We start from the raw sequence: 1,112,500 nt of genomic DNA on the forward strand, positions 1-1,112,500 counted from the left end.
TCTAATCTCTTTCAAAAGGTGCATCTTTGCGTGTTCCATAGAAGAAAAAAGTACCTTTATTTTATTTTCATTTAAAGTACATCTTGGCAGTACTACTGCAATGAATACACAGTACCCAGGATCCTTTTTTTTTTTTTAATATCGAGTCAAGACTCTTTCATGTGTATTGGGGTAGAGCTTGTATTTTGTATTAAGGGACGAAAATTTAGCGATATCTCCCATGGATTCCATTTGATTCATCTCTGACTGATTGATGACTTAATGGTGGCAGTCTGTTGAATGCAATTACAATCGCAATCAGATAGGGAATTTGCTCAGTGTGATGCATGGAAAGCTCCTACAAAGATGTAACAGCTGAGATTTGACAGCAGGGATTTGCTCTCAAATTAGATGTAGTCGAGAAGCTTGGGTATAAACTAGACACCTGCAGAGCTGCAGCTGGAATGACTATTATTATCAACAAAATTCATTCAAAGACACTCATGAAATAATAAAAAAGAACATTGTCTAGGTGCTTCTACACAGTTTATTGTGTGTGTGTGTGTGTGAGAGATGGTACAGTAGAATAAGTTGCAAAAGACAAACAAGCATTAAAAAGGTTGTTATTCCCAAGAGCAGGCAGGTGTGAGATTATCTAGCTAACTTAAAACATATGGTTTCTCACTCCCAATCAGATGCTTTGTAATGCTGCCATTTTCCTTGCACGTTTGTCAGAGTGTCTGTTAACAAAATGTTTTTACACGCTTTCTGTTATAGCATTTATTTTTGCCATCAGGTGTCCACAATAAAATGGTTTAAAATGTAATTGAATTCAAGTACCATATTAAATGAAAGCTCTGTGATCAAGGCATTTCATACACTATGTGCAGGGACATTCAATAACATTTCGTGGTCAGTAAGAGGAGCGTACTTGCACAATAAGTAAGGGTGTGGGGGCATCAGAAATTGAACTGGCTGTGACTACACTGTGTGGGTGTGTGCCAAATTAATGCATTTGACAGGAAAGTCACTTTCAGTTTTCCTTCTTTCCAAATACCTGTTGCTCTGGGACTACAGTGTCTGACAGGTTATGTTCCTGTTGCCCTTGGTCCCTGCACCTCCTTGAGTTGCCCTTCCAGACCCCTTGAGACATTTCCACTCTTCAGCACTGGCATCTGAAGCTACAGACTGGGGCAATTTGCCCAGTCTCTTCAAACAGCAGCTGCAGCCTGTTACTGGCACTGCATTGTGCCGTCTCCCCCTTCCTGATTGACAGGGAAACATATCCGGAAATATGAAGCCGAATATAAGGCTGCCCTACCATTTTCCCAATGGGGAGACAGTGCCGAAGTGATTTTGAGCCTTAATGATGCATCATTACGAAGAACTCTGTGAGATGAATATGACATGAGTTTCCTCCACCCTGCTGCCTGATTTTACCCCTTGGTATTTCTTGGGCCTGCTGCCTCCTTTCAGAACCTTCCCGATATCAGGGGGTGAATTTATTTATTTTATTACGAGGCAAACTGAATATGCTGCGAGGATCGGAATGGGCGAGGATTGGTTCTTAAGGAAAAAGGAAGTTTGCTTTGGTTTATTTCATTGCATACTTTTCTCCCTAAACAGGGCCATCTGCAATAGATGAAGTGGAATAAAAGGCAGAAGGCTTCATTGGCAAACCTGCTATACAAGTCGTTATAGTTAGGCATTTCAATACAAAACTTATCTGAGAGTTAATTGGCTTCTCTGTACTCACCCGTGGTTCAGTCTTGTATGATTTATAAATGGGTTATTTTAGTAGATTCCCTCAGAAAATTATCTTAGAGCTGTGGATGAGATTCATTTAAGGGTCTTTGCGGATTATCCGGAAACCATACTTACGGAAAATAAAACTAGACATTTCAGAAGTTTCTAATCAAAGAGCAAACTTAAGTAATGCACCAACGGTTTCTAGGGGAGATGTGCATATGTACTTACTGGCACAATAGTGGCCTCTGATTGAATAATGCTTGACACTGCAGCCTGTGCCACATCAGATGTGCGATGGCCTTAAAAGACCTTGTAATTATCATTTTGTGTAGTGCATTTCAATTAAAAGACTTATCAAACTAATTTCAAGTATTAACTTATATCTAAAATGTGCTGCAGAACACGAGTTGTAGTTAAGGACTGAAATACATCCATGATGATCGTTTGTGACAAAATCTATAACCTGCTAATGCGATAAGGCTCCGATGAGCCTGCCTGTAATAAAAAAGGCAGTATTAAAAGATACCTCCACTGTATAGCCCAAGGACATTGTTTGGGTGCGTTTTCTTTTTTTTTTTCTATTCTCTTTATTAGAGTAAAAAAAAAAAAAAAAACTACCTGTACAACAAACATCTACACCTATGTTGGGCCCGACAGATACTGATAGAGCACCGATATTATCGGCCGATATTGAGCTTTTACAGAAATATCTGTACCGGCAAATATTCCACCGATAATACACAGATATATTTTCTCAAACGATTGTCTAAATATTCGTTTTCAAATTACCATAAAATCCTTCGTCAGTGTTCAGACAATAAATACATGTTTATTTCGTTTTGTATTATAATTAATAGTTTCCTCTGGACTCACAGACCGACAGTGTTAGTGAAAGCTGCGCTGCAGCGGCGGATCCCTGGATTTCATTGTTCATTTGTGTCATAACTGAAGATTACCGTATATTATGGCACCGAGGCGCATTTTTCCCTAAACGTTAATTAAATCGCTTTTCAAAAGTCACAATAGTAATTACAATAAAGAAAAACAGGAAATGTCCCTGAAGATGTTGACTTGGATATCAGCAAACATAAATTGTCTCCAAATGACAAGCAAGCTCAGATCACAATGAGTGAACAACGCATCTCAGACTGAAACTATACACGTTATTTACAAAACTATTTCAAATCCTACATCGTGTTCTGGCTGTGATTCGTATTGCAATACGTTTAACAAACGTATTAAATAAGTTACACTTTCGAGGGCATTTTTAAATATACATTTAAAACAAACGCAGCGGCGCTGTGCTGCCCGCACTATAGCAGGACTCAACCGGAGACAACCTGACGCGTGTCTAATGCGAATATAAAGTAGATGTAAATATAAATATATTAATTGCTCATATAGCTTGGTCTTCGTTCTAATGTATATTTTTAGTTTCATTTATTCTCCCTTAGTCTAACATTGAATTTATTTTTACAATGTTTGATTTGTGGTTGTTATTTATGATTAAAATTAATGTTGATTATATAAAATGTACAAATCCTGCCTTCGGTGCATATTTGACAATTTCTCTCTGACAGGGAGAGATCTGAGGGATCCATGCTAGAAATACGTTTTGCATGGTAACAAAAAAGTAAATATTGCCAGATATATCGGTAATCGAGAAATGTAGCTTCAATTATCGGTATCGGTATCGGACACAAAAAACTTGTATGGTTGGGCTCTAACGTATGTAACTTGGTGGCTGTGCAGATTGTCCGTTAAGAATCTGTGACAGGTTTCTAGTATGCACCCTTCCTTCAGTAATCATTGCCCTGATAGTAATTTACATTTCAAGATCAAAGGGACAAAACGATAAAGCTGTAAATCTAACTGCAAGTTTCTCTCTTTCGAGCGCTGTCCGCAAGAAACCATGTTGAATTTTTATGAATACTATTAAATAAGCTCATCTGGTTTTATACCTTCTAATTTGGCAAAAGAAACAAAACCCCCAAAGTATAACTCTGACCTATCTATGCATGATTCAGATTAATGTATTCCTATCTTTCAGAATAATTAGAGGTCCTCGGAGTTTACATTGTTCTCCGAGATGGGGAGCCGTGGCAATTTAAGAGATGGTAAAAATCCCTCGCTTGTTTCAGGCTACTTCTTTCAGCTTGCATGAAGAAATGTCATTTTGGATTCTGCTGAAGTTCTCTAACTTTTTAATTCTTGTTAAGAGCTCCAAAAGCACATGCAGTGAAATATTCAAAATTGTATTAAAGTTTAAGTTTTTTGATTTTGGAAAATGTCACAATTCAGGCTAAAACATGCCATTGTAATGCCTTCTCTTTCAATTCCTCCCTATTCATATGTATTGGTTTAAACTTCATTCAAAAGCATCACCATGTGGTTATGCATGAATATTTTCTGAAGCACCACAAACATTTTTCATTTTAAAATGTTAGCAATGATTCCTTCTAAAGTACTGGGCTTGTTATCAAAGTTGTTGCTTCTGAAATTCATTTGCAGGCAGGTGCTGAGGGAGATTGCAGAACAAAGTTTAAGAAATGCATATCGTCTTAGATTTCCTAGAATCATGAAAAATGATCGATTTAAGCCATACCTTTTTAAACTCAACCATTTTCTATTATAGACTGCAGGCCATTAATACCCAAACTACATCTAACATTGATTGGGAATTCAATTGTAAAAAGAGAAATACATTTTGAAATATAAGCTTCCTGCAGTATACAACACTTCACCTGCAGATTTCAAAGACATGCTATTGAAAATGATGCATACACTTTAATAATTGCAAATGAGCTTTGTTGTATTGTTATTCTTTCTGATATCATGTTTGTTTTGAATCGGAGCATGCATTTTGTGTGCTGTGTGTTTCATAATCATCCTTTGATCTATGCTGATGCACTGTGTGTATTGTGTTCAGAGACCTCTTAAAAGAGGACGTAGCTATAATAAAACAAATACATAAACATTGTATGCAGGTTGATGGGGTACTTCAAAATTACTATTGTAAGTTAAAGCCATTGTTAATAGATAGCAGTCCATAACAAATATGAATGGGCACTTGACATTAATGTGTGTGTGTGTGCATGCATGTGTGTGTGTGTGTGTGTGTGTGTGTGTGTGTGTGTGTGCATGGTGTTATTGAACTTGTTTTTCTGTTAATTACATTTATGAACCGAGAAAACAGCAACAAACAAACAAATAAAACATTATGATTCAGATTTCAAGAATTAAAGCCTCAAATGCACAAATTGATTTTCTTTTTTTGGACTACCGAGAATGATTTGAAAAGGGTTAGCTGCCAGCATTAATGATACAAATGTGCAAAGATCGGTATCAATACCTAGAATACAACACAGCCAGATAATGCAAAAGTATTGTATGGTCTCAAATAAGCATATTCACAGTTCACTCATATTAGTATGAAAACAAAGGAACTTACATCTACAATAGCACCCATACAATTGAGAATATATGAAGTGTTGATGGCGTCTAAATAGATGCCTGGTAAACACTGAGATAAGTCACAGGCACAATGGTTCTCACTCAGGATATTTGTCTTTCTAGTTGTGCTCCCCTCAATTGACCAAAGATAATCAATTCCCAAAGGAAAAAAGATGCCTGAAGACTTCTGACCAACACTGTCAAAACTCCTGACTCGTAGCCGAGCGCATTTAAAATTTTAGGCTAGGTTTGACTCATTTTAGATTGTGGAGCACTGCTTTAATTAGAAGTGCCCTTTTCCCAAGTGTCTTTCATACAATCCTTCAAGAGCCAGCGTTGTAATGAGATAACCTTGCAGGCATGTAATATATGGAACAAAATTATTTTAACAGCCTTCCGGGTTACCAAATTATAGTTTTAAAAGCTCAATCTTTGTTCACAATAACTTGGTTAGTAGTGCTAGGGAGGTCCTCCATGCGTCAGGATGGGTTTTCAGTGATGATAGATTTCTCCTCCCTTACACACGTCAAGAGCTCTCAAGCCAGTACACAAAAACAACTACAAAATTGCCATCAGTTTCTGTTTCTTCAGACCTGACAGTCGATCAGGAATTTACTGCAGTAGCTACTTTTAATAATAGAAGGAGAGAGAGGGAAAGAGAGACAGGGACAGAGCATGAGACACATATTCATCTGCCCTGGGGATGAAGGCAATTAGCATTTACCCAGCTTCATTTTCCTTTTTCCCTTTGTTCTTGGCACAATTGCTTTCATTCCAGGTACAAACCTGAGCCCCGGAACTCATTTTTAGAGATCTTCTGACAAGATGACTCCTCAGGGCTGACTCCAGTGGGCAATTCACACATCAAATGGACCCCAACTTCATGCTAAAATAACTTGGAATATCAAAAATTAATATTTATCCTCCTAAGTAATTTGAGTAGTTATGAGATTCACCTTCAAAATGTAATGTTGCATGTAGGTAAAAGGACCGTGAGGCAATGAGAAGTGTTGAAATGAACCAGAAGGGAATAAATGAACCGACTGCAGATCGACTGGCCACTACTGTCTGGTGGGCAAACAAGTCTTCTGTAACCTCACGAGAAACAGGATGAAGTTAAAGGCTCATTGCGAAATATTTATTCCACTTCTCTTCATCGATAATGAGAGAACCTAATGAGTATTGGATGTGTTAAAGGCCAACACGGCAACCTTTTTGTGAAGTCACTGTGCCTAATTAATTAATGAAGACTGTCAAATACTTATATAGCTTTTACCTTTGTGATGGATATTAGAACAGACATAATTTGTGAGCAGACTGCATTTTTAACTTCAACATTGTCTTACACTGATAATTAAATGTCATGCATTTCTGCAAAACAGAAGATGTTTTATATTTTGACTGCCAGAGACTGTGCGGTTTCTTCCCCCCTCTACTTTTTCCTTTTTTATGAAACCTTCTAAGCAAAAAGCATTTATTGATTTCCGTGATGTTTGGGCTGCAGCACTGGTTTCTGAAAAGACAACCATCAATTCCGAAACAACATATGGAAATATTAAATGGTGGTAGTAGCACATAAACAACTCCTAGGGTTGTTTTTTATTTTGTAAACTGTATTCAGAGTTTAGAAATTCAAGTCCTTCAGATGTTATTTCTGCAACAGCATAATTTAGGCAATTTAGATGGTAAGCAATCAATTCCTATTTAATGTTACCATAAACACAACCAACATGCAAGGTTCACTGCTTAAGCAGAAAAGCAGTCACATAGTCACATACATTACACAAAGGTTTACGATGAGAATATTAAAGGATTTGATTTCTTCTTTTTTTTTTTCTTTTTTAAGTTGTCACTAGATTATTAATTTATTATTCCAAAGCATTCTTAAGGACTATATCCCAGTCTTAGAATTTTTCCTTTGTAGGTATAAGAGAAAGTGGTTATCTATAGATGTAAAGCCAGAGTGAGTCACAAAATTGAAATTCATGCATTAAGCTCATTAAAACTGCCTCTATAAGTAATAATTCAGTAGACTCCTATCAATGCAAGAACAGCTTATGCTCCTGCATACATTAATGGCTTTCTGACAACTATAAACCCGCAGCATTATGCGAGTCAGCTGCAAACTACATATTGCTTACATTGGGAATACTTCAGGAAGGAAACCCTTATAAATAAAGTGATGCATGTGCCCTAATGCATACAGAATAATACAACGGTGTAAAACTTTGGATTTCAATTGATGTTGCCAGACAGGTGCAGATTCCAGACCTTTACCTCATAAATGGCAAGATTTCTGCCTTTAAGAATGAGATCGCATGTTGACTTCCAATTAGCAGGAAGTTTATTAGGGAATATGGCAAAATTAAGTAAATAATTTGTTATGCCAAAAGCGACCTTTAATAGGTAGGAAAGCAAGCTGATTGTTCAAGCAGTATCATTGTCATTGTTTGCAGAAATGCTTTTAGTCTTCAGAAAGATATAATACATATAAAAAAAAGTTTAAAAAGCAATTGTTGCTTTTGTTTAAGAGCATTTTCCTGCTCTTACATTTGAAGAAGTTATTATTTTTAGGTTTCCAAAGTAAATTGAAGACACCAGTCTTATCATAGCTGTGCACCGACTTCTTAAGGTTCCGAGAGAAAACCAGCCTCAGGATTAATTCTGTGAGCTTTAGCCCATAAAAATGTCTGATCAAAAAAGATCAGCTAATTCTTGAGAGGATCAAGGATTATCCTTACCAATATGGGGGCATGTTTATTAGCAACCTCAGTTCACAGTTGTTTAACTGCAGCTTCATAGTTATTTATTTATTTATTTAGGTTTTACACAAATCAGTGTAATGTAATTCAAGGTTTAGTTAAATAAGAACAACATGATTTTTACTTTTATTTTTTAGACATTTTCTTTAGGTTTAATTATGAAATCATTTAGCTATGTTTTGTTTAATTGGAGTATACATTCAACACTTTAAAACAGTTTTTTTTAGAATGACTCTTCCTCTAAGCATCCAGAAAGAAACTGTACTATATATGATACATATTCCAGCTTCTGACGGGTTCTTTTATTAAATGGAATTCAAGTGGTTGGCGTTTGTAAAGAGGATCATAGTCAATTTGTGTAAACAGTGAATCTAAAGGTAGAACAGTCCTCTCCATGTGTGTGCAGATTCCTCAGCAATGATTTACTAGACCTGTAGGTGTTTACTAGGGTGAGTTCAGCAAACTTGCCAGAGGAGGAAACATAGCAAGCAATGGGTCACGATCTCCTTAAGTAAACCCCATACAAAATTATTATTTCCAGCTGGGAAAATGTCTTCAAGTGCTTCGCAGGAATGTGTTCTTGTGTGAAAGGAACCCAAGGCAGCCCTCTGTAGAGCCCATTAGAATTCTTGGCTCAGCTTAGTGTATGCAAGAGGCCTTCTATGTAGGGCGAACACACTCCGAGCCATTGTACCAATGTCATCGTGCTAATCAATCAATGTGCACACATTAGGGGATATCTGCAATTACGGCGCTATCTGAACAGACTTGAATCTGGTGGCCACGGAGACATTAATATCAAATTGTGGCAAATTGCCCTCAACTAGTAATGATGTCATTAGAGGAGGTAATGTGCAATTATTTCTGTCGAAAATACTATTTCAGCACACATGATTGTTTGGCGCATTCCTGAGGATCACAGCTGCAAACTTCAAGGTACTTAGAGCCAAACAGCGAACGTTTTTATCCCCATTCTTGTGCCAGCCCAGAGCATCAAAAGAAGATGCAGGTTGTAGCTACTGGCATGGGAAATTAGCTTCCGGTGACCTGAATCAGATGGTGCTTTTACATATTTTGTTTTAGTGTTGGTGATCACCACAACTGTGGAGTCCCACTGATTAGAAATCTGGGCAATTTACCAAGAGAGACTGGGAGAAGGTCAGCTGGCACAATGCAGAAATCCACAGTCCCAAAGTTTTTTTTTAAGTTTTACAAAGATCCATGAATAAGATACAAGTGTATGAATTTGTTTAAACCACAACAATAAAGCTTCTTCTCTGTGGTATTTTGTAAGATCAGGTTGTAATAAGTCAAGTGAACTTTACTTTTGTGTTGCATTATATTTTTTAACACGCCACACAAATAAGGTTTAATTCCCCATTAAAGTGACAAATACAAAAATTACAGGGATAAAACAATGGGCTGGATTAAAATCAAAAATGTTCGCAAAGTGCGAACGCGAAAAGTTGTGAAAGAGTCCCAGGAGTGAATCTCAGAGAGTAGCCTGTTCTGAGGGCGTGGCTTCCAGGATGGGCGGGCAGCACAAGTGGCACTGCGAGCCAATCACAGTGTCTGACATTTAAGAGAAACCGGAGGCGGAAGAGCAGGATGGTCCTGTGAGAAGAGCGATGGGTCAATAAAGCACATAAACACAGTGATGTGGCACTCCATGCTGTGAATCCACAGCATTAATCTCCCCGCTGACACAAAACTACAAGCCTGAACTTCGTAGCAGTTACAAATATGAGTAGCAGAAAAAAAAAAAAAAAAGAAGCCGCCATTGATGAAAGCTGTATAGTTATTATTATTGGCAGACACCCTTACCTAGGCATTATCTATTAGCGGGTGGGTCAATGGTTGAGTGAATAACAGATCAATATAAATATTGTATTCAGTGTCCACTTCCCAGCTAACAGACAACATAGCCACAATTATTATTATTATTTTTATTTCTTCGTAGACGCCCTTATCCAAGTGCAAAACAAAGTGCAAAAATACAGTTAAGTAAAAGGCATCAATCATGGTGGTGATGTGCTGAGTGTAGGAGAGCGCAGGATCGAGGGTGACTCCTAGATTTTTAGCGGAAGAAGGAGAGAGTGTGGTGGATTCCAAGGGGATCGAGATGGGGAGGTCAGCAGAAGGTGAGGAAGAGTGGGGGAAAAACAGGAGATCCGATTTGGAGAGGTTGAGCTTGAGGTGGTGAGTGCATCCAGGCAGAAACAGCAGACAAGCAGGAAGAGATGCGAGAGGGGATGAGAGGGTCGGAAGAGGGAAAAGACAGGAAGATCTGGGCATCATCATCATAGAAGTAGTGGGATGCGATGAGGGGGCCCAGGGAGCGAGTGTAGAGAGAGAACAGGAGCGGGCCTAGGACGGAGCCTTGGGGAACACCTGTGAGGAGAGGTTGGGGGGTGGATGAGGAACCTCGCCATGTCACTTGGTAGGACCGGTCTCTGAGGTAGGAGGAGAACCAGGTGAGAGCAGTCCCAAAGATTCCAAGATCAGCGAGGCAGGAGAGGAGGATAGTGTGATCAACGGTGTCAAATGCTGCGGAGAGGTCAAGGAGGATAAGGACTGAGGAGAGGGAGGCCGCCCGAGCACAGCTGAGGGAGTCAGTGACTGCCAATGTTGAATTATGTTGCTACAACGTTGTGGCAACATTGCGTTTTAGCTGGGTTATGTGTAGTGGTGCAGATTAAAAACAAACTGATGCACCGGCTACAAAACTCATCGTGGTTACATTTTTTATTGGAAGAAACTAGAAACTAAAAATAAGCCGCAACTGTTAATTGGAAATCAGCTGTTTCTGCTGCTATGCTGGAGTTTCTATGTAAATGCAAGCATCCTGTTGTGATGCCTGAATTCATAAATAACATCAACATACATTAGTGTGAGTCCTTATGTGTAGGTGCGCGAGCCCATAAAGACTTTCTTCTATGAGGCGCCGTTAGGGACATTATCACTGAAAAACACTTGCGCTCTCTACACTGAAAACGTCAAACAGCTGCAAGCAAGGCTAGAAGACCTGGAAAGGGAAACTGCCTTGCATAGCCTCCAACTCTAGCAGGAGCAGCACCACTCTTTCCCGGGGTGGACCAGCGGCAACCCGTGGGACCGGAACCGGAGCAGCCCTGGGGAGCAAGCTGGCCAGAAGACATAGGGCCCACCTGGATGACCCCAGTAGAGGGCACCACCAGACCAGACCATGGGATTCTAGAGTAACAACAGCACCGGGACCTTCTCTGATGACCGCAACAGAGGGCGCCGCCGGACCAAGAGATGGAGACCTCAGACGATCAGCGACGCGGAGATCCGCTCCGACGACCGCAGCCGAGGGCTCCACCAGGCCGCAAGAGGGTGCAAGGATCCTGTTGGCACTTTACAACGGGTTGGTGGACTGGAAGACTTATCAGGCTCAATTCCAGCTGGCAGCATGGGCTGGACAATGGACAGACAGCTAGCCATGGCCCTAGATGGCAGAGCTCGACAAGCCCTCCTGGATGTGCCAAGCTAACACCTGGCTCAAGAAGCTGACAGCGTTGAAAAGGAAGCCAGGAGAGAAACTGGGTCCTTTAGCCATGGACGCACAATACATGGTCCGGCAGAGCTACCCAGGGTTCCCGCCTTCATTCCAAGCGGAACTCGCCCTCAAGGCCTTCCTCCGGGCGCTATCCCTAGGAGAGCTCCGTCACTACGTGGGGCTGGCAGTGCCCACAACACTCGAGCAAGCCTTACAGCTGGCAAACTATTTAGAAGGGGTGTTCAGCGCCTCAATCCAAACCAGCCCTTCCATGTCACCACACTGTGGCAGCAGATGAGTCTGACAAAGAGGAAGTGGCCTGCTCTACAGAGCCAGCCCCCAAGACCCAGGACATTTACTGCCAACGCTGCGGCAAGAGAGGCCACATAGCCCGGGTCTGCCAGGCACCATAGCCACAATCTCGAGCCAAGCCTCCCGGAAATGACTCAACAGCCGCGATTGACGATGCTGTAGAAGTGGGCTGGATCGGACAAGGTCGCAGTCTGTATCTCCCCTGCACAATAGAAGGACAAACCTCATTAATGGGGCCTCATTAACTTCAGCTCCACCATCTCTCTGCTACGACCCGGGGCCATCACTATACCAGAGATAACATGGGAGGCAACCTCGCTGAATCTGAGGACTGTGATGGGGCAGAAGACACGGATGCAAGGGAGTATGCAGTCGGCGGCCGGCAGCTCCAGCACAAGTTCTGGCTGGCCCCGATCCGTGAGGCCTGTATCCTCGGGCTAGATTTCTTCACCACCCCGGGAGTAAAGCTGGACTTCTTAGCGCCACGACTCACCTTCCTTGGTGGTGGCGTCACCCTTCTTCCAGGCGCTGGCAAGGAGTGAGCCTCTCGGCAGGCTGCCGCCTCCACGGCCGTGAGAACTCCGGAGGAGACGGGGGAAAAAGGCCCCCTGCCTCTCCTGAAGCGGATGACAGCAAGCAGCAGACCGCTGCAGAAGACCGCTATCCAACATCCGGCAACAGACCGCTAGGACAGCCCCAGGGAGGTAAGCCAATTACACCCCTGAAGCAGATGACTGGGAGCGTCAGACTGCCTCACCGGTCCACCGTGCTATCAGCAATGGGCAACGAAAGCAGCCCAATACAAACCACATCACAGCCGAGCAGGTGGTAAGCGCTGGTGTCGATGTGCTGCAAATGGTGCACGGTCAACCGGGCACAGGACACAGGACACTTCGAAGCCGCTAAGACTCTGCGACGGCTCCATGAGCGTTTCTACTGGGGCCAGTGCCACCGTGACATAATGCACCATTGCCGGACAAGCGACGTGCGTCAGGCCCAGAAAGGCACCCTCGATCGACTCCGTGCAGTGCACCAGCAACTGGTGGGGACACCAATGGAGCAGGTGCACAACATCACCTGCACCCACCCCATCAGCAGAAACACCAGTATGACCAGCACAGCAGGGGCCCTGGATTCACAGTGGGAGACCAAGTCTGGGTCTATAACCCCCACCGTATGAAGAGACTGTCCCCTGAGCTTGCCCCAGCTTGGCAAGGCCCCTGCGAAGTGCTGGACGCGGTGGGGGCAGTGTGTTACAGGGTGCGACTGTAGAGGCAACTGGGTGGTGATGCTGCATCCCGATTGCCTGGCCCCTCAATCTTGCCAGACCCCTGTCCTGCAAGCGGAGAGTGGCCAGGCAGCAGAGCCGGAGGAGTCGGGGACACCAGACACAGCTACCACCACCAAGGAGAGAGGTGAGGCACCGGGGGCTTGCCGCCCAGACCGCCAGCGGCGACCCCCGACCCTGTTGGTGGACTTTGAGTGCAGCCTGACTGAACTGATTGAAGCCTCCAGGATGGTTGGCCCTGAGAGAGGGGCTGTGTAACAGAGCTGAAAAAGCAGTGCCGTCCCGCTTGATTAATATGCGAGCATCTCCACTAGGGCTGCTGGGTTGCCCCAGCACTTCGTCTGCCTTTGGCAGTTCTTTCTACTGCCTGATCTCCCTTTGTTAAGGCGGAGTGTAAGAGCACATGTAGAAATAAAGAGCACGTTTGCCTCAATTTGGTGTCTGACTCCTTGTTTGGACCCACAAGGGTTGGTAACATTGTTAACTGTTACAATATATACATTTCACTATCATTATGGCACAAGTCTGGAAGTTGGCGGAGGTGGTGTGGCTTTTGATTAAATAAAAATATATTGGTACATTTCTGTGGACTCATGCTTAACTGTGTTAACTTTTGTATTTTGTATATTCTTTACTATTGATTACAAATAAGGGCTAAAAAACTAATTTAAGGAACATATATTATTAAGCCTACTACGGTAGTTTGGCATTTAGCCAGATTTCCTACTCAAACAGATATTAGTCGGCTTTTCAGAGTTAGCAATTGCGACCATTGGCTTCCAGCCATTGTGCTATGCTAAGGAAATGAAAAATTCAAATTACCTCAATCTGGACACACAGAGCTAAAATGGTATCCATGCGTTCGCAGGAAAGTAGGAAATACCAAAGTCAACACCTTGAACTTGTGATTCATCAGACCAGGCCCCCTTCTTCCATTGCTCCGTGGTCCAGTTCTGATGCTCACGTGCCCATTGTAGGCACTTTCGGCAGTGGACAGGGATCAGCATGGGCACACTGACTGGTCTGCGGCTACGCAGCCCCATACGCAACAAACTGCGATGCACTGTGTGTTCTGACACCTTTCTATCAGAACCAGCATTCACTTTTTCAGCAATTTGAGCTACAGTAGCTCGTCTGTTGGATTGGACCACACGGGCCAGCCTTCGCTCCCCACGTGCATCAATGAGCCTTGGCTGCCCATGACCCTGTCGACGGTTCACCGCTTTTCCTTCCTTGGACCACTTTTGATAGGTACTGACCACTGCAGACCAGGAACACCCCACAAGAGCTGCAGTTTTGGAGATGCTCTGACCCAGTCAAATCACAATTTGGCCCTTGTCAAAGTCGCTCAGACCCTTACGCTTGCCCATTTTTCCTGCTTCTAACACATCAACTTTGAGGACAAAATGCTCACTTGCTGCCTGCCTACTGACAGGTGCCATGATAACGAGATTATCAGTGGTCATAATGTCGTGGCTGTTCCGTGTATATTAATTGTATATACATAGACTACAGTACATATGTATGGCAAGCAAATGCATGACAAACCAGTGCTTTGCGCTTAATCTGTATTACACAGGTTAGTTACATAACACTTTCACTTAATATACAATACCTTGCTGCGCGGGAGTACTTATATTTTGACATCACCCATGTGCTCAGCCCACCTTTCTGTTACGTGTAAAACTTTAATGTCAAATGTATCATGCATGGAAACACCCCCCTTATATAGGATATAGGCTGAATATACATAACTTTATAGTGAGTACAAGTGAGGTTGAATATTATCTCGATAGTAGGCACTACTCCTACAAAAGATGTGTTAGGAAGGAAAACATTTTTAACTTAAGGCATCAAATCGTTTTCAGAACAACAAACAAAGCAACAGCAGAATAAACGAATGAGTGAATTAAACAAATAAAATGAAAAAATATGTAAAAAACAATCGAAACACTGAACAAAATATAAAATGACATTCAATAAGAACATTTTTTCTCTCTGTGCACGAACAATAGGCAACATTTCGTTTGTGTGGATGTTGCGCACAGCATGTCATTTGTTACCCGCACTGCACACTGTATTGCAGTTACTGTAACAATGAGCAGTGATTTCACTGAACACACAGAGCCGCGGAGGCAGTGAACGAACCCGGAGCTGCGCCTGCGCAAACCTGTGCCGGACGGGCTTCTTTACACTTTGCCACAACCGCAGCAGTGTTGAGGAGCTGCTCTCGCAGGTATTTTCCTGATTTAATACAGCAAAAATGTAACCACTCCCACTGTATTGTTGAGCGGGATTAACTACAACTTTAACCAGCCGCTAATAGCAAACTACACAACTGTACATCATGGGATTTACATAAAGAAAAATAAAATACAAGATAGTAGCATCTAACTAAACATGAAAGCGTAGTAGCGGCTGTGAAAGCTGTTTTAGTCCCTCGCGTTGTGCAAGAGAGGAGCTGCGAGAAGATCGCATTGCCGCGCAAATCGGGTCACATTTAATACCGCGATAGTTTAGCAGCGCGATTTCTATTCGCAGACATGCCGCTGTGTGAACATTTTTTATTTAATCATGCCCAATGTTTGCATAAAGCTGAACACAGTCCTTTATTGTGGTAAACAAAATAAGGAAATGTACATTTTGAAAAAAAAAACATTAAGTTTTCCTAACGACTGCACCACATTGTATTATTTATTTAATAAATACATACATACATACATACATACATACATACATACATACATACATACATGTGTCATGAACCAAACAATTCCAGTTTGACTGGAATAACACCCCTAGTGTTACAGGTGTTTATTCATGACATTGAGGCAAGGTCACAGACTTCCTGACAACTGAATTACATTTGTTTTACCAGGTACAAAATATGAATGGTTTTAGCTGGGTCATATGATGGGGGGGTCTATTTTAGCTAGGCTTAAATCTGCCCTAGACAAGCTTGGAACAGAGAATTGTATGGATTACAGAGTATTTCTGTATTGTACAAGGTGACTGAAAGAAATTGCTCCTTGTTTGAACAATTATGCTTTAACAGAAAAGTGAAATAATAAAACACTTTTCGACTGCATCTGACATTTTAGAGAAACTTTCTTGAGAAGGAGCCTATAGCACCATAAATCAAAGGTCTCTTAAAGAAAACCATCAAGAACTGCACTAGAAGGCAAGGAAAGAAAAAAACAACAACAACAAAAATACCTTGTTTTTGTTAAGGGTAACTGACAGGCTGTAGAGACAGAAAATGCATTTCAGACCCACAGATTCAGTATCATTTCAGCCTGAACTAAGTTAATGATCTGCACACAAGATGGAAGATGATCATAGGATTAGATGCCACAGTGAAAGAAATGATATTGAATGCGAGTGGAAAAGACTAGCAATTCTTAAGGAATTTTATGTTCCTAGTGATGAATGGAGGCTTCAGCTGCACATCAATAAATGTCACTAAACAGTGTATGTATGTGTGGTTTAATTATCTGTTTATTGTGTGCAATGATAAACCTCATTAAAAAAGGGTTTTAAAAGGAACGGAAGTATATTGATGAGGATTTGTGGTAATACCTGCGTATTAGCATCCAAATGTATTCTGACACTTGCTAAAGTGTAGCCAAAAGTTGACGCAGGTGTTGCGATATTGGGCTAAAATACCCTGGTATATTTCAAGACATTTCTTTGTATGCATACAGGAAATTGTAACTATTTTACCAGGTATACAAATGTACTTTATTAGTAATTGCATCACTCTTTACTTTTCAATTTGTAAAAATACTTGTTAACAATCAATATTTAGATGCACTTCATCAAGGGTTTGAATATAGTTAAATTTGGAGACTGAAAAACACACACACACACACACACATATACATATTAACGTAACCGCTGTGTATGTGAACAAACAAAATTAATTACTTTTGGTTTTAAAATGTATGTTTTTGATGCCTTGCTCTACTTTAGTGTGCATATGGATTATACATAGGAAATGATGGAAAAAAACATTATCAGAGATACAGATAGTCTGGAGTCTGAAAACTAAAGCTTGGATTACAGTGGAGGTACAGCACGCTGGAATAAGAAAGAACGGAGGCAAAGGCGTGTCTTTTGCTGTATGCTGCTTTGATTTGTAAATGCCATTTAAATTGTCTGCAGTAGCTCTGAAGCACTCTGACTGTGGCAAAGCATGTTTGAATGTGCGTGGGGGGCAAAGCTGGATGCCATCACGGATGTAGCAATTAAGACAGGCTGTGTTTTCTGCAACAGCACAGAAGCCTCTCAAATAAATGACAATAAATAAATGAGAACACAGAAGCTGAGCCCCCTGACGCACCACACTTTAAGGATAAATTGAAACCGTTTTAACAGAAATAACATATGAATTCATCACAGGTTCTCCTTATTTTGATTGCACTGAATGGTTTACCAGATATAATGCATCATTACACCAGTTTCCCTATCATACAAATAATGGGATAAAAATATACTTGCACCTTCACTTGTGAACACGTGTATTTTGCTTTTGCATCATAATGGTTTTCTTGCTATCCTAAAGGAATCCCTGCATTCACAAATGACCAAAGGGATTACATAATCTCTAATCCTCCTTAATGAATTCCAAATTAGCATTATCTGTCTTATAGGCTAAGTGCTATATGCACCTTAAATATTACATCGGCTTGTTTGTTTTTCTCCATTAACAATTCTCCCCTTATGATAATAACTTTATTCAATTACGGATGACAAATGTTGTTTAAAACAATACATCATGAACCAGGCCTACACAACTGTGTGACCAGGATAAAAGTGCAGTCGTCAAATCTGAAGCTGAAGAGGCATTTACAATGTTGTGAATGATGCAGAACAGAGATAAATTGTTTAAAGCAAAAATCAATGTTAAACCTCAGGTAAGCCGTAAAAATGAATAAGTACTCTAGTTAGAAAGCAGAATTTATGGAATGATATCAATAATACTCACCAAAACAAGGTATAACTATTAGGCCTAACCATTTTCATTTATGGTACTTTTCTGTATTGGGACTTACAGATGTATTACACTTACACCTAGGTTGGGAATTTATAGATTATATTTAAATAGAGTTAATTACCTTGTTTTATAGCCACCTCATTGTCATTTTGGTCTTGGCTGCACCAATTTCAAAATATGAAATAAATTAAAAATAATATTACTTCTAAAGCCTTCACAAGTACGTGTAGGAAAATCATCCAGACAGTATCTATTAAGTGGAGGATTACAGTAAATTATTACAATTCAAAGGGCAGTCTTTAAAGAAAATTGCAAACTTTAATATTTAATATAACTAGTCTGCTTAAAAAAAATACAATTAAAACTCACTTTGGTTTTAAAAAGAAAACAAAATGTACTTTCTGAAATCTGATTCCAAAAGCCACATTAGCAAATGTGGAGATCACAAAAAAATGTTTTTCTTTCTCCCCCCCCACCCGCCACCTCACCATATGTAAACAATGGGGGATAAGTGCTCAATAATTCTCCATAACTGCTGAAACTAGAAACCATGATAGCTATTCCCGCACAACTCAAGGTCTCTTTTATACAACAAAATAACAAAAAAAAAAATCTGTTTAAGTGCCTTTGCTAATGATCGTTCTCCAGACAACACATTTCTGTCATTCTACTCCACCATTTGTCTAGACGCAACAGACAAGCACACGGGTTTCGAAATTCAGAGAGAGTGGTAGAATATCGCAAAGTTGGATATCTTTCTCAGTTTCCAATTATTACAGCTGAACTGAAAGTGATGAACTGATTTAATTAAAATAAAGCTCATGTAAAATAAGCAAGATCCAGCTAATATAAAGTCAGAGGTGCTAGGAATTGGTTTGCATTACCTTTTTCTTGGAACAACCGAGTAGTTCAAACACTATTTAACCACCAGTAAATAAAATAAAGATGAACTAAAGACACAAACCTATCCTCTACGATGAGGTAAGAGATGAAATATGATTTGATAAGCAGCTGATTTTCTCAGCTGTTAGTGAAGAAATCTAAGCTTTAATAAACATTTACTTAAGGATGTAATTTGTTTGAATAATCATGTATAACAGTATGCATATGTAATGGGGTCTGAAACATCTGTCATTTCGCTCCCCCCCCCTCCTCCAATATAATCCTGCAAAGATGTTTATTTTAAGTACACTTAATATCATATATATCTCCCTCCATGTTTGATGCTGTGAGACGTTGTGTGGAGACACCTTCCCCCAATCTTTTCTACTTTCCTTTAAGAATTCAGATGGTATACCTTTATAATATCCAAGCTTTTGGTGTGAAACTTTAACATTTTAAGAAATCATACTTCAGCAATTTCAAGCACCTTTTAAAATCAGTCAAGCCAAAAATGCTCATTCACAAGCACCGAGACTGCATCCTAAGAACAGCACAACAAGCCAATAATCTTGAGAAAACCTTGAGAGTGGGACAAGCTTTAGTACAAACAGTCTGCGTCACTTACGTTCAAAAGGATTAACTTCATTAAAATAGTGTGATTTTCATTTAACCCAATTTAAGATGACCACTTTTACATGAACGTGTTATACAGGAAGAAAAAGGATAATTAGATCAGATTCACTTTAGCACAAATGTCTTAATCAAGTATCAGCCGAATCCTTAAAGGAAAGTAGAAATGTCACAGGAAAAAAAAAAAGTGAAGTCCTAATGTCTGGGTATCATATCAAATTAAATAAGAGTCAATGAGCTCTTCTGATATTATACAATAGAACACAAGGATGAGTGTCCCCATGACTTCACTGGAATGCTCAAATCTAATTACAGCCCTGTTCATAATCCAGGCGCCCATTAGGGTTGTATATTCCAAAGTACAATTTCTTCATTTTCCTGGTACAGTAGGCTTGTTTTATTGTATTTTATTCTCATTAGTGAAAACTGGCACACTACAGTCTACAAGTTGCTTGTTCAGTAGGAACCGATTAAATGCACTCTATTTGACATTAGTATTAGAGGAAGTACCTGCCAGTCAAATGTGTGCAAGTCACTTAAATGACTGAAGCACAACGAGAGAAGGGAAGGGGGAAAAATGTGTTTGGATGAACCCTGAAAGTGATACTTTAAAAATATAAAATAATCAGCAAAGCCTTTTCATTTAAACGTAACCAGTTATATCTTTGACTGCACTTGCCAGTTGTTCTCACCAATTGTATAATTTTAGTTCCACACAAAACTGTAATCAACAGTAATTGTCCCAAATCCCCACAGCTGAAAATGATCACCTGCTTTTCCAAGTTTGTTTTGCATGTAAACTGCAGGAAAAAAGTACAACCATGAATATTTATGTAGCCTGTGAATAAAAGAAGTTACTACTGATGCCATCAACCGAGACATCTCTCTTTATGGAATAAGAAATCCATGTGAAATTGCCAAAATTATATTATTGACATGGCACCTAGAACTCAGGAAGGATTCTAGCAACAACAACAACAAAAAGTATGAATCCTCAAAATCGCATGGAAAGAAAAAAATCTATCTGGGGAAAATGACATTCACGGAGACAGATTCACCTTCAGCAGTAATGAAAGGTTGAACCCAATTACAGACACCTAAAGCCACATTTTAATGGACAACATAAAAATGTAACAATTTTCTTTGACAGAAATTGCAATCTCAGTGGGTACTTGATCTAATCAGCTTTTGAGCTGCTCTTTATGGTAACTAAAGACCCACTTAAAACCTGATTTGGGAGAAACTAGGAGGAGGAGAAATAAAATGGTCCTGTGACAATCTGCATTCAAATTCACAAAATTCACCTATTGCCTAATGTGTTAGTCGGTCCCTTGTTTCTGCGGTCTCAGATGGGTCTCTGTTCCATGTTGTTTTGCCGGTTTCATGCTGTAATGCCTCGCCCCCAGCTGCTCGTCTCCAAGCCTGGACAAGTTTACTTTCAGATGGTCTCCGTAGACTGTGACAGAGTGACACTTGTCATGTTTAGCAAGGCTTGTTCTTCAGTGTGTGCAAAAACACAGTGAGAAGGGAGCCCAGGCGGGGAGACAGTGGGAGAGAAGCAAACCTGGTGCGAGAGCTATTTGTGGGTGAACCTGAAGCATGAACAGCAGGCTCTGTTACACAGCATGTTGGTTGAATGCCAGCCCCCCCTCTACGTACCAGCATCATTCTCCTGCTCAAAAAGCAACAGCACCAACGGCAAAAGCAGAAGTGGGGGAGGTAGCCAAACTTGAAATGCGTCTCAGTTTGAGGACTCGTACATTTTCTTTAGAATGTCAGTAGCCCTATGAATGGTTCTCTACAGATGGGCAGGCAGGTCTACTGTACAATTCATGCAAACTAGGTGTCACATAGCTGTAGTATTTCCTTGATGGTAGGAGCCTTCAAATTGAAAAATTGTCCAATTCCTAAGTGATTTTTAAGAGAGACTCTGTATTTGTGACAGTTTATCTACACTGTTTTCTATAGACCTCTCAGTATCGTTATGTTTCTGACAGGCAGAACCTGTCCACGGCCTCTAGCTCTCATTTATTTTCTACCACTGACTAGTCTACCTCTCGTAAGTGAAGCCACATTTCCTTTCCTACATCTGTATTTCAGCTAGGTGAGGACAGACCAATGCCAAGTGAAAAACAGCAGTTTTCCTTGAATTGACTACACATGAAAAATACTATTACTGCAAGTGCAACCATGTTCTGTTTCTCCTGTAAAGACATCTTTGATAACAACCTGACTAAAAACTACTTGTTGAATATATTACACACATAGCAGATACATTTAACACATGGTTGTACAGTCACATTTTAATGCAAATTTCCATGTGGAGGAAAAGTAACAGACACATTAACATGTATTTTTGGATTTCTAGAATAGTGATAAGACTAAATATTATATAAACAAAGTTTGCCATTTATGTACAAATCAATAAACATGGGTGGGCTTGCTAAGTGCACATAACTGTTTTTAAGTTTATATCACCAATTAAATCCAAATCATAATAAAAACAGTAATTGTCACTAGAAAATTAATACACCGGGAAAATTAAAGTTAAAACACTCCCTAGTCAGTAATTTTTAACTCCTGGTAATCCAAATAATCGAATTAGGACTGCATTCAGCCCTAATGGTTATAAATTAAGAATTATTTAATATTCTACAGTACTTTAAAAGAATATAATCGGAAAACACCTCTCATACAGGGAGAGACATGTCAAACGTCTCATTTTGAAATACTGAACTTGCAATTAAGATTTCTCGGTTCAGTAACAGGGCATTTTCTTCAAAGACAGAGGTCAATGAAAAAGATTTTAAATTTAAAGTCTAATGCAGATTATTAAGGTGAATTACACATAATTGCAAACCGTTACTGACAGACAACTTTTTAATTAAGGCTACTGCACTTGACTTTTTTTAATTCACAGGATAACAGTACTCATCAAAAATTATCAAAGCAGGAGTACTATCTTTTGGACACAAATTATAGTAAATGACCCCTCAAGCAAACAGAGTTTTATAAATAGTGGAGAGTCATTTATTACTTTAACATTCTGAAGCCATTTATTTGCTGAGAAATTGGCGGTTCCTTATTTATTTTAGCATGGTTGGCATCTTGTTATTCTGTGAAAAGGCCATGTTGCAAAGTAATTGGGAGAGATTTTGTACTTGCATTTCTACCAAGCTGCAATCGTAAAAGCATCAACTACTGAACAAGAAGAATCAAAATCACATCTGAAATGGATTAGTAAATCTATTCATCAATCTATTGCCCTTTTCATGATAATATTTACAATTTCGAATACAGGATGCTTCTGCCTGCTCATTTTTTTCCCCTTCTTCTACAAAAGAAAATGTTGTCAAGGCCACCTCTTGCTTTATAAGATTTCCAAGTGATATCAGATCTTTAAAAACAGAATTAATTCAGTACTGCTGGCTCATCTGGATTTAGCCTTGACCTTTTAACCTGCTCTGGTGAGAAATCCCTGCATCACCTGCTGTAAAAAGGGAGGGTGCTAAATATGCCATTACTTTGGACTAACTATAATGATAAAATGACCTGAGAAGATTGAAAAAACAACAGGGAAAAAAAAAAATCCCAAGAAGTGTGCAATTCAAGAAAATTGTAAAATGTACTGAATAATACCTACATTTTTATTTTAGATGTTCATTAGTAAAGTGAACAGTATGGAAAATACCACAGGCTCAACAGCAAACAGTATGTGTTATACTGAGTGAGGATGTTTATGATAAATGTGTGGGCCAACAGCCATTCTGTACTCGTCTTGCTTCCCTTTGACAGAACAGGGCTTTGTCACTCAAAAATATGGACTATTGTCAACTCAACTTTGCAGCTTACCATTGCATCATTTTATATTGCCTGCAGCGTGCGCGTTGCATATTAAAGTGACGTACTTATCTAAAATTGAAGTGCAGTGCCTGGTCATGTCACGCACCATCTCTCTATGGTGTGAATACGCCCTTTCACTAGGGTAGGGAAAGCTGCTGCTTTGTCTCGATTTTAAAGATCTAGAGTGGATGTGCTTCTACGCTAGATCTACTCAGTATTTATTTCTTTTTCCAGCTGTTACAGGCTTGTGTAAGGATATTCAATAGCATTTGCAAAGCTACTCAAAGATTTGCCAGCAGCTCCCTGGATGCGTGGTGTAAAGAAGCATCAGCCTTGAACCCTGGATGCTTGAGGCTACTTGAACAAACGGAGCCATTTCTACCAAACTGAAAGGTCAAACTATGGAAAAAATAAAAATGCAATGGCAGAAAAGCAACAGCCAGGGAGAAATGCCAAAACAGCACAGAATTAAAAGTTGTCAATGCAACCCTCCTGACTCATACGGATATCAATCCATGTTGATCACTCTCAGATTGACAAATTGACTGCAAGGGCAAAAAAACAATGGTAAAAGTCATAAAAAACACATGCACACAAACTAGAACCATTTTATATCGCACTGCTTTGTGATGCTGGACAGGAACCAGCTCAGCTCCAATCCCAGGGTTTGTTATGAGGGGAGCAGAAGGTAAAGTATTCCAGTCTAATGGTCACAGAACAGAAGTAACACTCCAAAAGCCCATCTGGTCGAAAAAAAAGCCTTCCCTTAACAAAGACTCTTGAAAGGGGTATAGAAAATAAGTGAAAAGCAGTGAGGGGGGAGTGTAGTTCTGGCTGTTCTTAATTCTATTTACATAATCACCTGCAAGAGGATTAGTTCTGGGGCTCAGAGCCTTCGATGAGATTCAGAACATGTTTTTAAAACCCCATGTTATTTGTTGCTGCCGAGGAAGCGCAAGCATGCAGTGCTACATTCGTCTATACTCCCACATAGTTCATTCTCATTAAGCCCCCAGTCCACTCTTACAATCAGGCAGGAATCTGCCCTGGAATGCATTGCTACACTTAACCTTACATATGTCTTTAGTGGAGGCTCAGAACGGCTCAATGCTGACCTTCCCTCCGCCATTCAGAATACCTTTTCTGGTCTTGAAGTGGTTTGCTAACTGACGCTTGCTTCAGGCTTTCATTTTCTTGGGATGCTTTTGCAACTATACAAGATAATTATCTTTAACCTATAGAGGTATAGACATAAATAATACGATGTTCTTGCTCATCTCAAGAACCAGAATTCCTGAGTCAACAATGACATCGCCTGGCTCACCTAAACTGGTGTAACATCTACAAAGGAGTACTTACTGCTCCTGACAGGAATTAACCTTTTGAGTCAGCCTGGATACTGGAAAGTTGAACAGGTTTTCTATGTACACATCTCTTCAAACACTTGTTTCATATGGTAGAAAAACAATCTCACTACATGGAGCACCTTGGCAATAGGATGAAAAAAAAAAAAAGTATATAATAGAAATCTTTAAATCCCACAGTGTTTGATACAAATCACTGTATTAAACACTCAAACAGTTCAGAATAAAGAATCTGAATATTATGTAGGTCTTAGGCTAATACATTGTTATTCCAGCATTAATTGAGGATTTGGATAATTAACAAAATGTCATAAAAAGAAAATGAATTTGAAAAGTCTAAAATAGGGATACAGACACAGGTAGGTCTTACAGTTACAATTAGCATTATTCTGAGTAATTATTCATCCAAAAAAATGTTGAAATTAAATTGGTCTGGGCTAGGGTTAGAGTGTTCAGTAAACATAGGCTTCCATTAAGGTTAGGATTGTGTGTCTAGGGAGTTAACTATTGTGTGCAAATGTAAGGCACCATCACATTTTAGCATCGTTAGGGATAGGGTTCAGGTTTTTGCACTGGTTTAAAATGATGATCCTATTAATGCAGTACAATAAGGTAAGGTAAGTCTCTCAGCTTGACACTAGATTGAAGTATCACAGTTCAGAATATTCAGATCCTGAATATTTTTGTTGATAATTTAGGCTGATTAATTGTTAGCCCTGCATTAATTGAAGATGAATTGATTATTATTTATAATTTACCTCCAAGGTTTCTTTGTTAACAATGACAACTACTGACTCCAAAGACTTTGAACAGAAGACCAACTTAACTATTTATATACCTAATATCTAAATGTACACTGTTGTTCCCCTCAGTTTAATTTGGCTGCATTGTAACCCACCTTTCTGTTAGCAATGCACTGTAACCATGGTTATTATTATTGCCAGGACTACCAGTATGTATTTGTAATAATTTAAAACTGCTGTGGACAGTAATTATGTGATTTTATGCTGAGGGCCAGTTGATCTATACAGTATATCACTGTCAAAAAAGCTTGGAGTGCAATACATTGGTTTATGGAAACCATGACATTGTATGCGCAAAGATCAAGACCGATATCAAAACCACGAGATGACTATGATTGAGACACTTCTCTCATGCACTAGAAATAACGCTACAGATGGATTAACCGTACTCGCCAATTATCAATCAAAAGGATCGACCCTTTAAAAAACAATACACTGCAACATTCTGTCCATTGTATTTAATCATTTTTTCCTATATGTTGTTTCGGTACTATAATGTATATCTATATCCCAGGGAGCTTTTGTGGGACAAAAATAAAGACGTTCCAAATTCAAATTCAAATAATAGTAAACATCCATCTACCAAATTCATTAGACACACTTTATTCCTACTACATAACTAGCAAGAAGAAGGAAAAACAGTATATTTATCCCCCTTTCAAGGGGATGAGCTACAAAGGAGATGACACCCTGGAGACCTGGCACTATCAACATGGAACTTCAGATAGAAATCCAAAAAAAAAAAAAGAAAATCAAGGCTAGTGTACTGATCAGGGATTTAGCTAGACTTGAAATGCCAGCCAACCCCAACCCGCACCCCCTCCCGTCTCCCCCTCCTCAGAATTTTCCTATGCAATTACTGAGGTGGACACTGAATATTGAACAACCAGATGGTGAAACAGTGAAAGCAAGCTACTCCATATCGAGCAACCTGGGGTTTATCTAGGGATGAGACAGCCCAAAGATAGCTCTGAAATTGCCTCCTTTGTGTGGAGCCTGGCAGTGAGAAAGCTACATAAGGACACTAGGTTGGATGCAGTAAAAAGGCAAACCATTAGGCTGTTCATTCCTCAAGATCGTCTCAGATGAGAAGCATGTGTCATCAGCAGTTGCCCCTTCAAACTGTTTGAATGTAGATTAATACTGGTGTCATGTAAAGTTTTTTTGGTTTAGGACTCACTGATGTATGTAGCATTCTGATAATGAATGTTTCCTGTATTAACATAATTAGTTATCGATCAAAACACTATGTTGTCTATCTCAGACTACAGTATTTATGCAAAGAAGAGATATTTGAAAGTGTTTTATCGTGTATCTTGTTGTTGGGCCTAAAGTTATGGAATTCGAAGGGTAACATTAAATAACATTATACAAATCTTACAATAAAGGTATGAACATAATGTTAAGACTTTCCCTTGAAAAGCATTACTTACACTGACTTAAGACGTAGTTAGTTATAAGACATTCACACATTTTCAAGTTTAACATATCCTGCCGTTTAATACTTAATTTTTAAGAATGCTGTGGCTTGCTCTTTAAACCACTTCCCACTGTTGCGCAACTCTGAAAATAATCAGTTCATTCTAATATGACAGCATTAACACAAAAAGAAAAAGCCCGTTGAAGCATTTTAGGGTTCTTAAATACAAAACACTTTTCTTTCGTAAAGACATTATTGAAGAACATCTATAGCAAAACTGCCTTTCAAGATTTTTTAAATAATATTAGAAATGATAAGTTATAGCAGAATGTAAACTGTGATTTCACAACTTTTAAAGGTAGTTTTTCAAGGCCTCTTAGAAGCATTAACAATAGGTAGCTTGGACAGAAAATACCCCCCAAGACTTTATAATGTGAATCTGCCCCTTTAAAATGGTTTCTTCCATATTTTTACATTTTAACAAATGGATGTCATCTTTAAATCTAGTGTTTTCAAGATAAGTCCCTGAACTCTCTTAACAAGGACAAAAAGCAAAGAAACAGAAGTGCTCTCTGCAAAATATTATTTGAATCACAATTGTGAGACACTTTGTACATTGCTGTTTTATTTATTTTATTTTATTTGATCTTTGTTAAGATTTATGTAAGCCTACTTTGTACAATGCCTCTTTGAAGACACTTAGTTGGTTGCAATCATGGCATGGGAATACAACATATTTCAGAAGACATGGGAGATACAAAGCGGATTATAAAGGTCAGGTATCCATTTGATACCTGGCAATATTAATTTCTCCAGGTAGACCACTAATAATGTACTGACCTGCACAGCAAAAAATACTATTTTAATATCTTAGGGAATATTGAATTGCACTGAATTAAACAATACTAGTTCATGGCTTGCATTCAAAACTTTCACTGGAAATAGGCAAGAGAAGTTGGTGGGACAGGAGACCATTTACAAATGCATTTTAGAAACCATGCAAATAGCAGTTTCCCATTTTGTTTCTGTATCCCAATTTTATATGTTCTTTCATAAATACTAATATGAGCTACTATAGGGCCTAGGTTGAGAGTTGAATTGTGATTGAATAGTCATCACCACAATGTAATTTGGATATTCTTAGCAATTCAACTGCACTAGGCCTAGTTCTTTAATAGATTAAGAATAAAGATACACGTTTAATTGGCAAATGTTATCATTATCAAATGAGAATGAGAAAAAGAAACAAGAATTATTAAGAACCTTGGTTTACTGAAAAGCTTAATATATTTAGATTTTGGACTGGTAGTTTATTAGGTTTCAAACATGCACTGCTGTCTCATATTGAATCTAATCCATGTTGAAGAAAAAAAAAAAAAAAAAAAAAAAAAAAAAAACAGGACTCAAATCTCCAGTGTGCCCACTGCCCAAGCCTTAGAGGGGAGAAATAAATAAATAAATAAATAAATAAAAATAACCAGCTTTTATCACATTTTCCTAAATATTTTTCAGTTCATTAATTAACTTATTTTGATGTATTTGTTTCACTAAAAATGACATAGCAGTTTGTTGTTGTGTTTTATTTTTGCTTTGGTTGTTGCTCTGTAATCTAAAGACTGAAAATAAAAAAATAATGTTTGTCAGAGTACATGCAGGATTGATTTTGACAATGTAGTTCAGTATAAATAGTGTGAATATGAAATACAGAACATTGGAAATTGTAATAGGCTCCCACCTTGATTCAGATGGATTTTAAAAGGTCAGTAAATTACAAAGCATGTTAACATACACCATCTTGGCAAAACATTGGTCAAATAAATTCATTTAGAGCACATGTACAACTAAAGGCAGAGGGTCCCAGCAAGAGTCTTTAGGGTTATAGGTTACGGTTTTAAATCCCTTCAAATTCCAGTCTCTTTTTAGGGATCTGGTTGCAAGCTTATGGTCCCAAAAATATACATTACTCATTATACCAACTATTATGGCTTGGTTCCCCAATGCTGGTCCATGTAATTTGGCTTCTATTCCAACTAAGCTCATAAGTACATAGGTTAATTGAATCCTTTAATTGAAATATTGGGTTGATGAGACATTTCCCAACTGTTCCAGCTCTTAAAACATTGGTCTGGATAGAAATTAGTTCTAACCCTCTAATAATGACTAATGTAGGTGCTGCATTTCTGTTGAACAGGTGTCTGGAATTGATGCAACTGGGGCAATCCACAACTGACAAGGCATATCATTGGAGGGTTTGGAATCAAATAATTCCCACTGGTCTCACTTCAGATTTAATTTGTAAGGTGCTACTAAGACAGCTGGTAGAGCAATTTATTAAAAAGGTGGAGAATAAACTTAAAACATTCTGGATTTGAATGTTAGCAACAATAGACCTAAAGCAGGGTACTTATGAAACCAATGACTGAATACAGAGAACAGTTAAAAAAAAAAAAAAACTAATTAAGGAAAGTGGTTCAGTTTGAAATTGTGGTGAAATCGCTAACCTATGGGCATCACAGCACACAAAATACAGCTCTCAATCTCACAGATCATAGCTTTCTTTCCTCTGAAAAGCATGCAAAGCTAATTTCATAATACTAATGAGAATTAATTAACTAGTCGGTCAAATGCTTGTTCATTCACATTTCAGCTTTAATCTTCTAGATTCAAGCCAGTGACATATCTAGTTACTGCATCAACACCTTTCAACAATGATAAAAAGTGAGAGGTTGTGTTCTTTCCTTTCAAATTAACCTTGTTCTCCTTAAAATACAGTTAAAATCATTTTTGAAACTGTTGCAGCTCTGCGTACAGACAAAACTAAATCAACAGGAAAAAGAAAGGGTTCCTGCAAAGCCCTAATGTGGCAATGCATGCATTTCCCAGAAGTTGGCAGGCAGTGCATTACTTGGTTGAACCAACAGAAAGCCAAGCATTTCTCCTTCCTTGCCACCTGCTTTCAGAGCAAATTACTCCCTGCAACTCGTGATTAAGCACTCTTCTGATTTATCAATCAGTTTAGGTTGTATTTTACATTAATTCCAGAAATAACCTCATTACAAGTTCCACTGTTGCACATTAAAGTAAAGGAGACCCACACAGACTCAGTAATGACTTCATAATTAGTAGAGCAGTTCAACAACTGAAAGCAGAAATGGCTAATAAAATGGTTTTCACTTGTCACAGGGTGGGATGAATAACCATCGCTAACTCAAGTTTAAATGCAAGCACGGATAATATGTGCATACCCCATATAAAAACAATACGGCGACAAACGTATTAGACTGAATTACTGTATGACGTTTTATTACGTGCAGTTCCCACTCCTAACACATAAAAGCCACAACTTTTTTATATCGGTACGTGTTTGTAAATGCAGCAGTTTCCGCAGATCACAGCCAACAGGTCAACACATGTGAAACTAAAGGTGGCGATCGTGTACCCTAGATTTCCGCAGATCTGCGCAGAACTGCGGAAATCTGCGCAACAAGAGCGCAACCAAACGCCCAGGGTACTGATGCAGATTCTCAAAATGCCCGAAAGACCCTTGACCTACCCGACATACAAACACAGCCCAATCTGAAAGCAAAGAAACAAGGTCACAAAAGCTTGCACAGACTCATTCAAAGATACAGTATCTCTCTAATCGATTGGAAACAGTTTCTTCTCTCAGGTGTTGCAATTTTAGACTGAAGCCATGTTGTATTTATAATAACAAAATAGCCAGACAGTCTTACCTTAATGAAGTGTTCACAGGCAGTATGAATGATATAATCCAGTTGGGTAGGAATTGGGGAAATAAAACTCCTGGGCCCACGCACGTCATTAAACACGATTTACTCGGTAGGGGGGCGTGCGGTCGCTTCATATTATTTATTTTTTTATTATTAATTACTGTATTATTAATATTATATTGGCATGATAGACAGTTTGTACCACAAGACAGCCCTTGCAAGGTAACTTTTTTTTTAGTAAACGGTTTTGTACCACGTGGTGCGCACCTGCCCCCCTATATTGATTACAATGATGTGATTAACACATTGGGTTAAATAACAGAGGGGGGTGGCAAAATACAATCAATGCACAGCTAAGGAGTAACAGAGCCTTTCTTAAAAAAATAAATAGTGGTACATAATAATGTATATGATTAATATACTTTAAAGTTCTTTGCTGGTGCTGATGACACTATGGAGAGAGAACTGCTCTCTAATTACCCATCAACTGAGTCAACACATGTACAGACAGCTGATGAATCTTAAAATGCTGGATCCACTTTAGTAGTGGAAACTGTGTTGGGATTTTTTTTATAGTACCCCCCCACCAAACACACACACACACACACACACACACACACACACACACACACACCATATGGCACTTGTGTATTTAGCAGTATTTCAAAGAGAAAAGGCATCACTCATGCTAGGTAATCACATAATTACAATGAAACACATCATACAAATAAATACAAACACATTTATAATAATACTATATTGTATGCTTGAATAAATAAATACACAACTACATACAAAAAGCGGATGCGTAGAAGTAATGGGAAGATTAAATAATGAATTGTGCGGGTGTGACGTAGAAAATGTAAGCTATAGATCGATGCAAGTAGAAACATCTTGGGGAGGCCTTCATCCAGCAGTGAATTAATATAGGCTAATGATGATGATGATTATATATATATATATATATATATATATATATATATATATATATATATATATATGTGAAACACAATTCATAAAATAAATTTATAAATAAAGTCCCATGTGTTAGAAAATGTATTCATCCTCAATATACACTCAGGCACTAGAACAGAGTAGAAAACAAACACCGATAGGTACAATGTAATACTGTGAGGCTGGTTTTTAAAAATTGCATTAAAGATGACTGCAGCCAAGATGTTCTCATAAACACACAGCTGCTGAATGGGTGGATAGTGTCAAAGTGAGGAGTAGCAGCATTAGATGCCAAGATACACTGAATCAAAAATAGATACAGGTACAAACCCAGAGCAGCCGTAAGACACTGGCAAATGCTGGAGTGGACTTGGCACCCACACCCGCGAACAGATGTTAATCCAGGACAGATAATTACATCAGTGAGAGAACAGATATTTTTCTACTTAATTTAGGTCTTTTAAAAGCATAGCGATAAGTGTGAGTGCTCCCAGAAGTGATGCCTTCAAGACGCCCCCTGATATTCTGCCTGGGTGAGAGCCGAGGAGACCAGCGGGGGGGGGTGAAAGGTGGGCCTCAACATGTGTTCCTAAGCTATAGGGACGCTCAACTTCCAACGGTGGGGGACGCACTCCGAGCAGGTTCTAAAATTAAATTGTACGGCTGCGATCTCACCCACCTTTATGAAGAAAGGAGGTTTAACACATATTTGTATCCATCTCATTAAAAAATACACATTACATGCACACCTACAGAAGCAGGTTCTAAAACACATATAGGAGCACAGACTCAATATTATTTGTGTGTGTGTATGGTATGATTTCCTTTTTGCATAAGCACTTCATATCAATTGCCTGAATCTGATACTTGAAAGGTTGAATTGTCTCATCTGGTTCTTATCTTATTAGTATTGATGATTTCTAATAAACAATCTCTGTCTGATTGACAAGTGTCTCATTGGAAGATCTTGTGAAATATATTATAGTAGCTCACTACATTCTGCACTTATGTGGTGTTTTTTTTTTTTTTGTCAAATATTTTGGGAACATATCTGATTTCCTCTCACCCATATAAGCGGATGCACATGCATACACACACAGAAAATTAAAGGTAATATCTCCAATGTAAACTGCCTTGCTATTACATGGGGGGCTGAAAAACAAGCAGGTTGCTTTGTAATTACATTTAAAGGTACTAATACTTAATTTAAAAAGGGGTACTAATTACCTAGATTCCTCCCTAGAGCTGACTTCTTTCTTTTCGTTTTCCTTTGCCGAGATGATTGCAAAGATATTCTACTCAAGCAAATCCACTTCGGTCTGCATTCTGTTGCTGTACATTGAATATTTCTTCATTAATGTCTATCTGGGAGATTGTAAGTAGGTTAGATGAGATCAGGACAATTTATCAGTCTCTCTTAGTTGCAGTTTACCGACCCAGATCCAGAATGTCAGAGTTGAGCTCCGGGACAATGGTCCTTCGTTTCACAGAAAGCCACATAAATCTCCCCTTAGATTAAGTTAACATGTTCTGCTACATTGCTTAATGAGCTAAAGTAGTAAACAGTACTTTAGCAGACGCTCTGATTTATTAGCAACAAAGACTTTAATGCTGTTAGATCTATCTCCAAAGAGTGAACAGGCTCACAAACAAACGCTCTCACCACCCTTTGTTCATGAATGTGTTGGCATTTCTTTTTTCAACACTCAATAAAATAGAAGAAGCCCTCAGATGGATGCTGCCTGGTATTTTATTAACACAGTCAGGACCGCTGAACTGCATTAGGGAAATTTACAATCCTAAAGACATTAGATAATTCACGGCGTGGAACCATGCGATAAATAAAAGCGCTGGCATAGGTAAATATGCTTGCTTGCCTCTGACTTTCAGAGGCGCAAAGACCTTCATTGCCCTTCATGAGGTAACCTGGCACCAATATCCCTGACAAATCCCAGTTTCATACACATGTGCCTTACAAACAAACTGAAAAAACACCCTTGGAAAATAAAATATTGCACTAACAGTGCCAACAGTGTGGCCCTAAAAGAAAATAACAATGATCATTTTGCATAATGTACTGCCTATCACAGATAGCTGTATATATTATGTTTTATGCAAGGTACCGGCTTGACTTTCATTTAATCAGACTTTGATACTGTTTCACAGATTTATTGATAGACTTATCAAACATTTAAACTCAGATATTTTTTTTAAGAAAAAAGCATGCATCAAAATTGTATGCCAATAAAATAAATCTATAAGGCTTTAGAGCAAATAGTCTCATGTAGGTTTGAGATCGTATACTTCAATGTAGTTATAACAGAACATCATATCAATTAAACTACAGCTTTTAACAGCTTGACAGAGTCTTGTTTTTTTCTGAAATGGTCTTTATGCATTTTATTATTATTAGAAAATCGCTAGTTATGCCCTGTACTTCACTTCACTAGTTATGAGGTAAATCTTTATTAACGCTTGGCAATTCAGGATAATAAATCAAAGAGCCTCTTCAATCTGGGAATTGAACTACGCAGTATTGAACAGTTTAATGAAAACAGGAGCTGCCTCCATTCCTCCTATTGATTTTGTAGTGAACCCAGTTTAACGTCCTTGGAAAATACAACAGGTAATCCACTCAGTTATTCATCGGCAAATTATGTAAAAATGCAGAATTTTCAACTTAAAACTATTTAAAGGGAATAACTGCAGACATTTCCTTTTCTCCCCCACATCAAACTATTTTTAACCTAATGGAAACCATTTCATCCTTAATTATCTGTGAATCTGATCTTTACTGACCAAAGACATAATGGTGTCAAACTCTATTTCAACCATGGGGTCAATAAGGTTAAATGGGGCGTGCTGTGTCACTATAAATAATACAGTTTTCTTCTGCTGAGAGGTTTACTGTTTATTTTCTCCACAGGGATCAGATTAATATAAATTTGCATATCAGTATCATTACAGTTACAAAAGCAGTCTGTTCTTAGTGGACAGAGAACTGTAATCTGATATCTGAGATCTTCCCACTCATTGTTGAAATATGTTGGGAGTGAGTTTACAGATTGAAGTTTACAGATTGAACAAAAGCGTACAAAGCATATAATGGGGAACAAAAACATACATATAAGTGTAACATGGCGGGGGGGGGTAGATTAATTAAAAAATCTGGATAATATTTTGACTACTTAAGCTTAATTTAGCCCTAGAATTAGAATCAGGGTTAAGACTAGGATCAGGTTTTGGCCTGGGGAAGGGTGATGGTTTGACTTTATAGTAAACATTTCAGTTAGTATTGTGTTTCTACTGGGTGAACAATATTTATGTTTTCCTCGATATTATTTTCTCAAATTACACTAAATTTTGCACAGTAATGAATTTTGGCAATCAGACTTGAGTTACACACGGGACAGCTTAAGGTAACATTTACCAATAAACTTTCACTTCAATTTGGCTTTTGTGGTGTATTTCCACTGGGTAACCTGAAATGGATTAAGTTGCAGATCACATGTGTCTTAGAGCAGTGGTCTATTCTACCAACTAAATTATCAATTTTAATTTGAGTTGTCATGATTAACATTCAGTCCATTTTGACTGTGTATTGGAATCGCCAATTAAAACATGTATTGTGCATTTCTAGTCTAAGGCTGAGTTTAAAGTGGAGGTAGGTGGATTTCATATTTGTTCTAAAAAATGTTAAGTAATGCAAATCACATAGTTACACATTACATGTCAATCCCACATTTGCATGAAGAAAATTAAAATCACCTTGGCAAATAAATACAACTCATACAGTCTAGTATATTCCCCATATATTTCTGAGAGTGCGGTGTTATCTATGCATTTATACTACTCTCTGCTGCTTTCAGTATTCTCCTGGAACAAGAGACCTTCTCCCTCAACATGCAGGCAAAGTTGTAATGCTCAGTGTGCTTCATCGATCCATGCAAGGGCTGCTTTATTGAGCTATTACAATGCAACAGTGATGCTTGAAACTGCAATCATGGTACTTCTACTCTTGTTACAAATGGCACACAACATGCATATGATTACTAAAACGTGACGTGAGACTTAATTGGCTGCTTGGAGTTCTGTTTGATGAAACCTTCAGAATACTAAAAGAAAACTGTCTGGTTTAGAAGAGTTAGTCATCACCTTAATATTAATAACCTATAATATTAAATGTGCAGGTTTTGTTGTGCATAGCTATATGCATATAGTACATATACAATGTATATGTATATGTGTGTGTGTGTGCATATACACAAAACAAAGCCAAAATCTTTTATTCACTGCAATGCTTCTGAGGTGCTGACCAATATAAGGTCATGTCTTACATAAAACATGTAACTGTTTCTTTCAGTTCACACCAACAAACCAGGAATGGTTAAAAAAAATGTGATTGTGTGATTTGGTGATCCACACAACTCAAGGGTCCATCTTCCAAAGTATGCATGATTCAGGAGGCATTCTAAAAGACGAGAATGGTTGACATGGTTGACGTTGCTTGTAATGTCTACTAATTCTGTGTCACTGTTTGATTCACTTTGCATGATCAGTGAATCTGACTCTTCCTCGAGTAATGCAAATGAGTTGTACGGATTGTAGCTCCATTTGTAGCATGACAGAAAGGGTTAAAGGGGTATTTTGCATACAGAGAAGGAGTGTGAAGTAGAGGGGTTTACGGCAGATTTGTCTGTGATCCCTATGGGGTTATGCCTGCATTCTTGCATGTTTTCATACTGATCCCAGGAGCACTACTTCCCACAATCTGGTTCAATTAGGACAGGCTGCTCTTCTCCTGTGGATTGTAGGCAGGGATTAAGTGTGTTTAATTTCATATAAATTAAAGGGCTGGAAGCAGTGACCCAATAGGTGACATCCTAAAGATTTTAATATATTTATTCTGGAGGAATGAGCACTGAATACAGGGACGGCGGTTCCTTCTTTGGGGAATGTAATGCACAATGCATTCTTAAAGAGATACTCTAGCCTGTTCAGTAAACAAAACTGTACTAAACAGAAGCAGAGCAAAAATAGAGGGAATAAAATAAAGGAATGCAACCTTGAGTTGCTGTCCTCAGTGAAAGGATGTGGAGATGGAGTTATATAGCCTGTGAGGTGAGAGCAGGTCACGTCTTCTGCTCATGACGCCAGCAGTAGTGAACAAGTTAAAATGCCTGCAGCATCAGAGCAGCCTGTGGTTTTGAACCACACTCAACTAATAGGGCAGAAACAGCCAGGGGAAGTTTTTTTTTTTTTTTTGGTTGTCATGAAACACCTGTCAACTGCACATACATGACCGATGCTTCAATAGGTAAATGTCAACCTAGTGAGCAGTCTTATCTCCCACTGTTCACTCACAAACAAATCAATACGCCACTATTGCTCAGCACCATTTCCATAATAACTATGTAATGTAAGTCAGCTTTGGCTCTATTGTGTTGTACAGAGCCTGTCATTTCCAACAGTTAAATGCAAATCATATGTTATCATTCAGCACGCTGCAAGGTGGATGCCGATGTCTTTGTGCAGAAAAGGAATCAGCGTGAGGTGTGTGGCCTTTCACAAAAAGCCCGTCACATGCAACAGCTCTCCTTTCTGAAAGAGGCCATGCCATTTGCATCTGAGGACAGCAATCTTTCTTTAATTTTAGCATTTTATTGCTGTGCTATACAAACATATGTAAATGTGGGGTGGAAAGGCTGCATTTCCTGTATTTCTGCAAACCGAAAATCACTCCTTGGTTGCCCACATGAGCAAATCATTTAAAATATTTAAAACGATATTTCAGCAACAGGAAGGTAAGGCAAAGTTTAATTTCCACACTTGTAAGATTATAGGTTGAGTGGCACATTGCTATATGATGTAGCACAATGTGAAGTTAGGAAACTGTAAAGTTTGGAGGAAAATAAACACTATTTCAATGTTTGTAATCTTTAAACCTCAGACTACACTTCAACAACAACAACAACAACAACAACAACAACAACAACAACAAAAAGCTTTCTTTGATTTAATATATCTATGGTGTCAAACACAAATTTACAGTGGTTTCGATGGTTTTGGATGTCATGAAATGCAGCAGAGAGACAGCAACATAGATCACAGCTGCCTTTGCATGTTTTAAAGTAAAACCCATTTAATTTAAGAGCCAGCCCTTCTCTTCAATGACACTGTTAGGTGTAATTTTAAGTGAAGTATGCTGAAAACATAAATCATTGTATTAGAAATATACATATAAACAACTTTTAGAACCACTATGTGTGTTTTAACAATAATCTCTAAATCTTCTTTCCCACACATTGCATAAATCTTTTCATCAAGAATATTATTGAAATATCACAGAAAGATCCTGCTAATATATGGATGTGTTTAGGAATAAATCATGCAATAGATGTGCCTTAGATATTTTTTGTTCACCTGGGGTAATGTATGATTTAGTGCACACTTCTGCAATAGTCACTTAAATGACAGCCTTAAGAGAATTGAAAGACCTTTTGTGATTTTTACTTACAAAGAACACATGATCACCAGAGCAAGTACACCAAATAATCGCTCTGCCATGCTTTTTACCATGATGTGACGCAGTAATCTGCAACAATAACATGGTGGGGGAAAGAAATCCAAAAATAAGCAGCCTCTTGAGACCCACTATCTCCGCCACACACACAAATCAAAGTGGACACTTTCTGAATCCGAGACATACACCAGCATGAATATTTAGCAAGATCTGCTGGCTAACTGAGACATTGTCATGTTTTCATCACCAGCTCATGATCACAGGGGGAGCTGAGGAGCTCATCTGTATTAAAGTTCTGCACCATTTCCTTTCCTGTCTGGCCCTGTCTTTTAAATAGCAGCCAACAATGGAAATAACACAAATTTGATTGTATGTTGTTTTATACAATTATGCAGATATTCATTTGTGTTGTCAAATTGTGTTTATAAACGTGAAGGCAAAGAATGGTCAATAAGAAAATATCTCTGAACATACTTAGGATATACAATTAAAAACAAAACACTTATTTATTGGAATATATTGAAAACAAATATTTACTGACTTCATCTGGTCATCGATAACATGTTTTAAAAAAAAGCTTAATTGGTAGTAGGTGGCCTAACACCTACACCATCCCTGCAGCACAGTTGCACAGTCTTCAACCTCTTTGTTTTAGTAAAAATATTGCTTTACCTACCATGTGTAACCTCAGTCTCATAAGAGCAGTCTATCAAGAATGCTGCAGCCTAAATATTGTATTCCCCGAACCTTCAATATGCTAGACCAGTCCCCTTGTTGATTATTGCAATTCAATCCACTGTATTAATTAAAATCAGAGCTGGAGGATACATCTTCACCCTGGCTGGTGAACCAGGTGTTTAATTTATTTATTTAATTAATTATTTGTAATTGTTTATATACTTTTGTTTTTGGAGAAGGGGTTATCTCTTCAATATGCTAATTTGCTTCCTATTGCCTCAGGACTTTGGAATAAGTGATTAAATGTCTCAATGGGACATTTTCTAGTTAATCCTTATAAAATGGATAATAAGATCAATAATTCTCGCATAGAACCAGAGTTAAGGTGATAGATGTGTGCCAGCAGAGAAAAAGCAACACAGGGATGCCAATTCTCAGTCTCCAAAGCCTCAAAGTCAGTTACCGAGCCTAGAGCAAGAGAAGAACTTGGCATTAGAGTTGGGTGTGCTCCTCTAAATAGCAGCTTTTTATTTTTCGTTAAGAAACAGAATCAAGTCAAATAAGTTGAATGTGACATCATACGAAAATTGATCCAATGAATCTAAACAAGCCCTGTGTATAATTCTTAACTGTTTCCATATTTCAGTGTATTATTAACACAGATCATGAGTTCATTTCAGTATTTAAGAAAAATATTTCCCTAACTCTAAACATATTCTTATCCCTGAACCTAGCCCGGGACTAAGCCTAAACAACTCCAAATCTGTCCATTGATATTTATGCTAATTGTAGACCAATCCTAACACCAAACCCAAAGGCAGTGTTTCCCTACCTCTTCCAACCTATGTCACCTCCTTAATATAACACCTCCCAACAACCCACCCCACTATAAATTAAAACAAATCTCACTCTGACTGGGAAGAAATATCATGTCACACAATACTAGAAATGCAAGAAAAAGTCTCTACAGACAAATGGGATTTCCATGTCACTGTCATGACATTTCCTTTTTTTCTTCAGCTTTGATGAAGGGTAATGCAATTTGCTTGACTAAAGTCATGCCAAGATGGATGACATTCTGTAATTTTAAAAAGTAAACACATTTCTAAAAATTACCTTTCTAAGGAAAATGTCAAATGTTTGGATGCTCGAGATCACTGTGCAGGAAAAACTGCGATGGTGTTAATGAGTAACCACTTGGTTCTGTGAAAAGATGAAAAAAACAGCTACTTATTTTACCAAATATCCAAAGAGACAGTTATATTGTAGGTTTTCCTCCTATTTTCACACTTCTTATGCACGTGGCTGCCTTTCACATAGCACTTTACTGGCAGGGACCTGAAGGCTATTCAAACAATATCTGCCTGGTCAAACAACTGCAAAAAAGTCAGGCACTAAGCCTGTTCCACTGTGCCAATGAGACTGCAAATAATATATCACCTATCTCTATCTATCTATCTACCTATCTATAATTTTAACTTGTATTATTTTTACTGGGCTTCGTTTTACTGTGTTTATTTAGAGAAACAGAAAAATGGACTGGTTTTAATTAATCATGATATAATGTCGCAATTAACATGCAACAAAAGCATTAATGAATAGATTCTGAACTCGGATGTATATTCATTAAGGCTTTAATAAAGTCTATATTAGCAAGGAAGGCAAATTAATCCCACAACCATTTGCTATGCTAGGTCAGCTGAGGCTGCAGGAAATTAAGAAGCACTTCCCTCGCCAGATTCAAAAGTTGAGAATTTCCAACAACAAAACCTAGCTTGCAGATCAAGAACGTGGAATGTGAGTGATGTCATCGGTACGCTGTGGGATATGGGTGTGACAGAGTTGGAATTCTTACAAGGCTTTTGATATACACTCATATATATCTGCACATTTACTCTATGATTCTTAGCACATGAGCCACCAAGGTCAAGGTTTTGTTATTGTGCTAATCAGCCCACTAGCCAATAATTTATCACAATAACAGACGTCAGCTATATTGTGAAGGAAATTGAACTGCTTGTAATTAATCTTAATTGTTGCTGAACGTAATGTCATGTTCACGTTGTGTGAACACTTTCGTGAACTCTTGATTTTCTTATGAAGTTTGCAGGAAATTTTTTATTGAGAGGTTTGTTTGTGTTCAGAACCTGCTCATAGCTGTTGCTTAATTTGAAAAAGGTTTATATATATATATATATATATATATATATATATATATATATATATATATATATATAAAGACATATATATTTTTACAAACACTCAAATAAATAAACACACAAATAAATCAAAATGTAAGCTAGTGTGGGGTGGCATGGTGGCACAGTGGCACCTTCTGTCACCCTGGTTCAATTTTTGCCATGGGTGTCTGCCTGTTTCTGCATGCGTTTTCTCTGGGTGCTTTGGTTTCCTCACACATCCCAAAGATAGGTTAAGCTTAGGTTGATTGGCTACTCTAAATTGCTGTGTGTGCTGCCCTGCGATGGTATCCTGGCTCTGGCTCATAATAACCCTTATTGAATGAAGAAAGTTATTCTGTGATTATCATACAAGGATACCCGTGTAAAGGTATGATACAAATCAGGAGGATATATATGTTTATTTTTGTATTTATGCACATTAATTTATAGATGAGAACAAACAAGAGACTCACCATTTGGTGTAAAGATATATATTTGAGCATGTGCTAGAAAGAAGGATAAAGGTATGTTGATGAATTGGAGCAATTTCTCCTCACGGCAGCAGTCCAACCAGATACACAGAACATTATACACCAGGTAACACTTTCACTGGATATCTAACAGAGAGCACTGGTCTATTTGACTTATAGATTGAATTAATGCCATCAAAGCGCATATGGTTGCATTTCTAAGATCTGATGGGAATGCATCTCTACTTCTTAAAACAGTGGAGTGTGTTTTTATATTGACACCCCTGCATCCAACAACAAATGATGTGATTGGCCTTCAGTTCTTCAGGGTGAAAAACCTTTTCAAGTCAACTGGATCAAAGTATTATTATATATATATATATATATATATATGCCATAAAACTATTCAGAACTATCTCCTTCCTCTGTTGGCCCCCGATACAACAGAAAAGATAATGAATTAGTGATAGTGTTCACCCCCGTAACACTATTTGCCATCAATAAAATAAATAAGCATAGCAGACATGAAGATCAAGAAACAGTCGAATATAGAAGGGGAGGAAAAAGACAGTGAGAGACTGTTAAATAAAGATGTATTATCCAGAACACATTCAACAATCTGCATTCCTCTATTTCCCCTGACTGTAAAAAGAGGAGGTGAAATATTAAAGTGCTAAAGATGAGTAACTGCCTATCATGGTAGATTAGCTAGCCAAACACACTACCAATCAGGATCTATTTAATTTCCTAAATGGGGGTCCCCTAAACAGCAATTAAGAATAGTTTCGATGAACATCAGAAGTATTTTCCATCACCGACTATATGGTCATTAACTGGAGAGACCATACAGCATGAAAAATGAAATGTACATTTTGCAAACCTCATTCTCCCTCCAAGACTTACTGTGAATAGTCAGTCTAATTTTAATTTTCAGATTCGTCTTCTCTGAATTGACTGCTCAATTCAATCCCATCTGCATTGAAGGATTTCACTTTTACCCTCAAAAACATCACATGTAGAAATGCTTCTAGCCTGCTTTGCAAACTAACTAACTAAACACCTTATTAAGGAAAGGGTAAAGAAAACACACAGAACTTCTCTTGGCTTGTTTATACATTCCTCCATTTTTATTTCACACCCAATGAACTCCAGTTATCTTCCCAAGTGTTGAAAATATGTCTAATTATGTATTTCCATACTTGCGGTACTTTCAGAATATAGGCAGTGAAAAGCTTCAAAAATGCCCCTGATGGTGTGTGTATCCTGATATAGAATAGTCGAATTTCTGTTGTTAGTTTACTTTACTGTATGTCTCTCAAGATATCTTAATAGATTGAAATGGAATTGCATGCACTGCTAGGCAACCATGAAGTGATTCTCAGCTAGCTGGTGCAAGGTGGGTAAACCAGTGGGGAGCACCACATTACAGGGACGACGTGGTTCATTAGACTGCTGCACAGTATGTAAGAAAACATGCTCTTTCTAAATGGCCTGGGAATATGGGCCAGCAGGGTTGCAAAGGAGGAGCCGGCTGTAAATTACAACTAATTACAGCTTCTGCTAGCTTTATACTTATACTCTTTGGTGCCTTGTAGACGAAGACTTGATTTGTATTGTTTTCAAAGTATGGCTGACTTGGTATAGGGGTGTGAGACACCAGACTGCATTACGGAGTGAAATAGAACTGCTTCAAAGAGGGAAAATTTAATTTAGTCCTGCTGGACGGTGTGATACTGCGATAATAAAATACTGCACTTTTTCCATTGTATCAAATTACAAGGTTATGTGTCATAATGCTTGCACAATAAAGACATTAACTTGCTAGGGATATGTTTTAAAAGCCAGGAACCCTTAAATTAGAAATATATACAAAATTAAGGAAGCTTTACAGCTCTTGATGACCATTTCATATGCAGATTTTCCCAGTGGCACCATTTAAAACAACAGATTTTGTTGCCAAGTTGTGACAGCTAAGGTGGACTGACTGATTATTTTCAGTGTGTTTTAAAAAAATATATATTTTAATTAATGTAAATCTTATTCACTGTGAATCTTTGAGCATGTGCTACAGAGATGGATGAAGCCATGTTGATGAATAGGAAATGGCTGTTTATACACAACTTGCTGAAGCACTTCTGGCCTCTTGCCTTTTTCATCTTCCAGAACCTTACAAACTGTCTCTGAGTATTATTACAAATGTTCCGTAGTATATATTTCTATAAGATATTCCCCGTTAGCAATATATTATATATAGACAGAGCTGACATAACTGCATAGGGTAATTAAAATGCATCGCGAAATGAGAAGTACAAGGGCAGAGGAGATCGGCAATTTCCTTTTCTGTGCTGTTAAAAATTAAATTTCTGTAACATAAAACAGGCTCCTATTAGCACCAGTGATGTGGGAGGAATAAAGTAATAGTTCAAGGTCCAAGGACATTCTATGCAAGGGCAAAACAGTATTAAGTGGGGGGAAAACAAAGAAAAAACCCTGCTGTTCAAGAAAGTGATGCTAGTGCTTTGTTTTTGGATCTCTGTTCAGTGACCATTAAAATGGATTATCATGAAACAAATAGCTCGAAAATGACTTACTGTATATCTATCTTGAGATTTAATGTAAGGTTTCTCATTACAGTCTAACTTCCTTTCTTCTTGTTCAGAAAAGTGAAAGAAAACATAACGGAAAATCAATGTATGAATTTGTATTTAATCATCCATTGCTTTCAAGTGCTTTGAGATGTGAGTGATTTCAGATTTCTTTTTTTCTTTTTTTTTACCAATTCAACAGTTTTATTTGTTTATGCCACTTACAGCATTTCTTCTTAACGCTTTAGCTAAATGGAAACCATTTGGAAACTGAGTTAATTGAGCATGTATTTTGTATGATGTGCTTTGTGTCCAGGCTACACTGTAAGAAATGGGAATCTGCAGAACAAAGACTTCAGCAAATACAATTTACACTGATCCAAAATAAGAACCACATTTTACACTTGTAAGGGTCATTTTAAAGTTCTGGATATACACAAAACGTCAACAAAACATATATTAACTCTTTATTTGAATAAAACCAGGTACAATATATGATATTATTTGAAAATGTAAATACAAGATTACAATCATATATAATAATAATGTTACCAAACAACTTGACTATGCTTATGTATATCACCATCTGCCCATATCGACCCACTGCTGGATGAAGGCCTCCAAAAAATGTTTCCACTTGCTTGGATCTACAGCCTCTCTTTTCCATGTCTAAGTATTTCATCTTCCCATCTTTTACGTGGTCTTCTTTTTTCATCTCTTGGGATCCATTCAATAGCTTCCTTTGTCCATCTTTGATCTGCTTATGTATATATGTATGTGTATATATCTGACATTCATAGAAAAGGCATTTGTGCCTCAACCTAGATTTTAAATGACAATTTGACATGAACTCATCCACTGTAAGGAAGGCAGGTTTTGAAAACATATCTGGGTATAAACAGAACCCCCTGAAGAAGTCATTTAGTGAATACTTTTGAAGTACAGCATTCAGGGCTACTTTTTGTATAGACTGATTGTCTGCAGGAAAAGCGCAGGCTGAGATAGTTTAAATCTGAGTAACGTAAACATGTAAATGACTGCTCTCATATTGAAAGGCGAGAAGCATCCACACATTGAACAAAGGATGTGCAAATGACAAAAATAAATAAACAAATACAAATGTCATGGTGACTTTGGAATGATATCTGCTCGGTAACAGCGGAGTGATGCACAAACTGACCTATTCGACAGAAGCGCACACCACATGTGGAAGAAGTCACTGTCAGTGTAAGGACAGTCGAGATAGGAGTGAATGTCAACTGGAAAAAAATAAAATAAATAAAATAAAATCATGGCGCCCCAGGAGCATGGGACTGAAAGAACACTAGCTGGCATTTCACAGTTACCTTGAGCTTGGACAAATCTTTGTGTAGCTGTTGCAAAATTATTTCCATGGCCCTAAGCCTTGAAGCAACTTCTCCAGCCCCATGAGTTAGCCCTCAAGCACATAGCCCTCAACCAGCTCAAGGGCTGAAATACAACAACATTATTAACGGAGGCCCTGCAGGAGAAAAAGCTTGCCGGCTTTGTTTTGAGAAGACAGCGCTGGCAGCCCTTTCCTTGGGATTTGCTTAAAAAAAATACTCACAGAATCCATAAGAACGGGAAAAAAAAAACTCCTGTATCTCATCATAGCTTCTCACAGCCAGCCAAGCAGATAGAAAAGACATTAACACCTGGTAGGCAAAGTCCTAGTAAAGCTTCTTACCAAATCATACTCAGCACTGCCCAAGTTTCAAGGTATTTACACCACATCTGTATCACAGGGGCATGAGAAGAAAAAAAACACAAACCTGTGATCAATGCAAACGCTTGCAAGGTGAGTAGAAAACGGCGCCAGAATCTGTCATTACAGTCTTGTAAGTGCTTTTTTTATAACAGGATGTTTAATTATCTCTTTTTCTGTGCCAGTTGGATGAAGCAAAGGTGGATCACAGCTTATGTGAAAAGCATTATCTAGAAAGGTGAACATACAGCTTTTTCTTACTTTCTTAATTTTATTTCCTTACTCCGTGTGTGTATGCCATAGAACTTTAGTTGTTAATTATGTATTTCAAATCTGTTAGAGACTTCTTCCAAAGACACAGCTTTCTTTTTGTCTTTTGTTTCAGCTTAAGCACACTGGCTGGTAAACTGGGCATCAGTCCTAATTCTTTGCAACTTTCTTACACATTTTCAGTACGTTACTGAGAAGATTTAAATTAAATGACATACAAAGAAGTTGGAAAATATAAACTGCATCACAGACAGATTGATAATAATAATAATTATAATTATTATCATAATAATTATAATCATATTTATTATTATCATTAGACATACAAAGACGTTGGAAAATGTAAACTGCATCACAGAAATAGATTGATAATAATAATAATTATAATAATAATAATTATAATAATAATAATAATAATATATACAATTATAATTATTATTATCATCAATCTGTTTCTGTGATGCAGTTTACATTTTCCAACTTCTTTGTATATTTTCCAACTTCTTGTATAATCATAATTATTATTATCATTTCGTAGGAAGATGGAAGACTCTTTTAACCAGTCTGCAATTTGCAAAATTTCCAATTTTCTTCACCTTCATTCTCAATCAGGCCTTTATAATCCTTTCAAATGGATTTACTATGCTTGTCTGTCTTTTAACATTTTTCCCTTCTAAAAATGTAATAGGCTACACTTTAAAAATCCTACAAACTACAGTGACATAGAAATAGGAAGAAATGAGAATTCAGATGATCAACAAATAAGGGGAAATGTTGCAAATGAAGTTAATAGGTGTGTGGTGTAACAGAATAAACCATATACAGTATTTTAATTTTTGTTGCCATTAGTCTAAGCTTGACAAACATGCTAAATACCTGTGTCTGTGCTTATAGTCCTTCTTCACCAGTTTGCAAAAGATACACCCATGCACCATGAGAACTTTAAATACAGGGACATAAATGTAAGTAATATGGAGGCCTGTCAGGTGGGGGGGGGCAGGAGAAGTGCTGTGGCTGTTGGACTGGACCCTGTCTTGGTGAGTCAGCTAAACGATCATTACAATCATTAAACTGGATTGACAGGAGGCCGCAGTGAGACAAAAACAGAATTCTGTCTGGCATCTCTGGGATTAGAAAGCACAAAGCCCTTGCCAGTAATTCTTCAAGACAAATAGCATTGCTCCCCAGATGCAGCTTTAACGTCGGAGGCATGCTCGACTAATTAGCAAGGGAGGTGTGAAGGTGAAATCATTAATTTATTTATACAGTGTGTCCTCCATCCCCTTGTCCCCTTTTGATGGAAGGCAAAAGGAGGAAAAGGAGGAGAGGGAGGAAAAAACAAAGGAGGCAGAGAGAGAGGGATAAAATGTGAGGAAGATGAGATACAGTGAGGGAAAAAAGTATTTGATCCCCTGCTGATTTTGTACGTTTGCCCACTGACAAAGAAATGATCAGTCTATAATTTTAATGGTAGGTGTATTTTAACAGTGAGAGACAGAATAACAACAAAAAAATCCAGAAAAACGCATTTCAAAAAAGTTATACATTGATTTGCATGTTAATGAGGGAAATAAGTATTTGACCCCTTCGACTTAGTACTTGGTGGCAAAACCCTTGTTGGCAATCACAGAGGTCAGATGTTTCTTGTAGTTGGCCACCAGGTTTGCACACATCTCAGGAGGGATTTTGTCCCAGTCCTCTTTGCAGATCCTCTCCAAGTGATTAAGGTTTCGAGGCTGACGTTTGGCAACTCGAACCTTCAGCTCCCTCCACAGAATTTCTATGGGATTAAGGTCTGGAGAGTGGCTAGGCCACTCCAGGACCTTAATGTACTTCTTCTTGAGCCACTCCTTTGTTGCCTTGGCTGTGTGTTTTGGGTTATTGTCATGCTGGAATATCCATCCACGACCCATTTTCAATGCCCTGGCTGAGGGAAGGAGGTTCTCACCCAAGATTTGACGGTACATGGCCCCATCCATCGTCCCTTTGATGCGGTGCAGTTGTCCTGTCCCCTTAGCAGAAAAACACCCCCAAAGCATAATGTTTCCACCTCCATGTTTGACGGTGGGGATGGTGTTCTTGGGGTCATTCCTTCTCCTCCAAACACGGCGAGTTGAGTTGATGCCAAAGAGCTCGATTTTGGTCTCATCTGACCACAACACTTTCACCCAGTTCTCCTCTGAATCATTCAGATGTTCATTGGCAAACATCAGACGGGCCTGTACATGTGCTTTCTTGAGCAGGGGGGCCTTGCGGGCGCTGCAGGGTTTCAGTCCTTCACAGCGTAGTGTGTTACCAATTGTTTTCTTGGTGACTATGGTCCCAGCTGCCTTGAGATTATTAACAAGATCCTCCCATGTAGTTCTGGGCTGATTCCTCACCGTTCTCATGATCATTGAAACTCCACGAGGTGAGATCTTGCATGGAGCCCCAGACCGAGGGAGACTGACAGTTATTTTGTGTTTCTTCCATTTGCGAATAATCGCACCAACTGTTGTCACCTTCTCACCAAGCTGCTTGGCGATGGTCTTGTAGCCCATTCAAGTCTTGTGTAGGTCTACAATCTTGTCCCTGACATCCTTGGACAGCTCTTTGGTCTTGGCCATGGTGGAGAGTTTGGAATCTGATTGATTGATTTCTTCTGTGGACAGGTGTCTTTTATACAGGTAACGAGCTGAGATTAGGAGCACTCCCTTTAAGAGAGTGCTCCTAATCTCAGCTCGTTACCTGTATAAAAGACACCTGGGAGCCAGAAATCTTGCTGATTGATAGGGAATCAAATACTTATTTACCTCATCAACATGCAAATCAATTTATAACTTTTTTGAAATGTGTTTTTATGGATTTTTTTGTTGTTATTCTGTCTCTCACTGTTAAAATACACCTACCATTAAAATTATAGACTGATCATTTCTTTATCAGTGGGCAAATGTACAAAATCAGCAGGGGATCAAATACTTTTTCCCCTCACTGTATGATAGTACAGCAAAGAGAGAGAGAGAGAGAGAGAGAGAGAGAGAGAATAAAAAAAGAAACAGTGAAAGATACTAAGAGAAAGAATGGCATACTTTTTCATGGCAGACGTATCAGAAATACCAGGGAGAACATTTAATTTAGAGGGAGAACACCCGTAAAAGTAAAAGTTTGAAAAAATATGTCAGCAATGGCTACTGTCTCCTGCCAAGCCAGACAAGATTGTAGATAGTATTGTTTTTATATAGTTTTCTACACTTGACCTAAAAAGCATCTAATTCAAAACATTTTTAACAAGTCTAAGTGTGTTTTAAGGAAGTGTGTGGATAGCTCTACTTCTGTCTGAAATAGGCCTAATGCACCATACACCCTAATATTGACGGTATTCCTTCACTGACGACAGATCTACCTAGAAGCATCTACATGACATGTATTGCCACAGGCAATCCCGCGTAAATGCTCACAGACACAATTTATTGTAAATGCTCAGATCAAGTGATGCATCCCCAAACCATGCGTTGCAAAACTGCAGTGGTTTGGAAAGTACCCTTAATATTTAAAACAAGAATGGTTTGCGAGCAAGCTTTTAAAAAGACAATATTTATTTTATGGGGACAGAATGCATTAAAAGCCCCAGTGCTTCCATCTAATAGTACTTTTGCCCTGGAGTAGTGCGGTTAATCTCAGCTGCACTCAAGCCACAATGTGCTATGGCAATCCACCTCTTTTAGGGAGTATTTTACCATCTGCCTGAGCTGAGTTTATAAAAAGAAGAAGAAGTAATCACACAAATCATAATCACAGTTTCATAAAAACAGATAGCAATGATCCCTGTACCCAAAGCATTAAATAATATGTCATGTTCATCTGGAGCCACTAAGAATCCTGCTTAAAAAAATATAATAATCCTACAGCATACATTCTTTCAGGCCAAATTATGAATGAATTGAAATATTAAAACATCGGTGAAGGGACCCATAAGTAAATAAATAAATAAATAAATAAATAAATAGTGCTGGAAATATGAAACAATAAAAAAGAGGATAGAAGATTGAGATGTGGATGAAGTTCATTGGACCAAAAAAACGTATCTTCAACATATATTTGTAAAGGATTTCTAATGGCTTCCAAAGGGATATAATTTTATCCCCTAAGTTAGAGAGATATTTCATAACCCCTAAGTGCCACAGGCAGAATTGAGGTAGAGAACATCATAAGTGGAATGAAAATGGCGCCCCACTGGAATTCATTAGCTTTCCTTTACATATTGTGGAAAATGTGTAAATGCTAACTTTTGGAAATAATTTAACAATGGCCTTCAATAAAGGAGAATTCCAGCCTATAATGAAAAGCAATCCATGTGCAACATAAAAAATAAAATATGTAGGATTTTGAGCCACGGTGGTTTCTAGGAAAAAAAGCCAGTAGTGATAAAAGCTAAAAAGACACTGCCAGAAGAGACCAGGGAATAAAACAACAAATCATATCTAGCTATAAAATAGGACTAGAATATTAGGAAGTACCCATGTGTATGTATTCCCTTTTAAAAAAGAAAGAACTCATAGAATTGGATGTGTCAATACATAAAGTGTACCCTTAAAATATTCTTAAAGACATGACAGTGTATTCTGTGAAGCAATGATTAGAATTATTATATATTTTTTTATATACAAAACATGTATTTGTAGTATGGTGGATTAGGAATGATGAAACAATCTGTATTTAAATATTTTTCAATTAAATCATAATTGGATAAGTCTCCACCTCCCCATGGGCAATTACAGCTGTGAGTCTATTGGGATAGGTCTCTACCAATACTGTACACCTAGATTTGGCAATATTTAACCATTCTTCTTTACAAAACTATTCAAGCTCTATCAAGTTCCTTGGGGAGTGTTGATAGACAGTAATCTTCAAGTCATGCCACACATTTTTGATTGGACTCTGACTGGGCCACTCAAAGACATTTACCTTCTTATTCTTTAGACACTCCAGTGTAGCTTTGGAGGTGGACTTTGGGTTGTAGTCATATTGAAAGGTACATTTCTGTTCCAGTTTCATCTTTCTTGCTGAGGGCAGCAGATTTTCCTCAAGGACTTTTCTGTACTTCCATTCATTTTACCTTCTATCCTGACAAGTGCCCCAGTCCCTGCTGATGAGAAACATCCCCATAGCATGATGCTGCCACCACCAGGCTTCACAGTACTGATGGTGTAATTTAGGTGATATACAGTGTTGGGTTTGTGCCAAACACTTTGCATTCAGGCCACATGGCTACAGTATCTCCTGAGTGTTTTTTTTGCATACTTCAAATGGGATTCAAGGTGGGCTTTCTTGAGTAATGGGGCTTCCTTCTTCCCACCCAATCATACATGACAGATTTGTGGAGTGCTAGGGATATTGTTGTCACATGAACACTTTGACCAGGCCCTAAAAGCCTGTAGCTCTTGCAACGTTGCCATAGGTAGCCTCTCTGATCAGTCTCCTTCTTGCTCGTCATCCAGTTTGGAGGGTGCCATTCACCTTCCACTTCTTAATAATCGTCTAGACCATACTCCATGGGATAGTCAATATACAATTTTTTTATACCCTGATCTGTGCCTTTCAACAACTTTGTCCTGGAATTCTTCTGAAACCTCTTTGGTGCTCAAGGTTGAATCTTTGCTTTGAAATACACTGCCCAGCAGGAAGCTCCATGAAGTGCTGAATTTATCCTGAAATCATGTGAATTGCTACAATGTAACACAGGTGGAACATTTTAATTCCAAGCTACAAGGCAACAAAATCTGACACTTCCAAGTAGGAATTAATTTGTTTTATACACAACCTACTCCACACATTAAAATAAAAAACAAATAGTAAACAGATAATTAGTTGGCCTGTAAGTAATAATAGTGGATCTCATGATTTCAGAATGAAAACACCTGTCTCTTTGAGGTTCCTTGGTCAAGCAAAGACTCAACCATGAAGACCATGGAGCATTCAAAGCAGGTTAGGGATGAAATAATTGAAAAATACAGGTCAGGATAACGATACAAGACATATCAATTGTACCACCCAGACATTGCCTAGATCAGGCTGTCACTCCAAATTGAGCTGCAAGGCAAGGAGAAAACTGGTGAGGGATGCCACTGTGAGGCCAACAACAACTTTGAAAGAGCTATAGAGTTCAAAGGCTGAGATGGGAGAAAATGTGCATCAGTTAGACATATCCAGAACACTTCACAAAACTAGCCTGTATGGCAAGATGGCAAGAAAGGGGTCGTTTCTAAAACAAATGCCATCTCAAAACCTGCATGGAATTAGCAATATAACACCTGATCCTTCAAAATTTATGAGACCAAATTGAAAATGTTTGGTCTAAATGCCATGCATTGACGTTTGACACAGACCCAACACAACACATCTCCCACTCAACATCATCCCTACATTCAAGCCTGGTGCTGGCAGTCTCATGCTATGGGGATGCTTCTCCTCAGCATGGACTGTAAAGCTTAAGGCAAATAATGAGTGATCATCTTCCCCCCATGTGGCAGCATGTCTTTCCTGCCAGGTGGGTTGTCTTCCAGGATAACAATGCCCCCATCCACAGAGCATGTGTGGTCACCTGGTGGTTTGATGAGCATGACACTGATATTATCCATATGTCATGGCATTCTCGTCACCTGATCTGAACCCAATCAAGAATTTATGGGAAATCCTGGAACAACTCCTGAGGCAGTGTTTTCCACCTCCAATAACCAGGCCTGAGTTGATTGACTCACTCATTGAAGAATTGTGCCGCATCCCTACTAAGAAAATCCCTACACTAGTAGACTCTATGCCATATAGGCTGTACTGGCCACACGTGGTGGCCGAAGGTCCTATTAAGTGACTTTACATTGGTGTTTCCATTTTTTTGTCCACTACCTCTACATATTATTTGTTGATGCTGTGTGTTCAATCTTACATGTTTTTCATATATATTGTGCCACGATGTGATCTTAATACAAATGGACAATTAAGCATTATGATTATTAATATTGTATAATATGAATTAGAATGTAGTTTGTTTATAATAAATATAACATTTCTAATTCAGAAGCACTGCCTGACAAGAGTAAAGCTATACTGTACATTTATATTGTGTTAGGATTCACCAGTTTTCTTGTGACTCTAGATCACTTTCAATTATAGATGGCCATATATACATAGGATTCACAAATTGTCTGCCATTGCTCATTAAAATTGCATTGGCACGGTGCCATTTTTACTTATTAACTTAATTGTCTACTTATAAAGATGGGACAGATGACATTGAAGGTGTCTAAGCCAAAGGACATGTTCTATGGGAGGAGGTATATCAAAGAGTTTGATATAACCTACTGATACATGATTCATACATAGTACATGGAATTAAGGCACAGACAAATTAAATTATCTTTCTCATAAATTATGGGGAAAGTCATGAATTATCCCTACACTGTTCATCAATCATTGACATACATCTCAAAATATTTTCTCACCTACAGCAGAGTACCTGAGCTCCCATCACACTTATTTCAAGCCCGTGTCAGCTCTGGACAAATAATATATTTTCTCTTTGAAGCTACTAACTGAACAAGCGCCTTCTCATCTATGTTTTTTTTAATATATTTCTTAAAGTTGAGTTCTCAAGGATGTCTGGTATGATAACCATCATTCTGGTCTTGGCAATATATCCTTTGTCTTTGTTTCCTTTTGAAGGGTCTGGGAAATGAACATGAAATTAATAATGGAAACTCAGAGCTGAGAAAATGTTAGTAACTTCTCTCTCAAGCTCTAATATTGCAGCATGAGGAAAAATCGTCATAAACAGACAGCATGGACACTCACCTCTGCTGATATCGAGAATGGAGCGTGCGCAAAGGATGCATGTGTCCTTGTGGATGATACAAACAGATACCGCAAGTGCTGATTTAGTAGGGGAGGATTGAGGGAGGACAGTGGTGGGGGAATACCATTGGAGAAAACCACTAACACATGATATGTTACATAAAGTCTGTAAAGTATATTAGATGTACATTTACTCTCTGGAGTTAGACTGCTTTTTACTGGCTCTAGAGCGCTCCGTATGGAATAAACCATCTCAACTGAAATCCTCCGGCCTCTGGGTTTATCTTTGTAAATTTTTCACCTAGACACTATCTTGGGACTTAAACAGGGAGTTGGTAATTGGTTACACATTATGTAGGAAAAGGAAACACAATTTATTTAGGATTCTCATCAACATAAAGATTCAAATGTTGTAGTTTTTCAACAGTTTACATAAATGGCCAACATTCCCAAGTCAAGGCCACTGAATAGAGCTCCTCTCCTATTCCTCTCAAAACCTAATGGGAAAGATGACATCATTCTAATCTACACTTTCCTATTTCATACTAATTAAAGCAGATATAAATAATAGTCAAATTAATAATGTTTATACACATACAGTTTAGACAAGTTTCATTAGCAAGTTCTGACATATATAACAAATTAAGTCTCCAATAAATTTTCCAAAAGCAATCATTATTTATTGGGAGATAATTACAATGTCCTCTAAACTTCAGTAATTATACACTTCTCAACATGATATGTGTTCTTTCAGGAAGGTTTTCTTATTTGAGCTTTCATTACCAGCTTACCTTGTAAATAATTATATCTATGTACACAGATATCAACATTGTTATGATTATTCTATCCTCCTTTGTCCTTTATGTCTGAATGAATATTTGAAAAGACAAAACAAGTTTAATCAAATTGTCATAAAGATGCAATTAAATAAAACAAAGCCTTTTCCCCAAATGTATATCTTAAGAAGATGTACATACTTTATTTTTGCTTTCATCATAATAATAAAAATAATAATGTGAAGGAAATGGAAGCCAGAGAGCACTTTTACTTTGCTTATTCTGTTTGGTACCTTAAATCCAAAACAATTTCAAAAAGCTTATAAAATTATCTTAACGGAAAATAAAAAAATCACCAGCACCACCACCACCAACAACAAAAAAACACTAGGTAGTAAGAACAGAGGTGCTAAATTAGATGTGGAAAATAACTTGTTAATACAGGAAACAACAAAATTGCACTCCATCAATTATATTGCTATTCTGTTTTAACGATGCCTTTCATTATAATAATACAATTTCCTATTCCTTCACTGGGACATGATTTGATTTGATCAGACATTTGATGTAGGATGCCATAGCTCTAAGCTTTTCCCATTAATACATTTCTCTTAACTGAACATCAGATTTAAACATCACACACCAAGGCCCCACAAGGCCCTTCAGACACTACCTAGTAGACAGACCTTTACCTTAATGAAAGTGCAGTAATCTTATAGATTTTAATCTTGGAGGATGAGAGAAAACAAACTGTTTTCTAAAAAGTTGGAGGGAATTGATTGATAGATCAAGACCAATAGTTCACATTGGGGTATTAGGCTAAGAGGATAACATAGAAAGCCTTCTATAGCAGAAATAGTTTCCTTCAAAGGTTAACAAAAAAATGCAATAGGCTAAAATAGGACATTATCATTTGTTCCCAATTTCACTGAGACAAGATCTCACTAGATCTAGTTTATGACAGTTCGCCTACCTCCAGCTCCCTTCTGTGTAGCACACCTTCAGATTTTGTCTGGACACCTGCCACCCCGAAGACCAGTTCCAGCTGCAAACAAAGAAAATCTCACCGGACCCAGGAGAATAACGATTCTATGAAGACCGATCGATCACTCAGGCCCAGACCAAGCTGCTTTAAGATTTGATGCAAAGTCTAGATTGGTTTATCATTGCACATTATATCAGTTAGCAGGGTGGACATCTCTAACTGTATGACGACAGACACATTGGTGTATGTTTGTCCTAGGGCAGTTTCTCACTCTACCAAGAAATGGCCATTATTGAGATCACAGAGATCACCTTATATAACATCCCTAATATAAAAACTGATTTTGGTAGAGGTGCTTTTAGCTACGCTGCCCCATCTTCATGGAACATTTCGCAAAAGGATTTGAATCTTGATGATTTTAAATCCCAGATGATCACAGAGTGTACATATTTTTAACTCCTTTTCCTAAAGACATCATCTTAGTTTGTAAGTTATTCGTCAAAATATTGATATATGTTGTATGTTATGTTTCTTTTATGTTCGTGTAACTTGGTGCATGCTGACTTTTGCCCAGGGCTCACTTGCAAAAGAGATTTCAATCTCAATGTGACTTCTCTGGTTAAGTAAAGGATAAATAAATTAAACATCAGTCAAAGGGCCCAAGACGAAGCCACGCCACAAGCACGGTGCTCAGGCACTGGGATGTCAGCAGACTCGTAGGACATGGCAGTAGTGTCGACAAATCCAATGAGACAGTTTGGATGCTGTTTGGACAGCACCATAGGACACAACAAATTGGTCCGTATGGTGGAGCTCCCTGGTACAGTCCATGTAGAACCTCAATGCAAACATGGGGCACAGCAGGTGCAGCCAACTCTCCTCCTCCAAAGAGAGAGGAAGAGGATGGAACGCCATCAACTCTACTGGCCCACTCACAAGGAAGGGAGATAGGACTTGAGGAAGAACTGCAGCGTAGAATGAATGGCTAAAAGAGGCTGTTCCACAGTATGTCAGGGTCTTTATACAAGCAGAGGAGGACTGCTTGAGTGACAAGCACAGTGGCCAATAGGCAGCTTTGTTATACGAATTGATACCGAGATCCCATAGTAACAAGATAGGCCCCCCTCGGCCATTGGGTAGGATGCCCAACTCAACAGATAACCAAGCAACGGCATGATTAAAATACATTGTTAAAATACAATTAAGGTGTAAAAAGTTCTGAGGAATTCAATCCCCTTAATCCCACATTTAAAAAAAGAAAAGAAAAAGAAAACACACACATTTAAATCCTGTATCTCAGGTGAACAGCTGGACTGTCAGAGTTTTGGCTGTGAAAAAAGGCAGCACAGCTGGCTTTTAAGAGGAAGCGCTACCTTAGTGCCTTTGGGAGGTCACAAACAGCCAAGCAATGCAAGAGTCCTCCCCAGGAATCGCATGTAAAAACAGAAGGGCTGTGCCGATGCTTGCAGATGTTAATTTAGACTGGTTTTTTTTTTCTAAGGGGATTTTGTATGCATATTTTTTGTATCATTGTTATACTAACCCCACCCCCCTGCAATTAAATTAAACAAACAAACAATATATATATATATATATATGGCAAACAGCATTGTAGTAATCTATGATGCTGCAGCTTGTGGGAAGGTGCATTGTTTTTTAATTGGAGCAATGCAGTAAATGTCATTATTTCTACAAGGGCTGCAGGAATTTGCGCAGTGCTCCAGGAATGCTAATGTGACAATAATACTGTGTGAGACAGGTCACCATGAAACAACAACCAAAACAACAATACATTAATCCTTTTTTTTCTCCTCAAATAAAATCTATTAACACCCAGAGAGACTCGGCAGAGCTGACATTTTAAAGTGATTTGCCTAGTTACAAAAGCTTCTTGAAGAACATACAGTACTGCGAAAGGGGAGAACAGCGACATAACCTCGACCTTCATTACACCGAGGAATGGCACAAGTTTAATGATGATTAATTATGTAGTGCAGGCTTTGTAACACTTAAATAGCATTTCTTAACAACGAACAAAAAAAAGGCCCTTTATTCATCCCATTTCTCTGTGTGATTATTGACCAATACAGTCCCCTGTGGTTCTCAGTGAACGTCGAGGCGGTGGGTATACAGTGGCACTGACAGAAAGGACGGAGGGAAACAGACATTAAGGGCTTTGTGTGTTTGAAATGCTCTTCAGAAAACAAAACAAAACACAAAAACCCAACTCGGGATAATGAATGCACTTCAAATCCCAGGAGGTGTCATGACATCAAGCCGGAGGAACAAGTTGGTGCTATCAAAAGTTTGTGTCAGCATTAGGTTGACATTGATGAATTGAGACAATGACAGGTGTGTGTGACAACGTGCATGGGTGAGACTCAGAGCAACACAAGCCTGACAACAGAACTTTCCTGTCTGTTTTTGCACTAAATACATGAGGTGCCAAAAAGTGAGGATTCAAACTTTATTCCTTATATCTTCTGACTGAATCCATAGTGGAGCCACTTCTCCTGTGCTTCTCGGTAAATACACAAACATTGCAGTAGATATTTTCCCATCGCATTCCATAAATAATTCAATATCCATATATAGCCTACTTTGAACATTTATTTTGAAATATTTAGGGGATAACATATATATATATACACACTCACCTAAAGGATTATTAGGAACACCATACTAATACTGTGTTTGACCCCCTTTCGCCTTCAGAACTGCCTTAATTCTACGTGGCATTGATTCAACAAGGTGCTGAAAGCATTCTTTACAAATGTTGGCCCATATTGATAGGATAGCATCTTGCAGTTGATGGAGATTTGTGGGATGCACATCCAGGGCACGAAGCTCCCGTTCCACCACATCCCAAAGATGCTCTATTGGGTTGAGATCTGGTGACTGTGGGGGCCAGTTTAGTACAGTGAACTCATTGTCATGTTCAAGAAACCAATTTGAAATGATGCGACCTTTGTGACATGGTGCATTATCCTGCTGGAAGTAGCCATCAGAGGATGGGTACATGGTGGTCATAAAGGGATGGACATTGTCAGAAACAATGCTCAGGTAGGCTGTGGCATTTAAACGATGCCCAATTGGCACTAAGGGGCCTAAAGTGTGCCAAGAAAACATCCCCCACACCATTACACCACCACCACCAGCCTGCACAGTGGTAACAAGGCATGATGGATCCATGTTCTCATTCTGTTTACGCCAAATTCTGACTCTACCATCTGAATGTCTCAACAGAAATCGAGACTCATCAGACCAGGCAACATTTTTCCAGTCCAATTTTGTCCAATTTTGGTGAGCTTGTGCAAATTGTAGCCTCTTTTTCCTATTTGTAGTGGAGATGAGTGGTACCCGGTGGGGTCTTCTGCTGTTGTAGCCCATCCGCCTCAAGGTTGTACGTGTTGTGGCTTCACAAATGCTTTGCTGCATACCTCGGTTGTAACGAGTGCTTATTTCAGTCAAAGTTGCTCTTCTATCAGCTTGAATCAGTCGGCCCATTCTCCTCTGACCTCTAGCATCAACAAGGCATTTTCGCCCACAGGACTGCCGCATACTGGATGTTTTTCCCTTTTCACACCATTCTTTGTAAACCCTAGAAATGGCTGTGCGTGAAAATCCCAGTAACTGAGCAGATTGTGAAATACTCAGACCGGCCCGTCTGGCACCAACAACCATGCCACGCTCAAAATTGCTTAAATCACCTTTCTTTCCCATTCAGACATTCAGTTTGGAGTTCAGGAGATTGTCTTGACCAGGACCACACCCCTAAATGCATTGAATCAACTGCCATGTGATTGGTTGGTTAGATAATTGCATTAATGAGAAATTGAACAGGTGTTCCTAATAATCCTTTAGGTGAGTGTATATATATATATATATATATATATATATATATATATATATATATATATATATATATATATATATTTTAATTATTATTATTTTTTTTCCCTCTAAATACAAAGTTACAATACAAAGTAAACCAGTACCTAGACATTTCGTACAATGCAGGCACACCTGTTATTTTATTTTCAACAAATATCTCATTGTTAGTAGATACAACTACATTTAGATGCTTCACCTTGCTGTTTTAAGGATACTTACATTGTAAAAGGCATTTTGCTGGCATAAATGGACACATATCCATTGAATACCAACAATGTATCATTTTAATACTTGCAAGCAAGCCTAAATGAGAGTGATCTATAACCTACACTATTGATTCTATAAGACTCTTATGAAAAATGCTGAGTATCAAGTCAGCATATTTTCCATTTCAGGCATTATTACAAACATTGATAAATGCTGTATTTAAACAAGTATACTGTCACACTAATAATCTTCTTTCGTAACAATATTCTTTTAAAACCACCCTGCTTTATGGACAGAACCCAACAGTCTTCATTCAGTCAATTATTTTCCTATACACCTGAAGCAGTAATGTAATATTACCAGTCTAAATGATTGTGCTAAAAACAAATCAAATATTATTCATAATTATTAAGTGACAAGAAACATTTCATCCTGATTAAGCAATGGATGAACCTAGGCTTTCAAGGATAAATTTACAGATTCAACCTTAAAGGGTCTGTTGAGAGACTTGTTTAATTGGCAATTACAAGCTCCTGGATTTAATTGAAAACGGTGAGGTATAAATAGTTCAACAAATGTAAATGTGTTTGCTATCTGAAAACATGCACAGATATTACAGAGTTTTGGTTGTTGTTTTTTTCCTAACCTTGTCATTTAATATGTACAAGAAAGTGGCCAAGGGGTAAATTGTTGACTACAGAGAAAATTAAATATTGATAAAGCTCAAACTTCCTTCCCTGTTTTAATTGCATTTACAAACACATTTTGTTTGAAAAAACAATTACGTTTTTAATAATTCACAAAAAAGGGGGTAAAGGCTCTTATCACTCAGCATCAGAAGCACAATTATAGCACAAGCGGTTTGGTACTTACACAGTAACAACATGCAAAGAGGCTGATATTATTTTTAAATTGTAAATGTACACAACTGCTGCCATTAGTCTAGGCTACAGCAGCAAACAGATCTGTAATTAAATACCATTCACTGTGCACTGCTATTTCTACAATATGACTGGAGTCTTCAGTGACTTTTTAATTAAAATCTATTTGTTCCTGTAAGTTTCAATAGATGCACAAGATGAATAGAGACAATTCCAGTGTCCCAGGACCCCTGAATACGGCTAATACAATGTCCTTGATGCTGGTTTCTGTCACACAAAGCATAAATGGGGAATAGACTCACTAACGTTTGTTAATCAAAAATAGAATAATACATCAAACAAAAAAGTAATGTTGCATTAAGACATTCCTTTTGACATTGTCTAACATGTGCTGATGTCAATACACCAATTCTGACTACTACCACTGAAATGACAGGAAGTTGCAGAGGAAGATGTGTATGATTCACAACAAACCTGTGAGTTTGCAGGCTCTGCTTTTAATACAGACAATTACCTGTACTTTCAGGTTTCCCAACATTGCTGTATTTTGCCTTAAAAGCTATTAAACTATTCTTTGAGTCTAACAGCTTCAAAGCATGTGTTTTTTTTTTAAATATGTACCAAGTTATTTAACTGGAGAGTTATCTAATCTCACACACTCTAGTAGCAACAACCACACAAGATAATGAGGCAAAAAATAATGATCTTTTTTCTTTTCTTCTTTTCGCAAATCCATATCTTAGTTTATATTATTAGCTGCAGATTGCAATCGGGAATTACTTTTATATATACTTGGGCAATGTTTCTTTGGAGCTTCCTTACACACCTCCTCTTGTTCATGTTCAATCAAATGTCACAGCAAAGTTTTTTATTGTTATATCACTACACAAAATATGTTATTATTCCTTAGACTTCGATTTCAGGGATTATTTTGCATTCATTACCAGGCAACGAAAACAACAAGACACACAAACTGTGACACATACACAGACCGTTCACCTACAATTGATTGACCACTGTGTGACCCATTTCTGATTTCATGCTCCTTTCATATCCAGGAGAAAATAAGAATACACCTCATAGACCTTTGAAATCATGTCAAGATTTGACTAAAGCATGCCTGTGAACCAACCCTTATCAGTAACACTGTTCTTAGAGAAAAGACAAAAACAGAAACATCTCCTTCCCCCTGCAGTTCAGGTTAAAGTTAAAGTTTCTGATTTGCTGCACCTAATATGAGTGATAATATTACCATGGTGCAGAGACAAGATACAAATAAACAAACAAACCTGTTAAGGGTGTTGTTGCAAAACCCTGTACCTGATTGTTATGCTTAGATACACAGTTGTTAGTCCACCTGATCCTGCTTTGGAATCACAGGACCTGAATTATGCTTCGGGGAAAACCTGGACATAATAACATAATGCATTTTATAGCACCACAGCTGGTAGGAGTAGGCTTTTTGATTTTGGCTGGGATAAAGTGCCACCTGTTCTGTGTAAAACTGAATGCCTGCCTCCTTTATGGGTGTGTTCCGAAACTTGGGAAGAAACACAAGGGTACAGTGATTGAAGCTGCATATGTTCTCTTCAGAACAGATTTCAAATGAAACCACTTGGTTTTGTGGCAATGAAAAGCTGTAGGGTTTGTGGACCAACTGATGGATTTAACCCCTGTTTCTTATTCCCCCGTGTTCTTCCTGTGACAGGTCTTGTTTTTTGATGTCTATACTTCATTGTCTTGGAGTTATTTCCAGATTACTGCAGACTGTGAGGAGGTTGGTCTTCTGTGGAATGGAATACGTAGTGTCTTTGAAACTTAGATTTCCAATGAATTTACATTGTGCAACGAGCAGATAATGTGAGCCACAAACGAGCATTAGGTATTTATCAGTTTTTATTTTTTTAAATACCATTTTAAACTGAGTGCTATGAAATGACATAGTAACAATTAAGTTAAGCTAATGCTACATCTCCCTTCCCTAAAGTGCAGAGAAATTTGCACATCCTTGTAAATAATAAAAACATTTAAAAAATAAACCCAACACTTTGCTGATTCACATAAAATACCAATTAAGAGACACAAATTAAATGTAAATCATCAACAAACAGCCCCAGAAAACAAAAAACAAAAAGAAACATCACATTCTACAGTTCTGCATTTTCACACCTCTGCATAAAATGCCCATGATTGTACGATCATCAAAAGGTCGGCTGTGGAAGGTGTAAAATGCTATTCTATGTGTTGGCAGCGTTTAAGAATTGGCACATGCAGTTTTGCTTGTATGACATAGTGTCTTCTGCCAAGGCTGAGATAATGTGGTAATGCACTCAGTGAGTCATACAGGAGATCATTCAGTCAGAAAGTCAGTCAGTCCCTCAGTCTGTAAATGAGTGAGTGAGTGAGTCAGGCAACAGCAATAGCGACGAAGACACCTGGAGTCCACAGCAGGGTTCGTGCTGAATGAATGTGATCTAGCTGGTGAAGATCACTGTGTTTTGTTGCCAATGAACGGATGTCTGGGGCAGCTTACGCTGGACGGACAGCAAGTTCTCTCTGACCAAAATGGGTGCCAAACCGAGCTTTACAGCTTTACAAAGAATTATAGCAGATAGGACATGAAGATAGATATATTTGCACCTCGTTTATATAGATACAGTTGTATGTAAAAGTTTTTCTAGGCTTGAGTTGCACACAAGAGAATCTTTCAGCCGGTATGCCCAGCGCTCCAGAGGTCTCTCGGATGAAGATAGGTGGAAAGTGGTAGGTAGATTTACTGTTTGGAACAGTGCCAGAGGTAAAAGCTCGAAACCTTTCTTTTCTTGATTGTTGATATGTTCTGCTACTAAAGATGAAAATAAACAAAACAAGAAAGCAAATAAAAAAATGCCCCATTGCATTCCATTTCAACTGGAGCATTATTAATAACCGAGGGCAGGGGGGGGAGGGGGTGTTAGTGAATTTCAAAAATCTGATAGCTGGGGCAAGAGACAGCGTGTTTTAGTTTTTCATTAATAGTCAGATTGTGTGGTCAGCAGTTCTGCACTGGGGCATATGTGTTCCACAGGGAGTCGTTTAGCTGAAGGCAAAAACAGGCAAACTTTTGAGGCTTTTATGTGAAATGTTCTTAAGAAAGCCTTTAATAAAAAACATCCTGAGGTTTTCTCCATTCCAGGGTACTTATTCAATTACTGTATTTCCTATTCTTTTGCCCACATTGTCGGTGTTTACACAGGCAGAGCCACTGGCTAAGTACATCAGATTTATAGAGTGGAGTAAGGGAAGGTCAGGAGGCTCAGTCTGCTTCTACAGAAGACGTACGCGATCTGCTAACATGAACCTGTTGCACCTACCTGCCATTTATACTCCATTTGGTTCCTGAGAATAAAATACCACCCCAAACGCCCACCCCAATCTCAATTAAGTGATATCAGCCGGAATCTTTGCATTTCAGGTCTGAATATGCGTTCAACAAACTCTGAAAGATATCATCAATGAGTATAGTTTCATGAAAAAATAAGTACAGTAATAAGGTGACACTTTGCATTAGGTTTCCCAAATTACAGTTTATGAACATAGTAGGTACTCAGTAACTACATGTTAGTTACTCATAAGAACAGTGTAATTATGCGTTTGTTAACATGTACTTAATGTGTAAAAATGATTAACTGTATATGTAAATACACATTTGTCTGGTAAGGATGCCTTTGGACCTATACCAGGTGGGCATGACCCACTTTTTATACATTAAATACATGTTAACAAATGCATGATTACACTGTTCTTATGAATAACTAACATGTAGTTACTAACATGTAGTTACCTACTATGTTAATAAACTGCAATTTGGAAGAGCTATTGTAAAGTATTGCCAATAATACAATCACAGAATAATAGTAAGATATATACATTTATATATACACACATACATACATACATACATACATACATACATACATATGTTTATTTAATTTGAGCAAAAGATGGGTACTCACACTGTGAGCTGGAAGAAAAATCAGTCTAACGACATAAAGAAAAGTGACCATGACTCAGTGACCTGAAATGGGATGAAAAGCAAAGAGATGCAGGAGGAGATAAGAAGTGAAGGGGGAGGGTGTGGAGAGTGTATACTGGTTGGGGGGTGCTGAGGGCAGATAGGGGGTGAATGCTTGGGAGACGTGGATGACTTGTGACAGGTTAAATAGCTTCTGTTGGCTGCAGCAATACCATGTCTTCCTAGCTGGGAAGAAAGAGAAAACCAGAGGGAGACAGTGCTGTTGGACGGAGGAAAAGAGCTTTGGGGGCAGATGTTTAAAGAAGGAGTGGTGTGGGATTACACACCGACTGCTAGGAGCATTGCAGGTCGTCACGCTACAGCACTGGACAGCTGACTCCTAGGGCCAGGAGATACAGAGGATTGCCGATGCGGCACACTGTCAGAAAGCAGAACGGATCAGCTCTGAAACACTAATTAACAGAAGCCGTGGGTGTGATGGAACAATACATCCAGGACAAGCTGGAATGTCAGCTCTCCTAGCCAGAGATTTAATTCATGTCCTGAAAATTACACAAAAATAAATATTAATATATATATATATATATATATATATATATATATATATATATATATATATATATATATATATATACGCACACACACACACACACACACAAATGCGAGTGTGCGTTCATGCGGGTGTTTGGACAGAACGCGGTTATAGAAGTATTTTATGTCTTTTGCACCCCCTGACTGAGTTTTCCCACTCAACATCATAGCACTGTACTGTAAATGAACGTCTGTTGGTTGCAAACATGCTGGCACACAATACTTGTAGATACATAATTAGCACAGCTGGTGAGAAAGAGAGGAAAGTTTTTACCACCCAAAGTAGGCGGAATACAAAATGCAGCCTAATTATGTTATATTCCTTGTGACAGCTGATTTATCTATGTGTGCATTAGTAACTTGGTTGTGTGTTTACGCACTGCTATTATGTACCTAGACAGGGAATGAGATTGAAAGAGAAGGGGAAGGAGAGAATGTGTGGGCAAAACGAATCTTTCCAGAGTTGACAGTATAAGCAGCTGTGATGGATACTTTACCTACAGTCTCTGTAAAATTGCACATGTGTAGCAGACCACTGCATTATTGCTGCTTTGCATCCTAAAAGTAATCAAATATTCTCACTAATTCTCAGACCTTTTCTTTAAACTGGATTGATTCTGTTTGCTGTTTGTTTTTGTTTTTCTTGTTAGTTTTTTTTCTCAGGTTAGCAAGGTTTTTCACCTGACAGTAACGTCTTCTGACATGGAATCCTAAAGACATAATTATTCACATGCAGTGGATGAAACAGTGGATGACATAAAGCCCCCAAACACTACCTGGTACATGCCTTGTATTTCTTCTACCCAACCTTTAAAACATCAGTGATTTTCATCTTGGCCTGCAGAAAGATTCTTTGGAAGGGGGCTTAACAATTTGTCTACCACTGTATGCATTGCTTTACCACAATTTGTGCAACAAACACAATAGCAGACTTAAAAAACAAAACGTATAGCCATTTTGGAAGACGAAAATGACACCCCCCTCCAAATATGAAATCATATTTTTTGAGTTAATTGTTACAATGAATTAAAATGCATGTTAAGGAATTGCCCTCTGCAATGGACACTGACCAGCGCTTTTACTGTCTCTAATGTTTCTCTAGGCAGTGAGCTTTTAAAGCATGGTGCATAGGAACCATTCTCTGCTGAGTCCTAATCTTTTTGCACACAAAAGGAACGTCTTTAACAGCAATCTGTTCCAGTAGACTATACCTCTACTTCACACTGTCAGCAACCAGAGACAAAAAGAGGCCAGATAACAATTAATAAAATGATGCATTAAATAAAAAGCGCCTGCATTAGAAACAGCAGACTGCCTTTTGTTTAAAGTGCAATAATACCCATCTGCTGTAGCTTTCGCCATTACATTGAACAAGCTTATAAACACAACCTAGATTAATCTTAATAAATATAACAATAATTGTACTTGTCTTTTTTCTGTATAAATAGATAGGCATAGACATTTAGATAGATAAAAATATATAGTCAGAGTATATAATATAAATAGAGAACAGTAAAAATGGTAAATAGTAAATTAAGATTTGTTGGTTCTCATGTGTGTCTCTGCCACAGTGCCATGGTTCACCTGAAATAAGAAGATGTGACAATGAGAAGTTTTAATTAGGGATACAGATGAAAGTAGAAATGATCTAATTGTTGCATTTATGTTGTTCATAGAGCATTGTTTTGAGTAATTCAAAAATAATATCAGAAATATAACATACATTTGATTAGCTAAATCACAAACAAACATGTAATTTAGCAAATCAAATGTAGGTTATATTTCTGATCAGCGCTATGGTTAGACTCCCCATTAGAAGGCTTTTAGGTTTATTTTTTACTGACTCAACTCATCTGGGTGTAGATTTGTTTGGGCCTATCTTGGAAGTTCGGCGTTATGACTGGGATTCAGGCTGCTATTTGGCCTTAATAATGGAGCAGGTAACCCAATGATGTAATTGAGTGGGTTATAGTGAAAAGTCTGCTCCCTGCACTGCAATGCGGTATCACAGTTCAGCATACATCTTCTAAACATTATTTAGGTGTTAGACCAATTAACTGGTCATATCTGAAGATTTGGGTGTATAGTGTAAAAAAATAAAAATGAAATAGAAAATAGAATATTATAACATTTGACAAAGTTTTAATTAAGGGTACAGATGGGAATGGTCTAATTCTAATTTAGCTTAATTATGCACTACATTTAAATTTAGCAATTTCTACTGACTAACTGAATCGAGTGTATTTTGATGTGCCTAGTTTAAAAAATTGCAGTTGGCTATGGTTGGATTCCATTTAAAGACACCTGGCAAATGCAATATAATGTTGGTAAACGCTTTGTATTAAATGCAGGACATAAAAATTCAAGCAATTTATATTAAATAGGAGATATTGAACTAGAAGACACAACACTGAGCTGACATGGATTCATCACTTTTGTCATCTAAGCAGGGAACCAATACAAATGCAAATAAAAGGTTTGGATATATTGTTAAAAGTGTAGTTTTTAAAACACAAGGAGTGTTATTAAATTCTAGTTAGACCTCATCTAGGATATTGAGTTCTGGTAACCACACTACAAGAAACACAAAGACAGTGTAAAGAAAAACAACCAGGCTGATGGGAATGTTGCACTCGGATTAATAGACAGATTAATAGAAACACAATTTCTGTCCTGGAACAGAGGACACGTTTCAAACTAGGAAACATATTGACAATGTCAATCAAGAGCACCGATTCAAGATGAACAGTAATACAAGCACCCAGGGACAAAAATGGAAACTGAGTTAAATTTCGGGATAAACTAAACCTAGCATTTCAGCACTGTACCAGGGACAGCGACATTAGACTGAGATGAACTGAACACTAAGGTAATTTATTTCTCCTCAGAAAATATATTTATTTTTTAACATAACATATATATGCAGAAATATACCTGCATGGTCTGAGCAATATCAAAATATAGAACCTGGTCTACTTATTGTAATAATAATAATAATAATACAAATAATAATAATACAAATAATAATAATAATAATAATAATAATAATATTATTATTATTATTATTATTATTATTATTATTATTAATAATAATAATACAAAAACATAGAACATCTATATTTTGAAGAAGAATACAAATATCCAGGAAGATAACTGTGGATGAATTCAGAATGTGGATTTGATGTGGTTTTTTTTTATTCAAGGCCCATGTTTCAATGAATTAAAGTGCAACTATAATTAGATTTATCACTCTTTTGCCCTATTGAATGCACAACTGTATGTGAAACAGCTCTTCATCTGCCAGAGCAGTTCAAACCACTCATGGGCCTATTGTCAACAAAAACCCATGAGTGTGCGAGCTATATTTTTTTCTTAACTATTCATCTGCCTTTACTTTTGTCATTATCACATTTTCATTTGTGCCAAACTCTTTTCAACAGAATTCCAGCCTGTGAAACCCAAGAAGAACAGAAGCTTAATTTGTGTCTCATTAGTTTTGGACAGAACAAAAATGTGTGTACTTACAAAGTTAACAGGAATATTGAGTGACATAATATTGCTCTTGCTCTCTAGCTGATGAAAGGCCTGTGGATAATTTACAAAGACTGCTTGAAACAAAAAGGACAAATCAAAGGAAGCTAAAAACAAATGAATGTCATACAAATAAATCAGTCCTACGTTCCTTCACAACATTACTTCAGAAGTTGCCCTTTACAAATTACACCTTTTATGCTCCAATACAAGCTGACTGATGGACAGAATTACAAACACGCTTTTGACTCTTGGGATAAAGAATCGAAGAGATGTTAAACTATGTCCCTTTTAAATGTGTCAAATGTTCACTCATCAGCTGCTAAAATGTAAACTCAATAGCTCTCTGAAGAGCTTATCCATCAGTCAACACTATTTGTGGTTTTCTTTGCCAACTTCATATTATTTATAACAAAAACAACCCAGTCTCAGCAAAGAAAACCTGAGAATCAGTCTGATTATTGTAAATATCATTATAGACCCTCTCTATCTTTCATATACAGGATTTTGCATCACATTGGAGAATTAGGTGCAAAGTTAAAGGCACTAGTATTGTATTTTTAAGAGTTGGTAGATTAATTATACATACAGTTAACTTTAAACTGAAAGCACACATGTAAAAAGTGAAATAATCCAAACTAGTTGGCATAATGTAAGGAATGGTATAATACAACTTACTGAAGTGATTCAACTGTAAAGAAGAAACAACTTAAAACTGTCATTCATTTCCACATTGCTGTAGGTTTACTGTGATGTCATTTCAACGCTTTTCACTAAATATTGAAGAAAAAGTCCTGTGTGAAAACAAATGTTGGCTTATTTGCATGAACATGATCATAGAAGAATACATTTACTCAGACTATTTTGTTCAAAATATAAAAAATAGGAACTTTTCAGTGAGAAACTAAACCAGTTTGGAAATAAATTAATGATAAATCATTTAAAAACATGGTCAGATCCATAGTTATACACATACACTCACCTAAAGAATTATTAGGAACACCATACTAATACTGTGTTTGACCCCCTTTCGCCTTCAGAACTGCCTTAATTCTACGTGGCATTGATTCAACAAGGTGCTGAAAGCATTCTTTACAAATGTTGGCCCATATTGATAGGATAGCATCTTGCAGTTGATGGAGATTTGTGGGATGCACATCCAGGGCACGAAGCTCCCGTTCCACCACATCCCAAAGATGCTCTATTGGGTTGAGATCTGGTGACTGTGGGGGCCAGTTTAGTACAGTGAACTCATTGTCATGTTCAAGAAACCAATTTGAAATGATTCGACCTTTGTGACATGGTGCATTATCCTGCTGGAAGTAGCCATCAGAGGATGGGTACATGGTGGTCATAAAGTGATGGACATTGTCAGAAACAATGCTCAGGTAGGCCGTGGCATTTAAACGATGCCCAATTGGCACTAAGGGGCCTAAAGTGTGCCAAGAAAACATCCCCCACACCATTACACCACCACCACCAGCCTGCACAGTGGTAACAAGGCATGATGGATCCATGTTCTCATTCTGTTTACGCCAAATTCTGACTCTACCATCTGAATGTCTCAACAGAAATCGAGACTCATCAGACAAGGCAACATTTTTCCAGTCTTCAACTGTCCAATTTTGGTGAGCTTGTGCAAATTGTAGCCTCTTTTTCCTATTTATAGTGGAGATGAGTGGTACCCGGTGGGGTCTTCTGCTGTTGTAGCCCATCCGCCACAAGGTTGTACGTGTTGTGGCTTCACAAATGCTTTGCTGCATACCTCGGTTGTAACGAGTGGTTATTTCAGTCAAAGTTGCTCTTCTATCAGCTTGAATCAGTCGGCCCATTCTCCTCTGACCTCTAGCATCAACAAGGCATTTTCGCCCACAGGACTGCCGCATACTGGATGTTTTTCCCTTTTCACACCATTCTTTGTAAACCCTAGAAATGGTTGTGCGTGAAAATCCCAGTAACTGAGCAGATTGTGAAATACTCAGACCGGCCCGTCTGGCACCAACAACCATGCCACGCTCAAAATTGCTTAAATCACCTTTCTTTCCCATTCAGACATTCAGTTTGGAGTTCAGGAGATTGTCTTGACCAGGACCACACCCCTAAATGCATTGAAGCAACTGCCATGTGATTGGTTGGTTAGATAATTGCATTAATGAGAAATTGAACAGGTGTTCCTAATAATCCTTTAGGTGAGTGTATATTACTCTTTGCACTCTGAAATGTCTTTGTTTGCTTTATAAAACACTGTAATACGCTAACAATAAAGGAAGAATTTCTCAAAATAGGCATTGATATAATCAAGACAGAGCTGTGAGATTTCCCCACAAGCATCCTTGAAAGTAATAACTACTGGTTAATAATAACTACAGATTAATTTGAATTGCAGATCAAAGTCTAATTATATCACCAAAGGTATTCCGATACCATTATGTGTATGTACAACAATGTAGTTGATTGTGTCCTAATGACAGCAGAATTCCTAGAAAGGATTGTTTTAACACCCTTTGGTAGATTGTTGACACAGTACCAAGTCATTCTTCCCAAAGGAAAATGGTAGTCTCTTCTGAATTTGCCATTCCATTTCATTCTTGAGATATTCTACATGGCCAGGACATGTTTTCAAAGCTCATCTCTTTGAAGCACTAGGTTTGTGACACAGAGCAGCATGGCAGAAGATGCACAGGCTGTATCAAAAGATTCAATCAACACGGGAAACCCATGGTTTGGATCCCTGGACCTGGAGAACTAGTCATGCATTTTTTGGTGGTCTCTTGATATCCCCTTGTTCTCACAACCTGGATATGATGGTTATTTGTTCCAGTTTAGCAAATAAATGGATCAATGAAGTAATAAGGAACAGGACAGGAACATGACTGGTATATACAATATTACACTTCTTCAATATTTGTAGTAATCATGGTGAAAAAACACAAAAAAACAACAACCTCTCCATAGGCACCATCAATTAACATTGGAGAAAGGCTGGTCCCATTAGCTTTGAGCGTATTGAGAGTTTAATGATTCAGATTGAACAAGCAATAATACAATTCAATGTCCAGAACGCCAAGGTCCATTTGTCTCTCAGAGAGGTGTCCATTTTTAATACGGGACTAACCTAATAGAACCATAACAGAATATATTAAATAAAGACAATTCATCCAGGTCATGTTTGATATAACACAGGGGTTATTATTTAGTCTGATCACTTAATACATACTCTATTTAGGAACAGTGTGCATACGTTTTTTTCTTTAGAGTGAACAATAAAAAATAAACATAACATGGTTACAAATATAAATTGTTTTTAAGACAGCATAACATATGAAATGTCATAATTTCCCTAAAGGTAGGTAGGACTGTGGATGGCCATTTCAATTTGTCATCAAGCCAGAACATCATTTAATATATAAATACATGTCTTTACTGTGTGTAATTGATTACATATACATGTGTGTGTGCATGTGTGTGTTTGTTCCAAAAACACATAGCAAGTTAAAGTGCAGAATCTAAAAACCTCAATCTCAAGTTTTATTTTGAGCAGTAATTCGAATAATATAGCAAAATACAGCATGAATGTATAGCAGTTTTCGAGTGATGCATAACCCTGCCTACTATATGGGCTAATTATTCTATAGTTGTATTTATAGACATAATGAATTGCTCACTGTATAATTATGACTGGTGATTTCAATCGAGTGTTTCCTTAAAGAGTACAATAATATAGTAACTGAATTGTCAATCTACAGAAGAAATGAATAAGCACAAAAGGTATAAAACAACAAAAGAAAACAAGAGAATTACATCTTGTGTGAAGCTGTAGTCTCTGTAGTTGTTGTCCTGTGTGGTTTTCAAAAAGAAAAATAATGGGTTTTGTTTTATGAAAAACTGACAGTTATTCTGTCTACTGTAACTCTCATTACTATATGATTTAGTATAAAAACAATACTAAGATATATGAACACAGTGCCTGCATAGGTTGGAGTTATTGTTTTGTTTACCAATCAAAGGTTTGAAATGAAGGAAGGCCGCTGCCAAATGTACACACGCGTCTGCCAAAATCAGCTCCAGTAAACATCAATGCAGCCAGAATCCTTAAACATGAAATAGATGTACAGTATTTTGTATATTTGCAAATGCAGTTACAGCATATCAGGAAAATAAAATACAAATAAAGAGGGTTATGGATTCAAAATTATTAAAAACATCAACAAGAATTTAACATGTAGGCTTAAAATAGTTTTGCCTTCATAATGGGCACTTCTATCAATTTGATCAGGTATGATAAGTACATTAATGAGAATACAATACATTTCAAGATATATTTTGAAATTGGACATTTAAAGACAGTGGTTACATGGTTCACATTCATATCAACCTATACAATTATCAATGAAGACTCAATTCATTATATTTGCAGTCAATTTCAGTTAGAGCAGATATAGAGAAAAAACAATGCATGAAAAAACATTGTGATCATTTAAAATTAGTGGAAGGTCAGTTACAAACATGCCTTTTTGTATAAATAAAAGACTTAATTAAGCAAAGAGTTTGTGAAAACCACACAGTGAGATTTCTGATAAAGGAGAGCTTAGCAATGAAAGGCAGTGCATGCTTTGTTTTCTCCAAGTGCGTTTTTTAAGTACTAGTTTGATGCATTCATTAATTTACATATTTATTTATTTTTAAGATATCAGCTTGGCACATTATACTGAAAAGTGATGTTTGATGTGAGAAGGAGAACAACAGCTTACACCGCAGAAATTAAAAAGAACAATTTCACTATGTCCAGGGATGCACTAAAACAACACATTGTCTGTGCCCAACCTCCCACATAAAGTATGTTCTACACATTCTGGAACATAAAGGATGTATACAAGAGCTTACATAAAAAAGAAAGGAAACCTGAAGAGTAATTTTCACCTGATTTATCTAATTAACCGTAACTGTGTACACAAGAAAGCACTTCAAGATTAAGGGAATATGGTGCTAATAGTGACGAGAGAGGACAAGTAAACCATGGGGCAGAGTGAATATTACAATACAATTGATCACCATGAAAGCTTTAAGTGATATTTCTTCCTCCTGTATGACACATACATTACAATGGTATTTGATTAATAATATATAAAAAAAGTTGGAGGATTCAATTCAAATGCTTTCTTTTTGGTGATATAGTTTTGTAGTTTCTATTTTTTTAATTTGTTTTAAGGAATAGCCAACATGCTGTCATTTCTGGTTGATAGAGCTATTGTTTATGGGAAAAAAAAGAAAACTTGTTATCTGATGTTTATTTCTGTTCACTCAAACTGCATAATTAGGTTTGTTAAACTGCATCCATCTCTTAATTACTGCAAATCACAAACAACTACCGATGCTGAAACAAGCTTGGATATTTTTCTAGCTATACATTCCTTAAAGCAGACAGATCTTTTTTACTTGCACTATAAGAAGGATGTTGTCACTGAAATACACACAATTTGTTTCACAAAATAAATAGGTTCTGTGTGGAGACAAATGGCTTGTTAAATACATCTACAAATAGTTATATAAAAATGCAGAATTGCAAAGAAAACCAAAAAGAGAAGGGAAATCAAATGTGCATTTACATAAAAAGGGCAGTTCTTCAATTCTAATGGCTTCATACAGAGCGATGTACTTATTTATTTTTTCCCGGTGCATTACGCAACTGAAAATAAGTAAATCTTGAGCTCATTCCATTTGCTTTGAATCATAAAATAGACATTTAAAGCCATTTTTTTTTTAATGCCAAAATATGGACAATGGCATTAGTGAATGTGCTCTTAAAGAAATTAGATATTGAAGTTTACATTCTGGACTTGCACGTCTACATTTATTTATTAGTGACTTCTGGATTATAGCAATGAAACATGGGCAACTTTGATATTAACGGAAAACGGGTGAAGAGAAAGTTGTACCACAAGGTAATTCAATTGAACGGCTTACAATTGCATCTTACTGTTTGTTTCAGAAGTCAGCACTCTGAAATACTCAAATTATTTCTTTAAATGCTGTTCACATTTCGATACACTAAAACCCAGCTACTTATGTGCCCACAACAAGATAAATGAATTATACCTGTTTGCAAAGCTTCTGTTTTGATTACTTTGAAAGCTTGATACATATGCAGTTGCCTGAAGCCTCATGACAATAATGTTTTAAATTTGCTCAATATTGGTAACTAGCTGCGTTCGCCTGAAGGACTGACAGGAGCCTGTGTAGGAGGCTGTTAACGATTCCTTCAAAAGACAGCCGCCATGTTCTTTTAAACCCCTATAGTTAAACTGCCTTTACAGTTGCTCGGTGCCGTCTTGATTTGACTCTGCCCACTGTGCCTACTTAAAGGAGACAGCCCACAGCACTCACAAATTGATGAATAAATACATTTTGAAAAACACCGAAAAAGACTGAATCTTTAATGGCCCCTAAGCATGTGTTTGATACCCAGTGGTGAATAGGAACAGCTCAAAACTTAGGGTCAATTTTCCAGTTGTTCAGCTGTACTAGACCTAGTAATCCAACCACAAAGCATGCGGCCACACATTATTTTTTTTATTGACCACAATTATTGTTGTTGTTGGTATTATTTTTATTTGTTAGTTAAAAAAAATCTGAAATATCCCTATTGTGATTATTTGGCAACTTAAGCCCTTATTAGAGCTGCAGTGCCTTGCCTTAAAGCGGTAAAGTACTTAGCCTTGACTATTTTGCTCTTTTCAACAAAACACTGCTGAAAAGATGTTAAGGCCACTAACTAGCAATAGAATATCTGGGCGGAAGTGCTTTTTAGGAAACTCAAAAAGCTCCCTTCCCCCAAAGAGAAGGAAATCAAAAAGTATATAGCATACTTTGGCAAAGTATCTCAAACTGTATCACCAATAATAAATAGAATGTCTGATCAGAACACCTGAAATTAACGTTCTTTTAAACTATTAAACTAACAAAATCCAATTACACAATTATACAACCGAAAAGAAGTCAACTTTGCAGTGTTCGCAGCAAAGGATGTTTTCGCACAACTGTATTACCATTCACGGCAGGTAGTGAGATAAAAGAGACCTAATCTGTTTGGCTTTCAAGACCCTTCAGATGATTATGTATTTGAGCCGGCAAGCTGGGAGGAGTCACTAGCAGAGAGAGCTGTTTGACAAATGAAGCAACTCTGTGACTCTGTTTCACCAAGTGAGCCAGCAAAAGACAGATGGGCAACTTAACATATGTCATATTAAAAACAATCAGGCAAAAACAATTAAAAATAAAAGCCAACCTCGAAGTAATTACAGATAGGGTCCATAAATATTTGGACAGTGACACAATTGTCATCATTTTGGCTCTGAACGCCACCACAATGGATTTGAAAGGAAACAAAGCACCCAAAGAACAAGCAGGAACTAACGACATCACCAGGGAAGAAACCCAGCACCCAGGTTTCCTTTCAAATCCATTGTGGTGGCGTACAGAGCCAAAATAATGACAATTGTGTCACGGTCCAAATATTTATGGACCTAACTGTATATATGTCCTTTAGACTCTGTAAGTAAATAAATAAACAAGGCTGAGGACTTGACCATTTGATGCCCTTAGATGTTCCTGTTCGACTGTCTCTGTGTGTTTCCTTGCAGGTTTCTTGTTGTTGGTGGTTTTAAGCCCTTTACTGGCAAATGTACATGCGTCTCTCTCCTTCCCGAATGCTCTTCACTTCTCCAACACGGTCTCTTTGGCACTTTTTCTTTTATTTTTACAGAGAGGTGAAGGAGGTCTTGCAAGTGTTGATGGAGTGGTATCACAGAGCAGAAGGGTTCCCGTTGTGACGTGACCGTGACCTTTCCAAACCGACCCGTCGATGGTCTGTGAAGACACAGAAGGACAAAAACAATAATAAATAAGGGGGGAAAGGGTTTAAGACTCATCCACTGCAACCCAAGTGCTATCCTCACAAGTGAACGTTGATACGAGCTGATTATGTTGATATGATCTGTTTATGTTTCAGAGAAATGCACTGCTTATGGCAGATGCTTTCTGAAGACCCTACTATCGCAGAAAATGGTGCTGTTTGACAGTGTAATCACAAAACCGTTTCATGGAAAAGAAACATTAGTTGCTAAATAAACCAGCTCTCACATAGGTGTTGAGGTTAAGCTTTTTTTTTCTCTCCACATGAACTCAATTAAAAATACCATTATCGTTCATAATGGACTTATGCTGCTCACATGTGTCTGTGTATCTTACAAGCAGAGAAGTGAACTAGGGCCAGCTGAGAAATGAAAAGAAAATGAATAAAAATAAGAACAGAGCAGGAGGGAGGAAGGAAAACACGTAAGAAGGCTTTAAGTGAGACTGCAGGCGTCGGGTGTCATAGAAACTCCATTGAGCTCTTGCTCTTGGGCAACACTTAAGAGCTCTGCAACCTCTTAGAAACGGCTTTCAGATCAGTGAGGGAATACGATGAGAATATAGTTGCGATGCGGAGACACGGTGCTGTGGACCAAGGAGCATAACAACAAAGAATAAACAAACAAACACAGGAAACTTGCAGTAGCAGAAAGTAGGATGCATTAAAGAATGGAGGGAAAGCAGGACCACCTCAGGGTTGAAGGTCAGAGCTGGGAAGATGCAATATAATACAGGCATCAGAAGACAGCCCAGTGAGCAGAGATTAAAGCTGTAGGAGAGCACTCAAAATAGGTGGATCTGGGAGGGGGAGGGGATGACAACAACAAAAAACATAACTAATATGTTTGGATTAACCTCTGGTTTGTTAGTAGTGCATAGGTTCTCACTACACTGTTTTAATCAGGCAGCACAGACAGAACAATGGCCAACACTGAATAAACAAATCTCCATTTTAAGGGGAAGAAAATAGAAATATGTTAATTTATCCAAGGTGCAATGACAGATTTGGTGCTGATCATGAGAACAGTCAAAGGTGAACCACGTGGCCTGACGTCTCCTGAACATCATAATTAATTTACAAGTGGACGGGTGTTTCTCACATTATTGCACCCAGAACTGCGAAACTCACTTTCCAATCATTCTACATCATTGTGATGAACCCTACAGAAACAAACATAACAATGCACAGGTTTTAATTGGCATTTCTCTGCATGCATTGTTAAAACAGTGTAATGAATGCTGCCTGAAGCCTTTAGGCAGCATTCATTAAAACAGGTAATGAGCTGAATGCAATTGTGAGTGGGACGCAATCACTTACTATAGGACACCCACAATGAAAGAAATCGCTTTCGGTTCGCGACAAACAATGCAGCTGGCACACAGGGAGCGCACAAAAGATGAACACGTGTATGGTAAAACCACAGAGAAAGAGAGAGAGGAACAATGACCTTGCCTGCTGAACATACTCTTGCATCAGTGCTTCCTTAAATCTCTGAATTGTCACACAAAGTTCTCTTGCGACTGGAGTTTGCATGCTGAAGATAATTAAGCCACTTTCAACCAATTAAATCCACTGCTTCTGAGCTATTTGTGATGTTCAGTGCCATTAGTGCCATCTCCTTCATACAAAGACATTTTGAATCCAATATCTGAACAGCATTTTATATCTGTGCAAATGTGGTTGTATCAAAATCTGCTTTGCCCAATTGTATTTTTGTCTTTATTGTAAACATTTATTTACTTAATTGCTATACTATAAGTCAAACATAATTCATGTATTTCCAAACTATTCCAGAAGGTTTTACTGGAATAAAAAAACAAGTTTTACATTATTGAGTTGGTCTATATAAGTGTAGGAGAACTGTATACCATTTTGAATTTTTTATTTCATTTTGGGTTTTTTTCAAAGAAAGAAAAAGAAACCTCACAATGATCACACACGCTGTCATTCAGTTTGATGACTATTTTACCTGTTTTTCCCTCGGTTGCATCATTTGGAGTTTAGAAACGTAGAAAAGAAAATTGACAAAGGAGAAACACCATTCATAGCTACAGTGGGGAAATGTCTGCACTCCAGAACTTAATTAAATGCTAACAACTGGCATTGTTTTTCAAGTGTTAAGCACTGTGTCAAGGGGATGTGCCAGAAGCGACACCAATCTATTTAGAGGGTCTTCTGTAATGAGCGCACCATTGGGGGAAAATGAGAGTGAGACTGGGGGGTTAATAATCTGCTCTGAAGCCTAACCTGACTGCAAAACAGCTAACTAGTATGCAATTCAGAGACTTGTTGGACTGCTTGAAGTGATAATCAATGCAGTAAAGTCTATATTGGTTGTTTCTATAGAGCTCGGTTTATTTTTAAGGTTAATGCTATAACCCACCTTTCCAATTGACCATTCCTAAGATCAGCCCACATTTTTCACATTTGAAAACACACCTTTAAACCTATAAGCGCGCACAAGCACACACACAAACATTGTATATAAAAATGTATATTTATGTACAGTGAGGGAAAAAAGTATTTGATCCCCTGCTGATTTTGTACGTTTGCCCACTGACAAAGAAATGATCAGTCTATAATTTTAATGGTAGGTGTATTTTAACAGTGAGAGACAGAATAACAACAAAAAAATCCTGAAAAACGCATTTCAAAAAAGTTATACATTGATTTGCATGTTATTGAGGGAAATAAGTATTTGATCCCCTATCAATCAGCAAGATTTCTGGTTCCCAAGTGTCTTTTATACGGTAATGAGCTGAGATTAGGAGCACTCTCTTAAAGGGAGTGCTCCTAATCTCAGCTTGTTACCTGTATAAAAGACACCTGTCCACAGAAGCAATCAATCAATCAGATTCCAAACTCTCCACCATGGCCAAGACCAAAGAGCTGTCCAAGGATGTCAGGGACAAGATTGTAGACCTACACAAGGCTGGAATGGGCTACAAGACCATCGCCAAGCAGCTTGGTGAGAAGGTGACAACAGTTGGTGCGATTATTCGCAAATGGAAGAAACACAAAATAACTGTCAGTCTCCCTCGGTCTGGGGCTCCATGCAAGATCTCACCTCGTGGAGTTTCAATGATAATGAGAACAGTGAGGAATCAGCCCATAACTACACGGGAGGATCTTGTTAATGATCTCAAGGCAGCTGGGACCATAGTCACCAAGAAAACAATTGGTAACACACTACGCCGTGAAGGACTGAAACCCTGCAGCGCCCGCAAGGCCCCCCTGTTCAAGAAAGCACATGTACAGGCCCGTCTGAAGTTTGCCAACATCTGAATGATTCAGAGGAGGACTAGGTAAAAGTGTTGTGGTCAGATGAGACCAAAATCAAGCTCTTTGGCATCAACTCAACTCGCCGTGTTTGGAGGAGGAGGAATGACCCCAAGAACACCATCCCCACCGTCAAACATGGAGGTGGAAACATTATGCTTTGGGGGTGTTTTTCTGCTAAGGGGACAGGACAACTGCACCGCATCAAAGGGACGATGGATGGGGCCATGTACCATCAAATCTTGGGTGAGAACCTCCTTCCCTCAGCCAGGGCATTGAAAATGGGTCGTGGATGGATATTCCAGCATGACAATAACCCAAAACACACAGCCAAGGCAACAAAGGAGTGGCTCAAGAAGAAGCACATTAAGGTCCTGGAGTGGCCTAGCCAGTCTCCAGACCTTAATCCCATAGAAAATCTGTGGAGGGAGCTGAAGGTTCGAGTTGCCAAACGTCAGCCTCGAAACCTTAATCACTTGGAGAGGATCTGCAAAGAGGACTGGGACAAAATCCCTCCTGAGATGTGTGCAAACCTGGTGGCCAACTACAAGAAACATCTGACCTCTGTGATTGCCAACAAGGGTTTTGCCACCAAGTACTAAGTCGAAGGGGTCAAATACTTATTTCCCTCATTAACATGCAAATCAATGTATAACTTTTTTGAAATGCGTTTTTCTGGATTTTTTTGTTGTTATTCTGTCTCTCACTGTTAAAATACACCTACCATTAAAATTATAGACTGATCATTTCTTTGTCAGTGGGCAAACGTACAAAATCAGCAGGGGATCAAATACTTTTTTCCCTCACTGTATATGTAATTTCTGCATCTTGGAGCAAGGAATGCTGCCCTTGACCATTGGAACCTATAAATCATGTCATCAATCAGTATGTTATGATGTACACACATGTTTATATATACAGTATATATACAATTATTTTTCTGTAGAATACTGTAATCTATCACATCAATGCAAATGTGACAATACATATATACGTATATATTCTTAATTTATTTTAAGAAAAAACTAAATAAAACTGATGAAATGTATTGCTACTATGTGTCAATGTATTGTGTTTACCCTGGCCCCTAGTAGTGGTGTTCCAGCTTGTATCTCTGTCCTTCATCTCATGTGTGTGTGTGATTTTTATTTTTTTTCTGCTGGGCTTATGTAGTGTAATTGAGTACCACACCAAGAAAAAAACATATATAAATGAGGCGGTGGGGAAGAAAACCCATTTCTTCAGTTGTAACTTACGGGGTTGGAGGAATGATACTAGAGTTACACGAAGCAGGACTTTAGACAGAGGTAAGAGTAATTGCTTTTAAGGCAAAGGAAAACAAACTACAACAAACACAAAACACAATTGTTGATGGGGGGAAAATAAGAAGTTCAGTGAGTACAGGTACTGCACTTTTGACGATCCTTGATTGTGCTGATAGGTTGTAAGAAATCAAGTACAATATAGATACTGTTACCCTAAGCTTAGATTGTCTCCGTTTTTTTGTATCCATGTTACCAAAACCTACTGAATGTGTGAACAGCCAATTATGTATTTTAGTAATTTGAAAATCTCTCTTATTGATGCTGCCTTTTCAAAGAGAATACCATAGTTTCACTTAAACATGGTTGTATCAAGAAAAATCTATGTAATTGTATCCATGTATATTCATAAGCCTGGTGTGTGGACTTTTCTGTTATTACCCCCAGTGAAATTGATTTGAACTTATTTCTGAATCAAATCATTCAGCCCTTGAATATTGTGTTGCGATCACACATGTGATTCATGAAATATAGCAGCATATTAACAGAAAATAAACAAACAAAAACAAATAGCAACTGGGTGCAGGTTCGAATTCAATCTATATTAATCTATTTCAGTTATGTGAGTTGGAATTCTTCCAGTGTACAAACATCATGTTCAATTGAATGAATAACTGCAAAGCAAGATAGACATGAATTAAGCAGTAAAATATTGAAAAATGCAAAGCAAAGTTTAATGTTCACACTTTCAGAAAAAATACTCTTTAAACAGAAAACAACCTAAAGCAGAAGGCTATGATTCACAATTCACAATAATGAAGGCCTTTGTTTTAAAGCATAATGATTTTTTAGGGAAAATGCATGTTTCATGAAAGACTGATGGGAGAAATCATATTTTGTGCTTATTTACGTAAGGCAAAAATCATGTTAATAGATTAGTTAGTAGACCAGAAAATATGGATTGAAACAACATACAGGACAATGATTTGTTCTGAATACACAAACAAAATCCAACACTTTTAAACAAAACAATTAAACTTTAGCAAAACAAATGTTTCCATGTATACTGTACGGAAACAAGAAGCCCTAGAAACATTGTTGATGTCAATTAATAATACAGAGAACTCAGCTCCTTCTACACAACCAAGTTCATAATTTAAATAAAGTGACATTTCTAGAAATGTTACACACACTTGTGTAGGAATTCCCATGTGGGGATGTATCAAATATCTCAGGTACACTAATTAGTCTCACAAGATATATGATATTAGGCTATATGTGGGAGGTATAGACATGCAACTTGTATAAACTTAGATGCACAGATGGAACTGGCATGGTGCCAATCTGTTTCAGTGGGTGGAATGTCACGTTTTTTTTTTATGTATCTCAAGCAGACAATGACTTTGCCGTTCGTTTATAAAAGATGTCCGTGCGGGGTTTGGGTTACATGGAGGCTTAGCAAACACATCCTGAAGAAGGCACACTACTCAAACATTTATGTTTTTTTTCAGTGTACATAACGTTTGATGTTGAACTAGGAAAGAACCACTGCACAGCAAATGAAACTTTCACCTCATCCCCCAAACAACACAAATAATTGAAGCCATGCCAAATCTACCACTCATTATATTGTAGTTTACCCAATGCAAGCCTAAGACTAATGACAGTCTAAGTCTACTGGGTGATCTAGCCCTAACTCTAGGCCAGGGGTTCCCAATGTCTGGTGATGGAGTGCCAATTTCCGGAGGTTGCATGGGATGAGGTGCCGCAGTCGAAAATGAACCACCAATGAAAACTAAATATGTCCCAAATCATACCTTTTTATTTCCTATATATTTCTGTTAGGCAACATGTATGACATGTAATTGTTGTTTTATTATGTTTCATTTCACCCAAATGATATGTGCAATTTGTAACAGAAAATCTTTAGAAAGTATAAAAATATAGTAAACGTTCAGAAATGGGGGGGGTTGAAGGTTGGCTTTGGGGGGCCCACACCAAACATCCCTGAGGGCCGTATTTGGCCCCAGGGCCGCACTTTGGGAACCCCTGCTCTAGGCCAACACGAAGCCTAATCTTAAACTGAACTTTAAACATAATTGAAATGTAATATATACCTCTGCTTAGGTTAATATTAGGGTTATATTTCTCAGAAAATTCAGTCTTTCATTAGTGTGAACCTGTGGGCAAAGCTTCATACTTTGGTCTTAGCTAAGCCTCCATCCATTGCACACTGTCAGCATGCTTAATCCAATAATCATTGTGTCAACACTATAAAACATTATATATATAAACAAACCAGTAAGGAGGCAACACTGAAAAGCACACTCTCATTGTTTTTACTTTTTATTTTTTTTGTCTTTTTGCATTGTATCAAAAAGACTCAACATGCGCACTTTCTACTCATTTTACCTGTCACTTCTCATAGCTATACCTGGAAGACTGCGTTAAAGTTTAAAGCCCTTTTTAAAGAAAGGAAAACAACCCACTACTTAGAAGCCAGCATCTTAACATAGGTTTTGCTATTGGCTTGCATTTTACACCCATTGTCCAGCGACATTTCCCACTCAGGTTCACTCGACTAAAAGCTGAGCTGAGCCTTAAAGTAATGTCTCTTGACAGCTCCATACACAATACAGTGTAGGGGGGGGGGTGCAAAAATCACTCTGGATGTCAATAAACAAATGTTTATTTTTAGAAAGTAAAAATGTGCCAGTCTCTTTATGTTGGTTGAATGCTGAGACAGGTATATATTGTACAAAAACACAGAAAAAATTAGTATTTTCTTACAATAACAAAAGCAGCAAGTATTTTCTCCTGACACAATCACTTCCAAATGGTTGTAAAGTGAAGGTCTTGTCATTTTTTATTTATTTATCATCAAACAAATACAAACTTGCTCACACACACACACACACACACACACATATATATATATATATATATAGATATATATATATATATATATATATATAGATATATATATATATATATATATATATATATATATATATATATATATATATATATATATATATATATATATTATATTGCAGATACAGAATAAAAGCTTTGGTAGGTAATACAGTTTAGAAGTTTATTGACAACTTAAATATAACAAAAAATATTTCCTAATGCCCTGACTAGAATGTGACCTGTGGGATATAATAACAGAGAAGAAACATATGAGAAGTATAACACAAAAAAAAAAAAAATCAATGGAGGTGATTTTTTTAATCAATTCTGGCCGAGAGGAAAATTCTTAAACTTCCTCAGACATACTTGTTTTATCAAAGGGCCATATCAGTCAAGAAAACAAGTGAACACGCCAATCAGGCTTACAAAAATAAACTTAATGCCTTAACGTTTTCCTGAAGTTGTAGAGAGATGGTGAGAATACTAAGATTGTGCTTAAAAGTCTTAATAAATAGACTTTTTTTTGTGCTACAAATGCATAGTCATGTAAGTTTTTATCACTGCGATGTGTGTTTTGCATGCTTTGAAGGCTGTCAGGTCAGAACTACCTGTTGTGGCCTGCATAATGAGATAAGTTCATTATAGGTTTAAGCCCCACACTAGAAGGCAGTGTGTTTGGATATACATGAAGTCTATGATGATGACTTGGTCTCCAAACATGGTTATATCCTCCAAACTGTTGCGGCGCCCAGAGGCTTTGCGTTGATCCTCCAAGACTGATTATACCACTGCCCTGAGCCGACACACAGCGGCACACACACATAAGGGATGGGAGAGTGTCTGCCATAGTCAAGAGTTCAGAGCCGGCAGAGACATATACAGGGCTGTGACCTCTATGAACACACTCTGCTGCTGGTATTTCACTCTGAGTGTTATATCAACTTCAGAAATGCAGAAGGATACACAAGCACAAGGCTGCCAAACAACATTAACCATACCAACAACAACAACAACAACAACAACAACAACAACAACAACAATAAAATGTATAATAACAACAACCATATTAATACTAATACTACTAATAATCTCTGTAAGAAAACAAGCTGATTCAACTGACAGTAAGAAATGGAGACATTCCCCTGAGAGCTACTTAAGTAATCCATACTCTTGAAACCTGATTGTTGAATGAATGTCTTCAGGTTAAGTGAGATGAGATGACAAATCAAGATATTTTTTTCTGATTTCTTAATCTGATCAGTAGTGGCACAATACAGTACTGGAAGATTGAACAAACCTAATTATAACCTTCACAATTAACACTACCCTCACCCTTACACTCAATCTAGCTCAATTCTTAGCCTATCACTATCTCTAACTTGACTCTAATTTCCACCTAATTCATTGCTTAATTCGCCTGCACAACCCTAACCCTAGGCCCAATCTTACCTTAGCAACAGCAACTGTGAGAATGTCTGCTCTCTTTTTCAGTTAAAGAGCTGATACATATAGTTGTTGTATATAGTTTTCCCATTTAAAGCAGATATTTTTCTGGCTACAGAACAAAAAACAGGTAAAAGCACCGTGAGCCAAAAAGGGACTGCTGGAACCATGTAAGAACCAATTCCACAGGAGACAGAGCCGGAGAACTTGTGCCAAATTCTCATAAAAAAACTGGATGGGCAACAGACAAAAGTATCAATTTAGTTTGATATAACCTTCCACAGGGAGATTTCATCAGAGATTTAGCATTGGGAATGTCTTATCAAACAATGTGTCCACATCATAAAATAATAACAATAAAAAATATTATGAAAAAAATGCATATACATATAGATCTGGCAGGAGTACAATTATTCAGAAACATCTCTGTGGATTTAACTGCTAAAATAAGACTTATCAGGTACAATTTGTACAAGAGCCAAAGAAAACGGCACAGTCTGTAGATGGTGTGATTGACAGATGGATAAGTAGACAGAGAGATAGTTCGACAAATGGATACTAAGATATAGTTTGACAGACAGATGGATACATAAATGGATGGTTTGGCAGGATGATAAGGTAAGTAGACTGATGGATCACCAAACAAGAGGAGGAAGGGAACAAAACGATGGATGCAGAAACAAAAAGAAAAAAAAAGATTTCTGCAAAGATAGTTAGATTCTTGGATGCAGAGGAATTATATATAGAGAGACTGGTTAATTAATAGTTGTTGTTTTTCCGGTTAAATGTCTGTTAAAACTAAAATCTGAAACTCACAAATCACGTTTGAAAATGGATTTACCCAGCTGTCTTAGCTGTGAGGAAATTTAAAATACATGTATAGATAGCTAGCTAGATAGAAAGATCCATAAATCCAACTATGAGATTCTCTGTGGTCAGCTACAGGCATAGATATAACAGATATAAACAGACACAGACAGAAGAATAAAATAATAAATAGCTAAGAAAAGTTCCCCCTTTGAGGCTGGCCAGACACTCAGAAATCAGGATTACCTCAACTCAGTTAAAGCCTCTCCAAGTCCTCATTATGCTCTGTTTCTCGATGATGTTAAAATCACTGAGATAGAAATGTTTAAGTCTAAAGTAGCTGTTTCATCAGACAGTGTTCTCTGTTCCCTTTATTCTTGAGGGGTGGGAAGAATCCTTAAAAAGCCCTAACAAGTGTTTCAGCACTTTTAATAGAGAGCACAGGCCCGGTGAACGATGCCCTTTGAAGGTATAATGTCTCTCATTCTGTGGTGGAAAGCAGAGGCAGTCTTTGAAATGACACGTCTTGTTCTGCCTGCCAATGCTGCTGCTTGCAGACACGGCACTCGTTATTAAGAAGGTATTATCACAGGGTTATTACCACTGCTTTACATTTTGAATTAAAGTTTTATGTAAATACATAAATAAAGAGCTGAGTTGTAACCCTATACAATCTATAGTTTGCAGTAAATAAGGCAGACAACTATTTTAACTAGATTAATAATCAATCAAACAAACAAACAAAACTATGTAGCTCCTAGCTGTGAATCAAATTAAATGATCTCCTTTTCAATGTATATAAGTTGAAAGACATATTTAAAGGACAGAAATCTGCAACTAAAATATATTTATAGACAATATACGATAAAGAAAACAAATTTGCAGAAAGTTTCTGAACAACAGCTTTCAGGTAAATCATAGTAACTCAGCTTCACTGAGCTTTACTCAGCCTGGTACCATACACAGGGGGACCGGCTAAATAATGCATTGATTTTTGTACTTATTTCTTTCATTTTTAATATTTTTAAGCATGGAAAATGAAAAACACAAAAGTGTAGGTTCTATCGTGGAAGAAACGTGATCCATTTTGTAAAAAGCTTTGAATGCTGAGGGGGCTGTACTGGTATGGAGCCCTGAAATCGCCTCCTAAATCTTTCATGTGGAGATGCTCTCTAATGTACACAAGAAGCCCGAATCATCCACTAAAGGTCCCTGTTCTACTTTCCATAGCCTACTAGCTCTGCTGAGGTTTTCTTATCCTGGTCCAATTTCAGGCAAGCTAATGACTGCAAACCACAGAACAAGGCATCTGCGCACTGCTCCACTGGCCTTTTTTTTAGTTATGAACAGCTGCACCATTTTGTTATTTTTCTCTCAAATTATTATATTATTCTACCATGTTTAATTATGACTGCTGGTTGCCTTTTTTGATTTCAGTAAAAAAAAGTAAAAAATGCTGCAAAGAAGGACGACTCTTTAGGGATGATTAAAAAAAACATATAAGTGGATGACATCTCTGGAGAAGTGCCTACTACTATGGATTTCAATAAATAAAATATTTATCCATTTTATTTATTTACTGAAAAATATTTCTACTGGGAAGCCCTCCGGAGATCTTGTTCACATGGCCGCTTGTCACCACTTAGCCACAAGGTTTCAATAAAACAAGCAAACAACACGATCCTACACCTATAAATAAGTTATAATTTCTGAACAAAGTACTGAACACAGTGGTTCAAACAGACCATTCATCACTTTTTTATGGGCTTGCATTGGGAATCGTTTTTGAACTAGAAGGGAAAATATTTTAAGGCCTGTACACATAAAAAGAAAGAACACTGATAGAGGAAGGCAGTTCTGCTGGTAGGCAACACAGTGAATGTCTTCTAAATCTAAAATTAGAATTTGAAGCAAAAGTGTAGAAAACAGGAAAAATCAGACTTTTCAGAATACTTCTGCTTATATTCTAAAGTATACACACAGAATCACATATTAATAAATAACATCAATTTGATGTAGACAGCATAGGTAAACCCTCCAACCAGCAGATGCATGGGAAGCAACAGTGTTTGATAAACTATGGAAAGCCCAATTATCCCCAGACAGCTTTCATCCTCCTTCCGTTGAAGGCTTTTGGCCAATTCTGCTCCGCCCTCCAAAAACAGGTGGGATTTGAGACCACCTCACTCCGGCCTGTAATAGTGTATCATGCACTCCTGGTGAAGGCTGTGAGTGGTACAATACTCTTTTAAAGAACTTTTCTTTTATTGTCTCTTGTCTTGAACATGCAAATCCCTATACCTAGTCTTTTAGTGTCGAGAGTATGTTACTTTTCTGTATTGTGTGCCATGGATGCTCTGAGGTCTGCCAGTGATGGAAGTTAGAATCCATACACTATTTAATTAATGAAGAGTTATTTACCTGTGCTGTTGAGTAAATACTTTATTTTTCAGTTTGCATAGATGTCATATGCCTGTAAACATCTTGGGTAACCAGAATGCCTTGTATAGTTCACACAGCAATGAGCAGAATGTACCCAGACATTCAGTATTTTTAGGACAAAATGAGTCACATTCCCACATGAAGCCACTTTCCTGGCAGACCCTCCATCTCCACCACTCAGAAGGCTTTCTGTGGCATTCAGACCCCAAGGCAACACACCTGTGGCCAGAGTACTTCCCAGAGATCAATTAGCATTAAAATTTAGGTAGTGCTGGGGGTAGTGCTATATGAACTAAAGGAACTGCTTCTGTACCTATGGGGATGTGAAATAGGCAAAAGCACACATGCAGAAAAAATGCCAGCCCACTCTCTGATGGGGTGCAAAACTGTATGTCATGCGACTCCGCAGGCATGCTTTGCTATTCGTTTACGGCACTCGGTACATATATACACGTCAACTCTGCTTGCCCTGGTGGGAAGGAACAGTATGGTATCAGATAGGCCAACTTTCATCACTGTAGAGAAGACGAAATAGAAATACACCCTCACAATCAGATGTTGCCAACTTAATGACACCCCATGAGCAAAACAAAGAAATGACTAAAACAATCAGAAACATACTGACATATCTAGTGCAACGCTCCAGATAAGTGGTTTGACATTGCAGGCGGAAACTGTTTTAAGGAATACAAACCCTAAAAATGATACAACTAATTCTAAACAATGTATCTCTTTTGCATAACAGCTTGATGCAATTTAATTCCTAGCACATACACCATTTTATTTCCCCTCTTTATAGTTATTTTCCCTCAGGATGTTTGAACACTGTGAGCAAGCAGCTCTGATTTTACTCATCAGCCAATGACGAAAGTTATCTTTTCATTTTGACGAACCCAATAAAAGCACAGCACATGCCCTCCCCCGGTTGCCATACAATGACAAGTAGCTGTCTTGGAAGACATGTGAGAGAAGCAGCAGAGGGAAGGGGCAGGGAGCCGGGTCTGTGTGGGATACAATACCCAGAAAGTTGGGCTATCCCCTGTGGTCCCTGTCCTTCTCCGTCACTGAGATCTGGCTGAAGGCTCACACACGTGTCCGCTCCTGTAGGTGTCAATGCCAGTTCCTGCCGAGCTGCCCAACTCCGAGGGAGAATGGCGGGGGCTCTGGCACCTGCTCAGTCTCGCATGCGTCTCCTGACAGCACCCTTCACGTCACAGCAGGGCGCTGCACATCAGATATGACAGCCGCACACACTCAGGACTACCCACCCCCCCACCCAACGACAGCGCCTGACAGCTATCAATAGAGATTCCAACACAAACTGCCAGTGAGAGAGAGCTGGGTGGAGAGAGAAATAGGGGGTGGGGGGTGATGAGGGACGCAAAGGGCTCAGTAGGCACCCTCTTCTACTGCAGAACATAATTTGATGGAAAACTGTGAGTCATTTTTATGTATTTATTTTTTCTTCAGCATTTCCTCACATCAATATCGAAAATGTCAAAACCTTCAGTCTCACAAATCTCAGCCTTGTGTTAACCATTTCCTCTGCCACTGCCTCTCCAAACAACCAAATAAATATTAATAAACAAACAAAACAACAAAAAAATATGTTTAGTTAATCTCAATATGTTTGTGATGTGTCATTTGTGACTAATGTAAGAACTACCGTTGGCAAAGTATCTTTGCTCAGCAGACCCCAGGGTCAACAAGAACAACATAAACAAAACATTCAATATCTTTTCTTCCTTTATTTTTTATATAAATAAAGAATATTATAGTTTATTTCAAATAATTATTATTTTACTGAAGGAAATCCAATCTGGAATATCACAGTATTTGGAGGGCATCTGTTCTTTATTGAAGAGTCCTCCTATAACCAGAGGTATAATTGGTACAGGTCAAATAGGTTACTTCATTGAGAGGTTTGTAAGTCTCATTTACCCTTATGCAAGCTGCATAGGCTAGCAGAGTTGGTGACCTTTGGTTTCATTCCCCCACTGAAATGAAGTTGGTTGACCTTTGCATGGTTATGGCCTAGGCAGCTTCAACAAGGTTTTTTTCTGAACTCATAAATCATGAAGTGTCTCAGGCCACTCGGACTGTGATGACCTTTCCCCTGACATTTGTTAGGTGAGGCTCCGCCACTGCAGAGCATTCCCATCAAACAGGATGTCACTCCAAAAATTAAGTGTCTAATGACTGCATCAGGCTTCGGAAGAACAAATAAAGGACACTTTAAGAAAACAGGTCTACCAAGCTCCTGCAAAACTTCCAAGGAACAACACACACAAAAATAATAATCTCAAATCAACCCATCTTGTCTGTTGACACAAGAGCTCTGGATTGGATCACCTGCACTGCAAGTGACACTGGATCCCAACTACAATTTACAATTTGGCCCTGTTAGTAATAAGGTAATTTACTGTCATTGTAGGTCTGCTTTAAAAAAGTGTAATACACAAGGTTTCAACTGACAAATCCACTGGGACTTTAAACATGTGCAGAGCAGGCTGGTCTTCACGTTAACATCTCCCCTTCGAACAGCAGTACTGTACGCTGCCCGCACACACAAACACCCTGGACTGTAAGAATGGTAGACTCAGATCAGGTTATCCCCAGGCAGGTTTTCAGAGGTGAGGATGTTACCTATTGATTCGCCAACAGCCACAGACCAAGTCAATGTACAGAACTCTCCTGGAAACTACCCAGAACTCCCTCTTTCACTTTCTAATTCACAAGCACCAGATGTCCTTGACTCGCATTGACAAATTGATTTCTTCAAGAAACAAAAATAATATTTGATGTCAAAGCACAACCCTGTTCAATCTGGGCCACGCGCTCTTCACAGAAATTAAAACCTGTATTTTATAATGGGAAAATGTCATTTTGTTGGCAGGAAGCAGCTACTCCCGCCGTGTCTCCCTTCTACAAGCGAAAGAAAACTAGGGACTTATCCAGGATAATTCCCTTAGCCCAACTGACTGTCAAGAAAGCAGTCTTTATTTATTTATGTATTTGCTTATTTTACAATTATTGGAATGGTATTGTTACATATCAGTTAAACAAACAAACAAACAAACAAACAAACCCACAAGTAAAGACTTGGACTATTTAAACTTGGAGAATTCTTACTCTGTCCTGATCTATATATTGCATATATATTTTTTATAAATACACAGAGACTCTGTTGTTCAATGGCTGATTTCTCCAGGCACCAAGCTCTTCATTAAATGTTGATTTTCTGCCAGGGAGATGCACACTCCTGCTGGGGAAAGGAAGTGAAGCTTAACCAGTGTATCAAGGTCAGTAACCCCGCTCCTCTCTGGCACTGCTGCGGGATTTCAACATCTGTGAAGCCGACAAGGCCCCAGCTCTGAACGTCACTGGAAGGAAAGAGTCTCACACCTCTCTTTCTATAAACCTCTGGTGCTAGGTAACTCCTTCCTGCCGCTAAAGAGGAAACTTTAGACACTCAAAACCTGCCTGCTTCAGAAGAGCTTATGGCATCAGTTTCGGCACTACAGCAGGTATATATATAAATTGCTATTAATCATTAACATTGTTATCATCATTGTAATGAAAAAATAGAGCATCAAACCGAGTTAAGCACCTGTCTCCGGGTAACAATCACCTGTGGTCAATGGCCAAAATACACCGGTACTACCCTTATCACTTACAATGATAGAGGTCAGATCAAAAGTTGAATCCAAGAAAGTTGGGGTCCATCTTTTGCTGCCTCTGCTATGCCTAGACAGTCCCCTGTTAAGTAAGGCCTTTATATGTCAATGCAGAACAACAAAAACATATATTTAAAAAAAATGAAAAACAATGTTTTCCATTGCTGCTGTAATGTGTAATAGAAGGGACATTTCAGCTTTGTTTGTGTCAGAAATGTAAGGAAACAATTTCCCAATGTTTTCTCAAAAGACTTACGATACCTAAAGAAAATCCAAAAAGCTCTTATTCATTAGCAATTCCCTGTAATACATTTCAGCTCAAAAAGAGCACATTGATTTTCCTGCTGTTGGAATAACATACAAAAAAGAATAGAAAATAAAAAAGCAAAACAATTGTATTGCTCTGAATTGAAAGAAAGAGAAACAAGCAAAAAAAAAAAATCTAATGGCAGACATAGCTGAATAATCTTGTGGAAAAGTTTCTGAAGTTTATAATAGTGTGCTTTAATGGATCTCAGTTGAATTTGCATTGATTTCCCCGGTATTGAACCACATAACTAGCAGTTAAGTATCTCAGAAGCAAGATGCTGTCTCCCGCCATCAACTACACTCGATCCCAAATTGATAAATTTCATGGGGCTTTTTCTCCTCTCTCTAAAATGAAATCTGCACAGGAACCATCTAGCACATTACTTGGGGAAACAGAGAAGTAGATAGAAACATGCGATTTTACATTTGATTTTAGTTAATTTTCACTAGTAGAGGAAAGAATGGGTGGTGATCATACTGCAAATTAAATCAAATCAAATATAGAACCAAATGTTTATATGTATGTGATTCACCACCACAACTTAAATCTCTCTGGCTAATTTGAAATGTATTCTTTTTGACAGAAAATCAACTTTTAATGAAAAGCCATGTGTCTGGAGAAATTAGGCATCACCCAGAGGAGTTTAGATTAAAAGTTTATAAGAGACAGGACTGCAGGCTGTGGCTGCTGAGGAAGGGTGGTGTTGTGGGAGAACTGAGACATTCATATACATCTCTCTCTCTCTCTCTCTCTCTCTCTCTATATATATATATATATATATATATATATATATATATACACACACAGTTATTAATTTAATTAATGAAGAAACCACTTTTCTTTCAAAATAAAGACAAAAAAGTTATGTATAGCTCACAGAAGTGTAAAGCAAGCACCACTGCACAAACACATAGTGACGCTTTAGTTGTTCCACTCCATGTTTTGATTAAATAAACCAGGACAAGGAACCATATGGGAACCAAAGATTATTCATACAATTACCATGATACATATGGGCCATGGTAAAAATGCAATCTCACGAGACTCTGTCTGAGAAAACCCAGAAAGCTGAACTGCATCCAGCCACTCATGTATCTGAAACACACCAAGAGGTTTTAGGATCTTGGGGAAGTGAGGAAGAAGAAGGCAGTTAGAGATTGTGTCCTGCCCATCCCAGCTTAAGGATGAACCAACACCTTTGTAATGCACATTAACTTGAAAAAAACATGCAGAAAAACAACAACAAAACAAATGATAAAACAAGCCAAAAAACGAAACAATATAAAACAGAAAATGATGTAAGGCTATAATGTGGTAAAAAGAATAATGCAAAAATACATTTAAAAATTATAAAATGCACACTGTTCATTATCAGATAGTCTTTTGTCTGCTTTGGTTAAAGTAGATTAAAAGCTAAAAGTCTTAGACATTAAATGCCTGCCCACCTGCACCTATAAACACTAAAACTGTAAAAGAAATAGAAAACCTCACAAAAGATAAACTTAAGAGGGGAAAGAAAATGCTTTCTTTGTTGATAAATTATACTATAAACCTTTTATAAGGCACCAACAGAATACAGCAATTTAAGTGACAAAGCTGCACAGATTTCATGAGTTCACAGTAGAGGATATAAAGCAAATTCCTGTTGTTGTTTTTGGAGGCGTTCCCCATTTTACAACTGTTCTGTATGTACACATTTATTTATTATAATTATTGTATAAAACATTAAGATTAGTTATGTGACATTTATGTAAAGGAAATCACACAACAGAACTGTCATGTTAAACAATAAGTTGCTAACTACCTCTGGGTGCTGCTTTTTATCTCTACGACTACACTTTAAAAAAGAGCACCATGATGCATATGTGACATTTTTATCCCATATCCTGTACAATGTGCCAGATAAGGATGATGCTCATTTTAAGATGGTATCTGACCATAAAAGAGTAAATCAAATCCCTTCCTTAGCCATCCAAAACATATTGTACTGAATATATGTGTGTATTTATGCATTTCCAGTCGAAATTGGAAGGTCAAACATAAAAAAGAAAGTATTTTTAATGACTATCTAGATCTTAACCTCTATCTGAGCATGTTATGCCTCATGAAAAGCCAGATTTTACACTGGAAAACTATCTAAAATTAATAACTCACAATACATTTGAACCTACAGCAAAAGGAGATTAATCACTCTCTTAAATTATTGATTCCACTGTACAGCTACAGCTATTAAAAAAGTGCCATAATTTATATTTTTACTGTTTCTCCGTCTCCCAAACTCTGTTAATAATCATCCGTCAATCTGAGTACTGCATCAGGTATATTCCATCCCCAAACGTGAAACGGAAAGCGAGGTATCACCGCTGTTTAATCCGAGACTAATTAAAGAGGTCATGAGAAAAGTGGAAGGGGTACTGATAAGGATGCTCAGAAGTTATGCCTGCTCTTTTCTCTGACAGATCTCTACTGTGCTCTCGCTGGGTAATCCTATGGGGAATGTGCAGTTTCACATGGACTGGTAATTGACAGTGGTATTCGGTGTAAACAACCCATGCCTCACACCTTGCTTAGCCGCTTGTATTTTCGCCAATAAACATCCCTGCTTTTCCTTTCTAGTCCACCGACAACTCAAGGAACACTCGGATGTGTACACAGTGTAATGTGAGAAGTGAGGCATAAGTAAATTGTTTGCTGATAACGTGAGAGAACAATATTTATCTTGGTTTGTTGTCACTTGCAGGTAATTACACCGTAAGGTAAATTTTATTTTAAATGGATGCAACCTTATTAAAGATTGAAGCCCAGGTAATTATTATTTATTCCAGCTCAATCTCATTCGATCAAAACCAAACCAAAGAAGCCTTTAATTTGCGTAAGATATACTCTAAAGAGATTCTTACTTTTATTTTCTTCCCGATTTTTAAAGCACAGAAACCTGCCATTTGGAAAAACACACTTTTTAAAGAATCTATGGAGAAAGGACAGTAACGCAATTTTCATTTTCACTTTCTTATTTAACATACATTTGCAAGGCTAAAAACCTACAGTAATATACTTGTTTTGGAGAACAGTAAGATAGGAGTCAGTTTTCCAGTGCAGAGTGGCAGTTTCAGGCCTAACATGGAAGGATTCATTGTGAGATTGTATTTGGACAGTTAGGCTACAGACAGTGACATTGCATAGGCAGACTCAAAGAGATTAATTAAAGTAATGGAGATAACAGATTGTTATTAGTCCACTATTAGAGGTTTAGTTTTTTTCCCCCAGACAATCAGGTTCCTAGTTTAATTCTTGACATTGCTTATTGAGATGTCAAGTGAGGAAACTTCATATAAAGAAAATATGAGTAGACACTATTTATATGGGAAGAAGACAACGACAAAACAAAACAAAACAAAACAAACAAACCAATCAATAAAGCATTTGATTGCAATTTCATATTTGAAACTCGCCCAACATTATCTGGAGGCAATTATTTGTGGTTTTTGGGAAGGAATGATGTCAAGTATTGGTTAATGCATTCAAAAATTCAAAACTTCAACAGGGAGTAGAAGGATAAATACAAAGATATAGGCGCTATTCTTATTGTTTTTGTTTTACTCTATATATTTCCTAATGGCAGATTAAAACTAGTAGATGTTCAATTGAAGAGAATCATTATAAAAGGGAGAAAAAATAAGTGAAAAAACTACAAAAAACAAAAACAAACAAACAAAATAATAGAGCTCCCTGGAGCTTTTTGACTCTAAATGACAAAGTATTTTATTCAAATATATTATTCCTTTTTCTCCCTCTTCCCCCATGACTGCCAGGCTATTATTAGTACCTCACTTGCACTGTTCCAGTTTTCTTTCAACCTCCAAATATTGGGACTGCAATAACAAGCAATGTTGGGACGATTCAAACTGTTCTTTGACAGCAACACATATTTAAAAACAAAAACAAACTACAAAGAGCAACAGAACAATCTAACAATCCTAGCTAAGGTTTGACATTCAGATGGATAAAGTTCCAGTGTGCATTGACCTGTTGACCTCTAAAAACATGAATTGCATGGGCTGCTGAGAAAATAACAAGTAAAGTCTCCCATTCACTCCAGAAGATGTTTAATTTCAGTGCCGGTGACACTCATTTGAGCAGCTCTGCTGATTACTGTCTTGGTTTAGTTGGTACACCTGGGTGTAGGTGAAAGTCAATGGTCTTTGCTTTTAGTTCAAAGCAGTCACGGGTAGATCATTACTCACAGTCCACAGGACAAGCCTCTTGCATATTAATGCCGCCAAATCGTTACCATAACGTTAGATCTCATCAGTGTAATAGGGCCCAGCAGACACCATATTCAGGCACTAAGCTACAATGCCTCTCTTGTTCCTGAACCCAACAACATAAGACACATAATTGGTTGAGCAACCACAGTATTGAATATCTGAGGACAAAGGGGTCATTGCCATCTACTGTAGAGCAACAATAAGCAAAGGTTTCCAAATGTATCCTCTAGGCCTTCTCAACCTTCTCAAGCCTAAATCAGACCTACTTAACAGAACATGTTGTCTTCCACCCACCCAATTTATTATAAACTTTAGATAAAAACTTACTTTCAGTGAGAAACCTTGAGCTTCTCTTAACGTACAGAGTTTTGTAATTCTTGGAGGAGTTTTTTTTTATTGTATTTTATTTTTCGCAAGTGTGTTTTGGCCTGCCCGGAATTAGAAATGCTTAAGTTTTACCCCTTGCTGTGATAGTTATTTTCTGTGCTGTGTCCATGAGTAGGAATCCATTGTGATCCATGACTAGGAATATTCTGAAATCTGCTGTGAAAGGCCTTGTAAGGAAAATGTATAATAATACACTGAATAACAAAACCTGCCCCAGAGCAGGAAAAAAAAAGTTTAGAGAAAAAGAGAGTAAATAAAACAGTTCAATTTTAAGTATCTGGAACGTAGAGGTTACTTGGTGAATAGTGATATTAATAGTAACCTATTATTGTCCAATAAAGTGGTTATATCCTGGATTGAGATGATAGATGTGCCCATTGTGAGGTGATAATGGTGCCTATAATGAAATCAGTGGTCCATAACTAGAGTTCTCTTTCATTTTCTGGTACACGTTGTATGTTTTCTGCATCCCATTATTCACAAGGTTCTGCTGAAGATTTCAAAACAAATACTGTATAGAACTGAAAAAAAAAATCTGATGCAAATGCTTTTAACAAGAATAAATCTTTGTTATTCCTAAATAAAATTAATCAACAGGACCTTTAAAGGAATGAAATGGTGTTGTTGTTGAAAGGGTGTTTCGTTTTATTTATTTCTCCTATTCAATAATCAAACAGGAAGGGAAACTGTGAAACAGTCACTTCAAAAGATGTTGTCATGGGCACTCATGTGCAGTATCAAATTAGAAAAATGGCCTGTACCAATGAACTGTAATTCCATGAAAATCTAAACTCATATATAAGTATGTGCCTTAAAAAAATTATTTACTTAAGAGAGACTTATTTTTGAGTGAAGAATTAATACTGCCGGACTAAAACTCCTTCAGTAAGTCACTTATCAAAGGCGTGGGATTTAATCCCTGCTCTTCATTTTTAATCTCTGTACCAGTTGCATTATACACCTATAAGCCTTGTATAAAAAGAGCTTGTTTTTTCCCTTTTTTTATCACCTTTCATCTTTTAAGGATGCTTGAAAACTTCCCACTGAGTGTACCAAGAGCTCCTTACAAATATTAATGCAGTAAAGCCAGCTATTTTCAGTTACCATATATTCTGTAGACATTTAAAGAGTTATTAATGTTGAGGATTAAAGCTAGTAATTATCTGTTGCTGTAAGAGTAACAGTGGCTGTTAATTTTGCATATGTTTCATCAGATTCCCAGGTTGTAATCAAGACTGAAGAGTCAAAGTACAAAAGAAGGGATATTATGGATACATTGGGATATTATAAAACACCTGGTTACTGCAGATGTAAGTGATGGTCAATGATTAAGATTTTATTTAAGCTATTACTTAAAACAATGCTCTCTAGGACAATACCATGAGAGCTATATTCAAGGGGATTCTTGGAAAGCAGCTGCTAATACATATATTAAACATTCGCCAAAATCAAATGTCTCGCATACACAAACACATAACAATGTTGCCGATTTTGATGCATTTTGAAAACTTAAAAACTCAAGAAAAGGCACAACAGCTGTGCCAGCAACGTTTTCTGTCTGAGACAGAGTATCCCAAGGTCTCTATTTACATTCTTTACCAATTTATCAATATGCTACTCATAGATTAATCCTGAAGTGACAATCGCATCCCAGATACTTAAACTAGTTTACATATTTAAGAAAAATGCCATCTGATACCTGACCTACACATGTATCAACTGCAGAAGCTCTTGTCTTTTGTGAACCAAATAGCACGGTGTAATATTTCTCCTGTTTATTAACAAGAAACCGTTCCTGTAATTTATCGATGTCAGACTGGAGAGAAGCGACAACCTGTGATACATCAGTATCAGCAGTATCGTAGAGAGATTTTGTTAAAACAATTTCAGACATTTCATTTCACAGAATAGAAAAGTATGTATTTGTTGTGCAGCCTGAAAATGCATACTTTACCATACCATTTTAATACAGAACAAGTGGTGCTTATACTAAAATCAAACCAACAAACACAAAATCATGATTCTAATAAGCAAAATAATTAAAAAAAAAAAAAGGTAACATTTAAGTATGAACTGTCAAACCAATGTAGGGATATACATTCGTCAGATATAACCGTAAGTAATGGAAGTATGTGGAGGAAATGAATTATATTCACTGCACATAAAGCTGTGCCCGTGTGTAATCAACATCAAGAACATTGAGAAACAACCAATACTGCAGCTTGCTACATAAATTAACCCCTGTCTAATGACAGTGACCACATGGAAGGAATTTAAAAGCGTTCTGCTGCTGCAGTCCTCACCCAGGCCATAACCGACTGTACAGGCAGTTAAAGACAAGTCAGAGTGAGGAAGGGAAGGCGATAGGTGATGACAATGATATATAGCTGCCTGAATCTGAGAGTCTGCATCCGTGCTCACCCTTGCGCTGACAGTGGTGATCTAGAAATACAGGTGTAGTAGACCCTAATATCAATTTATTTAATTAAGCCTGCGACAGATGTAAGCTGATTTAGTGTGGCACTGCTTTCCAAGAAATATACTCCAATGTTCAAGGGTGGACACTTGATAAAAATGCAGCTCATTTGCTGCACCACGCTTCGCCGCTCACAATGGCAGTGCTGACCTTTTTACATTAACTGATGCATATGCTCATTTTTTCCCCCGCGCTGTAGGGATGGATTCACTAGCACTGCAGAGGGTATAGACTAGCTCAGTGCGGGAAGACAGGGAGCACACAGGTGCATGGACTCTATTGCAACATGTGAATCACTGCAAAAGAGGAAGCAATCCTTTCTCTTCCTTAAAGCAGCAGTACAATTTGCCAAATAGAGGAACTGATTTCAGGTGGAAAAAAGAAAAAACGTATCCCCCGTAGTTTCTGTTAAGTTATAGCACAACTTTTTTTTATCTCCTCAATTCCAGCTGAATTGGTGTAGAACCAATGTCGATGTCGTGGCAACCAATATCAAGGGAATAAGGAATAATATGTCTGCTGAGCTAACTACCATGGGGTAATGTAATATCACTGAATTCTGAAGACAGGTCTAAATTATGGAAGAACAACTGAATTATGGAGGAATGAAGTACAACCTCAGACATTTACCTGGAACACATCACTGTTCTTTTCATTAATCTTTTTATTTCTTCCCCTCAAGCAACAAAGATCTGACTCAATTAAATTACATACTTGCATAGTTAAGCTCATCATATTTCATTATGTGCATGTTTAATGTGAGCGTCTGATGCATCTCTGCATTACATTATTATTGCCTTTGCTTTGGTTGTTACTTTCCCATGACAAGACAATATACCTAGATTATTATATTGTGTTTACAAAAAAAAGAAAGAATGATAGAAGAAACAGTGATTCATTCTGATGGAGAATAAAATATGTTTAACTGTTTATAGGCATTGACAGCAAAAGGTGACTGAAGAAAAGACAATGCATACAAATATTGGTTTCTGTCTGTGATGCCTTTGCAGCTTGAATGCATCATTAACAATGGATGTAGTCCACCTCCATAGAATAGTAATGGTTGAAAAAAAAATAGGTGCTTCCATTTCTTTTCCTTCAAAATATACAGTGGAAGTTGTTTAACGTATATGAAATCGAATGCTTTACATTCATCTGACATGGTGGCTATAGCTATGCCTCCAGAAACCAAGGGCATAGGCTGCACCTGTACTTCGAAAGATTTACAATGTCCTCTCAGAAAATAAAAGAAAACAAAAGAAAATAAAACAACAACAATACGGACCTTGGGTCGGGGGGGCAGAACTAAAGAGAGGCGTGCTCCATTCATGGTGGGGAAACAATCCCGTCTCTGAGACGGCAAGTTGGTTTTGATTACATTTGTATTTCTCTGACTCAGGTCTCCGTTGGCTCCTTTGTGAGGCTGCCTCGATGGATGACAGGGAGCACGGCCGAGCTGGCAGCTGTAATTAAGAGGTCATGTGCAGGACTTATAGAGTCGCCCCACCACCCTCTACTTCTTATCCTCCTCCCCCACAACCGGTGTGAAACTGCATCCCTCTCTTTCCACTCCTCTTCCTTCCTCCCATTCCAGGACTTCTGTGCTGTTGGGTACCCTTCTCACTCTACCCCCATCCTTAAATACTGATTCTCCTATATTTAATACATGGTACTCATCTTGCAAAACAAGAAAACAAACAAAAGATTTCCACTCAGGCCGAGAGGTTAAGCTGATTTAGTTTATTCGTTGCTGCGTTCCATTAAAAAAATATATTTATTGAAATGACACAGCTCATAATATATCAACATACCATACAATGTCTAGTATTTAGTGTATGCCTCACTGTCGCTCCCTTTTTATATTTTTCAACTCTTAGGGTTCAAAGTTCATCCCTGCAATCCGTCCCTCTATCTCCCCTCCAGCAGAAGAGCAATATTCAAAACTGCAGTTGGATATTTAAAAAAAAACTTTGCTTTGCAGCCAGTGTGAGAAATATATTAGAATATAAATAAGAATATAATATACATCTTGAGAGTGAAAAGCCCTTGGCCATTTCTAAAAATGGAAGCTAGGTCTGGCTAGACTTTCAGAAGAAAAATGTTTTTTGGCACACCGTTCCTTTTTATTCTTTAATAACTGTAATAATGTGGAATGGTTTCAAGTTATATTCATAACAGTGCGTGCGTGTGTGTCTGAGTGTGCATCTCTACTTCTACACAAATCTCCATTCTTCCTCCTGTCCCCTTCCATGTCTTCCATCCATCAGTTAATTATCCCATTGCAAGGCCACTACCCACAGTGCGTTTCTGGACATAGGGGCAAGCATTATCACAAAGCCATTGTCTCCCAAGCAGTAGCTCAATGAACCCCAGCTAATCCAAGCCAATGGTATGCCTTTCGGGGGCCCTGTCATTGTGATGCTGAAACATCCAGTAGGCCCATTCAGATGGCTTAAAAATTCAAAGCCTTTCTTTAAAATGGATTCACTTTTGTTCAGTCACAAAAGACCAACTAAAGGTACTCCTATAGAACGAGTCCGTTCAAAATCAGATTATTTCCACTGCAATCATCTTTTATCCACCTGCCAGTTAACTATGTACCCAGCATTGTCTCTCCATGAATACCTATTTTAGTATGACGGGGATGGGATGCTTATTGCTGCATTTATTGCAGAGTTCCTAAGCAAAGAAGCATGTTTTTGCTTTTCCTTTAATTTTTTTTATATATTTCTTTGAAGAAATCTGGGCCACATGCCCCTAAGGAACGCAAAGTGCTTTAATTCATTCCCACCTTTTCTCTCTCTCTGCCATCTCAGAGGCCTCTGTTATGCCCAGAAGTGATTTGCTCAGGCCGGACCATCAAATCAATTATCACAGCGGTCTGCTTTTCTATTATGAAGGGAGATGACTGACAACACGAGGATGGCTGAGGGTGGAAGGCACATGACCTCAATTTATTTGATCAAAATATATTTATTATTATTACAACTAATAATATTTTTAAGACCTTACCTTAAAATAGAAATGGACACTTTAATGTTGTCATATTTCAGGTGGTCAGTCAGATTTTTGTGAGACACACAGAGGTACCCTTGGGTTCTGTTCATGCTGTACACAAAAGTGTATAGATGTGCAATTAAGGTGAAGGACATGAAACAAAATTCACACATTCTAAAGAATGAGAAGTGCAGGATTAGTTAGGCTTTGCAGGTTGCTATGTTACCTCATGACCGGATAGATTTCAGAGAAAAAAAAAAAAACTTTTTGTGCTCTGTACAGATTTTAAAAATTATTTGTAACATAACCCTCCCTAAATAAGCCAGAGTGATAGAGCTGATCACAGAGTTTGGACCTGATACATATAGATATACGAAGAAAGTGGAAGATTAGGTGGGAGAGAGACAGAGAGAGAGAAAGAGGGATGGAAAGGATTGAGATAAATGCACTGTAATAGTAAAAGAAGGGAAAAGCGGGATAAATAGTAAAGGTAAAAAAGCGAGATGAAAGCATCTCAGTTACTAATTCAGTTTTTTGTTTTTTTTGTTCAGTTGCCATTCCAGGAGAGCAACATAAAAACCTTTCCCCCCATTGACTGTTTCACCTCTTCAATTATTTAGGATTTATTAGCAGGAATCATCTATTCTGTTCCCAACAGATACAGTAAAAAATGAATAATTGCACCATCAGCGTGCATCCACAGGAATGGCACTGGGAGAGTTTAGCACACCGAGTTGACCCCGTCTCTAATGGTTCGACGATGTCTCTCCATGGGTGAGCTGAAGCATCGTGTATTGTAAGCTCAGCACATCCCTCGCCCTTAAGAGCCGCCATATATACCGGCGCCTGGACCGGCAAGAATCCCTTATTGACTTTACAATGAATTTTAACAGTATACGAAAGAAAATCTATCCAACGTGAAGCAATAACTTTAAAGTAATTAATAAAAACCTTTAAAAGAAAAAAACAAAAATGTATGCATCACCTATTGTGACTTCAGAATATCAAAATAAACATGTTATTTACTTTTTATACTTATTTCCTTTTTCATTTTCTAAGTGGTACAATTCGGTAAATATGTACCTCACACATAAATTCCATTATATGTTAAACAAAGACCCTGGTGCCAGTCCTAGGCTGTCCTTTTTATGAAGCTCAGTGTATTTGTGCTCCTGCCATAAACAGGGCACAGGGAAAGAGAAACTTCAACCAAATACACAGCTGTCGCCCTGAGGGAAGATGTGACCTTGTTAAAGAGCAGAACTGAGAGGTAAACATCAGTCAAAGTTCATGTGTTCTGGTGATATAGTAAGTCACCTAGTAACCCTCAAGCCATAAGGTTATTTAGCATATTTAAATTTCACTGGATGGCTCAGAATCTGAAAGCAACTTTTGTTTGCAATTAAACATAGGTGGATTTACAATCATGCAGTAAAATTAAGCCTTTAAGTTCATGCTTCCATTTATTTATAATATTAGAAGCTACTTGCAAGGATGTAAAACGCTTGATTGCTGTGGAGTGTTTCTTAACTATAGCTTAAATTGTTAGGGAGCTTGTGTTAAATTGTAATTCTGAGTCATGATAACTAATAATTGTAATTAAAAAAATGTAATAACACCAAACACATACGCACAGCTATAAAAAAAAAAAAAAAAAAAGGAAATGAAAACATACATCTTGTATAAGCACTCTGTCTGCAGTCTCGGCTGGACTCTTTCTGGTGGCTTGGCTGTTTTATTCCCAGTACCCTATCCTGATTGACATTAAGATACTGTGCTGTACAATCACTGTAACTACTTATAATTATGCTGGAGATGCTCAATCAGGCAGCAAATGAGTTGGGACAAGCTTAGCAACATATTTTAAATAGTTTTAAAGTTACGTAGACAATATTTTCCACATCCTTTCCACCCTGTGACCAGTCAAGAAGTAATAACAGAGCTGCCTCAAATCACGACTAATTTATGTAATCTATTTTGCACAAGAGATATTAACTGCGATGTTCTGTCTGCAGCGGGAGGACATTTAAGATCCCATGACACCCTTGCAAGAGAGCAGGGAGTCCAATCCCCATGGTCATCATGAAATCTATCACCATTTCATTACACATCTCTATATATAACTTTTACATTCCCCCATGTCCATAAAAAAAAAAAAAATGCCATTCCATGTCCCTTTCAGGCGATTTCCATGCTCAATCAGTTGATATGTGTCCTAGGGAAAATGTCTGTCAGTTTCAAACCCAGAGGACATGGCATTGCACTCTGATATCTCTGGGATTTGGAACCTTTAAAGGTCACAATAGATGCTACATCATTTTTTTTTTTTTTATGTTGCTTACATAACACCGAAGGAGAAGGGTGGAGAGTCATGTGGGGGAGGTGAAACCATCACAGTGGTCATTTCTCAGAACTTGGTGTTTTCTTTGTCAGAGCAAGATGTTTTTCTTGCTCAGGGTAGCAAAGTGAATGTCATATGGCCTCCGGTTAGAGCTGTCAGTATAAGATCGTGAAGAAGCAGGGATTGAAAGTTTAAACTTGGTGGATAATCAGACAGTTTGTAAATACAGTCAAATATAAGCCATTATGTTATATAAAACTGTTTGTGGTCACAGATATAAAAACACTACAAAATAGATCAACAACAAATCAAAATAAAACAAAACAAAACAAAACAAAACAAAAGAGAAACTTATTTATATTCTACTTTACATAACACACTGCTTCCAAGTGCCAGCAAGTGAGAACCCACCACGATAAGCTGTTCAACTAACAGTAAAGCAAATGACTAACACATTGAGTCTTGACATACAATAAATGTCAGAGTATTTAAATTAAACTGGGGCAGTTACAATTTTGAACTTGACAGCAGTGTTTAATGTGACAGAATGTGGGACAGAGTTCTATGCATAAATAAATGAAAAACTTTTAGGATTCTCACTCTACATAAATCCTGTCGGAGACACAGGCAGAGCGATTTGTGTAAAAAAATGGAACCGGTGGGATTACTGCTAAGTAACTAAATGGGGTTGGCTATATCAGGTTTCTGTTACCAGTGAGGACCAGCTAGATGGAGAGCTTGAATTCCAAAGGAAAAAGTGAAGCAGCACTTAGACATTGCGGTTCGCTCGAGTGTAAATGTTGCACACTCCCCAGGTTTCCTTGTAAATGGAAGTTTGCAGTGCCATCTTTGAGCCCATCAATAAATAAGGCAAACAAACACAAATAAACAGATAAATAAATAAATGCAGGAAGACTCTAAAATGGCCATCCGTCAGCACAAGTGATGGAAGCATGTCAGGCAGAATCACGCTTCAGTTGAAGGGGAGTGCCTGAATGGGGAAATTCTGCTGATTGCACATTCACAATTCCCTTCAGAAACAGGCTTTCTACCAATCAGTGACGCTGAGGATTACAGAAGATTTTTGCAGGAATGGCACTGCAGGCATTGATGTTAATGTTACTTTTAGTATCTTTCTTTTTGTTGTTGTAGGCCTTGAAAGCCACCAGTCTGACAGCCAAAGAATCTGCCTTCCAGTTCTTCTCTGTCACCACACTCTCCAAACCTTTCAATCTGTATCACAGTTAGTTCATATCTGCAGGCTATCCTAGACTACCCAGGCTTGCTAACCTTCACCTTCACCTTACTTATAACAACATTCCTAAATCTGCAGGTCGGAATTTTTCAGACAGAACTCACAACACTTACTCAGAATGCAGGAATGATTTTTGAATTAAGAACAAGTGTGGTATCATAGTTTGCATGTTATAATTAAAAAGGTCTTTAAAGAATTATGTGAAAAAATATGAGTGTTAAAACAGCTATAGTAACTGATTGAACCAACACAAAGTTGTTTTAACTGAGTAAAAACACAAACAGCAACATATTCTGTCCAAAACACTTCCCTCTGCCCAAATGAACAGTGTTTATCAATACCATGTAAGTAGTTTTGGGAAGGAATCCCAAGCAATCAATAACTTTTTCTAAACAGCTTTTCTCACTCTCTCGCTCTCTCTTTCCTCAATCCATTGCCCTTGAGTGGCAACAGCCGAAATGCTTCTGTTTTTTTTCCAGACTGGCAGCTCTTCCATGGCCATCCCTGACAACTTGTCAGGAGAAGAGCAGAGGTGCCTGCCCAGGTGAGTGCTGTCCTGAGGGCTCATTGTGTTCAGTGAGAACCAGGGCCCTTAAGAGTGGCAGGAAGCACACAAGGCAGCCTGCCCCAGCAGAGCCCCTGTCTCACTAATTTCTGTTCTACCAGTTTGCTGCTACTTCTTTTAAAGTTTATTTTTTGCTGCTCAAGTTTTTTTTTTCCTTTCAAGCTACCATCTGCATTACAGCTTTTTAAAAACATTTTATCCCAAACTGGATGTGCTACAAACCAACAAAAAAGGGGGGAACTCTTATGGAATTTACACAACAAGCAATATTTTATGTGTCTTGAAAGTTACTGTCTGCAAAAAAGAGTCCAAACACATGTGCACAGCAAAGGGTTAAGAGACATCTGTTATGAGAACCAAATGCATCTCCAAAATTATTTTGGTTACAATGTTGAATACAGCAGATCAGCTTTGAATATGCATCGTATTTTACGTATTGAAAGCACTTACAAAAATATATATTGTGTAACAAAATACACCCCCCTTCCAAAAAAAAAAAAAAAAATGAACAGCTTTCCTTCCGCAGTTAGTCATTAAATTATATACAATAGCAATGAGCCATGTTTATGGAACACCTCTGAGATTATCAGATGCGTTTTACAGTCATTCACTGCATCCTTCTCTGGATTCAGGCTCAATCCTTTTCATCAGCTCACAGCTGCTTTCCAGAAACACAGAGATGCTATCACTGCATCTGCTCTCTGCCTTTATGTAAATCACAACACTGGAAAGCATATCTAAGATCATGCAAATTATCCACAAGCAATGCAGTGTTTCCTGGTGTTCACTAGGGGAGCTACAGAGGAAAACCTCGACATTTCCTTCTTGTAAAATCTCTTCACATTCTTCTTCTGATTGCACTGCCAAAGTATCTTCAATAACAAAGACAGCACGTCAGTAGTAACTTTAATTTGAACTATAATCCTACCTGGAAATTGTTATATTTTACTTAATCTATTGCCAATTAGGATACTATTACGAACACAGAAATGGGATAGGAATAAAATATTTATAAACACTATTATATCTTGCTGTTTACAAAATTAGAGCTTAAAATCACTGTCTAATACAGTGCAATTCAGAGATATTATATGGGTGAATCCATATATATTCAAATTAACCTTAACATGTAAAACAGTATATATGTAGATGTAGATGGATACATTTTTGTCTAAAATATATAAGTATTTAAGTATGTAAAATAATACAGTCACTAAAATGCACACAAATGCATGCATATGTGAATTAGTTCTGTGACACACTGAGAATGACATTGTTAAAATTACCAAGCACTTAAAGAGGTAGAAAAACATTACAGAGATAGAGAGGAAAAAAAAACATTTTCAAAAGGATTACGCAAGCACTGTAAGGAAGGAAGCAATATGTCTTACTCCAAATAAGAATTGCTTAAGCTCATTTAGTGGATGTTGGAAGACCATAACAGGATTTAGTGGTTAAGCTGGTGCCTGTCTATTACTTCAGTATCTTCACAACTAAAGGCAATATCTCCAGAAAGATCCCACTTAAATGCTTAGCTTTGTTTACCACTGTCTGTCAGAGCAGACTGCCTACCAATTAGAGCTGGGCTGAACATGAAGTTGAATTCTTTAAATGACTGGAGTAAAGGCACAATAACACAAGAGGCGAGACAAATTGTGTTCATTCTGGAAAAATGTTTTAAGAGACTGAAATCTGCTTTGTTTCAATGGCAGCGAGAGAAGAACCCAAGAGATAACCTACCAGGTTTGACATGAGAAGGCAGGGGAGGAGGGCAAGGGTATATCAATAATTTCTTCCCTCAGGAAGGTGACCTGTGGTGATCAACACAACATACCCCAAACACACAACAAGACTAAACCTGAATGATTTAAAGAAATATAACAATTTTACAATGTGTACTCCCTTGACCTTAACCCCTTTGAAATGTGGTATTTATTCGTTTTTACAGCACTGTGTACGGGTACGGTTGTACGAGTCTTTCAATCATGTCATGTCATTTCCATCCCTGCCCCTTCATTTTGTGCAAAGCAAACAGGATTTCCCTATAAACAGTGACTTATACAGATAGAGTTTTACAACATCTGCCCTGCTTTCATCAATTGGGCAAATCAAAAACATAGTGCCCACCTGTTAAGTGATATATCAGGTGCACCTCGTACATCTCACCCTGATTTTTCTAATTGAAATGAAAAAAACTATTGCTTCATACAAAAGCAAAATCCATCCACACACATTCAGCGTGAAAAATAAATCATTATAGTTGATCAAGAATGTGATCCGGACACAAGATTTGCCATAACAGGTCACCACTTTTCATTTGAACAGGAACTATACACAAGTTACAAGTAATCTTAATGAGAAACTCTTTACAAGCATCTCTGCAGACAAACTGACACACAGGAGAATTCTTACACACTCAGAACAAGATGTCACCTTGCATTGGTATCATCACTTTGGCAGGAAAATCTGCAAACTCATTAAATCTCCTCATTATTTTTGTAGTACCCCATGTAATATAGTTGAGTTGTTATCAAAATGTAACAAATTTTACCTTTTCATTGCATTTTTTAAGGTTGAAACAATGTGTTTTAAAACAATATAATATATATATTTTTAAAAGCTTAACAATGTGTTCTTACTTCATTTTTAAAGCAAAGTGAATGTGGTCAATCAAAGGTTTATTATCTAGAGATTTAAATAATTTCCAAAGCACTAGGTTTTTAATATACTGGTTACCATGCATTTCTATTTTATATAAGTGAAAATTAATAAAGAGCAAACAATCCAATTAAGGAATGAATAATGCAAGAACAGTTCTGCTGAAAAAAACTAAAACAAAACAATGACAAAAGTGCTTATGCCACGCATTATTTTTCAGAAAATAGGGGATAATTGTCAGGACACTAGGCATGAGATTGTTTTTCTGCTGGGATGATGTTTGTGTTTCATTAATGTCATTAGCTGTGCTTCTTAAAGGGTCTGCCTGTTCCAATGTTACAACGAGATGAGCTTTTATTTAGCAAATGTAAACCTTTGTTTTAGTTTTTTCCCCCCACTGTTCTGTGCCTGGAAACTCAGTCTGGTAGGACAAAACCCCTCGTATCAGAATCTGGTCCTTGGCAACTGCAATGTCTTCTGGTTTGGGTTCCATCAGAACTGAACCAATTTAAGGTATTGGTGGCTTATAAATACCTATGAACCCTACTGGAGTACAGTACTGATTAGATCATACATATTTTCATTCTATATGATACATTAAAAACAGGTTGTTTTGTGGGATGTGCAACATATGGTGCATAATGTTTAATTTTCTTTTGATTTTAATAGCACATATAGTAATATTTTTAGGAAAATTTTAGAATATACAGAGAAAAGCCAGAATTGAAGCAGATCTGTACCAGACCCATGCGAACACAAAAAATTGAGTTCTTTAGCATCCTAGAAAAACACTGACCTTACACAATCTTCCCAGCAATACCAGTGTCACTAAACACAATACATTTGGCAAAAGCCACGTCTATAATACACAGAAAGACATTTAGTGGGTTGAAGGTTTTTCTGTAGTCATGTACATAACCAAGGAATTATTGTTGCTTTTCAACCATTTCCTGATAAGTGACAGAAGTTTCAAAAGCAGCTCAGGAACGCTCCGTTTAAAGAACAGCTGCATATCAGTAAGACACACTATCATAGTGCAACTGCACACAACAGTGCCATCATATAATAAAAAAGGGAAAGCCAAAGAAAATGGCTCTGAATAATAATCATTTTATATATATATATATATAATTAAAATCCAAGAGAATTCTGTGACAGATATTAAAGGGAAAATCATCTGTGACTTATAATCGGTGCTGCAAACTTGGAAAGACACTCTGTGCAGGGCACTAACCCAGGTTGCCCCCCAGCAAGGAAAGTGTATTATCAGTCAGTCCAGGCTGCCTGCATTTCTCATTTCCAGTCAGCTTTGAGCTCCTGATACTTTCTGATTATATGCGTCCACGAAGGCAAATGGAAAACTAAAATATTAATTTCGCATTGCACCGGCTGACAGATCGCAGATAGCAGCGGACACTCCAATGCAAACGGCTCCCAAATACTATTTGTCACTGGTAATAGACACCCTGCATTTGAATAACAATGGGAAAATTGCTGTGGCAATAACATTAAATGCCACAATCACCTTTCATTTTCAACCAACATAACTACACTCCATTCGGGATCGCTTTATTTATTGTCATCAGGATTATTATTAGGTCTTTTTCCCCCTAACTGGTGATAAATTAGCCTTAATTTGTCCTTTGGAACTTTCCATCTTTAGAAACCAAATATGATAGCCATGGATATTTTATCTGAATATTATGAGCCCGATTTTTCAACCAGTGGAGAGATGTTCATATGATTTCCAATCTAGATTTTAAAACCATTCCCTTTCTTTTTAGCCATAGGAGTTATTGCTCTATTAGGGATGTCACATTCCCTATGTGAAAGCCAAGTCTTCTGTGGAAATTGGTATGTGTTCCGAGAAAATATGCTAGGGAAAAGAAAATCTTGAGGTTTTTGACATATTACCTGAAACAGGTAGTAGATGACACATCTTATTATTATTTTAAAAATATATAGTTTTTGTTTTGCTGCTATAGTTGATGTTGATTATTTTCACTACATTTAACCATTTTTCATGTAAAGTTTTATCATGTTCATAAATTATTTTTTTATTAATGATTGCATTTAGGCTAAACATTTTTTTTTTTTTCCAATTGTAATTCAACTGCTGTGCCCCAGATGTCACTGTAGCCTCTTAATTTATAGTAATTGAATTCATAATTAAATAATCAAGCAATTGCACTTTGACTAATTAGTAAATTATAAACGAATTACAAATAGTATAAATGGTTATTGAGTACATTAATGCGTTAAAAAAAACATTGAGACACCTAAATATCGAGTCAAATTATTGCAAACAAAATCCACTTAATTGATCAAACTGACACAACAATATACACCCGGTATTCTGCACACCAATGGGACTAACTTATGTTGTGCAACTGGTAATTTATCTTTAGTTTTGATAGTCATGTGTTTGTGATCATATTCCAATGTGGAAGCAATGTCTTTAGCAGGGAATATCTACAGTATGGTTTGCACAAGACCAAAACTGTACAACTGGTAAAGATGTCTGACAGTGTACCTAGTGATTAAAGACTCTACATTTACACATTTTGTTTGTTCTCCAAGGATTATAGAATACCTCAGAACTGTAGGCTAGCTGATGATGTTAATCTGCACTCTGTGAATTACATCAGTAGCATGGTGTTGTGAAATACTGAAGTGCATTTGCAGTTCATTTTAATATTGTGAGTGGAGTTGTCTCCAATAATGACAGTTATATGAACAAGGTATGCAATGACATTCTTTGAGGTTTATTACCAAATTCAGTACATTTGACTTGTAGGCCTAATGTCTAAACTGATGGCTGAAACCGACAATATTTATACATTGCCCAAGTAGAAAGCTATGTTTTAAAGACCACCTGTCAGAGTCAATCCGACAAGACGTTTGTACTTTACCCATAAGCACTTGGTATCCTGCAGCTGGATATCATGTTTTTACAGAACAAGGTAAAGGAGGTAAGGTTAACCAACTGACAATGCTGAAATGTAACAGGAAAATATTTTGCACAGGGAATTTTGTTTTCCATAAAACTGTATGTGACAGTTAATGGGATGACAACAGCCATGCATTGTTATGATTTTTATGATTATTAGGTTATGTATATGTTACAGCATTGATGTTATAATTTAAATATTTAGTATATTATTTATTAACAGATTCTAAAAAATAATACTGAATAAGATTTATTAGTAATAAAGGGATGCATGTTTCTTTAAATAAATGTTCATAGCTGCTCCCACTTAATCAATGCATCAATCTGCCATCATAAAAATCAGACTAATTGAGATGTTTAAAGAAATCATGAGATTATTAATCAATAATCTTTGATTGGTTAAATAAAAATAAAAATAAAAATTATATATATATATATTAGGTCCCCAAAAAAAGACAGATTTGACAACCTTTACTTAAATCAGCCTACTGTCATATATGTGTACTGTAGACTGTTGATGTTTACAAGCCAGTGACAAATGGATATGTGATGAATGCTGTTTATGGATAACAAATCTGTTTTTTTTTTTATATATGGTTTTAAGTCCATGCTTATAAAGAAACGTGTGGGGTATTGTTAAAATGTGATGTCCAAGTCAGCAAGAACCACAATGCAACGCTCCATTGAAAACCATGATGTCATTCTGCTTGGGTGACTGGCCTTTATTGAGATTCGATTTCATTAAAAACAAAAAACAAACAAAAAAAAAGGATTAGAGTTACACACTGCTAATTTTATTATCCTATATACAACAGGAATAAAACAGTGGATTGGTTTGACAGTATCGACTGTTAAACGGTACATAAATTTCGATTTTCTATTTCCTTGATTTTTTTTTGTATTGATAAATTACAATTTTTAGTTCTCAGGCCTACGAGGCATGCAATCCAACACATTTTTGAGATTAAACCAGCGTTCTGGGGGCCTTCTGTTCTGTTCACAAACACTTGAAGCTTCACAAATATCATCTTGCCCAAGCAGGTCATGTGTCTCATACTTCAGTCTCTGCTGTGATACCACTGTTCTCTTCTGATCGTCACTGATATATCTCCTGAATTGTCCTACCCTATGCCAATTTTATTGGGCCCTGAGGCTCACCAGCCCACAGCAAAACACGCTACTGAGACTTTTTGCAAAGCACCTTGGGGTAATCTGAATAAAATTAATCTGTCAATACCCTGAAGTGGTGCTGCTGGGGCTTAGGCAACAACCGGCTAGCTCCATTTGTCAACACACCCTAGCCCACAATGCCTATAAGTGAGGGAATGGACAACATAAATCATTCAATGTTAAGGGTGATGGGTAACCGTCTGACAAAATGATAGTTATCTGAGTGCATATTTTTGTAGAGAATTAGAAATTGAAGATCTGCTATTATGCATTTGCCATTGGCATTAAGGACAGCATTTGAAATTCAGTAGTACAATTAAAGTTAAATGTAATTAATTCATTGGCATCCAGTACTATTGTAAAACTGTCAAAAATCATTCATGAAAATTGCCATTTGATCACAGCGTATGATAGTTTTTCTTCACAGTACTTCATTTTAATTAGAAAGTATGCTTAAAAATGTGAAATTACAATAATGTAAATTGATATAATTCCCTGCTATAAATGACATAAAAATATTTTCTGGGAACCATCGATTTATTCTAATAAGAGATCAGGTTCAGCCAAGTAAAGACAAATGGACTCTCTTTTTTTATTAACTGGTCATGTGTTGAATTATTTCCTCTACTCTTACATAAAGAAAGACACAGCAAAATACTAAATTATCTCACAAATTTGCTGTTTTGATAATAATTATTATTAATAACAATAATTATTTGCACCCACTCAGTGCATTTTGCATGAAAAATACAAAACAGCATGTGTAAAAATATACCTGTCAACATCTGTAAATTGTTACTTTAAAAAGACTCACCCTGTCTGTAGATATCTCAGAATGAATTAATGAGAACAAATACATGAATGTCAAAGGAGGGAACAGAAAGGCAATGTCTTTGTAAAACCGTAAACTAACAAACCACCCAATTAACTCCATAATATTTGTCTCAGGGACATAGACAAGGAGAAATAATGTACATGTCACAATATGGAGCGATAACCTTTGACAGGATGACTGGAACAACTTGGCACTGCCTTCTCCCTCTCTTTACCTCACTTTCTTTCCCTCTCGTTTGCTATGGCACAGATTCATCCTCTTTCTGCCTTAAAAGTTTAATGTCTGAAAATAGGTAATTTAATCTTCATTAAACATACAGAAGCCCACTTTCTCTGCTGCCTCTGTGAATTAACTACATGACTCCGGCAGACGAGACAGCTTGGTTGAAATTCCATAACTCTGGGATATATTATGTCAAAGCATCTCCTGATTTTAATGGAAGCAAGGTGATCCTCTTCCAGTCAACATCAAAGAGTCCCTAATGACAACAGTAAATGGAAAAAAAATAGAAGGTAATGCACAACAGTCGAAAAGTTTTGTCTGTTAATCACTTATAAAGGTAGTAAATAAATAAAAGTGGCTCCTTCCACTTGATTAATATGCCTTCGGGATGTGTTTTATGAAAGACCGACTGAGTGTGGCTTGCTAAACAGACTACAAATCGATTGCCCAGGATGTGTGAGTGGCCACCAGATGGATGCAATAGAACCAACAAGAAATAATTCAGAAAAGAAAGGATGAAGAAGTTTGCTGTGTAAGAAATGTTGCTTCTAGTCCTTAGTTTACAGACTCCTCACCTCAATATAAAAAAAGAACAGTTTTGCCTGGGTAATCAGAAAGAGTTATGGAGTGACACAACACACGTTCCGCGCTTGTGACCCATGGATAGTAACTACTCTATTGCTAACCCCAGGAATCCTGATAATGAATTTTCTGGCAGAGAAGTGTGAACATGCAGCCACCAAACTGCCATAAAGCATGCATCTGCGTGCTGTGAATGTTGTTCACTCTGCCTGCTTCATATTCTATCACACAGGCCTGTGATGCTCTGCCAACACATTTTTATTTAGTTTATGGCTTTAATTACAAAAAATCATAAAGTAAAATGGCTCTGGTGTACAGAGAAGATTAGATGGAGAGTACCTGGTTTGGAGTTGCCCCTGGATGTTTATGGTGCTTCTAAGCTTAAAGCAATTATTGCCTTAGGCCCAATGTGCCCTGTTGGATAGTGTACCCATTCCCAGTATGTTAGTACATGGATCAATTGACTGTTTAAAAAGTCACATGCATCTCAGGAAAATGTATGTTTGTGTATGTTAGTTTGCTTTTTAAAACATTTTGATTTTAAGGTTCAAACACAGAAAACGTGTTGAACAGCTGAGCCCCAAAATCTATTGTACACAATATTTCAAATAAAATATGAATTAAATCAATCACTGTGTGATCTTTCTCTTATGTCTGCAACTGCCCTGAGAGATGCCCTAAAACAGACCGATGATGTACAAAGGAGGCTACTGAATTGATACCAAGAGATGAACAAGCACCTAGAAGATGACCACATAAAAGATAGGAAGATAAAATAATAAAATTTGCAGGGATGACATGGAAAAGAGAAGCTGTAGATCGAAGCAAGTGGAAACATCTTGGAGAGACCTTCATCCAATATTGAATTGATATGGGCAGATGTTGATAGTGATAATGAGATATATACACCGATCAGCCATAACATTATGACCACTGACAGGTGAAGTGAATAACACTGATAATCTCGTTATCATGGCACCTGTTAGTGGGTGGGATATATTAGGCAGCAAGTTGATGTGTTAGGAGCAGGAAAAATGGGCAAGCTTAAGGATCTGAGCGACTTTGACAAGGGCCAAATTGTGATGGCTTGACGACTGGGTCAGAGCATCTCCAAAACTGCAGCTCTTGTGGGGTGTTCCCGGTCTGAAGTGGTCAGTACCTATCAAAAGTGGTCCAAGGAAGGAAAAGCGGTGTACCGGCGACATGGTCATGGGCGGCCAAGTCTCATTGATGCACGTGGGGAGCGAAGGCCCGCCCGTGTGGTCCGATCCAACAGACGAGCTACTGTAGCTCAAATTGCTGAAAAAGTGAATGCTGGTTCTGATAGAAAGGTGTCAGAACACACAGTGCATCGCAGTTTGTTGCGTATGGGGCTGCGTAGCCGCAGACCAGTCAGGGTGCCCATGCTGACCCCTGTCCACTGCCGATAGCGCATACAATGGGCATGTGAGCATCAGAACTGGACCACGGAGTAATGGAAGAAGGTGGTCTGGTCTGATGAATCACAAGTTCAAGGTGTTGACTTGGCCTCCAAATTCCCCAGGTCTCAATCCAATTGAGCATCTGTGAGATGTGCTGGACAAACAAGTCCGATCCACAGAGGCCCCACCTCGCAACTTACTGGACTTAAAGGATCTGCTGCTACCGTCTTGGTGCCAGATACCACAGCACACCTTCAGAGGTCTAGTGGAGTCCATGCCTTGACAGGTCAGGGCTGTTTTGTTGGCAAAATGGGGACCTACACAATATTAGGCAGTTAGTCATAATGTTATGGCTGATCGGTATATATATATATATATATATATATATATATATATATATATATATATATATATATCACCATCACCATCAGCTTATATATATATATATATATATATATATATATATATATATATATAAGAACTATTTGTTAGAATTACATTCTTTGCAGCTGGGGAACATTCCAATGTTATGTATTAAGATATGAGCAACAATTCTTTTTCCACAAAGCACAATCATTATTGCTACAATTTTGACCCTGACAAAATACCTTACATCTCTCAAGCTGAATTTCTGCTCCAGTTTCTGTTTCTCACCAAGAAAAGAACAAACCAAAAAAAGAACAGTAGGTTCCTCCAAGGACAGCTTTCCTAAGAATGTGAAAGCACTTTCATCACTGAACCAACCAACACCTTATTAACCTTATTGTTTCTTTATGTACACGATGTTTGATTTGTTTGTCCTTTTTCAAGTGTATCTTGGGTTTGCAATCCGCTAGTTGCAACCTGTACTGATTTGAACTTTTAAATGTAAATGGCACGTTTAATTTAGTTTTACAGTGATAACTCATGGTGCTGCACAGGCTTTATGAAAGATTTTCCTTTCCAAACAAGGCCAAGAAAATAATTGTCAGAGGATTCATGTACTGTATGCTTCTTGCACATAAATGCAACCTTTTGAATGTAAATAGACAGGTGCATACATGGCGACATGAGACAACTGCTCCCAACAAAGGATTAAACCTTACTTAATCCCATGTATACAGACACACACATATGTATGCTCACATGCAATACACACAACATGCATTTCTCAATAGAGGGAGTCTGCAAAAAGGCTGAAAAAAATAACATGCTGTCACTGTTCTGAAGTAGGCCAGGGCAGAAGAGGCCAAAATCCATCTGAGGAGAAGTATTTTTGGGTGCTACATTTGCAATGTTTGACATTTGCAAGCAGAATGCCAAGCTGAGAAACAAGTCAAAAATACCTGTGCAGCAACTGAAGGAGGCACAAAGCCCCCTCAATAAGAGCTAAGACATGAAATAGCAGCAGTGTCATGCTCTAATGGTGTAGGCCTGTGAGGGTAAAGAGCAGGCTGTTAGATGTCTAAGCGGGCTGATCAACACCAAGGAAATCATACTGAGCACAGTGGTAAAACTGAGTGAAGGTGAAAGGTCACAGAAAGATCTGCCTTTTAGCACACAAATCAGTCTTTTTTGGATTTCAAAAATCATTCTTTGCATGTTCCATTTTCCTTGCCCAAATGCACAAGCATCATCTTGGCCTAGAAATTACAATAGAACATTTTGTGTGACTGATTTGGCTGCTTAGAACAGAGGGATTTGTTGCATGATGAATTCAAGCACTTTTCAAAATTCTATCTCTTACATGAGGTGTGCTCAAGGATAATGATTGAAGCGCTGAGAGGTCATTAGAGACTCAACCGGCTTATGGAAAACCGTATGGAGTGGATAAAGTGAGTGTCCCAGCTGGGAGCTCACTGGTCCTAATCTCAGCTCTGAGGTCTGTCCCATAAAGATGTCGGCATTAGCCAAGGTTGAAGAGGAAAATTATCAGTGATCAATTAATTTGCATGTATGAATACTAAGAAGAATCCACACAAAGCAAAAGTAGAGACTAACTAAGGTTTTCCCAAAAGTCATTGCATTACAAATTTTGTCCCATCTACTCATTTGCCCGAAAAGATACATTATTTTAAGTAACTTAGATACATGATTGCATCACGTCTGTGACATGAGTGAGGTTAAACGTCCAACTACAAACAGTGCATAAACTCATCATGCATGATCTTCAAATGTATGTTTTACAAAATCAAGATTGAAATGTTTTAAAGCTCAGTGTTTGTGTCCTTTGGTGCTTACACCAGCTTTAGGATTCAGGGATCTACACATTCTACCGGGAAATTAGATAGAATTACAGCCTGAGAGAGGGTAGGCTAGGTTAACAACAAACAGGGGTTTGTTTTGTTACCCTTATTAGCACCTGGCCACCGTGATGTTGGACTGGAAGGGCTTTGCTCACCTATAGCATTGATGAAGCAAACAAAGAGAAACATGTCAAGCATGAGGCAGTATGAAATGCTTCTGAAATTCCCAACCTCTCCCCCTCCCCCCAAAAAACCCCCCACATAAAATATTTTGTAGACAAACATACAATGTGAATAAACCTTGGGAAGATGTTGAGACAGATTGTATTTTTTATCAGATGTCAACATTTCTTAGTGCTTCAGATAACACAAACAAAAGGCAGATTATGAAGAAGCAGCTCTTTATCCTTGCCAGCCACTGGCAAAGCTCTTTGAGGATGAGACCTTTAGGGATTCAACAGCTGGAAGACAGGACACTGTGTGATGCACGGTATGATTCATCATTTTAACAGTTTTTCCTTACATGCTGCACATCTTGACTCCATAGCTTATGCATAGATATGCGGTTTGCAACAAACCAAGGAAAAAGAAAACACACACATATCCAATTGTGGTCTTTGCAACACAGCGGGTTGGTAGGCTGAGAGTTAGTGTTGGGTTAAAACAGACGTCTCTAAATGTTCTTTTAAAGTGCCTCACAAAGAAGCCACCCGTAGTCCATCACACATGTCAGTGCGACACACAGTTCCTTCTCCGCAAATATGCTTTGACATTAGCCTTTCACTGTCCTGTGGGATTCACCTTTTGGTACCCGACATAACAAATAACATTCTCCCAGCAGGATACAAGGTGACTCAGATGGAATGCATTTTGCAAATTTACATGGACACATTACTGGCACCTGGTAAGATTTATTAGGTTCACTATGGAGGACTGTTTTTTTTTTAATAGAGGTTTCCTATGGAATCTCATGTATGTCACCACAGGATCTCAGACATTTGTCTCTCTTCCCTCTCCATGGCTACACAGACATTTCAAAACAGGGGAGCAGGAAAAGAAATGTGTCAGAACGTCTCTGGGGATCTTGTGTTCCCATTCATTAGCTACCATCATCCATGGCTTATGAATGACAATGTGTCAATGAATACCTAGGTAAGGGCATCCAGGACTGATGTGTTTAATACGTTATTCAGTTTTTCCTGTGATCTTTATGACCTCATTGGGAAATATTTAAATCCTTCATATTGGAATAATGTTTTCATTATCATCAAAATAATCAGAACATATAGACACTTTGACTTTCAAACCCATCTTCAAAAAATCAACATGTAAATCACTTCATACATAACAATGCGATCATAGCAGTAAGATAAAGTCAAGGTATCTACGTGTATCAAGGTACAGGATTATTTCACATAAAAACTGGATAGGAGACTGTATAGCAGATAAGCACAAGTGCCCTTAGAGGAAAAACTTACCATTACGCGGTGTTCGTTTTCTCCTGTCGCGGAAGGCTGCCCCAGATTGTAGAGCCTCCATGAGACTGTCCATCACTCCAGTCTCATCTCCCTCTGCAGGGGAAAAGGGCAAACAGAGAACCATTAGAAACAAACAAACATCAAACAGACCCACATATAGGCAAACAATGGGAGATCTCATCTCGTTTGACAGAGGGAAGAAAATAAAGAAATTACCCTGCTAGTAAAATAAGAAATCAAATAAAGACATGATAAAAAGTTGTGAAACGTTACTGACAAGTGAAGACAGAAATAAAACAACATCATGGTGCCATTAGAAACCTACCCCTCGAAAAAACAAACAAACCAACAAACAACTCTTTCAGTTTGTTTGAGTGGTGGGCACCACGTCTAGTAGTTAACTGACTTTCTCTTCATCGTTTAATTTTAGAAACATGTTTTTCCTTGTTCACTGGACACACCAATGTATTGAAAGAGGTAGATAAAATTGTATTGCAGAACATAAACAAAGACATAGACCTACTCAAATCTGTGAATACTTCAGTGGTGGCATAAACTATTTAGTTGACTTTGGTACTTCGTCTAAAATCACAACACATGGACGGATCATCACTATAAAGATGTGAATAGACTGTCCTTGCAGGTTCTAAGCCATGCATTTACTCATACGGTTGACATGCATTAGTACTGTTGTCAGACTCGCAGTATTATTATTAATGAGATCAAGCAATTAAACTGTATGTGTACTTTAGAAAAAGACTAAAAGCCCATTGGGCCTGCTTCTTGAGAATGTAATGGAAGGTAAAGCAATTTGTATTTCCCATGTACAGCTATTAAACACAGCAGAAGCTCCATGGTGAAGGTGAAAGAATATGCTGATAGCCCATGACGAATATGCTTTCTATGGCTCCTGGTGAGGAAGCTTAGAGCACTTTACTAAGATTTAGTGTGGGTCCTGTCAATAGCCGGGCGCTCTATCAATGTTCTGTCAATGACACTCAGTCTCGGCTTAGAAAAAGGCAGCCAAATAAGCTACAGACCACTGAAGCTCGTCAAGAAAGGTTTCTTAACTCCAGGGCAACACCATGACTCAATTCAACAAAACAGAAAACCTTCGAAATTAACTACCACAAAACACTACCGATAACAACAGAAGATATATATATATACAGTGAGGGAAAAAAGTATTTGATCCCCTGCTGATTCTGTATGTTTGCCCAATGACAAAGAAATGATCAGTCTATAATTTTAATGGTAGGTGTATTTTAACAGTGAGAGACAGAATAACAACAACAAAATCCAGAAAAACGCATTTCAAAAAAGTTATAAATTGATTTGCATGTTAATGAGGGAAATAAGTATTTGATCCCCTATCAATCAGCAAGATTTCTGGCTCCCAGGTGTCTTTTATACAGGTAATGAGCTGAGATTAGGAGCACTCTCTTAAAGGGAGTGCTCCTAATCTCAGCTTGTTACCTGTATAAAAGACACCTGTCCACAGAAGCAATCAATCAATCAGATTCCAAACTCTCCACCATGGCCAAGACCAAAGAGCTGTCCAAGGATGTCAGGGACAAGATTGTAGACCTACACAAGGCTGGAATGGGCTACAAGACCATCGCCAAGCAGCTTGGTGAGAAGGTGACAACAGTTGGTGCGATTATTCGCAAATGGAAGAAACACAAAATAACTGTCAGTGTCCCTCGGTCTGGGGCTCCATGCAAGATCTCACCTCGTGGAGTTTCAATGATCATGAGAACGGTGAGGAATCAGCCCAGAACTACACAGGAGGATCTTGTTAATGATCTCAAGGCAGCTGGGACCATAGTCACCAAGAAAACAATTGGTAACACACTACGCCGTGAAGGACTGAAATCCTGCAGCGCCCGCAAGGTCCCCCTGCTCAAGAAAGCACATGTACAGGCCCGTCTGAAGTTTGCCAATTAACATCTGAATGATTCAGAGGAGAACTGGGTGAAAGTGTTGTGGTCAGATGAGACCAAAATCGAGCTCTTTGGCATCAACTCAACTCGCCGTGTTTGGAGGAGGAGGAATGACCCCAAGAACACCATCCTCACAGTCAAACATGGAGGTGGAAACATTATGCTTTGGGGGTGTTTTTCTGCTAAGGGGACAGGACAACTGCACCGCATCAAAGGGACGATGGACGGGGCCATGTACCGTCAAATCTTGGGTGAGAACCTCCTTCCCTCAGCCAGGGCATTGAAAATGGGTCGTGGATGGGTATTCCAGCATGACAATGACCCAAAACACACAGCCAAGGCAACAAAGGAGTGGCTCAAGAAGAAGCACATTAAGGTCCTGGAGTGGCCTAGCCAGTCTCCAGACCTTAATCCCATAGAAAATCTGTGGAGGGAGCTGAAGGTTCGAGTTGCCAAACGTCAGCCTCGAAACCTTAATGACTTGGAGAGGATCTGCAAAGAGGACTGGGACAAAATCCCTCCTGAGATGTGTGCAAACCTCATGGCCAACTACAAGAAACGTCTGACATCTGTGATTGCCAATAAGGGTTTTGCCATCAAGTACTAAGTCGAAGGGGTCAAATACTTATTTCCCTCGACAACATGCAAATCAATTTTTTTGAAATGCATTTTTCTGGATTTTTTTGTTATTCTGTCTCTCACTGTTAAAATACACCTACCATTAAAATTATAGACTGATAATTTCTTTGTCAGTGGGCAAACGTACAAAATCAGCAGGGGATCAAATACTTTTTTCCCTCACTGTAGATTAAGTCAGACTCTCAATAAAGTGTGAGTAATTGATTGAGTTGATTTATCAAAGTTCAGGTGCACACTCAGCATATATAATATGGTAAAGAATCATGTAACTATCAGAATTGTATGGATCAATAGATATATTTGGCAAGGAAAAGTTACATATTTGCCAAAAAATTAATTAAAAATAATAATAAAAAACATCACTCGGGTCGATTGGGACCATCATTTCTGGTCAGATGAGAGCAAAACTGAATGTGGAAACCAGCAGTATATTTGCTTATGGATGCATAAAATATTGATAGGCACACAATTCACAAAATATATATTTTAAAATATTGATTTTACATTTTCTTTGATAAATACATTTGATTCATGCATTTTATCATCAAGGGTCTGCATACATTTGAAGGCTAGTGTACGCTTCATCATTTAAAATGCATAATAATGTATATTTAGCTGCTATATACAAGTACTCAAAAATAAACTTTGCTCCCTATCTGGGTCAGCCATCTTTCCCATGTGCTAATGAGTCACTGGGTCCTCTTTATCACTGTACTCCAGATCAGACACTAATTTAAACTGGGATCATTAGGGTGAATTATTGAGGTCTACAACATTATCCTATGAATTGCAGTGTGTGTACACAAGTAAATTAGAGCTCAAGAATGTTTACTAGAAGGGAAGACATTTTCTTCAGGTTTGGCATAAAAATATCTTTGTTGCAGGCTTACTTTCAGCAGCACGTTAAGGAATCGTAATCGATCCTTTGTTTTCTCACACGTTTGGGAGAGATGACAGCTAGAAAATTGAATTTATGAAGAGAACATGTCGACACTACTGCATAATTAATTTGAAGTAATGCCACAATTTCTGTGTTAAACTCAATAGCTAGACACTTGACAGTGATATTTCAAAGTCTTTTGCTTTGGAAATGTTCTGAAAGTACCTATAAATTGAAATTTGCAAAGACAACTTTAAGGGAACGTTAGACGTGTAAAAGGTAAACACAATTAATATTTGATTATACACAGACTTGGATTTATGGACATTGTAATTTTGATGGACACAAATTATATATTTATAGACATTTTTGAAAGTTGTTCTGTGAAAGTTTTTCAAAGTTTGAGCTCACACAACCCAGCTCCTCAAAACAATTAATTATTGAACACATTAAATAAGTGTAAAAAGAAATGATTAAAAGTAAATAAAAAATAAATACGTGTAATGCAAATTTTCTGAATAACTGAGGTCTAAAAAAAAAAAAAAATCTCGTTAATTCTTTCTCAGCCTATCTCTTATTATTCCTAAGGCACATCCCATGGGCTACACTGAAATCAAAGTGGCTGTGCTGTGCATGTACTGTATTTAAAAGCAACCTAGATTAAATCAAGCTTAATTAGAGTTGCCGTTTAATGGCAGACCACGTAGTTGTGTTTATAGATCATGATGTGCAGTTCTGTGACAGTATTGTACATCCTTTGTCACTGCAAAGGAAATATAAGCCTGTTTTCCATTCTCTATGTGACCAAAGTTCAAGGCCACGTACACAACCAGTCCTATGCATCCCCAAGGCAGTAGTAATGTAGTCCTTTGTTTTTTGAGCCCCTTTCTTCCATAGATAAAGGATATCATTTAAATACCGAACACCCACTGTACCATAATTAAAACACAACTTTTTTGGGGACTTCACTCAAACAGTGTGAGACTTTCAGAGCGCTCTTGCTTCCTGTTCTTTCAATTCTTTCGTTCTTTTAGGAGACCTAGACATCACAGGGGGCACCTGACACTTTGATCAATTTGTCCTACTTCTTGCTTACCCATAGAACAATTCATCATCCATAATGACCGGGACTCAGGAGGTAGGTGAGTTCAGAGGGAGGATCTCAGGCACAGCCGAACTAAATTACTAAAGGGGAAACACATTCACTGCACTACCTTCCTCTCCATTAACAATGTCCTGCTGGAATGGGTTTTAATTTGGACTCGGCAGACCTTTTCTTTAACCGAGCACCTCTGTAAGGAGACTTAAAGGAGCACGCCACTCTTTTGCAAACTTGGTGTGTGTTTATGTGCATTAGCAAACTTTCTCAAAATGTGTGCAAAGGAAATAGAAGGAAGGATTTAATAGGGAAGAACCTTTTAGTGCTGGGCCGACAAATGATTTGTTTATCTGCACACCAGGGAATCCTGTTGTTCTATCAGTACACAATCATTGTACAGGTCACCGCTTACTTTTACACAATATCCGTCTCAATACTGTGCCATTTCTGAATCGGCAGGACTAATACATGGACTCGTAGGTATGAACGGACAGCAATATGCTCAAACAATCCATCTTCCAAACAGGTTAAGATGTGTTTTAATCTGCAAAATCTTCAAGAGCCCTAAGCAATACACCTTTATAGAGTGGAACGAATGGCTCTTAGGTTTTTTAATGATCTCATTACAGAGTGAAGCCCAACTCTTGATTTTACACTTGCCTTTGCTGCTAGTCTGGAGGAAGGAACTGCAGAGCCTCCTTCACTGCGAACCCTTGCACTTGTTACTCTAATCTTTGAATCGCTCATTGTATGATGTAGCACTTTACTCTGGCGCCCTGGGCTGCCGAATGCAACAATAAGCTCGGGAGTCTGGCTCCTTCCCTCTTCTGTGCTATTATATATTGACATGTGCACTATCACATTTTTAATTAAGGGATAACAACTACAACTCTCTTCCGGATTTGTGAATTCACACTGCAGATTAGCTTCAAGACAAGGTAACTGGCAGTGGGTAGGAGCTTATTATCTGTAGCACAGAAGAGGAAGTGGATTCGAGGAGAAAGCCAAGTGTTATAATTCCGGCAGAAAAAAATAAATAAAAAAGGAAGGTTGTGTCGCTCGGATGAATCACAACTCTTCCTTGCCATATAGACTGTGTTAGTATTCTGACTAAAAACATATGCATATGCATCATACATTCACATGTACTATGGATACAGTATGTATTCATTTGATCATCGACCAGACTTTTTTGTTGTTTTGTTTGTTTTGCTACACTTGGAAAATGTATCTATGACAAGAGAACTGGAAGCTACTAAAATGGACAGGAATTTGACATGAATTGGCAAAAATTCCTTGGCATTTGTCTCATCCTTTGCTTCCTTCATTTATTTCACTGAGGTGTCCCAAGGTTGGCGAACATGTACTCAATTAAAGGTAATGTCCTGTGACTGACCACACCAGGGCAGAGTGGTGATATCCAAAATATTATAATATTTTTTGTTTCTGGCTTTATTCCCCTTATATTTCCTTTGGATATATGACCATTGGGCACAGACAGGCAAACATTCCCTTAGTATTTCATGTAGGAGATTTAGGATTATTAGCAAGTTGGGGCCCGAGCTCGACAAAATCATAAATGTTGCACTCCTTTTTCTAACATAAGTGTGTGTTAGAATGATGTAACTGGTATACAATTTACAATACAATAACTTTGACTGATATAAAAATGCTTTATATACACTACCATTCAAAAGTTTGGGGTCACTTAGAAATGTCCTTGTTTTCCATGAAAACATACATGAAATGAGTTTGAATAGGAAATATAGCAAAATGAATAGAAAATATAGTCATTGACAAGGTTAGAAATAATGATTTTTAATTGAAATAATAGTTGTGTAATTCAAAATTTGCTTCAAATAATCCTCCATTTGCAGCAATTAAAGCCTTGCAGACCTTTGTCATTCTAGTTGTCAATTTGTTGAGGTAATCTGAAGAGATTTCACCCCATGCTTCCTGAAGCACCTCCCACAAGTTGGATTGGCTTCATGGGCACTTCTTACGTACCATAGGCTGCTCCCACAACAGCTCAATAGGGTTGAGATCCAGTGACTGTGCTGGCCACTCCATTACAGACAGAATACCAGCTGACCGCTTCTTCCCTAAATAGTTCTTGCATAGTTTGGAGCTGTGCTTTGGGTCATTATCCTGGAAATTGGCTCCAATCAAGGGCCGTCCACAGGGTATGGCATGGCATTGCAAAATGGAGTGATAGCCTTCCATCTTCAAGATCCCTTTTACCCTGTACAAATCTCCCACTTTACCACCACCAAAGCACCCCCAGACCATCACATTGCCTCCACCATGCTTGACAGATGGCGTCAAGCACTCCTCCAGCATCTTTTCATTTGGTCTGCGTCTCACGAATGTTCGTCTTTGTGATCCGAACACCTCAAACTTAGATTTCTCTGTCCATAACACTTTTTTCCAGTTTTCCTCTGTCCAGTGTCTGTGTTCTTTTGCCCATCTTAATCCTTTCTTTTTATTGGCTAGTCTGAGATAGTCTTTTTCTTTGCAACTCTGCCTAGAAGGCCAGCATCCTGGAGTCGCCTTTTCACTGTTGACGTTGAGACTGATGTTTTGTGGGTACTATTTAATGAAGCTGCCAGTTCAGGACCTGTGAGGTGTCTGTTTCTCAAACTAGACACTCTAATGTATTTGTCCTCTTGCTCAGTTGTGCACCGGGGCGTCCCACTCCTCTTTCTATTCTGGTTAGAGCCAGTTTGCGCTGTTCTGTGAAGGGAGTAGTATACAGCAATGTATGAGATCTTCAGTTTTTTGGCAGTTTCTCTCATGGAATAGCCTTCATTTCTCAGAACAAGAATAGACTGACAAATTTCAGAAGAAAGTTCTTTGTTTCTGGCCATTTTGAGCCTGTAATCGAACGCACAATTGCTGATGCTCCAGATACTCAACTAGTCTAAAAAAGTGCAGTTGTATTGCTGCTTTAATCAGCACAACAGTTTTCAGCTGTGCTAACTAACATCATTGCAAAAGGGTTTTCTAATGATCATTTCGCCTTTTAAAATGATAAACTTGGATTAGCAAACACAACGTGCCATTGGAACACAGGACTGATGGTTGCTGATAATGGGCCTCTGTAGATATTCCATTACAAATCAGCTGTTTCCACCTACAATAGTCATTTACAACATTAACAATGTCTACACTGTATTTCTGATCAATTTTATGTTATTTTAATGGACAAAAAAAATGCTTTTCTTTCGACATTTCTAAGTGACCCCAAACTATTGAACAGTACAAACAAAGGGTCACCGTATTTCTAAGGCAACACCTGGCAGTTAAAGAGACAGGCCATATCTTGCTGAATGTAGTATGGAGACAGATAAACTTTGACTTTAACTCTGCATTGGTGCCACTTAAAATGAAAAGGTACCTACTCTAGCTGACAAGTTGGATTTGGCAAAAATCTTATGTGAAAGGAGTAAGATTTAATGATAACCTTCAGGGATTGGTTTAAGTGGAACAGCTCACATCACTGTGACCTATTACTTCAGTTCTGTGTGCTGGACCTATGAGGCTGAGGATAGATATTGGACTTCTCTAGCCAGACCAGCCTCACAGGCCATCAGAGCTATCTATCCACCTCATAATCCTCTCACGGATCAGACCTCTCTAGCTTCTCGAGATGATGGGGTCAGATAACATTGTTTTTCTCTCTCTGTGTCTAGCTGCAGAAGTTTATTTTAAGGAGGTAAGGATGCTATTCCTCAGCAGAACTCAGTCTTGGTTTGGCAATATCAAAATAATATGCAAAAGGTTGGTAAACAGCTGTCAACAGTGCCGTACATTTTTGTTTTTTTATCCATCCATCCACAGATCGATCTATGTCTGTTCATCTATGTCCTTCCCCTTATCTATTTATATAAACATAAAATTACAATAAAGTAAGTTACATAGTACTCAAATTGAAAGCCTGTGGAAAATACGTTTTTTTCTTGCCGCCTACACTGTTTTCAAAACATGGTATTTGCTGTGATTTTACAAGTATGTGTAAAAGTTAAGTATAATGCTGTGCAAAACAAAACTGAATTGCCATTTTTACTGCAGGTTGTATTCCTGTCTTTTTAAACAACACATCATTTGAGAAGATTTATTTACTGAGAACTAGGTAGTAATAAATCTGAATAAATATAACCTGCTTTAGTAATTACCAGTACCAAAAGCCCATCCATTTGCTTTACCTGTAATCCAAAAATCAGGTTATCTATCTTTAGGGACTCTAGTCACTTTGGTGAATTGGAGATGCATGAGTATCCTAGGGGCACACAGCACGGATTCATATTTTATGAAAATCCTGATGAATTAAAAACTGACAAAGTTATGGTCTATCTATATTCATTGTCTTGTTTTCCAGTTAAACACCAAAGCAATAGCATTGCTATAATTATGCAGCAGTGTCAACACGTTCTGTTCATAAATTCAATTTGCTAGCTGTCATCCCCCTCCAAACATGTGAGACAACCGAGAATCGATTGACAGCACCGTTCCTGACGCTTCACACAATACCAGCTCCAGCAAAAAAAAAAAAAAGTCCTAACCTTGTGTTGTTTTGTTTCTCCATATCTTAGCAGTATCCATGTGATACTGTTATGATTTGAACAGTCGTAGCTCTCTAACAATGATTTTACTCTTGTATGTTATAGACTATAAAATCTCTGTGATGTACAGTATATACAAAATGGCCAAACAAGATAAAGAGCTTAATACACTATTTTCCAGTGCTAACTAATGCAAATATATATATATATATATATAATTCTTTCCAGATATCTTAGCTGATATTTATCCAATGAAAAAATAAAACATCAAAAGAGTATATTTATTGCAGTGCCTCCCCATTACAATCTCCCTGCTACAGATCCTCCACTTTAATTGGTTCTTTAATGAGATATAATAAGAGCTTTCAGCTCTGTACTTGATGAGCTGAAACAACTCTGAGGGGGAGCCTAGGAGACTGGGCTCCCCTACTAGGCTCATCACACTTTGAAGAAGAAAAAAGAACATTGAAAAAAAGGAAAAAAAAACCTTAATAGCTTTTTTTTGGTTGTTGTTTTTTGAACACATTTTACCCCATCTGTTACGCTGTTGAAAGTCACCTGCACAATTAACCTAGCGCACGCTCCGTGAATGTAGCCTATGCAAAGGCATGTTGTACAGCAAGGGGTCCAGTCTGCAAGTTATTATCTCTTGCTTTAGGTGCCGTGTCCTCTGGCAAAAACAAGCTCCGAAGGCAAGCTCCCCCAGCTCTCTGCTGTGCTCCTCACACCGCTCACTGGCAGACTACCTCGACGGCTGCAGGCAGACATGAAGTTGGCCAGCAGAGCAGGGAGGAGAAATCCGGTGCACTGAGATGTTATTTCATTGCATGACCCTGTTCACTAGGAATTCACAACCACTTTTTTCCTTTTTCTTTCACAGGGATTGGCAGTGGCAGCCGATAAACTATTGTCAAACACGTTCAAAAACAGTACAAGGAGGAAAAAAAGGCTGCACTGCCAACCGGGATGGAAAAACGTCTCTTTAGCGGGTCATTCTTTCAAACGGAAAAAACGTTTTAAGATGATGTGCATTTGTTTCACCGTAACTGCTTGATTTGCAAATCACTCAATTTGGAGCTCAAGTAGAAAATAGAAATATAGCATTTGCACTAAGAAGAGAACAGCTTGCCTCGACAGCGAAAGGATAACGCCAACTGTGGCTAAGTCCTTAGTAATTGAATTAGGGATGTTCCCTCACACAGTGGCCCAGAAGGAATGTCGGTGCTCTGTCCGGGACTGATGTGAGCAGAGGAGTGAGCTGTCTGAGACGAGTAACTAAGAATCTGGACACGGGGTAGAAAGGCGGGGGGGGGGGGAGGGGAGGGTCAATTAGAGCGGTCGGCCCACCAACTCTCACGAAACACAGCCAAACAGAAAATACAGGAAAGGGAACGGTCAAGGATGAAAGCAGATTAGAAGCCATCAGATTCCACCTTCATCCCAGTATCGTGTAAAAAAAAAAAAAAACGAAAGCCCCCGCAATGCCCTGCACAGCTGTATTAGTGTATGTTAACAAAACAAAAACAAGCAAGCAAGCAAATAAATAAACAAATAAATAAATAAATAGATAGATAGATAAATGAGTCTCTTCATCTGGACAGCTGCTGTTAGGCCCCCATGATGCCAGGTTGAATGATTGCATAGCTGTGATAAAACAAGCCAAGTCACCCCCCTGCAACCCTCTCATCCCTTCCTCTCCTCTCCCAGAGACAGACCAGGGCAGGGGCATGCCTTCGAAACCAAACCGGCCTGCTGTGTTACAGAGAAAACGGCCATGCACGGGGTTTGAAAGCAAGGTCTTAAGGCTTTGCTGGGAGGGATAGGGCATCAAAGAGAGCGAATGAGAAGGAGCTGAGAGTTCAGAGCGAAAGTGATAGTGGCTGGGAGAGATTCAGGGCTGTCTAAGGCTGTGTGAAAAGGGGAATGTGGCTAGCTGTTTGAACAAGTGAGTCACTAGGGATGGTGGATTACAGGGAGAAAGAAAAAAACAGAAAACACAGGCGTGGATGTAGAAGCAAGATGTAAATATTGTCAAGGATGAAAGATGGAGGACTTGCCTATCTGTCGCTCTACCATCATGCATGCCTCCCTCTGCCCCCTTGCCTGTCTAATTATCTCTATCTCTATCAATTTTATTTCCATGCCAGTCTAACAGGCCCGTCTATCTAGAGGAATTGCCTCACTGCAAGGAAGCGAGTTAATCACAACCACCACAATCTCTTGGCACTAAGCTTTCTAATGGAGAAAACAGTTTTAGCGATGGGTGTTTCGTGTTCATTTTGCGAAGGAAACCTAATTGCGCTTGATTAATTGTGGTGAAATGGTTAAAGGTCGAAAGCTTGTGAAGATAATTGGTTCAAATGTAGACCACCCATAGACTTAAGAGCGATGTAATACAATTTCAGAAAAACTACAGAGAGGGAAGAAAACCTGAATTAAAATATAGAAATATACAATTCTCAGATGTATCATTTCATTTCTGTCTGTGACCTGAGGGAAAGACAGCTACATTAAGTTAAACAGGCTTAAAGTGATTATAGCTTTTAGTACTGGTCTAATTAGTTTTTCTATACAAAATATTAATCCAGAAGTATAAAAGTTTCTTATTTAAATGATTATTAGATTTAAAAAAAAAAAAATTAAGAAAACTCCAAGGGAAAATTTCCCCGAAGTCACATTAATTTGTAATGAAATAATTATCATAGAATAATCAAAAGCCTCTCGCGAATGCCGATTCTTGTTCTGCAAGCATTCGAAAAAATTGGGAAAAATACATTTGACTAAAAAGTCCTTGCTATTTTAGCTATGCAGAATATTCATATATATATATATACACACACACACACACACACATATATATATATATATATATATATATATACCAAAATATGCACAAATGTTCCCTGTAAATTGTTTTCTGTGAGTGAATGTAACTTTTTCAGTAAGGACAACTCCAGTGATATATACAGTAACATCCAAAAAGGCATCATTGCCTTAAGGAAGATGCCAGTCTTCTAGCTGATATATTGCTATCAAGTATGCCATTATTTATTAGACTAGATGTACTACAGTAGATAAGCCGCTTGCCCTTGTTGCTGTCTTTCAAGGTAATGACTGAAATTCGCACTGCATGTTGCATGCCTGTGGATTTGTAGCTGAATTTGCTCATGCTTAGAATCCCTGTGGCTTTGGACTGTAATGTGGTGTAATTCAAAAAAGAAAGCTGGTTTCTGACAGCAAAGCATAAATGATGCTCCTGCAGTTGCTGAATTTTATATGTAGATAGTGGGGGCCAAAATGGAAAACATATATATATATATATATATATATACACTCACCTAAAGGATTATTAGGAACACCTGTTCAATTTCTCATTAATGCAATTATCTAACCAACCAATCACATGGCAGTTGCTTCAATGCATTTAAGGGTGTGGTCCTGGTCAAGACAATCTCCTGAACTCCAAACTGAATGTCTGAATGGGAAAGAAAGGTGATTTAAGCAATTTTGAGCGTGGCATGGTTGTTGGTGCCAGACGGGCCGGTCTGAGTATTTCACAATCTGCTCAGTTACTGGGATTTTCACGCACAACCATTTCTAGGGTTTACAAAGAATGGTGTGAAAAGGGAAAAACATCCAGTATGCGGCAGTCCTGTGGGCGAAAATGCCTTGTTGATGCTAGAGGTCAGAGGAGAATGGGCCGACTGATTCAAGCTGATAGAAGAGCAACTTTGACTGAAATAACCACTCGTTACAACCGAGGTATGCAGCAAAGCATTTGTGAAGCCACAACACGTACAACCTTGAGGCGGATGGGCTACAACAGCAGAAGACCCCACCGGGTACCACTCATCTCCACTACAAATAGGAAAAAGAGGCTACAATTTGCAAAAGCTCACCAAAATTGGACAGTTGAAAACTGGAAAAATGTTGCCTGGTCTGATGAGTCTCGATTTCTGTTGAGACATTCAGATGGTAGAGTCAGAATTTGGCGTAAACAGAATGAGAACATGGATCCATCATGCCTTGTTACCACTGTGCAGGCTGGTGGTGGTGGTGTAATGGTGTGGGGGATGTTTTCTTGGCACACTTTAGGCCCCTTAGTGCCAATTGGGCATCGTTTAAATGCCACAGCCTACCTGAGCATTGTTTCTGACCATGTCCATCCCTTTATGACCACCATGTACCCATCCTCTGATGGCTACTTCCAGCAGGATAATGCACCATGTCACAAAGGTCGAATCATTTCAAATTGGTTTCTTGAACATGACAATGAGTTCACTGTACTAAACTGGCCCCCACAGTCACCAGATCTCAACCCAATAGAGCATCTTTGGGATGTGGTGGAACGGGAGCTTCGTGCCCTGGATGTGCATCCCACAAATCTCCATCAACTGCAAGATGCTATCCTATCAATATGGGCCAACATTTCTAAAGAATGCTTTCAGCACCTTGTTGAATCAATGCCACATAGAATTAATGCAGTTCTGAAGGCGAAAGGGGGTCAAGCACAGTATTAGTATGGTGTTCCTAATAATCCTTTAGGTGAGTGTATATATATGCAACTGATAGCATCCTTATAATGTTAATGGAGGAATTGAGCTTAGAATACTTTATTTTCTTATAGGTTTAATTATGTATTATTCTATTAATTACATGATAAATTAGTTAATTGTTTATTAATTGAATAGTTATTTTTTCACTATTTTATAATGAGTGTTATGAATCCTCATTCTGCTACTCACATAATGAATTGTGTTTCCCTTAGGCTGTCTTTCATTTGACTTCAAGCTACATCCATTCCCAGCTGTGGAACATCTTGTGAGGATCTGACCTTTCCACTGTCAGCTCCCTGTCACTCTTTTAGTGCAGTTACTTTATAATCACCTGGCATATATACGCCGGTCTATGTACAGTCAGTCCCGAAAGCACTGCCACACATTGATATGAAATTATATTTCCTGCACACTTTTGTGATTTCAGAGAACTCAATGCATTTTTAAAAGATATCCATTATACAGCTGAAGGGGAAATCAAATTTACAGTGTACAGTGCAGTATTGATCACAGGGAACAGTATTTAAATATTACTTCAAATATGACTATTTCAACAGTACTACAAATACAAATATACACATTATTCACCCACGCACAGGGGTACCTTGTACAGTGAGGGAAAAAAGTATTTGATCCCCTGCTGATTTTGTACGTTTGCCCAATGACAAAGAAATGATCAGTCTATAATTTCATTGGTAGGTGTATTTTAACAGTGAGAGACAGAATAACAACAAAAAAATCCAGAAAAACGCATTTCAAAAAAGTTATAAATTGATTTGCATGTTAATGAGGGAAATAAGTATTTGACCCCTTCGACTTAGTACTTGGTGGCAAAACCCTTATTGGCAATCACAGAGGTCAGACGTTTCTTGTAGTTGGCTACCAGGTTTGCACACATCTCAGGAGGGATTTTGTCCCACTCCTCTTTGCAGATCCTCTCCAAGTCATTAAGGTTTCGAGGCTGACGTTTGGCAACTCGAACCTTCAGCTCCCTCCACAGATTTTCTATGGGATTAAGGTCTGGAGACTGGCTAGGCCACTCCAGGACCTTAATGTGCTTCTTCTTGAGCCACTCCTTTGTTGCCTTGGCTGTGTGTTTTGGGTCATTGTCATGCTGGAATACCCATCCACGACCCATTTTCAATGCCCTGGCTGAGGGAAGGAGGTTCTCACCCAAGATTTGACGGTACATGGCCCCGTCCATCGTCCCTTTGATGCGGTGCAGTTGTCCTGTCCCCTTAGCAGAAAAACACCCCCAAAGCATAATGTTTCCACCTCCATGTTTGACGGTGGGGATGGTGTTCTTGGGTCCATTCCTCCTCCTCCAAACACGGCGAGTTGAGTTGATGCCAAAGAGCTCGATTTTGGTCTCATCTGACCACAACACTTTTACCTAGTTCTCCTCTAAATCATTCAGATGTTGGCAAACTTCAGACGGGCCTGTACATGTGCTTTCTTGAACAGGGGGGCCTTGCGGGCGCTGCAGGGTTTCAGTCCTTCACGGCGTAGTGTGTTACCAATTGTTTTCTTGGTGACTATGGTCCCAGCTGCCTTGAGATCATTAACAAGATCCTCCCGTGTAGTTCTGGGCTGATTCCTCACCGTTCTCATGATCATTGAAACTCCACTAGGTGAGATCTTGCATGGAGCCCCAGACCGAGGGAGACTGACAGTTATTTTGTGTTTCTTCCATTTGCGAATAATCGCACCAACTGTTGTCACCTTCTCACCAAGCTGCTTGGCGATGGTCTTGTAGCCCATTCCAGCCTTGTGTAGGTCTACAATCTTGTCCCTGACATCCTTGGACAGCTCTTTGGTCTTGGCCATAGTGGAGAGTTTGGAATCTGATTGATTGTTTGCTTCTGTGGACAGGTGTCTTTTATACAGGTAACGAGCTGAGATTAGGAGCACTCCCTTTAAGAGAGTGCTCCTAATCTCAGCTCGTTACTTGTATAAAAGACATCTGGGAGCCAGAAATCTTGCTGATTGATAGGGGATCAAATACTTATTTCCCTCATTAACATGCAAATCAATTTATAACTTTTTTGAAATGCGTTTTTCTGGATTTTTTTGTTGTTATAATGTTTCTCACTGTTCAAATACACCTACCATTAAAATTACAGACTGATCATTTCTTTGTCAGTGGGCAAATATACAAAATCAGCAGGGGATCAAATACTTTTTTCCCCCACTGTATACAATTACTGGAGACATTGCATAGACAGGAAGGGAGATAGAGTATAAATGTACATATAAAACCACTAACAGATAAAGTGCATGTTTTGTAGAAAATGCTGGTGCAACACAGGACAGAATAAGGTCACACTCTTTCAAGGCTTCGTGGAAAAACAAAACTCCACAGAGAGACCATGCATAAAGGAGTTGCTACAGTGCATCTTTCAAAAAATAAAAATGGTTCAATTAGTTAACTTTGGATCCGTTAGAAAACAAAACTGATATAACATTTCCATATTTCCTTGCCTTTTCTGTTGTTTTCTTTTAGCACAACATAGTGCTGCTGGCCGACAGCGGCACTTTGGTTGAATTCCACCGAGCAGATTGCACTCCTGCCTCCTGCATTGACCGCTAGTGTTTTCGTTCCTCAATGCCAAACAGCAGCATGAGCGCTGCCAAATTACACAGAGCCAGTACACAGCATCTGTCTGGGTCACTGATATCCCTCCAATACTCATACACACACAGGCAGCTTTATGAAGGCTTTGCAGTGTCACCGATGAAGTCATTTAAATTCCAGAGAGGAAGGCATCATCTCCCTCACGGACATTTTGGACACAACAAATACATTTGATGTTATAAGATGCAAAACAAATAAATAAACCATTCTTGTTTAATGCTTGGGCAGACTGTACATTCAATCTGCATGATGCAAATTTGCTTGTTATCTTTTTTGCAGATGAAACATTCAGGTCTCACATGGCCACATTGCACAATCATTAAACAACACTGAGAAAGACTAGTAAATCTGCTTTTTATTGATTCCTTTAAAAGTCACTGATATCTAGTCTTTGTAATGATTTTAGGTCAACACTACTGCGTCCTATTGCAGGTTTAGATCATTTACACTAGTGAGATGGAAAGTGAGATTGTGCATGGAAATACACTGCATTCATAGTCTGTTCTTAAAAGACAGGTCTCATCCTCACAGTCCCCATGGTTTACTTTCTTAGGAGCATTATTACTTGCATTAAAGGCTACTGCAAACCTGACAGCTTAGGCCGTTACCATGTCTTTGTTTATTACACAATGAGTTATTAATTAGTAAGGGGATTGCTTTTGATAGACATTCTTAAAGGAACCCTGTTTAAATTATTTATTACGTGACGGTGGTTTTCAATTTATGCAGCAATCAAACTGGTTGATTCTCCCGCAAATCTACACAACTGCACTGGCCATTTCCTGGTTTATATTATTTGACTCCACCAAGACAGACATTCTGTAACAAGCATTTTGTTTTTCATTGACTGTGCATGTGTGTGTGTGTGTATATGTGGGGAGGTGTTTAGTAGGCAGAGTAAAAACTGTGGGGTGAAATTGAAGATTTGGTTTCATTTGCTACTGTCAATAAATTATGCCTCTTTAATTGCTACAATGATCTGCATTTTCACCACAACATCATAGAATCTTAAATATCTGAAAACATACACAAAAACAACAGCACTATTTACACAATCAAAGCTTACCCACAAGTATTTATTTATTTAATTATTGGTGCAGCGTACGTATGCTATTTTAGAGTAGTATCAATTTTCCCTGTTGTGGGACACTTGCTTAAAGCGTGAAGTTGGTTGTGGTTCTGCATTTGGTTGGTTTAAGAAGTCACTTGTCTGACCAGGGGGGGTGTTAACGCACACACACTCAAAGTAACCTCAACAGTGGCCCCCATGATGCAAGCTGTCACTCCTTTCCACATGGGGCGAGGATGCTAGTTGCCAAGTTCCATTCCTCCCCAGTGAAATAGCCCAGAGCCAGGAGCCCAGTCTCTGAACCACCCCACTCATTCCTCTCCGTATACAGATCACACTGTATATGACATAATTGAATATCTCACGGCATAATAAATATCCTGCTGGGATGAAACATCTTTTTCTATTAGAGACAGAAGGATTACGTGGATTTAGACTATTTTACAGTATTTTCCATTTACTTTCTGTGGGTAAAGCAATTTGGAGAATGCTGAACATCTGGTCAGTCTAAGAGAATATGGAAATCCACTTAGTGCAAATTAAAACAAATGGGGAACCGGGTAATGATTTCATAAGCAATTTCCCATATTAGTACTAGTAATACTTCAATACAAAAACAGATTTTGCCTGTAGGCTCATTGCTCACCTGTTATATAGAGATAGAATATTGAAGGTAACTTGAACATGTACTTTAAAAACCTTTATATTGGCATGTATATTACACAAAATGTATGTTATTTGTAATTATATATATTTTAATCGTCCCAAGCCCCCATCCTCTTAAAGCTGAGTGAATCAAATCATCATTTAAAATTAATTTCATTGTTAATCATTTGCTTATGAAAAGGATTAGCTCCAATTTACAAAATGACTGAAAATCCATCTCATTATATAAATACCCTGTTGAATTGTATTACATTTCCATATTCAATCCATTCTCATGGCTAGTTTGCCAATGCAACCCAATGGGGAATGGGCTCCAATCCCTTACAATAACAACCCTGTTCTCTCATCTGAATTGTTACATTTGTATTTTACAGGTCAACATTAGGGTAAAAAAAAAAAAGTTTAAATTGTATTTGTTATTTGTATATATATGTACATATGCATAGATTGATAAATAGATACAACAAAACATGCAGATATGTTATGCTATCCAAACACTTCAGTACAATAATATCAACTGGGTTGTTTTATGTATATATGTGTGCATATACATGTGCATGTATATCTGAATATCAAACGTAACAAGTACTTCAAATGTAAGAAAGCTACTGGGACCAAAAAGTTGTTCTTATTAAGAACTAAAAATATTTTAAAGCCTTAGTTTTTACAAACTGCAAGACTTTTGACAGGTTGGCAATGCACTCATGAAAGGAAGCCTGACTAATAAATGATAAATGACAGAAGTCCAGCAAAAAGCTGGGAAAGCTCTAATAAGCTTGTGTGTGTGTGTATATATATATATATATATATATATATATATATATATATATATATATATATATGGTAGAGGTTGATCAGTGATACTTCTATATTCCATGTGAGCAATTGACGTTCTCTCAACACTATTGCATCATTCTAACCTGACGATCAAAAATTACTTATTGTGTTACTGTGAAAGAATGTCAATTCTTTAGGAGAGTAGAGAAGACACATAGAGCCCACATGCTGACCATATTGACATCCATGGTGTCTAGGGAGAACTAGCAAAACTGAGAGAAACTTTAGCAATTTCTGAAAGTTTTACTATTTGCAGAAAACAATGTATTTGACAACATGTAATGGTGAAGACATAAACTATCAATCTTGAAAAATGGCTCTTCCAAAGCATTCCATTGCTGGACTTCTACTAAAATGTTAATTGTATTATTGTATCGGGCGCCAAATGTAAATACATAATTAAGCCTTATTTCCATATTTAAGCATTTTTTGATCTTTAAAATAAATATTTGAATAAATGTTAAATCTCTGTTTGGAAAAATACATATTTTCTATTTGACTAAATATTTCACTAAATTCTAAATCTAGGTTTCACAAACTCACAATTAAAAAAATATGATATTACACTTCAATAATATTATGTTGTATTTATAAAATGCTTAACTCGTAGACAATCACAATCAAATGCTGCACACACTGAACTACCACTGTTAACATAAGAACAATCTTTTTCTATGGGGTTAGTGTCCACAAAGCATTATTTTATTTATTTTTCATATTTATTCTCAATTCTCAGTTAATCTGTTGTTTGTATGGTAGAAGAAGTGACAAAGTTACTTAACTTCAATGATTCTTTAACCATGACTGTTAAGATGTATACAAAAGTTTCTATAAGACATAATGATATCAGATGTTAAATGGGTGGAAATACAGTAGAATGCCATTTCCAAACCCCTTAATCAACAAAGTCGTTAATGTCTCACATACTGAGCATATAAATAGTCCAAACTGTATGGTGGATAATATGTGTAATTATTGTATTTTTCTACAGGCTTTACAGGCTGAATACAGCTTTCCAGGAAGACTGCTTTAAGACCTAAACAGCTCAATTTTTTTTCATTTACACACAGTATAATATTAAATAGAATCTACCTGGCACTGCAGAGAAAATTCATGTGTGTGATGAAAATTAAGATCTTAAAAATATAAATAAAGAGGTTGCCCAGACAATAAGATTCAAAGCTGTGGTCAAACACTTCTGGGATGGAAGATTTGTGGTCCAGTCAGTGGATTAATGACCACACGATAGCACGAGGAACCAGGAACCTTCTTCATTTAATTTGTTTAGGAAATCAGTTTGCTGATTGTTTTTGCCGAGTAATAAATAAATAAATATCTGCAAAACTCATATTAGACTTAATACAAATATACAACCATAGACTGTAAAAAAGATAACATTTGAAATACATTTACAATCCATATGTGTAGGTAATCATAATTCCATTTTTTTTTCCCTAATCACTTTTACATTTAACTTGCTTATTGTGCACATATCATTATTGCACCAAATAAAGACATATATAGCATTTGATATTTGTATCCTGACCTGAATATATTACAGCCAGCATTCTGTAAAAACATTCATGCTTTCAAATCTGCATGACATGCAACCACATAATTTCACCGCTCTTCTTACAACTTAAACTACATTTGAAACTAAGAAGAATAAAATAAATTTACAGAGATTAATCCTCTATCTACTGGTACATTATCTGCCTGGCCTACAAATGCAGTGAACCTGGATCCCACTGAAGCCTGCTATCTTTACAAGTGACCTACATATTAAATTGTACTTGTGGGTGTCTCCCTACCAGTTACCCAAGCTTAAATACTCACAGCTGAACTGAAGGCCAGCTAAACACCCAATGATGTTTTAAGAGATTTGTCCCTTTTCAAGTACAAAGCCCCAAAGTTGATAGAAGGTATGGTACTGAAAGAGCTCACAAAGAAAAGTTATATAGCTCCAGCACTGCTAGTGAACTACTGAACTACTATCACACATCATAATAATCTTTATTTTCCTTTTGTTATATGAGAATTGAGGCCTGGGGTTTTTAAGCGCCAATACGACATCAGAGCATTCTTTTTTCCCAATCATCTCCACCAACGCCGTGTAAACACTCCCTGAGAGAACAGCCTGCATTGTTATTCAGCAGTTTCCTCAGCATCCCAAAGCTCCAAGATGGCAACTCTACAGTACCTTTGTTCATGTCAATCAGTTGCTTCTTCTTCTGCTGGCGCTCCTGCTTCTCTCGCTCGGCTTTCTCCTTTGCCAGTTTTGCTCTCTTGATCTTCTCCTCCATTTCCCTCTTCTTGTGGTTTTCTTTCACAGCCTCCTGAAGAAGCAGGAACACACACACAGATTAGAAAAACAATGCAAAACAGGCCTCCGGTATCTGTAGGAGAAACAGGGGTTTCCAACATTTGATGAAATCCATAAAGCATATTTAATTCATTTAGTATAAATCTGTGTGTGTGTGTGAGTGTGTGCGTGCACAACCAGTTTCATAATAACACAAAAAACATCTATTTAAAAAGACATATTTCATTTCCTGTCATATTTTCTCTATATCAAACCCAAAATAAAATATATTAATACAAAATACAACAGAGCACAGTTTTTCAGAGACCACAGAAAATATAACATTGCCCACACAGCTCGAGCAGCATGGAAGTTAGAGAATTTACAGAATTGTTTACAGAACTATTTTGAATTTCATACTCTGTAGGAGAGGGAGGCTCATATATATTTGATACCCTCTTGGATTGTTTTTCTGGATCTTGTCTGGCCCTCAGCACATTACTGCCTATTTGAGTCCCAGGCTGGTGTTATCCTGTTCTCGGCACCCCTCCGGCATTGCAAGGGGGGAAGAAATGTAACGTGTAATTCATTGCTCGGTGTAATTTCTTGTAAGATATGTAAAACATAATTCCATAGCTTGCTTTAAAGCACTTCAAACACCGTTGCCAACTTACAGAGAGCCTTGCACATGCACACACATTCCCTATCTCTAACACACTCACACACACCCCCACACACACACACATACACACACATACACCCACCCACCTACACAAATTTCAGTACACACACGTTCTTGAGGGAAAATTCTCAGTTGGCTGACAGGCAGAAAATGCTACCTGCCGTGTATTTAATACAATTCCAAAGCCATGCTGCTTACCCAACTGTTGTCAATCATGGCAATCAAAGATAACAAGGACACGTTGACTTGTACTGAAGTAGAAAAAGTCATCTCAAAAGGAACAGGTACAGTAACAGAGTCTTGAATGGACACCCAAAGTCAGGTTTCAGGTAGTTCTGATCTCAGTACATGTGTAACTGAAACATCCATGTGGACACAATCAAATATTTTGGTATTAAAACTAAATCGGTAACATTTTACAATATGTCTACATAGTTACAGTGTATTAACATAGTAAGTACTCAGTAACTACATTTGTAGTTACTCATAAGAACAGTGAAATTATGCAATATTAAAATGTACTTAATGTGAAACAATGATTAACGGTATTTGTAAGTACACAATTGTCTGGTAAGGATTATACTGTACTTATGAGTAACTACAGAGGCAGTTATTGAGTACCTACTATGTAAATACAAAGTAACTAGGGAGACTTATTGTAAAGTGTTACCATCCTTTACAATTAAACTACAGAATTATGTAGTATCAAGACAATATCTCACATAAAAGTATGGTTTATGTATCATTGTGAAGGAGACTTAGGAAAGTAAAACATTGCTCTTAAAATACAGTTGGGCAACATCGTAGGGACAGCAACAGCAAACAACACACCTAAACCCTGAAATGGGATGTTAATATTATAAAAAAAACTAAAGGATAAACACCAGGACAACGCTACGCACAGCAAATCAAAGAGGAGGAATGTTTTGGTTTCTCTACCAATTTAAATGTCAACAGGGTGTCGGAGAATTCGAGAGCAAAACACTAGGATTCAGTCTCATAAATGTGCATAACTAGAGTGATGCAAACATAAAAAGGCCGCACTGTGAAACATTTGGCTCCCGAAAAGGTCTCCTAACCCAAGGCGTGCAGCGAGCGCTTGTCTGGAGTCATTTGCATTTTACATCTCGCTCTGTCTTAGGCTAAGGGAGAGAAGCGGAGGCAGGGAGGTTATCACACTGCTCTTCCTTGGTCCAATATAATGAGTGTCGACACTCAGCCCTGTATAAATCTCTCCAGGCTTGCTGCATGTGTCATGTTTCGCGTTAAGACAGAGGGATTACAGGGATTGTCTCTGTGAAGGGGTAAGAAAAACACATCATACTAGTCAATAGTATTTCCAGCTCCAAGTCCAGGGACAAGGGCACTCGCTGTCACAGTCTCCTTGTGAGATGACAAGGACAGAAAGATACAGACATTGTGTTTGGTTCTGGTTGTGTATGAGGCTTGCATTCAAGTCTTTTTGCTTCCTTTATCTTTCCCCCAATTATTTTTCTTCCAACCAACTTAAATGACAGGCATTCATTACCCAGTTATTGTTATTACTGACATAAACACAAACAAAAGTTGGCAAGCAAGTGTATCAGGAACTAGGAATTCAACATAATGATTATCTTTTTTCGGTATTCATGCATTCATAATTTAAAGCCACTGAACAACTATAAAAACAGTACAGAGAGGGTCATGTCCATAAAACTGTAATGTCATCTTAAATTGACCACCCATTTTTGATGGATGATGACAAACATTACCTCAAATGGAACACAATTAAAAAAAAAACATTTAATTTGCTTTTGTTAGCTCGTAGACAAGCAGCCGAAAATTAGTTTGTGCTTCTTCTCCACTTCTTTATGTTTTTACCTCATAAGGAAAACAGGTATTTTAGTTTTATGTAAAATTTGTAATACTACGGCCCACATCATCTATTGTATAATACACTAGGTAATGAGGTATTAATACCCACTAAAATTACGTATAGTGGCAATACTATAGCTTACAACAAACAATATCTAGAGAAAGTAAATTATACTGCATAATTATCTCACAAAGATCAATCACAAATAAAACTAATTGTCATGGCAACTGACATATAATCACACTTACTTTTCACTGTTTCTAGTGTCTTCTCTGATGTATTGTATTTTATTTGACTGAAAAACATGGTTTTACTACTCATTTTACATGTTTACTACAGCTTATAAAAATCACAAACTTTGTTTTTTGGATTCAGTTTGGATTTGAACTTTAACGATTTCTGGTCCTTTTTTGTTTGGGAAATGTCACAATTTTTTCCTTTTTTCTTGAATGCCATTTTCCCATGTTATAGGATTTTAATGAAATCCAACAGCCCAGCAGGGGGTTTTAGAGTATTTACTCTGAAAGAAACAACATGGGATATGGCAGTTACAGGAAAAAACTCACAGATTGTCCAGAAATTGTCTAATGTTTGTGCTGTGAAGTGTCTTGGGTAACATTGGCCAGATGACACAATGGGCCAGGGATTGTGAATTAAATGCAAATTAACAACACTGGATTTTAAAGAGACAATTTCAACAATATTGCACACTCCAAAAAAACGATAAAGGTCACATATAAAGATATTTTTCCCCAAAATAACAACTCTCTACCTTACTGCGATCTTTCAACAAATGTGCCCAAGTCACGCATTAAAAGTTTATTGCATGTCATATCCTCTGTAAAAGGTTAATATAGTCATATATCACAAAATATTAACTCAGCTTGCAAACAACATCACATGACTGTATGTGCTTTGGAGATCAGCAATCATAAACAAGAGCCTCATATAAGCTTTCAATAACAGTTACTCGAATACCAAGAAATGTGTAGCTACAGTGTTAATATGCAACACATAGCTGGATAATTCTGCTAAATAGATTATATTTTTAAATTACAGAAGTACCTTCTCATTGACCGACTTGTTGATCCAAGACAGATCCTGGTGATGTGTTAGTTGGGTTGTCATCTGAGATAAACATTTGTTTTCATAGCTAATAGATACATGCACTCAAAGAAAGCAAAAGCAAGGGCAGAAAAGAGAGTGGTGAGAGATTGAAAGAAAGTATTTTGTAACAGAATGCACCAACACTACTGACAATGTTTCCTACTGTTGCACAGATCCACTTCTTGTAGTTTTTTATTGAAGTTCCAATCCTTGCCATTTGAAAAGTGCTGATTTGAACAACAATCGGCATACTTATTGACAACAAACAAAATACCAGTGAAAAGAAAGCTCTTATATTGAAAATACTGTAATAGAAAGCTACATCCAATAAGCCTACTAGGTTTCCTTTAAGTCATCTTTGTGTCTGGGTACAGTGTTGAATTTATGTTCCTCACTTACATTACAGATTTCTTGCAGTCCCCGAGGACGCCTATACCTTAATAAAACCACATGCATGCTTTACAGAATGTGCAATGAACGTCTCATCATTGGCCTTTACTTCTCACCTCCATTTTCAATAGAAAATGTATCTTCCAACACAACAGATATCACAGTACTGTCAAATTATTTATCAGCACTGTTTACATTCATTTTGGTGTACTACATGTGCTTATCATTGAGAATTTTCTTAAGAAAGGTTGAAATCGTGGTCGGGCAATGAATGGCCTGCTTATTCAAGTATTAATGAGCTGTTCTCATATGAAATAATGTTCCAGATACCGGCAATTTATTTTACACACCTCTCAAAGAATTCTCATTACTTTTATATGCATTTTACTTTCTTGCAATGTTTTGGAAGGGCCCTAATTATTCTTCTTTGGATGCACTTTGAATACTTTACATAGCACTGCTTTGGTTAACTTTTGCCTTCCTTGTGTCTCTCAGGTGTTTAGCCAGATTATTTGTGAAAAAAAACTGAAAATTCAATAAAATGAAACAAACAAACAACAAACCCCAAACACGTCAACTTTACATTTAACAGGAAGTCCTTGTAGTGACAGCAGCAGAAACTAATCGATATGTTAAGGCAAATTAGACTAGATAATTGCATTTGCACACTAAATAATCCAAAGTCATTAGGAAAACTGATTATACAAAAACCTTAGCTTAAAATATGCAAACGCTCCTGTTAATTAGAAGTCTCCGAATAGCTTGTTTTTTTAAAGAGGCTGAAGAAGCCGGAGATAGCCTTTCTTCACAAAACATAAAGGAAAAGGTTTCAGTAGCCATAAACAAAACTCCAGGGACTGCGGAATAGGTATTGGTTAAGTCTTTCTGTCTACAACTGAATTAATTGGACGAGTAGATTGCAATCATCCATGAACACGGTGGTAAAACACTGCTGCAGTTAATCACGTCCTGTGTTAACCCTTCTAAGTGCTGATTGCAATTCATGTAACACACTTTGCCAGATACAAATTGTATGTCTGCAGAAAGATGCGAAAAAAAGAAAGAAAAGGAAAAAGTAGTATATATAATTAACTATATGTTTCTATTTTTAACACAGAAATTAGGTTTTAAAAATACAAAATCCATATAGAACTACAAAAGGTACTCAATAATGTGAACACTGCCAGAGTTACAGTCTACCAATTTATAATCAAGGTGATAACCAAGCTCAACTTCAAATCATACAAATTATTGTATGGACAATCTCTGCATCATTTAGATTATGCTTTCATTTTAAAACTGAAACATCTAAACCCCCAAAAAAATTATTCTTTCAAATGACAACTACAGCAACATTAAAAAAGAAGAACAAAACTGAGTAATACGGGAAGTATGGGACTGAAACTGAGGGTCCCGCGGGGTGTATCTCCCTATCTGTCCTTGCGTCCAATGTCTTAAAGGACAGTATCAAAATGTAATGTTGCAACTCTTGTGCAGCATATCTGGGGGCAGCCTCAAGGAGAAAGAAAAAGTCGTTGAGAAAAACTGTCTCTTAATAGCTACCTCTATCCTGCTGTGGTTCATTTAATGGTTGTTATGCGCTCATCATTGTGTTGACAGGCCTGGGTTAGAAGACACTTTAATTTGTCACCTTCTCCAGTCCAGAATGGTAATTATCTATAATGTTGGGCTAGAAAAATTACATACTTGCAGCCTTCACAACTACCCTGAATCTAAGTAGTAGATTCACAGAAATATATGTATATGTATTCAGCTCCAGCATAAATATAGAATGCAATGCCCTTTACTAATCACCTTCGCAGGGCAGCGACACTGATACAAAGCAGGTTGGGTCGGGGTCTTTACTTCGTTTAGCAGCGCTGATTCACAAGAAAACAATGATGTTACGGCACAAGTGACACTTTATGAGTGACAAGTGCTGTTGAAAGGAGGAAAAATGACTTTTTAGCATGCGTAAATTATCTTGCAAATTTCACACTTTATATGTCAGGTTGAGAATACACCAGGCCGTCCAAAAATATTTCAATTATGTATACAAGCTGTTTGTTGCTGCTCTATTTACATACTTTAGTTTCTCCATTGTTATTTTGATAGTTTAAGAGTGGACAGCACTATGCTTGCTTATGCTTGAGGTTAATATGGATCCTGGGGAAATCAGAATCTAATTAGTTCTTTGCAGGGCAATTCTTCTTACACAGCAGGGTTGTTGTTGTTGTTGTTGTTGTTATTATGATAGTTTTTGATCTATATGATCTATATGATACATGATCAGTATGAAAAACATAAAGATTGGCAAGGCACATGATACAGCATCAACCTGATACGAGCCATTAGCCGGTATCTCTTTAAAACCCTCTGCAGAGTGGCGATGCTTCATCACATAACTCTTAACCTCTCCTGGCTTTATTAGTCTTATTAGAAGCACACTCAATTAACAAGCAAGATTGTTAGTTCATTTCCCATCTGCTCCACTTTGATAACTAATTAATAAACGGATAGCCTTATCCTATTCAGTCAGGATTATATTGCAATACTTATAGACCTTATTAGCTATTTTGTTATTAATCTCAATAGAGAAATATTAATGTGTGTATATGCAGAGCAAAAAAGGGAAACTTCACGCACTCTAACCCAAGGACTATTGTTATGATCTTGAGGTGAAGAAACTGGCAAGAGATTTTAATTTACTGTCCAGTTAAGTTCTTCATCTGGATATTGAGACATATCAGCTTTCTTGGCTGATAAGCCCTTGTGTAAATAAAGAAAAATATAATAATGTTGCTCATCTTTGAAGATTTGCATTATACTCCTATGGGAATCCTATACATTTTTTAAAGTCTAGGTAAATAATTCATATTTTTCCTTGAACCATTAAATCCTATACGATTTTGATACATATCTGTGTACAGCGACTGCTATGAAAGTTTCACTAAGTTTTTATAATTAATATGCATTTCTTCATACCATAACATTAAGGTGTCACAGCATCCATCACTTGCTACGGTTAGCTCAGTAGTTCTGAAGATGTAACGAAATGAAATGACTGAGATATACGGAATAGCGTAGTCTGGACAAATGTGCACGAGACAGATCCTCGATACACAAGTCAATGGCATGGTGCATGGGGAAGAATGAGAATGAAAGAGACAGTTCAATTATCTGAAGCTTCTTGAGAAAGACCCGTCAACCTCTTGGTCTTCAGGCTTCAGAAGAAAAAAAACAACAACATCAATTCCTGCCAATTGGGAAGGCTGTTTTAGAGGCCTGGCTCAATAGAAACAGGACTGAAATCCATCAGAACGGGATCCCTAGGACAGCAATTAAACAGAATTTGACATTTGATCTCAATCTTGCCGGAGCCAGAGGTGATTTGAAGCCAGAGACCTAACAGGTAAGTGCCTCCTAGTCTTGACCAGCTCATAAAAGTGTCTCAAGGACAATCCAGAATTAACTTATTGTGAGGAGAAAATCAAAAGGAATGAGAAATAGCCACTTTGTATTGTGCTTATATTTTGTAAGTCGCCCTGGATAAGGCATCTGCTAAGAAATAAATAATAATAATAATAATAATAATAATAATAATAATAATAAATGCTATTTACAAGGCATCTTCCATTACAAATAATCACACACGGTCTACAGACAAGAGAAATAAAAACATGAGCACATACACAGAAGAGGTAAATTGAGGGTTTGGGGTTGTTTTGCCTGTGTCGACAACCGGTTTATAGACTGATCTCGCTCTCCCCACTTACTTGACCTTGTCCCAAATTAAATGTTATGTGAATAAGAAAAAAATGCAACCAACATCAAACTTGCTCTGGGAGAAGGTGAGGAGTGAAAGTGTGAAAATATATGTCTGTGCACGGTGAAAGTTCTGTGACATCTTTAGTTTTAACCATCCTTGAAATTGGTGTTTTATTATTATTATTTTGGACTGAAAAGGTATGCTAGGATCGTATTCAAGCACACTGTACATCGCTGAGGAAAGGGTAAACTCATCAGTTTAGTGCAAAGTATTGAAGGCAGGACTACCAAAATGCCTGGAGTTTGAGCAGAAATGATTGCTACCAAGGGGAGATATTGAGATATTTTTATTTCAACATTGTGCTGCAAAATGCCAGCAAACTATTTCCTCTGCTATACATTTTTGAAGAAGGTTAATACATTTTCATACAGATCAATAGTTTTTGCTGATTCTTCCTTTCTTAGTTGTATTTTTATAAGATTCCTCAATACACCCATCATTTTGACAATGTGTGTGTTTGTATGTACTCAATAGATAAACAGATACATATCTATATATATATATATATATATATATATATATATATATATATATATATATATATATACACACACACACATATCTATAACTCTGTCTATCTATCAATGTATTTATGTATGTATATAGTTACATGTGATGGATCCTTAAGGGACTCCTGGTTTACTGCAGTATGTGGTGCACTTTGATCAGAAGAATGAAAGTTTTAGATGGGGGGTGGAGACTGAGACAAGGGGACCTTGCCATTCATGTTAATAGGTTTTGAAGACATTGAGCATACCCTCTAGACATCATGTCATCTTTATGGCACATTTCATTTCTTTAGTTAAGGAAAGAAAAGTGAGAGACAGAGAAACAAAATACTTAAATAAATATTTAAGATGCTGGAATTAGAGGAGACAGATTACTTTTTAGTTTTGAAACATGTTTTCTTTTTTGGCTGTAAGTTGTTTCTAATAGAAATTCAGTTCAAAACAGTTTAGTTTCATGTTTTGAACATATGGTTATATAGCATATAGAAAGCAGAGAAAGAAAGATACACCTTCTCTTGCAACTATATATATATATATATTCTATACATATACAGCTCTGGAAAAAATTAAGAGACCACTCCAAGTTCAGAAATCAATGTTAAGTGGTCTCTTAATTTTTTCCAGAGCTGTATACATATTCTACATAAAAATGATCACATCCTGTTCTAAGAAATCATTTCAGATTCTTTTTTTCTAAAATTGTATTTCCCATCAATCAGTATCCTTGTGAAGATTACCCCTTTAAAATTTGAGTAAGTGATGTAAGTGCTGTACCTCAGCTCGACTCTGTGTCAGACTATGAAATTCCGGCATACACAATACTGAACTAATGAAACTCAATTTAGCAGATAAAGAGCTTCACGGGTTCCTTTATCAGTGCAGAACTTACACACTTGGTAATATATTATACATTCGGTTACGAGCAAGGTATATGTATGCATTAATCTGTCCTATAAGCGTGTCCTCCTATCTGGCTTTTAGGGCTTTTAGGAAAATGTCTGTCTACTGCGGTGCAATAAGTTAATTCGCCATCTGTACCCCATGCATAAAGTGTCCTGTCTGAAATATTCAGCATTTAACTCTAGTGTAATACACAAAGAACTGCACCACAGACTACTCTCTACTCACAAACAAAATGTCAGATTTCTATACATCGGGAGGTACTCTATACATTCTAGTGGATTCTCTATAGTGTCCCGCATCAGGTGACCAAAAGCAGGGGTGTGTTGTAGACCACAATTTGGCAATGGTGGTGTTTTTAAGTAAAGTAAAGTTCCAATATTGACTATTTAAAAATATTGAGTGTCTTTCCTCATAGTAAAACTGAATTTAACATTATTTAATATGGAAAATCATATTATTCTTAATGTTAATCTAGAAAATTGAAAAAAGATGCAAACTGTCTTATCTTTTTCAAATATTTACATTAATACCCTGCCTAACATTATGTCTGGCTGCCTTGTATTGAAATCTGCACATCTAATTGACGCTGGTCGCAGCTTGGTAGAATATGCATAAGCATTTTCAAACTGTGAAAATGTGTTTTAACATGGGAAAACAAAATAGGGTATTAGGACCAGATTTAAGACGTAGCAAAAGGTTTTGTAATAGCAATAATAATAAAATGAGATTTGTATTTTTTCCCTCATGCCTGTCTGGTATGTAGAGTTTTAAAAAAGATGATGATTCTGGAAATGTGTTTGAATATTACAGTGCAATGCAGATTCTGGCTGAGTTATTCCAGGGAGGCTCTCCCATAATTCTTTAATGGTATGCAACTTGGATGTTATTTCCGCATGTAAATATTTTAATTGATGTCACCAAAAGCCGTTTTCCTCCTGAGTGACGAAGGAGGCTTCTTATCATGCGCTTTACATTACCTCCTCAGATTTGCCCTCGAAAAAAAAAAAAAAGAGATCTGTGGACAACGCTATAATCTTCCAAGGACAAAAGGGGGATGAGTTCAGCATGGTGAATTTAATAGAGGGACAATACAAAGTGACTCATCCCTTGTAGGCTCCTGCTAAGAGTGCAGGTTGAGCCTTAGAAAACGGAGATCACTGGCTCAAATAGAGGCAATACTTTTAGCCAATAGGGAGTGATTATTCACCAAAGGGCACTTCCTGTGTGGTGCTGGAAGAGGGTTTGAGATGACCAGGGCTTACTGCACAAAATGAACACCTGTGACTACCAAATCTGCTCATGGAGAAATGGGTTTCCAGTACTTGGATTTAGCATAACACGCCTTTTTCCCCCTTTCCTGGGGATTTCTGTAATAAGAAAACACATTATATTACTTAATCCATCTGAAATCTAGATGGGTAAATCTCCAAAGTTAAGTGAAACAGGTTTGCAAGCTCAATCAGCTCTTACAGACTATGAACAAACATAATTAATACTGGGTAGCACAGATAATTCGGCTTATGACAATTCTCAGGCCCTGAGTCCATATTTCATGACAATCATAAATAAAAATGACTTTCATCGAAGACTTTAATGTACTATGCAACAGCATGAAGCTCTCCACACTTATTTGTCTAACATTATTTTGAAATAACGTAGTATCTTGTTGGACATGACAACACATTCATTATTCTGTTTATAAGTGTTTATCAAGAGATCGTTAACCTCTCAGTACCTGCACTTATAATGACAGGACATTATTCACATCAAGGGCAAAACATATTTTTCATGGAGTAAAAGCATAAATGTAACCGAATATAAAACTGAATTAAGGGGGAGAACAATACGTTTTTTATGTAACATAACTAAGCAAATCAAAAACAAGGTTTACTCAGATTAAGGTATTGAGAAACAGAAAGGTCAAACTGAGGCTTTGCATTAAGCTCTTGATTTTGATAAAATGCAAAATCTTACAAGGTGACTCATACAGCATTGTGCTTCTTGATAAAATGTGCGTTGCATTTTCTGATAATAACAGCACAACATTAAATGCTCAAATCCAGCCAATTATATAAATACACACGCACACACACACATACAGTGAGGGAATAAAGTATTTGATCCCCTGCTGATTTTGTACGTTTGCCCACTGACAAAGAAATGATCAGTCTATAATTTTAATGGTAGGTGTATTTTAACAGTGAGAGACAGAATAACAACAACAAAATCCAGAAAAACGCATTTCAAAAAAGTTATACATTGATTTGCATTTTAATAGGGGAAATAAGTATTTGATCCCCTATCAATCAGCAAGATTTCTGGCTCCCAGGTGTCTTTTATACAGGTAACGAGCTGAGATTAGGAGCACTCTCTTAAAGGGTGTGGTCCTAATCTCAGCTCTTTACCTGTATAAAAGACACCTGTCCACAGAAGCAATCAGTCAATCAGATTCCAAACTCTCCACCATGGCCAAGACCAAAGAGCTGTCCCAGGATGTCAGGGGCAAGATTGTAGACCTACACAAGGCTGGAATGGGCTACAAGGCCATCGCCAAGCAGCTTGGTGAGAAGGTGGCAACAGTTGTTGCGATTATTCGCAAATAGAAGAAACACAAAATAACTGTCAAGTCTCCCTCGATCTGGGGCTCCATGCAAGATCTCACCTCGTGGAGTTTCAATGATCATGAAAATGGTGAGGAATCAGCCCAGAACTACATGGGAGGATCTTGTTAATGATCTCAAGGCAGCTGGGACCATAGTCACCAAGAAAACAATTGGTAACACACTACGCCGTGAAGGACTGAAATCCTGCAGCGCCCAAAAGGTCCCCCTGCTCAAGAAAGCACATGTACAGGCCCATCTGAAGTTTGCCAACATCTGAATGATTCAGAGGAGAAATGGGTGAAAGTGTTGTGGTCAGATGAGACCAAAATCGAGCTCTTTGGCATCAACTTAACTTGCCGTGTTTGGAGGAGGAGGAATGACCACAAGAACACCATCCCCACCGTCAAACATGGAGGTGGAAACATTATGCTTTGGGGGTGTTTTTCTGCTAAGGGGACAGGACAACTGCACCGCATCAAAGGGATGATGGACAGGGCCATGTACCGTCAAATCTTGGGTGAGAACCTCCTTCCCTCAGCCAGGGCATTGAAAATGGGTCATGGATGGGTATTCCAGCATGACAATGACCCAAAACACACAGCCAAGGCAACAAAGGAGTGGCTCAAGAAGAAGCACATTAAGGTCCTGGAGTGGCCTAGCCAGTCTCCAGACCTTAATCCCATAGAAAATCTGTGGAGGGAGCTGAAGGTTCGAGTTGCCAAACGTCAGCCTCGAAACCTTAATGACTTGGAGAGGATCTGCAAAGAGGAGTGGGACAAAATCCCTCCTGAGATGTGTGCAAACCTGGTGGCCAACTACAAGAAACGTCTGACCTCTGTGATTGCCAACAAGGGTTTTGCCACCAAGTACTAAGTCGAAGGGGTCAAATACTTATTTCCCTCATTAACATGCAAATGAATTTATAACTTTTTTGAAATGCGTTTTTCTGGATTTTTTTGTTGTTATTCTGTCTCTCACTGTTAAAATACACCTACCATTAAAATTACAGACAGATCATTTCTTTGTCAGTGGGCAAACGTACAAAATCAGCAGGGGATCAAATACTTTTTTCCCTCACTGTATGCATATATTTGAATATGGTGTGGGAAATTCTCTGAGAAAGTGGAATTTTGTATTGGACTATCATATTCAACCATAGAAGAGAATAGAAAAAGACTAATAACAGCCTGTATAAGACTCTGCTTTTATGTTTATGGAAAGAAATTTAAAGCATTTAAAGAAAAGGGACAGGAGGGAGGTCACACTCACCAGGAAGAGGGTGCGGAAGTTCGCCAGTTCTATGAAGAAGTCCTCAATGCTCACAGTGTGTGGATCGAAGGCGAAGTAGCTGCCCAAGCTCTCGTACAGCTTCTGCATGTTCTTGTGCATGATGGAGAGCTTCTCATACTGTTCCCGTGAATGTTTGGAGAATCCGTACATAGTTAGTTAAAGAAAACTCCTTAGCTTAAATAAAGCATGCAACAATGTCTAATAAATATACATGTTACATTAATTTATATTGAAGAAGTTATGGTAGAAAACAAAAGAAGAGTAAAAATGGGATGAAGTGTATTTGGAAGAAACAGGACACTGTTGAAAGGAAATCTACCCATTTGCTTGAAGAGAAAATTATTTGATTAATGCATACTACCAGTGCTCACCTATGGCTCTGAAACCTGGACACTAAATGTAAAATTATGACAGAAACTGAAGATGACACAAAGAAGCATGGACAGATGTCTGCTAGGAATAACAAGAAGAGAACCAATATATGTGACATACTGAAAGCGTGAAAATGTAAAAACAAAACACATCAAAGATGCACAAAGGAGCAATTGAATGGTTCCCAAGAGATGAAAAAACACCTAGAAGACCACCACATAAAAGATGAGAAGATTAAATAATAAATTTTGCTGGTATGACATGATAAATGGAAGCTGTAGATCGAAGCAAGTGGAAACAACTTGGGAAGAAACATTTTAATCCAGCAGTGGATTAAAATAGGATGATGTATATATGTATATATATATATATATATATATATATATATATATGTGTATATATATATGTATATATGTATATATATATGTATATATATATGTATATATATGTATATATATATATGTATGTATATATATATATATATATACTGTATATGTTAGTAATGTGTCTTTACGATTGTTTCATTTAATCAATGTCATGGATTCTTGTGCAAACAGATTTGTCAAAACATGTTTTCTTAATTATTTGAAACATAAAAGCATAAATTGGGTTATTTTAGTATATAGTCATAATTATTTTATATGGGAAATATTTAGATATTGCTTCCTTGAAAAAAATGCATTACATGTTGTGTGTGCGTTCATGAGTGAAACCCCCAGATGCAATTCAAAGCATCATATCTCAAATACATGTCATTAAAACTATTATGCCATTTCAATAATCTCAGACTTCCCTTAAATGATTGACACAGTGATCTAATAATGTCTGTGCAAAGGCAGAAGGGATTCTCAGGTTAAGAACTTGGAGATACCTAGAGGCCTGAACAACAGGGTGAAAGAATTGCTGATTGCAGTCATTGTTCCATTGTTTCTCACAACAAGGGAAGGGTCAGCTTGTCTTGAACCTGGCTAACATTCCTGTAATTTACTGTGTAGATTAACTGTCTTCTTGTGGCAAATTACTATTGACACCCCCGGTCTACCTAGTGTCAGCCCTGTACCAAGTGTTCATCTGTAGAACAAGCTGACACGCTCTGATGCCTTACACTCATGATTAACAACAACAAAAACTGACACTGCATTTACATCATCCTCTCAAGGGGACCTAGAACGCAGAGAACCTGTTACAATTAAAAGATTATACATTTAAGGTAGAATACTGTACATTGCAATAAACTACTATGTTTAAATTCCACAATGGCTCTTCCTGGTGTATAATAGCCCCATGTTTCTCCAACACTAATTAAACAGTTTTCCAAGCCTGTCAAATTTCATAAAAGAGCAATTCAAAAGATGTATTTTTTTTTTTGGAACTCCCCCACTCCCCACCTAATAGAAAAGACAAAACAAAACAATGCTTAAATGCTTTTTTTTTTCTGTCAAGCGATAAGCTTGGATGATACCGCTCACAGTATCTGAGAAAGCCTCGATGCATGCCATTCAACTGTCATTTCAATCTAGTGAAAACAGATGGATGTGACCACTCTAGGGAACCATATAATAGAGGTTAGGTCTCAGCGATTGGAAACGAAAAACGAGAAGCCTTGTGGCCTAATGTTGCATGGACAGCAGGAAGGCAGAGAGACTAAGAGTTGAATTAAGAGGACAACCCACATAATGCAATATATCTATGAGCAGGCAGTGTTGGTTCAACATCTACATAGTCATTTAATATCAAACCAAAATGGTCAAACAGTCATCCTTGAACACCAGAACTGATAACACTGTATTAACATTTGGTAAGTTACAACTGAATATATTAAGTAACTGTTTATTGAACTTGTTGCCAACCCTACATAAAAATAAGCTTCAACCAACAAACCATAACAGAGCATAATCAGTGCTTCTGTATAAAGAAACTGACCACTAACCCATTTAAAGGGACCTCCCTGCTTTGTAACCAGGAGGCTGCAAGGGTGAATCCAAGTTTTGGGTGCAAAACATTCAAATCTTCACAACGCCCCCTTTTGACAAAAGCTACTGGGTTAGCTGGTGAGGAGGAAATAGTACAACCAGGCAATTACACCACTGTAAGACTTGGAGTCATTAGAGCTCAAAATGTAAGACTTAAGCAAGGGAGACAGTGAGTTATAATGAACAGAACAGGAGACTGAGAGACAGTGTGATCCTGGAGATTGCAAATGAGGGAGTGGAAGGTAGTGTGGTCTAATGGCTCTAGCTAGGGATTTAGTAGTCTGATGTGCAAAGCTAAGTATTAGGCAGTACTGTGGTCTAGTGATCAGAGCAGACAACTAGAAAGTGCAGTGGTGTACATATTAGACCCCAAAACATTGTGGATTAGTTATATTTTCAGTAACGATTTAATGAAGGTAGAGCTTGTAGAGTAAAGAGCAAAGAGACCCTCATGACAGACACAAAGAGTGGGCCAGGAATCTGTATAATGGCTCTACCTTCAAACTTCAATCAAACAAAGCATGTTTAATTGGCCCTGACTGTGATTTCTAGTGCCTAGTGAATCAACTGGCTGAAAGGGAAGGAGAAACCTTATCTGACACAGCTCACTTTTAAAAAAGATCTTCAAGAGACTGCTGTACAGGAAGGAAACAAAGATCCTGGCACTACAAGGACACAATGAATACCATCCTTTTGCTTGCATCTCACAGTGCTTTGATCTGAAAATAACAACCGCCAAAGCCCAGTGGAAATCATGCTGCCCCTGATTTGGGTTTGATATCCTTCATTGTAAAACAGGTATACAGATAGAAGCAGAGCAAAGATAACTTAAAAGCATCTCAGTATATAGTATATACATTTTATGAGCAAAAGTGCTGGGGAATGCACCATCAAACTGGACAGCATTTGTATAACCTTTCCAATGTGCAACCAATCCAGTCTGAGATTCAAAACTGCAGAAAGGAAGGACATACAATGTAGAAAGACTATTGGAAGGCATACGAGTCAATTTAGTACTGTATTGTATAAATGAATACGATTTATTGAATTGTTATTTTATGTTTCTGTATATAAGTATATATATTGTTTATATCTTTCAATGTATCTATGTATCTAAAAATGTTCTGCACTAATTGCTTTCTTATAGAATAATATATTCCTAAATAATTAGGGTTTGTTTTGTTTTTAATAAGTGAGGCTCGGATGAAATAAATAAAAACATAATAATCATTAAAAAACAAACTCAACAGGAAAAAGAAAGAAAAAATAACTTTCTTCAGTTCACAGTGGCCACCTATAAGGACAGCAATAAATTATCTCTTTTGTTTACCACCCTGCATGTTGGGGAGTTATTAAAAATGGTAAATTGCTCTCTTAGGCAAGGCCAAAAAGCCTTCTTAATAAATCTTGCCTAACCTAGTTCCATTAATGTTTATTTAATGCCTTCCTATGTGTCTCTTGGCCTTAAGCACAGCAGCTGAGTGATCTGCGGGGCTGATGGAAGGCCTACCTTCCAGGAGGGAGTAGAGTTATCCCCTCTCTGAATGTTGCTGGTCTGTTCACTCAGCTGAGCCACTGTAATGTGGAATTCTTAGGAACTACATTATCCCTCTAACAGGTCATACTGTGGTCTGGATTCCCAGAATGCATTGCAGGATCAGGTATGACAATGCAATGCAAAATGGAAAATACTCTGAATAAAGCTGGATGTATTCCCCAGTTTCAGAAGTGGCAATTGTGAATACTAAAATCCTTAAGCCACTATGGGACCAAAGAAGAATCAAGCACCCTCCAAAATGTGCACAATCTGACCATCCACAGTGTTTTGACTGTGCACTGCTCTCTGGAGTCTACTGGTCAGTCAGCTAATGACACAGGGTAGATTTGATCCACTGACCTCTACACTGTAAGGACCAAATTGTATTCCAAGCAGAGATCTTTACCGAGCCAGTTGGGATTCCTCTGTAATCAATCAACCTTTTTTATGATGTCCTTTCTATTGATTTTTTTCTTGTTTGGTTTTTTATCAAAGGTAATTTTAGTCTTGTTTGTTTAAGTTATGAGCATAAGAATTGAACATCCCTCTGAATAACAGGGCTTGTTTGTACATTAGATGACGAACATTCAGGACTGAGATATAATCAGTTAATTGATGCTCTTTCTGTACTATTTCATAGTTGGTGGACATTGTTGAGGCAGAGAGTGAAAGCGGAAGAGAAGCAACAAGTCTTCTGGCCAGAGTAATATACTATAGTGATGGGGAATACAGCAGATGTAGAGCCTGTCAAAAGGGATTAAAAAAAAAGGCCCTTTACTTGGCACAATTACTTGGAGCCGACGCTTGGACATTCACAGCATATTGCAGGGGAGACAGGGACACTGGAGGCAGGCTCCCCAGTGGGACTGCCAACATGGGCCATAGCTGCCAGGCTGAGACAGGGTTGTAGGCGAAATGGAATAGGAATAGCATTGAACATGTTGTTTTACTCCAGTCCTTCAAGACATAATTTCTTCATTCAAATTGGCGTAATAACATGGAAGAAGGCAGATGCCAAAACATTTGCTACCAGGCAACATTTCCTTTATTACTCCTCTAATTATATATTTAACCTTCAGGAGTATGAATGCCCATGAGGCACAGCCACCAATTAATAAACAAATAAAGTGAATCCCTGGACCACATTGTAAAATACGTACATATAAAGTAGTATCTGGAATTTACCCTGTGTGACCTGGAACAGAATGACCACTGAAAATCTACCCGAGTTCACATTAAGAAAATATGTAATTATGCAGTTTAAATGCCTTTACACAATGGGACTCTTTAAAAATAGCTAACAAGATATGTTGGTCTCAGTCCAAAGCAATTCATTAATTAACACAACACCCTGGATATGAATCAGACACATGCCATTCAACAGAAGCCTACCTCTCCCATACAGGCTTACATAACTGCAACTATAACTACAATGGTCTGATAATATTTCCCATACCTTCTTAGCATGACAATTTATGAGTTATTAAATAGGTGCAACAACATCCCAAATTGAATCAAACTCAACCACATTTTATCGCTCTCTCTCGAAACTAGTACAACAATTTCGCACAAATCCCTTAGTGGATGACCTATCAAGTACATTTTACAATATCCAGACAAATCTAAACACCTTTCAAGCACAGTTTTTCAAACCAGGTAAAATAAGGCATACTAAATAAATGAATGTGTTATCTAAATGTCAAACAGATAAAGGGCATTCTAGGAGGAACCTAATAACAGGCACAAGAAAAGCTTTTGTAAAGCATGTTTCCCCCCCAAAAAAATGAACAAAACAAGAAAACCCTTGCAAGACCACTTCCAAATGGGAATAATCTTGGTGATATGAAAGATCAACTAAGCATGAATGAGGCACGCACTTATTTTCTTGGGAGAGGTACAGGTACACAAATTCACAATTCCTGCATACTAAATATGAGTTAGCACAAAATGCTGCTACTTTTCTCATGTGGATTGGATTCATTTGTGCTCCACTGGAATATAATAATTATTCAGAGGAATGATGAGGAGCTTACTTATACCACAAAGAGGCTGCATTTTGAAAGTTACTGAAACTTAATTCTTAATTGTAGCTTCTGCAATTAGCGATCAGAGAGTTGCACTAGCTAATTTAAAAACCTACCCCTGGTATTTGCATCCCCCAAAACCCTGGAGCCTCTCCCAACAGCTTGTAACAGCCTCATGAACCACTACGCTAACGAGAGAATCAGCTGCAAGCTGGATATAAAGCAAGGGTCTGGGGAGGAATTACAGAAGATAAGCCCCTTGAACAAGATGAGCAATCCGTCCACATGGCACACATCAAGCTGGGCCAGAACCTGTCTCCAACCCTGCCTTCCATCCAGCACTGTCCCCCTGGCCCGAGGGCTCCATACCCTACCAGACTGAGCGTTTTTATGACAGAAATGGAGATGGCAATGCAGTGAAGCAATACACAGAACCAATAACTACAGCACAAGCCGGCAGTGTAGACTATGACCTGCCATTTCGTTGCAATAGAAAGAAGGTCTCTGATTTCAATAAAGAGTGCAAAGCTCAAACTCAAGGCGTGCATTAGTCCATGTGATTCTCATCAAGTGGCTCATCTGAAGTAGCAGAATTCTTATATTCACAAACTGGGTCTCTTTAGGATGTTCATGTTAGAGAATTATGGTTTCTAATGGCATTACCTGAAGGTATTAGGTAAGAGGTAAATAGTGTGACCAATGCATCAAGCATCTCAATACCAAATACTGGTATCAAGCATGTCTTGGGGGATTTTCACATTTTCGTGGGGGTGGACACATTATGATCTCAAAGGAAGCCACCAGTCATACAAATATAATGTTCTCTCATAAGGGTGTCATCAAGGTTGTTTTTATTTTATTTATTATTTCATTTGAAAATGAAAGCAATTTCAGAGGCAATTTACTCTATATTCCCATACATTAAATATTTATGAATCTCAAACATCATACACTTTGGTTGAGCATCTACCGTTCTCCCCTCGTTCCCTGCTGTTTTCTATGAAGATTACTCAAAGAAAAGCGGCAAAATGGTGAATGTGAAACATGCTTCAACAAGAAACGACTGGAAGGCTTAAAAGAATCAAAATGAGGACTGGAATATGTTAAGAGTAGAAACAAAACACAACATGCTCTTAAAAACATCCAGATCCACAGAAAAAGAAGGGGAAAAAAAGCATAGATATGATGGAGATAGCAGAAGGCAAAACTGATAGCTCCAGCTGGGGGACACCGCGTACCACTGGTTTCATTGTGATGCAAGTCCTACCTTGTACTCCCTGACCTTACCACTAAACCACACTCCTGAAGTATTTAGACCTACCTGGGGGGTCAGGCTATCTCCTGGTCTTTAGCACTAATGAGTATGACAGCATGATTCCCAGTACCAGATTCTAATCTATACACTGGCTTGCTTGCAATGTTGCAAAGGCTGGAACTTAATTTGCATCCCTTACTGATAGCTACTACCCTTGGCTGTTCTACACATAACTCTAACAGTAGGTAAACTGATTCCACATACAGTATATTTGGGATATTATGTAATCTCTTACAAATGCAAACATGACAATATTAATCCACTCTATTTTGACATGGTGTCAAATCAAAGCATCAAGTCTGAAAGTTACAGAGTTGACACCTAAAGGGCAACTTCCAATGTACTTCAATAAACGCGGTCCTCTTTTGCTATTGCTGCACTATTTAATTTTGTATTTGATTTGATTTAATAAAATCCTATGCGACCAATGCACCAATTAAACAGCACACGACACCTATAAAGGGCACCAATCAATGTGATGGTAAAATTCTCCATAATGCCATATCAGCCCACATTGTTGCCCTTAAACATCTCACACTATTCTTGGCAGTAAATTTCAATCGACATTTGCAACTATGCCTTTTTTCAAGGCTTTAATCCCAAGTGTGAATTTCTTTTCTTTTTGCCTTTTCCTTTTTTATACAGTAATAAAACCAAGTTTGTTTTTCTTGTCACAAACTTTGAATTAAAGGCTCTATTGGTTTTTTTATTCTTTAACAAGCATGACTTCCTTGTTAATGGAATTGTCAAATTTGTCCGTCTTTCTCAATTTCAAAAAATTCATTTAAAATTAAAGTCTGGTTCAAAGGCTTTGATAAATCACGCCCCTGGTATGACAGCTTCGGCCTGTTCGACTTCACTAGCAGGATATTGCCTCTCTCTGCAGGTGGGATAGGAACCAATCCTGACATCTTTTTGATCCTCTTCACACAAAACTGGTTTCATCTGATAGTAATTAAGTTTGTCACTTCCCACAAACTGCAGAGCCTAATATAAAAATTACACAACCACATCCACATTTGCGATTGTATCTCCGAACAAAAGAAGAAGAGGAAATTGCTTTGTTATTATTTAATGTAATACCTATCAAATTATAACACAAAGGTTAAAAAAGGTCAAAGACTGAGGTTGATGCTGCAAGCTAGGTAAGTACACTTCAGGGCACATGCACTGATCGGCTTTAACCGTAGCAAACCACAGTGCATATTTTAAAAGGAAGCCAGTGGTCTGTCACAAGAGAGTAGTTAAAACATCCCTCCTGAACATGCCTGTAATCAAGAACAGCAGGGTTTTTAAAACAGGGGTCCCTGCTGGGTTGCCTTTGAAGTCTGCCTCCAGATAAGTAAGTGTTTTAAATGTCAATAGAATTTCAAGCCCACCTCTTTTGTTGGACTCTATAGAGATTCCCTGTGACTAGCCGGTCTGAGCACTTAAATGCTCTTAGCACTACACAAATTAGATCAATACCAGACACTTTTTAACAACTGAACTGTAGTTATTTTTTTGTATTATTTTAATGAGGAATCGCTTTTAGATTTATTTCTGTAAATCAATGCAGACAGTTTCAAACCACAGCTAATCTGATCTGGCTCTTGGTTTGTTCTGAAGTGATTTAGGTACGTCAGGACGAGCAGTCTGCTTGCCTGATTTGGATTAGGATGAGCCCAGGCCTCGGAGTCAGGTGGAAGTTATTGATCCCATTCTTTTAACCATAGTGGGGTATTAGAAATAAGCTGCACTAAGAACAACTTAATTCAATACTCTGATCATTAAGGGGACCCATTCTTACCTCTAGGTCGTGACAGTTCAGGGTGACCAGGGGAATGACTCTTACACCTGTGAGTTACATTACACAACCTGAAACTGATGCAAACCTTATTTGTTTAGTTACTACAACTTAATGTGGAATGCCAGCAGAAGTAATGAAAATAGGCACCTCTAACCAATGAAGCATAATACCTCCTGCTCTACTGACACTGGCAGTGTATGTTAGACAGCAAAGGGGCCTCCGTCTCTTCATTTACATGAAAATTAATCAGTATCACTTTGCAGGCGCTCTCTTGGACACTTCTAAGACAGAAATGGGCCCAAATTCCACAACATGGTGTCTAACTAACAAGATCAACAGGTGTTGTCACAGAACCGTTGTTTCTCATAGAAACGTGATTTGGTTGTCATTACAGCCTAATTAGTGACTAATTAATGAATGACATTTACACTACCAACCATGCGCTTAAATATATATATATGTGTGTGTATTTGTGAGAGAGTGCATGCAAAAATTAAGGAAGTGGAAGAAAAGGCAGCAATAACGGAGCTATCTCCAACAGAGACGGCTATGCAGCAAAACTATTTTTAGCAAATTAATTTAAGCACTTTAATAATTAACTGATAATTATCTGGCAATCAAGAAGAAGATAAAATGATCTTTGAGACGTCTTACAGTCAAACTGGGGAGCTATTGCCTGGTGTAGATCTCCAGTTAAAGACGAATTGGAAGCAAATAATTGACAACAGGAGTGATCTCAACAACCTAGAGCTACGTATATTTGTGAATGCTAAATACCTAATGAATGACAGAAAACTGACACCCACACACTGCTGGCTTGTGACATAATAGATGAAAAAGCAGCTACACTACCTAAAGGAGAAACAGTTTGACATATGCACCAGTGGTGGTACAATAACGAAAGAGAGTTGTATGTAAAACACTTCCTTACTATGCAAACATCCCTGCAGCAATGCAATTTCATAAGTCAGACAAAATCAATAATACACAATGAAATTAGCCATGCACTGTACATACCTAATTAATTCTAGATCGTTTATTCAAGAATCGAGACATGCAAAAATCAGTGTTTGTTGTTTATAAAATCTGTAGTTTCTCAGTGTTTGATGGATTCAAGACACCACACATCCACCTACCTCATTAATGAAAGCAGATGCCTTAACGAACTTACTTAAGACATACTTTTAAAGCATATTAGGCATTCTAACTTAATGTGAACTCTGCATCTGGTCTTTGTGCCCTTCTCACACCCACTTCATTTTGCCAATGCAATCCAATTTACATTGTTTTTTCTCTTTTTGCCCATGCTCTATTGGATTTCTAACCATACACAGATTCTGCATGCTAGCAGGGAGAGCACCAAGCCACTCAAACAAACAAGATGTTGAGTCTCAATGCCATGCACATAGCAGCCATACGATCGACCCAATAATATGCTAGGATGACCCTATTACACTCAAATACACAAGCTAAGCTGTATTAGCCATAATCTGAACCTAGAAAAGGCTGCTTTCTTGCATTGGTCAGAAACCTGTTGGGTGTGTTTCCCACTAGAGAGGACTCCATATAGAGAACCTGGATATATCTGCTCCCACCTCACTGAATGCACAGAAAGAGGAGCTGTATTAATAAGGAGAAGGAGCATGTTGACAAGCCGCTGATGAATTGCCCCGAGGTATCTGTGTTTGTGCTCTTGTGAAAATCAAAACAGTCTTCCACTAGTTTTCTCCCGCCCAGTAGCGTCTACCTGCCTGCTCTCGCTCTCTCTCTGTTCCATTGGCATATTCATGTAAATCCATCTGTCAAGCTAAGTATATCCATCTGTCAATCCTTCTACCTAACTGTCCCATTATTCCCACCCCCCCTTCCCTCTGTATAACTGTTTATCTAATTTAAAAACTCCTGTGCCTCCGTTATTTTTCAGTAAATGCTGCTAAAGAAGAACGCATCAAAGCAAGAATTGAACCCCGACAGTATACATGGGACGGCTGTTTGAAGTGTTGAAATGCTTTGCTTATAAAAATGAGATCGTACTGTTTATACTCTTTGCCTAGTCTCTGCACAAGTTCTTGTTGGATAGCTACAGAGTCATCCTTATCAGCTATCTGTATGATGTGCCTGTGCGTGCCTGTGTATGTCTAGTGTGTATGTAAATGGATATCTGGGTTTGTGGTTCTAAAGGTACATGCTTCAACATGCATGTTTGCATGTGCATGGCAACTGTGAAGGTGAGGTTGTGTCTGCTTGTGTGTGAAAGCTGTTTGTGTACCTCTTAGTTTTTATTATTTTCGACAACTGAATTCTGCGAAAGCGCAATTACTTGGCTCTGCAGTGCACAATTTGAGTGCTGTGGCTGACAGGCTACCTGCCTCCCACTGAGCAATCTTTTCAAAATCAATCCAGCAGCTAAACGTATCATTCCTCCAAACCATCATATCCTGTCATGCCGGGATTCGTGCTTCCAGTGGAAAACACAGTCAAACAGCTAAATTAGTGGGGATTTTCTTAACTCCGCGAGACGCTTCGCCTGTCCCCGCTGTATCCACATGCCATCTTCATTTTAAGCATTGACAGCATTGCAATCTAGTATTTTTAAGACATATGAGACCAACTTCTTCTCATCCCCCAAATCATCAAGTTGCTAATATAAGGAAATAGCAATGCCCTGCTGAAGGGTCTAATTTAATTTGTTCTTATTCACACACAGAATTATTTATTTTAATATATGAATTCATGAATTGTCATTTAAATCGCACACTTACATTACACTCAACTGGTTATGTGTCAATATACAGGACACTAATTCTCAAACATCTAATAAAACTCTGCAAAGAAATAAGAAATCAAAAGTGCTACTATTGCAGGAGGAACAAAACCTGTCTGAGCCATAAGCTCTCCAGGATTCACTGGTAATAACTCACCCTATTCAAGTTCAGGGGAAAGTGTAAGTCTTTCTTAGTGTGAACAGAAGAGATCATAAACGTGAAACACAGTGCAGTCTTAAAGGATGATTAAGAAAAAGTTGGAAGCAATTGATCTAAATGGAATACCTGGTGCATCGTTCACATCACACTCCTAAGTACGGTATGGGATGTTCTCTTTGCCTCTAAAGGTACTGCTCTCTTTAAGATGTGGTTTGCTTTGGAGAAATAACTCAGTTACTTGTGCATTTCTTCTGAATTTTGAAGAGCTACTCACTTGCACAGTGGTGCATATCTCCATGAGTTTAGTATCAGGACAGCTGCTTTTGAGTTACACATCCTATTTAGTTTCACTCACAATGATTTCCCAGGCCAAGCCTTTAAGTTATAGCAGCCTCAATAAAAAATAAATACAAAAATCTCCCTGTCTTAGGCAAATCCCACTTACAGTAGCAGGTCAACATTCCTGTAACATGGTTCAATGCATCTCTCTTTGATTCAGGTTTGGGAAAAGTGCGAGAAATCCATAAATAGATTATTTGAGCTTTTAGAAGAGAGAGCGCAGCCTTTTAGACATACAAAAGGCTGATAGGTCACTGGTAAACAGAAACTTGATGAGTAAAATAACCTGGAAAAGACAAACTTTTAACATCAAAAGTCTGTATAAAATATTTAAGTAAGTCGTTTCAAGCACTTGAAAAGGATTTAAAAGGATAGTGTTCTACACAAAGTAGACAAAATATCTTCAGGCAGAAGAAGCCTCAAAAAACTAAATCAAAAATGAAAAGGTATAATAAGAATAAGTCAACGAATAAGGGTATGTGTAAGAAAGTTTGAGGATTACATTGTATGTAGTAAGGGATGGTGGCTATGCAACACATATAACCTAATGGTATCTTACACAAAAGGATGAGGGAGCAAAGTACAATAAAGATTAAAACATGAAGCTTGGTGGGACTAGCTGCAATACTCACTGTGAAGGCCTGAAATAAAAACCTTTGCTGAAGCATCGTGGGGTGCTATTGTAAACACTGTCCACAGAGGTATATGTTTTTCCTTTTTCAAGTAAGTAACACATTCAGCAACCAATACAAAGTGCATCGAAAAGGGTCTAAATTCAGGCTCAGATATCATGTTGCCCCAGAATAAATAAACCCAACTAAAACAACTACGCACAAAACAAATCCACAATATTTCCCCAAAAATAAATCAATAAATAAGAAAAGAATAGTGGCAGTGGTGGGAGGGAGAAATTATGTCGAGGGGGAAAGAAAGACACTTAAATCATTCTTTAATTGCCATGGTTCGACTGTACTATATGCCAGGATGTAAGATATTACCTTTCGCAGGTGGCACCACCACACTGAAGACGAGAATGCCAAGTATGGCACATGTAATCACGATTCCATTTACATTTCATGATTGCTATTTTATGCTCTTAGTGACATTCATTTCAGCAATGAGGGATCTTGCACCATCAACAGCACTCTTCATTATCATTAACTGCAACCATTCAGCAATGAAGCGGCATTAACCTACTTATTTTGTTAATTATAATTTCTGGGCTTTTATCCTCTGCTGCTACTCTGAGCCATCACATCACAAGGGTGCTGAATATACCCCCCCCAATTCAGCTGATTCATAGCATGTGTATGCATGTTGTGTGTGTGTATGATGTGCTCAACGGCAGAGATACACAAGGCCACTAAATCCACTTTCATCAGCATTATTATTTATTTATTTTTCCTGAAAGGTGAAAAAGTCTTAATAAAGGATGATTGTGGATTTCATTTTATTAACACACAAATAGAAATCAACCATATATAAATATATACATATGGTAAATTACATTTAGAAGTAATTAAATGTCCCCCATTCATTTAAATTTATTTTATTCCTTTTACTATCATTTGCAGGTACTTTTAAAAAAAAAAATCTTCTTATAACAAATACATTTTCAAACAGCACCTAATAATAAGTCCAAAGGTTGGCCAGTGGGTTTATAATAAATACCAATAGCTCATACATTTTACGGAGTTGCATGAAACTCAGGCAAGTGGCAGACAAGCATTCAGAAGTAATAAAAAAGTATAGGTAGAACTATAAATATTCATGTAGTAATTTCACACAACTTATTAAAAACCACAAAAACATGTTATTCCGAGCTCCGTTTCACGATTAAACTTAGAAAAAAAAAAAGAAAAAAACTTTTTCTTTCATTAATGTATGACTGCGACTGCTATCTGATGGTGATATGTATAAAAAATGAATAGGAAAATGGAGCGGCAATTAAAAATGAAACGTACTGGACCTTATTGTCTGTCACAGTAGTTTGGCGGAGTATTTGACAGGATATCTTTTAGATGTTGGAGGTTTAAAAGTTGTATTATATTTCAAATAAAGCCAGTGAGTTCTGTACTACATAATGAGGGGAATAAAGAAAAGGTAGAGGACATCCACTTTTCCCTTCTATTTCCTTTTAACATTTCACTAGCAGTAGTAAAGTTACCAGTCACTAATTCCAACAAACAGCTGTATTATTGCAAATGTGGTTACCTGCTGCTTATATATATTTATTTGCTTATTTTATTTTGTTTTATATTATGTAACTTGTAAAATAATGGACATTTCTACAAGGAAATATAAACCATGGCGTTCAGAGGGTGAATCAATCCAAGCTGATGGTCAAGGCGTGTAAGAAAGCAGGTGGACTTTTATTGTCAGCTTAGTGGTGTCTCCAGCGTTCAGCATTTGAAAACACAAACTTGTGACAGTGTGCACTCAGCAAAGAAAGGATGTGAGCAATTGCACTTCCTCTATCTTTGTTTATTTATTTTACAGTGGTGGGGAAAAGAAAAATCGCTTGTTGTTTTTCTAATTAACATTTTAAATCCTGATTTCAATTACCTTCGGTCCTAACCACAGACAGTTGTAATTACTATTCAAATTATGGATTAATAAGCTACACACCAGGCATGATTAACTCAGTGTATGTGAGACAGGGGATCACAGGAATAATGCGATTCAAATGCACCCTCCTCTGAGAGTAATTAAGCAAAATTCTGTTTAGATGAAAAAGCAAACATCAAAAGAACAATGGTACATAGGTATTACAACTAAATCAAATATTTATAGCTTGAGACATTTCAGAAGCTCTTTGCATATAGTTTCCATATTAATTACCACGAAGAAGCAGGTTCAAATAACTTTGTGCTTCTCTTTCCTTAAAGCAACAGTACAACTATTTTAGCAACAGGCTGCCCACTCCCACTGTATGGTCTCAATTTAAATCGGCGATAAGCAGGGAATGCAGTACATTAATAGAGATATAATGGGCAGGGCTAAGTCTTGATGTTTAGGGAGTACCAGCCTCTCACAGACAATATTAAAATCTGACTTTTGTACCTGACGTATTGGAACCTTTTAATTAACCTGCAATTAGGATTTCTAATTGCCTTTCAAAGCGTGCTGGATTAAGTATCCCACAGATCATTGATATCACACTGCTGTCTTTTTTCTTAACACTTACTGAATTTAAGTCTGTCATATAAAATACATGTTGGGTAATATTTTAGTCTGGCATTACTAACTTTGACTTTTGTGTCATGTTAATATTTTCAATATGGAAATTGATGAAGATTGAAAAGACTGATTTCAGAAACAAAATATAAAGACCATGCCTAAAGAATGGATTGAACAGACCAAGTTTGTCCTTCTCAGATATTAAATATGTTTTTGGAAAATGTGCCAACCCTGTGAAAGATGACCGAGGCATTTGTAAAACAATGGGGAAGTTAAACTCTCTCTGGAATAGCATTCCCCTTCTCTGTGATGAATTGCTAGCTCTTTACTGTGGGGGGAGATTATGCCAATGTGTTTCATATCAGTGCAATATCAAGTCAGTGCAACTGAGTAATTCCTATACAAATGTGACAAGGTATAGCCTCTCTACATCCTTCTATTGCCAGATAAAAATTCAGCTAGGTTAAACTGGACATTAATTCTCTTTCCTGGCTTCAGAAAACTACTTAAGAACATAAGAAACTTTACAAGTGAGAGGAGGCCATTCAACCCATTGTGCTTGTTTGGTGTCCATTAATAACTAAGTGATCCAAGGACCCTATGCAGTCTATTTTGAAATGTTCCCAAATTTTCAGCTTCAACCACATCGCTGGGGAGTTTTTTCCAGATTATGACAACTCTCTGTGTGAAGAAGTGTCTCCTGTTTTCCGTTTTGAATGCCTTGAAGCCCAATTTCCATTTGTGTCCCCGGGTGCGTGTGTCCCTGCTGATCTGGAAAAGCTCCTCTGGTTTGATGTGGTTGATGCCTTTCATGATTTTGAAGACTTGAATCAAGTCCCCACGCAGTCTCCTCTGCTCCAGGGTGAAAAGGTTCAGTTCCTCAGTCTCTCAGTAGGACATTCCCTTCAGACCTGGAATAAGTCTGGTTGCTCTCCTCTGAACTGCCTCTAGAGCAGCGATATCCTTCTTGAAGTGTGGAGCCCAGAACTGTACACAGTATCCAGATGAGCTCTAACTAGTGCATTGTACAGTCTGAACATCACTGCCCTTGTTCTCAATTCTACACTTTTGACAATATACCCTAACACTCTGTATGCCTTTTTTATTGCTTCCCCACATTGTTTGGATGGAAAAAGTGAGGAGTCCACATAGACTCCTAGGTCTTTCTCATGCGTTACATCTAGTGATGTAGTGGAAAAAAAAAAAGGTGGGTAAACTATGAATTTCTCTGGATAATTTTGATACGACAAATCATTCATCAATATAACTGAAAACGTATTAAATGTTTAAACAGTATCAATTAATTGCATTTGATGCAAGTCTACTAAAAAGGAAGGCCTAGTGTAGGTAATTAATCAGGTTATTAATCTAAAAAAAAGTATCTGGACTGAACACACATTCCACCAAACATATGATTTGCAAATGTTGATATTATTATTATTTTTTTAATATGAATAATTATCTACACTGCAAATACAGTAAGTATTTTGAAGTGCTAAAGAGCACTAGTGTGGATACAATATGTGATGATAAACAATGCATTAATGTACAATACATAACCGTTACACATAAAACCGGTGACAACTAATATTTGCAGTTTATCACATTTGCTTGCAGAACTCATTGTCTGAACACTTGCTGGAAAACCAAATAAAACTAATCATTTTGACTAATTGAAGTCAGTATGTTGGCCACATTCAAAATTCTTGTCTGCATGTGTGTGTGTTTTTAATCACAGATTTCAACTAACTGAAATATCAGAAACTACAGTATTTTATTTAACATTTGATACCTCTTTATCCAAGAGCCTGTTTTTTTTTTCGGGGGAGGTGAAGACAAGGAAGTCGCAGGAGTTAATGGATGTTTAAACAAGTTTCGTATCTCTGTCTGAGTGAGAGCGACTTCTAAAATTGTAGATCATTGTTTTAGACTTGGTCCTTGATTTTTGAAAGTATGCCTCAAAGCTAACCATATTGTGATCACAGTTTGCCATTGGTTCTCCAACTAGTGTCCCTCTGACTCTATCTTGGTCATTTGAAAATATTGAGTCAATGCATGCGCTCTCTCTGGTTGGTTCCCTGACAAATTGAGTTAAAAAGCAGTCATTTACCATCTCAACCTTTTCTATTTCTGCTTCTGTAGTCCCGACTGGGCTTTCCCAGTCTATGTTTGGGAAATTGAAATCCCCCATTATAACAGCCACATCCTTGCTACATGCAGTCCTGATTACACTGTACAATGCAGCGTCTTTCTGAATATCTGAGTTGGGTGGTGTGTAACACACTCCTACCACTAATCCTCCAGATCTTTTATTCCAAAGTTTAACCCACAAAGATTCTGTTTCATTACTGGGATCTAATTTGAGTTCTTCTGCCTCAATGTCATTTCTGACATATAATGCTACCCCACCACCTCTTTGGTTTTGCCTGTCTCTCCTAAACTGTGTATCCTTTCAACTTGTATTCATCATACTCCTGGCATTGAGGTACAAACAAATCAGGACTTTCCTACTAGCAGTTTCCCTTTTTTTTCTTTCCTTAGTGGAACATCTCCCATTGTCAGAGCTCCCTGCCCCCCTGGCCCCTAGTTTAAAATATTCTCAATTACTCTGCACATACATCTCCCAATGCATTAGCCCCCCTTCTGTTTAGATGTAGACTGTCCGGTTTGTACAGGTCCCATCTATCCCAGAAGAAAGACCAATGCTCCATAAATCTAAAACCCTCTTCTCTACACCAAGATTTCAACCATGTGTTAAACTTTCTAATCTCTGCCCGTCTCCCTGGCCATGCACGTGGTACCGGACGTATTTAGGAGAAAACTGCAGTGGAGGTTCTGCTCTTTCCGAACTCTTTAAATTTGTCTTGCTGAACCTTTGCCCTTCCTTTTCCTATGTCACTGGTTCCAATGTGGACCATGGCCAGTGGATTTCCCCCGGCTTTGGCCAGTAGGCCGTCTACTAGTTTAGGGAGATCTGCAACCTGAGCACCAGGCAGGCAAGATACCATGCGGGTCTTCTTGTCACTAGAACACACTGTGTGATCTACACCTCTAAGAATCGAGTCTCCTACTGTAACTACCTCCCTGTTCTGGGGGGGAGTAGACACCATGGTGCTCTGGTGCTCAACTGCCCTCCCGTCACCCTCGGAGCTGTCACTCTCCACCTAGGTGTCCAGCAGTTCGAACCTTCTTCGGATGTCTCTAGGGGTTGTGCGTGACCTTTTCTGTGTTTACGACCTACTGTAACCCAGCAGTTCTCTACACTTTCCTGCTCTAAAGGTCTCAGCTCTCGTAGGTATTGGCGTGCACACCATCTCTCTCATGGGCTGATTGACTAGTTATTCTACATCACTAATACAGCGCAGATTAACAAGCTGAGCCTCAAGATCACAGACCTTGATCTCTAGGACTTCAACATGCTGACAATGTTCACAATTAAATCTTCTTGGATGAGTTCATCCAGGAAGGCAATCATTCTGCAAACATGACACTGTAGTGGCCACATGCTTCTAAATTTTGCAAGTTTTGAATTCATTCATTTTTTTTCATCTCTTGGTTTCTGTCCCCTGGTCAGCTGCTTGACTTTTTTGTCAATGAGAAACAGTGCAGCGTTTTCTCAACAGCAGCTTTAAATACCCTTTTGTCTACCTGCCCCCAGTTCACACCTAACTGGCTCCAACTGGATCCACCTGGCACAACTCACTTAACGGAGATCTTGTTAGTCCTAGACTAAATCACCTTTCCTTCAACCTATTTACTTTCACCAACTCAGCAGCTGTACTGAACTGACTTAAATTAAGGTAAACTACAGTCAAGATTAACTTAATTTAAGGCAGTTAAAACAAAATCTGAAGTTTCAGAAGACTGTCTGAAACTAGGGACACAACACCTGCCTCTCACCTGTACTGTCCTGTGTCTGTCTATGGCAACTTGTAAATCCTACTTGGGTCTGCACAATATACAGCTCATGTTCTGATAAATCAGAGTCGGTCCTGTCTGTAGAATATGCTGCATATTTGTTTTTTTCTTCAATTTTCCATCATCAGCATTAGAAGCATTACAGAGTAAAGCCAAATTGCTCTTCCACTGCTTCCAAGAAATTATGCATATTTATTCATTAATTACTGAATGAATAACAATCAAATACATGTGAAGTACGGGACAGTAACAGATTTGTATTTGTGGTATATAGTATCAGCCAGTAGAACAGAGTAATCTATAAATGCTAAGGGCACACCCTGAAGTTGAGGTAACACATTAAACCCATTAAAACACACTGAGAAGGAAAAGGGTTGAACGCCTGGATGGGACAACACTACGGCACCACAAGGGAATAGTAAGAACTCCACAGGGAGGAGTCAGAATCATTATACTAGATTTAATCAGGGAAAGAGTTAATAACCCACTTAGGCTTAGCCAAGCTGAATCAGAAATCTGAGGAAAGGAGCTGTTCATTTATGCAAAACTACTTTTTATTTCTTACTAGTAGTCTAGAGAGAGAGAGAGCGGGGAGAAATAGATATTAACCAAATCTTTCTGCTGTACCTTTAAAGAAAATCTAACTTTCATTTGCTTTTGACAAGCTACTGCTTGTGATCTTCCTTAGCTGCATAATGCTCGGTGAATAGGCGACGTATTTAGTGCCCTCTCCTTTATTGTGTTACACAGTGTATCTCTTCCCCACAATGTCACTTTTTTAATCCTGTTTTTTAATTTGAATACAATTTGAATTAATGTACATGTAATTTGGAATACAATGTATTTTAAATTGAGTGCATAAGGCCCAAGAGAATACCGGAGGAGACATCTCAATGCATTACTGTACCTCATGTAATATTTCCATCTAAATAAGAATAGCAAAGGCTTGCTTATTTCAGGTATTATTTATGTGTGCTTTAAAGAATGTGACTCCTTTGAAAAATAATACTTTCTTCCTACACAGGTGAATATTAAGTAGAATTTTATAGTTATCTAGCTTTTCAGTTTGTATTTTATTTTTATGGAGCCCTTGACATTCAGTATACTGCATTAAAGACATGTCAATGGGGGAAAAATATATATACTGCAAATGTTGTAATTAACATGCATATATTTATATAGTAATGCTTAAGGATTACATTATTTCTTTATGGATCAGCATGTGCTACATTTCCTGTTTAAAACCTCTCTAATGAATTACGCTGTGCAGTAAACCGTTTCAATTCCGACATCTCCCTGAGTCATTTTAATTTTAATCATCACACAAGTGTTTTCAATTATTCAACTTGAATCAGCCCAAGTGCCCACTTCACAAAGAATCACCTTTGAACCTGGATTTCTTACATGACAGTGTTGTTGACACTGCTTGACAGTGACCCCTTGTGGATGAGGCAAGAATGATGCCTGAAACATCTGCGTCACAAGTCTGTGAAGCAAGGAATGGCCGTCAAATCCCTTCCCCAAACCAAAGGACAACGAGACGAATGGCTTTCCCCCCGTGGGGGACTAATGTCTAAACCCTGCTGTGGGGATACGTGGGGATCCAACTTATTTATCCAATATGCCATTAATGAATTACGAAGGGAGAGCCCAGCTGTGAGACATCAGCTCACTTGCTACTGCATCCTGATGGGCACAGCAGGACGCACAGCCGCCCAATAGGAAAAAAAGAACAAACACTGAAGACAAAAAACAACACAAAATACAGCCACACAGTCTATAAATGTTTAGTTTTTTCCTAGATAGGAAGTGTGATGCCAAAGTGGAGAAAACCTGCTAGATTAAAAGTTATCTTAGAGGTCCACATTCTCAAAAAGGCAACAAAACAGTATACATAGTACACATAGTAAGCATGTGTCTGATTGTTGCAAATCTCACCCCGAGAAAGCATTGCAGCATTAATAGATTGCTGCCCCAGAGATTATAAACCACTGCCTAAATGCAACCTATTTCTGTCTGTTATTACTGCCTTCTTATCTACAAATGAACAGAGGGCAAAAACAGGGAGAGATTTTTCTACACTTCTTAGGTAAAATTGGCATGTCTCCGTAGAATAAAACATAATTTTGTCTGTGTGTTTGGAATTAATAAAAGGGAGCTATCTGGCTTTCTAATTACCATACATGACATATGTAAGCAAATGTTTCAGGAGGATGCGCTGTGAGGGGCAAAATGAGGAGAACTCATGCAAGTGAGCACAGGAAGAGATTGGGAAAAAAATCTTTAAAATATAGACACTCATACACTAACGAAGTCAATGCAACAGCGTATTCTTTCTTCATAGCAGGAGACCTATTTAACCCCTTCTGGAAGAGCTTGAGTCGACAAACACAACCAAAAAAAGGGAAAAAAAAAACACAAGTGTCCTGGAATTTATTGTGTTCTCTGAAGTTCTGCACATCTGGATATTTGTCACCAGAACATTTATCACATTGCATCATTGAGTGAAATAATTATAGAGAGAAATGAGTACATGTGCAGCAGAATACTTTCTGATTTGGAGCGAGAGATAGAGAGAGAAAAAAAGGCTTATTTAAAAAATAACAATAAATGTATCCACCAACTGTTGGCATGTGTATTGGTGAGGCCACTTGTAAAAGGAATTGCATGGTAAATGACATCAGAATACTTAAACTCTTATGTGTTTGAGCCTCAAAGCAGCTAAGCTGGGTCCCATTTTTTAGTATTATTAAGCACACTTAGAGGTTAATTGTTAACTTGGCAGCCTGGTGTGTACTGCAATTAATACAGCCCAAGATTCCCAGTAGGCAAAGGAGCAATGTCAGGATGAAGCATTCTCTGGTTTAGACGGGCTCGCCTGGGATTAAAAAGATTAGTCAACCTGATAAATGTAAGCAACTGAAAAAGTTGTTTTCCTGCAATAAAATAAAATAAATCCTAACAAACACAATAGAGGAAAACAAATACAGACCGAGAATGAGTCAGACATGGATTTTTTGCAATATGAATTTTACAAATGCTTTGGCCAATTCCTGAATAAAATATGACTTTCATCCTTTGATTTCATGACAAGGATACTAGCTGGTAAGTTGGAAAGGTGCACTAATGGCCGTGCAGTGAGTATCGGTGAAGGGTTGGCAACCCATGCTGTTGACCAGAAGTCCATGTCAAGTAAAATAAAGGCATGTCAGATTTAACTGGGGGAAGGGGAGAGGGAAGCAGTATACTGCATGTCAACAACTGACTGATTAAAGTAAATTAAAGTAAAAAGGCTGAAGTTGAAACTGTGTGAAGTTGAAACTGTGGTCTGAAACACTTCTGTCTGAAGCCTTTGGGAGATCCACAATGGAGCAGATAGCTTGTTTCAGCTGTTCAGTGCAGGGCTGCTTGTCAAGCTATTAACAAGTAAAATGTATCCCCTGTTACAAGCGCAGTCTTCGCACTCTAATTAAATAAAAAAAGGGCCCGACTGGCGCCAAGCAAAAATGGAGCAGCGATTACCTGGCTTTCAGTATCAGAAGGGACTAGATTTAGATAAAAGAAACGTGCCACTATAGGGCTACAGTAGGACAGAATAATACGCAGAAGACTCTGAAGGCACAAGCCCCAATTAACAGAAAATGTCTCTAAAAGAATGATGCTGAAGCATGTTTAATGATCAACTTGCTATGCAATAAAGAAAGTTAATAATTTCATTACAATGCCAGGTTGGGAAACTGCAATAAATAGATAATAGATAGGGCTCAATAAATAGATAAATATGTAACAAATGGGTCACTTGCTATATGTTTTTGATGTACCTTTCAATTTGCAACAGATTTATACCTTCAAATGACAGGTGAGTTGGCTTATTATGAAAATAATTAATCCAGTTAAGTAATTAAGTTGAGAGGTGGAATGCCTAGAGTTTCTTATCCCTGAGATTACATAGATTAGATAGAGAGATAGAAACTTCGATAGATAGCTAAGATATTCAGTGATTTTATGTTGCAGGTTCTTTGTTTTGAACAAACACTGTTGTTGCTGAAGGTCAAGTGAATGTCATTTTCTGGGAAGACACAAACTTCACTGCACTTTTTTGATTAGCTCAAGGATCAGCACCCTGGAGGCAGCACTCCTCTCTGTGTCTCCCTCCCTTTCTCTCTCTCTGCCTCTATGCCAGCCGCATTTCACAGAAAGCTCTAGATTTGTAGGAAAGTCTTGACTGTCCCTCATCACCTTGCTGTGAGATGAATGGGATCAGCAATCTCCTCAATCATTCTAATCACTACATCTGATAATGCTTCATTCACGGCTATAATTTTCAGATGCCTCGCGGCTATCTTCCCCGCTCCACTCGCCTCCCGTTTTTAGCTTTCATAGCGCCCAAGATATAAGAGCCACAACTAACAGATGGCAGCTGATTTGGTGATGCATCCCTGATTTCAACTGCTCTGCCCTTTAAAAAAAAAGTCTCTATTGCTATATTCGAGGTCAGCTACTGCTGTATAATACTAAAGAGTGTATATTTAAATTTCATAGCGTGTGGTTTATTTATGATTTTTTTTTTTCGTAATGTACAATTTTAAAGAAATATTGTCAAAGGGCTACAATACAGTGTGTCAAATTTGGACACTAGATTATAACTAGTATGTCTGTGGTTGTGACTTTTGCCCAGCTGGGGTCAACCCTGTCTTCCTGTGTGTCACCTTTCCCTTCCTGTCTGTCTGACCCCAAAAGCGTTACAATGTTAATGCCATATAAAATACCTGTCTCAAGACCAGTTTCTGCTCTGTTCCTGGAAGCTGTGAGCCAGGCTTAGAAGAAACAGCTCCATTACTTTCAGTTTGCCTGCTTTTTTTGCTTTGCTTTTGTTTTATGTCAGGTTCCCGTTTACCCATTTGACAGATCATGTGCAAATACTTATTATTTTAAAGGGCCGCACAATAAATTGAGAAGGAACAGTTGTGGTTCGTAATTCAAGCCACAGGAAGAGAATTATGTTGAAAAATATAGCTAGCTGGATATGCATATGCAAGTACACATAAGCATTAGTATTACAGTCAATACAGTTGTAGGATACTATTTGTACAGTGCTGGCACGGAGGCGTAATAAAGTGCTGTTAAATTATCAGAGTAAACCTAGCGATTCACATGCTGGGCTGCATATATTACACAGGTGTCTGTCTGCTTTCCTTGCCGAATGCCCAGGCCAGCATCCCTCCCTGGTTGATTACACAGTGTTGCTGTTAAATTAATCTCAATCAAAACATGTTAACATTCCACTCATGGAATCTGTTGTTTCTGCACAAAAGCCTTATTCTGCAACTTCAAACACTCCAGCCTGAATTCTTTACAGTGAAAATATCAGGAGGTGAGAGATAGCAAATAAGTGCTACGGTCCAGTTTTAAATACTCATGGGACTGTCATGTGGGGCTTTACAGGGGTAGCCAGGGAGTCAGGAGTCAGGGGGTTGAATGCAAGCCAACTAGACCTGGCATGCCTCCATTTCAGCATGAGGATGCAATTAGTCCTGACGCTGTCCCTGTCATTTAGCTTGTTCAGTAATTAAAATGCCAGGGAGAAAAAAAAAGAAAAACGCTTATAAAAGAACTAGCTTCTGAGATTTCTATGACTCAGAAATGACAAGTCATAGAAAAAAAAACGTTCCCCATTCCAGTGCCATATCCTTCCAACCTTAATTAGACAGTGAGAAATGCGGGGGGTGGCGACAGAAAGGAGGCAAAAGACAGGGAGAAACAAAAAAATGTGATAAACCAAATAAAGACATGATCTCTGCCGGGTATAGGTGGAGTCTGCCATAGGTCATATACATTTCAACTTCAATATTTCCCACAATGTGTATTTGTTTAGTTTGCAGTATGATTAGTAATTCTACATGATTGTTGACCTTAGTAGAATAAAAATCAGAGCAATAAACCCTGCAGATTAATGTTTGAATTCACTGTATGTCAATCCAAGGTCAGACTTTATTGAGGCTATGGCATTCTATTTGCAATCCTCCTCCGGCTAAATTAAGGGGTTTTCCCCATCATTTTTCCACAACTATAGCAAAATGCTGTTTACACGCTGGCAGGACTGAATGTAAACACATTTTATTAATCAAATATAAACCTGTCTATGGATATTCCAACAACAAACAATTTAAGGTCCTTTGTGTATGTCACATGCTTTTGAGATTGAACTGTCCATGAAATATATGCCAGAGGTCTACAGTCTTGTTTCCTACCCAACTGCATAATGTCCACTGTTCTTGTTAGAAAGGGTAAAACATGGAAAGAAAATGGATTGGAATTCAATGTAGAAGCACCTCACTTGAATTAATAAGCTTCTCTCAGACCTAAGCCAATCAAACTGATGTGCCAAAATGCATCTGGAGAAAATGATGTAACCATTTGATATTCTTCGAAGCTTGGAAGCAGCTAATGGACGGCAGCAATAGAAAGATCCACATGAAATATTATAATATCGCAGATTTAATTTATACTACAAATGAAAAGGGAATTGTAAATCAAATTCCACAATTGAGGTTTTAGGCAGATACCTTTTACATCCTACTGAAATCTAGTGTTACCTATAAATCATTAATAGAGTAGAGATTTTAAAACAGGTATCTATCAGAGATTAAAATAAATGGAACCTTGGAAGATTAAATTAGAATTTGTTGGCATTCTCAATCTCTTCATTAGTCATTATATGCAGCTAAGGAAGAGCATATTAACAGATTTGCAAATTAATAGATACACTGTGGCTTCAATTATTACTTGTGCACCATGTTTATACATATTTACACTACTTCTTTGCCTAGGTTGAATTTAGAAATGGACACACTATACATTCTCGCTGTGCTATTCATAATGTGGTTAACGAAACAATCAATTTGCTCTTGAACAGGTCCCACTTCACAAAGCTTTATTATGACTGTGTTCAGAAGGGTGTAACTAGCTGTTTTCTGCCTATCCCCAAGATTGAATGGATGTGTTCTGTTAGTATGCCTTTGCCACCATCACCTCGGTGTGATTGATGGAACTAATTTTGTCAATTAATTAATAACCCCCTGTTGATTAACATTGGATTGCAGTTTGTAATTGTTAGTGTTTCTTGCTGTTGAGTATTCATTTTAATTAAAATTCTATTTTCCTTTTTCAAAGATCATTTGCTGTCCAATCTGTATACATTCTCTCTTAACCTTGTCTCACTTAACAATCACACGGTTTCCTTTATAGAGCAAGCAGTTTGGACTTTAAATAAACAAACCAAACACTTTCAAAAAGGCAGGCAAATGCATACAATATATCTTACAATCAATTTCTAATTCCAAGATAATTAGCACACTATATTTGCATAATGAACATTCTAATTAGTGTAAAGCAGGTGAAAGTAGTCAATAAATCCAGGTAATTGCATGTCTTAGCTCATATATGAACAGGTACCCTGAAAAACAGCTCAGAGCAGCCAGGAATTATAGATGGACAGAAAAAAAGAGACTGAGATTGAAAACAAGCAGAACAAGGCAAAGGTCTATAGAGCCATGTAGAATATTTCAATTTTTCCCCAGACAATGTCACTGGAAGGAATAACATTAAGATATGGAGGAAATGTTTTGACATTAATTTGATTTACATTTTAGACTGGCCTTCATCTGGTGATACATAAACATCCAAAATGATATGAAACCCTTTTCATCAAGAAATTCTCCCAGGTACCTTCCATAGCACAGAGTAGTAGTTATTTGCAATAAACTACAATAAATGGTGCCACTGGTGAATATTTTCCTGTCTGCAGTAGAATAAATGTCACCATTTTCTGCTGTACATCATTGGCTAACATTAACTACACTTCTATTTTCCATTTTAGAAATAATTGGTGCCTCCACTGCTGTATTTGTTGGCTATGGTAATTTCAATAGTAAATTGCAACAATGCATATGATTATGGTTTTATATGATTTTATTGCAATGATAAGCAGAATTACCAGTGTTGGACTCCTCAGTTCCAATATCAAATAAATAAATACACCCTCTTGAACTTTTTCAGATTTTGTTGTGTCAGTGTCTCAGAATTTCATGCATTTAAATAAGGATTTTTTCTATCAACACACCATACTCCACATTGTTGAGGGCAAAATGTTTGTTTTGTGCATATTAAAATTACAATACTGAAATATGATAGTTTCCATAGTTCCTTAGTTCATACTTGGTGGAAGCACCTTTGGCACCACTTACAGCTGTGAGTCTGTTGGGATAGATCTCTAACAACTTTGCAGACTTAGGTTTGGCAATATTTGTCAAATGTTCTGTACCAAACTGTCTAAGCTCTGTCAAGTTCCTTGGGGAGTACTGATGCACAGCATTGGCTGTGTGCTTCGGGTCATTGTCATGTTGTATTGTCAGGTTTGATATTGTTTATACCCATCCCCTGATCTGTGCATTTCAGCAACTTTAAGTTCTTTTGAAGGCTCCTTGAAGCTTATGGTTGAGTCTTTGCTTTAAATCCAGCAGAGGGAACATACAGGAACTGCTGAATTTATCCTGAAATCAGGGGAATAACTACAATATAACACAGGTGGAGGCCAATTAACTCAGTGTGTGATATTTAAGGTGACTGCTTACACCGGAGCTAATGTACGATTACTATGACATGGGGGTGGACACTTATGCAACTTAGCTATTTCAGTTTTTTTTTTTAATAGACGTTTTTAACTGGACAATCTCATTTTAGATTCAGTGTCACTGCTATATAAAATGGACCTGTGTTTTCATTGAAAAATGTAATTGGACTGATATTATGTGCCATGTTTGAAAGCACTGACTTTTTTCAATACGTTTTTGACTAAACCTGAGAACTCATGGCACACAGAAGAAACTTTTTTCTCAGTGGAGATTGAAGGTCTTGGCATGCTGAAGCAGGGCTCATCTCTTTGGGTTTCAGATGAGAGCCATCTTCAGTGGACTGAGGCCAGCAAGCAGAGGTCAGTATCTCCACTCTCTATCTCAAAGCAACAAGGGATCCTTCACATCTGTTAAGCAGATGGGGTCTCCAATTTTCATTTCCGTCAAAGGGTGGCACCTCTATACAGCAACGTGTCTCCCAGACACATGGTGCAGGAGGAAGATGATGGAGCTAGTCAGCCCAGCAACAGAAATAACTGAGCACCCTCACTATGGAAAACAATCGTCTTTAGAGGTGATCTGTTGCAAACAAATGACTACATAATGAACAGATAATCTTTAAGAATTGATTTTGCATTTTCCTGTCTGACAAACATGTTCAAGTGGAACGCCTAGGACATACAAGACACCTTTACCCTTGTTTCCCTTGCTATTTGAGTGCAGCAACTTGCATTTTAAAGCTCCGTACTGGAAAATCATATGCAGACTAAAAATACATGCAGTTTTGTTTTAACAGAATCACAAATTCACACTTTAGGAAAGTGTATTCAATACATGAAATAAATTACTAAAAGAAATAAGCGAAATATTAAAATTCATATTCACATCCGCCCCAGTCACTTCCATAACCCTGCTTTTAAAATGCATGCATGTGTTATGCTGCAGAGCCCTGCTGCTGCGCTGCAGGTGAGAAAAGGCCTACCTCAGGACTGGCTCAGCCTTAACCACATGCTCTGCTGTGAAGGAGGTGTTTGTAGCCCTTGGCACAACTAGGTTGACTAAAGGTCTGGGAAGCTGCATTTCAAATCAGCACCTCTTTACTGCCAGAATTTCAAAATGCATACGAGACTAATGTGAGGTGCTCCTGGGATCAGACCCAGATAACAGGCCATCAAGCTCAGCTCTGTCCCGCAAAACAGGCTGCTGATTTGGGCATGTGCTCTACACTTCTAAAGAGACCTGCAACCTTCCAAAATGTACCACAGTTTTGATTAAGTTTGCATACAGAGTGCTTTAAATTTAAACTTGATAGCACAAGCTAATATAAACCTGAATATACTTGTTATTGTTGTAATTTCTTCTGTTTTTCCTCCTAATTCATTCATAGTTGTCTGAACACGTTCCCTGTTATTAAAAGAGTCTGTATTTGATCTCTCATGGAGGCCAATTATGAGAAGAAATCAAGGTCCTTTAGAGGAACCAAAACAACTCATTTTAACTGATTAAAAAGCAACGTCTAGACCTTATAAATCCTTACTTACTTCAAAAAGTACTTGCCATTTCATGCGTGATGTCAATGTGGTTGCAAATAAAGACAGAAATTGAGAATTTCGCATAGGTACCATTTTCTTTTGACGATTTGTGCTTTTATGTAATCACGATGTATTCTTTCGATGTCATTGTGCAGGATCAATACAAACGTTGTGACCTCAAGAGGCACATTTTCAGAGTGTAACAGAAAATGACAAAATGAAACCATTCCAACTGAACGGCTGCGCCTCTTTATATGCATGGACAAAGTCAAGAAGATTTGCTTGTGCTTTGAATAATAATTGATCTTAAAAGTAAGTGAGTAAGAGTATGTATGGAAATGCGTACATAAATATCTACATGCATAAATCAACATCCACTTTCAGTTCAGTCCTTTTGTGCTGGGGAATTGTTGTTATCATCACATGCATAAATAGCACGTAGTTATTATTTAAATACAACTTACAGATATCCCTGAAGACCAAAGAGTCAGGTCCCTGTGCCATTCCAATGACAACTGAATATTCAGCTTTAACGTTCACATACAAGTCTATGGGAACACGCGCCTTTAAAGTGACTCAAATTAGCACACACAAATTAGCAAATAATTTGAAAAGCTAAAAACACCATCTAGAAACTCAATCAATATTTTGCTATTGTAATTGTAGAAGAGGTTTTTGCTATCTATCTTGTCAGAAGTTCAGTTCATGTCATAGACCCAACTTCCCATCGGATCTCAGACCAGTGCAAACACTGCAAAGACAAATCAGATACTAAAGACTATATAAAATAACATAATTGAATAAACAAAAAGGACCAGTGTCTCGAACATCACTAAAAGCCACCAGGAACGCCTAGATTTGCTTTTTTTACAGGCCTGACTTACTCGCCTCTTGTTCAAATAAACATATAACTCATCCATTATAGTCTTAATGCCTCATGCTGTACAGGCTGAATTAAACCTGGGCATTGTTCCTGAACAATAGTAATCTAGACAGAGGCATTTGGATGAATAAACTAGGGTTAGGCATCATAGCTGTGGAAAGGAACAAGAGATATGGACAGGGTGAACAATTCACTGAATACATCCAATTCTCTATTTTTTTTTTCTTTTTTCAAACTCCTAGTTAATTAAAAGGCTTGGGGGTTTATGTGTGCAGTAAATAATTATTAATTCACCATGCAGTTTGCTTGGACACAGTGGATTTCATTAGGGAAGGGGGGTAAACTGAAGATAGGACACCTTTCAAAGGAGAACAGGATGGAGAGAGAGAGGGAACTGATACCAGAGAGGAGACACTGCCGCTGCAATCTGGCTTACCTGATATTTGAGTATTTTTTCATTTCAAAAGGACCAAAAAAAGAAAGTCATCTATGCAAAGTAACCGTAATTCATGTTTTTTTGTTTGTTTTGTTTTTTTGTCTTTTTCAATTTTATCTCAAGCACCCAGGTATTTGTGTCTGTTCAATTACAGAGCTTGTCTTTACTCATTTTTATTCATTCTTATAGCAATCTCAGCCACTTTGCTAATGCCTTACATTTCTTTTTCTAAGCCTGTGTCCCTAATGTGCATCGGGAAGTAAATGCTGAAGAGCAGACTAATATTAATGTGAAAAAAATGGCTCAGCGCAGAGTAATACTCAGTAAATGAACACTTTCTAAGAATTAATTCCAAGCAGATGCTGGTGTTTTTCTACGTGGTGCACCAGATTAAACTCAGGAGTTCAACATTTTTCTATAGAGCACTGGCACTAGTCTGTTGTTCTTTTCATATTGTATTGTGTTTGACACCATGTAGTGTTTCTCCTCTGTTATAAAACATTTTGGAATCTGTAAGAGATATTGAATCCACCTCACTACTTCAACTATGCTCTAACTTACAACCATACAGAAAAAATCCTCTGAGACAAGTATTCCCTGACTGAAGGGTTCTGTTCATACTGAGATAATAAATCAGATATGTGTCAACTGAAGGACACACACCACATTAACTGATATTGCCCAGTCCTGTATGTACTGGCCAGAAACTGTCCCTGCTGCACTGCAGTCTCCAGGGCCCACAGTCTGGGTCAGCCATCTCAAGGCCATAGATTTCATTCTACCCTCTGAGTGGGCTATTAAACAGCCGGCATGGTATTGTTTGTTTGTCTATCTTTCCTCAGGATTTTAACCAGCTTAATTAAACGGACATCCTGGTTCTTGGCAAGAGTTTTACAATGTTTATTTTGTTTGTTGCTTTGTTTTTGCAAGTAACATACCCATTGGATGGTAGAAACTGCATTTATCCAGTAAGGTACAATATTGGCCGTTAATCTGTTTCAATGGAACAAATGTAGATCCCCCATAGCTACTAACATTCACACACACATCCTTGGAGAAAAGCCATCACACCCGACATAATTAAGATGCAAGTCAGAGCAAAACGAAAATATGAATTTAAACTAATTAAAAAAGGTCAAGAAATGAATTTTTACATAAACTGTGAAATAATCAGCATTCATTTCTATTATCGTGACTGAAACATTTTGAGTTTTTTTTTTCTTTTAATGGACAATTATTAATTTGCATGGAAACTTACCCTTTCTGTCTTGCTGTCTTATTGTTCTTACTTGTCGCTGAAGCAAAGCCATTACCTTCACCTGCTCTACCTCTTTTCATTAACTTGCTGTAAATGGATATGTATTAAGCTGTGTACAATTTATATAATTCTCCTCCTCCTCTCCCTTTCAAAAATGAAAGGCTGTGTTCTAATTCATGTTGGAAGTTTTTATATAATCAGTATAAATTATTTGGCAATTTACATAATCACAATGATAATATTGATAAAGATTCCACTACTATTACCACTACTACTACTATTATTAATAATACTATGGTATGCAAAAATAAACAAAAAAAACTGGAAGTGTCTCTACCATCATGCTGTACTGTACTAAATCCTTATGTTGGAATATATACTGTAATTTATAAAACAGATTTCACATCATCTCACTCTCATTTTTAATCAAACTGAAAGAAATTGAAAGAAAATAATAATAACAGGCTGAAATTTTAATAAAGCTCAGCCGGTGTTCGATTTGTATAGATTTATTGTCAATGTAAAAGGCTTTTTTTCTGTTTGCCCTTTAACCTCTATATTAGGCTAGCAGCTCCAGGGATCATTTGCCGGCTTGACTGTCCTGAGCAGCAGAAACACACGGTTTCATTACAGGTAATTAAAAAGCACGAGATCCTACTCCCGTGCAGTAGATAGCTCTGGCAGGCCGGGATGGCACCCTGGGAATAGTCCTTTGATGCTCATTAAGGCGAGAGATAAATTGACTCTTTCTTTTCTGAGTTTTGCAAAAAGTAAGAGCTGATCAACAGCCTGGCTGCAATAAGTGCACTCTAACCAAGTCCAACCAATCTTTCCTGCTCTCATGCCAGGAGGGCTGCATTATTACATACCCACACATATCCTATGTGCCAAAAGCTTGTAGACATAGCTCTTTCGTTCTATGGTGGCAGATTTTTCTTCTCAACAGCCTGCTTGGTTGCCGTTATTTATCAGTGTGCCCACAGAGTTGTTAGCCCTGTTAATGCTTTATCCACCCAGAAGGTAACACAAGAAGTAAATGTCATCATATTTCTGTACAAAAAAACAACCGTTCAGCAATAACAATTTCTGTATGCAAGTGACTCTGATAGCTCACTGTGGAATTTCATAACCTGATTGCATTGTTGGTATTCTTGCAAATTATATCCAAACAGAACCTTTTAATATTAAGAAACAACCAAACAGCACCCACCTCTAGTAACCTTTGAATAACTGCTTGCTATGGGTTGAATGACACCATTTTTAGTTATTGTACATATTTCTACCTACATTTGAAGAAATACAGATTCAAGCTTTTGAAGAAGAAATAGAAAGAAAGGAAATGGCAGGGGTTGGGAGAAGGAATTGGTGCAGAGACAAGTTTGAACCTACAAATACCAAACCCAAAAGTGAGCAAACAACGGACATTTTCTGTAAAAGGCTGCCATGCCCAATTTGTTATCATCTCGAAAATCCAAAGAGTCCCTCAATGTTTACAAGGCCCATGGGAACAGAAAGGTTAAGCTAAATATCAAAGGATGAATTATGGCATTTACTATAGTAGCAGGAGATCCATTAGACAAACCAACTCATCCATCATGCCACAGTTAGGTCTAGTGTCCCCAGCCCGCCTTCCTCCTATTAACCCCCTGGTATGCACCAATCCTTGGACTAAAGCTACCTCCTCAGGCCATGTCACTTAATCTTGACCATATATACATCTGCCGGCATATGATTACTGGAATCTCATACAAGACTTAAAGGTCTTCTGTGACTCATAATTCATATAAAAGCCTTGTGGGGTCCCATTACTTCTGAAATAATCGCTAAACTGCTGAACAAACACCCAGCACAGTCATTTGCATACGTTATCCCAATGGAAAGAAAAATGAACAGTACAGTATATGATCTTGGGAATGAAGTCTTTAGGGGGACTATTCATATTACAACAAGTGAAAGAAACCCAACTGGAATAGCATTAAACTTGTGCTAAGCAGCTGCAATAAAAAGGACAGCAGAAGCAATGTTTATTGATATCACAGTTGAACCACATGAGGAATGTGCCACTTGTTGGGCAGTACCTTATGTGGCAGACACTGACTGAATTATAAGGCAGTAAACGTGTGCATTTACAAAAGAAGCTACTTAGTAGTAAAGTAAACAATTCCTTTGTGCTTTTACATTATGTAGACCACTGACAAAGATGTGAAAACTCAGTTTCTCAGTCAATCAAACAATCAATCAATCAGTCAATCAAGTTTCATTTTACTGCTTGCCTTTTTACTGTAAGCATCATGTCAACGTACTTTATAGTGACTTTATTGTAGCATTTTTGAGTAGTTTTCATGTGAAATTTTAAAAGAAGCTGTACTGCCTAAATGTCTTATGAGCCTAAAGAATTCAGGACTACTAAATTAATGTATACACATAAATACAGTGACCATCTGTCATTCTTTTTATTTTTCTATTCATAATGATTATTTACGAACTTAATTTTTTCAGGGGCACAGCTATACAGTTGTGCATTTGATGCCTATCTGATTCACACATAGGATTCAAACTATGTCTGCATATGATACTCTTGCTCTTATCTCCATTATATTCTTGGGAGTCAAGCACAGAGAATAATGTATTCAACAGCAGATTCAGGAAAATTACATTATATGCTTCTTGCTCCTTGAGAACTTCAGAGTAAGGAAACAAAGTGATTTCTACAAACACACGTAGAAAACCGTGCTTGAATTATGTCCAGAGGCAACATAATGTACAGCAAACACATCATCATCTTTTATTCAGAAGCCCCATAAGTTGATTTTTGGTACCTAATGATTTGAATTGATTCTCAATATGTCGAAAATGCCACAGATTTTGGATCACCCTTACTCATTTTAACCTCCAGTGAGCGCATTCAGATCCTTCATTAAAATGCTTCCTTACGGGTTCAGACACAGGTCAAACTGACAGAGAGCAGGGGAAGAAATATCTGAAGAGGAACTTGAACCCGGGATAAAATTACAGCTCCCGCTCTCTCCATTCCCCATTTCAGGCGCTCTCTGGAGCTTATATCGATTACATTCACCACAAAGGCAAGGGGAAATAGATTAGTCTTTTCCTGGGTAGACAACAATGCCAGCTCCATCATCTCTAGATCTTGGTGTCAGTCACAGTCAGCACAGCGAAGGTGAAGGCAACAGTTGTTGATTAAAGGTGTAAATACCAGATATTAAAACTAGCAAACACATTTTTACATTACATTACTATTCGTTTGCTTTTTAAAACTTATTTGTCAATTTAATAAACACACCTGCTATGACAGAAGGCCGAATCAAGTGTTATTCTCTGTAATGACAAGGCAAGAAGAACCTTCATATTTCCAGAAGGGGGAGACAGCTTTATATTCCCCTTGAGAGAGTGTCTGAAGAATGAAGAAATGGATTGTGCAGTATATCTACAGCTCTTTATTTTCCTTTACTTGGGTACAAGTTTTCCACGACTGTGGTAAATCGATACATAAATCAAACCCACTGTCCACTGTATCTATTACGAACAAGTCAGATGTTATCTTGTGAGGGTTCATGGGAAATAAATGTCGGCAATAGTTTATCAACCTTTTGTGTTGGTTTTTAACTTACTGAGACACCTGTTTGTTCCTTTAACTTAATTATACATCCATTAAAAAAATGGATAAAAGGATATCCAGAGGCAGATTGTTGACATCTAAAACACTAAACTTTCAATGAAGCTTAGATTCTACTCAAATAATAAAAAAAACTAAAACAAATACATAATTAAATACATAAACTAACCAATGGAGAATACTGATGCAAGTGCTACCAATGAACATAAGGAACATTGCTTAATATTTATTACATTTCTGCAGATGGCATATTGCAATTAATTATTCTTAAATTTAGCAATTAATTGTACTAGCTCACACCAGAAAAAAAAAAAAAAAAAACTGATTCCAGCTGCTATATAGCAGTGGAACTTAATTATTATTCAGGCCTTCATTTTAGGTCTTCTTTTTTGTTTAGCTTTGCATCAACACTGCTTCCATATGTCTAGGTGGGCTAAACTGTGTGTGAAAATTAGGTCAAAATTGAAAAAAAAAAAATAATAATAATAACCTGAATGAATGAATGAATGAATGAAGTAAATTAATTAATCCAAATGGAACAAACATATATATGGTAGAAAGGTATGATCCTTATATTCTTCATATATATATACACTCACCTAAAGGATTATTAGGAACACCTGTTCAATTTCTCATTAATGCAATTATCTAACCAACCAATCACATGGCAGTTGCTTCAATGCATTTAGGGGTGTGGTCCTGGTCAAGACAATCTCCTGAACTCCAAACTGAATGTCTGAATGGGAAAGAAAGGTGATTTAAGCAATTTTGAGTGTGGCATGGTTGTTGGTGCCAGACGGGCCGGTCTGAGTATTTCACAATCTGCTCAGTTACTGGGATTTTCACGCACAACCATTTCTAGGGTTTACAAAGAATGGTGTGAAAAGGGAAAAACATCCAGTATGCGGCAGTCCTGTGGGCGAAAATGCCTTGTTGATGCTAGAGGTCAGAGGAGAATGGGCCGACTGATTCAAGCTGATAGAAGAGCAACTTTGACTGAAATAACCACTCGTTACAACCGAGGTATGCAGCAAAGCATTTGTGAAGCCACAACACGTACAACCTTGAGGCGGATGGGCTACAACAGCAGAAGACCCCACCGGGTACCACTCATCTCCACTACAAATAGGAAAAAGAGGCTACAATTTGCACAAGCTCACCAAAATTGGACAGTTGAAGACTGGAAAAATGTTGCCTGGTCTGATGAGTCTCGATTTCTGTTGAGACATTCAGATGGTAGAGTCAGAATTTGGCGTAAACAGAATGAGAACATGGATCCATCATGCCTTGTTACCACTGTGCAGGCTGGTGGTGGTGGTGTAATGGTGTGGGGGATGTTTTCTTGGCACACTTTAGGCCCCTTAGTGCCAATTGGGCATCGTGTAAATGCCACGGCCTACCTGAGCATTGTTTCTGACCATGTCCATCCCTTTATGACCACCATGTACCCATCCTCTGATGGCTACTTCCAGCAGGATAATGCACCATGTCACAAAGGTCGAATCATTTCAAATTGGTTTCTTGAACATGACAATGAGTTCACTGTACTAAACTGGCCCCCACAGTCACCAGATCTCAACTCAATAGAGCATCTTTGGGATGTGGTGGAACGGGAGCTTCGTACCCTGGATGTGCATCCCACAAATCTCCATCAACTGCAAGATGCTATCCTATCAATATGGGCCAACATTTGTAAAGAATGCTTTCAGCACCTTGTTGAATCAATGCCACGTAGAATTAAGGCAGTTCTGAAGGCAAAAGGGGGTCAAACACAGTATTAGTATGGTGTTCCTAATAATCCTTTAGGTGAGTGTATATATATACATATATACTTGGTAACTACCTGTGTAATTATGCCTATGCACACTGTATTTACACTGTAAAAAGTAATTACAGTGTAAAAACACAGTAATTAGTGACACTTAATGTGACACTTAAGTGTTAACATTATTTTAGTTGTTTTTTTATATATGCATTACATGTGTATATTTGAACTGTATTGTGTCTTTATGTGTTAGAAATATATGGTGAGGTTATGCAAAAATCCATTTGAAATATATACAATTTAACTTATTTCTACCATATATTAAAAACATATATTTGTATCACATTGCATTATTATTATATATTTCTTAGCAGACACCATAATCCAGGGCAATTTACATTTGTTACTATATAGCACATTAGGTTTACAAACAACTACCCATTTATCAAGCTCAGATTTTCTGGAGCAATCTAGGTACAGTTCCTTGCTCAAGGGTACAACAGTAGTGTCCCCCACCTGGGATTGAACCCACAACCCTCCACTCCAGAGTCCAAAGGCCTCACCACTGCTCCACACTGCTAGCCTATACATTAATTTATAGCACTGGGGAAACCAAACTGCTAAAAGAGATTCTTAAAAGAAAAAAGCAGTACGACCATGGACTAATGAGTATAACTGGAAGTGCAACAGTGTGTGCCAGGCCCCACTGAAGGCACAGATCTACATTTCACAAAGCATCCCTTTCTTTTCTTTAGATATTCCACTGTTTCCTTCTTCATTATAAATGGATAAGCTCTTTGTAATCCAAATGAGGGAAGAAAAATGAAAACTGATTGCCCACAGAAACTTTTAGAGGGAAACCTGCAGCAGGTTAGGGAGCTAATCCACTCCAAGCGAGTACACTCTGAGGGGAGCGAACCCACACAAAGCACCACAGGGGAAGGCTGCAGAGTAAAGGCAGTATAAATAGCTTCAAGTGTGAACTTGCTATTTTTAGAGAAAGAAGGTAGAATTCAGAGATATCAGGAGGAAAACTGGAGATGAAGGCAGATGAAGGAACACCATACTAAGCTGGCTTACTGAATTGCCACCATAACACAAATGAGTGAAAAGGATATGGACATCTTTTGCACAAACTTATCTTGGCTGTCGTCAGTCTTGGGGAAGTTTTTGATATCATTCTCAAGACGCTCAATGTGGCGCTCCATAGTATCCAGACTGGCCTTCAGGATCTGGGCGGAAACTAGAGGAGTAGAAAACAAAACAAAGAAACATTAAACAACCGTCCATCGATCCCACAACCACAGATTCTGTCCAACTTGGTGGCCATACAGGGGATGCTTTGTTTTAGCACAGCCAATTACAAGCTTCTTACTGGCATTAACTTGGATACATGAAAAGGCAGGGCATTGAAACAGCAACAGTTCTTTATAGAAGAAAAAACAGACAGAGAAGGCTACTGCATTATTGCATTATTGACCACAAACATGCATTACCTGTGCTGAGTTCACCATGCAGTGAACTCAGTTGTCAGGATTGTTTTTATTAATAATTTTTTCCCCATTTTACTTATTTGTATTGTTTTTCCAGCTAGAACCCAAATTCCCCTGATATGTAAAAGCCTACACCATTGTGTGCACTACTTCAATCCCTAGTCACAAATATGATGCCTAAAGAAACAACTCCGTCATTTCTTACTGATCTTTCAGTAGAGGCTGTGGGTCTCGTTCATTAATCTGTCTCTGATCAACACTTAGAAAGCTGCTCTGTACCCTTTTCCTCAAGTATTCAAATAGACCCTTTCATGTCAGAACTTCAAAGATCTCATAGTGTCTTCAGGGATCAATTGGAACGCTAACGCAGATTTAGCACAATGTTGTAATTATTGTACAGCTTTAGTAGTATTGACACATGCACATGAAAACAGTTTTCTTCTAAGTACTCATTTCAGCGAGAGAGCTAGAAGGTCATTTTGCTGTCATGCCCAATGCAATGTCTGCCCTATCCTTGGCAGTAGCCATGAAGTGGCCAGTGTACTCTTTTAGGGGGAGACACCTCAGAACAGGTAAACTGAGGTGAAGGAGAAAACAAATTAAAATGATACTTGGCACTCTTGCGGAATCAAGTGTACAGACTTTGAAATCCTTTCAAAGGTAGGACTTCAGATTTATAATCTCTGTTTATATAATTGCTAAGTAATGAGTAGACATTAATTAAAGACCTGGATGTAAGATTTTGCTACAGACAAAATTTAAATAGCCCCATGTTGGGAAGCTCTCATCTTCATGTCAGATATAATTGTATATATTTATTTGGAGTGGCTATAACAGCTTACATATTTTTGTGTGAAAAGTCCAGTTGCTCTCTTTGGATACATGTATGCAAAGAGATAGGTGAGCACTGGTGGTGTATATATATATATATATATATATATATATACACATTTACACACACACACACACACACACACATATACTATACTTTCTGGAAAAGGGAAGCTATAGATCAAAGAAAATGGAAACATCTTGGGGATGCCTTCATCCAGCGATGCATCAATATAGGCTGATGGTGATGGTGATATATATATATACACATGCAGAGAGTGAGAGAGCATACAATGCTTTTGATTGATAGATAGAAATCTACCTACAGATTAACAGACAGATACATAATTGGAATAATTATCCTTTATAATGACATTATATATTTCTTCACCTCGGTGGAAGAAGATTCTAAAAATGTTACTTTAAACTATACTGTAGAAACACAAGGGACCGCCTTTCTGAAAGCATTTGAATCCATAACAGTAGACTCTTGGGATAAATAAAAACAAAACAAAATGCCAAATACTTTGATTTCCAGCAGCGCTTTGGGATTTATGTGTGGGAATTTTAATGATCACAATTCTGGAAAACGAGTTCATGTTTCTATCACACACTGACACAAAATATATTTTAGGATCATGCACAGAGTCATGAACTGACTAAAAAGATTGTTATTCAGCTACAAAAAACTATACATAAAATAAAAATAAAACAATACTTGGAAGAAAATACATGGGGATCCCGATAAATTAATACACAACAAATTCTGTAAAGTTTGTATCCTTGTTTATTATTATTATAACTGGCTAATGGGCTTCTCTGCAGGATGCTTCTGAAAGTACTCATCTTTAGATTTCATTAATTAATCTGACTAGAAAATAACTGTCACTGTCACAAGAGTGTTTTAATTGAGTATTTCACATGCTCAGTCAAAAAAAATTACCTGAAAACTTATAATTATACCTAACATATCTAATTATTATTATTATTTTAATTCGTCCTCCTGCCATAAGTTTCAATTTCTCAGAATATTTTAAATGACCTGCTGTCAACAAACCATATTCTGATGACATACACAGTTGTATAAATAAGAAATAATAAAAATGTAAATCTTAAATTTGCCGGGACTCAATGTTATAATATTCTTGTTTATGGTAACGTTGATTCCTCTTGGCTATTTTAACATAAATTATTCCTCCCCATTTTTCAAGTTTTTTAAATATATCTTACAGTGTACATTTTCACACATGCGGCTAGTATAAAACGACTGCACATGAGACACAAAATTCTCCATAGTACTGCTTCACTTTATTACGACAACTGTTTGGTGAATCCTTTCTGAAGGGTATTTATTTCCAAGGGAAAATTTCCAGTGAGAACAATTTCATTAAGCATGCTCCCATTTCTTCCTGGAATAATCGCTCATAAAAAAAGCTCCATAAAACAGTGTTGATGTGTAACACAAAATACCAAATCATCAGCTCTAATGTGAAGATGTCACTGCTATATTCAGCCATTTGTTCAAAGGAACCAGATTCAATTTGAATTTATGGATTGTGGATTTCAATATTTCATTCGTCTCTTGTACTACTTTCAAAGGTTAAAAAGGAGATTGAGATTTATATGTAACATGCTTGCATCTTTAATATAAAGCAGAGGTTTGGTTTTAACTGAACTATGCACATGGACAAATGAAGAAAAATAAAGAAAAGGGACAGGACTGCAATTCTGAAATTGAACTCTCCCCCCTCCAAAAAAACCCCAAAACCTTCAATACAACAGAGGGTTCTTGCCTTCTACATGTATGGGCATTTGATCAGTCAAGTTACCAAATTAGGATTCAGATTTGTCGTAATAACCTTCTTTTTCCTCTAACACATGTTTCTTTGAAATGACATAATTGAGACGTTTGCATGATTCAAAGCCCTAGCTAGGCATTTGACAAATTAAGACTTAATTTCTGTGAGGAATAATAAAATAAAAAGGGTAAAAGGTATTAACCAATATCACAATATCACATTGTCATTAGGAAAGCTTCATTAGCTCGCCCACAGAGAGGAGTGCCATGTATCCCTTCCCCCACTGATAGAACACATAGAAGCATTTTGGGGGAAAGGTGAGGAGATACAGGGCACAGACAGTATCAGTCATTTAATCAGTTGTAAAATGAGTTCTACCCTCCAGAGACACTAAAATGAAGACCTTTCTGAACTCCACCAAACGCCTTGGACTTTGCTATTAATTTGGTATGCCAAATTTTGAAGAAATCCAATTCACAGCTACTACAGTTACTACATTTGGTGTTTAAAGAGGTAACCTTGAAGTGACTTTCTCTAAAGCATGACACAAAAGATACGGCACCACAAGGGAATGATGTCTCTGTGAAAATTGCATGTTACCAATTTTGATTTGATATGTATTGAACAGTTACAACTAACCCATTACAAACCTTTTACAAATCTCTTTTGTGAAAATGATTGTTATTTCAAGAAATGGTCAAATCATTTAATTTAATGTACTTGTTTTGTTTTGGGGGTGACAAACTAAGCCAAATTACACACAAAATAAGTTGTATTCCTATGCACAGCCCTATCATTACACTTGCAAGACCAGAAGTAAATGAGAACGGTTAGCTGATAGCACAGAATATGTTTATGTACCAGAGCTTAAAGCAACAGTTAACTACCTTTGACTTCTTGTATAAAAGCATATCAAATGCTTCCAACCCACCACTTATGATTTGAGTACAATCAAATAGGTTTTTATTACTTCTACCAACCACCTTCTGGGGCTGCTAGAAGATAAACCGAATAATAATAACACAAAAAGTTGCTAAAGGGATCTGAGTGAGTGCAAATGAGGCAATTTACTTATATTATAAAATACAAAAATGCATGAAGTTCAAACCAGACTATAAACCCTGGGCAATATCTTCTCTCTTTGGATGATTGACTCACAATTCAATTTGCTTTGTACTCAATAGCTTTGGACATAACTTTACAAGGACACACACACACACACACACACACTATATAAATATAAATATATAATACATACATACAGTGAAAATTCTATAGAAACCTGCAGTAACCAGTTTATTCAATTAACTTTGGGTTATCTCAAACAAAATATGTACTATTTATTTAATGTAATACACTTGGATATCAACATTTTATATGGATGGAGAGAAAGACTGGTAGCTTTTGCAGAGGAACAAAGGACAACCTGGTATATTTAAAACAAAATGTCATTCAAATAGACAGGTAACACAATCTTGCTTTCTTGTGTTACTTTACATTTCAACTGAAAGACAAATCAGATATGTGTGAATACATTCAACTTAGGAGAATTTACTGGATACAATGTACATCGTTCAAAAAGTAAAATAAAATTAAGATCAAATAAAATAAAGCACAAATATAATGCCCTTATCGCCAGAAATAGTAATATCACTTTAAACCACAATACAAACACTAAATAGTGCCCAATTCAATTAATTTTCATCTGTAAAAAAAACAAATAGCTTTTCGAGAAAATAAATCCATGCTATAAACAGAACAGAGTGTGATTATAAATTACTACCAACGATGTGTTAATCGGATAAAATATAAATAAATCCTTTTTACGTTCGCTCTGTTTATTACATTAATATATATTTCCCTAAAAGCCCTTTTCTTAGCTAAGCATTATCATAATTAAATTGGGACCTTATTTATATTTACCACTTTTAAGGATTTATAATTAATCCAAAACCTTAAGGCTTAAATATGTTAGTTAAACCCTTCGTCAGCAAGTGGGAAATGTATAGATATTTAAATCTCCATTTAAACCATATATCTATCTATCTATCTATCTATCTATATATATATATATATATATATATATATATATATATATATATATATATATATGTATATATATATACATACACACACAGTATATATGTAGATACAACTATTCATATTGCAGACTGCATGCTATTCAATATTATAAAGACAACTCATCAAAGTGTCATATGGAACCAAAGCATTTCAGCACATAAACTGAACTGATAACAGATGCTTGATGAATGAACCGGGGGAAGGCAGATTCAAAATATAAAATTAACAAACAGTGACAACAGTGACAACTGGATGAAGTTGCTACCAGTCCTGTGGGACCTCTCAACTAAAAAATGTTCAGTTAAAACAACTGATATATTCTGATATTAAACAGTTTTTGGATGATATGTACAGCAATGAAACGCATTCGTATGCCTCAATTACAAATGCTGTAAACATTTAAATGAAATCAAGTGGTAGTTTTTAGATTTTATCTAGGATAGGATCATCTTTCAAGACTATATTGGCATCGTTCCTTTTTTCTGTCAATTATCTGACGAACTGTGAAAACTTTAAACAGCATCCGCAGTAAACACCAATACATAATGCACTCAAACTGTTACTTTTAGTAGCCAGCACAGTCAACTGGGACAATTAAAGAGTTTTGTTTTTTCCACAGCTCTCCAAATAGAAGACTTCCTGGTGAGATGATGTCCTCAGTCTCCGACTCAATGAAAACAAGCGTAAAAAAAAAAAAAAAACAGAAGAAAAAAGAAAGCCATCTGTCACAAAACACTACATATAAAGATTCTAGTAATCTACATCTGGCCAAGCAAAATAGGTACATCATGCAGGTTATTTTTCATCAAAAAGCATACCTGGAGCAAACTATGTACAATGTAATTACTGTATTCCTGTTACCTACTACACAGAGAAGAAAATGGCAGGCATTGACATAGCACCTCTAGTAGTAATGACAGGTAACCTTTTGACAGGGCACAGTTGTTTAAACAGATTCCCAAATATTTCCCCTTCAATCATCAACAAAGAGGAATTCATCAAGTATGTGCAAGATGCCTTTTCTTTCCTTTTCAATGTATGTGTTTGTATTCAGCGCCAACCACCCATAATGGGAAAAGCACTTTCTGATCATCTGAAATACAGAACGTCTCTGTATTTTATTCTGAGTAATTCCAAATCAGGACTACAGTTATCTTGCCGGCAGGCATACGGGAAAATAAGGGAGATGCTAGCCATTTTGGATCACATTAACTATTATCACCGTTTGTTTAGAGAAAATGTGACTGATAAGTGCACACATTTGTGGATGGTACAACTGAATTTAACCTCCCTTATTAGCTAATGTAACAGTTTTCCTGACCTGTGGCTGGTCATCTCAACACCCACAAAACAATATGAATGATGGTGGCACTAGGTAGCTGCTTGATGGTTATCAAATGGATAAATGTTAATTGTCAGCTCTGGCATCCAAGCTCTCTGGTACGTCTCCCTTTGACAGCTATCCATTATTTCAAAGGATTTGCTACAGAACAGTGATTTAGCCTGAAATAAAACTGCCATTCCTCTCACTGGCTCCCCTAAGGAGACTGTAAACACTGTTGCGCTGGCGATAACACCACTCCATTGTGAAACGCTGCTCAGTGCAAGGACTCAGCTCAATGACAGACTCCTCTGCTGTGAAGGCACTAAAAGGCTTAAATTTGCAGACAATTATTTATTTGAGATTGCAGATAAAACGGCGATAAACCGTAAGGTGAGCGAATGAAGCAACTGAAGATAAGGGTGCCGAAGGTGACAAAAAACAACAACAGCCCGGCACAGATACAGGCACAAAGTGAAGCAAAAGAAGGAAAAAAAGAAAGAAAGTTAACAATGGCCATTTCATTCATGTTTGGAAATGATCTTCCTTCTTGGCAGCCATCAGAACTAAGCCTAGAGCTGTGTCTCCTGAAGGATATCAATGTATTAAATTATACAGTATGTCAATGTATATGAAAGCGGGTAGATGACTGATTTTAAACAGGCCCTACCGTAGACATAAAAACCCAATTGACACCACTTAATATTAACACATTTAATATCTGCTTTTTTATTTTTTATTGACAACTTCCAGGAGGGGGAGAAAAAAAAATCTATTCAATTTACGTTGTTTAATAGAAACTTGACCTTTGAGAAAAGCCACTTTTTATCAACGGCAGTTTCAAAGAGCAGATTTGTTCATGATGCTCTAATAGAGTTCTTCATGCTCCACCACACAAGGGTTCAGCAAATCAGCATCAACGTCAAAGTGAATGAGAGCTGTGATTGGGTGGCTAAGTCAGTAGACCTCCTCCATTCATTTGAAACTCTAACCCCATCTAAATGTAAAATGTAGTTTGTTCAGTGGCTGAGGGGTATTGCTAACCATACCCTTGTTATACATACCGTAGCATTTTTTTATCTGGGGTGGCATTCAAAAAAACAGGTGCGGTCTTTTCAAAATAAAAAACTAGGCCATTTTTGTCTCCTTAAAGGATGCACCACTACAGGATTAATTGTTTATGTCATCCCTGAGATATATAATAAATGCAGCCTTATGTATGTATGTATATTTTATTAGCCTGATATACAACGGTCAGCCATACCATTATGACCACTGAGAGGTGAAGTGAATAACACTGATAATCTCGTTATCATGGCACCTGTCAGTGGGTGGGATATATTAGGCAGCAAGTGAACATTTTGTCCTCAAAGTTGATGTATTAGAAGCAGGAAAAATGGGCAAGTGTAAGGATCTGAGCGACTTTGACAAGGGCCAAATTGTGATGGCTAGACGACTGGGTCAGAGCATCTCCAAAACTGCAGCTCTTGTGGGGTGTTCCCGGTCTGCAGTGGTCAGTACCTATCAAAAGTGGTCCAAGGAAGGAAAAGCGGTGAACCGGCAACAGGGTCATGGGTGGCCAAGGCTCACTGATGCTCGTGGGGAGCGAAGGCTGGCCCGTGTGGTCCGATCCAACAGATAAGCTACTGTAGCTCAAATTGCTGAAAAAGTGAATGCTGGTTCTGATAGAAAGGTGTCAGAACACACAGTGCATTGCAGTTTGTTGCGTATGGGGCTGCGTAGCTGCAGACCAGTCAGGGTGCCCATGCTGACCCCTGTCCACTGCCGAAAGCGCCTACAATGGGCACGTGAGCATCAGAACTGGACCACGGAGCAATGGAAGAAGGTGGCCTGGTCTGATGAATCACAAGTTCAAGGTGTTGACTTGGCCTCCAAAGTCCCCAGATCTCAATCCAATCGAGCATCTGTGGGATGTGCTGGACAAACAAGTCTGATCCATGGAGGCCCCACCTCGCAACTTACAGGACTTAAAGGATCTGCTGCTAACGTCTTGGTGCCAGATACCACAGCACACCTTCAGAGGTCTAGTGGAGTCCATGCCTCGACAGGTCAAGGCTGTTTTGGCGGCAAAAGGGGGACCTACACAATATTAGGCAGGTGGTCATAATGTTATGGCTGATCTGTGTACATACCGTAGCATTTTTTTATCTGGGGTGGCATTCAAAAAAACAGGTGCGGTCTTTTCAAAATAAAAAAACTTTTTTGTCTCCTTAAAGGATGCACCACTACAAGATGAATTGTTTATGTCATCCTTGAGATATATAATAAATACAGCATTATGTATGTATATATATATTATCAGCCTGATATATATTCCCTAATCCACGAGAAAGAATTCCTTTCTTTTTTTTTTTTTTTTTCCTTGATTGGTCAGATTAACATGAATGAAATCTGGAACTATTAAAAATAATGCCATCTTGTAAAAAGACAACTCGTGTGACAGTCTAGAAAGATACTTCAGACTTCACTGATAGAAACTGATTGACCAAAAACTCTGAAATCTTTTTAAACACGACCCTGGTGTGCCTTTTCCTTGACAGCTGCGGGGTGCACTTCACTGTGTAGGCGGTAGTCATGTGCTAAGAATGCCATTTGAGCAGATGGTAAAGCCTCACAATGTTTACAGGTAAACAGACATCTTTGTTCTAGGCCATTGCTCTGCCCGTGAGCACCGGACAGAAAACGAACTCTGTAAATGCTTCTAATTAAAGCATTTACATTCCCACAGTCATATAAAAGGCATGCTTTAAAGACTAAGAACAAAGAGTAGTAAAATGTATATGTGCAACATTTTAACAAAATGTCATGAATTGAATCATTTTTAAATATATATAAATACATAAATAAATATTATACTAAACATGAAACCAAAATACTGTCTTGGGATCATCTGGGTTCAGAAATGTTTTGTTTTTAAATAAAAAAAGAATAAGGAAATATATTTTCTTAAAAATAAAAAAGAAAGACAAGGAGCGTTTATTAACCAATCCATCACTTATTCCCTATTAAGACTACAGAAAAAAGTACTAACTAGACCTTTAGCTTGAGCAGAATATGCAGAATAAATGCCAGAGGCTGTTCAAGCAAACTTAAATGGAAGACTGGCAGAAATTCACTTGGAAAGCATGGTTGAGTGATATTTTCACACTCCTTAACTACTTCAAAGCTGTGCATTAACACATGTAAGTGATTTCATCTTAAGCACTTCAGTTTCATTTTGCATTTTAGGTTGATATCAATGTGTTGAATTAAATATAGGATTAAGGTGAAGTCAATACACCAACTTAAAATTCCCCTAACCCCAATCATGAACTTTCAAGGTGTGTCGTGGACACGCCTTACGTCTTCTGGTCTTCGTGCCAACCAAACTCTCAGTTGCTTAGGCTTATTGAGGCCTTTAAATAAAATGCATATTTGGTTGATCTGCTTTTCACTATTACAAGCATGGAATGGACTGAACAATTATTGCTAGCCTTTTTCTTAATGTATGGGTTTTTGCAGGGGAATTGGACCCTTTCAAAACTATCCACACAATTTATGGGCGTTTATGATACAATGTCATTCTAACCTGTTGATCATTATTTAGTAACCTATGTGTGCAGTAGTAAAATAAAAAAACAGGGAACAACAAATTATAAAACTATTTATGGACAGCCTCAATAGAATTCTGTTTGCAATAATTCTTTGCAGTAAAACATCAAGAGCATGCATCTCTTAAATCAAGAAGTGCAGCTAACAGTTCAAAAATATATAGCTAAGAAAACTGCTCAGTTAGAATGAAAAGCAGAAGAAACAATAGTCTTCTGGGAACATAGTTGAATACACCTGATGTAGAAAAAGATAAGCAACAAATACTTTTTTTTGCTAGATATATTATTCACATGAAGACAAAATGACATAGATGGAAATTAAGAGACAAACTTCTCAGAATTAGATCTTCACTTCACACACACAATTTCAGTTTCGAGGGCATTACAACCCTGGTCTCTTGCTGTAGTATAGTGCAGCACCTATAAGTCTTCCCAAACTAAGAATGAGAGACAGCCCAGCTATCAAATCTAACCTTGCATTTGGGCAAAGACTTAAAACAAAACAAAAAAACTCATTGGAGCCTGTAGCCTAGAGGTAAAGAAAAAAAAAAAAGGGTTTAGATTCCATTGAGTAACTAAGAAATTTTAAGAGCTTGGGAGGTTTTCTTCTCGTCTTCAAAAATTCTTGTCTTTGTGGGAGGCAAAAGCCTGAGCCTGAGGCTACTGCAAAGCCTATCAGTATGTATTTCTCCATCACAATGACAGAAGCAGAGGAAGCAGACAAGTGCTTTGTTTTGTGTTTAGGGTTAGAACTGGCAAGCATACTTGGTTTCACCTACACAGAAACAACAACACCACAGAGGAAAGGTCAGACACTTAGAAGATGCCAATGCTATGAGACCCTGGAGCTACATGCGCTCACACTGGGGGGAAAAAGAAGAAAAAGTTTGAATCCTGTCAATAAGTTAGATTCAGTTGACACAAGGAAATGACACATTTGTGATCGTTCAGATCCAGCGGGAGACTGCTGTATATCAGATTATAGGTGTAGGCAGTAGCCAAACATGATGTGGAATAAAACTATTTCAAGGCAGGGAATGTGGAGTACAGTTAGCTTTCCTGCTGTTTAATCTGAGCAATACTAGGCACATAGCCTGTTCAGAGGATGCCTGTACCATCTATACATATATCTAACTATATTAAACAAATTTACAAGTGCAATTTGCTGGCTCGCCTCTCTGCATCAACAACCCATTCCCCGACTACACTGAAAACCTTGTTCATCGCCTAAACTTTTTTTAGTCCCTCGTTTATGTAACTCTTCCACTTCAAACACATCTCTTGTGTATCTCTCTGATTGTATATCTCTGTTATGTTTTTGTTCTCGACTGTCACTCTTTCTGTTAGTCTGCCCCCTACTGTTTCCAGTCCCTTGTGTATCTCTATATACCATCCTATGTTTGCCACCAGGTTGTACAATCTGCTTGATCTCCCATCGCCCATGCCTGCTCCCATGCTACCTTGTGGTGTCACCAGCTACTGAGCCCCCTAAAAACACACGGAATAGGACGCACTTGTAGATTAAATTATCTGTTTTATCTAGTACTGTATTGTTTATTTTGTTTGTATTGTTTGTTTGTTTTAGGCCATATTGTGCATTTTAATTAAATCACACTTTGTTGTGTGACTTTTGTCCTATACAACTTTGTATTGTTCCTTGTAAGTATAAAATACAATTGTAAAATGTTATCATTAGTAAAATATTACTACGATTACTAGGAGCAGCAACAGCAACAACAACAATATATTCAGCTGCTTAACTTTAATCCCAAAGACACTGCCTGATTATATGTAAATGTTTATTTAAATAATGAGGATAAATGTTTAATAGACCAAAAATCTATCAAAACTAAATCAAAGAATTGCCCCTGTAATTCTAGTTATGTTATTTAAAAATAATATAAATAAAAACATAAAATAGTAAAGCGGTTTTAATGGAGTGTAAAAACTGTACAAAAAAAACAAAAATCATTGACTACAGCAAATTACCATATTTAATTTACTGCAAAGAGTAATATCTACATCTCACTGCCAGCAGTGTTGGCATTGTCTTGGAATATATTATTATTTTGACATTTTGTTTCCATGACAATTACTATGTTTCTATAATAACTTGAATAATGAATAATAATAATAATAATAATAATAATAATAATAATAATAATAATAATAATAATAATACAAAAAACACATCTATTTTCTATAGTCTGTGCACAACTGACCTCCCTCTCAGAACCTCAATTAGAAAGGAAAACTTGTTAGCTGGCTCTGCCTCGCAGCAATAAGGACAAGACTACTTTTTTTAGTATTTAAACAGGAGATGGCTGTCTTTTCTAAACCTTCATTCATTTCTCATACCGTCAGTAGCACCGTTCACGGCTCAAGAGCACCATCTCTGTGAGAAACTCAGCATTAGGAAATAAAGGTGTGCCCTCAGAGTTATAAAGCTAATGAACCATTTCAGTAAGTTATCCACTGATTGCAGTGCTGTTTGATGTGTCAGCCTAATGTTTTTGGAATGACAAGGGAATTCATAATACAGCAATGAAAGAAGATCTGCATTTTGGAATGTATATCTATTTGCAGGACAGCTTATTTGATTCCTCTTTTCTCAGACAAACACGTTATTGCCGTATTAAAAACGGTAACCGATGTGGTCAAATAACTTGAGAATTTGTGAGTGCAGGAGTGGGGTGTTCTTGAACCCACAGGGGTTCTAGATTTTGCCCCCCCCTTTATCACATTAGAAAAACATAAATACAATTCTGAATGTTGAAAGCATAACATTTATAACATTATGTATTTCAGTGATGTTTTGAATAAAGTGTTGCTTAAAACATTATAATACACTATATTACAAGCAGTATTAGGACATGCCTCTCTCCTGCAGGAATGAGTTATATCAGAGGATATGTGTGCTAGTCCAAAGCTACACAAAGGCAGTTTGCAAGTAGTTACAGCCTGTTCCTGCCAGTATGGCAAGTGGATCACATTGATCAGCTTTTTCGACAGGATTTTGTAGTGCAATGCCACAATGCACATATGATCGAACGCCTGTAGGACTGCAGAGACTTCATGTTCTCCAACATCTCCTTTCGGGATACTGTACAGAAATTCAGTTCCGGCAGACCAAAAATATTGACAGACCCGATACAGATATTTGGTTTTAAAGTTATCACCCCAGAGATCAATGGCCAAAGAAGTGTGTCCTGAGTGTGTTCACTGTATGTTGGTAATGGTAGGCCCAAGAGTTTCATGGCATGATAGATACCCACAAACTAGTGATCACAGAGATGACTACATTGGTCTCAAGTCCCACCAGGACTATAGCAATTGGTCTATAATCTGGCCTATGTAACACACTGCTAAGGGAGATATTTTCTTATGTCGTGTGTTCCAGATCTTTTGGCAAAATCATTTATAAAATATAGAAATGTTGAAACAAAAAAGGACTATCAGTATCAGTCAGGTGATCACAGCTAGTACTAGAATAACAATCAGCTTTATATACAGGTATAATAATATTGAAAAAGTTACTTTGTTTTATTCAGTGCTGTCAGGGTTAAAAAATATTACATGTACTTTTGAAAGCTCATAAATTCATTTATGGCATATTGCAGTTATGATAGGGAATGTCAGACTAAACATTCAGAAGAAGAAAAAGAAAGAAAAAAAAAACTCAGTCCTTTTTTTGAAGGAAAGCGATAGGTTATCCCATATTATTATGAATTTTGAGGCCCCTAGGGTGAGACTTGATGAAATGGGGACGTGATTTGCTCGCTCAATCGTTCGGATGTTAGAGATCATGGTGCTTTGACAGAACACCACCAATTTGTTCCTCTATTTCGTTTTTGATTAAAAGTTGCAGGACGACCGTGCCCTGTAGCGGACGGAGATAATTCAAAAAATCAGGAAGAAACTAAAATAATGTAGACTCCAGAGACACTGGCGTGCACCTTTGCTTTGTGTGCAAAAATGTCCTATATAGATAATCAATGTGGGTTTGTAATGAAGACTTTTGTTCTTTAAGGAATAGCTTGTAGATGAATAGAGGAACTACCTTTGTCACTGCTGAACTCGAGGTCGAACCTGAAACTAGATACCTCAGCAGAGATAATAGTACAACATTTGGTTGCCAACATTGTAATCATTCCATGTCTTTAATGAGACATGTATGCTGGTGTGAGCATACATTTAGTATATTTAAAAGCAGCCTTGAAGTTAACTTGCTGAATCCAAACCTTTTTCTGTACTGTTTCCGTAAAACTATATATGCAATATGGTGTTGACAGAATCTGGTCTTAATGAACATTCCTTATTTACCATATTAACAGTTCTGGTGGATCAAAATAAGTCCTTTAATTATTTTATTCATCTTGACTTCCAAATGGAGAGTAACAGAAATCAGAATAGCAGAATAAGAGTAGATATGATATGATATGATGCCAAACATCTGTGGGGGGTGTATTTGTGAAAGTCTGCACATAACGTGCCTTTGCCACCTTCACTTTGATGGTGTTATTCTGATAATACTGTCTGGTCTACCACATTCCTACATTTAATATGTACAGCAGCATCCTACCCATCACCTAGGTGAAATGAGCAATGACAGTGTTATTCCATTTGTGTTTTCTTTGGTCCGCCCAGTGTAAATCTATACATTCAAATAACTGTTACTCTCAATTTCCTTCTACCCTCCGACTGCAGCTCATGATTAATAGCCAGTTTGAAATGAAAATGATCTATTCATTTGAGGTGTTAGGCAGCCTGGTCTGTTTGATTGGCTGTTAGTACAAGCTGAACAGGCGTGTGACAGAGGTGTCAGTCATTAGGAGGTCATGGCCCATTCCGAGATATGGAGTGGCTAAAATATCTGTTATGCTGGGAGATGGCACATCACCTCAGAGACAAAAGCAAGAGTGCAAAGGGGGAGCTTAATTTATTGCAATACAGGCTTTATAGGACAATAACACCCAGACTCCATCATGCTCTATCAGGAGGTCAACAACGACAGGAAATTGAAAATTATTTTAATTTAGATTTAAACAGCTGGTATAATGATTGTGCTACCTCCTCCAACTGGCCAGAAAAGTCTCTGCCGTCTGAATTGAATGCACTCGATTAGTCTTACTGTGTTATTTTGTCGCAGCAATAGAAGTACATTTAAAATGATAGTTAACATTAAAATGATAAGAATGAGATGAAAACAAATCTCATTCTTCATGCACGCCAGCTGCCTGTTTCTTATTAAAGGTGCTATGTTTAGTTCCTTGTGCACTTGTAATTGAATATACCAGCCATGCACAGTATATCTCCTTTTGCAGAGAAACATAATCAAGTGGAAATTATTTTAAACTCTTTTGGATACTATTAACTCTGCTCACGTTATATGTGCATTGCATTTTCCCTAAGGCATTTTATATCCTAGGTAAGACTCGGTTTTATTATTCCTTGGGATTATAGAAGAAACCTCAGTCCTAAATGAGTTTTTGCCCAGGAATGTGCACTTCAAATCATGATTAGGTATATATGGTAACTACAGATGCAATAAGCACATTGTTCTTGGAAGTACAGGCACTTACTAGCGTCTATTAATATAGATTGTTCTCACAACAGATGACCTTCTGTTTATGTTGGAACTAAGGCATCATCATGTAACTATCTAAACTAGTCCCTTGTACTAATAACATCAATTCTAAAAGATTTATATTTCTAATGTAATAAGAAAGGTCAAATCAATCCTCACTACCAAAGCCGGTCTTAATCTAGAAGGAAGCGCAAAGAAGAGCCATAAAATATTACATCCCATAAGAAACACATGTATAAATAAGTACGCTTTCATAATGTGTTTAGGAGGGAGCACGCTCTGTATTGATTATATTGTATTGCCCATTTACTTTTTGTTTTGCAGCCAGGAGAGACAGAGAGACTGAGCTTCAGATTACGGAGCTATAAAACAAGCTTTTAAACCTCAGGCAATCCGTAAGATCATCCACGTTTTAATGAGACTTTCAAAGGAAATAAATTAACTTACTTTCAGAATCATGCTCATTGAAGACAGAATCGAGAGAATCTTACTTCTGTATGAGGGATGGCTGGGATGAAGGTATTTATAAGCTAGTGTGGTTTAGGTCTGTAACTGTTTGATGGGTTAAAACTTAGATTCAAAATAGCCGATGACCTACTTGATGACCTTCATATGTCTGAGCTGTCAAGTTTTGATTTACTGTCACATAGTGTGTGAGGGAAGTTACAAATGGGCCACAGGAAGCTTTTTTTTATTTCCCAGTTACAGAAGCAATGATGTTATATTATTAATATAAAATGGTGTGTTAACCATTCTATTGGTGAGACACAAACTAACAAGTAGCCTCTACAGTTTAAGCAACTTGCAAAGGTTGCACAGAAAGGGAACAGGAATAAAACAACTTATATTGCACACAATAAATATAATAAAAACATAATCATCTGCAGCATAATGAAAACATTCTGCTTTGATTTAACACGATGCCATGTATACATGTACTGTTTTGATGTGTAGATGCACCTAACTACCTATCAACAGTAAAGTTATTTAAATTGGGAAAAAATAAAATCCCTGCAACAATAATGACAGTAGTGTAGTGTAGTAGTGTTCATTATATTAAGTTATAATAAAGAACTACGACCAGTACAATTATTACATTAAAAAAACAATTAACCAATGTACAATAGCTTTTCATTTGTTTCATCTTTTCATATTAAATGTGATTAATTGGCAGAAAAACAAATAAAACATTCCAGAAGCCCCAGAGATTACCTGCCAAATATAAATACATAAAAGCTACCTGAGTCTCAAACCTTGGGAAGGTCAAGCATCCATTAGCGCAGAATAGGTCCTGACCTTTCAGTAATAAAACTCTTAAGGAAAGAAAAGCTAAGCTATAAAAGCACCTTCTCCCACCAGCACTTCCCAAAGATAAAAGCGACACATCAAAATATCTTTCAAAAAAGAGAAATGCTCCTCAGTGCTTTTGATGTGTAATTACAGGTTTACAATCTCGCTGTTACTGCGCACAAATTATTTAAATCTGTCCTTTATACGTCTTAGTCTTTTTGTTTTTTATAGAGAGCAAAAAAAACACATACAAAACAGAGGGCCATATGATAAAGTTTTGAAAATGAAATTTTTATATTATTCTCTCCTTTCTTTTTGGCGGCACATTTGACAACCAACGTATAATGGAGTTTGAAAACACAGTGTGATGTAGACTTTGTTTTACAACGGAATCTTTCAGATGTGCATCAGAAACATTTGTTTATAAGTGCTCGTGAATTATTGCTCAATTTGAATTATTTACAGATGTGCAGTGTTTTTTGTAAGATGTAACACTTTTAAGCCAAAAGCTGTCAGATACTGTCTTAACAAATGGTTGTAGACCAGCAGTAAAAACATTTTTTTTTTTTATGATTAACACTAACAGTTATAACGAAGAATATCATATATGCTGCGGCCTTGTTATCCTCCCCCCCTCTCCCCCACACACACCCACGCTCCCCACCCACTACCATTTTTTTTTTTTTCAAATCAGTTCTAATTTTAGCTGTTTTTTCTGTCACGTTTCAGATTCTTTCCAGTTCCTTATGACTCAGTGTTGGCTGCCTCCAGCTGGAAATAAATGTCTCCTGAATCTGACAAACAACTGCACTAAAAACTGACAACAGGGTTTATTTGCCTAATAGGAGACGCAACATAAAGTGGACATTACCTTCTTTGCTGCAAGGCATTGGTTGACATACAGGTTCAGGACATTGAATTTCCATCTTGTGGGAGAATGTTTCCTTTCCTAAAAGTCTGTGACTTTAGGCAGCTTACAGTGTCTGCTCCCATTTTATATTGCCGAACCCCGGGCACTCCGAGCACCTCAGAGCACATATTTGCAATATTTACCAACAGCATAGAATCCACAAGGAATCCTGCACTTTTCATGTGCTTAACTTGATCCAGCCTGTGGCTCCCATGAAGGAAAGAGAAGACAAGTGAGACAAAGGAATTGCACATCTCCTCTGTCATAACACTTAACCTCTCTTACCAAATCGTTCATCTTTTTGGAGTGTTTTGTTTCTCTCTATACCATGGCATATCAATTTAAGAACATAAAGATGTTTATTATGTAATAAGGGAAGCTTACAAGAGATGTGGGCAGGTATATTAAACATTTTCTTGGGATAATATGCAGCGATACAAATGTCCAAATTTAGCTCAAGACAAGAGAGGTATAATCCATTTGTCTGAGTCTTTCGCCCACAGTGTTTCTTTACTGAATATGTATCTGTTGTGTATTGCCTTTGATCCCTAAATGCTGTTTATAAAGTCTACCCACTGCATCAGGACCACATGTTCAGCATTCTTCTCTGGCCCCTGTCTGTGTGCCAGCTTCCCTGAAAATAACACGTCAACTGCAGTAAACGTTTCATTCTGTCATTTGTGATTTGAAATGAAACAGCAGGAGCTGAAATTGCCATTCATTTGAAGGCAATAGGAATAAATGATCAGGAGCTTTAAAGATCACACTTAGGAAGCTGCCCCGTGGTGAGGAAAAAAGATTAATGATTGAATTAAATACATACATGCATGCATACATACATACATACATACATACATACATACATACATACATACATACATCTACATATGAGTGTAGGTATATTTGCACAAGTACGGTGTCCTTTAGAAAATCACACATACACACTGGAGTGAGTAGAGAGATGCCCACAATCATCTACCTCCTTATTCTTATTGAAGGAAAAGCTTTATTCCCGACACATTGTACTGGGAGCTGGGGTCATATATACTTTAGGTACGTAAATATTGTGAGTAGCAAGGTAGTTAAAAAAGTTATAAATAAATAAGACATGAATAAAACCTACATTTTGATAAGAAGGAAATTATTAACAAAGAGAAAGAAAAAAGAAAGCTTGTGTTAATGGCAAGGTGAGGCATAATCCCCTCTCTCTGAGAATTTATTGGCAGCCTCTCTGAAGAGAAGCGGATACCTATTATGACTTAACGCATCAAAATGGCAGCACAGCACAAGCACAAAGGCCACCTGAAGATAAAAACAGCAGACAGCAGCAGGAGCTCTATCTGCTGTGGGCTGCGGCTCAGAAAGGCTCAATTTTGTGAGCAACAATCGATTTCGTACTCCTCGTTTTGTGAGCAGCTCCAGCAGAATAAAAACAGGCTTTTCTGTCAACAGTTTTGCACAGCTGTCTGTGTCTACTCTGCAGCTGCTTCAGGGGAAGATGAAATCAGGCCTCAGAGATGCTCCTAGGGTTTGCCTCTAGCTGCTAAAAACACATTTTACTGTATCCCTGTTGCTTTACACACAGACTTCACTAAAGCACACAGGCAAATCTGGCTCCAGGACAAAAAAAAAAAAAAAAAAAGTACTCGAGTGACATTATCCATAACTTTTAATATATATCTTTTTATAAGTCCTCCAGGAGTACTTCACCATGTCATTAGTTTTATAGGATTCCAGGGAATGCGATTAATCTAGTGATACATGTGTTGTTTCTTCTCTTAACTGCATGTTGATGGTGTGGCTAACCGGAAGGCCATGCACAATTTTAACAAAGTTCAAACATTTCTTTCTTGACGACACAACCCTATAACTGTATACAGACAGCAATTAGTGTCTATGAATCACCATGACTGAATTCTACATACACAGTATACATACTGATAAATATGTTCATAAATATTAATGATACGGTTATATTTACTCAAAATGTTTTAATATGTAGCCATGTCTATCAATTATACATTAAACACAATAGGGAACAGATATACACACCAGAAGGAATTCTCTTAACTTTTCCCCATCTAAACTTGAGACACCCATGAATAAGACTACCAATGTACAGCAGATATGATGCAATAAATTGGATTCAGTGCCTTAAAGTATTTTACAATGTGCATGCACTGTAATTCTATATGTGTTATGGCATCGTAGTGTCTAAAGAAAACAACAAAAACATCTAAACATCAAGATAGATATTAAGGTCATGTTTGTTTATTTGTTTGTTTTAAAGGTACGATTGATAATTTACCCCCTACAAATTATGCATTTACACTACACACAAAAGGGACAAGTATTTCGTGTAGCACCTAGTTTCTATGATCAAGCCAAAAGCATTCCATTGCAAGTCTGTCTCAAACTGATCTACATTCAGATAACCATGTTACAAATCCCATATCTGTTCCTCAATTTTACATGCAACCTAGTATTTCTGATTATAATACATTTGAATATGGAGCACGTTTATATCACACAATCAAACGGGGGATGGAGGCATGCAAATCTTAAGGGTTTGGGGGAAAGGTCATGTCTGAGTCTTAGTTAGAATGTTTTCAAAATAATGGAATTGTTTTTTTTTTTTTCCATCTCAGATCTTACTCATGACTGCATCCAAAAGTGCAACTAAAGCTTATGAGAGATGAGAAGATGTTGTAAAAAAATAAATATAATTACTTACATAGTACTGTACATACAATTATTTCCTTTCTGAGCATTTCTCCATTAATACGCAACTGTATTAGAGATAATGTTTTAGTAATTCTGGAACCTTGATTACATTGACTACATTACCAATCTAAACCACTTCCATTTGGGTTTAATAAATCTGCTCATTGTTACTGGTGCATAGAGATACATGAAGCCAACTTTTTCTGAAGACATGCCTTTCTTTTTCCATGTTCTCTAGCCATGTGTTGCTACAGGCAACCACATATGTATTTAAAAAAAATACTATAAAAACCCACATCTTAATATTGTGGCACAGATTTCTGCTACATTGTGATTCTTCCAGTCATTATTAATGGGCAGTTTTGATATATCTGGAGCATAGCTGTGATATCACTACACAAATGAATATAGACAGTTTCAAGAATTAAGGCCTAGACCAAATCAAACCTTTGACATACCTTCGAAAAACATTTTAGTTTTGTTTTAATATAAACAGACAGGTGTTCAGACAGAGTTGAACATTGGCTTATCCTCTTTCTCAGGAATGCCCGTTAGGGGAATGAAAGATTTTCCTCTCTGTCCATAGCACACCAGGTTTGGATAATTCAAAGCCATCAGCTCAGTGAGACCAAATTAAAAGTGTTACAATCCCCATATCAGGCCAGCATATAAATTAAATATTGATATGACTGATAATGAAAATGTCCAAATTTAGTGTGTAAATCAATGTACTCTACTATCTAGAAAGCTAGAAGCATCAGAGATTCATATCATGGTCTTTCAAGTCCAGATCACATTTTTAACTGTCAGTCAACAGACTTTAGGAGAGAGGAAAACAAAAATAAAAGCTTGTCTGTTGCAATGTTTTCTTTTGGCAGGTCAGAAAGCAAACTCACACCCTGCAAAGATGAACATCAGAGACTATACAATACACCTTTACTGCATCAATTAAAAAATATCTTACTTTTACACAGGCCTGAAAAGGTTATGATTGACATACTTGATTGGGCCCAGATCTCCCTAACCTGCAATGTTTTCAATGCTGTACAAAATGTCACACACTCAATCTTGTTTCTCAAATGACACATATCACCGAAAATAAAGGTCAGATCAGGTTTGGGGACTACTTTCTTATTGACATCAAGTGCAAACACGCTATGCATGTCACATGAGAAATTAGCTATTGAATGAACCACCATCTGTTTAACAGCGCAAGCTGATACTTACATTAGAAACCAATCAGGCTTTACAGAAGGCATGAACCCTGAAAGTCAGACCGATGCAGGGCCATAAAGTCAGGCTCTTTCTCTGCCAGACTGTTCTTTCTGACGGCAGACGAGTGTGTTGTACTTCCCATCAGATGACAGGGAGATGCAGTAATTACCCATCCTGACAAAGACCAGCTGACAGATATCTTTTTGTGGTCAGCCCTGGGTGTCAGACCTCACAGTTCATCACAGTGCATGTCTTGTCTAAAAGGTTTTAATGCATATTAATTAAAGGCAATTTGTGAATATTAATTTCCAGCTATTAAATTATAAATGACATCTCTACATCAGCAAATTAATTGGTTTCAAACGATGAATCAGTTCTATAAATGGCTTTACACAAGTCTTCATTCCACGTGTTTAAGCTAAGGAGTCATGCTAAGATACAGTAATGTACATTGAGCAACAAAAAAAAGTGACCTTGTGTTTGGCCTTTCTAACTGCTTCCCCAATGTAACTCTCTTTAGTTCCCAGAGAAATGCAGAGCCATATAAAGTTAAGCAAATGGAACTGGAAATAATTTTTTTTTTTTTGCTTTTAACGCACCACTGTGCTATCACTGGGACCTGTCTTCATGCATTCTCTTCAGCATTTGACACCGTTGATCACTCCATCCTCCTCTCCTGCCTCGCTGACCTTGGAATCTCTGGGACTGCTCTCACCTGGTTCTCCTCCTACCTCAGTGACCGGTCCTACCAAGTAACATGGCGAGTTTCCTCATCCACCCCCCAACCTCTCCTCACAGGTGTTCCCCAAGGCTCCGTCCTGGGCCCGCTCCTGTTCTCTCTCTACACTCGCTCCCTGGGCCCCCTCATCGCATCCCATGGCTTCTCCTACCACTTCCATGCTGATGATGCCCAGATCTTCCTGTCTTTTCCCTCTTCTGACCCTCTCACATCTCTTCCTGCTTGTCTGCTATCTCCGCCTGGATGCACTCATACCACCTCAAGCTCAACCTCTCCAAATCGGATCTCCTGTTTTTTCCCCATTCTTCCACCCCTTCTGCTGACCTCCCCATCTCGATCCCCTTGGAATCCACCACACTCTCTCCTTCTTCTTCCGCAAAAAATCTAGGAGTCAACCTCGATCCTGCGTTCTCCTACACTCAGCACTTCACCACACCGACACGCACCTGTAGATTCTGCCTGAGCAACATACGCTGAATCCGTCCCTTCCTCACCGACTACTCGACTCAGCTACTCGTCCAGTCACTGGTCCTCTCCCGCCTGGACTACTGCAACTCCCTCCTGGCCGGCCGGCCTGCATCCATTACCCGCCACTCCAGCTCATCCAGAACTCTGCGGCTCGTCTGGTAATCTCTCTGCCACGATTCGCACACGCTACTCCATTGCTCCGCTCCCTCCACTGGCTCCCGATAGCGGCACGCATTCAGTTCAAGACATTGACCCTCACCTACCGCTGTCTTGACCACACTGCACCAAGATACCTTCAGACACTCGTCTCTCCATACATCCCCTCCAGACCACTGCGCTCCTCCAGTGCCAGAAGACTAACTCTACCTCCTCTCCACTCTCCTTCCTCCAGAGCTGCTCCTTCTCATCCCTGGCCCCCAAATGGTGAAACGACCTTCCCACCGAAGTCAAAACAGCAGAGTCCTTGACCTCATTCCGGCGCTTACTCAAGACACATCTTTTCAGACAGTACTTATAATATTAGTCATTTTATCCCCCGCCAGATAGCACTTCACAGATTGTTATTATGCTTCTTGTGTTTTTAATTTGTTTCCTCCTTGTTCCCTTTCCCGTAGCCCCTGACTGTGACCCTTCATCTTGACAGCACTTAGCTTTCACTGTCCAGGATGATGGACCTCACTTACTGTACTTGCCTGTGTAAATTGTAAATTAGAAGTTGTAAAATGTATTATATTTTGAATTGCTATGTTTTATGTAAATTGAATTTGTAATGATTGATGCCTTTATTGAACTGTATTTTTGCACTTTGTTTTGCACTTATGTTGTAAGTTGCCCTGGATAAGGGCGTCTGCCAAGACATAATAATAATAATAATAATAATAATAATAATAATAATAATAATAATAATAATAATAATCATCATCATCATCATCATAATCATAATAATAATCATAATCATAATCATAATAAATGCATTAAGGATTATTTTTGATTGAGGACCACATACATTTTAGTCTTAGTGAATAATGTTACCAAAAGTATTATTTTGCAAGTGGCATTCATGTATGCATGCATGCACTCACACACACACACACACACACACACAACATCCACATAATCATATATATATATCACTGGCCTATATGATAACTTATACCCATCATTGTTGCACTACAATAGGAGCTTATCTCTGCCTGGCAGGGATCATACTACTGGAAAACTCAATTTTCTACAAGTTTGTATGACAAATCTCCTCATTATCTTCGCTATCAGATTTGCAGGCTGTCACACTATCAGAAGCTCTACCTGTCAAAAGTTCCAGTTGGTCAGTAAACAACCTTTTGCCTCTGGAGCATTTTTGATATGTACGCTTCGGTTGTCAACAAGTTGGTGTTAAAAGTTGCCACTGATCTCTTGACTGGTATTCTTATAATTAAAGCCCAGTGAGTCTCATTTACTCTGAACTTTAAATGCATGTCCCACCTTTGGATTGTGTGCATCTGCAATGTATTAAGCATCTAGATGAGGCTGTAAAGATCAGCCCCAGAGAACCTGAAGCTCACATAACACGTAACCTTCAGCCAGAACTAGTTTGACATAACAAAGCTATTTTCCCAAGTACATTCTCAATGCTGCATCCAGATGTATCCCCTCCAACATCATCAAGGCCACGGATTGCCTCAGGTTCTTTACGAACTTTGCCAGAGCATCACTTGAAACCTTGCTTTGTATGCTAATGTTATCAATAGGAAGGAATGTAACGGATTGATACTACACTGCTGGCTACATCTGGGATAGCACCTGGGACATTTCATCATCTCTGTGCATCTTTCCTGCTTAAATATTTACTTACAAAAATAATAAGACACTCACAAGGGGAAGTGATGTTTGAAACAAAATCCTACTTTCAGTAAACCACTGCAAACTGTTTAACTAGAGGAAGTCAGTAAGAGAAACAATCAAAATACCACACACACGAGGCACTGCTGCAAGCCCCAACAGAAGACATAGTTTATATAAAAGACAATGTATGCACTGCCTCAAACATAATAGTTTGAGCCTTTCCTTTTCAGATTCTTATGGATCACATCCTCTCCGATATTGCCGTAAAACCACTGGATACTACCTTAACCCCAGTTATCTCATTGCTGAAATCAACTACTGTAATGAAGCAATGTCTCCTGAGATTAAAAAGCAATTGGTGCAGAATGGTAAAATTGGTGCCATAAATGCTTATATCAAAGGATACAAAACATTACAGCACAGTCATTCGTCGTTCCCTACAGATACTGAAAGCAAGTAATTTTGAATAGAAAAAGGTGAGTATTTAGTATCCCGTCTCTCCCTCCTCTCACACTCTCTGAACACAAGGCAATATACACATTTCCAGTACAGACACACTTATCTTGATGTTCTCATGGAAATGTGAATTTTCAGGTAAAACAGAGAATTAATTAAAAAGGTCAACCCATCTGCACCAAGTTTGAATGTAACCATCAAACTAGAACCTTGCCTTCCCACATTGTTTTCATATTCAATTTTTCAGTTTTATCTTTTCAGACTAACAGCTTTTTAAAAACTCATTAGTACACAATATCCTGATTACTGACTCTTTAATTTACAAAGATGGTTTCAATATTTTCAGCAGCACTGATGCTACATACAGCTAAAATATATTCGCGATAAAGTGGTTTCATTTTAAAAGTCATCCAGAGGGCTCAATACAACACTGTTTCTTTGTTTTTAAATCAAAGCCTGCATGCCTAATTCCACATGTGTAATATAAAGAATACATTCATGCAGCCCTCTGTGTGTGTAATAAGAATGATATCACTGTATATGCTTTTTAAGTCTAAATATACAGAACAGTAGTGTACATATACGTAGTCAAAATATACAGTACTATGGGTGTGGTTCCGGTTATTGTTGAGGATAATAATTGGGTAGGTAGGATGGCAACTTATTGGTAAAATGCAACGGTGCTGTCATTTTTCAAATATTGTTGTTTCACACAGTACATCCACGAGACACACACATCTGCTCCTGACCTTTAGTAATAGTATCACTCTGTCATATTAAAACCAGACTGGAATCCTGAAATGGATATATACTCAAAGATTTCTGGGACAACTTGGTAAAAACGTCAGAAACGAATATACCACAGAATAAATTGGGTACCATTGACTGGAACTGCTCTGGGTAGACCTGGAAAGCAATGTTTTTATGAGAAAATTTCTACTACAATAAGCAATTGTGAAGCAGTACAGATCTAACCAATTTTGAACCAAGTGAACGCACACTGTTTGAGTAAGCAAGAGGTAGAGGAAACCAAAAAAAAACCTAAAAACATCTGAACATTTCTATGGAAAACACAGTAAGTTGACACTATGCCTGTGAGCCACTGAAGTGCCTTGCATTCAGCACAGGCTGCAAACTTTGTTGAACGCAATCATGTTTGAACACTTTGAGCTGTATACATAAAATATTAGCTCTCAAGTAATTATGGTGAAGTCCTGTGCATTTTTTTTGCCGTGAAAGACTTGATAAATACACCGGTTCCCATCTTTCACTTTGAATGACTGCAAACTGTAGAGACTTCAGAACCAATGAGCAGTATCTCTAAACTGACTTTGTTAATGAAACAAGCTGCACAGAAAAGAACAAAACAAAAGATAGAGCCATATGCCTACCCAACACACATGCATACACACACACACGTCTGTATATAAGTCTGTAAGCTCTTAGAAGACAATAATGCATGTGACACCAAGACTGCATACAATTAAGCACATGTATTTGACTTCCACACCCAACTTTCTGTATTAAAGTTATCTGAGATTCTGCTTTATTTGAGTCAAGTAAATATATTGGACAGCACCAAGAAAAAGTACATTGCAGCCAAATAAAATGTAGCAAATGCACGGGTTACAAAACTACCTGCTTCTATTTCTTCATGGTTAGAAAAACAAAAAATAATAAAAAAATAATAATTAACTATGATGCACTGCTACAAACCCTGTTTTCTTAAAGCTGACATGATCCTTGTCTTCTGGGGGTAGATTAATACAGAGTTCACAAGAAAACTTTAGCCCTGAGCTTTAGCCTGAGGTAGTGTCCACCACAAACAGCTCTATCATTCGACGAAAGCTTGGACAAATTTCCCACAATATCTTTGGTTTTGAACAGAAGAGATTACTAGGTTATTTGATTACAGTATTCAGAATCCTAAAAGGTATTGACACAGTCAAGCCAAAGGTCTACTTGAAGCACAAAAATTAAATGAGGAATAGAAGTTACAGCCATGTAGTTGAACCTGACTTTCGTTCATGAAACGGCTAAATTAAATTATGGAATCAATTAGCTACTGGAAATCAAACAAGCTGGATTGAATGGCTTTTTAGTATTGGGGTAAAATTTTTATAAAGAAGATTAACATTACTATTAATACTAAAATAGTTTATTTATGCCTGCAAAACTAATTTAGTTTACCTCAGCTGAACCTATAGGATGCTTTCAAAAAAAAAATTCAATCTTCAACGTTTTTCAGAAAATTGCTGTATTGTAAAAATGCACTCTCCCTGTATATCTTGTCTTATAAATGTTTCCCCTACATGAGTTATCTCATCCTGAAAAATTATATACAAATTGCACAGTTTTGTTTTAACATATAAATTGCTGTGTGATTCCATATTTACATTATACATTTTTTCTCTATAATAATGAATAACTCTATTGGATTCTCAGGCACGATAGTCAGACACAAGGCGTATTGGTGACAGATAAGTGTGTTTATTCCTTTAATTGGTTCCTGAAGCACAGAAAGTATGTCGCCTTTTAGTCCCCAGTTACCAATTTTTTGTAAATCTGAAGCTGGCTTTTTATTTTTCCATGTAAACTGTGCACGGCTATCAGTGCTAATGTTATTTTTTCTTTTATAAGTGGCAGGTACTGTTTGTCTTATTCCAAGTCTGTCTGATGATCAAGGTTGTTCTGCACTGTTGGGCCATGTGCTCTGTTCTCCAGAGCACACACTGTATAAACTTTCAGTAAATGTTTACAATGGTGTTCCACATTATGTGCTTATTGCTGGTTATGTTCACAAATACGTGTAGAGCAATGTTCAGGTGAGGAAGAGTTTAGTCATGCAATTCATTCAAATTTTTATTTATTTTTATTTTCTTTATTGCTTTTTCCTTCTTTCTCTGATGGCCCCAAGACAGCATCTCTCCAAGCTTTGTCACATCAAGTAAATAGCATTACATTACTGGGTTGTTTACTGCAGATGGCTGTCACATTCAGAAAAAAAACAAATAAGTACAACAATTGCCGTCTTATTTTTTTTAAACTGCGAGATGTTGACAGTTTTAGTATATAGCATATTGATTTGAATATATTTATCAAGCTTAGATACAGAGTGATACTACACGCAATACTTTCTTTCTAGAAAGTAGCAGTATGAAATAAATCACTTTTAGAAAATGAGACGATACAATTATAACTCTGCTGAGGCACTTTGTATTTGTCTCCTTCTCTTTCTCTCGCCCATATATATATTGTGAGCTGGCATCCAGGAGGCAAAACACTAAGACTAAGTGTGTATGGAAATTTGTCTTGAAAAAATAAAACTCCAGAACAAAACCATGACACTACAATCTGTCAGTTTCTTGATGTGCTCTCTTAACCACATAATAGGATGGTGTGCTTCTCCAGGAGGATAATGGACTGATTGGCCAGCCAATGAGAAGTCAGAACAAGCTGCATCCCTATGATTGGACGATTAGCCAATTAAGCACTAGGGCAGGGTAGACTACCATGGATATATAAATCGTGTTGGGGAAGGTAACAAATCTGTTACAAGTTAAAGAGTGAAAGTGTAAGTAGTAACATTTAGTAATTACCAGAAAAACAGTATAACTACAAATACAGTTTAAATGAGTTGCTTTTTCATGGTGATAAAAGAGCAAGGAAAACTAAAAACAATATGAAAACCTGCCAGATTCCCTGAGGAAATATGCGAGATGAGGGCTGCTGTAACAAATGCACCAAGCCACGATTTGCATGTTTTACAAACTTTCTGCTTTCATGGCAAATTACAGAATTCAAGAGGTAACAAGTACTCTAATCCACTGCCATATTACATGACGTCCAAAAAAGCAATTGGTACAATTGCTGAATAATTAAAAACGTAATAAAAATACAGTAAGCTTTTACATGGAACTTATTATTATTATTCCTCAGCCCTGTAGATGTACATATAGGAAATAATAATAATAATAAAAATAATGATAATAATAATACAAATAGTAAAGACTTATGGTCGGAGGTTATGGTTTACAATAAGCTGTTGATTCCTCATCTACAAAAGGTCCCTGCAAAGTCATTTGCTGATGGGTGAAGAAACATAATTGGATATAAAAAAGGTTCCCTGTCCACGCTGGCCCCTGTAACAATCACTGCATTGCAAGTGGTCGGCTATGACAGGGCAGGATTCTCATCTGGCAAACAGCATTATTTTCATTTCAAGCTGAATTGTCAACTTCTATAGAAATCTGCTGACAGGCGCCTGGGTTATAGCACTAACCAGGACACTACTATTCTCTGCATGCCTGTGCTTGCCTACACACCAAAGCATCCAAAAGCAACTGTTGGAGAGGAGGAGGATAGGGGGGTCCGGCCTCCTGACACGTCTGTCCACCACAAGGCAAATACATCACTCAGCCAAAGATTGTAAAGTCAGACAGGCAAGCTTCCTGTTTTGAATATTCCTCCTGACAGACTGTCCATTCTCACAGACCAGCCTAGTGTTCCCAGCAGGACATCCTGTTTCAAAGAATCAGTTTCAACTTTGTGTGAATCAACCACCAAATATCCTTCAAAAGCCTCAGGGTCCAACCATACCCCCCCCTTCCCCAAGCACCCTGTCATCTTCTTTGGGAAGAATTAAGATAAATCTGTTGACATTACTAATATCTGATCCAATGTAATGACAGACGTTTTGTGCTGAGTGACAGAAAAGGGTTGCTTCTTAGGTGAGCAACATGCTACTCATTTATCATGTCTCCAAGCTGACGGGACTCAATCCAGTCTTCCCCTCCGATTTAAATACAGTGAACAGCCCATGAAACAATGTTTTAAAATCTCTATCCATATTAATTCAAGAACATTATACTATGGGTGCGCTGGATTTAGGGCAATTGGAAGAGCTAGATAATTAAAATCATAATCTTTACTTTTTCTAAGTAGATATTTTGAGTATCCTGCACAAATTGGAAAACCAGCAGGGTGTTGTGATACTTCCCTCACTTACACGTTACAAACACAGGCTAGGGTTATACAGGTGTATTCAAGATGAGAGCATTAACTGGAAATGAATACAAAGAAAGGATATATTTAACCCACCCCCCCCCCCCAAAAAAAAAAAACTGTATCTGGATCTAGTGATTCAAACAGGGAACACTCACTGTTTGTTTTAGCTCAGCCAAGTATAAAGCAATTGTCTACACTGACCAAATTGTCTCTAACTAATATATATAATTTTAAATATATATACATGTTTTTGCATGAAAGGTTTTTGAGCAGAGGGTGTACCCCTGAAACGAAGACAGTGCTTTGCCATTTTTGGCTACAGTTTTCACACCCCTGCTCCTTTCTGCTCATTAGAGGTGTGTAGAGTCACCATTCGTTACAGAATCAAGGTAAAAATGACTGTGTGCTCAGATTCGTGTCACTATGCATCGTTTGCCTTGACATCCACCAACATGACAGCACAAGCAGGGCATAAATGAAAGCCATCCAGCTAGCAATTTATCAGAGAGAGTGAAAGAAAAGCTGTGAAAAACCACACGTGAAACCATTTGTATTATACCTTGACCATGCAAGGTCCAAAATTAACTGCCACACATTAAAAACAGAAGGTAAGTGTATGCAATAAAGGAAGGTTTTTTGGGGGTAGTCAAAAGACCTTTAAGAGTTGCTTTTGTTTCAGTGGCAACTTGGAGAAAACCTGTCTATTGTTGCTTCTCTGATACCCAAAGTTGCCTTCAGAACATGCACACGGCATTACTGAATGATGGAAGTGTGTTTCTGGCTTCTTTCGACTTTGCCCCAAATTATCAGGAATGGAGGGCTACGTTCCAAATATAGTTACAGCCTGTACCCACAAGATTGCAGTGCCAGCAATGGCAGAATTACTACTGTACAGCCTGCAAAGTTACAAATAAGAACTGTCCTCTCCAAAAAGGCATGAGTTTTAACCTTCCCAAGAATGGCCACAAGACAGTTTAATCTGCAAGTCTTTCTTGCAGGGCAGAGAAACAGGGAGCAACAGATGAAATTGCCATTTGTAAAACCCTTTAATTATCTGATTGTGAAGAGTGAAGGCAGTTGTCTGTCTGAGGTATAGAATAATGAGGGAGGGCTTTTTTGTACATTTTTCTTTTTATTCTTTATTATGAGCCATGGGTTCAGGAACTACAATCCTGTCAAGGGTGCTTGTGCTTGTTTGTTGCTAAGGTAACGCCATTGTTCTTGCCAACGGTACACTGATTTATAATGACATCCAGTCTTTTTTATATATTTTTTTAAGGATCCAAGCTTTAAAGCGCTTGTTCAAAGTTCCCTTTGAAATGGTTCAGATTCATTATCCAAACGACACTGGGACCCAACAGTAAAGACAAACTTGAAAGATATTAAGTTTTTTCTTTACTCTGATTGAGAAACTTGAAAAGAAGCTATTTAAGGTAAGCAAGGGCATAATCAGGCAATCTGTCCCTCGTTTTCAAGTTGTAAAGTGCTATACACACCAACCCGTTCTAGGTCTACCTGCACATTAGCTCGATAAGGCCAGAAATCATTTGGCATTGAACTATATATGAAATATATATTATAAAGGGTGTGGCACAGCATGGGTTGTGGGTCGTTCTGGTATCGGGGTGTGGCTTTGGCTTGTTCGAGTGCGTAGTCGTGGAGCCTGCTTTAATGCTTAGAGGGAGAGATGGGGAAAACGGATGGTCCTACAGTACCTCCCCTCATGTACCACTCCTTGTATGCTGTCATAAGGGGTTTTCACAATGGATTAGCTAAATAAGGATGTAGAGCATGCATTAAAAATAATAAGTAGTCTTCTGGAGTTTTTTGTCTTGTTTGTTTGTTTGTTCTATTCATTAATAATTAAAACATACATTCTTTCATTAGGAAATAGACAGACTGAAACATTGAATGTGCTTTTATTTCTTTATTACCTGTTATGTAAATAGATTTACTATGCCCAGGACATCATCATTTCTGGACTGCACAGTCTGGGGTCCACTCTGGTATCCTCATGGTTTCCTCTACTCTCCTCAGCAAACTTCAGAAACAGAAACTGGTGTCCATTACCTTAGTTACCTAGTTATATTTTGGGACAGCCCAGTTTTGGATACCCATCACCATTCTTTATATAGCACAGGATATGTGATATAATCCATTATGTGAGATGGGAGACTTACCCCAATACAAAAGTATTTTTGTCTGAAATGCAACCAATCAAATTTGAATAATGTTTAATGACAAATAGGAATCAGATTACAGTACCAGAACAAATATATCATGTTGTTACTCTCCACAATTGTGTCAGTATGTATTTATGTGTGTGTGTGTGATTACATATATATATATATATATATATATATATATATAATCAATTGCTTCTTGCCTCTAAATGAAGTAATTGCATCTTCAGCTCATCGCTTTTAAACCCCTGAGGTAGGCCCTTCAAGATTACAATGGCACACCACGGCTTCTTTTCTTATTATATTTTTTATTTTTTCAGCAAACACCAGTCCAGCCTCAATTCAAAAACTGAAATCCATAAGGTATTTATTTTGATCGAAATGTTATTTCATAATAACCTGCTGACGAAACTGCACTTAGAGTACACAGTTCACATGTTCGTGTGGTCACATCCTTCAGAAAAATACATAGAAATGTTTAACTCGTTTGATGCCATTCTGCAGTTTCCTTTATATAAAAGGATTTCAGTTTCGAATGTAGGGAAGTCCATGTGAAACATCTAGAGCTGTATTATTTTCTTGACTGGGAAGGATGCATTCATTGACTATTGACTGCCCTATGCAGGACTTCAGCAATGTTAATACAAAAATTGGGTTTTAATTAGAAGTGCTTGAATAGATTATTGAAGTTCAATTGCGGTTTTAATTAAAGATTTTAGTTAAAAAAAAATTATAGAAGCAGCATCATGGCACAATGCATGTGTTTTAAAAACAGTACAGGGCTTTTGAAAACTATAATGTAAAATTATTAAAAGTAATCTATGGAAACAAAAGTGTATGGTCAGAGCACTCCATGGCATATTTTTGCTAAACAGTTTATGAGAAAAAATGTATTGGAGTTGAAGTTGAAATAGCAAATTATGGAAATATTACAATCTGTAATCTGACCCCAATTTGTGCTATTTTTTTTTCTAAAGCTGTTGCTTAGAATATGTTTTTGTAACTTTACAGTTTAACATACTTTAAACAGGAACATTTACAAAATGGAAAAATCTGTAAACAATATATAATCAGCACAAAGACCACAATTTAGCTGCAAAAAAAAAAAAAAAACACTTGGGTCAGTATGCTACAGCCAACAGATCTAAAAATGTGCCTGCAGACACAAAATCTCAATCATCTTAATGTTTGCACAGATCAGTTAAAGGCTGCTGTAAGTCCCCTTTGGCAGCAAATAAAAAACAAATATATAAATTGCACCAGCAATAATGAAAGATTAACACGAACAGTAATAACAATGGTTATCTTTAGAATCAAGACTACTACCCAAAGGGGACGGGACATCGTTCGTTATCACAGAACTACCATGTACTAGGCAGAGGTATGGTCTGCCTGAGTGACAACATATGCAACCTATCGTTTGTGTCGAGTACTAAACCCTTCTCCATAGTATTTTCTGCTCAGGTTTAAAATAAACTTCTTGTGAAAGATGGAAAACAGAGTACACCACATCCAAGTACCAATTTGTCCATGAACCATGCTAATGGAGTGCAGCAATAGGACTTATTAACAGGTCACTGGATTTCACATTGCGAGGACTCTGCTCTGGCTATTTATAAGACAATTACTTTAAAACGCTTCTCAAGAAATGTACCCAAATATAAGCTGGCTTTCTCTACATATTACCATTCCATGACATAGCATTCTATCTTCAAAAAGTGCAAATCTGCACTGTGGCATTTAATGATTTCAAAATACAACAAACATATATATATATATATATATATATATATATATATATACACTCACCTAAAGGATTATTAGGAACACCTGTTCAATTTCTCATTAATGCAATTATCTAACCAACCAATCACATGGCAGTTGCTTCAGTGCATTTAGGGGTGTGGTCCTGGTCAAGACAATCTCCTGAACTCCAAACTGAATGTCTGAATGGGAAAGAAAGGTGATTTAAGCAATTTTGAGCGTGGCATGGTTGTTGGTGCCAGACGGGCCGGTCTGAGTATTTCACAATCTGCTCAGTTACTGGGATTTTCACGCACAACCATTTCTAGGGTTTACAAAGAATGGTGTGAAAAGGGAAAAACATCCAGTATGCGGCAGTCCTGTGGGCGAAAATGCCTTGTTGATGCTAGAGGTCAGAGGAGAATGGGCCGACTGATTCAAGCTGATAGAAGAGCAACTTTGACTGAAATAAGCACTCGTTACAACCGAGGTATGCAGCAAAGCATTTGTGAAGCCACAACACGTACAACCTTGAGGCGGATGGGCTACAACAGCAGAAGACCCCACCGGGTACCACTCATCTCCACTACAAATAGGAAAAAGAGGCTACAATTTGCACAAGCTCACCAAAATTGGACAGTTGAAGACTGGAAAAATGTTGCCTGGTCTGATGAGTCTCGATTTCTGTTGAGACATTCAGATGGTAGAGTCAGAATTTGGCGTAAACAGAATGAGAACATGGATCCATCATGCCTTGTTACCACTGTGCAGGCTGGTGGTGGTGGTGTAATGGTGTGGGGGATGTTTTCTTGGCACACTTTAGGCTCCTTAGTGCCAATTGGGCATCGTTTAAATGCCACGGCCTACCTGAGCATTGTTTCTGACCATGTCCATCCCTTTATGACCACCATGTACCCATCCTCTGATGGCTACTTCCAGCAGGATAATGCACCATGTCACAAAGGTCGAATCATTTCAAATTGGTTTCTTGAATATGACAATGAGTTCACTGTACTAAACTGGCCCCCACAGTCACCAGATCTCAACCCAATAGAGCATCTTTGGGATGTGGTGGAACGGGAGCTTCGTGCCCTGGATGTGCATCCCACAAATCTCCATCAACTGCAAGATGCTATCCTATCAATATGGGCCAACATTTCTAAAGAATGCTTTCAGCACCTTGTTGAATCAATGCCACGTAGAATTAAGGCAGTTCTGAAGGCGAAAGGGGGTCAAACACAGTATTAGTATGGTGTTCCTAATAATCCTTTAGGTGAGTGTATATATATATATATATATATATATATATATATATATATATATATATATATATGAAATACTACTACTACTACTACTACTACTACTACTACTACTACTACTACTACTACTACTACTACTAACTTGTGTTAAGTAACAGTGAAAATATAATGTACAGTACCAAACATGTATGTTAGCTATGGTTTTCCCCTTTTATGAATGTGTGTGGGATATGTGTGGTATTTTTCTTCACAAAATAAAATAGTTTCCATATAATCCATATCACTTCTTCTTTATTGACCTTAGGTGTAAAACAGAGTTAAATAATTATTTAAATAAAATAAATTAACTTAATCTTTTATTGAATATTATTTATATTAAAACCCTTATGGTATGCCCCAATTATGTCTATCTTTCTTGATGGTTCCTGAAATGGATCTCCAGCATGTAAAAGCCCTGAGATTAGGAACAACCTGTCAGATTCATCAAGGATTTTTCACCAAGATTAAATTTGACAACCATTTCTGTAAAACAAACTCATGTCTAACCTTTACATTATAATGTCTTGTACATTTTAAGATAATCATCCTTGCTGTTTGTTAGAGGGCATGTGTATGCAATTTAAATTATTTTATTTTCCTTTAGTTCAAAATAGCAGAAATGTTCCTTTGGTGCAAAGACCTCGTTACACTGAGCCAACTTCTTCTTAATCCACACATATTTTGCATGCATGTATGTGAAACCGAGATAAGAAGAACAGATCTGTTTTTAAACAAAAATTGAAAGAAATTTAGGACACATCTCCATGGATTGATCTGAGAGGAGAATGCATTCTTCAGGTGTGACAGCTAGAACATTTCAGGGCAGGAGTAGCAAAAAAAAAAAAAAAAGAAAAACTATTTAAAGCAGTGAAGAAATATTTATATACAATCCAACACCACACATCAGCACTTCTGATTCTGTGGATTTGGTGTCAACACTTAAATTCTTTATGGAATTATGCACATTTTTGGAAAGAAATGCTAATGCTCACAAGGTGATATCATTGCACATATAATGGTGAATTTTATACAAAATTAAGTACTAATTGATCAAAAAGGAAAGATAGATTGCGTATTAAACCCTGCTTATCTGAAAAAGAGAACACTGCCCAAAGGGGAGGGGTTAAGCCTTTGGTGTTCTCAAATTGAAAGATAACTAAAAATCTCTCTCACTCTCGCTCTCTCTCTCTCTCTCTCCATCATTTCCAATAATAAAAACACCCAAGAGAATAACCTCATTGAAGCTTTGTAAAAAGTATAAATTAGAGTACAAGGGAAAATAAATCAATAAATAAAAAATGTGTATCCCATGCTGGATAGTATGAGGGTATTTTGCCTAAGTTGTTTTGCCAACAGCTATGAGCCAGTGTGTCTGAATGGAAAATGGCCATTTTGTGCCAATTCTTTATTATGCCGCAGTGACTCCGAATGAAAATGGATAATAGATATATTCATGACTGCATTAATAACCCCAGACTTAAACTTTTTTTTCCCTCTTCTCTCAGACTCAAAACTACTTTGCCCTTGGCTAAGCCTTATACTAAATAGATTTATGAGAACATTTTTGTCATATTTTCTCTTTTCCCCGACTGTCAAGACAAATAGACACAGTGGTCCTGACTGAGTGGGATCGCCATGTGGACATTTGCTTTCATTGTAAAGCCATTTCCATTTATATTTTATTCAGGGAGTTTTAACTGGGGTAAATTGGCCAAAATATAATTTTCAGAGATATGCGGTACCCCTTCTTGGAGTTCCATCAAATGAAAACGTCTTTCAATGCATTTGAATGACTGAAATATTACACTAATTGTAATCATGAGACAATGATTAAATGACTGAATTCTGATGGGAATTTTAAGTACAAAAGCAAAAATACAATTAAATATTAATAATTTTATACCTCACAAACTTATATCATGATTCCACATTATAACTGTGTAGGGGTATGAACTTTATTACATCCTTTCCGAAAAAGTACAAGATATAAATTCTACAGTAAAAGAATAAACAATTCCTTTACATTTTCTTCAATGAGAAGTATTACAGTGTTTTCAGCGTTGTTATCCATCAGCCAGTGGTTAAGATTTTCTCCATAAGCCAATGAACAGAGGGTACTCTTTGTAAAGCTCAGCCTGACCCCATTTTAGCTTGACTAACATTTCATATATTTCCAGTTTGTTCCATTTAACTAGACATTAAGATGTTAGGATGAACTCCTGATCTTTTGCTGTATCACCTTTCCCCAGGGGAAATTATCAATTTTTAATTATCATTTCAGAACATTAAGCAGCTGTGCAGTGAAAGAAGGGCACACACACAAGCCCAAATTCCCTGGGAAGATAGCTCAGCAAAATATGACATGTGCAGCTCGCCACAGGATGCCAAGAGAGTTCAGGGTGAGAGCAAATACGTCCACTGCCTACACGTCACTCAAATGGACACCACTGGTTGCGTCAGATACAGGAGACAACAAGAGCCCCCAATTCAGAGAGATTAAAACCCACCTTGGACACTGAAACATGGTCTTATAACTGTGTGGTTTCCAACCTAGAGCGTGTATCAGACCAGTACAGTGTACTGCAGTTGCCATCATAATTCAGGAGTAGAGTAAAGGTGTGTAATAAGAGGAAGCAATCTCTGAAAAGTATGAATAAACTAGAAAAGGAGAAGCTGCTTTCTAAATGTGTAAAAAGCCTATATAACAGAACTGAATCTAATAAAGGGTCCTATTGCCATATTATTGTGTTAAAGTCAACAGGAAAGGGTGGATCAAAGCCCTTAAGAGGCATATGGATTTTTTTCAATTTTAGAGTACATGGACTTAAGGAAAATGAAAAGTCCAAAACCTTTCACTGTCCCCACTGCATCCTCATCAGAAGAAGTACTGCACCAAAACTCAGTTTTGCTTATGTAGGGCACTGATCAGATAATAAATGGATAGCTGAATAGTGGATTTGTTAATAATTCACACAACAAAGCAGGGATTAAACTATGTTTAGCCAAAGCCTTAAAAAGTCACAGTTGACCTTTGGTAATTCTAAAAGTAACTGAACAAAAAAAGTTAAAAATATAACGTCAAAACTGTTCACAGATATGCAACTCTCAGAGTCAGAATAGCTGACAAACCCAACTTTACATTTTAATTAAGATTTTATGATGACATTAAAACATTTTCGAAAAAGCCAGTATCCCAATTATTCAGCATGCAATAAAACATTTTTAAAGTCACCATGGGGTCACAAGAAACACACTCAGCTTATTAAATTATTATCATTTATAAGCACTTTTCTTTCTTAATGTTTGTATTTTTAATTAATTATACACAAATAAAGCACCTTTGTGGCTTTATTTAATTACATGGGGCATGTCTAAAAATTGAAAAGTGTCCTCCCTGAATTAAAGAACTTGTCCCTCCTACGCATTCTGATACGGATTTACAAGCCTCAGAATAAAACACAGAAAGGATTGGACCCGTGTTGTAATTTGCCACAAAAAATGAGCATAAACCACAAGTAAAAATAGTTCCGTAGATGTTTCATAAGTTAGCAGCTTATCCATCCATTATTTGTTTGGGAGAACATAATGTACAAATTAGCAATTTGTTTTAGCTTATATATATATATATATGTGCTGGTTTCACAAATACAGATTAACACTGCTTTTGGACAATCCAATATTATTCTGAGTAGGGCACTACTCGAAGTCAGTAAAACTAGCTGTAAGTGTTTTACATCCCGCTTCAGACCCAGTTATGATTCTGCTGCAGAGGAGATAATATTTAACAACTCCTACTAAGTTGTATGGAAGGGTTTATATATTTATGTCTTTGCATCCCTGCCCAACTGAATTATAGTGTACCTAGAGTTAGTAAACATGATTTTTACATCAATATAAAAGTAGGCAGATAGGGAGGATTGTTTTCAAAACATTCAAATGTAAAACGTTATGTATATACATCTATATCTGCATACATGACCCTTTTCATTTCCTGTACTCAAATGAGCATCACAATTTATATGCATATGTGTGTGGCTGTGTGGAGCACATATATTATTTTAATATCCGCTATGAAAAGGAAAGACTGAAATGTAGTGGAGTTATAGAGGCATGGATGTAGCCAGTTGTTCATTATAATTTGAATTGTACACTTACTTTGCCCCTAAATCACATTCTGCAGGATCCAGACTTTCCTCTAATACATCATATACAAGTAATGTATGGATTTTATGTCTGATTCAATTTCTTTTAGTCTCCAGGTCTACAATATTTGCATTTGAGGTCATTAGCTCTTTTCTGCTATTTCAAGTAGGTATACTATACTGTTTATAGTCCGAATACAACATTCATACTTCTATCAGTTATACAAGCACTGTGTCACGCTACATAGAAGAAGCTTCATTTGTAGTGAGATGCAGCTTTTAGCACAACAACATGGTGTTTTTATGAAGTGGAAGAATTATAAATAAGATGCACATTATGCAAGCTGTTAAATTAAACTGATCAGACATGTACACAATGCATGGGTGAGCATTACATAAGCAAATTTATGGTATATCCTCATCTCAGCTTTTTTCATATATGTTAAACATATGGCTTTTGATTGTATGAATGTTTGTTGCATATTTTTCCTGTAAAGAAGAAAGGCGACATGGTTTTAACAAACATGTAACACTTGTTTAACATTGCAACAGCAATAAAGACAAACATCTTTCTAGGAACCTATGACCAAGTAACAAAATAATGACTGACATTAAAGTGAGAATGACAGAGAATAAAGAACAGGAAAAAGCACAACAGGAATATAATCTAGGGCAAACAGTGCCCTATAATACAAGTTAAAAACTTTTTCTTTCTAGCCAGCTAAACAGTTTTTTTGGCCCTACTCTTTAAGATATAAATTCCATCAGTTTGCAAACAGAGATGTGAACACTACAGTACAGAAGATGACAGATACAATAAGGGGATCTTTTAGAAAATATCAGCACTGTATCTCTCCATGGGTCTGGCTCCAGTTCTTTCTTAAACACAGCAAAAGATGAGATTCACATTCTCCACGTCTTTGCCAGTGATGCTATGAACTGAGCACAACCAATTCCTCTATTCTTCGCAAAGGAAGACACACTGTAATTAGGACAAGAGTTTTATTCCCATGTTGGGTGCCAATCTTTAGACCACACCCGTTGCTGGAACCAGACTTTAGCAGAAGGTGCATTCAGAGTGCCACTGGGGAAGGAAAATCTCCCCTCTATTTAGGCCCTGAGGTAGAAGACTGTTCTTAAGCAATAAAAGATGTAATAATGTGTGCTGGGAGCTGGCTAACTAGCCAACATGGGAACACATCGATCATTTTTTTCTTTCACAGTTCCAAAAGCCCATGACCTAATCATTGGCACTGTAGACAGAAAGCTACTGACTGTGGAATAAACCCAGCAGTGGGATTCTCTGTTTAGCCCTGACTTCTTCCATGTCCATTTCGTCCCTCACTAAGTGAATCGTGCTTGAGAAAGCCAGTAAAATGACTTTTCCCCTTTGTCAAGATGTCTACACGAACCTAGTACAGACATAAGCTGATGCCTAATTCAAGGCGTTTGTCTTCTTCTTAAATGTCTTTTAATGAGAAAACACTTGCATAGATCTGCAGTTTTCTATAAGTGATATCATGATACAGGTAAATCTGAGGTGTTAATTGATTCGCAACGAACGATCCTTAATGTTGTGAAGTTGTTTAATTGCTTTATTCATTATTTAAATATCATGGGACCATTAAATAAAGACAGAACATAGTTAAAAGGGGTATTTGTCAGAACTATATTAATGATTTCATTTACGTGTTGGACAACCATTTCACAATAATGTGGTTATTATTGATTTTGGAATTAACACTGCCTTTGGAATTAACATAAATTTACATCATTAACATGACAGGAAATTATATGAGGCAGTTAACGTGGAAAAATCAGGGGGTGCGTATGCATTATAAAGCAATTAGGATAGTTCAGCCTACAATAATATGTGCAAAAATAGGATTCAGGTACTTTCCTTGTGTCGTATTCTCTATTAAAAGACACCGAGGTTAAGAAGGGGAGAAGGTTTGCTCAAGTATGCAATCTGGGGAGAGTGGAAGCAAGGCAAGGATTACCTTTGGCAAATCAGCCACGACTGATTGCTCTTTCCAATCAGATATATTAAGAGCAGAGAATCAGGCCTTTAAAATTATAATTATTTAATGTGTGATTATCTCTCTTTTTCCCTAGTAATTGTCGCAACAAGCAAAAAGCTCCTGTTTGTGAGTTATAGCATCAAAACAGCAAGCTTGAATCACCTCATTGTGAGTAAGTGGTGTATTTTTAGCAGCTCCATCTTGTTTCCCTTATGCAAAAAATAAATGTGCTTAGCTACTTTTGGTACATGCTGTGCATCATTGATGCATGCAAAAAGTAATTGAAGAAAATATTAAATAGCATGGATATAAAAATAAGTGCATGGATTCTGCTAACTGTAAGTCTAATCTATAAACAGGTCAGTCTCAGATTGGTTTTCATGAGAATGTTTTGTGGAACAAATCATACGTCATGACAAAATACTGCCTAAGGTTGGGGTGAAACATATTCCAAGTAAATGCTCTAGCAACCTCACCTGCTCTTTTACCAAATTACCTGACAGGAAACCAAAAAGCTTGTAAAAGATCTGAGGTTAACAGGTAAATTATTAATCAGCACATTGCTGTTAAACATCGCTGTAAAAGCTCTCTGTGATGGGTATCAAGCTTAAACTGGGCTTTCCATTCCCTCATATCGCCAAGCGTCTTTGTGCAAGCATTCATAAGAGCCCTGATTATATCAAGCTCACCAACGATGACAGCTTAGACATGAATTTCCTTCATGTATATAGGAAAAACCAACAGAATAAAACATAAGCTATTGAGACAACAGAATCCCCTTCACATGAGGTGAATACATGGAGGAGGGAGGGGGGGAGAAAGAGAGAGAGAGAGTGAGAGAGAGAAACAGAGAAATACAAACAAAGTAAGAAAGAGAGAGAGAGAGAGAGAGAGAGAGAGAGAGAGAGAGAGAGAGAGAGAGAGAGAACTTCACAGGGTTATTTTAGTGACTGTATTTCACCATGTCAAACCCCAGATCCTATTCAGTGCAGCTGCAGAACAGCATGTGTGTATGTCTCCATCCGTGTCAAGCCCTTGGGTTATAATATAACACTTGAGGAGGGCCCATTCTTTTTTAGGTTGCCATTTTGAATGAAGGTTTTATTTTAAGATCAATGGATTGTCATGATAATGTGTATTTAATCCTTGGCTTAGGGCCTTAGGAGAAAAATAATGTTCAATTTGTTTACTATTCAGATTGCTTAACTTTATCTCAAGTCATTCACCAAACTAGACACATCTGGTCTGAGTGGGATGACTTACATTTGATGTTGAAAAAATGTAGAAACTGTTAATAATTAAACCAAAAATTAAAATGAATAGCTTCACATTTAAATAAGTTGATTTACAGCGTATTCCTAAAGTTAATTGTAAAACATCTGCATAGCTACTTTTGATTTCATCAACTCACTGCATACTTATCTTAAATCCCATATGAATTATTCACACTTTTCTGGCATTTTTAAAAATGAAGAATGGAGCCATTTGATTTACAAAAATCTCAGGTGTTACGTGAATGCCTACTGAAGCCTGATGCTCTACTACAGATCTAACACTTTTATACTCTTGCTTCATCTAAAAAGTGGTTAAGAGACAGGATAAAAAAGACAGGAAATATTAAAAGGATGTTCTGTTTCACAGCAAATGCACAAAGTTATTACTGTCGTGTTACTTTTTATTTGGAGCCAATCACATTTTTTGTTCTTGAGTTATGTATGACTTTGTGCTGCCACTGTGCAGCAGCATTTTTATAAGTCACCCCAAAACTTTGCTTTATGAGGGGCCTGCCAAGAAGCCATTTGTATGGAATTTGGTGACCAAACTTGGTGAATATTAATTAAGAGATTAATAAATCAAATGAGACCTTATATGATGAATTTGCTTGTTATTTAAAAGCACTATATTGTATCTGAAAATATAGATTTCATGAGTTTCCGGAGCTAGTACGGGACACTGTCAGAATGATGGTCACACAAATAGATGCAGTAGAACAACCTACTTTTTGAAACATTGTTGATGACCATAGTAGATCAAAACATTTTAGAAGCTTCTTCAGATAAAACAATATTTCATGTTCTATCAATTATTATAATCTTAAAATGTAATTGTTTTTGTCATATGGGCTTAAAAGGAACAGCACCCTTGAAAAGTCTATTAGCACAAGGCTTGAAAGCTGAATAATTATTTAATTTGTTCTACCAACAATTATAAACATGGTCTAAGTTGTAAATAATAATGTTTTGTATATATTTTTAAAGATATTACATGTTTACATTAACTCTATACAAAATTATTGAGGTTAATTTCCCATGGACCACTGTTGTTCTTAATAAGCCCACTAAGCCCAGAACCCATTGTACCTCAGATTAAGAAAGCCTTAAATGAATTAATATTACTCAGAATACATCCTTTTCATTCATGAACTTATTTATTTCATTATTTTCATTATGGGGACAAAATGATTAGGCAGAAAAAAATATATAGGGACTTCAATAACATGATGGAAGCATTCTGAGAAGCTGTTTTTGCCAAAGATCTCTGACATGGGACTGCCAAGAGTTTTAATTTTTGACGGTCATACCACTTGTTACCAAAATGGGGTTTTGTTTCTCCAGCTCCCATCTCACCGCACCCACATCCTCCAGCCACTGGACAAGACAGTGTTTGGTGAAGTCAAAAGTAGGGATGCACTAATATGAAAAATCTGGGCCAATACCGATATCCGATATTCTTATAACAAAATTGTACGATACTGATATTTTCCTATTATTTATTGACCTAATAAAGAATGAGAGCAGGTCAGGGGGGTGGAGGGGACTGTACTGCAGTTTGTGTGTGCTATTCATATTTTGTTAAAACTACACAAGTAGAATACAACAAATCGGATGCTTAGTTAGCCACAGATAAAAGCCGCACCATCTGACAGAAATTTAGGTCAGAAATATTGTCGATTTTAAAGCAATCGGCCGATAGCCGATATAGTAATGCTTGATGTGCCTTCCACGGCTCTCAAGCCAGAGAACATCATCAGTGGCTTTGAGAGCACTGGAATATTCCCTGTGAGACAGAGCCAGGTGGAGAGACAAGTGTCCACAAATCATGCTCCTTTTCCTGAAGCTCCTGTGCGGACTTCCACAATTCCATGTGATGGAAATTAGTCTCAGATAATATAAAAATATGATTTTAATTGGTTAGGTTGGTTATTTGAGGTCTGAATTCAATAATCTATAAAATATTAAATGCTTAATACAATTTTAAGCATTTACTGTTAAAACTCTTATTTGACTTATTTGGGACCCATGTGGCCCATGTCACTTTTCACTTTAGCAATTAAATAAGTTAATTTAATTTAGTCAATGTATGACAAAATCTACCACAAGTGTTTAGATGAGAGATTAATCTTTGATATAATACCCACTTTATTGGGAAGAAAACATGTAAAACTAAAAAAGATTTTGGTGGGCTCAATTGGGTCACTTCATGAATTGATTAACCTATCCCTTGGTTTGGATACAGATGACCAACATGTTGCCTAAAGTGATGAACAAAACCACACTGTAACTGTGACAGATGGGTACACTATATTTGAAGACAATTAATTTAAATAATTGGCAAATCAAGAATGTATATACAAATATATATTGATTAGTATACAGTACAGTAGAACAGAGACATCACTAGAGGAGTTAGACCAAGGCAGAGGGTAGCATCCTGTTGTGTACTGATATAAGCCGTCTTATTCTGAAAATGTACACAATAGCTAGCCATTAGTGTACATAACAATGGTGTAAAGGGGGTTTCATCTATGACTATGAACATATTTCCATCATGTACCAATCCAATAGACTTCCCTTGCATAAAAATACCAGGCCTACCTGTAATTACACCACTGGGACAGTGAATCACCACTCATGTCAACCGATACAGGCCTGCATTTTGGAGCAATTAAGTGGGTCACATTTCTAAAGTGGGACACCCATCTTGCCTTGTATGTATTGCTCTCCCCTTATGCCTCATTAGGCCTTTTTCTGTGGCCATCTCAGCATAGATAAGAGTCCCCAGTGAACCATTATGACTTTCCCATTGTCCATTAAAACCAACGAAAGATATGATCATTGGGAATATCACATCTTCTAGAAGCAGGACATGATCCAAGATTTATATAAAAACGAAAATGTAGGGATTAAAAGTGGATTCTTTGCCATTAATAAGTTTTATTCCATCAAATGCAACAGTTTTAATTAAAGTTCCCTAACCCTGTTTGGTCTAATCCCCTGAGCCGACCTATAAAACACTGGAGGGTTTAAATCAAGCTGTAAAAATCCTCAAAGCTGCAAGTTTAAGTGCTAGCCACAGGAGAAAACCAATAAAGGATTTATCAAACATGTCTTGTAAACCAGAGAAGCTTCCAGGCGGACGAAATAAAAGAGAAGCAAAAGGTAAAAATTCCAAGGTCACTGAAGACAAACTGTGGAGCCTGAAGATAGGATGAATGATTTCACCTCAGCGAAAAGTAAAGATTAAAATAAGTTTGCGTATGTACATTTCTCAGATAAGTCTCTTTAACAAGTCAGTGGGTCTCTTTTAAAATAGAAAGAAACCTATTCAAAGTCATGTTAGTATCAAGATGAGAGTTCCTGTCTTTTCACTGTACACATTGTTTCAGGAATGCTTCACGAGAAACAAGAAACTATTCTGACAATCTGAATTGTCCAACTTCACGATGAATTTTATATAGAATATTTAACACAGGCACCTTTTATTATGAGCATATAAACTTACGTCTGAGAAAAAATAGTAATACATAAAACAACTGAATCCTTAATTAAGTTAATTGGTAGCACTTTCATCGTTAATCATCTTGCCGAAATACAATACTATAAACTTATTTTTTCTCAACTTTGAAGTAGCCATAGGAGGAGATATTGCACTAAAATGTGATTATTTAACTTGTCAGGAAACAGCTATTATCGTTTACACTTAACAACTTCTTTCCATTAGGGCTCAACAGTGCCAGTGTTAATCAGCACTTACACAGAGTTAATTCCTCAAAAAATAACACTGAGGCTAAAGAGAGCTCAAATTAAAAATGATCTGTCTGAATGAGTGGCTGAAGTGGAAAAGCTTTTAGAAAAGACAACCCAGCAAGTATTCTAAGTGGTGACTGTACGAGCGCAATAGGAAGGCTATGCTGGGTACAGAAAGGTGCCCATTCAAATGAAATAAGTTAGAACTTCTTATGATTTACTATACTGTACTTACTATACACATTCTTATTGTTTTAAAAATAATTACCTTACAGAATGATATCCTCTTGCTTTCAGTAAAACATTATTAAAGTGTGACTAAGTTTAGAAGACCAAATAACACAAAAAGCGTAGTTGCAGAGCATTATGGGTTTATTTGTTGTAAGGGTGAATATTAATATTAAGTCTGACAGTGACTGGTGGTGACCCCATCAGATATATATATATATACTGTATATATATCCCATATATATATATATATATATCCCATATATATATATATATATATATATATATATAGATAGATAGATTTTTTATTATTATTATTTATGTAATTTTTAAGTCCAGTAAATGAGAAAAAAGGCAGAAACACTCATTATTGTATTTGATGTTTTGATGTTTCTTTTTTTTTTACTAATAACATTAAAAAGATAGTTACATCTTTATGACAGCAATAAAGCATGAACGCAGCTGTCTAACCCTTGCAGCTATAGAAAACTTTATACAGGGGAATATCACCATGGTGCAATAGAGAGAATTCACTTTACCTGAACACAGCCAGAAAAAGGCAAAGTGCGGTACAGAGTTTTGGAAAAATAATGTTCAGCAATTCAAAAAACAAGAAACAGAGAACATTTCAACATTATTAAAACCAAACACAGCTAATAGGAGGAAATGAACTCACTCACCTTTACTGGCACTCTCCACATGTTCAAGTTCATCTGGGAACTTCAGGATCTCAGTGAACTTCTCCTCAAACTTTTCTACAAGGAAGTGCAGTAGTGTTGTCTTTTGGTCAGTGGACTTTGTGTCTCTAAGCTGAAGGAAAGAGAGACAGACTAGCAATGAGTACAGACAGCAGGAAGCATTCAATCGAACACAAGATAAGCATGGTCTATATCAGGGCTTCAATCGACGAGAAAGGTCCACACTCAAGAAATAATTTATGAAAAGTTGTGCATTTTAATAGTTCATAAATATTGAGATCATTAGCAAACAAGTAACAAGTAACATGTTTAGCCTGTAGGCTTCATCAGTGCCTATAATATTATTTTGTATTATATGTGACGTTTTGCTGTGTTAAGTGTTGTTGTTCAGTATGGAATACAGATTAGTCCTTTGTGACGTCAGTTTTGTTTTCCTCTTGCTATTTTGTATATAATTGATCATGGTTGTAAAACTTTAGTCTCTCTCATTGATGAACAATTATCTCTTAAATACTATGTTTGATTTAATGCAAATTGTCTATCATGACCTTAATTGATTATGGCTGAATAGTTACTGTATTAATTGTGATTAATTAATTCCACGTGTTTTATAATATTTACAGATGCTTTTCTTATGTCTATGATGAACATGTGTGTTACTTGTTACTTGTTGCTAATGACCAGAGTATTTACGAACTATTAAAATGTATACGTTTTGATAAGTTATTTCTTGAGTGTGGATCAAGAAATGAATGTTACTATCATTGGTCTACACACCATAATTGAATTTACTCTTTTCCTATTTTTAAGCGCAGGGTTTCTCTCTTTTTCTTATAAGACACATCAATCACTTCCTCCCAACCACCCCTATAGACCCTTAAAACAAAACTCACTTTCAGTGAGAAACATATAGTAGTCCTGATATGCAGAATTGTGTAATTCTGGTAAGATATTTTAATTGATTTTATATTAGATTTTTTAAATATAACGTGCCTGTGTAAGGGTGTCTGCTTCAAAATTCAGGCACACGTGAATAAAAAAAAAATAGATTACAACAGTAAGTTTCAATAAAGGCAAGGTAATCTAATGATATACTCTAATAGTGTATGGTTTAGGGTTTCCCTTAGACTGCATCAGTGTTTTTTAAAACAGTATTTAACTGGTACATATTATTATTACTGTAGAACAGCTCCAAACAGAACATGTCCCTCAAAATAATGTTATTCTTCACCCTGTCAAATAAGTAATGGAATGAAAGAAAACATTTTGCAACAGATAAGGTATTATCGAAATCATAGTTCTGTATCTGGTATTTAGGAATGCAGTGCATCTGTATATGGTTCTACATTTATTAAACCCCCTCAAGCATGCTTTGAATATTTTTTTAATACAGTGTTCCCTGACTTGAAAATGGCCCATTTGCTTCACGCTAATGAATGAGACTCACCCCAGTAGCGTATCACTGCAGGTCAGAAGAAGTAACAGAAAGCAATAAGGTATTTTGACAGGACCAGATAAGCATTTATCTGCATGAGTCAAGGTATTAGCAAGTATCTGTCAGGCATCAGGAATACCTAAACAACATTTTGAGGAATCTATTTCTACAACTGCTGTTAAAAAAAAATTAAAAACACCCCATTGTTTACAATAACAGAAGGCTCTGCAAGTGCTTCAAAGATACATTGGCTGACTCATGTAATACAGAACACTGATTTACAGCATAAAGGACATTAACAAACTATAGTAAAAAACAAAACAAAAAACAAATCGGAAAATACTGAATTAAGCTCTATGTCATGAACAGCAATAATAGGACATAACAGTCAGCAAAACCTCAGCCACACAAGCCCAGATACCACTTCATTGTTCATCATTATCATTACTACACACAAATAATATTATTTCCTGACATCCCAATTACACAGGCAGTGTAGGAAATAAAGCACCAGTGCCTGGGGGAAAACAAGAGCCTTCTTTGGCTAGCACAGTTTAATCCTTGCTGCATCTCTGACTATGCATTAGGCAAAAAACCATAGAGCCCTGTGATTCTTTATGACCTTTCAATGAGAAGTCCGTGGCAAAATAATATGTGGGAACCAAATCCTTTCTTCCCTCTCTTAAAAGTTACACTGATTCAAGTGATTGGTTCATTGATGCATTCATCCATTTATACATTCCCTCACGAGATGCTCTCTGCAGTATACTTTTTCTTCTTTCCACTTTTTTCCATTTTTTTTTAAGAATGAATGCATTTGGGAAATACGCTTTTGTCAGAGGCACGAACATTATCCCACCTTGCCTTGTATATCAATCAAACTGTGATAGGTCCGGGGCTCTATTAAGTGTGGGTCTCCAGTTTAAAATAAAAAATGTCATTTATGTAGCAGCAGTAACAGTAGCTGCATAAGAAATAGTCTCTGGGCTGAGATTCTTTTCATTTTGCTCACCAACTAGTCTACCAACTAACAGCTGACTTTTTTCAATCATGCATCAGAAAATCTACAGCAAGAAAAACAAACCATCCCACGCTAGTACTGTATTAATGTGTATATGTTTATATATTACTAAATATATATGAAATGAGGGAAAAAATATATTCCATACTGTGCAACATCTGTTCATCATATCTTACACTAATATATTGACATTATGCTTCAAGGTGTTTGAGAGAGAGAGACTTATAAATAGGTATATCAATAATTCTAAGAATATCATCAGCAGAGAAGCAGTGCATATGTGCAATTCAGATTTGTATATCAGATTTATATATCAGATTTAAAGCAGTCCCTCCCTACATGATTGCATACTATTATATATGATTTCCCCATAAGTTTCAGTTACCTCAGTAGAACAGGTCCAAGGTGGCACTGCAAGATTGGAATATTTTCTTTTTACTGCACATTAAACCTATTTCTTAAACCTACAGTACAGTTTGACTAAGAGTTAGACCAAATTAAAACCTACCCACAAATATGTACAAATCTGTAACCTATCGTGGTTTAATGTATTGTTAATGCCACTTTCTACTATTTATAAATCAATCAATCAATTATAAACTTTGTAATTTGTGGATGGGTCTAAGTTAAGATTGAAAAAGACAAACAATGTCTGTGCTGTGTGACCAAATCAATGAATTCTATTCTATCTCCGGATAAATTCCTTTTAACTATTTTATGTACCAACTATTACGAGGAGTTAGGATAACTGTAAAGAATGCTGCATCACTGTAACATTCAATATAATGCAGACATTTACACTGCTGATGGGAACTAAATAAGGGCAAAGACAATGTTGATTGGTCAATGACAACTCACTCCCAGATGTAGTGCTTCCAGGTTAAAGTGGGTTGACATAAAAATGTGGGGACTGTCTTACTTTATAGAGTTCCTTGACACACCTGTGGGTAAAATCTAATCCTCTTATGTGCACCTAATACACTGTTCTGTATCAGGGCCCCTCTCCCAACAAAACAGGGGCTGTGAAAGGGGCAATGCCTCTCCGTTTTTACAATCTGTGCTTCCGCTTGACAGAGAAACGCAGAGGAAAGCGGAGTCAACAGGACAGCAGGAGCAGCTAATGCTAGAAAGGCTTCAGGGTTGCATTAAGGAGGGCAGTGGGGCTGAGTAACCTTATCTGCCTCTCTGGCTGAAACAGATTGCCTGCTGTCAAGTCTTAACTTCAGGATGGCTGGTTTGAGAAATAAGACGACTTCCACATCCCTCAGCTCAGCTCCACGGCACACTGCATATCTTTGGAATGTACACGGCACCCATAAAGCTGTAAACACATGCAGCAGTCTTGTTATTAACCTTTTTGCAAGTGTAATGACCGCAACTATTCTGTGTGCAGTATGGCAACGTCCCACTGCCAACAGGATTATTTTACTGGAGACAAGATTGCTCAACATGCAGAAATGCTTTATTAAGCAAACTGCAAATAGATGTGGTATTATGTGAGCACAAACACAAACTGCGTTTATTTCAATATGGGTTTCCCATCTACGGTTGGTGTCAAAGGACTGAAGTCCTAACAATTTCACGGCATGTTAAAGTTTCATACTGACTGCACACTTCGGAGATGTCAGAGAGAGAGAAATTCAGCTTCATTCAGGTGCTAATTCTTTGATCAAATCCTCAATACTAGTAAACTAGTGGCTTCTTTACCCTAGTGCACATATACCTGTTACCATTTCTGGAACACGGTAGCACAGAACAGAATCAATGCAGGCCTTTTCTGTCTATTCTTTGTTTTTTCCTCCGCCCGGCAACCTGACATGGTTCAAAGTAATCGTCAGGGTTAAACATATTTTGCGATTTGAACATAATGCACGAGGCAGAAATGATATCGGTTGTGTGAAATATGGTAAATTGTGAGCAACATTGAAACCCCTGCTGTAATCAGGGCATGATTGCACTGGAAAGCAGTGAGCAGTTTGATTAAGCTCTGTTCAGTCGGCTCCTCTCTATTACCTTGTTAGTCGTATGATTGCATACAATTCAGTTACCAAACAACTGAAAAGCAGCACATTCAGATCTGATGCTTCCACTTTAAAAAGAAGAAATGAAATAACTTGGTGATTCAAAGTGTTATAATCATTAGAGTAACATACAATTATGCGTCAAGATTAATAACTGCATGCATATTAATGTGTTTCTGCAGGATCACTAATAGCATTATGAATTGGTTCATTAACCGATTGGGTCTTTAATAAACCAACAACTATAGTTATTGCACAGCTGCCTGACAGCAAAGCATGAAGTAGCATTTTTAAATGATACACCCCCACAAATGAATATTTCTTGTTGATAGTCAGTCCTCCACCCCATATTAAGCAGGGTGCTATTGTAAAGATTTATGATTACTTCAAATTATGTTCAAGGTGAAAGGATAGTTTATCATTACGATATGTAAACAAAGGTGATATATTTATCTAAATAAAAGGCAGCAAATGATTACTGATTCAAGGGACCCAATGATCAATAAAGCTTTTAGCCTGAAGAGGCAGCTGTACCCCTTTCAAAGTAAGGGAATCTGCTCAGGATTAAACAGTGATTGTTTTCAGGTAGAATAAATTGCTGTGCAAACCGTAACTTAAAAAGATGGAATTGATTAATCCATTAAAGAAGTAAATTCAGGAATTGCTTTATTACCTGTATTGTGCTATTTATCAGTTTATCTATGAGTGTTATTATTATACCACACGCTTTAAATGTGATCTTCTTAGTCCTAGGAATTCTAATAAATGGAACAGAGAATCATCAGTGAATTATTACAGGAGTGTTTCCTATAGAGCATTTTTATTTTTAAACGGTGCTGTGTTTGAGCATCCATTATATAAATTGCCTCCAATTTCTCTCAGAGAAATTGGCTATAAATGACATGAAGCTGAGGGACACATTTCAGCTGCAATCTCTGAAATGACAAACCCTTACAAACGACTTCTTCCAGTATTAAAAAAAATTATCCCAACAGAAAACAACTACAAAAAAAAACACACACAGAAAAAACAATAAATATCAGCTGTTTTTTTTTTTTTTTTTCTGGAATGCTCTTTTCATCTAGATAGCTAAAACTGGTCATTCAACAAAGCTTTGCAAGCTTTTTTTCTGTTTGAGGTCTAAAGAGGACAGTTTTCTGTGAACAAGGAGATGAAGCATAACCATCACTCTTTGTGTTCCCATATTTTGCAGATTCTGTCTTCTGACTAGCAGGATCCCCCACTACCCAGGTCGATATTGTAAAATTTCAACTCGGCACCTTGGTAAATCATCTTCTGCGACATATCGACTATTGTTTCCTTCTATATCTCAATAGAAAATCCGCAGAACAGTTAATATGGAAGGAATCATGAACGCTCCAGTGCATATATCAAAACAAGCCGTGCTGCTTGCCTGTCGACACAGCACACGAATCCTAATGTTATTCTCTTTATTTAAACAAAATTAAGTCCTGCACTCGCTCTGCCATGGGGTGTTTACAAATCATTGCTTTCCTCAATAACATGCAGCACAGTAATAGAACAGGCGTAAAGATAATGTATTTTAAAGGCTTTGCGATTACCATAAAGACATTAGGTCTGTGCTGACTACCTAGGCAGGTTTAGCGCATGCCTGCCTCCTCTAATTTCGAAAGCTGTCATGAAAAAAATGGGCTTTGCAAGGGCTATATCACAATTTTATAAAAATATTCATTAAATAATATGAAAGTGTTCCTTTCAATTCTGTTCTACACAAACTTGCTTTTAATAGAGCTTTTAACAGCATTCTAAAACACTACGTTCCCCTCGTGTTGTCTAAAAATACATTACAGCACACTGTCGCTGGTGTTTACCCTAAAAATAGAAGCTTTGAGCTTTAATTTGTCATCTTGTTTCTCCTACTTCATAAAAAGCAATGACTGTACTTTGTGCTGACAAAGAAAACTAAACAAAATCTGTTAATGTATTATTGTAAAGTGCTATAAAACACTGCACATGCAGAAGATGAACGTCTGCTATAATCATGGAAAACAGTGCTTCTGTTTTTGGCACAGCAGCAACTACTGCCGTCTTCTGTTCGTAGAATTATATATTTGTTATATTTATAAAAACACACACAGTTATAACCTTTTACAACTAAAGATCTGAAGCAGAATGAGGAGGACCATCACAGTAAATGTATGCTGCTTTCCAAGTTTTAAGAATGGTCGTTTGTAGTTTTCTTTAGTACGAGTTTCAATACTGGGGATCGAATCAGATTTTTTCCTTTTCCCCATTTCAAACACAAGTCATCTTCAGTTGCTATATGTAAAGATGATGCGGATGTTCCATATTACTAATTAACAACCTCTACTAATTTGAGAATGGAAAATCCAGATGTGAAAAGCAGAGGGGGAAGGGGTAAAGTAAAGGATGAAACCTATACAACTGATTGGTACCCTGCAAATTTTACCAAAAGACAGCTACGAATACAGTTTATTTCTCATTTGAGGTGGCAGAAGCACATAGCAGTGACTTAAATAGCACAAGTTTCAGAGCAAAACACACCATTGAACAATTGCACCGTAATCCTTGTTTCCATTATTCACATCCTGACTTGTCTCTAAACGTATACATTAAAAGTCTAATGATATCAATTGCACCATCTCGGCTTGCTGGGGTGTGTCCTCGAGGCTGCTGCCTGTCGAACGTCACTCACAGCTGCTAGAGATTTGCCCTTCTCCAGTCTGTGCCGCGATGGAGGCTTCTGTGCCTGGCATTTCTCCAGCAACTGGGAGACGTCAGACAGACAGCAGCCTTGGGGCGATCCCCCTGCACGAACGCAAGGTGACATCTTTAAAGTAATTGCATTGGACTTGTAACTTTTAAGTTGAAAAACTTATCACGATGTGAACAGTGAGAAGAGTGACAGGCACATGGGTCTAACAGTTGAAGGAACACATGGTGATATGCATAATGCTAGTTTTGTTTGGAACCCCACTACTTGATAATCAAGCGCTGTATTTAAGCTGGGAGAGCAGCTCTTAAAAGTCCCACATATGGGTTATCAGGAACACTTCCTCACATCAGCAAACACTATTTATTCAGTGCCTACTGCTGCATATTTATTACTGGTCTAATTAAACTGCATTTTCGAGCTCATCATCATCTCAGACAAAATTAAATCAGGTACCTTATTATTTATTTATAGCCTAGGTTATTAAAGTTTATTAATAACCATGCACTTGCTGAATCCTGACATACTGTATCAAAGGTGGTAAGCACCTTGAAACTACAAGAGCTTTGTCGGTCTGCAAGTGATCTTGAAATATTAAAATATCAGTTATCACTGCCTGGTTTCTTGCACTAATCAAAAACCTCCTAATTGTCACAAAAGTGAATGCTTAATATGTAGCATACCATTTGAGCTAGAAGTAGATAATGACTGCAGTACGGGTCACTGTTATTGGTTATGTTTGGCTCAGGATTCACAAGTTAAATTAAGTTGGCAAAAAGTTATTTCCATACATATGGGGAGAGCACAGAATATTTGTGTTAAACAGACTCCTCTTAAAAAACACACTATAGGCAAAAATGGACAAGCTGTCTCAGAGGTACAATAGCAGTCCAATGTGTCCTGCTTTTACCAGTACAGCTGAGAAGTGTGTGTGTCTGGTCTGATATATTAATTTAGGATGCATTCATTTTAAATATCTTGTTTTCCCTGAATGCAACAGGGAAGGAAGAATTCTGCAACACATCTATATTCCCCACTTATTGGAATTAAGGTGAAAACATTATAAACAATAAATATGTGTGATGTTCGAGAGTAATTGACTGTTCATGTATGGATAGTGCAAGTTGTTTTAGTTGTTCACTTTGTGCCCTTTAGTTTAAACATTAATTATGCATAATGTAAAACGTATTGATAAAATCATTTAAGGAAGAAATGGGGACAGTATGAGGTCTCCAAATTGTCATTGATGGAAATTACAGTCAGTAAATGTTCAGTGCGCTCTGGGTAAAATTAAATATAGCACATAAAGCTGCAGCTTTTCTAATTCTATATTATTTAAATGACAATCAGATGGAAAGGTGTTTTACAATGGAGAAAAAAGGTCACAGGTCTTTCAGGGAGTGTTTTGCAATTATAATTTTCAGAATAATCAAAATAACACAGCTGCTTTAGCACTCAGGTTTATGCAGAACATACGCAATCTGGATATATGCTGACATAAGTCTCTTCGAAGAGATAAATATATATTGTGTATTAAGTATATTGTTATTAACCTCTCTACATCTGAGTTCATGTAGAATATAAAGATTGGTAATATGTGTATTAAGTACAATCAAGCAAAACTATGGTATGAAGTTTCATTCAGTACTGCTTGACCCATGGGGCCTAACCTGGACTCTAAACAATGGAATTAAACCTGTTAAGTCGCTTGTATTGCTTATAGCTTTAAAACAGGAATACAAGATGATTACAAAACATATTGCCAGTAAGGCCAGTTGTTGAAGTTTGTGCATTAAAACAATGTTTTCTTTTATATGTGGTTTTATATACAACCACATCATTTAGGTTTATGTTTCAGGATCAAAATCACATCAACTTTCCCCTAATGAAACATTAAATCCCCAGAACGATGTGGTATATGTGAACATGTTTTAAATTATAGGAGTTTACAAGGAAAAGAGATCAGAAAAGTCATCACTGCCCACCTCCAAAAAAAAAATTTCAGAGACTGACTGGCAACAACACTGAAGTAATACATCTAATTACTGATCTAGTCAGCAAGGTCACAGCCTTCACAAGAATACAACAAATTAAAAACATCTAACTATTTTGAAGCACTTCAACAACAACAACAAGCTTCTGAGGGTGGAAATGAGGCCTGCTCATACAATGTATGTTGGTCTGCCATGATGATCAACAATAATATCAAAACTATAGATTAGTATACAGCAATTGGTCTATGTAGATGTGGAGTTGGAAACACAGTATGATTGCATCTAAACGATTACAAAAAAAAAAAAAGATCACACAAACAATACATGTCTGGGTTTATGATGACCCACAAATACTCAAATTGAGCCCAGCGCACCTTTCTATAGAAAACGAAGGAAAGTAATATGTATAAGTGGTCTCATAAAAAAATACTTAGAAAAAAAAAACTGGTGCTGGTCACAAGAGGGGAGATCTGTGTATGCCTGCCAAACTCTACACTCCAGTGCATCAGAAAGCTTGTTCCATATTCATTCCCCACTGTGATCACTGTGGTATTGGAGCTGCATGCTGTGAGAGCTAATTAGCACATCCTACCTCTTCGTGCAGAATCTAGCAATCTCTTGCTAATAAAACTGCCGTCAACAACCTCCACCCCCCCCCACCATCTTCATTAGATAGGAATCAATCATGTGATCAAAGTGTGTAATCAAACTTTAATTTAGTACATTTTTAATTTAATTGTTTTTACACCCGGTATATAATAAAAAAAAAGTGTAAAAAGTGTGATATGTGTGATATTATGCATTTGCTGTTTGGACCCTCCCCCCCCCGCCTATCTTTTGCATGTGAATGTGAATTTATGAAACACACAAAGAAAATAAAGCAGTTTGTCCTAGTTTTCTAGCAAATCTGAGTTCAGTAAAGTTGGATTTATACAAACTTAAGAGAGGTTTTTACTTGTTTTTATCTGTCTTTTGTTACCACTAGGCGCAGACATATGAATAATTTCAGCACAAAGCAGCAACAAGGAAGTCTAGTAAAAAGAACAGAATGTAAGATCCTATTTGTGTTCCCTCTACATTTTTTGTTTAGTGGTATTTATTTATTTATTTTTTGCTGTCAATTTGTCTAAACTCAGTGAAAGATTAAACTTGCAATGTTGTTATCATTGACAGCCCAAACTACTGCTAGTGTGAGTGGATGTGTTGCTGACATTCCCCAACTACAAAAGGGTCCTGACTGGTAAACAGTGAAACCCTGTGGTTTTAGGAGATTACTCAGTCATTACCTTTATCGGAATGAGTCACAAGTTTATTAGGAAGATGACGATCATCTGCTTTGAAGAAGCCAACGAAAAATAGCCAATACCTACGTACATCCATGCCGTAAAATAAGTGCTTTTTCTCCTGTGGTGTTATATTAGTTTTATTATCAATCTATATATAAACCTACAATGATTCTCTGATTGATCTGAATAAAGACAGAAAACAAATTAAAAAAATCAAATAATAGATGCATGTAAAACATAGTTCTTATTCAGGCAATTATGGGAATTGTTTTAGATACATACATATAGAAAAGATTTCAGTATAAATAATAGTGAAGCACTCTGTATAACACTGAAAATAGGCAGCAATACACATTCCCTTTCTTTCAACCCTTCACAATTACACCTACACATACATCCTCTTAGGCATCAATAGTACTACAGCTTTTTTAATCTTCCAAAGGGGAGAGCACACACAAACTGAAAAGGCAGGAGCTCATCGTCAGGCCTAGCTCGAATCTCCTCCTCGCCACAATCTTAATCTCACGCTCTTCCCTTCAACTTCAGTGCAGATGGAAGTTGCAGCCGAGTCAAGGGCTCGTTTGATCTGCCTCTTTGAGGTAAAACGCAGTTTCCACGGGCTCAGGTCTAGGTAAAGGGGTCCAAGCCGTAGCGAATTGGCAAGGATCAAGCAGTCACCTTAGGTAATAACTGCTTTATTGAGGCTCTGTGCACACTCAGCACTATCTGACACAAGGCCTGTCACTTGTATTGTTCCTCATACTGAAGTGCACAGCCCTGCATCTCATTTGTCAATGACAAGAACCCAAGCGTAGAATCGAGGTGCTATATTCCATAAGCCCCCTTCTGATTGCCCAGCAGTTTGTATTGAATTTTTGTGACTCTTTTTTGAGCCTCCCCAAATCAATGACGGTGACAGCATAAAGGGAAGCTAACTTTTTTTTTTTTTTTTTTGAGTTTTATATATACAAAAAACACACTCAGAGTTAGCACATATCAGTTTTTAAAGATTTAACCCACAGGATTAGTTCTTCATGAAGCAACTATGCAGCAAGGGGAAGGTGGTAGGAAAAACTTAAAAATATATATATGAGCATATCATATATTCAAGGCAACAAGATATGCAAGATAATTAAAAACGCTGAGGTAAATACATAGTTATTTATAATTAGTGTGGGAAATAAAGATTCCCTTTCAATTCAAAATGCAGAGACATACAGCATGGATCCAGTACATTATGACTTACTGCCCCCATGTTCCCCATGTAATCTTGAAAGTGTTTCATTCAGCAGGAAATGAGCAGCAGAGTTCAAATCCAACTTCTTCACATAAGTCTGGCGGCTGATATTACAAATTCCTATAATTTCTTTTCTGATTCATTTGAGATTCTGCTTGTGAAATTCACTGCTCCAATAAAGTGTCAAATTTGTTTGTATATTTAGCAAACAACTCCCTAGAGTCACAGAGCCCACCCCGCCTAATCCCTCCAATACTGTGTATATGCTATTTAAGGCTTTAATTCACTTTTAACCTTCAAATTATATGGGTACTGTTAATTGTGTATAAGAGCATGTGTAGTTAGTCATGTTCTCATTGCTTAGATTGATCGCTAAAATGAAGGCTGGGATTAAATCAAAACTGTGACCCACCAGCGAATTATAACCCAAGTACATGGTGACAGAATTTTAAAGCACAAAAGAAAGTAGCTTCTGGCAAAACAAAAGCTGCCAATAAGAACCAGTTTATAATTTGTGACTGGTGAGTGGGTCAAAGTTCTGTTTTAATACCAGCCTAATTCGGAGGATAAATATTACAAATTAAAAATTAATATTAAACTTTGATCTTAAATTCAATATTTAAAGAGGTACTTATTGTAATACAAGCAAAAGCAGTCCGAGGCTCTGTACTGGTTACGGTTATTGATATGGATGGATGGATGGAAGCAAAAGAAGTTCCTAGTCTGGGGAATTACCTGTCTTCTCTACCAATAATTTCAGTCATGTCAGCTCTGATCACTTAATTTAACTAGTAGAGTTTTGGCATCAAATCTCTCTTCACTGACAATGATTATGTGTGAATCTTCCAAGTTCTAATTTGTGTATTCCAATTTCTGAACTGTGTGTTCCATGCTCCACTGCACATGCCTGGGGAATCCTGGCAAATGATACAGAAGCCACTGTCGTTTGGACGGACTTGCCCAGCTTCAATATTAAGTCTGGAATACTGCTGTCTGAAATCGTTGATAAGCATCGCCCCTTTGTAATCTTTTAATCTCACTTACTGCCATGATGAGTGTTTGTCTTGTATGTGTGACAGAAAACCTTTTAGCTTTGGGCAATGCCTTGGGCCTCTGCCATTTTTTGTGTGTGAACTCTCTATCCATTTAAATTATCACTTTTCTGACCACTGGGGCTCAGACAGTCAAATGAAAAAGTGTCAGAGAGCTGAAAAAAAGGGAAAACAATCTTATAATTATTATTATTGTCATTTAGCTGACGCTCTTATCCAGGGTGACTTACATTTGTAACCATTTATACAGCTAGGCATTTTACTGGAGCAATCTAAGTGAAGTACCTTGCTTAAGGGTACAACAGCACTGTCCCACCCAGGATTTGAACCCACAACCTTCCAGTCATGAGTCCAGAGCCCTAACCATAATCTAACCCTAATCATAATAATAACTAGACTTGTCCCCATGTGGAGTAGCCCTGTCTGTGACCCAAGTAAATTACATTTAAAGTCCTAATTAACAGTTACCGTGTAAAACTGTGAGCAGTGCAGCTCACTGTGTTTGTTGTGGTAAAAGCACGCACCTACATGTCTTCTATAGGAGAACTATGACTATGTTGATGTTTGGACTTGTCTGTTATCATAACGAGTCCATTATATGATGTAATTGAAGGGTTGTGTTCATGTAGCACAGATTTCTGCATTACAAGAATGTGACTAAAAAAATTGTGCTGTAATTGTTTGTTTGTACAGACCTATAAGGGGAATTGTGTGCAAATAATTACACACGTGAAAATAATTAATTAATCAATGAATAGTGTGTGCCTTATAGGAAATGCTTATAAGTGCACTGAATACAATTTATTTATTTATTTTAAATACTCAACACCAAAGAGTTAATGTTTTGTGGTGAACGTGCTATACTTACATCATTACTGAATATTAAGACAAACAGACTGTTTTAAACCTCTTAGTAAGGAATGTGATGTAGCTTATATTGCTAGACCAAACCATTATGACACATAATAATAACTGAAGTTACGTAAATGAATGTGTTAGGGAATGATTATGCCTCAGAAGTCAATGTAGTTCGATGTGTATGCATAATGGCATAATACATTAGTTGACGTTTGTTATTGTGAAACAGGAGGTCCTCTAACAGTTTGCATCAGGTCAAATGCCTCAACAATCAATGCAGTATTGTGTAGGCCTATATGTTTAGCTTAGCCTATATGAACGTGAAGCACATGAAAAGAGGATGCCACACATTAAGTGTTGATCAGAGTGTGGTAGTGGGATCTCACTTTGTTTGATCAATTCAACTACACACCATTGCATTGCATTTGCTATCTGTTTCTCTGTAAGTTCAAGTTCAAGAATGTGTAAAACGTGTAAGAAGAACATGTCAGACATTTTCTTGCGTGTAAACAATTGGAGTACAGTTATATGTTGATCTATGGAAATATTCAATTGTTTCATCTGCAGACTGATACAATTGTATCTGTTCTATTTCTTTACAGTTTTAAATGTATGCATTTATACTGATTTGTGTTACTTGCCTAAGATGTATGAAAAGAGAATGTGTCTGTTAAAATTCAGTTGATTCATCTGCAGACTGATGCATTCATGTTGTCAGTTTTGTTCAGTTTTAAACGTGTGTTTATTGATATTGCATTGTAAGCTATTGTGTTGTAAAAGACTAATAGGTAATTTCTGTTTTTAAAAAATGTAGTCAAAGGGTAAACATTTGGGTAATTGATTAATATGTATAACAAACCACTCGTAAAAATGCAGTGCAGTTCAATAATTGTACTTAAATTAATAAAACTGCCGACTGTAAAGAGTTAACATTTCACCTGAAAATGTGGCGTACTGGCATTGTTAAGCAATGTAATGTGTTCTTGGTAATATGATTCCATTGCTATAGCAGTTACGTAGGCTGTTACACATCCTTAATCCTTGCACATGTGTCAGAGTGCACACATTTGTATTATGGTGCATAAAAAACAGTATTACTCCACTTTCCTTCAGTGAATTGATTCAAATATCTGTCACGTGTGCTATAGCTACATAACTGTACAGCTTCAAAACTGTAAGACAAGCAGCCTTCAAAAGAGTCTGCGTAAATTAGAAGAATAAAGATCTGATACTAGATCTCCATGCAGACATAATCATAATAATACAATTATATATAATGTATGAGATTAATTACATATGTAAATAGATAGCTAGATAAATAGAAATATGTTTGTGTATGCATGAGTGTGCTGTGCATTTGTGTATCAAAAGGAAACAATATCTTACCACTTTAAACTGTGTATCAACTCCATTAGGTCATGGCCATTAATTCTCTTTTAGGAAGCATCAAGTTTATTTGAAAGCATTTGCACAATAAAACATTTTAAACAAAGCTTTCAAATATTCCACACCACCCGGATACAATATCTTCAAAACATTCACAATTTGTAGTTGAATGTGAATGTTTGAACAGTAATTAATTTATATTTATATTTACAAAACCTAGCTGTCCCTATTTTCTCTGTCTTTCACATATTGTTACACAAGTATGGTATATATAATATAGGCAGATATAAAGGCAAATTCATGAAACATTGTATAATATTTAAGCACACAGTCACGCATTCATTATAAACATACAATAGATTACAAGGCATGTAGTTTGATAAGCCTATCCCTGAAGGACAAAGGGAGGAAAGAACAGTTCTAATGATCATAATGTCTAATTTAAAGCTTTTTCTTTTTCTTCTTTGAAAGCTGCTGTAACTAAGGAATACGATTTTTCCCACTAGGTTGTTTTCATTTTATTTGAAGTTTGTAAAATCTTTCTGAGGATTCCTCAGAGTCTACCTTTCCAGATAGATGTCAGATCTGGGCTACAGAAGTTACTTTTTTGAAAAGTCTATGACAGGAAGCCAAGAGTCCAAAACAGAGGGCTGGATTTTTCTCTTTTCAATAAGATTAAAGTTAACTGAAGCTTAAAAGAGCCTGCATGCCCTTTGTGTCCTAGGCAGATGATGGCCAGAATATAGCATTACAGGATTTTCACAGATAATAACATCAATCCACTCACATCCAGGATGAATCTCTGTTTGGATTCGGCCCAGATCAAAGAAATCACAAGTCCATTTCATTTGAAATGATATCTATAGATGCATACATAACGCTCCAGTGCCTTGGAACTTCTTGCTTATTTTGTTGTTGTTGTTTTTGCTTTTTTCATTGCTGTTGTTGTTGAAGTAAAAAGATAAAAAATAAAAAAATAAAATAAAAATAAAAAATACTCTATTTACCTGTTAGAAATGCCAAAGAGGTAAGGGAAATGAAAAATGCTTACAACACACCGTCCCTAGTGGTAGAGATACAGCTGGCAGGAAAGATTAAGAAAAGTCCCCTTTGTTCATTTGAGTTACAAAATATTTGGCAGGTACTTTTTCAACCATTACAGAGATTTATAGTATTTCCACTTTACAGTCCAGATAGAGGTGACCCTGTGATGTCTCCACCTAGATGATGCTTAAATAATGATGACCGTTTTCAGATGGAATTACTTCCTAAGAGGTTAAACATATATACATTCTGAATATCTGTGTGGTCGACAACACAATCTCCAGATCTGTTCTCTTACAGAACACCTAGGGCTAGTCTCAAAAGGGATATCTTTCCATATGTATTAAGTTGATTATGGCCTGATCTAAAGATAAAGGAGTTTATCCAATTTAAGAATCTGATCTGATACTACATAACTGCATTCAATTCACTTTCTAATAAAAGCTCTGGCAGATACCGCAGCCTAGAATCGTGTTAAAATAAGTAGGATGAAGTAAAAATGTCATCAACTAAAAATTAGACAGGATATAAATTGCCTTACCTACATTCAATTTGGGTCCACACCAGCACTGAGCAGGTTAGGCTTGTGGCCACAAATATTATAGAGATAGTGTTATGAAAGAAAAATTAATAATTGGTTTTAGCTTTATCGAACTCAGGCAATAGCAAAACGGTAGCTTCCAAAGGTTTAATATTGTCAGCAATCTTTAATAACACATAGGGCAAATCTAATAAATTATCGACGATCGATACTAACAAGACTGTTTTCAATTACATAGTTTCACATACAATCCAAGTAGTTATTTAACAGAGAACTTTGCGTAGTTGGTGCATCGTGATGGTTTCACAACAGTGTGGCCATGTCTCTTTAGATCGGCCAAATCGAACCAGCAGACTGTCTGTTCAAACAAGGTACAACATACAAATTGTGAGTGACAAAGGAAAAACCTGTAGGAGCCTCTAATGCTCCAGGTCTTCAAAACTCGACAATTCCTGAGACTGCAATGTAATTTCATACAAAATGTGGACAAGTACACAATTTAAGAACATGACAAATTATGATCCTTATAAACCTGTCCTTTTTAAAAAGATTTGCCTTCAATTAAATAAAAACAATGTTATTCAGATGACTAGTCTATTTCAATCTTTCCAAACAGCCATTACATCAGACTAGTTTTTTCCAGTGAAATGGTTGGAATAAATAAATGCGTAACAATAACAGAAACAACTTTCAAGTAAACAGTATGCCCCTGGGAAGGTACTGTCAGACAGCACAGTGGAGCTGGAAGGGTTAAAGTTATAGGCTATAAACCAGCCAGCCTTCATGTCCTTTTCCATTTTAGCATTTATCTGGAGGATTGTGAGTTTACAAGGCAATAAACTGCTCTCTCACACAGATGAAAACTGGAAAAGTCATTTCAGCAAAGTATACCTCCTGAATATAATTATTTTATTGCATTACATTAAATATGATCCATATATTACATAAAATATTACTTGGTGGGGTTTTCCATTCCTCCAGACATGTATTGCAACTATCAAAAAATACACTGACAAAGAATTTCCTGAGACATCTGTCAGTGGCTTTCCATCTTTACTCATGATGAAGGGGGAGCGAGGAAACTCAATTAATTGCTTTAATTTATTATGGTGAACATATCCTACTCTGGAAAGACATTCACTAACAAAGATTAAAATATAAGTGGTACTACACATTTTGTTTTTCGTTTTTTACATAAAATATAACATAACAGGCAGGTTAATGTGTGTGTGTGTGCGTATGCGTGTGTGTGTGTGTGTGTGTGTGTGTGTGTGTGCCGATGCATGTGTAAGTGCTTCTGGGTGTAAGCAGTGATTATTTCAATTGAAATCCTTCAGGGAGAGCAAATTTTGCATGAAAGGAGAAATGTCTTATTCTTCTCAACTAAGATTTAGAGTCTGGTAGTTAGACTCTGAGCTTCTTACAGTGCAGTAAAAATGCCAGTCAAATTGGGATCTTATTATTTGCACTAGCACAGAAGTGATACTAACATTTGCAAAATGAGAAAACTAAACAAACAAACAGACCTCAAAGTCTGACCTCTGATTTTGCAGAAGAATGTACATTTTCACCGAAGAAGCCACATTTTTCTGAAATGCGCAGTCCAAGGTCACTCCGCGATTGGTACAGCAGGTCAGGCAGCAAGGAACTAAATCCCCAATTTGTTCAGAGACTTCCTCGCTTTGATGCCTTTGGGGATCTAGCTGCAATCCATGTTCCCTATGGGATTCTCTAAATGTACCCAAGGGCCAGATCATTTTAAAATATATATAGCTCTGGAAAAAATTAAGAGACCACTGCAAATTTTTCTTAAATCAGCATCTCTACATGTATGACAGCCATTCCATTCTGGTGTCTGTTGAATTCCAACACAGGCACGCCTCATCTGCTGAATGAGCTACTGATTAGGTGATCACCTGAAACAAATCTTATTTAACGAGGAAAGGTATAAAAAACACTGCTGTGGTCATCACTATCCTCTTGCAGAAGGACCAGCTGGATGGCAAAAACAGTGCTAGTAGTACCTAAGAACAAGATTAAGCAGCAGACATTGGGGACAACAAAGTTACAGACTGGCAGAGGGCGAAAATGACCAGGATGACCGCCAAATCATTCGAATGTCACTCAACAATCGTAGGATGACATCAAACGACCTACAAAAAGAATGGCAAATGGCAGCTGGGGTGAAGTGCATGGCGAGGACGGTTTGAAACAGGCTCCTAGGGACAGGGCTGAAGTCGTGCAAAGCTAGAAAAAAGCCTTTCATCAGTGAGAAGCAAAGAAGAGCCAGGCTGAGGTTTGCAAATGACCATAAGGATTGGACCGTAGAAGACTTGAGTAAGGTCATCTTCTCTGATGAGTCCAATTTTTAGCTTTGCCCAAAACCTGGTCGTCTAATGGTTAGACGGAGACCTGGAGAGGCCTACAAGCCACAGTGTCTTGCACCCTCTGTGAAATTTGGTGGAGGATCGGTGATGATCTGGGGATGCTTCAGCAAGGCTGGAATCGTGCAGATTTCTCTTTGTGAAGGATGCATGAATCAAACCATGTACGAGGTGGTCCTGGAAGAAAACTTGCTTCCTTCTACTCTGACAATGTTCCCCAACTCTGAGGATTATTTTTTCCAGCAGGACAATGCTCCATGTCACACAGCCAGGTCAATCAAGGTATGGATGGAGGACCACCAGATCAAGACCCTGTCATGGCCAGCCCAATCTCCAGGCATGAACCCAATTGAAAACCTCTAGAATGTGACCAAGAGGAAGATGGATGGTCACAAGCCATCAAACAAAGTCAAGCTGCTTGAATTTTTGCACCAGGAGTGGCATAAAGTCACCCAAAATATTTTTTGGTATTTTGACCAGTTGTAATTTTTGCAAATAATGCTCTAAATGACAATATTTTTATTTGGAATTTGGGATAAATGTTGTCAGTAGTTTATAGAATAAAACAAAAATGTTCATTTTACCCAAACACATACATTGAGGGAAAAAAGTATTTGATCCCCTGCTGATTTTGTACGTTTGCCCACTGACAAAGAAATGATCAGTCTATAATTTTAATGGTAGGTGTATTTTAACAGTGAGAGACAGAATAACAACAAAACAATCCAGAAAAACGCATTTCAAAAAAGTTATACATTGATTTGCATGTTAATGAGGGAAATAAGTATTTGACCCCTTCGACTTAGTACTTGGTGGCAAAACCCTTGTTGGCAATCACAGAGGTCAGACGTTTCTTGTAGTTGGCCACCAGGTTTGCACACATCTCAGGAGGGATTTTGTCCCACTCCTCTTTGCAGATCCTCTCCAAGTCATTAAGGTTTCGAGGCTGACGTTTGGCAACTCGAACCTTCAGCTCCCTCCACAGATTTTCTGTGGGATTAAGGTCTGGAGACTGGCTAGGCCACTCCAGGACCTTAATGTGCTTCTTCTTGAGCCACTCCTTTGTTGCCTTGGCTCTGTGTTTTGGGTCATTGTCATGCTGGAATACCATCCACGACCCATTTTCAATGCCCTGGCTGAGGGAAGGAGGTTCTCACCCAAGATTTGACGGTACATGGCCCCGTCCATCGTCCCTTTGATGCGGTGCAGTTGTCCTGTCCCCTTAGCAGAAAAACACCCCCAAAGCATAATGTTTCCCCCTCCATGTTTGACGGTGGGGATGGTGTTCTTGGGGTCATTCCTCCTCCTCCAAACACGGCGAGTTGAGTTGATGCCAAAGAGCTCGATTTTGGTCTCATCTGACCACAACACTTTCACCCAGTTCTCCTCTCAATCATTCAGATGTTCATTGGCAAACTTCAGACGGGCCTGTACATGTGCTTTCTTGAGCAGGGGGACCTTGCGGGCGCTGCAAGATTTCAGTCCTTCACGGCGTAGTGTGTTACCAATTGTTTTCTTGGTGACTATGGTCCCAGCTGCCTTGAGATCATGAACAAGATCCTCCCGTGTAGTTCTGGGCTGATTCCTCACCGTTCTCATGATCATTGAAACTCCACGAGGTGAGATCTTGCATGGAGCCCCAGACCGAGGGAGACTGACAGTTATTTTGTGTTTCTTCCATTTGCGAATAATCGCACCAACTGTTGTCACCTTCTCACCAAGCTGCTTGGCGATGGTCTTGTAGCCCATTCCAGCCTTGTGTAGGTCTACAATCTTGTCCCTGACATCCTTGGACAGCTCTTTGGTCTTGGCCATGGTGGAGAGTTTGGAATCTGATTGATTGATTGCTTCTGTGGACAGGTGTCTTTTATAGGGAATGCTCCTAATCTCAGCTCGTTACCTGTATAAAAGACACCTGGGAGCCAGAAATCTTGTTGATTGATAGGGGAAATGCGTTTTTCTGGATTTTTTTGTTGTTATTCTGTCTCTTACTGTTAAAACACACCTACCATTAAAATTATAGACTGATCATTTCTTTGTCAGTGGGCAAACGTACAAAATCAGCAGGGGATCAAATACTTTTTTCCCTCACTGTACCTATAAATAGTAAAACCAGAGAAACTGATAATTTTGCAGTGGTCTCAATTTTTTCCAGAGCTGAATTTTCAAACTATTTGCCTGCTCTGCCAGAAACCAGCTAATTTCAGGGGCATTTCTGATGGCTTAATTTTAATGTTCTAAACATAAAGGTTCCATCATTTATCTTTGCAAATTTCATCTCAATTAAACATAATGAGGTATTGGGATATTATAGCTCATCTCCCTTTCTATTTCATTCTTTGACTTTTTTCTAATTTGGTTGAGGTGGACTATTTCTGTCTTCCCATAAAATAAATTACAAAACCAATATAAAATTAAGGGATTTAATCAAATGCACTCAAAAATTACACTTAAAAGATGAGAGAAACATCTGAATTCTGACTTTCGATAGTGAGGGACGGATGGTAGGTGAGGTAAGGCAGATGGAGTAAATTACCCTTGAGACTGTATAAAATGAACAGCCCCTATTGCTTATTAAAAATAGTGACCATTGAAGTCCAGTTCCACGCATTTGGTGACTACATTCGTCATATTTTTCCCCTCCTGCGGCTAAGACACCTGTTTAAGTCCGATAGATTTAAGAGCCTGGAATTTTAATTATAAACCCGCTGTGCACAAACAACCTGGGGCCCACTGTGTGCATCACTGGGTTCCCAAGACAGTCTGCAGGTTTGGGTAAAAAGCCTCATAGCAAGACCAAATGGATTTTCTCTGTGTACCCATTTGGGGACCACCAAATATACATGTGCATGCCCAGGAAAGCAATGCATGGCATCTGCAGGCTTGTACTTATTGAGGTATTGTGGAGTCTATAATATGCATATCTGGAATTATTCTATAATGAGCCTGGCCAAAAACATACAAATTTAGGAAACAAGCCTCAGACATCTGTGACTGTTCAATTAAAAGTGGCTTCGATATTATTTATTTTATGCAAGGATACATTGTTAAAAATACTCAATGTTATATATTCAATAACATAGCACATGACAAAACCACAAGCTTGCTGTTTTTGGTGGTTATGGGCTGGAGTTTACACTTTTCCTTAGATTGGTTGAAAAATAGAAAAGAGTGGATCAGTTGTATTATTTCTTTGCAGGCACCCTTACCCAGGCTGAAGTATAATTTGTTTCTGAGAGAGAGAGAGAGAGAGAGAGAGAGAGGACGGAGAGGTCTGGAGGCCTCACAGTACCTTGCAGAGGAAGCTGATGTTGAAGCCAAAGGTCTGTGCATTGCGGGAGCCGGCATTCATGTAGTTCCCCACCAGCAACACCATCTCCAACAGGCGGCTAAAGCCCTCACTCCTCTTCACCTCCTCACAGGCAAACGTCACATTCATGATATCAGGGCGGATATTGTTGACTTGCTCCTCGAAGGTCAGCTTGAACAGGATCCCATTGAGGCGTGATCTAAGAAGCTTCACTGAGCTCATCTGGAACAGAGTGGGAGAACATGCTTTTACTATACAAACACCCAACACTGGCCTTCAGTTCGACCACCTTCAGACCTTGGATCGATAACAAGGCACACAACAAAAACAATCCCGAACCCTGCAAGTCTTCAACAGTTGTCTTTTTATGAAGAGATGCTGCAACTTCAAAACAGCCGTGATTAATATTTCAGCGACACTCTTAGAAAAGTCCTGTGGTTTGTAAACAGATTTTTAATGCCAAAAAAACAAAGACAAATTCCGAATGATTCTGATTTGAATTGTAACACTGCTGCAACATTTATAAAAGATCTCCCTATATTTAAATTGAATTAGGCTTTTAAGTGGGTCTGTCACAAGAAATAAGGCAGTGCATAACTCTTGACAAAACCTTTCAGTTGTTATAAAATCACAGTTTCAAAGCTGTCACTTGCTCATTTGACCACAATGAAATTCAATAAAATAACATGAAAACAAAGCGTATAGTTTGATTGAAATCAATACATATGGATGAGCCAGACATGTTCCAACAAGAAATACATGCAGTTTGTGGTTGTCAGCTGCTGAGAAACACAAAGGTCTAAACAGTCTTATGTGCAGATTCACTGATACTGCTATCTCTAAATCAGGAAGTGTAATTCAATGATAAATCAAGACAGTCCAGAGTTTTAAACAGGGATGAGTAAACCAGATATTCAGGGAAGGAAAATCTGTAGGCATAGAAAACACTGGAATACCCAAGCAGTAATGCAGTCAAATCAATAAATACAGAGGTGATGGACAGATAGATAGACATATAAATATAAAGTTAAGCAGGGAAGCATGATGGACAAGAAAGTCAAAATGAGCTTAAGTATTTAACATCAAGTAAAAAAAAAAAACAATAGCTGTTTTGTATCCTTACTTGTGTCATGTGCAGTGAAGTACAAATTTTAGATCTGCTGTACAGCTTGTCGCATAATCCATCGCTCAGTGAATGCCCTAGGACCCTGGTCATGTTGTTACATTATACCAGAGACTTATCCATGTTATGAGCAGGCTGTCTATCAAAATAGCACTGTGTGCCTTTCATTTCGTTATTTGATGCTCTGTATATTAAATATATAATAATAATGAAAGAAAGAGTATGTTTCTGTCAGCTTTAGGAAAAGTAGCTACAAGTGGTTTATTTCCCAGTGGGGCTGTGTGCTGCCCTGTTGATATGATGTCTTTCCAATGTATTCCTCAGGATAAGCTTGTGTTTTTATCACAAAAGAAGATTGTTACATATCACTTCTTCACACATAAGGAACTGTATGCAAATGTATATGTGAACCTACCTTATGGAATATCGTATTTAGTGAAGCCTACGGTTTCCCTTTGATGATATGAATATGAGAATATGCATAAGTGAAGCATATTGAAAATGGGCCTATACCCAGCTTGGCTTTATTTGTCTTTCTTTAAATGGTTCAGATGGCATTTGAGAAATCCTAGTGAGAGTCCAATATAACGTTTTTTGCCAACAGTACATAACAAAACAATCTGATTGCATGCAGTCTGATGTACCTTGCTTTACATCTAAATTACAAATAATAGCAAACAGTCCCAGCAGGGCTGCTAAGCATGATCATTCATACTCTAATAAACTGGCAATAAAGACAGGAGAGAATGTGAAGTGGTTATGTACCAATTCATCTTTATAGACTATGCCTTTCCTACAGCTGTTGCTCATGAAGCCGCATGTGAGGCTTTAAGCACAGCAACAAGTTTGGAAGTGTCGAGGTAAACATACACTTCCAGCTGAAACTTTTACTGCCAAACTAATACATTGCCAGCTGTTAAATCAGCATCCAAACTACATTCCTTTAGTTTTCTCCCTGTGGTGTAGGCAAACAGACTTCTGTCAATGTGAACTATCATAATAAAGGTTGTAAAAAAAACAAAAACAAAGGACGGATAAAAAACAAAGAAATGTATCAGCCAAACCCCCTACCATGTTATGTACTGTGAGAAACGGTTAGACGAAACACGTTTGTACACATCATTGTAGCCTAGTAGCATCAAAACAACACTGAAATGCACTAGAGTAAAGGATTTTCCTTGAACAGTATTGTATATTGTTTTGGTCCCTTTAAAGTACTTCCTATTTCTCAATTTTATTTGAGCATTTTTATTTTCTTGTTTTCATCAGTTTGAATCATTGTGCTGCCCCATCTTAAAAGAACAGTGTTGCCCAAAACAACACTGCCCCTTTAAACTGTGAACCCCTAACCATGCTCTGTGTGAAAATCAGGTTTGACTTTTTTATTATTTATCAAAAATCACTGGTGCTGTCAGTCACAACAAGGCTACCAGATTTGACTTGTCATAAAAAATGCCCTTTATATTCTTGGCCTTTTAATTATACATCACTGTGTCTTTTTATATATTGAATAGCGCTGATACTGCAGTGGGCCTGAAGGCAGTCTTTTTCTTTTTCCCTGCTATTTTTTCTTAATGGTTCTCTTCTTAATTTCCTGATCCCCCCCTTTCTTCAATAAAGATTTAAAGTGATAGAAAGAAATTGGTACGCAGCCCCGTGGAGATCTAGTTCTGGCGTCAAAGGAGGAGGAGGAAAGAGAAGAAGAAGAAGAAGAAAAAAATCAATACACAATTGAAATGCCTTTCCTTTCTCTCTCAGTGGCAGCTGACAATTCCCCAGAGACAGGGAACTCGGTGGTGTACTTACCACAATCCCAAACTGCTCCGACTCACACAGCTCCTCGTATTCGCTTTTCAGCTCTGCCAGTGCACTCAGCTCTTTCTGCTCTGGCAGGTTTTTGATCAGGTTCTGTAAACAGAAAAGCTCACATAAGTTACTATGCCCCATTCCACATGAAAAGGTGCCATGGAGCCACAGTCTTTCAGAGCAAAGGTTCACATCACTGAGAAGCGAGAGAGTACAGTGCAACCTACGTTTTTTTTATGATTATAATTTGTCTTACTGCTCTTATTATGTGTGGATTATGCAGTGATAGTACTTGAAAAGCTGTTTTAAGGTTTATTTTAAAACGCTCTTTGTTCTTGTTTCTTTCCATTAACAACTTGAGTTTCTTCAACAGAGAAATCGCAATTTGCTTTGTCAATAATGTCAGTATAATCAAAATTGTTATTTTTGCTCTTGAAGCAAAGCATAAATGTTTCACGCAGGCAGATGGAAAGATAGCAGTATATTTGGTGTTTATATAAGTGAAGCTTGAAGGATGGATGGCTATATTACGCAGGAAACCAAGGGCGCTTTGTCAAGAAGCTCAAGGTTGGTCGAAAATGGACTTTGCAGCTCGATCATGATCCGAGGCACACATGCATGTCTTCGACCAAATGGTTACAAAATATGTTTTTGATTGGCTTTCACAATCTCTTGATCTAGTAGAAAACTGGTTGCATGAACTAAGAAAAAGTAGTCCACAAGTGTGAGTAGGAAACCTGGAGGAGATGCTGAGATGGTGCATGGAGGGTTGGTAGAAAATCACTCCTGAGAAGCTGTTGAGCCTATCAGAATGCTGCACAAATTGCCTGTATTTTCAATGTGAAATTAGTACGTCTAAGCACATTTGGAGGCTGCCATGTGTACATATTGTTGTGTGAATGTATATGCTAGTAGAACAGCAGGTTTAATATACTACATTTCCAGGACTGAAAAAATGACACTGATTAACAGGTTGGGATGTGTCAAAGCTATTAATTTCTTATTAATATACAAAGTAAATCAATTTCCAGAAAGATCACACTGAAGTCAGTGTAGACACTGAATAGAAGCCATTCATAATCATGTAGACACTGCTTTCACATTTTCTCCCTTAAGAAATACTAATTTTCATACAGGGTGTATGAAGAACGTTATTTCCTTGGGGAAGCCAGTGCAAAACAGAGAAACAGAAGTGTAACAACTATGAGATAATGTGTCCTTTGTAAACTTTGTAGCCACAAAACTAAATAACTGCAGCATCTAGTGGGATTTCCTGGGGATACAGTGAGGAGAAATTGTAAGTGGGAAAACTATACCTTCAACTATCATAATAAAGCTGAGACTGAGCCACATAGCTTTTGGATCTGTCATAGTTAAGGCCGCTACATTGTTTTTAAACATTAAATTTTGCATTTGCTATATTTATCTCCATTCTATCTATTCATGGGAAAACATAAATATTCTAAACAGGTTCAAAAGAAGATTACATTTCATTTTGACAAAGGGTGGCTTGATGTGCTTTAGGTATACTGGATCCTGGGAATAAAGAGGGCTTCAGTTGAAGGCAGTAAAGTGGGCAATTGAGATTATTATTATTATTATTATTATTATTACATTCCTTAGCAGACACCCTTATCCTGGGAGACTTACAATTGTTACAATATATCAAATTATTTTAACATAATAAAAAGATGTGTTAATACTGTGTACTTACATATTTCCATAAACATAACTCATACATAATAGCATCATAATGATGTACCTACCACTGAGTTCTTAAAAACTATTTCTGAATACTTTCTAAATTGCAATAATTAATGAAAACTTCGGTATTTATATATTAAGCTGTATTTTTTATTCTGAGTTTGCAGGACTTGCAAGCTCTTTATAGCACTTGAACAAGTGGCAAGAAATAGTGTTGCGGTCTACAGTGGTGCCAAATGTGTTTAGCTATGTAATGAATCTCTGGATGCAGTTACCAGTGTCCTGTAGACATTTTCTTTTTTTAGTAAGCTCAGACTTCCTGCTGGTTAATACAATAAGTGTTGGTACAATGTTACAGGCCATTATTACTACACGTTGGATTATTTTAAAAGTAACATATAGAAGATAATAAACAAGCATTGTTAGAAAAGGAATCAGTCTCAACAGAAAGCAATTTTTATGGCCTCAGAAAAATTCCCTTTTTTATTAAATTACCATATTTTGTAAGAGAATATGAATTACTAAGTTATGGAAAAGAATAATGTTATATGTGCAAGGGGACCATTACTTTTTGCTGAAATTTAATTCCTTGGCTAATCCATTTGTTAGAGACGACAGGCCTAAATATCCCCTTCTAGAAAAATGTAAATTATTTTGAAAGGCGCAAATAATAAATGTAGCACAGCGTGTACAACAGCACACATGTACACCTTAAAAAATAATTAAAAAATCCTGCTCTGCAATTATCCTGAAGGAAAAAAAAAAGGTGAAGAATCATAAATTTAAAAAAACATAAAACTTTATTTTCTTTAAATGTTAATTGTGCACGTAAAGGTCAGTTAAGTAAATGTAACAAACCGTGGTGACCTTCTCTAGAAACGGTAACCTTTCCTTGTGCATTCACAGCTCCCTTCCTCTCATTAATTCCCTCTAATTTGGACAGGGAGAGGGAGCGGCCCGGCGCTGCGGCTCAGTCACATGACCCTCTGTGCTCACTGCAGCTCTGCGACACTCGCGGGCGGATCATTAGAGACCAGAGCAACACAGAGGAGCAGCCCTGATGGACGAGGGATGGGAGCTACAGGGCAACGAGGAGGAGGAGGAGGAGGAGACAGCACGGGATTTGGAGGATATCATCACAGACTGTCCAAATTCCTTTCTTTTCAAAAGCTATTTTACCTGTACTTTTAATTGCAAACTGAAATGAGCAGCAGGATGTTAAAATGGATATGAAACACAAAGGCATTTTACAATGGAATGCTTTCGTGTGACAGTTGGACAAGCTATTGTATTTAGATATGTATGAAACATTACTTCAGCATTAATTGTCATGAATTGCTTAAATCAAGTTTTTTCTATTTCTTTCTGAAGCTGTGCACGTGGGGGGGGGGGGGGGGGGGATGAATAGTGTCCCCCTTGCCACTAAAGACCAGGGAAGCTACAACAATACATAATTAGCTTAATTGCACAACACTGAGACACACAAAAACAATATTAGGATGTATAAGTGTTCTGATGCTGAAGACGTTTTATAATTATGTTGTTTGTTTATCCTTTGCTAGAAATGTATAATTTTTTGACAGCAGGGGGGAAATGTGGGTGGGGGGTGGGTTAGGAATGTATTAAAGTAAAGTGTGTGTGGGGGGAAATAAGTATTATACATGATGGATTATGACTAAATGTACTTTCTTTCTTTTTTTGAAAATAAGCAATTAATTTCTCAAAGAATCAGTATACATGCATTTTAAATTACTAGTATAATAATGTTAATGTAATGTGACACTTTCCTACTGTCAGTGGCTCGCCTGGTAGGACTCCCCACCCCGTGTTTCTTGCTTGAAATAACATTATTTTCTTAGCAAATGTCCTTTTCTCTCTGTAAATTCCACTGCATTTTTAATATGATGATCAATTTGTTCTTTATTCTGTTAGTGGGGTTGTGAGAAACATCTTGAGTCTGAATTCAACACATGATCCCAGATGAGGCAAAAGGCCAAGAGTTGCTTAAAATGGAATGGCGGTAGCCGACACGAAGGTGCACGTGTGGGATGGGTGCGAGTGCACAAAATCGACACAGACAGCTGATTGACTGATTGATAGTTACAGGTAAGGGAAGAGACCTGAATGAATGCAGGGCTCTTGATGAGCAATTTAGAGATAATTCAAGATGTTCGCATTATCCAGGCCTGTTGAGAGATGGCAAGAAGTGTGTGTGTGGTATTAGGGTCCATTGTCAGTTCTGCTGCCTCTGATTACTGCCTGAGAATGACAGCAAAGAGCCTGTCAGAGTTAGTTTCCATCAGATCCAGTCATCTTGGGTTAAACAGATTGGCTGGGAAGTCTAATGACAACTGGGCTAATGATTCTTGCCTGCTTATTTATGTCCTCCTATCTCAACGCGAATCAGTTGCATCACTCCTGACACAGCAATTGTGCCAACAGCTTCTACCCAGCGCTGACATTCTTCCTTGCTTTTCTTTTCTTTTTTTATTATTTGTTTTCCTGGCACAGCATGGAAATGTCTTCGCTGCCCCAGGACTGGGCTGCCTAATTCTGTGTCGTTTATCTTTTAAGCAGCAACTCATATTGATTATTCACCCCATTAATGTTTTCCCCCCTTCGATTTCAAAGTGAAGTGCATGTCTTTACAGGGCCCCATGCATTGGAAATGCTGATTAACTAATTTATTTTATTTCTTCTCTGGCACTGTCTTTTTGTGAACACCAGTGATGCAAATAGATTCATAGACACATTATATGTTTGTTTGTCTTCACCTTTCTACCTGTTTTTAAATACATTTTCAGTCAGTGTGGTTTCTCAATTAGAATTTAAAGAGCAAGTGTTTTTGGTGGTAAGGGGTGCCTCTCTTGGGTATTCTTAAACAGAAAGCTATAAATCATAGTGGTCAAGTTCAATCTTATTCACAACAATACGCTTGAATAAGCCTTTTCAGTGATGATGAGGCAGGGAAAAAATAGAGCAGATTCAGATGTTGCTTCCAGCAGAGGTCTTAAAACAATGTGGCTTTGCTGTAAGAATACTTTTAAGACAGCTGTGGTTAGAGGATTTCATTGAAGCCTACCTGTATGTAGCACAACTTCCAAAATCTGGTTTAAAACAAAGATAAATAACTCTTCTCTGTGTTACAGAATGCCATACTCGTCTTCCAAATAGTCTTATGTTGACCAAGGATAAACATAGGACAAGTCAATGTATAGAAAATATAATGATGAAATTCAAAGACAATGGAAATGTATTCAGCACAACATTATTCATTTGAATATGAATGCTTGGTTAGAGACAAAGAAAAACTTCTATCAATGACAGGAATCTAAACACATGCATTTCCATCCTGTCCATATCACCAATTAAGTTGTCAAGAGGCATCTAATTTATTTCCCTTTCTTTGCGACGTGCATTTCAATAGCAATTTTGACTGAATTACACTGTATGATAAAGGGTCACCATATTGTATTGTGGCTTATCAAACTGAGAAAAGATGGTGAGACAACAGTTCACAATAAGGAAACATGTTAATTGCATGTCAATAGGTAGAAGGAAACGTGGCAGGTGTGCTTACAATCTGAAAACAAATTATGTGACAGTTTATTTGGTTCTTTAAATGAAGATGCAAAGTTTCTTCTTCAGTTCACCAAGTCAGTGCTAGGTCAGCAGAGCAGATTCTCACCTATACAGACTCTTGACAGGAGTTTGTGTCCACAAAACATAGCAAATAACTACTTGTTACTTCATGTTTTTGCCGTAGTATTTATATTATTAATGACATTGTAGAGTGTTCCTTATAGCCTGCTAGTATACATTCCTACAAAGCATGTTTATGAATAACTAGTACAAAAAATGTAATGACTGCAGAACTAAATTATATTGTATGGGAATTAGTGTCACGAAGACTAAAAGTAATCTTAATCCCTGATGACTGCTATTTATAGAAAACTGGCATCCACTGACAAGTAAGAAACTGTCTAATGCAGGTGTGTTTAAGAGAGTTGTAGGATTAGGTATTAATATCTTCTATTAGTTCCACCTATCGTGATGGTTAAAAATTAAAAGACTGCTATTACATTTACTGAAACCAAAGATTTTATAAACAATGAAAGAGACTAGAATCAAATTCTGTCCATGGCTCGCAATCCATATGTGGCTTTTGTAGGAACCAAACATGGCTCTCAAAGTGAATTCTTAACAAATACATATTCATATTATTATTATTATTATTAAAAGTATATATACATGTACATGTAAAAAGTAGTGACCAAATCTACTAGTATATTGCTCTTATTGGTGTTTGTGTTCCCAAGCTTTTGTTCCATCGTATTTTGATTAAGAACAATTTGACAAGCGAGAGGAGGCCATTAAACCCATCATGCTCATTTGGGGTGCATTTAGTAACTAAGTGATCCAAGGATCCTATCCAGTCTATTTTGAAATGTTCCCAAATTTTCAGCTTCAACCACATTGCTGAGGAGTTTTTTTCCAGATTGTGACAACTCTCTGTGTGAAGAAGTGTCTCCTGTTTTCTGTCTTGAATGCCTTGAAGCCCAATTTCCATTTGTGTCCCCGGGTGCGTGTGTCCCTGCTGATCTGGAAAAGCTCCTCTGGTTTGATGTGGTCGATGCCTTTCATGATTTTGAAGACTTGAACCAAGTCCCCACGTAGTCTCCTCTGTTCCAGGGTGAAAAGGTTCAGTTCCTCAGTCTCTCAGTAGGACATTCCCTTCAGACCTGGAATAAGTTTGGTTGTTCTCCTCTGAACTGCCTCTAGAGCAGCGATATCTTTCTTGAAGTGTGGAGCCCAGAACTGCACACAGTATCCAGATGAGCTCTAACTAGTGCATTGTACAGTCTGAACATCACTGCCCTTGTTCTCAATTCTACACTTTTGACAATATACCCTAACATTCTGTTTGCCTTTTTTATTGCTTGCCCACATTGTCTGGATGGAGAAAGTGAGGAGTCCACATAGACTCCTAGGTCTTTCTCATGCGTTACTTCATCTAGTTCTATTCCTCCCATAGTGTAATTATAGTGGACATTTTGGTACCTGCATGTATTACCTTGCACTTGTCCACATTGAATCTGCCAGGTGTCGGCCCACAACTGAATATTATCTAAGTCCCTTTGAATAACCTGTGCTGCCGAGATTATATCTGCTGAGCCACTTATCTGCAAATTTGACAAGTTTGCTAACTATCCCAGAGTCCAGATCATTAATATAGATTAGAAAAAGCAAAGGCCCTAGTACTGATCCCTGTGGAACTCCACTAACAACCTCACTCCAGTTAGAAGCGACTCCTCTAATCGACACCCTCTGTTTCCAATACATCAACCAGTTCTTAATCCATCTCCTTACATTACCCTGAATGCCTACAGCTTCCAATTTGAGGATCAGTCTTTGGTGTGGAACCTTATCAAAAGCTTTTTTTAAATCTAAGTATATCATATCATATGCTTTCACATGATCTACAGCTGCAGTTGCATGTTCAAAAAATTTGAATAAATGATCTGCCTCATCTAAACCCATGTTGACTATCTCCAAGAATATGATTTTCATTAAGATGCTCCTCTGTTTTCTGTCTAATATTTTTTTCCAACATTTTACAAGTAATGCAGATGAGATTGGTCGTAATGTCTGTCAACAATACAAAGCACCATTTCACACTTAAATAAATAAAAAGTAGGCTACTGTGTAAAAATGGCAAAACAAAAGATGTCATAAGAAATATAATTATTTTCAGTCAGAATGGACTGCTATGTATGGTTTTGTGGTGAAATCGAGATTTCCACTCTGTTTAATCTGCAGTGAACGCCCAGCTTCAAACACAAATAATCTAATATACAACGACATCTATGGCAAAACATGCTGCCTTTGCACTGAAATACCCCAAGAGTGAGGCACAGAGAAAGGCCTGTGAGGAGCCAGGGAAAGTCAGCTTCTGTCATGGTCAAATAAAAGAGGAAGTTTAAATTCTGCATGTTTTGTAGGACCTTTGGAAATTGTCCATAAAGTTAGGCCTTTCACTGATGGTGTATATGTGAAGAGCTGTATGCTTAGTATAGCCAAAGAGCTGTTTGATGAATTCCCCACCAGAGAAAACATCTCACAGTCAAATCAAGAAATGCCTTTATCTGCAAAAATGGTTCACTATTGAGCCTTGATAATGGCTAACCATATAGATGTTCTGCTACTTATTTTTCGCTTGCTTAAGATGAGATGATGGATGTATGAGATGTTGGACAGTGTATTATTGTGCGATATGTATATGGCAATTTATTATGAGAAGAAATCCTTGCAGTTCTGCCAATGAAATATCAAACAAGGGGCAAAGACACTTAATTTTGATGAAATCTGCAGATACATTTGGGGAAGCTTGCTGATGGTGCACTCCCAACATACTTGGAAAATGCAGGGGCTTTGTTGCTCAACTGTCAGAACAAGAGAAACGCCCGATTTTAAACTTTCATTGTATTGTGCACCAGGAAGCATTGTGTGCTCAACCTTGTGGAGTGAAACTTTGTGATGGCATCGGTTGTATGCATTGTAAATTGGATTCTTGCCCCGGCACTCAATCACCGTCAGCTCCATTTCCTGCTGGAAGAAGTGGATCCTGAGTATCCAGGACTTTTGATGCAGATATGCGGTTTAGGTCCACCTATATGTGCAAACAAGCATTCTCCCACTTGAATCACAACCAAAACAACTTGTACTCAAGAATAACAGAAGAAAGGATAAATGCTAGTATGAAGCTAAACTTGACAAGCTACGAACTGGACTTCAGCAAAGTGACATAGAAGTAGAAGTCTCATTCGAAAAGTAAGAAAAATATTCAATTTAAATGTATTATTTATATATATATATACACACACACACACACACACACACACATATATATATATATATTTTTTTTTGCAAAATATTTGTTCAAAGATTTAATTCTCTTTGCCACTTTTATAACAAAAAGGCTGTAGACCACTGCCAGGGTCTGTTGGTGCTGCTGAAAAAGAGGTGTTAACTGTCAGAACAGCAGAAACCATTGTGGCTCAGAGTCATAGGTTAGGGTCTCAGAGTGCTGCAGGGAGTAATTTAAAATAATTTATACATTCATTTAGCAGTACTCAATGTATAAAAACACTTTAAGGAATATTGTTCAGTATATACAGATAGAACATTACATAAATTAAAACATGCCTACACACACATTTGAGAATACAGGTAGCTACATAAGAAAATATATAATGTACTGATAATTGTGCGGACAGAAAAAACACTGTTTTTTAATAGTAAGATTTAAATAATCAATACATTATTTATTGAATGATTATGCCAGTAATGTTTTTTTTAACGTTGCCATGTTGTATTTAAATTAATATTGGAAGTATTTTGTTCCGTTTAAGGATGACATTTTAGGGAAGAAAACTGCAACAGGCAAAATTCTAAATATTTGTATTTGTAATTCATAAATACTTTTTAAGTGATAATGGGATTAAATAGTACGGGTTATAAGTTTCTAGTCAACCGCCATAATGGCTTGCCTTAACAAATTATAAAACTCATCAAGTGAGGATGATACAGTGTGTTTGCTGGGAGAACAGCACTGAGTTTTTTTCTCCTTCTGCATAATGTCTAAGGACAGCTAGCAGTTCTACATACAACAACGTGCTCTCAACAATGTATCATTGATTTTGATTGAAATGCAACAAACACAGCAGTAAACCAGCATTCAGCCAAAGCAATCATCACTGTTAACGCTCCCAAAATCTGATTACTGGGGATGTTTTTTCTGGCACTGTTCACACAGACCAAACAACCTATTAATTTGTGTTGCTTCTTATTTTTCCCTGGTATGTTTTATCTACAGTATAGAAAAATACATGATATCTGACCCCCTCAAAACCAAAAACAAAAAAAGCCCTTTGCGGGATACTGAAGTCCATGCAGAAGTAGTCCTGGAAATGACAAGTCTGACTTTGTAATGCCGGCGGCCATACCATCATTAGGGCCCAAGACTCCAATGGACTAATTCCATCTGTGAAAGATTACATGAAGCGTAATGAAATAATTATAAAGTAATATAGGCTCTCCCAGGTGGGGGTCTATCTTTACTTTGAGTCCCATATTAATTACTTCTGCACTTGTCTTTCACCTTGTTCTGAAAGTACTAATGTAATGGGGCCAAAAAAAAAGCTTAAATGACACACTCCCACCTTGTACAGCTAATGAAGAAATCCTAACAGAGGTCAAAACCACTGGAAGAGGGCATGGGATAAAAACAAGTCCGATGTCATGAAAAGTGTATATATATATATATATATATATATATATATATATATATATATATTTAAAAAAACAAACTATGCAACAACTACTTAGCACTACTACTACTACTGTGACAACAACTACTGCTGCTGACATAACTCGTACAATTACTCTAGTCAATTAAAAAAGATGCAGAAGGGAGCACAGTGGTGTTGAGTACAAAAAAAAGAGGAAAAAGAGAAAGTAATAATAAGATCCAGGCCCCGGTTCTATAAACATTTTGACAGGATGACAGTATCTGTAGGGCTTTCGGCTTCTGACTTTGATCTCTGCTGCTGTCAGGCTGCTTCCCTTTAATTTATTTCACTTTTCAAAACCACAGACGACCCATACCAAGTTAATGTAGTTTAATGGGAATGTTTGAAGAGCTTCTTTTAAACATACATCCTGAATTGCATCTTTGAAAGGCTAATATTTATAACAGTGGGTTTTACTAAAGACATTTATCTAGGGAAGGGAAAAAGGGTGTGAGTGGGGGGTGGAGTGTAAACACACTGGGTGGTAGACGGAGGATTTCATCTGTTTGCATGGATACCCGTCTGTAATGCTGTATACACTGTGCCAATCACCTAGAGCAGACACCCATATACCAGATACATATATACACACACAGACATTGTGACACAGGATGTAGCTGTGAATGGCAGGTATATAAGTAAGTAATGGATCCTCCACTGGCTGGAACACTTAAACCCCACTGCAACAGAAAAATAGCAGAAAGACACCTGTCAGTCCAGCTCACCTGCAGACATGTTGTGAAATTCAGAGGTTTGATTCAGTGACTTGGAAAACTGAACCGGACCAGATACCGACCACTAAACCCTTCTACGACCCTGCTACAGCAAATGACCATGACCCACCTGACGAACTGTCCTTCTTTTCCCCGTATATCCTGCCAAAATCGGGTAAACTATGAACCACTTTCAATCCAGATTCCTGGACATACACTGTCCAAACCCCAGGGTCTATACATACATAAGCAGTTGGCTTAGTGTGCTAATCAGACAACACAAACAACCTTTTAACTGAAATATCCCTGATCTTCAACAGGTGAAACTGTATGTCAACAGAATCTCACACTGGAAATCGTTGTTGGAAAAGTTAAGAAGTAAATAAGCTATAATTATGCACATACAAACTACTGTCTTCCTCTGCCAGATAATACCCTGAAACTTACTTAAGTTCGCTTTCCGGAGTGACTTGGAAGGAACAGACAATGACAAACCAATTAATATTGACAGGAATGAAGACGTAAAAAAAAAGAAGTGCTTGGATTATTAGAGTATACACAACTGGATTGCACTAAATTTAATAACAAGAAAATATCTCACTATAAAGTGGTTTGTAGCATAACACCTATTGCCAAACAGATTGTATTTCCTCCCAAATCATGTTGTGTAATAATAATAATAATAATACAATTCTGGCATTGTAGATTTTACAATTGCTCTACCTACCACTGCAGAAGTACATAGAATAATGACAGAAACTCACATCAAAATTAAAGCACATTTTGCTCTTTGCTTTGAGTTGGTTTCAGTGCTTGGAGAAGCAGGGAAACATTGTGGTTCAAAGGCAATTGATATAGTTTAGTCAATGATTTAGGGCACCAAAATAAAACATAACAAACAAAAGCTCAAACATTACCTGTGGAACACTGTGCAAATTGATGATGCTACGCTTTCTGGATTCAATACAGCTAGGTAACTGATGAAGAGGCACTGGATACATTTACTGTTGATTTTGTACTGCTCTTTGTTTATTCATATGGAACAAAGAAATAAAAGGGAAGGTTGATGTTTGCAAGAAAGGAATATAGCATTCAAAGTAATGCAAGGGGTCACTTGAATCAACGTAGCTTCTCTACGGAGGACTAAATTTGATCTTAAGATGGCTTTATCTTCTCAGCAGTGCCTACCCCCTACAGTAAAGGCAGAAAATAGGTAAGATCAACAAATGTCAAATTATGGCAGCAGAGATAGGCAGCACAATCAATACAAATGTTCTGTGAGCAGTACATTCTTTATTAAACCCAAAGCATTCAAATTCAAAATCTGTGAAAATAATAACAGATGTATAGACGGATCTAGTGGTCATTCTTTTGGTGAAAAAAATCGATTTATAGTTTTGTCAATTCACATACTCAGTATAGATATATAGATAGATAGATAGATAGATAGATAGATAGATAGATAGATAGATAGATAGAGGTGATTCATCTGCATTATTTACATTTTAACTGCTCTCTTTCAGCTGAAGTTATCATTTAGCAGGATGATATTCAATTCTTTCATTCTCATAATACAGTGAAATTATATACTTTTATATTCCTTCTCAGCGATGCAGCTCAGCAGGCTACACAATGTGATTTAAATGACTGAGAACCTGGTGTTTAAATCAATAAAGCAGCATATTCAACAGAGAATGCTGTTCTACAGACTAAAGAAGTGGCTCTTATTTGAGGCACTTTAATTCAAACATCCAAGGGCTCAATTCAAAGATTAAAGACTTGGATAGAAATCAAAGTCATAAAATGGAACTAAACTTGAGATGGAATTGAGGAGAACTGTAGAAGTTGTGAAGTATGTTCAATTTCTTTGCTACTTATACTGGAATAGAGCTTGAAGACAAATTACGAAGAATTTCATGAATGCTAACCTTAAAATGTAATTGTAAGCAAGTAGCTTGAAGAAGAAGAAGAAGAAGAAGAAGAAGAAGAAGAAGAAGAAGAAGAAGAATTTCTTTGCAATTACAATTATTGCAATTAAAGCATGTGTCATACATTTATCCACAAACCCCATACGATATTTACTACAGGTCCAAAGCTGGGAACAAACAAATATGTTCATTCCACTGGGGGAGAGCACCGAATTGTTGATCCTCCTTTTCTCTGCTCCCTAGATGGTTAAAGTATGTTTTTGCCCAAACAGAAAATGACTCCATTTTAAAAACACACTATAGACACTACTGAATAATCAGTCTCAGATGTAGAAAAAAAATGCTTTACAAAGACAGTTCCCAAGAGAATGCCCGATTACCCATAGAGCAATGTGTCAATATGGGGACACACATCTATGCATTGATAGATGATGGAAACAGAAACAGTACACATATCTTAAGTATACAGTATTTTGAGGGGGAAGAATATAAGAGTAATTTTTGTTTTTGATGCACATGTTTGGGCTTCATCTCGGCTTCATGATGGCATATGTCTACAAAAACACTTTTTTTTTCTAGGCTTCTTATAAAAAATTAAAGATGATAACAAAAATATAAAATACAAATTCGAGGACCTGATTTTAAGGCCAGCAACACTCTGTGACTGTCACCTACTTAGTAGGCTTATCACAAGTGGAGCGGTTTGCAGATGCTTTTCATGTCAGATCTTCATAATATGTGTATGGAATAATTTTTATGACACCGTCTATGAAAACTCCTTATCCCATTAGAAAGAATCTCACCCAGAGAGTACATATATAAATAGGCCTCAATCTCACAGCTGCTGCCATTTCTTCAGAGAAATGACACAATGCTTTAATAATTAATAAAGGCTGGAAGGAAAAAAAAAAGTGATTTTCTCCACAACCTGGTCTGTAACAACAATCAATTAATCAAATCATGTGGTTAAAATAGTTTTTTGTTGAGATCGATATGCTTGATTTGAAAGTCAAAAGTAACAAAGTACTGTATTTGGAGCTTTGATTTGGCTCCACAGATTACTCAGCTTTGACACACTGCAAGTCCGAAGTAATTATGAACACAAAGAAGTCATAATTTTTTCTATAAGCTCATTTTTCCTGATGGGTGCTAAACATGACACTCTTCTCGCCAAAACTGTTTGCTTAAGACTAATCTATAGCACACAGGAATAATCCAATCGGGATCTCAGCATCCACAAGCAAACTAACATTCAAGTATCTAAAACTGAGAGTTCATCACTGTTAGGGACTGATAGGCGACAAACCCAGGGCGACAGATTTAGAAATCGCATTAAACGAAATGAGAAATTAAAAAATGATGGATTATATTGGGGCGGTGGGAGATACCGTTTCCAAATCTGACTTGGGACCTGGCGAGACATTAAATTTGTCTAAAAAATAAATAAAAGAAATCACACCTGAGTTGTCTCTTTAATTTTCCACCCTTTTGTGAAGGATTAGCACAAGTTAATAAGGGTATTTGAAGGCTCTACTGCCACTGTTATATGCTAAGTAGCTCCTTGTGTATAGCCTTGGCAGCTGTAAGAATTCATGGATCTATACCTTACATTAACCAAGAGCTGGGTAGTAATACCTCTGTGGTCCAAGGAGTCTTCAATTATAACCATCAAGCATACAGTCTGGATTTACTCAAGTGTATGGAATGAAAGGTGTCCTGGTCAGTATCAGTGTGTCAGGCAGGCAAATCTTTAATAAATCATGTTTGATCAAGGCTTACAGTCGTTCCCTCTGAAATCCTACGCTACTGTTTGATATCCTTTGGGGTGAACCTTAGATGAATAGAAAATGATCATATAGCGATTCAAGGTCATTTTTCTTTTTTCTTTTTTTGAGATGAAAACAAAAAGCTTTCGATTTTCCAGTGCTGCGTGGCTTCTCTAGGTTTAAAAAGTCACTCTCTCCAGTTCATAATCTGTTCTCTCCTTGGTTTAAAACATTTTATGATCTTAAGAAAGCTATTATAAAAGTATCCCATCAACACCCACTTACAAAAGGAAAAAAACATGTTTATGTATTTATCTATGAGCATTATTGTGCAAACTCTCCACATACGGTTTTATGATCTGTTGATAATCTACTTTATATACCTACTGTACATACACAGACACAAACATACAGTACTCCAACCTAACTTTGTAATGACAAATGATGTGTAAATACCTTCACCAAATAAAGCAATCCCTCAAAGTATGATGGCAACTTGTGAACAGATATTTCAGAGATAGTCCCATGTGCCTCTGAAACTGACCACAATTTCATTATCAAGGGCTCCCATAACCACAATTCCCAATTCTCTTCAGAGATCTTTAATGTTCCTGTAAGCAATACGAGACTGACCGAGTCTCTATTTATTTTCAAGGTAAAGTAAGCACAAATTAAATTAGAGTACTTTCATTTTGTGAAAAATAAACATTCTGGTGACAGATAGCATTCTCTTGAATTGGGGATTCTAAGGAAATGGTTTTCTTGCAATACAAGTGTGCAAGGGTGCCCTGATACAGACACGCACACAAGCACACACACATAGATTATATAGTGAGAGTGAATTAATAGCTATATATTGTCAGGTAATGAAAAAAAGTTACACAATATCCATACATGTATGGTTGGGTATATTAAGGATGTGAGGTTCAGATGTTCTCTTTTCATGGAACACATGGAGCTATAAAGTAATTTCCTATGACACTCTCCAACTACCTCTTTTTTTTTTTGTATTACTGAGTTTAAAAATAAGTGGATGATTTCACTCCTGCCTGTGGCTATACTTACTCCATCGCTGCCATCACTCCCCAGTCATTCAGGAAAGGCTGAAGTTTTCCTACTGAGGGACTCTTCCCGCAAATTAGTTAATCCTATTTGTGCAAGTGATAAGTCAGTTTCTAAAAATGTGTATAATAACTTTGCACTGAATCTACACCGGCTCATAGGCCTCAATTAATAAAAAAAAGAAAAAAAAAACACTAAACACCACATGCTGTGTATTTTAACCTTGCTCAGTGATTCAGCGTCTACAGGAAGTAATACATCTCAACTCCTAACTCATACTTTAATCATCAGATTCCCATCATACAGTAGTGGATTCCAACACTAAGTCTTCAGAGAGATTCCAGAGGGTCCACAGAAAATCTAAGAAAGTTTCAATCACCTCCCCAAAAAATGATATTATATAAATATATCTAGATATCTGAAACTGCAATATACTCAGCCTCTTTAAATTCATCATGATTTATCAAACATTTAAATAGAACAGAAAAGTCTGATAATCTTGGCACAAAATCCACAAAATGAATGGTAATGTCTCATGGTAAATCCAGCTGCACTACCTCAACTCATCTATAGGGTCACTATGTAACAGTACAGAATAGTTACTGAGAAAAAAAGGATATGATACTTTGCCCCTCTGCGATTTTTGAAAAACAAGCACACTTATTATATTTATACTTACTATATATTATTGGCTGTTCTGGCAAGAAGATTGAATGCATGTTTTTCAGTGACCCATGATCAGGATAGCATATTTTGCATCAGCCTGCAAATTAGCATTAGATGGCAAGAGATTGTGTCATGAACCGTTTTAAAAACCACCAGTAACCTGAAGGGCACGAACGTCCCCTGCTAAACCACTAATCCAGCGCATCCTCTGTGTTATACTTATCATATTGTCCCACCTGTGCACTTCACATCATGCAAATGATGTGAAACAATATGCCAGTCTTATCCAGTCACCTGTTGCTACTGCAGGGAACAAAGGCTCTCAGAGAAATGAAACCCCACAGCCAACAAACACGGTAGGTAATGAGGGGATATGAATATGTATGTACCATCGAGCAATGGCAGCAGATTCATTTGATTGACAAACAAGATAAACAATAATAACAAGCAGGGGTGAAAACAAAAGGCCTTTTTTGGTGCAGCTAATGACAATCATGTTATTCGAAAGAAAGTAAAAGCAATAACACGGCTATGGACCGTCACTTAACTATTTACTTGAAGAGCAAGAGCAATGACATCATACATGGGAGTTGTCATTGTGTATGCAATACCACATGCATGCCAATAGATCGCTGCAGACATATTTTTTTTAAAGCAGGTATCTAGTGACAGATTATTTTATTTTAGTTTTCAATAACATTTTATTTCTGCAAGTCAAGATACACACACGTCATGTTCTGCTTTCAAGAGCTGTGCGCAAAGCCTTTTTCAGACAGCTGAAAGAATAAATGCCTTCATTTGGCAGTAAAGACCAGTACTGCATGCATGTTCTAGTCCTGTGGATTTTATTTATGCATTTTTATGGGAAACAGGAGAACAGTAACTTGTGGACTGAAACCATATATTCTGTGGTTGTTATAGTGAAATCTATCAAATACACATTCTTTCGATTGGATATTACTATATCTATATTATAGCTACCTCCACCATCACATCGAACACTATTACATCTATTACCACTACTACTAATAACAATAATACATTCAAAATCAAAGCAAACCAAAAAAATATATGCTAGCTTCCTAAATTCAAGAAAATGAGACTAAACAAATGCAAATGTGTGAAATACATTTTCATCTTAAATCGGCATAAGATGGCATTTACATCCAGTTGTAATGCATTCTCAAGTAAGGCTTCATTATTATATTAGGTTAGCTGTGATTTACTCTGGGAGATCTGTCATGGTTCCATAGTACTTATTTCTGCTAATTAGTAATCTGTAGATAACTCTCCATTCTGACAACCCTTCATATTCCTTTACATTTCTAAGAAGAGTTATATAAAGATTGTTTCTCCAGATAACTGCTATACTATATATACTATGCTATATCTTTCTCTGTAAAAAGTAAAGCTAATAGGGTAGAAAAGCAATAATGAATTTAAATACAATGTCTCAAATACAAAGTATAGAATATAAACTTGTAAAACCGTACATTGCAGATATGCAGTCCTTTCACTGAATATCCCAGTTCTTCAGTATACATTTTTCATTTGAAAATTTCCTGTTCAAAGCTGATGTTGAAGAATGGTGGTCTATAGGGATAACTACTAAAGAATGCATTGCATATTTTATACGATGATAGGAATATAAAGCATTACTGATATAATGTTATACTGGATACAGAACTTTTTTAGCAACCTGCTCTGCTTCTGTGAATGATGACCACCATACAAATCTACCAGGTTTTATTTTTTTAAGATTGCAAGAGGGGTGATATAACTTGAATCCCAAATAAAATGCTATCAACCTCATGGTAATTTTTAATAAAATGACATAATAAAACCACAGAGAGTTGCTCAAGTATTTTAAAAGATGCCCAGTATTCTGAAAACTGACTTTTTAAGGGCCTTTTTACTTTTCATTCATGTATAGTATTTATGAGACTACATATTTACTAGCATTGGAAATTTGCAAGATACTTAATTTAGATGTATTTTTCCATCCACAAAGTTCTACCTGGAGATGACAGGTGAAGATAACAAGGTAAAGTAGAATACTTGAGATGTTTTTTTGTGTACTTAACATGAACTATAATACTCTTTTGTGAGGAAGATTCAGAATATTTTGAAGCAACATTGGCTATATGTGCCAATCAGTATGATAACACAGAATTTGTCATGTCCACGACTTGATTCCAGACAATCATTACATTTGTACTTTTTATGCTTATGCTTTTTCTACTTATATTGGAACCCAGCAAGTTGAGACCTCCCATTTATGGTTAGCCATTGCATAACTGAGGTTCAAAGGATTTATACTATGGTGCCAGTCATTAGAGCACATTTATAAACAGCTAAGGAATAATTTGCATTGAGTTTCAATGTCCAGAGCAGATGAAACACTGTAGAAGACAACAGTGGGGTAACATTTAAAACAATCATTTTCTCCTTTTCCCTTTATTCACTTCACAGCTAATTTCTCACACTACATTCTACAGAGTAACTGCTGACATGGGGAAACCTGAATTTGTCCTAATAAAGGCATAATGAGACAGAAAGGTCTTACACATTTTCCAGGCACTTCCATCAAGTAATTGTGTCATGAATTACACACATATGGTGAATGTAGATCAGCAATGAATACAAATAACACAAACAGAAAACAGTCACAGCCTTTTAGGGAGGTTTTCATTATTTTTTCAATCACTACAGAGTTATCAGAGAAGCAGAGTTGGACTTGGAGGGATCATGCACAGTATGTAGCAATGCAAGAATTAGTGTGAAGAGAACAGAATGACTCTTCAAAGGGCAACTACTTTTGTTATTCAGTGCTCCAATGTGGCAAGCTGTGGCTGGGATACTTCTGGAAAAGGTCCTAATCACTGATACTTCACTGCTGGTCCCAGACAGCCACATCCATGCAAATTGTGCAGGTAACTTAATGTGATGAGCAGATAAAGACTTGGAAACAGTGGCTAATTATACCAATAAAGTCAGCACTCACAAAATCAATCAAAAGAAATGAGGTTCTTCAGGTGCAAGAGTGAGTTTCACAGATCTAAACGGTCTACACACAACCTTGGAAGAAATAAATACATTGCACAGGTTAATCTGCCTCACTGCACCACAAAACCACCCGCAGAGCTATCTCCGTGTGTTGTGCAGCACAATCTAATCCACTGACCACACACAGGGGAGAGGAAGAGGATTTGGCTGTAGGGTAATTAGAAATCTATCATATTCTTTATGTTTGGGCATTCGATCAGAATTAAAAAGGGTTAAAATGCACTATATAAATAACTCGAATCAAGGTATAGACAGAACGGATTGTTAAACTACGTCTGTGTTGCCAAAAGCCTACATGCTTTGGAAAGTTGAAATAGAGTAGATTTGATTATTGATCTGGTTACAAACCATGGTTTTAATCTCGACAAAACAAACAAACAAAGACACTGATATTTTTCATTATTATGACTAATCGCTGCCTTGGGAGACTCTGAAATTGCTATGTATCAGAAATGTATTTTTGCATGTTATTTTCTAATTGTGCCATCTAAAATGTCAAAACATGCATTTTATATATCCTTGCCTTGGAGGCGTTAAGTGTAACAAAGTTCCAGAAACAACCACACAAAAAAAACTATAATCTTGATAATAATAATAATAATAATAATAATAATAATAATACAAACTTAGTTGACAGTGTTAGCTGACAGTGGCCATGTTTAAAATATTACCTTGGTTTGTTTCAGCCCACAGAGACGATCAATAAATAAATCAAGTTTATAACTATGAACTTTAGAATTCCTTTGAACAGGAACAGCAGGAGGAAGCTGCAATTCTGCACAGACGGCTCTCCACTGCATGCCAATTATGATCGCTGGAGAAAAGGTTTGTAATAGAAATAAAAAGCAAGATGGAAGGCATATCATTGTCAGCATATTCGGTGTGTCTCAGAGAATGTGAGGCGTGGAGTGATGCGGATTGTGTTATTTAAGTACAGGAGAAAAAAGATAAGAAAAGAACAAAGTTTCAAGCATTTATATACCACAATGGACACAAGTGGAGTCAGTATATACTGTTATCTTAAAACTACTTGGAAACGGGGGAGATTGCTAGGTGTCCAAGAGATGGGTGGGCATAAGTATGATGGAATGGCTGTGTTGTTTTGTATTTTTATCAAATATCTACAAAACTGTGATACAGGGCAAAACATGTATTACAGGGCTCTGTAAAACTGCTTCAGCTCAGACATTAAATAAATCAATTAGATTGTTTATTTTTTCATTACCATTTACAAATAAACAGAGGGCTGTTTGTTTATGCAAAATGATTTCGGTATGAAAGAGAAAACAAGCAAACACTCACTCCATTGTTTACTTCACACAACATATTGTGTTTTGTGAATCTATACCAGGATGAAGTCAACAAAAATACTTAGCTTTTAACAACTTTATTAAACATTGTTGAGTAAATTTGAGTAAAAAATAAGCAAAGCAAAGAGGGATTTAAAAAAAAATGAATATCTATTAAAAAGCTCACTGGCACATGTATTTATAATACAATGCTCAACTGATAAACCATAAAAGAGTGGCAAAAGGGTTTTGGGGGTTAAGGAATAGCTTTATTCATAAGTAACTTGACAAAACACAACCTGACAACCATAGAAATCAGCGAATATTATTACTACAGGACAAAACAGTCCTACCCAAAGATACTGTGGAATCTGTCTTTTTGTAGTATTTCTCAATAGGAAAAAAGTAAATACTAGGGTTGTGGTTATTGCCAAAAACTAACCATGTCTACAAGGTGCTTACAACAAAGATGAAATATCTTTGAGGACCCTGCTATTGTGCCAGCTTTTACTTTAATAAATGCAAGCAGATGTAATGAATGAATGGCAATAATGTGGCAAATTGGATTTTAAGGCTGAATGTAAACACTGTCTGAAAATCTGGCAAGCTTTTAAAAAGAGTGTTTTTCATTGTTTTTGTTTTGTTTTCCTTTTCTGTAATGCAAATGTAGGGTCTTTTGGTATTAAGTGCTCCCATCCCCAAAGGGGGGGGAGTAACAATACATTAATAAAAGCTAGAGTAAACAGGATAAGATACTTTAATAAAAAGGCCCCTGGTGTTTTAATTTAGATCTGCATGTTCCCCTTCAGTATTTCCTTTTAAAATCACATTCACAAAATAAATATATTAACCACAAATTGATAGGAAAAGCGCTACATAGTCATTAGCTTTTCCTTTTGAAAAGGATTAAATAAGTCACCCCACATTGCATTTTTAAATAACTCAAATATACACTGAAACAACCCACATGGTCCACACCAAATTACAGCTCTACCAGAGACATAAGTACCGATTTCATAATGATTTAGTATTGACGCCTTTTCACTCGAAAAAGTGTGGCAGTGGCAAGAAGAAAAGAACTAATACAAAATAAAGACAAACAATAAAAGTCATTTAAAGTAAAAGTTAATAATTTTGTTTGTAAGCTGTTTACTGTGGTATGTGTGAAACCAAGAAAGTTTCTTACAAGCGTCTTTATGCACGGGCTGTTGAGGCACAGGCAAGGTGCGGTTTGCCTGACTTCAAATCAGCTCTTTTAGCCCTGTTTTGAACAATCCAATTACAAATGCATGCACTGAGAAGGAACTTGAAATCATGCCACAGAAAATAAATAAAGAAATAAATACATCGCAAAGAGCGCCTGGAGATTGTACAGCCTGGCTCAGTTGAGATTAGGTGTCTTTTTTCCTTTTCTTTTGAAAATGTGTTTAAAGAGACATTGTGAAATGCATGTCAGGTCACGGTGTCTGGCATCTGTCCCTGCGCTGCTCATCCCATTAATTTCAGCAGAAAACCGAATTCACAAGCAGCCTTCCCAGAACAGGGCAGCGCCAGTTCTGTTCTCTTTCAAACTTAAATCCAAGTTGTATGTTGAATCATGAATCTGTCTATTTATCTATCTATATATATATTATGTATAAGGGCTATCAAATTCCAAACCCATTACCACATATATTGGTGACAACATTTTTTTTTTTTAGACCAAAAGGGGCTTTCATGTATTGCAGCCTTTAATTAAATATACGTGTGTATACAATGTTGATTGATTGATGTATTATGTCTCTCACAGTATAACTTGGAGAGATAGCTTTCAAGATATTGCTCAAGAAGTTTAGAAGTGCCAATAACCTTTCCTGTAAATTTGTTGTATATATCCTGGAACAATATGTCATATAATTACTCAACAGTGTATCATTAGCAACAACACAAACACTTGTGAAGACATTGCTGGATGCTTACCATAGGTACTAGTCTTAAATACTAACATATGCCTTGAGTTTCAAATCATAAATTGTCATTTCAGTTTACAAACTTTATAATGATTTCTGATATGACATATATAATGTTTTTTCACAAGTATGCATGCATTAATATGTATTATTTATTTCTTAGTCCTAGAGTTTGGATCTTTTAATATCAAATATTAGTGAACATTAAAAAGCTCAATTTCCATGAGTTAGATTATAAATAGTCTGTATAGGATTTGTTGCATGTTTTTTTTTTTTTTTTTATGGACGTGGGCACTAAAGCCGATTAAAACTCACAGAATATTATTTCCTCCAGGCTGTATGTCTGTACATTTGAGTACATTTACATTTATGAGAAAGCATGGAAAACATGGTTTGCATAACTCTGTCCAAGTAAAGCCGTTGACAAGTCAAAGTTTCCACCCCTTTTTTGTTGTTACAGAAAATTATCACATATAAGTAGCTAGGCTCAATTGAAAGTTTATGAGTTGTTGCAGCTGTTTCTCAGATGTATACCAGATTGTCAGGCTTGATGGTCTCCTCTCTTTTGTAACCTTTCTTAAATTCTTGTGCTCTTATAATTAAATCTTTGAGAGACTGCTGCACAAATAATCGAAAGCAAGAGTGGCTGTATTATTGGAGTGTATGGATCTTGTCTGCCCTCTGACTACAAAAGTTTGCAGTCCATTGCGTTTTAGGTACTGCATTGTTACAAGTGTCTGGACGTGTTTTTCATTGAACCACATGGAAACAAAAAGCAAGGCAAGCTTGGTCGCCTGTTAGCTCATTCTTCTGTGGAAAACACTTATATTGTAAGGACTCCGGGATATGAGTCTTTCAACATTGCAATGTTACCATACTCTGAAAGCATAACAGCTTCACATTGGATTCATTTTCATTAAGGAAAATAGATCAGATTTTGCATTATTTTACCTTGCTGTGTCTAACAGTTGTTTCAGGGCACAGTACTAAATATCAAGATTATGCCAGTCATTAGATTTCTCCTACCAATTAAGTTACTCCACATATTTCACCTGACTGAAATGAAAGCAAATCCTGACATTTTGAAATGTGTTATTAGAAAAACTGAATAATACAGAGCAAAACAAAATGACAAATGATGAACTTAGAAATCATTACTGGCCGAGCGTCCGGACGCGCCGTGTTTAGTGGAGGTTCAATATCTGCTGCTGGACGCGTCCGTCCCACTGAGGACACGATTCACTATCAGATGAGAGATGTGCGCTGGACAAGAGACAGACAGGGAGGAGATCAGACACATTGTGTCGGGACATATAATCTCAAGTGCCGAGTGCGATCACGAAGAAATTAGTTTTATTAGCAGCATGGAGTGAAATCCACGTACAGAAACAATGACTGATACAGTTAATATCCGAGTGCATTAAAACTGTGATTCACAGACTAGTTACAATAAACTGACGGATAATAACCGCATCAGCAGCCGACGGTATTAATATTGAAGGACAGCTGGCCGTGTTCAGGCTGTGTGTGTGAATGTGTGCAGGACAGTCAGTGTGAAGCAACACGATTCAGTTAACATGTGTCCATTTACAAGATTCATTAATGAATAAAGACATACAGCAGATCTGGGTTTCCCTCTAAAACATTAAGGGCTGGTTTAATAAATGCGTCCATAAACGCCATGACTGAGACGCGCACTTTAGTTCAATTAAAGCTGCTATATTGTATCTGGATGATTAATGTGAAACGTGTGGATTTTGTTTCAACTGTAACTTGCCCGGGTTAAGGACGTCTGATAAGTACATTATAAATACGGCAAAATGTATTGTTTGCAGTTACAAATGTGCATAAAGAGTAATAAGTTTAGGGAGTCACGCTGTGCGTTTAAAATACATATATACTAGCACAAATGATGACAATAATAATAACAATACATATTTGATATTTAGTATTATTGTTGCACATGGAAACGTATTGTTATGGGACGCGCTGGTCTGAATATAATGTCGTCTCTACACGTTCAGCTCTTCCTAATATCTCTGAACAGACACGTGTATTTATTACGCTGTTTACAGTCATGTAAAGCACAAATAATAAAACGGACACAAAGTCCTCTCTCGTCAGGCTGTGTCGCTAGTGTTTCTGTCTGTTTTTAACACGAACAAAAGGAAACCCGCAGCGGCTGCTTTACAGACACGGCGCTTAGCCAGTGCAACCGAGGCATGGGATGTTGAGGGCTGTCCATACACTGAGCTCTGGATTCGTCCACAGGCTGGACCGACCCCGTGTTTCAAACGCACATCAATTCTATTCAATACTTTATTAAGGAGACAATAAACTCAATGTTCAATCCCTTTCACTGTGGTTTCAGATCATCGCAGTGTAACAATAGGGAGAGCTGAAACCCAGGGCTCCCACCACACAGTAGCTAGATTTTGAAAAGGCATGAGATCACTGGGTTCCTACACAATGGCTTCAGAAGCCCTCTAGCTCAAGTACACGTGCCCATTCTTCAAAGGCAAGGCACTTTGCTTTGCTTCTTTTTTGTTCCAAATTCACAATGGCTCTTCTAAGTAGACAATAGTATTGTCAAACTAGCTGTCGTTTCAAAGGGACCTTTGCCTTTGACATCTTCAGTATCATTACAATAATATTACAAACCAAATAATCTTAGTATTATTATAGACACACACATATATGCATATATAGTAATTTAGGACATTTATGAAAGACTCTTAATATTTTGCATTGCCATGAAGATGACAGCATTTCAATGTATTTACATGTTGTCAAGTACATTCCTGATTTTATATGATAACTATGCTAGTAAAAGATTGCACACAATTCGGATTCCTGCTTCTTAAAGCAATTTAAATTGTGAGGAAGCGATTGACCCTCCAATTAAATAAGCGCCATCTGCAGGGTCTGCTCTAGTGTTATTGTAAGCATTGTGTGTACGGGCTTGCTGTGTCACAAAGTCATGACTATTGAGGGAATTTTCAAGTGCATGTAAAAGCAGCCATTATTTTTACTGAGTTTATAAAAGAGTAAAACATATAAGAGTAATAAAATTGAATATGAGAATATGTTCATATATTCTACTCAAAATATATTTTTTATTCAAAATTACTCACCAGGTATTAGGCAGATACAATATTTTAGCATTTTGTTTGCTTACAGTGTGTTTGTAGCTTGTTTTGTTTTTTGTCTTTCTGAAAAAGGTCTAATGGAGATGCATACAGGAACTACACATACCAACAGCAACACTAAACTAAGTTTAATACATGAACAATATAAATTATTGATGCCAAAATATAACAAAATGTGTTTTCCAGGTGGATTACAGTCCAGCTAGAATGGAATGAGAGATGTCTATCTAAAACAGTAATGAAGTATGTGGCCAGAATTGAGTACAGTACAACTTCAACTGTTAGACCGCATGCCTATGGATCTGGGAAAATAATTGCTGAGTACATATTCAATCTAAGAACATAAATGGCTCAGGAGTTCAGGCATCTGTAAATCATATTCAGGCAGTGATGAAACCTAATGCAGGATAAGGGGAGCCAATCACGTTTAATATACGTTAAGCAGGGATGAGTCAGTAAAAGGGCACATCAAAACCAGCGTACAGAACATCTTATTAAGGACATCTAGCAGCTTTCCCCAAACATGACAGGAGAGTGGCACCACAAAAAATATCACTGTAAACACATCAAAGAACTCTGAAATGCTCAGAATTAATATGATTCTGTAGAAACTGAAACACATTTTTCCTCAAGGAATAAATACCAAAATCTGTAGTATTTTCAATCGTTTATTTAATAACATTTTTGTATCTTTAAGTTGTCTCAGAATACCAAAGAACTGGGGTTTTTGTATGTCCTGTATGGTTGTGTGTATACAGACTGTATACATACAAACACCATTCCCTCTGTTCATAAATGTACATACAGACCATCTGAGTTGATCTAATTGTGCTGAAAACAAACAAAAATCATCTATATTTGTATTCATACAATGATCTGTGAAGACAGCTGACTGTCATTAAGGATTTTATGAACTCATACAGTCATTTAAGAATTAAATTCTGTCCTTTTGATATCAATCAACATAGATGTTTCTGGAGTGCCTTCAGAAAAATAGAATCCACTGACAGCACTACTGCGATGTAGAAAAGGAACATTTGAGGTACATGAAAATGCAATATTAACTGAAGACAAAAAAAAAAAACTGATATAATCCAAAACCCGAGTCTGCAACTGCCATACAAGACATATAGTAACAGATAATGTTGAATTAATGCTTCCTGTAGCCAACTCTGAGATAATGAGAAGATAGCATGACATGACATTCATTGCAGCGGCTTGTCCCATTACCTATATAGTACGTATATATTGTAGAATGAAAGGAGTCTACATTGTAAACAGGAAAATAAATGCCTTAATGTTGTCACGGTACTATAAGAATACAAAAGTTGGAGATGTGAGCGTGGGTGTACATGCATCCATTTTTGTTGTATAGGTTGCATGGTGAGTGATAGTTTGATAGATGCATGGATTCAGTGATGATTAGTGTGAGGCAGGATTGGTGCATTTCCAGCCTAGTCCTGCCACTGAAAGTTTCCAACTGCTCCCTGTCAGTTCCTGTCATCTCAGACCCTGTTCTCCTCTCCCTAAAGGGTCCACGCCCCACTCTCCTTGTCTCAGAGGAAGCACCTGGACACTCCCCTTGGCCCTGGGACTGACACTTCAAAGGTCTTTACACCCTGTCACCTCCCCCCACCGCAGTTTCTAGACGGGCTCATGAATAGCATGCATTCTGCTGTCCCATTTGAGATCCCCTCTTCAATCTTTATACAAGCACTGTATCCTCTCTAGCCACCAATATTTATACAACTAAGATTTCTATATTATTTTATCATTGAAGTCTGTAAATGTTTAATTATTTTTATGAACACAGACATACAAATGTGTATATTATAGCGCTGGAGGAGGGTGGCAGTCGGCATCAGGGATCCAAAAAATATATTGTACACTGGTGTGTGTGTGTGTGTGTGTGTGTGTGTGTGTGTGTGTTTGTCTGTGTATGCTTCATATGTATGCCCATACTGTATGCATCAATGTCTTTGAACTAAAATGCTGCCAGAACAGAAATAATTCTGTTCACTTCTAATTGCTTTGTGGCTGCTGAAAAGGCATTTTAATATTATGATTAATTAGGGGAACTTGAATGAATCAGATGTTAGAAGGAGTGAATGCTCAGAGATCTTTTCTACTCAGCAGGGGAGCACTTTACTCTGTGGCCTTGCTTCCTTTCTTGGGTAGCACTACTGACATAACCCTGACGTACATTACAGTCACTGAGTCATCACTGGATCATCCAAAGTATTACTTCTATTCACATTATGTGAAAAAAAACACATTAAATACGCAGTCACTTGTATATTAGACAATAAATGGAATACAATATTAACATAACTGTAGAATACCATTCCCTCAATCTGTGTGCGTGGTCAAATTTGATGATATGCTTATAAGTAAAAAGGTCATGTATCTAGCTTGATTACAATTACCACCTAGAAGGGTTTCAAAAAATAAAATAAAAAATAAGTACGTCAGTGAAATACTGGGTTTAAAAAGTACAGAGAATCAGAAGACAAAGTCAATTAGGGCTCATTGACGCAATCTTTTAAGAGAGATTAACAAGAATAAATTAAATATAAATAGCTAGATAACTGTTAATACTAAACTGTATTAACAAAGAGAGGTTAAATGATCCCCTTTCAGTGTACTTTTCTGCCATTTGAAGAAAAGAAAAAAAAATGAAATTCTCCTACAATTAATGACAGTTTTGATATTTTTCATACCAAGATAAACCAGTCATTTGAAGTTGGACATGCTTTTGCAGGCCGTGAATGAATGCAGATTGCAGTGCTGACAGGATACCCCCTGCTGGGTAATTTCCAGGGAAGACACACACTTCGTGCTCATTTATTATAATCTGCTGCTCAGCCGCCATTCTGCCCCCTGCCCAAAACACCCTTAAATACCAAAACACACACCTGTGGAGATGAGCAAAGGGAATCTAAAGGCAATACATTGACAAATCTCACCATTGGCTGATGCACATACAGAAACTTCCATTCTTCAGAAAGCATCCCAACCACAAACAGCCAGCTCTGTTTGTAATTACCGCTTCCTGAGGAACAAAAGTAGCTCCCAGAAAGATCATTAATCTTGCCTGAAGGAAAAAGACCGGTGTGAGTGGAGCAGAGTGTGTTTTTGTGTGTGTTTGCCAAGCAGCATCCCAGACCACCTATTGTGGGCAGATGAATGGGAGTCCCGTTTGTTTCTGAATGGAGAATGGCAGTATGGATTGGGGAAGGAGGAGCTGACCTTAAAAAGAGGTCACTGAGAGTGGAGCAGACACAACACAGTAGTGCAGGCCATGGGATGCACTCATGCATATACACACACTGACACAAACATGCACAAGTACACAGCTTACCTGAATTAGGGCTTCGCTTAATCTCTCCTCATCCACCTGCAGAATGATGTCCCTGATTTCCTCATAAGGCAGCCGGAATGAACCCAAGAAAATTGCTGTTGGAATGGAAGGGAGGAAAGTCATGCGTCTATTTTCAAATACAACCTTCAAAGTAAGAAACTCAGACTGGAATCACCCAGAAGTATTATTTACTTCGTATTATATACAGCTGTTTGGGATAATCTATGTTTACACACTATAAAATTGATGTTTTCAACAAATATTCCTGAATCTTGAAAACCCTATCTTAGTTGACTTGGGCCTTGAACACCAGCTCAGAATTTTATTAAACAAAACCACATAAATTACAATATCTTATAGTAAATATAATATCACTTCAATTAGATTCTCATTTATGCATAATCACTTATTTGGGTGCAACATAAATGTAAGTGGAATCTTTAAATTGCTATTTGAAACCGAAGAAATTGGTTATAAATAAATACAATAATAGTAAGAAAAGGGCACGACAATCTTCAAAAACACTCTAGTTTTGTCATAGCTCAGTGAACATTGTGCAAGCAGCACATGAGTCGTGAAAGTGTTCAGCTTTGGGGGATGATTTGTTCTAGTTAGCCAACTACACCAGGTGCCACAGTCACTTAGTGAGGAAACTCAGGTGTAAACTGAACATGTAAACGTTCTGCAGAAGAAAACAACAAGAAAGGCTTGTTAATAAGCTCACTAATGGCACTCTGTATACATCTGTTCTGATCTGGGAGATAGGGTCTGAATCACCCAGTGTCCCACGTGGCATATGTCAGCGATCATGCATGTCAGTTAAATGCCAAGTCAATTATACCCAACTGCATCTCTCAATCTCACTGTGCCTATTTGCAACCTGTTAATTAAAATTATAAAAAATGTAATGAACAGAGAAGGTGAATCAAATCATTACCACTTTTTGTGCTCCTGAATACCTCAATAACACAAAAAAATCTATTATATGGACAAATCCAGCAGCTCAAGCCTCCTGCCATGTCCACTCACATACGCCCCCATCCCCTTTACATCCTCCCTCTTGGTCCTACTTCTCAGTCACCCTTACCCACCTGTGTGAGCCCCCACCCTGCCCATCCCAGCCCCTTGTCTGATTCTAACCTCTGCTCTCTGCCCCTGGCTCCGGCATTACAAGCCTACCACCTGTGCCTTAGATTCAATCCCCTTTCATGTCTTCAAGCCTATTGCTCCTACTCTATTTCCTTTCATTTAATCTTTCTTAAACACCCCTGTGTGCTCTGGCTATTTACCAGCAGGCTTTAAGAAGACCCACATCATTTTTATTCTTACAATACCTTCTCTTGACCCCTCATATCCCCACAACAATTACCCTGTCTCTTTGCTCCCCTTTCTTTCAAAATCCCTTGCACAGGCTGTTGACCGTTTTAGCTGAGCACTCCTCCAGCTTAGCCGTCTGTAGCCTGATTTCTTTCCCTATAAACTCGTTGGACTCTACTCTATGGCAGCTGTTGGTTTCTCCCTGTCCACGATCTGCTGCTTGACCCTCCTTTAGTGTCTCAGATGCTTTTGGCAAGTCAAACAGTCCCCTGAGCTCCCCTCCACTATCTCTTGCTCAATCCACTCAATTATTTCTACATTGAGCACTACTTCCAGGTTTTCTGGGGTACTAGTGCTTGGACCCCTACACAACTTCTCAAATCTTCTTCTAATGATTTCCTCAGCACTTACATATGAAGGAATTTTCTGTCCTTCCTCTGCCCCAAAACTTATATTTCTTCCCTTCACTTGTAGATTTTGTAACAGCCTCCTGCTTTGCACACACAGGGTGACTCCACTTTTACTGCTACCCATTCATAATATTCCTGCATTGAATCCTGCAGATCGAACTCCAAGTCATGTAACCTACGGCGTTCTTGTGATTATTTTCCATCTACAAGCAAGACCATGGCTCCTAAGTGTCTGATGCACTAAAAGCTTCTGCACGGAGATCGACGAGATGTGCCCTTTAGACTAGAGATCACTGTTTTGTATCCAGGCTATACCAACTGTCACTGAAAACACCCAAGAAACTGGGTGGTCTAGTATGTGCATGCTAGTGTTATCAGTGAGAGCAGTGTCAGTGCTCCATTGATGGCTTTACCGTGCACATACAGCAGATACACACGTCTGTTCTGTTTCTCTCAGGCTGGTGTGGGAATTACAGCAGAAAGGCAGGCTGATTTGTAACTGGCAGTTGCAAATAGGTGGCAATAACAGGATACAAATAACTGCCAATTTTAAATTTATGAGAAAAAGCAGGATGTTCAAGAATCAGGTATGGAAGTGCAAATTTGTGAAAACCAATTATTTCCTGTTGTTTGCAAAAGAAAAATAAATAAATAATCCCAATGTATTCAATTAACCTCGCTTGGCATTGTTCTAATTAAAATAATGAAGATTCTTCATTGTACTTTGTAAATTAAATGTGTGTACGTTTATCTAATTGATGAAGAGATAATCATGAAAACCCAATTGGACCTGACAGCATAAATTAAAGTGCTTGAGACTTTCAGTGAAGGTGTTATGGTAAGAACTGATATTCTTAAGCAATGTGCAAGTTGTAAACATGTGGAATCTGTAAAATTGATCGAAATGGAAAATTAAACAAAACTAAATCATAATAATAAATATTAAGTTGGAATAAAAATACATCAAATAAAAACAGCATGAATGTGTTCTGGGGCAGATGAAGTCCAGACTTGACCTCCTAAGAGGCTTCCCTCCCACGCTTTGAGGAAGGATGACTTGATTCAGCTCATTTCTGGACCCTGATTCACTTCCCACTGATTGTTTCATCCAAATTAAAACAAATAAAAATAAAGTCTCATATGGAATGAGTTAGAGCTTAGTCCTTTGCTTCTATTGTTTCAGCTGAGGAACTCTCCACCCACTCCCAGGGCACACAAACAGAAAATCAGCTTTTAAAGCAAATCTTCCTTAAACTGTAATAAATTAGACTATTGGTGCTTTATATTAGGAGGTCATAACTTAGCTGTGGGAATCACAACCACATGCAGGCAACCCAGAGGACTTACTGGCAAGAAATGGAAGGCGAGTTTTGCTCCAGCTTTGATACGGCAGATTTCTTTAATGCTTTGCTGGCCAGTCCCTTTATGGGAGTAAGCTCATTCAAACAAGATGGAGAAAAGAGTACTATAAGACTGTTATTTAAAGTAGTAAATCCTCTAGGAAAGAGAGTAGACTAAACAAATCTCAGCGCTATGATCAAATTCATCACCCTTACTACAGGTTGGAAGACCTAAGGACCCCACATGCCTCAGCCAAGATCTCAGACTATATTAAATTAGGAAAGAGACACAGACAATTAAGGGCTGTAATGAGACAGACTCAATTACAGAATAGTTAACAAGACTGCTTTACCTATCCTGCAGGGGGAGATACACATCTCAAAGAGCAGAGAGTAAGCGGTAATACAACACTGTTCTGTTGCACGAGAGCTAACTCATGAGCATGGGGGAACCACATAAAGTTATACATTTCAGAAAAAAATCTATGGTAAACACCCCTGAGGTGGTATCATTTTTGTTTCCTGTCAAAAATAGACCAATCTGTTGGGGATGAAATAAAACATGGCGGGTACAAGACCTCCCATGCTTGGCTTTTGCTGTTCCCTCCCCTTCTCTTTCTCTCCTTCTCTTCATCTTTCCTCTACTCACCCACTCCTCTCCTCCCCTCCCCTCCCTTCTCTACACTATGCTTCCCTCCTTCCCAAAATGAAATGGTTTAATTGTCAGTTTCACTTTTGAAAAAGCCTGTATCAAGTTCTGGGCAAAATGCCAACATCTGATTTCCATGACAGTAAGGCACTGGAGAACTAAAACTTGTTTGTTTGGTTTTTGAGATTTTTTTCCTTCTTCTTCTTCTTCTTCTTCTTCCTCTTCCTCTTCTTCTTCTTCTTCTTCTTCTTCTTCTTCTTCTTCTTCTTCTTCTTCATAAAAAAGACACTCAGATATTAAGACATTTGCCTCTCAGGTAAGGTAGCAGTTTATGCAGTATTTGGAAGACTGACAGATGCAGCAATATTTTATTATGAAATGTCCCATGGATGATTTCAACCTCTTTTTCAAATGAAACACCACTCAAGACTGATTCATTATTGCTATAGGTGAGCTAAGTTCAGTAACAGAAACAAAATAAACCAAAATAATAATTAACATAGTTCTACGAGGCACAATAAGAACTCTTTAAAGGCAAGGCTCAATTACTAAATGCTACTTTACAGTCACCTATCTCCACTACCAGCATCTCTCAGCAGGCTGTGCGGTTTCTTTGATATGCAGACTAAACTGCACTGCATGCTGCCAAAACTGTGATCACTTATTTCCTGAATTTGAAATCATGGCCTGTGTTCAAAGACAGCGGCATTAGTTTAGATTAAGATTGAGTCTTTTTGAGGTATGGTATTTGGGAAAAAAAAAAAGAGGCAATTTCAGCACACTGAAATGTGGGGCATAAGAGGTAAGACTCTTAGAATAATCAATACCCACTAAACTATGTGCACTAGAAGTTTTAAAACACTCTTTTTTTTTCTACTTTATTTAGTTTTTGCTCTACAAACGTGCTAACAATGAACAGTCTTGACTTCCATGTGTTGTATTTCTTCAGTTATGTTAAGGTAATAATATGCTCATTATGTGACCACCACTTTTCAACAAAGGTCATTTAAAACCTTTCTGCACTTTGCAGTGTGGGTATCTAACCTAGTTATTAAAGAGTAACTATTAATGTTGTTGTGTATGTTGAGGTGGCATCTAGGGCAGGGCAGGTTAACTGCAATTTCAGAAATAATAAAGGTATAGATGCTGTCTTAAAAACAGTCATGCTGTTTTATATTTATGTGACATTGGGCTTAATATATCAGTTCAGCATAGACAGGTGTGATCACCTTCTTGGAAAAAGAAACTCAATAAGGGTGAGATTCAGGGTGTTTCAAAGATGGATGGATTTCATTATGCAAGATATATAATGCTGCCACAGTTCACACATCCACAACAGAGGAAAACTGTGCAAGGAGAATAAAAGAAAGATTAGAAAACAAAGGGACGGTCATTTATTTAAAAAAAAAAAGTATACCTTTGTAAGTTGATCTATTTAAAAAGTAAGCTACAATGGTATGAAAAAGAAGAAATGGTATGATACCGTTAAAGTAAACACAAATGTATGTGAAAAGTAATAAAGAACACATACACATATTTTGAGCCGTCTTGGAGTCCAGGATCCGTAGTTCTTTTGCCTTTTTCTTAAACTGCAGTGCTTTTCTGTCATCTGTCTCATCCATATCCTTTTTCACTGTGGAGAAGAAAAAAGATAGTAATCAATACCCAAGATATGAATAAGTATGCCATTTCCCCTGCTTTGCAGATTCCTCTCTCCATTTTTCTTATTGCTGAACAATGGAGAATGAATTATTGAGAATTTACTTCAACCAATCAAGATGATATACTCCCTGGTTTAAAACTAATCGCACCATTAGCAGCCAATAACTGTTTGAGCATAAGCAATTCATATTCTCCAAAAAAATTGGAAAAAAACAGAAAAAGACAGAATAAAGAAAGCTAGTCTCGCTCTTATATTAGGAAATATATGATTCAATATGGAGAAGAAAAAAAAAATCTTACATTAGTTATGTAACCCAACTCCATATTTATTTTCAGATATTCTATTTCTTTAACATTTACTCACAAGAATTCGTCTCAATAAATTAAATTCCCAGATCACGCCCCCACCCCCCAGCTAATCCAGATAACACAATTCCTGGAGAAAACACACAAGACATCTTTCTCTGCTCATCAAAAAGAACCTCACATCCCTTACAGTTGGAAAAAAGAGAAAATAAAAAAAAAGGCAGAGTGTAATAAAATAAGAATTATGCAGCCTTCCATGGAGCTAATCCCAGTAATTTGCCCCCTGCAGGAAAAATACCCAGGGTAGCATATTTGCGGGTCTGATCCAAATAATCTCCCCCAGCCATTAAGATGAATTCTGCCGAACTAATCCAGATTACTTTCGAACAGCACATTGTGAATTATTCAGAACACAGTATTTAAGTACACAACCAGATAAAGCATATTTATGTATCTGTTTATTGTTTACAACTACTTACTAGGATGACTCAGTGCTCAATCAAATCAGAAATTATATATTGATAAGGATAGTGTAACAAACAATTACTAAATTAATTAGCGGGTAGTACTCGTTTAAATGAAGTGTACTGGCACTTTAGTACAAGACTGAAAGTGGATACAAAAACAATGGTGTCAAATGATTGAATCGATAAGATCCACATACATAACCACTCTAGAATTCTAACATACAATACATACACACACATGCTTACATACAGAGTCCCACTTAGATTTGCTGTTTGACAGTTGTTAGGTTCACAACTGATCTACCTTACACCAAACCAAGAAAACAACAAAACAATGTTCTCAACGATTGATAAATCAGGTCCAGAGCTTTTATTTTACATCACATAAACCCCAGGAAAGGCAAGGATGGGGTAAATGTTTGACAATGAAAGAGAGCAAAACACAGACTAAGAGTGTGATGAGATTGTACAACACCTAAAATAAAGACAAACTGATTATGATAAAATTCTGTGAGGTTTTGATTCTGCCTTTTCCGAGATGCTGAAGGGTAGTTGTTTTGCTCATAGCCTGTGTGCAGCCTGATAATGTATGTTTAAGTTTTTACATTGCATTTTACATCTGCGAGAGCAAAACTACAATTATTTTCAGCATGGGTAGCTTAGTGCAATGACCTTATTGTTTCTAGGTTGCTTATTCTTTTTCCCCAAGCAGAATCTGCATGTATTACAAGCAACTGAGGTAATTGTGTTACCACAGTAATCCTTAAGTGCTGCAAAGGATGCTGGTTGGTTAAGCACAAAAAACACATTAATACTATACGTGTTGAATTGGAGCCCATGGGATTGGCTCAATTTATGCCACTATGATGGTTCAGGAATATTTGCCTGGTGTGCCAATAGGCTTAGCCATGCATATCACCACATGTTTTTATTGATGTTTTCCCATTCATTCTTCTTTTCCGCCTTTCGTTCTTTTCCTCCTTTCTTTCGTTCCTTTCAAGTTACTTCTAACAATTTAGCTAGCAAGCGTGTCTTTCTCTCTTCATTTAATAACATATATCAAAATATGTATACACACAAATAAATAAATAAATAAACAAAGTATTCTACAACATAATCAAGCCTCCAGAGTGTAAATCATGTCCTTTTGTGAAAGCGAAGAAAGAACACAAATAATCAGGTGGCAGATAGAACATAAGACCTCCTCTAGTCACTGAGGAGTTGAGAACTCTTTACTTATCAAGTCTCTTTTCACTTCGGGGAAAACCAATGTGTCTCAGTGCTAATCATCATAACTTCTCTATTTATTTTAGCCCAAGGTAGTAATCTCAGAGGAAATCCAGTACAAACAACCTGCACTGTTGAAAATATCTGCCTACTTAAAGCAACAATCAAAGCGGTAATGTCTCCTTAAGCCATGATAAAATCTATTATGGGCATTGGCCTTATTTTGCTGTCAATTTACTGCCATGGTTGAAGGCAACATTAACTGTTCATACAGCTATATAGTCTTAATATCAAAGTTTAAACAAAGAGATGGAGAGCTAGGTTCCATACTCTTATTTAAAGTTAATATATCTAATACACTTAAATGTAGCTATTGTCTGTGAAACACATTTATCAAATGTAAATTTGAGGATGACAGGTCTCTTTTCATAGTGCTTTCTTGCTTTTACTTGAGTAAATAAAGAAATAATTGGCAAGGCACACCTGACAATCTCAAGACTGTGTTGTGCAGGCCAAGCAGATTTACGTTTATATGTATGGTTAGCTTTATAGGAAAGGGGTTAGGATTTGTATACCTAAAGGTCCAATAAGAACTAATAATAGCTGTAATGATAATTTAATTCCAGAAAACGTTCAATCGATGTTTAAAATAAGACTGAGCATAATGCAGGAATGTAACATATCTGGTGTCTTCAATGTCATTGTTCCAAGAAAGTATCCCATTTCTAAAGGCTTTCAGGTTGGGTAGTTTTTCTTGTTATTTTTCTCTAAGACAACAATAGTCTGTTCTGTCAGTCTGGGTTTCAACATGTCCCCTGACAATGACATCACAGCCCCACAATTTCCGGGTCAGCTGCAGTATTCCTCCTTGGCTAGCCTTAAAAAGTGCAACATGTTCTTACTCAGTGGAGTGGCTGAAATCCAATAACTTAACCTCACTTTTCCCATGGAAATTGCAGAAAAAACAACAAAAAGAACAACGGAATGAAGGGGGGAAAAAAAACATCAGGAAACATCAGTCTCGGAGGCTCCTACAAACACAGGGGCAGAGAGCACTGCACAGTCAGCAATATTAGTCACTAGCTTCCTCCTGTCTTGCACTCAGAGACTTGCACTCACGCCTGGCCACATAAATCTCGCCACATGACTTTCAGCATCCTTCAACACCTCACTGTTACCCCAATCTACAGCAGAGCCCTAATCGACTCAAATTAATTGGAAAACTGTATCTAAAATTACCAAACAGACAATTAAATCCAATATTGCGCTATGAGTGCTTTTGCCCCTGTCAAGCTCCTCATTTGCAGTACCAGTAGCTCTGAATCTCTTCACACTTCTGAATTCAATTAGGTTCCACTGCATGCAGCTTCTCAAGTCTGCGTCTGGTCCCAAACATAGTGTACCTTCCATGGCATCACTCTCTATTGCTCTTTTACGAGATACGTTGACCAACTGCAAAAACACACAAGTGGATTTCTTTGATTCTTTGATTCATCCTGTCTTGGCTTCATTTAAACTCCAATTTCTCCACCAACTCAAGCTCCATTGCAGAGACACCAGTTGTGGCTAGTGACTTCAAAAACCAGTGACTTAAGCTGTTGAAAGCTGCTTCATCTGGCTCTCAGTGCCTCGTGTTGCTACAGCAATCTCTTAAGAATCTATTCATTTGTTCCAAAAGAAAGCCCTATTAGAGGGTAGGCATTGGCGAGGCAGCGTTGGTAAATCTGTCATGTACAGTAAGAAAGGGATCACATTTCTCGCCATGATGGATATTTTTTCTGACAGGCTGTCAAGCTCCCACATTATGATAATGCATTCCTAATCACAAATTAATAAGAACAGGGGGTGATGATTATTATTAATTGTTATATTTTGAGGCTTAAATGAGTACTTGTGCTGTACTATTGTAATGATTATGGAAACTATTATGGCTTGTCTCTTTGTCTCATTGTGGAAAAGGAGTAGGAGGGGTGTGTGTCTTTCTTGGATCTGTCAGGTGGACAGATCAGTTTTAAAGTCTTTCTCCAAGGTGTCGCTCTGCAAGTCAACATCACAAGAAGAATCGTTAATTGCACAGTACGTTCTTAAGTATACCTCTTGATTATACAGTTTGAATCAAATGCATATACGCATTATGTGGATAACACATTCATGTGAAACAACATGAATTATCTACTCTATTGTTTTCATGTCATAAATTATGAATGTGGAGCACATTCAGCATTACTGAAATAATCCAATAGAAAATAAAAAAGGTCCTCAAATTATCAAACTGTTTACAAAGACAACGTTTATCAGAAACATGTTGATCGTATCATTAGTCTTTCAGTTTTTAACATGAATAGAAAGTAGCTCATAATTATTTAATAGGCTAAAGTAAGCTCATAAACATAATTGAGAAAAAAGGATGGTGTCACACTGTGTAAAGAATAAACTGAAAAGCAAGAAAAAAGGCTATACCATTTGATTAAAATATCAAAGTGTGATTGAGTATGTAATCAACTAAATCTTGTACTATAGCTGCATCTTTTTTCATTTTTTCTTTGTTCTAAAGGTAATTCATGGGGTCATCATATGAACACTTACTAATGTATACTTTTTTTTTCTCTCTAGACAATGCACTGCATTTGTTCAGATGTGGGGGTAAAGGAGGTAACATTTTTTTAAGAGGCTAAGGGAGTATAAAGGATGAGAAAACACAGCAAGATGAAATTGAAACATAATTGCACTGTTGGATATTATTTGGCCTTCCTTCTATATGTTTGCATATTTTGGATAGAGACCAACCTGTGGGAATCTAGTATTTCAAAAGTCTTATATCCATGGGGGCTTAAGTCATTTATTGGACTTGATTCATACTGTGGGGGTTTTACATGCAATATCTTCCCATAGGCCCAGAAAATACAGTGATAGAAAACTAAACACATCCACATGTTCACTTCCGGAAAGTGATATCTTAATAGAGTGCAGCTGAGAAACCTTAGTGTAGATGGCAGTTTTACTGCAGATATGTTTAAAAGCAGAGGGACACGCTGTGGGTGAGACAGTGTGGAGTCTTCCTTCCTTCAGAACAATTTATTTCCAGAAAGTGAAATCTGCTTGCATAAATGTATCCTGTATCTTTTTGTTCCACATGACCCATGCAAGATATCAGCTGAGCTGAGCCACAGGAGACCTGACTGTATTTCTATATGAGCTGACTGGTGTCTATGTAAGATGATGGTATTTTTCTAATCCCTAATTTTCAGATACACTGGTAATTGAAGAAGGCTCATTTAATGCAATACACATTAGGCTCCAGATAAATCACAGAGAAGCATGATCTTACTGGGTCAATAACACAGACATAGGCAAGGTGGCTTGCTGCTGTTAACCGTTTAAAACAAAAATACCCTTATGATTGCATGGCCTATATCAATCAGATTATTGATTTGATGATCATCCGCTAACCTAATTTAAATCTATTTCACTAGTCTCTAACATGAACCACACTCACCACCGTGCATTGCTAATTTCAAGTGAGGCTTTGTATAGTTTATATTCTTTACATTTTAAAAAACAATGATCTGTCAAGAGTTCAAATTTTGCTGAAGAAACAAAATGTTTCATTTCAGGTATCTGCAATGAAGGGGAGGTAAGAACCCCATTAAAACTCCCTTGTCTTGAAAAGGAAAGGAAGCCGCGTGCTGTTCTGACAGTGAGTAAGGAAGACCTTAATGGATCCCGGTAAATGGCCAATTAGAACAAAATGCAAGCAGTACTCACTGAAAGGTTAACACCATTTTACAGAGACATTAAACATAAAAGCCAATCTAGTAATAGACCTATGTGCAGACAAGAAATTGGTGATCAACTGGCGCCAAACAGTCCTACAGCTTCCAAACCCTCAAGCAGTCGTAAAGGCTACAAGAACAGGCCAATTTGTGACAAAGTGTACAATCTCTTCCTTCTTTTTCAAATGTCTAATGTTGTATGAATAATGGTCCAAAGTCAAAACAGCACAACAGTACATCACAGAACAAAAATAATACTGTTTTAATGAACCTATTAAGTCAGTGTAGAACAATGCATATAAATGTATGTCGTGTACAGTATTTTTTGTACCCCAGGTGTGTGGGTAAATGTTTTACTGAAATAGCCATTGAGGCTGTGTATTAATCAAGAGAGGTAATTAGTGAGGACAACTGGGACTGGATGCAATAATCATCAGAGACTGAATTTAACAGTCTAACATTCTCTAAAATATACTTTAAACAGGTATAAGTATAAAACAAATGTTTCTCATGCAAAAATATTGAGAATTCTGGATAAAGGACAGCTGATACAAGGCCATGATCAGAAAAAATAAAATAATACTAATAACTTTCAAAAATGGCTTGGCTAAATTTGAGAAGGGAAGACAAAATGGAAGATACACTTATACCTTTTAGGCAGGCAGGCAGTGCTTAGCCTCAAAAATGTGATAATAACATTTGATTACTTTAAGAGGTAGAACTCTTAAAAATAAAACAAACTCAAGAACTATACTGCCTCACAGGTAACTTGAAGGGTTCTGCACTAGCCATTAAGATCAAAATGTATTAATCTCTCTATACATCAGGGTAACGTCAGACAGTCAATACACCAGGAAAACATACCTAGAACAGATCATTGCTGGTATACATGCAGCAGTACAGCCCTCAAGAGAAGGCAGCATTAATACGTTTTGAAAACATTAATTTAACAGCACACTCCTGCTGTGTCCAATTCTACCAATTGACTGGGTCTAAAAGCGAGTCTTTTTCAAACCCTCCAGCCAAAGTATTGTCTCAGTATTAACCCAAGCTTTTTTTTTTTTACCCAAACTACTCCTTCAATCTTGTCTTTCAGGAGTGTATTCCTGTTCTATTTGGGGATCCAAAATTGTATATCTATCTATCTATCTATATATATATACACTCACCTAAAGGATTATTAGGAACACCTGTTCAATTTCTCATTAATGCAATTATCTAATCAACCAATCACATGGCAGTTGCTTCAATGCATTTAGGGGTGTGGTCCTGGTCAAGACAATCTCCTGAACTCCAAACTGAATGTCTGAATGGGAAAGAAAGGTGATTTAAGCAATTTTGAGCGTGGCATGGTTGTTGGTGCCAGACAGGCCGGTCTGAGTATTTCACAATCTGCTCAGTTACTTGGATTTTCACGCACAACCATTTCTAGGGTTTACAAAGAATGGTGTGAAAAGGGAAAAACATCCAGTATGCGGCAGTCCTGTGGGCGAAAATGCCTTGTTGATGCTAGAGGTCAGAGGAGAATGGGCCGACTGATTCAAGCTGATAGAAGAGCAACTTTGACTGAAATAACCACTCGTTACAACCGAGGTATGCAGCAAAGCATTTGTGAAGCCACAACACGTACAACCTTGAGGCGGATGGGCTACAACAGCAGAAGACCCCACCGGGTACCACTCATCTCCACTACAAATAGGAAAAAGAGGCTACAATTTGCACAAGCTCACCAAAATTGGACAGTTGAAGACTGGAAAAATGTTGCCTGGTCTGATGAGTCTCGATTTCTGTTGAGACATTCAGATGGTAGAGTCAGAATTTGGCGTAAACAGAATGAGAACATCATGCCTTGTTACCACTGTGCAGGCTGGTGGTGGTGGTGTAATGGTGTGGGGGATGTTTTCTTGGCACACTTTAGGCCCCTTAGTGCCAATTGGGCATCGCTTAAATGCCACGGCCTACCTGAGCATTGTTTCTGACCATGTCCATCCCTTTATCACCACCATGTACCCATCCTCTGATGGCTACTTCCAGCAGGATAATGCACCATGTCACAAAGGTCGAATCATTTCAAATTGGTTTCTTGAACATGACAATGAGTTCACTGTACTAAACTGGCCCCCACAGTCACCAGATCTCAACCCAATAGAGCATCTTTGGGATGTGGTGGAACGGGAGCTTCGTGCCCTGGATGTGCATCCCACAAATCTCCATCAACTGCAAGATGCTATCCTATCAATATGGGCCAACATTTCTAAACAATGCTTTCAGCACCTTGTTGAATCAATGCCACGTAGAATTAAGGCAGTTCTGAAGGCGAAAGGGGGTCAAACACAGTTTTAGAATGGTGTTCCTAATAATCCTTTAGGTGAGTGTATATATATATATATATATATATATATATATATACATATATATATACACTCACCTAAAGGATTATTAGGAACACCTGTTCAATTTCTCATTAATGCAATTATCTAACCAACCAATCACATGGCAGTTGCTTCAATGCATTTAGGGGTGTGGTCCTGGTCAAGACAATCTCCTGAACTCCAAACTGAATGTCTGAATGGGAAAGAAAGGTGATTTAAGCAATTTTGAGCGTGGCATGGTTGTTGGTGCCAGACGGGCCGGTCTGAGTATTTCACAATCTGCTCAGTTACTGGGATTTTCACGCACAACCATTTCTAGGGTTTACAAAGAATGGTGTGAAAAGGGAAAAACATCCAGTATGCGGCAGTCCACGTAGAATTAAGGCAGTTCTGAAGGCGAAAGGGGGTCAAACACAGTATTAGTATTAGTGTTCCTAATAATCCTTTAGGTGAGTGTGTATATATATATATATATATATATATATATATATATATATATATACACACATATATATTTTTAATGAACAAACTTACATTGATCTGCTGAAAGTTGTCAATAAAGAACTGCACACAAATGTAATCTAAGCAGAGCATACCAAAGATCCTAGGAATGATACATACTTAAATGTACAGTACAAATGTAGTGCTTGTATTTGGAGATCAGTAGGTAAGAATTTGATTATAAGGTTTGAAATTAGTGTCTACAGTCATTCATCACAAGCAATGTATTATTAGGGAACTGATTTCTATATTTTTCAGACTTAAACACTTTCTTGTTTGTTGATTTAAAAAGATGTTCAGAATAAATCACTGACAGAAGCTGAATACACATACTTCTTGGCCCTCTGATGTGAGCTGATAGGGATGTCTCCATTTTAATGACTTGCTCACTCTAACCTGACCTTCAGACGGCAGAAAAACTTGGGACACGTCAATTCTCGGCACACTGGCAATGACAAAGGGGTGGCTACTGAATGCAGGCATTACTAAAACAGCTAAAGACAAAAGGTCTTCTTGAAAAATGCATAATATTCAATCATTTACATATATTTGTATGTTGATAAATACTGTCCTCATAGATAATATAAGTTACTTCAATGCCCTGCACTCAGGAATGGGTTCTCCTTCAGCACACCCTCACCTCAGTGTATGTGCTATTGCTTTTCACAAACTAGCCTTCATCTTTATAATTGTGTCATTATAAACCTGAGCAGAAAGTCGGTACTAGAGGAAATCCAGCTTGGGCACTTGCTTTTTATCTGTGTTCAGCACCATTTATTTACCTAATACTTTTCTGTTATACAACATTGTAATTCGACTATACACATAAATACATGACGAACAATATAATCCCAAAAGACTATTCTCAATTTTTTATGCCCACCTGGTTACTGATTTGCATGACACAAACACAAAGTGACCATACAATTCAGCAGACTATCTAAAAGACCAGTTGTAAATAATGTTGAACATTTTACATAAATAATTAAACAAATAAACAGTACATGGGAAAAATGTATTATTCATGTTCCATATTCTTTAAAAATACACAATACAACAAAACAGATGCTGAAAACTAAAATTTGAAAAGGTTAAAGAAATCTCCAAACTAGTGAACAGACCATTTGGCTTCCTTGCTTACTTGTTTTTTTGGACTCTGGGTATACAGTAAAGTATGAAGTTGTAATATGGACAGTAAACTGTTTCTGCACAAACGCACTGCACAATAATGATAAATGATGGGATGAGCACTTAAAACATCATTAAACTGGTTTATGGAAAACTGGTCAAGATTTAAAAAACAAACTTTGATAAAGCTTAATTTCTCTCTTTTTCTGTTTTTGTGGCCTCCTCTTCCTCCTCTGCTTCATTCAGTAAATTGGGTTGAAAAATACTGTAATCTGTTGAGTTGCACTGTTTAAAGATGAGCCGTGACAGCTTCCGAGTTCTTCAAGCTGTTTCACTCTTTCTCTATTTCTTATAACTAGGCCAACATGACCCATTAGATTTGTGCGCCTGCCAAGTGCTGCAGAGTCGCTTTCCTGATGTTACAAACTACTGCCCCCCACGTCCATTAGTTTTGCCCTGCCGACCTGTTTAAGCATTCCAGAGGCATGCCGCACCAAGGCAGATGTCACAGCTATGGATGTAAAGTAGAGATTTTAACACAAACCACAGACAGCTCGCTGGATTACTGACGTCCCAGTAGTCTCTATTACTGCTCACAGCCCCACAACATGGGGAGAGCAATACTATATACTGACAGTGTGCACATCCACACACACACTCACTTAAAGATCCCCCCCCTCTCTCTCTTTCTCTCCCTCTCTCTCACTGTGTTCCATTTCTTGCTCTCCATCTCAGATTGAAAGCTGAAAAAATACTAAGTGGTGCAGGGGTCCTTTTTCTGAAGACTGTCATTTTTTTCAGCTCCCTTTTCTGTTTGCCTACATTGCCCCTGATCCCTGCCCTCCTCACTTATGCATTTCTCCAACTAAGAGACGGTTGCAGCACAAACAAACTCCCTTCAGAATGGCAACTATTTATAGACAGCACTGCTTGCTTCTGTAGATTGCACACATAGACACAGGAAGTCTTAATTGCTACTTAAAGAATTACTTCCCAGTAGTTTATTGATGTAATAACCCCAGAGGAAATGGCAATGGCCACCTGGTAATGTCCCTCTCAAGTAAACAAGTACCCTAACATATGAAAATAAATGGCAGTAAATTGAAACACAAATGACCCATTTCAAATATGAATAGTATTAAAAACAGAAGATGATTATGATTATGTATAACAGTATGATTATGTGTATGATTATATATATATATATATATATATATATATATATATATATATAATGGATTTTGAAAGAAATTGTTGTTTTTAACTTATCTACTTAACCCATATCAGCAATATAATCCAAACATTGAAATTCTAGACACAACTTAAACAGATACACATGGTTGCTTTTAAAGTCCATTAACTTGAAACTATATTAAAGTGATGTTTCACATTTAACATTTAATTAATGTAGAAGGTGGAAAATACATGCATTATTGCTACATGTTTTTACTGGAAACCTGGGGACTAATGAAATTCATACATTGTGGACTTGCACTTTTAAAAAGTCCACAAGTCTAAACGCAGAAAGGGCCAAGGCTTGCGATGGATAAAGTTTCTTTATTTCCAGAGAGATGCTATGCTTGTTAGAAAGCAACAGAATATATCCATGGGATTTGACAATGAGCAAATCTGTTTTGTATAATTGTAAGTCCCCAATCCCATAAAACACCAGTGCTCCAAAGACAAACGCGCTGTTACTTTGTTCAAGCCTACAGAATCCTACACTGACAATCAATATTTTCCTGACAATCTTTCAGAGTCTATTTAAACATCCCGTTTCTAAACCCAAGTATGAAATGGCACAATGGTCAAGGCCTCTTGCAGCATTATATATAGGTATTTTATTTTATGACTATTATTTCTTAGTCACATCACACTGCTATACTGCACCAACAGGGGGTCATTAATCAGGTAAAGAGTACATATTTAACACAGCAAAATGGAAATAAACACTCCTAATGACTGACATTACAGCCATATTCAATGTTGTTTTCAGTTTAGCCTTACACTGACTTCTTTGATGTGTTTCAAATGCTGGGATAGTTGGTATAATTGAAAATAGTAGTTTATGGAGACATCATAAAATAACCTTCTGCAAATACATCTAGTAGGAAACATTAATAAAACAATAGGGGAAGGCAAGCTAATAAAGAATTGAAAGCTATCTGTTAACAGCGGTGCATAATCTCTTCTAGAACATTAGTGCATATAGATTGGGCAACAGCAGTACATATTGTTTCTCTCAATCCCAATATTGCAAACATGATGCAAACATGATCTAGTGTCTTAGAGAATTATTTTAATTCGGTGTATAGGTTACTTTTTGTTCCATTAGTCCAGCTTGTCAAGTGAGCAATGTTTTATGGGTTTCCTCTCTTGCTTATAATGCAATGTCATCTGCTGTTACTGAGGCAAGCCTCCAGAAGTATTTAATCAGAAAAGCATTCAGTTACATGAGACTCAGGCCGGTTTTGTTGTACATTATCAGTTTCCTGTAATGTGTCTCTCTGGTCTTCAAATTAAGATTTAAAGGAACACCGTTGGTGCCAAAATTCATTCAATGGCGGTTGAAAAGGTTAGGGTTAAAGAGCATAATAAATATGAGCTTTTCTAAACTTTAGGGTTGCTTTTCCACTGACTTAACTAAATCGGGTGTAGATTAATACAGACCTAGCTTGATATTTTGGTGTTGGCTAGGGTTGAGATTCAGGCTGATATGATATTTTTCTAAATTGTGTTGGTAATCACCTCCACCATTTCTTCCAGTCTCCTGTCCAGTTTCATAAAGGGTTCCAGGTAATAGGAACAGCCACACACGTAATATATTTGTTGCATAACTTAGATGGATACAAATCTCGGTTTCATGGTAATACTAAAAACAAAGACAAATATTCACCTGTGCAAATGTCACATTTTATTGGCAGCATCCCAATCCAAAGCTGAAAAAGCATTACACAACACAACCAGAATAAACTTGACAGCCCCATTATACAGGTTCCGGATATACAGAGGAAAAAGTTGTTTTTCTGCCCATGATCTGCATAATCAATCACAGGCAATGCTTTATGCGCAACCAATTATAGAGCGCAAACAGAAATGGCTGGGTGAGAGGCAGACGCTATTATCCATTTTAAAAAGGAGCTCTAAATTAATACCCAATATGTTTTAGCATTTCAGCAATCAAACCAACATAAAGAATGAAAAAGCGATTTTCTTCCAACTCCAGTACCAAAAAAAAAAAAAAAAAAACATTATCTGAACTTTTCAGCCACACAGGCCCTTATTAATATGCTCCCTGCACAGTAGACAGAAGGATTTTTACCTCCCTGGTGTCAGAATGTATATTAATAGTTACTACACATATACAGACACATATCTGAGCCATTTTCTGCCCTGTTGGATTATGAAGAGTTTATGGGACCTGCCGGTACAATGCCTGGATTACTCTTGGATTGCTCCCTGTATTAAGCAACACAGTAAACCCAGCTACATGACTTTAAGCTTGTCACTAAGTACTCCAGCATGTCTCATAAAGTAGAGCTTCAGTTCGAATGGATGCACACCGTAAAATAAGCCACCACACAGAGGTTTTCATTTCAGATCCTTCAGGCTTACAACTTGTCTTAAAAAATTTAATTGGGTACAAACTGACTGGCTTAATTGCAATATGTGATGAAAGCTTTTATTATTTTTCATTTGGTCTATTTATTTTTGATTTGAGATTTAAACTTTCAGCAGCAAGAATGATATGTATATGAAGTAAGACACATTGCAGAGAAAGGGAATGCTTACGGGAGAGGTCTTTCCATTCTGTCAGGACGGTTTTCTGTTCAGCTTAAAGTACAGCAGTAGCAGTTGCTCAACTGCTTACAGCTGAAGTGGCTCAAAGGCGAACAGGCTTATACAGAAAATACATAATGCACAAATGTTACGACATACAGTACTGTGCAAAAGTTTTAGGCAGGTGTGAAAAAATGCTGTAAAGTAAGAATGTGTTCAAAAATAGACGTTAATAGATTATATTTATCAATTAACAAAATGCAAAGTGAGTGAACAGAAGACAAATCTACATCAAATCAATATTTGTGTGACACCCTTTGCCTTCATAACAGCATCAATTCTTCTTTTGTAGGCATATAGTCAGGTGTATGATTAAACAATTATACCAATCAGGTGCTAATGATAATCAATTCAACAGTGAAGCATGGTGGAGGTTCCTTGCAAGTTTGGGGCTGCATTTCTGCAAATGGAGTTGGGGATTTGGTCAGAATTAATGGTCTCCTCAATGCTGAGAAGTACAGGCAGATACTTATCCATCATTCAATACCATCAGGGAGGCATCTGATTGGCCCCATATTTATTCTGCAGCATGACAACGACCCTAAACATACAGCGACAGTCATTAAGAACTATCTTCAGCGTAAAGAAGAACAAGGAGTCCTGGAAGTGATGGTTTGGCCCCCACAGAGCCCTGATCTCAACACCATCCAGTCTGTCTGGGATTACATGAAGAGATAAGCAACTGAGGCTGCCTAAATCTACAGAAGAACTGTGGTTAGTTCTCCAAGATGTTTGGGCCAACCTACCTACCTACCTTCAAAAACTGTGTGCAAGTGTACCTAGAAGAATTGATGCTGTTTTGAAGGCAAAGGGTGGTCACACCAAATTGATTGATTTGATGTAGATTTTTCTTCTGTTCACTCACTCTGCATTTTGTTAATTGATAAACATAATCTATTAACGTGTATTTTTGAAAGCATTCTTACTTTACAGCATGTTTACACACCTGCCTAAACCTTTTGCACAGTACTGTATTTCAGTTTACAACATGGGCAAATATGCATGTAAATTGCACGTTTAAGGAGTCCACTCGAGAAAAGAAGAAATACTAAAGCAGGAATATACTTCACATGTTTCACAGTAATCAGAATTACAGAAAGAAACATTTTAAAATAAGATTTTTGATTTTAACAGAATTCCCACATGGTCAATGAATACTAAGCTCAGAAACCACTCATAGATGTTTTCCTGTGATCTTAATATCATACAACAAACACTTAGAAAATGTTAAACTGAATCATTAACTTATCATTTCTTAAATGTTTGAGGTACTGTTAGACTATTATCAACAGTATCACTTTAGTTTAACTTGAAACCATAAAGTTTACAGTTGTAGTGGGCAGGTAATTCATATCAAACTAATGAACGATATAGATCTTGAAAAAACTGACCATTCTCCAGCCTAAGTTGCTGTGATTTTGTTTGTGCATATATAGTCACGCCAAATGTAAAAAGCAATGCAAAGAAGAGTGAGCATCTGTAGACATTTCAGTGAGAAATGTAAATAGTTAAATATAAACACTTGACAGGCGAAGGTCAATGTTAATTTGTTGTGAAGTTTGTTTGCCTTTTATTTCCTGCTAGCTGTGGGTGTAGACAGAAAACACAAATTATAGTGTTTTGTAACAGAAAAAGCTGTGGTGATAGATTAGAATAGGTATTAAGTAAATGTCGGGGGAGGGGATTCAACTGTTGCACCTGCCTCAGTGTCCATTTTAACTCCATACCTTTCAGGGAGAAAAAGGAAGACAGGAGGGTGTGTGCATGAAACAGGCAGATGCAGAGTTTAACTGCTGGGCTCCCTTTCTACGGTTGTCAGTTCTTCAATGCATCATTCATAGTACAGCTCTGGTTCTAGTAGCTCCTCCGTCTGATATTGATCTTGTCAGAAGCCTTCAAGATACTTACCCCCTGGCCCAGGACCAAAGGCCCTTTATAAAAAAACCTGCATCTCTATAGCACTCAGGAGATCTAGGCCGATCTCTACTCTGTACCACAGAATGCATTTGAGTAATCTATACTGAATCCATATCTTTGTACAAGTCTAGCTCTGGGGCTAGATGTCAGATGTTATAATTTATTTTATTTTATTTTGTATTGTTTATTTATTAACTTTTATATTCTTTGTATATTGCTTTGACTGTTTATTCATTACCTTTCTTCAATTCCAAGTCATCATAGCCTCTCACAGGAAGGTGTCTTGGTTTACCCGTACAGATAAGAAATGAAGACTGTCAATAAATTGTAGACCAGTAGAAAAAAACAAAAAGCAATCCAGGTACACAAGAATTGAGTCTCCCGCTCGCCTCTCATAGTGGAAAAAGGTCTGTCTGTCATTGATATAATCTATACAAAGACTGATTCTAGCCCCTCTTTCATTTACCCTGTAGTTTCTTTTTTTTTTTTTTTTGTCAATTTTTTTTGTACAAAATATACACTCACCTAAAGGATTATTAGGAACACCATACTAATACTGTGTTTGACCCCCTTTCGCCTTCAGAACTGCCTTAATTCTACGTGGCATTGATTCAACAACGTGCTGAAAGCATTCTTTAGAAATGTTGGCCCATATTGATAGGATAGCATCTTGCAGTTGATGGAGATTTGTGGGATGCACATCCAGGGCACGAAGCTCCCGTTCCACCACATCCCAAAGATGCTCTATTGGGTTGAGATCTGGTGACTGTGGGGACCAGTTTAGTACAGTGAACTCATTGTCATTTTCAAGAAACCAATTTGAAATGATTCGACCTTTGTGACATGGTGCATTATCCTGCTGGAAGTAGCCATCAGAGGATGGGTACATGGTGGTCATAAAGGGATGGACATGGTCAGAAACAATGCTCAGGTAGGCCGTGGCATTTAAACGATGCCCAATTGGCACTAAGGGGCCTAAAGTGTGCCAAGAAAACATCCCCCACACCATTACACCACCACCACTAGCCTGCACAGTGGTAACAAGGCATGATGGATCCATGTTCTCATTTTGTTTACGCCAAATTCTGACTCTACCATCTGAATGTCTCAACAGAAATCGAGACTCATCAGACCAGGCAACATTTTTCCAGTCTTCAACTGTCCAATTTTGGTGAGCTTGTGCAAATTGTAGCCTCTTTTTCCTATTTGTAGTGGAGATGAGTGGTACCCGGTGGGGTCTTCTGCTGTTGTAGCCCATCCGCCTCAAGGTTGTACGTGTTGTGGCTTCACAAATGCTTTGCTGCATACCTCGGTTGTAACGAGTGGTTATTTCAGTCAAAGTTGCTCTTCTATCAGCTTGAATCAGTCGGCCCATTCTCCTCTGACCTCTAGCATCAACAAGGCATTTTCGCCCACAGGACTGCCGCATACTGGATGTTTTTCCCTTTTCACACCATTCTTTGTAAACCCTAGAAATGGTTGTGCGTAAAAATCCCAGTAACTGAGCAGATTGTGAAATACTCAGACCGGCCCGTCTGGCACCAACAACCATGCCACGCTCAAAATTGCTTAAATCACCTTTCTTTCCCATTCAGACATTCAGTTTGGAGTTCAGGAGATTGTCTTGACCAGGACCACACCCCTAAATGCATTGAAGCAACTGCCATGTGATTGATTGGTTAGATAATTGCATTAATGAGAAATTGAACAGGTGTTCCTAATAATCCTTTAGGTGAGTGTATATCAGGCATTATATGATGTTTGCAGTGGATACACACATGAAACATAACTGCTATATTTTCCAGTGGATAGGTTTTTAATTGTTTTCATTGCAGCTGTTGCCCGGCAACATGCACACCAAAAAAAAGGGGGGGAGGCTTATATTAACATTAGATATATGAATTTTTTACAATAAAAAGGAAAATAATAAAATAAAAGGCGGACTAAGTTTTGGACAACAGTGAGTCAAATCTGAACACAAAAGCAGATTCATATGTAAAAACAATCATCTCCATCCCTGCTGCCAGAGAGCCCTGATAGATTGAGATTTTGGAGATGAAGATCCAGTATCTAAAGATCACGTTAGGTTTGCTTCATAAGACCAACAAAAGGGTTTAGTTCAGTAACCGAGATTGTGGAGAGACTGGAAGTCAGAAGACCCTAAGGCTCTTCAGAACCAGGGCTGGAGATGACCCCTTTTAAAGGAACAATAGCTTCTGCTGCTACAATCCAATTCTACCTTTGCAAAATAATAACCTCTTTTTTATACTATAATACAAGTTTGATTAACCATCTGGCTTTACAAATCCTCGTGATTCACTACCACAATAATCACAAACACAGAAGAACATTCACCCCTTATTGTGAACCTCTAAGTGCATAATTTAACAGTGCATCATTATTTTGTGGTATTAAATACAAAGATTTAATTTTGCACCAGCATGGCACAACCAACACTTACACTATACTTAAAGTATTATGCCTAACATTCAATCTAGAATCCTGACATTCTGGCTCTCTTAAAGAGCATCAATATATGTGTATATCCTTCTCACATGTTCAGAGAAAAATGGAATTAAAATATATAACTCAATTTGAGAACAAAATGATTACTTAAACACCCACCATCATTTAAAACAGTCAATTAAGGTATACTTAAGGATGGTTTTGTTCAAATAAAAACTCATTAGATTCTGAAAACCATATAAATGATTCAGTTCCCCTGGGAGTTACAATGATGTGCAAAGGCAAGTACGAACTTGTATATGATAAAATATAGCAACGATAACAACCGTCGAAATCAATACATAAGGCTAGAGTTGAATGAGGACTGAGAGTTCAGTTATGGAGTGATGTGACATGTTCTTGGGGGATTGCAAAATCCTCAAGGGGAGTATGGGCTCTGGGTCTGACTCAAAAGCTTAAACAAATAAGAGAAAGAGGCACGTTGAAGAGAAATTCAAACCACTGAAGTTCTTATATAATTAATGACATGATATAAAACCTGTGCACTCTGTCTGCACTTCCTGTCATGTTCCCAGACGCCACACTACTCTCTTTGCAAGCGTTGGCGGTCTTATCTCGTACTGCAGCAAGGACCTCGCCATGCAAGTTGCTCGGTGGATTTGTCTGGAACAGAGGTAGCCTGCTGGTTGTGATGTTGTCAAAAGTCACTGAAAAAAGAGACTGCCCAGCAACATCAAATAAGCCCCTAAATAGAAGATGACTTTAATGTCCTCCTCCTAGCTCTATCAAATCATTGCCTATGTCTCCATGACCCTGTTATGGGGTCTGAAAAAAGAATGTTTAAACAGAATTGGTAATACATGTGTTTATTTATTCCCCCTTTTTTCTATTTGACTTTTATTTATTTTCCTTTGAATTTGGTGTATTTCTAGAGTGCTTGAAAAGCGTTTTTCTCTGGAAAGTTCTACATCTAATAGTTATCTGAATAGCATGGTTTCCTGGATTTTGCAATGGCTTTGGGACTTGGAACACAATGTCTGTTAAATGCTAAGTTGAGGAGAATGTGAAGAAACTGCTCAATAAAAATGTTGCCAAAAATAAAGAAACCATACAACAACAACAAACTAGAAGGGGTATTTTTTTATTTTTTTTTGGAAGGAAAAGATGAAACAATTATGCAATTTCATGCAAGAGGAGCAAAGGGACCTGACAATGGATCAAGACTTTAATAATGTCACTGATTCCTTGTTTCTGCGGGTAGCTGACATTGTGAGTGACATTTTCTTTTGAAAGAAACCTTGGCTATCATCTTCAAAAGTAACTCAAAGGCCTGGGACACTCTGAAACAAAAGGCTAAGCCAGCTTTATCCTCTTTCAAAGCTTAAGAATAGATTTCAACTTTGAGCCGGGAATGCCTAACAGAAGTGTCCAAAGGAGAGCAGCAAAGTGCAGGAACCTCTGAAGAACACTAAGGGGCCGGGAAGTGCGAAGTTTCAGGCTCCAATAATCAAGTTTGTTCAGTGGAACTTCATTCCCTCATTTATCTGTGTTAGCACAACGGTTTATAGCCAACTTCAGCTGAATGCCTTGCACCTATTTAATATTCATGTATATTAAATGCATAGTGGCATACAACTGTCCAATAGCTGCTATGTCACATTTAAAGAAAATCATTACTAAATAAGTTAAAGTCAACAGAATATCTATGTCCTTCTATCCATATATTAACAATTCTAGTCCCAAATGAAACTCCAGAAAGAAATATCCTAAATTATCTAAAATTATATCTAAAATGTATAAATTGGGTGTCATAACAGATCTTTCCTTTAATTTACACATTTTAAAACCTTTCATCTTTAAAATGCACAAGTAAATTAATAACATCGGCAAAGTGGCTGTAAGTATTTTTTTCATGGATGTCATTATCATTATTTTTACAATTTACATTTTCTTTGCAAATAACAAAATGACAAAGTTCTGCAAAAGATCACCTTACTCAATCCTTTGCCACACATGCTCTCATAAACGCAAACAAACCAAATAACAGTCAAGTTTAAGGGATTGTTTTATTATTTTGTCTTTTTCCCCTGCAGTTCTTCTCATCTGACATCGATCTTGTCAAAGGCCTACAAGAAAGCTGCCTCCTGGCCTGGGACCAAAGGGCCTTTATAAAAAGCACTGCTTCCCTATTGCACTCTGGAGATAGCTTCTTTTTAAACCAATCTAAACTCACTCTCTGCAGAAGTGTACAGCGCGCTTCTCCAGCAAATTGTACTGAATCCAAACATTCTCGTAGAAGCATTTCAAACCGCTCAGAGTGTCAGAAGGCCAGCTTGGCTTTTACATTTGTATGCATGTATAGACATATGTATCAAATCCACAAATTTTGAGAGAAAAAACATGTCACATAAAGCATGAACTTTTCCATATTTTAAATTATACTGGCAACGTTTCTTGTTCTTTTTAAGGTAGTGAATTAATTTAATGGGATGCAACAGTTATTAGTTAAATATTTAAAACATATAAAGCAGACAAAATATATCAAAGATTCATACTAATTTAGAGAAAATACATTACTCCTTCAATATATAAAAAAAAATGCCATGGTCTTAAATCTACATTATTCTCACAATGTTTGCAATGTGTCTATTTGATTATTAGGTTCATTCTTGCATGTTTAAACCTCACTTGGGGACTCATATGCTGCCACTAAATGAGCAGGCCAAATGAACAGCAGTTTTATTGCACTGCCTGTCTGTCCATCTGCTCAGCTAAAAATAGAAAATCAAAATAATGTGACTGTATAAAACATATTAAAAATAACATGTACAGAAACTAAGGGTTTCACTCGAGTGTAAGAATACAGAGGTATGATGTGTATTTTTCTTTTACAAGCACTCATTACCACATTTGTTATATATTTTTATAAATATTATGGCAGGTTTATCTCTGATATGTAAATGTTTTATAAACAGCAAACAATTCATTTAGTAATATACAATGCCAGGTTTTAATGTAATGTTTGCCAGAAATTATTAATTAGGGAAAAGTCAGAATAATTCATTAAAAAATGTCTTTAAAGAATTTTGTGTGTAAATATTGTTTGTATCCAAATAATCTAAGGATTTCCCTTTACATTTTATACATATAGAATTACAGTTGATTTTAATTATAATGCCAATCCTCACTGTGCTTTAACAGACTAGACTATTTGGTAACACTTTACAATAGGTCTCCCTAGTCACAGTGTATTTACATAGTAGGTACTCAGTAACTACATTTGTATTTACTCAAAAGAACAGTGCAATTATGTAAAAAGTGGGCCATGCCCGGTATAGCTCCAAAGGTAGCCTCCCGGTGGACATCCTTACCTGACAATTCTGTACTTACATATACTGTTAATCATTGTTACACATTAAGTACATTGTAATAATGCATAATTACACTGTTCTTGTGAGTAATTACAAATGTTGTTACTGAGTACCTACTATGTAAATACACTGTAACTAGGGAGACCTATTGTAAAGTGTTACCGACTATCTTAATGACACATTTGCTTCAGTAAACATTCTGTAGTAATACACTCTTTAACATTTGCATCGACATACCATCAAATACATTATTTCTAGTTTACTTAAGCATTGTGAAATTCAGGTAAAACCATGTGATAGTATATATGCACAAAGGATATTCTTTGTAGTAGCAAATACAATGTAAATTTACAAGGTTTAAGTTCCGTAAATGGTGTTAACTAACATTAGTCACATTGAGACATGTATATCACACTTCACCTTGAGGCAGTCAATCTTATAGCACAGAGATTTATCAAGTACATATGTGAGTGATGGAGAGGTATGCATGTTTCTGAATACATCTCTCACACGTTGATATAAATCACAGATGCAATACGATAACAGTTCTATCTTCCTTTGCAAAAAGGTTAAAAACAAACTAAACAAAGAAAAGCCCATGGGCACTGTCAATCTGTGCTCGGGGTTGTTGCCCCTAAACAAGCATGGCACCAAATTTGACCAATGTCATTCTCCTGTGGCTACAGATGACTTTGTCTGACAGTGTCCTGGGGGAAAGAGGATTCTGTCCATTAAACTGCAATTCTTTTTGATGAAATAGCATTTTTACCAACAAACAGAAAATGCTGTTCTGAAGCATTGTTGTCATGCACTTGAAACAAAAAGGTGTGCATTTTTATGATTATATTATTTATGAATTTGAGATGGAGGAAAAAAAAATCAATCCATGATCTATGTCACCTTCAACTAGAGATCTCTTAAGAGAATGAGCTGTCCAAAAGCTCCTCTATGAGTTATGTATTTATTTTAACCATACTACTACTACTACTAATAATAATAGTTGCACGTTTCTATGATGATACAGTATTAGTATCGAGCTACATCTTTAATAGCAACATAAAACAGCCTTTCCTTTTGGTCATACACATCTGGTAACAGACAGACCTACAGCCAATAGACAGGAATGACCGAGGAACCACAGAAAAGGGCAAGAGCAAACTGCTCAACTTGGGCAGAGTGCAGACAGAAACAAAGAAGAGTAATTCTATGCTTTATTCTAATCTGTCTATGTCTCAAAATGGTCTCTTGAGCCCATTAGGAACTGAGGTAATAGGCAATATCTTCCAACACCAACAAGCGAGTGGCTTTTATTTTAAAGCTCTGAGGAAAAATTAAGAGTTAATATTGCAGTTTTAAGTCCAAAGGGAAGCCTTTCCAAATGTTTATTTAGGTCACATTGATGGACACTGCAATAAACATATAGGATCAATTTAGCTGCTCTATTATGCATAATGTCAATCCTGTTTAAGATGTTTTTGTGTGCTGTAGAGAGTGTATTATCACTGTGTTCCAGAACTGGAAAGCCCACAGTTAAGATTATTTTACATTTCCACATTTCTTCATTTCTTTCTTTTTTTTCTCACATAAAACAGCTGCTTTCCATTTAGAATGTCAAAGCATTTCAGCTCTACCTCCACATAACAAACTTTTGATCCTTGCTGGCAGGGTCCTGAAATACCATTTCTGATGTGCTAGAAATGAACAGTATAACGATTATGGACTGTCAGGAATATAACAGGAAGCAGGACAGACCAGGATCTTGAAATCTCTCAGACCCCACAAAGACGTATGCCAGAATATAGTTATTTTTTTAGTTATCGTTTATTTGTGTATCCTTACACACCCGGTTCATATCATGAATGGTAAAACAAAACAAAACAAATACAGTAAAAGGAGTACACATAGTACTAAAGCCATGACTAAATCGCTTTCCATTCTCAGGCAGATTACCACAATATTTTTAATTATTACTTTGAAAGACAGAATGCTGACACAGGCGGAAAAAATAGGTTACAAACAAATCAAACGCGAGGTGTCTGCTTTTATTTATTGATTCGCATAAGGAAAATGATACTGGAAAACGGGATCACAGTTTATTTTTGATCTCACCAGTTTTGTTTGGTGAGAACCTTGGTTTGATAGCTCGGATCTGAATAAATAAATGAATTAAAGAATTAAATTTGCATTTACATAGCATATTTCATCAACTCAGGCTCATGAAGCATTTACAAGCTCTATGCAGCAGGATCAGCAAACAATCGAATATTGCAGCACTGAATTTAAAAATGCATTTTTAACTCATTCCTGAAGACTTTGGTTTATGCTTCTTGCGATTTCAGCTGAAGGGTTAAACCACACTGGGTCTGTCAAATACAGGTAAGTTTAATTAAAAATACACAATTAATTACAAAAAGGTTGACTGAGGTGTAAGTAAATGGGAGGGGAACACCCATGGGAGTCAAGAACCTCTTTGACCTTTCCCCATTGATCTCAAACAACATGAGGATCATCATTACACAGCAAGGTGCAAATACACCACACCTGAAAATGACAAATAAAAAGACAGCAATGATTTGAGCTTTGTTTTCATTCAATGATCCCCAAAAAACAAAACATATCTTCTTTATATAAAGACATCATAGTCACACCCTGCCTCAAATCTGCAGTTATGACTTGAACACACATTTTAAATGGGTGACCCACACAACCCCATTGTTACTTTGTGGTAAAAATGTGTTTTCCCTTTATTCCTATTTTTATTCCTAATTATATGATATTCTAATGATAGTGGCCTAAACTGCTTTCTTTGGCCTCAAGCTAAGAAACTATTTGTGAAAGCAAAATATTTTTCACTGGAAAGCTTCAATTAAGGGGAAAAAAAAGTAGACTGCCAGAGGATGATACGGTGCAAGAATTGGCTATTAGATACAAAACCTAATCCACTCGCTATCTAGGCTACGCATCTGCCTCCAGCATAGAAATGCCAAGATTAGCAAACGAATATAATAAGCTGTTAACAGTATGCATGAGCTCCAATATTAAATTTCTCCTTGAAATCTAGTTTGGAGGTACTAAATCTACACTCTCAGACATGGTAATGGAGATACAGCAAGGTCTTTTTTCAGGCTCTGAGACACACGTGGATCATTATCACAAACTTAAAGTATTTTCATATAATTTTGACAATATCTCCATTTAATTTGAATATTTACTGTGTTATCATCAGCAGTAGCATAAATGCACAGATAACAATACAGTATTTACCGCAGTAGTAATGTAAGACAATATGTGAGCTTTGAGGTACATTTTTTTTTTTTTACCACAAGCTAATGCAGGTTTAAGTGGAGTGGTGCACATTTCTGACAGGTGCTTCAGTACTGCTGTCCTGATTTAAGTGTTAGTCCATTGATCCACAGTTCAGAATAGACAATATTTATACTGACAGAAGGTGTTGCCCAGAGTTTTGACTACAGATTTTTGAAATTGATAAAGTCACAACAGCATTACTCCCTTTTCTGTATTACAATAAAAGTTCACCATTCTTTTTGTGCTTCAAAATTCTGCCTGTGATAGTGAATGGTAAAGGCATTAACATTTTATAGCTGCCATTTTATTAGATGTGAGGTTTGAGGCCTTTAGGTCATTCCTTCAGGAATAAACAAGCAAACACGATGATCTTCCCTCCTTTTTTTTTACACAGGAATATGTGTTTGAACAGCAGTATCTCAGTCACTGCTGGAGCAAAACCACTTAGCCATCACTCTAATTACTCAACCTAATTTCTTTATTTTTTCTTCATCTTGCTTTATAAGGCTATAAACATTGTTTCAGGATTGGATTTAATAACCACACACTACAAGAGGGTTTCCGTGGGACCTGTTTAATATATCTCAACCTGATTTGATAAGTCACCATTTCATCATAGATTATATTTATTAATTATATAAACGTAAAGCAATTTGCCTCCTTAATGACTAAATTGGGGAATTGAAGACAATGAATTGATGGTGTTGTTCCACAAGTGTAGCTTTGTTTAAAAAAAAAAATGCAGAGAGGACTTTTTTTTTAATATGATTCTCATTACATTTTTGGCAGTTATAAGTGGAGTTTAAGGAGAAAAATCAACAATATATTTGGCTCCTGAAATATGTGTAATAAAATTCACACATAAATAAAAGGTTTTATAATACTCATTATTATAAAACTGTAAAACAATACCACAAGCCATTTAACTATTGCAGTTCTATTTTGTAAGTGAAACAGCTGTTGCCAACCCAATGTATTTCTCAATACAGTAAGTCACTCTGATAAAGCAGCAAAGACTGCAATTTGTACTAGAGCTTATATGTCAAATACATACATACACACATAAACACATACATACATTGATAAATAAAATAAATAAGCTACTGCATTCTTACAAGTACACACTGTACTTCTATTCCCAGTCACCCCTCAGAGGCATAATTATTCACTGAGTTCACTGCAGAGAAATAAAACACTATCACTTCAAGTGATGCAGTGGGCAGGCTTAATTTTAAATAGTGGTATATTCTTCTAAACTGCCTATCAGCATGCAATTATGGCACCCTGCTTCTCCACAGAGCAACCCATAGGGATCGTTCCAACGCCGGCTCTCATTGTTCTGGTAAAGGCAGGGTTAATCTCGTTTAACCTCTCTGAAGGAAGCCCTACTGTTTCCCAGAGTGAGTTTTACAAGAATAATTAAAGCTAATTAAAAGCTTAATTTCACTACTGCAATGCACACACTTAATACAGTCCTTTGAAAATTGGACTTCTTTTCTGACCTCACATTCTGTTGTTTTAACCTTATTTTGTTAAATTAAGAAGGATAAATGTATTTCCCTCATGCCAAAGAAGCTGTAGGCAAAGCATTAAAAATGAAAATTCGAACCACACAGACTCAGATCCTCACACATACAGAAAAGCCTCCAGTCTTTGTAATTGCTACCCACTTACTATCCCTGCGAATTTTCATCAGCACTAAACAATACAAAACTCAGCAAGGTGAAAGTTAACAATTCAAACCCAAGTTGACAAAGTGTATTCCTATTTCATGCTAATTAATCCCTGAACACATAACATGCTCCCCAGAGCACAATGTGCATGTGTCGGTGTCCTTGATTACTCATTATGTCTGCTGTGGTTCGTTTGAGCGCATTGCTACAGTGACTGAATGAGACATCTCCGAGCTCGGGACTGCAACTCTTCTCTTGTGTATTTCCGACAACACGAAGAGTGGGCAGTAAATAACACCAGAGGAAGCAAAAGAACGGAGATTGGAGAAGGAGACTGGGGCGGCAGAGAGGGGACTGACAGTGCGGCCGAGAAGGAGAGGAAGAACCAAGGACCGCGAAAGCAGGGGTTCAGAGTAGAGGGCAAAGACAGGCCAAAGAGTACAAGTGATCCAATGAAAAGCAGAGAGAGAGAGAGAGAGAGAGAGAGAGAAAATAAGGAGAGACAGGACTAAAGAGAGGCGAAAGGGGGAAAATTACACAGTAAGAGAGAGAGGAGAAGACGGAGAGAAAGTTAGAGTAGGAGAATTCTGACGGCCATGGCAGGAAATCTGTGAGAATATAAATAAGGGAATCATCAAGGAGACAAGACAGCCCTTGGAGTGTTGTCTGAACCCTGAGCATGTAGGTAATACACTCTCAAACTAGAAATGTCTGGAAAGCTGCAATCCTCATTCATTTTAATAGGGGCCTCTGAGACTCTAGGATAGGATACTGCCTATTCTTCTGCACTTGTGGACGTCAACAGACTTTCCTATGCAGTAATCTCCAAATGAGCCACAATGACTTGTAGCTTTCTGTATTTGTAAGATCATAAGCAGAGAAGAAATGGATTAAGTGTAACCAAAATGCTTTCCGTGTTCTTGCAATTGTGGGTGGGGTGTGCTTATTGGAAACAAATTATGAAAAAGCTATAATAGGTATAATTTGTTGCAAGAGATTGCATCCAATATTTTTTACAGTAAGGTTTATGCCACCCACATTTTAATCTGTGGTAGAAAAACCTTACAATTAGAATACCTGAGAATCAAAAACAGGGCAGATGGGAAATTATGATGATTTTCCTACCGCCTTAAAGTCAAAGCACTCCAATTGAAAGCCATTTACAGACTTGTATTGCCCCCACAATGCCGGGGAAAGTGCATAAGTCATCTGCCTTCAGAAATGGAGTGAGCAGCTTCTAGATGGACAAATGCAGGCTTTGAGCCCAGCCGATAGAAGAGAGAGTAGAAAGAATGAATGAGCGCCATGGCTAAGTTATTGTGATGTGTCAATGCGCTGCTGCACAGCTGCGCAGGCCGTGGCACGGGGAATGTGCATGCCAGTGTTTGTGTGTTGGGGGGAGGGGGTTATCAGTAATCGGGGCTTTGAACTTTGGAAGAGTGCTTGCATTTACTGGCATATATTACATTCAAACATATTTTAGCGTGCCTTCAATTGACATCTATCAAATAAAGAGTAGCCTAAGGCACAATCATTTCTAACATGGATGGTTTACAGTAGTTCATACAAAACAAGGACCTTGACTTTTTAAACATTCAGCACAAACCTTCACCGTGTACATAAAGCTCAATTAACCCGTTCTCTCTCCCATTCCTACACACCAAACTAATCTTGAAATAGATCAGGCTTGTAAAGATCAGGACTATGATGGGACCCCAAATAAATGAATAATTGCATGACATCTCAGTAGTAATGAGAGCTTAAGTGCATAAGTGGATATGCTGTGAGGGTCCACAATCACAGGGTTTGCAATCCCACTCATGAAACAGGTATCACTGCAGGGCCAATCCTACTTTTCCTTTTTCGCTTTTTTTCTTCTTCTTACTAGACTGAGCAAATTATGTGACCCGATTTAATCTGATTTGGAGAGCTACATTTTTCAGGTAGAGAGACAAAGCCTGTTTTTTTGATAAGTGCCTTTAGATCTTGTCCTCACGCTCTTACTTTTCTTCCTTCCTGTCACATACATTCTCATATCCTGGGGGCATGGAGCATACACCAGGAAAGATTAGTGTATCTCAAAGTATTCTTGTCATATTCAATCAGTGTTCCATACACCGGAAACCCAAAGTCAACATTTTTCTGAGAGAATCCTAGCACGCTTTCTGTTTAGCTTTGATAATGATGGCCTTATTCATTATGCAGCTCTGCAGTTTCAATCATAGCTTATTAAAAGAGATGATTTTAGAGGAAAAGTTTGGGCTCAAGTCAGAGGAATTTCTAGCTGAAAGACATACGCTGGAAATAAAACTCTCCAAGACCAGGTTTCGTAAAATAAAAAATGAAATACATAGAAAGTGTGTGTGCGTGTGCGAGTTTTAGATGGAGTCCAACGGTGTATGAATGTATTTGCTGTTGCTTTGTTTTCAGTAGTTCCTAAAATACCATCCCACTACTGCCCTGTATACCTTGTTTGAGCTGAATTTAAGTCAGCAGTAAAACTCATAAGTTCCAGAACTAAGAAATAATACAAATTGACTTTGATTTGAAGGCAAACACTTTAGCATTAATAATTTAAAATTTTGTAACAGCAGAAGCTTAATCAGACATATTTTGTCCCTGATTTGTTCTATTCAGAACTTTATGAACAGTTGATGCAAGAGGCCTCATGCAATACATTGAAATATGCAGACAGGGACCTACAGTGAGACTTTCTGGTGGAGCATTGTTTGTGCAAAAATTAGTCATTTAGCAATGGGTAATAAAAAATTATCTTCAAACTTGTATTTGTGTCCCAGTGCTCAGCCCTTGACATTTGGCTACTTGTGTATTCAGCTGATGAAAATAAATTTTAACAGGCCTTTAAAAATTTAATCAAATCTCCATTTCATGTTTCACAAATGCACTCGTTGTACATCCAAACTGTATTATACTTAGCCGATAGAAAACAGTAGAAAATATATGTATTTTTTTATGTATATATATATTACATATGCACAAAAATACACAAACACGCAGTTAATTAGAACGCACAGGAAACAAAAAAAGTACAAAAACAATGTCTACTTTCTAAGTTTGATAAAGCTTCTATAATTGGATTTGAAATGCATTTGATTTCTGTTTTGTACAGGACTGAACCTGAGCAGCACTGCTGAAACAGATTAAAGGTCCGAAGAAAATGAATATTGCGGGAAAACAGAGAATTAAAGGGATTTAAAGTTGGAAGAGAGGGGGGAAAGAAAAAACATAAAAGAATGAAAGAATGAGAAAGTAAATCCGATCCATATCCAATTGTAGTACAGCCATATCACCGACAAACTATAAAAATGGAAATGAGTTGCAAAAGGTTACCCGGGAGCCGTCATTTATTTTGTTAGTGTGCCCTAGATGATGTCTGTATACCAAATAATCCTCCTTTCAGCCTAAACCCCCGGCCCAGATGTAAAGAGAGAAAGCCCAAGAGCAGCATAAGCCTGATGCTGTTCACAAGCGTCCCTAGCTAGCTGGAAGCCCATGCCAGACCATGAGTCGCTGGAATGCACCTCCTTTGTACCGCGGCTGCCTTTGTCAAGTGACAAATGGAATGGCTACTGATGCTCTCTGAAAGAAAGACGACTCGAGCACCGGACACAATGGAAGCAGGTGCTATCAGACAGGCAATATTTGCACAGCGGCTTCCCTGACACACACGCGCAAGAAAGAAAAGGGAGGACATTTCTCATAAAAAGGGAGAGGACACACATATAAATCCTAGACTGACTCTTATTTGAGCACCACCCTCCTCCCCCCCTCCATCCCCTCCTTTCCTCCAGTCCCTTCTTTTCTATTCTCCAAATCTCTTTAGTAGACAATGGTCCAGATGCATCTTGGCAACATGTGTCACTCAAAAGGTCAACCTCAGACCTCCCGATGTTGCGTTTCCATTGCAACGCTGCCACAATCTAATTTATGAAGCACGAAGTTGCCGTTTTCAGCTTTTGAGCTTGGATTTCCTCACTTGATGAATGGCTAAGTGCGTGTGTGTTTTTTTTAATTACTTTAATTCTCCTCGCTATCAGTCTCCATCGCTCTAACTTAATCTGGGGACTTTCTCAGAGCCAAGGCAACAATCTTTCAATACAAATGGACTTGTTGTTTTGACTGGTCTGGTCAAAGCATGATGCAAAGTAAAAATAGAAGGGGGGGATGGGGGGGGACAAAAAATGTAGGCAGGGTGGGGTTTGGATGGGAGAAATAGAATCGGGAAATAATATGTATAGTTACAGCACTTTCTGCCTTTATAATACTGTGAACACAATAAATGCTAAATCCCTACAAATCAACATTCTAGTTTGTGTCATAGTTGTCACTAACAGTTAAGCAAATGTTTCTCTAAACTGGGAGGTCTGAGAAAGAGGTTTTTTCTATCAATGAATAACATTTCTGTTTGGCGCAGTGTTTTTCTTTCAAATTTACATAATTTACAGTGTGAAAGGAATATAGGGGGCTGGTGGCACAAGTTAGCAGGGGGCACTGATTCAAAGCTGGAAATAAAATATGGGTAAAAAAAAATGAATAGCTAATTGTAAGGGTATGCAAAGACTTCCATCTTTCTATCTATTGCTGAACACAAGAAATGAAACCATAATCCATTTAGATGGAAAATCTATCAGGGGGCCTGGGTGGTTCATGGGGATTAATACGCTGACTGTGCAGGTCCTTCAACAAGGGTAGACTGTTGTTCGATCTCAGCCTTGGCTGACATAAATGAATATCACTCTGATTTGGGAGACATATGAAAATAGGTTTGGACTTCCACAACAATCCCCGGTGAGCATGAATAAAATATCACTAAACATCCTTTTCTCATAAAGACCTCTAAAAGCAAATCAAGAACACAACTCTCTGTTTATTACTACACACTGTCTCAGCAAATAGATGTGGATGGAATCTCTTTATTTTTTTCCCCTAAACCATCTATCTAAAGGAGTTAAAATAATAGCTGTAGTTTAAAGCCTATGGGTCCAACTGTGGAATAGTATTATATACATGTATACAAATAAAAATACAAGGAGGGGACCAGAAGACAATAACCAGGGTTTGTAGATCCATTGTTCAGTTCCTGAGTCAAACCAAGTTTGGAAAATTAAAGTATTAAAATACAGGCATTTGGTTTGTAGAGGGCTGATTAAGTGGAACCTGCACACATTAAAAATACTATCTCAGGGATTTCAAATATACCATAAAGTCTTTTAACTTACTGAAGCTGGTACATTACAAATCATAGGTTTTAATATTATAAACTCAAGTAACTCGAAGACACTAATCTATGCCCAATGCAGACAAGTCAAAACATAAATAAACTTAATGCAATGAAGGTGAATATACCATAAAACTTCCAATACCCACCGGGTCTCCAATAGTCGCCGGGTTGATTTGCATAATCATGCAAACAAAAGTCTCTAATAAATGCCAGGTTACACGTTTTTCTTGTTTTCAGTAAATATACAGTATATACCGTATATTTATTTAAAAAAAAACACAGTAACTTGTGTTTTTATTAATTTATTTCTCACTTTAACTAATATATACATATATATGTATTGCTATTAACAATCTATTGTGACAAACAATGCATTAATGATGTATAATATTGATGGTTTGTTTTAAAGCTTATTTCCACAGTTTTGTTGAAGTGCATTGTGTTTATTTAGTGAGAGTTCACAGTATATTGAATCTTAGACTGCTAACAACATTACCGCTATCTTGATTTCAATCAAGTGTATTGTTCACCATGCATTGAATGTGATTTGTTTGCATCTTTGGAAAGCAAATAAAAATAAATAAATAATAATTACAAAAATAAATAAATAAAAGCCTGGCCTATTAGCATACTTCGACAATGAAGCAATGTTTCCAGGGTCGTCTTACCCTGCATGAGTTCGCAATGTTTTTTTATTTCTGAATGTTTAATACAAACGCTGGTCTCCTACAATCGCTGGTCTCCAATTGACGCCGGGGTTTCTTGCAGTTATTTGGAATAAATGCCGGGGGCGTTTAATCAAAGTTTTAAGGTATATAGACATGAAGCTTTTCTTTCTATTCAGTATACGGACAGTAGCTTTTTGAATTATTCTGTATTATACCTTATAATTAACCTACTCTAAGCACATCTAGAAGAGAGTAAATACCACCTTATAAACAGGATTTGTTTCTAAGTAGATGTTGTTCAAATACTGTGGATGTATTGAAACACATTTATATCATAGATCTAACTGTCTTTTTCAAACAGGATTAACGATCTGAAAAAATAATTCAATGACATACTTAAGTGTCTGTGACTTACAGCTATGTATATACAATCATATAAGTAAAGGTTTTGTAAACTGTCAAAATAGATTTTTTAAAGTTGTCTTTCTCAGTATTAAACCAAATATATCTAGTATTAACAGATAGAGGATCAAGCTCTTTCTGCAGTAGATTTTAAGCTTTTACTTTAACATTCGCATGAGCATTGTGGTGTGAATCTGCAACTTGATTAATACTATTATCACTTAGAGAATCTGCAGAGGAGACTTCCCTGGATGCCTTGTATTATCAGTTTAATGCCACAGACAAGGAAAGAGCAAATTCATTTGCAAGATGAACAGTTTCAGGTGACATATTTTGAGTAATGTTACATACAGAAACACTAGATTTTAAATTGCAGAAAATGGAAGTAGAACATTGAGTAAAATTAATCATGTGTGGCATACACCACCCAAAAAAGGATAACCAAGGAAGCATTGTTCATTATTTCAACAAGGTCATTATCAATTACCACTTTATTGGATGGGAGTTTATTAGCCAGTAATTAACACAAAGGACAGGGCCTGAGCAGAACCAAAAGAAACAACTAACAAATATCAATGGGGTAAACAACCCTTCAGAACAATCTTTTATTTACAAAAACAATCATTACAAAAAAGATGGAATCTCCAAGAGAGTCAAAATCACAGATTATACAATACTACAAATGCAACTCCAAATACTACTTTACTTTCCTATTCTATACTTGATCTCATACAGATCCTGTCAGAAAAGTTTCAGATTGTATAATGTCTTCTCTGTTGTTTTATTAATCTTATTTGTATTTATTTCCATCAAAGCCAGAGTACCATTACAGATCATAAAAAGTAAATGTGTTTGTTTTTTAATTATAATAAGTTATAATGACAGCTCAAAACATGTGGCTGTTGAACTGTGCATTGCCTTTCATCTCAGGTAAGGCTATTATAGCCAATAGTGCTCTTCTTTTCGGTTCCCAAACTTTTCTACCCATTAATTTCGCCTTCTGTCTCACCCCAGGGGAAGTGCATGGTAGAACTGTCAGTGGCAGTTATTTTCACTGGAAATCCACAGGACTGGAAGAGGTGTTTGCCACCCCCCCCTCAAAAAAAAAAAAAAGATGATGTCACACATGGTGATGACATACTACCTGAAGAAGTAGGAGAATCTTCAGGTCTGTTATGAAAAAAACTTTACAAATCTGCTGTCAAAAGCTCTATTTGGGATGACCTTTCCTGCCTGCTGGTTAAAGGACTGACATGGCTTCTAGCTGTGTTAATTGTAACCAGGGAGTAACTGCCGCCATTGCTTGGAGTCTCCGGGCAATACATTGGGTACCAAAGCCTTATTTAGACTAGGAAAAAACATAATAAAATAATAAAAAGTGCAGTGTGGCCCTGTTCTTTAAGAATAGAGGTTAGAGGTGTGGACAACCATTGTCCAAAAGTCCACGAAAACTTAAGACACTGTTTGGTTGTCACAATATATGAAGCGTGCAATCATATCTTAATGTTTTTCTTTATATTTGACAAAAGTACAATTAATGCAATGCTTGTTTGTTTTTTGGCTCGGCACTGTTGAGAAGCTCTGACAGGCAGAAGTGCAACTACAGCAGAGCCTCCAAAATGCAAACACCGGCATGTCAGAGTACTTCATTTCTGCCCTAGGGCTAGGAGGCTTTCAGGCAGGAATGGGATAATGCACTGTCTGTGCCCATCAATTCTTGACATCCCCTTTAAAGACTGCATCCAAAGGTACGGATTTTTTTTTTTTTTTCGCTCTTATTCACTAGTCAACTCCCAAGTCTGTTGTAAATCCAATGGGTATAACAATATGTCCAAGCCGAGATCCTTCATGGTCAAAAAGTAATAAAGACTGATACAGAGTAGAGTTTTCTATAGCATGTCTCTCAATTAATATCGATGTCCAAGCTAGCCAAGAAGGTCATCTACTCTAAACCAAAGAACCGTCAGTGCTCTTTGGTAAGACCACATATGCAGAGTCCAAACCAAAGGATGACACTATGAGTTTCAAATGAGTTGCCAAGAGGAAATTAAATCATGTTGCTCATAAGAAACAACTGCTTTAGAGTGTCTTCTGTCCCTTTCCTTTGTGGTCTTGCAGCGCAGGCAAGTTAAGTGAAGTTTAGGTGAGGTTAATTCAACAGAGCAAGAGTATGAAGAAGCCCATGTTGAGACAACAGTGTATATGGAGAGCTGCATTAAATATCACACACACAAAGAAAGTCTGAAATTATAAACATTGCATAGTTAGCTTCAAATAGATAGAAACAGATACTTCAGGGTATTGCATTGAGTCCTTCTGAGTGTTATATATGAAAAAAAGACGTAACTTATAATGAATGTTTAGTCAATCCCTGGCGTCTTATTGAATATTTGCATGTTTAATTTCCTGGTCACCAATGGATACCGGGCAAATATGGAAAAGGCCACAGCAATACAATAATCTGGAAATCCAGTTAATGCAGCAAATGTATTTATTTTTTGTTCATTAATAACCCATGAGTTTGATTTTTTTTTTCTCATCGTTACATAGAAAAAAAGGTTACAAAACTGAAATGTCAACTTTGATCTTGTTTGTTAATTATATGACTTTGTCTTCTCTCATTTCTCATTCCAATTCGCTGCCCTTTATGGAAGTCACAGTATTCTATTAATTATTTTTAATATCCAAAATTACCTCAACAGAAAATGACAATCTTTTTAACGTTGCATTTAATGATTTTTTGACACAAAGCAAGGAAAACCAAAAGGAAAACAAAAACTCATTCCTGCTGTAGAAACAGCATCATTTCCTCCAGCTCTATCAAAAATGAGAAGTTAGTTGAAGTAGGGTGTGGAAACAAATCAGTCCACTGTGAAGGCTCCAAAGCAGAGTAAAAACCCTTTATTATATTTTTCTTGCTGTGGTCATGTACAATTTAAAAGGTCATCCTTTGCAAAGCTCAAACGCTCAGTATGTGTTTTGTGAAAATCACTGTATCTGTTGCCCTGAGCAGGCCACCGCCATGGCAGAGCTGAGCACAGTGTCCTTTCAGTCTCTTATGTACAGACCCCTGCTGTCTTCAGTATGGAAGGTCTTTGTATCATGATCACACTTCCCTTCACAATATCTTTGCAGTTTCTCTGACACTAATAAATCCGTAAATTGTATTTGTGATTTTGTTGAGAAAGAAAATCACAAATACATAGAAAACTATAACTATAGTAATTTGTAATAATGATAAATAAATGACAGATGACAGTAGAAATGGTCTGATAGGGACTTTGAGGATGTTTAGAGGGTAATTTAGATACCTTTTGCATTTAAGGTTACATTTTGGTCCGGGCTAGAGTTAGAGTTCAGACTGTTGTTGGTGTCAGTAATCTATTGATATAAGATGATTATGTATAGTGTCAGGTCTCTACATTCGCCACTGCAATGCACAAGTATCACAGTTCAGTGTAAAGATAATTAACAGAATTTGCTAAAAAAATAAGTTGTAAAAAAAAATGAATACTTTTTTTTTTAAGACATGATGATGCACATCCTATATTTTGCAACACAAATTTGATTTTGAGTTGCAGAATTTCTATACAGCCAATCAGACACACAAACACACCTACACTATATGATGGCTATGATTTATGTATCAGAAATGTAAGTATACAGCAAGTGTGATATATATTCTCTGTAAAAATGCACAGGGGACAGTAAAGTTCAGAATTTACATACTCAGGGGTCATTCAGGGATTCAGGTCTTATTTGATGTTGTCTATTCAATGTTTCTGGCTAACACATTATTTCCTCCAGTTAGACTGTCTCATCTTACCTGCATATTGAATAAAAATGAAGTTCAAAGGTAAAGTAAACATTCACTTTAAAAGTGGGTATTTCTTCAAGGCTTTACAATGGGTGGTTGCTGTTGGGGAAAATCTAATTTCTAAAGCTATTTTGGTCAGCAAGCAATCATAAACACTTTATCACGAGTAAGAGCATTTTGATGGGAAAATCTCACAAGGAAATAAAGATCATGTTTTCAGGAGCTATTTCAAATTCAGTTAAAAGATGCAATAGGGCAGTGGTTGTAGTTTATTAAAGGGGAAATCACTTGAAATGCATTTTTAACAGGGTTATACCTTTGCATTCCGTATTTATGAGATTTACAACAGTCCAAGGTGTTACTGAAATGTGCTCCAGCAATAGTAGGTTTGATTATTTTCTCTTCAGATTTGCCTCACTGGCCTTCACTCGTACCAAAGGGGTGACGAGGGCATTGGTATATGAAGTCCTTTATTTTCCACCTTCATACAGAAAATATATATAGAGATAGATATATAATAAAAACACTGTGATCTTTAGAGAGCAAGCAGAACAAAAAAAAGTTTAATGGTCATGGTGAAGCAATCATAAAAAGGAATATACAGACCCACTGACAAATACAAAGCTAGTTTCTCCATTTACAGCATATAACAACCACAATAATAATAATGCAAATGGAAGGCAGGAATGTAAAGCATCAATATGCCAAATTGAATGAGGAAAAGTAATGAATGTTAGTTTTTTTTTCGGAATACCTGTCCCAGTAATAATTCTACATAACAACAACTCTACGACTCTAACTTAAGAGCATTAGGTACACCACTTAAATCCAGAGTGGGCATTGAGTCATAGACAACTGTTCTTTGTTGTAATTGATGATAACAAATCAATTCTCAAAACTGAATATTTCCTTCTTAATTCCGCTGCTGGAAGTCCTACTATCCTGCAGTTCAACAAAAAAAAAACAAGACAAATACAGTATCAGGCATTTCATTTGACGTTTTATTTATGTATGATACGAGTTATCAAAGGAAAATAATGTTTGAAAACAAAAGTAAGCAAACCACTAAACAAATTATGCTCTTTTTTGACATTATTCCTGATTAATGAGCTACTGTGAATGTGGCATCAATTTTACATGAATTATCCATAGGGGGTATCAGTCTCTCACTCTCTCTCTCTCACGCAAGACAGACTGAATGTCAATCCCTGTGCATGCATATCTGTCCCTTGCTCTGATCTATGAGAACCTAGGGTGACATTGATCAGACCCTTCTCAACACAGTACTCTTAGGGTCATTGTCACAGGGCAGGAGAATGTTCACCCTTGGAAGGCCTGTGTCTCAGAAACAACAGTATTCTATTTAAAGACCAGCAGTCCTCAGGAACAAATCACAGCTTGATCCTAAACATTAACATTGTTACTTGGTAATAAAAACAGTTAATCTGTTCTAAACGTTTGTGTGAAGAACATACATTCACAGTAAATATTCCACTAGTTTACTAGAAAGTTGCTTCAAAGGTACTGAAAAAATAATAGGGTAGGAAATTCAAACTGGTTTATATTTGTGTATTCTATTCCTAAAAATGTATTTGGATATTTGACTTAATAAAAAGGGCTGTTACTCAAAACAGATCACTGAACTAACCTTTTGTCTCAACATGTTTAAAACTCGCCTGATACTTGTCTGGTCATGTCAGCTTACCCATTGTGGCAAATAATGTACTAATTTAGTTGAAATAATGAGATATTCCCACCTTCCTGTTAATCCTCTGTACTGGAAGTAATAATGAATGCTCATTTTTAAACTTTATTCTCTCTTAAAAATACGGGGAAAGTTCTCACCCCTAAAAACGACAACTAAAGACACCAAACACTAAAAAACAACATCTTGAGTCAAGTCATGATTCAAGCAATAATACATATCTAAGGCTATGGAACCAAATTAGGCAAACTGAAAAGACTTTAGGTTTGTGAAACCAAAGCATGACATTACATTTGTAGAAACATATTATTTGCGAATAGTGTCTTCCCTAAAAAGGTTAAAGGATTCACTGCATGGAGGTTGCCTTTCAATGGGTAAATCATTCATTCTATGGGCTGAAGAAATCAAAGCTAGATTCAATTTTAGGCAATGTATTTTTAACAGCGTTCAAGCCACACATCCCTGACTTCCACAACAAATATCATGTCCCCACAGCTTCACAAAAATAAAACTCTCCACCGTATGAACTGAAGTGTGCATGTTCAGTCTGTAAACTATTGTCCCAGATAACAATCTTCATTTCCCCATTTCACCTCACAGGCACGACCTGCGGAAATGTGACAGCAGACACAAAAAGGGGACCAAATAAACGCATCAGGAAACTATGAGTGCAGACTATGAATAAATATTTTCCCAGATGATTAAACAACAGTTCTAGATCTTAAACTTGAGCAGGCTGGGAAGATAAGAAGTAAGGATAACACAGCAGCCGTTTGCAGTGTATAATTCACTGTGAAGCCCTTAGCAGAAGCAACAGGGAGGCCCTGAGATAAAGAGGGCAGAGAATTTCCATCGACGTCATTTAGAACCAACCAGCTCCATAGGTTTGAAGGGTGATGAAAATACCACTGGTACTGAAGTCATAAAAAATACTGCACGTTTTAATGAAATACATTCCTGGGTAGAGACATCATCCTGACCGATTTGTTCCCAGGACACGATTACACAAAAGCACAATGAGTTTATCTTGATTTGTGCAAGTACCTTAACTTAAAAAGCACACAGGCTCTTGTCAAGTTTGTATGTAGTGATTGTTAAACTGGGCTTCTCAGACAGTCAACTGTTCCACCCCAAAACAACAGTATAATAATAATTATAATTCTTGCAATAAATTGAGTTTTAAACTGAAGTTCAGAAGCAGGACAATCCCAATCTTACGAAGCATTAGCATATGGCAACTAACAATTTCCCAGCATGCATTGCTTTGCATCCCTCCTCCACCCCAAAACCAGCCCTTGCAGTAGCTCTTTGGCTCTTTCCTCCTAGTGAGAAGGTTGTGGTGGCCTCATCCTCATGGCCAAGTCATCGTTTCTTTAGTTCCTTTAGCAAGCCTTGTCCCAAATAAACTCAATTTCTGCTATGTATTACATATGTCTATTGGCGTTATCTGAACTCCTGTAAAATTACTTCAGCATTTTTTAATTCCACAATATGTTTAGTAGGATGAATAAATGCTAAATAAAAGCTTCATTAAATGCACTGTGCAATCCAATGCAGACTTAAGGCAGGGAGTTACTCTTACACATAGGGTGCATAGCATGGTTGCAGAAGTAAATTCTTTCCCATCTTGTGAAAGATATTCTCCTGGTTCTGTCTTGCACACTTCATCATTGTCTTCAATCTCTTTTAATAACATCATCATAATCATTATTATTATTAAAAAAAGTTATGTCTGTTTTCTATTATTAGATGAGTAGATCCCTGATAGTTAAAAGTTTGAAAAGCCCCTATATAACAAATGTACTAGTTGATGGTAGAGATGTATATATCATGCACACATAATGTACGGTGTGCATAAATTAATCGAATTTACATTATATCTGTGGAATCTTTCAGAATAAAGTTTAATTTTCATTAAGGATGTAAACTGTAAGTGGGAACATTAAGCTCCAGCTGATATACTTTCATTTCACTCCTGAGACTTCTGTTTTATATTTAAACAGTAAATTGCAAACAAATCAATTTTTGTTGGATGTTTTAGATACTCTGGGACTACTGTATGCACTGCTCCAGCCAGACATAAAAGACTGTTTATGTAAGTAAATACACCCCTTGCCATTCAGCAATTTTTTGTCATTTTTGATACAGTTTAGCATGCTACTACAGCCTTCTGAAAGATATTAATCTTCCTCTAGCCTCTACAAAGTTAAAGATTAATGTACTTGCATTGAACCTATTTCATTGAAAAACTAACTCACTAGCCCATAGGTGAATTGCAGTTAACAACTTACGTTCAGTAGCATTCAAACTGAGCTCCACTCTGTTGCAGTGTGGTGCACAATGGAGTCAATCAATCATGTTAATGAATATTTAATAAATGCGACTCTGATATAATAGCTGTGGCCATACCAGAAACAACAACAACAAAAAACTGACTTGTTAAATATATAAACACAAAAGATCTTATAAATCACAGCTAACATGGCCCCATACTATTGACTTACACTATGGAAATATCTATGCTTTTAAAGTATTCTCTAGCTTCCACATACATGTCATGCATTTTGCAGGTAGACATCAATGGCTAATTAAAAACTAAAACCAATAATCAAATGTGATTATGTCATTGGATTTGTGATGCAATAAATCACTTGCAAAATGTGTTCATAATTGAACAGGCTCTGGCATGATCAACTCAAAGGTTGCACAGTACGTTTCAGATTTTTTTTCCTTTTTTATTCTTTTTTTTTTACATCTGTTGGTCTTTATAAAGTCTGCACATCACACTTGATTCCTTGATGAATAACTCGATTCCTATTAATGTTGAGAATGAAGCACAATTGATTCCAAAGTCCTCCAACCCTATGGGCTTTTCATTGACTTTACAATTATATGCTAAATATGTCTCCTTAGATCATAGACCTCGGTCAAACTTTTAAATCAGCAACACAAAAATGCAACATACCAAACACCTTTATAAGTGATTATCCACTATGTGCCCGAAATATACTCAATATAAATTGAAGTTAGAAAGGCCAAGTGCTAACATTTACATGAGAGTGGAGCTCTGGAATTCCACTTCAACTATCAATAAGATTGAATTATATTTTAACTATATATATATATATATATATATATATATATATATATATATATATATATATATATATATATATATATATATATATATATATATATATATATACACTCACCTAAAGGATTATTAGGAACACCATACTAATACTGTGTTTGAGCCCCTTTCGCCTTCAGAACTGCCTTAATTCTACGTGGCATTGATTCAACAAGGTGCTGAAAGCATTCATTAGAAATGTTGGCCCATCTTGATAGGATAGCATCTTGCAGTTGATGGAGATTTGTGGGATGCACATCCAGGGCACGAAGCTCCCGTTCCACCACATCCCAAAGATGCTCTATTGGGTTGAGATCTGGTGACTGTGGGGGCCAGTTTAGTACAGTGAACTCATTGTCATGTTCAAGAAACCAATTTGAAATGATTCGACCTTTGTGACATGGTGCATTATCCTGCTGGAAGTAGCCATCAGAGGATGGGTACATGGTGGTCATAAAGGGATGGACATGGTCAGAAACAATGCTCAGGTAGGCCTTGGCATTTAAACGATGCCCAATTGGCACTAAGGGGCCTAAAGTGTGCCAAGAAAACATCCCCCACACCATTACACCACCACCACCAGCCTGCACAGTGGTAACAAGGCATGATGGATCCATGTTCTCATTCTGTTTACGCCAAATTCTGACTCTACCATCTGAATGTCTCAACAGAAATCGAGACTCATCAGACCAGGCAACATTTTTCCAGTCTTCAACTGTCCAATTTTGGTGAGCTTGTGCAAATTGTAGCCTCTTTTTCCTATTTGTAGTGGAGATGAGTGGTACCCGGTGGGGTCTTCTGCTGTTGTAGCCCATCCGCCTCAAGGTTGTACGTGTTGTGGCTTCACAAATGCTTTGCTGCATACCTCGGTTGTAACGAGTGGTTATTTCAGTCAAAGTTGCTCTTCTATCAGCTTGAATCAGTCTGACCCATTCTCCTCTGACCTCTAGCATCAACAAGGCATTTTCGCCCACAGGACTGCCGCATACTGGATGTTTTTCCCTTTTCACACCATTCTTTGTAAACCCTAGAAATGGTTGTGCGTGAAAATCCCAGTAACTGAGCAGATTGTGAAATACTCAGACCGGCCCGTCTGGCACCAACAACCATGCCACGCTCAAAATTGCTTAAATCACCTTTCTTTCCCATTCAGACATTCAGTTTGGAGTTCAGGAGATTGTCTTGACCAGGACCACACCCCTAAATGCACTGAAGCAACTGCCATGTGATTGGTTGGTTAGATAATTGCATTAATGAGAAATTGAACAGGTGTTCCTAATAATCTTTTAGGTGAGTGTATATATATATATATATATATATATATATATATATATATATATATATATATATATATATATACACACATCAACTATATAAGAACAACAACAATAATACAGAGTGGTGAACTGAAGACTATGTGTAGACATACTGAAGACCTGGGAAGTCTATCTTGGATGTAGTTTAGGCAAGATCTGCTACCTTCTTTGACTGAGACTTACATTGGAAAGCTACTGGTTAATAAGTCACTATTCCAAATAATCTATCTCATTGTCTAATTTTTATTAATTATATTTTTATTGGAGTAAATCGTCAAGAGACATTATCAAGACTGGCACATTCCTGAGCATAAAACAGAAAAATGTGCTTCCTGTTTCCTGTGAAAAAACATAGACCTTGGAAATCAACACTCCTAATTTATCTTCTTTATTGAATAGCGATGAAATGATAAAGCGATTCTTGAGGCATGAAATTTAATGGCTCCATTATCTTGTTCAAACTGTTTTGTCAGCTTGTTATGCTTGATTCTTTGCATGTTTCTAGTTGTCTTTTTGTCCCATTTGTAAGAGCCATCACTAGTACTCGGGGTATGATGCTGAATTCTATGAACAGATGTTTCTCACTGTTGGAGACCTAAAATAATGCCTGCTGGTGTTCTTCAGCATAAAGGTTTGAAGGGAGAAGAAAGAAAGAAAATAATAGAAAACAACAACAACAACAACATCTTATGACAGCATTTTCTAGCATAAAGAATATAATTAACATGTTTTATTTGTATTGACATTGTTGTATTCTTCTGAGACCACTTTCCCTTTTGAGTAATTTTACCACACAGTAAATTTCCAGAAACATCACAGAGACATATTTTAAACCAGAATGCAGACAGACGGGTGGAAGTGTAATTTAGAAATCCGTGAGCACTGTGTAAATGTCGTGTTTTCCTGTTCTACAGGTATACCCCAGAGATTGCTGTGAATAGTTGGGAACATGATGTGTTACAGTGCATGTCCCACTTCTGCCAGTTAGATTCTGTCAAAGATAGCTGATGAGTTTACCAGATAAGTCTTTGTTCAAGTCTGTATAATAAAGAGATTCAGAGTCATGTATTTTTTACAGGAGAAAAAATAAAATAATTTGCCAGTAACAAATTATTTCTCAGCTCAGCATACTTCCAAATGGCTATTCTGTGACCTTTCATTCTGCTAGTTTTATGACACCAAAGAGCAGTGGAAATCACAAAACCATTAGACTAACAATGTCTCTAAATGTTAAATGTCCAATCTTCATTGGTAAATGGGATGTTTTTTGGTTCATACCCGGATTTGTTTAAAAAACACAGAATTCAAACCATAGAAGGCCGATTAATGAAAGCATGAGAAGTACATATGTACACACTTTTCTCCATATTTTGCCATCTTTTGTGTAACTATGTCTGTCCATGTTTTTATGAAGAAAATGGCAAGCTAATTATCTTTTTCCATCACTATCTCATGTGAATATTACAGACCCAGACAATTGTGATTAACTTTGCCATAGGGCTTTTACTACCTAGCAAGACAACACAGGCTCGTCCATTCAAAGCTTCTAGGGAACTAATTGGCATCGGATTCTGGGGCATTCTCAGCATGTGTCAACATCACTACACAGAAAGAAATAACTCACCTGCATGCTATCCGTAATGATAAACTTGAGATTTGTACACACACAAAAAAAAAACTAGGCATAAGAAAGCTTGCTTTAAAAAATCTAAACCTAAAAAACTGTGTCTGCAGATTTTTACTTGTCTTTATAACTCCTCAGTGCTCAGTCCCTGAGTACCTCATGGAGCATCTAGTAGTTCTATGGAGCAGTTAATAAAATGATTGACAATTCCTAAAGGACAACTTCCTCTGGCAACAGTCCAAGGCCTGTGAAAAACAAGACTCCTGCTGAAGTCTCAGTCTCTCCTGCTGCTATTACACCTGTAATTATCATACAGAAACTCAGTATTACAGCAAATTAGCCGAGTGAAAGCAGGAAAATAAAATAAAAGGGAAAGAGAAAGAGGTGACATGGTGTCAATGCAAAACACACCGACCGACAAATCCCTGCTACACAGCAACACCTCCGCAAGGTGCCTGTTCACAACCCCTAAGGAGTCTGGGGGCCCGTACAGATAACCCAGTCCTTTATGGCTCTTCTCATGACTGACTTTCCAAGCGCTTGCTCTGAAAATGGAATGCAAGTTAATGAGTCTAAATTATCAAGGCTGTATTTGCCTGGCAATTGTGCTGGGCGGCCATTCACTGCAACTGATGTTTTGGGATCGATCTATCGTTTGTGTAATTGCCTTGCAACTATTGTATCATCATTAGACCTCAGTCTGAAATGGCATCTGCAGGCATGAAAGGGCAGAGCTAACGGCTTCTCTGTTAGCTTAAAGGTTATTTTTAATCACCACTGAGGAATGCTTATCCTCCTGCACTCTTAAGTCGTCAGCTATTGTTCGTATTTCCCGATTAACTTTTTAACAGGTTTTACTCGCAAGGGGGAAGAACTGTAACTTATTAATTAAGCAGAAACTGGTTCCATATACATACTTCCCTCCCTTTTAGTTTGCTGTTAATTTACATGCCCGTCATAAGATTTTGAGTTAATGCAGAGGCTGAAATGAAACCAGAGAAAATTATTAATTGCCGTTGGGTTCAATTAATATGGCAATGCGGTTCGATCGGGCATTCTCCATGATGATGATGCACAGGCAAGATTTGATTCAGGTGTTAACAAGGTAATTGTGCCCATTCAAAACTAAATGTCTACCTTTTGTATACATATAAGACTGATCAATTTTTGTAATTTTAATTGTTTTATTTATTTAAGGTAACCTGTAGGTAATACTCACCTTTTATCAAATGTTCAGTTCAAAATAATCATTTTGTTTAAGTGACATTGACAATAGATACATAAATAGTATGTTTGATAGAGAATATAGATGTCTTGAAGATTGCTGATTATCCCTATGAAGGCTAGTAGCCTGGAATAAGAATAATACAAAAGGTATCTAGATATCTAGACATTTATTCTTTACATTTACCTTATCTACATTTATCTTGGTACTATGTTTTCTTGAGTAAATTCAGCTGCCAAAGGGCACATAGCTGACATTCAGTCCACCCAGTTAAGATTACCAATATGGTCCCCTCAGTAATCAAAATGAATTGGGAATAGTGGATCCAAATGGGTTAAAACTGACATAGGCTTTTTCAATTGCAGAGATGTGCAGAAACCAGCTCTGTCAAAGACCTTTTCAAATACAACTGCTGTAGTCTATTCCCTAGTGCAACTATTATTTCATGCAGCCTTGAATTATATGCATGAAGCTGTTAAGATAACTGTTAAATACTGCACCATGCAACCTTTTCAATGTTTACTCAATGACAGCAAGAGGAAAGCACAACTTGTAATCTTCCATTTCCGATCTCAAGGTCATGAAAGAAAGCAGAGACCAGCATATCCAAGACTAGAAAATCTCATTCAATCTTGACAGATGTCAGAGAAGACATACCTGCATCCACTGCAGTGAAATAGAGGGGTATATTGGTCCTCATAAAAGGATGTATTTTCAATAGTGTATTATGGCCTAGGGTAGAGTTACATTCTTAGGAGAAGAGACTTAAAAACATTGAAAACAAAGATGCATTGTTTGACTATTTTTTGTATATGTCCATCATTAAATTAAGAAAACTTAAAGGAGTACGTTTCAGTGAATGCTATTTAGGTATGAGGTATATTCCTTGTTTTAGTGTGTATTTGTTCTGCCCATGTGTATATTCTTTGCCAGTTATATGGCCTGCCAGAAATGTTAATGCAATTAATTAATTAATTAATTAATTAATATACACTCACCTAAAGGATTATTAGGAACACCATACTAATACTGTGTTTGACCCCCTTTCGCCTTCAGAACTGCCTTAATTCTACGTGGCATTGATTCAACAAGGTGCTGAAAGCATTCTTTAGAAATGTTGGCCCATCTTGATAGGATAGCATCTTGCAGTTGATGGAGATTTGTGGGATGCACATCCAGGGCACGAAGCTCCCGTTCCACCACATCCCAAAGATGCTCTATTGGGTTGAGATCTGGTGACTGTGGGGGCCAGTTTAGTACAGTGAACTCATTGTCATGTTCAAGAAACCAATTTGAAATGATTCGACCTTTGTGACATGGTGCATTATCCTGCTGGAAGTAGCTATCAGAGGATGGGTACATGGTGGTCATAAAGGGATGGACATGGTCAGAAACAATGCTCAGGTAGGCCGTGGCATTTAAACGATGCCCAATTGGCACTAAGGGGCCTAAAGTGTGCCAAGAAAACATCCCCCACACCATTACACCACCACCACCAGCCTGCACAGTGGTAACAAGGCACGATGGATCCATGTTCTCATTCTGTTTACGCCAAATTCTGACTCTACCATCTGAATGTCTCAACAGAAATCGAGACTCATCAGACCAGGCAACATGCAAATTGTAGCCTCTTTGTCCTATCTGTAGTGGAGATGAGTGGTACCCGGTGGGGTCTTCTGCAGTTGTAGCCCATCCGCCTCAAGGTTGTACGTGTTGTGGCTTCACAAATGCTTTGCTGCATACCTCGGTTGTAACGAGTGGTTATTTCAGTCAAAGTTGCTCTTCTATCAGCTTGAATCAGTCGGCCCATTCTCCTCTGACCTCTAGCATCAACAATGCATTTTCCCCCACAGGACTGCCGCATACTGGATGTTTTTCCCTTTTCACACCATTCTTTGTAAACCCTAGAAATGGTTGTGCGTGAAAATCCCAGTAACTGAGCAGATTGTGAAATACTCAGACCGGCCCATCTGGCACCAACAACCATGCCACGCTCAAAATTGCTTAAATCACCTTTCTTTCCCATTCAGACATTCAGTTTGGAGTTCAGGAGATTGTCTTGACCAGGACCACACCCCTAAATGCATTGAAGCAACTGCCATGTGATTGGTTGGTTAGATAATTGCATTAAAGAGAAATTGAACAGGTGTTCCTAATAATCCTTTAGGTGAGTGTACAATTAATACAAAAGAAAAAAAAATAAGCTAAATATATATTTAACCAAATCCCTTAATTTGTGAGGAAATTATTTCATTATTATGATTGATTGTGTAGAAAAAAGGAAAAGGGAGGACCCCACATTGTTTTTCCTACTAATAAAACATAGACTACCTGGCCGAGAATCTGCTGAAAACAAATGAAAACTAGAGAGCTGCAATTTAGCCTTTATCCTGTCACCAACTTTAGTGAAATGTGACATTACTGTCAAGACATCCAGCATACCCGTTTAATTTCAGTCAACACTTAACAGACAAAGCAGCCTAATAGAATCCTTGACCTTCAGAAGAGAGTTTAAATACAGCAAGCAAAAATCATTACCTATCAAACCATCTTTTTTCCTTGTCTAAAATGAACAAAACCAACAGTGACATTTACCAAGAAATATATTTCTTCCTTTCCATTCTCAGAAATGAAAGTGTAGGAACATGAAATATATCCCTGTACTTCCCACAATTGTGTTTTCTTCTACACTTGAATGTTGTAACAGTTTTCTCAGCCAACAGGAGAAGACATTTATCACGAACTCTCTTTGCATCCAGATTCTGAATCTAGGCCAAAGAGGCATTAAGGTTCCAACAAGTTCTCCAATTGTGATCGAAGTGTTGCACAAACACTTCAAATCCAGTAATGTCACCAGGGGACAACACGTACCACATCAAAGTCTAAATTAAGATCAAAGACACTTATCCCATCATTGTCTGTACTAAGGTATTGCATTACATTTAGACTTGGCTGTTTGGTAAACACAGGGTTCATTAACTAAGTGTTAAGTAGGAGCTCTGATGTAAGGATAGATTTTATACCAATAACAAAACCCTAAATTGTCAAGCATCTCATCTGACCACCAATAACAAAACATGTCATACCATGGAGGCATTTTCAGTAATAACTCTGTAGGATTGTTTATTTGTTGTTGTTTTTCTGCATGTGTGGTTAATTGATATTGAATGTATTTATTTTGTTCCCCGAAGCTTTCTTTTCAAAAGCACTGTCCTGCAAATTACTATTCTAAAATCCTAGCAGCAGCATCATTTATATGCTGATCTATGTTTTCAAAGAGAAGTCAAGTTGTTGGGCTGCTCAAGTATGTGACTTTCAGGGGGGGAGTGCAATGAACACTGTGTGTCCACTCTGAAACAGCGAGCATTTCAGCCATCCTTCATCCTTCAATTTTCTTCTTTCCTCACTGCCTGCCTCTTTTTCCTCTGCATGCAAAGAACATCCCAACAATGTGTCTGCTGTGCCTAGGAGCAGGTAAGGAGTGACAGGTCATAAAAGTCACCCCATCATTTCTCAGACCTCTTCTGCTGCATTAACAACTGCAGCCCATTTTTATGCTTGGCCTGCAGAAATCCCATTGCCCAGATAGCATCTTCCTTAAGAACTGCTAACCAAGCCTTTTCTTTGGCACGGGTTGAGAGGAGAAAAGGCAGGACTCTTTACCGGTTTTATTTATTGAGTTTCGAAATACTACCAGCACATTTAACACAAGAACATTCTCTTGGTACAGCATGAACTTTCACAAGGTGAAGCAGAAAAGCGAAAACAACGCAGCCTCTGATTGTCAAAATAAGCCAACATCTTTCAGTTTGCTACAAAAATCAGATTAGCGCAAACACATCTGTCCTATCATTATGCTAAGAATATTCCTTCAGATAAGAAACATAAACATTTAATAACCCTCTGCAGCACTATTTTATCAATTGAGATGCATAGCTGCATAATTGGCTGCATGGTCACACAAAGAGCATGCATGGTATACAATTATTAAAATAAATAGTGAGGTATAGCAACAACAACAACAAAATAAAGCCCATACACTGACTCAGTAGCCAAGGCTAAGACACATTCATAAAAACATGTTCAGGATTTGTTTTTTAATGCTTTAACACACGGTTGTCCTTGGTGCCCAGAGATGCCATATAATTATTTATTATCTGTACAATTCATCAATACATTTGTAAAGCATCTACACACACTGTGATGTTAAAGGTGTAACACATAGTGTGTAAAAAAGGACACTGTGTACATGGTGAGAGATGCTAATTGAATTTGAAACTGTATAGATATATAAACGTTCAGTCATTTGCTTTTGGATGTTTTTTTTTTGTATGAACTATACTGATGCGATACACTGCTTTGCTCTGACATGTGATGAATGGTGTCAAGTCACTGTAGTCATTATCGCTGGGGCACTGTCAGCGCCTAATTAACTAAAACCTTATGTCAGGAGGTACAGTAACCTTTTTTTACTCTGAAACAAAGGGCCGAGCATTACCTGCTGGCATTCCCAGCATCCCAACCCTTTCAAGCACAACTTGGGAGCCTTTTGCACAGAAGCACAGTTTTCTCTGCCCCACGCTATACCCCCAGGCACAGCTTGGCTTTTTCTGCTTTATCTCTCAGTGCCTGTATGTATTTGTGCATATCAGTCTGCAGCAGGACTGTAATATGCCATATCACATAAAACAGATAGAAGTATCTCACATCATGCAAGACAAAAAAAACAAAAACACTAAACGATATGAGCAAAATAAATATGTATATACATCACTCACACACGCACACCACACACATATATACATATAAATAAAACAAGCTAAGATTGGCCAATGACATCATCATCTTTGCAAAATCACCTGAAAATCTGCAATTTCAAATTCAAGAACTGGCTGCAAATTAAAAAAATAAAAATACATAAAAAAATCACTCAAAATGAACCTGAATGAAACCTTAACTTAAATTAAGTAATGTTCAACAACTTTGTTAAAACTGAGAAAATTAAAGCAGATCAAAAGATAACTGAAGTCAAAAGTTATGTTTTTCCTCTTATGGAAAAAAGATCAAAAGATGAGTGAAAATGACACGGAGTGCATTTGGAAGAAACAGCACACTGTTGAAAGGAAATCTACACATTTACTTGAAGAGAAAAGTTTTTCAATGATGCATACTACCAGTGCTAACTTATGACCCTGAAACCTGGTCACTGAACACAAAATTGACACAGAAACAAAAATAAAGAAGAATAGAAAGATAAGAAGAGACAGAAAAACACATACATGGATTCAAGAACAAACAAAAGTATGTAACATCTTTGAAAGAGTAAAATAGTTACAATGGTAATGAACCAGACACATTGCAAGATGAACACACCAAAGATGGACAAAAGAAGCTATAGAATGGATCCTAAGAGATTAAAAAAAAGAGATGACCATTTAAAAGATGAGAAGATTAAATAAGATGATGATTTGCTGGTGTGACCGGGAGAAGAGATGCTGTACATGGAAACAAGTGGAAATATATTGAGGAGGGCATCATCGAGAAGTGGATCGATAAAGGCCGATGATATATATGTAAGTAATGTAACCTGATCTCAGTTTAAACACTATTATTTTCAGCGGGTTTCTACAGTTCAGCAGGGTACCTTTCAGTTTTTGCACATCAACATTGCATAGTTTATGATACAGCTTGGTTTCAAAATGCATCTTTGGAAAGAAGCAGCTTCTTTCTTTCCCCCTTCTAGTTCTTTTTTATTATAATTGGGTTTATGCTATAATGAAGGTCATTGCAATTGCATTTTCAGCTATGGTCTCCCTCTCTAATAGACAGGAAGGAACAGGTGCCAAAGCTTCTGTAATGAGGATGGAGTACACTTGCAATGTTTCACACCTCACAGTTGTTCTCGAGTGGAGAAGAACAAAACAAAAGTAATTTACTACCTGTTCCTCATACAATTTGTGTATTGTTACTTGACAGCACCTTTTTGTACAGTTTACAGATAAAGTTGTGTGAACGGGGAGAAAAATGTTATAAAAACTGATTCACCTATTTTTTTTTCTAGTCTGAAAAACAAAAAAACTAAGAAAAAAATAATTTTCAACAGATAAGAAGCACTGATGGGAAATTATCCTTGTTTTAAGTGTCTGATATTAATTCCTCGGGGTCTCTTCAACATTGTGTTGTGCTTATTAGTCTTCTGTACAGATAACAGATTGTGTCTTAATTGAAAATCTCATTAGAAGCCTTTAAAATCAAATGTTAAAATAAAATATAAGGAGACTGTATTCTTTTCATGAATGCACTGAAACATACTATAGCATTAGTATGCACTATAGAAACATGGAGCAGATATAGGATGAAGTTCATATGAGTGTACGATATTACTACAAAACAAAGCAAAAGTTAAATCAATAGATAAGAGCTAATCAGATAAATACTGTGGAAATATGAAACCTTGTAATACAGTATGGAAAAACGCTACAAGAAAAAAGGGCAAGTCATGACTATTTAACAGCATTTTACAAAAACAGGTTTCAGAGTTTTGAGATGAGATCATGTGGAACTCAAATTAGGCCATTTCGTGATAAAGCATGTGGAGCTAGTTACGGGCACCTAAGCTAGTGATGTCATTGATACCAGACCCAACATACTTAAATACAATACTTTGTTTATAAAATTCAAACATTACATTGTAATTCAAAGATTTACACACCTGGATAACTATTACACAAACTATACACCAGTGCATTTTCACTAGATTTCTGTCAATATTAACAAATATTCACAATCTACCAGTAGGTGACCATGGTAATATTACGACTGGAAGGCTGATGTTTACTTTTTCTAGTAATTTACTTCCCATGAGCCCCTTTTTCCTTCGAAAATGTCATTTTCTGCACATGGTTATTTGCCTCCCAGCATCAGAAAATATCTGGTTCTTCCCTCATTGAACCTACTCCTCCTTCCTCAAACTACAATGCTGAGATGCATTAAAGAAATAATGACATCTCAGCTATCACAGCAAGTGGGTTCATTGGCAATGAGCTCCAGCCTGGTTAAGGTGCTGTTTTTTCTTCAGCGTATGTCTGAAGCTCTCCCAGAAGATTATCATTAAGAAACTGAAATTCCCAGGTGAGATGTATCTCTAGGAGGATCTTTCCATCAAGAAACCAGTTTATGGAAGATTCATCAAATGTCTTATTGCATAAATTGCTGCTGCCAACAATTTCAAGAGAAGCATATTGATATTGAACACTGTAATAAGACTCCCTTCATTACACAAAGTAAAATGTATTGCAAACTTTTTTTTTCACCACATAAGTTTATTTTAATCATCATTTGACCATATTCTTCCAGTTGCTGATGAAGGGCATTCATCCATTTATATTAACAAATATCTCATAAATTACTTATTTTTTTCTCTCGAAAGCACTCAGTGAAGGCAGGATGGATCACTTCAGGCCTACAAAGCACCTCAATCAAGGCTAACTAAAGATTAAAATTAACAATACATACAATTGTGTAACCTGTAGTCTCTAGGAGATTGAAGGCAATTTTGTTTTATTTTTCTTTCTCTCCCTTTCTTTCTTTCAATCTTTATTTTTGAGCTATTAGATTTATTTCTGCAATCTGTTGGGTTATAATTGCAGAAGTATCTTTAGCTTATATACTTGTCCCTTTCTCTAAGGCAAATTTCCCTTCCATGCAGGATAAGATTCTTTTTAGAGTAATATAAATTTTTAATGCAGAACCATCTTGCAGAAACAGAATATATTTGCACTGGGTTTGTATAAAATATTAAAGACAGTGTAACCTTTTCTTCATAAGACACAATCTAAATGTATTGGAAGACAGACAAAGAGCTGGGCTCACCAAAGCACAGAAACAGATTTCACATGTTGTTCAATAAAAACAGTATGAGACCAGATCCCCAAACTTTCCCCACAGTATAAAAAAGTACCGACATGTACGAAAGAATAGACCTTCATTCTTACACCCTCCATTAGCCTGGCAGGCACCATGTGTTAATAACTAATGACTGCATCTCAGTGACATATAGGCCTATCCTTCGAATTACAGCACTAGTCAACGTGCACATTTGCCAAGGTAATAACCTATACTGATACACTGTTTTCCCTTTTCACCCATATCATGATGATTCTTCGGGCTTTCAAGCTGGCAAATGATCATGTAATGACTTCTCTTTGCAAACAAAAAGTGCTCAATACAATAATCAAATAAACAAATAAAACATGACCAATACTGTCTAGAAGGTAGACATTGTTTAGGTCTCCATTATCACTCCTTCACTGGAACCACAATTCCCAAAATAATAGGGTCCCAAAAGAGGATCAGAAACAAAACAACAAACTGTGTTCCAGTTATTACTAGAACTGGTACAAAGTCAGATGCAATAGTTTCAAATATTTTCTAATATATCTTAATTTTCTTAATAATTTGAATTAGAAATATGTACACTTTTATATTTACAAAGTAATTATCAACTATGTGTGTCCCAGTTCTGCTCATTAAAACATAATTTTTATATCCCCCTCCCTCTGTATCCATCTTTTTCTTCCTATTCTTTCTTTTTGGTAGTTGATGGAGGTCAAAGCCTATTTGATCTAAATATAAACATGAAAACCTAAAGAGATACATTGTGAACAGCTGTCAATGTAGTTTCTGTGTTTGTAATACATATTATCGCAGAAGTACCCAGAAATAATGAAACTAACAATGGAAGAACAATGTCAGCAAATCTAAGCACAAACTGTTCTCACACTTGTTGATATAATACTAGCATTTGAAAGCTATACCTCTGAAGAAGAGACTTTGATTCCAAATGAAAGGCCTTTATAACATTGCTGAAGTATCAAAAATGTTACCAGAACTATATATTTTTTATTTAAAATATATATCTATAATAGCTGCAAATGTTTAAAAATAGTATTTTTTTTAACTACACTGTGCTCCCCTATTAAGTGTAGATTCAGGGTTATAATGTGCTCTGAACCAAATGTTAATGATTTTTTTTTTTTGTATTTTATAGTTTATGTTTTTTTTTTCTCCAGGCTCAAACAAAAAATTCAGGTAGGAGAGGAAAATTTAAATATAACACTATTTAAAATGTCATGAGGAAAAAGTGCACGGATTTATTTTTCCCAACATAATGCTTATATAAGATAATTTCAGTTTTACTTCATTATATTATAATAAAAAAATGAACAGATTCTGAAGAGTTTAACCACAGGGCATGATAAGTTAGATTAAATACAAAAGTAGCAGACGGGTGGTGACTAAGTGGAGCAAGATTACATGTACCATTATAGTAGTGTTTTTAATAGTAGGTTGATTACATATTCAATTAGCTGCTTGAAAGTTCAAAGACAGAACAGAAAAAGCCTAATCAATAAAATAAAAGTTCTGAAAAAGCAATTTACCTAGAAAAGTACAGAAAGTTGTCAAAATGGTAATAAGAGCCAAAAAAAAAAGGGGGAGTTTAAATAAATTAAAAAACAAACCCAAAAAAACATACCAACCAGTACATATTCAGATGACAGTGTTACTGGCATCAATGAGCCATGAACAGGAAATAAACATTACAACATGTTCTAAAAAACATCTCTCCCTCCCTTTCATCTCATTCTCCCCCAGTCTCATGGATGCTGTAAAGTCAATTTGTTTTGGCCACATTGAGTGTTACAATAAAACACAAAAATATTTTAATATAGTTTCACTTGCAGGTGCAGGGCATCATATCTGAATGTCATTATGTTTATGATTTTATATTTTTAGTCCATATTTAAGTGTCTCTATTAAACAAATGTCAGAATAAAGTACTAACACTTTTGCATAACGGAAACCTGCATGTGTATTATTAAAACAAATAAATTAACTTGAGTTTGAACATTAAAATAATGACATTTACAACACTCCACATTATCATTACGCAAATGTTCTGTGTTTGTTGTTAATATTATGATTTGATTTAATGTGAGCAGACAACAGATCATTAAAAAATCACAAGAATTATGGATTCTGGGATGGTTACTATAGCAAATAAGATGTTACTGTTTTGTTGTCTACTAAACTGATAAGAATAATATTTCCTTGTAAGTGGGCACTGTGACAAGATTTCCCATCAGGCATTGTTTGAACAGGGTTAATAATTACAGGGTATTAAAAGAGTCAAATTTGATTTTGAGCTCAAAGTTGTGGATGGGTGTGTGCTCAAATGTTGGCACTGACTCTGCAGAATCCAGTATATTTTTGGATACACTTACAAATATGAAAGGCTTCTAATTTGCTTGTGGTGGAAGTTTTCTATTTTTTAATATATTTTTGATGTGTTGATGTATTTTTAATATCGGCACATAAATCAGATGATGATGACGTGATTTTAGTTTTGTTGTTGTTGTTATACATTAATTCTATTTCCATATGTTAAATTGTGCACTTAAGGACAAGATGTTATTCCATAAAGGATAGATGAAGATTATCATGGGAAATACCACAGTTCTAGGAATCATACAAGGACAAGAAAAGAAGAAATGTCAGGAAATGAATTCTGTCTTGGAATCATGTGGCAGCTCTAATAGAATGTAATCCAATATGATTACTAGTAAGAGAAAAAAAAGGTGGCTTTAACATTTGCAATGAATTATAAATATGACTAATACTACAACTAATAATAATAATGAGAAGATCAGCCAAAATGTCCGGAAGTAATAAAACAACAGATTAAGCAATAAATAATAACCTACAGATAGAAAAGCAAATGGATAAGAAGAACAAGCATAAAATCTCAGAATCATTTCTTACTCAATGTGAGCAAATGTGTTTCAAATCGGAATTCAAATCCATACAGTCACCAGTAGAACAGTGCCCCCTGCTGCTCTCAGAACAATCCATCCTCTGGCCACTTTCCCTGAAAACAGACTTCCCAGAGTTGCTTTAAAACAAGACTTTGAAAGCACAAGGAAAGTGTCAATGTTTTATTCCTCTGAGAACTGTGACCTTACTTACTTAATTTAGACATCACCTTAAAGTACTTCTATTTCAAGTTCACAGCAGATATACAAGTTCCTGCAATTGCATGTAGATTACAAAGATAGCACTACATGCATGATGGCCACCAACAAGATTGTCATGAGAAACCTTAGGACATTCTGTGTTGTACTCTTAATGTCATGTACTGACCTACTCTGTAAAAACAAATATATAATAATTGAAAATATCTTACTGTAACTCAGAGCACCTAAACTATTCATGCAAATATACAAATATGTTTTGATGGTACACAGAATCCTCACATAGCCATTATTATTATGATTATGATTATGATTATTATTAATAATAATATAATACTAATACTAATAATAACAATAATAAACAGATACGTAACATATCCAATATAATAATAATAATAAAAAGGAGATTATACACATTAATCAATATGATAGTCAGTCCCAAATAGCATTGCCATGGGAACACAAGACATGGTCCTTATCAGGAAACAAACAAGGTGTATAGAATTACTGAACACAAAGTGATAGCCCACATTCACTTCCCCATTCAACTATGACTAATGTGGTATTTGCATGGTCATTTGCTTCAGCACATTAAGGTTATTATTATGTTCTCTGCTTGAATTTTCTAATAAAAACGTAGTTTGCATGTTTACATCTATTGATTTCCTTAGCTTCTTCCTGACAGCAATGGCTTAAAAACAATGTGATTGTCAATAATAATAATGGAATGATTAGCAGATATCGAGAACCCTGCTGTTGAAATGAAAGGCTCCAAAAAAAAGCATGGCAATTAAAATGTGTTATTTTAGAATGGGTGAGTTGCCTGTTGTTTGTTAAGTTATATCATGGAATAAGCGTACTTCTCAACCAGTAATAACCCACTAATGAGCAAGTATCCACATTCACAGAACTAACGATACATAACCAGCCGGTTATAAAATTGTTACATTTTCAATGTGTATTGCTTTGTTACAACTGATAATTGGATGATAGAGATTGTTGCAAATGGGTAACTCTAATTTTGTACAGTATATGTTTCACATCTCCTAATTAATCAAAGCTTAATATATGTACAATCTTGTGTTATTATTCATACGTGCTGAACAAAAAACAGCTGTAATTTTAATAAATACACTAACACATACTGTGTTTAACATGCAGTATAAATGCAAGTTTTTTTAATTACTATAAAAACTCATATATATTCTGAGAGAAAGCAAACTTTCCAATTAATGAAATAATAATATCTCATGAGACTTCAGGTTTTGCTCTACAAAACCAGGAAACTAAATCATTGGTTAGTAAATATTGGCCAGATAATATTGGCCTCACCCATTCTCAGAAGAACCGAACAGCCTTAGATCTACAGGCACTGCCTTGCCATTTGTTTGCATGGCAACACTGGTCAACCTGGTCTGAATATAAAGATATGATACTGGGAAGTGGTAGAGCAGAGATGTGAACCTCCATTTATTATGGAAATTCTTGTGGCGTCTACAGTGATGTAAATACAGGGGTACAGTCCATTACATGCTTAGGATTATTTTCTCTCCTTGTATCTTGCGTTGCTGGATCAGTGCAACAAGGTCATTTCGCTGCCAGTTACTTGCAGTCTCAGAGGAGACTGATATTAAGGCTATTTACTCAACAGCACTTTTAACACATTATATTTGGGGGAACAAGAATAAGGGAGCAACAATAATGATACAGAATTACATTATTTTGAGTTTTCCCTTCTTCAGTTTCAGAAATGCTAAATACAGAAATAACTAACAGGCATGAATACAGAAATTGAGTTTAACAATGTCTAAAGCAATACTGTCCAGGTAGGTTAAATAAACAAACATAATTAGTTTCTAACCTTTCATGGAACAATAACTGAAAACACATATTTTCTTGTGGGGAAAACGGCAGGAAAAAAATAGCCCACATGGTAAAGTAACTAGTGTGAACTGCCAGCACTCACCTAACCTGAGAGTTTTAATTAATGCAGTGTGGATAACTGCGGCTAAATTGCATAATTGCTGGCAAGCAGCAATTCTCATTTTTGATAATGTGTAAAATTAATTTGGCCCAAAAAAAATAATAATTTGTAAAAGACCCAGATTTGCTGAAGCTTTAAGAACTTGAAATCTAGTCTTATTCAATTAGAGTCCAGATGAGGTTAAACTGAAGGAAGAGCTTTTCTGTCCCCCCCACTCCACCCCATCTGGGATTGGTTGCTCAACAGCAGGATTTCCTTAATTATAACAGACTGAACAATGAGGCACGAACCGGCTTCACGCCAGGAACAATATCGCTATTTAATTCCAGGACAAGGTTCCAGGCTAGCTTGCCCCAGTGCAAGGTCCCCCCCTACTGGTTGCATTATAGCACTAAATAATACATTTCAATTGTGCGGTTAAGTGATGATGGCAATACAATTCAATGACCTGCAAAATGAGACAGTACTACATTAAATTTCATAAACTCTAAGTTTATTATTTATTATTTATTTATTGGATGATTGTGTCTGCCAATAAATAATAATAATAATAATAATAATCATCATCATCATAATGTCATATGCAGATATAACTTATCTAACAACACTTGCTTGTACAATTGGCTCCAGTCCCAAACCAGCTCTGTTGATGAGGAATTTGTTTTGCCAAAGGTGTTATGACTAATTAATCAACATAATAACAAAAAGATACACACAAGATACACACCACTTTATAATGCTTTTCACATCAGTCTTTAAAAACACGTTATTTAACTTCTCTTCACAACCCCCAAAACCACACCCACATACACTCCACCTACCCACACAACTGGTGAACTATTATTATAAAATGAACACAGCAACCAAACTGGCACTTTCTAAGAGCCACCTACATCCAAACACAATTTCAGATACTTGTGGAATCCACCTGGACTGACAACTTTGAATAGTCAATAGTTGCCATGGGAATAACTGAATATTGCAAGCTGTGGCATTAATAGTTAATGTTTCAATATTTTGCACAATGATCTTTATGATCCGCCATTGCAGTGCAAATGTAAAAAAAAAAACTAAAAGCTAAAACAAATAATAGTCAATTTTAGAACCATGTCAACTTTACAATCGTTATGAAGACAAGTATTGGATGGACTTCAACAACAACAACAACAAAAAATGTTTTTGTACTAACAAAGCAGCTATGTTGCATTCATATAAAGACCAAGGCCATGGTGTAACACACAGTGACCTTTTACGTAGGCTTACAGCAGCAGTCTACAGATCATCATCATTTTTTTAGAGGCTGTGAGGTGTTACTGATATCTGTCAGTGACGAGACCTCGTCTTTCCTCACATGGCAACTCTAGTTATCATTCCTGCTTCAACAAACAGACCGGATCATATTCAAGTGTCTAAATTCTAAATGAATATGTGAAAAATTTAAACAGAGTTAAACGTACGTGAGAATATTAATGGCATCAACTGTTAGATATCTTGTGACTACTGTACAGTTTTTCAAAAGTAAAAAAGAAAAAAAAACATGCAGTATTAATAAACCCAAACGGATCTTTTATCTTCTTTTTTCTTCATTTTTATTGACAGTACAAGAGACTTGGAAATGAACCATACCATAGCTGGACAGTTTTAAAGCCACAGTGTCCTGCTATACAATCCTCATACAGCTTTCAAATGTATAGAAACCTTCTTCAGATCTGGTCTACAAGGGCCTCCCCTTGATTTTTATTAAACCTTAACTCTTAATTACTGAATTAAACCAATTTTTAAGACAACTACATCAAATTACCCTTTTCCAAGGCAAATAATGTGGCTGGTAATTCAAACAAAGTCCAAGCCAGCTACAGAGGTATCTTTCAAGTAAAAACATGAAAAAGAAAGTACTCTTTAGTCTGTTCAAATCAAGGTGTATAGAGTAGAAAATGTTTCCCTTTAATTGTTCTTGAGCACTGCAATATGACCGATGAAGAAAGGTGTTATACGTCTCTGATATGGAAGTTGTGAAACATATTAGATTCTGAGGCTATGCAAGAAAATACAAAGGCAAAAATCCATGACCTTAAGTGATATGTGAATATTTGAAAGATCCCAGCAAATCACATTCAACAAGATGATCTGACATTCTAATCCAAGTATTAACTATTGACTCTCTTTACAAACACCAATAAAATAATAATAAATGATGCCTTAATCCCATTTGTGTTCCCATAAACTCCAAGAACTAAGAAGACTCATCCATATTCTACAGACACAGTTCCAACTGCACTCCCTTCAGGAATAGCTCATTTCAGTATGGCTTTGAGAGAATAATCTTGTTAGGAACATTACACTTCCCATATGGGAGTAAACCACATACAAACAAACACAGATCACTTAATACAGCTGTTTGCCCTGTTCTTTTATTGAGCTTCTATTGTACCAAAATATTTCTGTAAAGAGGCAACTCCTATTTGCCATATCCTCTGGGGTAAAGCACTGCCAGCATCTGTCAGGACATCTGCCTTCTGTATTCACAGATATCACAGCATCAGACTAATACAAACTAAACAAATGCAGGCATGCAAGCCAACAAGTCTTTAGCTTCTCACGTGTTAACAAAATATTATGCTTGCACGTTTATTTATCTCAAAACAGATCATTTTAAAAGACACATATGCTTTACATTGTGTTGTCAATAAAGCTTGTCCTAAAGTTTGTGATACCTGCTGTCTTGAAAAGGGTGGAGTCTATGGAGTGTATGCAAAGGTTTCAAAGTCTCCTCCATTTCTTTCATTTAGCTAGAGATCTATGTGGTAAATATTATGTAGACACATCATTTGAAGGCAATTCTGAACATTCTGTATTAAGATCTTTATTTCAAGGATATTTACCAGGGACAACTGTATAAAGTTTACATAGAGACAGAGACATAGACAAATATGGATCTCATATAAATCATGTATCCTGCATAATATATATTTTTTTTTTATGTAAAGACAAGAAACATTTGAGTGTGTAAATATTTTGGTCCATGTATGATATCAATCTCCAATGTTGTTTATCACTATTTTATATTAATATTTTTCATTTTTCATTACATTCTGAAATAAAATTTGACATTGCATATTGCTTTCATCATAGTTTAAATATCAGTTAATTTAGAACAATTTTAATGTTTACTCTTATACTTTTAATCTTTGGAGACAAAAAAAAAGATAACTAGAAACTCCAAAACTATTCATTCCAAATTGACCAACAGGGAAACATGGTATTATCTGTAAACCTCACTGTGTTTTCTGTCTTAAGCATTATTAATTAATTTCTAGTTATTACTTGCTCTGTATCATCCTATGGGACAGAAGCAGAAATTTTAGCACCGGAAGCAGTGACTTCCAGATTATTGCCTAACCTCTTGGGTGCTATTCTTTCTAACAAGTTTATCGCTAATCTCACCCTTTAGGGACATTCACTTTTCTGTTAATTGTGCACCACCAGAAGCCCTTATTAACGTACGCACCAGTACTCATGTGGCAATGACCATGCAAGCACAAAACTTGTAGAGGAAAAAAGAGCTTTACTTGTTTCAACAGCAAGTAATTAGCCAGATATACTGTGCAGGAGTCATTAAAAATCGTTCTTATCCATCAGCTTAAGAACTTGCCTTATTTCTTATTCTCCGAGTTTAAAACAACAGAGCCTTTTAATTGATAACTTCTTGAAACAAACGTCTTCAGCTAATGAGAATCACTATATAAACTGGAATAATGCAACTCTGCATATCCATCTTCCTTCTTTTGCTTTGCTTTAAAAATAGAACACATTTAAATAACTACATAAACTGAGGGTCATTAAGACAAACGGATAACACATTCCTGATCCAAAGTTGAAAAAACCCTGAGCCTGCATTTATATTCATCGACAAGGTGTTCTACTTGTAGAAACTTTCCACACATGTAATAGATAAACAGATAAAGTAATCCAATAACATTTTGAAGGAGCTCGAACCCAAAGTAGCTGCCCGTGAAAGAGATGTACCAACCTTTTCCTGCCGCACACAAATGAAATTATCCCAGGGGCAACAGGCAGAGATGGCAAAGGAGAGAGAGAAGGAGGCTAGTTAATCATGCACTACTACTAAAACTACAACAACTAATAATCATAATCATCATCATCATTATCATTTGTATACATATGAACAAAATGAAAAACATGAGGTACTTTTGCTCTTTCTATATGCTAACATTAGGTCCCCAATAAAGGTAGACAGTAAATCAGAACCTGAGCAATATATAAGGCCATAAATATGTCTGAAGATCTTCCGAGTGCTTAAGTAGCAGTATCAGGCAGATTTTCCTTGAGATTAGTTTCAGAATGTTTCTAGAGGAAATGGAAAGAAAGGGAGGATAAATAAAACTAACAAAATAAATAAATAATGTGAAGAAATGATGTTGGCAATGGAGGGGAAATGTACGCATGGGATACCACTACTGAAAACAGTTTTATAGCTTTGTTTTCACCTTTTGTTTGAGAAAAAAAAATGAAAGTAAAAACCTTATATAACACAACACAGGCATTTTACTCCATCTCTGTAGACTTCTTTATGTAAAGTTGAGACAAGCTTCCTGTTTTGACCTTTACAAAAAAGTAGATTTACATAATAAGAACTACTGCAATCTGTGATGGAAAAAAACACCATTAAATACACTTCTATATACTCATACAGGAAATACCAGCTGAAACATAGAAAGTTTTTGTTGTATGCTTTGTTGTTTGTTTGTTTCTTCTGTTTAGTTTTTCATTTTTGGCTTTCACATTTGCTTTGCTAATGTAAAATGTGATATAAATAAATAAATCAAGTAATACCTGCCTAATGTCATTAAGTTCCCCGAAAGTAATGTATGAAAAATGTGATTGGTGTCCCTGTGTAGCCTGTGGCTTTAAAAAGGTTAATAAGCTGATCCTGCAACACATACGAGAAGGCAAGGAGCAGTCTGCATCTGCAGCCTTTTTAATTGAATGGAAAAGAGACAAGAAATGCTCTGCAGACAGAAAGATGACCAAAGGCTGTTGTTACAAAGTCTTTGAATACGAGGACCGAACTGGCTTCAGTAATCAGCACTGAAGGTGGCCAATTTAAATTGACTATTTTTTAAGTTGATAGTAAGTCATGAGCAAATCTAAAAATATCTTCGTAAATATGCAAATGGTAAAAGCACTGCATAATGCATGCATATTTGAGCAGTGACATGTGTCTGCTTTTGAAAAACACGGTAATGTAGTTTCTAAACACTAAGTTTGTAAACCATACCCCTGACCGGTGAGTGACAATTTTGGTCAGGGTATAAAACGTGTGATTTTCTTTCACATCACTGTTTGTTTGAAAAGCACAGCATGACTAGTGCTTTAAAGTTCAATACAGCTGTGCTTCTTTAAACAGAGGAAAGGATTTTTGGAAAGTCAAACAATAGCATAAAACTTCATTAAAACATGTATTGTATTTAAAAGGTGGAACTGTGGCTTCAACGTTTTCATCTGTTATAAACTTGTAATATGTTGGACTTTTTTAAGGAAACGTTTATAAAAAAAACAGCAAATGTTACATATCAGAACAAACTTTACCTTTAGGCTTAAGCACTGTATAATTATCAAAATATACACAACATTTTCAGATTTGACTTGTTCTTTTCCATTGTTAGGAGGGAAACAAAACTGCCTGCATCATTTCTACAAAAATGAGAGCAGCCAAAGATCAAGGGTAAAAAAAACATATTCCCATTTAAAAAGTGAAAGCACACAATTTAAGCTGAATTTTCATTTCTATGCCTATTTTGCCTGCTTTTTAGTAAAGACGCAGACTGAAAGGAATCCTCCGATGTGATTGGACATTGAAATTGCAGTGCTTTGTGGAAAGTATTTGAAATACTGCAATCAGAGTAACAGGCACTGCAATCCAAAGGGAGCCTGTTAAAAGTGCAGCAGAAGGAAGCATGTACGGCACATGGCAAGGAGCTGAGTAACGGGTCTAAAGATCTTCTCTTCTTTCTCCCACTTTCTCTCTCTATTCTTTCCTTTTACTAGAATTGTGTTGTCATCTCTCATTCTACCCAACATGTCAGCTAAACGTCTCTGCAATTTATTTCTCCTGAGTGACAACAATGTCCCAACTGTAAATCCATATGTTATCTAACTGCTGTAAAAATCAATATTGTTTATATTCAGTGAGGTAACATCTTGAGCTTGACCCATTCTAATTGATTGTTTACTGAGGCATGCGTCTGCACTAACAAATTCTCTTTGCAACACAACACTCCGGCCTGTAATATGTCATAACAGCAAAGTCTTGTCACATATGGCAACCCGTCCATCCATACCAGTAAAGAGCCAGCACTGGCTCTCCAAACAGATTGCCTCCTTCAAAGCCTTCGTATACTGCAGGGGCCAAACCAATTTCATTTCCAAGGAAGGGTGGTCCCAAAGAGCTTCAAAAATAAATTAAACCTGAGGAAATGTCAGGAAGAATGTTAAGTTGTGGGGCTGCATATCGTGCATACATTAAAAAGAAAAAAAAATCCTGTGTGTCATTTTATTATTTAATGCTTACACTACAACTTGAAAATGTAGGTGTGAAAGGTGAACCTACAAATGTGTATAAATCAGTAAACCGAATTCAAGGCAGTACAAAAGTATACAGTTTATTACCTACAGTAATGTCACTCACATACATTTGATTGTGTACATACAAATCAAATCATTAAGAAAAAGTAGTCAAGAATAATGGACAGTTCTTAAATTGTAGTAAATGACCTGGGATGATATTGTCATACGCACTGTAGGACAAAAGTAATTGGTCTCAGGAATAAATATCCAATACAGTAGCCAACTAGATTGTTTGTTTCAGCGTCTAACATTGCTGTCAAGGCTGTAATTGAATCACACATAATGGATGTGATTGAAGCTCATATTTATCTCCCCTAGTGAGAAAGACCAGCAGAACTTGTAATTTGTGAGCCTCTTTACTTAAAGAGAAAAATGATATCTTCCTAAATGAAACCAATTAGGTAGTCTTCACGGCAATACATAACCATTAAGAAACACAGTCACACTAAACGTTTAACCCAGAAGTACAGACAATTAAATATTTAATAAAACATTGCATTATATGGGACTGTGTCAAATTTCATGATTCTACTTGTCCTTAAGACGTCACCAACAGTGTTAAAGGATATCGATGTGGACATCCTCAAATAAAATCACTGAGTACAAGCAAGGAGTGGGTAGCACACTCACCGATGGCTTTACCCTAATATCATTAAGGAATCAAAACAAGTAAGCTATTTCATATTATATTGTCAGGTGTATATGAACCCTTTAAAGGGGACAGAGTAGAATACCACTATTAAATTAGTCCATCACTTCAGCATGTTTTGGTACCCTATTTCTGAGCTGCTTTGCACCCAAAGTGAAAAACCATCCACAAGAACAAAATACATTGTCTCTGACCCTCTAGTATTGAGTTCTGAGATCCAACCACAAACTCCACAGTTCAGCCATAGTGTTAGTATTGGATGGATAGCCTGAATCATCCCTTCTATTCTGCCTACTGCAGTTACATGTTTTGCCATTTGGGATTTATTTTAAGAACCAACATTTACCATATAGTACATCCATGTTTATGAGAAAAGGGGACAAATCCTTTACAGAAGATAAAGCATAACTCTGGCATAACACAATGTTAAAACAACTGTCTTTCATTTTTAGTAGAACATGTCATGTGAGTGGTTTTCAACACTGATATCAATTAAATACAACTGGACACAACCTTTGTGTCAGATCTGACATGTGTTTGATTTTCAGAGCCGTGAGTTTGGAGTCATCTCTGGCTCAATACTGAAAATTTTAGTTGAAGAATATTTTTTGGGATTCCCATGTTGAATTTCAGACTTTGTTTCTGCATCTGTTGACAGCAGGTGCTGAACTTAGGAACACAGCCCATTTGACACTGATCCACTTGAGTACCACTGATGGGGCTGTTTTTCTTTCTGTGTTTAGTTTTTTTTTTCACATTCTTTCATGTGTTAAAGTGTGCCTGTACTACCAAATGCCAAGCTTCCTTTAGTGGTCTTCAGATCTAGAACAAAAACATTGTTCCACTGCAGAACCCTCCTTGAATTATGGAAGTCTGTTATTAGTAAAAGTACAAAATTCTCCATCAGACTTAACATTAGAGACAGAGGGCACCGAACCTCCAAAATTCCAAACACTTAAGAAATAATAATAATAATAATAAATAAAATCACGATTACAATATTAATTTCTGGATTAACACATCAATAGCGTTTGTTATATTAATAAAAGCATGATGATTGCCTCGAACAAATGCTCCCCAAAAAGACTGGTTATTCAGGTGCATATTTAGGTAACCAATTTTTCCAGAAAAGCAATGGATTTATAATAAGTGTCCGATATTTCTCACCTTAGCTTTGACACACTTTTTATGTTTTACCCTTTCATTAAATGCAACGTAGTGTTCCCTTTATGCTTTCAGCACAGATTACTATGCTGTTCTGTGCTTCAGCCATTGCACACTGATATTAAACTTTTATAAGGAAAACCATTGGGCTTTCAAAGGAAGTCTCCAGTTATATGACTCTGTCTCCTATTTATTGTTAGGCTCCACAACAGAAATCAAATCTCCTGTCTGAGCCTTATGTATAGCAAGGCCCAAGGGGATTCCTGCACTTTAATGTTTTTTTTTATTTGTTTGTTTGTTTTTCCCAAAAGGATGACATTACAACTGTGTGCATCTTTTCATTCCCTTTTTAATGTTTATGCATGATGTATTGAGTTAACAAAAGAATCAGTAATGATCACTTCATATATGTTCGTGGGTTAAAGTGACTTGCGTACTCTTGAATTGATTTCTATAAATAACTTGTTTATAAACCAAAAAGACAAATGTTTTATTTAGTTAATAATTCCTCATGGGCAAAAAACGTAAATTCTCAAGTTTCCAAATAATGGAGAAACATGAAAACTTTGTTAATAAAAAATAAAAACCGCAATTATCATAATTAATTAAGATTTCCTTCAATGAAAATGGAAATGTGAAATGTCAAGACACTGGAATCAGCAGAAGAATACTTTTTAGAAAATTCAACATAAATGTCACTTTTCAAATCCAATCCAATTCAAATACCTTGCTGCTACATATATAGTGTAACAAATTATTAATACTAATACTAATACTATTAATGATAGAAACATAAAATTAAAACAAATACAAATGAATATCCATTTAACCCATTATGTCACTATTTTTTCATGTTATGTTAAAAACTATATAAATATATTGAATTATAATTATTTTATGAAAATTATTGGATGTACTGGAAAAGGTGCCTGGTCTCTCTTCTCAAACATTCAAGGATAAGTCATAAGATTTTTCTGATTCTATTTTTTCCCCCAAGATCAGGTGGCTTTTTCTTTTATTTTTGTTTATTTTTATTTCTTAATTTTTTGCTTGCTAATGCTTTTCCGCAACGTCTTCCTGAATCCCCTAATACATTGACTCAGGAAAGATTGTTCACTTGTCTGTGCTGTGATGGCATTTACCATAGATAATACATTTTAAACAGGGAGACAGTGTGCCTTGCACACAGAGAATACATTACAATATTGCATTGAAAATAGGTGGGAAAAAAAACCTTGAATCCCATATTCAACATTCAAGAACAATCTTACCAGTCAAAATATCCTAAGATGTTTTTTTATTTTATTTTTTCCAAGGGGGTTGAGGAATTGTTGATGACAAGCTCTATAATGTTGTAAGGTAAACAAATAGCTATCCTTAAAAACAATAGCATAATTGAAATGTCTTATTACTCAAACTGAATTAATGCATAGCAAATGACAGTGATATAAAGTACTCTAGAACTGAACTACCCATAACTTTCTATTGATATTAGTTGTTTTCTTTGCCTGCTTTGTAGTTCAAAGCAAACATCTATCTATGATTAAACCTAAACTTTCAATGCAGAGATACTATTAAAAAAAATAAAAAATAAAAAAAGAGGGGAAATTACATTAGCTGCAATGCTATCTAAGTGTGAAATACTAGCTTCAGGCATGTGTAAACATGAATACACCTTACTGAATAAGTAACTGCATTAATGCCTTGTTTTGTTTTTTCTCTTCCTTGCTCCCATCCAGTATGTATATACTAAAACACTCACAAACACAAAGTGGCAGCAAAATGGGGACAAGTGAAAATGTAATTAGATAAAAACAAAGAAAGGAAAAATCAGCATAAACTGCTAATTTGCTAGTCTGAATAAAAATAAATAAGATCAATTATTTAAATTTAGGGAACTGTATTTACCTTCTTAAAAGAAAACAACAGATATGTTTTGTTTAATTGCACACATTTCTCCTCAAAATTAAATGTATAATTATGATGGACAATTTCTTAACATACTGAGGTAAAATGCCAGTAAAACATAGTGACTGCAATATTTAATAAAAACATTGTGGAAGCCAATTATACAATTTACAATATACTAATTAGAATTAGAACACTGTTTATTAAGCCCCATGTCCAATGCATCTGCATCTGAAATTAAGCATTAAGAGTATGAGAGCATACATTAGCCCTGGCAGTGACAGAGCAGTAGTTCCTGCAGCTGAGAATGAAATAGCACTTCTGGTGATTAAACCTACACTGCATCAAGCCAGCCAGCATGCTTGCCTAGTGTTGAACTGCATGTCCTCAGGATCATACCCAAGTGGCATTAAACACAATCAACAGAAAGACAATGTAAAAACATGACAGATTGTTTGCTTTCTTAAGACTATAGCTATTAAAGTTGCAAAAGTGATCTGCATTAAATACGAAAATTAAATTTCTGAAAATTAAGAGAAAGTGCACTGATCAACACCCCCTGTATTGCAGATACGGGCCCCTCCAAAGTATACACATATTCCTTTCCCCAAAAGCTCACTGTATCTCAAAGAACAGAATAAATTGAACGTCCAGGCATTAAAAGCGGTCGTCCGCATTAAACAACATCCTGCAGTACTTTGATTTTTATGGCAAATTCTTATTATGCATATGCATAACAATGTGAATAAAATAAGCTTTTAAAAATAAATAAATACAAACACAAGAAAGATGTTTGATACATTTAAGTTACCGGTTACAAATTAGATTCCTTTTCCCTTGAGTGTTTTGTTTTAAATTGCCTGCACTATAGTTTCCCTCTTAATGTAAAAACACTAATGGCAGTAATAATAATAAAAAAGAAGAGGAAAAAAGTCTGTCACCAAGAGGCAACTCCTAAGTCTTCCCAATATTGCTGAATATGATGTAAAGCACACTGTGATAGACTAAATAGGCCTCTTCTGCCCACAATAGATTAAAATCAGTGGGACATCACAGTTAGGCATTATTAACTTTAAACCACAGGAATCTCTAAACACAGCACACTGGTGACTCCCTCTATCCAGGTCATCCCCTGTAGCCTTCTTTTGCACAATAAACTAATTAGAAAACATTAATATTTAAACACATCGTTTCAGTCCTTCTCTGATTTATTGCATGTTTTATTAAAATATCTTAAAGATGAGTAAGTAAAACAGTTGACCCCGGGAGAAATGGAGTAGGTTAGCTGCAGAAAATACACAAATTAGAATAGGGTGCTCTTGCTTCATGAAGATAAATAGTTTCCATCTACGAGGGCAATTAGAAATTATTACTTAAAAATGTTTCCCATTTGTATGAAAATGCTTGAAGTCTTTTCTTTATTCATATGTTGATGTTCCAGTGCTGTAATTCATGAATGTGATTTACTTGGTCTCAAAATGATGATACTAGTATGCAGTTTTCTTCGCATTATTAACAAGTATTCACAGCCCAGAATGACTCTTTTGCTCATTTTAACTTTAGCACTTGTGAAAATAGTACAATTTTCTGTTGTATTTTTACATTAATAGCACAAAAAGACAGTCTAAAATACAGATGTGCTCAGAGGGGTGCAAGCAAGATTATTTTTTACGAGCATTTAAAGCAAATTCCAAGGAAAATCTCAAGTTTGGCATCTGCTTTCAGTACAAATCAAGAGCATCAACAATAAACAGCTAAATTCTATAGGGAGTAACAGCAAGTCATCAAACTCACTGTGCCAAATTAATTCTCTAAAGATATGTATTTATTTGAATTCTGCCTTCAGTAATCTATTCAGAAACGTGATGAAATAAATCAGAAACGGTTGCCTTGCCACAGCTAAAAATAAATTGTATAACAGAAACTTGTTTAATAACCTCAGACTGAAACTTTGTGGGGAAATACATAAATAAATAAATAAATAAATAAATAAATAAATAAATAAATACAAATAAAATAACGCCCGCTGATTGCTGAGTGGGGGCATAAAAATCGTTGGGAAGGCCGTGTTCTTTTTTGGGGGGTAATTGCATTTACCTTTCTATAAGGTAACTGAACTGACAAATGCAACACAGGACCCAGTTCCCTTCTGGAGGCTCGCCAGGCAACTGTTAGAGGGAGAAAGTCACAGCAAAGCCTTTTGCAAGTTCACACTGGCAACAGTACAGCTAGTACCACGAAGCCTGCAGAGTGCAATTGTCAAAGACCAGCTGCACGAGACAGCAACAAAGTGGGAGTGCTTTTGATCACAAATCAGTTCAGCCTAGTGTTAAAAGACTTATTAAGGCATTATTAGGGAGCCACAGCCAAAGCTAAACACCCACTGCTTCGATCATTACTGCTTCTAGAAAGGGAATGGAGCTGGGTCATTATTTTCCTGCTTGTGCGCTTTGTAGCAGGGATGCAGGCGCTGTTGGTGACCACCAGCACGTTCTTCAGCGGAGGCTAATGTGCCCGCTGTGCGGCAGTGCGAGAAGGTGGGTGAAAAGTGACTGATGATCACAAGGATCAGATCACCTTGCCTGAGTAACAGACGAGGAATGAGCCAACAATCTGAAGATGACAGGTCAGCCGGGGCGTTTCAAATGCGACCTGTAAGAAAGGTAATGCTAGGCTTCCTTCTGCTTTTAGAAGATGAGACGCATGTGGAGAAAGTGGGGCTGAACCTCTCCAAATGGCACTAGAGATCAGGGTAATAAATGTCTGGAAGCAACATATTTATAATCAGAACACTCCCATATGACAGCAGTGTGTTCTGTATTATATATACATCTGAGTAAAATGTCACACTTTGTTGTTGTTTTGTTTGTTTTTTCCTTCAGACGTCAAAACAACACTTCTTTCTGATTAATACTTGTAAAGCCTGTCAGGAATTATGACATTTTTGTAAAATTCTACTACAAAACACAGGCACAAATTAATTCAAATATGCAAAACAAAAAAACTAAAAACTTTAATCTGGTGTTGTTATGGTATGTTGTAATCTTCCTGCACTTCAATAAAAAATAAATAAAACAAGATTGTTTTTTGCTTTTGTAAGAGAGTCCTATAACTAAAACGAGATCGAATCTCGGCAGAGATATGGAGTCCAAAAACAGGAGCTTTCTGTCAACACATTCACCCCATTGACACTTGACTTGCATCTATATTATTCATTTCTTCCACTTACTGTGGCTTTAAATTAAGGGAATCAAACAGCCTTCTTTCGCATAACGTTGTTGAAAGAAAATAATGACTTATGTTGCACATGATTCAACAGTATTTCATGTTCCAATTATATATAATGTGTCACTCACAAACAATGAAATTAAACTTTGATTTATGACTCTGCATAGTTCTTGTTTATCCATTATTGTATTTTCCTTCTCAGAGACTGCATCTAAAAAATGGAGCTGTGAAATAAGACTCCTCATTCATTCTAAACCACACAACAAACTGAAATCATAATTACAAAGGTGAAATCTGCATTATAGTTTGTTATTAATAAAAGAAGCCTGACATAAAGGCCTAAATCTAACATAGGCATACATACATACATGTATATGGATAATGTGTTTTATTTTTATTTGGTTTCCTGTCATATTGATCATTAGGCTTTACCAAGGCCAAAGATCTGTCTGTGAATGTTTTAGAATAGGTCTTAAAAATGCAATCGTAAATTCTCTGTATAGATCATCCATTAATAGTTATCAGACACCCAGAAAAAAACTTTTGTAAAAATTCAAAAACATGGAACAATAAAGCAACTATTAAAATTAATTAGTGCACTATTCCTGAAACAAATGGCTATAATGTGAAAATATCTTACCTTAATTTACAAAAAATATGCTTGTTTTAAGTAAGAAACTAGGAAGAGAAGGTATTAAACATAATATTTTTTAAATGCTTGATTTATAAAGACATTTATAGAGACTACAGTAACTAGAACAACAGATGCAGAGCATAACTAAAAAATAAGTATTGATAAAAGGCGTTTTATTTTTATTTTAAACTAAATACATTTGTTTTTTAAAATACAAGGCTTTTCATACCTGCATACAGACTGATTTATACATTTCAGGTCATATTTAAGCCATAAATCATTAAGATGTTCAATATGTGTGCAAAAAAAAAATCTCTTCTGTCAAAAGAAAAGTTACTTTTTCTTCTGCAAAATCTGGGTGCTGCTGAGGGTGGGCTCATTAACAGAGCTTTTGAGTCATTATTATACTGGAAGGCTCAGTGAAAAGTGTCCATGACCCTTAGCTGTAGGGTCAACTGTAACCTAGAATTTCTCTCTTTATATAAATTAAGGCTTCAGTGACAGGCCAATTATTTTAATAAATCTTCATTAGACCGCTCTTTGGTGTTTCTTAACCAGAAAAATTATCACCCTTTCTTTGCACATACCACTCAATTTACAGCCTCTTGCAGTCCATCTAGAATAATTCCGAAACGGTTTTGTATCACTCCATCAGAATGCCATACAGTAAGTGATAGTATACGAGATGAATGGTCCCCTTTGGATCCTATTTCACTGCATTAGAAGGCATTGTCAAGCAGATTGGTGGAGTTCTGTCTCCAGTCTAACGCACATAACTTCCAACTGAAGCTGAGATCCGGTAGTGTTTTAGAAGCAGCTGCCACGCGCCATTTTACTTTAACATGTACAATTGAACACCTTTTGTGTAGCAATGGAATCTGTCCCAGAAAAGAGTATTGTATTTTCTTCACAATTTAAATCCTACCACTTAAAAAGAAATAAATATATGTGCTTTAGAATACAGGCACATAACAGAAGCTTTAAAAAAGAAGATAATAACTTAGGGGGGATTAAAAGAGCAGGAGAAAACAGAGTCAAATAACTATTTCATTGCATCTCGGCAAACAAGCAAACATGAAAATCTATACAGCTCAGATAAAAAAAAAAAAAAAAAAGTTTTCTTGCTCTCTCCCACACTCTCCCTCCACAAATGCAAGGTCTTCCAGTCTTTTTAAAACAATATACCTGCATGTGCGTGCAATGCAGAGCGTGCATGTTTGTGTTTGTGGTGTGGTGCTGTAGCGTTGCCTCGGTGGAGTTAAAGAGATGTCAACCTTTTTGCTTTATTCCACTCTACTGGTGAAGGTGATTAAGAAATATAAGATCTAGCCAGCGGACTGCCTTACCTTCAATAAAACCTGAGGTGCAAGGCCAGAGCCAATTTAAGGCTATCTGAAGCTGAAGGTGGGTTTCATTACGAAATATGGTTACTTTACAGCTAGAGAATTCATAGTTCATCAAATATATTACAGAGAAAAATAACTCTATCTCAGATTATTTTTTTTAGTTTTTGAACTCAAAACTCTATTTTTGGTTATATCACTTACTGAAAGTGATACTAGCTTACTTAGTAACTGATTTGGTTTACTTCCTTATATATGTATGTATGTACCGTAAGTAATGTATGTACGTATGTATATATGTATTTCTAATATTGCCATTACATAACACATTTACTGAATGGAAACTAAGCCTTCAGATTCATTTTACTAGTAATACCTTATGGATTGTCTTTAGAAAATCCTCAAATTTACTGTATTCTAGTATATGGGATACAGGATCGACACTACAGTTGATGTGTTCATTTCTATATGTACATATTTACAATTTTCATTTTATTGCAGCAGTTTTCAAAATTGAATTGTCTCCGTCAGTTATTCCAGTCTGTTCTTTAATTAACTTATTAACCATTAATTTGAAACATCATTGCTTATTACACCTTGTAATGTGTTGATTTGATTCTGTAAATACTGGTTACCACTGTAAATACTGTTTCAAGTCTAATGCAGAGCCTGAGGTAGTTCATTTAATGTACCCCCAAAGGGATAATGCTCAAAACTAGTTGATCTTTTCAGGAAGGTATCCCCATCTCTGAGAATATATTTAGTAGTCTACATTGCCTGCAGAGAAAACCTATTAAAAAAAAAAAAAAAAAAAAAAGGGTTTGCCAACATCAATCTTATTCCAACTGCACAGTAAAGCCCTGCTACAAAATTGCTTTTCAAATGCAGTAGTCTGTGTTGCATGGTCAATCGACAAGTGCATCTTATTTGATCCCTCGAGCAGAACGGCAGTGAAACCATTGATTGATATAACAATGCAAAGAGTTTAGGCAAGGGAGTAAAAAAAATAAAAAAGAAAACAATAAAACAAATTTCAAATTACACAGCGGAACAGATTTAAGCATAAAAGAACAGCCTAAACAAAGAAAAACCAGAATTTCCCCCCTGCCTCTGTTCGGTAATGCAGAGCAAGTCTAGCAAGATGCACAGCCTCCCAGGTCAACACTAACCTTCTACTGCTTTACAATCTGGGGAGCTCTTTCACACATTTACGGGCTATAGTTAAAGCCCTGGGTTGAAAGCTGTGATATACATTCAGGTGAGATTTCTTAGACAAAAGGTACATTGTTTTTTATTTAAGTACATGGCTGATCCATTCTGATAAAAACTGGCTTACAATTAAATGCATTACAGAATACTTTTGGCATTAAAAGTTTGCAAACTGAAGATATATATGTGACACGAGGGAATGAATACACTATAGCTAATATTAATTAATATACTTATCAATATGTTTACATCCGAACTGCAATTGTTTTATGAAGCCCTTTGTCAATACTGGTATTGTACTGATACAAATAGGATGTTTTACTAGTGCTGCTTAGTACCCTGTACAATCATGTTTATTCCATGGTATCTTTTTTTTTTTCTTTCAAATTATCAAAATAATTCATACATTCGTTTGCAAACATGTTTAAGCTAGTTATCCTCATCAACATCTTAGTACAAATTAAGTGTTAAATTGGAAATTCACTAGGCAATTATAGGGCATCAACATATTTCTAACCCCCATGGGATAGCTCTTTTACAATATGCTTTTCACACTTTTTACAGCTTCTCTCTGTTGAGAGGACACGCTTCCATTGTCCACGGAACAATTAATTTAACGTTTTAAACACAGGCAAATCACAGAAATACGCAGTATCAATGGGGCAAACAATGTACTGCCAAAATTAAGGCACAACCTTCATGAAAAAATACATTTATATTTACTATTAACCTGCTTGTCAATATTTTATGACACCCAACTCTCCAGAAGCATACAATTTTCACTCTAGGAGAATACGAAAATATTATAAGAGACCACAGAGTCCTTTATACCACATAGGTGCCTGATATATAGTCATAGAGAAATCCGGATACATTCACGTCTAGCAATTCTTTCCATCAATGAAATGCAGTAGAGGGTAATTTTGTCCTCTACTGCATTTCATTGACTAAAAGAATTGTACAGAATTGACAATGTATGCAAAACCAAACAACAGAAAAAGACATTGCTTCAGAAAGAATATGAAACCTTTGTAAATGTCTAAAACCCCTTTCATCTTTAAGCCTTTAGCACAGTATACATCTTAAAAGTGTCCATTTATCACAAAGCTGTGTTCATTCTAATGCATGCTTTCAATGTGGGAAATGGACACATCTGGGCAGTAATTCGTGTAATGAAATTGTGAGAAATGGAATAAAAACTTTAACCAGACACTCTGCCAGCAAGGGATCTTTTACAAAATGTTCAATTTACTGCACGTTAACTCCTACGTGTGCCGTGCCACCTATTCCAATGTATTCCCTTTGTCACAAACATATGTATACATATATACAAACAATGTACCTCAAAGCAGGTTTGAAGTTAAAGCAATATTTACACCACACTGTGACTGTTACTGCCAAGATGGCAAAGAATATAAATAATACATTACATTTAGGAGATATTCTGTACTGTAACCAAGCCTGCAGGAGATATTGATGGGAATTTGAGAATCTGAGATGCTGTTCTGCATTCAGAGGTCCTTGTCATTTCTCCATGTGCTTAAGGAACTCATTTGTAACAAGGAGAAAGGCAACTACAGATGTGACTGATTGAAAAATATCTGAAGCTGTATTTAGTTACACATGAAGTTTTACCACGTTCGCAAAGCTCCATATACCTCTATTGCACCTAATGCTGATCTATGTAATGTAACATTAGATAAGGCACTGCAAGATTATTGCTAATTGGAGTCTTCTGAGCCAGCAGTTAAAACCAAGAGGAATGCTTCTTGTTATTTAGTGTTAGTTAATGGAATTTTCAATTGATTGTTTGCAACATTAATTAGAGATAATGTTTTATTCGTTTTAATTTAAAGGTTTTTAGTTCATTTGCGTGTTTATTTGTCTGTTTGCTTTGTTTGATAAGGGGTATTAATGTATTTAATCAAATGGCTCCTGAAGAGATTGATGAAAAAAATAAAAGATATGTATTGAGTGTCGTCTCTCTGACACATGTACTGACTCTAGTACACAGTAATGGTAAAAACAAGTATCTGAACTACATGGAAGTTGTTTTTGCCTTTTCCTATAACTGTCCTGTAGAGACAATCCTATCACTCCAACTGCCTGCCAGCAATTCATTCATTTGCACTATGTTACGGTTCTGCTGCTGCTTTTCTCGATTTGCATTAAGTGAAATATATACGAGAAAGCTTTCTGTTAAATTGCTGTTTGTTTCAATTTAACACAAGAGTTTATCCTTGTACGGTTAGACTGTCTAGTTGGATCTCTTCAGTAGAGAATAGTATGCTGACATCTGCCAACACACAGTGAAAGAGCAAAAAGATGCTGGGAGAGTCTGGGAATATCCACAGATGGGAAGGCTCAAAAGGCTGAAATTCAGGCTCAGAGCCTGACAGCCCCAGTGTTACATGGGATCCCCATGCAGTGCATTTTGGGAAATTAAAGCAGCGGGATACATGCTGTCAGAGAAATCAAATAGACTGGCATTGTCACAGTAAAAGCCACCCCCCAAACCAAGCCAGTGCTAATCAACAAGTAAGGTAAGTCAGACACTGGATGCATATCTTCAAAAAAGACCTTTAGCTCCCCTTCTTTTTTAACCATCTTCCAGAATGAAAGTGTAAACTAAGGGTGAATGCTGAATCACATATAAAGTACATTTATAAGTAGTGGAAGCCTATTTTCAAAAGCCACTATAATGGTGAATCAAATGCACATGCTAAACTTGTTTGTCTTCAGGTCCTATTTCATCAGGCAAAGATCTACACGAAATGTTTAAATGATCTAAACAGTTCTTGTAAATGTAGAACTGTAGAATGTCAGTAAAAACCTGACAGCTGTACTGTAGCACAAAAATGGAAATATGTGAGGCTCACTTCACCTTCACGTAAATTGAGTGTCTGTGTGTGTTGTTTAGTAAGCAGTCCGTGATCGCAGCCCCCCAGGACTTCAGGACGTGACGATGTGTTACCTTTAGTCTTCGAGGAGAAGGAGAGGGACAGCTGAGCGAAAAGATCAGGGCTCTCAAACTTCTCTTCTTTGACTTTAATCCAGAAACAGTTTTCTGCCATTTCCTGAGGCACAATCTGAAATTACACAGGAACTTAATTAAATGTTCAATCACTGCAACTCATTAGCATTCCTAAAACATTGAATACTTAACTGTTAAGGTTTCTCCATAAAGTGTGCAAGCATGTGTGTATAAAAATGAAGTTGGCAAAAGGCATATTACATATAATACATATATTTGTGATTTATAGATGCAATACAATGTCTACTCTGACTAATTTACTTTTACCGTCTAATATGGTTAATAACAAAACATGCATGCTTACATGCATGCATGAACAACAAAAACACATACATACTAAAATGGTCTTTGAGCAAATTAGCAATTCCCATTAATTGAAAGGATCTAAAAAGAATAATTATGAATATTAAACCACTGATTAACTCAAAAATTAAATATCCGTGTTATCAAATTCTCCAAAGGAAAATTGAAATCCTTTTTCAACTCACTGCCTATAAAACAATCTCTTTGTTTACAAGTGTTATTTTGATGTAGGTCATGTCAAGTGTTTCAGCCAAACAGTTGAACAGAGGAAATATGTATTGTTGAGTTTACAGTGATAATTGAGCACTATGTACAATGGCTCAGTTCTTTATAATTCCATTAATGACTGCTTTGAGTTATCGTTTTTAGAGAGAGCTTTATTCTGTAGCCAGTTAACTTATGTTGAGAGGTTTAGCCCGGATATGTCATTACTACTATCACAAGGAAAGAAGGCATTTGTAAATGAGGCAGGTGCAATGAAAGAGGCATTTTGTCTTTAAAACAGGTATTTGCTGTAAAGTGATATGAATATCCCTGCATGAAGTCCACTTACAGCTGTGCTGACAGCAGTGGCTGCTTATTTAACTGACTGAACATAAGAAAGGCCATCAACCAGAGGAGGCCGTTCGGGACAACAGACTTGGATGTAAAACCATGCACTTATGTTTTAATGAAGGAGACTCATCATCTATGCATATGAACAGCTTGCAACAAGACAAGACACCTATTTTTGTTGTTGTTGTATTCAGCAGGGGTGTTTCAGACCTATCCAAAATATTCCCACTGATATTTTAAATCTCTTGTAAAAGAAGCAGAACACTCCAGTTTCTGTGTTGCTCTGCAGACACAAACTTAATGTGAAAGCCATTCAGACTCCAGCAGATGAAGGCCTTACGAAATCAAATTAGATTCCATATACATATATAAAAAAAACGGAATAAAATACCATCAGTAAAGTACCTGGGCCATACAGCTCCAAGACGTTCTACATGTAAGAGATCTCCCTAAAGATGAGAATTCAACAGCACTCGTGTGCAAATAACATTGCCCAAATGAGTAAAATATGCCTTGGATGTAGTTGATCAGGTATAGATGGAAGAGGGAAGAGATGGCCGAATGACCCAATTTAAAACTAGAGGACAACTTTCAAATTTGGACATGAAAACTTTAATTAAACTGCTCATTTGTTATGGCTGATAGGTAAGTAGAGCACTTTCTCCTTTTCCTACGAAAGGGGACATTTTGTATAAATGATGCACTGGCGTATGCCAAGACAACCCAGATGCAGAGCTTATTAAAATACAGCATAAGATTGTGCATATTTACTTGGCCCATTTTTTTCCCTCCTCCTTTATAAGCTTCCTCAGAGTCTCATACATTTGACACATATGCATGTACCTAATCACTCCATTTCACACACACACAGCATGTAGTTCATATCTTATCCAGACCAGTCCCTCAGAACTAATTAGAGCACCTAACCCGCTATGCTGATAAACCACATTACTGCTGATAGCACTGTACAGGAGCAGCCCAATGTGCCTCATACCTTCACAAAAGAGCACCACTCTGGCAAGCCCTGGGCCATCCACAAATAACTTTCACAAAGTAATAAATACTTTTAGCCTTACTATTATTTATTTTTTTACAAGTGTACCCTGTTAAAGGTGCCTGGGATTTTTTTTTATTTTTTTTTAACTATAACTATTAAATAGCTATGATGGCCAGACATGTCCTAAAGTAATAATAATATTATTAATATTAATAATAATAATAACAACAACAAAAGGAACAATACCCTTGTTCTATTTTAACTGATGTAAAGCTGCTATCCTGTCCACAGAGGAGTAAGAGCACAAGTTCTTGGCAGATTTCATGCTGTTCATCGGCCTTAGACACAGACTGAGCAATCATTTACTTTTCCGTAAACTTGTTCCATTCCCAAGTGTAGGTGTTCTAACCGTAGGAGAAATTACATTACAACACCTCGAGGCTACAATCTCCAGCGTGGCTGCTTGAAAATCAGTTACATGCTAAAAAATTGTTTCCTCGCTTTATCGCTCCTGGCTGCTTTTACTTTCTATGCATGTTTTTTTCTTTTTTTATTGTTAGAGAGGGTCTCCAGTGGGTGATTTAAAGGAAAGCAGCAGAGGTTTTTGTTTTTTGTTTTTCCTTAATAAGAAGAAACATTATTATTTTATTTAAAAGAAATTGCTGTATTGCAATGATGGACAGGTAGCAACATTTTCTCTACTATAAGAAGACTTTTGCATCAGTTACTATTAGAAAAGATGAACATGGAATTTGACACTTCACAGTTCCACTAGCAGTTCAGCACTGCCACAGTTAATGAATGTGTGTGTGTGTATGTGTGTATATATATATATATATATATATATATATATACATACACACACACGCTATATATTATAATATAGCATTTTTCTTAGACATGATATGGTAGTGCTTTTAGAGTCATAAACAAGAAATACATGTGAAGTATCAATGGGGAGAGGGAGTTGGGTCATGACATGAAATGTATTTGGGCCCTGAGTTCAGGAAAGTCTTTAAAAATTTCAGAATTTATATAATAATTCACTCAATAAAATAGATTATTTCAACTTTTGGAAATTGTTTACAAAATTATAGAAATCCAACAGATATGATGAGCAGGCCACCATAGCAAGTCACACTTTCTCTTCAAAGGCCTGCCTATCATACAACTAAAGTGTTCAGTAAACACTACTGTCAAGAAATACAACACAATGGCAAAATGTAGATGCTGAAATTAAATCTATTTCATAGCACCTCATTGTTGCTAAACCGTGAAAAACGTAAACCAATTTTCTGTGCAATTAGACTGCTACACAGTTTTCAGACTCGAGAGGCAGTTTACTCGATGTAATTCAAATGAATTGCTTTTATATAAGGGACATAAACACATAATCATGTCTTGCCGTAGCCTGGCTTTTTTTTTTTTTTTTTGACGAGGATGATGATGATGATTTTTCTTCTTCTCTGCTGTCTTATTGCAGACTTGCATGCTTTTAAACAATCATTAAATAAGTAAAATGTTGCCTGGTTTCTTTTTAAATCCATCTGCTTGTTCAAACAATTATGGCTATATTAAGTATTACATGTTTAAAACTACAGCTAGAGTTTTTGCTTTTCCTCAGGTCGTTATGAATATTTATGAGGTGTGATGTACTGTGCACCTATGTCTTTCTGCCTGTCTATCTCCATCTCTCTATCCTTTTATACTTATATTCAAACTTTATATATATATATATATATATATATATATATATATATATATATATAAAATCTACTTATAACTACCTTGATATAAAGAGATAGATGTTTTTGTATGCATCAAGTGATAAATACCAAGTAATGGTTTGCAATTCTACAGTTTATAATTATTTGCACAGGGCAAAGATATTTTGTTTGCTATTGAAAACATACAAATTAACATTATATATTATTAGGAATCTGGCACTTGCTCACATCTAAAGTAATATAGTTAAAAACACAACTAAAAGCCCGGGTCTGCAGTCCTGAGAGGCAGCAGTAGCAGCTTGTTCTGAAAGCACAGAGCCGCCCTCGCTTCAGAGCGTCTCCAAAGCCACGCCCCCTCTATCACACATGCGCACACAGAGCAGAGTCTCAGCGCAGGAGGAGACGTGCGGGTGGAATCAGATTAGCTCACGTCTCACTCACAGGTCAGACATTACAATAATAACGAGCGTAAACATCTTATTTACGGTTATTATGTTTTTAAAAATAGTAGCTGCGGCTCCCCTTCCATTCTCGCGCTCGCTCTGCACAGCGTCAAGGTTCCCGCGGTGATGACGTGTGATTGTCTGCGCGAACAAGTTGCGCGGCGGTATGCAAATATAGATTGACTGACAGGAAGGACATCCTATCATTACATTCGGACCGAACGCAATGATTGGTCCAACCTTTTTTAGTCCTGTCCCTTCCACAGAAGATATATATATATAGACTACTTAAATTATTGATTTCTATCAGGATGTGAAGAGACTTTCAACCAGTATAACAAAAAATGTTTCTGGAAAAGATTGCACACCCTACCTTTAAGTTCTATAAATATAAGCATATTTAGATGGATTTCCAATAATGCAGTGGTGTTCCCATCTCTATTGTCATTCATGTTCAAAACTTTATATAACCCAAATGGGTGCAAAACATATGGAGGATAATTTCAGATGGTAGCCTTACAGCATTCTTATCCACAGTGCTGCAAGGGATTTCTTAAAGCAAGTTGAGATTAATTATTTTAGTCAATCTCATCCTTAAAAATTAGGGTAACACTTTATAATAAGATGCTGCTTATTACTGTGCTATTAATTATGGTTTAATATGTAACTTATATAAACTTTATAAACCTTTAATGATGCTTTAAATAGCTTTAACTTGTAAGTTGTTGCAAAGCATGGAATGGCCACAATGTCGAACAGGTAGCTAAAAAGTGTCCCTCTTAGAAATCATTTATAATCAAAAAGTGTAAAATAATGTATTAGGAATGTGTCAAAGCAGTAGTGAATTTGGCTTTATAACTTTAAATATGTTGTGGCACATCAATCTTTATGTCATTTTGCCCGACACTTATTTCATTGAAAAACATGCAAGTTTTGTTCTTATCTATTTGTTTATTATTTAATTTTTCTCATGATTTTATGGCACACCTGTCAGGGCCTGAAGGCACTCTTGCTGGGAAGCATGGTATTAAACTCTAGAAAACAATGTAAAAAATGATGACTCTGCATATGTTAACATCCCTTCAGCTGAATGCATTACATCTGAAAGATGTATTCAATTGTGCAGTATTTAAGATGTATTTACCAATCGGCAGTTCCCTATTAGCATAGAGCTGATGTTTAGAGATTGAAACACTGCAATACTTTCTTTGATAGAAAACCTAACCAAACCTAAATCGATGTCCTAGCACTTATTCACATTACCTACCCTCGAAAAATACATAAACTTCATAATTGCAAATTTATACCATGAACAGAAAAATCCAATTTAAAATTCTATATCAATCTGATAAATTATCAAAAGGGATATGTATGTGTAAGCCCATAAAATGTAATAGGATTGGCATATGCATCTATTTAAATTATATAAAGAATGTATACATAATATATATGTATTCTCTGCATCTCAGTCTAACCTGCTACACACTGGGGGATACTCAAAAAAACCTTTTGATAATAAGTGACACAGGAGACAAAGACAAACTCTCTATGCAGGTTTTCCCCCAAAGGGATTCCACACAGGTTTAAATGCATGTGTTTAAAAAAAAACAAAAAAACAATTAAAGCACTACTTAAATGAATGTAACTCATATCTCTTACAATTCCCATGGCCAAATGATGACTTCATAAAAATGTAAAGAGGTCAGCATTAATTGTTATAGATGCTATGAAATACACCAGCTTTTATTGCAGATAAAAGTGTGTGCACATAAGTGTTTGAAATAAAAAAATAATTGCTTATTACAAAATTCTAAGAACATGCGTTCTATAAGTTTGACAAACCATGCTGTGGCCTAACAGCACAAAGATGTAATGGACTGTACATCAAGGCCAGAATCATTGTATTATATGTATATGCATTTTCTTCTCTAATTTCAACTCTCTTAATACCTCTCCATTAGCTTCAAAGTTCCAAAGCAGGAAAATATATATTTTACATCAGAGTTTACATGAAACCTAAATCTCAGTTATATATTGGTTCTTGCAAAACTAACTTGTGCAGGTGTATTTTAAGAGTAGCTCTCCAACAGAATATTACTCTTATGCTAACCACACAAAGCAGTACGAAATTTCAGTAAGCAAATGTAACCTTTTAGTTTTGTGTCATTACATAATCCCTTTGTTCATGTACATTTTTGAATAAGTATTCAATATTTGCAAACTGAAAAATCTGCCTGAAGACTACATCAGGAAACTGACTTAAGAATGAGTAAATATACACCTGATGATACATTCTAGCACATTTGCACACTGCATGTACTGAAATATTCTTCCAGATTGAATTTGACTGAAGCAATAAAGGATAAAACACATTTATTTGATTTGTTATCTGGTACCCTTGTACCTTTCTGCTAGACTGATTGCATTGTCCACGAAAAAAAGCAAGCTTTTCGAACCAGGACACTTCAGTATAAAACAATTACTTCAGCTCATGTGTTCCAGCTGTGATTAAAAAAAAAATGAATTGAAAGTAGCAAAACTGCCAAGGGTTTAAAGAGAGGTTTGTCTTAGAGAGAACAAAACTCATACTTTAATCATATATCCTCATATTTTACTGTATGCAGTATTTTTACATGACATGAACAGTGGAATTTACTAACTGCTTACAAGGCAAGATGAAAAATTACTTGTGGCTGTTTCTGTAAATGCCACACCCACTTTAAGACAGGAAGTCTGAATTTAAGGAAAGAAGGGGAAACAAAGAAACTAGGGAATGGGACACATGTAAAAGTTGACCCACATTAAGAGGAAAGAGGACACACATTAGACATTTGTGTCAAATACAACTCAGGTACCTTAGACCAGTTGACTCTCTTCATGACGACTTCAGGTTTGTATGTTTTCTTCTGTTGCAGTCCGTAAGGCAATTTAATAGCAGGTGGGGGTGGGGGGGGGGGCATCCCAGGACCCCCAGGGAAGGGTGGAGGAGGTGGAGGGCCAAGGCCAGGGGGTGGGGGAGGTGGTGGGGGTATTGAGCAGGGCAGTGGGGGTGGAGGGGGTGGTGGGCATCCCCCTGGAGGAGGGGGTGGTGGTGGGGGGGGTGGGATTGGCCCTGGAGGTGGGGGAACTCCTGCTGCAGCTGGTCCTGCTGCAATCTGGAACAAAACATACAAAAAATAAAAAATACCAAGATTTTGATTAGTGTACTGACTGACAGTCTCATAAAAGTTAAAAGAGTAAAAACAAACTTTCTCCTCAACTGTGTCTAAAAGAGCATGATAAAAATTGAGGGTTTTTCAGGCCTACTGTGACTTCCCTTGGGCTCTAATACCTGTGCTGTGGAATATATATATATTTGTTATAAATGCATTTACAGCCAGCTTGGTTTCTAACAGTAAGCCAAAGGTTAATGCTTAAAGGTACCATTACTAATCTATCTTCACCTCGCTCACAGACCCACAGCTTTAAAAAGTAGGTCGATCGTGTAGAAAAAGATTTTCGGATTTGGTGAATTAAAAAATAAAATAAGCAAAGAGACTGATAATATATACGCTCAGTGTGGACTGCGTGCAGTCTTTACTCCAGAGAACAGAGGTCTGCCAGATATGAGATCACTGTGTGACAAATCCAACACCACCGAGTAAAAGTTCTAAAAGAGAGGGGGCAGATGCCTGGGCTGGTGCATGTTAAAGACTGCCAAATAGGTGTGAAAACAATGCACTTTATATAACATGTATTTCCATTGCTCACTGGCACAGCAGAGTTACAAAGGTTCAGCAATAAAAGTGTTGCTGGCCTCTGAGGAACACTGATCCAGTGATATGCTTGGTTTCGCTCCAAAGAAAGGAGAGACTCTAGTGAGGTTACAATTATATTTAGCAACATTGTTTCCCATTCTTTAAATTCTCCCTATTCACACAGGACACCTCTAAGTAACACAGAGAGCAGACACAATGGATTCTTTAGGTTATATATACCTATACAGCCAGCAGTGCCATATATTTCACTCATAGGTATTGTGTGAGGAAATATCAATTCAAGTATTGCCTCACAAGCAAAGTTAAAGCTGCATGTGGACATTTAAAAAGGATACAAAATACTAGAAGGGGCTGCTAGCTATTATTAAAATTACACTTGCAATTGCAGTATAGCTTGAACATTTTAGTAAACATATTTTTATGTGGTTCTTTTATATACTGTGAATTTATTTAAATGCTACTTTACATTTATTTTCAGCTTTCAGGTCTCTGGCTTTGGGAGACGTACCTTGAATGTAAGCTTCTGGTCTCACTCAGCCCACACAGATCAGTGTGATCAAATTACATGGACCACGCAAATGGCTTTACACCAAATTGCAAAGTTCTCATAATCTCATTCATTTGTTGTACGGTATGTTGTTCTTTTAAGTTTTATCTCAACGCTGTCTCTTTAAGTGTACAGCAATTCTGAAGCTTGTGCTAAAGATTTTGTATAGATTACATTTATTACGATATTTATCAGTCAAATATGTAATTACAAATAAATACTACTAATCATTTTCTCACATTCAATTACTGGAAATATTATGCATCAGCACATTTGATTGGTATAACAAGCAAGGCAGCAGTAGTTCCCACCCGCTTGTGAGGACATAAACTGTTGTCACAATTGATGGGGTGAGCTTGGTCTTATATGAATTTGAGCCACTGTCCCACTGAACTTGGCCTACCCCTGTCTCTTTTCTAAAAGAACCGCCTTCCCAAAATGTTTCTATTGCCAGAAATATATGCTGGTCCTGTCTCACTCCTAATATGCTGACTGCAGAACGCTTTTTGTTCTGTTAACCTTAATGAGATCATTTCACAAAGAAAAATCATTAAGCTTTAGAAAATACTAAATTCAAACATTTTCTGATAACATATACAATAAAATAAATCCCTGCCAAAGCCAAGCTAACATTTAATTGTAATGGATTTTTTATGCATACAGTAGATATTTATAATCACCGATAAAGAACACTGGTGACAGGTTTGAAATAAAAAATATGCAAATGGTTCAATTAGAAAACCAGCTAGGGAAACTATAGATAGTTCTTGACCTTCTGTTGATTAGAAATGAATCTTAATTTATGTATTTATTTTTCTGGTTTTGCTTTATTATTATTTTTCCCTCAATGCTGAAAATATGTCCAGGTTTCTCTCTACACACACAATTTTAACACTGAAGGACTAGACATCCTTTATTAAACATCACACAACTTTGAAGAATGCAGTCTCTATCTAGGTATTGTCCTATTATAAAGTAAATGGAAAGGGTGTTGCTGTAAGGGGCTTAAAAACTATGCTGATTTCCTAAACGTCGGCATATAACAATAATTATGTGTCTGTCAATCTCCTGGTCACCGTGGTGCTTTTCTTTTTTTCTTTTAAGATTAATGCAAGAGAATGAAAGCAAATTAGCTGGTAAATTAGAGCAGCGTCATTTTCTTATTCAGTGGCCCACAGAGCTGCTGGCGCGACTTTAGTATTCTGCTGTGTGCCATGCTTTTCCATGCCCCCTTTTGCAAACAGAATCTTAATAGGTTGTTACTACACTCCAAAGGTTGTGCATAATCTTAGCACCTCTGCTTCCAAGCACAGAAGCATAGGCCCTTCAATCAAAGCGCTGCAGAACCGTTCTTCTTGTGCAATAGAGTTTTTTTTTTTTCTTGAAAAAGCCCATTTGCGTCAATGCAGCCATAGGACTTTTTGATGAGCGTTGCAAACCATGTCCAGGCATTGATCGCTCGTAACAGGGGTCAGAAATGGGGCAAGCGTGTCTTACACTGCATCCTTCCTAATGGCCCTTTGCTGCCAATGCCTTAACTAGCTTGTTCATTTAGGCTCCTGATTAGCATGACATAGCCTTAAGCAAGCACTTGCTATCACAAAGCAGCAATATTAAATGTAACCCCTCTTCTGAGGGAGAAGGGCACCGGGACTCCAAAGTGCAAATTGAGCTCTGCGGGGACGGCCGGCTTGCAAGAACAGCCGCAAGTCAGAAAGTTAACTGAGAATGCAGCACAATTAAGATTCCCCATAGTCAAATAGGTGAGAGGGTAGAATGAAACATATAAATAGTTGTTTATTAAAGGATTCTAAACATTGAGAAAATACATGACAATCCATAAATCCTTTTTGAAGGTTAAAATTTCATACATTCGGGGGCGAACGGTCTCTTTTGTTGAAATTCATCTCAGATTGTGTGGTAAATCACACAACGAAAGACATTGCTAGTGTCAGTTGGTGTCGATGGTATTTTCAAACACCCGTAATAAAAGGGAGAAAGTACAGAGCAAGCTGGGGGGGGGGTGGGGGCGGGGAGAAAAAATAAAACCGTGGGTCAAGTGGCATTACATTTTCAGTGTTACTGGAGGCCGAAGGTTAACAGTAGATCAATGGAAACCATGCAGCTACTGCCCCTGGGAATTAGTTAAAAGACTTTTCATTGAAAAAGAAAACAAAATGGAAAATGTAATTAAACTTAAGGCTTGCTGCTACTGTGGTGCCATGGCAGAATCATTTAAACCATGAGCGGTGAAATTCATCTGACACAAGCAGGATTTTTTTTTTTTCCCTTCTCATTGATTTTATTTTATTCTATTAACCAAAACATGGTTGGCAGGCCGGAGCTCCAGTCATTCACTTTTCTGGCTAGAGATGGTTTATTTTATTTTTGATCAAAGTTTCATCTAATTAAAAGAGCCAGAATAAGTGATGATAGCCATAATCAGACTCTTATTAGGCAGACAATGAGAGTGCCCTCAGCTCAGCTTGGCTGTGTGTATTTGTGTGAAGGCATACCTGTTTGTGCTTGGTGTATAGAGGAAAGTTAAGCAGGAAAAATTAAAGTAGAGAATAGAGAAGGATTAATCAATAATTCTGAAAGACAAAGGAGTTTGAAAGCCAATAAATCATCTCACAGTACAACACCCACCTTTCCATCAGATTCACAGACGACCCGTTGTGCCTCTTTGAGTCTGTTTTTCTCACTACTTAGCTAGACAGACACAAGACAGACAGGGCAACAGACAGACAAAGAAGCAGATTAGCTAGACAGAGAAGGGAAACACTTGCAGCATTTTAAAAATTAGACCACAGCACTCTTTGAAATAAAGCAGTCCCTTAACAGTTCCCCAACATATGTCATTGCAGGGAACCAGTAAAGAGTGGAGATGAGGAACAGTGTGAAGAAGAAGTAATGAGAAAAGGATTAACGGCAAAATGATATTGATGAGAATGAGGCAGTTCAGCTATGAAAAGCGAGTGTCTGGTCAAATCATGGAGAGAGGAAAAGTTTAATTAGATTGAGATCATTGCCAAAACTTGCAGTATGATCACTTAATGAAGTGCAAATTGTTTCAGGGGTTGGCACAGAGTTACATTGAAAATTAAGCATTTATTGTTTTACTATTATACAGACTTAAGGGTTGAGGGCTCCGGGACAAAATCACCCTTGAGATAATGTCAAGGAGAAATGTCAAGGTTTTTCTGACTAACTTTAAACGTGATTAACATTTAATTGACTGGGTTTTCTAATAATTATTCTAACAACTATAATTAAATTCACTTTACCGAATGAGTGAGTAGCTGTAATAGTTCAAATAAAAAAAAATATATATATATACTTTGTCACGGGGTATCATCATATGATAATTTCCTCAATTTGAGTGTGTTTGGGATTTCTATCCTGTTCAGAAAATACAGAAACGTTTCCACATTTCATAATGAGAAAATTAAATTATATATATATATATATATATATATATATATACTTCAAAGGTCTATTAACCTGCATAGTTTTCTTTTCTTTTCTTTTCAAGTGTGTCATTTTACCTTCTTTCTTTATCATTTATAAATATGACAGGTATTTATTTTTTCCTGGATAGTTCATCTTAAAAATGCATTCTACTGCATTCCCTTTAGGGATCTCTAGCACAGAATTGTCACGTATAAGCTAAGGCTGGTATTAAAATACAACAGGTACATGTATGGTGAAAAGGGCCAATAGAGCTTGTGCCCTGGTACTAGAGCTAGATGCACATTAATATCAAAAAGTTATAATGCAAAAATTGCATCATAAAAATTAAAAAGGTTTTATGGGGAGAATATATTTCAACACTTTATATTGCGGTGTCATTAATACATGATTGTTAAATAGTTTATAAAACAGTTAGCAACCATCAATAATTTGATTTATAAATTATCAATAAACCTTTATAGCATATATTTTATCATTTATGATAATGACATGAAACAAAAAGTGTATGATCAATCATATCTTATAAAGGTTTAATGACCATTTATAAATCAAATTATATATATATATATATATATATATATATATATATATATATATATATATATATATATATACACACACACACACACACACACACACACAGTACTGTGAAAAAGTTTTAGGCAGGTGTGAAAAATGCTGTAAAGTAAGAATGCTTTCAAAAACAGACATGTTAATAGATTATATTTATCAATTAACAAAATGCAAAGTGAGTGAACAGAAAAAAAATCTACATCAAATCAATATTTGTGTGACACCCTTAGCCTTCAAAACAGCATCAATTCTTCTAGGTACACTTGCACACAGTTTTTGAAGGAACTCAGCAGGTAGGTTGGCCCAAACATCTTGGAGAACTAACCACAGTTCTTCTGTAGATTTAGGCAGCCTCAGTTGCTTATCTCTTCATGTAATCCCAGACAGACTGGATGGTGTTGAGATCAGGGCTCTGTGGGGGCCAAACCATCACTTCCAGGACTCCTTGTTCTTCTTTACGCTGAAGATAGTTCTTAATGACTTGTGCTGTATGTTTGGGGTCGTTGTCATGCTGCAGAATAAATATGGGGTCAATCAGATGTCTCCCTGAAGGTACTGCATGATGGATAAGTATCTGCCTGTACTTGTCAACAATGAGGAGACCATTCATTCTGAGCAAATCCCCAACTCCATTTGCAGAAATGCAGCCCCAAACTTGCAAGGAACCTCCACCATGCTTCACTGTTGCCTGCAGACACTGAAATTTTGACTCATCAGTCCAGAGCACCTGCTGCCATTTTTCTGCAACCCAGTTCCTGTGTTTTCGTGCATAGTGGAGTCGCTTGGCCTTGTTGCCACGTCGGAGGTATGGCTTTTTGGCCATAAGTCTTCCATGAAGGTCACTTCTGACCAGATATCTCTGGACAGTAGATGGGTGTACCAGGGTCCCACTGTTTTCTGCCAATTTTGAGCTGATGGTACAGCTGGACATCTTCCAATTGCGAAGGGAAGTAAGCATGATAAGTCTTTCATCTGCTGCAGAAAGTTTCCTTGGCCGACCACTGCGTCTACGGTCCTCAACGTTGACCGTTTCTTTGTGCTACTTCAGAAGAGCTTGGACAGCACATCTGGAAACATCTGTCTGCCTTGAAATGTCTGCTTGGGAGAGACCTTGCTGATGCAGTAGAACTACCTTGTGTCTTGTTGCTGTGCTCAGTCTTGCCATGGTGTATGACTTATGACAGTAAACTGTCTTCAGCAACCGCACCTTGTTATCTGAGTTTGGCTGTTCCTCACCCAGTTTTATTCCTCCTACACAGCTGTTTCTGTTTCAGTTAATGATTGTGTTTCAACCTACATATTGAATTGATGATCATTAACACCTGTTTGGCATAATTGTTTAATTGATGCTGTTTTGAATTCAAAGGGTGGTCATACCAAATATGGATTTGATGAAGATTCTTCTTCTGTACACTCACTTTGCATTTAGTTAATTGATAAATATATCTATTTTTGAAAGCATTCTTACTTTATAGCATTTTTTCACACCTGCCTAAAACTTTTGCACAGTACTGTGTGTATATATATATACACTCACCTAAAGGATTATTAGGAACACCATACTAATACTGTATTTGACCCCCTTTCGCCTTCAGAACTGCCTTAATTCTACGTGACATTGATTCAACAAGGTGCTGAAAGCATTCTTTAGAAATGTTGGCCCATATTGATAGGATAGCATCTTGCAGTTGATGGAGATTTGTGGGATGCACATCCAGGGCACGAAGCTCCCGTTCCACCACATCCCAAAGATGCTCTATTGGGTTGAGATCTGGTGACTGTGGGGGCCAGTTTAGTACAGTGAACTCATTGTCATGTTCAAGAAACCAATTTGAAATGATTCGACCTTTGTGACATGGTGCATTATCCTGCTGGAAGTAGCCATCAGAGGATGGGTACATGGTGGTCATAAAGGGATGGACATGGTCAGAAACAATGCTCAGGTAGGCCGTGGCATTTAAACGATGCCCAATTGGCACTAAGGGGCCTAAAGTGTGCCAAGAAAACATCCCCCACACCATTACACCACCACCAGCAGCCTGCACAGTGGTAACAAGGCATGATGGATCCATGTTCTCATTCTGTTTACGCCAAATTCTGACTACCATCTGAATGTCTCAACAGAAATCGAGACTCATCAGACCAGGCAACATTTTTCCAGTCTTCAACTGTCCAATTTTGGTGAGCTTGTGCAAATTGTAGCCTCGTTTTCCTATTTGTAGTGGAGATGAGTGGTACCCGGTGGGGTCTTCTGCTGTTGTAGCCCATCCGCCTCAAGGTTGTACGTGTTGTGGCTTCACAAATGCTTTGCTGCATACCTCGGTTGTAACGAGTGGTTATTTCAGTCAAAGTTGCTCTTCTATCAGCTTGAATCAGTCGACCCATTCTCCTCTGACCTCTAGCATCAACAAGGCATTTTCGCCCACAGGACTGCCGCATACTGGATGTTTTTCCCTTTTCACACCATTCTTTGTAAACCCTAGAAATGGTTGTGCGTGAAAATCCCAGTAACTGAGCAGATTGTGAAATACTCAGACCGGCCCGTCTGGCACCAACAACCATGCCACGCTCAAAATTGCTTAAATCACCTTTCTTTCCCATTCAGACATTCAGTTTGGAGTTCAGGAGTTTGTCTTGACCAGGACCACACCCCTAAATGCATTGAAGCAACTGCCATGTGATTGGTTGGTTAGATAATTGCATTAATGAGAAATTGAACAGGTGTTCCTAATAATCCTTTAGGTGAGTGTATATATATATATATATATATATACACAAAGAGGCATGGAAAGATGAAGGTGTGGAATAACAAGAGATGGAAAAATAAATGAATGGATCCAAGAACAATCCAAAATATGTGACATCATAAAAAGAGTGAAATTATGGGAGTTTACATGCATTTTTTAAGTGGTGGAATGATTATGTGCGTACATGCTTGGCCCGAAACCTTGGGAGAATCAGGTTTGGGGCCAATAAAATTGGCCACAGTGAAGGACAGGATCAATCCCAAATACTCAAGTAAATTACATAAAATGACAACAACACGGGAAACATATGCCCATTTCCACAAGTAAACCCACATTTCACATCTGTAGAAAACCGCATTGTAAAAGTGTAAGATAACTGCTCAGTTTATTGTGGGGTTTAAGGTAAAGTATGTTGTTGATGGACGTTTCATGGTTAGCAATGGTGTATTTCAGGTTAATGGTAATGCAGAAAGCTGTTTTTTTCTTTCTTATTATCATTATGCTCTCTATTTTATTGTGGGTCTGTTGTGCACTATTCAGAACTGTACACTGTATATCGTGTTGTAATCTTAATTTTATAAATCACTTATATTCACGTCTTGCTAGCTCCATCAGTGATGAGAAAAAACACTTGGTAAGATCAGTAAAACAAAGTATTAGGCACAAAGGCACAAATCACTGTTGTACACAGTTTAATTTGGTGCACAGATTCGGTGATGTAAGTTAATCTCAAGTTCTGTTCTCCACGCAGGTAAACCACCCTTTCTGTAATTTCCCTACAAAAACAACATGAGAGCTATATGTAGACCTAATTTACATATTAATTCACTCCTTTGCCCTTAATTTGCACAACGTTGTGCAAAACAGCACTTCATCCCGAGTACAATAAACTAAAACCATCTAAACCTCGAGAGGGAGAGGGTCATGTCATCTTTAACTCAAGCTTATTGTCTCAAGTAAGGTCAAAACACATATGTAAACTCCGCTGTTGTTAAAATGGCACTGTGCTGGACACACTGTAAGAAGTACAGATCAAAGATGGACAAAGGAAGCCATGAATGGATACAAAGAAATGAAAAAAGACCTAGAAGACAACTACATACAAGATGGGAGGATGAAATCATAAGCTTTGCAGGAGTGACATGGAAATGATAAGCTGTGTGATTGAAGCAGCATGTTCGGGAAGCCATCATTTAGCAGTGAATCGATAGAGGCTGATGGTGATGGTGATGGTGATGATGATGATGATTATATATAAAATTATATGTGGAAATTATATATAAAAATATGTATATTTAGTAGAACAACTTTACTTTGATTGCAAGTTCAATGACATTTGTTATAAAACATTACTGCTGTCTAGCTCATTGCTGGACCTGTTGAATCTGAGTTCTGCAGAATCCGGCTGGTTGCTAGGCTGTGATGTGACGAATTAGGCTATAGCAACAAGAAGAGCCAATGAAAAAGTGAGTTGTATCAGCAATGGCATCTACAGCACCACACTGTCAAACATTCCATCACATTTCAGACAATAATGAGGTAGAACTATAGGATATGCCAGTTGGCATTTATTCTCTGGGGTTTAAGCGTCTATTTTATTAAAACTCTGGGGTTGAAAAAGGTGCCGATTCTAATTCACGCTTTCTGTTTTTTTTATTTTTTGTACTGTTTTGGTACAGTGAGACTAATGCTGGAATTTTAACACCTATTATAGTGACAATGGAGTGATGGTTCCCATCTCTACATTCCTTAATAATTTATAATATTTTGAGTGAAATGTTTTGTATTGCATTTTCTTGTTTAGCATGATAACACACTAAATACCGCAATGCATTAAATATATTACTGTATTTTAGTAATGTTGATCCTCTAAACCATCCATGGTCAGTCAAACTAATAATAATTATTATTATAATAATAAACTTAAGAGACCAAGAAACATGAAACCAGGGCTCTGAAATAAGAAAGAGACATTCATTGAAATTCTCTGGTTTACAGACAAATGGATGAAGCCTGAATAGAAAATTCCTGAGCTTTAACTCAAATGTAATTTGTCTGCTAGATGAAAAGAGCCGTTTGATTCAAATTAAACAAAACCAAAGTAAAAAAAAAAAAAAAAAAAAAGAGCTTTGAAGAATAAATTGAACATCTGGTTAATTTAAGTCTTCTGAGTATATATTTATATATATCGTTTTAACTGTTAGCACTGAGCTTTAATGGCTAAATCATACAGGATTATGAGGATTCAAAGTGTGGGGTCACCACTGTTTCTAAAAGAAGCAGAAAGGTTCAAGGTATTGCAGTTATATATTGGGATACAATTAAACTGGCAAATCAAAGCTACCGGGGTTTGTAGCCATGTACTGTATTCATAAATATATAACTCTCTAAAAGCAAAAGAGTTGCTTTCCATTTTCAATGACCTCAAGGTGAGGCCCAACTTTGCAAAGGACTCAGTGAAGCATACCCAATGAAAATCATTTCAGTTTTACCATGAATAGTCTTTTAACACTGACATTTGTTTCTACTAAGCTAGTATGAAGAGAAGATGAAAGGGGAAAATCAAATAAACAAGACTCAAATGGTTCATAGTGGAGTGACATATACAGTAGGTTTATATATGTACTTATTTTCTGCTTTCTTTGCTGCTCATGCTGAATATTTGTTCTAACAAATGCTGATTTCCAGAATGAAAGGTTCCTATACCAGCCCTGTGGTAGTAGGGTGGGACATTAACCTACTCTCTGAGAAGAGCTGTTGTATTACTTCCCTTACTCTCCCTATTAACGCACTCTAAACAGCTGTGCTTCAACAGAAAGGACACAGTGAGGCACACATTGAAGGAAAAAACATATGAATGAAGAAAAAAAACAAAAAAACTGGTAAACAAGAACAGGGAATGGGAAGATTGAAGGAACAAAAAAGATGTCTGGGATGTGGAACAAATTCTTATAAAACACACTGTATACATATATGAAGAAAAGATCAAGAATGTGTTGAAAGAGGTTGTTAGCTGAACACAGCCACAGGAAAATAGACTTTGTGAAGGAGATTAAGTCATGAATATGTGCAGTAGCTGTTGGTTTGTGGAGTGAGTGATGAGGGAGTTTCACATAAAGATCAGGTAACAAGTGATGACAAAGGCTCTTAGTGAGATGGACTGGTGAGCAAAGAATGCACACAAATTAATTGAATGGCTTGCTGTGAATGACTGCAGTGGTGCCTGATTGCAAACTCAAGACAGACACAGACCATGTGAAGATTGGACAAATGTACTGATTTGGTTTGTAACTGGGAATAAATTGTGCCGCCAGGTCGGACGCCAGGAACCTTAATGATAGCGACTTGTCTTTCTAAAACCTGGGAAAAAGGGCAGGTAAATGAGTGGGTGTACAGAAAAAATGACATCCATTTATTACTTAAAAAGGTTCTGTTTTAAAAGCCCTCTTAGCTAAAGATGCAATACCATATTTCAGTGTTAGTTTTTATCAAATTTAATAAGCGCTAAAGCAAACTACCCCTTTGTCTCTAGGCAGCACTAAGCACTCTAAATTGGGTTAAGGAGAAAATCACTATGGTTCTCTGTGCAAGGTGCTTAAGGATTTTGGCTGGAAATAGATGTTTATGCGAAGGCCAGAATGAAATACAATCCATCTTTTTAATAATACAATTTAATATAACTGGCTGCCATAGTATAATTACTAACTTTCAACCTGTTTAAATGCCTGGATTAAATAATGCCTGATTTATGACAATGCTCACCAAGAATAGTCTCACATTTGTGATTAGGAGTCCACAGGTTATAACTTTACTAACTTAGCAGCTTCCTCTTCCAACAACATATCTCTAGGACTGACCTTTCCTAACTGAAGGACGGCAGATACATTACCGTTCCCTGGGACCTCACTGAAAATTAGTCGTTTTAGCCTTAGGCCCAAATTCAATTAATATTTTAGTTAGTGGGGGAAAAAAAATCTGAAATCATACATTCTTTCAATAACCTCATTTTTTGTTCTTGTGGTAAAACTAATCTGTTCTGAATAAATAGAATGTCAAGCTCATTTATAATTGAATATTAATTTCCAGTCCCTATCACAAAACTAAATTTGCTTTCTTAGTCAATAGCTATGTGATTCAAAATTCAAAAATATGGAATACAATGGTACGAATAGCTTTGACTTTCCAGTGTGGTAGTGGGCACATTATTCATATTATAATGTAAATATAATATAATATTAATTAACATATTATTATTATTATCATCATTATTTTGGCTGATGTCTTAATTCAGGTAGGCCCTGCTCTCACGACCACTGGTTCATATAAAACATTGATATAAAGTCGTTTGCAAACTTTAAAGTGGGAGCTGATTTATTCCTTTCATAGCATGTGGTGAAAAGTGTGCTTTGACACGCAGACCTCAGTGGGCCCACGGGGGCTCCTGTCTCGTTACCTGCGTCTGCAGCGTGTGGATCTGCGCCTCCAGCTCTTTGATTTTCTCCTCCTGTTTCTGGAGCTCGGCCTGGGCCTCCTGGCGGGCTGTGAACTCTTCATCAAACTGCAACGATCACCACAACAAACACACTCATCCATCTCCACGCTACATTAAATCATCTCGGGAAGGCTTTAAACAACAGGGCAGATCAAGCAGGACGATCACAAGCCGAGACTTTCTTTTTCTTGTTCTATCTTCTGTCGGTTTGTTTACCACCTCCCTTATGATTTTCATCTGGAATGATGGCCCTAACCTTTCTGAAAAGTGACCTGTGTCAGGACAATGTTTTCACTGACACCACAGGGATCTCTTCTCCATCAACATGCTTAGGGGACACCTGAAATATTCCCTGACATTTGCCACCACAGAGGAGAGCGCTTCTTGATGCTTTCATCAGGGAGCACTATGTACAGCTGACACTACTACAGTATGTTTTGCTTTCGTCTAGTCACTTCAATAGTGATTAGGCCTGTATATAGAATAACACCTGTAGAGCATTCAGAGGCGATGTCCCCTACGTATTGAAAAAGGCTGTGCATTTATTTAAAATCATGTGATTTACAAGTAAAACTGCATTAGTTCCATGAAAACATGCATGAAATTACTACTGCTACAAAACAACTAACTAAATAAATAATACAAAATAAAAACAGACCAAGATGCTAAAGGAAAATCAGATGCATTCATATTGTTTGAATATCACACGGTGGAGATTTGGTAGGCAAACCTGCAGTGCTGTCTCCGAAAAGGCTGTTAGATTAGTAAACAGAGATTCAAGCACCAGAAGATTCGAGAGTGGACCCCTAGAGTCACCATGATATTGATTTCTTTCAAGGTTTGTGGGTTTGGAAGCAAGCTGTGTATGCCACTGTTCTGTTACTTAAACTATATAGATAAGGTGGTGCATTTATTACTTATGGCATGGTCAATCATTTTCAAAGGGTGTTCATACAGTAATGCTATCTTCATTGCCCATGCTGACAATGGCAATACTATTGACATTAGTATGGGAAATATTTTTTGTAATATGAAATGTACTTGGAAACTGAGGGAATACTTTGTTGTAAAATAAATAATGCTGTAATTTCATGAATCTGAGTTAGGAGTACAGCAAATTGCAACCTAAAGCTAAAACAAAGACAGACAGTGTAATGGATGTTTTGTGGACTTTTCCCAGGGGAATAAAAGCAATAGAGATGGGTCTAAAACATTTTGAAATGGTGTCTCTACATATTTTAAGTCTAACTCTGTAAGGCACAAACAACTACGTACAATAGACTTGGTACATCAATATCGATCCATGTAATACTGATACAGATCATGTACTTATGCTGCCAGTTATTGATCAAAGCAAAGTAATCAATAACCTGTCTCTGAGCTTAGGAAAAAAAAGCTTTCAATAGGAGTTTTATTTGTGGAATACCAATGGTCTCATAGGATGATTTATAGTTTACCTTTTTGGATAACTCTGCAGCCTTCTGTTCACTTTCTTCAACTTTAGCTTTATCCACACACTGATCTGCCAAAACATTTTAAACGCAAGCATACATGACAACGAAATACAAAGGATTGTGTAAATTAAATGATGCATTGTAAAATCCCTTATTAAATTCAAGATCAAACACAAAATAGAAAACTAATAAATGATCACTTTAATACTATGTTCAGTTAAGTATTAATTGTGCAGGCTGTTATGTGAATGTATACACAGGCCTCAATTTATTTGTTATCAGCTATACATACAACATACATTTAAATCTAACACATTGTATTGTGCATGTTTAAAAACTTTAAAAGTGTCTCTACAGATCAGTTCTAGAACTGTTAGAGGTACAATATGACAGAGGAAACAAGACTTCCGGAAATGTATTTATACAGACTCAGAACTTTCTGTCACATTAAAACCAGGGGAAAAACGGCTTTGCTTTTCTGAATCATTTCAGAACACAATAACATAATGTGCTGTATATCTGAACAACTGGAAATACATCTTGGCTTTACTGGAACACAAACTCCCAAGGAAATGCATTAACGGTAATGCATGATTTATGTATAATTAGTATGCCATATCTTACACGTCTCCATACTGCAGGTGCTAGTTCATGTTCCAGGTCTCAAGGGACAAAAAAAGATAATAAGAGAAGGAGGTGTTGTTGTTTTTCCCAACTGAAAGTGTTGTCTTACAATGGAAAATAAAGCACAACCGGTTCTAATACTAGGTGTTTTATAGGCAGTGGCATGAGCTTCTCCCCACTGTCACACTGCTGTTCCTCAAGCTCCACCATGGGAGTTGAAAAGTGTGTTCTCTTCAGGGACAGTAATGTTGTTTTTTTCTCTCCTTATGGAACAATCTCTTAAAGATCTCTTTCCTTTCATTGTATTATTATTATGGTAATTATTTTGTATTCAATAATATCCAGTGGGGTTTAGTGTCATACAATTAAACTCATTCTTCTTCTAACCTGGGCAAGATTTGAGCACATGCATGCAGGTAAAAGGGCAGGGACAAAAAGCAATGCATCCTCGGAGTCACAGAACTTGTTGTTCTGCATCCATTAACCTTGAGAGGCATTGCATGGGGGCTTAAATCCAACTGAGATAGATACCATTTTTAAAATATGTGTTGTATTTGGATGCAGAATACACAATTCAGAAATTGGTGACATTTAACATCTGCTTAAGATGGGAAAACAGAAATTTGTTAAAAACACAATCATTTCTTCACAGCAAAATGAAAAGAGTAATTGCACTTCACCACCTTTATTCATTAATTATTTTTTTTATAAGAATTATCCAATAACCAATAAATTTCTTTAAATAAAATTAGGATTTATTTTCCTCATATTTCCCCCCCCCAAAGCTTATTTGTAATTAATATATGTATGCCTCTTTTAGAAACATACTGTGGTAAGGAAACACGGATAAGTGGTGTGTAACTCTTGATCCCTGATGGAAATTGGTACTTATCCTATAGGGGATAATGTATTTGCGATTGTGAGCAAAATAGGTCTTTAAAAAAATATTAGGTCACTTTCAAGCTTCCAGCTTTAACTGCTTGACAAGATTGAATCCAGGGGAAAGAGACCCTGAGCTGAGTGAATATAAGATGCAGAATGTATGAAATCCTTCCAGGGATGTAGCTGGCATGAATGTAGGAAGAGAAAAAAATGTCCCAAGGTTTATCTGAACTATCACACTTACATGCAATATGAAGACTGCAGAAATAATGTAGAAAAAAAAAAACATGTATACCCAGGAATAGCACAATTAACAGATATTTTTAAATTCTGAAAATTAGATTTAAGCAACTAGACCAGTTAACAGTACACTGAATTTTAATCCAAACTGCAAAATATTTGAAACCACGTGCTAGAGGTTCTTAAGCTGTCCACTGAAAGATTTAATAATTAGGCTAAGAGATTGGGAGGTTCAATTAAGGGTACATTTTCATGTGGGCTATGGCTAGGGTTAGATTCCCTGGTAAATGTATACTTCCAATTGGGTGAAGGTTGTGCTTCGACTGACAGATACACACAGCTAAAAGAAATCGCCTTGAAAACTTACCAATTAGGTGACTGAAGTCAACGTCCAGTCTTTTTCTGTACCCGAAGTCAGGGTCCATGCCACTTCGGTGTAGCACCACTTGAGAGACACATTCATCAATGACTTTGTAGTACTGGGGTCTGGAAAATTGAGCTCAGTGTTCAAGGACGTAATGAATTAGTGTGGTCCTAATGTATAACTTGCTCCTAATGGCTATACACATAGAGATAAACAAAGCATAACCATAGCAACATATTAAAAATTAAATTAGAAGTCAATTAAACATTGCAAAGATGCTATTTTGTGTTGTTGTGTTTTGTTCATTAAGAAAACTAGTTTCCAAACAGGAAAACCACTCAACAGCTGGGAAGTTAGTAGTTGACTCCTTGCCTTATACTCTCACTTTATGACTCCTGCCTTTCAAGGTTATACTCTTAAACTGAGAGACACAACTGAGCTAAACTTGGCAATCAAGAAATAATTTGTAATTATATTCTGCAATTAGGGATGATGAAACCGAGAACACAAATCAAATAAGAGTAATCAGTCTAATTAAAATCACAATAAAACACAATAAAAGAAATTCTCAAATTGCTATACTTGGAAAGTAAAATACAAACATTCAATAGCAGTTTGAATCTGTCCAGATTTTACCTTTAATTGAACCACATAGTTTGATATGACCTTTTCTAAGTTATATTATCAACTTTAATTGCAAGTGACATTTAACAAATACAATGTCAACTTAAACTCTGCTGTGTCAAATAATTATGTTCCAAACATAACCCTGAATGGCTTAAAGAGATATGCAATTTCTAAGTGGAATTTCATTTTAAAGCAAACGTATGGTGCATTTTAATGGTTGTGACCGATCTGGGGAATTGTATTCCTACATACAATATATGTTCCCTCACAGCGTTTATCACAGAGTGTAGAAACTGAAGAGGTCACAAACATTTAGGTGCAACGTTTTCAAATTACGATTAAGAAAAAGTAAAAGAAACATCCAATCAAAATACTACATAGATTAGTAATACAAAACACATCACATACAGTAAACATAAAGCTGTGTGTCTAAACTACAGGCTTTTTCTCTGCACACCGGTGCCATCTTTTCCTATTGAGTGATACAGAACAGCACCTCTCAGGGCGCAGCAGCATGGAGATATTTGGTTCCTCCCCTTCTTTAAAAGCTTAAGCCCAAATGGTGGTTTCACACACACCTCTGAATGTGTCATTAGACAGGTTACATCCCCACCAATAGCAGGTTAACAGGCATTTTGTACCCGAAGTCAGGAAGTTGGAAAAAAATTGGTTTGTTTACTTTAACACGAGTGCTGCTACTCTGAACAGTCTGCCTGTGTTGCCACTGATATGAGAGGTGGCCGTACCCATACTTTTAATTTTTATACAGACCTAAGCCACACTTTTTGGGCTCTGTAATTCACAAGGTTTGAAATACAACACACGCCATATATTTCTGAAAAAGTATTTTTTTGGAACACGAATCGCCATTTCCCCTCAGTAGTGGAAGCACGCGAACCCCAGAATTCCATTTACAAGGCCAATGACCAAAGTCGTTGATAATGGGGTTAACCACTGCTATTGTCCTGCTCTTTACTATAATTATATCAGTTCATATTATGACTTATGTCGCTGTATAGTACAACAAGGAGTGCATTTGGAAATGTCTTGTTTGTAATATAAATATTTTAATAAATACATGCTTGGAAAGGTTTGTGAAAATATAATGTCATTATGAGGAAAGATCCTATCCTGATCCTGTGCATGCAAAAGAGAGTCCAAAGTCATCACAAATGAAAATTACATGTATTTCTTTACAAAAATAATCAGCTCACAAAGCTCATTTTAAAGTTCATTATAAACAGGTGAGGCTGTTAACGAGTAATCAAGTTTAAAATGATTTAAGTTATTTAATCAGAGGACTTTAAAACATGCTCTGTGAGCTGTGCTATCCAAGCACTGATGAAAGCGTGAGCTGTGAAACACAAGAGCACCCTTTGCACTTCAAGACCTGATGATTTTTTAAACATAAATAAAGGTAATTTCTCATGGCTTTGGTCTCTCTTTTATATGCAGTGTGTGGACAGGATCCTTCCTCTCATAATGAAATAACTACCTCCACGCAGCTGCGGTACATTATCATGTTTTTTGCTTCCAACTTTGTATGAGATGGAAAATAATTGCTGCTCTCAAGTTGTACTATTTTTTAAAGAAAAATCTTTATGTTAATGTTTACATCAATAAACTCCATACAGTGTACTTTACCATACAAACTGCATGTTCTAGGTTACTTGTTTAGGAAATCTTTCATAGATGTCCACTGCAGGACTCCCGCTGTTTAAACGTAGGTCTTCATGTATAACCATGAACTGATCTGCACTTGGTTTGTTAATCAGAAAACATGTAATCACCAAGCTCTTTGCTTACGGGAAACCCCAGTTTGCTACATAATTGTGGCTGCTTCCATCCCTTTTTAATTTCACTAATGTAGTTTATCTTTGAGTGAGAGAGAAACTCATTTTCGCCATTAATACAGAACTATAAATGAGTTTGACTGTAGTGGGTCGTAACTTATGCATCAACAATTACAAATGGTAAATAATATCAAACTCTGTACTCCATTAAAACATTGAAATAAGCCTATAATTCAAAATAAGAAAAGTTCCCATTTAGTTTTGATGTGATGGGGGAGTTCTGACATTTATACTACTTTACATACATTGTATGTGTACATTATTCAAGCAGTACTAGTTTTTGCAGTACAATACTTTTTTAATTTGTCGATGTTATGCAGGTAGAGTACCTGGTTATTACATACCTCAGTTATCACATACCAATTTTATAGAATAGTTTCACTGTACCTCCAGCTGTACATGGCAGATGGTTTGTTTTTCACTGCCAAGTTGTGAAATTCCTCTTAAGAAACTTGTTAATTTCCGAATTGACCAGGTTTGATGACATTTGAAGTTTGGTGATGAGGAGCTGGATTCTATATTCTCAGATCATTCACATAAACAACAATAATAATACCAAGATATATAATGATATAAACATTTTATTTTAGGTAATATAATAGTAGAAATCGTAAAAGCGTTTTTTCATTTGCATACGAAAAAAATAAAATAAGTGTTTTCCAAATTGGCACAGGGACACATAAGCTGAAAAAACACTCTGATCAGGTTACAACTCTGCTCCTCCATTCTTTTTATGTGATTACAATCAAAATAGTTTGGATACACATAAAATGAACCCCAGTGTTTCTAAATCGCAGTATATATTTTTCTTAATATTACAAATCTCATATAGCGAAGTAAAACAGTGACGTGGCGGGCACTCTGGCAGTGGAATGCAGGGGATCAGTCTCTCCGCTCTGCCTCTACATTCCAATCTGAACACTCAGCTGTTTCAGTGCTGTTTCTCGCCAAACGCTGGATTCGCACCATTTGTCAATGTTTTGGGGTGTAGTTCACACAAAAACGTATCAACTATCCCATCCAAATGTTAGACAAGGGTCTTTACTATGAAAAATATCATAGTTATTTATATGTTTATTTTTATTAAGTTTTAAAACATATTTTTAATGACACTAGGTAAAGAAAATCCAAGATGGCGGATTTGAAAAAAAAAACAAAAAAAAAAAACATGTTTTTGGTGCATAAAAAGCCATATTTATTAGGGGTAAATTCACAATTTAGGTTTTTTGGTATTGCATATATCTAAGTTAAGGCATAATCTAACAATTTAACTGTATAACAGGTTTAAATCATTAATTTTTAAAAATCAATTGACCACCTTAATATAAGCTTCGGTATATTCCGATTGCATGCCCCGCTGTACAGTACAGACTGCTCGGAGGACATAGATTGGTAAAAAATAAAATAAAATAAACACAGGAGGACAAGATCATAAATTATAGCTGGAGGACTAATGCTGTCCCCTAATTAAGTTTGTTGGTTTTCTTCAAAAATGCCGCTTTATTTCATGATGTGGGGAAGAGGGGAGAGGAGAGTGGGGAAGAGAAAGTGGCACTGGTAGGTCTCAACAAGCTGTCTGACTATGTCACATTTGAATTAGACATAAATAAAAAGCATACAAATTGCAAAGCAGCATTTTTGAAATGCAAAATAAATAAATAAATAAATAATAATAATCAAGGAATTAATAGAAGAACCCAGGAAAAAGTCTCAAATGTTGATACACACATTAAACGGATTGTATAATTAAAACCTCTGGGTCACTTACAGAGCAATTTCGCACTACTTAAAGCTTATTTCTTTAACAAGCTAGTGCAACACTGGGAATGGATATCTCCATACATAAGACCACAGCTGGGGGCTGTGTTCATTGCAATAATTTAGTTGTGATTATTTCATACAGATCCACTTCTCCAAAGCTGGTGATGCAAAGCCATTTGATTTATAGCTTTTCCAAATAGCATTTATTTATTTGTTTTCCCCTATGGCTTGTTTTTTAAGATTACATTTAGACCACTTCCTAGGTATATTTGTATTTTCTTTGGTCTTTTGAAATAGTAATGCATATATTTATTAGTGAGCCCACAGGGAAATCAAGAGAAAACCTCAATTAGGACATTTAAACAAATCCCTTGACACACAATTCACTGTGGTCTAATTTTGTCCTCAGACTCAATGTATACTCATGCATTTCAGCTGTACTGTATACACAGCAATGCTGATAACTTTAAATACTGAAATCATTATATCAAGATGGTTAAACATTTTAACAGATTGTAAGACATAGAAGAAAAAAAAATCTGTGAATTTAGTCATTTTTGCTATTAACTATTTTATTTTAGCATTCTCCATAGTGTAGACTGAAGTGAGACTTGCAGATATATATTTTGTTTCCACAGTATAGTCTCAGAAGCAACACAATGGCTTCCAAAGCAGTTCTGTGTAATGATTTGTATGATATTTGCTAATACTGTAAATAACCTAATTTAAAATAGAACTTAATTAATCGCTCAAGTGACTCTTTTCTATTTCCTTAGGACTGTTCCTTCAGTGCTTCACAAGTAATTGGTTCAGAAGCTTTCAGCTTGACATTACATTACATTACAGTGGTTTCTAGGAAATACGTTTCAGATAAAATCCATTTGAAGTGTCAACGTTATGTAAAACTCAACAACAAACATTTTTAAAAGACTGTAAATAATTGTAATTAAATATGAAATGCTACTTTTTTAATGTTTGTATGGTTTTACTTTCATGTTAGGATGCACATTTCAGAATGGACCGAGGTTCTATTAGCAATGCTGTCGAATTCCCTGTAAACAATACCCACACTGTTTACTTTATTGAGGAGTGATATTCATACATTTGCTTCATTATGATAGATAGATAGATAGATAGACAGATAGATAGATAGATATGTGAAAATATCACACTACAGTAAGGAGATGATATTAAACCTTCTTAAACTATACAAAAATAAAAATATATATTTTTTAATATATATATATATAAACAAACAATTTGGGGCAGGGGGGTATTTTTCCTTCCATCTGTGGGTTTGCCTTGCAGAAATGACCAAGCTTTGATTGTTGCACTGAATGGCTTTGTGGCAAAGCTTACAGCTTACGACTGTCACTGATGTATACCAAATTAATACCTCAATAAGCGGTCCTATTTTCAGAACATCCCCACGGCTGTAAGGAGATAACTATAAGGAATCATTTGACCCAAAACTGTCAAGTCCCACCAGAAAGGCATAAACCCGTAAATGTGCATATGTCCGTATGCAATTTATTCAAATATATTGAAACTTTTCTAAAACGTTGATTTAATATCATCACATGATGCTTTACTGAACACAATTGCAGGTAGTAGTACATTAAAGACCAGATCCTGAAATCAATCACAAATTGCTCTGCTGTTGTTTTAATGAAAGGAAAATATGAAATTAAAGTTAATAAAGTTAACATATTTGATGTTTTCATCCTGTTAAAAATACTGCAATGTCACATGAATGTCTGATACACTATTTACAAAATAATAATAAAGTAAAACAGACAATGCTAAAAGTTAATATATCCAATTGTTGATTAAATAGTTCCTGTCAAAAATGTTTCTTTTTTTGGCCACAAAGGAGAAAACAAAGGGTCATTTCAAAAATATGTATTTATTTATTTTTATAACTATTAAAAAATATATAATTGAAACAATCTCTGATTGGTTATATTAGAAATGGCACATCTGGGTGTTTTTTCTAGTTTTTCTTTGATCAGAATTCTACCACCAACACACAAGGACATGCTGGTGTCTCATTTAATTTGACTTGAGCAGATATTGCAAATGCTGTTTTGCTTTCCTCTAGTAACTCTTGCAAATGGATAACTAACTTCCTGTGAGAATGACTTTAGACCGTCCCATTACTGAGGTAACATTTTTGTAAATGCCAATATTATGTAATGTTTTTAAGTTCAAAGCCCTGCTTGAAAAACTTCTCTCAGTTTCCGCACAAGCAAGTTCAGCTGTTTTTGCTTTACTTAAACAATACAGCATGAAACGTTCCCTGAATCTGATCAAAATGACCACTACAATATCCCCAATACAATCTATAATGATACCTAAAAAACAACAGCTAATGATTACCTGATTTACAGAGTTAAATATTGTCTGGACACAGCTTATGCATTGACTTTCCTATGTATTACATGTCAAGTCATTCCAAATATGCAATCAAGTGAATAGTAACATATTGATGTTTGCAGTTAAATAGGAAACATGTCTATGACCCAGATTCAATTAATGATCTCCACCAATTGCAGATTACAAACCCAGTACTTAATGGTAGGTTTTCATTGGGCACTGACAGAATATGTGAATAATTAGTTTCCAGTCAGTGTCATTCTAGCCCCTTCCCTGAATACACGACATAAATAATCCAATAATAGTTTAGCTTATCTGTAGTTTTTAAGGATGTGAATAGATCAATTAAAATAGCTGAAAATACTCCAGAGCCATAGGCATGTGAAGACAGACTCGAGCTGACACAGACAGGGCGATGCAGAGATTACATCTTGCCAGCTGACCAATGTAGAAAGAAAGACCTCTGTCTTAGATCAGGAAACTGTGAAAATGTATTTTTAAAGCATATCTTTAATAACAACATATATTTTTAATGAGCATTTGTAGTAATCTTTTTCAATGTCAGAGAGGCCTCGCATCTCGGGCCGACTCAGACAGGAATGCTGATAAAGAATTTGCTGTACTAGCTGGTTAATGTATTTTCTATTTCTCTGCTTCTCCAACAAGCTGGGGAATACATTATTCATAACTCAGAGGAGCAGAGGAACTTGTCTATAGTAAACTTTTTTCCTTCTTCTTGTAGTCTCACTTTTTTAAATATGTTATATAGACGAAAGGACTGACGCAGCAGCAAATTGATCACTGTCATGGCAGGAGAAGAAATTGCACTATTCTGCCACTTTGGTTTTACACACTGCTCTTGGGTAGAACTGTGTTAGGGCTGGAATAAGGAACATGGCTAGCCTTTGTAATAGTTTTTTTTTTTTTTTTTTTTGTTGGTTGTAAATAATATTTCATGTCAGACCCCAAATTAATTCAGAACTCCAAACGCTGAAGAGATGCTATGCTTCACACCAACCACTGTCCCTACCTGCAAACTGCAGATTGAATTCAGCACTTTCTTCTTCAAACTTCTATGGACTTGCACTACAACATGTCCTAAGGGTACTATTAAACAACCTGTTTATAATATAATTAAATTAGTATAGTGCAGTGTGGCAACTATTTCAAAAGATTTTCTTGGGCTAGTTAAAAAAAATGATTAAAATGTCACTTTCCACCAGCATCTTTAGTGCATGTTAACTACAAAAAAACATTAACACCCAAAATTAATTATTCTTTTCAAATATTAATAACCTGGAACAGAAACATTACTGCAAAACTGAAGAAAAAAGACTGCCAGACAAATTACAAAGGCAGGAACAAACACCAAAGCCCCACCCTCCGTCCGAGGCTGCGCAACCAGTTAATGTGCTGGAACCAAAGATGTGATTCTGCAAATGATAAGGATATAAGACAATCAGAAACTTATTAAAGGGCTGCTCTTACCTGATGTAATAGTCATTCCTGATAAGAAGAAGATGCTGCAGCACTGAGAGGAAATAGTTCTCTGACCCTGTGTCTTTCACCATGTTTGACAGCAAATGGTAGACTTCATTCATATCGGTGCAGAGCAGGTTAAGGAAGAAATTGTGTTTCTTGTGTTTTTCTTTTATCAAACAAACAAACAATGGGGGGGAAAGTAAATTGCATGAAGTACATACATCTCATTTTGTTATCAACTGCTAACATGTACCTGTAATCTCAAATTTGAAAGGCACCATCAAGCAAACATACAAGCCCCCCAAAAAAGACCAGAGCAAATCCCGTTAATCTTGTCAACAAACCACAACGCAAGGTGAATCTATTCTCACTGTTGGCAGTAAATACAAATGCATATGTTCTTAATCTTGTCAACAGAAAATGGTTGCAAACCCTATGACTTGTTCCTGTCAATCAGGTGCTACTGATATTATAGGCAACATATTTAATTGAGGAAGAAAGGAAGAAAGAAAGAAAGAAAATGTAAATAAATAATTATTCCTGACATGATCATGGCAGATATTTAGGATTTGGATATCATTACATTATTGTTTCTTGCACAAAGATGATGTTTGTCGAAGATGATGAATATAAAGTTGACATTGATGAATGAAAATATAAAACAAACTAAATTATTAAAGACTTTTATATCAATGTATGCAGGTACAAGAAATTAATCAATTTTCAGACAAAATTATATTTTCTGAGAAGCTTAAGTTATGCAAAATATTGACACATTGTTGCAGATCTTACTGTCAGTTTTTCTGTTTTTGTTTTTCTCTCCAATATAGTATTTGTCTGATACTGTACATGTATCAGACAAATAGAGGCCTGGCCAATGAAAGGGTCACTAAGATGACACCACACACCCATTTAACTAATGGTAGTCGTCAGCCATCTGAGAGTACGGACAAAGCCTGCATTTAAACCAGCAGCCTCAAGACATTAGGAATCTATGCTGTATTTGTATTTTGTAAGAACTTATTAGATGAATCACACAAGAGCCTCCTCCTCCCAAGTATTTTCTCTTGTTATTTGATCAATTACCACCTTATGAACCTTGACCAAGGAAACAAGATTGAGAGCTTCTCTTCCAAATCCCTTAAAGGCTGCTCTGGGAACTTTGCTCCGTTGACCTTCTGGCACTGTGACATGATTACATTAGGGTTTTGCATTATGTGTTTAATTGTTATTTAGCAATACTTACAATACAGTTTAAACTAACTTTAAGGCTGTGATTTAGTAATCCTTCTGTATTTCAGCTTTTTTTTTACTTCGATCAATTATTCAGACAGGTCCCTTCATGCATAACCAAAAGTTGTAATGATTTTTAACTGCTGTTTTCCCATTAGGGATCTCGTGTCTTAAGAAGAGTAAACACGGAGTGAAAAAAAATTGGTAATAAATAAGGTCCCTCAAGTCTACCTGTCAGACTAAGCCTTTAATGGATCTTGAAATTAATCAAATGAAAACTCCATAGGTTTGAATATTTAAACCCAAAATCATGAAAAATGTATTAGTCAATTGAAAATATTGCTAAAATCCAGTCTTCAGATTTTGCTGTCACTTGTCCTTAAAACAGAAATGATATGTTCTTAAACTCACAAGCCATATTGATTATATGTCAGACAAAACTCCCATGGGGACAAAGGCAATGCTTTTGATGTCTAAAATAGATGTTGTATCAGATAGAAATAACATTCTTTGCTTATTTTAAGCTGTTTTATTTTAACCAATAATGTCCTAAGAGTTGCACTGAAAGTGGAATTGCCAGACAGTTCAATAAATGGTCAGAACTACCATCACAGCAAAATATTTACTAAATAAGCAACAATTGTGTGTGTATGTGTGTGTATATATATATATATATATATATATATATATATATATATATATATATATATATATATATAGTATGTACTACAGTGCTTTTATCCGTACTAACCTTTAAACAATAGACATATTGTATAAAACAAGTGCACTTAAGTAACCTGAAGATTATATGCATAATATACATTCTTATATTGTTATTTCTGTTATAAAAAATAATATCCCAAATAAATCCATCTTAAAAACTGTGCACATAAACAACAAACGTAGAGAAAAAATGTGCTGCTTAAGCAGACTTTGATGAAAAATTGATTGCCATCATAATATTTAGTGTGTGTTTTGACAATCTCTGATGAAAGATTTACAAGGTGACAGCAGGGTGATACATTACTAAAGTTCCATTGCTTTCACGGTTCGCTGGTTTGCATTAATTTTCATTTGTTTCTGGTCATCCTGCAGTAAATAAAGAGACTTAAAGCAGTATCCTTTTTAGTCCAATAACCCCATAAAAAAATATATAATTTCACCTTCTTTCTATAACAGATCAAATAAATAAAAGATCCAAAAGTAATGACTCCGGCTGTCGTGCGGCATCAGCAGCTGTCTACTGTAATTTATTTCTGTATTTAAACCAAGATGGAGGTTTTGACAGAATCACAAAGCCTCGCCTTTAACTCTCACTTACGTTTCCATTTTGATTCTATTTAACTTTGGAGTTTTGTTTCTTTCTCCTTCAGCTTGCTTGTTTTTAACTTAAACTATGCCATGTGGTGTTATCTTCTAAATATTGCAGTTCTGTAACTGTGGATCTGTTTAAGGGAAAGGATGTTATGCCTATAACAATCAGAGAACAAAGGAGCTACTGTAAGCATTTCATATTTTATGAATACTTAATATAAAGGACCGAAGTACTAAAACAGTACAGATTAGGGGGGAAATTACCTTATTGGTCTTGTACTACTAAACTAAATTAGCAAGACTTTTCAAAAGCCCAAGGGGCGGGGTGGTGAGAGAAAGAGCATGTAATCTTCTTGTTATAATGAGAGGGGGATTTTACATTTAGAAAGATACATAAAGAACATAGAAAGACAGATAGATTGCTAGATGGATGGAATGGTAGTTATATTACATGAGAGTCATTAATTCTTTTTAGCAATATTTAAATCTATATTTAGAATATGTGCATTGCATCAAAATTGCGATTTTTGCCTGATATTTCATCATAACCATCCACACACATATATGAGAACCACCCTAATACATTGGATCTAATGAAATAATTAACTCTGATCTGACTCTCTGAGCCTATTATTAGAATTAAATCCTCTTTAATACCTGCATGGACATTTGACTATCTCCCATTAACTTCCATCACCTGCATTATTAAAGGATTTCCTCTGTATCACATTCTGCATGTAAGTCAAAAAAGAAATTGCATTACAACCAGACCAGAGTGTGTTGGATTGATGAATGCAATGACTGCTTTTAACATATTAGCCACTGTAGACATAATTCAATAGAGAACAGTATAGGCATATAAACAAATAAGTTAAGTAATGAATAAAGAAGCAAGCAATAGGAAATATAGTGAACAGTCTTATAAAGTATGTCATTTGCAAGTTAGATCAAACACATCAAATCTACAATCATGACTATAGTATTAACGGAAATAAAAATATAAACAAAAACTGCTATTTTATCTGTTTTATCAAATTCCAATTCTTCAGGATGAAGCGATTCATTCTGAGAAGCTGGAGAAAGTTTGGCATTGTACAAAATAATTAAAAAATATCTGATGTACAGTTCAAACTGAAGATGCTTCTTTAAGTCCTCAAAATGTACTTTAGAACCTTGATCAGTTTCAATTGCTTTTCAGATAAAACCTGACAGGGGTCTGGGTACCCTTGTGCTGGACATGTCTAGGCAAGGGATGAAAATGAAAAGAGGATTGCAATTGAGGCATACAGGCAAAATCCACTCGTCACTCATTCTACTAAGTGATACTAATGAAGAAGAAAAAGAAAAAAAAAATCAGAGCAGAGATGAGTTAGACCCAACAACAGATTCTGGCAGTTTACAACTAAAATTCTCAAGTTCATGGGAATGAATAAACATGAGGAAAGGTAATGAAAGCAGAATAGCATCGTGGCTGGGTACGAGAGGCAGGGGTAAAGTTAGGGTCAATCAATGTCATGGATCCGCACATCCTATTAATATTCATCAACAGGGAAGAGTTGTCTCACAAGAGCCAAGGTCTGGGCAGGGTTGAGAGAATTGTACTCTCAATATGTTAATATTCATGAAGAGGCTCCTCGTAGTCTTTAAAGCAGGCAGACGAGACGGTGCAAAACAAAAGCAGGAAATATGTATTCCTGAGAAGACCATGTGAGGAAAGACAGGGCATTTACAACAGGTACTAATCAATAACAATCCTTCCTGGAAGCACACAGCTACAATGTCATTTGAGAATCTGCTCAAGCAAATCAGAGGCACATCAAGATTTGTTTTTCCAGTGCATCAAGTGTCATTCAGTAAGCTAGCTGATATAACATAGGTCCTCACTTGGTGACACTAGTCTTGCGAGAAATTGGTTAGGCATGTTAAAATATGAACAAGGACACTGCAGGATCTAATACAAATGAGGCATTGATAGAATTTGTTGTTGTTGTTGTTTGTTTTCTCTCCGTAATAGTGTTGGATACTCTTCATATTCAAAGCAGTATTCTATATATATATATATATATATATATATATATGTGTGTGTGTTTATAACACGATTGATATTGGAGTATTATAGGAAGGGAATTAAATACATTGTCAGTATTAATGTAAAATCTTCAAAAAAAATTCCAATAAGGGTAAACTTGTTTGTACAACTAAGTTAAGAAACAGGAACCGCACACACAAAGGTATTCAATAAACTAGACCTGTTGAAGATGGAAAGGTACGAGGGTTGGAGCAAGTCTGATATACTGAAAAAAAATACAGAAAAAAGTAAGTTGCATCGATCTTACTGACCGATACAATTTTGGATAATAAATAAGTTTCAAAATAATAAAAAAGCACCTAAGCTTTCAACACTGGATTATATTAGCATTCAATTTCCAGATGTGGGCTACCAGAGTCTTTCTTAATGAGGGAAAGGTATTGAGTAACAGACCAAGACTTTTTTGTTAACCAGCATTATCTGGTCACAAATATGTCAACAATCACTTCTTAATGTTTTAAATGTAAAAGAAAAATAAAGAAATCCATAAATAAATAAATGTAATAAAATAAATAAATCCATAAAAGTGAATAAATATGTTTTAAAGAAAATACTTCAGTTCTCTTGTTCCGGGGTGATTATAATCTTCTAGATATTTAGCACTTTAATGAGCTGAAGCAATGAAAGTAAGCAGAAAAAGGCAGCTAGAAGAGAAGGTTTTTGTTAGTTGAAAACCTGATGAGAGATGGGAATCTAATCACTCTCTAGGTACACAAATCCCCATTTAATGAGCCTGGGGTCCCAGGTTTAGGTCTGTAACTAGGTGATACCAATATAATACAATCATTATGAGCAATTCTATTACTGGTAAATTAAACAAGGGCTTTGCAATGTTGAACAAAGGATATTCCATTTCAGCTCGGATGTCATCAAGACGGTGGGATAATTCAATTAAATCCTCATCCTTGTTTTCATTGAACACCTTCAACTGGATATCGAGCTCCTCTGTCTCTTTGAGCTCCTAAGGTTTTTGGAAAAAGGTAAAATACATTTAGGTGTCATTATGCCATTATTAAAATAATAAAAAAAAACATTCAACATTTTTATTCATTTCATCATTGTGAAATTAAAGTGCTTTCGTATGTATCTTTAGAAAATCTATACTGGAAGAGACTAGAGATTTCTTTTAAGGGATCATGCATAAATGTATACTAATATACTAAATGTATGTTCTGTTTTTTAATAAGCTACTGTATGTAGTTTACAAGTATTGCCATTATAATTTTCATCAACTTGTTTGTGTTATTCAAAATAGAGCAAGGGGCCTGTGCTTAAAAATTCCATTGAACAGGATTATTTATAGCAAATTGGGATTAAGAGAAAGGGGCTGTGGTGAATATTCAATCAAAAGATGCCTGGTGTGTTGGGGTGGCATTGTTGTATCATTGGACAGTGTATTGTTTAGGTAACGTGTTGGTTATTTTCATATCTTAACAAGAAAATAATTATGATAAATAATTTGTATAACATAAATTAAAAAGTATAATTTACTATAGATTATATACTAAAAAGATGATGGTTCATTCAATCAAATTACATTTCTTTATACCAGATATTTTCCGCACTTTATTTTGGGAGAAATTAATCTCACTAAAATTACTTCCCTTGGTGTGTCAGGAGATTCCAGGAAAGAAAAAAGATTTGAATTTGGATAAAATATGCAAACATCTCTTTAATCAGTGTAAAGAATAATATAATACTTGGACCCTGCTCCACCTCCACGTATGTACAAGTATAAGAATGCAAACGTTACAATTTTAATATTAATCATTTTAAATTAAATATACATTCTGTACAAATCAAAATGTAACCACATTTCTCAAGATATCAATCACTGCTTCGCACTAAAGGCACACCATCTGTCTTATAAAATGTCAGTTAAGAGTCAAATACTGCACCAAATGCAAATGAAAAGAGGATGGTGCAATTCGTGGGGTTTTGAAGCTGAGCAAAGATTAAATTAGTCTTAGTCTCTGCTCTCATATTTTTGCTTAGGTTTTTCATGTATGTATGTATGTATGTATGTATGTATGCATGTATTTAATTATGCTGCCATCTTAGGAAAAAATATTGCAAGTTATTATTCACTATGTGGTATTGAAAGACAAATGAAACCAGAAATTAAAATTAAGTTGATAAAAAAACACTGCAACAAAGTCTAAAGAAAATATATTATATCCAAGTAAAACAACAAAAAGGAATACAAAAACATACATATTATAAGCACAAGAAGAAGACAACTTTTCTTTTATATTCCTATTTTTTTTCATTTATAATGATGCGCGTGTGTATTTCTGTTGTTTGAAGTTATTTTCTGAGAATTGTGATTACTGGTGCATGTCTCATGTTTCAGCTTAATGGTCTACACAGGCCTGAGTTTAAGAATATATACATAAAATGTATTTAGAATCAACTGTAAAACAAAACAGTCTATTAGACTCTTCACAGTGCTGCATACACACCACAGTGTGATTATGTATCATCACTTTGCATACCCTTTATGTAGAACATAAAAACTATAATTTTGTCTGTTTTTTTCCCTTAGGACTTTTGTTTGAACAGCAATACAAATAAATACTGAAAAACTGAGAATCATAAACTTACTGGTAGGATTTTCTTAAGCCCACATCTCAGGAATTCGTTTCGGAGGTGTATCCTGAAGTCCAGGTCATCAGGAGATGTGACCAAGGCATTAATCAACTGCATGCAAGCCACCTGGGAATTGACCACAGATTTGGGAAAATAATTAATAGCAACAAATACAAATATTTACTTTTTGCTGCTTTTGGTCTCATTGCATTAGGTTCAATATTTCCTCAACCCAACACTTGTCTTAATAACCCTAGTATACATAATTACCTACTTGTTTGCATTGTATGTAGTTTATGCATCACTTTTCACATTTGGAATCCAGGTTTTACATCCATATGTTAAACAAAATAATGACATACACATACACACTAGAAGACTTGAAATGTATAGTAAATTGAGTCTCACAGCCTCCTATCTCCAAGCAGGCCCAAACCTGTTTGACTAAAACATGCATTACAGAAGTGGATCACAGACAAGTTGATGGTACAACCAAACATAGCCTACTGGCTACACAGAAAAAGGGAGAAAATATGTCTGAGTAGTTGATTGAACAGCTGTGCATTTTAAATTGATTTATCTGAAGGATGGGAATGCCAAGAAACGACATGAAAAGATGCTGATGTGCATTAACTGGCTATAAGGTGGCTCCAGGGATTGTTGTGGGATGAGGAAGGACGTTAATTGCAAGGAGAAATGTTATCCAGATAGCAGATCGATTGGAGCTGAAGGATTCCTTGATTGACACCTGAAAAGTAGCAATTATTAATCTTTTCTGCTGGATTTCTATGTGCTAGTATGTTTTATTAAGAGGCCATAGGGGATTCTGTCACCCTTATTTTTATGAATAGCCTCTAGCGTGTGTTTTTCCTTGAGCAACTCTGATGTTTCACATTAAAGTGAATCCTGATAAATGCCCAGCAACTACGTTAGGAAATGGTGCATGGTTGAGTGGGTCCTTGTAATGTTACAACAGTGGCATGATGAAGTAAACCCAAAGTGCTAGACGTAAGGTCAAGAGATTTACAGGAGCCAATACGTGCCATGTAGCAGGCCAGATTTGTTATTTATTTTATTTTATTTCCAGCAGAAACTCAGGTTAAATGGCTTGTATTAATGCAACTGAACAACTGGTATCTATGGGACACAGAGTTAATGGATTTTGCTGAGGAGGAAGCACCAAGATAGTTGAGACAAAAGGAAGCTTAAGAAAAGAGCGATGTTGAAAAACATAATACAAAACACTGACATCCACCTGTGAAGGCATCTTCAGTGGATAAGGAGGAAGAACCCTTCAATGTTAACCGCGTTTTACCAAGAAGAGGGGTTTTGAAAAAGGGGTTATGAAACAGAAGCCCCATTTTTATTAATTTATTAATAAAACATCTCTCTCTCTTCAAGAGGTAGTAGCACCTTTTTCTTCATTAAGATTTACATTACATTATTTAATAGACATACCTAGTCATTATTTTATTTTTTAATAATTTATTTAAAGATTTTAGATTGCTTTCCTGGCAAGCCGTATACTTATCTAGCTAAATGTAAAGCCTTAGGAGTTTTCTACCAGATAAATTAAAAAGACACTGCTGGGACAGTTTAAAGTTCTGATGGTAACTTCTCTATCATGGAGTAAACCTTAAACCACAGCAAAAATACATTTTAATCACATTAACAGTCGACTTCCACAGCCATATGCAGGTTGAAAGAGTTTAATTTCTTTGAACCCTGTGTTAGGAAGGTACTTTAATTTACTTCACAATTAGCAGAATTGCCTTTCATTACCTGCCGGTTTAAATTAAGAAAATGTAGAAGAAAATGGCAATCAAAAGGATTACACTCGAACTGTAAGATCTGGGGCAGCTTCTGCCAAAGGACTGAATGATTCGTCTCCTACTTAATAAATAACTTAATGAAAATCTTTGTTCTCTTTAAAAAGAGAAAAGAAAAACTATTGAATTTGTAATTAAATGTTTTGTTCGGTCTGTCTTAGGAGTGCATGTCGTAATGAAAGACATTTCAGCAAAGGGAGCATCAGAAGCAATGCAGAGTCGCTTATAAACTGCAGAGATAAAGAGAAATATGGGGTGATGCTGCTGGGAGGGAGGGGGCAGCCATTTTCTGAAAGGACTGGTGGCTGAGATCGGTTTGGGCTGCCAGAAAGATTGAAAAAAATATATACATAATGTAATTAACCAAAAATAAAGTCAAGGCCTCAAGTGCTCTTCTTTAATTCCAGATTTGAAAAGCTAGGTACGTTGGAAGAAGCCTTCGGTCTCCTGACATTTTAAGCACATACAATATTAAGAATAGCAGCGTGTGATGGAGAACTGCTTCACTGGCTCACTTCAAAATCATTGCACCATTCAGAGAAATATGGTCAAATACAGTGAAGACCAAGAGAATAAGGACTTCTCAATTCCCTGCAATACACAGATTATTGACCATCTAGAGTCCAACTGTCTGTCCCTTGTCATTAGCTTTCCACTGTAGACTGTTCATGGGTTAAGTAACATTCTTGGCAGAGAAGACAAAAAGGGGAGGGGCTTAAATATCTCAGCTTTCTGAGGTAGACCTGTAGAAGTGAATGACAGTGCAATCAATTTCCTTTGCCCTCCAAATTACACATAACATCAAACTAAAGAAAGACTGGCTGACAGATATGGTCAGGAACTTATCTGTAACATGTAAAGACATTGTATAATACATACAGTATGTACTCTAACTTTCAATTTCATCCAGACATGAAAGGTGCATGTGGACAAATAATGTATACTGTAGCTTTTTGAACTATGTGAATGTAGCCCAACATTTTATATGACAAAAACATGAAATGTTTATTGTATGTTATTTTGTTTAAGTTTACTGTGTGTTTATTTTATATTTTATCAACTGAAAAAACATTTTATTTACTTATGATTTAAATATAAAGTGATTTATAATAGCCAAGAGATGGAACGAGTAAGACGGACAGAAATACAACATTTCGGAGTCAGAGAGCTTCTCAACTAACCTGCAATTGTGCAGCTTCGTGATTTTCCAGCCCCTCCACGATGGCTGCAAATCGTTCCTTGTTATTCCTCTCAGCTGCAATAGTCATCGCTTCCAGGATCTTTTCAAGCCTGCACGAAAAGACACAAGAGACACAATGAAAGGTAAAGAAATATAAGCAAGTGAAATGGTCACTCACATGCTTGTACACGTACACATACATGTATCCTATATAGATGTATATATAGACACACAAAAAATGAACAAAAATCTTGTTCTTTTCCAGGCCCTTCACAATTTTATATTTCCTGGTTTATTTCTCTTCATGTTCTATCAAACGTGCTACTTAGTAGGTCTGCTGTTTCAAGCTTCAGAATTAAATGATATAATCCATTGCAAAACTATTCATAATAAGCTCAATTCACAATAGATGGATTGAGGTCATTTCTATCTGAGTACAGCCCAGCAGCACCATTGTGAGTGTCAAAATCCTATTGTTGAGAAAGCAAATTAGACAGCTTACAGGATGTTACATAGGCTTTTGCTGTTGATAAAACTAAGACATAAAACGTACTGAGAATCCACTGGAACAGAAACATGGCGGTTTATTACACAGCTCTGAAAAGTGTCGATCGTCAGTAATAAAATACAATATAATGAATAATAATTGATGTAAGAGCTTCATATTTTCATTATAGTATCAGGTCTGATTAAATCTCATTCTCATCAGGTGAGGAAGCCATCCGCTAGCAAGCCTCCTTTATCTCGTGAACACAGGTAACACAAAGGCAGACTGCTACACCGGGCATTAATTTGTCTTTATGTTATATTCATTTTTTCATCAGTAGTATAATGAATAATTGTCTCCACCAACAGGTGATGAGACCTCACAGCTGTGATCTTACCTGCTTGAAAGATATTTGGTCAGGGAAGAATTTAATAGCAGAGATCTGAAAAGTTTATGTAGCTTGTTTTTTCCTCCAGCCCCCCACAGATAAGAAAAAACAAGCCTGTTCAACTGCACTTTGTTACTACCACACTGGATTGATGTGTATGGACTTCATATCTATCCAAATAATTTCAGATAGCATTTTCTTTGTATTAAAATGTGCAGTACATGTACCACATTCCCTTGAACTCCCTTCACACTTGCTTCTACCAAGCAGGAGATGTTTCAAAATAATTAAATAAATGAGTAAAGGTGTTCAATAATTAGGGTGATTAAGAGATCCGAGATCAGGGCACAGGGACTTTCTTTCATGTGAGGGAAATCTGTTCTTCAAAAAGCAACACCTGCTTGACTTCTCATCTGCCCATTTGATGTTGTCACTTACAATAGTATCAAAACATTTCCAATGCCGTTACATCTTTTCTAAGCGGATTGGGGTACAAATTGAAGCGTCAGCTTTCCTGGCGCCACCGTTGCTGAAATGTGTATAATACTGCTGTAGTTGCTATGATCACACTAAGAACATTAAAAACAATGTATTAATGGGAATGCATAATTTAAGTTCATTGAACACATTAAATATTAACTGTGAAACAGAAATAGAAGCATCCTGTCCATAAAGAAGTAATCAGCAATGAAGAAATGTTAATCTGCTGTAGTTCACATAGTACAGTATTCAACTTTCCTTGTCTACTTAATCTTAATCTACTATGGGCAGGATTAGAGATTCTTGGTTGAGAAAAAAAAATAACTGAAAGACTTTTATACATTTCAGTGATGACTTGCTTTTGTAGCATTGATTTCTATAACATTTGACATACTGCTGTTTTGTCTGAAACACTTGTACAATGTACAATCTGACAGAATAGCTGCATGTTCACATGTAACAACACTGTGTAATACATTAAATATCCCTTAAAGCTAAATTGTAACCTGTCTCAACTGAAGATGTAGGCAATAAGCATATATCCATTTCTAAGTTTAGTCCTCAATGCAAAACAAATGCTTACTGTTTGAAAAAGACTTACGGACACTATGTTGGGTTTTTCTAGCTTGAGTCATCCTCAGCTTGAAAAACAAGACCATGTTATTGATCATTTAGTACATTTCTGAATCCTATAGTATAGTACCTACAAGCAAGATAAACTGTTGGTATACAATGGCATAAACAGATTTTTGTTTTCTTGTTTCTGGCATTCAGTACCATGAAAAAATTAATTATCCAAAATCATACTCTTAAAGTGATACCTTTCATGGCTTTGGATCATATAAGTTATTAATTTGTATTAACTGGATGGCAGAAAAAATATTACTGTTAACTTACGTGTTTTCCTCTCCAACAATACAGACAGCAGAGAGAATTTTGACGATTTCTGTCATCATGCTGGTTTGTTTCGGGTCAATAGCCCTGGCCAAAAGTAAGAGGCTCCGTTCATCTCCCAGGATCCTTTGCAAGCCATACTAAATATATTGATATATATGAAGAATTAGTCAAATAACAACATTAAGGTGATTGACTGTGAAATGTCTCTGGATATTTAGAAATTCTACATATTACCATACAAAGCATTCTAGTCATCTTTGGACAGTTAGCATTGAAGTAGCAGGGTGGGACATTGAGTGAAGAGAAGGGGGGGGGGGGGGGCGTAAAATGAAAACAACAAACAAAACAACAACAAACAAAAAAACTTCTGATGCCTCCCAGAGGACATTTCATTTGCTTACAAAAGCCCCAGTGTTGTGTGAATGTTTTGAAATAAGACAAGACAGAGTCATATCCAAGTATATGCAGTATGGTTTTGCTTTTTGTTAATCATTTTATCTTTAACTTAAAGGAATAAGAAATGTATGTGTGTCAATCTTGCATATATTGTTGGAAAATAACACAAAACATCGTTGCTGACATTACCATCACAGCTACGTCCCAAATAAGAAAATATTTACAGAGAAACATCTCAAACATGGCATTCTGGTTTAAAAAATTAAACATTTATATAGCTCTATCCATTTATTTATTGTAAGTTTAATAGATAAACTACAATAAAGTATAGAGGTACTTTAAAACAGTTCAGCCCAGGAGAAAGTATGCTCGACAGTATTGCTCCCATACTAAAAGGATAGAATTAGCTGTGATTCTGGTAAAAGAGAAACAGAGAAAGTGGAAGAAAATGAAGATTGTGATGAATTAATCCAATTCAGGACAGGTCTTTAGGGACAAAGAAACATTTTATTGTACCTTTAATCCCTTATGCTCTTAGGATGACCTAGTCGAGTTTTGGGATTTTGCAACAGAAAGCAATTTCTGGTCAATAGCAACTTAATGCTTGAAAGAAACAGGGGACATAGTTCTATTTAGGAAATCTGGTGAAAAATGATAGCAAGGGTTCCAAAGGCAAAAAAAAAAAAAAAAAGCAAAAAAGCAATGAGTTATAGTGTCTGCAGAGCCAGAATGGTACCAGTTTAATTTTACACAGTAACTCAGTAATGTGTGCCTTCGGGCGACAATGTCACACATCGCCAGGCTGTGATGGCTTATCCTAGAACGCACACCGCATGGCCTGGTTTTCAGGTACCCTGAAGGGGAGTGACACACACCTACAAACTTTTGGTTCCAGTTTGCCCTGAATGTTCCTTGAATTTTCAGTGACCGGCCTGTTCCGGCTGGCGCACAATCAACTGCTGTTTGATCAATTTGTATCCAGCAGTGGTAGGCACTCCTCTAATCCATACAGGAGGAGTGTGATGTCACGGTTTACAGTGACAGAAAGTGACCTATGATCAGACTGCGTGTGAGTCTGAATTTGTGGTCCGGTCCAAGTATAAACACTTTTCAGCAGTTAAGGTATTTAGAAGTGTAAGGTTTATCTTAAGAGTCAGTTTAGAAAGCTCTTGTCAGCTTAAAACAGCTTAAATGGAGTAGCAGAGATTTGAAAAGAGATGATAATGCATTTGGGCAAAGCTGAATTTATATGTTGAATTATGGGGGTGTATTTTATGACATGATGGTCAAAAAAGTCTGACAGATGTGCCAGTTCTTGCCCTGTACACATACCTTGTTGTTCATGAATGCCTTGAGACACTGGATAAGTTTGTGCTGATTCTTTTTATCAATTGGTTCTTGCCTGAAGAGAGAGAGAGAGAGAGAGAGAGAGAGAGAGAGAGAGAGAGAGAGAGAGAGAGAGAGAGAGAGAGAGAGAGAACACATTTAACAATGCAGCCTATTTTTGAAAAATAAATCACTGTTTCAATGTGTTTGAAAATACATTTGTTCCTTACTGCTTTTTGTCCAGAAGCTTCTCAAGGACATCCAGTAGCTGTCCCAGGCCTTCATGTCCAAAGTTATTAACCCAACTAGAGAAAAAACAAGTCCAATGTTAGCCTGTGGTTAATGTTTTAAAAAAAACTATTTTTTGTTGCCACATGGAAAATAACTCACATTACCTTTCATTGTCTCAACAAGTCTCTCTCTTTTTCTAGTTTTGTTGTAATTTAAACAAGCAACCTAAAGGGAGTTACTAGTCTTTCGCTCTTAAGCCACCCATAATGAGTTAGAGCAGGTTTCAGTTTCCCCACAGAGAATGAGATTGACTAATGGCTTTATTTTCAAAATATATGGATTAAAAAAAAAAAAGAAAGATTAAAGGTTTTTATTTGCTTTAAGTTGTCAATAGTAATCTCAAAACAAATGTATGATCATAAAGGTATGATATGATAGGCTGCAGACAATTACTATGATGCAACTGAGTATTATATCTATTTTAAGATTCCTTACACTCTTCAGCGGTTCTATTTGGAACCTTTGGGTTCTTCATGAGTTAAAGGGTTCGTTTAAGAACCGTGAGGTCCGTCTTAAACACAAGGGATCATTTAAGAAACCTTTTTCAACATGATCATGGTTGATTTAAAATATGTTTAAGGTTCTTTAAGGATCCTTGTTTGCAAAGAACCTTGGTAAAGGGTTCTAATAAGAACCTTTAAGGGTTCCTCCACAGTATCAACCCTGGGAGCCCTAAAAGGTTCTTATTGGAACCTTTACTTCTTAGAGTGCAATTACAGCTTAGCCATTGTATATTTTTGAATTGTGTGTGCTACGCAGATCCTAAACAGTATGGGTTTTATCCAAAATAAGGAAGTGTAATATATATATATATATATATATATATATATATATATATATATATATATATATATATATATATATATATATATATATTTATTTAATTTTATTTTTTTTCTTTGGAAGAAATTCCATAATTATCAAGTAAATTATAATGAGGAGCATGTTAAAAGGGCATCCCATACTACTTTGCAATTGCCTAGTCCTTAATTATGGAATCCTACAATCAAAGACATTGTGAATCTGTCGCTGGCACCATTTCAAAATTCACCATGTAAAACAGAGTAATCATATTTTATAAATGTTATTAAATCGTAACATAATGGATTACTGCAGAATGCTAGTTGTTTTTAAGATCAAATAATGGATCTTTTTTGCTCTATTTTGTCAATTCTTAACTGTTCAGAAATGTCCATGAAACACAGCGTGGAAGCTACCAATTTTCTTGGTGTATTATTGCTAAGTCAGGCCTAATACTCTAGAAATAAAAACACTCAAATGAATGCACTATTTTTTGTCTGGATTTATCACCTTCGCCTGTAGCCATAGCAAATGTCTCACTTTCTTTCGGTTTCAATCCCTGTCAATCAGGAGTCAAAAGTTTATTTCTAATTAGAAATTATATCGGTTTCACATCCTTCAGGAGAGAAAAAAAGACTCAGTGATGCAAGGCCTAGAAATGTCAATAGGAATTATAAAGACAAGCAATGAGAACATTGTCAAGTGCTGGAAGGGTAACATCTGACACCCTGCCATTCTCCAGACAGGAGTGCAGGAATATCAGCTGCAGTGTCCAGCTGGATTGAGGACAGCCTCACTACTAAAAGACACTCAGTAGGAAACCAAAGAATCGAGATGGTAAGACTGTTCACGTGTCTAGTTTCACCAAAATCAACTCCATGGTCTGTTATGCTTTCAACTAGTTTATATCACTCATGTGTGGATAGGGGGCTAGCTTAATTATAGCACACTGAATGATAAAATAAAGAATACATTGAATGGGGAAAACAACAGGTATGTTTACGCCCTAAGACAAATAAAGCAGTAAAGAGGAAATTGAAATTGCTCAATAAAGTCATGTGGGATTGCCATTCATAAAAGACATTTTACAGTAGTCTTGTTTTCAATATTTCATGATGGATCTCTAAAGTCAGGTTTTATTAATTGTTCATGTATTGTACCGTACTTGGCAAGACTATGCAGTAATATGAGCCACTACAAGCCCAGAATGCCGCTTAGTTATTTCTAACCTAACACATAACAAAAACACACTGGCGGTGACATATGCTTCATTCAAAATGTAATCATATCTTATGAAGAATCCTATATCTTAATTATTCATGGCTGTGATCTGGAAACTCCCACCCTGATGCCCTACAGCCTGTCCAACAGCAAAGTGCTTAACAAATGCAAGACAGATAACCCAGTAATCAATATGGAATTGCAAACGATAATTGGCTATAAACCACACTGTATCATGAGACTGCAAATGATCCACTGCAGACAAGCAAATCCTCTATTCTGTTTTTTGATAATCAGGATGCTGGAGCTGTCCGTGATTACATCCAGATTATGTTATTAACATTAGTTATTTGAAGCCCAGCACTGTCAATAAAACAAAATACATGGAACAATTTGTTGCATTATAAAACATAACTCAATGATTTATTTTCCCATTTGACGATGATTTTACTCAATAACAGAATGTATATTAAAGTCATTTGTATTGACAATCAGTGTCACAAACAACCTTCTATTAGGCATGATGTGAATTTGCCCACAGCAATGTGTGGTAGTAAAAAAAGGTATCTTCAAATCTGCTTTTAGATTTACAGTGAATTACACACACTGCCAGGCCGTACACACCATTATTCAAAATTCATTACCAGGCAGCCAAACCCAATTTGAAACTTATTACAATTTGCTCTACAGTATATTATGACCTGCTTTGTTAATAAAACAAAACAATATAATGTAGGAAATCTGTCTGTTTACTAAGTGCTTTCAGTTTAATATTTGCTCTTTCACTTCATGCTGTTTTTAGTGGTTCATCACATACAAACACAGTTAAATACAGCCCACCCCTAAAAAGAAGAACATTTGTTTTTTTCCAAACACCATCATGTTGTTTAAATTAGCATTCCCACATTTAAGTATCTAATCTAAACAACACATTATAAAATCAATAGGAACAGAGAAGAATGAATTTTCTAAAAGTAATAAAGCAGAGGCTTTGATGAATTGCGCCAGCCACCATTACAAGCAGCCGTATTTCCTGGCATTCCTACTTCTTTGTCTTTGTGTACACTTTTACGACTCATGTCTGAAGAAAAAGTGTATTGCCCTGGATATACATGACTCTCAGTGTCATGGATGTTGCTCAGGGTGATGCATTTCAAATTTCACGATGCACCATTGCTTTCTTTATCCCATTGCTTAGGCCACAGATCAGCTAATACTGTAATTATTTGACATGGCAACTAATTTTTTAAACGTAATAGGTGCCATTAATGATGGAATAAGATCTCTGTTTAGACCTGTGTGTAACAGTTCTAGATATTGTATGCATGTCTGTATGATGCCAGGATCATTATTGGAAACACAGAAATAATTATCTGATTTAGAGGTACTGTACTTCAAGTGTATGTGGTCATAATGCCTTCCATCTTCAAAACGGCTAACTGGAAATATCAAGATATCGAAGGTGATGGCAAATCCATAAAAAGAAGGTAAACCAAAAATAAATTAGCTTTCCCTGCAGTCGATAGTTTATTCATTTATGTATGTATTCATTTATTTAGAAGGAGGCAGGAGTAATACTGGAAAGGGGTGAAAATGACATAACTGGGATTGATTCCAGGAAAACGTTGTAACTCAACTCACACACTATTATTAAAAATAGAACAATTTTAAAACTTACAACCTGACAGCTGAAACCCTAGTTAATAAGTTAAATATGCTTCCCCTGTGTGTTGTCACATGCTCTTATCAGTATAAGCTGTGACTATCATTCCACCACAGGGAAATCTGGCATATTATTTCAGAGATGCCTAAAGCTGATTATTAACGAAGTTTGATCCAGCAGTGATTCTTTGTGCTCACTTTGTTTCCAGTGTCTATCTGTAGGAGCGCAATGACACAGCATGGGTGGAGAGAGAGTCCAACGCCTGGTAAATTTAAGGGCAGCATAAGAAATGGTTTAATTCCTTTATGTATTAAGTTTCATTCCTTTACTTTTCCTCCTCAGATATTTGGACTAGAAAAACCTTGATGATGAAATATTGATGGGTAAAACTCCATACTAAAGTGCAACCAAAATTGTGATACTTTCAGCAATCATGTTAAAACCTGAGGCAAAATGAAAAATTGATTAAATCCATCTTTAGATGGCTTGTTTTATTAATATATTGGTTATTTTATAAGGTTTTCAGTGTATACAGTGTTTTCTTTTCTGCACACAAACAAACTACGGTCCACTGCTTCAATATCCTGCTTTGACTAAACTATTCTGGCCACACCAGACCCAGATAATTTGTATTTTACAAATATAACTTCCTGAAGCAAACTGAATGTTTGTGGTAGTCAGAAGCTTCCAGCGCACTGTATGGCTCTTCAGACAGCATGATTGTTCAGATGGCTGTAGATCAATTTGAAACGGGTAAAGAATAATGTAAAGCTCTACTTTTCAGACTCCTGCAATATTCTGCAAGGTGCATTACTTGGTCAATTAATTATTGATATCTGTTTCTCAGAGACAATTAGGCAGTAATCATCTTAACTGGGGGTTACCACATAAACCATAAAATATTATCCCAGTTCAGCCAGTTCCTCACACATTTCAGAGAACTGGTCCGTTAAAATATTTGTTTTTATTATTTTTATTTGGTTAAAGTCTATCTATTTATCTACACACACATAAACACTATAGTTCATCACATTTTCCAGGGGACATCATTATGTTGGCAAGAATACTGTTCATAGTGGAACAAGTCACGTGAAACCCCTTGCAAGCTTTAAAATGCATGACACACCAAGTGAAAATCTTGTACAGTGGAAGAAGGCTGAGGGAAGCTTTGAGGCTTAATTTTTAATTAATCTCCCCAAAGAACTGCAGCTTCTCTGTTATAAGGAACAGTGGTATCCTGGAATCGGTGAAGCTAAATATATTTTTGTTTGAGTTTCCTTTTTGTGGCATGATTGATTTTAACCACCAGTTCAATAGTGTTATGTTATTTCATTGTAATAAGCCCTAGAGTGCTTTGACATGAAGAGCACTATGCGAGAGTAATTTGTTTCATATTGTATTACTAGACCACACTAGTCCAGATCCTGACCTATTCAATGCTAGTCTTCTAAAAGCAGCCCTGAATTTCCAACAACAAACTACTCTTAACATTTAATACTAGACCTAAATGCCAAGCTATTCAACCTAACAACTTTCTGACTGCACTGTTACTCAAACAATGTATCCATTTACAAAGCTGTATTATTTAAATAGCTCAAGAAGAACTAAAAAGTATTATGAATACAGCTGCTCACTTTCCAGGAAACAAATATTACATCAGTGTATACAACGTTAAGAAACGAGGAATATTTGAAAGACAAAGAAAAACCATTACAGTCTTGATTCCTACACTTCATTAAAAGGGCTGTTTAAATAGAAAAAGTAAATATTTATTGAAAATCTGAATGTCACTGTTTTGATTTGACTTTTATTTAGAGCACGGCTCTCAGTTCTCTGTGAATTATCAAGACGATGATTTCTTCGCTTTATTGTTGCATAGCAATGAATGTCAAACTCCACACAGCAGGTGTCCATGTAGCTCAAATATCAAAAAGGAAATAAAAGAAAAGACAAAAAATAAGAAATGAGAAAGAAAATTAATAAAGGGTGGATGTGCATAGCAGACACGGGCCTGCGGAAGATAAACCAGTATGGAATGGGCTTATTCACACTTGTACTCCATACAAATTGATAAAAAGATGCTGGGATAAAAAAGAACAGAATCCATACACATTGATTGTATGCTTTCTGAGACACTTCTAGCCACTTCTGCATTATTTAGGAGAATTTCAAAAGATCTGAGGGGACAGCAAACAAGTGTACTATAGCTGTAACGTACTGAATCAAAACATGCCTCTACAATGTTACCAATTTCAAAATGTTGTTTGGTTTAAGATGCACACATGATTTAAGCCTCACACCGTGTCTGGCCTTCCATTACAAGCGTAAGTGATTATGTTTAGTGTCACTTGCAGCATTTAAAATAATAATAAATAAAACTGTAAATACACAAACACACACACACGCACACACACTTCTCATTGCTACACTGTTCCGAAAGGATAGAGGATACAACTACTTCAGGTTCAAAGCAGTGAAAGAATTAAATTAGTTACAAGTTGCTGATCAGAAGCCAGTACATTCTCACTTTCATTAAGTAACCACTGAGGCAGAAGTGAAAACTAAGTGTAAAGAGCTAAGCAGAAGACATCACTCTTGCTTGGAATAAGTTAATAATGTATTTTTAATCATATATAACCTCTCATTTAAACATCTCAAAATACAATACTGAAAACAAATGCAACAATAAAACACAAAATAGTACCAGAAAATACAAAAGTGCCATTTAAGCAATTGACATATCCACTGGCATTAATCCAACATTTGTGGAATGTGAAATTTGAGTATACAAATGACAGAGTAAGACTTAATTATCATTATTGATATATTCAACACATATTTTAAATAAGTAAATGGGTGCATTAAAGAAAGGGGGTGAATTTATAGATATATTAACCTTCACAGGCATCAGTAGCAACTATATAGACATTACATTTCACAAGATGTACAGTAGCTAAACCCAGAGGCCTGATCTGAGGCAAATATTTTTCATGTCAGTGTCTTGTGATTGTTTGTGCACAGCTAAAGGCTACTGCATGGGGTGTGTGTGTGTAGTGTTCAAAGGATTGCATTGCTTTCTAATGGCATTTGAGTCCCAGCTGGATTCTCACACTACAGCAACAATGGCCTCACATCAAACTAAATGAATGATTGTTGATATTTCTTCAGGACTGGGTAAGGAAGGCTGAATTAAAGAACATGATTTCCCAACACAAATCGGGGGGGCATGACAACTGTGAAAATAAAAAATAAAAATAAAAGAGTATGCTCTGTGTACTTCCCTGAAATTTGCAAATTACTGCCTGCTGTGAAGAAAATACTCCTGAAATTTCTAATCATCTCCAACACAGCAGGAGAGCCCCTAATGTTCTTCCAATTAATTGGACCCAAAATGGTCTTTACTAAATGAGGGATAAATTACCCAGAAATTACCAAGGCAGTGACTGATCAGTAAAATTAATTAAATAAAAAAGAGAAATGACACATCTTTTCAAAAACCTTTTCATGTTAGAGGTGTGTGTGTTTGTGCGTGTGGGTGGGTGGGGGGTTTCACATGTACCCCCTGCTATTTATCATCTTTTGATTTGTATTATTAAAAAAAAAAACTTTGCTGGTTAGGTTTTCATGTGTTAAAAGAAATACAATAATTATGATCATATTCTGAAAACAATGCCATGTGGAATTGTAATTATTCACCGTATTCAGAAAAGTTTTCACATAGTCAGAGCATGTGGGGGAATGCACTTCTGTGATGTTAATGTTAGCTGAAAGCAATCCCATTAATTCACAAGTTTCTTATAGATACATGAGTCATCTTCTGATGACATAATTTCACCATTATTTTCTTACAATGTTTAAATCAGGATAATCATTTTCAAACCAGTGAAGTAAAACATATTTTGTCCACTTAAACTTAAACTATGATGTGTTTTTTTGTATGTAAAATGAAATGTCCACAAAGTTGTGTGACCGTGTTAGTAGGGATAATTCTTGGTTTAAATGAACAAGTTTATTATGCTGTAAATTAAGGTCAACTAGACCGTCCTAATAGGCTAGGGCCGGATTAAATCAAAACTTTGACCCACCCGCTAATAGAAAAGTACAGAACTGTACTTAGTTGCGGCTTCATTTTCAGTTAGATGACACTTTCTTATAATCAGAAATGTAACCGCTATGATGTACAGATTTGTAGTTTGCTATTAGAGGGTGGGTCAAAGTTTTGATTTAATCCGGCCCTAGTTCTAGTTTTTAGTGAGTGAGTAATTGAAAAACAATGTTGGAAATTGGAAACTAAATACAGGTAAGGATTCTATTTCTGTTATGAATGCAATCATGTTAATTTATTTCTGTTGTTACTTCAATTATCCAGCTGTAAGGACAAAGTGTATATTGCTGATTTATTGTGACAGCAGAGGAATTAGGGTAATCGATTGTCTACTATAATTCGGCAGCAAGATGGCAGGAAACTTCAGGACTGAGCTGTGCTCATGCAAGCAGAAGAGAAGCAGTAATCAAAAAAGCTGCCATCAAACCAAGATGGAGCAACATTATTTCTGGGGAAGAATGCTAACAAGTTTCTTTTTTAAAGCTATTAATTGAGGACTCTGGGAAAACAAATATATGTTCAGTATTTAGAAAACATAAATCCACCACAACCAAAAAAATAAGAAAGATCACAAAATGATGAGTTCTTATACTGAATACAAATATATAAATGCAGCACACAGCATATGTAAACCAGAAGTGAGAAAATCCATTTAAAGTACTAAATATTCAACTTGCCTGTATGAATGAAAAACGTAAATTGCTCTTCTAAATTATACAAATTAGTTACAAACAGAGCAGCCGGTAATCTACTATGTAAACATGTCTAATAAAGGTTAGCAAAAAGCAACCTGAAGCAACTTGAAGGCTTATGAAAATATATCTGGAGGAGGGGGACAAAACAATTAATAAAGGAAGATATGGTTAAATTCCCCAGAGCCCTGAGGATATTGGATTTAATGCTGTAGAATACCTATTTACCCCTGCACCTGCATGATACCATTTCTCACTAAATCAATACTGAACTCAAATCAGATATCTGAATTATGTATGCTTAGCTCCAGGGCTCTAAAAGATACGGCTGGCTTTGAGGTTAACAGATGGTGGCATAAAATGAAATGGCCGACCAGATTAAAAAATATCCCGTCACGGAGAACGTCTGAATCTTTCAGTTTCTCTACTGCTTTTGAACAAGTAGATGAACCACCAGTGATGTGCATGTCCAAAAAAAAGTGATGAACTCTTTTATTTCAATGTAGATTCTTCAACCAAGAATAGACACATATATGCAATTTATATATTGACTTTTTCATACTCTTACCTTTCCACACAACACTGCATAAGTTTGGTACGTTTCACTTTGGAAAGACGTTTAAACCACTGCCACAGATTCTGTTCTTCATGAATCATTTTTAGAAAAGAGATTAACTAAAAATACATAAATATCAATCAGACTGTCTGTCCCCAGTGAGAACAAGAGTTCCAGAAGTCATCTTGAGTTCCCGCTGGGTTTTAAAATTATTTTTAAACTAAACAATAAAAACTGCCAAACCAGCTAAAAAAATACAAAATAGTCAGACAACTGATTTCTGTATGACAGGTTTCAATTAGTGTCTTTTGCTTTACAACAAACAGTAAATGAGTGTTTGGCATTATGCATGCGTTTGCTCAGCATACTGTCTGTTAACAATTGTGCAGTTCTCAAAAAAAGAGTCAAGCTTTTCGCAAGCATTAAAGTGTTTTGTGGAAGTTACAATGCATTTGTAAGTAACATCCACACTTATGCATACAATTTTGACCAATTCAGCTTAGTTAGGCCATTCATTAATACAATAAATAATGCATCTCTCGAGAACAAAGCTTGGTCAGATTTTTCATCAAAAAAATTATTACTAATTACTTTTTTTGTTCCTATTCAGAGCAACAGTGAATTGACTGATTGCAGTGATTGGAATAAAGTCTCATTATGACAGAATGAGGAACAAAAAATAAGGAACTTAATTGGCTGACATTCAAAGTTAGCTAAATGAGTGCCATCTAACAAAAAATATATTTATCTATCCATCCATCCAACCATCCATCCATCCACCCACCCATCCACCCATCTATAACTATATCTATATCTCACAAACATAAACCAAATTAATCCAGCACATGTCTGCAGGGTGTGAAGAGTGATCAATTATTTTATCTTTCTTTCTTTTTTTTTTTTCCCCTAACTTTGGTATTCTTGACAACTGCAGGTCCAAGTTAAAACTGCCAGAGCCTTAAGGGTACACTGAAGTTTGTAATAACATTTATAGTCTGGAGAGTAGATATTGCAGTACAGCAGAAGAAAAATGACCCTGGCTCTGAGCTTCAAACTTGGACTCACTCAGTCGTCACAGCAATGGAGACAATTTATTTCACAGACTGACAGGAGTATTTTTGATAACTTTTTTTCACTCTCCTTCCTTCCCAGACCATGTCAAGTTTGAATGTTATAGGGAAATCTTATAATAAGTTTATATTAGAATCTTGAGTAGTAAGGTACATGATCGATACAGTCAGGTTTTTGTTTACATGCTGTATGTCCTCTAGAAGGGCTGATATTTTTGCTTATACTGCCTGAAAAGACATTTTAATTTTGTGTATCAAGCAACAAACAAAATAAGTGTCATCTTTCATTCATTCAGCAGCAGGAATAAATTAAGGCTAGCTCTGAAATTCGTACATTAATCAATCCTGATGGATTTTTATAGCACACTGTTCAATTTCTTTACAAAAGGAAGCTTTGCAAAACTATTACCTTGCCGCTTTGAGAATGTACGCATGGTATTTATAATCTGTTTAAGCATAAGGGATTTATATAAAAGTTATATATAACAGCAGGCTTTTACAGTTACATGTGCATGTGACATTTTCAAGGAACAAACATATTTTGTTTGATTTTGCTATAGAAGGAAAGGCCAGAATTATAAACTAGATGCACTACACCAATTATCCTTGAGAGATAATAAAGTTGAACAGAAAAGCTGCACATTTGTGATATTTGAAATGTAAAGCTTCACTAAAAAGCAAATCTGTCAGGATGGCATGGCACCTCCCGGTCACCTGGTGAAACCCAGGTTTCCTAATGAAACATCCATCATACAGTACAGACTAGTCACTATATAATAATAGCGTCACTATAAATACTTCCTTTCTACTGAAAACAAACTCAAACAAGGTATAAATTGATGCACTATTAATGCAGTAATAGCTCATCACTTGCAACTGACATAATCCTTTTTAATTCAATAAATGAAATTAGAATATTGTTTTGTATCATGATGTATTACTTCTACAGAAAAGAGTGAACTGAACCATCTCTCTCACTCTCTCTATCTATATAAAGAAAATATGAGAGCCTTTGTAATCTGTCCAATTACCAGTGTCAGTGTCCCCATTAAACTGAAATGTAAAGAATTATTAGTAAATATATAAATGTAGAAAACTTTCAAAAAAATCTTAAAACACTGTATTACATGTATCAAGCATTTAATCATTAATACATATATAATTGCATTAAAGAAAGCAGCAAGCTCCTCAGAAACCACTTTTGCTTCAAGGATATTTAGCTTTGAAAGGAAACATTTGAATTCAAACACACTATCCTCCAAAGCACTGGGTATTGAAAGTTTTGATGAGATGAAACTGAATCTCTCATAATATTCATGGCCTTTCAATCTATTCTTTTCTTCAGTTGATTGGCATAAAATAAATAATAGCATTTAACAAGAAATGAACCTTACACATTTCCTTGCCTTAACAATATGGAATGAAAGGCTATGATATATATATATATATTTTTTTTTTCTCAATACAGATTTTGCTATTACGCTGTAAAAGAAAAAGACGTTATTGTGCTGGGATCTTGGAGACACAATGCTACACTGGAAAGATTAATAACATTAGTGTCATCACTCACTGGGGAGGTACGTTAATGTTCATCTTCTCTGCTGCTGAAACAATACTTCAGCGCTAAGGTCAGAATCTGTCATCATTCCAAGTGCATTGGGGAATAACAAAGGAGGTTCTTAAATCTAGTATTTTGCCATATTGATATGCTGCACCTTACTGATTTGCATTAAGATAAAATCACATTTGCCCATTTGTATTTGTCTCAAGGTCACTCAAGGTTTAGCTTATTACATTTTTCATTGCTGCTTAACAAGGCTTGGGAATATCGTACCTAATGGCTTATGTGACTGCAAACCTTACTTAAACCTAGCGTACATATAATTTGATCATTTTGGACATTTAGCATTTCTAACAGTCTGGAGATGACCTCATACAGTGAGGGAAAAAAGTATTTGATCCCCTGCTGATTTTGTACGTTTGCCCATTGACAAAGAAATGATCAGTCTATAATTTTAATGAAAAACGCATTTCAAAATGTTATAAATTGATTTGCATGTTAATGAGGGAAATAAGTATTTGATCCCCTATCAATCAGCAAGATTTCTGGCTCCCAGGTGTCTTTTATACAGGTAACGAGCTGAGATCTGTATAAAAGACACCTGTCCACAGAAGCAATCAATCAATCAGATTCCAAACTCTCCACCATGGCCAAGACCAAAGAGTTGTCCAAGGATGTCAGGGACAAGATTGTAGACCTACACAAGGCTGGAATGGGCTACAAGACCATCGCCAAGCAGCTTGGTGAGAAGGTGACAACAGTTGGTGCGATTATTTGCAAATGGAAGAAACACAAAATAACTGTCAGTCTCCCTCAGTCTGGAGCTCCATGGAAAATCTCACCTCGTGGAGTTTCAATGATCATGAGAACGGTGAGGAATCAGCCCAGAACTACACGGGAGGATCTTGTTAATGATCTCAAGGCAGCTGGGACCATAGTCACCAAGAAAACAATTGGTAACACACTACGCCGTGAAGGACTGAAATCCTGCAGCGCCCGCAAGGCCCCCCTGCTCAAGAAAGCACATGTACAGGCCCGTCTGAAGTTTGCCAATGAACATCTGAATGATTGAGAGGAGAACTGGGTGAAAGTGTTGTGGTCAGATGAGACCAAAATCGAGCTCTTTGGCATCAACTCAACTCGCCGTGTTTGGAGGAGGAGGAATGACCCCAAGAACACCATCCCCACCGTCAAACATGGAGGTGGAAACATTATGCTTTGGGGGTGTTTTTCTGCTAAGGGGACAGGACAACTGCACCGCATCAAAGGGACGATGGACGGGGCCATGTACCGTCAAATCTTGGGTGAGAACCTCCTTCCCTCAGCCAGGGCATTGAAAATGGGTCGTGGATGGGTATTCCAGCATGACAATGACCCAAAACACACAGCCAAGGCCACAAAGGAGTGGCTCAAGAAGAAGCACATTAAGGTCCTGGAGTGGCCTACCCAGTCTCCAGACCTTAATCCCATAGAAAATCTGTGGAGGGAGCTGAAGGTTCGAGTTGCCAAACGTCAGCCTCGAAACCTTAATGACTTGGAGAGGATCTGCAAAGAGGAGTGGTGTTAAACAGTGTTAAACAGTGATGCTTATTCTTCCCAATTATTTGTTTCCCAGACTAAATGTATTTGATCACTTCTGAAGATTTCCGATGAGATTATAGATGAGTCTAATACAAAAAGACTGCCTGTAAAGTGATATCAATGTCAAAACTTCACAAGAACTTCAGTAAACTACTGTTACTAGGCTTACACTGTTACTAATACAGACACTATAGTATTCAACATAAGTAAAACACAACTGTTGCAGTGCTTTACATAGACAGACAGGCAGCTAGGAGGTTATGGATTAAAAACAAAATTGTTACTGTAATAGGTTTAGAATACTAAGGGCGAAGCGAAAAGTACAAACCTGTATCCTATCATATATTAATTTTTTTGTCCAAAGTCATTTTCTACTACTTAAAAATCTAAATGCAATAGGGTTTTTAATTTGCAGAGGGGGGTTGAAGTTTTGATTTGATCTAGCCCCAAGTATCACTAACTGTAAACAGGGTCAATCACATGTGACAGATTTTGACCACTCCCTGACAGGTTTTTGTATGGTCCCTTTGAACTAACAAAGAAACAATGATGTACAGCAGGAAATAGCACTTATTCTGTTTTGTACTAGTACATTTTCTGTACCACTTTCAATATAAATGTATGTATGCTTATGGGTAGTGGTTAGCTAATGTTATTGTGGATGACAACAAATATGGTTGTATTTGGTTCTATAAGCCAAACATTACTAAAAATGGTAAACAATGAATACCAAAAGATGTTACAAAATACACTAATACTACATAGTTACTTACACAGACCATATATGTGTTTTACATACAATGCTCTGCAAAATGGTACTCACAATGCCATAGATGCCTACAAATGACCTTCAGAAACATTATAGTGCTGCTATGAAGATTTTCACATAATGAAACTTTAGAGCCAGCAAATTCAATTTTGGAGAACTATCTTCAGAGATCTCAGAGCTAGCAAATTCAATATGGAAAAGTCATTGCTGGGATTTGGGTGACAGAGAATTTAATACTAAGGGCTTAGTACAGGGAACTTATAAGCCAGTTTCTTCAAAGTACAACACTTAGCACTGTGTTAGAGCCTGCAAAACTCAATGAAAAATCAGCACAGGTAACATAGAGCTAGTGAACTCAATAAGGGAACTCTAACCAAGAATCAACAAATTGGATATGAATAATAAAATGGATAGTACAAGAAAAAGAGCCAGCATACAGAATGAAGTGAACCGATCTATAAATTCTGCATGTGCTTGTGTATGTGAATATGTAGTCAACTTTTTATTAACTTTGTAGTTCTATAACATGAAGTTTCTCCACATCACCTCAAAACAACTTCCCTAAATTGCCATGTTTGTCTTAAAAGTGCATCAAATGTGACAATTCCTCAGCAGAAATGTAAACGATGCATCGTTCGTTTTAACAAAAATAAGAAAAAGAAAAATACTAATAATGCATATAATTAAAACAGTATGACACTGCATTATGCAGCATGCAAAAAGGCAATCTAATAAGTTATCAACACAGGAAAAAAATGCATAGTACAATAGACAATTCATATCATATACAAACTAAAAACAAAAAATTGTAAGAGCTAAATTATGTATTTCTTAGCAGACACCCTTCTCCAGGGCGAGTTAATGCGCAAGATGCCTCAGTGAGCACTGCAGGCAATGCCATCTGCAAATGAAGATTCGAGAGAACTGCTCACGGTGCACCTGTGTGGGACAGAGCGGGCGCACAAGGAAGTTAGAGAGCATGGCGCTGGCTGGGCAGGCATCTGGGCAGAGAAACAGGTGCAGACCTTCATGCATTAAACAATTACACAATCAGGGGCAACGGGGAGAAAATTAGCAGACTACACAACAACGCATGGACTCGGATATAATGTCTCGAAATTGTAATTTGCAGTGTTGTGCTGAGTGAAACAAACACTGCTCACAGAAGGGCTACAACAACAAATAAATTAGAAATAAATGACAGTGTTAATCATGGAAGGGAAGGTTACGTGGAAGTATTTGGTTCCCTTACAGGTTCTGACATTTGAACAAGAAAACATCTTCAGAATGACCACATGTGTACAGAACTACAATTCCAAAGTGTGTTAGATATTTCCAACTGAAGTGCCCCATACAGGCTTTCACTGATAACTTTACATATTTGTGTTGAAAAGTAACAACTCGTATTTTGGGGGTTTAATTGAGGTGGTTATGTACAAAATACATGGAAATATGTTGTTTCTGTATTTATTTGTCTTTATTTTGCTAGCTACTTCACTGTTGATGAATACTTTAATTTGTATGTGAATGTAGAAATGGATCTAGACACAACTAGCCTGGAGTTTTCCTGATTCCGGCTGCATCTTTAACATATTTAATTATCTAATGTAAGTGACAAATTACTAATATTTAAGAATTAATATTATTAATATGCCTAATTTTGACCTCTGTTATCATTTTATATGCACCTTTACCATGCTATTATTATTCTTTATATATTTAGAGAATATACAAGGTAAACATTTAATGCAGAAAAAGGAAAAATGCAGAGCATACAGTACTTGACTCGAAAGCACATGGTCAATTGAGCATTTGTCTTTAGGTATTGCAGAGGCTTGATATGGTGATTTCACTGCGAATCAATTTCTCTTTACTGTGCACTGTGTATGCAACATAATGCAGTGTCCCCAAATACTTTCCTTGGGACTGAGAGGACCCTTTTCAAGATTAAAAGTGAGTATTCTTTAAAGATTACATTAACATTCAACTACCTCTGTACTTCAGATTCCCTGTGTGCTGTGATCCGTGACCGTTAATTGCATCCATATTAATTACGAGTCGCCTTTGAGAACAGAAGAGGTTGAAATGTCCCTTTCATCATTTTTTTCTTAAAGAAAACAGTGTTGAGTTTATTCCAGATATCTGTCACCTAAGGCAGCCGGCTTCCCAGTAAGGTCTGCTCTACCGTGGGTGTTTAAGACGCTGAGTACATCTCCTTCACCTCTGGGTCAGAAGTTCACTACTTTGAAAACAACCAGAGGGTCAGCCTGCACTTCTTATAAAAGGCTGTTACTGATGTAAAAGAACAGAGCTGCAAGGCTACGGATTTTAAGACTGGAGTCACTGGGGAAATATTGTGGGTTTAAAAAATTATTTCATATCAATTTTCTTTTATTAAAAACAAAGGAAGAAAACATTATTATAAATAAATAAATGTGATAATCACATATACATAAATACACACACCTGGTATAATGTGAGTATAGAAAATGCTATACATATATCTTATAGCTATATCTTTAAAAATCACTGTGTACTAGGACCAAAACCACTGTCACACAGAACAGATTCTTTTTTTTTTTTTTTAAATAAAAGAAAACTTTAGAAAATCTATTAATTGGTTTTGAGGGCAGATCATATTTGCTGTTATCTCTTGGTGTACATTATCTTTCACATGAAACCACACCAATGCCTATTAGTTTCCGAACTTTAAGGATGCTGGGATAATGCTTTCTGTATCTAGTGGTTCAAATAACTGGTCCACTGGGGTTCATGAAGGCTGACTTTTAGCAATGAGGTCTACTTAAAAGAATATGTGCCACTCAACTGATGACCACTTTATATGCAGCATTCATTGATTCACATTAAGAAACATCTTTCCAACAGTGAAACTGTAAATAATTTAGAAGGTCTGCTGTCACCAAGGGTTCCTCCGTGCTGTTGGGACCAAATTAAACTTAAAGATCCTATCTACAAGAAAGAATCAGACGACTTTGTGAGAAGCAGCCCTGAACACCGTATGCTCTAATTATAATTGAATGAAGATCTATCAAAGCTTGCAGAAATGAGCAACAGACTGAGGAATATTTTAAATTATTTTAAGTAGTATATTAACTAGGATCAAACTACAAAAAGAGGCCGAGGAAGAGACGGGCACTTTGCTGACAAAAAAAAAAAATCAAAGAAGAAAGATTTGATGTTAAAACGAGGGAAGGGTGCTCATTAAGCACTAGTAGAATAGGATTCTTGCTGATCTCTAAAACTGGACTTCCTATCTATTACGAGCTAATAGATAGAGTCGTAACTAATCCCTCCTGCATCGCTGACAGCTGTGGACATAGAGCTCATTGGCTACATGAATTGCAAATGGCCCATCTCTCGGCTCATGCAAATTCCGTAAAGACTTTGTGACATATTTCAAATTTACGGAAGCACAAAAAAGATGCCAGTGACAAGCTGAAATTCAGAAGGAAAAAAATACAGATATGCAAAGATTAAGCGTACATGTAAATACAAATAAATTGGGAGTGTACAGCTTTGACCCAGATGGATTCACCGCAATTTTCCACTCCTAATCCTAATTCTCTCACACCAAGGTTTACATCCATTAACAGGGTTTGGGAAGGCCCATTAATCAACTTGCTTTGAGGCTGCTACTGTGAGCTCTAGGCAAGGATTCTAACTCAAGTCTTCAAGACATCGTCTCACAATCACTACCCCGACGCTTCTCGGCGGGGTGCAGGTGTGCAGTTTAAACCTCTTTTATTTAAGTCTCCAAATAGTCAGATGAAGCTCATACTCAATACACATAACTGACCCTGCTTGTACTTTCTTTTTGTTGTGTTAGCAAGGACACATATTGCTTTGAGCACTTGGCAGACACACGACAGTAATTCATGAAAAGGAGGGGGCATCAATTTGTTGGTACATCACACTGAATTTGAATGTTTTTTGTGTGTTTATTGCCTTATTGTACATGCACTGCAACCACTTAGACAAATGGTCTGCTGGCACTTATAAACCAGACATTTATTAAGATGACCTATTACCAGTCATACTTTCTCAATAAGTCAGAAAGAAAGGTAAGAAAGTCTGGATAAGTCATCCACTATCTCCCTGCATTCTACTTAGGCTATTCACTAGGATTTCAATAGCTGCATTTTAACACATATCTCAGTCATGCCAAAGGCCAGGCTTTGAGTGACATATTTAACTGACTAAGGCTGAATTACAATACCAGTGTTACATAGTAGAGATGGTCTTTCCGTACCGCTCTAAGTGTGTCTAAGGCTCCTAAGCAAACCAAGTTTTTTTTTTCAAACTCAACTGCTTTCAACAGTGTCTGCTTCTACAATAATTATATTTGACAACTTTGGGGGGAAATGCCATTACACTAATATTTTCAGAACATTTCAGAGTAATTGTTGATGTTCTTTGGCAAATGAAAGCCTCTTATATTAATACACACAGACCAGAGTATGAATAAAGCTGGAGGTCACTGTATTTATATATTTATTTATGAAACCACATATCTGCCGTAGTCTTATTGAAGGACGGTGAGATTGTATTGCTTTTCTGGGTGTCTTTCTTGCCCTGCATAGGTGTGACTGACCTGACAGGGTTGCTGGTTAAGGACACTCTGAGTGACTCCAGGCAGTTGAGAAGCTTGTCGTCGATGATCCCGGATCGCAGCTCATGCACGTACTCCTGTGACGACAGTGTAAACTCGTGCTTGCTGTTCCTCAGTCCTCCCTGCAACACAACAAAGCACAAGACAACAGGTTAGCAAGCAGAGAAACTCAACTGAAACTGGGAAGCTGCAAAATTCAGACAAAGTGGGCAATTCAAGTTTTATATTAATTTTATTTTATTTTATTCAAGGCAAGTAACTTCAAGGACGATAGTACTTAGCTTTAGAGTGACCAGCTCCTTCGATTAAAAATTTATATCCCATACAAACAGATGTAAGCAATTGCAGTTATACATATAACCACTGCTGTTAAATCTCATATAATTAATCAATTTATAAAATCAACTAATCAACTTATAAATAATCAACTGTGTGTGTCAAAAAGTCTTGGAAAATGATGTGTGTAAGCTTTCTACACACCTTCCTTAGTGAAATCTAAACTAAACAGATAAAAACTGTTATTCTCAGGCAAGCCTCTGTCTCTACTATCCGCAGCAGACTTTGATAGTGTTTTGCATTCAGTAATTCGCCCAAGTAGATCATTCATTAATGTCTAAGTAATAAGGAATAGTAAGCAAAGTATTGTGATTATCAAGAATAAATTTGGCTGAATCTGTAGAAATATTTTATTGCTGAACAGAATGGGTCAAAAAGTTTTCGAATCACTGACATCACACTTTCAGCACACAGCCCTGGTAGGATATCACAGCAGTCTGGAGTACAGCAGGTGAAAATGATTACTTGTGCTTCTGAGCTAAAGCTCCTTTACACGTCATTACCTCAGCTGAGTTCCTCCGGCAATGCCGTGATGTAGTGAAGCAGCCATGGATTTAAGTACCCCTACTTCAATACCACATATAAATACACCCCTCAGCTAACTGGTACTTAATAAAGTGGCAAGGGCTAGTTCACAGAAATTAAAAGAGGCCTCTTTCCTATGTATATAACATTTCTTTATTATCTAAGTAAAACAACCTCCTTTCTAATGTCCTACTTGTAGTCTGATCCAAAGACGTATAATATCTGCTCCACTGCTTCCTATTCTTCTCAGTTCAAGGTGTAGCTGATGGCAGTGACTGAATGTATGCTTAGCTAGCTCAATATCTTAAGTCTTATTAGTTTAATCATGTCACCTGAGATTGACCAAAAAGGAAATCACACACCACACACCACAGCCCTGTTTGCTGCAAGTTATGTTTTGGCACTATCTCTCTATAGCCATGTGTAAAGCTTGTAAAATCAGCTTACATTTTAGGGTTTTGAGGTTTCTTATAAATCAGAGCAAGTCTACATTAGCTTACAGCTACAAGCATGTGTCTCACATCAAAGTCACCATGGAACACACATTCTAGTAGTCAAAAGGGGAATAAGATTGTTTCACGATGTGTGTATGCAATACCGAGTTTGACATCTGCAAGAATTATCAAAACATCCTCTTTTCTCTCAGCAAACAAGTCTACATTGGATTAGTCACAGCTCTCCATGTCTGTTGAAATCAATTTCTGTAACCTGCCAAGCCGTCTGAATCACATTCATGCACTATCGGTAACTAATCTTATAGAATGGCTGTCAAGACAAGGAGGGAAGCAATGATGTCTGTCAATCGTTCTTTTTTATCTCTTTTCTTTCTTTTACTTTCCCAAAGGTCCATAAAATGTTGAACTATTACTATTATTTTAACTAGGAATGGATTTTGGCTAATTCTGTCAAATAACCATTATATGAAAGTACCTGGATTTTTCACAGACAAAGAAAAAAATGTAGTGTAAGAAATACTAGAAATTCCTAGAGTGCAATGAATTTTATTTAATGTGTTCCCTTGATTTGTTTAGTTTCCCTTAAGACTTTCTGTATTAATAGACCGTTTGAGAGTAGGATGTAACTGTTCAGCAACTGTCCTGGGAAAGCATAAGGCTTTAAGTGATCTCACATGGGAAGGGGAGGTGCTTGACCCTGTGATTAAAGCACTGTGGGTACAATAAGCAATGGGTTTATCAAAAGTCTCCTGCATGGAGACTAAAGGAAACTCACCTGGAGAGTACAAATCTGGTTAAAACTGGGCTTTGAGTCCAAAGAAATATGAAATGCACATTCTAGTGGGACTTGATTCACAGGAACATTTAAAGGTGGATAACTTTTTTTTATTTTTTTTTATTTTCTAATTTCAAGAACATTCTTGTCATTCTTCCTTTTCTCCTTTGACAGTGAATGATGAACTCAGTCTGGAGAGTATTGCATAGCAGCATGCCATTCAGATCTCAGATTAAATTACAGACAGACATTTAGCTCAATTCCCTAGTCAAACACAATGGCTTTGTTTACTAAATTATATAGTCCTAGATCCCTTTGCCTTCAAAACAGCATCAATTCTTCTAGGTACACTTGCACAAAGTCAAGGATTTTGTAGGCATATAGTCAGGTGTATGATTAAACAATTATACCAAACAGGTGCTAATGATCATCAATTCAATATGTAGGTTGAAACACAATCATTAACTGAAACAGAAACAGCTGTGTAAGAGGAATAAAACTGGGTGAGGAACAGCCAAACTCAGCTAACAAGGTGAGGTTGCAGAAGACAGTTTACTGTCAAAAGTCATACACCATGGCAAGACTGAGCACAGCAACAAGACACAAGGTAGTTCTACTGCATCAGCAAGGTCTCTCCCAGGCAGACATTTCAAGGCAGACAGGGGTTTCCAGATGTGCTGTCCAAGCTCTTTTGAAGAAGCACAAAGAAACGGGCAACGTTGAGGACCGTAGACACAGTGGTCGGCCAAGGAAACTTACTGCAGCAGATGAAAGACACATCATGCTTACTTCCCTCCCCAATCGGAAGATGTCCAGCAGTGCCATCAGCTCAGAATTGGCAGAAAACAGTGGGACCCTGGTACACCCATCTACTGTCCAGAGAAGTCTGGTCAGAAGTGGCCTTCATGGAAGACTTGCTGCCAAAAAGCCATACCTCCGACATGGCAACAAGGCCAAGCGACTCAACTATACACGAAAACACAGGAACTGGGGTGCAGAAAAATGGCAGCAGGTGCTCTGGACTGACGAGCCAAATTTATTCTGCAGCAACAATCCCAAACATACAGTGAAGTCATTAAGAACTACCTTCAGCGTAAAGAAGAACAAGGAGTCCTGGAAGTAATGGTTTGGCCCCCACAGAGCCCTGATCTCAACATCATTGAGTCTGTCTGGTATTACATGAAGATAGAGAAGCAACTGAGGCTGCCCAAATCCACAGAAGAGCTGTGGTTAGTTCTCCAAGATGTTTGGGCCAAACTACCTGCCGAGTTCCTTCAATACCTGTGTGCAAGTGTACCTAGAAGACTTGATGCTGTTTTGAAAGCAAAGGGTGGTCACACCAGATATTGATTTGATGTAGATTTTTCTCTCATTTTGCATTTTGTTAACTGATAAATATAATCTATTAACATGTTTATTTTTGAAAGCATTCTTACTTTCAGCATTTTTTCACACCTGCCTAAAACTTTTGCACAGTACTGTGTGTGTGTGTGTGTGTGTGTGTGTGTGTGTGTGTGTGTGTGTATATATATATATATATATACACACACACACACACACACATACACATTTTCACCTCCATCAGCCTGTATCGATCCACTGCAGGATGATCGCTACCCACGAGATTTCCACTTGTCTCAATGTCTCTTTCCCAGGTCACACCAGTAAATGTTCGTCTTTCATCTTTTATGTGGTCCTCTAGGTCTTTTTTCATCTCTTGGGACCATTCAATAGCTTCTCTTGTCCAACTTTGGTCTGTTCTTCTTGTAATGTGAGCGGCCCATTGACATTTTAACATTGACGTCACATACTTTTGTTTGTTCCTGGATCCATTTATTAGTTTTTCTGTCTCTTCTTGTTATTCCAAGCTTATATCTGTCCATGTTTCTTTGAATCATTTCTAGTTTCGGTATCATTTTTTTAGTTTAGTGACCAGGTTTCAGAGCCATAAGTGAGCACTGGTAGTATGTATTGATCTCTTCAAGCAGATTTCTTTTCAATAGCCTGCCGTTTCTTAAAAAAGTTACTCCATCCCACCCCATCCCTTCATATAATACATTTTGCAGGCATGACATGGAAAAGAGAAGCTGTAGATCGAATCAAATGGAAGCAACTTGGGGAGGCCCAACTAGCAGTGGATCAATATGGGGTGATGTATATATGTATGTACAGATATGTGTGTGTGTATATATATATATATATATATATATATATATATATATATATATATATATGCAAAAACCAAAAACAAACATGAAGACAAATTATGTATCTGTGTATGTCTTAACATCTCCTCATCAATATGGATCTTCAGAAAAGTACAATGTTTTACAGTGCCAGACTGATATATGTGCCATATTTAATTCCCAATGGTAGTTTGCCTGTAAAGTTCAAAGGTCATTTGCTATTGTACTTATCTTTAGTTGTATATGCACTGGAATTACTGTAGGCTATCTTGGATTGGTTTGAAAAAGTATACGATTTTACAAATAAAGACATATAAATGTTATGTAACCTTGGTTATTCATTTTTGTTTTTACTTACCCAGGCTGCCTTACAGTTGTCATAACATAAAGCGGTACAATTAACAACTGTGCACTGTAAACAAAAGATTTTAACATCTGTGCATCGGGAAGGTGTTTTGTAATATAAGATATCAGCTATCCATGGTATAGCCAACTAGAAACGTGAAATGCTTGAAACTGCTCTTTTGAAAATGATTGTTTCACCCTGAGTTGGATGTTTTCTACAAGCTACAGAAAATCTGTGTCTCCAATTTCACTAGTTCTCATGACCTTTATTTTTAGAAAGTCAGGATGACCTCACAATCTGTTGATCAATGACATATGATCAATTCTGACTCTATGACATGACATCATTACATGGCAAACAAACATTAATATAAAGCAAAGAAAAGGAATAGAACTGACTGACATCACAGGCCTTTGTTTGTCTTCAGTAAACTAACCATAATTCACATCAGATAATCTGGCATTTATATATTTATTGGTAACTAACAGTGTCACAAGAATAGTTATTTAACTTACATTTCAAAAACAAGTTGAGATGCAATTAATGTTCAGATATAGAATAACAATAGTTTTGAGCATGTATTTGTCTGTGAACATGACTAAATTTGGTTCTCCTTGTTGGTGTTAGTGTCAGAATTCATTCTTCAGTTGACCTACTTGTAAAGAACTGTCAGAGAAAAAGCCACCAGAAACACAAACACACCAAGCAAGGTAATACCCAAGACATGTCAACCCCAGCAATAATGAGAGAGTAATAACTTTGCTGCCTTCAAAATAAAAACATTTTAAATCGGTCCAACAATGATAAATATACTAACCAGATTTTTTGTTTGGTTACTATAGTTACAGTATACAATTTAAAGGGACTTCGATGTGACAGTCAATAAATTGGGTACAACCTAGTTTTTCATGTGTACTGAGAGTGGGAGTGAAGAATACACAAAGTGTGAAATACCAGGAGTAAACAATGTCAGTGAATATTGTTTTAATGTAATTTACCCCTCTTTAAATACAAGGAACAACTTGTTGTGTGTGTGTTTGTGTGTGTAAATAGGCCTAGCCAACATCACTAATCTGGATGTGTGTACAGATTGTGCTTTGTTCCATCTTTTCATGAAAAAAAATCAATAAACCATTCTCACATTGTCTCAAAATAAAAATCTATCCAATTCCAGGAATTATGTTAAATCACACCGGCTTGTGCATACTGTACAATTAGACTAAACTAATTTTGAGCAAACATGCGCACAAACTGAAATCAAGACCCAAACATGACAGCAAAATGAATTTTAAATAATTATGATTATTTAGTATTCTTATGTAATAATAGCATGATTCATATTAACATTCGGCTCCCTAACTAAATGCCAAATAGAAGGGGGGGTAAAAAGATGAGGAATAATGAAAATTTTAATTAGCTCTTCACTGTATGTGATTAATGAAAATTACCCGAGCGCCCTACTGATCTTTTGAAAAATAATACAGATACAATCTTAGCAATTAGTGCACATCATGCAGTATCAAAGCCAAGTGGCTAAAATCCTTTATTCCTTAATTTCCTTCTCATTAGAGTAGGAATGACAGTGTTGCAGAGAGGAGCACTTTTGTATATATATACACACACACACACAGACACACACACACACAGTGCCTATATAAAGTCTACACTGCCTTTCAAAATGTTAACCTTTTGTTGCTTTATAGCCTGCAATTAAAATGCAATAGAACTGTTTTTCCGTTGTTGTTCATTTGTTTTTGTTTTTGTTTGCAGAGACTCAACCATGAGCACCAATGAGCTTTCAAAAGAACTCCAGGACAAAGTTGTTGAAAGGCAGAAATCAGGGGATGGGTAAAAAAATATCAAAGGCCTTGGAACATGATTATTAAAAAGAGGAAGGTGTATGGCACCACCTAAACCCTGCCTAAATCAGGCCATCCCTCCAAACTGGCTGATCGAACAAGAAGGAGACTGATCAGAGAGGGTACCAAGGTTACCAACTTTGCAAACGTTACGGCCAAGACTGGTCAAAGTGTGCATGGGACAATAGTATCCCAATCACGCCACAAATCTAACCTATATGGTACTCAAGAAAGCCCACCTTGAATCCCATATGACGGATAAAAAAAAAAAAAAACATTCAGGAGATTCTGCAGCCATGTGGCAAAAATGAATGTACCAAAAAGTCCTTGAGGAAAACCTGCTGCCTTCTGCAAGAAAGCTGAAACTGAGACAGAAGTTCACCTTTCAGTATGACAATGACCCGAAGCACACAGCCAATACACTGGAGTGTCTAAGGAACAAAAAGGTAAATGTCCTTGAGAGGCCTAGTCAGAGCCCGGACCTAAATCCAATCAAAAATTTGTGAATGGATTTATGTCCATTAAAGCTCCCAGAAAAACTTGAACAGTTTTGCAAAAGAAGAACAGGAAAATTATGCCAAATCTAGGTGTGTAAAGTTGGTAGAGACCTATCCCAACAGACTCACAGCTGCAATTGCTGCCAAAGCTGCTTCCACCAAGTATTAATTCGGGTGGGTGGAGATTTATCCAATTATGATACAGCTTCACAACCTCTTATCCAAAACCCTTGGGGCCAGATGTGTTTCAGAATTCGAATTATTTGGATTTCAGAAAGGTAGTACAGTATAATTCACTGTATATGACGGTAACACCACAGCATGGTCTGTGGCAGAACCCTATATGCAAATACATTCATATTTTTTGCAGTGAAATTTCAATAAAACTTCAAACATAAAAGCAAACAATATCGGAGAGCACCTGACACACGTGTGACTGCTAGGAGCACTGAGACACAACTGACACCATGCACCTTCGGTTTTCAATGCTTTTTGAATTTCGGAATTGCAGATGAGGGATTGTAGACCTGTACTTCAGTTTTGCATTTTTATTATATCATGTTTTTTTCACACTAAAACTTGTTTCCCGTTAACAGTGTGGAGTATGATGTGTAGATAAGTGGTAAAAATCCTCATAAATGCAAGAAACTCTGAGGCACTGACACAACAAAATGTGAAAAAGTGGGTGTAGACTTTCTATAGGCAGTGCAGGCAGTGTATAGATGTATATATATATATATGTATATATATATATATATATATGTATATGTATATGTATATATATGTATATATATATATGTATATGTATATGTATATATATATATATATATATATATAATGAAACTTTCACGTAACATTGAAAGGTCAGGTAAAACTCAGGTCAGTTGATATGCTCATTGCTTTAACTATGAAACTCAAGCTGAAATTCAAGGGACATCCCCTGCTGCCTGTAGATAGGATTGTGTGTCTGTCTAGGGGTTTCTGCATTAACGCTTACCTGGTAATTTTCACCATTAAAGACGCACACTGCTTTCCAGGTTGTAAAAGAGGCCAGGTAACCAGAGAAGAATAATTATCAGGACTGAGTAGCCCAATGAATAATGGGGAAGTAAAGAATGACAGCCACAATTCGGACAGTAGTAATTGCAGCCCCTCTTCCCACTTACAGAAAGAAGCCTATCTGAAGAAAATGACAGACATACTGGCTACAGATACATTTGTAGACATTTTTGGTTCAAACCTAATGCTGCCTATCAGTGTAATCCATAACACTGTAGGGTGTTGCAATTGCAAACTGATTAATCATTACAAATAAATAGGTAGCAGTCAATTACATAATGAAGAAGGTAGCTAGTTACTGAACAACTTAATTGCTTAGGTTACAATGATTAGTTAATTCTGCCCCAATAAGCCTTTTAATCCTTAACATTTTATGACTTGGGTCCTGATTAAACCAAATCTTCAATCCATCCTTGAATTACATAAAAGCCAGAAACAATATGTGATTGTGAATTTACATCAAGCAGAATTAAAAAGGTTCTGCTGTACTATATAGTGACAAATGTGCAAATGGTATGTGATACAAATCTGGGCCTTCATATCAATTAGAAACCTTTTCAGATTTTCTCATATCAATTAACAAACTATTTTAATTGGGGGGGGGGGCATGTAAGTGCTATTATCAAATATAATAGTATAAATAGCACTAGCAAATAATTTCCTGTAAGACAAAAACTAGCTTTAAATACAGAAATCTAACACAATAGAAAAGCTGATTCATGGCTTGAATGAATTAATTATGGCTAACATTATTTTCTTTGGACTTTAAAGTGAGAGTGTTTGCATATGGTTTAATTATCACTTTACCAGGATCATTGTTAGTATCAGTAGCCATTGCAAACGTAGTGGTAGTAAACATAATAACAGTGATGAGTGCAGGAGCATTGATAACAGCATTAACAGTAAATCCAGTATTGGGTTGCATGTTTTCCAACCACACAGCTCCACACAGGGTTGAGCTGCTGGCATACTATTCACTCATCTGCTCCCTCATTTCTCTCTCTCAGCAGTTGAGACCTTTCCCTGCTCTTCCAACACAGATCTGGTTTACCCAATATGAGGCTGCCCTGGTTTCATAGCCTCATGCAGTGAGTACACTTAACATCAGGGCCTGGAGTGACATGGCATGCGATTGGCTGCATTGGTCCTAGTAATACATTAACTCCTACTCAGTTCATCAAAGGGGCCAGAAGGGTATCTCTACAATTTTTCAAAAACAAAAAAACAATGAGACTCTGATACAGACAACTTTCCTACTATCTAAACCTAATGCAGTGCGTCGTGAAGCTACTGGATGTGTGATTTTAATTTTGTATAACACATCTTTCTGAATCATTGCCAAGGCATCAGAAGATACCAAACAATGCAAATGGTGTGTTGATTAGACTGGTCCCCAGGATGACAGCATGGCAGAACGCGCCGTAGCTGAGAAGATTACAGTCTTAAAAGATTTGCCATTTTATTCCAACACAAATACAAGCCATAATGCCTTGCAAAGCAAATTTAATCACACAAAACTACTTAAAACTAGATGGTATTGCCATGAAAACATCAAAATAGGAAGATGTCAGTTTTCCTTTGAGAGGGAACAATACTCCAAGGTGGTTGTAGCAATACTCACAGTATTTATTCATAACCAAGTTTCACCAAGAGACACTTGGTGAGGAAAGAATGGTGTATTTCAGTAAATGAGTTTTGAAGCTTTCAGTAAGGAGTAGAGGAGATTACAGAGCAGTAATGCTTTCATTATACTTGGAAGGCACAACAAATACAACAAATAAAGATCTATAACCAGCAGTTGTTTAAAGGGCACCTCAGTATCTATTTATCTATCTTTAGTGTTTTTTAAGTGTTGAATTAATAAACTTTTTTTTAAATAATATTAATGATTCACATATTTAAATCAATATGCATAGTGTAGTGTTTGCCCACTGTTAAAAGTGACAATATATATGAGAGGTTTAAAAAAATGATACATAAAAATCTTGTTTGGAACATATTATTAACTTGGCATTTTGATTTGTAGACATCATCAGAATTGTGATTCATTCTACTTTACACGACTTTAGTGCAGCGAGCCAAAGATTTCTTAAAATTGAGTTACACCTAATTCCTGCTTTCGGAAAACGCAAACTTAAAATAAGAAATAAGTTAGTGCCTCAGTACTTTAATCACCGAAAATTAATTTGGGGTGTCAGATACACTTAATATAATTTCTACTACCGAGTTTTCTCTATGGATATTTCTGCAGGTATATCAGCTGCCAACTGGCCTGGCAGAGTATCACTTAATTCTGAATGAAGACTTTTGTTATTTTATTTTAAGGACACATACTGTAACTGTGAACTGCATTAAACACATTAATCAAATAAAACCCCTCTTTTTACTTTCAGAAAGTGCAGTGTTTTTTAAGTCCTCTCCAGAGACACTGCCTGACAATCCTGCTGTATTTGTGAGTTTGTGTTCATGAGATTCACTTAACAGCCTCATCTAAGAAAGCTTTCATATATTCTCAATGGGTTACGTGTGGTCTTCAAATTCAGATTTACTTTTTTATAATTTTTTTATAGTTTATTTATTTATTTTTGAATGGCAGTACTTAACAGGTATGAGTTGTGGAATCAAAGGCTCACCTAGAATTCAAGGACACTTCGACGAGAATGGTACTACAGGATTTCACATGGGTCTCCTAATTGACTGGATAAGTTTCTGAGAACAGACCAACTTTTTATACACTATAACACGATGGATCTGAGGTCTCCAAAAGAATGCTGGGCAGTAGCAAATGGTTGGCTATGCAGATGAGTGATGTCAGATTGTTTTGTTTTTGTTAACTTTGTTTGTAAACCACTGTCTCTGGTATGGTCAACCTTGGTTCAAATGTACTTATTTTTTTGCTTTTCCTCAAATGACAAGGACAGCAGCAAACACTTCCTAGAAACCAGCTTGCACCCTTAGCCCAAGGGAGAAACTTTTACTGACTCAAATGCTACTCCTTTAAAAATCTTTTTAACCTGTGTCGCCCCTCAAAGACAGTCCACTCTCAAAAGAGAATCATCGAATGTGATGTAGTTTATTTTTCCTCCCTCTCTCTCTCTTCCTGAGAGAGGAGTCTCATAGCTGAGAAACTCACTTCTGATGCCAATCGCTATTAATAAAAAGAAGCAGCTCTTTCCCCTTTGCTGGCAGCATTTCAAGACACACAGTGAGGTATAAACTGGCAGAGTCAGCGAGTTGTGCCATGCTTCTCACCCCTCGGAGGAAGGGCCACTGTTTCACTCCAGGCATTATGATTAATATTAATATAAAAATAAATGCTCATCTCTAGCCTGTTCCTTATCATATACACACATATATATGAAGTGTAAGACTTAAAAGTTACACATAGCATTCCTGAAAGAAAGAGAATTGCTCTAAGCCATTTACAGGAACTCTCAGATATTAAAACATTATAATTAGAGTTCAATGGGAGTAGCACACAGTAGCTTATATGTGGTCTACTTTGTGATACATCAAAGTGCAAAGAGACTTCAGGACCAATTATATTTTTAAAATAAAAGAACCAGGAAGGAGAGAGAAAACTCTGAGGTCAGCATCTATACATGTATAAAGACTACATAATGAAACTTACAGGACACTTGCGAAACTAGAAACAAAATGCTCTTGGTAGCCGTGGGGGCAAATGTCTATATCATTTATGGGAAATAATGAATCGAGGAGCAACCTCTCATCCTGAAAATGTGTTTTTTGACCTGGACTTGAATTGTATTTATGCGAATATAAGAAAATATCAATAAAACATATTTTGTAGCCACAGAACTCAAAATGCCCCTGAATGAGCGTGGCATTCAAATAAGGGCAACAGGACCAGACAAAGACGGTCTGAATGAATAAATAAATAAATAAATAAATAACATTTGATGCTGTATGCTGTTAAAAGGAAACAAACAAAAAAACAAATAAATAAGCATCTTTGGATGAAGCAAGTCTCAGCAGATATGGGAAATAAATGTGTTATATAAAATATTTAGACAACAAACTTTTTGAAGCTTTTATATATTACTTATTGAGACATCGTGAGCTGAGGTACACAACATACAATCAAATACAGTGGTGCTTCTGCTTTTTTTCTTTTACCAACAAATAACTGCGTTGCATGTTAGAACTAGTCAGTATCCACTACATATTAAAACAGAAGCACCTTTCATTTGAGTTTCTTCACACTGTTAGACAGCCACCCAGTTCTCTTCCTCAGTAATTATCCCATAATTAGCCTGTAGTCTACATTAGCACACAGAAAAGGAAAATTCAAGATCTTATGCACTCAGCCACAGCAGCAGTAGCTTTAGAAATGCTGAAGGGGAATTTGGGTTTGATTAGGTTCATCACAAAACGGAACTGAAGACCAGGCTGTGACGCAGGGTGCTTGTTTGTTTGTAACTGACACAGACTGACAGGGCACAATATCACTCCTAATGACTAATCTTGCCAGTCAACAGAATGCAAGCATGTGTAGTATCCTCATGTTTCCCTTCCCGTTTAAGGACTTTACACAATTATCAGTAATGCCTACCTAGAGTGTAGAGAAGATGCCTGTAACAATTTCTCCAATAAGATATGCTGATGAACAATGTGGATGCACTGTGCATGGATCTAATGTGACTTGAAGGTGTGAAAAAATATACAAAATTACATAAAACTGTGACTAACATATTCTTCTAATTAATAAAGTATCATTTGAAAAAGTGCATTACTGTATTGTAGTAAAAGTACTTCCTCATCATAGAAATTTAATTGTACACAGAATTTTCCGTAAGGTTGAAAAATGGTCTTGGCCTAGTAAAATTCTACATGTAGCTAGGTCAAAATATCCAGCCTTAGAAAACCAGAAGTCTGCTTTCCTAAGGTTCAATTTGATGAGACGAGAGCATTTATTTATTTATTTATGCATTTTTTCCTTCAAGTGCTCTCTGCCCTCTGAAAGACTGCAGAAAGGAGAGTGTTGACACATTGGAAACAATGCTGTGTTATTGAGAGGTTTCCGAGCTGTTTTCTGTCAGGACCTTACCCTTGCTCTATGGATTACCTTGTCCAATTTAACTTGAAGCTCAACACACACACACACACATACTCACACAGCCACACAAACATAAAAACAATATTCAAGTCTCTGTGAACTAACTGCTTACATTTTAGCCATTTTAAATCTCCCTTGCGTCCTGCCTGATATCCTGATCCGGCCTTGTACACAACACAATTAGCCCCTTTCAATTAAAGTGCTATTAACAGCACAAGGGAGGGACAGCTTCAGTTTTTAATGTACTTGTATGCATGCTTCCAGTGTAACTGCAGTGAGAAGGCATGCTTTTTGCCATTGCAATGCACAAAGAGACACAATCAGGGTCAAAACCTTTTCGTTTTGCTCAGCATGGTTTCTCTCTGCACCGAATCTCACGACAGTTGATCTTTATCAGATACAAAACAGATGTGATTCGGTGTTGCTCTCAGCAGGAGGAAGGCACTTTTTAAGCCAAAAGGTGCACAGACTTTATCCTGGGTTACTGGAGTCATAAAAAAGGCAGTTTCAAATGTAAAACTGGTATTTAATCCTTCATCAAAGCCTATGAGGTTAACTGAAAGACCTGAGGTCTTGTCAAATTTAAATACAATAAATGACATATCAGCTCTGCATAAATATTCAATATGTATATATATATTTCTTTGAATGGAATATGTAAAATGTTCTTGTATAGTTCTGTCTGTCTGTCTCTCTCCCCCTGCACACCCACTTTTCTTTGTCTGGTTCCACATGCAAAACATGTTGAACCACTCTTTCCTCCACAGTCCTTTGCGCATCCCAGAATGCTATGCAGAGGAAGCGGTGACGTCGCCCAGAATGCTTGGTAACTCCACCCTCCAAAGGCGGAAGAGGAAGTAGAGAAGCGAGGACTGAGCCAATCCACATGTACATCCGGGACACTGCCCTCTGCTGAGTGGACATTACGCACCTTTTGTTTAGAACTGTATAAAAATGCAAACCCGGAAGATATCTGTAAGAAAAGCTGTTTGAACACAAGACTGCCTCGTGTTCGCTCTGTTCTTCTCCGGCCTGATTAAAAGACTTATTTTCCATTTGCAACACAACTCCTGCGCTGCCGTTTTCGTCAATTTAAGAGGGTTTCTTATCTATTAAATGTATATGAACTCCACTGTTAAAACAAATGATAATATAGTGCCTTTTGACTACAATGCAAGCATAAACAAAACAAAAATCATAGACACATATAAATATCTTCATTTGGTAAGCCTGCATCATCTCATATCTTCTATCACATACTGGCATATTTAAAGTAAATCACAGAGGAACTAATTTGGGCTAACCTTCTGCCTTGGTATCATTGATTGCAATGTAAAGACATCATTCATTCACTGCTTTCACAAGCATCTGCATCGCATGCAGATTAGAATCAACAGTGAAGGGCTCAATAAACTGTTTTTGTGCTGAAGACTTGAAGCAGTGAAGTAGTGCTGAAACCCTAGAGAGTATTTTTTTTTTTCTTGTAATGCTACTTATCTCTAGCATTGCCTGGGCCATAATGCTTCTGTAATATCATATTTTGCACAAACAGGGGCTATTTGTTTCTTTGTAATTATTTTAAATATAACATTGTCTACCCTAGAAAAACAACAGATTTTTTGTTAAATGGTGTGTGAAAACATCAACTTATTGCTGATGTCACTTACGATTACTACTACATTATGCTCTTCTCTTTTAGCTTAATTTTATTTATTGTAATATGCAAGTGATTTTTAGAAAGTGACATTACTCAAATGTACAACATTAAAAGGTTAAATGTTACTGTTTGACATAGTTTAAGCTTATTACAATTCTTAGCTTGTGTTTGTTTACAGATGTCCTTTGTTCATGCATTACAATTAAATACAACTGTACTTGTACTTGTACTTGTATCATGGCATATTAAAGTCATAATGTAAAATAATAAATCCCTGCAAGTTTACATGATGATATTCTTTTCTATAGTTTTCTTTTTTACACTTTTCTTTTTCTCTGAACAACTAGTGTCTTTAAACCATTTACCTTGACCTTAAGGAGATGGGAAAACATGAATAAATAATGAGGGACAAGGGAAAATAAAAGGTGGGATACAAAATGAAAGCTCTTAATTGACATTAAAAAAAGGTTTTGTAGTTCAAATGTTTCTGAATTAGCTCCCCAAAAATGGGTAACTCCCTTTCACCCATGTCATGTGTCTTCATAAAAAAACCACAGGGACCCACATATAGACTTTATGACATTTACAAATGCATTAAGAGCTCCATTAGCAAAAAGATTATTATTATGTTTTTCAAATAAATTCTTTACTGCTTCTGTTAGAAATTACAAGGCAACTAAGGAATCTGTGGAATGAAATAAGATAGACTGAGTTCTCCAGATTAGATGCTAACAACATCAGATGCCTATTAAGTCACTTATAATGGTTTTATATCCTGTTAATGTTAAGAATTCACTTGATTAATGGCACCAGGGAGTTCCAGGGGCTCAGAAACATCAGGTGATATTCTTCTACTGTATCCAGCTGCCTTTGTTTCCATTATGTCACCTGCAGGCTTTATTCAGTCACTCACTACACACACACGCATGGCTTATGTCTGTCTGTGGTTTAATACCTTTAGATATTATACGACACATCTGTGGGTGCCCTTTCTTGAATGGTATGATACCATTCCACAAAGCTTTATAACAGCAGTGAGTACATGCTTAGATTAGCACTGAACAAAGATGCAGAATGAGGTCTTGGTTCCCCCATTTCGGTATACCTGGTGCAGCAAAAGTACATGTTAAAATGGCAGACATGGCTTGAATCTGGATACAAAGAAATATGGGTTATATGTAAATAATGCCTACGAAAAGCACTAATGTCCATAAACTATGAGTTAAAAAAATGTCTCTACCTGAGGAATAATTACATAAAACAGTAAATATATTATCTGATAGTAAGGATGAATAGTGTAACTTTTACAGCCCTATAGATCTACAGCTACAGATCTATGGAAACAAAAGCGGTTTCTCACAATAGCTTGCACCTTCACACCAGTTCTATCCCTGGCAGTGTCTATTCAATACCACTAGAAATACCTATTCATCACCAGCTAAGGACTGCTTGCAGTTAATAGAAATGTAGAGATCTTTAACTGCCCATAAATTAATGCTCCTGGTTAAGAAATCTAAAATCAGCAAACCTTTCTCCAAGGTTTGGCATGACTACTTCTACAAAGCAAGATTAATTAGCCTGTTGAATTGAGAGTTGTTTCAGCGATGGCAACTTGCCTTAATGCAGCTGTCCTGCTGAAGCTGTTATGTGCACTGTATCGAAAAGTCTCATGTGGACTTCAGCAAACATGGGGGAAATGAGGGAGATCTTGAAACCGTCACCAGTTTCAGCAAGTAGGGCATAACACAAATTAACTGCAAACTTTTTTTTAAACACCATTCTTGGGAAGTATAATAATAGCCTCAGATTTAAACAAGGAAAGGCTACACGCTTGAAAACGTTAACAAAAGATCCAGCAATTTAAAAGCGCTGCACATTAATTTTGTTGAGACGACAGGTGATGATTTAAAGATTTGTTAGTTCAGTAAATTGGAACTTTGCATGGGGAAAAAAAAAAACTAGTAGAGGAAGTGCAAACTCAATCTTCAGCACCTTGATTACATTATAGATCCAAAATTAATCTGCTGAAACTTTACTATTAGCATTATGGGAGCAAAAGCCCCACCGTTAAAAACCGTCCTTTTGTGAACCACTGGCTTATGCTTTCTTACATATTATTCATGACAAGCATCGTTTGTCTTCTTTCACTACTGAAATGTTGTAGATAAAGAATTTAAGCAACTGTCTGGAAACTGTATACCTGTACTGTGTAGGATGGTACTCAGGAAGATGTTTCACATTAGTTATAGATATAGGAAGGAATTGCACACCTTAATAGTCTGTGTTCAATATCGTTTGTTTTACTTGCCTATCTTAATAATTAATTAAAATCTTATAATAACCTTTCACTTCTTATTGGTACATTACACAATATAAATTAATATATTCTCAAATTCAATGAAGTTTTGGCAGACCTTGTTATCTCAACGCCTACACTTAATTTTACTGCGGTCAGATGAACATTACTTCCCAGATGAGGAAGAAACAAAAGCTGTCATTTCTATAGCAGATCTGCATCCAAAATATGATGAAACAATTAAATGAAATAAACCTTTAAGAGGATTTGACTGGTACAAGTTAAATAGTTGAATCTTTCTTCCCCCCACCCAAGAATTATACATATCCAAATCTGGGGTCATTCTGTATCCAAGTCAAGATATTGAGACATTTCAGATCACTGTCTCAAAATGTACATTGTTTCCACCTTCAAAAATGTTTTATATATGTAAAATGACTGACTAATTGATAGACTAGCTGAGTGATAGATTGTTGCAATTACTGGAAGAAAAATCCTGATAGATATGCACAGTTTGCAAACAACAATACAGAGACAAAAAGGTCCAGAGGGACTACAAGCTGATCCTTTATATATTCATTTGGGTACAGTTCAACTATAAGCTCTCTCTCAAATGAAATAAGAAGAATCAATAGTATGCTCTCAGTAGCACAAAACAAGGAGATTTGAGGTGTTTGGGGAGAATATGGTCACCAGGTGCAAGAATAGAAGTGAACTGGTTACAGAGACCTCTGTAAACCAAAACGACAATAGCACCTGAGTGAATTACTTTCAGGAATGCTGTTAATTTAAATCTGCGTCAGCGCCTCACTCCCTAAGTGTTACTGTGTTAGAGAACCTCTCCAGGCACTCAGTGTGGTTGAATCCTCTGGCCTGTCTTAAAAAGTGACAGGTGTGACCTTTTGCAAGTAGAAACTGTGCAGCATTTGCCCCCAGACAGGCTTGTTCTATTAGTCAGGCTCCTTCTAGATAATATATACACAGACAAAGTAATGTATGTGCACAAAAACCAAGTTGTGTATGTCCACTGTATTAGCCTGAAATATAGAACATCTAATGTCTGTAGATAGAAACATTCATCAAATGGCTCCTGCCTAATTTATGGGTTTTCTTCCAACACTGTTCCTGATGGAAGGAAATACAGAAACAACTCACTTATTTAGGAGTTCTAAGATTTATGGAAGGGAGGCTTCATTATAAAAATCTTTCTTCTCTTCTGGGGTTTATATATATATTTTATTTTCAATTATATATATTTTTTGCAGTGTGTATATACACACACACTTATTGTATATATAGATACACTAAATATATAGTATATGATATATATGTTGTACTACTGTACTAATATATAATAGTTGATTTGTCAGTTTCGTTTGTCAGATTAATTCTAAGGTTGATCTTAATTGTGTTGTTTACTACTGCTCTATTTTCTGATAATATACTGCAGTAGAAGCAAGAGATAATGATCCTTCTGAAAACAAAAATGTAAATGATTACAATTGGCACTACCATCTTCGAAATGTAATGTTGCCCAGGTGTGATAAATGGCCACAGGCGGGCAAAAGTAATGACACACTGACTCAAGATTACTCTTGGTGTAGTTACTGCAGATGTACAAATACATTTACTAGATCCTACACTAAGATGATATATCCATGATAATACTATGTTTAACTGCCACATACACAACATACAGATATACATTTATCACATTAGATCATTTTGATTATTGAAACAGGCAAAGTGTGAGGGATCAACCTAAAGTCTCACCTAGAGGAATTAAAAGTACAAATAGAAACATCTTCTCATGTTCATATACTATCTTATTTTTCCTTCGTGTCTCTTTCATTAAGGGTCAGAGAATCACAGAAGATGGCTCTGATTCCTGTTCTACACTGTGTGAGCGATCATGAAGGTTTTTAGTTCTGCTGCTGACCAGCGCACACACATGAGAAGTTACATCATTTCTTACTGTGAGTCGTGAAGCAGAAGAGTGAGCATGTGTTAAGACACTAAATGCTGGCTACAGAACTTGAAATACTGTATGCTGAAGATCAAGGCACATTAGGTCCAAGATCTTAGAATGGTCCAAGTTATACACAGTAATATTTGGCAACAATTTTAGCAAGACAACTCATTATAAAAAACTAAAAAGTAAAAGAAGAGGCTTTGAAGAGATAAGTTGGGAAGAGTTACTGTATGTAAACAAGCTGGTAGTCATGACTTCAAAAAGGCCAGTTTGAAATTAGGAGAGTTCTCATTCTTCACTATGTAGCAAAATTTCAATGATTCAGATGAAGTTTCATTGCATTAATAAGACACAAAATGTAATTCTGACATATTTTTCACATCTTTATTCATATCAATACAAATGCTTCAAAGCCATTAAAAATAATGAACAATGAAATATACCAAGAAAGTGGGACAATTAAACTGCCAACAGGACAGTCCTAGAATTAATCTGAAGCCATCAATGGAGGCAAGTTAATTAGCAGTTTTGAGAATCGTTACCAATGTGCCAAACAAGCCTTTTTTTGGAAAAATAAAAAAATATAATTAAGTAATAACAGTTAAACCCAATCTCTGAGGGAAAATGAACACTGGGATAATACAATGATCTTATAAGCATACTGTGTAAAGACTTCATAAGAAATTGAGGTGTCCAAGACAATCCACAAACTGTGCTAACACCATGAACAGCAATGCACTAGTCAACCATATTAGGTGCTAGGGGCAAAAAATATGAATATCCCATTAGCTTGATTTGAGGAAGGACAACAAAAAGACTGGCCTTTGTCAGAAGGAGGCATGTGAGGAGAAGACTGAAAATGGCTTCTGTAGATAAAGACTGAGATAATTTACTGCATGATACTATAGGTGACCAGCAGAATTTCAAACACATGCTACATGTTACACACCTACAAAAGTGAATATTTTAAATGCATCAAGGTGCCCTTTAGACAGCTTTGCAGACTATACACTAGGGGCTGATTTTCTTGTTTCTCCATATTACGCTGGGGTTGGAAATGACCTTTCTTTTAAAGCTGCTGTGTTTCAGAATGTAAACCCTCACACTAAAATAGATTTGCTTACTTTAAGTGAAAAACAATACCAAATAACACAGCAGTCTAACATGCATTTCTAAAGCAAATAGAGGTGGTTACGTATTAAGGATATAAGCAGAGATAGGTATACTGGCATGCAAATAAATATATATATATATATATATATACATATATCTACACACACATACTATATACAGTTAGGTCCATAAATATATGGACAGTGACACAACTGTCATAATTTTGTCTCTGTGCGCCACCACAATGGAGCCCTAAAACTGGAGGGACCACATATAATTCCTACACCGTTCACCCAATTTGGATGAAAGTACCCTCACATTAAAGATGAAAGTCAAGCATATCTTGATTCTTTCCTTTCAAATCCATTGTGGTGGTGTACAGAGCCAAAATGATGACAGTTGTGTCACTGTCCAAATATACACACTGAAATGTAGCCCAAAAGACACAGCAGGTAAAAAGCCATCTTTGAAAGTGGGATTTAACTAGCAGAGGCCGAGATTTGTTATTCAAAATGGAGATGTGGGGAGAGTTTGTTTTTTTCATGTGAGTCACAGAGAACCAACCAAACCTTTGGAAATTTAATCTAAACAGCTTGCTTCAATAGCAGACTGAATAAGGTAACATATTTCAAGCTACTTTGTGTTAAATAGTCCAGATGTTGGTGTGATTAAAAACAGAAAAAAAATGACAATGATGTTTAAATTAGAGTTGGTGTATGATTCTCAGTATGCAGGTGATCTAACACACACACACGCACACACTGACACACATAGACATGTATGTCAGCATCAAAAATACATTACCAGCACTCTCCTGTAAGGGTCTGAAAAAGAACAGATGTTTCAGTGTTTCTCCAGCAGATGAACACTTTCACTAACCAGCACCTGAGAAACCGCAAAAAAATCTTTACAAACAAGCCACTGAAATATTAAAGATAAAATTAATTATTAACCCGAACCAGAATTAGGGCTGTGCGATATGACGATATATATCGTATGACGATAGAAAAACGTCTATCGTTTCATATTATGCTATATCGTTTATATCGTAGTGTCGCAAATTGCAATCTTTACGGCAGTGTTTTTCGTCATTAGGACGCTTTGCGTTCTTCCCGGTTCTTCCACACGTGTCGGATGCGGCAAGAAATGAGCATCAGAAACGCAGACAGACATGAGGAGAGACCCGACACACAATAACACACAACCAACAGACACTAATGCGCAGGCGCACACGCTGCGCCCCGCTCTCGTCGCCGGGCTGAACTGGATCTGCAGGCACCCCCACCCCCGCTAATTTAGACTGATATCATTTGTATAAAATTAATAATAACGTTTGTTTGCATTTTAATGAATTGTAAAGCAATGCAAACACATGCAGAAAATATCATTTTCTTTTTATTAAGATGGTGAAGTGGTTCAACAGTTGTATTATTACTATTTCGTATTAACATCGTGCTGTACTTGTAAGTAGAATCGCGACGCGACGGTCACAGGAGAAACGTCTGTCCAGCAGAGATTCAGCTGAATCTGTAGCTTTACTGCGCATGTGTAGCGGATCCCTGGTACGTGTGTCACTGGTGTTGTGACCGAGGAAGAGGAGTCGAAACGCGTAAGCATTGCGATGTTCACTTTCTCTAATAAATCATTTGAGACATCGGTGAATATGGACTGTTTTTAGACGCGAGCTGCTGTACCATCCTAATATAATACGGATAATTGTTTTATATAAAATCTCTGGGATAAGGCACCCCGCATTTAAGATTTATTAAAACTATTGTAACGCCAGCTATTTTTAAACTTATGTGTATATGTATATATGTATATTATATATATGTGTGTGTGTGTGTGTGTGTGTATATATATATATATATATATATATATATATATATAGTGAGGGAAAAAAAGTATTTGATCCCCTGCTGATTTTGTACGTTTGCCCACTGACAAAGAAATGATCAGTCTATAATTTTAATGGTAGGTGTATTTTAACAGTGAGAGACAGAATAACAACAAAAAAATCCAGACAAACGCATTTCAAAAAAGTTATAAATTGATTTGCATGTTAATGAGGGAAATAAGTATTTGACCCCTTAGACTTAGTACTTGGTGGCAAAACCCTTGTTGGCAATCACAGAGGTCAGACGTTTCTTGTAGTTGGCCACCAGGTTTGCACACATCTCAGGAGGGATTTTGTCCCACTCCTCTTTGCAGATCCTCTCCAAGTCATTAAGGTTTCGAGGCTGACGTTTGGCAACTCGAACCTTCAGCTCCCTCCACAGATTTTCTATGGGATTAAGGTCTGGAGACTGGCTAGGCCAATCCAGGACCTTAATGTGCTTCTTCTTGAGCCACTCCTTTGTTGCCTTGGCTGTGTGTCTTGGGTCATTGTCATGCTGGAATACCCATCCACAACCCATTTTCAATGCCCTGGCTGAGGGAAGGAGGTTCTCACCCAAGATTTGACGGTACATGGCCCCATCCATCGTCCCTTTGATGCGGTGCAGTTGTCCTGTCCCCTTAGCAGAAAAACACCCCCAAAGCATAATGTTTCCACCTCCATGTTTGACGGTGGGGATGGTGTTTTGGGGTCATTCCTCCTTCTCCAAACAGGGCAAGTTGAGTTGATGCCAAAGAGCTCGATTTTGGTCTCATCTGACCACAACACTTTCACCCAGTTCTCCTCTGAATCATTCAGATGTTCATTGGCAAACTTCAGACGGGCCTGTACATGTGCTTTCTTGAGCAGGGGGACCTTGCGGGCGCTGCAGGATTTCAGTCCTTCACGGCGTAGTGTGTTACCAATTGTTTTCTTGGTGACTATGGTCCCAGCTGCCTTGAGATCATTAACAAGATCCTCCTGTGTAGTTCTGGGCTGATTCCTCACCGTTCTCATGATCATTGAAACTACACGAGGTGAGATCTTGCATGGAGATCAATCAGCAAGATTTCTGGCTCCCAGGTGTCTTTTATACAGGTAACGAGCTGAGATTAGGAGCAGCTTCAAATATATATAGCTGTTGATCAGGAAGATTAGACAAAGAACTGTGGTACTGATTATACAATATATTAATAAAATCTCAGGAGTTATATTTTGTATAATTTAGAATCCTGGAAGGGGGTGTAGACTTTCTATAGGTCCTGTATTTATTTATTTATATATATATATATATATATATATATATATATATATATATATATATATATATATATATATATATATATATATAATTGCAACTTTTAGAACAACCTATAATGTAATTTTCAAATAATTTAATTTCAGTTCATAGCTCTCTCTATAGCAACGATCCACTGTGTGATATATAATATTGTTGTTCACCTATCCAGGGAATATCTCAGGAAAACATTGCCTAGACAGTCAATTATGGAATAACTGAAAGTTTAGTTTTGCTTAAAAGAAACAAAAAAAAAAAAACAGGTTGTTTCAAAAAGGTCCCTTTCATCTCATTTAATGTAATAATTTAATAAGCTCTTACAGTTATCAGGCCTTAAAAGGATATTTTAAAAGATGCAATATAACTTTTTACTATTCCCATATGATTGCTTACCCATCTCAGAAATGACTTATTATTGTGTAATGGTGAACTAAAAACAAGTTTTAGTACAACTGAACATCCAATCCTGTAGTAAGGACTTTTCCAAACAAAGGCAGACATAGGTGCCTACAAAGCTTTTATACTTCTAACTGACCAGCTCTGTGCCTCCAATTTTCTTTGATAAGCAAGTTATAAGATGCAATATTTATAATTAAAACCATCTAGCAATTTATCAAAGCCTAGGAAGACTCTAACCTCTTACTATGTCTATTCCAATGATTTGAGAAAAAAAATGTAGTTTGCTGCTAAAACCTTGTAACTGAAGGATTGTTTAGTTATTTGTTGTAGATTTAATATATGCATTTCTAGCCTTAAAGCTGTACTCATACAACGGTAAACTGAAGGTCGTTAGTCTGTATAGTTTATAATGATATTCATCCATAGAAAAAGGAGAAAAACACTATGTTGGCTGGACACAAAAAGCAGACCAGGAGACAGATGGGCAGCATTCGTGCTAACCAACCTGTTCTTTAATTACAGATCGAGGAGAGGGATAGCCATGTCTGCAGCAGGCCCACAACCTCCTAAATTATTCCATCCTCGCCAATGGAGAGCACCCACCTTTACAATGATATTGAAATGTATATTTAGCATTTGGTCATTGGAACATAGTTGCAAGCTTCTCAAGCAATCATACATTCTCAAACAACAAACACTTTATTCTTTAATATTATATATGATGTCATTAATGCCTATAGATGGTGCAGAGCAAGCAAAGATTGTTTAGAAAAACATCTAAAAGAAGAGTGCTAATAGTTAACTAATATCTAATAAAATTAAGTCCCCCAGAAACATAATTGAAACGACCTCTTCATATTTCTTATGGTTGATATAACTTCCAATCCCATTTAGCTCAAATCCAGATATAAATACTAGTACATTTATCAACAATTTTGAATTAAATTTACGTTGCCTTTACTAAAGCAACAGATTAGCGGGCACTGCCATCTGTTACCTGGCTGCTTCAGAGCCCCAGCTGAATGCAAGTGTAGTAACCATGTAGACAAGGTCAAACTCCAGAGCCTGTTGAATGGGGCTATACTGCTTCCATGTGACTAAAACAATACCAAATCCATCTGTTGTTGCTTTGCACATTGATGCATTAGCTTATTTTTAATGGTATGTGTTCCTTTAAAATAATTTAGTTTGGCCACTGCCATCAGCTGTTGTTTTGAATACAGGAGGCACTGTGACATCTTGCCACTTTTTTTTTCTTCTTCTTCTTCTTTTGAATATGAACGCTTCTTGCACATCAATCAAATTTTGCTTCTTGATTAACATGCAAGAAGGTAAAAAGCTACTTGCTATGCACCGGTGACAGCTATGATGAACCCAGTGGATTGAATTCCCTTGAGTAAATCACCTGAATACAAAGTCCGGGTGTCTGTAAAATTTCTATTAGATGGCCAATTCAGCAGTGAAGCAACAATACCTTTCGTGGTGTATGACAAGTATCCTATTCATCATCAACAATAGAGGATGTATTGCAGTAAATTACTACACATGGTTTTCATAGACCATTTGGTATGATGTGTAACCAGATAATGTTATCAGTGGTGATTAACTGCTATATAGGGTGATAGGACCTAATGAGATTTAATGGGCCATATATATCTATACAATTAATAAATAAAACTATGCTCTGAAATCATTGAATACTTTTTGGGGGGCATAATTCCACTTTAAAAGTGGCATTGCTTAATCATCAAGATACAGTATATAAGATACAAGAAAAAGCAACAGATACAGTCCCTATTGTTTGGATTTACAGACTGCCACAGAATGCACAGGTTTATCTAGTTTCCGTTCCAACTCATTATAATGGGTACTGACAGGAGTAAGCATTTATAATGATGATTTTGTGCAATATACAACACACATTAATGGAGAAGATTTCCCATGTCGAGAGCACTGTACCAACACAACCGAAGAAGACGTCCTCATGTGGCTTATGATATGCATGTGGACTCCCTGATGAAGACAGCAACATCGAAACAATAAAATAATTGACAACTATCCTATAGAGCTTTGCAGCTAGGATTCATTTGAACAGGATATGCATATCACGTCCTGAGAGATAACTCATACAATACCGGATAAACAAGCTACTTAAAAAATGAGCACAGGCTTAGTAATATTAGTCCGATAGTTATTCTATCAAGAGGGTCTGTAATTCATTATCAGATTGGATGCTGGCTAACAGCAACACATTTTGCTCTGTGTTGCACTCCTGTTTTGGCCTGTATATACACATATGAAAACTTTTATGAGAAGCATCCTTATTTACCAATAATGATCAGAATGTACTGTATCAGATTAACACATAGCCTAGGTCACAACATTTAAAGAGCTCCAACACTGCACCAAGCCAAAGAATGAAGTACTGTTTTGTACGAGGAATTATGAGCAGGAATTCCAATTTCTGGTCCTAGGGGACCCTCCATTTTCTGGTTGTTGTTCCACCTGAGCTCTTATTCGGTTAGGCTTATCAAATCCTTTAATTGAATGGTTTTATGAAAGCCTTTTTCGTCAAACTTATTCCAGCTCCTAATAAGATAATTTGGCATCAAGAAAATAGCATGAACTGGGTATCAAGTGTTGTGCTTCTCCTCTCATTTAGGTGAACAGTTTTAATGACCACGTGTCTGGAAGTTAATTTTGTAGACACATTTAGGAGAGCGACAGTGTATTACACAAGTTGGGGACAGACTGAACACAGTTCTGTTTCCTCAATGTCTTGGCAATAACACACCTAAAGTGGAGGAGTTCTGAAACCAAGGACCGATGGCATAAAAAAAGCTTTAAAAAATCTAATTAAAAACTAGGTAAATTAAGGGCTCAATTATTTTTAGCAATTAAGAGTCTGTTTGGAATGAAAACCAGAAAACACACGGGGTCCTCACTGATTGATAGACTCTTCAACACACAACAATGAATGGAGGAGTAATTTATCCTTGCTATTGTTTCAATCGAAGGTTCCCTGACACATTGTTTAGAAAGTGCGCTTTACAGCAGAGAAACTGTCGAGAAACTAATTTTTAACTTTGCAAAACTTGAGTGGCTGTGGCCCAGATCATGAAACCTGGTTGGATGACTCACCACAGTGGATTACAAATAATAATGTACTGGCTGAGAATTATCCCTCTGTGCCACAGTGCATATAATACTAACAGCCATGGAAAAATGTAATTTGTTCCTGCAAGATACCTCCCTTGTCTGTATCATCTCACTCACATTAACTTGTTTTAGAAAAGGGCATCCTAAGTTTCTTGGGCTTGCCAGTAGTGGAATAAGAAAGCATCCTCGGCAATGAATGTTTAAACTACAATATTAAAAAAACTGGAGACGTAATATGGCAGAATGCAGTGAAGCGAGGCACCCCTGCTGTAATTCATTTAAAGCTTTCTCCTCGAAAGTATGAGGATATGCCACTCAATGTGCAGCAAATCTGGAAAATCAATCACAATAAATAAAATGTAATGCATTGCTTGCTGCTATTGTCATTAAAGTGATTAGTATTATGAAAAAACAGACATTGTGATTTTTGTTTCGTTTTATCTTGGGGGTTGTTCGTTCATTTTGTTTCTTGTGTATTCTGTTAAACACCAAGTCCTACTAGTTATTGTAGGCATGATCACACTACACAGTTCAAAGGAAGGGCAGAACTAAAAAGGAAATCAACTTCATGAAAGGTCATACAGAATGTGTGAGGAAAAAATTATAAGAGGTTGGTGTCAGTATAACCCCATTTACACTGGCATTTTTGAGCTGGGTCAGACCCACTTGTAGGTGACCTGGGTCGAATTTCCCAATAGTGTAAAAGCACATGCACTGATCGAAGGTGAATTGACCCAGGTCAGTAGTGACCCACCTCACAAGGTGGATTGACACAGCTTGACCCAGGTTGAGCGAGGTAAAATGCTTGTTGTGAACACGTCGTACTGCATCCGTTTATTAAAAAGAAGGAATCAGCATCTGCTATTTAACATTTCTTTCCAAATTAAAAACCCTGCAAGCATAGTCAGGTAAACAGTACTGCGTCTACTAGCTGCTGACTCAGAGTGGGTTTAACCCAATTCAAAGTGCAGTGTGAAACTACTTAGTCGATCCACTTGACACCGTGTCCTGACCCAGGTACAGTCTGACCTAGGACAACCATGCCAAAAAAAATAAAAAAGCTGATCAATATGTTGTTGCTGTTGACAGACAATTCATATGAAATTCCATTAGGTTGTTTCAGGAAGTATTTAAGTGTGTTTGTTGCATCCAATGCTCTCCTATCTTGTACAGCTGTCAAAGACTCTACATTGTCTTACACCTAAACTCTTAAAGCTGTCTGTGCAAGGGCGGAAATCAGTTTTGTAACAGAGCTTTTTTTTTTCCTTCTTCTTTTTTTATCCAGATACACCATAGTTTATACAGTATTACAAATGAAAAGGTTCTATTTGTACAATATGAAGGCAGAGGAATGTGAAGAACTGCAAGCTTCTCAACAACTACAGAAGTCACGGACTGCCCTCTACAGGTTTGTTAATTGTACTACACATAGCTAACTGCTGTACGGCCCCCTTCCAATATATCACGTCACTGTCTTTCCTGTATGCTGCATGTTGCAAATAAACGTCAAAAGACAAGGACCAGTGAATATCTGAAATCATCTTAAATAACACTAAAGGGTTCTTTCAAAATGCCCCAAAAATTGAAAATTGTCCAAGGGCCATGTTGCAAAAATATTTTTGTCAAGTATTTTAATTTGCTATGATGCTGTTTGGGATTTCAGCATAAACCACACAATGCGAAGGCTGTATTTTCCAGGTGTGGATCAAAGATATTTAAATATCTATTCAAACAAGAAACAGTGGTTCTGCGAACCGGGTTGAATTCCTTGGTGTCTGTCTGTGTGGAGTGTGCCTGTTATCACCGTGGTCATGTGGGTTTCCCCAAGCACAACATTTCCCTCCCACTTTGCAGAGACATGCTGCTTAGGTTGATTGGCTGCTCTAAATTACCCCGTACTTGTGTGTGTGGTACTCACCAACATGTCTGGCCAACATAGTGACTTATGGCTAACGATCCCCCATGTGGAAGCCTCATCCTACAGTAGACTGATGAAGGCTGATGGATATATATATATATATATATATATATATATATATATATATATATATATATATGCATAGATAATACAAATAAAACAGATGCCACATTTCTTAAAGAATGCTGTATTTATCCATACAAAAAGTGACATCAACAGGGAATGCAAAGTAGGCTTATTATCAACCAAGACACCCATTTAATTAACAATTTAAAAATACAAGACTATAATAGTGCATGATCTGATCAAGAGATATGGTAGTATCAATTGCAGGAGAAACACAGTCTCCTTCAAATATCTGTGACACAACGGTGAAGGAGAACCAGCTACAGTGCGTCACGTCATGGTCTGAGCCCTTGCTTGACAGTTACGTATCAAACAGAGTGTAGCACAGCTGGGGAATGACATAATTAAAAACAAAGTGTCTGGGAAAAAGTGAGCGAAGACAGGATATCACATCCACTGCTGAATCAAATATGAAGAACTGAGCGTTCTCTCTACAAATTAAACAGCGCATATAGAACCCCCCCCCCCCACACACACACACACACTGTTCCACAAGGCACACAAGAAAAACCCCTATTAAGATTAGGATACACAGATTATACCCAAAAAAGATTTCCATTTGTGCATTACTTCACTAGACACTAGATCCAAGGAGAATACCCTCCATCTTCATGATGTCAGTAATTCTTCACTATGTGGAATGGAGCAGAGTCCAATAAAAGCTCCTCTAATCCACGCTGGCTCTCTGTCAGTGAACAGCAGCTCGACTGGCTGCAGCAAAGCCTCCGAGACCAAAAGTTCTACTAGATTTTTATCAGAGAGAAATGAGGTTCAAGTTTCAGTTTAAAGAACTCTTCCCGTTTTTAATATTTAAGATTAGCTTTTCTCTGTGGTGTATTCTCAGTGCATTTAGGATTCTTTACTCTGAGAGCAGTGTAAAAACAGCAATAGCTTCTTTCTGATAGACAAGGCTAGGTTATTATACCTACAGCATGCACTCCCAGCTGAATTGCTCTGATTAAAGTACGTGCGAGCTGTTAACTGAGGCAACAGGAACACCATCACATGTAAAGGTTAAATGTGCACACTAATTATTATTTTCAGTAACAGTGCAACATTCAACAAACCGTTCTATCCACTGAATGTTGAATTAAGAAGCTCCTGTGTTTATATTCTCGAGACTATTACACCTGTCATGCCAGTGGTCCTGCCATAGTTACATAGTGAAGGGAAAAATCAAACATGTTCCACGAGGGTTAAAATGACAACGTACTGAAGTGTATGGTGCTAGCTTGGCAATATGCAAAACATCAATGAAAAATTAGAAAATGTCAGTAGCATTGTCAACGGAATACGACAACATTCTTGTCACGTTAAATTTCCTGGAATTATTCCCATTATTTACTGTTCTCAACACATCAAGAAAAAGTGAGGCAGAGAACATCAACACCTTCCAGATTGCATTAATGATGTGATTGACAGGAATATATTGGAAGCTGAAGCCTGCTGCTGAATTTTGATTTTCTCTGCCTATATACAGAGAAATTCAGTTGGGTAAAAAAAACAACAACAACAACAATAACAACAACAAAAAAACAATGAAAGCACAGACTTAAACTGCCACATTGTATTTTAGAAGTCTGTAGTGTAACAAAGAGTTACAGCAGATAGGCCTCCCTGATTAAATGCATCTCTTTAGGAATTTATTTACATATTTAAATTGTTTAATAAGTTTGGACCATGAAATTGAAATCTAATCTACCATGTATGCATTTCCTATGAAGTAGAAATATTGTGGTGTACAGTATGTGCACAGTACAAACGATGGGTTGTTTCACGTGCAAACAAATGTAAAAGTATAAAAAGGAATCAAACCGCTTTCAAAAAACCAAACAAAAACCAAACTGTCAGGAGCCTCAAAAAATGATTTCAGGAACCTATAAAAGACATGCTATCAATACTGAGAAGAAACAGCATATCCTGCCATCTAGTTGCTGTGTGCCACCTGCAAATTCCAATTAATTCACGCAGAGAAGTTTGACTAAATCTTATCTTGACAGATCTGACCCATGCACAGTTAAAGAAAAATAACTCTTAAAAACAATTCTTAAATACAACTCGTATTTAATCCTCCTAAACAGTCCTTCTTTCTTCCTTCAGCACAAACCAATCTTTAGTCTTCCTTCTTGTTTTTCTACTACAAAAGATGAAAAAAACAAGATGCAGGAAATTCAGATTGTTTTATACTGGTGTATAGAAAGTGACTGGAATGCTGCCTAGGCTTTGTGTTATTGTAGATAGATTCAATAACTGGAAATAAAGTATGAATCCCATCTACATAAAAAAGAAAAAGCAACCCTACTATTAAAGACATCCATGAATGAAAGATATATTAATGTGTACCATATTCAACCCTCATTAAAAATACGATTTCTTAGCAAAATGAGACTAGTAATCTGACTCGAACTAAATGGTTTTACGGTACCATGTCAAGTATATCTATGGTTATAATGCTAAATGTCTATACTTTGGAAGCTGTACTGGAGTTGGAGTCAGCCAACCTGGAGCCTAGCCAACCCTAAATCACTGCTACCAAATCCAGACATTGCATTGCTTTGCGATTAAAGAGGCAATAGATGTACTGTAACAGGAATCGCCATTATTACTCATTTGATCAATACAATCAAATGTATTCTGTATTAGATAGGACAGGACTGACAAGAACAATGACAATGTCAAGAGCGTGTTCAGTAGACTCATGGCAACAGTTCCAAATGAAAACATCTTACCAGAAAAGCTATTCGCTTTGTTTGGATTTGCTTTGTTTTTACCACATTCTCACTGCAAATCACTGTATCCCACAGCTTTGAACACAGATTAAAAGGAAATAATACGTATCTGACACCGGACAGACAAATCATTAGTATTCTGGCCTAATGAGCTCACCACGCTGACAGATCCGCTACTAATGCAAATGGAAATACCTCATCAGTAACAATCCTACAGCTATCACTTTAAAGTAAGAGACATCACTGGAAGCATATGGTATTTCTTGATTTAACAGGATCTTGTGTTCCATAGACAGTGGTTTAAAATGTAATTCAGTTACAAATACAGACTACAGCTAATCAGAGCATATCAACTTTCAGGTGACTTGGGCTACAAAGTATTATTTAAAACAATGTACTTTTTATTTATTTATATCACATTTTATTTCTTTTTTTATGCAACTATGTTCAGAATTGCTTAATAAATAATTTAAGAATGAAATATCTTATCATTCAAATAACTGAAAAGAAACATAGCATTATCTTTTACGTTAAGCACAGTGCTTTCAGTATAAGACTCAAATTAGGCAGTGATTGTTAATGTAAATAGGATCCCGATTTCAACCATGGACACAATATATACCCAACTGATATAGATTAGATGTATGGCATCCATGCCACCTGACAATGTGCTAAAAAAGTCAGTGCATGAAATTCCCAGAGGCAGAAGACATGCCTAAATATTCAGTCTTCAATGTCCACCCTAGACCCTAGAACCTCCAGACGTGATGTTCTTTGGGATTTCACCTTGTGTTATTGATTTCTAACTTTTGTTAATCGCTATAAATACACACATGCATCATCAAGTCTCTCTGGGATTTCATGAAGAGAGAGAAGAAACTGATGCTGCCTAAATCCACAGAAGAACTGTGGTTAGTTCTCCAAGATGTTTGGGCCAAACTACCTGCCGAGTTCCTTCAATACCTGTGTGCAAGTGTACCTAGAAGACTTGATGCTGTTTTGAAGGCAAAGGGTGGTCACACCAAATATGGATTTGATGTAGATGTTTCTTCTGTTCACTCACTTTGCATTTAGTTAATTGATAAATATAATTATTAACATATTACAGCATTTTTTCACACCTGCCTAAAACTTTTGCACAGTACTGTAGCTATTTTTCAAATAGAGCATTATGAATAATTATAGATATTAGAAAAACCTGAAGAAACCACTGTCTGAAGAACACTTAAATTACTTTTTTGTCTATAAATTTGATTTCCTAGTAGTGGTTTCACATAGTTAATATATTTAAACTGAAGGAATTAGATTTATAGTACATTATCAGTCTATAAAACAAGATAAAAAAAATCTAATTACAAATTATAGTTTAAGTAACTTTTAATTCCTTTAAATGTTATAAAAGCATGACTTTAATCAAATAGTTAATGTTAATATGAAGGTTACCTGTAAACATATCAGACTTGATCTCTATTAAAAACACATTTCTGATTGAATCACTATAGAGTTCAAACCAGATAAACAGCTGTCACACATATACTTAAAGTTTAGTGCAGATTTTAAACATATCTCTGTATTTTACAATTAAAAAAACGTTTTAATTTAGATTATTCTTAAAGTCTTATCTAAATTTTGTATGTATTGTTATAAGCACTACAGAATTTGCTTCTAAGTGTCCAGCAGAAACACGCACAGAAACATGAGTTTAGCAATCATATTAGCATTACAGACATCTATGTATGATGCATGTAATAGTATCTTAGATGCTTGGCCTTTATAAGGACTGCAAACCCTGAAAGAGTATGTCCATATATGCTGTATTATTTTGTCGGCAGATGTATTGGCCTTCACAATATATTCTGGTGGTTTTGGTGCCCTTTATACAATCAGAAACATGTCCTTACAGCCTCACAATGCAATCTTCAAACTGAACAGTCAGGACTTTTTCCACACCCACAGTCGTACAATAGCAGAAGCAGTGTATAGACGGTGACTTTATATATTGTTCTTTGCCACACTACAGTGTCCTGTTCACATTTCATCACTGGCTTATAGAATGCCATACTAGTATACATAATGTTAGATGTGCGCTTGTCTTTACAAAGCATTCAAATGGGAGCTTCAGAATGTGGAACTGACCAGATAGACACTTTCTGAAAATAAATGGAGAGATTCCACACACTTGTTCTTGTCAAAAGGTTTAAAAACTTTCCTTACATCTTAGCATTATACCTACAACACCTCAAATAAAACAAAAAAGGCCTAGAGTTGGTTCCATATTTTCAAAAAGTATTTTAAATGATAGCAACTGCTTTGCATTATAAGAATTACACAGATAAACAGAAATAAACAGTATACAGTAAACCGAAAATAAATTGCCACGATGCACTGAGCAATCCTACCGAAGCCACTACTTCTGATTTCCTGATTCTTTCAGGGGAAGTAATTAGTGTTCTAATTTACTCTGTCATTACAATACGAGCAGAATTATTTAAGCTCTACACAGCTATCAGGCAGAAGCAGAAAAGAGGCACAAAGTGCATGTGAGATCACTTCACTGCTTGTTCTCTCGAAATGAAGTTAACTGGCACAGTCCTCTGTAAATGGAATGCCAACCTCATCAATAAGCTCCAATATAGAATGCCTGGAGGCCGTGTGGAAGAAACAGGGCTAAGAGGTACTTCATTATTTATTAATGGGAATTAATCTCAAATTGAAGGAAGAGGAGGACAAAACCACATAAAGAAAAGAGAACCCAGAATTCAGAAATAAATCCTACTCAGGAGTCTTAAACAATAAAAAAAATGTTTAGGCATGTATACACTTAATTAGTAATTACAGTGTCCCATGGTCTTCTCCTTTTGTCTATATGATTGGACATATTGTATCAGGGACCTGCTGTAGGGATGACAGTACTCATGTCACCACTTTACTGTTCTTATTATTTAAATCTGAATGAGTGATAGGGTCCAGTAGGATACTCTATCACCTTGCAGTAACAGCAGTTGCTTTATGAAATTCAAGTTGTTTTTGATTTATTGTGTATACTGCACATGTGTGATTCCTGTAACCTTACCTGTTATCTCCAGGGACATGCTAGAAAATAGGGTGCAATACCTCAAGACTTTCTAACAGTTAAAAAAAAGAAGAAAAAGTTTGTTCTCCAAAGTTTCAGATTGACTAATAGTTGGGCTTCCTAAAATCATTGCTTGCTTTTTCTAAATATGATTATGAATGACCGATATGAATAACCAATCACCTTAAATTAAAAATAAGTCACTTTATACTCACATGGAGCCAGCTATTGACGAAGAGAGAAGGAACTTGTTTATGATTGTGTGTGCATGTGCGTATGTGCGTGCGTGTGTGTGTGTGAATCTGATTGGTTATGTTCGGACCAAGAGACAGGGGGCTGTCCTCCTCCCAAGTTTAAAACTGCATTTTGGGAACAGAGTAGGTAAAACCCTAACATCAGTCCCGTTATTAGAAACCACAGATAAATATGAAGACATCAAATGTAAAAAGAAAAAAAACATAAATCTTTACATCTTATACTACAATACATTTCAGTATGGTTGCCACAAGAGCATGTAAAATGTGCTCCCACTTTCCCACTTCGAACTAAGATGGGGTTTACATTTCCTGTAGTTCGCATTGTTAAACATTAAAAAATGATGTTGAGCTCTTGCTATTTACTGATACCCACATCTTCTACTGCCATTTCACTTCCAATTGTGTTGCTGTATTTTATGATATTTCAGAGGCTGAATGCAGTTTGTATAGACTGTTCCATCCCACAGATTTATCTGCCACTGACCCCTTTGAAAACAGCAGTCTTTCAAGAAAACAAAAGACAGAGGCCAGCGATGTGATGGCAATAGATCAACCAACAGCACATTAATGTAATCTAACAAAGGGGAGTACAGTGCACACCATAGAACATGGTGCTTTATTGTAAGGGGTTTCTATCAATTTTGCAGTTGTACAGGGGGGGGAAAGAAAAAGATAAAAGGGTGAGTTGGACTGCAAAACAATTTGAGAATTTATATAATTTTATGAGATTCTCTTCTTCTCTGGAGGTACGAAATAGGAAAAGTGAAAAGTTAATTAAAATGTGTAAGATTATTGGATTTATTTTTAATTAAAAAATAAAGAAAAAAGTAAATCAATGCCATTAGCAGCAAAATAAGATATAACCGGGTTTCTGCAAAGCGCTCATCATGTCAGAGTGAAAAGCTCTGGAATACTGATGCCGTTCCACAGAGCGTGACCCAGTGGTTGCATCTGTCGGCAGAAAGGTGTTCTTAACCACCACCAGTTAGCATGCCAGGACCTATTCCACAAATTGTCAAACAGATTTCAAGGTTTATTCAAAACCACCAACCCAAGGTTACTGAATTCCAGTCATTCAGCTTCTGGCATAATACTTAGTAACAAAACATAAAATAAAATTGCAGAAGCAAGCATTCAAATGTCAAAAACCTGTTCCGAGCAGAACATATAAAATGAAATCAAATTGCCGGGCGATTTGACACTGCCTGTTCCCTTTCCATTACAGAGGACAGGAAGAAAAAGGAAAAACACTGCCCACACAATAACTTGTGTGGCTGAGACAGAACCCTGAACTGAACCAGGCACATTGATTTTTCATTTAAACCATTTGAAGGATGATAAATACAAACAACATCGGAGCTGGCACCATTAGCAAATCAAAATACAACACCTAGCCTGCTAGTTGCCTGTTATTTCCTACTTGCTTCAGAAAGCTCTTTCAACAGGGTTTACAGCTGCTTTCCAGCAAGGAGTTTCAGCAGAGAAATATAGCAATGTAGGCACCAGTAATCAGTAAACTCAGCAAACCTATAAGGACATTAAATAAAGAGAAAAGCTTGTGTGTGTATGTGTGTGTGTGTGTATATATATATATATATATATATATATACACCGATCAGCCATAACATTATGAGCACTGACAGGTGAAGTGAATAACACTGGTAATCTCGTTATCATGGCACCTGTCAGTGGGTGGGATATATTTGACAGCAAGTGAACATTTTGACCACCTGCCTAATATTGTGTAGGTCCCCCTTTTGCTGCCAAAACAGCCCTGACCTGTCCCAGCATGGGCACCCTGACTGGTCTGCGACTACGCAGCCCCATACGCAACAAACTGTGACGCACTGTGTGTTCTGACACCTTTCTATCAGAACCAGCATTAACTTTTTCAGCAATTTGAGCTACAGTAGCTCGTCTGTTGGATCGAACCACACGGGCCAGCCTTCGCTCCCCACGTGCATCAGTGTGCCTTGGCCGCCCATGACCCTGTCGCAGGTTCACCTCTTTTCCTTCCTTGGACCACTTTTGATAGGTACTGACCACTGCAGACCGGGAACACCCCACAAGAGCTGCAGTTTTGGAGATGCTCTGACCCAGTCGTCTAGCCATCACAATTTGGCCCTTGTCAAAGTCCTCAGATCCTTACGCTTGCCCATTTTTCCTGCTTCTAACACATCAACTTTGAGGACAAAATGTTCACTTGCTGCCTAATATATCCCACCCACTGACAGGTGCCATGATAATGAGATTATCAGTGTTATTCACTTCACCTCTCAGTGGTCATAATGTTATGGCTGATCGGTGTATATAGATTAAAGTGAGCCAAATTATTATTTAGGTGCTGTGCACTCCATAAGTTATGGATGATTCAGTACAATTTTGAGACTTTCATTTCTTCATCCCTAGACAGCAGGCAATGTCTTTGATACCACAAAGTCCAATAAAAAGGGCAGTAAATTATATCTGATTGACTTAAATACTACCATTATAATCCCATACTAATAAAACATGTTTGGTGTGCCAGGAGTAAATTTATAAAATAAATAACCCAAAAAAGTTACTAATCAATTCTTATTAAAGTAGGAGAAAGATGTGTAACACATACAATAGTTTTTAAAGTTTAGGTATGTCTATAGCAGTGAATGGGGGGGGGTCTGTCGACAAATCTACATAACAACCATGTGTACCAAGCCAGGCAAATCAGCAAGGAACCACACTAATCAAATACACCAAAAGGTTGGCACGATCCCCGAGTCTTTTACAAAGGGGAGAAAAGTTCATAAGTGTATTTTTCTTTTACAATCGGCAACACATGGAGTCCGCAAAGCTGCCTATGTTTCTTGTAATGTTTCAAATGAGATTACACGATTGACTACATCAAAAAGCAGAATCATCTACACAAGGGATCAGAAACCTCCGACTTGAGAGACATTTCTGTTTCTTCAGGGTCCAAAATGACTCTAACAGGTATGGCATATGACCAAGCAATTGTATTTTTGTGTCCAGTTAAGGACAATTGGCAACAAATCTGAACAACTGAAAAAACAATGCTCTGTCTATCAACTCTCCAAGGTCCTCTTTCAATGAGAGATAGCCATAGGCATTTGTAGAGTGGTCAGTCTACTGGGCACAACATCACTGAAATAAAACCGTAATGTGGTGCGCATAAATATTTTACATGAAAAGTATGTTTTTCTTTTCTTTCACTGATTTCCTCATGAAAAAGGACTTGTGGTGCTGCCCAACTGTTTACATCTAACTGTTATTCAGTTTGAAGAATTCACCTTGGATGTTTTAAAAAATGTATTAATAGATACATTTTTTATGTTCCTATCCCAAACATATATTTAAGGTGTTGCAGTTAAAATATGTTTTTGAAATTCTAAACCAAGAGCAACAGGAACTAGGATGACAACAGTACCAAATAAATGACTGGTTCTCAGTCACCTACTGTGTAGACCACCTTCTATATTTTAATCCATTCTCGTTCGCGGACAGTTGTGAAATAATTGTCATGACGGCATCCAAACATTTCGATAACAAATGTGTTATGACACCTAGCATGGACAAAACTCCTAATTTCATTCTTGTCCATGTATTTTTCCCCCAACTTATCAAACTTTCATTATAGACTCAGCACAGTTTCATCATTTCAAGACTCCACATCTGAGTAGAATCACGGCATATGACAAGTGAACCTTCCAGTGGCTGTGTCACTGCTATTCCCTGCAGAAGAAGACAGCTCTCCTCAGAGCCACATTACAATTCTGAGCATGTTTACTCAGTGCTGTAAAGCTGAAAATGACAAATTAGGAAGGTTGTGGCTCTGGACTTCTGCCCCCAGAGGCCTAAAATAAGGACTAGTATAAAGCACGGCTGGCAGTGACTAATTTTACATTCGACCTCTTTGCTGAACTCCAGTCCCTGCATGTAAAAGATGGAGACCTTAAGGACTGAGAAACCCAGATTGTAATCCACACTGTCGAAAAATATGAGCTTTTAAAGATGCACTGCCCCCTTTTCTTTAGATATAAAAAACTAATTTAGCTGACTGCAAGGGAATATATAAATAAAACAGGAACCGAGGTAGGCTATAAAAAATAAACGTTATAAAATAAGTTACAGATAAATGTATGTTTACTGGAATCTTTCAAACTTCAGGCTTCACTGAATTTGTCTTCTTTAGCAATCAGGCTGACACTCCACTTTGTATAATTCTCCAAAGGCACTTTTGCAAATGCATTATAAAAAAATTGAATAGACGAGTTAAAGATGATCTCACAATTAATTGTTTCTCTATGATTTGGATATTTTGTTTCGAAACAACATTGTTTCAAAATGTACTCAATTAATAACAAAAGGTAACATTAGGAAATTGCGAGGCATGCCTAGAAATATTAAAGTTGAGAATACTGTAGATAAATCTGAGGAGCTAAATAAGAAATGTTGATATAGGTAAATGTTTTGCATATACCAAACAAAAGCTTAAAACAATAGCTTTTTTGTATGCTACACAAAAGCTGTGTTTCACATTGGATCTACATTGTGATTGCTGCAGTTTATTCTGGAAGTCTGGCCCAGTTAGGATCAAGTGCTTATGTCTGTTTTCCTAAGGGAATGCTGAAGATTACATTGAACTGCACAATTATGTCTGACAGCTCCCTTAATTTCACAGCACAGAGGATTGGCTTGGGAGTGCCACATTTACCATTTGTTAGAGCCACAATCCCGACTATTTGCACTCCATTTAAGATTTCCATTTATAAGCTGTATTTAGAAGCAAGGGTTATTTTAAGGGAATGAGTGTTTAGGGAGACTTCACCATTTTACTTTCAGACAGACACCATATGTGAGGACTAAAGATGACAACAACGCGTGTCCATTAATATTGTCTGTGGCTCGATCCACTTTGACCATGAATGAAAATGGGTCTCTCATGGTTAAAGAGCACTCAAATCTCAGCTGGCACCTTAATTATTATATATATATATATATATATATATATATATATATATATATATATATATATATATATATATATATAATGCTAGAAATAATCTGCCTATCACACTGCCAATATGTAGGGCTTCCTATTTTTGATATTTATTTTTGCCTTTAAAATTGTAGTTAGCCTTGTTAATACATGTTTATTTCCCAATTAAATCACATAGATCTGGTTATTCGCTCTGGATAAGGGTGTCTGCCAATAAATAAATAATAATAATAATAATCTGCCAAGAGATCTGATAATTAATCATGTATTTATTAACAATGGCTTTTCATAAAAATTACACTGTTTAAACTGATATCAAGTGATACAGGGCAATGAACCTGCAAAATAATAAGTAACTACACTGTGTGTTGTTGCAACAGTCTACCAGTAAAAAGAAAAACATGTTAAGAACAAATCTTTAAAAAAAATATGTTAATACTGATGAGATTTGCTCTCAAGAAACTTTCTTTTCACTAGAACAATTATATAACAGGAAACTAGTTAATCATATTGCATCACCTATTTAGAAAGAGATTAAAGTTAAAAGAGTGTAGCAAATATATGCAATATATGTATAAAGTGATATAGTGACAGATCAAAGAAGTAAACATCTGAATTTCTCACCTTTATTACTAAAGAGAACTCAAATGTAGTATTGCCCACACAAGAACCACTCTATGGTAATGTTGAACATTAGCTTTGTTTCTGATATAATACTTTCATGCTCTTTGTGTTTTGATTAATACATACATTTCTTATTTAGTACCATCATGTCTAGTCTAGAAGAGGTAGGTGTTAATAAGAATATTAAAAAAAATCCACTATCTTTTAAAATGTTTTGGATGCTAGTTTTGCAAAACAAAAGCTGATATGTGCTAAGTGTAATGTGTTAATGAGTGCTTCTTTTTACAATTAATTAAGTTATCAGTATTTATATACTACTTCTATGTAAAACAATTCCCTTTAGGGTACAAGATATTACAAGACCAAAGTATTCTGCATTTTTAAAGAAATACAGCGCTATTACAAAGAATGAACTGCAAAATGCATGCATCACTTTAGATTTGCATTAGCTGCTCCTATTATCTTTTTAAACCTATCAGGCAGATTAATTTCTTTCTTTAAAGAGTAACTAATAAGATTCCCTTTTTAATTAGCTTTAACAATAAAACAAAATAGGAGCATAACCTCATTATTTTGTTCTCTATCTCATCCATAAAAAAAGGAAAGAACAAAAAAAAAAAAAAAACAGACACTAAGAAACCTAATTTCCACTAAGGAAGGACTGAATGAGCTTTATAAAACCAAATTGTTTCTAATTTATATATGCTTATCTTGATTAAGAAAAAAATAAGAAGAAGAAGAATCCATTCGATTTTTACAAATCTTTACTTCACTCACTGGGGTCTGTGGACAATTTGTCTGACCCACAGCAGTGAACAGCAGGGACTCCAGAAAATACATGTACCTAAATATACATCTTCCATAACAATGACACATGTTCATAATACGCAGAGTAGAGTAAGTATATTGATTTTAATATGATCATTTCAATTACCTGTGCACCTTCTGAAATAAACCTGTTTTTTTATTTTTTTCCTGCACTTTAATGGTAAAACCTGCTCTGTCCTTTGAATCCAGTCAAAACATTGAGACCAGAAATACATGCTGTGCTCACCAATCCCTGAAGGGTTCAATGTGACACGTTTCAAGAGAAAAGAAAAAATCTCAGTGAAAAGTCTGAATATCAGTAGCAGTTGGTGAATCTAAACAAATTAAATTAATGTTTTAAGGTCTTACGCATGCGCTACAGGGGCATCAGTAGAAGCCGCCCCAATACATCCATCATCAGGAATCCTGTTTGGTTTGCGATTGTGGTTTAGAAAGGTTGCAACGCTTAACAATACATTGCATGTTTAATTATTTAATTAAAACAGGTGGAGCAGAACCCCAATGCCTACAATACACAGTCTGTTGTGAAGTAAAATAGCAATGCCACAGACCAAAGTTTTGTCAGCCTGTATTTGAACCAATGTTAGTGAATTTATTTAGTTCAGGAAATGTTATCCTTTAATGTAATCATATTTACCAATTATACACATCTATTACCAATTCATACCTGTGTGATTAAATAAATATTCCACTTGACTGAACAGAGTAAAGACAGGGTTTTTAATGTCTGTAAATTCTACGGATGTTCTGTGGAGTGTACCTACATAGACATGTTTGTACTCTTCATCAGGAGCCATTACATGATAATCATATGCTTCACTGAAAAAAACCAAACTGTATGTACACCATTCCTCCTGAGACAAGATAGATGAGAGTAATGTGGTAAGGGGTAATGCCTCTTTTCAACACACTAAAATGAAATATTTTTAATATACCATACTTATTTATATTGTTTAATCTATGTTTTAAGCATTTATTATTGAATATCAAAAGTCTATACAAATGGCATTTCTCTTTTAGAAATGCATCGCTTTTTTCTTTAATTCATAACTTGATTTAAATACATCTTTTAAACCCACCTCACAACTCCAGAAATTGGTCTGAAACATGTTTTTTATCCAATCTGTTAATATATTAAGCCCAACATCCCCATAACTAGATTATCATTTTTTTCTTAAATAATAAATACAAATAAAATTCAGTTTCCCATTTTTGCAAATACTTCACCTAATCATCTACTCTCTTTGTATCTTGCTCCGGGCAAGATTTGAATTTGCACACTGGCAGCTTGTGCTTTCTGTATTTAGGAGCTCTGCAGATACACAGGTAATTTATTTATTTTTTCCAACAGTTTGTCAAAGTTCAACCTTACAAAAAATAAATCAAATCAAATGAAAGTGGCATGCCAAGCACACTCTGCTGAGTTGCTCGAGTGGTGTCCAGCTGTCATTAGAGGGAAGTCATTGCATATACATCATTTGCTATGTTTTAAATTATATTTTAAACATAGACACTACTGATCTCAGAGAATCAATGAATTGTGAAAGCATGTATAATTCAATATTAAAACAGATCAGTATTAATATCCAGAGGAAAATCAATGGTCTTCAAGCTAGATACAAATATCTCTTTTTACTACTAGACTTTCTTTTGCTAAGCTGTAGGGCAATATTAGCCTTGAATTGCAATACGTTGCAGAGATTTAAGAGCGAGGTTAAATACATTCCCTGGAATGTGCCTGGTGTTGATTTGGGATTAACTTTAGATAGTCTGTAATTCAAATGTAAAATGCATCCCCAGTGGTGTTTAATATAGTATATTATCATATACAGGAAGCTTTCATTAATCTATATACTTGAATGCGTACTGCTAAACAATTAATTCCCAATTTATGTTGTACTATTTATACAAGTTTAAACCAAAAAATACCACCCTCAAGCTCAATTAGATATAAAGAGTGAGGCCAACGCAATTAAAATGCTATTTATGTATTTGGTGGGGTGGGGGTGGCCTTAATCAGCTGGTAGGCTGAAATGAGCAGACACATCAACATGCCTTCAAATGGACCTGTCCAAAAATGTTTGAATAATGAAGCAGCATGGAAATCGAAGACCACATATTTTTACAGCCCTTTCCATCAATTATTTAGCATGTTTAAATAAAATAACTTGTCAACCTGTATGTCTCTGTCAGACACATATACAGATACATTACAGTTTTAAAAAATGGCAGTGAAGGTTCATAGTGGAATGATATCTAAAATGATATCTAAAACACTAAAAACAATAACACTGATTTATGTATTTATTTATTTTCCCAGAAAAGTGCTTCAGCTTTCATTTTTGTGGTGATATTTTCAACCTCCAGTCTTTAAAACCAAAACAATTTAGCATTTGGTCACTTCTCAAAAGGTCTTTGTTCTTCACTCTTTAACGTTCAACAGTATCAGCGCCTCCAACCATGTGATCAGAGTGGCAGTGAGTGGGCTTCACATTTCACGCTTGCTCAAAACGTATGTGTAAGTAGTGCAGTCTGTGATCTGACAACAACCCACACCTTTGATACAGGACTTGCATTCCTGAGCTTCTCATCCTACAGACCACTGCGAGATATTTTGTTCAGCAAAGCCAGGCTTTTCTTTTCATTACAGGCAGCAAAGGGTTAAAGCGCTCTTATCACCAACTCGGCAAGCTCTGCGGCACAGTAACTTTACCGCATGCCATTTTATATTAGAGTAACAAGAAAGAGGGAGTCCATAAAGGACTACAAACATCTGTATGCAAGGCTTTTTTTCTTGCTGGGAACGGTTAATGAGGTTGTTCCATCACACAGCTCTGCCAAATAATTTTGCTCTCGCTGTCATAAGAAAACAATTTTAGTAACAATAATGTCTGCAGAATGAATGCATTCTGCTTACAGACACAGGGAATTGTGAAATAAATCAGTTTAAAACCAAGTGGACAGGGTACATACATGCCAATTGTGAGAATGAGCAGTGCACGTCTGATCTGCTTTCATTCAACCCCCGAACTCACCGCAGAAATACAGCATAATGAATATTCTGAACGGATGATACAGGCCTGTGATTTTCATGTGCTGACAAAATGTTGTATATTTGCTTTATGAGCTAATATATGAAGAAGGGCTGAAATTAGTAAGTCACCCAAGTCAGGATTTTCTTTTTTCAGGTATTTATTGAACAGAAAGGGAGAGTTCTGCTTGCATGACTAATATGAAAATTGTATTCCAGAATTTGTGTTTCACTGAAACAAACGGAATCATGGCATTTACGGCCTATTTACAGATCCCGAATATCACCCGAAAATGAGAATGAAAAAAGGAATCTGAATAACACCAACATTTTAAACACACTGGTAAACTGATCACATTTCTTAAACTTGTCTTTGAAAGTCTACTGAAACCTCAGCTTCATCACACATGTGTGTCAATCCCCCCAAAAACGTTATAGGGAGAATCTGGCAAAACCAATGGCACTGATACACAACAACAAAGGGTGTATAATACATCGGCATGGAGTGAATCTACTGAGGTAGCGCACAGTGCCTTACAATGCCTTTACTGCTTTGAAGGAATGATACGATGCAAACTAGAATTGGTATGCTCCGTTCCTTCTGGAAAAACATGTCATGATGCCTTTTTTCCCCCCAAAAGAAAAAGGGCAAAGCAAAAAGTACTTTGTGACTAACATGGCTCCTTTTCAAGGTTCTACACATACATCTTGCAAATGCTAAAGGACCTCCAATATGTGGTGTTAATCTTTTATTTTACTGGCACAAATGTTAATTCACTGATGCAATTATAAGCATAGTAATGCAACCTGTAAATTATGAAATCAGAATGCCAATGGTCTGACCTGATCCAATTCACGCTGGTATAATCTATTATTTAACAAGGGCTGCCAAGGTTCTATTATTACTTGGAGACATGGATGGCATATCTTAAGGGATACTTCTTTCAGATTTTAAATAAAACAGCATTCACCTTCCTATAAATTCCAGACATTTCATATTCTGGTAACAGCAGTGTGGAATAGTGGTGAGGGCTCTGGACTCCTGAGTGGAGGGTCATGCGTTCAATCCCAGGTGGGGGACAATGCTGTTGTAACTTTGAGCAAGTTATTTTAGATATAAAGAATTGATACATGAATTATCAGCAGGTTTTGAAAGAATTCTATACAAGATGCATAAATGACACAAGCAATATTTCATTTAATTTCAGGCATTCAATTATTTCTGTATATCACAAAGTATTATAAGGATTTATATATATTTAAATATATAATATTTGAAGTTGTTGGACCTATATTATAGATTATAGATTTGATATTGCTCTAGTAGCAAGTAACCTGTAACCTTTAGTGTTTCTTTATTTTCCAATTTAAGAAACTAAAAAATGAGAAAATAAAATAAAAACTGAATCTAATCCAATGCATATTTTGGCTGCAAATGTAAATGTATAATTTGTGGACTGATATCATTAGCTCTTCACAATAACATTTGTCTAGCAGGACATTTGATTTATATCTGTTGAAAAACATCTATATTATAGTATGATTTACCGTGCAATACTGCTATTGGCACATCAAAATAGCTGCATTCAGACTCAAGCATCTTGCAGAAGAGCATATTTGAATAGGCATTTATTTCAAAATCACAGTCTTTTGTCAGAGATACACGAATCATGTTCAGCATTACTATTGCTTAAATTGTAAGCAATACGGCAGTCAATGTACCATGCAATGTTATTTGGAATCACATATTGTATTTTGTCATCAGATCCATTTAGTTATTAATTCATTCCTTTATTGCTTTTAAATTACCAATTCTGATGTAATCTTAGTTTAGTTTAGATGTAGCTTTTCTTTTCTGCATTATAAATATTTCACTAAACATTTTACTTTATCTATCTCTAGTTTCCGAGTATGTGTTTGTGATTTAATGGTCTGGGTTAGGCATATCCTTTGTTGCCCTCCTTTAAATTATTAAAAAATGGATGAGAAATTACTCCTATAGCCCAGGGCCTTGTACCCATTTTTACACCCATCATCAGAAGGTCCACTGGGGGAGCAATGCATTAGGAGAGCTTTTTGCAAAATCGGCTGTTGAGTCAGTCAAGCTTTCAAATTTACCCATATTGAGCGAAATCAAAGCAACATCCATAGTATCTCTGTTGCCTAAGCCACAGAACCATGCGGCTGGCACCACTGCAGCTCCTCTTGGGAGAAGAACAACGTGTGTGGTGGGGGGGAGAAGACTAAAAATAAATTATAGAAAAATAAAGAGAAGATGAAGTTTGGCACTGTGTGATACACCTTTATGAAGCAAAGACTGAAAATCTAGGAAAGAAAACCCTCAACAAAATGAGGCAAACTTATGTCACATCTGCTCAGAATGCTTTTCATCACAATATGACAACATGTCATCTCTGTTAGCCGTCATTACTACGGTCTCGATTGATATTCAGAATACTGCTGTAAACCAGCTGAAAATCAGCATTTATTTTGTGTGTTCTATCATTTCTACACCCCTCTCCCAACCAGCACCCTCCTGCTATCAATGAATAGGGACTCCTGGCTCATCTGCTTTCACATTAACATATTTAGGAATTTGAGCAAAGAGCCAGAGGCAAAGCTGCTGCATCGTTATGTACTCTGTAGAGATTTGCCATGTTAAATCACTTATGTATGAGGACCACCCTTCTACATTGACCAGTCTGACTGAGTGACTTTCACAAGCAGGTCATAATACTATTACTATTTAATTCCCATCATCTTACTATGAAAAATCAATGATCAAATTCTGTCTCTACTTTTAATGTATGTGCCATGTTAGGCTATACTGGCAGAGAAAACAAATATTGAATAGTAATTGTTTAATTCTATTACTTAGATAAAGAAATCTAACAAATGTACAATTAGCTCAAATGTCTTTTCCTATATAAACCAAATAATCCTGTCAAACAAAATATAATTATGGGGAAAAAATAATAATAATACAAATAATGAAGTGGATGTAACGTAAAAGCTCAATATTGAAGTTCACTGATTTCCATTGTGTTCCTAAAGTTGATTAAGCTATCATATACATTCATAATTTACTTATTTCAGATATATGTTGAGTTCTAATTAAATTCTCTCTTATTTACATCAGCTTGCCCATTGCTTGGCCATACTTGCAACTTCACAGGAACTGAACTTAGAGTTGTTTTCATGCATCCACAGCAGATGAGTGAAGGAAACATTTCCTTCGAAGTAATACAAAGCATCCTGCACAATGCAATTATACGGCCCTCACTACTTATGGAATGTAATCACGCAAATAGATGCTACAGGTACACCTCTCAGGAATGTAGGCTATATGTTAATACTGCACAGTGTGTCTGGGTTGTCTCTGTAGTTTGTAGCAGAAAGTGAGCTTGTTAAAAGTTGATTTATTAGGCATTTGTTTACACATGCATTCTTTGCACTCCAAGGTCAATAGGAATAGCTGCCTGCATTAAAATAAATCATCAACCTGCAGTATCTTCCCCTTTCAGAAATAAATGTTTGTGGTCCCATGCATTTGCTACCTATAGGGGTTTGGGGGGTTGGAGGTGGGGCATGGCAGTGGGTAGAATTGTTAATTTCACAGTGAGAGCTGGAATGAAGAGTTATTCTTCAGTGGTTGTTATTTGAGCACACTGCACATTACAATGCATGGGGAAATCATTATGTAGGTCTAGCTTTAAATTCAAAATCTGAAAGCTATGTAAAATTAACATGCAGACCAAAGTGTCCTCTCAGTTATTTATTTTAGAGAATCACTTCTTTGTGTCATAAAAAACCTAGATAATCTGCAACACCCTACGCTGCATTAAAATCACTTCAGCTTCAAGACTAGAAGTATAACTACAGCAACCCAGTCCTTCAGTTCAGTCCACACATCCTCAGCATAAGAGAGATCATTCTAAAACTGTATACAGAGACATATCTGCTATAGGTCAAAAGTTCTAAAGTAAGAAATGATGCAGGTGTTGCTGGGAGAAAGCACAGATTTGCTGGTGGTTCTCTCTCTATTTTGCCTGGATTGCTAATATGTGTCTTAACAGATAACAAAACTGTCTCAGAAAGGTGCCCCTTTTACTAGCAAAGATGGACAACAGAGGAGGGTGCTTACATTTTAAATATTACATTTTGATTTCTCTGAAAGGAGTTAGTCATCTGTTTGGACACAGAAATATATAAGCAATACATGGAGCAGAAAAATCTCAAATACAATTCCTCAAATACAACATATATTACATGGGAAACAAATTTAAATTATGTTTAATACCCCCCATACCATTCCACACTAGTTGCATAGTTTATAAAGTATAAAGTGATACAAACTGACACAAATGGAACATAAAATACTTGATGGCCATAAATATAGTTGAAAGTGGAAATCTCTTTGCACTACAAATGCCCTGCCAATGAAATCAAGCAATATTCTGTTTAGGAATCGCAATGATGTTGCTCAGATAACCTAAAATGTATTAAAGCTCAAAAATAACCTTTGTTTGCCTTATTTGGTCACTTTAGCTATAGTTGACAGAGCATTCTTTGTGTGCGTGATTAGATTTCTCTGTTTTATTTCTTATTTTATCTGCAGTAGATAGGGAGCAGGGAGATGCTATTTTGGATGCTTTCACTTTATAAAAGCATGGAATCTGTGCAAAGAGATGATAAATCGTTCAATACCCAGAGGGTTAACACTACATTGTCAATAAAATGTAGGATAGAGGGGGCAGAAATAAATAAAAACTTTTCAGTGCTGTCATATTTATCGTCTGGATGCAGAAATGCTTTATTACTTGAGTGTTGATTCAACAAGACAAGTAGTGTTTGTGTCCACATCTTTGCAAAGCCCTGGGGTCTGAGCGACCTACTGTTGATTACATGGTAACAGCATCCTCTAGTTAAAATTGATGACCAGCACACTCTTTAACTCAGCATGTAAAACCACAGCGTGAGCCACCAATGCACCTTGAAATCCAGCTCTGGTGGGATGTGTGGCCCTTTACAAACACAATACCTGCAAAATGAGAGCCTCCTACACTTTTGTGTTTTTTCCTGTAATTCCCTGACCACAGTTGTATCAATTCCGTCACAGAAAAGCTTAGGTATAAAATGCAGGTGACAGGCGGCTTTGTTAACAACAGGCTCCTCACAGTAACGCAGCATGGAGTGAATGGCCTTGCTGTCTTCTCCAAATGTTTGGGCTGATAGAGGGGGAAATAATAAAGACACTCATTAAGACTCTACTATTGTCTAGAATGTATCTAGGAGATTTTCAAAGGAAAGAAGAAACAGTATTTCAAATACTGAAATAAAGGCCCCTTTGGAGCTTCCTACTGTTATTTTTCCAAAGGAAACAAAAAAAGGGTTGTCCATTGAAATCTATGGACCCAGAATGCTTAGTCCTGTTCCCACTGCCACAGTCAGAATCAAAAAAATACAATAATACTTTCTCCTATTGATCAGTATAGCATTATGTTTATAATACCCTGCTTAAGCCCTTTAATTTTACTTATGTAAAAATGTGCTTCAACTTGCTGGCCAAGAATCTCAAGGATTAATCTAATCCTCTCTCTCCAGGGAAGGCTGCTCCATGTCCTCCAAATTATTCACAGTGCAGAAGGGGAATGGGGGTCAACTTTTCTTTTATTCCAGATTTTCTGAGACACCCTATAACCACCCTGATCGGCACACTCTGTCACCCCCCAAACCTTCGAATTGCCAAGTTCAGAAGAAAAAGGCAAATTTAGTCATGGTCAAAATAATGATATGGAGTAGGTGTATTATAATTTAAAATGCATCAGCACTGAAGAGAAAGGATTTGAAGTTAGATGACACAGACTGACAATTTACTCGCAACTCCATCCCAGCAATTCTCCAGCATGTTAACTGTACAGACAAATATAATGATTTACTTTTTTTTTCTTTTCAAATATTCATGTCCTGAATATATTAATGTAAATCTTGCCTAGTTATGCTTACAGACAACGTGCAGAGATTCCTACATAATACAATTTTAAGCACATATTGTACAGCACTGAGCATTGTAAAATTATATGGCTTACAGACCTACCAGTCAGATTAACATAAAGCTTTCAGTTAATATGGTAAGTTTAATTTTAGGAAATTAACTTTTGCCTTTAGGACTGCTTCAAGCTTAAATGAATTACATGTCACCCTGCAGCCAACAGCCCTGTTAAACTCGGCAGCAGTGCTATCTAAAACCTCATTGTGTATGTTAATGCTGCTAATTGAAGTTGGCGTGCAAGTGTAACGATGCAATTTTTGTAATGATTTCAGTTTCCCCTGGTGAAACATTTAACATAAAAAAGCAAATATGTATAACCAGATATTTAATAAAAATCCAGTGCGGGAACACCCAATTACAGAGAATAAATTGCCTGTTTTGGAATGCAAGTTGTGTGTTTGGCTTTCCTACCGTACCTGCTCCTTCTCAAAATGTTTCATTACTGTCTGCTGTAAAAAACACGTCATGCAACAGAAGATATGTAAGGAAGTAAAACAACAGGGAAACAAAGCAAAAAAGCTGCTGAGCTATTGCAAATTAAAAATAATGACACATCTGAAGAAAACAACAGCCATGTGTTACTGAAACTGAACGGTACAGATGTATCTGTCAAATTACTGACAAATGTTGAAATTCAATATGGGCTTCTGACTCTACATGTAAGCTAAGATAGTATACCAAAATAGAAAACTTTTTGCATGATGTATAAATAAAAACAGAGGAAAAAACATCACCCTGGTGCTTTTAAGAAAGAATGCCTTATAAAAGAGGGACATTTTAATTATTTAATTGAACTCCCCATACTGACACATGCTAAAGAGACAATCAATCACACTGCAAAGATCTTCTCAATGACTAGTCTATTTATAAGAGTTTTTATCTGTTCTCGGCACCTATACACCTCACTATATATTTATTTATTCACCAGACAAACATATTTGGACCGTATGTCTTAATCAAAGAAAACTGTTTCTTAAGTTACTGTAGTGCTGACAGTAGGTACAAATGTGATTTTATTTTTTTCAACAATTATACAATACCCTGTAGAGATGTTCATTATGGTATTAGGATACGAGGATATATCATAATAAGATGAAAAATAATAATACAGTAATGAATCATGCTGAAACATAGCCATAGGTAGAACATATCCATGCTAAACATTCAGTTCTTATTACATCATCAACAGCTGCCTGAATAAAGACTTGTTGTGGCTAGATTGCACAGTATTTCAGTAGTTTCTTCAGGCAGATAGCTTTGATGCAATGAACAGTGACATGCTGCTATACTTTACCAGGGTCCCCAGTGTTTTGAGTGGCTAAAGGTTGGTGAAGGCTTGGCAATAGGACCCCGATCTCTCCCCACCAGTGGGATCAACAATTGAAAAGCCACCAGATACAACAAGAGATGGAAACAAAAGACTGATGGTAATGGTATGTAAACAAACACTTTAGCAAGATTCAGTGATTGGCTGCTACTGCAGGGTCCCTATTATCTGGTCTTACGTACAGGACCCCTGAGCATGATATTCGAACACAGTAACACATAAATATTAATGCCGGGGCATTCACAAAGAGCTAATTTCCCAATCAAGGTACCATTCCGTTGAAATAACTAACGGAGCTCTGTAATTTGAACAGACATCTCGGTATTAAAATCTCCGTTAATCAGCTTTAAAGCTGGTGTGTTCAGATTCTGTGAACAATATGTAGAACATTCCTTTACCAAAGGGAATGACTGTAATTTCTGCAGCGCTTTGATAACTTACAAGTAATGGGTTTATCTCTGAAGACTGCTTGTGATTGATATGCAGTTACTAAATCTGCTTAGTTCTCTCTGACAGAATCTAATAAAGACAGGTCAGGCATTTTTCATATTCCTTTTTTTTTTTTTTTTTTTCTTAATTCTTTGACACTTGTCTAATAGGATTTATATGCAGTTGGTGTTAATTGTATTGGAGCACACACCAACTGCTTTAATCCTTCTGCTTATCTTAAGCCCCCCTCCCCATTACACACACATTCCCAACCCCTCTATATTGACCATTTATTGGCCATATAAATGTTGTAATACGCAATGCTGGTAATTTACAGTAATTTACTAAAGAGCAGTCATTGATATGTGCTGCAAGGTGCTGTCATCACATGACACACTGCCTGCCTTGCCTTCACACCGACTCATTCTAGAGCTCATACATTCAGTTTGTCTCCAAACAGACTGAAACTAAATGTATTCTGGGACTTCAGCTGCTACAGATGGTGGCTGTCTTGCACATCTACTTGTGAAACAAATTGGATTCTTGAAAAACTGGGACCAACTGCTTACAAATGATCATTGCCTTCTCACCCAGCAAGTTCAGAATCCAAATATGTAGCATGACAAACTGAGCAAGAAATAAAAAAAAAAAAAACAGAAAAACATACAGTTACACCTGCTTGTTGTAGTAGGTTAACATCTGATGTAAAAAAAACATCAGATGTTAACCTACTACAACAAGCAGGTGTAACTGTAAATATTACTAAAACTACATCAGACCCACAAATAATGAATATTTTAGTTTAAATAACAGCTATTAAGGGGGAAATGTATTGTCATGAATAATATTAACACCAAAACAATATGATCCAATTGAACACTTCCAACAATAAGAAACAATGTTGAGAAGCCATGTAAAGCAAAATACAAACATCTTTTACATTTAAAACTTGAAAACAAACAAACTGACAAACCTGAGCTTGGGCTGTAGAACAGAGTTCTGTAATTCTGTTAGGATTTAGTTTTAATAAGATTTAATTTTGTATTTCTTTTTTCTACTCACCTCCGTGAATCAGGTGTGGATTTACATAGTTTGAAATGTTGCATTTGGCTTGGGTTTGGCTGAGGCTGTTGCTTGACCTTAATATGAAGGAGGTAACCTATCAATGTAATACACAGTGTGTTACAGTGAAAAGCTATCTATCGATTTGGCCCTGCAATTTCAGTTCAATAGAATTCTTTATCACTTTATGTCAAAAGTGGATTTATTTGTATCCGTGTATATATTTAAGGTAGGTAAGTTATCTATTGATGTAACACATTAGGCACACAAATAATTAAGTATTTAGTACTGAAAGTTTAATTTTGTAATAAAAACATATCATTAAAATAACTGAGAGGCTTATTGGTATTCATGTAATTATGTATCCAATATTTATTTTTTCTCTTGTGACATGGCCCACCTGTTCATGCTTGAAGGCACACCAATGATCCATTGCACACTGGCTGGGAAATACTGAGCTAGAGCATCGTCATTTCAACATCAAAAAGTACCCTATGAACAGCAGCAAATGCACCACCAAAGACTCTTAAAGTTAAGAGCACTAAAGACTTGTAATATGTTCTCATTAAAATGTCATTTGTAAAGTTAATTAAAGACAATTTGGTTCCATGAATTAGAAAGAAGCCTAATTTAGATGTTTAAAAATCTAAATGCCAGACAAGAAACCGTGCAAGGTCAGAATTGACATCTTAGAACAGAAGACGTGTCTCAAGCAAAATCAGTATTTAAATAGAGAGTCTGACAGAGTGTGAACATTGTGCAATGTATCTAAAAAATGATGCAATATAATGCGTTTTCAGAGTAATGCACTGACAGTAATAATTTTAAAATCATGCCTCATCAAAAAAGAAAATATAAGAACAAGAAAAATTGGGACAACCACGAAACACTGTTGTACAACTAATAACACGCAATACTTCACTTGGATTATTACAACGCAGACCCCAACACCTTCATTAAAAAAAAGTTAAATACAAGAAACTAAAGCCTCACCAGTGTATTTTAAAGACAAAAATACATGTTGTGGTTTCCTGGCTGTAAATTAATGGTTTATGGCAATATTTCATACCTCAAACATGAAAACAGCATTTTGACATTGCAGACTCTAAACTGTGAGCATGACAGAAGCATTCAAGTGTGCAATTGTTCATGGTTATATACTGTACCTGAATATCTGTGTATATGACAGAAACAAATAAGTGAGTTTAACAAAACAAGTTAGAAATCAGTATAGAGTCAGAATAGTAAACCTGAGACACAGAGAAACGCATGTTGATAAATTGAATAGGAGCAAGGAGGTAGATGAGTAGTGGGGACAAAGATGTTTTAGTTGTCAAAGAACAGCATATATACAGTCTATATATATACACCTCTCTCTTGTGGTTCAGATTTCATTCATGTTGTGTAGCTTATACATTACTGCTCTATGGGAGTTCTTATTTGAACTTCACATCTTGTTTAAAACAGTTAAATATTTAATACATTTTGACAAAGCTCATAGGTCCTCTAAAAATGAAACACAGCTTCAGTTGGTTTCCCTGCCCACAAATCCTTCATAAATATAATTCCCAATGTTTTCCCCTAGTGAAAAGTTAGTAAATCAGCTCAGTTTTGTGGAAAGGTTAAATATAAAAAGAAGAAATACAAGAGGTATATTTCCCTGATGACAAAGTAACTTAAATAACTTTGTGTGAAATTCATTTAAGTAGTGGCACTGCAATTAGAGTTTCTTTTTAAAGTAATTATATCAGTTTTATTCTGTATTTTCACAAATTGATTAAATCTCACAAACACTGGTTCTGCTGTTAAAACGAAACCTAATTTAAATATTAGTACAATCAAGATGTAATGCATTTTAAAAAAGATTAAAGAAATGCGATTCTTATTATCTAATTAATCCTACCATGCCCAAAGGTTATTTAATTTGTTGAAAGATCATTAACAAGTCTCCATCCAGCAAATGAAATAATGAGCTGCCTAATTTGCTCCAATTCAAAGGGAAACATTACAATAAACAAAGTCTGGCAAATACCAAGCGTTCACATGGCAGAGCTACTGACACAATTAGAAAAATGTTAATAATCAAGAACTTTTGGCAACCTAATAGCTCAGACTGCACTGACAGGGATTTACACATTGCCTTGACATGACTTCTGAAAAGAGAGAAACAAAATATGAACTACTCAAGCATAAATGATGCATCTTAGTGATGAAGACAAAACTGTTTTCTTTTTTAATTGTCTTTTTGCTTCTTTGTTGATCTTTAGTAATATTAAAGTGTCCATTAATGATTTTCCCTCTCTATTATTATATTATTATTAATAGTAACAGAAGTAGTAGTAATTGTATTGATAAGAATCTAGTTTGGTAAAACACAGTCAGCTTTGAAACACATTTCAACACTTTTCCATTGTTATGAACAACCTACATCCAATGTGCTGAGACCTCAAATAACAAAAAAACAAAAAGCATTCTCTGTATATAAATATTTATTATGTGTTTGTTTTGTTTTTTTTAATTCCAAACATAACCTTCAGAAAAAGCCAGCCAATATACTAGAGTACAAAATTAAATCTGAGGGATGCTTTACTATGATGAGGCTGCTGCTACCCTAGTCTGGTAGCCTTACAAACTTCATTTATCAGAAAACAAATCAAGTATAGTACATGGTATAGTTTTCCTAGACTGCTCTGAAAATTCTGTACAGAGCATCAGTACCCTGACTATTGTATGCATCCATCCATCATATGCAGACAAATGTTAAACAAAAAAAACACGAAAATGCTATCTGTTGCATTCATTAATCTTAAAATCTCTCAAACCCAGCTCCAAATAAATTGCATGGCAGGACAGCAGTTAGTTTTCATGGTTATCACAGTAATAATTTCGAATATTAAACTTCTGGCTAGACTCGATTTTATCTTAGATATGATCTGACCTGTAACTCGATATCATTTATATTCTTCAAGCCCACTGACAAGATTCATGTTTTCTAATAAAATCCTGCTTCTAGAGTTCCTGCTGTTTCCCAAAGAATAATCTAGCCGAGGAACACTTTATTGAACACCCAGAGAAGACGCCATCATCTTGCTGTTCATTATGGAATAAACAAGTGAAAGGCAATATTTAAGACAGCTAATACCTTGCTGCACAACAAAGTTGATAAGCGGGAAGAAATATACACTAAAATTTCACTTTTTTTCCTTCCTTCTTTTTCCTTGCATGTAATTTTTGAACTCAGATGGCTAGCAGCATTAAGTCTGACCAGCATATTAAAATAAAATTAAAAAAGTCTCATTTAATGTTAGTATTACTGGGGGGAATATTAAATGCAGTGTCTGATAATGAAGTAATTTAACTAAATTATAAAATTTTGTCATGACAGCAAATCACAACACAAAAACAGGATTGAAATGCCTGAACTGTCCATTTCTCACTTCATCTTCATTAGAACACAGTTGATTTTAAAAGGATTCCGTTGAATTCTTATCAAATTTCTGGAAAAGAAGTTACACTCACAAATCTTTTCTTGATTTAAATAGGTGTTTCACCCCTATAAACCAGCCATAAGCAATTGCTCGAGTGCCTTTCTGTTATGAGACTGCGGAAAATTAAGATGCACAATAGCTTAGGGCTTGCCAGTAGCAGCCAGTGTAACTATCAAATTTATTACTGCTGGAATTTTGGCTTCAATTTGTCCTGTGACAATTCTGCTTCTAATTCATCTTTTCACTGCTACCAGTAATCTCCATAATTGTGGCCCCCCACTTGCATCCTCCTTTATTGTTCTCTCCTTTAAATGATAAGCATACACATTAGTGTCCAATTCCAACTCTATGAAAGGGTCCTGATGGGTTGGCTTGAAGGAATATCATCCCAAGATGGCATAAGCTCATGTTACAGCATGTGTTTAGGAAATGTTTAAAACTGTTTCAAATATGATATACACAGTGTGCACACAAAAAAAACATCCCAATTTCATACTTAAAATGTTAAACTGTTATGCCTTACAAATCAGTCTATTTGAGAAGCAATCTAAGTGCCCCCAATCCATTATTTTTGGTGTCGTGTGGGGATATAAATTACCTGAGACTAATGTGTCCCTGCCTTGCGCTCTTCTGCAGGGTTTACTGGTTTATGAGGCTGCCATGGAATTTGCAGTTAAAACATGTAAATTTCACTGTAATACTGTAATTCCCAGCCACGGACAGCGGTTCCCATCGAGGCTGTTAAAATTGGCAGAGTAAATAAACAGGGCCGACTGTGAGGGGTTGTAAATACTGTGTTGCTTTATTGCCGTAAAACATGAAAAAGAGAAGATGTAGCCTTCCAGGAGCCAAACTGACATGGTGCCAGATGTGGAGGAGCGTTTGATAACAACCCAGTACAGAGCAAGATCAACATTTTGTTTCCGGTCACTGCGCCAAACATACTGGCACAACATTGTTTTTCTAGTTAGGGGTTTGTGTATTTTCCTTCAGAGGAAATCCTGGACCACAGCCAAATACTATTTACATGTATTAGAAGATATTGTTCCACATGCTGTATTGAGGTGCTATTCAGATGTTTTATTGTATATATATTGTGACACTGTGAGTCCGGGGATCAAGGTAGGGAGTCACAAACAGCACTCCCCATATGCCAGATCACTAGGGGAATGCACAAAATTAATTACTACTCTGAAATAGGCATGGTTCAGACAATACAATTCGCTGGGCAAGTTTGCTGGTCATATAATCAGACAGGATCTTAGGGCTTAATCACCATACATTGGCCCAGCTCCAGATTGTACAAAATGCTGCTGCTAGATTACTGACTAGAACTAAACCTTCCTCACATTACCCCCATACTAGCCTCTCTAAACTGGTTGCCGGTAAATCACATACAAAGCATTACATGGTCTGGCTCCTTCCTACATTGCTGAGATGCTAAGTCCCTATAAGACCACTCAGATCCTCAGACGTTCCTAATTATTTTTAAGGTAATTCAATTGCATGTTTTTTATTTTTTTTTATTTTTTAATCTACTGCATTTGTTTTCCTCAACTCATTTAATTAGCTTTATTGTTTTACATTTAGTATGTACTTTCCAGATTGCAGCTTGTTATTTTTTATCTTTTTATTTCCTGGTATATCCTTGTTTTAACTATTGTTTTTTTATTGATTGTGCAGCACTTTGCTTGATAAGTGCTATATAAATACAGTTATTATTATTATTATTATTATTATTATTATTATTATTATTATTATTATTATAAAGCTGCTTATCACAATCCCAACCCCAAGAGTAGCTTGGATTTTTTAAATTATTTCATTATATATATATATTATAAGGCCAAGCTACAGGTATCACTACAGGAGATTCTTCTAAATGTTAATAGCATACGGTAACAAAGCATTTGGGGAAAAAAGGGAACAAAAGCAACATGCATTACCTCCTAATTATTCAACTTTAGTAGCATGCTCATTTCAATTGTACATTTAACAGACCGCAGGCAGATTTTGTAGGGAGTAGAAATCTATGTCCCAGGTGATGAAAGTATCTTTTGGGAAAGCAAAATGAGCTGAATGGTAATTGTATTCTTCTCGCAAGGAGCTTGACCACAGTAATGTCAAGCAAACAGATGGCACAGAGACTACTGTAATATTGTATAAAACCAGAAAACAATGATGCATAATCTATTCCGGGAAATATCTTGGGTACTACACTGCCTTTGTTTTCTCCAGTCAGTCAGAAGCCAATAAATAGAAACATAATTAGTTACCCATAATAATAATTTAGAAATAAAAGTCTAGAACAGAAAAATAATTGTTATTGGCATTAAACATGTCTCCACTTCTTGTACATCTCACGTAAAGAATCTCTAAATAATAATTAAAAAAACTGTTTCCAAGTAGGTGCATCTAAAGGACAGAAAGTTCTGTAGTATTTTTTTCAGTAAATACTTTAAATTCAGAACTTACTACTATAAGAATCTTCAAGGTGATGCAGCTGAGAAGTGTAAACCTTACAAAGTACATAAGTTGACACTTTCCCATGTAAAATATACAGCAAAGGCATTAGGGATGACAAGCATGTAAAAAAAACCTCTGATGTGTCAAAAGATACAAGTCTAATCATAAAATCAAGAAGGTTCACGTAAGATCTAAAGAAACGACGAGACTTTAAAGTTGTAACATCAGAATTCTAGTGTTACTTTGTTGATCTTGTCAAGTTAAAGGAACACTACTGTTGAAAAGAAAGAAAACTGGGAGTTGTAATAGGGTGAGCATTGGGCAGATTTGCATGACAGACAGGAAGACAGAAATAAGCAAATATGGGCCAGTCTTTAACCAAAGAATTCATTATACACAGACACCTTAAAAAACGAAATAAACGATTACAGTATCAAGTCTCTTGCAAACGTTCCAAAAAAAGCAATGATTAACAGTAATACAAATATAGGAATGTGACGCATTCTGTGACGAATTGTTAATCATTAGCATCTTGCAAACGCAGATAGTGCTGCAATCCAATCAATTCTATGGAATCTAGTAGGTTGCTTGACCTGGAAGAACACAAGAGGGAGTTTATACAAAGACATCAGGGAGAAAAACAAAGCCTTGTCAATATCTACTGGGTTTCCTTCAACCACTTTCTTTAATCACATTCTCGAACAATAGAGTATAGTATCTGACAACTCTCCTAGTCAAATATCCAGTGGGCAGCAGAAAACAAACATTTGTCTGATTCTAGCACTATTTTAATAAAGACACAGCCAAGCCCTTAATCCATCAGGGCCATTAGAAAGTGTCATGGTGAAGGCTTTTAAGACAGCTAATACCTACTATAGAAGTGTTTTCCATGCCTTCTTTCTAACTCTAGCCTTCAGAGACAATAACCTATAGGCAATCCAGTTTCAAACTTTCTTCACTTGCTGAATATGCTTTATTATTCAATTAGAACCACCACATACTCAGTTAATCACACTTATAATTGTGATCTCTGTTGAAAGCACTAAGCTTGTACATTAAACCTGCAGCAGTTACACCACAGGTACTAATCTCCATGAAATAATTTCTTCCCACCGAGTATCATGTTACAATGCTTTGCGAATGTTTTAACATAAATCAGATGGGTGTATGACCAACAGCAACTATTGTCTCTGTTCTGAACAACTCAGATTAAATGTCCTGTTTCATGGTTTACTAAAAGAAAAAGAAAAACTAATACCAATCAAATAAGTATCCGATTTCAAAAATGTAATCAAAATGCAGAAGCCTTTTTTCTTATATATCAGGGACTTCCTAGTCAATGAGACAAAACAACTCAATTAGAAATCGAATACATGTTAGGTGAAGACAAGAAAATCCTGCCAGCTATGTATGGACAGCCATTCAAATACAAATTAAATTATACAGAATTAAAATAGACTTCAATATGTTGGTAAACAAAGAGACCTATTACTCCCCCTGGGCTGTTTGTTATGCCTGCAAAGATGTTAAACTAAATCTGAAAGTTTCCTCTTATGAGTTATGTAATATTCATCTCTACAGCTGCTGCAATGTATTCATAAATGAGGGAGAGTAGTGTACAAACAGGCATGGGGAGCAGTAAAATGATGCCTAAATCAAATCATCATTGCATGCATTTCAGGATGCTGCTTTGATGCACAGATGTAAAAGCATAAACCAAGTTTTGTTTATGATCCTGGAAAGATGGGAGTTTACTATTGACAGCATGCCAGAGGGGAAAGCAGTTAACCTGCAAAAAGCAAGACTGAGTCCAACCCACAGCTCAAAAAAAAATCCTTTCAATTATTAGTGCCAGCACATAAGAGCCCTAAATTCTTAGAAACATGATTTAAAAAAAAAAGGGATGTTTGTGTCATGGAGATTGTTTCTGCACATGTAGGTTTACATGTTATAACATAAAAGCCCAAGGCTTGCCATCCACCTAACCTTCAGGGAAACGGTATTAACAGTTAAGGAAAAAATGTCTCCACATAAGAATGTCATCTGGTTTAAAGGGATTTCCTTTTCTAAAAAAAAAGTACCACAATTAATCTCTCCACACATACACATGATCATAAGCTATTTTTTGGAATGGGTTTGCTATTTTACTTTAAACTTGTAAAGTTCTATTTTGTGCCACAGCTTTACAGCAAAATCTATAATGCATCACTTGAATGTTTGTGCCAAGCAAAAGGACTCACTTATGACAGTTGCATCACTTTCATTTTCCTTTAGTTCAGGGAGAGAAAATGTTACATGAATAAAAAATGTAAATGAAATCACAGTGAGAGTGACTGATATTCATGTGAGATTTTACATTTGAGAGAGACAGAAAAGCCTGGTCATGTACACAGTACCCTTTGAAGCAATAATAATAATAATAATAGTGGGTGTGTCAATTACTGAAGTCAATCACTGAAGAATTTTTATAAAGACAAACAATTACAAGAGAAGGGTGGTTAAATCCACATTGATTTATTTTTAACGAAGCTGATGTTAGGCAGGCACTCTGATAATGGTTTAAAGTTTAGGAAAAAGTAAAGCAATTGTTTAGAATTAAATCAAATACTTAAACACAGCTTCCATTCAAAAATACACTAATATTTTTGCATACAAAATAAGGTTCAGAGTATTATGTTTTTTTGCGTCCATATTAAATAAAATACACATTTTAACAAAAACACTAAAACAAAATACTCATATACCCTCATACACATTTGTTTGCATGTCAAAGACCATGCCACTTTCATGATTCTAACAATATAAACCTATAGATGTTATATATAACATTACGAAAAAGTACTTTTTGCATTAAATTAAAACTACTAAAACTAGTACAGGAATTATACAAAAATGACAGATTATTATTATTTTATATAAATAGGAATATGAAAAATAGTATTCATGCATAATTCCAACAATAAGACACTAAAACTTTCAGTTAGAATCACTTTCTTTTTTTTTGGAGAAGTCAACATGCAAAGTAAATGAACAGTTTAGTTCCCAGATACCATTAAGTATTTATAGCTCATGGATCATAAATGTTTAGCTTCACAATGTATCAAAGGGCTGCCAATTTGTTCTTCTGAGTAAAATAATTAATTATTAAGCCAAAAGGAAACTCTTTGATCGAGTAAACACAAAGTGAGAAGTTAGACCAAGTTTAATAGTTTAGACTATTCGAAATAGCAATTAAGAGCATTACTATAAATCAGAATTTATTTATTTATTCTCTATACAATACCATAAACTTCTTGCTAGACACTATGTTGTATTATTATGAATTCAATACATTTCTGGACATAACTATATGTAAATACACCTCAGTATAAAGGGATACAACAGTTGTTACAATTAAACGGTTGTTTATCTTTTAAAATAAGAAATCCCAGCATGATAAAAATTGTCCAAGATCGCCCTTCAAGCCACGAATACAACAATGCTTTGCACAGCTGCCAGTGGCTATCATTTGCAGTAGCAGGTTCTGAAGGCACTATTTAATGAACTGCATGTTGGCTTGCCCCAGGAAAATACAGTGTTCTGCTAGACTTTTTGACGACTACAAGATTATACCCACCAAGATAAACTGGAACTCATTTTTTTTTTATTTTATTCTTTTTTTTAATTATCCAAGACAATTTGTGGAAAACTAATCTTAATTCTCTTAATTACTGAAACCCATGAGTCAATGTCTCTCAGCAGGGATAAAGGACCCCAAGGAAAACATCATTGTCTTCTGTCAATTTTTGTAAATAGCTTTACTCTCAGCTTTAGAGATCATATCATCCCATTGAGTCTCCTGCTAACAAATCCTGCTTAATAGCAATTATTTTGAAGTAGTCGTTTGCAAATGGCATTACTTAAATTTCATTTAAATCAAGTTACCAAGGCAATTTGAAACGAAGCTGTAAAATATCACTTATCAAAATGAAAACAAATGACATTTTATTTACAATCTCATAGGTGCGTAATTAGTATTCTCTCTTTTGCTTAAATAAGAAAAAAATAAAAAAAGTATTCTGGGCATGTCCCTTGCCAGATAAGCTATTTAATACAATTTAAATATATTTAGGCTACAGGCTATGCTTATTTCTGTAACATCTATGCAGATTCAAATTTAAAGATGCAGTCTCAGGATTAGTTTATGAGCACATAATAGAGATGAATTCCTGCACTTTAAAAATCATAAAAAATGTGGTACCAATAGGTTAAAAGTTCTGATGAGATTACATTTTATATTATTTACAATTAACTATGCATTTTTATCAGAGATTAATAAAAAACAAAACCTCTTGATTTTCAATTATTCCTTTTTGTCTGCATACAAATGACACCAATCTTACACATTAATCTTACATTAAACATTTCTCAAAGTACTTACTCTGTTCTGCATTATTTTTAAATTAAAGCAATACCATAGATGTCTTTTATCCGTAGGGTAAATTGATCTAAATCTAAATCTGAAAGGAAGACAGATTTACCAAGATATGGAATTTGGCCATGAGGTCAAATGTATACTAAATCATAAGAAATGTATATTAATATTTACATGGCATACTCTACCTGCCAAATTGGTTTCCTTTATGGAAGAGATGTGTTGCAAAAAGTAAAATGTTCACTATCACATTAATATCTGTACACAGAAGCTACGTTTATTATGCAATGAAAACCTTCATAAGTGCAATCAAAAGGGAACATCAAAGTGAAAAAATGCAGTTGTACTGCTGAGAAATAAATAATTGTTGCAAGCAGTGAGTATTGCTAGAGGCTCACATTGTTTCTTGTCAGGATTAATTAGGCCTTGATCTTCATTTTGAGGAGGGACTGTCAGAAAGATAGATGGACAGACGGGCATATCATTTGAATACTTCAGATCTAAAATTATAGGAAACTGTGATATTGAAATGAAAAGCATTTTATAGAGGAGCCCTCGGAGGAGTAACAGTGTGGTGCCCAAGCTGTAGTTTCTATTTATAGGAGTCAGACTGGCAAGACAAACATGACAGGTTCCTGTTCTGCACTTGCAGCAAATTTCTGAACATGATAAAAACATTAATTTATCTGGAGAACATGGAGTGAAAAAAAAAACACCCAGTCAGTCATTTGTTCAAATACAATGATTAACATTTTTAAATCAAAAAGTAAAATGGAAAAGAGAAGGAACTGAAAACGGCAATAAGTAAGATGTGGATACATGCCAATTTACAGACCATTCATCCATGGACATCAATGTTTTATTTAGATAATGATTTATTTTGAAGAGTACATTCATTCACAGATTTGTTATAGTTTTAGTTTTTTATTTAAGTCAAGTTTCTTTTTATTGAGGCTTCCGGCTTTGATAACCTTCAGTGTTGATTTTAAACTGATGGTAATGACTGAATTAGGTCCAGCCAATAAGGAGATCAAAAGAGAATCGCATCAAGATTGGACAAATAAACCTGACCGAATACCAAAAGCAAGAGGGTCTCCTGATTCCTATACAGGAAGCAAGGCCTCTTCAAGCGCCTGGAGAAGGGTCAAGGAACCAAGAGCTGCCTCAACAAATCAACACTGCCTGTAAAGCTTGCGATGCCCAGGTGAACTGATGCACGCTGTCTGCACTGACAAACAGGTTCTCTCTCCCAAACATAGGGATGTGTCACTAGAACCAATTCCAGAATGCATACATTTAATCCAAATAAATCCCCTTCCCAGTTTGCTCAGGTTCCCCTAATTGTTTCTGCAAGGCTCAAGCTTCTCGGAGGAATTTCAGACTTCAGCTTTGACAACTTCACTATCACTACAGACAGTAAATAATCCCAAACGCCCACATATACCAACACTCTCCTAGAATGCATGGTACAGTCACTAAATTAGTCATTAACTCCACTTATAAAGGAGATGGCAGTCAGCAAAATATTTTTATTGTTGTTTAATATGGTTCCTGCCTTCTATGAAAAACACAATTTAAGAAAAAATAAACAACTTGGTTTCAGTAACATGCCTATCTTTATCAGTAAATGGTAAACTTAAATAATTTTAGTCACCATGGCAACCTCACAACATCTTCAGTGAATTTAACAATTCGGTGTGAGTGGATTCTCCCCCTTGTTCTTCTGTGTACATCACTTACAACCATACATTAGCATGCTTAAAAGCACAGGAGAGGTGACTGCATGTTGACTCAAAATAAAATAAAATAAAATCAATATGTATTATGATGCGTTTTTGATTGTACTTGGAAAAACATTTATCCAATATCAGGAAAAACATGAAGAATGTTTCTCTGGACTGAGGAATCAATTTCCTTAAATATCAAAATCTATAGTGATAGGTTACTGTTGGCTGAAATGCGAACCTTAACATGTCTTGGTAGTGCAGACCTGTCCTCAAAAATAAATCCCTTGGCTTTCACTCTAGCTGAATGGATTCCATCTTAAACTTTCACAATTTGTATAACTAATTATAAAAAATAAAACCAAATGTTTTATCATCTCTTCCCTGTCAAGAGCTGTGTGAAAACAGAACAGATTTGAGATCCTTACTTTTATTCCAAAAAATAATTCTCAGTGTCAGAAACGAATTCACAGATTTTGGATACATAAAAACAGCCACAGTTGGTAATGAATTAACACTCTGTACCATCCAATATCTATACAAAAAAAACAAAAAAACATAAAATAAATAAATAAAATTACATAAACAAATAATCCAGGTATCAGAATGTAGTCAATACATTTTTAGCAGACACTGGTCTTAAGTAGACATTTCAATAAAAACGTCATTTAATTTAGTACCAGCCAAACCCTGGCAACAAGCCAAAAAGAACCCAGTGTAGAATCTGACAACGGCCTCAGGTCCTAATTATGAAACGTAAAAGAGTTATTAAGTCTAGTGTTGTTTAATGACTTTTAACACATTCGCTTGGAAGAAGCTTCAGGCTCCTACTCACTGACTTTGATGATTCTGGGTCTAGAGCATACCCTATGAAGATAATGACAGAACTGGTGCAAAGGTCTGACAAAAACATAAATTCCTCTGAAATGGACTAGCACACTGGGCACAGGTCCAGTTCACACCATGAAATAAAGTTCACCTGCTTTTGATGCACCTTCTCAGGTTGGAAGGGCATAAAGGGCTTAAAAGCACTTTCTGCATATTAATAGTTGATTCTCTGAAAAGTTACATTAAATTAAATTAAACAGTACAACAGTACAAAGTACAACAAACTCAGTAATGATGAAGTAATTTAGCACACACAAAGGCCACTTGGTAGTTCAAACACTGAAATCCAATCTACAAATTACAGTGAATAACCAGATTAAAACACTTTGGGTGATGCAAATGCCTAAAATCAGTGCAAATAGCAGCAATGGCTTTCACTGTAGCCATGCCTGTGACTTGTCAGCTGTTTCTACTGGACAACACTGACTCTCTCACTGGCTCAACTGAAGGGAGCTGTCCACAAGTGAGAGTGCTGAAAGCTGCCACCCTGAAAACATAAGTGCATATCTATTGTATTAGTGATATTAACTTTTTTTTCTTTCCTCTGCAACAAGAACTTTGTATAATAGCCTCCTACAGACTTTTAAATGCCATTCGAGCCCAGCCAGAATGTTTCCTTGGGCGTCCATCAGCAAGCACTGTCAGCACAGAATAGTGCTCACCTTCAAAAATGTGTTGTACCTTCAGGCTGTGTTCTTTATTAAGGAATTTGTAACTGGCACTGCATTGGCACCTGGAATTACAGGTGTCCATTTGGTGAGGCCCATTTTATTCACTGGAGAACACACAGAAGCAGCGCACATTTGCGTGTGCCAATTACTACAGGGTAAGATGATTGTAGATAAAACCGTACAAATGGGTAACACCTGGCAATTTATTTTTTTATAAAACCTCCAGTGCCCTTACACATCTAATTACCTTTTGTTTTGCCACTGGCGTGATCATTAATCCCCACACAGGTGGCAATGTGCTCCAGCAGCACAAGTGGGGAAAAAAGACACCTGTGTTACATAAAACAGGAAGCAACCAAAAACAACTACAGGAAAACAGCAAGATTCCACTTTAATAGAAAACTTTTTTTGCATGTTTAAATATAGCTCTACCTGGAATTACAGATAGGGTGTATATGTACAGTAGTAATATATACAAACGTATACTAAATATGAATATGTATAAAATCAGTATGTCACTAGAAAACACAAGGATATAGTTTATATGGCTGTCCATAGATTCATAATGGAAAACTAGTTGCTGAATTAAATATCATACCATTTGAGGATAAGTAAATTGGTGTTAAGGAAAAAAAAAAATTCTAACTCTATAAAAACTATAACAAATATTATTGGATAGTATCCCTTAGTAACTGTGACCATAACAACAGTTTCTGAGTGTGTAGGGGAGTGTTGCTGTAGTGTGAAACCAAGTGACATTGGAACCGTAAAACAAGAAATACTTGAAGGTCTTAAAGCCACTTCTGTATCTAATGTCGAAGCATTCTGGTTATGAAACTGGCATTTGTATATTTGGAAATAATTAAAACTGAATTTCAGAATATGCAAAATTTCACAAAAATACACACAAATACAGTAGCTACCAAATGTATCCAGACCATTGATAAAATGTAACTAGAAGTTAATTTAGCAAAAAAACATTGTACAATCTGGCAATCAATTGTTGTTCTTTTAATACATTTTGGCTTTGATACCATGGAGGAGGAAGGCTTTTTCTGTAGTTGCTTCATAGGTTCATCAACTTCTCTTAAGGGATATTTTACCACTCCTCCATGCAAATCCACCAGGTTAGTTGTAGAGGTTTTACAAGGAAAAGTGGTAGAATATCCCTCCAAAGTTGATGAACCAATTAAAAGGCTAAAGGAAGCATCTTCTGCACATTATCAATGGCAAAATGGATTGACACAATATTTATATATAATATATACACTAACATATTTGACATATATGCAATTAATGCATAAAATATTGATAGTAAAACTATCATTGACATTATTTGTATATAATAAATACCAAGTTAAAATCTGCACCTAAATCAACTTTTACTTCATCAAGAATCTGAAAATGTTTTACATTAGCTGCGCAACAAGACAAGCCAGTCAGTTACGATCATATTCTTCCATTAATATGATTAAATGCATTAGGACGCCAAAATAATTACATGTTGCTTCACAGTTAGTTTAAAATACTTGACTAGGTCTCAACAGTCTCAGTATGTTAACAGAGCATCAGTGATGGTTTAGTACAGCTACCCTAAAACCTTTCCAATACATATATATTTTGTGTTTAAAAAAATAAGAAAATCACTAAATGTAAATCCTGTCTACTTCACTACTAAGGACAAAAATAAGTGAGTGCATAAATTATCATCTTTTACAATTTGAAACGGCTTTTACACATTGTAATGGATTATGCATTTCCAGTGTTGGGGAAACTTGTACTTTCTTTTAAGTGAAAATGAAGTAGACTATTCCATAGTGTATCAATCAGTGTGGCGTATTTTTGAAGATGCATAACACAATCAGCATTTTTAAAATTTAAGGGTCAGCAAAAATGCTTTTAGCTTCTCTCTGTGATACAGAAGGTTTTGACAGACCCGTGCCATCTGTTTGTTATTTAGATCATTTTATTTCCCATATCAAAAAACATTATTTATTCATATCTCCACCAAGTTGCTGCATACATGAATAAGATGAAGGCACCCAAAGTAATTATGCTTCTTTTTCATAATTATGCTACAATGGACTTGGCTGCAGTCTTTACTTTATTAGAAATGCCAAAATTTGCATTTTCCATCTAGAAATGCAAACAATGCAAAATATTAACTTTTTCTCCCCCAAAATAATTGTAATAAATAAAAAATAAAATATGGATATCAGTCACAAAGCATTACATAGATTATTTATTTTATATTAAAAATAATTAATGGCGAACTAAATTCAAATTCAATTAATATAAGCAAAAATGAATAAATTTATGCATGAAGCTACGCATTCACCTTCATTATTCACAGGTACGTTTTACAGCTCACTCATATGTAAATTATTTTATGGATATAAACTTGAATGCTATGGAAAAACTGCAATGCAAATAAGCTAAATAAATCATATAAGGGAATTATGTGGAAAGTATTTCTAAAAGTATTTCTGTTGAGTAATGCACACATTGCATGTCAGAATTATCTACGGAATATCAACACTGAAATTATGATAGTTAAATATTTAAAATCAGCCACCAGCAAGAAACTTGTACCTTGTCAGGAAGGCATATAATCATCAATAACTCTGTCTCATGTATTTCAGGATGCAGCTTGAAACTTGGAAACAACACAAGTTAGGTGTGTGAGTTTCACTGTATAAAATGGATTCAATCTTTTAAGCATTTTCATGGCAGGGCAGGAATAAAAAGCATGAACCTGAAACTCGAAAAGTAAGCCCTTGAGAGATCAAAATTAAATATACACAGTTATTGGTTTAATTGTTTATCCTTTATCGTTGTAGGTTTCAACTTGTTTCACTGCTAAAAGACATGCATTTCCGTACTCCATTTTATCTCTCCAAAACTATCACACACAAAAAAACAACTTTAAATGACTTAAACGTTACATCGCAAAAGAGCAATATTAAGTCTGCATATAAAATGGGTCTATTACCAAAGTGGTGCCATTATCTTTAATCAGGTTTTAAATGATTGGCTCACATCTGCACAGTTGTAATATGAATGATCAACTACTGAAGCTGTAAAAGGCAATAACCCAGGGAATTGTTTTGTGAACAAAAGCAAATAATCATGCCCACAGATCATTATTCTCCCTGATATAATGTTCTGACTGCTTAGAATGAGAAAACACTGGTAACAAAGAAGCAGCAGTTCAATTCACGGTTAAGATAACACAAAAACATATGCATTTCAGGTTTCATCAAAAAGTTCACAGAATCAAGATCTACAAAATCTACATATAACACAGAAGAATATAATTGTGTAATATCTGTTGCCACGATACAATTAACCTCTTTAGAACTCTGTAATCACAGGTGTACAAGCTTTTTAGTACTAATAAATATTACTGGGGTTACATCACTTTTTTTCAGCAATTGTATAATAAAAAGTGTGTGTTGGCAGGATATTAATCTACAAAATTAAAAATATTCACCTTCCAAAAATAGTTCTGCGTTTACTCTTAAATCACATTTCATCTAATACACTGTATTTCATGTTATTGGGAAAAACGACTTCTATCACAGTTCCAATATGAATAAGTTTGAATTACTTTATTCTTAATATCCATTTCAACATGCAGATACACATCAATTATACACAGACATAAGATATATGTTTGATAATAAAAGATAAAGAAGTCTAGTCAGTAAAATGAAGATATCCTAAAGAAACTATTAACATACAGTCTGAACTGCATATTCTGGTGATAGCTGCTCTCTTTTCATACGTCTAAATTAGTTTCTCCTTCTACTCACTGTCACTTCATTGTCTCCAAGCTAACCTGTTTAGTAGGAGATCACATCTGAGAAGTCAACTTCTGTATAATTATCTCATAAACTTTGCATAAATCAGATGTTTATTACTTATCTTTCCTTTTTCTCGTCTTCCACCAACACTAAATTATAGGAACATTCATTCTCTCTGCCTAATAAGGACTAGCTTTTCTTGTCTCTAGTACTACAAACACTTGTCCATCTCCTAAAAAGAACAGTTTAATTGCTGCTTTCCTGTCCTGGGCTTAATATAGAAGAATGGTAATAACAAACTGATGAAAAATGCATCAGTCTAGAATAAAATAATCAATCCAAATAGTATGCAAGTGCATTATAATTAAAATTGTGCCTTTCTGTTTTCATTAAGAGAGTTTAGGGGGCTTTCTTAATTAATCTGAAATGGATATGTTAGGATGTAACACAACTCCAATATAATTAATCAAGGGAATTGTATATTAAGTTTTTCACAACCATAGACTTAAAAAACAAACAATATAAACAACAATAATAATAGTAATAATCTACATGGTTTCAAAAGTTCTCACCTTCAGAAAGAGGAGACCATGTTTGAAATCAGAATGAAAAGATGTCACCAGGGTACATATTAATTACTGAATTTCCACTAAAGGGAGTTTTCATTTGGACTATTGTCCCTTGTGAATAGGGGTATAAAATCAATCTATTATAGCTTTATTAAAATATTAAATTATATTGGCTGCCTTTTTTATCGTGTACATAAACATAAATTCATATTAGTGCATAAATATATAAAGAAATACACCTCAGGTTTTCTCAATGCATTACAAAATTAGCAATAGAGTTTGAGAATACAGCAGGGGATCAATGGTTGAATTAAATTGGTGATCTTAGTTAAATGAACAGCATCATGTGCTGCCATCATCCAAGAATGGAAAAGCAAGTGTGATCTCTTGAGTAGTCACGTGTTGGCCTGGATTGGCTGTTTTCTGAATGCCCCATTTCACCATACGAGAGAGGGAGGTAGAAGACATCAGTACAATAGCCTTGACCTCCAAAACACAAAGCAAAACCTTGAGCTTCATGATAAAGGTGAATACTTATTCCAATCAATCTGTGCCAATAATACCCACCACTCAGCGCATGGTGCTAAGGCCACGGCTCATTAGCTATGATGCTTTTCCTCATATAAGACTGCATGTCTGACACTGACTCATTTTCGAGATCCATTTAATTTGCCCAATTTAACTTCATAATAAGAAGCCTGCTTTACAAGCCGTGCAGCTACACAGGGGTGTATAAAAGTGGAAGACACTACCTCCACCTCCCCTCCACCCCCACAACATATGCACACCTCTCCATTTTATCTTCAAAACCTCAAGATTTCAGACTTCCAAAGTTAGAAAACAAAGATTCAGTTCAAGAAACTAAAAAAAAAAAAAAAGCTTTTTCCAAAATTAAAATTTTAACAACACTGAAAAGCACAAACACACACACATACAACTTACTACAGAATTAATGTAAGCAAGAGCTGTCCTTCAAAGTATATGGATACAGAACCATGCTCTCAAGTACTGTGATTGAACGTTAATCAATGTCTTTTCAAAGGTTATTTAAGCACTTTCTTCAACTAGTAATTCTCAAATGTCAATACAGCAGAAAAACTTAATTTTCCTATGCCAGTTCCTATGCCCTTTACATGGCATTAAAATAATGCATGCAAGATGTTCCCCATTGCTGACTTTTAAAATAATATTTAACTACAATTCAATTCTACAACCTATTACAATTTACACACACACTAGTGTATACAGCAATATATATTCACTGTTGACTTTACCTAGTCTAATGTCTCCATGGTACATTTTAAATAACTTCAAATCAGTACTAGTAGCACTTCAACTTATATACAGTGGTAGTCAAAAGTAGTCAAAAGTATTCACAGGTTTCATTTGAAACAATGTTATTAGGTGAATCATTCACTATAATAAAAATAAAATGATTCAGTCTAACCGTAAAGATACCAGTTAACAGCATGAGTGCAAACCTGTGACTGCAGCTCTTTAAAAACCCATGGAAATGCAGTGAAAAGTTTACATACCCCCAGAATTAACTTCAATCAACTACAATCACTACGGATTTCTCCAGACTGAATCAATGTTAAGCCACTCTACTGAGGATGGCATTTCAGAAACTACATTTATAACTACTTTAAATGACGAGTGTGAATATTTTCAACTACAACTGTATACGAGTTTATCCTTGATATAGAGTACACAGGACTCATTTGACCTACGGCATTCTAACCCCTTAATGGCAGGTTATAGTATCAGTACTGAAAGCATTACAAAGTCATTAAAATGAACAATTTATATATAATAGGCTAACAGCTGGAACATAGATCACTAATACCCAACAGCTGCTCTGTAAAATGCACATGATTAGAGATAGTGTTTCAAGGTTCATGCAGTTATAATGACCGGCACACAAGACAAAGAGGTTTCATTCTTTCTTCTCAAATGTTTCATGTTAAATATTTTATGGATTTAATGTGTCGATTAACTATGAGAAAGTGGGTACATTATTTTTGTTAGCTGCCAGCAATCTGTGTGGCTACGAAAAAGCTACTTTCATTCCATCACAGAAAACCATTTTTATGTCACTGTTTATCTGATGAATGCTTATTAACCTGCGTAAGATTGTTCAATTAAAGTAAAAGAAAACTATTTGTCTTTGTAAAATGACCTTTTTTGGTAATTTAGGAGTTCATTAATCAATTTTTAATATACTGGCCCAGTACTAAACATGTAGAAAGGGATGCATTGATTAGTTAAATCTAAATAAAATAAAAATTGAAATGTCAGCCTTGCGCATTTTCAAATTCATTATGTTAGGAAACATTGATCGGGCATCTCTGTGCACTATATAAAAATAAATGAGTTTCAATGCAGTTCATACTCCAGCTCCCATAAAACCCCGCAAGCATGTTTAACCAATAATGCAACAAACTCTGAATATCACTGAACCTCTTTCATTGAGCACCCAAAGAAATTGCAAGGGTATGCCTTGTGTTCCCAAATCATTTATGATATAAAGGTTTGTGTGTATATTTGTAATAGTGGTAATAAAGACAACAATAAAATGAAAGTAGCACTTACAATTATATATATATATATATATATATATATATATATATATATATATATATATATATATATACACACACACACACAAATACATACATACATACATACATACATATACACAGTACTGGAAACAATGTTGAGACCACTGCAAAATGTACAGGTATGCGTTTGGGTAAAATGCACATTTTTGTTTTATTCTATAAACTACTGACAACATTTCTGCCAAATTCCAAATACAAATATGAATGGAATGGAATGGCTGCCATACATGTAGAGATGCTGATTTAAGACACATTGCAGTGGTCTCAATTTTTTCCAGTACTGTGTATATATATGTGTGTATATACTATGTGTGTATATATATATATAGTATGCTAAATAAAAAACATGTAATGGGCAAGCCTTCTTTAAAATGGTACTGGATTGTATTAAAACTCATGTGTATAAGTTTATATTATCTATATAGATTGTTTTGTATGATTCTTGACATTTTGAACAACCCTATACTACAAGCATTCATGGAATTTAATGGTGGTCTTTCATATAGGAGTTTTACCAACACGATAATTCACCATGTCATAAAGCGGACAGTGTGAGCCAGTGGTTCAAGCAGAACAGCATTAGAAACATTTAATTGCAAGCTTAGATTCCTGACCTATCCCATATAACTGAAGTCTACGATGAACTGAATGGTTGAATCTGGGGAAAGATGTATAATGCTATATTGTATATACAATCTATATTTAAAGATAATGGCGGAAGTCTAAGGTATCCACATAAGGACTAGAATGCAGTCTCATTAGCTTTTTATTTTGATTCTTAACCCACTAGACTACAATTTACTACCTAAAGGACAGTACTTCAAGAAACAAGTATTTTATAGAGCAACAGAAAGGATAATGAAGATTGTGTAACTTTATATATACATATATCGTGAATAATTAGGGATTTCAAAGCATGTTGCAACTTTACAAATGAAATGCAGATATTTGTATTACTATTACTGTTATATGTTAAAAAGAACATGATTTGTTTTCAGACTAAAGACACTAAACCAAACCATTTATTATAATTTTTCATCACTTTTTTTTCCTAAGGCTCCATAAAACAGATGCAATTAAAGCTACCAAATTAATAGAAAACTAGAGAAGAATTGAATGTATTTTATGTGTTAATGTAACTTCACAATTCACTGCTTCTTTAGGTCTTTCTTAATCATTAATAAATATAATTATCCTCAACAAAGAGCAATGTAGTGTAGCAGCAGCTTCTGACAGAGCCAGAACTGTTATTATTATGAACTGTTAATTACATTTAATGCAAGAAAAACTAAACCTCATTTTCTTTCTTCAAAGTAACCTTTTCACAACGTTAACACATGCATTTCTTATTTTTCTTTTTTATATTCAGTATTTCTAATTGGAAAAATGTGTTTTTATTAATTTTGTACGTCTTTCTTGTATGCCATATCTCAGTCCAGCTCTTCTGGGAATTATGTTGCGCACACTGTAAATGAGGCCTTTGCTCTGCTATGTTGATTCGAACGTGTGAAGGCCCTGCTTTAATTTTAATCAATTTAACAAAACATTATGCTTATTTATCTTAATGTCAACATGATTTAGTTCCCATCGATTCAATGTAAATAAAAGTTGTAGGAAGCTATAGGATACATCTCTATGGTAGATTTATATGCTAGCCCATTGATGTCACGGTACAAACTTCATGTAAAATCCAATTGCATGTATGAAGTTTCAATGTATGGATTCCCATACAGCAATGGATTGCAGAAACATCGCAAACCTTAAAATCACCATTTTCTAATGATGATGGGTCTTTGAAAGAAAACATAGTGGAAACAGGATATATAGCATAACATTCCTTGCTCATTTAAATTTAATCCAAGAATACCATGAAATGAAATGTGTTTCGTGCTATCTTTGGGAGGAAAGGGGGGGATTAACAGGACATGATTTTTCTTTGTGATAGGAGGGGGTCTATTTGTACAAAGTAGATACAAAAACAGTGCCACTTGCTGTGAAAGCACTCGACTGAGGTGGAAGAGGTTGCTCTCTACAAAGAGGCCAATAGTAAAGTGCCTGTGGGAAACATTGGAGCCTTCATAATATGAACATAAAGATAGGACTAAAACCTGTTGTTTCAGACAACACCTCTAATCGCTACACATTTTGTAGGCATGTCGGAAACTACACTTGACTAAACTAGCAGGCTTTCTAATTACTCCTTCCGTGTATGTGGCTCAAAGGGAGAAGTCGGTTTTCAAAAAGATCATCTGAATTCGATTAGTAACTCGCCCAAGGAGAAAGGGATTGTTGCAAGATTTTCCAGGTTGGTTGCTTTCAGAGACAGCAACAGCTAGAGAGAATCCAGCGAGAGAAGCTTTGAGTCTGCCAAACCCATTGTCAACAGCATTGCATATTCTCCTATAAAGGCCTTTATAAGAATGAATACAGTGTTTTCTCTGTAACTAACTCTACTGTGTGGTAAAAGTCAGATCTATCAGTCACAGCTCTTCTGTAGTATTATTAACCCTTCCTTGTGGAGGACTTATTTTAAATCCTTCTGGGGTTTTTGTCTTTAGTTCATAAAAAGCATTATGCAGGACAAATAAGGGATTGAATAGATGTGTTATTGTTATACAAAGAACGTTTGCATCTGATACTTTTGGTTTTGACTATTTAAAATGTCATATAGCCTCCACAACCTCAAGCTCCAACTCAAACAAACTGCTCAGTAATTTCTGCAACATGGAGGCGTTTGCAGAATGTGATTATTGACAAAGCAAGTGTCAAGGGATTCACTATTTACTACATTTGTTTTCAGCTGTGTCTTAGGAAGAGGCAGCTTGTGTGACATCTCTAATCTGACTAGAGAACAGAGACAGAACATGTTTGTCTTGTCACCATTTTCAGGCAAACTTCAAGCCTGGAGTCTCAGTGAGAGGTATGTGTGTGTGAGCTATGGGGGGAGGGCTTATGGCTTGATCTATTACAACACCCTTTGATCTTGCAGCCTTAGTCTCTTCTAGATGTGCATTCACTATATGTGTGTATATATAGATACATACATCAGTACCTTAAGTGTTACCTCAATTGTTTTATATGAGAATTATATATTCACATACACACATACACAGAGTTTTCACTATCCTTGCTTAGGTGCACCACTACCTGTCCATACCACACCCGTATGCCTAAACATGGCTGCCTGTGTTTGGATTGCATTTTCGTTAGGTACAGCTGCCCCAGCAAGTGAATGAGAGACACCAAAGGTCAAACAGCATTCTGGGACGCTTGGCATCTGGGATTTAGTGGTGGCAGTAGCATATGGTATTTAAACATGGAGATTTTCCATTTTTATTTTCCTTTCATATTTTGTCATGGAACTGTATTGCAGTCCGATGTAGTCATACTTTCTCCAGCAGGATTTTCGCAATCTTTTCAAACACTTTTAAATGTCTTACTGCTCCAAGCAATTGATCCAGTGTGACACATTCCGACCGTACATTAATAAGTGTTCTAATTTCATAATTATCCCAAGGTAAACACACATTCTTTCCTAGGAAAAGTCTCTATCGCATCAATAGCGGCCGCCATTACTGTAGTTACAATTTCAAAATGCAGGGATGTTGCATCTAGCTAAGTAAGGAGATGTGACGGTACATCACCTAGACCAGTTTGGAACTCAGCGAGTGTGACGTATGAAACGGTGCCTCCTGAAACTAGTTTGGGCAGTGGAAACGCCTGGACTCAAACGGACAGGCCATGGGGTACCTAAACGTGGACAGTGTAAACGGGGCTATTTGCTCAACACAAATGTTCCCTTCTGTAACCCAGATTCTTCATTGGGTTACACCACAGGTCAGCAGGAATACTAAATAATCAAAATGTAATCCAACTATTTACTTAATAATAAGTAATACATCATATTAGGATACACTATTTACCAAACAAAGTCATCAGTCTACTGTAACTGCGTGTTCAAACTATTCTCAAACTGACGGAACATCCAATCAAAACAGGGGGTGAGTAAACTGAACTGCCACTCCACAGAGATCAATACGATTGTTTCAGGTGAAGGGTGTGAATACTTTTGATAACAATGTATGTAGCTATCTATGTATGTACCTCAAAAAGGTGAAAAATAAACATATTTATGATACATTTGATGATACATTTGGATGCATATGCCATTCGGTCATTAACACTCATTAATGAATGTGGAACGAATCAATGAACCAATAGATCGTTTGTCAGCTGGATGCCTCTGCAACATATTTTTTGTTACCTTTAATTATTTGAGGCCCATCAACTTTAATGTAATCACACTAGCAGAATATTAAAAATGACAATTTCAGAATCAGACCGCCTGAAAGCAGAACGATGTGCTTTTGTAAGGTAAAGTTATGATAGTTATGATCAACTGCCAGCATGAATTATTCAAATCAGATTGCACAAGAGCATAGTGCACAGTCAATAATTAGGTTGTCAATATTTGAAATGATTGCATATGACTCTCCACTGTCAATAATTATGTTTTAATCTGGGTTAATAGCAAGGAAAATAAAATTTAGTTATAGCTCATGAATACACCCCCTCATATCAACAGCTATTAATCTCAGATATTACCAATTATTGTCTTGCAATTAAAACATAAATTAGTAGGACAACAACTGAAGCACCTTAAAATGCTACATAGTTTTTTTTTTTTTTTTTGTATTTTTAATTCAGATATTCATCAACAACTAATGTACTCCCAGAAGGATGTATTGTGAGGCAGAAGGGTATGTAAATAGCTTTACAGACATGTACAGTTGCACCAAGGTGTTGAAAAAATAAATAAATGACTAGGTCAAATCCAAGGCGCCATATTGCCATTTTCTCTTCAAGTTACAATTTCATAGTAATAGATCTGTTGCCATCTAGTGGTCTTGTGTAATTGTTTAGCCTTAAAAAACAAGATCCTTTTACAACAAAATAGATGTTAACCCTTTGGATTTGCATGTATTTTTTCTATGGTTTATTATGAAACATTTTTTTCATTATGATTGCATACAGTATGTAACATGTTTTTTCTATCTAATATAGAAGGTTATAAGAAGGTGTTTCCTAATTAATATTCACAACCAGTCGAAGCAACTTGAAAGCTTTTCTTTTACCAGATTTATTTCTCTTGGGCATCCTAAAAACTGCACGAAAGACAATACAATGCTACTTATCTTGCCTCAGATTCAGCTACAAATCATTATGGCAGGACTGCTCAGGTATCCGTTTAAGTGCTGTAGATGAGAAGATAATGATTCCTTGCTCTGGTGATTTGAAGAACGATGAGTTAAAATCTAACCATGGAGATGCTATCTAACAGGAGCATTGCCCCTTATTGAAGGAAGATTATGCTTAACTGGCAGACACCCGGTTCAAAGTGAATCTTTCACTTCAGTGGAATTTAGTGATAAAGGATTATTACATCGCCACATCTGTGCATCACAGGGCAACAAACTTATCGTTAATGAGAGACACTACCTGCCGCAATCATTTACTCAATGGTGGCAATAAACGACACATATTACCCTTATAAATGCTTATATTCCCAAATATTTTATGAAAGAAGCTAGAATATGTGCAGTAGTAGAAACAGGGATGATAATGCTAGCAAGCAAACTGTGAATAAAATTAACAATTGTATATAACTTGTATGTATATATTATACAAATATAATTAGCCAAACATAATTAGAGATGGCCCCATAATTTGCATTTGTCAGTTTTAATACTGTGGTTTCATTATTTCCCATACCCATCTTTAGAACGCAGCCAGTGGAATCAGTCTTTGTATATTTGTGCATGTGCATTTGTATGTATATTTTTGTGTACAGAAATTTGGAGGATTTGTAGGAGAGGAGTTTTGTTAAAAGGTCTTCACATTTTTTAAATAAAGTGTTATGAACGTTTTCTAGGATTCTCCAGAAGTTTGATAGAAGGAAAATGTATTATTCATACACGGTATTTGGTAGTAAACCACAGAAGAAGAATATTAAACCTAATACAGTGGTTACAGTGGTGAGGAAGTAGATATGTTGCAGTGAGCTGGAAGAATCTTCAGCTTTCCTCATATATGGTTTGTATTTCTCACAAAAGGATACAAAGGGTCAAGACATATTCCTGATGAAAGTTTTTGTTTTTTTTTCCTCACAAAGTTTATATAAAAAAATAAAACAGTGGTTACGTGGGTAAAAGCTTCAAGCCTTAGTACTGAGTGAGCTCTAAAACCTGGCATCTGTCAGACCGTGGCAGGGGATTCCCACTGGTAGGTTCTGGCCTGGGTGATGCGGGGACGGGCCGACTCTCTGCTCGGTCGGCAGCCTCCAGAAGTGAGCAGTAAAAGAACATGCTGTCTCCATCCTCCTGTTGACACTGGAAACTTTGTTGATTCACACTCCAGTACACCGCACAAAAAGATGATCGTATTGACACATGGTCTCATCAGACGTTTTGCTTTTTCTTTTGCAACTGGTATAAGCATTTGAGCTACTGTAACTGCGTTGCCCGTGTAAATATGGATATAATAATTAAGTGCCAGATTAAAAAAAGTTACTTTTTCTTATTAATAATGCTTAGCACAGATCTAGGTAGGTGTCCTTCACATCTTTAATATTCGCTTGAACAGGGTACCTCTTTAGACATGAGCTGTCAACTATTTCCATACAGAGGTGTCTTCAAATTCTGATTGTGTAACAGCTACAGTGACTTAGCCTTTCTTACTGCGCAATAAATATCTAAAGGAAAATGCAGCTAACAATTGTCACATCTTTAAAAAAAGACTTGATTCTGGCTATGGCTTGAACTCCGTTCATTTCAATAGCATCTCAGCATCAGTAACATCCTTGGCACAAAAAGTACTCATTGCCTGAAACAACCAGTGCATTTATATTGAAATGTGTCAAAAATCACACCAAGTGGTCAAAGAGATTTCTACATCTCTAACGCTGTTTAGGGGTTTATATAATAAGTGTTTTTACTCCCACTCAGGTGCACATCACAGACATGATAGAGTGTGCGGGATCCTGCGCTGGGTTGGTATCTCACCCCCATGATTTGCGCTGCGTCTTGTAAAGAATCAAATCAAATTCTGGCCGAGGACCACCACTACCACTGTGCTGTATATTTTGTGCAGTGTTTAAGCGTATGGATTGGACAGGAAGAAGCGCAAACTAATTTCCACTCCTATTTAATTCAGTACTAGGGGATGATTCTTAAGTCCCTCAGCCTTCCCTGCAAACAAAAATGTGTACACTGAACTCAGAAAATGTGCTGCAATATAATAATTCATAAAAGGTCTCCGACTTCTATTAAAGATGAATCAATCATTTCTCACTTGACATTTCTGAATTAGTACTTGACTGAAATGCATTAAAATTGTATGCAAAAATGTCTGCATACCAATAACTACTGCAATTTTAATAAAGCTCTCATAAAAGTATACATATCGAAATGAAAATTGTTTTATTGTCAATCCATTCCTGATGCTCTGCAACTTTAATAGAATGGATTATTCAACACAAATCACAAAAAAACTCCTCTTCTGACTTTCAGACAACACTCTTCTTTGTCACAGATTTCAGGGTAATTTAAAGATATTACAGCCATGAATACAAACTTTCTAGCTGGTAAAAGGAAAGCTATTTGTCTAAATGATTTATTATTTCCGATTCTTAATTGAATAAAATCAATTTAGTGAGAAGAAAAATCATTAGATCACTTTTGTTCCCATCTTCACTCATTTCGTTCAAATTATTTACAATAAAACTGTTAAATTGATTACCTCTATTATATGAAGATTATGCAGTGGAAGGCCAACACATCCAAAAGGGAAAACAAATTACCTCCAAATGGTCCAAAAAAAGTGTACCTTATATGAAGAATGCACATGTGAGAATGGAAGGCCGGGCTCTTGAATTATTTGTGCAATGCCTAGAGTAGGTTGAAATAACTACACCTATACTTTCTGTACAACTTCTCCCACATATAAATCAGAATAAATCACATTAGAACCTTCATCGAGAGTCTGTGTCTTTTATGCATGAAATAAAAAAGCCCTTCAAAGACTGATTGGCATGCATTTTCAATGGGTCTTGCTTAGAACCTCTCTGCATTGTGTACAGCACACTATTAGCGATCCATTCCAGAGCCAATAGCTAGAACAATCATGCCAATCAATTAATTAACATCAAAAATCATCCCTAGGCCATTTTAAAGGTAATGCAGGGATTGTTTAGGGGAGGTAATGCATTGTAGCAAAGGATACACTGACTGAAGCAGTGCGATGCCATCCCTAATGGTAACATCAACACTTGAGTCACAAATAAACCAGACAATCTTACAGGCATTTATGTGCTTTACTATCACTGCCACTCAGCCTTTCTCCCTCTGACTTCTACTGTAATTACTTTTCTTTTTATTGTCCTCCTGACTCACACAGCGAACAGCGCTGCCTGACCATTGCAAACTGGCAGCATTACCAAGATTCTTTATTGTCGTCATTTGTTGCGTCTTGTTGTTGTTTATAGTTTTGATATGTGCAATGTAATTCGTATAATGCTAAGCGCAGCACTTTTGTTGTGAGAACAATGTGGAAATTAGCAGCAAGAAATGAATGAATGAATGAATGACACACATACAAAATGAAGCCCTGTGTTGTTGCATATCTAGTTAAAAAAATATATATATAGGTCTATATATTTGGGGGCTTTTAAAAAGAAAACTAATTAGGTTGAACTTCATAACTCAAATAGACAGCATTGCTTCATTTGTAGTAAATATCAGCCTTTAGTTAAAGTCTCTGGTGGGGAAAAAAAAAGTTTAAAAAACTTTTTTACATTATTTATAATCGATCTAAATCATGGCTTCAAGCTAAAATATACATACAGTACTGTGCAAAAGTTTTAGGCAGGTGTGCAAAAATGCTGTAAATTAAGAATGCTTTCAAAAATAGACATGTTAATATATTATATTTATCAATTAACAAAATGCAAAGTGAGTGATCAGAAGAAAAATCTACATCAAATCTATATTTGGTGTGACCACCCTTTGCCTTCAAAACAGCATCAATTAAACAATTATGCCAAACAGGTGTTAATGATCATCAATTCAATATGTAGGTTGAAACACAATCATTAACTGAAACAGAAAAAGCTGTGTAGAAGGAATAAAACTGTGTGAGGAACAGCCAAACTCAGATAACAAGGTGCAGTTGCTGAAGACAGTTTACTGTCAAAAGTCATACACCATGGCAAGACTGAGCACAGCAACAAGACACAAGGTTGTTATACTGCATCAGCGAGGTCTCTCCCAGGCAGACATTTCAAGGCACACAGGGGTTTCCAGATGTGTTGTCCAAGCTCTTCTGAAGCAGCACAAAGAAACGGGCAACGTTGAGGACCGTAGACGCTGTGGTTGACCAAGGAAACTTACTGCAGCAGATGAAAGACACATCATGCTTACTTCCCTTCACAATCAGAAGATGTCCATCATTGCCATCAGCTCAGAATTGGCAGAAAACAGTGGGACCCTGGCACACCCATCTACTGTCCGGAGAAGTCTGGTCAGAAGTGGCCTTCATGGAAGACTCGCGGCCAAAAAGCCATACCTCCGACATGGCAACAAGGCCAAGCGACTCCACTATGCACGAAAACACAGGAACTGGGGTGCAGAGAAATGGCAGCAGCTGCTCTGGACTGATGAGTCAAAATCTGAAATATCTGGCTGTAGCAGAAGGCAGTTTGTTGTCCGAAGGGCTGGAGAGCGGTACACGAATGAGTGTCTGCAGGCAACAGTGAAGCATGGTGGAGGTTCCTTGCAAGTTTGGGGCTGCATTTCTGCAAATGGAGTTGGGGATTTGCTCAGAATTAATGGTCTCCTCAATGCTGAGAAGTACAGGCAGATACTTATCCATCATGCAGTACCATCAGGGAGGCATCTGATTGGCCACATATTTATCCTGCAGCATGACAACGACCCCAAACATACAGCGACAGTCATTAAGAACTATCTTCAGCGTAAAGAAGAACAAGGAGTCCTGGAAGTGATGGTTTGGCCCCCACAGAGCCCTGATCTCAACATCATTGAGTCTGTCTGGGGTTACATGAAGAGAGAGAAGCAGCTGAGGCTGCCTAAATCCACAGAAGAACTGTGGTTAGTTCTCCACGATGTTTGGGCCAACCTACCTGCTGAGTTCCTTCAAAAACTGTGTGCAAGTGTACCTAGAAGACTTTATGCTGTTTTGAAGGCAAAGGGTGTCACACAAATATTGATTTGATGTAGATTTTTCTTCTGATCACTCACTTTGCATTTTGTTAATTGATAAATATAATCTATTAACATGTCTATTTTTGAAAGCATTCTTAATTTACAGCATTTTTTCACACCTGCCTAAAACTTTTGCACAGTACTGTGTGTATAATATATACATATCTTATAATTTCAAACACTATAAATATGAAAATCATTTTAAATTTCTATAAAAAAAAATCAATTTCATCCCCATTGAAATAGCACTAAACCACACTTCATGTTTTTACCTGCATTGCACAAACCTCTTTCTATTGATACATTTTTAATGGCACACTTTAAAAGCATCAAGGTCAATTGCCATATGAAATCAGCTCAACTCTCCCTACACAGCAAACTTTAATGGACAATTTTAAACAAAACAAATCTTTTCAGACTACAGCTAGGAAAAAAACTGTTTCATGACAGCCTTGATTTAATTACGATATACTATTCAAAACAGCCGGCCTTCAGGCACCCCATGTGTTTCAGCCGAAAGGATCGGAAGTGAATAGGATGTTTCAAACACATTTCAAAATATCAGCTGTTAAAAGGTTTAAAATAGGTGGCCAAAGAACAATTAGCCTGTGTGCTTTAGGTTGAAATGAGCCTTGAAACATATGCAGTCAATATAAAATTTCTACATAAAAAGTCAATCATAAAAACAAATGTGAAGGTTATACAGATGTACAGTAGGATAGCATATGGGTACAAATCTATTTCCACTCAAAGGATGATCATCTGTGCTTTACTCGCCCCCTAAAGGCAACAGGGACTGCAGGAAAAGCAATTCAACATGGCAGACCGGATGCTCAAAAAAAAAAAAAGCAATACCTGAAAATGCAGCACTCATTTGTTTTTGTAATTTTTCCATTTTCTATAAAGCTTAAGACTGTTTAAAAAGCATACTATTATAGTAATTATTATCATAACAACAATGATAACAATAATAACAAAGATGATGTTAGGTGAGTATTATTAGATCTTATGTAGGCCTATATCAGTTACTGTATAAAAAGTATGAGGCTACGTATATGTAATCTTTGGAGAGCTATTGTTTGTGGGACATTGTCTCATCAGTTAAAAATAGCTGTCCTCTGCCTTCAAAAAGAGCACTGGAAAAAATGTCCCAGGGACTGTGTAAGTGAAAAGGTCACATCAGTCTGCCTGAAGAAGGAAAAATAAACAGGGTTTGTCCATTACTTTCTCAGACAAAAACCTCTCTCCAATTCAGACAACAGGCTTCCTGTCTAGTTATTAACAGTAGGATTGCAATCCCCAAAGTCTGGAGACGGGCTCGGGTGAAATCTCTCTTCCAGTAGGCTCGGTGTGAGCGAGCACGTTTCCATGGCAACGGCCTGTGTCAATCTGTGCTGCCAAGAGTTGTCGATGGCAATCTTCCTCCACACACAGGGCCCTGGCAGGTTATGTCAAGTTACATTGCGTCCTCACAGGTAATGAACCTATCGTCTTTGAGGCAAAATAGACTGGTATCAACATGGCATCAGCTTTTAATGCAGTGCCTGCCAGCAGTGCTGATCGCATTATGGGCTCCGTCAATAACAGAAGCTGCACTGCAAATTGAATTGAATTTCTATCATTCTTTCTTTTCTTTTTATTTTCCTAAACACTTAGTTCCCTGCTTTCAGTCACATACCAGCAACAATAGCACAGCTAGCCAGCAGGACAATACAAGAAGTAGGGCTAGGACTTTCCCTGTGCTGGCTTTATTCAGTTAACAAGTTACACCAAAGGTCTCACAATCTCCAGTACAACTGAGATTCTGAGCACGGACTCAGTGGCCAGAAACAATTACAGCAAATTCATACAAACACTTCCTCACTATAGTACCTGGATAAGATGCCAAATAGATTTCATGCTTGAGACGGAGAAGTAAATGTTACAAACACTACCCTGCAGAAGAAATGCACTGCTGAGAAGGTTCTCTCGACACAGTGCTGAAAGCATGAAAATGTCCAGGCAATGGCTGTGCCATTGTCACCTTGTAGTTTGGGTGATTAAAGGATTTACTATTTTATTTAAAGCTCCAGCAGACATCTTCTAAATTAAATCTCCCTAACCTAGCCATTCCTTGGTATCTGGTTCTCCTCTCAGTCATCAAAATATCAAATTAAGAAAGTATATATTACATATTTGTTAAAAATACAATGAATGGTATAAAACTTGCCTAAAGTAGAGGCAGAAGATATTTCACATAAGCTGACTAAATGTACAGCAAAAATCTGTGAAATGACCAAAGACTATATCTAGAAATTATTTGTTTTCATATAAATGTGTCACTTTGCACACAGCATTTCAAGGGCATATGTGATGTTGTATAATTATTTGAGTCACCATTTGTCAAGCCATGTATTTAAAACAGCCTTCTACAAATTGCCTTATTTTATATATCTGTATTGATTGAATAAACAACTTGTTTATTGAATTAGCCCCAAAAAAAAACAGAGCAATAGAGTTACAGAGTAACCAATGCCACCCAGGACTCCAGATGACTTCTAAGCTGTATAATGACATTCAATACCAATAGGCCTGGCTCCTAGAACTATATAAATGATGTCTGATTAGGGGATTGTACAGACTTATATTTTGTTATTTTTTCTAATTGCCCAATATAGTACTGCTGGCGGACAGCAGCACTTTCTATTTACCTAATTCACTTTAAAAACTCTTTGCCACAAACAATATTTCACAGATTAAACATCATAGTAACAAAATCAGAAACCCTGTCAATCAAACAGTATGAAACTCCTGCCAAAAATCTCAATACCTAAAGCTGACTGGCACATAGATTTAAACCACAGCATGACACTACACAAAATACTGTCAATAGAAGATATTCTGCACAGAGACATTCTACAACAATAACTTTCAAACGATACAAAATATTTTGTATAACACTCATATTTTTGCCTCTGTTTTTCAACTTTTCAACATAAAAATCAAATAATTCCATGTGTTTCCTGTGTTTTTGCTATACTTTACCATTGTGCCCTGCTGTACCCTTAATCAGGCATAGGATACAAAACCACTACAAAAAGTGACCTCTCACAATCTCAATCCGTGCAAAGAATTTAATTACTCATTAACGAACACACAGTAAGCCCTGAAAAAAGTGACATGGCACCACTTTGTAAAGGACTGCTGAAACAAACTGAATTACAAAGCATACATTATCATCTCAAACAACCAAACACAAAACAAATAAGGCATTTTTAGCCTTACTGCAAACAATGACGAACATTTATAATATAGCACTGTTAAAGTTTTAATGGTGTAGACCACAGACAGGGGCATTTGCAAGACATTTTCAGATGCATTATGCAAAAGATTAAACTACAAACTAAATTGAATTAGTCTCATTTTAGGAGGAAGAAAAAACTGCCTTCAATATCATTTTTTTTCAATGGGAGTAGTACATGTGAAATGTAATTAAGTGATACATTTTCATTGTTCTATCTAGAGGAAAGAATAAACAGAATGAAAGCCATGTAGATGTAATATTTTAGAATAAACAGATTATAGATTGCAGATTATGATTATTCATATAAAACTATTGCTCAATGCTTGTGTTATAAGATTTAAATGCTAATGTGCTTTCATCTGTAATGCATTTCCAAGGAAAAAAACTGTTTAAATTAACAAAGGTTTCCTAGTTCACATTTTGCTGTATAATTTAAAGATCATTCATTTCTAAGTGTTGCCATTTACATATTGCATTTTATGTATAGCCTTTCAAATTACAGCCTATTAGACGTATTAATACAGAAAATGAAAACTAAGCAATAAAACTGAACAAAGGTTTTCTTTCTATTGGATAAACAGGTCATTTGCAATAAGAAAAATAAGCTGTGCAAATACAAATTACAAATGAATTAAATAATTGCTACTTACCGCAACTTTGCTCCCTGTTATCTGCATGCAGCGGTCAACGCAGGGGAGTTAATGTGCAAAAAAACAAACACAGCACAATTATTAGTAGGCAAGAGCTTAATACATTTGTAGTACAATGTTTAGGTATTAGTGCATATTGCTTGTATGTTATTCTGTATGCTTTCTGCTTAGCAATCTAAAGTAATGCATTATACGTACACAGGTAAGACAATGTCTGCAATTGTGATGATTGCTTTAGATTGTGTGCTTTTGTGTGTGAAAAACAAAACAAAACATTAAAACATTGACAGAGATTCTTTTTAATGCTTAATTTTACAATAGTATAGATTACAAATGCTTCACACGTCTTCGGGTCATTTAAAATCTACAGTATTTCATTATTGGTTTATCCTTACTGGAGACAGTAGGAAATCATTGTGCGATATAACAACATTTGATTTGATAGTAATTTAATCCCAATAACTGCCTGACTTGCCTACCGTACAGTTTAGAGAAAAGAAGGCTGCGCGCTTTAAGTGTTACAAAGTAAGGGTATGAAAGTAAATACCGAAACGATGCCCAATAACCTTGTTAGGAACGAGCAAACAAAACTCCGGGCACTTAATATTGTTATATATGAAGTAATTACACCTGTTATTGAAATTTACAAATATTGCTTTTTATTAAGGCCAGTGTATTTAATCTGGCCTAATTAGTATACTCCTGGTGGTTGCAGTGCTGTGTTCTATATATATATATATATATATATATATATATATATATATATATATATATATATATATATATATATATGTGTGTGTGTGCCTGTGAGAAACTACAAGTTACATGGGTTAGATTCCTATTTGCATTCAAAAAGTATGTTGTTCAGCAATCCAATTGTATTTTGTGGTGATCAATACGTACAGTATTAACTCTAAGACAATCTTTTTTTTCTGCAATCCAACAGGCTAAAAGCCTCCCAAAAGGCAGAAATCAATCACCCGTCATTCGTGGTTTATTTCATGTGTCAGATTTAAAAAATATCACAGCCCTCAAGTCAATATAGTCAGCATGATTTTTTCTAACCTCGTTACCTGATCATCATCAATAGAATTACCATTCAGGACATGAATGCTTTTATATTTAAGAACCAGGTATTGACAGGCAAGTTGTCAACACACCTGTTGAGGTTTTTGAGGGCAGCTGACAGCACTGTAAAAAGGAGGTTTTATATATACACATGAAGTTTATTGCACTGCTAGATAGTCAGAAAAATTAATTTCCAGTAAACAGAGCCATTGATTCATTAGTACACCAATCACATGCAATCACAGACTGACTTTAATTTTTAGAATGACTTTCAGGGTCAGCTATTTTAAAACGAGGAGACTAATTGAAAAAGTGCAGAGATTTCACAGTCACGATAAAGCACTGGTTTAGGTTTCCTTTTTATAAAATATTACGTCTCAGCTCATTAGATAGCTGTGCCGTCTTCAGCCACTACATTTTGACAAATTATTGCAGGTTAAATGGGTTTTTACTTTTGAAGTACTTCTCTGCTTTCTGAACATGCCTCCAGTTTGGTCTGACTTCTCTACTGAAACTTTTTCATAGATCAAACTTTGACTACTACGAAAAAAACTGGGTCATGTCACAGCAAGCAGCTCAGCAACGCGCATTAAGAACAACATGCTGTAAGGCTGTATTTCAAAAAATAAAAAAATGTAAAGAAAGTCAGTGAAAGAAACCTGAGTAAATAAACGTGTGTAGTTATTAGATTGCTTTTGTTTCCGTTGTTTAAATAACGTCTAGCAATAAAGCGCATCATCCCAATAGCAGACATTATCTTCTAACACAAAAACATATATTAAAGTAGGGTCTGAAGGGGAGAAATAAAACATGTTACACTGGATACTTCAAATTCAAGAATTATCTATTTACTTCTGAAATATTGTAGAAATCCAGTTATTGCTTTCTGTGACAAGAGTTTTTAAATGTGTTTTAACATTGAAACTTAGAATAGATTGATAAGTAAAAATGTATTGAGTACATCCACTACACGTTCTCATGTAATGAAGCTTCTGAACAAAATGTAATGTAATCTTGCAATGTAAAAGTATACACTGAGGTCCATGATTATATATATATATATATATATATATATATATATATATATATATATGCGTGTGTGTGCGTGTGTGTAATCTTAAGTGTAAACTTTTATAAATATATACAGTACTGTGCAAAGTTTTAGGCAGGTGTGAAAAAATGCTGTGAAGTAAGAATGCTTTCAAAAATAGACGTTAATAGATTATATTTATCAATTAACTAAATGCAAAGTGAGTGAACAGAAGCAAAATCTACATCAAATCAATATTTGTGTGACACCCTTTGCTTTCGAAACAGCATAAAGTCTTCTAGGTACACTTGCACACAGTTTTTGAAGGTAGGCAGGTAGTTTGGCCCAAACATCGTGGAGAACTAACCACAGCTCTTCTGTGGATTTAGGCAGCCTCAGCTGCTTCTCTCTCTTCATGTAACCCCAGACAGACTCAATGATGTTGAGATCAGGGCTCTGTGGGGGCCAAACCATCACTTCCAGGACTCCTTGTTCTTCTTTACGCTGAAGATAGTTCTTAATGACTGTCGCTGTATGTTTAGGGTCGTTGTCATGCTGCAGAATAAATATGGGGCCAATCAGATGCCTCCCTGATGGTATTGAATGATGGATAAGTATCTGCCTGTACTTCTCAGCATTGAGGAGACCATTAATTCTGACCAAATCCCCAACTCCATTTGCAGAAATGCAGCCCCAAACTTGCAAGGAACCTCCACCATGCTTCACTGTTGCCTGTAGACATACAGCCAGATATTTCAGATTTTGACTCATCAGTCCAGAGCACCTGCTGCCATTTTTCTGCACCCCAGTTCCTGTATTTTCGTGCATAGTTGAGGCCTTGAGGCCATCGCTTGGCCTTGTTTCCATGTCGGAGGTATGGCTTTTTGGCTGCAAGTCTTCCATGAAGGCCACTTCTGACCAGACTTCTCCGGACAGTAGATGGGTGTGCCAGGGTCCCACTGTTTTCTGCCAATTCTGAGCTGATGGCACTGTTGGACATCTTCTGATTGTGAAGGGAAGTAAGCATGATGTGCCTTTCATCTGCTGCAGTAAGTTTCCTTAGCCGTCCACTGCGTCTACGGTCTTCAACGTTACCCGTTTCTTTGTGCTGCTTCAGAAGAGCTTGGACAACACATCTGGAAACCCCTGTGTGCCTTGAAATGTCTGCCTGGGAGAGACCTTGCTGATGCAGTAGAACTACCTTGTGTCTTGTTGCTGTGCTCAGTCTTGCCATGGTGTATGACTTTTGACAGTAAACTGTCTTCTGCAACCTCACCTTGTTAGCTGAGTTTGGCTGTTCCTCACCTAGTTTTATTCCTCCTACACAGCTGTTTCTGTTTCAGTTAATGATTGTGTTTCAACCTACATATTGAATTGATGATCATTAACACCTGTTTGGTATAATTGTTTAATCATACACCTGACTATATGCCTACAAAATCCCAAAAGGCAAAGGGTGGTCACACCAAATATGGATTTGATTAAGATGTTTCTTGTTCACTCACTTTGCATTTAGTTAATTGATAAATATAATCTATTAACATGTCTATTTTTGAAAGCATTCTTACTTCACATAATTTTTTCACACCTGCCTAAAACTTTTGCACAGTACTGTGTGTATATATACAGATATACATACACACACATACAATTATATAACGTATCTATTATTCACAGTACTATGTTTGAGTGTAGATCAGTGTCACAGTGTATACAATGTTGAATTACTCATAATACAAATACATACACATTTTTGCAACTCCACCCATTTATTATACAAGAAATTTGATTAGAACATGTTAAATACAGTGGAAACATTATACTTTCTCCCCATACAGATCCTATTCTAAAACTTTTCAGCGTCCAATGAAACAGTACACATTTTAGTTTTAAAACATCAAGACAATAGAGTTAAAAAAATAATAATAATAAAAACATGAAGAAGCATTGAGTAACTGTTAGAGGCATGCTTTGACACATTTAAATAACACATTCAAATATATTTACATAGAATAATGCGAGTCATGCATTGTTAATGGTGAAGGACATCTGGGCTGCAGCAAAGCAAAATTATATTTCATTGTACATAGCATATATCCAAATGAACAGGGTAATTGCAAAAGATTTCCCCTTTGAAAAGATATTTTCAGTTTAAGTCATTCAAAGGCCTCCCGCAGAGAGAGCCTGGGAAGCAATAGGTAATGCGCTGAACTCGGTCTGTGCTAAAGAGGCCATTCTGAGAACATTCCTCAGAAGAAATGTGCTTAGAGAGAATAGGCAAATTAGTACCAATGTATTGCATTCTCTTGGATGCTTAACTGGAGAAATATTAAAAATCATAAATGACGAAAAGAAAAAGTGCATTATCAATAAATCAAGAAAACACTTATGAGCAAATTACTAGAAAGAAAAATAAATAAAAGTGGCCAGTGCATATAAATATCTTTGAGTAAGGGAATGCGTGTTCTCTAAACGAATCGTTTGAATGTAGGACACGAGAGCAGATGTGGCTCAGCCTCTTCACTTCTATATCTATCTCAATCCCTTGTATCAAATGCTATACATGTTTCTAATTCAAAACGCAGCTGATGACTAGTTAAATGAACACACTCTTCAAAGCACAGGGCCCCTGCTGCATAAATATGCATACACAGACAGATAGTCACACAGATGAAGGGCTATAGAGTAGATATGAAAATGTTTGTTTTTCGTGTAATATTTGCAATATAAAACTTCATCCTAAATTGCAATCTGCATAGCTTCAAATCTACAGCATTAACTGGAGATTAGAGGAGATAAAGGGCTTCCCTGATTTGCGAGCCTATTTAACCCTTTCAATTTCCTTGGGTCCCTTTACATCCCTAAAAAGGGAGCAGCAACATGATTCATGTTGACCACCAACAAAGAAAGAAAATAACATTCTGCAAACATGCGGCACTGACTTCTGAAAGACTCAATGTTATACTTATAGCAGCTTCCTATTGAAAAACTATTATTTTTCCTAAAGAAGGAATATGGCATTTGGTTTACATGCTTTTGTTCCTCTGTGCATGTTCTGCACAAAGAAATGTTTAAACTATTAGCCAATGTGTCCTGATGAAAAAAGCATCATCTTATATGACTCTTAATCTTGAATGCAAATGAATATGACACTGCAGCTTGTACCAGAGGAAAAGGCCAACAGCTAGGTGGACACACAATCCATGTCAGAAAATGTCTGCAACAATAGGGTACAATTGTTGTAGCAACTGTGTACAAAATGAATGTTCATTTGCAATATTCAAAGGAAAACAGAAGAAGAAAAGGTTTATACTGTCATCAGTTTAGCAAGATGACTGAATCAGTCCTTAAACATTATGGAAATCAAAAGTCTAAATGACTTATCAATAATCCACGACTTTCGCAAGACTCTGAATACTGTTGTACAATGTATCAAAAGATGGCTGCTTGTGGCTATATAAAGTAAAATAACATTTGGCTATTCGTTTTTGAAAAAGCAACAGATCTTAACCAAAAAGGCCCAGGAGTGTGCAGATTAAAGTTATCTCCATGCAGTGGAAATTCTTAAATAATCATACAAAGCATTACTGGAAGGATATAGACTTTAAAAAAGGCTGTCCCAGTACATTACTATGAATTTGTGTTGTCAGTATAAATAATGATTAAAAAAAGTAATTCCTCTTTTACACTGTAATATCTGTAAATATCAAATATAATTAAAAATATTCTTAATCACAACAAATAATATAATGGTTAGCAATCACTGCTGCCATGTGTGATAGTTCATAGTTCATAGTTCTGCTACTGGCTACTCAGAGTGGGTGTGTGCAGAGTTTTAGATCAATCCATTTCAAAACCCTTTAGAAATAGTGTGACTGATATACACATTGAAGGTATTTGAAGCAGTAAAATCTCTAATAAAAATCCCTTATTTCAGCACAATATCTTCAAGCCTCAGATAGACAGATGTAGATTACTTAAGCAAAAAGAAAAATAACAAAAGGGGTAGTAAGGCCTGAAATTGCTGGCTCTAAAATTAATTCTATCAAAATTGGTCTTCAATGAAAATGTGTCATTTCAGAATTCTCCAAACCCCTTCTGCTATCTGAGAGAGCTAAACATATTTGTTATAAAATCTTTTAGAAAAAGGTTGCATTTCTTCCTAAGACAGAAACATATGAACGATTTCTGGAGTGCAGGAGGAAAGAAGAGATTTATCCAAATTTTCCAAGTGAGAACATACTTGCAACACCTAATTCTATTGGAACCAAAAACTGTTCTGCTCATGGCAAATTTCACTTATCACATAAAAACATGTTTCTGCCCTCGAATACTGAAAGCAAATTAAGCAGAAACCGTGCTCCCAGTCTCCTCGTGTGCTCTCAGTATGTGTTAACAGTCAAATTGTTTGACATCCAGCTGAGAATTGCTTAAAGTGTAATTTAAAGCGTGCAGGCGAGGGGGGGAGGGGGCCACATTTTCTTTTCTTTTTTTTATAACTTGTGTTGTTTACTCAGTGTATACTTTCTTAGTATAAAAGCACCCATTTAACGCTTGCAGAGCTGCTACAGTAAAATATTCACATGCATATTTTAAATAACAAAAAAGACGTAGTGTTTTTTTTTTTAATCAACAAACAATTTTTTCTAGTGTTTATCTTAATCTGACCTTGTTAATACTGAAATCTCTACAGACCTACTTGATAAAGCGGACATAAAGACTCATACCCATAGAATAACATGGATTACCACCAGTGTGGTGGATTTAAAGGTCTTATTGGTTTATAGTAATGAAAGTGTCATGTTTCAGATTATTGAGCAGTTGGGAGATGCACACTAAATTCTAATGAACGGTTGATCCTCAGTATAAGGCATTTGAAAGTGCATTATAACAAAAGCGGTTTGATAAGCACCAAGGAAGGGTAAAATGAGGCAGCAATCAAAGATTTGTGTTTAGCACAAGCAGAAAGCAGATCAGGTTAAGCTTATTATTCCATACTGTCTTCAAAATGTCATATACTTCATCCCACCACCCCCACTCCTTACTCCCCCCCACCAACACACACACGCATTACACACCAGCACAGACATTCACATTACTTACAGATTTGGCAGTTGCAGAGATGTACTGGACAACCATTTCTCGTTTGGTACTCAAATCCTTCCCACGGAGGGGAGCTTTCCGATCTTCATTCAGATTCATATCCTCCTGTTGACAGACAGCCATACAAGAAGTGGTTTGTGGAAAGGAGGAAAAGCATACTTGCTGTAATATATTGTGTAAAGTGTATGCATATAAATATTCTCTGTATGAAAGACAGATTTAAAGCTACGGATTAGAATAACACTATCTTCTAATCTAACTAAAGAAGCCCCCCCTCCACATATTTAGAGTAATATACAAAAAACATAAGATCTGTTTTCTGCTGTCAGAAAACACAACAGGACACTTACCTTTCAGCTGCTCATTCATTTGCAACATACTGTTAATCAAATATACCTCAAATACAAGTGTAAATTACTTGGTAAATTATATTGAATACTCAATCACATACAAAAACTGTCAGACAAATATAGCTGTCCAACTAAATTAAAATACATACGTACATACATACATACATAATACATTATGTTAAACTACAGATTCTATTACATGAAATGATGAATGGACTATAGCCAATGGTGTAAGCATTAAATATATTGTATTTATAATCACAATGCATTAGTTGATTCAGCCTTAATGTGAAGCAATTGACTGTACATATCCCTTCCAAATGCATCATGAGCAAAGGCCTGTTGTATAGGCTCATAAAAAGCCACATGCATTTGAGTGAATTCTGGATTATAACACTGAAATAAGTGCGATGTGCCTCTTTATACAGTCAACCCATGACATTTTGAATGCCATCTACAGAGAGCAATAAGAGTTAATACTGCCCACATGTGGGAGTGTAGGGAAGTGCTTTTTTTTTTTTTTTTTTTTTAATTCTAATTTTTATTGCATTTTTACCTGGTTAGGGTGTGTGTTTTTGTCACCATTACTTGAATGGAATATTCTGACAACCGCATAGCTCAGCATTTTTGTCATCTGTTGACTTAATTATAAGCATGCTATGTCTCATCAGCTCTTAGACAACAAATATACACAGTGTCGAATATTTTGCAACTAAGATTTTAAAGGGCTGTAATTAATCTTTTTAAAAAGACACAAGGGATACCAGAGCTGAAACCTATATTCTTTTCTTTGCTTGAAGGTAATGAGAGTCTTACAAGTTGGTTTAATAATTGCAATCTCACTATGTCACCTGGAAGAAATTAATCCCCTTCTTTGACAAAGAAGAAGAGTTAAAGGCATTAATTTTTTTTTCTGTTAACTTTACAATTAGCTTTTTGTAGACCCATGCCATTTTAATTAATCCCTGAACTTTTTTAATCTGGTGTGTTTACATTAAACATATTCAAGAGTATTGATGAAAATAAAATAACTATTATTAATAAAGAAATGTGTGTTGTAGGGCACCCATCCAGGGAAACCAAAAAAAGGCCATAACATAAATGATGGTGTGATGCATTGTAAAAATATAACTATTGGCAGTGCCACTCTCAAGAAAAAGCAGAATGTTATTATGATATCATGCATCTTGTTAATAGCAATGAAAAGCATTATTTGTTACTTAACTTTTAGATGGATTTTTTTTTGCCACAATCCAAACACCCAGTTATGTTTAGTTTGTTTGTTTGATTCATAACCTTCAGTCCTGTTTAATATACAATTATCATAATAAATCAGTACATAATGATTATGTAAGGTATTATAATACCAAGTATTATAAAAACAGCAAAAATGAAATGGCAACAAGTTTCTGGACCTCTCTCTTCACAATAGTTTTGTGTGTATACATTTATTTGTGAGCACAATTTCACTTATGTTGGTCCCTTCTGAAAACTGCGGTGCATTTTCTTGCCAAAACACTTTCCTTTATTGCAAGGGCTGGACCGAGCAATGATTCATATGCTGTGATGATATGACAACAGGGTTAGAACAATGTAATTCTGTCATACAGAGTATCCTTTTCTAGCTTCTTAAATAAATATAAAAGAAAAAACAGCATTAACCTATGATGTTGCCTTTTTACAGATAGTGGTTACAGCCTTAGGCAGAGCATGTACTTCTTGAAAGTGTGTGCTCCTGAATAAACAAAATAAATGCAAATAAAAATAGTGGTAGTCCTTCTCAGAAATAATAATAATATAGGTTGTGGGCTTTGGCTTGTTACCAGACATGGTTTCTTTAAGTAATTAATGGATATTATCAGATCTATCTTCTACATAAATTGATATGGATAAAAGCCAAGTTCATGCTGAGAGTTGAAGGAGTTTTGTTTCCCCTTTTTTACCAGATTGATTAGTTTTTGGATTGTCCTGGTCTAATTCCTTGCTTGCGAAGTGCCTGGTATTAGTTAATTAGATAACTAGGAATATATTTACTTTATTGGGCTCAACGTCATTCCTCGTGAATCTACAGAGACTGTGATTAGTACAAATCTCAGGGTAACTGGATGAGCTGAAATGTGAATAGCAGGACACTTGCTGTACTGGTGTTCACTGTAATAGAGGAATAACTATAGCACTGAAAAGTGTTTTATTACTTTTAATTTTGTACGGAGCCAATGAGGCACACACACATAAACCTTAAAAACCAAGGGTAATAAACTAAGCTGAAAGACAATCGTTTCGACCCAGTATGGTGCTGCACATAATGAATCACATTAAGGTTTATTTTGAATATTTATTTGCATGCACAGCGATACCGCATCATGCTGATATTGTTCTGTATTTGTTTTATTACTGATTGGCGACTACTGCTATGTAATGAATGCAATTAGCAGACATCCTGGTTGGGGAATATGGGAGGCAGAGGTTTGCAGTGACCATCGTATGGAATGCTGCAGGTCACAAGACTGCAGGCTCCTTGGGGTTTCTATCCTTGACAGGGAGTCACGCATTTCAATATTGGGGCTCTAGGGGGAATGAGGTTTCCGGGTGATTTATGGTAAAAACTTTTGTGCAACATGTCAAATAAAGCAGTGTTTGTTCCATGCCCACTTTCAGGCACAATTCTCACATTAACCATCTACAGTATAAGGTGCTCTCTTTGCATAGAAAGCCTCTTGCAAAAGTCTTTGCATTTCATCTGATGATTTACTACTGTGAATTTTTATCAAGGTCAGGCTTTGCAGCATCTCTTGAGCTCCAAGGACTGTTAATGTTACCAAATAGAGCTGCAGTAAATGAAAACATTCACTAATGCATTTGCATTCATGACTTAGAAGCTACAGGAGTGTCAGGGACCCTGGAACTGAATCTGAATGTTTGACAATGCCTTTTCAAATCTTTCATCCTTCAGGTTGATTTTTTTTATGCACGCACATCTTTATTTTTCAAATCAAATTAGTAGGCTGTGTGTCATTTTATAATCGGTACAGTATAAAAGCGAGAAAAAAAAATGATATCCTTCCGTCTCTTTAGCAGCGAGTAGTTGTGCGAATGAATAAAAGGTCATGTATTTTTTACCCTTATCAATGACCTCTATTTCCAATTTATATTCTCGTGTACGTGAATCTTACCAAGTAAGCCACACATGAGTAAACACAGCATTTTTCTTAACAAAACATAACAGCTAAAATATTTGTTCGTGCCGTAGAAGGGGTGTGATTACTTATATATCCTTCAATAAAACTAAGGAATATTTTTTTTTAATAATACCCTTCTGTGTAACATATTTCAGGACCATGAACATGCCTTTACTGTCATCTATCACACAATAAATTGAACCGCAAGTTTAATGTCACGCTGTTTTGAACACAAATATCATAATTGAGCAATGCGGTGAATCACGGAGTCAGAGCACTGAGGCAAGAAAACATTGTGTGATCCCTGCAATGTTAAGCAGACTCCACATCACATAGGCTTCAGCAATAAAGACCTTTACAAAAATATTGGCAAAGTACTACAGATAATTTAGTGCCTACTTCAAAGAGATGAGTAGAAAGCTTTTGTTAGATTAAAGTCCTAAGCACTATGAAAGCATATCTGTACATAGCATAATGCAATGGTAGAGATTTCTGGGCATATTCAAAACTGCATTAACGGTGAAGCAACAGCTTGAAAAAGAAAAAGAAACATCATCATAGGACAGCCACTAAGGGTTGGATGTTAAGAATGTTGACTTACACGATCACTTACACATATGCGAAACATCCATGGGATTATGGCATATATTAAGCAGCAGTTGTATGCTCATGTTACAAGGCTATACATGTAGAGAGTAAATGTATGTTTTTAATGGACAATATTAAATACTTGGGGCAAGAAAACCATTGTTTTAAGGAAAACAAGTAGCAAGAGAGCTGCTTTAGCAATGTAGTTACACTAGGCTGTGACACACATTGTTGGGGAGCACAATCAATACAGATTCAACAATATACTCCACAAGAGGGCATTGTTCAGCTGTATAATGAGTACTATGCAAAACATCTTTATGGTCTGAATATATAGCATGTTAACCTTCTTGACTGCGGGCCACGGGGCAGCCCGTCCATTAAGTCAAATTATTTAATGCTTGCTTTAGACTTCCTCTCCTTTTCGGGTATTAAACTGTAAGACACTTTTTTTTATGTAGGGATAGTTTAAATAAATAAAAAAGGCTTAATTTACTTTTCCTAAAACTGAAATAGGGAAAAAAGTCTGAAATGCTAAATAAAAAATGCCAGAACTCAAGTTCACTGAAGGGATGCAGATATCATACTTACTTGCATTTATATTTTGAATTGTGCCAGTATTAAAATAAGACTTCAGTTGTAATCCACCTTTCAGGTGTTATGGTTTGCATAGATGTTCCAGCAGGCAAACATCCAAATATTGTAATTGTTTAAAACAATTGTCGCGAGATTGAGCCAAATTTATGCATCAGCTAAACACTAATACCCTAATCTTACATATGTAATTACAATGGCTGGCATAACACCCAGCACTGTCCAGTGATGTGTAAACACTGTTGATCCAGTGATCTGGAAGTGATGCAAGAGCTGGCAGCACCTCCCTGGTGTGTCAGACACACAAACCAACAGATTTCCCTTGCCACTGGTAATGTTAATGCATAGAAAAATCCTCCAGTGTCCAAAAAAACACCTAGATTAACAAAATATCACTTTGTTCTTCAAATATTTTTTACCAATTAAAAAAAAAGGCTGAGCCAATATGGTGATGCAAGCCCCAGTTGCTGGGTGTAACTTGTGAGAAAGTTTTTCATTTAGTTCTTTTTAGTTTTAGTTAACCACTACAGATGCAAGTCAACGAGAAGAGTTCAACAGCGCTAAATGAAGCTGAAACAGAGAGACCAAACAGGAGAGAAACAGGGGGTTTACCATCATCTTTTCGAAGAGGTCAATGATTTCTTTCTCTGACAGGTTCATGGAGCGATCGTCGAAGAGAGGCTGGGGAACGGGCAGCTCGCTGATGGTGGACTGTGGGTCTGTGGGGTGCTGGATGAGTAGCTTCTCCCGCTTCATGCCTGATTTCCGAAAACTGGTGATTCTATCACGCTGGTTAGAAGATGAGACAGAGAACATACAGATAATCTCTCCATGATGTTAATGTATATTGTACATCTGTAAGTAGAACTTACTTGACCCCAGTGTGTAATTATATAGATTTATTTTGTAATTTATTTTAATATCTTCAGTTTGCATAGTAGAAATGCTATTTTTGTTTCAATAGCTTAGTATGTAAACCAATATAACCAATATATGTGAATTCTCTCTTAATTTATGTTGAAATACAAATAAATCCTTACTCCACTAATCTGCATAACCTTCACTGCATTGACAGGTGCACAATAAAAAAAAAGTACAACCTGTGACCCAAGACACCTGTACACTGTTGTGAATCCTTGCAGTGTTATGTATGACAGATGAATACATAAATAATAAAACACATATGTATTATGGCATCCAGTATTGAGGGAGGAAATAACCAAGTTTTCCATGAAAATAACTTTAATGCTAAACTTAATATAAACAACTAATAGTACATTCATTATTAATAGAAATGACACTCTTCCCAGGGTCAGCTGCATAACTTTTGTTACTTACATGCTTAACTACTGGGTACTTATTTGAAGTGTTGGTCAAATCCTGCTTGAACAGTATTTAATTAGTGCAAATCGAGTGTTACTCTAGAATGAAATGATTAATCCTTTAAGTAAATCCACCTAACTCAAGTTGTTTTCATTTTTTTTTTATGGTCACTGGAAGAAAAAACAACAGTTCAAAAAAATAACTGTATGGATGCTTCAATAATTTAAATTTGATTTGAAGCATACGCATGATAAGTTATAAGATTAATTCCAGAATTGATTTGCTTTTAGGGACCTTTATGATGATCTGATTAAAGGTGCCACGGTACTATTAAGACTGCTATTTATTATAAAGAACACATTTTACAACCACCCTTTTGCTGCATAATAAATCAACAAACAAACAAATAAACAAATAAATAAATAAATGCTGAATTATTTCCCAATTAAATTCTAACTCATTCCTTTGAGGATGGTATCAGAAGCTGTATAAGCTCACTTCACAGATACAGCAGAAAGTGAAGACTTTATGGCAGGAATTCATACTGTTTTCTGTCTCTGAGGCGATTAAGAAATCTATTAAGGAAAGTAAGCTAGTCATTCAGTCCCGGAGTCCCTTATGGAGGATTTGCAAGACATTTCAAAATATAGACTGAAAATATATTGATTTGTTTATTTTTGAGAATGGTTTATGTTTTTATTGCTGTGAAGGTTCTACATCTTTTTGAAATGTGTTATCGTGCTTTGCTGCATATCGATGACTGTCTGTTGATTATATTGCAAATTAGTTTCTTCAAGATATCAAAATGAAAAAAAAGAGTAACTCCTGCCACAGCTCTATATTCTCTTTTATACCCTGTGGAGATTTTTAAACAGGGAAACTGAGAAATGCATTAGTTTTAAGCATTAAGAATCCACAATGTAACTTGTGCACTCTGCTGCACAGTTACATCTGATTGTAATTACGTAGAAAAGATTGAGATGAGTTTTACACATTAAAGTAATTCCCATTTCATCAAAAATAAAACACATTGCTAATGGCTATCATAACCTTGCTTTAATTCAAGACACATTTGTGCGTTTATTAAAGGAGCCCCTCCTGTTCACCATTCTCTTGGTGAGCCTATCCCATACGCAGCATGGAACTGAACTGGTCCCTAAGATCATTCAGGATTGCCAGGATGAAAATCAAGCTCATTCTTAATAGATTCATCACATGCCATGGAGAATGAAGTAAAAAGAACAGTTTAATTTGCTGCATTCACTTTCTTCCACACCACGAACCCTAAGTTGTACCTCTTGGGGCTGCATCATGAAAGGAGCCCCCCGGTATTACAATAAATTCATAAATGACGTTGATTCTCAAACAAGAGGGTATGTGTTGATTTATTACAGCTACAGGTGTTGGATTGTACAGCAAATTACATGTCAGAGCCATTCACAAAAATATTTATCATAATTAGCAGTCTTAATAGTATTACATGGGACTCTCTCAAATACAGCATTTAAAAAAATGAAAACAGACTTTACATCTAGTAACTTACCAGTAGAATTCCCACTGTGAGTGTATATAGTATTACAAGGTTTTGCGAAAACACAGCCAGAGACCCAGGTATGTCAGGATCAAAAATGGATAGGACCAACAAACAAACTGGTCTGCTTCTGTATTCAGCCATTCATATGATGAATACAAAGCATTCATTACAAAAAATAAGTAATGTACAGTAGCATTAGCATTGTTGAGCCGACAACTGATTGGCTAATTGCAACTAATTGCACACTAATCATGGATGGACAAACAGAAATGCAGGACTGCATTTCTCTTTTAGTTGGCAAGTCAGAGAAAGTTAAAAAAAAACATGCAATGTCAGAGTTAGTGATGTTTGATGTGAGAATGAGTCATGCTCTTTGGATGACTGCACATTTCAATGAAATGTACACACTATTAACATTCTAAAATTTGTGGATGTATAAACATAAGGAAGAATGTGAACAAAAAAATATTGGGGAATGCCAATGCTTTCGGTTTAGGTGGGAAAATGCTATAAAATAATGATAGCAATATCCTCCCCACCCATCTCCTGCACACTCCTTTCACCTACAGCCTTATATGATAAAATCATAAATGGTATACAATTGTATATCACATTGTATATAATTTACAATTGTTTGCAATTCTACATTTTACTTTAAAATTTTACTTTAGAATGTAGAAAGACAAATATAGTATCCGCTTGCACTTATGAGAATAAATCATCGAATAGCATACTTACTTAAGTATTTATCATCCACAAATATTTAGAATTGAAAACACAACTCCCATGCACTCAAAATGCTGAGAGAAAAAAAAACAGAACTGAAAACACCTTACCACATCATCAGCCAAAGTTTTTATGTGTATGTTCTGTAGAAGGGAAGGGATATTAAACAAATAAGATCCAACTTAAAACAACATGTTCAGGATTTGGAGTGTATATCCCATATATACACTTGCATGTATAAATGACAAGAAAAAACACACATGCAAAATGAAAAGACAATCCCATACACCAGAAGACCACTTGTCACCCTTTTCAAGAGAAAAGTATGAGAGAAAGCTGCTTGCATAAAATCATTCCCAACACCCTTCCCAGGTCACTGATAAAACAGAAAACAAAAATCATCAAATAACCATGTGTGAAGATGATGTAGTTGTAGGACCATGCACAAGCTAAAGAAGTAAGTTTGGCATTATATATCCCCACAAGATGTTAATAATATTGTCTAATGTCACACACAGCTACTTCAGAAAAATCTCTAGATATGTACACACATTATCAGGTCCAGGCAACAACAAGGACTTTAAGGCTTAGCAGAAAGATTTTTCTCTTGAAACATGTGCCAGACAACAGCTTTAAGGATGCCCACCTTCCCGTCCTGCAACGAACTGAAGTATGAATGAAAGCTGACCTGAAAATTGGTAAGCTAGTCTTTGAATGCATTCAAGAGGTATAACTCATCCATAAAATATTTAAAAAGGAACAAGGATGTAGTGGGAGAGAGAACCCAAAAACACAATTGGTAACACTTCAAAACCCTGAATATTGTAGACATTTCAATGGCTTTCCGTTCATCAAATAAGATTAAATACAGCACTGCCATCTAGTGGTCTTAATTATAAGCACTTTTAATTATACATTTAATTAATTTACGGGGAGTTCATTTTGTGAAGATACTGAAGTACAAAAAAAAAAAAACCTATTGATGAAGACATAAAAATGAGCATGAAAATCTGGTTTTGTATAACCACAGTTAGAAGAACAATAACAATAACAATAATAATAAAGACAGCAACAATAATACTCTATTGATTAAATATATTACATTTTGAATTCTTCACCAGGCATGATACCGTTCAGTGGCTTCAAGTCTCCGGGGATAGTAATTTTAATATGCCGCTGAATCAACATTCCATGGCTCATGATAACAGTTAATGGAAAATAAACACTAGGGTGCACAGGGATGTTATTGAAGTCGGACACATACACTTGAAGTTCAATGTTGTCTATTGCATATTCACATAATTCTTTCTGTACAATATTCATGACAATGCAGAACAGGGATTTCCAGCATCAATACCAGAAAAAGTCACAGAGTCTGGCTTTCATTCCCTCCTTAATTGAACCAGTAATGAGCTTAATTAAACATGATAAATGTGCTCTAACAACTCCAACCCAAAACACGTATAAAACCTGACAGACTGGGATTCTCCAGGACCAAGGTCCAGATTTAAACTATCTTGTTAAGGTTAAGACAAAAAAAATAAAAATAAAAACAGGAGCCTATTCTTGAATGAACTTTTTTTTTTTTTTTAACAGCACAATAAATCACTACATTTAAGTTTTGTATTGTTCTGATACAAACTATTACCAGAAAATAAAAATAAAAATCTATACAACTTTTTTGAATCATGCAGTAAACAAAATTAAAATCACTGAACTACTACAAATTACAAATCAGATACAAAATAAGTTTGTTACTGAAACACTAAAAGCAAAGAATTTGTAACACAGATGATTATAAGTGCAAACTAAACATATGCCTGTAAATGGAAATGCTTACCAAATGTTTTAACTTTGCTTAAAGTATGTTTTAAGGGCTCCTAATACAGATGTTGATTTTTTTCCCCATTGTGTTCAAACACAAAGCGTACTTTTCAAAGGTATGTCACTTTATTGTTGCTTATAATTTCTAAGATGCCGCACACAGAAAAATAACCACTGCACCATATGTTGTATTACACTATAAAGTGCTAATGAGCATAAATTCAGCAAGTTGCAACCATCAAACTGGCTTCCTGCAGTTACATTCGCCATGTGTCTAATATAAGGCTATTGCTCATAGTCTTAAGAATGGCTGGAAACCTCTTAGAACAGTGCCTCTCCCACTGATATCAAGGCCATAATGCCTCTCTATGTGGCTGCTGAATAAAATCATCAGACGTTTAAGCTGCCAAATCAATTTTCTTGTCTCTGCTACAGCATGCCTTTGAGGTATCCGAATTCTAATCTATGGCTGTTAAATGCTACACATGGGCTCAATGATACAGCGGAGCTCCTGAATCTCATTATGATGGGTCCTAAGGGAAGCTCTCAAAATAGTCCAGACTATCAAGGGATGGCAACATCGAAGTTGTTCTTATACATCAACAAAAATATTTAAAAAAACACCTTTAATTAAAATGTTGATAAAATACATAAATAATTTACTTTTGGTTCTGACTATTTGAAGGGACAAAAACCGTGTGACTCTCCCACTTGCCCTCCACAGCCAAGGTTACTGTAATTATCGTGTTGCAACTGTGAACTTACAATTTCTTTCTTAAATGATAAAAGGTACAACTACATTTTTTATCAGATTTAGAATATTAAAAAGTTTAAAAATGCAAACTAGAAAAGTAAAGAAAAGTATTTTTTCCATATAAATTGTGAATGTGCTTGGGGGATTTCAGGTATTTTTTGAGTGGCCCCCGGAAAACTTTCTTTACAATACATTATTTGGAGGTATGCGTGATGAGTTTTGAAACATGCCAAACTACATCGTTTTTTTCCCCAACAGTTTTACTCTTTGGAAGAAAGAAAACTATGTAATGTAACATTTATTTACTGAATTGCATGTTTATTTCTCCAGGTTATTATTTTTTCATTTTTTCCCTGAAATGCTGTTGAACAAAGTACATTCAATAGCAGCTCAGAGATTTTATTTTGTGCTAGTCAGGAACAAAACGAGGGCTTTGCAGGTCACAAACTGCCTCCTAGTGTTATTATGTCACCACAAGTCCCTCTATGACGATAACTGAAACATTTATTTGGTATTTTTCGCCTTGCAACCTTCAGGCAAAATTTCAGATTATTATTTTTTTGTTCAGTTATTTAATAAATGTTAATTGTGAAACATTGTGACAAAACTTCTATAAAGTATAGTAATTAAAAAATACATATACAAAACCAATTCCAACAACAACAAAAATCTAACAAATTTTTAATTAAAGAAATAAATTGAACCTAATCCTGCTAATTGCATAAAATTAAAGAGAAACAATCACACATTATTGCACATAGTTCATTATCCCGTCAACACCGCACCAATGCAATTTGCCACATAACTATTAAACACATTCCTTCTGGGCATCACACATTTTTGTATATCAGAAAGTATTTGTTTTTTCATTATTAAAAATGTCTGCAGTTTTCATAACTACTTCACCAAACTTATTAAAATATGAAAAGACCATATTTTGTTAATCAATTAAAAATATGAACAAACAACTTAGGTATAAAAGTGACAAATTTGCTCTCACTCTGTATGACATGCATCTGTTCCTATGGTAATTCTTTTTTCTTTTTACAAAATTGATTAGCAGTTAATACAGGTCCATAAAATTCTGCACCTAATTTATAGACATTGAGCACTCAAATATTATTTCCTGGACATAAAATAGATTTTATGTACTTCCATATAATAAGACTAATCTTGGTCTCCTTTTTGTCAAGTAAATTAAGAACTATAATTCTTTGTTTAGAGGTGTTAATGAAGCACAAAAACAAAATTGTAAATAAATTACAGGACCTTAAATATATAGACAATACACTACAAACAGAACAATGACAATAAAATAAATACAAAGCAACACATCCATGAAGTCAGATCAATAGCTGAACTTAATAACTGAACTGAATAGGTGTGATTGCACCATGATTCTCATTACAAAGGACTCTACTACACTAACTTTAGATTGAATACAGGGATTGGATTACTGTGGTTTCTCTAAGCCTTTAAAAAAAGTCTTTAAGCTTACTTTAGTAAACAGTCACCTAGCTCTTCCTGTCATGTATTCAATGTCTTAAAAGGGTTTTCATCAACCTGACATTGGGAGGCACTAATTTAGTTCTTATTTTGTCTGACATTAACAGTTTTCATGGACAATCGCTTCATTATTAAAATTGCTTTCATTATCACTTGTAAATTGGAATGTTTTGTTAGTTTGTTCTCCAAATTGGCAGATCAGTCCCTCTGTGGTTTGAATTATAAGCAAGTGTTATGTCTGGCTGACTATAATGGCTGGGTCCAAAAGTAAAGGAAAAACAATCAGACCAGGTCAATACTAGAGAAATGTTCAAATTTTCAGAATCATCTAGAAATGAGGATGAGGGATCAGACAGGTCATTGTGTTTAACTTCTTTATTGAAATGGAAAAGTACAGTTGGAAATTGAATTCACAATTTGTAAGAATACTAGCTCTAGGGGTTTCTCCAAATTGTATGAAATAACCTAACTTGGCACATGTTGCAACACATTAATATAAGCTGTGTTACTATAAGGTCACTGTTCTTTCATGAAATGGAAACAACTTCATGTAACTTTCTTTGGAATACGGAAAACTTCCAAGGCATAAGACTAAAAATGAAGACACACAGTAAGACAAGGTAAATGCATTTTACAGAGATGCATATATACACCGATCAGCCATAACATTATGAGCACTGACAGGTCAAGTGAATAACACTGATAATCTCGTTATCATGGCACCTGTCAGTGGGTGGGATATATTAGGCAGCAAGTGAGCATTTTGTCCTCAAATTTGATGTGTTACAAGCAGGAAAAATGAGCAAGCGTAAGGATCTGAGCGACTTTGACAAGGGCCAAATTGTGATGGCTAGACGACTGGGTCAGAGTATCTCCAAAACTGCAGCTCTTGTGGGGTGTTCCCGGTCTGCAGTGGTCAGTACCTATCAAAAGTGGTCCAAGGAAGGAAAAGCGGTGAACCGGCGACAGGGTCATGGGCGGCCAAGGCTCATTGATGCACGTGGGGAGCGAAGGCTGGCCCGTGTGGTCCGATCCAACAAACAAGCTACTGTAGCTCAAATTGCTGAAAAAGTGAATGTTGGTTCTGATAGAAAGGTGTCAGAACACACAGTGCATAGCAATTTGTTGCGTATGGGGCTGCGTAGCCGCAGACCAGTCAGGGTGCCCATGCTGACCCCTGTCCACTGCCGAAAGCACCTACAATGGGCACGTGAGCATCAGAACTGGACCACGGAGCAATGGAAGAAGGTGGCCTGGTTTTGATGAATCACGAGTTCAAGGTGTTGACTCCCAAATTCCCCAGATCTCAATCCAATCGAGCATCTGTGGGATGTGCTGGACAAACAAGTCCGATCCATGGAGGCCCCACCTCGCAACTTACAGGATTTAAAGGATCTGCTGCTAACGTCTTGGTGCCAGATACTACAGCACACCTTCAGAGGTCTAGTGGAGTCCATGCCTCAATGGGTCAGGGCTGTTTTGGCGGGAAAAGGGGGACCTACACAATATTAAGCAGGTGGTCATAATGTTATGGCTGATCGATGTATGTATATATATATATATATATATATATATATATATATATACACACACACTTCATTGTGAAATACTCAGACCGGCCCGTCTGGCACCAACAACCATGCCACGCTCAAAATTGCTTAAATCACCTTTCTTTCCCATTCAGACATTCAGTTTGGAGTTCAGGAGATTGTCTTGACCAGGACCACACCCCTAAATGCATTGAAGCAACTGCCATGTGATTGGTTGGTTAGATAATTGCATTAATGAGAAATTGAACAGGTGTTCCTAATAATCCTTTAGGTGAGTGTATATACACACACACACACACACACACACACGTTTGGCCTGCAGACACAATTCCCTACTCTTTAAATACATAATGATACATTAGGTATAATGTGTAACACATCTAAGCAAGATATTTCCATTCCATATCCATTTAAAATGACAAACCATCTCTTGAGATATTTGCATTTTAAGTAGGCCTATATTCTTTGAAAGCCATTAATCAACAAAACAAACTACATACGATAGAACAATTAACCATCCCACTTTAATTTAAATGTTCTAGTTCAAAGTTCACCTAACCACCATACAAACAGTGTACATGGTTGTTTAAAAATGCAATAATATTGTAGACCAGTAATAAACATTTGGATTTCTTAGAGGTAAATACAGGAGATGATACTTACAAGCATAATTTCTAATATAGGCCTCTGTTTTTCCTACATGTTTCCAAATCCTAGTAAGACAAATCTAAAAAGCATACTCATCTGAGCAACTTAGTGGCACTAAGTATCTGAAAAAGACACTTCCATCAATGTGAAAATGTCTGCTGAAATATATACCAGAAAATCAGGTTGCTTTTAATCTATTATAATTAATAGCAAACAAAAGATCATTTCTAGCATAGCTTCTTGGCAGCAAACACTGTAAAACCATGTGCTGCAAACACTTCTTGGCAACTTCATGACAACAAATTGTGGATGCATGGGCACCAAATCTGCCAACTGCTCCAGCCCATCTTAATTCTCATGTATCTAAATGTCTCAAAGCTGCATTTTTTCAAGTTAGAAAGTGACATTGTAAGGTATGTGACCATTGCAATAAAATGGTTCTTTAATTTCTAGAAACTCAGATGAATAACATTGTTTAAATGGAAAAATCTAAAGGGAATCATTCAGCATTCATAACAAAGCAGGAATTTCAATTGTGTCTGTTGCATATAAGTGTAAAGTACTGTACTGTAGATTAATTGTATAATTATCAGAAATAGAAAATGTTTGTACTGGGTTTAATGATCATAGCTTAAAACATCCTTACTTTAATTGTAAAAGGGACTAAACCTGATTATAAATAATTTAGCGCACTGTATAGTTTTCTCAAATTATTTTAATCTCAGTTATAGGAATGCATGCAACAGTTTAAATTCATTTAAAATTACAATCTACATGATCACTTGTTGTTTGTTCCTTGTCCAAAGAAACATCATTCAAAAAAGACTGAAGAATGGGGACCTTGCATCAATAGACTAAAGCTGCAGACTCACTGGCGCCACCTCAAAGTGGCAAAGCTGGCACAGGGAGGGTGGGCAAGAGGGCAGGAAGACTGACCAGGAATGATTTCAGAAGGTCAGCAAAGTGATTTTCATCATCCTGCTGAGCAAGGCTATCAAAACAGCCACAATGAGAAATCAAGATACTCAGGAATGTGACAGAAATGAGAGCAGTGTGTGTTACAATATGGTATAGTGACCCAATTAAGCCCATGTACCATATAAGCCCACTTGCTCTTTTATTTTGAAATACAAAAAAGACTAGCAGGATACAACAAAATATTAGCAGGATGATCTGTTTCACAGCAAATGCACAAAGTTGTTACTGTCGTGTTACTTTTTATTTGGAGCCAATCACATTTTTTGTTCTTAAGTTATGTATGACTTTGTGCTGCCACTGTGCAGCAGCATTTTCAGAAGTCACCCCAAAATTTTGCTTTATGAGGGGCCCTCCCAGGAAGCCATTTTTCTGGAATTTGGTGACCAAATTTGGTGAATATTGATAATAATAAAATTAAACATTATAAAATTAAGCAATTAAATTTTGGTGGGCTTAATTGGGTCACTTCCCCTACCTTAGAACAAGAATGGATATTAAACTAAATCAGTGTGTATAGGGTTACATTTGGTCATTTAACTCCGTTAGTTATAGGGACAACAGTATCTTCGCTTTTCTAAGCAAATATGGTTAGTTCCCTCCAACTACAATTTGTGGTAGTTTAAATTCATTAGGTAGATAATTAGGAAGAGCCACAGAATTGGCAGTGAGATATTATTACTTAATATTCTCAATTACGGTCTCCAGCAGACCATGAGTGACAATGCTAATATAAAATTAATGCAGGAGTAAAGAAAACAAATCTGCCCAAGCAAACAAAAATTGCAAACCGCAAATTTGTCTTTGTTGTTTTTGTTAGCATTAGTGTGTGTGTGTGTTTCTGTTGTCTTATTGGGGGGGGGGGGGTAGCTGCGAAAGAAGTAATGAATAACTGTGATTATGTTTATTAAAATGTTATGCCATATTTGTCTCAATGCCACAAGGAACAATTAAATGTACCAAATGTGAGAATATGGTGGTGGTGGTGGTGGTATTTTTTTTATCCTGACCTATATATTGTTTAGTATAGATTGCCCTGAAAACCCATTTTTATGAGGAGGATGGAGAATCTACCTCTTGAACATCGTAAAATCTCCCTGGGAGATGAAGGATCTATATAGTGCCCTTCTCCGGCCTCTTAGATGTTTATCTGACTCCTGTCTGTGGCTTACTCGGTGTACGCTATGTAAAGCCACGATCCCAGACACACAATTAATCAGAAGAAAGCTTAATCCTAGTTTGACCCAATTGTGGAACTGCAAGAGAAGGCATGGTGTAAATACAGAAGCTTTCCTCAACCTAAGCCCCAGGAATCCAGAAAGGGAAATTAGGTACTTTTGCCTTAGTTCACAGCATGTTGTTTTCACCAGGGGAGTGAACAAGGAGTAACAGGCAAGTCTTAGATGGCGATGCTGTGAGCCACAGGAAGAAAACAGAGCGGTGAGCCGCAAACCGAGCTAAATCAATGCATGTTCTTTCTGGAATAGGCTCAGAAAACAATGCTGTCTCCAGGAAGAGAGCAGTGACCCCTTTGATTTACTCAATATTCATGCTAATTTGTCATTAATTTATATATATATATTCCATACATGTATTCATTTAGAGATAAGAGTAAGGATGGACTTGATCAACAAATAAATACAAGGGGATGAAAGCGTTGTCACTTTGTTTTGTTTTTTTCTATCTCACAAATTCCCTTGAAATTATAGGCTAACCCTTACATTTGCAAACGCACATCGGATTTTGGAGACTAGCTTACTTCATTTGAAATCTCAAGCCCCATTAAAATCTGGCATTCTTAAACCGTAAGTGCAATTAACAGCAATCTCGGTTATAAATATATAAATACAGACTCAGATGTGACATCTATTAAATATGCAAGAGGTTTTTATTTTGTTAGCCCTGAACGTAAATCCTTTTTTTCTTTTTTTTCTTTTGTTAACAGAGAATTATAGTCTGATTTTCAAATAATGTAACATGTTTTTGTTTGCTAATTTTGTTTTTATCACACAAAGGACAATATGACCCAGACAATCAATTATTTATAACTACCCTACCTATCAAATGTAACATGAATTGCAAACTACATCCACCACATGAGGTTTAATGCAAAAGTTTATCTCGATTTCAGCAGTCTAATGTCTCACCCACTTTATTTTGGAAACCTTTTTCATTGAAACTCACAGCTGGATGCTTCCATTCAATTAAATAATTATTCTGGTCAATTAGTAATGTATGCTATCAAGTAAAATCATGTTTTGAATACATTTCTGGCAAATGACTTCCGTAATTGAGAAATAAGTCCTGAGTTACAGGTAATGTTATAGTGTATGGTATAATTATATCTCATGAAGGACACACATCAAATCACAATAAGTTTTTGAATGTGGGGAGGTATCCAAAATCTTTACTTGTGTTGATTGCAGGCTTCATAAAATTGTCTTTGTTGAATATCATAATATCATATGCTGTACGTCCTACAACACAGAAGGATAATCCTGGCTTTTCATCAAAAGCACTTAAATAAGAGTTATCTAGATTGTGTCAATTCTAAGTTTAATAAGAAAAAACTTGGCTGCTTTCATCGTAAAGTTTCATTTTAATTTGCAAATGTATAATGAAAAGCAAATTATAATTCTAAGCCAAGATTTTAAACCCTGCATCCTAAACAAATGTGATGTGTGGGGCTAGATAAATGAACAGAAGATCCTTCAGAACAGAAGCTGTAAGTGCATTCAGTGAGACACAGTGGCATTGCAGGCACCCAACAAAGACGAAAGAATGGTAAATGCAGTTGTTTCTGGACTCAAATTCCAGGATTATTATACAAACAAGTGATGTTTCTCAGGATATAACTGCAAATCACATACCAGAATAATTTCTTGAAATTATTATACAAAATACTGAAACCCTTCCCCTCAGGGATTTGTCTGAAAACAACCTTCTGGGATGTAAACATCCTGGTAACACTGGCTTTCATGTTCAATTCTTGGCATATTTTTCCTCAAATTTATGCATCACTAAAGCTAACTGGAATATGCGTAATCTCAAATAAAGCAGTAAAGCATTGTAAAGGAACCAAACACTCAAATTACAACATAACAGGCTTCCTTAATTTTCCTTCCTCAGTTTGCGACATGTAACAAAATTCCTAATGTAGTGGTGTGTGAGTTGAATACAACCATTATGAAAGATCTCTCCACAGTGAATGTTGAAACCTAGGTGAGCCCCCAGTGATTGCATGGTTTAGGAAGTCCACAGACAAAACCAAGGCACTGAATAACTCCATATAAGGAGAGAGCAGCACACTACAATAACATCCTTAATACGTACTGCACAGTATTTATATGTTGGTAATGAAGCACTTAGCATGCACAGCTGAGCCAGGTCTTGATGAAAACTGCATTTGTGTGTAATTCTGCCTATCCCACACACGTTGTTTCTTAACTCATGAAAGTCCAAGCAGTTATGGTTAACTATCAGTAATTTATCTAAATAAAATGAAACCTACAGCACCAAACAGAGACTACTCAAACTGATAACTACTGGTGACAAAATAAAACTTAATGAAAATACCATTATCTTTATACTGATAAACAAAAGAAGCACTGGTAAAGTATACAATTCTATCATCTTTTTGGGTGTCTGATAGGCCCTTAAAGCACAGATACGATAGGAAAGATACAAAACGTCACTTGAGATGCCAACACTACCCACCCCCATTACAACAATATGCCCACTGTCTCCCACTATCTTTCTTAGATAATGTTGTCACCACTAAACAGCGTGCAATGCATACTGCAGAGGTAGTCTGAATGCAAATAATATCCTGTCAAAAAAGGTTCTCAGGACTTAAATGTAAAGAAGAAATTACTGCGTACAACTCATACCTTATCAACGTCACTACTGCTATAATTCATTATATTTTGATAGCACTGAAAGGCAAAATGTTATTTATTTTAGAATTAAACTATTCTTAAAGCCATCTTAAATATCCATCAGCAACCAATGAAGAACCATGTAAGAAGAGCCTTCTTTTCCTTTGAATGTATTGTTTTTCACATACTGTATCATGAAGTAACATGAAGACAACATTCCTTTCAATTTTGGTTTTAAAAACAACATACGTGGGCTTTCCCAAACGAAACACTAATTAAATTACCTGACATTAAAACTTAAAAAAATGTTCAAGAAAGAGAAAGGTAAGGTACAGCTTTAATGTCTAAAACCATTCATAGAGATCACAGCAATGGTGTGCCTACAGGACTTGAATAATTCTAATAATGGAGAGAACACTTCAGGTTTTCTCTAAGTAAAGAAAACAATGCAGGATACTATTTTCATAGCAGATCTTTTGCCTTTAAATGGTCATTATATTTTAAACACAAGAAAAAGGAACAGAATAAGCTCATGGGTTACATTAGCCTATTTCTATTCAAAGGAAGTTATGGCACTGTTTATTTTACCCTGAAATAGAATTCCTTCAGGGCAGGAAACATGTACACCCAGGAGTACTGCTGATATCTGTGTGATGATCTTCCTGCAATCTGAAGTTCAGAGTTCACATGGCTGCCTCACCAGATGAATCTGAATCAAAAATCCCACAGCTATGATCATTGTGTATCCTGGATTTCAAAACAGCATATGTTGAACCTCAGTGGGAGAGTAAACTTCAATACAGACAAATTATAATCTGTAGCCTATATATTTGTTTCATTTGCCTTGTCATAAAAATGTACATAGAAATGCCCTTTGTCCAGTCAGGGATAAATTGCTTGCTATGATGTAATGATTTGTAACACACAAATCTTATAATTAGACAAACGTCATTCTCAAAGAGTTCCACTGGTTTAGCTCCATCAACATGATATCAGGTCAACTGTAGCAAGCTTTGACCAGATTCTGCTCACTTCTCTTTCATGAAGATGAAGATTGCATTGCTACTGGGTTAACTGAATTGTGTGTAGATTTGTATGGGCCTACCTTGAAATTGTGGGCTCAGGTTGTTGTTCGGGCCTAAAAAGGATCAGGTAAAATACTGATGTAATAAAGTGGCTGGTGTAGCTTAATTATGCACATAAATGAACTTTAGAAATTAAATTAAGTTTACTTTTTGGGCTTAAGGTTAGAGTCCCAGTAAAATAAATATTATCTGAAATATGGCCTATGACTTAAAGTTCAAACTGTTGCTAGGACTTATTCGGGTAGGTAACTTATTGATGGAAATAGATAATATTGCACACAACATGGTGGAACAGTGATGCATATTATCTTATGGTTTGCAAATTAGGAATTGGATTATTTATTTATTTTTATAAACAATGATGCGCATCTCGTGGAAGGTGTGTTTTATCACTTCAATTTCTCGTGTAATACGACACCATGACTGGAGGACAAAATTTAATTGACATTGACAATATACCATACTTTTTATTTGTCTATATTCTTGTACAGAAAGGAAGTGGTCAGTATGTTTTCCAGTAATGGCCAAGAAGATTACTTGAATTTGATGATGTCACCACTACTTGCCCTGTTTTCTTTTTCTTCACAGCATGACAAATGTATTCTTCACAACTTCCTTTCCCCATTTCCTGTGAGCAGTTAAATAGTCATGTGTGGAAGATTTACCAGATGAACTCCAGCAGCTATTTATTTTATGTGTAGCCCTTTCAGTTTTCCAATAGCAATGAGTGAGCATAGAAAGGATATTTTACTAGAGTGTGAGCCCGTAGTAGACATTATGCCATATAATAAAAAAACAAGAGCTCTCATACTAGCAGAGCTAGTTTCCATTATGTTATAGGAATATTTATATCTAATTTGTATAGTACAGGAGCTCTATCAGCTATTTATTTTCTCTTATGATTTATATGTTCATGGAATAAATTATGCATTAATTTAATTTGAGTACAGTCATATTAAATGTATTTATTTTTCAAAGTGTTCCACTTTTTTTCTTTTCTTTTCTGGGTATATATTCAAGGGTTTTCTATTTTAGGATTTTTCATTCTAAATTGTTAGTGGAGGAAATTTGTATTAATTATTGCAATAATAATATGGAAGGAAACACGGGAAATGGATAATTTACTGCTTACACACAAATCATTATTCATTTAGAAGCAAGAGACTTTTATGACAGCTTTAATAGTAGCATTAGGAAAGACTGTAAAGAGAAACAAATAACCTCAAGGCAAAAGAAAATTAAATGTAAAGATAATTAAAAAAAGCAAAATATTTGTATAATAAATGTATAATATAATCTCAACAAGTTTTCTTTTTGTTCAAACCATGACATAATATGTAATATACTTTTAAACTGAACATATAGACTTAATATTTTCATTTTGTGAATCAGAAAACAATTAAATATTGGCAAAAACCTTAGACTTTCAGTTTCTGAAAGCAAAGCTTAGAATAGAACATACACATTGCTGATATACAATAAAAATGCCTGAATGGTGTACATAATGTGACTGATACTGTTCAAATCATACATTTTAAAAGTATCCAGATCATAGTATGCAGTTCTATTTGATCAGGAAGAACCTTTTCATTGAAATGCACACACAATTCACAGGGCAGCAGATCTGAGCATCCCGACAGCTTTCTAAGGTTACAAAGCTGCAGTGTGAGGATGAGCAGATGCTCCAATAAACCTTTTCTAAAACACAGCAATTCAATTCAGTTAATGTGATTTGACTAGTGAAAGATTACACAGTCACTTAACGTAGAGTTCACCCTCTAACAGCTGCAGAGTGATGATATACAGAAAACAATTTTCTCCTTTGACCCCAGTTCAATGACAAATAAAACTATTCTCTCACAATATTCTTGCTGCCTTTGGCTGCTAGCCAAGAAACTATGATCTCAGGTTGGACTCTAGACTGACAAGTCAATGAATTTCACTCACAAGCAATTCATACTTCAGCATCGTTCTATATTGCACATCCAAATCACAATGTGTGAACCTCTAAGGGAATGTGCACCCTGGTTCTACCACAGGAAAAAGACAATTTAAAATAATCAATGAAATATTAACATTAATTACTGTACTGGAACACTTAATGCCAATTGCTTGTAATTTATGCACTGGTGACATTAGAAATGACATTACAAACAGCTGCAATCACAACATTTAACCAACAGCAGGATGCTTCAGACTTAAATGTCCTTCCACAGTGTACAACTTTAAAACAGTATGCATAGTAATTTAACATCTGTGTTGTACTGTCACTAAATTGGAAAGTATGGCCTGGAACAGGTTTCTCTCTATTTATGTTCCCTAATATTGTGTGTTCTTGTTCAACTAGGCAACTTTTACTTTTATCAAAAAAAGGAAATGCTATTTCCCCATTAAGTAAACTGACGCAACCACTGATCATCAACTTCAAAATTAAATTAAAACTCAGTGCAAATATATTTGCTCAAAATGTATATTATTTCAAAGATGCTGTTTATAGCACTCTGATAAAACAGGATCAGTTCCACAAGGTCATGGTATTGAATGTTTATAATCATTCAGGGTTTATTGTTTTAATTAAATATTTGTAGCATGGTATCCTAGAGACTCTGACAGGCATGTTTCATTATTAAGAAGGACATTAAGAAGTGATTTCAAGAACAATCAGCTTTCCAAATGGAAAATCTGAGTAAATAGATAGCTTCAGAAAATAGCTCCTCTGCTCGCAATCTGTAATAAGACTAAGCAAAGAATGTTCTTACTTATTCTGGTATTGTAAGTAACACTGTGGACTGATTTGTGAATGTATGCAACACAAAAGGTCTTCAAGACTGAAAAGAAAAAGTTAAAACTAAAGCAAATCCAAAGTTATTGTTCCAATGTTGGAATCTGTTAATCAAGTTTACCAAAAAAAATTAAAAACATTATCATATATTTCATGACTGTCATTAGGCATTGCCTGAATTAAATGGCCTATGAAAATGGATATTGGTTTTACCCAAAATATTTGCTTATCATTAGAGCATATATGACTATGGGTGACACAAAATCTGTCAAATGGAGAGATTAATGTGGGAGCAGATTTTGTTTACTATTAAGCATAAACAACCATTTATTCCTAATAATTGAATCAAAGATACTACCAATACATGAAAGGAGTGTTCAACAAATTGATTAATGGCCATTGCACACTGGATCTGATGTGGCATTTGTAGTAAGTCATCCGAAAAGTTGTCCATCAAGGACCTTGCACATTGGATCCGTTAAAACCACACCAGGTAAACAGTCTTTCCTCTTCTTGTGATGGGTGTTTCTATTTCAAGCAATACCACCGTTTCTTTCCCTCCACAACTACAATGATGTAAAAAAAATCACATGCAATCTACACCTCACCATGAAGACAGAAGCAGAGAGCATGGTTCAACTTTAAACTATTTATTTGAAAGGGAATGTTTTTGTAAATAATAATAAATAAAGTCACATTTGTGTTGTTCATCTTTGCTTAACCAATTTCTAGGACAATTCTAGCTATATCAGTAAGTACCATTCATGCCCAGCTCCTCCACGATACCTTTTCTTTGTTGTATAGTTCATTGTGGTTAGACATGTAGATGATGAGCTTTTCCATCAACTCCACATCTCATTTCGATTCCAAAAGTGATACATCTCCGTCGTACAACAATGACGGATTCAAGGCGAGATAGGGGTGCACACACTCGTTTTTGTTCCCTTTTCAACCATGTAAAAAACAGATACATCATCGGATACAGTGTGCAAAGGCCTTAAGAGCTGAGAGTACAGAAAAAGTAGATCTTGTGACTCCCAGGGACCAGGAGTTAGCATCATTCTTCTTTAATTAAAAATTCTGGATCAGTTAGCAATCATATGCGTTTACCCAAAAACCCAAATAATAAGAAAAACTGCCAATACATACACAATTAAACCCACAATAAATATTTAAATTTAAGTATAGTTAACTGAATAAAGTTTACATTTATGTACTGATCATATAGATGCAAGCAACAGAAACCTATTGATTATGATACAGTCCTAATACACTGCAGTGTGTCATTATGTATAAGAGCAGAAAATATAGTGCACTATGCAGAGAAACAGGAAGCAGCTGAAGTCAGTACTTTCGTTTCCAATATCATAAAGTAAAATATTTGTTGGCCTACAACATTGAAACACAATCCTCCAACACTGTGAGATGAAGGAAAACAAAAATGGGTTGTACAATCGTGTACAGATAGAAAGCAGAACAAAATATCCCTTTTCATCCCTCAACCCTGACATCTGCAAGTTATCACAGCAGCCATGCATCTTCAAAATAAAACTGTAATGATTGATCCCTCACAACCTCTATTTTCAGAATGATGCATGTGTGCGCGTGAGGACACAACCCACAGGAAGAGTATCAGCGCTGGAGTAGGCCAACATATCACGTAATGTTTGCATATATCCTGTACTTGAAAAATGCTAATAAGGACTTCAACATGGTCTATGGAACTGCTTTAGGCTGTTGAAATATTATGTTTATTTTACAGGTATTAGCTAACATAGCGAGAAATACAAAGACAATATATTACTTTCACCCATGCCTTATCCATTCCGTGATATTAAGGTATTTTAAAAAGAACACATCTCTTTGAAAATGTGTTGCATACACAGAACAGATGTTTCAACAGACGAACAAATTAAACATGTTATGTTCTTCTTCCTGACCTTACCTAAAACTCGTGTGCATTGATAAGCTTCTACCTTTTCAAACTGTCACTTTAGTTGAATTAAAGAGAAAGTAAAACTGTGGAGTGGGTGGTGGGGAGAGTTAATTCAGATAAGCGTTTTGATTGTAATTCACTGACACATATTTTTAGATTGGAACTATATAAAGATTAGAGGTTTAATCACCAGGGATAGCTTCATTTCACGGTTTGGGGGGGTTTTAAAAACAACTTATTCAGGCACAGATATTTTCCACTTCAGTTTCCTTGCTTCATTTGCCTCACAGCAGACAAACAGGGGGGGATTTCCCGAGCTTTCTGCACCAGAACACAATTTGCTCCACACTTACTGAATATTTTTAAGGTGCACATTTAACAAAGAAATCATGTGGGTAGGAAAAAAATAAATGTGATGTTTATTTGTTCGACACATTGGAAAATGGAAAATTAAACAAATTAATGAGTTTGCAAAAAGTGGAGAAAAGCGCTGTGAGTGATCCTCAAAGTAGCAAGTTCGTTAGAGGAGAAAGCTTCCTTTATTGCCCAATGATAAGCTGTGATGGAAAAGTAATATATTGGCGAAAGCTTCTACATAGATATGATATTTTCTCTTCTCATATATAATCTACTATTACTCCTGACTACCATGCTAGGTAGAAGCCTAGAAAACAAATTCTCACATTTGATATAGGCCAAATGTTTTTTTGTAGTTTCTTACATATTTTAATTACTTTATTTCCAGCATTTTTGTTTTGTGGATAATACACGGTTTCATAGAACACAAAATATATTAAAAATGTACTATATATAAAGAAAACGCATATACAGCATACTTTATTCAAACTGAGTTAATGATTTAATTATTAGTTAATTTAATAACTGCTGAAACTCTGCACTATTCACTATTCAGATTAGTTTGACTGGATATAAGATTTTATATGCAGAGGCATGCAACAAAGCTTAATTAAAAAATGAATGAACACTAAATTTTTTAATTCATTTCGCCTGAAATTTCACTAAGAAATGTTAATCTCAGTCAAAAGTATTGTAAATGCTAAACTTCCTAAAGTATAGTACCACATCATGAACAAGGACAATGGCTTTATTTTTAGCCAACTGAACATGCATTGTTTCTCTTAATTTCCTTAAGAATATACATATCCTTTCAGCTACAACCCTGTGATGATTAATGATCTCTTCCCCCTAATTATGCATCCATCTGTTAAGAAAAAACACTAAAGTTTAACTCTATTGGTAACTTTTAAAGTCTGTAAATGCATATTTGAAATGTAATGGTGTGTGCAAACCCTAAGAAATAGTATATGTAATGTAGTCTGGTCAAAACCAATATAATGCATTACCATGTGCCCCAAGGTACACTAGATATTCCAACGTGATTTTAATTCTAAAGCTCTAGAACTTGCATAGACAAACATTCTGTAAACTAATTGTATTTCTCTCCTAGGGGCATCATCAACAAGTGCAGCTTGCTTGTGACTTTGTCTGAAATAGATTTTCACATGATAAATAATACATTAATTCTCAATAGCTTGGGAACGGAAGTCTCAATTTAGATGTCCTAATAAAACCAGTAAAATCTGAACTATATACTTTTTAGTGGAAGTATTAATTAAAGACAGCAGAGGAGAAACTGACCATGCATGTTAGAACTACGTCTCGTGTATTCTGGAACAAATAACCTTTATAACAATTCAATAGATTATCCAAAATCGCTACACACATTTCAATTGTTTGTTCAAATTGATTCTGTCAAAGCTTCAGGAAAAATAAGTGGCATACTTTTCTTCTCAGAAAATAGGGAGAAAATTGTAGTATGTCAAAAAAATATACATGTCCAAGTCAAAGAAGAACAAAATCTCATATTATAACAAGAAGAAAATGTTCAATGGTTTGCACTGCACATTGGAGCAAAGATCCTGGAGTACTATGGATATTCAGTGAAACCGGATTCCATGAATTCCTTTCAGATTTCCTAACTGTATAGAAAAGTACATAGTGTCTACTTCAATACAGATTGACTGGGATCTTATAAAGGATCTTATGTTTTTCCCTATATAGTACACAACAGGTTATTAGAGATAATTGAATTTGTTTACTAATGTGGATAGTTAATTATATAATGTAGCAATAAGAAAAATAATTAATGTGTGACATGCATATAAAAAATATGCACCTCCTTCTCAATAACTTCAAACACATTAGCTAATAAAAAAATAAAAAAACAGATACATGTGGGATTGTCTAAAAGGCACAAAATTATAAACAAATTAGCTATATTTCACTGGTTATGTGTGTGTTGCTTCCACAGGGAAGCAAGTGGAAAATGTGTTATTATAAAAACTATAATTGAATGATGGAGATCAATGTCAGGATGTTAGAACTGCCACTTTACTCTTGATCTATTAAACACACCTTTTCAGCCTTTCTGCCAAATCCTCTAGTTAAATAAATACTTTTTTCATCAGCTATGGTCCATATGGCCAAATGAGCTGTTGCTGATTCTGCTATGAACCTTAGAGGAGTTATATAATCTGTAGTAAATCTTAGTTTGTACTACAGGTAATAAACCTTTACTTAATCCAGATCAAGACTGTCCTGAATGTTGGTCCAAATCCCATTAACATACTTTTCTAGACATTACACCATGAACACTTTCAGCCAAGCCACCAAGGGTCTAGTTTATAATCATTAAAATAATTCACAGAAAAGTAGGTAAAAAAGAAAACTTCATCTGGTATTGGCTATTGGCAGTGGGAAGAGCATGGACTCTCTCTCCTACATGGTCAGAACCCCAGCCCACTGAATTAACAATTATCTTGGCAAGTGAAAGTAGGTTACAAACCAAAACTTTAACTCTGCAGTACAGCTTTAAGAAACCAGGGCTGGGTGGAGAGTAAGAGCAGACCTGTTTGGCCCTGATAGCAACACAAAGTATTACAGAAGTGTAAAGTGGTTTAAAAAATGACATCATTGCTCACTCGGCCACAGTAAGAAAAACTTCCACTAAATTACAGGGTCTGGCAACAACACAAAAGTGCTAGAGTGATATAATGGAATAAGTATTATGACTTCTCCCAAGTGTTCTTTAAATCGGCCACCTCGCCTTTCGGAGGAATGGCAGTTACCCTATTATTATAATTATATTACATTTCAGACTGAGATCCGTGTCTACATGCCTGTCATTCACCACTACAAGTAAAATTTTAAAATACCATACATTAAAAATCCATTGCTTCGTTATGGCTAAAGTAGGGTGTTTGTGTGTTTTTAACTGCAAGAGAAAAACATATTTAAGCAATTACTCCGAACTACCACTTTTTTGTAATTTAGATGTTATCCTAGATGTTTCGTTTTCATTGCAGAAAAATCAGTAAACAACTTGGGTGCCTTGTTGTGTCTCACTTACTGCAAGACTGAGGAAAATTGGTCTACTCTTTATTCTGCGAAAAGGCCATAAATTTAAATATAGTACTTTTGCTTTTTCATAAACTGTTCTGAATATTACAACAGACAGGACATATGCAGCTTCTTTAATGTTTTAGACAAAGAAACTGGGAAAAAAAGGGAAACTTGTGACTCTACAATAAAATCTGAATTTAATCTACATCGTAAGCACTTTCATTTTCAGATTGTCTTTAAAAATGTCCTCATTTCCTTTGGTTATAATGTGGATTTTATAAATATAAAGTCACAGAGAGCTAAAAGTAGTTATGCGATTCCTTCTGTTTTCAAAAGCTGTCAAATTATTTGTAACAGCTAAAGAGCAGCATAAGGAATTGTACAGATAACAAAATTAAGCATAAGCACTTACAGTACACCAAAGGGGATGAAATATTAATTCTGCTCCATATTCTGTGCACTTAAAGTAGCTTACATAAACTGTGGTTCTTGCAAATGCAAAAGTGCCCTTGAAAAGTTGTATTTTGAAAAATAATGGCCTGCAGGTAATGAACTTAAAAGGAAGGTTTTAAGGGATGAAGACTAAAGTATTGTACTAATATAGTGAAGAATTATCTTCGTTCTCCTTAGCAGTTGTCTGCACTACTAACTACTACTTTATAACTCCACTTTATAAAAAAAAACATTCAGTTATATTTATCAGCTGAATCAAGCACAGGTCATGTTCCCAAAACTGTTTTGAGCACACATACGTGCCAATATCTCTGCCAGTTTCTTTGCCTTTTCTCAGATGTAGCCCAGCTGTTTATTATTCCCTTAGGGGGAAATCAGTCTGAAGCACATTGAATTTACAGTACAGGGCTATAATCAATAGAGCAATTATGAGAAACAATAAAGTTTAAGTTCATGGCCAATAAAGGTGAAGAGTCTATGTATTTTCCAGGAAGACACAAATTATTAAAGGTATTGCACACTGCCATGTAAACTGTTACTAAAATCACAATGACCATATGAAGTGGCACAACATTGATATGGTTGGAAATAATAAATAAAAAAAAGTATAAGAGTATAATGCCCTGTTTCCACTGGCAGACTCGTCCGGACGCGCCGTGTTTAGTGGAGGTTCTGATGATTCACTATCAGAATTGGATCTGTGTGTTTGACTTGAGACACAGGAGGAGATCAGACACATTGTGTCGGGAGATATAATCTCAAGTGCCGAGTGCGATCACGAAGAAATTAGTTTTATTAGCAGCATGGAGTGAAATCCACGTTCAGAAACAATGACTGATACAGTTAATATCCGAGTGCATTAAAACTGTGATTCACAGACTAGTTACAATAAACTGACGGATAATAACCGCATCAGCAGCCGACGGTATTAATATTGAAGGACAGCTGGCCGTGTTCAGGCTGTGTGTGTGAATGTGTGCAGGACAGTCAGTGTGAAGCAACACGATTCAGTTAACATGTGTCCATTTACAAGATTCATTAATGAATAAAGACATACAGCAGATCTGGGTTTCCCTCTAAAACATTAAGGGCTGGTTTAATAAATGCGTCCATAAACGCCATGACTGAGACGCGCACTTTAGTTCAATTAAAGCTGCTATATTGTATCTGGATGATTAATGTGAAACGTGTGGATTTTGTTTCAACTGTAACTTGCCCGGGTTAAGGACGTCTGATAAGTACATTATAAATACGGCAAAATGTATTGTTTGCAGTTACAAATGTGCATAAAGAGTAATAAGTTTAGGGAGTCACGCTGTGCGTTTAAAATACATATATACTAGCACAAATGATGACAATAATAATAACAATACATATTTGATATTTAGTATTATTGTTGCACATGGAAACGTATTGTTATGGGACGCGCTGGTCTGAATATAATGTCGTCTCTACACGTTCAGCTCTTCCTAATATCTCTGAACAGACACGTGTATTTATTACGCTGTTTACAGTCATGTAAAGCACAAATAATAAAACGGACACAAAGTCCTCTCTCGTCAGGCTGTGTCGCTAGTGTTTCTGTCTGTTTTTAACACGAACAAAAGCAAACCCGCAGCGACTGCTTTACAGACACGGCGCTTAGCCAGTGCAACCGAGGCATGGGATGCTTGGCCTAATACGTACATCAGAAAAAACAAGACCTTTCCACATGTTTTATTCATCTGCTTACATCATGGCACCACAAGTGCTGCATGAGAAGGACAAAATATGAGGCATTGTGTATTGACAAAAAAGCCTGCTATGTGAATTAAAAGTTTATCTTTGCTACACCAAATCTCTAACACACCTGCGAATCACAAATTACGAAGTTGTACCCTATCCAGTTTTGGTTTATAAATAGTATAAAGTAGCTTCTAACAATACATTAAACTGTGATAGGGTACAGATTTGTACTTTGTAATTCATAAGCAGAAGTTTTTATGTGGTCTAGCCCCTAGGATTTCTTTCCATGTCCTCATGAGTCTTCAAGGCTGATCAATCAAATTCAACCACAGCCACAAATAACTTCAATTCCATTCCATCTATAAATTGCTTAATTAAGATAACAATGCACTTAAATGATGAAGTTTCCTTGCTCTTAACCCTGTGGTAATTAAAATAATAGTATTAAAACATGTATTTCCAATATATACCTTATATTCTTTGCACAAGCAGACATTATACATACAAATGTTGAAATAAATAATACTGTTCCTCACATATTGTATATCTTGAATTAACCCTTTAAGTGTGGTTTAATTCTGAATTACCAAAAAAATCTCCACAAAACCAATACAAAGTCAAAAACATCTTATTACAATAAGCTGAAACAAATATGAAGAAATGGTTTCAAAGATTGAAACTATTAATTCCAAAAGTTATACTTAAGACACCACAAGATTCTACGACAAACACCGTATGGAATGCAAAATGTTGGTCCCTAGTGTTATAATTAAGAAATTAAAACTTTAAATAGATCGTGCTCTAGATACAATCCATTAAATACACACAGATTTCTTTAAAGTTAATTTGCCTAAAATTAGTAACAGGTCAAATAAAAAGGTTTTGTAGTAGGCATGCAAGCAATGCCAAGATGCTTGCTTTCATATTTAACTTCTCACAACTGGGACATGGTCTGGGAAGTGGGAATAAAAACTGAATACTGAATACTCAGACTTGACATCACACACAATCTGATTCAGAACGGTCCAATTCAAAGATGAAAATGTAAACCTAAAAATTCTTAAAGAACAAAAATATTGAATGTGACTCCCTTAAACTCTTTTTGTTGCATAGCCCAAGGCATAAAAAGGCATTGTGATGTACTGCTAAACAAATGATGTGGGTGTCCTTAATTAAAAAAAAAAAAAGAGTGTACACAATTCTGGTCTCTTCCATTGTGAATGAAATGCTGATCATCAATAACTATTTTTGAATGTCTAATAATCATTAATTGTAGTGCTGCTGATACTAGGCCCAGTCAAGTGAATACTAAGACTTTACTGCCAGGATCCCACTTGTTGCATCATGTGGAAAGGGAAGTGTGCATGTGTTCATCAGACACCATCTGCAGGTTTACTACTGACCATATCATCAGGTTACAAAGCAGAAAGTGTTCTGTTGCTTGTTTGTCCTTTTTTTATTATTATTGAGAGAGATTGCCTGTGGAGAAGATCCTGCCTCCTCCACCATCACTCATTCATTAGTGCCCCAGCTGGCATCACAAGGACAACTAACCTTACTGGGTTACAAAGTGTGCTCTGTGGTCGAACATAATGCCAGTCAACTCATTTTAAAAGAAACACAGATTATGTTAAACATTTAAAATAATAATAACAACAACAACAACGTGTCTTAATACAAATACATACAATTATATAAAAATGTGGTTTGGAGTTTACTGTGGTGTCTTTTTCGTCCTTCATTGAAATCAATATTAAGTTAATTAAGGCTCTTTATGCTGAGAACACAATTCCTCTACAATTTATAGCTGGTCCTCTTAAATGCAAACGCATTGTTCGCTATATAAATCAGTGTGGGGTTCCATACCATAAGTATTAATTAAGCTGTACATATTAAGCTTTTACAGACTGTAAGATTATGACCTAGTGCAACACTACAATGAATTACACAGTTAAAAGGAAATGGTATCTTATTCATACAGCAGGCCAGGTAATTACCAGAGTATATAAACGTGTACCAGGCAAGTAGGATTGGGGGTTTCTTACATATCCGGTACGGTTATGCCACACATCAGACTAAAACTTAAAACATATCTATAAAGATATATATTTAATCAAAACAACAGCATTTCATGATTTTCTTAAACTATGGTAAGGATGTAAGTTTTAGTTTAAACTTTTTCTTTCTGTAAGGCCCACGTGTTTAAGTATGTGTAAACCATATACGACAACAATGACAACAAAACAACAATAATCATAATCATAATCATAATAATAACAACTTACCAGTTTTTTGTTTTTACTGTCATCCTCGTTAGGTTTTCTTTTAGAGTTTTTATTGGGGTCCTCCCCACCAGTTGCTTGTGGCTGATTATCCATTTTAAAATCCTGTTTTCAGCTGTATAATATTTTCTATTCAAAACTGAACTCTTCCCCTCCAGATTATTCCTTCAAAACTCCCAAAGTAAAGTTTCCTTCATTAGCCATAGCATCCAAACTGCAAGGGAAATAAACTCGTTCAAAGTTATCCAGTACAACCACTTCCCCCTCTCTTTTCCGCCAAAGTATCCAGAAACCGAGCCAGAAGGGGTTTATAATCAGTTAGCAAACTTGCAAACTTGTCAAAAGTACTGCAGTCTGGATCCAGCCGTACTTTCCAATGTGCAGCCCGGTGCGTCTCAGCTTGAGAGGCAGTTCAATCTGTCAGTACATAACAATGGGGGAAAAGAAAAGAGATTCACAAAAGGGAAGGGAAAACTGTTATTTTTCGCTTTTCTAATATTACGCAATAGTATTTCACGAAAACATGTATTAAAAAAATCACTGTTGCACTCTTGTGAATGGCAGCCTAGCTCATGCTGACGTGCTTATCTTTACAACATACGCATCTTGCCTCTAAAATGGTGTTATTTCGCTCTAAATTGTAACATTTTGTGATTTATTTGGACCCTGATAACGGAGACAGGAAGCCCACTGACTTCATACTGTGAAGCAACAATGTTTCAATGCTAGAGCCATTGCCTGGCAGAGGCGTTACAAATGCCACAAAACAAACTTGTTGGCTGGCAGAATAATAGAAACAAATCCAAACTGAATCGTACCAAACCAGTGTTTCTTGGGTTATGCATTTCGTTTCAACCTGTGTATGCAAATAAATACATACATACATACATACATAACGTATACATGTTGTCTTATTTTATAACTGTAAGAACAATTTTATTTGCAAAAGAGAACATCGTTACATTTCAGACAATTTCAAACACAAAGCAATGCTTAGATGCTGTTTGTTATCATATATCACACCTGTTTAAAGCGTATTCACTCAGCTAGGTATTCTTTTATTTATTATTTTCATATCCAGTTACAATGAAATAACCTGTCAAACAAAACTCACGAAATCCCATCCGAATCTCACCATTGCAACCAAACCTGAATGCCAGGCCCACTCCTGTCACCGCCTACTGCGGGTCCCTATTAGCGCAGCAGAGTCGGGGCAGAGCGGCTCACTGCGCTCCGTGATTGGTCCTCTCCGGCGCCACTCACGGGTCGGGCTGTGAGCGACGCCGGGGCGGAGGCTGCTGTGACGGGAAGGTCAGCCTGACATCTCCGGTGCTGAGGCACGCTTCTCACGGGGGAGGGCCGTGGGTGCGAGAGGGAGGATGTGTGTGTGTATGAAGTGTAGTTCAAATCCTAACCTTAAGAGGCCGATTCATAAAAACATTGCCACTTTCTTTGGATTTAGTTTGCAGTTCACTAAATGTGTGTGGGCTTTACTTCATTATAACGACATTGCATACAGTACTATCATTTTAAACCGTTTTGCAGCTTATCATTATTTTCACGGTCATACATGTTCATATATTCTTTAAACACGATGTCATCTGTGTGGTAAAGTGTGGTAAAAACATATATATATATATGGACAAATGTTAGATCTATTTAACAAAAGACTTTAATCCCAATGGCAAAGTTATCCAGGGAAAATGGCATATGGATTACATTTATGCTTTATAGGAAAAAGCATTTTTGCCCACTCAGTACAACATGGATTTGCTTTTAAAATAAGTAATCCCACTCCCATCAAAACAGCTGGATGTAACAGTTCCCCAGAAGAAAAAATGTGTTTTTAACAATTTGCCATGATAGAAAGTTTCTGTTTTGCAGTGTGCAATTGAAGGAAACATAACTCACATACAGGGTGATACACACATTTAGCCCAACCCCCATAGCACTTATCTGGTAGCAAACAGTGGTTGGTAGGAAATCATGGATTTCAAACTTCCTGCTTTAATCATTGTGTCAGAATTACAGGAAACGGGGAGAAGACTACAGCACAAATGCATCCAAAATAGTTTGGAATCAAGACACCAATTTGTATCACAATAATATGTTCTAACTGCAGTTTGTTCTCTGTAGCATACGGTATGTTCTGCTGAGCTGTACAGAAGACAACATCCCTGGAGTACATGGTCGCAAGGAGTGTAACAGTGACCCAAGTTCATTTTGGTACTATTCTCAAATTCTCAAAGGGATCTACTGTTTATGCAGAGTATAGCTCTGTAACCAGTAACACTATGCTTCACTTACACATCACCAAACACTGAAATCGGAGTACTCCCAGTATGTTTTCCTAAATCAAGAATGCAAACAGTTTCACCACAGAGAGCTCTTCTGGTACAGTTTTCAAGGACGTCAAAGAAATGCTTGACTCTACATCTAAATGGTGTTACTACAATGGAAATTGTGCCTAGTGGAGATAACTAGAGCATAAACTTATTACCTTAATGTCTGCAATAAGCATGCAGGTGCTGTGCTTTTCATGGTGTTATCTATTATTAAATGCATTTTTCATTTGGTTCTGTTCTGTTTTTATGTTATTTTCCCTCATAATGTACCTCTAATTTACCATCAAAAAACTTTATGCTTATAGGCTTTTCTCCCCATTTGTAGCAGATGGCAATAACCCAGTGTAACGAGCAGCCATTACAAGAAGGACTCATTCTCTCCGCACCTTTTCCTCTGATAATAGGTTACATCATCTTTGCTCAGCAGGCCTACTATTTTATCTCATTCTGGTGTTTATTACAGCTATTACCGCAGTGACCATTGAAGAGCAGTACACAAACGAAAACAACATCATCTCTTTGGATGGTGAAAGCGGCAATAAAAGGTATGCTGTTTAGAGTAAATAAACCGATGAAAACATGGGGATCTGCATTCACCAAGAGAGTGTGCATATAACCACGGCTGAGTCTGAAACACTTTACAATAGATATTATAATTGAGGGGGTGGGGGAGATATTAGTTCATTTAAAGGGGACATCTGGATGAAAAAAAAGATATAGTGAGTGGTTGTTTAGATGATGTCTACCTATAATTTGATCAGCTGTTCCGGTAAGGTCTGCTTAAATCTGACAGAACACCATATGGACAGTCGAATGATAATAGTTGTGTGTTCCAACCCCTGTTGGATAGCTCACATCCAATCAGAAGCTGGTATTAGTCCCCAGGCAATGCCCTGGGCAAAATGCCACCAGAAGTGAAACTCAGACCCTTCTGCTTTCTCAGCTGTCCCCTGTTCCCACTGGGGTGCTAACAGCTTTCACAGATGTTAAAGAGTGGGGTGAGGAAAGGCCTACTTTGTTTAAAAAAACAACAACAAATGGACCACTATTTATCAAAATGTAAAAGTTTTTGTGCAATATTTTTTGAAACATTCTAGTTTGTTTTCTTTCTCCTATCCTGTCTGAATATTTAAACAATTTAAATTGCTTCCATGTTCCACATCACTACTAGAAGAAAGTGGCACTTCTTGAAGTATTTACCAGTCCTTGGAGTCTAGTGCATCTTAATTTTAATTAACTGCACAATGTAGTTTTAAACTATAAATTGAATCATAATTCCGTGCTGCACACTTATCAAATCATAGTCGGTCGGAAGCCAGGATGAGTTATTGGAAAACAAATTAGTTTTAAAAAGAAACTGAACCAAAACCATGTCTAGAAGTGAGCTGCAAGTATTATATATCTATCTACTAGCCTAGAAGATTTAAAAGTGACATATTAAAAAGTTGGTATTTTTAATGGAGTATTAAAATGAAGTTCGGGAGGAGGACAACCCCAATCCCTAGCCTGAAGTCTGCCTAACCAAGCATAAGTATCTGGCAACAAGTGCACTTTCCCAGCACTCATTGCTTTGCATTCTTCCTCCCTAACACCATCTTCACCTGCAGCAGCTCCTTGGCTCATTCCACCTAGTGGGCGGGGTCAACTGACCAGGTCATCATTCCCTTTGTCAAGCGATGTACCTTTTACATACATTAATTGTGGTTGTCGGAGCTCCTGAAACAGCACACAATCGAAAAACCAAGGGTTAATAAAAATGTATGTTCTTTGTTGGCTTTATGTTGCATTGCTCCCATAGTACTTGAATGCAGGTTTTAAAGTATGGTAAAATACTTTTACTATTTACCATCTGTGATCTAATTAAACAAACAGTTTTTGGAACTGACAAAAATGTAAATAAAGCTATAGATATTTTGTAAGTTGATATGTATTGATTCATGTACAGTTCCCCCTAGCACACATAAAAATAGTAATTTAAATGTCAAAGTTCCAGCTATCTCTGATTCGCATCTAATGTTCTCAGGACTTGTAAGATGAAGCTGTCTGCTGCAGCTTGGATCCCAGCCAGACCTACCAAGTGGTAAAAAAGGCAACACATCTTACTCAGCCCCACCCTGCTGCTCATAATGAAGATGGCACTACCTCCTGTTTACCCAGCTGCACGGTTGCTCAAGGGAACTCCCATGCAAAACACAATAGTGCCAAGCCCAAGCTATTACAACAGCAAGCACTGCCTGGGTGTGCGTTCGCTTGAAGCAGCACAAATCCAGTCATGGGCCTTTTTGTCACCAGTATTAAAATCTACTCCTCAGAGGTCATATCGCTTACACTTTCCTCTCCTTGTCAGGTGTCAGCAAGATTTCCCGTGAGAGGTTAGCCCACACCTTCTCTTTTGATCACTTGTTCAGATTCTTCGACAATTACTTTTAAGTTGGATAAATTCTAAGTCTCATTCACATCTGTCACAGAGTCATTTTTCATTTAAATTTATTTTTCAGTTGCCCTTTTCATACCCAAATTTAATTAGCCAAATAGCAAAGCTTTATATTTTAATTGTTGAATTTACAATTGTAGAGCACTTAGCAACCTTCACGAATAACTAGTATTATTTTGAAAAAGCTGCAGGAGCTGGTACTTTTGCACTTGAAGAAAGAATAACATTCTCTTGCCATTTTATAACCTCAAAGAAGAAATATTGTCACAGTTTTGCTGTCCCCACCCACCAAAATCAATTGTTTTTGTTCATTATTTCTCATGACAAACGTTATGACAAGTACATTAACACTTCAGCTTGTATCACAAGCATAACCATAGCAACATACCACAAAAAACAAAAACAAATAAAAATTTAATTCAAGACTCTTTTGTTGATTCATTAATTTTGTAATATTTACTCATTAGAGAAGTCAGAGTTCAATCAAAGTAGCTGGAATACATAGGAATTGTTACTGACAGTTTAACTGCTTTCTCGGATGTAGCGTGTTCTGGCCAGAGCACAGGCATAAACAACAGAGAATAAGTGATACCTGCTTCTGGCAGTATAAGCTGTTTTTTTCATAACTATGTTAATTAAAAAAAAAAAAAAAAAAAAACATACAAAGCTAGACACATAATTTCCGTTGGCTCTTCAGCTTGGTATCATTCAATCTCTCTGCTCTGATGCATTTCAAAACTGATGACATGTACAATATACAGTAGCCCCATCCTATTTACCTGCCATTAAATAATGAAATTCAAGGCAGAGTGCTATAGCAGCTGGCAACATTACCCTCCAACCCTTTCCAAGATCAGACCATTTAATTAGTCACCTGTTTAAGTGTAATTATTTTTATTTTGTTTTGGCACGTTCCATCTTTTTACTATTTTCTGGCTCATTAAAGAACCCAACGCTCAGACATCAATAACATTATATGACAGGCAGTGGTATGAGATATTAGTGGTGGTTCAGAAAACAAAATATTTTAAGTTCCAGGTGTTACATTAATGGATCTAACTGGACTGAAGTCTGAACATAATTCAGTCAAGAAACTCTAATTCAGACAATCGCAATGAAGACCCCATTCAAAATCAAAAGAATGCCTGTTAAACTAGCAACACTTTTCAACTTTTGTAATTTACAGTGAGATTAAACAATATGAATAATAAATCATTTATATTTTAATAATTATAATTTATATATATCTGTTGTTCCCATAAATCACCTGTACTACACACCATGAAACGCAAAGCATTATGAGAACAGCTGTCTTTTGGCATTTGTCTGTTGTCCTCCATATTATCTTTTGGTAATATGATATACACTCTGTGCAGAAAGGATATGTCTATATATCCACATATACTTAAAATGCTTAGTTTAATTCATTGAAGCTATTTCCAAAGTACTTTACTTCTGACAAAGAGGCATGATGGCATCTCTGCACTTATTTATGTCACCCCAGAGACATGTTCTTACAAGCTAATGAAAATTCAGCAGAGATTTTCATAAATTAAAAGCACCTTGACAGCGTAATATTTGTCAGATTATCCTGATTAAAACATTAACACATGCACTGCCAACCCATTGTCAGTATGCAGTGGCAGGAAGTCTGGTAGGACCTAGTAATACACCAGCACACAGATTCAATCCTGCCTTTTCAAAACTCTCCACAATTCTGTCATGTTCATGTTACAGATTGTTTACTTAAAAAAGTTTAAGTATTCATATACAATTAAATCAAATTTAATTTTACGGCAATTTGTCCTGAAAAAGAAAATGAATGCAGCAAAAATATATATATATATTGTTACACACTATTTAGTGATTCTTAAATTAACACCCTGACACATTTATTTGGGACTTTTTAGTATCATTCTTTTTTTTTTAAGGGGAAAAACAATTGCTTAAACTAAACAAATATGTCCTGTTACAAAGAAAATGAAAGTTGTTTATATCTAACATCTTTATGAGCAAATATTAACAATGGTTAATGGATTTATATATATATATATATATATATATATATATATATATACACACACACACAAACACATACACATGTACAAACAGTTTCAAATAACTATAAATATATACATATATGTGGTACAGTCAGTCATTAATGTTCTCAATGACACTCACTGTTTAATTCTGCCCTGATACTGTCTTCGTTTATGTTGATGGAGAATTTAAAGTTGGGAATGTTGTTTATGCAATTTATTAATATAGTCATGTGGTGTTTGACCTTACTTTATTGGAAAGGCTGAATGTAACAGGCTGGCAAAACAACCTTCATGTTATCAGTTGTAAAAACAAAACACCTCAGATCAAAGTTATTCAATTTCAGGCAGAAGTTCAAAACACCATTCCATCATTTTCTATCATCTAGAGCAGAATGACACATGAATGCAAGAAGCATCTGCTTGTGAGTTTTCTAATTAAATGACTACAGGAAGAAGCCAGTGATATCATTCCACTCTGAGTCATTCTCTTCATTATAGACAGTCTTAAAAAATAGAAAAGCTCTCTACCCAAATTTTACATTTACAATGCAGTCATTCATGTATTTTTACCCAAGAGTGTTTTGGTGACAGAGGAGTGAGAATGAATGGAGTTTATGTGTACAGCAGCAATTTGCTTTTCTCTAGCACCCTCATTTTTAATGCGAAAACAGAAAGAAATGTAATCAGACAGGAACATTTGGCAGATAGTCACTTTGGAGTAAGTGCACCTGCTTTTATCGTATGCCTCGTCAGTCAAGCGCATCCAGGTTTTAGGAGAGATCATCAGCAATCAGTGAAACATTAAACTAAGTGTCACAATTCAGCTGAAAACAATGAGCCTTGTCCCCACGTGTGCTGATATACATCGAGTAGTGCCGAGGATTGCCTAAAAAGCATCTGCATGGGAATTGTGACTTGTTGCCTTTCAAAGAACGGCCACAGGAAAATAACCATTAGGTAGAAATCCACAAAATATACTATTCACAATTTCCACATTTGTATCCCAGAATGAGACACACTAACTCTGAACCTGCATATTATGAATCATGAATCATAATTTTGAAATCCAAAACAAAGAAGATTTACAAAGATAGACAGATTTATAATCTCTCCATAGGATATGCACATTTTGAAAATTGAAGAGTTTTCAGCTTTACATGAAGGGGGATAAAACAGGTGTAATGTGTTATAAATTATATTGCCACTGATCAGTGCATCTCAGTGAATCTAAATAGCTCGAAATGTAATTTGAAAATACTGCTAGAGCTCCAGATTCTTACTGTTGCAGATATTAGACTGCAGGACCTGTAAGCGATGGTATGCACTGTGTTTACACTGAAAAGATAAAAGGGAAATTAATCATTAAATTATTCATTGCTTTCCAGCAGCATTACAGGATAGGAAAAATACCGGGTCCTGGTAGAGTATGTTTACAGATGGAAGAATGAGGCAGTGCATTTTTATTTAGGTAACTTCTCATTTTCTATTTAATAACACTATTTTAACCCACAGCATTCATTAAATATACTAAACTAACAAGGCTCAGAGCAATTCTCTTTGCATTTCTCACAATATCTCCTCCTTGCACACACAGACATGGAAAAACAGAGAGAAGAGCAGGAGTCAAACAGTTTGCATGCTGAAAAGGTGATCCTGAAAACGTTAAAAACGATTAGTTGTGCCACATATTCAAGGCTGCTGAACGATTTACTGTGCTGGATGTTTTAATGTTTTATTGGCTTGTGCAGGCTCCCTGAAATGGATAGGCTGGATAAACTGCCATATACAGTAATTTATAAACAAATAGTAAATGTTTTGTAGGCCTATCAGAATGTCAAGCCAGAGCAACCCTGTCCCAGGCCTTGATAAAAATGTGACAAAATATGTTTGTTTGTTTTTTTGTTGTGTTTTTCTTGTCACTTGAAGGGTTACTCACCATTTACAGCGTCTCCCATGAATCCATTTAGGATTGTAATTACTGGTAAGCACATGCTTATGTGTTTTATCTATTAAGGAACAAGGTACAGGGGTTTCCATGGCACCCAGCTGCTTGATCATTCTACTCTGAGACCACCTTGAGCACTCCATGTGCATGGAAAATCAAATCACATTAAGACAGTCTATTAGGTTCTCATCTCTGTTGAACAGTCAGCTCTGAGATACAGGCTTAAAGCACATGCTTACTGTGTGTTGGCGTTGGATTAGAAAAAAAAAGCAATTGGACAAAATCATTATAAATTCATGTTTTAAAATACATTTCATATTGAAAGCATGACAATTAGAAAGCAGAAAGAAAAGTATAAATAAAAAAGCATGCTTACAGTCTCTAGTGAAGTTGATTGATTATTGATAAAGCAATGAATAAATGCATGGATTCACAGTTCCTGACCTACTGTGTTGGAAAAATATGTATTGTTTGTTATCTGCACTTCTTAAAGCAAGCAAAAACAAGTCCCATCATACATGGGCTGATGCTGTTTTTACAAATGTTATCCTGTAGAATCTACAGTGTACACCAAGATTGCAACAAACGCAGGGTGACTTGCAAAATAATTTGAATTTCGGTTAGAAAAACACAGAGCATGTGTGAACACAATTAAAAAGCAATTATTACGTGATTTAATTGTTCTTAATGAGAAACAAAATACCATGCATGGTACAAAAATCGAGCAGGTCTTACAGTTTTCCTTGTAAAACAAACGTTCACACTTGGAGCATAATACATCATGAGAAAGTTGTAATAATTGAAATGATATGCAATCATGTTTATTCACAGTTATTTTCAAATGAATTGAGCCCACATTTATTTATACTGCGACAGGAAAAACTTGAACGGCACAGTTTCCTTTGCAGTAGGAGGATTTAATGTAGTTAAGCAGAAACACAAATTAAAGTGTGTCATTATGAATCAAACATACAACAAAGACTGTAAACCCAATTAATCTTCTTTATCCCACTTGCAGGAGGTGGCCAAGGCCATTGGTTTGCTTTTCTAAAGGTGTTTCCTTCACAATGGCCTCTAGATTTCAATACAGTGTTGTCAGAAGGGGAATTCTGGTGGGTTAAGGAAACTGAATTAGGGAAACCTTTTCAGTCCTTCTGTTTAATCAGTTCCGCAGACAGCTGAGAACTTGAGATTTCCAGTCTGTTTATCCTCCACACATGAAGGTACATCTTATCCAGCATGACTGAATCTTTGTGTCTTCTTCAGTCAATTTTTCAAAGTATAATACCCATCTTCCCCATCTGTTATTTTACTTCCATTTGTAATGTTTACAGAACTCTGGATTATTAATGTCAGTCTGATACCTGCAGTAGGGGGCAGGAGTTATTTAGAAGGTGATTTGGAGCTCAGACATTGTTAAACAGAGACTGCACAGCTGCACAAATAGAGCCTGTAGCCTCCTGCAATATAAGGGCCCATATTCAATAACACTGATTACCAGTATCTGATGAATAGTGTTCTTTGTTGTTTTATTACCCAATAAATACAAGATTGAAAGAGAAAACCTACTCAAAAACAATAAGTGAAACTAAACCATATATAATCGCTACCTTACCCAGCAAAATAGAGTGGCCTAATTCCTCTTTTCTAACTTCCACGTGGATTTCCTTTTACTTCTATAATCGAAAGTGCCAATAATTAATGGACAAGAAACACTTATTGAAAAAGGAATATAATATTATGGTTTTATTTCACAGATGTAAAAATAAAACATAGGTAGCCTTATATCTACTTAACACCTGCTCACCCACCCCATACACTTAAAAACAATACTGACTTTCATTGAAAAACCTGAGCATATCCTGATGTACAGAGCTGTGTAACTGTGATAGTAATTAAGTATCTATGTAATATTTTATTTAAATTAATAGTAAAACAATAGGGTTACATTTTGCTCCAGGCTAGGATTATGGTTAGAGTCAATGTAAACGTAGGTTTTCTTTAAGGTTGGGCTTGCTTTCCTACTGTCTTAACTGAATTAGGTGTAGATTTGTATGGGCCTAGTTTGACTTGTTGTTGTTCACTAGGGTTGGGGTTCAGTCTGTTGAACAGGCTTAAAATGGGGCAGGTAACCAGCTGAAGTGAAACAATTGTGTATTGGGTCAAGTCTTTTTATTTGGCACTGCAGTATCACAGTCCTGATTATTATTTAGGGGTCTTTTTTTATCCCTGTAAACAATGAAGATTTCTATATTTAAGGTAGGTACGTAACCCATTGATATAATAGAATAAAACACACCTACTTAAATTGACATATTTCACGGCACACCAGTCAGATTAATTGTTAAGAATTCGTTTATTTTAGATTAATTAATTAATTATCTTCATTAATTATTTATTTAATTTTCTCACATGTGACTTTTCAAGTATTCAGTGACAAGCCTGAGGGACACACTGTACTATATTATTACCATAAATACAGTGTACATTTTATCATAGAAATAATGGGTACAAAACAAAACATAAACCTTGCTTTTATTACAGAAATACATCACGAACAGAAGGCAATAACCATCACTAAGATCATCATGCTAGTTACATATTCATAAGACGGTATTAGAAAGTTACAAACCTTGAGATTTCAGTCTTTTTCATTTATAAAATTTACCCCATATGAAAAATGTCCAGCTTGCTAGTAACTTACTGGTTTCCTTAGTTTTCTACATATCCTTGGTGTATAACAGTTTGTAAGCTGAAATCTCTGAGGGCCACATTCATAAAACATTCACCAGCACTTAAACATTACAGATGTTTGCTTCTGTTTTTAAGAGTAAACATCAGATTGAAGTTAACAGGCATCACAGAAATCAATGAGAACACTAATTGAAGAGTCTCGGCAGACGACTTAAATGTTCCATGTTTTTGTTTTTGTTTGTTTTTTAACATTGGATTTTTTAATTTGCTGTTTCCTTAGTGTGTAGAAAAAAGTGTACCTTTAAGATTAGGTGTAGATTAGGTCTCAGCCCAAACATTGTTTCACAGGCATTATACTGTAAGTTCAATTAGTTATGGGCAGTCTGTGGGCCTTTACGTCATCACTTGTTTGCAGTCTTCTGATAATCTGCTCTACAGGCAGGTCCACTTGATAGACAAGGGGAATTCACACTTTTGCAGTCTAATATTAAACTATTTCAAGACATTTTGCAAGTAATACCCACCAGTTGCATTATTTCCTCAAATGCATTCCCAGGTATAATTATGAGCAACCCATTTGATATCAGGAATATTTTTTGTATTTATTTTGTTTGGGGGGTGTCAGTCATACTCAATGTTACTGAAAACTTTCTCAAACTGCTTCACATGACATATGATTTCCCTGTATGGGAGGGTTACTAGACTTATCACCATGCAAGACATATGTGAGATCTGGGTTTTTATTAAATAACTGATTGTAGTTGTTTGCTGTGACCTCACAGCTGTTTATTTCCACAGATATCTACAGAATACTGTTGGCAACAAAAACAGTTTCCACTGGCAGACAAACACATAAACAAAGCTGACTCTAGGCTTGCCCTTTAGCTGTTCTGAACGCAGAAGAACTAATAGAAGCGAAAGAAGAGAGTGCATGAGTTTTATTTTTAAAAATGCTTCAATGCTTCTTTTAATTAGGAATCTGTTAATGCTTGACATGATTGCAATCGACTACTTATAATTAAAATGCAAATTCAGGCAGGATGTAATTGTTGCAAAGAAAGCTTATATCCCAATGGTAAGGGGATTTAATTAATGGATGTACTCCAAGAATAAATAGTGCACAGCGTCTGTTAGGCATGTACAAATTTTCATGTACTTGTACGGAACCATGTGAGAGACTTTGCACACAACTGGACGTATTGTTTTTAAAAAGCTTATGTAGGCTTTTGCTAAATTGTTTTCAATCAAACTTAAATACGAAGCAAAACGAAAAACCCTGGCGCTAATGCGGTCGAAGCGTGTTAAGCTGTCCATTTGGAATTGATGTTTATTTTATTGCTTTAATGTCGTAATTACAGTTGGAATAAATGAAGCCTTTTTAAACTGGGGTCATTCCCTCAGTCCACTACTCCCAGAGAGACATCCTAATGAGCCGATTTTACTCTCTGCTGCGCACGAAATGCCAAGAGTGATCACAACACTCTGTCCATTACATTTAGAAAGAGTTCAGCATTGATTTGAGACAAACTCTTCCCACCCCAGTAAGCCAATAGATACTGGTACCTTTAAATTAGCAAGATGAGCATTAATTCTGCTGTACTACTACTTCACCGCTGTGATGGCCGATAAACAATGCACTGTAAACATTTGGTCATGTGTCACAGTTTTTTAACATATTTCAAGGCATAAATGAGATTAAATTCCAGTAACGTATTCCATCTCTAGAAACTGATGCTTAAGTACATGTCTAACATGAACTCAGGCAGGGTGCTAAATTGGAAATAATATGGTTTAATTGCTCACAGAAATACAGAGAGAGAGATAAATACCACTGGTTAAGGGTTCTTGTTGGAGAAAGTTCAGAAGAATGAGTTTTCTGAGAAAATCTGACATGCACAGTTGTAATTTACAGCTGTACCTATGATACATGTGTCTGATTTATTTTTGAAAAATTATTCCAATTATACTTGTGAAAGACGATGTCCTTAAAGACCCCGATCTAAAACATTAATAAGCTACACTGAATTTTCATATGCAGCAAGATTAGTGACTCAGGAAAGTGTTTTGAAAGGGATCATGCATATAACTATAAACAGTGCACTAAAGACAAGTATAAATATCAATGCACTCTACGTAAATTAACAAAATACAGTCATGCTAAGATTAACTTCCCTGAAAGCACTGACAAATAGTATAAACACTCCATGTTCGCATAAAGACAGCATATATTCATTTGCGATAAACAGATAACTCTGACTCATAAATAAGCAATCACAACACAGGATATATAATACAGGACTGAAGAGTTGCTAATATAGCTTACTGTGATGCACACATACCAACGAGCTGTTAAAATAGCATCTGTAGAGAAAAAAAAAGTCATGAAGAAAGAAACAAAAATCATTGTTCATCTTTCTCATGGAACTATTGTGTCCCTTTATGTATGGAATAATAAAGATGTCAACAGTGGTCCCATATGTTATTCTAAGTAAGGTCACTGGATCCATAGTGGGAGCTTTAGTAAAATTATGTGTGTATATGTATGGAAGGAAATGGACAGAGCCATCAGAAGTTTCTGGAAACAACACTGACGTGTTTTCGGAAACTCTGCACCAGCTCAGAAAGTCTATACCAGTGAGCTCAGATATCAGATTAGTGGTTAGATCATGCAAGACTCTGCTGGCTCATGGCAGTGAAATACTTACTAGAAGTTTGCAGTAAAGGGTTGCCAATAACTTGAGATCCATTTCTGTCTGGGAAAGTACCGACCTCAACTCGTTACAGTATAACTCAGTAGCTGACATTCTGAGTAGCCTGACAGATAACGTCACTTCAGGCCAACTTCCACATTCTCCCAAATTGTCTGCCACATATACAAAGATTCAATTTTTCCGCCCTGTGTTACAGATTTATCCTTATCATACTAGTTACTGCATTTCTAAAAGTATGTCGGTTTCTAGTTATTTTTCTCACGTTGTAATTCGAAATTCCCCTGTTATTGGATGTTAACCTCAATTATCTTGACAATTTCTCTGCCTTATGCTGATTGTATCAATATTGAAAAGTCTTTTTTTTTTTTTTCTGTTGTTGATTTCAAAATAATATTATCATAATTATACTCAGCGGCACTTACCAGGCTTTTAAATTACATTCATGCTTTGTTTCAAACTGCCGGTAATGAAAATATCTTATTTTTATTTTCCCATACAGTATTTCAATTCCTCTCCCATTTCTGTAATTTCAGCTTTCATTTAATTGAAGTTCTGCTATGTGACTCTGTTATTAAAGCAAGGAAAACTGCTCTTTGATTTTGAAACCACAAAACAGAGTGGATTAATTAGTTGAGGCTGTAATCCTCATAGACCTTATTCTGACCATATGAGAAAGTCACACAAAAATTGCATTAGAATTACAATGACGTACGCATCTATTTCTCATAAAACTCATCTTTCCCACATAAAGAGAGACAAATAAAGGTCAAAAGAATAATTCTGCATTTGGAAAACAGGGGTACAATTAAGTCACATTTCTGGAAAGGAGTAAACTGCTTTTGAACATAACAGATACAACACAAAGCAGATGGGGGAAAAAAGAAGCTGATATAACCAAGTACTTTTATGACATTACTATTTGATATTCTACAAAATTAACCTCAATTGATCTTAAGCTAAATATTGAGGAAACATACAACGTGCTTTTATAGTTTTATTATGAAGTTATGTAAATCTTTTACTGGCACGACATATTCAAGCCATGAGTTGGCTGGCAACATCATTATTATTATTAATTTATTGGCAGATGCCCTTATCCAGGGTGACAAGCATACAAAAAATGCAGTAATACAATTCAATACAAAATTCAAGTTATGCATTAATACAAAGTACAATAAAAAATTACAAAAATGCAGAAGTACAGTTAATATAAAAATACAAAGTTAATACAAAGCATATATTCTATTTCAAAGAAGTAACAAGTGTGGTGAAGCGATGCAGTGAAGTCTTAGGCATGAGCTAAAGGGAAGGGGCATAGGAGAAATCACAGTAAACAGAAGATCCAACAATGTATAAGTAAGCAAGAGCATAATGAAGCATTGTTATAGAAAGTGCAATATTACAGGAGTGCTGAACAGCTCAGGAGAATAAGCTTCTGTATTACAAGTACAGTCTGAACAGGTGTGTCTTGAGTAATATCTCGTAGGTGGTCAGGGACTCTGCTGTCCTGACCTCAGTGAGAAGGTCATTCCATTAGGGGCCAGGGTTGGAAAGGAACAAGGGATGGGAAGGGAAGGGGAGCAGAGAGGGGGCAAAGATAGTCTTCTGGCGCAGGAGAGCTGGAGAGATCTAGAGGGAGTGTTGTATGGAGAGATGAGGATCTGAAGGTAGTTCGTGCAGTCTGGTCGAGACACCGGTAGGTGAGGGTCAATGTCTTGAACTGGATGTGAGCTGAGATCGGGAGCCAGTGAAGGGAGAGGAGCAGTGGAGTAGCGTGTGCGAATCAAGGCAGAGAGAACACTAGACTAGCAGACGAGTTCTGGATGAGCTGGAGTGGATGGGTGGTAGAAAACAGAACAAGTTTATCTTGTTTCTTCAATCACATTGTATGCCTGCTTTCCATTAAAGAGGTTTGTCCATTTATGTATGCAATGCCTTCTAGGGCAAACACAACTTTTATGCTCATTCACTTTACCTGTCAAAACATTCTTTACTGACCACAAAGGATTAGGCAGTAGTATAAAGCAAAGACGTATTAACCATAAATCACTGTCTGTTTTCACAATATGAGCCTTGGTGATGGCAAAAACAAACAAAAAAATGAAACTTTGAAGAGTTATTTTACAAAGTGAAAAAGCCTAAAAATAGCCAAAGAGAGATTACAGGGATCACTATAGCTGAAATTATAAAAACAATTAAAAAAAATTGTAATGGAATGAGTATGCATTATATCATCACTCATTGTATGAACTCCATTGTTGTATAGAAACCTGTTCTGTTTTTAGTTTCTCAGACTACACAATGTGCTTTATATAGAAAAGGTGTAACCTCCACAGCATGCAAAGCCTGTTTTGTATCTGTATTATTTATAGTTGCAGTTGGCTAGTGGTGTACAAAGTCTGTCTGGATGCACAATAATTTTTTTATTTCACTTTTCCTACCACTATATTTCTCAGTTAGGAACATTAATAAAGAAATATGAATATGATAGTCACTGTAATAATTGGCTCCATCTGGAATAGATGAGGTATGAACAGTGTCTTGACAGGTTAACCTGTACTACCACCTAAAGGCAAGGATAGAAACTGCACTTTATTAGATTTTTTTTCCCAAGCTCAATTCATTGCAGAGGTGCTTTATCAAACAGAGAAAATCTCAGCACTTTGATTACTTCTTGTAAATATGGCATCCTTCAAACTATAATAAAGCCATTGCCTGTTTTATTCGTGTAAGAGTGAGGGACCAATACTTCACAAGCAATATTTGAGAAATATCATCACTGCAACATGGGTAATTCGGTGATATTAGCTTCATCCAATGCCAGAGCACATCTACTTAGTCATGCACTGATATAATGTGACTATTATTTCCATCCTCAAGGCAAGGAATAACATTCCAGACAGCTTCATGAGGCATGTCCGGTGAAATGACAACCATTTCCGACCAAACTGCATCATTTAACCCTGACAAAGTCAATGGCTTACCTTGGCAGGCCCATGTCTTATAAACTTTTTAAGATGAAACACTTTTAAAAGACAGACCTGCAAACATACAGTCTCATGCTGAAAACAAAACAAGAAGATGATTCATTTCAGTTTAAAAAATAACTGCTTTCCAAATCTGAAACCTGAAAACTGAAAAAAGACATTAAAAAACAAAAATAAAAAACATTTCAGTGAAGCGTGATTGATCTTGTACATCAAATTGACCACCATCCCATTATATCACCAAATAATTGATACCATATTATTTCATTAATCATTAAAGTTGGGACAGGATGATTCACAAGCTATGAAACACCAGAAGGCACTGTACAGGTGTATCTTAAGACCCAATACTCCTGAGTGACGGTAGCCTCTGGTGTGTTTTCGAAAACCGCACTTTGAGCAGGAAATGCTGTACCCAGCAGGCACTTCAGAGCCATGAAACAGATTTCTAAAACAAACACAGAGACGGAACAGATGTGCTGAGCTCCCTGCAATCTCCAACCGCGTGTCGTCTCCAACTCATTTCATACCAGGCAACTCTTTCATGAAGGATGGCGGTATCCTGAAAATAGAGCATCAAGCCACAGGAGGTAGAAAGAAGGACGAAGCCAGAAGAAGACCCAATTCAGCAGCAATTCTCGAACCTTAGGGCCATGCATACTGGTACAGCCAGTGGTAGTAGTGAAGGGCTGTAAGAAGATACACATTTTCAAAGTACATGGCAATGGGACATCCCAAATCCTCCCATAGATTCCAACTTTACTTTGGGGTCGAAACTGAGCAAAACCGGAATAGCCAGCCACCAGGATATTTTTTCCCTGTTTTTTTTTTATTATTTTATTAAGGAAACAAGTTTTAAAATCACCACACCTTCCTTGTATATTTTTGGCTTATGTCAATATGCAGCGAAACATTTATTTAAACATAGAGCCTTATTTGATCAGTTAAAATTAAGTTTGAAAGTTCTTTTGGAATAAAGCATCTTGGTTTTATCAATGTACGGCAAATGTACTGCATTCCTCTCTGCCTTCGCCTAAAAAAAACCCCATCTATAAATATTTGAACGGTGGTGCAGCTGCATTTAGTGATATCAGAGACTGATTAATCTTGATAAACATTCCGCACAAATGTTTGCAAGACAACCCATATATTTTGACTGCATGTTCTGTGTCTTGCATGTTTAATGCCATGCCAACAAAATTCTTTAGAAGTTATTTCTCTTCCACTCTTGCTTTGGCAAGTAACATAAACTTGCTGCAGTATCCTTCTGATGAGTTCGGCAAAGATAACAAGTTGAAAGGCAGTAAAGTTGACATCAGCTTTAACAGACAAGGATGTGGTGGCTTCTCGCCCTGTTTGTGCCGAGTGCTCAGTGCTAGAGGCAGCCCATTTGGATTAGGTGGCCTACTGCACCTGTCAGCGATTTACACTTGCAGGGGCTAATCTCCCTCCCTGGAGAGACCTGCTAATTAGATACATCATTACCACAGAGGGCCATATTAAATTTCAGTGATAACGTGAGCACATTGAGCCAAAAGTTTTTTAATCCCTTCCTTGGAACATAAAATGCGATCTTATATCAGCAAGTTCATCTTGTAAAACTCTGCTTGGAGGCAACAGACACTGTGTTTAAAGGGACTTGCAATTGGACCCTTTTCAAGGTTATTACTATAGCCTCTTTGCTTTTTATTGCCGTTCTAAACCAGGAGAAATCTACTACAGTTCACATCAGCAGACTCTGAGTATTTGAAAATGCTCAGGGAAGACTATTTGACACTGCAAGCACATCTAAACTGCCTGTGGATGACAGGACGTATATATACCAAAGCAATAGGTATCTTAAAGGAAATGCAATGGCCTCCTTTTTCATGTAATAATAATAACTCACACGGAGCGGCAATGACTTGCAGGTTGAACACGATCTCTACTGAAAATGGACTCGCAGATATCTGAAATATCTTTACTCTTTAAAAGAGTTCTGATGTGAAACACAACAGAAAATGATTCCCGGTCAATTGACTCTGCTGCTTTGCAGATGTATGGTATCAGCTGGCCATATTGGATTGTGCTCCACAAGTACTAATGCATTTGAAGCAATATGATGTAATGAGTAAATAAGACCCCCTCCCACCCTCACGCTGTTATTATCAAATCACTAAAAGAGGCAATAACATGTCTCTTAAATGTTTAGTTTATGGTTCCTGTCTCTGGTAACCTCTCTAACCATGAAAGGCAAATTAATTTAGTCAGGGCCCCTAATCAAATTTTTCTTTTAGGAGTCAAGGGGCTTTTGTTGCATGTCAGCAATTATGTTCTCTAATCCTCTCAGCAATACAGTAAAGAATGAACTGCGGTTGGAGTGCAGAAGAGGGGGACCCCAGGCAGCAACTCTGAGCAGCAAGGCAATGTTTCAAGTTATATTTACATAGTTACAAACCTCAGCAGGCTCTTAAAATGAAGTCCACATAGCTTCCAGCACAAATTATAAGATTTAGGATAACTTATTAAATTTCTGTCCTCAGAAGAAATGGTTATGTTTTCTTGGCCACAGTGCGTGAGGTTTTCTATAAGGGGCATTTTTAGCATGGCTGATAGGCCCCTAGTTAATGCTTATATCTGAAACTGAAACAACATTAGTGGAACCTGACTGGACTGAAACAGCAAGAAACTCACTGGCTTCTAAAAGCCTATGGAGATGATGAATTATTTATTGGTTCAAATACAGTTATATTCTAAAAGTTTTAGGGGGAAAAAAAGGTTATTTAAAAGTGAGTAGGACGTAAATATTTATCAGTTTCCCTTTGGTAGCCCTTTACTTCAGATCTCAGTGGAAGTGTACTGGAGGGAGGCACGGAGAAGGACTGATATCTAATGTGTCTTTCTGAAATCTCCTGTCTTCATAAGCTGCAATTTGCACGCATCGGCAAACTTCACAGCTATCAGCATTTACCAGTCTTGTCTACAAGGTCTACACCTCCTTAGACTGGAATTGGATATTGGAGCAAGATTTGGCCATCTGTAGTGAGCTTCTTTGCAGAACATGATCAGTTTTTCGTGAGGTTCAAAAACGCTTCTGTTTACACCCCATATGACTGCATAAAATGATCTATTGATTATATCTGTGTCTTAAAAAATGGGATCATTTTTTAAACTTCAAAGTTTGCATTTATTTGAAAGGCTGTGTATGTAATGTATAGCTGCTCTATATTCCCCCTAATTTTTTTCATATCACTTTTAAATAATACTTCAGAGAATAACACAGTTAATTTAATTTAAAGTGCTGTACACTTATGATTATCAATTACTTGTGTATCTATTTTTTGTATATAGTTAAACCACACAAACCAGTTTTATTTTGTTTGTCTGCTATAAATCAGTGTATGAAGCCATCAAGCCCTTCTTCCATCCACCTCAATGTGCATTTTGTTACTATATTGTCATCACATTTCAGATGAAAAATGTATAGAATCCTGAAGAGGAAACCGTAAGACACAGACAGACAGGAAAATAGAGGCAACAAATGTGTGCTTTGCAGAAAGACATAACACATCAATGTGTACTAATGTACAGATTGGAGTTAAATGTCTGTCAGTGACTGAAATAGCATAGTCTTTGATCATCTCCTCTAATTAAATTAACACACAAAACTCAATACAGGCTTTATATTATATATAGAGTGAATGCAGGCACACACACACACACTTAATATATATACATACATATATATATATATATATATATATATATATATATATATATATATATATATATATAAATAACACAAACATACATCAATGTGCATATTAAATAATTGATTCAGAAAATAAATACAAAATCTTTAAAAGCCTATATTGAGTACAACAGCAGCATTTCCATTTTTCTGGGGAGGCAGGACTGTATAGCTGTATAACTTGAAATACCTGCTGCTTCTGAATTATTTATTGGTGTGTTTATTTAACCTGTTCTTAACCACAACTTTGCTCTTATCTTTTTTCCTGTTTTGATGTCTTCATACTGCCTTTAACCTCAGTGAAAAGAATCTGTGTCTTCTGATATGCAAGACTCAGAGCTTTCAAAATCCTCCAACTGCACAATCTCTATCAAACATACTGTATTCTTGGAAATGAAAGCCAGTGTGGCTGTGCATTGGAATATCACTGACATCTACAGATGCTGGAGATGCCTAAACCATTTGCATATAAGTCTGACTGTTTTGTACAAACCATTAAATTAAATGTTAGTAGTTTTTTTATTATTATTTATATACATATACGTACAGAGATTATTTTATTATTTATTTATTTCATCCATATTTTGCATATTACCTTTTCTAAGCCTAGTTAAATTCTTGAACTAACCAATTTAACCAGTTCCGTAACAGCAATGTGTACGTAATATCTCTTTCACAATTGAGAATGAAAGAAAGCGACTTAAAAATTAAACAACGCACAGAAACAACTCAACCCTGTAATTAATCATTTGACATAGCATCAATTTGGTTTTGACAGCTACATCTGGTTTAACCAACTTGGCAAAAGATTAATTTGATCAAATACAATAAGCCAGCAAAGCAATGAAAATTAAATTAAAAATGTAATATCACGTTTGTCATATTCACGCGTGCAGACATGTCATTTTCCCGATTTGTCTATTCACTCTTGTTCAGTGCATTCCATTGTGAAATCTCATATCCCGCAGGAGTTTGGGTTTCAGGAGGCTGACAAAGAGAACTTAAGGCTGAAGGTGATTGCAAACCCAATTATTAATATAAGAGGCAACTTGCGACATTAGGAGAAAAGCATTTAAAAGCATTTAAAGTCTAGCATATGTGATGTGAAAGCGTTTCAGTGTCTCAGCAGAAGTAATAATAAAAAAGAACATCAAAGTGACATTCCCTTTTCTCCAGACTCGGCTCCATAATTGCAACTTAACACTGTCACTCTTCTGGCACATTCTGCAGGGACAACAATTAGTCTCCCTACTGTATATTCACCTCCAGCAGGAATGAGATTCACACTCTTTTAGGATGAGAATGTTTGCCTCTCCCAGTTCTTTGGCATGCACATCATTTGAAATATTTGTGGGTGAGAATTTTCAGGAGAAAAAAAAAAAAGAAAAAGAAAAGTTTAATTTCAAAATGTATTCTGTTGTTAGGCTATGGAAATGCTGCTTTTACAGTAATTTTCAAGATGAAAACAGTTTTCTCCGTTTTTTTTTTTTTTTTACTGCTCATTTATTTGTTTCTCGCATAGAATGCTTATCACAAAATCCAATTAAAGAGAAATAAACAAGACACTTTTTCTGAAAAGCAGCCTTGTCAACTGAAGATGAATATTCACAATGACAACAAAACAATGTGACTGTCATCTGGTAACTCTTTATAATAGGTGTCTGGTAATTATTAATTTGAGTAGAAAAAAGGGATATAATTATGATTAAATGTCATGAAATCATACTTTACTTTGTATGCATTCAATAGCAACTCAGTAAAAAAAGATTAATTGTTACTCTGTGTCTAATCACATTCAAATAATGGACACATAAGAAATGTTACCAAAATGATAACAAAACATCCAAATTAAAAGCAATATCAAATACAATGCTTTTCTCCAAGTCTAATTTCCGTATTGACAATCTCTCTGTCATCCTGCCTTCAAAGTAAATTGAAAATATCTGTTTTTAGCCATGCTTATTCTGAACGGGGACTGAATGAGTCTCAGCTCCAATTGTTTCGGTGTCATTCCCTCTCAAAATACTTCAAAAACATTTCAAAATATCACTCAGGTATTTCAATATCTTTGGACGTAGGGATTTTGCATGCTTTTACCCAAACTCACGAGCACTGCATTAAGTCTCCTATGTACACATCACCCAAGGGTTATCTCTTGAAGGTATTAGCAGAGTTGATAGATAAAGGGATATAATTCCCTTCGCTCCTTTGAAACTGTCTGTATAATTCAGTCAGTATTCTTCTGCGATTTCATTCTTTTTTATTATTATTTTATTTCACTGAAAACATTTTTAAAATATTGATACATTGAGAGGATAGGTAGTGTGTGGGTCTGCTTTGAAATTACATGTGAGTGGATCTCACAGCAAGTCATGAAAATTAGACTGCTATTTCAGAGGAAGGAGAAGGACCTTGTTATACTTGTCTACCTGATACCTGTTGTTCTAACATTATCAGTTTGCCATAATGGATATCTTTACAATCTGCAGTTGTTTATGTGAGGGAAAAGTACGTGAAAATGTAGTTACTATGTTAAAAAGAAAGTGTTGTTTTCAATCAATGTTTCTGTTTTAAGTGGACCACCAGTCTCCCTGCAGCTGCCCTATTTAAAGTAAATGTGGATTCAGGTTCATTAAGAATCCATCAGGAGACATCTGATGTAAAGCCCAAGTCAAGTGAAGCCTGTTTGCTGTGCTTTTGACACCTTGCTGCTGCTTTTCTGTCCTGCAGCACCACCTTGTGAATTCTTCTCAAGAGAATGAGACTGACTATTTCAACCCAAGAATCTGTGCTTTCAAATGCACCATCAATGTGTGAACAGGGGACCTGATGATAAATTAATAAACAATGATTGATGGGCAGTGCTTTATTTTCCCCCATCTCAAATCAAAACTGATCAAAATGAAAGTTGATCAGTTCATGTTCATGATCAAAATGAACAGATTGACATCACTCAGATACACTTTGTACCTTTGCACTTTTTGACAGACTATAGGTTTGATATGTTGACCTATTTTTTTCTCATCAGTTGGACTTTCAAAGCACTTCCCATCCCCTGCTGCTCAGCATCTCAGGAGAACAAATGATATAAATATGTTTCTTCTTCTTTAATGGAGTCTGGGATAATTACCATTCTTCAGTGACAAAAGTGATTTTCTACTTACTCTGTAATTTCAGTAAATATAGCCACATTTCTTTGATTTAATTAAAGCAGATCTGCTCATACCCATCTGGATGTCTTTCATGTACATTCATTACATTTTTTATTTTTTTCGTGAGGCAAAAAAAGGAACATTTAATGAGATGAAAAATCTTCCTGTAGGCTTAAAACATCTTGCCAAGCCAATAATTTAATAAAACTTCAAGTGAAAAAAATACTATAACACAATCTAAATCAAAATCCACCTTAACATATTTACAGTGTTAGTTTCCATGGCTCATCTAATGATGCAATGAAGTTTTCTTTTGACCTTTTGGCTAAGAAAAAACATAATGAGACAGACACAAAATGCTCTGAAAACAACCTGAGGTTTTCAACCACTTTGCTGCTTAGGGGGAGATTACAAAGGTTTCAGTCTGACCAAATTCACAAGGAAACAGCTGAAGAGGCAAATAATGAATTATCTGTATTCCCAGTTAAAGCAAGTACATCTTGTAATAAATTAGATGTTTATTGATTCTGTGTACAATATCCAGACATCTAAAATGTGAAGTGAAATTCAAAATTAAAGCAAGAAAATGCCATATAAAACAGTTCATCTTAACAACTTCTTTCTGAGACATTTCTCATACACGCACGCACATACAAAATGAACTCAGTGGATTCTTGTTTGGTATGTACTAGCAGATTTGTATCACTATATTGATATCTATGACTCACAGCTCTTTGAGAGAGTCTGTCCATTACATTTTCTTCATCTCAGGACATATTACACTTCAGAAAATTATTACTCTTGGAGATGTGGAATATGTTGAATATTTTGCTTTTCTACCACATAACAACTGTGCAACAACTGCTCAGTACATGTGAAGCAGACAATATCTCCAGATTAACATGTTCAACTCAGTAAAGTCAGAGTCCAGAACGTGACAGCTTTATAAGTTCATTTATCACACTTCATCAGGCCAAAGTTGGTCTACGATGTCCTTATTTCAGTTCAGGTTAAGGTCTGCTTCATGGACACTTCACCCTTTCTGTTCTTATGGTCAAGCTGTTTTAGGTGTTTATATGGTTTCCTAATTCTTTTCCCCAGATGGCTGCCTTTTGTAGGCTCCACTGGGAGTTTATTGTTAAATGCTTTGAGATGCTCTGTCAAAATGAAATGTGATATAGAAACCCTAGTTATTATAAATACTTCCCTTTTCTGCCTTTAAAGAAACAGACATCACCTGTTTCTGGGGTTTTATTACCCCCACCGAAATTTAGTTTCAGGTGAATCAAGCAGAGTGTAGTTACAGAGTGTATGGACCTGGGAAGAAAGGTTTATGGTGGAAATGGGTCACGAGTAGATTTGTTTTTGCTCAGGGACAGTCTGTCACAGTGAATAATTGACTGGAGCACTACAGCACTGAACAGCATGAACTTTACATCTATTTCAGCACTTTCCTGAAGCAAGTCAGCTGCCACTATGGCATTTGTATCATGAAATCCAATTTTGAAATCTAGGTTTGATGAATGTGCTTATATTGAATTGATAATAACCAACCAAATGACTGAGTCTGTGCCCGTGCCTTAAACATGGCTTGGGGTAGTTAATCTCTTCAGGATAGAACAATAGGTGTCTATGTGACAAAGTGAGCCATTTTTATGTTCCCCCCTACAACTTTGCTTTTTTCCACCTTTATGCCACGTATTTAATCATAGTTAACCATGGTTTATGCTATCACTTCAAAATGACAAGTTGTTTTTTTTCCACCTCAGCCTTAAATGGGGAGATCAATAAGAGCTATTAAAACACAAATATTGTTATTCATATTTCAAATGTTTAATGTCATATCACAAACACAGGAATATATACAACTGTGTATGTATATTGAATATAGAAAAGTAAAATATATTATAAATGTATATATTAAAGGTTTATTTTCTGTGTTCCATGTGGCATGTACGAACAATTGGATTTCAAACACCATCTCAGGCACCACATTTTAGCACATCGACACGCAACCCCTCAAAAGACTGGTCACCTGACAATCTTCCAAGTCTAGGAGAGTGACATCACCATGAGAGGATCATAAACACGATGATTCCTGTAATATAAATGTATTGTATTACTTGAAAGTACTGAAATAAGAGGCATACCAAAAGGATTTATGGCTAAACTGGCAAAAATGAAAATGCCGCCCAACGAGATGTTCAAATCAGAAACTGACAAATATTCTTGGAAAACCAAAGCTACAAAAACAACTAAACAAAAACACAAAAATACACTGTTCCTGCAGCGAAACCCGAACATTCGCTTCCAGGTACAGTCGAACAATGTCAGATTGTACAGACATCCAATGTCATATGCAAATAAATAAGGTTATAATCAGATGTAGGTACTAGGCCTTAATGAATATGATAATCCTTATGATAGATGGCCACAGGAATACTGTAGCATGAAGTTCCGTATATAATTTCTACAGCAGAAGGAAAGGTTTGATAGTACCTCCCAAAGGTCTTCTGTTGAGGACAACACTCTGAGCCGACAATGGAATGTTTGCTACACAAGATGATTATACCAAAGATTGGAAGTAATTAGTAAGTCCAAATGTTGGTCTATGTATTATTTGTCTGTTCCTAGCAGGCTATGCAACATTCCTTTTTAACTATCAATATATAGCTTAGTTCCTATTAATATTCAAATATTACACTTTGACTCAGGACTACAATTTTAGACCAAGGATACAAGCAAATTAAATTAAGGCCCCAAAGAACCAGAGAAAACAAATATGAGCATGTTTGAAGATATAGTTGAGAGTGAACAATATGTATAGTCTAACTTGAAAGCTTATTAATTTGTTATGAAATATTCCTTACAAATATTTTTAATAGCTTAATGAAATGTGAGCAGGCTGCATGCCCTTTATTCATATAGCTAAAGTGTTAATTCCAATTCCATTTATTTCACTGAGAACTGAAGTATGCTCTGCAATACTTAATAACTGCATGCAATAGGCACACCAATAGCAAGATATTCTTTCCCTGCAGCTAATATTTTCTTTTTGTGGATACGGGCACCATCTGCTGGGTACTTGTACAATAGCACACTATTTAAAAAACAAACAAACAAACAAACAAGAAAAAAAAGTGTTATTTATTTAAAATATATTATTGCCGCCTCATCTTGCTTTCATTTTAGTCTCTGTGATCTTAGATTTAAGTTCTCGATTGATGAGTCCAAGGAGAATATTTCAGTGATTTCAGCAGCAGGAATACACATACTCAAAACTGGTATCCCACAGTTTACAGTTGTATCCTTTGGGAACACCCACATAATTTCAATATATGGAAACAAATATTTTAATATTGCACATATTTCAGGATCTTAAAGACCTTCCTGTCTTGATGGCAAAATATTATGCTTCATATATTTTGATTTTAGAATAACCTACTTCCTTGTGATTTTGTAATTATTACTTATGTAGCTGTGTTGTTAACAGATTTGAGATGATGCAGTCTCAATTTAAATACAAGAGAATATTTTAATTAGTCAATATGATTTAAGTATTAACAAGGCAATTGTGTCTGTTTAAAATAAAACCTTTCCTGTAATTGCCTAACTTTTAAGAGAACCTCTGATTTCTAAATATGCCTTTATTTATTATCATTTCAACACATCTATATCCATTGTTGTATTAAACAGGTGCCTCAAAAATAGTCAACATTTTGTTTAATCTATGTTGAAAATAAATACATAAATATGATCCTTTAACAATTAACATGCACAATTATGTTAACTAATGAATGCAGATGGCTTAATGACAGTTTGTTGAAGCTCAAATGACAGGCATGAAAAGCACAGGAAACAAGGACAATATGCACAAACATATATTTTAGATATTTGTACAGATTCAAAATAAAGAATAGTGGGTCAGCAGGAGTGTATAAAACAGAACAAAAATGTATTGGCCAACAGCTCTTCAACGAAATTTGATGAACTACAGTATCATTAGTAATATTTCCTTCCAGCTACTCAATCTCTTTCCTTCTGTACTGTCTCTTACATGACAAACAGAAGCTTAAATACTCTCCAGGGTGCTTTAAATTACTCTTTACCTCATACTTTTATATGATTATATTATTGTATGTCATTATTCATATAATAATGATGCATTCATCAGAAAGCACATTAATTATTGATTTAAATTCATATTCCATGCTATTTGACTTACATCTGTCAATTACAGGGATCCACAATGTGCACCATAGGACAGGACACCACTAGGGGGAGGCAATGGCCCCTAGAATGTTGACAAAAGAAAGCCAGTTCACTGAGAAAGATATGGATTTTCAATATGAGTTTGTTTGCTCTAGATGGAAAACACAACTGCAGAATTCAATAGTTCCCAGTTCCATTTCTGGATCCATCTGTTAGGGTTCTACCTAGGTTATACGCAATGCTGTGGATGTGAGTTTTTAAAAAGACAAAAACTCATACGCATAAACTTAATTTTGCTATAGGAAGCACAGTATAGTCTATAGTACAGTATAGCAACTGGATCATGGGGCACGACACCAGATCCACTTCTGTGGCTAGGCACCAGTTCTGGAATGCAGACCACTTATAAGCATATTGAGCTCTAGTAGAGAGGGACATGGGTGTTGCCATCAGTACCGACAGCTTTTATAAGTGGACTATTATTATTATTTATTATTATTTTTATTTCTTGGCAGACGCCCTTATCCACTTACAACAAGTGCAAAACAAAGTGCAAAAATACAGTTCAATAAAGGCATCAATCATTACAAATTCAATTTACATAAAACATAGCAATTCAAAATATAATACATTTTACAATTTCCAATTTCCAATTTACACAGGCAAGTACAGTAAGTGAGGTCCTACATCTTGGACAGTGAAAGCTAAGTGCTGTCAAGATGAAGGGTCACAGTCAGGGGCTACGGGAAAGGGAGCAAGGAGGAAACAAATTAAAAACACAAGAAGCATAATAACAATCTGTGAAGTGCTATCTGGTGGGGGATAAAATGACTAATATTATAAGTACTGTCTGAAAAGATGTGTCTTGAGTAAGCGCCGGAATGAGGTCAAGGACTCTGCTGTTTTGACTTCGGTGGGAAGGTCGTTCCACCATTTGGGGGCCAGGGATGAGAAGGAGCAGCTCTGGAGGAAGGAGAGTGGAGAGGAGGTAGAGTTAGTCTTCTAGCACTGGAGGAGCGCAGTGGTCTGGAGGGGATGTATGGAGAGACGAGTGACTGAAGGTAGCTTGGTGCAGTGTGGTCAAGACAGCGGTAGGTGAGGGTCAATGTCTTGAACTGAATGCGTGCCGCTATTGGGAGCCAGTGGAGGGAGCGGAGCAGTGGAGTAGCGTGTGTGAATCGGGGCAGAGAGACACCAGACGAGCCGCAGAGTTCTGGATGAGCTGGAGCGGCGGGTAGTGGATGCAGGCAGGCCGGCCAGGAGGGAGTTGCAGTAGTCCAGGCGGGAGAGGACCAGTGACTGGACGAGCAGCTGAGTCGAGTAGTCGGTGAGGAAGGGACAGATCCGGCGTATGTTGTGAGGGCAATTTATAATAGAAAATCAATAGGATGTTTTAAGAAACTGATGGTTTAGGCAAATTAGAAGATGATGCACAGGATTATGTTTTACTTGGTTGGGAGTCAGACTTTTCTTCAGATGAAGAAAATGATTCAGCTGAGATGAGAGGAGAGGGGTGGGGAGTTGCAGCACGGCAACAACAGTTGACAGGAGTGGATCACAGCAGAGTTCCAGTGAAATCCACAGTCTGTGCATATTCTCAAACCTTCTCACTATTGTTTAGTTTCTTCAAAGTTTAATATTTTTACTATTTTACCTTGTTATAGTGTTAAAATGTATTTTCATATAATGTATTTAATATATATACAAGTTAATATTTTTAATATACTTTCATTTATTAACAAAAAACAAACATGCACATCATATTTTTGAAAAATAAGTTATAAGAAATATATTGAACAAACATGTAATACAACCATGTATTAAACAAACAAGTACCATTTTTTAAGAGTTTTAATTTATTTTCACTGTATGTAATATTTCATAAATAAGAAAAAGACTGATTGTCTGAATAGAACAGCTGGTGTGATAATGACAAATTCAGTAGCTTGTCTGAAAAAATAATGTGTCACGTGTTTTAAAATGTACTTGTCACTTACTGGCCACAGTGCCAGATACCTTACCACCCCATCTGTACAATGCCTGTTTTCAACACAGGATGGCAGCATACGAATTTCAAATGGATGTTTGTGCTGGAGAAGGTACAACATTGAGAACTGAAATACTGAAGTTGAAATCAGGCTATATTTAAAAAATAATAATAACAACAAGAAATAGCTTGATTTATTGACTCTAATAACTGCAATATTTTTCTAACAGATTTGTCTTCACCACAGCTCTTTGTTTTATTTGAATCACAGAAGCTAGGCATGTGTTTATTTATACACAATCTTCTTTTAGAGTGGTTCACAAAAAGCATTCAGAGGGGCTGACTCAAGGCAGATAAAACTCTAAAATCAGAACCCCTAATTATATACCAATTTTGTGAAGGAGAAGAACAATGAACAGCAGAACAGAGACATGAATTTCCTGTCAGATACTCCCTTAGGATACACCAGTGCAATATTGTTCTCTCGATTCATATACACTCAGCAGAGATGCATGCATGTGTTACACTGTTTGTACCCCTTTGAAAAATAATAAAGGAATATTAAATATTGTTTGAACTCAGTTTTTATACCTTCTAATACATTTAACCTCCTATCAATTTACCTTTAAGCAAAGGTAACGATGACAAAACAAAAGTAAACATTAGGATATATTTGATAACAGCCATTATAGTGATATTGCTTTATCCCTGTTAAATAGCTGGCCATTGCATTCTCACAATACAAAGACTAGTGATTAAATAGTAGTAAGAGCTACTGAGAAGGTATTGATTTCTCAATAAATATTGCATAAAACAGACAGTTCTATTGGGCGAGGATCAGCATACATATTAATACTGACCCAGTGGTAGACCTAAATGCTTTGAGGAAGAAGTTTTGTGCTGCAGGCATCCAATGTATTTAAGATAGCAAATTGATGATTATTAATCATATTTCCTTGTGTCACGTCAGATTTTCAGCTTAGTTACTTTAAAACTAATTTACATTTTGAACTCCTACTTAAAGCAGGTATTTGTAAGGTAAGTCTGTTCTGTGAAAATGTGAAGTAAGGTGTACAAGTCTATCGGTTTTGTTTGATTATAGTTAAAACCTTTAAGACACTCTCCACTCCTCCTCTATGACTAATGCAAAACAAATTGTGGAAAGCATTCATCAACCAGTTTGTTATTTTATTTGTATTAAATTCTTGCACATCAGGCTTGTAAAAGCCTTACACATTCACAAAGAGACTCACATGAAAACAATTGCATCTTTACAGTGTGAATCTTAAACATATACCATATTTTGTAAACACATTTATCAATTTGTTTTAACCACTAATTATACATCAATTTGTACTTATTTCACTTGTTTGTCTTGAATATTTCTCAGAATTAAGACTTCATACTTCATGTAAGCTGGTCTGATTTCAGACGTAAACAAGTGATGTCATCCAGTGAGTCTTGATATTACAACATTGAATAATGTTCTCTTATGAATGGAAAAAGTTAAATGTTTTTTATATAGGTTTTTCTTTTCAAATTAAGTAATAGTATTGCATCAGTACAAAGGGATGAAAGAAGAGAGAAGTCCAGTGGGTAAATTAATCTGCCATTCTTACTTTGTTACTACTAAAAGATGTATCTCTGTTTATCAGACGAGTATGAATGGGGCCAAGTCATCCCTTGGGACAAAATGACACATCTCACTATTCCTCAAATTTGCCCTCTGGCACATAAATGCAGTTACTTGTACCTCCATCTGCTATGAAACATTTGGTGTTCTTTCAACACACTGGCACTTTCTCAATATCTAAGGTCAGACATGTTTTCTTTATATAAATATTAAAAAAGCTCTGTCATACAAAACCTTGTAATCATATAAATTCTCTATTTCAGGGATACACAGGAGAATCCTCTGACAGTGTTGTACATCTTTTCTCCATGGTGAACATATTGTAAAGGCTTGACATGCTGTGAGGAAAATATTTAGGCATCTGAACTACCAATTCATCCAGCTCAGGTGGAATTTGAGATACTGAAAACCTAAACAACTGTATTTTACGTGGGCAATATACTAACATGGAATTTATTTTTAATTCATTTATAATCCATTTTGATCATACTGCATCTGTCAAATTTCATTCCTTTTGCCTTTCTTTTTACTTGTTTTATAGGATTTCTTTGATGCTTCTTTGTTTTTCTGTCCACTTATTTGTCCACTTTTGCCAGTACAGAACACTATGAAATTGCCTATTAACTAGCTCAGAGAGTTTTACAACTGTGTCAAAGTTAAATAACTGTTGTGTTATGCTGTGGAAGTCAAAATGGCAATTGAAGGTCTAAAATTGACAACAGAGACATAGGTTTATTCAAGGAACAGTTTACTTAATCTTGACAAATAACTGTGTGCTAATTGTTTAACTTAAAAAGTTCCCATGTCATTCAGTTAATTGAGTTCATAAACACAGCTACATATACATGTGGTTTCCATCCATTTGTTGTTTCAAGATTTTTTTTTCTCCAAGAACAAACAAGGAACTCTTTAAATATACATCAACCACTGTTATTTATGTATGAGAAGAATTTGATGTTGATTTTATAAATACACTACATTAAAGCATGCACATTTGTAAATTCACTTTCAAAGTTGTTTAAGTATATAAGCTACCTCTTTTAGACAAATCAAAATGAATTATTGCATACCATTTTAAATTTAAAAAACGATTATGCATGTTTTTCTCATGAAACCCTTTGAGACATTACAATGAGAATTTCCCAGTAAGCCTTTGCAGTATTTCAATGCCCTGGGCTAATGAAACAACTTCATCATACCTCATAGACCAATCACACGACCCACTAAAGATCCTTCCAGCTGCATTGGTATTGCCACTTGGGGAATTTAACCTACAGAACCTGTGCTTAGGTACAGTAATGCAGATTATAATGTATGAGTGTGTGTGTGTGTGTCTGTAGATATACACTCACCTAAAGGATTATTAGGAACACCTGTTCAATTTCTCAGTAATGCAATTATCTAACCAACCAATCACATGGCAGTTGCTTCAATGCATTTAGGGGTGTGGTCCTGGTCAAGACAATCTCCTGAACTCCAAACTGAATATCTGAATGGGAAAGAAAGGTGATTTAAGCAATTTTGAGCGTGGCATGGTTGTTGGTGCCAGACGGGCCGGTCTGAGTATTTCACAATCTGCTCAGTTACTGGGATTTTCACGCACAACCATTTCTAGGGTTTACAAAGAATGGTGTGAAAAGGGAAAAACATCCAGTATGCGGCAGTCCTGTGGGCGAAAATGCCCTGTTGATGCTAGAGGTCAGAGGAGAATGGGCCGACTGATTCAAGCTGATAGAAGAGCAACTTTGACTGAAATAACCACTCGTTACTACCGAGGTATGCAGCAAAGCATTTGTGAAGCCACAACACGTACAACCTTGAGGCGGATGGGCTACAACAGCAGAAGACCCCACCGGGTACCACTCATCTCCACTACAAATAGGAAAAAGAGGCTACAATTTGCACAAGCTCACCAAAATTGGACAGTTGAAGACTGGAAAAATGTTGCCTGGTCTGATGAGTCTCGATTTCTGTTGAGACATTCAGATGGTAGAGTCAGAATTTGGCGTAAACAGAATGAGAACATGGATCCATCATGCCTTGTTACCACTGTGCAGGCTGGTGGTGGTGGTGTAATGGTGTGGGGGATGTTTTCTTGGCGCACTTTAGGCCCCTTAGTGCCAATTGGGCATCATTTAAATGCCACGGCCTACCTGAGCATTGTTTCTGACCATGTCCATCCCTTTATGACCACCATGTACCCATCCTCTGATGGCTACTTCCAGCAGGATAATGCACCATGTCACAAAGGTCGAATCATTTCAAATTGGTTTCTTGAACATGACAATGAGTTCACTGTACTAAACTGGCCCCCACAGTCACCAGATCTCAACCCAATAGAGCATCTTTGGGATGTGGTGGAACGGGAGCTTCGTGCCCTGGATGTGCATCCCACAAATCTCCATCAACTGCAAGATGCTATCCTATCAATATGGGCCAACATTTGTAAAGAATGCTTTCAGCACCTTGTTGAATCAATGCCACGTAGAATTAAGGCAGTTCTGAAGGCGAAAGGGGGTCAAACACAGTATTAGTATGGTGTTCCTAATAATCCTTTAGGTGAGTGTATATATATAACTTCATATGAACATTTGAACATTTCCTCCAAATGATTTCATGAAAGTGCACCAAAACAACAGTAACTACAAAGATCTCCTTGAAATCCAACAGGTTTCCCCATGCATGGCCAATGCAAAGAGCCATGCCATATATATATATATATATATATATATATATATATGAAAAAAAAAAAAGTAGACTGTCATCAGTCCCTGCATTATGCATGTGTTTCATATATAATCTATATTTCTAGGCTACTCATTTTAATATGGCAAGTTCTGTATTATTAGATCATGACCTAAACCAAGTCTAAAACCTTCTATTTACAGTTGCCATGCTGTCTACCTGCAGCTTCCCCCAGCTCACCACCAGATGTCACCCTTCATCTGTTTCATTGCATTATTCAATTATCTCCTTCACCTGTTTCTGATTTACCCCACTCATCTCTCAGTGTATTTAAACCCAGCTAAAACCCCAGATCATCGCAAAGTCATTGTTTGCATCTGCACCAATTTCCAAGCCTTGTACCTGTCTCTACTCTCCATTGTGTTTGACCCTTGCCTTCCTCTTGACCACTGTTTTTCATCGGATACTTGATTTTGCCTGCCTGTTTTTGACCACAACTTTGGATTCCCTGTATTGCCCTGTTTGCCTGTGACTCAAACTCTGCATGTTCTACTGACCACGATTACGGAACTGTCTTTGTTATACCTGTCTGCCGGCTCTCGACCTCCCTGCCTGGATTGTGTTCGCTCCACACCTGGGCCCCCTTATGCTAAGTCTGTTCACCATGACAGACGTGACAACAGTGTGCAAATGAAATATTCCATATTCTACATATCAATTGTAGTTCAATAGTTCATGAAATAAAATACAAATTAATAATGGATTTTTTGACAAAGGAAAAGTAAACAGAAATTCACTTCTGAATAGTCTATGACAAAAATACTTTCCCCCCCCACAAAACTGATGGTAATAATCCCTGACATGTAAGCAACATGCAGTAGCAAAACCACTATTTTATAGGAATGGGGGAGCAAGGGAAGGAAAATCAAAATGGAAGCTTTATTATCTGTGAAGGCCTGAACATGTACAGGTTATATGAAGAGAACATACACACACAGAAGAGATAGCACTTTAACTCCCCAGTGCTCCAGGACTGTCACATTGACATATAGTTGTATTCACCTTACAAATCTCTCTTGCTGCAGGCTCTCTGAGCATGCTGTGACCTTTGCCACACCAGTAGCCACATCCTCCTCGATGCACCAATATTTTAAAACAAGCATTCACTTTGTATAGCACCTAAGTAAATAATGCACTGCTGCACAGGATAACACAATGGATTTAGGGAGCGGGGCAGGAAGCTCATTTTGAAGCCCCTCAGTGCTGCCACAAACCTCATTACAGAGTCACTGCACAAAAACACTCCTTACAGTGGGCAAACATGATACAATTTAGTTCCCATGTTTGTTTGTTAGTCTTTACTCAATCTTTGTTTTTAACTGTGCCAAATCTCTTTTATTTAACAGTCTGGTAAAAGTGTGTTGACAATGGGCGGGGGGGGATTCTCAAGGACTTCCTTTAGCACAGAGATTAATAAGGAACTCGATAAAAAAAAAGAAAACAGTTGCAAAGGCCATTCCACACCTGCAGCTCTATGGCTCTTAGGAGTGTAGACAAAAACCTCTGTTTCGACGAAAACAATCTCTGAGCTATCCTTATTATTTTCAGTCTGTACTTTTGCTCTGCTGTGGAGTGCAATGCCTGGAGGATGCGGTGAGTATGGTTTGACATTTATTTTCTGTTTGTTTATTTACTGCCTTCCCTGCTCAATCCATCTTGAAGATGAAATGCTTGTATCCCAAGTTGCCATCATTTTTTTAAAGTTTAAATAAAGCATGAAAGCATGCCAGATTCCCTGTCTGAATGGAAGAACAACTGGAAATGCATTAGGTGTGGCCAAATCAACTATTTGGTACATTCTTAAACAGAAAGAACGCACTAGTGAGCTCAGGAACACCAAAAGGCCCAGAAGACCACGGAAAACAACTGTGGTGGATGACAGAAGAATTCTTTCCCTGGTGAAGAAAATCCCTTTCACCACAGTTGGCCAGATCAAGAACACCCTCCAGGAGGTAGGCGTATCTGTGTCAAAGTCAAGAATCAAGAGAAGACTTCACCAGAGTAAACACAGAGGGGTTACCACAAGATGGAAACAGGAAACAGGAAGACCAGATTAGAGTTTGCCAAAAAACATCTAATGAACACTGTACAGTTCTGGAACAACATCCTATGGACAGATGAGACAAAGATCAACTTGTACCAGAATGATGGGAAGAGAAGAGTATGGAGAAGGGAAGGAACTGCTCATGATCTGAAGCGTACCACCTCATTTGTGAAGCATGTTATGGCATGGGCATGTATGGCTGCCCAGGGAACTGGTTCCTTGTATTTACTGATGATGTGAATGCTGACAAAAGCGTAAGTGTTTAGGGCTATATTATCTACTCAGATTCAGCCAAATGCTTAAAAACTCATTGGACGGCGCTTCACAGTGCCAAGTCAATCAACTGACCTGAATCCAATTGAGCATGCATTTCTCTTGCTGAAGGCAAAACTGAAGCCAAAACGTGCCACGAACAAGCAGGAACTAAAGACAGCTGCAGTACAGGCCTGGCAGAGCATCACCAGGGAAGAAACCCATCATCTGGTGATGTCTACGGGTTCCAGACTTCAGGCAATCATTGACTGCAAAGGATTTGCAATCAAGTATTGAAACTCACAATTTAATTCAAGATTATGTTAGTTTGTCCATTTGAGCCCCTAAAATTGGGGGGACCACATATACAAATGGGTGTAATTTCTACAACGTTCACCCAATTTGGATGTAACTACCATCAAATTAGAGATGAAAGTCTACATTTAAAGCACATCCTGATTATTGTGGTGGCGTACAGAGCATGATGATGACAATCGTGTTAATGTCCAAATATGTATGGACCTAACTGTATATATATATATATTTAAATTAACTTTAAAGGACAATTGTTTAAACCTAGTGCTAAATACAACCTGATTGTACTGCTGTTTGATAAACTGGCTTCTGTGGCCAGTGAGAAATCGGGTTATTGACATTTAACAGCAGTTTCGGAACCATGGGATTCTGTGGCACAATCATACATGACTGTTGTGTTTCAAATCAATTTTTTGGGGGGTTTTGTTGCTGAAATGTTTTTTGTTTTTTTTTTTTTGCATTGTGGATTACAATGAAAGCAACAGTAATACAATACATGCTATTCAATTCATTTTTAGAGGTGAGCACACAGAGCTTTGTGGAAAAGATCCTTATTAGCAGGCTTAATTGGTTTCCATAATTTATGTTGACATTGCAGCTCAACAGCAGATCCTACAGACAAATCTGTGCTCTATTACTGCTCTGTATATGAAATTCTCTTGGCCTTTTTTCAGGGATAGGATCACACAGGCTGACTCCTTGAAGCTCAAGTTCCAACAACGTATGTGCTCTGTCATTTACTCTGTCATAGTAACTGTGGACAAGTGGACGACGTGGCCTATAAATGGGTTACTCTGCAGCGGGGGAAAGAAAATCTCCCTGACTACCTCACCCGCCCCTTGCTTAGCATGCAGAACTGACCTTTTCAGATATGGGCATTTGCATTTAACCGGATATCCTGTGAAACCCAGGCTTAAAATAAACACATTCGGAATCCGACAGGTCTTAAAGAGTAAGCTTAGTACTTCACAACTTTTAACCTTAACAAAAACAAAACAAAATGTCAGTAGTTACGAAAGGGAAGAAGTCTTAGGTGTAGCAACAAGTGGAGAAGTGCAAATAATATATTTTTTTCAAAACCTGCCTTGATTGCTCTTTAAACATAGTTCGAACAACACTAACTCTTCTTGAGGGCTCTGGATGAAACCTTTGCGGTCAATCTAAGATCATACAGAACCAGTGTTTCTTTAAAGAAAATAAAAGATTCATTACAAAAGTCAGATCAATTACTACACCTTGGGGCCAGATGACTCAGAATCTATGCTTCCCAAACCAAACCCCCCAATTCCCTCTGTTTTTTGCTTCTTGTAGCCTCATCTCAAAATCTCTGCTCATATATTATTGAGTAAAATCCTTATTACTTCAAAGACAGTTTTGGATGCCTGTGCAGTTGAATATTCCTCCTATCTGCTATTACAGTAGCAGTGGCCCAGCTTAGGAGGTGCATGCTGTGCACTGAGTAAACTCCTTGTTGTTTTACTTCTTAAACTGCATATTGCACCAATATTCATTTTTTATGGAACTTGTTTAATGAATCTCTGTACACCAGTAGGGTATCGTCATCAGAAACAGCTGAGTTGATGTTTTTAAGCTGAGGTGATGTTGATGGGCCACTAATGCAGCCCAAGGGGAATTTTGACTTGGCTATTTTACTCAAGGATATAGCTCTTTACCATGAGAATAATGCCTCATCAGAGGAACTCAGACCAGTGTTTCACACTCTGTACTGAGCGAAGAGGGACTGGAGTGCATATGAAAAATAAAATAATTGACAAAAATCTTATTTGTATTCCAGACACTTCACCGAAGACCAAGATTAAAAAGGCATCCTAATACTACTTATTATTATTATTATTATTATTATTATTATTATTATTATTATTATTACAACTACTATTGTAATTACTATTCATTCACATATACATTCTCTTAAAATCTCTTCCATTTATAAAAATAATAAATATAACATGACATACACTGTTCATAAAGACAGACTGTCAATCCCTGCAGATTATAAAAATACTGCATGCAACATGTTTACGTGAATACTAATAATAGGTTTGTTGGATACATTTCAAATGCATGGAGAAATACTTCAAGAGAAACCCAGGATGGCTACCAGGGGCCGGATTAAATAAAGAATTTGACCCACCCGCTAATAGCAAACTACAAACCTGTACATCATAGTGGTTACATTTATGATTAGAATAAAGTGGCATCTTACTAAAAATGCAGCCACAACTGAGTATAGCTCTGTAGTTTTCTATTAGCGGGTGGGTCAAAGCTTTGATTTATTCCGGCCTCAGGTTCACAAGAGCATGGTATATCTATAATCTGTGATTGCTTCATCCTTGCACAGAACTATTTACATCCATAGCATCATTGCATTCTGAAGGGTGTGAAGAGATACATCTCCCAAATAAATTATGAGATCCTGTCTCCAACAGGGTGCAGCACACAATATATTACAGAGTTCTGTATAATCCAATATACGCCCCAGGTTCAAAAACAAGCCATAAAATATTTAAAATGTGATTAGCAATGTCAGCTAAGCCTATAATGGTACAGAAATGCACGTCACAAAAAGATAAGAGGTATCCACATAGTTGAGCAAGCATGCTTGGTGAAGATGATGACCCGGCAAGAAGAGAGAGCTTGTGATAAAAGGAGAGTATGTACCACGTTACCTACTGCAGGTGCTTTACTGTATAATGGTTAAAATATCAAGAACAACAAGTACAATTATATATATATATATATATATATATATATATATATATATATATATATATATATATATATATATATATATTAAAAGGAGAAGCCCAAAGCTTGTGTCCATAAACATTTCTGAACGTGTGATTATAGTCGTATTATAGAAACGATTTAATTAAACTATTAAGATAGATTATGTATTTTTCCTTAAAAAGCAGAAAAATATAAATACAGTGCTTGTTAAAACTGACAGATAAAGATTGAGTGCTTTTGTGTATAACCAGGAAAAAATTATTATAAACTCAGGAAATGCAGAACACGATGATGATTCATTTTAAAAAGTCATTGAAAAATTTGATCAATGGCATAATGATGTTCTGTGCCAAATGGCCCTTTCAATTTTCCAGATTTCAGAAGTTTTTATCTGATTGAAAGATAACTCAACCATAAGTCACAATTGTGACTGTGTGTGTGTAGAACCATTTTTTATTCTGTACAAGAAGTGCTATCTTCTTTAAGAATCTTTAGAATAGGGAGAAATATAGGGGCATTACCACAAATACGAATTATTATAATTATACAAAATTGGTTGGGCAATACTTTTTAATTTTCAAATACATTTTTTTTTAGTGCTGTCATATATCAATATATATACTGAATGATTGATATGAAACCATGAAGACAAATATGGCAGTTGCATCATAGTCCACTAACTGCAGTACACCGAAAATGTACTGTTAAATAAATACATAAATCTCGCCGCTGTAAACCTCCACTGACTTTCTAGGCTATATTTCACAAGAGGTTTCACTACAACACAGGATATTCAATTGATTCTGAAGTACAAAATAAAACAAATTCTTATTAACTGCCAGACGCTCTTTGAGAAAGATGGAATATTGACAACCTGAGAGTTAGGTGACTTTGCTAAATGACAGCAAAATATTACATACATATTGTTGAGTAGTACAGTGTAAATATAATGTTCATTTCCAGTATACTAGCAGTATACATAAGGTAGTTCATGACAGGAAAACAAATCACCATTCAGTAGTGTTTTGACTTTAAAAGACCAACCGATAATCAGAAACCTGAACATATAAAAAAAACATATAAAAGCATGGTTTAGAGGTGGGGAAAAGGAGGCACAATTAACAGAATTGATTGAATTAGGTTGTTCACCTTTTTATATCAATGTAAAAAAACAAAACAAAAAATATGGATTTTCACCGAAAGCAGAAAAGCTGCATACTTAATGAAAAAAGGCTTAGCAAAGAGGCTTACTAAAATCTTAGTAGTTCAAGGATTTAAATTTTCCGTGGAGAAAAAAAATAATTAAAGAAAAACTGTCTTGCTATTGAAAGTTTCAGGCCAGTCAAGATTCAGGAGAGCTCTTAGTTACGACAGCTTGAATGCTCCAAATATGTCCAGCCACAGCTGTTGAGATCATTTTGTGATGTAGCATGTTGTGTGCTTAAGGGCAAATGGCATCAGAAGGCCTTGACAGCTCAAAATATAATGAGTAGTACCTCCCTAGTAGGAGTCCCTACACTGGGAGATTCATTGCCTCTATCTAGTCCGTGGGAGAAGGCTGTTATTACCATTACTCTGCGGTTTGCATAAAGCCCCTTTAAAAAGGCATCCCTTGATGTCTAGCCCAACCATTCAGTCATTTCAAGCCTATATATATATATATATATCTATATATATATAGATATATATGTTATGTTTTGTTTACCCTGACGACAGGGAACTGGGGATACTTTACACTTCTCGGCTTTCACTGACTATTACCAAACACATCACTTATTTTGTAATTGATGCCTAAAAAAAATGAATTTTGTTTTTTAAATGCAAGATAGATCAGTTTGTAAAAGGCGAAGTAATTTAAAGAGGATGGGCATCAGTCCTGAAACACACACGATAGTAGCAGCAGGAGAATGGGCCATTACTACCAAGAAACAGACTGTAGAGCTGTACAGTCAGATGAAATGTGCCGTTGCACTATTAAGATGTTTGAAAAGCCGCTGGTGGGATGCAGTGACCAATTAAAGAACATAAATGACACTTTAGAAAGAAGTCTAATTTAGCAAGTGGATATTGGGAATTATTTCATACCAATTTAACTGTTTCAACAGGCTGTCCACTACAAATGTTATTGCTCCTCAGCAAAAATAAATATATATTATAGTGGACAAAATATTTTCCATCTGTCCATGAAGTCTGCATTGTGTTTTGCAGGATAACACAGGCAGACATCTCAAATCTGTTCTCAGCCATCGATTTTCTTTATTTCCTAATAAAGAAAAATGTTTATGATCCTCATTCGCTCCCAAAATGTCTGCCTAAATGAAATGGGAGGGCACAGGGAATGAAAACAAAACAGCTGTTATTGACTGGGCAATTTATCCTGACACAGTTAGTGGACAGACAAAAAAAAAGCCATGAAGGAACAGGAGGGCTGTGATTTGGTTCAGTGAGACTAATGCACTTCAGTCACTGGGTTGCTGGGATAGAGTGTAACAGGGCTCACTATGAACATGAGCCTGCCATGCTGACATCACTGCGCTACAGCTGGAAGGGCATGGGACCAGCCTTTTGGCATACTGAGTTTGTCATTCATTTAAGGATGTGCAGAGAAGCTGGTTCCAATCCAAGCAGGGTTCAACTGCACATAATACCCTGAGAGTATAATGTACATTTTTATTTTAAACATTATTGTACATTTCACTAACATTTCACTAACATACAGAGGAATTACCTAAAACTACCTACCTACTACCTAGAAATTGGCAACATTTCTTTCCTTATTGACAGCTCTCCATCCCTATGAATCAGGGCACTACGCAGTAATCTGCTTAAAGCAAAGAGAAAACGTATTAGATTAAAAAAAGCAAAATGAGTTCCAATATTAAAACAGTGTTCTGAGGCACATATATATTTTTATGAGGCTTCAGAAACTCATGCATTACTTTCTGCAGATGTATAAGGAAAATTAGATCAAATATACGTTCTAAACTATAATGGTATAGCCATCATGAGAGGAGCTTGGGTTTTCTTCACTTCTACAATACATATTTTCCTCTCCAGAGAACGCTGGAAAATGAAAATGTTTTAATAGTTTATCTTCTGTGATTTCTGTATTTTATGTCTTGTCAAACATGCTGCACTTCGACTAAAGTAACAATTACACAATCAGCCCGTAGATGTGTGTATCAGCCAAGGCACAGGTTCACAGTACGTGTATGTATTGGGGGCAAATCAATAACAAAGTGTGACAACAACACATTCCAGTGGCAGGCAAAGGTTATCAAATGAATACAGGTGGCAGGAAGGAAAAGTTTAAATACCATGCTGTGCCAGGGATTTACAGTTAGATTAAAAGCCCCCCCCACACACACTCATTCTGTGGTGAATACTACTCGACTTTTAGTCGTGAATGACATAGAAAGATCTCATTGGCAACACTTTCCTCATGGTCTGACATATTTCTCTATGCACTACAGTATGAGCTGATTACTCGGACCTTGTCAATGCTCTAGTCCAGAATCCTCTGAACTCTTCGGCAGATCAGCATGAACAAACTTAATTTGTGGAGATTAAGTCTTTGCAATGTGGGTGTCAGCAGCCAGTCAGCACTGTCAATATTGCTGTTTAGAGAGTTTTCCTAATTGGCTATGAAAATAGCCAGAAAGTGTCTATAAGCAGAAACAGACTGTTGTCATTATTATACATGTATTCATTTCTTCCTATTACTTGGCACACATTTCTGGTTTAATTAAGGTAGGGAGCCTTTTTCAAATTATGCAATTTTCCTGTTTTGTGCAGATTACCCAGTCTTCTCTGCTATCTTTTTTCCACTTTTAGCATCAAAACAGATACAATAATGTACTGTACCTTTGGAACAGGGATTTCAAAGCTATCAACTAGCAGAAGCAGATACAGCTGATTTCTAATCTAATCTAGTTACTGAGCAAAATTTGTACTCTAGCTAAACAAGTATAGTGGTTGGTAAATTAATATTTTGTGCCCACTGGCAATATAAAAAAACTCTTCTCTGTCCATTAGGAGTGCCAGGACAGAAGTCATGTATAAGACATATCACTCTGTGCTTAGACAGAAATGTTACAAATGCACATATTGAGACTAAATTGTGGTCATTATTTATAATTTATCAAAATTTGAATTTTAGAAAATGAAAAAGTGCACAGGCAGAACATGATATGAAAAATAATGAGAAACTGACATTTGAGTATAACTGGTATTAAGTGAACTGGTTTAAGGTGGACATATGACCTTAAGACCACTCCCTTGATAGATGACAGTCAGATAAAGTGCTGAGCAATGAAGAGGTGAAAGCAGACAATCCACACACAAAAAAAAAAAAAATCCACAAAAAAAAAATCAGAAATCCAGAATACAAACATTTTAGAACATTGGTGCAGAGTGATGTGTTGAAACAGTACAATTGTGTTTACAGATACATCCAAGGGTCATTTATTTGAAAACAACCTTTATTTGCCTTGTCTGGACCTACAAGGGATGCATTAATTTTCTGTGCAAAACAAAATCCCAGTGGGCTATATCAGTGCCAGTTCAATACAGGAAATGAAGCAACCAGCTGCATCTAGCAATTACAGACCCGTAAAAGAATAAACAAAGAAATACAGCGTGTATAAAACATGTGGCGTTCCATTAGAGCCGAGCAAGAAGGAGCACATAGGAAGTACTTAATTTGTAATGGTAAATGTGGCAGATACTATGTAAGCTGAAACAGTTTAACTCAGTCTCCTACCCAGCAACAGAATATAGTTTTAAAGGTGAACAAATAAATAAAAAATGTAATACATTTGGAACAGACAATACATACTATACTAGTGTGGAATATTGTTTCTTTTGTCAGTTGCTGGACTGTATGTTCAATCACTGGTCTCTTAGGTGTTTGTTATCCTGAAGTTACAGTGCAGGCAGTGAACTACTGTTCTTTAGAACTCTTGATTTAGTTTATTTTTTTAGTTTGTTTGGGTGTTCTCCTAGGACTGAAGTAAAATGTAATTCTTTTTAGAACAGAGGCACTTATTTTTTCATCCTTTCATTCTTCTCTCCCACAGCTGATTCAGCTCTTCTACACTTTAAACTATATATATATATATATATATATATATATATATATATATATATATATATATATATATATATATATATATAACCCTCCAGCACTCCATACATTATTTAATAGATTACCATTTTATTTTATTTTATTTTATTTTATAATGCTCTCTGTGGCTCACTTAAAAAAAAAAAAAAAATTCAAACCTGTTTACAGTCAAAAATATCTTGAAAGCTTTGTTTTCACCCCTGATACTTTCAAGGATACTTTCAAGGCACTTCTCCCTAGTTACCTAGTTAACTCTTAACTTTTAACATAAGGTTAATCCATGAACTAATCTTACAATGAATGATGAATTACACAGCATTCTCTACCAGCATTAGCTAATAACAAAATTCCTTTTGCTTTACCTTCACCATATATTTCAGTTTAGTTTTAGAAAATGTATATAATTATTAGTCGGACCATAATTAATTGACTGCTTTAATGACAAGGTCGGAACTATTAATTAGTGGGACTATTTTCTAATTCCTAATTAAAAGAGTTTTTTTTTTTTTCTATTCAACAAGCCTTAGAATTATGCACACTCTGCATATTTTCACATTTTCTATTTACACAAGAAACAGAGTGAACGATTAGGTTGTTCTTGCATGGAAGTAAAGAGAGCGTGTCTTTTTAATTACAGTGCAATCCATCATTAGCACCGAGCAGTTGGGCAATATACACAAATGCTGTGATTCATAAAACTGAAAGGCAAAAAGGTGGAAAGAGGTAGGAAAACTCTTTGAAATTAAAAGCACATTAGCCTTTGAAGATTTTGATTTACCAAGCAAATTCAAAATAGCTGGGCAGGGTTCCCCCTACAGGATTTCCATTCTAGACTTCTCTAGTCACAAGTCAGTCCACTTCTTGTGACTCACAGAGCTTATGCAGTCTCAAGCAACTCTTTTGGATTTTAAAAAATATGAAGATTGTATAAAACATTTATGGAGTTTTAATGTGATATGCAGCTGCTGAAAGTTCTGTCTAACTGCAGGGAAAAGGACTGAAAACCTCCAATACAGAAAGAGAAGAAGTTTAAAGTGAAATGGAGCAAGTCCTCATTTGAAATGAACCTGCATAAAAGATAATGGAGAATATCCATTTAGCTTTGTGAAGGTGTGTTGAATCCTACTGACGAGAAGTATTTTTCAAGACACTTACAAACCACCGTTAACCTCTAACTTTTGATGTCCACCTCAGGGTAACTAAAAGCCTGTTTTTCAAAATGATCATCTTTAAATAAAAGGCACAAATTAGTTTATAGAAGTTTGAGAGATTGAAATCAACCCTCATCTGAATCCGGTCAACTCTCAAATATGAACCAGCCAATCTCTCGGCCTCCAGTTCATTCAATAACGTAGCATTAATTAAACTACATAACAAGAACATTAACATGGACAATGTACTTAGTCAAAGTATATTTTCATTTCAAATATTCAGGCACCTGCTGAAGGAAAACACTGACTTTCAAATAAAGAAATAAATCACTGATTCTACTGTATGTGAAAAGTCAATCTGAATTGTTTAATTTTTCAATACTTGATTGAAGATTATGACTGGTATAAATAATTAATCTTATTTCATTTTATTTAAGGCCTAAAGGGTGACATTTACCTGAGAAAATAATACACTTGAAAGAGACATTAATTTATAGTGGTTTCCTCCAGGTAATCAAGGCCACAAAGGGAGTGGGTTGGGGTAGCAGCACACTGGAAAATGACATTGTGGCAGAATTAATTCAGTTGGTCTTTAATATGAATTAACTTATCTGGAGAACCTCAAGATGGTTTTCCTTCAGGATAGAACTGTTTCAAACATTTCATGCACCTGTCAATGCTGCTCTCTGAGTGTTCCTGAAGTATATTCACTTTTTAAAATGCTATTTTTCATAGTATTGAAACTTATGTCTTTATGAATGATGGTTGCTGTCTTTTTCCATACTGTGCAGAGAGAAAACAATCTGATGGGTAATAAAAAAAACAAGTTGTCACATGGCAAATGCACAGAGAGAAAATAATGCCCCGTTTATTCTTTATTTAGACGTATAAAATAATTAGTGCTGCTCTGCCATAGAACTGTTTATCAAGACAGCAGTCCAACTTCTTTCCATATTTATTATATCTAGCATGAGGATTCCCACAAGGGCAGAATGCCTGCACTCTCTATGTACTTTAATTAACTTCTTAGCAATTAATACAACAATGAGAATGAGTTTCTTAATCGGCTTACTCACTGCAGTGTAGAAAATATCTGCCAATACTGCAATGTAAAAAAAGATCAATTCAGTCTCTCTCTCTCTCTCTCTCTCTCTCTCTCTCTCTCTCTCTCTCTCTCTCTCTCTATATATATATATATATATATATATATATATATATATATATATATATATATATATATATATATATGTATATATGGAAGGCATACATTCATTGATTTGTAAATGTCTATTTTTGAATTAGTTAAACGGTTTGTAGGGCTTATAGATGATTTTAGAAGTTACATTTAATTGAGGCAGAACAATTTTGTACTGAGAGTTCACCAGAAGAGAGATCTTTCACTTCTTTCACAGGAAGCATTATTCCAAAACAGAGATGCCAGTCTTCTGCCAAATAATGGGTTTAACTCACCTTCCCTTTTGTTAAAAAAAAAAATCTTATTAATAATTATTAATAACCTTTTTCCTTGGGCACTGTAGCCTACTATTGTGAAAGAGGGAGGCTTTAAAAAGTTCAATGCAACCAAGAGACATGATTTTTCCTTAATATATGTGACGGCAACTTGAAGACTACACACAAGACCTGTCCCAGTGGATAAACCTTACATCCACTTGAACAGCAGCCTTCACCTGCCCACCTGTTCTGTGATCCAGTTTCTCCTTTCTCCCTGCATTATTAAGTGCTTTTCACCAATTTGCTGTGCCTGATCAGTTGGAACTGAGAAGTGTTCCCGCTGACTTACTGTGTCGCATGCAGTCACTGATCTTAACGGGCACCTTTATACGTTGTCCTGCTAAAAGTTGGAAGAAGTGATGATAGGCATGGAGGATTAACAGCACAAGCCCCAGAGTGTAATTTGTACAAAGGCTCTCAAGCTCTCTGTCAGGGTCTGCCACTTCATCTCCACATACTAATATAAATAAAGCTCAACTGAGTCTAGGCCTTGGGTATTACCTGCAGATTGTCTCCGTTTTCAAGCATTGGGATCCTTCTAAAATAATCTTCAAATCTGAGCTGCTGCTGAGAATAAAGAAGGGGCCTTAAGTCAAGTGTTCTCAGAGGGAAACTCTTTACAAATGCCCCATTTGTTTTTTCTTCTTCATCTTGGCAGATTACATTCTGAATAGCATTTTTTATTTACTGTCTGTTTTTTATATCCTTGCAGTACATTCTTTTCCATTTAAAATGTCAAAAAGGTAGAATCGTTAAGTTGTTTGGTTTCTTTTTTTTACCTCCTCCTAAGAAAGCTTGCATGAAACCTACAGAGTACAAGTCAGGTGACATACCAAATGTAAAAATAAAATAAACACCTGCTTCCCTGTGGCCATATTCACTGTACTGTATTTGAGGTTACGGGAGATGGTGCAGGGGCACAGTGTTCAGATATCTCTTCGCAGGATTCACGCTTTGGTTCTCAGGAGTCAATGGTGCGTCAGTAATGTATCTGTAAAGCTGAGTTGAGGCGACATGCAAGAGAGAGGCCGCTGCCTGCTGCTGCAATTGAAATTCAAAATAATTGTCACAAATGGAAAAAAAGGGTCCAAACCAATGCCAGAATAAAGCATAAATCTTCCTGGTCCCTTGGTACAGATGGGCCATATTGCCCTTGCTCTCTGTACTTCACTTGTCCTTTTAGTTTGTATGAGAGTACACTCTCCTTTACCTGCCACATACAGAGAATGCAGCAATATATTATATTCATCAGCTCCCTACTCCAATGTTTACTATGCAAATACAATAGCATCAAAGACTTGAATGTGTGATCGGATCATTATTGTGATGGAAATGACCATGTACCGCTACTATTGCTACTACTCTTATGTGAACACATAAAAAACAGGCTGCAGGTCTGATATGTAGCTATAGTTCAATTAATAATAATTCAACGTTTCATGTGTCTGACAAAAAAAGAAAAAATCTAATCTGTTAACATCATTGTACTCTCTTTGAACATTTCTCTGTACTACCGATGCAATAATGCAATGTCTGCATCTAAGTGTGTAAAGTGTTCATGTTTCGAGAGCACTCTAATAAACGTTCGTTTCAGTGGAAACTAGGGATTTTTCACGTTAATTCATTTTCAAAGTTGAAGGTAACTTCCTCTGAGACTGTTAATTTAGTTCACTATGGGAATCGCCCAAGTTCTTTTTTCTGCCTTTGGTGCTTGTTTAACGATTCAGTACACCAATCAGAAACTCCTTGAACTTCACCTTCTCACTCAAGCATATATTCAATTAAATCAGAGGGCATCCCTACATGGATTTAGCTTAGATACGAGCCATTTTCCTTCCTTAAATATTTAATATAAGGTGGTGGGTGGTGAGGTCAACCACAGACCCAAAGAGAGTTGAGACATCTGTAAGGATCAGGCTATTTCTCCACTTTGTTTGTATGTGTGTGTGTGTAGCTTCCCTCTTCTTTCTGATGGTTCAGCATGGCCCTAGACTGTGCCCTCGTGAATCCAGCATAGCTAATTCATCAGCTTCAGTTTTCCCAGATGCAGCCTTGAAATCAAAGAATTGGAACAGCAGATTAACAAGACTAAAGTGAATATCCTGCATTTTGTCTCCCTTTTCATTAAAAGTCCCAAGACCTTGTTATGGGAGATCATATAGAGCTACAACGCCATCATTTTTAACTGCCTCCCTGTGGTGAGGCCAGCTTCAAAGTTTGAACAGCTTGTACAAAAAAGGCTATCCTGCAGAAAAAACACTATTGAGATCAGCATTACAGCCTACTTTTCCCCTAATTGAATATGTATTTCTCTTTTAGCTTGAAAACCCCCTCTTTATTTTCATGTATCACTGAAGGTTAGTATAGATACATTTGCATGTATAATTATCATCTTTCTCTCCAAGATCATTTGGATAACCTATAAGGAAAGTTAGTTAATCAAATGGAGATACTGTACACCTGACACAACCAAAAGCATATTTCTATACACTGGGAATCTAAACATCTTGACTTCAAGCTCATTGAAAGAGGAGAATACCTGACCAACACATAGATGGTTTAACCAACAGATGACATGTTATATTACATTTTTTGAGAGGATGGGAGAGGGGCTGAAGAATGGGCTGGGGCAGCAGCTCACACAGGATATGCGAGGGGGCTAAGAGTTCATTTCGAACATCAGGTGTTGGGAAAGAAGCAGCTGGGGTTCTGCATTGTGAAACTGCCCGTGGAGGTGTGATCCATGACTGGAATGATGGTTTTACCTGATCAGAAACAAATGTTTTAGCGATGACAAAAAAGAGAAAATCAAGACCCACAAATGTCTGGTCTCCACATCCTCAATTGCATTACACGAGGGTTATATTTCTGTGCTCATGTCTAGGTGATGGATGCAGAAATGAACACTGGAATGTCTTCAATTAGATCATCCAATTAAAGCCACTCCATAAGTCAAAATATATAGAAACTGTCTGCTTTCGTTAATGTGCGCTTTGCTACTAAATGCTTAACAGTTTGAATGCTCGCCATAAATGAGATTCTCCCTCTGAGGTGCTCAGGGGCTCCTGTTTGCGACAGAAATGCAAATTCTAACCCTACTTATAATTCCTAGCACAGAACATACAGCAGTTGAACACAAGCAGTTTGTTCTGAGAAAATAAGAAAAAGCAGGCTTCCGAAAGATTGTTTGGTCTTTACAGCGTACCAGACTTTGTCATTGTCTTGCCAGAATACAGCAATGGGAAGTATTTAATGTTCAATTTGACATGCATCTCTGACTACCTGAACACTGGAACTGATCCTGCCGGGATTTGGAAGGGATTATGGAATTATGTTATAATGTGTATTTTCAACCTCATTTGTAGTTTTGCAGGTTATAGGCTTTTCATGTCTAAAGTGTTATTGTTGTTGTTATTTCCCCTCCGCCCCCCCGGATTTCATTGCAAACTGTGAATTTAAACAAAGGTGGATCCTGAATGCTCGGCTCTTCCTCTTTAAAGGTCTGACAGTAGAAAAGGTATGCTTTTTGATATGCTGTTTTAAAATACATTTAAACAAAAAAAAAATTAATATAACATTGAAATCTGTGTGAGGTGACAAATTTAAAGAGCTTCATTATCTTGTCTGATCTTGCAGTCAATGCAAATTGTCTTTGGTTGCAACCTGGCCCTATAACTCTATGCTCCTGTCTGGCAAGTCAGGTTTTAATGGTGCCACTAAACTATAATAAATTACATAAAAATGTAATGTTAAGCCTTTGCCAAATCACTGTTATTGCTATTTGACCAAGAAACATCAAGATGAATGTAAAATGTAATGTAATGTATTTATTACATGCCTAATTAAAATGTACACATCATTTGCACAGACCCTTCCTGATCAAATGAATATCAGTGATGAGCTGACTACCTGGTCTAAATGATCACAGTTACCAGTAGAACATTTATTTATTATTTATTATTTATATTTATTTAAAATATATAGACGTTGTAATTAACCTTGAATTTCGGTTCAGTTAAGGTTTAATGCTCAATTAACCGATTAATTTAATTTAGTCCAAGTGCAACAATTAAACCTGTCTCATCTCAAAAGTGTCCTGGAATTGCAGCAACCAGGTGACAATCCTATGTAATGCACACCAGGCAAGGCCTAGAGCTAATGCAAGCTGGTCGCAAGAGAAACAACACAGTGAGACCTTTCGGTTACAGATCGTAATTTTCCTCTCACAAACTTCTGTCATGCTTTTTTGTTCTGAACAGGTTGCAGTCAGAGAGTGCAGTCTGTCATCTGAGGATTTCACATAAAGACAGAGGGAGCCAACTAAGCTCTGGGCATTCCCTTACAGCCAGCAGATTGGTCAACCTGCGTTAAATATCCCATTCCAATAAGTTGGCACAAAAAAAGCACATAAACACTAAATTGAAAACAAATAACCCACTTCAGTTGTTACATTTAGCTTTTTCTTCCTAACTTGCTGCATTCCAAGTATTTGCGTCACATACCCTACTCATTTTGTATCCTAAAGTGGTGTTAATGAGTCTTTCTTACTGGCCTGCTAAAGTACTTCTGCTCAGAATGAAACCCATTTAATTCCAGATTGGAATGGACTGATTAATTGCTCCTGTATTGCTTAAGGTTATAGCCAGCCTAATGGATATGCCACAGACATAATTGGTGTAACATTCGAAAGCCCAATGCCTGCACAGTAGGATTGTCATATGGTTCCATTTTCTGCTTGACAGAATACTGCGATTCAGGGAACTCAAATCACTATGCAAAGATAAAAAAAAAATGCTTTGAGTCCTTTGTAACTTACTCTGTGAGTGTTTTAAAAAATTAAATAAAAAGTATAATCCGAGATCAATAAATACGTCAGTGTAGTTGAACAAAACTCCAGAATGTACACTACTTTATCGCCAAGATGGACATTTCTTAAAGCAGCTAAGGTTGGTGAATCCATTTTAGACAAGAGCAGGGCAATAACTCACTACTGGAGGTAAACAAGATGAAAAAGCCAATCTTTTCACATATTGTGATTTGGGATTTTCAACCTGATTCAATTTTCTCGCCACCACATGACATTGCAACTCCTCTGCACTTGACAGGAGCCCATTCCAGTGGGACTGGAGTGCAGGGCTAGGTTTCTGTGGCGGTTAGGCCTGTCAGCTTGGATTTTACAAACCAGCGCAGCTGTTTGCATGGGAGATGACACCCCCCAAACCATTCTGCACTGCTTTTCGCCACACAACCACTACTAGCCCCATATACCCCATTGTTGAGTACTTGTTTTCCTTGCCGAGGTTTCATTTGTGCCTCAAATAATGTTCTAATGTTAGTAGATTGTTTTAGTTTGTTCTGTTATCTTTTAATGTTCCACATATCTGTACTATTTGTAAATATTATCTAACATGATCACAGTGTTCAGTGTAATTTCAGGGGGATAAATGAGTGTTGCAAAAAGAATAAGCAGCTAGGAGAAAGAACCCCACCCACCCCTTTTTGAAACCACTCATCCTGATGAGGGTCACAGGGAAGCCAAAGCCGATCCCGGCAGGCACAGGGTGCAAGGCAGGAATACACCCAGGACGGGACGCCAGTCCATGACTAGGCAACACACACACACACACATACATACAGGGCAATTTAGTCAGACCAATCAACCTAACCCGCATGTCTTTAGACGGTGGGAGAAAACTGGAGTGCCCAGAGAAAACCCACACGGACACAGGGAGAACATGCAAACTCCACACAGACAGGCACCCTGAGCTGGAACTCGAAGCTGGGACCCTGGAGCTGTGAGGCAGCAGTGCTAACCAGAGAAAGAAACCATTTCAATCAAAGAGAGCCGGACACTGAAGTAGGACTAGAAATTTAATGCTGTAAAAGGACTTAAACATTAGTAATGACTCTCAATGAAGAGCAGAGTTTGCAAACCAATCCTCACTAGTTCTTCATTACAGAACATTCAAATAAAAAATAAATAAAAAAAATCATACCAGGGTAATTCTATGATTACCATTTACAGGAAAGGAAAATAAATTTAAATTGGGAGTAAATAACTCCCAAGAAGTATGCCTTGTATTATATTAAGTATTATAAAGGTAATATTTTATTGTGTCACAATTTAAATTAAAAGGATAGTGAATGTAATTGTGCCAGTGCTGACATAGTATATGAACTGTGTTTTTGCTGATTACAAACTAAGCTTTTAATATGTTAAGTATCATTAATTATTTGTGTTGTTTTTTTGGAACAACTGTTGCAACCAGAAACAAAGTGTAAGTTAAAAGCTACAGAATCAACAACTTTACATTAGAGTTAGTTTGGCTGAGAAATACATTTTCATGATTAAAGACTTGAATACAAAGTCATCAAAATCAGTTTCCTAAAAACTTGCACACACAGTTGCTTCTCTTACTGTACATATGTGGTCCACTGTTGGGTCAGTCCTTAAAACCAATTCAGGAGTTCAGACAATCCCAATAGACATGTGTAGTTGAAGGTAAATATTGTATTTTGTCCCAGACTGGCTTGACTGAGGAAACTATGACCTGCCCATGAGGACAAGCCCATCCAAACCCCCCACTATGTGGTATGAGCCAAGAAGCTGCTGCAAAGGTAGAGGAAGGATGCAAAGCAATGCATTCTGGGAAAGTGCATTTGTTGCTGGATACTTGGTATTGTGGAAGTCAGGCACGGATTTGTGATTGTCCTCCTCCCAATCTTCAGTTTTAAATCCATTTAAATTGTAGAATTCAATGTTAACTGAGAGCTGGAGTGATTATCCAGCAAATGGATGAATGCATATAATTCTGCAGATGTATTTCCCTTTAAATGATCTTAAAGTTGGAATGATAAATAATAATAATAATAATAATAATAATAATAATAATAATAATAATAATAATAATAATAATTAATAAAAGTCAAGCACATTTATGATATAAATAGATATGTATTATGACAGAGCCTAAAACAGTTACCACCTACATTTCCCTAGATGTTCCCGCCACAATTAATTATCATAAAGCCTCCAAAAACACACTGCATTGTGTACATTTTTTTTTTTTAATATTTCCTTTTCATAGCAGGAAGCTGATTAGAGCTGATATAATGTTGTTTTGCATGAGGGCCTGGGTTAATGAAATAATTCTGTGGCATACATGTCTGCCTGCGAGCAAATTATGCAAATATTTACCTTTTCACTTCACCAGACAGGCTAAGAAATCTGCATTGCATTTGCATTATTATACCATGTGCTCTGGAAATATATATATATATATATATATATATATATATATATATATATATATATATATATATATATATTTTTTTTTTTTTTTTTTCTAAATGCATCATCTGATGCTGCTGATCCTTGACCTGAGAGCTCTTCTGGTTTGATTTTAGAGATAATGAATTTCCATGTATTAAACCTCACTCCCAGCAGCTCAAACACTCTACAAAGAAATTGTGTTTAGAAGCCTCATTGCCCTAGAAGGCTAGAGGAAATCTAGCAGTGAATCAGATATCTCAATAACATTATTTTTTACTTATATGTATTGTAACCAAAAAGTAGAAGTTCACTTGTAAAATCTCATCTGCCATTTAACGGAAAAGTGGAAGTGGACAAGAGAATAATGGTACACCTTCAAAGATGAGGACAATCCACTCCAGCAGGAGACAGTGTGCCATCGGTAGGGAAGGAAAGCTGTTTTAACCAGTAACATATGTATTTTCCCTCAAATATTATATGTGCCACTGACATATGGATGAACCATCAATCCAGAAACCGCTCCTAATGCTCAATCTCCATTGCTTTCACTCATAAGCCAGTCACGGGTAAAAACACACATCACACTAATATAACATCCAGACAAGATCATAGACACTCTCGCTGACATTTCTGCAGACACATACCAACACATGCATTCACACACCTCAAAGGTTTTGTATGGTTAATATCCCATTGGTTCGTCTAAATGTTAGATAATTAAACCGCAGACCTTAAGGGAAACTAATTACTGCTTGAACAAATGAGTGTGAACATAAATCGTAATTGGGCACCGAGGTCTTGACCGGTTATTGCTAGGCCTGCAGTTAGCACAATCATTCCGGTCGGGACTTCTCATGTATTAATAATACCTTCCTCGATGGCTCTGCCTTAGAGAAACTTTAATGCAGTCCGTTGATTCATAGATCTCCTCATGTCAGAAAAGGCAATTGCTTGTTTAATGAAAGGGAAGCTTTCACATTCAGCAAATTGAGTAAAAAGATGGCACTGGCTGGCAATATCACTTATTCACTGTGTTTATTTTTTTATTTTTTTGTCTTTTTTTAAAGTGTTCTTGTTTAAAAACAACAGACATCGAATTGCTCCCTGGAGTATGGAGAAAGCTCTTCTATATAGCAACAATCCATTTAGAAGAAAAAGGGGGTAAAACTGTCATCTGAAGCCATACTAACAGAGCAGAACAGCACACATTTCTGACAGTGGACTGCAGTGATTCATGTTCTCAGGAAATCTATCCCATCATCCTCCTTCACCTTGATGGTTGTTGTTTTTTCTGCCCTCGATTCAAAAAAATACTTTGTGAGCTTTGCCATGATTCTCAGCTGGCCCACATAATAGTAATAATACCAATAGTAATAACAATACTAATAATTTATTATAGAATTAACACTATATAGATGTGTGTATGGGCTATCATTAAAATGAATGTATATGGATTTAACTGATGACAGCTCACTGGGAATACTGTCGGTAAGAAGAATCTGCCTTAGGGCACTGGTCAAGGGAGAATACAGATCTGAGACAAAGGCCCCATAATCTGCTCTTGGCTGTTCATTGGTATGCTCTGTAAGTTCTCTCTTATGGGAGCACTCCTTTCACTGTCACTTGGAGTCAAATTAAAATTGTAATGGAAGGTTATTAAATGACCTGTGAACCAGACCAAATAAAAATAAATACCCTGCAGTTAGGAAGAAAGCTACTCTGAACGGGAGCTTTGAAATCTAACTGCTCGCCTCTACTACACCACCCTGGTCTGGCTCTAAACCCTACTGATGCACTGAGCCTTGCCACAACTTATCATCTCTGCTTAACCAGCGCCACCTCTGGACTGAAAACCTTGTAAACTGTTAATCTTTCTTAATGCGATTTCCAACTCAGATACTTAGTCAACATGACATCTGTCCAGTTACCAATTCTCCACAAAAATAAAACTTCTCCCTCCCTACGACAGAAAAATCTTTTCCAGGCACCATTTCCACAAGCACTGTCAATGTTCAATCACATTTATTTAAGGCAAAGGAAGAGAATTTTCCTCTCTCTCTGCAGGTGTGACTCCAAGAGCGACCAATAACTGAAGGCAGTCACGCAGTCTCTGCTGAAATTAACACACACGCTCTTTTTTCACTATTTAGTTTCTCTCTTAGGTTTAGGCACGAAAGGCTCTATTGGTCCCCTTGGCTGTGGTTTAAACCATGAGATTAAAGGGAATAAAAGTAGCTTGCTCTTGTTTTTTGCACTACTACCATATCCATTAGTCACGCAAATATCCCAAGCGTGCTATTCCAGCTATGTGAATGAGGGCTTTAAAAAATTATTCTCTAAGGGTTTTACACTTCATAGTCAGACTCGTTCCAGGTTTTCAGTTTCTTATCTTCGCAGATTTATTTATTTTACAGTGGTGACTTCACTATGAAAACTGATTCCACTTGGTTACACCTGCTCCACAATGAGATAAAACAATTAACACACAAGAATAACTGTGTTAATAAAGGAAGCTAATAATAAACTACAGCATTTAGACTGGATGAATTACTGGACCCCTCTGAAACTGATGACAGTCTTTGATTTTCCATTAAATCCCAGCTTTCTATTTGAAACACATTTCACAATATTTTAAATACAACTCATACCATTAAGCTAGTTTTCTTATGTTAAATAAAAAAAGAGGAATGGAAGTTTTTAAAAACTTTTTGGTTATTATGTTTAGAAGACAATAAAAAAAACAAGATATATATTCAAATTCCATGGTAGAATCAGAATGAATTCATGGTACTCTCCCAATGATGCCTTTTCATCACGCGTTTTTAATGAAGAGATGACAGTCAAAGAAAATGATAAGAGAGAGCCAACACATATTAAACACATTCATTGCATCTCTCCCAAGGGTCTGCCTGCCTCATTAGATTTCACCATGTACACATTTGCTGTACTGGTGCACAATTTTTCCCCATCGTTATTTCCTGAGCCTGTAACAATATGCTTTGAAGTAAAAAATAATAGTGCTCAATGATTGCCATAGCCTTGCTATTTAAAACAATGTTTGAAACACAGCACTGAAGTTCATATCGATCCATTAATCTGGATACATATGCAGATATTTAATACTCATATGCTTATAGTTAAACTTAGACTTTTAGTAAGGTTAGGGTTCTTTTTCAGCTACTGAATCAATCTGAATTGAATAGCGAATTAATTGCTATATCTGTATCAACTGATTTCAAAGATGTTTCAATCCTAAAAACAAACAAACAGAAAAAATAAGATTCCCTAAAAGAATGTGACTTTTTAAAAATCCCATGGCACACCTGTTCACACCTGAAGCTACACTGGTTGGGAAAAAGTGAAATTAAGGTCACAATAGTCAGGGCTGGAATCAAAGATAGTCACAGTGCTATAATTATATGAGATGATTCCTACCTTATAGGTTTATTGTTATATATACAGGATATTATTACATCACCATATCCATAGAACAATAACCTATAAAGGCTGAGGATACTGATCTGAAAGTTTCAAAGATTGTGAAAAAGTAATGTCCTTTGCAATGTGTCAGTATTAGGGTTTATGGTTCTTCATTAATGCATGCAATGTGACTATACATCTTTTAGATGTAATGGGTTTGCAACAGATTTACAGGGATTAAAAATAGACTCATTAAAATTGAAAGAATGAAACAATCACATAACACATTGGACCACATTGGACTACATTGGTGTAGTCCATTAATAGGGTGAGTTTTTCTGAGCAATCCTTTAGTATATAACATAGAAAATAAATTACTTATAGCTAATTTTAGTTTTAGGCAAGATACAATTCAAGGTACAAGAATACAGTCTAAATTACCCTTATTTGTAATATTGTTATTGTTTCATATGCCATACATTTGAAATAATTATATATACACACACGCACGCGCACGCACACGCACACGCACACGCACACGCACACGCACACAGGTGCACTCCTGTTAGAACTTCTCTATTTACAAATTACTGAAAAGGCAGGTTCCCAGTAAATAACATGGGTTTCAATGAGGAATTACTCTGTTTAAACCAGACTCATTTATAATGTATATTCCTTTTAAAATATATAGCTTTCATATTCCAGAGATTAGATTCATAAAACATATACCCAGGACCCAAAAATTATTTGGAAACTAAAAATACTAAAAGGAAATCTCAAATGGAAAAATGTCAGAAGAAAATATTTTATGATTTCATCTAAGATCAATTTTTTAGTTTGTTAGCGGCTGTACAATGTTTATAAATTCCTTTTGCAATTTTAAATGTTAATTTCTTGAAATGTTGGATGTTGGCTACACAACTATGCAGCACTGAAGTATTGTGTTAAAAACGATATTAATTATGCTTTCATATGCTGTCGATATACTGCATACCTTTACTCATTTATTGATGGTATTAAACTAATTCTGTTCCTAATATGAATTTAATGAAAATAAATTGCATGTGGGCAATAATAAACTCATGTGGTTTGGCAGTTAAGTTCCTAGTTTTATGATATTGTTAGTAATTATGTCTGCAGCATTTTCATTCCTAAAATGGTTACTACTTTTTTAAATAATGTACTGATTTCCATAGTCCCTTGGGGTATGGTATCAATGGAATTCACCTGTATATATGTACACACTACTGAATAAAGTATTTAATTAGTTCATGGCTGACCTCCTTGCACTTTGTTTCCATCTTCCACAAGGTCTTTTTTTTTGTGGTAATTTTCTGAATCTTGGGAACAGCCAAGTATGTTCTTCAACTGGAGAGGTTTCCTGGGCCAGTACCATTTTAGTATTGTCCCTCTTTCAATGACATCATAAAACGTGTTCACACTATAACCCAGTTGTTTATTTTTCAGTTTCCTAGTGAAGAGCATACTTTTTTAAATGCAACATAATAGTAAAGCTTTTTGAGGAGCACTTCAGTACATTGTCTTTTTAAATGGAGAGCACATAACAGTATTCTTAGAATTGCTCTCTTTGTCCTCTTTATCAATTTTATTTTCTCCCTCACAGGACAGACAGAGAAGAGCATGGTAACAGTCCACACCTGTTTGAACTGAGAGTTTGATTAATGATATACACTACCGTTCAAAAATTTGGGGTCACCTCAAAATGTCCTCGTTTTCGAAGGAAAAGCAATTTTTTTGTCCATTAAAATAACATCAAATTGATCAGAAATACAGTGTAGACATTGTTAATGTTGTAAATGGCTGGAAACGTCTGAATTGTAATGGAATATCTACATAGGTGTACAGAGGCCCATTATCAGCAACCATCAGTCCTGTGTTCCAATGGCAAGTTGTGTTTGCTAATCCAAGTTTATCATTTTAAAAGGTGAAATGATCATTAGAAAACCCTTTTGCAATTATGTTAGCACAGCTGAAAACTGTTGTGCTGATTAAAGAAGCAATAAAACTGGCCTTCTTTAGACTAGTTGAGTATCTGGAGCATCAGCAATTGTGGGTTTGATTACAGGCTCAAAATACCCAGAAACAAAGAACTTTCTTCTGAAACTCGTCAGTCTATTCTTGTTCTGAGAAATGAAGGCTATTCCATGCGAGAAACTGACAAGAAACTGAAGATCTCATACAATGCTGTGTACTACTCCCTTCACAAAACTGGCTCTAACCAGAACAGAAAGAGGAGTGGGACGCCCCGGTGCACAACTGAGCAAGAGGACAAATACATTAGAGTGTCTAGTTTCAGAAACAGACACTCACAGGTCCTCAACTGGCAGCTTCAATAGTACCCGCAAAACACCAGTCTCAATGTCAACAGTGAAGAAGCGATGCTGGCCTTCTAGGCAGAGTTGCAAAGAAAAAGACATATCTCAGACTGGCCAATAAAAAGAAAAGATTAAGATGGGCAAAAGAACACAGACACTGGACAGAGGAAGATTGGAAAAAGGTGTTATGGACAGATGCATCTAAGTTTGAGGTGTTTGGATCACAAAGACGAACATTTGTGAGACGCAGACCAAATGAAAAGATGCTGGAGGAGTGCTTGACGCCATCTGTCAAGCATGGTGGAGGCAATGTGATGGTCTGGGGGTGCTTTGGTAGTGGTAAAGTGGGAGATTTGTACAGGGTAAAAGGGATCTTGAAGAAGGAAGGCTATCACTCCATTTTGCAATGCCATGCCATACCCTGTGGACGGCGTTTGATTGGAGACAATTTCCTCCTACAACAGGACAATGACCCAAAGCACAGCTCCAAACTATGCAAGAACTATTTAGGGAAGAAGCAGTCAGCTGGTATTCTGTCTATAATGAGTGTCCAGCACAGTCACCGGATCTCAACCCTATTGAGCTGTTGTGGGAGCAGCTTGACTGTATGGTATGTAAGAAGTGCCCAGCAAGCCAATCCAAATTGTGGGAGGTGCTTCAGGAAGCATGGGGTGAAATCTCTTCAGATTACCTCAACAAATTTACAACTAGAATGCCAAAGGTCTGCAAGGCTGTAATTGCTGCAAATGGAGGATTCTTTGACGAAAGCAAAGTCTGAAGGACACAATTATTATTTCAATTAAAAATCATTATTTCTAACCTCGTCAATGAATGTATTTTCCTATTCATTTTGCTATATTTCCTATTCAAACTCATTTCATGTATGTTTTCATGGAAAACAAGGACATTTCTAAATGACCATACCTGATGTGAGTACCTGATGTGTTAATTAACACTGTCACACTGGTTGGCGTGAAATTCTAAAATAGGAAACTCTGTACACAGGAACATTATACACATTTTCTTCTGCACAAAACATCCATACTGTATACGTGGGTCTTTTTGCAACATCTTAAGCATTGTTACAAGAAATCCAAATACAATTAAAATGCTAATTATGTATCCCAGTTTAATCAGAAAGCAAAAGGCTGATTAGGACTTACAATGGTTTGCAAATTTACTGAATACTGATTTACAGTATTGATATTGTAACATTTCAGGCTTTTTGCTACTAGATTCACCACTGTATAAAACAAAATAATAATAGGGGAGGTGGGTCAGGGTTAATGCAACAGCTTTATTTTCAGAGAGCTTTTTAAGGAGCACACATAACTTGGTCTCTCTCTAAACAACTTCTTCTTGGCGGGAACCGGGGCACCCCTATATATCAACTTGCCCCCCGTGACCAGTCGCCCGTAATCACAGCACGCGCCTCCCTGTTCCCAGGTGGGAAAGTTTAACCCTGGAAACTAGGGTTAGATCCGCTAATGAACTGCCCCATCCCCACCACACAGAACTGACAGATAGACACACAACAAACTGCAGTCCCTCCAAATAACAGTCACAGGTATTTTGCAATGATAATAATTGACAATTTCCTTTTTCATAAAATAGTAAAATATTTAAAAAAAATATTTACTGTAAAATCGGATGGGCTGAATTTTAAAAAATGTACAATCTAACTAAAATAAAATGTGATTGCTGTTATGATTCTTTTCTTGAGCCACTGACAAATGTGCCTTTTGACACCAACACAAAAATGATGGATTTTTTCACAGCGAGGCACTCTGCCTTGGGATAGGCAGTTCTTTCTTCTCTTCTTTAATGAAGCTTTGTATCTGAAAGCAATATGGCCTGTTGCATGAATTTGCTGAAAATATAACAATTTGTAACCCAGTCTGAAGCTGTGATGTATGAATCTTTAAGTAACTTGAAAAAGGGTTTCTTATTCTGCGGAATCTATTAGAATTGTACAAGGAGTGATGAGTTTAAAGGAAATATATAAAACAGTATCACAGATAGACACATTCAAATATAGGTACCGTTATTGTTTCAATGTATACCGTCTTTATCTCTCCCTTGCTGGTATGAGCAACGTAGCTCCCGAGCCCAATTCAGACATGTCAGACTCTGGTGCTGGAGGGCCAGGGTGTTTTTCTGGTTGTTGTTCCAGTCCAGCTCTTGGCTCTTTAATTGGTCTAATTAAATGATGAACTGGATGAAATGTAACACTTCTATCCAGACAGTAATTAACATATATTAGGTTATTAGCTGTAAAACTAAAGTGTGAAAGTTTTAGATACGCCTACCTGAGAGAATAGTTGGATTAATTGAATAACTCACACTCCAGTTGGAACAAAACCCAGCAGACAGTGCAGCCTACTGGGACTGGAGCCTGACACCCCTGGAATTGCTTAACAATTGGTATTTCAAATTAGGGCAGGGTATGGAACAAAAAATAAATCGAGAGAGACCGAACTTTAATAGAAGAAAAAGATAAAGCAAAATGAAGGTAAAGAAGTGTTGTGCAACAGTGACCAATTTAATTGATATTGTATTAAAAATTCTAAGGATGAGATTCAGGCAGATGCTTGACTGATACCCACTGTATCTTGGACTCTAATTTCTCTGTGTTGATTAATAGACTGCCTTTCATTATCCTCCAACTTTCCTTCTCCTTAGCTTTCCTGATTTTGACCTGAGTGTGCTCACCAGCAAAAATAATGAATTTGCACAGACTTCATTTTCCCCAATGACAGATGCTTAGTTTGAAGTTCAATATGCCCTTTAAAAACTGGTAAGTCAGCCCAGCAAAGTGTACTGAATGTGTATGATATCAACACAGCTTGCCTGCCAATCAGGTTTATATACAGTAAACAAGCTGATAAAAAAGTAAACACAAAGAAACTACAAACTCAAAGTGAACTAGATGGTGATTATACTGTGAGGTGAAATTAGTAAGAAAAACTGAGGGCTTCTGGTGAGTATGAAAACAGTTTTTTGCATTTAAAAATGGTTTGAGAGTGGAATTTGAATAAGCTGAACAGTAGGGAATGACCTTGTGAATAGAGAACAAGAGATCAGCAATAGAACAATATTAATGCTTTGGAAAAACAATATATTTGATTTTGGGGGGGATGGGGATTGTATATTCATGGCATCTATTCCAGAATATCTCAAACATTATTCAGCAGCATTTTACGGCTTTCCATTTGTACAGTGTTTACAAAAATACACACAGAGACATAATATGTAAGAAAGCACATGCATTCCCTTAGGCTTGTAGTCATAACTTCAGTTTCTAATGGAACCTTTTCTGCAGGCAACACTCTATGACTGTGACAAACAGTTTGACCATGGCTCTGTTGCCTCCGTCAGTCAGTCTGGTGAATCTCCGCATTGGGATTTATTTACACATATAAAAGGGATGACTGCCTTTACCAGTTGGGAAACAAAATTAATAAGATGAGGGGGGGGGGGGGAGAAAATAAGATAAAATACTGGAATTAAAATTCTCCCCTTTGCGTTGGCTTTGTCCCTGAGGCCATGAGAGATTATTCATCATTCTGTCAGATGTGTGAAACTGAGAAGGCAGAGGTCACCCTTTCTCTTCAGGGGAACTATCCCCTCCGGACCCCCAGGAAAGAAGGGAAAGAGAGAGCAGGGCTGATGTAATAGGATAGAGCAAGTCAGAAGGAACAGCTCCTTGAGTATGGTTACAGTTAACTGCACTTTGGACTACAGCTTGGTTTCTCTGCAGCACGGCTCCAGAGATTAAAATGATTATGGGTTTCATAATGATAAATATGCATGAGATCGTCTGAGCAGTTCAAAAAGTTAACACTCCCGCATTTGGACTCTCAACCTTATAATAGGAAAGTTAAAAAGATACTTGAACAATGGAGTGGATATATCCTTTCTATTGCTCATATGGTCTAATTGAAAGCTCTTTTATGAAGTATAGGACATTGATACTTGATATAAAAACAGTGCTGTTAAGACACAAAGGTGTCTTTACTGCTACTGTAGAACCAAAGCATGGTGATGCCAGTGAAGACTAATTAAATGCAGATGAGGTGAGAAGTTAGATTACTTTATTAACTGATTTGTGGACTGTTTGTCGTTTATTTTTATTTACTTTTCTTGTGTTATAGTCTGTGTGACTGTGAGAGACAAGCAGGGAGGCCAAGTCCTGCACTCCACTGCTCAAGACTCATACTCCAGCAGGGGCGCTACATCCTGCACTCCCCTGCTTAGTCCGCACTCACCAGCAGGGGTGCCACTTCCTGATTCCCTGCTGTAAGCAGAGCCATTTATCTTCTGTGCAGGCTTTGACTGGGATTGATACGAAACAAAACGCATCAAATTGTGCCTAAAAAAAACCTATATATATATATATATATATATATATATATAATTGGCAATGAAGTGAATGTGAAATGCACGCAAAAGGTGTTTTTACAGGGAGAGCATAATTGATTTTGATGAGGAAGCATCAATTCTGTTAGTCCTGAGTAATGTGGTTAATGTGTTGATTTGTGTTTCTTGTGGTGTTGGGCCTGTTGGGACATTTCAATAACACACATCTTTCTCAGTCTCTAACCTACGTGATTTCTCCTTCTCTGGGACATGAGCTTGATTTATTAAAAAGACAGATGGGGCATGACAAGAAAAGGAGACCTCTTTTAAAAGCACTCTTCAAACAGACCCCTAGACAATTAAACTTAATTAAGGTTGTTTTTTTGTTTCTCGTGACAGGCTTTGTTTTGCATCTTTATCTCTGCTTATGCAGGGAAGAGGGCTGTCATAAGAAATTGGTCCTTTGAAGGAAAAAATTAGAAGGAATTAAAAAAATAAAAAAGAAAAGAAAAGAAAGACATCCACCCTAGAAGGTGCATGGAATGAACAATACACATGAGTTGATGATACAAGTTTTTGTTTTGCTATTTTAGGAAACAGCCTTAACTTGAGGGCTTTTGAAAAATATTTAGAGAAGCCCTGTTATAATTTAACATAAAAGCATAGGAAAAAGCACAAGCAAAAGGTAGACATTTAGCCCATCTTAATTGTTTCATGGTAAGCAGGTAAGTAGATTTAAAATGCCCATTTACTGCTATTACAATATAGAAATGGGAAATAGACCACTGGATAAGAGTAAACAGATGTTACAAAAACAAGGCACTCACATGCACCTCAGCTGTCAGTTTGCTCTTTTAAACATTCCAGGAGGACAAGGTACTGAGCCCAATGCAGCAATGATTCGACATGAGATCGAAAACCATTAAAACACTGGGACAGGGACTATGCCAGTTGCTCCACATGCCCAATAACACCCTTCTAATGTGTTCAGAAAACTACCTATCATTCTCAGTCTGATGAACATGAAGGCTGAAACAGATTTCTTTATGTGACAAACTCGTAGCCTTAAAAATCATATGTTTAAACATACACTGACTAGTACTGAATGGGGAAAACGGGTAAGCATTGTTTTTAAGGTAACAAATCGTTTTTCACAGTGCTCCTAATGTCACAGTTGTTTTTCCTGCCTCAACACATTGTAAAAAATAATGTAAGTTTCCACTCTTTGGATCAGATGAGTAATGTGTTCAACAATGCTCTAGCACGGAAGGCATGTAAAACCATAACCAACGTGTCCTGTATCTTCTACACCACATGCCTCTGTTTCCAAAGAGATCCCCTTAAGGTGGACTGACATCCTGATTAAACATAGCACAATGAAGACTAAAGAGATCATAGGAGAGGCCATTCATTCTTTGGTTCTACTACATTCCATCTTGGATAGATATAGGCCTACTTGTTTGGCCTGTTGTTAGGAGAGGAGGTGGAGTTATATACACCAAATCTTGACAAGAAGAAGAAGAAATAAATAAAAAAAAGATGTAAAATGTTTCATAAACATGACTGCAACATTAACTTATGTGGGTCATACTGATATTGATCCTGGGACAGTGGTTCATAATACAGAATACGAATGATTCAGTGCATTTCTACATAGAAGAGCTCCACAGCAATATGAAGACCCTTCCAAGAACACACTGAAATCTATAATTGTTGTACTCTAGGGGCCTGCTAACTCAATGCTATGCTGTTGCATGTTCTTCCATCAAACTATGGATAATTAGCCTGAAATGGACTCTAGCCCTGCAGGCAGAAATCTCTAGGGAGACACACAGTCAAAGACACATGACAGTTAAACATAGGCTAAAGGAATCACTCAATGGTTTATAATTCATGGGGAGTATTCCCATTCCGAGAATTCACAATCAACTGAATGACGAGCATAGACAGACAAAGTGAAATATCAGAAGAATTATGTGCATAAAGGGATTGAGGGATGGACTGTTTTGCACATGCCATACAAATACTTAGGGGAAAGAAAATTCTATATTGGGGTTGACCAGTGGGAAGGATGAAACAGACAGACAAGCAGGTACATTAGTACACAGATAGACATACAGACAGCTGGGTTTGGGATAAATACTGGGGACTGAAAATATATTTTGAGAGCTTCTCTCAGATAAGGTTAAACTGTAAAATAAAGAAACAAAACAAAAACAAAGAATTACAACCATGACATGAGTTGTATTATACATTCTAGCCATAAACTAAATATGTTTTCTACAAAAACAGGGGCAATGTTTCTCAGAAACCAGCAGAAATCAATACATATGATTTGCGGAACAAAATACATTCCCTGACAAAGTGTGACAGGTGTAGATAGATCTCCAAGACAACTCAAGGCTTGTGTGTTTCTATAGCTTTCTTCAATTTGACAAAAAGCCAAGAGGTTTTAGATTTTTTTTTTCATTCGTATGACCATGACGGTTAAACATTCCTCTCTATACGGCAGACATACATTTACTCATTTACTAATTTACTACAGCGTCACATCTCCAACTCCACCACCACCACCCATTGTATAGTATGAAACATTATATAGTATGAGTGGATGGTTACACAAGGCAATTAATCAAAGGTAAGATATATTAATGATACAAATGAGAGAAAGATTAAAAAGCCAACCATTATGAACAGCAAACAAAAGTGATTACATGTAATCATCAGGGTCGCCTCTATTGATGTAATCAGTGGCTGTTCAAATCACATACAATGTTTACTTTATTAACATAAAAATATGTTGTTTACCAAGTGCACAGTATAAACAAATACCCCCTCATCAACAGCATTATCATTATTTTTTATCTATTTTTTCAATCATGAATGGTTTGTTTTCACAGTGTGTGAAAGAAGGCCTTTTATTGAGAGGTGGCTCTGTAAAAAAAAAAGGAAATTTATGGAAAATGTAAATTTCTTCTCTGCATGTTAAAGAAAGCAACATACTATTCCCAGCACCTATTTTATTACATTATATATTGCACTGAAGAATGCTTACATTTTTTAATAATACTATCTGGACCGATACATTTATATAACATTATTTAAAAAAATCAACACAAAAATGTCCTGTTTTCAGTTCAGGTCTGTTTACTAACACAGGCTTGGTCCAAAAAGGAAGGTTCACACTGGACAGTAAGCCCCTATGTTTCTCCCTTTAAATGTCCAACACATTGAGACTGACAGAAAGCTGGTGGAGTTCCCAGGTGAAAGGTGAGACTGGAGTTATTATAATAATCACCACCCCCACTACCCATTCAAAACAGATGTAGTATAGAAGAGGTTAAGTGAACCTCCAGCAGTTTGTGTCAACTTCACCCCACAAGGGCATTTGCTTTTATCAGCCTCTGCAAGTTTTAAATTATGTCTGCTCCATGTCTAATCTGCTCCTGAGTTATGAGGCATCTCTCGCTACCACTCTTTAAAGGGCAGGGGGACTGGGTGTAACGGCAGGAGGCACTCGCAGGCGACCCAGGACTTTTAAACATGTCCCATTCATCACTGTCTCCCTGGGCCAGCTTCACAATCAACCTCTGCTAACCTGTGATTCATTGGGGCTCTTAACATTTATTTATATGTGCCCTGAAATTTTAAGAATCCTGAACGCATGGGCAGACAGTTTCTTTGGGATTTGCTTTTTTACATGGATAAAATACCAATTTTTCTCTCGTGGCTTCTCCCTTGCTATACCAGTTTAAGGTGTATTGATTCCATGCCTCAACATACAATCTGCAAGATGCTAAATGAAATGTAGTGTGGAGACTACATGTACTCTAATACATGTACTTGCTTCACTTCCTTCTATCCTAAGGTTTGCTATTACAAAGAAATACTGAAGTCTTTCTTTTCCCATTACTGAACTGCAGAAAAAAAAAGAAAATAATAAAACATAAAACCAATATGTAAATAACACACCATTCACTAAGACCTCAGTAAAAACTATCAGAAATCACATCAGAAGGGTTGACATGATGAATAATTAAGTTGAATTTATTGACAGAGCAAATACGAGCAAAAACAGCTACCAAGTTATAATTATGGTGTGGAAATGTGAAGCAAACAACTTAATCTTTCCCTTCTGTACAAAAGCAGAAATGCTATAATCTAAAGGAAGCTTGTACCATGAAAAAATAGTCAATTTTATATTTTTCCATCAAGAAAGACAAATGATTCCCTTGGGTTTTTAAGGCAATAGCTCAGTGCTGTGTTTCCATGAATAGCTAAGATTTTCTTCTTAATTTAAATATATTGTTGAGTTATTACATAGTGAAAGCAAAGCCCCGGGATGTATAAAAATTATGACTTCTGAGAGATTGCAAATATTACCAATTTTAATTAAAATCCCAAATCATCATTATTTTGTTTCTTGGTTAAATATTTTCTCATCAACAGATACACCATAAACAAGATCTGATGAGACTCCAAAGGTAACACAAGTAGAAAATTACAAAACATCAAAATTAACCAGGCCACACTTAAATATTTATTCACAGTTGCATATTGGGAAAAGGAGTTAACACTTTGAGTCCCAGTAACTACTGTTAACAGCCACAGAAAATTGCCATTACTGTTTAACATATGAGGTGGATGTGTGGGTGTATGAAAAGTAATTCCCTTTCATCTCATTTCACCCAGCTAAAATAATAATTGAAGTGGGCGAAAGAATGTTCCTAATACACATTGTTATGGTGTTCTTTTACAGGTTTAATGCATTCTGTTATTTCTTTTCAGTTTAATATTTTGAAAGGCTGCTACCATTTACAAACGTTGTTTTTGCCTGCAGGAAAACAAACTTTTCAAACAGCTCAACTCCCACCAATCTCAATAGACTGTATTGTGCACCATGAAGCCTGTAGTGAATTTTTCAGATTACAGCACCCGGGATGAATGAACTGATTCCATATTGCACCAAACTATTTCTGAAAGTCAAGCAGTCCCTCTTCCAAAGCCAGAGGAAGAGGACTTTGGTAATTCTGTTGCATAGGTACAGTACCCTATTGATATATCAAACCTGCCCATGCAACAATTGCCAACATAGCTAACCAAAGAAGTGAGAAGGCCACTGTTAGTGCTGAGCTATAGAGTCATCTTCTACTCTCCAATTGTTATTCTTTATCGTTATCATTTATCATATAATTATCTCTTCCTGTTTGTTATTAAACTTGAAATGCCAGAAAATAAATAAAATAATAATAAAAATCCCCAGCAGTATCCCTTCGCCCTTGTACAGGACTGAAGGGGAGTATCCTTAGGTTATTTTAAGTGAAGCAGGTGATGTCGAGAGCGAGGACTTTGTCTTTGCTGACCAGCTATTTTAAAATTAGAAACAATAAGTCTGACAGCATCATTCAGGCGGCAGAAATAGTCACGAAGCGAGTCTCTCACGCGGACAGGCAGATCAGAGCTCTCTGCATTGGAAATCGACTTTTGTAGGCCTTCTGAACACCAGAACATCATGTTATAAGATAGCTGTGCAAAATATAGTATAGAGTGATCTGTGACCATACTATTTAAGAGCGTTCCTAACAACCCTCTTTGACACCTCAAACACCTATAGTATTTTATACGTAGACAAAATAATGTGTGATTTACGTATGTGTCAATTAATGTTGACAAATAAATACTATGTATTTTAAAAAATATGATTCTCATTTTCTACCTTAATAGGATTATTGATGGTTTGTTTCCTTTATCACATTCATAATTAAGTAAAAAAAAAAAAAGTGGCGAAGGATGCTTGTATAAAGTTTGTTCACTTGTAAAAATATGTAAGCTTTTACAAAACATAATTTTTGCTGAGTCAAAATGGAATTATATATATACATCAATGCCGAGAAATGGCGGCCTCACTCACTCTTTTAATGTACAAAACATCACATATAGTGAGCAAATGTTCTATAAATACAAGGAGTACTTCAAGTTATAAAGGATGTCTATGTTGCATATTTGTGATTGATGTTTATTCTCCCTCATCAATACAATTGCTTAGTATAGCAGGACTGAAGTTGACTGAAGTTGATTTTTAACGAACTTGCAACATTACAGCTCTCATCTGCACATGTCAGACTTTAGACAAAACCCCTTCAAAGGCATTTTGTCAAATCCTAGCAAAGACAATGACAAAGCTGTTACACAACTGTATGATTCCACAATTACAGACAGGTAAGGGAGCAGCTAACTCTACAAATATTGATGCACTTCATACAGCTTTCAATGGGAATTATTATTTAATTAATTAACACAGTTCAGAACCTTTTCTTGGTTTGCAAAATGTCAACAGTATGTTGAACAAAAACATTTTCATTTCTGTTTGTTGGTCTCAAAAGATGTATGACCTATAATTTGCAAGGCATTTGACATGTGTCTTTAAGCTAAACGACTCGGGGACAGAATGGGGTATCCGTTGATTTTCCTTTTGAAGATATACAATTGGTGGGAAAACCAGACAAATGACTAGGTTAGTGTAATATCATGTCAACACATAAATAAACCATGCTAAAATGCTGACAAACACTTTACTAAGTACAATTTGTTTGTTTTTCTTCTAAAAACTTTATTTTAAACAAAAACAATAGAGGATGCACAGATACTGTAAAAAATGCTTTGATGGCAAGGTAATTTGTTTACCTGATATCTTTGCTGACATTGCCCTTCCTACACTTGATTCAAGTTTATATCAATGACATTACATCTTTTAGATTAGAGCAGAAAACTACAACATACTCTGAACGGAATGCACCACCATCATCCAAACATTGCATTTCTGTTTTTCGATCTTCAAACGCCCATATCAGTTTATTGGAGCTATAATGTTTAGTCTCACAAGCATGACACAGTATCTGTTTCATGAATCTGTCATCCAGTCTTATTGATTCCAGTCACCGCAGGAATATTATTCATTCACATCTATTACTGTAAAGCCAGTTTCATGGACCATCCATCTATGAGATGGCTTCATCATGGTTTCCAATGTTCTTCTAGATGAGTTGCACTGAATTATTATCCATGACTACAGTCACTTGCTCTTTTCTTCAGCCCTTAGCGATGGTGATGGGAATCTAAATTGCTATCTACAAATGTTTGGCACTGACTCCTTAATATAAATTGTCTGTTCTGGTGGAGGTGACACCGGGACAAAGCATTTGCAAATGCAGTGTCCTCTTTCCTTTGCCTCCACTCGGTGAATCACCAGCCAGTGCATGCTAAGCACTCTAAGAGGTTTTAGACTCTCTGTTTTCTGTGTGTGTGCATTATGATGTCCTTGAGATCTAAGGCTGAGTCCTACAGAGCAATGTGAACTTCACTGTGTTTAAACTCATCATCTTGCCCTGACCTCAAAGCCCTGACTATGCTCTGATTCCTCTGATTCAATTCAGATACTTCCTTAGTTTCAGATATAATGGGATTGAAATAAAGTGTTATAATATAAGTGAGGTCGATGGTTCAGGTTCTTCAATGAGCTTTCCCTGTATTGAGATGGAAAGAAACTTGTGACAATGTAAAAGGGATACACTAGTTAATATCTTAATATGGTGAAAGTCAATTTGTAAGTCAATTGTAAGAATACAGTGAAACTGCTGATCATTAGACTCCATTCATAGTCCAGTTTGTTTACTATCTGTAAGGGAACACGGGCAATATAAATGAAATCTGCATCCGCTGTTCTGCATTTCTCTCGGAATAATTCCGGAATCATTAAGACAATTTCAGATTTAATTTCTATCTAGTGTGGTGCCAAGGAATTATAGTCGAACCTGCAACACGATACGAAAGTCCAAACTAGATTCAAATTGCCCCCAGTGCATCTATGCATCAGTGGCAGATGGAAACAAAACAGTACATTTGAAACAGTTTTGAAACAGTGCAACACCCCTGCTGGCAAAGCTTCTCGGTCTGATGTAGACCACAGGGCAGGACATCCCCCACTACACATCACCAGACTATTGCACACAGCTCTGGGATCATCACAGAGACTACAGTCCAGCCAAGTGGAGCTGAGTGCCTTGGGTGACAGGACTCACCATGCTGTAACAGCAGTGTTACAAAGCAAGCCCAGGTACTTTTCATTGTTTCTGACAAAAGAATTACCAACCTTTCTGATGTTGGGCTCACAACTGATTTATCCTGAGAGGACATCTGGGGTACAAGTAGTAAAATGCCTTTATTAAATTAGTAACACACTTAGCTCAAGCACAGTGCCCAAAGTAAAACACTGGTGGTATGGATCATAGTTCTGAATGGGTTTATTTTAGTTATCATCCACCTAGTTCAGTATGAAGACATACCTGGCAATGAGGTGGTTCGTGAGAAGTAGCATCTTGAGCACCACAAGAACCACATCAGCCATTGTGTTTAATGTGGGTGGAACATGACTCTTATGAGATTAGTTATTTCAAATTGTAATCACTTAAACTACTTGACAATGGCAAGCATTTTCAATTAAATAACCCTCATTGAGAATCCAAAGAGTGTGCATTTGAGGCACCATGTGAGTCACCACTAATGCCTAAATGTGTTCACAAAAACAAAGAGAAGAAAATGCAACAGCGACTGGAGCGAATCGGAAATTGATACAATGGAATTTACTAATAATCTACATATGATTCATTTTTTTGAAAAATGTAGAATTATTAACAGGCAGAATAACTGATTTGCAAGCTTCTGAAAACTGACACAAAGACTTATTAATTCCTATGGGGGATTTTCTTTCTTTGCCAGGTCAAAATATCTAGTTTTCCCCCATAGACATTCACATGCTGCATATATGCAAGTAATACGTGAAACTGGACCATTCTGTTGCACATTTTTTATTTCTTGGTTTTAAAACAGAAGGCTCTTTTGTGTTTACAAAATGTCCCCTTTGTTGATGACAAGGACAAAATTCATTCTGGGTAGAATTTGATAAGATTTTACTAGTGAATTGAGCCCCCCCATCCCCTCCCATGTCCCTGCCTCCCTGTAACCCACAGCAGAAGGCAGCTGTATCAGTGTCAGATAAAAATTCAATTGAGGGCTAGGGGGCTTTAAAGGCCTTTGGTTGCCATAGATACGGGTAGGCCGAGAATGGATTAAACAGTTAGCGAAGGAGATGTCTCCAGCTTTGTTTGGTTATTGTTGCATTAAATTGTTTTCTTCCTTCTCATGCAAAGATGCGATGTGGAAGTGACAGGTAAAATGAAATTAACTTTATTTGTTCACCCTGGTTGCCTAATGCTGTTGGTTAATTTCATCATTATCATATATACTAAGAAAATGAATATGCCTTCTATTTGTCTCTCATACAATCTATAAATAACAGTGTGATTTTTCACCATTAAGTATACGGAAGCTATTAACATGCTACACTAAATGTAATCAGTTCATCAGACTGATGTCTGAGTGTTTAGGCATAGCTTGTGCATTTTACAAAAGCCATTACTGGCACATCCTGCTGTGCTGATTGTACCACTGTAATTGTATTTCATAGTAAATCAGGAGTCCTTTCCTTAATATATTTAAATTCCATTGACTGTTATTCAGATATTTAACACAAATCTATTTCAGAAACAGCAAGCCTCTATTGTTGTACATTATTATAATCATAATTAGCAGTATAGTTGCAATTATTATGATTACTGTGCCGTTACAGCAAATTAATATTTTTTTAAGTTATAACAATATATGATAGAAGATAATCTGACTGAATCCAAGTTCTACCTCTAAAGGTTATCATATTTTAATTATCTGGCCATTTATTAGCCAAAAATAATTGCAATTCTGTTTGACTAAGTTGTCAAGATCAAACACTCCCTAGAGACCTTGTGTCGATAAGCAGGCATTCATGTTTTGGGTTTTCAATCTGATTAAGGATTGTCAATTGGGTGTCCTAGATTTCTGTTGCCAGCATAGCTAAAAAACTGTGTAGACGTTTTCTCTCTAATTAAAAGGATTAGATCCACTTGCCTGGCCTCTTGGAAGACCCCAATTTATTTCAGCTTATTGAATTTGGTTTATGATGTTATTGTTTTATTAAATGTTGCACAGTAGTTTGTGTTCATTAGAGGGACGGAGGAAGTACATGGGAGCCAAGAATATGAAGTGGTTTTCATAGAGACAGCCAAGGCAGCAGTGCAGCAGGGGGAAACGCACTGGCATTACATCATTCTTTTCAGGCACTGTATTTAAAGCATAAGAAAACCAGCTTTGCTTATGCAAGGCACAAGGAATGTATAAGGAAAAAAATGATATTCCCCCATAATTAATCAAACCACTGCTTGTGCCATCAGTGGAGAGATTAAGGAAACATTTCAAGTATCTCCAATATGCACATGTCCAACCATCAATTTCTTCTCACACTACAAGCCCACATTGCAAATATAAAGCTTTGCACAGAGGACTGATGCAGTCCTTACTGGGAACACTTGTGAGATCCAGAGGTACTGGGCTAGACACAGGGATTGCTCCTGTGTGGAAAGCAGGGTAAACCCTGGCTGACCTCAAACACGGCCAACCCCAGGAGAGTTTGAGGTGCTCTGATCATTATGCAACATACCTTGGGGAATCCTGGTCTGCAGCATAGTTCAAACCCTCACATCCAGGAAAAGGCTGTTGCCCCTTGTAAGCCACCAATCTTACCTATAGTATATTATATTTAAAATATCAATAGTGTAGCACTTGAGGTGACTGCTTTGTTTAAATATTTAATTAGAACACAGTCCAGTACATGTAATACTCAAAAGACAATAGCTTTAGATTAATCAGTTCAGTAAAATGTGGACCCAAATCATTAACCAAATTATCTGAGTGAGAATCTTAATCTCCTTTATTTAATCGACAAAGTATACATACATCATAAAAAGAAAAGAAAAATCAGGACAAATTACCATGTTGTATTCAATTTATAATGATTACAGGATATCCAATGATGTTAGTGAAAAGTACACAGTTTATAATGGAAGTCTGAAAAAAAGAATGATGTTCGTTTTCCAAATACTTCACCTAGTATCTAACAAAGTACTGACTTTTTGCTGCTCCTGGGAGCATAGCGAATCCAAGTGACTCAGACACAGCTCTGAGGACTGGAAGTGTGGAGAATAGGAATTTTTTCCATCCTTAGTCTTGAGACGCACCGGCAGCAAGAATTGTGAAGAATGAAAAAAAAACTAAAATGAAAAAGAGAGTCATATTCTCAGCTGTGGGAACAAACCCCAGGATATAATTATGTAAAATACAGAAGTATACCAGGGAGCTAAACAGGATTGAGAGTTTTGTGTTTGGGGAAGGTTTTAGACTCAGCTCCAGGAGGATGATTATTCATTGTTGTCAGAATAGAAGCGTCTCGCCATGGTTTTCAGAGATGAAAGAACTATTTCATCCTCATCTTTGTGAAGACACTGTGATGGAAGGCACTGATAGACATTTCTTAATCAAAGAGAGTTTGCCACTCCAGGAGCTGATCTTATGGTTGCCCCAGTGTTTACGGTGTGAGTGAGTATTGCAGGGTTTTATACAAACATCACAGTGACTTATGTATCATATATTCTGTCCAAAACTGGCTGAAAACCATGACGTGTACATTATAGCAGTTGACTTGTTAAACATCTTGATGTATGCTTTAAAACTGGTTCAGAAATTCTTCAGAAGACTGGAGAAATACACGCTTCATCATGCCAATGGTGTGGCTGCTGTAAGCTTCCTCTAACAGCTATTCTCATTAATATATGTTTGAAGTCAATGCCAGAGATGGCAGTTATATACAGTAACATGACATAGATTTACACATTAACATATTAGAAAAGTACTTCTCAGTTTGGATTCAGTTGTTAATGAGAAAGTTGTGTTTTTTCCACACAATTTAATTTTTCCTCCATGTGTCATGGGAAATTGTAACACAACCAATCAAAATCTATGAGATTTGCCAGTGTTGAATAATTTAAAGTTTGACTTAGTGATGTATGAAGAAAAGTGTTTGCAATTAGCAGTGCTGTTTAAAGCTCATCTCTCCAGTGACCCCAAAGAGAAACAAACTGCAATTCATTCCCCCTTAGGTACAGAGTACTTGGGATCAGGAAGAAATGTACTAACTCCCAGAGTACAAAAACAACCGTCTAAACAAAGCTCTCTAAAGTTTAATACTCTCGGGAGCTCGAGAATTATTCTGATGGAACACATTGCATAAGGTTTAATTAATTACAGAGTGAAGGTATAAAATAATTAACCCACATTAGAGCATCTGGTCAAGTTTATATTAAAGGGCTTTGAAATCCCAGGTGCAGTTATCTTGTCAGCTCTATACAAACAGCTGTGCTGGACCATCATACAGTGTCACACAAAGGCCACTGGGCACCTCAACGTGTCATCTGCAATGTCAGGTCCTCAAATACAATATCCTGGTCTATAAATAAAGAGAACCTCCAAGGTGAACTCCAAGCATTCTTAAATGCAGCCATATAAAAAAAGAACAGAAAGAAAATGCTACTTTTTAATTTATCCCACAAGCATTAAATAGTAACAATATTGGGTAACATCATAGCATCAAGCGCTTTTGCACAGATACAAAAATACTAAATCCAAAAAGATTTTAAAAAAACAAAAATGAGTATTCATGGAACTCATGTTTTTTCTCTGCAGTGTATAGATCGTCTTAATTGATTTTGGTTAGGTAGAACACTATGATACCTGTTACTCTCATTTCTTCTTCGTTTCTATTGTATTTTTATTTTTTTATTTAGATTCAGTGATTCCTTTATTTATTAAAATCTGTTTGGGAATCGATAGCTATCTACAACAAGACTTGCTACTGCCCATAACTATTACAATAGAATTTGTACATAGACCTCAGAGACCTAAGAGGCTGCTAACATTATTGAGATCACAGAACACCTTAATTAACCAACCAATTAAATATTCCCCTAATCAACCTTTCAAGGGTATTCAAGGTATTCTAGATTAAATCAAACATTAAATTGATTTCAGCCCCTCAAAGATATCTGAAACAAGCCCGCAAAACACACTACACCCTTTGTCATCCAAGAGACACCTCTTAAGCCAATCTTCAGAAAGGCGTTTAAGGCACAGGGAGAGAATATAATCCACCCTGCTTTTGTGGTTTTCTTTCAATAACAAAGCAAATTGAAGTTTTGATCCCCAGTATTGCCGATCATGCTTTTATGAACAGCAAAACAGTCAACACAAAAAACAAAACAAAAAAGCACATACAAATCTCAAAACAGCCTTAAATCAATCTGCTGGTTTTGCTATACTTAGGAATTCCAAGCCTGCAGTATAAACCTGGCAGCTACCGTTATATTAATATGAGCCATGCTGAAGAGCTACACCAACACCTCTGCTGTTCTAACTCAGCTGAGATTTGTTTTTGGTTTTTCCCCTTTCCTGACAAGGTATCCATGGGGGGTTCTTTTCTGCAACAACCTAGTGCTGTAGTGTGAAGAAGGAGGAAAAAAAAAAGAAAAATCAATAAAAAAAATGGAAAGTTCACAGTTCAAAAAGATGACCCATAGGCCCACTAGCTGTTATTTCTCCTTACCAAACAGTCTGTAACTCTCTCCAGTGGGAATGATGGAAATGCGATTTGTGTCGATGGCTGGCCTTTAAAACAGGTATGCTTAACATTAAAAACTCCTCATGACCAAGAAAAGTGACTGGCTCATACTGGCTTTATACTCTGGTTGTGATGTTGTGCTTTCAAAATAAAATATTAATGACCAGGGAATGTGGGCAGGCACTAGAGGAGGGATTTTCAAATCCTTCTAAAAGTTCACCACGGTACCCTTACAGAGTAATTTTCCGCTTAGAGTAGCTTTAATGGCAAAGGTTATAAAGGGACTGAAGAATTTGATCAATGTGTGTTTTCATCCCTACCGTTTCATTCTAGTGAGCACACTTTTAATGCTTGGCTTAACTGTTGGATGTTACATTAGAAAGAGAAAGAGTTAAACCCACCGGGAATCTTTGGATTTGGATTTGACACTTGCTGACAAATTCTGTGTAGGCCTATATGCACACTCAGCATTTAAAACATCTCCTCTGGAAGCATTTAAAATAATTTTATATTATAAAACGTGTACTGCATGAACGTCTACTTACTTGATCTACCTTTGCCTCCACCACCATTTTCAGAAAACAAGTAGTAATGGGAGCTTTGCATGTATGCTACACAGAGACATCCACACCTGCAACTTATAAGCTGACTTGCAAAGATCTTGGAGGCTTTACTTGCATTTTTCTCCATCTTCGAGCCTTCATTAAAGAGTCATTATCGGGACTCCTGGAAGTGAGCTTCTTACTCATTCGAGCGCGAGACTCAGAGAAGCTCACAACAGGCTCAGCTACGGTGCAAATTAAATTGCTTCTCAACCCCCATGCTTTCAATTTGCAAAGGCAGCCTTGCGTCTTTTACAGGGGGTTGAGTCCCATGTGTGTTAGAGAATAGAACCAGGCACATAAAATCCAGCAGCTGAACAAATTAGGCACAACTAAATGAGAAGTCAGTTTCTAGCCGTCAGAGGCCCCAGACAGAAGAGCTGCGAGAAAGGAACGTAAGTCCATTTCCACTTCCAGCTGAAAGGTTTTACTTTGCTTTAACTGACACCTTTATTCAAAGGATTGATTTTGATTCAAATAGGGACCACCTTAGAAATAGCAGCTACCACCCAGTTACTTGTCTTTGCATTACAGGAGCCCTCTCATGCACACCAGGACACTCTCCACTGGTGTTGATGTGCAACCTCTAGGTCAATTCAGAGCCTGAAGCATGCACTAAATACACTGTTACCACTGCGTGACCACCTGCTCAAGGTTGCCAGTGACCTCGGCAATTGCCAGAGCAAATAAAAACGATCACTAAAGCAATTACGCACATCAGCCAAAAGCATTTGACATTCCATCAGGGTTTCTATATTGCTTTCCAGCACATCTCAGCTGATTTGTTACCCATGGCTGTTAAATCAATACCATACTGTATTTGATCATTCTTTAATGATCTTTTACCACAGCAAAATACCTGTGTAATATTTTAAGGCCCTGAATTAAGTGGAAGCATAAGAAGGATTCCGGATGACATTTACACAGTCCGTGAGAGTGCTAATGAAGGAATGAAGCTTTTTATTATCCCTATAAAGCACTGAACTCTCTGGGATAATACCAAGGCAGATAATCCAGCTCTCATTAGGTATGAAACAGTATTGGAAGAAGATGTCACTCATCACAAGCTCTCAGCAGTGTAAATAGAGAGCACCTCTACTTTAAAACACACTGTGTGGTAGCTTCCCCAATGAACTGATGTTTACACATGTACAATATACACTCACCTAAAGGATTATTAGGAATACCTGTTCAATTTCTCATTAATGCAATTATCTAACCAACCAATCACATGGCAGTTGCTTCAATGCATTTAGGGGTGTGGTCCTGGTCAAGACAATCTCCTGAACTCCAAACTGAATGTCTGAATGGGAAAGAAAGGTGATTTAAGCAATTTTGAGCGTGGCATGGTTGTTTGTGCCAGACGGGCCGGTCTGAGTATTTCACAATCAGTTACTGGGATTTTCACGCACAACCATTTCTAGGGTTTACAAAGAATGGTGTGAAAAGGGAAAAACATCCAGTATGCGGCAGTCCTGTGGGCGAAAATGCCTTGTTGATGCTAGAGGTCAGAGGAGAATGGGCCGACTGATTCAAGCTGATAGAAGAGCAACTTTGACTGAAATAACCACTCGTTACAACCGAGGTATGCAGCAAAGCATTTGTGAAGCCACAACACGTACAACCTTGAGGCGGATGGGCTACAACAGCAGAAGACCCCACCGGGTACCACTCATCTCCACTACAAATAGGAAAAAGAGGCTACAATTTGCACAAGCTCACCAAAATTGGACAGTTGAAGACTGGAAAAATGTTGCCTGGTCTGATGAGTCTCGATTTCTGTTGAGACATTCAGATGGTAGAGTCAGAATTTGGCGTAAACAGAATGAGAACATGGATCCATCATGCCTTGTTACCACTGTGCAGGCTGGTGGTGGTGGTGTAATGGTGTGGGGGATGTTTTCTTGGCAAACTTTAGGCCCCTTAGTGCCAATTGGGCATCGTTTAAATGCCACGGCCTACCTGAGCATTGTTTCTGACCATGTCCATCCCTTTATGACCACCATGTACCCATCCTCTGATGGCTACTTCCAGCAGGATAATGCACCATGTCACAAAGGTCGCATCATTTCAAATTGGTTTCTTGAACATGACAATGAGTTCACTGTACTAAACTGGCCCCCACAGTCACCAGATCTCAACCCAATAGAGCATCTTTGGGATGTGGTGGAACGGGAGCTTCGTGCCCTGGATGTGCATCCCACAAATCTCCATCAACTGTAAGATGCTATCCTATCAATATGGGCCAACATTTCTAAAGAATGCTTTCAGCACCTTGTTGAATCAATGCCACGTAGAATTAAGGCAGTTCTGAAGGCGAAAGGGGGTCAAACACAGTATTAGTATGGTGTTCCTAATAATCCTTTAGGTGAGTGTATACAGCACTGTACATTTCTCTACAGATTAAATACAATAATTCAGCACATTTTTCCTTGAATTATTATTGGCACAAAAATTCAAACGTTTGCCTTTGATTGGGTAAACACTGTCAAATTTCCTGCATGACAGATTCTAAAAATGTCTACAAGTCATCCCCTTTCACACTGTGCTGGCTAATTTCCACACAGACCTATTATCTGTGTTACAGAAACTTTGTTATATTGCAGCTATTACTAGGGCAGAAGTCACTATTTATAACTCGCTCTAAAACAGTAAAGCTCCTAAAATCATTCTGTGGTTGGGTTCGGTATCCAAGTCGGGTTTTTAGACGTAATAAGGTCAACGCCAGGAAGTTGGTCAGTATGCTCTCTCTCCACAAAACTCCAAAAACACCCTCCTGCATTTCCCCTCAGGTACGCTGGGATGTATTGGGGGTGGGGGCGGGGGCCTTGTCCTTTTATAGTCCTTAGTGCTGTCAAGTGAGGTTCACTGGCTGGTGCTGACAGGTGTATAATGGAGGGGAAACCGTGGTGTGAGCCTGCTGGAGCATGAAGGCTCCAGAAGAGGGAGACAATCCTTGCGTATGTATACTCCCTTCGTAGCTACGCCCCACACCGTGTCACACATGATACAGGGTATTTAATATAGTCCATTTAAACACAGTCCAAAACTCTGAAAAAAATAATGATGCAACAAATAAAGGTTTGTGTCCATGATGTAGTACTGATGTACATTGTTTCCTGTGAGGAGCTTGTGTACTAACTGATTACAAATCAAATATGAAATAGTAGGCAGGTCTAATGATTTTTTTCAATCAAGATTATTTACTTCTGTCTTGCATGTGGGTGCTTCCTAGAGGTCGTTGTTCACACATTACTGCACTTCTAAGGAAGAGAGGCATCTACATTAATAATTAACAATTAAATGTATATTATAAAACTTAAATAGCTAGAATAATTGAAACACTTCTATTTCTTAAAATACTGTCACAGTCACCATGACTGCAGTTAAACCATTTACTTCAATGGGCAGTAGCAAAACCAATTTTATTTAAATTGTTTCATACATCATAGGTAAGCAGAACCTTATCTAAAATGCTTAACATAGCAAAGTGAAGCCATTATTCTTACACAAACATGGCAGTTTCAATCCATCGCTTTGACAGGTCCTTAATCAGACAGGACAAGATTAGATTATTGACATATAATGACAAAAAAATAAAAACAATTTAAACATCAAATATTATTGCATGGCTAAGATACAAGATGTATTCTGGTGTGTACTCCAAAACAACCTTGAAAATACTTTTTACCTTTTTTTTTCCCCCAATTGCATGTGTTTTAAATGGTTTAAAGGAAGTTGATTATGACTTCTTACCAATTTATATTTTGTTCATTAATTTAAGCCTATATCTATGTGTCAAATTAATTTTAAAAATGTATTACGTGTTCTAGTTCTAATGTCAGTGTAACAAGAGGTGAGAGAAAAAAACTTGCCTTGATTAAAATCCTCAAATAACTTTTTTTAACTAAACAGAAAAAAACAAATCTTTACATAAGGATTTTAGGAGGTTGTGTATTACCTAGCTTTTCAGAAGTTTAATGCCCTGTATATACTAGTAAGTAATAATAATAATAATAATAATAATAATAATAATAATAATAATAATAATAATAATAATAAGCAAATTAAAATAAAAAAACACCAAATTAACTTTCATTCTATAGTGTTGGAAAAATATACTCTGCTGTTCCTTAGTGTAAGGAACATGATACGAAAACGAAGATGAAAGCTTCACTGAGCTGCTATAGATTTACTGTCTCCTTGATCCAGAGGATAAATTACAGCAAGCAGCAGAGAAGTGCATACTTTCCATGTAGTAAAAAACTATTATGTTTCTCTGTCTGGATGAGAAGTCCCAGTATTTATTTTTCACTTACTAACCAATTACCTTGTTTTAATATTTCAATCTATGCATTGCTGTGTATTGCATTTTTCTCAGGTTAGTTATCCTGCATTACTCACAGGTGTCACAGGCCACAGTATGAAAGCCTCTCGCTATTTCTGACCAATTGTTCCAAGTGTTCCAGCAGTGGCAACAGAAACCGTCAGCCTGTCCTCCACTGTAGAGTCACATGCATTTTTTTGTCATAAACTAGAATTATGCTGATGCCATTTAAAAACTGCAAACCATAAAGTTTATTACCCGGAAGTTATATACAAGTAATTTGCAGTAAATAAAAAAAGATAATACAATTATAAAATAAAAAAGTAAATATAGGATCATTTGTTTGTTTCTTAAACTAAAGGAAACCCTTAGAATTAGTGTATCACTAGTGAACATGGACAATATAAAATACACAATAAAATATACAATAGATTTTCAATGAGAGGGCACACTAAACTGATTTATGCTAATGTTGCACTGATGGAAAAACGCAAGTACAACAGCCTGCATCAATTAGTGCTTTATTTCAACGGCAAAAAGCTTTCTACGACAGCCTGAATGCCGTGAAGACATAATTAAATACACCCTGACATCTTCAAAAGAATTGTACATTCAGGGCACTTTGTTATTTAACTAATACAATACAATTTCCCAAACCTAAATACTTGATGTCCTGTAGGAAGTGTTCTGCTTGACAAGCAGTGCTTTTTCAAGGCAACCAGGGAGACAGATTTTTTGGGGGGATTGTGTGTTTTCCCAGAAGAAGACTGTCAGCTGAAATGTTGGGCTGGGGAGATGCCGACTTGAATATGTAATAAAAAGTAACCAAGTGAGCGGGGTTATCTTGAATACACATACAATTGCTCCCTAAACTATTTAACAGGATAAAAGACGTTGCTGAGTGGGGATTATGAAAACACAATGAAATGGCAGGAGGAAGCTGACTGGCTTTTTTAGCTGCTCTGGATATGTCAGGAAAAAAAAAATGCTATTCGTACTGCCTAAGAAAATAATATTCATCTTATAAATATGCTGGCATCTAGGTTGTGAAGAATTGACTGTCTGAAATTTAAATTAACTTCAGGTGTAACGTTTTGAAACCCTGTGAACAGAGCATTCTTTATTTAACGATGCAAATATGGACCATGCATTTATAATTTACCAATCTGAGGATGAGATCTTGATAGATTTAAATGGAGAAAAGACTATGCAGCATATACAGTCTCTAGCCTCATGTTCCCTAGGCAAGGGGATAGAGTCACCTCAGCCTAAAGACAAATATAGACCCCTTGCTTGTAAACAAGGGCAGCTGTGAAGGTGGAGAACGTCGGACTGAGTCGAGCTGAGGCAGCACCAGTGTGGTTTGCTGTTTTTATTGCAGTCTTCTATTTATGAAGTGACAGGGTGCAGCCTAAAGATCACTGCTTCATCACACGATCTGCCATTTTTCAGGATTCAACCTCTCTGTTTGCCTAGCTAGCTATTTATATTAAAGTCTACTCTGCTCTTTCAGGGTTTCCCAATGCATATTCGGAGTCAAAATCCACAATAGACACAAGCACAGCTGTTTAAGCACATCATGTCCAGGCAGATCTGACTCCCAGAGCTCGGTGAGCCAGGTTCTAAAATAAACAGAGGAGACGCAAACAACTGCTTGAATTTGGATGGTTTCTGGTCCTTTATAATATGTCCTTGTTACATGTCATGCCTTTAATTTGCAAATCATAGATGTACACTATCACTTCTATCACTATCACTTAGATTTCTGAAATGCCTTGTAATTATGTGCCAGTCAAGGAATAAACACTCAATTTCAGTGTAGTGATGCTGTGCAATCATTGTACATTTGTTAGAGCCACCCAGGTGCTTACAAATGCACTTAAGTGACAGTTTCTCCAAATACTGTGTGACCACATTGATTTACATATCTTTACATAATTACATACAGCTCACATTTGTCTCTTATAGCAATATACCAGCCGAAATGGGGAGACTGTATGATTAAAGGCAAGTTGATTTTGCATCCTCCACACCTAGTTATATGTATTATTGCTGCTGGTGACAAATAATTAATCCCTCCATTCTTCTTACTGTGAGATTTGTGTCCTCGCCACAATGTTTAATATCACAAGAAGCAATATCTTTGGATAAAATTAGGTCAATTTGCAGGGCAATCCATGAAAATCCCATAAAGTCCTCTGCTAGTCAATACCCAGTGTTTAAAAACTAAACCAGTTTTAATGAGGGTCTTGGAGGAGCATTTGTGACTGGCTCAGAGTGCTTCTTAATTTTTAACTCAATGCTGGTTCTCTTAGAAAAACTGTCTCAGCATGCATCCCCTCTTATTCGGATTCTAACAAGCTGCAGCAATCCTCTGAATGCATTTCAAGCAAAAATACTGACAATTTCTATGCCAATGCCAACTGGACTGAAATAATGATGTTGCCCATATGATGGACATTAAATGTAACATTATTTAAATTGGCCCTTCCATCCATTCTGCATTAGTTAACATCGACTCAAATGTTATGCCTATTGCAACTGCCATTATAGTCAAATAAATGCAGTTCAGTTTGCTAACGTAAGCCAAGCTCTGTCTGTCTGAATAGAGCATTGTAGTCGCTTAAAGGGAAGTGCAAGAGAATGTTATCTCACATTTTATGTCAGTTTAAGGGTTTTTCTGGTCTTTGTTATTTTAAAAGATACACAATTTGATGCATTTTTCTAACCTTGCTTAAATTCCATGCAAACTGTAAATATGGCACACAGGGGGAAGGGATAATGGCACAGGAAAATTAGTATGGGGAATAATGCCATGTTAATGTATGAGGTGTTTAACTATGAGTAGGCATGCACAGGTTTGTGTTATCCAAACTCTGTCTATGGGCTTAAGAGATCTATGGATCTACGAATCCCAATAAGGATGGTTTTATCCACAAACTAAAGTGTGTGTTTCTGTTCTTAAACTTCATACTGTGTTTTCGTGTAATGCCATTTAGTATGAATGCTCAAACCTGGTGATGAATCCCCAAACACATTTTGCACCCCAAATCCATCACATTGACATAAAAAAGCCTGAACAGAAAGCCACTCATGAATATTAATTACACTTCCCAGTTTAATTTGCATTGAGAGTTTATATTCAGACTTTTCAAAATTAATCCAATCTCCCCTACGCTGCCAAAAAAAAAAAAAAAAAATAGAAAAAATAAATGTCACAATACACCATACATAATGAGGATGAACCAGGCTTTGCAGGCAATTACAATGTTTTTTGTATTGATACAAAAAGTAGTATATTAACACACTCCAAACTACTAATCAATCCCTAATCCCCAAGGGACAGTGTTCTACTTTTACATTTTACTCAACACAATTATTTTTGTCATTATCCAATTGTCATGCATTATTTGGTTACATAACTTAAATCACCATAGGTTGTTTCAAATCAAAATATATTTTAAGTTCCATGCAATTGTGTTAAATAAATATAGATTTACATGGATTATAGGTTTTAGTTTTAAAAATGCTGTTTTTAAGAAAGATCTAGACAGAGTAGTCCTTACAGTTTCTTCCATAGCACTAAAAATAATATAACCAAACTTCATATTGAAATACAATACTGTGCTTTATAGATTTAAATAAATTGAATTTGACTGTTAGACAATTAATCATAAATTGATTTTCTGTTTAAATGTTTAAATGTCTCTTCTAATTAACTCGCTGGCTCACTGGGACACTCCTTAAAACAGTATTTCTTTGATTGTATTGTTTTATTGATGAGATGATGGTTATTTTAAAGAAGTACTTACGCATGTATTTTAACATCCATTATAGATTATTTTCAACAATGTTGTATGGATATTTTTACACTGTATGTTTCTGTGAACGTCAAAAGAACATTAAGCGGTCAAACATGTTCTTTCTTGGCTTGGCTTTCTGAGGTCAGATGGATTTGGACATTCTTGGGCAGACAACTATGGTAGGGCAAATAGTTTTTCTCTCTTCTTCACAGTGTGATCCCCGTTGGGATGAATGTCAAGCTTAATACAAAATCTCATTTAGCAGAGTCTTAAAAGTAGAGTTGTGCTTGGTCTGCAACTGACTGCATACACACCTCACTACCAAGCACCTCCACAACAGCAGGGAAATTGTGGGGATATACACCGATCAGCCATAACATTATGACCACCTGCCTAATATTGTGTAGATCCCAAAACAGCCCTGACCCGTCGAGGCATGGACTCCACTAGACCTCTGAAGGTGTGCTGTGGTATCTGGCACCAAGACGTTAGCAGCAGATCCTTTAAGTCCTGTAAGTTGCGAGGTGGGGCCTCCATGGATCAGACTTGTTTGTCCAGCACATCCCACAGATGCTCAATTGGATTGAGATCTGGGGAATTTGGAGGCCAAGTCAACACCTTGAACTCGTGATTCATCAGACCAGGCCACCTTCTTCCATTGCTCCATGGTCCAGTTCTGATCACGTGCACATTGTAGGTGCTTTCGGCAGTGGACAGGGGTCAGCATGGGCACCCTGACTGGTCTGTGGCTACGCAGCCCCATACGCAACAAACTACGATGCACTGTGTGTTCTGACACTTTTCTATCAGAACCAGCATTCACTTTTTCAGCAATTTGAGTTACAGTAGCTCATCTGTTGGATTGGACCACACGGGCCAGATTCGCTCCCCACGTGCATCAATAAGCCTTGGCCGCCCATGACCCTGTCGCCGGTTCACCGCTTTTCCTTCCTTGGACCACTTTTGATAGGTACTGACCACTGCAGACCAGGAACACCCCACAAGAACTGCAGTTTTGAAGATGCTCTGACCCAGTCGTCTAGCCATCACAATGTGGCCCTTGTCAAAGTCGCTCAGATCCTTACGCTTGCCCATTTTTCCTGCTTCTAACACATCAACTTTGAGGACAAAATGTTCACTTGCTGCCTAATATATCCCACCCACTGACAGGTGCCATGATAATGAGATTATCAGTGTTATTCACTTCACCTGTCAGTGGTCATAATGTTATGGGTGAACAGTGTATGTTACAGAAAGGAGGGTTTCAGAGTGGAGTCAAGAGAAGGGAACAGACGCCCAACATTTCAAGTAAAAGTAGCCATTAAAGAATACAGTACATGAGCCAGGGCATCATCCTTCATAAGGTAATATTCCTTGGTATATGTACATTACCGATTTATGACCTTAATGACTATGTTCCAAAAGGGAACAGAACACAAGAGTTGACTAACCAGGAAACTCAACCACCCTTTAAAATGTATCATTATATGGATCCTTTAAACAGAGTGGGTCTTAATGGATTCCAACACAGAACATTTAGTGTGAAATCTTCAGATTTACCCTTCATTTACCACTCTTATACATGTTTGCAATGTATCAATTACTCACCCAGTTATTAGCTAACTCAGGGCATAGGTCTATGTGTTTCAGGGTCGAGCTCTGAAGTACTGTAGAGCAATGTTACAGGTCTGGAAGGCCACCTCAAAGCTACTGCATTGACATGAGCTTTGCTCTGTTGTTCCCCTCTTGTGTCATGTCACCCTGTCTTAGCTGCAGTGCATCTGCCATGGTGAAAATGCAATTAGGCTGGCCAGACTATTTTTCACTAGTTAGCATTTTTTGTGTGTTTCTAATGAGGTTCACTTGATTATTTATTTATTCATGTAATTAAAAAAATATTTTTTATTCCAAAAAGAAATAACAAGGTACTTTAAATTTGATTAACATCAGAAAAGACCTCCGATTATACAAAATGTGATTATTAATACATGCTATATTAATCTGTTCAGCACTAAATTGTGCTTCGATTACAATGACATTTCCTGCACAGCAGACATGACAGTAGGATCAATAAAAAAGACCATCAGTGATAGATGCCAGAGCTATAATATTTTGAATAAATAGGCCCAAGTGTAATTTGTTAATGCTCATATTTTAATTTTCTGTTCACATAAACTGTACATTATTTAAGTTAATCAAATCAAATAGTATCTGGATTTAGGATTGCACATCAAATAAGCCCTGAAGAGGGAGTTAAAGTCCTTTAGACTGCCCTCTAGTGGTACAAGTGGCATTATACAAAAGAGCCTCAAGGCAGTACTAGAGGGCAGAAGACCATTTGCAAAGCTCTAATGAAATCTAATGAAGTACTAATACCTTAATTCTTTCCTTCAAACTATTCTTTACTCAAATCAAGCCATTGCCTTGGATGACATGCATAATTAATATGTTTACTACATTTGGTTAAAAAGTTTATTTTGTGATGTTTGTTTAAGGTTGATGACAAATGTACGGTTGACTACAGATGAGAGGGCTAGTGTCAGGTTAAAGTACCCAGCAATCCAGGCAAGATGCATAACTCAGGGAGACAACAGAGTCACCTGGTTGGTTGTTCCAGTCCCAGAAATTTAAAGAATGCAGCTAATATGTTTCGTACAGTCCTACTACAAGAAATGTGAGTGTGTCTTCTGTATAACCAATAACTTAAAAATGCTTACACTATTCATATTTTCAATGGCTCTCAGGTGTACATGCAACCTGATGGTGTATTTGTTGTGCACATTACCATTACACTTCGGTTTCAACACAAGCATAGTGTTCATGAAGGCATTTCACAGACATAAAGAAACATAAGCAAAAAATATTTTTTTCACAATCAGTGGACTAAAAAGCAGTAGAAATCTAATCTAAGAAATCTCAAAATAGATGGGAAAAAGGTCCAATACAAAATGACAGTTTTTCACACAGCGATAAGCTGCTTTATAACTATTTAATTCCAGAATGCACATAATATGCATCTTTAATAGGCTCTCTTTGTTAGAGGATGAATGGGAGGAACTGAAAAGGAAGGTTATTGTTTAAAGTCATGTGTTTGTTTTCCTTAAAAAAAAAAAGATTAAAAAAGAGCAATACTCTTATCTCCTTGGGAAACATTCCTGTAAGTGTGAGGAGCCCAGACTGAAGATGAATGACTGGTACAGTGGCAATTTGATTGTGAATGCCTGTGAGTGATTTCACTCTTGATGTTCTACTCCTGCTTTAGTCTACATTGCTTTACTGGATAAATCCACAAGGGTTGCATTAACATTTTGTGCCTGTGCCATTTTATGCTCAATATAAATAATTTACACAAAAAATGTATTTATTTTTTAAAGGAAATCAATTTGATATTACAAGCCAAAATAAACAAAAAACAACAATGCATTCAGCTTTCAGCGCAGAGTCACATCAGAAACCCCCATGGCGATTTTCAATATAAAAACTACCAAGTAGCAACCAGCAAACTTTCTTCAGATAGAGAAAGCAATCAAAGACAAATGACAATAAAGTTCCCAGAAAAATATGGATTTCAGATGGATTTAAATAATACATCCAGGGCTGGTTTCACAGACCCAAATTAGCATTAGGTAGCTATGGACTACCCAATGTTATATTAAATAGAGTAGTCCTAGACAATAAATAATCAAGGTCAGTGAAACCAGCCATCAACTAGCAACCTGCTATCTGGTGTTTGGTTTGATTTCTGTGATTTATTTTTATTTTTATAATGTATTATTTTTATCATAAAGGATATCACAAAATAAGCGATCAATGTATGGGTCAACATATCATAGCCCTCAAGCTAATAGCCCCTCACCCTGATCCTAATATCCAATTTTTCTCCCTCACTTCAGTCTAATTGGGTGTATTGAATCTTATTGACATCAAATGTGCAGCTGCCCCTTTAAATCCTCTTCTGTAAGAATTCCTGGAGCGAGCAGCTGGCTGTAAAGCTCACTTAAAAAAAAAAAAAAAAAAAAAGCACACACTCCCTCACATACATACACACACACACAAATACCCACTTAGCACACTTCCAGTGAGGGACACACTATTCTGGATTTTACACCTGCAAGGACTAAGTGGTGGGGGGAAGAAAAAGAACTTTCCACAAGGATTGCCTGGATGATAGCAAGACGATGCTTTTTTCCCTAGTTTTGCAAGCTTCTCAGTGGATTTGGTGATTCCTCATATTATTTGCTCCACAAATTATTCAACAAGGCAGTGTGTCTGAGTGTTTGTGGAGGGGGAGACAGGAGAGCCAGAGAATGCTATCACAAGTCTTAAGGATTTTATGTATCTTGTCTTTTTGCTTTTTTCAAGGCAGCTTCATCAGGTAAGGAAATTATCTTAACACCTCTCACCCCCCTTTTTTTCTTTTGAAGCAATGTTTATTCTTATTTCTAATGTATAATCTCATTACCAGTTGTATTCAATTTGTTTTATTGTCCTTCATGCTAATCTATATATTCTATATTGTTGATATTAAATACTCAGTCTTCTCTGTCTGATTTCAAATGTTAAAACTTTGTACTCAAAAGAAAATTAAGAAAAAAACACACCAAAAGAAGTTAGGGAAATGAATGTGTTTGTCTTTCCAAGTTACAAAAAAAAGACCCTGATTACAGAAAGAATATTAAAAAAGGCTGAAATATACAGTCTGTGATTACATTCATGTGCTATTGTCTGCACTATTAGAAAGGTCAATGGTGTGTAAATCGATTACGTCTATGCTCTGTGCACTGATGTATAAGGTGTATACAGCACGAGATATAAAACATATATAAAAGCATTTTAAAGCAAAGGTGTGGTAATTGCAGCTGAATTACTTCATGTTCAAACAAGTGGTGTTTTCTAAATCAATAAAACAAATCAAATTCAAAGGCATGGAAAAAAGGCATTTGTTTGATGGCCTCAAATCAAATTATTCCATAGTATAGAAAAGGGTCTTCTTCTCTATAAAAGCTGACTTGACTTTTTGTTTTCCATACCTAGCCCAAAGTTATAGGACTGTTTCTGTAACCAATGTTTGTGCTCTGCTGTGTGAAAAGCACTCATGTTCCCAAATGTTGCTAGGACTATGCCTAATGACGCATCTCAGAAATATATTGTATCTCTGTTAAAAAGTGTACTTCTTTGACATTCTTTGATCATTTTTACAGTGGTTTGATAATACCCTTAGAGAATTACTTAAAATTGTACTGAAATCTGTTACTAACACTTACTGACATTTAGGGCCACATAATTTGGATAACGCCATCCTTAAGTTGCTAGAAAAGGTGTCTTTCTTGCACAGGAAAAACTTACTAAGGAATCTAAACCTAGAAGGAACCACACTGAAAATTATGACCTACCGGCACTTGTATTGCTAAGAAAAAGTTTAACAAAGCTGGTGTACAGAGTTTTCCTTATTTCATGCCCCGTCACCTAAAGGTGTGAATTAAGATTTGCATAATCTGAGCACAAAACTGTTCTGAACCTGTGGTGCACAAGCGAGCCAAGAGAGTTCAGGAAACTGACAGCCTCCCCTTTGAGAAATCAACAGCTTTCAGTGTGCAAACTGAGAGGAGATCTGACATCTCCTGACATCTCAGGGGGGCTATGGCTCCATTAGGGAAAAGCAAGAGCATCTTCCCAGAGATTGCTTTTCTACAGAGTCACTTCAGGGGTTCAAAGAGCCTGCAAGCTGACTGAATCCCTGTAAATGAAATGCTCAGTATGAACAAATACATTGTAGAAAGCTGTTTGGTTAAATCCAGTTTCCGTTTCGTGCTCTCAGTAAAACTCAATGTGAAGTACAATGGGTAAATATTAAGGCTTAATTAAACTATGGAGGTTTGGAGAAACCGAGGTGTTTGATTCACAGTTATTAGTAGTAGTAGAAGTATTGGCTGGCATCCACTCCAGTGCATGTGCATTTAAGATGTTATTGCCAGCTATGTGCTGCTCTATATCACATGGTCCAATGAGAAACTGGAGGAAATCCTCTGTGATAGCCTAGGCACAAACAGACCTTGACATATAAACTCAGGATGCAAGTTAGTATCAGCATCTGATGTATATATAGTGCTACATTAACACAGATACATTAATTAATTTATTAAGTAACAGCAATTGAATAGTCACTGCAGAATGAAAGCAGGGTATATACAAATATGGAAAGTATGAAGGGAAACAACACATCAAAAGGAAATCAAACATACAAAATGATAAGGTGTATAATGCATCCAATGGAAAAAACAAATGGATTCAAAGGTTAATATTTGCATTGAAAGTTCCTTTAACAACAAATATGTTATCACACTGATTACATTTTAATGTATTTAAGCTTAGGCTGTGAGATAGGGTCACTGCTGGTATGGGTATAGCATACTTATATCATAAGGAATCTTTTTATAGTCACTGCAGCTGACATAGACCTCTTTAGTAAGCACTTTTCTAAGAAACTTGAATTTATCTTTGAAGGCTGACCATTCTATGCTTGTTTTTTCCCCACCACATTCTGAAGCTCAGTTTTGGAAGATTTTACATTTGCAAACGAAAAATAAAAATGCATGGCTCCAGCAAAATTCCACTGCGCAGACCGGTCTTCCCCTCTCTTACCCCAACAAGTGATAACTGTTCCTGATACAAATAATTCCATATTTTCTATACATTTTACTATACATTTTCTTACCACCTACTTCAAACAATTAAAACTGATTTGTAACAGGAGAGCAATCTCAGCAGTTTTACATGCAGAGATGTAATTAATGGTAATGGTCAGATTTAAAAATTGAAAAGTTAACAATTTAGCTCACATGTACAGCACTTCCAAATTGAATGGAATTTTGGGAGTAAAAATAAGTCAGAAGTGCCCACGAATAGTATAAGATAACACCACCAGGGCACACAGCTACTGAATATATATATATATATATATATATATATATATATATATATATATATATATATATATGAAGGCTGCCATAGGCCTCTGTGGGATGTACCCTACTGAGAATAACTATAATAATAATAATAATAATAATAATAATAATAATAATAATAATAATAATAACTACTCCCTGCAGAGACACTTTTTTTGCTTACACATGCAGGCGAGTATGAAAGTAGATATACGTTCACAGATCTGTGAGAAAAACGCTTAATTTGCGTGTACTGTTTTATCCCCCGCAGCCTAACACTGGTAGCTGCTGGAAGTTGGCAACTGCTCCTTCCACTTATTTGTTTGTACTTTTTTACATCTACAACATATGCTCTCTTGCCCTATTTTCTAAGGTGCTGCCTCCTACACAAATTTCCAGTGAGGCCTGTGTATTAAGTCCCCATCCATGACTGTGTTTACAATACCATTTCTCAAGAGTCAAGCATGCCTCTAGCCAACAGTTTTCCCAGAGGCCACCCAAGCTCCTCAGTATGCCAGCTCCTGGACAGTCTACCAAGGCAGATTCTGACCTGTCAGGACATCCTCACACTGCCTGGGAGCTCTCTGTAAATCCCAGACCTGACAAAATGCAGCTTGAGTATCTTTCCTGAGTTGGAGAGCCTTTCCCCAGCCCCAACACTCTCTACCTTATCCCCACACCACAAGAGTGCTGAGCTTCTCCACAAGGTCACAATGAACCTATCACAGCAGCTTTTCAGTGATGGGTATCTAGCTGTTAGGTTACTAAGTCACTTCCTACACAGGCCTACAGCATTTATGTAGATGCTCCATACCTGCTCAAATCGGTGGTAATATGGTCATGCTGTTGGTGGCCTCTTTCACAGGGTTAAAGGAATTAAATGCCATATTGATGCTTCTATATCAAAGAACATGTCAAACTAATATATAAATGAATCTCAAATAGCCTAAACTCAGGTATCATTAAATAAGACATAATCACTTACTGTTCATAAAATAATTAAAACTTACACACCGTTGTGAAAGCTTGTAATTCCTGTAAGTATTCATGAAAAATAAAAAAATCTGAGCATCTTAGAAGCCAAAGAGATCAGTCACTCAGACAGAGGTTTTGTATTTTTTACTCCCTTCAAAGCAAAATATTTGAATCCTTTTTTTTTTACAAAGGAGGAAGCGGAATCATTAGATTAGTAGTGTATTGAAACGCAAAAGTGTAAATGATTTGTTCACATATTTAAGCATGATTTTTAAGAAATACATTTTTGGGGGGGAGAATGTAATTGTTTGTTAATGAATCCCTGCACGACTTCAGGAAAGAAAATATGTTGACATTGTTCTGTCGAATTACACTTAATGTCTTGTTGCTTATCAATAATTAAGTTCTACAACCACTCTAAATTTAGCCCAGATTACACAGACCAAGAGAACTGACTTCATTGGGAGCTTCTTTTCTCCCATCATCCCCACAACAGAATGAAACTTAATAACCTACAAATAAATCAGCACATAAAGGGCACAAGATTATGCCACGTGTCAATTGTTGAAAATGAGAGGATAAAGTTGACAAAAAAATCACCTCAATTTACCCCCCACCTTTCATCCAGAAATGAATAAACCCTTTTCAGCTTCCCTCAGATGGCTTCTATATTTAATAATACAGATTTAAAAGGTGAGGACTATGTACAAGGATGTATTTGTCTGTATATCAGCTTTTTAAACTGCCATACAAAGGGTTTTCAAATGCTGGGTTTTAAAGGAGTGGTGCATTACCTGAATATCCACCATTTCAACTGTTTTTTAGGGGAAGGGACACATAACCTTTTGGAGTGCATTTCTTTTCATAATATAATGTTCGACAGCACCAAATGAATTAGCAAAATGGCTTTACCTCAAGTAGCCAGATCTGTTTTGCCAAATTCCCTAACAAAGCTGTATAAAAAAGAATGAGGAAATAAATACAGCTACCTGAAAGCCTTTAAACCCTTCAAACTTTTCCAACCATGAGCCAAGTGAGTTAACAAACATGTTCCTTAAATGAGGCATGTTCATTTACAAAAAGGCTTCAGCAGTCTTTATACAAAAAACAAAAAAAAAACAGAAACCCTGCCTTTCCAATTACCAAGACTATAATATTTTTCCAGCTGAGCAACATACCTAATGAGTTTTTTATGCTTTGTTACATTTAGTTTTATTTTGGTCATCTAAAAATAGAGCAGTTGTTAACATCATCTATACATCAAACATTTACGATAATTTTTCAATTTCATTATTTTTGTAATCGAATATTACAGCTGTTTGTGACTTTGTGATTTCTGCCATTGAAATAATGGAAAACAGCTTCTCTTGGAAGCACTGCCCAATGGGGAGGGGTTTCTGCGCACTTCCGTAGGAACCCGTTCAAAACATCACTCTATCAAAGCTGCCATTGGCCCCTGCGCTCGTCACTCAGAACAGGCCCCTTCCCACATTCTGTTCTATAAAATGTGACGTCAGCGCAGGTTCGTCCTCTTTTGCCATTTCACTGGACTCAGGAACGTAAGCTCTCTGTGTCTGTGTTTGTAATAAACATTCAAACTGCATATTTCAGTTGGCTGGCTCACTTCATAGTGTTGTTCATCACCGTTTTTGCTACACATCGTCTCTGTATTGTGTGTGTCTAGTTATTATTGATAGCTATTCCCGAGGTCTGGCTGTGCTTTCGGTTTCAGTTTTGTGGTGCTTGTATCCAGCACCTGGTGCTTGGTATACACAGTGTTCAGTCCGGGAACAGCAAGGTTGTGTGTGGTTGGTGGGTGGAGACGCACTTACAGCGGCGGGCCCACTAGGCGCTCCACTTGTTGCAGAGGTGTTCCAGTTATTGTGTGCCCCCGGTGCAAACACTGATCGTCGTCTCTGCTGCACGTTTCCCTGTGCATGCGCGTGTAAGCTCGCCACTCAGCGATGAGCTCCTCTCGCCCCCTGCCACTGTGCTGTTTGCGGCCAGCGCACCTTGCATGCCTGGAGTTGGGAGGTCTTATGCCCCGTCTGTCTGGGCACCGATCTCCCACTCTGGCGAGTGATGGGGGGGCCTCGGAGTCGCTGGATCTCCGCCTCTCCCCGAGCCCCTCCGTCTCCTCCTCCAGGATGGTAGTACCACGGGCTCCCTCCCCCTCTTCTGAGTCTTAGCTGGCCTCCTCCCCGCCGCGCTTTCGGCGAAGGAGGTCAGGCTCAGTGGACAGGGAGTGCGATGAAGCCATCCTCGCTCTCAATAGCCAATCACCTGGGAGGAGGACCGCCTGTCTCTGGGTCCTCACGAGGACTCAGAGCTCGAGGCGGAGCTCATGGAGGAGGAGCAACCAGCTCCTCCTCCGTTGAGCGTGGACACCCCTCTTGCTCCTACGAGACAGGACGGGGAGTTCTGGGCAGTCATTCAGAGGGCCGTGGAGTCTCTCCAGCTCCCCTGGTCCTCTGATCCTGCCCCGCCGCGCTCCAGGTTTGAGAGGGGTCAGCACGCACGCTGCTGCCTGACCTCCTCAATGAACAGAGGGCTACCTGGGACCATCCGGCAACAGCCCCCACCCTAGCCAGGAGAGGGGAGGCTTATGCCAGGACCTAGGGCGCGGCAGAAGCGGGCTTGGTGGAATTTCCACGAGTGAATTCCACCATAGCCGTGCTCGTCTCCCTACCTCCGCTGTCTGCGGAGCCACGCAACCTGGCCTGCCCCAACAGGCAGTGTCACATCACGGAGACACTGCTCCGGAGGGCTTATGAGGCAGGAGCCCAAGCGGCTCGCCTCAGAAACACCCAGAGCCTGCTGGCCCTGTACTTGACCCAGTTGGCGGAGCCCTCAGAGCACCAACCCCGCCCCCTATCTCTGAGATAGCAGCCGCGGCTGACCAGATCATCACTGTGATGCGCCAGGGGGCAACAGGACTCGCCTCATGGACGCCCCTATTTCACCGGGCCTTACCTTTCGCCCCTCTGTGGAGGAAATGCTTACACGCACCCTCCAGGAGAGGGAGCAGTCCCTGCAGCTGGCCCGGGTCTACCCCGTAGCCTCCCAGGTGATAAAGAGTCTTAACTCTGGAAGGACACCGGGTCCCGACGGGATCCCTGCTGAGTTCTATAAGATCTTTTGGGAGGTGCTTAAGGAAGATCTGGGCCAGGTCCTGGGGTCGATGTACAGAGAGGGCAGATTGGCCCCTTCGATGAAGAAGAGTATCCTCTCCCTTCTTCACAAGAAGGGAGACACGAAAGATCTGAGGAACTGGCGGCCAGTCAGCCTCCTGTGCACCGACTACAAGATACTGGCCAAAGCACTGACGCTCCGGCTGCAGCGGCCACTCCCTCAAGTCGTGGGTCCCGACCAGGTCTGTGGTGCCCGGGGGAGATCGGCGGCCGACAACGCCATGCTGCTCAGGGATGTCGTGGCCTACTCGAACGAGAGAAGGCTTCCCCTGGTCCTAATCAGCTTGGACCAGGAGAAAGCCTTCGACAGAGTGGGCCACGAATACCTGCAGCTTGTTATGGAGAGGATGGGTCTCGCTCTTGGCCTGAGGAAGTGGGTCAAGATCATCTACAGCGGCCTAAGCAGCAGGGTCCTTGTGAACCGCCACCTGACCGAACCATTTCCGGTCAGGTCGGGGGTCCGGCAGGGTTGTCCCCTGTCGGCCCTGCTGTACGTCCTCTGCTTGGAGCCGTTCATGCAGGCGATCCGCCGGGACGTCCGGGTGACAGGTTTCCATCTCCCGGGTTCCGGCGGAGAGCAACTGAAGGCCCTGGCCTATATGGACGACGTGGCCGTGGTCTGCACGGACGCTCCGTCCGTGGCCAGGGTCGAGGAACTGCTGGACGGCTTCTGCAGGGCGACGGGGGCCGCTGTGAATAAGGCCAAGAGCGAGGTCTACCTCTCCAGGGCATGGCCTGTCGGCCGGGGCCCGCCGACCGTGTTCCCTGTGAAGCCGTTTATCAAGGTTCTGGGGATCACGATCGACGGGACCAACACGGGCACCCGGAGCTGGGAGGAGGCCATAGCAAAGGTCCAAAGGAAGATCCACGGCTGGAGCACAAGGACCTTGACGATGGCTGGTAAGGTGCTGGTCGTAAAGGCCATCCTCTTCCCGATACTCCTCTACGTAGGAATGATCTTCCCCCCAGACAAGGGTATCGCAAAACTAGTGACCCGAATTATATTTCGGTTTGTCTGGGGGAGCAAAATGGAGAGGCTGAAAAGAGTGCAGATGGTGAAGGGTACCCTGGATGGAGGCAGGGGGGTCCCGGACGTTGTGCGGCTGATAAAGGCGCAGGGGCTGGCCTATGTGGTCAAGAACATCCAGGCTGCTGGCAAGAAAGTGAGTTTCATGAACCGCTTTTATTTTGCCAGCAGCCTGAGACCATTCGGCCTCTGCGCCATGGACAACACCAGGCCGCACTCGTGGGATCCCCCGCCGTTCTACAGGGCGCTCCGAGCCTTTGCGCTCGAAGTAGGCCTCCATAAAGTCGTGCTGGCCTCCTGGGATTATAAGACCATCTGTAGTCAGATGAGATCTGCCCAGGAGACCAGCCGGATAGAAGATTTCCCTCCCGAAACCTGCCGGTTTATCTGGGCTAACGCTACGCACGTTTGCCTCACGAACACGCAGAAAGATGTCTCCTGGATGGCTGTGAGTCGGTGTCTCCCCACCCGAGTGTTTATGCACAGAAGGGGCATAGCTCCTTATGACACCTGCCCCTATAAGGGTTGCTTGGGGAAGGAGACGGAGGCTCACATCTTTAGTGAGTGCCCCTCCGCCCACAGGGTCTGGCTCCTGTTTTCTCCGTTCCTCCACAGGTTCGCCGTTCCTGCGCGGGCGACCGCCCAGCAGATCCTATACGGTCCAGCCAAGGGAATTTCTACATCTACCTTGAGGTGCTGGTGGCGTGTCGTCTGCGCAGTGAAGCAGGCACTGTGGGAGGGACGGAACATCTGTTTGTTCAATAAGCAGGAGCTGGACCCGATCGTCATCGCGCGGAGGGGCATGGTGTTTGTGAAAGACTACGTCAATCTGGAGGTCCATCAGAGGGGCAAGGAGGAAGCCTTTAAGAACTGGCGCATACAAGATCTGGGGGAGCTCAGGATCCCGTGATGGGACCCACCTCCGGGGACGGTTAGTTCCCCCTGCTGGAGCCCGAGTCCAAGATCTTTTAAAGATCTTTTAAAGATTTTAAGAATGATTGTTTTTAAAAGAAGATTTTAAATAATGAATCTTAATTGTTTTTAAAGATTTAGTTGTTTTTAAATCACAATTGTTTAGGGTTTTTGGTAGAGTTTTGTTATATTTTGTTGTCAGATACATTGACCGTTTTGGGTTTAATTTAAAATGCATTGGACCTTTTTTGTTTGTTTTTTATTTTTTCCTTTTTAATTGTTTTTTTAATTTGTTCAATGCATTTTTAGTTATTTTCAATGTATCTGACTCTTTTGTTGGTGTGCAATTTTTTGCTTTTATCACGTTTTCTTTATTTGATTTGAGCACGTTTATTTTAAAGTTTATTGTTTTAGTTTGGTTAAAAATCACAAGATTTTAAAAATTTTAAGTGATTTTAAGGATTAATATGTCAATGTTTTTAATCACAAGTATTAAAAATTGAATTGTTTTTATTGATGAAAAGAAAATACTTAAACCAATAAACAGTATTTTACCTCTGTGGAGGAAATGCTTACACTCACCCTCCAGGAGAGGGAGCAGTCCCTGCAGCTGGCCCGGGTCTACCCCGTAGCACCCCAGGCCCAGCAGCGCAGGCAGTCTGCGGCAGCTCGCCGGTGGGAAGGTCCCCCGACCACGGCTCCCAGGCCACAGCCCAGGCCACAGGCCGGACCACAGCCCAGGTCACAGCCCCGCCCACCTGCCAATCTCTGCCAACGCATCACCGGCAGGCAGGTGCCCCCCCATTCCATCAGCCTCTGGCCCACCCTTACACCCCCCAGCAACTCTCAAATTGGCAACTCCACACCCAAGACTCTTGGGTGCTCCAAATTATATCAGTTGGCTACTCCCTGTAATTTCAGACACGTCCACCCCCCTTCCAGGGCGTGGTGTGGACGCGAGTAAGGGACCCGTTGCAGTGTGCTTCGTGTCGAAATCGCTGCTCTCCTGAAGAAGCGAGCAATCTGCGAAGTGCCCCCGCCGGGGCAGCACGAGGGATACTGTTCCCCATACTTCCTTGTGCCCAAGAAAGATGGCGGTTTTCCACCTCCTTCAATTGAGGCTGCTGCAGTGGTGGTTCAGGTCTCTCAGGATGCACCCTCGCCGCAATCGAGCATGCCGAGTCACAGTCACTCTGGCGTGCTGGAAGGCGCTCCGTTGGTTGCGGAGCCCTCACAATTTGACCCTCGGTGTGCCCCTGGGGCCAGTCTACCACTGAGCAGTCATGACGACAGACGCCTCCAAGCAAGGTTGGGGAGTCTGCGATGGACATGGAGTCTGAGGCAGGTGGACGGAGCCCGCACGGGCCCTCCATATCAACGTCCTGGAGTTACAAGCAGTACTCCTTGGACTGTCTCATTTCCTGCCAGTCCTGCAGGACAGACATGTGCTGGTTTGGATGGACAACACAGCAGTGGTTGCCTATATCAACAGGCAAGGAGGTCTCCGGTCACGCAGACTGTACTGTCTAGCACGCCGTCTGCTTCTGTGGGCGCAGCCACGGTTCCGCTCCATCAGAGCAGTTCACCTCCCAGGCCTGCCTAACACGGGGAGGTCCCCCGGTCTCGGTATGGCGCCTCCACCCGCTTGTGGTATAACAACTGTGGAGCCGGTTCGCCAGGCCAGACGTGGATCTCTTTGCCTCGGCAGAGTCCACACACTGTCCACTGTGGTTCTCCGTCCGAGACCGCTCAGGAACCCTAGGGATTGACACACTAGCCCACACGTGGCCGCGCCATCTCCTTTACATGTTCCCACCATTTCCCCTTCTCCCGGTGGTCCTGGAGAAGGTCAGGAGAGAACGAGCGACAGTTCTGCTGATAGCCCCACTGTGGCCTCGCAGATTCTGGTTCGCAGACCTGATTGTCCTCCTCCACGGAGAGCCTTGGCAGCTCACAGTGAGCGGACTTGTTGTCCCAGGTTCAGGGCACGATTTGGCACCCCAATCCAGGCCTCCTCCAGCTCTGGGCCTGGCCCCTGAGCGGGAGCGATTGATTGCCTGGGGTCTGTCAGATGCGGTAGTTGCCACTATTCAGTCAGCGAGAGCTCCCTCTACGAGGTCGCAGTATTCCTACCGCTGGCAGACATTTAGCACCTGGTGCCAAGACGGCGGTCAAGACCCAATTAATTGCCCCATCGGGGTCATATTGCAATTTCTACAAGAGCTGTTGGACCAGGGCAAGTCCCTGTCCACGCTCAAAGTGTATCTGGCCGCCATCTCCATATCATGTCCGGATTGATGGCGAGGCTCCTGGGTCTCATTTTCTGGCTGCACAGTTTTTAAAGGGAGCTTGACGGCTTCGTCCTCCTCGAACCCTTTCACTGCCCGCATGGTGTCTTGATGTAGTGCTGGACGCACTTTCCCAAGCCCCATTTGAGCCACTCAGCTGAGCTGAACCTGGTGTCACTGCGTTTTTGCTGGCAATCACCTCTGCAAAACGCATGAGTGAGTTACACACCCTGTCCGTACACCCATCGTGTGGCCGTTTTGCGGGACATGGCTCCAGGGTCACGCTACGGCCTAACCCTGCGTTCCTCCCGAAAGCACTGTCTCCATTTCATGTCAACAGGCCTACTGAGTTGATGGCTTTTCATCCTTCTCCCTTTGCTTCAGAGCAAGAGAGTCGGCTTCACCTACTCTGCCCTGTGCAGGCCCTCAGGTGCTATTTGGAACACACCAAGGACATTCGGCGCCCAGACCAACTGTTTGTGCCAAGTGGAGCGCGGACACAGGGCCAGGCGCTTTAAAAGCAGCGCCTCTCGCATTGGATTGTGGACACCATTACCGTGGCCCACTCGACTCGAGGCGTTGCCACATTGTGGGCCCTTTTCCAAGGTGCCCCTTGGCAGACATTTGTGTGGCTGCAGCTTGTGTCTCGCCGCTTACATTTGCCCGGTTCTACAGGTTGGATGTGATGGGACCGGTCCCTTCCATTGGGAACCGGGGTTTGCTGCAGTCAAGCGCCTGTGGCCTACAGGCTCTGGCTCCTGCCTTTCCTCTACCAGTATGCCCCTGTAAGTGCATCCTGAGGGAGCTAGTGAACCGTGTCTTTCCCTTCCACCGGACTATGCCTTCCAGTCGAGCACCCACGCGAGCTGATCCTGGATTTACTGACAGCCCTGTTGATGTGTTCCCAGGGCTTGTCATCCGGCCTACAGGCATGTTGCCTTATGAGGCCACCCTGTATATAGTTCGTTCACTATAACTGTGTTGCGGTGGTGCATGCGTTTGGCCTGTACCCGGTTCTGTATATATTGGTCAGCAGGTCTGTGGCCCGCTCTGGCTGTATAACGCCAAGGAGCATGGGACCGCTGTTGTCCTCCAGCGGAGTTCTCCAGTGCCCCGCTGTGTACATAGTTCATTTATTCACACGGTAAGAGCTATAGTTGCCCTGCGTTAGCTGCGCTATTCCACAGGTGTCAACTGCTCCTGTGTTTCACGTGTGGCGCATGAGCCAGCTCCTGCACCCCGTGATGTATATATGTGTTTATATATATATATATATATAATATGTGTTAAACAGCAGGACTGTGGCTCCATTCTGAAATTGTAGAATGGAGCTCACTGCTGCTGTTCCAAGCTGATGGCGCTTGAGTTGTGTATATAGTTCCTTTGTTAACACAGTAGAGCTAATGTTGCCCTGTATTAGCTGGTCTAACCAGCAGGCGTCAACTGCTCCTGTGTTCCATGGGCGGCACATGAGTTTGTTTCTGTGCCCCGTGGTGTATATAGTTTGTTTGTACGAAATCTAAATTGTCAGCACAATGGAGCTCTTCCACTCTATACTGTTGAGTTGGATGCTCTTGTGCTGCGCGCTGACAGCATGAAGGTATATATTGTATATTGGTCAGCTCGGCTACTCTGTTGACTAGCCAGCTATGTATTATGTTGTATTTTTCTCATTGGGTCTGTGGCCCCGCTCCTATTGGATCAGGGGTCCACTGCCATGATATTGTGCGGAGGCCGCATAAGTGCTTGATTGCCCATGCCAGGCATTGTGCAAGTAGATTACGGCCTCGCTCCTAGCTGCACTAGTAGAGTAGCCGGCCTTGCTCTTGTAAGCGGAGGGCATTAGAGTTAACCTCTGTAGCCCCGCTTTGTATATGCTGATTGCAGACAGTTCCCGGTAGAGCATGACTGTGGTCCTCACTCCTGGGCGGCTCAGATGCGGCCCTACTGGGCCCCTGAGGTTACTGTCTGGAGTTGTGTTGCCGAGGTCCCCTAGCGGTGCACCTCGGGGCAGGCTCCCTTATCAGCTCGCTGCCTCCTTCCTTGCGACGGTTTTGTTATACAGTAACCCCTCCCCCTTGGGCAGTGCTTCCGACTTGAAAGATAACGATAGGTTGCGTATGCAACCCCAGTTATCTGAAAAAGGATGCACTGCCCAAGGGTTGCAAGGTCGCGCGGGAGTCCTGGCTCCCGGCTAAAGAGGAAGAACCTGCCCTGACATCACGTTTTATAGAACAGGATGTGGGAAGGGACCTGTTCTGAGTGACGAGTGCAGGGGCCAATGGCAGCTTTGATAGAGTGACGTTTCGATCGGGTTCCTACAGAAGTGCGCAGAAACCCCTCCCCCTTGGGCAGTGCTTCCTTTATCAGATAATCGGGGTTGCATAACATATAATTTTAATTGCAAGCCTAGCTACTACAGATCTAAATAAACATACATGAAATGTCATACTTTAGCTACCTGGCATGTAGGATGTCTTAGCAGCCTTTCAATGGAAGGCAAGAGGAAGGGGTTATTGTCCAACTAATTTAAGTAAGTCAAAAGTAATGTAATCACTCACATACATTACCAAAAACGATGTTATGATGGAAGATAGGGTCTCAATGTTTGCCACAAAAAAGGGAAAATAATTAATACATTTTATTAAAAATGATAATTGATTGTCCAGGCTGCCTTCAGTTGAGGCTTTGCTAAAAACAAATCAAATCACAAAGCTTTTGAATGAAAAGTTAAGACTGAAACCTTATGGAAACTTCTGTGTATAATAACTTCTGTTTTGTAATAAGGTGCCATTAACACATAATATATACAATATGTGGAAGTCTTAGCAAAGTCCAAAGACTCAAATTAAAAACATGTTACAATAGTCGTAGACATATTAAATAAATATTGAAGCAACAGAGGAAAAAAAATCTCCTTAGCTCTTGTGTGACAAAAATAAAACAAATAAAAAATGCTAAACCAGACTTACTACCCTAATACAAAATACCAGGCCAAAGGCTCTGCAGTACAAATATCTTACAGGGAGTAAGATTCAGGCATGGGATGTATTTCTAAGCGAAGAGGCAACTTTGACAGCAGTTCAACAACAGCCTGTAAATGCACAGCAGCACTACAAAAAAGGCAGTCTGCATGGCAAAGTGATTTTCTGCCAACCTCTCATAAGGGTGTTAGTTTAAGCAATAAGCTGGGCCATGATAATGTCACAACTTCTCACACAGCACCAAAAACACCAGATTAACTCTACTGTGAACTCCACCACGTGTTGATCTTCCATAAGGGTGAATGGTGCATATGAACACTAATTTTCCAAACATGAAAATATCAGACCTGCTCAGAAATGTGCCAGTAAGACAAAATGTGAAGTATCTTGGGCCTGAAGACAGAAAATCTCTAAAACGGTAAACCATTAGAAGATCAGTAAAACGTGAAGTAGGAGTCCCTTTCATTATTCATGTGTATGTTTTAAAAAATCAGAAACCTCTGGTTCCAGTGCAACATCGAAAGAACATCTCCATAAAAAAATACTCTTGTGATTGATGCATTGTTTTGAAATTTATAAACTATTCCCTTTAAAAAAAAAGCTTGAAGAATCTGCTTCTCCCTGAGAAAATAAGATGTTATCCCTTGCATGGAAATTTAACCATAAAATAGCTCAATGTATCTTAAACATGCTGACATTATAGTTGTAGATGCATGTGATACAAAACTACTCTCCCCTGCAGAAAACAATTGACCTAATGAATAATACAAACACTGTGGAATGTGACGGATGCAAAGAAGTCTAGCGTATACTTTTTATCATTTCAGACACTCCCTAATGATTAGCAAGTACTCTATTCAAAGTCATCAATATGGACTATTATCCTTAGGCTTTAGCTCTTAAATTTTGTCTGTTTTTAAGATGTTGAACAGTGTATGCTCTCAGTTTTTCATGCCAGGGACCAACTGCCTTCGACTGCCTGTGTTCCTCACTCCATCTCACTACTCCAGGCTCTGAGTGCAAATCACAGCTGACTTAGAGGGAAGCTAATTGATATCAATTATATAAAACACAACCAACTACTTACACTACATGGCCAAAAGTATGTGGACACCTGCTCGTTGAACATCTCATTACAAATTAATGGACATTAATATGGAGTTGGTCCACCCTTTGCTGCTATAACAGCCTCCACTCTTCTGGGATGGCTTTCCACTACATGTTGGATCATTGCTGCAGGGATCTGCTTCCATTCAGCCACAAGAGCACTAGTGAGGTCACTGATGTTGGGCGATTAGTCCTGGCTCACAGTTGGCATTCCAATTCAAAAGGTGTTCGATGGGGTTGAGGTCAAAACTCATTTCTGTATGGTTTGTGCACGGGGGGCATTGTCATGTCATTGTCAAATAAGAAAGTAAATGCAGTGACTCCTCAATCACAAGAAAATAAATGTTCTGTGCATTGCTGAGTGAGAAACTCAGACCCTGAATAACACAAAGGGATTTCCAGCCTGACACACTCAAACCAGCAGTTATTGATCAGGGGAACTCTTCCCACAAAGCCGATCGCTGAGACTCATTACATTTACTGTCTTTAAAATGATCAGGGCATGTGCCAGACCAATTAGAAATACTTGTATCATCCATCAGTATTAAATATCCCAGCCTTTGATTGTGTGATGGTGTTACATTTCCAAGACTGAATGCTTGAGAATCGGCTTTTTCTAGATGACTAAATACAGCTTGAGAATTGTGTAAAAAAGATAAAAGAAAAAAATTATAACAAGTGTGAGGTGTATCTTTGTACAAATAGTAAACACAGCAAAAAATTGAAACGCTTTTGGTTTTCTGAAGTAAGACAGGAATGAACCTAATTGGCACAAAAATACATTGTCTTGACTGTCTCAGTAATTGATTTATAAAGTTATAAATCATTTTTTTTACACATTGAAAAGCACAGTGTAAGGCATCATGGAATGGCTTGTTTTAAGAACAGTGAGTGATTTACAGAAAGAGAGAGTGGGAATCAGAGAAGGTTCTCATATAAGATGGAGGGGGGAAATTAAGTGTTGTATGTCGTTTCTATTATTACAGTTCAATTAAAATGCTGTTAAGCTTGGGGGGACTTAATTATTTGCCAGGAAACTGTCAGATACAGTAGGTTTTGCAGTTTAAAGGATTATGGACATATTATGTGGGGGGTGGGAGGGGTTTACATTGACACATGACACCTGTGGAGTGAGGACTGATGCTTTTGTTATTTGCTAAATTAATGGTTTGATTTTTTTTTAATCTTTAAAATGCTTAAGAAATTAAATGTAAAGGAACCTTTTATCAGGGCCTGATAAAGTACATTACATTTGATCACTTAAATAACTGTGAGTTCTAAGAAGAGACATCTTTCCTACCCTAAAAGAGGTTGGAAAATGGAAATTGAACAAGCACAATCTTTACAGCACACTACAACACAGCTACTCATAACCCAGCAGATACATCCTAAAGCCCATGTCATGATCCTCAAATATAGGCCTAGTAATACACATACACATAAATAATAACATTTAGCTATCTTATTCATTTTATAAAATATTTCCCCCTGCCAGAAATATAAAAAAGGTTTGAGGTGATTAAATAACAATAACATAACCCTCATGAAAGTTACAATATTGTATAGTACATTAAAGTAGTACAGGCTTTATACTGCATACTTCATTATACATTGATAAAAGCATTGATAATAAACTGCAATGCCTTGGTACAAACTGAGGCATCTGCACCCACATAGATGTTTAAATGTGAATCTTTTTAAGCCAGAAGATGTAAAAAGGCATTTTGACAAGTTGTATACAAGAGTGGCCAGGCAACACATTGTTGTTTTAGTAAACATTGTTACCTTTAACATAAAACACACCCACAAGGATGTCATTTTTCAAATCAAAACCAGTAGTCGCTCAATTCAGGTTAGAGAGTCTTATCTACTGATTTCAGTGAATTGGGAGATGATTTGTATGGGCATAGTTTGACGTTTTGGTGTTGGATAGAGTTGGAATTCAGGTTACAGCATAAAATGTGCCAGTTAACCTAATGATGTAATACAATGGGTTATTGTGAAACGTCTCTCCTTTCTACACTGCAATGCAGTATCACAGTTCAACATAAATATTCTAAACAGTATTTACGTAGAAGTTAAATTAATTGCTATATCTGCATTTACTACAAATTTGACAGTTTAATAATAGAAACACACATAAAAAGTTTTGATATTTAAAAATACAATAAGAAGAAAACAGAAAAGCATCAAACAGAGAAGCAAGTGAGAAATGTCCATATATTGAGTTTTCAAAACATATTCTTTGTATTGATTGTCACACATGATACCTCTCACTCCTTTTGGTTTGGGATGGTGGTGTTACATTATAGACTGTATAACACCATAGCAGCTACAAACTATAATTATGCTTTGAATGTAAATTGGAATTTGTAATATGTTTTATGCCTTGAACTGCACTGTAGTTTTGCACTTTGTATTGTGCTTATATTTTGAAAGTTGCCCTGGATAATAATAATAATAATAATAATAATAATAATAATAATAATAATAATATATGATGTACAACAGCACAAAATTAGATAGCCTCACTCGAGAGCCTTGTAAATCTACTAGATGCAAAATATATTAACAGCTTGTGTTGGAAAGCTTGTGACCTTGACCTGCACATGCTGTAACTAATTAAATTCAATAATCAGTAATCACTGCTTTCACTTCTTAGGGGGGAAAAAGGTTGTTTTTGCATAAGGATAAAGTGTAGCCACTGCTGGTATGCACCATGCAAAATAGTTCAGTCAAGTTATACAGCAGTCATGTGTAGCTTGAATCAGTTAATATTTTTAAAAGTTTTAAATTCCCATTTGCTTTCTAAAATATATGTATCCACTCTTCAAGTGTGGACCGGAAAGAAACTGTGACTATCCATATCTCTATACTATACCTTATCAAATCGGTAGTGTTTCTGATGGGGATCACCTAGGCCCCAAAGGACGTGTCACTTAACTTCACTTCACTTAGGCTAAATAGAAATTCAGAGACTTTTTTTCAACACGCTTGAAGTGTGCTAATTAAGGTAATAAAATCCAAAACTGACAGACACATTAAAAACAGCTTGCAATTGGGATTAAGAGAAGTGTTAGCAGTGTTAGTGCACATTGTTATTTAAGGTTGTGAATAGATATGTAGGTGTTGCTGCTAAACAGAAAATCCATTGTGTTTGATAGTACGCTTTCAAAGAGCTTTGAAGGCGCTGTAACCACAGGCCTGTGACTGAACACGTTTACATGACTGGCCCAAAGCAGCTGAACAGAGCAGACTCATCCGTCAGTCCTTGAGAATAATGATTTGTGGTCAATTCTGCCCTTATAAAACTTAGCCAAGGTGGAGTGCTATGGTAATATCATAGTTAAGCATGCATGGCCATACTTTTCCCAATGCTTATCTGGGGCACAGAATTCTCTGACCACACTTAAAGGTATACCTTTTGCATCACAAAGTTGGCAGCATTCACATTTTATAAGGCACATGGACGTCTTTAGGGGAACAATGCTTGTCCTTATTTACACTTCAACCTTGACATTAGACAGGCATCTTCAAGAAGGTACCTCCTCATAATAAGAGTAAACAATCCCTGTAAAATCTGCAGTTAAAGGTCTATCCACCATACTGCAATACATGGATTTCCATAATAGTTGTACAACGGGTAAAGAAATATCTGAAATTTTATTCCTTGGCAGACGCCCTTATCCAGGGCGACTTACAACATGAGTGCAAAACAAAGTGCAAAAATACAGTTAAGTACAAGGCATCAATCATTACAAATTCAATTTAACTAAAACATAGTAATTCAAAATACATTTTACAAATTCCAAAGTACAGTAATTGAGGTCCAACATCCTGGACTGTGCAAGCTAAGTACTGTCAAGATGTCACAGTCAAGGGCTACGGGAAAGGGAGCAGATGATCACATTCCTAAACTAAAAGGGGAAAAATTCTTGCTTTGTATGTTGCAAATTAACTACCTTTAATACTATCCAAATATAAAAATAAAATTAGATAAAATAAGAAAATATTCAAAATTTACTTCTACAATCCCAAATTGTATGACAATATAACGTTGTGTATTTATAGTTCCTTCTTATATAAGAATTGCATTAATAGCAGTTTCACTTATAAAACTATGTAAACTTGAGTCTGAAAAGGGTTGATCAACTAATTCTGCAATCTGGTTTATAAAAGCTTTTTTCACTCTGCCTGAGAAAGAAGATTAGTTACTTTACTGCTTTGCTGCTTTCTCCACATCTTTTGTTAATGGGCCATTGAGTAAACAGATTTGCAGTAATTTGCGCTCAACATACATGTCCCAAAGCTGGATTAAAATAACACCCAGCACAGTAAAGTTTGTGCATCTAGAGTGCCTTGGGAACAGTAGCATTTGAGCACAAATACTCGCACATATAGTATATATTCTCCTTTCAGTATAGCAGTTCTAATAATTATAATATAGGCTCTTTAAGACAAGTTCATACAGTGAAACAATACCCTATTCACACCATTGTGTTATTCATCTCAGCAGCAGTTATGTGAAAGTGAAACACAAGCAGCGTTCTTCCAATAAGCATCTCTAATGAAAATCTGAAGACATACAAATTAACAACTGCAATTAGTGAGTGCTTCCTTTCTACCAACCATGGGAAACAACATTAACCATGCTACTCCTGCTTCTAAGCTGTGTACATGACCAAATTCTGCTGAGAAACTTTGATACAGTTTTCTGAACAACCAATGACCAAAGACACCCTCACCATCATAATTCATCGTCTGCATAGATTTAAATTCATTCATTAATTTCACAAGACTAACTCTGAGACTGTGGGTGTCTGCTCCATGCTAATTTCCATGTTGCTCAAGGCAACATACAGATCCAGACTCTAGCAGATTGGAAGTCACTGGCTTAATGCATGGCAGAAACACTCTAGGCCATTTCAAATGCGGTCTTCTTCACTTCATCTATTGCATATAATTTGATTTGTAGATATATGGCATGGTTTTGGTTTTCAATTCATTGTAACATTAAAAAAATGTTGTCAGAATCATCTATGTCTGAACAAGAGTATACCATAGAATATCATTACTTAAATCACGTATTTTGGTTCTGAAACACAGACGTGTGTACCTAATTGCATATCTGAAAATAAAATAACCAGAGATATTGTCTGGGATTAAATAAAAACTTTGATCCACCGCTAATAGAAAACTACAGAACTGTACTCAGTTGTGGCTTCATTTTTAGTAGGATGCAACTTTCTTGTAATTATGGATGTAATTGGTCATGTACAGGTTTGCAGTTAATCCGGCCCATTGTTTCTGTCTAGCCTAGTTCACACAATAAACTTAAATTTGCAGCCTTAAGCCTAGGGTCTGAATTCTGAAGTCTGACTTTGATCTGAGGCTTTATTCAACTTGTATAGGGTACATGTATTTTAAACCTTAATAGAAATAGTAATAGAAAACATGTTCATATTTATGAACGTTTGTCATAATTCCATGTCAAAACATACTTTGAAAAATACAAATACAAAGGCATTCATTGGAGGTGTTTGCATTTAATTACTTTATCACTGCACCCTTATGAAAGTTTAACACAGTAGGCTATATTTGAATGCTCACAGTTGCAAGCAGTTTTCCCATGGTTTCACCATGCATTTACATATCTCTCAATGCTTTACCATAATTTCACACATTTTACTGATTTTACCCTAGTAAACTATAGTAACTTTTCATAAGGGAATGTTGCAGTGCAGTGTTTGTGAAATTGAACAAAATTGTCATGTTCAACTACTGGTGTTATCAGGCAAAGGACGAGGTATACACAGAACAGTCAGAGATGTTATGATAATGAGAAAATATTCTGTCAACCAAGACATATATATTAAGAATTTAACAATCAATGCAGAATACCACCAATTGGCAAAACTGAATTATTTAAAGGACTGTAACAGTTACATTTATGTTTCCTATTCTTTGTGTGTGAGGATCTAAACACTGCAAAATGCATAAGTCTTGCCCTGCAGTGGAAAATATATATAATCATATTATAGTCCTAAATTTATCCATGTATTAATAGGGCTATAAACTTTGATAAGACAAGTCTGATGCTTGAATTGGGCACAGTAGAAAGACCTACTGGAGAGTTAGTGCACAAATGGTAACTCATATGGAGTGGACGTCTGGACAGCATTGTTTTTTGACAGTGTCCCTATGGACCAGATATGTGGGGTTAGTGCCCTACCATAATCTAGAAAAAAAAAGAAAAAAAAGAGCTCTTGACTCTCTCACATGCCTTGTCCCAAACAATCAAGCATGCTGAAAACTTGGTACTTCAGCAATTTCAAATCCAGTGAAGAAATTCATTTTCTGTGTAGTGCCAAAAACATTGAACAAAACAAAGCCAGCTTAAAAGCTCTTGGCTATTTTGTTTGACTGTAATGTGTTGTAAGAATTCATTTCTTCAACAGTGCAATTTCAATGCAACTCCTCCAAGTTTTCTGAGAATGTGATTTGGGAATGCAGGTCTATGGAATCTGAAAAGTAAGGATAGGAGCAGTGTACCCAGTGGCGTAGGATAACCCCCAATGTGAGCAAGCGCTAATTATCATGTGACTCAGTAGGCTGCAAAACACAATGTATGAAGTTCTGTAAAAACTGTGTTAATATCAGGGATTGTGATTAATATGGAACTTGATCCACTATGGTATACCCATCCATATTCATACACCACAGGTAACAATTTGAATGAATTAATCATTTTATCTAGGCTGATGAATCACATTTTTTTTCAGTTCTGTTTTTAAACAGCCTGATGGAGATCTTTCAGGGGATAAGTAGGAATGGATGCTGTAGCTCACTGTTGGAAGAGAGACAACCACCCTAAAGCTACTCTCTTCTTGCTTGATTATACATGCATATTTCCACCCAACTGCTCTGTAGCATCTGGATAATCAACCCACTTACCTTGTCACTGCATTTAATTGCTTTGTAAAGACAGGGAGCAAGTCATCTATTTGTGTGTGAGTATTATGAATCTAAAATGGTTTTTAATAAACTATTTCTAAACGCAGGGCTCATAGTTCCAACCCTGGTAAATAAGCAGCTAAACAATTTATAATCAATAAAGTCAGCAGGTTGTCATTCAACTAAACTCATATTGATTAAGAGCTGCTGGGGTATGCCTTCACGTTGCCTGCTCATCAGAAAGTCCCTTGAGTAAAGGAGAAGTGAAGTTTGAAACTAAACTTAACTCTTGTCAGCAATACCTTTAACACATCCCCGACCACAACGTAAGCATTCAGAGAAGATAGGAAAGATGTTTATTGCCTGGGGTCTCCAGCGTAGTGATAGAGTTCACACTGCTAAAAAATGTTTTAGGTATGAGAATGCTAATCCAGTTAGAAAATGGTGTAAAATAACTAAATTAATCTGTAAATAAAAACTTCTGTGACATGCAAACCACCTCAGATAGTATTTAAGTGCTTCATAAATGCTACCATCACTCATACATTAGGACTGTACTGCAGGGGCATTCCACACAATGCCTGTCTTTGTTATAGGACATGATTTATTTATTTTTTATTATACATTTCAATATTGATAAAGCTGGAGTCAATGAACCTTGAACCCTATTTACAGGAAATGTCCTGTCAGCAAAAGGGGTTATAAGAAAGTCATTAATCATCGCACTAAAGACAAATAGACACAAGCAGACAGCTACAACCATCTTTAAAATCAAGTATAATTATTCACATATCACTGAGCTTGAGGCATTGTTTTACAGCAACAAACAGAAAGAAATGAGCCCCTGGGGGGAAAACAATCTGATATGTCTTGGGTCCGAAAGGTGAGCGTCATACAGACAGGTTCACTGATTTTTTTGGAGTAGAACAAAGCCCATTTGGGTGATTACTATGCAAGGTGGGCAAGATCTAGCTATCAATACATGTCAGTCTGTCCATCTTTTTAACTTTACAAAATAGGATATGGCAAAGAATCATATAATATCACTATCAATTAGAAGGAGAAAGAATCAGGACAAGATGTAGCAGCTAGTTTAGCAGTGTCCCATGAGGAACCCGCTTTGTGTAGGCTAGTCCTCAAATGCTATACGTCTCATAACAGTCAGGTTGCTCACTGGGTTCATGTTGGTCCACTTATTTAGATCACGCAAAATGCCCTATTCCTGATCCATTCCTGCCTTTCAGTTAGTCATTTGCACTACTCTACAAACACTGACCACAGCTCTTCAAGGTCTGCCTTGTAGACAACGAAGGAGGAAATTGCCCGAGGAGGTTCACGCACGACAGACCATGTGCAACAGATACAATGCATACCAAGCGCTTTCTTAAAAATACTGGAGGCCATTATTCTGCGATCAATATTCATGTCTACCATGATGCATGTTCCTTTCAAAACTAAAACCTGTGAAACTAGCATGGTAAATAGAAAAGAGTGCCAAGAAGATTTATGGTAAAAAATAGCTTGCTGTGAGTTTTTTGCTTGAATGGCATTTTAAATGACACTACATGTAGTAATCTTTATAATTTTTTGTATCATGCAAGGTCAGGACACTAGGCTGATAACAGAATTAAACTGCTGTAGCTTTCTTGTAGGTTTAGGGGTAGAGAATGAAGCTTACAGATGTAAGTTATAGGAAAGAGATGTCTTTTATACAGTCCAAAGGGCATGAGCTGAATGTTTTTAATCAAGCACACTCTGATAATGTGAAGTGTAGAGATACCCCTGATGCAAAATTACACTGAATTACAGGTTATTGCAGAAAGGGATACAGAGGAACAGATTATTTTTGACTAACCTCTAGAGATGTCAAGTCAGTTCCTGGCAGATGAGAGATTGCATTAGACATTATAATGCATTAATTGTAGCATAAATATTGACTTCATGGTTTAGGATTAATATAAATCATTAAACCCCAGACTTACAATCAGATAGCTAAATATACAAATATTTCCCCGTAGCCAATTTTGCCATTAGTGTCCCCTCATATACAACACTAATTATGTTATCTGAAAAAGCATATCATACACAATTGAGTTCCTTCAGTCAGTTACAAATGATGGGATGACAAAAAAATGCTTAGTTTTAACCTGCTTCATTAAATTATTGGGCACTGAACTTAAGATAATTTACACAACATGAAATACATCCTGTCCTCATCCACATTTAAGTTTAAGTTTAGAGTTTGTGAAGACATCCTGTTTCTTCCTTGCCAATAGGATCAATGAGACTATTTTAAAGCAAACATTTTGTTAAAATGTAAAAATAAAGCATTGCATTCTTGAGTGAAATACTGACCTTCAGAAAGCAAATACAATTAAAGATTAGGAAACCTATCATGAAGTATCATAATAACATATACTACCTGTCAAAAGTTTTAGAACACCCCAATTTTTCCAGTTTTTATTGAAATTTAAGCAGTTCCAGTACAATTAATAACCTGAAATGGTACAAAGGTAAGCGGTAAACTGCCAGGTTAAAAAAAAAGTTTAGGTTACCAAAATACCAAAAATAATGTACATTTCAGAGTTATATACTTTGTTACTACACCCTCTTAAGCATTATTTGGCAGTGTTACATGCAGCTCCTGTGCATAGAAGTTACACTGTATCCCTACAATGCACACATCGCTTGAAAGCTTATTCTCTTGGCTACCAGCACGTTTCATTCACAAACACATCTGATTTACAGTTTCCATTCAGTTTCAGTTTCTGCCCGCCGTCATTCAGGGCCGGGAGGGTGAACATGCAGTCTGCTGTGGGAGTGGGGGGGGTTCTCATTCATTCGATCGGATTGTTTTGATAACGATTAATACAGAGAAGTACATAGTGTTGCACGGTATACCGGTACTGAAAAAGTACCGTGGTACTAGAGTTTTGAAAACAGTACTATACCAGCATAAAAAAAATACAATACTTATTATGATAATTGCAATTTGATCTGGCAAACAGGCATCTGTCTCTTTAAGAAGAACACTGACAGCGGTGACGTAGGGCTTTTGGCTTGTAAACAACGCTTAAAAGCGTGAAGTGGTCGCATTGGTGGAGCGCAGTTCTGCACCAACATGCAGAGAGGTGAGTTCTTGGAGTGTTTCTGCGTGATGTCACTTAGCCCCACCCGCAGAAACCTGTGCAGAATCGGCACAGCTCAGAAAAGTATACTATCCGGAGATTAAGAGGGACATGTGAAGCTGAATGACAACTATCATTCATTATCATTAGACAAAGCTGTGAACATTGTTAACATCATAAACACATAATTTTAGATCAACACTTTGGCAATGTCAATACTTTATTATATAATTACATTAATTATTTTAACAGATATAATGTAAATTTATAATAATAATAATAATAATAATAATAATAATAATAATAATTATACATCTACGATGCACAATAAAGCTGTACATAAAAACTGAAATAATATTAAAAATAAAATATGTCATCGTGTCTTGTTCAGCCACTCGTTTCATTTTGTTTAGAGTTTAGAGATGGCAACAGCACCACCAAAACGTTGTCCAGGTTTGAAATAAAGCACAATAATGGCATTTGACAGTGTTTCCCCTCTTTTTAGGAAAAGTATCAAAAAGTATCAAGTATCAAAATTAATGACTTGGTACTGGTACCAGTACTAAAGTTTTGGTATCGTGACAACACTATTAGTACACTATAAACAGTTTTCCATCTTGACATTTTGAGCTCTCTACAGGTGTGTGTTGCTTCTGCCAAAACGTGGATGGTTTTGTTTTGATCAGTAGACTGTCTGTTTCCAGAATATGTCATAATTGACAATATTTTCGGAGATTTTGTATTCCTATTCAGACCAAGTATATTGGGGGTATAAAAACAAGTTTTTCACATCAGAGAATGCTTCACATCATTAGAAAGCTGGGAGTCTCAGCCTTCATGGGATACCAAACACTTGGTAAACAACACAACAGTGAAGAGTACACATGGGATTAAATAGAAGCACATGGATTTGGTGCCCTTTTAAGGGTACCAGGGGGGTTTGTCTGTTTAGGTTTTTTTTTTTTTTTTAAACAATTCCATGATTTCTTTTTTTTATCTCCAATAGTTTATTTGTTCTATGCTTTAATTTCAGAGTACATTGACACATTAAACTGCATAAATGTAAATAAAAACTGGAAAAATGGAGGTGTTCCAAAACTTTTGACCGGTAGTGTACAATGCCATTTATGCAGAGGGTAGACTAAACTGAACATGTTCGAATGAAGAAAAGGAATACCGATATACCAAACAGCCTTTTATGAAGAAAATTTGTATATTTCTCTAAAGAACATAATTGTGTATAAGTGTTGTAAGGGTGAATACTGGACAGCTATTTTATCAGTATTGCTTTTTATTTGCTAGTGAGTTTTATTCCCTGATCCATAGTCAAATACTCAGAAAAAAAACGAAAAAATCGCCCTCACACACATACACACACACACAGTACAAGATGCAATGTTTTCTTTTAAATATCAATCACACTAAATTAAATGATTTCCATATAAAACAAGTTGGTTTTTCAAGGAGAGCTAGAAAAGGAATACATCACAGCAGGAGACTGGGTGCAATAGTAGGTGTGCTTTTTGATTTATCAAAGGCCTCAATTAATAGCTCTGTGATGTAGAAAGGCTGCAAAGCCCACAACAAAAGTACTGTATTGGGGGATTTCTTTAATCAGGCCATTACACTAGTAAATATTCTGCAATCTCATGTAGTCTTTTTGTACTCGGTTAATGAGTTCTGTATGCTTCTCGGAAAAGTGAAAAGATTCAAACCACTTAAGTATAAAAAAATTAAACGCCTGGTGCACCAAGTGGGGACCCGTTTAAATTTTAATGGTAAGGAGCAAATTAAGATAATCCGAGGTTGCTCATGAATAAAGATTGTGAAAAATGAGAATTTAGTTCAACATAACACAGTCTGTGTATACATACGCCAAGCATGTAGATCTCATACTAAGGACAATACATCACCCAAAGGCCATGCATTAAATTCACTGTAGAAAACAACACCTCAGAGCTCACAATGTTTGCCAGATGTAGTCCTTAAAATTGACTCAGATGTATCATGGAACAAACCTCCTTTGCTTCTGTCCCCCAAAGGTAGTTTAAGATCAAATGTCTTCCATCTATACCTGCCAGCTAAATTCCCCCACGAGTTAACTAGACATGATAGAATCAGCAGAAGAAGGGTCTTTGAAATGACACCTTAAAGCTCTGTTACAGCTCTGGAATGAAATCTAAACAAGCAAACCAAAAATTACAGTAGTGTTGCATTTTGTTTTGTTGAGGTTGTATGTTCATGTTTACCATTAGAAGATCCAGAAAGGTTAGTCCACATTTGTATAATTTCATGACAAGATTACTGTAATTGTTGTGTGGCCTTCTCGACAGTTCTTTTGGAAGGCTCCAATATGATCATGATAATTTCGGCCATGATTTAACAAGACCAAAATCTCGTGACAATATTACACCTGTATTTTCCAAGTTTCATTAGCTGCCTCTAAAATGTAGAGTGGAATTAAAATTGCATGTTAACCTCTAAAGCTTTTTATTATTATTATTATTATTATTATTATTATTATTATTATTATTATTATTATTAATATTATTTTATTTTTTTATTTTTTTTATTTCTTGGCAGACGCCCTTATCCAGGGTGACTTACAACATAAGTGCAAAAATACAGAGAAGTACAAGGCATCAATCATTACAAATTCAACTTAATAAAATAATGCATTTTACAAATTCCAATTACAATTTACACAAGTACAGTAAGAGACTTCCTACATCCTGGACGGTGAAAGCTAAGTGCTGTCAAGATGTAGGGTTACAGACTAGGGCTACGGGAAAGGGAGCAAGGAGGAAAACAAGAAGAACGTGAGGAGCATAATAAGCTGAAGTGCTATCTAGCAGGGATAGAGGACTAATATTACAAGTGCTGTCGGAAGAGATGCGTCTTGAGTAAGCGCCAGAATGAGGCTCTGCTGTTTTGACTTCGGTTGGCAGGTTGTTCCACCACTTAGGGGCCAGGGATGAGAAGGAGCGGCTCTGGAGGAAGGAGAGTGGAGAGGAGGTAGAGTTAGCCTTCTAGCACTGGAGGAGCGCAGTGGTCTGGAGGGGATGTATGGAGAGACGAGTGACTGAAGGTAGCTTGGTGCAGTGTGGTCAAGACAGCGGTAGGTGAGGGTCAAAGTCTTGAACTGAATGCGTGCCGCTATCGGGAGCCAGTGGAGGGAGCGGAGCAGTGGAGTAGCGTGTGCGAATCGTGGCAGAGAGACACCAGACGAGCCGCAGAGTTCTGGATGAGCTGGAGCGGCGGGTAGTGGATGCAGGCAGGCCGGCCAGGAGGGAGTTGCAGTAGTCCTGGCGGTAGAGGAACAGTGACTAGACGAGTAGCTGAGTTGAGTAGTCGGTGAGGAAGGGACGGATCCGGTGTATGTTGCTCAGGAAGAATCTGCAGGTGCGCGTCAGCGTGGTGATGTGCTGGGAGAAGGAGAGCGCAGGATCGAGGGTGACTCCTAGATTTTTAGCGGAAGAAGGAGAGAGTGTGGTGGATTCCAAGGGGATCGAGATGGGGAGGTCAGCAGAAGGTGAGGAAGAGTGGGGAAAAAAGAGGAGATCATATTTGGAGAGGTTGAGCTTAAGGTGGTATGAGTGCATCCAGGTGGAAATGGCAGACAAGCAGGAAGCGATGCGTGAGGGGATGAGAGGGTCAGAAGAGGGAAAAGACAGGAAGATCTGGGCATCATCAGCGTAGAAGTGGTAGGAGAAGCCATGGGAAGCGATGAGGGGGCCCAGGGAGCGAGTGTAGAGAGAGAACAGGAGCGGGCCCAGGACGGAGCCTTGGGGAACACCTGTGAGGAGAGGTTGGGGGGTGGATGAGGAAACTCGCCATGTCACTTGGTAGGACCGGTCACTGAGGTAGGAGGAATGGCAAAGCACCTGCTATACTGTGTATTTGATTATCTTGTAATTTACATTCCTCCAAAGCCAGCCTGTTTGTTGATCAAAAATCCAAGATGTGGACTGTACAACAGGGTTTACTGTGTTAATGCTCCCAGACTAAGGAAATCCCAAGTCCTAACTTTTATAAGAAAGGATAAAACTTCGGATTTTTAGAAGCAGAGTAAAGACTTACTTTGTTAATCTGGCTTTTTGCTCTACTTAGTTTTTAACTGTAAATTGTAAACTTTTTTAAATTGTTTATAGTATTTGTATTCATTTGACATTTGTTTAGAAAAGATGCTAAATTAATTATTATTATGTTAATTGATTTTTTTTTTCAGAACAGAATTGATGTTCTGAAGCGAATGTGAGCTGTTCCTTGCGGTCATATTTCTGGTAGTAGCTTGATCAATACAAATTCAAATGCCACAGAGTGCTTCAAAATTAAACAAATTCTGAAAACTCTGTTTTCGAGGAAATTTTCTGCCGATGTGCATTATCTCCAGAGCACTGATGTGTATGAATTTACTCCAGTGGCTTCTTAGTAATCATGACTTTACACCCCCAAACCTTTCCGCAGTTTCTGGGAATTTTCAGCATGCTATTTTAATAAAGACACTTTAAGGCTGAGTATGAAACTCTGCTTTTATTCAAGAATAATTTTGCCTTTGGCTGAGTTTCACAACATATAGCTTATAAGCCTACCTATTACTCCAAAACTCATTGAGCTTTCTAACTCAGCATCGTGTACTGTAGCTGCTTCACTCCCATATTACATCTTTAATTAAAGATGCACTTAGTTGTAAGAATCTCAATTGCTTTACAGGCAAGTGAACAGAGTTCTTCCTTTGACTTTCCCCTGTGAGTGATCTTTAGCTTGTAGTCATCACTCTTGGGATATACTCCACCCCCACAATATTGGGGCCTTCTGGATTTGCAGCCAGAACAATATTGGTCAATTTTTCAACTTGTTCTTCATTTGATGTAGTAGATAAATGCTTTGTTCTGAATAATCCCTCCCTCCCTCTATTTGTCAGTATGGAAGCTGTAAAGCCCTCCTCAGAACAATTGTCCCCCAAGGGTTGGGGTGTTAGCTTGAGCAAAGAGGAATGGTGGAAGCACATCAGAAAACAAACTGCAGCATATTGCAGTTTTGTCCAGAATACATTCCCCCCTAGGAGCCATCTATCCAAAGACTGCAGCCCTTTATAGCCAAAAACTTCCAATTAAAATTAACAAAGCCAGATCCATTTTTAAGTGTGGGTCTCTTAAGGGACAGAAGAAACATAAAAAGCAAGAGCTGTGGCTCCAATTCATGACTTACTTAAAGAATTGTCTGCCAGCCTCAATGCCACCCACAAGTTGGAAATGCAGGAAAGTTTTGGTGTTATTGTTATGTGGGTGACAAAACAACTTCTTGATTATTTTCATAATTTTTTTAAAACAAATAAACTTTCATGGTAAAGCTGTGAACAGGACTTGCATTTCATACCATGATATAAATATTAAAGAGAAGCATTTCTCAAATCTTTCCTTTTATTTTGCATGCATATTTTAAGATTGTGGAGATAATGTGTTAAATGTGAACATATTTCAGCCCCTGATTGCACAAAAACACATTTTTAAATCTGGCTGCAGGGAGCTGTTGTTTGGATTAAGATACTCCATGTCACATAATGTGATTAAATTAATCACATTAAGGATTTTGAGACTAAGATCTAATGTATAATCTATATTCCTCGGTTGAGGAGGAATTCCACAATGTGTAAAATTACTTCCCCATTTCCCTGATGTTTTCTGGATCAAGGGAATAGCAATATTCACAATTAGTATTCATTCTCAAGGCTGATTTGCTAATGAAAAGCAATTAACAGCATATGTTTGCAATGTTTGTGCAGAGTATGTGTTCAGCCTAATTGAAATTAATGTAGATCAGTGAATTTTCTACTGAAACATTGTTTTATGAAGCAAATAAAAGTTACATTTGCAAACTGTTCCAGTAAAATAAACTGGGGAAACAGTTTCTCTAACAAATTTCTGAGAGAAAATGACATGTAAGTGACCTCTCAAAGAAAAGGCAACACTTTCATCTTAAAGACAACCACCTGAAATGTTAAACAGCCTTACTTTCAAATTCACACCTGTACTATAACACAGCATCTCAACAAAACACTTGTACAACGTTACTGTGGATAATGTTAAAGGCATGTAACTCCCCAATGAGAAGAAATCAGTGCTAAAGTGACAGCACATACAGAAACACAATGGGTCAGAGAGCTTTGTCAAAGATTACCCAGAATTGCTTCACATTGATCCAACTCACCTACAATAGAATGAAGCAGCCGACCCATATCACTCTAATGGAATTCTGAAAGCAAGACTTTATTGCCAATTTTGTGTTTCTAAACAAAAAAACTTGCTTCCTGGGTTTAGCCAAACAGCCAAAAAATATTCTGCCTGTTCGTTTTCTATTCTTTATTACCACTGTTCTCTGCCGTTACAGGGCCAGAACGATGTTACTCCTGTTTGTGTTTTAATAGTAACAAATAATTACATTTTAACCGTTTCCATAGAGCCATGCGATTTGTATATATATATATATATATATATATATATATATATATATATTTTTTTTTTTTTTTTTTTTAAACTCATGTGTCCTTTTGTGAGAAGTGCAGTCAGGATTTATATCAGGTTGTTTAAGTAATTTCTTCTAGAACTTCAAGGGAACTTCTACAAATGCAATACAAAAATACTTTAATGTAAAATACAATAAATCATCCTGAAACAGGGAATCTTGTAAACTAGAGGAGTTCGGGATTCTTGTAAAGGTTCAGACATCACTGCTGAAAAGATGTAGCCACTGGGCAGCAGGATGAGGGTTTCAAAGGTCAGCCCATCTCATTACATGTTCTGCTTTTGCATTTAAATGATTCTAGAACTGGCTCAATGTTTCATTTAGCAGGGCTCATACAGCCTCTGTATATAGTCTTTGGAGGGCTATTAATAATGACCTCTGCTCTTTCCAGAAACATCCCTGCTGGAGGTATTTTATAGCAATTCTGCACTTCTATTGACAGTTGTTTTCTGGGCATTACTGTTAGCTCTTTTCCCTTATAGATAAGAGGAGACATATGCGAACCCATGATCTTGAAACTTGCCTCAAAGTTACACAGAAATGTGAAGATATTGATAATAAATATACAGCTGAGAGACTAACTAGGCTTTCACATGTGGAGGATGATGTTGGATTCCACCTTAGGTCATCACACGTGTAATGACTGTAAATCACAGTACCAGGATGCACAATTCAGCAAAATTGCTACTTTAGCCATCTAGCAAAAGGCAGAGACACTGTGTTATCTCAATGAGAATGCAATGCTCATCTGAATCTCTAACTGAGTTACTGTAGGTTGTCATTAAAAGCAAGAGAAATAATTTGATCTGAGCATACAAGTACCATAGACATCATTCTACACAGTAATACTGACTGTTCAAAAAGTTACACAGTGAGCTAAAACCCTCAGAATAGCAGTCTCCAAAAAAATAGGAACATATAAAACAAATCCTGACACTATTGGAAATAAACCTCCAAGAAAGTGGGTTCCTTGAAGCAAATGAGTACCAACAAACATCAATGAGTCACAAAATCACAAAAACAAATTACTGAGCTAAACATGGAAAGCTACAATAAATAAATAAATAAACTTAAGGTTTTTGTCTCCTTAAATCTAGATAACTTTGTCTAGTTTTAGTTTATTTGCACCATTGTTATGTGCATGTACAGACAGGTGACAAATTAAAGGAAAAAACAACTAAGTGTCTCAATAAGGTGTTGGGCCACCACAGCCGCCAGAACAGCTTCAATGTGCCTTGGCACAGGTTCTACGAGTCTCTGGAACTCTACTGGAGGGATGGAACTAGGACTGCAACAACGAATTGATTAAATCGATTACATTGATTATTAAAAATCGTTGGTAACGAATTTCATCATCGATTGGTTGGGTCTACCAGCTACTAAAAAAATGAAAGACGGCACCAGCTGCAGCTACACCCGTGGAAAGCCGCATAAGTCTTCTGAAGTATGGGAACACTTTACACTGTGCAAAGCTGAACTCACATGGTGCTAGAGCACAATGATGCATGAGCACCTGAAGAGAAAACACACAGAGCCGTGATGACAGGGGAGGAAGACACTCAGCTGGTACAGGCAGTGGCACTGGATCGGACACGTCATTTATAGTCTGACATCCTAAAAGTTGTCCATCAAGGACATGGCACTTTTTATTATTATTACACTTTGGATCAGTTACACAACCTATCCGTTTCTTGAACTGGTGTGTGCCTCGCAAGCTGTGACTGTTTCTGTACCTTCTCAACTACATTATTATTAATAATATTCATATTGTAGCGTTTCGAGTGCACCAATTACCTTCCCGTAATTATAACAAATTAACAAATATAACGTAACAACAAGGCGATCTGGCAAATAAGAGGTAGGATTTATTTTCCTGTCGCTACACACCGCGGACACGCCAAATCAATAAGCGTCTTTTTCAGCAAGACCCCCGGCCCTCCCAAGCTCGTAATCCGTATTTATAACCCCTCCCATGTGATTCCCTCCCTCCAATCATTGCGTCTCCTTGGCCTCACCCCTGACCCCCCAAAGCATGCCAAGATGCCAGGGTTCTGGAACAGGGAGCCCCGGGGATCCACAGGACCCCCCACCCTGCAGACACACTGTAACAGCTCCCCTGTTCCCCCCTCTCGTTAATAGCATGGCAGGCTCACATCACAACAATGCCAATTATGTACAGTCCCTCCAGGGCCAGTAATACAGCAGTCAATACAGTTCCAGGATCGCTACAATATTTTACATTTTATTTATAATGCAATCTTATTATACCCACGAGTTACACTCAAGCAAGAGTCAAACCAGACACAGTAAAAAAACAAAGTAAGCAAGAAAACAAGCAGGATAGCAAGCAATACAAAAATGTTTAAAAACTTGCAACTAACAGAGATCCTTAAAAACGTATTTTAAAAGGTAATTTTAAAGACATTTCTTTAAACTAGCATGTGTATGGGCGCTTCTCAAAGCCTTTGAAATGCGTTGTACAGCTGTGGCGCAGTGCTGCAGAAGGCACGGACTACGAGATCAAATTAGTGTCATAGTTTTCAATTCAAGATATAAATGGATATCATAAACGAAAAGACAAATGGAAAACGTTTGGGTTTTGTTTTGAGTTTGCAACAGGGCTGCTAAAGAAATAAGTAGCTTTTACATCATTTTTACAAACGTTAAAAAAATATTGCACATAAACTACACCTCAAGACACAAAACCAGAGTGCAAGTGTCAACGTTAAACAATTTCTAATTGCAAATCATTGTAAATAATGTAAGTTTGTTGTTTATCTGTGATTAACCACGGAGAACACGGATGGAATCATGGAATTAAGGGTAAAAAACTGAAATCAGACACTCGAACACATTACAACAAAGTCAGTTTAAAGAACATATATATATATATATATATATATATATATATATATATATATATATATATATACACTCACCTAAAGGATTATTAGGAACACCATACTAATACTGTGTTTGACCCCCTTTCGCCTTCAGAACTGCCTTAATTCTACGTGGCATTGATTCAACAAGGTGCTGAAAGCATTCTTTAGAAATGTTGGCCCATATTGATAGGATAGCATCTTGCAGTTGATGGAGATTTGTGGGATGCACATCCAGGGCACGAAGCTCCCGTTCCACCACATCCCAAAGATGCTCTATTGGGTTGAGATCTGGTGACTGTGGGGGCCAGTTTAGTACAGTGAACTCATTGTCATGTTCAAGAAACCAATTTGAAATGATGCGACCTTTGTGACAAGTGTGCCAAGAAAACATCCCCCACACCATTACACCACCACCACCAGCCTGCACAGTGGTAACAAGGCATGATGGATCCATGTTCTCATTCTGTTTATGCCAAATTCTGACTCTACCATCTGAATGTCTCAACAGAAATCGAGACTCATCAGACCAGGCAACATTTTTCCAGTCTTCAACTGTCCAATTTTGGTGAGCTTGTGCAAATTGTAGCCTCTTTTTCCTATTTGTAGTGGAGATGAGTGGTACCCGGTGGGGTCTTCTGCTGTTGTAGCCCATCCGCCTCAAGGTTGTACGTGTTGTGGCTTCACAAATGCTTTGCTGCATACCTCGGTTGTAACGAGTGGTTATTTCAGTCAAAGTTGCTCTTCTATCAGCTTGAATCAGTCGGCCCATTCTCCTCTGACCTCTAGCATCAACAAGGCATTTTCGCCCACAGGACTGCCGCATACTGGATGTTTTTCCCTTTTCACACCATTCTTTGTAAACCCTAGAAATGGTTGTGCGTGAAAATCCCAGTAACTGAGCAGATTGTGAAATACTCAGACCGGCCCGTCTGGCACCAACAACCATGCCACGCTCAAAATTGCTTAAATCACCTTTCTTTCCCATTCAGACATTCAGTTTGGAGTTCAGGAGATTGTCTTGACCAGGACCACACCCCTAAATGCATTGAAGCAACTGCCATGTGATTGGTTGATTAGATAATTGCATTAATGAGAAATTGAACAGGTGTTCCTAATAATCCTTTAGGTGAGTGTATATATATATATATATATACACACCGATCAGCCATAACATTATGACCACCTGCCTAATATTGTGTAGGTCCCCCTTTTGCCAAAACAGCCCTGACCCGTCGAGGCATGGACTCCACTAGACCTCTGAAGGTGTGCTGTGGTATCTGGCACCAAGACGTTTGCAGCAGATCCTTTAAGTCCTGTAAGTTGTGAGGTGGGGCCTCCATGGATCAGACTTGTTTGTCCAGCACATCCCACAGATGCTCGATTGGATTGAGATCTGGGAAATTTGGAGGCCAAGTCAACACCTTGATCTCGTGATTCATCAGACCAGGCCACCTTCTTCCATTGCTCCGTGGTCCAGTTCTGATGCTCACGTGCCCATTGTAGGCACTTTCAGCAGTGGACAGGGGTCAGCATGGGCACCCTGACTGGTCTGCGGCTACGCAGCCCCATGCGCAACAAACTGCAATGCACTGTGTGTTCTGACACCTTTCTATCAGAACCAGCATTAACTTTTTCAGCAATTTGAGCTATAGTAGCTCGTCTGTTGGATCGGACCACAAGGAACAGCCTTCGCTCCCCATGTGCATCAATGAGCCTTGGCCGTCCTTGGACCACTTTTGATAAGTACTGACCACTGCAGACTGGGAACACCCCACAAGAGCTGCAGTTTTGGAGATGCTCTGACCCAGTCGTCTAGCCATCACAATTTGGCCCTTGTCAAAGTCGCTCAGATCTTTACGCTTGCCCATTTTTCCTGCTTCTAACACATCAACTTTGAGGACAAAATGTTCACTTGCTGCCTAATATATCCCACCCACTGACAGATGCCATGATAACGAGATTATCAGTGTTTTCCACTCACCTGTCAGTGCTCATAATGTTATGGCTGATCGGTGTATATATATTAGAACAGTGAAATAGTACAGTCTTTGTATAATAAGAAGCTTAGAGAAACACACATCATTGGAACGCATGAACAAAAAATGTGTTAGCATCTTTCTGCCACCATACATGACCTGTAATAAAAAAACAATAGAAAAACGCAGCTGGCAGGCCTCTCATGCCGCTTCACTGTCGCTACCGCAGCTCCAGTATCGGCTGAGTGAATTGTATTCAAAACCGCAAACTACTCATACTACACATAGCATACTACATACCAACAGTTCATTAATGTAGAAATGTTGGTATGTAGTATGTGTAGTATGAATAGTATGCATAGTATGCGGTTTTGAATACAGCCACTGTCAGTCCCTCTTCTTTCCAGGCTTTTTGTTTTGTTAGAATTTTTGTCTGCTCATTTTGTACAGACTGTGGGTACAGACCTAGTTTTTAATCTACGTTTCCTGGTAAACCACATCGGGACGTCTACATCATGTGAAAAGCTGTCGGGCTGAATTGAGCTCACTCACTAAATGATCTGATGATCGCAGAAAATCCTTTTTACTTTTTCAAAAATGTAACCTTAATAAATCGCCTTATTTATGGGATCTTTTGTCTTGTGATGTCAATGTCGAAAACTCTTGCTGATTGCTGTTTCTTGGCAGTGCAGCAAGAAAATGGTTACACCTGCAATTGTGTTATACAGTGAGGGAAAAAAGTATTTGATCCCCTGCTAATTTTGTACGTTTGCCCACTGACAATGAAATGATCAGTCTATAATTTTAATGGTAGGTGTATTTTAACAGTGAGAGACAGAATAACAACAAAAAAAATAGAAAAACGCATTTCAAAAAAGTTATAAATTGATTTGCATGTTAATGAGGGAAATAAGTATTTGACCCCTTACACTTAGTACTTGGTGGCAAAACCCTTGTTGGCAATCACAGAGGTCAGACGTTTCTTGTAGTTGGCCACCAGGTTTGCACACATCTCAGAAGGGATTTTGTCCCACTCCTCTTTGCAGATCCTCTCCAAGTCATTAAGGTTTCGAGGCTGACGTTCGGCAACTCGAACCTTCAGCTCCCTCCACAGATTTTCTATGGGATTAAGGTCTGGAGACTGGCTAGGCCACTCCAGGACCTTAATGTGCTTCTTCTTGAGCCACTCCTTTGTTGCCTTGGCTGTGTGTTTTGGGTCATTGTCATGCTGGAATACCCATCCACGACCCATTTTCAATGACCTGGCTGAGGGAAGGAGGTTCTCACCCAAGATATGACGGTACATGGCCCCGTCCATCGTCCCTTTGATGCGGTGCAGTTGTCCTGTCCCCTTAGCAGAAAAACACCCCCAAAGCATAATGTTTCCACCTCCATGTTTGACGGTGGGGATGGTGTTCTTGGGTCATTCCTCCTCGGGAAGGAGCATGTGCTTTCTTGAGCAGGGGGACCTTGCGGGCGCTGCAGGATTTCAGTCCTTCACGGCATAGTGTGTTACGAATTGTTTTGTTGGTGACTATGGTCCCAGCTGCCTTGAGATCATTAACAAGACCCCCCCGTGTAGTTCTAGGCTGATTCCTCACCATTCTCATGATCATTGAAACTCCACGAGGTGAGATCTTGCATGGAGCCACAGACCGAGGGAGACTGACCGTTATTTTGTGTTTCTTCCATTTGTGAATAATCGCACCAACTGTTGTCACCTTCTCACCAAGCTGCTTGGCGATGGTCTTGTAGCCCATTCCAGCCTTGTGTAGGTCTACAGTCTTGTCCCTGACATCCTTGGACAGCTCTTTGGTCTTGGCCATGGTGGAGAGTTTGGAATCTGATTGATTGATTGCTTCTGTGGACAGGTGTCTTTTATACAGGTAACGAGCTGAGATTAGGAGCACTCCCTTTAAGAGAGTGCTCCTAATCTCAGCTCGTTACCTGTATAAAAGACACCTGGGAGCTACAAATCTTGCTGATTGATAGGGGATCAAATACTTATTTCACTCATTAAAATGCAAATCAATGTATAACTTTTTTGAAATGCGTTTTTCTGGATTTTTTTGTTGTTATTCTGTCTCTCACTATTAAAATACACCTACCATTAAAATTATAGACTGATCATTTCTTTGTCAGTGGGCAAACGTACAAATCAAATACTTTTTCCCTCACTGTATGTATAGTGCAAAATAATACATTAGCACTAAATATATAATTAGAAAGTTAGTACAGTGTAGTTTATGGATATATAGTTAGTAATTTAAAAAATACGAGGGTTTTGGACTTTATATGGAGCATTTAAAATCCTGTTCTGCAGGGAAATTAGGTCCATCTGCTCATATCTTAATGTTTCTGGTTTTCCTACAGCTATATTAATAAAAATGGGTGCTAACCAGGGCAAGTTACAGTTAAAACAAAATACACGTTTCACGATTAATCATACGTAACAGCAGCTACAATATAGCAGGTTAATTTCACTAAAGTGTGCACATCTCAGTCATGATGTTTATGGATTTATGGACGCATTTATTAAACCACTTACTGTTTTAGAGGGAAACCCTGTATTTATTTATTCATTCATTGAACTTGTAAATGGGCTCACGTTAACTAAATCGTGTTCGCCTTCATACTGATTGACTCTGCGGGGCTGTTATACAAAAGACCTGCAAACCATCCACAGGACAACAGCCTGAAACACCGTCCAGTTGTTCATAAACTACACTATGTAACACATTTTTTTTTCCTGGGTAGTAAGTGTTATTTCCTAATTGCTTATGCTTACGCCTCAAAAGTATAGAAAATGGCTATTATTCCCCACAAATTTTGCTTTTGTGACCAGGACAGTGATATCTTGAAATGTAACTATTTCCAATGAGAAAACGGGCGAATTTGTGTCTTTTGGTTCACATAAAGTCAGGAAAAAACAACATATGAATCAAAATTAACATGTATTTATACTAAAGTAATACAAAAATGATCACAAAAGATTTAGAAACGAGTAGTTTTTCGAGATTTACAATTATACTGTAAATACTGTAGGTTTGTGGGGAATAATAGCCATTTTCTATACTTTTGATACTACTGATACGATTATTATCCTTCAGTTTATTTTTAACTAGTCACGACACTGCACCGGGGTCCTGTGAAATCCAAGTTTTCAATACACTCGGATATTAACTTTAAGCAGTAATTGTTTCTGTTTGTGGATTTCGCCATGCTGCTAATAAAACTGTAATTTCTTTGTGATCCCACATGGCACTTGAGATTATATCTTCCGACATAATGTAGCTGATGCTGATCTCTTCCCTGTCTGTCTACAAGTCAAGCACACAACTCTGCTTCTGAAAGCAAAGTATTTCCTTAGTGGGCATGACGGACGCTTAAGGCCACCAGATAGTCCAGACGCATCCAGATGCTTAAGCCAGTGGAAACACCCGTTTAAGCATCCAAGTCCGGAAGTGTCTGCCAGTGGAAACGGGGCATTAGATCCTTTCCTCTTGTCATCTTGATCCAAAATCGAGGTCAACTGGGCCTTCTCAGCATTTTTATGCATGCCACAGAGCATGATAGGATGTTAATTGCTTAATTGTATCATGCAGTACACCTCTTTGGAGGCATCTGCATTTGTTATGTTCCTCCACTAATTTATTCAGGTTTTTCCTTTAATTTGTTACCAGTCTGTATGTATGTACACTACTGTTCAAAAGTTTGGGGTCACTTAGAAATGTCCTTGTTTTTGAAAAAAAAAGTGTCCATTAAAATAACATCAAATTGATCAGAAATACAGTGTAGACATTGTTAATGTTGTAAATGACTATTGTAGCTGGAAACGGCTGATTTGTAATGGAATATCTACAGAGGCCCATTATCAGCAACCATCAGTCCTGTGTTCCAATGGCACGTTGTGTTTGCTAATCCAAGATCATCATTTTAAAAGGTTAATTGATCATTAGAAAACTCATTTGCAAATATGTTAGCACAGCTGAAAACAGTTGTGCTGATTAAAGAAGCAATAAAACTGGACTTCTTTAGACTAGTTGAGTATCTGGAGCATCAGCAATTGTGGGTTCAATTACAGGCTCAAAATAGCCAGAAACAAATAACTTTCTTCTGAAATTTGTCAGTCTATTCTTGTTCTGAGAAATTAAGGCTATTCCATGAGAGAAACTGCCAAGAAACTGAAGATCTTGTACAACACTGTGTACTACTCCTTTCACAGAAAGAGGAGTGGGAGGCCTCAGTGCACAACAGAGTAAGAGGACAAATACATTAGAGTGTCTAGTTTGAAAAACAGACACTCACAGGTCCTCAACTGGCAGCTTCATTAAATAGCACCCGCAAAACACCAGCCTCAACGTCAACAGTGAAGAGGCGATGCTGGCCTTCTAGGCAGAGTTGCACAGAAAAAGCCAATACCAATCTCAGACTGGTCAATACAAATAAAATATTAAGATGGGCAAAAGAACACACACACTGGACAGAGGAAGACTGGAAAAAACTGTTATGGACAGACGAATCTAAGTTTGAGGTGTTCGGATCACAAAGACGAGCATTCGTGAGACACAGACCAATTGAAAAGATGCTGGAGGAGTGCTTGATGCCATCTGTCAAGCATGGTGGAGGCAATGTGATGGTCTGGGGGTGCTTTGGTAGTGGTAAAGTGGGAGATTTGTACAGGGTAAAAGGGATCTTGAAGAAGGAAGGCTATCACTCCATTTTGCAATGCCATGCCATACCCTGTGGACGGCGTTTGATTGGAGACAATTTCCTCCTCCAACAAGACAATGACCCAAAACACAGCTCCAAACTATGCAAGAACTATTTAGGGAAGAAGCAGTCAACTGGTATTCTGTCTATAATGGAGTGGCCAGCACAGTCACCGGATCTCAACCCTATTGAGCTGTTGTGGGAGCAGCTTGACCATATGGTACGTAAGAAGTGCCCATCAAGCAAATCCCACTTGTGGCAGGTGCTTCATGAAGCATGGGGTGAAATCTCTTCAGATTACCTCAACAAATTGACAACTAGAATGCCAAAGGTCTGCAAGGCTGTAATTGCTGCAAATGGAGGATTATTTGACGAAAGCAAAGTTTGAAGGACACAATTATTATACAGTGACCACAAACTTTTGAACGGTAGTGTATGTATGGAAGTATATTTTTTCCACACAATTAAGATTTTCTGCTGCTACCCTCCATCACTGTCTTTGTATTCACTAACTTAACCAGTGCAATCTAAACATTCTATGGCAAACATCTTACATACAACTGATGTTAAATAAATTATATATATAGATGTATTATTATTATTATTATTTTAAGGAGCATAGGTGGCAGAATCTCTTAAAAAAAAAAAAAAAACAATGCTGCTTTTTGCTATTAAAACTTCCCTCCTGCCACAATCTGCAAGAAACTGTTGCTAACACATGCTATCGCCTTATATAAAACCTTGTTTCCTGTGTCAATATTACAAGTAGACAAAAGAGATAACTGTCGAAGCAGTTTGTTTGTGAATGTTTGCAGCCAATACAAATCAAAAGTCAGCTTACTCAGTGAAAATTTGTATTCTCCAGCTGTCAGGAAAATCAGATTGACACAGTGGCTTTGTCCTTGAACAGATACTTTGTTTACAATGTTCAAGTCATAAATTCAAAGAGTGACCCAAGAAGTTTCTGAAATAAAAATATGACAAGCATATTGTTTTAAGAACGAATTGTTTTAAACTGTGCTTGTCAAATATGCTCACAATAATAGCTGTTATTTTGTAACTCATGATGTCTTTCATGGAACAATTGACTCAACTGACAATAGACACTCACAGTTTAGGAAGAGAAGGCCAAATGGCAAAGAGGTAAAGCAAATATATAGATAGAAATACAAATTATATGGGCTATGCTTTATAGATTACAAAATGTTGTTACATACATGTAAGAAATTGTATACAATCAACTGGTATTATAACATTGGCAATAAGACAGTTTGTTTGAAAAGCATTAAAAGTATTGACTACTAACCTAAGGATATCTCAAAGTCAGACAAAAAGCCAAGAAAAAACTGAAAACTAAATTCAGCAGTTACAACTGCAGGCAAAGAGAAATACAAGGAGAGAGGCTTGTTACATTTAAGAACATATTTCTTTAGTAGGGTGGGATAGAGGGGAGGCTGGAATTGAACATTAGCTTCTGACCTGCCAGAATGTGTTAAACAGGTACAGTTTCTTTTTCATACTCAAAATGTCATTTAAAATGTATGCCCATGAGATTGAGTCTCAGTGGATACGACAAGGTCCAGAAAGGATCTGATGCTGAAAAAATATAGGAATTACGGAGGGGTTGTTATGAAATGGTACCTGATTTCTCCATGTGTGTAAAGGACAGTATATTGAATGGCCTAGAACTCAGGCTAATTTGTGGTATCCTAGTAAATCTCATCTCATTACATTACAGATTTCAATTATGTAGATAACCTTAGATCACTAAACCAGCATCAAATAGGTTCGCAAAAATTAGCCAAGCCTGTATAATGACCCTAAATCAGTGGTTCCCAACCCTGCTGATTTTTGTTCCAACTGAGCTCTCAATTACTGAATTGAACCAGTAATTGAACTAATAATTTCCTAAATCAGAGCCTTTTACTTATTTTAAATAGTAGGGGGTTTAAGTTAAGTATATAATTCCATAAATAACTTATTAAAGACCTAACTTCTTTATTACACAATTTAAAAAGTCAAATCTAAGCAGATTGTTACTTCAATTATCGTTAAATTCAGTAATTGAGAGCTCGGTTGGAACAAAACCAGGCAGGGTAGGGGGTCCTCTAGGACCAAAACTGTGAACGCCTGCAATAAACAAACAAACATGGGAGTTGGTTAGAGTACACTTCATACAATGTTGAGGTGTGCACTGAGCAGCCTTATTATAAAAACTACATCTAATGTATCATTAAATGCTAATGAATTAATTGGTATATTGCACATTTTTGGCCTATTTTGAGCAAGTGGATTAAAGTTTGGCCACAGAGATATCGGAGCACCGATATTATCGGCCGATATTGAGCTTTTACAGAAATATCTGTACCGGCAAATATTCCACCGATAATACACAGATATATTTTCTCAAACGATTGTCTAAATATTCGTTTTCAAATTACCATAAAATCCTTCGTCAGTGTTCAGACAATAAATACATGTTTATTTCGTTTTGTATTATAATTAATAGTTTCCTCTGGACTCACAGACCGACAGTGTTAGTGAAAGCTGCGCTGCAGCGGCGGATCCCTGGATTTCATTGTTCATTTGTGTCATAACTGAAGATTACCGTATATTATGGCACCGAGGCGCATTTTTCCCTAAACGTTAATTAAATCGCTTTTCAAAAGTCACAATAGTAATTACAATAAAGAAAAACAGGAAATGTCCCTGAAGATGTTGACTTGGATATCAGCAAACATAAATTGTCTCCAAATGACAAGCAAGCTCAGATCACAATGAGTGAACAACGCATCTCAGACTGAAACTATACACGTTATTTACAAAACTATTTCAAATCCTACATCGTGTTCTGGCTGTGATTCGTATTGCAATACGTTTAACAAACGTATTAAATAAGTTACACTTTCGAGGGCATTTTTAAATATACATTTAAAACAAACGCAGCGGCGCTGTGCTGCCCGCACTATAGCAGGACTCAACCGGAGACAGGCTGACGCGTGTCTAATGCGAATATAAAGTAGACCAGCACTAACACTACCATATTATTTGCTCTAATTTATAGAACATGCACATTTTTCTATCGGTGTGGGAAATTGCTCATATAGCTTGGTCTTTGTTCTAATGTATAGGACATGCATATTTTTCAGACGTGGAAAGAGTACTGAAAAATCCTACTCAAGTAGAAGTACTGTTACTTTGATGAAATTGTACTCAAATAGAAGTAAATGTACTACTGGTATAAAAAAAGTAGCTAATTTAATAAGTACTCGGAGTACAAGTTGCATAGTTACTTTTAACAAAGCGTTTGTTACATGATCTCCAAGCAAACGCTATTATATATATATATATATATATATATATATATATATATATATATATATATATATATATATACACACACACACATAGACAGTACTGTGCAAAAGTTTTAAGCAGGTCTGAAAAATGCTGTAAAGTAAGAATGCTTTCAAAAACAGACATGTTAATAGATTATATTTATCAATTAACTAAATGCAAAGTGAGTGAACAGAAGAAAAATCTACATCAAATCAATATTTGTGTGACACCCTTTGCTTTCGAAACAGCATAAAGTCTTCTAGGTACACTTGCACACAGTTTTTGAAGGTAGGCAGGTAGTTTGGCCCAAACATCTTGGAGAACTAACCACAGCTCTAGGATTTAGGCAGCCTCAGCTGCTTCTCTCTCTTCATGTAATCCCAGACAGACTCAATGATGTTGAGATCAGGGCTCTGTGGGGGCCAAACCATCACTTCCAGGACTCCTTGTTCTTCTTTACACTGAAGATCATTCTTAATGTCTTGTGCTGTATGTTTGGGGCAATTGTCATGCTGCAGAATAAATTTGGGGCCAATCAGATGCCTCCCTGATGGTACTGCATGATGGATAAGTATCTGCCTGTACTTCTCAGCATTGAGGAGACCATTCATTCTGACCAAATCCCCAACTCCATTTGTGTGGAAGCACTTTGAAATGGCTCCGTCTCTATTATTAAAGCTGTGTACATCAATGCACTAAACATGCTTTTCAATACAGTACCCTATAACATACAATAATTGGCATCAAACAGGTGACTGATCAAACATTGATCCAGAGACCCGGGTTTGCAACGTGATGAAGATTGAATTCTAAAGGAAAGTTAGAAACTTGCTGAGCCGGTCACAGGACAGACAGATGAGAGCTATAGCAGGTGTAAATTCCACCCACGAAACACAGTGTGATTGGCCTGTTGAGTGTTGTGGGTGGAATGCTTGCAAATGTATTGCTCCTTCATTTATTGGTATTTTTGTCTGTCACACACTTTTTTTTTCGTGACAGCCTACACAATTTGTACTCTGTAATGACTGTGTTTTTAAAAGTAATGAAATACAACAGTTAACTCAAAACATACCTACGTAAAAGTAAAATTACCAAATTTGAAAAATACTCAAAAAAGTACAAGTACACGAAAAAGCTATTCAATTACAGGAACGAGAGTAGTTGTAATTCGTTACTTTCCACCCCTAATATTTTTATATTTTTCCTTAATTCTCCCTTATTCAGACTTGTTTAATTTATTTTTACAATGTTTGATTTCTGATTGTTATTTATGATTAAAATGTATGTTTATTATGTAAAATGTAAAAATGTAAAAATCCTGCCTTGCCTTCAGTGCATATTTGACACACTATCTCTCTGACAGGGAGAGATTTGAGGGATCAATGCTAGAAAATGTCTGTTTTGCATGCTAACCAAAAAAAAAGTAAATATCGGCAGATATATGGGTAATCATGAAATTTAGCTTACCAATTATCGGTATCAGACCTAAAAAATCTGTATTGGTTGGGCTCTACTTAAAACCACACTGGTTTTAAGATGTTTTGTAAGGTCTTCATAACCTATGCTAATTTTACAGAACACTTGGTTAGACTGTCTTCTTAAGGACAGTTATACCCCACTTATTTGATTACTTAGTGCACGCATATCTAACTAGATTAACTAGATTAACCTAAATTGCTGTAACCTGAACTCCATTCTTCACTGTATAATATATTGCAATATGTTGTATTTAGCATTTTGATTTAAACTACTCTACATCAAGATTTCCTGTTTTTGTGTATGTGTTTTATTATTATTATTATTATTATTATTATTATTATTATTATTATTATTATTACATTTCCCTTCATGTGTATAATGCAATTGAGCTGTTGAACAGAAGTCGCCTTGGCTATGGGCACAAACCACAAAGAAGTAATAACAGTAATAATCAAAAGAGACTCTCTCTTAAAATACAAAATATACAGTAACCATGACAGAACTCAGTTTCCCCAGGCTTTTTCAAACAGATTGTTTCAAAATAGTTCAGTGTTCCTTCATTATCACAGGACTGCAGTCAGGAAAAGCACTGTGGACTACCAAAGTAGTCAGACTGTCTCTATAAGCAATAGACAATATGCACAGCAAAACAAAAGAGCACTCAGCTCAATAAGAAATTAAAACCTACCTTCATATTCCTCACTACACAGCATTCTTGACTTTTACATTGTGAGGGTATGACAGACTCAGTAACAATTACATAAAAACACTGGCAAAATTACAACATAGTGCGTGGGCACTCCATCGCAGAGTAGGCCCCATGGCTCTTGAATTTCCTTCCAAAACCTGTCAAAGCTGTCAAACTGAGTCAGCTGCCAGGCTGAAATGTGAATCAAAGCTCTCCCATTTTGGGAGAGTCATGCCCCTTTCTGACATTTACTGTATTCAAGCTTCTTCAATTGAGCTGTCTAATTGTCTAGTCATTTCCTTTGTTTTAATACTTTACAAATCGTTTTTTGTTGTCATTCATCTTTCCCGTCATATATTTAATTTTTAATGTAACACATACACTCTTTTGCCAAGACAGTCATAAAAGACAGACACCTCCATAAAATGCATTTATTGAACTTTACCCAACACTTCCAATCTGTATAGTGCATTGTGCTTTAAAACCCTACGAGTGTCTGGATCTTTAAAAGATGTCATATATGAATGCTAAGAGATTTCTTCATCATTTCTAACCCTACCCATAACTCGTTTTGTGTTGCTTCCATTCAATGACTGAAAACACAGGCCTGGATCCTGCAAAGAGGAGATAAAGTCAGCCAGCAGGGCAGCCCCAAAGGCCATGTCTCCGTCTGACTTTCTAGACAAGCTCATGGGAAAGACCTCTGGATACGACGCCCGCATCAGACCCAACTTCAAAGGTACTTCTGAAGCCGGTTGCCCATATAAAACAATACACAAAGCAAAGCACTAATAAAAAAGTGCTGCCAGTGAAGACTGCTGCAGAGAGCTGCAGTGTTTCTGTCATTACTACAGGAATGCATTATTATTTAAACCCATTCTAGGAACTGCTGAAGAGATATAAATGATGCATGACTGATTAGTATTATAATTTTATTATAGTTATTTGAAAGCATAAAATGCATTTTACTGCTTTGGATAAAACCTTGAGTATTAAAGTGCAACATTCCTAATGTTTTCATCTACTGTTCAATATTAAAGCAATCTTATGATAATCTGGTGTCCTAGGCAATAAAGCACCTGCATGGTTAACTTTATTTCTTTCTACAAATGAGTGTAAAAATCCTTTTTTTTTTTAAATTGTATTTATTGTAGTTTATAAATTACAGAGCATATGGAATACACACTTCCAATCTAGAAAGCGTTGTTGTTTTTTCATTGGGAAAAGTATTCTCTGTTGGGAAACTGGTGCATTCTGGTGTACAAGCTTGCATACATCTGCCCTTTTCATTCCTTCAGTGATTTCAGTCAACACACATATTAAATGCACATCCTCTGTGGCTTACAGTGCCCTATTTAGCTTTATATATATTTCATACTTGTTCCATATTTCCGAATGTTATGAGTCCATGCGCAATAATGTCTTACAAATTATCTATAAATAAACTTAGAAATCAAATTGACCTGCATTAAAAACAAACAAAACAAAACAAAAAAATAATAATTAAGTATGCCATTTGAAAACTGAAGGCACAGGACTTGTAGTAGAGGCGTATTAGAATTGAATTGCATGGCATTAATAACATTCACAAGATGACGGTTTAAAGGGCAAATGACACAAGAAGTAATATCAAAAATATTAGTACAAAACTGCTTGGCACGTGTCTTGATGTACTGGAATATATATATATATATATATATATATATATATATATATATATAGAGAGAGAGAGAGAGAGAGAGAGAGAGAGAGATTTAATAGGTTAATATGGGGAATTGCGTGGCTGGAAATCTACAGCAAAATCAACATACGGTAACTTACAACAACAACATCTGGGAGCAAACTGCCATATGCACATTTTGTGTTGTTGTTACCTTTATTGCTCAAGTTGAAGGCGATGTTGTTTTTTCCTGAGACTGGATAATAAAACACTCAAGAAATGTAGCTGAACTTAAAAACATCAACTTCAAATTTCAAGTATGTGACTCTGCACTGATAACAGGATCGATCAGTTCCTTCTTCATGATAGGCTATATTATTGGATATGTATCATTTGTAGGGCAGTATGCAAGTTAATAAGTGATATTTTAGATAGCTGTTTCTTTACTGGCGGTGCTGGAAGCAATGGGAATATAAAAATACATAAAAAAGAATTGAAATACACTTGTCTATAACCAGCGATGTACTGGCGTCCCGTCCTGGGTGTATTCTGGAGAAAACTGGTATATTACGATGTCAAGTAAATTAACATTAATTAAGTACTTTAGGAGGAGGGGGTATATTTTACTCACAGTAAGTGCTTCTCAAAGTCACGGCCTCCGAAGATAGACTGGCGCTCTGGTGTGGTGCTGATGTTTTAGGGTGGGGTTATCATGACAGACCGTCCAAAATGTCACTAACATTGTGTGTGTCTTGGGCTGTCAAACACAGTCAACGTTTTATAAAGTTTCCAGTATCTTTAAATAGTCGCAATCTCTTCAATGATGCTGAGCGTAAAGCTCCCATTTCCACTGCATTTCATATGAACTCGAGCAAGACATCTTCTGTGGCCGCACTGGTCGATGGGAAGTTGACCCTCATTTTAGAGCGGCTTTTCAGATCGCTTTTAAACACGCAGTTAATTTTTGGTGATTTTCCTAACCGTTACATACTTCCTCGGTACAATAATGACTTCTGTTGACAATTTTACATTTTCGGTGATTTTTTTTATCGGTTGCTTTTGAACAGGTAAGTCGAAGAACACGTCAGTTTATTTTACATACAGACATGGCCATTTTAAAAAACAACCTGACATACCTGATCGGGTACATTAGAAAATCCCAAAGCGTCACAAAATAAATCTCCTCATACGCTACCAGAAATGTCTTACAGGAGCCACAAATTACATATGAGACTGAAAAGTATGCAACCAAACTGCGTCAATCAGACCAAGGAAATACATTAACATTAATAAGTGTCATGCATAACCAAAAAATGTAATGTAGGGGACCAAAAAGTGTCTTGGGGGACAAAACAAATATGTAGTAGGGGCCAGCCAACATTCATCCATATTATTGCCTACTTTTTCTGCAAGTTTCACCCAAAATCCTTGTTATACAATATTTTTTACATACAGAAATCATTTTTACTGCTCTAAAGAAGCCTATATACTAGATATGGTATAAATGGTAGGCTACTGTAATACACTGTAATGTACTGTTCAAAGGTTTTGTCTTGCCAAAGAGCTGTAGGAGATATTAGAGAACAGACTCTGCATGTTGTCACATACAGACAGGCAGTGAATCAGTGTCAAGCAGTTTATCACTCAGTCAGTGCATGCATTTTAGTCACAGACGTGTCCTACAGTAACACAGCGTGGTAGCCTCATCTTTGGTCTATGTAGTATACCTGTGCCTGCTTTTTGAATAATTAAGATTAACTAATACCAAATATTCATTATTCAATACATACACACTTAGCATAAACATATTTTTATCACAGGATAAGATTGAAATGTGTAGCTGTACAGTGAAAATACGAAATATAGCACTGCCTGAATAATTGTTGTAGGTACTGATTAAAGTGTGAGAGAGACTGAGACACTATACAAATATATTAATGCCATTTTGTTCTAAATCCAGGTCCTCCTGTTAATGTTACCTGCAACATATTCATCAACAGCTTTGGGTCTGTCACAGAAACCACAATGGTAAGAGTTCTCCATATAAACTCTCAAAGTTAGTAAAACTGAGTTTAGCATGCATAATTTGTTACCCTTTGCTGAAAGGACAAATATTTTACAAGCAGCCTTGAATAGTACTTTAAGCTTCATCTTATACATTAATCATCTAAATTGCCATATATGGAAGTGTTTATAGGATAACTGACTCAAACATTTATCAACACACATCAGACAGAGTTCAGGTTGTAAACTGATCAATTTACAGATGCTTTTCCTCAAGGCTAAATAAAAAAACAGAGAATTCAAAGGTTACATGCATTAATTCTGAGAGTATTAGTTGTTGTTTTTTAATCAGTTTTTATTTTCCCAAAACATCCCTTGCTCTCATGCAGAAGTGTTTGGTCAGCAAAATGTAGGCATTAACTGTTATAGATTGCCATAAAGCCACAGTAGGCCTACATCCCTTTGGAAGGGGACAGTCATAATTTCACTGTACAGTACACCAAGGGCTGCTATTTTTTTTATTACTGCATTGTCTGTACCTTTACTTTTGCTGCTTTTGAGAACTTAAGGTGGACTTTTTAAAAACACTTGGGGTCAGCTTTTCATCTCAACTGAACACTTGACTGCTTTCCATTCCTCCTTAACACTGCTGACTATATACAATACATTTAAAAGACTGTAGGTCCTTCATCCCTTCCCAAACTATTATCAGATGACAGGCATGGTGACAAAAAGTAGAAACTAAGCTAAAGTACACATTCTTCCTCAGTCGTGGCTGCAGATAATTTAGGTGTTGATTTTGAGATTTATATCAGTTCCTACTGAATTGTATAGAAGATTTCCAATGCAGGCTTGTAAACGGACTTTAAATATTTATTGTCTGAAACACAAAATCTAAGGAAAGGCCTTAAAAGCTTGTATCTGTTTCCCATGAGATTGCATCTGAGGCTTTTTCGCTAAAGGTGAAAGCTGTGCAGCTGTTCTCTTCAGAACAATAGCCATCTCCAAATGTTTCATATGATCTTAATTCAGCATTACCATATTCAGTGAACAATTCATAATACATAAAAATAAAACAGGAGACATGTAAAATTACTTTCAATGTCTTCATAAAGCACATAATTGTGCAATGGTATGGGATACAAGAATCCATTAAGTACAATTTGTAGGTTAGCACATTACTGTGGTCACATTGAAGTAAGGTTCTGGGACTACCCGAAAGCGATAAGGCCAAATAGTGCAAATTTCTTTCCTCATGCAGTTTCACGTGTATATGTACTTCAGTTATCCACTGCCAACAAACTGAATGTTTCACACCCAGGATTACCGGTTGAATGTGTTTCTGAGGCAGCAGTGGAACGATCCTCGGCTGGCGTATAGCGAGTACCCCGATGACTCCTTAGACCTCGACCCCTCCATGTTGGACTCCATCTGGAAACCTGATCTCTTCTTCGCAAATGAGAAAGGAGCCAATTTCCACGAGGTCACCACCGACAACAAGCTGCTGCGGATCTTCAAGAATGGGAACGTGCTGTACAGCATCAGGTAGGGCCCTGACACATCACTCTGATCAGCACAGGAATGAGTAGGTTGTTATCACATACAAAAACAGCTGTCTCATTCCATCTAAAAAGACTTTCACATTTTCCCCCTAGGAATTTGTCAAAACTGAAAAACATGCTCTTCAAACTAAGTCAGTATGAATAACCACCTAGTAAATGTTTTTTTCTGAAGAAAATCAGACACTTCCCTACTTAAGACATGAATATGTAAATTAGCTGTTAGCTGTGACATTTGTAGAATCCTTCAGTAAAGAAATGTATTAATGATGCAGATCTTAAATTGCATTTTGCATCACATCAATCAGAAAACCCAACAAGATGTCTAGATTGAGAAGCACAGAACCAAGTTCAAAAGAGACCATCCCACACATAAAACAAAATCCTGCATTATTCCTGTAATTAAATTGTGCAACATACATTCAATAATCCAGAAGGATTTTTATTTTTAAAAAGGCAATTCTAAAGACTTTCCTACAGAATGAGACAGAACACCAGAAATGTAAATGATTTTACTTATGAATGTAAAGGTCTCATCTATCGGGGAATCTATCAGGAAAAAATATAAAAATTAAGTTTATTTATTCTAATAATAAAACAGGGAATGACTACATTACCACTTGCTTAAGTCTTATTGCTTGCATTTACAGAATACTTTTACTGCAGATAATTATGCAACCAGTCACACCAAACCTTTGTAATAGCTCTTATTTTTCTCCAGTGGCAATTTGAAAGCTTCATGTATTGGCATCCCAAGAAATAAAATAAAGAATCTAATCATGTTGCGATTAGCTTGTTGCTACAATGATGTGGTGTAATAAACAAAGTCTTAATACATATTTTATACAGTGCACTGTCCTCATGAAACATAACATTGTCATTATCACCTAGTTTACACCTTACGTCAAATCCAACTCATTATCACGGTTATTTCCATCCAGCTTGCTGTGCTACACCTTCCCTTACTGCTCCCATGCTTCCTGGCCTTTAATTCTTCCAATATCCATTAATCTTTCTTCCTTCTTCTCTGTATCTACAATTCCTCCTACTGCACTCCTGTCCCACTGTTTCTGTTTCTCCCTCTGTCCCTCTTTCTTGCTCTCTGTCTCAGGCTGACCCTGATCCTGTCCTGCCCTATGGACTTGAAGAATTTCCCAATGGATATTCAGACCTGTACAATGCAGCTTGAAAGCTGTGAGTTTTTTTTATTTTTCCTTCTCCGTTTCTTTTCCCCTTTTTCACACTGAACCTCCTGTCTCGTCTCCCCAGAAGGAGCCCTGGGGTGTGACGAATTAGAAAAATAAAACATCTAGAGGATAGCCACATGCTTAGACTGGCATTCTTTAACATAATATGTATTGATAAACTGGAAAGCTCCAATTCCAGATTGTGCCACCTGACAGACTCCTGTCTGATCTTCCCATATTAACATGCTGTGTATGGATAAAAGAAAATAAGGGAGGTGTGCTGCTATCTGTTGTATGAAAGTGCAACCACCTCTTCAAGAAAACTGATTGCATGCATCTGTTTTCTTCGTATCCTGCTGGATTAGAGGAAGGGAATAAAAAGAAAGAAAATAAAAAAGAACAGCAACATTTCCCGACCCTGTGGCACTCTCCCTTATGCCTCCAGCTGCGATACCATCTCCATCCCCAGAACCAATTTCCAGGATATCAATAATGAAAGTTTCATTTTGTGTCCCTTTTATTACGTGCCCCACCTCTGCCAGGCCTGTGGTGCCTTTCATACACACAGAGAGAAAAGCACTTTTGTTTACAGAAAGCCAAATGAGGACCAAAACCCAGGCTTTATTCACTAGAATGCATCCGTTCCCCCCTAGTCTCACATTTCCAGCTACTTCTAAAATGAATAAATATGTAGTGCTGTTGCTGTTGCAACCCAATTCAAATGTTTTAATATTGAAAAGTGCTTGCTTATATAGGACATTTTTAGAAGCATGTATGCATATCCAATCCACCTTTTGCAAAGGCAGCGAAATATTAAAACACTCCATTAAAATGGTTAACTGGATATATGCATGCATACCCATCTCAACTCTGCTCAAAGAGCGAATAATTCCAAATGTAATGTCGCTGTGAAAAAAAACGAAGGCTAAACATTTTAGTCCCCAAACAGCGACAAGATAGGTCAAACATGTCAAAGGGAGTTAATACTTTCTGATGTAAAGGAAGCATTTTCAGCAGTTTCATGGTGCTCAACAGCTCTGTTTTGACAATGTAAACTACAAGTGTTAGAATCTGCCCCAGGGTTGAGAACACCTTGTGTGTAAGGACATCCTGAGGACAACAGAGGACAAGTTGAAAGCCAATTGTTTCACTACAGCTGCATTCATATTCCAAAACACATCTCAAAAATCAGAGGTGCTAACAAGTATCATGTCACTGCTCTTTACTTGAAGAATTATACTGTTAATAAATCAATGTAGTTATGGCTGAAGGACATTATAACACAAGGCCACAATAAATCCTAACAGCAATGCTACCAAGCAAGAAGAACTATGTTTATTATTTGCAGTACTACACAATGTTACAGTGAGGGAAAAAAAGTATTTGATCCCCTGCTGATTTTGTACATTTGCCCACTGACAAAGAAATGATCAGTCTATAATTTTAATGGTAGGTGTATTTTAACAGTGAGAGACAGAATAACAGCAAAAAAATCCAGAAAAACGCATTTCAAAAAAGTTATAAATTGATTTGCATGTTAATGAGGGAAATAAGTATTTGATCCCCTATCAATCAGCAAGATTTCTGGCTTCCAGGTGTCTTTTATACAGGTAACGAGCTGAGATTAGGAGCACTCTCTTAAAGGGAGAGCTCCTAATCTCAGCTCATTACCTGTATAAAAGACACCTGTCCACAGAAGCAATCAATCAATCAGATTCCAAACTCTCCACCATGGCCAAGACCAAAGAGCTGTCCAAGGATGTCAGGGACAAGATTGTAGACCTACACAAGGCTGGAATGGGCTACAAGACCATCGCCAAGCAGCTTGGTGAGAAGGTGACAACAGTTGGTGCGATTATTCGCAAATGGAAGAAACACAAAATAACTGTCAGTCTCCCTCGGTCTGGGGCTCCATGCAAGATCTCACCTCGTGGAGTTTCAATGATCATGAGAACGGTGAGGAATCAGCCCAGAACTACACGGGAGGATCTTGTTAATGATCTCAAGGCAGCTGGGACCATAGTCACCAAGAAAACAATTGGTAACACACTACGCCGTGAGGGACTGAAATCCTGCAGCGCCCGCAAGGCCCCCCTGCTCAAGAAAGCACATGTACAGGCCCGTCTGAAGTTTGCCAATGAACATCTGAATGATTCAGAGGAGAACTGGGTGAAAGTGGTCTCAGATGAGACCAAAATCAAGCTCTTTGGCATCAACTCAACTCGCCGTGTTTGGAGGAGGAGGAATGACCCCAAGAACACCATCCCCACCGTCAAACATGGAGGTGGAAACATTATGCTTTGGGGGTGTTTTTCTGCTAAGGGGACAGGACAACTGCACCGCATCAAAGGGACGATGGACGGGGCCATGTACCGTCAAATCTTGGGTGAGAACCTCCTTCCCTCAGCCAGGGCATTGAAAATGGGTCGTGGATGGGTTTTCCAGCATGACAATGACCCAAAACACACAGCCAAGGCAACAAAGGAGTGGCTCAAGAAGAAGCACATTAAGGTCCTGGAGTGGCCTAGCCAGTCTCCAGACCTTAATCCCATAGACAATCTGTGGAGGGAGCTGAAGGTTCGAGGCTGACGTTTGGCAACTCGAACCTTCAGCTCCCTCCACAGATTTTCTATGGGATTAAGTTCTGGAGACTGGCTAACTTTATACTTTATAATATAATAAATATAATAAATATAATGCATGATATCTCTGGTTTCCCTACACATCCTGCAGCCAGTGGTATGGTATTCTTGCATTTTCATTTGATTAAAGTCAGTTTGCCAACATTTTGTATGAATGAACAAATATATTCTCAGTATTTCCAAAAGACAAGCCAGCTTTCATACACTTGTAGGAAAGTACATTGTAGCCTGGCAATTCTCACAATGACATGCATGTATGCTCATTAAAACCCCCAGTCCTTCTATCACCGATCCCCTTGGCTTTTAGTCCCCAGACAAATAATAAATTACAGAATTACAGCATCTTTTATTTCCATTTTACATTGATGATTCCTAACAGTAAAAGACGCTGGAGGAAAATGCAACCAAATACAAATAACTCCTTCACTTTGCTCTTTTGAAAAAACTCTTTGAAAATACTTCACATACATTGAGAATACACAGTTAGGTTTAAAATAAACCTATATATTTTAATCTCAAGAGCTTGTGAAAACAAACCAAGGTAAAGAAAAGAAAACTTCCAGTTCAATAAATTATTGATTGCTGTTGCCTGTTCACTTTTTGTGTGCAAAACTTTTACTGACACAAAAACACTCATAAACAAGTGGTTATATATTTTTTATTTTTTTTATTTTTTCTTGTTTTGTTTTGTACTAACTTCTTGTTGGAGTGGGGATAACATCTTGAATAATTTATGCCTTTGTAACTCAGACCCCAAGGGGCTGAGATAGACATCGGTATTATTCAGACGTGTCAAGCATTCAACACCGTTATTGCATGCTTCATGCATTTGAAATGAGCCTGTGAGCTCACCCTATGTGATGAAATAGAAGTGTTGGAAATGTGGGGGAGAGGAGCAGGGGAGGGGGACAACTTTAAATCAAGGGCTAGAAGCATTATGAACATTATTATAATATTTATTTAAATGATTATGCCTACAGCAATCAAAAGAGATGTGTACACTGAAATCTATGTCCATAGCGACATATTTGCAGAGACCTTCTAACAAGACACATTCTGTAAACATACAGGAGCACCCCCTGCATTAACACCTCGCACAAACCTTTCACGAATATCTCTGACAGTCAGCACAGCATGCAAATTGAAATGTCTTTCAGACGTTCAAATGAGCAAACACTTTGATGTCAGTTTATGAAAGTGTCGTCGATGTTTAATTTAAATGTATGGAGCAGGACCTGGGAATGGTGACTGCCGGTGTTGTGTCCATATCTGTCTCAGTGAGGCTTCTTTATGGTTCCCAGAAGTTAAACAGAATACACAATATCTGCAAAATAAGTGTCATGCTCAACAGATTCATTGGATAACTCTGTAAGAGAATCAGTTGTTATTGTTATTATTATTTATTTCTTAGCAGGCACCCTTATCCTTAAAAAATATAAGAGCAATACAAAGTGTGTTAACATGCTCTTCTAAAAACATTTAATGTCTCCCCTTCTCTCTGCAGTTGGCTACACCATGAATGACCTCATCTTTGAGTGGCTGGATGTGGGTCCAGTGCAGGTGGCTGATGGACTCACACTCCCCCAGTTCCTCCTGAAAGATGAGAAGGACCTGGGCTATTGCACCAAATTCTACAACACAGGTTAGCAAGGGGACATTCATCCTACTACGGCACTTCATTCAGATGCTGTGAGTAATATCTTGAAAGACTTGGTCACATTTACCTGTTCCTTTTTTTTTCTTCTTATTAAAAGGTTGCTTCCTTTTCTCCCCACATGTTGAAAGTAGTTGCAATTGAAAATTCTGTACAATAAATGTCTCCAGTCAGGTTTGTTTGATGTCAGGTGTATAGACTAACTTCAGATCCACCCAAACCTCCATAAAAAGGAAAATGGTTACTACCTAGACTACCTAGAGCGAAAGTATAGAAGAGCCCAAAAAACTTTCCAAAGTGAAACAAGACTCAGAATACCTGTTACGTGTGTTTACATACCGGCTTATCTGGTTACAGGTAAGTTCACCTGCATTGAAGTGAAGTTCCACCTCGAGAGGCAGATGGGTTACTACCTGATCCAAATGTACATCCCCAGCCTGCTCATCGTCATCCTGTCCTGGGTCTCCTTCTGGATCAACATGGACGCCGCTCCGGCTCGGGTGGGCCTGGGCATCACTACTGTGCTCACGATGACCACCCAAAGCTCAGGCTCCCGAGCATCTCTGCCCAAGGTGAGCCTGACACCCTAGATCACAGAGTCTAGATAACAATCACGCTGACACTTTCCAACACTGCTGTTAATGCTACTGCAGTTATATTGCTACTGCAGGTCATTACAAAGAAGTCAAGTCGCTTTGGCTGTTGTTCACATAAGACATTTTGCTTGAGGGGATATAACTGCTCTGCTTCCAGGTAGTGCAATTTCTTCAGCGCATAATAATTGTGAACATGAATGTGTTGCAGCTGAGTTCATTCCAAAACCAGCTTTCTGTTGTTCTCCATTCAGGCATTTCTAAAGCTGTACCCCTCACCCAGCGAAGTTCCTTTTTTTGTTCTCAAAGCATTAGCAAAACAAACAAGAATATCCATGTGACACTTTATGATAGGGAACTTAAAATATGTGAAAGTCATTCTAGTCCTCTGCAAAGAACAAGAAAAGCTTGACTTGAGGAAACACATACTGATAATACTAAACCAATTTCCTTCTTTATTTCCAGTAGCATGCTGCTGTATATTCTGCTGTATATCAAGGAAAAAAATACCTTTTTAAAAACATGCTGAATGTCAAAATATAAAAAGCAGAATGTGTTCAAGCCTTATGTATCAATTCTAATTAGGTGTTTATTAGAGAGTGAAAATGTATTAAGTGACATATAATAGGTAGTAGTATTGTCTTTCGTTATCTAATGAAGCATAATATATTGACCCCTTAGTCTGCTGTTGAATTAAATGTAATATACATATACAGAAAATACGTTAAAGTCCAACCATGTGTTGCAGGTGTCGTACGTGAAAGCTATTGATATCTGGATGGCCGTGTGTCTGCTCTTCGTGTTTGCGGCACTGTTGGAGTATGCAGCGGTAAACTTTGTGTCCCGACAACACAAAGAGTTCATCAGACTGCGAAAGAAGCAGCGGCGACAAAGGATAGTGAGTGAAGCTCTCTCATATATTCAGTTTCTCTGCTTGCATGGCTAGTATTCAAGAGCTACAAGCTGCAAACAGTACTGGTCTCAACCCTGGCTGTAATGTGTAGTGGATTCATATCACAAACTAGTCTCACCAGAGAACACTGACCTGAACATCACTCAATCAATCAAACCTATCCATTTTACTGGCATGCAGTTTGCCCATCTACCTGAATTCAAAGCAAAGTAAAAGCGATATAGTAATATTGCAACTCATTCAGTAGTGGGATTAAATAAACACACACAAAAAACACATTTAAAGATGTTAAGGATTTGGATCCAGCCTAGTACAGATTTCCTGGCAGTGGTTATTTCAAAGAAGCGAGGATTTTCAAACATGTGAAGCAATTGGTATAGTCATCCATGAAATGTAATCTAAAAGGATCTAATAGTGGATTACAGTTTTATACTTTCCTCCCCAAAAATGTATTTACCAAAATGTTTTTTTTAATTTAAATAGAATTTGTCCTCGGGGGCCTTTTCCACACATATTGTGGAAAGAGGAGTGATGTATTTTTACCCACAAATGTAGAAATGCTTCCACATCCAGAGCCCCTAACCCTAAGGGATTAATATTACAATATGTGCTCTGTTAGAATTAACCTCAGAAATTCTATCCTCACTGCTGTAAGCTTTGGAATAATAATAATTAAAAAAAAATGTACAAGCTCCATTTTCTCCAAAATAAGTATAGATTTTTTTCTCCCACAAACAATGGGAGTCCAAGATTATCAATATAGCCTGTATTGATGCTTGGCTTCTTGCTAAACCAGATGTACAAAACAGGATTAATCGAGAGTGCTTCTTTCATTGTGACAAAGTGTTTAAGAGCACTAGAACTCTGGACTCTCATCTGATGCTGAAATCATGTCAGCTCCCTCCCAGGTGTAGCTAAGCTGAAATGTTTAATCACTTAATATTGCAGAAGAAACTCTGCCCAAGGGAGCCATTCAAAACATTTGAAACAGGGGGAGGTGTGATTTGAAAACACTGTCAGTGTTTTCTTATATAACCAGTAAAAAGACATGCATGCACTGAGATTTTATGTATTTTTTATGTCAGGAGCCTTTGGATTAATGCATTATGTAGTAGTTAAACCATGCTAAACCTATACAAACAATTTTTGTTCAATACCCAGGATTCTATAACTTTTGACATTTGTTTTACAATTTAAAAGAGATGTTCATCTGTTTATAAGTACCAATAGTAATGCTATCAGTACTGGAGAGCTTTCCAGAAGTGTTAGTGAATACTTGTATAAAGTATCAACTTAATCACATAATCATAACCACATAAATAAAGGGCAACCATCTGGTTGATAGAAAAAGACAATCACATGGCTGCAGACAGGGTTCAGACTACACTGCACTGATGGCAGTAGAGCTATCAGTACAATTGGATTTCACTCAGAAACAACAGCATACCTGCTTTCTCCGCCTACAAACCTCTTCACTTCAATATTTGAAAAAATGATTTTTAGGGTTTTACCAAGCTTACTGCCAGTGTCTCTGCAAAGAAGCAGTCCAGTCTCATACTACAGGCCACACTGCTTCCTTTGCATTTCTCCCTTTATCCCCTTCTGTTTTCACTCCAACAGCACTGCATCTCAGAAGAAAATATATACATGTATTAAGTAAGAGTATTTCTCTGCAGAAGTTATAACTAAAGATTTTGGTGTATATTAATATCTTTGATTATGAAAAGATTTCACCATTCCTTTCACATCCTGTTTTGTTCAGAATATTTTTTAAACATACACAGTATGTTTAAATGTTTTGGTAAAAGGATATATCAGTATAGAATGCAAGCAAAATCTATCTATTGTAATCCAACCACACGGCTCTTATCGGGTCCTACTGAAATTGTCCCATTTCAGTGTCTTTCCTTGGCAGCCTGTGAACACATATGGGTTTGTCATGTGTCAGCCCTGTGTGGCTCTTCTGTTCTACAGTCCCTTTATTGTCCTCAAGACCAGCATCATTTATCTGTTATTACATCGTGTTGGACTTTTTGCATACTCTCCCTCCCTTACTTCCCTATCGTTTTGCAAGAAGAATAAAAGAAAATAGATAATTCTAAGAAAACTGTGGATTCCTGAGATGCAATGTAATGCAACTCAGTGCACTTCAGAACATAACTAATTACTCTGCTGCTTTTGCTGTCTTTTATGTTATGCCACATCCTAAAATAACAGGAATTAATTTAAGTTATTCACATTTCAGGGTGCATGGTATTCACTGTATGTATTTTAACTTGACCTACATTTAAAATAAGCAGATAAATAATACAGAGTTTGGAAAAGTCACGCAGCAAGGAATCTGTCCAGTGGGTGTCTACAGTGAGAAACAGTACATTTCTGTAATCCTAGTGGTAGGAGTTTTAAAGACATGTCTGGCAATACAATCATAATATACAATCCTCATCTGCCTTTGTATTATAATATTAACTATGCCAAATTATATTAAGCCTAACATGTTCTCCCAATACCTGCCTAATAATGCCTAAGATATTCAAGTTATGAAATGAAACACTGTGTAAATAGCATACCAGTCTACAGAGTAAGCACAAAACTGCTGATATAACAATCATAGGAGGTTAAAATCGTACACTTGCCCTATATCCCTGGTTTAGAATCACTTCAGGTAATTACAGGTGTCGCTACATTGTAATTTATGTTAATGAACTGGTTTGCTGAGAGGCAGTTAACCTAAAGTGTGTCCAACTTTTGTAATGTAATTATTCAAATTTTTCTATCTGCGTCTCTGCGTGAAGGGCCTGGTTAGCCAAACAGGAAGCGTAGAGTCACTGCGGAAAGTGACTGACCTGCCTGGCAGCGAGCCCACCTATGGGACGATATCTCAGCACTGCAGCACCAGTTCCAGGGTAAACTGACCTCTGTCCCAAAGCATAAAGTGTCTGGCACGTGTGAGTGTTGGCTGGAGTTCAGCTCCTAAGCCCCACACCCCCCACCCTGAGCACATCCTCCCACTGGCCCCAAGGACTCATCCCCCACCCCCCAGCACACACTGTCCTCTCCCCCTCTTTCCCTGATTCCTTTCCCACCTCTGTCAGATTCGCCTTGATCACTGAGGTCCACTTTTTAACCCCCGAATATGTCCAGTTAAAGAAAAAGAAAACTCTGTCATTATTTTCTTGTTTGGAGGTCTAAATCTTTCCATCCCATATGACTGGTAAGTTTGGGAAGCTGTCATTTTCAATGACCTATCCCTTTTTCCCCTAGGCTGTTCAGAAAGGTTGTTTCAGGACGTTTTTCTAATCCAGATAAAAAAATAAGAAAAGTGCATTGTAACTCAGTTTAGATGGAGCTATGTTGAATATAACACAGGATTAAGGTATAGCATCTGATTCTAAACTTACATATATGTTTCAAAATCTATAAATATATTGACAGTTCGTGTAAGCAATGATTTTGTACCTCTTTTCTGGTTTGTTAGTTTGATTGGTGTTAGTATATTTAGTACTCAAGGATACCTGCATTTAAATACATTTGCAATTTCTACATTTCACTCCCAGATACCACAGTCTAGAGCAGGTGCTTCTCAACTGATTGAACTTTCTATGCATTCCAGTACATTTGTGTTGTTTTACAGTAAGTTTTAATACTTCAATTTTGTTATAAAACAAGATGGCAGGTGTTGGTGTTAAGATTCCTTGCTCTACTGCTATTCATCCCATCACCTTGATTGCAGATTCCATATGGCATGTACAGCCTCTTCTCTCCTCTGCACAGTGTTGATTCAGTAGTTTTCCTCTTGACAGTAAAAAGGTATCCTTATCCTTAAGATGTAGTATAATAGTCCTAAATCACAGGTCTTATTGAATCCTTCAGTTGAACTATTTGCTTGATTATACCTTTTTTGACTGTTTTCAGCTCTGGACAGGGTAAGAAATCACCACTGAATCAGGTAGCAAATGCATGGGTTCAGAAGTATCCTAGCTGAGCTATATAATTTAAATTTAGATTCAAAGCATCCAGGCCTAGAAAAAACACAGATGATTATTTTTGTAGGGTAAATGTTAACCTACAAAGAATGGTCTATTTAGGAGCAAGAATTTATGGAACAAGATTCAACAGAATCCTGTCCACTACATTTATTTGGCAGTAATACACCTAAAATGGACCATTACAGAAACAGTTAAGCAAGATCTAATTAAGATAAATTGTTCAATAAAGAGCTCACTAAGCTGAAGTAATTAAGAGATAAGTTGGAATGAAAGCCATATGCACATGGGTTCTCCGGGACCAGGACTGAAAACTCTTGCCCTAGGGCCTAGGCAGAGGATGTCAATAGTGAAACCCATGTCAGTTATCCTCTGTGTCTTAATTGACTTATTTCAGAGCTGATTAATGGGGAAATGTCATGTCAAAAATCTGTCTACCTGACTTTTAAGGTTTTCCCACTTCTCATTTCAGGCGTTTTAGTGGAGGTGCATCAGTCATTATCAATTAAACTTAGCATGTCTTTCTTATAACTAAACCTAATGCTTTCATCTATAGGGAAAGGGTTTTATTAAGACTTGAAAGTCTATGCTCTTATTTTGCTTCAAAGTCATTTGACATTGCTTATTTTGCCCTTTATGATGATAACATAAATCTGTGATGCCAGCTAGTTTCTCTGTTTGGTGGAAAGGGCTGAAACAAAGCTTTTCATTCCATTAGTATTTGAGTTGATAAGACTGGTAGAATATGCAAAAGAGATTCTATGACAACTTTGAAAAGACATTAATAGCATGCAATTTAATTTTAGGGTTCTTCATATACATTTTTATCCTTATTTTGCAATTATAATTTTGCCATGAATAAATTGTTTTTGTCTGCTGCCACATACACTTGAAAATGCGTAAACATTACATTTACTAAAGAACAACGTAAATTCCATCTACTGGATGTAATATCAAGCCTAGATTTTTGTACGTTGCTTCTAAATTCAGGACGGGCTAACATTCATCTCTGATCCTCGCTGCTCTGTCAATGATATGATCTCAGAATTGAACTGTTTATACATTGCAGATGCACAGTGAAAATTTGTTGTTTTCCATGCTTCTGCTTGTCTCTATATCAGCATCACCTTCCTGCATATGGACAGCACAATGACCAAGTCCCTTTCGGAAGAATATTTACTCTGACTCAAGTAAGTTAACAACATTTTTCCTGTCACCAAATAACAGTAAACGTAAAAGTAAGCAACATGGAATGGTTACTCTGCGTAGTTTGGTTACACTCCACTCAATTGCTGACTACATTTTTTATTTTGTTTTATACAATGTTCTATGGAGTTTTTAAAATAATTATGAATAATTTAATGAAAATACATAATTCCCCAAAAATATTTTGCACATTCATTAAGGAAATAGTTGTTCAAATATCCTGTATTTAAGTGACCTTTATTTCTAGCTAAATGTAAAATATCCATCAGTCTTATACCATTCCTTCCCATTTTATCCCTTGTTTACAGTGTCTCACAGGAAATATGCACATTGCCTAAAGTAGCATAGGTTCACACAAATAAACAAATTACATATAACTTTTTTATTTTTTAAGATGAATACCTTTCATGTTTTAGAACTAATAAAAGTGTAAATGAAGAACCCCAGTGAACCCTGCTTCAGCATGGTGTCATTTTTGTCACTCCAGGCCCCAATGATGAATTAATCCCACACAGAATTAAGTCACTTAAAATAGTATCTCTGTCTGGAATCCAAGAGAAAGATTTTCTTTGGAAAGATGAAAGCAAATTGATTCATTGTTTTTAGTCATTATTTTCCTAGTTCTTATGTCTGTATTTTAAAATAGACGTTTGAATACATAAGCAGTTGTATTTATATTTCTTATTGTTACCCATACAAGTAATAAAAATATGATATGTCTTCAGTCTCCAGTGGAAGATTCTGTGATTTGGGCCATGGTAATTTCTCTGTCTCTGTTCACAAGACATGGCCTGTTTCTGTCGATTGTAAGCCATATATGGCTGATCCTTTTTTCCCTACAGGTTCTTGTGAAACTAATTTAATTTCTGGAACTCAGAGGGCACTATCTTGATGATCATGGTGGTTACATTTATAAGATAAATCTGAATTGCACCTATCCATCAGAAAAATTGTACTGACCAAGAAGGGTGTATATCTTCAGTGAAATTTAGTTAACTGCATTTTGCCCATTTTTTTGTAAAAAAAAAAAAAAAAAAAAGATATCATTACATTTGTGAGGAAATTGCATAGATGCACAGGATGAACAACAGCAGAATGCCTTAAAGGAAAAAATGAAAAAAAAACTGAATAAAAAGCAAAACAGCAGGAGGAAACAAGCAAACCATTGAGGTCCTGCTGGAAAAAGGAAGCATTGCTGGGTCCAACTTTTCATGAATCCCCAGCTGCAGATGCTTTGGGAGACCACAACACTCAAAGCATTGCACTGACACCAAATTGGCAAACATGAGCTGTAGATACTAACTGTCAGAGCATAAGGTGTGCTTTGTAAAAGGAAAATGCATGTAAAGTGGCTCTTTGGTAAATTGCAGGTTTGACACAAAGAGTATCAGCTCAGCAGCAGCTCTGCCGGTGTCGCTTAGAAGTTAATAGGTACGCTGGGTATCAAAGAGCTGCCAGGGTCAGGCAGCGGGAGCAGGGGGTGGGGTCAGACCTCAGAGTGCAGCGACGAAGACTGCTAATTATCCAATTTAAATACATCGTCTCAGCTCTCCCTGTCAACTGCTTCTCTCAACTGTGTCAAAGGAATGTCAAATCAGAGCCATGTGTGCATTAATATTCTGGGAAGAGTCTGAATGACGGTTTTTATTCCAAAGGAAAATCACCCATGCCATCCATCAGAAGCGATGCTTATTGTGGGTTTTGTTAATGCACTGCCTTCCCATACAGGCACTTTGAGAGGTGCACAGTTTCAAAAAGGAAGGCATCAAAATCCTTAGCAGTCAATGAGAAGGAGAGGCTAATTCTTCTACATACCTTTAATTATAGGTACTACTTGCAATTTTTTTTATTTAGTTTTAACTTACCTGCCCCAGATTTCTCTTCCACCATCATTCCAAAAACCTGTCCTAAAGTCAGATCAAGGGTGGTGGCTCACAGTGTCTATCTCAATGGAACATACATAAAAATATCAAATCATGAGAAATAGAAATTATCATTTGAATTATTTAACTATTGAGGATTTTTTATATAAGGCTACTTATTGACAGTTGGAGTGGAAGAAATTGTGAATCCCATTCATCACCACCAGTACTTGCACCCCCACCATTGCTGACTTTTCCTCCTTATTGTACCTATTGTGAGAATACCAGAATCCTCTAAGGGAAGGGGGGTGGAAATGTGAAAGAAAATGTACAAATGGATGAATGTACTTAGACAACAGAATGCATGCGAACGAGATGGGGGGGTGAGGGAAACTGAACTCCCCTGAACTGTCCTCACTTGCTGTTCCTCTTGTTTTCAGGAGGAGGAACTTGTACGGGAGAGTCGTGGATTTTATTTCCGGGGATACGGATTGGGACACTGCCTGCAGGTGAAGGATGGCACGGCGGTGGAGGGAGCCACCGTCTTTACCCCCCCACCGCCCATGCCCCCCCCCCAGGACACCGAGACTATCCGCAAGAGATTTGTGGACCGGGCCAAGCGGATTGACACCATATCAAGGGCTGTCTTCCCTCTGTCTTTCCTCATTTTCAACATCTTCTACTGGATCACCTACAAAGTTCTGCGACATGAAGACATCCATCAGGCCTTGTAGTTTTCTCTTCTTATTACTCTGATACTATTACTTTTTTTTTTTCTTCTTAAAACCAAAACTGCCTGTAAAAATTACAACAAGAAATCTTTGATGATTTTAAAGTATTTTCAAATGTATTTAACCGATGCTGAGTATGATAGAATGAAAACTCAAAGTGTGACTCCGGTTCTCTGGTCCACTCCAAAATGACAGACTGATTAGGAATGCCTCCTTTGCTTATTATGATTATGCCTTTTGTTCTTTTCTTTTAAGTTATGTCATGAGAAAAAAAAAAAAAAAGGTCTCACAGAACCAAATCGCTACACAGTCTATGAGAACTGAAAAAATCGGGTGCAGGTCTTGGGGAAAGATCAGACTTTGACCGTGATGGAAAGGAGTGAATTTGCTTCTACCATACACCGCATCTCAGAAATGAATGTTTTTGGAAAAAAGAAAATGGAAAAAGAAAAAAAGGAAATATTTTTTACATGATCTTTGAATCTCCAGTATTGGGAACACTATGGTGACAGAGGAGCTTATCTGGAATTCCCTGGCAAAATGCATAATGTTTCTGAATATTCACAGGTTGTTGATATGTTGTTTTTTTAAATGACACATGGTAAAACAGATATTATATATACTGTAAATACTGTATCTGTATATATATATATATATATATATATATATATATATATATATATATATATATATACAGAGCTGTCCAAGAATAAGAGACAGCACTAATGATTTTTTGTCTAATTTGAATAAATTGGATATTCTGCCAGGATTTCTGCAGTCCACTCTTTCCTTGGGCCTTTTTGGGGATTTATTTATTTCCCTGTGAAGATGATCCAATACTCACATTAATCTGGAAATTCAGACTCTGCAATCTAAAGATACAAGTATCTGTCCGTCTCTGATAAATATTTGCAACACATATGGTAAAAAATACATCAAAACAAATGCAAAATCCAAAGTTTCAAATGGTCCCTCTTCCAATACGTATGTCCATACATATTCCCATTTCTTCTGACCTGGTTTAGAGCATAAACTGTGTATAAAACTAATGTAATATATTTAAAGATATAAAGTGCATTTTTAATTACAGAAAAATGCATAAACCTTGGAGATGTTTTCCAGTAATTACAAAAAAATGTTATCTTCTTCAAGGGACTCCAGATTGGTGGGCCCAAGGCCTATGAGGGATTGTTGATTCTGATCAAAGTGTGAGTCCTGCTAATGAGATCTGAGCTTAAACAATTAAGTATGTTTTGGTATCAGTGCCTAATTTATGAAGCTTTGATGGCCAGGGTATTTAATTAAAAACATAAATACAATGTTTTATTTTGTTTGAGACACTTGCATGTTTTCCTCTAGTGGTTATGAAATGAGTTTAACAAAGACAGCCAATTCCTGCTCCAATTATACAATTAAAATAATAATAATAATAATAATAATAATAATAATAATAATAATAATAATAATAATAGCAGAGTTCAGCAATATGTTTGGTCATTCAAAGATATATCACAAGTTTAGGATAAAACTGAAAGCATAGTTTTCTCTTTCCCATTTATTATCATATCAAACATTTCAAGTTTTAATTAATCAATTAATTCATAGATGGGATTTTGACTATTTAAATCCGTCGTCTACTTCAAAACGCAGACTACCTAATAACACTTCTCACTTTGACCTGAAGCCCTCAGGGTCACTCAAAAGTGATCTAACACCAGGCTGCTTTCTTTATTAATGGAAAACCCCAGAAGAATGTAATTGGCAATTACATAAGAATTATCATTTATTTTCACGTCCTCTGTGCCTCTCAAAGAGAGTAAAGCAGCAGAAGAAGGGCAGCCCACCAGGAGAAGGGGGATGAATGGCATCGTTAATGGGAAATCAGGAGGAGATGTTTTATCAGGTAATGAGTTTGAAAAGGACTTGCCGTTAAACGTTAATGATAATGAATGCAGACCATCAGCCCTTCCCATCATCCCTTACTTTGAGTTTCTGCTCAAAGTGTACCATATACTAGGTGGGCCACCTTGCTTTAGCTTAGTCAGGTAGTTCCACTCTCTTGAATAATATATGCATAACGTGGCCATAGTGAGTACTGACCGACTGCTCCTTGGTGCTAAGATTTGAGACTTACAAAAACGGGTTTCTTAGAAGGTGTGGCAATAAGTCAAAGAAGCATGAGCAACCCACCTTGGCTTTCTAATGCTGAAAATAGACAACTGAGGCTTGACTTTTTTTAACTGTCCACCTTCATGGCAATAGTAGGCCATGACCTTGCTTCTGTGCAAGAAGCCGTTGTAGTTTGTCTTTTCTGTGACGCGTTGTGGAGAACGTTCTGGAAAAACTTTGAAGATTGTCTTGCAAACAAGTAAGACCCTTATATCTAGACCATTACAAGTGATAAACAGGAACAGATCTATATATGCAGACCAGCAGGAATGTTTTTAATATGACAATCATCAACGTGGTGTTTTAATTCTAATGAGTCACACTCAGACAATAAAAGCATGTCTTGAAATACAGCAGTAATTAATGTTTAGGATGTCCAAGGATGCCAGATATGGAAACATCCATCACTCTTCCCTGGAGCAATACTGTTGCCTTACAATATAATATCAATCTCAGTTTGTCAGTCTTAAAATTGGCAACACAGAGTTGAAAATCAGGCAACATCCATCTCAACCTGTCCTAATACAAATGGGGGATTCCTTATGTGAGACATGAATGGAAATGGATTTTTAACCAACGATCAGATGAGGCCGTTTACATCACAGCACACACAAAAGGAATATATCTTGCTCTTTTTGCTGCTTTTGCAGAAGGGACATTTAACAACTAACTCAACACAACACTCTCAATCTTGTTTCAACACAGTATTGAGGAGCTAAAAGCCTTGTTCTTCACCATCGTTTTGTTTTTTAGATGTCAAACAAGATTTGCTGTTCTGTTATTTTAAATACAAAAGAATAGCTAACATGTCCATGAAAAGGGAAATATTTATAAACAAATGTGACTTTTAGAGAGATGACAGGAATATCAGCACAGAGAGTTTGCAGTTGATGTGTTGTGCAGACGATAAGAACCATGTCTTCACCCAAAAGGGTTTAAACCGACCCATGCTGTGGAAGCGGATTCATTGGGTTCCTTCAAGAAGCTGTCTAATGAGGTCTTAAGATCAATAAGACATTAGAAGACAAACGAGGGGCTGAAGCTTCCTCTCATTTGTAAGCTTTCTTATTTTCTCTGCCCTGGCCTGGTAACATCTTGCTGAAGATGACACAGACACAATATTATATTATACTATATTATACAGCATTGTTTTGAAGATTCACAAATGTAACTGCACATATTTAACTAGTTAAGTCATTTCAGATTGCAGTGAATAAAGGCAAATACATTATTAAAAACATACCATGGTATGGGATTTCTTTTTTTTTTTTTTTTTTTTTTTTTTAAGAATTTACAATGGCCTCACTGCTAGAGTGTCTTAGGTGGATAAAATAAGTTTTGATGTTTTATATAGTATATATTTACGCCTCCACAAAAGTCCCAAGGTTCCCTATTTTCTTGTCTAAATCACACTGGGACAGTGTGTGTGTGAATACTCTGTCGTTTACCAGCAGACCTTGAGTGACCCAAAGGATACTGAATGCAAAATTGTGTCTATTACATTAATCCATAGGCCTGAGAAAACCTATTGAACTAAGGAGGGACGAGGCATCTGTTACTGTCAAAGAGGGACAATGGGTGACAGAACATCTTTGGTTAGCCTTATATATAGCTCAGAAACCAGCAAGCTTTTAACTCTAGCCCTTGATATTAACTCTTCTGCAGAGATAATGATCAAGGGATAGTACATTAACATAACTTATGGTGGGGATTAATGGCTTTGCCCTCACAGACTAGAATGAACTGTAATATTTCACTGCACTCAAGATACTGTTCAAATGGGAAAATTCTCATTTTAGGCAAGAATTTGTGTTATACAGAGTCAGGAAGGAATATTTATCTAAAGTCCCTTCACCTAATTCTGTTGATTTGGTCTGTGTTCCAAAAATATATAAGAAGTATGTCTGTAGGTTGGGTTTTCTTAATAAAAAAACAACAACACATATGCCCTAAAATTGACTTAGCATTTTGACCACTGTGTCCTATCCTACTTATGTCCTCAGTTAAATGTTTGTTCTTGCCATAACTGAAAATTACAGGCATTGAGAAGAACATTCATGAGTGGAGTACATATCCAATTTCTGTTTTTTTATTTATTTGTTTGTTTTTGACATATTGAAATTGTCTTGTTCCCATTGATGTTGATCCACATTTAGTATGTGCATCACTCATTAGTAACTGTTGCATACTTGCTTTCCTTCTCTTTGGTTCATAGATGTCAACTGTAGGTTGATGTTTCCTTGATGTACAATGAGGAGCTGAAAACATCAACTGGAATGTCCTTAAAGCTAGGGTGACCAATTTATGTCCTTATCTCATGTAGTTTTTAATCACACCAAACTTTCCAGACATAGTCAAGCATTCACCCAAACATGTGAAAATGGGTGAACATTTGAGCACAGTGCTGTTTTATGGATTTGCATAGCAAAGGAAAGGAATCATTCTTAAAATATCTCTTTGTGACTTCAACGTGACAAAGATTTTAGATGTAAACATGAAACAACAAACTGTAGTAAATCCAGTGGAGTTGAATATACCCAGGCAGATTTACATTTCTATCTGCCTCCTCACACACAATCTCCCACTCTGCCAAATTCTATCTACAATTATACTCCCCCATTCCCTGTAATTGACATAATGTATGGACTGGTAGCCACTGAAGGCCAGTGTCCAGGATTTTTCCCTGGCCATGCTCTGGGGGACAATCATCCTGACAACTTAATCTGTGGAGGATGTCCAGTAAGTTGAATGATGAAGTAATGACCAGGCAACTAGAGGCTCCACTGGGACTCATAGACAAACAATAAAAATCAATGGCACCCTATTTTAACTTCCTTCAATAGGTCTCTCTATCCACGGAGACTGTGAAGACTGATCACATTTAGCAGTTTCCTCTCCTTTTAAGCTCCTTACTGACAGCTATATAAAGCCTGAGGTCAGGGTCTGTTACCATCACAATGCAACTTTAACAATTTTTAAATACACATTTTAGGCCTTAACTATCCAATGACAGGGACTGTTGAAATGCTAGATACTAATTTATTTCTGAAACACACATCTTCACATATTTTATTTCCATTGCTTTCTTCCAGATTCAGACTGGGAAAAATAGTAAATTGGCTGGAATATACAGTTAGGTCCATAAATATTTGGACAAGGACACAATTTTCATAATTTTGGCTCTGTATGCCACCACAATGGATTTGAAAGCAAGCAATCAAGATGTGCTTTAAGTGTAGACTTTCATATTTAATTTGAGGGTAGTTACATCCAAATTGGGTGAACGGTGTAGGAATTACACCCATTTGTATATGTGGTCCCCCCAATCTTAGGGGCTTAAAAGTATTTGGACAAACTAACATCATCATGAATTAAACTGTGAGGCCCAGAAGACCATGGAAAACAACTGTGGTGGATGACAGAAGAATTCTTTCCCTGGTGAAGAAAAACCCTTTCACCACAGTTGGCCAGATCAAGAACACCCTCCAGGAGGTAGGCGTATCTGTGTCAAAGTCAAGAATCAAGAGAAGACTTCAGCAGAGTAAACACAGAGGGGTTACCACAAGATGGAAACAGGAAACAGGAAGACCAGATTAGAGTTTGCCAAAAAACATCTAAAGAACCCTGTACAGTTCTGGAACAATATCATATGGACAGATGAGACAAAGATCAGCTTGTACCAGAATGATGGGAAGAGAAGAGTGTTACAGAGAGCATGGAGAATATTTGGAACTTATTTTTTTACAGTCAGTGGATCGTGAGTGCAAATATCTAATTGTTTCTGATATGAAAGAAATCGCAAAGAAGACTGCCGAGAGCAAACACTTCATTGCTTCTGCCTTAGAGGGAAGGTTTAATTCTTTCCACTAAATTTGCTTTTGTGCTTGTACTTTTGTATTGTACTCAGGTCTCTGAGACTCTTTTGTGGAGAGATGTTTCTTTGCTGAATATTATATAAATACATAATGCATGCTGATAAAGTCTTCCAGCTCTGTGATATCTTTACATGTTTACTAATCATTTTATTGCATCTGGGACTACCTCAACACAGCTGATAGTGGCAGGTACCTTGAAACTTACGATAAACTTCTAAAAGGGACAGCTGCAAAGCTGAAAATAACAAATGGTTATACTGTATAACACAAACAGAAGGAAAAAAATACAAATTAGCAGGCCAAATGGAGAGGAAGAAGGCATATTGTTAGGTTACTGCAAACCAAACGTAAGCAGTAGAAAGTAGAGTCTCTCATTTGAATTTGTTCAGCATTTGTAAGAACTATGAGTGTTATTCATTTCAATTTGGAGATTACCAAAGCACCATTATAACAAATTAATTTCTAAAAACTACATATTTTTACCAACAATCAAATTTGTCCAAATGACAACTTTCCTGATACACTGTAACTACAAATACTTGACAGAACCAATAACATATTTACAACCAGAAAAAAAAAAAAAAAAACCTTCTTAATGTACACCATTTCTGTAATGATATAATATCACTATACTCCTGCTCAGCCACGACAATCTATTTCATTAATTTGGCCTATTAAAACATCCCACTCATGGCAGGACTAGGCCCCTGATGGCAGTGGTTAGACTGTGTATTCCCTGGCTCTCTCTGGTTATTTTTCATCCTTAGCAAAAAGTGATTCCTGCCCGGCGTTCACTCTTGCTCCCTCAAGTACCTGTACAAACAGAGGGTTTCTTTCCTTGACACTGTCAGTGTCTCATCTTTCAGGTTATTTAATATATTACCAGGGTAGGGTAGCCTGGAGGAGGGGCGGGGGGGATGAAAAAGACCTGGGAAATGAGACAGCAAAGCCGCTACTTTGACACTGATTCAGTGAAGTGGAGATCTCAGGCAGTGCAATGAGGCGAGCCGTTGAAAATAATTACTTCCTGGGAGATGGTCCAGGACTTGTTGCTCCCTCAGGTCTGACAAGAGGGATTAGTTAATGGAGCAATGCCCTCAACGGTCAACTTTACGTTAATAAATAGGACTTTTAAAACTCAGCAAGCACTCTGTGGAAATGAGAAAGGCTTTGGTTTCTTGCAGATCCTCTTTGCAGGCCATTAGTGAGCTTCTGTCTGCCCTAACAATTGCATATCAGCTAGAATTTGGTACCTTAGCTCTAACTATCTGCCTAAGGGTGCCATCTATGATGACAGAACCTGACATGTCCTTTTGCCCTTAGGAAGCTATTTAAATATTCCCACTGTCAAATGCCTTTAAACCCCAGCATGTTGGAGACTGTTCTTCTCAAGGTTTTCTTTTTTAATCTCTTCTTCTTCTGGTCACCATGTGCTTTAGTTGTCAGAGAGGCTCACAACAAATAAAACTGAGATATGGGACCAACTTGTCCAAACAAGGTAAAACGCATCTTCCTTAGGAATATATTGCCTATTCAAATATTTAAGAAGGAAATCTGGTGCTGCTGTCTGGTTTATATGAGCTTGAAAAGCAATTGAAGTCACCCTTGCGTGGTGAGACATTTTATTTAAAACTAATGTATAACAATTAGAACATGCTGTTTTCCATTTTTAAAAAGCACAAATCACCAAAGCCCAACTGCACTCTCCGGTCCTAATCCATTTAAAAGAGGAACGATGGAAACACCACAGCGTTTCAATTTTATTCATATTGACATTCACTACTAGCACAAGCAGGGACCTCGTGCACACGCGGCAATTTGTTCAGTTTGTTAACAGAAAAGATACGATAAAAAAGAATAAACAGTCTGACAAAGAAAGCAGGAAGAGAGAGGAGAAGGTAATTTTAAGTGACATTAGGTTAAAGCAAGGCTGACAGACTCATTTTGTATTGAGATAGAGGGGCCTCTTTTATGGAAAGTAAGCCTCTGTCCCTCCAATCAGATAACCAAAGTAGACTGGGTAAATTGTCAGCAAATGCACAGACGGTGCCTCCCCATCGGCCTTCCTGTCCACAGATGACAAATTCCTGGCTGCCGGGCTGATAGCGCTCACACAGGCGGAGCAGTGTTGGAGGCGAAGTGATCATCTGCAAATAGAATCTCTCCAAGTGAGGCGGAGGTGCACATCATCTGTATTATCCTATAATATTACTTCTTTCCTGCTTCCAGATGGGTTGCGAGTGTTCGAAAAGAATCTCTGCTACCCACACAATACCAGCGTCCGAAAACAGTTTATGCAGTAGAACCAAATTAATGCCATTGTACCCAATTTCAGGGAAACATTGAGCTGTCTGAAATCACACTAGACTACAATTAGAAATCAATTACTACACAACTAAGATTATCCAGTCTTGTACGTGTAATCAAATCCTTAGGAATAGGCACATAGGATTCTTATAATAGCCAGCTATGTCCTCAAGTGCTTGTCTCTTCTTTGAAAATCATGAGCAATATACATTGTGTTTTCTGTGCTGACAGAACTGAATCATTTGTGTATCAACATGATTATTTTCAAGTTAAATCACGTCTTGAAGCTAACACTATGTCAAATGCATTCTTCACTTCCCATAAGGCGGTAGGAAAAGGGAGAGGTTTGTAAGGATATGCAGGGTACAGGGGGTTTGAACTGAACACAGTGCAACACCGATATAATACCCAACACTTTTGTCATCACTAATCTATTTTTGTCTAGAATACTGTACAAGGTAATCATAGGCAGTGGCTGTCTTGACAGTTTATCAATTTGTTGATAGCCATACTTTTTCCAATCCAGTCTCCAGCATAAGAGACCAATGACTTTATGATTTCTGGCTGTGCTCACTCCCTGATCCAATGGTTCAATGTGTCAGGAACCAATTACTGTAGGATGTCATAGCTTTTAAGATTCTCAGGCAAAAACATTTCTGAAAGTTAGTTGTAATGCAATGTGCTTTAAAAGTAATCTGATCAAAGATATAGAATATGACAGAACTATGGGAAAGAATTGTACTGTTTACTTGATCTGAAGCAGCTCAGTAGATAAAAGATGGTCACACCTGTATTAGGCATGTCATTCTAAGAGAAACAAAAGTAATTCCCGGTGCTGTCTGTTTAGAAAAGGCAAAATCATAAAGGGCTCCCAGGAGAGAATATGGCCTTCTATTACCATTATGGAGGCCTGCAATAAATAAAAAGGTCATTTCCTCAATGCTAATTAATAAGGGGAGATATCCCTTGCAAAATATCACATTGGATTTCTGAGAATGTCACATTCAGCATGATAATGAGCATTTCAGCTGGTTCTTAAGGTCTTTTGGAAAATGTAATCAAACACCACTTCAGACATGACGTATTTTGACAGCATCCAGCCAAAGAAATGAATCCCCTATTAAAGATGTTTTTTTTTTCCAATCCACATCCTTAATGATCTAGTTGTAATTTACCACTAAGCATAATTTAGATGTTTTGTTGTTTCAGTTTTATGTCCACATTACTCTGCTACTGCCTTCTCTCTTCCTCAGTTCTTTTAGGATCCTTTCCATGCTTTCCCGGGGCTCTGGTAATACAGTCACTGTACTCTAGTATAGACTTTCACAAGTCAAGGTTAATTAACCAATTTTTCAGCTGCTTTCCGAAATCTACACACAAACAATGCTTGAATTTATTTGGTGGGACAGCAGCATGTGCATAATTGTATGTCCTTCAAAACTGTAACCAAGGACAACATTTTGCAAGAGAAACATAGGATATGAATCCACAAGGAAGCTGACACTGAAGTATGAATATTTAAAATGTTTCCAGTGGGTAGCCATTTGAATGTTAATCTCAACTACAGAGAGCTGTTAGACCACCAGCAGTATGTTATTTTCCATGCCAATGCAACTACAATATAATCTCTTTGCTGAAGATGCAACTCTATCTTGCCAAGAAATAAAAAAACAAGATATATCTCCCCTTTTTACCTGAATGTAATGCATCCCTCCACAGTTCTTAACGCCCACACACAATTCTAGAAAAAAACAACCTACATCGTACATACTCATCACTAGGCTAATAACCTTCTCTAATGCTGCAGTGAGACACTTTACACAGAATAATACCAGGTTCAATTGGTCAGTCAGTCATGCCCACCCCCCCAGATTCTTTTTTGCTTTTCCAGTAGAGTTCATGAGAGCTTGTTCGAAGTAATGCAGATATGAGAGATGATTTAACACCTGCTACAGTGTGCTTTCCAAGCGTGTAGGAAATGCAAAGCCGATATGCTCACTGGGGGGTCTTCGAAGGCTATGAATCATTCAATTTCCACCAAAAGAAAAGATATGGGGCAAAGCTCAGTGCTTTACTTTAAACCGTGCTCAGTGCTTTACTTTCCATTATGCACACTGTCTGGAATCTTTGAAAAAGGATAAATACCAACAACCTGCCTCCGTTACAATGATACTACTATCATACGTGTGTGGCTTTCTTCTTCTGTTAATTGATGTACAGCTTTAGCCGCTGTAATCCATGCAACTGCAAAATTGCCTGCTTTATCTTTCTCGTCTGTCCTGCACTGAACCTTATTGAGAGGATACTCATAAAATATACATGAAGGCGCCAGGCAGAAGTGTCTGTTTGTGTTTGGTGGGTGTCGGTGCTAGTGGCAGGTGGAGGGAGGGAAATGAGACAGGGACAATGATGAAACAGAAAGAAGAACTTGCCAAATTTTAATTCTTCTCTTTATCCCGACTCCAATGTCATTGCTTGTCGAAGTTGTGCTTTACAAAGAAAGAAAGAAAAAATCGCAGCTACCAGGCAGCCCCTGTTGCTATAGAAACTAGCGCCTGCCAAAAGATAGACCAAATTAAAGTAATAATTCTGGAGGAGGACGAGAGAATCACAGACCCAGGAGGGATGGGCAGGCAAGAAGTGCTGGGAGCTGTAGTGTTTGGAGTACATGTTTTCTTAAACACCCCCTTCCTCCCCACCCCTATTGGGGCTCATGTAATAAAACCAAATCATATATTTTTTATTACCTCTGAGATTGAAAAGACTTGTTCAAAGACAAAGCCTACTTCATCACCTTGTAGAAGAAACATCCAACACAAAAGACGAATAAACAAACGAGGGGAAAGTCATCTCTGAGTGGTACTGTAATAAACCCGGTGGGAGGGCAGTCGTTCGCATCCCATCCCTTGTTATTTACTGCTCTGTTTTCTGCATTGTCTTTCTTATCCACGAATACACACTGAGAGCAATTTGTCATTTTAACAACTATATATACAAAGTGCTGCATGCAATCAAAATTTTCTTAAAAGCAACTGCTAAATATATAACATCACAAGAAGATATAAAAAGATCTCTCAAGAAACAAGGGAACTTGAGAAATAAAATAGTCAAAATCCCAAATCAAACGGTAATTGCATTAAGCTGTGTAGAGCCATAAGGTAACATATTACTGAAGATGTAAGAAAGATTAACAACAACCTCATTAAAGAAACCATTGGGACAAATGGAAAATGTCTGCACCATTTCAAGCAATTCTCTATGGTTCCTGCCCCACTTCTCTTGATTTGTATTTTCCCACTTATATTACAATAGAGAAGAACATTATGAATGCAACAAGGTACTTCTGACAGATTTGACTTGGGAGAAAATTGCCTTGAAATGAAATGAAAAATAAAGAAAGTAAAACCTTCAGATCCAACAGAACCTTGAACCTGGTCTTACACTGACAAAGACAAAGCACTATGTACAATAAAACAACACTACATAACCAGACATAGTTTCGCCTGTTTAAATTTCAGAACTGCACAGTGCATCTATAAGCTATTCCCCTAAAGTCTAGATATCACTGGCCTAAGCCTGGGCTGTCATTAGACAGCCATAAACAGGAGCTCCCAAGCAGTTATGCACACTTAGTGAGTGAAAAAGCAGAGTTGGGAGGGTTCGGATTTAACAAGGTCTTCCTTGACTTCTGGCTGACTCTATATGACATACACATATACTACGTCTTATCAAGGAAGGCTATGTACATCCTCCATCTGACACCTTCACTCTACTGCTTGCATTTGTATATTTTAAACAGCAAAGACCTTATAGCACCTTTTATTTTATCCCTTTTTATTTATTTCCTGTAATAGCCTCTAAGGAAACTAAGGATTGCAATTCAAATTGCTATATCCCAGTTATCAGCCATAACATTATGACCACTGACAGGTGAAGTGAATAACACCAATAATCTCGTTATCATGGCACCTGTCAGTGGGTGGGATATATTAGGCAGCAAGTGAACATTTTGTCCTCAAAGTTGATGTGTTAGAAGCAGGAAAAATGGGCAGCGTAAGGATCTGAGCGACTTTGACAAGGGCCAAATTGTGATGGCTAGATGATTGGGTCAGAGCATCTCCAAAACTGCAGCTCTTGTGGGGTGTTCCCGGTCTGCAGTGGTCAGTACCTATCAAAAGTGGTCCAAGGTATGAAAAGCGGTGAACCGTCGACAGGGTCATGGGCAGCCAAGGCTCATTGATGCACGTGCGGAGCGAAGGCTGGCCCGTGTGGTCCGATCCAACAAACAAGCTACTGTAGCTCAAATTGCTGAAAAAGTGAATGCTGGTTCTGATAGAAAGGTGTCAGAACACACAGTGCATCGCAGTTTGTTGCGTATGGGGCTGCGTAGCCGCAGGGCAGTCAGGGTGCCCATGCTGACCCCTGTCCACTGCCGAAAGCGCCTACAATGGGCACGTGAGCATCAGAACTGGACCACGGAGCAATGGAAGAAGGTGGCCTGGTCTGATGAATCATGAGTTCAAGGTGTTGACTTGGCCTCCAAAGTCCCCAGATCTCAATCCAATCAAGTATCTGTGGGATGTGCTGGACAAACAAGTCCGATCCATGGAGGCCCCACCTCGCAACTTACAAGATCTGCTGTTAACGTCTTGGTGCCAGATACCACAGCACACCTTCAGAGGTCTAGTGGAGTCCATGCCTCGACGGGTCAGGGCTGTTTTGGCAGCAAAAGGGGGACCTACACAATATTAGGCAGGTGGTCATAATGTTATGGCTGATCGGTGTAAAATACCACACAACCGCAGAAATCAATTCAATATACCATCCCAAGAGTCTTCCAGTACAACAGAATAGTCACTAACTCTCCCTTTGACCAAAAGCTGTAGTCATTCCTGGTTCCGGTCTGTTGTTTTACAGTTAAAATTTATATTTAGTTCAATTTTCAATTTAGAATCTGAATTAATATAAGAAAACCAATCAAGGACCTCTCCCTTTTATTGTGGAATGAGAAAACTTAATATTAAAAGAATGCAACATGGTAGCCTCTTTATCTTGAAACGAAAGCTCCTTATTACATAGCAAAGTACTAACATCCCATTAAGCATATTTAATGTGATTCTCTAACGAATCTCATTTGTCTCCTTAAAGGTACTTTGCTGGATGAATTGTTCAAATTGTATCGGTCATGCAGAAAAACTTTTCTTATTATTTTTTTAAGAGAAAAGAAAAAAACTGAATCCTCATTATTGTAATCCCAAAGGTCCCTTCAGTGAAAACAGTTTTTTCTCAGTTTACTTCTCTATCTGGCTTCCAGCAGGTTTTAAATAATAGCCCCAGTAAAAGTGAACTAAATTTGAAATAATGAGTCTTACAAATTAAAAAAAATAAAAACATACCGTATCAGCATAACACTGCCAGTTTGCAGGTGCAGTACATTTAACTGTTTGAGATTTGTTACTGAAACTGTCTTCTCACAATCTGTGTTTAGCAAAATATGCAATAAGAAAGTATATGGTATAAATGGATGCTTATCTTCAGTGCTGGCATTTTTAATATAGCAACTGTGGAGATTGGTTTATCTCTGAAATTACTGAGTAAACCTCACATATTAATATATATATATATTTAAAATATTTTCATTTCAATTGCTCCAGTTGAAAAAGAACATTCAAAACAAACAATTTTATATATATATTATAGAAATCTGTGCTGAAATGTGCAAAACAATAAACTCAAGTCTATGACATTCAAAATCTTTTCAAGAATAAGCTTCCTTCATTCACCAGAAACAGAAAAATCTCAGTGCACTGAACTCTTCACCTAATATTCAAGAAGGAAGCATCACCACTTTTTTCTCCATCACTAACTCCAGCCTCCAGCCCAATACACAGCAGTCAACACCACACTTACAAGTATACTCAGGCACAAAAATTTCAAACACTTTCTTTGCTAGTGATGATAATGATTCAGTAATGATAATTTACACATGGAAATAAGCATATGTTTGTGATTTTATGAAATTTAGTTGTAATGACCTAATATGTCATTCCATGGATGCCCTATTCCACAGATCTTGACCCAAATGAGCACCTGTGGGATCACAGGTACCATGTACCATAGGTGTACTACATGCATTGATGAAAATGGCAGGCATATATGTTTCTGAACCCACTCATGGTTTTTCTGCACAATTGGTAATAATTGTAAGCTTACATAGACATCCAGTTTTCATCAATTCACTGTCTGTGTTCTCAGTATAATATGTAGTTCGGTACCATTACATAGTATGGGTAAAGTAATTTCATATAAGATGTGATGTTATTTTTTATGTGAGTATACTTCTAATGCATATACTCTGTAGCATGGAGAATGAGAATGAGAGTGAAATTGAAATGATGGGACTAAAATGTCCTTCATTAAATTCAAATTGATCCCTGGAGCTGTTTGAGGAGTTAACAATGGCTTGTAAATAAAAAAAGGAGTCTTGGAATAATGATATTATTAAAGGGAGGAGCAGAAACAATTGTTCTTCTCTTTCACAGCAAGTTTATATACAACCACAATTCCAAAAAAGTTGGGACAGTATGGAAAATGCTAATAAAAACAAAGAGGAGTGATTTGTAAATGTACTTTGACTAGTATTGAAACAAAAAAACATATAAAGACAAGGTATTTGATGTTTTACCTAATCAACTGCATAGTTTTTTAAAGGTAAATGTTTATTTTGAAATTGATGCATGCAACACGTTCCAAAAAAGTTGGGACAGGGGCAATTTAGGACTAATAGTGATGTGACAAGTTGAAATAAGAATGTGATGTGAAACAGGTGAGGCAATCGTATAATCATAGTATATAAGGAGCCTCCAAAAAATACCTAGTCCTTCAAGAGCAAGGATGGGTCGAGGCTCGCCAATCTGCCAACAGATGCATCAGCGAATAATCCAACACTTTGAGAACAACATTCCCCAAAGAAAAATCGGTAGGATTTTGGGCATTTCACCTTCTGCAGTGCACAATGTAATTAAAAGTTTCAAGGAATCTGGTCAAATCTCGGTACGTAAAGGGCAAGGCCGAAAACCACTTCTGAATGAGCGTGATCTCCGATCCCTCAGACGTCACTGTCTTAAAAACCGTCATGAGTCTGTAATGGATATCGTGACATGGGCTCGGGAATACTTTGGTAAACCTTTGTCAGTCAACACCATTTGCCGCTGCATCCACAGATGCAAGTTAAGGCTTTACTATGCAAAGCAGAAGCCATACATCAACACTGTCCAGAAGCACTGCCGACTTCTCTGGGCTCGGTCTCATCTGAGATGGACAGTAGCCGTCATGTTCTCCGGGCAAAAGAGGAAAAGGATCATCCAAGCTGTTATCAGCGTCAGGTCCAAAAGCCATCGTCTGTCATGGTATGGGGTGTGTCAATGCCCATGGCATGGGTAACTTGCACATCTGTGAGGGCACCATTAATGCAGAAAGATATGTACACATTTTGGAGCAACATATGCTGCCATCCAGATGTCCTCTTTTCCAGGGACGTCCCTGCATTTTCCAGCAGGACAACCCCAAACCACATTCTGCCTGGATTACAAGCGCATGGTTGCATAAGCAGAGAGTGCGGGTGCTAGCATGGCCTGCCTGCAGTCCTGACCTGTCTCCAACTGAGAATGTGTGGCGCATTATAAAGCACAAAATATAAGGCAACGAAGGGCCCGTAGAGTTGCGCAGCTGAAGAAATGCATAATGGATGAATGGGGGAAAATTCTATTGATAAACTTAACCAACTGGTGTCTTCAGTGCCCAAACACTTAATAAGTGTTATTAAAAGAAAAGGTGATGTTACACAGTGGTAAACAGTCGACTGTCCCAACTTTTTCGGAATTGGGGTTGTAAGTATATCTATTCAAAAGCTTCCTAATATTATAATTAGGTACAGACTTATGGCTTCCAGGTGTGCAATGGTATGCAAGATCTCAATCCAAAACATAAAACATTCCCATGCAAATTCACAAAATGTGGAACATGTTAATGATATTTGCAGATAGGTCAGCATCCTGACAGGTTGTATAAACAGTGTCCCTTCTCATTACAAAGGCAATTTGCAATAAAAAAATGAATAACAAAAATAACTGTGTTGTCTAGTTATAAAATATAGGTGATGATATAGGTGCTTTGACATTAATTATCATTAACAGCTGACGCTTAATTAAGGGTTGGCGTTTCCTGCTAAATGAAGACCCTGATGTTTAATATTAAGATGTCTGGATAGCTTATGTTCATGCTATTTAGGGTAAGCACTGTGTTTCAAACTAGGCTACTAACAGCTGTGTTGGGCAACAGAGGTCAATTAAAGGAGATGGATGTGGTTGGGTCTGAGCAATCAGCACAGAAAGTTCTAGATCTGAAGAGTACATTCAGATTTTTTATTGGAAATTGTTAAATTCAGTCATATACTTTAAGTGACTTGGTGCACGTGATGAACGCCTCTTACCCCCATTCTTGCCTTGGCCTAGTTGTTGCTTATTCTCATTGCCTGTCTCATTATTATTGTTGTAGCTTGAAAATGCCTCAGTACAAACATTTCAAGCATGAAAAAACTCAAATATCAAAGATAAACAACAAACAACTAAGGAAGTCCATGTTTCAAAAGAATAACTTCCCTTCATGCAAAAAAAGGAAACAACGCAAAGCAAAACCTATTAAACCTTTCCTATAGGCTGTCAGTAGCAGGAAAAAAGAAACGGAAAACAGCTTAAGGGTAATTTGGGCAGATCCACCTTAAACCCTGAAGCTGAATCAGGGAACTCAGTTAGTACGATCCCAGGAGGCCTTCGATTACCTCTACTAAATTCATTTTTTCGTTTGCAATGAATATTACTCCTGCTATCTTACAAGGTCTGAGATCCCTGCTGGAACAATTTCTCCCACTTGAGGCAAATTGATTTTTTTTTTTTAAAACAGGTTGCAAACTAATTCTAATCCAATCTCGTCTTCACCGAACGATTCCCAGCCTCTCATGCTTGCCACTCAAGTGTTACGGAGGTAATGGGTTTTGCCGTCTCCTTCTTCGTAAGATGGAAATTTCAGCCCCGGCAAAATAAAGGAGTGCCAGTGGAATGTAAAAAAAATAAAGTCAAGGATGGCAGCCTATAGAAACATGCTTTTACCCTGTTGACAATTTGACCCACTGAATCGGGACCATTTTTATGTATTTATCAATGCATTCATTTATTAGGTTTGATGTAGATTTGTCAAGTGGACTGTTAGGTTACAGGCTGGTCACACGTCTGTCCATGTCTTGTTACGTTATCTCCCAGTCTGCAACATTTCTATTTTATTTAATAAGTAATTTATAATACACCCACAAATCTTCACTGGCTGTTCCTGACTGTGCTGTTGCTTTATTAAAATACCTGTGCAGCTTTAAAGCCACTGCATTGATTTCAAATTGAATTTCACATGGGACAAATGTCAACTGAGTGCAAAATCTGACACAACTGAAGAGATTTAATCTTTGATCATCGTCAGTGGATCATGGTGGGTGTAGCCCTTATCAACGGCCCTGATGTGTGTAACCAAAAAGTCTTTACACAGAGTAAATGCCAACAGGAAGTGGAGAAGTTCACGTACTCATGATTGGGACCCAAGTTCTTTGCAGGCCACAGCTAACTAGGGAGAAATTAAGTGTTTACCCTGAGTCCTGTAACTTGAGGAGCATTTGCTGGTGTTATAGCTATAGTTCAAAGCCTATACACTTTTCAGATTCCAAAAGCTGCCTCATCCATGTTATCACATAATATCTTCAGGTTTTCCCTCCTTTAATTTATTCATTGATGGAAGTCTCCTAAACAATTCATATTTAGACACAACCTCTCTGGTAAGTAATTGAACTATAATGGCTACCACTGCTTAATAATCGAATTGGTCCAATTGGCATTAATTATTAGCAACTTTGTTTAGTAATATTATTTCAATAATACCTGAAAATGCTAGTATAAATCCTTTCATATAATTCCTTGAACTAAAATTTACATTGAGGGCCATGTTTGGAATTGACATTTCTGATTCTTAAATAAATACAATTCCAAGACACACTACTGTGTAATGGAAATGTATAATTAGAAAGCATATGCTGCTCTATGTATTACATCTGTAAACCACATACATTGAACTGAAGCTTTCAAAGGTGGCAATGTTTTATTTTTGAATGAAATGTTTAGGACTGTATACCTTTAGCGATTGTAATGGCAACACCATAGTTTGAACTAGATTTGCTTCCATAAATATTCCTAAGCAGGACAAGGTCTTTGAGTTGTTCTACTGCAGGATGTGTGCATATAAACATATTTCTGTTTAGAATTACTGCTGATCTTGCTTGGCATTGATTTTACCATATGCTTTTTACAGCCCACATTACTGCAATAAGCAGTTATACCTAATTAAAAGAGGGGAAAAAAGATCATTAAAGCTCCTTAAAGGATACATCCGAAATGGCAACACAGCAGCATTGTAATAATTGCATCTTAAATGAAGGTCATTTTTTTGTATATGCCCTTTTAAAGCACTACAAACTGAATTCCATATTGATCACACTATTAATATTGATTTTTTTTTCAAAATAGATTGAAGCTCATGCACTGGGGCCTTGTAACTCTCCATTGAAGCAGTCACTTTACTTTACCATAATTATTAATAATATTTATGTTTAATCAGGGACAAAACCTTTATTGAACATAATTTTTTCCGGCAGAACAGACATAAAAATTATAATTTAAGGCATCATTTATTTTCCAGGTTGCTTGGCACAGTATATATATTTCTGCTAGTGTTCCAGCTCTGAAATGTGAAGCAGTGGTCACACATTATTCCTTTTGCTAAGAAATTCAAAGTGGAGGAACTCAGTGGAGGAAAGCATGAAAAGAAAATCGTCAATGACCAAAGAATATAGAGGGTGCTAGCTAATAATCTGGTGATGCTTGAAAGCCATTAACTAATTCGTATAAAAAATGTAAAAAAAAAAAAAACAAATTAACACATTTACAACAAAAAAAAGCACCACACTAAAAAAACACTATTAAAGTTCAATTATAGGCACTGTTACACAAAGCTTAATGCCATTAGTGCCATTAGACAGTGATCCTAAGGCTTTGTAATTGATGATTAAAATAGTTTGACTCTCTCTTTTGCACATCTGCAGTAAAAGTATCGCTTAATTAAGCACTCTCATAATGTGCAAGTCCATAATGGATGTAGCCTGATCAATAAACATCAGAAAGGGTTTCAGAACTGCTAGTTTAGAAATGAGAACATACTTCAAATAATGTTCTTACATGATCCTATACTCATGTAAACTGGACAATTGCTTTAGTACAGTGACAGATCTCAGATTTTATGAAGAATTATTAAATACATACATAAATATATACACACACATACTTGCCTAGTTCACATGTACACTGTTTAGCATTTCATAAATATAGTTTATTTAGCCTTTATGATCTTATTTTGCAGATGCCAATTAATATAATATGGGTTTATGGATTTTCTGAAGCCCAGCTCTACATCACCCATAAATCTTTAGGCGGGGTTTCTCCTAATTTAGGCATTATCTGGAATGATACAAAATTGCAATGATAATTAAGCACAAGGGACAAGGTATTATATCTAATATACTGCATAACATATTTCATTTAGGGCTTCTTATTCCACAATAAGAGTCCTTTATATAATCGGTGTATGCTCTAAATGTAGGTTTTCCCCCCAAAAAAAACTTCCACTTGGCTGATTCCACAGAGCCATCCACCATGACTGATTGGCATTAAAGCTGAAGGAAAACAAGGCAGCGGGATGAAGAACTTTGTAATGTATCAGTCACGAGGCACAACCAGTCCAGACAGTCACTGCTGCAGTGTAATTCGAGTCTTGCGGAAACCAAAAATTGCGGAATCTATCAATGTTGCAGTCGAGATCCTTTTATCGTGGGGAAACTAGATTTGTAACTAAATAAGTCGATTGGCCCATCCATCAGGGGGGCGAGTAAAATTGAAATCTGACATTCAGAGCCCTGGTGCCTTTGCTACAGCCCTGATATTAAGTAGCGTGAATGACAAATTGTTTGTATCAGCCCTGTCCCTTGTTGCAGTCTTTGATAATGTTTATGTTGAAAGACTTACCCTTGACATTTTGAGAAAGGTCAGGTTTCCTAATTATTAATGGCCACACTTAAACAAAGCCAGCACATTGGAATTATTATTTTTTTCTTCTTCTTTTTATAGGGGATTTCCTCTAATCAGGCTGCCTTGTGCATAAAACAGTGTGTGAGATAAATAAGACAGTATACATTTCATTGGAAGAGGACAAAAATAAAATAATATCTGTTCTACTAACAGGAAGAAAACACTGCAATTCACTGATCAAACCACCTGGGCCTGATGGGGCTAAACTATGTGTGGTATATATCTCCTAGAGCCTGGAAACAGTGTGTTAATAAAGAGTTAGCATACATCAAAATATGAAGCCACCCCCTTCCGGGCACTAAATATCAGCTATAATTGGGCGGGCAATAACATCATAGAAAATTCCGAATAACTGCGCTGAGTGTAGAGGTGAGTGATTACATTACTGTAGCAGGCGAGAGAGATTAGTGACAAACCAGGACTTGCTGGCAGAAATCAACCCTTGACGCCACCTCTCCTCAGAACTACCGCCCTGTCTCCCTACTCCCCTTCCTCTCAAAGACCCTCGACCGGGCAGTCCACCGTCAGCTCTCTGACTTTCTGTCCCAACACTCACTCCTCGATCCTCTGCAATCCAGCTTCCGCACAGCTCACTCCACTGAGACGGCTCTCCTGGCTGTCACTGACTCCCTCAGCTGTGCTCGGGCGGCCTCCCTCTCCTCAGTCCTCATCCTTCTTGATCTCTCCACAGCATTTGACACCGTTGATCACTCCATCCTCCTCTCCTGCCTTGCTGACCTTGGGATCTCTGGGACTGCTCTCACCTGGTTCTCCTCCTACCTCAGTGACCTACCTTTTCCCTCTTCTGACCCTCTCATCCCCTTTCGCATCTCTTCCTGCTTGTCTGCTATTTCCACCTGGATGCACTCATACCACCTCAAGCTCAACCTCTCCAAATCGGATCTCCTGTTTTTCCCCCACTCTTCCTCACCTTCTGCTGACCTCCCCATCTCGATCCCCTTGGAATCCACCACACTCTCTCCTTCTTCTTCCGCTAAAAATCTAGGAGTCACCCTCGATCCTGCGCTCTCCTACACTCAGCACATCACCACACTGACACGCACCTGTAGATTCTTCCTGAGCAACATACTCCGGATCCGTCCCTTCCTCACCGACTACTCGACTCAGCTGCTCATCCAGTCACTGGTCCTCTCCCGCCTGGACTACTGCAACTCCCTCCTGGCCGGCCTGCCTGCATCTACTACCCGCCCGCTCCAGCTCATCCAGAACTCTGCGGCTCGTCTGGTATTCTCTCTGCCCCGATTCGCACACGCTACTCCACTGCTCCGCTCCCTCCACTGGCTCCTGATAGCGGCACGCATTCAGTTCAAGACATTGATGATGATCAATGTAATGATTGATGCCTTGTACTTACTGTATTTTTGCACTTATGTTGTAAGTCGCCCTGGATAAGGGCGTCTGCCAAGAAATAAAAATAATAATAATAATAATAATAATAATAATAATAATAATAATAATAATAATAATAATAAAAGAGAGGTTCACATATCAATGTTGACGTATCAAGTCCTGGAAGAATGTGGACATTAAGGTGTATTAGTGTGAGTGTGATGGAGCAAGGCCCATCCCTTTGTTAAGATGTTTGGAAAACTTTTAGAACCAATAAAGACTTACCTTGGGTGGGGCTGGGGAGTGGCCATGTTGGGAAAGTAGTGGGAGGTTACAGAGGCCATCTTAGTAAGGGATTTTATAGACCTGAGACGCCTTACTGCTGTTATGGGGCGAGGGGGGTAACATGCTACTGTTTGGAGTAGTTTATTTGTGGTTGATTGTGGTGTCAGCCTGAAGGTCGCATTGCCAGGTGTTTCTTGGAAGGCCTCTTCTCCGTTTGTCTTGAGGATCCATCGCAGTACCTGTCTGGTGATGTTGGTTGTGCCCTATTAGGCTGACACCACAGAAATGGGCTACACTTGGAACCAGCTATAGAAAATGGCCCAGGACAGATGACTCTGGAGATCTGCGGTTGGCGGCCCATATCCTGACTGGGGTGAAGGGCAATAGTAGTAGTAGTAGTTGTTTATAGTTTAGATTTGGTTTATAATCAGACATCACCTCTATTATAAGTGTTATTTTCATGTAAGCCTATTTTTTGGAATAGATGTTTGGGAATGTATGTTTTAATGTTTCTTTTGTTGCCCCTGTTTTCTAATGGTTGGGTATAGGGGTCTAAACCGACAACAGTATAAAAGAGGGATCACGGAGGTCAGTAGGAGAGATCTGGGTGGGAGGTTAACACCTGCACATTTTATAGATCTATAATCTATATAGCCTGTTTTGAGGAATTTTTTTCACTAATTTCTTTGTTGTTTCTACTTTCCTTTTTGTTATATCTACAGTGACACCATGTTTTTTGCCTGTATTTATGGCCGTTTGTCCTGAAAGACAATAAATGTCATTATTTTTGGACACTTGCTACCATTGATCTTAATTGTCCGACACCCGGACCACCACAGCGAGCAATGGGTACACTTCAGAGTACAATTTTAGATCCGATAGTGACAAATCTACATTGTGATCATACCTGTTAGTGTGGGTACTACACTGCCAGACTGAGAAGGCCGGAAAATCCTTCCAAAAGACTGATGGTGTCGTCAGACGTAAGATCAAGAGCTATGATGAGACAGAGTGGCAGCGCAGCAAGGAAAGGCTAGTGCAGGACCACAATGAATTCAAACACATGACAGGGGATGCTGTTTTAGATGGAACTACTCTATCTTTACTGTTCATTTTCTGTGGCAGCCAATGGGCATATCCTTTTGGGCATATCCTGAACCATTGCTTTGCTTAATATAACGAGCACAGAACAAGATTTTAAATATACCAGCTGCAAAATGAAGCACCATATCACAAGTCAAAAATATCTGTATTATTACTATAAACTAAAGGATAAAAAAATATATACAATATTTTTTCAGTAGTTTAATTAAGTATTTCAATTCACATAGATAAGGTTGAGATTAATCCTGGATTTTGCTTTAGGAAAGGTTTAGGTTAACTAAGATCTGGTTCTTGAGTTTTGGTTAGCTTCCATAAGAAAAGTGAAAATAGGAGTTTAGATATTTCTGGGTAATATTTTGACAGACTTGTGGAAATATTCCAAAATACAAGTATTTGCATTTTATTTAAAATCATGGTGGAAGCGCTCTATGCATGATACAGAGCGATACAGACTTAAAATGTTATTATTATTATTATTATTATTATTATTATTATTATTATTATTATTATTAATAATAATAATAATAATAATAATAATAATAATGGTATCAGTAGTTAATGATCCCAATTATCTTTGCATGATCGAGTCTGTACAGTCCGTACCAAGTGATTAAAAACCAGCTGTTTTATATCACCTGAAGTAATAATACAATAAGCACACAAATAAAGAAAATAGAACTCATGTTATTCCATAAGCATGTTTTTGAGGCTAACGTCATAATGTTCTCTTTACTTATATGTTGATTTATTTCATTTTCTGCAGGGGAAAAAAAGTCACTCTTGCATGGAATTAATATCAGGCATCAGGTGGCCACCCACACTGCATCCCACGTGTATTGAGCAGCATTTTATTCTATTTTTTAAAAGTGTCAGGTGTTTACATTCAAATGCGGTCAGATTATAACACAAAAACCAGCTTCATTATCATGTGACATACCGTAAAAACATACTCCAACTCACGAGATCAGGAAGAAAATGTTTACTTCCTCAATGTTCACACCATGACAACACCCACGGTACGTGATTGGCTAGTTCACACAATCCGAGCTTGTCATTGGTCAGTTCTGCTGTCAATATCAGAACACGGAAGAAAGTTCGTACTGCACTCCTACGCCGGGTCACGGTGGTAGCAGGTGTTAGTGAACAATCACGACTACAATGGCCAAGTCTGTGCCAAGTCTTTTAATAATTGCTGTGTGGGCATTCATTCAGCCAGTTTTATTACTAGATAATGGTCTTGCACAAACCCCGACCATGGGATGGCTACATTGGGAAAGATTCATGTGTAATACAGACTGTGACAAAGACCCACATAATTGTATCAGGTAAGGTTTTTACGCCTCGAGTGTATATAATCCTCATAGGCTATTCCTTTGAAACAAAGCAATGGTAAAGATGTGAAACAAAGATCACTTGTGTGTGTGAACCCCTCTACTAACAGACAGGCTGATTCATTCATATGAAGGGAAGGGAATTTAACACAGAAAAAGCATGCAATGTATTTCTTTCTTGGTGAAATTAAAATTGGATTCTGAAATAAAAGTACGTTTTTGATATTTATGATTTTTTTTAACTGTATTCCTCCTGTTTTGAAGATTAATATGGGGAACAGAATTAAGGAAAATAATCTACCTTGTAATGCACTTCATCAGTTGTATTTAGGCTTCCCAAAACATAAGATAGAGAGGAGTGGTGAAATATTTGGCTAATCAACCCGTGATTACCCTGATTACTTCCCTAGCAAATATCAGAAACTCTTGGACTTAAATCAAGGACCTAATTCTGGGGGGGGGGGGGACTTGTGCAGAGGAAGTAGAAATCCCCTGAAGTTAATTTTGTTTCTGGGAAATACTCCCATATTATACACAAGCCATAGGTAGTAAAACTTTTATATTCTACTTAAGTTACCTAGCAAGTGATGTTGTGGTCTTTATTGAGACTGAAAGCTAGACTGTATCTCGAACCAGTATCCAATTTCATTCACGTTTAAAAACAAACTTAAAATGTAAGCCAAAATGTCATGAATTAGAGCTGAGAGCTCAAAGGCGTGTCTTTGAACATCATTGCACTTTTACAGTCTCAGGGCCATACCCAGAATAAGTGTAAAAAAAAAAAACTAAAAACACTGAGTACAGCACAAAGGGATTGTACTGGGGTGGCCTTTTTTGGATACAGTTCAGGCCTGAATGGAGTATTTCTTTCTTGTCCTAAGTGAGACCATAATTGTAGGGGTGCCAGGGAGCACATCATTAAAATAATCTCTCTGGAAAGAAGCAGAGGCTAGAATTAGCTTCTTGGCAGAAAAGAAAAGGAATCCCCAGATCCATCCCAACTCTGCTCTTCCATCACTTTCCCTCTAGCCTCTGAATCCCCTTCTTCTTGCAGGGTACCTCACACCTTCCACTGAAACCTTTCAGTCCCCTTTACTTCCATACAGAATAACCAAACCAAAGCAACAACATTCTAGTGCATATTAAAAATAATCAAACCAATATCTCTTTGATTGCACGTGCTGTGCACTAGGTAAGAAGACCCCAGAAAATTATCATACAGAAACTAAGCCACTGTGTCTCTTCATAGTGAACAGCTCTACATGGAGATGGCTGATGTGATGGTGACGGGGGGCTGGAAGGAGGCTGGCTATGAGTACGTGTGTATCGACGACTGCTGGCCCTCCACCAGCCGTGACGCACAGGGCCGACTGCAAGCCGACCCCAAGAGATTCCCCAGTGGCATCAAGAAACTTGCCAGCTACGTGAGTCAGGCCAGAGGATCCCCCTCTTAGAGAACAGTCACAAAGATATGATTATTAAATAGCCACGATCAGAAGACAAGTTCTTGCCCTGATTTTGCAATACACTGTCACCTGCTTTAGCTCGCAGACACATAAACCTTAAAATAGTTACATAACTATATAGCATAGTAAATAAAGATTGCTCAGAAATGTATTAAGCAAAACAAGGTAAATATCAATTTTAATACACTTCAAAGTAACTATACAATAATACAATATACCATTTGACTTAAAAGCAGCCAGTTAGCTTATTTATTGTAGAACACTTCCCTCTAGTGTACACATAGAAAACTGCAAATCTATTACATATATATCTGGGATTTAGTACATTTCTTCAGTACAGTTTATCTTGCTTTATTAAAGATTTTCAAAGTATCACCGAGTCAATCATAATTTTACTTTTTGATTGTTCCAATATCAGAGAGGATAGATTTCTACATGCAATATCATTAAAATATTTATTCACAGAACTAGTAATATCACATTGCATTTTTTCTCACGCTATAGCGATTTCTCCACTCTGGTCTGTTTAGATCCACTCCAAAGGGTTAAAGCTGGGGATTTATGCAGACGTGGGAACAAAGACATGTGCTGGCTATCCTGGAAGCCTTGGCTCCTATGACATTGATGCCAAGACCTTTGCAGAGTGGGATGTAGACCTACTGAAATTTGACGGATGCAACGTGCCGAATTTGACTTTGCTAGCCGAAGGTGAGAGGGGTGTAGAGGAAGTCAAATTCGATGCATGAAAGAAGACAAATGCAGTACAGAAGAACTCCAATGCTTTCCTTCCTGAACTAAAAACACAAGATTACATACAGAGTGTGAGGAGGACTTCAACTTTATTATACTGCATAAGATGTCACTTATTAGTAATCAAGCTGAGAAATCTCTTCAGTCCATTTTTAATTGTGGTTATGTGCATTTTATAATCCTGATCAATTCAATCTTCCAGGTTACATAAATATGTCAAGGGCTCTGAATCAGACCGGGAGGGCGATTGTGTACTCCTGCGAATGGCCTTTATACGAATGGCCCTTCCAACAGGTACACACAAATAACTACAGAACAGTAGTTGTGACAAACCTGGTGTTATCTTACTTCACTTATACAGAAAGAGATTTATTATTGTAAATATATATATATGGTGTGGCACTATTACCTGCTATTCAGTCCAAACTTTCCTTTTCAGCCTAACTACACAGCAGTCCGGCAGTACTGTAACCACTGGCGCAATTTCGCAGATGTGTACGACTCTTGGACGAGTGTGACTGCGATCATTGATTGGACATCCAGTCACCAGAAACTGACTGTGCCAGTGGCGGGGCCAGGCGGATGGAATGACCCAGACATGGTATCCCTTGTTCACTCGCTTTTCTTTCGTTTTCTATATAATTTGTAACTTTGCAGCTGTGTGAAGACTCAAGTGGAAAACTGGCTTTGATATTCTAAAAGCAATGAATGCTCTTTTTACAGCGAACGTGTGGGCAGTTGCTGGGGAATTTACATTTTTACACTAAGTGCAATTGCAAATACAGATCCTTTTGGGGCTTCAGTTTGTTTTCATACATGTTTCTAAGCTTTCACCAATTAAGTTCCAAGTTTCTTATTAGATGCACTATTAAGTATTCTGCTCCACTTAGTCATGTAGCTCCTATGAGGATGAAGCGTTGCTGGTTGATCCAAAGGATACTGCAGTATTTGTTTATTAGATGTATTCAAAGCAATTTCTCTTAAAAGATATTGTACCCTAGAGTCTGATCCCAAAACCAAGCACTTGCCTGTTTTCTCACCATAGCTTGTGATTGGGAATTTTGGGCTGAGCGCAGACCAACAGGAGACTCAAATGGCCATGTGGGCAATCATGGCCGCACCTCTGCTGATGTCCAATGACCTGCGGGACATCGACCAGCGATCCACAGAGCTGCTGCAGAACCGCAGGGTCATTGCCATCAACCAGGACCCGCTGGGCAAACAGGGCTACCAGACTAGCAAGGTAAGAGTCACTCACTCATTGACTTCATGCTCAGTAATTGCTGCATGTAGATTTCATTACCAAGGCACCGAGTTTTTGTTCCTACCAGTGAGCACCATTTAAGAGGTTTGCAGTTTTTCTTTACATAATGAAATCAATACACACTTGCATGTAGAAAAAAAAAAAAACATGCAGTAAAACCAAACACTAGTTGCTTTTGAGTGTTCTGGGATTCAAACATTAAAGATCAACTTGATATTTTTATAACTAGAGGTTTCAATGTCAACTTATGAGGAATGTGAAATTAAAACAATTTCTGCAGATTAAATTGCAGATCCCTTTCTCTGATGTAAGGCCTGAAGACCGATGTGGGGAATTAAAGAAATACATGATGTTTAACATTCTTCTCTAAATGACTTCTTTGCAGTTTGACAACTTCGAGGTGTGGGAGCGGCCCCTGTCCGGCAGCAGGCTTGCACTTGCCGTGATGAACAGACAAGAAATTGGGGGACCACGCCACTTCCCATTCACAATGGCTATACTTCCCAGCTTGGAAATGTGCAACCCAGAGTGTAATGTCACACAGATCTTACCCACATATTCTGAGATGGGGGTACAGAATGTGAAATCCCAGCTGGAGTTTCTCATCAACCCCACTGGAACAGTGCTCTTCACAGTCACACTCATTAAGAACAGCACACACCCAACCCAGGACAGGCAGTGGGCCATGCGTTTCAACAAGCAGGAGAAAAGCCACAGGGCGGTGCTGTAATAGGCCTGCTATGTACTGCATTTGGGGGAAGAGTTGGTTTCATCTGGTATACACTTTGTTACCCATGGTACCAAGATTTATATTTGGGTTATATTTCATCTACTTGAGGTACATTTTAGACTATAATTAAGCTTAGGTGTGAGTGTGCATGTCAGACACCCTTCCTAAAATTAAGTCTTAACATTAATTACCAAAACTAAGCCAATTGGCAACACTTAACTGAACTTTAGTTGAAGAGAACACTAACCGAAGCCCTGCTCAGATCCCAAACCAAGTCTGACCATTCTGCTTTAAAGTGTACACCCAATCCAGCTTTTACCAACTGAACACTGCCATGGTTCTCAAACCTGTCCTGGAGTACCACCTACGCTGCTGGGTTTTGTTCCCACTAAGCTCTCAATTACTTAATTGAACTCATTTCCTAAATCAGAGCCTTTCATTATTTGTAACAGTAGGGGTTTTTAATTATAGAATTGTATAAGGAAATTATAGTCTCAAAGAACCAACTTGATCAGTTACACAATTTAATCAAATTACTTCAATTAAGTGTTCAATTAACAAAGCTCAGTTTGAACAAAAAGCAGCAGGGTAGGTGGTACTCCAGAACAGGTTTGAGAGCCACTGCTCTAGGGTGAACTAAATGTTACCCAGCTACAACCAAACTAATTACACATTTTTTAATGTACTGTCTGCAGTTTTCTGCCCAAATTAACCCTCACCCTTTCCACAATTCTCATGCATTAACAGCAAGCATGAACCCTAACCTTGCATTAAACCTGACCCTGAAATGTACTCTTAATCTGTGCTGCATATAGGTTTAAATATGCTTACACTTTAAACAATGGTATAAGGGTTTTATCTAGTTCCTTTGTCTGGCACCATGCATTATACGAGATTAAGAATCCAAGCACTGCTTTATAATCTTAAAGAAGCACAAGACATTTTACCTGAGCTTTTTTGTTTGGTTAAAAAGGTATTCAAATAGATTTGCTAAATGTTCCAGTGATTTATGCATTCCTGTTAAATTAGCCATGTGGTTTCACCAGTAGAAAATCTTTTAAAACTGGTAAAGGGAAATAAGACTTCATTTTAAAACTGATATCTCAGGGCTAAATGTAAGTTGTGTGTGCCAAAATGTGCATCATAATTCTAAAATAAATTAGATTTTTGTAACCAATTGTGAGTTTCTCGTGACATTTCAGAATGATTTTAGATTTTAAACCTCTTTGTTAGATCTTCCCAATATAGCATATGTTCACAAAGTTAACATCTCTTGATCTTATCATTTCTTTATTGACAAAGATGGAATTTCCACAAAAAAACAAAAAGATGCTGCTTAGAACTGGATGACCTGGCCCTGAAAAGAGAGAAGAAAAACAAATGAGTTTGTACCATTATGGAGTACTGAATTATTTCAATATTTTGTTGTCCTTGGCCTTTGCTATACCTCTACAGTTTACACCAACAAAAATGTAGAAACTTATTAAGATTATAGAATACCTCCACACAGAAGACAAAATAACAAATGACCTTACGTGAAGGGTAAGGTGTGAACTGCCAATTATAACAATTACATAAACTGCCACTTCCAATTATAGAGGGCCAGACAAATATTGTGCAAATTATATAAAAAGCATCACTTCTTGGTAAAATTCAGATCAAATGTGCAGTAGTCATCTAGAACTGCATTTGAATCACTGTAATCAACCATTAACCTTCAGTGAATCACACTCATTAGACTGACTAAAGAAACCTGAACCATTCCAGTGCAAGAGCCAGAATGCAAATGTAGATCAGGTACAGATACAAGTCTAGGGCAACTGGCTAATGTAAGTTGGATCACATCAAATCCACACCATGCTTTTACTTGGTAACTACTATATTTTACCTTCTACTTGCCCAGCACACATATGCCCCATTTAAGGAAGCTTACTACACAGCTTTAGCTCATGTGCTGTGGAGGAAATCAAGGTGAAGAGTGCATCTTTTGGTGGTGATTAAGAGGAGTACAATACCAACACCACAGACCACACAGATAAAGAAAATATAGTGCATATCACTGCAGGTCCTTCAAGATGAACTCCACAACCATGAGACCAAAGTACTGAAGAAATCACTTAAAGCACATGGCCCAGCCTCCCAGGTACTTTCAGTAGTAACTTTATAAAAAAAAAAAAAAACTTTAAAAGCATGTCACTCTCTTCCAGGTTTTGCTTCCTTACCTTTCTCTTCTTGTCTCCTCCCAGTTCAAAGTGCTTGCATCTCTTGATGGCCAGCATTCTCTTGGACCTGCAGTTGGGCTCCACACACTCCAGTCTCAGCACAATCTTCTTTGTAGTCTTAGCCTGTATTCAATGAAAAGAAACCATGTGAAATATTCCCTCCAACTGCATGCAATGATATCCTGCATACCTGCCTTTTCATTCACAAAAATATCCACTACCTACACTTCAAATCAAACCAAATGACCACAAAGTTCAAAACATTAGATTAGCTCTACCCTGTTCATTTCCAGTATTATACATGGTCAATATAAACTAGCTTCTTCAGTCCTCTTTAACGATAAAGACCATATGTGAATTACCCCCCGCCTGTACCACAATTCTCCCAACTTGCACACATACCTTTTTGCGGAAAATAGGCTTCGTCTGACCACCATAACCACTCTGCTTTCTGTCGTATCTCCTCTTACCTGTAAAAGCATGGAGATGATATAATTAAGAGGGTGCAACAGAACAGAGGTTGACCTGAGATCAGTGGCAATTAACTTCAAAGAACCAACAGGCCTGCAAATGGCCCCCGCTGTCCACTTTCTTACAATGGTCATCAATGGGCACAACCATGCAGCAAGAGCCCACACTTACCCTGAGCGTACAGGGAGTCCTTGCCCTTCTTGTACTGGGTGACTTTGTGGGGCTGATGCTTCTTGCACTTTTTGCAGTAGGTCCTGCGGGTTTTCGGCACGTTCACCTGGGGGGGGGATGATGCACTAATGAACACTTGGTTTTGGCACACCACCCATAACATAACATAAAAGACTCGGTATCAACAGCTGCAAATGCTTGGAAACAAAGCATGCATTCAACACGGCATAGCGAGCTGCTGTGGGCTACTTGCAGCAGTGGCTACTGGACACACGCTATAGCATTTCCACCCTGAAGAACAGAGACGACGTGCATTTGAGAATCGCGGTGAAACGGCCATGTTTACACGCATCACGCTGCCAGGCCCGCAGGAAGGCTTTTCGCTCCAGGAAACATGCCCCATCACATGGCATTTGCACTTCCCTGGTCACACTCCCTCTACTCGAGCCTTACTGCTGCTTTCCCCCAATGCACGAACACGTTGCCTTTCTGATCAAGAGGGCAGAGCAGTAAGTAAAATAAATACATTAAACGTTAACCCGTGTCTCAGTTGAAGGCCCATTTACAAAACTGCATTTGGCATTCCATTAATTCGTCTCTCAGATCTAACAGTCTTTGCTTTAAATACATCCTAAGCGCAAACACTGCCATTCAAACTTAACACATTATATATACTGTAACGTGTTTACCAGCATGGCGGCCAGACGCACGCTTAATGAATGACACACGACACTAAACGGATCATTATCGGGGAATCGACAGTAAGTATTTTAAACACGGGCATACAGGCTATATAATAAAAATAATCAACTTGCACTGAAGTGATTGCAACCAACAAGGCAGCCATTTTCTGCTGCCTCTGCGACTAGAATACATTTTCATGCAAAATCTCACAAATACTTTACATTAAACCCACAAATGTTGGGGCATATGTGTAGTTTGAAAGCTTAGCAACAAGATAAACATGCTTTTGTGTCATTTGGGAATGTCTATGCGAAAGATTACTGTTGATTAGAAAAATAAAAGTAGCCGGGTCTATCTCACCATGGTTGCCGACCCGAAGCAGAAACGAAGAGGAAGCAATTCCCCGGAAGCACATTCTTATGAGGGTTAACAGACCTGTAACCCTCTGACATGCGGTGGTTATAGACGTGCGCCACCGTGCGGCGGGGAGGACGCAGAACATATAGAAATGTAGAACATCGCATTCGGTATTTTCTAAAGTTGTTTTTTTAAATATTAAAAATGTAATATATGTTTTAATATTTACTATTTTTAGAGGCTAATACCAAAGTAGAAAAAATAACTTTAATATAAGCCTTTTTGTAATCTTGTGAAATTAATCTCTCTCTATATATATCATCATCATCTTCATCAGCCTATATCAATCCACTGCTGGATGAAGGCCTCCCCAAGATGTTTCCACTTGCATCAATCTATAGCTTCCCTTTTCCACATCACGCCTGCAGAATTGATCATTTCATCTTCCCATCTTTTATGTGGTTGTCACCTAGGTATTTGTTCATCTCTTGGGATCCATTCAATATCTTCCTTTGTCCATCGTTGAGTTATTCATCTTGCAATTTGCAATCTTGAAATGCAACTTTAACATTTTCTACTCTTTCAATGATGTCATGTTTTTATTTGTTCTCAGATGCAATAATTTATTTCCCTATCTCTTCTAGTTATTACAAGAAAACATAGATCCATAATTCTTTGTGTTTAAGTATCCATTGATCTACTTCAATTTTCCCATATATATATATATAGATAGATAGATAGAGAGAGAGAGAGAGAGAGAGAGAGAGAGAGAGAGAGAGAGAGAGAGAGAGAGTAGATAGATATATAGGTAGATGTGTTTTAGCTATCATTAATCCGATGTGAAAGAGTTTGAAATTTGCAACAGTTAGAAAAGTGTATGCCTTGCTACTTCAGTGGAGATTAAGAATATCTGATCAAGATACATAGATTAGTGAACCATGAAACATGATGCTCACAGCCTTCACATATAACTCAACACCAAAAACACATGCAAACACATATGAAAATAAGCAGGAAGCAAAAAGGGAACTGGGTACTGTTAGTTCCTATTTAAAGGGTGGGGCTTTGCTTTCTTTTGTAATAGCCTGAGGAAGAATGAATGTTGAGCAGCTGTCTTGCACTAATTTATAGCAGTAAAGTGGTCAGTCTGTCTCCTGGTCGGGGAGTTATCAGTTGTGCTGAAGGGGAGTAAAGGTAAGAGCTGTGCACTGATGCTATCTACAGTGTTAGCACTAGGGGTCTCCATGCAAGGCAAGGGTGGGCGTTGGTGGGCAGATGCTGTGGTTTAGGAGAACAGACAAGGGCCTCAAACAGCCATCTGCAGGAGTGTGAGATACCGCTATACTCACCACACAGCACACTATACCTGTGCCATTAGATTACCATGAAGACCTTATTATGAAATTAGTTTGTATTCTTATTCTTATTCTTATTATCATAGTTATTATGAATAATCATTATAATTAAGGAAAAAGTAAAATAAAAGTAATAATAATAATGGTAATACTCACACTAGCACTAACAATAATAATATTCACCTTTATTATCAGTATTAATTAGGTCCATTGGCCTTATTTGATTAAAAAGGCAAGTTGAGATATTTTAATATTTGAAACTGTTTTATTCAAGCTGTAATGCTTTAATCAGCTGCTGTGGGTTATCTGCTGTAAGTATTATAATGTTAAAATGGCCTTTTAGAAGAGCTAGGGTCAACTTTGCCTTCCTTGTTCCTCTCTGTCATGTGCAGTGGCTTAGCACAGTTCTTACAGAGAAAGTCATCCATCTTGTGCTGAATCTTTTTCTTTTCCCATCGGATTATGCTTTTTCTTTTGTATTTTGAAGAAGTTCAAATTTATAATTGTTAAATAATTTAATCTTAAAAGAGTTCCCTGCATGCTTGTTAAATCAAATAATCCACCCATTGACTTCAGGGAACAGGGGACATCACATGTAAAGCATTCACAGAGAGTGAAACAAAATGGTTTTGTTAAGCAAATGTAATTTTAACAAAAGGAAAAGTTAAATACCACCACTACCTATACCTAAAAAACAGGTCTAAACAATGGTTGTCGTTCAAATCGAAAATAACAGAGGCTAAATTAGACACCACAGAATCACAATGCTTTATCCAACATATTTGTTCGTGAGATGAAGTGGTGGACGTGTTTAAGTGTATGTAGAGAAGTTATTTAATTATTTAATGATGGTTGGAGGTTTTCTGAGAAGTGCTCCAATTTCAGCTGTAATATAAACACATAAATAATACAACAGATACATAAGACCAAGTTTTTTTGTGTTAATTTTTGAATGCAATATCCCAAGTTTTCTTTAGAAAGGCAGATGAGCTTTCAGGAAACTGATTTAATCAACCAGAGGGTAAAACAGAAATTCATATTTGTGTGGGTCCCATAGTATATTTGTATATTTCTATTGTAAGGATGTTATACTGTAAAAGCATTCAATGGCATTACAAAAATATACTGTATGTAAATTACATAATTCTCAACCTAAGCCCAAAAAATGAAACTGCATAGAAATGCAAAAAAAAACACAGATATACACTGTCATCATGGTTCCTTTTACCAAATATGTTTCATTTACAAAACAAATCTACCTTGACAAGTTTCTTTTCCCCTCCAAAAATGTATTTCTATACAGTACACAGTTTGTGGCTAATAAAAAACACTAAAAAAACGTACAGTATAACTCACTTTTTGAATACTTTTGTATACAAACAAAAACACAACAAAACACATCTAGCAAGTAGTGTTGACTATGTAAAGTCTATATTGTAGTAGACAATCAAATAAGAATACATGCACAATTGTGTGCATTAAACAGTATAACAAACTGAAATGTATGCAGGCTGTGGTTTCAATATTTTCGTGCATGTACTCAGAATGCACTATTTATAAAATGTTGCACAGATATATATATATATATATATATATATATATATATATATATATATATTAAATCAAATTAGCATTTGCCTTTACCTGAAAAGGGTAACTATTTGATAGATAGATCCATGATAACAGTAATAATATAGTTAAATTCTGTTGTGGTTGTTGGTACCTGGCACAGCTCTGTCTTAACAAATGTGGCATTGTCCAGTAATGCAAACAACCCAACAAAAAAACACCAATGTATTATATCAGATCCCACTGAACTCTGTTTACCTACTAGCAATGCAAGTTCTACCAAAAAGAGTTTTAGAACCAGTACATTTACATGTTTATTCATGTAATGTATGAGACACTATAATTACCATAATTACCCTCATATTTCATGTTCATCTGTTTAACAGACTGGCAGGACATATCTCAGGGTCTAACACGAAACAGAATTTGCTGTCTATAAATATATATATATATATATATTATTTTATTTGTATTTCAGTAGTTCTACACGCTGTTATGTCACACATGTCAGAGAAGCAAATTAACTAAAATCTCAAAAAAGTCTGTTCTTTTTAACAAAACTCAACTGTATGTGAAAAATATATCTATACATTTTTTTTATGAACATGACCCACTTGTGGTAAGATAAGAAAGACCCAACAGGGAAAAACATTGTCTGTGTGTGTAATATTCGCCACAGAGGCCATGTGCAAATTAGCTGATCAGTTACAGGAAAGATCCTTCACAAGCCTTTCTTTGTAAACTAAGTTAGGAAAGCATCCTGAGAATTGAATTAACTGAGTGTCCTGTCCTGACATATAAAAATACTCAGTAGTCCAACAAAGGTAAACAAAGACAGAAAAAAAATAGTAGCATTGCATTCTCTTTCATGTCCAACAAACAGTTATTTTTAATATCTATTTTTAATCCTCATATCAGTGGCAAAACACCCAGTTTTGTATATTTTTGCAAAACTGTCACTGTCTTTGGTGTATACTTCCTTTACCAACAGCAAGCCAATACTCCATCACAAAACCTTTCTAAAACATTACAGTTTGAGCGCAGTCTAGTTATTGAAGAACACTTTTATAAGCATCCTTCTTTATTTTCTGGAAGAAAAAAAGGAAAAAGACTATGAAGCAACTGAAGACTATTGAGTCATCTCCTCTGTATGTAACACTTCAGATAACCTTCCAATTCCAATAACTAAAAAGTAAAAACTTGCTCCTTCTACCATTTTCAATGATAGTGACAGGTATACCTTTTTGTGAGCATGATATAAAGTTCTCAGCAGTGTTTCAGTTCTACTACTTCTGTTTAACAAGTAATTTATGGAAGAAAAAGCCAAGAACCATTGACTTAAACAGTGACAACCATATTAGAAAATTAAACACAAAAATAATAGGAGAACTATTCTTCCCCGTCTGGGCAAACATGGTAGATTTTGTCTACAATTAGAAATATAATATCTGGGCAAAGGTCACTTATAGCATTTCACTGTAATATATCATTGTTAAACCATAGGAAAGTAGACTTATTTTTGCAATTAATGAACATGAAAACATATACAAATTCATAGTTTGAGCCTCAATAATATTTTAACAATTTTAATACATTTAAAGTAAATGGGTTATCAAGTTGTACAAATTAAAAAGGGTAGGATTTTCCTTCAATTTGCAACAGAAAGATTAGTATACATTGAATGCCATTATTTCCCATTTTTAAAGCCAGACCTCCTCTGCATCCTTTTTCAAAATAAAATAGAAAGAAAAGAAAAAACATATATGACACAAATGTCATTTTATCACCTTCACTTTTCACCATTAGTAGGTGGTGCCTTATGCAAAATATTACTTTGGAAGGATCCTGGCACTGATTATCTTATCATCTGTGTTGCATTAATATCTGTTGTTCTCTTTGTGCAGCACATTGTTGTCTAGCAAATTCAATTACTATTTTAGCAAAACCTGCTTCTAAGAACTTTCTGCAATCATATGAGTAGGAAGTGGACAGAGGAAGCAGATTAGCAATCACACCATGTCTTATTTATGTCTCAAATTGAACCCTACCATCCTACTGCAGATTCTTTTCTCCCCTTGAAAGACATTACATTGCCTCAGAAAACAATAACAAACCGATTCTGTGAAGTGTGCTCTGCTCTGCGATCTCCACTTTTACTACTGTTAAGCATAGGGATTCTTAAAGCCTCTCTCATTCTGACACACCTACATTTTGCAAAGTTATTTGTCCCATTTCCACTTTATATTCTATGTATTGGGCTGCTGACAAAGAATGGCTGCTGTGCTCTGCCTCTAGAGGGTGCTATGCTTTGGGGGATGAAGTGTCTTTACTAACTATAAAGCTCTTTGGGATTGTTTGGGGTGAAAGAAATACAAAGTTATTATTTGTTTTGGTGATAATTACATTGGTGTAATTACCTGGCAGTTTGTAAACCCTTAAACTGTTTTGTATTGGAGTCTTTCCATCACTGTACACACGTATGTTACGTTGACGTTTGTGTTCATAACTACCGGTACAAAAAATAAGCTGTACTGAATATCATGTGTTGAGAAACTGAAGAAAACTGCAGAGCATGTATGTGTGAAGAGTGGGTGCTAATCAGTAACAAGAAAGCAGGAAATGGTTAGGGGTTTTAAATAGGCTTCTCTGCAACTTTGACAGCTATGGACTCCTCACAGAGAATATACAGCACATAGCTCTTTTCTCGACATGTTGCTTCTTAGCTCTAAGGTAAGGTAAAACGAATGTGTTGTATAACATAATGTGGGATGTAGCTGTCTTTTTATTCATGTTGTTACTCTTGTAATGCTGTATATATGCATAATATTGTGTGTTAGTGTTTGTAAAATCATGCAAGTTGGGTAATGGTGTCTACTATACAAATTAATAATAGTAATAATAGTTTTCATGATGATGTTATAAAGGCTGCTGTGCTCTGTGTTGCTAGATAAGGCTCGCACAACATAGGAAATGAGTGGACATGGAGAGAGACTTGAGGGGTTAAAAGAGACATAACATTTGTGTTGTGGGTAAAATGTTTGTGTAACTTTGTAATCTACACAGCACACCCCACAACGACCGTGTGAAAAATATATTCTAGAAATCTGTAGAAGATGTATTAAAAATAAAAACTGAAATAGCTTGTTTGGATGAGTAATGGCAATCATAAAATAGCTCAGGTTTAACCAATCACCTTCAAAATCACGTACCAAGTTAAGTGGTCTCCACCTTTGTTAAAACTGTAGTGAGGCAGGTGATTTCAGGATAAATTCAGCAGTTCCTGTAGGTACCTTCTGTTGGGGAGTGCATTTCAAAGCAAAGACTGAACTATAAGCACCAAGGAGCTTTCAAAAGACCTCTGGCACAAAGTTGTTGACATGCACAGATCAGGGGGTGAGTTTAAAATAAAAATATCCCATGGAGAATCCCATTTGAATATCCCATGGAGCACGGTGAAGATGATTTTTAAGAAGTGGAAGGTGTATGGCACCATCAAGACCTTATCTAGATCAGGCCATCTCTACAAAATGGATGCCGTAACGAGAAGGAGACTGATCAGAGAGGCTACCAAGAGGCCAATGGCAACTTTGCAAAAGCTACAGCTAAAGCTAAAGTGGGCATGTGACAACAATATCCCAAGCACTCCACAAATCTGGTCTGTATGTTACTCAAGAAAGTCCACCATGAATCCCATTTGAAGTTAAAAAAAAAAAAACAGTCATGAGATTCTATAGCCATGTGACAAAAAGTCTTGAAATCTGCTGAAACTAAAACTAGATTTTTATGGCCTAAATGCAAAGTGTAATGTTTGGCGCAAACCCAACACAGTGCATCAGCCAAATTACACCATCTCTAGTGTGAAGCATGGTGGTACCAGCATAATTTTTCTCATCAGCGGGTGTAATGGGGCTTATAGTGTACATGAGTTTGTTACGTAACACTTCTGTAAAATCAGTTCAGTGATAAACCTCCTGCGTTGGGAGACCTGATCTTTTGGCATAGCATAGTACACTTATCAGTGTACTGGGTGGAGCTGCTGTGGTGCAAAGCACTCAGAGTTGTGTCTGTAGTATCCTGAGTGGGGATACATGGGCACTAGGGCACTTGTCAGTACAGAAGGGAAAATTAACAGAGTGAAGTACAGAAAAGTTATTGAGGAAAACCTGCTGCCATCTGCAAGAAAGCTGAAACTGAGATGAAAGCACGCAGCCAAAACTACACTGTAGCTAAGGAACAAAAAGATAAATGTCCTCAAGTGGCCCAGTCAGAGCCCTGATCTAAATCCAATAGAAAAAATGTCGCATGACTGGAACATTGCTGTCCATTAATGCTCCCCAAGGAACTTGACATAGCTTGAACAGATTTGTAAAGAAGAATGGTCAAATATTGCCAAATCTAGATGTACAAAAATGGTAGAGACCTATCCAAACAGACTCATAGCTGTAATTGCTGATAAAGGTCCTTCCACCAAGTATTAACTCAGGGGGGTGGAGACATATCCAATTATGATATTTCAGTTTGGTATTTTTTATATATATATATATATATATATATATATATTTTTTTTTTTTTTTATTTTATTTTTTTTTTTTTTTTTCCAGCATAAAAACTTTTTTCCCCTTAACAGTGTGGAGTATATAAGTAATAAGTGGATCATATAAAAGCTTGAATTTCTGAGGCACTGACACAACAAAATGTGAAAAAATTTCAAAGGGGTGTGACTCGATTTACATACACACATATACTGTTACTCATCTGAAAAACACTGCACATGTTTATGAGGAGAAACCATAAATACACACGTATTTATTTGCTGCATTAGTGTGTTGAGTGGGGGTTGAGCTACACACGATAGTATGTGAGATTGTGACTTGCAAAACAGGCAGGAAGAGGGAAGCCCCACTAGCTTTCCTTAACAGACTGGAAGATAAACCATCTGCTTGCTGTCTTTACACTGACCGAGCGCAAACCTTCTGGCTGACATGTCTCTGAATGCGCAACACCTTTTACATTTTTCGGATAGACATGGTACCTTGTGAGAAGTACATAAGTTATCACATTCATGGTCTAGGATTATTATAACCCCAAAGCATAAACTCTTCATTCAGGGTGAGTTGTTTTGTTGTATGTACTTGTCAATGTCATGTACTTTTGGATCGCTGATGCGAGTTATGTTACGGAAGCATTCATGGATTAAAAAAAAATATATATATACATTTTTTGTGAAATGTTTTAATGGACAATTACTATAGATGGTGTTTTTTATGTTGAATATAAAGGTATTTATAAACACTGTTAAGAACTGAAGATGCCAGCTATGAAGACAGCTATAAAGACTATTTTAACAGACAGAAACATTGAGTGTGCCAAGAGAACTTGTGAAAGACATGGGGAAAACACAAGCATAAGTTGATGATTTCTATTCAAACACCAATATCTGTATTTTCAGTCTCATACCGTGAATTTCCCAGATGTGCTGTCATTGCTGAAAACTCATGAGCTGCAGGTAAGCCGATTAAAAGTTATAACAGTTAATGGATACCAAAGAACAACCAGAATGAATGCAAATGAGCAAGCAAACAAAACATATAAATAAATAAAGCACCCATGGATTTTTAAAGGAGTCAGTTCAAGATTGTCAAAAAGAAAGTTTTTTTCACAGGTCTTTGAAACCTTATAGCAGCTCTAGCATGTACGTGTGAACATGAAGTTTGGTTGTGAAATGTAAGTGTTTTCATATAAAAACAGCCCGTCAAGTTTATTATGGCTGGAAATGAGTTTTGGTGCAATTTATACCATACTCAACAAAATAGCACAATGCAATATCGCAATATATTCTCCTTATCATAAAGGTGGCATAATTACAAAGATAGAAGAATAGTAAATATATTTTAGTAAGTATAGTTTATATTTTATTTTACTTCTATGTTGCATTTTATAAGGCCCTTCAACATTTATCATGTAAAATACTAATTACAAGGTATACAAAGTAACAGTTAATGATGTGCATCTTTCTGTAATGCTGTGACTTTTTTCTGTGGGATTAAATAAATTACAACAACACATTTACAAGACGTGATATATAACACATTGTTATGGGATGAAGTGCTATAATGTATACAAATGTTCTAACTATGTGCAGTCTCTGTCCTGGATACAGAAGGCTGCTTATTTGCCTCCAAAAATTAGGAGGTAGTGTTCTGTCCTTCCAGGTAGAGACACAGCTGTAGGATTGGACCATGTCAGAGCACATTCTGGAAGACGTTTTTCTAAAACGCTCCCAGCAGAAAAAAAAAACCTCACCCCTCAACTACAAGGAAAGGCTGTTCATTCTGACAAATGAAAAGATCAGTTACTACGACTATGATTTTGAGAAAGGGGTACGTATGGCAACTTCTTGGTTCACTGCAGAGTCTGCTAATATGATGGTATATTTGTTCTGCTAGGGAGCAGGGTCCAAGCCCCACTACCTTCATGTGCAGTGGAGACTGTGGTGGGAGGATGTCATATTACAAAAAAACACCAATTACAATTACCAGTATTCACAGTTAATTGATTATGCAAACTGCCTGATCTGGTCATCGGTGCAAACTGTGCATTTGTCCTGCCTTGTTAACGATATATGAATATATATATAAATGTCCATCCATATCCCTGAAGCCTACTGACTAGTTTCTGTTTTTGTGTGTTTGCGGTGCAGAAGAAGAAGAGTCTGAAAGGCAGTGTTGACGTTGAGAAAATTAAGTGTGTAGAAACTGTGCTACCGGAGGACAACGCACCCACAGAAAGACTCTTCCCCTTCCAGGTGAACAGCCGCTCGGTTCAGTCTGCTTCCACTTCCTCCTTTCTAGTGCTATTGTGCTATAAACAAAATTCTGGAAAGCACTGGAAAAACAGAAACCCATTTTGCTCAGCCGTGAACTCAACACTTTTTCAATACTTGTAATAGATTGCCAGTGAAGCATTCACAAAACAAAATCAATGGTGACCACTGGTACAATCCATTACCACTGGAGGGAAACTTGTCCCATTACTTTTGGTGGAGATGTGTAAGAAACTCTGGAGACCACAGGTCTGTTAAATATAACACACATAAAAACCTATTTTCAGCACCTTTGTACTGTTTTAAGATTGAGAGCCTATCAAAGAAACAAACACAGCGTGGCAGAAAGTGCTTTAATAATGTGGCTGCTTCAATATGTTCACTCTAAACATTGTACTGTGACACATTCGCGCCCCCTTTACTTTATGATTGTCTCCTCTCTTTTGTCACCATGTGGCAGTTCCTTAGTTTTTCAGACTTTTGAGTCAGTTTCTCTTCCTCATCTACTCAATCAGCACCCCACCCCCTCCATTTCGATTAGGAAACCAAAAGGTACCATGGGAGAGGAGGACTGATTGGGAGGGCAGGGGGAGAGGGGTAACGTAATGCTAAACTGAGACTTCGGCCCAAGTTTAAGCCAATTTTCATTTTCTCTGTGTAATAAACACAAACCATTCCCGTTTTAAACGTTTCTTTGAAAAAACAAACAAAAAAAACTATTAGGCTACTCATAGGGTGAACTGATCAATCTCATATTACAGTAAGCAGAATGAGGAAATAATTTAAAAAAATTAAAGTGAGATTGCTTCCTCTTCACACTCCTGCTACTTCCTTCTTGTCATCACTAACAATGTTATACTGTACCTGCATTCTTGACGTGAGTCCGTTTTATCTTTGTATCTTTAAAAGTGTTATAACATGGAGAAGTCCCAGGAGACTGGATTAAAGCATAAAGTCATGATCCAGCAAGGAGCGTTATGGTGGACCATTAATCCATGATACAAATCATGTCAAAGCAAAGCCAATTAGCAATCTAATGACAGAAAGGTACAAAATTACAGTATAAGCAACATTACTCCAGTTTATATGGCTGTTTCGTCTTGCTACAGCCATGCTACAGTTTCGCTTTTGAACAGCATTTTCTTCTACTGTAGCAAAAACCACTGGGAGATATAAGCAGCGTACATACTCCCTGTATCAGACACCTCTTGTAACACAGTCAGCTACTGAGAATAAAGCAATAATTCAGACCTGAAATTAGCACTCCTTCTAATCAAACAGTTAGATAAATTCTAGGGAGTGAAAAAAAAAATAAAGAAGTGAGATCAACTCCCCTTTTAATTTTAGTGCCAGCCTGGGCTGTATACCACAAGGGCACAGCAGGTGTCAGAACTGAAAAAGTACTGCTAACAAAGCAGCCCATCAGCAGACTAGTAAAGAACCTTTCAGTTTCAATAGTGCTACCAATTATCAGCCTCCAAAATCGAATGTTCTTATCTACAGCAAAACTGAAATGGCTAAGCTGCTGAATTTCAGTTTCAGTGCTGCATTTTGATCTGTGCTGAAGACTTGACCTTCTCATAGCCTGCAGCAAGGTCAGTCACAACACTGACGAGAGTGTACTAATTAAGCTGGATTCTGGCTATTTAATAATACTAAAATAATAATTCACATAAGTCACATCTCTGTGTAAATGCATGTTCAGTATTTCTGCATTGCAAGACAAGGGTGTTAAGACCATTCTGTAATCCCACTTACATAAGAAGATGATGTTTCAAGCACTCTGCAGCTAGGCCTATATAACAACACACAGCTTAGAGGAAGTGCAAGACACATTGTTAATATTTAATACACGTCAATGAGCAACAAAAATGGGGAAATCCAAACCCAAGAGGACACTCCCTCATGGCCAACATTAAAATACATAATTTTAATACAGCTCTCACACAGATCTCCCAGACAAACATGTGGACTCTGATGTGGCATTTGTAAAGTTTATTGTGTATATAATGGGTAAAGCATACTAAGACAGAGCATAGTGTGTACTAAAGGGAAGCCATGCTAAAGCAAATACCAACACTGGAAAAGCCATGGTAAACACTGCAAAATGAGTGTGCAAATGTATCACAGTAGGGCAGATTGTTAAACCCAGATATACATTTCTTCCCTGGTCTTCATAGCCCCCAGCAGTATAATAGGTGTTCAATAAATCTATAAATACATATGAATGCAGGATATAAACAGGTAGCAGACACTACATTTTAGTCCCTTGAGGCTGGGGGTTTTGTGAAGTGCATAAACAGATACAGGAAAGACACGTGTTCTTTTTTTTCACTATGGCCTCCTTCTTTGCACAGGAAGGTTAAAGAAGTAACAACATGAGACATTTTCTATGGCAGCCATTATAGTTGCGTCACAAACATCACTGTGGTATATGCTGCATGTCCCTCTCTGTGCAGAATGTATATGTATACGATGTATATGATGTCTCATGGTACTTCATGGCATTATAGGTATTGCCCCCAGTGTATGCTAATATTTGTTGCATGTATTTACTAATAAAGCTGTCCTATAATTTGACAGAATCATATTTAAATGCTTAGTCATTGCACATATATCACTCCATTTGACCCAAATTTAGCATTTAACGTTTATATTTGCACAGTCCTCCTAATGTTTCAGCTTGTGCTTTTTAACCATGACTGCAATGCTCATTTATGTTGCATTTTAAAAGCCTTTCCTAGTCTAGCTGCTCTGTACCATTTTGTGTCTTTTTACTACTGTGTCATTTGTATGGTTTCCTGTGCTTTATCATGGTATCTTACTAATTTTCATCTCATTGCAAAATTTGATACCAAAAGAAGTGGCAGAACCAGTGGTAACTCATATTAACTCTTGAAGACAGTGTTTCCTTCCTAGTCAACTTCGCTTCCTTTTTCTTTAAGTTGGACGGTTTTGTAACATAGAAAAATTAGGAAGCCAGATAAGCGTAAAGAAATAAGTGGCAACAATTCTGTCAAATACAAGATGATGCTGTTTCATCACCACAAATTATTTTTTTTCCTGTACACATCATAGATCATCTATGATGAAGGACCGCTCTACATTTACGCAAAAAGTGACGACATCCGAAGACAGTGGATACATAAGCTGAAGAATGGTGAATTCTCTTTATTTGTATATCCATAGGTCAAAATATTTTTACATGTCTGTCTTAGTAGAGCCAAGTTAATATCCTAAACATTTATTCAACATTACATAGTTGTATACCCATACAAATGCTGTTAAGGCAACACAAACACAATGGGAATCTGTCTTTAAACCTAGCAGTATAAATGGGTAATTATATGTAAAAATAATCTGATATATTGTAGCAATTGTAAGTCACCCTGGATAGGGGCATCTGCAAATAATTTTTATTATAATAAGAAAGCATAATAACCCATAATTGTGTTTTGTTTTTTTAGTGGTCAGATTCAATAAAGACCTGGCTCAGAAGTATCACCCGTGTTTCTGGGTGGATGGCATTTGGCTCTGCTGCCAACAGGAAGTGAAACAGGCCCTGGGTTGCCGAGTTATAGAGACCAAGAATGGAGGTCAGTACTACCGTGATTCATACATTGTCCATCTGAACTAAAATAACTCTGGAAATGTACCAGACCAGCTCAATAAATGTCACCATTTATTAAACCAAAGATTACCCATGATAATGCTGCACAGTCATAGACTATGACATGTCTGATTTTCACCACAAGTAGGCCACTTAACCATGAGTAAAGTCATGCAAAAATATGTCTCACCTCCCTGCTTCTAGGATTCAATAAGTCCCGACGTAAAACCAGGAAACCTCTGCCCCCTACCCCTGAGGACATGGAGGTAATACATTACATATTCATTTTGATCTGAACAGTGATATACAGGGCTTAATGAGTATGCTTATCTTTATGCTAGTGATGGGAGAGAACCCACCCAGGACACAGAAAGTGCCCCGAGGTGAGTGCCAGTCTTGATGCCTTCATGCCTTCCCCAGGAAAAAATCTCCAGGCCTCTCCCACCAGAGCCGCCCAAGACCAATGACTTGGTGACGGTGGTCGCCGAGTACGATTACACACCCATGTCTGAACAGGACCTGCAACTGAGGAAGGATGAAGAATACACCATTCTGGACAAGACAGACGCAAACTGGTGGAAAGCCAGAGACAAATACGGGTGAGAGAAGTTGCAGAGCTGTAGGAAGAAAGGAGACTAAAATAACACATGCAGTAAACGTCTGGTTACAAAAAGCAGTTTTTCATCCAGGAAACAGACTTAAATAAGTTTGTCTGTCTAATAGTTATTTTATAAGTAATGACACATAACCTCAGACAACAGAAAGTCAATTTAATTTCATTATGACCATTCAACACTGGTTTTATCCTGAAAATAATGATCTGTTCGAGATTGCCTTTCTTAGAAAATAAAATAGGACACAGATCAGTAAATCTAGGACAGAGTATTTAATGACTTGCAAGTGCAAATATCGTTACATGGTATTTACATCACATAGGCAAAATATCTGGGATTGTGGGAGTGCAATGAAATGCAGTGTTGACTTCACTTGTACGCCCACATACATTTCCAAGAACTTGTAAGGTAGCTTCAGTTCAAATATGGGGAAAAACACATCACCTGTGTATTGTATTTATTATCAGTTAAACACAAACTCACTATTAATATGATTAAATATAATGGCAACACCATATACCAGTAAACTGCACTAACTGCTCTGTACATTCCTGTGTGTACCCATCATGATGTGCATCACGATACTGTTCCCTAAAAAGAGAACCATTTTGTTTGACTGCAACCAAGTAAAACCCAGAGTGTGAATGCTGAATTCTTCTTTTACAGGAATGAAGGCTACATACCTAGCAACTATGTGGTTAAGACTGGAAATGAGCTTGAAAAGTTTAAGTGAGTAACAGGACCTAATCTCTGAAATACAAAACGATAAAACATATACCCAGATATAAATCGAAATATTCTGATGGTAAATTATTAAATAATTGTCCATTTCTATCTCTCCTGCTTTCTCTCACACTCTGTATATATATATATATATATATATATATATATATATATATATATATATATATATAGCTATATTGCATGCAATTTTTCTTATTTCTTGAAGCAAAGTGTTGGGATCATTGCCTCCCTGGTTCAGTGCATGCAAGTTCTTGTGGAAGTTCTTCATGTATTTTCCATCTGCTTCCATTCCAGATGGTACTGCAAAAGCATGAATCGCAGCCAGGCAGAGAACCTCCTGAGAACAGAGGTCAGTTCTGGCTTGTAGGCAGAAAGCAAATAAAACCACAGTGACAGGAACTGCTCTGAGATCCCTCTCTTTCTGCATTAAATAAATGAAAGAGCAGCTCATGGAATAATTTGCAACTAAACTCCATTAGCTTTACAAGTACACAGATGTTGCCAGAGAGTGTGAAGTTATGAAAATATATTAGAAATGCTTATCAGTCAGACTGAGCCATAACAGCTCACCACACTTGTCTCTCTAGCTGAAAGATACTGTAGTTCTTTTATAGGAACCAACCTTTAAGTTTTTGTGTATGCGTGGGCAGAAAGAATATACCGGAATTAATACTTTAAAAAAAACAGATATCAGTAAGCCATGGGTCTTATGGTTCATTAGCTAAAACAAACGATCAAAAATAATAATTTCAATAGGAATCATCATAATTTATCACATTCATAAATCATTATCACATCACATTTTTTGATACTCTATGCTCATAAATACAGCTGTGATATGATGTTTTGTGATGAGTAGGGACATACAATAAGTATAAAACATCTTTGGTTTTCTGTCTTAGAACAAAGACGGAGGGTTTTTGGTTCGAGACTCCAGTAAATCTGGAAAATACACAGTGTCGCTATACACAAAGCCTGGAGGGTAAGTGAAGGCAGTCATTTTGAGTATATGGTACAACTTAAACATAACTTTGTCCTTTTAATTGGACAGAAAATGACATAGAGAGGGACTGTCTGGTTCACCTACAAAGTAAGAATGTAAAATGAAAAGTATTTTCCTAGTAAGGATAACACATTCAAGTGTACACAACTACACATAGGAAGGCAACAGTTTATTAGGTGCCACTGTAAACCACCAGCTAGTAAGCACCCCTTAGCCATAAAAAAAACGTATCTAATAAAAACAGAAATATGATTCTACAGAGGAAGAAAGATGTAAATATATTTTATGCAAAGCCATGATTTGTTTGTGGCTGTTAAAGACCACGGTGTAACAGAACTGCTGTTCACAGAACTAATAAAGAAGCAGTCCATTACAGAGCTTTCCCTATGTCAGTAAAAACAGCACTCTCTGCAGCAAAGGAAGATTCAGAACTCACCTTATAATTCTGTTTTTCAAGGGATAGCCCTGGGACCTGCAAGCACTACAACATTTGCACCACCTCACAGGGTCAGTTTTATCTGTCCGAAAAATACAACTTCGGTACCATCCCAGATCTCATCCATTACCACCAGCACAACTCTGCAGGTACTCTGACGTACTCTACTGCACTGTACTGTACTGTACTGTACTGCGTGGTCCTTCATTTTAGAATCCACTTTCAGGTCTTCAGTCCTGTTGACATAGTTGCCTGAGCCAAGGGAACCACAACAATTAATTGTTTTGTGTTCTCAATGGTTCACAATTTTGTTTATGACGTTTCCCCATGTATTGTTTTACTCTGCTAACACTCGGAAATAGGTCATGCATATGTCTAGTGTGGGAATGAAAGCCTTGGAAGGACATTACAATTCAGATGCCTTTTGTGTTCTGCCTTCATATTTACAATCAACATTGGTCAGCAGAAAGCAACCATGCAGTGAAGAGTCAGTACGGCTCAGATTTAAAGTTATTCACAGTCTTAAATGCTATTTTTATTTTGTGTGACTCGGTGATGATACATACCAGAATCTCACTTTGTGTGTTTTCCCCAGGGATGGTAAGCAGGCTGAAGCATATTGTTTCTGTCCAATCACCCAATGCTCCTTCTACAGCTGGCCTTGGCTATGGTAGGTGTGTCTGCTGTCCACTCTGCATAAAAAAATGTCGGTCAGTCTTGTTTTATTTTAATATATGTGCTAAAAGTTTTAGTACATAGCCTTTTAAAAGTGAGTATCACAATTCAAAGTAAATAATCTGAATATGATGTAGGTATTATAATAATTTACAGTTATATATTTTAATCATTTAGCTTAATTGTGCTCTTAAATTAAGTTAACAGGTCAAATTAGCATTACAATTTGGTCAGTGCTAGGTTTAAGGTGAGAGTTCCCAGTAAAATTAGATTTCAGGTAAGGTTAGGATTGGGCCTAGTGTGAAATATTGGTTTTGCCTAGAGCTGGAGCTTAGGCTGTTGTTAGCTATAAGGAAGTGCTGAAGTATAACAAAGCACTGTTATGTCAAGTCTCACAATTAAGCACTACAACACAGATTCAAAGATTCAACAGTCTTTACTGATCTTTTTTTGCTGAGATTTTATACTCCCTGCCTCAGTCTTCTGGCTATTTTGTGGTTACAGGTGTTTGGGAAATCGACCCACGCCACCTCACCTTCCTCAAGGAGCTGGGAAGTGGGCAGTTTGGAGTGGTGAAGTATGGGAAATGGCAGGGTCAGCATGACGTGGCCATCAAGATGATAAAAGAAGGGTCCATGTCAGAGGACGATTTCATTGATGAAGCCAAAGTCATGATGTAAGTTTGCCCCTGAACTGATTGGGCATGGGAAGTCCTTTTCATGGTAGCTGTGCATGTGTTCGGATGGCAATTGTAGGTGTATTCTAGGTCTGGAGGGCTTCAGGAATGCTACAGTATTCCTATTTTCTACATAGGGCTAATCACCAAGGAGGAGTTATTGTGAAGCACTTTTGGTATCTTTAAAAGTGCAGAGAAGCACTGCATACAATTTAACACAAAAAGGTTGTATTCTGCCCCCATAATAGACATATAATTATCATCTTGCAGATCCCCTTATCCCGTCTCCACACAAAAATACATTACAATTCATAGCGTGTTGTTGTCGTTGTGAGCTCTTAAATAGAAAAAGGGTAAATTCTGTCCTGGTAAGAGCATTTGAATTCTGCGAACAGTAAGGTCAATTTTACACTTTCCTCTCTTGCACTGAACTAGGAAGCTCCGCCACCAAAACCTGGTGCAGCTGTACGGGGTTTGCACCAAACAGAGACCCATCTACATTGTGACAGAGTTCCTGTCCAATGGCTGCCTGCTCAACTACCTGCGGGAGACCATTAAGCGGCCAACTGCCATCGAGCTCCTGGAGATGTGCAAAGATGTCAGCGAAGGAATGGCCTACCTGGAGTCACAGATGTACATCCACAGAGACTTGGTAAAAACTGGCTCTCCCATGCATTATTACAGCTGAAATACCAGTCCGTTCTGTACTGGAGTGTTACTGATATCAGTCATGGAGCCTTTTCTTTGTAATCTGTTATGTGTAGAGTTTGTTTGTTTTTCACCAATAGCCATCTTCTCTGTTGCTTTATATGTGTATCCATCTTAGCTTTTCTTTATTCAAATGCATTACATTAAACAGAAGGTTAAACAAAACAAGAGGAGACTAAATCACACATGAGATGGTGATAATCTCATTATTGTTTTGTACCAGGCTGCCAGAAACTGTTTGGTGGATCATAATGGGACTATCAAGGTGACTGACTTTGGACTATCTAGGTAAAACCCATACATCTCTCTCTCTTTATCAGAAGATCAAGCTGATCCCACATCTCTGTGCAGTTGAAAGCCTAGAGGCATACTTTACTTAACTTATTCATTTGCAGTTGAAACTGAAGCTATTATAATTCTGTAGATGCATGCAGCTTTGAAATTGATATAATCTGTTCCTTATGATACTACCCCCTACAGAATTATGTGTTTGCTCTTCCTCACCATGTAACCAATTACATTAGGTGTATGCCATACCTTGCTGTTACACCATTGTATTTAATGGTGCTATGTATGTGTTTAAAATGATTTTCCAAAAGGTTTATTGTTATTTAGCTTGTTAAATTATTATTATCATCCTATTCTGGAGGAAGGATTCTCTGGAATGGAGATTCTGATATTTACCTGGTATAACAGAGTCCTATCGTGGCCATTTTCCAGTGGGATAATCCACAGCCACGTGACCATGCTGCCCTTTCCCCATCTCGCTCAGGTACGTCCTGGATGATGAGTACACCAGCTCGGCCGGATCCAAGTTCCCTGTTCGCTGGTCTCCTCCTGAAGTTCTTCTGTACTGCAAGTTCAGCAGCAAGTCTGACATTTGGGCTTTCGGTCAGTTTCCTTTGCTCTTTGTGGTTTGCCACCTGTCTGCTCCATTTACTGAGATGGCAGAAAAAAGTTATCCTGCAAGATACACCGAATGTTTTCTTTCTATTTATATATCACCTCTCATACCAAAAGCAGCTCAAAGCACTGCACAAGAAAAAAACTGAATATTAAAATACAATTAAGACAGATAAAATACATATAGTGAATACAACAGAGAACAATAAAGTCATGTTAAGAAGCCATATCTAATAAAACATGGCAATGAATTCCACAGTCTTGGAGGATTATAACTAAAAGCTGCCTCTTCTTTTCTTCTGTGCTTCACTCTTGGAACATAAAGTAGGCCCCTGTCACATGACCTCAATGGGCGGACAGGCTGGTATGGAATTAACAACACTGTTAAATAATCAGGGGGCTTTCCAGTAAGTGCTTTATATGCTAGCAAAATAATCTTTAAATCAATCCTAAAGCGTACTGGAAGACAGTGCAGTAATGTGGGCCTGTTGGTTTTTGTTAAAGCCCTAGCAGCTGCATTCTGCACAAGCTGTAGACATGACAAAGCATGATTTATGGTGTTGGAAAACAGCACCTTGCAATAGTCTTTAATCCAGATTAAATAAGAGCATGGACCACTCTCTCCGAATCAGACAAGGAGAGAAATTATAAAACATTTGCAATGCTTCTGATTAAAGGACATTTAATATGTCTAATATGAGATTCAAAGCTGAAGTCAGAATAAAAAAACACCCTCTGAATTCTCACAATAGATTTCACGTTAGAGGTCAGGCTTCCAAAATTTATTTTTGTCAATTTAATCTGTCTCTGAGAACCTATTAATAACACTTCTGTTTTATTTCAGTTTAATTGGAAAAATGTTGAGCCATCCAATTTTTGATATGAGCACAACACTGATGTAGATCAGCATAAAAATGTAAATTATCTGTATGTCTAAAAATAATGTAACCTGAAGGCAACATATATAAAGAGAATAGCATAGGACTCAGGACAGAGCCCTGAGGCACACCTGAGGTCTTTTTGACACAGGCTCTCCCAAGGAAACAAAATACTGTCTATTGAGGAGGTATGATCTAAACCAAACCAGAACAGTTCCAGAAAAGCCTACCCATTATTTAAGATATTTTTTTAAAGTAAAAGTTATAATTTATGTGTCCTAAACAGGGGTCCTGATGTGGGAGATCTATACTCTAGGCAAGATGCCCTATGATCGCTTAAACAACACAGAAATCGTGGAAAAAGTGTCGAATGGCCTACGGCTCTATCGCCCCCAGCTGGCTAATGAGAGAGTCTACACCATCATGACAACCTGCTGGACTATGGTGGGTTTTTGCTACCTCAACAATATGCTTCGAATTATAAGTAGATACCTGCTGATTGAGTCAGATACTGTGTGTAGTCTGATTCTCAATGGGGTTTCTGTTTGGATGATCTACCACACATTTCATTAATTTTAATTTACAAAAGAAGAATGTGATCTTCCATGTCTAAACATTCACTACAATCCTGGGTCTTAAGGCACTTTTCCTTTTTATGATTTTAATAGTCTATTACCCTATGTAAAGAATTCACAGAATAAATACTATAATGTATGTATTTTAATATAATACTCTAATAATTTCTTATTCAGAAACAAACATGTAAGGAACTAAAATATTTTAACTTTGGTACTGTAGTATTAGACAGACACTTGAGCGCCACCTGGTGACCAAACTATTTAATTATTTAGTGTATGTAATTTAAAAGATGGAGACAGTCTCATAGAGACAGACAGATTGATGGATAAACTTTCCTAAGCTTGTCTGGTACACCCTAGTCTTGTAGCATGTCTTTTTCATAACATCTCTGATTTTGTTTTCTTAGAAAGCAGAAGATCGGCCAAACTTTCAGGACCTTGTGTTGAACATTCAGGATCTACTGTATGAGCTTCAGGAGGGGTGAAGTCAGGGCAAAACCAACACTTTCCTGATGCATTTCCTCTCATAGTCAATTCACAGTCCCAGAAAAGAACTGGCCACTAGCCTCTGTACCTGACATGGAGTCCTGCAGCTCCATTATGATGTCACTTCAGTCCAGTGGACTTTTATAGTTTTGCTAAGGTTTTTCTTACAAATGAAGCCTGTAATTTTACAGAACCCAAACAATGTGAATAAAAGTGTGTATAAAATATTTAAGCATAGCAAGTAAGGGTCTGTTATATGGTCGGAATTAGTAAGATTTTGTTTTTGCTTGTGCTGCCAAGCCTTTTCCATGTACTATAGTGTGTTTGTGAACAAGAAGCTGCATTTAAACTGTGTGATGTGACTTTTCTGTCATTAGGTTTTCTGTTTTATGCTCCATTTCCTAAGGGGAACATTTCAAATCGGGCCAGTGAAATAAGCAGCTGAATAAGCACTTGTGTTCTTTTGCATTCCCCTTCAACACAAAAATAAAAAGAGAATTGTAATTTGTGTTTTTCTTTAGCCTGCAATCAATCTCTTCATTAGACACTTATATATCCTTATATTCACTTACATACTATCATGAAAAATAAAACATGCTATTGTACTACAGCTACTTATCTAGTTGATTTTGCATACTATTGATGATGCACAGTATACACTCACCTAAAGGATTATTAGGAACACCTGTTCAATTTCTCATTAATGCAATTATCTAACCAACCAATCACATGGCAGTTGCTTCAATGCATTTAGGGGTGTGGTCCTGGTCAAGACAATCTCCTGAACTCCAAACTGAATGTCTGAATGGGAAAGAAAGGTGATTTAAGCAATTTTGAGCGTGGCATGGTTGTTGGTGCCAGACGGGCCGGTCTGAGTATTTCACAATCTGCTCAGTTACTGGGATTTTCACGCACAACCATTTCTAGGGTTTACAAAGAATGGTGTGAAAAGGGAAAAACATCCAGTATGCGGCAGTCCTGTGGGCGAAAATGCCTTGTTGATGCTAGAGGTCAGAGGAGAATGGGCCGACTGATTCAAGCTGATAGAAGAGCAACTTTGACTGAAATAACCACTCGTTACAACCGAGGTATGCAGCAAAGCATTTGTGAAGCCACAACACGTACAACCTTGAGGCGGATGGGCTACAACAGCAGAAGACCCCACCGGGTACCACTCATCTCCACTACAAATAGGAAAAAGAGGCTACAATTTGCACAAGCTCACCAAAATTGGACAGTTGAAGACTGGAAAAATGTTGCCTGGTCTGATGAGTCTCGATTTCTGTTGAGACATTCAGATGGTAGAGTCAGAATTTGGCGTAAACAGAATGAGAACATGGATCCATCGTGCCTTGTTACCACTGTGCAGGCTGGTGGTGGTGGTGTAATGGTGTGGGGGATGTTTTCTTGGCACACTTTAGGCCCCTTAGTGCCAATTGGGCATCGTTTAAATGCCACGGCCTACCTGAGCATTGTTTCTGACCATGTCCATCCCTTTATGACCACCATGTACCCATCCTATGATGGCTACTTCCAGCAGGATAATGCACCATGTCACAAAGGTCGAATCATTTCAAATTGGTTTCTTGAACATGACAATGAGTTCACTGTACTAAACTGGCCCCCACAGTCACCAGATCTCAACCCAATAGAGCATCTTTGGGATGTGGTGGAACGGGAGCTTCGTGCCCTGGATGTGCATCCCACAAATCTCCATCAACTGCAAGATGCTATCCTATCAATATGGGCCAACATTTCTAAAGAATGCTTTCAGCACCTTGTTGAATCAATGCCACGTAGAATTAAGGCAGGTCTGAAGGCGAAAGGGGGTCAAACACAGTATTAGTATGGTGTTCCTAATAATCCTTTAGGTGAGTGTACATCTAACCTACATTATACAGTACTACCACTACTTCGATTGCAAGATATCACTGATATTAACCCGCACACTACCATACAATACATATCCAATAACAAATGTCTGAAAATGTCACATGCAGGCAGAGTTCTTCACATACTTTAAATTCTAATTAGTAATAGCAGTCCAGTAGCAGAAATCCTTATAGTGGTAAAAGTAGTAAATAATAATGTGAAATAATGTGGAACGTGTTTACGGAACATATAATACGGATACTTATAGGAAATGTACAAAAATGTAACCTATATAAACATTACAAATAAAACTCAAGCAACATATGTATCGATGTACCGTGCAAGAACTTTGTGAGGAGTTTCCGCAGTTCTGCGCAGATCTGCAGATTCCCAGCGATCCCATTGGTGGAGCAGCGCACTCCCGCGCATAACTGCGTACATCTGTGCTGCACGACCAAAACATTAGATCTCTTCAAAAGAACACATTTTAAAATCTTTAAAAAGTTATAAATCCAAAATATATATTTAAATAGGTTAAGTCGCAGATCTTTGCTTCAGGGGTTGTTGCGAATTGGCTTGTGAGAGGCGTGTGCTACACTTGAAATCATCCCCCGGGTCACTTCCGCTTCCGGCGAATCGCGCTGCCTGTGCAGACACGTGAAGGTCAGCGGCTTTGATCTTATTTCCCTTAAAGTGTCGGCTGTAAGTGCTCGGGTTTATTTAAAACTGTATTCGAGAAACCACGCAGGATCTGAAGTTAAAAAAGTCATCTGTCAATGGAGGGGCAAGGGGTTACTGCAGATCCGCAGCTCCAGCAGTTCATTGAAGTGGAGTCTCAAAAACAGCGATTTCAGCAGCTGGTTCACCAGATGACAGAAGTCTGCTGGGTGAGTGTGTTTCCTCGTATGGTGCTACATGTAAGGCAGCGCACTCGAAAACATGACATTGAGTTACTTTGACAAAGTGATTTCAAGGATCAGAAATCCATGCCCTCCACGTAGGGTTCATACCAAACCTCCCACGCTTCGTTAGAAATGTAGTTTTACCATGAATTTGCACATATCAAAAGTTTAACAAGAAATACCACTTGAAACAACTTCGTATGGGTTATGCAGTGAAGTGGCATCGAGATCTATACAGTCGCTCCATCTTCAACAGCAGCAGGACATGACACGTAGATACATTAACTGCCACTGAACAACCCCATTACTTTTCACAAATCAGGCATTTTGTATGAAAGGTGAATGTGGCTTCATGTTTTTAAATGTAACATTTTAAATTAAATGTGTATGCCGTTTTAGTAATTAAACAGAATATAATAATCAGCCATGTAGTAAAGGAGTAATCTTTTGACTGGGTAATATGGGACCTTCTATAGAAATATTCCTCCTTCTGTAATTTCTTAATGCACCTATTAATTTACTTGTGACTTTTGGATCTTGTTTTAATGGTTGGAGTTGACGTTATCCTTTGAATTGGCTTTGTCTATTTCCCAGGATGCCCTTGAATTTTCAATTCAGGGCTAATAGTCTTGTTTTGGTTTGTTTTTTCCAACAGGAGAAATGCATGGACAAACCTGGACCTAAGCTGGACTCAAAAACGGAGACATGTTTCGTGAACTGTGTGGAGCGGTTCATTGACACCAGCCAGTTCATTTTGAACAGGCTGGAACAGACTCAGAGGACCAGGGGCTCTTCCTCAGAGAGCATGTCTGACTAAACCGTGTTGGCAATAGGACACAGACTTTGGCGACATCGAACGATGATAGATGCAATCCAGCGAGGCTGCTGCATGTGCAGCCTGGGAAGAATAGAGCCACGTTAATAAGGGTGGACTACAGATGTTTGGTGCCTCATTTCACCTGGAGCAGTGATGCAGTCTCTCACTCTCGTTCCCCCTTACAGCAGGTTCTACAGAACGTATTAGAACATGATTTCAGTTGTCAAAGCCACTGAGTTGCCTTTACCTTGTCAAATATTTAACATTGTACAGGACAAATCCATTTATACAAATAAGATTCAGCCCCTTTTAAAACATGTAGTGGATTTGTGGTTCATCTGCACTGGGTGGAAAACCAAGAATGCTGAAGCTGAAGAAAAAACATACAAGAACACTGAACTGCAACTCCCATTCACATCCAAAACCCTCTGAAGCTTCAATGGCTCACTGCACAAGAAAAGCCAACTGGAAGCAGCCAAAGTACACTAACGTTTTTGCAACTGTACACTTGTCCTGTTAATGTCAAATACAGAAAACTGAACTCGCAGTGTGCTTTTTTGTGGGTTAAAACATTTTACAATTTGTAGATGAAAGTGAAATACAAAATGATGGTTATGCATTTTGCCGATCCAAGATTAGTACAGTAAGAGGGTTTTCTAAGGCAATACAAACTGCCTCTGCGACAGCAGTTTCTTTTATCTACTGGTTTAGTTCTAAAAAATGCTAAACAAAAACATTGTTTCCACATAAAACCTAGTAAAACCAACCTTTAATAGTAGCCTTATCTTGCAGAGAAAAGCTCCACAAGGTTTAATAAGTAATTTAGACAAATAAGTTGCATAAGGATGAACCATACATTTTCAACAGTTAAAAAATACACCCAAGACTAGAAACCAAATTGCATATTCCATTTCAGATTAATAAATGTTGGTTTCTTTGCATACCACAAATATTTCCAAACTTTTGTCTTGCTGTACTTAACCAATTTCCTTCATTACAATAGCAGGACATTTATATAAAAAAAACTCACAGCTTAAATGGTTTTCAAATATATTTTCTATTAAATATTTATTTAAAAAAATAAGTCACTGAATTTAATGTAAAGGTTTTTTTTTTATAGAAATTATTTGAAAGCAAAGACTGCAACTAGACTAAATTAATACAAAATGTAAGTCATTATGATTGTTAAAACATAAACAACACTGAATAAAACAAGTGAGGTATTTCCTATTGCAGAATCATTTCATTTACTGTTAACATTCGACACTTGAAAGTACACTGTAGTTTTCTGAATGTGTCACTCCTTTATATAAATATACTTCTGCTTGAATTTAATTCCATTTGGCACATTTTACATTATTATTAATACAATAATTTGATCACTAAATATTTCAGTAGGAATACTGGCTAGTACAACTGAAGTTGAAAATGGATAGTCCACCTTCTCATTTTCTATATTGTAATTTATATTAAAAAAACACAGAAAAGTCAACTTAATTTATACTTTCATGTCTGGTCACATCACAAGTCCAACAATTCTGTAAAAAAATGATTGCATGGAATATGCAAAAAAAAATTAAATAACTTCTGACTTTGAAATAGCTACTGTTAGGCACTTTATACATAAGCATTTAGTAAGTTAGATACTTACAATTAGTATATTGCACCACTGATTAAACAAAATAAAAACAATTATCAATAACTATTTTCCACTAATCATTCGGAAAACTAGTGTATAGTGTTTTGCTGCCAAGCATTAAATCCAGAAGACCACAAAAATGCTTTGTTTCCAATCACATATGCTACATCACTTATGGCTTCCTGAAGACATAACAATAATGGTATTTACAAAGATGCAAAGCAGACAAAACTATGTTACTGCACATTATATTTGATAGTTTTTACCCTTGCATAATTGTATTGCTTCTTCAGTTAAGTCCAAGTCTTTGGCCAAGTTGGTGAGATGAGATCAAAAAGAGGCTTAAAAAGTAAAAACAAACTGCAGTCAAAATACAAACCGCATAAAACATTTCATGGAAGGAAAAAAAAAGAAGGAATTCCACCAGTCTGGATTGCGTGACGTATAAAAGTGCTTTGAAATCAAAAACAACCTTTTTTTAAAATAACAGCATATGATAAAAGGGTAGAAAAAGAAGGGTCCTAGGGAGTTAATGAGAAAATACGACTGAGGGTGGTCAGTGCAGCTGGAGACAGGCCGTGTCTTTGTTATGCATAGATACTGTTAAAATTGTTTATGAATATATTTTATGATGAGGCACAATCTCTCCCTTGTTCAAAGGGACACATAAGGATAGAATCCCTGTTAACCAAAGGCTGTTTAAAAATGTGGCTCCTCCTTTAAGTGGTTACCACACTACCATTCCTTCTGTTGGAGCTCTCTGGAGAGTATCCCTTGCTGGATCCTGCCCTAACCCCTCCGCCTGACAGGGACTCCTGGCTGAGCAGGGGAACGTAGGGCTGGCCCCAGGGCCCGCCTCTTTGGCCCCTGCGGAGGAAGAGGGGGAGGGTGTCCCAGGTAAAGCTGATGTCCTTGAAGGCATGGAGCAGAAAGATGCCCAGGATGATGGTGAGGAAGCCGCTGATGGTCCCCACAATGCTGTCGGCTGCCATCCTGTGCCACTCCTTAAACAGAATCGCAGAGCAGGACATGACGGCTGTGGTGAAGAAGACGTAGTAAATGGGAGTGACAATGGAGGTGTTGAAGATGTCCAGGGCCTTGTTTAGGTAGTTGATCTGTGTGCTAATGCAGCCCACTAGACACACCAGCAGTACCCAGATTAAGGGGTCCTTCAGCACGGGCTTTCCTGCAAACAGCTCCTTAATGCCAATCCCAAGCCCCTTGACGCAGGACACAGAGAGGGAGCCAATCACCGAGCAGATGAGGATGTAGACCAGCACGTTCTTCTGGCCATAGCGAGGTGCCGCCACAAAGATCAGGATCAAGCTACTTACCACGATGCACACAGCAAATACGATGAAACCTGCAAGCGGCAGAAACCAGAAATGTATTACTTGAAAAGAAAAAACAAAGACGTGCTGCTTAGACAGCTGGAGAAACATGTGGGGGTGGCCTTGTGTTTCAGAGACCACGGTTTTCTCTTTCACTGTACCAGGATCTTTGAGCTTCTCAGCCATGACAGCGAGGGAGTCCACCTCCTCCTCTTGTGGCGCATGAATCACCATCACAGTGGAGCCCAGGATGCACAGCAAACAGCCGATCTTCCCATGAATGTTCAGCCTCTCATTGAGGAAATAGGAGGACAGCACCGCACTAAAGAAACAGAAGTATCGGGCATGAACACTAATGCAAACCAGTGAATAATTACGTCAAAACACGACTGCAAATCCCAGCTATCAGCATTAAAATAATCTGTTTGTGTCTCAGTGCATCAGTGGCAACACTAAACATCGTGTAGGTTGAATGATCCAGGAATGTAGGTTTTCAAGATGTAGAAATGCCACCTACTTATCTGTTGCAACTTCTAACTATCATTGAGACCCCACATGAGATATTGGAAGAAAGGCTCTGTTTTACAAATTCATTTGTGTCTCCATACTCACCTCACCAAAACACTCAGCGCACCCAGAGGTGTTACTAGAGTTGCTGGAGCAAAGGCATAAGCAGCAAAATTCGCAGCTTCTCCTGCACCCACTGAAAAATATCAAGCCATAAAAGTTGCTCCAAAGACATTCCACGTAGGGGTGTATAACAATGGGAAATAAACTTTACTGTCAACTGTGTTTTTGTTGTGTTTTTCCAGTGCAGATGCTGCAGATAATTGCTTTCATTCAGTAGCTTTGTACATTCGATCTCTGGCTGAATGTGGCTTTCAAGGATTTCCTTCAGACTAAAAAATGTGTGTGGGCTTTAACTTTTGTCCCCAACCTACAAACATAAAAATCCAGAACCCACCAGAGTATCTGTACTCCTCTAAATGAAGCACACACACAGACGAACGAAAGCAACCGAGAGAAATACAATGCAACTAGAGATGAAGATTCATTATTAGAGTTCAATTCTCCTGGTTATATACAAAATGTGACACAGAAACTGTCTCCAGTGAGAAATTAAAATAATTTAACAGGGAACAGAACATGTAGGGTGAAAGCAAACTTTTCTGAAGAAATATTACTTTGATTCTTATTGTAAACAGTGAATCGTGTTATGATATAAATTATACCCATCCCTAGGGTCTACAGAACTTACTTGAAATAAGTCCTGCCCACCACAGCCACTCTTTGAGGTACGCATGTCCACCTTGGCCTAAAGAATAAAAATAGAAAGACATGTTTTATTGTTTCTCACCCCCACACTGCAGTTTTACAATACTTATCATAGCTAGAACGGATTTAAAAATAAAATATGACTACAATGCTAAAAGTGTTTACTTCAGTGGCATAATATCATATCATGCCAAAAGCAAAATATGAAAAACTATTAGTTGTACAAATATAAAACAGTATGCTTTCTGAATAGAGCAGCTTGTGTAGTAATAACGTTTTATATTTAATTTCAATACAGACTAGAAATATGAAAGGATGCAAATAAGTGCAAAATGCTTTAACATACCAGCTCTCATTGACCCCCTGCCTGCTAATCGCAAGAGACCTTTCTTCTTCAGGATGAAACTGCCCCCAATGAAGATGCTGGAGCTGATGGCCAGGGAGAGGCCGATGTAGAAATCAGTCCTGCTGGCAGCATCAGTCTCCATCTGCAGAGGAAGACCAGTGGAGGACATGTGGACCCAACAGAGCCAACACAGCACACTCCCAAAGACCTGCACATTACAACCGCTCCCAAGCAATCATACAGGAACCTATAGCTGCCCCAAGCAATAAAAGCATTAAAACTGCACATTGTACTTTTAGACACTATATTAATCAAAGTTAAATGCAAGTGAATACCATCACCATCAGCAGCACTCAGCTATAACGACCCCCTGCTGGATGAATATGCGTGTGTGTGTGTACCGTTATGTAATATAATATCTTAAATCATTACTTCTGTTCATTGCTATACAGCCACACCGATTGAAATAGATGTTGAGTGTGTGTAGACACCATGAAACACGGTTTGTTCCGGGACTTTCAAGTTGTATGACTCAATTGCTTTAATGTCTGACACCTTATATCGACGATCGTATAATGACAGTGTGACTCCATGGTATCGATATATGTAAAAAGTATACATTTTCAAATGTTGCATACACTAACATTTTCCGTCCTTACTTCCAACGTTTACTATACCCGTTTCTAAAACTGCATGCCGCCAGATTTAGGCTGACAAACTTGAGAAATCTAATCAGCCTACATCTCATATCTTTATTAACTTCGCGCACGTCAATCATTTATTTATTTATATACAATATATAGATATTGAGAGAGATTACAACAATAATATTAAAAAAAAAAAAATTGTAACAAAACACAAATGTACCTTTTCTATTCGTGCCCATTGACTCCTAGCACTGAACACGCAATGCAAGCCAGTGCACTTCCTGGTCGCTCTTGTCAATGTGGACGTCTGTCCGTTTCTTTGTGTTTCCGACAAGATTCGTGTTGCAGATTTAAGATCCTTTTGTGAACTATAAAAAAACTACAATTTTCTACTGTGAATTGTATGATGTAGTCCTGTGATTCAGTAATGTCAGATATATTTTATTCTAACGGTAGTTAAAGTAGTCGGAACCTTTAAGCTGCGCTACTTGTTGTACTCGAGTCATCGTGGCAGGAAACCCGGAACATCCGGGTACATCTTTGTTTGGGAAGGTTGTGTTATTGCTGCGGATACGGTGTGTGTGATCTATAGCTCTGCATTTATATGTTCACATCGGATATCTGTCACATTATATGAGAATATTATATACTTTAGTATTTGTTTTTCCATAGAAGCAGTTGTTTAATACAATAGCGTGCTTATGCAGAATAAGAAGACCAAGATGACTTCCAAAGCTAAAGGTTGGTTGTTTTAATTGTGTATTTATTTAGACTAAATTAAACAAAAACAACAAACAACGTGTTTAGACGAACAAACCATATGTGTAGGTGCAGACGCAATTTTGGAAAAATGTGTAATGTATAAAATTAAGTTAGGTAAACATCTTTATAATCAACCACCCAAAAGGATTATTTTATTACATTTTTAAAACTGGTCGTTCTCTCTAATTTAGATGCTTTGGTGCTTATTTTCTGATTGTACTTATTGGGATTGGTTGCAATTATTTTAAAATAATTAAGCTAAATGATAATATAACTTTAAAGGAATTCACCTCCACCTTTTTAAACAAAACTGTATCACTGAAAGTGTGGTTGGTTTTAAGTCATGGCATAATTGAAATACACCAGTAATAACATGTATTCATGTATTTATTTTGGTAGTGGGGAAGGTAGGATCCAAGAACAAAGATGACGCCCCACATGAACTGGAGAGTCAGTTCGTCCTTCGTCTGCCTCCGGTATGAAGTGGCAGAGGTTTATTCTTTCAAAATGATCATTTATATGTTTGTTTTACCCATTTTCACATCCTCAGCGGGGTGTCTGAATGTCTGTTTTTTGCAGGAATACGCCTCGACGGTGCGGAGGGCAGTGCAGTCTGGGAGTCTCAATCCCAAAGACAGGCTCACTGTAGAGTTGCACGGTACATGCATTCAGGTTTTTGTCTACTGATCTTTAATTCAAACTAAAACCGCGCATTGATCACAACGATTATACAGCAGGAGCTTCATTTGTTTGCCTGCGTTGTAAAAACAAAAAACAAACTGTGCTTTTGCTCCCCATAGCCGATGGCCGCCATGGTATAGTGAGAGTGGACCGAGTTCCTCTAGCTTGCAAGCTGGTTGACCTTCCTTGCATTATTGAGTCATTGAAAACTGTGGATAAGAAGACCTTTTACAAGACTGCAGATGTTTGTCAGGTAGGATTGAATCAATCATATTCATGTATTTAATAACTCTTACTAAAGGTCAGTCTCCATATTGTGTGTTTAAAGTATTACAGATTACAGTATTAGTGTCTCCCTAACATAGTTAATCAGATTCATTGTTTTTAACATAGATTGAGCCCAATTAAAGACTATATTGAAACAATCTACTTTTATATTTTATGTCTTCCAATGTAAAGCAATAATAATGTCATTAAAGAGAGTGAGCGAGATTGTATAGGTTTTTTACTGATTGTCATTCAGTTTATGTAGCAGCATTTTGTATTGAACTGTCTTGTGCATTGCATGGACACAGATGCTGGTGTGCACAGTAGATGGGGATCTGTACCCTCCATTAGAAGAGCCCACTGGTGCTGTGGACCCCAAAAACAAAAAGAAGGACAAGGACAAAGACAAGAAGTTTGTATGGAACCATGGCAGTGAGTGTCTCCTTCAAATATTCGACACTGAACAAAATTAATGTATTGGTGGCATTCCTGGTTAACGTACTGATTTCAAATTTGAAGTTCAGAAGAACGAGTACTGTATGGTAGACCCTAAACATTTTGACAATCTTTTCGAAATAAAATATAGATTGTTTGGGAGATTCTTGTATTTTATTGGCAAGCCTCAGCAGATATTAATTTGTGCTACAGAAACACCATATCCCCCTCACGCTCTTATCCAGTCAAGCAGCTGTGTCTCCAGCAGGTATGGGGAGTCATTACTTCATATAGGTCATGTCATTAAGTTGTTTTGTTTTGCCTGTGACAGACTGAACCCTAAAGGGATCTTTTAGTGGCCCCAGAAGATAGCCTTGAATATTTGATATTCCAAGAAGAGCATTCTGTCCAGGCACAAATTAATTGTCTCTCTGTTTTAAATAAAATATTGTAATCTTTTAAAATGCTTTGTTTTGCATTTTAGTCACCTTTCCTCTTAAGAACACCAGGAAAAGAAGATTCAGGAAAACTGCAAAAAAGAAGGTAATTCTTTCTTCCTATCCTGGCAGTGCTATCTTAAGCTGTAAACTGTAAACACAGTTTGAAAGATAGTTATTACTATAAGTCAAGTTTTGCTGTCTTTCTTTCACCTTTATGTTGAACAAGAGAGCAATTAAGAGGGTGCCTTGATTGGTACTACTAAATAATGTATGGTATGACTGAATAAATCTCTGGAGAGGGGCACATTGAAAAAAGTATATATCACTTATGCATTTCTTGGCTTGCTTCCCACAGCTGCTATCAGTGATGTGTGCTATGTGTCTGTTTTTATTTTCTAACTATTTTAGCTTCTATTTACAATGCAAGTTCGCACATTCAAAGATAACCCAAGAGCTGTATTATAAACTGATATATTTCACAGTATATTGAGTCCCCAGATGTAGAGAAGGAAGTGAAGAGACTGCTCAGCACAGATGCAGAAGCTGTCAGTGTCCGTATCCTTTTCACTGAGTGTCGTGTGATAGTTTGTTTTTCTTGATATAAAAAGAGCTATTGAAATGCAATAACTACAGACAATCCTTGCAAATGAATGCTCACACAGTAGTGTATATATATATATATATATATATATAGTTGTGCAGGCTGTTTACTGATGCAATCAATTGTAACATTTTGCAAATGCTTTTAATCTTGTGTTTTGCCAGTGCTTAATAGTCCATAATGGTATGACTGCATGTAAAGTAGTAGCCTGTGTAAGTAGCGTGCCGATGAATGTTGAGTTTACCTTGACCACACGGGGGGCCGCAGGGTGGGAAGTGATTGCTGAGGATGAGACCAAGGAGGCCGATAATCACGGGTCCTTGGCCAACCTGGACTCATCTCCAGGGACATCTGGACACAAGCTCAGCCACGGGTCATCAGGTAAGGGGAGAACATCTACCCCAGACCACACACCGTTCTTGATAGTGTGAGAGAGAGAACCTCAGGCAACGTAAGATTCCCTTATAAGAGGAGATCTACAAGATTTCCTTTGCATAGCAGGTCAGTCAATTTCGGATTGATTTGGGTCAAACAAGGCAATAGCGTGTACTGTAATTCAAGAATATTTCTGATATTTTAAGCTTGTTAGCTTTAAAAAATTTAATAAATTGCATAGTCAAACGCATGGTTTCATTTCCCAAACATAATCTTTCCATATCCCGTGGCTTTAAAAAAAAGAAAAGAAAAACAGAAGTAGGTTCACTTCCCTACTATTTGTGAAGCATTTCAATTTTAATGGCTTCTGACTTGAAATATGCAACAGACTCCAATCTTGCTTTAGTGATGCATTGAATTCCCTATATCTTCTGCAGGTTAAAATGTGTACAAAGTGTTGATGAATAGTTATATTTTTGTCTTTGTGGTGTTAGTGCAAAGGGATGAGCTGCGGGAGATCTTCAACGACATCAGCAGCAGCAGCGAGGATGAGGAAGACGAAGGGGACCGGCATGAGGACGAAGATCTCAACATTATGGACACCGAGGAGGACCTTGAGCGCCAGCTGCAGGAGAAACTGAATGAGTCAGACGGGCAGCGCGACGAGAGCGAGGGCAACAACCAGATAGGTAACACTGGCAGCATTCAGACCTGCGGCACAAGTGGCAAGGTCATACGTGTGTTTGTAGGTTTCCAACTGAATAGAGCCGTTTGAAGCATGTCTGGAAATACTGCACCAGTTAAAAAAAAAATCTACCAAAAAAACACTTCAATTGTAAATTCTACAATAAATACCTTTTTTTAGGTCTGCATAACCTTTGTGAAATAAATGGTTTAGATTTTTTTAGGTCAAGAGACAAGTTTCTCCCGCAAGAGGGCAATAGAGTGACAAATAGATTAGCTTCAGGGGCTGTCAGAGTCGGTGCCAGTTGCACACAGCTCAGGGAACACAGAGACAAAAGCAGACTAAATAGCTAAAGGCTCTCATTTTAAAATGAACTCGCTGGCAGCGGAGTGTACAGACGTTTTAGTAATTCAAGTGAATATTTTTCAGATGTTGTTAAATGGAAGAAATAATACGGTGAATACAAATGATGCAAGATTGTTACCATTCCAATAATTGTAACTAGTGTTTAAGTGTGTATCTTAGTATATCTAAGTTAGTATGCACTCTCCCCAGGGATTATCTCCCTCGTCATATGTTATAGGCTTACAAGCGGTGGTTAAAGGATTGTAAGTAAATGTTTTGTTTTTTCAAGCATATAAATATGTATAAATCAGGTTGAGTAGTCAAACTTGTGTTGTGTATCAAAGGTACAACAGTTTAAAATATAAATAACATTAAATGTACTCTAAATCCATCTATGGTTAATATATTTTTTGTGCCTTTTCCTGTTCAGGCCTCAGTTTGTCACTTTAAGTTTGTCACAGTACTGTTTATTCGGTGCGTTCTGTTGAAGAAGCCGGGCAAATCGTTTTCCTTTCCTTTTTACATTTTTATTGTATGTATCGTCTCCTGTGATTTCATTTTTTTTTCTTACTTTGGAGAGGGAATTGAGACTGCTTTGTTTGAAGATCATTCTCCCTTGTGTCCTGCAGTTCTAGAGTACCAGGTCCAAATAAACAATGTGAAAGCCAAGCTACAGGAGACACAAGAGAAGAAGAAACATCAGGAAGAGCTGATTATGAAGGTGGAGAACCAGGCCCTCAAGGTGAGGCTTTGTAGCATCACAAATACGATCAGCACAAGCCCTAGACAGTAAATAATGCAAGAGATATTTATGTGGCTAAAACCATTTGCAATGTCTTTGTGAAACCTGGTTTGTATTCAAAAGAAAACGCATCAAAGTAGCATTTGGGGGAGAAAACAAAACCCGCAACGCATAAATAAATGCAAATAGGCAATGAGTTCTAAAACAAAAATGCCATTTGTGAAGAATCTGAAATCGTGCACACATTAGTTGACATTTTCAGACCACTGAGCAAAGTCCCACTGAAAGCAGTTATATTGCGATAGTCTGAAAGCATTCCTGAGTAATTCAAGGGGGGAAAAAAAACAATTCAAAGTGGTCTGAACAGAACTAACATGCAAAATATCATTACTAGTAACTGTGGAGAACTTCTGTCCCAGCATAGTTTTATTGCTGTCTTGAGGTCTCTGTATTGTAGTCAGTTGATACCAAGTCAGTTAATTTTTGTTGTTGTTTGGTTTTAGAATCGTTTCCAGGCTCTGCTGAATGAAATCGTTAGTCAAGAAGAACGGGAGATGGAACAGGTAAGAGCTCTGACATTGTGTTTAGGTAACAATTGAAGCTTTAAAGGACTTCTGAAAAAGCTTCGGGCAAACGTGTGCATGACTGAGGGCTGATCATGACATGCTTTTTATTTTCTATCCCAATAGCTGGCTTCCTTGCAAGAACAGTTGGACTCCCTTATTGAGAAGTGAACAGCAGGTGGTAGTGTAGAGGCATGGCAGTGAGTGAAGCGACCACTGTAGGCAACAGAGGTCCGAGGGCTTGCATATTTCCTTGGTCTCCTTTGACCACACCTTGCAACTTGTCATACCACTGCAACTCAAGGACCATTGTATAATCTATATAAAGCTGTTATCTATGTATGTTTGTATGTATGTATGTTTGTGGAATTTGCTAGTGTTTTTTTTTTTAATAAAAAATAATCTGCATACTTCGTGGAGTTTTTTTTCTTTTTATGGTCAGTACTCTGTAATGGCACCTTTTGAACTATGCTTTAGTTTTGTCACAATTTATATAATACTAATAAAGCCAGTTGGTTATTTACAGATTTAATAAAGACAATTAAGTTGCTTTATATAACTTGGAACAGCAGAGATCCTTCCAGCAGTTATAAGAATAGACCTCCACAAAGTGTAGAGGTAGGTACACTTCGGGGCAATTTCATCATTTTATTTTAATTGTATTTACTCAAGCCCTTTCCCAGTGAGCCCTGGATGACAATATAAGTCTGCTTACAAATATTAATAAAAAAGAAAAACAAAAATGTAATCTCTGTACAGTGATCTTACCCAGTCATTCTGTCACCTGCTGCTTCCCTGGCAGAGAAGGGATTATAAAGGGTTTTGGGGATTACCTGAAATGGATTAAAGCGTCCAGCCCCAGACTTCTAATCCAGCCATCTGTCATAGAGCAAGCAGGACACTGGGAAAAGGCTGTTTGGCTGTGGCACTTACACCACTGCTTTCTTGTTTCTTGCACACGATAAATAAATCTAAGCGTCTGATCATAAATTCTTTGCTCACTGAGACGTAATCTTGGAAAATACTTGATTCTTCTCTAAATACATCCCATAAGGGGACACAAAATTTCCTAGGATGCAGGAAATCTACCTTCTGAAAACTGAAGGAGTCAAGAAGAAGATTCTTCATGGGGGTCAGGGTGATCTTCCTAAATTTCCAAGTGGAACCAAGGTAAGAGGAATACTAGATCAAAAGCAGCCTTTGTCTATTTTGTAAATACTTACATAAGGGTTTGGTTTTATGTTTATTCTGACTCAAACCTGGACCCCGTTTCAAAGTGACACTTAGACCTAGGTGACAAAAGTCTTTTATTGTTCTGATTGCTTTGATTTAGCTAAAGGTCATTGCTTAGCTGGAGAATTGCTGCCAACCTAATTTTCCTACCTATAAATAGAGTGATAATTTAAGTAGTTGCAATTGTTTAGGCAGCACAGATCCCAGGCAATTGTACTGTCAACTTCTATTGTTCTCCAAGGTGGGTGAGAGAAATTCATTAACAACATAGAGCATTGTGGGCGCTCTGTCTCAAGATGACAACCGCTTCCATTAGCCATGCCAAAACTCAATTCTACATTCAACAGCTGTGATCTTTGTACAGGTTTCTGTGCTGTTGATGTGGTTCCATCTCCCATATGCTCAGATTACTTGTCATTTAGGCAAAGTGAAGGTTGTAACAGAAATAAGTTTCCCACAGATGGTCAGCTAATTTTTCACTCAGTCTTGGGAGGAGAGAAGAATAAACAAAAGCTTCATCCTTTTTCCTGTAAAGTCTCTTCTCAAACCCACAGTCTTCCACTCTTGATCTAATCCCATTCTCTCTCTCTCTCTCCATCTGAAGCTGGTATTCCACTTCCAGACACTGAAGTGCGATTTTGATCGGACTGTGATCGATGACAGCCGCAAGGGCAAGGAACCCATGGAGATCATCGTGGGGAAGATGTTCAAGATGGAGGTGTGGGAGACCTTGCTCACCTCCATGCGAATCGGGGAGGTGGCGGAGTTTTGGTGTGATAGCATTGTAAGTCAAATCTGCAAAATGCTTTAAGGGACAATTTAATATTCCACTTTGTAGCCCCTAGCAATGTACAACTGAACGAAAGCCCACTTGCAGACATGCTAACTATGGTTTCAATTAAAATGAGACCTCAGAGATTCAATCTTGTCTGAATTCTGCAGGAACAGTACAATGTTTATGCATATGTGCCTACTGCTGGTGGCCACCTACACAGAGTCTGTTCAACACATACTATTTGGTTGTGTAGATATGTATACATTGCAACATTGAAACAAATGGATATTATTATTAATTATCGCTGTAAGAGTCCAACTGCCTACCAGTCTTATCTGGTTCATTGCCGAGTGAAGATCCCTCTCGTCCTCCCTCTCAGCACACAGGGCTGTATCCTATTGTGTCCAAGGGAATGAGGCTGATTGCAGAAGGGAAGGACCCTCTGGAGGGACAGAGACACACTTGTGGAATGGGAAACTTGTTTGACTATCACTCCATGGGCTACAAGGACCTGGACGAGCTCATGAGGGAACCACAGCCCCTCATCTTCATCATGGAACTAATCCAGGTCTAAACATGTTGATTGCTTTAAGAGTCATTTTAACCCACAGAGTAGACATTTAATAACAATAAAGTTCTCCAGCTGGTGGGCTTCAAGGCTGTTTAACGCACTCCACAGGTGGGTGACCCTTTCTCATACCACCGGGACTCCTGGGCGATGGACAAAGACGAGAAGTTGGCAGCCGTGCCCGCGCTGCACAGTGAGGGAAACGCGCTGGTCAAACAGAGGCGATTCAGGGCAGCAGCCAGGAAGTACCAGGAGGCAGTGATTCTGCTGAGGAATGTGCAGGCCAAGGTGAGAGGACACAGTGCAGTCCAAACAACCTGACCTACATCTATGTTTATATTGTCCTAAAATTGTATTATAACTATTGAATTGTGCATCTTTGCACATCTTTCAGCAACTGCAGTGGTGTAAGATCTGCAATACAGTAACTGTACGGAGTCACAAGAAAGGGCTAGAGGATAAAATGGTATATAAATGGAAGGAGATAATCTTCTACAGAGAAACAAATGTGTCATTGGGAGTACAACCATTCCACATCTGTACGCTGACTATATTCATAGATACATCTTCTCTTGTAAACGTTCAGCTTCATGAGTATTAGAAGAGACGGACGAGAAGAACTGTTTCTTAGTGTGTGCAGGACACAATTGATACAACTTCAGCACACCAGTTAAAAATCACTGCAGTGGCATAGATTTGCCAGAAGAATCGCAGCTAGATGAGTCCCAGTACTAACACAGTTTTATAGTGCTGGAAGTGATGTGTGAAACGTTTCTTGGCAGACATCCATGGCATTTGAGACTGGCTGAAAGCATCGCTGCGTGTGTGTTTTGTTCTCTGCAGGAGAAACCCGGTGAGGAAGACTACGTGAAGCTGGATAAACTCATCACTCCACTGGTGCTCAACTACTGCCAGTGCATGCTGGAACTGAAGGAGTATTATGAGGTCCTGGAGCACACCACGGAACTGATCGAAAGGAAAAAAGGTATGCATGATCTTCACGTTGTACTGACCCTACAGCATCCAGACTTTCAACTCTCTCACTTTGCACTTACAAGCTAAGTTTTAAATTGGGATACTGATGATGAAGGTAGAGATGGCCTAATGGTTAAGACCATAATTTGTAGTAATTTAGCTACATTTTGCATTTCAAAGATGTTATGTGTTAAAACCAGCTACGGTTAGGTTTTGAGTCCCCAGTTAACTTAAGTTTGCATTAAGGTTAGGGTTGCTCTTTTACTGACTCTACGGACTACTTTATAAATAGTGGTTTCTCAGGGTGTCTAAATGTATTACCCCTCTTGCGTACACTGGAATATCTTTGCTTGCCCTTTGTCTTGCTTGTTTGTCTGCTGTACAAACATGTTGGTATATAGGAGAAAACCTGAAGACAGAAAGTGTCAGATGGCCACACTATTTCTATTTGTTTTTCCTGGTGCTGTATCAGTAAGAGAGCAAGTGATTCAAGTGATGGGTGCATTAATAAGACTCTCACCACCGCCAAGTTAAAATGTAACAGTCTCATCCTCTTATCTGTGTAACTGTGAATCTCTCTCCATTACGTCTCAGTGGCTTTGTCTTTAATTCAGTCTTCCATTCCCCTCGCATCACTCCCAGTCGCTCGCTCTTGTTGTTTCTATCAGTTTCAATCTATTTCTTTCACTATTTCCCTTTCACAGTGTCAGAGGCTTTCTCCATTTCGAATTGGATTTGATTCTTTTCAATGGTGCTTTATTGTGGTGGCTATGTCAGTGCCAGAGGCAGGAGAAATTTTTTTTTAATGTTCACAGAATCCAGGATTTAAAGGACATCCTAGCACAAACAGAAATACAGGGCAGCTGATACTCAACAAGGTCTTTGTGAATGTCCTTAAACACATTTCACGGTTAAAGTATAAAATAAGCACAGTTATATTCAGCTGACACTAAATGCTGTTTGTATCATGATCAAATTCATCAAATGATGCACATGATCAAATGACTACACGTATTATTAATATAATTTATAATACCGGAATGGTCACATTTTTATATAACATGCAAAATCAATTTCCAACAGAACAGAATTGCAAAAACTGTGCATACTGTATCCGTGAGGTATTTTAATAAATTGAAACCAAATATTTGGTTATAGGAATAGTTGCCAAAAACATTTTGTTTCTGAAAAAAAGAAGAAAAAACTATGAAGACAATATAAATCCAGTAACATTTCCTGCTTAAAATTCGCTCACTATACAAATGACTGCAGTATTGATTGCAGCTTTTTGTAAATCTATTTAGTTTGAAGTTGAATGCATGGAGGAAAGCTTCCGTACAGGAGGATGAACAAACAGGAGCCTAGCAGGATGCAGAGCTATTTATTATTTGATTATTCAAATTCACTTAGAGGGGATAGAAAATAATTGATTGAGGAGGGTTTTACGGATGTGTTGATTATGCCGTGTACTTGTCAGGTTATTTAAATTATACAATCAAACGAACATTACTCAAGTTTTTTTGGCATGTTACAAATCAAGAAACCTAATTATGATTATGTGAAGAATTTCCTTCCCCTCTCTTGGCAAAAAAAAAAAAAAAAAATCCCCCACAATGCTGCCATCGTTAAAAAATCTTGCAGCTGGTCATAAGTGTTAATCATCTCCATCAGTAACTTTGTAAACCCCCTCTCCTCCCCACCTCCCACCACAGAAAAAAACAGTCCTAATAATCAAATAATTGTTTGATGCCTCTCTATTAATCAGACAACAGCAATGGCCAAACAAAACCAGAAAAATAAACCGTCAGATCCGATCTAATAATACAGATCATTTTCCTGCAGGCAATGTGAAAGCCTATTATAAGAGAGCCAAGGCCCACGCAGCCGTCTGGAATGAGAAGGAAGCTCGACAGGACTTCCTGATGGTGGCCACCCTTGACATTTCACTAGCCCCCCTTGTGCAGAGAGAGATCAAACTGCTGAAGGAGAGGATGAGAGAGAAATACAGTGAGGAGAAGTTGTCCTACTGGGGAATTCTGGGAGACAAAGGGGGGCACAAGAATAGTGACAGAGAAGAAGAGGAGGAGGAGGAGGAAAAGGAACAGGAACTGGAGGAGGAGGAGGAGAAAGAGGTGGACAAGGCCAAGGAAGAACTGGAAAGCACTGTCACCCAGAGAGAAGAAGTAGAGCAAATGGTGGCAAGGGATGAAAAGGTAAAAAGCAGGATGGAGGTGCCCTCAAAAGTAGGGAGGCCCAACCAGAACACAGAGACGGGTAGAGAGCAGCCACAGGGCAGCAGTGGGAATGGAGCTGCAGTGCCCGTGGGAAAGGGCAGAGAGGAGATGTTGAGGCTGGTGCCCCTGCTCCACAATGAGGGGAATTACCTGATGAAGGAGACACGCTACCGGGAAGCATCCCAGAAATTCAAGGAGGCCATCGACTACGTGAAGTTCATTCAGAGTAAGGTGAGCCACCTTGAGTTTCAATACTCATCTCTAGATGGTGAGAGACCTAAAATACTATACAGCTGTTTATGGGGCAGGCGAAGCAAAGATCAGAATATCCTGAATATTATGGATTATTTATTTATTGGCAGAGGTCTTTATCTGTGCCAAATTATCGTGTGCACAATAAGCATTAAAAGTGCAGTAGTAAATGTAATACAAAAGTACAATAAGAATATGATTATGTTTATATCACAAAACTCTGAAATTCAAATTACTGGTGTCCATGTTTAAGTAAGTTTAAGATAAAACCTAATATGAGAGTGTGAGGAGTCTGAACACCCCAGACAAAGACAGCGATGTCAGTGCGGTGCTTAGGCAAGAGAGCAGCTCATGAGGGAAGGGTGTGTGTGTTGTATGACTGACAGTGACTCTCTGGGCAGGAGGACCCACGAGAGGAGGACTGGGCATCTCTGGAGAAGGTGCAGCTTCCCCTGGTGCTCAATTACTGCCAGTGTATGTTGGAGCTGGAGGAATACTATGAGGTTTTGGAACATACCAACCAGCTGCTGAGGAACCACAAAGGTACTACACTCACCTCACCACCCTCTTTCAAAGGCAGAATTATTCAACCAAGATGACTCGCATATACAGAAGTTCATTCTCATATATTATAAATGGTAACGTGATTAAAACAGGTTATGTAGTTCATCAGTATTATCTTTTGGACTCTTTTCTCTCTCTCTCTCTCTCTTCCCCCCCCTTAGGCAATGTGAAAGCCTTTTACAAGCGTGCAAAGGCCCATGCAGCACTCTGCCATGACCAGGAGGCTCGGCAGGACTTCCTCATGGTCTGCAAATTGGACCCGACCTTTGCTCCAAGCATACGCAAAGAGATGAAGCAGATGGGAGAGATGATTAGAGCCAAGCACAGCCGAGCAAAGAGGACCTACTGGACAGACGTTGAGGAGAAATGGGGAAAGGGGAGGCGGCAAGAGTGTGAGACAAGAAGGCCAAAGGGAGAGTATCAGGAAGAGATGGGGAGTGAAGAAAGGAAGGAAATGGGGATAAACCAAATGGGGCAGGATAGAGTGTCAAGCACTGAAGAAACCTTCAAGACATCTGAAACCAAAGCAGAAGAGGAAGCAGCTGAGACCAATCCAGCTGGAGATAATGGTAACAGCGAGAGCACAGATGTAACACAAAACATTGATTTGAAAGCATCTGAAGCTTCAAATGAGGACTCGGGGGCAGATGGAGAACCTACTGCTTTCAAACCAACCAATGAAAGCCCTGGGGCAAACACAGAGGGGGGCAATGAAAATCCATGTCCATGACACCACCAATAAAAATGAGAAAATGACAGAAAATGGAAGAGCCAATGAGAATGCAGGAGGAAAAGGGTATGAACTTACTGAGAATAGAAGGACCAATGTAGACATCACAGACGAAACCACTGAGAATATAGATAGAGTTAAGGACAGGGTCATTGAGGACGAACACAAAAGCCTTGAAGAAACAAATCAGATTGGTGGCCAAGAGATTTCAAGTGACAGTATTCATATTGCTATTGAGGAAACAAAATAGATTTCAGGAAGAGTGCATGATAGGATAATACACTTATAAGGGCTTCTGGTATTTAAACAGTACAAGGCCAAAGCAATATTTCACGTGAAAAATGATGCTGTGAACCACTGAGCATTATGGAAGACAAATGACACAAAGGCTTTGCGTATAACAAATACAAATTTATTTCTGTACAAGATATATGAGTAGAAAGCAGCCAGTACCCCCATTAATTTAAAAAGTCAACCACAGTAATTTTGTACAAATTAGGAGGAAAATAAACAACAGGTGCAAGAAGCCTGTAAGTATTTTCAGTTAACAAAAGAAAAGCAAAAAATATATTTTCACAAAGTGAGACATGGAAAGGTAATTTGTTAAAAGGTAAGTTTGAGAAAACAACATTTAGACCTCTAAAACCACAGCTTTCATTACCGTGATGCATTGAGGAGGAGACTACATAAAGAGTGTGAATTAAGCGAGAATTTAGTTTATTAAACCATATGATGAACTTTGCTTGAGAAAGGTCACCTAGGGTGGTTAACTTCCACAATATGCCACATGCTTTGACTTCACTAGAAGATTGACTGATTTAAAAGTTCAGATTCCCCCCCCAACTTTTTTTTATTTTTTACATAAAATGTTTTCTTAAATTAATGGACAGCAGTGCTTTAAACTGTGGTGACCCACACAGGTTCTGAGGAATAAATCAATAATATGGAGCTTCACATTTAATGTACACATATTAAATTTGCATGGTAAAAATATTCAGACTTTCCTGTACATATATTCTATAAAATGTTATCAGTGATACAAAACACCATTTCATTTTATAGGCTTTCCATCACGGTGCATAGCAGTAGACGACCACCTCCATTACAATTTACTCCAGCAGTGAGTTAATAGCAGGGTACTGTAGGTGAGACAAGTTTGGCACTATGCAGTTTTTAAAATGCAAATGAAACATGGGATTGTTACAAACAGATGGACCATCATGATTCAAGCTCACACAAAGAGTAAAGCTGAGCTCGATAAGTCAAACTTTATATTTTACACTGACACACTAGGTATAACTGCACTTTTTGCTGTGATTTTTAGGTATGCAGCGGTAACATACCATTAATATGAAGCATGATTTCTTGATTTTTGAACAATTCCATTCAAAATGCAAATAAAATATCGATTATAGTTATTATGGTAACTTAATTGCAGTAGGATTTTTAAAAAGGTCCTTTTACTTCTTCAACCAATTTCACTATTCATTGTTTTGTGCAAAAATTTTTTTTTGCAATCTCTAAATTGTTGTTCTTTTACATATTCATGCTATAGGATTTTGTAAAATATTACAAAGTACTGAAAATGGTGTATGTACACGATACATACATCTGTTGTAATGTATATACTTAAAATACAAATCTGATTTGTATCTGAAGTGCTTTTTAACCAAAACAAAAATCTATATTACGCATGTCTAATTCTAATTTATATGATCAAAATTAGTTGTTTTTTAAATCAATAACAAAAAAAGCTGACTCAATATTAAAGACATACACATATATATGTGTGTGTGTATATATATATATATATATATATATACACATACACACACACATTTACATACAATACTATATTGTGCAGAGTTTAAATGGGAAAAAAAATCACAAACTTTACATATACTATCATTTTAAAATGCATTAAAATTACAAAAAGTTAAAAAATGTTACTATAAAAGTGCAATTTTAAATGCTGAATTGGTTTGTATTCAGCTGATTGTAATTGATTGTATATGTGTCAGTGAATGTTACTGTAGTAACAGCCCCCATTTCACTGTTTTTTGTCAATACAAAGAAGTTGCACTGGGGTACATTTGCGATGAAAAACTATGACATAAAACATTAAATAAAATTAATAAATATGTATGTGAAGAAAACACAAATAAATACATAATACATAAATCAATCAGTCAATAAATAAATAAGGAAAGTGTATCAGTAGTTTTTAGAAGCACATTTAGTCAATTTTAATTATACTATAGAGGATAAAACTGTTCCCTTGATGTAGTGCTTAGATACAACTGTAACATACCCTGGGCTGCAAGGAGGAAATGTGCCCCTGCTAATACATTTCCTTAATTCTGCAACTTGTCTAATCAATATTGTAGCCCCCGACTGTCCCAGCAAGACTGAAACCTGTGGCACAGTCTCCTTTAGGCAAATCCCCTACAATGCCAAGGAAATTAGGAGCCATAAGTTTCGTGATGTCAGATATGCACATTCAGCCTGAAGAAAAACCTACCCCCAAGTCTGAAAAGTAGATAAAAGCTGAAAATCTATGCAACATAATTATCTACTTCTGGGACAAGAATGCCTTGCTTTCTGTAACTATTATCAACATACTCCTTTTTCAGCTGCATCAGTACACTGTCCTAATTATATTTTAACAAAGCTAACTAGTAGAGCTAGTAAACTAGAAAGTTAAATGTTGCTGTCGGAGCATTTAGGACAAAGTGAAACATCAGCTTTTCTCTCGATTTCTTCTGTTTGCTACGGATTATGCAAGGACGCGTTTGAAGATATAGAGCTAAAATAACTTTTATAGTTCTGTAAACTACACACCCCTCCTACTAAATGCAGTGTAAGCAATATATTCAAATATATAACCATTAGCATTTTCCCTTGACCTATGTGATCACTGCTTCTCCACAAATGCATTATGCATTTTTTGACTCTTTTGAGTCTGGGCGTTGAATTCTATATGAACAACAAGATAAATAAATAAATAAATCTTCCTTCTCTGGTTACGTCACTTTGCATATTCACTTGTCAGATGCATTTCATTTTCCCTCGTAACACCTCCTCAGTCACATACCACCCACTTGCATTCCAAAAGTCAAACATGTCTGCACTTCCACTTTCTCAAAAAACAAATTCCACAAAAAACGACAATATACTTTGCATCTTATTACACAAACTACAGACCAACACTTATTGATTGAGAACATTCTCTCACCCTGCACCAAATACTGTACATTGCACTGGCAGGAACCTTTACTGCCTTCTGATTGTGAAAATGCAAAATGAATATATTTTTTAAATGTATTCCATGATACAACAAATTAATAATAAAATTAGTCAAGACACGGGTAAGGATAAGGAGGTGAGGAGGGCCTTCAGTCAAAGCCAGCCGCTCAGCAGAATGAAGTTCATTTGTTCTGCAAAGAGGCTTTTGGGCATAAGGCTTTTTAACCGTGCTCTACCGACCCTTATCAGCTCACCCTAGATTAACATTATCTAGAACATAAACCCCCTGTAGCAATCTCTATTGGGATCTATTGTCTGCACTGATTCCTCTTATGTTTCACAGGCTAGTTTGCTCCATTAAACTGGCCACTACCCGGACCAATCAGCTTCCAGGAAGTGCTTGTAAAACAAAACAATCAAGAAAAATAAAACGCTAAACAATGTCAGACTTGGAACAGTAAGTTTCCCGGGGAAGACTGAAATCACGACTGGCGTTTTATTTCCACACAAATTATTTTAATGAGCACTAACTATGGCTCACGAAGCTAGCGCTACCAGATATAGCGTTTACGCTGGATAACATGACTCCAACAAGGAGCATGGGAGTAATCTGCTCTCTGGCTCTTGGCAGTTGTTAATAAATCATTGAGTTTACTGGAGACAGCACAATCCCACTGAGTAAATAACCTTGTACTGTATCTTGCTTTGCTTGCAGCTATGTGTTATTCTCTTTGTTATGTGTGCATGTTACTAAAACAGGCTCATCATCAATGAAGTCAACACGGATTACATCAGCTGGCATCAGAAACAGAAAAAGGCACTCCTGCACCTCTGAACCTTGTAAGCCAACTGAAAAGAGAACCAAAAAAAAAAAAATCTCACTCGGGAGTTACTAGCAGTCAGAAAACACTGAGCAACCACTCCTTGCATCGTTAAGCCCCATCTGTAAGGTCTTTGTGCTGTATTCATAAAGCTTCACATTGCACATTACACAGAGCTGGAGCTGGTTGCACAGTGCCTGTAAGAACGCAACCCTTTGGCACCTTGCTTCCTTATCAGCAGAACGAGGACAACAAAGCTGTCTGTAGGTTAGTGCAAAATCCAAGACGCTTCACTCTCGTGCAGTCGTATGTCTTTGTGTGAGCTGAAGTGGGCCAAGATGACCTGGATCCCATCCCAGTGTAGAGAGAACTGCAGACTGCAGGCAACTTGCTATTTAGATAAGAGATGTCGTACCTTGAGACACAGCCAAGAAGAAAACAAAACCACTTAAAGAGGCCACGGTGGTAATAAAATGTAACAGAACAGCAGCTACATTCGTTCAGTGCCTACAGTTGTCTTTTGGTGTCCCACTCAGACCTTCAGACAAGAGCCTTATAATACAATTTCTACATTTCTAGCATTTCTAGTCTGAGGCTTTAATACTTCAACAAGTGTAATTATGATTCTGTCACTAATTTATCATGTCAGTCCTTACTTTGAGCTGGGTGGTCCCTCCTTCCCTGTCCTCTGATCAGCATGGCTTAGCCCTCTCCTCACCTGGGTCGGGTGGGAAGACATTCCTCAGCTGCTCGATCACCTCCTCCAGCCGCGTCACCGTGTCCTGCCGCTCCTGCTCCGAGTCCTCACCTGCCACAGACACCCTGAGTGTCAACACTAGCACGGCACACTCATATATTTTCCTTCATTCATTGGGAATCATTTTACAGGTCACAAAACACAAACCCCAAATCTGTGGGCTGCACCCTACGTAGAGGCCTTTACTTTACTTGATGAGACAGTGCTTCTTTCATTTTCATTTCTTCAAGACTCGCATAATTCCTAATGAAATAATTATGGCATTTGGATCCGAATTAGGTCGCTGCCTCTATTTTATTCCATTAAATTAGATATGAACCACCTAACTAAACAAGAGTAGTAAGTAATGAACATACCCTCCCTTTCCCCTGCCTCCCCAGGGCCACCCCCCCACCCCACCGTCACCTGCAGCTTCAGTCTCAGGGGTCTCTCTGTTTTGCTCCCCCTGCTGGCTGCCTCCCGACTGCTGGGGCGATGAGACAGAGGAGGGGGCCGAGCCATTGGCCTCAGAATCCTCTTTGGGCTGCCAAAAAAAGACAAAGAGTTTGTGCCTTTTGAGCCTATCAGGCTTTCATAATCCAGGCTTTTTCCTAATCCTCAGTGTTACGAGTAAAAGTCTTCCAAAGTCTGAACAAAGATGTCCACTTAAGCAAGAGATTTAAAGCTAGTTTTTTTCACTTTCAAAGGTTTTTCTTTTTTCTGTTTTAGTTTAAAAGACATCACTAACCTACCACGTTTTTTTCCTTTTACTTACAATCATCCAACAAGGAATAATTGCATAGAATGTGACTAAGAAAACCGCATATATACTTACATATCTGCAAAATACTCCCTCTGTTCCCCAAAGATTCATACAGAAAAATGTAAACCTCCCTCATCACAAAAAATATAATGTAATCACTCCAAAAGTCTGACAATATACACCATAACCTGGTGTCATACAGCAAGCAAAATCTACAGAATATCATTAATCCCACATTCCCTGTTTATAATAAAACCCACAAAATGTCAATTTAGGTTTTTGTTTAGCAGCTGAAAGATGGCCATTAGAAAGGTGACAACTGGGATATGCCTAAGGACATCCAGTGTGTTCACACTATAAATACCATGCCTTTTCCATGCCTAAAATGCATGCCTATGAGTGATCCGACCTCTCCAGGCCCCCTGACCTGCAGCAGGAGCTCTCGCAGCCGATGCAGCTGAGACTCCAGTTGTTTGTTGTGGTCCTCCAGGATCTGCATGCGTGTCTCTAGCCGGCTCTTGTGTTGTCGCAGGATACGGGCCTCAGCCAGCAGCTCTTCGTCGCGGTGGCCCATGGGTGAGCCCGGAGCGCCCTCTGTGAGCTGGGGAGAGGCAGCGGCTTCCTCATGCTGCCATTTCAGCCGCCGGTACTCCCCCTGCAGGACTCTGCAAGAATAGTACCACTCCACTCATTATTGCTGCCCCATGTTGGTACTGAATGTGTATTTTAAATTTGAGGCTATAGTCATGATTTTATTATTTTGGATTATTTGATCTTCCCGTTTTTAAGATGAAATGATATGTTGATTATTTATCTTTATTACCTTTGTTTTCTTAGTATTATTTATCAAGCTTTTATCAAGCTTCCTATATTTACACCTATAATAACACTGACCATATAGTGACCATCCAAGATCATTCAAAATTAAGTGCCATGCGAAAGTAAATCTATTTGCTCTACGTCTGGATCCAAAAGTCCAAAAAGACATTTTACAGATACATTAATTTATTTGTCCATCATAAAACAAATGTTATGATTTGTCAGGTTTTATGAATATTTTACAAGTTTCTGGATGGAAAATAAAAATCGCAACATGAATGGAGATGCAACGAGCAGAACCCACATCCGAGTCTCCACACAGCTTGTGAAACCACCCCTTCCTTCTCCCTCACCTGTTCTCATTCTCCAGTCGGGCCAGAATCCTCTCCAGCTCATCTTTGTCCTCACAGTTGATATTGCCCAGGATGTGCCCAGCACCAAATTGCCCAGTGGGGGAGTCTTGCTCCAGGGTGGGGCTGGAGTGGCGAAGGAGGTACTGGTCTTCATCCCTGACACCATGGGGATGAAACACTTTAAAAGAGCCTAATAGACAGCTTTATATATCCTCACCCATTGCTAACTTTCGTAGTGAAATTCATGTCTTTTTTGCCATTGTTCACAGTTTGTCAGTTTTTGAAGTTGCACCTCCCTAATTTTCCAGAGCTGTCTGTCTGACATCACACACGCCTACGACTGATACATCCACAGCTTCTGAAGCACTATACAGGTTCTCAGTGACGACAGGTGCTGGTTTCACATGAAGGTTTGCAGAAAGGCGTTTCTCTAGCAGCAGATCACATCCTTGAGGAAGCACTTCAGCTTCAAATCTACAGCTCCGTGTGAGCCGACACCTGGATAATCAGTGCAGTGGATTTTAAAAGTGGTACATTTGAAATCGCACACACCCACACAGACAAAAGCAGGCAGACAAAGACCTGCACACGCGCACACACACACACAAAGGGAACAGCCACACCAACACTAGCCTGCAGACACATGGCATACTACACAGTCTCATCACATCAGCTCTGAGAAATAACTGAGTTCTGCTACAGACAGAGTACCACAACATTTTCAGACTGCCATGTTACTTCTCTGCTACCATTTTCCCTGAATCTGGAACCCGTACAATTTGTCAATGGTAGAAACTTTACAAACGAGAGGAGGCCATTCAACCCATCGTGCTCATTTGGTGTCCAGTCTGATTTTAAATATTCCCAAATTTTCAGCTTCAAACACATCACTGGGGAGTTTGTTCCAGATTGTGACAACTCTCTGTGTGAAGAAGTGTCTCCTGTTTTCCATCTTGAATGCCTTGAAGCCCAATTTCCATTTGTGTCCCCGGGTGCGTGTGTCCCCCTGCTGATCTGGAAAAGCTCCTCTGGTTTGATGTGGTCGATGCCTTTCATGATTTTGAAGACTTGAACCAAGTCCGCACGTAGTCTCCTCTGTTCCAGGGTGAAAAGGTTCAGTTCCTCAGTCTCTCAGTAGGACATTCCCTTCAGACCTGGAATAAGTCTGGTTGCTCTCCTCTGAACTGCCTCTAGAGCAGCGATATCTTTCTTGAAGTGTGGAGCCCAGAACTGCACACAGTATCCAGATGAGCTCTAACTAGTGCATTGTACAGTCTGAACATCACTGCCCTTGTTCTCAATTCTACACTTTTGACAATATACCCTAGCATTCGGTTTGCCTTTTTTATTGCTTCCCCACATTGTTTGGATGGAGAAAGTGAGGAGTCCACGTAGACTCCTAGGTCTCTCATGCATTACTTCATCTAGTTCTATTCCTCCCATAGTGTAATTATATATTTTTTGAGATCTTGAGATTTCACTCATAAAAAGGTCCCTCCATTCAATATAGGGTTCAGAGTTTTAAATAATGCACTTATTTAACTACCCTTGGATTACCTTGACCTGCCCTCAATTACAAATTCCCTATCCCATTATCCTTCCAAATAGCTGTGGCCCACTTATAGTTCTATTTAAATAAAAATCATGGAAAGTCATTATGTAAGCAGTGGAGAGTAAAGACATATAGACGCACTTAGAGAAGAGCCATTCCACTGAGGGAGCATGATTCAGCATCCGGCCCCCTCACTGACTCCCAGATTAGTGCCACTACATTTGCTGGCAGCAGAAGGGACAAAAGTGAAATCTTCCAAAGAAAAACCTCTTATCATTAACCTCCAATACCACAATGTACTCTCCAATCACCTAGCACAGTCTTCATGCACCAAATGCTCCATTTATTAAAATTAGATTATGGCCGTATTCTAAAAAGTACATCCTTGTTCTGGCTTCTGCTGATCATGTTTTCTAAACAACGATTTTTTAACATTTTAAACCATTGCTTGAATGACAGATTTCATTACTTTGTCATTGTAATCTACTCACAAGCTCTCGTCGGGCGACAGGCTGTCCGTGAAGAAGGAGCAGTTCTGATTTTCCATTTCTGCCAGTCTGAAAAGTATGAGACAAAGACACTGGACTGAACTGCAGGGAAGATTGTTTGGGCATAGAAACACCATAATGTAATCTTGTATCCTTAAACTGCCTCCAATGGGAACAGGTACATTGAAGCTACACAACTTTTTTGTTTTTACCAATACAGTTGAAACCAGCAGTAAAGTTATTTCCAGGGAATACACGAAAAAACTATCTGAGCTGAGCTTTAGCTAAGATTTCAGTACTACATTCTTTAATTAGGATTAATCCTTTTTGTGTTTATTTGTTTTTAATTAACTGGTCACAAAGGCATGCAGTGGTCTTGTACTTTGAGATGAGGACATTGCCTTCAGGAATAAATAAGAGCCCCATAGCCAGGTTTGTAAAATAAATACATAATTAAATAAAAAAGCAATGTCTGAACCTAAGTCAGACTGTTGTTATAATGCCATGCACACAGGAGACGTTCGATTGCCTTGACTCTATCCTTTTGTAACTTCCTCTGCTTTTCATTGCTTTACTGTGTTTGTTAATCAGGTGCTGTCAATGGACCGGAGGCCTTCCAGGCCAGGCATTGACCCCCGAGGATTGATGAAAAGGGTCACTCGCATGACGCTCCCACTCTCCTCTCCCAACAGCAACAGTTACATATACATTCCAGAGTTGTGTGACCTTCTCTGGTCTTCACCTTTGGGAGCAGCGCTTACACAAAATATATCCATCCATCCATCCATTTTCAAAACTGCTTATCCTGGCGAGGGTCATTGGGAAGCCAGAGCTGATCCCGGCAGGTACAGGGCAAAAGGCAGGAATACACCCAAGATGGGACACCAGTCCATCACTGGGCAACACACACACACACACACACACACAAAACCTAAGTAGGTGGGAGGAAACCGGAGAGCCCGGAGAAAAACCCATGCAGACAACATGCAAACTCCACACAGACAGGCCCCCCAAGCCAGGACTCAGGACCCTGTAGCTGTGAGGCAGCAGCACTAACCACCATGCCAGTGGTCTGTTCTTTCAAATGAATGTGGATTTTCAGTTTTTCATTTTGAAAATCGTAATTACGTTATTCTGTCTCAGTTAAAACATTATTTCCACAGCTCATCCGGTGCCACATAAGTTCTTCCTCCCCCCCATCTTTCGATTTTGCCGGGAAAAGGAATCATGCCAACTGAATTATGTAATTGGCATGAGATGAATGAAGACAGATTTTTTTTTCAGAGTAGAAGCAATTAATGCAGGGGAAGGCTGACATGGGAAAACATAAAAAGAGAGGGAGAGAGAGCAAGCGACTCATTTATCAGTTCTGTCCTTCTGATACATTTGAGTTCTTCTCAATTTACTGGCGAGGGCTCAGCGGCGGTACAGAAGCATGTCAGTGTTACAACAGTTCTGAACTGACTCCCTGTGCGGCTCTGCACATTAAACAACAACATTTCTGTGCCAGTGTCGCCATGTGCTCAAAATATTGCCAGCTGGATTTCTCAGTGTGCCCAGTTGCAGTTGATAATTGAGCTCTACAGATCCAAGAGTTGGGTAGGGTAGACCTGTTGGGATTCTTCCATTTTGGTTATCCCCAGCTGACACAGTACTTCAGAAGCAGTATGAGCAAAGTCACTCATGTTCTGTAACTTCTCCAGATCAGAATTATAAATAGTTTTTGCAAAGAAGACAGCTTTGCATTTTCCTGGACCTTCTAAGCTATACGTGGGTTGCAACAGTGAGATATGTCATTTTGGCACTCCAACTGGCAAGAGGAAATGATCTGGTTTTGTCATTTCCTACCTGCTGGCGAAGTGTTCAATCCTGGAGTGGGTGTCCGCGTGGGGCAGCTTCGGAGAAGAACAGGGCCTGGACAAACAGAAAACAACAAGTTAGCAGTAGAAAACTAGATATTCAGTTACTGTTCACAGCTAGGGTATATCTTGGCTATCAAACATACTGCAGTATCCAGTACATTTTGACTCCTTTTAAGGTTAGATTTGGGGGTCTGGATTCAAATTTTGTTTTTGACAAGGGCAGGGGGTCCAGGCTGTTGTGAGGAGTGAGGTGACCTACTGATGTAAGACAATGGCGTCTCGCCCTAATATTCTCTTCTCTTTAGGATATGGCGAATTATATTTTTTTAATAGGATACAAGGACTTACGTTTCACTGCTTTCTGCCTCCAGAACGGACTGGACAGGAAGGTATCCTCTTTGCGGATGCTTGCTGAAATACTGCTTGGAGCGGAACTTGTTTTTTAGAGTCTTGGCAAAATCTCGCATTTTCTCCCCAGAGGTTGTCTGCCAACAAGTGGAATAAAGCATTTCAGCCAGTTTCCCCCACCCCACTCTGAAATTCAAAATATTTCCATGCACACAGGACCAGAGTAGCTTTGCAGGCCTACATTGACATTGCTGCCAAACCAGCTTGCTTAATTAAACATTGTATTTCCAAAACCATCAATTTTGTCAATGCTAAACAACCCAACTTCAATATCTATCTTTTAAGGGATTATACCGAGTGTTATAAACCTTCTAGTCTTTCAGATTGAGAGCAGGCAGAGGTCCTTACTGGTGTGTAGTACTCCATGATGGGATAGTGCAGTTTCTTTCCTTTCGTGGTCCGTCCCGTAAGGAAGCAGGTCTGGCAGATATCCACGTTGAACTGCTTCAGACTGCGATACCTGAGAGAGAAGAGGGGAAGGGAGGATACACGCAATCAGTCAGGCTCTCTCATTCATTTTAATAACCTAAGGATAAAGTATAAGCCACAGCCATGTTACAACACTGCTTAATGGTGGCCCTTTCCTGGCTTTGTACCTGAAGCCCTTAATGGGACACTGTTTGCAGACGGAGCACTTGGCCTGGTGCTTGGCGGATTCGGCCACGGCCACACGGTGAAGAACGGGCAACCAAACCATAGACTGCGGCTCCAGACTCATCCACTCCAGGAAGTGAGACACCTCTATGGCGGGTTTCCCTGGGGCCTTTTAACAGAGTTGAGGAAGAGTGTCAGCAAAACAAGGAGGAGAATTGGGTAGACAGTATGGAGTGTGCATCGATAGAAGGAGAGAGAGATATTGGAAATCAGACATTAAAAAGACGTAAGAAAGTAGTGGTGAAACACTCAAAGTCTGGGTTTGAAAAAAATAAAAAGGAAAATGGTGCAACAGGAAATAAAAGAGTGAGACATTGTAAAAAGGGCTCCAGAGACATCAGATTCCTTAATGGGCCAAAATCTCATTAAATACATATCAAAAATGCATTTAAAGTTTGATTTCCCTGGACATTCCCCTAATAAGAAAAACAGCATAATTAACATGTGTCATTCCCACATGTATTTCGGAAAAGCACTCAAGTATGTTAGCGTCTAATAAAATGTTCTTCCTCAGCTGCTTTATAACTCTGCCAGCACCTGGGGCCTGCACTTCAGCTTGATTTGTGTTGACGATGTTTCGATTATCTGTAGGGGGAATGGGAACATCCTAAGTCTACCTCAGTCTGCAAGGGCACATGGCACTGGGTTGAAAAAACTGAACTCTTTTTATGAATGTCTTTCACAGTCTCTGAGTTTGGATCAAGGTCAAAATGACAGATCTTGATGCATAACAGGCCTCGATATTAATAATCTAACGTAAACAGAAGGCAATTTAAAACCCATCACCTTTTCAACTGTAGATCCTCTTTATGCATACAAATCAGTGCACCGTATCATTGTTCAATTTTGTTATGTTAATACAATGAGGCATTAACATATAATCGGGAGGAATGATGATATAAAGTACATAAAACATTTATTGTGAAATTACTATATTTTCTGCATAACCTTTAAAAAAAAGTTGAATTTAGTTATTTCTAACTACGTGTAAAAAAAATGGTATCTGACTTGAAATCAGCGGACTGTTTTGTGCATTGGAGTTATTTGATCTGAATTGATCATCTAGTCCAATGATTCGCAGAAAATACAACAATGTTTTTCTAAAGCGGAGACACTCACTCCAAGTCCAGGGGAACCTCACAGTCTTGTGTTTTTCATTCCCACTGAGCCATTATTGACTTAATTGACTCAGTTATTGACTTGGTTGACAGTTCTGCGGTTTCCATGTTTTTAGTCACTAAAGAGTTTAAAAACCTTATTAAACCTGTCACACACTGGCTCCCCAGGACTAGGAGTGATTATCACTGGTCTACCACCCCTTAACACAATCAGCAACACTGATGCACTATACTGGTGCCACTCAGGAGAAATCTGAACAGTTATTCTGAATAATGAAAGGCACTTCCCCAGGGTAAGGGCCTGAGGTGCCAGCCCTGGCTGTGGGGTGGGCACGCCAAGTGGCCCAGAGAGAAGCGGCCTCACCATGCGGAAGCAACTGCGGACACTGGGCTCCACGTTGCTGCCCCCGAACGCTGCCACCTCGCCCAGCTGTCGGGGGATCTGGATGGCTTCGTGCAGCAGCAGGCTGAGGTGGCGCTGGTCCGTCATCCCCCCATGGCCCGACACCTGCCTGAAAAGATCTGCACAGCAAGGAAAGTGCAGCACAGCGCAGGTGTCACCACTCGGCAGCATACAGTCAGATATTCTAGGGTACGGCATATTCCTCTAGCATGGAAGATTCTTTCTCCACAGGAGCCTGTGTCTCCTTACAGTCTATAGTTTAACCATTTCACACTCATCCCAACAGGTAGAGACCAGTGCAGTGCATGTATGTATGTATGGAGCTCAAGGTGGAGAGGGGAATGGCTGGGTGAAAACCCTGTAAAAGTCTACAACTGAAGGGAGAACAAGACAGACAAAAAAGAAAAAAGAATAATGGAGACCGGAGGAAGACGCGGCTATCAGCAACCGAGATCAAAGAATATTAGCTATTCCTTTCCTGTAACTCAACAGAAGCATAATATAGTATATTAATATAATCAAATTAAATGAGTGGCACGTTAATTCTGTCTCAAATTATTGCACACCTGTGATGTGACACGTCTTCCTCAGAGAAGTAATCTTATTGCGGTGATAATATGAGTTTGTTAAACTGGTATACAGATCGGCTGGAAATCATGTGTGCAAAAAATTCCTCTTACAACACCAACTGAGAGACCCAGTGTTAATCTGTGCCTCGCCTGAGGTACTTATTTGAGATACAAAGGGAGAGGCGCACCAGGGGATAAAGTCTATTACAAAACCCCTTTCTTTTTGTTCTTCATATATGCCATACCTTTATACACAAGAGTGCAAAAGAAGGAGACTACAGTAAGCTTAATACGAAAGGCAATCAGGTGTGACAGTGGTGCTCTCTGCGTAAGAGGTATACTTTAAAGATGTCCATATCTACCCAACAGTGATTATCCTTGCCTCTTTCAAGTCAATGAGGAGACTGTGATTGACAGCGATTCGTCCAGCCAGAGAATAATTTTCTTTGAGGGGTAATCATGTGTATCAAAATAGATGTGCAAAGCTATTACTGCATCCACTCTTGTCTAAGTCCTAGGGCTGCAAATCGCATTATGGTCAATACTGCACAGTGGGCTCGGAGTAAAGTGATGAGTGTTTCAGAAATGCGGTGTCAGTGTTACTGTGGCTAGAACGCCAGACTCTGAACAAGGAGGAAATACAGCTCTCCTCTAATGTGATCTTTACAGTTTAAAAAAAACAGAACAAAAGGAAAAGGGAATTTAATTTAATGCCTACTGACTGATTACCACTCTTCATTTTAAAGGCAGAACAATTCATTTTGCTGATCAATGCATGTTCTCAATATCTGTCAATAGCTATCCCAAGATGCAGCACCACAGTCACAATCCCCCCCTCTGAGGATCCATAAAATACACTGAAGCAGCTGCTGTGAGAAAACGAGTTCCCTTGCGTCTTTGTTTTTCACTGGCATCTCAAATCCTAATATCCAGATCCAAGCGCAAACATTTCTTTGATATGTATCATTAGTTATTCCAATAATACAATTGTAATCTATTTATCTCAAAGGATTGCATGCTGCTTTAGTACTACTAGCAGTAGTATATTTAATAATAGCAAGAAAAATCTGCTCTTACAAACTTTCATTCGTGTTATCTTACTGACCCACAGTTATAACTAAGTGTAAAGCTTACTGTTAAGGCTTGATAATCTTAATACTTTGTGTTAATTTTCTATGGCAGTTTCACTGTGCCCTGTTGTAAATTACTTGTAAAGTGCTTTCAAATGTTGCTGATGAACAGGATTTCTATAAAATACAAGTTAAATTGAGTGAAGCAATAGTAAGGATAGGGGAACATGGCTATATTCTGTTTGAAGCAGCATTCTTCTTAAAAGCATCATCATACTTACAAAACAAAACTGCACAGATGCTTAAAAAAAAAAAAAAAAAGGTTTTTCTTATCTGCTTCAATGGGATCATTAAGTTGAGTGGTTGGCTTTATGTTAACCCAGACATCAGACAGTCAAAATGTAATTCTCTTTTTGTTTGTTTGCTTATATGCAGCTTTATTCTGTAACTGGCACTTTTAAAAGCACTCACATTTATATTTCTCCTGAACATCCGAGTTGCACAGACAGACCAGACCAGCCTTGAAGGACAGAACCCGGACTTTCCCATTACGGCCACTAGAGGGAGAAGAAAAACTCTCAGAGGGGGAGACCAAAGCATGCATTTTGGAAAATAAATGAATAAAACATTAAAATATAAATAAAAACACAGGTGCAAAACCGTTCTGTTTTGCACCTGTGTTGGGGTATCCACAACCCTGGAGACAGCGTGGCGCTTGCCTCTCACACAGACAGGCCGATCATAAAAGGCTGACCGAGAAACTCATTTAGCGGGGCCTGATATGCTTCCAGAGGAGATCTGATAACTGGGTCAGTGTCATCCTCTCGCTCTGTCTGATAGCGTCCAGAATCTGCGGCCTGGACATCTCACCGCACAGCCTCAATTACAATAATTGCCTGGCCTCTGAGGAGGCTGCTGTCTGTGAGGATAGCCGGAGAGAAATAACCTCCCTGACTGCCTGTGTCGAATGCCATACCTAGTGTGCCCAAGCACTGAATGAAATTAAATGAAAAAGCAAAAAGTACTAAAAAAATTATCCTTAAAGGCCTTGCTCATCTTTGCATCTCATTCCTACACTGACTAGCTCCCTGAAGACACATGGACAATGGAAAGCAAGACCATGTTGAGCTCACAGTCCACTCTTGGGGGAAACGGAGGTGAGGCACAGTGGTGTACCTGTCGTAGACGTTGAGCAGCCAGTTTAGACACATGTCCACACAGAGCGGGATGTTGATAAGGACACCCCTCTCCTCTTCCAGCCGCTCGTACAGGCTGGTCAGGGAGTGTATGACTTCTACTACGTCCATGCTGTGCTCGCTGTGCTGCAGGTCGTGCTCCCGCAATACATCAGACACGCTGCTAAGGGTTAGCAGGTCCACTGCAGACAGAAACAGACACACACACAAACACAGACAGACAGCAGGACACACCATGAGTCCTGTGAGCCCTCAATGTTCTTCTCTGATACATCCGTGAAAATAGATATTTTTGAGTTAATTTGGTTTTGCTTTTTCTTTTTGACTCCATCTAAAGAAGTCAATGTCACCCAGGCACCTGCCCCCCAATGGGGATGTGATTTGACTTCAGTGCTACAGATATTAAGAAGTATTTCTAAGAGCCTATGCCAGTCCACAGCCAAGGGTTGGTAAATCTGCAGTTACTATGACAGCAATATAATTGAGGCTCAGTCTAGCTCACGGCCAGATGAACAGAGAGGGAGTGTTGATCTATATTCATCTTCTGCACAGACCACACCACGTTGCAGGCCAGTTTCCCGAGGTACAAAAACAAAGGGAAGGGAAAGATCTAACTCTCGGCGCTCCTCTTCTAAGCGTCCAGCAATAGAATCAGACTTCCAACCGGGAATGTCACATTGTTAGGATAATCCCGGGACAAAACATGCATAAACTAGGCAGCCTCCAGCGGCAGGGGGGGTTGGGAGTGCAATCCCAGGCATTGTGGTACTCTTTTGTTAAGCCTTTTTCACCTGCTGGCAGTACAGCAGCTCATATAAACTGCAATATAATAGAGCTGGGGTTCTGCAAAGAGCTGGGAGGGCTGCAGTGAGGGTGGTCCGTCCCCGAGGAGCGGCACATTGCTGCAATGAGCAGGGAGGACAAGACTCGGTACTGTCTTTGGTACATACAGCGCAGTGCTTTCTGCACCCGTCGCAGCTTCATGGCTGTTCGGTACGCCGAGAACTTGATGTTATTGAGGTCAGCTGAGAAAAGGAAATGGACAGAAAAGAGGAGATAAAGTGAACAAGACGTTAGATCCCCCAACCTTTATCAATAGAACCCAACTGTGTCACAATCTAAAATCACACATGGCATTCTGTTCCTCGGAATGAATTTATTGTGATCAGATGAGTCATTAACTGAGTTTATCTCCAGCTGGATGCATCAGGGATAGCATCAGTGTTTGGATGCCCACAGTCAGATTAAATTAATAGAGAAACTGAAATGTTTTAATCAAGTACATCATTAATTAGATTCCCATACACATTTAAAAAAAAAAAAACAAGCTAGCAGATTTACGCTGATCATAGTAAATCTCTCCAAAATGTGCATACATGTGTATCAAAATGCAAACACACACCCACATGGCCTTTTTAAAACACATGTTCCTTACCCAGTGCCTGGTACAGCTCTGTCATTTTTGGGTGGTCCCAGCAAGTAGTCTGAGCCTGATGGCTGAAAGTAACAATAACAAAGCTTTCCATTGCTATACAATTATTATTAGTCGTATTAAGCAACATGAGGTCTTATTTTACAAAAATGTATTGACAATTTTCAAATGTTTTTTACTTTGCTCCAGGGCAATTTTTGCTTCCACTTTCATTATAACTCCAGGTGGACTCCAATACCATGTTTAGGTGAGAGAAACAATCTCTGAACATTATGAACATTGTTTACAGATAGATTGGCAACCCTTTGAGATTACTTTCAGAAAACAGGGAGTACATTTGGTCCTAAAGCGAAAACCTTGGAAAACCAGCCTGTCGATACATTCATCACTTGCTGAAGTATATTTATTCAACAGTGGTGAACAAGTTTACAGAAATGAAGCTGCTTTCTGCAAGTTTCATCTTTACAGCTTCCATCATTCACTGTGACACAGAAAGAATAGGCCTACATATTTGTCAATGTGTTGTTAAAGAGCTAAATATTGGGGGAAGAAAATACATAAATTAAAATTTTCTCTTGCCCTGCTTGATGACTCCATGTTCTATACACACAGCACCCATGTCGACACCTCAATTTATGTGAAAGGGACTACCAGCATGCACTGGACAAATGTTACGATTGGCTGGATGGAATCAAAAACATTGCTCTTGAAAACAAGGCTTTTACTGTCTCAACTCAAGTATAACACTGTATTGCTCACATGCAATTCAAATTGGCCTTGTTGAACAAGCCTTCCCTGAAGCCAATTTTAAATAACTTTTTTGGAGGGGTTATTTTTTGTATCTCTGGTGGGAAACTTGCCAATACCAAAAGTAATCTCAGTTTATTAGCTCTTTGCTGAAAGTACTCATCGATTTCCATAGATAGAGTACAGGCAGGGAGTTCTGCTCCAGTTCAATTATGCATCCAGTGAAGAATTAAACCACATACCACAGAAGGTGCAATATATAGCAAGATAAACTAGCCCAAGAGATACAGGAAATAAATGAAATGTTTAGTAGAGGGTATAAAAGACATACTGACTAAAATCCAGCTTTTCACATTAGAACCCATGCAAGGTAAAAGATAAGCTTCACACAGAAAATGAGTAGGTACATTAAAAATGTAATTCAAGAAGTCCAGTGAGAGTTAAAGACAATTAAAGATATATTAAACACAGTACAGATACAGTATGTATGTATGTATGTATGCAAGCTTGTGCAGCTTTGGGTTGAACAGATGTACAGGTAACAAATAAAATAAAGCAAATACAGTATGCAGATTATGAATACATAACAGCTGGGAGAATAAAGCAAATTGCTCCTATATACATACATTTTAATAAGTGCCAGAGCAGTTATTTTGACAATATTTTATCTAAGAATAGATCCAGTAATGCAAGCACTCTTTAAACAATGCAACTATCCAAAATATTGAAATGCCGCATACTCCTGGGGTCCATTCTTCTTACGTGGCTTAACAAAGTCAAGCTAAATTCACTTACTTGATCTTGCTTACAGCCTATTTAAATGTAATAACTGGTTAGGCCTATTTTGAATTACAGTTCCTTAAAGATGAGGAAGGTGGAAAAGGAAAAGGAATTGTTGGCTAAGAAGCTGGCTGTGAGTGTGAACCTGATCTACACTTTCAAGCATATAGCGTTAAACGGGATCTGAATATTTCTTTCTATTCACAGGCTGATCCCTGATGCCTTTGGTGCAATAAACATATTTTTGAAAGAAAAATATCCCCCGACAACACTATTCCCACAACAATACTTATCGTCAAATACTTAATTCAACAAAATGATGGGAATAAAGGGGGGGTTGAATAAATGTTATCAATACAATTAACCAAAATACTGTATTATCTACACCGTACTTAAATAAAATACATTACAATTCTTGAACCATACCGCTGGCTAAGTAGCGCAGCCACACAGAGGGTCAATGGCACTGTCTGTCAATGCATGACTGTGGTGGGTGGCATTGGGTATGTTCGGTCCTCATAAATCAACTAGATATATCATCCCTTGGCGACCGAACCTGTAACACTCAAATAAATAATCATCTGTATGATTTAAAGGATCTTTAATCTGTAAGAATTTCTTTCTTGTGGAAAAGCTTGCCTCATTAACATTGCTCCCACATACTGGATCTGAGGAACACACCATCATTGTTGGGAGTGTGTCAGCTGTCATTTAATTGGGCAGGATTAAAGACATTCAGATTCTTAGCCCGCTAACTTCAATTTAACCTGCCAGGGAGCAGGTTTGTGACGTTGGACATATTGCCCTGGTAACATAGCTGGCTGAACTTTAAACTTGAAAATCACGTGTTTATGCCAAGTTATCCTGAAACTTAGTTCAACTTAACCTACTAACCTGATTATCCACATACGAAGAACGCACCCCTGGATATTACAAAACAAAAAATGAATAAACAATAATTTAGTACACCAAAGCTTTGCAGTCACTTTATTTTACTAAGTAGTCAAGATCGGCCTTTGTAATGACTGACTCCTTGGACAATGATTTGGTCTTAAAAAAATAAATAAAAATAAAAGTTTAGGACTGGAGCCTTTTAAATCCTGGACTTACTTGATGTAGTAGGGCACTTTGTTGGGGGATATGGCACGTTCCCAGGGAATCTGCACAGAACCTGAATGAAAAATAACAGCAGACCAAGAGGAGGAATATCGTTAAAAGGGAAAGCAGCAGAATTAAATATTAAAATTCAAAAATGCAGTTATGCAATACCACTTGTTGCTCCTACGTTTATGTAGCATGCCTATTATATGCCTTTTCACTGCTCACAGCCTTATGCATTTTCCAGTTTATGAAACACCTTTGTGCTATAAGATGGAAGCCCCCAATGCTGGTGTTTCACCAAATTAAAATGGACCAGAACCCAGCAGAAGTTGTCAATTGCAAGATCACTGAAACAGACTGCTACCATTAAAAACAAACTACTGGAAAACTGGTGCAGGAAGCTACTGTACAGAAGTGCAATCGGATACATATCATTGTATCAGGGAATGTACATTTAGAGTAAAACCAGGAAAACAATAAATGCACTCGATATCCCCAGTCTACACATTGCTCTCCTAGAAGCATGCTGGTTTCGGGATTATAAACCTGGAAGATCAATAAAACTTGAATGGGGAAACTCACAGTAGGAACACAACTACTTGTCCCTTTACTTTTTTTTACATGCACAGGTACAACCAAACTCCATTAGAAGGCATGTGTCCAAAGCGGCGGCTGTGGTAAGCCATTTTACATTGTTTCGATTACAAGTGAAGTGCTGTACAGCATCTGCCATCTTCCCTGTTGCACATGAAGTACAGTCACTCTGCTATGTTGATCCCCAGAGAAGCATTGCTCCATTAAACAACAAACTGTACCACAAACTTTTCTAAATTCCCCTCTAGGAAGGAAGAGAATACAGAACTCGCTTCCCAAACACTAAGCGTTGTGTAACAATTGCCATATAAAATTTAAATGCTCAGAAATTAGGCCTGATAATGAATTCAATAACATGTTATGCAATTTTGTAATGCCTCTACATGTTAAGCAAGACCTGAGTTTACATTAAACTCTGGCCACTTATGTAATTCTACATTAAGTACCTGAATGCACATGACTGATCTCCAAGTAACAACCATCCTGTATCCTCTGGTGTCCCCCAAACACTTTTCATTTGCAGGGTAACCTGAATTTAAATCGATTTTGTGGTTAAAAAAAGACACAGAAAAACACTTGAACCACTTAACAGAAGATTACTCTTACTTGAGAGAAAATGCTGGGATCCTGGTCCAAAATCTCGGTGGGCATCCTGTAGCTGCTTCAGCCGTTCTTCAATGGAGGCCTGAAGAAAAGAAAAATGAAACGAGAAAAAACAACAAGATCAAAGAAACAAAATAGACAAGGGGGTTTAACTCAGCCCATATCAGCTCTCTTAGATCACAGATTCTAAATTGCATGTCATATTGTGCAGCATGAAGGAAATCTACAATAAGATTCTCCACTTTCCTTCTCTGGATAGCATTTCTAGCCTCAAAGAAACATGGTCCCCTCAAATTTCTAAGAAGAAATTAGTTTGTGTGTGTTTTATTTTATTTATTTGATCTTATTTTAATTTGTTTTGAATATGTTTCAGGTAATTCAATAATATTAGGCATTTTAGTGAATAAACATACTTGTATTTTTTTATGAATTCATGCTTAGTTTTTCATACAGCAGGCCCACGTGGATTAATCTTAATTTATCCAGGTTTATTTACAGGATAATGGATTTACTGTGTAAATTGATGTCAGTGAAAGTATGAATATTTGAGTACATAAATATGCCCCACAAATGTACTGGTAGAGCAACAGAAGTATTAAATATTAGATTCCAAAGACATTCCAACACATTACAATTGTTTTGTTGCTACTGAATTTGGGAATTTGGAAAACTCACAAAAATATCTGCACATTTCTCTTATATACTGTGCTGCGTGATGAAAACACCACAGGGAGATGTACAAATTAAATATTTAAGTTAAAAAATATTAGAGCAAAAACAAGTGAAATCAACCATTAAAACACAATGCATCTGTGTCACCCATTGCAGAGGAGAACAGCAGCTATTATTCAAATGGTTGGAATCATGAATTTTGTGTTTATTCTGCAAAACAAAACAAAAAAAGAAATGTCACATTTATATGAATAAAAAAAAAAGGAAAGAGGGAAAGACATTTCTGTTCTTTAACATTCCTGCTTCACTTGTTCAGACTCTCGCTACAGAGAAATCTCACCCAGAATGTTTAATTAACTCCAAGAGAAAGACCTGTGGGTACAGCATCTGTGCAAACATGCTGGGGAGGGCACGACTGAATATTTAATCAGTCGACGCGTGTGAGTATTTGCAACTTATCTGAAATACGTGACAGGTTTATGTTTTAATGCATCCAAAAAAAACGGAAGCTACAAAATATATCAATCGCATGTTCTTTGCATGGGTTCAGTGCAGCAAGGGTGAGCTGAGCCCTGGGCCGTGACCATGGGGAACACGCTGACCTGTAGCTGTTTCCATCTGCTGTTGAGGTGTTCTAAGGAGCGTGCGTTATCCATGGACAGGTGTACGTCAGAGATAGCCAGCTGGTGAGCCAGGTCATTGATGTGCTTCATGCCTTCCTTGACCTGGGTCAGCTCCTCCTTAAACAACTAGAGGAGAAATAGATACATGAATAAATAGAGACAAAAGCATAAACAAACAAAAAACAAACCATTACACTCAAGGCAATCAAATCCCCCCAAGTTCAGGTCTTACTGCTGAAACAACTTAGGCAACTAAAGGGCAAGGTTATTGAGTGAAAGCACAGTCATAATAATTAAAGATACATACTGTGTTTCGGGTAATTTGAATAAATACAGAATGTGACCTCAGAATAACCGTACTGTACATTCTTTTTGTCCATGAAAAAAACAGCTTTTGTAAAGCACCACATTGCCTACATAGGTCAGAGTGAATACAGCATTCCTGGTAATTCATTTCTTACCTATTCCCAAATCCCTTTATTCACATTGCATATTCCGGTTGTTTCAACCTCAAATTGTATTTGTTGAAGATCATTCTACAATAAGTGGCTAATAAAAAATAAAATAAAAAATAGCCTGGGCTGGAATGTTCTGGAGATCCTGTAGGGTCATAATCCTTCAAGTTTTTATTGATTGTGATAATATATAACAATAATCCTCAGTAACAATTGATCCAGTTGATCAAGTATGAAAATCATAAGAAGAAACTTCCACTCTAAGGCCAGAGTTGAAGTACTCTTCAATAATTATGCATAAAACCTGTGTATCAAGTAAGACATTAAAAAAACTACACCCCAGTAAATCATGTACAACAGAAGTATTCAATTCTTAGCTGGGAGTGGCCGGGAGCTGGTACCTTAGTGGCATCAATGTGGTCCTGCAGGGAGTCAATGAAGAGATCTCCCACAGGTTCCCAGGCATCCCTCACACCCTCTGCCTGCTCCAGTGCCACACCCAGCTCCTCCATAGCCGCCTGGACCTCCAGCAGCCGCTCCAGCGTACGCTCCATGTGCCGGTGTCTGTCGATGCAGCGCGCCGTCAGCTTCTCCCACAGGTCACTCGCCACATTGGCCTGCTTCCACACTGAGCGGCTGATGTTCTGGATGCGACGGCGAGGAGACACATCTGGGAGAGGCCACAGTGAGTCACAATGATCATCACTGAGAGCAAACTTAGGCCAGCGTAGGCACAGGCTTCTCAGCCAGCAAACACATGAGAAACAGGTTTAATAAAATACTTCATTTATACTCCTCAGTCATCTGCTCCAAGTCTAAATCATACAATGCCTGTGTGTCAGTTTAGGAGATTTGAGTGTGCTGGTGAACACACCTTTGCTGTCTGAGAGAGTCTCCTCTGGCTCCTCGAAGGGGTGCTGTGAGAGGAAGGCTTGTGCAGACTCCAAGACTGAGTAGATGAAAGGGCCTCTGGATTTCACATCTTCCATGAAGGCCTGCAGATTGGAAAGTGGGTTTTGATTGCAGGTTATACAGTTTATATAAAGAATTGTTCTGCTGCATTCTTAAGAAAATTATACAAAACGTATAATAAATATATACTAAACCTGCCCTTCTTTTAACCACAGCCCTGCCTTATGTGTGCCTGTTTCTAAGACCACGCCTTTTAAAGAGCCCCCAGCACTGTAGTCATCCCCCAAAAGTGTCACAATGTGTGCGAGTGTGTGATTATAATATTATATATATATATATATATATATATATATATATATATATATATATATATATATATAATCGTGATAATATTTCTCTGCATTATATATGTGCTCAAGAGCCAGAGGGACTGTTCACATCGAGCGTCTCAAGCATTGATGTTCCACATGAATTTATCAGGGCCCTTGAGATCCCATTATATCTGGCACAGTGTTTTAACATCATGTAAGACAATATACAGACCTAGCTTCTTCTATACTTTGGTTATGAACAGCCCTCCCACACACATTCAGATGAATAAATGCAATTCATTTAAAATCAATAACTGAGATTTCTTAAAAATACTGTAATACAATTTCATACGTACATACAACAATCTTCTCTTTAAGGCACATATTAAAAGCAATGCAGCTGAAACTGAAAGATTACAACATCTTAGAAAGATTATGAAATACAACTTAAAAAAGCATTTAACATGTTTTAATATGTCTTTATGTCTCTGATGTTTGTCATTTCAAACTGAAAGGAATAAAATGTTGCTGTATTTTCCTTCAGTAATTAAACTATGTACTGGCATATTAAAAGATAATTAAAGAAAAGATTTCACAAAGTGCATCTTCAGTGCTATGAACCTACATGCACTGGGTTAATTCAAAAGTTAACAGATTCTGATCTCAAACTGTTTGGTTCAGTGAAGGAGGAAAAATATATATATTTTTAAATAGGAATATTTTCAGTAGAGACCCTTGACAAACTGACAGGCAAAAACAAGAAACAAAAGAACAACATGTTCTGAAGTTGAAGAAAACCAATTATAGTGTTTTAGAGCAGGAAAGCTGCCCAGACTTCCCACTGCTGATACAAGACAAATTAGATTTTCAAAGTCAAATTAAAAATGACAACACGGCAGTGTTACCGTGTACACATTACAGTTCAAATAAACAAACAAACCAACCAAAATTACTTTAGTTTCTATTGTAAGGCACAGTATTCTTTCATGTTTGATTTTTCTTTTTAATAAGAACTCTTTTTAACATAGTAGTCTAGATGTGTCCATGGAAATCAGCTGAAGAACAAGAACAATGTTTGTTGAGAGTTTAATTGAACAAAATCCCAGGTCAATTCCCAATACCAACCGCACTTCAACTTGATTAGTCTTCACAGTCTATGTGACAAGCAACCCCATAAATATGAAAACAATGGAGGTGCAAATAGTCCAGACCTGGAGGGCCGCAATATTTACACTTGTGAGTACTAATTCTACTTAATGATCTACTTATTTGTTCTCCACTGTTTCCTCAAGGCTGCCTCTCTCAAACCGTGCTCCCAGTACCTGGTGGAATTCACTCTGGTGCTGCACTGCCGCCACATCGCCCCCAATGGGCAGCTGCTCGGACAGCTCCTCATCCTTTAGCGTGAGCCAGTCGATGATCTCCTGCAGGGAGAGCTGCAGTTTCCCACTGTTGTCAGAGAAGGCCTCCAGACGTGCCCTGCGGAGACACAACACACCGCATCACACCCCACACCAGTCTGCGCAGTGGTGTCCTCTACTCACCTGGCCAAACCGCTTGTCAGATTGGATTGGGATCAAGATCGGGTTGCTATGTTAGATAAAATATTGATATTTGACAAATGTGTGCCGCCTAAGTTAACTCACGCATATGGTCTCTATGACGGAGACTTTGCAGTAGATGTGTATAGATAAATTAAAGAATGCAGGATTTCTACCAAACCGAAATGGAGGAGATAAATACTAGCTATATTCCCAACCTTGTTACCAATTAGCTATTAACAATTTTGTTTGGTAATGTCTGTTTGCTGTGATTTTGTACATCTGAGCATGCTTTGAATGCAACATCAAAAGAAAATAAAGCAGTCTCCTGAATGCGGTGGGTTTTGCCACCCTGTTGCTGTGGACAACTGTTTCTCCAATTCTCACGGAGAGCCTGATGAATTCCATCAAGATCACAGCTGGGGACAAGAGAAAAAGAAAATAAAGACGACCAAGTATTTAAATTACACCGGAATTCTCTACTGGCAAGCAACTGCCTGGGAAAGAATTCATAATTTGTCTGGCTGAGCAATGCAAGCAAAAACAACAGAGAGAGAGAGAGAGAGAGAGAGAGAGAGAGAGAGAGAGAGAGAGAGAGAGAGAGAGATCATCGGTTTTAATATAGACTGCAGCACATCACAACAAAAACAGTTAGTACAGGAAGATTGTAGGGCTGGGCGATATGACTTAAAAATAATATCTCGATATTTTTAGAAGTTTGGCAATGCGCAATATATATCTCGATATATATATATTTTTTTTTTTTCCAATCAAGCCACAAAATAAGACCAAAGACATTCAAACTGCAAGTATTTCGTTAATCCTTCAATAAGCAAAACTAACAAATACTACATGCAAGCTGACATGGTGACATGGCAGAATGCAACACATTACAGGGCAAGTGTTGTGTGATTACTATTACGTGTGTTATGTTGTTATGGGATATATGCATACTAATATAATTATATATATATATATATATATATATATATATATATATATATATATATATATATATATATATATATATATACACACACACACACACACACACATATATATATATAATATACATATATACATATACACATAAGTTTAAAAATAGCTGTCGTTACAATAGTTTTAATAAATCTTAAATGCGGGGTGCCTTATCCCAGAGATTTTATATAAAACAATTATCCGTATTATATTAGGATGGTACAGCAGCTCGCGTCTAAAAACAGTCCATATTCACCGATGTCTCAAATGATTTATTAGAGAAAGTGAACATCGCAATGCTTACGCGTTTCGACTCCTCTTCCTCGGTCACAACACCAGTCACACACGTACCAGGGATCCGCTACACATGCGCAGTAAAGCTACAGATTCAGCTGAATCTCTGCTGGACAGACGTTTCTCCTGTGACCGTCGCGTCGCGATTCTACTTACAAGTACAGCACGATGTTAATACGAAATAGTAATAATACAACTGTTGAACCACTTCACCATCTTAATAAAAAGAAAATGATATTTTCTGCATGTGTTTGCATTGCTTTACAATTCATTAAAATGCAAACAAACGTTATTATTAATTTTATACAAATGATATCAGTCTAAATTAGCGGGGGTGGGGGTGCCTGCAGATCCAGTTCAGCCCGGCGACGAGAGCGGGGCGCAGCGTGTGCGCCTGCGCATTAGTGTCTGTTGGTTGTGTGTTATTGTGTGTCGGGTCTCTCCTCATGTCTGTCTGCGTTTCTGATGCTCATTTCTTGCCGCATCCGACACGTGTGGAAGAACCGGGAAGAACGCAAAGCGTCCTAATGACGAAAAATACTGCCGTAAAGATTGCAATTTGCGACACTACGATATAAACGATATAGCATAATATGAAACGATAGACGTTTTTCTATCGTCATACGATATATATCGTCATATCGCACAGCCCTAGGAGAGGGTATTACTTACGGCTTCCCTTCGCATTACTAAATGCAATAAAACATGCATCAGATGGAAATTTTATAATAAGACCAGAATATAAATCTCAGCCAGAGTAACCTATAGAATTTTCTATTACTCAGCACTTTCAGTTTCAGCCGGGAAAAAACTAGCAGATTAAGTCAGACCCTAGTTTGTATTTTTCACAGTAGCCGGATTGCTGCGTCTGTTTGTTTTACTGTGTATTGTGTTTCTGCAATCCCCACTGAATAGTTATTACTCCGACAAATCCTTACTAAAATTTCTGAAATATAAGACTCAGTTGTTGTCAGGATAAGCAGGGAGTGTAGCATTCGACATTTTTAGGAGTTCTTTGTAACTGTTTCCTTTTCCTTTTTCTAGTACAAAATGAAAACTCCAATTATATAATGGTGGAATGAGAGGAAAGATGTAAGAAATGTGAAAGCAAGTAGAATGACAGTAAAATAGGACTACACTTAGTCAAATACAGAAATGTAGATACAGACTGATTTTGCTTACATAACACAAATTGAAATGTCATGTTAGGTTGAAATGCTGACAAGAACATTTAAAACAAGATTGAGACTAGGCTTACATAAGATAATACAAAAAGTCAATTAGATTATCTGTGGTCCTTTCCTTATTTACACTGTAGCGGTGATATCCAGACAACTTTTTCTTTCCCATTCTCTCTAAAAGATCTAATTCTTATGAGCAAATCTTTATATGAATCAAATCAAATTTTATATATTTTCTTTATTATTTTATTCATTGAAAACATCTTAAGACAAGACAAATGTTTGCTTTCTTCCGAAACTATACTGATCTACGATTAATTCATCCAAATGGACTGGCTTGGGATAAGAATTTGGCATCATTATAGTTGAGTAAAAGATAAATCCTCTTATGATATAACAGTAATCACATAGTCAGCTCCAATGGCTGTCCCTTCTCTCTTCTCTCGCTCTCGTAGTCACCCCCAGTGAAACTCAGCCCTGTGTAATTCAACTGGAGAGCTCGTCTCAAAGACTGTACTGAGCAGAAGCTAAAAACAGCCGCGAAATTGAAGGGAGCTCACAGCAACATGAAGAGACACATATGTCCAGTTTCTCCAGGGAGCAACTGTCTACCATTTGAAATGTGCCCAGTGAACCACAGCCTAGCACAGTCAGGCTACATATGCAAATGCTAAGGTGCTATATATTATTCATGACCTCTGCCATTAAAGATAACTTTTAGGGACGTTTTCCCTTATTACTTAAACACAGGACTATAGCACACAGACTGAACTGGAGGTGACATTTCAGGGATTCTCACGGGAAGTTTTATTTTAGAAATGTAGAAATACAACATGTTTAAATTGAATAAATTAAATGTTAGTAGTACTCAGTATGGCCTCTGGATGGAATGAACAACATGCCAACTGCTCTCGTATACTGTATAAACCCTTTATAAATGAAACAATCTGCGTTAACAGCTTAGTTATTATACATTTCTATACTGTCACGTCAAACCATTGAACTGGTGAAATGTGTACAGTTTTAAAACTCAGCTGTCTGATTGCAACCTACGGTAAGGGAATTAGGGAATCATTTGGGAGTTTCTGCAGAATCTGTGCTGCGTAACTCTTGTGCCACTGCTTGTTTGATATGTTTATTAATTAAACAACTGTATAACTTTAGACATTACTCCAACATTAGATTGTTTATGTTAGATCTTTTTTTTTTTATTCAACTATTCCAGATGAAAACCTGCCTGTCTGTCAGGAAAGACAAACGGTCAGCCCTGTGAATCTGAACAACAAATGTAGGATAACAACTTTTTACAGGACCTTTCTGACCTTTCAATATCTTGCCACTCAAAGATCATTTGCCCCCTAGCCCAGCAGTTCAACAGTGCCGTAAAGGTCACAGAACTCACCATCTGGGTTGATAAAGTCTATTTTCATTTTATCTTTTAACAGTAGATGCACTATAATTAATTTACAGCAGTGTTCTTTTGCTGCTTTCAGATCACAGATGCCAGGGGCTAAGGAACGGAGCACGGAAAAGCTTGTCCCCAGTGGGTGTGTGAACACTCAGACCGAGCTGCAATTAACCCAACAAAACTGTACTGGGCACAATAATACCATCCTGAGAGATTAGCTGTGTGCCAAATATCTCAAATGGCTTGGCAGTCTGGCAACCTATATAAATAGGCTCTGTGTAGTTCAATAGCCATCAGCTTTTGTGTGAAGGGTCACTGGTGTGTTGCCTTAAGGCGTTCATCCAAGTCAAACCTCTGCATCCTGCATTGCCCAAAACTAAAATCCTGAAACCAGAATAACAGGGAATTATTTTGTAGATTATTAGACAATTCACACAGATATTTATGGATAAGGATTATGGGATAATTATGATCTTAATTAAAGAATGCTTTTTGGAGAGAGAGAAAAAAATCTAAAATCCATGTGTGATAGAGGGACTGGTAAACATGTTAAAAACCTCAGATTCTTCCAACTTTTCAATTATGTACCACATCATAGGAGTGTGAGCAGAACTCTTTTCACAGCTCAGTGCCTAATTATGGCTGGAAAAATAGTATGTTTTTGTTGTTGATCTTTTCTTCAATACTTTAAAACATGCCTTCAGGCAATCTTAAGGGTTCACTCTGGGTCCATTGCTTCTCTCTTTTCCAGCAAATGGCATAGAAACGCAACAGGGGGGCAGGGGAAATAATGAAACACAATAATGAAAAAAAAATGAAAAAAAACACCACAGTGACATCACTTGGACAATCCAAAGGAAATTATCAATATGGTTTTAAAAACGTCCACTTGGGAAACAAGCAAGTGGATGCATGTTAAGGCCTGCTTAAATACAGCAGCTACGGCTGTATTAACCTAGATTTTCCAAGTTCCCTGGCCTTGTATACCATACAACTGTTAAGATACATTTTGGAAATTTTCCCATATATAAATCTAAAACCAAGTGCAGAATTTTGTAAATTCTCCCTTTTGAGTCATTTATGCCTTGTGACCTGGATGATTCAGTGGCACTGCCATTAGCTCCTGAAGTGGAGTAAAGGTGAGTAAAATCATTCCCGAAAGCTCCAGCCACCACATCTACTGTATTGATATGAATTTCATAACAAAAGTATGCTTTTAGTCTGATAAGGATGGGCTGCTTCATTAATCTGACTGAGTATTATACACACCGCTATACACCAATAAGTAGGTCAGAGTATGAGGATTAAAAAAAGAGCAATGTAGCAATGAAATAAACACTTTCCTATTTCTAATCTACAGAGTAACAGTTGTTTTTTTCCCAGGCACAATTATATTTTATTAGCTGATGAATATACCCTGCAGTTCAGAATTGCTTTGCTCAGATTCCTTCTCCCCTCTACAGTGTATATTATTAAATAATTCACATGCTTAGAACTCCCTGTTGATTTGTCCCTTAGTTAACACTCAAAGTTTAACTTGTTTGCCAGCCTCGGCAAAATAAAAACTCCTCTATGAGATAGCTCATCTCCCACAGAGTTGGAAACACGCTCTCTTTATTACTGAGTAGAATTCTTCACCTCTGATATTCTTTTACAAAGTGGGGCTGTTATTCAGCAGCAAAAAACAACACATTTTTCATTTAAGTTTAATATTATGGGAAAATAATGACACCATAGTGTAAGGTCAATTGTACACTTAAAAGGATATATAATATATCTCATATATAAGAGACAAATATGTATTCTTTATATGTGAGGTGATAGCACAATGGCATTTACAAAATTAATACCCTTCAAATTAACAGTGATAAAAGATGTCTTCTCCCGAGCTGCTGTCATTTTACAAGTTTTACATTTGCATCACAAGGCTAATTTTGCTTAGCCTGCGAGAGCCTTATATAATTGTGTGTACATTTCAATTCACTTCAATGAACTGACAGCTGTACGATTGGCATGTTGACGGTGATTTGCTCAGCGTGGAGTGACTGTCTCTTTAAGTGTTCCGGAGATGACCTGGCTCTCCCATCCTTTGGGTAGCCCTATGAATGAAGCTCTGTGAAACAACACAGGAGCTCTGAGGCTCAACACAGACCCACACACAGCTGGACAGAGCGGGGGGGCTGTGCAAGCATCTGAAAAATGTCTCTGACCATCTGCAGGAATGTCCACGCCGAGACATTTAGAACTTCCCAACTGAATGCAAGCCTTCTTTCCTTTATTGTATTTTTCTTTCCACATGTATTTTATATCTGACTTTTTTTCCCTCTTTCTTAAGGGAATCCCAATGTCATTGTAAGCCTGAGCTTATCTACTTTAATACGGTGCATATGTCTCTTTATTCATGGCAATCACAGAGGATGCCACAAGGTAAAAATGCAGCCTGAAAGATGACCCCAAAGACACTCCATGAATGAATGATGCACAAAACATGTCTTTTTATTCAGTGTATAATCTCAGGATGTCTTTTAGAGGAGTATTGACTGTTCAGACTGGGTTATTTCCTGCAAGAAATGATCCTATCTTGTCTATGTCAAACAAAATATCCTTTTCAGCCAAGTGACAAGCAGCTCATTCACCATTCTGAACAAAACTTCTGAACATTCTGAAGACCATTTCCTCAGGTATAATAATGTTATATGTATAATTATAATACAGTTAAAAGGTCAGGCAGACATTTTGATCCAAGGCAAAACAAAGGGATCGAAGGGGTGAACATCAACAGCTCAGTGGAGCAGAACCTGGGTAATGTAATGTACAGTGAATAAAGCCCCCCCCGGGAAACTCACCTGATGTTGTGGGACTTGCGCTTGATTTCACTCCAGCAGAGGTTCATCTCCGTGACTCTGAGCTGCCGGCGCCCCCCGCTGGCTGTGCACGATTCCTGCCCTTCAGGGACCTCCGTTTGCAGCCTTAGTGCTCACTGTCATCCCGGGAGCAACACCCGCCCAGCAGCTACAGAGATAATAGACATCAAAACCATTGATTGACCACCCCCAATAACTGATCTCACTGATTCTCATACATTGATAATTTCCATTCGGTTTAAATACATTAAATAAAACACAGAAAAAACATGGATTCTAAGAACAAACAGGATCCTGATGCTTCTACAAGGCAACTGTTCATAACTCAGGCACACAACCCAGATCAGATTTGATGCAGTGTTTCACGGAGTTCGTAACATAACTTATGTTTGGTCAATAAACTGACACAACAGTTTAGTATCACCATCCCCCTGTTCGTGAGCAGACTAGGCTACTTTCCTCACCTACAAAAACTGCTTAAATGGCTGATACACCAGCTGTATCCCTCTTTTGATGAACAGCAAACTGTAGATTGGCAAAGGCTGCACTTGGTATTACACAAAATAAATCTACCTTGATGTTGTATATGAAAATTAAAAAGGGATTAGAACCTTGCCTACAATTCACATTCCAGACCAAGTATGAACAAACAAACACATATTTGTCCGAGTCACTTTTGTAGAAGTGCCAAAATAATAATGATTGGTATGACTAATAAATCCTGCCAAAACTGAAGCATGCATTTGAAATGTGAAATATGATCATTGGTTCTGCTGGAATATTAATTTGTGTAAAATAAATCCCAGTGAGCAAATTCAACAATATTACAATAACACTGGAAACCAGCTGATTCTTTTCATTAAGCAGCTCCCCTCCCCTTCCCAGTCCCAGATGGCTGCCGCAATTGAGTGCTTGTTAAAGGGTAATTATTTCATCTCCCATGAATCAGCCCTCTCTATCGCGCTCTCTCCATAATCCAGTGTCGCTCTGATTAATCCTTCTTGTTCACGGTTCATCAGAGATCTGGATAGGCACTGGGGTTCTTTAAAAACCTTGAATAAAGTGTGGGAGGAGCTCCTATCTCATAACCTTATTACACCTCACCTCACCTCACCCTGTGTGATTCTGCACAGGACACGGGATACACCTGAACCAGATGTCCTCTAATAAAAAAACATTTAAATAATTAATAATATGCTGAGGCACTACTTGCTTGCCTTGCAGTAAACAGCAATGAAAAATGCAACTTCAGGTTCTAGCTGAATTATCACCAAAACAACGGAAATTTCCCTTCAGCTATAACATTGAGAAAGGATTTTTTTTTTTGCAACATAACCGGAACTGCAGTGTTTGCTGGCATGCAATCTGAGATCACAAATTCCATATTCTCCCATATTCACCGGCAGCAGAGAGCCTGGCACCACTGCTATCAGCTCCTGCAGGCAGTGCCCTCTCAATTCACCAGCCCGAGGCTGCTCTGCTGCAATTCAAATCACCCTGAGAAAAGGGAAAATCACAACACTACTGTGCTTTTCTACAACTTCTTTAAAAACTACTAGAAAAATTCTACGTAATATCTTTCTGTAGAAAGCTAAACACACAAGCACAATATTTGCTAGCAGCTTTCAATGAGAAATCACAGGATTAATTTTTGGTTAATTTTCCAGCTATTTAAGCAAGTTTAGAGAGCAGGTCATTTGAAATATTCCTACACGCTTTTATAAAATCAAAAGTATTTTTTAGCTATATTTACCTTCTCTATAGTACAATTCTATATAAAATACTGGGAAAAAATTGAAAGATGTATTAACCTTTAAGAACACAGAAACACAGAAATCTTTGAAGGATTTGAATTTGTCAATTTAGTCAATACTGTCTGTCTACCACTAACCTCTTTAAGTCCAGAATCGCTCAATGAACCTGAATGCTAAGACATTTAAAGGACTTACCCAGATCTAAAAATAATACGGTCCCAAATCAGCAGTGAGTGCTATTGGCACACTGTGCTCATGGCTCTTAACCGTTGTAAACTGTGGTATTCCCTCCACGGACGGCTAAAAGCGTGTGTTTAGTAGCTTGGCAGAGAACACTGTTGTTTACTTTTAGTTTGTCTTTTCAGGAAGGAATCCAGGGGGGCGTCAAGGCGCAGAGGTTCCCCCTTCAATCGACACATTGTCCTCCACATTCCAAATCACACCAACCTGCAGCTCGGGCTATAGGACGGCCTGGCACCCACAGAGCGCTGCAAAGGTTATCTTCACAACAACCAGCCTCCTGTCTGTACTGCAGCGCAACATATCTTCTGAAACACACATCAGTACTGCATGCTTGAGCAACAGCAATAAACACACACACACATACACACACACACATTTAAACAGACTTGCTCCATTCTTGGATGCTTATATCTTAGCAGTTAACAGATTGCCATAACAAAAGACTCACCCTGTAGAGTTCTTTCTTGCTGACACCTGTTAATTGCTTTACTGTGTTGAGCCTATTAATTATTATTGTAGCAATCTGGTACTTTTCTGGTGACAGGGGGGTGGGGCAGATTGTTTGGGAATCTGAGTGTTAAGGAGGGGGATCACAGGAGTGAGGGGATGTATTGATTGAGCATAACTTTAAGTGGGCGGGAAAGTGGGAAGGTTAAAAGAAACACCAGTCAATCAATCAACAGCTAATAATTTCAGTATTTTAGAGGAGATGGAAACCAGCAAAATAAATAAGCCAAGCGATGAGCAGATATGAAATAGATTTGGATTTGTCACTTTCTCTGCATTCCATCTCTTTATTTAATTCCCCAGACCCTAATAACAAATACTGTCATAGAAACCAGTAATGTGTATAGAATAATATCGAAACTTGTTATAAATTCATATAATGTGCAGCTGCAGTGGTGGAGCAATGATCAATTTGTGTGCTCTTTTCATTGTGCACCCCGTTTACCCCTTGTAGTACACACACACAATTTAACTTCTGTTAAAATGTGACAATTTCAATTATGAAATTAACACATTAACAGAATCACTTCAGTTTCAAATGCTGGTTTCAAAAACATATAACCCAAAGGAGCACACCTATAAATACATATTCTTCAATTAAAATAATGTGTTACATTGCCAGAAAGTAAATAACAATAATAAAAAAAAAAAATATATATATATATATATATATATCAATGACAGCCTTTGACTGAAACACACCTAATACGAAATAGCTGAGCTGGCTGGAAGCTCTGGCTCTGTTCTCTGGGGTCAGGTGAAACAGCTGGAGCTTGAGCAACAGTGTGGAGCAGCAGCAGCGGGAGGCAGGGGATCTGCATGAAGTCTGCCCCTGGAGCTGAGCTGCTACAGTTACTGCAGGACAGGAGCCCACAAAACGCCAGGGCCTTGCCAACCGCACACCTGCCTCTGCTGGCCCACTATGGAGTCAAAGTCACCAGCTACAGGGATGTAACATCGAATTCATATCAATTTGCTTTTTGGGATTGTGCTGAGCCAGGAATATGTATCAAGGCTGGTCTAAAACTACAGCTAGTGTTAACAAACAAACACACACATGACTGTGGCATTCATCGGGGGTGGCAACGTTCTCTAACCTACAACCAACAAAACTGACCAACAGCTGACAAGGGTGTAGGCGTAGCTGTTGTTAGTATTCTAGATAGTTGTACTGTATCAGTATAACGGCTTTGTAGGGTAACTAATGAGCAACAACAGAAACAGGCCACCCCTGAAAGCAGTCAGCCAGTGAGAAAGCAGCCGCCGCTCCCAGTGGAAGGGAAGCTAGATTTCAGAGAAGACTTCCATGTGTAAAGGAACAAATAAGCAGCCTTGAGGCTATTTAACAAGATTTAATGTGTTCCCTCTCTCTGTGCTACTTCGTCTCATACACTACAATCTAGCTTTTCATGGGGAAAAGAAAAAAAACATGCCTAGGAACAGCATGATTTACATTTTCATTTTACGTCTATTAAGGATCCTTTTTAAGTACATGGCGGTAGAAAGTGTTCTTCCTTTTATGTGCTGTCTAACAGCATGGAACAGGCCATGCAAGGATTGATTTCTACTGAGTGCATATGGTGAGTGTCTAGGATGCAATAATTCAGGGCTCTGGAGTTGACAGTTGTCAAAACTTTCCTGTAGAATTTAATTGCACCACTATAACTATGAGACAGTGTTTGCTCCAGCCTGACCCTCACAGGATAAAGCCCCCCTCACAGTGATGGACAGGAACTATGGGGTGCCGGAAAGTCCTTGAGCCTGACAACTATACCGTGTGAATAAAGTGCTCCGATTCTAATGCTGTCTGATCAAAGACATTGAAAGGGTTCTCAATTTGAATACAAACAGTCACACTACACTTAAAGTGACCCTGGAAAAAGCCAACCAGGCATGCACAGAGGGGAAATAGCATTTAAATAACACGGTTTCATTCAATGGCCGCCTATAGAAGTACTCATGCTTAAAGTGTTTAAGAAACGATATTGTAAAGACAAGATAAACATATCCTTGCTTTAGTATGATTTTATCTTAAATCCTTATTTAACTCATCTACAGTGCCCCCAGGCACTAGTTAAATCAGGGAGGCAGAGATTAAGTAATCTCTGACATGATGCAAATCAGCATAGCTTTTGGCAGCTCCTTCACTGACCCACAGGGAATTACACAGATCAAAAGCCCCATTTCTTTTCTCAACAGATCAACTGTGATCCAAGAAACCACTGCTGGTCCAGAAGCTCCTCCTACCTGGTCCCTGGGAAGGTTACAATCATGTAGCAAGAGAGAAGCAACTGGGTTTATAGATCCCTGTGCAAACCACAAGCTAAACATGTATACAGTATAGTAGAAAGAATATGTATACATTGAAAATATACTTTTTGGTGCAAAAGTGGCCAGCAGTAGCTGATGATGCAAGTCATTTAGTAGACCTTTATTCAGGGAAACATGGTTTGTGTTACATGTGCAAAACTTCATAATTAAAAACATAACATCATGTGTCATTGCATGTCTTCAAGTATTTTTTTTTCCTCTTGTTATTCACACGCTGACTATTTTAGACCCGCTCCCACTGACATGCAACATTTTCTGGACCAGTTACCTGCCCTATAAAAACAACCAGTTGAATATACTGAAAGCTCTAAGTGCTAAAACATGTTTAACCTTTACTGAAACGGGCAGTCCAAATTAGATTCATGTTGTTTTTTCAAGGGGGTCTTAGGGGTTGGAGGCAGAGTAGGACTCATTTGGCATTAACTAAATGAGAGTAATTGGACTGTTTTTTATAACCCGTTAGAAATTAGCCATGAAAGCCCACTCTTGCAAATATTGACTCGGAGATTATTCATCTCATGTAAAAGAAGAACCTTTAAAAAATGCCGTGTCCCCCCTCACCACAATGGGAAATTATCTTGGAATTTGTGGTTCAGTGGGAGGAGTGGATTTGACTTCATCAGCATCCATATTTTCCTTTCATACATCCAATCATGCGAGGACCAAACAGGCCATGCTTTGCCTGACAATAGAGATTAGCTGCTGCCCCTAAAGTATTCCACTCAAACAAGAGCTGACCCTCTTGCCTGGTTAGTCCCGTTATCCTTAGTCAGGACAGGTCAATACTCACTTAGTCACACACCAGCCCACTGTACAGGCTTGTCTGCACTAAGATCACACTGCAGGGAGGGGAGCAACGCTGTCAACACACGGTTGTGTTTCCACATGATGCCCAAATCGGGATGACAAGCGCAGCAACACATCCTTACGGTTATCTCTTTAGAGCAGCCCTGACCCAGATTCTACCCTGCTGCAGCTACTGGCACCCACTGCAGGGCCAACCCTTGTTGCCCCAAGCCACAGACTTGCAAACAATGCAGTGGCTATTTCAGAGCACAAGCTATGGGACATTTGAGGAGTGTGGGTCAGGCAGTCACAGCCGTAGGGCAGCAGGACATGGAAGCCAAGATGGTTTTCCCTACATCCTTCACAGATCATTTATTGAGCAAGGCAGTCAGATAATACAACCAGTTACAAGAGTGAAGTTCTCACGCAAAGCCCATCAGAGAGATTATGAGTTGGGGAGGGACTGTCCTTCTCAATGCAGCTGAACTGGCCTCCTCAGGATGAGCTTGTTGCCCCTTGTTATTCATTACAGAGAAACCGCACTATTTAAAAAAATAAAAAATAAAAATAAATCTATACCACCTGAAGGACCTGCCTGATCAGTTTACTAAAGCAATGATCTTGAGTAGCAGCTTAGTTTATAAATACTTTTCAGCTAAAAACAGGCACACAATTTATCCAATTAATGTGCCATTTAGCTAAGAGAGCTCGGCTGGTTCCAAAGAAGACACTCTCCCAAGACACTCTAATACTCAGGTTGAAAACCCCTAACTTAATAGATCATTAAAATGATGGGATGAAAGATAAATGAAAGAAGACTGGTTTTATTCCCGGTTTTGTCAAGTGGCTCCTTGGAAATAAGAAGCATGGAGTTCCCTGTACTTGATGTGAACAACTGTGGGGAAGCTTACAAGGATGTGTGGTCAAGGGTCAGGACAATCACATCTGCAACAAAATATTTTTATCATAGCAAGGGCATACTACATAAAGTATGCAAGATAAACCTGAAGGAAATGTGTCTGAGCTTTATGCAGTCATTCATGTGATTTTTAAATATTTAGTGAATTACAGATTTTTTTTTATGTCTGACCTGATCCCTTCTGACAAACATCCTAACTGGTTTGGGAGTAAAGACATATTTAATTCAACTACACCTGATTGCGTTCTTGCTCAATTCTTAACTTTGTGTAGACATGTTGAAACTTGTGCACTGATTTGAAAGAGTTAAAAGTTATTTGGAGGTTGTTGTTTAATTGTTACTTTTTATGGACATATTCAGTCTCCTAATATATGTCTCCTTTTCCATTTCAATTCATTTCAAGGCAATTTTCTCCTAAGTGAAATCTATCAGAAGTAACTGGTTGCATTTATAATGTTCTTCTCTATTGTAATGTAAGGGGACAAACAAAATAAGTAGATTATATGACAAGAGATAAAACAGGAACCCATCTCTCCAAAAATGAGAGACTCTGGAATTAGCTCTCTTAAAATCAGATGCAAACGAGGAACAGTAGAATTCACTATGACAGACAGACATGCTTGACACAATTAAGAGACGGAAGAGTTGCCTTGAGCTTGGACTGCACCTTCTGCTCTGTAAAAATATTGTTGAACTTTGAGGTTCTTGATAAAAGTGAATCACCTTGGATACAATTGTCATCCAAACAACAACAACAACAACAACAACAATGATAATAACTATTTAAACAAACCTACATTTCCACAAAGATTAAGTATTAACAGGTTTATTATGAGTTACCAGCTTACAGAAATCATTAATAAACACTGAAGAACTGATTCCAAATGCAATGTCACATATTGGAATCTTTGTTTCAATCTTTAAATCATTCATTTCCATATAGTTATATTCACAGTTTACCAAGTTAATAGACTTTGAAAAGTAAATTTACACAAAGCGTAATGTAGACAACCTTTTGCCTCAGAATACTACAGCTACCCAGCTTTGATACATTACATAATTTGTTAATGATACAGAAAATGAATCCATCTCATATTGGCATTTGTATTTTCATTTTAAATTTTCATTTTGTATTCACTTGTTTTTTAAAACATATGTATACTACTTTTTAGTTATATTATCTCAGTAAATGTACACATTAAAAATACGTTTTTGGTTTCAGAAATGTATTAAAGATTGTCAGGAAACCATTGAAAGTAGGCTGGCTGGTCTAGAGTAGAGCTGTCCTTTGTAGCTCAGGTGTCTACAGATAGTTACTTTTGCAGGAAACCTGCGTTATCGTTAACATATCAGCTCTCCTACAAGGTTTAAAACAAATGTTCTTCATATTTAGAGGCTCCTTCTCTTGCAAGTTTTCAAATGTGTCTGGTTGTGGCATGTACCGTTTTGCATAAATCTTGCCCACACAGTGAAATAAATTGCTTTATGTTATGACCAACATGTTCTTTTAAACATCTCCAAACCATGTAACACTTAGTTCAATGTTCACAACGCAATTGTAATTTTCAATGAGTTGTCTTCAATAGCTTAATAGGCTAGCTTATGTGCTCAACATGGCTTCAGTTTAATGAAAGGTTGGGGTGGGGGGGGACAACTTTCATCAACAGACAATAAGATGCTGCTGCAAAACTAGCCTGAGGCACAAATAAGCTGATGTGAGAGGTTCAGTAGAGTATTTTCATTAGCATACATGAGGCAAACGCACATGTGAATCATTGCTATAGGTACATATGCACTGTTAAATTATTAAAAATGCCACAGCTGCCAAAGTGAATAATAAAATTGGATTTGTTTTAGTGATTCATACCCAGAAGAAGTAGCTAAATGCATCATGTGGAGAGAGGCCTGCTTTGAAAGGCCTGGATCAGACTTAATTGGGGGACAGTTAGGCTAGTCCTCACAGGGGAGATTTTCACATTCCTTCCTTTAAAAGCTTTACTAAAGTGTTACACATGTCTACCTTGCAGGACATTTCCTCTTTCTACCACCATATGCACAGGTTTAGAACAAAAAAGGCAGAATATTGGCAAATCCCAAAGATAAAAGGCAATGTTAAATGAATCAATCAAGGTTCATATTAACAGAGACCATCAGAGCCGGCTTGGCAGGCTAACTGATAAAACTACACAGCTAACCTAATGCATCTGCAGCTCCTTGAGAAAGCCGCTGTACTTTAACAAGGGCAGAAAGGTAAACAGACCCCAAAGGACCTCACATTTATTTCTACAGCCGCAGCTCCAGTCCAGACCTGAACAAAGACTTTTCGCCTGGCTGGCTGCCCTTTATAAATATTACACAGTCTTCAATTAGGACTCCGAGCACTTCAGACACAACAGGTCCACAACAGCACCTAATGGCAAAATATTGCTTATCTGCCACTCAAAAAACGCTCTTCCTGGACTAATTCCCTAAGAGGCATGATGTCATCCTAGGGTCATAATCACACAATCGAGTAAGAGATTTAGTCTGTGCTTACCAGACCTATGGGCACTCCCATCTTATTTCTTAAGGAGGAAATCCAAAATCATTTTTTGTTCTTCATTCATGGGCATAGTGCTAATGCTGGCCTGTGTTTGCTTTTTGAGAGAGAGAGAAAGATGTTCATCATCATCTCAAAGCGCAATGCAAATCATTTGAAACCAAAAGAAATAAATTAATAAAAGCAATTACCTTTCAACTTCCCCCACTGGAATATTTCAAAGCAGAAGGACCAATCAGCTTAATTCATCCAGATTGGAACTCTCTCTTGAACAGCAGCGAGGTACGAGAAAGCATTGCTCTCCAGCATCAATTATAAATCCAACTCAACAAATAAAATGAACCGTAATTAGTTGATATAGGACAAACGCTAACGAGAGGGAGAAACATTGTTATAAAAATATGCTGCAGTCATAAATAACATGGGGAAAAATAAATAGTGAGAACTAAACACAGAAAGGACATAAATTAAACTGATGTATAACAGATCAAGACATTGCAGTTTCAAAGAGCTATGGTCTCTCATACATGCCCACTCCCGTCTATTTAGTTCATGTTAAAAAACGTGGCTTAAAATATTGAAAGTATTCTTGCTTTTCTATTTCACAGGCAGAATTTATACTCTGCAGCTCCTAAACGTTTCAATTGAATTGACTTGCTGTGCAGTGGGAGTCATATTGCAATCCCTGAACAACAATGGGTCATCAGGCCTTTAGCCCATAATAGAAAGCATATTGTGAAGCAACGATTTCTCTTTTCCTCAAGTGGTTTTATTTATTTTATTTTTATATCTCAACATATGTTACTCTAGTTCTAAAATTAATTCCTGCCAGAAACAAACAAGAAAAAAAAAAAAAGCCCATCTCTTGGCATGGGGTGCTGTACACGCTGATTGACATATTTCCCATAGTGCCTGCCTCCTCCACACATTCCCAATGCAGTGTGTACTCTGGCATGCTGTCTGGAGGCGAGAGTAGACTGGAGGGGGTTGGGGGGTCATTCAGGATAGCATTTTAAGAACATATTGTTAGGTTAACCTCGCTGGATAAGAATAGACAAGAGACCCTCGGGCTCCTATTTTATAAATAATAATTAGCCTCTTTGGACTAGTTTTGTCTGCTGATTTCAAGTGAAAGCCTATAATTTTCTGCTCTTGTTCTAAAGTCAAATCACATTCAATGGTGCGATGGGGTTAAAATGCATGTACGGTGCAGAATAATTGCTGCATAATTTTTCCTCTAATAGCACATTGAACAGGACGTGTTATTCAGCAAAGGCTATTTAGTGTTTAATTCACACAAGCAGTGACATATTTAATGCAAAAAACTACAGGTATGGTGTGTCTGTGTGTGTTTGTGTGGGTGGGGAGGTTACAGTGGAGGTCAGTATATTAGCCTGGGTCAATAAATGAACAAGAGTCCTGCTGAGCTCTGGTCACAAGGCCCTACCGCATCTCTGTGGCCGTGCAGATTTCCTGGTCACAGAGGAAGAGAACAAGAGGAACGAGTCCTTGCCATATGCGACTCTGCACCTGACCCTGCAGGGCTTCCTATGTACCCTCCTCGGTCTTGTCAATGTTCATCACTTATCAACGCTGCTCATCCAAGGCCTGGTTGAATGGACTCTGTTCACACATTATGGGTCTGCTGCCACAGCCAGAAACAGAGCTCTCACCCTGTACAGTTCGGACCCTCCACAGTCCCATCACTACATACCGTCAGCCATGAAGTACAACCTGAATTAGAGCTACTGTGTCTGCGACATTATGAACCGTGGGTTAAATTAATCTGCTACAAAAATAAAGGCAGTTCATATGAGAGTATAAACATTTCTTCATCTCATGGCTCTCATTGATAAACCTTTCCCAGTGTTTCAAAACTTTCCATTTCCGAATGTAATCCATACATTTTATTATCTAGCCCTTCATATACGTTTTCTGGCAGTTTTTGTATAGCTATGTTTCTAAAAGGCTGCATTAGCTACATATGAAAAAATATTCTGTAACGGCGCATTGATTACAGATATCCAGTTTTCTACAAGTCGATACAAATATTGAGATATTTTGAATATATATGCATTTAACAAAAAGGTTACTACAAAAAAGAAATTGTGAAAAATGTACAGCATTGAGAAATAAGTGTCGCACTAACTTCTAGTTAGAGATTTAAAACTGTTTCTAGCCGCAGGGTAAACTATTGAAAATAATTAACTTAGAGATGCCTCTTTGAGACCAGCCAATCCCATCTATGGAAAACCTGTGGGGGAGACAGGTCAAGGTACGAGAATGTGACAATGAGATACATAATGTCTGCAGATTTCCACACAGCGTGTGGTTGTAATTACCCCTGTAACCTTTTCAAGCATGTCACTGCCAGCCTCTCACTCTGCCACTGATTTATTAATTTTTTAAGGTTAAAAACAAATATATTCTTCTCCCGATAATCAAATGTAATTGGAAAGAATGCAGTTAAATACCACAAAGAGAGAGAAACAAAACAAAAAAACTTTTAGATTGAGCCAGCAATGTTTTTCCTGCCTGAAGGAAGACGGTGTCTCATTTCTGTGAGTTGGGGAAGAGTTGAGTGGCTTTGAAGATCAAAGAGCGCTAGCCGAAAGCCCGTATTCAGCTCTCCATCCACAGAGCTGAAGAAGCCGGCATCGCTCTGTCTCTGTCACTCTCATCGCCTGTCCCCCACCCTAGGGATTGCTAGAACGCCAGCCACATCCTCACATCATTATTTCTTCCACACTGCTGCCGCCTCACCCGCACAGCACAGTGGGCCTGACAATGGCGCAGAGAGAGAGAAAGACAGAATGAGAGAGAGAAAGTAGAGAGCTTAGCAATAATCATCCCCGACAAACCCCACAGGAAGAACAAAAACAAGGATGTGAAGGATCAAACAATTATGGATTCCTGAAGCACGGTGTTTGAACACAAATACAACAAAATAAACGAAAGAAATAAGAATGTAAAGATAACTGTCAGAGTCACACATGCCATCTATTATACTTTTACCCACAAGATAAAATCCTACCTACAGAAATGTTTAAGTCAAGCTATATATCTATATATTACACACACACATATACACACACACACACAGTTAGGTCCATAAATATTTGGACAGTGACAATTGTCATCATTTTAGCTCTGTACACCACCACTTGAAAAGGAAACAATCCAAATTGGGTGAACAGTGTACCCATTTGTATATGTGGTCCCCCCAATTTTAGGGGCTCAAAAGTAATTGGACAATTGGCTGCTCAGCTGTTCCATGGCCAGGCATGTGTTATTCCCTCATTAGTTCAATTACAGGTAAGCAGATAAAAGGTCTAGATTTGATTTCAAGTGTGGCATTTGCATTTGGAATCTGTTGCTGTTCACAACCTAAAATTGTGGGGAACAAATATCAAAATGGATGTAATTCCTACATTGTTCACCCAATTTGGATGCAACTACCCTCAAATTACAGATGAAAGTCTACACTTGAAGCACATCTTTCCTTTCAAATCCATTGTGGCAGAGTACAGAGCCAAAATAATGACAATTGTGTCACCTTCCAAATATTTATGGACCTAACTGTATATACATACATACATACATACACACACACACACACACACTATTCATCCTAATAGACGCACAATGCGCAAAGACGAGACCCTTTGGATACGTGCCTATTAAGAACAAAACCCCAAGATTATTTCCCACAACATCAAGATTTTTGCACATTTATGTATATTGTTTTGTTTGTACGTTATTACAATATTCGTCTATTCTCGGAAACATTTCGAGTTTTACTGATCACGAAAAGATGACGTGCATGCACAATCGTTCTTGACCTTGTTATACAGGAAAATGTATCAATGCCAACCACATTTGAGTTTATTTCTTGCATACAAGGATATCACGTTTACAAAACAGTCTGGGAAGCAGAAATCTGGGAACAGGTTAGTCAGAGTGCCTTTTCTCTAGTCCATTTAATGTGCGGATATACACTCACCTAAAGGATTATTAGGAACACCATACTAATACTGTGTTTGACCCCCTTTCGCCTTGAGAACTGCCTTAATTCTACGTGGCATTGATTCAACAAGGTGCTGAAAGCATTCTTTAGAAATGTTGGCCCATATTGATAGGATAGCATCTTGCAGTTGATGGAGATTTGTGGGATGCACATCCAGGGCACGAAGCTCCCGTTCCACCACATCCCAAAGATGCTCTATTGGGTTGAGATCTGGTGACTGTGGGGGCCAGTTTACAGTGAACTCATTGTCATGTTCAAGAAACCAATTTGAAATGATTTGACCTTTGTGACATGGTGCATTATCCTGCTGGAAGTAGCCATCAGAGGATGGGTACATGGTGGTCATAAAGGGATGGACATGGTCAGAAACAATGCTCAGGTAGGCCGTGGCATTTAAACGATGCCCAATTGGCACTAAGGGGCCTAAAGTGTGCCAAGAAAACATCCCCCACACCATTACACCACCACCACCAGCCTGCACAGTGGTAACAAGGCATGATGGATCCATGTTCTCATTCTGTTTACGCCAAATTCTGACTCTACCATCTGAATGTCTCAACAGAAATCGAGACTCATCAGACCAGGCAACATTTTTCCAGTCTTCAACTGTCCAATTTTGGTGAGCTTGTGCAAATTGTAGCCTCTTTTTCCTATTTGTAGTGGAGATGAGTGGTACCCGGTGGGGTCTTCTGCTGTTGTAGCCCATCCGCCTCAAGGTTGTACGTGTTGTGGCTTCACAAATGCTTTGCTGCATACCTTGGTTGTAACGAGTGGTTATTTCAGTCAAGTTGCTCTTCTATCAGCTTGAATCAGTCGGCCAATTCTCCTCTGACCTCTAGCATCAACAAGGCATTTTCGCCCACAGGACTGCCGCATACTGGATGTTTTTCCCTTTTCACACCATTCTTTGTAAACCCTAGAAATGGTTGTGCGTGAAAATCCCAGTAACTGAGCAGATTGTGAAATACTCAGACCGGCCCGTCTGGCACCAACAACCATGCCACGCTCAAAATTGCTTAAATCACCTTTCTTTCCCATTCAGACATTCAGTTTGGAGTTCAGGAGATTGTCTTGACCAGGACCACACCCTTAATGCATTGAAGCAACTGCCATGTGATTGGTTGGTTAGATAATTGCATTAATGAGAAATTGAACAGGTGTTCCTAATAATCCTTTAGGTGAGTGTATTTAGTTAATGTGTGGATAGTCCTGATACAGTGGGTGACATTAGTATTCCTGTTTATTTCATGTTCTTCATTGAAATACAAGTAAACTTAGACTATTTTAGTGTAATGGGGCTCATTCAGTATATGAGCACGTTAGAAGTGACGTAACCCTAAGAAAAAAAAAATCAGCAGTGTTAAGCCTCATGCATCAGAAGACCTTGTGTTTTGGTGTAGTGGGCTTAACACTCTACTGGGTGGAACTAATGCGGTGCAGAAAACTCTGAGGGACGTCTGTGGTGTGCGGTTCGAATCTTGAGCAGGGAACTCAGACCACAACAGCTACATTAGCAAATACACTGTGATTATTCATTACTTGAATCTGTTTACATTACATGTGCAACAATAACCTTTGGTCATGCACCCCAAAAAAATGTAATCACAAACAAAAATTAAAACAAAAATTGGATATCACAGGAGTTCTTTGTTCTGAAATAGGGGGTTGTCTTCTATTAGGGCTTGCTCTTCTATTAGGATGAATATGGTATATAACAAAAACAGATGGTTTTCCATCAGTTTGAATTCTATACTTTTTAGAATGTATCTTCCATTCCGGAAGCCTTTCTAGCACTTCCCCACAGAGTTAAAATAAAAATTTGAGTTGCATTGAGCAAACTTTAAATCTCTTTTGCAGGTTTCTCTCCAATCTAGAGTAGTATATAGCCTCATTCTTCTTGTATAGCTTTTCCTGCTGGTGCATGGCTTATTGCTCTCCCCTTTTTTACATCATCTGCCAGTTCAACAAGTTTATTCTAAATCAGTGGTTGACCAATTGCAGCGGTCTTACAGGCATGCAGTCCAGCAAGGTTTAACCCCTTCAGACCTGAATGTTCCAAGGTTTTGAAAAATATAACAATGCATTTTTCTGAACTTCAACGCAACTAGAAATGAGACAACAAAAATAATAATATTAATAAAAGAGAGGAATTGCTAAACTTTGTGTCCATTTGAACGGACATCGGGTCCAAACTGTTTTAAAATACCAATACCAACACCAACATCATATGATAGCATTATATATAGCACTATAGTAACGGTACCGTGTGAGGTAATTAGACTGCACTATAATTACTCAGTGTGAGGTCATTAGACTGCACTAACTTTACTCTACAGTGATGATGTAGTGTGAGATCATTAGACTGCACTATAGTTACGGTACTCTGTGAGGTAATTAGACTCCACTATAGTTACTCAGTGTGAGATCATTAAACTGCATTATAGTTACGGTAAAGTGTGAGGTCATTTGACAGAACTATAGTTACACAACAGTGTGAGGTCATTAGACTGCACCATAGTTACTTTACAGTGTTGATGTATTGTGAGATCATTATACTGCACTATAGTTTCGGTACAGTGTTAGGTCATTATATTGCACTATAGTTACTCAACAGTGTGAGGTTATTTTATTCCTTATTTCTTGTTTATTTTTATATTTGTTTTATTTTATTTTATAGTTAGTACATCAGACTAAGAAAAATAGTTAATGTATTTATAGTAGTAAGGTAATTCATCAGTACTGGAGAACTGGAGTGCAATAACAAGGTTTCTGACCTACTATCCATTGTAATGGATGGCAATATTTGTAAAAAATCCTGTATAAATATCTTTAATCAAATCTATTAAATCTTGCAACCAGTATCTATAAATGTGAATAAAACATGCAAAAAATGTTCTTTACTTTGCCCTGTGGGGTGGAGTCCTGCCATGCCTCTCTTCAATTAGGTGGATTTTTTATGAGCTATACTGCCATTTGATTGGTTGTTAAACAGCCAATAAAAGGAACTTGAGGATATAAGGGGTGTTAACATCTACAAAAGCCAAACAAATACAAGCTACCATTGTAATGGACACAGGGTCTTAAGTGAAAAAAAAAAAAAGTAAAACCTTTCAATACATGGGAAAGGAGTTACATCAACTCAGTGTGTTTTAGTATTTAATTAAAAACTCAGCTGGAGAAAAAAAAACAGAAGACACTGCTGCCCACAAGAACTGAAGTCAGGCATGTCTGCCTTAGTTCACTGAGGTACCCCAGGAAAACAGTAGGCCTTAAACAGATCCCTATGGTCCTCCATTAATTGCCCATTTTGAGGTTTCTCCCCTTGTCAGCACTCCTTGCCGTCTACACATTAACCAGTTCTTAATCCATTTACATACATTACCTTGGATTCCTACGGTTTTCAATTTGAGAATTAATCTGTCATGTGGAACTTTATCAAAAGGCTTCTGGAAATCTAAAAATATAATATCACATGCTTGACTGGTACCCACTGCTGTCTTGACTTGTTCAAAGAAATCTGTCAAGTCTGTTAAATATCTGCTTCACCCAAATCCAGGTAGAATTTGAATTATGTTACCACAGATTATTCTATAATTTACCTCCCATTTATTTTTCCATACCCTCAACACATGTTACAGAAGTAACCCTGATTGTTTTATGGTTACCTGTCTCTGGTTTTGCCCCCTTTTTTGTGGATTGGTATTAGATTCAAATCAAGCGGTGGATACAACCAGTCTTCAAAGTCGATTAGCCTAAATCGTTTTTGATTTTTTTAAATAATTATGAACCAAACCACAACGAGATGCGTCATCACATTTCAGAGATCTGCTTTTAATAATTCATAAATAGAAATATATCAGTGCTGCGAAATGGCTTAGAAGACTTGCATTTCATTGCCTGAACTCCATTAACATTATGTGACACACAGGGAGCAGAACATAGCATTAGCCCAGTTCTCCTGATGCCGTGTCTGTCCCTCTCTAACCCTGTCCCCTTTGCACAGTATAGAAGAGCATGATCTACATCTCAAGGGAGGGACACAGAAAGAGCTTCAGTACAGCTCCTATTTTGTCTGTTATGTTGAGTTTATTCAGGTTAGTTTATAACAGGGTCATATTTTAACCTGAGACAAACCCTTTGGGATCCTTAGGATAAAAGCACTCAATAAATGTAGATTATTATAATTAATATATTACTATTATTTTTAAGCTTTATGCCAAGCTGACAAGCTGGATTATACAGTGCATTGAAGAATCAGAGCATGAATGTAGAAAAGCCAGTGTGGGCTCAACATCTTTATTCCCCCCAGATGTACACAGTGCACAGTGAGTCTGTACAATCTCTGGCAGCATTGCCCCCATGCAATTATATCCTTTATCATCCAGCAAAGGGGAATATCATCAGAAAAATAGCTGAAGAATTATTTACTGCACTGGCAGCTTTGACTAGAGCAGACCCAGGGACTGCGGCTGTGACAGCAACCTAAATCACTGGCTTGCAAAGCAATTTTAAAAAGCCACAGAACATACCAGCCCACGATTAGATGGCTTCACGTCTTAAATTCTGGCCTTTCAGGACCGCGGGATTGCTCAGGAATTTAGTTCACCACATTAAATTAAAAACTGGCTACTGGTTTCTAATCCTTGTCTCCAGCCTATGCTTCTGCATCACAAATAACGAGAAGAGTCACACATTTCAACTCTATGTGACACCCTCAGCAGCCTCAACTATAAAAGATTACCCTGGGACTGTATGAACTTGTTTATTCAATTTCAGATAATCCCATAACTCCTCCAACAGGACCTGAAACACAAACTCATGCCTTAACAATCACTCACTTATTTTATGGGTAACAGGTGGCGATATGCATAACTAACATAACTCTAAGCTGAAGCTAATTTGTAAAGCACTGCATAGATGTGCAGTGATATATTTACAGCAGAAACTAGGATACAATTATCTTTTTTGATCAACTCATTGGCATAGGGAGAAATGCATTGCATTGATGTTGACTAGATATTTTTACTCAACATGTTAAATGTTGATCTTACAAAGCAGTCTCGTAACGTAAGTAATAGCATAAGTCTAATATTAGTACAGAAGTGTTAGCACGCATTAAAATCCCACTTCATTACTTAAAGAACCATTTGGGCTCGGGTTCAAGTTATCAAGGTTTTTATATCTTGAAAGGCAGTTAAAACATTTCTTACAGTAATCTACAGGCCAGTAAACCACAACATTTATTTAATTTGGGTTCTAGGTCCAGCATTTAACTCGGTATGTCACTCCTGTTTGAGGAGTCTAGAAGGGAGCTTCGTGAAGTTCTTAGAAGGTTGTGGCACCACACATATGCAAACTCTGTTGGAACAAAAGTGTGAAGAAGACCTCTGCAGCAGTCGACAACTGGGAGTTGATTGATTTATAGACAAAATCAAAACACTTTAAATAATATAAATGGCAATGGTAGAGGTGGAAAGGACTGGCTTACATGCACGAGAAACATCCAAGTTACAAAGGGTTGGTAGTGCTTCACTAAACAGAGACTTTAGCCCTAATCAAACAAACTTCTGTGATGAGTTTCCAAGTTCTATGACCTTAAGAAGGGATTAAGCAGCATATAATACAGAGCAATTTGAACAACGTCTTAGGAGCCTGCAGCGTTAGCGCAAGCATTGAGCTACCCATCCTTGCAATTATTTAACAGGGGGATTAGGGCTAGAGAGTTAAGCCTTGGTAAGGTACAGAGTGTGACCTTCAAAACACTCCAAAAAGCTTTAGGAAACAGTGCTCTGTTCCCCCTCATGGTGCCTGACATATTCTCCACACATTCTCTTCACGCAGGTACAACAATTTATTTGGGTGACTTTTTAAAAGGATTCGCACAAATCATTAGAAAGGCATTAAAACTCAACAGTTCAGACAGTGGGATCTCAACCAATCTCATCCCATCTCAATCAATTTCTAAAAGCAACAACACATTGTTCAGCAAATTGCTTGTGCACTTTGAGATGTTCAGATAACCTGTCCCAATTTGCTGTACCCTAGCCGAATTTCACATTTGTCCTAATTTAAGGGTCCGATGCAATACTTCAGAAAGACAACGGGTGCCGACCATGGTGGAATGGGCTATGCACATTTGAGTAATCCCCTTTCCCAGCTTCTCTTATCAAGAACTCCAATGTAACACGGGAGAGGGGAGGGACTCAAAGGAAATTGGTGCCATTGCATGTTTTTGCTTTATTTGTGTGTGAAGCAAATTTGAGGTCGCTGAATATGGGAAAAGACACTGTACAAATTTTCAGTGAATGAAGGTCCATCTTTTGGTCTACAAAACATCCTAAATTGTAATTTTACGTAAATGACCAATCTTCCTGATCAAATGTTAAAATCAACACGAGGACACTCTGATGAAAAGCAGTAATTGAAGCAAAAATCAAGAAAATGTTCAGGAAGGACTGGTGCTAGCATCTGTCTCCAACCTAAAAAATGTCATATCCTGTTAATGTGATTTGAATGCCTGCTCACCGACCTGGATTAAATTTTACGCGCACACAAGTCTCAGAGCCATGTGCACATAAATGCACTAACTGACACATGCACGCACAGACTTAAAGTGGGCATATTGTTTACGGGAAAACAAAACGTCAATCCAGCTCCTTGAAAAACAATATCCACAGTCTGTTCCCTGCCACCCCAGTCCCATCGCATTAACAATAGCATCGAGGAGGACAGGAAGTGAAAGGCAAATTAAAGAAGGGCCAGCAGCAGCGGAGGACTAGCGAATTGGCTGCCACATTAGTTCAGACTCAGCCCTGGCCCGCTCCACTGGACTTCCAGAGGACAACACGTGCCGGACAAGGAGACTGTAAGCACCTTTAGGAAGGAGGAATAGGAAGGAAGGGGGTGGTGGTGGTTGGTCTCTATATTCTTTGGAAGGTGATAATTGCAACTGCTGTTGGTATAATTCATAAAATGTGTAGCCGTCTCAACTGACCGATTTTAGAGGACTGCCTGTGCTCCGTGAAGAATTAATAAGCGTGCGAAGGTCAAGCATGCCTCAATGAACACTGGAGAACGGTGGATTCAGACGGTTAGAAAGGACAAACTGGTTCATTTATAAACTCATACCATGAATTAGGTGGTGTTCTGTACGCCTGATATCACTCTCCTGATGCAAGTTGGGTCATGGGAAGGGATTGAAAACCATCCTTACAAGGAAAAAATGTAATTTTTCTTATTCTGATGTACCTGGCACTATCAGTAACAAGTGAAGGCAGAGGCAGATGGAACCTCCAACAGAAGTCTGTGTTGAAAATGAAAGCTTGTTCAACATCACAGTTGCACTGCGAAATATCTGTCTCATTCATATCATACACCCATAAGTAGACTAAAATCTAGTTTCACATGTTAATAAGTCTTCTGGACAGAAACCAAAAGACCATCGTCCATAATAGGATCCTCTACTAAGTTTGTCAACTTTCAAATACATCTCCAAGACACTGCTGGGGCCAGCATAGGAGAAGAATTAGGCTATTTGAAGTTTAAGGAGCTTCTCTGTAGTATCAGGCATGGAAGTTCAAAGGGTAAAGTTCATGTGGGTGTGTCCTCTGACCATTTTACTGGTGTCATTTATTGTTCAGAAGAGGGATAGATATTACAGGGGAAGATATTGTCAACCTGTGTCAATCCTGACCTTTGTTGTTTGATTGCATTTAAGGATGTTCTCTGGTTAGAAGTGGGTTTAATAAGGGATACAGGTAAATATAGCAATACTCTAACAGTCATATTTAGGTTGTTTCAGAGCAATATTTTAAGTACAGTGAGGGAAAAAAGTATTTGATCCCCTGCTGATTTTGTACGTTTGCCCACTGACAAAGAAATGATCAGTCTATAATTTTAATGGTAGGTGTATTTTAACAGTGAGAGACAGAATAACAACAAAAAAATCCTGAAAAACGCATTTCAAAAAAGTTATACATTGATTTGCATGTTAATGAGGGAAATAAGTATTTGATCCCCTATCAATCTGCAAGATTTCTGGCTCCCAGGTGTCTTTTATACAGGTAACGAGCTGAGATTAGGAGCAGTCTCTTAAAGGGAGTGTTCCTAATCTCAGCTCGTTACCTGTATAAAAGACACCTGTCCACAGAAGCAATCAATCAATCAGATTCCAAACTCTCCACCATGGCCAAGACCAAAGAGCTGTCCAAGGATGTCAGGGACAAGATTGTAGACCTACACAAGGCTGGAATGGGCTACAAGACCATCGCCAAGCAGCTTGGTGAGAAGGTGACAACAGTTGGTGCGATTATTCGCAAATGGAAGAAACACAAAATAACTGTCAGTCTCCCTCGGTCTGGGGCTCCATGCAAGATCTCACCTCGTGGAGTTTCAATGATCATGAGAACGGTGAGGAATCAGCCCAGAACTACACGGGAGGATCTTGTTCATGATCTCAAGGCAGCTGGGACCATAGTCACCAAGAAAACAATTGGTAACACACTATGCCGTGAAGGACTGAAACCCTGCAGCGCCCGCAAGGTCCCCCTGCTCAAGAAAGCACATGTACAGGCCCGTCTGAAGTTTGCCAATTAACATCTGAATGATTCAGAGGAGAACTGGGTGAAAGTGTTGTGGTCAGATGAGACCAAAATCGAGCTCTTTGGCATCAACTCAACTCGCCCTGTTTGGAGGAGGAGGAATGACCCCAAGAACACCATCCCCACCGTCAAACATGGAGGTGGAAACATTATGCTTTGGGGGTGTTTTTCTGCTAAGGGGACAGGACAACTGCACCGCATCAAAGGGACGATGGACGGGGCCATGTACCGTCAAATCTTGGGTGAGAACCTCCTTCCCTCAGCCAGGGCATTGAAAATGGGTCGTGGATGGGTATTCCAGCATGACAATGACCCAAAACACACAGCCAAGGCAACAAAGGAGTGGCTCAAGAAGAAGCACATTAAGGTCCTGGAGTGGCCTAGCCAGTCTCCAGACCTTAATCCCATAGAAAATCTGTGGAGGGAGCTGAAGGTTCGAGTTGCCAAACGTCAGCCTCGAAACCTTAATGACTTGGAGAGGATCTGCAAAGAGGAGTGGGACAAAATCCCTCCTGAGATGTGTGCAAACCTGGTGACCAACTACAAGAAACGTCTGACCTCTGTGATTGCCAACAAGGGTTTTGCCACCAAGTACTAAGTCGAAGGGGTCAAATACTTATTTCCCTCATTAACATGCAAATCAATTTATAACTTTTTTGAAATGTGTTTTTCTTGATTTTTTTGTTGTTATTCTGTCTCTCACTGTTAAAATACACCTACCATTAAAATTATAGACTGATCATTTCTTTGTCAGTGGGCAAACGTACAAAATCAGCAGGGGATCAAATACTTTTTTCCCTCACTGTATAGGTTTGGGCTAGTGTTAGTGTTACATTTCCCAGAAACCACAGAAATTCACAATCCTACAATATCCACTTGGACTCTTAAATTGGCATTCTGACACAGTCTGTCATATCTGTGCTACATTAAGGCACTGTTTGTGTTGTATTAACTCTATATAGTTTAAAATGTTTTGAGCAATGCAACAGTATCTGCAGTTTGCAATTGAAGATTATAAATATATTCTGGAGAGAGAATAATTTTAATCAGGGCTTTCTAGTAAGCTGGGGACAAGCTCTCTTTAAACTTCCAGCAGCAAGTAGGATTTAAAAAGCTTCTGAGTCCAGAGGCAAATTTGTTATTATAGCTGTAAAATCAAGGCAACATACCCACAACTTGTGAATCAGAATGGACATGCCAAAGACATCACAACACTCCCTGCCGGAGCTCCACTCCCAATGTGCTCAGTTATATTAAAGCCAGTGTACTCTGCTACCATAAGAGTCTCCAGCAGCTGATTTCGAGTAAAGGAAAGTTTTTTGTTTTTTTTTTTTTTAATCTGTGAATAACTTATCAGTTAATCATGTAGGTACAAGGATAATTGTTATCTTAATGTGAGCTGAAGATTTGAAATGTTTAATTTTAAAAATCATGATAAAAGCATTGAACATTTTAAATATGGCAATGGCAAGTTTCAATTAGGGTAATTAGGGATACAGATAATGGTCATATTTAGGCTGTTTGGAGACCATTATTGGGATTTATTTAGCTACATTGTATATTGAAGTGAAGTGTTAAAATAAGGGATGCACTTTGGTCTGGGTTAGGGTTATGGCCTTATGGTCTTAGAAATTGTCTTATGGTTTCATTTTGGTTTGGTGTTCACAAGATTTAATTCTAGCTCTCAGACTCCAATGTACTTTAACAACACAGTATGCTAACAGTGAATTCCACCAGCATAATACTAGCTCGTGCCTTGAGAATATTTTGCTGCCCCATTTCACCCTTATCTGTGACCGATTCATAGAACCATGGGGTGGTCTAAGCACAGCTTATGTGGGGTTTTTAGTCTTGGAAGCTGTAAGCGTATTACTGGGAGCATAGTCTAAAGCACTTCCACTTGATGAGATATCAGATCAGAACACATTGTTCCCAACAGACAATTCCAAGAACTATTGGTAGCGAGCCATAGAAGTAATCTTACAAAGCAAATATATCAAACAGCACCAGAATGGTGTACAACAAATGGAGTTTTTTTCTCAGCAAGGTCTGTGTACTACCTTTCAAATCCAGTGCACTTTGAAACATAATGAGAAGAGTTACACAGGCTCCCTAGAGAAGCCTGAAACCTGCTGGATTTCTTTTGGCTGATGCCTTCAGAAAAAGGTAACTCTTTGATCATGGGCTCCTGTTTCCTCTGAGACCACAGTCACATGCTGGGTTTAACTAGTGAAAATTTCCTGCGGCTAACACTGCAAAAGACAGCAGAATTTTGATAACCCTTCAAAACAGAACAACCTGAACTCCATTTCATTGCTTGACTGCCTTTCTTCAATAAAGTTCTTCTCTTGGTCTTTCCTGGAATGCTCATCCTCTAGTTCCAATACTCAGCTGTAAAATATTGTGCTTCTGAAAATCATTTTTTTTCACATAACAGAGCAATTTAAATTCGAATTCTAATTCCAAAACTCACACTTGCAAACCACCCACAATGAGGGGGGGGGCAGGGGGGTGGGATTAAAGTAGTTAAGTAATTTCGAAAAAAAATTATTAGTGCGTTTTTGATAAAAGCAAGTTAAAAAAAAAAAAACTGCAGTTCTTCTGTGGGCTAGGAGGTAAATCTGAGCAGCTGCAGCATTCCCTGGCACCAAGACAGGCCAAGAAAAGGTCACCCAAGGTCAGTTTGGGCCTCCAGGGTTCAGCATCTCAGCAGTATGTGCTGTTCCTGCTCCCTTGTGGGTAAATAAGTGATCCAAATCACAAAGATATGATCTATAGAATAGCAAGATCTGAAGCCAAGCACTGATATTCAATCTGTCGTGTTTAGGTATACGATAATGGATAGAAATTCCCTCCTTCTCAAGTGAAGAACACATAATTATTATTACTTTCCCAAGCTGCTAATACCGAGGAGTAAAATGTAATGTGCACTCTCACTCTCTCTATCAGGGTTGGTTATTATACACTGGGTTCCAGCTGGCATTCTGCTGATCAAGCTTTTGATCCTTCAGAACGTATTTTTCATAGTGTTCATTTCTTACGATAACTGATGCCAGGGGGAAGGAACAACATACATGGATTTATGTTGCGGTCTATCACATTCAGCTAGAAACTTACTATTCCGGCTTCAATAGTTATCACTGCAACTCTGATAGGTAATGAAAAGCTGTTACCAATGAAGTGCTTGAAAGAATTGCCTTGTTACCTCTGTTACCAACTGTTCAGAGAGACTGTTTGAAGGATTTCCCCAATTACAGTCTCCTAGGCATGCTCGACTGAAAAACAACCTTCTGAACCCAACCTCGCTTCCAGTCCATCATTAAAAGGCTATTCATGAAGAAAAGCATTGAGTCCAGTAAGTATGATCACTAATAAGCAGGCAGTAACAAATTTGTCCCAGCAGGGTGGAAAGAGCACTGGCAGAGGAGCTCAGGTTTTATAGCAGTTTAAAACTACTTTTCCTGATGCATATAATCACAAGTACTCAACCTGTATGGCAGCTTCTCATGAGGACCACATTCCCAGACACCACGCCCTATCCACTAACATGCTGGATAGGACCTGATGTGCCCTTCAATTATCATACTTATCAATGGTTTGTTACAGTGTACTTTTATAAAAAGTCTGAAAAGACAGCACAAAGAGAGAAATTGCATTATGGAATTTGTCCCGGGGGGTGGGCGGGTCCTACATATAGCCTATACTTTTAGAGCCCACATTGAGCAGGGGTTTGAGGGAGTTAACTATAGTTTGGGCTCCCATTACATACTGCTACCCTGTGGCAGTAATGGATCAGGCATTGGTTCAAATACCCGTTTAAACATGGTGTAGGCCTAGGTAATCTCAAAAGCCTAGGCAAAAGATTCCAATATAATACAGACTTTCTGTACTATTCCCAGATTCCATGTCATCAAATCAGTCGCTGGAATGACCAGAACAACCCCAAGAAGAGCAGTCAGAAATAAATTAGGAGTAAAGGGCCTGTAGATTCTGCAATAAATCAGGGAGCGAAAAAGTGCAGATCTGTGCAACTTTAATACACTCAGAAATAGTTAGAAACAGTGCCATAAAACTTTAATGCACAGCTGGCAGCAAGTAAGAAAGGAGAGAGCTGGAGCTATTTTCAGAGCTATAACTGTCATATATAATTCACATTATAGTTTTAACTTATAGAAAAAAATCTAGGCATTAAATTTTTTCCCCTTTTTTCTTAAAAAATCCTCTCATCATATTTGCCAAGTGAGAGTAGTATACACACAAGTTATACTAGAGGATGATATTGTGGGTACTGTACTGTATCATAGAACATTGTGTTCAAACAAAGGGCAGCACAAGGCCCACCATTTCTCCTGATCAGCTTAGTTATGGGTTTCTGTCCTTTCTGGTGTATTGTGGTACACGTCTCTGTCATAGAAAATCCACTGCTAAATATGTCTGTATACAAAAGTTTTGTATAACGAAGGTGATTTAGGTACATAGGGTGACTCTAAGTGCACTATTTATAAGATAAATACATTTTAATACTCACTTAAAAAACAAATTCTGAAGATCATCCACTGATGTTCTCTTTATCATTTATATATATCAGGGGTGGCTAACCCTGGTCCTGGAGAGGCGCAGGGTTTGCAGGTTTTTGTTTTATCCAGATCGTTAACTGCTTAATTGAACCAATTATGGGTCTTAATTAGGCAAAATGTCCCTGTGTTCAAGATATCCACTGACTGGTAATTAAGAGAGACATGTAAATCCTGCAGGATTGCGGCTCTCCAGGACCAGAGTTAGCCACCCCTGATATATATTTTGCCACAGTATGTATGTACCATCAATCCCTTGTCTTCAACAATAGTATTACCTAGACCAGTGGTCTCCAACCCTGGTCCTGGAGAGCCCCTATCCAGCAGGTTTTGGAGATCACCCTTCTATCACCAATTTGTAAACAATTTGATATACAATTACATTATTTTCCAAATGTAGGGTTTTATATAGGTAAAGATTGATGTTTTCTTTAACATGTCAAAAGTGTAGCCAACTAGACATGACAAATAACTGACAGAAGTAGTATTTGAGGATGTAGGATGTTCCTGAAAATAGTTAGAGTTTTGGAAGTGCCAACAAAGGTTGACTCACTGCAGCAAAAATAAACTGTTTTTTAAACAAACAGACATAAAAGATGACTGTACAAACAAGGCACATTCTACATCACGTTTAAGAAGAACAATAGATCAGTAAGAGTATTGGTGCAGAGTTACTTTCATTTAAGAGTATTATTCCAAATACATCTTATCTTACAGAGTCTTATACATACTTTATATAGAGACAATGTCACATTTCACTACAAAGGCAAACTGCAGTAATGAAGCAAGGGATATCCAGCCTGTCTGGTTTAAAAATAAATGGGACACTAATCTAAGGAAAGCTCAGTGCCAGGATCTGTGAGAAACTGAATCCTGAAGTTCTAGCTACCTCTATTAAGATGAGCACTATTTAAATGTACCCGGGGCTTAAGGATCATTTATTTTTAATTGCTTCAGCCTGAATCCATATAAACTACAAAAAGTATACAAATAAGGAAGCACTGTATAAGTTAAATTTTTGTATTACACCTGGGGTGGGGTGGTATCAAGCCGTTGACGAGGTTGGTGTTTTTGGCACCTGGGTCCAGGACACAACATGAACACCAATGCCCCTGTGAGAAGTGGCTCTTGGAGAAGGCTGTGAGGGTCTCAGGTTGAGTCATGTGGAGACCTTGTACTGGAGTTAAATGACAATTAACTTCACTCCCACCTTCCCTCAACACTTAGCCAGCCACAAAGACAGTACTCCTGTTGCTATTTGTGGGCTTCAAATAAAAGCCACAGTAACTCCCAGGTGAGCAGCACATGTGACCAAGACTGCCAACTGAGAGAGAGGCAATGTTGAGTGTTCACTGATCTACCCCCTTACTGCTTGGTCATAAATAGCAAAGACAGCACACTTGTCACTTGAAATAGAAAATCATTTCTGAAGCAAGCGTCTTACCTTTTTCATTTAGCACAAAATCTGCGAACAGGCTATCCCTGGCGCCTTGTTTTTTTTCCCAGTCTCATTTGGATCAGGTTTTAGATTCAGTAAATTATGTTGTGGTAGGCATGAGAGAGGGGATAATTAGAAACAAGAGTGTAGTTCATATATGATGTATATGCGTCTCAAAATATCAATATAGGTCCAGCAGCTACTATGAACAATGAAACTAATAATTGTATGATCCAACAACAGCTGTTAAATGTGACCGCAGATGTTGTTGTGGCTACACATTCCTGTATTTATTCTATAATTGGGAACACTGAATGTAATGGTACAATTCTGTTCTTGGATCCATGTCTGGGTGCAGGAGGCAAATTACACACACACACACACACACACACACACACACACACACAATAAAACAATAAAAACTGACACGCATATACAAATATTGTTTTTCACTAATGTTATTTAGTTCTTGTTGCCCACAAAGTTTTATTTTATTAATATTAACCTACGTAATTTATTAGTTCTATACATAGGATCCTAACTTGTGAAATCTGAAAACACACAGGGATTTAAAAAAAAAAAAAAAAGTTTATTATAACTACTTCACTATCATGCTCCTTGTATCTGTAAGTGAAGAGCACCTGCCACACACACACACACACACACACACACACACACACACACACACAATGTGATATATTGTAAACAATATTACAATTGTAAGTAGCCCTGGATAAGTGTTTCTGATAAGCAATATAATAACATTATAATATACAGCTCTGGAAAAAATTAAGAGACCACTGCAAAATGATCAGTTTCCCTGGTTTTACTATTTACAGGTATGCGTTTTGGTAAAATGAACATTTTTGTTTTATTCTATAAACTACTGACAACATTTCTCCCAAATTCCAAATACAAATATTGTCAGAGCATTTATTTGAAGAAAATGTCAACTGGTCAAAATAACAAAAAAGATGCAGTGTTGTTAGACCTTGTTAGACCAGTCTTTCACATTGATGTTGGGTGACTTTATGCCACTCCTGGCGCAAAAATTCAAGCAGCTCTTGCTTTGTTTGATGGCTTGTGACCATCCGTCTTCCTCTATCACATTCTACAGGTTTTCAATGGGGTTCAGGTCTGGAGATTGGGCTGGCCATGACAGGGTCTTGATCTGGTGGTCCTCCATCCACACCTTGATTGACCTGGCTGTGTGGCATGGAACATTGTTCTGCCGGAAAAAACAATCGTCAGAGTTGGTGAACATTGTCAGAGCAGAAGGAAGCAAGTTTTTTTTCCAGGACATCCTTGTATGTGGCTTGATTCATGCGTCCTTCACAAAGACAAATCTGCCCGATTCTAGCCTTGCTGAAGCACCCCCAGATCATCACCGATTTAATAATTTACTGATTACCGTGTCATTCAGTCACAGCTATCAGCTACCAATAAACCTGATCGCATTCACGGATCACAAAACTTGCTGCGCCAGCTGCTTGAGACTGCGCAGTCTGACATCAGACGCGTCTGATCAAAGACCGCCGATGTAACTCACCGCCCGCAGCTGCGTCTCAGAGCTGCGTTGCGCTGTGCGATTCTGCGCAGATTTCTGTGGGCGGGGCTTAGTGGCGTCACGCAAAAACACTCAAGAACACGCATCTGTGAATCTCTGCGCAGATCTGCGCTGTAATGAATGCGCCTCAGCCAAATATGGGAAATAAATTCCATGTGTATTGCGTATTGACATAAACAAACGTGATAAATGCACAATGAATGAAGACGAGATGGAGGAGTGTAGTGTGGGTGAACTGCACAGCAAAGTGACCCCAGTGAATCTGTCCCGAAGAAGGTGCGTCGTTGATAGTGTGGACATGATACGGTTTCAAGACAACTGACACAGAACAGGGAAATGTAATTCAATGTCAGGTGTGTCCTATTATTTTTGCTTTACGAACAGTATAAAATGGCCATTAATAAATACCGTCATACCGTCAAAAATGTGAAATATTCCGTGATAATGTATTTTGGCCATATCGCCCAGGCCTGATGTCATCCTGCAGTTGTTGAGTGACATTGGGATGAGCTGGCGGTCATCCCGGTCAGTGGAAGGTCGTTTCGCCCTCTGCCGGTCTGTAGCTTTGTTGTCCCCACTGTCTGCTGCTTGACCTTGTTCTTATGAACCGCCATCTTTGAAATATTAAGGATGGAAGCAACCCGACGCTCACTGTACTCCTCTGCCAGTAAAGCCAGAATTGAACCCTTCTTTTCCTCACTCAAAACCTTCCTTTTCAACTCTTTTGGCATGGTCAATAGTTATTTTTTAATTCCAATTACTTTTGAGGTACTACTAGCACTGTTTTTGCTATCCAGCTGGTCCTATTGCAAGAGAATAGTGATGACAACAGCAGTGGTTTTTATACTTTTCCTCGTTAAATAAGATTTGTTTCAGGTGATCACCTAATCAGTAGCTCATTCAGCAGATGAGGCGTGCCTGTGTTGGAATTCAACAGACACTGGAATGGAATGGCTGCCATACATGTAGAGATGCTGATTTAAGAAATTTGCAGTGGTCTATTTTTTTCCCAGAGCTGTAAATAAATATATATATGAAGACAAATGTAAATAAAAATGTTTTAATAAGCATTTAAGTCCTCAACTGGAACAATTTGTCTCAAATACAAATCAAATACAAACATTCTCCCACACACAAATTGCGAACTACAAACCTAGTGCTCTGCAGCAATTTCTTGCTTTGAAACAATACAGGCCTCAGTGTGTATAGGTTTTTAATTGGCCACATCTGTACTTATTTCACAACCCAATTACTTGCTTGTTTACCATCAAGCTTTTACTGTGAATGTGCTGTGCCGTATTGTAATGCGACTCCTGTGAAAAGTATACTATACTATACAGTGATGTACAAAAAGGAAAGAAATGTGAATTGATTGAACTGTGGCCACTGTGAAAAAAGAACAGAAAGTCTTCAGTTTACAGCAGCAGGCAGCTCTGCACAACTATCACAGCAGCATTGTTACAGCAACTCCATCAAGGCCATTCCTTAGAATAAAACCTGAATCACCTGGAGAGCGTCATGCCAGTCAATTACTCAGCCCCACGTTGGCATCTCATTGTTACTTCATGATTCACTGCTGTGGGAAGGCCATCTTCTGCAATTTTCACAATAATCTTTATTAAGGATTCAGAAATAAAATCATGAAAATATATATATAAAAAAAAGGACTGCCTACCAAATCTAATTTAATTCTTCATCAAAACAGTTTAATGTATACAGACGTGGCCGAAAGTATTGATACCCTTGCATTTTATACAAATAATGCACCATTCGCCCTGAAAAGTGTTTAAAAGATCTTTTGTCATCAATGCACGTCTTTGGTTTGCAGTGGAACAAAGCAAAAAACTGTGAAAAGAACTGAATTCTTGCTTATTCTATAATATACAATATTATTGATACCCTTTAGAAGTTATATGAAATCATTGTAATGCATACCATTCTCTTTTAATTCATATCACAGGTGTCTTCAATCACATTATCACTTATTCAGCCAGTTTAAATGGAGAAATGTACTCACTCTGCTGTTTTGTGTCACTGTGTGTATCACACTGAACATGAAAAAGAGAAGAAAAACCAGAGAGTTGTCTGAGGAGGTTAACAAGACGGTAATAGCCAAGAATGGTCCTACAAGACTATCTCTAAAGAGCTTGATGTTCCTGTGAGCACTGTTGCCAATATTATTAAGAAAATGTAAGGCCCATGGGACTGTAGCCAACATCCCTGGACTTGGCCGCAAGGGGAAAATTGACCCAAGAATGAAGAGAAGGATTGTTCGAATTGTTCAAAACCATTCCAAGCCGACGTTCAAGCTCAAGGTGCAACAGTTTCAAGTCGCACCATCCGTCGCTGTCTGAATGAAAAATGGGCTCCATGATAGAAGACCTCTCTCGAAGAGAGAAACACAAAAAAAGCCAGACTGGAGTTTGCCAAAATGCATGTGGACAAGCCACAGTCCTTCTGGGAGAATGTCCTTTGGACAGACTAAACAAAAGTAGAGCTTTTTGGTAAATCAAAACAATTCCATGTTTACAGGAAAACAAAAATGAAGCTTTCAGAGAAAAGAACACCATCCCCACGGAGGAGACTCAGTGATGTTTTGGGGTTGCTTTGCTGCCTCTGGTACTGGGTGCCTTGAATCTGTGCAGGGCACGATGAAATAAAAGGACTATCAAGGCATTTTGGAGCGAAACGTATAGCCCAGTGTCAGAAAGCTGTGTCTCAGTCGCAGGTCATGGGTCCTCCAGCAGGATAATGACTCGAAACATACCTCAAAAAGCACCCAAGAATGGATGAGAAGAAAACATTGGACCATTACGAAGTGGTCTTCTATGAGTCCTGATCTAAATCCCATTGAACATCTGTAGAAATAGCTGTAACTCGCAGTTGGGAAAAGGCACCCATCAAACCTGAGAGAACTGGAGCGGTTTGCTCAAGAAGAGTGGGCCAAACTACCAGTCGAGAAGTGTAAAATCTCATTCAGAGCTACAGACAGCGCTTAAGAACAAAGTTTACAAACGAGAGGAGGCCATTCAACCCATTGTGCTCATTTGGTGTCCAATAATTAAGTGATCCAAGGATACTATCCAGTCTATTTTTAAATGTTCCCACATTTTCAGCTTCAACCACATCACTGGGGAGTTTGTTCAGATTGTGTCAACTCTGTGTGAAGAAGTGTCTCCTGTTTTCCGTCTTGAATGCCTTGAAGCCCAATTTCCATTTGTGTCCCTGGGTGCGTGTGTCCCTGCTGATCTGGAAAAGCTCCTCTGGTTTGATGTGGTCGATGCCTTTCATGGTTTTGAAGACTTGAATCAAGTCCCCACATAGTCTCCTCTGTTCCAGGGTGAAAAGGTTCAGTTCAGGTTCAGCTTGATTGCAGTTATTGTCTCTAAAGGCTGTGCAACGAAAGATTAGGTTAAGGGTCCCAATATTTTTGTCTGTGCCATTTTCATTTGTTTTATTATTTAAAGTAATGTTACATCATAAATCAAAAGCAAAGTTTCTGTTCTATTGAATGTGAAATAAAGAATGGTGGATACCAAATACTTTTGTCAATTTTTACTTAGGTCAGAGAAAATTGTGAGTTTGTTTTAAAAAGTGGAAGGTTACCAATACTTTTGGCCATGTCTGTATATGGTGTGTGAAGTAAATGATTGGGAAAATGGGAAATACAGTTCTGCTCCGTTTTGACATTTCTTGATTGCATCGATTGTACATACGGCTCACATACTAAATGGAACATGCTGAAGGAATCCAAGTAAGATTACAGAAGAAAAAAGGGTCCTTTGTGCCCATGTGATCATGAGGTGCATCTCATCTGGTTTTCAGCAACCTGGAAAATCACCTTGACTGGATGTGAAAGCAAAGCATATGCAGCCAAGTAGAAAGTTTAAGTCACTTCTGTTGAAACTCACTGGCAAAGACGAAACAGCTAGATTGTGAAATGACAGCACAGTCAGGAATAGAGCATTACATCCCTGATGAACCAAAACAGTTTGGAACAAAAATAAGGGTTTATGTTCAGTTTTTGTGGGCGTCTGAAATGTTATTTAGTTAGTTATTTTTTATGAATAGAATGAAATAGAGGAATATCTGTGTGTGGTGTGTGTGTACACCCATCAGACTTTATAGCTTTCGCAGATATGAAATATTTGGAATTGTGTAAGGGCAGTTATGAGAGACAGCTGCAAAATTTTATGGATGCTCATGAATAATTATGATGACATTTTGTGTTACAATACTATATGCTGTAATATTTCCTTTCTATATCTGGGCTCATAAATGCAGGCATAAAATCCTGCATGAAATACATAAATGACCACTATGGTGTTTAATATTGAACACAGTTTTAATATAAAAGCACAGCCAATATGCATGTTTGAACAGTAGGGCAAAAAGGGGCCAGATTGGATCCATTAGACAGCAAGGACAGTAGATGGCTTCTTTTAAGGATAGACTCCGGCCAACAAGCCTTCACTCCAATCATATAATAACCCTGATGTTATGCAATGCTCTAAATTTTTATGAAACCTCAGAGACCTCAGGAGTCCTCTATATCACACTTAAAGAGCCCTTTTATACCTAGTTATTTTAGGGAGGATAATTCACACTAGAGTTAGTTAACATCTAAGTTAAATTGATCATGGCTGGTGTAAGCTGTCAAAAATATGAGTATTGCATCAGAGTGTGCAGAGCAGAAGAGGACTAGGATTCACCTGCAAGGCTGGTTTCAGCTCGACAGAGGTGTAACTCTAATGCATTTTCCCCCCACACACTGGTGAGTGTGAAAGTAATCGCATGAGAATTCACAAACACTGCAGAAACTGAACTGTGTAGCGTAACGCAAACAGTTTACCTGCAGTCTTCACAGGTCTCGCTTTGATGCACGAGTGTTCAACAAACTTGAAAATATAAAAAGTAGGTTCATGCACAATATTTATAAAACTAAATTCATGAGAGAATAACATTTCCAATGAAGGATGCCTTAAAATGAGCACGGCGGTACTTAGTCTTTTATGGTTGTTCAATTTATTCAGGGCACTGCACATACTAAGTAAACCATGATATTTGTTATGTTACAAATCAAAATAATGTGTTTTCTTGCCTAATCGGTCTTCAAGTTCATGTTCACTGTATTGAATATCAATCTGTCCTTTAACAGGAGGATATAATTTTAATCAAGGAAATTGCCTTCACTTCACCAACAAATTGCAAGGTGAAAGCATTGTGTGATTACAGTTGTGAAGGGAAACTCTCTTGGAGGAAAACTGCAGTTTATATGAGGTTTTCTGATGTGAAATCAATCCAAGGAAAACAGTGATCTTTTACTTGGATTGCAAGGGCCCTAAAACTAAAGTTTGACAACAAATTATAATCTATTTTAAGATGTCAATTTACAGAACAAAATAATTAAAAAATTAAAAAGGAAAATAGTTTAACAAACCCAGATGACTTCATAATCAAGAGTCTGAAACAGAGCCAACCATTAAAATGCAGACTATTAACTTGCTGGTTTGTTAATCTTTCCAGGCTAAAGTAACTTTTACCAACTGTCTGTTACAAGCTTACCTTATTAATACACAAAATAATCAATTTTCATGTAGTCATTTGTTTAGCTTTTGTTTTCATACTGTAATGTTAGTGTACTAATAAATTAACAAGTTAATAAAATGTATTCATATTTACATTTTATAGAATCAAAACTATACCATTACAAAATTTGCTGAAATAAGCTAAAGATCTGTATTTTTTCAGTCCCTTTTCTGATGGGAATTCGAGCCAAGACACTCTATCATTGCGACACTTCTGAACTTTTCTCAGATGCTGAACTCATCATATTTACGCAGTTCTCCAGCGATACAGTCGTGAACGTGTGCAGAACCCAACCTCGCACTCAAATACACTCCTTTTTCAAAATCTCCTAGTATGAAAGCTGGTGTTACAGTGCAGAAAATTTACATACAAAGGGCTTTATAAAAAGCAGGAGTGATTAACAATCTATCACCTATTAAGTTTCATTGGGTATAAATGTTATCACATAGATTAGCCTAGCTCCTTACAGACACATCATACATTTATTAGGGCAACACAACCCTATAACTATCTTGGATCTGATTCTTTTACACTGAGACACGCTTTTTAAATATTCTACACTTATCACATTATGCACTGTCAAAGATATTTTAGTATACTTCAAAGTTTCGGCATATCAGGAGGGACATAACCCAGAAAAAGCATTCTAAGATTTTTAAATAGGAGATTTATATCAAGAACCCTTTTTAAAAAAAATTAAAAGAATAAATGTAATGCAAGCAAGTAAAAATGCTTTAAAACTTTGATGCCTTGGGCTTGACATTTTAAAAAGGAATAAAATGTTGAGAAAAGAACCAGATAATGCTTACACAGAGCACATTTCATACAAGTGTTTTTCAGCCTGCCAATGAAACCATATCAAAACCCAATGACCCAGACAATGCTATAGATTTTTTTTTTTTTTTATGCCTAACATTTTTATATTTTTTTTATTGCTTTCTCAGCTGAGTTAGGGAAGAAATACCAAAATAAACCCTGCATGAAAAACCTCTATGTCTCACCACAGTGAAAACACAGTGCTATAATGAACGACAATTCCTGCTGAACTCATTTTTTGAACTCATGTTCATTTGCATTCAGCTTTCGGTCTCTTTATTGGCGAATAAAAGGAGACTGATGCACAGCACTTCTGCTTTTAAAGTTTAATGTGAGAGAAAATGAGATGGATTATGGAGCAGAGTTCTTGTAAATCATTTCGTGCCCATTGACTTTATTGATCCTCTGAGGGCTGCATCCTCTAATGAAGATTTTAAATATATAAAGAAAAAATATATACATTTTAATATTTTATCTGGTATTGCCACTGACCTTTCTCCCTGGCCTGTAAAAAAGCCAGCCATACCTGCTGCAATATCTGATCTGAACTTCCTTCTTTCAGTTTTTGCAGAACTATTAGGGAACCATTTGAATTAGAAGATGCCTAGTCATCGCTCACATTGGTTGTACTTCTTGGCTGTCTAAGCATTAGCCAGCTTGCTGCTGACCACCTGATGCTTACAAAACATTTGTAATAATCTGAAATCCTTACATGTGCTGGATTTCTTCCAGTAACCTCGCAGTTTGTTTATTATGATTGCAGTTCACTTCACCTAATTACAAAACACAAGATGTATAATTAGCACTCTTGTAACACCAGTGATCATTATCCACAGCAATGTTGACAACCTCTAGGCTGCAGTTCAGCATAATATTAACGAAGTCCTCAGGCTCCACTTCCTCCTTAAAGCATTGGAAATATCACCGATTGGCATATTCCTTACAACAGAGATGTGTAATGAAGCCTATTCCTAATTTGGAGTATCTCCCGCAGGAGTTCCCAGTGAAGTTGCTCGGATTTGTCAAGGTCTTTTTGGAGGGCTCTGCAGGGAATTGTATTGTGAACTGCTCTGATGTGGAACCGTCTTCATGTCACATTGAGATCCACTATATGTACATGTGCCGACACCACTTCTTAGTCCTCCACTACAATTTTAGTTGCCCCCTCCTCAAAGTTCTTCATAGCACTGTGCAGACCGCTGCAAAGTTACAGATGTCTGTCCCTCTGCCTAACCTTCTCTCGCAATCAGAAACTAAATGTGGACAAGATTAAAATAAAAGGATGGATGCTCTAAACTAGAAGCACAGTTTTTGGCTCCAGGAAGAATTTGTGAGAGTGAGAGTGCAGACCATAGACCATATTCAGTGTATAGTCAAGGCAAATAGAAATCTGACTACAGTGTGAAAAATAAATTAAGAAAAAAAAAAAAAAAGACCAAAGAATAAAGAAACAAAATGGTATGGCCGACACTTCAAATATTAGCAATAACAAAGGCTGGCACAAGCAGAAGGGGAAGCAAAGAGAATTCTCTAGTTCCAGGCATCAGCACTCCATGCGGTTGAATGATTTACTCTTTAACACAAGACAAGATAGACCATTACCCAGTCAACAGACTCTGGACGGCTTCGTACTCCTTACTTCAGTGAGAAGACAAGGCTGATAAATTTAATGATGGGGCTGAAAGCGGAGGGGTCAGAAGCGACTGTTTAGTTGCGGCACAACCAATGCATCACCTCCCTGTGACATAAGCATCCATGACAGAAGAGGGAATTGAGAAGCTGAGGTACACTGCAACAGAAAGCTCATGTCCAAAATAAAGTTATTGTTTTCGTTGCGAGTTGTTTCTGTGGGTTTATTTTTGTATTACCCATGACAAGAAGAAACCATGGCAATCGAGTGGTCTGGAATTGGAATCTCCAATTAATCCATAAAAAAAAAAAAAAAATCTTTTTACTGAAAACAATTCCCAGTGCAGCACTATTCAATGATTTTTTTCCCCCCTAGCTGCCAGCACAGAGCAGTTAACAACTGTTTTTTGAAAGACTTTCTACCTAGCTTCCCAATGGGAACATAAATCCATCCGCCACAGTAAATGTAATTCTTAAATCGCCTTACTTAAAAATATGCTTCCTTCATTTGACATACACTTCATTAAATCACCCTACAGCATACAATGACAAATGTGCACCATGTGCAGTATCTATATTAGATCTTATCCACTGACACAGTAGGAAGCAACTAATTAAAACCCTATGTGTTTGTTTTTTCATTCATTTATACATCAGCAAAGCCCTTAACCATTCAGTCTATGCTTCTTATACATACACAAGGTACCTCAGCATTGACTTTACCAATAAAAAATCCATGGCTATGCTGTCAGCTAACAGCATTAATTCATAGGATGCGTGAGTTAAAATAAAAGCATAACAGAAGACTGCCCTGGCTACAGTTAGTACATGCAGTGTGGAGAAGTGGATAGTACTCTGAAGCAGAGGGTTGTGGGTTCAATCCCAGGTGGGAGACACTGCTATTTACCCTTGAACAAAGTACTTTGCTCCACTAAAAACCCAGCAGTATAAAAACAAATGTGATTGTAAGTCACCCTGGATAAGAAATATGATAAAAGGGTGTACAAAGAAAATGTGATGGTTATTTATCCTACCTTGTGGTCAGTTTGGTGTCCTTTTGTTTTATATGTAATTTATTTATGGACAGTACAGATTTTTTTGGTAGTTTATTTATTTTTTTACCACTTGTAAGTGACCTACAGACATTTCTGTAGCACAGTCTCCAGTACAAATAATATCAGAATACACACACGTCAAAGTCTAACATTGTTTATATGAACCAGCCCAAGTATTAATCCTTCTGCAAGTACTAATGTAATTCATTTGTAAAGGCCATGTATATTTAAAAAAAAAAAAAAAAAGTCTGCAATTTGAAATCATATGAAACTGATTAATTTGTTGAGCTTTGATGAGAACATTGAATTACTACTAGGAATTATGTCAGTGTCTACGGAATAAGAATATCCTCGCCTTATTAAAAACTGTCAATCTTTATACCAAACATTAATTTTTCAAGGGTACAAAGGTCATTTTGAAGAGTCTTTTTCAAAAATGTTACAGAAAGAGCTTTCCCTCTGGAGTCAAATATCCAGCTCCAGAAATTACTTCAATTCTACTTTAAGTTCTTCATCAGGTAGGGGAATAAAACAGACCATGGCAAAACTAATTAAATTCTCGCTGTTATATTTAACATGATAAGCTTTAATTAGAGTATTTAGTTCCCTTTAAAACCATTCCCGCCCCCCCCCCCAATTTAATTGAATTTCAGTTCAGCACTGTCCCTGAACCATTGCTCATCAAAAGCGATAGAGAGTTGCTATAGAGATGGCCACTGTAGCAAGGACTGTGCCAGGCAATCCGTCACTGTTAAAACACAGACCCATCCCCCACATCTGTGCATCTGCTCAACAGCTCTATCAAAGTTAAACGCCTTCAGTCAATTTATCATGAATTTCTTTTCTTTTTTTCTTCTTCTTCTTCTTCTTCTTCTTCTTCTTCTTCTTCTTCTTCTTCTTCTTCATTAGTAACAGATTGAAAGCTTTCATAAAGTGACAGTGAAGCAATTAGCCAAAGTCTGCCAGGTCTGTTCCAGGTACATTGTGGTGACAGCATGTTAAATTTACATAACGTTACTCCATTTCCAGGTTTTTCCATATGTATTACATACATTTCTAGCATCAACAGACATGTACAAGCTGCAGTAACAGTTAGTTTCATTCCCTTATTCTAAACATCTTGCACATTGACAGAATTAAGGCAATCCTTCATCTAGGCTAAATGATGGGAAAAACCTTTGGAGAGATTGTTTTTTGTAATTAATCCTTGATCTAATGTGCTTTCATCCATTTCCCCAACTAAACCACTGCTGTAACATACAGAGAAAGGATAACTGAAGTCAATAGATGTCCTAAAGCTCTCAGGCAGTCATCCAAGAAGGGATTCTGTGAGATTCATATTGCAATGGAAAGATAACAATAAGTGTGAGCTTGAACTAACTCAAGATCAACCCCAATTATTTATCCAAGAAACCTATAAGAAACAAAAGATGAAATTAGACAAATAGGAAGAAATTGATTGCAAAGAACGGGATGTAGGCTACCACTCAGTAACAGAATATAATTATATTAATATTGTCCTACAAAATAAGTTCAGGGTCTAAGACATGAAAAATACTTCTCTGAAAGTCACCAATGGCTTGCATGTAAATGTCACAATCCAGATGGGACACAAAGATGTGTTTAAAAAAAACCTGTCCATGGTTGAATAAATGCTCTATGTGGATACTAATATCATTTTCAGTGAAGCATATAAAATAAAAAGCTGATTGAAATATATTACATTTACAAAAAGCTGTAGCTGATTTAATCTGCTGTTCCATGTTTAAAAAAAACTATTAATTTGCCTCTGATTAGGGGGAAACTGGTTGTTTACGAGCACAGATGTACCTGGCAATTTTCTGTTGATCTATGATTCAAAGTGTAAATTGTTTCTTTAGAAGTGTTTCTCAAAAATCCATTTATCTCTATTCCCCAATGTAAATTTGCCAAGAAAAACACACTATTAAGGTATGTGTATGCTCATTAACGGTTTAGGAATGGCTCCAAATAGAAAGCATTTTAATAAAGCCATTCGCATTGAGGCTCTTAATGACCCCTCACCGCTTTGCAAAATGGACCTTTTCTTCTTTCAGCCTGTTTAGTGTGTGTCTGTGTGTGTACGCATTTGCTCGCATGTGTGTGTGTGTGTGTGTGCGCGCTTGTGTGAGGAACAGATGATTGCGTGGTCCCTGCCAACAGAAGCCCAAGTTAATGGGTTCCTGCTTTCTCCTGCCAGGATGTCAGGCCATTCTTGATGCAATTTACAGCTTCTCCATCGGCCCACAAACTAACAAACTGCAGTCTCCCCTGCAAACACAACAAGCACGCGTCATTCACGGGGGTCTTGAATACAACAAGCCCACCCCTCACTCCCACCAGCCGACCCTTCCAAGTACGAAAACTCAAAGTCACGTTGTACTGTGCAGATGGGAATGCAAAGTAAGTAATTGACTGAAAAATGTCATTAGATGGGCATTTTACTGTAATGAATGAGAGTATTCAAATACATGGTCCCCATAGTTTGTAGGCTATGCTCCACAATCCCTCAATGACATACACCCTGGTGGATACTGAAATGTGCTTTAGTCAGAATAAGAGCAGGACACATTTCCAGAGATCTGACCTCAGTCCAGAAACACTCATTTAACCATTCAACACCCCTCTCATTTTATATGCAACACTGGTGCAAAGAAAATAAATGACACAGATTAGGCCACGACAAGAAAGTAATTTGAAAAACAGCCCTGTCGCTTCTACAGTGCACTAAGCATGTCCTCTGTTTAATTGTAATGCAAATATCAAACAGGAAAAGGCCTTTGTTTCCGTCATGCGACTTCAACTGCAGTGCCAGTCGAGTCTAATTAGATCACGAGTCGGCAAGGCAGGGAACTCCAGCGTGCGAGGACTGGGGAGCTACACGGGCAGTGTTTTGAACACAGCTGCAGCTTTTTGATATTCATTTCCAGAGACCACCTTTGTGTTTTGAAGGCTCCCAGCATGGCATTAGCACTTTTGATAAGGGCAGCCCTTTTTATGCAGTCAGGAACCCCCCCCTCCCCATCCTCCTGACGTGAGAAGCAGGCAAAGTGAAGGGAGGTGTGCCGAGGTGTGCTGGCGGGTGCTGTCGTTCTCCCAGCACCCCCTGCTCCTCATCTGCCAGCCAAACACAAACCTGCATCTCATTCCTGTTGAAAGCGAGGTGGATCTCAATAGCGCTCCTAACTTTCACATGGAGTTTTGTTCAAGACTCAATATTTAATACACAATTTCATGCCAATTCTCAGATTTCAAACACTGATGTTTTTATTGGTTTCTAAAATACCAGGATACAATAACAGTTCAGAGATGTTTTTAATCTGTTAAACTGGAAATCTGTTTCATCTTATAACAAAAGAGACTGCTTGTTTATTACATACATTTGTTTTCCAAACGTACATGTGTTGACTTCAAGATAGGAAATAATATTCCCTTTTTCGCTCATCCAGCAGAGCAGCAGACTACATAATGTGCCTCGCAATCACTCATCTGTCAAAGCTATTTCTGAGCTATAGATCTCCTTATACAGTCAATTGGTTGGCAATCCATCTCAATTAAGTTTGTATCTCTTGCATGATTTCATTATCCATACTGGTTTTATTCTTAGGCGATATCAGTCAATCCTGAGATTTCTACTCAGCTTTCCTCACAAAGCTAAATCATAGGCAACTGTAGCGCTCTCCAGGACCAGCGCTTTTGATCTAACAGACCAGTGGAAATATTATCCAATGTCAACCCTGACTGGTCAGTCTGGATAGTGACATCATGTGCCCAACCAATTGAGATACAAAATACTGTTGCTAGCCAACATAAAGGAAACAAACAAACAGAAGACACCCCCCCCCCAAAAAAAAAAAATTCTTCTATATAGAAATATATCCCAAATCCCAAATTTAATTCCTCAATGTTTCAAGACCAAGACACTCCTAGATATTGGAAGGCTTTTTGGCCCCTTAGCTTTGATTGCACCTAAGTCTGCTGAGATTCTGTGTGAAGTTCAGTATTGAGATTTGAGATTTGCTGTAAATCTCTTTGCTGTGTGATTCATTGCAGCTCCTTAGCTTCCTCTCATTTTGCCTGCATTCCACCTGCTGGTAATTCCCATTAATAATGATAAGCACCAACTACCGGACTGAATAAATTAATTTATCACCTGCAATCAGATAAAATAAGGAGGTCTTGTGGATATCCGGCTAAGACAGTGAATCTACAGTTTCGACGCACTTCATTTGAGAACACGCTGAAGTGGACTGTAATTTGATTGCAATTTCATGATTTTCACATCAGAGCAAGCAAAAAAATAAAGGAACAAAACAAATGACCTGAGGAAGTGATGTGAGTTTTGCAAAAACACGAGTCATCAGGCACTGACCCTATAGCCACAGTTGGAGAATGTGGGCTAGGTTTTCATAAGCAGCTAACCGTGCACAAAATGTGCCAGAGACACTCTTCAGAGAGCCACGCTACAATGGATTCAATGAATTGAAAAACATGTTGGTAACCTGGGATTCTGAAAACATGCTACATTGTTATATATCCGCACAATGCAGACTTCAGCCAGATTCAACACAAAAGGTGCAAAAAGTATTTCTATCAATCCTTTTTCTAAATTACAACCTTCTTTATTTCAGCAATATATTATTTTTCTTTTTATTCCCACCCAAATCAATATCACCAGTTGTAACTCAACACGCATGATAGTTAAAACTCTTGTGCTACTGCGGGAGAAACATATAAATGCTCTCTCAAACACGCATCCCCTTCTTATCACTCTGCAAGTCCACCATGCGAACGGCAGAGACGGAGTATTGTGGACACAAATGCCCTATTGCCACCACCTACACTTCGCAAACCTCTTCACAGACACAATGTTCAGTATTCTAGGCACTGCATCCCATCTTAAATGTGAACCAAAGGCCCAGAGGAGACAGCAGAATTATTTTTTTAAGAATTATATGTTCTAAATGTTCAGGTTTATTTTTTTAATCAAATCTGTCGAACCTCCTTGCTCCCTAAAAGGTCAAAGACATTCCAGCATTTAAAGGTCAGAATTTACAATAATCTTACAGCTGAATACATTTGATTCAACTCCACAAATAGCTTGCAGATTTGTTTAGGAATGCTCAGCTAAACTATTTATTAGCTAAATTATGTCAGTTTTTTGAAGGCAGCATCTGTCCGAAGCTCAGAACATTAGTAAATGCAAGCGGTTTCCTTTCAGTAGACCTAGCTTTCAGGACTGTGCCACTCACGCTGCTTAGAATTCAGACAAAATTCAGGACACGTCCAACGTGACACACAATTTCTCACATTCAGACTAATTCCACTAAGGTGAGACGCACTGTGCACAAGCTTGAATTCCCACCTCCAATACAGGTCTGTGTATCCTGTGAGTGACATGGACTAGAACACTAGGGGATATGCGAGTTTCTATAAGGGAAGATTACAATTAAGGCACAGATCTGTTCGCTCCCTCTCTCCCTCTCGCCCTCACCACACACACACAGACACAGTAATGGCATGGACCCGTAATGGACACTGCACACCTTAAACTGCAGAATAAAAGCAGACAGAATTAATTACTGTACTGCAGAGTGACCTTTTCTGTTCAATAAATCATAAAGCCAGGAGACCGCTCCTGTCAAGCCAGATGATGTGGGACAGAGAGGTTTGATAAACGATCTTTTCCTAGGATGGGGGATATCGACCCCAGCCTTGCACAGATTACTGCCGGCTGGGTTCCTTCTAAAATCACCCGCCTCTTGTCACCACCGGGCCCCACTGAGAGAGGAGAAATATTTGTTTTGTTGTTGACCACTGAACAACAAATCATCCAATATGCCAGCATCTTCCCAAGACACATAATTAAGTGATCCCCTTGATAGGTTGTCATTCACAGTTTAATAAAGCCATAAAGCATACTTTTCTTATGTGAAATATGCCTCAGACACTTTTAGGGAGGGTTTAACATTGGGGTTAATAGCATCAGTATCTCCAATACAGTGCAGGTTAATAACCAATCCTGCATTTTCATTTCATGTCACTAAAATGTTGGCACATTCCTAAAAATTGATTAATATTGCCCTAACATTTCTCATGATGTTAATAAGTAGAGAATTATGTAATGATGAGCTAATCAGGATAATGACCTAGGCTAGTACTAGAGTTAATTAATGAATCACAATTTCTGTGTGTTTTTATGAAATGGTATACATTGCCAATGAAGATATATAGTAATATATATCCACAATCTGCAAGGAAATATAGCTTTATACCTCAGATTGAATAATCATTGCACCTGTATCATATGGACCCCTAAACCACATTTTCATAATATATAACGAAAATAAGCAGTCATTTATTGCATAAAAAAAAAAAAAAAACTAAAATCAGAAAAGCAGTTATGCACAAAACTAAATTAATTCATATTCCACACAGGAAAAAAAAAAATGTCAAGGAACATAAAACATAACATTTTCCTTTTATGAAAGGAATGCATATCTATTTTTAATACTCCGCACTGACAATGCAGATTACCAAAAGACTACCGTATGGATGCTAAAGCAGTGTTTGTAATTGGTGAGGGACACACAGTGCTCTACCGTCTGTGAAGAGTGAGGACACAGGAAGACGGCCCAGGTCTGCCCAATCCTTATCAGACCTCTGCACACTGCGTGACAAAAGAAGACTCCAGGACAAGCAAACTTCAAAGCACTAATTAATACGAACAGATTGGTGTATCTAAAGATAAAAACTGACCCTTTCTGTGAAATATCCTGACCAGATCATCTGCAGATGAGACCGATATGAGTGAAATGAAGCAGATATAACAATCACGATGTTTAAATATTAATATTTATTTGCAGATGAATGAGCCATGGAGAACAAAAGCCATTAGATAGTAAAAGGCAGCTAAAGCATGCTGGCCTTTTAAGCAGATTAAAGAGGAATAACAGCAGAGATTAGCTCTAATGCAGCTCATAATGTTATGTACAGTGGGTGTAATGTATAAATAAGCACAAAAATACATATCAAGATTTGGATTTATGAGCGTGCCCCAAAGCACCTTCAAATCCCACTTGACTGGAACTTGTCTGCCAGAGATTTGATACAAAATGACAAAACAATGGATTGAAAAACAACTGTGTAAATTGTGGAGGTTCCTCATAAATAAGGGAGTTTGCAAGCCTTTGAATATTATAGATCGGTTTCAAGCTTCCTTAAAAGTCCTACCCTTACTGAAACACAAAAAACAGATTTATTTTTTTCAAATCTTGATCTAAAGTTTTAAAACGTAAAATAAAAATGCATATACAAACAAGTATCCAATATGAAGCAATAACATTCATAACTGAAAAAACTCTTGTTACGTAAGGCCCTTGTTAACTTGCTATTTAAACTCTTCTACTGGATAAGGACAGTAGTTATTTAGGGCCAAGACCAAATCAAAGCGAAAGGGTTTCTGTTTTCTTAAAAAAATAAATCATGCAAGTGCTAATATTATGTATGTTGTAGGCAACTGTGTGTGAATGGGTGGGGGCAGTTGTTTGTCCAAAGAAGTGGGATGTAAACTGACTGTAGAGGCTCCTAGCACAAGGCCAGCAGTGCAAGATGGTAAATAACCCACATAAATGTGTCTCACAAGACAACCAGCAGACGTAAACCCATTCAATGTTAATAAGAAAGCATCTGTTACCAGATTTTAAATAATAGCTGCTGGTCAGAATGAGCAAGTTAGACACACCGGGTGGTCAGATTTATGGAGTTAGCAAATTGCTTTTCTTCTCTTTGCTTTATCCTTCTCCCCCCCATTCTTTATTTTAACCACAACGGGGGAATAATGGAGAAGGGTAGAGGACAAGAGGCAATTTTTTCTCACTGCATTAAGGTTTCGGGCCAGCTCCAGGCTCCAGCTGGGCAGAGATGCTCTACGAACTGGTCTCCAAAGTAAAGCAAATACAGTAGTCAGTAGAGGTCTTTTTTAATCCTTCAAACAAACTGTTGTTGTTTACTCTTCAAGGGTGTAAGACACTTATCCTAGACTGAAGGCTACCTACACTTATATTTTGGATTTCTAAGTTCTAGTTGAGACCAGTTACATCAGGCCTATGTCATTCCCCCAAAACAAAACAAAGGTTAGAGGAACAGCTGAGCGGGTAATAGCAAAAGGCACAAAACATTTATATTGGCTTCGTTTGACTACAGATAAAAGTCAGTGTTTTAAGGGACCTATATGTGTCTCCTACACAAAAGAAAAACATGAATTCCTGTAAATGCACTAGATTTAATGTTTCAAGTCATTAAATAGCTTGGCATCACACAGCACCACCACATGGTGACATGCTGTAAATGCAGGTACCAATTACTTCATAGAATCACTCCAGTGTACTCTTGCCTGTAGTCGGGGTGATTGTGATGGTAGCAGACAAACAGCTCTGCATTACCTGCATAACATTTAACATTAAAAATGAGTGTTGACATTTCCTTTACAAACTTCACTTGGACCTTAGAAGGGACTTAAGTCAACAAAGACATACTAATATCACGCTTGCCACAGAAACACTGCCCAGAGGCAGACAAGGACCCGAGTGACGTTAACAAGTTCATCATTAGCCTATGATGATTAGCCCTGTGATCTTTAATGACATTAGGAGCACCACTTCAAGCGATTCAAGTGCAAATCTTTCAGAACAATTTGAACTTGAAATTCCCAATAAATTGACAGCTCAATCACTTTTGAACACTTTTTCAGACTCGATGTTCTAAAAGTCCTTAAGCCACTCCTTCACCTTTTCTAAAATATTGTACTGCCCTTGCTCCTCTTGATTTATGCAGCCATATGTAGTTTGCCACTCTGAAAATGTGAAAAAGTTCAGGATTGTAGAACACATTTGAGCACAATGAGACCTTGTCTTTTATAATAGCCGATTTATCAGGAGTGTCATCTGGCACTTAACCCCATACACAATTCCCACTTAAAATAGATCTTTATGATAAGTGTGAAATGAAAACACATTTGTCAGAAGACTCTCAAATATATATAATCACCATCAGCCCATATCGATCCACTGCTGGATGAAGGCCTCCCCAAGATGTTTCCGCCCGTTTCTAGAGATTCTCAGAATCTGAATATATATATTCAGTATATTGTCAAACTCCAAAATCACTGTTAAGATTTGTCACTGTATTGCAAACACATCTCTTCATAAGAAGAATTAATTAATTAATAATTTAACAAAATAATTCTGCCCAGCAGTCTTCTTTCATTTGATCAATGTAATCCTCATATCTGAGGCTACTAACATTTAGAAGGAGTAGATTGTGTGTACAGATATGCAATAAGGGGTACTGGCCTGCTCCCAATGTAAGCATATTCCTCATGCTCTATACAGAGTTAATGTGTATGTGTGTGTATTTTACCAACAAGGGGTTTTCATCTCTATGCAACACACAGAACCACATTAGCATCCCTCACCACTTTCATTTTTTATTTTGTCTAACAGCTAACTTTACACATTAGGTAAGTGGCAGGAACTGACTGTCTTGTTAATTAAAATGTAAGGAAAGTGTGACAAAAACTCAGACTTAATAAGAGTATCCCTTCTATGATTTAACTAGTCATACCGACATGGCATAGCTTGAAAAACGTTTTGGCAATTTGACAAGAATGACCATATTCATTTTAAAGAAATCCATATTATTGCATAGGTTGCAAATTTCTGTGAAATGCTTATTTGCTGCCTTTTCCGTTTCTCTAGGGAAGACCCATTACTTATTTCTCTGTACTCACAGAAGCACAAAATAAAGAGTGAAATCCTTCTGATGAATATATACATGTGGACAAGATTTCAGTAGAAAGGTATAGATTTCACCACTTCAACCAATCAGGTGGCAGTACTGGGATATCCATCATATAAATAATTTTTTTAATCAATAACATTTTACAACTAGTCATAAATAAATAAGCAATTGTCAAGTCACACTTAAAAGTATTTCCTTATATTATCACAGCTTTGTCTGAGCTAGAGAAGTTAAAACAATATAACAATACAGTTGTGGTTTGTTTCTGAATCTCCAGTTGACTTTCACTGGCCCAAGTGTTTCCATGATCTTTTGTCTTAATGAAGTGGTGATGATGGTGCCCTCTGTAGACAGATATTAGAACCATATATTGTCTTGATTTAATCTTAAAAACGATAGATGGCTCTAATACACTGTGTTGTGGAACATGTTGCCTAAGATACAAGAAATGGTGTATGGGATAAACATTGCCATTTGATGATTCTCTCATTCACAATTGCAGTTATGTGTATGTTGTACAAGACATCCATGTAAACTGATATTTATTCAACAAATTCAATTTCTAAATAATTAATCGAGTGTAAACTATAGGTTTATTTCTGGTATGTCCTTTTAAAGGCTTACTACTTTTCTTTCTGAATAATGGCACCCAAAATAAAACAAGGAACATTTTGAATAAAAAAAAAAAGCTTCAATTGGATTTATAATGAACTCCCTTCAACATGAGATGTTCCTCACACTATAGCATGAAAATCATAATGGATCGGATTTTGATTTATTACAGCACCAATATAACCCAATGACTAAAGCAATTAGGCATTCTGAAATTTCAGCATAGATGTTCAGTGTTTCATTATATGGCCTAAAAGCAGTCTCAAAAACAAAAGACAAACTATGTATTCAAATAAATAAATTGTGCAATCACACTGTGTTATTAATGTGATTAGTAGTGCTGGGTGGGAAATCAATGCTTCACCTCTCCTTGGTTCAAATCAGAAAATAAAAGTGTTTGGATTCTACAATGATGGTAGTATTTCTTTTAGACTAAAGCAGAATGGTTTGGTCAAGGTGATTTTCCCACAGGACAAATCTAGGTTATAGCTTCCCTCTGATTGTCATACAGCAAATCTGTCCATATTACACTGAAAAAAACTTTTATTTTTTTATATATATATATATTTTTTTAAACAGCTCATTTGATAAGTTGCCACTACCCTCTGTCCATGGAGGGGTGGGGATCGGGGGCGTTTAATGACATAATCAACCTTCCATGCCACCATTACACTTTCCTGCACAATCACCCCTCCTTTGTATCACCTCTGTGCACTTCTACTACACATTTCTCTTTTCACTTCACAAAACTGAACTAAAGTGCCTTTAGCACTTAAGAGATGAGGTCTTAAAAAAAAAAGATCAAAGAATATCTTACAATAGTGCATTGTAAAGGTATCCAAGCTCTTGCTTAAACATTGCCAACGCTGGCAAAAAAGATTAAATATATATTTTTAAATCTCATAAGCCATTGAGGGAAGGGGGGTTAGGGTTAATCAAATGATCAGGGTTAGTAGCAGAGATCCATGTATGTGGGATACAAGTGATTATTTACATGCATGTCCTATTTTCAAATTTCCAAACCCATCTCCAACCAAGACATGTTTGGAGGAGACAACTGTAGCCAGGATCCTTCAAGGCAGACACTTTACTGCTCCTGTGAAACTGGCCAGCTGAAGGTCAGTCATGGACCAACACATACCTGTTGTAGACACTCAGGAGTCCTCCCTGTGGACGACTGACCCGTCTTATTGTGCATTTCACAACACCATTACCAATTTAAATACTTTCAGCACGGACGGTACCTGCATCCCCAAGAACCACACTGCTGCCCATCTGAACCCATGCCAGTGTGTTAGACTGAGCAGACACCCAAACCCACCCATGTCTGCTCCTCACGTCCACAAACACCCCCAGCTTTAAAACATGTCCAAGTGCACACTGAGCTCAACCCGCTCATTTCCACACACACCCAAAGCCAACCACGACAATAGCACAGCAAAGCCAGCAGAGGTGAATGCCGTGGATGGAGTGATTCCTAGGATAAAACACACCATCACCCGGGTCCCTCATTCAAAGCACAGCGGTTTCCCTATCCTTTCATCACCTCTACATTACCCGAAGAAGACATAGGCTTCCGTCACCTCCAAATGCATTGGCCGGCACTTTTCGTGCTGTAAAGAGAAAGAAACAGGCTTACCCTCTTTTCCGTGTGGGAAGCGGCGGGGTCTGGTCCCTCACTGAGCCACAGAGACTGGGGTTGACCTCGCTGAAATAAAAATCCCGGGGAGAGGCAGCGCAGAGAGGAGGAGAGGAGGAGAGGAGGAGAGGAGGAGAGCAGGGCGGCCAGCGGCGCAGGCACAGCAGCCCGTTTTAAAGCCGCTCTGCGCGCAATGAGGGAAGAGACTCGCCGGCGCTGCCGCTGACATCAGAGATCGGCTTAAGGTGGCTCTCATTCATGGTTTGCATTGATTTCGTTTCGTGCGTGTGTGTCTGCGTCCATGTGTGCATGTCATTATTGAAACCAATTCGCAATGCCCAGGTGGTGTTAAAACCACACCGTGCATGCATGCAATGACATCAAAATAGTGTCAGAATGTATCGGGTCTCAATTGAGCAAGTGCAACATTAAATGATCAATCTCGAGTGACAGGCCGAGAGAGGGAGAAGAAGAAGAAGAAGAAGAAGAAGGGGGAAAAAATCAATTCCAGTCGCAGTTAGCCTATAACGGACCATCTCCAGCTTTTGCAAATGCATGCATTTCGCGGTGCTTTGGGTCTGGACGCTGTTGTATTGTTCGCCACGCTGCAAATGGATTTTGTACTAATGTCTGGATGATAAAGCATGCATTTATATTACGCTAATAATATAAATCTAATTGTGTCATGACTGTAGCCCGCAGGCGACTATTTTTAATTAACTTACTGGAGATGTCGAGGCAGCGCAGCCGTATTAAGATTCACAAAGTCCGCGGCTGAGATGATTAATAATCCAGTTATCGAAAGAGGGAAGGACAACAAAAGGCACAAGGGCCTGGCTTGGAAAAACAATCACATCCAAAAACATGTGTGATATGGCATATAATATTGCCACCACATGTCAAGCCAGTGTTATTGATGTAGTCTAACACCTGCTGTTGGTCATTTAACTTCTGCTTTACTTTTCATATGAATAATAACTCTTGACATGTACATATTTGCACAAGTGTCTGTCATAATGAGTACAACATGGTATAAGATGAAGTAACAGGAGACCATTCTCAGGACAGAAAGTGTCACCAAGTCTTTGCACTCTCCAGCAAAATGTGGTTCAGGGGCTGCATTGGACCTCTGTCTATTTTGTTCTTGTTTTCGGGGGACATTATCTCTGTACATTAAGTTGGAGACGGGGACGAGAGACATGCGTTCAGATCTTCTGCTGGTTTCTTTTTTTATTCTTACTCGAATTACACTCGTGTAATGATGTGATGTAGACAGACAGATACAGATATATAAGATAAAAATAGGTGGAGAAGATGTATGCAGTGCGAAGGCAGAGGTAACGAAATTATTCATATTAATGCGATTATGTCTCCCATTCCTAACGTTAAATTGCTGGGCTCTGCTTTTTTTTTTTTTGGAATGACCTTCACCTTTCACGACACACAGTGTGAATGAGTTAGACCAGGGGTTTTCAAACGAGGTCTTAATTGCTTAATTGAATCCTTAATTGAACTAACAAAGCAATATACAGTTAAATTAAGTAATTAATTTGGTTGGAATAAAAACCAGCAGGGCAGTGGGTACTCCAGGACCAGTTTGAAAACCACTGAGGTTGACCATGACTCCAATATCCACAAAGCAGATTGCAACTTCCAACTTCTGGAACACTTAAGCACTTGGCAAATTAACATGGCAAATTATAGAACTATTGAGCAAATCATTTTGTCATCGTTCTGATGGATTCTGATGGATTTTCATTCCTTCATCCAAGTTTTTTGGGTCCCACTGCCCTCCAATCATTTTCCTTTCGATTTTCCTAACTGGTGTGATTCCAACAAAACTGAGTCAATTCTGAAATAGTGAACTGCTGTTAATGTTTATATTGCAGAAACAAAATGTCAGTGACCTTGAAAATATGTTATCTGGAGTCATTTCACGCACCATAACCATACTACCATTTTGATGTAGGCACACCATTCAGAGGAAAAGTGGCGGCAGCTTTTGAGTTATTACAGTGAATATAATTACACACTTTTCTGCTAATAAAAAGTCAGTGTTTAGGCTGAAGGCAATGGAAATATTATGTTGTATCTATCAAATGGTGAAAAGTACAAGCACTCATTAAGCCCCAATGTCAGTGTAAAGAGGTGTGTATCACAGTAATGCACTCAGATCTAGAGCAGGAAAAGTTCAGGTCGTGTTTGAGCAATTGGTTGGTTGACAGCAAAAACAGAACTCTTTATATTTACACCTGCAGAATACAATTCTGTGGCTCTTGTTTCTGGGTTGCCAATATTTAATAATGGCGTTATGTTGAAGTATTGCACTGCAATCACTTGGACTGGCTGTCTGGGTAAGTTTGAGGATTTCAGTTCCACCTCATCTGGTGATTGGCATCATGTAATTCAGTTCAGTACACAAAGCAGGTTGCAGGGCAGCAATAAGATCTGGGGTTCTAATAACTGTCCAGATGGAGCATTCAATTAGAAGCAAATATTGTTTTCCAGATGGTTGAGCTACCAATTGCAATAAATTGCAAAGCTTTTATACAATGCATTGCCACATTGCTGGATGTTTGCAATGAAAGTCAGAATTATTGCAGATAAATATAATGTGCCATTCCATGAGACAAGATTTTGATGATACATAAAAATCATCAGAAAACAGCAATCTGGCAAATTTTCAGCAGAAAGAATATATACTCAAATTGCATGAAGAACTAGACTAATGCAGTTATTTTCTTTTTACTTATTTTTTTAGGACTGCAACCTATGGAACACTAGATATTGATTGGAGGCAGGACATGAAAGCCTATACATAGGTTTAGGGTGAACGTTGAGAGAACGTTAAATTGTCAACTGACCCAGTATTGACAGCATCCCAAAATGGCACAAAATAGCCACCCAGAAGGGCACTCCATCTGCCAGAAGCCCTGGGGGGTGAATAAGCACTTGGGAGCACCTGAGATGCAGGACTCCCCTGACTGGCATAAAAGCAGGAAGCCGACATCATTTGATGTTAGAGAGTAGATCTAGGATAACAAAGACAGGAAAGAACAGTAGCATTCGAACTTGACCCGATCTTGGACCATGGCTTAGCTGCTGGTTTGTTTATTATTATTATTATTTTTATTTCTTGGCAGACACCTTTATCCAAGGCAACTTACAACATAAGTGATCATATTATCAGTTGTGTTTAGAGTAGGAACCAGTTTAAGGGTTTAGTTTAGGCTCAATAAGGAGCTAGTTTTGTTTACGGTTTCTGTAGGTTTCATTGTTTTAACCACCTCACTGTATTTAATAATTCACCTCCTTGCACTGTACTCCCTTGCCTGTGTCCCTGTTTTCCCAAGAGACCCCACCTATAGAGCCTCAGGTGCCGTATCCACTCCACACAGAGCCACACTATCTATATAATCTGCAATAGCTATGTTTACTTTAACCCCTTAAATTATTGATTAGGACTTGATTGTTTTACAACAAAAACTACAATCTGGTGAGTAATTTTTAACAATGTATAAATTGTGTAAACATGGAGCTATTCTTAGAGGCTAGATAATTTGTAAATCCCAAAAGCATCATGAGAAGCAACCTCTAGCACTGGTTTAAATTATTACTTTCAAATTTCTTTCATTTTCAAAACTAATAAATCTATTTTCCTAGAGGGCTGAACAGTTGTGCCTGTACCAGAGACCACATGGGGAATTCATATGACAGAAGGGCCATTTTTGATAGCCTCTGAAATGAGAGCCATGTTCTTAAATGTATAGACACATTATACATTTACCAATTAAACAAACTATACTAATGTATGTACACAGTACTAAACATGTTGAGTGAAACCTAATTAAAACGTGTAGATGTTGTGGAAGACTGCTGTGCCTAATCAAAAGTAGGACACTAAATAAGCCCACTGAAGCTGACAAGAGGGACACAAGATTTAATTTAAGTTTTACAGAATGAATAGACAAACAACATGCCTTACATACATGAACATCACAGTTCACAAACACAGAGGACAAAATCTTACATTTAGAGTGCAGTAATTTACAGTGATGTAAAAAAAAAGCAGGATATATCCAATGTATTAGTAATTACAAGCAATAATGTTATTCTGGGCAATAAAATTCTGTTTTAGTTACTGAAGGAGTAACTCAAATAAAATGATACTGAATATTTAAAAAACTAAAAAAGTGACCTACTATAAACTGGACTTCTTGCTCCTTATTTTATGAGGCTACATCACAAAGGGTACTTCTGCACAGTCTTTAGCCCTTGGGATGCAGCCAAACAATTAATTACATTCAAGGTTTGTTAATTTCAATAATGCTCATTTATGGAAGACCTATAATTGAATTATACTCCTGGTGTTCACAGAAAGAAAGACATTCAAAGCTTTAAGTTCAATGAATAAAAACTTAAGTGTGCTATGAAAAAATATAAATGCAGATATAAAGCCAAATTCATACCGGTCTCTGCAGTACTGATAACCAATTAATTGAATAAACAACTGAATAAAGGCTCAGTTTTTCTTCTAATCTAGAACAATTCACACAGGTTTATAGCATAAGTTGTGCTTTGTCCCCAGCAAATTATTGGTACACTAACATTATATTACACTAGGCAGCACTAGTTGCAGGACCCGTAGGTGTCGTCTTGATTTTGTTTCTGCTACGTTAGACCTAGATGCTTTAGTGATTAAGCAGTCTTTGGTAGGCTCTTAAAAAGCACTGCTGTACAGGAAAACTGAGCAGACCACCCAGAACGGTCAGGAACAGATACCAAGGTTACAAGCGTTACTGGTGACAGGCTTAAATCTTGACTGGCTCATTTCATTTGAAGACATCAAATTAAGATAGTGATTACCTGGTGAATAGCATTGCAAGTTAAACTGAGCATCCCTGTTAGTCATGGATGGTCCTGAAATAAAAGAATTGCCTTTTATTTGATCCACAAGAACCTTTCCTTTCTGTAATGCAATCGGGACTGAATATGAAAATAGCTATAATGAAAAGATCAATTAAATTATTTTTTTTTATTATTATTATTTTTTTTAATAAAACCAAACTTAAAAACCCACTAATAACAGGACATTTACATGCCGAGAGAGTTACATCACCCCTTTCCAATGGCGAGGAGAAAAGTGATCGATGTGCACAGCTAGAATTGTATCAGTAGCCTTTCTATCATTGAATTAAAAAGAGCAAGGCCATGCCATACAAATGATATTGTAACACTGGACGGGAAGACAGGCTGTGGTCCTGGATCAATGGTCCTCCAAGTGAGGCTGCAACCCCATCAAGAAAAGGCCCAGACCTCTTGCCAAGCCAGCAAATGGCTTTCCACATGCTCTCCCCCTCTCTCTGGGACCGTGCCAGGGCTGTGCGCTTTTCCCATCATTTATCTTGAAATGAGTCCTTAGTTCTTTTACAACAAATATTATACTCTAATGCAAGTGAGCTTAAATTTGCTACTCAGAACAATAACTGTACAAACTAAAAAGCAGGAGTTTGTCATGTAATGACTTGAAAAGATACAAACTAAAAAGAGATTATGACTTTATTTAAAAAACAATGATAACCCCCATTACAGTCCTGTTTCTAAAGAGGGTGCAGGGTAACAAAAATACCATATACTGAAACAAATGTTTAAATTTATGAGTTTCCATAGAGCAAGCTAACTGCAACATATAACCAACATCTCTCGTTTACTAGTTACGTTCCTTTGAGCAATAGACATGTCACTAAAATAATTTAGAATGAAATACTTTTGCACTAAATCCATGCAATATGTTCAGTAAAAGTGACAGCTATCTTTCCACAATTGGTCTATTCATAATAGTTAATCATGGTAATTCTCCTAACATATTGCTTAAAAATCGATTTATTCCATTTCTATAGCGCCCCTTGACACCTGACATTGGAGCGCTGTACAAACACACTCGTAAAAACAACTTTTTTTCTTCCTTCTTCCAATGCGTCAACTGGTTTTGGAAATGCTCCCTTTGACCGAAGACCGACAGACGTACAGCTGCTGCAAGTTGTAAGGAAGTCAATTTCCAGATCGTGAGCACACTGCAGGTAAGAGAGCATTGCTCTTCTGATCCCGTGGCAAATATTTCTCAAGGTGACAGTTGACGTAATCCCAAATTTAGTGTGTATCCTTGGCCCAGAAGGAAAGTTATGCCACAGATAATCCAGACCGAGAGCCAAACAATGCAACATCATTACCAGCCGGTCACAGAAGAAGAAAGTTAATTATGAAATCCTGAATACAAGGTCTTCTTGGCGGCGTCATAAAACGATGGCAGTGCGCAGAGCCTTGGCAGAGCAGTGACTATATTCCAGATAAGCTTTCCCTCAGCTCAGCGGCTAGCGTTATTGCCTGCCGAATGGGATACCCGGGTGATGCTGCTTTCAATAAATTCCTTGAGTCCCTCAAAGCCCTGGGTGAAGAGATATTCTAGGTACCAATCCCAGTGCCTCCCCTGTAGATCAAAGCACACTGCAGTTAGGCAAGCCTGGTTTTAAAATGGGAGAGTGTCTGCTGTGTGGGCCTGTGATTCCACAAAGCTTCAATGAGGTTGCATTTTAAAAGATTACCCTTCCCCCCTTATTGTGGTTTAAATTATCCCCCAAAATAGCATCATTTACAAATACAGATTATACACACAGTACTGTGCAACAAATTGAAGAATTGATGCTGTTTTGAAGGCAAAGGGTGGTCACACCAAATATTGATTTTTCTTCTGTTCACTCGCTTTGCATTTAGTTAATTGATAAATATAATCCATTAACATGTCTATTTTTGAAAGCATTCTTACTTTATAGCATTTCTTCAAACCTGCCTAAACCTTTTGCACAGTACTGTATATATATATATTTTTTTGCATCAAATTACTGATGAGCTTCACATTTTTGTTTGTATATATTTGTATAGCAGATTATATATAAATATAACCTATTACAGAAACAAATATTTAATAATCTGATCACCATATTCTTGATCATATTGGATTTTAATAATAAAATTACTGTTTAGGTTTAGATCCTTTTGTATGCTTTAAAATGAATGATTTTCATAAAACAATTGCCACACCTACCTTAATAGAATTTAAGTTGAGTCGCTTACTTTCTGGCCAGCACTGGGAAGGGGGGAAAAATAAAAAGTATATCTGCAGATTATAACTATATACACAGTGTATTTCTCCTCAACCAGAGTTAAGCACAAAATGAAAGGTCGAGAGTAAAAGAGATTGGTGGGATTAAATACATTTGAACCATAGGAGCCTCACTGGTACCCATACATTATAAAAAGCAATTCCACAAATTATCAATTGATACCAGATTCTTCTCAACATGTGTGCTTAAATGTTTCTGACTCAACGGGAGCATCTCACCCGTAAAGGAAGCGATTTACTGGAATGTCACTCCACATGTTGAGGATGAAGAGAAAGCTAACCTTACACCAGTGCACCGTAAAGTGAACGAAATGCACTGGAGGTTAAAACCGATATTATGTCACACACGCTTCAGTGATTACATGTCTGTAATGCTGATTATCTGGAATAAACCGCTCCCTGTTGTGTGGAATGGAATAGATTTCAAAACTAGCAGACAAATTTACAGGAAATATCCAGTTCCTAAGCTAATGTCTTTTCTTCATTTTCCACCCTCACAAAAAGACAGTTATCCTCTTACCTTGTGAAAGAAGTCAATGGCACATCCCATTAGAGCTGGGTGATGGACAATGTTGAAGCTGGTCCTGCACTCGGACAGCTCAGTCTGAGCCAGTAAGTCCTGGCTCACCTCGATGCCCATCCCCGATAGGAAAGCATTGGATTTCCACAGGCAGCTCACCATAGCCACCACGTACTGGTTATACTCTCTGTAGGTCCTCCGACTGATGTGAAATGCCTTGCAGGAAAGAATTATAATAATAAAATGCAGTGACAGATAAGTGAAATGGTTTTGAAGTTTACATTAATAAATATATTAGTTATTACTGAATCAATTTTAAAGTTGCAAAACCTTTCCTGGATATATAAAATAAAAATGGGAAAAAAACATTACATGAGAAAAATTTAAGTACCGTTGTCTGGACATCTGGATGTTTTGCAGCAACCAGATTTGCTCTATATCTGAAAAAATGAATAATGCAGGATTATCATATTTATCTTTACCTCAAATATATTGAGTGTTCTAATGTGTAAAGACATGCTTCTTTAATTATGGATTATTACAAATATACACACTTGCACATACATAAGCATAAAAACATAACAAGGGAATGCTTTAATCCAAAAAGAAAGTGGTTTTATTTCGATTTGGCATAGACAGGATGTACTAAGTTATTCTTAGCCGTTTAGGCCCCAAAAGCAGGGAGCAACTTGTGCTTAAACATGGAGTAGGTTAATTGTCGGTGTAAACTGCTTCCCTGGAGCGCTACCTTACCTATACATGATGTGGCAGAGCTGGTTCAGACTCACAGGCTCTTTGCTGAGGAGGGCAGGGTAGAAAACACCAGCAGGAGGCATGACGACCAAAGGCAAGTCGTACTTCAAATACATGTCACACACCTGCTCACAGCCAGTTGACACGGGGGAGAAACGTTAATACACCCACGGATGTGTTCGTTTTGGAAGAGACAATCATAAATGACAAATAATGAAATGAAAAAAACATAACATAACATAAAAAAACAACCTATGAACAAAGATGAATTGATTGACATTGTGATAAAGATATTGCTATTTAAAACCAAAGCCCTTAAATGACTGGAGTTGCCTTACCGTCTCGTAGAAGTCGAGTATGAAATGCAGCAGTAAGGTGTTATATGCCTCAAGGTGCAACGCTACGGTTGAGAGGCGACCCACAAACTGAACCAGCTCCACAACTGAGCTCATCAATCCAGAAAGGCTCATATTCCTGAATAGAGAAAAAAAAAAAGGGAAGATCATTGATTTTCCCCATTTATTCAGCAGAAAAAGCCAAACGCAATCTTAATGGAGTACTTCAGTACCTGTGAACCACTAACAACGTACAGAGGCTATGAATGAAAAATCGGAGCTGTATAAATCCATATCATACATAGAAAATGAAGCAATTGAACTGCAATTGTGCCTCTTGAACATTACTTTAGGATCATTATTCCTCCTTCAGCAAGCCACACAGGAAATCCTATTAAAACACAAAATGAAAGTACATTTAACCTATCTCCCCCTTTTTGTTTTATAGACTAATTTAAAAGCTATACAAGGCATTACATTTAAAGTTAGAAAATCTGCAAAACATTGCATTTTTTCCCCCGCTCCCATATATCTGAAGTGTAAAATACCTAATACCTGCTGCAGTGCTACATTTTTTTTTTTAATATTGCAGAAAAAATGAGAAATACTACACTGCATTCATGAAATAAACAAAATAACAAATCCAGTCAAAATGACCTTGAAATGGGAAGAGAAGGACAACAGAGGAAACTGAAATCGAAGATAGTATTTACGTAATTCTGAGTCTGAACTCCTATATGGTGCGACAGTGTTTTCTAGTAATAGATAATGAAGTGGTAAAATAAAAGAGCAAGTCGTGACAATCACAGGATCTCACATTGGGGAGTGACCAGAAACACTCAAGTCAATTTGATCTTCAGTGGCATACACAGAGTGCCAGGTCAGCCACTTCACCAGCATGTTGTTTAAGCACTCGACAACACTGCACTGTGAGAGGGAGAGGAAAAAAAAAAAGTCAATTAAAAAAGAAAATCCCTTCACAGTGGCTTACACCCTCTACAAGCCCCGTTGGCTGACGTATGTTAATGGTTTCATGCAATCAATTAAAACATTGCTGGGAATGCTGTGTGGAGGAGCGATTTTGAATTTAAACAGCTATGACTTCACGATTATTAAAAGAGATTCTGAAACTTTTATGACAAGTTGAAAAGCAAGGGTGTCAATTTAGTGTGCGTCTGTGGGGGAGGGGTGAGCACACCTCAGGGATTTGGTTTTAAAATCAGCCGGCAACTTAAAATAAATATATTAATGCTAATTCTGCAGGAAAACCTAGACTTTAACAGCTTTAGATGTCTTTGTTGTTCAGATGAAAAACCTAATTCCTCAAAATCAATGGCATAAATACCTTGAAGAAGAGGGAGGAAGTGAAGAACAGCTGCATTAAGGGCTCGAAAAGAAGATGCTTCATGTCTGCAAAATATGAAAATCACAAGAGATACTAAGTACACAATAAAGTAATCAATCTAAGAACTCATGATTTCTAACTGCTGCTTCAGATTTTTTTTCTCAAGATGCAAACAGTTAAGAAAACATTAATTAATTTAGAAAATATATTTACTAACACGTGTCAGTAGGGTGGCAGTGATGGACAGGACTCACCTGAGCAGGGGATCATGGGAATTGAGCTCAGCAAGGTAAGGATCTGGGACCGGAAGAGGGAGCCGTCCCAAACACGAAGGAACTTATAGATGAAGACTTCTGTACTCGAGAACCCCTCCTGACAGTGTTACAAAACAAAATTGTTTTAAAGAATTGCTTTTTTTTTTTTTCCAGATTACCTTTCTTGTTGTGATTTAGGCATACACACAGAATACTAAGATAATTGATTGGGCAAGATCATATAAACCACACAACATGGAAATGGCTTGCTTAAGAGAACAAAAAGTATTGCTAATGTCCTTATTTTCATGTTGACTTGCAGTTTTTATAAACATACAGGAAAATATGCCAAGGTCGAAATATCAGAGCTTACACTGATAAACCATGTCCTTACAGATAAAGACTTGATTACAGAGAGGGAGGGGGGGGAGCCAGAATGACCAGAAATCAGCTTAAGCCGTAGCTTAGAAAAAAAGACCCCAGTGATTTTTGCATTTTCATCATTTCATTGTCAGGAATGTATTGCATGTGTACCACACATGTACATGTAAATAAAATATAACACTGCACTGCTTTTGGTGTGTGTGTGTGAATCAGAAATCAGGACCTACTTGAAGAAACTGTTGTGCTGTGATCAGAGTGTTGAAGAATTCAGTGGCTTCAGAATGATTTTGATAGTTTGTATCCTTGCAAAACAGAAACTCTGCATAAAAGAGAAAAAAACAAATCAGATCAACATGAAGAAGAAAGTATATAAACCAGTTGAGACTGCTTACGCCACATTAACAGTTAATCAAGAAGCAGCTCACCTTCATGGAGTGCATGACCCAGCCAGTAATCCAGCCTTAGAAACACTGAGTCGTCCGTCACACAGTTTACATAATGTAGAACCAACGGGGAGTTCAATACCGAACCCATCTGTGCTGGGAGCTAAAATATGAAAATTGAGTCACTGACCACCAAATCAACGAACATCAGTACTGCTGAGCTTTTTGTTATAGATTTTGTTTTTCAAATTGTACCTATGACTAATGAGAGCCTTTGCAAGTGTGCAGGCCTAGCAGGGAATGCTTTGTAGTTGTAGACAAATTGGCAAAAGAAAAACACCTCTGTCTACATTTACTATTTTTACCACAGCAAATAAGATGTATGAGTTGATTCCCATGAGAATTTAGATTGTATCCCAATATTCAGCATAGTGACAGCATATAATGGTGCATTTATACAATGTATTTCTAATTATTTACCACTATTTACCACTATTATAAAGCAATTTTAACACACATTAATACACAATTATCTTTATTAAGATGGTATATAACCCTGTTCAATTCAAGTTCATATCTTATATTATTTGCATCACAAGGGGCTTATATATTAGGCCAGCCTTTTCTCCATCTTATTAGGAAGCCTGACTGAGATCCTCCTTTAAGCTTCTTAGCTTTCCAAAGGTGTTTCTCTACTCCTTTGGTGTAGCTTGATTGCTGAACTCGTAGTTTTAACACATCTAGTACACAGACAATTCAGGGTGTTCAGGCAAGCTTTTGGCTAAACCTCTGAGATTATGAAACATCACCACCTTGTGGGAAACAAAATAATCACAACACACAATTCAAACAGTTTCTTCCAAATAGCAGCTTTTACTGACACGTGTTTGGCTAGTACAAGCCATTAATTTCATCTATAAAGGATTACCAGAATAACAGTAAGCTCCTCTTTTTTATACAGATGATAAAAATGCACTACATACAAACTGGTAAGAAGCAGGCAGTAACCTCACGGTAATTGTACCTCAATGCAGTGGATGTTCTGCAGCAGCTGTGGGAATGTGGCAAGCTGCTCCAAAGGAAAACTATTGCTGCCCGTCACACAGCCCGCTGCACTGGTCTGAGGCACACAGCTGCTCACCGGAGGAACAACAAGATGGGTGTTCCATTTCTGGGCATGTTTGAAAAGAAAGTCATAATCAAAAGGGAGCACTTTACCTTGAAACTATTCCTAACCTATGTGTATGACATCATCCATTTCTTAACCTATAAGGACCAAGAGGATGCTTAATAGCATGCATATGGCGAATTACAACCAGAATTTACAGTAGCTAGCCCTGGAGTGCAAAATAATTATGGCATGTCAGTCTCATTTCCTTCAAATTAGAGTGCTTCACAAAATGGAAAGACAGGTTCATTTGCCAAGAAATAAGTTTAAACTATACTGAACAAAAACATAAACGCAATATGTAAAGTATTGGTTCCATGAGCTGAAATAAAAGATCCCAGACATATTCCATACGCACAAAATGCTTATTTCTCTTAAATTTTGTGCACAAATTAGCTTACATCCCTGTTAGTGAGAATTTCTCCTTTGCCAAGATAATCCATCCACCTGACAGGTGTGGCAAATCAACAAGCTGATTAAACAGCATGATCATTACACAGGTGCACCTTGTGCTGGGGACAATAAAAGGCCACTCTACAATGTGCAGTTTTGTCACACAACACAATGCCACAGATGTGTCAAGTTTTGAAGGAGCGTGCAATTGGCCTGCTGACTCCAGGAATGTCTACCAGAGCTGCTGCCAGATAATTTAATGTTCATTTCTCAACCATAAGCCATTAATCTGCATGCTCGTCATCCTCACCAGGGTCTTGACCTGACTGCAGTTCAGCATAGAAACCGACTTCAGTGGGCAAATTGCCACCTTTGAGAAGTGTGCTCTTCACTGATGAATCCCCGTTTACTTATATGAACTGTAACTCAGTAAAATCTTTGAAATTGTTGTTTGTATTTTTGTTCAGTATAATAAAAAAGTATAAACAGTTTATTTTTGTTCTCTATTTTAAGAGGAGCTATAAAAACATAATATACATACCCTTTTCCTAGATGTTGGGTGCCTTTCATTGACCGTTATTTGCAGATCATTGAGTATCTCTGCTTTGTTGTTTCTCTGTACCACACTCAATGCTGTTTTCCAGGTGGAGTTGTAATTCTTGAAGCCATTCTGTATATGAAAAATACATAAATGTATATATTGAAATGGTCATACACATGCTTAAAAGGTTAAGATACATTTGAGTATATGTTATGTTATGCCACATACCTTAATTCTTGATGGCATTGATAGAGAGACCATTTCTGGACAGAACACTTTGTACAGAGACAGCAGGGCCAGCAGGAATGGCTGCTTTCCCTTGAAAATATAGAAAGGAAAACTTTGAGCCCAAATGACATCACCACAGCAGAAAACCACCAAGGAGGCAGACTAATTGGATTAATCCTTTCCGAGCAGTCCTGCTTGAGAAAATACTTGACAGGATAACACAATTAAAAATCTATTAACAATAATCACGATACTTCAAACTAAAGCAAGAATATGAAACTTATAAGCAAGTACTTAAAACGGAACAACCGCCTAGTAAATATTTACCATTTTAGACTGAAGGTCCATCAGTCGCCTGATTCTGAAAGGTTTAACTGAAAAATAAATAAAACAGGCTCAGTTACAACCCATGTGACACTGGTAAAATACTTTTGTGTTAATACATTTCAATATATTTGGTATTAAAAAGTTATACAACTGTAGTAGGGGATGAAATACATTATATACATACACTTCCACGAGTATTGAAAGTTTTAAATACAATGAAAAAAGTATTCACTACTTACCATTCTCTCTTTGGGTCAACAAGTAAAGCAAATGGCAGATGTAAGGACACTGAAAATTAGAAAAATATATACACAGTTCAGAATAATGAATCTTTGTCAGTTACTTAGTGGTAAACCCTGTAAGAAATTGATATTTGGATGTTCGAAGCATTCCACGATGTCAAGAGGATAAATATTTTCCACCCATTGAATGCCTCTCAAAACCACTAGAGAAGTTGTACCATCTACTTACCAAGTTTTCGTCAGGCAGAAAGCTGAAAAAGATGCCATAGAGGGCATGCAGCTGCTCCTTTGGCTCAATCAGGTCAAACACAGTAATAAGCCAGCGAATGAACATGGTCTAAAACAAACAAAATAAAACCTTTAAACACATTTTGCATTTGATGTGGACAGTTATCACAAATGTAATCCGCTTGCTCTTACATGCAATTATACTCAAAAACAATGAATGCACTTCAGTGTATCAATAAAATTTGGATTTTGTATCGTTAACATGTAGGCCTAATGCTTCATTTGAGCTCAACATTATCTACCTGCATAGTTGAGGACAGTTTGCCAACACAGAACCAGGACACCCCTCTAGTCACTGCATTATCTGGGACAACTGATGCTGGAATTAAACACTTCAGCACCCGAAGGCCAAAGGTGTTATTTGCTAAAAGGATGAAAATATGAAAACAGGTCAGTGATAACATTGATCTAGACATTTCTTTCAAGGTAGCTGAAGGTATGAGGTAGCAGGGGGTGTGTGACAAGAGTATGAGAAATACTGTAGTCATGCATGTGAAAGGAAGATGGTCATTAAAAATTGATTATGGGCTGTTGCTTCAAATGATGATTGACATTTGCAGTAATTAAATTGTACCTTCACATCCTAATTAAAAACTGTCAATACTGGCCAGGACTATCTCAGGCACAGCTGGGGGGTTAATCATACCAATGCGCAGGCTGAGAGCCAAGTCCAGCATGGCAGCGATGCCTTCCGGGGGCAGCCCTCGGGTGAACGCCACACGTTCAACTATTTCCAGGTGGTTTTCCAACACGTAATTCCCCCTGCAAGGAGTGCCGGCTTCAACTGAAAGACAAACATAAAAGACAGATCAGATGACATTTGTCAAACACTGAGAATTGGGACCTCCAACAAATGCAGGAATGGTCGAGCACCAGTGGGTCAGAGAGCGACCTACCTTGTTTAAAGTACTGTAAAGCAGATGCCAAGGGGCAGTCCGCCTCGGCTTTCCTCCTGGCACCTCGGCCCAGATACGAGCCAAGAGCTGCTGAGGCTGAACTCACATCTGCCATGATGCCACCGGCGCTGGCGTGCCCCGTCATTGAAATGCACCGCAAACAAAATGTCCAAATACCATCCACAGCACAGGATGGGATTACATCTCAGCCACGTTTGTTTTCTTGGTTGTGTTTCACGCACCCACGTCGCAGGGGTGGTTAGCCGGGCATCATGAGCTGTATCTGCGACGAAGCGGTCCGGCACACTAAAGCGAAACGTATTTTTAAATGCGCCAACCGACTGATTAAAATAGAAATGTTTCGCACTGAAAAGACGTGTGGCCTCCTTTGTTTATTAGCCCTATCCTGTTGTATTGCCTCTACTAATACTTAATTCCACTTTAGATAGATGTCACATCGGAAAGCATACGGTTGCAAGGGGGTAGACATCGGTGGTTATAGGCAGGATTAGTCTTCAGTCCTGGCAAAGGGATGCGATTGCTGTCTTCATGGATCCACATGAGAAGAAACAAAATGTCGTCCGATTGCCCAAACATCAATACAAAACAGTCCGCTGAAGAACAAATGAAAAATACCACCCCGATATTCCGCCAAAGTCAGAAAAAAGCGTTTATTTTAAAAACAACCGCTGGTTACGGGTGATGTTCAGTATATATTAGTCCACGGCTCAACTTTGGACCTGGAGGTAAACAAGCCGGGGGAAAAATTCAAACTTGCGCGGCACCGTTTGCGCAGGCGCACTAACGCCGCGGCGAGGCCACGCCTGGAAGTCAGGAAGTAAGGATTCTGCACCTACACACCCATGTCCAGCGACATTCATGTGTTATAATCTTAAATTGCAGATTTTATACAGTTGTATTACTATCATCTTCATCATCTTGTCGTTCAGATGCCTCATGGGAAATGGACAAAAGTCATGTAGCCTAGGTTTCAAAACTGAAAAGCAGTGGGAGGAGTTAGTCTTTGTCTTAGCTGAACAATAATTTTAATTATCTGAATATATTTGAACTGCATGTGACAGTACTTTTTGCATGATATGTATTATTTATATGGTAGTGTGTAGGTTAAAATAATTGATAGTTTGTAATTGAAGTAGTAGTAGAATGTAGGTTTAATAATCCATCAGTAATAGTACATACATTAAGTAGGTTAGTAGCTGTAGTATAATAGCATTCATGTTAATGTTCATGATATGTATTTATTTAAGAATATTTATTATTATTGATAATACAATAATATAGCCCCAAGAGAGTGTGTATGTGGGGGGAGGGGGGTCTTATTTGCAAATACGACATGCTAATAACTGGTTATAACCTACAAATGCTACTCTTACCAAATTCTGAGGTAAATATAATTATAAAGTGCTACATTACATTGTAACATGGACACAAACATATCTATTATACTACCATCAGCTGTCACTAATACATATATTTCTGTTCCTAACCTGACTTTCCGGTCCAATGCAATCATTAAAAGGTGATTGTAAGATTATATCAATGTAAAATCCATTACAGTGTATAAATACAAGACGTGTAGTATGGAATAAGTAATGTAAATTATTGTGTTTGTTTACCAGAGCAAAACATTCTAGCTCATGAAATTTCGAGCGCATCAGTGTTAATATCAGTGGCCAAAAGCTCTGCACAAGGACATCTACAAAGGATCACCTGGTGAATGAGTTATGCATTAGGCCATGTTTTATTTTACAAAGCATAACATTTTCCATATAAAAAGTCAGACCAATACTACAGTATAACAAACACACATAACAAATGCATATTTTCTTCCCCAAACAGTTTATTTAGCTCATTTAGTTTTACAGGAAATAAAGCACCTACACACCCAGTGCTCTCGTTGAGGGTTCTAGGATTGACATTTTTCTCGGATAGTCTGAAATATTTCCTCTCTCCTATGCTCACATGGCAGACTGTACCTTCAAGCACACCTGAGTAATTTCCATACAGTGAAATATGAAAAATAGTGCAAATTTGCAACTTAATTGAATTGCCATGAAATTATGGTTTCCTAAAGATATTGTAATTTTAACATACACAACTTCAATTGTATATATTTTTTTAAATCAGCAGAAAATGACATTCTTAAAATAAAACAGTGTATTATAACTATGACTCAGACATGCTTGCTTCATGTCAACCCAGAACTCATTAGCTTATGTTTTCATTAGATGTACTGCCCTGTGAATACTTTCCTTCAAGAGGACAACATATCCAATTAGCAATGTCTTGAATATGGACTTCAAGACATTTTCTTTTATGGTGTTCTTTGGTGCGATCTTTCCCCAACACGTTTGATGAGATGCCTTACCATGAAAAGCCCTGGACTTATAAAAACAAATCATTAAAAACAAAAATAATTCTATTTAAATGTTGACCGCTATCTCATTCTTGATGATTTCTTGTAATTGTATGAGCCACCAACAAAGGAAATTAACATATTAGTTTCTGCTACATTTTCAGCTCCAGAGTTCCCCAATTTCTAGACCCAACCACAAAAAAAAAAAAAAAACTAAAAAACATGCTGCCATGAAAATTAGATGATGATGGGATTTTTTCCCTCTTCGTTGTCAAAGTGGCTTTAAATCTTGTTAATTAAATTGTTGACTGGTTTAAAAAGAAAGAAAGAATCAGCATTAGTCAAATTGCTTTTCTTCAACATTGCCATTTTAAACCAATGGAGGCATAGAACTGCAAAGCTGGCAAGGCATTCTGTAACACTAAAGCTATCTATCTTAACTACAGAACAGATGATGTCAGTTGCGCTTCTGGATTTTATCGCTACTATAAAGGAGGACAAAAACTCCCTGGAATACTGCATGCATGGGGATGGGCGGAATGAGAGGAAGGGAGAGAGTATCGGAGAGACACTGAAAAGGCAAACCACAGCACAAGACAAAACAAAGACCTGCAAGGCAGTTTCAAATTAACCACATCCTCTTTCTACACTGCCCAGAAAAATAAGGGTATGTAAGGACCAATCTGGGTTCACAGTCACCCTCCCCCCACCACCTTCTTTTTAGCTGTCGGATGACATCCACATCCACAGCACTCATTTTGATTCAGCTCAAATAAAAAGGGACGGTATACTTATTGTGTAGAATTTAACACTTTTTGTCCATATCATTCTACCAAAGAAAACAACTTGTCCTATAATCTATCCAATTACTGGCTGGTGTATTATGATATTAGTGAAGGCAAACTCTTCATATAGGCGTGATTGGTTTCTAATTTTGTTTATCATTTTTATTTCTTATCATTTAGACGCATATATTTGGAACCTATATGGGCTGAATAGGAAGGAATCATTGTTGCTTTAAGCGTCTTTTGTCATTTCTTCTGAGCTCTACTCAAAACAGTTGCCACAAGTGTGATGGTCTACTGGTCGGGGTGAACTGCATCAGGAAGCCAAAATTGGGACAGGAGAAATGGGTAACCAGGTCTGCAGCGATCACGTTTGTGGCGACTGTCTTTTTGTAAGGGGATGCCATGCCTCCTCCTGGCATGGCTGGGCACAGCGTCCGGGAACTAGGAAACTTTCACTTTGTTTTTTTCCTGAGCGTTGACCTGCTCCTCCCTGCTCTCCTCTCTCTCTGGTCGTTCGTCGCTCTGGCGGGCGATGAGGAGCCGGCAGGTCAACAGTATGCCAAAGACCAAAGCGTGAGCGTAGCGCTTCAGAGGGTCCCCCACCAACTGGTGGAAGAAGAGCACAGCCAGCATTACCAAGAGGAGAAGGAAATTGGCAACGTCCTTGGGCCGTCCTGGCACCAGGGTTAGCACAATTCCACATGCCACCTCCAGCGTGCCAATGATCTTTCGCAGGAGAACCGAACTGATGCCCATCTTCTTCAATCCGGGCAGGGCCTTGGCATAGCTTTTATATGCTCGTTTCTGAAAAATAATAATAACAGTAATTAATAAAAGAAAGAGGACATGGCTACTAGGTTGCAATAAGAATTGTAATTTTAACACTGCAGTGTGTACACATTTGTAAGATACATGTGCTCTGCCCATTAAACCCCTCATGGAAATTAAGCACTTTTTTGTTCCCTTACTAAACACTGAGAAACAGAAATCCCAGTGGCTGCATAGTTGTACTTAGACAGAAATACCCACAACCAGCTAGTTCAAATTTGACTCTGAGCTTGAGATGCCTATATGCTACAGGACTCAAATCAGACCATATGATAAGTTGCCGTCTTTGTAACCTTCACTATTATTATAGTCATTTATGTGGATGGAGAACAATGAGTTTGTGTAACACTAGGTGGCGGCAAACAACTTACATTAAATTAATTTTATTTTATCTTTTTTTTTTTTTTTAATAATGCAACTTTAAGAGGTAATGAACTCCTAGTAGGCATTTTCTATACATTTGTGCGTTTAAAAATAATACCTTTGATAACAGTTAGTTCAGTAATCAACTGGCAACAAATTCCACAAATAAACAGATCTTTAGGATACAAATGTGTAGCTATTATTATTGTGATCATTGTATACAGAAAAATAATCCTAATCAGTTATAACAAATTTTAATGATAATTTAAAAATAAAAATGTGCAATAGTCCCAGCGTAAAATGAAGGTGCCTCCAATCATATCGAAATTTGTTTTAAATCGATTTGTTGTAGCCATGTGGATGTGATTACCTATAACAAGAATAACTGAAATCGATAGAAGAGCCCTGTGCCGTGAGGCAGCGCTGGAGACGAACAGGAGCACGGCAGGTACAGAGTGGAATTTGCTGGAAAGAGCCGCCATTGTCCAAAATTGCAAAAAGGAAAGACCCATCAGGCTCCACGATCCTACAAAGCCTTATTTTCCATTTTTTTGTTTATTATTATCATCATCATCATCTTCACTCTGCAGTGGTTTGAATAGCATTCCCTTTTTATGCCAAATTAAATCCAAAACCTCAATGATGCAACCAATAGAAGATCGTATAGATTAGATTACCGACACGTAAATGGTCAACGTGCCTATGAATTTAAGCCTCACTGTTTTCTACAATACATCGCCAATTTTTGACCGATGTTTATTAAATTAAAAGAAAAGCGGAAAAGATCAATTGCAGCTAAACCCTGGGCGCTGTATTATTTGTGCTGTAGCCACAGCCTCCCAGAGATGCTCGATAAGGTTACGGGTTTGCTCGCATTGTAAGGTCATATAACACCATCAATAACACACTAGCGCCTCTTATTTACTCCAAATCGTTATAATGCAGTATTTGTTTTAACTCCCGCGGGATATCCAATTTGCAGCCTTTTTCCCGTGCACACAGCCGGTAGCGTGTTCGTGCAACGGCGATGCAACAATGGCTCTACTCTTCATTGAGGAAACCTGTATTATTTCAAGATATGCACGTACCATTTCACTGTAGGCGTCTTTGCTTAGTCTTGGGGTGAGCTTAATCGTCCCCATGAACACGAAGAACAGGCCCAGAGCAAAGGATAGGGCCACAATGGTGATTGTCCTTGGTGAAGCCATGGTCGCTATCTTCTGCAGCTGCAGTGCCGGAGAACACGACTGCCTTTCTTCAAGCCCAGAGCCCGGCTTTCTACTACACATGTACAAGAGCCTGCAAGCGCAGAGGATTGGCAGAGAGGGACAATGGCGAAATACCGTGGCCGCTGGGTCCAAAAGCCCACTTTTATTTCTTGTTGAACCCCCCACCCGTCCCCATTCAAAATTATCACACAATATGAAATGATCCAACGTGTTGTATTCAGTTATTTTAATTAGCACTGCAAGCAATACAACTGATGCTATGTCGTTATTTTGCTGTCTTTATCAATTCTGTCAATTGCAACCCCACGTAAAACGCGTTTAAATTTGCATCTAATTTGCCCTAATTAAAACAGTACTTAATTGGAAGTGGCTACACCACACCCACATACACACCATACCAGGTAACTGTCGGCAACTGTCACACATACAGCTGAAGCAAAAACAGAAACATTGTACTTCAAAGCAGATTATAATGGTTATTTGTTTGCCTTATGAATAAATACACAACCACTTTTGTGGCTCTGGTGTGTATTTGCTCTCAAGAAGCAAGGGGCACCATTTTTTCAAGGGGCACTGTTTTTTGTTACAGTGCTTTGTTTTGAAAAAAAAAAAAAGTTTTAATGGAGATGGTTAAACTTTTCCTGAATTAATCCACCCTTTTAAATGCATAGTTTTTAAATGGGAACTGGCTTCCTCAACTCCCAGATCTCAATTAAGTGAAGCCAACACATATGTAAATAGTGCACTGTGCACATTGAAATAACAGCAGTAACTAATAAACAGATTAGGTAAAAAATACCCACACCAAAAATACTTAGTATTGAAAATACCTTAGCATGACAGGGGGTATACCCCTCATCTAGTACTACGTGTGTTGTTATAGGGCAAATACTACATGACTGGGCCTGTTGGGGACTTCTTCCTCTTGCATATCGGCCTAGAGTTGTGACAATCTGGAACAAACTCTCCAGCGATGTGGTTGAAGCCAACAGTCTGGGAACATTCAGTAGACTGGATATGATCCTTGGATTACCAAGTCATGCATGGACATCAAATGAGCACGAAGGTTGAATGGCCTCCTCTCCTCTCCTCTCATTTGTAAACTTTCTTATGTTCGTTGGACTGCTGGGGCACTGCATGTGATTGTGGGAGAGTCCCTGCCAAATTAAGTCCCTACCATGCGTTTATGTGGATGTTTGGTTGGGTAATGGGGATTGATCATGTAGGGGGAATGCGTGGGGATATGTGTGCCACCCAAGTATGTATGGCTGCAGACCCGCAGGTGTTATTTCAAAACCCACCGTGCTGCAGGAGGAATTGCACAGTGTTCCTCCAGCCATCTAACAAAGGAATCCAGCTGTCATTAAACTGAGGATGAAACTTCATCCTATAAATACACTTGGTGATATTTAAACAGGCTGTTTTTCAGAAGGAATGAAAAATAATGAGTTGGTTGCAAACCAATGTTTTAATCCTGATTTAGGAGGTCAAATCACTTTATTTATGTTTAAAATGTACAGGAAGTGGATGCATGATCCATTATACACTCACCTAAAGGATTATTAGGAACACCTGTTCAGTTTCTCATTAATGCAATTATCTAACCAACCAATCACATGGCAGTTGCTTCAATGCATTTAGGGGTGTGGTCCTGGTCAAGACAATCTCCTGAACTCCAAACTGAATGTCTGAATGGGAAAGAAAGGTGATTTAAGCAATTTTGAGCGTGGCATGGTTGTTGGTGCCAGACGGGCCGGTCTGAGTATTTCACAATCTGCTCAGTTACTGGGATTTTCACGCACAACCATTTCTAGGGTTTTCAAAGAATGGTGTGAAAAGGGAAAAACATCCAGTATGCGGCAGTCCTGTGGGCGAAAATGCCTTGTTGATGCTAGAGGTCAGAGGAGAATGGGCCGACTGATTCAAGCTGATAGAAGAGCAACTTTGACTGAAATAACCACTCGTTACAACCGAGGTATGCAGCAAAGCATTTGTGAAGCCACAACACGTACAACCTTGAGGCGGATGGGCTACAACAGCAGAAGACCCCACCGGGTACCACTCATCTCCACTACAAATAGGAAAAAGAGGCTACAATTTGCACAAGCTCACCAAAATTGGACAGTTGAAGACTGGAAAAATGTTGCCTGGTCTGATGAGTCTCGATTTCTGTTGAGACATTCAAATGGTAGAGTCAGAATTTGGCGTAAACAGAATGAGAACATGGATCCATCATGCCTTGTTACCACTGTGCAGGCTGGTGGTGGTGGTGTAATGGTGTGGGGGATGTTTTCTTGGCACACTTTAGGCCCCTTATTGCCAATTGGGCCTCGTTTAAATGCCACGGCCTACCTGAGCATTGTTTCTGACCATGTCCATCCCTTTATGACCACCATGTACCCATCCTCTGATGGCTACTTCCAGCAGGATAATGCACCATGTCACAAAGGTCGAATCATTTCAAATTGGTTTCTTGAACATGACAATGAGTTCACTGTACTAAACTGGCCCCCACAGTCACCAGATCTCAACCCAATAGAGCATCTTTGGGATGTGGTGGAACGGGAGCTTCGTGCCCTGGATGTGCATCCCACAAATCTCCATCAACTGCAAGATGCTATCCTATCAATATGGGCCAACATTTCTAAAGAATGCTTTCAGCACCTTGTTGAATCAATGCCACGTAGAATTAAGGCAGTTCTGAAGGCGAAAGGGGGTCAAACACAGTATTAGTATGGTGTTCCTAATAATCCTTTAGGTGAGTGTAAATAAACCCCTTAAAACAAGTTTATTAGGTAACCAGAGGGAAGCATTTGAAATAATCAAATCACTACAATGTACTAGTACCTCTCCCCGACTTTCAATCTTTTTCATGTTTTTAGCTGCAGATACATAGCATGTCCTGTTCATGAGAATTCAGTCAAGTCACTCCTTAGACATGTAACTTATTTATTTAAGAGATTTTAAAAGGGAACCAATTCCCATTTGCATTCAATTTACACACCACTAACGTGTTGCAGAATGTGGCACAGATATATCCATCTACCAAGTAGCTGCCAAAAACTCCCCTGCACAATCATGTGACTTAAGAGAAACCCGTTCTGAGTCACTTGAGCTCTAGAGATGTCTACCAGACCTGCCTTCAAAATACTACCATCCGGGTTCCCAGTAAAAAAAAATGTGTAGACTATTTTGTATAAGGACGACACAATAAACCAACAAATTAATGACAAATAATAGGTCTCAAATAATTAAATAAGAAACATTTCAAATGCCTTCACACAAACTGTGTCAGTAATCCTAGGTATACATGGCACTAAGGAAAACCACGAATAACAGGTAAGCAGAGTCTACACTAAAGGTTAGACTTCTTAACCCATCCCATGTGTCCCTTATTATCAATGTTTTAATTCACTTTAAAAGCACAACAGATGTTCCAGGAGTTACTGTTGCAAAACGGATTTCCCACTGTGATGCAAAGCAGCTTTGTGCAGTTTGTTTAGAAACAGTTTTGTCTGATTAATCCTTTCAGCGCAACTTCATGTTTTGATGGAGCGGATTCGATCTGTGGAGTGGAAGAATGAAACAATCACAACACAAATCATAACACACAGGACGTGACCTTCCAAAAGAGGAAAAACTTTTACCATATTATATGTAATGATGTAAATGGTGCTTGACAACAATCCATACACCATTTGCAAACAAGGAAAGTTTAATTATCAATATAATACATTTAATTAAAAAAAAAAACATTCAGATGCTTAAGTTTATTCATACCAAATATCAATGAAAAATACACATAATTAATAAAATAAATAAACACTAAAAAATGACACTAAGCACTTTAATGAGGAATGAAAAAATTAAAAAGGAAGGCTATTCAAGTCTGGAACAAACTATTTTTAAAAACTAGCTATGGTCTACATAATATTTATGGAAACTATTGCTTCTACTCACTGTGTTATCTGGTCTGCAAATTATGAAAAAAAAAAAGAAAATATACAATTTCCAAGTTCAGTCTTGGCGAACCTTGCTTTGTTACGCAACTATTGGTTTGTTTTTATGAAAGAAAACAATCTTAGCATTTCAAAACAATACAAATCTAATCTTAATTTCTTTATCAATGTATTTCCCATTTCTGTCTTGATCGTTTTAGTAGCGTCATAGGTCATGTGAAGGGAGCACGGTGCAATGTAGCTTTACTCCGAGTTCATTCTGTGTCAATGTCCTGCTAGTAGTAATCTTCTCTATTGCAAGGATTTGTCTCACATTCCAAATCCCATGATGCATCTGTGTTAATCGTTCCAAGATGGCAAACAGAATGAACTACTATAGCAATGCACAACCCAAAAGGAATTCATAAAATACAGGCAGCTCTCTAGTTTCCAAAAACAAAGCATATTATTATTAATTAATAAGTATTATTATTATGTTATTATTATGCTTTACTACTGACCCAAGTGAAATGGTCAACCATGCACAGTACTTGGGTTTTGAATGTGAGTGGCGCATTTAGGTAAAGAGACATGGCCTACTCAAAGAATACTGTACTTGCTTCTGGTAATATTGTGTTACAGCCTTTATTATTATTATTATTATTATTATTATCATCATTATTATATTTCTTAGCAGAGACCCTTATCCAGGGTGACTTACATTTGTTACAATATATCACATTATGTTTGCATACAATTACCCCATTTATATAGCTGTTTTTCTTTTTCTGTTTCTGTTGTTTTAACTGGAGCAATGTCTCCCATCCATGACTGAACAAGCAACCCTCTGCTCCAGTATCCAGAGCCCTAACCGCTACTCCACACTTCTGAATTGTAAGCATCACCTTTTCTGGAATAAAACCTGTCTGACAAAAAAAACAGCTTTCACCCTCCCTACCCTGCAGCCAGTCGACTCCTTCCTTTAACCCATCTCCTGTCAGGGCATTGCTTGCACTGCAAACAAACAAACAGATGAGTGGGATTTTATTTCTAGCTGGGGTTATTGTGAACAAGACACCCTTGTATCTATAGTCTGTTGCTCAACACTCCAAACAGAAAAGACCTACAGATGTTGATATCTACACTCCACTAGCATCTCAACAAACAAATGAAAAGCACTTCAACAAGACACAAAACTAATGCTGGAAATTAAGTACAAAGAGACAGAAAATAAAAAAAATGAGATCCCAATCCTAAACATTTATACCTTATAAATTGTAATTTTACTTAAAATCCTCACCACCACTTCTTAGCACTACATGTCATAGTTTAAAGGAATGGCTACAATTCCATGTTGCTTTTTTTTTTTTTTTTTTTAATCACGGTTTGATATGCATTTACCATATATGCCAGGGCTTGTCCTTTATGCTATCCAGACCCATCATCTGAGACACCTGCACAGAGGACAGAGACTCCTCCAGATCCATTTTGTTGGCAAAAAACAGTATTGGCATGCGCTTACTCTTCACATCTACAAATATTAAAAACATACAGTAACTTTAATTTTCTGGTTTCAAGGGCCATGTTCACAGTATTAGAAATTTCCCTGTTTTATAGATGTTTTTATTTTTGATATTCACAGGATGTTTAGGATCTTGCTGTCAGATGACCATACAGAAAGGCTATTTCAGACAGAGTGGAATGAAGTTAATATTTGCTTGACATTTAAGTTACTCAAAGGTCTGAAGGCTAAATGCTTTATTATGCCGATACCAAATACAGCCTTTCACCAAAGAAAGCTCAGTCATACTGATTTTGCAAAATTAAAGAAATATATTGACTTGAACTTTCACATGCTGACATGTTTAACTTTGAGACCGCATCTTCATTAGCCAACCATACCTGAGTGGTTAATGAGGGCCTCTAGTTCCTCCCTGGCCACAACAATTCGCAGCTTATCCGCACTGTCAATCACAAATATGATGGCCTGCGCATCCCTGTGTAGTACAGGTCACAGAGAATGCAAAGAGATGCAAAATATATGCAACATATATGCAAATTATCCAACACACAGTATATGCAAAATACATACAACATATATGCAAATTATGCAACATATATGAAAACTATATCCAATATATATGCAAACTGCAACATATATGCAAACTATACGCAATATATATGCAAACTATATAGCAAATATATGCTAATGTATGCAAACGAATAAATATATGTACATGCAAAGCAACACAAAACCTGGCAGTCAATGTAATGTCAATCAGTTTAAATCAGGCATTCCTACAAGTCAAACACAAGGTATTCAGTAAATGTTACCTGTAGTAGTGTTCCCAAAGGCTGCGATACCGGCCCTGTCCAGACATGTCAAAGACAGTGAAGGAGAGACTGTAGGGAAAATGGAAAACGTAACAATTAGTCAATTTAACAAACAGCCATTGTCTGACCAAGAAACTAACAATACACAGTCAGAAATTGTTACCTGCTGGTATTGAATTTTTCAACACTAAATCCAATTGTTGGGACAATGTCCTGAGACTGCGCCTGAAGAAAAGAAAAAGGATACATCATTATTTCTCAAACGTATATCAAATAAAACAATGCAAAGCAATAGACATTATCTGCAAAGGTCATTAAGGTTACTGCTTCAGGAATCACACAAGTCTCTCATATGTCAATAAATCATAAAGTCAAAATGCAGTTAAATGCTTAGGGAGTGAAACACCGTTGACTCACGGTCGCGGGCTTCAGCTCATTGATCAGGGTCGTTTTTCCGCTGGTGTCCAGACCGACACACAACACGTTTATTTCTCTTTTTCTCAGTCCCAGCCAAGTCGACAGTTTATCAAACAGACCCATGACTCCAGCGCTGCGGCTTCCTTTGAAACAAATCAATACAAGGAGTACCTTACGAGCTATGAGAGGTTTGATGTTAGTAGTATTATTAGTAATAGCAGAATAGCCTAGTCATTTCCAGTGACCCAATATGAATATCATTGTAAATAAAATGAGTAACATTGAAAAGTAATATTTGTATAGACGTATATTTACTACAGGTTCTGAACTGTGAAGCACAGTGTGAACCACATCTTAATTCCACATACTTTCTAATTATAAATACACGATATCACTAATTTGCTTCGAAACACCAGGTAAGAATGTAGGTCGCACTCATGTAACGCAGATGTGCGCAGTTCTGCGTTGTTCCACCAATGGGATGGCTGGAATTCTGCAGCTCTGTGCAGAACTGCGGAAATCTGCGCTACAATAATGCGAAATTTAAGGTCCACTGAATCGTCGATGGTCATCCTTGCTTGTTGTTTGCAGGATACAAATTACCGATGGTCATCCGTGTCCGGCATCCCTGCGCTATACACCGGCAGATCTGCAGGAGATGTCGTACAACGAGGTCGCATGCGTGTGTTGACATAAATAGCCTACATGTTTAAACTGTACAGCTGTCTCTTATAGCCCGGCTGGTCGAAAATATTCGCTCTAACCGGATTTGTCACTTTAAAGCCGCTGAAGCACTATTAACTCGCAGCGGACGTAAATACATACATACACCAACCAAACCGCAGAACGCCCTGTCAATCTGCGCAGCCTGCGCAGGAAAGGGGCGTGTTCTTGGGGCGCAGATTTACGCAGTTCTGCAGAATCCCATTGATCCCATTGGTGCGTTTAGCTACATAAACATGAGCTGCCGAAACAGCGTCGAGAACCTGCGCCGGTACGAGGTTAGCACTGACTGCTGGAGTTTACACGCCGAGGACAGGTGCCGGTAAAGCCAGCACTACAGCAGGCGTTAGTGCCCACATAGCAGGAGACTTGTCCAGGTAGGTTTGTTTTTCGTGTTCAGTAGTTAACTAAATGACTTTTTCTATCAAAGTTCGAATCACTGTATTACACCGGATTAAAATCAACATGTTTTTGCTCCTTTTCAGAGGAAATGGAGAACCTGATTAATGATTTGGTACGGTATGAGCGCATTTATTCACTTTTCTGTGACGCATTCGCTCTGCTTGCTGTCCCTTTCTTGTACCAGATGAAATGCAGCAAACCGCTTGTTATTAATAATGAGGGTCTGACATGCGTAATATTAATAATAACCGATACATCATAATCCGTCTGTACTCGTCTGCTTTGGTGGAGGGGCAATTGAACTGCTACAGCATGAACTTAGTTTGGGATATGTTCTGGTATGGATCGGCACAGTATTTTTCAATATACTATCACTTACACATTAAAGTTCAAATATCATGCTTTTATTCAAATCGTTATTAGCATCGCTTAATATTTGTATTGTAAAGCTTTTTTTAATTGCACAGTATTTTACAATCGTTAGTGTTCATCAAATGAAATGTTAGAAGGCGCGCCACACGAACGAGACGACAGATCCATCTAGCGCGTTTATGAAGTCACCGGCTTCCGCCAAACTGCAACAAGTGTGAATAAAACCAAGCGCCCAAAATCTACTTGCACCAGTGTTTAGGGATCTATTTAATGTATACTTAAATAAAAACACTAGACATATTTTTACAGAAAGGAAAACTGAGAGCAAAGGGTATGGCTGATGTGGAGAAGTTCTGGCTATGTCAGCAATCCACTGATGTTATTAGACGCTTTGAATCACAGTTGGGAAGAACAGAAATGTAAGTGTCCATTTTATCTCACACTTTGGAAGTATTGTTGCTTGTTTGCTTATTGACAGCAATAGATTTTACTCTGGTTACCTCTTTATGCAAACATTGGAATTTGGAGTTAAAGTCTTGAATTGGAAGTGTTCTATTATTGTCTCATTACATTAGGGGACTCCATTCCTGTGAAAAAGCTCTTTGCAGATTTGGCTGTTCTTTGCATTTTGCAGAGCCCTGCTGCTGTACACTTCAGAGTTAGTGTGTCACTTGTGCTACAGTGATCTTTGTGAGCCACCACTGGAGGACCTGGTTGATAAATCATGCAGCCTTCTCAAACAATTGTCTGCCAATGTAAGTTAAGATGCACAATAAGAGTATAGACATTGTCTGAAATAAATGTGCTAAAGGACAGGACATAAAGAAAATTAAAGCTTTTTGTTGATGGAAGGAGTCTAGGGGGGAGAGTGCAATTGTTGTATAGGACTCCACACTGAATGCCAAGTGCCAAATGTCCACTTTATTGAATAACACTGGAATCATTTTGGAAACACACATGCAGAGACTTCTTTCAATGTTGAATTCCTTTACCGGCACTGGTAATCCCACTACTTGAGAATAATTTGTCTTTTCGCTGGCCCTGGTATTAAAAGTAACAGTGTGCATTTGTCTTACCGCAGGACTGGATTTTGATGTGGACAGAGGCTGGATATCCATACCTTCCCGATGCCCCACTGGATGCTCCTCTAGGGCAGGGAGGTTGCACCAGTCTTGGAAACGGCACTCAGACTTTCCTTTAGTAGTGATGAGGAATATCTGCTGCCTAGCGATGATGAATATGAAATCTGGAATTCGGAAGAATCTTCAACTGGATCTTCTGAGCAGGATGGAGTGCCTTCACAACAGGGTTGGCAGTGCTCTGGGTTTGCTGGCTCCGGCCCCGGAGTAGCTCCAGAGGTTCAGCTCCAGCTCCAGGCCGGCTCCGGAGCTGATGGAGACCCCCTGCTCCAGCTTCAGGCCGACTCCAGCAGCCCCAGTCCCAGCTCCAGCTCCGGGGCCACAAAACCAGTGCAAAATGTTTCCTTTTTTACTTATTTTATGTAAATAACAAAAACAAAATATTAATAAGAAACATCTGTTTAACCATTCAAACATGAAAAAGTTGAAAATTGTAAAGATGTCTGTGGCAATTAGGGTTGCCAGCCAGCCACTTTTTTAGCTGACTGTACGGTATTCGTACACTACATGGCTAACAGTATGTGGACACCCCTTCTAATTACTGTGTTTGGCATGTGGGAGACTCTGAGACCAAGTAGAGGAAGATTCTTTTGGATGAGACCAAAATAGAGCTTTCTGGCCTCAACACTAAGCACTACATTTGGTGCAAGCCTAACACCGCACATCATCCTGAGAACACCATCCCTACCGTGAAGCATGGTGGTGGCAGCATTACGCAAAATGGATGCAGCAAAGTACAGAGAACAGCAGAGCCTGACTTCACGAATGCTCTTGTGGCTGAAATCCCCTCAACAGTGTTCCAACATCTAGTCGAAAGCCTTCCCAGAAGATTGGAGGCTGTTATTGCATCAAAGGGGGAACCAATTCCATATTAATGACCAATATTTTGGAATGAGATGTTTAGGACTTTAGGACAAACTAGAGTGGAAAGGGAATGAGTGGAGCAGCTTCATGACCTTAGCTCTGGCTCCAGGCACGGGAGCGCTCCGATGAGCCCGAGTCCAGCTCCACTCTGGCTCCAGCACTGCCAGCTCCAGCTCCGCTCCGGCTCCGGAGGTGCACGGCCAACCCTACATCATTGGAGCCTAAACCAGACTATGTGGAGGAGTATTCATCCGTGACTTCAAGCTTTGAAGTCAACATTTCTGATATTGAAATGGACATGTGATATTTGATTTCCACCCCGCCACCCTGCAAATATGAAATATATAAACATTTTATTTACAATGTCGTCTGCTCATTTACTGTTTTACAGAACGATGCATTTAAGCATCCCTATTATACACAGGGTGTGTATATAGAGCTGAACCTGAGATCATGTCATGCACTGATGAATGTTTCTCTCTATCTTTCCCTCTCAAGACATTCACTTTTTTTAACCATTTTATTTAAAAAAAATTACAAAGTACATATTTTCCAATAGTAACAATTAAATGTGTAAAAACTACAATGCTTTCCTCTCATTCATATTACATTTCATATTTCTTCAATGAGATTTCTTTTTACAATGCAATAATACAATTATTTCTGGCAGAAGACTGATTCCCCAAATGACTCTAAAACCTTCCTGTCTTTTAAACACATTCATCTCAGTGCAATATGAAAGATTCATGTCATTTATATATTGAATGTACCGATACAATTCAGAACATTGATTAATATATCGACTCTGATCACTTATCTGGGTATATATTAAGCACTTGTTCTCAAGTTTCCCTTTCATTTCCTGTATCATCTTTAGTTTGTTTAGAAGGGCATCATATCATTCACTAAATGCTATACATTTGTGTATATGTTCAGCTTGTAAACGTCACATCCTTACCACAATAATAACATACACTGCTGTCGGTGTAACCATCAATAATAGAGAAACATACAATACCTTATACAGGCCAACCTGTTTCTCTGAACACACATTTGAAGACCCCTCTTTGGAACAATACATTATTTTTACATTTCTTTCATGTAAAAATAATATATTTGGGTTGAACTGTGAGCACCTGAGTGCTGAAGCCTAGTTGTAAGATGTCCTTAGAGATCTACACTCACCTAAAGGATTATTAGGAACACCTGTTCAATTTCTCATTAATGCAATTATCTAACCAACCAATCACATGGCAGTTGCTTCAATGCATTTAGGGGTGTGGTCCTGGTCAAGACAATCTCCTGAACTCCAAACTGAATGTCTGAATGGGAAAGAAAGGTGATTTAAGCAATTTTGAGCGTGGCATGGTTGTTGGTGCCAGACGGGCTGGTCTGAGTATTTCACAATCTGCTCAGTTACTGGGATTTTCACGCACAACCATTTCTAGGGTTTACAAAGAATGGTGTGAAAAGGGAAAAACATCCAGTATGCGGCAGTCCTGTGGGCGAAAATGCCTTGTTGATGCTAGAGGTCAGAGGAGAATGGGCCGACTGATTCAAGCTGATAGAAGAGCAACTTTGACTGAAATAACCACTCGTTACAACCGAGGTATGCAGCAAAGCATTTGTGAAGCCACAACACGTACAACCTTGAGGCGGATGGGCTACAACAGCAGAAGACCCCACCGGGTACCACTCATCTCCACTACAAATAGGAAAAAGAGGCTACAATTTGCACAAGCTCACCAAAATTGGACAGTTGAAGACTGGAAAAATGTTGCCTGGTCTGATGAGTCTCGATTTCTGTTGAGACATTCAGATGGTAGAGTCAGAATTTGGCGTAAACAGAATGAGAACATGGATCCATCATGCCTTGTTACCACTGTGCAGGCTGGTGGTGGTGGTGTAATGGTGTGGGGGATGTTTTCTTGGCACACTTTAGGCCCCTTAGTGCCAATTGGGCATCGTGTAAATGCCACGGCCTACCTGAGCATTGTTTCTGACCATGTCCATCCCTTTATGACTACCATGTACCCATCCTCTGATGGCTACTTCCAGCAGGATAATGCACCATGTCACAAAGGTCGCATCATTTCAAATTGGTTTCTTGAACATGACAATGAGTTCACTGTACTAAACTGGCCCCCACAGTCACCAGATCTCAACCCAATAGAGCATCTTTGGGATGTGGTGGAACGGGAGCTTCGTGCCCTGGATGTGCATCCCACAAATCTCCATCAACTGCAAGATGCTATCCTATCAATATGGGCCAACATTTCTAAAGAATGCTTTCAGCACCTTGTTGAATCAATGCCACGTAGAATTAAGGCAGTTCTGAAGGCGAAAGGGGGTCAAACACAGTATTAGTATGGTGTTCCTAATAATCCTTTAGGTGAGTGTATAGTGCTGTGTTTTCTTCACGGCTGCTCTTCACAGCATCAGTGTGAACAGCAGAATAGGACAGTGCTCCTCAATCCACACTGAACCGAAAGGAAAGGTTTTCTTAGCGAGTCTGTTCTTGTCTGGCTTTCAGGGCCAATATAGCTTTACGATAGAGATCTAGGAAGAAAAAGTGAGCAAATGTTACAATTAATTTCCCAATGCTAATTCAGTTCAATCACAGTTACAATGTTGTGTTTTTTTTAAGAACTAAAGTTTGGTTACATTTTTTGATGTGACAAATCTTACAATTTCAGTCACTTCAGCTGTGATTTATGAAACAATTACATACTATGATTAATTTGATGAAAAGTAATCTATGACTCACCAAAGGTAGCAGAGAGATCCACAGGTTGGGGGTGGGCTGTCGGTCTCTCTTCAGAATTTATTCTATTTTTCTTCTTTACTGTCATTTTCTTTTTCTTCTTTTCTGCTTTGCCTGAATAGGGAATGCGGTATATTACTAATTTGGTAAATTTTTCAAACAGGTTAGAGAAAAACTAAGATGTGTTATGGTAATGTTATGGTTGCATGGGGTTTCAGATTTCAATTGCCCAAGCTCTTTCAATATGAGCCTTTTCAGTTACGTTTTTTTCCACACACATTCATGTGAAATGAGTAATCTGGCGTAATTTCCAGAAAATAAATAAACAATTTTACATTATATTTCAAGAAGGTGTAAATCATATGACCTTATTTTGGCAAATATATACTCAAATTCATATACCTTCCTAACAGAGAAATGTACAATTGTGGTAAAGGACTTAAGGAGACAGATTTGAAGTTCTGCGTTTTACGATACAGGCCTGTGCTCACCAAAGTACAACAGGTAACACATCCATGCTGGAGACCGCCCCCCCGCCCCCCAACTGAAGATTCATTTTGTGAAACACAGACATTCAGGGTACTTTATATATTCCATAAACCAGGGCAACCCAAATACAAACTACAGGATGGAAACAGAAGTGTTACACAGCTTCTTCCTTGGTTTGATAACAAATAATAAAAGGTGACTTAAAACTAACTAATGACACTTAAGTAATTCTACCTCAGAACCAGAACTTCTCAACCAAAACCCTGGAAGCTTTGCAACCGTCCTCAAGTCGAAGCAGTCTGCCAGCCCTCGCCGCTATTGAAGTTCTGCATAACTGAATCTCAGTAAACCACATAGGGAGTATATCTTGTGTACTAGTCAATAATTAGGTAAATCACAATTACATAAAACCTAGTTGTGTTTGGGATCTAAATTGTAGGAATGGGTAGCGTAATAATACTTGTTTGTTCTTTTACATGTTATGTGCCTCAAAATGTGAGTATTGGATAGATCTCTCACTTTCACGTTCGATATTATCCACCCTGCTTGCCTTTATCCTATCTTTACAAATACATGTTGTCTATTTACATTTTTAATAAACCTATATCTTGTATAAAACTAAACAGCCTCAGGTTTAATTCATGTAGATCAACCTCACCGCTAATCTGAATTCGTATTAGTGAAAGTATTGTGGTAACTTGCGTATCAAAAAGGCCTCGTTTTCAGAGAACCTGACCAGTATGTATGCTGGTCACTAGATAACAAGACTTATCAGATATCGATACCAGATATACAAGTCACACTCCAGTTTGAAGTCCCAGGCCAATCGAAAGCACTTAAGAAAACAAGAACTGTAATGATAAAACAATTTGCCCATTACAACATTTTGGCTGTATCTTAACAGATCAGCATTCCTTCATTTCATTAAACTATTTACACATGTATTATGGTTCTACTGCTGATAGGATGAAATCTCAGTGAAATCTTAACATTTGAGTATTTATGTATTTGAGTTTTAATGAAATTATAACAAAAGATCCACTGCAGTATTCCTGTGCAGTACAGAGGTCTCTCTTTTAGACTTCAAGCATTGATGAAAGCCAGAGCAACATGCTGAGGAAGAAGTCTAAGCTGTTTGCTTACTAATTATTTATTTCTTAGCAGATCCCCTTATCCAGGGCATCTTACAAAATATCACTCATATACTAATCACTGTGCTGTAGTAGGAAGCAGATAAAAAGTACTGTAGTATAATCACACAGAGAGGGGGACAGCAGGTTATTAGGTGAGAATAAAGAAGCCCACAGAGCACAGTTAAAGACCAATCAGATTGTTTTAGGAAAAGGCCCCCGTTAGGATGCTACTACTGGTAAGAGTGCATGTCATTCTCTCTGAACAAAGTACCTTTCTTCAGTTTGGATCTCTCATTCTCGGGCGAGTCTGGCAGCTCCAGGCTCTCCTTGGTGAATCTGACACTCCGGTTGAGTCCCACCCGGTTGCTAGTTAAAAGGGTGATGGTGGCACTTCCGGCTTTACCCTCCTTTTGTCCATTTGACTCTGGATCTTGCTCCGGCTTTTCGCCATGCGACTGCACGTTGCCTTTCACTGCATCCTTTATCTTCACATGCTTTTTCTTTTTTGCCCTCCTTTTCAGATCGCTTTCCTGCATTCAGACACAATGCTGATTCCTGAGCAAAACTTTACAAAGCAGGCAAGCGTTTTTCCTTATGTTCTTTATAATAACAAACAAAAACAGTAACAGCAATAGGAATGCAAGTAATTGAATTGTATGGAATGAATCACTGTATTGGCGTGATTTCAGTGACCTGTATCCCTAGACAAGCCTTTAGTTCGTGTTTTAACTAACTCTTCCCAAGAAACACCATCTCTCTCTCTCACACACACGCACACACACCAGGTTGCCCAGGTATTTTAATTTAAATAACTTTATTATAATCATGTTGTTTAGCTCTGAGCTGTGTAAATGAAAGTGTACCGTTTTCAGGATGTTCCGAATGGGCTCGAGTTTTCCATTGGGCAGAGGCTTCTTCTCTTTGGCTTGAGCAGAATCGTCCTTCGGTAGCGCTGTTCTGCTGGTGGGAAGCCTGTAGATGGCACACAACAACTGCAATAAGCAAAGTTGCTAAGAAATCATACTCGCCTCATATTAACACCTAATATACATATTTATTAATCCTAAAAAACGAATGAATAGAAATTATATTAATTTCCCCCCCTGTGGAAATTACAAACATTTTACTCAGAAATAATAACTTAGAAATTGAAAGGATAAGAGTATCTGAATTCCACACAATTAGTATTCCATCAATCATAAGAACATCACACAGACCTTCTTCCTCAGCGAATACTCAGGTATACAATCTAAACACTTCCAGAGCAGGCCGGCAATGACACAAAAGATCATGTACTAATGTAGCTGCACCCCAGAATGCTGTGTTGTGAGGGTGTCAGTTGGGTCTGTGTGAAAGGTCGTGGGCTCACCTGTCTTCCTGGGGCTTGCTGCGTCCTCGTTCTGCTTTCCCACGCCTCTCTTTCTCCTCTTGGCTGGGCAGCTGGGCATTGTCTCTTGCCACACGCGCACACAGCTCGCTGTAATCAAGAAAGACTGCACGAAGGAGCCAGCGGAGGCCTCTCAGAGTCTTTCTCTCAGACCACCTCCGTACATCCAGCAGAGCAGAGCATGGCTCCTGGATAGAAAGAAAAATAGATAAAGGCTCTTTATATTCATTTCACAGTGCACAGAGATGTCACTTCAACTGCGTCCTTTAATATATTGTAACATTGTGGGGGGGTTGCCACAGTGCTTTTGAAATAGGCAGGGTCTGGGGAAAGAGATACAAAGAAAAGCCAGGGATCTGGTGCAAAGGACAGTGCATTTACTATATACTGTGAAAATGGTGAAATGAAACAAACAAGCCCAGTATAAAAGCCAAGCTCCTCTGGAGTCTACCTAGTTTTCCTACAGGTCCCGCTCAACCATGAGAACCAAATATTTCAAAATAACTCCAGAATAAAGCTGTTGAAAGGCACAGATCGGCGGATGGGAAGAAAAAAACTTATATCAAAGGCCTTGAATATCCCTTGGAGCATTGTCAAGATGACCTCTGGATGATTGAATTGATCCTGAAATCATTGAATCACTACAATCAATCACAGGTGGAACCCACTTAGCTTTGTGTGTGATTTAGAAACTTACACCTGAGCTAATTCAGGAGGACACTATTCAGGGGGTGGACACTATTCCAAACAAGCCATTTAAGTTTTTATTCAGAATTAATTTTCTATACAATTTCTAGAATTTTTTTTTCCCACTTGGAAATTGTGTGGTAGGATGTTTAGATAAAGAGGAAAAAATGTATAATAATTCCAGGATTTAAGTATAATTCAGCTGAAGGTTAAACATTTTAAAGCAGGTATAGACTTTTTATAGGCATATCAAAAGTTTTAGAACACCCACATTTTTCCAGTTTTTATTGAAATTTATGAAGTTTAATGTCTCAATTTATTCTTTCTACAATGGAAATCAAACATTGTTCAGAAAGTTCTTCCCAACACTGTTGCAGACGTTCCCACAAATGTGTTGCACTTGCTTTTTCTTTCACCCTTCTGTCCAGTTCATCCCATGTTGGGTGATTATCTTGCTGTGGGATGAACCCCTGACCAACTAGGCGTATACCAAAGGGTAGTGCACTGCGCTGCAAAATGCTGTGGTAGTCGTTTTGGTTTAGGGTGCCACTCACTCTGTGCAAGTCGCCAATACTGGATCCAGCAAAAGAGCCCCAGACCATCACACTTCCTCCTCCATGTTCATGTCACACATTGAGGAACCATCCTTTCACCTACTGGACGGCGTACAAAAACCCTGCGTGATGAACCGAAAATTTCAAATTTTGATTAAATCGGTCCATAAGACCTTCTTCCAGTCTTCAGTAGTCCTCTAGCGGTGCTTCATGGCCCATGAAAGCCTCTCTTTCTTATTTTGCCATCTTAGCAATGGCTTTCTTACTGCCACTCGACCTGTCAAACCTGCAGCTTGAAGTCTTCTCTTCACAGTTGAAACTAAGACTTGCTTACTTCCACCAGTGCTGTGCTTGAACCTGTTGTCCTGTAATCTGCCTATCAACAAGCTGCTGACTCTCAGAAAGTTGTCTTCTGATTGTGTTGTGGCTTTGGGTCTGCCAGACCTCTTCCTGTCAGAGTTTCCTCCAGTTTCCAAGTGCCTTTTGATGGTTTAGGAAACCATACTTAAAAACTGTGCTTAAATTTCAATTAAAATTAGAAAAATTGGGGTGTTCTAAAACTTTTGACCGGTAGTGTGTGTGTATTTATATATAGTAAATATTTATGTATATATAATTGAATATGCATATGTAATTGATTATATATATATTATTTATTTGGAAAATCTAAAATCAACTGTGTGAAATTTGTAACAAAAGTGATGCATATTAGCAAAATAATAAAAGGGTCTTGTTATAATTATAAGTCAAAGTATTTTCACAATATCAGCATTTGTATATCTTGGAATATTAACATGTTCATAATTAAACCCTATAGCTGATATTTCCTGTCATTTTCCAGGATCATTGATTTATGCTTTGATATTATATTCTTACTAATAAGGAGATCTCCCTAACCTAAGGCATAATATTATCAGTATTTTAAGCTGCAATCAAGTTGAAATACTAGTTCTGCCAGTCTCCACCCAGCCACAACCAAACCCAGAGAAGCAGCCCCGGAGAAATGCATTTGGACTGACTCACAATGTGGCAGAGGGACCGACTCTTGTTGACCAGCTTCTCAAGGGACAGGGCCTCTATGAGATCACTACCCAGCAAAGCATTCATCTTGTCTTGTTTATTGGCCAGCCTGAAATCAAGAACACAGTCCTTTCTATAACTTAAACAAACTTCATACTGCCAATCCACCTTAACAGTAAAAAAAACTCAGCCCTCACTAAAACTAGGTTCTCTTATCACAGCTGTGTATGTCAGCCCATTTTAGAGCACATTCATGCACAAGGGTTGTGTTGAAAACCTTGTCTGTTATTCCTGTGCACATTTAACTGTAGTTTCTCCTGACATCTTATCACCTGCAGAAATGCAAAATCAGAGTTCATGAATAGTTTTACATTAAGATTTAAAATGGGGCCAAGGGGATCCAGCTTGTCCTGAGAGTGATGGAAACGAATGGAGTAAGAATGAGGAGAGTGTCACCTACACCAGAAGGGGCTTGCCTGCCACCTTGGAGTGCTTCAACAGGTCCATCAACAGATCTCTGGATTCCCGGATCCTCTGGGTGTCACTGGAATCCACCACAAAGATGATCCCATGGGCCGCACCGTAGTGGTCCCTCCAAGCCCCACGAACATCTGCCCCTCCACCCACATCCAGCAGGGTGACCTGGAAGCTGTCCACTCGGAGCTCAGTCCGTACGCAGCCCACAGTGGGGCTCACCTCCCCGGGGGGGGCTGGGAGCCAGGAGGGAAACAGGACAGGTTAGTCCCCTTAGGGCCACTATATAATCTTACTTATGTGTAGAAATATAAGTAAGATAGGATCCTTGGATCACTAAGTTATTAATGGACACCAAACGAGCATGATGGGTTGAATGGCCTCCTTTCATTTGTAAACTTTCTTATGTTCTTATAAGTGTTTAACCAAAACTTTTTAAATTATTTTAAACTGAAAGACAAACTATAAACAACATGTTTGAGTTGTATTCGGTCAAATAGAATTATGTTTCATACATTTCTTAAGCTTTTTATAATATTGTATTGTTACTGTACCTTTCACAATTCCTCTAATAGTGGATGTTTTTCCAGATTTGTCAAGGCCAACCATTAGCACAGTAGCTTTCCTGTGAAGGAGGTTTAGACAGATCAGTGCTGGGATGACAGTAGCATTGAGGTGTGGTCAGAGTCACAGTAAACACTTTGTCTCAGGGAATATCAACGTAATCAGATAAATGAATCACTTCTAAAACATCTTGATTGAAAACCCAAACATGCCACTTCAATGAAAGCTAGGATATACAAGGCTATTTGCAAGAACACACTTCCAGGTTTCTTTATCGGGACGTACACGTAAATGCGTATCTCGTTTCTACAGAAAGGCTGTTCTATATATTTGGCCTGATCTTTAAATTTAAAAATAAAAATATGAAACAGCAAGCAGTAGTGTCAGTGGGGCCATGCTGGTCCTGGAGCAGCAGGATTGAGAGGAGGCCTCACCGGACAGGCTGCTGGAGTTTCTGTATCCAGCTGCAGCAGTTGCTCACAAGGTTGAACATGTTGGGCTGAGGATAGCACAAGGGCCACCATCTTCCTTTTAGTTTGTGCCTAAAAAAGGCCAACAACACACATCATTAGATTGTTTCTTCCCTAAGGAAGTTTGTGTATTGCATTTGTGCACTGTTGTGACTCTGTGGATTGGCAATCAAACTCTTTGTAGGAGCCACATGCTTAAGGTAACACAGTGGCTGTTGTCTTTAATGGTATTTACAAATAATTACAGGAAGTAAAAGATGAAGGGGATTTCAAATGACATTTCCACAGGAATGTCTTTAAATCAGTATCACTAGTGAAAAAAACATTACATGATACATGAACTAGACAGTTATGAAAACAAAACAAAAAGTTAATGTTTCAGGTCGGGGAGTGATTGCCACCGTTTATTAGAAACACTGAAAACCTCTGGATAGTTCCTCCAGGAAGGGTGTGTCTGTTTAACACCGTGGGCTATGACTGTAAAAGCAGTGCTGCCACAACAGTCAGAATGCAAATTATCAAGTTTAAGGCTAGTTTTTACCATTTGGAAATTAAAATACTGGGAAATGATTTTAGATTTTATTTTACAAAAAGTAATCTGTCAAATATGTCCCATTATAACATGTCAAAGCATTCAAGAGAACTGTTCTGAAGAACATTTATTACTCTAACCAATCAAAAGTCTAAACATTACCAAAAAGTACCATCAGTACCATGACCTAAGTGATAATATCCTGAACAAATGAACTAACAAATATTCATCAAAGTGTTTAACTGGATAAACAGCGGTCAAAATAGTTTTAAATGAGGGCACAGTACATAGTTTCATTACAATTATGAATATACTGTATAGCCTTAATAAATTGAACCCTCTATATTCCTTAGAATCTTGTGAAAGCAGAAATATTATATATATATATATATATATATATTGTTTTTATTGTTTAAGTAAAACTAGTACAGATGTACAGTACAAGATGGTTGCTGTTTGTAGTGAGTACAGTATTCAAATGCCTCCTGTAACGATTTATTCACAGGCTACCTTTGTTCTCTACATGACTAGCGTGAGAACTATGACAATAATGCTCACTTCATTTGGCTGAGGTTGGCACAATCACAGAACCATTCGTCCAACACTTGTTGTAACACAACTACAAAATATACAGACTTTGGCCAAACTCGGAGCCAATTTCAATCCAACTACCGCCAGATGCTGGCTGTCTGGTTGCTGTGATGGCTGGCAAGGTTTCAATCTGCAGCCTGTACATCTGTCACCCAGTCATAAGCTCATAATACACAGTCTGAAACCATGAGAGTATTTCTGAAACAGATTTTAAACACGCTGACCCCTTTTTGTACCTTAATAGATGGACTTGAGTGAGGTAAAATACTTTTTAAGATTTTTGGCTTCTATTAACATAGTCACCCTAGTAAACAACAGGCACTGAAAAGCATGAACCAGTTAATATCAATACAATTATTTTCAGGTAGGCTACACTTAATTAAAAAAAGTTTCATTTCTGAGATAAGACAACATAATTGAATAAAATTACTTGTTTGTTTCCTTTAAAGAGACCAATTATTAGCCTTATTTACTATATTTATCCATGTAAACAGACTTTGTCCCATTTGTAGGAACACCCACTTATAGTGTAGCGCAGTCTGCAAATAAACTTTCCGAACAATTAATATGCAAACAGACAAACAAAACACAATAAAGACTAATGTCTGTATTCACTTACAAGAGGATATCAGTGTCCATTCCTTTGTTACCGTCTGCCTCCTCTGTAGCATTTTTGCACAGTCCTATTAAATCTAATCAGGCTTTAAGTACTCTGTTTTTCTAATCCAGGGCTTACCTGATTTGAGTGGTGCACCCTGGGAAACTGGGAGACTTCTAAGAAGACTACATTCTCCAGGGTTTACCTTCCAGGTCCTAGATTTACTTACAGATACCAGGATATGTGTGTAGCGTGTTAGCTGGTGAGTCTGCCTTGTTAAAGTATTAAGCTGAATTTACATACCTAAGACCACTAGAGGTCAGGATTGGCATTTTATTCTATGTATGTATATGTATACTGTACAGAGACACACACACACACACACACACACACACACACACACACACACACAATAAAACAATAAAAAACGATATATACAAATATTGAGGTTTGTCATTAATTGCATATTGTTTTTGTTGCCCACAACTTACAAAATATAAGCACAATGCAAAGTACAAAAAGTGCAAAAATACAGTGAAATTCAAAGCATAATACATTTTACAAATTCAAATTTACATAAGTGACTACAATATGAGGTCTTACATCCTGGATTGAAAGAGCTGAGAGCAGACAAGATTTTAGGTCACAGTCAAGGGCCAAGGGAAAGGGAGCATAGGAGAAATTAAAATAACAATATAAGTACTAGTAACAGTAAAAATACATTGTTTGTGGTTTTAAAGCCAACAGATGGCACTCATGGCAAACAAAGTGGTTTCTCAACAATGTTTTGATGAGAGCTTAATAAGGAGGATGTCAATACTTGAATGAGATTGTTATCTTGAGTAGTGTACAAGTATAGGAATTAAACAGAAAAAAATGATTAGTCCAGCAGTAGGCAGTTTATTATATTGTTATACAGGAATGCTCCCGTGTTTTTTGCATGCATGTCTGATGTTTCTTAGATGAAAAACAGGGTAATGACAGGGTAATGTTCTTTAAACTGCTGCAAAGGCTGAGGCATAAGATTTGCTTGTACTGAATTGCATCTCTGACCATCATCTCATTAAGTCATTACAGTGCTGTCGAATCAGGGCAGAGTCATATCGGCTGACTGCGCTCACAGGAGCTTCTAACATCAGGCCACTTCATTACATAACTCCAGACTATAACACGCATACGGAGTAACTCGAACAACATCTCTGTAACAGACATGGTGTGTAGCCCATCTTAAACAAAACATTTGTTGTCTAATTTCACCAGAAGCTCAGGCATTTTATACCTCGGCACTTCTTGTTATCCTTCCAACAATTATAAATTATGTCTCCACTAGCTGTGCATTAAAGATAATGTGCATTTAAAGCTTTGCCTCAACATTATAAATGGATTAAGGAATCCGTTCTTGTTTTGTTTTTTTCATTTTTATTTGAAGAAGAAAAAAAAAAAAAGTGTGATGAACAAGGAAGCTGGGTCTGTTCTCTTACATTGGCTGCAATAACACACCACAGTGGGGCAGGAGGGCTTCATGGCACCTGACCAGCCAGCACAGGCCCTCAGCAGACAGTGATACAGTATGGCTGCCAAATGCCAAAACAGTAACAACAGTGAGTCACTACAGTGCGTTACACTCCACCCCTCATTATCTTAATTACAGCCGCCACGGTGTAACTGCTGGCTCCGGCCTTCCTCCAAGAGGTGTACATATCTCATTTTGGAAAGCAACAACAGCACCGACAAGAATGGATGAAGTGTGTGAATGATAGATTAATAAATAAACAGTAGGACCTATCTGGGATCCATAGGAAGGCTGAAAGCAGTATATTACACATTCAGAATGAATTTGTAGTTTCCTTTCAGGGCGAGAGTCAACTGTTTCATTTAGTTTGGTTTAATTTACAAAACTTTGTATTTTTAGGTCTTATTTGTGAACCCATTGCAAATAATTACGTAATTAACCAGCTTTAATGATCTAGATGCAAAGTCCCCCAAGTGTTTGTTTCGTTTAGAGGCATGCTTGACTTATTCAAATTGTGACAATTCAACCCAGCCAGGGATGGCAACACTCAAAATGCAAATAATCTTCTGATCTTCAGGGCAATATTCTGAACCTATCAGTTGTAAACATGTAAGCAAAACAGTGATGTCTTTGTGAGATATTCAGGGCTGGAGGTAAAAAGGACCCCTGGAGTGATGCAAAAGCTGCTATCGACACTGCAGATTCATGTTCTTGCTTTGGATAAAAACAGCAGCAAACTGAAAGACTGGGCTACAATAACAGGCTGCACTTTCCTAAATACCTCTTGTCTTTGTTAAAAGTGTCACTTATCTGAAAGAGATTGAGTAACCTCTGTGGCCTGGCTTTTGTATGTTTTGAGTCAGTCTGTTGGAAAACTGCCATTTAAGCAGAAAAAATAAATAAAAAGCTTGACAATCTGCAATTCTTGCTTAATATAAGGCACAATGTTATACTGCAAAAGTTAGCGAGAAAATGACAACAGTTTGGAACCGTTACCTTAAAATTAATAAACTCTTTCAAAACACAATTCCAAACTACCATATTCACAGCAGGGATGTAACATGCACCATCTTCAGTTGCCTTCACTAATGTCTTATTACAAAGTATAGAAATAAAAGGCATGGGAAACAGTTCAGTACACAGTAGCTATCGAAATGCATTGCACTCCACTGTAGTTTTCAGCAATCGAGTTATCACAGTTAAAAGTGAACTGCAGCTTCATTATGATTTATTAATAAGACGAGATAAATAGCAACTCTAGTATAATAACAGCAAACAAATCAATTGCATTCAATATTAGTTATTGCAATGCAACGTGAATCAAAGGCGGATATCGGTATTTCCAAATACATAAATAAATAAATAAATAAATAAATAAATGTATATGGCAAAGATGTGAATATGTCTGATTAAACTGGTAATGTCATTCCCCTTAGACTGCTTTCCTGATCTCACTATCTGCGGTGACTATCATTTATTACACATTTTTTTTACAAATCTGATGCAAGTCTTCAACAGAGATGATTTCCCTTACCAAAGTAAATGTTAAGGGCTGCCTATATTATAGTAAATTAGACTTTATGTATAAAACACGTGATGTACTATACTTATGTGTACTACTTCTCTACTTATTTTTCATTATTATTATGTATTTATTAGCAGACGCGCTTGTCCAGGGCGACCTACAGATAATACCGCTATTTGGAAACACAAAATAAACAATACAATACTACAGGTATAGCATTTTTGCACTACACCACGAATGTAATCATTTTTTTAAATGAAATAAAATAAAAATATATAATGTTGACATGTACCCAAAAGTGGAACTCAACACTCGCCTTGACAGACGGCATGGGGCGCGTTGTTTCATTCACCGGATGTCACACCGGTGAGCCTCTGTGATCACCGTCCTGTTGTTAAAGTCATCAGGTTGTACTAAATGACTGAACAACTACAGAGAGAAGAGAGAAATGGCCCGTGTTATTGACAATAAACATTATGTAGGGGCAACATGGCTGCCAATGAACAGTCTTTCACCCTGGACTGCGGGACCTCAAGTTTAATCGTGTGAGAAATGACACGATCCAATCACATGATCGAAAATCATCATTTAGTCAAACATGGGATACTACACATATGGTGTAGCCTGGTGAAATTATTGAGAAAATCTTACCAAGACCGTGGTAATGTACAATAATATACCATTGTAAAAGCATGGTATATTATGCTAAAGTGCAGTATATGGTAAAAATATGTATACAAACAAATACAAACACATACACACTGAGGGAGCGATATGCAATGCTCTGCTATTCTCCACAAGGGTTATGAAAGGGTATTTAAAGTTAAATCATAGAAAAAAATCATACTTTCCGTACAAAAATCACAAGCAATATGGTGAATTACTACTGCACGAAGTTTGGTAAAGCAAAAACTCTAGGAGGCGTTAGTTATTCATATTATGTTGTAATAATAAATAAACTAGCAAAAGCCAACGGATATATGGAAACCAAATCTTGCCTAAAACCTACCCAGTGTCTTTTTTCTCCTATAATTTCTGAATTACATCATCCTTGTCGCTGTTTGGCCTCCGTTTCAGAGGCATGTTTATCTCGCAGGAGGATGCGGTCTGTCCAAAAGACGTGCACCAAAACACGTGGTGGAAGACGTCTTTAACACAAATATCAGTCAAACGCTTGTCAATGTGCTTCCTGCAAATAAACACAGCAGCTCTCTTCTCCTCGCCATGAAAATAATGCAAAGTTTTCAAAACCGCCACAGGCACCCAAGGCAGTTTCAATGTATTGTTTGTTTATACGAGTTTTGAGCAAATAGCCCGTCCCTAACCTAGGAAAACACGGGTCCTAGTGCCCGCCATGTTCCTGCACGGCGGGAGTGAAATGCAGGTCTCCAGTGTGTAAGGTATGATCTTCATTCAACCCGGTAACTTCCACAGAAGGTGGACGCGACATAAAAATGTAGTCACAGCAGTAAACCCGTATTCAAAAATACAAAGAAATACATCCACGCACAAGGGCTCTAGGACCCAGAGAAGACAGCCTGGCGGGCGAGGGGCACACCTGCTGAGACTGATCAACCGGAGTTTCTTCTTCAGAAGTTCAGCCTGGAGGTCCGCCGCCCTGCCGTGGTGCAGTCGTGTAGATGGGCATGTTTGAGTGATATTAGTGCCATCTCTGCCACTGAATGGGGGCACCGAGCCCATCGCAGTGAGCCGCAGCGCCGGAGCACGTCGTTCGGGTGGCCGGGTTTCCACTGCATTCCGAAATAGAATCTGCCGCTGGTTCCGATCTGTTTATGTCCCGAGTGGAGGAGAAACGGGAGCAAAGCTGTTTTGGGGTTTAAATGTGTGGGGGGTGGTTTGGGGAAGGGTGCATTTTTGGCTGACGTACGCGTTCAGGTCAGCCTAGCAGAAGCAGAGAAGACTACCTCGCCGTCCCAGGTCTATTTTTGTGTGTCCTGTCATATGAGCTGTGGGCATGCCCGGGTGAGTCCGACTCTCACGCTGTTCTGGGTGGGTTGCTTTTCACGCCACAAGATCAAATGCATTGAGACTGAGATGTAACTTTCTATAGCTCAAGGGAACAGTCGTTTAGGGGAGTAAAGCGAGATGAACAGAAACGCCACATAGACAAGGACAGGTTTGCTAATACTGTCGGAACAAATCGGGGCTGAGGACGTTTTTGTGGGCTGAGCTGGCGGCATGGAGAACATGTGTGAGGGTCTCGAAAAGGAGATCGTGGACCAGCAGCACCCGGCTCCCCCCCAGGCGAGTGAAAACGGGGTCCCCTTCCAGCCCACCGCCACCCTGCAGCCCCCCTTCAGTGTGCTGCTCTCCGCCGCGCTGTACTGCGCCGAGTTCGTCACCGCGGCCCTGCTGTGCAGCCACTACAACAGCGACGACCGCTTCTGGATGGGGCTCACCATCACCTTCATGTTGGTGCCAGCGGTGTTGATCCAGCTGGCACTGACCTTCATACACCGGGACCTGGGCAGAGACAGGCCCCTGGTTCTCTTTCTGCACCTTCTGCTAATGGGACCAATCATAAGGTGAGGGTGCAACTGCTCCGTTGTCGTGCCACCCCATGCCATTCAGTTTGGGCAGTGGGCATTGTCTGTGTTGGGAGAGGGCTTTTATTTGCGTTTAGCATATGCATATGTTGAGAACAATTTAGGTAAAGTAGTATGAGGTGTAATCAGGGAATGTACATGCATTATGCAGTTTTAAATGTATATTATAAGATGAGAATGTATAATATTGTCAATGATGAACGAAAAGGCGTTAGTTGTATAATTTTGTATACCCAGTGTTATTTTAATAGGTCAGCACTCTTTGCCACACGTTATTAAGAAAACCTCTGATTTTAAACCATACCAGAAATGCAACTGTGACATCATGAGAATAGGGTTTCATTGCTATCTTTATTTATGAACCACATATTGACAACAAAACAGATTTACCATCAATTACCCAAAAGGACCTTGTTGAATGTTTGTCCAAACAGTAGCGGAAGTACCAAAAACAGTGCAACAGTTAAACTTGGGTGTTGTGATCTAAAAACAAGTTGATGCTTGCATTCTGCACATCAAAGGGCTTGTTTATGTTTCAGTTTTGTTTTAGAGAGCAGTAATATTTGCTGTATATCCTCTCCTAAAACTGATCTCCTGAGCTACCAAATGATAATTGTCCTGTCAGTGGCAAGATTATATTTATACTTTTGAACTGATTGGTTCCTGGGTAGCCTTTGAAAATTAAACTAAATTATAATGTTTGAAATAGTTTGGGCTATATTTATACATTTAACACCATTTCAACTTAAAGGCCCAACCGTTTACTCTTTCAAAACCAGAAATAAAACCAAACGAACCCAAATACTTTGGAGTTGTAAGGCTTCGCGAAAATAGTTGAAAATTGTAATTGGCATTTTAGATCCTCACTTAAATTTCTGAACATGGTAGGTTTGTTTTTCTTTGGCTAAAGATGATGGTCTATAAACCTAGGGTGCTAGAAAACCCTGCATGAATACAGCCCTTTTAGAACCCTTATTTTGCTGACCATTTCTCCGCACAATTTCTGATTTGGTCTCCAGTGCAAATCGCCTCCCCATGAATGTATTTATTTGTAACCATGAGCTGGGTGGACCTGGGCAATGTGTTAGTTTACTTGAAAGCTGAAAATGTGTGGCAACTTTTTAGCTGTCTTCTTGATTTTAAATATAGACCAGCACTTCTCAGGGTGTGGGAGTTGGTGGAGATCAGGAGTAGATGTTTTATGTTTTTGATATGGAGCATTTTTATTCAGACTATGTTGTAATGCCTGTGGGAACCATTGAAAGGCATTGCTTGCATTACACAGTCATGTTGCAACTGGTCCAAACTCATAATTGGGAGTAAGAAGAAACTTGCAACAAAAACTTGTTTATAAGGTATCAGTAGGCTAGCCCCACAGGCTTACAACTGATGTGTTTTATAATTATTATTCAACCTTTGCACTGTCAAATTGGCTTAATGCATTGATAAAACTAGCTGAGTATCCTTTCCCGAGTCTGTGAGTTCTGTAACATTATCTCTGAGAGTTTGACTGTGTGGCATATCAGGGTTCATTTTATCCACTGTTTAATATTTAAACTTTTTTTTTTCAGTCAACCTGAAAAAGCAAATTAAGGCTTGCCAGTGATTATGATATAACTATTAAGCAAATGTAAAAGGACTGATTTAATGTTCCCAGGGTGTTACCTATGTCTATTTGCTGGATCACTTAGTTTCACTCCGCGTAACCTAGCCAGCAGGTAAACCTTTTCATACACCGTAAAGATTAAAGTGTGACGAGTAGCTAAAATTTGCACAGGTCTCAAAACACAGTTAATGTTTTACCCCTCAGTCAATATCCAACATGCGAATCTGTCTCACAGATATCTTGAAGTCTCTTATTAGGGTTATTTAGCATGTCTGTTGAGCCTCGGGTTCCTGTGATTGCCCGCATGAAAGGAGGGTGGGGAAGGAAGCTCACACGCTTATTGGGAGCCGCCTTGTAGAAACTAAGCTTTTCAAATATATTGTAGTGTATGAATTTCTGGTTCCATATAAAACTTACTTCATACAACATGCTTAAATGTAAAATTATTGCAATACATTCTAATGCGTCGTCTGGAGAATGTGGACATAAATGGGCCAACATGTACAGACACCACACAGATGAACCCTCCAGCATTGTCCTAGACTTTCCAGGAATTGTTAATTTTCAGGACACTGTTGAAAGAAACCAGGAGAATTATTTTGAATAGTGTATTTCTATACACCATTATGGATAGGCTTCCAATGACATTACTTGAGTATCTGCCAAGTTAAGGAAAACAGTTTTTAGACCAGAGTGTCCAGTGGTTTGTGACAGCAGTGCGGTAGAAACAAGATCAGAAGTCAGCCTTGATAGGAGTTTAAAGATAGCAGTGCTGGAAACCGACACAGAAGGTCAGGAGATAAGGCAATATTCTTGATGCTGGTGTTTTTTCTGTTTATGAGGCTAAATCCATATATACTTACTTTAAATAACAATATGCATTCAAAGACATGTCTTTCGTGGTTGGGGCTTTTCAGTTGCTGTATATTTGTCTGATTGCTTCCTGATTTTACGGTTCAAATAGTTCTAGTTAACTTGGCTTTAAGGTGCTTTTATGAGCCTGCTTTCCAAGGAAAATAGTTATTTGCTCTGTCATCATGACGTGAGGATTTGGCCAAACCCCCAACATTCTGCTTTTCTTTGCAGCGCTTTTCTACAGTTTAAATAGTCTGACTTTGGAAAGTCACATGACTCAAGCTGCCTTGGACTGTGTTCAGTACTTAATCTTAAAAAAATAAAAAAATAAATTCTTCATGTCTCCCATGCATCAGAGCAGGGAATTCCTACTATGGTGTTTAATTTGGAAGGATGTCTTTGTGAGCTTAGTCTTCTGGCTTTTGATATATGTTCTCAGTCTGTACAACTATGGTTCACAACAAATGTCCCCTAAACTTTCTTGGTTGGAATACGGTTATGTTTTTTGGGGAATTTAGTTTAGCCTGTGATCTCTGCTTTGTTTTGCAGATGTTTATGAGTTGCAGAGAAGCGCAGTTGCATCATAGGACAGCTCAGCCACAGTGTCTGCTTAAATGTGTGTTTCACTGGTTTCTTAGCAACAGCGAGGCCTACGCAAACAAAATTGGTGTGCAGCATATTAGTGGACTTTCAGATCTGTAGGATATAAGTGATCACTTTCAGATTGAGTAAACCTTTTTCAAGGCAGGAACTCAATTGATAAGCTCTTGTTATATTTTTATATTTCATAACAAAATAATGTAGCCTTGAAAAACAGTAGTACAAGTAAGTGTTCACCAGATTAGAGTAGTTAGTCACATAACTTAAATACATTTTTAATAGTTATCTTAATTTTCATTGAATTCATTTAGAAATGTCATAGCTTTCTGAAACCAGTGAACCACCCTACTCTGATAGTGAGCTTCCTATTTTGCCTGTTGTGCTAGCCCCGTCATAGAGTAATGACTCATTGTTCCAGATGTGGTGAAACCTGTTTAATACAAAAATGAGCTTGTTTTCTTATTGATTTGTCCTGTTAATAATAGGGGATTCTGCAGAACTCTTTTAACAGTATTGCAGTTGAACAAAAGCCAGTTATTGCTTAATCTCCATCACTCATTCTGGGAGGTACTTACTGGTATTGGAGCTTGTTTTAAACCTTAAATAAAATTAAAAAATGTTTTTTCCTAAGTAGAAGTGCATTTTAAAACAAAACCAAAAGGAAAATATTGAAATATTGATGTGAATCTTTTTTTATTTTTACTGGGAATGGAGACTATTTGAATGTTCCTGTATTGACTGGTGCTTGAAATGTTATAGTCAAGAAGGTTAACGATGCAGGCCAGTGCACTGTTATGCACATGTTATTTAATGTGCAGAATGATGGGGAAGTGATGTGTGACACAGAATTATGGGATGAACCAGAAAGTCACAAAACAACCGTTTGAAAGCATGGAGTTCAGTTTGTGTGGAGAGAGCTCCCCATAAAATACAGGACGGCTGGCCCAGCTGTGTACAGGCTTCGGTGTAATCTCGCTTCAGTATGGTGAGCTCTTCTGTTGGAATGCGGTTCCCATGATGCAGCAGGGTTCTCTTCGCACAGTGCCACAAAATGAGAGGCTGTTATTCCGGGAATGGAGATCAGACAGTCCCAGGCAGATGGGTAACGTAGCTATGATACTATAAAAGAGTTTATTAAGTGATAACAGGGATATATGTATCTTTATAATTGCTAAGTGTTTGCAGTAACAGTGTGTGCACATTCTTTGTAATGGAAAGACCTGGGACAAAAATAATACCAATAGAGAAAATAAAATCTGCAGTTTCCTTTAATTTTTAAATTCTATTTTTGTTAATTTTATTTTTACGATTTCAGTAAAGTGGAACTGGGTCCAAGCAAGCAGTCTGTTGGCCGTCTTGGTCCTCTTGCTTTGTTTAACGTAAGGAAGGTGTCATAGCAAGAGGTGCCCAACTTCCTTGAAGGGTCAGGGTTATTGTCTGTGCAGGTCTGTGCTCTGATTATGCCATGCTCCCGATAAGATGAATAGATTAATTTGCATCATATCAGGATGCATTGTCATCTGATAATCAGCGACAACTCTGCTGTATTACCTGGAAAACCGGAACTGTATAACCATGAAATGAATTTATGTACAGGGAGGCAGAAATAAGGGTTGCCTGTTTTCTGTTTTTGGTTGCTTTATTTATTTGTACCTACTTTCTTTTTACCTTCTTGTGGAGCAGACTCTTTGTTGACCAGACTGAAGAGTAAAGCTATTGTTCTGATGAGTTTCAATGTAAGAGAGCCAGGCTGTGTAATTGATGAAACTGTATCTAGGCCTGCTGTTATTTTTAACTGTGTGATTCAGTGCGTTCCCTGCAGGCTTTATTCACGTTTGCTTTTGAAGAATCTAATGCAGCCACTAAACTGATTTCAGTTTGAGCAAAATCAGAAACTCAGCATTCAAAAACGTATTCTGTTTAAGAATGGATAGTATCTCATTATCTTTTTGCGCACAGTGTTTAAATAAAGCTGACCATTCTCAACCAGGCTGCAGCAGCTGAAAATGAACAGGCTTCTGTGTGATGTAACCGGGTGGGTTTGTGCAGCTGCCCCAAGGGAAGCTGGTGATGTGCCAAACAGCGACTTATTTCTCCTGGTTAAGCTACTAATCTGATTTTTTTGATATGCACAAGTTGTTTTTGTTGTTGTTTTCTCTGTAAAGAAAGTAGTAATTGGGAAGATCACAACTGACAATTCATTTATGAAAGTTAAGAACCATTTTATAGAGGGTCAGAAAATGCCAGTAACTTCACAGTAAGAAAATGGTTAGCTTGTTTCACGGTAGAGGTTAGGCAAGCAAAAATAACTTTGCAATATTGACTTAATGGGGAAGGATGACTGAAGTATGTAACATTTACAATGCTGTAAGCAGTACTAAACATTAACATATCCCTACATAATTGTGTAAACCCCTCACGTCTGCTCACCCCATCACTGCTGTTCTGAAGAAATCGGCAATAAAAGGTTCAAATTCTACACTTATAAAAGTGTGCTCTCAACCCTCAAAGCATTGAATAGGTTCACTCCAAAAACTGAATACAGGTGCTGACTAAAAATTAACCACCAGTACACTAAGCTAATTAAATATGTTATGGCAAACATTGTATGCTATGCATTGCATATTTCAGTTATGGGAGGAAAAAAGCTTGGGAGGTCATGTGTATAGCTTCCTTTCTTATCTATGTATAGAAACATCCGTTTACTTCTTAAGTGTTAAGAATTTGCATATAAATTCTCCTACTCCCTCTTCTGGTGACAAAGAAAAGTGCTTAACTGATTTAAAAATAGAAAAGGTTGATTGCAACCCTTAAAGTTACACATCTTGATATTTTCTCTGTTAAGAAGCTGCCCCTAAAAGGGGAAAAAACGAGAAGTAGTTACACTTCAAAGATCGGCACTCATAACCTTCATATTAAACCCCTTTTCTCTTGAAGTGAATATGAAAATGTATTTAAATGCAGGAAAATATGCAAAACATAAAACATACCCTGCAGCCTATAGTAGTAGTAGTAGTAGAAGTAGAAGTAGTGCTTCCTTATGAATGTTTAGCCTGGTCTTATCAGGTCAATTGCAATGAGCTCACAGAATTAGTACGGAGCTCTGTACTAAGTTACGTACTAGCTAGTATGGTACTATCTTGGGATTATCCCCAGCTGCAGACTAAAGTTAGTACCCATTGCAATGCATATAGAGGAGGAGCAGTGATGGAGACTAGCTGATCCCCAGCTTTAGTACCGTACTAAGTGAAGTCAGTGAAGAGGCCAGGCCTCAACTAGCAAATCTGATCAGAGCGCCAGGGCTGACATGCTGCTGCTGCGCATTGGCAATGCTAAACATGTTAAAATGCAATGGTATAACAAGATATAATGCTACATTTATTTTAGTAGCATAATCGATAATACAGGTTCTTCAGAAATATTTTTTTGTTTGTGAATGTACAGCACTGGAAAAAAAATGAGACCACTGCAAAATGATCAGTTTATTTTGTTTTACTGTTAATAGGTATGCGTTTGGGTAAAATGAACATTTTTGTTTTATTCTATAAACTACTGACAACATTTCTGCCAAATTCCAAATACAAATATGAATGGAATGGAATGGCTGCCATACATGTAGAGATGCTGATTTAAGAAAAATTTGCAGTGGTCTCTTAATTTTTTCCAGAGCTGTATATTTATATATCATTTAAACTCAAGACGTATTTATGGCACAGAAATAGGCTATATAGCTAAAGCTAAATTGCACTTTGTTTCCCCAAACAAAACCCAAACACATTATCTAGACTAGACATGCAATACATTGGTCTTAATAATTTAAAAGAAAATAACAAGTGTAATGCACAGGCAGAGGTTCAGACCCGGTACATCCAACACCGCTCCACACTAACTGCGGTCCTGAGGGGAGCTCTCAGCGCTAAACACAGCCCTGCCTGGGCACGGTATTCTAATATACCAGTACCCTCTTGGCATATACACAACTACTACTGCACTACTAAGTCGGCTATTGGTTACATACAGCCCACTATATATAGCTTCATATTATGCATATAATATTGCATTATAATTCCAACTGGAGCTTTCAATAGTCTATATTCAGATATTTGAAAGCATTTAATGAAACCTTGCAGCCGACAATTTGTACACTGGTTATTTTTTTAGCTATGTACATTTTTATCCATCTACGCCAGAGCATTTGCCGGTAGTCTTACATTAAAAATATATTGTCCTTTCAAAAACAAAAACGTAAATGTATTTTATATGTAATATACACTCACCTAAAGGATTATTAGGAACACCTGTTCAATTTCTCATTAATGCAATTATCTAACCAACCAATCACATGGCAGTTGCTTCAATGCATTTAGGGGTGTGGTCCTGGTCAAGACAATCTACTGAACTCCAAACTGAATGTCTGAATGGGAAAGAAAGGTGATTTAAGCAATTTTGAGCGTGGCATGGTTGTTGGTGCCAGACGGGCCAGTCTGAGTATTTCACAATCTGCTCAGTTACTGGGATTTTCACGCACAACCATTTCTAGAGTTTACAAAGAATGGTGTGAAAAGGGAAAAACATCCAGTATGCGGCAGTCCTGTGGGCGAAAATGCCTTGTTGATGCTAGAGGTCAGAGGAGAATGGGCCGACTGATTCAAGCTGATAGAAGAGCAACTTTGACTAAAATAACCACTCATTACAACCGAGGTATGCAGCAAAGCATTTGTGAAGCCACAACACATACAACCTTGAGGCGGATGGGCTACAACAGCAGAAGACCCCACCGGGTACCACTCATCTCCACTACAAATAGGAAAAAGAGGCTACAATTTGCACAAGCTCACCAAAATTGGACAGTTGAAGACTGGAAAAATGTTGCCTGGTCTGATGAGTCTCGATTTCTGTTGAGACATTTGTTGAGACAGATGGTAGAGTCAGAATTTGGCGTAAACAGAATGAGAACATGGATCCATCATGCCTTGTTACCACTGTGCAGGCTGGTGGTGGTGGTGTAATGGTGTGGGGGATGTTTTCTTGGCACACTTTAGGCCCCTTAGTGCCAATTGGGCATCGTTTAAATTCCACGGCCTACCTGAGCATTGTTTCTGACCATGTCCATCCCCTTATGACCACCATGTACCCATCCTCTGATGGCTACTTCCAGCAGGATAATGCACCATGTCACAAAGGTTGAATCATTTCAAATTGGTTTCTTGAACATGACAATGAGTTCACTGTACTAAACTGGCCCCCACAGTCACCAGATCTCAACCCAATAGAGCATCTTTGGGATGTGGTGGAACGGGAGCTTCGTGCCCTGGATGTGAATCCCACAAATCTCCATCAACTGCAAGATGCTATCCTATCAATATGGGCCAACATTTCTAAAGAATGCTTTCAGCACCTTGTTGAATCAATGCCACGTAGAATTAAGGCAGTTCTGAAGGCGAAAGGGGGTCAAACACAGTATTAGTATGGTGTTCCTAATAATCCTTTAGGTGAGTGTATATATACACACATACACTCCCTTTCAAAAGTTTGGGGTCACTTTGTTTTCCATGAAAACATACATGAAATTAGTTTAAATAGGAAATATAACTAAATTAATAGGAAATACAGTCATTGACAAGGTTAGAAATAATTATTTTTAATTGTGATTGTTCACATTTGTGTTTTAGTACGGTACTATCCACAGTTATTCTGTAGCAGGAGCAGGACTAAGTTAGTCCCGTACTCAGTCTCCTCTAGAGGGCAGTAGCAGTGGTTTTGGGGTTCGTTGCAATGGGGACCTGTGTTAGTCCGCAACTGGAGACTAATTTCAGTCGCCAAGTTCGTTGCAATGGGTATTTAACTTGCGGACTAATTTAGTACAGAACTGCATACTAACCACAGGGATCATCTCCAGTTAGTACGCAGCTTCCAGTTTGTTGCAATTGACCGATTTGTGTTTAATTTAATTGCATGGGTGCAGTGTGAGATGGCCCCATTGTATGGTGCCAGTGTTGCTGTGTGAGTCATTCCACAAGGTCGGGCTGAGGTCTTGATTGGACGTTGTGTATTTCAGGTGTATCGAGGCCCTGGTGGTGTATTTCCGGGCCGGGAAGCAGGAGGAGCCGTACGTCACCATCGCTAGGAAGATCCGACTGAAGCATGGACGAGGCTCACCCATGGAGTGGGAGATCGGACACTCGGAGCGTAAACTGGCAACTCACCGCAATGCCTTCAAACGCACCGCCATCATCCAAGCCTTCCTGGGCTCCACACCCCAGCTCACTCTGCAGCTCTACGCCACCATCCAAGAGAGGCACATACTCGCTATAAGAGGTATGCCCACATCTACATCCATCACCTTCACTAACACACAGGAAATACACGGAGAGATCTGTCCACCATGCCAAAGAGAAGCATTTAATGACCCCTCTTCTGACCCAGCCACTACCGTAGACTGGGGATGGGGTGTCATAGTCTGACCTGAGAGTTGTTCAGCCAAGATTATGTCCACTCTATTAACAAGTAGAGTATTGTACAGAAACACTGCAATGGATTTGTAAGAGCTGGAATTTGATTGTGCCTGTTTTATCTGTAAGTCCTTAATGCTAAAAGATAGCAGTATAGCAGTGTCAACCCATTATTTGTATATTCAAAGTGACTGAAATGGAAACGTATTGATTTAATATCTTCCAAATGTGTGACTTAACAGGTTTCTGTTTAATATTTCCAGTTGCTCTGATGGTGATCGCACTCATCTCCATTACCTATGGTGCCCTGGTCTGTAGCATCCTGGCCATCCAGATCAAATACGACGAGTACAAAGTAAGGCCCCGGCCTGCAGCTTACATGTGCATGGTGCTGTGGCGTGGGCTGGAGATCGCCACCCGCGTCACGGTGCTTGTGCTCTTCAGCACGGCGCTGCAGAACTGGATTATTCCCATCGTGGTGATCAACCTCCTTGTCCTCTTCTTCCTGCCCTGGGTGGATTTCTGGAGGAAGAAGGCCTCGCTGCCCGAGAATGTCGAGAAGAACTTCAGCAAACTGGGCACCACGGTGGTACTTTGCATGGTCACTTTCCTCTATGCTTGCATCAACATGTTCTGCTGGTCCGCTGTGCAAATCAACCTGGCAGACAGAGATCTCATTGAGAAGACCCAGACCTGGGGGTGTTTGGCTGTCTACTACACCGTGCGATTCGTGGAGAACACCGTCCTCATCATCCTGTGGTATTTCTTCAAAACTGACTTCTACGAGTACATCTGTTCGCCGCTGCTGGTGCTGCAGCTTGTAATCTGCTATAGCCTGGCCATCTTCTTCATGCTTATCTTTTACCAGTACTTGCACCCCTGCCGTCGCCTCTTCCGGCACAACGTGGCCGACTGCCTGAAATGCGTCTGTTGCTGCCATGGCTCACAGGCTCCTCCTGAGAAGGCCCAGAGCCAGGCCCTGACGCAGCCGCCACAGCAGCCCCCGAGCCCTAACACTGAGTTACGCGAAACAGACATCACAGATGACATCATACAGGATGCAGCATGAGTGGCCCCTGCTGGTGTGACAGACTCATTTTGTGCCTGGTCTACTGGCCACAGTGGGGGAGCACTTGACTGAACTGTATGATGGCTGATGACATCTGTTCGCTTTGGAATAAATGGGCAGAAAAAGCTCAGCACTGTCCAGAGTGTAGCAGCACTGTGAGGATATGCCAAACTGGCAACAATCCTGGAAACCTACAAATGTGCAGTTTTGTTGTTTTTGTGTTTTTTTTGGTTTGTTTCTTTTATCCGTTGTTTTGCACTGGTTTCCATTTTCCAAAGACAAAATGTTTACTGAGTTTATGATAAAGTAAACTGATTTAAACATGTCAGTATTTCAGTAAAGGAAGAGGAGGGGGTAGCTGAACGCATATATTTTTTAATATAAATATTCATAGTCTATCTACCACTGGAGACCAAAGAATGTACTCTGCCAAACACGTAGGAAATGTACATTTTACAACGGCAGTGAAAAAACTTGGAGATCCAATATTACTCAGGAGGTACATGCAATCCAAAGGGAGTGTGCTGCAGTCAAAGAAAAACTGAGAGCCATTAACAAGAGACATTGCATCACAAACAGTCCAGGTGTCCGGGGAGCTTGCCAAGGAATTCTAGATCTTTAAACAAAAGAGAACATTGATACAATGAAAGAGCATTCGAATGAAAGCACCGCTACTCTCCAAACACGGTCCCTGGAATTAAAATGTTCAAACCACAAGAATTCTGTACCCAGAACGCTACCTGCGATACACCCAACTCTTCGCATTAGTCTAACACATAAGATACCTCAGAGTCGAGATGTTGATTTGTTTTTGTGCTTTTATGCCCGAAAGCCTGATAGGAGATCAAAGGCTATAGAAAGATACAAGAAGAATTAAAATCTTCCGTTAAGTGCAACCTTTCACACACCAGACCTTAAACAAGAAAGATTGTTTATTCTCTGCCTGCCTTTTTTTGTTTAAATCCTGGGCGTCTGGTTTTCCACGAGAGATTATACATCTAACAAGCTGTGTTTGGTAATTTAAACTTTTCATTTTAATCAGTCCAAATAGATATAAAGCCCGTTTCACTGACCTTGATTAGGACAAGTCTTGGTCCACTCTACTTAAAATTTGAGAGTAGTCTATGGCTAGTGCTAATTTGTCTGTGAAATCTGATCATAGTTTTTAAAGTTTGTGTAGTCATGTAATACCACTGTTTTGCAATAGGTTACCATATCATTTGGTCTTCTCTAGTAAACGAAAACTAATTTTGAAGTGCATTTTTACAAGCTTCTTTGTGTGTGTTGAACTCTGGCTTTTATGGTGCTTGTGTTTGTGAAGTAATGGATGAAGCCATGCACAAGAGGCTTTGGCTTTAGACAAAGATTAACCATTCCTAATTTAGTCTGAAGTCCTTTTTAATGTCGTTAATTGAGAAATTCTGTATATCTAATGTCCAGTTTGCTTGGACCGGTACACTGCTAGTAAGCCCACAGTTCAGGTAATATGGTTTTAAATAGATGAATAACTGCTCATGCCTACATATGTTCTAGGAATAAAGTGCTTAACTTGACAGTCACTGCTTAATGTGAAGCAAAGCATGGAATCGCAAAAGAGATGTGTGTTCTGACACTCAATGCTGTTGAAGTTATTTGAGTTTAAATGTGAGTGCCTATGTACTTCTGCATTGAACCTGCACCTGTAAATAAAAGAAAAATATATTACAAATGTCTGTCTGTTACTGTGTTTCCTGTACTGACCAAGAGGTGGGAGTAAAGATTCAGCTATCAGAATGGATTTTCTTACAAGGCTGATTCCAAACCAAAGCACAAAGCAATGTTTTGAAGTTAAATTTACATTTGCTATAACATAATACAGTTAGATATAAAATGTACCTCTAAATAAACTCTTGGGTAAGACTTTGCACACTCTCCTTAAAGCTAAAAACAAATGTAATTTAGGTTTCTTGCACTACCGGTAAAGAAATGCACAAGTTAAATATATTCATTAAACTTAAAACTATTTACTGAGCTGAGTTAAGGAGTGTTGTGTAATTATTTATAAATGTACAGGGCTGCTAACTGGAAGATTTGTAGATGAAATAGTAACCCTGGAAGGGGGATTTGTTTAATTAGACAAATCTCTTGTAACTTATTTAATGATTCAAAACCGGAGATAAAATCGTAAAATAATGATTATACAGCCTTGGCAGTCTTCTCACAGATGCCAGCCAGTTTGGCACATTGTTAGTATGATGACAATACCACCCAAAACAAAAACGATTAATGTTTAAGCTTTCACTCTATGCATGTGGTGTTGGCAATGATTTTAAATAATGTGAATAATACATATTGACTTAAGCCATTGTTAAGATGTATTAAGGGTCAAAAACCATAACGACTTTAGCAATATTTTGTTGACATGAATTTAAATGAACTTCAAATACAATCGGGTTCTTCAGTTTACTGCTACAAGACCGAATGAATGAAGAGAGAAATGAATCGGCTCTTTTGACCTCTTGGGTAAATCTGCTTCTCTAAAGCAAACAGCACATTTTCAGCCAAGCATTCAAAATCCTCCCTCTTACTGCTGAACAAAACCGATATTGATTTGTATTCATGTAGGCTTTTCTTTTGCAACGTGAAGAACGACATCATAAACAAGACAATGTATTGTGTGGAGTAGGAAATGTACTTTATTTTTGTCTTCTTCCTGAATTACTGGATGCAGCAATTTTGGAAAATGTTCCTGGTAAGACCGACGCCCACGGCAACATCACTCGATAAACTTTAGTCGCGGTCCTGGGCGGATCTGCGCTGCTCCACCAATGGGATCGGTGGATGTCTGCAGATCTGCGCAGAACTGCGGAAATATGCGCTGCAAGTTCGGGACCCGTGTGTGCGCTCGTTGAAAGGCGTGGTTTGCATGTGCATTTAAAGTTAGGTACATGCCAACAGGTGTCTTATATTGTACAGAAACAGCACCTGGCAAGACTCGGCCTACCAGAATGGGCAACTGGATTGTAAACCATGGCTTATCGGCTCTTATACTGGTAAGGTTTATTCTGTATTATGACTGATGACGACGATGCATACAGCTCTGGAAAGAATTAAGAGACCACTGCAATGTGTCTTAAATCAGCATCTCTACATGTATGGCAGCCATTCCATTCCATTCATATTTGTATTTGGAATTTGGCAGAAATGTTGTCAGTAGTTTATAGAATAAAACAAAAATGTTCATTTTACCCAAACGCATACCTGTAAATAGTAAAACCAGGGAAACTGATCATTTTGCAGTGGACTCAATTTTTCCAGAGGTGTACATATTATCTTTATCATTATGTATATATTTAGATTGCACCTTTAGGCTGCTTTTATCATTTTATCATTTTATATTTTAACGTATATGGTTAGCTTTTGAAATTACCATTCGACTTTATACTGGCGGTAATTTAGCAATTATCAACAGACGAGAGAGTAATAATTAACTCTTTAACTATTTAGACCAGTCCTGGAGGAATCCCTTAGGGGCTCTCGATTACTTCATTGAACCCTTCATTGAAGTCATAATTTCCTAAATCAGAGCCTTTTATTTTTTTAAACAGTATTGACTGTTTGTCACCTGGACTGTTTGTGATGCAATGTCTCTTGTTAAGTATAAAATTATATAAGGACATTATTATAAGGAGCCAACTTTGTATCAGTTACACAATTTACAAAGTCAAACGTAAGCAAATTATTAGTTCAGGGCTCAATTAAATAACTGAGAGCTCGGTTGGAACAAAAACCAGCAGAGTAGGGGGACCAGGATTGAGAACCACTGATTTAAACCATTATCTTAAAGAGCCCCCACATTATTTGAGGTTTTACACTCGGATACAGTGTAATTTCTTTATAAATGGTTGCTTTATCAATCATGCATTTTACTGTGACGCTTAAATTCATTATTCATTGGAAAGATTTAAAAAGCATGTGCTTTACAGTGTATTGTGCTTTGCTTGGGACTGCATGGTTCCTGGGCAAAGTGATTTTATAAAATATTTGTTTTTGTTTGTTGTTTATTCCAGGTTGTGTGGATGGCAATTAATATATTCCTGTTTTTATACTTCTACTTTTTGTACGACTTGGGAGATGAGTATATCTACACCCGCCATCTTATTGGGGTGAGTTTTGTCACTACAACGCACATGTTTCTATGTTATGACCCCAGGCAGGGCCACACGTTCTCACTGAGATTCAGCAACTCAAGTCATTGCCAACGCAGCTGTGACTCAATGAGGCAAAGAAAACTTTAGGATAGGCATAGCAGTGCTCTATATTGGCATCATTTAAGATCACCTTTTCAAGCTTACCGGGACCTGCTTACAAACAGAATTTTGCCAGGTGACAAGAAGCAACGCAGTCGATGATGAGCATCCAAAGCAGACCACAGCAATAGTTGGTTCTGCAGCAGTTGCTATTGTGGGAATGGCAGCAGTAGTCTGCCCTGTGTGATGCCAGTCTTTTGTGTTCTCAGTCTGCCTTGTCATGGGCACGCGCACCTGCTGCTGTCCTCAACTTTAACTGCCTGCTGATCCTGCTCCCAGTGTGCAGGAACTTGCTGTCTCTAGTCCGAGGATCCTTCATGGTGAGACAGAAGTTGGCCTGCTCCTCAAAAGCAACCCATTAATATCTATTTTCTTTAACTTACTTTTTTCCCTCACTGTATATATATAAAGTATTTGATCCCCTGCTGATTTTGTACGTTTGCCCATTGACAAAGAAATGATCAGTCTATAATTTTAATGGTAGGTGTATTTTAACAGTGAGAGACAGAATAACAACAAAAAAAATCCAGAAAAACGCATTTCAAAAAAGTTATAAATTGATTTGCATGTTAATGAGGGAAAAAAGTATTTGATCCCCTATCAATCAGCAAGATTTCTGGCTCCCAGGTGTCTTTTATACAGGTAACGAGCTGAGATTAGGAGCACTCTCTTAAAGGGAGTGCTCCTAATCTCAGCTCGTTACCTGTATAAAAGACACCTGTCCACAGAAGCAATCAATCAATCAGATTCCAAACTCTCCACCATGGCCAAGACCAAAGAGCTGTCCAAGGATGTCAGGGACAAGATTGTAGACCTACACAAGGCTGGAAAAGGCTACAAGACCATCGCCAAGCAGCTTGGTGAGAAGGTGACAACAGTTGGTGCGATTATTCGCAAATGGAAGAAACACAAAATAACTGTCAGTCTCCCTCGGTCTGGGGCTCCATGCAAGATCTCACCTCGTGGAGTTTCAATGATCATGAGAACGGTGAGGAATCAGCCCAGAACTACACGGGAGGATCTTGTTACTGATCTCAAGGCAGCTGGGACCACAGTCACAGAGAAAACAATTGGTAACACACTACGCCGTGAAGGACTGAAATCCTGCAGCGCCCGCAAGGTCCCCGTGCTCAAGAAAGCACATGTACAGGCCCGTCTGAAGTTTGCCAACATCTGAATGATTCAGAGGAGAACTAGGTAAAAGTGTTGTGGTCAGATGAGACCAAAATCAAGCTCTTTGGCATCAACTCAACTCGCCGTGTTTGGAGGAGGAGGAATGACCCCAAGAACACCATCCCCACCGTCAAACATGGAGGTGGAAACATTATGCTTTGGGGGTATTTTTCTGCTAAGGGGACAGGACAACTGCACCGCATCAAAGGGGCGATGGACGGGGCCATGTACTGTCAAATCTTGGGTGAGAACCTCCTTCCCTCAGCCAGGGCATTGAAAATGGGTCGTGGATGGGTATTCCAGCATGACAATGACCCAAAACACACAGCCAAGGCAACAAAGGAGTGGCTCAAGAAGAAGCATATTAAGGTCTTGGAGTGGCCTAGCCAGTCTCCAGACCTTAATCCCATAGAAAATCTGTGTGAGGGAGCTGAAGGTTCGAGTTGCCAAACGTCAGCCTCGAAACCTTAATGACTTGGAGAGGATCTGCAAAGAGGAGTGGGACAAAATCCCTCCTGAGATGTGTGCAAACCTGGTGGCCAACTACAAGAAACGTCTGACCTCTGTGATTGCCAACAAGGGTTTTGCCACCAAGTACTAAGTCTAAGGGGTCAGATACTTATTTCCCTCATTAACATGCAAATCAATGTATAACTTTTTTGAAATGCGTTTTTCTGGATTTTTTTGTTGTTATTCGGTCTCTCACTGTTAAAATATACCTACCATTAAAATTATAGACTGGTCATTTCTTTGTCAGTGGGCAAACGTACAAAATCAGCAGGGGATCAAATTGTTTTTTCCCTCACTGTGTATATATATATGAGAGAGAGAGAAAATATGCACACCCCAGGATCAGTTAGAGTTAGACTGGTTCCTGTAGCATTAACACCTTGAGAACAGTCTGGGCTAGTGTTAACAAGCGTGCCGCCAGTAATTCAGTTAATTGCAGACAGTCTTTTCCAGGAATACTATTTTGTACTTACACACTGTCCCCTCTGTGTCCAGTGTTGCAAGCGTTCTATGAGGAAACAGCTGGATAAAAACTTGACTTTCCACAAGCTGACGGCGTACATGATCGCACTGATGACAGGTGAGTTCCTCTGATCCCACCATCAATTTTTCTAAAGTTGGTAAAGGTCACACTGTGATATTAGGCCAGAACTCGGAGCCATGGGATTTGTTTTCTAGTGATTGGTTTATAGATTTACCTTTTCTTTTGTGTCCCCAGCACCTCTTTCCTCATCAGAGCCAGCTTACCATACAGTACATTCAGAAAGTATTCACAGCGCTTCACTTTTTCCACATTTTGTTATGTTACAGCCTTATTCCAAAATTGATTAATTAATTATTTTCCTCAAAATTCTGCAAACAATACCCCATAATGACAACGTGAAAGAAGTTTGTCTGAAATCTTAGCAAATTTATTAAGAATTAAAAAAAAAAAAAAAAAAAAAAAAGCACATGTATACAAGTATTCACAGCCTTTGCTCAATACTTTGTTGAAGCACCTTTGGCACCAATTACAGCCTCAAGTCTTTTTGAGTTTGATGCTACAAGCTTGGCACACCTATTTTTGGGCAGTTTCTCCCATTCTTCTTTGCAGGACCTCTCAAGCTCCATCAGGTTGGATGGGGAGCGTCGGTGCACAGCCATTTTCAGATCTCTCCAGAGATGTTCAATCGGGTTCAAGTCTGGGCTCTGGCTGTGCCACTCAAGGACATTCACAGAGTTGTCCTGTAGCCACTCCTTTGTTATCTTGGCTGTGTGCTTAGGGTCATTGTCCTGTTGGAAGATGAACCTTCGCCCCAGTCTGTGGTCCAGAGCGCTCTGGAGCAGGTTTTCATCAAGGATGTCTCTGTACATTGCTGCATTCATCTTTCCCTCGATCCGGACTACTCTCCCAGTTCCTGCCGCTGAAAAACATCCCCACAGCATGATGCTGCCACCACCATGCTTCACTGTAGGGATGGTGTTGGCCAGGTGATGAGCGGTGCCTGGGTTCCTCCAGACAAGAGTTCAATCTTTGTTCCATCAGACCAGAGAATTTTGTTTCTTATGGTCCGAGAGTCCTTCAGGTGCCTTTTGGCAAACTCCAGGCGAACCGTCATGTGCTTTTTACTGAGGAGTGGCTTCGGTCTGGCCACTCTACCATACAGGCCTGATTGGTGGAGTGCTGCAGAGATGGTTGTTCTTCTGGAAGGTTCTCCTCTCTCTCCACAGAGACACGCTGGGGCTCTGTCAGAGTGACCATCAGGTTCTTGGTCACCTCCCTGACTAAGGCCCTTCTTCCCGGATCGCTCAGTTTGGCCGGCAGCCAGCTCTAAGAAGAGTCCTAGTGGATCCGAACTTCTTGCATTTACGGATGATGGAGGCCACTATGCTCATTGGGACCTTCAATGCTGCAGAAATTTTTCTGTACCCTTCCCCAGATCTGTGCCTCAATACAATCCTGTCTCAGCGGTCTACAGACAACTCCTTGGACTTCATGGCTTGGTTTGTGCTCTAACATGCACTGTTAACTGTGGGACCTTATATAGACAGGTGTGTGCCTTTCCAAATCATGTCCAATCAACTGAATTTACCACAGGTGGACTCCAATCAAGTTGTAGAAACATCTCAAGGATGATCAGTGGAAACAGGATGCACCTGAGCTCAATTTTGAGTGTCATGGCAAAGGCTGTGAATACTTATGTACATGTGCTTTTTTTGTTTTTTATTTTTAATACATTTGCAAAGATTTCAAACAATCTTCTTTCACGGGGTATTGTTTGTAGAATTTTGAGGAAAATAATGAATTTATTCAATTTTGGAATAAGGCTGTAACATAACAAAATGTGGAAAAAGTGAAGCGCTGTGAATACTTTCCGGATGCACTGTATATGTATGTAATAGTTTGAATAGCATGAAGCAGTCTTGAACAACACCACAGAACAGTTTGGAAGTTCCCCTCATATAAAAGTAGGCTGTGAGATCTATTTGCAAAACATACCAACCAGCATAACAACTAGTTCTCCAGACAGTTTTGCCTCAGTGGCTTCAATTAACAATGAAATAGCACAGAGCCACGGGCAAACTCACACAATAACGGTTCCTGACGTTTTTTTGTGAAGCTGTACTTTCCAAAGCCCCAATAAGGAAATGTTCCAGTGAGAAACCATTCTTTCAGTTAAAAAACAATGGTTTCTTCACTGGAACATTTCCTCATTGACTGGCAAGCTGGTAACTGTGTGCTTCACCTTTGCTTTTGTAGACACACACAAACACACACACTATTGTTAACCATAAAGCAAGGCACTCATCTATCATCCACAGTATTTTAACATGGGATACCTTTTTTTTCTCTTTAAAATGCAAAAGAACAATAATCCAATGCCACATGGCTATTTTTAATTCCCAGGTAACTGTGACTGGACTACAAAACATAATTCTGAATTAATATTGTAAAGGAGTGCCTGTACTCATTTGCAGTGTAAAGGAAAGAAGGAAGTGAGTGACTGTAAAGACTCAGAATCTGCACTTCACAACCTTGACTCTCACCTGCCCCCTTCCTGCTTTCTGATTGGTGTAGCTGTCCACACCATTGCCCACCTGCTGAATGTGGAGTGGTTTAACAACAGCAGACAAGGATACTACGACATCCTCAGCACAGAGCTTTCTGAGCTAGGAGATGTGGCCAATGAAACTTTCCTTAATCCTGTTCGCTCCACGACTGCCGTGAGTCCCATTTATTAACCGATCCTCTTCTTACAGCTCCTTCAGGAATGCCCTTTTAATGATCTTTGTTTTTTAGAGAGACACTGTCTTTGCAATGGAATTGTCCTGAAATGTAAATGATTGTAGATTAAATAATTGAAAATGTGTATGTTAAAGGTTAAATAAAAGAACATTAACAAGATTAATTTATTTATTTATTATGGAAAGAGCAGCACAGCTCAGTGAGGCCCTTGGGGACTGGAGTGGGGGGTGGCATTGTGACAGGCCATGATTGGTTCCCTCTGTGTCCCAGACGCCTACCCTCGTGGTGTTCACCACCATCGCGGGTCTCACCGGGGTCGTCATCACCCTCTGCCTCATCCTCATGATCACCTCGTCCATGGAAGTCATCCGTCGCAGCTTTTACGAGGTCTTCTGGTACACCCACCACCTCTTCATCATCTTCTACGCAGGCCTGGTCTTTCACGGAGCGGGGTAAGCCTCTTGTTAAAGAATTTCCTCACCAGTTGAATGTAATTTGCGTAACATCTCAACCAACGGATGGTTTTTGCTAGTCACAGTGCTGACGCCACCTGCTCTTCTTCTCTCAGGCGTATAGTGCGGCACCAGACCGATGAGAGCATACTGGTGCACAATGTCACTTTCTGCAGGAACGAGCCGCTGTCCTGGGGCAAAATCTCAGAGTGTCCTATTCCACAGTTCGAAGGAGGGGAGCCTGGGGTAAATGTCAAATCGCATTCAATAAAGTTGTGGGGGGCAGTGTTATTTTTTCTGTGGAGAAAAGACTGTTGGTCATTGGACTATATTGTAATGTCAAACAAACTGAAAGTAGATTTAGAAAGAAACAAAGACAAAGTAAACAGGTTCGAAATGTCCATTGAGTGTTTTCTTTGTTTTGAGGTGTGTGACTGTCATTTCTCTCTGTGTTACAACCTCAGACATGGAAGTGGGTCATCGGCCCCATGATAATATACCTGTGCGAGCGTGTGCTGCGCTTCATTCGCTATCTGCAGGAAGTCAAGTACAGAAAGGTGAGAGGACATCTGGGAGTGAGCGGGAAACTGACACTAGCATACCTTTACTGGCATTATTTCCTTTGATTCTCCTTTTGTGACATCACTGGATAATCAAGATAGGAGGGGCACACCTGTTCCAATACGCCCTGGTATAATTACACAGGGTGAACTCTCTGTTGCAGTGTTCTTCAAATTCAGTACTGCTCCCCTGCATTTTTTCATAAAAACCTCTTTAAATCATTATGTGGAGGATAAAAGGGTCCAGCAGGTTTGATTAAGTGCAGAATTAGTTCAATTAGTTGAATTAGGTGGTTGCTCAGGTGGAATGGAAAGCAAAAGAACCTGTAGCTTTCAATGATTAAAATGGAAGAACACTGCTCATATCTACTGTTGGGGGTGCTTTTTGACAGTAGGCCACAGTTAGCCAACCCAGTGAGCAGTATAATTAATTAATTGTCTTTACTCCTTTGGCCTGGCTCTTCTCACAGATTGTCATCCACCCCTCCAATGTGCTGGAGCTGCAGCTGATGAAGTCAGGATTCCGGATGGAAGTGGGCCAGTATATCTTCCTCAACTGCCCGTCCATCTCCCAGCTGGAGTGGCACCCCTTCACCATGACCTCTGCCCCTGAGGAGGACTTCTTCAGTGTGCACATCCGCTCTGTGGGGGACTGGACACGGGAGCTCATCAGCAAGCTGGACCAGTTGCCGGAGGGGGCACAGGGACCCAAGTACGTTTCTTTAGAGAAAACCTATAAGAAGTGCCATTTTCTAATTGGGGTCTATGTCACTGGGCAACAGTTTCATTTCTAACGCTGCAATACTATATTTCTCAGACACTTGTTGATGTGAAATAATAAGTGGTAGGAACGGGATCCCTGTGATTGGCTGCAGTGTGACCTCTCTGCTGCCTCTCTCTCAGGATGGCTGTGGACGGCCCATTTGGCACGGCCAGTGAGGATGTGTTTGACTACGAAGTTAGCATGCTGGTTGGAGCTGGCATTGGGATCACACCCTTTGCTTCCATCCTCAAGTCCATCTGGTACAAATTCAAGGAGTCGAACCCAAAGCTACGAACAAGAAAGGTACTTTTCAGAAGCTGGGAAGATGTTCAGCCATTTTCTTGGCATTTTAGAGCATTCCCAATTACTTTGGTATTCCTTTCCAGAGTTGCCAAAAAGTTAGATTAATGAAAATTAAATCTCTTAATCAGAAAACAGGAAAAACCTGCTCAATGTTTTCAAGAAAGGCAGATCTATGTATGTAAAATTAAAATCATTACATAATTTGGGACATTGACATTTACCAATATATAGGATTGTAAAGCCAGTTTTTTGTTCATAGCAAAGAAGGTTCCAAGAAATGTTCATCATGATGAACTATTTGTCATTCCTCAGTGGTGTATGCAACAGATGGGGAATGGAGGAAAATGCTATAAATATTTTGATTACAAGTTTATTATTTGAACGGGATATGTCACTGTGTTTCTCATAATTTATTTGTATAAAGAGGATTACTGGAATATGAAAATTAAGGAAATGAAGATCCTTGTTCAGGAATTTATGTAACAAAAAACCTCCCTGAATTAAAATCTGCTCACTGTAACCTGTCTGCATTTCTTATTTTATTGCTTATTTCCTCCCTGGTTTGTTTGTATAGATCTATTTTTACTGGCTGTGCCGGGAGACGCATGCTTTTGAGTGGTTTGCTGATCTCCTACAAGATCTTGAGAAAGAGATGGAGGAGAGAGGGATGAAGGACTTCCTCACTTACAAGCTCTTTCTTACAGGCTGGGACCATAGCCATGTATGTACTACGTCTCAGACAAGATTTTAATCTCATACTTTACATTATGACATAACTTTCTAGTGGGCGTTTGTTATTTTGTTCCTGTTTTGATTTGTCTTGCACCACAGCACCTTCTTGTTTGAGTTTTTCTGTGGAAAGGTATTAGTCTGGGGCAGGTTCAGGAACTGAAAATTACACATGCTGTCTGTTTCATTGTGAAGAGGGCAGTATAACATATGTGTCATACTTGGTGAATTGGGAGAATTTATTTTGTCATACCTGATAAATGATCCTTTCATTGGGTAAAAACTTCACTGTATTGACTGAATTGTAATGGGTGATCAATGTTATGAAACAAAAGGACTCAAAAGATCATATTTTAATATCACTCCCTTTCCAATTTATTAGTGGGCTACAGTTTAAAGCAGGGGTTCCCAAAGTGCAGCCCAGGGGACAAATGTGGCCATCGAGGATGATTGGTGCGGCCCCTCAAAGCCAACCTTCAACCACCCCTTTTCTGAACTTTGACTATATTTTTAGACTTTTTGAAAAAACTCTGTTACAAATTGCACATGTAATTTGGGGGGGAAATAATAAAACAATAATTAAGGTTAATAAATGTTCCCTAACAGAAATGTATAGGAAATAAAAAGGTATGATTTGGGACATATTTTGTTTTCATCTGTGGTTCATTTTCTACTACCCCATCTATTGCAACCTCCGGAAATTGTCCCTCCATCACCAGACATTGGGAACCCCTGGTTTAAAGTGTACTCATATCCACAAAATAACTTAAGAAGAATCTTGTCTTGACTTCTGTGCAGGGTCTGTACAAGAGTTTAAAGCTGAATCTCATCAGTACACTTTGGAATTATAAGGAACTCTGAACTTAAACTTAAACTCTTGAGTGTCTTCGAAAAGTTAGGCAAAATATTTTTTCTAGTGGCCTTCAGCGTTTTCTCCACTCCTGTCCGCAGGCTGCTCACGTGATGGTTCATTTTGACAAAGACACCGATGTCATCACTGGACTGAAACAGAAGACTCAGTATGGAAGGCCGAACTGGGACAAGGAGTTTGAAGAGATACGCAAGGAAAACCCCACGTACGATTCTCAGTCACTTCTCTTCCTTCTTCATGAGCTCTTGACATTGAAATGGCTGGGTCTGATTACAGATCTTCAGTTTCGGTTTCAGCCTAAGTTTATCAGCAAAGGCGGTGACAGACTGATGTAGAACTCCTTTGTGAGGTGATCTCTGATGGTGATAAAAGATAAATAGCTGAAGCTTTTAATAAAGAAGAGAAGTACAAGTACAAGCAAACAAGTACAATTAAAAGTGACCTTTTCTATTCTTTCTTTTGTAGTCACTAACTTTGAAATACACAATTTGCATTTGATATTTTTAGTAACTATGCTAATCAACTAATCCTGTAATCTGTCCAATAATACTTAATTTTTTTTTAAATATAGAGAAAAGCAGTCATTTGCTATAGGTTTCAATTAACTGCTGTACAACTACCAGGTACGGGCAGGACTCTGTTTCACATGGCATGATTAATTAAACTTTCAGCCATGCAAAACACAGGGGCCTATCTATAGGATACAAATCAGAGGTTTTATACATTTCACCAAAGAAAAACAGAAAGCCACACCCATTGCTGCTCTTAAGAATTGAGATTCTCAGAGCTCACACATCAAGCTCTTATGGTGTATTTATTTTCATGTTTGGTACTTCCAGGTCTGTCGTTGGCGTGTTCTTGTGTGGCCCGGAAGCACTGGGAAAGACACTAGAGAAGAAATGTGTGAAGTACTCCGACGTTGATCCTCGAAAAGTCAAGTTTTACTTCAACAAGGAAAACTTCTAAGTGAAATTCCCAGACCAACCTTTGCACCCTGCACTGATGACAGCGACATCCTTCTCAGAGAGGGACCTCATGCTTCAGCTTCAACCTATAAACCTTTCTTTCGTGTGAAATCACATTAAGATGGTACACAAACCTTTCATCATCACAGCAGTGGTGTTGATTCAACACTCCGGTAAGCAGTGTTGAGGTGGAGACTACAGTAGATACACTACTGTAGTGAGCAGTTGTTTCAAAGCATATACATCTCATTATTGAGCAGTGTGCTGAGAAATGTAAAACAAAATTTGTAATTCTCTCCAATTGCTTCCTGAAAAATGTTACAGGACATTTTACTACCTAATGCTCAAGGATTACCACCTTCCCCCCACCCTGATCCTCCCTATGGACTAGATAATTAATGAGTCATGAGAGTTAATGAGTACAGATCAGTTTACTCACCTGTAAGAGTAATGTGGTGGAAACGTTTCAACTATTTCCTGATCAACAAAACCACCCAGTGAGAAACAACCGAGAAGGATCTAGAAAGACAACAGGTTTATATATAGATATATACACAGCTCTGGAAAAAATTGAGACCACTCCAAGTTCAGAAGTCAATGTTAAGTGGTCTCATTTATTTCCAGAGCTATATTTATATACTGTATCTATACATGTATATTTTTTACTTTCAGAGTTCAAATTATTCTATGTACTTATTGTGGTAAAAATAAAATCCAGGCTGTATGCATTTTGGGCTCCAGATTGTCATTAAAAAAAAGCAAAAATAACAAAGGCTTCACTACAGCCCCACAAAAACAATTCATGCAGAACCATCTTTTGAAAACTTTATTTTATTGAAAGAATTGCTGAAAACAAATACAGAGTACAAATATCAGAAAACAGGGCACAACTTTCAGTCTTTAAAGAGTCAGCTGTCAGTTCTCACTGGGCTTCGCAGAACTATTTACTTTGCCCTGTCATTCTTTAAGGGGAGTATTTAAAGTGGATTAGATTACAGAGTCTTGTCCTTCGAAACACAAATATGGCAAATCAGAGCAGCACTTCCACCAAATTAATATCTAAGGTCACTGTAAATTAGCCTCACACCTCTTGAGTGACATGACCCATGGCTATTCAATGTTAGAATGAAAATGTCTTTTCCAAAAAGACATTTGAAAAATCTGCCACGCATAAGTCTGTACTCCGCAAGAAAGAGTCTTTGTTCAGTCTTATAGCATAACATTTTGAATAGTTTTTGGATTAATACATTCCACAGCTAAAGGAATTAAAAGGTAAAACTTTTTTTAAGAATATGCCATTGAGATTTTGGGCACACATCCCTTACTCTGTACTCCAATAATCCTCTCACAGACCAACAGTTTGCAAGTAATTCTTCCCCTCTAATGTACAGTAACAGCTCAACCTCAGACTGACACCAACTTATGCATCCCTCCTGGGAAAAGATTCCAAAATATCAATAACAAAATACAACAACAACTTTTATCACAAATATGAACTTAAACGTCGGTCTCCGATGATTAGGCAAGCTGTTGTCTGGATCACAGATGCTGAAGGTGTTACTGAAGCTGATATGGAGGTTCTAAAAAACAAAATCAAAAGTGAATTAAATAAGTGCTTTTCTTTAAATCTCCAATGAAGTGTCATGGTAAGGAAATGCACAGGACTGCCAATACAAGTGCAATCTTTAATCATTATAGATACAGATCAGGCACAGTAAAACTAAACAACACGAAGCACAAATACAAAGAACATGTTTTGATGCTACTGAATGGGAAGTCTTGTTCTGAGGAAAGGATAGCATCAGTGTGCGTGTCTGAAGGTGTTGTATTTTCCATTCTCCCTGCAAGTATGCTTGAGACACTAATGTTCCCCTCGCTCTGCTTTTCCATCAGTCCCACTTCCCTTTGCATCGTTGAGCTTACTTTTAGGTCAAGCTGCCCCTCAACCCCCTACCGCCCTGAAAGAGTGCCCTCACCTCTCAGCTTCCCCTCTGTGGGCCGCAGTCTCTCAGGGGGCCCCGGCCGTCTTCTGTATCTGCTCCTTCAGGATGAGGATGCTCTGCCTCTGCTCAAGCGGCAGCATGGCGATCTGCTCGGGGGTCAGCTGGAGCACCTGCATGATCAGGGCAGCCTAGACACACACACACACACAGTCAATCCCAACCCTCTGCAACCGGCACTGCAGCTGCCTATGCCACCCTTAACCCATAGTTGAACTCTCGCCTGGGAGACCAACAAAGCACATCTTCTGGAACAGACCCATGCTACAGAGCCACTAGAAGATTACTGTGCATGGCTTTACTGCCAGAAAATAAGACCCTCAGCCTGCACAGTGCACTCTGTTGCAAAGAATAATCGTATTCAATAAGGAAAACCAGAGGCTAAGGAGTGCAGCGACGGTAAATGTGCACAGTACTGACAAAACAACCTTTGAAAGGCGGGCATTTTGAGAATTGAGAGCCAACTCAAACTCAGCAGTGGCGTGCTGAGAGGTAGGAAGCTGCGAGTCAGGGAATGTTGTGAGGCTGGTTCTACTGTGTATCTTTCCATTTGCAGCTCTACGAGAACTGCCTGACCTGACTCACACAGTTCTTCCAAGAAGTGGGGGGAGGAGGTTCTTAATTCGGTAAGCAACTACCAAACAAATGTATAATATACGTTTCACCCAATTCTCCCATTACCAGCCTGCACAGCGCAGCTTACCTTCTCGTGGTCCTGTGAGGTGACCTGGCTCTGGGCTGGGCTGAAGCCTCCTGTTTGGGGAACCCCTGGGAGACCAGGCGCCTGCTGCAATCCAACACACAGCATGAGTCAGTGTTCCTGCACCTACAGCAGGCAACACTAGCCCAAAATCTCTCTCCTACAGTAACACACAAAGAAAACCTAAAGAGGTGTGCAACTCCAGTCCTATGCAGTTTTCTGTTCTTCATCACACCAGAGATGCTTATTGAATTTATTTTCTATTTACCCATGTAAGAGGTTAGACCAAGGCAAAACCATGCAGAGTCATACCTGATCTTCCTCAATGTTCACTGGGATTATGTTACAGCTAAAATAAGGAAGTGTAAATGCTCCCTGACTTGGTTATTTCTGGACTTCACTGCCATCATTAAGGGAGTAATTGTTCTTCTTACCCCATACAGCAGAATTTTATTCCTTGGCTGCTTTACTCCTATGGCTTAAAAACAACTTCAAATGTGCATGTCATCAGGTGAGGTGCAACACAAGACCAGTTCATAGGAAATCACTGTCTTTCGTCAGTTCACCTATATAGCTTTTGTTCAGCAGAGGCGACCCAGTCTATTGCATTTCAAACCGGTGTTTCATGCTAAGCAGCCTAACTCCTGCACTCACAAAGGCTTCGTCTTTGGCAGAGAATACATGTCAGAATATGGCAGCAGGCAGTACCTGTCTTGTGGGCTGGGGCACGCTGGCTCCCATGGTGTGTGGCCCTGGGCCCTGGATTCCTGTTGCCATGGGAATTCTCTGGGCTGGTACAGGGCCCCTTGCATCCAGACTGCGGGTTTCCACTGCTCTGGGGTCACGGCCTCCTGCAATTGGGGCTAAACATGCAGTCTAATAAGATCAAGATCCCTCTTGAAAAACAGAATATGCAAAAGCACACAAACATTTCATAAGTTATCTTAGGCTTGCTTGCTTGTGACTTGTGAATTATATTCAATTACTGTATTCCTAAAACTATGAAGCTGCAAATAGATTTCACAAAGGTATTTATAAATTGTATTGTTCTGTTCACAGCTTCAACTTTGGATTGAAGGACAAGTGATTATTAAACTAACAACCACAGAACTGGATAAAACCTTCATAAAATAAGAAAAAAAATCTAAGATTTAACAAAAGTAAGCAACTGTGCTCTTACCTCTGGTTTCCATTGGTCCTCCTCTCTGATCCATCATGGGTCCTCTAGGTTCTCCCATCATGCCTCTGGGCTCTCCCAAGGGCCCTCCCCTCATGTCATGAGGCCCACGAATATCTGAAGGGGGTCCTCGACCATCGTGGGTCATGTGCATTGGTGGACCCTGGTGTGGTGGTGCTCCCATGAACCCCCGGCTGAACACACACAAAAATACACAGACATGTACTGATGTTAAGACGGAGGCCATCTATAAGATACTGATCCCTTTCCCTCACACCACAGGCTGCTGCTCACCTTGGTTCAATCACCTCTCCCGTGACAGAATGTAGCGTTCCGCCACGGGGGTCATTAGGGCCGTCACCCAGGAGGCCACGAGGTGCCACCACGGCGGCAACGGAGGGCACACTCCCCCGCATGGGTGCCCGTGGATCTGTCATGGGCACTGGAAAGAGGATATACCGTAAGCATGGTGTCAACAAAAGCCCAGAGACATCCCGGAGAGAACAGGACAAGGCCGCAGACATCACACCAAAGAGATAATGACGAGAAGGCATGTGAAGCGGAGGGGAAAGAAGGGGGGAGGAAAGACTGAATGCCGGTGGATTACATAAAGATACAAAAAGTTCTCCCTACCCGTCAGCACGTTTTCATTCTAAGCATTCTCTTTTAAAGTCTGAACAAACGCACCTTTTCATAACCTGTTATTTGAATTGCTTCTACTGCATACACAGTAAACAGGTCCAGTTTGGCCCAGTTGATAAAAAAATAAACTTTGTGGTCAAAAGAACTAGGACTGCAACGATTAGTCGACGTATTCGACTAGTAAAATACACCAACTTCTATTTCAGCTGTCAAACAGTCATTTTGCTACGTTGCCTCTATCGCTGATCTGAGCCCTTTTGCCTAATATCTTTGGGTCTTATTCCTAGCTCTGTGAGAGAACAACGGTTTCATTCCCAACAGCAGTAGGTGGCAGTAATGCATCACTTGGTTTGTCATCCACCTGTACGTGCCTTACTGGAAAAATGTCTGAACCTGCACGTCATAGACGCTTCTATGCTAACAAAACTCTGGTGAAAGCATCGAAACTGTGGGAGTATTTATCAGAGAGAGAGAGAGAGAGAATGATAACCGTACGGTGCTTAATGCACTGTGTAAATCAGAATTAGCATTCCAAAAGAGCGCATTCGCCATGCTTGAGCACTTGAAACGTAACACATGGTAAGTTTTTGCAACGTTGCTAGTAATAGAGCAACTGTGCTGAAATTACGCTGATGAAAGTGTTGTATTTGCTGTGCTTGCCTCTGATGTAAGCTTTTATCTCATGCTAACATATGCAAAATTCTATACCAAAAATTCAACATCGAATTTGACATACCTAAACATGCACGTAATCCTACACCTGTCTTCAATCTTGGTGTAGACGCAATCTGACAAATGTAAAGGATAACTTAAGTGACTTTTGAATACAAGCAAACCAGAATTAAAGTTAAAATCAATTGGCTATCCAACCAATGCTTGTGGCACTGACAGTTGCAGCATTGAACAAATTAATTGATTTAAGCTGGGAAGGTCAGGTTTAGGTGTAAAGACATTTTTAAGTTATGCTGTAGACATGTGGGATATTGCGCATACATGCGCCGCAATGGAAGGCCTATGGATTGTTTGCATGTTTCAGGCATGTCAAATTCTATGTAGTACTTTGGATATAGACTTTTGAAACATATGTAGGCTCTGGGCACTATGGAGGACAACAGGACTGAAAATGTAACCACTTCAATACCATGATGTACGCACGCACGTCAAATGAAAACCCTCAGTACCATGTAGTTTCATGTCATTCCCAAAGCCAGTGATGATACTGTAGAATGTGAATTGAAAGCCAGGGATGGCGATCATGCCATGTTTTTATTCTATTGCATGTTCATTAGAGCCTCCATGTACCTGTGCATCTAGAAGTCTTCTATTGTGGCATTCAATTAAACTTTTGCGTTTGCATTGTTTTCTTTGTTCAAACATAATAAAACAACCTTGTACTTAGCTCTTTACTGAACAAAGATATGTAGTACAAAGGAAGAGTATAAAGGAGTAATGAAAAAATTGGGTAATTTTTCTGTACTTCATTAATCATATTTACATTTTAAAGCAATTTCAGGCATTATATCATTATAATTATTTTCAAAATCTGGTACCTGGGAAGGGTTTTTATTTTTTCATCTGGAGTTGAAGTGGTTAAATGTAAAATGTCTAGTCCTCCTGAGGGCAAGCCCCCGCTGTAAGGATTTTTTTCTGGTAATCAGAGCCCTGTATTTACAGAGTTCGGCGAACTCGAGAATAGAATGCCATATTGGCACCAGGACCCCATAAGAATGCATTGATAATAATACAATGTTTTTGTTATTGTGATTATTCGAATAATCGATCGTTTTATGTATAGAATAATCAATTATCATAATAATCAATAACTGCAGCCCTAAAAAGAACACATCATTCAGAATGAACTCAAGCAATACATCAGTTGTATCTGGCTTTCAAAGGTTTACATCATTACATCCCAGGAGCACATAATACACAGCCAAGCTATGAGAAAACACCCTAGTCAAATTCACACAGTTGTGACATTTGAGGGGAGGAACTGAAACGGAAAACATCACATAACAAAAGAGTGCAGTGAATATTAAAGAAAAAAATAATAATGACCATGCATCAAAAATGTAAAAATGATTATCCGGAAAAAGCTGTCTGACAATGTTGGCCAAAACAAACAGAGACCAGAAGAACAAAAAAAAAAAAAAACATTTATGAAAAGCAATGGGAGAGTCTGATGGGAAGCAACACGTTTGGAGTTTCAAATTTCCTTGTACGTCTAATATTCCTGATGGTGTAATTATTATGCCTGAAGCATAATTAACCAAATGCTGAATCACTTGAACTTCTTGGTGCACAATGTAATGAAATCGAGTTTTCTGAATCAAGTTTTTGAATTGTACTAAACTTTAAAACATCTATGAACCCCAGATGTGGGTTAACACTGAAGAAAAAGAACATCAAAACTTTTCATCTTGTAGAATGAAAAGATCCTTTAACAACTTCACGAACTTCTGGGTAAAGACTGTTAGAGTTACAATTTACACCATTTATGAATGTGCAGCACGATGAAAGGGGTAGAGTTAAACTAGGGTTTCAGATAGAATAATAAGTAAATGCAGAAATAAAATACCGGGGGGGGGGGGGTAATCAACCGCTCTGAAAATAATTCCAGGGATATTTATGTGGTGACGAGATTGTGGTGAATTTCCCTGTAGTGGGCTTTGGCCCTTAGAATAATCGTGCAGTGGGATTTGGTTTGAAGTACCTAGCATTATGACTAATTTGTAGAGAATCTATTCATCTCACCCACATCACTATGAAATTATAGTTAGGTATTTGAGATGTATCCTGAAATGTTGGCTCAACTTGTGTCTGACATCACCATCTCGGATTAGTTATATAATCCTAAAAAAGATTAAGCATTAAAATGATGCTATATACATAAATAGCCTCAGGATGTCTAGATTTTGTATCAGAATATCTTGTCTTATTTATTTATTGCAAGACATCTGGGTTCTGGCCTAGCCTAGGTCTGCCAGGCAGGTGGGGTGGGGTCTGCTAGGGGATACCTTGTGGCCGTTCGATTGCAGCCTGCCCTGACGATCCTACAGGAGAATGCTGAAGACTTCCTGGGTCAGCAGGAAATAAAACACAAGAAACACTGATGAACAACAGCACACGGGCTTAGCGCTTAGGATTACCTCCGCCAGGTAGCACTTAACACTTGGGTTTGTAGATCGTTAGGGTTTCCCTTGCAATCTTGCACATGATCGAGAGAATGGCAGAGTGACAAGTCAAGTGAGAATTAGACGTTGATCAGGCACTGCGCTCATTACACATTTTGGTGTTGTATTGCCCCTCAGTGGCCACACACTGTACCAACACAGACAAAAGCCAAGGGAAATAATAAAGACAAGCAAAGAGAAAAAAGAAATGCAATTCCATTTCATTTGAATCCCAAGTGTAAAGTGACACACTGGCACACAGACAAGACACAAATTCAAGCAAAGAAAAGCACCACTCAAGAGATGAGCACAGGTTCATGCAGATACTTACCCCCGTGTTTACATGTTAGAGAGAGGATTGCATTAGGAAGGTTCTTACATTAAGAAAACAGTGATTTTAGCTGGAAACAGCACAACATTTCAAACAATGGTTTGCAACTGGTCAAATCAAATGAATAAAACTGATACTTTTTACACTTTAAAATGTAGGACTATAACTATGTCTGAAAACAATTATTCCTTGGGAACACAAATACATTGGATAATATATGATTTACTGGGGGGGGGGTTATTAAATGAATCCCAAACCAAGTAATTCTTCTGTTGTATTTTCTGTATTGTAAGTTTTCGATTTTAACCGTTTCATAGATAACATACAGATCTAAAGACTCCAGACCACAGGGAAACCATAAAGGTCATATGACACTACGTTGATGTAAAAGGTTACTTTACCTTGCCCCCTGTCCATAGGTACAGGTCCCCCCTGGGGAATGACAATCTGGGGCTGGATCCCACCTGTCCAGGGAGAACAAAGCCAACATTTAAGAAAGCAGGTCTTGCTATATACACTTGTGTCACAAGCAGATGGAGACTATTTACACAGAGGAACGAGGACTAAAACATACGTATAACAAGAGAATCAAACAAAACATTTCTTAAACATTTCAGATCAATAGGGACGTCCCGCTTGGTATTTGTCTAAATAGCAGAAACTCATCATCAGCACAGCCGGAGAGATTTTTAAAGTGATTGAGATGTGGGTAAAACCTTCTGGCCCTGCAGACACTGAGCTGCAGTGATGTCTTTCAACACCTCCTTGCCGTCTTTACCTGCAGGGCCCACAGGGCCTTGCCCAGGGACTTGTCCTGTCACTCCAGACACCATCTGAGGACCCTGCATCATCTGAGGAGCTCCATTCACATGCATGCCAGCCTGAGCACAACAGAGGACAAGAAAAAGCTGTGAGTAGCATTGCATTTTAAGGTAAATATCAGGCTGGACAATCTTTTTTCACAGTTAAGTCAAATTATATAGATGATCATGCCAAAAAAGCCATACATTGTTTTATGTTAAGCAAAACCAAACACAGGAATGTGTGTGCTGGCAGCTGGGCTGGGCTCACCATGGGTTGTGGCTGGGACACTGGGATGTTGGCCTGGGACAGAGGTTGATTAGAGATGGGTCCAGAGGCTGCCTGATTGCCGGGGATCAGGGGCTGGACCGTTGTTTGCCGGTGAAGCATTTTCTGCAGCAAATACATTAAAATAATAATAGTAGAGATGCTGAGGAAAGCCCTGTGGCTCTTCCTGTGACACTTCTGTGGCGGTTTCTTACCAGTGCGATTTCTGGGTCAACGATCCTCATAACCACCTGGGCCTGTAGCAAAGCGTAGGCCAACTGGGGGTTCTGTAGGAGCATGTTTCGTGCCTCTTGAGGGCTATTCTGAACACACAGCTGGTAAACAAACACAAATTAAAACAAATCAGATATCCAAGCACACTGAAAATAGGTATGAGGATCGGCACACAACGGATTATACTTACTTTCATTTGTTTCATGAGCTCAAACATCTGCTCAGGAGGCAGACTAGCCACTGCTCGGCTGATGGACTCAGGAGCTTCTTCAGGCTGGCAAGGATCTCCATAGGGAGACTCAATCACCGGGGCACCCGTACCCAAACCTTACAGATAGACAGGTCAGAAATGACAGTATTTTCAAGATGGATTTCTATAAAGGGGAAATAATGCTTTGAATATAGAGAGTTCGTATAGAGTGTGGATTCCCACATTGAACGCACACTCACTCTTGAGCTCCTCTTTATTCTTTTCGCTGGCTGCATTGTCCACGCGTAGAGCTCGCCCACTGAACTCCCGCCCATTCAGGTTGCGCATGGCACTGAGGGCCGTCTCCTGGTCCTGGTATTCACAGAAGCCATAACCTTTGGGCTTCCCGGTTTCCCTGTCATAGACCAACCTTGGGGGCAAAGAAAAACCTGAGCTTGCAGCCTATTGCAGACAAATCCAGTGTTCATGAAAGACATAAAATAGACTGCATAGGGCTGTAATTAAGACCAAGCTTGGCAGTAAACATAAGCTAACTCAATCCTAACCCTTAAACTTAACTAATTTTAACCCATTACCTAGAAGCAATGCTGACTATCCCTAAAGCTAATCCATTAAGAAATGAACACTGATGGAGTCTTGCTTATAACTGCAACTCTAAATCCAAGCATCACTGCCTAAACTTAAATGCTATACAGACACTTCCCTAAATCTCACACAAGCATAATTCCGCCATTAAATATTACAAGAGGTCTAGGCCACACTTTTTTCATCCCGATGAGTAAACAAATGAGTTACAAAATTCAGCAAGTGTATGGGACAGGCAACAGTGCCACTATCACCGCCTCTCATACCTGAAGCTGACGACCAGCCCCACTTCCGAGAAAATGTCCTTCAGCTGCTCCTCTGTGGCTTCGTAGGGGATATTTCCAACTAAATCAGACGAAACCGACAGTGTAACTTAAAAGTGTTTGCGTCGTTTCCGCAGAATAAGTACAGAATAAAAACAAAACGGATGCCAACACGTTTTGGGATTCTTCTATAACTTTTTAATGTTTGTTAAAAAAACAAAACACAATGAATTTCTCTCGATACGTTTGAGAAAAATAAAGTTATAAAAATGTATTTGGTGTATTCTTTAAACTCAGGCTACAGCGGAGCATGGTGTTTTTACATCTCTAGACCACTGCAACAAAGACACACAGACACCCGTGCCAAACACAGCAAAACGTATTCAATCTCGGCACTGAAAACAAAAATATATATTTCCATTAGGGTTCGCCGACTTACTAACCGAAGACGGAGCGCAGAGACCGGTCTACAGCGGGATCTCTCCCCGCCGCAGCAGCAGCAGCCACTACACTCGCCATCTTCAGCTCCACGGAAAGCGACACTTTCCGCAACAACCACGACTTCCGCTTCGCCAGGGACCTGAGGCGCGGGGCATGCTGGGAATTGTTGTTTACTATAAATCTGGTTTAACTGGTGCACACAGTTCAGATTAATATATCTTTTTAAACGATTGACTTTGTTTATTTGTTTTTATTTTGTTAACGTAACTCCAATGAAAAGCAATTCCAGCAAGGAGCAAAATGTACTACAAGATTCCGGTTTTGCGGCATAAGTGCTTTACGACAGTCGGTTTGCGTCATCGCGAAGAAGTCGAATACGGTAGCGGGGACACACGTGTGTAATAGGCAGTCAACATGGTCAGGAAAAGGAAAAGCGAGAAAGCTAAGACTACTTCTAAAACACAGAGGTTGGTATATACATATATAAGAAGCAATACTTTAAGTACAAAGTGATATATGAAAATGTAGGCGGGGTGGAGGCGGGGGATACATCGGTGATGTTGAGACTTGATGTGATCCGTTTGTGAACTTTCCACAGTCAATCAGGTAGAATATATTTACATTTAATAGCACATTCATAAAAAACAAAAAAAAACAAAACAAAAGCAAAACAATGCAGTAATAAGCGGACATTTAATTGTAGACAAAGATGTCCGTTTCATTCAGTCTTAGGAAACATGTGAGAAGCACTTAACGTTTATTATATTTTCTTTCCCTGCTGAAGTTTTGTGTGCCTTATAGAACGACCTCTCGTCTTCCTAAAATGACTGTAATAGCTTGTTAAACGAGAGAGAGAGAGTTCTGCAGGGCTACTCTCTCCTGTATAAAAGTGTACTTCTGTGTCTGGAGCTCAAAGACATTGGTGTTTGTTTGTCTGCAGTAAGAATGTGAAGGCTTCTCAAAAGGCCATAGATGATGATGATGACAACGTAGACGAGGACCTGTCACAAACCGAATACACCATCAGTGCTAGTGAGGATGAGGTGGGAATTAATATTCTTCTGTGCATGTAGGTTACTACATCCAGTCCTTGACATGTTTTAACTGCTGCACCTACTACAACCTTTGTGTATGAATCCCGTTTTTTATGTTTGGTGCAATTGTGTTATCTTTATATCTAAACTTCTATTTTACTTGTGCCATTCAAAACACAATCTATTGGTGCAACATGGGGTTTGTGTACAGATGCATGTGTGCATGAGATACTGTGTGTATTTAAACCCATAATATTACAGGTGTGCTCAGTGGTTGTAAATTACTATATTTGATACTGTCATTCCCCTCTTTGACTTTAAAATACTATTTTCTTTCCCTTTTGTATTGTTTCAGGGTGGAAGTGATGATGAGAGGAAGCACCGTAAGCTGTTGGAGGCCATCGCTTCCCTGGGTGGCAAGAAAAGGTGAATGTGTTTGTGAATGGAGAGCAGAGAGCTTTAAAACATACTGTCAGAGAGACTTGAACTGGAGAAAGGGATCATGCATTTTGCTGCAGTGGGGTTGTGGGGGTGATTGATACAATTTTTGTAAACATGTAAAATGGAAATATTTACCCGCTTTGCTCATGGATATTCAACCATTCCTGTGTTTTTAAGTATTTGTTTTAATTGTTGTTCCAGAAATGTAAATGGTCAATCCCAAGTTTGAATGCATTGTTAGTGAATAAAAGCATTCATGAATATTACAAATCTTCTATCGTTTCTTCCTACTCACAGGAGGAAACTGGCCGAGCGGTCAGAGGCCAGTTTGCAGGTTTCGGAGTTCTCTGTCAGTGCGGAAGGTACAGTAAACTTCATTAGCTGCTCAATTATAAATCACCCTTAACGAGACCTCAATTCACATTTCCCATCTCTGTGTTTTACGGGAGTTTTATGAATCGTGAAAATTGAACTATGACTCCTTTCATCTTCAACGCTCATTCCAGGACAGCGTTAGAAAGAAAATAAAATAAATTAAATGGAATGCCCAAGTCAGATTGCACACTGCATTTTGATATTTGTTCATAGAGCAAATGGAGAAAAAAAACAATAAAATGTCAAAACAAAATCAGTCGCTATTGAAATAGAAAAGTTGTTGGACTGATGTGATAGTGTGTTGAATACAGAAGAGCTGATTCAAGTTCATAGATGTGTTCCATCTCTTACTGTGGTTCCATGTTTTTCCAGGCGCAGGAGAGAAGATCAGTCTGACTGAGTTGCTGGGGACCTTGAAAAAGGCTGCTCCCTCTACTGTCCCTAACAAGAAACAGCTGAAGAGTCTGAAGGAAGCCAGTAAGACTCTAGAGCTGCCCTTGAGCAGACAAGAGACTGAAAAGGTATAAAGACTTTTGATGCTGCGTAGCTGAGACAAGGCTGTAAAATCTTGAAATCTTGTTTAAAATGTAGATCTTGCTGTTTTTCAGTATACTATGAATGCATCTATTCTTTGACTTCTGCAGGACAGAGCAGGTTGATTTGGTCAAAACATTATGTAGAGCAGTTGGTCACGGGGTGATTGTGTTGTTTCTTCCCCACAGATCCACAGATCGGTGGCCTATGATAAGACCTCGGCCGATGTGTCTCAGTGGCAGAGTGTGGTGGTCCAGAACCGCAAAGCCGAGCAACTGGTCTTTCCTTTGAACCAGGAGCCAGCAGGACCCAAACCTGTGGAGCAGGTGGTAACCGGATGGAAGGTAGGTGGCTGGAGTTCAACCTTGAGTGGGTTGGTTGCAATAGTTGTATGGTTATTGATCTCAGGAATACCTTCTTTGAACACCTCATTAATGCTGCATTGAGGCACCATCTCTGGTCGCTGACGGAGCTGCTGTGTGCTATGTTGCAGGCACAGACCCCTCTGGAGCAGGAGATCTTTAACCTCCTGCACAAGAACAAGCAGCCTATCAACGACCCAGTTCTGACCCCGGTCGAGGAGGCCTCCCTTAAAGCCATGAGCCTGGAGGAGGTGAGCCTACTTTACACACACTGACAGCCTCATTGCACCCAGTTCTCTTTTGCTTCCTATATGACATTAAGTGCATTTTCGTAATACACAGTGACACCAGTAGAAAGTAAAGATCCCATGGTGAGATCAAGGGGCTTGTTTCTATTGATACATTATTATTATTATTTTTTGTAAACTACTGATAGTAATTCTTGCGAAATGTCTTGTTGTAGGCTAAGATCCGTCGGGCAGAGCTGCAGAAGGCCCGAGCCCTTCAGTCCTATTACGAGGCCAAAGCCAAGAGAGAAAGGAAGATCAAAAGCAAAAAGTGAGAGCATCTTTACAATCAGTCTTTTTTTGTGGTTTTAGACCCAGGGTAGTAGTTGAAGCCATTACAGATTCCTCTTCAACCCGGAAGATGATGAAATTCAAAGTCAAACGTAACTTCTCTTGAGTGGTAGGAGAAGTACATTGCATCCTAGAAGTCTGTAGTACTGGAACAACGTGGGAAGTCTCACCACTACAAGGAGTGGTTCGTCTGTGGGCTCATAGATGTGTAGCTCAGATTGACAGAGATTGTTAAATGGAGAGACTTCTTCTGAGGGCAGACTGTTTTAGAAGCATTGGTTTGGGAAGGGTGTGTGGGATCTGGGAGGATTGTGAGCTGCAGTTCAAGCTGGTGCAGCTGGCAGGAGGGAGTTCTGAATTAAATTTTGGGACCATGATTTACATGGACGGTATAAGTGACGTAAAAAAAATGTTTTTAATGCATTGAAAGTGATTAGTGTCCCTCTGCCCCAGGTATCACAAGGTGCTGAAGAAAGCTAAACGTAAAGAGATCCTGAAAGACTTTGAGGAGATGCGCAAGACCAATCCTGCTGCCGCCCTGGAGGAGCTGAAGAAGATGGAAATGGCCAGGATGGAGGTGAGAGGCAGGGCCTGCCTTGTGGGCTCTGTGCACTGAGTGAAGTGGTTTTATTGGAGTCTTAATAAGTATAATAGAGTCAGTATAACTTTATTTTTAGTTTTTTATCCTCTGAAAATTAAAACAATTGCAAAACCCTTCACTGTGACCTCAAGGCAATGTAGCCACCAAGTCATCTTTTGTTCAAGGCCAGTCTTACTCCTTTCCTTTACTTTTTCCGCTCTTTGTTAAACATGTACTTATTTCCTCCCCTCCTGGCGCTGATAAAATTCGGTCCAGTTCTAAATATGTGAACACTGTTGATCATGAAGATGTTGCCATAGTAACGCCTGCCATGTGTTCACCTGTCCCGCAGGAGCGAATGTCTTTGAAGCACCAGAACAGCGGCAAGTGGGCCAAATCAAAAGCCATCATGGCTAAATACGACCATGAGGTAGGATCATTTTACTGAACATTCCTCTGGAAAAACATACATGCAGAAATGTCTTTGTTACCTATTGCATAGAAAGAAGATGCTCTTTTAGTGTAAGCAGCAGCCTCCAATCAGCAAACTACCCTCTCTGGCAGCTTCCCTCTCAGCCTGCAGAAAGATGAGGGCTGAGAAAACACATGCTAGCCTAGCAAATCAAGGGAGCATGTTGTTAAAACCGTTATATGTGGAGTGTTTTGTTTATACACAGATATGTTTTCAAGCTTTGTCACAACCAATAACTGCATAAAAAGCATTATGAACTAACATTAAAGCCAGTTATTCAAACAATAATTAGATTAGTTTACTGTGGCTGCTGTGTAGCTGAGCAGGATTTTTCTGAATATCACCCGCTTTCACACAGCTGCTACAGCCACCAACACAGTCACTTCTTATCACGCCACATTTAATATGATCTTCCAGCAATGGTCCTGCTATTGGAAATGTATAAATGTAGCACATCAATAAATAAAAGGGTCATTTCACTAATAAACCACCCTGGTGTGTTTCTCTCAGGCCCGCAAGGCCATGCAGCAGCAGCTGGAGATGAACAAGGAGCTGACAGAGAAACTGGTTGTGCCATCGGAGAGCGAGGAAGAACAGGAGGGGGTGGCTGAGGAGGAGATACTCCCAGACTTTGTGAATGATGCCCAGACTGTGATAGACCCGGCCAATCCCTGGATGATGGGCAAACTGACTGCAGAGCCCCCCGAGCCTGAGGAGAAGGCTGCCCCAGAGCGTGGTGCAGAGGTCGCTGTAGATAAGGAAAAAGACGAAGAAGAAGAAGAGGAGGAGGAGGAAGAGGAGGAGGAGACCCTTCTAAGGGAGTTTGAGCAAAAACGGCAATATCGCAGAGCTGAGGAGGAAGACCTGCTGCCAATGCCAGCTCCATTGGGTCCAGATGGTGAGTGCACACGTTGCAACTCGGACAGGGTTCACAAGATCAGAAAAAGTAAGAATATGGATCAGCCGGTTCTAAGTGGGATTGAGACAGTAAAATCTGGAATATCTAAAATAAGAAAATGAGCCCCACCCAAGTTTAAAGTAGTGATACAGATGCAGGTTGATTTTTTTTTTTTTTTTTCATTGATTAAAGACTGTTTGGTGTTTTGGTCTTGTCTAGGATTAGGGTTCGAATCCCCAGTGTTTTTTTTATTTACTGCATTAACTGAAGTGTGCAGATTGAAATTAAGGTGTTGACTAGGGTTCAGGACCTGGCATTTGGTAGGCCTTAAAATGCGGCAGATAACCTACTGATGTATTGAAATGTGTTCTACTGAAACGTCTCTTCCGTTGACACTGTAATGCAGAATCAGAGTTCTGATGAAAGATTCAGACTCTTATTTAAGTGTTAGGCCAATGTATTGACATATTTGTATGATCTGAAAATTGAGATGTTTAAGAAAAAAAATACTTTTTTATTTTGTGAATAGAAGCGATTGTGGAAGAGGAGCAGCTGGAAAAGGAGGAGGAGGATGAGAAGGAGGAGGAGGAGGAGGAGGAGGAGGTGGTGGAGGCAGAGATTTTAGAGTTTAATAGTCTTATCCAAAACTGCTTGGGAAGTCAGCTGGAGAGGCAGAGGGGGAAGGAGACTGAGAGCAGCCAACAGGCTTCCACAGATGTAGTGAAGTCAGAAGAACTCCCCCTTCTGGATGAAGGGCTAACTCGTGTTCAAACTCTGGAGGATTTGGATGTCCTGGGCCAGAGTGTGTCTACAGATACTGATATTCCAGACAAAGAGAGCACACAAGCCAAATCCAACTCAGAGGGCCAGCCAGAGAAAGTAGGGCAGAAAGGGGGCAAAAAGAAGAAAATGATTGACCTGAGGCAGGTGCTAACCAAGGAGGCAAAAATCATCAAGGCATCTATTGCTCCCACTGCTGTCGAGGGAGAGGAGGTACGAGTGACCACTGACCGTCTGACCCAGCAAGAGGAGACTGCTTTTAGCTTTTTTTCTTACTCTGGATTTTATATCTGAAATGTATATATGAAACCATATAATCAAGTGATGATAAACCAAACAAAGTAAAATAGTTAAAAGGGTTTAGTACATTTTACATTTAATAAAGATACCCAGAATTGTCAAACAAGTAAGAGCCGTTTTGGTGTAAACTGAAGCCAGTGATGCCATTTTAATTATCATACTCCACATGAATGATGTTACATTGTGTTTTCATTATAATGGTTGTTTTCTGGTTGGATCGCTTAGGAGAGTGAATTACTTGACTCTCTCCAACCCTCCATCTTCACCTCCAGGGTGAGGAAGAGCAGAAGATGATTATCAAGGAGGCCTTTGCCTCGGACGACGTGATCTCTGACTTCCTGAAAGAGAAGAAGAAGGAGGCACAAGCATCCCTGCCGAAGGTGGTGGACTTGACCCTGCCTGGCTGGGGGGAGTGGGGCGGCGTGGGCCTCAAACTCTCCAAGAAGAAGATCAAGAAGTAAGCAGTTTAGAGATTGCCTATGGAGTCAGGGCCTCCTACCATATCTTCGCTGAGTTCAGATTTCATAGATGCCTTCCATGCAAGGATGTGCGTGTTTCTTTTTCTCTAGACCCCTACGCAGACTAACACGTTTGCATCTCCATAATTGTTTTCAAGAACCTTTGCTTTTAATTTCCTGCTTCAATTATACCATGCATAGTTCACGATTCCACCTAATAGTCATGCATGTAGGGCTTCAGTGTAAATAATTTTGCACTACTGGGTAAAATTCACTTTTTTTCCTCCCTTCCAACTCAGTAATGTTAATGCTTCAAAGACAGGTTCCATCTCTCTAATAGCACTGACTTGTGTACACATGGTGGTCTGTCTCGGAAGAAGAGCAACCTGCTTTCTGAAAGAGGAAAATTGGACCACTCAGCTTTTGCTTTCCATCTTACCTCCCCTCTGCAGGTTCCGTATCAAAGCAGCTGCCCCGCCTCCCAGACGAGACCAGCACCTCCCCAATGTCATCATCTCTGAGAAGAGGAACGCTTCCATTGCAGCGCATCAGGTACCTCTATGGATCCCTTCCTAAATAATTACTTGATTTTGTTTATGTACATCTGCAAAAGCATGAAAGTACCACTATCTTGATAGAGATGGACTTAAGTTTACAAGGTTTTCTGCAATACAGTGTAAGACGATGTTCAGTGGATTAAAACTTGCTCCACTATAGTTTTGTCCACCTTTTTGTGTGAATTTAAATCTGTTCACTGTAAAAGCACAAGTGATTAATTATTACCAAGTTGTTGTTTTTTTAATTTGGTTATGTTTGGTATTGTTTCTCTGCCCTGTCTTGTAGGTCAGTCAGCTGCCATTCCCCTTTGAGAACACCACGCAGTTTGACCGCAGTATACGTATGCCCATTGGCCACACCTGGAACACCCAGCGTGCCGTCCAGAAACTGACTACCCCTAAAGTCGTCACTCGGTTGGGCACCATTATTGAACCTATTGACAAGGAGGACTTCATCAAGAGCAAGACAGTAGCTGCCACTGGGAAACAGCCTGACCTCATGCTGACCTCCGGGGACAAGAAAGTGGAGCAGAACGGAAAAAGATTTCAGAGGAAAGGACCCCAGAAGAAGGGCAACCAAAAATATGGACCGCAGAAGAAAAAGAACCAACAGCAGAAAAAATCTGTGCAGTCCAAGAAATCTGCCTGATCGCGGCGCTGACGTTTTACAGAGGACAGAAGCTAGAACTTTGTTTGAAAAGAGATGATTGAATTAAAGAAGGGAAGCTTGGAGTCCAAAGTTAAGCCTTCAGATATTCTCTTGACCCCTTCAGAGGGAGATTTATATTTTGACTGTTAAATCACAGTGATGAAATAGACCTCTTTCTTTTATGTGTTCAAAAAAAGTTTCATGACTTTCCAAGTAGTGAATGAAAACCATTAAACATACATCAACTGTACATTTTGTTATTACAAATTCCAGACTTTGTCTTGGTTTGTTAAACTTTTTATCCATGTACTTTCCCTCAAATTTCTGCATCAGTACCTGTATTACTGATTTAATTTCTGTATGTGTACTATACCATAAAGAAAAAACTTTGATTTACAGCTTTTTGATCACCCCCCCCCCTCAATACACATGAGAGTTCATAATTGAAATATACTAAACACGTTTGCCTATTCCAGAAAAATGTTAATCGCATAGCGTATTTCAGCCAATAATTACACGGCCTGAAAAAAAGAGAAAACGTATCCCGATGACGAAACAATATATTCTACTACGACAGAAGAGATAAAAGGCCTTCGAGACGTCATTTTTCACAATCGCTATGGTAACAGCATTCCTGTGTTCTACAGGATGCGGGCTGCGCTGCCTCGCAGGTCACCTTGATATTCTGATCCCAAAATCACAAATGAAACTTTTCTTTTCCAAATATAAAATTATATATTTCCTTACAAATCTGTATAAACTTCGTTAAAGCCGTTTCTCGTGGACCACGTTGCTCTCAAGGCACTTTGTTAAGCATAATTCAAGTGCCATAACACGTTTGTGAAACAATTGTTAAAACCTAAAACCTGATTTTGTCATTGCAGCCTCATTGAAGTTGTGAACCCTCATGGTTTTACCTGGAGGGTTTGTCGTGGAGGGCTCTGCAGATATTTTTTCATAAAATTAATAAACCTAAAATTGTGTTAGAACGTTTTTATCAATTAATCATTTAGGCTAATTTTTCAACCCAGGTTTGGGCTAACTGATTTATATGTCTACGATTATTTGTTTACACTGTGCTTTGCGGCTATTACATTATTTTGTTATATTTTACATCCGTAAAACCTAAGTATGTATCAATGTATCCAGTACTTCGAAAATTGAATTGGAAAACAAACGCTGGGGGGCGCAAACATTTTATTTTGATTAGAAATGTTTAACATTTTTTCTGCATCGACAGAAAAATTGAATTGCTGCTAATAAGCATACATTTGTTTATTTATTTATGTGGTTAGTGCGTTACAGAGAAGTGTGCAGGAATTCCCAAGCCTGAAGCAAAAGCCACTATTTGAAGCCTGTTAATATAGTGTTTTGATTGATAAGATGTTATTAAAATTCATACTTTAAGTACATATAGATTTTGGAATTGAAATTATATATATTTAATACCCTCTTCCCCCCCTCCCCGCCCCCCAAAAAATATACATATAAAACAAAACAAAAAAATGGTTCCACTGGGGCTCGAACCCAGGACCTTCTGCGTGTAAAGCAGACGTGATAACCACTACACTATGGAACCAACTGCGGCAATAATTTCTCCAAGTCTTTTTAAATGCATGTCCACAGCTCCGGACCTAGCTCTATATTTTCGGTGTTACTGTATAAGTCTTACGTGGAAAGACAGCACCTAAAAATAGAAACGAGTAAAGCAATCAAATATCCATCATTTGAACGTCAATGTCCATCTATTACCATGTTATGTAGAGGTAGCCGCTCACATTCCAAATCCTACATATTTGGCCTTATCCGTCATTGCCTATGTCTTCGCAAACTACATTACAAATACAGATTTTAATACATGTGTTTTGGTATTATATGCACATGTAGCATGCAGTTGTTGTTATTGTCGTGGGCGCCGGTGAATGGAAAAGGCTCGGGCGACTGTGGCTGTTTTTAAAGCTCGGTCACAGGCATCCGCGGACCCGGAGCAGCGCACACAAACATCCCGTGCAAACTCTTTCCCTCGTCTCTTCGTGATTTGAGGTGCGCAGCAAGACCTGTTTTACACAATTAACAAAGAAAACTGCGTGGCAAAGGTAAGTTTTCGACCGCTAACCGTGGTTTTAACTCATTAGCCAACTAGTCCTGCTGCTGTCCGAGGCCTGGTCAAACACGTACCAACTATCCCAGTAGAACAATGTGGGAATAATTCTTAATTTTAAACACATGCATATTAGCTGGGGGAAACAATGAGGAAAACACACGAGCGTCCTCAGAAAAAGCCACATTTGTGTCCACAACCCCCCCCCCCCAAAAAAAAAAACGTGTTTCAGTAGATTCGACTTTTTATTTATTTGTAGTGTTTTAAGTATTGTGATGCATTGTGCTCCCATTATTAGTACGCCCACCTTCCTCACGGAGCACACAGTCGTGGGTCTAAATGCAAAGTTGTATCGCTCAGATAGCCGTCCACGCAGGGTGTCAGTAAATTACGTGCGTTTTCTTAACGTATATAGTTGTGCAATGCATGCCGAGGAAGAGCAGCCTCACGTACTCGGCATGCCTGATCTAAATGCTATAGCGCCTTGTCGCAATAAACTGAACTGTATGGGCTCCCCCATACAACCTTCACGTCAATCACGTTTAGCCTGGCTCATTGGATATACCTGCCATTTGTACGGGTTTGGAATGGATCGTGTTTGAAACATAAGATGGGAGATGGGAATTTTGATTAACCCATGTTCAACCTTTGATCGCAAACGTCGCCTGTATGCAGATCATTAAATAGCTTGTCGAGGAGCTGCTGCCCCACCCGCGGAACTGGAGATCGTGTCCCCAATGCTGTGTTTGTGCTGAGGCTGATCGTGCCACAGCAGAGCAACGCATGATCGACACAAAAAGTCAAGAAAAAATAGGTCTTTATGTAGCCTATGGTTTTATTGTGACATATATCACCCTTCACGACATACATTTTTAAAAAAAGGTAACGACGAATCAGCCAGCACATGAATGACATCGCAATTGCACACCATGCATGTGAGGGATTGACTTGCTAATGTTGCACTCTTTTCACGTGGGGTATGACTATTCGGTTTAATCAGTGCAGGGTGTCTTTCATCACAAGAGTCATATATATATTGAAATGGAATATATACGATTAATTCAATTAGATTAAAGATCAATATAATTCATATTGTTGATATTATTCAATCCAATGGATGCCCCAAAAAAGGGGAACTGCAAACGCATTGCGAGGAAACTAAGTCAAAGTCATTTTTGCACTGAAAATATCAGCATTCATGGGTCGAAGGGGACTGAAACGAATAAGCATGTTTCTGAAACTGCAATTCCCGACCACCCTTCAAAAAAAAGATTTAGATCGATAGGCCAGACTCCAAACGAAGATGTACCAAGTGTCGCCTCTAGTTTGTATCCGTCCATACGTCATGTCCTTAATTACTTTGTAAGTGATGCGAGATGACGTGATGTGGAACGCACTTTTTGTGTATGCACTTAAACATGTCTCAATTATATTGTAATCTTATTCATTTTATTCAAACAGTACTCCTGCTAGACACATTCCGAAAAAGAATGAGACACTGGTGGCGGATTGATAAAATCTACTGCATTTCGTAAGGCGTAAAAGTGGTAGTACAATCATATAGGCTATGTTTTTCTTTTCTTTTTTAATATAAGTGGGTTACCTCGAGGGATTATATCAAACTTTTTCCAAACTTTTGGACAGGGAATAATTGCAATCATATGTCACCGTTTATAGAGGACGTACATTTCTGCAACAATGTATCAGTACCCCATTGTCTAGTGTTCTTGGAATATGAATGTAACGTCCAGGGCTTGTCACTACACCCTCCGGCCACAGAGCCCAGCTGGAGGGGGTGTCTGGCTGCAGAAGAGAAGGGACAATGTGTTCATGGAAGACTGCATACCCCAGCATTGGGAACACGCACAGAACCAGCAAGCACACGGAAATATAATCACACTGCACACATTCTCCACGTGATCCAGATTGAATAAAGTACAAACTGAACGAAGAAATTGGCAAACTGAGCACACTGGAGTACAGGCTGTGAGATGGGAAGTGAGTGGTGGGCTGCACACGTGATCGGGCGCTGTCATTGCGAAGGCAGAGGCGAGTATCCGTGCTGGTCTGCAGCGCAACACGCCCGAGAGCAGCTGCACGTCTGCGCCACTCGCAGCCGGGTTAGGCCTCACACAGACGCGCACCACCCGCTTAACCTCACGGCTGATATGAAATTAAGTTTGCATACGATTGTACTAATAATACTCAATGAAATCTTCATTATTATCATTATTATTAGTTGTTGTAATAATAGTATATAATATCACGTGTATCAAGTGTTTTTTTTACATTTAAATACCTCTGCAATATTAGGTTTCTGAAAATCCAGAATTGTAATTAGGCTAACACACTAACATACTGTAAGTCCTTCTATAGCACCTACCATGGGTTTGGTTAGTGCACGGCCATAAAGCCATGAGCTTGGATACATAATTAGCGGAAACGCAGCAGCCTATATAACCAGAACAATAGCTGCTGCTCAATGACTTCGGATCTTTGCATATTCATGGTTATAAACTTGATGGTTCTAATTTGTGCTTTTATAATTTCTGTAGCCTAACCCCCCAGTAAAACACAAATAAACCAGCTGTTTCGCGCACGCCATCACATCCTTTGGAGCACTTAAGTGTCCGACCGCCTGAGTCCATCACTGTCGAATAATGCGACGTGCGCTTGCCCTCTATGCGCTCTCAGGTAAAAATGAGGTGTATTTAGATACTGCCTATGCACTATAAAAACGTAACATGTGCCGGTAAACAGTAGCGTTTTAGACGTTGAAATAGTCGTGAATCCCCTTTCAATAACTGTGCTAGTTTGACGTCACACATGTGTATAAGTTATAGAACAAGGCAATATATTTCTAAAATGTCCCAACCCCCTCCCCCCGCCACCAAACAAAAAATAACTAACACAAAATTGAAGTATTGTTTGTGAAAGTGTGATTTATCTTTATTTTTTATTTTGCTTGAATGGATTGTAATACAACCCTCGGGATCCTCTAGGCAGTTGCGGTAGTAGCAGGTGTGTAAATGCTTTGATTCTGGAATGACAAGTGAACAAAATACTGTGAAAACCGGTCTACATATCCCCCGATATAAGGATAATGTAAAATAAATAAATTCATTAATATGATATCGGTTCAAGTCATAAACGTTTTACCTATACTGCAGCACAGGCCTTGTGTTAATTGAACACGGAAGGTGTTGCTCTTATTCACACTCAGTAATGTTTAATAAAACAAATGAAAAAGCTATTTTTCTAAAAACAAACAGCTGATAAAGAGCATTTCCTAGCAAGAGAGTTGTGGTCCGCAGCAAGGTAACTGGTATGCAAACAACTGGGACAACAAAATTATGTTAAAAGTCTACAGATAATTAGTTGTAACTATCATTTTGTTGTTGTGTTTTTTTCCTATGAATTATAAATCAATAATATTCTCCAACATTCTGAAATAGAATAATCAATTATATCTTGAAATGTAAATAAATGTAAGCTCATGGAGCAGATGCATTCATGTGCTCTTTGTGTGCAGCGAACTGTTTTAGGCATAGAGGGCAGAGGTCATTAAGTGTTACAGAGTACTTTGTGATTGGTATGGGGCATAAGTCTGTGTATGTGATTTGCAGCCTATTCAATATGATCCAATTCAAGACTGGGGAGAGTGCGCTCCCCTACTGGGAATATTGAGTGACCATGTAATCAAGACAGTAGGCCTACAGGACAGTGGCTTAACTACAGGGAGGACAATTGCCCCCCCTGGTCAGAAATGTAATACAATTGCAAAAGTTTTAAATATTCTCTGACATAACTATAATGGTTGATTTTTGATTTTCGGATTTAGCTCAAATCCTCGCCGCTTATCGGTTGATAACATGTTGCAGACAGTTAAAGTTAAAGTGTCTGTTTTATGTATTACTATCATTCATATATGCCTTCAATATTATGTTTGAGGACTACCATAAAATTCTCGAACAGGATTGCGGATCTTATTATAGAGTCTCGCAGCCCTGAAGTTTTTCAACAACCATATAAAAAACTCAGTTGACCACCGGAATCAGTTAATTCTGTGAATTTCGCCACCCCTGGAAAAAAGCTATACCACTGCAGAGAAACCAACACAGACCAATGGTGTAGTGGAAAAATAATAAGCAGATACATTCTATGGGCCAAAGATGAATCTGTGACACTTTATTCCTGTATGACACTTTGTCAGATTACACAATAAAATATAGTGTGGTGTATCATGGTAGAAATGCAGTAAAGTGTAGTGTGGTAAAATGTGGTTAAAACACAGTAAAGTTTAGTGTGGTGTAGTTTGGTAAAAATATGGTAATGCGTAGTGTGATTCGAATGATTTACATCCGCTTCATATTCCATAGTAACTGGCACAATTTGTGCTGACATTAAAGTGTTACAAACCCAAGTTCATGATCGTAAATACATTTATTCAAAGTTTAATTACACAACAGTCAAATATAGCACCTCTCCATATAAAGTAATGCGTCCCTACAAAGTTATATAAATTCCATCTCCAGCTAGTGTGCTAGCCTATTGCAATGGACTACAGAATGACTGCTGTGACTAGAAAGTGACAGTTATCGCTAGAAGCCATGTTCTCCCCCGCTACGCTACTGTATTCTGGTGATGTACTGGTCTAATAGTGTCTCTTCACAAAGTAGCAGATGGCGCACGCACACACACACACACACACACACACACACTGACTGAAAAAGTGAGACATTGACAAACACATATACATAGACCAGTGGTTTAGAGGTAAAGTAAGAACATAAGAAACTTTACAAGTGAGAGGAGGCCATTCGACCCATCATCGTCATTTGGTGTCCATTAATAACTAAGTGATCCAAGGATCCTATCCAGTCTATTTTTAAATGTTCCCAAATTGTCAGCTTCAACCACATCGCTGGGGAGTTTTTTCCAGATTGTGTCAACTCTGTGTGAAGAAGTGTCTCCTGTTTTCCGTTTTGAATGCCTTGAAGCCCAATTTCCATTTGTGTCCCTGGGTGCGTGTGTCCCTGCTGATCTGAAAAAGCTCCTCTCGTTTGCTGTGGTCGAAGCCTTTCATGATTTTGAAGACTTGAATCAAGTCCCCACGTAGTCTCCTCTGCTCCAGGGTGAAAAGGTTCAGTTCCTCAGTCTCTCAGTAGGACGTTCCCTTCAGACCTGGAATAAGTCTGGTTGCTCTCCTCTGAACTGCCTCTAGAGCAGCGATATCTTTCTTGAAGTGTGGAGCCCAGAACTGTACACAGTATCCAGATGAGCTCTAACTAGCGCATTGTACAGTCTGAACATCACTGCCCTTGTTCTCAATTTTACACTTTTGACAATATCAAGTGCATATACTATATGGGCCAAAGCAAAGGCTGCAGCACTGACACTTATGTTAGTCCCCTTTGACACTTTTATGTCCCCTACCACACCTTTGTAATCCCTTATGTCATCCCTTATGAATTGTTTTGGTCCCATTTGATATTTATTTGGTAGCTTATAACATTTTTTGACTGTATGCCATTTTCTGGCCAGGTATGACACTTTTTAGTCGTGTGTGGCATTTAATGGTCCCCTATGACATTATTTCGGTGATGGTCTAGTATGACACTTTTTGGTTGTGTATCGCATTTTGTGGGCATATAAGACTTTAGTCAGGAATGGCATTTTTATTGCTCCCATAAGATATTTTATGGTCTTATGATACTTTGGTCGTGTATGTCATTTTTGGTTCCATATTAGTTGTTTTGTTCTCCATAATTGTTGGATGTACTGTACTACACTTAGCCTGTCTTTCATTATTGGGGTTGTATTTGCCTTGGGGGTTATCTCCACTGATAAGTTCAACTGCAGAAGGAATGATATCAGTTTGGTTTTGAAGTAATGTAGTGCTATGTAATACAGTGCAGTGTAATATACTTTATAGTACTGTAGTGTTATATAATGCTGTGCACAATAGAGCATTGCACTGAAAACAATAACAATGGCCTTGTAGTCGTAAAGTCTGTAAACCAACATATTTGGAAATAAAAACATAATCGGGTTATTGTTTGTTTATTTTATAATTCAAATGATGGTGTATCTGTTTGAGCAGAGAAATGCGTATTGCGAATACCAGTGCTAAAGCTGCACGATAGTTGCTGCAAATCAAGAAATGTAAATCGCTTTCAGTTAATGCACTAAAATTAATATGAAAGCATATATCAAATATACATATCTGGTGGGCTAACAGAGTTTTCCTGTGTGTGTGTTTTTCAGTTCCCAAACGTCCGAGTACAACCTGTATTTATTCACCTGTAGGATGGATCCTGCTGGCTTTAGGACCCAGGGTGCGCGATTTTGTCTCCAGCTGCTGCAGTCTGAAACTGGCAATGAGGGAAGATCGCGGAGAGAAGCCTAAATTTCACCCCGGATTTATTCCACTTTAAAATCATATTAGACCCCCGAAACGGAAGCCCAAGCGGCTCGCAGCCCCCTCCCTGCCTCCCCGGGAAAGCGAGCAGCCGGGACCAGCTCGAAAGCAGCCCCGTGCTTAAGGTAAGGCGGCGCGATACCATTGCCTTTGCTAATAACAAAGGCGCTGCTGGCGAGCGAGGGGGCATTAAAGGGGGCATTGCAGAACGCCATGGGGGGCGACAGTTACACTCTTTCAACTTTCTATTATTATTGGTTTGTGCTCAACTCTGTACATATAAACAGGTGTTTGTTTGCCTATGCTGCATGTAAATATGACGGTATCAATTCTGCAACCAGGCTGCTACCACTGTGTCACTTATAGTAGCCTACTACCACACTACTAGGGGGATAAAAGCTTTAAAACAAATATCACCATCACTTGTTTATTGAAAGGGACACCAGTGCTTGTGTTGCACTCTATGCATATGCCCAATTTAAGTGAAGGAGCAAAGGGGAATGGTATGACTGTCATTTGAACTTTTTCCTTCATAGGCAGTTAAAATGTGTCTTTTTCTGCACCTTTTCTTCCTCTCTTGCTCTTCTCCTCTCTTTTTTATTTGGTCATAGTTAGATAGCCGCTTCGAGAAAAGCTAAGGCAGTAGCCTATCTTCTCAAATCTAGGCGGTTATTTTGTCGAGCTGTCTTGAATGTCTGTGTCTTTTGGTTAGATCATTTTAAGGTTTTTGACCTAGGACCTCTACCCTAGTTATGGGGATGATTGGTATGTGCCATTTGGTTTCATATATGTAAACAAGAACCCCACAGTCTGCCGTTCACTGAGTTGAATGTGGATCAAGTGGTGTTAACAATTGTCTTGTATTTAATACAAACGGAACTTCACCGAGAATTGCTGCTGCTGTTTTGTGTTAAGATGGCAGGGAGCATGGGACGTTTCCTCTTGACTACTGACTCTGTGTATTTGATTGTACAAAACTGCAAGCAACTAAATCAGTGTAACCTAGTACAGCAGTTTAATCACACACATTGCGTCCCCTGTCGAGACAGCATTATATATATATATATATATATACACACACACACACACACACTATAGGTTTCCATTGTTGACTTCCCAATATATTTATTGACTTGAAACGACCTTTTCCGGGATGTGGTGATTGAAAACACACTGTACTGTGTTGTCCTCTATGTAGAAAACTGCTCAGATTATATCTGCGCCGGGTTTCCTATTTAAATGAGTGTCATGGTTTCATTTCACACGCCGCAGACCGAGATTCCCACACTACCTGTCAATGTAGTCTGTATTGGCGTGTTTTGATGCCAGCTTGTCATCGACGGTGCGCCGGTAAGCGCCGGGATGGCTGTCCGTGCTGAGCCTGCCTGTCGCCCCGCGATCCCGGGGATGAGCCGGTGCCGACGTCCTTTATTTAGACCGCGCAGCCCGCCTAGGAGAGGCTGCAATGGGGTGGATATCGCACACGGCCGTGTTGAACCAAACACTGTTTTGTAGTTTAAGCAATGTAGATGAATGTCATTTTAAACCTATACCTTACCCTGCTATCATGTTTTTGTTTGTGCTTGATTTTGTTTGTTAAAAAAAAAAAAAATTCAAAGCACTTTTTTGAGTACGTGTGTGCGTATATGGTAGGAATACAGTAACCCCAACGCGACAAACCCAATCGCGCTTTTCTGTTTCCATTAAAAATAAACAAACGCATCAATAAAATGAGATTATATATTAATTTTGGTTTTGTGCGAAGCCAGTGTGTCGCTGTACTGGTCGGCTATATCCACGGGTTGCTTTTTGCGTCACCGTTATAGTGCTGCATTAGAGAGCCTAATGAAGAAATAGGTCACCCTTTGACAGTTGTGTTTATGTTGATGCCTTTAAAGGTGCTCAGATGCATACCTGGATGTACTGGCAGCAGTTGTAGTCCGCTGCCCAGCTGAAGTCGACACTGTTTTAAGTCACAAAATACTCGGGCATTTCTGTCGAGATGAGACCACGAGCAGACTCGCCGTGAACTTGCTTTCATTTTCATCAGACACATCTCTGTTGTATGTGTTTCAGTCAGGCTGTGTACTGACCAAAATAAACAAGCAACCACGCTGTGGCTACGATATCCTTTTTCTTGTTCTTTATTTTGATGCTATTTCACGTATTGCTTACTTTTCTAGGTGTGCGAGATTCTCCACGTTAATGGCTGCAGTCTAAGGTAGCAGGCTATTTGTGTTTGAGAAGGAAGGGGCTTTGACGGGCCTTGCTCACAGCGCCCCGACGCACTCATGCCTTAACCTGGAGTGACCTTGTTGTGCAGAAACGGGGCTCTGCGCACCCCGCGTTATTTCTAATCTGCATTGCCTCCTCCCACCGAATCAAGCCAGATTTCACCAGAAATGCCCGTGCTCCCTTGTTACGTGTCGTCCGCCTTGCCACTGTGTAGGACTGGGATAGTGTACAGATCGCGGAGGAGTCTGCTAATTGGGGATTTTAATAAATACAATTTGGAGGTTTTGGTATTGCGGATTGTACCTCGCCAGATGTATGCATTTGCGCAGGCTACAGTCGCTCCTGCATAGGTTTTCTTCATGCTTCGAGTGTTGTTTCCTTGTCAAAATCTTTTCATAGTGCTTAAATATAATGATTTTATTGATGAATTACATTCTGCCTGTGGAAGCAACATAGCCGCATGTGTTCTGATCTGGCTTTTTCTGTGACATAACCATGGACATTATTTTTACAATAAAGCAGTTCAAATAGATGCTTTGAGTGAACTGTGGGTAAATGCAAGTATATATTGTGACCATTATTAATAACACTAAAACTGCTACTAACTAATAATAATTATCACAAAATGTTACATCATGTATCTCTACAAAAGTTGATATTGGTTCACAATTCGCAACTGCAACAACCCACTGCTGGGCCTCCGGCTTTAAAAAGAATAGCCCATGATTGTGACCTCTGTTCAGCAGACTGGGCACAAATCAATCCAGTACTTATGTCCAAAAAAGTGAATTTGAAGTACTTAAAATATTGTACCAACATAACAAAGTAACATTATAGACCAAATATCCATCATCATTATGCACTATGACATCTCACACTGACCTTTGCACAATCCTGTTTTAATAACTTTTTTTAATAGTAATATACTGTGTTTACATAATAGATTGTTCAATTGTGGAGCCCAGCATGTAAAGTGTAGCACAATATATTACTACTCACCAAAAGTATCACTGAAGCACTGAAATAACAACTAAAATATGAGAGATGACCTAAAGCAGTGTTCAGAATCAACGTAAACAGCACCACACGTTTATTTCAGTTTTCCCAGCGGCATGCTATGCACCAGAACCCAGATTCTGTGTACTGCAATTAGCAATTAGTAATTTGCAACATCCCTGTAACACATTGTTGGCAAACCTATAGGGAATACTTAATATACAGCACATGGACGTCCCCAAAAGTCTGTTGTGTGCTTTGTACAAAAAGGGAAAGGAAATGATATGTCCAGCTTTCCCCAAAAGGATTAGGCTGACATTTTTTATGTGATTCCTTACAGACAGAAATTACTTTATGGGGGGACCGGAAGCAAACATTCAACTTGAATAACTCAATAACTCAGGGACTTTGGGATTCAACCTGCTAAATGTAGCAAGGGGGAGAGAGGGGGCACTTTACATAGGGAGTGCCGCAGCTTTAATTTCAGTGTTTTCAAGCCAGCAATTGACCTGTTATTTCACACACAGGTGATGCACAATAAGAAGCACTGTGATATGTATTTGTTTTGTGTTTACGTGAGTACATCTAGGAGGAGACTTAGCATTGGTATGGGACCATTGGAAATAACAGTAAAAAAGGTTTGTGAAGACTAGTTTATACCCATCAACTAACCCATATACTTACAGCTACTAGGTTATGAGTTGTGTTTGTTCTTAATTTTTCTGAATCTGGAATCTCAATTTTAAGTAATATATTTAGAATAACACAACAGTAGTAATTTTATGCACATGAGCACAAGAGTTAATACTGCTTTACATTTTGCATCAAAGAAAAATAAAATAAAATATCACGGTAACAGCTGAATTATTGGTATGAAATGAGATGCTACATAAGAAGTTACAATCTTTTGGGGTCATTATTACATTTTATGGTGCTTAAGTTCACATGGATAAGACCATTATCAAATAATGTAATACCACAAAAAAAAAATTGTAATACTTTCACAGGATTGGTGCAGATAGACATAAGATAACTAACAGAAAAATGGCAAGCTTCATAAAATATACCACAAATATTATATTAACTAGACCACACTACTCTTACCTTGTTGGACTTATGGGTAACACTTTAAACTAATGGTCAGTAATTACATATGCATCAATGTATGAATACCACATTGACACATGAATACCTCATGCACTTCATCTGTCTGATGATCACATGAGCCCTAACCATAATTCTAACCTTAACCATCTTACACATGTGATTTACATCAGAACTCAGATTAATTGCATGACATATTTTTTTGTTAATCATATGGTATTCATACATTCATTCTTGAGGAATACTGACCAATGTTTTAAGTTTAAATAACATATGGACTCAAGCACCATACAATCATACATAGGCGTAGGTTTAGTGGGGGACGCTTCCTCCCCAATGTTGAGAGAACGTTTAATAGTCCCCCCCAATAATATGTACCCGGCTCCATAGGCGTAGTGGATGTGTCCCCCCAATTCGGAAACCAAACCTACGCCACCGGAATCAGAGATGCCTTATAAAACCATGCTCATTGTTTTTTTTAGCATTGTGCTTTTCTGTTTTATTGAAAACCCATTTGGTATTTGTGGTCTTCACTGAATTGACCATCCATGTTATGTTATCCAGGCTTGTATGAAGTCTGTTAATAGCCAGGCCTGTCCCACATGTGTCCTGTTTCAAACCTGCTTCAGACATTAGATTTTGGGCATGTTTGCATGTCACTAAGAGGGGGTTGATTCCATCTAGGCTTTTTGGACTTTACTTGCTGACCTATCATTGTGATTGTATGGATTCGTAACCTGGTTGCTAACAGGAAAGGTCTTATATTAGGGTGTGTTATAAATCATTGTGATGTTGTCCTAATTCAGCCTGGAGTGCACAGATGCCAGACTCCTTGCCATGATTGTTTTTCCCTACTACTGTACCTCATGTATACACTGACTTGCACTTCAGTATATATTATCTACAGCAGTATCTGTGGTGAATCATTTACGAAGGGCGCTATATTAAATGAATACTTCAGTAATTGATACATAATGTTGGAATAGTTCGATTTTAACACTAATAGCGTAATGTAATCGGCAGATGTTTGTTTTTACATGTTACATGTTTTCACCGCTCTTGAATTAAAGACGATTTAGTATGATTATTCTCGGATTTGCATCGTGCAATGCCTCCCAAAATACACGATTGCTTACGGATTGACTGAGGTAAAGTTTTTGTTAAACCTATTTTCTACGTACAGATGTCAGATTAAACTCGACACTGGTGAAGACTTCAAACCATCCTACAGTGTAAACTTTTGTTTCTGAGGAGTTTAACTTCACTGACACACATTTACCTTTATTTTATGGCGTTGGTTATTCTGCCCCTTCTAAGTATTTGCTCGGATACAATTCCGAATATCCATAAACTTTATTGTACTTATTTATTATTGTTTGTGTTAAAATAACCTTCATCAGAGGACAAATAGTTAGCATACAGCAACAATATGTATTGATGAATCAGCGACCTCGTTCCCTTAGTGTTGATTTTAACATTATTAATCCTTATTTTACAGTAATGTTATATCAACGTTTATGTTTAACAATGGGTTAAGTATGTGCACATCTATATGTCTAGCCGTTTTTTAAAGCATGATCTGCCGCCTGTGGTCTATCTGCATTTGAAAACACGTTGTGTGCGCAATAGTATGTCTTACACTGCGAGGCACTTTGAATCATTTACAATAGTTGGGTATAAATTCATAAGCCAGCCGCCGGGTCTCTGCCCTCGTGTTAATTCCGCTGCAATGCTATGAGAAGCGCTACCTTTTCAGCTGCTTATTCTTTGGGCACTTCACACTGACTTCAGCATGCTTGTATTACCGCTGGCAGTCACATACTTTCATAGAAACTATTCCTCACGGTTCCTTATTCATAAATAGCCAGCCTCGTTGCCTTTATTACCCTAATCTCTATTTTCACTTTGCCACTTAAGCTTTTCAGTTTAGCGCACCGTTACGATCCCCTTTCCCCTTGAGCGGCTGGGGCCTGCGTTGCATGCTGGGGCCTGTAGTCCTTACTCCTCCCTTGCGCAAACTGTCACCGACAGGGCGTGGGTAGCGAAACACTACAAGTCCCATACTGGCACTCCTCCATCTGCCCCTCTCTCCCATCGGAGATGAGATACGGTACGGACTGTCTTGACGAAACCCCCCTGGACTTTCGGAACCGAAAACGGGGAGCGATTAGTGAACTGCAACCGACCAGAACCAAAAGAAGCGGAATTGACTCTTAATTTGATGTAATTTGTTTCCTAATGACATTAAGCAAACGGAAAGGTGGTTGTTTATGCAATTTGACAGAGCTGGCTAAATTGTACGAATTTATTTATCCAGCGCTGGAGTCGAGAGAGATCGGCTCGGTGTGATCTTATTTTTAAACCCAGACACGGGTTTTGTACGGTTTATGGGAAGGCTGCGTGTTACATATGTGCTGCCCGCACCGTCGGATACAGATATTTCAACATTGCCAAGCTATGTGTAATGCAGTGTGATATTTGTAGCGAAGGTTGACTTTGCTGCGCAGGGATCTTGCATCGCCTGTGTTATTTTGATACATTTCGTTAGAGTAACGTTACTTACTACCGCACACAGATACACTGTAACAACTTGAGTTGAGCTGCTCGGGTGGGATCTCGCCGTGTTTCGGGACCCTAATTTGACTGAATTTCAGAGGGAGAAAAAGTGTCTTCTGTCCCCTTGGACTGGTGTAGGCTATATTTTTCCACACACATTTCGTACAAGGACACGAATGGTCATATTGTGTGGATTTAAAATAATAATCTCCCTATTGATGTAGGTTATAGCTTTCGATGTCATTTGATACCTGTTTTTATTTCATTGGAGTTTAGTTTGTTGGTATGTTTGCCTGTCGATTTGATGGTACGATACACGGACGGGTTAGTCGTTCGGCCACAGTGTGTGTGTTTGTGTGACTGTGTGTGTGTGTGTAGTGTGTGTGTAGTGTGTGTGCATGTATGTGGATCGCCTGTGTCGTTTTAAGAAAGACAGTTTTGACAGTTGACTTCGAAAAGGTTTTCTGTTTCTCTGCTGGCTCTTCTTTACAGCATTTGTTTTGCTTCAATTTATCCTTTTAGAAAATGCATGGTTTAAAGGTGTTCCGAAAAATAAGTTTATTCGCATTTAATTTGCATTCGCATCACCTGAGTAACTAAGCGTGCCTGATGTGGGTGTAAGCTGTTTAAACGTTGGCTACGTATTCGGAGGAACACCATTACTGTTCAGGTCGTACCTGTACAGTTTTCAAATACCTATATTAACATCTACAAACAAACACAATGTAGTGACATGTCCTTAGCAATACTGTAATACGATAAAAGATAGGTGTCCTATGTTAGTGATGTAGCGAATAGCCGAGAGAAGGCTTACGGCACGATGCCTCAGTGAGGATGTTTTATTTGTGTTGTATTGTTTCATGATGTGCAACATCATCCAGGGGCTTTAAAACTGACGTACACTTGGGTCAGTGGCTGTGGACGGCGTGCCTAATCCCTGTGCTTACTCACAATGCCGCTTCAACTGGGGAATACCATTTGGGAAAACGGTTGCTTTGAGACTGGATAGGTGGGCTGTTGAAGCAGAAAAGGGGAACTCACGACCGTCTTTTAGTTTTGCACAATATTTAGGAAGCTTCTGGCTCCACTGTGTACATGTTCTCCAATCTTTACGTTGTGAAGGCTACGGGGTTGTGCAATGTTATATTCATTCCATATTGATCAAGTAAATGTCTAATCAAATGCTAAATTAACATGTACATCGTCTTTTTATTTTTTAAATGAAACCTTGCCTTATGCCTTTTCTGGAAACAAAATTTGAGTTTGACTGGGTATGAACGTTGCCACTGTATTTGGCGTTTGCGTTTGCTATCTCTTTTTAGTCCCTCTTGCAATGTCTTAGGTTTATCAGATTCTGTCTGTGTAGGTGACATCTTACTAGCGTGTCGATTTAGTGAATTCTGAGGAAGAGTCACATTTTAAAATAGCATTTGTCAAAATAAAGTTTGGTAGAAATTTTAGTTGATCATGGATTTGCACAATCTTCAACAGATGAACACAACTACCTATGTGCGCCACTCGTTTTGTACGTTAAAGACAACCCCTTATGAAACGATATGCAACGTACCATGTTTAGACAAGACTCCTTTGATTATTGCACAGTCAGAGCAAATCAACTTGTTATATAACTAGTTTGTAGCTTGGTGTAAGGCTGAGAGCTTAACCGAGGTACAGTGCAGAATTATCAGTTTAACAGGATGAGTTTCTCTAAGCATAGTCCCAGTGGCAACTGTAAGGTACAGAGCTTGCTAATACATACAAATAAGTTATACAAATGGGAAACCTAAGTTATTCTAGGTGTTCAAAAAGAAAGTCTTTGTAGTGTGAATTGTAGTTATTTCTTTGCAGCAATTGTTTTTGTTGACTTATGAAAGTTGATGTAACCTATTTTATATTTAGTTATGAGGATGGACTTGTATTAGTATTTCTAGGTAAAAATACTTTTGATGTTACTGAGGTGCTGCTGTTTTCTGGGATCCTACAGTGTGCGTGGTGCTGAAGCAGAGAGGAAGGGATCATCCACGCCCCCCCCATCTGTCCTGCCTGCCATGGTCTCCGCTCCCCCACTCTGCAGCAGTGTACACGGCTGGGTCACTGCCGACCGCATCCGCATGTGCAGCATCAATGAGGAACGGTGAGGGAAGCAGACACGCCCTTTGGTTAAAATGTCTAATTATGGTAGTAGTAGTTTAATACAGATCAGTCGGGCAGGATTCTATGGGGCATGAAACCTGTTCATGTGTTGGGGTAAATGGCAAAACAGAAGGCTTGAGTCTTGAAAGGTTACGGCCTCCTTTTGTCTGTCTGTCTGTCTGTGAGTGTTATTTACCATTTGTGCTGTCTATTGTCCTGTCTAGTGTTTCTTTCTTTGCATGTTTCTCTCTCTGTCTGTTTGAATACACATCTATAAGCTTTCTAAAGATGCATTGTAGATCTTTTCTCATTCAGGGTTGCTTTTTACTAAAACTGGATCTCATGCACAAGCCCTTTAACATGCATATTCTCTACATTTTATTTATTTATTTTCTACAAAAGTTAAGTTTGATGTTTATGGCTTCTGAATCCAGGGTCTTGAGCTTTAGGAATACCAAGAAAGAGGGACAATTGTAAGGTTAAGCTTTGGTAAAAGCCCCTTGTGTATCATGAGGAATTCATGATTATTGGAAGTAACTACAAACACGACATGTGATGTTCCAGGTAATCTGCTGTATTGAATTACTGTTATGATTCCAAATTGTACACTCAGATCAGGGCTTATCCCCCTTGAGGCTCTTATAATGCATTGTTTTGTGGGACCTGCATGATAAATAAAGAGTTAACCATTCAGGGCCCTAGCTCTAGCTGCTATGGTTGAACACATTGGGATTTCCCTCCTGAGGAGACTCTCTTACAAATAATGCATTTCTCTTGAGCTTCCTTCTTTAAAATCGAGGCACCCCACACCCACACCCACACCCACTCACTACTTGCTGCTAATTGTTATAAAGGCAAGGAGAAAGAAACCCAGCAGGATCTGAACCGCGTAACTTGATCAAAACTGTAAAATATTAGGTTAGGCTTGGAATAGTTTTTACCCACAACACGCTACAGTGGCCTGAGGGTGCTGAAGGGAGATTATAAATGGCCCTTCATCATTTCAAGCCTCTGGGGGGAAAATAAATAAATATGGATGGATATGTGCTGAAATTGTTCATTTATGGTGCTGAATTGTACCTGATGAACATTCCTGGCACAGGTGGCTCTGCAATTATTATGTGGAAAGAAAGAAACCTATTTTCTAATATATTCAAAGGCTGAGGATTTTAAAAGTTATTTAAAAGTGATCCAGGTGAGCATTTACAGTAGCCAGCTCAATGTGGTTTTAATCTCAACAGTGACACGAATCTGGTTCACCTTAGCTGGCTTCAAAAGAAATCAGATGGTACATCCCTGAGGAGTGTGTATTGTGTGTCTGCTATAAAATGGAATTAAACATTGAAGTGATGTACAATTCTTCTCCTTTGTTTCAAGCGCTGAACAATTTATTTTGGCGTTTGAAGCATCACTAGCTAAGTGTGTCCCCTACTGAAAATGTCCCAATGGATAGCTTAATGAATAGCCAAGAGCTCCCTGACAATGGCACTAGAAAGGGTAACTGCAAGTTAAAAATACACAGGATGTGATTATCTGTAGTTGTGGGGTCATGCAGGAGATTCACCTTGGTAAGCCACCCCACCACATACACACTGTCTGCAACACTGATGTGTTTTGTGTATTTCTCAGGAGAGCATCGTACACTGACGAGGACTCCTCCAGGGCAGGTGTGCAGTCAACACCTCTGAAGGAATGTTGTGTTAACAGCACAGTTGTGCAGGTAACGTTTTCCTGCTTGTGAGTTTATAGGAAAATTTGTACAATTTTGATGCTGATGTTAAAAAGATATAATACAAAATTATATGTAATGGAATTTGGATTTATTTTAACGTGCTTCAGAAACAAACAGTCTACATGTATTGCAAGATTAGTCAGATTCTACATTTAAATGTAACGTTTAATGTTTAAGATCACCACTATACTAGCCACAAAATGATGTATTTTGTGGCATTGATAGTCAAGTTCCATTCAAATCCCAGTAAAACAGGTTTTCATTCATCTTCAGAAATAGATAGTTAACTTCACATAATAGTAGTAGTGTTATATCATACCTGTGTTTGTGAGTCGATGTGGTGTTTATTTTCAGTTTCTCTCTTTGGGATATGGATTATGGGCCCCCCCCCCAGATTCACATTTTAATGCCTATAACTACTTGTGTGTGTTATTCTAAGAAATTATATCTCTAATTGAATTTTTTGTATCTTATTATGCTGTTAAGAGGAAAAGTAAAGATTGATCATACCAGTCACATGCAGATTCAGGTACTTACTGTATGAAATGAGCAGCTGGTTTGAATTATTGTTCCTGTTATCATTCGAGTATCAGGAGACAGGTGATCACCCTTTTTGTTGTTTTTATTTTGTTATCCAGCTGGATCCCATTCAAATGAATGTAGGGGATGGAGGCACAACTAACACAGAGGTCAGCACTAACAAGTCAGTGGAGAATATGGTTGGGAACCCACCTCCTCAAGCATTACCACCGGAGCTCACAACGGATGTTCCTCATGGCCAGCCGTCTAAGCTGACCCAAGATCCCATAAATACAGATGTTTCTCCAATAGGTGAAACTTTAACACAGTGTTCAGAAGTTCTGCTCTCCCAGCAGCACGACAGCACTTCATCTTCCAACCCTGTTCTAGTCAGCAGCTCAGAGGGCCCCAAACCTAGTGTGGATGGTGTCATCTCTTTTCCCTTGCAGCAGCGGTCTTGCAGAAAAATAGACGGCCCGGATGTCTCTCTGAACCCCAGCTTCAGCAAATCGAGTCCTACAAAGAGGACAAGCCTTGCACATACACAGACCCAGCCAGTGGTCAGTATTCCCCCAGGATTTCAGTGCCCCTCACTCTTTAAGCCAGGTCAGCCCATAGCCTTCATGCCCTCCCCTGATTACAGCTCTCCCTTGTGTAAGATATCTTTGCCTACCAGTCTGGGCTCCATTGCTGCTTTAAAAGAAGATGCAGCCTCTCAGTTCATTCCAGAATGTCAATTACAGACTTCATGCATGACTCCACAGCTACGCAGCTTCCCTTACCAGTTCTCCCTGGGCAGAACCCTCTTGCCTGAACCCAAATCCCCTTCAGCGGCACAGAAGCCGCTTTGTGGCTCAGTATCCATCAGCAAGCAGTCAAAAGCAGGAACAGAGCACTTATCTTCTTCAGATTCTGTGACTCCACCTTCACTTGCCCTTCTGATGAAGCAGCCAACGCTGGCTTCTGCACCCCCACCTTCTCTATCACTCTCTCCTCACTCCCCCATTTGCTACAGTCCTACAGGCACCCCCTCCGTTGCCAACATGACAACACATAACAGGCTGCTGAACCACTTAGAAAACAGCCCCTCCCACCTGTGTGCTGATAAGGCACCATTGGTGTATACCCATATGAGGTCCCCTCCTGTGGAGGAGAATACAATTGTCTCCCCCCCTGAAGGAAGGGATGTGCCCCTTGATTTGTCCACAAAGTCCAAACGTCAGAAAAGCAGTAAGGATGTTTGCAAAACCTCGCCAATGCTGGAGCTCCCACTAGTGGACGCTGGCCAGAAAGATCCTGTCTCTTTGAAGTGTCAGGGCCAGGCCACCAGTTTTGGTTCTGCTGTTCCTTATGCCATCTTCCCTGACACCCTGAGAAACGGTGCTGCTCTTCCAAAGAAAACACAGGCACTGGAAGCCCCTGCATCTTGGGCAAAGAGCTCTCCACAGGGATCCATCAGTAACCTGCCAGGGACATATGTTGGTGTGGCAAGTCCAGTCCTGGCCTCAACCTTGCGCAACAAAGATGGGAAAGGCGCTGCTTTTGTGGATGACCCGCAGAGCATTGCCAAGCAGGAAACTATCTCCATCATTGACCAAGGTGAACAGCTAGGATCTAGGGTAAAGAAGGGGCCACTTGTGACTAAGGATGCCCTTCAATCCCTGACTGCCAGGCACCCCAACAATAACTGTACCGGTGGAATACATGTGTGCCCACCCAAGGATGTGTTCTCCAAAACTTTACCTGTTCCTGCTAACGTACACCCTCATTGTAAACTAAAGAGTGATAAATCTCTTGTCACAAACTCTGCTACTGCTGACAGGCCTGTGTTGCACCAGCCAACAGTATTTCCTCAATCTGGAATCCCCACACAGGACAAATCTATGCAGGGTAGCCCTCATTCAAGGGCAGGGATTGTCAGTGACTGCACCCTATTTAAAAGTTCCCATCATAGCATAGCTAATGGAGAAGAGGAAAAATGGGATAATACCAAGACCCCATTGTCCAATCTGGAGTCCATTGTGAAGCAAAAAGCATTGGAGATTTCAGGGTTTACTTGCGAGACTGCTTCTAATCTGGGGTCTTTAGACTCCAGGAAGATGGAGACGATCACCTTGCATACTGAAGACCAGGACACACTATCTACAGAATCAAGCACAGGAGAAATACCACTTTCCAAAACTAAAATGAAGAGAGATGGAAAGATGGAGTCCTTGGGCACAGCTTCTATGAAGGCTACCTGCAAACAAACAAAAAGGAATACACCTGATCTTGAGACTTCAAGTAAGAACTCTGACAAAACGGTCACAAAAGCAGAGAAAACAAATCCAAAGCTCCTTCAAGACAGCTCACTCACTTCTAGACTGAGCACAAAAAATACTTCAGAGCATGCTAGCAGTGGGCAGAATGAGACTGACTGTGGGGAACCCAAAACACCGCAAGAATTGGAAGATACAGCCGGAGCGAGGGAGGAGAGGAAGACTGAGTGTCTTTCCCCCTGTGTGAAACTTGAGGGCATTGCTTTATCCGTCCTCAAGGGCCGGTGTGCAGCTGTGTCCGAACTAGAGAGGGACAAAAATGGAACCAAAGAGGTGAGGGCGTCTCCTTCCAAAGGGAAAGAAACTGCGAGCAAGTGCAAGAGGCTTTCTTTGAAAAAACAGGCTGAGCAGTCCCCTGAGCGAGGACGAAGGACGGCAAAGTGCATTAAGAAACTGCAAGAAATGGACAGTGCTGTGGTGAAGCAGGAATATCAGCTTAAGAAGGTACTGATGGGTCTTAAATTTAGTTGTGTATTTTTCTCCTCCCTTGTCTATGCCTCATATCTTTCACAGATCCACAATTATGGTTCTATAGTTTTGTCACACAGAATAACAGGATCAAAGCAAAATATTAAACATTCCTTGAAAGACCACATTATATATATAGTTGTCCAATTTTAATTCTTTATTCATTATATAGTGTTTCCCATTAAGAATGTCATATGTAATGAAATTACATAATGATGTAATTATAAAGCAATTAACATATGAATTACATTTAAGGGTCTTCTGGAAATAGTTTGTATCTAGGATTAATCTAGTAGTGTGTAATTCCTCAATATATATTATTTCATGTAAATTTATTTTTTATTATATATATATATATATATATATATATATATATATATATATATATATATATATATATATATATATATATATATATATATATATATATATATATACACACAGCTCTGGAAAAAATTAAGAGACCACTCCAAGTTCAGAAATCAATGTTAAGTGGTCACATTTTTTTCCAGACACCCCCTTGAACTGTTTTCACATTTTGTTGTCAGTGCCTCAGAGTTTCATGCAGTTAAATTAGAATTTTATCCACTTATATACACACCATACTCCACAATGTTAAAGGGGGAAATATTATATATTAAAAATAAAAAAAAATCATAATTGGATAAGCAGCAATTACAGCTGTTAGTCTGTTGGGATAGGTATCTACCAACTTTGCACACCTAAATTTGGCAATATTGGACCACTATTCTATACTGTTCAAAACTGTTCAAACTGTGAAGTTCCTTAGGGAGTGTTGATTGACAGCAATCTTAAAGTCATGCCACACATTTTCGATTGGATTTTGTTTCGGGATCTGACTGGCCCACTCAAAGACATGTCCACTCCACTGTAGTTTTGGATGTGTGCTTCGGGTTGTTGTCATGCTAAAAAGTGAAGTTCTGTCCCAGTTTCAGTTTTCTTGCAGAAGGCAAGCAGATTTACCTCAAGGGATTTTCTATATTTTGCTCCATTAATTTCCCCATCTATCCTGACAAGTGCCCCCATCCCTGCCCATGGGAAACATCTCATAACATGATGCTGGTGTTCTTTTGGTAAAACACTGTGTTGGGTTTGCACCAAACATAAGGTTTTGCTTTAGGCCAAATAGTTACATTTTAGTTTAATCAGATCACAAAACGTTTTGCCACATGGCTACAGAATCTCCAGTGTTTTATTTATTTTTTTATTTTTTTCAACATACTTATAAAAAGGTGGGCTTTCTTGAATACCATACAGTCCAGATTTGTAGAGTGCTTATTGTTGTCACATGCACACTTTGACCAGTCTTGACCCTAAAAGCTCGTAGGCCTAGCTCTTGCAAAGTTGTAGCATCTCTGATCTGTTTCCTTCTTGCTCGTTCATCCAGTTTGGAGGGACAACCTGATCTAGGCAAGGTCTTGGTGCCATACAACTTCCACTTCTTAATAATCACCTTGACCATGCTCTAAGGGATATTTAAGGCCTTTGATATTTGTTTATACCCATCCCCTGATGTGTGCCTTTCAACAGTTTTTCTCTGAGTTAATTTGAAAGCTCCTTGGTGCTCCTGGTTGAGTTTGCTTTGAAATGCACTACCCAGCATATAGAACCTTTATGAACTGCTGAATTCATCTTGAAATCATGTGCCTCACTACAATTTAACACTGGTGGAAGTCACTTAACTTAGTGTGTGATTTTGAAAGACACTTATCCAATAGCAGAGTTTAGAGTTAAGGGAAGATTTCTGATGTATTTGTGTTGCAGCGGAGGAAACGATGGGCACCTGTGATGGATGAGAACCAAAGTGAGGTGCCCCCATGCCCGCAGACTGAGGGTTCTAAGAGGAAACGCAGGAGGCGGAGCAACATGGCCAACATGGAGCCACTGCCTCTGAACATAACGGGTATGAAATGACTGCACGGCCTTATGTTTATACCTACAATCACTTCAGTACAAGTATGGATACTACAGCTCTATAAATAGCAAATGTTATTGGATTTATTTAAATCATTTAGTCCAGGTTTGAGCTTTACAGTTACAGTGTCAGTGCTAGGTTTGCAGGGTATAAGAGAGAGAGGGTGAAACTGTCTTTTGAAAGCAAAAACTCGTGTTACGTAGGTGGCCCAGGAGGCTCGTTCACATGCCTCAAGAGCAGTGAGGCCTCCGGCAGTACACAGAAGAGTCCAGCTGGGCTGAGCAAGGACACGGGCTCAGCGGAGATTGGCCATAGACTGCGGAGGGGTCGGCGGCGAGCAGGGGAGGCTCAAAAGCATGACCGGAGCAGCTTGGCCCCTCCACCCCCCCGAAGGCCCAGAGGTCGGCCGCGCTCACATCCCCTGCCCGACCTGGGAGACTGGGGGGCCTCCACTTACAGCGAAGGAGAGACCCCTGCAAGAAGGAAGAGGAGGAGGCGTAAGAACAGGAAGTACCAGAATGGGGAGTACATCACAGAGCGTGACCAGGCTGGGGAGGAGGAGTTGGAGGAGAGCTCTGTGACCACACGGCAGGCAGCAAGGGCAGGGGCAGGTACAGCACAGCACGACACAAACACCCCGGCTTCACTCTGTCCAGTCCACTGTCATACAGAACAATGTGGTCACCCCTCAGATTGATCGAAAAGGGCAGAGGATTACAAGGTGTCTTCTGGTCCTTGTGATGTACTCCACTTCCCCACACTGAGCAAATGATCCACTCCCCGGAGTCAGTCAGGTTGTTTGAAGAGCAGTGGGAAATATTCAGACATCATGGAATCCTGCTGGGACACATTAAGGTCTATTATGTTTCCACATGCTACACAAGTGAAATGAAGTCATATATTTGCAGGAAAACAAGCAGATGAGTTTAGCAACATTTTTAAAGATGGCACATGGGTCTTGTCATTTTGTCTCGCAGTACTCAATGTCACACTTTGGAAGCATAAGAGCCAGCTACCTTCATTAAGCTATTAAGTGCATCATTTATCACATTAGAAATTGTAAGCATCTTTAAGATCAGTTAAACAGAAAGTGCCTGAAAAGATTGATTACTTATAATTAGTTGTTTTTTTTCCCTCCCACTTATAATGAATTTGATCTGTCAAAATTAAATTCACCATTTCCAGGTTCCTTGCTGCATCTCCTGAATTTGACCCTGATTTTGATTTGTCGTTGATTCCATACAGACTTCAGGGCCGCGGCAGGGTACACCCGTCACAGTGCCCCCTTGCCTCAGAGGAGCCCCAGCCCCGATGCCAGCTCCCGGAGGGTACTGCTGACCCGCTCCGCATCCCTGCGCCGTTCTGAAATTCCTAGTGTGCCCGAGCCCAGCGACAAACCCTCGGGAAAGAGGAAGTTTAAAAGCAAACACCTGGGAGACGGAGAGGAGGAGCGGAGGGTGAGGAGAATTCAGAGGGTTTCCACATTGAGACTGCTCTTAAAACGTCTCTGCATAATGGAGGATGTAATCTGTATATCTGAAGTTAAAGGCCAAGACAAAGGAAGCAAGCTCTCAATCTTGTTGTTACAAACAATAATTAATTTCCATGACAGTAAAAAGTCACTTATCAGGTCACTCTAAAGCTTATCTGGGACTCAGTCTTCCTTGCACATATTTTGTAGTTTAAATTGCTCCAGAACAATATTGCACATGACTTTCAGTTTCAGTCCTATGCCAATGCAAAACTGCAGAATGCTAACTTTCCTGTTTTTTGTTACGTTGTTTTACAAGGAAATTAATGGTAAAGATGGCTGTTTCATTTTAATTAAAGGCATGTTTTATTCTCTATGCAGGAACACAGCTGGTTTATCACATTGGCAGTGATGTCTTAGAATAGAGTCACACTGCCCTCCTCTGGCAAAAATAATATCTGGAATATATCATTAATTTTGGATGTGGAATACATTTTTGTGTCTTTAACAGAGCTGTGTAAAATAAGTGTGTTAGGAAATTGCATATACTTTACATCACAATGACATTTTTCCCTTGCGTACCTTTTTCACTTCAAAATGGACATCCTAGGTGAAGACGCGACGTGGAGGCTCTGGCAAGCGTTCTGCCTCTCTCCTCACCGTGCTGGAGAGCCCCCCCACCAAGAAGCCAGTAGCACAGGGTACTGGCAGGAGAAGCAGTGCTGGGAAGGGGGTGGTCTCTGAGTCCCCCACTGGCCGGCCGATCCCTCCCGAGGCTCGCAGACTGATCGTTAACAAGAACGCTGGGGAGACTCTGCTTCAAAGAGCCGCCAGATTGGGATACCAGGTACAGCTCCTCCCAGACACCTGCAGGCTGCCAGCACAGTGCTTCACACATTCTGGCACACTAAAGAGAAACCAATTACAACACCCATCTTTACTGTGCTCTTCAGGAGTGTCCTGAGAAATGCACACATTCACAGGAAATGGCTTAAGCCATCTTAAGGCAACATACAATTTCAGACACAGCCCCAATATCCATCACTTGTAAAGAAGCTAATGCTATTTGGAAACATTTCTTTAGGATTGTTAGTTGATAGATTTAAATGTTTTCAGCATAAACATCGAATGCAGGATTTATGTGATAGTTACAATTTAATTCCACATCCTACACCAGATCCGTGTTTTCTAGAACATTGAATTCAGAACTAAATAATTATTCAACCATTAAAAAGCCCCCCCCCCCCAAAACAAAAGCAGTACACTTTTTCAAGGGCTTAATTATCCATTCTGTCATCCGATCTGTTCCATTTCAGTGCTTTGTTTCAACCGCCTCACTCATTATCAAATTGATTTCTAATCCGTCCAAGCGAGTGAGGGAGTGCTTGTTTGCAGCAGTGTGATAAGGAAGGGGTGCATGTACGGGAACATTACTGATTAGCTGCAGTGTCCGGCCTGGTTACTGGTGTGACTCCTCTCTGCCCTGGCGCTGTGTGTTGCAGGAGGTAGTGGTGTATTGCCTGGAGAAGGAGGTGTGCGAGGTGAATCGCCGTGACAATGCAGGCTACACAGCACTGCACGAGGCCTGTGCCCGGGGCTGGGCGGGCATCGTCACACTGCTGCTGGAGCATGGGGCCGACGTCAACTGCAGTGCCCAGGATGGCACTCGGTAAGCACGGGCCCCTGGGAGTTAGGACCAACTTGTGCTTTTAAAGTGGCTCTCACAGTCACATGACAGGGGGTCAAAGTTTAGAGTACAGAAGATGAGGAATAAAGGAAGCAGGCCATAAATAATAGGCAACTGACACTAATCTTTAGAGTTGGAATTCTGCATCCTGTTTTAAACCTCCCAAAACTTGCACAGGCCTATAATCATTCAATCGGGAAGAAATACGTAATGCTTTGATAGCTGTGTTTGGTCAGTCCCAACTTGGAGACTGGTTCGAACAAGTAATTTTCGTAAGAAACTAAGGGGTATGTTCACCAGGTTTAAAATAATTCAAAGAAACATTAATTTGATTAATCCTTTGTAAGGAAATGCAACAGTATTGTTTCAGAAACCAATGAGACTTATATGTCTTATAAGTCCAACCAGTTGTTAACCATGCAATTTTATAAGAATACCTTACCACCTGTTTCTTATAAATTAACTGAGTTTTGTTTGTTGAATGACAGTTTTATAGACAAGCACAGAGGGTACAGTTTAATTCCACTATCTGTATATCATGTGCTTGTTGGTAATGAACTGTGATGTGGTCTTTTACAGCCCTATTCACGATGCAGTGGCCAGTGACAACTTGAACGTGGTGCGAATCCTGCTGGGTCACGGTGCCGACCCCACTCTGGCCACCTACTCTGGACAGACCGCTCTCAAACTGGCGCCCAGCCCCAACATGAGGATGTTTCTCACAGGTAATTGTGTACTCTTGCATCCCACTGTAGCCATTTTTGCTTGGTTGAAGTAGCAGAATGATGGCTGGAAAGTATTTGCTAGTCCCGTGGCTTTCTAAGGATATCTACAGCAATGAGGAAATTACCTGTCATTTATCTTTAGGCCTGTACCTCTGCCTCATTCTCTTCCTTTCTTTTGCAGAATACTTTGCAGATCTGGAGGGTCACAATGCAGATGACTCGAACCTTCACTGGGATTTCTATGGGAGTTCTGTGTTTGGTGAGACCGTTGTTAGGTTTAATTACACCCCCAGAATTTTTCCAGATGTACTATTTTGCATACTGTCACCTTGGTGTGAAAATGTCCATCACTGCGATAGCCAAGTCTATCCTATGGCTATATTGAAAATGAATCGCAGACATTTCGTTTGGCCTAACACCAATGCTTATGTACTGTGTAAACTTCAATTAAAGTATTTGTTTTTGTGTATTTATGAAATTGCTATCTAAAGCATCTACTATTATACCATCCCAGATAATGAAGTGTCCATCTTGTTAGTGCATACTGTCAGATTTACAGTTCCACTAGGGGGAGTAATGAGTTTTATTCTGCAGTAACCATAACCACTCAGAAAAAGCCTTTTCACTTCACTAATCCTGGCACTGGGAATTGTTTACACACCAGTATTGTTCCCCGAATTTAACGGAGACCTTAGTGTATGCTTGGTCGTATTAACACAGTATTTCTGCAAATATGTACTTTCAAGCTTACGCAGTACAACACATTCTAGGAATTAAATAATATGTATAATGCTTTAGGCAAAAATAAATACTTGCAGTAACGGCTCTTGATCAGCTAATTGAACTAAAAACTTCTACCTTTTGGTTAGGTCTGTTTAACTTTTCAGTATTTGCTTAATTTTATGATTTGTGACCAAATTTGTTATTATTAAAAGCTGAAAACAGTCAGCTTTATATATAATTAGTTGTAAATGAAATAATGTAATCTCTGAATTAAAATTTGAATTATGTAACAGTAAGGAAAACCAGGTTTGGGAAATGTTAGAACACAGAATTATAACTAACATTCCCAAAGATGTATGATATGTGTGCTGTACCTTCAGAAGTGCCTTTTCCCTAATTGTATATTAAATGCACAGAATCTGATTGCAGCTTTCAACATCTGGTGCATCAGTTAGGGAAGGGTGTTGCAGTGGGAGGGGGTTGCTCTTTCCGGTGCAGTGAGACGAGCGCTGTGTGTTACAGAGAGTGACAAGGAGGTGTGCTGGGACTTCCTGCTCTCGCCACCAGAGGAGGAGGAGGAGGGGGAGGAGGAGGAGAAAGTCACAGAGGAGGACTGTTTCTTCTTCGAGTTTTCCACAGAGCCCTTGCTGCCCTGCTTCCATGTCCAGATGACGCTGTCACAGGGGTGAGTTTGAGACCAACCACCCATGTTCACTGCTAGTAATACATGCTGACAAAGACCGTGTTTTTATATCCAAATTCATACTATTTCCTCCCCCCCTACCTTCGATCGTTTTTTTCCTTTCGCATGACTTAAAATAAATTTGCAAATAATTAGGTCAGTGTTTCATGTGCAGGAATAGGTGTTAAGACATAAGAGTATGGTATAGGTTTACAAAATCATCTGCCTCAGAGGAAGCTAAGCAGAAGGATGGGAAATTTACTTGAGATGATGACACAGCTTGGTAGTAATTTCCTTTATTTACATATATGTACATTTGTGTCCGTTTCAGCTTCTGCAATTGGTTTCTTCTCGCCGATGTTCTGAAGCGTCTCAAAATGTCTGCACGGATATTTAGAGCCCGATACCCTCACTTTGAGATCGTCACCATTTCCCAGGCCGAGTTCTCCAAACAGGTGTCTCTCAGCCAGCTGACGCCCCTCCCAGATGAGCAGGCGGTCTGTGGCAGTGAAGGAGACAGCCCTCTGGAGCTGGTGCGCTGTGTCCCAGACTTGCAAGGACTGCTGGGCTCCGCTGTCCAGATTCTACAGGAAGAGCTGGTGGACACAGGACGGCGTAGCAGCCTGTAGCCTCTCCCAGCCGTCAGCTTTGCAGGGCTGCACTCGCTGACCTCCGAGCAGATGAACAATTCTAGATCAAAGAGGTGTGACCGCAGGTTTTACTGGAGGAAGGGTAGGGGCTGGAGGCCTCAGGCGACATTAAATTTCAGCTTCTAGGTTTCATTAAAAAGGTATTTATTTTTAGCGAATAATGAAATTGGTGTTTTAAACCTTTTTTTTTTTATCTTAAACATCAGGGCTACACTTTGAAGTTTTATATGTGTGAAGTGAAGGTTGAATTCTTTTGTTTTTGAATATTGGTTTTCTTTAAATGAAATTAACGTTCTCAGACAGGGATAATCCTTGGATTTTGTCTCAGCAAACTCCTGTGTGCAGCTAAGAAGCTTACACTGGACTAACCAAGGCAGCAGGGATAGTGTCAGATGGGTCTTTGCTAGTCTGTGGCTCCAGACCTTTAGAAAGCCTTTATCCCAAGGACTGTGCATCCTTAATAAGTGTCCTACTGTGCCATTTGAAACAATAAGGTTGTTTATAAAAACTGGAGGTGGTAATCCAGAGTAAGAACTCTTATAATTTATTTTTTGTTAATGGTAATCAAAATTTATATTTTGGGTCTGGTGTCAGTGTCAAGGAAAAAAAATCTTTGAGGTTTTGTAGGCTTCCTCATTATTTTTTGCATACATTAGCATATGGGTGAACCACAGCTCTGTTGTTTGGCCACAAGCTTTCAAGGGACAAGACTGATTTGAGAACTCACTGGAATTAAGTAGACAGTGCTGTTGAATCACGCTGGCGGTGGCTAGATTCTCAATCGATTTGCCAGGCTGGAAGCAGCGTTAGCCTTGACAGAGACGCAGACATAGTGTATGACCATCCACCTTCTGCCCTTTCCTCCAGAGACCCAAAGCCCACATCTTACCCTGCAAAACCAGAACAAGTGAGTCTTGATGTCTGTACATTTTTGAACTTTCGTGAGAGACAGAAGTTGCACAAAATTAGGACGGGTTTGTGCTCCTATAGATGCCCTTAACTCTGACCCGCATCCTGCCTCGGGAGGCTCATGGGAAGGATTGATGACCTCTGTCCTTCCCATTCTTCCCCCGTCCTAATGGTGTCATAGCTTCTGCCAAGTTTGGTGGAAACTGTTTTATTTACAGTGTTTGGTTTGTTTCCTTGCTTTATTTAATAGACTTTGTTATGATTAATATATTTTACTTTTTTTTTTTTTTTTCTTGTGTTTTTGTCAAATGATTTAATAAGATTGCTTTGTATGGTTGGTGCTGTAAATGAAACATGATATAATTTTTCCTTGTTTCAAAATCTTTTTTTTCTCCCCCCACCCCCCTGCATATTTTAACAAGCAAAAGTACAGTTTTATTGTACTGGTGCTAAACTAGATTTTGTGTTTGACAATCAATGAAGTTCTTTTTGAAGTTTAAAACAATAAATAATATTTAAAAAGAAAAGAAATATAGAAATAAAGAAACAAGGACTTTTGTTTTCCTGTGCAGGTGTTAACCTGTTCTGTGGCAGTCAGGGGGTGATGAGTGGACAGTGAAATGTCACAATGAAGTACCAGCAAACATGCTGCTATTATGCGGTTTGAGAAAAGAAGGGGAAATTTTAAGCCTTTTTTCTTTTTTTAAAGAAAAACAAATGGAATAAAGCATGATTGTTAAGTCTTGCTCGTGGTGTTCATTGTAAATAAACAGAACATTTATTAAAATTGCACCAATTCATGATATCCCAAACAGACGCACCAGTCTGCCATTAATTTATTAGAATATTTTATCCTTTGGCCACAAGGGGGCACCGATTTATTATGATTTATTTCTTGGCAGACTCCTTATCCAGGGCGACGTACAGTTTACAAAAGTGCAGTAATACAATTCAATACAAAATTCAAACGAAGCATTAATACGAAGTACAATTAAAAAATTACAAAACTGCAGAAGTACAGTTAATATACAATACAAAGCATACATCTAGTTCAAAGAGGTATCGTGATGCAGTAAAGTCCTGGTTAAGAAGTAGTTGTCCCAATATGATCCTGCCTCTGTCTCTGCTCCCCTGAATGTGCCTCCTATGACCAGCTCTTTGTGAGGTGCACAGTGCTCTGATTGCTATCTGTAGAAAGTTGGGTGGTGTATTCCCACTAAATGTAGCTTGGACATTAATCAGTTATACTTTCCTCTTAGTAATAAAGTAAAATGTTCATTAAAGTTCTGCTAATGGGAGATTATTCGAGACTAATCATACACCTAATTGAAAGCATTCATGAGGTGTCTATACCCTGCAAAGAACACCGGGACTCAGAATCTCTGGCAACATGGAGAAATCGACCATCATGAGCACTCGTGTGGTGAGTTGAACCTCTAGAAAAATTATATTTATTACATTTTCTTACTCAGCTAGTATCATTTTAATATTATCCAGTGTGTCAGACTTTTCAGACTTAGAATTTAGAAAAAACTTCCTGGGTTTTAGTTAAGAAGTTTAAAGTGAGCAAAATAGTTTGGGTTATATGTGTATTGTTGTAGGGCAATGCTCTTGTGTATTTTAGCTACATTTTGAGCAAATGGAAGATAAGAGTCCAGACCGAATTCATAATGGGGTAAGGGAGTTTCTGGTAACACACTTTAATTATGTTATGGTTAAGTCTGAATTAGTCTGATTAAGACATTATGTTTTGGATTAGATTCAGCTTCAGTCTATGTTGATCGGTAGGGTTGGGCTTCTGGCTATTGTTAAGGCTACCTTTCTGACTGCCATCTCAACCTTTAATGCCACCAATGACCCTGGCTCAACCCTTACACCAAAGATTAGGAAAATACATCTTAGTTTCAAATTCAAACCAATATGAATTGTATTTGGTGTCATTGCTGTACCCTGGATTAGCTTCTAGTTACACAGAACCATTATTATGATGTCAAGCAGAGCATGGAGTACCCTGTTGAATCCACGCTTAGCCATTGCAACTCTGGACTACTGCTAGGCAACAGCTAGGTGCATTTATAGGAATGCTGTGCAACAGGTATATCGGACAGTGGATATTGCTCCAACTTGCTTCCTGTGTTTCTCTAACCTGAACCTGTAAATGGACTTCAGAAAACTGACCGGACAGGTTGCAACACAGGCTATAGAATGATTCCCAGCACTCGGCCAAGTCTTAAACACAGAGAATGACTTGCTCATACCAATTAATCTTTGTTGACAATCTTTGTTGAAACTGTTGTCATTGGAGAAAGAGTCTAGATCTCTCAGGACCCTGCATCATACTTTAACATCCACAGACACAAAACTTGTAGGCTAGCATCCTTTGCAACAGTTTCAAAACCATCCACACAATTAGAAAGAGCTTCACACATATGCACAACTAGGTCTCCATATCAAATTGTATTATACATTGTGTACATCTTGATTCTAAATAAATCAAAAAGTCATGGATTTAAGTATACAAGCAAAAAACCTCCTTTACTTTCAGATTACTTAACCAAAACAATTGATTGGCAAAAAATTAGAATTCATTGTAAAAATAATCTTCCTTGACGTAAATATACTGCATATATACAAATATAATAATTATGCCAATACACGTTGTGACACTGTGTGTGGATGGACATGGTGCAGGGCTCAATAAATAGGCAGGGCCTAGGCAAACAGTTTCACCAAGGTGGGGTATGGTGAAAAGGAGTGGATACATAGTTTGTTAGTGATAAAATCAAAGAGACACAATTCAAACAAAAGCCTGGCTCCTCTTGAGCCTAAACTAAACATAGTCACAGGTCCCCATCTAAACATGCTATTCAAAGACGGGTTGAACGGCAAACAGTACACATCCAAAGTCTGATTACCAGTTTCTGCTTCTTTTATTTCACTCTTACTCTGACTTCCTCCATGCAACTCCTACTCCTCTAGCAAACAAGATGTGCTTTCCTCCTGCCTTGATGCAGAAGCCAGTTTCATCAGAGGAGTCATGTGGGTCAGGTTCACCCCTAAACTGATTTATCCCCCAGGGCTTCTGGGGAATGCAGTGTCATTCTTGGCAGCCATTTTGTAACCCACCTAGCACATCACCACAACATGTATATTTATTTATCATAGTCATTCATTCCATTCTGGACCCGTTTTCATCCGGTCTCAAATGGATTCAGAAAAGAGGGATATGTGGAAGGTACATTATGGAAAATAATCAACACAGTGTGATGAAAACTCATTGTCCCAAATAATGACAAATGTGACCTCTCTTCCTGCTGAACCTACCACCATGGGTTGGACAAGGCGCATGTGCACTTCATCAAGAAAGAGAAGCAGCGGCACTGTATTGTAGGCACCAAGCAATGGTCTGTGGTGAGCAGCTCTGTTTGGCCAGATGGCAGGTCCCTCCACACTGCCCACGCACATCCACACAAGTTATACAACAAGGTGGAGCTAAATCTTATAACTTTCCCCACGACATTATTATGTATTTGCTGAAGAACTACATCATGATCCTTCTTTCTTAAATTAATGTTATATTAGGGCTTTAAAATTGAGATGAAGGGGTTACTTAAAACACCAATTACTTCAATGTGTCAGTGCCAAACCCACAGCCATATATCAAAGGCCCAATCAGTGGCTTGCTCTCTGTACAGGCTTTGTGATTGGCTGGATGCAGTGCTCCGAGGAGCAGTTTCCAGAGGTTACTTCAGTTCAATAGGACTCCCAGCGCCTTACAGAGCAACACAGCTAAGCAGCACCTTCATTTCAAAGCTGGAAATTCACATCCTATAAATACCATAACCACCCTGGAATTGTGACATAAATTCGCAGTCTGAGACTGAGTGCTTATTTATTTAGAGGGGATTAACCCGACCAAAATACTTTTTGCCCCCTTCTCAAAGGACTGATCCGCATAGATCAAGCCTGGTCGAAGGAATCCTGACGTTTTCACCCCCTCCATGTCCTTTAGTGGAGAATGCTTTAATAACCCATGATGACATGATAATTCATTATTTATTTCTTCTTTGGGAAATATGCTTAGGTACTATTTTAGTTATAATAAAACCTACTCTACAAACTGTATTACAAAAAATGTTGGTACAACAGACAAAATCCAAAAACATTTATTCATATGTGTTTATCAGGTGCCAGGCCATTCCTCGGGCTTAATAAGTCCTGCATATCTTTAATTAGATGCCTGGATGAACACGTGCTTCTTGCAGAGCAGTTACTGCAGTAAGAGAAGTTGGTTTCAACGTTGACATCCCAATTTGCCATTCAAGGACATCTCGAAAATGTTCCGTTGGATTGATGTAAGGACTCCGGCCATCGCATATGTTCAGGGATATTCTCCTTGAGCCAATATCTAACTGTCATTTCCTCTCAAAAGTAATAACAAAATAGTTTGTGTTGAAGCTACAGTTTAGTATTCTCCAAATTTGGCAGATCAGGTTCTTCTATCTGAAGGGACAGAATTGTTTGTATTCACCTGAAGTCTGGTCTTGTTACCCACTTCATCCATCTTTCTATCCATACACCACAAGCCATGAGAAAATAAAATAATGTGCTATTATGCTACTGGTTTTGCAGTGTTCAGGATTGTGTCTCTGTGTGTTTTTGTCAAGTAACCTACACTTTTAAGCTACAAATGTCACAATCCAGACCTAATGAAACAAGATTTGCCTATACTTCAATTCGGTACTCTAAACATGATTACAAGCTACAGGCCTTGTTTTAAAAATCGAGACCAGTCTTTCTTCTCCATTATCAAAGTGCCGGCCAAGTGACATCATTCCAGGGCTCCAGTTTCAGAGAGCCACCCTGCTGCCAAGCCTTCCACATTCCTGACTCCTGGTTGGCTGTCCTGACCCAGCCTTTTTATTTTAATTGGTTATGGAATGAGGACAAGTCTTAACGGGTCTGTTACTGGCTTTATAATGAGGGGAGTGAAGGGAAAAAAAATGTCAGAAAGCATAAGGAAAATTACAGCTCAGCTTTGAACACCTTTCCAAATCCGAACATGGGGGAGAAAGGGAAGCGACTAGAGTATGCAGGAAACAGCTGAAAGGCAGCAGCCATCAGCCAGCAGCCTGCCTCAAACCCCACATTAACCCCCTTACAAACACTCTTCTAGACAGTCACTTCAGTCCAAGATATATAACAGCAAAAATAAAAGAATAATTATCTATATTATTTGGCTCAATGTTGTATTATTATTATTATTTTGTGAGTTATTTAATTTCTTCTGCGCAGCAGCAGTCAGGTGTTTTATTCCATTGACTGTGGTCAGTCTTTACAATCTTCTACAGTTTTTTTTTTTTTTTTTTGCAATTTCCAGCCTCTGAAGTGCTGCATTATCTCAGTTTAACAGTCTTTAAGTATCTTGTTGGACTGTTTTTTTTTCTTCCCTCTGTTAGCCAAATCATTGTTGACATTTTGTTGACCTTGTTACACAATTACAAACCTTCAACAAGATTTGGATGCAAGGGCAAGGATATCTTGCAGCACAGTCTAGAATTAATTAAATATTTAACTTAGGAAGCCAAAGAAAAAGTAGAATTAGACTCTAAAGGGCTCTTTATCCAGACTTTGGCTGGAATCCGGTACATTTATACATTTCTGGACTACATGCAAAAGTTGGCGATACATTGTTTCAAACCTGCAAGTTATGTAACTGTCTTTTTTCATATGCAAAGAAAGGGCCGATCATGGTTACAGATTTGAATTCAGTTAAGAGACTGCTTTTTCAGCTACTTCCCTTTTGACTTGAGTGGAATCTCACCCAGTTTCACACAAGTGAAGAAAGCGCACTTTATCCTTTCCAAATTGTAATCGTGCCAAGTACAGTTTCCATAGGCACTGGTTTTTGTTCTCTGTAATGCATTGCATGATATTTAGGGGTGCACACATTTCAATGTTTGTATCCTAAATCGTTGGTTAATTTTTAAATGCATATTTCCATGCCCAGATTAGCTCCTTTTTACAAAAGCATTAATTAATCTTCTCTATTGCAGGCATCATATTTTTAGGTGTATGCAAATTTAACAGGCATTCTGGGAACTTAATTCAGTGACATGTCTCACTAAGGGGCATACCAGTGCTACAGTCCATTATTACTAAATTAGCTCCTTCCCATGTATTAATAAACTGGTCTTTTGAGTAACCTCCACCATGAAGAGTGGTAATCTGACATTATAACTGGCATACTCAGCCTGTGCCAGGGATAAATATTTAGTGCCAGTGATTAAAATAGACAGAGCAAGACTTAGTGCAAAGTCTTGTTCATAGCGTAAGGCACGTTGTTTTGGTAATTGGCTTTGCAATACACTCAACACTGGGGAAATATTTTACCCCCTAATATAAAGTGTGTAAGAGAAAATTATGATCACTCCTCACTATATGTGGCCTTATTCCTAGAGCTGTCATGCTAAATCAGTTAAAAAAGGGCCACTGGTAATCAAATATATGTAAGGGAAAACAAAATACACATCTGATGTCTGATCATTGATGATATGTTCTGAGACTGATTTGAGTGTCTTAAGGTTTTAGTTACCTAACACTGGACTTACCTTTCAGATCTTGAGATCTATTTATCCACTTGTTATGCCTGTAATCCCTGGCTGCTTGTGCTCTGTGTCTCCACAAGTTCAGTGGAAGTCTTTACCATGTGCAATGAGAGTGTGTTTCATAGCAACCCGAGTCTCAAAGAGGCTTGTTGTGGAACTGTTGTCCCACACAGTCAGATGTTCTTTCTGAGTCTTTTCTCTTTCCTCAGATAAGGCTAAATTAACTTTAGCAGCCAGCAGTGAAAACAAACACTAGTCTTTTGAAGGCCTTAGTTTTTATCTGGAACTGTCCAGAGCTGTGTCATTAAGAACAAAAGGCCTCATGGACACAGTTCAGACATGGTAAGTTATCCCTGCCCTGTTATAATGACTGTAAACTGATTCCTGAAAAGAAAGACTTATGTTCATGAATGAGAGAGGTATCTTTACCTTGAGCTTTGAGTCACTCATTCCCCGAGTCACCAGAGATGAGTCTGAGCTGAAGAAAAATAACATGGTATGGAATGCTTTGAAGCCACAGACCTTTTTCTTTTCCAATAATGTTTGCATTACTACTTTGGAAAACACAACAGATTGACGTAACCAATCCATTATTCAGCAACCTGGATTGTTTGTTACTATATAGCCTGAAAGTCTTCATCTAGCCTGGAAAAGCTAGAAGTGTGTGTGCAACATATCTGAGGAATGATTGTGTAGCCTCTAAAATGGGCACCAAAGGGTGTAGCAGACATCCAGAAGAAGTCTGCTTGCAACATTCACCCTGTTAGGACACGGCAAAAGCATTACTGTGCCCGCTCTGGTGTAAGAGGACCCAAAGCAAGTTGCGAGAGGCTGCAGGCAAATTAAAATAGCACGTGGGTGAAATGTGGTGAACTGGGTAATTAATTTCACAACGTGTCTTGGCAACATATTGAATTATTGTGGGATATTGCGCTGGTGCATTTTAAGGCATGTTCCCTGTAGACGGGGAGAAGTCTGTGTCTGGAGTCAGTGAAGGACTGTAGACTTGTGATCCAGCTAAACTGAACTGACCATCAGCAACAGGCAGCTTTACCATGAGTACTTAACAGCTACAGCTCCATTCCTCACCCACTCTCTGGTTATGCAATGTCTGCTGGAGATTAGCTTCTATGAATTTCTCGTTGTATCATGGTATATCACATTTACTGTTTTATTGTTTAGAGTATTTTACATTTAACAAATATAACCAATTTAAATTTTTAATACTTATGATTAAAAACTGTTTTAAAATACAATTCTTAAGATCAATTAAAAAATTTTAAATCTTTGTGATTTAACGAAAATAAAATACTTAATTTCAAATAAACTAGTGCACAAAACAACAAAACAAACGTGATTAAAGCAAAACTGCTACCAATAAAAGTCAAATACATTGAAAATAACTGAAAATGCATTGGACAAAATAAAGAAACAATTAAAAGGTAAACATAAAAAACAAACAAAAAAGGTCCAATGCATTTAAAATTAAATCCAAAACGGACAATGTATTTGACAAAAAAATAGAACAAAACTAAACCCAAAAAACCCTAAACAATTAGTGTTTTAAAAACAACTATATCACATTTACTGTAGATGCTGTGAGGCTGCCGTTATAATGTGGTCACAGTGGAAAACAGTGAAAACCCGGAGAGAAGCCCTAATGCTCTTTATTTAGGGTTTGTGATGCTGCTTGGCTCCAGCTCCAGCTGTGATCATCATCTGAGAAAAGGGTCTAATTGTGGATGCAGAACTGTGATTTCCAGGAAGGTGCATTCGTGTTTTATTTTCTTGTAGGTTCAATGTCTTTCTGCTGTTCCCGTCGCTCCCTGTCAGTGCTGTTTTCACCACTGGTCTCCATAAACCACTGTTTTTCATTGGCAGCTCTGAGACATGCTGTGTTATGAAGTTAGTGGATGCGGGCCCTCACCATAACATCCTCTCATTACGGGAAATACAGAGCTGTCCAAAACCTCATAATTCACACTGGCAGTCATGATAGGCTTCACACAGTCTTATCCATTACCTTTCAGAGGGATGCCATTCCATTACTTCTCGTAATATAGCAAATATATTTCTAGTGTTATTGTTCATAGTTTTTCCCTATCCCCTCAGCACAAGCCAGTGTTTTAAATGTTCAGTGTCAGCATGTTTTACTCTCCCTCAGTCACTACAGGATCTGCACTGTGAATTCAGTCTCTCCCATTATCCTTGTATAAGACCTACAGCTGAAATGAATGAGTTTGAGCTGGTATAGCACTAAGGATGGGACTGTATTTAGTTATATTGAAAGAAAATATGTTTTTTCTTCAGTCCTTCTAGGAAGCTCTGTTCTGCAGAATGTAACAGGTGAAGCTGTTCCAGCATGGTAAACCATGTGGCACAGTCCATTTTGAAATTGCTTCAGTATAGTCTGGAGGTGGGGATCGTATTTCAGACAGTTTCTCAAGCAGAATTGCAAAATGTGTAACATAAATCTACTGGGTGTCTGAGACGTGCTATTCCCATGTCCCATGGCCAGAACTGTTGCTAATCCAAGACTTGGAAGCCAAATGTGTATCTCTTATGTGTATAAATATATAAATACATATACATTAAAAGAGGAGAGAGAGAGAGAGAGAGAGAGAGAGAGAGAGAGAGAGAGAGAGAGAGAGAGAGAGAGAGAGAGAGAGAGAGAGAGAGAGAGAGAGAGAGAGAGAGAGAGAGAGAGAGAGAGAGAGAGAGACTTTGTAACCGCTCTTGATTATTAATTGAGTTCAGCCAATAAAAAAACTTATAAATAGTGGAGTAGTGGTTAGGATTCTGGAGTGGAGGGTCATGGGTTCAATCCCAGGTGGGGGCACTGCTGTTGTAGCTTTGAGCAAGGTACTTCACCTAAATTGTGCAAGTAAATGCCCAGCTGTATAAATGGGTAAATGTAAAACATAATGTGATATCTTGTAACAATTGTAAGTCACCCTGGATAAAGGTGTCTGCTAAGAAATTGAGTAATAATACTTCCCATTCTGTTATTTACAAGATCTGGTTCCCGGGATGGTCCATAATTATTTAATGGAACATGCATTGCTTGATTAAATAATTAGGTGCTGTTCTGTAGGGGACTCAGGGCTGAACAGCTGTGTCTTTCCTAATGAATTTCTCTAATTGGAGACTGGCAGCCTGCAGCATACAGTGCAATTAATTTCACACTGGGAGGATAGTGGTTCATGATACTTGCATTTGATAAGAAAAGCTCCTCAATGTGAGGAAGACCAATACATATTATCATCCATGAATTTATATTTACTCAGACTATGCTTGTCTATGGCATTAAATATTGGGATCAAACAATCGTGTATTCCTCTGTGCGAGCTATACACAGAACGCTTCGAGAGTTTTATCAGAAATCTTCAGCTGAAGAGGACGTTTTGCGCCACCAGATGTGAACAGGCCGAGCTGCTATATTTAAGTAATTATTTTTTGTTCTTGCCAACAAAGTGGGAGGAGGGAGTGGGGGTGTGTTGGGGTGCTTTAAGGACATTTGGCTCAGAGAGAGACGCAGAGAGAAGCTGCTCTGTACATAGACCATGTAACTCTCCAATCAAGAGCATGCAATTTTTTCACAGCCTCTGTCCATAAATATGCCCTACAAGGCCGATCGAATAAAATAAAACAGCTACAGGGAACGTGATACCACAAGAAGCCTTTCTGGATGCCTGTCAAAAACTGAGAGTTCGAAGGGCAGCCAGCAAGATCAAACTGTAGCCAATACATTTCCCAAGGTGTCTGAGAATCCCAGTCCTGGTCCAACATCGACAAGCAAACCGCTGATAAACAGCAGCCAGGTCTGTCTCACACTCGGGGCCAGCTGACCTGCTCTCTCTCACTTCCTGCTCACTGTGGCGCAGCCCTCGCTGTGAAAGGAGAAGTCTGCTGTATATCCTTTGTTTTGTTTCAAAGGTTTTCAATGACAATTCACCAAAATAAAAGGTTCTCTGAGGACAATAGCTGCCAAAAAGGAGAAGTCCTAAAAAAAATAGTATATATACACTGATCAGCCATAACATTATGACCAACTGCCTAATATTCTGAAGGTGTGCTGTGGTATCTGGCACCAAGACATTAGCAGCAGATCCTTTAAGTCCTGTAAGTTGCGAGGTGGGGCCTCCATGGATCGGACTTGTTTTTCCAGCACATCCCACAGATTCTCGATTGGATTGAGATCTGGGGAATATGGAGGACAAGTCAACACCTTGAACTCGTGATTAATCAGACCAGGCCACCTTCTTCCATTGCTCCGTGGTCCAATTCTGATGCTCACGTGCCCATTGTAGGTGCTTTCGGCAGTGGACAGGGGTCAGCATGGGCACCCTGACTGGTCTGCGGCTACGCAGCCCCATACGCAACAAATTGCGATGCACTGTGTGTTCTGACACCTTTCTATCAGAACCAGCATTCACTTTTTCAGCAATTTGAGCTACAGTAGCTCGTCTGTTGGATCAGACCACACGGGCCAGCCTTCGCTCCCCACGTGCATCAATGAGCCTTGGCCGCCCATGACCCTGTCGCCGGTTCACCGCTTTTCCTTCCTTGGACCACTTTTGATAGGTACTGACCACTGCAGACCGGGAACACCCCACAAGAGCTGCAGTTTTGGAGATGCTCTGACCCAGTCGTCTAGCCATCACAATGTGGCCCTTGTCAAAGTCGCTCAGATCCTTACGCTTGCCCATTTTTCCTGCTTCTAACACATCAACTTTGAGGACAAAATGTTCACTTGCTGCCTAATATATCCACCCACTGACAGGTGCCATGATAACGAGATTATCAGTGTTATTCACTTCACCTGTCAGTGGTCATAATGGTATGGCTGATTGGTGTATATCTTGATTTTTATTCATTTTTGCTTGAAGCTCAAATTGCAAAAAACATAAAACTTTAAAAGACTTCTTGTTGTTGTTGCTTTTCTATTCTAATCTTGCTTATCTTGTTTTTATTTTTCTGTCCTACGTTAATAATTAATTATTCAGTTTAGCATTGCATGTTACCCAGTAGAAGAGTAGGTCTGAACTGACAACTTTTCAATGACATTTTGGCTTCCTACCAGCTCTCCATTAGCATTTCCAGTTAACTGACCCACTTTGGCTTGGCTGTCTGTTCTGCAGTTTCCCCCCTCTTGCTGTGTAACCGAACCCAGGAAAGAAAAAGAAAAGACAATATTTGCTTCTGGGTCAGTTAAAAATCATGCAAGGCTCACACGCTTCTGTGGGTCTCTAGGCCGGCCCTGTGATTAATGCGACATCCCTGAGAACTCTGTGGCGCTCCCTGCCCACTGACTGGCTCCCAGCTCTCGTTATTCAATCGCTTTTGGAATCCATCCACCATTCTTGAGCCTTCTAATCATTATCCCTTTTCAGGAGGAACAAAAAAATAAATCCCATTGGCCTGGGCTGTTGCTATGGGGCATGTGGAGAGTGCGGTAGGGGGTTGGGGAGTGAGAGCTGCAGAGTATACAATAGGGGCGGCTCTTTCAGGTACAGCTGGTTGTGCAAGGAGAGACGTGACTTTTATGTGCCAGCTTTCATAATTGAAGTTATATATTAATGGTTTGAACGAGATGATATAATTTGCTCCAGACAGAAATAGCAGTGTTAATGTTGTTAGGAGACATCAGCAGATAACTTTGAACTCTGGGGAAAACCTCTACAGAATGCACAACTGGTACCTTTAATTAATCACAGTCTCTCTGTGGAAGGGAACTCATTTGATGATTCTTTTGTTAATCACAAGACAATGGTTGCTCTGTATCTTTTTTTGTTTGTTTGTTTTGTATGTTTTTAAGAGGCAGATTTTAAAGGGACCACTTCAATCTCCATGTCATTTATTTAGGAAGATATAGCAGACAGAGATGTAAGATTTACTGGTAAGAACTACGGTAACCATAAGAATAAACAACAACATAATAATTATAATAATAATACATACCTAAAATAATTTTACCTTCCAACAAACAAGACCTTCTTCCTTTATCTAACCTACCCCTATTTAGTTACAACAGACCAAGTGTCACTGTGGCAATATGCAGTCTTTAAAAGTGTCAGATCATACTCAACTGAATCTAAAACTTCTTATGTGGAATTAATAATTAAATATAGCTTACACACACAATGAACAAAATTGTGTTAAAACAATAACTGCACTTTTTATAACCAATGTAGCTGTTTTATTAAGTAATAAAAACACTACTTCAAAGATATCGTCATAAATGAGAAAAGTCATACATTTATTTGAATAAGGGACATAAATTAAGGGACAATACATGTAATTAAAGTGTCATTTCCTTGTATTATACATCAGATCAAACTAACAAATGATGTAATTCGGTCAGGGCAAAGGTTATACCATATCATCTGTTTATGAGGGTTTTAGTTTACAATAAATATACATTTTTCTTAATAGCGTTGTCATCAATTTGGTTTTAAATAAACAAAACATAACTAAAACTGAATAAGCAGGTTTTTGTTATTATATAGGTGGAATATATTTTCTGTAGAAATGCTCTGCAAAATATTGTCATGTTCTTTGTCTTGGTTTTAAAATGTCATTAAAATGTTGTTTGTACCAGGTAATGTACAGGTAATATAAACAGTTCTTGTCTGTTAAGTTGACAATGATCACATATAAAGTAATTCCTTTAGGCTTGTATGTTATTATTCTTTTCATTACTTCATCATCAATCATACTGTTATGAGCTTCACATTGCATATATTAACATACAACAACAGTGGAGCAGGACTGCTTAGTACTTATTGACTGCAAATGCCTGCAGTAAAACATACCCAGAAAGAAAACTGGGGACATTAGGATGGTATAACCTGTGGTGAGCTGTCCTTCGTGAAACACAAAAGTCAATTTGCAGAAGGAATGAAAATGCATCAATTTCCTCCCCTCTGTGTAATTTCCATTTGGAAATAGCTGGTCTCCAAGGGATTGCTGCCCAAAAGGAAAATGGCAGCTCACACTCTGCACAAGAATGTAATGTTTAATAGTCCACAAGTGCTCTCCCATTATGGCCCTGTTCAAATGAACTGAAGTTCAGCCTCCCAGAGTGGAAAGTGGCAGCAGTGTGTGTGAGGTGGGAAGGGCAGCAGATCAGGGTGAACCCTCTCTGAGAATTACATGAATGAAATGGCAGAACTGGGACATGAGTAGCTTAGCGTTGGCCAGCAGGGATTATGATTGTCAGGTATAGGGGCTCCAATCCAGTTAAATGTTATGCGTATGTGAACTAAATGCAGCTCCTCTGATCACTGAACAAACCTGTCTTCCAATGCAATCTCTTTAAGATGCAGGGGGGCAACCTGGACATATGCTCAGCTGCCTTTGATAAGATCAGAGACAGTTTAGGGATCTTAGTGCCATGAATGAAGTACACAGGCAAGGGAATCTATACTTAAAGGTCTTGCTAATTGTCATTCCAAATGTGTTAGAATTTGGTTTCAAATAAAAGGTTTGGGCAAGTAATGTCTTGGGGGGGAAGAAGTTTTATATTTGATGTTTTACATATCGTTCAATATATATTAAACTAAGACAAATATTTTAAGTGCTCTCAAATATTAATGAATGGTGAATTTATAGCAACCATGGGAAGAGGAAAAACCTGCCAGTGAAATTCACTTGGTTTTCCACAAATCACCACTGAAAGAAGAGGATGTAAACCATTTTATATATAGTTAACCCCATGTTGAAAAAAAAAAAAAAAAAAGACTTCATATTTTAAAACTTTGTATTTGTTAAACATTCTATGCAGCTTTCAAAATATAGTCTTAACAACAAAAAACAGTACATTATATATATATACACACAGATTTATTAAAAAAAACAAAACAAACAAAAAAAAAAAAAACATATCAGCTCTCATGGCACCAGAAAAGCAAAAACAAATTACTCGCAGTTCTGGTTGACAGGCAAACCTTTTAAAAATAAAATCAAATTATAAACCAGATTCAATGTTGGCATTGGAGGTATAAGTCCAAAAGTTAAACCATACCAGAGACATGCTGGTAAAAACAACAAAGCAAGCCCCCCATCATCCATTAAACTGCATCTCATTTCAAGGCACAAAACACTTTCAGATCATGTTGCGTACAGTGTATTCAACAATGCATTTAACAGTTTATATAAGAGGAAATCATCCGAAATGTGGTTTACCCAGCAGCAAACTCCATAGCCCAAAAATGCACCTGCATGGTGAAGAATGACCTTGTCTCTGAATAGAGGCAAAACAAAGACCAGCTTGAGAGCCAGCTATCCCAACCCTGACCCAACCCCCTACCAGTTACAAAAACCCTCTCTTGAAAATATCACATTGTTTTGTGCAGTTACAAACAGTTTACCTGACAATATAACCTGAAAATCACTTGGGTTTACCCTCGTATGAATAACAATCCCCCCCCCCACCAATACACAACCCTGTAATGCTCACACCCAACACGTCAATACCACTGGGTAGGGTTTTTATCAAATTTGTTTAGGGATTCGTATGCTGATGTTTCAGTAGAGCAGTAAGAAATTGTCTATACAAGGATGGATTCTGGAAGAAATACAAACTCAAAGATGAATCATTGTTGCTCTCATTTATTAGTGTCTCAGCATTCTCGACTAAGGAACTTCAAAACCACAAGCTGACCCACAGGGAGGAGTTCTAGAAAAGGGGGACATATTTGAAGACAGATCTTGACTTGCAGAAGAAACCTGGTTCATCTCATGCCACAGTGCTCTGCTGCATTACAAATAGAGAAGACAAATCTTCAGTCAAACAGGATTGAGGTCAGCAGCTCATTTGTGGAACAGCATTACACTGTTGCAGACATGAGGTTGAGAACCCACCATAGAAAAAGACCTCGCCATACAAAAGAGGCAAATAAATATTTCCATACATGTCAAAAGCCTAATTTGTCTTCAGGGTCTTTTTTAATTTTATAAATGGGTGGGCACTGTAAAAAGAACAGGGACTTCAGGTTGCTTCCTAGACAGTTCACTTCTAGGCTCCCCCACAAAAAAAATAAAAGCAATGGGGGAAGGGGGGACAAGACTTTCTTCTCACATCAGCCTGCTGCAAACCTCAGCATTAGTGCAAAACATAAAAATAGAAAAATAAAGAGAAAAAGTGTTCTTAATATATATATATATATATATAAAAAAAAAAAAAAAAAAAAGTTGTCCTTATCTCATGAAACTGCCTCCTCCAATCTCTCTCTTGTAGCGGTTGGTGAGGTGGTCGGCCTGCGTGGTGAGTTTTGAGAGCACTGCGAACAGCCCCTGGAAGTGGAAGTGAAACTGGCTCTGCAGATCGGAGCCTTCCTCACCAGGGCTGCCCTCGCCACCCCCAACCTCCTCCTCCTGTTTCACTGCCATCTCCAGAAAGCCGTTCCTCTCTCTCTTGAGGAGGCCCCACTCCATGTCGTTCTTGATGGACTTGAGCAGGAGGTAGTGCTCGTACATATCCCGCTGCTTGCTGGGATAGGCCGGCTCGTTGTTGTTGTTGTTGAGCTGGGGGTCACTCTCCTGCTCCTCCAGGGGCACGTCCCGCAGGAGGCTGGGCACCATGATGGTCTCGTCCATGTTGTTCGTGGCGGCGATGAAGCGGTTCATCACATTGAGGAGCGAGTGCTTGTGGTTGGAGGAGAACTCACTGCTGATCTGCATCATCATTTTGGTCGGATTGGCGTTCTTCTTCAGGGTGTTTCGAGAGAAAGGGCCCAACGGTGGGATGATTGGAGTACTTGGTGGCAGCAGATGACGTTCAATGAAAATAAAAGTGGACGTTGCGAAAGGCTGTGGGAGGGAAAAACAAATAAATGGACATTAGCACATGAAAACAGGCCCATTTTTTCTACGCCAAGTAGACTTGTTTCTCATTGTGAAATACCCTGGTTCTGAACATGAACCTAGACAACATCTGTGCTAATCAGTTCTCAAACATCTAGGAACAAAAAAACCTTTAACAAAGCAGAGGCCTGAGGAACAGTGGGTACTGTAACTGCTGCAACTGTAGCGTGCAGTCCTCTGAATACTGGCGAAGTACCAAGTTTATTATATAGCTGGCCGTCTGCAAAATAAGCGAGTGGGCAGAAAAGGAGCAGCGGAAAAAAATGCACTTGTCCATAAATCTAATCACAGAATAAACAGTGAATTCAGTTCTTCCGTGCATGCACATCAGCGACCCGTTATTAGCAGTTATGACGGATGAAAAGACACAGCATACACCCGTATATGGCTCCCCACACAAAGGAGGCAGGAACAGGTTCTTCAGCTGGATTATGAAGCGACTCTATACGATTTGCAAAACCGACCCGTCTGCGCCGACGCTGAGGAGCTTTTGTATTTGCAGAAAGGGCTTAAGCGTCTGGCCTTACTTCACCCGGCTTAGCAAGTGCGGTGTGCATTAGCAAGACCGTTCAACGACTGGTGACAAACTGCGCTACCTTCATATTCAAGCAGTACATCCGCATCGCTGTAGCAAACAGGATGGCGTTTTAGTAGAAATAGCAAGATGGAGTAAAGCTACACTTCAGCGGTTAACAAAAGTATTACTCTTGAATACAATTACAATTGTAACAAATGAAAACAGACACTTTAGATGGGTTCATTTGCAATACAGCTATTTCAGATCATATATACACACACACACACACAAATGAATGTACAAACCTTGATATGTCTCGAATTGTAGTCAAACTTTTCCTCCGTTATTTATTCGTCTTGGGAAAGCTAAACCCCACTGCTCTAACGAAGACGACAGCCGCGACACTCCCAGCGCAGTGTTTTATGGCCGCGGGTTTTATAGAGCCGGGCCCCGGACACGCACGCCCCCCCCACCGCACACTTGCATCAGCAGCTCCGCTTCCGTGGCCCGATCATTGGCTCCGACGGACAGCGCGGCGAGCCAATCACGTCACCCGCAGGGTTCGCTGCCGTCGAATGAAAGGCCACCAATTCGGGGGTTGGGTTTTAAAGACCCGCCTTCTTCTAATCCCGGAAAGACTGCTCTGAAGTTTCATCACGGATTCATGGGGTATTTTTGTCTTTATTGTGGACATGCTGAACTTGCATTTTATATACTGCAGTTAGTATTAGTTACAGTGAAATGATTGGCCTTACCTGGAAAATATCATGAGTGTAAGTGCACTTATATCGCTACTGGTTTTACTGTAGTATGAACGGTCATTTGAGCAGAGACGACCTCCACGCAGCCCTTTATCACTCAAGGCGCATGTGCTGCATCTGCAGCGGATGATCGCTCCCAGTTCAACCGAAATGCTGAGGTTTAAGAGCCGGGATTAGTTATGTCAGGGGAAACTGCGACCTCCCTGTTCAATTGTGCTCTGTAGCCATTATCACTTTTCACAACATCCACAGTAAAGCCCAGGTTTCGTCCGCACCTCCAGGTGAAGAAACACTGCAGGTGTGGTCTTGAGCGTTTTTCTGACTATCCAGGAAATTCAAGTTTTGAGTTGCAACTTCACATTCACACTTCACTGCACCTTTATCCGGCCCCGTGTGCCCAGGGCTTCATTGATCGTCTGTCCTTTATCCCATACATGCCGCAACGTTTGTAATATAGTGCATTAATAAAGGTCATGACCACATCTGCACAAGGTTTACAACCCCCTGACCACAATGTGTCGCGATTACATTTAAACACTAGAGCTCAGCAATGACCTCATTTTGCAAAACGGGTATTAATATTAACATTATAACGTAGTATAGACCATCATGGTATCATTTAAACAATTCGTATACATCGCTTTTAAGAATCCTTACTACAAACTATTAAACTTTGTCGTGATGTATAAATCAATAAATCTAAGCATTTGGAGTATCGGACCAAATCATGAAACAAACCAAAAAGGGTCCAACTTCTTGTTCTGGCCTTTCTCAATTCTAAACAAGTTAATTTGCACGCAAAGCTGCTTGCTTGTCTGCTTTACTAATTACTGTAATCTCATGCACAATCAACATACTTTATTTATACTTTCTCCTAATTATAATATTTTCCTTTTATCTTCGTTATCTAGGCAATGGACTATAGGTAGAAATATACGCAGTAATGAATCACTCGTTGATTATTCCCTAAGGTTTCTCAAGTGTGCTGGGATGCCACCTGCAGGACTGAAGCTTCATCTGCCTCACTTGTAATGAATGTCCAGAAACTTCCCAAGGCAACCTTTTTAGGTGTTGGATGCGGTTTTGTTTAGTTTTTGCACACAACTGTGAAGACAATCCAAAATAAAGAGATATTGGGGGAGGGTTAGTTTAATTTATTTTGTTTCAAGTATTTTCTTCAAAAGCGGATTCTGCAAACAAATGTCAGACAGCCTTTAACACTACATTAAAAAATACAAAAAATATACTATATCTATTGCACTGAATGCAGACTACAGGTATCTGACAGCAGAAACTTTAAAACATTGGCTTCAAAAGTATGCCTCCTAGCACAAATTATATGTTGCCTTGGTAAGATTTCTCATGGATAATGTTAGTTAAAAATCTAAATATCTAAAGATTAACAAAGCAAGGAAGAAAAACAGAACAAACATGCAGGGTGATTGAACTAGACTTGCACAAGCCAATATGTGACATGTAAATATTGTTGTATATTTATTCTTTTTTAATCTAAACACTAGTGCTACTATTTTCACAGACTGTCAAATAACCAAAGCTGCACAAGAATTCAGCAAATCTGCATTATAAACCTAAAGGAAAAAATACTAAATACTGAAACTGACCAACATTTTAAAGACACTAACATTCAACACTTTTTTTTTCCCCACCAAAGAAAATACAAGTACAAAAACTACCCATCCTAATTGAATCCAGCAGGACTTTTCTTCTTCCAAAAGCTGCACCAAATCTTAAATCTAATTGAACATTTCAGACTATAATGTTTTTACACACAAGAATGCACATCTATATTTTAAATGCCAACATCCAAAATAGTCCCTTTACTTTTCTGTGAGGAAATGCCAATGCAACAAGCAGGAATAATTTGGTCACAAAGCATAAGGCAATAGCAATCATGGATACAAACATTCAAAGCAATTTGCAGTCTTACTTTTTATTCCTACATCTATAAAATGAATTCTACAAGTACATAACAAAACTGTTGTATTTTGTATTCTAAACAGATACATCTGTCACAGCATGTGCAGAGGGATATGGGCAATTTGACATAAATAGCTATACTGCATGATAATTGGTCTATTACCTGGTTAGATAGTAATTACTTGTGTCCCTTAGCTTATCATGAGAAAATAGTTCAGCTCGTTAACACTTTTCCAAAAGGCAAAAGTACTAGAATATTAGTACAGAACAACCCTGTTGAAGACCTGTGATACAAATGAACTACAACATTTAATTTTAGTGGAGTTTTAAGAGGAATTCTTAAGGCCACTTTATATGACACAGAATGCACAGATTTAGTATTGACTCTCTCTACCGTACATCAGAAGAGAATAAGCAATGCCGTTTGGTATTTTGTTACAAAACACTCGGTTTGATTTCTAAAGAGTCAGGAAGGCTGTAATGAGCTGCAGTATGAATTCTACGAGCAAGAAAAACGAACTGAAACGGCAAATGGAATAATCACACTATTTCAACTGGCATGCTACTGAAAGGGTTTAAACCCTTGTGTGAACATATGTTTAAAGAAAACTTTGCTGCTTGCAGTGTTTGGCACGTTCTTCACAATACACCCAGTTTATAAATATCAAAAGCATTTGAGTAGTGGTGTAACCTGATCCTGATCCTTTTAATTTTTTATTTTTTTTTCCCCCATTTGGCAATGAACTTATTTATTCCTTCTTTCCCTCAATTCTGGTAGCCAGAAAGAGTTATAAAAAGTCTTTAAAGGAAGAAAAAAAAACTAACTAAAAAAAAAAAAACATCCAATTAAAAAAGCAGATCCATCTTCCCTTTGAGTTGGCTTTCTGCAGGCACACGTCTGTATCCTGGAAGATAAATGATACAAGGGAGTTTAAGTACCACTTTCAGTCACAAAAACACAGCCCTCTTCAGATAATCCAAGAGAGATTTCCGATAAGGAATTCTACAACCAACAAGACCCTTTCAGTCAAGTTGTGAGCAGCCAAAAAGAAAAAACATAGGCAAAAAGGCAAACGGTCTAGCCGTCAGTGATGAAAGTCATTTGCTTCACCAGATTTTCAAAACATGCATGTTATTTCTTTACAAGTGTAGGTTATAAACCAAATTCTTACAATTACACTAGACCCAGACGGAGGAAATGGTGGAGCTTCCATGCAGTGTTTTTAAGTCGTGAAGTGATGATGCGCGTGCACGTTTCGCCTGAAAACTCAGGAGAATCAGGTCTGTGCCCCAAATCCCAAATACTCGAGTAAATGACATAAATATGACAAACAAGAAAAACACGCCCATTTCCACATGGAAACCCACATTTCACATGTAAATGCTACAGAGATCTTATATATCCTTAAATGGCCACATTATAAAAGTGCAAGATAATGGGTCAGTTTATTGTGGGTTAAAAGTAAAGTAAGTTGTAGATGCACATTTCAAGGTTAGCAATGGTGTATTTCAGGTGAATGGCCATGCGGAATGTGGTTTTAGCTTTCCTATCATCATTATGCTCTCTGTATTGTTGTGGGTCTGTTGTGCACTATTCCTATACATCGTGTTGTTATCCTAACTTCATAAACATTTATATTCACATCTTGCTAGCTCCTTCAGTGATGTGAAAAAACACTCGGGTAAGATCAGTAAAAGTATTAAACTAGATGCAAAGGGTACACTTCAATTTGAACAAGTTTTCACATGACAGCCATGGAATCGGTGATGTAAGCGTCTCGAGTATTGTTCTCTGTGCTCGTAAAACACCCTTTGTCATGTTCCTGCAAAAACAGCATGAGAGGTGTACAAAGAGCTACATTTACATATGAATTCACTCATTTGCCCTTACATTAACATGACGTTGGGTAAACAGCAGGTTGTCCAGAGTGCAATAAACTCACATGGAAACCCAGAGAGGGAGAGGGCCATGTCATCTTTGACTTGAGCATACTGTCTGAGGTAAGATCAAAACACGCATGTAAACTCCGCCAATGAAGCGTTGTGATGAGGCAGTTAGACAGACCTCATCACGGAAATCAAGAGAATGGAGATTAAAGTATTACCTACCTCGCTTTGCAGGTTTTGCCAAGGAAATACCCAGTCAACGGGCGTAGTTGCATATAAAAACAAACGTATGTTTGTGCTTTATAGTGGTCAGTGGGTTTATCCATTGTTACAGGATATTAACAGGTTTTAAAGGTTCATATAAATACCGCACCATTTAAACTTGTTTAATGAAATAGCTTTATTTTCATGTAGTTATCACTTATTCTTATGCACGGTGGTCTTCCTGGTTGAGGCTTATTGTGACGTGTCCTTAGTGGGCGGAGCGCTTTCATGGGGTGGAGCAAACCACTATGTGTTAAGTTAAGGGGGGGACTTGAATTGCTGCTAAAGGTATTAGTATATATATATATATTACTCATACTGTGTAAATGTGAGTGGGGTATAAAATTAATGAAATTGTTTAAATGTATTTATTGAATTTAAATTATATTAAGATAACATATATTACAATATGTATTGCTATATGGAAGTGTACTTGTGTGGGGTGAATGTTGGACCAGTCCAGACAGGGGGAGGGGCATCGGAAAGTTTATAGGACCCCCTTCATCTGCATCACTGGGGAGTTCTGGCGAGTCTAAGCTCTGTGGAGGTGGTTGTGTCAAGCTGTGTATTAGTTTGATTCAGAATATTCAAAGAAAGAGCATTTTGATTCTGAAAGGTGTAAGCCAAGAATTTGCTTCTTTTTGTTTATTTATTTTGTTTGATTTTTGAGAGAAATCGTAATATAGTTAGTTGAAGTTTCTTAGTTTTTTTTTATTATTTTTCTAGGCTGACAGCTTCTGGTTGGCTAGTTCTTTCACACCTTCAATAAACCCTGGGATTTTTGGACATTAATGCTGACTCTGCTGCATTTTTAACATCATTGGTCATCTGGCCATAACTATCTTATTCACAAGCGTAGTTTCCAAAAAAATGCTAGTCCTGCAGACAAGCTATATGAAATATTGTCACTGCAGACGTCCGCAAGGAGAAAGCGGGTACCAGAAGATTCAGTTTTATTTGTTGTTTTCCCTGTACAGATATAAACATGATGTATAATAGATCCAATACTGTCAATGCTTTAAAAACAAAAGATGCATGACATTTCAAATTTGCTGGCCATACAGAGGAGCTAGACCAAAGATAAAATATCAACCCTCTTGCAAAAACAATGCAAGATAGAGAGTCCAGTCTTTAAGAAGGATCACCTCTTCAAATTAATGCCACAGGTTTCTTCTAGAACTACAAACAGAAACTCATACAGAATTGAGCAGAAAAACACGTCAAGTGCATTTCCTGGCCTTAGGGCCGGCTGAGGAAGCCTGTGTTGTGTTGCCATACCTGAGAGAGTTTGCGGCTACACCATCTCGTACTGGTTGTTGGTGATGTACCGTGACAGGCAGCAGGCCAAGAAGATTCCAATGAGCTGTGCAGGAAATTAAACCGTTTGTTCTTGTTATAATGAAAAGCACAGAACAGTCACTTTTACGCTCCCCCAGAATCCTGTTTCAGTGTATTTGGGCTGTGGTGTGCAGGTTTTTCAGACACACACACTACAGATTGACAATAAATGTAACATTCCCCATGTGTTTAAAACCTCTCCCCTGCATCTCTTAGCTGCCTTAGCCTAGCCATAGTAATACCCAGCTGTATTGGATGGAAGTACCTGGAAGAAAGCAATCCCAAACGATATCCCAGCGATAATCCCCAGATTGGACTCCATCACGATTGTAACCAGAGAAATACAGCCCTAAAAAAGAAAAGCAGTCATTAGTGGGATGAAGACCCGAAGCTGTTCAAAACCTTCTAAAATGAATGAGGCTGTCCCTTCCATTAAAAAACAGTGCCCTCACCTCGCCGTACACCTCGCTGGCTGCCTTGCTCAGGTCTTTCAGGTTGTCGGGTGTACACTCATTTGGGTTTCGGCAGCAGCTCACGGGGATTCCTTTCTCTTTGAAGTAATCCGTGTCTCCCCAGTCAGTGTAGTTCTGTACTCCGCAACACTTCAGCTACACACACAATACAACAGTCAGCAGACCCCAATACTAACAGACAGACTAGCGGTTGTAGCATTTTTGAAAGTTGTATACCTAAGCAAATTTAGCTTTCTAAAATATTTAAATATTGCAGGTTTTAACACTAGAAGCGCCGACATTTTGAACTACCTACAAGTGGCAAAGCCGGTCATTGTAACTGATAGCTCTTTAACAGCTGTGATATGATAATCAAAGGCAAACTATCGCATAAAACTCATACATTTTATTCATGAACATCAAATCCAACATTTACATAACACAAATGTAGTATTTAAATTGAAATATGATCATAAAACTTTAATATTATTGCTATAAATAACAACACTTTTTTTTCTAAACGCGCACACTGCAGTCAAGACATGAATAACTATATAGCCTACAATAAGCAAAAAGCTCAAAAACAGCATACAAGAGAATTAAACAAGTGTAAACATAAATATTGCTCAAAAGCAATATTTTATAGTTAAAAAAAACTATTGCATTTATCGAAACATAATTGTACACTAAAGTAAACATTTTCAACACCGTGTAAACTTCGTTTTCAACATACACTGCTTTTACTCACTGTAGCTTTTTATTTCAATAAACTATTTACTATATATAGCCTGCATACCCGACAGCTCGTACAGTCCACACAGGACACGTCTCTGCACTTTCCCTGCATGAGCTCATAGCTCACACTATATTTTGACAGCCTCTCCAGGTGACACTTTTACTCCACGAAAATATAGCATCGCAATAAATGCTCCTCCACTGATAATGTCCATGAATCATTATTTTGGTGGATGTGCTGCGCTATTGCACTCTGTACTATGTGCAGTAGCAATCGTGTATTGATCAGTGGAGTTTCACTCGCAGCGTTTTCACAGCACTGGCACAAACCCACGAGTGATCTGTCATTGCCAGTATCACTGATGCCCCTGAATCAGTCATGTTCATATACACGGCATTTCTGAAACGAGCTCTCTTCAATCTCCGTTTCCAATCCATGTTTATTTGCGGGTAATCACTGTATCCACTCAATCTGAATACGGATGTTAGAAAACACCTGCAATGCTGTACAACGCATGTGTTTTTCAAGCACATGAAAGACTGCAGACAGGTAGAGATCGCCACTGGAGTGGCAGACTGACTCTATTGTAAAGGAAAGGCAGTATTATGCGTTATATTTGATTTATTATGTATTTAAATGACCGGTCAAAATAACCTGATTTTGGCTATTCTAGGTAAATGTGTTTATAACTTATTTATTTTCACATTTATGCAGCTAAACGTGTAAGCATGTTTAATATATATATTTAGGAAAAGTCACGAACGGGTATGCACAGTGTATTTAGGAACACTGAGTAATTCAAATTGTAATAACCAAAATCGGTCAAATTGGCTCGGCGCTTCTAGTGTTAAACCAGACCAAACTCGGTCCCTATTGAAATCCTAGTTCTGTAGTCACGGTACCGACAACTTGATTACACTATAGTGCCCCCTGTTGGAGTCAAGAAGCCACACAAAACTGTTTTTAATGCAGGAAAAGTTGTGCCATTCCTCCTGACACTGTAGCAAATTGTTTTCTACCCGTGCTTCACCACTACACAACAGCAACTAATCATTTGGAATTCAAATTCTGAGATGTCAACATATTCCCCCAGATTTAAAAAGAAACCTGTTCATGTGAGATTTGTATCACTATTCAGTTAAAACATTATGCTTTGTGTTATTATTTTCATGCAGTCTGATTTAGGCATCTTTCATATGAACTTCCAGAAACAGACACTCAATATTTGCTTACTTACATTCCTCTGGATGTTGTCCACTGCCTCATGGTTTTGACTCGATGCATTATAATTCTTCACAGCATCTTCAAAGGTAGTTCTTATTATTGCTTTTATCTAAGTAGCAAAGGTAGATTAGTTTAGAGACACAGCTCTGCAATAAATTGGCTGGTATTTTAATAGACTATGGACATAAACAACTTAAATCTCTCGCAGTAAAATCAGGTATAAAATACTAGTCCGGAGACGGTAAAAACATAGGCTATAAATATGCACAATTAAAACATTCTATTTTTTTGTAGGAAGACATTTCTCTTGCATTAGGAACAAATATGCTAGCCAGGAAAATACTGATATTTGGATTTTGCAAACTGTTTTGTAAAGAAACGTTCTGGTTAACTCTGAGCTCATAGAAATAACTAGTTGGACAATGATGTACCTCATGTCTGAAAAGGAACCCAGAGATCCCAGCCACGAGCTCGGCCAGGAACACCAGGGTTAGGAACATGGCATACTAAAAAGACAGGACAGAATCAATCAGAGTGTCATTTTCTTCCATTCTGCAATTAATCAACCAGTCATTCATAATGCAAGACAGGCCAAATTGCCTCCATCTCAGTGGCAATTACTCAACTCTTCTAGAACAACTGAACGGCTACTGGTGCTCGTCATAGGTTTTCTAAGGATAGTTTACAAACCCCTGTTGCACGTGCCACTGAGAAAATCCCTTTTGACAAACAGCAAAAGAGACCATGTGATTTGGAAAGTGGTGTGCGACTCAGACAATTCAAAATGGTAATTCAGAGCCCTGGTTTTATTTGACACCAAGCTGCTGTTCTAACAACGATGCTCCCCTAGCAGACAGGACGTGACATCACACCACATATTATTTTCCACTCCAGTCACAGCTGTCTGGTGTGTGTTTGGAGGTAATGTATGTGCCTGACTGGACAGCTTAACTTACAAACTAGTTTCAACACCTGTGCTTTCAGGCATTCTGAAACAGTCTCCGACAATATTTATGACACAAGCCTTTCATAATATGATTCTCTTCTAGAGCCAGGGTGTTTTTTTTATTTTTTAATTCCCCCCCCCCAATGTCTTCACCTTCCAAGACAGTTATAAAGAAAAGAAAAGTACAAAGAAAATATGAATATATGTTTTGGTAGGAAATAAAGCCACAAACAACACAGATTTATTATTGGCCTACCAGCTTCAGCATCCAGGGGCTGCCTCTGCAGGTGGCAAAGCATCCAAACAGACCAAAGATGACGATGATGGCGCCAGTCCCGATCAGAACATAAGGAGCGTTGGTGCTCTTCTGTGTGACCAATGAGAAATACGCCTCCAGACTCACTTTCCCCCACACGCCAACGGCCAGGAGGATGACCCCTGTGAACTGAGAGTCAGCAAGGCACAGTTAAGGAAACGGCAGGCTCTACAGCATGAGCTGGCCTGCACCAGACACTGAGAACGACAGCTTTAACGGGCATGGTCGAATTATGCCTGAAACGGCAACAATTCACTCAACCAAAAATCACATACAATGGTCTCATTTAATCAAGCAGATAATGAGTTTAAGAATTTGAACTGCCACTCCACAAGGGATAGGAAGATCAGCAACAAAAATGACGAATAAAAATAACACACAGAGATGATCATTAGCTCGCTTAAGAAATAACTTTTGGTCAACCCATAAAAACAATGATATCTGGCGCTATAAACTAGAATCTACAATCGTGCCGTATCCAAGTGCATAATGTATTTTTATACTGCAGATAAAAGGTGGTCTTTGAACTGGGACAGTCCACGTAAACAATGCAAAGGTTTGGGGGTCAATTAAAATGTTAGTTAGTTTTATACATTTTAACTAATATATATGGTCACATTTTAAAACTGCATAAATAGCGAGATATTTTTATTTTTTAAATGTAAACACTCAGCAAAAACTGTGTGAAGGTGAATCTTGCCGACCTGTTTCTGTCTATTGACGTTGTGAAAGCATGAGGTAATGAAAGATGATGTTCACACCAAACCACAGGAGGCTTCTCTGAGCTTTTATGCAAATAAAACCGTCTCCTGCAGCTATGAAATATGTCTGAATCCAGCAAATTGCTCATAAATTGAATGCAAAGGAAGCTCTAGTATAAGCTCCTAGGATCCAAGCAAATGAAACGTGACAGTAACTAAATGACTACAGTTTTAGCTCCCACTCCATCTTCTGTCCGTTTTCAGACCCTTAAGCTAACAGATCAGGAATTCCCCAGATAAACAAAAGCTTTGATAGACACAAGCAACACCTACTTAACACTGAATGGCAATGCCAGATACAAGCATTGACCAGTAATGAATCAAGAAAACGCAAAAGATAGACGCATACATTCAATATTCACCGTTCCCTCACATTTCACAGTTAAAGGCTGAAATATTAAGATGCGTGTATTTGTTCCATTGGGAATCCCTTTTAAATTATTCAGTGGCACTTGCTGTAAAAACCCGGAGGAAACTAGACCGGCATGACGAATATTTGTCAACTTAATTATTAATAAAGTGCACAGCTGTCCAATAACAATAGAGTTAACCATGCACCGTGTCCATTCACGACCAGAAAAGGCATTTTCAAAGAGGAGGGCATTAGGGTCCTACTTTTATAATGGCTATAAATACAAAGAAATATTGGGTCGATCCGAAGAAAAGTGCACACAAACTTTAACATTTGGTGGATTCCGTTTCTTAATTATTGTATGCATATCACACAATACAAATAAAAGTGACAATCCGCATCACGCAACAGAGACAACGTCCGGGCTGTTTGTATTGTTTGTCACAGTGTTACTTTCACCGCCGCTGGGACAAAAGAGTATCTCAGACAAGTAACCATGCAGACAAAACAGGAGATGAATATCTGTATCGAAATTATACACGCACATATATATTAATGAACTCTGCAGTCAGGTACCAAGCTAGCAACACTTTCACAAACTTTACCACTTTCATAAACTTTAATAAACGGTCCCATTTTGAAAACACTCTTGTGCACGTCTTGCAATGCTTAACATTTTGGTTTAAAAGACGCAAAAGGCCATTTGCAATGATTTACGACACATCCTCGCTCCTCCGCACTGTTGTTGTCAGCGCCGCTAGTCTATTGTCGTGCTCCTCTCATCGGACACATAACTCACCCAAAATATGAGGCTGTAGGAGATGAGGAAGGTCTTCAGACATGTTATCACAGGCTTGGTCTGCAGCCTCCTGGATGGAGAAGACATGCTGCCCGGTGTTCAGGGGTCCGGCCGTTAAAACGTCGCAGCTTCACAAAGATCCCGAAACTTTTCGACGTCTCGGAGAAACTTTTTACTCGACAGTTTCCAAGCAGAAGGGAAATGTCGTCACCACTTCCAGACCGCTTTCCGGTGAACGGAAAAGAAAAGCAAAAGGGTCGCGTTTTTGTAGCGCAGATGTACGCAGTTCTGCGCACATCTGCAGAATTCCACGGATCCCATTGGTGGAGCGTCGCAGACTCACGCAGAGCTGCGGGAATATGCGAACACGGATTCGGCCACTGAACTGCTGCTGCGTGTCTGCCCAGCGTCACCGTGGGAGCAGCCAGGTGCCATGTGGCAGCTCTGCCCGACCTCTGAGCATTGGCACAGTTTAGTTAGAGTATATGGTCTGTGATCATCATGGGGAATATTATACTTCTCCCTCTTGACATTTAGATGGTATTGATTTTGCTGGTTGAGCTTGTTATACGGTCCAATGATCCACACCTAATAACAAACAAGATGACACTGAAATTGTCTGCTAGGATTAAGATTAAGAATAATTTTAAAGAACATCTCCCACAGCTATTTTTTTATTTTTTTATTGTTTATGCTGGTTAATATCAGTGAAAGTTTGGTGTAGTGTAATTTAGGTAAGAAGTGGTATCAATCAGTATGCCTGTAATATAATTCAAAAGCAGGCAGTAAGTTGGGATATATTATAAGTATATAATATATACATATAAGTATATTATTATGCTATAAAAGATCATAAAGTATAAATAGCCCCCACAAGTAATTAAGCTGTTTTTGCATCATAACCTCTTTATGATATGCTAATATGAGCCCATTAAGGAAAAGACTAATTGTTGTACAGAAGAACAGCCAAAAAGTGTCAAAGAGCATGCCGGAGCAAAAACTGTCATACAAGGACAAAACAATATCATTAAAAAAAGGTTATATGGTAGCTTATAGAGTACCAGCATTACATAATAAATTAGATACAACCTTGTGTTTTTGCTTGAGTCATGACTGTTTTTTATTCCCTGGACCACTTCTATGACTATAGCTGTAACCATGTTCCCAAGTCAAAACTTGTAAATTGGGTTAGGAGTATTAATACAGGCCTCAGTGTGTGACAGTGTGTGATAGCAGGTAGGTTAGTGTCCCTACTACTATATATTTTAGCATGTGTCTGTACCTTCACATGCGGTGATATAGGTTGCAATTTAGTCATTATAGTGTATGGGTTACAATCTGTTCTTGTATCAGCAAGACCTATTGTCAGATTGTGTCCAATCACAGCTACCCTTGAAACGATGGCTAAACTGTTGCTATGATTAAAATCAAATCTAGTGTCATAAAAGAAACATGAACAGTAATGCAAACAAACTCATAAATAAATACTGCAATTTATACTGGGCATAACAGTAACTACCAGAAAAAGGTTGCATAAGATTTCCAAGTGTCTGTGTTTTTGTCAGGTAACATTAGAAGTAGTGACTGCACTACATCTAATGTAACCTGACAAAAACACAGACACCTGGTTATTTATCTATGAGAAGAATACTCAAAATATAACCCAAATGTGACACATATAACACAATATGTGACTAAAGAGTGGCATCTGATTACTATATATACTTTAAATCACACACAACTTCACTATGATGTACTTTACCAATACCGGCTTGTGTTACACATTACTCTGTTGAGAAAACATTGGTGTCAAAGTTGGCTGAATTTCACATAAGAAGTATAATGATCTTGGTTGTTTCTAGTTGAAATCCCCCACATTGTCTTCAAAACATTGGCCACACGTGGGTTAGCCTCTGCCGTTTGTGATATCAAGTAAAACGTTTTTCCATGTAACCCAGTTGTTGAGTTAAACCCTCAGTTGCATACTTTCCTTTGCCTCAGTAACTCCCCCGAGCTCCTGGTAGTTTAAAACCCGGGCCGGAGTGGGTGCCGAAACATTAGCTGCAGATGCAGGACGACTAACATCACGGTCATCCGCGGCGCTGAGCTCAGACTGCACAGGAAATCTGCCCATTTCTTACAGGCTGTCGGCTGCGCTTATTCGCCTCTCAGCGAAACAAAAAGGTAACATGCACATTATTCTTATTGTGGGCTACAAATTGGATACTTTATTGTAACAGATAGCCTAAAAGTAAATCAAATGTGTCAATATAGGGGTTGTAGTGATTTCGGTCTAGTATACCTTTATAACTCCACTAGTGAGTTTTTGTAAACGCATTAACACTGTGTTAGGTCTCTCCCTCTCTTTAAATAGCTTTTGATAGTCATGCTACATTGTCAACATCAGGATTGGTGTAATGATCAATGCAGGTAATAATCAGTCTCCATGATGGTTTGTACGTGTTGATACGTTTTCCTCTGCGTTTCTTAGATATTGGTCACTTTGTGGACGTGAAGGCGTGTATAATCGGTGTTTAATCCTAATCGCAGTGACTGAGATGACCCGGGGGATTCTGCTGCTTCTTGAACTGTGCGCTGTGGCGGAGGTGATCGGATTCACCAGTGAAGGTAAGAGACGCGTCTTTCACCGGCGGATTATCCAGTGAAGTTGTGGGTGTGTTGGGCCAACACAACGTTGTTAATATTGTTAGCTGGGACCTCACTTGGACGCCTGAAGCGAGGGAACGCAGCTGATGTTTGTGTTGTTTCTGTGCCATTGATTTTGTCATCACATGCGATGAATACAGCTTTTGTGCTCCAATTACTGCATTGGAAACACATTACAAACATGGTCTTGTAATACCACATTATTATTATTATTATTATTATTATTATTATTATTATTATTATTATTAATATGCTGATGTTTACACTGCTACCTGGCAATACACCAGTAGTCGAGATTCTTAATTAGCATACTTAAACTCACACAGCTCGGCACAGCTTGTTTTCTAGGATGTGAAACTTATTCAGAGGTATGGAATACTGTTAATGGGAATATAACACATTTTTAGTGAAACATTTTCCTTGTAGTCACTGTCTTGGGAAATGCCTACATGGTACATGGTTTATACAGTCTTTTAACTAGGAAAAACCACCGTCACCACAGCTAAAGTTTTTGGATTAAAAACAGCTGTTGGGAGTCAATCTGCTGCTGGGACACACAAATCACTTGGACTTGTCCTTCATTTCTGTTTGTGCATAGCTATCTATTTAACTGCCAGTTGATTTTAATTCAGTGGCTAAAACTGCTTCACTTTACACATCATTAAAATGGTTCAATATATATCATTGAACATTAGCTTGCAATGAACAGAGACAAAGTGACTTGAGCCCCCAGTGAAAATGACCCATCTCCTATAAAATTACTGTAATGGGACTCTGTTCATTCGGCATTTCCTCATGTTCCCTCTGAACAGCATTTGTTCCCTAATGGGATTTATAGACCTAATAAAGTTGGTCAAAATCCTCACCATAATATAATTAACACCAGCTTACATAAGATGAACATAGCCTGTTGATTTTAATTTAAACAGAATCTACAATTATTAGAAAGTATTAGGCCCTCTTCCTTAGTTTGAAAAGTTCTCACCCTCTGTGGCCCATGATGTATAACTAATTCTGTCAACCTCTCCCCAGGTTTACAGATACTCGCAAAATATGCATTAAGGAAGATGAGACTAGTGTACAGAATTTAGAAAAAACTCAGCTTGTAGCAGTATGCTCTTTACATGTAGCTTAATGTACAGGCTGTGAATAAACAAGCCCAGAATCATCATTAGCTTATTGAGTGCTCTGATTTGTGTAAACATTCAACTAGCTTACGTGTTGTGTAATGTGTTGGGCCTGTTCTTCCAAGTACAGTATAATCCATATTGTAAGTAAGAGGTCGGTATGTTGTACAATATTCCTCTGAGATGTTTTGTAGATGACTTCCACTGTGCTTCATCTTACAAGGAACACGTCTGCTTATGTTCACCTCATTTACATTTAAACCTGCAACATTTTCCCCCATTACTTTCAAGAAGGACCCCAAAAATACAAAGACTTTTTCTTGAAGAAGCTTTTACACAATAGAAGAAAGATAAACTGTTGCATATTCCAGCCACCCACTTAAAACAGCAATCACTGTAATCATTAGCAATTATGTAGGGGTAGTTTGCAACTTAGAAAATGCCTTAATACAAATCGCTTGAGACTTTTGAATCTATAAATACCTCTGATAATAAGTTCAAAGTCCCTGATTTAGTCTCTAGGGTACGATGGTCTTGGTAAACCAAAATGACAGGATGAAAAAGAAGAACTAAACATTTAGATATTCTACTCTTAAACTGAAGATTAATCCCCATGCTGAAAATAACCAAGGAAACTATACACTCTTTAATTATTCAGTACTGAAAACAATAAGATGGAATGGAAGCAAGGTTGTCTAACAGGGTGGTGACAAATGTCAGTTTAGATCTAAATAAAACATACATACTGTATTATAATTCTGTTTTTATATGTTAACGATATTGTACCAGAAAGATCTAAGGGAAATGGTATAGTTATTTTACAAGTGTCTCCATTTAAGTGCATCTGTGCTGTGCTTAAAATCAGGATGCAGCTCCACATATCTTTTAAAAAACTTCCATTTGTTAGTCATTAAGGCCAAGATTTGGCATACATCCAAAATTCATTCGTCTTTCTTATTTTGTCTGCTTTCGCAATACTTTGGGTAATATAGTTTAGATAAACAGACACACAGACAAACAAGTCTTTCTGTGTTTTGTTTTGGTCAAGACTTACTGCACGTTCCTCAAACAAAATTAAAATATTTTGTAGATTATGAGTTTTGCGTTTTTTGTTACCAAATTATGAAATTCTCTCCCCTTCGAAAATAGAGAGGATATTTCCCTATTTATTTTTAGACAAATATTTAAAAACGTACATTTTGTTTTACCAATCCCTTCCCCTCCAAAGATGCAATCAGAGGCATTAATGGAGAGAATCTTTCTATCGCAGAAAATGATTAATAATAATAAACTAGTGCTAAACTTTAACATAATTGGAAAAGAAATAAGAACTTGAATAATACTTAGGCAATATTCTGTTTATTTATAGAATTTGCTTTTCACTTAGTGGAACATTAATGCAAATGGAATTTAGTGCTGTTAGTGTTTTTTCCGTTCTTGTTAACATTATGAAAACTTGAGAAAATGTGTACAAGTAGTAAAATCCTGTGGAAAATCTTATCTCCTTTTGCAAGTCCTACTGAAAGTAGATGAATTGCATTTTTCTGTGTTCTTTTTTTCTTCGTCTTATTCTGTGCATTCAATTGTTTGAATTATGTCTTTACTAATTGCTTTACACTTGAGTAATAACTTCTGCTAAGTGAAGAAAGATCTCAGGGAACAGAGACGATTACTGACACACCTGTTTTAAGAGCTCCTGTGATGGTCACCTAATACATGTTCTTGTACCGCCATAATTGTGTGTGAACTTATTCTAAACACCTGAAATTGCAGGATTCGTGTACACCAGCTATGGCAAATCATTCATTTGACCAAGCCACCCAAATCACCCCCATTTAGCAGTATCTCGAGGAGTATTTCTTAGAGCATAAAAAATAGGTATGTCAATAAAAAGAATCCGATTTTTTTGTAATGCAAAGTAGCAACTAAATCCTGGAGAATAGTGGTTTTCTACTATTGTTCTGCTCATGGGTTACCAGTGACTTCCTTGCATGCATATAGGTTTTGATTTGAACATGGATTAGTATGTGTTCCTGTGAGTTTCTGAATTTGATTTGATAGTTTGTCTATGATTGTTTATTAAAGCCTGTGTATTGTATGTTTTGAAAGGGGCTGATTGTGTGAAAAATGACAGTTAATGTCATTGAGGCACAGTCTTTTTTTCCTTTCCCAAACCAGACATACACTGTTTTGATATTTGAGTTTAGGGGGTGCTGATTAAGGGGCAGTGATGAATTGGCAAAAGAATGTGGTCAGGTTAACCATCAGCGTTGGACTATAAATATCTGGACTTCAGAATTATTTCCTGTTGTGGTCTGTTTTTGTTTCTGCAGTCCTTTTGTAATAGTTTCATATCCTACAAAACAAACAAATAAATATCAAGCTGTTTTTATTTTTGGGTCTGCAAAAGGACATCTGGGAACAATGCTGGATCAATGGCATGCAGTTTTGGCATTCATCCTCTTGATGATTTCCTTTAAGCAATTTAACCTGCAGTGTACAATTCTAATATAAGAAAAACAGGAGACCTAAATAACACCATCAAACATAGTCCAAAAATAGGATCTACCGTACATATGCACTGTGAATTGGAGAGCTGGTGATTGTTAGCACCAATGTGTTATATTGTCGACCTTGTGAATAGCACCTGGGTTATTTGTGAAATGTTTTGTTGCTTTAGAGCAAGGCCAGCTTAGCATAGTTATCTATAGGCATCATGGCCACATGATTGACAGCTAATGCTCTGAAAGTCCTGTCATCATGGTAATCACACATTATTCAGGTAGAACACAGAGCAGACAGCAGACAGGAAAAAAGTCCCAGCTTTGATCTTTCTGCAGACTATGTCACAGTCTCGGTATTTTACAACCCATTCCTGAGAATGCGGTGGCAGACCTATCTTTGGTTACATCATTTTTTCTAGCAAAGAGCCCTGTTTTGATTTAGTAATGAAGATACATTTTAATGTACCAGAAAATCCCAGTGTGTTAGTTTGCCATGATTACACATTCGATGGAAATCAGCTGCATTGATTTAAAGATTGTTTCCATGTCATCATTAGCGGATTTGTTTTGTGATCATTGAGGATATTTCAATAACATTTAGTTAAAAGTACTTGCTTCTTGCAAGTATTACATACAACCTTGTTCTCAATTGAGATTTTTTTTTAACATTCTTGCTGGCTTGTCTAGACTTGTTGAAGGCCTTTTTGTACCTTTTGTGAATGTATTGGCCATTCCTGTTGATCTGCTCCTGGCTTTGGTCTCTGTTGTCCTTTCCAGGGTATTAGCTTAGACCTGTCTCTGTTGGGGTTCCCTGAGTTTTGAATGTGCCAGAGGCATTTGAGAAGAGAGAAATAGACTAAGCAGATTAAGTTTGTATGCTTCATAAAAATAAATCTTGTTGGAAAAGGTCTACCAAGTAGCTAGAATACAGCCACAATGATACTGACTATTCTAAAGCATATGCTTTCTGATATTGTTTTTCTAATTGCAGTATTGACCACAGTAAAAAAGAGCTGCGAAGCACAGCTGGAGTTCCCAAAAAAAAAAAAAACCTGGCAGCAAAGTTTTTGACTTTCCTTCTAACATTTGTTAGCAGGATATGCTCCTTTTAGTATTCTGCTCACTTACGAGTACTTGGACTCCTTGAATAAACCACAATTGGTGGAAAAGTAACAGTGGGCGTGATGGATCTGCTGGGATGCGGCTTTGGAAAAAAGACCGGGATTGAATTTGTTACATTAAAGCTGCTATATGCTGATGATAAAGCAGTTAAGTGAAATTCCATCTGTCTGTATTGGGGCCCTGACTCACTCTCACTTCAGGGACTGGCGTGGAAAATTCCAGGTCATACTTAATAGGGAAATCATTTCTGTTTTTGAGAATATAGCATTCTCAGCTCAATGGGGGTGGGGGTGGGGGTGGGGTGGGGTCTAGCCGGTCCTACTAAGCAGTTTCCATGCAGGCAACTGTGGTGAACTCTCATCGCTCCACCGTCACATATCCCAATGCTCCACTGTTTCCTGTTCACTCTGTAGTGGAAAGGACTGACCAAAGACTGAGAAAACTATACACATAAAACTGGACTCAGACTTTTAAATAGTTGGGGTTGTCAAGAAAGAAGCCAGAAGCCTTCTGACTTAAGCTTTTACTTCACAATATTATTATTATTATTATTATTATTATTATTATTATTTTTATTATTATTATTATTATTATTATTATTAATAATAATAATAATAATAATAATAATAATAATAATAATAATCAAACTGTAAACAGTTAATGGATAACTTGATAAAATAATTATGTATTGTATCTAATCGAGTTTCCTGCAGGATTGCTTTAATGAGAAATAATGATTTGGTCCCTGAGGTCTTGCCCAAGATGATTCCACAGCTTTGAGAGGAAGAAAGTTGATGATTTTGTGGATTTTCAGATTCTGGGAACACAGAGCAGAGCAACTACAATGAAGTCGTGCCAGAAGTTGTAGACGACACCCCTCAACTGGACTATAAGAGTAAGTTAGGAGCCTGCAGCGCAGAAGATTGAATGTATGTGGTAAACCCCTTGTCTACTGATTTGTGTCTTCTTGGCTAAGACTTCTCTGTGCATGTGCCTCAGATCCGCGATGGTGTAACCTCCTGACAGTCTCCAATGGGGAGACCTCCTGTTTCTCCCCCCGTGGTGGTAACTACCGCAGCACCCTGGGGACACGCTGCGAGCTGTCATGTGACCGGGGCTACCGGCTGCTGGGGCGAATGACACTGACATGTATGCCCAACCGGCGCTGGTCAGGGACTGCCTATTGTCGCCGTAAGTACTCCACAACTTCTGATGCAGGGTGGCCAGGCAGGAGAGGCTTGAATAGAGTAGAATATAGATTATAGAATAGAACTAGGCATATAAAACTGTGATTGATTATACAGACCATTTTTGCGTTTGACTATTTAAAGTACAGTTTCCCAGTCATGCTCTGGGGGATCTGACGTAAAGATTTGGTGTCTGTCACTGAGCAAGAAGTCAAATCAGGCTTGGGAAAAGCCCTTGAAATGGCCCCTGTACAACAGCCGAACAGTAGTGAGGTCATTTCCCTGCTGTTTTATAAACAATGCTCTCTTATTTTCAACAACACGCCACTACGCTTCAGACAAGACTCGGTACTTTTTGCACCTTCAAGTTTTCACTTTTTTTTAATGATATTTAAAGCTAGCAAGCATTCTGTAGTCATATTAATGTTTTTTTTTTGTATGTCTGATGTTTTACACTGACATATTTGGAAATCAAATGCAATGACTGCATTTTTTTTTTTTTGCTGGTGAATCATCATATTAACAGAACTCTAAAGGGAATTCCACCAACACCAGATAATAATAACAATTTGTAATTTCCGCTGAAGTCCAAGTTTTACTTTGCACAAATCACAAGTTACAGGTAACAAGTATAATGTTTTGTTTAGGCTATAGCTGAACTTCCACAATTGCATAACACCCCTAATTATACGAAAAATCTTGGTTGACTGCATCTCAGTTGTGCTGTCCTGTGTTCCCCAGAGATCCGATGCCATGTGTTGCCCTTGATATACCATGGCACCTACAGCTGCTCCAATGGTGTGGCAGTGGACTCTCGCTGTGATTACACATGTGCCCCTGGGTACCAAATAGAGGGTGACCGCTCTAGAACCTGTCTGGAGTCAGGGCGCTGGACTGGATCTGAGCCCACCTGCACAGGTATGCCAGAATCCTGGTGCACAGGGATCTCCCAGAACTTCCACAGTGTGGGAGCAGGCAATAAAAAGTGGGGGTTCATTGTGTTTAGAAACCAAAATCTCTTTTTTCCCAGCATGCCATTTATTTACTGTGGTATTACCTAACTTAAATGCTTCTGAGCTGGCTACTACGTTTTAAAATTGGACTGAAATATAGATATTGTGAGTTACATTAACGTGGGGGTAAATATTCTTCACAAACTTGTTTAAAATATATTTCAAGCATATTAATTTAGTAGTGCAGAGTTTAGTTTTAATTGTTTAGACACAATACAAAAAGATGACAGAATAATCTATGAACAGACCATCTACCAAATAATTCATTAATTTGCAGTTTCTCTGTGCAGTTTCATTCTAAAATCTTCCTCTACATAGTAAATTCATATCTTGCAACACCTTGCACTTGTACTCAACACAGAACTGATGATCCTGGCGCAGCTTTCCCAAGCAGCGTGTCCTTTCAGCAGTGTTTGGCTCGGGCCCAGATCCTCCGAGGCTTTATTCCAAATCTTCAAAGTTTCCTTCCGTGAATAAGTTTAGATTTGATTTTATGAGCCGCTTAGGCCATGGGCTATATCCCAAACAGGAAGACAAATTCTGTATTTCCAAAGATTGATAACAATGTGCCTTCTGATATTGAGTTATTCCTTCAAGCTAAAGCTGACAAAAGCCTCACAGCATTCGTTGGAAGCACTATTGTTTTTAAATTTGAAGTACCAACAGAAGTTTCTAATTAGAGCACTCCATGTTATCTAAAATCCTACAAACTCCCGTACAAACCTTGTGTTTCAGATAATGAGCCTCCAAAGATAAAGTGCCCCATGTCACGTGTGAAAGTGGCTGAGCCAGACAAACTGACGGCAAAGGTTTCCTGGGACCCACCTATCGTCAAGGACACAGCTGACCCCACACTGATTGAGTAAGACTGGGCTAGGGAGGGGAGGGAGCAAGGTTCCAGTGACAGAATCTGTGGTCACCATTTTACTTTATTTACAAACCACAATATGCAGGGAGGCAGGGCTAAATAATTTTTCCTAGAGAGATGGAAGCATCCAATACCAATTTCCATTCATATCCTCCCATATTCAGTTTCTTGCATTGAAAGAGAATATCTCTCCCAATCCAAGACTTATTTGCTGAAATACCTTCCTTCTATGCAGGACATTTATATTTTATATAAGTTTGCATGTCAAAGAAACTTTAATATCCAATTGTTCTGGAGGGGAGATAGTTAATTTGTTCACTTGCTTTCTTCTGCAGCATCTCTCTTGTGGGTCCGCAGCCGGGCTCTGAATTCAAAGAGGGAATTCACATAATCCGATACAGAGTGTATGACCAGGCCAGAAACAGAGCTTTCTGCAAGTTCATTGTGCGGGTTGAAGGTAAAGGACAGCATTCACATCTTTCTGTAAAAAAGTACAACTATAACAAGATCTCTTGTGCTCACAGTGTGTCATATTGAAGTATTGGGGTAGTTCACTCTCGTTTTGTTATGTAATCTTCTTCTTTAAAGATTTATACATATGTTTTTTTTAATTAAAACTATCTTCAGCCTTTTCTTCAAAGGTTTAATGAACCACCACTGTAAGAAAATCAAAACATTTCCCCTGGTGCGGTTCCAATATAAAATCCAGGGTTGTAACTTCAGGAAATTCTTCTGGGATATCCCAGAGCCAGGAAATTCAATCATCCTGCAGCAAAATAAACCTGAGAAATCTAATAAGGTTCTGCAGGAATCCAGGTTGGGGTCCTGAGGCTATGAAATAAAAGGGCAGAGAAGAAACTGGGGGGGAAATAAATAAAAAGCAGAGGAGAGGGTTTTTGAAAGAATATTTTTTCAAATGGCAGTTTTGTAGCTTGTATTGTGTAGATTAGTTTGATGAAATATTTAACTTGTAGATAAACAATAAACAATTTTGAAAAGGTCTGCAAGTCTGTGAATTTTTCTTTGCAGTTTTCCCATTACCATGCATTAGCGTGATTTGCTTGCTTATGCTTAGGATAATAATCCACAAAATCAATAAACTATTGTGATTTTGCAATGCATGGCCTCTGTTCCAGTGAGGAGATGCCCAGTTCTCAAGCCTCCACTCCATGGCTACCTCACCTGCTCCTCGGATGGGAACAACTACGGCGCCACGTGTGAATACGCATGTGAGGGGGGGTACGAGAGGAGGGGGGCGCCGACCCGAGTGTGTCAGTTCAGCCGCAGCTGGTCCGGATCTCCTCCAGTCTGCGTCAGTGAGTATCCTTTTCTTCTCCCTCTGCAATGTTGAAATCTTAAGGGTGACAAGCAGATCATAAGGTGCAGCAAATCCCATGATTAATGAATGGCTGTGTTAAAAGGAGTTGGTTGGTTTTGCTTTAATGTAGTGTACGCAGCGCTGGATGCGATTGGTAACATCCCATAAACCATAATACCCAGATTCTGCACACTACTTATATAATGTGCTAACTAGGCTTAAAATCTGCACCCTTCCAAACGTTTTACTCCAAAGCGTCTCGATAGTGATGTCTGATGCTCTTCCTTGGGGTAGTGGGCAGCAACCTGACCGCTGTCTGTATTTCCAGTGGTGGAGATAAATACAGACGTGAACACTGCCGCCGCTCTGCTGGACCAGTTCTATGAGAAGAGGAGGCTGCTCATCGTGTCCACACCAGACAATGCCGACCAGTACTACAAACTGCAGAACATCATGCTACAGGTCAGGCCCATGATGCCTTATCCTGCCAGTACCCTCTAGTTTTACCTGCCAGGGGCTATAAGTTAGTTACACAAATCCTTCATTTCAATAAAGAAAAAGGGTCTATATGATTGGTGTCTAAATGAACATAGTTGTCACAGCTGCCCAAATTGCAGGCATTTCCAGTAGTCTATTCAATATCACAGAATAAACAACTGCCAGGAAGAAAAAAAAGCATGTATTCGTGCCAGTATGAGTACCGACAGGCTCCAGTGATGTGAGTGTTGTGGCCACTGTATTGTAGAGAGCGGGCTGTGGGCTGGACCTGCGGCAAGTGACCGTCATCGAGCTGCTGGGGCTGCCCCCACGAGAGGTGGGCCGAATTAAGGACCGGCGCCTCAACTCCGAGGCCATTGAGCAACTCAGGTATTATGTTTTCACTTCCTCTTTTCACATCAGACTTACCTGGCCTGCCATGTAGAAGAAGAAGGTCAAAGAGGGCAGGGGAGGTGTATTATTAAAAGCTTGAAAGAGGTTGGGTAAGTGATGGCTGAAACACAATGGCACGTGCCGATATCTGAGGAAGTCAGGCTATGATGATGCAGATTAGAGGTTTCTTGATTAACAAATCTGAAATGTTTCCTAAAATAATTAAATGAATAAGTATATTCATATTGAAATGGAAAACTGTTGTCTTATTTGTAGGTGTCAGGTTTGAAAGCCATTTCAATGTTCAGTATTCAGTTTCAGATCTGGTGACTGTGTGGTAGCTCAGAGAGTCAAGGTTGAGAGGCAGTATTCCTTTTTGCAGTGTTGTTCTAGAGATGTGACATTGCAGTGGGCTGTATCTCCGATTTCCAGGCAGGCGCTGCGGATCTCCAGAGCTTACTTCACCATGGTCTTGCTGGACAAACAGGGCATTGACCGCGAGCGTTTCATCAGCCCCACCACCTCGGACGAGCTCTACTCCTTCATCGATGATTACCTGTTGGACGAGGAGGAGCGCGAGCGCCTGGAGAAATACAGGGACTATTGTGACTGAGCAGATACCAGAGGAAACTCTCCAGTCAGCCTCGTCCTGTGGTAGAGCTATTAATGAAACCATCAAAGGCTCTGTCATGGAGACCAAGGCTCAGATTCTCCAGGAAGAGTGCACCCTGGGGTGCACATCAGACTGTGGCAGAAAATTATGAAGAGGTAAAAAGCATTTATTCACTGCTTGTGACCCCTCTTGTGGCTATGGGGAACCCTTTTCCAAGTCATTACTTTTGTTAAAGTTTCACTCCTTCCCCCAGTTTAACAGACTTATCAAATCTAAAAACAGAATTGTAATGCTGATTTAAAGCAGGAAATGGGGAGTCTGGCCAGGTCATTTTATGATAACAATATTGTTATGATATCTGATCCTGAGGGAATCTGTCCAGAAATTTCTGAGAACCCCTGAATCCCAGTAAAAATCAAAACTGCAAAGCCCAGTGTAATTAAATATATATTTATTAAATCCTTATGATTAATATAGATAACAGATAAAAAACAGTCCTGCCACCTACATCACACTCCACTTTCCTGCTGCATGAGAAGAGTGTTGAAAGGAAATCTGTGTCAATAGTCAGCCCATGCACAGCTCATCAAATTCTATTTCAGGAACCCAGATAATGAATTTAACACCAGCATAAATTGCTAAATAAAGGCCTTCCAGATTATAATCTTTGCCATTTTGGCAATTAAGAAACCTGTAATGACACATGGAAAGCAGTAACCGTAAGATGTGTGGCTAGGCAATGTCGGCACCACACAGACATCTACAGATGCTTTTCCTTTTTTGCCCTCTTTGTGTGTAAACTGAGGAAGCTTTTCATCACCTTTCCATCTCTATGTGCTCTTAACAAATAAAAGACAAAACTAAACTGTGATTTACTTGATTATACAGATCCCATTAACATTGAATATTTTTTTGTAACAAAGTGAAATTAAACGCAGACAATTTTAGTAATAATGGCATGGAAGAAAGCAGCTTTCCAGCTGAATACAGTGCAGTATACAAGGCAACCTCTGGAATGTTATTTGAACACTTTAATATAAAAAAATAACAAATCCCAGAGATAATATCAATTGACTTCTGGATTATACTGGCATCCCCCCCGGTCATATTAAAAGGGGATTCTTCCGAGAAAGCAAAAACTGCTGTGGGAGCAATTCACAGTTTTAGAGCAAAACAGCAGTGTTATGTATGTGTGTGTGTTATATATAATTTTTTTAAGTCAGCAGTTTCCACTGTTCCTTTCAAGATTTTAAACAAAATTCCTATACAAAGGATGAAGGCCAATCCCCACCAACATTTTAAAACATTTAAATACACACACACTTACATACGAGACTCTTTGGTGCTGCAGTTGATTGTGGAATATATGTATTTTCTTTTTAAATACATTAAAGCTTCTGGAGTCTTCTATCCAAAATCCACAGATCTTTTTTTTAATCTAGTCATTCATGTTTTTTTTTTCCTGATCTAGCTTCATGTTCTTTATGAATAACCAGGCAAAGGTATTCATGTATAAGTATGTACACACAGATATACAATTAATAGGAATACTTACTATAAGGTACATTTGGCACTGTAAATAATGTGTAATTTGTAGCTCTATAGAAGAAATATGAACAGTTAAGTGCAGCAAGATGAACTCTAAAGGATGAGAGCCGCAAGGCAATATAAATGAAAGGAAAGCCAATAAAATACAATGACAGGATCTACTTCGGACCTTTCCCACAGATAGGTCCTGCCCTTCTGCTTCTGGTTGTCCGGGTGTCCTTCTCATTTGTTTTTCCCCATGGTGCAGCGTAGCAGGAGAGTGCCCTCTGCCCACGAGTCAGGGTACTGCATCATCTTCTGCCACAGGCACACTTCCTCCCCCGATGAGTCCATCCAGTCTACAGCCACTCCTTTGTGCAGCCCTGACAAGGCAGACAAACACAGCCTTCAGTGCTGCTGATGGTTGAACAATTATCAAAATAAATCTAGGCAGAGAAAACTATCGGCCATTTAGCCAGAGAAAAACTGATCTACTTTTTTAATTCGCTGCTGGATTGGTAAAGGACAACCCTTAACTGCCTCCTTGTGTCAAGAGCACAACCTTGGCTATCCTTTAATGGCGCTTATTATCCTTACGTACCGGTATACACCTCTGAAGCAGTGTCAGGAAGCCTTGAGTCTGACAGTAAATGGGGAGGACAAATCTGCACCACTGTGGCCTCCTTACCCATGCCAACAAAAGCATCAGAAATGCACTGTGACCTTTCATGAGTGCCAGGGAGGGGTCGAATCAGGATACCAGGGTGGCTCCTCACCTGTGCCTGTGCTCAGTCTGATGCCCCCCAGGAAGTCATTGCTGGACATGGCCTCCCTGTCCCACACGGTCAGCTCCAGACACATGTTCTTCAGATCCTCCAGGCTCAGGTCCTTGTACACAAAAGTGTGGTCGTAGTGTGGGTTTAGAGTCTTTTTCACCACTTGGGTCTTCCTCTTGGTCAGCTTGGTCCTCGATGGCAGTAGGTACCTAAACAATGGGCAGAGAGCAATAAGAGAGGATTATGGGATACAATACTTTCCAGTGTACTTAATATCCCAAGTTGATTTCCTGTCCCATTTTAATTGTACTTGTCAAAATAGGAATGGCACTATACACATGGACTGCATCAATACAGCTGCTCTTTATTTACATCTGTGAAATGAAGGCAGTGTAAGGGTTTGAATTATTAATAACGTACTCTTATCTGTCCTCCTGGTTTTCCACACACAGAACTTCCTAAGTCGACTATCTGACGCTTGTTGATGATATCATCATTGCGCTGTTACCTTAATAACTTGACCATTTTATAAAAAAAATATATATACATCTTCTACAGATGTGTTCAGCCTTCAACTTTCAAATATGTGTAATAAGGCTTTATTTTATTAATTGAAATGGGCCTGAAAGTCGACCTGGGAATTTTTGTATTCTACAGAAATCACTCCTAGAGCTGGAGCAGCCGGACATGCCTGGTTGTTGCATTTATTTTCACAATATCTTCATGAGTTTGATTATGTATGACAGTTTAGCGTTTTAGAAAAGTATGTATTTTGGGATAGTCAGTGACTGTTCAGTGACTTTCTCTATAGACTCCAGCTCAGACAGGCTGGTGCAGGGACCCGAATCGAGGGGAAGGCGGGAGTACTGCTCTCACCCTTTTACAAAGGAGTCTGACGAGTCTCCCGCCTTCATAGCTGTCAGGTTCTTGGCCTCTTTGATCAAGACATGCAGGTCCCCACCTTCTTCCTTCTTCTTCTTCTTGACTGGAAAAAATACAGCAGCAGCACTAAAAACCTTGACAGGATGATCTATAATTTTATTTGAAGCTGATCTGTGTCAGAAATCGCAAGCTGAAAGGAAGTCAGCCTATCGGGACACTGAGCTTCCTCCCTGGACAAGCTTACCTTTAGCCTTGTCTGCGGGTGGATTGTTTGGAGTGATGTACTTGAGGGAGATGACAAGCTCTCCTTTGTACTGAGCGTAGGTCCCAGATTGAGCCTTAACCTTAAACAATGAGAGAATTCATCAACACTTGTAAATTTTATTACAAAGCTACAATTTTTCTTAATGTTAATTTGCTTCTCATGCAAAACGCATGCCTGTTTACCCACAATGCCCAGTGTACACTTTTTGGGGTTTAAGGATGTCTTACCTTCCCTTGGAGAGCTATGCACTCCTCTGGCGCCTCACTGAAGTTTCTGCTGTCCAGAGGGAGCTCCACCTCACCCAGAAAGACATTCCGTCCAAACCTGTCATAGTGCCACACTGAGAGCTGCAGGGAACGCATGAGCAGCTGGGAAAGGCTGATGTTGTACTGGAAGCACAAGCAAACATAGGGTAGTGAGGTGTGAGCAGCAGGCATCTGGTTCAGCCTCCACCTCATAGAGGATACAGATCTGCATATTGCAAACATTACATCATAAAAAATAAGCATTTCAAGCATCCTTATGCATAATGAAGCAGAGAGGAATACTTTATGGGCCATTTAAGCAACAAAGCAATTTCTTTAATGTGATACAAAGATGCAGAAATAGAAAGAACATATTGACAGTTGACTGAAGATGGGAGGATTTTAGCTACTTGATGGCCAACTGGAAAGTCTAAGCTCTGTGATGAAGTCTCAGCCTCAGTTCCAACCATTTCATAGATTTTCCCTCTGAGGTCAGTCATTACCTTGAGTGTCTGGTTGTAGGAGGGATTAGTGGTGTTGCGTTTGATGGCAGTTTTTTTCTTGCTCTGGCGAGACGTGTCTGGGAGCAGGTAGCTCTTCACATAACTGCAACAGAAGGAAACGCAAGAACAACTACAGTGAGGTCCCTTACGCTATCAAGAGAGGGTCCCATTATGGAAAGCTAAATCAGCTTTATTTAAAAGTTCATAGCAACAATACTGGTAAAGATGTCTGAAAGAGAAAGGTTGAAGGTGGGTGAGCAGAAACAGATTCCAAGCTTGGACTAAAAGGATAAACTGTGAACAGAAGGAGATTTTTTCTAAATTGCCAAGGGTGGTTAAAAACATTGCTACAACTATTTCAATGACATGCCACCTTTAAATTCTCCTCATCTTGGTAACCGTATAACACATTTCACTGAAAAGAGAAATGACAGGAATGCTACTTAAACTCCAGCTCTTGATGGCTGGAGTTTCCCCTTCTACTCTGTAATTGCAAGCAGGAAAATAAAGCTGTACAAGCCACCTCAGAAGAAACGGAAGAGGCTGGTTTAAATGAGGTGTCCTTGTTCTTCAAAGAAGGTAATTAGGCTTAAATTTGAGCTCCGTGTGAGCGGGTGTCCGTCTGGGCTTGTCAGACTCACGGGTTGCACCGTTTCCTGGCAGAGTCCCCCAGGGCTAGGTCTCGGCACTCTTTAATCAAGACAGCCAGGCTCTGCTCCTGCTCGTCATAGCTCAGCTTGAACACGATGTCTCCGCTGACCACAGCGCTGTCGTAGTCCCCTGCCTCGCTGTACACGCTCATCATGCTGCCCATGGTGCTCTGCAATCACAGCACACAGCTCTCACAGGATAGCCTAGGACACTGTTCACACTTTCACTCCCTAACGGTACAGCTGGAGTGAAAATGGCGTCCTTGCAAGAAGGGGACAAACTTAATTTTGATCTATAAGGGCGTGAACTCTTAAGGTTTGGTTACACTGATTCTCAATGGGGACACTCACAGGGGTTTGTCCATGGTGTGTATGCCTCTACTAGTAAGAGGTTTATTGAACCAGAAACAGCAGTTCTACAGACCTTTGGCAGGTGCTACTCTGGTCCTGGAGGGCTAACATCATTCATGCTTTACAGATGCAACATTCAGGGAAATGGAGAACAGAAGCTCGTACTAAAAGCACAGAAACGGTCCATCTCCATCATCCAGTGGACAACTGGAAGACGCTGTAGTTCTCTAGGACCAGGGCTGAAGATGCCTGATCTGGAGACTTACCCTGGAACCTGCACTGTGAAGGCTATAGGTACTTTTTGAAGACATCCTGTGGATCTCCACCAGATTGTCTATGTCCTCCTCCTCCTCCTCGTCCTGCAACAGCAAACAAACACTATCTTGACATTCAGTGCAGAAATACAGCTACGATTTCTTTATTTTCTTTTTGAACACCACAGACACCAAAAAGGCACATCCCCAACATTCTGCAAATAATGCCCTGATGTGATTTCATATAGGATTTCATACAGACTTAAACAGGCAATCTAGAGAGAACAGTGAAAGATGATCCTCATTTTTTTTTTACTGATGGGAGAAAAACATTTTAGATTAACCCTCTTGGGCCTTGGTAATATGATAACATACCTGGACATTGAGGCCTGGGACTGATTTACTGCGATCCCCCATAGATGTTCCTTTGACCTGAATAGAGTTTTCACGCACATCAAATACAGAGGTCGGTCTGCTGTACTCTGGAAAATATATTAACACATTTAATATACAGATCCAGACACAGAGTGACTGAAAAATAAATAAATACATAAAATAGATCCCGAGTCTGACCTGATGTCTTCAGTGTTCTTCTTGTGCTTTTCTTGAACAAAACATTGTCCTCATCAGCAGGTCGTGCTGAAGGATCCTAAACCATGGCGGAAAAATAAGGCTTTTCAGGTGTACTCTATAACTGAATGTTGAATGTTGTAAAGGTCTCTGTGATAATTGCAAAGGTGATCACCCAGCTAAATGGGTGAGAAGACCTATATCAGCAGTCCCCACGTCAGGAGTTTCAGAACACACCAAGACCTAATATTACAGGTACCAAAATAAGTTTTAATTTCTGATTCTAAAAATAAACCATAACCTACTTCAGCAACTAATCCAAACTAATTATATACAACAAATTTGGCTGGTTTCACAGACCTCCATTAGCACTAGTCTGGGACTACTACTTAAATAACATTGGGTGGTCCATGTCTAGAGCTAATTTGGGTCTGTGAAACCCTTCTTTACTGTTAACATGTATCCTAAGCACATGTAAAAGGCAAAATGTAAATGTTGGGCTGGGCTAGCTACAGATATAAGGTGTGAAGTAGATTGAAGGCTATATTATGGTCAGGCTTAATTAGGCAGGCCTTTGAAGTAAGGCATGATGCTGGGGTGACATTTGAGTGTGATAGTTCTGCTTTTGGCACATTTATGACTAAAATGAAGGTGGGGTTCAAACATTCAGATGAGGGTTAGGGTTACAATTCCCACCATAGAAAGACTTCTGTGTCAGGATTACATGGACATACTAAGATTTTGTAAATGGTGGTGCTGTATCTCAGGGGTGGGTATCTCAAAGTTAGGCTATTGGCAGACAAAAAGGCTTCTGATCCTGCATTCAACTGATCTATTACTATTCTAGCTGTGCTTACTGGATCTGTGTCCTCTGGTGGGATGTGGACAGTGGACACACTGGACCCCATGGGGCTTGACTCCACGGTCAACCCTGGCTCTGCCGAGTCCTTCCTACCAAACGAAACAAAACCAGCAGTGTGTCAGACAGGAGCGGGGGGCTGGAGCTATCTAAAGAGAGCGTCATCCTGGGCACTCTTACCGCTGCAGGACTGGTGTCAATCGGGAGGACTCGGTGTCTGTCCTGGAGCTGCTCAGGCTGACCTTGTCCATTGACTCTGTGTCACTGCGCTGCCGCTCCTGCACCTCGGAGGGCCTGGAGGCCTCGGGAGGGGGTCTGCAAAACACGTTCCATACTTTTAGCTTTTAAAACACTAAAGTTGGATTGATTCTTATTCTGTGTACAACAGTGCCCCCTGCTGCATAGATTTCCAGGGAGCGACTGATGAACAATTTTAGCTATTTCACTCCCCAAATAAATAAACAGCTAACTAACCAGCTAATTTAACAAACTCAAAAAATATTCTTATATCCAAGCCTTACTTGAAAGGTAATCACCAAGACCTGTCCTTGACTGAATAAGTGAATGCCTCCTTTTTGTGTGTTTAACACAATTATGTATTTTGCCAAATCTTAACAATAAGATATATTAAATGGATACATAGACCTGCAGGATCATATATACCCACAGCTCTAGATAGTGGCTGTCTCACCCTTCGTCCATGGCCAGCAGGTCTCTGAATCTGGGACTGGGTACAGGGGCAGTAGCAGTGAAAGGAGGGCCTGGGTTCAGCTCGGTAGACTGTAGCAGAACCTCCCCTATTGTCTCACGCTTCTTGACTGCGAAAGAAAAAAATCATGTCATGCCAAGAACATCATCACAGTCTAGTTCAGTGCTTCCCAATCTTTGGCTGGGTCTTTTTCCAAATCCTATAGCACACAGCAGGTGACAATCAAAATGTTGATTATTATTTAGGTTTGTTCAGTTTTATCCATTTACGAAGTGAATATTTTGATGTTCATGTCTGAATGCACACCAATGTGCCATTTCTAGGGCTAGACAGAATCTGTGGATTTGTTTCAGATTTTGCGGGACTCTTACTTAAATTCTGCATAAATGAATATATTGAATTGAATGTTCTTCTATAGAGAAATACAGATGGCAAGTGAGATTTAAAGTGTTCTAACACAGCGTCTGCTTCCAACAGTAGGCAATGGTGTGCTGACAGAAGGTACAAAAAGTAATCCCTGTCTTTATAGAAATCACATGGAAATTATCGAGCAAGATCGCTTGCATTTTGGTGGATATGGATTTTTTGCTGGCATCATCTTTGTTATGCTTCCTTTTCCCAATCAATTTGACATTGTAGGTTATTTTATTTTAACCCTCAGACAGAGATACATCTGCGATACATGAGTGCTGTACCTCACATCAAAACATGAAATGAAATTGTCATAGCAATGAAATACAACTGTCAAACCAATGACCTCTATGAACCTGGATGTATGAAGTGTATGAATCTGTACTGTTTTATGGATTCATTTTATTGTGTTTATATAATAATTTTGTGCGATTATGATATTACTTTTGTTATTGTTGTTGTGTGACAGATGGAAATATTTTAACTGTGCATCATTTTAATAATTTCAATCTACAGGAATTCAACTTTTAAGATATTGTTCGCACTCTGGGAATCCATCTGGCCCTAGTGATGACACACTGGTTGGGAAATACTGCGCTAATTCATTCATATTAACCAAGCTTCCAATTTTCATAAAGAGAAGCAATACACTTTTATAAATTTACTACTTTGGTGTAAATGAGGCCATCTCTCATTCTCGGGTGCTTCGTTTTCACCTCATCACACCCCTCCGGTATGCATTTCCTTTACGTACTTAGGGATCTCCTCCTCAGTGAGGCTCGCACCAGGTCGTGGCCGGGGGCGTTGAGAAAGCGATTGATGCGCTGGTCATAAAACCAGTCTCCGGTATTCTTCTTCAGCTCTCTGGACATAAATAAATGAAAAAAAGGACAAATGGGTTTTCATCTTCCCATCTTAAAATGTGAAACATTAACTACCAGGATACTAACTCCATTCAAAAGCATCCTTGCCTAAAATGTCTATGTGCCAACATGGGGGGAGAAAAGGAATCGATTTATAAATAAAGTGCACAAGTGAGGTGGATTATTAGTCTGAGGACTTACGCTTCTTTGGCGCAGACGCTGCACACCCAGGATCCATTGGGACAGACGGTCCTGCATTCTCGGCACACTCTGTGGTTGCAGCTCCGACACTGACTGACACTGACACTCAGCCTGCCCAGGGGCTCCTGGCAGCGCCCACACGTACGCTCGCTGTAGTTCTTGCTGCTGCGCTTGGCGCCCTTTCTCCGGATTTCCAGGAGCTCCGTTTTCAGCCTTCTGCGGGTGACAGAAGTACACGTTTCACCATGACATCCAAAAGAAATAGGTTATCGATATTTGGACAAAGATGTTCTGACGCTGAACATTATCTTTCAAAGTAAGGCAATATCTATATCATCGATTATACTTTTGAAATAACTCCCAATCCCTACCCTCAGGGCCCCACTATCCTTGGCCTCGAGTTGTAGCCATAATTTGCTAACAACAATTTTATTATTTTCGCTCTGCAACTATAGGAGATTTCAAGTTATCAATAAAACATTCATAAGTGACTTGAAACTCACAACTGATTGGAAGCTGAGAACAAACTGATAAGGTAAACAATTCGTTAGTTAGAGTAACCAAGAGCTTAGATTTAAGGAAAACAAGATGACAGTGGATTCCTGCAGATTAAGATGGCACTGTTTTAATTGGACTGTGTTAAATGGTGAATGGTGCAACAGTCGCTACAGGATGTTTCTTGGGGAGCTGAGGGTGCAATCTCTCCTCCAAGTTCTCACCGCACACGCTGCTCCTCCACCCTACGCAGCTCCTCATCACGTCGCAACACCTCCAGGATCAGCTCCCGCTCCGCCTCCGTCAGGAACGTCACATTGATGACCTCTGACCCCTGCCACATTCTAAACACAATGACCAGGAGGCCAAAGCCACACAAAAAAGTAAAAGTAATAAAATAAAAACTAAAACAATGTGATGGTCCCTCAAAAGAAGGTAGTGACCAACAGCAGTAGATCTGTTGTTTTGGTGGAGATGATATTAAAATAATAAAAATTGAGTAAAATATGCAGTTCTGTGCTGAAGTCACTATGTAACCAGCATTACTTATAAAAAAATAAATACAATAAAAGGATCAAACAGAAACAGCGAGCAGGTAAGAAGGAACTGTCCAGCTGTCCTTCCGACTCTCTGTCTGGGAAGCTGTCCTTGTCACTCCAGGCTGCTCTCCTGTGCGTCTCCTCCTCACAGAGCTCTGCAAACACGCACATTCATCGGTGTAAAAAACGATGCCAACGTGTGGTAAGAAGAACTGTTTTAAGTACGATATAAATGTATACGAACATCAGCAAATCACCATGCATGATAAAGCTTGAGAGGCAAAAACAGCCCCTGCTGGACATCCACTAACACTAGGCCGTCCTTCCTCCCCTTAGACAGGTACCAGAAGGTTGACATGTAAATTATACATTTATAACCAGAGACAGGAGGAAGCCACCAAGTTCAGAGTTAATTTGTGTTGCTATTTAGAATGCACAACAGGGATGGGGCTTGAGTACTGCTGGAGAAAACATATTTGGTATAATCTGCATTATATTAGAGACTGCTGACAGAGGGAAAATGCTTTCCTGACACTGGCACTTCAAAGTAAGCCGCAAACTGCATTTTAAGAAGGAAAAAATCTGTGAGGAGCCCAGTGTGAGCCATTGTTTTTCTAAACAGGCATTGCTCCCTGCTGTGAACTAGCAGATTTACAATCCCAGCCTGCTTTGCAGCCTCTAACATGGAGCGTGCGAGTTGGAACACTGCCCTTCGTTATTTCGTGCATGGGGACAGCAGGGCTCTTCTGTCTGCCTGTCAGAGCCCCTTCGCACATCTCTGCTTGAATTTTGTAATTAAGACGGTTCTGAAATGCTCTGCTAGGCTGCTGCGATAAAGGGCTCCAGTCAGCCGAGCTCTATCATTGAGGCAAGCTCTGTGAAGAACTGCACGACTGGGGCTCCTACAGTGTTGCATTTTTATGAGCATTTTTCATCACCTTCACCCACTCTGCACAGAACAGGCCTAACCACACCGCTGATATGCTGTACTGAAAGCACTTTTGTGGAACAAACAACAAAAATATGGCTTTACAAAAAGGCAAATGTGAAATTCCTTTTAAAACCAATCCTTTTGAGTGGAGTCTGTATTGTGCACCTTTGTATTGGTTTACTTTGTTTTTGTTTATTTAAAAATGGATGAGGGGGGTTGTAGATTGAGAATACAAATAACAACCAAGCCAAAATGGTAAAGCTTCATTGGGGCTTCCAGGTAGTGCCAAAAAGACAATTTCCAAAATGCAAAGGACAATTAGGGGAAAATATTTGTGTTAATCTCGTCTCTTGACTCGGCTGCACAATGACATTTAAATTGTAGAATAACTACAGAATTACATTTCAGAAGAAGAGATTACAGGGGGTACCCACAGAGAATAATCTCACGTCATCACTGAAACTGACAAGACACGAGAATTGTTTCTTGCTCTATTTGTTCCTAAACCTGATCAGGATCCTTTGTAGATTAAAGTCAACAAAGTCAGTGACATTATCTGTCAAGCAGGAAGGTCAGATACTGCATATTTAACATTGGAAAAAAACAACATCAGTTTGTATCAGTGTCCCCACCCTTTAAGGACACACAGCTCTGGGTGGAGCTCTGTGGTTAGTCCATTTATTAGCACATGGCATTTAGAAACTGTCCCAGTATCGCTGCTGCAGGACAAACCCTGCAAACAAGTCCTTGGGCTCACCTGATTGCCCGGGAACCAAATCCCAAAGAAAAAATTAACCCTGTGTTCACTTTGATACACTTCAAAAGAATTTCCCTGATAACAACTTTCCCACCACTTTTGCATTCAGAAACATGTATTGTTAACAACCGAAATCATTTTAAAAGAGTCCATGGTATAGATATATTTATTTATTAATTAATTATTCTTCAAGGTGCTTAGTATATTACCAATATGTCTACAACACACAAATGATGACAGCCTCGTTATTTTGGGATCTTTATCTGGGATAAAACAGGAAACTAATGACAGCACCACAAATACACTACAACTATGTCTAGATTGGTACACCGATCAGCCATAACATTATGACCACTGACAGGTGAAGTGAATAACACTGATAATCTCGTTATCATGGCACCTGTCAGTGGGTGGGATATATTAGGCAGCAAGTGAACATTTTGTCCTCAAAGTTGATGTGTTAGAAGCCGGAAAAATGGGCAAGCGTAAGGATCTGAGCGACTTTGACAAGGGCCAAATTGTGATGGCTAGATGACTGGGTCAGAGCATCTCCAAAACTGCAGCTCTTGTGGGGTGTTCCCGGTCTGCAGTGGTCAGTACCTATCAAAAGTGGTCCAAGGAAGGAAAAGAGGTGAACCTGCGACAGGGTCATGGGCGGCCAAGGCTCATTGATGCACGTGGGGAGCGAAGGCTGGCCCGTGTGGTCCGATCCAACAGACGAGCTACTATAGCTCAAATTGCTGAAAAAGTGAATGCTGGTTCTGATAGAAAGGTGTCAGAACACACAGTGCATCGCAGTTTGTTGCGTATGGGGCTGCGTATCCGCAGACCAGTCAGGGTGCCCATGCTGACCCCTGCCCACTGCCGAAAGCGCCTACAATGGGCACGTGAGCATCAGAACTGGACCACGGAGCAATGGAAGAAGGTGGCCTGGTGTGATGAATCACGAGTTCAAGATGTTGACTTGGCCTCCAAATTCCCCAGATCTCAATCCAATCGAGCACCTGTGGGATGTGCTGGACAAACAAGTCCGATCCATGGAAGCCCCACCTCTCAACTTACAGGACTTAAAGGATCTGCTGCTAACGTCTTGGTGCCAGATACCACAGCACACCTTCAGAGGTCTAGTGGAGTCCATGCCTCGACGGGTCAGGGCTGTTTTGGCGGCAAAAGGGGGACCTACACAATATTAGGCAGGTGGTCATAATGTTATGGCTGATTGGTGTATTTCTGATGATTATCTGAAAGACATTTGCTTTCAACACTATTTTAACTTGTAAATCGCACACAGTGCTTTATAGGGGTGTCCATTCTTCACAGGAGAATGTTTCAAACTGATGTGTGCATTAATGTTAAAAATAAATCTGATTAATGAATGCACAATGAATGAGTGATCAAGGAATTTCACACACTGACATCCAACATGATGTACGAAAGAGCTGTTGAGATGCTATAGCTTTAAATACATCATAAACATCAATGACACACTAAGGACAATTTTTGTTGCTGAAATCAAGCAGTAAAAATGTAATCCTTTTATCTTGCCACAAGAACCATGTACTCCCACAGTGTCTAATTAAATTTGAACTGGAAGGCACCTGCCAGTTTAGGTCACAGATGCTTCTTGCCTGCACTGCTGCCCTAATGAGTCACTGTATCCGTGAAATCCCATTTATTCTTTGGAAAGTTCTCATTTCCTGTTCATGTTCTGGAATGTCTGCCTTGTTTTGCTGTAATGGTGCAAACTGCAGTCTTGCTTTAAAAAGCACACCAAGACCACCTGCCGAAGGCCTTCATGGACAGTTTCCCTACAGACCCTCAGAAATGGCTTGTAGGTAGGCTAGAAGACTTCAACCCAGTCACACAGTTAAAGATCTGTCACAACAGGAGAGGATGAGCAATACTGAGTAACAGTCCCCTGAACTCTGAGGCTCTTAAAAATCCCAGGCATCCTTCGATTCAGCTTAATCCACGTTTATTTTTATTTTCTTCACTTATTGCAGTTTCTCAGCAGACATCATAATGCTTAAATCAGTACTGTTAACAAATGGGCGATACATTATTGCAGCAATAACTTGCACGGCATCGGTGTAAACAATGCACAACGTTTGAACTATCCGCATATTTATGAAAATACATTTCAAATACACTTGTACGCTAGACGTTTGCAAATATCAAATGGAAAACTGAGATCAACGAGTACCGTTATTAATTGAAAAATAACATACTTGTTCACGATTCCAACAGAAGTTTCACAACAGATTAAACATATTTTAAAAATCCAATGATGGACATCCCGGTTTTGAGAAAACAATGTTTGTATCCTGTTAACGCCCAAACTAAACCTTGTGTGCTCATCTTCAATACACCAACTCAAGTTTATTATGAAATCTAAGCACTTGCATTTAATAACAAGAAGTAAAAGTGGACGAAAATGCTTACGTGTTCTGTGGGTGCAGGTGTTACACTGCGTCCTGAAGTTGTTTCTCGGTTTCCTGCAGAACAAACACAGTCGACTCGAGCCAGCTGGACTGTGGCAAGAGATCCCTTCTCCCGGAAGACGCGCACACTTTTTTGGGAAGCGTGGGGGCTGAACTTCTTTTCTGTGACTTCAGGCTGAAGTCTAGGTCGCGCTCATGTGGCGCAGGTTTCCGCAGTTCTGCGCAGATCTGCAGAACTCCAGCGATCCCATTGGTGGAGCAGCGCAGAACTGCGGAAATCTGCGCCACACGAACGCGACTTGATATTTTAAAGGAACCGCTACTCGCGTACATTGCAACAGGTGCGCTTGTTCTGCATCGCTTCCTTGTACAGTCAAAAACTATTGAATATTAACACATATCGATTTAAATCATGACCACTATTATTTATTAAGCTTATGAATTATTACTCAGTTTAACCACGGAATACCCCGACTAGCCAACACAATTAACTTTTTATTCATTTATTTTTAAAGGCATACAACAGTAGTTGCATGTCGATACAGGGTATTTACTGTAAAATAACAGCCGAATTAATTACATTTTGGCATTTCAGAAATTTGAATTCACTCACCATATGGGACCTGACATTGTAACATTGTATCAATAAAAACGAGGTCTTGTGGAAAAATATTTATCAAGTATTAAAAACGATAAAAACAAACAATATAACATAAATACATACAGTACAGTTTACAGCATCTTTTCAGGCTGCTGCAAACAGTGTTCAAGCCTGGTGTTTTGTATCTAGACTTACTGGTATTCATCGATTTGTTTAATGCTCCACTTCCACCGAGAGCATCTTACACACTCTATATTTCATTTTACCAGTTAACCATTTCATGTAGAAAACAAATAGAGACAAAGGGAGATCATCCAAAAGTTTACATGGAGGCTTTTTTTGTTAGATATTCAGCTGCTAACTACTGACATTTGGCATATGAGGCACCTCATTTTTTGCAGAAGCCTTTCTGCTCTGAACCACAATGCTGGACACTCAGGCAGGTCTGCACTCCAAATCCAGAACTACGTGATCAACGTGTGGTGCGTAGGACTTGATGTGCTCTATGTGCTGGACACATGTCCTCCAGGGGTGTCCATGAACCTCTAGCAGCAGAGAGGCGATGCGGCAGGATGTGCTCTCTGCCCACTCCTGCCAGTTCCTTCTCAATGCCCCACTACACTGCATCTGTGAGGGTTTCCCACAGTTCCTGGCAGCAGTGGACTTCCTCCGTGAAAATTCTGCATTTGTTCTGTTGCCGGAGCTGTCCAATATGTTCCCTACAGGGCTATTCAGACAAGCTTCCGGTGTCTCTGAATGCTGGGGGCGTGAGGTCATGTTTTGGTGTATGTGCAGGATGCCGCCACTGTCCTTCTTCAGAAGCCGACATGCCACAGGCCAGCCTTCCTCAGAACTGGGTATGAGCCCCAAATTCACCCGATCGGCGATGTCACAGAGAGGGAGCTGAGGACACATCATAAAGCAATTACTCTCTGTGGTTAAAAGAAAAAAAAACTCCAAGGACAATATTGAAAAGGCAAAAAGAGACATAGACAGATCGATGGGATCTATTACTGATTTGAAATGGCTTCTTTCAATTGAGGTCAATTCCAGGTTTTCCACTCCAATTCTGATTTCAGTTCCTTTCTCAATTCCTTTCTAATTCCAGTAGAACCTAGAAATGGCAAAGATAGTTGGAATTGGAATTTGGAATGGGTGTGAAAAATGGAATTGGAATTGGAAAAGTGGAATTGACTCCAAACCCTGTCAATAAGGGAAGAAGCAAAACAGTTCAAATATTGTAATGGGGTAATTATAGACGATGAGCAAGGTGTAGAACATGTTCTTAATGAGAATTTCACACAGATGTTTACCAAGGAAGCAACTAATAACATGCCCCCGAGTTAGAGAGCAATCCTACCTGGTTTTAACTGATACCAACATGGAGGAAGATAAAGTATGAAGGGAACTAGAAAAACTTTAAAAAGAAGGCATGTACTGAGGGAAGTCATTCTCAGACCTCTAATTAAAATATGCTAACTGACAAAATGATGAATGCACCACAACACAACCCATTCCACAACTTCAAGGTAAGAACCTTCTTCATTTTAATTATTTCAGTGTGTGTAACACTGCTTGTGTTACATGACATCTGTCCCTCCTGAAAGGTCCTATGGAAGAATTTTAAAATTGGCCTAAAAAAGACTAATGCTAAGGTCAAAAGAGAGAGATTTAAGACCAGTGGTGGACCACCAAAGCAGGTACAAAATGATTTGTTAGGTGACCTATTGAATGGTGTTATAGAGGAGTAGCAACCTATCAAAGGAATCCCAGATAATGACCATCTGCACAGGTCAGATGAGGGACTGAGCACACTGGGTATGTACTCTGCACTTTTGAATTTTATTTTACTGGTGGACCATTTTGAAATGCCCATATTCATTTGACTTATCTTTTTAGTGTTATTCTTGTTATTGATACTTTTCTAGAGGTGCATAATCCATCTGAATAGCCACAAGAGAGTACACCTTCCACATCTGCTGAGGCAAAAGCAGCAGAGGAAAAACAAGAAACTGACCATGCATGAAAAGTTGGCCATTGGATTTAATGAGTACAAGCTGACTTATCTAAAGTAGGAACATTAAATTAAAATTAAAATACTTGCACATGAAATTAAGTTAAACCACCCACAGACCACACAAGCAAGAAACCTAAAAATAAATAAGGCGTGAGTGCTGTAGCACAGATCTCAATTGTAGGTGATCATCTCTCATACCTCTCTGTTGTCCCCCTGGTGCACCTGACAGCGTGTGGACACTCCATTGAGCTCCAGGTTTCTCTGCAGGGCCCTCACCGCATGGGGGTTCCACTCACAGGCATGAACATCGGCCGCTCCCGCATGGACCAGGTAGGGAAGAGTAAAGTAGCCAATACCTGGGGGAGGACAATAGCACACCCCTGCTCTACTTATATGTGGCAAAACTCTGTCTCTGTGGCAGAAATAAGCTGCATTATCACCAGATTGATAAAATAATCCTTCATTTGCTTACCTGCATACAGATCAACCACCGTCTCTCCCCTGCAATCAAACGAGGCGATCCGCAGCTTCTCTGTGATGTTTCCAGGTGAGAACATGCATTTGGTAACGTCAAATTCATACCTGTAACATGTTTGCTTTCATTGCACTTTCTTCATTACAATAAACTGTGCCTACTTCGAGGTGTAATTTGCAGAATAATAAATAGTATTGCTGTAAAGATAATGCTAGTGTTTGGGGTAATCACTCATCTTTAATAGTTTTTGCAGAAAATAAACAACCCTATTTGACACTACATTGACCCTTTGCAGCAGAATACAGATCACAAAACATGTGTACACTTCCTGTCAAATCTGACTTCTAATTGCTAACCACACCCACAAGCTTTAATCAATGTGAACTATTGTAATGTCATTAAAAGGAGCATTGTTAAAAACCTATGAGATCACTTAACCTTTCTGACATCCACTATAGTATGGATTTATAAAGCTTTTATGCTGTGCAGAAATAACAGGAAAGTATTCTCTGTAACTATGTTAAATAAATCCAATCAATACATTCATGGATCATGTTTCTCTGTAATCTGATTCCACTCCATTAGGACACAATCAGAATACAAGCTTCACTCTACGTCCCCATTTATTTCTGTTTTCAAAATCTGATTGGGTTCTCCACCAACAGGTTCTGGTATCAGATTTCAGAGACATTCTTTATGTATAGTATGATTTGTAAAGTATTTCCCTATCATTCTGACAAAACTAAAATAAAAATGAAACATTAATGTACATAACTCACTCATTTCTGTGTATAATTTTGTGTTCGAGGTGGAGGGATATTCACCAGGAATCCGTTATGTTAATGAAGGGACTATGAACATGGAACTGAAATTGTGAATTGTAAGTGCTCTACTATGAAGGACGTGGTCGCAAGAGGAGGAGGTATAGTTGTCTAACCTGATCCCATTATCCACGTGGCTGACCCAGCTGTCATCTCCCAGTAGCATGGTAACCACTGGTGTCCTATAGCCGTCAGTGGACACTCGCCCCACTCTTGCCAGCCTCTTCACCCCCAGGGCTAATGCCACAGCCTCCCATATCTCTGGCTCTGCAGTTCAGCATATCCAAAACATATACGGGTAATTTTTTAGTGACTGCCGCAGGGAAAAGCTATAACATTTCATAACACTGACTGGACAATGAGATGAAGCACTGGGAAACTATGGAAAGAGAAAGGGTCCAGAACATACAGCATTACAATGTGAATGCAATGCTATTTTACCTGCTCACTTTCTGACCAGAGTTATACAAAGTTATAAAAGCAAGGGTGCTGTCCTTTAAGATGTTATATTTGTTCAGTAGTGTCCTTTGGGATGCTATCTCCTTGGTGGATCTTCCTTCACTCACATCAGTGTGTGGGATAAGGTTTTTAAGCTGCTCTTTAAGACATGCAGGCACCATTTTTCAGCCTAAGCACACAGAGATACATTTCTGCTCGACTGTTCTGAGCCATATCCTGTATCTTGAGACTCACCCATTTTCTTCCAGATATGTTGATTAAAACTGCCCTCCCCCAGTAGGGCCAGGTCACCATGCCAGTGCCAACTGTGTGGAAGGTCCCCCAGCAGCTCCTCGCTCCACACCTCCTCTCGCTGCTCAAGCAAGCTCCGCACAGCCACCACCAACTTGTCATTGGCTGATTTTACACTGCATCTCTTAGATGGGACTGGAGCCTGGTGCGGATAGAAATCAAACACGAATGGCAGGCCAAGCAATATTTTTGGGGGGATGAACTACATGAGTAGTGGAGGAAAGGTCTTCTAAAAACAATACATTTGAATGATTAAAAATTCATTTCTTTACTTTTTCTTAATTACTCCTATTAATTCCTGGCAGGTCTTTTTCATTACCTCTCTTCTTCCTTTGTTCTACTATGCACTGTGGGCAGGAGATGGGCCTTCTCCTTTGGGACACAGGGCAGCTGTTACCTGGATATGTGAGAGAGAGCAGCTGCTTCCAGGTGCCACTGTGTCCTGGAGGGTGGCCAGGTCCTGCTGTGCCAGGCTGCCAGGCAGGATGGGTAGAGCCACTGTGGCATCAGACTGCCGCTGCAAACGAAACCTGCGGTCCAGTACGCCCACCTCCTCCAAATGCTTCCTGCAGAGAGAAAAAACAAAGGCGGTTTCTCTTTCCAGAAGAAGAAAAGACAAAGAAGATGGAGAAGAATACAGCTGATGCTTCATAAACTTGAACTAGCTTGTTCTACATTTCACCATTTTGTTCACCCACAACAAAATACATAAGCAAATCACGTCCCTTTTCAGCATAGCCGCGCTTTCTTATAAAGCCCTGCCCTGTTCAGAGCTGGTGCAATTGTTTTTGCATAATATTAACAATTTATCTTCTGCCTCACCCTGTTTCATCTCAAGGGATCACACTTGTACTTTATAACATAACTGCAACACTCGAGGTCTGCTACTGTGAAGGGGGGCATGCCTTAGATTCAGCAACACAGACTTTCTTTTCGGCTGATATTCATTTATTTATTTATAGCCTTTCCGTATTCTCAAAAGCAGACCTGTAGATTTGTGCAAACCGGAGCGATGTCGTCACGGCTGGGATAAAGTCGTCCATTGCCACGACAGCAGCAACCTCTTGCAAAGGGCAGGTAGAGATCGCCTCGAGTCAGACACAACACGTCAATCACGTCATCACGTCATCACGTCAGCACATTGCTTACTCTGTACATTTCACAGCCATGTATACCAAAATAGCACCGAGTTTCTATGGGGTGGTTAGAGGTATAATAAATATAATAATATCTACATGCATTTATTAAATATTTATTCTGCACAGTACCAGGATACACGACAGCCTACACAACGTACTCAGTCAATACCAGAGATATGATAAGAAACACGTTTTGTTTAGTTATATTCTATGGCTCTGCCTTTCATTCACATACAGGTAATTATTATACAAGTCCCGCAGCTCCAATCAATACAGCCATATCTGCAACAGTTTGTAAGCCGACACTAGATTGCGTGTAAACTCACATGGATTTCAACCTTATCAGCTAGTTTCTTCTGTAGTGGTCGTTGTTTCCGCTACGGAATATTTAAAATGCCGTTCATATTTTGAACGCCAAAGCTTTATTAACAGCGGTAGCGCCCGTTCCCGAACCTATGCTATTTAGAACGCTTAGATTGAATATTAAGTTTCCATTTATGTAAAGTCCTGTTAAAAATATCAATCGATCAGCTTTTACACAAAAATATCGAATTGATCATGCACCTTTAAATGATCTTAAGATATTTAACTGTGACGTGTGACATGATTTATTTTGATACAGTTTCCATTGATGCAGAGAACATTTTCCCTGAGACCTTCGGAAATGATTTTCTCTGCAAGAAGGCGGGATTAATCAGATCAATTCTGAGAAGCCAAGTTGCAGTTTTCATTTTCTCCAGCCAGGTTTACTTTCCACCCAAAATGGTGTAATAAGACGGTCTGACCGCTAAGTGGAACCAGAATAGCGTCTTCTGTTTCGACCTCTATACATGCATGAAATTACATTAACTCAGACTCCCCTGAAGACAGCCATTAGAATTTCAGCAGTAAAAATTGTTAATTAAAAGCATTATTCCTAAATTGGTGATTCCAAATGGTCCCCTACTGTTTTTACACTTTATGAGAATGGAATACATTACTTATGTAATCATAATTAACTCAATTTATTTGATGGTCTGAATAAAGTTACTGGTAATGTGGTATGAATTTATATTCTGCATTTACTGTCCTTATACAATCGAAATGTGTAGTGTACCTATAGTGATATAAGAGTAGTGAAAATGCCCACATAGGTGAATCAATTGATCTGGTCATATTTGTCATTTGTATTTATTTAGTTTTAAAAGTAACCTTCTGGTTATGTACATTATTATTTTTGTATGGCTATATTATTGCAGACTATTTCATGTCAGATGTTGGTTAATTTGTCAGTGATTCATTGCTGTCTCTTGTCAATAAGACCATAAAACTTGGTTAAAGTCCTCCTCTATGTGAATGTATTCTTTGCCTGTAAAATATATTCCAACCACTATCACGTTTTTTGCAAATCTGGAACATTCTTAATGTTTTTGTATTTTTATATAGAGGTTTTCATATTTCTACATGAATTTAATCTCCATTTAATCATCAGTATTGAACAGCTGGGGTTCAGGGGGTAAAATGGTGAGCAGAAAATGGCCACGTTTGGTGCAGACTCAATAGACATTGTGAACAAAACTTTGCCTTTTTGACATGAAAAAAAATTGGGATGCTGTCATTCTCTGCCATGTCCCATTGCTGATTGTCAATGTTGGGTAAATATGATTTGAACAATCAAATATTAATTGAGTGTTCTCAAGAATTTCCAAGCAGATTAATATTTCAAGACATATAAAAAGCCTGCAATATTTAAACACATTTCCTGTAGCCTGTGAGAATTAGGCTCTGTTTTTACACCAAACTTGGTTGCATCACTGCATGGCTGCGGCCCTTGCTTGCCACATCTGGAGCAGGTTGGCATGAAATAAAAATCATCAAAAATGTTCAGCCGCTACTCAAACTGTTTCTGTTTGAAATGAGGGAGAGGCAGGATCACAGCCTGGGTAAATTGATCAATACAGTGGAGCCATGAAACAAAACAGGAACACCCTTTCAGATCTACCTGCTTGCTCATTTTCAAAGGTGGACTTTTCACATCTTGACATAAATGTTTTATTTGTATTCTTTAACAGATTTAAGGTATCATTTACCCACACAACACCTGGCAAGAAGACAAGGAGGTAAGCATCTGTGGTATGAGATCATTCTTAGAAAGGAATTAAATGACTGTACACCTAGTGGTGTAACGTTCATTGATTATACATGCCGGAAATAAAACCAGGGAGGTATATTTTGTGTAGTTAACCATGAAAACGTAAACATTTTGTAAACAAACTGTACTGAGAACAACTATGCCATTTGTAGTGTGTCAATGTGCCATGCAGTGCTGTGACTGTGCACTGAATTTAAAGCTGTTGTTCTACAAAACTAATTTGTCAATGCATCCAAATGTGCAAACAAATCCAATTCCCGTAATTTGTCCAGAAACCTTGATACCAGGAATAGCAACACCCTGCAATCAAATTGTATCCATTTAGCCAGTAATGTTGCAAAGATAGCCGCTGATTTCAAGACAGCAGCTGTCTGCAAATTTATGAAGTTGCATAGATCCTGCTCTCCTGTGGAAATAACCCCCCACCCCCGCAAAACACCTTACATAAGTGGTGTGACTGCAGAACACCTGCAGAGTAGTGTGGGTAGCTCACATCACCTGCCCCCAGACCCTTTTGTGAAAGCTTTCATGCTGTATACAATTAACAAAAAATACAACAGTGGCGATGTATCCATCTTCAAAAAGATATTTAAAGCTGCCTTGAAGTCACATTTATATTGATCTTTCTACTTCTACTATAGATCTGTCCCCAAAACATAGCAATGAAGAGGGGGCCATTTAGTACAGAGAGCAACTGTTGAAATAACCCACCTGCTGATATTGTTCATTGCTAATTCGATGCTTCACTGGTTGCTTCTTGTGCCCTTGAGAGCTCCGTGCTACGATATTCTTATTCACAGCCTTAGTTAAAATACTTTATTTCTGTACCATTTAATAGAGAATTTTAGCACAATAAAGTGATATATAAATACTGATATTTTCAATTTCCAAGCCAATTACACTGTTCTCAAAGCAGCCGCCAGACAGAAATTCAATTAATTGTGGTCTTTCATTGTACAAAACATGTACAACCCATCTCCAGACAGATATAATAAATTGGCTATGAAAAACAGAAACATACACTCACCTAAAGGATTATTAGGAACACCTGTTCAATTTCTCATTAATGCAATTATCTAACCAACCAATCACATGGCAGTTGCTTCAATGCATTTAGGGGTGTGGTCCTGGTCAAGACAATCTCCTGAACTCCAAAATGAATGTCTGAATGGGAAAGAAAGGTGATTTAAGCAATTTTGAGCGTGGCATGGTTATTGGTGCCAGACGGGCCGGTCTGAGTATTTCACAATCTGCTCAGTTACTGGGATTTTCACGCACAACCATTTCTAGGGTTTACAAAGAATGGTGTGAAAAGGGAAAAACATCCAGTATGCGGCAGTCCTGTGGGCGAAAATGCCTTGTTGATGCTAGAGGTCAGAGGAGAATGGGCCGACTGATTCAAGCTGATAGAAGAGCAACTTTGACCACTCGTTACAACCGAGGTATGCAGCAAAGCATTTGTGAAGCCACAACACGCACAACCTTGAGGCGGTCAACAGTCACCAGATCTCAACCCAATAGAGCATCTTTGGGATGTGGTGGAACGGGAGCTTTGTGCCCTGGATGTGCATCCCACAAATCTCCATCAACTGCAAGATGCTATCCTATCAATATGGGCCAACATTTCTAAAGAATGCTTTCAGCACCTTGTTGCATCAATGCCACGTAGAATTAAGGCAGTTCTGAAGGCGAAAGGGGGTCAAACACAGTATTAGTATGGTGTTCCTAATAATCCTTTAGGTGAGTGTACATCCAACACAAATACATTTAAAATAAATATATGAATATGACACAATTGATATTAAGTTGTCCTGAATTATATCCGTAGATTTTTATTTTTAGAAATGTCTTTAATTTTTTTAATATCCATATCTGATTCACAGCTACTGCAGTTTTCTTAGATGCATAAATTGCTTCTGACCCTATTAAAATCCCTTGCCCACAATAAAACAACAACTGTCAACAACGCCACCAACTAAAAAAAGCAGCAAGGTGTATGTTATAAAAAACAATAAAAAATCATTGTCATTTCATTTTTTTTTCTGATGTCCAACATGAGATTGTAGCTAAGATTGAGAGGGAAAAGATGCAGAATGAAGTGATAAACCTGCAGTTTAACGGCTCAAGCCTTGGCGAGCTCTGACAAGTCATAAATAAGACATAGCCATCTACTGTGGATTTAAATAGAAAGAATCCCTGGTGATAATGCATTGCAGCTCAGTCTCTGCACAAGTATGGCTCCTTTCTCAGTATTTCTGGCAGCATAGAGGAACACTTGCTATTTTATTTTCCTCTTAATTTTCTCCTTCAGTATCAGCTTTGGAGGTGCCCTGCAGGTTCAATAATTATCTGTCATCTGCAGTCCGTCAGATATGAAAGTCAGAATTGGCTAGGGCTGCAGTGTAGGGAGCAAAAATGAGACATCAGCACTCACTCCCATAGATGAGATAGCATAGGGATATTGACTAGGATTGATTCTCCAGGGCGAACCATGTACAGACCAGACCCACGGGAAGATCAGAGTTCACTTGTTGATCAGTTTTCTAGGGCAAAGCCATGCAAGAAAGCCTCTTAAGCACTAGCTACATTGTAATCTGCATAAGATAGTATGGGGATGTCTTTTGATTAGGCTGTATCAAGTCCTTTCTACACTAAGGCTTCCTACATGTCTTGTCAAAGCCAAACTTTGTTCACTGATTCACCAGTATACCTAGTTTGTAAGGTGTGCATTTGGTACAGACTTGATTAACTGATTTATAATCTTTTGAAAAAAACAAAAATCCCATGGAAAACAGTGGAACACTCAAAATGCCATTCCTTGTACAGCACATGGTCTGTACCACAGGAATCCCTTAATAACCTATGTTCTATGCAGACAGGATCTTTATTAATACTACATGATGTTCAGGGCATGAGAAGCCAGGTGGTGCATTGAGCTGCTTGTAATGGTACAGTTTTGTGACGTCTTTTTATGAAAATTGCTGCTGTGGGCTCGGAAAGTCGCTTCCTTTTGTCCCTAGTCGCTTTAAAAAAATGTTTTTACCTGCATAATAGTTACTTGTGCTATACACACCAAAGCTCGTACAGTGATTCACCATGACACCTACTAGTACGATGCTTTTGCTTTGTGTACGGATGCTGACACTCAAACATAACAGACAACCGGTGGTATAATGTAAGCATATAAAGACATTTTATGGATAATAATAATAATAATAATAATAATAATAATAATAATAATAATAATAATAATACTAAGATACCACTTTATAATAAGGTGCTGTGATCTGTCATGAATTAATATATGACTACCATAGGATTAAAATGTCAATACCTCATGAACATCATCAGAGTTCTGATGTTGAGCACATGAACCCTAACCCTAAAACTTAACCCTAACCCTGTTATACATGTGATTAACAGAACTCAGATTAAGTGCATGACATATCCATGTGTTTATCCTGTGGTATTCATATATACATTCATAAGGAATGACACCACCTGATTATGAAGTGTGACCAATAATAATAATAATAACAACAACTACTACAATATACTAACCATGCTGTATACTTATACCCACCTGCTCTTATACTACAACTACTAAACTACCTTACTTTCACACACTTCAACTGATGCACACTACTCCTTTACTTATACTACTAATACTTTTACTACAACTGCTACTTCGATTACTTACACTGATATCAACCTGCATCCTAACACAAAACATTACATGCATATCCCAAAATACCTCATGCAAGAAGTACTCTCACATGCAGAAGGTATCCTCAGACACTTCACATCCTAATTACATACTGTCATACACTGACATGTCAGAGAGAGAGATGTGCAGAGATAGTACTGAAATGATTTGTTCTACCATGTTTGTCTAAAGGTGAACGCCTCCACTGATTTGCTTTTGCCAACCTTTTAGCGTCACAAAATTGACCTGTGTGTCTAGAGAATGGTTGCTTTGTGAGATGTCTTATCAGAGCAAACCTGCATATGCATGTCTATCCCCCCCCCAGTGCGCCTCTGAGCTGAGGGTGCGCTGTGCCTTTAAGACGGGCCATTTAAAGCCAAGGCGTGTTTCCTGCTCCACTTGCTCAGACAGCAGCCAGCGGCACTAGGAAACAGTGGCAGCAAAACACACCTCTCCATCTGTCGCAATTTGCACAAGCCGTGTACTTTAGTTTGGGAAATCACGGATCCGGCATGTGATGGTTAGGCCTGGAATCAAAGGGAAACATTTTTTGCAGATATGTGCTTTTGATGAGAGTGGAAAGGTGAAGCGACACAGACATGATTACGTCCAGTCAGTTGCAATAAACCCATGCCATGAAAGCAGTGGAGGCTCAAGGTCCACGCAGTCCGTGAGACACCGACCAGGCAGCGTGGATTTCTTCTGAATGCATGCAACTTTCCGTCGGCTCAGATACACTACACACAGAGGAGGATCACTGCCAGACCACTGTTAAATCAGCAATCACAGTGAAGATCTGGGCAGGGGCTGGCCATGTTTGGGAAGAAAAGACAGTACGTGGGATCGCACGCACACAACCACACGCAAATGCGTTTAAAAGGCTGAGCAGCAATGTGTTGAATCGGGAGTGAAGCAGAGGAGGAATTACAACACTTCAACACCATAAATGACAACCGCACTGTACTGAAACGACATGGGTTTGATATGCGACAGAGCAAAGGCGGAAGCATATTGTAAATCATATTGGTCATTGTAAGGAAACCATCAGGAAAGACTGGTAATATTCGTGATGAAATGACATCTGGAAAAATGGCTCTGTTTCCCCCCATTGAGAACAGAAAACGATGCTCTGTGCACCGATAGTGGCAGAGGTGTCACCCAAGGATGGACTAGCAGCCCCTGACTCTTAATACAAATTGAAGAAAAACTCAAATAAGACATCGACTTGACTTGAATTTGTGGTTTTCTTATTGCAGTTTCAAATATAGATTTTGCTACTAAACCGTCAAGATGTCGGCGGTGATGGTGGCTAAGAAGGTGTCGCGCAAATGGGAAAAGCTCCCCGGAAAGAATACTTTCTGTTGCGATGGCAGAGTGATGATGGCCAGGCAGAAAGGCGTGTTTTATTTAACCTTGTTTCTCATCGTTGGGACCTGCGCTCTTTTCTTTGCTTTCGAGTAAGTATTCAAGCTTTCCTTTTGTGATCGATGAGTATAGAGCACTTCTCATATCTGCGTTAATTCATTCTTTACGCGTTGCCTTTGTATGGTGTTCAGGGCGTCACCTCAGCCCGTAGCCCATATTGATGAAAATGTGTTGGAGATGAGTTTAGATGATGGGTGTTTCGCTTCCTTTGTCTCCCTCTTTTTCATGGGAAACAATGCACGACATGGATATTGCATTGGATGATGCTTTACTGTACACAGAGGAATTTAAAATGAGACGGTGTAAATGTAATATCCCCCCCCCCAATCCTCTCTCCTCCTCCATCCAAACCCAACCTCCACCTCCTCCCCCCACCATCATCCCTTGTGTGTCCCCATTCCCACCTATATGAGACTATGGGAGTTTACAACATTAGATGATACAATAAACTCAGTTAAACCTTTCTCTGTCACCTTGTATCACTGTGACTATGAAGATTTGTAACAAAGACAAAGTGCTTATTGCACCATCTTTGAAGGTTTTTTGGTTGTAGTTGTGGTGATGGGGAATTATACGACTATTTAGAGACATTTTGGTTCCAAAAATGCTGTTCATCTGTCCAAACCTCCTCTAATATTAACACTTTATTATTCACCATGGACAAAGATGTGCTGTGTAGTATAGTCACTTACATGTTTACAACATTCGGTCTTGCTCTGAAGGGCCCACCAGCACCTTCACAGTCTTGTATCCATCAAACTTTAACACAAGTAAAACACCTTTCTGTGTAGTGTGTGGCTGCATGTTAATACTCTGCTAGATACAGATGTTTGGCTGCTCTTTGAGGCATATTATGCTGACTATATGGAGAGGTTTTCAGCTTAAAGATGACGCTGACCACTGTGAATACCATTCCCTCACCATTAAAGATCACAGTCGGCTTTAACAGCAGGAGTCTGATTGTGTGCTGAAGGATTCCTCGCTCTCTCTGCTGACAGGGGAGGGGTAGAGAGCTATTCAGCTTTTAAAAGCTCCTTGGATGGATGGTTGTCTGTGGCTGTGCTGCATCTAATAACCCTTCCACACCCATTACAGTCAGAGGTCAGGGACAAACAGGAAAGACCTCTGTCTTCCCCTCAGACAGACATGCAGGTCCACACTGTACCCTGCTTTCTCTGTCACTCTCTCTTCACACGACTGTATGAGGGTACCTTCCGAGAGGAGAGGGAAGAGGGATGTAATTCAGTTACTGTTTAAAGATGGAGGAGACAAAGGGAGCTGTGTTTCAAAGAAGGGGAGGTTCTAGAGAAGACATTCTAATGTATTATCCTGTGTCCTTGGGCACCCCTACAAAAAATTCTGTGCTGCTTTCCATTTCCACTGTTCCTTTTTTCTATGGATTGAGGTGGAATCATTATATTTTTGGGACTGTCAGTTTAAGGTTCAGCAGCATGCATTTAACGATCTTAGAGTGAGTGATCTGTTCATTTTGTAAGTGAAGCAGATGTACAGTAGAGATGATCACAGTGTTCTCTCTGTGTTGCCGCTTCAGCCGATGGGCTCAATGTGTCAGACCTGTTGGTAGGTGAAATTAGCTTTCACTGATTAATTTAATTAGAGCTGTTGAAAGCCGATACACTGTAATAACCTGCTTGGTGATTCTGATCCCTGGTGAATTCTGTTTTTAGGTTCCCAGTTCCCATCAGAATTGCCCCAGTCTAATTGCCTTCTCGGGAACCCCTATGAGCCCATGATGTGGGCTGGTGAGGCTGCCTGCCGTACATTATAGCCATTAACTCCCTGGCCTTTGTGTTAGACTGACAGGCCCTGACACTTCTGATAGCACATTTTCTGCTGTGGAATTAAGGGCTATTTTGCTATGTCCTTTTAACACCGGCCACAGAGTGGACAGAGACCACTGACTAGAGGCCATTAATGCTGTGCTTATGTTACAGTTTACTACCTTAATTATCCCTCACGGGGGGAGGAATCATTAACATTGAATCCAAACCAGTGGAGAAGGAGGCAATTTGAAACGTTTCCATTATACAGCAATTTGAACCATTATTGTTTTAATTTTTTTTGTGGTATTTTCTTTTTCTTGGCAGTATGGTAATTGAACAGGGTCTGTGTATAAGGTTCTTAATGTGTTTCATGAATCTCAGGTGACTCATTCAGCCAATGACGCCCGTTTGAACGGTTAAAATCGGTTTGCAGTTTTCCGTTTTAAGGACTAATTGTGGTATTGCTGCTGTTTACTTTCCTAATTTTGATCCAATGCTGTGAATTGCTAAAATCAAGCCTTGATGAAAGCTATTAAAAGGTGGAAATTAAAAGGCAGTAAGACTCCATTTAGCAGCTGTAGCTCTCCCAATTGGTGAAAGAAACAATCTTTGTCTCTCTCCTTCACACGTATTGAAGTTATGTTTTGTTTTTTTAAAGATTAAATATCTTTGTCATTAAAGTTTTATGTTCACTGTAGATATTCTTTGCCATCCATTGTACATTCATCAGATTCTTATAAGTGATTTTTCATCAGTATGTTTAGTCACTGTGAACATGTGATTGAGAAATTGATCTGCCAAAGTCTCTGGGAATATGGTATTAGTGTGTGACTGGTGTGTGGCATGTGGCGTGTTGTGAAATATCGTTTTAAAGTATGTCTGGGTTCTTGAAGTTGTCCGGATTGAAAGACTCCAATCCATCTTAAACTGGTTATCTGCGGTTAGACTTGTATTCAATTCTGGTACTGAAAAGATTCAAATATAGGATTATTTCCTTCATGCTGTTTATTTAAGACTTTGTCTAAAAGGAGAACATGGAGCTGGATGTAAATGGATATAAAAATGTTAATCTGTAATACATGGCAGTTTCCTGGTGTGTCTTAGATGTGTGGCTCTTATCCTTGTAAATATGAATGTGTAGCTGGCAACTCCTGTGACCTGCCTCCCTCAGCTACTATGAAAAGCATGTCTGAAATTAGAGCTAAATCAGTCAGCGTGGTTTTGACAGCTCGTACCTAATCGGTTTATAAGGATCAGTCATGTTAAATCACATTGCAATCCCCATTTATGTGTCTCTAATTGAGTTTATTTTCATTATCTATGAAATTCAGATTGGCAAGTCCTCCTGGAGTAAACAGATTAGAGCATGGGAATTTATTTATCTTACTTTAAAAATATTTGTTCTCAGAATCTTGGGAGGAGCTTAAAACTGGAGAACAGAAGTGCGGTTTTCCTCTCAGAGTGTGCTTGGCAGAAGCCAGAAAATATTAGACCATTATTCGTTATCGGTATCTGCAACAGTGAGAGGTGAAGCAGATGAGTGTTGAAAGACTGAGGGCCATAGGGGAGACTGCGAAAGAGGGAAAAGCTGATTAGTTTGAAACTTAATTTGTAGAGACGGTATGAGCTGCTATATCAGTTTACGTTTCCCTTAAGAATGGTGGTATTATTGCTCAGACTTAAGTTTGTAATTGAAGAATTCCAGTGAGAAACCATGGGAGCTGCACTGGGTCATGCCCTGGCTTACAATGCACAGTATGCCATCCCTGCTGTTACTAGTTTACCCATCAATCATAGTGTGAAATTCCCATCCAAAACCCCCACATGCGTGATCCTGCAGGACTCCATTCACAGAAAGATAAAAGACTTGTAGAAGTCCTGAAATCAGTAAGGATTTTACCCCAAAATGACGGAGCATTTGTATTCTTGGAGAATGTTTTCCAGGGTTGTTTTTCATTTTCTCTTTGTATGAGTGGCCAAGATGGGAGAGTGGATTTCCATTTAGCTGATGGTAATCTCAAGGCATGGTACTGAGGAAATGGCAGAGTTTGACCTGCAATTTATAGTTTACACGAAGGTTAGGACTCCTTCAATCACGACCAGGCCACACTTTGTGACAGTTCCTAGTTAACTGACATTTTCTTTTTGAACATGGCACTGCTTCACTCAAATCTAGCTGGAAAGTGGTCACAATGAAATGGTTAATTTGTCAGCTGACTGTGACCTGGGACTTGACTTTAGAAGGCCAGTGTGTCGGCCGTTTCTCTCTGAGGTGCTGGTGCAGTGATTTGATTTTTGAAGCTGTGCTGCGTGGCATTGCCTGTGTCAGCACTGCGCCATTAGATTAAGGGCATCGGGGTGCAGACAGAGCCGAGGGGATGGGGAAGTGTCCCACACAGGCTGTCAGCACTTTCAAATATCATTCGTCTTTAGAGCCGCAGTCTGAGTGTGGCGCAAATGAAATGCACTCAAACTGAAATCTCTTGAGCCAAACCCTGAGGTCTGTGCAGCCTGCCTTAGCTGGGCTCATGAGGACAGTTAAAAATGTCACCTCTTTCAGCTCCTTGTCAGCCAGGATACATTTTGACTTTAGTTAATATTGATTCATGCCTTTTTTTTAATTGTATCAGTTTGAAGCTGCATGTTTTATTAGGGGGAACAAATACAAGGACCTGTGTTCAATTTCCCTATTGATATTAAAAATGTAATTTTTAATCTTTCAAAACACCTCCCTATCTTTTATCCCAGCAATAATATGTAATAAAATGGGCCCTGCCATTAATTGAATGGATTCACCTACCACCATTTTCTTTCCTGCCAGCTGTATGGGACTTCAAATCCAGTTAATTGGCCCTAGTTCTCTGAGTAAAATGATTGCTAGTAGAGTGTCGTCTCTAAAAGGCTTAGGGAGGTCTGGCACAGTCCTCTCCTGCTTGGATGAAGTGTCTGTTTCAGCCAAAATGTCCACAGATGGCCTGTATATAGTAATGCAGGAATGGATTAAAATGCCTTAGCCCGTTCCTTCACTGATTTTAGAGCATGGACTTTTCCAAAAGGGTTTCTCTTTATTTTTCTGCTGCATCATTGTCAGGGAGAACAAACTGTTCCAAATTACCAAAACTGAATCTGGCTTCCCTTGAGATTACACCACTAGCCACAGGGATACGGCTGAGCTGGAAACAAAAAGAATGGATTGAGATGCTTTGGGAATTATTTTCAAACCTGTTTTCTGTGTATTGTTCTCTGCACTTTTAATTTGGGAGTGGGATGCAGCAGATATTTCTGATGAGATCAAAACAGCTATAGTAGGGGAGTAGCCTAAATGTTAATAATAGAATTCAAAACGAGGAAATGCCATTTCCTGAGTTTTCCTCTTATGCAACCTCACAATTAAATGCACCTTGGCCTCCCAAATCTAAACAAACAAACAAACAAAAAAATCTATAAATAGAATATCTTATTACAATGCTCTTGGTGACAGTCTCTCTTACGAAGGAAATTAAATATAAAATCAAAATAGCATCGCTTTTCTCAGTGTGTTCATTTACTAATGAATATTATTAGAAAAAGAAAAAAATGAATACAGAAATCTCCAATGTCCTTTGTAGCTGGTCATTGTGTAGTTCTCGAAGAGTGTGTTACCTCAAAAAGGACTACATCTACCTCATGGCTGCTGTTGCCGGTCCATCCAGCAGTGTGAGGATCCCATGCAACAAGGGGAGGGTTTCTGATGCTGGAGAGAGAGAAAACCATACTTATGATTCATATTATTCCCTCGCAAGCTTTGTAGTTTTCACTGAAAGGTAAATCCTATAGGATTTCTGATGGAAAATTAAATCCTGATACTCTGCGCATCGAGCAAAGCGGATCCCCCGGGCACCTTTCCACTTTACAGGGTTTCATCTTGATTTCTTTGTCTCCACCTCTCACTTTTTAATGTCCAAAAATAAATAAATACCTAGAGACACTGTTGATGCCATATAGGCTCACAGACAGTGGATGAGAGTGGATGTGTCACACCCACTCACAACATTTCTAAATTGAGGGGTTTAAACTGTTTTCATTTGCCAGGTGGTGTTTAGCTTGATTGATTCTTAAGGCACTTCATGGATTTAACCTACCCACACCTGTCAATGGCTAATCTGTGTGAGGGCTCCTTCAGTTTGCTGTGTTTAACCCTGCTAAATGAAAAACACGCCTCCGTTCCGTATGTGAAATTCTGTGTGGATTTCAACGGGAGAAATCAGATTAAATTCTGAAAGGCAAATATTTCCCAAGATCCGCTGACCCAGCCTAACCACGTCCTCTGTTCTGGAGTTATCATTGGGAGATAGTGGTTAGCATTGCAAAAAGCTACCTTGTGCTTTGTTGCCTTGTGACCAGCATCACTCAGGCAAGCATGAAGAACTGAAGACCTTGTGGGGACTAACTCCCCTTGCATATCGGTGTAGGAAAAGGGCACATTGTTATAATTGGGGAGGATCCTTGCTAAATTAGGTCCCTATCATGCTCCTGTGTTAATGTCTGATTGGGTTATGCCATGTGTCATGTAGGGTGAGCTACTGATACCCATTCAATAAAGCCTCGACCGCTTTGAGCCAGCAATCTGTATACTATAGTACTGGAACCCCAGGGGGCTGATATGTGCAGCTAGCTGCTCTACATGACATCACTGCTGGGACTGCGCATTACAGCGTTGCCTGCCTCAGTATTACTCGGAAAGAATGATGCTTGTTACTACAGGCACTGTGAGGGAATGAAGTAAAACTGATCACATATTGAAAGGCTAGTTCATTTGCTTGAACTAATACAATACAACCAAAGTGATTAGAAATGCAAATAATAGCAAATTATTCTGCATGGAGGGGAAAGAGTTCAGGTTACAGTCAGAAATGTTTTAGTTGTGTTCTTGATATTTCTTGATATCAGGAAATCAGACCATCAGTGATGGTGGTATATCATTTACGAGGTTGTCTCTGTAGTCAGCTTACCTTTTAGTTTAGTTCTGACCGCATCACCAAATTCAATTAGAAAATAATGCAAAACATTTCAAAGAATCTTCCTTATCACAGGTATAGCTATGTGTAATGCATGTGCAGATTAATACAATAATGACCAGGTAGGAAAATGACCTGTTTTTTTGTGTGTCTTTTGCATCTCTTTTGCATATATTTTCTACCCGGCAAAATAAGAAAACAACAAGAGTTAGTATTTCTGTGGTTGGTGATGTCTGTACTGTGATTGGTAGACACATAATTCTGCCCTCCCCAGTTTTAATACTCAGCAGAGGACCAGGGATCAGCTTGGGTGATTGTTCTTGAGAGAGAGAGGTTAGGAAGCTATAGATGCTGAGCACTTGGATGGAAGCATAGAATGGCATCTGCTTAGAAATAATAATAGATAAGCATTTCTTAGCATGGCAGCCTCATTTTCAGAACTTTCTTTTCACCTTTAGTGTGTGTGTGTGTTTGTGCATGCTCTTGGGTAGGTACACATAACGACTCATTCTGCGTGCTACTGCTGCTCCCAAGGGTGTGCAAAATGCAAATTGGTTTTGTTAGCTTTCTATGCGACTCACAAACAGGGATGGTTCTATTTCAGGCCTAGTCTCTTGGGTAGTCTCCTTTGCTCACTCTCTCTCTCTCTCTCTCCTCCCCCCCATCTGTATCACTGTCTTTTTACAATATGGCTGGTGTGCCATAAAGGTCAGGAGGGCCTGTGGCCACTGCTTCCCCTACCACAAGCACTTCGCTCCCCCATGCCCAGTGCTCTGACAGTGCTGTATGTTCAGCCTCCTGTGATTGATTTAACATTCTCCTGGCCTGATTCTGTCTTCTCGAACATTGAGACCAATGAGACTCCCTTCAGGTTACCAATGGCTGCAGGCACAGCAGATGACAGTCTTTTAAAGCAGCTGACCTCAAGGGCTGCAATAAACAAATGCTTTCCCTTTTCTTTTTTTTATTATTTTAATTATTATAAATTTGACTTTTAAATACTGTGCTGGCATGAAGATGGATATTAAGCTGGACAGAAGCCAAAGCCATATCTCAATTTCTACTATGGATACCTAGAAAGGCTAAGTGACAGTTAGTGTGTGTCTGCAGCCGGCTGAGCGAATACAAAGTGCAAAAATTACTACTCTGCAAAACCAACAGAAAACAAATAATGGGATCTGAGCAAGTTCAAAGAAGGATAGATTAATGAAATGTTCACTGGACAAGTGGCCTTTAACCAGAATAATAAAATTGCTGAAGGGAACGTCTCAATGATAAGGAGTTACTGAGGTGGCTTAATTCCATTACACAGAAGCAAGTTTATGAAATACCGAATGCTCTGTACCATTAACCTTGTGGTAGAGAAATGATTAGATTTCCAAGCAGTGGTTTAATTATTCTGATTCATACTTCCAATTACAGGATGCTTTAAAAAAAACAATAACAAAAAAAACATGTTCATTGTCATTCACAGGGCAGAGACCCCTGATGAGTTAGGTAGATGGAAATTGCCCAGGAAAAGCAGGATGTTCCCCACTGATCAGTTTAGTAAGCATACATCACTGACAGACTCGGGTATCGGAAGAAACTATTGAGTAAGGGGGGTGGCACCTGGATTGATTTACTGTCTCCTGTTGCATTTATAAATTAAAATAAAAAGTAAAGTAAAAATGAGTTGACAGCACTCTTTTTCCTGTTCTGAACAGGAGGGAAATGTCATTGTTTGGAAAAAAAAAATCAATCTCGAAACTGTTTACGAAACAGCCATGGCTTCTGAAACCTGTCCTGCAGCTCACAGCTGTGAAACTGGTAGAAAAATATGTTGCTTTACCAGTCTTGTGTCCCTCTTAAGCAAGTGAAAGCTGAACATTTTTAGCTATTGGAGAAATGGCTTTTAATGAAATGAAACCCGCTGTACTCCCCAAAGGAGATTTCTTGACATATTTCCAGAGGAGTGAGCCCTGGCCTTGATTCATATTTCCTGAAGTAATATGATGTTTTATTTGCTTTATGTCTTTGTCCTGACTGTATAATTCTAAAGTATCTACTTTGAAATCGAATTAAGTACTGTTTTGGGATTTTTTTTTATCAATTGCTTTAGTAGTTTTCACTTTTGTTTTGACGCCTTTTCTCACATGAAAGATTATCATGAATATCTTTAACGGCAACTATAGGAGCCCCCCTCAGTAATATAAAAGTATCATTTTATAATGTATTTCGGCTGTATCTAGTCTGGAATATTAAAGCCTGGATGTTCAATACAGAGCTAGCTTTGCACAAGTGTTTCTTTTAAAGAATTAATCACAGCTTCTAAAACTCATCAGTTTATGCATGCCTACTTTGTAAAAAAACAAACAAAAAACAAACAAAAAAAAAACACAACAACACACGTTTCTGTACATCACAGCAGGTGTTCAACATGTTTTGTAACTTGCTAATTGGAATCTGAAACTGGTGAAAAGTGATATAAACTGCATGTTTCACATTTGTGTGCTTCACAAATGACATTTAGGCCTGTACATAGAATGAGATAAGTGGGGCCTAAAAGGGTCTTTTGGAATCGTCCTAATTGATTTTGATCAATGTTTGTCTGTTTGGGTTGTGGAAGTTCCTTATTGGAGACGCATGTGATATATCAGTCGCTGTAGGTTTGTAGTCTCTGGCAGGGCTCTATTTTTGATTCCTAGAATGAGCCCTTTCAGTATTTCCTCAGGCTTAGGTCACGTTTTTTTTTTGCTGTAACCAGTCATAGCTTACAGGAATATACTCTATGTGGGGGGTGACCAAAGCAGTGCTCTTGACTCAAGTACAGTGTTTCTTGTAATTATTACAGTACCCTGTGGCCTAGTGTGCTCACCAACATCCTGGAGCACTTAGATACTGGATTCTCCACACTTTCAGGGAAGTGCTTTTAGAGTGCAGGGCTGTAGCAGTCATTTACAGTTTAAGTATGCTAACTGGAATCGCCTTAATATGCAGCGCCACCCCTCTACTATTTGACAATGCAGAAATCGTTAAGCCTGGTAAATATAATTTCCTGCAGTAAGTCATTTGCTGACATGATCGTCTGAAAACCTGCTGGAGGGGGAGATATCCCATGCCTTGTCATCGTGACCCGTCTGAAGGCCACCTTTAAGAATGATCTGACAAATTAATCTCCCCAAACCATGTATGTGGTTTACACATTTGTGTTTCACGGTTAGGGTCACGGGGGATAATTGGATTAAAATGTAATTTCGGTTAGCATGGGTTTCACAGTCCTCTTTTATTATTAATATGAGTTGCTCCACCCTGAGAGCATACAACAGGGAGCAGTCGACTGGTAAGGTGTGTTTTGTTGACCAGCATCTTTTTACTTGTGCATTCCAAATAAAGGAGTAGTGCAATTTAGGCTAATTGTTTAGGATTCTTCATCAGGAGAGTTAATCAGCCACACAGATTGAGGCAGATGTCGGCATACATTTGAATACCAGATATCCACCAGTCTGTTCAGTGGAAGATAGATGACTAATGCAGGTTTGTTTTGAATTATTCATTTCTCAATCAACACAAAAAAGGATGGGGGGAAAAAAAATCTTAGTGCAGTATTTAACATGCGTATTGCATTATAATCTTTTGTTAGGAGATTTATTTTTGTGAGTAGGTATTGCTTTGATAATTAATTAATTAATAGTTAATTGGCTGAAGTCTCTGTCCAATGTAACTCAGATTCAACTGCAGCTTTCATTTAGAAGGATTTCCGTCATCTTTCTTAATTTATAATAGCAGTGGGCTGTGAACATCACAATGAAAGGCTGCATCTAGTCCTACCTGGCTGCTCTTTGATCAGGTTGTCTGAATATGTGATGCCCACCTTTGATGCATTCCCAGACTCGGGGAGAGCTGCCCTGGCTGGAGTTGTGTATATAATTACACAGTAAATACAAGCATGGCAGCTGGGTGAATGAGTGTCGGTCCCTGCAGACTGTAAAGCTGGCCATCTGTTTGCAGTTTGATACCAGTGGATCGACTGTCCTGGCTGAGTCTGCCTCTGCTCGCTAATTTACACGAATGATGGAGCTCAGCAGGCTCTGGGGCTCATTGTTATCAAGGTTGTAATGCACCACGGTGATGCATTCCTGTTTTTCCAGTCTGTCAGGGAGAGAGTGGAACTGTGTTGATAACGTGCTGTGACAAGGGGGGTGTTCTGCTGTACCTGTATGTTTCAAGACAACTGGAAATTGGAAGAGGCTTGAGTGACAAACAAAACAAAAACAAAAACAAAACGCCAAACAAATAATAATCAATAATGTTCTTGTTTATTCTAAACCTGTCTTCCGGAAATCTATTGTTACCCAATAAGTGAAGTAACTATTGACAGTGTACTGGCACCACCTGAAACAGACGATGTGCATTACGAATAATCAAAGCTTGTCAGTGGAAGGCTTATGAAATTATATAGACGTAGATGTACATTGAATGTTCCTCTCATTAATGTTTATCTGCTAGCCTGTCTTTTGTCTTCAGGCCCTGTCTCCACCGGTTTTATCACTAACCCCCTCTCTCTCTCCCTCCCTCTCTGTCTCTCTGTGTGTTGGTGTATGGCAGGTGCCCATACCTGGCAGTGCACCTGTCCCCTGCCATCCCCGTGTTCGCCGTGGTGCTGTTCCTGTTCGTCATGGCCATGCTGCTGCGCACCAGCTTCAGCGACCCGGGTGTGCTGCCACGTGCCCTCCCTGAGGAGGCCACCTTCATCGAGATGGAGATCGGTAGGTCTGTTCCCACACACAACACATTGCCGAGGAGTAAACGCTGTTTGGGCCCAGAATTATTTGACCTAGGGAATTCAGCCAGCTGTAAACTCAATATTGTATATTTATTTGCTCCTTTGTGACCACTAAGGGAATCAACAAGGAATGGAAAAACGACTTTATTTGCTCCCAGTCCCAAATAGCCAGTTATGGTCTGAAATATAGCTTAATCCGAACAAAAAGAAGCCCTATCTGCCTGACACATTTCAGTCAGGATAAGGGTTCAGATTAAAGAAGGTCAAAGCGACCAGATTAGTTAAATAGTAAACAACTGGAAAGCATGATTGAAGGGGAGGGCCAGATAAGCTATTGTGTCCTGTTGTAAAATCAGTTTACCTTGCTTGACCTTACATTGCAATAGGAACTCTGCATCACCTTCACGCAGTTTTGCTTGTGAGTGCTCTACCTTTGTTGCAGCTGTTGGTAATGAGGTTTGTAATGTGGCACCCCTGTTCAGGGCTCAGCCAGCGCCGGCAGGTACGTCACCGATCTATTTCTGAAGTGTCCTGGCTGACAGATGGAGCTTCCCCGCTGTCCCTTTGCTAGTGTTTCTCCAGCAGTGTAATTGGCTCACATCTGTGCTAACTACTGGCCTGGGCCTTGGTTTCTGCTTAGTGTGCAGCCACTGTCTGAAGTTTAAATACAACGTGCCCTTCAGTTGTCCCCCTTCTCTGTTGTTGTGAACGTAAAGAGCAGGAGGGAGGGAGTGAGAACCACTCGATAGGGCCGGGAAAGGTGGGAATGAGCTCTTCTGAAGCTCTTCTGGCTGTCCATTTAATCTCAGTATTTTAGTATTTAATCTCTCCGAATTTGTCAAAAGTTTAACCCGCCCTGGCACTGCAGATGTTTATAAATGTGTGTTAAAATGTGTTGGTATATTTCATGGCCGTAACAAAAAGCTATAGGCATGAAATCAGTTCAGTCATACAGCTGCACACTCCCATTTGGCACTCCCAACTGCCTTTTTTTGGTCTTTGGAAGGGGTTTAACTGCATTTTGTTTTCCTGTAATTCCTCAGATAAACAGTCATTATAAAAAAAAAAAAAAATGTTGAAAATGCCAAATGCTTTCATAGAGCTAAGCAAGATAGGTCTGCATTTATTTATATTTTTAAATGAAGCTGAAAAAATTAATTATTCCTTTGTACTTGCTATAAAGTCTTCCATATTAAAGTTGTAAGTGAAGGTGATGGTTCTGAATACTAACGTGTTGAGTGGAATATTTAATGGCTATAACGGATAAACAGCAGAGTATCGGGGGAAAACACGTTTCCCGTGTGTAATTAAACACATTAGAAATCATGAGTTCTATCCTTCAGATCAAAGCACTGTTCTGTAACGCATTCAAAGATAAGGGTCTATATGCACAGAAGAGTTATTCATTTATTTTTAAGTATACCCCTGCTATGCGAAAGTTTAAATGGTCTTTAAAAAATATATGTAATGACTGTGTTTGCTTTGTGTGTGGTTTGAGATGTGGCGTGTGATAGTGTCGTTATCCGTTTTTTAAATTAATCATTTTAAATACTGCCGAATGGCCTTCATGTTCTGCATAGAAAAGTATAAAATGCTGTTGCACTGCTGAGTCAGGCACAGGTGAACACTGCAGTGGCGTGTAGCTGTAAATACAAATGCATGGTGTCTTTTTTATTTATTTTTTTGTTAAGGGTATTATTCACATGACCAAATGTGCTATTGCAATTGTTGTATTGTTGTTGGCTGTAACGTATAATGCAGTTATTCCTGGGTATGTCTACAATCTGGTAATTGGACATTTCTGGCAGGCTATGTTTAACGTGACTACAAAACCTGTGCTAGATTCTCTGGTCCTCTACACAGCAAGCGTTTTTCACACCAGTCTTATACCACATGACGCCTGCTGCCACCAGAATAAGAAGTGGTCATTGCTTTCAATCTTTGGAAATTGCTATGGTGACTGCCGTTGGGACTTCGGTTGAAAGTCCAAAATGGCCTTCCCTGAATCTATCTCACAGTGCAAAGATCAAAATGCACATGGGAGAATATGTAATTAGTCTACTGACTTCTCAAGTTCAGAGTATCATGTTCATGCATGTATTTCTAAATGGAAATTAAATTTGTAAATTAGTATTAGTATTATTTTTAAATGTACAAGTATTCAAATGGTTAATAACCCATTCCCTGCATTATCAAACAGTGCAGCTTGCCAAACCTGCCTTTATCTCATCTAAGAGCCGTGCGCTAGCTGTTTTAGCACAAAAACGTTAACATGAATAACATCAAAAAGTTCTGCGCCCTTTGCACAGGTGCCTGGGTTTAAAACGTATTCAATTACCTTGTTGACACTTGAATCAGACTGCTTTTTTCAGTGCATCATTATCATTAAAAAGGCTCATTCAGGGTAGCAAGAGTGCAAGTAATTTAATCTGACGAAGACCAATAGCTTTCTCTTACTATTTTTTAATTAAGAAACCTCATGGGCTCAAAATCTGTTAAAAGGCAGTTAGGACACAGAAAAATAGAAACCAAAAGCAACCATACAGCTTTAATTTGTGGTAGTGACAATCTGTCCATGGGAGTGTGGTGTGGACAGAAAGGGGTGCAGCTGTACAGTTGGCATTCCTAGCATTCTCAAGGCTTAATGTAACTGATTTATCTGTGTATTTCCAAACTCCACTTAATATGCCTTAATCCTGGCTAGTTCATTTCCCATCCAGCTCTCAGCCATCAACAACTCTTCAGTGAAATCCAGATTGACTGTCGGGCTTTAAATTAACCAGGTAGAGCCCAGGCTGTCTTCCCAAGCAGTTTATAAATCAAAATGGCACCTTTTTCAACAAGACCCCCTTATAATGCAGAAAACATTTAGACTTTTCCTTGAATATATGTTCACCTTGGTTACACCTCGGTGTGATTTTTTTTTTTTCCCACCCTCACTAGTAAATCCTGATTTGAAAATTGCCAGCCACTTTGATAATTAAACCAATTACTGAAAATCATATTTCCAGTCGTTCCAGAAAGTTGGCTACCACACCCATCAGGCCTTACAGAAGACCTCAGTATGGATAAAAGTGACTGTTTAGATATTTAATGGATATGTTTGTCCTTTCTGGGTGTACCTGCCTGACGATTTCTGTTCTGTTCTCTTCTGTTCTGTTCCGTTCTGCTCTTACAGAAGCAGCCAATGGGAATGTCCCAGCCGGCCAACGGCCACCTCCTCGGATCAGGAACGTCCAGATTAACAACCAGATTGTGAAGCTTAAGTACTGCTACACCTGCAAGATTTTCCGGCCTCCCCGAGCCTCCCACTGCGGGATCTGTGACAACTGCGTAGGTGTGTACAACCTGGCTGCTCCGAGATGGATGCACACAACCTCTTTCCCTTCCCTAAAACACTAGTAACCCACATATAAGCATGCTGTTGCCCATTTAACTAAATGTATCAGTTTATTTTGAATTAAGCTATTTTTTTTCTATTTCCTAGAAACTACTAGTTTTAGGTATGGCCGTGAGCACACTATTGGCTGAGTCTGGTGCTTTAAAACATCCATCCTCTTAGAATAGAATAAGCAGCTAATTACTTTTAAAAATGGAATGCACTTCAATATCCTGTGAATTTAATCCAGGCACAACTGATTGTTTTCATTTTCTAATAAACCACTGTCGGTTTTCACAATTTCATTGCAGACTATTTTTTTTTATATTTTAATATATATATTTTTAATTAAATCATTATAAGATGTAGAATTGGATAATTGATTTGAGATTCCTCTATTGGAAATTCTGTAGAATCTGATGAGAATAGACATTGTATTGCTTTCTATTCATAGCACATGAAGCCTTGCTTGTGCGTGTATGGGGGCGTCATGCTACAGAAGTTAAAAATGCTAAAAAAAGATACTAGCACTATTACATAGCGCCTCTTTTAGGGCAGAGAGAACACACACAGCCAGGGATGACTTGCAAAAGCAGGTGGTTTCACACTACATGTAATAGCAGTACCCGACTCAAAGTATCTGGTAGCTGTCAAGTTATTCCCTGTATACGTGGGCAGGCAGTCGAGCTCTGTTCACCTGCAGGTAGCCTGCATCACTAATGCGAGAAATGGGTTGGCAGCTTGTGCAAGAGCGCAGAGAGAGGAAGAATGTGTCCGTTCCCCTTTGCTGCTCTTCAGACTGGATTAGTTGCTGTAGAAAAAAAAAAGTAATGCATGAAGCACGGCGTTTGCAGCCTGGAAACGCTTTGTTGTTCCACAAATATTTTCTTCTTCCCTCTTCTGTTTTTCATTTTGTTCTTTATTTAACCACTCCCCCATGAATGGAAAAGATTATTTTAATTTTATTTTAGGTTCCTTATGTTAAGTTTTTTTTTTTTTTTCTGTAACAATAACAATGGAGTTGTTATTTCCTCCCCTGCTATTACCTGTTTCTCTTCCCTGTAAACAAACATGAACCTTTTAAAAGCTTGTTTCTCTCTGGAATCAGGAAGCTGGAAGACAGTACCTCATCAAGGTGTTCTAAATCTTGGATTCCTTCCAGACCACAAACGCAACTGAGTATAAATGCTGACCAAAGCCACAATAAGAACCAAGAACTGACTTTTATTTCCCCATGAAAGGGTGCATCTGTTGATGAGTTGCCCTGTTTGTGATGAATAATTGTCTTGATTATTTATTAAGAACTGACTGAAGCCTGTGATCTGAATGACCAAATGACTTCCCTCTCTCTCCCTCCCCCGTCTCCACCTCAGAGCGCTTTGATCACCACTGCCCATGGGTGGGGAACTGTGTGGGCAAGAGGAACTATCGCTACTTCTACCTGTTCACCCTGTCCCTGTCTCTGCTCACCATCTACATCTTCACTTTTGACATTGTCCACGTTGTCCTCCGTGAGTGTCCCGGGTCTCTATCTTTCTCTCTAAGGGTGGGGAGGGTTGGAAATGGGTGGGAGATGAGAATTGTGTGGGTATGACTAAAAGAGGATTCAGGAAACAGACATTGGATTCCATCATCCTCGATTTGAATTATTTGAATTATTGAATTATTATTTTTGTATTTGTTAATGATCTAAACGTGGATGTATACCTGTGATAAGTATTATGATCTCTTTCTGCTCATCCAAATGTCAGTCAGGCTTTTAAATCCTCACCTTACATTGTAAAGTAGCTTTGTTTTTTTTGCATTTTCAGTCTCCGAAAAAAACCAACGTACATTTACGGTGTGAATTTGATGTGGAAGGTATTTTTAGTCCTGTGAATTAGGCCAGAGCCTGATATCTTAAATTAGATGACAATGTTCCCTGTATTTTGTGATCTGCATATATCACTGAGCCACCTACGTCACCCACTGCTGATGTCTCTGTTTTTTTTGGTTTGGTTTCAGGCTCGGTGGATTCTGGATTTGTCAACACCATCAAAGAAACCCCAGGAACATATCCTCTCAGTGTTGCTTTGATGTTGTACTCCTTCAGAAAATAGATGTCTGAGAGTGTGACCTGACCTTAACTGTTGTTGCTTTTCCAGTGTGTTCCATAGGCCACAAGCCTTTAAGTGATATTCAAAACTTTGTTAGGAAGAACTCATTACACCTGACTGAGTGTTAATCCTATGGGCTGTTTATGCTTTTCAGTTAAAATTAGCAGAAAGGGTTTTGGGCAGTGAATAACCATTTGGGGGGGGATTTGCACTTTCGAGTTGAATTGGTGTGTTTTAGGGCAGGGTGTGAATGCTCAGAGTACCAGCGTTGTTATGGTTGCCTTTGTTGTGGTTGTTCATCTCCTTAACTCGGCCCACTGTCCTGGAGGTGCTGGTGTGCTTCTTCACATTGTGGTCTGTGGTGGGCCTGACTGGCTTCCATACCTACCTTATCTCGCTGAATCAAACCACCAATGAAGATGTGAGTATACAGATAAGGGTGTTCACACAGATATTGCATAACGTTACCTTTTGGGTGGGGTCTGCAATGCAGTTGTACCTTGGTTTTCCTCTTCATTTTGACACTATATCAGCTTGCTTCCTATGTGTATTTGTTTGGTTTCGCCATTGCCTTCATTTTGCTATCCTACACTAGACCATCTTCATTTATGTGAGGTAATGTTTTTAAGAGCTGTGCCTTATTACACGTGGGAATGTATGCTAAGTAAAGTGTGTCATTTAAAAAAAACCTAATGTATGGTCAAATGTATTGGGAGAGCATACTAGAGGTTAATTAGTGTACCACTGCATGGGAAAACCACAGTAAAAGAGCATCAAGACCATAGTATCTGCAATGAGGATATGTTTCTGATTTCATTCTTTAATGTACAGTCTTTTTTTTTTTAATCGGTGTAAGTATTGGAATATTTCATAGTATGTGCTACAGTGCTGGAAAAAGAACATGGGGTGTAAGCACACAACACAGTACCAAGTCAGATGTCACCTTGGGTACATTGAGCTATGGTGAGAAAGCAGGGTAGGGTCTCAGATTTATGTCTCTAGTCTTGTGGCATAAATCCCGGACTGACCTTGTGCTGGTGTCTGCGATGAAGAGGAGTTGTACAGCAGGGGGTATTATTATGTGTGAAACGCTACATGCCGAGGTGTGAATGTAGTAACTATGTATACTGTGGCCCTGCTGCACTCCCTCCACCCCCCTGCCAGTTATTTTTGATTGTGTTTATTTATTTATGTGTACATGGTATTGTGCGTCCACCTTTTAAAAAGAATTAGCTAAAATAAACCACCAGTGGACAAATATTAGTCTGTTTCTCCCCCTTTGTTTGCTCATCTCTCATATCTAGCTCGGATTACTCTATTAATAGAAGAATCAATACCCGGCTGTATTGTACAGCTGCCAAACACTGCATAACGCAAATGATAATGGAGGGAGTTAAAGGGCACCTTCAGGCTCAGATTGTGGACTTTCTCTAAGGATATGCTTCATACAATTCCATACCACCACTTATTCTACAGATCCTTATCAGCACACAATATGTAATAAAATACATGACTGAGAGAATTGATTCTAAATGACATGTCAGATTTACATGAGGGCGGGCGGGATTTTAAAAAAATAAAATAAAATAAAAAACACAAAACCGTAGTGTGCCTTAAGGCGAGTATGTCAAAACCCAGAGTGCCAGATCTAAACTAAGCAATAAAACTGCCAGGGCTTAGTGTTGATTATTATTGCCCACATAAAATAAATTGCTTCTGAGTGTTTCTGGTGGCACTCCCCTCACTGTCTGTATTTGTCTTGCAGATTAAAGGTTCCTGGTCAGGAAAGAACAGGGTCCAGAACCCCTACAGTCACAGGAACATCATCAAGAACTGCTGTGAAGTGCTGTGTGGGCCTGTCTACCCCAGGTGAGCTCGGTCTCCATCTATAATTCAAACACTGCTGTCTGGCTAACAACAAATATAATTTTATATAAAGGGGTGTGTTGTGTGCCCATGCCATGCTGAACAGTTACATTTGTTAGGTTGAGTATGCCATGTAGAGTATATTTTGACTTGTGTAGGCCACACTATGCATCCTTGCAATAAAGCACTTATACCAATATAGTTTTTTTTTTTTTTTCCCTATCTTGGTGAAGCACATGAATAAAATATATTTGTAAATTGTTTTATGCAACTGCCTTTTAAAAATTTTTCTTTTTTTATATATATATTTATTGGGGATTGGGAAGACCATGATTAATTTATATAATTGTTTTGCCTAGTTAAATATTAAGTAATTGACTGCAGCCTTCTTGCCAGAGACCATGTGCGTCTGCGGGGATGTAATTGTGTGGTGCTGTCTTCTGTTGCCTGTAGTGTTTTGGACAGAAGAGGAGTGACAGCAGAGAATTCCAACCCTCCGGTCCCAGTTCCTCCCGCTAAGACCAACAACCCAGACCCACAGAATACTGTAAGGATGCTTAGATGCTCTGCTACGTTTCTGTGCAGATCTCCCACAGTCTTTACATATTTGTAGCTTTTATGTCGTAACCATTGTCCTAAAATGCAGGTTTGACTGGGGGAGGGGCAGGAACAACGTTTAAAACAAAGTGTGGGTATGATAATTAAATCATGTCTTCTGCCTCAGTCATAATAGGAGTGAAATTGGTTTACCTTAGCATACCACAATTAGAGCTGCTTCACAGATCTGTAACTGTATCAGAAAGTTCTAGATTAAGTGAAAGATGCATTGGTAGTCTGGTCTGCTCTGAATTTGGTTCAGATTACAGCAACATAAAGGTCACTGCCTCCATGTCTACTTTAATTAGCAATGAGGAACACTGTCAAGCTGTATTTAGCCACTGTGTTCAGGCTGCTGGCTACCATTTTATTGCGAGACAATGTGGAAGGCTGTCTCTAAAAGAGAGCAGAATTGGAAGCTGTGATTGATTCAGCTACTTTTGGAAAATCACTTTTTTTATCCCAGATCTCACAGGTGGAAACCTGAACCCCTAGCCCTGCAATGGTTTGCCACTTAAAAATAAATAGAAATTTTAATTAAAAATTAAAAGCACAGGGCAGCAGACTTCTGCCGGTGTGTTGACTAAAATTACCCACAAAGCTGCAGGCTCCCTGTGTTCACAATAGGTTCTCAGTGTCCTCTGATTTGCCTCGTTACAGAAAACCACGGCACCCCTCATCCCCAATGAGCACACCCCTGACGACGCCAAGCCCAGCATAGCAGCCTCACCCGAGAAGAGCCCCGCAGACAGCCCCTCGGCCAAGGATGCTCCCCCTGCTACGCTGGGGGACAGCGGAGAAATGGCCTCCTCTAAGGAAAAGTCCTGCTAACTCCAGACACCCGGAGGAGAGACTCCAGGATGGATTACTACTACTACTACTACTACTACTACTACAGTATTAAACGTCACAAACTATCTGCTGCTTTTGAAGTCTACGCAAATGGACAAAAACCACACAGAGAAAAAAAAGAAAAGACAACACCCTTATAAGGAAAGCGTATGCTTTTGCAGTCCAGACAAACGAACAAACTGAAGAACTCCCATGAGTCTGTTCACATCATTCCGCCCATTTGGCAAAACCCTAAAACTGCTGAGCAGAATCGCTCTGTCCTGCTGTTCTTTCTGTACAGTGGAGCGCAGGCTTGTTTGATATGCAGAGCCCTGGGATATGAAGTTGGGCCCAGCGGTCATCGTGAGGTGTGTATTCCCTCGAACTCAACCATGTGGGACACCATTGAGGAAAGAAGAAGAACTGAAAATACTCAGATTCTTTGTTAGGAATATCCCAGGAGCAGAAGGCTACTCCACAGCACTGACCAAGTGCTTGTTCTGAAGTATTGATTGTTACTGTTTTTGAATGATTTTTTGTTTTTGTTTTTGTTTTTTAAATTTAATTTTTTGTATTATTACCTTTACACGCAATGGCCAATCTAAGTTACTCTTGGTCTAGAGTTCATGACAATATTCCTCCTGGGCCTGTTTATGCTTATAATATAAGGCTCATATGATTGACCGCTTCATCTACTATACCTAAAGCCCCTATGCAATTTGTTTTTTAAATCGCACACATGCTTCTTACATTAAAGAAAATAGGCAGTGGTAAGTGGGATGGAGACAGGGATGTGAGTTAACATCATCTTTTGAGTAGCATTATGATCTGAAAGCCATGTTTAAATTGAAGTAAAAATGAATTTAGAGATTGCAAGAACTGTGGTTTCTGTGTTGGAGAGGGTTCTGCTTTGAGGTGAAGTGTAGAACAGGTTTGATTTTCTTTATCTGGTAATGCCTGTGTTTTGTGTGTCCCCCACAGAGCACAACTTAATTGCCTGGACTCACAACTAAGGTTCCTTGAATTGAACTGAATGTGCTGTAATTTACTTCCAGTTCTAGGTACATTGAGCCTTTAGCCCAATGTTTCTTTGCTTGACATTCTGCTCCTTGCACTTTCCAGATTTGTTTCTATGCTTGATAGATGTAACTTGAGGAAAATTTAAAGGTATTATCAGGTCTTGGAAAACACCTGATTTTCATCACCAGCTCCCACTACAAGAAAGACTCTGGCTGCCATAGTGCACTGCCCACAAAACATCCTGCAGATCCCACGCTCCATTTTGTGGGTGACTGTGTAAAGCCTAACATTGCTTTGTTGAAGGGGAATTTTATTTTGTTTCTTTAGACCTTAGACTTTAGTAACTGTGCCTTATTTAAAAGCTGCACTATCACATGCGATTGAGGCCATTTGCGAAGAAGCCGAGCAACTACATTTCTCGGTAGTAGTTTGGAAATCCCCTAAAGGAAAAATAAAATGTATATCTGGGACATTAAATGGAATAATGTGACCCTTTTTTATTATTATTATATAAAAAAAAAAGCCATTTGATTCCGACAAAGAAAGGCAAGGGAAAAATGTGAAAACCAGAGAATTGGCAGTAAGACAGGAGAGTGGTTACATGCTCTCTGACTCTGAGTGTTCCTTTAGGCCTTTCTGATTTGTGCCATTAAATTCCAAGAGCCTGGTTCAGTGTGAGGGGTCCAGCTCGTTCTAGAAGGTTCTTCTAGCTTTCTGCTCTCCATCACTTTGAAGACCTTTATGCAGATGTCTGAGCTGGTGACTGAGGGCAATTTCTCATACTTGGTCAGAAATTATTAAAAAAAATAATAAATAGCTCAAGGACACTGCCTGTTGTCAAGCAACTACAGCAGTCTCTATTTTGAGGTGTGACAGAGGCCATTTTGTAATCAAATTCAATACCTCTCCCCCCACAAAACTTTTAAAATGTCACACTCAACTGAGAGCGATCCCAGACTGCAATGTTATTGCCTTTGGACTTGGTAGATAATGGCTACAAAATGTTACTCTAATTCATTCGCCAATGGAAATCTGACTTCATTGGGTTGTGTGTTTTGTTGCGTTGCCATTATCTCTTTTTGAGGGGTTTGGCTTGTTTGTACAAACCTTGAATGTGATGGTGGATAATTTCTGTCGATAATGTGTTAAGATATACTTTGGATTCCTGTGAGGTTTTTGCTGATATTGTCATATGCACAGAAACGCAGGCTGGTAAATAATGGTGTTATTTAGATTAAGTTCAAATATATTTCAGTCACTTAAAAAAAAAAAAAAAAAAAAGCTAGATTGACTGTCCAACAGTGCTGAACATTTTACCTTCTCATTTCCATTGTTGTCAAGCACCATTGCATTGTAGGACTGTAGCATTTGTTCCAGTAAAAGTGGTGCACTGCGCGTGCACAGGAAGTGGCTGAAACAATTGGTAAGAAAGTGTAGATACTGACCTAGTGTGACATTGTCCCATCATGCCTCAAGTGTTCTCACTTAGCTTGCAGTGGGAGTGTTTGTGACCCATTCTTCCTTCTCAGATCTGACCTGACGTGTTAGCAGATGGAGGGAAGAGAGATATGCGGTAGAAATAGCCATGTGTTTCTGATAGCCTTGTCTTGATGATAAAGATTTTGCTATTTTATTTTGAAATACTGGGATGGAGTAAGGAGTAAGAATTTTTCAATGTGTTTTTTTATTTGGGGGGAGGGTAATCTTTTCCAGGGTGCATAAGCTCTTTCGCTGGTTTCTAGCAATCATGCCTGGTAAGCTTCGTCATAAGAAAAACACACGTGCCTCAGATGGTTTGGCATTGATAGAAACGTACTGACTCGCTGGCAGGGTTTCTAAGGGAGACTTTTTTTTCCTGCATTCTTAGCTCCTGCTAGAACCTTCTTTTGAAGAAAGGGTCTTCTGCTTGACCATTGGCATGTCCTCTTATCACCCTTTAATGTAATCACCACTGTCCTGGATTACACCTATGGCTCAGGATTTTTCAGTCCAGGTGTTGAACATAAAAGCGCTAGTGACCAAAAGTAACATGTACAGTAATTATGAGTCTCAATGCAAAACCAATTTACGGACAATTTGTAATTGTTTATATTGTTAAAGCAAATGAAAGAGAGAGAGAGAGAGAGAGAGAGAGAGAGAGAGAGAGAGAGAGAGAGGAATACTGAAAAAAAATATATATATCACTGATGGAAATTTGATTTAACTTCACTTTGCTTTGTAATAACACTGTGATTATGTATATTTTCTCTTATTTACTTATCACTTTTTTTTTAATGAAGGATTGATGTGTGTTAATTAAAAAAAAAAAATCTTGTCTTAATGAATACATCTTGTCTTATCATTCCTAAGACTAGTTTATGACCATAAAATTGTTAGAGAGGGGTGAATATGGTAGAATCGAAATAATGTAAAGAAGGAAAAGTCTGCCCAATCCAAAAATGGTTTGCAGGTACAGTGAACATTTTTTATCAATTAATGTTTTTGTTCTTTTCTTGTTCGTTTGCGTTCATTTAAAAGGAGGCAAAATGTGAAAAGATACATTTATTTAAAAAAAAAAAGTTTCTACATTCAAAAGGAAAAGAATGATAAAGAATACTTTCTAGAAAAGTGGATAGTTAGAAACCTTGTATATGATACAGAATTGTCAAAAGAACAAAGACAAATTTAAGACAAAACATCTTAGTCACTTACCTCTGTGACAGAAGCTCTCCATCTAAATTAATAAAGACCAACTTAACAAACGAAAACAAACAGTTACTTTCTATGTATACACATTGGAAAATAAAATTTCAACTACAATTATTTATCAGACACTTTGCTACAATAACATTCATGTGCAATGTGTTTTTTTAAGCCTGTAAACAAACAAAAAAAAAAACGGAAAGGCTTGGTATATTTATATACATAAATATAAATGGTATACACTCACCTAAAGGATTATTAGGAACACCATACTAATACTGTGTTTGACCCCCTTTCGCCTTCAGAACTGCCTTAATTCTATGTGGCATTGATTCAACAAGGTGCTGAAAGCATTCTTTAGAAATGTTGGCCCATATTGATAGGATAGCATCTTGCAGTTGATGGAGATTTGTGGGATGCACATCCAGGGCACGAAGCTCCCGTTCCACCACATCCCAAAGATGCTCTATTGGGTTGAGATCTGGTGACTGTGGGGGCCAGTTTAGTACAGTGAACTCATTGTCATGTTCAAGAAACCAATTTGAAATGATTCGACCTTTGTGACATGGTGCATTATCCTGCTGGAAGTAGCCATCAGAGGATGGGTACATGGTGGTCATAAAGGGATGGACATGGTCAGAAACAATGCTCAGGTAGGCCGTGGCATTTAAACGATGCCCAATTGGCACTAAGGGGCCTAAAGTGTGCCAAGAAAACATCCCCCACACCATTACACCACCACCACCAGCCTGCACAGTGGTAACAAGGCATGATGGATCCATGTTCTCATTCTGTTTACGCCAAATTCTGACTCTACCATCTGAATGTCTCAACAGAAATCGAGACTCATCAGACCAGGCAACATTTTTCCAGTCTTCAACTGTCCAATTTTGGTGAGCTTGTGCAAATTGTAGCCTCTTTTTCCTATTTGTAGTGGAGATGAGTGGTACCTGGTGGGGTCTTCTGCTGTTGTAGCCCATCCGCCTCAAGGTTGTACGTGTTGTGGCTTCACAAATGCTTTGCTGCATACCTCAGTTGTAACGAGTGGTTATTTCAGTCAAAGTTGCTCTTCTATCAGCTTGAATCAGTCGGCCCATTCTCCTCTGACCTCTAGCATCAACAAGGCATTTTCGCCCACAGGACTGCCGCATACTGGATGTTTTTCCCTTTTCACACCATTCTTTGTAAACCCTAGAAATGGTTGAGCGTGAAAATCCCAGTAACTGAGCAGATTGTGAAAGACTCAGACCGGCCCGTCTGGCACCAACAACCATGCCACGCTCAAAATTGCTTAAATCACCTTTCTTTCCCATTCAGACATTCAGTTTGGAGTTCAGGAGATTGTCTTGACCAGGACCACACCCCTAAATGCATTGAAGCAACTGCCATGTGATTGGTTGGTTAGATAATTGCATTAATGAGAAATTGAACAGGTGTTCCTAATAATCCTTTAGGTGAGTGTATATTTATATACCTGCTTGCTCATGAACTACATAGACTGGCATTCAGATAGATGTCCTTTAACTTTAGTGTTAGTAGCCATCCATCTATAAAAACAAAATTACAATCTATAGAACCAAAGCCCAGCTTCAACCACAATTTCAAGTCAACCACATGATAGGGCCCGGCATCGTTACCTGGTTTGCTAAGATAACTAAAGCTAACGTCCATTCAAATACTGAGATTACTGATTGTGATTGTGATTGTGGAGGGTGTTCTGATTTAATTTCCATACCAATACAATGCCAAACATAGAATAGATATCATACTTAAAAAATATCCAGGTAATATATAACTTCCTCACACACATGGGCTAGGTTCTATGACAGTCCTAAATTAACATTGTCATTAGCCCCTAGTGTAAACCATTCTGTCTTGGGAAATGAAGGTCTCAAAAGTAAAGCAAATTGCCTTGTTGCTCTGTATCTGGCAGTACCCTGAAAGCTTTGTAGTCTAAATATGCTTTAAAAGAGGGTTCACTTATTAGGAAAGCCACATAAATGCATGCATAGAATAAATTAAAACATATAAAGGGCACTTCAACACTAAAATCATCCGTGAGTTTGTAATGCCTGTAAAATTCCTTTGACGGAGGTCATGGCTTTGGCGTGTAGTTTGGTGCGGGTGGCTGACCTCGCCATGGAACCATCTTTCTGCTGAGCTGCTGAAAGTTCTTATTCCGTGTATAGAACTGGGAGGAGGCTGCAACCGCTGCCCTTGAATGCAAGGTGTGAGAGGATGGGTCATCATCTCTCTCAGGACTCCTCAGCCACTGTCAGGCCTTGCAGCTGCTCCTCGATGATGCCGAGCTCCTCGCGCCCATTCTCCAAGTTCTCCGAGCCCTCGAAGCAGCCTGAATCCCGGGGGATGTCCGATTTCACCTCCGGGCTCTGAGAGCCATTCTCTTCCTCCTCCTTCTCATCCTCTTCTTCACCTGAGTGTGAAAATTTGTTTGTGAACACTGGGTGTATCCCCTTGATATAAAACAGGGAACTCCCTCTCTGGTCTTGGGGAACATTCAATTACTTAGTCAAACCTATTACACCAAGGAGACCAAATCCCTTCAATCTTTCAGCAGTGATTGAAGATATACATTCAATCTTATGCATCAGGATTGGACACAAGTGGTAGTAATCTGTGAAGTTAGGAATGCTGGTCTTTACTAATTCCCCCAATGCAATAATCTTGCAGAGACCATAATCCGATTAAGTGGCTCCAGCATGATTAAAACAGATCCTGCTTTATGTTAATTTGGTTGTGCACTGCAAGTTACCCACAGCCATTGTGGTTTAATGTTGTCTCAGTCATCATATTACCTATAGCAGTGGTTTTCAAATTAGCACTCCAAAGACTGAGATGGTTGTTGCCTTTAGGGAACAGGCCATGAAAGTAGCTTTTTTTATGAAGGCAGGAGCAGTCAAAGAGCAGGTGTTTGAATTTGTGCTAATGAACCTGGTTGAAGGGGAGCTGGGATTATCAAAGTGATTCTGCAGGGTAAATGAGATCTCACTGCAGGCAAGCATGCTATTTAACAATGTACTTCATGTGTATAATAATAAGACCACACCCTCCCTGTATCTCCCCTAGAAATCTCATCAAATATTATCAGCTTTCATTTATTGAGTGCGAATTAAGCTATTTATTTATTTATTTATTTATTTATTTATTAGTTGTTGTTGTGAAGCTTTTACATCACCATAAAATAATTGCTCTTTTCAGGGTGTATAATAATTTAGACAAGTGGGAGACCAATTCCACTACCAGAATCTACAGCAACCATTGGTTGATCTATGTCTCCCGGCCTTTTTGTGGTTGTGGTTCTTTTTAAACCACAGAAACACAGATGATTATGTGACATTGCAAAAATATTTGTAGGTGGATTAAAGGTCAGATTCTGAAAAGGAATCCAGATGATTTGTAAGCATCACAGAATGTGCTTCACTAGTGTATAAGACAAAGAAGTGGTCCATCTATCAACAGTGGTGGGAGATGTGATAAAGGGGAGGATCCACCATGTGACAGCCCTCTGTGAAGAACTGAAAGACTTACTTTCATTGTCAAGGATGGTCTCTGCAGCAGTCAGCAGCTTTTTACGATGGTCAGGGTCAGTGATGTTCAGATCATTGAGATGGGTCTCGCTCAGCTCCTTAAAATCTTCCAGACTCTGGAAGCCATGCATGGACAGAAGTGAGCTGAGCTCCTGCGAGGAGAGAGGGAGGGAGCCAAACCACCAGGTGAGCAAAGAACTTCATAAGTCACAACTGACATATTTTGGAGGGAAGGGAGACACAACTATCTGGAAGGACTGTCTTCAAGCTTTTTTTTTTTTTTTTTTTTAGTTTTGTCAGATACACTAACACTAATGTCACTAGTCTTCAAATTCAAATTCTTCTGTTCTGCTTTTGGGCTCCTGACTTTCTTTGTTCTGCAGTGCCGTGTGTGTGGCTTGAGGGTAGGGAAGCTGTAGGTACCTTCAGGTTGATTCTGTCCAGGACCTCCTCTAGGGTTTGTGCCTTGTGCTTGCAGTTCCGCCTCTTCCGCTTTGGCAAAATATTCTCCTCGGGTAAGATATTCACATAGATGAACTTGAAGGAGCCAACTTTGTTGTTCAACTTGCCAGTCCAGGTCCCGACTGGGGGCTTCTCTATGATTTCAATGATATCTCCTTTCTGCAGGAGAAGAATTGAAAAGTGATTTATTTTACTTAAGATGTGAACGGAGTACAAGGTTTTGTGTTCATTTTGGAGGTATAAAAGAGTGGTAATTTGAAATTCTGCTTACCAAGTACATACAAACAACAAAGACAGATGTGTGGAAGCATGCATGTTATAACAACCTTTACAGTTAATGATACGTTTCTAATGGAGACTGGAGACAAAACCTACAAACAAATAATCATAAGAGCTCGGTGCATTGTTTGAGGATCCCTGCTGAGAGGATATGTGCATTCGAATTCTGTATAGACAGAAAGGTCAAATTAAAGATGTGGAAGAGACCAAATCCAGGTTGGACACCAACATATTGCACTTTGATTAGGACTCTTGCTCTTCGTGCTGATAACTGTGGATTCATGTGAAAGATGAGTGGGGAGGCCTGCAGTTCTTACTTTGAGCTTGAGGGATTCGATGTCATAGGGGCTGGGGGTGAAGTCCGTGTGGACAAGAGCGCGGCCGCAGAAGGGGCCGGTGTAGGGTGGGCTCGCGTCTTCCAGTCTCATACTGTCTCTGTTACTGTAGCCGCTATCCAGGCTGTTCCGGTCACCACCTGAAAAAAGGATCTGGTTTTACTTCCAGCAAGAGATTTTTTTTTTTATAGAGCACTTTTCATGTTGAGTATAGCAAAGCATGCAACAAAACTGTAAATAAATCCAGATGTATGCTATAATGATGACCATATAGAAAGTGACCATGACAGACCAAGCAGAACTTTGGGATTAAGATGTCATAAGCACCATATCCACTGAAGGAATCTAATCCGCTCTAGAGGATCAATGTACATCTCTCAATTTACAACACCTTGACACTGTTAATCCCCTGAAATGAAAGTCCCCCAGAAGTAATCCAGAATGTTCCCAACTAAAGTTCATGCATTTGTGATTTATTAGTAAAGATTTAGGGGTAGCGTCTCAAGGAACTGTGGTGTAGAGGGGAAAAACATTTGGAATCACTAGGGAGTGAACAGCAGGGCAATGAATATTTCTGATGGCTCCTAAATTCTCTCAGGACTCAGTTAGTGTCCAGTGAGCCCCCATACTTACAAAACGCACACTTTCCTTTTCTGTCCACCAGAGGTTGGACAAAGTGAATAATGAGGCCCTCAGATTACAAAAAACACATTGCAGTATGCCACTCACACACTATACTTTCCTGACCAAAAAATACAACAACAAAATGTCTATGCGGGCAGGCAGAGTCTGCAGCGTGCCCAGCATTCATCCCCAGCAGCAGTTTAACAATCTGCTTAGTCAAGCTGCAAGCCAGCAATTCTTTACAGAACGGCTGTTGGCAGGAAACACGGAACATGGAGCAAGCATTGGTGGGACTCGAGGAATGTGTTTGTGTGTTTTAATGTGTTTGAAGATTTTCCGGCTTATGATTTCCGTTTGACTGCAGCAGTGTATGAATGTTGAAGTGTACCACTTTGGGGCTTTGAGAAGAGATGGTGAGATGGTTTCTGAGGTCATTCCTGAGCAGATTGTTGACACCTGGATAGATGTCAACAATCAAAGATAGATGCAAAATGTCCAAGGTGCCGACACAGTGGACTGGGGCCAATTAAATAAGATGGCGCATAAGCATTGAGTTTGTAATATATGATCTATCTCTCATAGGAATAATCATCATCATGCTAATTTAGAGTACTGGGAATACCCGATTAAAGAATAAGCATGTTCAGGCAAAAGACATGTACATAAGCCAAAAGCAGTCTGGAGTGAATCATGTATGTACAGATCCTTACACCCGGAGAGCTGGCGAGCGATGGGGCTGTGTACGGCGTCCTCGGAGTCGAAGGAGCACTGGGACATTCGTTCGCTCATCCGCAGTTCTGGCACACCGTCGAAAGACATGGGAGACATGGAGTTCTCCTCCCCACTATCCACCTGGAGGACACAGCACAACAGCAATGCTCATGACTGCCCCACTGACAGGATCTGTACTGTGCTCTGAATGCAAGTGTGGAAACTGGGCAAGATAAAGGCAGAGAAGGGTAGGGGCACATACAAGGGTAGGAGCACATATTTTTTTATTTCCAGTAAATAAATTTTTCATATTTTAAGGGAGTTTAAGTCACTGTTGCAAGGTTTCTGTATTGTACTCTTTGGATCATTTATAAATCCAAATACTCAAAGTGCTCAAGCCTACCATCAATTGTTGTGCTATTCCAACTTTTTTCCCACCAGAGGGCGCTAATGTGCTTATTAACAGCAGTAAGATTTTCCTTCCTATTGTCTTTGTACTGACATATTTTCTGAATATTTTTCCCCCCACTGGGGAATTTCATTGTGTATAGCAGTTAATGTTCAGTTGCAGTCAGATATACATATAGTTACAAAAAGACAATATTCGTATCAAGAAGCAATCAGAATTACTTATTTAAAGGGTCTTAAAATGTGTACAGTATAGTGTTCAGTAAGGGCAGCCTACTCTACTATATTGGAAATATGCTCACACACCCTAAATATGTTTTATTGCTTTACTAATTTGACTTCTAAATGCAAAGGCAACAATATTATAAATCTGCTAGAAACTCACAATTAATTTGAAATGAGATGAATGATGTTGATTTTGAAATAATCAAAATCATTTTGATTATTAACCAGTGGCATGGGCAAAAAGCCTCCCTTTGTGAAGGATCAGGGGGAAGAATTCAGTTGTTTTATCTATTGGTTCTTGATAGGACCATCACCCCTGGATGGAAGACACTCACCCCTTCCTCAGCCAGCGCTTTCTGCACCATTTTTGAAGTCTTCCTGGTCATGGTTCGTGAGATGACAGCCCTCCACTTCTTGCCCAGTTTC

At 38.0% G+C, this 1,112,500-nt stretch overlaps 26 protein-coding genes, 2 long non-coding RNA genes and 1 other non-coding gene across 55 annotated transcripts in view; 13 read left to right on the forward strand and 16 right to left on the reverse strand.

Moving 5' to 3' along the window:
* Positions 1-71,816: 71,816 nt before the first annotated feature.
* Positions 71,817-573,316, reverse strand: diaph2 (diaphanous-related formin 2). 6 transcript variants are annotated; one of them, XM_066715009.1, is made up of 31 exons: positions 573,264-573,316; positions 572,132-572,545; positions 547,418-547,450; positions 544,337-544,513; positions 539,014-539,118; positions 531,813-531,833; positions 443,599-443,738; positions 424,907-424,981; positions 424,683-424,752; positions 422,955-423,091; positions 420,704-420,812; positions 417,709-417,819; positions 415,953-416,065; positions 410,475-410,591; positions 402,373-402,491; positions 400,263-400,327; positions 398,767-398,871; positions 390,169-390,231; positions 386,070-386,369; positions 379,130-379,244; positions 300,752-300,853; positions 295,505-295,599; positions 266,501-266,602; positions 263,554-263,793; positions 241,269-241,398; positions 193,690-193,814; positions 155,039-155,203; positions 141,790-141,925; positions 120,704-120,796; positions 119,330-119,380; positions 71,817-76,691 (listed from the first exon to the last, which is right to left on the reverse strand). In XM_066715009.1, the coding sequence occupies exons 2-31, from the start codon at positions 572,222-572,224 to the stop codon at positions 76,627-76,629; spliced, it is 3,372 nt and encodes a 1,123-aa protein (XP_066571106.1). In that variant the 5' UTR covers positions 572,225-572,545; positions 573,264-573,316; the 3' UTR covers positions 71,817-76,626. The 6 variants fall into 6 exon arrangements, with proteins under 6 accessions (XP_066571106.1, XP_066571105.1, XP_066571110.1 ...); XM_066715008.1 differs by lacking the exon at positions 573,264-573,316 and adding an exon at positions 573,152-573,263; XM_066715013.1 differs by lacking the exons at positions 547,418-547,450; positions 573,264-573,316 and adding an exon at positions 573,152-573,263.
* Positions 573,317-663,683: 90,367 nt separating this feature from the next.
* Positions 663,684-731,331, forward strand: glra4a (glycine receptor, alpha 4a). Of its 2 annotated transcripts, XM_066715016.1 has the most exons (10): positions 663,684-663,984; positions 711,330-711,463; positions 714,345-714,412; positions 715,710-715,933; positions 717,059-717,141; positions 721,281-721,418; positions 721,788-722,002; positions 722,772-722,921; positions 728,044-728,112; positions 730,431-731,331. In XM_066715016.1, the coding sequence occupies exons 1-10, from the start codon at positions 663,917-663,919 to the stop codon at positions 730,722-730,724; spliced, it is 1,443 nt and encodes a 480-aa protein (XP_066571113.1). In that variant the 5' UTR covers positions 663,684-663,916; the 3' UTR covers positions 730,725-731,331. The 2 variants fall into 2 exon arrangements, with proteins under 2 accessions (XP_066571113.1, XP_066571114.1); XM_066715017.1 differs by lacking the exon at positions 728,044-728,112.
* Positions 731,332-755,142: 23,811 nt separating this feature from the next.
* gla (galactosidase, alpha) lies at positions 755,143-760,765 on the forward strand. Its single transcript, XM_066715018.1, has 7 exons — positions 755,143-755,372; positions 756,628-756,802; positions 757,375-757,552; positions 757,797-757,888; positions 758,034-758,195; positions 758,640-758,837; positions 759,244-760,765. Exons 1-7 carry the CDS (start codon positions 755,206-755,208, stop codon positions 759,586-759,588), a joined length of 1,317 nt encoding a protein of 438 aa, XP_066571115.1. The 5' UTR covers positions 755,143-755,205; the 3' UTR covers positions 759,589-760,765.
* Positions 760,766-760,861: 96 nt separating this feature from the next.
* On the reverse strand, positions 760,862-763,598 carry rpl36a (ribosomal protein L36A). Its single transcript, XM_066715019.1, has 5 exons — positions 763,497-763,598; positions 762,453-762,558; positions 762,213-762,280; positions 761,811-761,933; positions 760,862-760,945 (listed from the first exon to the last, which is right to left on the reverse strand). The coding sequence occupies exons 1-5, from the start codon at positions 763,497-763,499 to the stop codon at positions 760,925-760,927; spliced, it is 321 nt and encodes a 106-aa protein (XP_066571116.1). The 5' UTR covers positions 763,500-763,598; the 3' UTR covers positions 760,862-760,924.
* A 983-nt stretch (positions 763,599-764,581) lies between these two features.
* On the forward strand, positions 764,582-785,059 carry btk (Bruton agammaglobulinemia tyrosine kinase). Of its 8 annotated transcripts, none has more exons than XM_066715023.1 (19): positions 764,582-764,687; positions 771,867-771,923; positions 772,607-772,797; positions 773,118-773,222; positions 776,319-776,400; positions 776,708-776,836; positions 777,055-777,116; positions 777,271-777,449; positions 778,131-778,193; positions 778,503-778,557; positions 779,111-779,190; positions 779,669-779,796; positions 780,243-780,317; positions 780,827-780,998; positions 781,434-781,650; positions 781,930-781,994; positions 782,479-782,597; positions 783,774-783,931; positions 784,473-785,059. In XM_066715023.1, the coding sequence occupies exons 3-19, from the start codon at positions 772,657-772,659 to the stop codon at positions 784,548-784,550; spliced, it is 1,908 nt and encodes a 635-aa protein (XP_066571120.1). In that variant the 5' UTR covers positions 764,582-764,687; positions 771,867-771,923; positions 772,607-772,656; the 3' UTR covers positions 784,551-785,059. The 8 variants fall into 8 exon arrangements, with proteins under 8 accessions (XP_066571120.1, XP_066571121.1, XP_066571117.1 ...); XM_066715024.1 differs by having other exon boundaries at positions 772,614-772,797; XM_066715020.1 differs by having other exon boundaries at positions 772,630-772,797.
* On the reverse strand, positions 780,070-787,009 carry LOC136759902 (uncharacterized). The gene is made up of 3 exons (XR_010820125.1): positions 786,761-787,009; positions 782,391-782,669; positions 780,070-780,339 (listed from the first exon to the last, which is right to left on the reverse strand). It is a non-coding gene; the product is annotated as an uncharacterized LOC136759902 (long non-coding RNA).
* Positions 787,010-787,039: 30 nt separating this feature from the next.
* Positions 787,040-788,689, forward strand: timm8a (translocase of inner mitochondrial membrane 8 homolog A (yeast)). The gene is made up of 2 exons (XM_066715032.1): positions 787,040-787,310; positions 787,981-788,689. Exons 1-2 carry the CDS (start codon positions 787,200-787,202, stop codon positions 788,140-788,142), a joined length of 273 nt encoding a protein of 90 aa, XP_066571129.1. The 5' UTR covers positions 787,040-787,199; the 3' UTR covers positions 788,143-788,689.
* A 205-nt stretch (positions 788,690-788,894) lies between these two features.
* Positions 788,895-793,871, reverse strand: LOC136759900 (magnesium transporter NIPA2). Its single transcript, XM_066715031.1, has 6 exons — positions 793,601-793,871; positions 792,734-792,875; positions 792,371-792,427; positions 791,725-791,815; positions 791,274-791,434; positions 788,895-791,144 (listed from the first exon to the last, which is right to left on the reverse strand). Exons 2-6 carry the CDS (start codon positions 792,873-792,875, stop codon positions 790,501-790,503), a joined length of 1,095 nt encoding a protein of 364 aa, XP_066571128.1. The 5' UTR covers positions 793,601-793,871; the 3' UTR covers positions 788,895-790,500.
* Positions 793,872-793,886: 15 nt separating this feature from the next.
* taf7 (TAF7 RNA polymerase II, TATA box binding protein (TBP)-associated factor) lies at positions 793,887-799,686 on the forward strand. 2 transcript variants are annotated; one of them, XM_066715030.1, is made up of 13 exons: positions 793,887-793,955; positions 794,053-794,121; positions 794,542-794,618; positions 794,722-794,800; positions 794,943-795,076; positions 795,399-795,522; positions 796,010-796,068; positions 796,448-796,520; positions 796,834-796,947; positions 797,436-797,630; positions 798,601-798,713; positions 799,217-799,276; positions 799,403-799,686. In XM_066715030.1, the coding sequence occupies exons 2-13, from the start codon at positions 794,082-794,084 to the stop codon at positions 799,445-799,447; spliced, it is 1,113 nt and encodes a 370-aa protein (XP_066571127.1). In that variant the 5' UTR covers positions 793,887-793,955; positions 794,053-794,081; the 3' UTR covers positions 799,448-799,686. The 2 variants fall into 2 exon arrangements, with proteins under 2 accessions (XP_066571127.1, XP_066571126.1); XM_066715029.1 differs by having other exon boundaries at positions 793,897-794,121.
* Positions 799,687-800,206: 520 nt separating this feature from the next.
* LOC136759905 (uncharacterized) lies at positions 800,207-807,101 on the forward strand. Its single transcript, XM_066715036.1, has 8 exons — positions 800,207-800,446; positions 801,114-801,293; positions 801,664-801,852; positions 801,964-802,140; positions 802,696-802,837; positions 804,670-805,292; positions 805,715-805,856; positions 806,039-807,101. The coding sequence occupies exons 1-8, from the start codon at positions 800,351-800,353 to the stop codon at positions 806,605-806,607; spliced, it is 2,118 nt and encodes a 705-aa protein (XP_066571133.1). The 5' UTR covers positions 800,207-800,350; the 3' UTR covers positions 806,608-807,101.
* A 2,460-nt stretch (positions 807,102-809,561) lies between these two features.
* Positions 809,562-889,730, reverse strand: drp2 (dystrophin related protein 2). Of its 3 annotated transcripts, none has more exons than XM_066715034.1 (23): positions 889,606-889,730; positions 839,144-839,309; positions 832,218-832,374; positions 830,547-830,667; positions 830,074-830,342; positions 829,197-829,343; positions 827,926-828,004; positions 826,735-826,795; positions 824,101-824,162; positions 823,616-823,690; positions 822,646-822,847; positions 821,941-822,026; positions 819,792-819,949; positions 818,252-818,418; positions 818,004-818,115; positions 817,596-817,732; positions 817,234-817,299; positions 815,389-815,454; positions 813,346-813,501; positions 812,601-812,838; positions 811,837-811,954; positions 811,393-811,482; positions 809,562-811,089 (listed from the first exon to the last, which is right to left on the reverse strand). In XM_066715034.1, the coding sequence occupies exons 2-23, from the start codon at positions 839,188-839,190 to the stop codon at positions 811,070-811,072; spliced, it is 2,634 nt and encodes an 877-aa protein (XP_066571131.1). In that variant the 5' UTR covers positions 839,191-839,309; positions 889,606-889,730; the 3' UTR covers positions 809,562-811,069. The 3 variants fall into 3 exon arrangements, with proteins under 3 accessions (XP_066571131.1, XP_066571130.1, XP_066571132.1); XM_066715033.1 differs by having other exon boundaries at positions 811,331-811,482; XM_066715035.1 differs by lacking the exons at positions 839,144-839,309; positions 889,606-889,730 and adding an exon at positions 833,719-833,843 and having other exon boundaries at positions 811,331-811,482; positions 832,218-832,855.
* A 5,416-nt stretch (positions 889,731-895,146) lies between these two features.
* On the reverse strand, positions 895,147-905,649 carry cenpi (centromere protein I). The gene is made up of 20 exons (XM_066715038.1): positions 904,843-905,649; positions 904,593-904,730; positions 904,189-904,310; positions 903,888-903,995; positions 903,656-903,704; positions 903,417-903,463; positions 903,090-903,179; positions 902,862-902,990; positions 901,784-901,930; positions 900,802-900,922; positions 900,604-900,695; positions 899,993-900,110; positions 899,739-899,803; positions 899,211-899,320; positions 898,397-898,532; positions 898,059-898,183; positions 897,697-897,745; positions 897,306-897,521; positions 896,708-896,749; positions 895,147-896,092 (listed from the first exon to the last, which is right to left on the reverse strand). The coding sequence occupies exons 1-20, from the start codon at positions 904,985-904,987 to the stop codon at positions 895,970-895,972; spliced, it is 2,172 nt and encodes a 723-aa protein (XP_066571135.1). The 5' UTR covers positions 904,988-905,649; the 3' UTR covers positions 895,147-895,969.
* Positions 905,650-906,585: 936 nt separating this feature from the next.
* Positions 906,586-910,561, reverse strand: tmem35 (transmembrane protein 35). The gene is made up of 2 exons (XM_066715039.1): positions 910,287-910,561; positions 906,586-908,811 (listed from the first exon to the last, which is right to left on the reverse strand). Exons 1-2 carry the CDS (start codon positions 910,485-910,487, stop codon positions 908,449-908,451), a joined length of 564 nt encoding a protein of 187 aa, XP_066571136.1. The 5' UTR covers positions 910,488-910,561; the 3' UTR covers positions 906,586-908,448.
* A 2,506-nt stretch (positions 910,562-913,067) lies between these two features.
* Positions 913,068-917,959, reverse strand: LOC136759908 (ADP-ribosylation factor-like protein 6). Of its 3 annotated transcripts, XM_066715040.1 has the most exons (9): positions 917,720-917,959; positions 917,117-917,259; positions 916,863-916,924; positions 916,700-916,768; positions 916,268-916,362; positions 915,767-915,896; positions 915,324-915,379; positions 914,388-914,400; positions 913,068-913,992 (listed from the first exon to the last, which is right to left on the reverse strand). In XM_066715040.1, the coding sequence occupies exons 1-9, from the start codon at positions 917,808-917,810 to the stop codon at positions 913,956-913,958; spliced, it is 696 nt and encodes a 231-aa protein (XP_066571137.1). In that variant the 5' UTR covers positions 917,811-917,959; the 3' UTR covers positions 913,068-913,955. The 3 variants fall into 3 exon arrangements, with proteins under 3 accessions (XP_066571137.1, XP_066571138.1, XP_066571139.1); XM_066715041.1 differs by lacking the exon at positions 914,388-914,400; XM_066715042.1 differs by lacking the exons at positions 914,388-914,400; positions 915,324-915,379.
* A 115-nt stretch (positions 917,960-918,074) lies between these two features.
* On the forward strand, positions 918,075-921,316 carry LOC136759909 (uncharacterized). Its single transcript, XR_010820126.1, has 5 exons — positions 918,075-918,216; positions 918,325-918,353; positions 918,923-919,032; positions 919,248-919,368; positions 919,695-921,316. It is a non-coding gene; the product is annotated as an uncharacterized LOC136759909 (long non-coding RNA).
* A 1,099-nt stretch (positions 921,317-922,415) lies between these two features.
* arl13a (ADP-ribosylation factor-like 13A) lies at positions 922,416-936,235 on the reverse strand. Of its 3 annotated transcripts, none has more exons than XM_066715044.1 (11): positions 935,927-936,235; positions 935,210-935,346; positions 930,123-930,230; positions 929,679-929,749; positions 929,111-929,360; positions 928,654-928,759; positions 926,372-926,577; positions 925,866-925,974; positions 925,274-925,532; positions 923,384-923,494; positions 922,416-923,175 (listed from the first exon to the last, which is right to left on the reverse strand). In XM_066715044.1, the coding sequence occupies exons 2-11, from the start codon at positions 935,263-935,265 to the stop codon at positions 923,120-923,122; spliced, it is 1,332 nt and encodes a 443-aa protein (XP_066571141.1). In that variant the 5' UTR covers positions 935,266-935,346; positions 935,927-936,235; the 3' UTR covers positions 922,416-923,119. The 3 variants fall into 3 exon arrangements, with proteins under 3 accessions (XP_066571141.1, XP_066571143.1, XP_066571142.1); XM_066715045.1 differs by having other exon boundaries at positions 922,417-923,175; positions 935,234-935,346; XM_066715046.1 differs by lacking the exons at positions 935,210-935,346; positions 935,927-936,235 and adding an exon at positions 931,901-935,126.
* Positions 936,236-936,281: 46 nt separating this feature from the next.
* On the forward strand, positions 936,282-949,768 carry xkrx (XK related X-linked). Its single transcript, XM_066715043.1, has 3 exons — positions 936,282-937,463; positions 946,604-946,863; positions 947,261-949,768. Exons 1-3 carry the CDS (start codon positions 937,117-937,119, stop codon positions 948,064-948,066), a joined length of 1,413 nt encoding a protein of 470 aa, XP_066571140.1. The 5' UTR covers positions 936,282-937,116; the 3' UTR covers positions 948,067-949,768.
* A 1,248-nt stretch (positions 949,769-951,016) lies between these two features.
* nox1 (NADPH oxidase 1) lies at positions 951,017-962,635 on the forward strand. The gene is made up of 13 exons (XM_066715047.1): positions 951,017-951,098; positions 952,116-952,211; positions 952,565-952,675; positions 954,534-954,618; positions 957,097-957,242; positions 957,535-957,716; positions 957,833-957,962; positions 958,181-958,273; positions 958,747-958,988; positions 959,180-959,342; positions 959,917-960,063; positions 961,023-961,147; positions 961,782-962,635. The coding sequence occupies exons 1-13, from the start codon at positions 951,054-951,056 to the stop codon at positions 961,906-961,908; spliced, it is 1,692 nt and encodes a 563-aa protein (XP_066571144.1). The 5' UTR covers positions 951,017-951,053; the 3' UTR covers positions 961,909-962,635.
* An 83-nt stretch (positions 962,636-962,718) lies between these two features.
* On the reverse strand, positions 962,719-972,847 carry cstf2 (cleavage stimulation factor, 3' pre-RNA, subunit 2). Of its 3 annotated transcripts, none has more exons than XM_066715050.1 (15): positions 972,735-972,847; positions 972,295-972,373; positions 971,683-971,852; positions 971,423-971,559; positions 971,214-971,333; positions 971,002-971,124; positions 970,709-970,811; positions 970,332-970,394; positions 969,444-969,503; positions 966,079-966,226; positions 965,788-965,978; positions 965,316-965,470; positions 964,611-964,694; positions 963,884-964,038; positions 962,719-963,487 (listed from the first exon to the last, which is right to left on the reverse strand). In XM_066715050.1, exons 1-14 carry the CDS (start codon positions 972,808-972,810, stop codon positions 963,916-963,918), a joined length of 1,632 nt encoding a protein of 543 aa, XP_066571147.1. In that variant the 5' UTR covers positions 972,811-972,847; the 3' UTR covers positions 962,719-963,487; positions 963,884-963,915. The 3 variants fall into 3 exon arrangements, with proteins under 3 accessions (XP_066571147.1, XP_066571145.1, XP_066571148.1); XM_066715048.1 differs by having other exon boundaries at positions 971,677-971,852; XM_066715051.1 differs by lacking the exon at positions 969,444-969,503 and having other exon boundaries at positions 971,677-971,852.
* Positions 972,848-973,019: 172 nt separating this feature from the next.
* LOC136759915 (U3 small nucleolar RNA-associated protein 14 homolog A) lies at positions 973,020-981,017 on the forward strand. The gene is made up of 15 exons (XM_066715052.1): positions 973,020-973,199; positions 973,673-973,775; positions 974,122-974,192; positions 974,505-974,569; positions 974,955-975,103; positions 975,305-975,460; positions 975,610-975,729; positions 975,942-976,036; positions 976,510-976,633; positions 976,989-977,066; positions 977,619-978,006; positions 978,536-978,999; positions 979,359-979,543; positions 979,997-980,096; positions 980,388-981,017. The coding sequence occupies exons 1-15, from the start codon at positions 973,147-973,149 to the stop codon at positions 980,748-980,750; spliced, it is 2,514 nt and encodes an 837-aa protein (XP_066571149.1). The 5' UTR covers positions 973,020-973,146; the 3' UTR covers positions 980,751-981,017.
* A 1,239-nt stretch (positions 981,018-982,256) lies between these two features.
* trnav-uac (transfer RNA valine (anticodon UAC)) lies at positions 982,257-982,329 on the reverse strand. The gene has a single exon. It is a non-coding gene; the product is annotated as a tRNA-Val (tRNA).
* A 6,839-nt stretch (positions 982,330-989,168) lies between these two features.
* On the forward strand, positions 989,169-1,012,861 carry bcorl1 (BCL6 corepressor-like 1). Of its 2 annotated transcripts, none has more exons than XM_066715054.1 (13): positions 989,169-989,397; positions 998,148-998,297; positions 999,926-1,000,016; positions 1,000,667-1,003,309; positions 1,005,119-1,005,257; positions 1,005,473-1,005,880; positions 1,006,515-1,006,726; positions 1,007,351-1,007,587; positions 1,008,243-1,008,409; positions 1,009,007-1,009,152; positions 1,009,334-1,009,411; positions 1,010,398-1,010,560; positions 1,010,889-1,012,861. In XM_066715054.1, the coding sequence occupies exons 2-13, from the start codon at positions 998,212-998,214 to the stop codon at positions 1,011,184-1,011,186; spliced, it is 4,668 nt and encodes a 1,555-aa protein (XP_066571151.1). In that variant the 5' UTR covers positions 989,169-989,397; positions 998,148-998,211; the 3' UTR covers positions 1,011,187-1,012,861. The 2 variants fall into 2 exon arrangements, with proteins under 2 accessions (XP_066571151.1, XP_066571150.1); XM_066715053.1 differs by lacking the exon at positions 989,169-989,397 and adding an exon at positions 995,700-995,830.
* A 12,095-nt stretch (positions 1,012,862-1,024,956) lies between these two features.
* On the reverse strand, positions 1,024,957-1,029,554 carry mid1ip1l (MID1 interacting protein 1, like). Its single transcript, XM_066715056.1, has 2 exons — positions 1,029,414-1,029,554; positions 1,024,957-1,028,537 (listed from the first exon to the last, which is right to left on the reverse strand). Exon 2 carries the CDS (start codon positions 1,028,412-1,028,414, stop codon positions 1,027,926-1,027,928), a length of 489 nt encoding a protein of 162 aa, XP_066571153.1. The 5' UTR covers positions 1,028,415-1,028,537; positions 1,029,414-1,029,554; the 3' UTR covers positions 1,024,957-1,027,925.
* Positions 1,029,555-1,031,801: 2,247 nt separating this feature from the next.
* Positions 1,031,802-1,041,097, reverse strand: tspan6 (tetraspanin 6). Its single transcript, XM_066715055.1, has 8 exons — positions 1,040,883-1,041,097; positions 1,038,911-1,039,099; positions 1,038,140-1,038,214; positions 1,037,722-1,037,817; positions 1,035,749-1,035,904; positions 1,035,562-1,035,645; positions 1,035,237-1,035,321; positions 1,031,802-1,032,712 (listed from the first exon to the last, which is right to left on the reverse strand). The coding sequence occupies exons 1-7, from the start codon at positions 1,040,967-1,040,969 to the stop codon at positions 1,035,253-1,035,255; spliced, it is 756 nt and encodes a 251-aa protein (XP_066571152.1). The 5' UTR covers positions 1,040,970-1,041,097; the 3' UTR covers positions 1,031,802-1,032,712; positions 1,035,237-1,035,252.
* A 1,758-nt stretch (positions 1,041,098-1,042,855) lies between these two features.
* Positions 1,042,856-1,055,036, forward strand: srpx2 (sushi-repeat containing protein X-linked 2). 2 transcript variants are annotated; one of them, XM_066715058.1, is made up of 11 exons: positions 1,042,856-1,043,066; positions 1,043,374-1,043,510; positions 1,049,117-1,049,197; positions 1,049,302-1,049,493; positions 1,050,231-1,050,407; positions 1,051,238-1,051,364; positions 1,051,706-1,051,827; positions 1,052,507-1,052,686; positions 1,053,017-1,053,150; positions 1,053,434-1,053,555; positions 1,053,991-1,055,036. In XM_066715058.1, exons 2-11 carry the CDS (start codon positions 1,043,441-1,043,443, stop codon positions 1,054,169-1,054,171), a joined length of 1,386 nt encoding a protein of 461 aa, XP_066571155.1. In that variant the 5' UTR covers positions 1,042,856-1,043,066; positions 1,043,374-1,043,440; the 3' UTR covers positions 1,054,172-1,055,036. The 2 variants fall into 2 exon arrangements, with proteins under 2 accessions (XP_066571155.1, XP_066571156.1); XM_066715059.1 differs by having other exon boundaries at positions 1,043,433-1,043,510.
* Positions 1,054,606-1,068,723, reverse strand: sytl4 (synaptotagmin-like 4). The gene is made up of 17 exons (XM_066715057.1): positions 1,068,402-1,068,723; positions 1,063,957-1,064,426; positions 1,063,238-1,063,453; positions 1,062,928-1,063,037; positions 1,061,745-1,061,871; positions 1,061,234-1,061,368; positions 1,061,052-1,061,145; positions 1,060,198-1,060,273; positions 1,060,000-1,060,106; positions 1,059,637-1,059,729; positions 1,059,011-1,059,189; positions 1,058,370-1,058,472; positions 1,057,849-1,058,010; positions 1,057,601-1,057,700; positions 1,057,351-1,057,459; positions 1,056,475-1,056,683; positions 1,054,606-1,056,081 (listed from the first exon to the last, which is right to left on the reverse strand). Exons 2-17 carry the CDS (start codon positions 1,064,073-1,064,075, stop codon positions 1,055,942-1,055,944), a joined length of 2,079 nt encoding a protein of 692 aa, XP_066571154.1. The 5' UTR covers positions 1,064,076-1,064,426; positions 1,068,402-1,068,723; the 3' UTR covers positions 1,054,606-1,055,941.
* A 334-nt stretch (positions 1,068,724-1,069,057) lies between these two features.
* Positions 1,069,058-1,074,768, reverse strand: tyw2 (tRNA wybutosine-synthesizing protein 2). Of its 3 annotated transcripts, none has more exons than XM_066715062.1 (8): positions 1,074,439-1,074,768; positions 1,074,052-1,074,152; positions 1,073,462-1,073,630; positions 1,073,008-1,073,206; positions 1,072,431-1,072,581; positions 1,071,491-1,071,600; positions 1,071,217-1,071,398; positions 1,069,058-1,069,904 (listed from the first exon to the last, which is right to left on the reverse strand). In XM_066715062.1, exons 2-8 carry the CDS (start codon positions 1,074,105-1,074,107, stop codon positions 1,069,437-1,069,439), a joined length of 1,335 nt encoding a protein of 444 aa, XP_066571159.1. In that variant the 5' UTR covers positions 1,074,108-1,074,152; positions 1,074,439-1,074,768; the 3' UTR covers positions 1,069,058-1,069,436. The 3 variants fall into 3 exon arrangements, with proteins under 3 accessions (XP_066571159.1, XP_066571157.1, XP_066571160.1); XM_066715060.1 differs by having other exon boundaries at positions 1,074,530-1,074,767; XM_066715063.1 differs by having other exon boundaries at positions 1,071,217-1,071,374; positions 1,074,530-1,074,762.
* Positions 1,074,769-1,080,447: 5,679 nt separating this feature from the next.
* Positions 1,080,448-1,105,120, forward strand: zdhhc9 (zDHHC palmitoyltransferase 9). Its single transcript, XM_066715064.1, has 9 exons — positions 1,080,448-1,081,497; positions 1,092,834-1,092,994; positions 1,096,190-1,096,348; positions 1,097,764-1,097,901; positions 1,098,395-1,098,441; positions 1,098,803-1,098,907; positions 1,100,252-1,100,355; positions 1,100,806-1,100,899; positions 1,101,610-1,105,120. The coding sequence occupies exons 1-9, from the start codon at positions 1,081,331-1,081,333 to the stop codon at positions 1,101,778-1,101,780; spliced, it is 1,146 nt and encodes a 381-aa protein (XP_066571161.1). The 5' UTR covers positions 1,080,448-1,081,330; the 3' UTR covers positions 1,101,781-1,105,120.
* Positions 1,105,121-1,106,886: 1,766 nt separating this feature from the next.
* The window catches only part of sash3 (SAM and SH3 domain containing 3), a 15,044-nt gene continuing 9,430 nt past the window's right edge, over positions 1,106,887-1,112,500 (reverse strand). The window contains exons 3-8 of the mRNA XM_066715066.1: positions 1,112,410-1,112,500; positions 1,111,441-1,111,582; positions 1,110,089-1,110,246; positions 1,109,454-1,109,651; positions 1,109,032-1,109,182; positions 1,106,887-1,107,916 (exon numbers count right to left, since the gene is read on the reverse strand). The exon at positions 1,112,410-1,112,500 is cut by the window's right edge and continues 47 nt beyond it. Coding sequence (XP_066571163.1) covers positions 1,107,738-1,107,916; positions 1,109,032-1,109,182; positions 1,109,454-1,109,651; positions 1,110,089-1,110,246; positions 1,111,441-1,111,582; positions 1,112,410-1,112,500 — 919 coding nt within the window. The 3' untranslated portion in view covers positions 1,106,887-1,107,737. The remainder of the gene's footprint in view (positions 1,107,917-1,109,031; positions 1,109,183-1,109,453; positions 1,109,652-1,110,088; positions 1,110,247-1,111,440; positions 1,111,583-1,112,409) is intronic.

This window comes from Amia ocellicauda, chromosome 10 (assembly GCF_036373705.1).
Source record: "Amia ocellicauda isolate fAmiCal2 chromosome 10, fAmiCal2.hap1, whole genome shotgun sequence".
Lineage (NCBI taxonomy): Eukaryota > Metazoa > Chordata > Actinopteri > Amiiformes > Amiidae > Amia > Amia ocellicauda.

Bases quoted from the DNA above. Each gene is read 5' to 3' on its own strand.
- arl13a (XM_066715044.1), bottom strand. From the start codon at position 935,265: ATGAAACAACGCGCCCCATGCCGTCTGTCAAGGCGAGTGTTGAGTTCC. The intron at 929,750-930,122 runs GTGAGGCCTCCT...CCTCCTTCACAG, and splicing joins AAACTCCAGCAGCCTGTCCG to GAAAGCTACTGTGCTAATGG. The intron at 925,533-925,865 runs GTACACTTTCAT...GTCTGAATGCAG, and splicing joins TTCGGAACATCCTGAAAACG to GAAAGCGATCTGAAAAGGAG.
- btk (XM_066715023.1), top strand. From the start codon at position 772,657: ATGTCAGAGCACATTCTGGAAGACGTTTTTCTAAAACGCTCCCAGCAG. The intron at 776,401-776,707 runs GTGAATTCTCTT...TTGTTTTTTTAG, and splicing joins GATACATAAGCTGAAGAATG to TGGTCAGATTCAATAAAGAC. The intron at 778,558-779,110 runs GTCAGTTCTGGC...TTTCTGTCTTAG, and splicing joins AGAACCTCCTGAGAACAGAG to AACAAAGACGGAGGGTTTTT.
- glra4a (XM_066715016.1), top strand. From the start codon at position 663,917: ATGCTATCACAAGTCTTAAGGATTTTATGTATCTTGTCTTTTTGCTTT. The intron at 714,413-715,709 runs GTAAGAGTTCTC...TTTCACACCCAG, and splicing joins CTGTCACAGAAACCACAATG to GATTACCGGTTGAATGTGTT. The intron at 722,003-722,771 runs GTGAGCCTGACA...CATGTGTTGCAG, and splicing joins CCCGAGCATCTCTGCCCAAG to GTGTCGTACGTGAAAGCTAT.
- xkrx (XM_066715043.1), top strand. From the start codon at position 937,117: ATGGAGAACATGTGTGAGGGTCTCGAAAAGGAGATCGTGGACCAGCAG. The intron at 937,464-946,603 runs GTGAGGGTGCAA...TGTGTATTTCAG, and splicing joins CTAATGGGACCAATCATAAG to GTGTATCGAGGCCCTGGTGG. The intron at 946,864-947,260 runs GTATGCCCACAT...TAATATTTCCAG, and splicing joins GCACATACTCGCTATAAGAG to TTGCTCTGATGGTGATCGCA.
- LOC136759915 (XM_066715052.1), top strand. From the start codon at position 973,147: ATGGTCAGGAAAAGGAAAAGCGAGAAAGCTAAGACTACTTCTAAAACA. The intron at 976,634-976,988 runs GTGAGAGGCAGG...CCTGTCCCGCAG, and splicing joins TGGAAATGGCCAGGATGGAG to GAGCGAATGTCTTTGAAGCA. The intron at 979,544-979,996 runs GTAAGCAGTTTA...TCCCCTCTGCAG, and splicing joins TCCAAGAAGAAGATCAAGAA to GTTCCGTATCAAAGCAGCTG.
- zdhhc9 (XM_066715064.1), top strand. From the start codon at position 1,081,331: ATGTCGGCGGTGATGGTGGCTAAGAAGGTGTCGCGCAAATGGGAAAAG. The intron at 1,098,908-1,100,251 runs GTGAGTATACAG...TTTGTCTTGCAG, and splicing joins ATCAAACCACCAATGAAGAT to ATTAAAGGTTCCTGGTCAGG. The intron at 1,100,900-1,101,609 runs GTAAGGATGCTT...GCCTCGTTACAG, and splicing joins ACCCAGACCCACAGAATACT to AAAACCACGGCACCCCTCAT.
- tmem35 (XM_066715039.1), bottom strand. From the start codon at position 910,487: ATGTGTAGTAGAAAGCCGGGCTCTGGGCTTGAAGAAAGGCAGTCGTGT. The intron at 908,812-910,286 runs GTACGTGCATAT...ATTATTTTTCAG, and splicing joins AAGACGCCTACAGTGAAATG to AAACGAGCATATAAAAGCTA.
- taf7 (XM_066715030.1), top strand. From the start codon at position 794,082: ATGCAGAATAAGAAGACCAAGATGACTTCCAAAGCTAAAG. The intron at 794,619-794,721 runs GTATGAAGTGGC...TGTTTTTTGCAG, and splicing joins TCGTCCTTCGTCTGCCTCCG to GAATACGCCTCGACGGTGCG. The intron at 794,801-794,942 runs GTACATGCATTC...TGCTCCCCATAG, and splicing joins GCTCACTGTAGAGTTGCACG to CCGATGGCCGCCATGGTATA.
- cstf2 (XM_066715048.1), bottom strand. From the start codon at position 972,810: ATGGCGAGTGTAGTGGCTGCTGCTGCTGCGGCGGGGAGAGATCCCGCT. The intron at 972,374-972,734 runs GTTAGTAAGTCG...CGTCTGATTTAG, and splicing joins GTCTCTGCGCTCCGTCTTCG to TTGGAAATATCCCCTACGAA. The intron at 971,125-971,213 runs GTAAGAAACCGC...TATTTGCTGCAG, and splicing joins TTGACCCAGAAATCGCACTG to AAAATGCTTCACCGGCAAAC.
- gla (XM_066715018.1), top strand. From the start codon at position 755,206: ATGGCCAAGTCTGTGCCAAGTCTTTTAATAATTGCTGTGTGGGCATTC. The intron at 755,373-756,627 runs GTAAGGTTTTTA...GTCTCTTCATAG, and splicing joins GACCCACATAATTGTATCAG to TGAACAGCTCTACATGGAGA. The intron at 758,196-758,639 runs GTATCCCTTGTT...TTCTCACCATAG, and splicing joins GATGGAATGACCCAGACATG to CTTGTGATTGGGAATTTTGG.
- srpx2 (XM_066715058.1), top strand. From the start codon at position 1,043,441: ATGACCCGGGGGATTCTGCTGCTTCTTGAACTGTGCGCTGTGGCGGAG. The intron at 1,043,511-1,049,116 runs GTAAGAGACGCG...GTGGATTTTCAG, and splicing joins GATCGGATTCACCAGTGAAG to ATTCTGGGAACACAGAGCAG. The intron at 1,049,198-1,049,301 runs GTAAGTTAGGAG...CATGTGCCTCAG, and splicing joins CCCTCAACTGGACTATAAGA to ATCCGCGATGGTGTAACCTC.
- sytl4 (XM_066715057.1), bottom strand. From the start codon at position 1,064,075: ATGTGGCAGGGGTCAGAGGTCATCAATGTGACGTTCCTGACGGAGGCG. The intron at 1,061,872-1,062,927 runs GTACGTAAAGGA...TTTCTTTCGCAG, and splicing joins ACTGAGGAGGAGATCCCTAA to TCAAGAAGCGTGAGACAATA. The intron at 1,059,190-1,059,636 runs GTAAGTCTCCAG...CTGTGATTGCAG, and splicing joins TTCACAGTGCAGGTTCCAGG to AGCACCATGGGCAGCATGAT.
- rpl36a (XM_066715019.1), bottom strand. The intron at 761,934-762,212 runs GTATGTGTGCAA...CATTGAATACAG, and splicing joins AGCCTATTTTCCGCAAAAAG to GCTAAGACTACAAAGAAGAT. The intron at 760,946-761,810 runs GTAAGGAAGCAA...CTCTCTTTTCAG, and splicing joins GAGGAGACAAGAAGAGAAAG to GGCCAGGTCATCCAGTTCTA.
- timm8a (XM_066715032.1), top strand. From the start codon at position 787,200: ATGGAGGGGCAAGGGGTTACTGCAGATCCGCAGCTCCAGCAGTTCATT. The intron at 787,311-787,980 runs GTGAGTGTGTTT...TTTTTCCAACAG, and splicing joins AGATGACAGAAGTCTGCTGG to GAGAAATGCATGGACAAACC.
- LOC136759908 (XM_066715040.1), bottom strand. From the start codon at position 917,810: ATGTCAACACACGCATGCGACCTCGTTGTACGACATCTCCTGCAGATC. The intron at 917,260-917,719 runs GTAATTTGTATC...TTTGTTTCAAAG, and splicing joins CCGGACACGGATGACCATCG to GAAGCCGCAGCGCTGGAGTC. The intron at 915,897-916,267 runs GTATGGTTGGCT...TAATATTTGTAG, and splicing joins GGCCCTCATTAACCACTCAG to ATGTGAAGAGTAAGCGCATG.
- mid1ip1l (XM_066715056.1), bottom strand. From the start codon at position 1,028,414: ATGATGATGCAGATCAGCAGTGAGTTCTCCTCCAACCACAAGCACTCG.
- LOC136759905 (XM_066715036.1), top strand. From the start codon at position 800,351: ATGCAGGAAATCTACCTTCTGAAAACTGAAGGAGTCAAGAAGAAGATT. The intron at 800,447-801,113 runs GTAAGAGGAATA...CTCCATCTGAAG, and splicing joins AATTTCCAAGTGGAACCAAG to CTGGTATTCCACTTCCAGAC. The intron at 801,294-801,663 runs GTAAGTCAAATC...CCTCCCTCTCAG, and splicing joins AGTTTTGGTGTGATAGCATT to CACACAGGGCTGTATCCTAT.
- tspan6 (XM_066715055.1), bottom strand. From the start codon at position 1,040,969: ATGTCTTCTCCATCCAGGAGGCTGCAGACCAAGCCTGTGATAACATGT. The intron at 1,037,818-1,038,139 runs GTACATCATTGT...TTTGCTACTTAG, and splicing joins GGTTCCTTTTCAGACATGAG to ATAAAAGCAATAATAAGAAC. The intron at 1,035,322-1,035,561 runs GTACTTCCATCC...TTTCCTGCACAG, and splicing joins TTGGGATTGCTTTCTTCCAG to CTCATTGGAATCTTCTTGGC.
- bcorl1 (XM_066715054.1), top strand. From the start codon at position 998,212: ATGGTCTCCGCTCCCCCACTCTGCAGCAGTGTACACGGCTGGGTCACT. The intron at 998,298-999,925 runs GTGAGGGAAGCA...TGTATTTCTCAG, and splicing joins TGCAGCATCAATGAGGAACG to GAGAGCATCGTACACTGACG. The intron at 1,007,588-1,008,242 runs GTACAGCTCCTC...TGTGTGTTGCAG, and splicing joins CCGCCAGATTGGGATACCAG to GAGGTAGTGGTGTATTGCCT.
- diaph2 (XM_066715009.1), bottom strand. From the start codon at position 572,224: ATGGATAATCAGCCACAAGCAACTGGTGGGGAGGACCCCAATAAAAAC. The intron at 544,514-547,417 runs GTAAGGTGTTTT...TCTTCTAACCAG, and splicing joins AAACTTTGGCTGATGATGTG to CGTGATAGAATCACCAGTTT. The intron at 266,603-295,504 runs GTAAGCTGTGTA...TTCTGTTTACAG, and splicing joins TAAGCGAAGCCCTAATTCAG to AACCTGATCAAAAACCTGCC.
- nox1 (XM_066715047.1), top strand. From the start codon at position 951,054: ATGGGCAACTGGATTGTAAACCATGGCTTATCGGCTCTTATACTG. The intron at 951,099-952,115 runs GTAAGGTTTATT...TGTTTATTCCAG, and splicing joins GCTTATCGGCTCTTATACTG to GTTGTGTGGATGGCAATTAA. The intron at 957,963-958,180 runs GTAAATGTCAAA...TTACAACCTCAG, and splicing joins TCGAAGGAGGGGAGCCTGGG to ACATGGAAGTGGGTCATCGG.
- tyw2 (XM_066715062.1), bottom strand. From the start codon at position 1,074,107: ATGGACGACTTTATCCCAGCCGTGACGACATCGCTCCGGTTTGCACAA. The intron at 1,072,582-1,073,007 runs GTGAGTCTCAAG...GCTGAACTGCAG, and splicing joins ACATATCTGGAAGAAAATGG to AGCCAGAGATATGGGAGGCT. The intron at 1,069,905-1,071,216 runs GTATGAGAGATG...ATGTGTCCTCAG, and splicing joins ACCAGGGGGACAACAGAGAG to CTCCCTCTCTGTGACATCGC.
- drp2 (XM_066715033.1), bottom strand. From the start codon at position 839,190: ATGAACCTCTGCTGGAGTGAAATCAAGCGCAAGTCCCACAACATCAG. The intron at 832,375-839,143 runs GTGAGTTTCCCG...GTGTCTCCGCAG, and splicing joins CGCAAGTCCCACAACATCAG to GGCACGTCTGGAGGCCTTCT. The intron at 830,668-832,217 runs GTACTGGGAGCA...TCCAATCTGCAG, and splicing joins ACCAGAGTGAATTCCACCAG to GCCTTCATGGAAGATGTGAA.
- cenpi (XM_066715038.1), bottom strand. From the start codon at position 904,987: ATGACGGGGCACGCCAGCGCCGGTGGCATCATGGCAGATGTGAGTTCA. The intron at 903,996-904,188 runs GTAGATAATGTT...TGTTTGTTTTAG, and splicing joins AACTGTCCTCAACTATGCAG to ACCATGTTCATTCGCTGGCT. The intron at 897,746-898,058 runs GTAAGGTAGCGC...TCATTTTTTCAG, and splicing joins CTCTGCCACATCATGTATAG to ATATAGAGCAAATCTGGTTG.
- LOC136759900 (XM_066715031.1), bottom strand. From the start codon at position 792,875: ATGGAGACTGATGCTGCCAGCAGGACTGATTTCTACATCGGCCTCTCC. The intron at 792,428-792,733 runs GTATGTTAAAGC...TTTATTCTTTAG, and splicing joins CAGGGGGTCAATGAGAGCTG to GCCAAGGTGGACATGCGTAC. The intron at 791,816-792,370 runs GTAAGTTCTGTA...GATATTTTTCAG, and splicing joins GTGGGCAGGACTTATTTCAA to TGGGTGCAGGAGAAGCTGCG.